Genomic DNA, 1,149,126 nt, shown 5'->3' on the forward strand with positions numbered 1-1,149,126 from the left:
TCCCAGGGAGCTTCATGAAGCAGGAAGCCAGGAGAAGAAGCTAGCAGATGACACCGTGTTTGCCATGTGCCCTTCCAGATGAAAGAGGAACTCTGACCGTGTGCACCATGTGCCTTTCCAGATGAGAGAAAAACTCTGAACTTCATCGGCCTTCTTGAATCAAGGTATCTTTCCCTGGATGCCTTGGATTGGACGTTTCTATAGACTTGTTTTAACTGGGACATTTTCTCAGCCTTAGAACTGCAAGCTAGCAACTTTAGCCATTCTGTTTCTGGTATACTGCATTCCAGCAGCTAGCAAACTAGAACACCCTTCCAGTTCGTCATTTTAATTGAATATTCAATTAAATATATATATATATGGGACTGCAGAAGGGAGTATTTTTATTTGCTTGTTTGTTTCTTTTACATGACCTAGAATTGAATTGTCAAAACAAGTTCATGGCAGGGTAGGGAAAATGATCATCTAACTGCCATTTAGTTTTGGCAGTAAATAAGTTTATCTCAAGTCTTTGGTCATGTTTCTCTTAATTGTTGGGGAGAACAGGGAAAAAATAGTAAACTTTATGGGGATAACAAACAGATCCTCCTATCATGTCTCATGCTTTTCAAAGTTATGAGATTGTCAGTCATTGATAGTTATATATGCAAAAATCAACACATCCAAGGGAGGTGCCAAGATGGCAGCTTAGCAAAGTGCATGATTTAGTTCATCCTCCAGAACAGCTACTAAATAACCAGGAACAGTACAGAACAGCTCCTGGGGCCACGTCAGTGACTGGACACACAGCGTACCCCACTCTGGACCAGCTGGACCGGCTGCAAGCCCCCCCAGAACCATGAGTTCCCCAAGCCGTGGTGGCCAGTGCCCCTCCCCAACAAGCTGCTTCCCAGAGGGGAAAAGAAAGAGACTTTACCAGCAGCAGGGACTGAGCCCAACCAAACACCAATTGTGGAATTAATTAACAAATTCTGACAACTAAAAATAGGCCCCCAGCTCAGGTGAACCTGGGCAAAATGGAGGTCGCTTATTTTTGCCCCAGCGCCAAAGGAGCAGGGCTGATAGAAAAAGAAAAAAAAAAAGAAACAGGTTTTTGTGGCTGTGTTTCTACTAAGGCTTGACTGCATTTGGGTACAGTGCAGGGCTTCTCAGGCTGCAACTTCCCCAGGCATAGGCAGAAACAAGCTTGTTTGAGGGATTATCTGGAGCCTGTGCCTTCCCCAGGGGAGGGGTGAGGCCCAACTCAGGTGGAATCCCTCATCCCTCCCTCAAGGAATTCAGACACTAGGGCTTGGTAATTTTAAGCCATTAAAACCAGCCTACAACCTCTCCTCTGTCTCCACCATGCCCCCAGCAGGGAGAGTCCACCGAAGTTAAAGGTACTGCATCATCTTACGCTGGTGGGACCTGGAGGCAGACAAGCACCACATACTGGACAGGATAAGAAAAACAGAATCCAGAGACTTCACAGGAAAGTCTTTCAACCTGCTGGATCTCACCCTTAGGGAAAACTGACGCAGGTGACTCTTTCTTCTGACAGGAGGCCAGTTTGTCTGGGAAAATCTGGCTGGGGTCTATAATACCTAAGTAGACCCTCCTAACTGCGGGGAGAAAAAGGCACCATACAGGCAGGGCAAGAAACAAGAAAACAAGAACTGAAATATTCTCCTCTGTTAAACAAAACCTAAGCTGGTGGTCTAGAAAAAGCTGAACTGAATGTCAAAGAACAGATAGACAGCAAATTCATCCAGCAAGAAACCCTAGGTAAGAGAAGTGAAAACAATCTCCAGAATAAACTAATTAAGGTAATTAAATGCCTAGACGCCAGCAAAAAATAACAAATCACACTAGGAAAATTGAAGATATGGCCCATTCAAAGGAACAAACCAACAATTCAAATGAGATACAGGAGTTGAAACAATTAATTCAGAATATACAAACAGACATGGAAAACCTCATCAAAAATCAAATCAATGAATTGAGGGAGGATATAAAGTAGGCAAGGAATGAATAAAAAGAAGAAATCGAAAGTCTGAAAAAACAAATCACAGAACTTATGGGAATGAAAGGCACAATAGAAGAGATGAAAAAAAATGGAAACCTACAATGTTAGATTTTGAGAGGCAGAAGATAGGATTAGTGAACTGGAGGACGGAACATCTGAAATCCAACAAGCAAAAGAAAATATAGGGAAAAATTGAAAAAATATGAGCTGGGACTCAGGGAATTGAATGACAATATGAAGTTCATGAATATACGTGTTGTGGGTGTCTCAGAAGGAGAAGAGAAGGGAAAAGGAGGAGAAAAACTAATGGAGGCAATTATAATTGAAAATTTCCCAACCCTTATGAAAGACTTAAAATTATAGATCAAAGCAGTGCAGTGTACCATAAAGAGAATAGATCCAAATAGACGTACTCCAAGACACTTTCTAATCAGAATGTCAGAGGTCAAAGAGAAAGAGAGAATCTTGAAAGCAGCAAGAGAAAAGCAATCCATCACATACAAGGGAAGCCCAATAAAACTGTGCATAGATTTCTAAGCAGAAACCATAGAGACGAGAAGACAGTGGGATGAAAAATTTAAATTACTAAAAGAGAAAAACTGCCAACCAAGAATTCTATATCCAGCAAAATTGTCCTTCAAAACTGAGGGAGAAATTAAAGCATTTTCAGACAAAAAATCTCTGAGAGAATTTGTGACCAAGAGACCAGCTCTGCAAGAAATACTAAAGGGAGCCGTAGAGACGAATACAAAATGACAGAAGAGAGAGGTGTGGAGAAGAGTGTAGAAATGAAGACTATGAGTAAAGGTAAAAAGAAGGAAAATTAGATATGACATAAAATCCAAAAGGCAAAATGGTAGAAAATGTACTACCCGTACAGTAATAACACTAAATGTTAATGGATTAAACTACCCAATCAAAAGACATAGACTGGCAGAATGGATTAAAAAAAAAACAGGACCCATCTATATGCTGTCTACAGGAAACACATCTTAGACCCAAGGGTAAGCATAGGTTGAAAGTGAAAGGTTGGGAAAAGATATTTCATGCAAATAGCAATCAGAAAAGAGCAGGAGTAGCTATACTAATATCCAACAAATTAGACTTCAAATGTAAAACAGTTAAAAGAGACAAAGAAGGGCACTATGTATTAATAAAAGGAACAATTTGACAAGAAGACATGACAATCTTAAATATTAATGCACTGAGCCAGAATTCTCCAAAATACATGCAGCAAAACACTGAAAAAAGACCTAGACACATCTACCGTAATAGTTGGAGACTTCAATTCCACACTCTCATCAATGGACAAAACATCTAGACAGAGGATCAATAAAGAAACAGAGAATTTGAATAATACAATAAATGAGCTAGACTTAACATACATTTATAGAACATTACACCCCACAACAGCAGGATACACCTTTTTGTCTAGTGCTCATGGATCACTCTCAAGGATAGACCATATGCTGGATCACAAAGCAAGTCTCAATAAATTTAAAAAGATTGAAATCATACAAAACACTTTCTCAGATCATAAAGGAATGAAGTTGGAAATCAATAATAGGCAGAGTGCCAGAAAATTCACAAATATGTGGAGGTTCAACAACACACTCTTAAACAACCAGTGGACCAAGGAAGAAATTACAAGAGAAATCAGTAAATATCTCGAGGCAAATGAAAATTATCGATAGAGTTATGAGGCAAATGCCAGTTTTAAGCCAGAATGATGCCAGGGCCAATTATATTTCTCTGAAAGGAACAGAGTTGTGTACAACTGCAGAAAACTATAGACAGTTTAACATTATAGTCTGTTACAAAATCTTTTGAGAAAAAAATAGCAAAAACATCATTACTTGAATTTTTAATACCTGCTCCCCAGGTAGCACCTGAGATGACTTCGTGCAGTCACCAAATTAAGTAGCGATTTTGTATTGAGCTGGGGGGTAAAGAAACAGATTGTCAAGGTAAAAGTTCTATTCAGCACCTTCTGTGATAGACACTGGGGATTTGTTATTTGGATAGCCTTAGCAGTTTGGGTTGTGCATGTGAAAGATAGTACTTAACAGGTAAGATTTATTTTTTTTATAATTTCAAAAAATACTGTCTTTGACACTGGAGATTTGTTCTAGTTTGCTAGCTGCCAGAATGCAACATGCCAGAAACAGAATGGCTTTTAAAAAACGGAATTTAATGAGTTGCTAGTTTACAGTTCTAAGGCCGAGATAATGTCCCACTTACAACAAGTCTATAGAAATGTCCAATCAAAGGCATCCAGGGAAAGATACCTTGGTTCAAGAAGGTCGATGAAGTTCAGGGTTTCTTTCTGAAGTGAGAAGGCCCATGGCAAACACAGTCACAGTTCCTCTCTCATCTCGAAGGGCACATGGCGAGCACAACATCATCTGCTAGCTTTCTCTCCTGGCTTCTGGTTTCATGAAGCTCCCCGGGAGGTGTTTTCCTTCCTCATCTCCAACGGTCGCTGGCTGGTGGACTCTGCTTCTCGTGGCTATGTCGTTCTGCTCTGCTCTCTCTGGATCTCTTATTCTCCAAAATGTTTCCTCTTTTATAGGACTCCAGAAACTTATAAAGACGCACCCAAATGGGTGGAGACATGCCGTCACCTAATTCAGCTTATCAACCATTCATGATTAAATCACATCTCCAGGGAGATGATCTGATTACAGTTTCAAACATACAGTATTGAATAGGGATTATTCTGCCTTTACAAAATGGGATTTTGATTAAAACATGGCTTTTCTAGGGTCCATACATCCTTTCAAACCAGCACAAGATTTTATAGGTATTTTTTAATATATGTGTTGTAAAAATGGAGAATTTTATTCTTGGAATAATAATGACTTCTAGCTTCTTTCTTTAGAGAAAATTTTACTGACAAAATCCCCTCCCCCAAAGGATTTGCCCTTTCATGTGCACAAACACAAATATATACATATGTACATAAATATATACAGATTGAATTTTTCCTTTGGGTTTAACTATGTAAGTCAAGTTAATTTGATTGTAAATAATCAGAAGTGGTACATTTGCTGTAAAAGGTAATTTTCTTCATTAAAAGAACTTTGCCCACACTGAAATCAAGTCCAAACTCCTTACCATGGCTTCCCAGATCCTACACAATCTGCCCAGTACCATCTCAGCCACACCTCACACACCTGCCCTTGCTGACCGCTCCTGCGTCCTGGCCTGTGCACCTGCTGTTTCCTCAGATGGGCATTGGTTTCTTGCCATCACTTTCATCTCAGCTCAAATGCCGCAGAAGTTGATGTATTGATTCTAAAATTTTTGTAGAAATTTATAGGTCTAGTATACCAAAGCAATTTTTTTTAATTTTTTTTATTAATCAAAAAAAAGAAAAGAAATTAACACAACATTTAGAAATCATTCCATTCTACACATGCACTCAGTAATTCTTAGTATCATCACATAGATGTATGATCATCATTTCTTAGTACATTTGCATCGATTTAGGAAAAGAACTAGCAAAACAGCAGAAAAAGATATAGAATGTTAATATAGAGAAGAGAATTAAAATAATAATACTAATAAAAATATATATATATATATATATAAAGGAAAAAGAAAAAAACAAAAACAAAAGATACAAACACACAAACAAACAAAAAACCATATTTCAGGTGCAGCTTCATTCAGTGTTCCAACCTAGTTAGATTGCACTTAGGTATTATTGTGCTGTCCATTTTTGAGTTTTTGTATCTAGTCCTGTTGCACAGTCTGTATCCCTTCAACTCCAATTACCCATTATCTTACCCTGTTTCTAACTCCTGCTGGTCTCTGTTACCAATGATATATTCCAAGCTGATTCTCGAATGTCGGTTCACATCAGTGGGACCATACAGTATTTGTCCTTTAGTTTTGGGCTAGACTCACTCAGCATAATGTTCTCTAGGTCCATCCATGTTATTACATGCTTCATAAGTTTAGTCTGTCTTAAAGCTGCATAATATTCCATTGTAGGTATACGCCACAGTTTGTTTAGCCACTCGTCTGTTGATGGACATTTTGGCTGTTTCCATCTCTTTGCAATTGCAGATAATGCTGCTATAAACACTGGTGTGCAAATGTCCGTCTGTGTCTTTGCCCTTGAGTCCTTTGAGTAGATACTTAGCAGTGGTATTGCTGGGTCGTAATCCATTCTGCCATTCTACGTCTTTTGATTGGGAAATTCAGTCCATTAACTTTTAGTGTTATTACTGTTTGGATAATATTTTCCTCTACCATTTTGGCTTTTGTATTATATATATCATATCTGATTTTCCTTCTTTCTACACTTTACTCCATACCTCTCTCTTCTGTCTTTTCGTATCTGACTCTAGTGCTCCCTTTAGTATTTCTTGCAGAGCTGGTCTCTTGGTCACAAATTCTCTCAGTGACTTTTTGTCTATAAATGTTTTAATTTCTCCTTCATTTTTGAAGGACAACTTTGCTGGATATAGGAGTCTTGGTTGGCAGTTTTTCTCTTTTAGTAATTTAAAGATATCATCCCACTGTCTTCTAGCTTCCATGGTTTCTGCTGAGAAATCTACACATAGTCTTATTGGGTTTCCCTTGTATGTGACAGATTGTTTTTCTCTTGCTGCTTTCAAGATCCTCTCTTTCTCTTTGACCTCTGGCATTCTAACTAGTAAATGTCTTGGAGAACGCCTATTTGGGTCTATTCTCTTTGGGGTGCGCTGCACTTCTTGGATCTGTAAATTTAGGTCTTTCATAAGCGTTGGGAAATTTTCAGTGATAATTTCTTCCATTAGTTTTTCTCCTCCTTTTCCCTTCTCTTCTCCTTCTGGGACACCCACAACACGTATATTTGTGCGCTTCATATTGTCATTCAGTTCCCTGATCCCCTGCTCAAGTTTTTCCATTCTTTTCCCTATAGTTTCTGTTTCTTTTTGGAATTCAGATGTTCCATCCTCCAGGTCACTAATTGTAGCTTCTGTCTCTTTAGATCTACCATTGTAGGTATCCATTGTTTTTTCCATTTTTTCTTCTTTGTCCTTCACTCCCATAAGTTCTGTAATTTGTTTTTTCAGATTTTCTATTTCTTCTTTTTGTTCAGCCCATGTCTTCTTCATGTCCTCCCTCAATTTATTGATTTGGTTTTTGAAGAGTTTTTCCATTTCTGTTCGTATATTCAGCATTAGTTGTCTCAGCTCCTGTATCTCATTTGAACTATTGGTTTGTTCCTTTGACTGGGCCATATCTTCAATTTTCCGAGTGTCATCCATTATTTTCTGCTGGTGTCTGGGCATTTGATCAGATTTCCCTGGGTGTGAGACCCAGCTGGTTGAAAGGTTTTTCTGTGAAATCTCTGGGCTCTGTTTTTCTTTTCCTGCCCAGTAGGTGGCGCTGGTGGCACTCGTCTGTCTGCGGGGCAGTCGGCCCGGAAAACCGCGCGTGGAGGGGGGGCGTCGCTAGCTGCCGCAGCTTGGGGGAGTGCCGGTCCAAATTGCCCAACTGGCCCGAGACACCAAGCGCGACGGGAAGGCCCCGCTATCCAACGTTCCCAGTCAGACCGGGGAGCCACGTGCGTGGAGGGGAACCCAGTCACCAGCCGCCTGGCTGGGAAAACGCGCACCCCTCGGGTATCTCACCGCAGCGGATTCTCCTTGCCCGTTCAGCTGTTCCAGAATGGGGTACGCTGTCTTTTTGGTCTCTGTCGTGACTCCGGGAGCTGTTTCGTATTGTTTCTGTTTCTTTAGTTGCTTTTCTGGAGGAGGAACTAAGACCCGTGCGTCTTACTAAGCCGCCATCTTCTCCAGAAGTCTACCAAAGCAATTTTGAAAAAGAAAAACAGAGTTCTAGCCTTAACTGATTTCAATATTTACTAGGAAGCTACAGCACTCAAGATGGTTTTGGTATTAATAAACAGACATAGAGATCCATGGGATAGAATAATCAGTTTCGAAACAAACCCATACATTGTCTACTGTCAGGTAATTTTCTATACTTGAGTACAAAGGCAATCTAGCAGGGAAAGGAAACTCTTCAATTAATGATTCTGCAACTAGTGTGTATGTGCATGGAAAAAAATGAACACTGACTGCCATTTGTACTGCACACAAAAAGTAACTCAAAAAAGATCATATTGCCAAGTGTAAAAGCTAAAACTATAACTGTCTAGAAGAAAACACAGGAGAATATCTTTGCAATCTGAGGTAGGGAAAAAAATCCCTTAAATATAAAACAGGAAACATGAATCATTAAACAAAATATTACCAAATTGGACTTTAAAAAGATTCTTCAAGTGCTCTTCAAAGAACATCATCAAGGAAATGGAAGGCAAGCCACCAGCTGGAAAGAAACTTTTGCAGTGTGTTTTTCAGATAAAGGGCTTGTATCCAGAATATGTAAAGGACTCTTACAACTCAATAAAAAGCTAACAGCTTGATTAAAAATTGGCAAAATATTTGATCAAACACTCCACAAAGAAAAATATATGAATGGCCAATCAGCACATGAAAAAATCCTCAGTATTATAGTCACTGTGAATTTGCAAATTAAAATGACTCTGAGAGAGCGCCTCACACCCATTAAAATGGCTAAAATTAAAGACTGGAGATACCAAGTGTTGGTGATAATTTGGTTCACCTCTAACTCACATGCACTACTTGGTGAGCATACAAAAAGATACACCCATTTTGGAAAACAGTTTGGCAGTTTCTTTTAAAAAGTAAACTCTACCTTATAACATGGCAATTCAACTCATGGGTATTAACCCAAGAAAAATGAAAACATATATCCACCCCAAAACTCATACATAGATGTTCATAACTTAGTTTGTAATGGCCAAATACTAGAAATAACCCACATATCCATCAGTAACTGAATGAATAAGCAAAATATGATGTATTCATATAAGAGGACACTACTCAGCAATAAGAAGGAACTATTGATAAGTCAAATGACACTGATGAATCTCAAAATCATTACACTGAGTGACACAATTCTGACTTCGTTCCGTATATTTAAGTCAGTTCCATTTACATGAAAGTCTAGAAAATGCCGACTAATCTGCAGTGACAGAATGCAGATGAGTGGCTATCTGGGAACAGGCTGGAGGAAGGGAGGGCTTGCCCAGGAGCACAGGCAACACGTGGGTGATGGAAGTGGCGTATTTTATATTTGTCCCACGGATGTATAATCTGCCAAACCCATCAAACTGTACATTTTCAGAAAGCACAGATGAGCGATTTATTTTACATAAATTGTACCTCGATAAAGCTGTTGGATAATGAAAAGAAATGTATCCAGCTCAGAAGCGGGCAGTGTTTTAGAAAGGAGTGTCAGGCTCAGCTGGGAGGATTTTTGTTCCTTGTGCTCCTACATCCCCAGTGCCCTGAGTCTCTGGAGTGTGGATCTAAGCTCTTGCACCTTCCTGGTTCTTTGGCAAGATTTCCTGGTCTCCCTATGCCTCAGTTTCCTCATCAGCTAGAACGCTTTTAGCTGAATGTAACCAGGTTAGAACAGAGTGACTTTGCAAAGTGGGGGATTCCTTTCTCACACCACTTCAGTTCTGAGTCCTCAAGACGGTGGTTCTGGGAGGTTCCAAGAGGTCCGCCTGCCGGGCCTCTGTGCCAGTGTCTCCGTGGCTCTCGTGTACAACGTGGCTGCCCAGCCTTCAAGCGTCACCTCCTCGTAGGACCAAGTTCAAAGACAGGAAGAAAGGGATGGCCCTTTCCTCAGGGGCTGCCCTTTTAAAAAAAAAAATTTTAATTTAATCTAATCTTATTTTATTTGAATCTGCAGATTTTATTGAGCTATATTCGAAAATATATAGTGTCTCACAGTTTTATTGCTTAGTTGGACAATCACTGTCACACTCAATTTTAGACCATTTTCATTGTTTCAATAAGAAAAATAATCAGACACAGGAAGAGGAAACCCAAAACACCCTATGTGTCTTATCCCTCCCTATTATTGACCCCTAGTATTGGTGTGGTAGATCTGGTACTATTGAGGAAAGAATATTAAGGTATTACTGTTAACTGTAGTCTGTAGCATGCAGTAGGTAATTTTCCCCCTACACCACTCCACTATTAGCTCTTTGTACAAGCATCGTATATTTGTAGTAGCTCATGCAAGAACTTATTTATATTTGTAGTGTTAATCAGTGACATACATGACTCTGAACAGCCCCTTTCAACCAAATTCACCTACAATACAGCACCATTATAATCCCAATAACAAGCTACCATCACCTCTGTCCATTCCCAAACATTTATTTATGTTCAACCATGTTAAAAATTGTATGCTATTAGGTAAACCACTCTCCCTTCTCTACCTTCTATCTCTAAGTACCCTATACTCTATGTTTTAAGACTCTTAGTTTGCATGTTCTAGTTAGTTCATATCAGTCAAATCATACAATATCTGTCTTTTTTGTGTCTGACTTATTTCACTCAGCATTATGGTTCATCTGTGTTGGCATATGCCTCAGGACCTCATTTCTTATTACCGCTGCATAATATTCCATAGCATGTAAACACCAGCTTTTGTTTATCCACTCTTCTGTTGTTGGACACTTGAATTGGTTCTGTCTTTTGGCAATTGTGAATAATGGGAGCTGCTCTTTTTTATATCTGAAAGGAAACTCACTCCCAGAAGCCTCCCCAAAGATTTTCCTCAGGTCCCATTGGCCAAAACCAGAAATGCCCATGAGTCAGCCCAACAGTTATCACAGGTAGCAAAACAGACAAGTAGCAAAACAGACAGGAAGGATGAGGGATTGGAGCCAGTGAGAATTTTTGAAAGAGCATCTCATTAAGTACAAGGAAAACCACAACTGCAAGTTGCTGAAGAAATCAATAGTGAGAAAGAGAAGGAGATGAGCAAAGGCCAGTTCTCCTGGGGAACTTGGAAGAGAAATAGACTAAGACTAGTGTGGGCTACGTATGGCAACAACAGAAAGGAAGCACTCAAGAGGATGAATGTAAAAATGGACATGAAAGAGGTAAATAATTGATGAAGGATATTGGAAGGAGAAAGAAGTGTGTTTGAAGCCTTGGCATTGAGCAAATACACTTCCTTTTCAAGCCACGAAGGAGGGCAATGGAAAGATGGCACTAAGAAGGTAGATGGAGATATGCATTGATTGACTGAGTGATTGATAAGCATGTGTCCATTTCTCACAGGCACTCTGGGTTTGTGCTTTGTTAGGCAGCAGGTGAGACTTTCTGGATCAATATGCAGTTGACCTTTGTATGCTCAGGCAAAACTGTCAGGATCTCCATCACTTGTATAGAATTGGTAACCATCAGACTGTCACTGAATTGCTTCCAGTCGGACCACAAGGATATGCTTTAGGCATCAAAGAAGAGTATATTCAGGGCGTGACTTATTACACTGACATATGAATGCCTCTGCTTGGTCTTTGAAGCTGTCCTTTCAAGCTTTCCTGGAGAAATTAGACAATTTCATCTCTTCTGATATCCTTGAAAGACTCTGGATGTGATTTTTCCCCTAATTACCAAAATGGAACATCATATCCTTAAACCACGTATTTTAGCTGTCACAGAATTCATGAAAAAACATTTAAATAAAATTTTACTGCCCTCATCATAGAGACCTGACCTTTCCTTTTCTGGTATGTTTGTCCAGCAAGATCACGAGCCCCTGAGGGCAGGAACTCTGTCCTGTTGGCCACTGTGTTCTCACCTCCGTCCCAGGGTCTGGCATCCACTCAATACCTGTACCTCCACCCAGCAGCCCTGTTACAAGGCATCTTCCCTCCAGTTATTCCTCCACCCCAAAGACATTTGACCAGTGAGGATGTTGTGCCACATCCTGGTGCAGGTGCCAACGAGGCAAAAGCAGTCTCCCACTTCATCCCACTCACCAGCTCATACGAAAAAGAGACCAAATAAACGTGGCTGCCTCCCGTGATCCAGCAGCCTTCTCTGCTCCCTTCCATCCCTGGGAAACCTCATCTATGCTGATAGTACTAATTACCATTTTTGTGATGACAATTCCCACGTGAACTGTTTCTAAGAGCAGATGAACGTCTGAGCCTCAGTCATATATTCCAGCTGCCAAATGGACAGCATCACAGGGTCCCAAAACGACGCAAATGCACCATTCCCCAAATGCAGTGCCACTCCCTTCCAAAATCAGCTTCTCTCCTGTTGTTCACATCTCAGCAAGCGGCAACATCACCCATCCATTGGCCCTAAATCAGAAACCCAAGTCCTCCTGCTCCCCGCCCCTGCCTCCTATCCACAACCCCGAACACCTAAATGCCCCTCAAATCCTTTGCACAGGGCTGACAGCAGGAGCTCCGAAGTCAGACTCTGGATATAAATCCTATCTGGGCCACCTCTGGGCTGCCTGACTTGGGGCGAGTATTTTAATCTTGCCATGGTGCCTGGAGGAAGAGTAACCAAGGCAGTGCCTGTGGAGATGATGCTTGGGGAACTTCAGGCCCCCCAAAGCCACAGCTTCAGTCCCGGGCACCCTCGCCCCCTGCACTGACCACCGCAGCCTCCTCACCGGGCTCCCGGCCTCTGCTGGGCTGGGCCCCATCCAGCCCACACTTCAACCTACAGCCAAAGTGATAGTGCAGCCTTCACAGCGACAACCCCATGCCACCCCTGATGTGGGTCCAGTTGTGCCCCCAGAACACTGCATCAAAGTCCAGTCCCTGTGGCTCATTTGGAAATAGGAGTCTTTGCAGAAGTAATCAAATTAAAAGGAGGTCCTTCCAGATGAAGGTGGGTTAAGTCCAGTGACCGGTGCTATGACAAAAGGGAGACCTGGGCACAGAGGCACAGAGGAGACACTGGCCGACGCTGGAATGCTGCGTCCACAAGCCAAGGACCACGAGGCTGCCCAGCAACCCCCAGGATGCAGGAAAAGGCAGGAAGGCGTCTCCCCTCCAGCTTTCAGATGGAACCTGGCCCTGCCTGCTTCTTCATCGCAGACTTCTAATTCCAGAACTGTGAGGGGAAGTTTCTGTTCTTTTCAGCCACCCAGTTCATGGCCGTCTGTCGCAGCAGCCCTAGGAGACTCACACAACTGCTGGCTCCCCACGGCCTTTCTGTTAAAGCTCGAGTTGCTTCAGTGCCCACCAGGGTCCCTGCTCAGCCTCTGGGCTCACCCTCTGCCTCGCCCCGCACTCCCTGTTCTCACTCTCGCTGTCACTTCCAGGCCTTCGCGCACATGCTTAGAGCCCCTTCGAGTCAGGTGTGAGCCCCTGCTCAGCTGACCCTGCTCCCTGCCTCCTTGTCACCTCAATGTCATGCCCCCTCACCTTGCCGGCTTGGGGGCAGCCTCACCCTCTGAACCGGTGGAACTGGGAACAATGGGCTTCTCCCTGTCCTGTCCCCAGGCACAGCGCCCGGCATGCAGGAGCACTTGGTGGGGGAAGTTGTGTAATTAACTAACGGGACGGGGGTTCATAGGAGCAAAGGGGGAGCACACTGGGGGAAGCCTCCCAAAGGAGATGGGACCTGTGCATGCGCCTGCGAGGACAAGCAGAGGCCGGCCTAGAGAATGAGGCTGTGCCAGGCATGGGGGCTGGAGCAGGGAGAGCAAGAGGAGCCGGGCTCGCTGTGTGGCCTGTGGATGGACGACGGGAGATGAGACTGCTGAGGGTGCAGGTGGGGTCGATCCACCTTGGGACTTCTGTGGGGCTCCCCTCTGGCCTCCCCTCTTTAGACTTTTCCTGTGAGGCTCCCCAAGCTGGTCACTGTCCTGCCCACCGATCCATCCAAACGGCATCTTCTTTCAGGGCTCACCACCTCCAGAAAGCCCTCCCTGACTTCCCAGCAGGACTGGACCCCTTCCACAGAGCTGTCACGTGGACCATACCGTGGAGTAGCACTTGATTCTCCTCTGCTAAGAGTAGAGCAAGAGCAGACTGCACAGAATATCAGCTCAAGGGTGGAGTCTGAATCCCCAGTTCTCAGACGCATTATTTGTTTCACTATTAGTGTTTCTGAAACCAAGGTGTGACTTGCGGTCAGCCTTTTCAGGTGGAGGTGGGGAGCTGGCCAGGGGGAGTTAACCGCATGGAGTCAGCCCTTGTAGATTTGAATCCTTGCTGTGCCACTCGCTCAATAACCCTGTGGCTTTGGGCAGGTGTGTGGAACTCAGTTTCTTTATAAAGTGGAAATAATATAGTACCTTCCCCAGAAGGTTTTAATGAGCTTATTCCCTAATGCACTGAGCAGGGTGTGTGCACAGTAGGCAACAACGATAGTGATGCCATCATACGTGATGAGTTTAATTGCCAACCCCCAGCTCTACCCCAGCCCAGAGTCCGGCAACAGTGCCTTGTGGGGCCCACTGTCACCTGACTCCTTGTGTGATCCCACTGGGTCCTTTATAGATTTATATTCCAGAATTCCTAGGATAATATCATTGGTGATAGTTACAAAAGGAAGGCAGGGGGCTTGAAGAAAGGAAAAGAGAAGGGAGGTACAATGAAGAACAGCGCGGCAGCCGATGTTTTATAATTCAACCTCAAAAGAGTAAAAGGAAATGACCTCTTTTCCACAAAGGGGGAGGCAGCTGAGATTAGGGGGAGGGCAGCAAAGTGCAAGTCTCCCTTTTAGTCATTTCACATGTATGAACCCATTGAACTCCCAAAACAACTTTACCAGACAAGTATGATCCACATTTTACTGATGAGCACATTGAGAGACAGAGAGGTTGAGCAACTTGGCCAAGGTTGCACAGCTCAAGTATGGCAGAGCTGGGATTCAAACCCAAGCAGCATGGTTCCAGAGCCCATGACTCCTGTGCTGCACCAAATCTCAGAGGGGTCCACTGGGGTCTGGTATGGTGCCAAGGCTGCAGCCTCCTGCGGCAGAAGGGGATGTGACAACATCGGGACCTCCTTAGCTGAGAGGGTCAACCATCATCTCAGTTTTCAGGCTACTACGACAACGGATGGGTTTGAACAACAGGGATTTGTTGGCTCAGGGTTTCAGAGTCCAGAAGATTTGCTCCCTCCTGGGGTCAGCTTTCTGGCTGGCCTGTGATCCGAAGATTCCTTGGCTTTTCCATCACGTGGTGACAACCTCTCCTTTCTCCTCCAGGTTCTATTGGCTTCCGGCTTCCAGGATCTGCTGGTAGCTTTTTGCCTGTAGCCTTAAGGCCAGGATGAAAACCCACCCTCAACCAAAAATAACTTTAAAAGCTTCTATTTGCAGTGGGCTTTCACACCCAGGAATGCATTAAGATTAAGATCATGTTTGTCTGGGGTACAGAACTCAACCTGCAGCAAACGTCAGTAAACAGGGTCTCAGCTTTTCTTCCCTCAAACACGCAAGTCCCTCTGCTCAACTCAGAATCATAGACTGGACGGCAAATATTTTCATCCCAAAATTATTTCTCCACTGACAAATGGAACCAAGTTTATCTATTCAATTATTCAATTTACTTAAGTATTTTTTTCCTCTCCAAGGAATCCTAGCAATAAAGTCACACATTCCCCAAAAGCTCTCCAGCAGTGGGGTTTCTGGGCCAGCCTTACTCACCTATGGAGACTCTGGCACAGACGAGAAGAAAGTCATATTAGCTTTATTTACTTTTCCGGACATAATTGGCCAGTGGAGTATAAATGCTGATGTCATGTCTAATTAGCACTGGCCTCTGCCCTGGGTCCCAGTACCGCGTCCGCTCTGTTTGTGTGCAGTGAGCAATTTCCTAGGGAGCATCTTATGAACTAGCTCTCCCATAGAGATGCTCTAATTATCATTTAGGAAAACAAGCTTTTGGATGTTGTGTAGACAGTTCAGCAACATCTCCCCAACAGGGCTGATAATTATGACACTCTGCTGGTGCCTGATGGTGATAACGCCAGATCCCGGGGATCCAGAAATTACCAGCTCATCTCTGTGCCTCTCTGTCCCAGACCCCTCAACAGTTCTGTCCCCCATCCTGCTCACCAGAGCTCTAAAGTGAATGGTTTGCCCAGGGATGAATGTAGCATCTGAAGTTCGGATTAAACCACCAATGCAATCACCACGCCCGTGGGTACCATTTCTTGTTAGGAAATCAAATCCAGCCTAAAGGAGAATGGTTCAATACCTAAAGGATTAAAGTGGATACAAATATTAATTGATACTGATAAATGTCACCATTTCCTTTGTTTAAAAAGAAAAAGAGTTGGGGAATAATTTGAATTCTCCAGTGGCAGGGTTCCATCGAGCTGCTGAGAGGTAAAAATTTTTAACAAAGGTAATTGCAGTCTGAGAATGTCACAATTTAGTAACTGCTTTCTTCTCATTTTACATCATTCACTTCCAGGAAATCTGTATGACAGAAGCCGTGGGCCTTGGCGGGGAGAGGTGGGTGTGTTCCAAGGTTTTTCTGTTATCCTCATGGTGTTGTCTTCTTGAATTTTGTCTGCACCACCTTCTCCCCCACAGCCCAACCCTGCCACCACTCTCTGTGCCCAATCTCTCTCACACACTTGCACACACATGCACACTCACCTCTGTGCACACACCCACACTCATACATATGAACACATACACACTCACCCATGCTCACACACTCACACTCATACAACCCCGTGGTACATCTGCACACACTCATACACTCACACACCCTTGCTCTCACAGTCATACACACTTGCACACTCACACACACACCATAATACAGTACGCACACTCACCTCAATCCCAGTGACCCCTACTCTTCCTCTCAAGTACCACAGACCCATCCCACCAGACTGACGTTCACATGGGCCCCTGAGCACAGCTCGTTCCCCAGCCCCCCACTTTACCATCCCTCCTCGCACCAACTCCAACACCCTCCACTCACACAGCTCTCTGTGCTCCCGGCCTACACCACGAAATGCCTCCTTTCCCCTTTCTGCTCACAGCTCCCCTGCTCTCCCTTCCCAAAACCTTCCACAGAAGCCCCTGGAGCTCTCGTCTCTATTAAACAACCTCCTCTTCATTTTCACCCTCTTCTCCGGGCTCCAACTACCCCCTCCTCCTTGGCTGACCTGGCTTTACCTGCAACTGCTCCCTTGCCAGGTGCGTGCCCCACGATTCCCACAGGTGAGACTTGTACTCCAGGGTGTCTCCTACACCACTGTGCTCCACTGCCTTTCAGCCATTCATTCATTCCTTTAGCAAATTATAGGGCGTCTGCTCTGTGCTGCGGGTACATCTCATGGCTTGTGCCATGCAAATACCCCCTTCCCGCCTCATCAAAGTCGTGTACCAATCTCCTAGTAACTCATCCGTCTTTTATGGAAGGTTCTGGTAACCGATTAGCAGTCTCCCCGTCCACCCAAATCTAAGCTTCAGCAGGGGTGATTCAGTGCCCATGAGAACAACCCCCGCTATGGCTGACATCTGTTGCTTAAACCTGGGCAGCACCCATTACTCCTTCTGATTCTACTTCAGGGGACCTTCTCGGCTCACGTGAGTCTGTGGCCCTTGGATGGGGGTGGCCCTTTTCCCAGGCTTTGCCATGGAGGAGGTGGGAGTACCTGTGTCACCTGCTGTCACAGTTCCAGCCTCATCCCAGAGGTGCCAGGGTGCCAGAGACGGCCACGATTTCTAGGAATCTTGCTGGAAGAATTGGGAGAAGCTCTCATTGCTGGGATTTGCTATAAGGGTGGAAGTTGGAGCTGTGAGCTCCACACCTAACAGACAGCCTACCTGGGAATGAAGCCAGAGCAGAGAACTAGGGCAGGGAAACAGGAGAAGAGAGAACAAGAAAGAAGCAGAAAGAAATTGGGCTAAATGTGTTAAATCAGTTAATAAGCCAACAAATTTCCTTCTTTGCTGAAGCCAGTTTTCTGTTGTTTGCCACTAAAAAAGTCCTGACTGATGCACACCCAACATGTCAATCTCAACTCCAATTATCTTCTCCCTTCCATCTTGGCAACTTACTCCTATAAACTAGAGCTAAAGATTAGATGGCAGGCAATTAAGGCAAGAAGTGGCGCAGACTCAGGGAGAGAGATACCATTTGGGGGTTTGCACCAACACTTCATGGATGGCCTCTTCCAGATGCAGGCATGGAGCAGGGAACAAGCTAGATGGACACCCTGCTCTTAATGTTTCTTAAAGGAAAGTCCACTGGCTTTTTTTTTCTTCTTTTGAGTCCACTGGCTTCTATGTGTGATCAAAACCCTAATGTTGTTATATGCAATTGCCAAATAGCCTGCCTTTTCTACCTGAGCATTAAAAAAATGACAATCCCTATGTATTGTTATGTCATCAGGTTGTCACTTGGGTGACTTTTATTCTGCCAGATGGATTAGACACTTCCATATATTTCAAAATCTAGGCCATTTACAACTTGTGAATTGATGCCCTGGTTCCTGATAAGCTATTTGATAGCATGGCAATGTTTCTCTTTATTGACAGCCTTCATCTGAGGAAAACCTGCTGGGTTAATCTGACAATTTAGTTTCAGGAGATGTCTGGATATGGGCAGGAAAAATTTTAGTGCTATGATAAAAATTTATCAAGATACATCTCAAAAAAATGATGCTGCGTGAACAAGCCTTACACAAAAGAGGATAGACTATATATACATATAGTCTATATAATATATGATTCCATTTATGTGAAATTCTAGAACAGGCAAAACTAGAGTGAAAACTGTCAGAACAATAGTTGCCTCTGCGTGCGGCTGGGAAGGGCAGAAGTGAACTTTCTGGGTGATGATGCCATTCCACTTTAGATTCCAGAGGTATGTGGGTTTGTCAGAACTCAGTGAATGGACACTTAGGATTTGTGCATTTCATCTTACATAGACTTTAGATCGAAAGAAAGAAATTACTGACATTGAATTCTAGTTAATGACAAGCATTCCAAAGTATTTAAGGGTCAAGCATATGAAGTATGTGATGTATGAAATTTACTTTGAAACAGAGTAAAATAGAGCCAAATATTAATAGTGGAATCCAGGTGGTAGACATATAAGTGTTCACTGTAAAACTCTTCCAACATTTTGTCATGTTTGGACTTTTTCATTTAAAAAAGTGGAGCAAAAGAAGGTATAAGAACTCAAAAATTTTTCACCCCAATGAAAAAAATTAACAGCTATTAGTTGGCATTTTTCGGTGGCAGGTTCTGTGCTGAGAACTTTACACAAGCATCCGATTTATTTTCACAAGGACCCTATGAAATCATTTTGATATCAATTGACAGGTGCAGACTCTGAGGCTTTCGACGGTAACTTGCCCCGTGTATTTGGTTGGTACATCCAAGAGCAAGTGTTTAAACCCCCCAGTTTCAGCCCTTGCCCACTCTGTTCCACTTCCCATGACAAACACAGAAACAGGCCATCCTGGAAGACTTCACCAGGCCCACGGACCCCGCTCTTGTCTTTCCCTTTGAGAAGGCGACACCCTTAGAAAGGCGCCCACTGTCCTCGAAAGGCGCCTTATGCACCCAGCGTCCACAGAGCTCCAGTGGGCTCAGGGTCTCCCCAAGGCCCACCCATGGCTCCAGAAGCCCCTTTGCTCATGCCTGCATTGGCTCTATCCCGCCCCACAACCCTGTATGCCAAGCTTTCCTACCTTTGCTTGAGCTGTTTCCTCTCCCTTCTCATTTGCTAGTCATCAAGTCCCCACTAGAATGTAAGTTCCTTAAGATCAGGGCCCTGTGCCATCCACCACTGCATCTTCTTTGCCTAGACCCGTGTCTGCATGTAGGTGTCATGCAAGAAGTGTTTGTTGATTGACATTTTTTTAAATACCTGTTGAGTGCTTACTGTATACTGGTGCTGGAGAGACAGCAATGAGTGGCAGAGCCATGGTTTCTACTCTCATGGAACAGCCAGTTTGAAGGATGTACTTGTTATTTGTTACTCCATGACAGATTGTCCCCAAATTTACCAGTTTAAAACAATAAACATTTATTATTTCACATGTTTTATGAAATTAGGGAATCTGGGAGCAGTGCAGCCAGATTCTGCCCTCAGTGGCTGCCCTCAGGCCGCAGTCAGCCTTTTGGCCGAAACTCAGTCAACTGAGGGCTTGACAGGGGTGGGGGCCCCCTCCCAAGCTCGCTCACATGCTCTGGGCAGGCTGTGAGTTCTCGCCGGCTGCTGGCCAGAGAAACTGTTCCTTGCCCCACGGGCTCCTCTACAGACTGCCTGAGTGTCCTCACAGCACGGCAGCTGGCCTCCCCCAGAGTAAGTGGCCCACAAGTGACAGAAGCTGTAGTCCATTGAAACCTAACCTCACAGGTGATGTGCCGTCACTTCGGCCACGTGCTGCTGGCCACTTAAACCCACCCAGGTGCACTGTGGGGACCACCGCGCAGGTGTAAGCGCCAGGAGGGTAGGGTCCTCGGGCGCCATCTTGGAGGCTGGTCCCCACAGTGGGGGAGAAAGACAGCAACCCAATAATCACACTGAGGAAAATATAATTACCAACTGAGATGCGTGCTCTGAAAGTCCAGACCATGGTTCTGTGAAAAGAGATAACAAGAAGTCTAAGTTAGATAAAAGCAGGCCAGGGCCAACACTTTGCCTGGAATCTGAGGGTTGAGTTAGGAAGCAAGATGGGCAGAGAGAGAGGTGCGGCCTGGACCAATGGTTCTCAGTCTTGGTTGAGCATTGGAGTTGCTTGGGAAGGTCGAAAGAGTAGCAATGCCCAGACTCTCCTCCCAGGATTCAGATTTTATGGCTTGGGGTGCGGGCTGGCCATGAGGATTTTTAAAAGCTAAGGTCATTCCAGTATGAGAACCACTGTTCTAAGCTGGGGAACAGCCTCTGTAAATGCCCTTTGCCCTCAGGGGGTCCTGTTTGAGGAATCAAAAGGCCAGCGAAGCTGGAGGACTGAGAGGGGCGGGAAAGTGGCATGAAATGGGGATGAGAGGTGGGTCAGGGCTGGACCCTGTGGGCCTCACAGAGCATGTCGGGAGGTGGGTCTTGGAGAGCACGAGGAGGGTGGGGTGGGTTATACGATCTGATGGGTGTTTTGGAAGGCTCGCTCTAGCTGCAGTGTGCAGAACAGATTGGAAGGGAGCCCAGGGCCTGCGGTGGCACCATTTCAGAGTGTCAGGGCACGGTCCTGACTATGTCAGAGGACAATGACTTGGACTAAGGCAGCAGTGGCAGGTGACAGTAACGTGGTCACAGAGCCGAGGAGTGCACGTTACCGGTCATCATAACCTAATCAAAAATATTTTATTTATATCAAACTATTCAGTTTTCCATGAAAGGTCATGGGGTTTATTCAAAGCGTTCAATAATAGGGAAACGAAGAAAGAAAGAGAAGCCAGATTGGCACTGACAAGCCAGGATTGTGGTCAAATGATAAACAAAAGCAGAGAAGAAGAGACGACGCTGATTAGGGGACTGGGTTAAGATAAAAGACACCGCTCAAACACACAGCGCTTACAAATGAGAAGACCAAAAGGTTACGGGTAAGTTGGAAAATAGATAGTGTAATTATAAAGCTGTCTGAAATGCCAGCCAGGGTCGGCCCTGCGACCCGTCCCTCCAGGCTCGGCGGGGATACTGGGGGGGAGCTTCCAGCCTTCCTGGTGTTTCGCATTCAGGGGGAGGGCACTGTGCCATTTCAGACCTTGCCTCTTTCCCCTGCATGGGAACTCCTCTCCAAGGGGGCTGAAGCCTGTTGACAGCCTATCCCACCTCTGAGGTCACATGATAAAAGGTTATTTCCAGCATCCCAGTTTTAGCCACACATTAAACAGAAGGGGTCCTTCCCTTTTCCGTTGGTAATGACCCCCTGCCTCTAGAGAGATGACTTTGTCTTTCTTGAGAAAAAAGGAGATGATGACTCACAACTCACAGGCCTGAAACCATTAGTTTCAGGGCAAGTGCATGTAGATATGGGTAAATACTTTAAAGTTTAACCCCTCTGATCAATAATCTCTACGTTATTGAAAGGAGCAGATGGTGTGAGATTTTAAAAGGAACCGAGTCCAGCAATAAATATTCCCCCCACACCTTGGGTTACACAGATTACGGGGTACTAAATCCTACTGAAGGTTTAGAGGAGAATACATCATTCTGTAACATTTGAGCTAGAAGGACCCTCCAAGCAAACCTGGTTTAGATGCCCAGTAAATGGCATACTTACCACCACCTCTCTTTCCACACTTGTGCAGACATTAATAATCACTCATAACTCAATAGCTCTCTGAATCCTTCTGAAGACACTGTTCCAGGCATCCGTTATCAAGGGTGATTATCATCCTAGAGCTGTGTCATCCTGTATGGTAATATTAAAATTAAAATTAAATTAAAAATTCAATTCCTCAGTCAGACTAGCCACATTTCAAGTGGTCAGTAGCCACATGTGGCTAGAGGCTGCTGGGGACAACACAGGTCTAGAGCTGTCCATCATTGCATGACACTCTGCTGGACAAGGCTGCCCTAGATAATGTTTCCCAAATGTCAGTCATTCCCGTGCCATCCCCATAATTTTTTTGCCGCACTGACTCACTTTTTAAAAGGGCATTTATTTAATAAAGAAATTTTATATTATCAACCAAAATGAAAAGCCAGCATCACACACCATAAGAAGGCATCCACTGACACAGCCACTCTGAAAGGCAAGCACAGTTAACTTAATTCTGGATGGATAGTTTTGCTCCCCAAATGCCCTTAATCCAAAAACTGGCTAATTCTTCACCAATAGCAATGGACTGAATATGTCTTGTGATGCCAATGAGTTCAACAGATTTTTAAAATCTATTCTGGAAGCTACTGATTTGCTTTAGGTAGCTAAGTTAAAATGACGCCGTAGCTAGTCTTCAAAACTGGCACTGAATGAACTCGACTCTCAGTTTTCATACCTGATGTACTCCCTTCCCCTTGAATCTGGGCTGTTTTTGAGACTCATTTTAACCAACAGAAGTACAGGAGAAGTGACACCATGACAGTTCTAGACTGAAGCCTTAAGAAGACATGGCGGTTTCCAGTTTTGTGCCAAAGCCACCTTAAAAGACACCATGAGGGTAGAACCTTCCAGCTGTCCCCTCCAAGGTACCAGACATTTGCGTGATCATCCTGGTTACATAGCCACCATCTGATGGCAACTGCGTGAGACCCCAAGTGAGACAGCACAAGAACCACCCAGAGAGCCCCGTCTACCTGAAGAACTGAGAAAGACAATAAAAGGGTGGTTGTTTCAAGTCGTTATGCTTTGGAGTGGTTTTTTTGCAGCAAGGAATTGAATCATGTCCCTACAAAAGACAAGCTCAAGTCTGAATTCGCATCCCTGAGGGTGTGGGCCCATTTGTAAATAGGACTTTGGAAGGTGTTACTGTTAGTCAAGGTGTAGACTCATTTGGGAATGGGAACTTCAAAGCTCTTTTTAAAATAAGGCCAAATTGAGTCAGACTGGGCCTTCATCCCTCTGCCTGGAGTCCTTGTAAGCAAAAGAAATTCAGATGCAGTCAGTCAGAAGAAGCCAGGGCTTACTAGAAACTGGAAACCAGCAGAGATTGGAGAAAACTGCAGGAGCAGACCATGGAGACAGATCTCCGTGTGACAGAGGCAGAGCTGCAAGCCCGGGAACCCCAAGCATGGTGGCCCGTCAGTGCTGGGACACTGCAGACTCCAGGAGAACGCGTGGCTTGTTGAGACCTTGATGTTGGCCCTCTAGCCTCTAGAAGCATGAAACAACAAATTCCTATTTTGTTTTCTTTGAGCCAACCCATTGTGTGGATGTGTCATAGCAGTTCTGGAAAACCTAAGACAATAACAGAAACTGTGGTCTACACCTCAAGCCTATTCAGTAAATACTATTCGTGCATTTTACTGAGGAGGTAAGTGAGGCAGAGAAAGGTTCAGTAAAATCTTGAAAAACTTAACTGGGGCGTGACAGGTGCATTGCATTAAAAGGGAGCTTATGCCAGACCAGGGTATAGCCTGTGTGAAGGTCGCAGCGGGAAGGAGCTGGAAGGAGCCAGTGTGGGGACAGTGGCATAGGAGGAGGCCAGGGCACCAGCCCCTGTGGGGCCTGCCAGGCTACGCCCGCGACGGGGCCGGTTCTGGCCAAAAAGATGTAACTGAAGTCTGCTAGGACTTTGGAGCAAGACTTTACTCCCTGGTTAACAGAGAACTGTGCCCTCTGGGAACTCCTCCCTTCTTCCTTGCTTTTGGACATCGTGAGCTTGTGATGTTGTGCAGCCATAATAGGAAAGAAAAGAAAGAGGGAAAGAGAGAGGAAGGAAGGAAGGAAGAAAAAAAAAGAAGGGAGGGAGGGGGTTGGAGAGAGAGAAAGAAAGAAGAAAAGGCTGCCCCAGAGTCCATGTTGCTACCATGGAAAGTTAAATTAATCTATGCCCAGGCTGCTTATTCAACGAGATGGTAAATGCAGCTCTTTGAACTACTTTTAAACCAGGCATTCTATGGTTTGCAGCCCAAAACAGCTGCACTTCTTTAAGAAGAGAAACTGACGGATCAGCGAGGCAGAAACAGCAGTGCTGCCAGACGTTGATCTCAGGGATGCCTGATGGCAAAGCCTGTGTCCTCAGCATCCCTGCAGCTCAGAGCAGCTGCTGGCCCAGAACCAGCTCCAGGGGTGGAGGAGGCTTGGTGGTGACCTCAGGGTCAGGCAGGTGTTGCCTCTGCACATCCCAGGTCCGATGCCGTTCACTACCTGGTCTGTGCCCCGGCACGAGCTCTCTGCAGAAACGGCCTCTGTGGCAGTGGCTCATGTGCCACAGCAGAGTTGAAATAATGCCTATTTGCAAGTGTCCATGGCCATTGCACCACAGTGTGTGTGTGTGTGCGCGCGTTGGGGAGCTGGGTTGTAAGGGAACAAATATTAAATTGAATATGATTTTTAAAAATTTATTTCAAATGCTATGACTGGGGAAGAGTCTGGTTCCAGATGACACTTGGGTTGAAGTCCTGATCCAGTCGCTCTCCAGCTGTGCGGCTTTAGGCAAGTGACTTACACACTCTGAGCTTATGGCTTCACCTGTAAGGTGTGGGTGATAGTCAAGTACCACTCCCAGGGTGCTGTCACACCAGCAGGTATGATAACACGGAGAGTGCCCAGGCTGGGGCATAGAGTGAGGACTCAGTGACTGTCAGCCGCTGTTTTATAATTGTCAGATGCAGAAGCACTGTGAGCTGTACTCCATCAGGGTTAGCAGGAGCTGCGGGACTCCCAGCCACAAGGCAAAAGGGATAGGGGCCTCCTTCTGAGGTATCTGAGTAAGTATTATGAGAATAAAGAGGATGGCAAGTCTGTGTGTGTGTGTGTGTGTGTGTGCGTGCATGTGTGTGTCACAGTGGCATTATAGAGAGCGGTGGTTATGAGCAGGGGGTTCAGACCCAGGCTTCTCCCAAGTTAGATCACCTCTCTGAACCTCAGTTTCCTCTTCTCTGAAATGGGAGAGATCCCTGTGAGGCCTTCCCAGCCTCGGCACAGTGGGTGTTTGGGGCTGGGTGCATCTCGGCTGTGGGAGGCCCATTGTGGAGCAGCAGCCCTGGCCTCCACCCACCAAAATGTCTCCAGACATTGCCGAGGATCCCCAGGGGAACAAGATTGCCCCGAGCTGGAAACGCATGCTATAAGGACGCAAGATGCCGGATGTGAAGTAGCTAACGGTGCCTTGTGCATAGTAAGCACTCACTAAATTGGAGCTTCCACCGCTGTTAACAGTATTATGATCATTCTTGCTTATTCTATATTTGCACTTTGAGTGGGGTTTATCATCCCCACGCTACAGATGAGGAAGCAAGGACAGACCCAGGCTTTGCACGGAGCTCTGGGTGGTTCCAAAGTCCAGGTTGGGGGCAGCAGGCCCGGCCACCTTCCCGGGTCGTAACGAGGACTCAGCTGCACCTCAGACACCCTCTAAAGTGCCTGAATGGTCAGAAAAGAGGGATGCTGCACTCAGATTAGTGCTTAACAACCTGCAGCCAATCAGGCTGGCCGGGCGGATGCCAGCGTTTCAGCAGAGATGCTCAGCAGAGCGCCAGAACTCCCTCCACGGTGCCGCCGGCTCCAGACCCCATCGTAAGCTACCACCAATGCCAAGAAAAGCAAAACATCTGGCTCGCCATAGATGATGTAGTGAATTTGCCATGAAATTGCTTTTATGCCTCCAACTGCAATGCAAGTGTCTGACCTCTCATCCGTGGGCATGATCACTCTTTCGATGAGCTCATCAGCAACCGGAGTGGTGACTTCCAAAGTCAGGATGGAGGGCAGCAGTTGAGGTCTGGTGCTGTCCATTCTCTGTGACCTCCAGAGCTGTATTTTCTCATCCAGTGAAATCCACATGGTGATGCCTGGTCATTTTGCCACCGCAGCCCCATCCCGCTCCATTCGGTTCTCCTCCACCTATTCCTCTACATTATTGTTTTTGTCACAAGACGCTCCCTGCACAAAGCAGCATTTAGTCTTCAAGTAAGTGTGGTAAACAATGTTACTCTCTCCCATTATAGCAATCACAATACATATTTATTTATTAAAAGCCTCCAAAATTCCCATAGTAATAAAGTCTGTGTAGTTGTTTCAAATACACCTTCCTCCAAACCTATTTTATCGCAAACCCTTTTATGCATAGGCAACCAATCTATTCCCTTTTCTTCCAGGTGCCCAGATAGACATTTTCTAGTCTCCCTTGCAGTTAAACCTAATCATGTGACTGAGTTCTAGTAAGTGGAATGGGAGGGGAAAAAGCAAAGTACACCACTCCTCCCAGGCCTGCCTCATAAACACATCCCCCAGAAATAATCCTCCACTTTCTCCCCTATCCACCAGTTCAGTGGAGTGGACTCTGAGGCTAGAGAGGCAGATGGAGCCACAAGATGGAAGGAACCTGGGTTGCTGACGCACCATATGCAAGGCTGCCTGCCAGACACGTGCATCAAACTGTAATGCCAGCTGTTGACATTATGGGGTTTCTTTGTTGTAGTAACTGGTGTTCCTCATCCTGACTACTACAGCACGTGACACCTGTTAGATTCCGAAAAGCCAGTGTGCTCCAGGCCACACTTTGGGAAATTCTGCCTTATACAATCCTTACTCTCAGTCAAACTGAACACTCGATGATATTTGGATGACGCACAGTGTCTACAGCTTGTCCTGCTATGTTTCTCCCTCAAGTATTATATTATTTAAATTCTCCCAGCCACAAGTGATGGAAAGCTCACTGAGTCTAGCTTAGGCCAAAAGTGAAAGAGAGAGAGAGAGAGAGAAGAAAGAAAGAGAGAGGGAGAGAAGAGAAAGAAAGAAGGCAGGCAGGAAGGAAGGGAGGGAGGGAAAGAGAAGAAATGTGTTGGGTTGTGGGATTAAGGATGGGCTGCCCACCCAGGTCAGGGGAAGGGGGGGTCCAGCGTGGTCTCACGGGCTTGAATGCCTCCAGTGTCACCCACATGCCTCCTCTTTGCCTGCCCTCCATTCTCTTATACCACAGACCGTCTTAGTCCCGTAGGTCAGGAAACACAACTTCCAATGATGTCTGGATTTTCTGTCCTAGAACTGCTATCACCCAATACAAGAAAACGGATGTCTAAAGACTCCTAACTGTGGTTAGAAAAATCCCCGGGGACAGCCCTGACTGGCTTGGTTTGGGTTAGGTGCCCATGTCTGACCCATCCGCTGTGGGCAGGACACAGTAAGACAGGAGTCATGAGGGTCCTTCCCTGGACTGGGAGCTGTCCCCAGGAGAGTCTCATTCAGAGCCAGCTGTCCCCCAGGCCCCAAACGTATGCTGAGCATCACGCTCTGAGTAGACAAGGAACAGAACCACCTCTATTCCTTCAAGGCAATGTGTGTTTTAACCAGAAATAGCATTGAAAAGGGATAGGGTGATTTTTTTTTCTTCTATTTCTTATTTTTCAATACCACATCTGTCAATCTAAATAAGGCATTCCAAATCACACAAGGTGTGTAGGAAATTACAAATTTAATGGCAAATGGACAAGGGGCTTGGAAAAAGCTTCAACCCCCAACTTCCTTTAGCACCATCTACAGAGATTTTTAATGTTTGTATCTGTCCCCATGTGGACATGGCTACCCAGTCCCTCCTCTGGGACAGTCCTGCCCCGCCCACAATCATGCTATTTGACGCAACAGCCCTGGCCATAGATGATTGGTCCAGAAGTAAACACTTGTCCCAAACTGAGCCAACCAGATTCTCTTTCCTAAGTCCTGTCTCTACCTGACTGGTCTCTCATGGGGACGTGAACAGCCATTTTCTGCCCTGTGCCCCGAGCAGACAGAAAGGCAGACGGATGAGGGAGAAGAATGTGGCAAATGCACAAAGAGAAGCAATAGTGAGAGACGGGACTAGCTCAGGCTCAGAAAGTGGTAGTTTTCTCCTACTTCCTATTTCCCTAGGTTTTGGGGTACCCAAACCTATGGACGTTCAAATATATCTAATTTTTAAAAACACATACATAACATACAAAGTGGAGTGTTCTTTTGCACCTTTTTTTTTTCTTTTTGCGGTTATATAAGACATTTCGGACATCTCTCACATATTTCTACATACAGAACCGCAGAATTCTTTTAATGACTACCCAGCACGGCCTGCCCTTGAATTTCACGTGACGCCCTTTGTGCCTATGCCAAATTTCCTCAATTTTTTAAATATCTGAAAGTAGGCGCAACATGGTATCCATCACCTGTAACTGGAGATCCCCAGCTAATTCTCTTCTCTCTGTGTTAGTTGATAAGCCTCCTTTGCATCCCAAGTCCAGGGCTCTGGAGTCCACTCTGAACCTTAATTTCCTCATCTATAAAATACGAATAACAATAGCTTCCTCATAGGGCCATAAGAAAGTACAATGATAAACCTGGGAGTGCTTAAAAAACTATTAATTATAATATATTGCTTTTTTCTTGATAGACTATGAATTACTTAAAGCAAAGATCATTTTGCTTTTTTTTTAAAATACCCCAGTGCTTAGCTATGCTTAGTTTGGCACATCATGGGATATTTGATCGATGTTTGTTGAATGAAAGAAATAGCTAGTATTTAATGAGTGCTTACTAGGGATTAGTTCATTTAATAACTTATACCCCCTGAAGATATTATTGAGGTAAATGTTATTATTAAGCCTGTCGTACAGATGAGGAAACAAAGGCTCAGGGACATTGGGTCAATTTCTCAAGGTCACAAAGCAGTGGTAGAAGCAGGTCTTGAACTTTACTCTGTCTGTCCTCAAAGTTTTCCCTCATCACCACCCCACTGGGCTGGACACAAAGCTAGCTTCAAAGCAGAGTAGCCTCTCTATAAACATAGGAGGAGGAATGAGACGTGTTAAAGGGACCATCAGGCTACTCAGTAGAAGGATGAAAAACCTATCTGGCCAAGATTTGTTATAGAAAGTAGCGTCATGACTGGGGAGCTGCTTTGGAACCCTGTGGACTGGACGCCAGCTTCTCAGGTATGGGCTTGGCATGCAGCATGCAAACCTGCTGCTGCAATGGGGGCTGGGGACAGACACACCACGGATGGGCCCACTTTAATTAGGAGGAGATGTCAAGACCCATTAGGATCACCTGGAAATTCCATGCCGGGGCTTGCACCACTACCTGCACACCCCCCACCTCGCTGCCTTTCTGCTCCAGCTGATGCTTCATTAACATTTATTTATTTATAGCTAGTTTTTTTTAATTAAAAAGATAAAATATCCAAACAGTAAATTTTTTAAATGCCACAAGATGCACAATAAAAAGCAAATCTTCCTTTTACAACCCAGACCTCTGAGGCCACCTCCTGAAAAGCAATGACAATTTCAACAATCTCTTGTGCATTCTCCCAGAAATGACTTATGCAACCTAGGAACACTTAGTTATATCTAATTTTGCAAAACACACACACAGACACAAATGGAAGCATTCTTCTGCACCTTGAGTTTTTTTTTCTCAGTTAATAAGACATTTTGGACATCTGTCAATATTACTACATGCAGAACTGTGGAATTCTTTTAATTACTGCCCCATACTCAATGACGTGAATTCTACATTATGTTGATGGATATTTACATTGTGTCCAGCCATTAGTTATTACAAACAATACATCAGTGAGATTTTTTGATCATCCGTCTTTCTTTCATGGGCAGTATATCCATAGGATACCAATTTCTAAGAGTGGAATTGCTGGGTGAAAAACTAGGTATATTCCTTTATTTCACTGGCCAATTGCCACCTGTTTTGGTTTGCTAACTGCTTCCAGAATGCAATATACCAGAAATGGGACAGCTTTTTAAAAGGGAATGTATTAAGTTACAAGTTTACAGTTCTAAAGCTGTAAAAATTTCCAAACTAAGGCATCCAGAGAAAGATACCTTGACTTGAGAAAGGCTGATGCCTGTAACATGAGAAGGCACATGGCTGGCATCTGCAGATCCTTGTTCCCCATTCCATTGCTTCCAGCTTCTCATGCCAGTGGTTTCCTCTCTAGGCCATCACTTAGCTCCTCTGGGGCACAACTCTGGGTTCTGTCTTCCTCAGCATCTCACGGGAAGGCACATGGCCATGCAAGCTGGGCTCTACCTGTAGGGCATCTTCTCTCTCTGTCAGCACTGCAAGCATCTCCAAATGTCTGCGACTCTGTTGGCTCTCAAGCAACTATGTTTTCTCCAAAATGTCTCCCCTTTTAAAGGACTCCAGTAAAGACCCTAAGACCTTCTTTGAATCACATCTCCATCTAATCAAAAGGCCACACCCACAATTGGGTTTGTCACATCTCCATGGAACAATCTAATCAAAAGTTCATGCTCACAGTTGAGTGGATCCATCTCTGTGGACACAATCCACCCTCCAATATTGAGTCATGATTAAAGAACATGGCTTTTCTGGGGTACACAACACTTTCAAACCAGCACACCACCCAGTGCAATGTCCCCAACCCACCCTTCCCCATCAATGGATGAGAGTCTCTGGGGGGGGAATTTTAGTCAGGGGATTTCAGTGTCTCACTTAACTCATTTTCTCACACATCATTTTCCTGATGTGTGGGTCTGACTTGTCACATTGAGATTCCACAAATGGTTCTACCACCCCTGCTATGTGCCCAACTCTAGGTAGGTCCTCCCACGTAAGTTATAAACCAGAATTATGAGGAGGGTTTTTCAAACAATTTTTAAATAAAAGATTCATTTGGATAATATAAATAATGCATACCCATAAAAATGACTGCAAAGAGTTTGTAATGGTGAAGATAAATGTTTATGACATCACATTAAATGAAAAAGCAAAATACAAAGGATGGTTCTTAAGCTTGGGTTCTTAAGCATCAGTATCTCCTGGGAACTTGTTAAAAATACAGATGTCAGGACCCCAGCTCCAGAGACTCTGATTCAGTAGACTTGGAATAGGGCCAGGGCAAAAATCCATATTTTAAGCATGTCCACCAAGGGATGCTGTGCGCCCACGCGATTTTATATATTCACTGTAATCTCAAATACAATAAAAGACCAATAAAAGGGGGAATCCATCAAAGAGTGAACAATGCTTGTCTCTGAATATAGGGATCCTGTGATTAGTTCTTCTCTGTGGTTTTTTTCCAAACTTTCTTACTCAGAAACTTAGATGTTCAGAAAACAAATAAATGCTCCAAAAGTCTTAAGGATTCCTTCCTCCCTTCTTTCTTCCCTCCCTCTCTCCTTCCTTCCTTCCCTCCTTCCATCCATCCTTCCATTCCTCCATCCTTCCTTCCTTTCTACCCTCCTAATTCAGTCCAGAAGACAGTTGCCAGGCTCGAGCCCAGCAGTGATGGCAGCCTATGCAAGGTCCATGTTGAATCAGGTAGAAAGGACAGTTCCACAAGGCCAGGAGATTGCTGCCCACCAGGGATTGAGAAAACAAAGAAACGTGTCAAGGACATTAGGAAGGGGTGGTGAGCAGATTTCTCACTGACAGAGAACAAAGGTACAAACATGGAAAAGGGAAAGCTAGAATGTACTCTGTAGTATTGGACTGAAATTAAAGCTCTTGGTGTGATGATGTTTTACAAGACAGATAAGTAGATAGGTATGATAGAGGATAGGTAAACAGGAAAACAAATATAGATTTAAAGGTATGTTCATAAGTTTACATACACACATGTATATGTACTATCTGGCTCTGTCCATTGAAAAGGCCTGGAATCAGCAGCACCCCAGTAACAATGAGCACATCTAGTACCCACATTGTGGTTCTTAAATACCAGGCTCCACTCAAAAGAACCAGGGCTTCTTAAGAGAAGTGGCTTATTCCAGTGTTGAGGCAAACAAATTAAAGTGAAGCAAAACAAAATGGGCCTAGAACATCTTGATGTGACAAGTAAGAGAATGTTCAAAGAACAATAGGACATATCAAAGGACAAGAACCTGTCATGAAAGGACTCCCACTGGCCAAGTATGGAACAATTTGAGCATCAAAGTAAATAATGAAAGCGATGGATTATAACCCTTGAAAGAAAAATGCACAAGTGCACACCAATATAAATAACTAGGAAGGAGAGAATCCTTTGTCTTAGAGTAGTATGCCAACTGAAAAATGTAGAGAGGAAGATGGAATCAGAAAATAAGCATTTGACAAATAAATAAGCAAATTATTACCACATGGTAATAATTTAGGCAGTAAATACCAATAGATACTTAAATGAATAGCTAAAATTGGGACAAAAACAGGATATTTACATAGTCTTAAATATCTACCCATGGATACTTTTTTTTAAAATTTTTATTGAGAAATCTTCACACATAAAGTCCATTCTAGTTTTCTAGCTGCCGGAATGCAATATGCCAGAAACGGAATGGCTTTTTAAAAGGGGAATTTAATAAGTTGCTAGTTTATAGTTCTAAGGCTGAGAAAATGTCCCAATTAAAGCAAGTCTATAAAAATGTCCAAAGTACAGAACCAACAAGAGGTTACCTTCACTCAGGAAAAGCTGATGAAGTTCAAGGTTTCTCTCTCAACTGGAAAGGCACATGGCAAACTTGGCAGTATCTGCCAGCTTTCTCTCCAGGCTTCTTGTTTGATGAAGCTCCCCCGGGGTGTTTTCCTTCCTCATCGCATAAGGTCTCTGGCGGCATGGACTCTCTGCTTCGTGGTTCTTGTCATTCTGCCGTCATTCTCTGCTCCCTCAGAATCTCCCATTGTTCTGAAGCTTTCTCCAAAATGCTTCCTCTTTTAAAGGATTCCAGTAAACTGATCAAGACCCATGTGGAATGGGCAAAGCCACATCTCCGTGGACATAATCTAATCACGTTTCCAACATACAGCATTGAATAGGGTTTAAAAGAAATGGTTTCCTCCACCTGATGGATCAGGATTAAAGCATGGCTTTTCTAGGCCACATATTCCTTTCAAACCAGCACACAGTCAGTACATGATATACAATCAGTGGCTCACAATATCATCACATGGTTGTGTATTCATCACCATGATCATTTTTAGAACATTTTATCACTCCAGAAAAAGAAATAAAAAGAAAAAAGAAAAAAATTCATACATCCATACTCCTTACCTCTTCCTCTCTTTGACCACTAGTATTTCAATATTCCCAATTTTTTAACCCTTTATCTCCCATTATTATTTGTTTTTTTATCCTTATGTCTTTATTCATCTGTCTATATGGATAAAAGGAGCATCAGTCACAAGATTTTAACAATCACATGGTCATATTGTAAAAGCTCTATAGTTATACAATCTTCTTCAAGAGTCAAGGCTACTGGAACACAGCTCAACAGTTTCAGGTACTTCCCTCCAGCCACTCCATTACACCATAAACCAAAAAGGGATATCTATATAATGCATAAGAATAACCTCCAGGATAACCTCCCAACTCTGCTTAAAATCTCTGAGCTGCTACAATTTTGTCTCATTTCTCCCTTTGCCCTTTTGGTCAAGACGGGTTTCTCAGTCCCATGGTGCCAGGTCCCAGCTCATCCCAGGAGTCCTGTCCCATGTTGCCCGGTAGGTTTACACCGCTGGGAACCACAGATGCTTATTAATTACAAAGGAAAAAGCAACCTTACAGAGAAAAAACCTAGCCATATTAAGCAAGTGATTAAAGGTGACATCACCAATAATGAATGAAATCATTTGCCTCCTGATGCAGTGTGCTGAGAAGAACACAAAATCTCTTCCCTGGTATTCCTGCATAACCTGAATCAATTAATGAGGAACCATCAGACAAACCCAAATTGAGGGTCATTCAAACAAATGCCGTATAATCTTTAAAAACATCAAGTAAAATCTGAGGAACTGTTCCAGGTTTAAGGAGAATAGAGAGATGTGAAAACTCTAAATAGCATCAATGGGGCAAGTATCAAAACTGACTAAGCTGTCAGGATGAGAGTTCTTTGTTGTAATTTTATAATATTTCTTTAAGTTTGAAACTTGAAACTTCAAGACTTTATGAAAGCATCTCACCAGCACTTTGGGGCCATAGAATTCCGTCTACAACATGTTCCAGATGGGCCCAATATTAGGCTTTTATTTTTAAAATGCTTTATGATGCTTTAGGATTCAAATAACAGAAAATTTGAATTTCTGACCAAGACTGGCTTAGCTACTAAAAGCATTTTGTTGTCTCACCTAAGAAATCTGGAGATAGTTCTTGTGTGGCTCAGTACATTTGGAACAGTGTCTCTGCCTTTTCTTTCTTGCTTGCTTGCCTACTTGCTTGCTCCCATGATCTCAAGATTTCTGCAGCAATTTTAAGCATCGTGTCCTCACTCAGTAATGACTTTCTTCCCAAGCAGAAAGAGTAGATTGGCTGGAAAAGGGGTCTCTCCTTTTACTAAAAGGGAAAATGTTATTCAAGAGCTCTCTACCTCTGGACTTCCTCCTATATGTCATTGGCCAGAAGACGGCCACGTGGCAGCCTTAGCTGCAAGGGAGTCTGGGAAATATGGGGCAACGCAGAATGGCTTAGGCCAGTCAAATTGATCTCTAGGACTGTGTGTGTTACACCCAAACGAAATTGGAATTTGACCAGCAAGGAAGAAGGGAAGAACATCGGTGAATACAAGGCCACATTATGACTTACCTTCATAGGCTTCTTCTTCCATAGAAAATATTAAAAATGATCATTTATGACTGGATTGGTACAAAGATGAACATATTAATATTATATATGAAAACATTTTCCTCGACCTTAAAGTTCACTGTTCCATCCGATTTTAAAGGAAAGTGAAACATTTTTGCGGCTGTAGGCACCATGCCTACGATGCCTAATGGAGAAGTGGGCCCTGAGAGAACAGCGTCCACCCCAGTGTCAACGTTGGTCTTCATTTTTACAAAAATGAGATCATGCTAAATATTTTTCTGTAAATTTCTTTCACACTTAATATCTCATAGCTACTCCTACAGATCAACCAGGAAAGATCGAACTCCTTCTTTGTAAAAAGCTGCATAATAATGCCTAGTGTGGATGTACCACAATTTATTCCATCATTCCACTCACAGTTCGACCCTGTGCCCTTGACCCACCCTGAAGGTCACCTGCACTCATGCCTCTGCCCTCTGAACTCTCTGCTTGAGCCTATTCTTTCTCTGGGTCCATGTCCATAGGGCAAGGCAGAGGAGCTGGGGAGCTGACACCCCAAAGGAGTTGGTGGGCAGTTACTCCAGTGTCCTCGCCCTTCAAGTGGGATAGTTGGGTGGCGTGGCCTGCAACGTCAGGGATGGAAATAACTCACATTAACACACCTCCTACTTGTGTTTCTCCCTTCCCAATCTCCCCTAACCACCTCCCTCAGTGTATCCTGGAATCACCTCCCAAATAAACTACTTGCACTTAATCTTTGTCTCAGAATACACCTTGGGGGGATACAAACTAAGATATCCCTAGTAATAGGTATTTAGGTTTTCTTTTTTTAGTATTTGAGGCGTGTAAAATAAAGCCATAACTCACATCCATGTAAAGAGGCCATTGAGGACTGGTATTTTTATTTCTAATTCAGATTCTTAATACGGGAATTGCTAGATCAAAGAAAATGCACATTTAAAAAAATTTTTAATAGGTGTTTTCAATGATGTTCCCAAAAGCTCATAGCAATTCCCAGCCCCACAAACAGTGGGTCTTTATCCCCCGTGATGGCCCCAGTTCTCCCTCTGGGGCTGAATTTTCTCCTCTTTCTCCAGCCACCCACAGTGGCTGGAAAGAGCCACTAAAGAAAGAGCCAAGAAAAGTGGCATCATGTAGCTAGAAAATTTAGGCAGCAACCCTGACTGGGGCTTCCTACTGAGTGGCTGTAGGTGAGCTCATTAAACTTTCAAAGGCTCATTCTCCTCATCTGGAATAGGAAGCATTAATACTTATGAATTTTTGAAAGAGGTCCTTTTTTGTAACTTTTTATTCTGAAATAATTCGAGATTTACAGTAAAGTTCCCAGAATAGTACAAGGAATTCCCTGAACCCAGTTTCCCCAATGCTAAGATTTGACCACATTTGTTTTCTTGTTTTGTCATTTCCTTTCTCTCTCTCTCTCTCTCTTTCTCTCTCTCTCTCTCTTCTCTATCTCTATCTCAATCTCATCTCGTTCTCTAGCTCTCTTTCTCTCTAGCTCCATCTGTCTCTCTCCCTCTCTAAAAATAAATGTATAGTTTATTCTCTGAACCATTTAAAAATAAGACGCAGACATCATGTCTCTTCACCCCAACTACCTACTCTGTATTTCTTAGGATCAAGGACATTCTCTTATACAATCGCATTGCATTTATCAATGTCAGGAAGCTCACATTGATTTGGTTCCACTGCAGATTAATCTTCCCAATAATGTCTTTTATAGTGAAATAAAACCTCCTTTTCTGGTTCAGGATCCAATCCAGAATGATATGTTGTGTTTAGTGGTCATGCCTCTTTACTGTTCTTTTATTTAGAACTGATCCTCAGCCTTTCTTTGTCATTTATGACCTTGGCATTTTTGAAGAGTATACCCAGTTATTTTGTAGAATCTCCCATTTGGTTTTTGGTATTTTGGGTTTGCCTGATGTTTCCTTGTTATTAGATCCAGGTTTGCGTTATGGGCAGAAGTACCACAGACCAGGCTCGTATTTTTCTTCGTAGGTCACACGAGGAGGACAGGATATTGATCTGCCTCATTTGCTATTGGTAACTTCGATCGCTTGATTGAGGTGGTTGCTGCCAATTTTCCACATGGCAAAGTTGCTGTTCTTCCCTTTATAATTAATAAGTAATATGTGGGGAGAACTTTTGAGACCATCCTATTTCTCACCAAACTTTCACCAATTATTTTTAGCTTGCATTGATGATTCTTGCCTGAAACAAGTTATTATTTTATGGGTCACCAAATCTTATGACATTCTTGAGAGGATTAGAAGAGATAACATGCCACAGCTTTCTGAAAAGCACGTCCAGCTTGTTGTCTGCGGTAGTCGCATTCTATAAAGTTGCGGCTTACACTGAACTAGCAAGTACCAAGCCATGGCTTTTGCGGGAAATACAGAAGTAGGTTCCTGCAAGCCTGTGATTACATTTTCATCAATGAATCAATATATAACTTTGTTTATGCCTGTTTCTGTTTAAGGACACCTTATTTAATATATATTGTTGATTCAGTGACATTGAACTCACAGCCACCAGTACTGTGAGTCATGCCTGGAAGCTCATTTAGCACACATGTGTTCTCCATAAGACACAGCTTAGCCTTCCTGCACCTGGAAACCCTAAGCAGCTCCTCGGCACTACACTTGAGAGCCATTTGAAACATGAAATCACCAACAAAAAGCATGGCACTAAAAACCGTGAAAAGGATACTTGTTTGCATAGAGAGAGCTAAAACAAGATGGCAGAGCACGGCCTTGTTCAGCTTCAGCTGGAAAGGCATGCATCGGAGGGCTCAAATTTTCCACCACTGGGCACATGTCCACGAATGACCGTGGAAGTGCCTCAAGTATGCATTTGAGGTTACAAATCAATTTTAGCAAGTAGGCACATTCACAGAAATGGGATCCATGAGTAATGAGAATCAACTGCATATTAAAGGATCCCTGACCTATTATCCTCAGGAAACAATGTAAGATTTGAACAAAAACTTAGGTACAAGAATTTCATTACAACAATATTTATAAAAGCAAAACTTGGAAATAACATCAGTCAAACAACATAGCAAATCGATATCAAGAAATACTAAGCAGTCGTTTAAAATCACATTTTTGGAAAGATTTTTCACTATATAATGGTAAGTAATAAAAAGTAAGCAACATATGGCTAAAAAGCAATGTGGTATCCTGGTTTGGAAAAAGGAAAAGGACATCTGTGGGCAAGCTGGTGAATTTCAAATAAGTGTACCAACGTTAATATCTTAGTTTTAATAAATAAACCATGGTACTGGACCATTTTGACATTAGAGGGAGCTGGGTGAAGGAGAAACAGGAACTCCCTCTTATATCCTGGGAAATTTTCTGTAGATCTGAAACTATTCCAAAATAAACACTCTCTAAAAAATTGACTTGGTGGTAATGGATCTGTTCATCGATTGTGGCAATGGCTTCACAGCTATATATAGATGTCAAAACATCAAATTATACAGGTTAAATATGCACAGTTTATTGTATGTCAATTATACCTCAGTAGAGCTGCCTTTTTGTCTGTCTTCTTTTTTTTCTCAAACTGTATTTGGTAAGCTCCCAATTATGTTAAAACATATGCTAGACAAAATACTGGATGGAAATTTACCAGAATGTTAATAGGCATTAATATACATAATTAGCTGGTTATAGTTAGTTATTTTTATTTTTAACATTTGCTATAGTTTCTAAATATCCCCTACCAGCATGTAAAGCTTTAATAAAAGTGTGTGTGGGGGGGAGGACATTATTTTAAAATGGGGTGATTGATAATAACGAAGCTTTTCTTCCTTGTCTGTAAAGAGAATGCAAATAAATAAAACCTGAAGAAAACCCCTGACAGCTGAGACCCCCAGGTCCCCAGGTCTCACTCGTAATAAGGACCCTGAAACCTATACACCTGAAGATTGGGATGCTGGAGCAGGAGTGCTAAACCTCTCCTGCGGGTGGGATCGGGTGGTATTGGGGATAGGGTCATGTCCCCCACAGAAGGCACGTCCAGGTCCCAACGCTGTCCCTGTGGGCATGACCCATTTGTCAGTGGGGCCTTGTAGGGGCTGTTAGTTAAGGGGTGCCCAAACTGAAGGGGGCTGGGCTCGAGCCACTGCAGCTCAAGTCCTTATAAGCAAAGGAAAGTGGACACAGAAGGGGTAGCCACGGGGGGTAGCCAGGAGCTGGGGGTCAATGGAACCCAAAGGAAGGCACGGCCAGGCACGTTGCCATGTGTCAGAAAACCAGGGACTGAGGCTTGCCGGCAGCCAGCCCCAAATGCCACGGTCTCCTGGAGGAAGCATTGTGTTGCTGGTACCTCGATTTTGGACTTCTCCCAGTCTCCAAACCCTAAGCCAAAAAAACTCCCGTTGTTGAAGCCCACCCCGCTGCCTGGAATTTGTTTCAGCCCTGGGGAAACTAGAGCAGGTGGGCGGGGAGTAGGTGTGCTGGTGAAAATGCAGACGACAGGGCGCCCCCAGCAAGCGTTTCAGATTTGGGTGGGTCTAGGGCTGCAGCAGAGAGCCTGGGGGGTGGGGGAGCGCCGCAGGTGGTAGCTGTCTAGGCTCTGGGAAAGGCTGCACTGGGACCTGAGGCTCACCTGAGCCAGGTGTGAACCATGTTAATCCGCCGGCTCAGGGCCCAGGTGCCCTCAGCTCTGCCTCGGTGGGCTTTTCCGCATCTCCACAGGCCCAGGAGGAGGTCCCAGGACATCAGCCAGGTAAGGGATCCCCTTCTCCTCTAGCTCAGCTGCACGAACCAGCCCCCCCTCTTCCTCGGACAAGTGGCCATTCCCCTGGTGGCCCATGCCCAGGCCTCTGAGATCGCTCCCGTGTGGGGAGTCTCAACCGACAGCTGGGGTTTAGGGGAGAGAGAGGGGGAAGGGACAACCTGAGAAAAGTCAAGTGCGGTGGGCCAGGGCAGAAAGGTCAAGGGTCAAGGTCGAGTGGGAGACTGGACAGTCCCAGGCCACAGGGCAAGGAGAGGGGCACCCTTTGCCTGTGAGCCTGCCCAGACTGCGACTGCTAATGGGGGGGTGGGGGGGGTCGTCATGGATGGAGAAGGAAGGTACCAGAAGCCAGTGCTGGGTGAAGGCTTCTTAAGCCACGGGCTACACATCTGGGACACCATAATTCTCGGAGAGAAAGGGCCGGTGTGCAGAGGAGGGAGAGTGGCCCTCCCTTCCTCCCCTCTGCTCCTGTGGCCTCATTAGGGAGCAGCTCCAGAGACTGCTGAGCTGGGGGGTCACCCTCTCCCTGGTAATAGCTCAATCCCAGGAATGCGAGATTTCTCAGTCCCCAGCTCTTGTAACATCTGTGTCTCCACCTGGCTTCCTTGGAAAAGCATTTCCTCCAGTGACTCTTTGGAAAGTCACCTTGACTGCGACAGCTGCATTCCCTGCTGTGCAGGTGGCTCTGATGAACATGAAACTGGGTGCAGGGCCTTGGAAAGGGCCCTTGCAAGTGAGAGGGGCTGAAGCTTAAGCTTCATTGGCTTCCTGTTAAAAGTGCCCCCAGTGTGGACACATTTTCAGCAGAAGGAACGCTGATGCTGGAAACAAAGCACAGGCCCTTTTGTCCCACCTCCTTCCCGCAGCAGAACCCCTGGTTTTGCCTCAAGGGGCAAATGCTTGCCTTAGGCAGTGGATCTCAATCTTGAGGGTGCATTTTTTAAACGGATTGCTGGGCCCCATCCCCAGGGTTTTTGATTCCGTGGGTCTGGAGTGGGGCCCAACAATTTGCATCTCTAATGAGCTCCCAGGTAGGACCTTGGAGCTATGTAAATTGCAGATCCCCTTGTTATAAAAAATTATTAAAAACTTCAAGGTGAGGACAGCAGAGATTTCAACTGAACATAGGGTGCTTCTGAGCAAGGGCCCAGGTAGGCTGCACAGGTGTGCCCCATGGAGCTGGCCTGGGTCTCAGGTGGGGCTGAGGCTGCTGCTCTGGGAGCTATACTTTGAGAACTGCTGCCTGATGTTGTCCAGAATTAGAGGGAGAAGAGTGGTTCTTTTGAAAATAGAAATAGACATTGGGACAGTTCATCACAGGGCATGGGTCAGTGTTTTACTGTTTGCAATGTGCAGTCCATTACCTCTCCTCAAAACGACTAATTTCATTAACAGTAAGGCATGTACTCAGTGTCTTTTGTGCATTCCTTTGCACAGTGTGCTCACCCACCCTTGAAGGAGCTGCTGGGTTGTTCCCATTTTTCAGATGAGGAAACTGAGGCTCAGCAATTTCACACGAGCAGCCTGAGAGCCTGTGGTGAAGCCCAGACCCAGGTATCCAGCTCTAGGGACACAGACCTGCCATCTCATCCCTGTCCAGCCCATTTTCCTGCCAGCACATACGTCTTACCTAAGCGAACGTGCATGAGGCACACACTTCACTGGGTGGATCTCGTCTCTGGCATATGCCAGTGACAATAGCTGCAAGTTCTGAGCTCCTGCTGAGGGCCGGCTCTTTCCATACATCCAGCTCTTTGAGGCAGCTGCCACTATCATTTCCATCCTTACACAGGCAAGAGCTGGAGCTCAGAGACGTCGGGGAAGGATCAGTTCCAAGCCTGGTCCTTGCGCACGTGCCCCATCACACTGCCACTGCTGCCTCATGTGAAATGAGACGTTGCAGCCCAGAGAGGTCCAGGGATTGAGCCCCTGAGGAGTGGGGGTCTTTGTGGCTGGTGAGGGTCCCTGCCTCAAATGGCTACCAGATGACCCCAGCTGGGGAGCAGAAAAGACCTAGCCTTGGGCAGCTGTCAGTGTTTTATTTGCTCCCCTGATACTTAGGCTCAGCTCTACCTCCCACATTCTGGGGCCAAGTGGGAATGTCCTTTCCTGACATGTGAGACAGCCTCATGGGGGTGTCCCTGCTTCCCCCACAGCATCCTTGGATGATGTTATCAGATGATGCCATTCTGGGCTTACAACCCGTGAATAGCAGCCACCTGCACTGGGGGAAAAAAATCTAAGCTGTTCTGTGGCTGGAGGGCAGGCCCTCTCTCCGACTAGCTCACTGCAGCTGGACTTCCAGTGGCCCCCCTCCCCCCACCACGCCATGTACATTCCTGCCTCTGGGCCTTTGCACTGGCCACATGCTCTGCCTCGTGTGTCAGCACCCGGGGCCTCCTCCTGGCTGGCCTCTCCTGGGCGTTCAGATGGCAGCTTTTCAGAGAAGCTGACTGCCCTATGCAAAGTAATCCTCCCTCTATCCAATCGCCCTCTTGTGTTGCTTCCTAGGGCTAGCTGCTACCTGAAATTTCTTTGTTATTAATTTGTTGGCTTGACTGTCAGTTTCTTCCACTCAAATGTAAGCTCCTGTAAGGGCAGGGACTTTCTCTTCTTTTACAGCTAGCTCCCTGGCACCTAAGACGTAGTGTCAGGGTCATAGTAGGTGCTCAATATTGTTTGCAAGTAAATGCTGCTCTTTCTTTTATTGCTCTAATCAGAAACCTTGAACTTGTCCTTGAATTCTCCCTCTTCTTCATGTTCCACCTCTAATTCTTCAGAAATCCTGTTGGCTATACCTCAAAGTGCAACCCAAATCTTATTACCACTGACACCCTGGTACAAACCCCTCCTGTCTCCTGCCTGGAATCTTGCAGTAGTCTAACCAGGATCTCTGCTTCTGTCTTTCCTGCCCGGTGCATTTCCTATGGGACCCCAATAGCAGGGCTCCTCACCTTGGCACTCCTGATGTTTGGGGCAGGATAATTCTGGGTCATGGGACTGCCCTGTGTCCTGTAGGATGTTTAGCGGCATCCCTGGGACTTGCCCACTAGATGTCAGGAGCAGCCTCCTGCCTGGTCGTGACAACCAAGACTGTCTCTAGATATTGCCAGGTGTCCCCTAAGGGTCAAAATCACCCCCAGCTGAGAATAACTGTCCCTAAAGACATCCCCTTATGCTATGTCCCTCCTCCATTCAAAACCTTCCAGAAACTTCTCACCCCACTCAGAGTAACATCCAGAGTCTTCTGTTGACCTTCTGACCATATCTCCCACCTTTTGCTTTCTCTTCTTCCAACTACCACCACCTCCTTGCCATTACTGAAACCCACTGCTGTGCAGTGTCCCTCCCCAGAGAGCCCCCTGCCCGTGCTTGCACCCCTCAGCTCTCTGCTCCCTTGTCTGAGGCATGTCCTGAATGTTCCAACTCAGCTTCCTGGCCACTCTCTGGCCCCTTCCTTCTTCTATTTGCCTTCTTAGCACTTATCACCACCTTGCTTGTTATATACATTTGTTATCCCTCTTTTCCTCCTTTCTGGATGTGAGACCCATGAAGGTAGAGACCTTGCTTTGCCCAGCAAATGGTACAGTTGATTCTTGTAGTCATGTTCTATAAAGTTCTATAATTTGCCATGAACACAGAATTAGGAAACACTGAACCATTGCTCTGGGGGAAATATAGGGTTAGAGGCTGTGACCCTCTGGTCACAACATGTCTATCGAATGACCAATACGTAACCTTGTTTTGTGTGTGGATCTGTTCAGGGACACCTTATTTACTACGTAGTATGGGCTCATTGCATTGATCTCACAGCCAATAGACAATAACTTCTGGTTGACTGAAGCTTATCTGACACATGCATTTTCTCCATGAGGCACATCTGCCTTCTTGCACTTAGGAACACTAGACGGCACTTTGGCATTACACCTGAGGGCCATTTTAAACAGTGAAATCACCTTCACTGTTTAATGTGGCACTAAATAGACTGCAAAAAGAGGCTTGTTCACCCTGTGAGGGATGAACCTAAGGGCAGAGCAGCACCTTGTTCAATCTCAGTGGGAATGGTGGGAGACTCGCATTTTTCTCCACCCTAGCATGGCCACAAATGACCATGAAAGGTCTGCCAGTACTGATTTGGGGTTACAAATAAAGGTTAGCAAGTATTCAGATTTGCAAATCCAGAAGCCACAAATAATAGGGGTTGGGTGTAGGTGTTCAGGGGGTGAATGGATAAATGGGGACCAGGGCCGCATGCTTTGGACTGACCCTCTGGTCATCCAGTTCTGGCTCTCTCTGAGAGTAGTGTTGGCATAGACCTAGTTCAGGAAGTGTCAGAGCCCTGGGAGTGGGGTCTGGTGAGTTGATGCTCCCTAGCAACTGTCGCGTGGGCAGTTCACATCAAGGGGCTCCAGAAAGATGGAACCTACCATCTTAAATTTATCCTGCCACTGAGAACCCCCAAGCATCCTCTCAGCTTTTCAGAATCTACGTAGGTCTTGGCAACCGCTGATCTGCTTTGATTTTCTATGGATTTTGCTATTCTGGACATTTCCTATAAATGGAATCATGCAATATGTAATCTTTTTGGTCTGGCTTCTTTCATTCATCATAATGTCTTCCAGTTTCATCCATGTTGTAGCATATATTCAGTCCCTTTTATGGCTGAATAATATCTCATTGTATGGATGGACCACATTTTGTTTATTCACTTATCTGTTGATGGACACTTAGTTTATTTCCGCCTTTTGGGTATTATGAATAATGCTGCTGTGAACACTTGTGTACAATATTTGTTTGAATACCTGCTTTAATTTCTTTGGGGTGTATATGTAGGAGTGGAATCGCTAAGTTATATGATAATTCAATGAGACAATTATTTTTTAAGAAACACCATTCAAATACTTGTAAACAGTCCTTGTAGAATTCTATTGTAATCCTTTGGCCTTGGCTGAGAGAAATGTCACTCTGTTATCTGGTTGGTATGTGGAATGGGGCAGGAGGACCGTGGCATAAAAGCAGTGATGACAACTGCTGGTGTTTATTTAGTACTCACTGGGTGCCATAGGTTATGCATTTAATGCTCACCATAGCCTTGTAAGATAGGAACCCTTATCAGGTCCAATTATCAGAGGAGGAAACTGAGGCACAAAGAGATTGTGACTTGCCCCCAGAATCACTCCTTCATTCCTATGAGGCAGAACCAGCCTCTGAATCCAGATTTTGGAACCCACACTTTTAAAACACCAACTGAAGCACATGGAAATATTATAGAAAATTAAAACACAACGTTCCTTCTAGAGTCACGCTCCCCTTGATTCTAGAGAATAGGATGGTGGCATATCTTGATTTTCAGATAAATACATTTCCACAATTTAGCATTTTTGAACTTGGCGTGTGCCTTGAAGTTGACAGCACTTTACAAAGTACTTCCTCTTCCGTTTCTCTCATTTCCTCTTTATAACCACTGTTCTTTTAGCAATAGCAATGCCTGTGGCCCTTACCTACATCCCATATGTCATCTCCTGTTCTGTTACTCTCAGGTCAGGTATGAGGAAATGGGAACAAAGAGGTTCAGTTACTCACCTAGGGCCAGGTAGCTGGTGAGGGAGGGAGCCCCAGGCCTACCTGAGCCACCTTTGTGTGTAGCTGGTCATTCCTTCAGGAAGGCTCTTAGCTAATGGCCCCCTTCATGCTGGGTGCTGGGTGAGGGAGAGTAGCCCTTGCCCTCAAGAGCCTGCTGTTTGGCTGGGGAAACAGAGTAGGAAACGGGGCCTGGGGTGTAGAGGGGCCACAGCCGCAACACCGGGAATCCCAGAGGCAGCCCTCAGGCCAGTGACAAGGTCAGAGATGCCTGCCTGGAGGAGGTGGTATCTAAGCTGCAATGTACAGGGTTAGTCGAGTCAAGCCAGGGGAGGTGGGGGTGGGCAGGGGACATTCCTGGCAGGAGCAAAGGCTTGGAGACTGGGATCACATGGCCCCTGGGCCAGTGGCATGGGGCTACAAAGGCCAGGACAAGGACTCTGGACTTCCTTCTGGAAGTGTTGGGGGAGCTGTTGAGGGGATCACACAGAGTCCAAGTGATGCACATTGTCAATCAGTCCATCAATGGGGCATCTCTAATGGGAGGGGCAGGAGAAGGGAGTGAAGACCTCCTCAGGCTCTCTCAGCCTTGGCCCGAAAGCCAAGCATGTCCAAGGTGGCCAGCTTCGGATGAAACCTCTCTTTGCTTCTGGCCCCTCCTCCTGAACCCCTGCTCCTGAACTTCCAAGTCCCAGAGTGCTTCCCACAGGTTAGACTCAGCATCTGCCCCAGCCTGGCCTGCACTGCCCACCTCCATGCTCTTCCCTGAAATAATTAGACCCCCACGTAAGAGCATCTCCTGCGACTCCTCTATGGGAAAGGGTCTGGGGGAGGATTATGCCTGAGGGAAGCCAGTCAGGACCTCTGAGGAGCACAAAATGACAGACTTGAATCCTCTGTTAGCTGGATTGAGCCACTGGTCCCCGAAAATCAAACAGTTACTCCTTCCTGGCTCCCACAGGGCTGAATGGACCTCTGTTCTATCTCATGCTAAATTGAAACTTGAATTAGATGCACAAGTTTCTATTCTGTCCCTGTTCCCAACTTTTTAACCCTACTGATGCAGGAAATGGCAATGCCTCAGTGAGGCTGCCAGCTGAGTCTTCCATGCAGCGACAGCAAGATACTCCATTTCTCTGGGCCTCAGTTACCACGTCTGTAAAACGGGTATAATACTGGTATCTCTCCCACAGGCTTATTGTGAGAATTCAATGCAATGGCACTCGTAAAGCACTTGGCAGAGCACCTGGCACATCTCACCGTGCTCGCTGAGTGTCCCCTACCATCACCGTCATATCTCAGCTCAGTCTTCCCATGACCAACCTCCACTTTCCCCTCGAGACCAAATCAGGTCCCTCTGCGAAAACCTCTCATTTTGCCCTTTATTTTCCTACATAAGTTCCAACATATAACCCTTTGGATGTAGTATTTGTGGGTAGGTTGAATTATACACCCCAATGAGATACATGTTCTTAATCTTAATCTGTGTTCCCAAGAGTGTGAACTTATTTGTAAATAGGACCTCTTGAAGTTGCAATTTTTAGTTAAGTTTGGCCCAACTCAATGAGGATAGGTCTAAGTCCACATTACCTTATGAAGGGAAGAAACCAGAAGGCGGGAAGAAGCTGTAAGTCGGTGGAAACCAGAAGAGTAGAAACAAGGAGAGAGAGATACGAGCCAAGGAACCTCAGCCAACCAGCAGCAGGACCCTACGGGCCCAGAGAAAGCGTTGCCTTGCTGATGCCTTGATTTTGGTCTTCTGATCCTCAAACCATGAGCCAATAAACATGTGTTGTTTGAGCCTATTCACTGTGGACATTTGTCACAGTGGCCTGGCAAACTAAGAATTAAATTAGCATAGGTCTCACTGTGTTAATCAGCAAATTTGATGCTATGCTGCAATAAGAAACCCTGACATCTCAATGGCTCAATACCAAAAGCCTATTCCTTGCTGATGCAAAATCCATTGCAAGTCAAGTTGTCCTCCATGTGGTGAATTAGGATGCAAGCTGGGTCCATCTTGTGGGTCCACCTTCTCAGTACCTGGCCTCCGAGGAGATGAGAATCATGCCATGACTCCTAAATGCTTCCTCCTGGAAATGACACCTGTCACTGCCCCATGATGCCAGCTTATAGGCTGGAATGAGTCTCGTGGGCTCACATAACTGCAAAAGGGCTGGAAAATGGCAGGTGCGTGAGGAGGCACTTTCTGATGCTCATCCACTGGGGCTAGAACTCCCCAGAGAGGACATGGTGTCTGTCTTACTCATTTCTGTATCCCAGCAGCTCTGTCAGTATCTGGCACATAGTAATGGCTCAACAAATAATGTTTTCATAAAAGGATGAAGGATTGAGTGTAGGACATAACTTAGAACCCCGACTCTGCCACTTACTTGCCATGTGATCGTAACCACATCTCTTAGCCTTTCTAACCTTTAGTTTTCTGTTCTGTGAAAGGCAAATGATGGTACATATCTACAGGGTGATTATGAGGCTTCTGTGTGAAAATATGTGTGTCTTAATCCAATGCTGATGCACAATAGATGCACAGCAATCTATTCCCAATGCACTGGCCTATGTAGTCACCACAGAGCACACATGTGCAGTAATAGTTACACATGTGCCTGATGTATTATGAATTATACCCATTTATAATCCAGTTCCTTGAGACTAGTATTAGGATTATCTCAAAAGTGGAAGCTGAGGCACAGGTGAAAACACACTGCCTGGTGCTCTTTCTCATGCCGCACACAATAAGAAAACAAAGAACCCAGTTAAGAAATGGGCAAAAGATCTGAGCAGACTCTTTGCCAAAGAAGATATACAGATGGCAAATAAGCATATGAGAAGATGCTCAACATCATGTGTCATCAGAGAGCTACAAATTAAAACAACAATGGGCCACCACTGCACGCCTATTAGAGTGGCTAATATCCAAAACACTGACGGCATCAAACGCAGGCGAGGATGGAAAGCAACAGGAACTCCTGCTCACGGCTGGTGGGAATGCAAATGGTACAGCCCCTCTGACGTAGGCTTACCATACAACCCAGCAATCATGTTCATGTGTATTTACCTAAACGAGTCGAAAACTGATGTCCGTGAAAAACCTACACGCGAATGTTTGTAGCAGCTCTGTTCATAACTCCCATGCAACACAAGTCATCTGGGAATTGGGGGCACAGATTCTACGATCAAATCCCAGCCCTGCCACTGTCTAGCTGATTGCCCTTGGGAAAGTCAGTGGGCTTCCGTAAAATGGGAGAAATGGCAATTCCTCTTCACAAGTCGCTGTGAGAATTAAATGAGGGCACCCATGTAAAGGGCTTAGCAGAGTGCCTGATTTACAATTAGGTTCTCTCTTCTACCATCTTGTTGAATGATGTCTGAGAAGAAGCAATGTCCCAGACCATATGACAGCGACCCCGAAGGAAAGCTTAGCAATTCCACAAGGAGTGTTGGGGCTCCCATTGGTAACTGGGGCAGAAAACATTCTCAGAGATTAAAATGCCTGGGGAAAGGGGCATTAACACAAATGGAATAGAGAACAGCGAAGAGAAGAGAGTATGGGGTCTGGACCCAGTTAACTCTGATTCCACCATGGAACTCTGTGGATCTTCAAATGGACAATTCTGCCACTTTCATTTCATTTCCTGAAAGTCAGGGTTGGCTAATGAAAAGTTGTTTAACAACATGCAAAATGTGAAACGTCAACCCTCGCTCTAAACTCGCCCTGTTCATAGGATCAAATGAAGACTTTGTTGGGTTTTATAGTAGCTTTCTGATTTTTGATAGGCCACTGAAGAGGAGAGTCTGAAACTTGCTATGTACTTCTTCTTTTACTTCATGTTCACTTTTTTTTTTTTTAGAGAAATTATAGGTTTACAGAAAAAGCATGTAAAAAATACAACCTTCCCATTTACCTCCCTTATCACTAACACTTCACATTAGGGTAATATCTTTGCTACAATTGATGAAAGAACATTATAATTGTACTATTCACTATAATCCATAGTTTACATTTCAGTATATTTCTCCCAATATACCACCCTATTATTAACACTTTGTGTTAGTTGGTACATTTGTTATAATTCATGAAAGAACATTTTTGTGATTGTATAATACCTATGGTCCCTCATTTACAACAGGGTTCGTTGTGTTGTACTGTCCTATGTTTTGTCTTTTAATTTTTATTCTAGTAACATATATATGACCTGAAGTTTCCCCTTTGAACCACATTCACATATCTAATTCAGTACTGTTAATTACAGTCACAATGTAGTGCTACTGTTACCACGATCCCTTCCCCAAACTACAAACAACCCCAATAGAAATTCTGTGCAAATCAAGAATTAAGCCCTCATTCCCTACCCCCACCCCAGCTCCCGGTAACCTATAATCTGTATTCTAACTCCATGAGCTTACTTGTTTTAATTATTTTTATATCTGTAAGAGCATACACGATTTGCCTTTTTGTGTCTGGCTTATTTCCTTCAACTTAATATCTTTCTCGTTCATCCAGGTTGTCCCATGTATCAACGTCATCCCTTTTTTGGGGGTGCTTGGTCCGGGAGTCAAACCCGGGTCTCCCACATGAAAGGCGGGCATTCTAACCACTGAATCACCCGTGCACCCTCAACGTCTTTCGTTTTTAACGCTGAATAATACTCCATCGCATGTATATACCACATTGTGTTTATCCGTTCATCGGTTGATGCACCCTGGGGTTGCTTCCACCTTTTGGCAATTGTGGATAATGTCTTATGAACATTGGTGCGCGAGTAGCTATTCGAATCCCTGTTTTCAAGTCTTTTGCGTATATACTTAGTACAGAGATTGCCAGGTCAGATAGTAATCCTATACTTAGCTTTCTGTAGACTTGCCAAACTGCCTTCCACAGCAGCTGCACTCTATTACATTCCCACCAGCAATGAATGAGTATTCCTCTCTCTCCAAAATCTTAGTGAGTGTGAAATCAGATCTCATTGTGGTTTTGACTTCCATTTCCTTAATAGCTAATGATGTTGAAAATATTTTCATGTGCTTTTTAGCCATTTGTCTATCCTTTTTTAGAGAAATAATTATTCAAGTCTTTTGCCCATTTTTAAACTGAGTTGTTTGTCTTTTTACTGTTAAGTTGAAGGATGTCTTTATATGTTCTATTAAACCCTTATTGAATATGTGGTTTCCAAACATTTTTTCTCATTAAGTAGGTTTTCTTTTCACTTTCATGATAAAATTTTGATGAGGTTCCATGTATCTATTTTTTCTTTTGTAGCTTGTGGGTGTGAAGCCCAAGAAACCATGGCTGAACACGAGCTCCTGAAGATGCTTCCTTATGTTTTCTTCTAGGACACTTATAGTCCTGGTTCCTATATTAAATCTTCGATCCATTTAGAATTAATGTTTGCATAAAGTGTGAGATAGGGGTCCTCCTTCATTCTTCTGCAAATGGATATCCAGTTTTCCCGATAGTATTTATTGAAGAGACTATTTTTTCCCAATTGAGTGGACTTGGAAGCTTTGTCTAAAATGAATCACATCTATAGATGTGAGAGTCTACTTCAGAATATTCAGTTAGATTCCATTGGTCTATATGTCTACCCTTGTGCCATTACTACATTATTTTGACCACTGTGGCTTTGTAATAAGCTTTAAAATCAGAAAGTATGAGTCCTCCAACTACATCCTTTTTCAAAATGGCTTTGGCTACTCAGGGTCCCTTATCCTTCAAATAAATTTAAAAGTTAGCTTTTCCATTTCTGCAGAGTGTTGGAATTTGTTCGGGATTGCTTTGAATCCATAAATCAATTTAGATAGAATTGACATCTGAACAATATTTAGTCTTCTAATCCATGAACATGAACTATCCTTCCATTTATTTACATCATCTTTGATCTACTTTAACAAAGTTTATAGTTTTCCATATATAAGTCCTTTGCATCTATGATTAGATTTATTAGTAATTATTAGATTTTTTGTCATTATTGTAAATGGATTTTTTTCTTGATTTCTTCTTTCGATTGTTCATTGCTAGTGTATAGAAGCACTACTGATTTTTGTGTGTTGATCTTGTACCTTGCCATGTTGCTGAATTCATTTATTAGCTCTAGTAGCTTCATTGTAGATTGGGGGGGACTTTCTCTATATAGGATCACGTCGCTTGCAAATAATGAAAGTTTTACTTCTTCCTTTCTAATTTGGATGGCTTTCATTTCTTTTTCCTGTCTAACTGCTGTGGAACTGCCAGCACAATGTTGAATAACAGGGTGACAGTGGGTTTCCTTGTCTTGTTCCCAGTCTTAGAGGGAAAGAAATCTTTCACCAATGACTATAATGTTAGCCATGGGTTTTTCTTAATATGTGCCCTTTATCATTGTAGGATGTTTCCTTCTATTCCTATTTTTCTTAGTGTTTTTCACAAAAAAGAGATGCTGAATTCTATCAAATGCCTTTTCTGCATCATTTGAGTTGATCATAGTGTTTTTTTCCCCTTCATTTTGTTGATGTGGTATATTACATAGATTTTATGTTAACCCACCTGTGTGTACGTGGGATAAAACCCACTTGATCATGGTGTATGATACTTTTAATGTGCTGTTATGTTCGATTTGCAGGTATTTTGTTGAGGATCTCTGCATCTATTTCATTAGAGAAATTGTTCAATAATTTTCTTTTCTTGTAGAAGCTTTATCTGCCTTTAGTATTAGAATGATATTGGCCTCATAGAATGAGGTAGATAGTATTCCCTCCTCTTCGATTTTTTGCAAGCATTTCAGCAGGAATAGTATTAGTACTTCTTGTAATGGTTGGTAGAATTCACCAGAGAAGCCATTTGCTCCTAGGCTTGTCTTTGGAGGTTTTTGATGACTGACTCAATCTCTTTACTTGTAATTAGTCTGTTGAGATCTTCTAGTTTCTCTCGAGTCAGTGTACGTTGTTCATGTATTTCTAGGAATTTGTCCATTTCATTTAGTTGTCTAGTTTGTTCACATATTATTCATAATATCTCTTATAATCCTTTTCATTTATGTGGGGTCTGTAGTAACATCCACCCCCCTCATTTCTGATTTTATTTATTTGCATCTTTTCTCTTCTTTTCTTTGTCATTCTAGCTAAGGTTTGTCAATTTTATTGATCTTAATGTTCACTCTCTTTTTTATAATTCTCAATTTCATTTCTTCTCTAATCATTGTTAGTTCTTTCCTTCTGCTTGCTTTGGGTTAATTCGCTGTTTTTTTTCTAGTTCTTCCAGGTGTGCAGATAGGTCTTTGATTTTAGCTCTTTCTTCTTTTTAAGTGTAGGCCTTTAGGACTATACATCTCCCTCTCGGTACTGCCTTCACAACATCCTATAAATGTTGGTGTGTCATGTTCTCATTTTCTTTTCCCTCAAGATATTTACTGATTTCCTCTTTAAGTTCTTCTTTGACCCACTGATTGTTAGAGTGTGTTCTTTAACTTCGATACATTTGTGGATTTTCCATTTCTCTGCCTGTTGCTATTTCCAGCTTCATTCCATTATGGTCAGAAAAGATGGTTTTGTATAATTTCAATCTTTTTAAATTAATGGAGGCTTGTTTTATGACCCAATATATAGTCTATCCAGGAGGACGATCCATGTGCTCTCAAAAAGAAAGTATCTCCTGCAATGTTCTGTATGTGTCTGTTAGGTCTAGTTCATTTGTCATGTCATATTCAAGTTCTTTTTCCTTATTAACCTTCTATCTATCGATGAGAGTGGTATATTGAAGTCTCCAAATGTTATTGCAGATACCTTTATTTCTCCTTTCAGTTTTGCCTCATGTATCTTGGGGCACCGTGAGTAGGTATATAGATAGTAATGATTTTATTTCTTCTTGGTGGATTGACCATTATTTATTATATAGTATCCTTCTTTGCCTCTTATAACACCTTTTGACATAAAATCTATTTTGCCTGATATTAGTGTAGCTACCCCAGCTCTTTTTTTGGTTACTATTTGCATGGAATGTATTTTTTCTATCTTTTTCACTTTGAATCTATTTGTGTCTTTGGGTCTAAGTTGAGTCTCTTGTAAAGAATATACAGTTGGATCATGCTCTTTAAAATTCATTTTGCCATTCTGTGTCTTTTGATTGGGGAGTTTAATCCATTAACAGTCAGTGTTATTACTGTAAAGGTAGTACTTACTGCAGCCATTATCCTTTGATTTTTATATTTCATTTCTTTGTTTCTCTTTTTGTTTATTGCAACTTCCTTTTCTCTTTTGTTGATCTTGTGATGTATCTGATTGACCCCTTTTTTGTTGTTTCTGTATATTTTTAAATATTTGCTTTGTGGTCACCCTGGGGTTTGTATTTAAAACCTACCTTTGTAGGCTATTCAATAACATACGTGTTCTCTGCTCCCATGTACATCTGTTTCCCCTCTATACGTTGTTTTTGTCCCCCATTACCTTTTTATATTTTGTGTATCCATCATCAGGAAATATGCCTTTTTTTTGGTTCAATTGTATTCTGACTCATAGGAATTAAAGAGTGAAGTTGTATATCAAGGATACAGTTCTAATTGGTTTTGTATTTACCATTTTAATTACCTTTATTCAAACTCTTCATCTCCACACATGATTCCAAACCACCCCCTTTTGCCTTTTCCTTTAAACCTGTAGAACTCCCTTTAGTAATTCCTGTAGGGCAGATCTTTAGTAATTCCTGTAGGGCAGGTCTTTTGGTGCCAAACTCTCTCAGTTTCTGCTTATCTGTGACTATTTTAATCTCTCCCTCATTTATGAGGGACAGTTTTTCTGGATAAAGAATTTTTGGCTGGTAGTTTTTCTCTTTCATTACCTTAAATATATCATACACCTGCCTTCTCACCTCCATAGTTTCTGAAGAGAAATAGGATCATGGTCTCATTGAGGTTCTGTTGTATGTGACTAATGACTTTTCTCTTGGCTTTTAGAATTCTCTCTTTATCTTTGGAATTTGACACTACTATTAGTATGTATCTCAGAGATGACTGATTAGGTTTCATTCTGTTTGGAATGCATTGTGCTTCTTGACATATATACTTACATCTTTCATAGGAGTTGGGAAATTTTCAGCCATTATTTCCTCAAATATTCTCCGTGCCCTCTTTCCCTTCTCTTCTCTTTCTGGGACACCCATGATGCTTATATTTGTATGCTTTCTGCTGCCACATAAATCCCTGAGATACTGCTCATTTTCTTCTATTCTTTTCTCTATCTGTTCTTCTGAGTATATGATTATGGTTGTCCTGAGTTCTTGTTCACCGATTCTTTCCTCTGCCTGTTCAAATCTGCTGTTGTATGCCGCTGGTATATTTTTAATTTCCATTATTGTCCCTTTCATTTCCATAATTTCTGTTTATTTTTATACTTTCACATTGTTTTTTATGCTCACACATTGTCTTTTTTTTTTTTTTTTTTTTTACATGGGCAGGCACCGGGAATCGAACCCGGGTCCTCTGGCATGGCAGGCGAGCATTCTTGCCTGCTGAGTCACCGTGGCCCACCCCACATTGTCTTCTTAATACCCTGGAACTCTATATCCACATTCTCCCTCACCTCCTTGAATTGATTTAGATTTGTTTAGCTGTCATTGATTAGTTGTCTCAAATTCTGTGTCTCCTCTGAAGTTTTAATTTGTTCCCTTGACTGGACTGTATCTTCCTGTTTCTTTTTTTTTTTTGCTTATGTCTGGGCATCAGATTATTTTGATGTATTAACACTGAAGGTCAGTTCCTCCCTCTTGTCTAGGGTTTTATTGTTGATTGGTTAAGGTTCTTCTTTGATGCTTGGCCCAACTTATTCTGGACCTTTAGAGTATCCCATGTTTAACTTTCAGATAGTCTCAGTTCTTTCACATCTGAGTCTTGCCATGAATATGCAGTACAATTTTTTTTTTTCACATGGGCAGCAATCAAACCCCTGTTTCTGGCATGGCAGGTGAGAACTCTGCCTGCTGAGCCACCATGGCCCACCCTGCAGTACAATTTTTAAAGTCACACTTTTTGTGCAATTGTTTGTGAATGCTTCCTTCCCTCTGTTTTATACTCCAGTAATCTTGATGTGTTCTACTTGTTTTTGTGCCAAATTTTCTGCCAGCTCCTATGATTTAACTTCTCTCCCTTACTCATTGCCCCCTTTTCCTTTCAATTTTTGCTTGGGGAACTGTCCTGTCTTACAGCAGGTCAGTCTCCCCCATTTTTATTTTCTGTGAGGCTTTTCTGATTGTGATTTCTTAGGGTGTCCCACCCTGGGGACCAAGATGGGGTCAATCTAGAAAGATGGGTCAATCCAGAAATGTCTGCTTTGCATATACATGGCCCAGTGAATAGAGAATATATAGAGTATCATTTTTATTCCTATTATTATTTATTTATAGAGCTAGAATTCAAGATGTGCTGGTTGTGGCAGGAAAGGCTGAGCCATTGACTTCATGGAAAAACAGGCACAGAAGGGGATTATGGGGTGGTTCCATCAGGCAAGGACAGGAAGGCACATGCAATCAGGTAAGTCTCTAAGTACTTATGAAAATTAATCTGTCAGATTTGCAGAGGCAAATAAAAGAACTGCCCCTACCCACAGCCAGGACATGGGTCAAGGCAGAAAGATTTATTCTAGAGCTGTGTTCTAGAATATGCAGGCTGCTTTCAAGCACTTGAGATATGGCTAGTGTGGCTGAGCAAATGAAGTTTTATTCCTATTTAATTCTCACCAATCTGAAATTAAATTTTAAACCTGATAATCAATGGATGAACTTGATTATGTAAGTTTACCTTTTCAACTAAAAAATTTAATGAAATTTTAATATATTTTCTTTAAAAATGTATTATCTGAATTAAGATGTCCTATAGGTATAAAATACATACCAGATCTCAGAAAACTGGTTTTCCCCAATAAAGAATGTAAATATCTCATTGATATTTTTAATAGTGATTATAGTTTAAATGATATTTTTGACATACTTGGTTACATATATGATAAAATTAATTTCACCTATTTGGTTTTAACCTTTTAATGTGATGCCTGGACATTTTTAAATTATTTATGTGGCTTGTATATATTTCCTTTGGATAGCTTTACTCTACGGGATCCATCCTACTTTATCTTTGCTGGCATTAAGTATCACTGTTATTTTTAATTTTGGCCCATTTGGTAGTGAGAAATGGTATCTCATTTGTTTTAATTTCCTTTTCCTTGATTTCCAGTGAGGTCAGTATCTTCTCAGGTTTATTGGCCTATAATTCTGGAAAGTGCATGTTTATGTCTATTATTCTATCAGAAAATTACTGTTTTTCACGTTGGTTTATAGGACATCCTTCTGTATTATATATGGCATTTATGACTTTTTAAAGTTTACTGTCTACCTTTTATGTTTTGCTTATGATATTATTTCAAAAAGTTTTTATGTGATCAAATGTATCAAATATCTCCTTTGTGTTCATGAGCCATATTATTTGATTTTTAAAAAGTTGTTTCACTTTTACCATTTGCCTGATTATTTAGCTGAGCGTTCATTTTAAAATGTGGAGTGGAGTGTGTTGAGGATCCAACTGATAAACCCTCTGGGGGGAAAATCTGTTTCCCATTTTAAATGAATTTTTAATTACTCAAAGGGTGTGTATATACTTTGTTCTGGTTTTTAAAAGTTTGCTTAGGAGACTACAGTCCACTCTGAAGTCCAGTCTTCTCTGTTTCCTTTTCTTTAGGCCTGCTCTCTGTTATGGGTTTATATTGTACATTTCAGATCTTTTCCTTGCATTAATGTCCATATGTTTAGAAACTATTGGGGTTTTTAATATAAACAGAATCATGGTGTATGATTCTGCAACATGCATCCCTCTCCCCCACTTAAGCATCCCAGAGCTCTATCAGTGCACTTAGATTCAATTCCCTTCTTTCTCACGACTGCAGGGTCTATCTATGGTGCAGATGTATCAGGGTTTATCTAGCCGTTCACCTGCTGGTGGGCATTCAGGTTTATCTTTCAGTTTGCAGCTGTGAACATCCTTGCTCAGTCCTTCTTGATCACATGGGCAAAAGCTTTTCTAGGGGAGATGCTGAAAAGGAGAATTGCTCCAGGCACATATTTTACCGCCAAAGCATTCTCTGGAATCGATATGGCAATTTACTTGCAACGCATTATCAAATGAAAACGCATTATCAAATTTAAGTTTTTGGCAATTTCACAGGTAGAAATGTTATTTCAATGTATTTGTGGGCTTTTCCGATTGTCATTGAGGTTGGACGGACTTCATTTAATATGATCATAGGTTACTTGTATTTCCTCTTCTATGAATCATTTATTCGTAACCCCTGACCATTTTCCTCATTTGTCTTTTTAAAATTACCAATATAAAAGAGGGTTTTTCTCCCTAAAATATATATTCTAGATAGTGATTCTTTACTTTTTTATGTTGCAAATATCTTCTGGAATGTTACAGTTCTTTTTACTGTTTATAATTTTCCAAGTAGTACCCTAAAATTTTGGTAGAGCCAAATTTCTCAGTCCTTTATTTTATGGCTTTTAAACGGTCTTATTTGTGAAGGTCTGTAGTGCCCTAAAGTCATGAAAAATTGCCTTCATCTTATTCTAATACTTGTTATAGTTTGGGTTTTGCTTATATTTATTTTTGTCTGTGGTACAGAATAGAGATTCATCTTTGGTGGGGTTTTTCTAAGACCATCCCCAGATTCAGTGATTCACTGCGAGGCTCACAGGATTCAACATGTAGTTGTACTCACCAATATGATTTATCACAGTGAAACGCTTCAAAGTAAAATCAGGTGAGGGAAAGATGCATGGAGTAAAATCTAGAGGAAACAGGCACAAGCTTCAAGACCCCTCCCCTGATGGAGTCACACGGGATGCATTTAATTCCTCCAGCAGCTGTGACAACATATCAAATATCTAAAAGGGAAGCTCATCAGGGACGCAGTGTCCAGGGTTTTTATTGGGAGCTAGACATGTAGGCACCCTCTGCCTGGCATGTTCCAAAATTCCAGCCTTGCAGAAGGAATTCAGGTGTTTGGAATAGACTATATTGCTTGTAGTTTAGGTGCAGTGAGCCCTTCCTAGTTGTGGGAATGGTGAGAACCTCCCAAAATCCAAGTTGTCAGTCATCAGCCAAGACCACCCTGCAGACAGGATCCAACTTTTTTATCCCCTAAAGGCACAGCCAATTCAATTGTCCTAACACCCTTTATTGAGGAATCTTTTCTTTCCATGTTCATATATTCCTTCTAACTTCTCCTTTAACATATATTAAACCCTTATTTCCACCTGAGTTTATATTTTCTCTCATTGGTTTATTTGTGTGTTCTGTCCTATTATCATGTAGCTTTGAAGATATGTTTTTGGTATTAGGTGAAGCAAGTTTCCCTCGTTTTCTTTCTCAATGTTTTCACACCTCTTTTTTTCAGCTATTAGAATAAGCTTGTCAAATTCTATGAAGAATATCATTGGGGCATGGATTGGGATTGCCTTAAATTTATAGAATAATTTGGGAAGGATTGACTAGCATCTTTATAATACTGAGTCATTTCGATTTTGAAGATAGTATCTCTCTCCAATTATGTCTCTTTTATTCAGTGAGGACTTTTTACTTTTTTCTATAAAGATCTTGTTTCTTATAAAGTTTATTCCTAGGCACTTTAAGTTTTGTGGCTGTTGTTACTTTGATGTTTAAAATTTGCGATTTTATCTTCTATTTGCCTCTACTTGACGGATAAGAAAAATATTCATTTTTATGTTGATCTACTGCTTTGCTGAACTTTTGTCAGTTGGTTCCCTTTAAATTTTCAGTAGTCATGCCATTTGTTAAATCCTAACTTCTCTGTTATAACTCCTCCTTATCCTTTGGTCCTTCTCCCAATCTTTAGGGATATTTGGGTTTTGTCCATTCTAACTTTTTTTCATATTGGGAAGGGGTGTTGACAATATAGGATAGGGGGATGGAACTGGTTGATGTTTTGGAGGTACTGGCACCTCTGGGTCTCAAGATTTACCTGGTCTAGGAACCATCTGAAAGTTTTAGGCTTCTGAAAATTAAACTTAGTGCATGCAACTTTTGTAGGATCTCAGTTACCACCCTGGTGTTCTTTAGAGGAAACGGGAATGATGTTGATGGGCTTTGGCAAACTGTGGCAATTAACAATATCTAGCTGAAGCTTGTATAAGAGTAGCCTCCAGAATAGATTCTCAACTCTATTTCAATTCTTTTGGTCAGGAAGGCATCGTTGATCCCACGGTGCCAGGCTAAGCTCATCTCTGGGAGCCATGTCTCATGTTGCCAGGGGTAATGACATCCCTGGGCATCATGTCCCATGTAAGGGGAGGGTCATGATTTTACTTGCATAGTGGATCTTAGAGAGAGGCCATATCTGAGTAACAAAAGGGTCGTCTGGAAGTAACACTTAGGCATAATTATAGGTAGGTTTAGCTTCTCTGCTACAGAAATAAGTTTCATAAGAGCAAGCTTCAAGATAAAGGGGTTAGCCTATTAACTTGGGAGTCCCTTGTTTTTGAGGGAGTATCAAGGGTTTCCTGGGGGAAAGTTTAATAGTTACATATTTTTGCTCCAATCCTTCAAAGGACTTGGCCTATACATGTACATATATATATATGTACATATATATATATATATATGTACATATATATATATATATATATATATATGTTTTTTTTTTTTTTTTTGCATGGGCAGGCACCAGGAATTGAACCTGGATCTCCAGCATGGCAGGTGAAAACTCTGCCACTGAGCCACCATGGGTCACCCATGCCAATACTTTTTAATTATCTGCCCAACACATACTCTGGGATGTATCTGGGTATTACATTAAGCTATACAGAATTACAAGCCCTCACTCCCATTCTGGGCTCCATGTGTTTGGGTTGTTTTAATGAAATATCCAGGTTGAGTTAGATTGTGTGCTACAGAAAATTCAGGTTTTAGACAAAGCTCTCTTTCTTTGGCCTCATACAGTAAGTGAAGTTCTAAAATACAGATACTGCCATCCTTTCCCCTGTATTCTGATTTACCGTAGTACCAACCAGATTGGCTTTATTCTTATCTCTAATCGAAGCCTGATGTCTTTTTTGGTTACTTTAACTGGATAAATTGGATCTCATCAAAATTAAAAAAACAACCACCACAAACATTTGCTTTCTGAAAGACCAAGTGAAGTGGATGAAATAGCCACCTACAGAATGGGAGAAAATATTTGCAAACCACATAGCCAACAAAGAATTAGTATTTGGAATATATAAAGAACCCTCAATACTCAACAGTAGAAAGGAAAAAAGAACGTAAATGATGCCATCAGAAACTGGGTAAAAGATATGAATAGATCTTTCACTTACAAGGATTTACAGATGGCAAATAAGCATATGAAAAGATGTTTAAATCACTAGCCTTTAGGGAAATGCAAATTAAAAGCACAACTATCTGAATGGCTAAAATAAAAAATAGTGACAACTCAAATGCTGGTGAAGATGTAGGAAAACTAGTTCGCTCATTCATTGCTGGCAGGGATGCAAAATGATACAGCCACTCTGGAAAACAGTTTGGCAGTTTCTTAAATATTAAACATGCAACTACCGTATGACCCAGCAGTTGTACTCTTGGGCACGCAGCCAAAAGAAATGAAAACTTATATTTGCACAAAAACCTGTGCATGTATGCTTATAGCAGCTTTATTTGTATTAGCCCTAAACTGGAAACAACTCAGATGTATATGTTCCTTGCCAGGTGAGTAGTTTAGCAAAGGGTGGTCCATTCGTTCTATGGACGACTTCCCAGTAATAATAAGGAAAGAACTACTGATACATGCAACAATTTGAATGACTCCCAAGGGAATTATACTGAATAAAAAAGGCCAACCCCAACAAATTGTATACTGTATGATTACATTTTAAAAACATCCTTGAAATGGCAAAATTATAGAGCTAAAGGACCCATTAGTATTTCTGGGGATTCGAGACTGAGGAGTAGGAAGAGAGGTGAATGTGGCTCTTAAAGGGAAATACGGGGGACTCTTGGGGTGCAGGACTGTTCTGACGTTGACTCTCGCTGTCAACTTTCTGGCTATGATATTCCATGATGGTTTGCAAAATTTACCCTTGGAGGAAACTGCATAAAGGAGACACGGGATCTCTCTAAATAGTTTCTTACAACTACATATGAATTTATAGTTATCTCGAAATAAGATGTTAAATTAAAAATCATACTGATAAAAGAGAAAAAGAGGCAGACTGACTTAAGAGAAATATCAATCAATTATAATGTTGCAGGCCAATAGGATCCTGAGTCAAACAAATCCATCTTGAAAAATACATGCTATGTGATAAGCAGAGATTTGAACATGGACTGTATCTTTGATATTAAATAATTATTTTGAACCGTGGGTGTGTATTAGTTGTTTTTAATAAGAGTCCTTATCATATGATTGTCATGACTAAATGAGTTATTAAAAAGCTCCTTAATTTCCACAGAGTTTGGGCCGTGTGGTGATCTTTCAGCCCCAACGTTGCCTAGAAAATGATGTTCATTCTTCTTAGAAAGACATGAAAGACCCTGTCCCAAATTATGTGTCCTTGAGCCAACAAGCCTTCACTCCTCCTTCACCCTCTACCGATCAGATACTCTAACCCACAGACCCATTGCCCCACCCCCAGGCCCCCACGCCCATCAGGAGTGCCCCAAGGCTGACAGACCCCCGTAGGTGACCCCGCTCAGCCTGAGAAGGCCAAGAGCCCTTCCAAGTGGGGCCACAGGAACTGCGGGTCTGCTAGAGGCATCATCAAGGACATCTGGGTCCCTTCAGCTCAGATTCAAGACTGCTACGCTTCTAACTAAATTGGGGCCACTGACCCTATCTCCCCATCCTAGTCGCCCTCCTTTCCCCAACCACCAGAGCAGGTGGTGGTCATTTTCTCTCTCTTGTCATCTGACTCCTAATTAGCATGCTTCTCCCTCAGCCAGGGCCTCTCTCGGCAGATGGTAAATGATGACCTCTGTTCCCAATCAAATGCTCCTCTGGGGACAGGGAGGAGCTTGCAGCAGCTTCGAGGAGTGCAAGAACAGCTTTGGAGACTCTTGCTCACAGGGGGACGTGCTAAAAGGGATATTGTAGAAGGCATGTGTCAGGAGCCCCAAAGAGGACACCCACTGTCTTAGCTTCCCGGGGCTGGCATAACAAAGTACCGCAGCCTCTGCCTTACACCACAGGGATTCAGTGTCTCTCCGTTCTGCAGGCTAGAGGTCTGAATCACGATGCAGGCAGGACATGCTTCCTCTCGAGACTGTAGGTTCTGGTGGCAGCTGGTAATCCATAACTCAGTCTCTCCCTCCATCCCATGGCCTCCTCTCTCTCTCTCTCTATCTGTGTCCAGATTTCTTCTCCTTATAAGGACACCCGTCATTCTGGATTAGGGCCCATCCTAATCTGGTTTGGCCTCATCTTAACTAATAGCATAGTCTGAGGTCCACATTCAGGGACCAGAGGGCAGGACTTGAACATCTTTTGGGGGGGACACAATTCAATCTGTAAATACCCATACATGGGCCATTCTCATTCACCATTATTATGCTCTGAAAAGTCACCCACAAACATGGATTTAGCAAATACTGAGCCAAATATTGCTCTGAAGGGAAATACAGGGTGAGGTTCCCACAAGCCTCTGTTCACATTTTCATCAACCAATACGTTTGTGCCTTTGGAAACTGTTGTGTACCCCCCCCCCCCCCAGAAAGCCATGTTCTTTAATCCTGATTTAGGGTGGAAACCTTTGATTAGATTGTTTTCATGGCGATTGACCCACTCAACTGTGGGTATGACCTTTTGATTCAATTAATTCCATGGAGATGTGACACACCCAATTGTGGGGTGTGAACATTTGATTAGATGAAGATGTGACTCCGTCCATTCAAGGTGGGTCTTGATTAGCTTCCTGGGGTCCTTTAAAAGAGGAGACATTTTTGAAATCACCGTTGCTTCAGAGCCAACATAGATGCAGACATTTGGAGATGCCTGGAGTGTTGACAGAGCAGAAGCCTAGACACAAATGTCTGGAGATGCAGAGTCTAGCAGACATCACCATATGCCTTCCCATGAGATGCTAAGCAAGCCAGAACCTGGAGAGAGTGCAGGGAACCTAAGAGATAAAATCCAGAGTTTTGCCCCAGGGCAGCAAAGGGAAGGCCCACAGACACTTAGAGAGGAAGCCACTGGAATCAGAAACTGAAGGCAACAGAACCAGGAACAAGACACAAGATGCCAGCCACGTTTTACCACGTGACAGACATTGGCCTTTCTTGAGTCATGGTATCTTTCTCTGGATGACTTAGTTTGGACATTCTTATGGACTTAGAACTGTAAACTTGTAACATAATAAATCCCCTTTATAAAAGCCGATTCATTTCTGGTATAATACATTCCAGCAGCCTTAGCAAACTAAAACACCATTCACAACCTTGTTTTATGCATGTTTCTGTTTAAAGACATCTTATTTCATATGTATTGTTGATCATCAACATTAAATGCACAGCCAACAGCACTATAACTCAGCACTGAATGATGTTTATCTAACACAGGGATTTTCTCTGTCAGGCACATCACAGCCTTCAGACAATCAAGGAACACTGGAGGGCACTTCAGCACTACACTTGGGAGGGCATTTTAAGCTGCAAAATTGCCAACAAAAAGCATAAAAGTGTAAAAGCCATGGCACCAAATACACCATGCAAAGGACACTTGTTTAGAGTATTGGAGTTGAAGCAAGAAGACACAGAGTCATTTTATTCAACCTCAGTTGGGAGCATGCACACTGCATGACTCCTAAAAGATTTATGGCCCTGGGTAGAGGTTCAGGGCCCAGGGTCTGGGGTGTGTCTAACTGAGCATGAACCCTGGCTCCTCCACTCACTAACTGAATGAACCAGCAAGTTGCTTAACCCTTCTATGCCTCACTTTTATCATCTGTAGATGGAGATAATATAAAATTCATGACATGGAAGAACACTTGTGGCCTGGCAAAGAGTAGGTGTTCAATAAGTAGGAGTCGTATTACTTCTCGGATGCCCCCACATTCTTACCCTTACTTATTTTTCCTCATGGGGAAGAATCTCTGCCCTCCCTGTCCCCATTGGTGTCAGGTTCTGAATGTAACGTGAATGGTCTATGGATTAGTTTTCTCTGGCTGCTGTAACAAATTATCACAGACTTTGAGTTTGTTTGCTAATGCTGCAGTAATGCTACATACCAGAAATCTGTTAGCTCTTTCAATAGGGATTTATTAGGTTATAAATGTATAGTTCTAAGGCCATAAAAATGTCCAAACTAAGGCATTAACAAGAGGATACCTTCTCTGAAGAAAGACTCTTGATGCCCGGGGTTCCTCTGTCATGTGGGAAGGCACATGGGGACATTTGATGGTCCCTCTTCCCCAGCTTTCAAAGGCTGTCTCCAAAATGTCTCTGGGCAGTTCTTTCTCTCTTAGCTCCTCCAGGGGTGTTTTCTTTCTCTCTGCGTCCTTCACTTGATTTCATATCTCTGCCCTCTGTCTCTGTGCCCCCTCTCATAAAAAGCTCCACTGAAGGACTAAGGTCCACCTTAAGTTAGGGGATGTCACATCTTCATGGAAACCATCTAACCAATGGTCCTACCCAACAATAGGTCCTGTACCCACAAAAATGGATTAAAAGAGCATAGTGTTTTCTGGGGTACATGACAGAGTCAAACCAGCACACTTAGTGACTTGAAACAACCCAGATTAATTATCTGACAGTTCTGGAGGTCTCAAGTCCAAAATGGGTCTCACAGAGCTAGAATCATGCTGTCAGCAGGGCTGTGTTCCTTTTGGAGGCTCTAGGCAAGATCTGTTTCCTTGCCTTTTCCAGCACATAGAGGCTGCTGCATTCCTTGACCAATGGCCCCTTCCTCCATCTTCAAAGCCAGCCATTGCTCATCCAGTTGGCCTCTCATGGCCTCTCTGACCACCTCTTTTGCCTTCATCTTCCACCTTGAAGGACCCTTGTGATTGCATTGGACCCATGCAGATAATTCAAGACAATCTCCCTACTTTAAGGTCAGCCAATCAGCAAACTTAATTTCCCTTTGTCATTTAATGTAACATACTCATAGGCTCTAAGGGTTAGGTTGTGGACGTATTAGGGGAGGCGCATTATTCTGTCTTCCACGTTCCATGGCCTCTCTCAAGCATGTGTCCTGGGACAATGAAGACAATGGCTCTTGGTGACAGAAGAAAGTTTGATGCCTAAAGTAGAGAAAGATGAAATGTGTCCAGGGCAATGAAAAGTAGCTCCCGCGGTGAGGGCAAGAAGCCAGGTATGGCTGGGACCACTTCACCGATGAACAACCAGAAGTGTCCAAACCACCGCAAATGCAACACCACCAGCTGTGCGGCTCCCATTCCATCCATATCTGTTCCTCTCCAGCTTCCCTGGGCCCAGGAAATGGCACCTCTACTCTATTTCTGGCTCCTACCAGAAGGGTATCATCTTTGGCTTCTCTTTTCCTATGGGTACATTCGATCCATCACCAAGACCTGTCCATTCCGTTCCTTTTCTCTGCCTCTCCATCACCTCCACCCCATCTGTTGCCTCGATCACTCCTGCCTGGTTGCCCAGCTCTGCTCTTGTACCCCAGTTCTCCACTCAACACCCAGAGGGGTCGTCTCAGATCCCTTAACTAGATCCCCTCCCCTCCACTCTCCCCCAGCTGCTCTTCAGAAAAAGCCTTGTGTGGCTTGTGTCCTGCCCCAGTCTCCAGTTTTCCCTTCTTTGAGAAAGCTTTCCTTGACCCCACTTGCAGCTCAGTTAAGCACTCCTGTATTAAGTTCTAATTGCATCCTGTATTTCTCTTTCAAAACACTTTTTACAACTATACCCTATTAATGACATAACTCACTGATAAATATCTGTCTCTCCAGTTATAAGCTTCACAAGGACAGGGGCGTGGTGCCAGTCTTATTCAGTTTTCTATGATGAAAATGAGAAATAGTTTTGCAATGAGCCTTTATCATGTTCCAGGCAGCACTGAGTTCTTTGTATGTACAACCTTAGGAGGTGTTGTTATCCCATTTTAAGATGGGGATTCTGAGACAAAGGGAGTTGATGCATCTTTCCAAAGCCACCCCGTTGGGGTAGAGCAGAGTGAAACCCACGTAAACTCCAGAGTTTAGAGCATACCACAAACCACCCCTCCATCCCCAAGACAGAGGAGATGCATAGTAAGTTGCATTTTGCTGACAACTAATTACATTTGGCTTTTTTTTTCACATACTTATTGGATGTTCATGTATCTTCCTTTGTGAAGTACTTATTCACATCTTTTCCCCATTTTTATCTGGTTATCTTTTTGTTATAAGACGCAAGAACTGTTTGTAAATTCTGCACCCTTCTCCACACCCCTCTCTTCTGTCTTTTCATATCTGACTCTAGTGCTCCCTTTAGTATTTCTTGCAGAGCTGGTTTCTTGGTCACAAATTCTCTCAGTGACTTTTTGTCTGAAAATGTTTTAATTTCTCCCTCATTTTTGAAGGACAATTTTGCTGGATATAGAATTCTTGGTTGGCAGTTTTTCTCTTTTAGTAATTTAAATATATCCTCCCACTGTCTTCTTGCCTCCATGGTTTCTGCTGAGAAATCTACACATAGTCTTGTTGGGTTTCCCTTGTATGTGATGGATTGTTTTTCTCTTGCTGCTTTCAAGATCCTCTCTTTCTCTTTGACCTCTGACATTCTAACTAGTAAGTGTCTTGGAGAACGCCTATTTGGATCTATTCTCTTTGGGGTGTGCTGCACTTCTTGGATCTATAATTTTAGGTCTTTCATAAGAGTTGGGAAATTTTCAGTGATAATTTCTTCCATTAGTTTTTCTCCTCCTTTTCCCTTCTCTTCTCCTTCTGGGATACCCACAACACGTATATTTGTGCGCTTCATATTATCATTCAATTCCCTGAGCCCCTGTTCAAATTTTTCCATTCTTTTCCCTATAGTTTCTGTTTCTTTTTGGATTTCAGATGTTCCATCCTCCAGTTCACTAATTCTAACCTCTGTCTCTTGAAATCTACCATTGTAGGTTACCATTGTTTTTTTCATCTCTTCTACTGTATCTTTCATTCCCATAAGTTCTGTGATTTGTTTTTTCAGACTTTCCATTTCTTCTTTTTGTTCATTTCTTTCCTTCTTCATGTCCCCCCTCAATTGATTGATTTGGTTTTTGAAGAGGTTTTCCATTTCTGTTCGTATATTCAGAATTAGTTGTCTCAGCTCCTGCATCTCATTTGAACTATTGGTTTGTTCCTTTGATTGGGCCATATCTTCAATTTTCCTGGTGTGATTTGTTATTTTTTGCTGGCGTCTGGACATTTAATTACCTTAATTAGTTTATTCTGGAGATTGCTTTACTTATCTTACCTAGGATTTTCTTGCTAGATGAGTTTGTTGTCTATCTGTTCATTGACCTTCAGTTCAGCTTTTTCTGGGCCTCTAGCTTAAGTTTTGTTTAACAGAGGGTAAATTTTCAGTTCTTATTTTCTTGTTTCTTGTTCTGCTTGTAAGGTGCCTTTTCCCTCCCTACTCTTAGGAGGGTCTACATAGGTATTACAGACTCCAGCCTGGTTTTCCCGGACTAAGCTGGCCTCCTTTCGGGGGGAAGGAATCACCTGCATCAGTTTTCCCTGAGTGTGAGACCCAGCAGGTTGAAAGACTTTCCTGTGAAGTCTCTGGGCTCTGTTTTTCTTATCCTGCCCAGTATGTGGCACTTGTCTGTCTGTGGGTCCCACCAGCAAAATATGTTGTAGCTCCTTTAACTTTGGAAGGCTCTCCCTGCAGGGGGCGTGGTGGAGACAGAGGAAAGGTTGTAGGCTGGTTTTAATGGCTTCAAATTGCACAGCCCTGGGATCTGAATTCCTTGAGAGAGGGACTCCACCTGAGTTGCGCCTCACCCCTCCCATGGGGAAGGCCCAGGTGGCAGACAGCCCCGAAAGCAGCCTGCTTCTGCGTTTGGGGCAGTTGCAGCCTGTGCAATCCTGGCTCTGAGTCCAGAGGCAACCAAGCCTCCGCAGAAACAACCGCAGAAGGCTCCGTTTCGTCCCCTTTCCTCTCTTTCAGTCAGCCCAACAGGCGACCTCCACCCCGATCAGTTTCTCCTGAGCTGGGGGCCCATCCCTAGTAGTCAGAATTTGTCCATCAATGCCACCACCGGTGTTTGGTTGGACTCAGTCCCTGCTACTGTTGGAGACTCTTTCCTTTCCCTCTGGGAAGCCGCCTGTGGGGGAGGGGTGCCGGTTGCTGGCCGCCACGGCTTGGTGAACTCGCTTTTCTGAGACTCGCAGCCAGTCTGGGAAGCCGCCCGTGAGGGAGGGGCGCCGGCCGCCAGCCGCCACGGCTTGGGGAAGCGCGCGCTGCTTGGGAAACTCACCGCTGCGGAGACTCGCAGCCGGTCCAGCTGGTCCAGACTGGGGTATGCTGTGTGTCCAGTCTCTGCCGTGGCTCCAGGAGCTGTTCTGTACTGTTTCTGGTCACTTAGTAGTTGTTCTGGAGGACAACTAAAACGCACGCACCTTACCAAGCCGCCATCTTGGCCCCTCCTCTGTTTGTAAATTCTGGGTACAAGTCCTTTGTCAAATATACATATTACGATTTTTTCTCCCAGTCTCTGTTTACCTTTTAATTTTCTCAATGGTGTCTCTTGATATACAAAAGTTTTTATTATTTTTTTGGCTTTTCCCCCTTTATTAGAGAAGCTGTGGGTTTACAGAAGAATCACGCACAAAGTACAGGATTCCCAGACACCACCTGACCAGCAACACCTTGCCCTGATGTGGAACGTATGCTACAAAATTGAGGATAGCACGTTTTTATGATTGTATTATTAGCTGTAGTGTTCACTGAGTGGTATGGTGCAATTCCATGGATTTTCTTTTAAATTTTTATTCTGTTATATATACAATCTAACATCTTCCTTTAAATCCCATCCAAGCATAGAATTCAGTGCTGTTGATTCCATTCATAATGTTGTACTCTCCTCACCACCATCCATTACCAACACATCTCATCATCTCCAATAGGAACTCGGTACGTTTTAAGCCTTAACTTATGGTTCCCAATCCCTGTCCCATTCCTGGCAACGTATATTCTAGATCCTGACTCTATGAGTTTGCTTATTCTAATCATCTCAAATCGATGAGAGCATACAATTTTCATCCTTTTGGGTCTGGCTTTTTCACACAATGTGACGTCTTCAAAGTCCAGCCATGCTGTTGCATGTATCAGGCCTTCATTCCTGCTTACAGCTGAATAATATTCCCTTGTATGTATGCACCACATTTTGTTTACCCATTCATTGGTTGGTAGACACTTGTGCTGTTTCCCCATCTTTTGGCAGTTGTGAATAATGCCACTATGACCATCGGTGTGAAAATATCTATTCGAATCCCTGCTTTCAATTCTTTTGGGTATAATCAGAAGTGGAATTGCTGGGTCATATGGTCCTTCTAGAAATTTTCTCATTTCTGAGAAAATGGTTTATATTAATGAAGTTTAACTTTTTAAAAATTTTATGATTCTTTCTGTGCCTTGTCTAAGAAATCTTTGACTACCCTCAGGGTACAGATATATATTTTTATTTTTTTCTAGAAGCTTAATAGCTTTAGCAAGTATATTTAGGTCTTTGATTCATCCCAAATTAACTTTTGTGTATGAAATGCTGTATGAGTCATAGTTCATATTTTTCTATGTGGATATACAGTTGTTCCAGCACCATTTGTTGAAAAGACCTTCCCTTCCCTATTAAGTTGATTTTATACATGTGGCCTGCCTCAAGTTTCTCTGTTCTGTACCTATGGATCTATTTGTCCATATGGTTTTATGCCAAAAACCATACTTCTTTTCCAAAATTGTTTTGGCTATTCTAGGTTCATTTGCATTTCCATATAGATTTTAGATTCATTTTGTCAGTTTGTACCAAAAATCCAGCAGACATTTTTATTGAGAGGGCATATAATCTATAGATAAATTTTGCAAGTATTGATATCTTAAGAATATTTAATCTTTTAAGCCATGAATATGAGCTATATCATTTCATTTATTTCATTTGCCTTCTTTCAGCAATGTTTTATAGTTTCAAAACTGTTTTATAGCAGTTTTACATGTCTCTGGTAAAATTTTTTATCCCTATATATTTTATGTTTTTAATGCTATTATAAACAGTACTTTTAAAATTTTATTCTCTAAGTATTCGTTGCTAGTATAATAGAAATAAATTTATTTTTGTATGTTCTTATATTCTGCAGTGTTGCTAAATTCATTTATTGGTTCTAGTAGTGGTTTTTTGTAGATTCCTTCGGGTTTTCTAATATATTAAATCATGTAATCTGTATATAAAGATAGTTTTAGTTCTTCCTTTCTTTTATGCCTTCCTCTTCTTATTTTATTGCACTGAATAGGACCACCAGTAAAAGGTTGATTAGAAGTAGTAAGAGCAGACATCTTTGCCTTGTTTACAGTCTTAGGGAGAAAGCCATCTTTTACTGTTGAGTTTAATGTTAGATTTAGGGTTTTTTTTTGTGGATGTGCTTTATACTATTCTCTGACCTTTTTTTCATAAATTCATGTGATTTTATTTTCAAAGCTTTTTCTGCATCAATTGAGATGGTCGTGTGTTTTTTTTCCTCTATTCTCCTAATGTGGTAAATTATGTTGATTTTCAAATGCTAAACCAATATTGTATTCCTGGCATAAACGTCACATGATTGCTGAATTTGATTTGTTAATATTTTGTTAAGGATAGTTACATATAAATTCATGTAAGAGATTGATATTCAGTTATCTTTTATTCTAATGTCTTTGGTTTCATATGTGATTTATGCTAGCCTCAAAAAAATGAGTTTGGAGGTATTCTCTCCTCTCTCTTGTGAAGGAGTTTGTGCAACATTCATATTGTTTATTCCTTAGCTGTTGAATAAAATTCACCAGTGAAGCCTTAGGCCTGACGTTTTCTTTGTGGGGTGCTTTTTGATTATGAATTCAATTACTTTAATAGATATAGAACTATTAAGATTTGCTATTTATTCCCAGTAAGTTTTCATAATTTGTATCATCCAAGGAATTTAATAATTTTATTTGTCAATTTTATTGAAATAATTGTTCATAAAATGATCTTATTATCCTTTGAATGTCTCTAAGATTGTAGTGATACCCCCTCTCATTTCTGATGTTGAGAATTTGTGTTTTCTCCCTTTTTGTCTTAATCAGTATAACTAGTAACATATCAATTTTATTAATCATTTCAAAGAAGCAGTTTCTTTTATACCAATTTTCTCTATTATATGTTTTCTGCATGATTGATTTCCATTCTTTGTTTCTTCCTTCAGCTACCTATTGGTTTAATTTACTCTTCTTTTTATAAATTCTTAATGTGGAGATTTAAATTATTGATTTTAGACATTTTTTCTTTCAGATCTATAAATTCCCACCTAAGCACTGCTTAAACGTGGGAATACTGGTCTGATCTTCTCTTTCTGATGTTTATGCTGAACTTCTTGACACTGTGTCACAGGTCATAGAGGCTCTGTTTTTCCAGTTTTTCTTCTTTCTGCTTCGATATGGATAATTTCTATTGCCCTGCTTCCCAGTTCATTAATCCTTCTTTTTTTTTTTCCTGAAGTCTATAACCTGCTATTAGTTCTATTCAGTGAAAATTTTCCTTTCAGGAATTGTGTTTTCAGTTCTAAAATTTCCATCTTTTTTTGTTTCCATTTTCTAGTGAAATTTCCTATTTGTTCTCACATTTCGTTGTTGTTTTCCTTTAAATCCTTTACTGCATTGATAATATTACAGCTCTTGTTGGCTAATTCTATCCTCTCCGTCATTTCAGCGCATGTTTCTAGTGATCGATTATTTCCTGGCTGATGGGTTATACTTTCCTACCTTTTCATGTATGGTATATATTTTATTATGTGCTGTATGTTATAACCTCTACATTGTTGAATGTCTGGATTTTGCTGTCTTAAAATAACTTAGTTTCAGCGGGAAGGTACTTATTTGTGGATCCCAGCTTGATCCTTTCAGACACACTGACCTTTCAAAACTTTGTCTTTGAAATTTGTGACTGCAGATCTAGGGTTCCCATTACTCTAGGGCTAGATTAGTTCTACTGCTGAGGTGTGGCCTCCCTGGGGTCTCTACTAAGTGTCCCATGTGCTCAGTGAGGCCTCTCCACCTGGTTGGTTGGAGCTCCACTGCTCTCCAGTGCTGGCTGAGCTCTGGTATTTGTTCAGTTCACAGCTGAACAGTAACTGCTCTTTCTAGGCGGTTCTTTCCCCAGCAGTGATTCTTGGCCCAGTGTCATGGAGGATTGAGCTTTGCATTGGCAGCCAAATGTTCAGCCAAGTACTCGCTCCTATGCAGCTTTCAGGAACTCCTTCACTGTATAGCTTCCCTCTCTCCAGGTCTTTTCCCCACAAATTCCAGCCAGTTCAGTTGCCCCAAGCTCTCATCTCTGTCTCTTCAGGTCAACCAGCTCTGAGGACCTCTTCTTTGCTGTGGTCTATAAAGAGGCTCCAGGAAAGAATTCTGGGCTCACTGTATTTGTTCCCCTTCTCTCAGGGATGACAGTGCTATAGAATCTGATATCTCAAGTGCGAGCACAGTTATCTCTTATATCTTGCCCAGTTTTATAGATTTCTTGCAGAAGGCTTATCCAGGTACCTGTTTCTTCATCCTGGCTGGAACTGGAAGAGATAACAATGTTTTCACTTCTAAATAAACTGATGAGAAGAAATGCTTGCTGACAAGAGGAGCTAAGATAGAACTAAAGCACTAGCTCACCTCTACCTTGAAGAATCACAAGGAGACAGACATGAAGACATTTCCTTTTTTTCCACAAAGAATCCACACCACTTTCCCAATCCCCCCTCTGATGACATTTAGTTTTGGCGTAATGCCTTTGTTATGTTCATAGAAAGCATAATACGTTACTGTAGACTATAGACTCTAGCTTGCATTGATTGTACTTTTTCCCATATACCATCTATTTTCAACACCCTGCAATACTAACATTCCTTTGTTATTCCCCATGCTGACGTTTTAAATTTGTACATTTAATCACCATCATTGTACACTCTAGGCATTCCTAAATTATATCATCTCAGTCTTTATCCTCTATCTTTCCTTCTGGTTTCATATGTGCCCCCAGCCCTTCTTCCTCTATCATTCTCACATCCAGCTTCATTCAGTGTACTTACATTATTGTGCTACAATCAGGTACTATTGTGCTATCCATTTCTGAATTTTTACAATCAGAAATTGTCCTGTTGCACAGTCTGTATTCCTTCAGCACCTATTGCCCAATCTCTACCCTATTTCTATCTCCTGATAATTGTGTTCTTAAATGAAATTCTGTAAATTCACTCATTAAGGTAAGCTCATATCAGTGAGACCATAGAGTATTTGTCCTTTTGTTTCTGGCTAATTTCACTCAACATAATGTCCTAAAGATCCATCTATGTTGTTGCATGCTGCATGACTTTATTCTGTCTTACCACTGTGTAATATTCCATCATATGTATATACCACAGCCTGTTTAGCCACTCATCTGTTGATGGACGTTTGAGCTGTTTCCATCTCTTGGCAATTGTAAATAATATTGCTATAAACACTGGTGTGCAGTTGTCCATTTGTGTCCTTGCCTTCATGCCCTCTGAGTAGATACCTAGCCATGGGATTTCTGGATCATATGGCAATACTATATTTAGCTTCCTGAGGAACCACCAAACTGCCTTCCACAGCAGTTGTACCATTTTACATTCCCACCAACAGTGGATAAGTGTGCCTCTTTCTCCACATCCTCCCCAGTACTTGTTGTTGTTGATGATAGTAGCCATTCTAGTGGGTGTGAGATGATATCTATAGCATTTCCCTAACAGCCAGTGAAATTGAGCATCTTTTCATGTGCCTTATAGCCATTTGTATTTCTTCTTCTGAGAAGGTCTGTTCATGTCTTTTGCCCATTTTTTAATTGGGTTGTTTGTCTTTTTGTTGTGAGTTGAAGAATCTCTTTATATATTCTGGATACTAAACGCTTATCTGATATGTGGTTTCCAAATTTTGTCTCCCATTATGTAGGCTACTTTTTTACTTTTTTGACAAAGTTTTTTGATGCACAAAAGTATCTAATTCTCAGGAGTTCCCATTTATCTGTTTTTTTTTCTTCAATGCTTGTGCTTTGGGTGAAAGATCTAGGAAACTGCCTCCTATTACAAGTTTTATAATATATTTCCCTATATTTTCTTCTAAAAGTTTTATGGTCTTAGCTCTAATGTTTAGGTCTTTGATCCATTTTGAGTTAATTTTTGTATAAGGTGTGATATATGGATCCTCTTTCACTCTTTTGCATATGGATATCCAGTTCTCCAAGCACTATTTATTGAAGAGGCTGCTCTGTTCCAGGTGAGTTGACTTAACTGCCTTATCAAAGGTCAATTGTCCATAGATGAGAGGGACTATATTTAAACACTGTTCAATTCCATTGGTCAGTATATCCATCTTTATGCCAGTACCATGCCATTTTGACTACTGCTTTATGCCAGTACCATGCTGTTTTGAACACTGTACTTCATAATATGCTTTAAAGTTAGGTAATGTGAGACCTCCAACTTCGTTTTTCTTTCCCAAGATATTTTTAACTATTCGGGGGACTCTTCCCTTCCAAATAAATTTGGTTATTGGTTTTTCTATTTCTGCAAAGTAAGTTTTGGGGATTTTAATTGGTATTGCATTGAATCTATAAATCAATTTAGGTAGAATTGACATCGTAGCTATATTTAGTCTTCCAATCCATGAACACAGCATGCCCTTCCACTTATTTAGGTCTTCCATGATTTCTTTTAGCAATTTCTTGTATAGGTCTTCTGTATCCTTAGTTAAACTTATTCCTAAATATTTTATTATTTTGGTTTCAATTGTAAGTGGAATTTTTTCTTGATTGCCTCCTCAGATTGCTCATTACTGGTGTATGGAAATACTACTGACTTTTTGGGTGTTTATCTTGTATCCTGCCACTTTGCTGTCCTCATTTATTAGCTCTAGTAGCTTTTCTGTGGATTTTTTGGAGTTTTTGACATTTTGTATCAGATCATCTGAAAACAGTGAGAATTTCACTTCTTCCTTTCCAATTTTGATGCGTTTTATTTCTTTTTCTTGTCTAATTGCTCCGGCTAGAACTTCCAACACAATGTTGAATAACAGTGATGATAGAGGACATCCTTGTCTTGTTCCTGATCTTAGGGGGAAAGCTTTCAGTCTTTCCCCATTGAGGATGATGCTAGCTGTGGTTTTTTCACATATTCCCTTTATTATGTGGAGGAAGTTCCCTTCTATTCCTGTCCTTTGAAGTGTTTTCATCAAGAAAGAATGTTGAATTTTGTCAGATGCCTTTCCTGCATCAGTCAAGATGATCATGTGGTTTCTCTGCTTTGATGTGTTGATATGGTGTTACATTAATTGATTTTCTTAAGCTGAACCAGCCTTGCATACCTGGAATAAATCCCACTTGGTTATGGTATATACTTCTTGTAATGTGCTGCTGGATTTGATTTGAAAGGATTTTGTTGAGGATTTTTACATCTATATTCATACAGAGAGAGTGGTCTGTAATTTTCTTTTCTTGCAGTATCTTTGTCTGGCTTTGGTAAGAGGGTGATGTTGGCTTCATAGAATGAGTTAGGTATTTTTTTGAAGAATTTGAGCAGGATTGGTACTAATTTTGTTTTGGCTGCTTGGTAGAACTCACATGTGAAACCATCTGGTCCTGGACTTTTCTTTTTGGGGGAGTTTCTTGATGACTGATTCAATCTCTTTACTTATGATTGGTTTGTTGAAGTTGCCTATTTCTTCTCAAGTCAATGTTGGTTGTTCATGCCTTTCTAGGAAGTTGTCCATTTCATCTACATTGCCTAGTTTATTAGCATATAGTTGCTCATAGTATCCTCTCATTACTTCCTTTATTTCTTTTGGGTCAGTGGTTATGTCTACTCTTCCATTTCTGATTTTATTTGCATCCTCTCTCTCCTTTTTGTCAACCTTGCTAATAAGGGTACATCAATTTTATTGATTTTTGGCAAAAAAAACAAGTTCTGGTTTTGTTGATTTTATTAATTGTTTTCATGTTCTGAATTTCATTTATTTCTGTTCTAATTTTTGCTATTTCTTTCCTTTTGTTTGTTTTGGGGTTAGTTTGCTCTTCTTTTCTAGTTCTTCAAGTAAACAGTTAATTAATTCCTTGATTTTTGCTCTCTCTTTTTTAATATAGGCATTTAAGGCAATAAATTTCCCTCTTAGCACTGCCTTTGCTACATCCCATAAATTTTGATATGTTGTGTTTTCATTTTTATTTGCCTCAAGATATTGACTGATTTCTCTTGTAATTTCTTCCTTGACCCACTGGTTGTTTAAGAGTGTGTTGTTTGGCCTCCATATTTTCGTGAATTTTCTGGCCCTCTGCCAGTTACTGATTTCCAACTTGATTCCTTTATGATCCAAGAAAGTGTTTTGTATGATTTCAGTCTTTTTAAATTTATTGAGACTTGCTTTGTGACCCAGCATATGGTCTATCATTGAGAATGATCCATGAGCACTTGAGAAAAAGGTATATCCTGATGGTATAGGGTGTGACATTCTGTAAATATCTATTAAGTCTAGTTCATTTATTGTATTATTTAAATTCTCTGTTTCTTTATTGATCCTCTCTCTAGATGTTCTGTCCATTGATGGGAGCAGGGAATTGAAGTCTCCGACTATTACTAAAAGTGTCTATTTCTTCCTTTGGTGTTGTCAGTGTTTGCCGCATGTATTTTGGAGCACTCTGGCCTGGTGCATAAATATTTATGATTGTTATGTCTTCCTGTTGAATTTTGCCTTTTATTAATACATAGTGTCCTTTTTTTGTCTCTTTTATTTGTTTTACATTTGGAGTCTAATTTTTCGGATATTAGGATACCTACTCCTGCTCTTTTCTGATTGTTGTTTGCATGAAATATCTTTTCCCAACCTTTCACTTTCAACCTATCTTTGTCCTTGGGTCTACAATGAGTCTCCTATAGACAGCATATAGATGGGTCCGGTTTTTTAATCCATTCTGTCAGTCTCTGTTTTTTGATTGGGGAGTTTGATCCATTAACATTTTTTTTATTAATTAAAAAAAGAATTAACAAAACAATTAGAAATCATTCCATTCTACATGTGCAATCAGTAATTCTTAACATCACATAGTTGCATATTCATCATTTCTTAGTACATTTGCATCGATTTAGAAAAAGAAATAAAAAAATAAAAAGACAACAGAATAAGAATTAAAACATTAATAGAAAGAAAAAAAACCAAAAACAAAAAACCTATACCTCACATGCAGCTTCATTCAGTGTTTTAACATAATTGCATTACAATTGGGTAGTATTGTGCTGTCCATTTCTGAGTTTTTATATCCAGTCCCATTGTACAGTCTGTATCCCTTCAGCTCCAATTACCCCTTCTCTCTCTTTTTTTTTAATTAACGGAAAAAAAGAAATTAACCCAACATTTAGAAATCATACCATTCTACATATGCAATCAGTAATTCTTAACATAAACACATAGATGCATGATCATCATTTCTTAGTACATTTGCATTGATTTAGAAAAAGAAATCAAAAAATAAAAAGACAACAGAATAAGAATTAAACATTAATAGAAAGAAAAAAAAAACAAAAACAAAAAACCTATACCTCACATGCAGCTTCATTCAGTGTTTTAACATAATTGCATTACAATTGGGTAGTATTGTGCTGTCCATTTCTGATTTTATATCCAGTCCCGTTGTACAGTCTGTATCCCTTCAGCTCCAATTACCCCTTCTCTCTTTTTTTTTTTAATTAACGGAAAAAAAGAAATTAACCCAACATTTGGAAATCATACCATTCTACATATGCAATCAGTAATTCTTAACATCATCACATAGATGCATGATCATCATTTCTTAGTACATTTGCATCGGTTTAGAAAAACTAGCAACATAACCGAAAAAGATATAGAATGTTAATATAGAGACAAAAATAAAAGTAATAATAGTAAAGTCAAAACAAAACAAAACAAAACAAAACAAAAACCTATAGCTCAGATGCAGCTTCATTCAGTGTTGTAACAAGATTACTTTACAATTAGGTATTATTGTGCTGTCCATTTTTGAGTTTTTGTATCTAGTCCTGTTGCACAGTCTGTATCCCTTCAACTCCAATTGCTCATTATCTTACCCTGTTTCTACCTCCTGCTGGACTCTGTTACCAGTGACATATTCCAAATTTATTCTCGAATGTCTGTTCACATCAGTGGGACCATACAGTATTTGTCCTTTAGTTTTTGGCTAGACTCACTCAGCATAATGTTCTCTAGGTTCATCCATGTTATTACATGCTTCATAAGTTTATCCTGTCTTAAAGCTGCATAGTATTCCATCATATGTATATACCACAGTTTGTTTAGCCACTCTTCTGTTGATGGAGATTTCAGCTGTTTCCATCTCTTTGCACTTGTAAATAACGCTGCTATAAACATTGGTGTGCAAATGTCCGTTTGTGTCTTTGCCCTTAAGTCCTTTGAGTATATTCCCAGCAATGGTATTGCTGGGTCGTATGGCAATTCTATATTCAGCTTTTTGAGGAACCGCCAAACTGCCTTCCACAGTGGTTGCACCATTTGACATTCCCACCAACAGTGGATAAGTGTGCCTCTTTCTCCGCATCCTCTCCAGCACTTGTCATTTTCTGTTTTGTTGATAATGGCCATTCTGGTGGGTGTGAGATGATATCTCATTGTGGTTTTGATTTGCATTTCTCTAATGGCCAGGGACATTGAGCATCTCTTCATGTGCCTTTTGGCCATTTGTATTTCCTCTTCTGAGAGGTGTCTGTTCAAGTCTTTTTCCCATTTTGTAATTGGGTTGGCTGTCTTTTTGTTGTTGAGATGAACAATCTCTTTATAAATTCTGGATACTAGACCTTTATCTGATATATCATTTCCAAATATTGTCTGCCATTGTGTAGGCTGTCTTTCTACTTTCTTGATGAAGTTCTTTGATGCACAAAAGTGTTTAATTTTGAGGAGCTCCCATTTATTTATTTCCTTCTTCAGTGTTCTTGCTTTAGGTTTAAGGTTCATAAAACCGCCTCCAGTTGTAAGATCCATAAGATATCTCCCAACATTTTCCTCTAACTGTTTTATGGTCTTAGACCTAATGTTTAGATCTTTGATCCACTTTGAGTTAACTTTTGTATAGGGTGTGAGATATGGGTCTTCTTTCATTCTTTTGCATATGGATATCCAGTTCTCTAGGCACCATTTATTGAAGAGACTGTTCTGTCCCAGGTGAGTTGGCTTGACTGCCTTATCAAAGATCAAATGTCCATAGATGAGAGGGTCTATATCTGAGCACTCTATTCGATTCCATTGGTCGATATATCTATCTTTATGCCAATACCATGCTGTTTTGACCACTGTGGCTTCATAATATGCCTTAAAGTCCGGCATCGCTAGACCTCCAGCTTCGTTTTTTTTCCTCAAGATGTTTTTAGCAATTCGGGGCACCCTGCCCTTCCAGATAAATTTGCTTATTGGTTTTTCTATTTCTGAAAAATAAGTTGTTGGGATTTTGATTGGTATTGCATTGAATCTGTAAATCAATTTAGGTAGGATTGACATCTTAACTATATTTAGTCTTCCAATCCATGAACACGGTATGCCCTTCCATCTATTTAGGTCTTCTGTGATTTCTTTTAACAGTTTTTTGTAGTTTTCTTTATATAGGTTTTTTGTTTCTTTAGTTAAATTTATTCCTAGGTATTTTATTCTTTTAGTTGCAATTGTAAATGGGATTCATTTCTTGATTTCCCCCTCAGCTTGTTCATTACTAGTGTATAGAAATGCTACAGATTTTTGAATGTTGATCTTGTAACCTGCTACTTTGCTGTACTCATTTATTAGCTCTAGTAGTTTTGTTGTGGATTTTTCCGGGTTTTCGACGTATAGTATCATATCGTCTGCAAACAGTGATAGTTTTACTTCTTCCTTTCCAATTTTGATGCCTTGTATTTCTTTTTCTTGTCTAATTGCTCTGGCTAGAACCTCCAACACAATGTTGAATAATAGTGGTGATAGTGGACATCCTTGTCTTGTTCCTGATCTTAGGGGGAAAGTTTTCAATTTTTCCCCATTGAGGATGATATTAGCTGTGGGTTTTTCATATATTCCCTCTATCATTTTAAGGAAGTTCCCTTGTATTCCTATCTTTTGAAGTGTTTTCAACAGGAAAGGATGTTGAATCTTATCAAATGCCTTCTCTGCATCAATTGAGATGATCATGTGATTTTTCTGCTTTGATTTGTTGATATGGTGTATTACATTAATTGATTTTCTTATGTTGAACCATCCTTGCATACCTGGGATGAATCCTACTTGGTCATGATGTATAATTCTTTTAATGTGTTGCTGGATTCGATTTGCTAGAATTTTATTGAGGATTTTTGCAGCTATATTCATTAGAGAGATTGGTCTGTAGTTTTCTTTTTTTGTAATATCTTTGCCTGGTTTTGGTATGAGGGTGATGTTGGCTTCATAGAATGAATTAGGTAGTTCTCCCTCCACTTCGATTTTTTTGAAGAGTTTGAGGAGAATTGGTACTAATTCTTTCTGGAACGTTTGGTAGAATTCACATGTGAAGCCATCTGGTCCTGGACTTTTCTTTTTAGGAAGCTTTTGAATGACTAATTCAATTTCTTTACTTGTGATTGGTTTGTTGAGGTCATCTATGTCTTCTTGAGTCAAAGTTGGTTGTTCATGTCTTTCCAGGAACCCGTCCATTTCATCTAAATTGTTGTATTTATTAGCGTAAAGTTGTTCATAGTGTCCTGTTATTACCTCCTTTATTTCTGTGAGGTCAGTAGTTATGTCTCCTCTTCCATTTCTGATCTTATTTATTTGCATCCTCTCTCTTCTTCTTTTTGTCAATCTTGATAAGGGCCCATCAATTTTATTGATTTTCTCATAGAACCAACTTCTGGTCTTATTGATTTTCTCTATTGTTTTCATGTTTTCAATTTCATTTATTTCTGCTCTGATCTTTGTTATTTCTTTCCTTTTGCTTGCTTTGGGGTCAGTTTGCTGTTATTTCTCCAGTTCTTCCAAGTGAACAGTTAATTCCTGCATTTTTGCCTTTTCTTCTTTTCTGATATAGGCATTTAGGGCAATAAATTTCCCTCTTAGCACTGCCTTTGCTGCATCCCATAAGTTTTGATATGTTGTGTTTTCATTTTCATTTGCCTCGAGGTATTTACTAATTTCTCTTGCAATTTCTTCCTTGACCCACTCGTTGTTTAAGAGTGTGTTGTTGAACCTCCACGTATTCGTGAATTTTCTGGCATTCCGCCTATTATTGATTTCCAACTTCATTCCTTTATGATCCTAGAAAGTGTTGTGTATGATTTCAATCTTTTTAAATTTGTTAAGACTTGCTTTGTGACCCAGCATATGGTCTATCTTTGAGAATGATCCATGAGCACTTGAGAAAAAGGTGTATCCTGCTGTTGTGGGATTTAATGTCCTATAAATGTCTGTTAAGTCTAGCTCCTTTATAGTAATATTCAGATTCTCTATTTCTTTATTGATCCTCTGTCTAGATGTTCTGTCCATTGATGAGAGTGGGGAATTGAAGTCTCCAACTATTATGGTATATGTGTCGATTTCCTTTTTCAGTGTTTGCAGTGTATTCCTCACGTATTTTGGGGCATTCTGGTTCGGTGTGTAAATATTTATGATTGTTATGTCTTCTTGTTTAATTGTTCCTTTTATTAGTATATAGTGTCCTTCTTTGTCTCTTTTAACTGTTTTACATTTGAAGTCTAACTTGTTGGATATTAGTATAGCCACTCCTGCTATTTTCTGGTTGTTATTTGCATGAAATATCTTTTCCCAACCTTTCACTTTCAACCTATGTTTATCTTTGGGTCTAAGATGTGTTTCCTGTAGACAGCATATAGAAGGATCCTGTTTTTTTAATCCATTCTGCCATTCTATGTCTTTTGATTGGGGAATTCAGTCCATTAACATTTAGTGTTATTACTGTTTGGATAATATTTTCCTCTACCATTTTGCCTTTTGTATTATATATATCATATCTGACTTTCCTTCTTTCTACACTCTTCTCCATACCTCTCTCTTCTGTCTTTTTGTATCTGACTCTAGTGCTCCCTTTAGTATTTCTTGCAGAGCTGGTCTCTTGGTCACAAATTCTCTCAGTGACTTTATGTCTGAGAATGTTTTAATTTCTCCCTCATTTTTGAAGGACAATTTTGCTGGATATAGGAGTCTTGGTTGGCAGTTTTTCTCTTTTAGTAATTTAAATATATCATCCCACTGTCTTCTAGCCTCCATGGTTTCTGCTGAGAAATCTACACATAGTCTTATTGGGTTTCCCTTGTATGTGATGGATTGTTTTTCTCTTGCTGCTTTCAAGATCCTCTCTTTCTCTTTGACCTCTGACATTCTAACTAGTAAGTGTCTTGGAGAACGCCTATTTGGGTCTAATCTCTTTGGGGTGCGCTGCACTTCTTGGATCTGTAATTTTAGGTCTTTCATAAGAGTTGGGAAATTTTCAGTGAAAATTTCTTCCATTAGTTTTTCTCCTCCTTTTCCCTTCTCTTCTCCTTCTGGGACACCCACAACACGTATATTTGTGCGGTTCATATTGTCCTTGAGTTCCCTGATACCCTGTTCAAATTTTTCCATTCTTTTCCCGATAGTTTCTGTTTGTTTTTGGAATTCAGATGTTCCATCCTCCAAATCACTAATTCTATCTTCTGTCTCTTTGAATCTATCATTGTAGGTATCCATTGTTTTTTCTATCTTTTCTACTTTGTCCTTCACTTCCATAAGTTCTGTGATTTGTTTTTTCAGTTTTTCTATTTCTTCTTTATGTTCAGCCCATGTCTTCTTCATGTCCTCCCTCAATTTATCGATTTCGTTTTTGAAGAGGTTTTCCATTTCTGTTCGTATATTCAGCATTAGTTGTCTCAGCTCCTGTATCTCATTTGAACTATTGGTTTGTTCCTTTGACTGGGCCATATTTTCAATTATTTGAGCGTGATCCGTTATCTTCTGTTGGCGTCTGCACATTTAGACAGATTTCCCTGGGTATTGGATCCAAAAGTTTGGAAGATTTTTCTGTGAAATCTCTGGGTTCTGTTTTTCTTGTCCTGCCCAGTAGGTGGCGCTCGTGGCACACGTTTGTCTGCGGGTCCCACCAGTAAAAGGTGCTGTGGGACCTTTAACTTTGGAAAACTCTTGCCGTCCGGAAGGTTCGCTAGCCGAAGCGGCTTGGAAGAGTTCAAGCTGGTCCGGGGTCCAAACGCGGGGAGGGTTGCTGGCCGCCGCAGCCCGGGAAAGCGCCCGTTCGAATTTCCTAGTCACCCAGGCGACATGCGTGGCGGGAGGGCCCGCCCGGGAGAGTGCACATTCCCGGGGAGTCACGGGTTTGGAAGGGGCCTCCCCCACCCGTCACCGTTCTCCGCGGCCTGGGGATTTCCGATCCAATTCTCTCAGTTGGTCCGGGGGGGTGCGCGTGGTGTGGGCGCCAGCTGCCGCGGTTTCAGGGGACCGTCTCTCCAATTCTCCCAGCCGGCCCGGGAAGGGGGAAGGGAGTGACTCCGGCCGCTTGCCGCCCCGCCCGGTGAAGCCCGCGCGCCTCGGCGATCTCACCCGAGCGGCTTCTCTCAGCCAGCCAGCCGTTCCAGGATGGGGTACGCTGTCTTTTTTATCTCTGTTGTGGCTTTGGGCACTGTTCTGTATCGTTTCTACTCCCCTAGTAGCTGTCCTGGAGAAGAAACTAAGATACGCGCGTCTTACTAAGCCGCCATCTTCTCCGGAAGTCTAATCCATTAACATTTAATGTTATTACTGTAAAGGCAGTACTTTCTTCTACCATTTTGTCTTTTGGATTTTATATGTCATATCTTACTTTTTTCTCGTTACCTTTACTGATACTCTTTGTTTCTACACTCTTCTCTACACCTCTCTCTCCCACCTCTTCCTATCTGCCTGTAGCACTCCGTTTAGTATTTCTTGCAGAACCAGTCTCTTGGTCACAAATTCCCTCAGTGATTATTTGTCTGAAAATGTTTTAATTTCCCCCTCTTTTTTGGGGGGTGGGGAGGGTGCATGCTCCAGAAATCAAACCCAACTCTCCCACATGCAAGGCAAATATTCTACCACTGAACCACCTGCTCTCCCCCTTATTTTTGAAGGAAAATTTTCTGCATATAGAATTCTTGGTTGGCAGTTTTTCTCTTTTAGAATCTTAAATATATCATACCACTGCCTTCTTGTCTCCATGGTTTCTGCTGAGAAATACACACAAAGTCTTATTGGACTTCCTTTGTATGTGATGGATTGCTTTTCTCTTGCTGTTTTCAAAATTCTCTCATTCTCTTTGACATCTGATAACCTGATTAGTAAGTGTCTTGGAGTATGTTTATTTGGATCTATTCTGTTTGCGGCATGTTGCACTTCTTGGATTTGTAATTTTATATCTTTCATAAGAGATGGAAAATTTTCAGTGATAATTTCCTTCATTAGTCTTTCTCCTCCTTTTCCCTTCTCTTCTCCTTCTGGGACACACACAACACATATATTCATGTGCTTCATGTTGTCGTTCAATTCCCTGAGACCCTGCTCATATTTTTCCATTCTTTTCCCTGCATTTTCTTTCTTTCTTTCTTTTTTTTTTTTTTGGCATGGGCAGGCTCTGGGAATCAAACTCGGGTCTCCAGCTCAGCAGGTGAGAATTCTTGCCACTGAGCCACTGCTGCACTGCCCTGCATTTTCTCGTGTGTCAGATTTTAGATGTCCAATTCTTCAGTTCATCAATCCTTTCTTCTGCCTGTTCAAATCTATTGTTGTAGGTTTCTATTGTTTTTTTCATCTCTTCTACTGTGCCTTTCATTCCCATAAGTTCTGTGGTTTGTTTTTCAAACTTTCAAGTTCTTCTTTTTGTTTGCCCATTGCCTTCTTTATATCCTCCCTCAACTCTTGATCTGATTTTTGATGAGATTTTCCATATCTGTTTGAACATCTGAATTAGTTGTTTCAACTCCTCTGTCTCATTTGAATTGTTGGTTTGTTTCTTTGACTGGACCATATCCTTGATTTTCCTAGCAATGACTCATTATTTTCTGCAGGCATCTAGGCATTTGATTCCTTAATTAGTTTATTTACCTAGATTTTCTTGCTGGGTGGCTTTGTTCTCTGTTCTTTGACATTCAGTTCCACTTATTCTAGACCTCTAGCATAGGCCCTGTTTAACTGATCAGAATTTTTCAGCTCTTGTTTTTCTGTTTCTTGCCCTGGCTATATATGGAGCCTTTTTTTTTTTTCTTTTTTGGAGGAAAGTCTACTCAGGTGTTATAAACCCCAATCAGATTTTCCCAGACCTGACTGGCCTCCTCTCAGGAGGAAAGAGTGACCTGCATCAGTTTACCCTGAGGATGAGACCCAACAGGTTGACAAACTTTCCTATGAAGCCTCTAGACTCTGTGCTTTTCCTGTCCTGGCTAGTATGTGGTGCTTTTCTGCCTGTGGGTCCCACCAGCATAAGGTGATGCGATGCCTTTAACTTCAGCAGCCTCTCCCTGGTGGGAACATGGTTGAGACAGAGTGAGGTTGTAGGTTGGCATTAATTGCTTCAGTTTTCCAGTCCCTGGGGCCTGAATTCCTTGAGGGAGGGATTCCACCTGAGCCAGGCCCCACCTTTCTCTTGGGGAAGGTACAGCTTTTAGGGAACCACCTCCTTTCATCTCACCAGCCTCTTTTTCTCTCAGACAAGCTTAATTCAGCCCTTGCCTTGGGCAGTTGGACCCTAAGAAGCTTTGCAGTTCTATCTAATGAGCTGTTAAGTAGTTGAAACAAAGAAAAAAAAAAAACCCTTTTCAGAGCAAGACCCCCATTCCTCGGGTTTGTTAATCAAGAGCTTAAGTTGGTACGCGGCTCTGTGTATCTCCAGGCTCTATGTGACCCCCTTTTTTTAGGGTCCAGCGCTTTTCAAGTATTTTGTGCTGTCTGATTCAAGAAGCCTCTGTATTTTGTTTTGTTTTGTTTTCCATCAGCCCTGCCCTCTCTCTGCCAGGGCAAAAATTCCTGATACCTTTAGTTCTTATTTCCAGTTTATCTGAGCTGTGGGCCTATTTTTAGTAGTCAAATTTGTTAATTAAAAAAAAAATTTTTTTTGTTAATTAATTCCACAATTGGAGCTTGGTTGAGCTAAGCTCTGTGGCCAGTAAAGTGTGTTTCCATTCCCTTCAGGGAACCAGGCTGCTGTGCCCATGGGAGAGAGGCACTGGCCTCCGCGGCCTGGGAGTCTTACAGCTCTGTGTGGGGTCTCAGTCAGTCCACCTGGTCCAGACTGGTGCATGCTGTGTGTCCGGTCACTGATGTGGGCCCAGCAATTGTTCTGTACGCTTCCTGGCTATTTACTAGCTGCTCTGGAGGATGATCTAAATTCCACACCCCACTAAGCAGCCATCTTGCCCTGCCCTCTCGCCACCACCTTTATTGGCTCTTTTTTTTTTACTACAGCCATCCTAGTGGGTGTGAGGTGGTGTCTCATGGTGGTTTAAACCTGCGTTTCCCCGACGACTCATGATGCTCAACATCGTTTCACGTGCTTTTTAGCTATCTGTATCTCATCTTTGAAGAAGTGTCCACTGAAGGATTTTGAGTTAGGGCACATGGTTGATTTTGTTTCCTAGGCTGCATAAACAAATACTCTGAAATGGGCGAGGTTAGACGATGGAAATTTGTTCACTCATGGTTTTGAGGCCAGGAAAATGTCCACATCGAGGCATCATCAAGGCGATGCTCTCTTCCCAGTGACAGGCTGCCGGCCATCCTTGGCTCCTCTGTCACATGGGTCTGCTGGTCTCTCCTTTCTCTTCTGGCTTCCATTGCTCGCTTTCTCTCTCTGTCTGAATTTCTTTCTCTTATAAAAGACTCCAGCAATAGGATTAAGACCCATCCTGATTGAGGTGGGCCACACCGTAACTGAAGTAGCCTCGTCAAAAGGACCTTTTTACAATGGACCTATATCCATAGGAATGGATGAGATTTAAGAACATATTTTTCTGGGGTACACGGAGCTTCAAACCACCACAATGGTGAATGAATCTGTATGTTGCAAAGTTTTTGTGGGATGATAGATTAGAATGCAATGACCTCAGAGTCAGGAGACTAGGTACTTAGCTCAATGCCCGGCACATAGTTGGTGCTCAGTTAAACATTACATACTTCCCTTTCTTCTCTATTAACCTCAATTTTTTTAAAAAGGGATCTTTTCCCCCTTGGAACCAAAATATGCCCTCCTGAAACTTCCACTCATAAAATCTCACTTGTCCATTCAGAAGATCTCCTGGGGTTTCACAGAAGGAGCCCACTCTTCTCCAACTAGCCTGTTGGGTGTTTGAGACCAATGGCCAGATGTCCCCTTAATCTTCTTTTCCCTGGCTGAGCATCAGTTAGGCCTTCAGACACTGACTTTAACTCACAATCCCAAGACACTTTGCCTGGTGACCACCACTGGATTTTTTTCTAGTTTGTTAGTGTCTGTAGAAAATGATCTCAGCTGTAGATAATAAGAGACCTAGACTCACAGAATAAATACGAGGAGGCCTAGAGATGCAGTCTATAGCCTTGGTGGCACGTGCCACACTCAGAACACTTGGCATGGAGTGTTCCATCATTAGAGAAGAAGGGAGAATGGGTTCTGGCGTCTTCAAGAGTCTGTCTCTCTCTGCTGCAGCTTGGCCATTGGGAATGGGTTCTTGGGCTTAACAGTGTGCAGCGTCCCAGTGTATATTTCCTTAACCCAGACATAGGTCCAGCCAACTTCAGCAGTCTTTAATAGGAACCTCTAGGAGGGGAGAAAAGGCATCCATGCATCCAAGGATGCATGGATGAAAAGAAAGGATGGAAATGGTGCCAGGTGCCTTTTGCTCCATTTTCTTGTCCTTAGTTCTGAGGATGCTCCTCATGATGAGTGTGGCTGGCGACAGATGTGACGTTAATGACTCTCCTGGGGCAAAACTGTTCGCTGCTGGGCCTCCAGTTCATCTGCTCTGATTGCTCCTCTGGAGCCAGTTGAAAAGAGTCCTAAATGCTTCATCTAACCCAGTGGTTGCTAAAATGGAGGACATGTGCCCCAGAGGGTGCATAAGAAAATTCACTGGGAAGAAATGTACATCTAAATAAAAATTCTACTTTAGGAAAACCTCATGCTTTAAAAATTTTTCCTTTTGGGGTATGTTTTGTAATATTTATAGCTCATTATAATAGAACCTGTTTCATAATTTCTAAACTTAAAAAAAACCTGTATTGCGAGATCATACTCAAAAGTTTTTCTGACCAGAGCATGTGATCAAGAACATTTGGGGAGCACTAGACCAAAGAGAAGATGATTTCATAGTAATACCCCTCATCCTGAGGCCCCTCCCCAACTCCTGTCCATCAGAGCTAGGTTCTCCCTGAAGCCCCTAAAATTCTTACATTGGAATCACGGGGGAGGCTTATCTTTCATAATAAAGTTATAGTTGTGCTGACTGGGCCAGTTTAGTTCAGGGAGTCAAAACTTGTATCAGAAACTAAAACACTTGTCTGGTCAAACCATATCTTCAGTACAAAGTTTCCTTTAGACCAACATGGATTTTATATCTGAATATTGTCATAATCTTATTACTGAACATGTTTGGTCTTTGCCACTGCTTTTCTCATTTTCCTCAAGTCTGTTCTATTGACAATAATAGCATTCAGCCTAGAATGAAAAAGAGAGTCTGAATTTCAATAGCAAAACACAAGACCCCGGAAGCAAACTGTTTATAACAAGTAAATTATAGGCAGATGAGAAGCCTTCCTTTCAAATAGTTACATATAGTTATTGACGCTTTCCCAACAATAGACTCCTACGTTGCAATGCAATGTTCACATTTGATGTAGGAGTGCTAATATAACTGCTGGGTACAGCAGAAGTTTCTCTATTGTTTTCCTTCTCATTTAGTCTGATATCTATCCATTCATCCATCCATCCATCCAACAAATGTTTATTGAGCACCTGTTCTAGAGACTAGGATCTCAGAGAACAAAGCAGACAAAACCCCTTGACTTTTAAGAGTTGTACTTCTTAAAAGCTGGTAGAGAGAGACAGGAACAAATTAACATATAAAATGTATGGCAGATGATGATGGCTGATGGAGAAAAGAAAGGTAAAGGAAGTAGGAAAGAGGGCATGGGTGAAGCCGCTTAGGGGAGGCCTCACTGGGAGAGTGACATTCAAGGAGGTCGGGAAGCAAACCATGGTGATATCTCAGGCGAGTTTTTTTCAACCATGGCACTACTGACCTCTAGGCAGATGACTTTCTGTGGGGGCTTGTCCTGCACACTGGGGGGGGATTAGCAGCAACTCTTGCCTACACCCGCTAGGTGCCATCCAGCCTCTTCCATCCCAGTGTGACAACCATGTCTCTGGACATTGTAAAATCCCCTAGGAGGCAAAATTCTGCCTCTCTCCTGCATTGAGAATCACTGATCTAGAGCAAGAGATTTTCAAGCAGAGGGAACAGCATGTGCAAAGGCTCCAAGCAGAAGAGTTCCTGGAGTGCTCAAGAAATAGAAAGGAGCCAATGAGGATGGAGGAGAACAAAACAAGGGAGAAGGTAGAGGCAGGTGAGGTTAGAGAAGCCCGGGACTCCAGGTTATTGTAAGTCACCATGAATCATGCGCCTCTGAGTATTCTTACATGGATCTTTTATTGAACATGACTAATTTCTGTTGGGTGTATACATAAGAGTGGGATTGTTGGACCATAGGATAGGGATGTGTTCAATCTCAAGAGATACTACCACACAGTTTTCTGAGACATTTGTGCCGATTTACATTCTCACCAACGTTCTATGAGAATTCCTATTGCACCACATCCTGGGCAGCACTTGGCATCTCCTGTCTTTTTTGTTTTAGGATGTGGGTGGATATATAGTACCATCTCATTGCAGTTTTAATTTTCATTTCCCTGATGCTTAATGACATGCAATACTTTTTCATATGTTTATTAGCCACTTAGATCTGCTTTTCTATTTTGATCTCTCACCCATTTTTCTATTGAATTGTATACGTCTTTTTCTTATTTCTTTGTAGGTGCTCTTTATATTCTGGATATGAGCTGTTTGGGGGATATGCACCTTGCAAATACCTTCTTCCACTCGAGGCGTTTGAAGTTAATTATTTGTATTGGTTTTTTACTGCTGTATCAAAACTACCACAACATAGTCTTTTAAAAATAGCATACATTTATTAGCTCACAGTTCTGTTGGGCAGAAGTCTGGTACAGTATAGATTCATTCTGTGCTCAGGGCATCACGAGGATAAATCAAGGTGCCACATGAGTTGAGTTCTTATCTGGAGGATTGGGGGAAATTCTGCTGCCAAGCTCTTTCTTGTCACCACCAGAATTCAGTTCCTTATAGCTGTAGAACCTGGTCCCCATTTCTTTGCTGGCTGCCCTTACTGAATGGAGGCCACCCCCATTCCTCTCCACATGGCCCCCTCCATCTTCAAAGCCAGCACTAGTACCTCAATCTCAATTTCTGACTTCCTCTTTCTCTCACCTCTAGATTTAAAGGACTCTCATGATTAGGTCAGACCCATCGAATCTCCCTTTTGGTGAATTCAGTCTCTTTTGACATATTGGGTAATGTACTCATGGGAGTGGTATCCCATCCCATTCCAAGGCCTCACCCATTCTAGAAGGGCAGTGGGTTCTTCTTAGAATTCTGCCTCTGGCTTTAGTGAGAAGGTGACATTTGAAAAAACACCTGGAGGAAGTGAAGGAAGGAACCATGTAGATACCCAGGGGGAGAGGATTCCAATAGATGAAGCAACTCTGGAGACCTTGTGGGGGGCATGTGATAGCCCAGGAGGTCAGTGAGGGGCGAGTCCTAGGAGATCAGGTCCAAGGCTCAGCGCCGGTGACTGGGGCCCTGTTTGTTACTAAGGATTTTGAGTTTTACTCTGATAGAAATGGGGAGCAACTGAAGGATTTTAAACAAAAAAGTGACATTTCTGATGGAGTTTTAGGGTGTGAGGGGGGAACAGTAGATGCAGGAGGCAGTTATGAGGCTAATGCAATCATTCAGATAAAACAAACAGGTGGCTAAGAGTGGGACAGTAGACAAGGAGGTGGTTATAAGTGGTTGGAACCTGGACATATTTTGACAGGGTTTGCTGACAAATTGGATATGAGGCACAGAAGAAAGAGAGGACTCACTTATTCCAAAGCTTCTGGCCTGCTTGTCAGGAGTCTTAGGAACCTTGGAAGACTTAGGCCCCCTGAGATGGGAAAGATTGGGGGTTGGAACAGGTCTGAGGGCAAGATTGGAGCTCCATTTTAGATGTATGTTAAGTTTGAGATGTCCATGAGATACCAAGTGGTGATGTCAAGTGAGCAGGTAAAAATACAAGACTGGAGTCCAGGGGAGTGGATTAGATTAGAGATATAAATTGGGGGGTTGTCCGCATGTGGCTGCTATTTGAATCCCTGAGACTGGATGAAGTCACTAGAGAAATGGAGAGAAGAGGTCTAGGTTGCCGGGAACCACCAGCAGCCAGAAGAGGCAAGAAAGAGATTCCTCCCTATGGACTTTGAAGGACTCCGAGAGCAGTGAGACGAAATACTTCTGTTGTCTTACGGCACACATTCTGTAGTACTTTGTCACTGAAAGTTAACAGCCACCCTTCAGGAAGTTATCCTACATGCTGAGTTGGCATCATGAGTGAACAGCCCCAACCCTTTGTCCCTATTGAGTGTGTAGTCTAGAGTGGTAGACCATTCACACACTAACACCATGGGATAATTCAGGATAAAGACAAACAACATGATATGCGTGTCTGCTGCTATTTTAGACAATAAAGAGCCAGGGAAGGCCTCTTTCAGGAGATGCACTTAACCTCACAAGGAAGGATGAGAAGGATTCAAAGATGGTAGCATTTGGGTAAGAGACCATAAGACCCTGGGCATGTCCTAAGAGGAGAAAGAAGGCCATAGTACAGCTGGGTCCATGCCCAGGAGGCACACGTCAGAGGGTCCGCAGGAGTCAGAGCTGCAGGAAGCACAAGGACCACAGTGAGGAGGGGGGACTTTAGTCTAAGTGCCGGGGAAGCTGCGGGAGTTTTATATAATCAGACAATCTGATTATACACATCATTTGGATCAAGGGAATACTACTCATCAATGAAAAAGAATGAATTACTGGTACCTGCAACCCCACAGAAACATCTCAAAATACGATGTGCAAAAGAAGCCAGGCACAAAGATTACCATAAGATTATAATTACCGTAAGATGTATAATAAGATACCTACAAATAGGCAAAACTAGTCTATGGGGATTGAAATCAGAAAGTGGTTTCCTGGTGGGTAGGGTGGTGGGGTGGGAATTAACCAGAAAAGGGGCAAGAGGGAATATTTCTGGGATGATGGAAATATTGTACATTTTCTTGTGTGGTGATTACATCAGGGTGTGTGTGTATGTGTGTGTACAATGACACACATATAAATATATACATGTATATACTCTATCTTATGTATTTAATTTGGGCTATTGTAGAAATGAAATTGGGGATGGAATGGAAACCAGCTGGCAGTCTGTTGCAGCACTCCAGGTGAGGGATAATAGTGACTTGGAGGAGGGTGATGGCAGCAGAGATGGAGCCAAGTCTCTGGGTTGGGTCGGTTTTGGAGTTAGGGCTGAAGGGACTTGTTGGGAAGAGGTGATGGAAGAAGCAATATCAAGTATGACTCAAGTTTCAATTTGCCCAGTTAGGTAGAGGTGCCCTTCACTCCAATGTGGGAGATGGAAGGAGGCATGGGCCTAAAGGAGTCCTCAGGGCTCTGTTTGGGGCAGGTGAAGTTTGAGATGCCTACTAGATGCCCACGGGGGAGAGTCTGGGAGCAAATACATTTAGGAGCCCTCAGTCTATAGTCAGAGTTTAACAGTGGATGAGCTCCTCCAGGGACAGTATAGACAGAGAAAACAAGAGCACCCAGCCCCTAAGCCTCCAACATTGAGAGGTTTAGAAATGAAAGTAGAGCTGGAGAAATAGCAGCAGCATTGTGGTAGTTAGATTCGGTTGTCAACCTGGCCAGGTGAAGATGCCTAGTTCTGTTGCTGTGGACATGAGCCAATGGTACATGAACCTCATCTGTTTGCTCATTACATCTGCAGTCGGCTAAGAGGCGTATCTGCTGCAATGAATGACGTTTAATTGGCTGGTGCTTAAATGAGAGAGCCCAATGTAGCACAGCCCAAGCAGCTCAACATGCCTCATCTCAGCACTCGCAGCTCAGCCCAGGCCTTTGGAGATGCAGAAAGGAATCACCCAGAGGAAAGTTGTTGGAACCCAGAAGCCTAAAGAGAAGGTACCCTGTGCCTTCCCATGTAAGAAGGAACCTCAGTTGAAAGTTAGCTGCCTTTCCTCTGAAGAACTAACACAATAAATCACATCTCTGGTGTGTCACATTCCGACAGCTAGCAAACTAGAACAAGTTTTATGAATCTTCATACACACAGAAACAGAAATGTAAGCTATGGTAACAACAATTAAAAAGAGACATTGCAACTGCTTTGCAGAGATAAAAGTATTTTCCACATGTTCGTGTCATTTGACAAAGCACCCTACTCAAATTTTCCTAGTCCACACAAAGTCAGACAAGGAAGCACTTCCGCTTTTCAAAAACTGAAAAAGCTGTTACAATATTCAGCATCACAAGATGTTCAGCCTTGGGCTGATCCAGGCATTTCTTTTTTCGCTTGGGTTAGGCAATCACAAAAGGAACTTTTCAAGAGACCCTCTGCATTGGACAAAGGTTTCCCCTGCTACAGAATCCAAGGGGCTCTACAAAAGAGTCCTGCTTTCATGAGATGCGTATCCTGGAGACACTCTACGGGGAGCCTTTTTGGCGGGAGGGCAAACTGAAGTTCCCTGTTGCCAAGGATGTGCTTTGGGCCCAGTCAACTTAACTGTGGCCTCTTCAGAGGGGCTTCCCTCACCCAGGTGTAAGTCATGCGCACACCTCGGGGAGAAGTGTGCCTGAGCGGGGACCCTGCCCCAAAGGGCAGCACCCAGGCCACCCTCCCCCAGGGCATGGAGGCAGCACTTTGACTTGGAGCACTCGTCACCCTCCATGCAGAATTCTCCCATGGATGGGGCTGGAAGAGGAAGTTCAAGTTCAAGACCAAATAGGGTCTCCCCCCAAACCCCTACTCTCCCCTCAAAGTCCCTAAAGTCTCGCCCTGCAGCACCCACAAAGGGATGGAAATGCAAAAGGGCCATCATCGAGTGACCCGCTCGCTGGTAACCGCCACCGACTGTCCGGGACCCCCTTTTGAGGGAAAGTGGGGGGGCTGGGGAGGAAGCAGAACCAAGACCAAGCAGAACCGAGCTGCCGGTCTGAGCATCCGTGAAGCCTGGAGCAAAAATTCTCAGACCCTGCGGCAGAGCCGCCCACACTACCCCCGCGCCGGGCTGGCGTGTCCCCGGGAAGGTCTGGTACCAGGGCTGGCCAGGCTGCGGTGACGGGGCCACGTGAAGCGTGCAATGGAATCTTCTAGACCTCCAGCGGCCGCGCCTCACCCACGCCTTCCACGGCCGAAACCGGCTTCCCCGCTGCCCGGGTCCTCGGGCCCCCGTCGGGAGCAGCGGCGGGTCTTTCGGGTCCCCACAAGCGGTCCAGGTGACGCTGATGGTGACAGGTTGAACTGTGTCTCCCCCAAAGCGCTGCTGCCCCCCGGACCCCAGTCCCTGACGTGGGCTCACGTGGAGCAGGGTGATGCGGTGCGGCTGGCTGAGAGCACGTCGTCCTCGGCAGGGGGCAGCCACGGGGGGGGTGGGGTGGGCATGGGGGCGGAGGCTGGGGGTGCGCCCCCAGGAGCTGGGAGAGGCCAGGCCGGAGCCTTCCCGGAGCCTGCGGGGGAGCCGGGCGCTGTCGGCACATCCATTCCTTTGCCGCCACCCAGTTTGTGGGCCTCTGTCACCGCGGCCCTGGGAGACAGGAGTGGGGGCCACTGAGGGACGGAGTTAGGGGTCGGTGAGTTTTTGTGCCTCGGTCACGGGACCCCGACGCCAGCAGGGCTGAGGCCCCAACAAGCTGCTGCTGGAGAGGTGTCTCCCAGGGCCAGCGGCCCAGGACTGTCGGCCTCTGGTGTCCTGTGCTCACCGCATGTAGCCGAGACGGCTGCTCGGGGGCAGAGGGCTGGTCTCTTTGAACTCCAGGCCCAGCTGATGGGGCTGCACCATCCCCCACTCCCTCGTCTCCAACTCGAGAACCTGCACAGACAGCACTTCTGACGTGTACCTCACTTTGCTTGATCCCGGAACCCGCTGGCCTCATAGCCCCATGGTACCGGGCTCAGGCAGAAGCTGGAGAAAGAAAACAGCGATATCTGAAGGGGAGCAAGACAGGACGTGAATACAGTGACCACCTTCTCTTTAAACAGCCCTATGATCCTCAGCCCCCAAACTGTGCTGGGGGTCCCTTTTGGAAAAAGCCCCTCCCTGCATCTTGCCCAGCCTTGTCCTTAGGGGCCAAGCCGACCTAGTAGGAGGGGATATTTGAAGGGAGACTGGGCTGACAGGAAGGAACCTGTGCTGGGAAAATGCAAAGGGGAAGAGTTCTAGGCAGAGGGCACAGCATGTGCAAAGGTCCTGAGGCAAGAATGAGTTCATTGTGTTTGAGATGTTGAAAGCAGGCTAGTAGGTTTGAGGGTTGTAAGCAAGGCAGAGAGTAAGAGGAGACAAGGTTGGAAAGGTGGGCAAAGGTCAGTGGAGGCTGTGGTCAAGGCCAGTGGCGGGCGTAAAGCAGGAGAGTGACCAGATCTGACTTGTGGTTGGAGACACTGACCCTGGCTGCTGTGTGCAGATGGGGTGATGGCGGGTCAGTGCTGGAGCAGGGAGCTGAAGGAGGAGCCCAGGCACTGGGGATGGCGTGGGTTAGCAGAGAGGTGGTCCAGCGGGGGATATGCTTCCCAGGCAGGGCCAGCGGGGGGCTCTGTGAGGGTTTGGATGTGGGGAGAGAGGGAAAGGGAAGCATTAACAGTGACTCAGAGGTTTGGGGGCCCAGCAGCGGGATGCGATGGCAGTCAAACCATTTTCCCCAGCGCCACTCCATTACAGCATTAACAGATTAGCCTGTGTGTTTGTAATTGATGGGACAAATCATACAGCTCGTAGGGTAATGTGTCCTAATGGGAATCTGAAAGCCTCCGGCAGTTGAAAGCCAATTGATTGCGATCGCAGCTGTTTTTCCCGTGGGCCGGCTCGGGCGTGGGAGGGAGGGGCCGTGTGTGATGAAGGGGCTGTGGTCGGTAGTTACCCGCGCATCCAGCTTTATTATTTGCGTTCCTACCGTGCGCTGTGCGGGGACGCAGCAGCCAAAAGAATCTCGAGTGGTAAATAAGAGATGCAGATGGGCCCACGTCACTTGCCTGTTTGGAAACCTGCAGTGGCTTTTTGTTACATTACATATGATCTGTCCCAAATGTCTCTGTGTCCCCCTTCACCCCCTCCACCCTTCCCCCACCCACCTCTTATTTCCCACCTCTCAAAATACTCCAGCAGGCTGGCGTTCCTAACCCGAACAAAGGTATCTGCAATTTATTTCTCTAAACAGTAGCTTCCAAAGCACATCTTTTCTCTCCAGGCTCACTCCCTGGGGGACTCATCCCAGCCTCAAGGCTTATCTATATGCTGGGTCATCTCCAGCCCCTACTTCTCTGCTACATTCCAGCCTTCTAGAACCTTCTAGAATCTCCACATGGAAACCGCGAAGAAAGCTCGAGCTCCACATGTCCAAAACTGAAGTCCTGATTTTCCCCTCTAGTATCTCATCGGGCCACTTCCCCACCTCGCCTGCGGGACACGCCATCCCTTCCCATGTCGCAGCTCCACCCTCACCTCCACCCCCTTGTCGTCACCGGCTGGGATTGTGGCACCCGCCTCCTGACGTCCTCCTGCCCACCTCTGCCCCCCTCCCCCCAACAGGCTGTGGTTGGCACAGCAGGGGGTCCTGAAATGCCAGCAGCCGGCCATACCTCTCTTCTGCTTAGCCCCCGCTCGCTCCCCTTCGCCTCCACGTGAGAGCCAAGTCTGCACAGGGGCCGGTAGACTCTGCCTGAGCTGCGGCCCCAGGGTGCTGCTCTGTCCCGTACGGTCCCTACCGGAGCACATTGCCCTCGCAGCTGCGCAGCTCCCTCCCCTATGTCAAGGCTCTGCTCACAGTCGCCATCTCAAGGAGGCCAGCTCAGCACCCCTGTTGGGGACTGAATCAGGCCCCCCCACGAAAGGCAGGTTCAGACCCCAACCCCTGGCCCTGTGGTGTGGGCGCTTTTGCAGCTGGGCCCTCTGAAGGTGCCATTAGTTAAGGGGTGCCCAAGCCGCCCGGGGCCTTACCCGGTACGGCTGGAGCCCTCATGAGCAGAGGGATGTGGGCGAGGAAGCCGCTGGTGCAGCCAGAAGCTAGAATTCAGCAGAACCCTGAAAAGGAAGGAGAAGGCTTGGCAGTGTGATGGAAAACCGAACACCAAGGATGGCTGGCAGGCATCCCCGGCATGCTACAGTCAGGAGGAAAGCATCACCTTGCCGAGGCCTCGGTGTAGACTTCTCCCAGCCTCAAAAACTGAACCAATAAATCCTTGTTGTTTGAGCCAACCTATTATATGGTATTTGTTTTAGCAGACAGGAAAGTAAGACGCTACCCTAAGTAAAACCACAATCTTCCATCCGCCCTCCTCATCTCTTGTCCTGCATTTCTCCATAGGAACTATCCCCTTCTCACCTCCTGTATCATTAGCTCATGTATCACGCCTGCTGTTCCTTGTTTACCTCTCCATGGTAGTCAGAATTCTCAGACCAACACCATCATCTCAGAGTAATGGCCTGTGGAGTCCCCTCCCTGGAATGCAGGTCCTGTGTGAATGGTTCTAACCATAGAATGTGGCAAAGGTGACATGCTGCCACTCCAGTGATTGGGTTGCACTGTATAAGCCTGTGTCTTGACAGACTACGTGAATTTCTCCTGCTATGTTTAAAGAAGCAAGCAGCCATGCTAAGAACTGTTTATAGGGGGGTCACGATGAGCCAGGGAGCCGTGGAGGCCCCCAAGACCTGAGGGTGGCCTCCTGCCTTCAGCCAGTAGGGAACTGTGACCCTCAGTCACAAAGCTTCAAGGAAATGAGTCTGCCACTTGGAAGTAGATTCTTCCCCAGTTGAGCCTCCTGATAACATAGCCCTTAGCATCCAGAATATTTAAAGAACCCCCGCAACTCAACAAAAAGCAAAGCACACAATTAAAAAATAAGCAAAGGATTTGAAGAGTCATTGTTCCAAAGAGGAGAATAAAATGGGCAATAAGCACATGAAAAGATGCTCAACATCATTAGCCATTAGGGAAAAGCAAATCAAAACCGCAATGAAATATCACGTGATACCTACAAATATGGTTATTATTAAAATAATAAAAATTAAGTACTGGAGAGGATGCAGAGATATTGGCATTCTTATACATTGCTGATGGGATTATAAACTGGTACAGCTACTGTGGGAATCAGTAATGGCAGTTCCTCAAAAAATTAAATATACGATTACCCATGACCCAATATGTCCATTCCTAGGTATGTAAGGAAAGGAATTGAAAACAGGGACTCAGATACTTGCAGACCAGTGCTCATATCAGCTTTATTCACAGTTGCCTAAATGTGGAAACAACTGTGTCTACCAACGGATGAGTGGATTAACAAAATGTGGTATAGATACATAATGGACTATTATTTTTAACTTTTTTTTTTATTGTATAGTATAACATATTGTACTGGTCTGAATCTGTGGTGGACCCCAGAAAATCCATGCCCTTTGATCCTCATTCGATATTGCTGGGTGGGTGCATTTTGATTGTTTCTATGAAGATGTGACCCACCCAGTTGTGGGTGGTAACTTTTGATTAGATGATTTCCATGGAGGTGTGTCTCCACCCACTGAAGGTGGAATTGCTTGCTGGAATCCTTTAAAAGAGGAAACATTTTGGAGAGAGTCCCTTTTTTGGTAGAGCCACGTGAAAGCCAGTAGACACCGTCATGTTTGCCATGTGCCCTTCCAGCTGAGAGAGAAACGTTGAATGTCGTTGGCCTCCTTGAACCAAGGTGTCATTCCCTGGGTGCCTTATAATTGGACATTTCTATAGACTTGTTTTAATTGGGACATTTTCTTGGCCTTAGAACTGCAAACTAACAACTCATTAAATTCCGCTTTTAAAAGCCATTCTGTTTCTGGTATATTGCATTCCAGTAGCTAGCAAACTAGAAACACATATATACCAAGCAAAGAAGTAAAAAAGCAATAGTTTTCAAAGCACTCTTCAAGAAGTAGTTACAGGATAGATCCCAGAGTTTGTCATGGGCTACCATACGATCCTCTTATATTTTTTCTTCTAGCTGCTCCAGAGTATAGGAGACTAGAGGGCTTAAATGCTTTTTTATCATCACAATCGACTTTTTTTTCCTTCTTTTTTTGTGAATGATAACATATATACAAAAAAGCTATGAATTTCCAAGCACAGCACCACAATTAATTGTAGAACGTATTTCAGACTTTGACATGGGTTACAATTTCACAATTTTAGGTTTTTACTTCTAGCTGCTCTAAAATACTGGAGACTAAAAGAGATATCAATGTAATGATTTAGCATTCATATCCATTTGTTAAGTCCTATCTTCTATGTATAATTCCACCATCAACTTTGATCTTTTCATATCTGTCATTGGGGTTGTTTGGGGTATGGCGATTCTAAATTTTTGCTATTGGAAGGGTCTGTCACTCATATGGGGTAGGGAGATGGAATTATCTGATGTTCTGGAGAGGCTGGGCCCTCTAGGTTTCAGGACTTATCTGGACCAGGGACCCATCTGGAGGTTGTAGGTTCCTGGCAGGTTACTCTAGTTCCTGGAACCCTTATGGAATCTTACAGATTGCCCTAGGTGTTCTTTAGAATTGGATGTAATAATTCTGGTGTTTAGCAAATTATGATAGGTAGCAATACTAACTGAAGTTTTGTGTAAGAGCAACCTCCAGAGTAGCCTCTCGACAACATGAACTCTCTCAGCTACTGATACCTTATTTGTTATACTTCTTTCCCCCCTTTTGGTCAGAATGGAATTGTTGATCCCACAGTGCCAGGGTCAGGCTCATCCTTGGGAGTCATCTTCCATGCTGCCAGGGAGATTTTCACCCCTGAATGTCATGTCCCATGTAGGGGGGGAGGGCAATGATATCACTTGCAGAGTTGGGCTTAGAGAGCATGAGGCCACATCTGAGCAACAGCAGAGGTCCTCCAGAAGTAACTCTTAGGCATACCTATAGGTAGTCTAAGCTGCTCCGCTACCTACATAAGCTTCACAAGAGTAAGCCTCATGATCAAAGGCATGGCTTATTGATTTGGGTGTCCCTAAAGTTTGACACAGTATCAGGGATTCCCTGATGGTAGGGTTTAATAGTTCCATAGTCTTTCTCTCCTCACTCAGAGGACTTTACCAATACATTTTGATTATCTGCTTAATATACTCAAGGATGTTTCCAGACATTACGAAGATTATTATATAGGATTAAAGGACCTCTTTCTCATTCTGTGCTCTCTGTGTTTCAGTTGTTTAAATGAGCTACACAGATAGGTTGAATTAGATTATGCACTACAGAAAATTTCAGTTCCAGATCAAATAAACCTTCCTTCCATTGGTCTCAAAGAGTATGTGTGGTTCTAAATTACAGACACTGTCTTCCCTACCCCTCTGTTCTGAGTTACTTTAACCCTAACCTGTTCGGCTTCGTTTTTATCCCTAACTTAATGCGTATGCTCTAAAGGCTTACAATCTAGGCCCCTGTTTTCCTATAAACATTTTCTAAAGGTGACCATACCATCGTTGCTTTTTTGTTTCTGGCTTATTTTGTCTCACCAAATGTTCATTCACATCGTTGCATGCCTCACAGCATTGTTCCTTTTTGTAGCAGCACAGCCTTCGTTCATAAGTATACACCATCGTTCCCCAATCTACTTCTCCGTCAGTGCATCCTTCAGCCACCTGCATTCATCGGGCATCATGGGCCCACAGTCCATCAACATTCTCAATTTTAGATAATTTCATTGTTCCCAAGAGTCAGAAAACCAATAAACACATCCTCACCGAATAGGAAAACTAAACCTCCTCTTAACTCTTGTCCCTCACCCATTATTTACCTCTGCTGTTGCTGTGGTAGTGCTGATGGTTTCCTTTTGAACATAGCTCATAGCGTGTGATAGCCATTTTCCCCCTGTACCCTGAACTTAAACACTCTTTATACAAGAATCATATCTTTGAAGTATTTCTTACAAGAACTCATTCATATTTCTAGTGTGAGTCAGCGGGACACGTAGGTCTGTACAACCCCTTTCAATCTTGTTCATCTTCAGTATGGTAATATTACTTCTAGACCCACTAAAGAATCACCTTCATTCCTATCTATTCCCTTACATTGGAGTTCAACCTCATTAGCTAACGGTTCGCCCATCTCTAGCTTCTATGTATCTCTAAGTCCCCTGAATTCTGTATTATAAGTCTCTGATTTTACCTGTATGGAACCATACAGTATCCGTAAAAGGCGTTTCTTGATTCCACCATCTTTTTTATTTTGTTTCTCAGATCTATATATTCTTTTCCCTCTTTCTCTTTGTATTCTTTAAATTACCCTTAGTGGTACTCTTCACTTCTCTGTCTTCCTCCAGACCTCTCTCTCCTTTCTTTCTTTTTTTTTCAGCCAGCAGAGCTCCTTTTAATATTTCCTGTAGGGCTGGTCTCTTTTTGACAAATTCTTTCAGGACTTCTTTGTCTGTGAAAACTTTAATCTCTCCCTCAATTTTAAAGGACAATTTGGCTGGTAACAGAATTCTTGGCTGGAAGTCTTTCTCTTGCAGGATCTTGAATATATCATACCACTGCCTTCTCGCCTCCAGAGTGCTAGTTGAGTAGCCTGAACTCAGTCTTATTTGATTTCCCATGTATGTAGTAGATTGTTTTTCTTTTGCCGCTTTCAGAATTTTCTGTTTCTCTTCAACATTGGACAGACTGATTAGTACATGCCTTGGGGAAGGCCTGTATGGATTTATTCTGTTTGGAGTTCTTTAGGTTTCTTTGACTTGTATATTTATGTCCTTTATGAGGGTTGGGAAGTTTCCCCCCATTATATCCTCAGCTACTCTTCCTAGCCCTTTACTTCTGTCTTCTCCTCTGAGATACCAATGATTCTTATATTTGCATGTTTTGTTTTGTCTATCATTTCCCTGAGTTCCCATTCAATGCTTTTTATCTTTTTTGCCATTTGCTGCTTTGAGTCTTCGAAGTCAATTATCCTGTCCTCTCTATCACTTATTCTTTTTTCTGTCTCTTCAAATCTGGTGTTGGGTGCCTCTAGTATGTTCTTTATTTGGTCAACAGAGTCTTTAATCTCTGTGATTTCTACTATTTTTCTATTTATTCTTTCAAGTTCCTCTTTATGCTCTTCTACTGTCTTTTGATCTCCTTTATGTCGTTTGCTGTCCTGCTTATTTTATTAAGTAGAGCTGTTTGAACATCTTTGATTAGTTGTTCCAACGTCTGTGTCTCCTCTGGTGTTTTAATTTGGTCATTAGACAGAGCTATATCTGTCTGCATTGTGATATGCTTAGTGATCTTCTGCTGTCTTCGTGACATGTAAATAGCTTGATTGATTTACTTTGGGAGTTGATCTTTCAGTAGTCTGAGGCCTTGTGTTTGCGGGATGGTTGTACAGCAGGGAGCAGGGCACGGGGTGGGGCACTCAGTACGTTGATTTGTTTCAGGGCACGTAGGCACAGGTTGGGGATGTTATTCTGATGCTTGTGAATGTGGGTGCCCAGCGGCCAGGGAGGATGTAGCTGTGTGGGTGCACTGGTCTGGGGGGCGTAACCCTGGTGTGCACTGGTCTAAGGCTTGGGGCCCTTTGTATGCATGTGTAGAGCTGTGGCAGCAGGTCTTGGTTATGCCTTCATGGATTGGGGGCAGATGTGACCCATCTGCAAAGGTCGGCATTTTCTCAGAGCTGGGAAGTGAGGCTGAGGGCTGTGTGCATGCATGGTTCTAGGGTTGCTGTAAAGTATGGTTACCAGAGCTGAATGACGTGATTGGGGGCCCGTGCACATGCGTGGCCTGGGCATGCTGTAAGCAGATATGCTGAGCTCCGGGAGGGCAGGGTGGGGCGAGGCTGTGTGACACTATGGGTGGGGAGGTGGTGGGGGGTGGCAGGAGGTGGCGGGGGCAGCCTAGGTATGGAGGCCATGCCCACAATCTTTATGTGCTGGCAGCAGCCTGCAGGGAACAGGGAGGGGGAGGTAGTGCTTGGGAGGGGTGCAGGAGAGGTGGGTTGGGCTGCACCTGGGATGGGGTGGGGGGCAGGCACAAGGGTGGGGGCTCCTGGAGTGCAGGGAATGGGACCAGGTGATGGGGTTCGGTTGCATGGGGTGTGGGGTGAGTCGCCGGTCACGGGGCTGCACTGGTGAGGGTAGCGCACCCAAGGAATACGGCCTGGCTTACTTCCTAGTCCCACGTTCCCATCCGTGCAGTCCTGGGGGTTTCACGCTTCTATGCCAGGCTCCAGCTTTCTGCCTCTCAGTTCCTCGGCCTCTGCAACCAGGCTGCTGTACGTGTTGCAGAAGGCTCCCCCAGGCCAGCTGTGATCCCGAACTGCTGCCTCAGTCACCCTCCTGCCCCTTCTCTAACCTTTCCGTGGAGCAGGGCTAATCTCAAGCTGCTGTAGTCAGCCAGCTTCCCGGAAGTCCCTAACAGACTATTAATTCAGCCATAAAAAGAGTGAAGTTCTGATAAATGTTATAACCTGGATGACATGTTGAGTGAAATAAGCAAGGCACATATGATGATTCCACATCTATGAATTATCTAGAAATAGCAAATTCTAGAGAAGGAAAATAGATCAGAAGTTACCAGGGATTGGGGGGAGAAGATAAAGGAGAGTTGTTGCTTGGTAAGTAAAGATTAGAAATTTAAAAAAAAAAAAAAGAAATCAAGAAACATTCCTACAAAAGGGAATGATTTTCATATAGAGTATTTATAGGGATGTAACATGTTTGCCAGCAGTGTTTCGGTGCTAAGAATTTTCACAAATGAGTCATAAATCATACTGTTTTCTTCAACTTCTCTCTCCTCAAATTGGATTCTAAATATCCCCTGAGATGTGTTTTAAGTGACATGGCTTAAATGCAGAAGGACAGGCCAATAAAGATAAATGGCTATAAAGAAGCCAGGCCTGGCCAGCACCCTGAGTGCAGCCTCCTGAGACCCTGGGCAGAGCACCCAGCTAAGCTGTGCTTAGACCCCTGACCCACAGAAGCCGAGAGATAATCAGTGTGTGCTATTTTAAGCTGCTCAGTGTGGCAACTTGTTACACAGCAGTAGAAAACTGACTGATGCATTTCCCCTGCTGAAATGTCAGCACACAAGGGCAGGGTGCATGGCTTTGATCACCTGTGTCCTAAGTGTGTAAAGCTCTCCCTGGCACATTTTGGGGCCTTGGTGAATATTTATTTGAGTGATGAGTGGAAATGTCTTCACAGAGTTTTCACATCCTCTCTCCCCCACTGCCAGCTGATGACAGCGGTTGACTGGCTAGTAGGGAATCCCCTCCCTCAGCCCCTCCTCCACAGTCCCCTGTCCCAGTCCAGCCCCAGGACCTCTCCAGTCCTCCTCCTCATCACTCTGGTCCAGCTAGCCCATGCCCACCCTGCTACCCAGGCGGGGTCATCACCCCCCATCCCCTGGGCCCTGGAGCAGCTTCTCACCTGTGTCCTTGACCCCATGCTAGCCAGGCCACACTCAAACCTTTTCTGAAAGTCAAAGCTGACTCTGTTGGACCATTGCTAGAGCCTCTCTTGCAAGTGGTGAGGGCAGGATCAGATGCTTCCAGCCCCAGCCCGGCCCGTGTTCTGGGGTGCAGCATGTCCTGGATGATACAGGGTCCCCAGTGGCCACGCCCTGCGCAGCCGCACAGCCTTTGCACCACCCACTTTTCTTTCTGCTCCCCTGGCTCTTCCCAGCCCTGCCTCCGGGCCTGATACCCCCTCCTCCTCCTCCTCCTGGGCTCCCGGAGCCTCCCTGTCCCTGGGAATCCTTCCCGGCCCCTCCAGCTGCTCAGGGCACCATGGGGGGCGCTGCATAGCCCCTGGGCCTCCCATACCACCAAGCTCTAATTGCCTCTGTGTTTACGGCTTCCTTGGGGTGTAATTTCCATAGCATACAAGCCACCCATTGTGAGTGCATGATTCAGTGGCATTTAGTAAATGCGTGCAGTCGCACAGCCATCACCACAATCCAGTTTAGAACATTTCCCTCCCGCCATTTGCAAATAACCTCTAAACCCACCCTTAGCCCTCTGCAACCACTGACCTGATTTCTGTCTTTATAGTTTTGCCTTTTTTAGGAGTTTCATATAAATGCAATATATCATCTCTAGTATTTGGTGTCTGGAGTCTCAGCGTAATATTTTGCATGTCCATCCACGTTGCTGTTTTTATTGATTTGCTCCTTTCTCTTTGTGACAAGTATTCCATTGCATGGATGTGCCCCATGTTATTGCCTTTTAAAGTTCAAGCTTTTATTATGCAACTAGAACAAGAATTATTCAACTTGTCCCTTGGCCTGCTAGATGCCAACTAGCAATCCCTTCTCACTTCTGACAACTAAAATATCTCCAGATGTTGCCAAATGTCTGGTGGAGGTCCCCATTGCCCTGATGAGAACCCTGAGGCCCAGGGCTGCTGGGTCACAGGGAGTGTGTGCAGGGGAGGGGACAGTCAGAACAGAGCTGCCATCCACCTCCCCCTTTGCTGCTTTCCTCCTCGGCCACCACCAACACTGGCCTGATGTGGGTCCTTCTAGAACTTTCAAAAATTATTTATTCCCTCAAATTGTACCCAAAGAAAATATGTGCTACTGCTCTGCTCTGTTTTATGCAACTACTACTGTTCAGAGTGAGCTGCTCTGTGACTTGGTTTTCTTCAATGAACAACTTGAGAAATTTGTCTACCAGTCTTACAGTCTGACCTCAGGTCTTCTAACTCCACGTGGAGCACCACGTGTGGGGATGACAGAGTGATGTGGCCTCTCCTGCTCTCTTCAATGGGCTGTTTCCAGCCTGCAATGTTTACAGCTAACGAGGGTGACAGCTGACACAAGCTGTGCACGTGCCACCTCCCAGCCACTCGGATCTCACGACGCCCCTGGGGGCTGGAGGCACTTCTACCCCCATTTCATCCAGGGGGAACCCGAGGTACCCAGCAAGGCTGAGCCTGTGGGCACACAGCTTCCAGGTGGTGCAGTGGGATCTGACCAGCAGGTTCAGTTTTTGCCCTAAACCTGCCTCTGTGTACCTCCGTCCATTTGAGCAGTTCACGTGTTTTTCTACTTTAGGGTTTCTCCACCTCGGCGCGTTGACCTCTGGAGCCGGCCCCCTCTCTGCTGTGGGTCTGTCCAGGGCGCTGTAGGATGCTGAGCAGCAGCCCCGGCCTCAGCCCGCAGGATGCCAACTAGCACCCCCCTTTCTGCTTATGACAACTAAGATGTCTCCCGATGTTGCCACATTTCCCGTGAGGGTCCCCTTCGCCCTGGAGAGAAGCCCTGGGCAGGGTAAACCCAGAGGCGTGGGGCTGCTGGGTCACAGGTACTGTGTGTGGAGGGGAGGGGACGGTCTGAGCAGAGCCTGTCCCCACTCCCTGTGATACACCGGTGAACCCTGTGCTCGGGACTGTGTCAGCCTGGCTCCTCGGACAGGACGGTGACCATGGGCTGACCCTTCTCCGAGTGCCTGGAGGTAAAGCGCACCCCCTAGAGAGGGGTTGGGCCCTCCCCTCCCCTGCACCGAGCCTGTCAACATGGGCTGGAGGGCACCTGGCTAGCAGAGCATGTCTGTTTTAGGGTGCCCGGCTCACCCCCGCTGCTGTATCTGTTCCGGGGAGTGGGGCCCGTCTCCCCGTGTTGGCTGCAGAGCGAGGCCTGGGGCCAGGGGGCCGTGATGTCCTTGGCACCCTGACCCCTGTACTGGGTGGGCCAGTATCTCTTGGGGTCTGTCTCTGGCTGACAGTTTGCTGACAGTCCGGCAGTGTGGACGCCTTTAGGTTTGGTGGACCCTGTGGAGAACCTTCTAGAAGGGCCGCGTCGGTGACACTCGTTATGGCCGGTCCTGCTGACCACGTGCCCCTGTGATGGGGACTGAGGCCTGACCCCACTTGTGTCCCTGGCATTGACCTAACAATCCGGGCTGACTGAGGCACCCGGAGATGCACAGGACTGGGTGACCCGGAGCCTGCGGACCCCTGCGAGGGGCTCCAACTTTATCCTAAATGCACTGGGGCCCACAGGAGCATTCGAGGTAGGGAAGCAGGAGACTGTAGTTTTTTTTTTTTTTTTTTAAATCATTGTCTGCCATTGGGAGAGGTGACACGGAAGGCAGCAGGCGGGGAGACCTTTGGAGAGGAGGGACATGAACTGGTATTAAAGGTCACGCTGGGTGATTTGACGTCAAAGATGATGGCAGTGTGGTCCCTGGGCGGGGGGGTGGGTGGGGCCTGGAGGGTCAGCGCTGAGCTCTCACCAAAGGTGGAGTGCAGGAGAGGGAGAGAGTCCCAGAACTGGTGGCCAGGCAACTGGTAGCAGGAGTCACTATTTTCCGAGCTGGGAAGAGTTGGGCTGGAGGAAGAATCCCGAGCTCTGCTGAGGGTAGGTTCAGCTTATGAAGCTTGCAGGTGATGCCATGGAGATGTGAACTAGGTTGCTGTTCAGGGCTGAGACTTGGGGTGACGAGCAGCATTGGGGGGCGACCAGTCTAAAGAGATGTGCTGTCCAATGCAGTAGCCACTGTCACGTGGGGCCACTGAGCAGTTGGCACAGGGGTGGTGCCAAATGAGATTTTTTTTGCGGGGGGTCCAGGAACCGAGCCCAGGTCTCCTGCATGGAAGGCAAACATCCCACCACTGAGCCACCCACGTACCCTGAGGTTTATTTTTTTTGCATGCTGTATGGTGGGGTCACATTTCATTCTTATTCCCTGTGAGTATCCCGTTATTGCAGCACCATTTGTTGACATTTTTGTTTGTTTTTGTTGGTTTGTTTGGGAAGTGCATGGGCTGGGAATTGAACTTGGGTCTCCACACGGCAGGTGAGAATTACACCACTGAACTGCCCTCGCAACCTGCGAGATGAGTTTCTAAGAGTAAAATATACATCAGAGTTTGAAGGCTTGGTACCAGAAAGTATAAAAGATCCCAGATGTTTTTAAATATTGATTACATGTTGAAATACTGTTTCAAATATTTCGAGTTAACAGAAGATGCTATTAAAATTAATTTTCACCTGTTTCTTTGTACTTTTGAAACCGGGCTACAAGAACATTTTAAATTTCATATGTGGCTCAGGCTAAGCCTCTGCTGACAGCACTGATGTAGATGGTATGGGGGTGAGCTTGCTGTCAGGGGTTCAGTGTGTATCCCCAAAATAGGTAAGCCGAAGTCCAAACTCCCAGGACCTCAGGAAGGGAGCTTATTTGGAGACAGGATCCTCTCCAATGAAATTGGTTAGGATGAAGCCAATGCCATCGGTTGGGCCCTTCCTCCACCGTGACTGGGTCCTGGTGAGAAAGGGGGATGCGGGTTGGGGCACAGAGGACGGGAGTAGCTGGGAAGGGCTGCCCCAGAACCGGCCCTGCTCGGGGCTGTGAGACAGGATGTTTTGGTTGCTTCAAGCCACTTGTGTGTGGCCCTTGGCTCCTCTCCTTCCACACTGCAGGTGCCTCAGTTTCTGTGAACTACTGTAACAGAGGTCTGAGGGTTGGCCCCAAGGTCCTGTGGCATGTAGAGGTGGGGGAGGCGGGGGCGACCCTACAGGGGTGACAGAAGGGGCCCGGGGAGCTCAGGGGCCAGGAGGGCGAGGCTGCAAAGGGAGTGCCAGTGCAGCAGGTAGAGCGGGGGGCTGCGTGGGAAGGGGGCAGGGGCTTCCTGGGTGTGTGGAGGGGCGGAGGAGGAGGAGGAGGATGCATGGAGGGCAGTTTTGAAAGCGTGAGAGATTGGAGGTGTTGTGGCTACGAGGGCACTCGAGGAATCCATCAGGAGGACAGAAGCAGATGGAAGCGCGGCCAGCTTTGCAGGGGCGCCTGCAAAAGGGCCTGGGCGTCGATGAACTGGTGTTTTTAGGAGGCAAAGTGGGTTGAAGCAACAGCAATGAGTGAGGACAGATGGGGTCAAGGCAGAGGAAAACAAATAAGAAACAGCCTTCTCTTGGGAAGGCTCCAAAGGGATGGTGTCCTTTGGAGACAGCCAGGGCATGAGGGAAACGGACCCCCGGTTTCTCCTCCACTTGTGTGTGTGGCTTCAGACAGTCCAGGACAGGCTGTGCTGAGTTTTCTGTCATTCAAATGCAGGATATGCGGTTATCAGGGTGGAGAGCACCAGAGGCTGCAGAGTGCCTGGTGCAGGGCTCACCCCCAAGGCTGTGTGCACCCCGCCTCCACCTCCTGCACTGTATCAGCTCGGAGTGGCCTGTGCACAGCCCTGGGCTCAAGGCTCCTTCATGGGCCCTATTTGAACAGACCCAGGATTTTACGGTTTGAGTTTTGGATGCCGAACTTTTTCCTAGTTTCTACTTAATATCCTGGAAACTTTCTTCTTTTCGGTTATTATAACTAGGTTAAAATATAATATTATCTTGCTGTATGGATTTTTAAACCAGCGTAAATTACTTTTGGGGACAATGAAGTATTTCTTTTTCACCCTTTGGATCTCAGCTCTAATGTCTTTGTTGGAAATAAGACCCCTTGGCCTTGCCCTGAGGTTTTCAATGGGGGACAGTTTTGTCCCCCAAGCAATCCTTGGTAACGTCTAGAGGCATTTCTGGTTGTCACAGCTGAAGGGATGTGGCTCAACCTTCCAGAACACGCGGGGACAGGCCCCACCCCAAAGGATGAGCTGGCCCCAGGTGTCAGTGGTGCCAAGGCTGGGAGACCCCCAGCTCCTGTCAGTCTTTCTCTGAGCCCCATTTATTTCTTCATGGCACTTATCACAGTATGTAATTATCTGGATAGTTCCTTTAAAAAACAATCACAGATCTTTTTACAGTCTGTCTCTCATCTGTCTTGTTCAATGGCATGGGCCCATGGCCTAGCACCATGTCTCGTATACAGTAGGTGCACAATAAAGTTTGGTTTGTTTCCTCTTTGAGTGAGCGATAGGAAGCTGTCATGAGTAACTTTTTTCCCCTATGGAGTTTTGCTTCTATACCTCCAATTTATCCAGATCTAATATAATTAATTAAAAATGGGATTTTGCTATATTTCAATTCAAGTAAAATTGATGTTAATTCAGCCAAATCCTGTTGTCCAGGATAGCGTGCAGAATGGCTGTCATATTGTGCCTGTGAAAGTTCACCTAAGTCCCCAACTGCTGAATGAGAACTGAGACAAAGAAACTGACAATCCAGAAACAGAGCATCTAATTCATAAAATGTCACTTTTTATTTTGCCATTGTAAAGAGGTGGATTTCAACCAGATTGTAACAAAATTACCACAGGTTATTCCAAAAGAAAATTTTAATACAAGAGATTTTAGAAAATTAAACACATTTGTTTAAAAATTCTATTGTGTAAACGTTAACACAGGAGGGTAGTGAAGATAATCCTCTGCACAGCGTTGGAAGCCTGTCTTGGAGCCTCTAGGCCTCGTTTATACACAGCTTACCTTAGACTGCAGGTGGGGTTCCTTATTAACCCTTCATAGGTAACTCCCTGGGCCCCTATTCCTGGCCAGACCGGGGGAGCTCCACGCTGGCTGCTGGGGTGGGCAGCCATGTCTCCCCTCCGCACTAAAAGCACAACAGGCCTTCCGGAGGTGGGTGTCAGGTGAGCTACGCAGACACCTGTGCCAGGGACGGGGAAGCCAAAGTGGCAAAGGTATAAAGACATTCTTCCTAGGACTAGTCCTCAGGTTCCACCCCAACCTCCCACCCCAGAAATACAGGTTCTTGGGGCTTATTTCTTGAGTGGTGAGGTGACAGTGGGCGCAGATATGCCACCTGCACCAGTCTGCAATCTTCCGTGGCCTCAGGCCTGGGGTTTGCAAGGACCTCTCCTGCTCTGTCGATGTGAAGAGTCTTTAAAGTTGAGCAGAAAGCATCCACTAGTGGCCCTTTCTTTCACAGTTCATGAAAGCAGGGCCAGTCAAATTCAAGAGAAAGGTGGCAGCCCCGGAGGGCTCAGTTAGTGGTTCTCCAGTGATGATGGGAAAATGTGCATGTGCTGTAAGGACCTCAAAACACGAATGAACCTTGTGTCTTTTCATCTCACCTGACAGGCACCTCCCCATCTTTTAGAGAAATGAAATCTTCCTTCCCTTTTACTTCTCTACAGAATCTGATTGGCAGAAGCTCATTCAATTTGATTATATTTGGATATTATACTAGGATTTAGGGACAAAAGTAAGGGATCCATGATAAAATTTAGAGCTACCAAAAATCAGGCCCATACATGGCAATGGCTCAAGGTTAAAGAGAAGGTGAAAAATTCCAGACTCACCCTGATCGGGTTCATTTTAGTAACGGTGGAATGAACATACACTTGGTCTGCCCTGACCAAGGAGATCCTCAGCATTCCACTCTCATTCCTATCGATCCAGTAGCTGAAGTTTTATTTTAGAAACATAATCGAGACTGTTATAGAAACATAAAATGAACTTTTTGGCACAGAAACGTTAGATAAAATATACAGTGCTACAATTGTGCAAAATTAGCACAGAAGCCAATCTGAAAAGCAAATATTTAATGTTAGCTTTAATAAAATGCACAATATTTTGAAAAGTGTTCACTATGATAGACCTTGTTTGGTAAGCAGATGCCTGCCTTCTGGAAGCATCCCCTGTGTCTGCCCAAAGTCAAAGCCTCGGGCTTGGGAGAAGGTCGAGGAGGGGCTGGCATTGTTCCCAAGTGAGACACTGAAGAAGAGTCCAGACAATTATTGCAGTGGGAGCTCAAGCAGAGGTGGGCATGAGGCACATCCACTCCATGATGCCTCTTATGCAATTGATGGTCCTGGGCAGGGGCTGCAGGGTCTTTTGCAGGCAGGTGGTAGGAATGTCCTATCCCCAGCTCCAAGCTGAAGCACCAGCCCATTCTTTGCTGGCAGTTAAGTGCCCAAGCCAGAAGATGCTTCTGGAGTGGAAGACCTTACTAGGCTTGGGTTGGTATTTATACAATGGAGCCAGCCTGAGAGATAGGGGTTCTGGGGGTGACTAGTGACCCAGAGGACAAGGCCTGGGCTGCATGGGTGGAGCTGTGTTCCCATGTGAAGCTGGAGCATGTGGGATGAATCACCTTGGAGGCCACCAGATTGGCCCCAGGGCCCCGGTTCAGGGTGGGAAGAAAGAAGCTGATGGCAATCCTTGGTCAGATGAACTGGAGCTGGCGGTGTTCATTTCTGTTTCCTGACTCTGGGACCCAAAGCTGGGGATTAATTATTGGGCCTTCAGAGCCTGCTCAGCATTAGCTACAGTTCTTATCCATCAGACTGATGTAAACAGATTTTGATGGCCTCTGTTTGTTAAAGGCACAACACACAAAATGGGCCACTGTTCCAAAATGTCCACAGCTATCAAAGAGCTCATCTTAATAATCTCCAAGCGATGGAACGCAGCCAAGAGGCTGTCCACATGCCAACCGCTGCGTCTCACGAGATAGTGTGGTGTCCTTGCAACTGAGCCCTGTGATTTCTTGCATGATCAGGGGCCTCTTGGAGATGCCTAGCTGTTGGGTTTTAAGGCCACCACCAGCTTCCTTGATGAACTCCCCCTCCTCGCCAAGAGACTGAGTGTAGAGAAATGCTGGGATGTGCTCTGCTGTGGTTTGCTAGCTCCCAAGCTAGGATTTGGGGCTGATTCCAGGAAGAGCTGACTGAGAAGGTTCTCCTTGTCTGGACTGCTCTGGGCTAGTTTTACACCAGCCTTTGACCTCCCTTCCTGAAAGCTTGAGTTTTCTCTTTTCTGGAGATTCATATCTGCCCAGCTCTACTTTTCCTGAGTCTTGTTTCATTTGGGGCAAAAAAAACAGAAATCAATGAGATGATGCCAGAGACTGGACCTGATGATGCTATGTTCCTAGTAAGTCAGGCCATTAATGGACAGTATTTCCTTTGCTGGAAGGACTGGGGTTGACTTTCTTCCCAGCATAGGGGTGGTCTCTGAGGAGCAAGACGGAGGCAGTCCTGGGAGTTTCTCTTGGATACAGAGGGCTTTGTTTTTATCGGCCCAAGGAGATGGAAGCAAGTTTCAGCGGGTCTGTTCTGGAGGAATGCTCTTTGCACCGAGGGCTTGTGGGGGGCTGAGTGGGTGGTTCAGAGGAACACGATGGCAGGTCCTGGGCTGAAGCCAGGTTGAAGGGCATGTGGTGATACACCCTCAGTGGAGCACTTTGTGCACCGAGCTTTTGGCCTTGACCTCACCGGATGTGGGTGGTTCTGATCTTTCTCCAGGAACTTGGCATTCTGCCACTGCAGAACCCACTGGTCTCTTTGGCCTGAGGTTTGCCCATCATGCTGGGAGCAGGGTGGTATTGCTTTGGGCAGCTGGGGTGGATGGAATCATTGCAGGCCACTGTCTGTGATTCCAGAGTACAAGCTCTGTGGAGCTGCTAGGAGGTATGTGTCAGATGCTGTTCTGAGCTGAAATTAGGGTGGAGGGAGGATCCGTGTGTTACAAATAATTCCAGAGTTTCTGCAGGATCACAAAGATGGGGTGCAAGGAGGAAGCAACCAGTGGTTTCCATGTGGCCCCTCTGAACATGATTTTGAAATCCATATTTGGGAAGAACAGGGCACGTTCGCATGGATAGTTCAACTTTAAAAGATGGGGAGCAGGGTTTCTTCTTCCTTTGAACTGTAGGCTGCATGCATCACTCTCTTGGCTCAGCACCTGCCAGCTATGTCTAGCTTTGGTTTATTTTGTACCTCTGGGTGCAGACCTTGGAGAAGACAGTGGTCCAGGTGAGGTGGATGGAGACAGTGGAAGACTCACATTCAGATGTATTCCAGGTCAGCTGCCAGGAAGAGCAAGCTGATGGCCCGTGCACACGACTGAGATGGGAAGCTCCCTTCTGCATCTGCTATGAGCAGGAAGAGGGGCTGGTCTCAGCTGCTGCTCTCTGAACAGCAAAAGACCAAAGACCTACTTCAAATGAACCAGTGCAGAGTAAACCAAATTCAGGGAGGCCTGCATGGGGCAACTGGAGCTTGGAGATGGGCCTTGCTTATTTAGTCCAAGAGGGCTCTGTGTTGAAAGGAGCCAGCCACAGCAGCCTCGAATCCATGCTCAGGGATTTGAAATTCAAACAGAGCATTTATGTAGCGGCGACCTTGGCAAACTCACAGGAAAGAAACCATACTGCTTTTCTGGGACACAACGTCTCTCAGTCCTCTAAGACCCTTGAGTGGACAGCAGGGCCTCCCTGCCATAAACTCTCCTGCTTCCATCATCAAGGGCTCTCTCTGTCCCACCTGGAGAAGGTTCTGCAGAAGTCATCCAGGCCCCCTCCTGTTTCTCTGCAGGGCTGTGTGGAAATTGTCCCAGCTTTATTTCTTTTCCTGCATGAGCTGTCTTCTCACTAAGAGGGGAACATGCAACATAAACTTTCCAAGGAATTCTTTCCAGAAGTTTTCTTTAGCCTGAAAATTTTTAATGCTCACCTAGGTTGTTGAGCAAGTTTTAAACCAAGTTTTTAAACAGTCTCTCAATAACTACCTTTCACACACTTTTTCTTCATCAAATCCCCCTATGTCTTCATCTTCCTCAGTTCAAAGAGGAACAAACTGGTCCCTGCAGGGTCTATTCCAAAACCTCTCATTTTGGAATTCCAGGCCTCTGGGAGAAATACTTCTCCCAGAAAATGCAAGCTCTTCGTAACTATACTCAGCAGTTGGGAATGGCTTTTGACTAGGACTGGAAGCAAGTTCGTGATGCCAGTGTCAAAGTGTCCACAGGTCTGGTCCTGGGAGGGCATCTTCTGACATGCAAGTCATGGCCTGGAGTCTTGGGCACATCAGAGAGGAGCTTACAACTGTCTCCACGCATCCCTTCCTGGGCTGCCCAGCTCCCTGGACTCCAAGCCCTGGCTCTGAGCTCGGAGGACTGGAGAATGAGATGTCCGGGGCAAGAAGGGCTTTCCTCCAAAAGAGACCCTGTAAAGGGAGCAGACAGGGCCTTGCGACCCTCTCTTCAGGAGACAGTCTGGATCTGTTCAGAGTGGACACTCGCTGCATCAGGTTTTCCCAAACCTCCTGTGGTAGATCCCAGAGCCCAGCCTCTGACAAGCCGAGGCCTCTCCCCTGACTTCTGGACAGCTGTGGTTCTCCCAGTGTGGGCGCTCCCGAGTGGGTTCACCAGGCCCGGGCCAGTGTCTGAGTTTCTGCCAAACCTGCCAACATGCACTGGGCCTCTAGTTCCCTTCAAGAGCCCAGTCCTTCCTGAAGCTGATGGGGGCTGGGAGGGATCTCTAAGAACCAAAGTTAAACACCGACCCAACTGCTCCTTCATAACAAGGTCACTGGGAAGGTCTCCCTGGAAGAGTGACACCCATGACAGTGCTGCTGGCCATTGTGATGATGCTGTTGGGTGTCCAGTGACCACTTGTGGAGTTTGTAAAAAGGGACAAAACAAGACCCTAAGCCCTATATATCCATAGGTCTAGCAGGCAATTACTTTAAAAGGTTAAAAAAAAAAAAAAAAGGAAGGTAACAGTCATTCTCATCCCCATGTGGGAAAGTGTCAAGAGGCTGATTCTGAAGGAATCTTCTGGCCAAATGAGACACAGTCCTGCAGCCCAGCAGAGGTCTCTTGGCCCGATGTGGCCCTCCTCCTGCCTGCCCCTGAGCTGGAGGAAAGGGAATAATCGCCCAAGGCGGACCCCGAGGGGGCAGCAATTGCGAGTCTGAGCCGGCCCGGTGAGGACCCACCATGCTGAGGACAGAACTGCGGGCAGCGTTGAGACTGACCAGTTTAATCAGGGTGCCTCAAGGTGAGCAGAAAGGAGCGCTCTCCGAGGGTCACTGGGGGAACGCAGTTGTCATCCAGGGTGGAAGGGGCCAGCTGCCGCGGCCAGTCAGACACAGTGGCTGTCAGAGGCAGCTGTGCCACACATGGTGCCAGCATCTGGGGTTCCATCGGGGTCAGAGGTCACCACTCTGGGGCTCCACGTTGCGCGTCTCCCTGGGTTGGCCTCGAGACAGCTTGGGGAAGCGGGAAGCCACTTTGGGGTGGCTGTTCTTGTTCAGTGGCTCTCCAGGAGGGGTAACATCACTGCAAAACAGAGCAGGGGAGAATCCAATTAAGTCAGAAGCTCCACATTCAAATGACTGCAGGCAGAGGAAAGGGCCAGCTGTGGGAGCAGCAACAGTGGCCACAGTTAGAGAGGAGGAGGCTATCGACTCTGACTGGGAGCACCACTTGGGGAAACAGGAAATCTGTATTTTTTAATGTAAAGTTTCCATCTTGTAACCATACCACAAGGGGCCAGCCATGCGTGGCTGGGTGTCTGACCCAACTCTGGACGCCCAGACCTGGACCCTATTTTAAGGGTTTGAGAGACTGCACCAGCCACAGCTTTCTTCCCTGCCTTTTCAGTGATCTCCCAACAAAGGCACATTTCAAAATCAAGGAACTGAAAATGCTTTGGGGAACATGCACTTAGAGCCATAGAAGAGGCTTGGCACAAACACAGGACAGTCGGGACTCCTGGTGCAGCCTGCCCTAAAGGAAGAGTCAGGGTCTACGCCCAAGTCTGACGGGAAGATGCGCAGCACAGCCTTGTCCAAAACAGCTGCAAACCGGGCACAATCTAAGAGGCCAACAGAGGGGGTTACTGAGATCGGTTACGCAACCTGTACACAGCAGGAAAGCACACAGCCTAGTGTGCTTGACCCACATGTGACAAGGTCAAAGTGTAACTTAGAACACATGTGAAAACGAGGTTGGTGGAGGATAATTCCAACAGGGAAAGAAAAAACTGTGACATATTTGCTTCTCCCTCCACAAAAATTCCACGAGCCATATGGGGCAGCATCTCTGGGCACCAGGGCTACAGCTGTGAACACAACAAATTCTCCAAGACCCTGTGGAGCTCAGACTCCAGAGGAGGGTTAAAGGTGAGACACCATCAGGATTTCAGTTATCAGTGTGGCTGGTGTGTCTAAGAAGCCAGCCTCGGGTCGATGCTACAGGACGGCAGACAGTGCCCACGAGAGGGGCGTGTGGGGCTGGGAAGAACACAAGGAAGCTCTGGGTTTGGGAAGCCAGCGTGGCTGCCCCGAAGATTCAGGGCACTGCTGGGGGCTTGAGTCAGATCCACCCTGCACAGAGTGCATTGGGGGGCTGGGGACGGAAGCTGCTGCTCCGGGCCAAGAGTGGTCACAGCAGGCTGGGCCGGTGAGTGCAGACGTGGAGAACAGCGCAGGGACTTTGTCTTAGTTTCCTGTGGCTGCTGTAATGACTTATACAAACCTAGTGGCTTAAAGCCACAGTTACCATCTCACAGCTCTAGAGGTCAAAGTCTTATAATGGGTCTTAACTGGGCTAAAGTCAAGGTATTGACAAGGCTGGTTTCTTCTGGAAGCTCTACAGGCAAGTATGTTCCTTTGCCTTTTCCAGCTCCTGGAGGCCACCTGCATTCCTTGGTTTATGGCCCCTTCCTGCCTCCCTCTTATAAGGACACTTGGGATCACACTGGGCCCCCCAGGATTGTCCAGGACAATCTTCCCATTTTGAGATCCTTCACAGAAATCACAGCTGCAGAGACCTGTGCCATGTAAGTGACACAGGTTCCAGGGATCGGGAGGTGCACATCTTTGGGGGTCATTATTCTACCTACTACAGCCTTTGGAATTTTATTAGGAGGTAGAATCAACAGAGCCTGGCAGATAGTGCAATCATTACCTCTAAGTGGTAAGATTATAGGTGAGTTAGAAAATATAAATTAAAAAATTTCTAATAAATATTTCACAGGTGCCAAATGCTTTGTAAAGATCCTAACTAAAATGACTGCTCATCCTAGGTGCTAGGGGGCCACCTCGGTGTCAGGCTCCATGCAAGGGGGTTTCCAGATGGGAGCTCTGAGCCCCTCTGGCCCCTGCGGGGAAGGACAGAGCCCACTGAGGCTCGGGGACCTGAAGGTCAAGGGCACCAGCAATTAAGTGGCAGGCCCAGGATCCCCCCACCAGGGGTCTTAAAGTCCAGTCTCACAAACCAGCTGAGCTAAAGGACCCCTGTGCACAGGGACCTATGGGCTTCCCTGAAATAGCCAAATCCCTTCATGCGAACTGACCCACCTGCATTCGTGCACAGGCATGGCCACTGCGCTCAGGGAAACAGATGGCCTTCATTTCAAGTTCTGGGGGATATCTCACAAGATCATCATATGACAAATCCCTTTCAATTAAAATCCCCTTTAATTATTACCCTCTCCTTTGGAAGTCAGGTTTTGTTTTACCGTCTGTGCATGGCAAAAAAAAGAAACATTTCACCTTGAACAAAGCAGCATCTCACCCCTCAATTATTTTTGAAGTAAGTGCAGCTCAGTTTGCCACAAATTCCTTCAAGACGAATGACACTAGGCTGCAGCTCCAAACACGTGCCAGCCGCTCTTCCTTCCATAGGCCTGTGATACTGAAAAGCCTCTTTATTCCGAACACCTCTTTAAGGATGGGGAGAAGATGCCAGGAAGATAGCATGTTCTAAGGGGGACTGATTATCAGAAGTACGCTGGCTTGGATATTAGTTGTATTTTTAAAAATTCCACCCCGCCTCCCCCCTCCCACTGCAGCAGGCGCTGCCACTGGGAACAACGCCGAGGCGGGACTTGCCGCCCCTGCAGTCATGGCACCAGCCCATCACTGGCTCTCATCGGGTCAGAGCCTTGCTCGAGGGGGCGGGGGGCGACAAGCCAGTGTGGGCCGTAAGACGCTGCCCGTTCCCTGCCGAGCAGAGTGGTGGGGTCAGGGCTGGGCAGTGTGGCAGGCGCCTGCACCCACAAGCTCTGCGCCTTCCTGTCTGTGTGCCTCAGTTTCCTCATCTGTCATGTGGGGAAAATGCTCACACACATCTCGGCTTTTGTAAGGACATACAAGAATCAATTCCATGTGAAGTCAATAGTTGTGTTTCTTTATGCAATGGATCAGTTTCTTGATCCTCAAGAGCACGGGAAGCAACCTTCCCAAGGCCCAGGGTGACCCCACTGGGGGCTGTGACTGGAACGTGAGACAGCATTGCCCAGCCTCTCTTTCTTCCAGCTTTCCAGGATCTGCCCATATCTGCAGATCACCTGCATAGTATTTAAAATTTTTCTTTACGCTCCTTTGTTTTTAGGTTAAACTTGTCCTGTGCAAAAAATCCATAAAATCATGGTTTTAATGTATATATAATATATATAATTTAAAATGTTTCCTATGTTTCACCACTGGTCCATTTCCCACCCCCAAAACTGGGCTATAAAAGGGTTCTCACCCTCAAAATGCATGTTCTTGGCAGCACGGATGGCGACTTGCAAGGCGCTGTGTTCCATGAAAACAGCCATACTCAAAAGGCTGCACCCTGCCTGATCCCATCCATTTCTATAGGGACAGAGAACAGACCAGCAGGTGCCAGGGCCTGCCCAAGGAGGGGCGCCAGGGAATTAGGAGGCGATGGTGTTCTTTATCCTGACTGAGGTGGCACTTACACAGCGCCGCACGTTTGTCCTAACTCATCAAACTGTATGGGAAGGGTGAATTTTACTGCATGTAAGTTATACATCTATAATTTATATACACACAGGAAACCTGACTTTTAAAAAAGGCATTTTTTAAAAGCCCTACTTTTCTAGTATAAACAAACATTTCTCATCCTTTCTGGATCTGTAGGAGTGGGGTGTGGGGAAGGGTCCTGGTAGAACAGATTGGGGAGGAAAGCAGAGGGACCCTCACCCCCTTACCCCAGGGACCCTGGGGGCAGACCATCTGGGACCCGCCCTGGCTCTGCCCCTGATCCTGGGGTACGGTGGAGGGCACTGATGCTCTCTGGGCCTCAGAATGCTTACCTGTAAGGGGGATTGCAGGGCCTGCCCTGGCAGGATTTTGTGACAAAAGAGACCCTTCTCAATGCTAGGGCAGAGCATGGCAAAACAGGGGATACTCTGCTTCCGTGCTTGGCATGGTCACTCCAGCGTGGCTAGCTCCCCTCTGAGGGCCCTGTCCCCTGGATTTAGCTGAATCCCTTCCTCCAGACCTGTCCTACCACAGTCATTTCTGGGTCACACGTGGGGATGGGGAAACTCTTGGAGTCCCATGAGGTGGGGGAGCACAGTTCAAACCAAGAGGCTAGCACAGAGGAATGACATGGCGGCCTTCTGCCCCATCCTTGTGACACTGGCCTTCCTGGTCTATGGGAACTTCTGCCACCAAGATTAGCAGCAATCTGGGGACACTGAGCTCCCATTCCTGATGCCTGCACCTGCCTCTCAGCTCCTGCTGGGAGCTGGCTGGGACCCTCGGCTAGAATACCTGCCCCTGCAGACCCATGGCTGCCCAAGACCACCAGCAGCCCAGCAGATCCCTTCTTCTCTTCTCTTATGGGGACTGGGGACTCGGCTGAAGCAGGAATCTCCTCTTCCAGTCGGATCGGGCTGTGAGGATACCTGAGAGTCTGTCTTGGGCTTCATTTCAGAAACTCACTCCATTCCTTCCATCTCTCCCCTGCTGGCTACTGTCAAGGCTCCAAGGGAGTCATTTCTGTGTTACATGGCTCCACCAAGAGCTCTGGAGAGGACGGCTCTTTGCATCAACCTCTAGTGGGGTGGGACATCACCATGGCATCCCATCCCCAGCATGAGGAGGGTGGGGGAGAAAAAAGTGATGCCATGGTCTCAACCCTTAGTCAGGAAAAATGGCCACTGGGAGAGATCTGCTTTTCATTTTACTTAACAGCTGGGTTCAGAGGGTTGTCAATACTGTTTCCAAGGAGCTGCCTTGGCAGCCTGGAGGATGGCTTTGCATGAACCAGGCCTGCTGCTGGGCTGGATCCCTGGGACTGAGCTATGTCAAGCAGACATGGCCGTCCTTCTCTGAGCTCTGGCTCTCTGATGAAATCTGTTTACAGGATTTTGAAGAACTGAGCTCAGCCTCCCTGATGTGCAAACTGTAGAGAAGTGCTGCTTCGCAGAGGTGTTAGCCAAGCTATGCTGGCTCAATAGTTTTGGAACACAAGACTACACTATTAAGACCTGGAGGACCAGACTCTGCCCATTTACTCCCTGTCATTCTACAAATTCTCTCTGTGATTGCTTCTTCAATTTCAGTCCCTTCGATTCCAGAGCCAAGCGTCTCAAGTGTTCCTGAAAAGACTCGTTTAAGGCCGATCTCTCCCTCGGACTCTGGATCCATTCTTGCAGGTTCCTCAAGGGCTTGGCTCCTGCAGTTGTCCTGCCCCCCACCCCCTCCTGCACTGTTCCCATCGCAGGTAACTGAGTCCTGAGTCCATGTACATCTCAACAGAAAGCCCTCCCTGGGTCTTGTGGGCCTCTTTGACTACCACTCGATTTCTTAGTTCCCCTGCACAGTAAAACTTCTCAGAAGAGTTGTCGACTTCACATCTAAATCTCTCTTCAACTCACCTCTGCTTCACTTTAAAAACTCTTCCTTCTCAAGATCACCAGTGACCTCTGTGTTGCCAAATCCAATGTTCAGTTTCACTGTTCTCACGCACTTGACCATGCGGTGGCATCTGACAAGGATGACAAGCTCCTCTTCTTGGCTTCCATGACTCCACTGTCTTACAGTTTTCCTTCTGACTCTCTAAGTACTTCTTAGCCACTAAATCTTGGTGTGTCCCAGGGCCTGGTCCTCTACTCTCCTTTCTCTATACTCTGTATGTGTGATCATCTCCAATCTAAAGGTTTTACTCAGATCTACATGCCAAATATTCTCAGATTTACCTGTCAGTCCCGATTTCTCTGAGGCGCTCCAGAGTTATGAATCCAGCAGAATACTTGGTCTTTCCACTTAGATGTCTAATAGGCAAGTCTGCTTTGGACATAGCCAAAATGGAAATTTTTATTTTCCCCGTCAAATCTGTGGCCTTCTCCACTTTAGTTAAATGATCCAACTAGACACCTGGTTGTGTGCATCCAGAGTTCTCCTCTTTTCCACATCCCCTCTCCAATCCATCAATATGCCCTTTCACTCCTACCTCTAGCTGCGTGTACAATACTTCCACTTATGTCCATCCCACCCGTGACCATCCTAGGTCCAGCCATTGCCATCTCTTGACAGGACCCTTACACCTGGTATTTGAGTGATCTCCCTGCTTCCACTCTACTCCTCCACAACACATTCAAAGTTATCTCCTCCACATGGAGGAGTACATGTCCTCCCTGTGCTTCTAGCACCTTGGATATGCCTAACTTGGGAGTTAGAATTAGAAAGCCCTGAGCTTTCTAAAAGATCATGCAACTTCTCTGAGGTTCAATTTGAGAACACAGAATAATAATCCACACTTGCTTCTCACTTGATTGTGAATAAGGAAAGTTAACTCCCTTCAAAGCATCCCCAGATTTGTCCCAGTGGGCAAAAGCCACAGTAGTTAAAACAGTATGGGTGTAGGGAACAATTAAGGAAATAAATTAAATTTAAAAACTGGTCAAGAAAACCATAAAAGTGGCATTTCAAAATGGTGTGAAAGAGACCTAAAACCATAGGCAAAATGGATAAAGGAGAAGATTGAGAGAGGTGACTCCCTGAAACAAAGCACAGAGTGGGGGAAGGCAGGCAGTGGAGCATCCCAGGCCAAGGAAGGGCTCCTACAAACCAACAAGAAAGAGGCTCACAGTCCAAAGCACAGCTAGGGAAGGATATGGGGGCACATCACAGAAGGAAAGCAAAGCTATTTTTCAGTAATTCTCCTGACACTTGTTGAGGACGTACGACGCACCCAGTAGTGCTGGGGTTATGAGAGGCGCCAAACAGACAGAGTCCCTGCTCTCAGGGAGGCAACCTGGTCCAAGCCACCATCATCTCTGATCTGCATGACACCCACAGTCCCCCAGCTCCTCTCGCTGCGCCCACCCTCTGCCTCTACTCTCTTCTCAACCCTGCAGCCATGCCATCTAGCTGAAGACAAGACAGAAGGTGTCACTCTTCTGCTCCAAACCCTCCGATCTTTGCTCCCACCTTTCTCGGAGCGAAGTCCTCATGATACTACGAGGCCCTACCTCTTACTATGCTTCTCGGCCCACGCCCTCTGCTCCTACCTCAACACTCCTCAGAGCCGCCGCCCCATTCTTGCCTTGGCTCAAGCCCTACACCCCGAACAAAGAAAGGCTGTCTGCCAGGTTCCCTCCCTCACCTGCTACCTTCTCAGTGCAGCCTTTCCTGCACCCCTCAACTTCTTATCTCCCCTACTCTGCACTATCGATTCTATTCTGTGTCTTTGTCGATCTTGCTTGCTGCTGTAACTCAAACACCCAGAAAAGTGTGGAGCACAGAGTAGGTGCTCACTTAAGACTGGTGGAAGGATGAATGAATTCTAGAGGGAATATGACATTTCCATAATACTCATCCTCATTAGTCATCAGGGGAATGCAAATGGAAGAAACGCACATTAGAAAACTTAAAAGATGGCTAGTATCAAGCATTGGTGGGGATGTCACGAAACAGGGTAGCATATAATCCTGATTTTATTAAAGTCTAAACTCCACAGCAAGTGTGTACAAGTACATAAACACATCTACATTCAGAGACTAGAAGGATGGGGGCAAAGGATGATGCTCATATTTGGTTCTGTATACTCATATTGCTTAAAATGTTTGAACCAAAACTTAGGCATTACTCATTTAATTTAAAAAACAAAACAAAACAAAAAAAACATAATAAAGATCAAACACCCCAGAACAGAGCTACCAAGCTATCACTCAGAGATCCCCAAGGAACCCTTTCTTCTGTGCTGGAATCACAAGCTTGCACCAGCTTTGCCTTGGTTTGAACCACCCGAAGCTGCTAGAGCCAGTCTGAGCCAGGCCCACCAGTTTGCGGCTGATCTAATTTGATCTAATTGCTTATAACTAGTTCAAGTTCATACTTTCCCCAGTATACTCTGAGGAAACTGACTCACCTTCTCTGCCCTCCTCACCACCGAGTTTTCGAGCAGTGTTTGGCCAAGCTCTTGCTTTCCTCCGCGTGCCGGGCAGCAGGGGGCTCCGAGTCTCCCTGCATTCCCAAGACCCCATCCTCCAGCACTGCTGATTGGCAGTGGAGATACTCTGTGATGTAGCTGTCCACTGAAGGAGGATTCAAACAATTCCAGAAAGACCCCAGAGCTGTGAGCCAGACATCCAAGACCTCCCCAGCCTGTAAATCCCAGGTCAAGCCTGAAGCATATGGTAGTTCCAGGGAGAGAGAGCTAAGTCACCAGAATTATCACCTTTAATTAGCTTTACATAGCTTCTGAAAACAGGAAGCTGAGGGCATCTCCCTCCTCTTCAGAGGTTGCCCACTGCATTCTGAATAAACTCAGGCTCCTTACAACCCGCTCTGCCTTTCCTGCTGGCCAAGCTTCCATGCTGCTGGTGGTCCTTCCGGGGGCAGGCGGGCCTCACACCTGCCACTTTCTCTGCCAGGAACACTCTTGATGTAGCTAAATCCCTGTTCAACTTGAATTCATACCTTAGCTTGAAAGTGGCCCTTCATTGGGGAAGTTGTCCTGATCAGTCCCCCATTCTATCTGCTCTCTCTACCCCACCCTACTTTGTAAGTCCTTCATGGACCTTACCTACCACTGCAGTAATTTTATCAGTTTGTTGCTTAGTGTTTGTGTTCTGTCTGCTCCCTGCAAGCCTGATGCCTGTAGCCTGGCAGGTGCTGGCAGACTGCTGAGGAATGGATGGCTATCTGACTAGCCTTGATGCTTTACGTGTACTAACTCATTTAATCCTCATGTGAGCCAACCAGGAGGTAGTAGTGTTACCCCCGTTTTCAGATGAGGAAACTAAGGCACAGCAAAGTTAACTGGTTCAGAGCACAGAAGTGAGGGAGTGGGGTCAGGCTGCTGGCGGCGTGGCTGGCATCCTCAGCCACTGCATCTCCTGCCTCATCCTGGGGTTGTTTCTGTTTTCACAGAAATGCTACTTTGACAGATGAAAACATTCTCACCCCTGCGTGGCTTGCTGTGCTGAAGCCAGTGAGAAAGGCAAGATCAACTGACAGCAAGGGCCTACCACGTGGTTTTGTAAATAAAGTTTGACTGAAACACAGTCACACCCATTCATTTCTGTGTGGTCCGTGGGTGATTTCATGCTCCAGTGGCAAAGTTGAGTTGTTGCCTCAGAGCCTGACTGTAATGAAAAGATCTTCTATCTGACTTTTCCTGGGAAGCTCGCAGGCCCGACTCACAGCCTCCTCTAGGATGCCAGCAAGAGCTGCGGGACAGCACGCTTCCACCACGGGGCACAGCCCCCACGGCCTCCCCGTGAACTCACAGCAGGGCTGGGGGTTGTGACCTCCACCTTCCAGGTGAGAAAGCTAAGACTCGGAACAGTCAGAGGATTTGCCCCACGTCAGCCCCTGCAAGCGGCAGAGCTGGGCCTGGCCCCAGCAGCGGGGCCCAAAGCCCTGTGCTCTCCCACGACGCAGGGAGGGGCGCCCTGGCTGGGTGAGAGCAGGACCCGCTTTTTCATTCAGTCGGCAGCGTCTTCATGTAAGCCATCTCTCTCAGTCCTCAAAAGCCACCTGCGACGGAGGTGGCAGTTATATCTTGTTTTACAGATGGGGAAACTGAGGGTCAGAGAGACAGTAACAGCGCTCAGGCCACGCAGTAGGGGCCAAGCTGGTGTTCAGCCCAGGTGGTTCTGACAGTGTCAGGTCTGTTCCAGGCTTTTAAAGCATGGGTTCTCACTCTGGATACAATGCAGACCACCCGAGAACTTCCCCTCACTGAAGAGTCATACTGCACTGAGCTGGGCAGGGCCTGGCCTCGGTAATTTTCAAAAGCAACTCTGGTGACCTAAAGTGCAGAAGGGGTTGAGGACCACAGCTTTAACAGAATCACATTCTTTGGGGGAAATTCTGCAAATGTGAAGACCAATTAAAAAGAGGATGAAATTATTCCTCACATAATCACATTTATATCTTAATCAAAGGTGGCTTTTGGTGGGTTGGAAAACTGGTTGGTCATTTTACAAAGGCTGTGACCTTTGTGAGAAAACAATTTTAAGCCATTCGCAGAAGATGGCAGATAAAGCACATCTGTGGAGGTTGGCAGGTGGGAGAGCCTCTAGTCATCTCCCAGGGTGCTCGAGGGTTTTCCAATTTCCCCCAGAGCTGTGTGCCAAGGTGTCATCATTCCAGATCAGGCCTTACCCAGGGGAAGAGCTCTGCACCCTCCCCAGGCTGGCACCTGGCTTGGGAGCATGATCACGCAGCCCATGATGAAGAAATGCTTAACTCAGATGCATATTTTCCACTGTACCCCAGTCCTTTCTGCCTTTATGGTCCAGCTGAAAATGTATTTCCATTTAAATGTAACTGGAAATTCAGAGTTTCTCTCACAGGTTTCCTCCCATAAGAGGTCTGTTATTAAAAGGATTCTACCAAACAGAAACAAGGGCCCATGTAAATGTTACAGGAAAGAGGGCAACAGATATTCCTTCCTCCATCTTCCTTATCTCAACTCTTCAGTCTCAATATACTTTTGAAACTAAATTACTTAATTTAATTATGTGTTTGAATTGGTAACATAGAAAATGGTGTGGAATGAAAAGGCATGCAAAGATAAACAGTGTAAAGTTTCCCATTCCCGCCCCCCAGGCAACCATGGGCATCCTTTTCTTATGTGTCTTTCTCGAGCTTTTCCTTGCATAAAAAGCATATATGTATACACAGGTGTGTGTGTGTGTCTATAGAAAGTAAAAATATGCATTTTTAAATGCTATTTCTAAAAACAGAAACTTGTACTCTGTGCTACACTTTGCTTTTTCCTCTTTACAATATGTCACGGAGATTTTCCCATTTCAAATACATAGATCAGCCCCAATATTTTAGCCAAGGTGTCCACACACACCTTCATTTTTTCTGTAAAGGGCCAGAAAGTCAATATTTTAGGCTTTGTGGGCCAGTCAGTCTCTGATGCAACTACTCAGTTCTGCATTGCAATGTGAAAGCAGCCATCGAGACTACATAAAGAAATGGGTATAATTATGTTCCAATAAAATCTTACTTAAAAATTAAAACTGGCAGCAGGCCAGATGTGGCCCATAGTTTGCAGACTCCTGTACAAGTCTAAATTCTCTTTGGCCAGTGGCCCCAGCAATGGCCACACCATACCAAGGAGGGTCTGCGACCCCAAAGCCCAAGGACCACAAATGGGCCTTTCTGCTCCTCTACAAGCATGTGACTGTGGACAAAAACCACCCATTTGTTTATCACTCTCAGAGCTCCCTAACTACTGGAGCAGAAGCTGCTTGGCCACTCCCCTGGCCCCCTGAGTGGTATCCAGGACACCCACATGCCAGGTCCAGGGGCCACCTCCAGCTGGTTTAAGCAGCCTGCTTTCTTTGTAAAGATGCACCTGGAGGCGGAGTGCAGAGGCACGTGGTGGAGTGGGGGGCAGGCGGGCAGGGTTCCTGGGTGTGAGCCCTGCTCCATCACTTACCTGCTGTGTGAGAGCCAAAGACTCCCTAATGCACAGCATCTGTTTGGCACTGGGCACGTAGATACTCAATTAATGGCAAATGCCATCAATAAAAGCAGATCAAAATTCAACCCCAGGGCTTTTCATCTGTTGTGTCCCCAAGGAACTACACGATTTAGCACAAAACTAAATGCTATGATGACTAAGCATTTGCGAGTGCGACCACACACATTCCAAGGCGTTCCATGATCTGGCCTCACTCACCCCTGCAGGCCTGACCCTCCCCCGCCCCCTCTCCTGGTTCTGCACTGGAACACTTGCCCAGATACCCATACATGACTGGCTTCTGCTTATCTTGCCAGACTCTGGTTAGATGTCCCTTCTTCCAGGAAGCCTGCCCTGACCCTTTGCCTGAGTCAGTGCCTCTTCTCCTAAGGGTCCTTAGAATTACCTCTCGGATTTTCTGAAAATGCTGAAAATGAAAATGCTCCCACAACAGGACAAAAATGCCAAAAGCAGGGGCTTCATCATAGTTCCTATGTTGTCCTGAGTGCCCGGCCCTGTCGCCTAAACGAATGCTGGCATCTTCAGGAAAAAGGCTAAGGACCCTGCTGCAGACTTGAGGGACCGAGAAAGAGCTGGAAAGAGCCAGGCCAATCTAGGCCCAGGCAAACAGCCGTGCACCCTCCAACACAGCCTAAGCTATGTGGTTGGTGGCTTCACTTTTCTCATCTGGTTTTCCGGGACACTGTGTATCAAGGTGCTTCCAACCCTAAATGGAAAAGACCTTTTCAGGTTGGTGTGATAGAATGGAATTGAAGGTCTTTCCATCTACAGGTGGTACAAGGTCAGTCACTCAGGAAAGGGGAGGGCACAGAAGGAATGGAGGGATGAACAGTGCCTGCTAGTATCTACTGGGTGGCACAATTAGGCATGTAATTTTGTTTCGTTCAACAGGGTCATCTTTGTTGCTCTCATAAATGAAAGAAATATGCGATTACGTAAAGGACTCGATATTTAACTGAAAAGTGCAAGTCCCGGACTTCCGGGAAGAAGGTAGACTAGGATAGGCTGAGTTCACCATTGCTCCAAGAACCAACTATAGTCGTGAAAGAGAAACGATGGGGACAACAGTTCCAGGGAGTGAGTGACCTGAGAGGGTCGCCTATATTATATGGGGAGGTCCTGGATGAAAATGCTGAGGAATTGAGATGCAGAGAAAGGGGTGAGTAGGCTCAGTTATGACTCCATTAAGGACAAGAGGCCATGCCGAGTAGAGTGCCTGTCCCCACAGCGAGTCAGGGAGATCAGCCCCCTTACCCTGGCAGCCCAGTGCTCCTTTGCAGAAACCGAAAGCCAGCAAGCTTGCTTTCCCTGCTCATAGAGACCATCCAGCGAGTGCACAGAGCCTACAGCTTCCCTTGCCAAATGGAAGCCTGAAGCCCTCAGGAATGTACAGGTAGGAAGGCGGGGATGAGGAAACAAGACTTGCTGTGCCTCTAGCCCCTTTGCAATGGTGCCCCCATGTGCACCCACCATGCCATGCCCAATACCCAGTGCACCTGCACATCTTTTGCCCTGCCACATGCACTGAACCCCTGCAAACTGCCCCCCATGTACCCATGTACCCCGCAATAGCCACCTCATTACCTGCACACCAGCCCTCCATGCCTCGCCCCCGTGACCTGTCCACTGTCCACCCTGCACCCAGTCCCTCCCCAACTCCCCATGTACCCTGCACACCCATGCACCTCACACCCTCTGTGCCCCACCTCCCCCACGTACCCATCCACCCCATGCTCTGCCATCCTGTGACCTGTGCACCAGCCCTGCTTCGCCCTGCCCCAAACCCCCTTGCCCTGCAATGCATCGCACAGCCCCACACTGTGCAATGTACTACACCCTGCCGTCCCCATGCTGCAACCCGCCCCACATCCTACCATGGTGCTGCACCCTGCCCAGTGCCCCCTTGCGCCGAGACCTACCCTCATGCCTGCCCCACACTCTGTACCCTGTGACACACCCTGCAGCCCCATGCTCCTGCTCACTGCACCATACCCCCCACTACTCCCCTCGCCCTGTGCCATGCCTAGCTGGCAGACATTTCCAAATATGCTGTGGACAGGGGCAGTTGACATACCCAGTCCCACAATCCAAGGTCATTCCAAGCAGGAATCTGGGGGTCACCAATCCCATCAGGGCCAGAAGCAGATTCTCCACTGACGTGCACAGTGGCTACCTCTAGCCCCAGAGTTGGCAGCTTTCCGTGTGCACTGTGACCAGAGGACCTAACTGGAACTTTTTCAGTTTCCATCCAGCTCACCCGGATGCAACAGTTGGGGTGAGATGGGTCTGAGGGGAAGAGGAGGCCTAAGAGCGCCATCTACTGGGAAGTCACAGAAAGTGCAGTCTGCAAATTACCTATCTGTCTAGCTTTAAACAACTGGAGTTGCGTGCCCTGCCTGAGGCCCAGGCCTTGGTTGGGTAGGGAATCACTGACAAACCAAGTGCAAAAGGAGACCTTCAACACAAATCCAAGTTGAGGGAAATCAACTTCCAAAATAACCCTAAGATAATCAAATGCCTCAAAGCCAACAGAAATTCACAAAGCATATGAAGATACAGGCAGACATAGCCCAGCCAAATGACCAAATTAAAACACCAAGGAGACACAGACTCTAGTACAACTAATCAAAGATCTTCATACAACTCTCCTAAATAAACCCAATGGGCTGGCTAATTACATAACAATATCAAGAAGACACTAGAAGAGCATAAAGAAGAATTTGAAATAAGCAGAAAAACAGTATATATGTCACAGAGATGAAAGATATTAGATCAAATTTTAAAATATACTGGAGACACACAACAGCAGATTTGAAGAGGTGGAAGAAAGAATAAGCAAACTAGAGGACAGGACAAAGGAGTTTGAATACACAAAATCACAAATGGCAAAAAAGATGGAAAAATTTGGATTGGCGCTCAAGGAAATGATGGACAAGATAAAGCGCACAAATATATGAATCACTGGTGTCCCAGAAGAAGAATAAAAGGTTAGGAAGATCAGTTGAAGATATCCTGGGGGAAAACTTCCCAACCTTTATAAAAGACATAAATATGCAAGTCAAAGAAGTTCAATGAACTCCAAATAGGCCTTTCCCAAGAAACATACTAATCAGTCTGCCAAATGTTGAGGAGAAGCAGAAAATCCTGAAAGTGCAAGAGAAAAACAAACTACTACATACAGGGTAACCACATAAGGCTCAGTTCACACTACTCAACTGGCACTGTGGAGGAGAGAAGGCAGTGGTATGATATATTTAAGATCCTGAAAGAGAAAGACTTCCAGCCAAGAATTCTGTATTGAGCCAAACTGTCCTTTAAAACTGAGGGAGAGTTGAAATTTTCACAGACAAACAAACCCTGAAAGAATCTGTCAACAAGAGATCGGGCCCTATAAGAAATACTAAAGGGAGTTCTGCCAGTTGAAAAAAAAAAGACAGGAGAGGGAGGTCTGGAGGAGGGCACAGAATTGAAGAGTACCATTAAGGGTAACTTAAAGGATAAAAAGAGAAAGAGGGAAAAGAATAAGTAGATCTGACAAGTAAAATCCAAAAGATAAAATGGTAGGTTCAAGAAACACCTTTTCAGTAATAACTTCGAATGTTAATGGACTAAGCTTACCAATTAAAAGATACAGATTGGCAGAATGGATTAAGAAATATAATGTAGGTATATACTGCTTACAAGAGACTCATCTTAGATACAAGGAGACAGATTGAAAGTGAAAGGATGGAAAAAGATGTTCCAAACAAGTTGTAACCAAAAGAAAGTAGGAATACCTATACTAGTGTCAGAAAAAATAGATTTTAAATGTAAAGACAATATAACAGACAAAGAATGACATTATATATTAACAAAAGGGACAATTCACCAAGAAGAAACAACATAAAATGTTTATGCTCCCAATCAAGGAGCTCTAAAGTACATGAGACAGATATTGGCAAAACTGAAGGGAGCGATAGATGTTTCAACAATAATAGTAGGAGACTTCAATACACCACTCTATAGATATAAAAACCAGATATCAACAAGGAAATAGAGAAATTAAACAACTTGATAAATAAATTAGACTAAACAGACATATATAGGTCATTATACCCCAAAACACCTGGATTTACATTCTTTTCCAGTGCTCATGGAATATTCTCCAGGATAGATCATATGCTGAGGCACAAAAAAAGGTCATTATAAGGTTAAAAACACTGAAATTATTTAAAGCATTTTCTCTGATCACAATGGAATAAAGCTGGATGTAAATAACCACCAAAGAATGAGAACTTTCACAAATACGTGGAAATTAAATATCATACTCCTGAACAGCCAGTGAGTCAAAGAAAGAATTGCTAGAGAAATCAGTAGCTACATGAAGACAAATGAAAATGAGAATACTACATATCAGAACTTATATGATTCAGCCAAGGCTATGCTGAAGGGGAAATTTACAGCCCTTAAATGCCTATATTAAAAAACAAGAAAGAGCAAAAATTGAGGACTTAACTGCTTACCTGGAGGAACTTGAGAAAGAACAGCAAACTAACCCCAATGCAAATAGCAGAAGAGAAATAACAAAGATTAAAGCATAGCTAAATGAATGGAAGAACAATAGAAAAAAAATCAATAAAACCAAAAGTTGATTCTCTGAAAAAAATCAATAAAATTGAAGGGCCACTAGCAAGATTGACAAAGAAGAAAAGAGAGAGGAGCAACAAACAAAATCAGAAATGAGAAGGGGTGTGTTAGCACAGACCCTGAAGAAATAAAGGAAATCATAAGAGGATACTATGAACAACTATATGCCAACAAACTAGACAACTTAGATGAAATGGACAAATTCCTGGAAACACACAAACAAGCTACAATGACTCAGGAAGAAATAGAAAATCTCAACAAACCATCACAAACAAAGAGATTCAATCAGTCATCAAAAATCTTCCTACAAAGAAAAGTCCAGGGCCAGATGGTTTCACAGGGGAATTTTATCAAATATTCCAAAAAGAACTAACACCAATCCTGCTCAAACTTTTCTAAAATAACTGAGGAAAAAGGAACATTACCTAACTCATTTTATGAAGCTAATGTCATTTTAATACCCAAACTGAGTAAACATGCTATAAGAAAGGAAAACTACAGGCCAACCTCCCTAGTGAACATAGATGCAAAAATTCTCAACAAAATACTAGCAAATTTAATCCAACAACAGCACATTAAAATAATTATACACCACGACCAGTGGGGTTTATACCAGGAATGCAAGGATGGTTCAACACAAGAAACTCAATTTATACAATACAGCACATTAACAAATCAAAAGGGAAAACTCACATGATTATCCCGATTGATGCTGCAAAAGCATTCCACAAAATTCAACATCCTTTTCTGGTGAAAACAATTCAAAAGATAGGAATCAAAGGTAACTTCCTCAATATGATAAAAGTCATATATGAAAAACTATAGCGAGCATCATACTCAATGGAGAGAGACTGAAAGCTTCCCCCTTAAGATGAGGAACAAGACAAGGGTGCCCTCTGCCACCACTTTTATTCAACATGGTACTAGAAGTTCTAGCTAGAACAATCAGGCAGGCATCTAAACTAAAAGTCATCTAAATTGGAAAGGAGGAAGTAAAACTTCATTATTTGCAGATGACATGCTACTATACTTGGAAAATCCTAAGAAATCTACAACAAAGTTACCTGAGTTAGTAAACAAATTCAGCAAGGTGGCAGGATACAAAATTAATGTGTAAAAATCAGCAATGTTTCTATTGTCACGAGCAATGACATAACTGAGGAGTCAGTTACAGAAAAAAACTCCATGCAAAATAGCAACAAAAAGAATCTAGAACCTAGGAATGAACTTAACTAGGGGCACAAAGAACTTGTACACAGAAAACTCATAACATTGCTGAAAGGAATCAATGAAGGTTAAATATAGTTAGAATATCAATTCTACCCAAATTGATCTACAGATTCAATGCCATACCAATCAGAATTCCAAACAACCTACATTGGGGACTTGGAAAAGCTAGTTACCAAATTAATCTGGAAGGGAAAGAGACTCCAAATAGCTAAAAGCATCCTAAAAAAAAGGAGAATGAAGTAGGAGGATTAATACTTCCTGACTTTAAAAACTATTATTAAGCCACAGTGGTCAAAACAGCATGGCAGTGGCACAAAAACAGAAGTGTTGACCAATGGAATTGAATCAAGAATGCAGAAATAGATCACCAAATCTATGGTCAATTGATTTCTGACAAGGCCCCAAATCCACTGACCTGGGACAAAATGATCTTGTCAATAAATAGGCATTGGATAACTAGATATCAATAGCCAATGAATAAAAAAGGACCCTTACCTTACACCCTATAAAAAAATAACTCAAAATGGATCAAACACCTAAATATAAGAACTAGCACTATAAAACTTCTAGAAGAAAATGTAGGGAAACACCTTCAAGACCTGATAATAGGAAGTGGCTCCCTAAACTTTATACCCAAAGCACAGCAACAAAAGAAAAAATAAATAAATGGGAACTCCTCAAAATCAAATGCTTCTGCACCTCAAAAGACTTTGTCAAAAAAGACAGCCAACTCAATGGAAGAAAATATTTAGAAATCACACACTGGATGAAGGTTTGCTATCTTGTATACGTAAAGAAATCATACAACTCCAGAACAAAGGAACAAACAACCCAATTATAAAATAGGCTAAAGATATAAAGAGGCATTTTTCTAAGGAGCTAATATAGATGGCTCTAAAGCACATGGAGAGGGCAGGCCACGGTGGCTCAGCAGGCAGAGTTCTCATCTGCCATGCTGGAGACCCAGGTTCAATTCCTGGTGCCTGCCCATGCAAAAAAGAAAAAAAAAAGGAAAAAGCACATGGAGATATGCTCTTTTTTTTTTTTTTAATAGCTATAAGGGAAATGCAGAGCAAGACCTCACAGCTATAAGAATGGCTGCTATTAAGCAAAAAGGAAACTACAAATGTTGGAGAAGATGTGGAGAAATCGGGACATTTATGCACTGCTGGTGGGAATGTATAATGGTACAGCTGCTATGGAAGACAGTTTGGCGGTTCCTTAAGAAACAAGATAACGAGTTGCCCTATAAGCTAGCAAAATAGTACAACTTGGTATATACCCAGAAAAGTTGAAAGCAGTGACACAAACAGACATTTGCACATTGATATTCAGAGCAGCATTATTTACAATCGCCAAAATATGGAAACAATCCAAATGCCCATCAACAGACAAGTGGATAAACAAAATGTGTTATATACATACGATGGAACAGTATGCAGAGGTAAGATGAAATGATGTCCTGAAGCACATGACAAAATGGATGAGCCTTGAGGACACAATGCTGAGTGAAGTAAGTCAGACACAAAAGGATAGGTCCTCTATGACTCCACTATTACGAACATGGTAAAGGTAAAATCAGAGGCTTATAATAAAGAATACAGGGGACTTAGAGAGATATAGAAGCTAGAGATGGCTGAACAGTTAGCTAATGAGGTTGAACTCAAATGGAAGGGGATAGATAGAAGCGAATATGGTTCTGTAGTGGGTCTTTAAGTAATATTACCATACTGAAGGTGAACATAATTGAATGGAGTTGTACAGACCTATGTGTCCCACTGATTAACACTAGAAATATAAATAAAATTCTTGCAAGAGAACTACTTCAAAGGTAAGATACATGTACAAAGAGTATCTAAGTCCAGGGTACAGGGGGAAAATTGCTACTGCATGCTATGGGCTGTGTTTAAAAGGAAAACACCAGCAGTACTACAGCAACAGCAGAGGTAAATAATGGGGGGAGGAACAAAAGTTAAGAGGATGTTTAGATTTCCTATTTCATAAGTATGTGTTTATTGGTTTTCTTTCTCTTGGGAACAATGAAATTATCTAAAATTGAAAGTGTTGATGAGCTGTGGACTTTGGCCATTATACATGATGCCTAATGAATGCAGGTGGCAGAAGGATGCACTGCCTGAGAATTAAGATTGGTGAACGATGGTATATATATATGATTGAATATTGTGCTGCTACAAAAAGGATCAAAGTCATGAGGCATGCAATGATGTGAATGAACTGTGGGACATTTGGTGAAGCAAAATACGCCAGAAATGAAAGCGCAATTGTTGTATGGTCTTCTTTAGAAAAAGCTTATAAGAAAACAGGGGCATAGGTTGCAAGCTCTCATAGCAGCCGCATTTAGTCCGGAGTGGTAATTATTACGTCTGGATTTTGAGAGGCTGTTTTATATATTTATAACCTGGCAATTAGAGAGAAGAATGAAGCCAATCAGGTCAGGACTAAGGTAATTCAGAGCACAGAGGTAAGGAAGACAGTCTGTACTTTAGAACCGCACCTACTCTTTGAGACAAAGGAAGAAAGGAAGAAAGACAAAGGAAGAAAGTTGTTCAAATGAACAACTGAAACACAGGGAGTTCAGAATAAGCATGAGGGCTTTAATCCTGTATAGCTTAAAGTAATACCTGGATACATCCTAGAATATATTAAGCAGATAATCAAAAAGTATTGGCAAATGGAGAGGCTGGAGGGAACTGCCTGAAAATGTAGAGCTGTGATCCAGTAGCCATGTTTCTTGAGGATGATTGAATAATGATATAGCTTTCACAATGTGACTGTGTGATTGTGAAAACCTTGTGTCTGATAGCTCCTTTTATCTACCTTGTCAACAAAGGGGTAGAACATATGGAATAAAAATAAATAATAGGGGGAACAAATGCTAAAATAAATTTAGTTTAAATGCTAGTGATCAATGAAAGCAAGGGGTAAGGGGTGTGGTAGGTATAATCTTTTTTTCTTTCTTTCCTGTGTTCGTTTTACTTCTTTTTCTATTGTCTTTTTAATTCTTTTTCTGAATTAATGCAAATGTTCTAGGAAATGATGAATATGCAACTAAGTGACGATATTGTGAATTACTGATTATGTATGTTGTTTTATTTTGTTTCTTTATTTTTTAATTAATAAATAAATTAGAAAAAAAAAGTATTGGCAAAGTCCCTTGAGGAATGGGAGAAAAAATAAGGAACGATTAAACTTTATACCATCAGGGAATCCCCTGATACTGTGTCAAACTTTAGGGACACCCAAATCAATAAGCCAGGCCCTTGATCTTGAGGCTTACTCTTGGGAAGCTTATATATGTAGGGGTGAAACTTAGCTTAACTACAGGCATGCTTAAGACTTACTTCTGGAGGACCTCTTTTGTTGCTCAGATGTGGCCTCACTCTATCTAAGCCCAATTCTACAAGTGAAATCATTGCCCTCCCCCCTACCTGGGACATGATATCCAGAGGGTGAAAGTCTCCCTGGTGGCATGGGAGATGACTGCTGGGATGAGTCCAGCCCTGGCACCGTGAAATCAACAATTCCATCCTGACCAAAAGGGGGGAAAGAAGTAGACTAATAAAGTATCAGTGGCTGAAAGAGTTCAAATAGAGTCGAGAGGCTACTCTGGAGGTCAGTTATGCAAGCTTCAGTTAGACATTGCTACCTATCATAATTTGCCAAACCCCAACCAAAACCATACCAGCCAATCCTAAAGAACACCTAGGGCAATATATAAGATTCTACAAAGGTTCCATGCACTAGGGTAACTTTCCAGAAACCTACAACCTCCAGATGGGTCTCTGGACCAGATAAATCCTGAAACCTTGAGGGTCCAGACTCTCTAAAACATCAGCTAGTTCCATCTCCTACCCCTTATTATTGACAGCCCCTTCCAACATGAAAGTTAGAATGGCCATAGCCCAAATACCCCTAAAGAGTGGGACAGAAAGATTAAAGGTGGTGGTGGAATTATACAGAGAAGGTAGGGTTTAACAAATGAATATGATTGCTGAATCATTAAATTGATATTTTGTTTAATTTTCAGTATCTTAGAGCAGCTGGAAAAAAAACCTAAAATTGTGGAACTGTAACCTACACCAAACTCTGAAATCTGTTCTACAACTAATTGTTGTGCTGTGCTTTGAAATGTATTGCTTTTTTCATATATGTTATTTTTCACAAAAAAAGGGGAAAAAATAGTCAATTGTGATGATAAAAACAATTTTATTCCTTCTAGCATCCAATGTTCTGGAGCAGCTAGAAGGAAAGATCTGAGATGATGATATGGTAGCCCATGACGAACTCTGGGTTCTGTCCTATAACTACATGTTGAAGAGTGCTTTGAGAATTATAGCTTTTTTTCTTTCTTTGCTTTGTATATATTATATGTTGTACAATAAAAAAGATTAAAAAAAAGGAGCAAAACTGAGGATTTAATGGCTTACCTTGAGGAACTAAAGAAAGTGCAGCAACTAACCCCAAAGCAAACAGAAGAGAAATAACAAAGATTAAAGTAGAAATAAATGAATTGGAGAACAATAAAAACAATAGAAAGAATTAATAAGACCAAAAGTTGGTTCTTTGAGAAAATCAATAAAATCGATAGACCCCTAGCCAGGCTGACAAAGGAAAAAAGAGAGACAATGCAAATAAACAAAGTCAGAAATGAGAAAGGTGTTGTTACCATGGATTCTGAAGAAATAAGAACAATCATAAGCAGAATCTATGAACAACTATACGCAGCAAACCAGACAACTTAGATGAAATGGACAAATTCCTGGAAACACACAAACAACCAACACTGACTCAAGAAGAAATAGAAGATCTCAACAAACTACTCACAAATAAAGAGATTTAATCAGTCATCAAATATCTTCCTACAAAGAAAAGCCCAGCAGCAGGTGGCTTCACAGGGAAATTTTACCAAACATTCCAAAACAAACTAATACTAATCCTGCTCAAACTCTTCAAAAAAGTTGAAGAAAAAAAACACTACCTAACTCATTTTATGAAGTTAGCATCACTCTAATACCAAAACCAGGTAAAGATGCTACAATAAAGGGAAACTGGAGGCCAATCTCCCTAATAAATATATATGTAAAAATTCAATTGCAAATTGAATCCAAAGACACATTAAAAGAATTACACATTGTGACCAAGTGGGGTTTATACCAAGAATGGAAGGGTGGTTCAACACAAGAAAATCAATATAATACACTACATTAACAAATTGAAATGGAAACACCACACGATCATCTTGATTGATACTGAAAAAGCATTCAACAAAATTCAGCATCCTTTTCTGATGAAAACACTTCAAAAGGTAGGAATCAAAGGAAACTTCCTCATTATGATAAAGGGCATATATGAAGAACCCATAGCTAGCATTGTACTCAATGGAGAGAGACGGAAAGCCTTCCCCCTAAGATTGGAAATAAGACATGGATGCTCTCTGTTTCCACTACTATTCAACATGGTACTAGAAGTTGTAGCTAGAGAAATCAGGCAGGAAAAAGAAAAGAAATAAAAGGCATCCAAATTAGAAAAGAAGAAGTACAACTTTCATTATGTGCAGAGATGAAGTAATACTAGACTTGGAAAATCCTGAGAAATTCATGACAAAGCTTCTTGAGCCAATAAACAAACTCTGCAAAGTGGTGTAATACAAGATTAATGTGCAAACATCAGTAATGTTTTTATGCACAAGAAATGATCTGAGGAGAAAATTAAGGAAAAAAAAAATTCCATTCAAAACAGCAACTAAAAGAATTAATTATCTAAGAGTAAACTTAACCAGGGATGTAAAGGACCTGAATACAGAAAACTACGTAACATTACTAAAGGAAATCAAACTGATCAATTTGGTAGAATATCAACCAAAATTCCAAACAACCTACACTGGAGACTTGGAAAAGCTAGTTACCAAATTCATTTGGAAGGGAAAGAGACCTTGAACAGCTAAAATATTCTAAAAATGAAGAATGAAGTGGGAGGATTAGTACTTCATGATTTTAAAGCTTATTATAAAGCACAGTGGTCAAAACAGCATGGTACTGGCACAAAGATACAAGTAACGACCAATGGAATTGTATCGAAAGAGCAGAAATAGACCATCAAATCTATGGTCAATTGAACTTTGACAAGGTCCCCAAATCCACTGAATTGGGACAAAACAGTCTTTTCAATAAATGGGCGTGGGAGAACTGGATATCAATAGCCCTGTATAATATGAAGGAGGACCCCTACCTTACACCCTATGCAAAAATTAACTCAAAGTAGATAAAACACCTAAATATAAGAGCCAGTATCATAAAGCTTCTAGAAGAAAATAAGAGAATATCTTAAAGATCTAGTAATAGGAAGTCGTTTCCTAAACTTTATACCCAAAGCACAAGCAAGAAAAGAAAAATAGATAAATAGGAACTCTTCAAAATCAAATGCTTCTACACCTCAAAAGACTTTATCAAATAGGTGAAGAAACAAGCAACTCAATGGAAGAAAATATTTGGAAATCATGTATCAGATAAGGGTTTGATATCTTGTATACATAAAAAAAATCATACTACTCAACAACAAAAGAATGAACAACCCAATTATAAAATGGGCTAAAGATATGAATAGACATTTTCCAAAGAGCAAATACAAACGGCTAAAATGCACATGACACAATGCTCATTTTCACTAGTTCTAAAGGAAATGCAGATCAAGACTGTGATGAGATATCAGCTCACACCTATAAGAATGGCTGCTATTAAACACACAGGAAACTATTAACATTGGAGAGGAAGCAGAAAAATTGGAATACTTACGCACTGCTGGTGGGAATGTACAATAGTACAGCCGCTATGGAAGACAGTTTGGTGATTCCTTAGAAAACTAAAGAATGAGTTGCCCTATGACCGGGCAATATCACTACTTGGTATATGCCCAGAAGAGCTGAAAGCACTGACACAAACAGACATTTGCACACTGATGTTCACAGCAGCATTATTCACAATTGCCAAAAGATAGAAACAATCCATGTGCCCATCAACAGATGAGTAGATAAACAAAATATACGTACAAGAGATTATGCAGCAGTAAGATGAAATGAAGTCCTGAGGTATATGACAACATGAATGAGCTTTGAGTATATAATGCCGAATGAAATAAAACAGATACAAAAGGATAGATACTGTATCATTTTGCTATTATGACCATGGTAAAGGTACATTCGAAGCTTATAATATTAGAATATAGGGGACCTAGAGTTTCACAGAAGCTAGAGATGGGTGAACGGTTAACTGATGAGGTCGAACTCAAATGTGAAGGAATGGACAGAAGTAAAGGCAGTTCATTAGTGGGTCTATAAGTAATATTGCCAAATTGAAGGTGAACATGATTGAAAGGGGTTGTATAGAGTCATGCTTCCCAGCGATTAATACTACAAATCCTTGAATGAACTACTTCAAAGGTATGAATCATGTAGAAAGAATAAATAAGGTTGGGGTATGGGGGAAACTACTATTGCAGGCTATGGTCTATATTTAAACAGGAAGACATCAACAGTATCACAGCAATGCTGGGGCCAATAATTAGGGGGGAAGGACATGAGTTAAGGAGAGGTTTGGATTTTGTATTTGGTGAGGGTGTGTTTATTGGTTATTTTCTCTTGGGAGCAATGAAAATGGTCTAAAATTGAGAGTGTTGATGATTGCACAACTTACTGTGTGACATGGATTGTTGACTGTGGTCATTATACACGATGCCCAATGGAAGGAGGACTGAAGGATACATTGAGAAGTAGATAGGCAAACTGTGGTGTACACATATGACAGAATATTGTGTGGCTACAGAAAGGAACAAAGTCATGAGGCATGCAATGAGGTGAATAAACCTTGGGGACATTCTGTGGTACAAAATAAGCCAGAAAACAAAATAAATATGTATAGTTTCTTTTAGAAAACATGTATTAGAAAATTGGGGCCTCGATTGTAAGCTCTTATAGCAGTCACATTTAGTCTGGAGCTGTATATGTTATTTCTAGATTTTGAAATGATGTGCTACATATGTATAACCCAGTGTCTCCCTGGAACTTTGTTACCTGTGTGACAGCTAAGACTGCAGCTCTGCAGCTCTGAAAGTCAGTATTGCTATACAACTGTTAAAGAAAAAGAAAAACAGATCAGGTTTCAATCAGAGATAAGAACAAAGCTGATTGGATTGGGACTAAGGTAAATCAGAATCCAGGGGCCAGGATGACAATGCCATTATTTTAGAACATCACCTACTGTATAAGCCAAAGGAAGAGAGGTTTAGGTTGTCCAAAGCTTAAATTTCCTGTAGCACATAATATAACTCAGTCTGTCTGGATAGCTTATTAAAACAACTCAAACACATGGAGCCCAGAATAGGAACGAGGGCTTGTAATTCTGCATAGCTTAATGTAATACCAAGATACATCCTAGAGTATGTTTAGCAGATAATTAAAAAGTATTGGCAAAGTCCCTTGAGGGATGGGGGAATAATATGGAACTATTAAGCTTTACCACTCTGGAAACTCATGATACTGTCTCAAACATTAGGGACTTCCAAATCAATAGGTCAAGTCCCTGATCTTGTGGCTTGCTCTTGTGAAGCCTACTTCTATAGAGGAGAAGCTAAGTCTATAGTTATACCTAAGAGTTACTTCCAGAAAATCTCCTTTGTTGCTCAGATGTGGCCTCTTTCCCTCTAAGCACAATTCTGCAAGTAAAATCATTACTCTCCCCCCTACATGGGACATGATATCCAGGGACAAAAGTCTCCCTAGCAATGTGAGACATGACGTCCAGGGATGTGCCTGACTGTGGCATCGTGGGATCAATGATGCCTTCCTGACCAAAAGGGGGAAAAGAAATGTAATAAAATAAGATATCGGTGCTAAGACAGTTCAAATAGAGTTGAGAGGCTATTCTGGAGGCTTCTCTTATGCTAGCTTCAGCTAGATATTGCTAATTACCAGGGCTTGCCAAATCCCAATCACAACCACTCCTGTCAACCCTAAAGAACACTTGGGGTTTTAGCTGAGATTCTACAAAATCTCACACATTAAGATTACTTTCCAGAAACCTACAAACTCCACATGTTTTCCTAGGCCAGATAAGTCCTGAAACCCATAGGGGCCAGTCTCTCCAAGAATATCAATTACTTCCATCCCCCTATCCCACATTATTACCACCCCTTTCCAACATGAAAAAGTTAGAATCAGCATAGACCAATTACCACTAAAATATGGGAGAAGGATCAGAGGAGAAGGAGGATTATAACAGAGAACATAGGGTTTAACAAATGAGTATGGTTGCTGAATCATTGTACTGATACTTCCTTCAGTCTCCAGTGTCTTGGAGCACCTAGAAGGAAAAACCTAAAATTGTGAGACTGTAACCAATACCAAACTCTGAAATCTGTTCTATAATATTTGTTACAATGTACTTTGAAATTTATTGTTTTTGTATACGTTATGTTTTAAAATAAAAAACGTTAAAAAAAAGTACAAGTCTCAAAAAGGAGTATGCGTCTCTGCAATGTCTCTATGTATTTACAAATATACATACATATGTTTCAAAAATGGACCTTTCTGTATGTCCCAGCTTCCCCTTAAGTCTTCCTTAATTTAATGCTTTTAATAACCCTGAGAGAGTAGGTTGTAGAGATTTAAGACCTTGTGCTGGATGCAGTACCCTGCCTTTCTTGGGCCACTAAGGTCCATGGGAAGGGGTGCCATGGGTTGGGGTTCAGGTAAGGTAATTAATTTGTTCAATGTCACAAAATCTGCCTCATGTCATAAGTGTCAGGTAGAAGAGACACTAGATTTGGCTGCAGAAACTCAGTCTGAATCACAATTTGGCTGTGTGAGCCTGTTCTCTGAGCCTCAGCTTCCTCTAGAATAAAGTGGGGACACCATTTACTTCATAGGATTTTGGTGAGGATGCAAGGATGTGGCATCTAATAAATGCACCCCAGTTGGGATCTGGAGGGGCCAGGCCAAACCCAGAGACACTGCAAGAACATCACTGCCTGACAGAGTCAGGGCTGCCCGTTCTTGAATCCTGGCCCCACACTTCGGCTGAGGGCCACTGGTTGATTCCAATCTCAGAGCCCTCATTACTTAGATGGGAATAAAAATAGTAACTACCTTCATGGGCATTTTTGGGAAGAAGGAATGAGATTGAGTGAGTGAAGCAGCCGGTCCAGGAGCTGATCCACAGTATCCACAACGGGGAGGCTGCCGCTGGGTCCTGTGAAGAGCTAGCCAGGTCACCGTTCACACTGCCTAATCACAGTATGGACGGTGTCTAGGTCAGGCATAAAGGAAGTGGCTTCCTCTCCACTAGGATTTATCTGCCACCCTCTTATACAGAGGAACAGGGATAACAGGCTGCAGCCATGATGCTGCTTTTAGTCCATGCTGCCCCAGGACGGACCTGGTGCACCTTTGAAGAGGGTGTTTTCCGAGAGGGGCTGCAGGAGGGAGAAGGGGCTGGACTCTGGAGTCAGGAGGGTCAACCCCCTCACCTGTACATGGTGATGATGACAGTAACTGTGTCATAAGACTGAGGACAAGGACAGAAAAGGCATATAAAGTGTTCCACCTGGTCTCAGAGATAGGGTGGCTCTTGATAAATGACAGCTATGATTACTATTATCAATGTTATTGTTATTTTACAAGAATCCCAAATCAATTTAATCTTCTGAGCCAGCCCTGTTCAAGGGCTGACATCACTCTGAGCTTGGTCTCGCTGTGCTTCCTCAGTAGGGTCTGCTGTGGGGTAGTGGGGAGGGGGCCGCCACATGCCAGGGGTCATTAGGGACGGCACACACATTTGGTGCTGGCAACAGTGGTCCACAGTACGGCCCAGATGGACACGGCAGCAGCCAGGGTGCCTATGCCACATGGCTGAGAGGAAGCCACTCTAGGATCCAAGTCAGCTCCCACGAGGAGCTTGCCAGGCTACTAAGTCAGTCAGTAGGTGGCCAGGATTTCCTTTAGCCCGCTGTAGACACATCTGCTCAAGGTAAGGTGCTGGAGAGGTCTTAGAACTCCCTGGTGCACTACTCCTATTTCAGAAGCATGGAAGCTGATGCTCAGAGAGAGGACACAAGTTGCTGAAGGTCTCTGGTGCTCCCTCTGCTCCTGCCTGGGTGCAGCTGGCACCTCCGTTGAGCCCAGTGCCCGGGCCCTGACATCTGTCTGCCATTGAGTGCAGTTCTCCTTTCTTCTCCCCAGGCTCACCTATATCTGGATGACTCTTAAGTTTCTATTCCCAGTCCAGACCTCTGTCAGTTTCGCCTGCCCACTCGACGTCTCCACTTGGATGTCTAACAAGCATCCAAACGTAACATAAGTAGCCTCGTGGGGCTCTCCCTACCCCCATGATCTTCCACGCTTCATAAACACCAACAGTTTTTCTGGCTCCTTGCTCCAACAATCTTGACATCACCCCTGGCCCCTCTCATTTTCTAACACTCCCCTTGCCTCATCTGCAGATCCCACCAGCTCTAGTTCCCAAACACCATGGAATTGGATTACTGCTCATCACCTCCTCCACTCCCAGCCCGACTAGGCCCCCGGATTCTCCTGCCGAGGGGACTGTGGCTGCGTCCTGCCTGTCTCCCTGTATCCTCCCTGGAACCCACCGTCAGTGCACAGCAGAGCAGCCAGAGCAATGCTGCTAAGAGGTAAGACCTCCTCCACTCCTACCCTCTGTCGGCCCCATTTTACTCCCAGTAACAACCTGAGTCCTCCCTTGGCCTAGAAGGCCCCATGTGACCTGCGTGTCCTTGCTAACCCCCTGACCTCACCTCCTCCTGCTCTTCCCCTCACTCGCTCAGCTCTACCTCTGCCCCCCTCGCTGTTTCTCAGGCAGGGCCTTTGTACTTACTGTTTCCTCTGCCTGGCTCAGTCCCCCAGGTCCCCACTCTCCTTGTGGCTTTCCCCTCCACACTCCTATGATGGCTGTTCCCTGTTTTAATTTTCTCCAGAGCAATCACCATGGGGCATATACACCTTCATCGCCTTTAATGTCTGCCTTCCCCACTACAATATCCATGAGTGCAGGGACTGTTTTATTCACTGTTGAGTTCTCAGTATCTGAAACTGTACCTAGTACATAGTAGGTATACGATAAATATATAAATATAGGGCAGGAGGGAAGGAGAGATGGAGAACGGGACAGTTAGACAGAGGGACAGGTGGAGGGAGGGATGGAGGGATAGACAGGGAGATGGATGGATTGTTGGAGAGAGAGATGGGAGCGAGGAATGGAAGGGCAGATGGACAGACTGAGGAATTTCCCTCCACAGCATCTCCTGCTCAAATCCTCCCATGACTTGAAGTCTGCTCTCCTGGCCATGCCTAGGCTGAAGTAGCTGTACTTGTCTCTGGAACTCTGGCAGATACTGGGGAGAAATAAGCTAGCCTGTCTCACCTTTTAGTGTTTACACTAATTTTAATCCCTTTATTATCACATATTCTAAAAGCAAACTTAATCATTTATATTTAAAATTCCTTTTAATGAATGTACTTGCATAGAAGGTTGCTGCTTAAATGTCTCTGTAATTTTCTCATCATGTTTTCTTAGTTTTCCAGTCAAAATAACAGCTTTAGTCACAGCGGTTACATATGTATTAAGAAATAAAGATTTTTTTCTGCCTTGTTCTTTATAATTGTTTCAATTATCAGTCAATCAATCTAATATTTATGGTCTACTCATATTATCCTTATGGGGGAAGATAAAAAAGGAAACAGGAAATTAGTTTTTATTCTACAATGCTGAGCACTTTTGATGTGCCTGATTCCTTCAAGTCCTCCCTCTCCATCCCCATGACTGCCCTATGAGGTATGCATCATTATTTCCATTTTGCAGATGAAGACAAATGAGGGGCAAAGAGGAGAACAGACTGTTCAATGCCATGTGACTGAGTGACAGATCAGGTATTTGAATCTGGGTCTGCCCTACCCTTTCTAGTCTCTGTGGATTTTGGTGTTTTTGTTTGTTGGGCATCCAAATATTCAAAGTATGGATCCCAGCAAAGCACCAGGCCAACCCTTAGCTGTCAGGAGAATAATAAATACCCCAAATATGTCCCCCTGGTGGTGGCCCCCTGGGGCTCAGTTGGACTCTTTTTCTCTCAGAAGTGACCTGCCCCCTGAAGGCAGCCCCTCCCTCCACCTCTGACCCCAGGCAGCCCGGGGGCATTGGTGAACTGGGCGGTGGCAGCAGGCAGAGCCAGGCAGAGTGGGAGGCCTGAAGAGTAAGGGCTGCAGGCGGGGGGAGCAGGGGGGAGGAGCAGGCAGCAGGCTCAGCGGGAGGGGATGCTGCTGGCTCAGTGGTCTCTGAGAGTGGTCTCTACCAGGCCACTGCAGTCCTGCACAGAGCGGGCCCTCAGCGTCTGGCACAAAATGAAGCAAAGAGCTTCCCTCTGCCTAGCTTAGAAGAGAGAGCTGTGCTTCGAAGGGCTCAGGAGTGAATCTGGACACCTCACCATGACCCCTCAGCCCTGTAGGGTCTGCGCCCGCCCCATCTCAGACCCTGTCCCCTGTGCCCACCGCACTCCCCACTGCCAGTCCCTCCCTTCTATCCATGTCTTTCTTTGGCCTGGCTCCCACCTAGTCATCCTTCCTTTTCAGTTTCAACATCACTTTGGCAAAGACCTCCCGGAGCCTCAGATGAAGGGAGAGCTGGGGGATGCTCTCAGAGGCTCTGGCACCTCAGGGAGAAGTGAAGCCCTTCCCTGTGTGAGGGTTTTTATGGCTCCCTCGCTCCCTCAGTGCCAGTGCTAGGGGCTGCTCCACTAATGTCTGCCCTTCAACTCATTAGTACCTTCTCCCAGTTGTGTGAAGCACTGGCAGACAGATCTGGCTCTATGAGCATCTCCAACCCCCACACTCATGCACTGGGGGTCCCCACCCCCCATCCAAGACACAAGGCTGACGCAGAAGTGCCCGAGGCCAAGCCCTGTGGTCTCATCTTCCTCAAGCCGAGCACATTATTGAGAAATATCCACACACATATAGTCCAATCATATTATACAATCAGTGTCTCGCCATATCATCACATAGTTGTGCATTCTTCACCATGATCATTTCTTAGAACATTTGCATCACTCCAGACAAAGAAATAAAAAGAAGAAATAAGAACTCATACACCCTAACCCCTTATCCCTCTCTCTCTTTTTATCCTTTATTATTTATTTATTTTTTAATCCTTATTTTTTTTTTTACTCATCTGCCCACACCCTGGATAAAAGGAGCGTCAGACACAAGGTTTTCACAATCACATAGTCACATTATAAAAGCTACATAGTTATATAATCGTCTTCCAGAATCAAGGCTACTGGAATACAGTTCAACAGTTTCAGGTACTTCCCTCCAGTCACTCCAATACGCCATAAACTAAAAAAGGGATATCTATAATGCGTAAAAATAACCACCAGGATAACCTCTCAACTCTGTTTGAAATCTCTCTGCCACTGAAACTTTATTTTGTTTCATTTATCTCTTCCTTCTTTTGGTCAAAAAGGCTTTCTCATGCCCATGATGCCAGGTCCTGGCTCATCCCTGGGAATCCTGTCCCACATTGCCAGGGAGACTCATACCCCTGGGACTTGTGTCCCATGTAGGGGGGAAGGCAGTGAGTTCACCTGTCAAGTTAGCTTAGAGAAAGATGTCACATCTGAGCAACAAAAGAGGTTCTCTGGGGGTGACTGTTAGGTATGATTATCAGTAGGTTAGCTTCTCCTTTGCAGAAATAAACTTCATAGGGGCAAGCTCCAAGATTGAGGGCTCAGCCTATTGAATTGGTTCTCCCCATTGATTGCAAGAATATCAAGATTCCCCCAGGTAGGGAAGTTGAATATTTCCTCCTTTCTCCCCAGTCCCCCAAGGGGACTTTGCAAATACTTTTTTATTCTCTGCCAAAATTACTCTGGGATATATTTGGGCATCACACTAACCTGGACAAACCAACAAGATCTCACATCCTATTTAAGATTCCATGTAATTATGGTGTTAAAATAAATTGGCCATACAAGTTAAATTAGATAACATGCTACCCAAAATATAAACTTTGCACCAAATAAACATCTCTTCCTTTGGTCTTGCATAGAAGTTGCAGTTTTAAAATATGGGCCATATCATCCTTTATCCAGTATTCTGATTCACCTTAGTCCTAGCCAGACCAGTTTTGTTCATATCTCTAGACGAAGTCTGATCACTTTTTCAGCTTTTTAAACAGTTGCTGAATGGGGTAATGCAGACTTTCATGGCTTCAGTGCTCTAACTCTGAGGGTCAGGTGTCCCAGAAATACCTTAAGTTTCAGTGAACAACCAGCTTATATACAAATAGCTCAGTATCAACAGATATTTTTAAAATAAACAAATGAAATCAAAGCAGGGGATATAAATCTCCTTTCCACCCTTTACTTTGAGTCCATTTTTCTGGAGCGTGACTCTGCCTGGACATGTGACAAGGACTTCAAATGCATTAATCTCACTTCGTCCTCTTAGCTACCCCAACATGGAAGAACTATAATTGTGCCCATTTTACAGAGAACATAATTGAAGTTAAGTGACTCACCCAGGTTTACCAGAACTGTGACCTGTGCTCTTAATAATTGTGATTACAGAAAAGATTGCAAATGCGAATGCCATACTTGTCATGGGTCACATATCGTCCATATGTTAACACATCTAATCCTCGCTCCAACCCAACTAGTGGGTGTTACTATTAACTCAATCTTACAGACAAGGAAACCAAGGCCAGGAGAGAGTCCAGGCTAGAACTCAGATGGGGTTTTGAGGTCCATGCTTTTGACTGCTGTCCTATACTGTCTGCCAAGAGGGAACTATCCTTTCTCTTTCACTTATAGTCTGAAGTATAAAACATCACTAACCACCTGCCAGGGCACTGCAGGGAACTGCTTAAGGCTGTGGTGAGCAAACTTTTTTTTTGTAAAGGGCCAGACAGTAAATATTTTAGGCGATGTAGGTGATGGGGTGTCACAACTACTCAACTGTGCTCTTGTATTAGGAAACAATGGGTGTGGCTGTGTTCCCATAAAACCTGATTTCCAAAAACTGGGGGCAGCTGGATTTGGTCCCTGGGCTGTAGTTTGTGGACCCCTGGCTTAGGCCACAGTGGAGCTGGGTTTGTACTAACCATCCACTTTCCTTTGCTCAGAGGCTACAGGCAAGACCACGGATGACAGACGGACCAAGGAGCAGAAGACAGCCTGGCCTTTGCTTTTCTGCCGGGATTCCAGGGGAAATGGACTCCTCAGCCTGTTTCCAACTAGTTTTCCAAAAGCCTCCTACTGCAAAGGCCCCCATGGCCTGCTCCAACAGAGAACCACGTGCTGTTCGTTCAGGACACGAGAAGGGCAGAGTCGTGCTCCAGGCTGCAGGTGGGAGAACCTCCAGGACTTCATCAGTCTGTAAGCAGCTGAAGGAACAGTCCCAGGGAATGGAGAACACAGTGATGACTGCAGTCGGACAGGAGTGGGCCGGGAGGGCACCTGTATACCTGTCTGTAGAGGCGTACTGCCACCATCTGTATGCACTGCGAGTAGATGCCCACCCCTCCATTGGATCGCATCAAAATTAAGAAGTTTTGCTATGCAATAGAGAATACAAAGACAAGCTACAGACTGGGAGAAAATATTTGCAAATTACAAATCCAATAAAGGACTTTTATCCAGACTATACAAGGAACTCTCAATTTCAATAGTAAATATATATATCAGTATATATAATTTTAAAATGGGCTAAAACCTTGGACAGGCTTCCCTGAAAAGGATATATGGAAGAAAATAAGCATGTAAAAAGATCCTCAACAGCGTTAGCCATTAGGAAAATACAAATTAAAACCATGATATTTAGACTAGCAATCCTGATGGCTAAAATAAAAAATTGTGATGTGTGAGCAAATACATTATTATTATGGCACGCCATCAAGGTACTGTGATTCTCTATTACACAGCATTAACATGGTAAGAGATAACTGATACATAATACAATAAAGTAACCATTACTAGTTATCACCCTGTAGGTATCATTTGAAAAATAGAAGGGGAAGCTGTGAAATTGTCTGACTGTTCTGTGAGATAGGTTATATTTAGTGAGAAATGGCAATTTGGTTTGTAAAGGGTAGTCAACGTCTTGTATTGTGTGGTCTCACCTCTATATATTAGAGAAATTTTATTATTATTATTATTTTACTAACCCCAAAGCAGATGGAGGTTATATTGTATCCCAAAAACCCACTCTGCTTTCTTTTCTCAAAACTAAATTTCCAAACTTTCCAATGTTTAAAAATAAAAGATAAAGTAGGGCAAGCAATTGTAATAATATCTAAGCTGCCAACTCAAATCATTTTGGGACTGAAGTGAGAGCCTGAACAAAGAAGTGAAATGCAACTAAAATAGCTTCCCTTTGAGAAGCTCCTACTGGGTGACATTTCATTTAATCCTCTTTGCAAGCCTGTGAGGTCTGCACTACAGATGGAGACACTGAGGCCTGGAGGTCAAGGTCATAATGCTGTGAAGTTGTAGAGCGGGGATTTGAACCCCCATCTCTCTTGATTCGATGAGTTGCTCTTTCAGTTATGCTCCAAATTGAAATTAATACAGAGTGCTGGCTTATCTATTATAATATGAAATCTGCCTATCCACCACACTGACCAGTTTATTGGCACGAGAAGAGTGTCTTCGGGGGTTGTTTGTAGGGAATCTGGTACTTTGCAGGCTGGTCTCTGGGTCCAGCAACTTAGGGCTCTGCCATGGGAATATCAGGTTTATGCTAACAAAACCATGGAATCCCAGTTTTCTAGATCAACTTGATGAACATCTGGGACACCCTGGCCTCCTAAATATCCTTGCTGAATGTGCTTGCTATTTGCGCCTCTGGCTCTCATGCCTTGAAAATGTGAGGCTCCAAGTTCTGCCTTGGTTCTAAGGACTCCAGTAATCAGCTGTGTGTATACTCCTGACAACAACCAAAGCAATCATTTTTACTGTGGTCACAGTCAAACCAGTAAGTGCTTATTGTGCCCTATGTTAAGTGCTTCTGCATTGTCTCATAACATCTTCAAATCAACTTTCTGAGGAAGGGACTATTATAAGCCCCATTTTACAGAGGATGAAACTGAGGTACAAAGCTCTCAAAGATACCCAAACTACTAATGGCACAGCCCAGGGTCAGCCCCAGGCACGCCTGACTACAGCCCCCCTCTCTTAACCACACTGTGCTCTGCTTGTACCTGTAACATGAAAGACATTCAAACAGGCCTCACCCCCTACCCTGACAGCATGGCTTGTTTCCTGTTGCCTTACTAATTTTTCAACCTGCCTTCTCAGAATAAGCTAGTGAGAAAAATATCCATGACTCTGTCAAAGCAAGTTCTCATATGTGAAAGAGAAAAGTAAAAACACAGAATCCTGTTCTTACTCAGCAATCCATGACCTGCCTTATCTTCTAAGTAAGGCTTCCTAAGCCAAGAGATTGTGTGCTCAAACTAGAGTATTCCTAGGCAAAAGAGGGTATTTGTTCCTCTGGTTAAAATAAAGTAGATTAATGAAGAACAGAAGGGGCTGTAGCTGATGAACAAACCGGTCAGGTTTGGTGGTGGGTGTTGAGCAAGTACTCAGGACCACTTTTTCTCAACTGGGTCAAAGCCCTCAGAAGTTCCTCAGCCCTCCAGGCCTCTCTTCCCAGTCCTGCCTGAAGCATTTCCTTCAGGAGTTAACTCAAGGAGGCGGAGGTGGATAGGACCTCGGACCCCATCAACCAGGGCCCCCATAAAAGACCCTGTGATGAGAGGCACAACGGGGACCTCCAGGGGGCAGTGGTGAAAGGTGAGTGTGTAGCAACTCTCGGGGCACAGAGTTCGCACATGGCAAAATGCAGCACGTGGGCCTGGTCGATCTAAGGTACTCAGCAGAGCTCCCCTATGTGCTTCATCTTGATGTCCTGGTAAGAAAGAGCAGAGGCTTCCAAACCATATAAACTCAATGGGAAATCCCTACTCCACCTCATCCCAGCAGCAAGACCATGGAGCGGGCACTCCACTCTGTGAGGCTCAGTTTCTTTGTCTGAAAACAGGGCACAATAATACCACCTTCAAAAGGTAGATGGACTTAATGAAGGAAAACCTCCCGGCCTACTACCTGACACCCAGCAGGTGCTAACTAAATACTGGTTTCTTCCCCATCTCTCATTCTTGGCCATGGTATCTCAGGGGTGTACAGCTGATTACACAGATCCAACAACTGACAGGCAAGATTGGGTTGTTGACCCACTACCGACATTCCTTGCTGTGGGGACCATTCTGGGCATTTGTAGGATATTCAGCAGCATCCCTAGTCTCTACCCACTCGGTGCTTATAACACCTTCTTCTCCTGTTGGAGCTTCTCAATTGAGGCTGAAGGACAAAGCTGATGCCCCTATCCTAAATTTCATATGTAAATTAATCAACAATTTAAGGATCAGGATGCTTATCATATGACTCAAAACGAACCCTCCCAAACAACTATATCACATTAAATACAACATCATTTGCCTCCTCCATTCATTGTCAGATGTCTCTAGAGTTGGGGAGGGCACTTGTGTCTGTTTGAAGAAATGGTCATAAGCTATTAGGGTTCAAAGGAAATCTGATGGGCTCCCTGTTGAATTCAAGAAATAAATCCCGTTTCCGAATAACATTTACCTGAAGGGCTTTCATGCAGACCAGCTTTTGGTGATGTTGTCTCCTCTCATTCACTGTCCCTACCCTACTAACCCCCAGTGTGCTGTCTTGTAGCTCTAACCCTGTGGATCTCGGCACGATACTGGCCACAGAAATGGTCACCAGTGCCGACTTTCCAGGCAGAAGCTTCTAACTAAGCAAAGTGCTCCACACCAGAATAACCTGGCCTGCTGTGCATCACTAGTGGCAAACAGTCCTGCATGGCCTCAGACAGCTGCTGCTTCAGAACACAGTTGCTGCAGGCAGGCCCCATCTGGCACACACTGGCCACAGGTCCTAAGCAGGGCTACGGAGCTGAACTTGTTTCCATTCCGACCCACCACTGTCTGCCCTTGAGGACTTGTTTGCAGTGTTCTCATCAAGGTTGAGAGGGATGCCACCAACACTGTGCCTCCCCATCTGCTCCTTGGCCCCCAGCCAGCTGGCAGGCAGGAAGGAGGTATTCTAACTGCTCTGGGACAAGGCGTCAGGTTTTGTAGCTCTTTCACACAGAGAAAGGCTTCCTTGGGAAATACTCTGACCCTGCAGCAACCCTAACCTAGCTCTTTTCCCCTCTACTTTGCAGGCTCCACAACTCTGCCCCTGTCCCATCCTTCCAGGCTGCCATCCTTGGAGGTTCCTCTTCTTGCTGTCTCCTTCCCTGGATGTCCATCCTTCCCCGCATCCGTGACCCCTGTGATTCCCATATGTGAACCACTCCAATTCTATATCAGGAAATCATATCCCAAAGAGTGTTTCCAAATTACCCAAAGAGATTACTATGTAGGATTTGAGAATGAGAAGCAGAATTCTTAGGAATTCCTGTAATAATAAGTTTTTCTTAAAATCCTCCCAGCATTTTTCATACTACCATTCATTAATGTGGGTATCTGAAATGATTTCCTTAATAAACGACAAATATTGAGTTCTACGGTATTTACAAAGAGCTGTAACCTAGGGTAAACATTTGAACACTGCCAAACACCAGTGAAAATTAGGAGGTACTATTAGAATAACTTAACATTCAGATTTCCTAGTAAGGTCTACACAGAATTGTGTGTCAAAATTGCCAAATGAAGGACGTATTTTGGTTCTTAACCTTGTAATTTCTTGGAATACAACTCACATTGAGTATAGTATGTACATAAAGTTATTAACATGCATTTTATTTGGAAGACTGACTCATCATTGCAGAAAGCAGGGCCACAAATACATACACTTACAACATGACCTCAACTAAGGGCAAGACTTATTCCTCCCCTCTGATTCCTGGAAATGTCCACTCTCACCTCAAACTCTGTCTTGCTCATGCTTTCGTCATGGAGTCTTTCAAACCAGGAATACTGATTATTATGCTTTAATTTTCATGGACTTATAATTTTTTCCCCAATGTCTTGACTGATTTTTCTTGAGATATGAGATCCAAGATTTGAGGAAAAACGTAAATTTCCTGATCCCGAGACATGCCTCTCTAGAAACCTCTTAAATGTCCAAATGGAGCGGTGCAGAAATAAATAATGAAACAACCACTGTAAGGGAGGCCATGCACCTATTGGAAAGAATGAGCCAGCCTTACTCAGTTAAACTGGGCACCTTACAGAATAGTGTGTAGAATTTGTGTTTTCTTGCATAACTAGCTACTATTTCTGCAATTATACAAGAAACTTGAGAGTGACTACTTTAAGTGGGGGTAGGGGTGGGGGTGGAGTAGTAGTTGTCTGTCTATCATCTATCTATCTATCTATCTATCTATCTATCTATCATCTATCTATCTATCTATCTATCTATCTATCTATCTATCTATCTATCTATCTATCTATCTATCTATCTATCTATCTATCTAATCTATCTATCTATCTATCTATCTGGTATGGGCGGGTACCAGGAATCAAACCGGGGTCTCTGGCATGGAAGGTGAGAATTCTGCCACTGAGCCACCGTTGTCCACCCTCAATTTGTGTTTTATACCATAAGTTTAGCACTTTCTCCAGATTCCCCCCTCCTATGTGCTTACTATGTGCTCATGAAACCCTCAGGACATCCTTTGAGGCAGGTGCTACAATTATTCCCACTGTACAGATGAAGACACTGGCCCTGAAGAGGTTAAGTGACTTGCTCAAGATCACCCAGCAGAGCTGGGTTACAAACCAGGCAATTTGACCCTCTGCAAATTCCTGCTGATTGAATGAATGAAATGCTGCTTTGTATTATCATGACCTTATACATGTGCTGGCCCTTGACGGCTGGGACCATGTCTAATTCAGTGGTGTGATGCCCCTACCTACCTACCTCCCTGCCTAGCCCAGGGGTCTATATATAGTAGGAGCTCAATAAATGTTGACTTGAATATAGAGGTTGCCTATTGCCTCAGACCAAACCTACTCAGCTTGGCAGAATGTCCAGCATATAATAAAAACTTTATTTTCCTCATACCCCATAACCAGTCTTCAGATACATCAGATGTCAATCGCTTCTCACACTTCTATAATCATCATCTTGGTCCAAGCCACCGACTCCTCCTTCCCAGACCCTACAAAGGCCTCCCAACTGGCCCCTCTCCAATTCCATTCTCTCCACGACATCCAGAATGAGGCTTAAAAATTATGAACCAGGAAACATTACACCCCTGCTCACGACCCTCCAATGGCTTCCCAATCCACTTAGAAAAAATCCCAAAGTCACTGCCGTGGTCTCCAAGGCCATACACGATGCGGCCTCTGATCACCTCTCCTATCGCAATGCCTCACTTTCTTTGTTCTGGCCGCAGATGCCTTCTCTGACATACCAAGCTTGGTCCTGCTTTAGGGCCTCTGCATTTACTCCTCCTTCTACCTGAAATTCTTCCCCAGAAATTCACAAGACCTCCCCTCAGAAAGGCTTTTCCTGACCATTTGAAGGCAGATCACTAATGGGACTCTGTATCCTCTTACTCTGAATTAATTTTCTTCATACAACTATTTGGCAGTCAGTATATTATATATTTATGTGTCTGTTTTCTGTTGTCCTAGTCCAAAAGGCAGCGCTATTTGCTTTGTTCTCTGCTATATTCCCAGTGCCTCCTGATACTTAGTAGACAGATGCTCAATAAACAGTGAAGGGATGAAAAAGATGTATGCTGAACACTGCTCCCTCACACGGAGAGTTCCCCTGTGTCTGCTAGGTGGTGCTTATGTTCCTGGAGGGTTCCAGATTCCACTACTTTCTCTGGAACTCATTAAAGCTGTGCCATCCCATCCCTCCATATACTGATTTCTTCATCTCATCACCAAATAGACAGCAAGAAATGGCAGAAATGGGAACATAATTTATATGACTGGGGAATGCCCAGGGGACAGGGTGGTTATTTGAATATCAGGGCAGAGGAGCTGTCACCCTCATCATTCTCAAAACGAGTGAATCATTATCATCTCCCTGGGTGGGAGCCCTTCAGACCAGAGGGTCAGGACTCTGGGGCTGCCCTTTTGCTGCATCCCTTAATAGTAACCTCAGAAATAGCCAGGCTAGGCAGCTGGAAGTGATTAAGTGGTGTTTTACATACATCTCTTCAGGCGACTCGGCTGTGGGTACCCAGGCAGGGGGCTATGGGTAATGAGCTTCTGAGGCACAGTATCCTTTTCCTGCTGGGAGAGGCTTGGCCCCTGGAGGGGGTCTCCCTGAAAAGCCAGAACTCGGAGGCTCCACCCCAGGACAGGCTCTGTTCTAGTTTGCTAGCTGCCGGAATGCAACACACCAGAGATGGATTGGCTTTTAATAAAAGGGGATTTATTTTGTTAGTTCTTCAGAGGAAAGGTAGCTAACTTTCATCTGAGGTTCTTTCTTATGTGGGAAGGCTCAGAGCAGTCCCTGCTGGCCTTCTCTCCAGACCTCTGGTTTCTAACAACTTTCCCCAGAGTGATTTCTTTCTGTATCTCCAAAGGCCTGAGCTGAGCTGCGAGTGCTGAGATGAGGTATGCTGAGCTGCTTGGGCTGTGTGCTACGTTGCACTCTCTCATTTAAGCACCAGCCAATTAAGTCAAATGTCATTCATTGCAGCAGGCATGCCTCCTAGCCGACTGCAGATGTAATTAGCAACAGATGAGGTTCACGTACCATTGGCTCATGTCCGCAGCAACAAAATTAGGTGCTTCACCTGGCCAAGTTGACAGCTGAATCTAACTACCACAGGCTCCAAATCACTGTATCCAGACTTGGAGATCCAGAGTGGGGTAAGAAGAGAGGGAAAGGTGACTGTGCCAGTTTGAAAAGGTTTATGCACCCTAGAAAAGCCATGTTTTAATACTAATCTCATTTTGTAAAGGCAGCCATTTCTTCTAATCCCTATGCAGCTCTGTATGTTTGAAACTGTAATTATATCATCCCCCTGGAGATGTGACTTAATCAAGAGTGGTTGCTAAACTGGATTAGGTGGAGAAATGTCTCCACCCATTTGGGTGGGTCTTGATTAGTTTACTGGAATCCTAAAAGAGGAAACATTTTGGAGATAGCTTAAGAATCTGAGAGAGGAGAGAAGACATAGCCATGAGAAGCAGAGAGTCCACCAGCCAATGACCTTTGGAGATGAAGAAGGAAAACGCCTCCTGGGGAGCATGATGAAACAGGAAGCCAAGAGAGAAAGCTAGCAGATGACGCTGTGTTCACCATGTGCCTTTTCAGATGAGAAAGAAACTCTCACCATGTTCACCATGTGCCTTTCTACTTGAGAGAAACCCTGAACTTCACTGGCTTCCTGAACCCAGGTAATTTTCCCTGGATGCCTTAGATTGGACATTTGTATAGACTTGCTTTAATTGGGACATTTTCTTGGCCTTAGAACTGTAAACTAGCAATTTATTAAATTCCCCTTTTTAAAAGCCATTCTGTTTCTGGTATATTGCATTCCAGCAGCTAGCAAACTAGAACAGTGACTTTTGGATTAATTCAGGCCCTAACAGTTACCATTTCATGAGCACTTACTGTGGACTCATTTCTCTTGGAATGACCACAGGCAAATCACATTTCCTGAGACTCCAAATTCTTACCCATTAAGTGTAGAGACGGATGGATGGATGAAGAGATGATAGAGAGATGTTGCAGGATTTCTGTAAGGACTTTTCTCCTCTTCTGCCTGGTGATTATCATCATTAAAAGCAGCTAATGCATAGAAAACACTGTGCTAAGCACTTTTATACAGATGATCTCATCTAAACACTCAACAAATCATCCAAGCCACTACTTCTCTCCCTATTTTATGCTAAGACTTAGGGAGGCCGAATACTTGCCCCAGATCACATCCTTAGTGGTAGAGCTGGGAGATTTAACTGACCCCAAAATTGCCATGCTTTCCATTTGACAAAAAGAGGTCTCTAACTCATCAGCTTTCCGAGGCCAGGGAGCTGATGTAAAGTCAATGGAAAGGTGCCAAATGAGGCACGCCCACCCCATTCCATTTAAATTTTAAACATTGCCCACACCTCACCAGTCTGCTAGTCCAATGTGTGTACTAGGAGTACAGTTGAGCAGCAACTGTACTCCTTTCTGATTGTTTAGGTAATAACGAGGACTTTTGAGCCTGGAAGGGTCTGGCCAGCCCACAAAGCAAGGTGAGTTATAAATTCTGGGAGGAGCCATGTAATTCCCATTAACGATGACTTCCAACTTAGGTACAAGTGACCCCCTGGCAACGGACAGGTTGGGGCATTTCATGCCTGAGCTAGACCCCTGCTCACTGAGAGAACAAGGAAGCTCATGTCTCAGCAAAAAATATCTTTTTAAAAACTTTAGTTGTAAATGTGGTAGCAGATGGGGGTCGGAGAGGTGGGGAAAAATATAGACTGAATTTTCTGCTGAAAATCCAGTTGGGAATTTGTGCTGTGACCTATATTACTCTACTTCCCACCCCCGTAACTTTTTCTCTCCCCTCAAGGAACAGCAGAACTTGATACATTTCCCTAGGAATTGCTCTGCAGAAACACATTTTAATAATGTGCTAAATGACAGCTCAACAAATCATTTAAGCCTGCACTGATTTGTGGTCCTGTTTCACAAAATGGATTTTTGGAATCCAAACCCTCCTTCATTAGCACACTTTCAAAAGAGCACCTGACGTTCCTTTCAGTATCTACTAACATCTGCAATCTGTCGTGTATGCATGTCAACCTTTCCCCCAAATGTCAGGAGAATGCAAAAACATGGGACTCCCCAAAGAAGAAGATGTTGGGGGAAGGTTGATCATCTGGTGGGGGGAGGCTGTGATCCCCACCTGGGCCAGTCTGATACAGAGTTCAAAATGCAAAAGAAATGCCCCACTTCCTACTGCCCTACTTTCTAATTCAGAGCTGCTACTGACATTAACAAGGAAGGCAACGGGAGGCAGAGAGATTTGGGGAAAAAAAATTCAACCTGCTGATTCTTTGACTCTCAGATTTGTGCAGATGGCAGAACATTTGGAAGTCATGATGTCCCTTGCAGAACATGGTAAAGTGCTGATACATTAAATAGAAAAAAAATAAATGGACAAGCAAGTGCCAAAGCAGGTCCTGTCTAACCTGGGCTCCAGCTTATACCAGCCCTAGCGTTTTTTGTTTTTTTTTTAATTAAAATTGTTTCTTTATTGTGGAAAATAACATATATACAAAAAAACAATGCATTTCAACAGTCCTAATATTTTAAGGAATATTTATGAGGAAAGACAGCAGAGGAAAAATAATAGCAAATCTTACCTACTAGTTTTGGTCTTCCTCCCTTGCCCCAGTGCAAACTAGAGTGGGCCTGCCATTGCTGAAGTTCAGCAGGGGACCAGTTCATAGAGCATATGGGTCGCAGCACAGAGTGCGAGCCAAGTGCATCATGGGTCAAGTGGAGCATCTGTGCTTAAATCTGAAGTGCAGATGGAAAGGCTAACGACAGGGGTAAGAGCCAGTACTGCCAACTCAAATACCTCCCCTGGCCAAGCAAGTAGTGGGAGTGAGTCATGACCAAGAGCAAGGAGGAAAGACAGGGAGGCCCAAGAGATCATGGGAGGAGGGGATCTGTGGGGACAGGGGCTGTGCTGTGGGACTCCAACGATGTACGTGAGTGGGAATGCAGATGTGACCTATTCTTCTGATTTTTCAAGAAAAGTTTGACATCCAGATTTTTTATCTGACACTTGCTAGTTAGCTGATGTTGGCAAGTACTTCAGTTAAGAAAAACAAACCAACCAAAAAATACCACACTGTACTGGACAAATCAAGCATGCTGGAGGTTTAGGCCTCATTCACAGGCTGCAGATTTGTGACTTAGGCTCCCAAAACATGGGCTTTGTTGTCACAGACCTGGGCTGGAGCCCTGGCTCTCTGTGCGCCAGGTCGGTGCACCTCTCTGAGCCTCACTTTCCTTGTGAGTGGGAGGGGGAACCTTAAGAAACTCATTTTATCAGCAACTTTGTGCAGTCCCACCTACCCAATAACATGGAGATAGCGCAGCCCACCTGAGAGGCTCGTGGGAAGCTGAGCTGAGCTAAAGGAGGTGCAGCTGAGGCCTCCACGAAGTGCACGGCAACGGGGCTGCTCCCAGGAACTGATAGGGACTGCCATAATCCCAAACCAGCATGTGAAGGAACTGAAGAAAATCTGCCAAGATTTATAAGGATAATTATGCTTTCAGAGGGTTATTTCCTTAGCCAAGAGAGGTTTCAAAAAGTAGAAACCTCTTGGAGTAAGCTTTTTAGCTGAGATGCCAGTCTTGCTGTTTTCCATAGACACACACAGAAAGGAAATTATCACGTGGAGATTCACCAGCATGGGCAAGGCTTGGCTTCAGCTCATTACCTGTCACAGCAAAATGAAACAATCTGCCAATTTCAGCCTGCAATCCTACCTTGCTCAAAAAAGAAAAAAAAACAGTGGGGGGCAGGGGGAGGCAACTTAATTTGGAACTCTGAGGAAAGCCAAAGGAAAAAAAGCTGTTTAATGTCAACCGGGGTTTAGACCAATGTTTAGTCAAAACTCCAGTGTCAATATTGTGTCATTTGCCACAATCTCCTACTGAAATTCTTTTTAGTTTTTTGGAGCCCTTAAAATTGTACCTTCTGTTCTCTGTGCTAATTAGGCACAAAGGTTTATCTCTCACCACTGATTAATGACAACCAGTGCAGCTGGGATTGCACATCAGGAGATGCTGGCATTAACATACAATTTGTACAATTCTGGTTGCTGTTTGGTAAACACAGAGGAGAGGGGTCGGCCTGGGGGCCAGGCAAAAGATCACCTCCCCACCTGGGTGTGGCCCAGTTGTTCTGCTGGGATCTGTGACCTGCAGCCTTCCTAGTACCAAATCTGCAGCTCAATTTCCATCAGGGAATGTAGCCAAAATGCATCTGCCTCAGGGAAGTTGATTTCCAACGTGCACCCCAGGTCAGTGCTCTGCCATTGAAGGGGGAACAGAAACTCCTTCTCTGGTGAACTACATCGTGGCACTTGCCAAACGCTGAGAGTAACAACTGGCATTACCAATAACATGGGGAAAAAAGGGAAGTATGTTTTCTGGGTGGCGTATGCTATTTGGAAAAGAGGCATCTTTTATCACAGGCAGCACAGGACAACTATGTCTTCCCACAAAAGCTCTGCAACAATCAGGAAAACATAAACAAGCATGTTGGCTACAATTGCCAAGGCCCTAAGCAGGTAAGGAGCAGCCCTGCCAAAGTGTGTTGGGCTGGAATGACAACTGGGAAATGCTGGCTAAAGTGACACAAAAGGCACACCCCATAGACAGAAACAGAAATTAACCCCAGTTTTGAGCTATAGCATCACAGTCAGAAGGAAACTGAGCCCCAAAACATTTCCTCCTAGCAACTCACACAGACCAGTTGACATGTCCTAATCCCATTATCAAAGAACCACAGGCTTTCCATATGGATTTCAACATTTTGTGTTTTCATTGTGATGATAATATTTCAGAAATGATTTAAGTATATTCTATGGCATAGAAGACTCTAAAAACCAACTGCTTCGTCATTCTGATTCCCCTAATTACCAGGCTGATCAGAGGGGCACAGAGCACTCATCAGCAGTAAGATGGTGGCACCAAGTAAAGGCCACCTGCCCCAAGGCGCTCCACAAATAAATGTTTCCCAGTCACGTGACCAGAGAAAAATGGCAGGGATTGGAGTCAGCCTGCACCCAGACTGGCCACACACCACTGTGAGCCAAGATTCAGCTGCAGAAAAACAAGAGCATCCATTATGGTAGACCAACAAGTTTTAGTTTTGAGTTTCAGTGATTTTGTATGTATTTAACAGGCAAATATCTTTTCTTTCACTTTTATAAGATATATAAGAACACAGAATTTAAACCTAGTTTTAAGTTTGGTCATACTTAAGCAATATCAATGTGAAAATAATTTAAGTCCATACTGGTGGGAGCCTGTGAGAATTTCTTGGATTCATTACCCAAGCTTGAGAAAAACACAGAAAGTTTAATAGCTTTGGAACATCTGTGACCTGTATAGAAAGTGAACCTTTCCTTTTATCAGAATGTATAAAAGTATAAAATCACTCAGCCCTGCACTTACGTGCAAGCCTCAAGTCAAAGCCACGCCTCGGCGGGCCCCCTGTCTCCAGAAGCAGGTGGCCAGGCTGCAGTCAGCGCCGCAGAGAGCTCCAGCCGCACGCCTGCGTGCCCACGCGGTCTGACACCGCACAGAGACCCTCGTCTCTAACCTCCAAAGAAAGAAAGAAGGGACCGCCCGGTGGACTGGGCTGGACACGCCCGTGTCACTGGCACTCACACAAAGAAGGGCATCAGCTGGATGAGGGTCTCCTTCTGGGGGCTGGCGGCGAACTCGGGGGCCATCTGGATGACTTTGTTCATGACGCTGCGCAGGTAGTTCTGCAGCTGTTTCCGCCGCTCCTCCACGAACTTGGCGTCCTGAGAAAACACAGAACACGCGTGCTCAGATAGGCTTTCCTCAGCCATCCGGAAATAGACCTGGGTCTGTAACAATCAGTCTCGTCATCAAAGGGCCAACGAGACTTGAGCGTTACACACACACACACACACCGTCACACGTACTATAGGGAAGAGGCTCCCCGCGTGATGCCCGGTGGGAGACAAGGCAGGTCCATGAAATTTCCAACACAGAGTGCGCTCCCATTTTCAGGGTCTGGCATAGGCCAGAGACTTATTAGACATGTGTTGAATGAATGTTTTAAATATTCTGTTCATAGAATAGAAAAAAATAGCAGTAGTAATTGCGGCTGGTATTTCTGGAGCACGCACAGCGTGTGGACTGTGGCACTAGGCGGGAGGGACAGAACCAGGAGCACAAATGTCCATGCCTGGCCCTCGGGGATCTCCAGGCCACTGGGAGAGAGACACAAGTAAATCCACTGACCAAACAAGTAACACGTAATTATTAATCACTCTAAATGCCACCCTCCAGAGAGGTTTAATTTTGTCTTTCCCATAATTTTTAGAAAATTGAATCCATTGTTTAAGAAAGTGATTTTTGTTAATAGACAAATTGGCACTTTCTCTTGAACCGCTTGGAGCCGTGGGGCCTACCAGGCACGGCGCCCCAAGGCTGGGCCAGCTGCACCAGTCTGAGCCCCGCTCCGCTCACTCACCCTCGTGTCTGCTGGACCCTTGCCAGCTTCCTGGGTGTGGGACCTGAACAGTGGCACAGGGTCCTGCAGTTGGTTGAATGCTCTGCTGTCACCACCTTGAAATGAGTAATTTTGGAACAAGGTGTCCTGCATTTTCATATTGCTCTGGGCCTCCCAAATTTTGTGGCTATTCCTGTTAGTTCACATCTGGTCCGTACAAACTGGTGGAGCCTGGCTTATAACCAAGAAACCCTGGCCAGGGTGGGGGCTGGAATGTTCTGAGGCGATCAGGGATACTCTTTCTGGCCTGAAGTCCCGGTGGAGTGAATAAGAGGAAGAATGGAGCAAGAGAGTGGGAGGAGCAGCCCCACTTCATTGTTAGGAGCACAGGAGGAGGAAAGGACTCACTCATCGAATGAGGAAGCGGAGGCCCACAGTGCAGCGGGCTCCTGCTCACCTCTGCTCCCGCTTGGCCAGCACAGAGCCTACCCAAGGCATGAGTTCAGTAAGAAGCTGATGAATAAACAGTCACAAAACCCCAAAAGATCAGCAGCCACTGCTTAGAACCTGCCTAGTGCATGCCCTGGTCTCGGATGAAGAGTTCCCACATCCTGAAGCAGCTGGAGTTGGCAGAATTGGCACATAAAATGAATGATTTTTTTCAGTAAAAATATGTTCCATGCAATAAAACCACCCTCCAAACAATATTTTGGACATACCTATTCTAAAAATTTATTCCTTGTTTACCTGAAATTCAAATTTAATGAGACATCTTATATTTTATTTGGCAAGTTCCTCTCAGCACCAGGTGGGATGAAGAAACATGGAGACCTGGTGATCAGCGAAGATCCTTTAGTGCTGCTCCAAGGTCTTCTTGCCCAAAGCTCCATCCACCCACTCTGCCACCTCTGATGAGCTGCCTCAGCGGGTACCTTGCTCCAGAGAGGTGGCAGCATTGAACCAACTTCACCACCTCTGCAGCCCAAAGCCAATGGCCAGTGTAGGCAAAGCCAGCACCAGGACTGCACGGCCTGGCAGCAGGGGTGCCGTGTGGGAAGGAGGGAGATGGCGAGTCCTGGGAGCTGACCATGGCCCTGCACGTCACTAGGCCTCCCTCACCTGGTCTGAATGCCAGGGTCTGCTCCTGGGTCTCCAAGTTCCTGCCCATCATTTAGCAAGTAAGGCTCCTCCTTGGGAAAATGTTAATATTCCAGCTAGTGTGAATGTAGCTGTCAAGCCCATTTTTAAGGCTGTACAAGAAGCCCTTAGGGCTCTTGAGAGGCTCTGCCTGAGGAAGAGAAGGAGGGAGCTCATAAGCCTGGAAGAACTCAAAGGTTTTCTTTTTCACAGGGCAGGGGGTGTGGGAGTTCAAAATGCTGTAAAGCAACTAAGAGAGATTGAGGACAGCCCCCTGTACTGTGCTGGGGGCAGGCTGGGCCATGGAGCCCAAGAAAGGTGAAGACCCCCCAAAAGGAAGGTTGGAGGATCCAGCCAAGTCCAACCTGCTCACTGCCTCCTGGACAGGACCTCCTCTGCCCAGCTCCCAGAGGCAATGGTGCGTTGGCCGAGACGAATCCCAAAGGCTTACCCTGTGCTCACTTTTCTGAGAAGTGATAATGGTATTATGATCTTACAGGAAAATGTTCTTAGTTTTTTATAAATATATGTTGGAGTATTTAGGAATGAAATGTCGTGATGACTATAATTTACTTTAAAATACCTTGGCAGAAAATGTAAAAACGATGAAACAAATATGGAAAAGGATTAATACTGAACTAGATGAAGGAAAATATGGGGCTTCATTATATGATGTGCTCTGCTTTTTTGGCCATATTTAACTCTTTCATAATAAAAAAAGTAAAAACTAAAATCATGGTCATGGAAAAGTATATGCTTCCGGGGCATGTTGTGAGAACTCCTCTGCCCCACTGTGCTCTGAAGAGCGCTGGGCGGCAAACCTCTGGGATCAGGATGAGATTATACCTGGTCCTGAACACACCAGCCAGGCCCCGCCCTGGTGGGAATCCACCATGGCCACAATCTGAATTTGACATCAGGGAAACTTTTACCTGAGTTCTTCATGAGAAATGCTCTTTGTCAAGTCTTCATTAAGTGCCAGGCTCTGCACTCAGGGCTTCCCTTGCACCAAATCCTTACAGAGAATCTGAGGCTGGAAACAGAGGCTCCATAAGGAACTGGTCCCAGGGCCCAGCCAGGGAGGCAGTCAGCTGGCGAGCAGTCACAGGCCCTCACTAGAGAAGACAGCCTTCAACTGGGGTTCATCTAAGCTGCAGCCCTCCCCAAGCCACTCAAGACACAATTCAGTTCACAGAACTTCCACTTCGGGGTTGGCTTTCCAGAAGCTGGTTGCTGTGTGTCACCTTGGAGCACCTTCCAACTCTGTCCTTGACTCAGTTTCCCTCTGGTCTCATGCTGACCCTCAGCCTGCATCGCTGCACCAACTCCTCAGAGTGGAGTGGGACAGGAAAGGTCTCAGAACAATTCACAAAAGATGATAATTCTTTTACATGACCATTAGCACTTCTACTAAAATTAATGAGAATCCGTTGGACATTCTGAAGAATGTTTGAGTTCAAGGTGAGCCTGCTGCTTCTCACATAAAGAGGGGTAACAGTGTGTCCCAGACAAAGCTGGTGATTCTGCACCAGCTTGAATGTAACACAGTCCAGAAGAGACTTCTCTTAGGGTCAGGAGGGCTCTGATCTTTGGGTAAAGGCTGCCCTGTCATTTACACCTTGAGGCTCTAGTGGAAATCCAGGGGTTGAATTGACCTACAGACATGTTTTGTAAGGCCTGTGCAATGTTAAGGACACTAGAAGAAATATTAAACCATAGGAGATTCATACATTAAAAAAATACAGATTCTAGCTTCCATTTAAAAATGGGCTGTTGTGCCCATGGGCAGGAGTGAGCGGAGCCAGCCCTCATCAGATGAAACACAGCACTGCGACCCCACGCAGCTGGCACACCGTGGCCCTTTCACTCGCCTGGGCCCTGTGGGTCAGGTAGGGGCAAGTGCAGTGACGTCGTAATCCACAGGTACTCAGGGAAGTGCCCAGGGAGGAGTGTCAGAGAAAGGGCTGCACCCAGAGGAAGTGACTCCTGAAGATGATGCCACCATCAGATGGTCTAAGTGGGTGCCCTCAAGTGGAGGAACAACAGATGCAAAGGCTGGAGGTGGAAGGAGCTTGGTTGCTTGAGCAAGAGAAGGCAGGCTCACGAGGCTGGGTTCGGTGGTTCCAGAGACAAGACTTAGGGGTGGGGGGGTAGTCTGGTCACAATCATGTGGACCAAGGAAAGAAGCCAATGGGAGGCTGTAAGTAGGGAGGCCCATGGCCTGATAAACATCTCAAATGACTACTATTGGGGAAATAGGCTATAGACAGCCACTGACAGAGAGAGCTTTCAAAAATCTGTGACGATACCCTCCTCCCAGGAATTTTTCAACAGCTCTCCATTAACTGTGCCTGCGCCCAGTGCACACTAATCAAGGCCTCAGCACAGCACATAGGAACCTCAGCACATGGCCTCTGTGTGCCTTGCCTTCCCCACTTTCTGACACTCTCTCTCCAACCTCCCCCTTGGCCAACACCCACTTCCAGCACCCTCCATAGCTCGGCGCCCTGAGTTTCTTCTTGAGGACTGCACACTGTCTCCTAATGCATTCAGGCCTCTGCCCGGGCTGCGTGCCTGTCCTAGGAAGTCTTGCCACTGAGGCAGAGGCTTCTGTGCCACCACCTCAGACATCCTATCCGAGGCCCACTCCAGCCCAGTCCCTGTTCTCTTTTTTCCACTACACTTCTGGCTTCCTGAAATGGTCTCACTCACTCAGTGTGTGCCTCTCGTTCCCCCAGCTCCCCTTGCCAGACTGCAAGCTCCACAAAGGCAGGGACTGTCTTTGTCTTGTTAACCCCTCTGTTGCTAGAGCTCAACACAACACCTGAAGATTACAAGAGGCTCGGATAAACATTTGTTGAAAGAACAAATAAATGGGGAGGATGGATTTAGGGGAGGGCTGTTGCTAAAGTCTGGAAGAGAGATAACAAATAGAGGAGTGAGAGGGAGAAAAGAAGGCAGGCTTAGAAACCAACAACCTGGCTCCAAAAGCCCCTGGGCAGGAAGTCAGAGAGAAGGAGACCACGTAATAAGTTCATGGAGACAGGGAGCTTGTCCTTTCAAGACCTTACTGCCACATACCTGCACCCGTGAGGGCCTGCCCTATAGGGCAGGTTCCAGCTCCTACAGGATATGAGGTGTTTATGAGCTTGCAGGCTGGACTCTGAATTTGCAGTGATGCTCCTGGATGACAGTCCAGTCCCTGGAGCCAGCCAGAATCCTCGGGTGGTCACCTAATGAGCACTCGCTGCCATGGCCCTGCTGTCACTTTGTGTGGGATCCCCATCATAACAGTATTGTCATATGGTTTAGAACTATTAATAGAGAGCTCTGGGAGTTAGTCCTCATTTTATAAAAGACGACTCAAGACTATTTTAATGGAAGTATTGTTTTCCCCTCTGGAAAAGGTTAATTTTATATTGAGCTTCAAAATGATGAAGATACCATCAAATTAAGGATAGCTATTTTAAAAACAAAGGAATGTTGTAAAAAGAAGATGGGTGTTGTGTGCAAATGCTCAGGCTCCCCCCTCCCTGACTTGCACTGTTCCGACATTTTACTTCCTGGGAACCCCTGAGAAGTGTACCTTCTCCATGCATGTCCCCCTCCCCAGTGGGAACATCCCCAAGGACCATCCTTCATGTGAGCTACCAACTGGGCAGAAGTGCATCTGCATTTCCAGAGTTCCTTTTGGTTTTCACTTGAGATGATGAGGGCATTTTATAAAATAAACAGAAGGTCCAGTCCAGCAGAATCCCCACTGAGAGGTGGCTGCTTTGGAATCAGCTGATCTGACAGCTGCGCACTGGCTGGAGAATGCAGGAGCTTTGACTGGACAGCAAGGAGCCTGGCTTTAAGGCCCTCTGACTACAAGACTCCCCCACTTGCCCAACTCTGATTAGACTGATTCACCAATCCTACTTCTTCTTTCTGGGCACAACAGAAGATGTGGTTTCATAGCTGCCTTTACAATTAGACTGGAGCAATGGACTAGGCTCTGGCCATTGTGAAGTGCGTGGATGTGACTGTCCAGGCCTAGCCACAAACAACAAAAGCCCCATGCAATGCTCCCTCCCTCCTGCTGCCTGGTGTGGGGACTGCGTGTGGACATGGCAGAGGACAAAGCACCTACCAGAGGCCCCTGGACCGTGATGTAAGGGAGAAATTGGCCTCACTGTCATCATAAGCCACATTAGAGTTTGAGATTGAAGCCACATGTGGGTTACGAGTGCTTGTATTGATTATGCCAATTCACAAGTTGCTCACTCAATGACTATTTGTCGCATGCCTGCCCATGTCCAACACACTGTGTTAAGCATGGAAATACACTCTAGTGAACAGGTACAGTTCCTGCACCGAAGAGCTTAGAGTCTAATAAGGGAAAGAGACAGTACACAGGCTCCTGAGCACATCTTTGTGACTGCTATGGAGGAAGTGGCCTGGGATGGGAAGACTGGCTCAGCCTGGGGTTGGAAAGGAAGGCACCTGGGAGGAGGTAATATCAAGGCTGAGACCTGAAGGATGGGAAGAGCCAGCCAGCAAGAGGGGGCACAGACATTCCAGGCAGGGAAACAGCACGTACAAAGGCCCTGAGGAAGCCAAAAGCTTGGTGTCTTTCCGGAACAGAAACAAGGTGTGCGAGAGGAGTGAAGTAGTACAAGACAAGACAGGGCCAGGGCAGGCAGAGCCTTGTTGCACCAACAGGCAGCTGGACTCCATGACTAATAAGAAGGGAAGAAAGCCTCTGGAGAGATCAGATTCTCCTTTCAGAAAGGTCCTCCTGGCTGCTGGTGGAGGGATGAATTAGCAGAGGCAAAACTGGAAGCAGAAGGACCAGTGAAGAGATGGCTGCAGTCACCTGGGCAATAATCACTACTGGCAGGGCCTGGCTGGTGGCCACAGAAACAAAGTGAATGGATTTGAGCTACATTTTAACACTAACAACCCAGATGGGACTTGGTGACGGACTGTAGTCATTCACCCCTTCATTCAAGCATCCAGGTATGTTAACTGTTCATTCGCTCATTCAACAGATGATTCTTGGGGGACCTCTAGGAGCCCAGCACTGTGAATAAAAAGATAAAGAAGGCTAGATCCTGCCCTCATGGAGCTTAGGGTTGGTTGGAAAAACAGCACAACAACACCCCCAAACGTCACAATAAAAAAGTCATGAATAAAGTATACATGAGGTCTACACTATGGAGACACATGGGGGACACCTGATCTGGAGTGGGGGGTCAGGAAAGCCTTCCCAGAGTTTTGAAATATACTTATAACCATAATAGTAGTTGAAGTAATAGAAGTAGTAGCAGGAATAGTATCAGAAAGAGTACTTGCTATTACTAACATTTGTGAGCATCTTCTCTGTGCTGGGCCTGGGCTAAGCATGCTGATGTACCATTCTATTTAATTCTCAGCAGACTGCTGACATCAGTACTTTACAGGATTCCCACCAGAGAGGAAACTGAGGCTCAGAAGGCCTCAGCATCCATGCAGAGATACCCAACAAACTGGACCAAGAATCCTGATTCTAGAACCCACACCTTTTTTTTTTAATAATGCAACCATTTTTATTGAAAAGATTTCTGCAATTCCTTAAAATGTTAAACACAGAATTACCATATGACCCAACAACTCCACTCCTAGGTAAACCCCCTCAAAACCTGGATACATGCATCTACACAAAAAGTATATATACAAATGTTCATATCAGCATTGCACATAGCACAAAAAGCAGAAACATCCCAAATGTCCATCAACTGATTAATGGCCAAAAAAAGTATGGTACATATGGGTTATTAAGACATAAAGAGGAATCAAGCACTGACACATGCTACAACATACGCCATAAAAATAGTGTTGTGAAAGAAGCCAGACACAAAGTCACATATATATATATATATATATATATATATATGATTTCATTTATATGAAATGTCCAGAATAGGGAAATCTATAGAGATGGGATCAGATTAGCAATTTCTAGGGACTGAGAGGAAAGAGGAATGGAACCCACACCTTTTATCATCTCAGCCCTAGGACAGAAAGGAGGGAAGAACGGACGGGGGCGGGAAAGAGGTGTGTGTTTTTTCTGTTTAGGGGACATCCTGGAACTGGGAAAATGGGAGCTGGGGCTGCAGGTCTCAGGGACAATGGGAGCACTAAGAGGGGGTACTGAAGAGGGAAGCAGAGCAGACCTGGGGAACTGTATGAGAGAGAGTGTGGATTCTTCCTTAGAGGTGATGAGGATTTTAAGTCAGAGAATGACAATCAGGTGTTCTTTCCATGAGAATGAAAGAAACAAGCAAGTAAAAAAACCCAATCCTGACGTTTCAGTTTTAAAAAGCCACTCTATTTAGTCCCTGGAGCACTGAAATCTGCCTTTCCTCTTTCAAGCCCTGGGCCAGCTGAGGGGTGCATGCAGCTCACCTAAACCATGGGCCCACTTGTGCCGTCCTCGGACATGGGAATGAGGTACATGCCACTGCAAGATGAAAGCAAACCTGCAACCTTCGCTTTGGTAGTATATAAAGGCTGTGCTGGAAACACGGACACCCGAACAGCTGTTTCTGAGGAGCCCATTCTGCAAGTGTTAACTGGGGAAGACCGAGGAGAGAAACTCCTGTTACTGCCAATTTAAAAACTGTCAAGGAGAACTCTGAGAGCAATGGATGCTCAGGCCGGAGGGGATGCTCGCAATAGCCTCCAAAACCCTGAGTCCTGTCATGCTTTTAGCAAAGCTGCATAAAGCATGTTTACCTGGTTAACATTAGGAAATAATGGGATCAAAGACTTAGAAAGGAAACTGTTTCTAATCTTTACACTGGAATGGACTCCGAGTGGTCCTGAGGGAGGCCCTCGTGTTCACATCTGGGCCAGCCAGCGGGGGAGCCACCTGGTGCCGAGATTCAAACATAGTGCTTTCTCCTGGGTTGGTCGTCAGCCGGAACATGTCAAGTGGGAATGAAAGGGGGATGGAGGCGGGCTGTATTTGGAGCTGTTTAGCTAGGGGAGGGAAGCCCTAGAAGGTCAGGATGTGTCTCCAAGGCATCCTTGGTGTGGATTTCCTCCCTAAACCTCTACGGACACTCACTAACTTGAGGGGCTGGAGTCACTGCCCACTTCTGGGGGTAAAATCAGCAAAGCCCTGTTAATTATTTTTATCCCAGCAACTCAACTCCATCCTGGTTTCCGAGCATGTATTTTGGTGGTGAATTGGGCAGGATAGAGAGAGATAAGCCAAGTTCCCTCACTGAAGTTTTACTAAGTCCATGGTATATTATTGAGTTATTTATTTCAGCAAATATTTATTGGAGACCCCTCTGTGCCAGGGGTAGGTAGAGATTAAAAGAAACTAGTTCTTGCTCTAAAGGCATTCACGTCTGTAGTGAGTTGAACTTTGGCCCCAAGGTAAGTATACCCACATCCTAACCCCCACTGCCTATGAGTGCAACCTTATTTTGGGGGTAGGGATGGTCTTTCTTTCCAGATGTAATTAAATTAAGGATCTCTACCTGAGTTCATTGCAGATTTAGGGTGGGTCCTAAATCCAGTGACATCATAAGTGTCCTTAGAAGAGACAGGAAAAGACACACGGAGGAGAAGGCCGTGTGATGGCAGAGGCAGACTGAAGGGATGCCTTCATAGGCCAAGGAATGCTGAGGGCTGCCAGCAGCCACCAGAAGCAGGGATGTGGGCATGGAGCAGATTCTCCCCTGGAGCCTCCAGAAGGAACCACTCCTGCCGCCACCTGGATTTCAGACCCCTAGTCTGCAGAACAGTGGAGACAGTAAGTTTCTCTTGTTTTAAGGCATCAAGTTTATGGTAATTTGTTGTGGCGGCCCTAGGAAAGTAACACACTATCATTCGTTCATTCACACATTCAAGCAGGGTATAGAATCCCGACCAGCCATCCACACTCCTATGCCTGCCTCGTGCCAGGGCCTATGAGAAGAAGGTGATGAGAGAAGGTGACCATGATACCTGTCCTCATGGGGGTTAAAATCCAGAATTCTTTCATTCTTCCACCAAAGTTTATGGTGGTGGGGGGACCCCAGAGGCCAGGTGACATTAGGAAGCCACAGTACCAACCCCTGGGTCAGTGGTGGACAACAGACAGGCGGATAAGTAACAAAGCTGTGTGGAGCTCCCAGGTGGTTTGGCCAGTGTGGAAGAGTATCTGGGAAGCAGGAGACACTTTTAGATGTGGCCCTGATAGATGGGCAGGATTTCAACAGAAGGGAACCTGGGGAAGGGCTTTCAGGTGGACGCACACAAGCAGAGTGAGGTGAGGGGGAGCAGAGAGGGGAGCAATAGCTGAGGAAGTCGGGGTGAAATCCTGCAAGACACAGGGACTGAGGCAAGCGTGTCCTGGGAAGAGTGCCTAGGAGCATTGCTGGGCACGGGCTGAAGCAGAGCAGAGTGATGGCTGGAACACGAACCAGCTTTGGGAAAAGCTCAACAGGAAGGCAAGGTGTTAGGTCAGAGGGTGTGGGAGAGAGGCCAGGTCAGGCCCTTGCCTGGAGGTCAAGTCCCTGGGCAAGAGATGAAGGAGTTGACAGTCTGTTGCTACAACTTAACTGGCACTACTTACTCCCTGTGGCTTCCTGGGAGGCTGGGACAATTATCTCCCCTTCATAGCTGAGGAAACTGCAGCATAGAGAGATGGAGTAACTTGCTCAAGGTCACACAGCTGAGCCAAGCAGAGGAGACAGAATTCAAACCTGGGAACAGTCAGGTCCCAGAGCTAACATTCTTAACTGTTACACTATGCAACCACTTCTAAGTCCTGGAGCGGCCATGTGAAAATTGAGTGTGAGCCCCTAAGTGACCCCACTTACAAAAATGCCCCAGGCCTTCTGGGAGGAGCTTAAACAGTGACTGTGCAAGGGGTACATTAGGGTCTCCTGAAGTAGACCAGATTCAAGGTCTGATCGTATTCATTGCCAGATGAGACATCTTTGATGGACCCACCCCCAATTCCCTAGAACAGCCTTTAGGGCTCTGCACTGCTGGGCTCCTGCTGCCCCCCAAGCTTCATCCTCTCACCCAGGAGTGTCTTACCTGGGCAGAGCTCTGCTCCCCTGGCACTTTCATGGCCCAGGGAGATGGCCTTACTCCCGAACTCAATCTTCAAAGTCCACCAGGAAAGTCTCCCTAAGTTCCCTGGGAAAGGTTGGCTGCTCGCTCTACCAAGGAGCCCAGACCGGTTAGGGTTTGGCCTCACTTATTTATGTGTGTCTAACTCTCCCTCTAGCTGCGGGTTCCTCCAGGACAGGGACTAGTGTGAATATACTAGCTATATTCATGTACAGTATCCAATACAAGGTCAAGTTCATGGCAGATGCCCCTAAGTGAGTGTTTATAGCTACTGTTCCCCAAGTTGCTTATAAGGGGCCAGGTCATTTCCCTGCTCTGCCCAGCAGGCTCCAGTGGGTCCCTGGTACAACTGAGCAAAACCTCAAACCCTTGTTATGGCCCCCAAGGATACTTGTGACCTGGTTCCTCCCATCCTCTCAGACCCAACATCCTTCCAGTCTCCTCCACATTCACTATTCTCGAGCCCCCAGGCCTCTTTGCATATGCAATATACTTCTGCCTCTGGGCCTTTGCACATCTATGCCTTCTGTCTAGAATGCTTTTTCCTCCAGACAGTACTCAAGTCTGCTCACTTTCTTCAAATTGCTGCTCAAATGTCCCTTCTTTGAGAAGCCTTCTTGTCCACTCTGTCTTAAAGCCCACAGCCATCACTCCTTACCCCTTGTTATGCATGGCAATAACAATATACCATAGCACCGGGGGACAGTACCTAGTAACAGGAGGTGCTCAATAAATATTCACTGATTAAATGAACCCCCCTCTGAGCAAGACTTCTGCTTATGACAGGCTCCTTCTAAGGTCAGAACTGTCGCTCTCTCATTTGAAAGTTTGGGAAACTGAGGCACAAGGAGGCTGATTTGCCTCAGATCACATGGCTAATAAGTGAAACCCAGGCCTATCTCACCACTCTTCAGCAAGCCCACACTCTTCACCATTTGCTTGGGTTTTAAAGTCTCACAATGATACTATGAAGGTCCTTATTAAGATGCAAACGCATTCCATGAAAAAGAAGCAAACAGGTAATGGCCATTGCAGTGAGACTCCTGGGTTCTCCAGAACAACAGTTTCCTGACATCCCAATTCGCTCCTGTAAGCAGCTGTAGTGGGGTAGTGGTGGGGAGGGGGCTGAACTGGAGTGAGGGGGCTGGGAACTCTGAAGGGATGCTGCCAGATGTGAGTTTTATCCTCTCAGTACTTCTCTCCACCAGCGGTTTTTATGGGTTTGCTCTGTGGCCCTGGCTGGTGTGCTGGAGCAGACTCACTTCTGGTTCCCTGATGGGATCAGTTCAGCACGAGCCCCAGAGGGAGGCATGTGGCAGACCCTGCAAACCAACAGTCAGGAAAAACTGGCATCTACACGTCTCCAGTTCTGAGTTGAAGCCTAAAGAGAACACTTCCTTGATTTCAAGCACAGAATGAAAATATACCTTGGCTCCTCTTTGTGCTTGGCAATTTACACACCTGTGTGTGGAGAGGTTGCAGGCTCACGGACTGGGAAATGGGGGACCTGGGGTCCTGACCTCAGCGCAGGCCTTTGGGGAAGTCAGACTTCTCTGAGGCTCAGTTTCCTCACTTCAACACAGTGGGCTGGTCAAATGATCCCACGGTTGCTTCCTGTGTAGACAGGCTTCGGTCCTTGATTTCATTAGGCTATATTCCTACTTTTAGTCAAAGTTTCAGGATTAATTAAGGAATAAAAGGTAGAATTCCCTAATCTGTCTCACTCCACATCATCCTTACCTGTTATAGGGCTTCTCTACAGCAGAATGGACAATTTAAACCCAGCTCTAAAGTGAGTTTGACTTAACCAGTTCGTTAAGGAAAAATGTAAAATGGCCTGATATTACCCAGGATAATATGGTGCAGACCTAAAGAATCTTGAATTACTGCAGGTCTTTGAATAACTGACCTTGTATAGCAGGAACCTCATTTGGAGAAGAAAAAGCACAAACCTGTCAATCATTCTATTGCCTTATTTGGCCTAAAATCTGCAGAATCTTTACTGGTATTTGGGCACATAAGTCACATTGTTCTCCTAGGAGTCCTTAACTTTAAAGTGCATGCTACTTTCCCCCTTTGTTTTCCTCCTCATCCTTGCCTCCTTTCCTACTGCCAAGTCAAGAACTGGTTTGTGAATGGGGGAAAAACACTAAGGCCCAGGAAACAAAATTGAAACAAACCCAAATCATGGACAGCAGCTAACACTGTGGAGCCAGCAGGAAGCTCCAGGCCCTGGCTAAGCCTTGTCAGCCCACAGAGGAGGTACTATTATTATCACCTTTCAACAAAGAAGGAAACTGAGGCTCAGAGAGGTTATGTCCCATGCCTAAAGCCAACAACTAGAAAGCAGTGGTGCTGAGATTTGACCCTGGGTTGACTGACATCAGATGTTCCTAATCACTTGGCAGCATTTTCAATAATATTTACTTAAAGGGAGAAAAAAATCAACATTTCTTAAAACCAGTGAACTGGATTTTCCTCTAATCCTCTAAACATTTGTGCACCCTCAACAGTCTTATCCCCAGGGCATGATGGCAGAGGTGAGGGGAAGGCCTGGGGATCTAAGAGTTTATTTACCTGCTCCAAGGCCATACAAAAAGTACAAGGACTAGCATTCAAATTCTGAACCCACTGGCTCAATTCCCTCTCATCCTTCTACCACACTAAACTGCTGCACCCTATTTGTGTAGAATATTACATGTACAGAGCGAAAATTATAAACCCTGGCTTTCTAACAGGTATCACAGAAATTTCCAAGAAACTAAAACTACCCTCACAATAGATGCACAGGTAACAACAATAGTAGCAGTAGTAGTAGTAGTAATAATAATAAGAGCAGCAGCTAACGTCTGAGTCCTTATACAATCCTCTCAATTCTTTTCACCTGCCACCTTGTTTCATTCTCAGAACAACTTTACCAGGTGGCCAAGATGGCCTCATGGAGCCCCTCAGTTCGACTAATTTTAGACAGGCTCTCCCTGACCCCAGGCCCCTGAGCACCCTTACAGTAGCCCAGAGGGTCACATTCCATCCGGCCATTATGCCATGTGATCAACCCACCCATTGCTTGAGCCCCCACTAATGTCTCCTGGACTTCCTCACTAACTCACTCCAGCACGCACTCTGCTTCAGTAATGCCAAGTTCAGATTTGGTTCTGACTTCTCTCCACTATTGCAATAGCCTTCTGGTCTCTGTCTTCCCTACCGCAAAAGCTTTGAATAAAGTCACCCTTATCTATTTCACATTGTCTGGTGCAATGTTTTCTTTGACAAGGGTAGGTTCTTTTCTCATTATTCCCATCTCACAGATGAGGATTCAGAGGGCCAAGGAAATGAAGAAACCCATCCAAGCTCATGGATGGTCAATTATGCATCTGGAATTTGAACCTAGGTAATTTCATCACCCAGACATACACTAATATCCCCCGGCCAGCCAGGAGAGTAGTGAAGACCTAACTGCTTCCCTTATAGTATCCTGAATGCGACTCGATATAACATATGAGAATTTATGCCCATATCAACAGCCCTGGGCTGGATTCTGACAGTCTCTAGGTGAAACAGTACATGTGACTAGGAGAAGGAGAACAGACTCAACATGACATCACAGACCCAAAGCCTCCTCCATATGACCTTCTGAAAAGGCCCCAAAGCTGGGCACCCACCCCAAAGCAGGCTTTCCCCATAGTCGGGCTGAGAGATCCTGCTCCTACACAAACAGTCCCATGTGAAGCTGGGGGAGAGCCCAAGGCTGGAAGGTCCAGCTGCATTGCTTACAAGCTCCTTCTCTAAAATGGGGGAACCAAATGCTGTGTTTCTAAAATTTCTCCTGTTGGTCCAAACCTGAACAGAACCCAGTGATAAATATTTCTTGCTGGATGAATTCTCCCCTTTGTATCACCAGAACCCCAGTCTGCAGAAAGGTGTACCATGCACAGAGGCTCTATAGTATCCTCTCTTTCTCAAGCTGGGCTGGACGTAGTGGCCTTTCTTAGGCAGGAGCCACCTCCAACATTTTGGGGAAAAAAGATATTGCCATGTAAAAAAAGTCTTTGCAGGAGGTAAAACTCCAGTGGTAGCAGGGGCCAGGGAAGCCTGGGCAATCAAATGCGAGTGGGGGGTGGCTGGTGTGGACAGGGCTAGCCATCAGTTTCTGGCAACTGTTGCCTCGTGGGAGATAGGCTCACTCTTATCCGATCACTTAGATTTTTATGTGAAATCTCAGATTTTAAAATATTGACAAGTAATTTTTTTTTAAATGTAAAGAGAAACAAAATGCAAAATGCAGGCCACAGAAAGCCACCAATTTGAGACCTCAAATCACATCAGATGTGAATACTTTCCACAAATTCACAGAAGCAGTCCTAAGGCCTGGGATTCTTCAAGCAAGCAGTATGGTGTGTCCGCAAGGGTCACCCAAAGCTGGATTCAGATACAAGCCCAACAATGCTTAGCTAAGTGACCTGAGCAAGTTAACAGACCTCACTGGCCTCATTTTCCTCACCTGTGCCACGCAGAAGTTAAGGATGGCTGTTTCAGGACGCAGGGGTAGTTCAGAGGTTGAATTGTTGCTCCATGTGGGAGACCCGGGTTCAATTCATGGCCCATAGAGCCCCCTCCCCTAAAAAAACATCTTTGTGAACAAACTTCCCTCTGATACACATATACACGTATCTGCCAGAGTGTGTATGTATAGGTCTAGAAATACATACATGTATGAGATACACACACACAAAAAAGAATGTGTCAGAAAAGATAACCATGTTATCAGATGACATAATGCTTTGAAGCAAAAATGGTGGATGTTTTCTGCTACTTAGTTACACTTAATAAATCTGCAATCTCTGTTATCTGGACCTATTCTTAAATCCACAATGAATTTTCTTTTTTGGAACAAGCACAGTTCAGGTTCCTTAAAAATGACAATATTTGTGAGTGATTTGGTCAAATTAAATACAGTGGTCTAAATGACCCAGTAATAGCTCTCTGAGTATCTCTCCAGAGAAATTCTCAACTGGGACGTAAGTGTCACATACAAGGATATTCACTGCAGTGTGTACTCTGCAATGGCGGAAGTCAGTAGCCACTGGCATCCACGTCTGGGGGGAGGACAAGTGAAGAGTGGTGAACACACACCCAGAAGTAAATGAACAGTTATGGACACAAAACTTTTGGCATACACAGTCACATGGAAGGAGCTTAAAACACGATACTCAGTGAAATAGAAGAATGTGGGCTATAGAACACCATCATATAAATAAATTAAAAGTACACAACAGCATATTCTGAAAGGATAAACACAAATTACAGATACATGCATGAAACCTTGGAGCAGCTGCTCTGGGCTGGGTAGGCCTTGTGGCTTTTACAAGGGTCGTGGATGACACTATGGTCTGTGATACCGTAGGGGAGATAATGGGAGGTGATGGAGATAGAGAGAACAAACATAACAGAGTTATAGAGTTCCCAAGGCTGGGGAATAGCATTAGCTCGCTTCTCTGCACCAGAGCTACAAACAGGAAAAACAGAAAGGAGAGGCAGAGTATTTTCTGGTTCACCCTATCTGTGCCAGGCCCTCCCTCATTTGACCCAAAGGCCCAGGCAGGAACTCCTGGGCTCAGATGCTTTCTGCCCTGTAAAACTTCCAAGTTCAACAATTCCAGAGGCTGAGATGGAGTGGGAAAACCCCAGTCTCCAATTCCAAGGACTCTCGTATATGTTCTGGTCATCCCTCGGGTCAGGAGGGCCCTCTTCCCCACACCTGTAATGATCATTGAAGCTGGGTTGGCCACAGATCTCGCGGTGGCTGCCGTGTGACAGATGGCACACATGCTGCCCTTCTCTCATTAGCAACAGGCGAGCTCCCTCCTGATGCCCCTGGTCATTTCACACTCTACTGAAGTGGAAGGCTTATAAGGGGTCTGTTGAGAGATTCTCAAAGGTTTTAACAGCAGTAGCAGAGGCATTATGTGGGGCCATCTCTGTCTTAATTGTAGCCTCTACATTCAGTATAAATTCTTAACTGCTGGATGCCACAGGCTAAAACGGCTGGGTGGGCAAATAGAGGCATAATGAAGACGCATTGTTATGCTAGATGGAAGCACTTATGAACACTGTTTCTAACTCTAATAACATTTCAGAAATGAGGCTCAAAGAAGTGCCAACTCTAACAACATTTCAGAGATGAAGCTCAAAGAACTGCATGCCTGGGATTACACAGCTAAGGAGCGGCAGAGCCTGCATTGAACCAATGCCAAGCCCACCACTTTTTACTTGCCAAGACACTGTGCCCCCAGAAGGTTCTTTCAGGGTGGGATAAAGCTGGGGAGGAGCAGGCAGCATTCAAAGCCAAGGAAGAGAAGGTGTGAGTGCATCCCTCCCTGGAGCAAGCAGAGAGAAAAAAGCAGGAGTGAAGCAGACCCCCAAAGACACTCCTAGCACTGCACTGTCAGAGGGTGCAAGCTCATGAGCCGCCAGAGGCCAAGGGCAAATGAGCAAGGTAAAGAAATAAGGTCCCAGACACAGAAAATGGGGATACTGACGAAACAGACTGCTCTGGTGGATCATTGCTCTGTGTAGTATGGGTGGTACCAGCTCTTCCAGATTCCAAGGGAACTGTAAAACAGGATTGCTAAATTAAATCTCTCATTCTCAAGTCAGCTGGCAACTAATTCAATGGCTTGGATATCAAGAGGCAGACCAAACAAAATAGATATGCAGGCCATCTAGAAGCAACAGAACAAATCAACAGGTCGTCCAAAACCTGTCTCTACAAGATGGGTCCTGCCCCACTGTTCACTGAGCTGCTATTGAGAGGGTCCATGCTTCTGAAAGCCAAACATGAATCTACAGAAACAATCCAGACACCCAAGGAAGGTGGTGCTGGGCTGTGCATGGTCTCTAGACTCCTGACCTAAATTATGACTGCTATAGCAGGACACCACCACACCTGCCAGGGGCCAGACATTCAAAACACGTTATTTTATTTAATGCTCAAAAATCTCTTCTGATGGAGGTGGCAGTACCTCTGTTTTATAGATAAGGATACTGAAGCTTAGAGAGTTGAATTAATGCGTTCATGGTCATGCTAGCAAGTATCAGAGTTAGAATTTGAACCCAGGGCCATCCAACTCCACTGTCCCACCTTGTTCATTGTTAACCAGTGGAAGTTTACACAAGTTCCATTCAATTCAAAAACCTTGACTGAGCCCCCTCCGCGTGCCTGGCACCCACTAATCTGGAAGGCTGGAGTTGCGCTTCTGGGAATTTTGAATTTAATACAAACAGAGATGATGACTAGGGGGTTAAAGGGATTGCTTTCAAATTCTACTGGGAAATATATTTACCCTGGACCAGTATCTGGAGTTTTCCCATAAGAGGAAAGCAAAAATAAAATCAGAGGCAAAGACGAAGCCATTCTAGCTATAGGCAGGAGGTGACCCAACTCAGGGTCATGGTTTCTTCAACTAAAGTGAGAACGTAGGCTGCAGTCTTTCGTTCATGTGCAATGTGCCAGGCACTGTGCTGGTTGCTGGGATGCAGCAACTACAGCAGAGGAAGCTGGTGCCCACGATATCTCTATGCTCCTCTGCATTTCTCAGGAACCTCTGCAATTAGGTTCAGGTCATCAGACTAGCACTAGCAATGGGTGGGAAGCAAAAGTGGCACACACCAGTTCCAGGGTTAGGGGAGAGGCAGTTAAGAGCTGTGTGCCTCCCCATCTCTCGCTCTGCAGGAAGTAGTGCAGAGATGATAGCAGGGCCATAATTTCCCTTCTTCCTGTTCTCAGTGTTTCCCTACAATGCACTCCACCTTCTCCCCTCTAGCCCAATGACTGCTGATGGCGGAAAAGTATTGTCAACCTCAGGTACAGATGGAGCCACAGGGGAACGGACTTGCTAAGGAGGCAGATTCAAATCTAGACCTCCTAGACCTCAGAGTCCCTGATACCAAAAGGGACTTATGAACTCACAGGTTTCAGCGTTTTCAGAGGAGGCCTGTAGGGTCCAGGAATTCCAAGAAGTGTCTCAGTTCGGGGTCACAGCTGGGAGATGAGGGGAGGCCTGTCTCAACCAAGTAACTCCCCTTTAATCTGTTTAAATGTTTGGGGATGATGATGTTGCGGAGAATAACAGTTGCCACTTACTGAGCGCTTACTCAGTGCTAGGCTCAGTGTTACACACTTTCCACATATTATTTTGTTTAATCTTCACATCTTAAGTGGTGGGCACTATTACTAAACCCATTTTACAGATGAGAAAATCAAGGCACCGAGGTAAAGTACTTCCCCAAGGTCAAACATCCAGTAAGCACTGGATGTTCCAGTAAGAAGCAGAAGTTAAACATTGGCCCATCTGACTTTAGAATCTACCTACTGTGCTGATACCAAGGCGGTGCCATTGTCAAAATTAAATAAAGAAAATAAAGATAAACTGTGAGTCCAATGCCCAGTCTTACAAGAGAAAAACCTGAAGCCTGGCATGGTTATTTTTTCCAGTCCCCAGCCTGGAGTTCCTTCCATAAGATGGAGGCTGTGCCAAACTTTCCTAGATTGCTGAGTCAGCTGGTTCCAAGGAGCCATTCTATAAAAAGTATTTATTTTTCAGGAGCAAGTAAGTATATGACACTGATAAGCTTATAAAAATCCAAACAAGTTAATGAAAATAAGTAAAGCGTATCTTCACTCTGGGCACACCTGAAACATTCTCAGCCTGTTCACGGCAGCATGGAGACACTGCCTCAAAGGGTGTGACATAGATAGGCAGCTGGACAGTACCCAAATGCACGTTCCCCTTCCAGAGGCCAGATGCAGGGCTGAAAAACAGTTGCCCAGGCTACATTTCCTAGCAACCTTTGTACCCAGGTGAGGTCGAGGGACTTGTTTTTCTCAACCAAATGTGAGAAGTAATGTGTCACTTCTGGGTCAAGCCATTGAACAATGGCTGTGTTTTCTTCATACTCTCCTTTTCCCTCCCTGCCCACAGGTCAAGAGTATTACAAGGCCCAAAGGGTCAGCAAACTGTGGCTCATGGGTCAAATCTGGCCCACTACCTGTTTTGTAAATAATGTTTTATTGGACATGGCCACACCCATTCCTGTGCTGCTATGGCTGCTTTTGCACGACAATGGCAAAGTCAAGTAGTCACAACAGAGGTGGCATTGCCCACAAGGTGAAAATTTCTACTATCTAGCCCTTTACAGGAGAAGTTTGCTGAATCTTGACCTAGGGGATGGTGAAGTCGGAAGATGGATGGAATGAGACTGGGCCCATGAATAAGCCAACTGCAAACATCTGTTTTGGACAATAATACTGGTGAGAAGTAAACTGAGACTTTGGGTTTATATTTGTTATACCATTGGGTGCTACCACAACTAAAACACACTGAGAATGGAATCCGGTACAGGACTCTATTCCACACGAGGCAATGATCGTCCAAACCTGGGACAAGGGGTCCAGCACACAAATATTAGTAATGCTGGACAGGAGTAAAGATCTTCTTTCTATGACTACAAACAGCTACTAACATTTATGTCCATGCTAGGCACTGTGTTAAATGCTTTGATTTGGTGGTAAAGAACCTGGGCTGGTATACTAAGAAACCACATATTAAGAACCTGGGGCTGGTGAGTCAGACCATTAGGGTTTGAATCTTTGTTCCACCACTTACCAGGTCTGTGGTCTTAGAAAATTATTTCAGTTTTATAATCTCTAACAGAGGGACAACAGTAGTAGCCATGGTGCCTGGCACAGAGTAAGCACTCAGGACATGTTAGCTCCTACCATCAGCAGTGCAATCATCACTACCAGGTCATTCAATCCTCACAGTAGCCCGTGGGTTCCATACAATAATTACCCCACTTAGCAGATAAGTGCATAAGATGTGGTTTTCATGCTCTAGCTCACAGTTTTGTCAGACAAATGAATACAAACTGGGTGATGATTATAAAGTAGAGAGGTATATGCTGTGTTAAGGACAAGCAGTGAAGAATGGGAAGGTTTCAGCTGGATTCAGGTGGAGGGTTTGGAGGGAGGTGTGGTTAGTACAAACTTTTCAGACAGGGAGATCCTGCCTCCCCAGCTAAGTCTTTATTACTACCATTTGCTGACCAGAGAGGATGCTCTTAAAGCTGGCTTATCTTAAGCCCTTGATCTATTGTCCAGCCCTTTTAGCTGGACTTGAGAGCAACAAATCACTTTCGTCTACTAGCTGCTAGAGATCTCAGTGCTTAATTTTCACTTCTTTTATGGGATAATTAAATGGATAGTTGCCTTTTAAACCCATCTCTATTGCCTCCATATTATTTTAAATGCCTTTAGTGAAGGAATATATAATAGATACCTTTTCTTCTTATTTCTTATGTTTGCCTGCCTGCATCCATCCCTCCATGCCTCTGTGAAAAGCATCACAATAACACTTTTTGTCTCCCATTCTGAGATCTGAGACTGAGATCTCTTGTTTCCTGCTCTCATTCCATGTAGTTGGGAAAGACTACCCACCTCCACCTGCAGGGGCAAGCACACGAGTCAGAGCCAGCCCCTAAGAAGCCCCATCCCCCAGCTACAGAGACAGGCTCAGAAACAGGCACATGAACAAAAGAAGTACAAATTCTGTACTGTGAAACACTGTTAAGGGAAATTAAAGGAGACTTAATAATGGAAAGATATTTCACATTCATGGGTGGCAAGAAAATGTTAGTAGCATGGCAATATTCCTGAAATTGATCTATACAGTCCGCACAATCCCTATCCAAATCCCAGCTGCCAGGGGAGGACTGTGGGGAAGATGGTGGAATAAGACGCTACAGAAATCAGTCCTGCCACTAAAACAACTATTGATCTTGCAGAACTGTCTGAATCAATCCTGTGGAACTCCGCAGTCTAGTGGAACACCATGCAGCATACAGGGAGGAGTGAGTGGGAAGAATAGATTGTTAAATTCTGGTAATATCAATGAATCTCAAACTTCATGTACAAGTGTTCTCCATCCTCCAGTCGTGTGGTAGGTAACAATACAACTGCAGCCTGGAGTCCTGGTTCATCTTGCTGGTGCCAGGGTGGGCTATAAGCACCTAGTTCTCCAACATATAGGGGTATATGGTCTGATTGCAGATCATCACTTTTGATACCGCTATTAGATCAATGGGGAGCCAGCTCTTAGGGTGGGCATTGTTCCAATCCCCCTCAGTTAAAAGTGGCAGACGAGTCTTAAAGATGGACTATTTCATTTTTCTCTTTTCTCTTTCATTCCCTGGTTGGGAGCAAATATAGTTTGGCTTCAGCCCTCAAAAACAAAACAACAGCAGCAAAAACAAAAAACTTAGCAATCATAGAGGAGTGTTAAATTATATTTCTAAAGTTGTAAAAACATAATATTCAGAATGTCCAGTACTCAATAAAAACTACCAAACATACAAAGCAATAGGAAAGTATGGCCCATTCACAGGAAAAAAAGAATGTGCCAAGAGCCATTCCTGAGGAAGGGCATATATTGGAATCATTAGTCAAAGACTTTAAATTAACTGCCTTACATATGTTCAATGTGCTAAAGGAATCATATAGAAAGGGCTAAAGGAAATTAGGGTCTGAACAAAATAGGAATTATAACAAGAACCAAACAAATTTTGGAGATGCTAAGTATAGTAAATGAAGTGAAAAACTCATTAGATGGATTCAACATCAGATTTGAATAGGCAGAAGAAAGAATAAGTGAACTTGAAGACGAACGAAGTTACCCATTGTAAGAGCATAAAGAAGAAATAGTGAAAAAAAAATGAACACAGTTTGAGGAAACTGTGGGACACCATCATTTCTAGCAATGTAAGCATTATTGGAGACCCCAAAGGACAAGAGAGAATGAAAGGAGCAGAAAAAGTATTTGAAGAAATAATGGCTGAAAAGTTTCCAAATCTGACAACAGACACGAATACACACATTCAGGGAACTCCCCGAACTCCAAGCCAGATAGACTCTAAGAAAGCTACAGAAGGACACATTATATCAAAAGTGTGAAAATCGAAAGACAAAGAGAAGATTTTGAAAGTAGCAAGAGAGAAGTGATTTGTTACTTACAAGGGATCTCCCATAAAATTAACAGTGGATTTTTCATCAGAAACTATAGAGACTACAAGACAGTGGGACAGCATATTTAAAGTCCTTAAAAAAAAAAACGAACCAAAAAGTCCATATCTGGCAAAATTATCTTTCAAAAATAAAGAGGAATTAAGACATTTAGTGATATACAAAAGCTGAAAGAGTTTATTACCAAAAGACCTGCCCTATAAGAAGTGCTAAAGGGAATCTTCCAGGCTATAATAAAAGGACTTAGGTTACACAGTAACCTAAAGTCATAAGAATAAATTTCAAATATTGGTAAAGGTAACTACACAAGTAAATATAAAATCCTGTATTATTGTACATTTGGTTTTTAACTGCTCCCCTCTTCCATACATGACTTTACAGGTTAATATGTAAAATAACAATAGAAATCTATGTTAATGGGCATACAGTGTAAAAAAATGTAATCTGCGACAATAATGATATAAAGGGGGAGGTACAGAAATAGAAGAGTTTGAAAATACATTACTACAAGTCGAACTTGTAGATTGTTATTAAGATAAGACATCATCATGGTTAAGTCCATGTGTCATCTTGGCCAGGTAATGGTACCCAGTTGTTTAGGCAACCAAGCACTGGCCTAGTTGTTACTGTGAGGACATTTCATGGACTTAAATGAAATGGCTAATTACATCTACAATTAGTTGAGGAGACTGTCTTCAGCAGAGAGATATGTTTTAATCAATTAGTTAAGGCTTTAAAAGAGAAGTGTTAATTTCAGCAGTCAGATTAGGGCATTTTCATCTTTTCTTCAGCCAGCCAGCTTCTCCTGGGGAATTCACTGGAAACCTTCATCAGAGTTCCCAGCTTGCAGCCTGCCCTATGGAACTTGGACTTGTGCATCTCCACAGTTGCTTGAGACAATTTATAAGATCTCATAATATTTATAGGTATCCCCCGTCAGTTCTGTTTCTCTAGAGAACTCTGACCGATACAGATGTTGATCATAATTTCATAAGTAACCACTATGAAAATAACTAAAAAATATAGAGAAAAAGAAAGAAAAGAATCAAAAAGATACTCTATGAAAAAGCAACCAATTTAAAAATAAAATGGCAGTAACAAAGTAATTGAGGGAGAAAACATATAAGACATGCAGAAAACAAATAGCTAAATATTGCCTTCTAAGTTAATACCTTAATTGTCAGTGACTAAACTCCCCTTATTAAAAGTCATAGATTAGCAGATTGGATGAAAAAGCATGATCCATCTAAATGCTGTCTACAAGAGGGTAACTTTAGGTACAAGTCACAAAGAAGTTGAAATAAAAAGAGGGGAAAAAAATGTTCTACACTAATATTAATCAAAAGAGAGCTGGAGTGGTTTTGTTATTGTCATACAAAATATAAAGTCAAGAAAGATTATAAGAGCAAAGAAGAATATTATATATTGAAAAGAGGTTCAGTCCAGCAAGAAGACATAGCAATTATAAACATGTACCTTCACAACAGAGCCCCCAAGTACAAGAAACAAAAATTGACAAAATTGAAGAGAGAAGTATATAGTTCTACAATAATAGTTGGAGATTTCAATATATCACTTTCAATTACTGATACAACATCTAAACAGAAAACGAATAAAGAAATAGAGGATGTGAACAACACCATTAAGCAATGAGATCAAAAGGACATAACAGAACACCAACAAGTAGTAGGATATACATCCTTGTAAAGTGCATTGGGAACATTTTCCGGGTAAACCATATATGTCAGGCCATAAATCAAATCTCAATAAATTTTAAAATATAGAAATCATACAAAGTATTTTCTAGGCCCACAATGGAACAAAACTAGAAATCAATAACTGAAGGAAAACTGGAAATTTTACAAATATGTGGAAATCAACACATTATTTTAATTAAATAAAATTAAAATTAACACATTAAACAACTAATGAAAAAAATCACAAGAAAATTAGGAAATATCTCGAGACAAATGAAAACGAAAACACACCATATCAAAACTTTGGGGATGCTGCAAAAGCTGTGCTCAGAGGGAAGCTTATAGCTCATAATGGCTACATTAAAAAAAGGTAGAAAATTTGCTTTTCAGCCTTTTGGCTAAGATCAAATGTAAAAAAAAAGATTACAAATCAATAACCTAACTTCACACCTAAAGAAACAAGAACAAGAAGAGAAAACTAAACCCAAAGTTAAAAGAAAACAGAAAATGTAAAGACTAGAGCAGAGATAAGTGAAATAGAAAAAGAATAAAACATCAATGAAAAATTGACAATTTTATTAGCCACACTGACAAAGAAAATGAGAGAGGACATCACTAAAATGAGGAATGAAAGTGGAGACATTACCACTGACCTTACAGAAACAAAAAGGATTACAGAGATACTATGAACAGTTACATTCCAACAAATTAGAAAACCTACATGAAATGGACAAATTCCTAGAAACCTACAAACTATCTTATCTGATTGCAAGAAGAAAAAGAAAACCTCAATACAGCCACAATAAATAAAAAGGTTGTGTCCATAATGAAAAACTTTCCAACAAAGAAAAAGGCCAGGACTGAATGGTTTCATTGCTGAATTATATGAAATATTTAAAGAAGACTTAATAGCAATCCTTTTCAAACGCTTCCAAAAAATAGAAAAGGACTCATTCTGAGTCCAGCATTGTACTGATACCAAAAGTCAGACAAAAACAGCACAAGAAAAGATTACAGACCAATATCCCTAAGAATATAGATGCAAAATTCTTAACAAAATACTAACAAGCCAAATCCAATAATATTTCGTTAATCCAACTGAAAGGATTATACACTATAACCAAGTGGGGTTGATTCCAGGAATGCACGGATGGTTTACCATAAGAAAATCAATCACTCTAGTATACCACATTAATAGAATGGAGTTAAAAAATACCTCACATGATGATGTTAATTGATGCAGAAAAGGCATTGACAAGATCCAATATCCCTTCATGATGAAAACATTCAGAAAGCCAGGATCATAAAGGAAGTTTCTCAACATAATGACGGGTATTTATGAAAAACCTACATGAAACAGCATTCTCAGTGGTAAAAGACTGAAAGAAAGCTTTCCCTCTAAATTCAGGAAAAAAACAAGGATGCTTGCTCTTACAACTGCTATTTAATATTTTACTGGAAATTCTACCCAGAGCAATCAGGCAAGAGAAAGACATAAAAGGCATCCAAATTAGAAAGGAAGATGTCAAAATATACCTATTTAGGGCGGGCCACGGTGGTTCAGCAGGCAAGAATGCTTGTCTGCCATGCCAGAGGACCCAGGTTCGATTCCCGGTGCCTGCCCATGTTAAAAAAAAAAAAAATATATATATATATACACACACACACACACACACACACACACACACACACACACACCCCTATTTAGAGATGATATGATCCTATATACAGAAAATCACAGAGAATCAACAAGAAAGCTACCAGGACTAATGAAGGAATTCAGCAAAGTTGCAGGATACAAGATAAACACGGAGAAATCAGTTGGGTTTCTATATACCATTAGTGAACAATCTTAAATGGAAGTCAAGAAAACAATTTTATTTGCCATCACATCTAAAAGAATAAGTACCAAGGAATAAATTTAATCAAGGAGGCAAAAAATTTGTACATTGAAAGCTATAAAACACTGCTGAAAGAAAATAAAGAAGACCTAAATAAGTGGAGAGACATCCTATGTTCATGGATTAGTTTACTTAACATCGGTTAAGGTGTCAATACTGCTTAAAGTGATCTGTAAGTTTAATGCAACCCATATCAAAATTCCAGCAGCTTGTTTTTTTTTTTTCCAGATATGGAAAAGCTGATCCTTAAATTCACTGGAATTGCAAAGGGTCCAAAATGTCAAAACAATCCTGAAAAAGAACTAAGTTGGAGGACTCAAATTTCCTGATTTCAAAATTTTCTACAAAGCTACACCAATTAAAACAGTGTGTACTAGTATAAGGATAGGCATACAGACCAATGGAATAAAATTGAGAGTCCAGAGATAAATCCACACATCTATGGCCAGTAGATTGCCAACAAGGATACCAAGCCCTTTCAATGGACGTTTTGTCTCTTCAACAAATAGTGCTATGACAACTGGAAAATTCACATGCAAATGAATGAATGTGGGCTCCTAACTCTTGCCATATACAAAAATTAATTCAAGATGGATCAATGACCTAATATAAGAGCTAATAGTATAAAATTCTTAAAAGAAAACAAGGATATATCTTCAGGACCTTATAGGAGGCAATAAATTTTTAGATTTTATACCAAAAGCACCAGCACCAATAGACTATAAAAATAGATAAAAGGACTTCAAAATTAAATGTTTTGTGCATCAAAGGGCATCATCAATAAAGCGAGAATACAACCTACAGAATAGGAGAAAATATCTGTAAACCATATTTGATAAAGGTTTACTATCCGGATATATAAAGAACTTCTACAACTCAACAACAAAAAGATAAATAATCCAATTAAAAAATAAGCCAAGGAAAAAGAATAGACATTTCTCCAAAAGAAGATACTGAAATGGTCAATAAGTACATGAACAGATATTCCACATCATTAGTCATTAAAGAAATGCAAATTAAAACTAAGAGATACTACTTCACACCCACTAGGATGGCTACTATTAAAACAAAACTAAAAATAACAACTATTGGAGAGGATATTGAGAAATTGGAACTCTTGTACATTCCTGGTAGCAATGCAAAATGGGGCAGCCACTGTGCAAGACAATTTGGTGGTTCCTCAGAAAGTTAAACTTAGAATTAACACGTGACCTAGCAATGTATATTTCACCACAATTAAAAAGAAACAAATAAAATATCTAAAAATAAGTCCCAGTTGCCTTTTTTTTTATGTGTGAAGAAATTGGCAACTTGATCCCAAAATTCTCAGAAAATTCAAGGGACCCAGAGTATCCAAAAATTACCTCGAAAAAGAAGAAATATGTTGGAGGCTTCATATTGCCAAATTTCAAAATTTACTACCAACAGTGTTGTTTTATAGCAGTGACATAGGGTTAAACAAAACTTTCTTAGATATGACACAAAAAACACAAGCAGCAAAAGAAAGAAGAAAGATACGTTGGAATGCATTAATACAAAAGACTTTTGTGCTATAAAGGACACTATCAATAAAGTGAAAAGACATAGCATGGAAGATAAGTCTTGCATATTGTCTATCTATTGAGGAAGTCGTATCCAGAATATTTGAAGAACTATTATAATTCAACAATAAAAAGACAATTCAATTTAAAAATGGGCAAATGATCTGAATAGACAGTTGTCTAAAAGAAGTTATACCAATGGCCAAAAAGCACGTGAAAAGATGCTCAACATCATTTGTCATTAGAGAACTACAAATCAAAACAACAATGTGATAACACCTCACATCAACTAGATGGCTATAATAAAAAAGACAATAATAATAACAAGTATTGGCAAAAATGTAGAGAATTAGAACCCTTACATATTGCTGGTGGTAATATAAACTAGTAGAAGTACTTTGGAAAACAGTTTAATATTTCTTCAAAAGGTTAAACATGGAGTTATCATCTGACCCAGCAATTCTACTGCTAGATATGTATCTAAGGGGAATGAAAACATACATTCATGTAAAAACATGTAAGCAAATGTTTATCACAGCTTTATCCATAATAGTTAAAAGTGGAAATAACTTAAATGTCTACAACTGATGAATGAACAAACAAAATGTGGTACATTCATACTATGAGATATTTAATAATGATAAAAAGGAATGAAGTGCCAATATAAGCTACAAAATAGAGGAACCATGAAAACATTATGCTTTTGTGAAGTCACACAAGATTACATAGCGTACATATACTAAATTCCACTGCACTGCCTACTTTGAGAGAGTGAATTATAGGGTATGTGAATTGTCTCAATTTTAAAAAAGGAATGAAGTTCTAATTCATGCTGCAATGTACATGAAACTTGAAAATACTATGCTAAGTAAAAGAAGCCAGTCACAGAAGACCACATATTATACTTAAACGAGATGCCTAGAATAGGCAACTCTATAGAAAGAGAAAGTGGGTTGGTTGCTGCCTAGGGCTGGAAGTACGGCGAGGTGAGTTGCGGATGACTGTTAGAGGATACCGGGTTTCTTTTTAGTGTGATTAAAATATACTAAAAATGATTGTGGTAATGGTTGCATAACTCTATGAATAGACTAAAAACTATTAAATTCTACACTTTAAATGGATAAATTGTCTAGTATGAGGGTTACATCTCAATACAGCTGTTTTTTTTTTTTTTTTAAAAAAAGAGAGAGAATGGCAAATGACCCAGGTAGACCAATGAGATCTAATCTCAGGAAACTATTAAGAAAGAGAAGCTCTCTGCTGAAGTTGATGTCAGGATGATACGAACCTGGGACTACCACCGATTCTATAAGCCTCTCTGAGAATGAAGCCAGCACACAGGAAAGCAAAGGATAGAGGAGAGAAAGACGGAGGAAGAGAGGATAGGAGGAAGAGATCAAGTCCTGATAGCATAATATACACTGTGGAGCCAGTTATGCCTGAAGCTACAATCCATTCCTGCTCTTCACATCACAGAAATCCAGTTTCTTCCATGTTTTAGCCAATCTGGGAGGATTTCTGCATAGTTTCATGGAAATGTAGATTCTTTCTTGACATCCCCCACCCCCTACTCAGGTCACAGCCCCTCCTTCTCTGGGCTTCCTATCCTGGAGTCCCACTTTGCTCTCCAAACCATACTCTCCCATGCACAGGCTTATCTAAAAATACTTTCGCTCCTGCTCAGCAGCAGCCTCTCATCAACCACACGGTGCCTCCTTTCAGCCAAAGACAGTTTGCTCACCTGGACTACACCTATAACTCAGTTGCTTAAAAATAAACATGAGCTGTGTTCTTTCCAACATGTTCTTTCCACCTTATTATTTATTTATCCAGCACCTGCTCCACAAAAAGGAACCTGGCAGGAACAGAATAAGGAGCAGAGTGGGAAAGAGGGAGAAGGCTCAGTGCTGCAGCGGATGTAGTCATACTCAGACATGGTGGGGGTTGGGTGTGGTGGGGAGAGAAGGACTCCGGGGTCTGAGAGGTCCTCTGCTAGCCTTGGTGATGTCTATAAGGTCCCTTATTATAATTATGTTTTTAAACTTATGAAGCAAAATACACAGGATTAGAAAGACAAGCACTTACATTTAAACACAGCTACCAAAACTGCAATGCAGCAGTGTTAGGGCTTCTTTGTTACTGCATTCCATAACTAGTGGCAAGCCTAATAACTGCTAGAATTTTAAAGTTAATGATGAGTTCTAATAATATTTGCAGACATCTTCAGCAACTGTGATGTGATACAAAAATATGCATGATTGATGTCAATTAGTGACACAGTCGGGGTACCAGTACCACTGGTAACTGCTATTATGGTTACTGCCTACAGTCATGTTTGAAGGGGACACTACATTTCAGTTACAGTTAGTGAAAATAAAAGTGTAATTCTTTTTCATAGGTCACCTGAGTTTTTCTCTCCAATCCCAAGACTGCAATTCTGGGGCTAGACGCTGAAGTTGAAGCCCTGAGCAGGCCATTCTGAGCCGTAGTTTCCCCATCTGTAAAATGGGTTGGGAATGGTGGCCTTCATTCATGGGATGGTGGTGAGAGTAGCAGTGAGAAAGATGGTTTGAAAATGGCATTTTGGCCAGGAGACCCAAGGAAACCCCAACTGCTGCCTTGGTCCAGTCACAACCACAGCCACATTTACTGGGTCCTCACTGGGGGCCAGGCACAGTCCTAAGGATGTTTGCTGCAGTTTCTCACTTAATCCTCAAGAAACCTCATGAGGGAGACACAAATATCTTTACATTTGAGGACAATGAGGTATGGAGAGGCGACATGCTGGTTCCTGGACTCAAACCCCTTATACTGATGCCAGAACATGTGCCCTCCACTGACTCTCACTCCCACGGAGTAAGAGTTTCAGACCTGATTTTAGTCTGAAGGCCTTGGTTTGAAATCAATGCAGAGTTGAACGGAGCAATTTTCTACAGTTGCGAACCTGGAGGAAAGCAGACCTAAAGTTTTCACTGAGAGCTAAGATCCTTCCATGGCAATGAGATGAAGAGCTGTGTGAGTCAGGAAAATAGATGGCATACGGATTCACTAGCTGATGTGAAGCTGGCCATTTGTACTTGCTGTTTCCTCTGCCTGGAGCACCTAGATAACCACTACACATCCTTCACATTTCAGTTACATGTCCCTGCCTGACACTCTGACCAAATCAGGGTCTGTCTCTTCTAGCTCCATGCACTTTTCCTACATAAAAACTAAGTACCATTTGAAAGTATATTTATATATAGATCTAACTGTTTATGTCTGCCTCCTCAGCTAGAATGAAAGTTCCATGAAGACAGGGATCATGTCTATCTTTCTACCACCACCTCAAACATAATTGTTGAATGGGGGTGACAAGGGAGGGCTTCTGGGGTTCTGCTGATGGGGTATTTCTTGATCCTGGTGCTGTGTGCATAGATGTGTTCAGCTCATAAAGTTCTGCACTTAAGATGTGTTCACTTCTCTGAATATAGATTCTATTTCAATAAAAAATTAATTTTAAAAAGGAAGGAATGCCACTAGCATAACATAAGGGAGAAACCATGAGGAATCAGCAGGCACCAAGTGTGTGCGTGTGGGGAGGGTGGGCGTGAGGAAGACTGCCCAAGGCCCACGGCTCCAGAGTTCATGTGAGGCACCACTGCCACTGTTCGCAGCACAGGGCATGAAGGCAGGCAAGACAAAGGAGCTAAGGATGGGAGGGCCAAATCATAGTGGCAATGAGCACTGTGGAGGATTCCACCAGGCTGTAAAGCGGTCGCTTGCATTGTACAAAGATTCCTTCGGTGGTGGTGGAGGAGATAAGTTAGAGGAGGTTGTGTTAATTTCATGTGCTGGCTTGGCTGACACATGAAATTGGTGTCCAGCTGTTTGGTCAAGCAAACACTAGCCTGCTACTGTGAGGGTATTTGATGGATTTAAATCATTAGTCAGCTGATCATATCCATTGCTAATTACATCTATAATCAACTGAGGAGACTGCCTATGGCAATGAGAGGAATCTCCTCATCCAGTCAGCTGAAGGACTTTAAGGGAGAATTGATGATTTCAGCAGTTAGAAAGAAGACTTTCTATCTTTACTCCCTACAGCCAGCTTCTCCTGGAGAATTCATCATCGCCTTCATCTGAGTTCCCAACTTGTGGCTTTTCCTATGGAATACAATGTCATCTTCATCAAGTTTCCAAATTGCAGCCTGCTCCATGGAACCCCCATGTTTGCGTGTGCCAATCCTATAATAAATCTCTTAGTATTTGCAAATATATATCCTGTTGGTTCTGTTTCTCTGGAGAACTCCAATATGGAGGTTCAGACCAGCAACGGGAGGACTGTTTAGGCTGGAGATACAGTGGACCAGCGGAAGGTGCTGGGGGCAGGAGTAGTGGATGTGGAGAAGGAATGCCCATCTTCATCATGTCACTCTGGGTCAGTCACAAATGAAGGCACCAAGCAAGGGGTCTGTAGAGAAGCTAAAACCTCCCCCCTAGCATACAAATCGCCTTCAGACAAGTTAACTTAGTACGCACAGCCACTGGGAACTACTAAGCTGGAACACTCAAGCGAGCCTCCGTGGTGGAGGGAGGCATCAGAGGTGCCACATCAGCTACATAATCTACGGAGAAATCCAACCCAGAGGCAGAGGAAATGGCAGGAGAGCAAAGGAAAAGAAATGAAAACAAAGCCAACACTATACAAGAAGAAGAAAATAGAATAAAAAGCACAGATCCTTAGAAATGTTGATTTTTTGGAGCCATCTAGTACACCAAGCGAACAAATGGTGGGACCGGGAACACTGTCAGCCTCGACATCTCAGAGTCTGCTTAGAGACTGAAAACAGCTCTTGCTTCAGTCGGAAGCAAGTTGGAAGTTGGAAGACAATGAAAGGATAGACATATTACACTCGGTACTTGCAGTTGCACCTTTAAAAAAATCATTACCAAGAAAGGATAGCTATAAATCCTAAACCTCAAAGTGCTGTTCTGAAGGACTGAGAATATTTACAGACACTCAGGTGATGCTCCCACTCTGGAGCCCCCTTCAGTGTTTCTCTTCATTCCAGCTTAATTTATGAATATAAACGGAGATCATTTTCTGATTGGAAGAAGAATGGTGGGGGGTGTGGGGGAGGAGGGAGAAGAAAGAAGAAAAGGAGGAGAAAAAGAGGAGGGAATGAGGGAAGAAAGAAAACTCAAGCATACATGTCTGTGCTACCAAAAATTACAAAAGAATGGAAACCAAATTAGTGAGACTTCACTGTAGACCTAAGTTTTTAAACTAGTGTTTGAGGGCTCAGGATATGCTCAGCAATGGATTAAGCAGCTGGCTTGCATTATCTTGTTGATCTTCACAAAGCTCTTGTACCCCACTTGATAGCAAAGACAATAGAGCATCAGAGAGGGAAAGTGACTTTCCCAAAGTCACACAGTCAGTATGTATGCCGGATCCAAGATCAGAATAGAGGCCGAGACACCACAGCCCCAAATCTTAATTCAATATTGCAAGGAGTCTAAAAATGCATATATTGCCAGTGAAGCTGCATAGAAAGTAAAGGGAAAGGGGGATGTAGAGCTTCCTCCTTACAGAAGGGATTCTGGAGCCCAGAGAGTTTGTATCGGGAAAAAACTAGAATAGCAGCAACTCAAGAAACCAAAAAAAGTTTTTTCCAGCATGCAAAAGAGGAACCAAGATTGCAATACACAGTTCTCAAATATTAATGGGAGTACTGAAGGGAAAGGTAGCAATTATTCTCAATTATTCAAGAAGAAAGTGAGAGTTGAGAAGTACTCTTCTAAATCATGATTTTAATCAGTAATTCAAAAATGTGAGAGGAAAGAAAGCAGATATGACATGGGTTAAGTATATTCAGAAGGCCTTTAGACCTGGGGAAGTCTAAATAATGACAAACCAGTAATCTAAAAGTCCCCAAAATATTTTGGGCAACACTTAATGCCCAGCAGAGAGTCAAGTATCTTATAATTTCAAAACCAATGGGATTGACACAACTTAAAGAAAGCCTTCAAAGAGGCTGAGATGAGTGAGGTAGGAGGAGCTGGGCAATTCTAACTGGTTAATTGAGACATTCAGACCTTAAATGTGTCAAATAATGTGTCTTCGTTACCAGAAATGGCTAAAGATTTTGTAGAACCTTCTGCAAATACAATTGATTATTGTTATTTGCAGCAGATATGTTCTATAAAGTTACTTCAGCCACTGAGTTACCGAATACTGAACCACTGCTCCTAGGGGAAATACAGGGTTAATTTTCATCAATCAGTCAATACATAACCCTGTTTTATGTGTGTTTCTGCTCAGAGACATCTGTACGCATGGCCACCAGCACTGTGACTCAGGCCTGAGCAAAACCAACACTTGGATCGTCTCCATAAGGCACACACAGCCTTCCTGCGCTTAGGAACACCACACAACACTTCAGCACTACGCATGGGGGGCATTTTGAACAGCAAAATCACATGAACAAAAATATGAAAAACGCAGCACTAAATATATCCTGAAAATGACACTTGTTACCATATAAGAACTATAACAAGAAAGCAGAGTGTTGCTTCATTCAACCTAGGCTGGGAACATAAGTGCTGGTGACTCAAATTTTTCACTGCTCTGAGCAAGTCCACAAATGTCCGTAAAAAAGTCACAAGTACGGATTTTAGCGTTACAAAAAATTTAGCAAGTAGATGAATTCGCAAGTATAGGGTCTACAAATGATGAGGCTCAACTGTGATTAGCAGTACTGTGGCAACAGCCAGTGGGCAGCCTCATGTGACAACTGACCATCTCTTTCTACTAACAATTATCAAAGGTAGCACCCTGTAAGGTAAAGTAATAAAGGGCCTGGGGAGAAGGGAATTGATACCCAAACAAAACCCATATCACACACCAACTTCCTATAGCTTGGCTTCATTTTTTCAACAACTAATGTTTACAATTATGCACCAGGCACTGAGCAAGACACAAGAAGGCCTGGTTTCTGCCCTCTAATTTTATGGTATAATGGATGCCTGGATTTAGACTTTTCCTAGCTTCAAAACTAAAAGCAAATAAATGTCCATTGTTAATGCTAACCCATTGCATGATATTTGCTTGAGTGGCCAAGGAAACTAAAACATTCCCCTACTGGACAATGAACTTCTCGAGGGTAGAGACTATATTTTAATATATCTTTGTTTCCCAGCATTTGGACTCAGCGTGCTGGGAATGTTCGCCAAGTGGAATTGTTAATCAGCTTCAGTACTTTTCTACATGTCGTGATTTCAACCTCTGCATGTATGTTCTGCCAGTGCCCTATCTGTCTCCAGGGTTGTATTTAAAATCACACCTCCCTAGAAGTTGCAAAGGAGCTTTCCACAGCTCAGTGGGTACCAGTTAGTTTCCCCATCACACACTGGTGTATGTGTTTTTAATGAGGATTTTAATGCATAATTTTTCCAACAAGTTGAATTATCTGCAGCTCAGGGGAAAGCGATTTGCCTTGCCTTAACACCAAATGAACTTTCAGAGACTGAATCTATTATCCTAAGAGGGAATGACAGTCTCTTGATTGTCATTTGCTCACTGAACAATAATGTAGATTTTCAGTAAGAACACCAAAAGTGAGCTCTTTACCTAAACCCTAATGCTGGCAGAAGTCCATTTAGGCAGGGTGCTTGCCATTTGACTACCTCGGGACGTTAGAGAGCCATCTTTCCAGCCTCCAAAAGCTTTGCTTGGCTTCCTGCCCATTCTGCAAAAAAATATTTTGTAATAAGTGGAGTGAGAACACCCTTCGAAGTCACCCTGAAAATTTTGCTACTCACTTTTGGAATCTAGACTTTTTGAATTTCTGATGAGACACAGTGAAGGGAAAAAGGATATAGAAAGAGGGGGGATTAGGGCTTTTCCATTTAATTTCCATTCATTTATTCATTGATTCAGGCCATAAGCACCTCGGGCATGTCAGGCACTACTCAAGGAGTGGGCATAGAGCAGGGAGCAGAAACAGACCCAGGCCCTGTTTCACAAGCTTCCCCTCCAGAGCAGAGAGGCAGATCATAATCAAGAACACACACAAATATTTTCAATTACTGTAAGTGCCAGGACGAAAAAAACAAAGCAGTGAGTCAAAGAGTGACTGAAGGCAGCATCCCCGAGGTGGTTGGGAAAGGCCTCTTTCAGGAGGTGATGTGTGAGCGGAGGCCTTAATAAACTGGGGAGTCATCCATGCAGGTAACTGCAGGTGCAAAGGCCCTGAGGTGAGAACTGTACAGCAGGTCGTGGAAGGTCAGTATAACTGGGAGTAAGAGCAGATGGGTGGCCATGAGATGGTCTTGGGGAGGCAGGACAGCACATTTCAGGTAGCCCCTTGTCAGCCATAGTGAATAGGCCCAATTTTAAGTGCCTCAGATGTATGGATACCACTGGAGGGTTTTAATCAAAAGTGACCCAATCTAATTTATGTTGTACAAACTCACTCTGGCTACAGTGTGGAAAATAGATGTAGGAAGGCAAGAGTGGAAAAGGACACCCAAGCCAGAGATGGCAGTGGCTTGGGTTAGACCAGTGGAAGCCAGGACAGAGGGAAGCACATGAATGGGGAATATCACTTGGTATTGGATGGAGGGCTCACTGGACTTAGCATGCTGATTTTGGATTGGTGGAGTTGTGTTCCCTTATTATCTCAGTCCTCTTCAATAATATGGATAAGCAGAAGCTCTCCTGTGTGGGGGGTCACTGAGGCTGATCATAAAGATTTTGGTTCTCTTGTGGATACACGGGAGGAATGGACTCCCCTGCCCCCTTGGCATCAGGCATGGCCATGTACTTTACTTTGGACCATGCACAATGAGAGACACTGACACAGGTGCTGGCAAAAACTTCAGTGCCAGTGTATACTTTGCTTCATGCCCTTGCCCATGCCATGGCCACATTGTCAACAGGTGCTATGATGGAGCCTCCAGCAGCCTGGTCCTTATCTGCCCAAATAAACAGACCTCCCATTCAACCCATGATGGGCATGAACCCTGAGCAAAAAGCAATCTTTGGTGGTTTAGCCCAGCACAGTTTTGGAGCTTTTATATCAGCCTAACCAAACCAATCCTGACTGATACAAATCTCATGCCTATTGATGAATATTTTTATATCTATACTGAGGAGATGATATCTGACTCAGCTATGAAAGAATAAACCTCATTGAGTAGAGGACTCAATAGGAGGATAGGCAGGCAGATTATTCTACCTTCATTCGGGCCTGAGGTGGTACATGAAAGTATGAATATCATTGGTGGTTGCTCTGGGCATCTGTACTTTTATAATTAAATACATGCATGGTATATTAAGGCAACAGAAAGGATCTGGTAAAGGCAAACCCTCAGCCTGCAAAGTAGATGAGGTACTAATAATCTCAATGAGGCCTTTAAAAAAAAGAAAAAGAGTTCAAACTGGGGCTGATTTAAGATCAAATTTTAATCCTAAATCTGGCAGAAAATCAGCAATGAAACTCAAGCTATAAAGACATTGATACAACAAGTAAAAAAGGTTAATCTTTGTTTAATATGTATTTGAATAATGTCCAGGTCTGTGGATTCTGGGGTGAATCATTTAATGGACCCATGACTCTGAGTGGCAAGGTACACGTTATTCAATTAACCCAAAGACATCAATCATATTTGTAGCTTGCATTCCTTAGTGGTCCAAGTGGACAACTGAGTCATCCATGAAGGGCCCAATAAAAGGAAAGATTCTGAAGTGGCCAATTTAGAATTAAAGCTCTCTAGACATTCTGCCCCCCAGGTATCAAAGCAGGCATCCTATACAATTAGGCCCCACTTCTTGACCAAGTCCTCGGCCTCTGCTAGCAATGAGGGTCTTGCATCCTGACTCCAACTGCCCTTGACAATCAGAAGGATCACTCAGATGTGTCCTGGCAAGTAGCCAGGGCAGGAGGCTGTCTAAGTCAAACAAAGAGAAGGATAAGGAGGGTATCAAAGTACAATTGCCAGAAGAATTTGAAAGTATGAAAAAAAAAAAAAACAACTAATGGTAGAACTTAAGGGAAGGAAAGACAGAACAGAAGAGAAGAAAAACAAAATGGAGACATACAACAGCAGATTTGAAGAGACAGAAGAAAGGATTAATTAACTAGAAGACAGGACATCTGAAATTCTGCACACAAAAGGGTAGGGGGAAAAGTAGAAAAATCTGAGCAGAGTCTCAGGGAACTGAATGACAAAGGAAGTACACGAATATACATGCTATGGGTGTCCCAGAAGGAGAAGAGAAGGGAAAGGGGGCAGAAAGAATAATGGAGGAAATAATCAATGAAAATTTACCAACTCTTATGAAAGACATAAAACTACAGTTCCAAGAAATGCAGTAGATCCCAAAAAGAAAAGATTCAAATAGACCTACACCAAGACACGTACTAATCAGGTTGTCAAATGTCAAAGATAAAGAGAATTCTGAAAGCAGCAAGAGAAAAACAATCTATCATGTACAAGGGAAGCTCAATAAGACTAAGTACATATTTCTCAGCAGAAACCAGAGAAATGAGAAGGCAGTGGGATGATATATTTAAGATACAGAAAGAGAAAAACTGCCAACCAAGAATTCTTTATCTGGTAAAACTGTTCTTCAAAAAAGAGAAATTAAGGGGTGCTAGGGTAGTTCAGTGGTAGAATTCTCGCCTGCCATGCAGGAGACCCAGATTTGATTTCCGGCCCATGCACTTCCAAAAAAAATTTTTTTTCAACAACAGGTGCTACAATAATAAGATAAGCACCTGGAAAGGAATGAAATGTGACCCATACCATACAGCATACAAAAAAAAAAAAAGAGAGAAAAATTAAAATATTTACAGATAAAATGACATTGAGAGAGTTAGCGAACAAGAGACCTGCTCGACAAGAAATACTAAAGGAAGCACTATAGACAGATAGGAAAAAACATGAGAGAGAGGTTAGGAGAAGAATGTAGAAATGAAGGTTAGCAGGAAGGGTAACTAATAGGGTTAAAAGAGAGAGAAAAAGATGGGCAACAGTAGCTCAGTGGCAGAGTTCTCGCCTGTCATGCCACAGACCCAGGTTCAATTCCTGCAGCCTGCCCATGCAAAAAAAAAAAAAAAAAAAAAAAGAGAGAGAGAGAGAAAATAAGATATGACAAATAAAATCTAAAACAAAAAATGGCTGAAGAAAGTACAGCTTTTACAGTAAAACATTAAATGTTAATGGAGTAAACTCTCCAATCAAAAGACAAAGATTAGCAGAATGGATAAAAACAAAACAAAACAGAATCTATCTGTATGCTGTCTACAAGAGACTTGCTTTAGACCCAAGGACAAAAATAGGTTGAAAGTGAAAGGTTGGAAAAAGATATTCCATTCAAACAACAACAAGAAAAGAGGAGGGGTAGCTATACTATTATCAGAAAAATTAGACTTTACATGCAAAACAATTAAAAGAGACAAAGAAGGACATTATGCATTAATAAAAGGGAAAATTCATCAGGAAGACATAACAATTATAAATATCTATGCACTGAGCCATAGTGCCCCAAAACACATGAGGCAAACATTGACAATACTGCAGGGAGAAGTAGACACTTCCACAATAGTATTTGGGGATTTCAATATACCGCTCTCATCAATGGGCAGAACATCTAGACAGAGGATCGATAAGGAAACAAGGATCTTGAATAATACAATAAATGAACTAGACTTAACAGACATTTACAGAATATTGCATACAACAACAGCAGGATGCATTTTCTTCTCAAGTGGATCATTCTCCAGGATAGACCACATGTTGGGGTACAAAGCAGGTCTAAGTAAATTTAAGAATACTGAAATTGTACAAAGCACTTTCTTGGATTATAATGGGATAAAATTGTAAATCAATAACAAGCCGAAGCCTGGAAAATTCATAAATTTATGGAGGCTAAACAACACACTCTTAAACAACCAGAGGGTCAAAGAAGAAATTACAAGAGAAATCAGTAAATACCTTGAGGTAAATGAAAATGAGAACACACTATATCAAAACTTATGTGATGTAGCAAATGCAGTGCTAAGAGGAAAATTTATTGCCCTAAATGCCTATATTAAAAAAGAAGAGCAGGGCGGGCCACGGTGGCTCAGCAGGTAAGAGTGCTTGCCTGCCATGCCCGAGGACCCGAGTTCATTTCCCGGTGCCTGCCCATGTAAAAAAAAAAAAAAAAAAAAAAAAAAAAAAGAGGGCAAAAATCGAGGAATTAACTGCTCACCTGCCTGGAGGGATTAGAGAAAGAACAGCAAACTGGCACCAAAGCAGATAGAAGGAAAGAAATAATAAAGATTAGAGCAGAAATAAATGAAATTGAGAACATGAAAACAAAAGAGAGAATCAATAAAACCAGAAGCTGGTTCTCTGAGAAAGTCAATAAACTAGCTGAACTCTTAGCTAGGTTGACACAGAAACAATGACACAGGATGAAAATAAAATAAAAAATGGGAGGGGAGACATAACTACTGACCCTGCAGAAATAAAGGACATAATGAGAGAGTACTATGAACAACTATATGCTAATAAACTAGACAATTTAGATAAAATCAACAACTTCCTAGAAAAGCATGAATAATCAGCATTGACTCAGGAGAAAATAGAAGGCCTCAACAAACCAATCACAAGTAAAGTTGAATCAGTCATCAAAAAACTGACCCAGGGGCTTGTCCTTCCCAGGGCTGGGTTCCAGCCCTTTTCCCAGGGGCACACACTAGCTGTTCAATAAATGCCTGCTGAATGAGTGAAAGCTAACCAACCAGAAGAACGTGGAGGGGGGACACCTCCCTTCTGAAGGGTACCTGATGACTGTACAAAAACGAACTGTCATTATAAATGATTGACCTTCCTGACAGAAGTAACCCTGTCATGATCTAAAGAAACTCTTCTGAGAAAGCTCTACCCTGGAAAATAACTCCTCATTGTGAAGCGCAAACAAATATCATGACAACTATGGAGGAACACTAGAAAAACAAATTAGGTCCATAACAGGAGTCGGCAAATTATGGCCCACGGGCCATGTCCAGTTCCCCTTGCACTTGTAAATAAAGTTTTATTGGCACGCAGCCACACCATTTGTGGTTGTGTTGTCCATGGCAGCATTTGCACTACAATATGGCAGAGTGGTTTGGACGAAAACAGTATGGCTCACAAAGCCACGAATGTTTACTCCCTGGTTCTTTATGGAGAACTTTTGCCAACTCTTGCAAACAAAATATAATGCAATGGTCTTTAGGTTGTGGGATTTGGGGTGCCTATTTTGTTTGTCCTACTTTTTCTCATCCAACTTTTTTTCTTTAAGAAGAAATGTATTTGCTTCCCATAGGAGACACAGAGGAGGCGCCCGTAGCTCTGGAAGTACTTGGAGTACATCCACATCACACTAGTGGGATCTCCTGCAAGATGATTCAAGTGAGGCCTCAAGCAGGCACCAAGAATTGAACCGAGGGCTCCAGCATGACAGGGATTTCCCTCTAGCAACTCAAGTCCATGAAAAACTGTAAAGGAATAACTATACACTACATAAGAATAACTTCTGGGAGACTTCCGGAGAAGATGGCGGCTTAGTAAGATGCACAGGTCTTAGTTCCTCCTCCAGAACAGCTTCTAGGGAAGTAGAAACGATACAGAACAGCTCCCGGAGACACAACAGAGACCAAGAAGACAGCATACCCCATTCTGGAATGGCTGAACCGGCAGGGAGAATCCGCTGCGGTGAGATACCCGAGGGGCAGGCACTTCCCCGGGCCCGGGCGGCAGGCAGCCGGAGTCCCTCCCTCCCTCCTTCCCGGGCCGGCTGGGAGAATTGGACAGGTGACCCCCTCAAGCGGTGGCGGCTGGCACCCCCCCACCAACGCGCGGTCCCCCGGACCAGCTGGGAGAATTGGATTGGAGATCCCCCAAGCCACGGAGACCGGTGACCGGGGTCCCTTCCAAACATGTGGCTTCCCGGTCCGGCTGGGAATGGTGGATAGGCGCTCCCCCATGCCGCGACGGTCGGTGCCCCCCCGTCACGCTTGGTGCCCGGGGCCGGCTGGGAAATTTGGACAGGCGCTCCCCCAAGCAGCGGAGGCCGACACCCCCCCACCACGCTTGGCGCCCCAGGCCGGCTGGGAAATTTGGACTGCGTTCCCCAAGCCGCAGACGCCGGCGACCCTCCCCAGGCGCAGATTTCTGGGCCGGCTGGGAGATTCGGATTGGCACTTCCCCAAGTCGCATCGACAGGCGACCCTCCCCTACAGCGAGAGTTTTCCAAAGTTAAAGAAGCCACAGCATCTTTTACTGGTGGGACGCACAGACAGACGAGCGCCATGAGCGCCACCTACTGGACAGGATAAGAAAAACAGAGCCCAGAGATTTCACAGAAAAATCTTTCAACCTGCTGGGTCCCACACCCAGGGAAATCTGATTAAATGCCCAGACGCCAGTAGAAGATAACGAATGACACTCGGAAAACTGAAGATATGGCCCAGTCAAAGGAACAAACCAATAGTTCAAATGAGATACAGGAGCTGAGACAACTAATGCTGAATATACGAACAGAAATGGAAAACCTATTCAAAAACCAAATCAATAAACTTAGGGAGGACATGAAGAAGACATGGGCTGAACAAAAAGAAGAAATAGAAAAACTGAAAAAACAAATCACAGAACTTATGGGAGTGAAGGACAAAGTAGAAAAGATGGAAAAAAAAACAATGGATACCTACAATGGTACATTTAAAGAGACAGAAGCAAGATTTAGTGAATTGGAGGATGGAACATCTGAATTCCAAAAACAAACAGAAACTATAGGGAAAAAATGGAAAAATTTGAACAGGGGATCAGGGAATTGAATGACAATATGAAGCGCACAAATATACGTGTTGTGGGTGTCCCAGAAGGATAAGAGAAGGGAAAAGGAGGAGAAAAACTAATGGAAGAAATTATCACTGAAAATTTCCCAACTCTTATGAAAGACCTAAAATTACAGATCCAAGAAGTGCAGCGCACCCCAAAGAGAACAGACCCAAATAGGCGTTCTCCAAGATATTTACTAGTTAGAATGTCAGAGGTCAAAGTGAAAGAGAGGATCTTGAAAGCAGCAAGAGAAAAACAATCCATCACATACAAGGGAAACCCAATAAGACTATGTGTAGATTTCTCAGCAGAAACCATGGAGGCTAGAAGACAGTGGGATGATATATTTAAATTACTAAAAGAGAAAAACTGCCAACCAAGACTCCTATATCCAGCAAAATTGTCCTTCAAAAATGAGGGAGAAATTAAAACATTCTCAGACATAAAGTCACTGAGAGAATTTGTGACCAAGAGACCAGCTCTGCAAGAAATACTAAAGGGAGCACTAGAGTCAGATACAAAAAGACAGAAGAGAGAGGTATGGAGAAGAGTGTAGAAAGAAGGAAAATCAGATATGATATATATAATATAAAAGGCAAAATGGTAGAGGAAAATATTATCCAAACAGTAATAACACTAAATGTTAATGGACTGAATTCCCCAATCAAAAGGCATAGACTGGCAGAATGGATTAAAAAACAGGATCCTTCTATATGCTGTCTACAGGAAACACATCTTAGACCCAAAGATAAACATAGGTTGAAAGTGAAAGGTTGGGAAAAGATATTTCATGCAAATAACAACCAGAAAAGAGCATGAGTAGCTATACTAATATCCAACAAATTAGACTTCAAATGTAAAACAGTTAAAAGAGACAAAGAAGGACACTATCTACTAATAAAAGGAACAATTAAACAAGAAGACATAACAATCATAAATATTTATGACCGAACCAGAATGCCCCAAAATACGTGAGGAATACACTGCAAACACTGAAAAGGGAAATAGACACATATCCCATAATAGTTGGAGACTTCAATTCACCACTCTCATCTATGGACAGAACATCTAGACAGAAGATCAATAAAGAAATAGAGAATTTGAATATTACTATAAATGAACTAGACTTAACAGACATTTATAGGACATTACATCCCACAACAGCAGGATACACCTTTTTCTCAAGTGTTCATGGATCATTCTCAAAGATAGACCATATGCTGGGTCACAAAGCAAGTCTTAACAAATTTAAAAAGATTGAAATCATACACAACACTTTCTCGGATCATAAAGGAATGAAGTTGGAAATCAATAATAGGCGGAGTGTCAGAAAATTCACAAATATGTGGAGGCTCAACAACACACTCTTAAACAACGAGTGGGTCAAGGAAGAAATTGCAAGAGAAATTAGTAAATACCTCGAGGCGAATGAAAATGAAAACACAACATATCAAAACCTATGGGACGCAGCAAAGGCAGAGCTAAGAGGGAAATTTATTGCCCTAAATGCCTATATCAGAAAAGAAGAAAAGGCAAAAATGCAGGAATTAACTGTCCACTTGGAAGAACTGGAGAAAGAACAGCAAACTAACCCCAAAGCAAGCAAAAGGAAAGAAATAACAAAGATCAGAGCAGAAATAAATGAAATTGAAAACATGAAAACAATAGAGAAAATCAATAAGACAAGAAGTTGGTTCTATGAGAAAATCAACAAGATTGATGGGCCCTTAGGAAGATTGACAAAAAGAAGAAGAGAGAGGATGCAAATAAATAAGATCAGAAATGGAAGAGGAGACATAACTACTGACCTCACAGAAATAAAGGAGGTAATAACAGGATACTATGAACAACTTTACGCTAATAAATACAACAATTTAGAGGAAATGGACGGGTTCCTGGAAAGACATGAGCAACCAACTTTGACTCAAGAAGAGATAGATGATCTCAACAAACCAATCACAAGTAAAGAAATCGAAGCAGTCATTCAAAAGCTTCCTAAAAAGAAAAGTCCAGGACCAGACGGCTTCACATGTGAATTCTATCAAACATTCCAGAAAGAATTAGTACCAACTCTCCTCAAACTCTTCAAAAAAATCGAAGTGGAGGGAAAACTACCTAATTCATTCTATGAAGCCACATCACCCTCATACCAAAATCAGGCAAAGATATTACAAAAAAACAAAACTACAGACCAATCTCTCTAATGAATATAGATGCAAAAATCCTCAATAAAATTCTAGCAAATCGAATCCAGCAACACATTAAAAGAATTATACATCATGACCAAGTAGGATTCATCCCAGGTATGCAAGGATGGTTCAACATAAGAAAATCAATTAATGTAATACACCATATCAACAAATCAAAGCAGAAAAATCACATGATCATCTCAATTGATGCAGAGAAGGCATTTGACAAGATTCAACATCCTTTCCTGTTGAAAACACTTCAAAAGATAGGAATACAAGGGAACTTCCTTAAAATGATAGAGGGAATATATGAAAAACCCACAGCTAATATCATCCTCAATGGGGAAAAATTGAAAACTTTCCCCCTAAGATCAGGAACAAGACAAGGATGTCCACTATCACCACTATTATTCAACATTGTGTTGGAGGTTCTAGCCAGAGCAATTAGACAAGAAAAAGAAATACAAGGCATCAAAATTGGAAAGGAAGAAGTAAAACTATCACTGTTTGCAGATGATATGATATTATACGTTGAAAACCCGGAAAAATCCACAACAAAACTACTAGAGCTAATAAATGAGTACAGCAAAGTAGCAGGTTACCAGATCAACATTCAAAAATCTGTAGCATTTCTATACACTAGCAATGAACAAGCTGAGGGGGAAATCAAGAAACGAATTCCATTTACAATTGCAACTAAACGAATAAAATACCTAGGAATAAATTTAACTAAAGAGACAAAAAACCTATATAAATAAAATTAAAAAAACTGTTAAAAGAAATCACAGAAGTCCTAAATAGATGGAAGGGCATACGTGTTCATGGATTGGAAGACTAAATATAGTTAAGATGTCAATTCTACCTAAATTGATTTACAGATTCAATGCAATACCAATCAAAATCCCAACAACTTATTTTTCAGAAATAGAAAAACCAATAAGCAAATTTATCTGGAAGGGCAGGGTGCCCCGAATTGCTAAAAGTATCTTGAGGAAAAAAAATGAAGCTGGAGGTCTCACGCTGCTGGACTTTAAGGCATATTATGAAGCCACAGTGGTCAAAACAGCATGGTATTGGCATAAAGATAGATATATCAACCAATGGAATCGAATAGAGTGCTCAGATATAGACCCTCTCATCTATGGACATTTGATCTTTGATAAGGCAGTCAAGCCAACTCACCTGGGACAGAACAGTCTCTTCAATAAATGGTGCCTAGAGAACTGGATATCCATATGCAAAAGAATGAAAGAGGACCCGTATCTCACACCCTATACAAAAGTTAACTCAAAATGGATTAAAGATCTAAACATTAGGTCTAAGACCATAAAACAGTTAGAGGAAAATGTAGGGAGATATCTTATGAAACTTACAATTGGAGGCGGTTTTATGGGCCTTAAACCTAAAGCAAGAGCACTGAAGAAAGAAATAAATAAATGGGAGTTCCTCAAAATTAAACACTTTTGTGCATCAAAGAACTTTATCAAGAAAGCAGAAAGACAGCCTACACAATGGGAGACAATATTTGGAAATGACATATCAGATAAAGGTCTAGTATCCAGAATTTATAAAGAGATTGTTCAACTCAACAACAAAAAGACAGCTAACCCAATTACAAAATGGGAAAACGACTTGAACAGACACCTCTCAGAAGAGGAAATACAAATGGCCAAAAGGCACATGAAGAGATGCTCAATGTCCCTGGCCATTAGAGAAATGCAAATCAAAACCACAATGAGATATCATCTCACACCCACCAGAATGGCCATTATCAACAAAACAGAAAATGACAAGTGCTGGAGAGGATGCGGAGAAAGAGGCACACTTATCCACTGTTGGTGGGAATGTCAAATGGTGCAACCACTGTGGAAGGCAGTTTGGCGGTTCCTCAAAAAGCTGAATATAGAATTGCCATTCGACCCAGCAATACCATTGCTAGGTATCTACTCAAAGGACTTAAGGGCAAAGACACAAACGGACATTTGCACACCAATGTTTATAGCAGCGTTATTTACAATTGCAAAGAGATAGAAACAGCCAAAATGTCCATCAACAGATGAGTGGCTAAACAAACTGTGGTATATACATACGATGGAATATTATGCAGCTTTAAGGCAGGATAAACTTATGAAGCATGTAATAACATGGATGGACCTAGAGAACATTATACTGAGTGGGTCTAGCCAAAAACTAAAGGACAAATACTGTATGGTCCCACTGATGTGAACCGACATTCGAGAATAAACTTGGAATATGTCATTGGTAACAGAGACCAGCAGAAGTCAGAAACAGGGTAAGATAATGGGCAATTGGAGCTGAAGGGATACAGACTGTGCAACAGGTCTAGATACAAAAACTCAAAAATGGACAGCACAATAATACCTAATTGTAATGTAATTATGTTAAAACACTGAATGAAGCTGCATCTGAGTATAGTTTTTTTTGTTTGTCTGTTTGTTTATTTGTCTTTTGTTTTTTTTTCTTTTTCCTTTTCTTTTTTTATTATTATTATTTTTTTCTCTATATTAACATTCTATATCTTTTTCTGTTGTTTTGCTAGTTCCTTTCCTAAATCGATGCAAATGTACTAAGAAATGATGATCATACATCTATGTGATAATGTTAAGAATTACTGATCGCATATGTAGAATGGAATGATTTCTAAATGTTGTGTTAGTTTCTTTTTTTTTCTTTAATTAATAAAAAAAGAAGAAATGTATTTTTAAACAATAAAAAAAAATTCAATCAAATAATCTGCCTCGAATGTAGACACAAATGGGGGGGCCTGACATCCCACTTTGGGTGTACCTTGTTTCCAATGGCCTTTTTGGGTGGGAAGTTGTAGGCCCTCACTTGAGGGTACTTGTTTTGTAATCTGTGGTGCAAACTCCTGAACTCCGTATACCGCCGATAGACATTCCACTCATCATCTTTTATCCGGATGTAGACCTGGCAAGAAAAGCAAAGAGATAGAACATGAGCTTCTCTTAAACACTCATTATCAAGGAACAAGAGTTTGACAATGTTCCATCCACAATAACCAGGAGGGCCCACAGCCATCATGCGCACACTGGCAGGGAGCAGGGACCCAATGGCTAAGGAGTGAACAAATGAGACATGAAACAATTCAGCAATTAGGCAACTTATGGGAACAATATGCTATATCCTTCTCCCTATATCAGCAGGGAAGGGCAGCCCAATTAATCTCAGAGATGCACTGCATCCCAGATGCATTGTACCAATAGGAGGTTGTTGGTAAAAGCCTCGCCCGTGAAAACCACCAAGCATCCCTCTGTGCAGACATCATAGAATTGAAGCATGGTAAGGCAAGTGACAGTGTGCTCATGAACAAGATGAAGAAAGGAGGAATTTTCTGAAGCATTTAAATTAACCAACAGAAGTTTTCAGTGGAGTTAGATGGAGAAATTGAAGGCCTATCAAGTTTGTAACAGCCCCCAAGCATGGAGGGACTACAAAAACACTGAATGACAGACATCAATGATCTCAGTTGGCCTAAGGGATGAGTCCAATCCAATGTGCTAAAACTCAGAAAGATCAAGGTCAGGTCCTATGAGAAAATCTTAAAAAACAGCAACATAAGTATAAAATAAGAGGGACATGGCAAAACAGTGGCCTGTGGGAGAGACTTAACGGGTTTTAGTAAGTTCAAACTAAGTGAATTATGTGGTTGTACCCCATTAAAAAATATAAGGTATTTTGGTGGTTAAGATTTCCATATATTATTGTAAAAACATTTGTATCATTATATTTTCCAGAAATCAAGAAATAGTTCAGTAACATAGGTCATTACTATAGTAACATTAATATTAATAACTTTCTACTTGATATTTTGAGAAAATTCAGTTTTAATAGCTGATCAAATGGTATTTAATATTCAGTGTTTAATATCTAGAATTCTGATATCTGAATTTGTAAATTTTTTCCTTGTTGCCTTAATTTTAAATTGGTTTATGAAACTGTGCAAACACAGGTCTTACAATGATTATTTAGATACTTTATTTAAATATGCCTGCGGATAACTTAACTAAGATATCTATTTTTTGGTATTTCTAAGTGTACTGTTAATTTTCTTAAGTAAAAATATTTTTAAAAAAGAATATATGGTATATCTCCTGTAATAAAGGAATTGAATGCCCTACTCTATTCTAAATTGACCAGAGCAACTTAGGTATGGTTTTGGTTGCTGCCTGTTAAAAGACAAACTGAAATATGTTCAGAGAAAAGGTCCAAACCACTACTACTCAGAGTGTAGCAATATCACTTACATCACACAGTAGGAATGTCTTAGAAACACAGAATCACCTACCCCACCTTGATGTACTGACTCAAACTCTGCATTTTAACAAGACCCCCAAATGGTCCACATGCACTTCAAAGTTTGAGAAGCTCTAGACCCTACCAGAAGATCTGAGGAAAGATAGAAAACAGTGCAGAGAGAGTGGTAAAGCTGAGGATCCTCAGAGTGGAGGTGGCAGAGACCCTTGAATCCCTAGAAAAGATGTAATGAGGAAAAGGAAAGACTGAGATGGTTTATTCCAGATGATCCTAGGAAACAAACTCCCAGAGGGGAGAAACTGGAAAAAGATTCCAGTGAGGAAGAACTCTCCAGCAGCCAAAGTTGCCCAAAGAGGAAAAGGTATATCTGGATATGTTTCTCTGTACTGGGGTGTCCAAGAAATGGGTAGATGATGACTAATAGGAGCTTAATATTCATGTATTAATTTGACTTATAATAGTGAAGTGTACATTGAACCCCAAAGGCATCTGGAAGGGGCTAATTAGTTATGGAGAACTGAGATTTCAGCTCTTGTACTCTCCATCGACTGAGTGATGATGCATGGAACAGAAAATAAACTTAGCAGAGCTCAGGGGGCTTAGCTGAAGCACATTTTGGGTGTGGTTTTAGTCCTCCCAAGTGATGGCAAGTGCTAGGTGCCTACCTAGTATCTGTTTTTCCCCCTCTATTATTGCTGGGGATGGTAATGTGTTCCACCAAAATAAAGCAAAACAAAAAAAAACAATAAGAAAATTATATTTTCCTGTCTCTTTTGCAGGTAAGAGCAGCCAGTGGCATGTAAGAAAATGTCACTGTTAGTGCTTTTTTTTTTTTTTTACACAGGCAAGCACCGGGAATTGAACCTGGATCTCTGGCATGGCAGGTGAGAACTTTGCCTGCTGAGCCACTGTGGCCTGCCCATTGTTGGTGTTTTTTCACACTTTTCCCTTATTTTTCCTTTCTTTATCAAGTATGGATGTGATGATGGGAATTCCAGCAGCCATCCTGTGATCATGAGGTAACCCTGAGAACGGAAGCAGAAAGACAGAAGGACCCTGGGTCTGATGACCTTTTTGAGCCATCATACTTATTACTGGACTATTAACTCCAAATTTTTTTCCTAGCAAAACAGAAAAATTCATCTCCAATTAGTTCAGGCTAATGCTCTGGTAGTCTTTGTACTACCAGCTGAATGCATTTCCTAAACAATACATCTGGATGAGCTGTATCTGCCTGTAACATATTCCTACACAGGTGTACACACCCCCTGGAGAAAGGCAAATTCAATCACTTTGTGCATCAAGACACAATACTAACCATTGAGACTGGCACAGGTGAATTAGGGCCCAAAGCCCAAATCCAGCACATCCACTTTTTTACTTACTGTCTATGGCTGCTTTCCTACTACAATGACAGATTGAGTAGCAGCAACAGAGACAGAAACTCCATATTCTACAAAGCTGAAAAGATTTACTTTCTCATACTTCACAAAAAGTTTGCTGACCCATGATCTAGATATCCAGGAAGTCCTTTTTATTGTTATTTTTTTCAGTGGTATGTTCTCAGAGCCAGCATGGAGGGAAGTTAGCAGTTTTCCAAATATCGCCAGCCCCTGAATGGGCAGCATTTAGCCTTCTGGGGCCCAGGAATCCATACTGTCCCAAAGCTTCCCTGCAGATTCTGATGAGTGGGCATTTGGGAAACCACAGGTATAGGAAACAGGCATGGGTGTCAGACAAGGCAGTCAGTTTCTCTGGCCATTTGCTTCCTATTGGTCAAATGGAGTTGCTAACAGCACAACCCTCCCAGGTGGTGGCACAAGATACAGTCACATAGGTAAGTAATGCAGCTGTGCTGGGATTATGCTGGCCTCTGAGCAAGAAGGTAGAACTCAATATTCAATCTGGGGGAGGGAGGCAAGATGATGGTTTAGTGAGGTATGGAATTTAGTTCTTCCTCCAGAGTGGCTAGTAAATAGCTAGGAACAGTACAGAACAACTGCTGGGGCTCTATGAGCAACTGGACACACAGCACATACCAGTCTGCACAAGCTGGATGGACTGAAATCCCACAAAGAACTGTAAGACCCTCAAGCCATGAAGGCCAGCACTCCTCCTCCATGGGCATGGAAGCGTAGTTCCCCAAAGGAAAAGGAAACAGATTTTACTTGCAACAAGAGATTAGCTCCAATTGCAGAGCTTGGTTTAATTAATAAATTAATTAACAAATTCTGACTACTGAAAATAGGGCCCCAGCTCAGATAAACTTGGAATAATAAGAACCAAAAGTACTAGGAGTTTTTGCCCTGGTAGAGAAGGAGGGGAGCTGATGGAAAGAAAACAAGGCTTTTTTGAGTTGGCCAGCCCAAAATACTACAAAAGTGCTGGATAAAGGGTTCCAGAAAGATGGCAAAATAGAGGGTTCCGGGAAGATGGCAGAATAGGATAGGCAGGGTTCACCCTTGCCCTAAGGAACAGCAAAGAAAGGGATGAGAAGGTGACTGAGACAGTGATTCCAGGGTGAAAGTGACCTGGGAGCGTCTTCCGCACCACATATGGAGGCCCTGGCTAGAAAACCTAAAGAATTGAGACGCAGAGAATAGGAGACCGCCCAGCTGGTGCAAACAGCCTAAAATGCCCCTTTCCAAATGGAAGCCTGGAACCCTCAGGAATACACAGATGGGGAGACTGGGACTAGGAACACGCTACCTCTGTGTCCCTCACCCTGCACCCTGCTCCTAAGCTCCAAGGTCAGCCTGAGCTGCACCACACACCCACATTTTCTGCACCACAGATCTACAACCCTGCAACCTGCACACCATGCTCAAAGGCACCAGGTGTAGTGCCCCAACCTATGCCTACACCTGCACTGCAACACATTACTGCACTGTTGTGCTGCACCCCACATCCTGCTCCACAACCATTACGCAAGTAAAAGCTACAAACTACTGAAGGAAATCAACTTACAAAGTAAACCAAGCAAGATATTTACATGCTGTGAAGACAAAAGAAGATCACTAAGCATATCAAGATGCAGACATATATAGCCCAGCCTAATGACCAAATTAAAACACTGGAGGAGACAGACTTTGAAACAACTAATCAAAGATGTTCATATAACTCTACTAAGTAAAATAAATGGGATGGCTAATGACATAAAGGAGATCAAGAAGACACTACGAGAGCATAAAGAAGAATTTGAAAGAATAAATAGAAAAACAGCAGATATCACAGAGATCAAAGATGCTGCAGAACAAATAAAAATAAACTAGAGAAACAAAACAGCAGATTTGAAGAGGCAGAAGAAAGAACAAGCAAACTAGAAAACAGGAAAACTAATTTCAAACACTCAAAACAACAAGTAGCAAAAAAGATGGAAAAACTTGAACGGGATCTCAGGGAAATGAAAGATAAAACAAAGTGCACAAATGTAAGAATCACTGGTGTCCAAGAAAAAGAGAAGAGTAAAGGGTTAGGAAGATAAGTTGAAGATATAATGGGGACAACTTCCCAACCCTAATAAAGGATATAAATATGCTGATCAAAGAAGCCCAATGAACTCCAAATAGAATAAATCCAAATAGGCCTTCCCCAAGACACATACTAATCAGTCTGTCAAATGTTGAAGAGAAGCAGAAAATCTTGAAAGCAGGAAGAGAAAAAATCTACTACATACAAGGGAAACCACGTAAGACTGAGTTCACACTACTCAACTGGCACTATGGAGGCAAGAAGGCAGTGGTAAAGTATATTTAAGATCGTGAAAGAGAAACACTTCCAGCCAAGTCTTCCAACAAGTCAAACTGTCCTTCAAACATGACGGAGAGGTTAACATTTTCAGACAAAGAAATCCTGAAAGAATTTGTCAACAAGAGACCAGCACTATAAGAAATACATAGGGGAGTTCTGCCAATTGAAAAAAAAAAAAAAGACAGGGAGGGGGGTCTAGAGGAGGGCAGAGAATTGAACAGTACCACTAAGGGTAACTTAAAGGATAAAAAGAGAAAGAGGGAAAAGAATATGTAGATTTGACAAATAAAATCTAAATGATAAAATGACGGATTCAAGAAATATCTTTTCAGTAATAATTATGAATGCTAATGGACTAAATTTACCAATTAAAAGATATAGATTGGCAGAACAGATTAAGAAATATAATCCAGATATATGCTGCTTATAAGAGACTAATCTTAGACCTAAGGATAAAAATAAATTGATAAGGGAAAGGATGGAAAAAGATGTTCTATGCAAGCTGTAACCAAAAGAAAGGAGTAGCTAGCTATATTAATATTGGACAAAATAGACTTTAAATGTAACATTATAAGAGACAAGGGATGTTACACATTAATAAAAGTGTCAATTCACCAAGAAGAAATAACAATCATAAATGTTTATGCTCCCAATCAAGGAGCTCCAAAGTACATGAGACAGACATTGGCAAAACTGACAGGAGCGACAGATGTTCCAACAGTAATAGTTGGAGATTTCAATACACATTGCCCTCTATAGATAGAACAATCAGACAGAGATCAACAAGGAAACAGAAAAGTTAAACCAACTCAATAATGACTTAGACCTAACAGACATATATAGGTCATTATACACCAAAACGCCTGGATATACATTCTTTGCTAGTGCTCACGGAACATTTTCCAGGATAGATCACAGGCTGAGGCATAAAACAGGTCTTTATAAATTTAAAAACATCAACTTCCGGGTCAAGATGGCAGCTTAACAACGTGCGCATTTTAGTTCATCCTCCAGAACAACTACTAAATAACCAGAAACAGTACAGAACAGCTCCAGGGGCCATGTCAGTGACCAGACACACAGCGTATCCCAGTCTGGACCAGCTGGACCGGCTGCGAGCACCCCCCAAAACCGTGAGTTCCCAAAGCTGCGGTGGCCAGCGCCCCTCCCCCACAGGCCGCTTCCCGGAGGGGAAAGGAAAGGACTTTATCAGCAGCAGGGACTGGGCATAATCAAACGCCAATTGTGGAACTAAATAACAAATTCTGACTACTAAAAATAGGCCCCCAGCTTAGGTGAACCTGATCAAAGCAGAGGTTGCTCATTTTTGCCCTGGCGCCAAGGGGGCAGGACTGACAGAAAAAGGGGGAGAAAAAAAAAGAAGGAAACAGGTTTTTGTGGCTGTGTATCTACAAAGACTTGACTGCCTCGGGATACAGCGGCAAGACTTTTCAGGCTGCAACTGCCCCAGGCATAGGGAGAAGTGAGCTCTTTTGGGGGCCTGTCTGGAGCCTGGGTCTTCCCCAGGGGAGGGGTGAAGCCCAACTCAGGTGGAATCCCTCCATCAAGGAATTCAGACCCCAGGGCTTGGTAATTTGAAGCCATCAAAACCAGCCTACAACCTCTCCTCTGTCTCCACCACGCCCCCAGCAGGGAGAGTCTCCAACAGTTAAAGGTACCGCATCATCTTATGCTGGTGGGACCTGCAGGCAGACAAGCGTCACACACTAGGCAGGATAAGAAAAACAGAGTCCAGAGACTTCACAGGAAAGTCTTTCAACCTACTGGGTCTCACCCTCAGGGAAAACCGATGCAGGTGACTCTTTCCTCCTGCTAAGAGGCCAGTTTGGTCTGGGAAAATCTGGCTGGGGTATATAATACCTAGGTAGACCCTCCTAAGTGTGGGGGGGGGGGGGGGAGAGGAAGGCACCACACAAGCAAGGCAAGAAACAAGAAAACAAGAACTGAAAAATTCTTCTCTGTTAAACAAAACTTAAGCTAAAGGTCCAGATAAAGCTGAACAGAATGTCAAAGAACAGATAGACAACAAAAAGAAGTGAAAGCAATCTCCAGAATAAACTAATTAAGGTAACTAAATGCCTAGACGCCAGCAAAAAAAATAACAAATCACACTAGGAAAATTGAAGATATGGCCTAGTCAAAGGAACAAACCAACAATTCAAATGACATACAGGAACTGAAACAATTAATTCAGAATGTACGGACAGACATGGAAAACCTCATCAAAAACCAAATCAATGAATTGAGGGAGGATATAAAGAAGGCAAGGAAAGAACAAAAAGAAGAAACTGAAAGTCTGAAAAAACAAATCACAGAACTTATGGGAATGAAAGACACAGTAGAAGAGATGAAAAAAACAATGGAAACCTACAATGGCAGATTTTGAGAGACAGAACATAGGATTTCAAAACTGGAGGACGGAACATCTGAAATCCGACAAGAAACAGAAACTATAGGGAAAAAAATGGGAAAATATGAGCAGGGACTCAGGGAATTGAAAGATAATATGAAGCACATGAATATACATGTTGTGGGTGTCCCAGAAGGAGAAGAGAAGGGAAAAGGAGGAGAAAAACTAATGGAGGAAATTATCACTGAAAATTTCCCAACTCTTATGAAAAACTTAAAATTACAGATCCAAGAAGTGCAGCATACCCCAAAGAGAATAGCTCCAAATAGACATACTCCAAGACATTTAATAATCAGAATGTCAGAGGTCAAAGCGAAAGAGAGGATCTTGAAAGCAGCAAGAGAAAAGTAATCCATCACATACAAGGGAAGCCCAATAAGACTATGCGCAGATCTCGCAGCAGAAACCATGGAGGCGAGAAGACAGTGGGATAATATATTTAAATTATTAAAAAAGAAACACTGCCAACCAAGAATTCTATATCCAGCAAAACTGTCCTTCAAAAATGAGGGAGAAATTAAAACATTTTCAGACAAAAAATCACTGAGAGAATTTGTGACCAAGAGACCAGCTCTGCAAGAAATACTAAAGGGAACACTATTGACAGATACGAAGACAGAAGAGAGAGGTGTGGAGAAGAGTGTAGAAAGGAAGACTATGAGTAAAGGTAAAAAGAAGGAAAATTAGGGGATCCAAGATGGCGTCTTAGTAAGGTACATGCGTCTTAGTTCCTCCGACTCCAAATCAACTAATAGGTGAACAGAAACAGTACAAAACAACTCTCGGGGCTACAGCAGGGAATGGACACACAGCGTAACCAAGTCTGGGCTGGCTAGTCTGACTGCGAAACTCAGCTGCGGTGAGTGAGAGCCCCGAGCGGCGGGCGATTTCCCGAGCAGCCGCAGCTGCGGCGGTCCGAGCTAATCCCTCCCTCCTTCCGGGGCTGGCTGAGAGACTCGGAGAGACAAGCTTCCCAGCCAAGGCGGCCGGCGCCACACTTTTGCGGGTGGCTTCGAGTCCGCGACTACAAGTCTTGGATCAGAGGGCTATCCAAAGTCTGGGCTGGCAAGCCTGATTCCGAGTCTTGGCTGCGGCGAGACCCCTGAACGGCCGCAGCTGCGGCGGTCCGAGCTAATCCCTCCCTCCTTCCGGAGCTGGCTGAGAGACTCGGAGAGACAAGCTTCCCAGCCAAGGTGGCCGGCGCCACACTTTTGCGGGCGGCTTCGAGTCCGCGACTACAAGTCTCGGATCAGAGGGCTATCCAAAGTCTGGGCTGGCAAGTCTGATTCCGAGTCTTGGCTGCGGCGAGACCCCCGAGCGGCCGCAGCTGCGGCGGTCCGAGCTAACCCCTCCCTCCTTCCGGGGCTGGCAGAGAGACTCGGAGAGACAAGCTTCCCAGCCAAGGCGGCCGGCGCCACACTTTTGCGGGTGGCTTCGAGTCCGCGACTACAAGTCTCGGATCAGAGGGCTATCCAAAGTCTGGGCTGGCAAGTCTGATTCCGAGTCTTCGCTGCGGCGAGACCCCCGAGCGGCCGCAGCTGCGGCGGTCCGAGCTAATCCCTCCCTCCTTCCCGGGCCGGCTGAGAGTATCGGAGAAGTAAGTTCCCCAAGCCGAGGCAGGCGGCGCCCTTCTTTTGCGGGCGGCTTCGAGTCTCGGCTTTAAGTCCGCGGCTATGAGTCCCGGATCAGAGGGCTATCCAAAGTCTGGGCTGGCTAGACTGACTGCGAGACTCGGCTGCAGTGAGACCCCCGAGCGGCGTGCGATCTCCCGATCAGCGGCAGCTGCGGTGGTCCGAGCTACTCCCTCCCCCCTTTCCGGGCCGGCTGAGAGTATTGGAGAAGCAAGTTTCCCAAGCCGAGGCAGGTGGCACCCCTCTTTTGCGGGCGGCTTCGAGTCTCTGCTTCGAGTCCGCGGATACGAGTCTCAGATAGGAGGGCTATCCAAGCCGCGGAAGCCCCCCCCCCACGGGAGGCTTCCTGGTCCGGTGGGGAATCCCGCTGCGGCCCGCAACCAGCCACAGGGTCCCCTCAAGCCGCGGCAGTTGACGCCCCCACCACGCGCGGCCCCTGAACCAACGGAGAGATTTGGATCCGAAAGCCCCAGGCCACGGAGATCGGTGACTGGGGGAGACCCATTCCAAACACTTGAGACAAACGTGTGCCACGTGCGCCACGTACTGGGCAAGATAAGAAAAACAGGTCCCAGAGATTTCACAGAAAAATCTTACAACCTTGCTGGGTCCAACACCCAGAGAAATCTGAATAAATGCCCAGACGCCAGCAGCAGAAGATAACTGTCCACGCTCAAAAGATTGAGAATATGGCCCAGTCAAAGGAACAAACCAATAGCTCAAATGAGACACAAGAGCTGAGACAACTAATCCTGAATATACGAACAGAAATGGAAAACCTCTTCAAAAATGAAATCGATAAATTGAGGGAGGACATGAAGAGGACATGGGCTGAACATAAAGAAGAAATAGAAAAACTGAAAAAACAAATCGCAGAACTTATGGAAGTGAAGGATAAAGTAGCAAACATAGAAAAAATAATGGATAGTTACAATGATAGATTTAAAGAGAAAGAAGATAGAATTAGTGATTTGGAGGATGGAACATCTGAATTCCAAAAAGAAACAGAAACTATAGGGAAAAGAATGGAGAAATTTGAACAGGGTATCAGGGAACTCAAGGACAATATGAACCGCACAAATATACGTGTTGTGGGTGTCCCAGAAGGAGAAGAGAAGGGAAAAGGAGGAGAAAAACTAATGGAAGAAATTTTCACTGAAAATTTCCCAACTCTTATGAAAGACCTAAAATTACAGATCCAAGAAGTGCAGCGCACCCCAAAGAGATTAGACCCAAATAGGCGTTCTCCAAGACACTTACTAGTTAGAATGTCAGAGGTCAATGAGAAAGAGAGGATCTTGAAAGCAGCAAGAGAAAAACAATCCATCACATACAAGGGAAACCCAATAAGACTATGTGTAGATTTCTCAGCAGAAACCATGGAAGCTAGAAGACAGTGGGATGATATATTTAAAATACTAAAAGAGAAAAACTGCCAACCAAGACTCCTATATCCAGCAAAATTATCCTTCAAAAATGAGGGAGAAATTAAAACATTCTCAGACAAAAAGTCACTGAAAGAATTCGTGACCAAGAGACCAGCTCTGCAAGAAATACTAAAGGGAGCATTAGAGTCAGATACAAAAAGACAGAAGAGAGAGATATGGAAAAGAGTGTAGAAAGAAGGAAAATCAGATATGATATATATAATACAAAAGGCAAAATGTTAGAGGAAAATATTATCCAAACAGTAATAACACTAAATGTCAATGGACTGAATTCCCCAATCAAAAGACATAGATTGGCAGAATGGATTAAAAAACAGGATCCTTCTATATGCTGTCTACAGGAAACACATCTTAGACCCAAAGATAAACATAGGTTGAAAGTGAAAGGTTGGGAAAAGATATTTCATGCAAATAACAACCAGAAAAGAGCAGGAGTGGCTATACTAATATCCAACAAATTAGACTTCAAATGTAAAGCAGTTAAAAGAGACAAAGAAGGATACTATATACTAATAAAAGGAACAATTAAACATGAAGACATAACAACATGAAGACAGGATAAACTTATGAAGCATGTAATAACATGGATGGACCTAGAAAACATTATGCTGAGTGAGTCTAGCCAAAAGCTAAAAGACAAATACTGTATGGTCCCAATGATGTGAATCGACACTCGAGAATAAACTTGGAATATGTCATTGGTAACAGAGTTCAGCAGGAGTTAGAAACAGGGTAAGATAATGGGTAATCGGAGCTGATGGAATACAGACGGTGCAATAGGACTAGATACAAAAACTCAAAAATGGACAGTACAATAATACCTAATTGTAAAGTAATCATGTTAAAATACTGAACGAAGCTGCATCCGAGCTATAGGTTTTTGTTTTGTTTTGTTTTGTTTGTTTTGTTCTTATTATTATTACTTTTATTTTTTTTCTCTATATTAACATTCTATATCTTTTTCTGTTATAATGCTAGTTCTTCTAAACCGATGCAAATGTACTAAGAAACGATGATCATGCATCTATGTGATGATGTTAAGAATTACTGATTGCATATGTAGAATGGTATGACGTCTAAAAAAAAAAAAAAATGGTCAGCACAATACTGCCTAATTGTAATGTAATTATCTTGGAACGCTGAATGAAGCTGCATCTGATCTATAGTTTTTTTTTTGTTTGTTTTGTTTTTTTTTTCTCATATATTTTTGTACTTTTTATTTTTATTTGTGTTTTCTCTCTGTGTTATCACTTTATTTCTTTTTCTGTTGTAGTGCTATTTCTTTCTCTAAATCGATGCATATGTACTGAGAAATGATGACCATACACCTATGTGATGATATTAAGAATTACTGATTGCATATGTAGAATGGATTGATTTCTATTGTTGTGTTAGTTAATTTTTTTAATTAATAAAAAAAAAAAAAGAAGGAAAATTAGATATGACATATAAAATCCAGAAGGCAAAATAGTAGAAGAAAGTACTACCCATGCAGTAATAACACTGAATGTTAATGGATTAAACTCTCCAATCAAAAGACATAGTCTGGCAGAATGGATTAAAAAACAGGACCCATCTATATGCTGTCTCTACTCAAAGGACACAAGGCCAAGGACACAAATGGACATTTACAAACCAATATTTATAGTAGCATTATTAACAATTACCAAGAGATGGAAACAGCCAAAATGTCCATCAACAGACAGTTGACTAAACAAACTGTGACATTTACATAAGATGGAATATTATGCAGCTGTAAGACAGAATAAAGTTATGAAGTATGTAACAACATGAATGGACCTTAAGGACATTATGCTGAGTGTGATTAGCCAGAAACAAAAGGACAAATACTGTATGGTCTCATTGATATGAACTGACGTTAGTGAATAAACTTGGAATATTTCCTTGGTAACAGAGACCATCAGGAGACAGAAATAGGGTGAGATATTGGGTAATTGGAGCTGAAGGGATACAGAGTGTGCAACAGGACTGGATATAAAAACTCAGAAATGGACAGCAGAATATTACCTAACTGTAATACAATTATGTTAAAACACTGAATGAAGCTGCATGTGAGAATGATAGAAGGAGGAGGGCTGGGGACATGGATGAAGTCAGAAAGAAAGATAGATGGTAAAGATCGAGATGGTATAATCTAGGAATGCCTAGAGAGTAATGATAGTGAAATGTACAATGTACAAATTTTAAAGATGTTTTTGCGTGAGGAAGAACAAAGGGGTGTCATTGTTGCAGGGTGCTGAAAATGGATGATAATTAATACTTTAAAATGTCACCTTATGTGTGAGACTGGAGCAAAAAATGTTTATTTGTTAGAAAATTTATATTTTGACTAGAGCATTTCCTAGTGTAACTCATGTACATAGTTTGATTGAATGTCATGGGTGCTTGGAATCTCAGGTAGGACATGAGATTTTGTTGATTTGTCCAGAGTGATGCCCCGGTGAATCCCAGAGTGATCTGATCAGTGACTGGAAAGGTATTTGCAAGCCCCCTTTGGGGAGTGGTGAGAGTGGGGAGAGATTCAACTTCCCCAAGTTGAATTCTTGATGTTCTCACAGGCAGTGTGGACAGACAAGGTTATGGGCTGGGCCCCCAGTCTTGGGGTTTGTTCATATGAAACTTAACCCCACAAAGGATAGGTCAAGTCTACTTAAAATTTAGGCCTAAGAGTCACCCCCAAGAGAGCCTCTTTTGTTGCTCAGATGTAGCCTCTCTCTCCAGCCAACATGAGGAGCAGTCTCGCCACCCTCCCCCTCTCTGCGTGGGGCATGACTCCCAGGGGTGTGGACCTTCCTGGTAACGTGGGACAGAGATCCTGGAATGGGCTGAGATTCAGCATCAAAGGACTGAGAGAAACCCTAGAATGAGATGAGAATTAACATCAAGGGATTGAGAGAACCTTCTCGACCAAAGGGGGAAGAGTGAAATGAGACTAAGTGTCAATGGCTAAGAGATTCCAAACAGAGTCGAGAGGTTATCCTGGAGGTTATTCTTACGCATTAAGTAGGTATCACCTTGTTGTTCAAGATGTAGTGGAGAGGCTGGAGGGAACTGCCTGAAAATGTAGAGCTGTGTTCCAGTAGCCATGTTTCTTGATGATGATTGAACAATGATATAGCTTTCACAATGAGACTCTGTGAATGTGAAAATCTTGTGTCTGATGATCCTTTTAGCTACTATATCAACAGAAGAGTAAAATTTATGGAATAAAAATAAATAATAGGGGGAACAAATGTTAAAATAAATTTAGTTTGAAATGCTAGTGGTAAATGAAAGTGAGGGGTAAGGGGTATATGGTATGTATAATCTTTTCTTTTCTCTGTTGTTTTATTTCTTTTTCTGTTGTCTTTATTTCTTTTTCTAAATCGATGCAAATGTTCTAAGAAATGATGAATATGCAACTATGTGATGATATTAAGAATTACTGATTATATATGTAGAATTGAATGATATCTTAATGTTTTGTTTGTTAATTTTTTAATTAATAAAAAAAGTTAAAAAAAATAAAATTAATAGGGGGAACAAATGCTAAAAGAAATTTAGTTTGAAATGCTAGTGATCAATGAAAGGGAGGAGTAGGGTATGGTGTGTATGGTTTTTTTGTCTGTTTTCGTTTTATTTTTCTGTTGTCTTTTTGTTTCTTTTTCTGAATTGATGCAAATGTTCTAAGAAATGATCAGGATGATGAATTTGCAGCTATATGATGATATTGTGAATTACTGATTATATATGTAGAATGGAATGATCACATATTGGAAATGTTTGCATTTCTTTCTGTAATTTTTAATTAATAAAAAAATTTTTTTTTAATTTAAAAACATCGGAATTATTCAAAGCATCTCCAATGATCACAAAGGAATGAAGCTGGGTATCAATAACCACCAAAGAATGAGAACGTTCACAAATATATCAAAGTTAAATAATGCACTCTTAAGCCATCAGTGTGTGAAAGAAGAAACTGCTAGAGAAATGAGTAGCTAGCTGGAGATGAATGAAAATGAGAATACAACATATCAGAACTTATGGGATGGGGCAAAGGCTGTGCTGAGAAGGAAATTTACTGCCCTAAATGCCTATATTAAAAAACAAGAAAGAGCAAAAATTCAGGACTTAACTGCTCACCTGGGGGCACTTGAGAAAGAATAGTCAACTACCCCCAAAGGAAATAGAAGAAGAGATTAAAGCAGAGTTAAATGAATGGGAGAACAAAAGAACAACAGAAAGAATTAATAAAACCAAAACTTGATTATTTGAGAAAAATAGATAAAATCAATGGGCCATTAGCAAGGCTAACAAAGAAAAAAAAGAGAGGATGCAAATAAACAAAATCAGAAGTGAGAGGGGGGTCATTACCACAAACACTGAAGAAATAAAAGACAATACCATAAACAACGATATGCCAACAAACTAGACAACTTAAATGAAGTGGACAAATATCTGGAAACACATAAACAAGCTACAGGAAGAAAATGAAGATCTCAACAAACCAATCACAAGCAAAAAGATTCGATCAATCATCAAAAATCTTTCTACAAAGAAAAGGACAGGGTCAGATGGCTTCACAGGGGAATTTTACCAAACATTTCAAAAAGAACTAACATGAACCCTGCTCAAATTTGTCCAAAAAAACAGAAAAAGGAACACTATCTAACTCATGTTATGAAGCCAACATCACTTTAATACTGTTATAGTTTGCTAGCTGCTGGAATGTAATATACCAGAAACAGATGGCTTTTGAAAAGGGGAATTGAGTAAGTTGCAAGTTAACAGTTTTTAGGCCATGGAAATGTCCCAATTAAAGGAAGCCTGCAGAAACATCCAATCTAAGGTATCCAGGGAAAGATGCCTTGATTCAAGAAGGCCAGTGAAGCTCAGGGTTTCTCCCTCAAGTGGAAGGGCCCATGGCAGGCACTGTCAGGGTTGCTCTCTCATCTGGAAAGGCACATGGTGAATATGTGTCATCTGCTAGCTTTCTCCCTAGCTCCCTGGGAGGCAATTTCCTTCTTCATCTCCCAAAGTCACTGGCTGGTGGACTCAGCTTCGTGGTTCTGCGGCATTCTCCTTGTTCTCCTCATTCTCCCATCATTCTCCTGTCATTCTCTCAGAATCTCCAAAGGTTACTGGCTGGTGGGCTTTGATTCTCTCAGCTTCATGGTTCTGCTGGGCTCTGCTGTGGCTTTTGCATTGTTCTCAAAAGGCATTCTCTCAAGATAGACGACAAAGACTGAGATGGTATAATCTAGGAATGCCTAGAGTGTATAATGATAGTGACTAAATGTACAAATTTTAAAAATGTTTTTGCATGAGGAAGAACAAAGGAATGTCATTACTGCAGGGTCCTGAAAATAGATGGTAATTAATATTTTAAAATTTTACCTTATGCGTGAGACTAAAGCAAAAAATGTTTATTTGGTACAAAATTTATATTCTGACTAGTGCATTTCCTAATACAACTTATGTAGACAGCTTAATTGAACACCATAAGTACATGGAACCTTGAGTAGGACATGAGATTTTGTTGGTTTGTCCAGAGTGATGCCCCAATAAATCCCAGAGTGATTTGAACAGTGAATAAAAAAGTTATTTGCAAAGTCCCCTTCAGGGAATGATGAGAAAGGGGGAAAATTCAGTTTCCCCAAGTTGAATTCTTGATATTCTCACAAGCAGTGTGGACAACCAAAGCTATAGGCTGAGCCCCCAATCTTGGGGGTTGTTCACATGAAACTTAACCCCAGAAAGCATAGGTCAAGCCTACTTAAAATTAGGCCTAAGAGTCACCCCCAAGAGAACCTCTTTTGTTGCTCAGATGTGGCCTCTCTCTCCAGTCAACACAACAAACTCACCACCCTCCCCCGTCTATGTGGGACATGATTCCCAGGGGTGTGGACTTTCCGGGCAACGTGGGACAGAAATCCTGTTATGAGCTGAGACTCAGCATCAAGGAATTGAGAAAAACCCTAGAAAAACCCCTAGAATGAGTTGAGACTCGGCATCAGGGGATTGAGAAAATCTTCTCGACCAAAAGGGGGAAGAGTGAAATGAGACAAAGTGGCAATGACTGAGAAATTCCAAACAGAGTCGAGAAGATATCCTGGAGGTTATTCTTACGCATTAAGTAGATATCACCTTGTTATTCAAGATGTAATGGAAAGGCTGGAAGGGAACTGCCTGAAAATGTAGAGCTGTGTTCCAGTAGCCATGTTTCTTGAGGATGATTGAATAATGATATAGCTTTCATGATGTGACTGTGTGATTGTGAAAACCTTGTGTCTGATGCTCCTTTTATCTACCTTGTCAACAGAAGAGTAGAACATATGGAATAAAAATAAATAATGGGGGAACAAACATTAAAATAAATTCAGTTTGAAATGCTAGTGATCAATGAAAGGGAGGGGCAAGGGGTATGGTATGTAAATTTTTTTTTCTTTTTCTGTTTTTGTTTTATTTTTCTCTTGTCTTTTTATTTCTTTTTCTGCATTGATGTAAATGTTCTAAGAAATGATCATGATGATGAATATGAAACTGTGTGATGATATTGTGAATTACTGATTACATATGTAGAATGGAATGAGCATATATTAAGGATGTTTGTGTTTCTTTCTTGTAATTTTTTTTAATCAATAAAAAATTATTTTAAAAAAAGTGGGGGGGGGGGGTGAAATGAGACAAAATAAAGTGTCAATGGCTGAGAGATTCCAAACAGAGTCAAGAGGTTATCTTGGAGGTTATTCTTATGCATTAAATAGATATCACCTTGTTAGTCAAGATGTGTGGAGAGGTTGGAGGGAATTGCCTGAGAATGTAGAGCTGTGTTCCAATAGCCATGTTTCTTAAAGATGATTGTATGATATAGCTTTCACAATGCGACTGTGTGATTGTGAAAACCTTGTGTCTGATGCTCCTTTTATCTACCTTATCAACAAATGAGTAAAACACATGGAATAAAGATGAATAATTTTAACATTTAACAAATGTTAAAATAAATTTAGATTGAAATGCTGGTGATTGGTGAGAGGGAGGGGTGGGGGTATGTATGTATGAATTTTTTTCTGTTTTCTTTTTATTTCTTTTTCTGAATAGATGTAAATGTTCCAAGAAATGATCATGATGATGAATATGCAACTATATGATGATATGGTGAATTAATGATTACATATGTGGGATGGAATGATAAAAAATTATGAATGTTTGCGTTTGGTGTTTTTTGGTATTTAAAAAAAAAAGGCATTCTCTCCAAAAAATTTCTCCTCTTTTAAAGGATCCAGTAAACTAATCAAGACCCACTTGGAATGGGTAGAGACACATCTCCACCTAATCAAGTTTAATACCCACAGCTGGTTGAGTGACAGCTCCATGGAAAACACCTGATCAAGTTTCCAACCTATAGCACTGAACAGGGATTAGAAGAAACCATTGCTCTCACAAGACTGTTTAGGATTAAAACTTGGGTTTTCTAGGTATATAAACCTTTCAAACTGCACAAATACCAAAACTGGGTAAAGATGCTATAAGACAGGAAAACTACCTAATGAACATAGATGCAAAAATTCTCAGCAAAATACTAGTAAATCGAATCCAACAACACATTAAAAGAATTATACACCACGACCAAGTGGGGTTTATACCAGGAATGCAGGATGTTTCAACATAAGAAAATCAATTAATGTAATACAGCACATTAACAAATCAAAAGGGAAAAATCACATAATCATCTTGATTGACGTTGAAAAAGCATTCAACAAAATTCAACATCCTTTTTTATAAAAACACTTCAAAAGATAGGAATCAAAGGTAACCTCCTCAATATAATAAAGGGCATATATGAAAAACCCATAGACAGCACCATACTCAATGGAGAGAGATTGAAAATCTTCCCTCTAATACCAGGAACGGGACAAGGATGCCCATTGTCACCACTATTAGTCAACATTTTACTAGAAGTTCTAGCTAGAGCAATCAGGCAGGACAAAGAAATAAAAGGCATCCAAATTGGAAAGCAAAAAGTAAAACTTTCATTATTTGCAGATGACATGATACTACATTAGGAAAATCTTGAGAAATCTACAATAAAGTCACTTAAGATAAAAAATTCAGCAACGTGGCAGGATATAAAATTAATGTGCAAAAATCAGTACCGTTTCTATACACAAAGAATGACGTAACTGAGGAGTCTGTTGAGGAAAAAATGCCACTCAAAATAGCAACTAAAAGAATAAGTACCTAGGAATAAACTTAACCAGGAACGTAAAGGACTTCTACACAGAAAACTACATAACATTGCTAAAAGAAATCAAAGAAGATCTAAATAGGTGGACAGGCATTCACTGCTCAGAGGTAGGTAGGATAAATATAGTTAAGATGTCAGTTCTATGCAAATTGATCTACAGATTCATGCAGTACCAATCAAAATTCCAACAACCTACTCTAAAGACTTGGAAAAGCTAGTCACCAAATTCATCTGGAAGTGAAAGAGATCCCAAATAGCTAAAAAATATCCTAAAAAAAGAATGAAGAGGGAGGATTAACACTTCCTGTTTTTAAAACTTACTATAAAGTCATAGTGGTCAAAACAGTATGGTAGATAGATGTACTCACCAAAGGAATCAAATTGAGGGTGCAGAAATAGACCATCAACTCTATGTCAACTGATTTTTGACAAGGCCCCCAAATCCTCTGAACTGGGACAAAATAGTCTTTTTAATATATGGGCAAGGGAGAACTGGATATCACTAGCTAAAAGAATGAAAGAGGACTCTTACCTTACACCCTATACAAAAATTAACTCAAAGTGGATCAAACACCTAAATACAAGAATTACTACCATAAAGCTTCTAGAAGAAAATGTAGGGAAACATCTTCAAGACCTAGTAATAGGACGTAGCTTCTTAAACTTTACACCCAAAGCACAAGCAACAAAAGAAAAATAGATACATGGAAACTCCTCAAAATCACATGCTTTTGCAAAGAGGTGAAGAGGCAGCCAAATCAATAGGAGAAAATATTTGGAAATTACCCTTTGGATAAAGATTTGATACCCTGCATCCATAATACATATTGTTAGACTGTAGAAATACAATCTAACAATAAAAGAAAAAACAATCCATTGTAAAATGGGCTACAGATATGAATAGGCATTTTTCTGAAGAGCAAATACAGATGGCTCAAAAGTACATGGAGAGATGTTCATTTTCATTAGCTATAAGGGAACTGCCAATCAAGACTACAATGAGATATAACCTCAGGCTTGTAAGAATGGCTGCTTTTAAACAAACAGGAAACTACAAATGTTGGAGAGGATGTGGAGAAATTAAGACACTTATGCACCGCTGATGGGAATGCATAATGGTGCAGCCACTACGGAAGACAGTTTGGCAGTTCCTTAGGAAACTAAATATTGAATTGCCCTAAGACCTGGCAAAATAGCACTACTCAGTATATACCCAGAAGAGCTAAAAGCAGTGACACGAACATTTGCCCATTGATGTTTCATAGCAGCAGCATTATTCACAATTGCCAAAAGATGGAAACAATCCAAGTGCCCATCAACAGACAAGTGGATTAACAAAATGTGGTATATACATACGATGGGATATTATGCAGCAGTAAGATGAAATGATGTCCTGAAGCACATGACAAGATGGATGAGCCCTGAGGATATAAACCCTGAGTGAAATAAGCCAGACACAAAAGGATAGATATTGTATGACTTTACTTTTATGACCATAGTAAAGATGGATGAAGGATGCACTGACTGACAAGTGGATTGGTAAATGATGGTGTATACATATGATTAAATATTGCGCTGCTACATAAAGGAACAAAGTTATAAGGCATGCAACATTGTGAGCAAAACTGTAGGTCATTTGGTGAGGCAAAATAAGCCAGAAACAAAAGAGCAATTATTGCATGGTCTCATTTAGAATGCTTATAAGAAACAGGGGCCTTGATTTTAAGCTCTTGTAGCAGTCACATTTTGTCTAGAGCGGTAATTATTATTTCTAGATTTTCAGAGACTGTTTTATATATGTATAACCTGGTATTCAGAGATAAAAATGAAAGTGATCAGGTCAGGATTAAGGCGATTCAGAGCACAGGGATAAGGGAAAACAGTGTGTATATTTTAGAACCTCACCTACTCTTTGAATCCAAAGGAAGAAAAGGTTTATTTTGTGCAGAACATAAATTTTCTGTAGCACATAATCTAACTCAACCTCTCTAGATAGCTCATTTGAACAATCGAAACACAGGGAGCTCAGAATAAAAATGAGGGCCTTAGTCCTGTACAGCTTAAGGTAATGTCTGCATATATCCCAGAATATATTAAGCAGATAATCAAAAAGTACTGGCAAAGTTCCTTGAGGAATGGGAGAAAAAAACTGAAACTATTAAACTTTACCAACAGGGAAACCCCTGATGCTGTGTCAAACATTAGGGTCACCCAAGTCAATAGGCCAAGCCCTTGATCTTGAGGCTTGCTCTTGTGAAGCTTGTGTAGGTAGCATAAAAGCTTAGATTACCCATAGGCATACCTAAGAGTTACTTCTGGAGGACTTCTTTTGTTAATCAGTTGTGGCCTCAGTCTCTCTAAGCCCAACTCTGCAAGTGAAATCATTGCCCTCCCCCCTCTGTGGGACAAAGTCTCCCTGGCGACGTGGGAGATGATTCCCAAGGATGAGACTGGCCCTGGCACCGTGGGATTAACAATACCATCCTGACCAAAAGGAGGAAAAGAAGTGCAACAAATAAGGTATCAGTGGCTGAGAGAGTTCAAATAGTCAAGAGGCTATTCGGGAGGTTGCTCTTACACAAAACTTTAGTTAGATATTGCTACCTATCATAACTTGCTAAACTAGTTAGATATTCCTACCTATCATAACCTGCTAAACGCCACCCAAAATCATTCCATCCAATCCTAAAGAACACCTAGGGCAATATATAAGATTCCACAAGGGTTCCATGCACAAGAGTAAATTGCCAGAAACCTACAACCTCCAGATGGGTCCGGACCAGATAAGCCCTAAAACATAGAGGGTCTGACATTTCTAGAACACCAGCTAGTTCAGTTTCCTCTCCCTACCCCATACTACTGACAGCCCCTTCCAACATGACAAATTTAGAATGGGCATAGCCCAAATACTCCTAAAGAGTGGGATAGAAAGATCTAAGGTGATACTGGAGTTATACAGAGAAGGTAGGGTTTAACAGAGGAGTATGATTGCTGAATCATTATATTGATATTTCTTTTAGCCTCCAGTGTCTTAGAACAGCTAGAAGTAAAAACCTAAAATTGTGGAATTGTAACCCATATCAAATTCTGAAATTTGTTCTACAACTAATTGTTGTGTGTGCTTTGAAATTTAATGCTTTTTTTTTGTATATGTTATTTTCACACAAAAAAAGAAAAGTCAATTGGGATGATAAAAAATATTTATTCCTTCTAGCCTCCAATGTTCTGGAGGAGCTTAGAAGGAAAGATCTGAGATGATAGTATAGTAACCCATGACAAATTCTGGGATCTGTCTTGTAACTATTTGTTGAAGAGTGCTTTGAAAACTATTGCTTTTTTCTTTCTTTGCTTTGTATATATGTTATATTTTACAATTCAAAAAGTTTAAAAAATCCAATCTGGGGAAGGAAGGAGTGGGCCAGGCTTGAGATCTGGGTGTAAATGATCACACCACCTGAACAAGGTCACAATCATATGTGATAAGCACATCTGGGGCACAATACGTCTCTATTTTAACCAAGTCCTGACTCTGAGGAAAACGTTCTGCTGGTGCAAAATATGAGGGCTATTTTACAGGCTCTGTTGCCTTCCCCGGGTAGAGCTACTACATTGCAAGGGAAAACAGAGAAGTGGGAGGAAGAGCAATAAATATTTTTCAAAATTATATAAGTTTAGAACATATAACTCTTATGTAAAATCTCCAATGATAAATGGCTACTTTAATTTGCAATCAGTGAATGTCAATACACATCTTCAAAAACTGTTTAACATAACTATAAACATAGGCATCTCTAATATGGATGATAAATTCTGAGACTACATTTTTCATAAACATTCAAGAGCCAATTGTTTCACTGGGTGAAAGACTGAATTCCCTTCAATGGACTACCTAGTTGCAAGTACTGAAGCACAATGAATGCCTTTTATTATTCCCCACAGAAGGAGCCACTTCATGACAGGAAAGGTTTAGATACATGTGTTCAACTTCAAGGGACTTCATTTCTGCTGCACTGGAAGCTCCCAGAGGGCTGTGTCCCTCAGTAATTTGCAGAGCCTTGGAATAATAGAAGCAAGAACTGGATTTAAAGCCCCTCATGGCTTCCTCCCATATCTTCAACTGCCCCCTCTCAGGCTTCTACGTGGGAACCTCCTCTTAGGTCCACGCCTTAAAGGCTGGGCTTTCCAGTATGACTCTCATTTTCCTTATACAGGCATTCCACCCAGGTCTGCAATCAACTGAGATCTGCAAGTTTCTTTTGTACCAGTGTCTCCCAAAACTGTATTATCAGTCTGGACCTGTGATATGAACTCCAGACCCAGACTTGATTGTCCCATAGACATTTAAAACTCACCGTGTCTAAATCTGAACTCATGATCTACCTTGTAAACCTGCTCCTCCTTCTCCTGTGGCCTCATTCTCAGTGAATCGACCACCAAGTTGTCTAAGCCAGAAATCTGGGCATCAATTTAGGTCAATCCTGTTCTTTATGCCCCCATCTCCCCACTGAACCACAGGGCCTACCAATTCCAACTCCAAAAGCACCTCCAGAGCTATCCCTGCCTCTGCCTGGGCCACTGTGATCCCTAGTTGCTCTTCTGGCCTGCCCTCTTCAACCCATTTTCTTTTCCCATGATTATAGCCCTTCAAGGCAGGAAGACATGCTCACACCAGGAATGGGCTGCTGGGGTAGATCTGGTAACAACCTCTGTAGGCTCAGAAGGCTCCAGCAGTTATGAAAACATCTTACTTCAGGATCTGTACCATGTTTTGGCAAACCTAGTCCATTGAAAAGGGTGCTCATTTGCTTCCATGTTCTGGCTTATGGAATGCTCAGAGCAAGTATCCTGCTCTAGAAATAACATTCTTGGCCTTCCAACTTCCTCCTGGTTGTATCCTCCTGCTATGAGGACAGAGGGTACTCAACACCTTGGAACTTCAGGGTGCTGGGACTAGAAAGCACCTGAGAAACATTAGCTCAACCCTTCCTTTTATAAGTAATAGGACTGGTATGACAAATATCCCAAACTCCCAACCCATATTCTCTGCTGCAAGGAAGTGTGCCCCAGTTCTGGCTCCAATGGACCAATGGCATTATGGAGCCACCTGGATTAATGATATGAGTAAAGACTCCTGGGAGTACTGAAACCACAGGCATGGCCAGGGTAGGGCAGGGAGAAGGATCCTTCTGCTGGCGAGGGATCTGGCATCAGAATAATGCGATCAGGGAGGAGAGGCAGAGCATGGAGGCAGTAAGAGCACAGAATCTGCAGCCTGATTCCCTGACTTAAATCCTGCCACTTCCACAACTGTGGCTGTGTGCCCTGAGAAAGTCACTTCCCTTCCCTGTGACTCAGCCTCCTCCTCTGTGAAATGAGGATGATAACATTACTTCCCTTGTTGGACTTTGGAGAGGACTAACTCATTTAATATCCTTAGGGCAGGGCTTGGTACAAAGACCAAGTTTTCTGGAACTGCCCTGACAAAGTGCCACAAACTGCAACTTATTGTCTCATGATTCCAGAGGCTAGAAGTCTGAAAACCAGGTGACGTCAGGGCCGTGCTCCCTCTGAAGTGTGTAGGTTCCTGGTGGTGGTTTGCCAACAATCTGCATCTTAACTCAATCTCTGCCTCCATCACATGACTGTCCAAATTTCCTCTCTGTATAATGGCACCAGTCATCTTGGATTAGGACCTACCATGATCCAGTCTGGCCTCATTTTAACTAAGTTAACATCTTTATACTCCTATTTCCAAACAGGATCACATTTACAGGATGGGGGGTTAGGACTTGAACATATCTTTTGGGGGGGGACACAGTTCAATCCACAGCACCAATTAAAAATGGAACCTCAATGGTTAGGTTGCCACTGAGAAATGACAAGAGGTTTTGGATGTCTGCAGGTGCTGGCCGTGGTGATCAACTTTAACGTTAATCACCTGTAATGGCTTGAAAGACGGTGAGTGGGTCCAGAAGTCAGTACCTCGCCACATACCAGTTATGTGGGGTCAGGTGAACTGCTTCTCTCTGAGTTTCAGTTTACTCATCTGAGAAATGGGTGTAATAAAAAAAAGCACCTGAAAGCATTCATCAAAATGCCAGATACTCTATGTGAGCTGCTTCTCTTATTACTGTTGTCATTGTTACTGCCATGGTCACCATCATCACCATCACCAAAAGCATGAAATCCTGCAAACCTTAAGAAGTACTGCCACCGAAGACACACGTGCCTTGGCTTTATGACTCTACTATAAAGCTTCTGGTTAATAAAGAGTGGGTAGGCAAACTGTCATGGAATCACATACCTAGGATTTAGAGGAAATCATTCTGTGGGTCATTAAAAATTTTAAATAAGAATATAAATTGTAAGCTCTCTCCCCCCAAACAAACCCCACAATTTATTTCTCAGGAAGAAATGAAAGAAACTCTGTCCCCAGGACCCGGATGACAGACACCCTCACCGAACCACTGTGCATGCTCCTGGGACACCCCTCCTTCCTTCTCCCAGGGCTCTGCTTCCTCAGGTACGAAATGGGCTAGATGGTCGCCAAGGCCCTTTACAGCCCTCGAGTTCAGGTTCTCTAGGACCTCAGCTGACTTGCACACTTGAAGTACTTCCCTGGCATCTTCCCATCTACACTATACTCCCCTTTCATTTCGGAATTCTATGGCTCACAGAACCAGGTTGGAGGCCAGACCTCAGGCTCGCTTTAGGGAGATTTAATCCTCAAGGGGAAAATCAGAGTAAAAGCCTCCTTAGGGCCTGTTTCTCCAAAGCTCAGTTGTCTGAGAGTCACCCTGCCTCCTGGGAACACTGGGTGGTGAGAGCTGATGCTAAGAGGAGACCTGGGCAAGAGCCAAGTTCTGGGTGTTTCCACTGTGTTTAGCAGTTGTTCACACACCCTGCTTCTGCCAGTGCCATTAGTCCAAGGTCCTCTTAAAGGTCGAAAGGAACTAGTGGGTATTTCTGGCTCTGGCTTGTTAAACCTGGAGGTTATTTGATAATGGCCTGAAAACCAGTAATGATGGTTTTTGTAATGGCAAAATATTGGATAAGATCCAAGTGCCCAACAACAGCAAATTGGTGATGCTATGTGCAGCTATATGATGGAATGTGACACAACTACTCTACTCAAAACAATACTGATGATGCCTTTGCAGAAGTGAGGGTAATGGTTCTTTCTCACAATGTGAGGTGAAACAAGCAGAATACAAAACTGTATACACCTGATGAGCTTGGCTATAATGTGCAGGGCCACTATCCCTCAGCTGAAATTCCCAAATTCCAAAAAGCTCTGAAAACCAAAACATTTTTCTCCTAAGTCTTCAGCAAACCCATCTGGTGGACAAAATCTGAGCTGAAATGATAGGAGCTCATTATCATTTACCCAACCCAATGTGAAAGTATAGAAGAAATATTGGTAAGTGGATCATGGTCAAGTCTGGCCAGGGATTTTAAGTGATACCTTTATAAAACCTGATAGATTCTGAATTTTGAAACACATCTGGCCCCAGGGGACCATGGGCCTGTGCACACACACACACACACACAGGCTCACGCTTGCACATACATACAAGCTAATACATGCAACCACACACATACCTGTGATGTACACACACACACACACATACACATAACCCTACACATGCACATACTTCCCCATTAAAATGGCAGGAAAGAAACATACCAAAAGAATATAATATATCGGCGGTGGCATCCAATTTTTATTTTCTTTTTCCTTCTTTTCTATAGTTTCATAATTTCTGCCATGAGCATAATGAGGAAACAAGTGAGCTTTCTATTTTAAAGTTAAATGTTCAAGCAGCTACGTTTCTCAGCTAAAATAAACCATGATCATATGACCACTACTGGAGGGAAGTTTCATCAGCCATCTGTTCCTGGAGATCCAGAGCAGGTAAAAGGACCATTTTCATATTAGGCACCACTTCTTATTAAAGTGTGCTTAACCTTGCCATGAGATGTTGCCCAGCGACACCAGAACAGAGATCTAATGACTGGGGTGAGAGAGGTGGAGCTTCCTTCAGCTCTACGAGGAAACACAGAGCTGTGCAGAGCTCAGCTACTTGACAGGGCTACCTAAGAACTTTAAAAGTCTAACCATGACCCACTCACCTCTTCTACAGCCACAAGAACTCTTCAATGGTTCTCCCGAGTCTCTTTCATGTCCAGGCTTCTGTACATTCCATTCCCTTCTCATGAGATGACCTTTCTCACCTCTCCTTCTGGAAAATTTGTAAACGCCCTTCAAGACACAACTCAAATGCACCATCTGTGACACATGTCCCAATCCCACCAGAAAAGAATTAGGGACACACCTTCCTCTGGCTCCCACAGGTCTTTTTTCAAAACTATCAGTGCTCTTCTCACACTGTATTCTAATGCTATCCTCCTGTATCAACAGCCCCAGAAATGGTAGGCTTATTGCAAGCAGAGACCAGGTCCTCTACATCTTAAAATCTCAGTGACAAGCACATGGCAGGGACTCAATACATGGGAAGTTGGGTAAATGGATTAGATGGATGGATGTGCAGATGGTCTGATGGTTGTCTGATACAACTCCCTGAGCATTTACTAGGTTCCAAGTGCCATGCTAAGCACCTTGCATGCATTCTCTCATTGAACCTTCTTCTAACCACATTCTCCTCACTTATGCACAAGGTAACTGGTTCAAAAAGGTTAAGCAATCGGCCTAAAATCCCACAGCTAGTAAGTAATAAAGCTGGAATTTGAACTGGTGCAACCTCATTTCAAAGTCCATACCATAAGCAACTGGTTTAATAAACAAGGAGCAAGGGTCATTTGTCCTCATTAAGCGCTAGTGACAGAGGAAAGAGCTGACTCATTACACATATTTATTCCTTTGTGCCACAATCCCAAGGTTCAAGACTTTAATGAGGGTATTTCTTTCATCCTAGTTTCATGTCCAGCAATGTTACACATTGAATAGGATTCCCACGGCGAGGCTGAGGAAACTGATGGTCATTTCTAACACAGTTTCTATGAGGATTGTGAATCCCTCAACAATGTACAGATAATAGTGCAAGTTAAGGGTTCTTTTGAAAGCCGGGAACAGCCTGTTAAGAAGCTAGCACAGGGTCTAGTACCTAAAAAGATTTTAACTGCAACTTCAGCTGCCCCTCCTATACCATGCCTGCTCCATATCCCAGTTCCCTCTGGGTATACTGTCAATTTCTACTGGATTCGTCCCCCTGAGGGTTCAGTTATGTCCCTGCATCTAGCCAGGCACTGGGTACACAGCAGGCCTTTAGCAAATGCTTACTCAAGGTGATGCAGTACATGAACAAACAAAATTCCTTTCAAACAGCACAGGTTTTCATAATGGTAACTGAGTATTAAAAAAAGGTTTGGTAGAAAATAATGTTTCACTATGCTTTTGAAATTGCTGGTAATACAGAGGCTAGGTGGTATTAAGAAACAAGTACTGACTTGGAATTAAATATCCAACCTGAGTTCAGAGTCCAGGGAAATAATTCCTCATTCCAAAACAAAAATATTTACTGACCCATGTGATAGACTAAATTATATCCCCTACAGAGACATGTTAAAGTCTTAATCAGCATTCCTGTGCAAGTGAACCCATTTGTAAATAAGACCTATGGTGTAGTGAAGCTTAGGATGAGCCTTAACTCAATGTGGCTGAAGCCCTTATAAACAAAGAAAATTGGACATGGAAGAAGTAGACAGAAATCAGCAGAAACCAGAGGGACAGACACAAGGCGAAAGAGACCACCAGGTGACAGGGGCCGAGAGGAAAGCCAGGGAAGCCCAAGAATTGTGGCAAGCCAGTGCTAGAATGCTACAGGTTCTAGGAGTAAGCCAGACCTGTCAAGACCTAATCTTGAACTTCCAGCCTCCCAAACTGCAAGGCAATAAATTCTTGTTGTTTAAGGAAACCCACTGTGTGGTATTTGTCATAGCAGCCAGGAAACTAAGACAAGCTCCTACTCCAGCAGGAATCATTCTAGGTACTAAAACAAACAAACAAAACCAAGACAAACAAGATATCATCCATTCCTCAAGCAGCTCAGGCACAGTCTCATGGCATGGCCACTCATTAGCCTTGAGACATTGGGAAGACTTAGTTTCTCCATATGCAAAATGAAAGAACTGCTCCTTTTACGGTAATGTTATTTTATGCCAGCAGTTCTAAAATTTTGCGAAATTATAGACGGTGTTAGATTGACTTATGTCCTCCACAAAGACATGTTCAAGCTAACCCCTGGTCCTGTGGATGTGAACTCATTTTAAATAGCATCTTTGAAGAAGTTACTAGTTATGATGAGGCCAAACTGAATCAGGGTAGACTTAATCCAATATGTTGGAGTCCTTATAATGTAAGTAGAGGAAATTGAGACAAGGTAGGAGGAGAGCCATGGGGGGAGAGATGGCTATGTGATGGAGGCAGAGACTGAGTTACAACAAGACATCCCAGCACACTAGACTTCAGAGAAAACATGATCCTGTTAGCACCTTAAGTTTGAACTTCTAGGCTCTAAAACTGTGAGGCAATAAATTCCTGTTGTTAAAGCCAACTGGTGGGTGGTGTTTATTATAGCAACTTGGCAAATAAAGACATAGATCTTTTCAAAAGCTGGCTGAACTGAACCCTCTAGCAGTAAAAGGCCCCAACAAGTAAAGTTGTTTATACAATTTCTGCAAGGGACAGAGTATGGGGGTGGTGGTGGAGAGAGTCACAGAGACTACTGAAGACTGAGGAGGACTTTACATTCAATACCCATGTGCTCATTTTTTTATGTTGTCTTGATGCTGATCAAATCCTGATCTCTCAAGTTAGCATTCAAAGAAGTAATGAAGCTCGAAGAGAAATTCAGCAAGAGGGGAGTTGCCCACTACTAGAACCAAGAGAATAAAATGTAATTTTTTCAAAACTCCAGTAAGATATAATATACCTCCAACATTAACAACTGCCATTTATTAAGCACCTACTATATACATCAGGTAATATACCAGGCACTTGACATGCCTTATATCTCATCCTCATCTTAATTCTGCAAGCAGAAGGTATGAATGTCCCTTTCACAGATGAAGACACCTGGGGGTGAGAGAGGTTAAGTCACTTGCCTGGAGCAGTGGTGGGGTTGGGGGTATAGGTAGTGGTAGTGTTAAAGGATTTGAACCCAGATCTGCCTGACTTCCACGGCCCTGCTCTTTCTATTACAGCACATGAATGCCCAGCAATGCAGGCAGCTGGGAATGGCAGCGCATAAGGTAAGGATCCTGTTCGAGTCCCTTCGAGGTCCACCTGCCCTTCCCCGGGTAGACTGCACAACCTCGGAATTGTCTTCTTGGTGCCAGAGGCTCCAAACACACCTTTTCATTTGTGCCTCTCCTTTTGGAAATGAGATGCTATTAAAATCACCCAGAATCATCAGAATGGGCCATCCTCGAATGCAATGCTCTCAGTACTGAAATTGGAAAACTTTCTCTGCAAATTAAGTTGTCCTTGAACTAAACTTAAACAAATCGTGGACTTATTTTACGGAAGAACTGAATGGCCTTATGCCTCCTCAAATTGTTAGGCTTTGGCTTGTTCGTTTTTTTTTTTTTCTTTTTTTACTTTAAAGGGCTCCCCACTCCAAATTAAGTTTTATAGTCTCAAATTCCTTCTGCTTGAGCTATAAAGATAATAATTCCTCAGAGGGATAAAAAGAGTTGACCTCTTCTGGCAGTACCAACTTTCCTTTTAAAATAAGCAATAAAAAAACCACAGCAGGTCTAATCTCCTTGACTCAGCAAAGGAGAGAGAGGAGGGTCACAGTTGTAATCAGGAGTGGGGCTAACTCTCTTCACTGTTTTTAGAGGAACTTTAAAATCTTGAGGTTTCTTTTCCACTGGGAAAAACTGCTCCTGTAATGTCTTTACTATACTGAGGAAAGGGAGAGGTGAAGGAAGAAGAATAAGGGCAGGAATCCCAGTGTGACAATGAACAGAACCTAGAATCAACTCCTGATAGGGCAGGCTTCAGGGAACTGCCTTCATTTCAAAGATTAAGAACATCTGCTGGAATAGCCTGGAGTCCCTCTGCTCCTTTCCAGTCAATATTCAAACTCACTCCCCAAATTGAGTTCTGTCCCATAGATCAGCTTCACCCATTTTTGAACTTCATAGAAATAGAATCATATGGTATGTGCTCCCTTGTGTCTGGTTTCTTTTAGTCAATATTGTGTTTGTGAGATGCTCCCCAATTGTTGCGTGTAGCATGTGTCTGCTCTTTTTCATTGCTGTATAGCATTCTATTGAATGGATAAAGCTGTTCAACTTCTCTACCCTGGGACAGACATTTGGGCTATTACATATAAGGCAGCTATGGACATTTATGTTCAAGACTCTTGCATTCATTTCTTTGGGGATTACTGAACTAATGTGAAAGGTAAAATAATCAAGCTTCTAGACAAATACATAGGAAAATGTCTTCATGGCAGTAGGGGTGGGGAAGGATTTCCTGGAGCACAGAGGGGTAGAAAAGAGCCTTCTTGGTGCTGGGAATGTTCTATATCTCTATCTTGGCAGTGGCTACACAGGAATATACAGAATTGAATATTAATTGAACTGTAAATTTAAGATTACATGCACTGGACTAGATTTAAGGTAAACTTGAATTTAAAAGCCTATCCTCAGGAATGAGTCATTATCTAAATTACAGTCCTGGAAAGTCTACACTAGGCTGAGGACAGAGTAAGAGAGAGTGCCAAAGGCCCTGGGGGTGAACACCCACACAGACCTGCCACAAGAGTACATGTTGGCAGCCAGCGGGGCTGAGAGCCTTGAGAAGACCTGGGTTCAAATTCCAGCTCCATCTCTTCTTGCTAGTCAAGTGATCATGGGTAAACTAATTCACCTCTTCAAGTTCTCAGTTCTCCACTTGGAAACTGAGGATAGTGCTACTTAGTGGGAAGAAGAATTAGGGATTACATTCTAAGTGGGAAGAAGAATTAGGGATTACATTCTAAGTGGGAAGAAGAATTAGGGATTACATTCTAAGTGTCTTACATCCATTGCTGCATCTAATCATCAAGTGCTGGATATTTTAGGGTAAAATTTGTCTATATCTATATCTGTAGAGAGAGGGGATGAGATCAGGTGAGACCAGATTAGATGAGACAAGATGTGATGTAAAAGCCTGGCTTAAGTGGGCTGACGTCCCAGATCTGGTTTAAGGGTCTGAGAAGCACAGGCATAGAATCTTTGGCCAAAAGTAGCTTGGATTATAGACACTCTTGAGGATTTTCCTGCAATATAATGCCATAAGAAAGCACATGGGGTGTATCAGGAGAGGGACGTGAGTTCATATCCCAGCTCTTCTCCTTTCTGGCTGTGTAACTGGGGATGATACTCCACAAGACTCAGCTTCTTGATCTGTAAAATGGGGATAATACCAAATTTATTGGGTGGTTGGGAGATGCTATGCCCCACCCCATGCCTGGCAGGCAGTAAGCAATGGCAGCTGTTAATATAGTAATCTCATCACCCTCATCGTTGTCTGCCTTTGTGTACATGAACATCCCTATTACAGAATTAGGGGTAATTACAGGATGTGCAATCACAAAATTAAAGCAGGTAATTACCATGCCTAATTAATTGTCAAATGCTAGGCAGGCGAGGAAACACAAACATAAGGCAGAGCCTGTGGGTTGGGCAGTTAAGCATCCCTTTTGCTTCCAAAAAACTGTCAACAAAAGCAGTGGAGTTCAGTAAATGACCTTCTCCGGTGTGTTTTCAGGGATTCAAACAAAACCTGGGCAGTGTTCCTTGGGCTTCTGACTCAGAATGAGCTCAGCACTCCTCTACCCTGGCTGTAGGCTGGTCTGGGTACAGTCCCTGCCACATAAGCACCAAGGTTCCTGGACAACAGTGCTATTTGTGGAGGATCCCCTCCTAACAGGTACTTGATGAATGCTGCAAACCTCTGTATAAACCAGACCCTATAGGGAAAGCACTGACATGAATGCAGCAAGAACTCTGAAATAAATGTTCATTTATATGTCACCGGTTTGGAAACAAAACCAGGATGCCTCTGCTTCTCTCAGCATAGATCAAACACATTCCTCTCCATTTCAAACTTCATGTAACTGGTTTTTTTTTTTTAGTGACAGAAGTTGTAGGTTTACAGAAAACCATGCAGAAAATGATGCAGAAAATACACAGTTCCTATTCACACACCATTATTAGCATACTGCATTTGTGTGGTACTGTTGTCAAAATTGATGAAACTGTGTCAAATGATATTGACAGGTCAAATAAAATGAGGGGGAAAATGACTTTGGAATTTGGCAAGAGGGAGGTCACTGGTAAAAAAAAATTAATGAAAGAATATTATTAAAATTGTACCTTTTAATTATGGTCTATAGTTTACATTAAGGTTTATTGTTGTGCTGTACAGTTCTAATGTTCTTTTTAAATTTTTATCCTACTAACATACACATAACCTAAAGTTGCCCCTTTTAGCTACATTCAAATATATAATACAGCACTATAAATTACATTAATAATGTTGTCCAACCATCATCACCATCCATTACCAAAATTTTCTATCATCCCAAATGAAAATTCTATATGAATTAAGCATTAACTCTGTATTTGCTATGCCCACCCTGTACCCTGGTAACCTATATTCCAGTTTCTGACTTTATGAATTTGCTAATTCTTATAATTCCATTTCATATCAGTGAACCGATACAATATTTATCCTTTCGCGTCTGGCTTATTTCACTCGACATGCTGGCTTCGAGGTTCATCCACACTGTCACATGTATCAGAACTTCATTCCTTTTCACTGCTGAATAATATTCCTCGGTGTGTATATATCTCAGTTTGTTTATGTATCAGTTGATGGACACTTGGGTTGCTTCCATCTTTTAGCAATTGTGACTAATGCCACTAGGAACACCAGTGTGCAAATATCTGTTCAAATCCCTGCTTTCAATTCTATTAGGTACATACCTAGAAGTGGGATTCTTACCTTCTGAGGAATTGCCAATGGTTTTCCACTGTTGCTACATATTTTTTCATGTAACTTTTAGTTATTCAACTCCTCAGAGCAAAATACTTTAGGCATATTGTAATATTCAGGAGTCAAAGCTAGCATTAACTATGCTAACTTTCTTGGACTTGTAAGATGAAGGCATTCCATTTAAGTGGTATCTATTGTGTGCCAGACAGTATATTAGACATTTTCTATACGAATTTCACAAAATTCCTCTAATTTGGTATGCCTTGTAAGGGAGATTTGGAGCAACTAAGAAACCTGTCCAATGTGACCAAGGTAGAGGTAGAACCAGGACTGGTGTATGCTACACCAGAAGGTATGTTAAGTTTATGTTAAACCAAAGCCTATGTTATGTCTTCTCCATCTTGGAGGAAAAACAAATGCTATAAATGCTCTCTGAAACACCAATGCCCTTTATGAGGACTGTTAAATTGAAAGACAGTCAGATGACATTAGGACAACAAAGATTCTTTTAAAAATGGTTTTAGGTTCCTAATTCATTTTGCTTCCTTAATAGCCAAGGAGTAAAATGATTTGTGTTTTGGTTCACGGCTTGTGTTAATGCATCCTAACAAAACTTCCCTTTTAATGAAATAGCTTCATGTGTTATTAACTATAAGTGTTGTCATTGCTAGAACAAAATGCCTGAACCACAGTCTTACCATCCTGATGGAGTGATATTATTGCAGCCAAATGCCAAGAATAAGATGAATAACTTAGCTGAAGAAAAATGACTTCTCAGTTCACTGGGTTATGTAAATGAGACTGGCTAGCAATGGATGAAATGCATTATTTACTAAGAGCTGCCAGCACAGCCCCCACACCTTTGAGAGGAGGACAGAGGATGATTGGTTGAGAAACGGAATAGCTGGGACCAGAAGGTCTACAGTCCCAGGTGCCGGCTAGGGAGGAGACCCTTCCCTTTGGGAAAGCACTATGATGCACACAGGTCTGCTGGGCCCTGGCCCAAGCTGTTTCAGGACATCTGACACCAAGCTCAACACTTGTGAAAGCTGCATTGCCTACCTTCCCACCCGATTCCACAGGATTGGTTTTGAGGATAACTGAGACCAGGACACTGGGCTCAGGGTATCTCCTCCTCCTCCAAAATCCTGCCCATGTCAATCCACTTATTTCTTAGCCCTACCAGCCCCCAAACACAATTGGCTGTTCTCTCCTCTGGGTAACTGCCAGCATCTCATTTTCAATTTTTCTTAAGTTTTATTCTGAAATAATTTAAAACTTACAAGACAAAATCCATACAAAGAACTCCAACAAAGCCTCTGTCCTGCGTCTCTCCACATAACCCAGATCCACTGATTTTAACTTTTGCCACATTTGCCATATCATTCAATGCATGTACCAGTCCATCAATCTGTATAAGTGTGTCATCATCTAAATTTTCTGAACATTTGTGAGTAGGGTGTATGCATCATGCTCCTTGAACACCTAATACTTCCATGTGTATTTCCTAAGAATGAGGAAACATGTAATATCTGAAGTGCTTTCTCAGCAAGTTCAAGAACAACAGGTGATTCTCATGCACCAAATGCAGGTTAGGCCCTGGTTGGTCATGAAGAACTGAACCAGGTGGGATCACTGCCTTCCTGGGGCTCGCAGCAGGCTAGAGAAGACAGCAGATGTTAGGCAAAAAATCACACAGACATATATAATTTCAAACTGTGGTAAGAGCTCTAAGGAAAGGGTCATGGTTTTTTCAACTTTTGTAGGCCTGGGAGTGGAGTTTGGCTAGCCTGGCAGTTACCTTTGATCTGGGACAGAAAGAACAAGTCAGAGCGGGCCAGTCACAAGAAAGAAGGCAGCTCTGGGGCAAATGGCAGGGTGCATTCAAAGGCCCCTTGGCAGTGGTTACGTGGAACTGGAGAGAGCTCAGGGAGATGAAGTGGCCAGGTGCAGGGAGAGGAAGGCAAGAGGGACATAAGAGGATGCTGCAGGGATGGGCCGAGTCATGTTTTAGATGCCAAAGGATAATAAAGGAAGCAGACCCTCAGGGTCGTTGCTTTTGCTGCCACTGTGCCTGGAATGTTCTCCTGGGAAGCCACTGTCCTCACCTTCCTCCCAAATCCCGCAAGGTTTCTGCTCACCTCTCCCTGCTGCTCCCCAACACCACACCATCTGATATATGTTTGGGACTTGGTTTGTGACCTGTCGGTGGTCTGTCTCCCCCAACCAGAACATAAGTTCCATGAGGGTGGGATCCTGGCCAGTTCTGTCCACTGCTGTATCCTCTGCTCTACTACAAAGGAGATGCTCAGTATATATTGAGTGAAATAAATTTAAGAAAAGAATGGAATGGATGGATGGATGGGTCAGAGTGGATGTGGACGTTCTGCTCAGGTGTCCCTACGGGCACTGCCAGCAGCTCCTGTGGACAGGCCTTGCACCCTGAGACCCCCTGAGGGATATGTGTCAAATGTGCGCACAGGGGCAGCTCAGAGCACACGACTACTTTCCAGCTCCCAAGGATGGGGGTGGGCAGGTGATGCAAATGACAGTGATTTATAGACAAACAAATGGTCTTTCACTCACTTGTAGAGAACAAGACTGAGAAAAGAGGAAAACTCTAAGAAAGGAGGAAGTTTTTCCTTTTTTAAGACTACTGGCTTTGGACCACAGCTGGCCTACTCACATTTACTTTCCACAGCCCCAGTGGAGAGGTATGTACCATTCATTTTTTTTTTTTTAATGAGATGTCTTCATGCACCATACAATCCATCCAACGAATACAAACAATGGCTAACAATATCTTCACATAGTTTTGTGTATTCATCACCATGATCATTTTCGAAACACTTCATCACTCCAGAAAGAGAAAAATCCCATATATCCCATATCCCTTTCCCTTCCTTCTCATTGACCACTAATATTTCAATCTACCTAATTTATTTTTATACCCCTCATCTGCCCCTCATTATTTCTTTATTTTTTGTCTTTAATTTTTCACTCATCTGTCCAGACCCTGGATAAAGGGAGCATCAGCCACAAAGTTTTCACAATTACACAGTCTACTGTAAAAGCTATACAGTTATACAGTCTTCTTCAATAATTAAGACTACCGGAACACAGTTCAACAGTTTCAGGTACTTCCCTCTAGCCAACCCAATACACCATAAACTAAAAAGGGATAACTATATAATGTATAAGAAAAACCTGCAAGATAACCTCTTGACTCTGTTTGAAACCTCTCAGCCACTGAAACTTTATTTTGTCTCATTTCTCTCTTCCCTCCCATTCTATTTTTTTGGGGGGGTGCATGGTCTGGGAGTCAAACCCAGGACTCCCACATGGAAGGCGAGCATTCTACCACTGAACCACTATGCCATTCTATTTTACTGAGGCTAAGTCATTGACCCCATATAGGGTAGTTGGAGGAGTGCAAAGACTGAAGGCCAAGCCTGCCTGACTCCACAGCCCATATCTTCCCACTACTGCTACAGCCTCCTCCTCAAGGCCAAGGGAAGCTAGGAAAAAAGTGGTGACTCCTGTTCCCTTGATTTGCTGAGCTGCTGACACTGGCACCCACCCATTGGCTCTAGAATAAAGTACAGACTAGAAAATGCAGAGTGGAGCACTTGCAACAGAAGGTGGCTGAAGATGGGCTCTCACAGGAGTGTTCCCACTCCACGTCAGCCCCGGCAAGTTAATGGGTCTTCCAATCCCCTCCAAGCTTGTTGAGACCCCTATACAACCAGACACTGGCTGCAGCCCTCCTTCAGCCCCAACATTGCTAACATCAGCTGATGGCCAGGGAAGGTGGAGGTAAGCAGGAACCTGCCTATGCTCTGGGAGGGAGGATGGGGGGGGGGGGAAGGGGAGGGAAGGGAGGAGAGAGAGAGAAAAAAATAGGAATACAAATAAAGAACCTATTAACAGATCCAAAGAGAGTGCGAAGGTGGGTCTCTGACTGCCAAGCTCTCTCCAAAGGTCCCTTAAGAAGCTTCCAAGAAGGGAATAATAGGATCACCTCCCTGCACAATACATGCAAAGCTCTGTGTGCTGTCCAGGATTCCTGTCTTAGCAAAGGACACCATGATCCACCTGGAAGTCAAACTGCTCTTGCTCTCTCTCTATTTTTCTTTCTCTCTCTCTCTCTCATTCTCTACCATGAGTTAAATCCATCATACTCTGTCCTCCTGCTCTTTGCTCCTAAATATTCCTTGACTCTGCCCACTTGTCTTCATCAAAATGCATAAGAGTACTTGGTCCAGCCACCACCAAGGAAAGACATGAGGATTTCTCACTGGTCTCCCCACTCCCCTTGCCCTCCCCCCACCAACCCTTCCCACACAGCAGCAGAGCTGCCTTTTCAAAACCACAAAGCTGACCCTATCGACCTTGTTGGGAAGCTCTGCCAGCCTCATGTGGAAATGGACACAGCCCAGGCTTGCCTCAAGCAGGAGGTGGGACTGAGATGAGGAACTGGCCTGGGCTTGAGATAGCACCCCGCCCCCCTCCCACCCCACCTCACCCCCTGAAACAGTTGGTTCCTGGCCCTCACGTGATTCCATACAAGGCTGATTCTATAAGTCAGGCTTTGCAAGTGTTGTCAATATTCAACTCTTGTGACCACTGCCTGTTCATGTCCCAGGACCAAAGCCCAGCCCCACTGTGTCAATCACCCTGGGCAGGAAAGAAGGACTTGGGGGGCAGGGGGACTGAGGCTGGACAGGGGTGCAAGGGACATCTTTTGCACGATTGCCTCACACCTAGCCCTCCTCCTAGGGTAACAGCAAGACTCTCCTCTTCATCTCTTTCCTTGGGGTTTAGGTGAGACTGGCAACACCCAGCTCTAGGGGTGAGGCATGTAACTGACTGGGGCCCTCAACTGTGACTGATTCAGGGGAAGCATGTGTCCCATGATGGGCCAAAGCCAACAAGGCTCTATGGAACCTACGTGAAGAAAGAAGCTAGCTCTCTGTTGGCCTTGCTAATTCTGGCACTACTGATTGCCATTTCACTATTCCTTGTGGAATGTAAGAATAAAGTCAACTCAGTAAAAAGCAGAGCCAAGCAATGGATAAACACCTTCTGAGCACCTGGATCTAGTCATTCCTGAAAAGATATTGCTCCTGAATTTTTCAATTATCTAAACCAAAATATTTTTTGTTTAGTTTTTTATAAGGTCACAGAATTGAATTTTCTGTCACTCATGACAAATTGATTCCTGACCTATTTAGGAAGAAAGTCCTATCTGTCTGGAGTTCGTGGTTATTTAGCCTAGGCTCCAGAGAGACCACGCCCTCTGAGGGTGGTAAGCTGGCTCTGTCATGGGAGTTGTAGGCCAGGTAGTCAGGGAGCGACCCTTCAGAGACCCCCTGAAGATGTGCCTGTTGCATTTCTCTCCCATGACCCCTGCACTCTTCGTTCAGTTTGCCTAAATTGAAAGCCTGGTTCAGTATGCTGAGCGGCCAGAAGCAACAGGCCCAGCTGTCCTATCTGGGTCTGGACAGCAAAGCAGAGGGAGCATGGCACTCTTCCTCTACCCCAAGTCCAAGCAACAACGACCACTGGTGGGCAGCTGGGCCCGGAGCCTGGCATTCGAACAGTCATCCTCAGCATGGGCAGCAGCCGTAGGAGCCAAAGAGAAAAGCACGGGGGGCAAGTCCCTGAGAGCACATGAAACCGTTCCTGGGAAACTCAGAAATAGCTGGAGTCATTTGATTAGAGCTAATTTCCGGTAATCAAGCTACCAGGGGCTCCAACCATCATATCTGGAGAATTTAAAAGGAACTATGACTTCATCAGGCAGTCACATGTTGCAGCCTGGATATGTGAGTCACATTAAACCCTTTCAGCCCAGTGCACTGCAACAGACACTCACTTGGTAAAAACTAGTTACTCTATAGCACCAAAATTATACATAGATACTTAGACGTCACTGGAAAAGCAGAAAAGTTTTCTGCTTCTCTCATCTAAATGCCAACCAAGTAATCTGGGGGTAAAGAGGAAGGCAGAGGCTGAATATCTGTTTATTCTGAAATAATTTAGAGACTACTTCTGATATATTGATAAATATGATTCTAACCACATGTGTGACAGCAATTATATCCCCCAAAATAAGTGGAGAGGGATGCAAATCAAACATTAATGGTGGTTATTTTTGAACTCTAACAGATTTTATTTTCTTTATGGTTTCCCTGTGGCAGATCAGACCATGAAACCAGGGTCACCATGGGTTGTGGGGCCAGGGCATAAAGTCTCACGGGGACTGGAGACCAGGCAGGGGGCTAGAGCCGGGGCGCAGGAGCTAGAGCCGGGGCACAGGATGTGCACAATACTGATCTCAGCACATCCCTGAATTTTTTATTCTAAAGAAATTGAAAGGAAAGCCTTCTTGGCAGATCAGATTTTTCAAATTGCTTGCAGCCTCAAATAGAATTACTGTGATGGACAGGAGGTTACTTTTCAGTCTGCTGGTACAAGTTTTAATAACAGAGTAAGTTTCTTTTCCTAAGAGGTAAGGAGGGGAAGGGTGTGTTATGAACTTGCTCTTTGACTCAAAACTCTCATGACTGGGAGGCAAGCCTGCCTCAACTCTCCAAACGCAAAGGTAAAGGAAGTAAAAGGTAAAGGAAGTAAAACCACTTCTGGCAACATCCTTCTAAGTTAGCTGAGCTGTAGGTATCTAATTTATTTGAGTTCACCCTTTGTGTGCTGAGCATCTACATGTGCCAAGACCTGTGCTGAATACCAGGAGATTTATGGAGCTGATCAGTAGTTTGGAGCACTGATTATGACCTCAGTCTCAGGCCTAGGGCTGCCTGGCTTTGAATTTTGAGATTATACTTTATTAATGTGTGACCTTGAGTAATTTATGAAACTTCCCCTGTGCCTCATTTTCTATCTGTAAAATGATGACAATTAACAGCACCTACCTTCAAGATCTAAAAAAGTTCACATAATACTGGAGCAGTTCTAAAAAAGTTCACATAATACTCGAGCAGACAGAGAAACAAACAATAGTTCAGTGGAATGTGTTGAGACAGAGGGATGCACAGGAGACCAGGATGACGAGGTGTGGAATGCAATGTGAATGAAGTCTTCCTGGAGTAGGTGGCACTTGAGCAAGGCTTTGAAGAACAAGAAAGAGCTGACCAGAGGCAGAGGGAAGGCAGTAGAGGGAAGAGGGCAGTCCAGGCCAAAGCTACCGGAGAGGGTTTCTACTTTACTTGATTATACCAAGACCTTTTCAATAAAACGTTCTAAACAGGAAATCAGAAAGAGTGAAACGGTTATCAAAGAATTTTAACAAGTAGTATGCTCAACTCTGAAAATATCAAAGAAATGGTTACCTTCTCAAAAATGGTTTTAGGGCCGCCCCTTCTAAATGCAGGGTTTGGGCCACACAGGGGCTATTTGGCTACATTTGAACTCCACGGTGTAGGTTGTGTGACGGAGCACAATTCAGCCAAGTGGCACTCGTATAAACGAAAGGCAATAATTCAGCAAGGCTGGCCACCAGCATGTCACTTTATAATGTGATTAAGAATGACCCTCTTCTTCCTACTGCTGCTTACGGCCTCTTCAGGAAGTGCAGCTTCCCCTGATGTACAGAGAATTCGATCCAAGTCAGGCACTTCTCCATCTCACTGAGTTTCTGTACGGCATCTGGGATCCCCTCAGAAGTGGTACTTCTCATCTGGAGAGAAACCTTGCAGCTGGTCTAAAGAGACCCCCCCCCCCCCCCCCCGCCCTGCTCTTCTGTCCTTTTCTTAGTCACAGGCTCTTGGTCACGTGCTCTGGCATCAGGGGGAATTACTGGAAAGATACAAGGGGTATCAGAGAACCAAGAGCTGGGTGGAAGGGCTGATGGCCCCTGAGGGAATGGACCAGAAACAAGAAAGGCATTCAGTACCAACTCTGGAGCACAGGTGGATATGAGTTGTTTGGTCTACCTGATATCTGCTCCCCTTCTTCTAGTTGTGATACCTCAGTTCCCTTAAGGGACATATTCTGCACCCAATCTCAGAATCTGCTTCCTGTGGGTCCCACTGCAACGCTGATCCACCAAGGTCTGGCCAATTAGGGGTTTGTGCGACTGGTAAAGAGGTATGCTGACTTTTTCATTACCCTTAACCTGAGGAGATGTAACTCAGAGCTTCTGAGGACCATGAAAAAGTGGGGCACCTGCCAGAGAATAAAACCACTGCAGACAGAAACAAGAAAGGAGGGAGCAAGAACGGATAGGGGAGATTAGAGGGAGGGGCGTTGAATGACTGAGTCCCTGGATCAAGCCACATCTGGACTCTTCAGTTAGATAAGCCAATAAACTCTGTTTTGCTTAAACCCATTTAAGATGCAATTTTTCCTATTTGTAATCAAAAGAATTTGGACCAAAATAGACTCTGGTTGAGTCAGTATTTGCATAGTTTCCCTGAGTTGAGTGCCCACCCTGAGCTGATTAGCTAAGACAAGGACCTGCCTTCATATCTAATTAGTGTCTAAGTGGGAGGAATGGGTTGTTCTCGGGGAAGTAATAGATCAGTAAAGCACCTCAAAGGATACCTCCTCCGTGCCCAAAGCATTCCTCTTTAAACTGGACTTTAACTTATTCACACAACAATGCAAAGGCTCTTCTTACACCCTTAGAAAAGACTCTGGTCATTATTGGTGGGAACAACAGTGCAGCCCATTTCTTGAAAGGGGAATACTATAAACACTTCCCTCCTCTACTCCAGAACCAGGACGAGTGATGACTTCCTAACAGAAATGTGAATCATAACCACAGGAATCGCCAATCAGAACGGATCCTTCATCAAGTAGCTACTAATTCCCAGGCTGTCACTGAAGCAAGATTGCACGGTATATGGATGGGCATGCCAGGACTAGATTTTCCTTCCTTCTTGCAACCATTCAAGGTCTCTGGGTATCTTCTGAATGCCTCAACATCCTTGTCTTGGCATTACAGAGCCCTATCTCCTACTTAAATGCATTGAGGAAGCTTTAATTTAAATAATGCTAAAAAAAAAGGAGGGGGGCAGTACTTAGCTTAGGGTCCAAATGATACAAAACATAAACTTATTTCCATTGGGTTCATGGTGGGAGTGTTAAAAGCACCTCCTGATGAGTCTGAAGATTTCTTCACAGGCCACCCAAGTCCAAGGTGGAGCTGCTAAATCTCTCTACCCAAAACATCCCAAAGAAACACAGATGTATGCTCTTTTTTGACACAGCTGCAAGACGGTGCTTATGGTCTTTAATCTTTCTCTTTGAAAAGCAACCAATTTAAGAATTTTTGCAGTAATCATTTCAGAGTAATGAAAAACAAACAGAACAATAGAATATTTCAGATGTGATGCAAGTGGCTCTGTGCACCTCTCTCTAATGCACGTTTAAAGAGACATATTTGCATTATGAAGAACCTTCTTTTATCTCACTACACAAGCAAATTTTGCCTGCATGCAGGCCACGAACATCGTAACAGTTAATTTACTCAACATACTCATTTCTCCCTCATAATGATGCCCATAAGATATCATTACCTTAAAAAAAGTTTCTGATTTCCAAGAAGGGACTTGAATAATTTTCATCTTTTATGCTTGCAAGGCACTATGGAGGATGTTTAACCTGTGTTACTTTGTCTCATCTGCAGCTTTTAATGGTGAGGTAAATGATGCATAAAGTGGGCCTTCGCCCAAAGGCTGAAAACGGGGAGGTGGTGGAGCTGTGATATGAAACCTTTGTCTCTTCTAGCTCCAAACCCGTCCTTCTTTCACCATGTCACTTTGCCCCCAGGTGGCAGAGAAAGAGCTCAGGCCCAAGAGAAGGCAGCCTGCAGGCCACCCTTACCTGCCACCTCTCTGTCAGACACAGGCAGATGGCCTCCTAGCCTCCCTCCAGAGGATGAAGGTTCACACAGGCGCAGTGGACACCCGCTTTCTGCCACCAGCTGTGTGACCTTGGCTGAGTTACTTAACCTTCCTGAGCCTCAGTGTTACCATCCATACAACAGAGATAACATTAGCAATTACCTTCCAGGGTTGTTGTGATGACCTAATGGCATAATGAATGATGGATGTCTACCATACTATTACTAGCAATTTTATGATGGCTTGAATTCTCATTAAATGTTATAGGGACACAATGTGAGTTGAATATATTACAGTGTTGCTACATCATAAGGGGAAGAAAAGGGATATTCTGATCTGATATCTCAGCTCATTCCCCACTGCAGAGGTGGCACCACACAGAGGAAGCCTAAAGGGTCCAAATGAACCCTGTGAATTCAATTCAAACACTCCTACAGTGCTGAGAGGTGCAGAGCACTTTCTCTACAAGCTGTTGGCAGATGCGAAGATGAGAAAGGTCCCCTGCTTTCCAAGAGGAGTCTAGAGGGCTCTTATCTACTCTGGTATACCTTCCTCTAGGTCAGTGGTATGTAATCTTTCCTGGGTTACAGATACCTTAGAAAAGCTCATAACACCTGTGAATCCTCTCCTTGGAAAAAGGCAATTAGAGATACACCCCCCCACATACACACCAACACCCACACACCACCATCACCACCAAATAAGCACACACATACACAAACCCCACCAGGTAAACACACACATATACTCATATACACACAGGTCATCAGGTACACACACATCTACACACACACCCACCAGGAGGTATACACATACACACTTACTCTACCAGGTGCATATACATACACACACTACCACCACCACCAGGTACACATAACACATGCATACACACACACAGAAAGCCCCCACCAGGTGTACAAACTCACCACTAGGTATACACACTTACAAATCATTTCAAGGCATTCAAGAAAGCCCCAAGATCTATCCAGTCTCTACAGTGAGGAAGCTCTGACTGGCCAGGTCCGAGGAGCCAGTTCCTCGGGACCCCACCGTGACGTCCCCTCTGCTGCAGCAACCCTGTGGGCTGGTGCTCACTCGCATTTAACACATACACGCTTATTTTATCCTCGGCAGCAACCCCATGGGCTGGGCTCTCACCTCCATTTTAGATAGGGAAAGCAGAGCATCAAAGAGGTCAAGTGGGAAATTCAACATGGGGCTTCTGGCTCCAAAAGAGTCCAAACAAGACCCCACAGCCAACTGAGGGCACTTCTGCCCCCGCCTGAGGAATCCATTGCTGCTGCCATCCCCTTGTCCATGCAAGCCTGTACCCCATGCACAGAGTTTGAGGATGGGGTTTACTTCCTGAGCAGGGCTGACCATTAATCACTGGTTCCTTCTGATATCCCTCCAAGACCTAGTTTAGTGAGAGCCCTTTGTGCCAAGGGCTTTCTCTGCAGGAGACAAACCAGCTTTCTCTGCAGGAAGGAGCTGTATAAACTGCAGACCTGGAACCACAGACCCATGGAGCTGGGAAAACCAATGGCTTCACCCGCCCTGGGCTGGGACCAGCTGGCCAGGGTGTTCCTGGGCGACACCACTAACAACACCCGCCTTTATGGGCCCAACCCTCATTCACAACCCCTCACCTACAATCCAAATCCACAAAGCAAAGCAATTTGGTGGTAAAACATGACTGAATCGAAATGAGGGTGTTTATAAACTTTCCTCACCCTGCTTCAGGTGAATGTTCCTACGTTTTACTCTAGACATATTGACGTGTTTGATAACGGAGTGCTGTCTCAAACCCCACTTGTTACTACCTTATTTCTTTCTGAAATCTAAGAAGAAAAAACAGGAAACATCTATCTTGAATTGTGCTGACCTTGAGATTTTAATAAGGGGTTAGGGACTCTGTAATAACAAAGTCTGCTTAAATGAAGTTGAGCTTTATGTTCTAAACTCAACCCAGGGACAGAAAGGGCACTTGGTCAAAATTACCATGTGGAAATATTTTAAATCGCCCATAAAGTACGGTAAAAACATAATTTGACATGCAACCCTGAATAGTAATTTGGCTATATAAATGTATTATGTCTATAGTATTATATAATAAAGTCTAGATACAAAATAGAATTTTATAAGAGTCTTAATTATACAAAAGAGACATATCTTTAAAGACCATTTCTGGGAGTAATTTTATATCTAAATTTTAAGAAAAGGGACAGCAGATTCTGGACTTCTAACTTCTGCTTCCTAAGGGTTCTTACTTGTGGAAGGAAAGCTAAGCTGGCTACCCTATTTAAATTAATTTTCTCTCACTCTTTCTTTCCTTTGCCTACTGTGGTATATTAAATTTCTTCCTCACCCACCCCCCCGGCCCATATACCCATATCCTATGCCATGTGACTTTGCAGTTCCTTCTACTGGAGGCAGAGCGTACTTGCCTTGACTTCAGGTTTGGTTGTCTAACTTGCTGTGACCAACAGCTGGCAGAGCTGACTTCAGGCAGAGGCTCAAAACGCACTTGCACAGCTTGTATTCTTCAACCTCTGCCTTCACCCATGGAAACGAGCCCCAGTTAGTCTGCTGGCCCAAAAAGGATGACAAAATGTAGAAAAATCCCAACCAACCTACAGACACAAGGGCAAGATTTGTTTTAAGTCAGTGAATTCAGAGGTTGTTTGTTACACCATGGTATTGTGGCAATAGCTGACTGATACGCTCAGCAAGAATAAGTGAAATTGGATGAACTGAATGCACAGGAAGCAGCTCTACTCTACAGAACACTTACGATGTGGTCATTGTTAATTAATGTACTATCTGTTTTCCACAAATCTTATTTAATTATCACAAGCATTTTACAGATCAGGAAACTGAGGCTCAGAGGGGGTCATGACTTGCTCAAATTTAAATAGCTAGAAGACTGCAGGCCAAGTATTTTACCTAAATCTTCAGAGTCTGAGCTCCTTAGCTAATGTCTTTCCTTCAGCTTCCATTTTGTTGCTTGTGAAAGAAGAATAGGGAGACAAGCTACATTCATAGACATGGAATCCTGGGCTAAAGAGAAGAGAAATGACAACTTAATTTTTTTTGAGGGCTGACTATATATCCAGGGCCAATGAAAGGCATTGAAGAAAAAGTAGAAAAAATAAAGACACAGAGAATTAATACTAATTACAACCACAGCTACTGTTTACCAATAATTAATGGTGGAAAGCATGTATATACCACATTTACTTCATAAAAACCTCAAAAGGCAGGTATCACTGTTATCCCTATTTTATAGATGGATAAACTAAGATACAGAGAGCCATGGCAAAATCCTTAAGTTTCATAATTACAACTCAACTTGAAGTCTTCAAATGTCTCTTCCCACTGCCTACGACTTAGTTTTCAAGCATTCTTTCTAGCCACCCGTTTTAGTTTGTTAATGCTGCTGGAAATGTAATATACCAGAAATGGGTTGGTTTTTATAGAGGGAATTTATTAAGTTACAAGTTTACAGCTCTGATGCCATAAAAATATCCAAACTAAGGCACCCAGAAAAAGACGCCTTGATTCAAAAAAGGGCTGATGGTTAACATCTGCTAGCTTTCTCTCAAGGCGTTTCCCTTCAAATAGCTTCTGGGGTGGTGGGAGGGAAGACCTTTCTCTTTCAAAGCTCTCTATCTGTGTGGGCTCTGGAGATTTTTCCAAAACTGGTTTCCTCTTAAAGGATACTAGTAAGCAACCCACCTTGAATGGGAGTGGGTCACACCTCCATGGAAACCATCTAATGTAAAAGTTCCACCCACAACTGGTTGGGTCACACCATGTAAACAACTTAATCAAAAAGATCCCACCTAACAATACTGAATCAGGATTACAGAACATAGCTTTTCTGGGTTACACAACAGTTTCAAATTGGCACACCGCCATACCTCTTTTCCAACATAACCCTATGTGTAGATCTGACACATGTGAGAGATGAGTGCCGAGCTGCTCTGGTTAAAGCGAGGAAGGGGTTAGAGCCCCATTTGTCCCTAGCTGTGCATGGTGAGTCTGAGGCTCATCATTGGAGCTAGGTCACCACAAACTCAAAACAGAAGGTCCCTGGTGTGGAAGACAAAATCCACACTCCCTGGCCAAGACACTTGAGGCTCCTCACGGTCTCCTCCCTGCCTGCCTAGCCAGCCTCATCCTCTCACTCTGACTTAGAGCCTGTACCCCAGTCCCACAGAGACTGCTGAATTCTCCCTCCCCCAACCCCTGGCACCCTTTCTGGCTTTTGCTTGTGCCTGATAAAAGCCTGCCGGCAAGCGGTGGTCTTTAATAGGCAGGACCAAGATCTGTGTAAGAACGCTTCTGTGCATGATACCTTGCCCAGCCTCCTACACAAATAAAGATATCATAAAACCTACTGGATGAAATTATCAGGCATTCACAACAGTGAAAACTAGGAAATTGGAAGGGTGTCCTTTAAGACAGAGATAGGTACCTGGATCCAGAATCTAGGGGAGGAAAAGACAGGGAACTCGGGCTAGTTTGGAGGCGAGAGAGGACTTCGCAGTTACCATGCTCTGTGAGCCCGAGCAGTAGCAAGTCACTACCGCCACCTAGAGGTCAGTTACAGACATGGCTGATGTGGACCAAACCAGCTTCCATTGTTCGGCATGTGTCAGACCAGAAATGGAGGAGGCTCTCAGCCAAAAGGCCCTCGATGGGTGCCAACTAGGGTCTACAAGGCCCATCCCAGAACCCCTAGAGCTGTGGGCACTTCAGAAAACGCCAGATGCAGACTCACATCTGATTGGCTGCCCAAGCAAATCTCAGGGTTCTGGTGTAGGAAAAGGGCTACTAGGGCTGGTTGACAGCTCAGATCTTCTTATGGGAGAAAGAAACCTACTCAAGATGGCTGAAATTAGCTGTCTCCCCTCCAGTCACTTCACACCACAGCCAGAGCAGTGGTTACAAAAAACCAATTAAAGTTCCTCGATGACTCTCCGATTGAGCTCACGATCAAGACCAAGTTCCTGAAGAGGCTTAAAGAACACTGTAAGATGGTCCTTGCTTACCTCTCTCTCCTCAGATTCTTCTCTGGCCATGCCCCACTTAACCCAGCACATGAACCATTCTACACAGCAGCAACTGGCATGTATGTGAACCCACAAATAGCTGTTGAAGAAATGAACCCCAAGATCCCTAAATACTATGTGCTATGTCACCTGTAGGTTTCTGGGCATGCTGTTCTCTCAATCTCTTATATCAGTCGGGAATTGCACTTGGCTCCAAAATAGCAGTGGGTTAATGATTGACGGTTTATTTCCCAATGTCAAGCAGTCTGAATGGAGGTAGTCTGAGACTGGTGTGGCTATTCCACAAAGTCATCAGGGACCAGGTGCCTTCCATCTGTCTGCTCTGCATCTTCACTGTCTGACCGCCATCCTCAAGGTCACCTCATTGTCCAAGATGGCTGCTGGAGCTCTAACTGTCATGTCTGAATTTTAGAGAGCAGGAAGGAGAAAAAGGAGGACAAAGGATGGACCACCAAGCAGAGGTATCTTCTTTTAGCAGCCTTTCTGGAAAGCCACACTCAACATACACCTGAATCTCACTGGCCAGATCTTAGTCACATGGTTATACCATGGCCTTATATCCGTAAGGGAGGCTGAGAAATACAGTGTTTTCATGTGGGCATAATGCCCAGGATCCTGTTACTAAGAGATAAATAAAATATAGGATTTGGGGTAAGCAATAGCATTCTCTGCCACAATCTTATATATCCAACTACCACCGCCTGATGGAAGGCCAGAGGACAAAAAGAATCCTAAGGCCCCCTTCCTGGCTTCTCAAGGCCTACAATCTGATTGAGGAGTTAAATCCTGAAAGGATAAGTGACAGCATCAGAAGGAAATAAAAATGAGTCCTGTTTCAGCCTTCGAAAGGTAAGTTTTATGCCAACAGGAAGGCAATTATTGAGCACTGACTGTAAGCTGGGTGCTGTGGTTGGCACTTCAGAAATTTCACCTCGTTCAGTTTTTATAACAATCAGGCAAAGCAGGCACTATTACCCCCATTTTGTAGAAGAGGAAACTAACATGGAAGGGTTCCATGATTTAACCAGGCCACACAGTCAATAAGGATTTAAAGAAAGAATGACAAATAAATCTACCAACTCTAGAGCTGCCTGCCATCTCCAGCAGCAGTGGTGGCTGCCTGGAGAAAGCAGCGGCTGTGCAGAGAAGGAGCCTGAGGATAGGTTTGAGCTCTCTGTAACTGATTAGTCAGGTCTGCCATTGACATAGTAGTGGAGAGTGGTGGCTCCTACAGGGTCTCTAACATTCCTGTTTTGGAAAGGTAAGGAGGTCAGTTCCCCTGTGGAAATGCTGCACTTGCACTCTGGTGTCTCCTTCTGAACAGAGGTGGGGGGAGATGGAGGCTGGGAGAGGAGGCAGACTACTCCATGCTGGTGAGACGGCCTAGGCTTGGCTGCTGAGAATCTGTTTTGAGTCCAAGGCTTCTGTGCCTTGAAAAAGCAGGCACTTAGCAACTTGCCAAAATGAAGGGCACCTTCAAACTTTAAAGTATTCCTTTTACTAATAAATGGACTCAAACGCAACTAAATAAATGAACAAGCTGCACTTTTATTTTAAAACCCAACTTGAAAGGGAAGACCTGTTATCCAGAATGCCAAGCCTGCCACCAACCTCAACACCCTGCTTCTCCCCTCCCCCGCAGGCCCACATGAATGCATGCCCAGAAAAGTCCAGCGGTCACCCAGGCAGGCCACCGCATGTCACACCACAGCTATAGCCCCTCCTCTCACATCAGCCAGGCCAAATGGAGGAGAGAAGGGAAAACAATTCACGGCATGTTCAGGACTTGGAGAAGCCACTCCTGAACCTCCCAGGCTGGGTGTAACTCTCCTCTGCGCTGCCTTGGTCCTGACCGGTACCTCTTCTTTTTTCTTTTTTTACACGGGCAGGCACCAGGAATCAAACCCATGTCTCTGGCATGGCAGGTGAGAACTCTGCCTGCTAAGCCACTGTGGCCTGCCTTCTGACAGGTACCTTTATCACCACTGCCTGGTAAATTCATCTTTGATCTCTGACCCTCTGAATTTAACTCAGTGTCTGGACACAGAATGTACCATTTTATAGCTAGCCCCAGGCATTGTCCTAAGTGCTTTCCATAGATCAGGGCTTCTCTATCTCTGCATGACTGATACTTTGAGCTGGATTCTTCTTTGCTGTGTGGGTCATCCTGGGCATTGCAGGATGTCAAGCAGCATCTGTGGCCTCTACCACTAGAAGCCAGGAGTACCTCCCAGATGTGACAATGAAAAATGTCTCCAGCCACTGTCCAGTGTCCCCTTAGGTACAAGATCACTTCTGCTTGAGAATCACTGATGAACATTACCTCAGAGAAGTCAAGCAACTTGCTCAGGGTCACACAGCCGGTACTTCTGCTAGGCACCTTACACTGTTGTTGTTCTTATTTAAGCTTCACAACAATCCAATGGGGGTGAATGGGACTTACAACTGCCCCATATTCAAAACTGAGGTTCAAAGAGGCCTAATAACTTAGCCAAAACCAAACAGCTGGGAATGGACCTTCATTAGAAGTGAATCCAAAACTATACAGCTGAAGCTGCTGGTACATGGTCAGATACATCACTCCTTTATTTTAAGGTAGAAAGAGTGGGAGGTGCCCACCAAGGCCAGTTTGGTCTTAAACCATCTATTTCTTAAAGTGATGCAATCACTGTACACCAGCGTTTTGTAGTTTTTTTAAGAGGTGAAAGGCTGCTGCATGGGTTATCTTCTTGTTGGTAAATAAAACGGAGGGGGTCATGGGTCATCCTGCACACTGAGCTGTTGCCAGATCATTAAATGATGGGTTACAGGAAGCAGCTATCACTTGGTGATTAATCACTGACACTCCTAATCCCACGGACTCCTTCACCACCACCTCCCGCACCACCCCACCACCCACCAAAAAAACAATGCCATCAATGAGAAAGAAAATGTAACTTGAAGGAGCTGGCAGGGAAGCTAATTTTCTATTACAGTGCATCTCCATTTTCTCACAGAGCCCTGAAATTGCACTTATGAATGTGATGTGTACTTTAGAAAAACGTGGTGAGGAGTAATGAGGATGAAATCTCAAGAGTGTGAGGACGGATTGTTGAATAAATAAAAATAGCCCTAAGTACTTTTGAAACTCTTCTATTCAAGAACAGAAATGGCTTTTTTTTTTTTGCAGTAGACAGACTTTCTCTGATGCTTGTGAAAGGTAAGCGTTCTGTTCAAAATCATTGCCAAAAGCCGTATTATTCCGCAGCGCTTGGTCCCCAACTTGACAACTTGATAGAATTCAACTAGAGAGTTTTCTCACTGGTCAAACGAGTGTGTCTGGTCCAGCCAATGCCACCTCCTCTGGGTTTGTTCCCTTTTCTCTCCTCCTGAGCTCATTTCTTCATTGACTCTTGCCAGAATCCCCAAGAATCTCCCTTCAAGCCCATCTTCCCGATGCTTCCTCAAGGGCTGGTCTCAATCACTTATTAACTGGGCTGCTCCCTTTCTTAAAATGCTCCACAGCCTCCTGGTCCCATTCAGGGGAGCGCCCAAGCTCCTTGGTGTAACAGACAAAGCCCCACATCTCTAGCTTATACTAGACTTCTGTTGCTCTGGGCCCCTGGATCCTCTTTGGTGCCTGTGGCCTGGCAACTCTTCAGGAAGTCACCATCTTTCCTACTCTTGGACTGCATACTTTGGATGGAGCCTAGCATTCAGGGCTAAGCAAAATCTGTGTAACCTCATTTACCTGGCCAGTGATTGGTTCAAGAATGAGGACATGATCTATGATTTCATGAGGTTTATCCTGGGTTACTGAGAAATAGTCTCACTTTTTTCTCACTTACTTGATGTCAAGTTGATTAGGCTGAGATCTGCCACAGTCACCTTCTGCCAATGAGAAGAGAGCCTGTCTGAGAATGTGACCACAGAAAACAGAGCAGGTGGACCTTGTTTGTATCCCTGATCAATTTATGCCTGAAGCTAGATGTACCTTGAGACTTTTCATCAACATGGAGTAATAAATTCCCTTTTATGCTGAAGTCAATTTGGGTTTGGTTTCCTGACCCTTTTAAGTGATAGTACCAGGTACAAACCTCATTACCCACATTGAACTGCATGATGAAGCGAAACCAAATAACACCTAGCCCTCCCCACGTGCCATATTACCTGTCCTTGCTCTGCCTTTGTTCCACCTGCTCCTTCTGCCTGGCCCCACCTTGTTTTCTTTGCGTGGATAAATTCTACTCTTCTTTTAAGGCTTGTCTCAAGCATCTTCTCCTTGGAACATCTTTCCCTAGCTCCTCCTCCCTTTCTCCACTGTAACCAATTTCTGCGTTTTCCCTGGTGCCCGAGGCAAATCTCTATCACCACCCCCCGCCTGCTGCTGTGCCTGGCCCCCTGTTCTCCCACTAGATGGAGCATCACCTGAGGGTAAGGAGCTGTGTCTCCTCCACCTCTCTACCCACAGGTTTTTACACCATGCCGGGCAGAAAGTAGGTCACTCAGTAACAGTTTGTTCAAATTGAACTGCTCCTTGCTCCACAGTAAACCTCACAGGCAGCCAGAAAAAACTCACCTTGGGTAGCCAATCATTTGAATCAAACTGTCCCTCTGGGCAGAGTAAATGCTGAAATCAAAGCAAATCATTACTGTCTTAAAGGCAAAAGGAGATGCTTAAGTAGAAGTGAGAAACTGGGCAGGGTTGGTTGTAATGCGTTAACATTCCAAGCACCTCATCTGGACAGCTTGCTGTTTGAAGAAAGACAAACAGATATAACTATGAACCCAGACTCTTTATGGAAATTCTCAGCTGCATTTCAGGGTGCTGGGAAGCCAATTACATAATTATCCGCATGGACTGAGGTCCTGTGATAGGGTCAGGCTTTTCCAGGCAACAACAAGGACAAGAGGATTATCTGGAAAAAAATCACCTGCTTTCTCCCATCAGAGCCTTGAGATATCACAGTGAAAGAAAATGAGAAATTAAACAGGATCACTGGCTGGGGACTTTTTAAAAAGTTCTCAATTGCCTTGAGCAATTAGACATGAGAATAGTGAGAAAACATTGCCAGACGGTATCTGCCAGGGTTGCCCATCATTTGATCAAGAGATTTCAGCAACAGGATAAGGGCAGCTCTTTGGAGTTGGGGAGGCAGGAAAAGTCAGCAGAAAACATGTAGGCTGTAAAGTCACCTAGACCTGGATTCCAATCTTGGTTTTGTCACGGCAAGCTGTGTGAACTTGGTCAGCTCAGGTGACCTCTCTAAGCCTCAACACTGATTCATAAAACGGGAATTGTAATTTATTAATACTGTCACCCTGCAGGACCCTCCGGAACACCAGCTTTGTCATCATCAAGCCTGAAGCCTGGTATTCAGGCTCCCTTGGGCAGGATGCGGGCAGCTTCAGCTACTGTTGTCTAATTTGGGAGGAACGTTTTTATCTTAGATAACTATCTGAAGACAAGTGTTCTAAAAGCCCTTTCCTGGTCCTTTCCCAAAAACTGTGCTGCCAATAGAGATATCCCAAAGTATGTTGACAGCGGCAGGATGCTGGGGAGGGGGCCACCATTTAGCTGGTGGAGCTATTTTAACTTCTATTCAGTAAAATGAAGCACTCTAATTAGTCACATCACAAAACACCTTCTTGGGAAAGAGCTTTGAAAAGTAATACATGAAAAGTAATAGCTAACACCTCAACTCTGGCTTAAGGGTTTTCAAAATCTAATTAGACCCTCTGGCCAACTGGTTTCCATGATCTCTGCTATAACAACAAGAGGAAACTGATTTTGCTTTAAGAGTGAGGAGAGCAGTCTGCTGGTTTAGACTAATTTCCTCCCTATTTATGGGATTTTCAACCTTGTCCCAATAGTTTCTCTGAACGTCTATCTTCATGGCTAAAAATGAGGTTTGATAAAAGGTAAAAATTGATACATGAAGTATTGATTGAGAGTCTTTGGAATATCAAGGACTGGGTAGAACCAAGCACCAGGAAAGTTTTCATTTTTGTTTCTTTAAAATTCTACTAATGACAGACCCCTACTAACATATATATCTATGCATTTATAGAAAAAAGGCAAGGTAGGAAAGTCCTCAGAGTTCATGCTGGTACCTCTGTGGCCCTTCTTCGACTGTATGAATGCTTTAAGAATAAAAGATTTGATTTGAAAGAATGGTGGTAGCCCATGGTATTATTTTAAATACTTACATCCACTCCTGCTAAAATACAGAAAGTAAGGCAGCTTATGTAATGGCAGAGATCCATCTAATAGAGCAATATATAATAAATAACAGCCATTTCATATTGAGAGCTTAGCATATATCTTAGCATGTACCAGGGCCTCTTCTAAGGGTTTTCCATTTAATCTTCACATGACAAAGATAGAGAGTTTAAGACACTTATCCAAGGTTACACAGCTAATAAGTGCAGGCTGCATTAGAACCCAGGATGTTTGGCTCCAGAAGCTGCACTCTGACCGTGATACATGCCCAAATGAGTGCTGGTGTAGCCTGTTGTGTAATGCCACAAGGCAGGTCCAAGCTGGGCCAAGGGACAAGAAAGAGAGAGAGGGAACTCGCGTTAGGTGAGAAGATTCCAGTTGGGACTCAGAGGGCAGCGAAGGAAAGGAGGAGGGAGAATCCAAGCAGAATGAACATCTAAATTTTAAAGAGACCATAGAGACAGGATAAAACTTATGTTTAGGGAACAGGTTGGATAAAATGAAGGGAAACAAAGAATTGATGCTCAAGACCGAGTTTGGGGTGGACATTATCTGTGCTCTAGTTCTAGTCCACATCAGGATATGAAACCACCATCATCAACAACTGGTCCACGATCAAAGGTCAATGGATAATCAGTATCTGACAGTGAATAAGACATTTTTTTCCCCCAAGAGCTTGGAAAACTGGAAGAGGAGACTGTCCTGAGGAAGTTTAAGTATATGAGCTACATATGGGAGATCTGAGCAGAACTCTGTAAGACACCTTAGACAGAGGTACCGCCCCCTCAAAAGACCTGATGGGAACCTAAATAAAGGCTTATGTTAGGTCGAGGGACATGAAACTGCTGACACGACTATATTTGGCCTACAAAAAGGGAGTCTTTTTTCTTTCCAACTTTATTGAGGTATATTCACATATCTCACAAACCATCCAAAGCATACAGTCACGAGTTCACAGCATCATCACATGGTTGTGCATACATCCCACCATCAATTTTAGAACATGTCCATTACTCTAGAACAGAAATAAGAATAAAAAATAAAATCCAAATCCTTCCATATCTCTTATTCCCCCCTCCTGTTGACCCATAGTATAGTAAATTTATTACTGTTGATAAAAGAATATTAAAATATTATTCTTAACTACAGCTAATATTTACAATAGCTATGTTCTTCCCGTACAATCCTCTACTTTTTTTATATTTGTAGCAGTTCTTGCAAGAACCTATTTATATTTATAGTGCTAATCAGTGATATACATGACTTTAAACAATCACTTTCAATCAAATTCACATACAATACAGCACTATTACTTATAATCTCAATAACAAGTTACCATCACCTCTATCCATTCCCAAACATTAACAATTTATACTATTAAGTAATTGTTCTCCTTTCCCTAACTTCTATCTCTAGGTACCCTACACTATATTTGAAGATTCTTAGCTTAAATGTTCTAAATAGTTAGTTCATATTAATGAAATCATATAATATCTGTCCTTTTATATCTGACTTATTTCACTCAGCATTATATTTTCAAGCTTCACCCATATTTGTCACAGGCTTAGGACCGCATTCCTTCTTACTGCTGCATAATATTTCATTGTATGTATATACAAAAAGAAATTTCAACCTAATACTTAGCTAAGAAAGATTGTGTTGGGTTGTAGGAAGCCAAAATGGTGAGGCCCAACTGAGCACTGCCTCAGTAGAAAATTTCTGCCAACAGATTTTGAGTAGTTCCTATTCCATTGGTAAGCTCTTCATTATTGTGAGAAGAAACATTCAGCCATCTGAGCCTGGTGCCATCAACATCTCATTCAGATGTCCCTGGGGTGTTGAATATATAGCATCCTTCTGATTATCATCTGACTTTCCATGATGCTCTGCCAGTTTCCATGAAGGCAAAAGATAGGAGTGTTTTGCTCGTTAATGAACACTCAGGACCTAAGATGATGATTAGCATATTTATTGAATGAATGAATGAAAAAAAAAGAATGAATACACTAATCACATGCATACCACTTCAGTTCCTGTGGCAGTGATAGCAGGAGACATTTTTCTAGTTTCTTTTGTTATTTTATTTTTCAGCCCAGTGTATTTATTCCCCCTTCTTGATGTTGATTTTAAGCGTCCTTTCTCTTACCCTTACTTTAACCAACCTACTACCACTTCCAGAAAGACAAAACCAAGGCTCATTAAATAGTCATTATGAGCTTCACTGGCATGGAACCTTGCAAGGACTCTACTCCATAGGGCCACCTCTTTCACAGGAAAATATTTACTGCCAGCTATTTTGAGAACGTTCTTTATGAGTGCTTTCCACTCTCTTCTGTGCTCATAAAGCCCACAATGGGTGCCTTTTGGAGTGCTAGATCAAACCTGAATTACCCATTCAATTACAGAAGGTTAATTTCATTAAGTATGCCACAGGATGATGAAGAACAATTACTGACTGCCTTGTGCTTTTGAGATTGGCAGTGGAGAAGCTGAAAGGAGTGTCCTTGTCTTAAAACACAGGGAAGGAGACACCACTGCTTCCCGAGTGCATGCCGAAGGGCTAAGTGAGGAACTTACTAGTGAGGAACATGGACTCCAGAGCTCAAATGCTTGGGTTTGAATGTGGCACACCCCCTCCCCACACTTATTGGCTAGGTGATCTTGGGCAAGCTACATAGCCCCTCTGTGTTTCAATTTCCTCCTTGGTAGAATGAAAGTAGTAATAGCACCTCCATCCAATGGTTGACCTGAACACCTAAAAAGCACTTAGTACAATGCCTTACACTCCATGACACCATGCTGAGTGTCAGCCACTTTTGTTAATGACCTCATCTGTGGGCTCACTGGGGATGTGCTGATTAACTGACTGCAGAGAGGGAAGTCCTGGAACAGTTGTACAATGAGGCAACTTTACTGCAGAAGATAAAGCTTCTTAGGGCCACCCAAGAAGAACTCCACTCTAATTAACCATTGAATATGTTTGCTCCATCCAGCCAGTCGGTCACTCAGTCTGTCAGGCATATAGTCTGTCAGTCAGTGATCCATCGCCTAAGTACTGAGCACCTACTACATGTGTGTGCAGTGATAGCGCTGGGAACCCAAGATGAGAGAGTCACTATCCTCAAGGAGCTGCTAGTCTAATGGGAGAGACACACAGGAAAGAGCAATCATTGCACAGTGTGAACAGTGCAAATGGAGGAAGTCTCAAAAAGTGAGAACCCCTAGAGGGACATCTGGAACAGCAGACAGCAAAAACTTTCTGTAAAGGGCCAGATACAGAATATTTTAAGCTTTGTGGGCTGCTTCAGCACGCGTTAAGATTAAATTAGCACTTAAAAAGACCAGGTCTGTTAGAGCAAAGGGGTCCTAAAGCAGAGTGAGATGGATTAACAGAGAAGGGGCAAAGCAAACTAGGAAAGAGGGAAGGAGAAGGAGCAAGAGCAACAGCAGAAAGTAAAAAGAGGAAAGAGGAGAGGAGAAAACCTGCTGGGCTTATAAATTAGGTGAAAGTCTCCAAGAAGAGATGCTCCCTTAGCAGACACAAGTCTGCTGTAAATTCACACTGCGGGGGCCTTGCAGGACAGGGGACTTCGCTGACACCATCTAATGCCATCAAGCAGGGCAAAGACCCTGTGAGCCAACCCACAAGGTGGATCACTGAGACCACAGGAATGTAAGAGTAAACTTCATTCATCCCAGCAGCCCGGTCTGAGAACTGTACTCCTAAGCCCAAAGCTCTGTATTTGTCCCGGCACAGGGTAATGGAGCCCATGCCATGCAGGGCTGTGGTCCTGGGGAGCTATGGGGAGCCAGGTGGGCATGTCGATTAGCCTTTCTCAAGGTGGTGAAAAGCCAGCCCCATTTCACTGCCAACCTCTGCAAAAATGAACAGTTAAGTGCCGGCAGTCAGAATGCATTTCTTATTATCATCCTGTAAGGAGAGGGCAGGGATGGGGTGGGTGATGAATCAGGGTGCCCTTTGGGTCCTGGGGCTGAGGGTGAGGGTAGAGCTCAGGAAGGAGCCAGGGTCAGATGGGGAAAGAAAAGGGATCCGTTAATCAGGCAGTGAAGGGGATAGAAACGTTTTCCTAACTGTCCCATCCTCACCCTCACTTTCTTTGCCAATCTATTTCAGGTTGTGGCCCAAGACTCAGCTTAGGCAACATCCCCCTCTAAGAGGCCTTCCCACCTCTTCATCCTTTCTTACCAAACCTGGACCCATTCATCACTACGATCTGAACATGTGAGCTTTTCCCAAAGGACTGGTGTAGTGCAGGCAGGAGCAACATCATTGCTGTCTCTAGCCTGAGCACTGAGCACAGTATGTGACACTTCACAGGCACTCAGCTGCTAAAGAGAATGAATAAGTGAAAGGAAGAAGCAGAAGAAGTAGAGGAGGAGGAGGAAGCAGAGGAGGGAGATGAAGAAAGAAAAACAAAAGAAGGAAGGAAGGAGAAAAAAGAAAAGGAGGTAACAAAACATTCACCACATTCATTTTGCCTATGTTAAAATAATAAAGGATTTCAGTAACATTAGGGGAAAAAAATCTCAGCTTTTTATGGACATGTCTGTCATCCTAAAGTAGAACACAGACCATCTTTCAGAAGCTCAGATCTAATACTTTCCTTTCATATATTCAGAGATGTTGGATGTGGAGCAGATGGTTGAAATCATATTACTCTAATGCTCACATTTGAAGACAAGGAAAGCAAGACCCAGAGAGGGGAAAGGGCATGGCCAAGGTCACCCATGCCAGGCCCAAGGCCCCTGCAGAGTCCTTCCAGGCACAATTGGAGCTGGGGGCGGGGGGGTGGGGCACCCTCAGCCATTAGGAATCCTGAGCCAGGCGGCGTCTGAGCAGTCAGGGCTATATGAATGTCTGTCTGGGCAACAAAGGCATCTTCCTGAAATGGAATCTGGCAGAAAGATAAGCCACCAGGTGCGCACTCTCCACTCCAACAGGCAGTGCACACTTACACTCGAGAATGTCACGCATCACACGTACACCAAGCTGTCACCGTCTCCTTGTACTAAAAATGGTACCACCTTGCTGTCTTCATTCCTTCCTCTCTCTCCAAATAGAAGCACCTGTCTGTGAGCGCCTTAACTCCCTCTCTCCAGTAACAGCCAGCCACCGGGAACTTGGGCCCATGGAGGAGACATGGCCCTTACTTGTGCCGATGCTGCTCCCTGGTGGTGGGGATGTGGGAGTGGGTTGAGCAGAGTATAACAGTGCTCTCGGGCATTTCCAAGAAAGTCACTTTAACTGCCTTTAGAAAATCAACCTTGAGCAATGTCTGCATCATGGGCCTAGGAATACTGAGGTCTTGTGCAGCCCTGACTTAGCTCCATGGACCACTGTCCTGCCTGGTCCCAGCAGCCTCCCAGGATCAGAGTCCAGCCTCGGTGACTAGCCCAGGGGTGGCAGAATAGGATGCACCCCACAGTTCCAAACCAGAGGGCCCGGTGGATCCTCGCCACGTGGTGACCAGCAATATGCAAGGAGTTCCTGGATTATGGGTATAGCAGGATTCCAGAGAGGATCTCAGGGGAACGAAGAGACCCAAGATTGAGGCCCCTAACGATGCTCCTCAATGCAGCAGCTAATCAAGGGGTGGGGGAACAGGCATCTAAGTGAGAGTTTTCTAGTATGTCCCAGGAGATGTCTACAGGTATTCATAACCATTTAAGTTCCTAAAGCCAGGCCCAGTAAGTCTATGGCAGGTTTATATATACTTCTTGTGCTGTGTGAACCTCCAAGATGGTGAACTAGAAAGAGGTGGTTCCTTAATTTAGATGGTTTAGGAAGTTGCCTATCTTCTTATAGGTCCACAATTTTAAAAATGGGATCTTTTTCTAAGCCAGAGAGAGAACAGTCCAGAATTTTAAGAAATAGATGTAAGGCAGAAGAGGTTTCCTACAAAGTCCCTTTGTTTTTGACAGAGGCTAACATCAGGTGGGTTACAGTCAGGTATTATCTGCACTGACCTTACAAGGCACAGAGGACATTCTCTTCAATGAAGGAACAATTCCAAAGGTCCAAGAAGAGATATAATTCCTCCACCTCCACCCTGGACCTGGTTGAGCTCTTCAGATACAGCTCAGTCCTTGTCTAAGGTTGAGCTCCTCAGATACAGCCCCGTCCCATCCAAGGTCAAGGTCCTTGGATACAGCCCAGTCCTGGTTCAAGGTTAAGCTCCTTGGATACAGCCCAGAATCGGTCCAAGGTCAAGGTACTCATATACAGCCCAATCCTAGTCCAAGGTCAAGCTCCTTGAATACAGCCCAGTCCTGGCCTCCTCCCCTTAAAGGGATTGACTTCCATCTTTTATAATAGACTTCACAAAGACACCATCATCCTCTGCAGTTCTCAGAATACAGGACTGTCCCCAGGGCTTAGGTGTCTGATATTAGGGCTCAATGATCAGTGACATCCTATTTTGCTCAAAAATGCAGAAATAGTCACTGAGAGCTAATATGTTGCAAACACACTGGTCAACACTTTATGTTATTTTGTGAAGCTATTCCTTTTATCCCCATTTTACAGAGGAGACTGAGGCTTGGAGAGGGCAAATAAGTTGTCCAAGATCATACACGACAAGATGTGGAAGAGGGACTTAAAACCAGAGTGCTTGACTCCACAGCACAATCTCTTGCTGCCCCATCATTTCAAATGATGTGAAGTAAACATGACCTGGTAAACTTGCCTATCATCCTTGATCTAGAGTTAGGCAAGGGAATGAGTTTGGGTGGGTATTAAATTCTCTTCTATAGGTTTCTGGGCTCTGGCATTGTTTTCCTGAAAACACCAGAAAGTTGAACAGGGCTTTTGATCTCTACAATTCTCATTATCTTCCTGTTGGAAGACTTTGTAAAGGACATATTCCAGTTAATGGACATTAAAGCAGAGGAAGAAGGTTCATTATACAGCCCATTATCTCCTCTCAAGATCTTTCTTTTCCTTTCTTTTAAAAAAATTTTTTTCACCCCAGAACCATGGTTAACCAAGATATGAACTGTGATGGTTTGAAATGATGTATGTACCTAGAAAAGCCACGTTTTAATCTAAATCACATTTTGTAAAGGCAGCCATTTCTTCTAATCCCTAGTCACTATTGTATATTTGAAACTGTAAATAGATCATCTCCCTGGAGATGTGATTTAATCAAGAGTGGTTGTTAGGCTGGATTAAATGGAGGCGTGTCTCCACCCATTTGGGTGGGTCTGGATTAGTTTCTGAAGTCCTATAAAAGAGGAAACATTTTAGAGAATGAGAGATTCAGAGAGAGCAGAGCAGAATGACAGAGCCATGAGAAGCAGAGTCCACGAGCCAGGGACCTTTGGAGATGAAGAAGGAAAATACCTCTCTGGGAGCTTCATGAAAGAGGAAGCCAGGAGAAGAAGCTAGCAGATGACGCTGTGCTCGCCATGTGTCCTTCCAGATGAGAAACTCTGACTGTGTTCGCCATGTGCCCTTCCACTTGAGAGAGAAACCATGAATTTCATCAGCCTTCTTGAACCAAGGTATCGTTCCCTGGATGACTTAGATTGGACATTTCTATAGATTGGGACATCTTCTCAGCCTTAGAACTGTAAACTAGCAACTTATTAAATTCTTTTTAAAAGATATTCCGTTTCTGGTATATTGTATTCCGGCAGTTAGCAAACAAGAACATGAATGAACATAATTATCCCTGGTGGCAGAAAACTTTATAAGGGTCCACAAAGAATAGGGACAAACCCAGCTTTCAGGTGAACATGGCTGTTTGTGTCTGCTTATGCCTCTTTCGGGATCCTCCTTGCTCAGGTCTGCATGGTCCCAGGGTCAGCCACAGAATCCACCTCACCCCATGATGGGGCCCAGGCCTGGCTGACAGCACTACCTGGGGCCCCTACAGCAGGGATTGCTCAGTGGGGTGGGAAAGTACATCCAAAGAGAATCCACTCAAGTCCCTCCCCAAAGCAAATACACCATCCAGACCTGGGGAGAATGTGCTTTTCATGCTGGTGTTGGTTTCCTGGGAAAACAGATCACGCAGGAAGTGCCAAGAGAGGGATGTGGCAGGTTGTGGTGAGCCCTGATTCTTGGCTTCAAGGCCTGGACCTTGGCCACTGTTCATCCTATAAATTTTGTAGTATTCTTCTAGCTGCTCAGGCTAATACCCATCCTTTCCCCGGGTCATTTTTTTTCCATTAAAACTAACCTGGGTTCCAATAATTAGCAAGCGAAGGAAGCAGATGAAGAGAGCTCTGTACTTGGGCTTCAAGTAAACAAAGGTCTGATTCTGTGCCTTTCATAGGTAAACTGCAGCCTTGAGCAACCTGTAGCTACTTCTGACATAGAGCCCTTTTATGGGTCCTGCTTTGATCCTACAGTTACCACCACAAGGGATGCCCTGCCCGACCACCCTTCCACCAGCCCATGTGTCTTCTATCCAGGTGTTTCTTGACTAAACTCTCCCCTACCCCATCCCAGCCGGAGCTAAAGCCTGGACTTATTCAGTCTTCTGTGTTTACCCCTAACTCACCATATTGCATTATAATGATAGCATTAAAAAATGCATCTGTTTCCTTCACCAGACCATAAGGTTCCCTGGGGACCAGGGTCCGTCTTAGAATACAAAGATGTACAAACAGCTGTAAGTAACACTGGCAAGGACTGTCTGTTGAATTTGTGGATGGGGAGGATGGATTCACTCAGGGCCAGGGTTGTCAAGAAGTCAAAGAACTTATTTCTAAAGAGACTGATGAAAACAGGCCCTCCTTGATTACCCATCCAAAACAGCTTCTTCACTGAAATATATTCCAGTTCTCTCTCATCACTCCATTTTATTTTTTTCCCAGCACCAATCACTGAATAAAAATAAAGTGTTGATTTTGTTTATTTACTGGGCCTGTGAATTAGGATGGGAGCAGGGGGCCTTATCTGTTCCGGTTCATGGGTATCCCCAAGGCACAGAAGGTGGTCAATAAACATTTGCTGGTGGTTTCATTGATTGGTTGGCCCAATGAATGAATGAATGAATGAACAAATTTCCAGAGAGGAGTTTGTGAGCTCTCCCTACAATGTGAGCATTACATAACCTCATGGTGCTAGCTAAGGGTTTTGGTATCAGTTGAGCACACTGGGAGCAAAAGCATTATCTCTGAATTCTCAACACTCTGATGCAGAAGATTTTTCACCTGATTACTTTTTTACTTTGTTCAACTTAAGAGCAAAAACATATGGCTCACTTTATACAACACAAATGGACCACTTTCCGAAACTCCTTGTAAAAAGTTAACTTTTTATTAAAGGGGGAATAAGTCTACTTCACTTTCCCACGTGTTCTACCAAAGTCAAATTTGTTCATTATACCACAGAGATGGAAAGCATTATTCACACATTGTGGATCAATAACGTAAATGAAAAAAAGAAAAGTTTCCAGCCCTCAAGAATAAAGCAGCAAGAAGAAATTATAATCTAACACTCATCTCCCCACGAACTTCAAATCCCCATGGTTGAGTTAATTGGAGTGATGTTCACAGAATCTGGACTGATGTGACCTTGGATCGGGGTCCTGGCAATTCATCTAACAATCCCCCCTCATTTTTCACCCAGTCATCACTACTTTGCTCTCCTTTCTGGGCCTATGAGCACACTGGGCCCTTGCCTCTCTACCTAAACTCAACAGTCAAGACTGGTTCAGGCATCACCTCCATGTGGAATCGTCTATGATTTCCCACTACCACTCACAAATGGAGTGAAGAGCCTCTATTCTTCCACAGTAGCATCCATAAATCTCCCTTACAGTAAGAAATGAATAGTGCAAATGATAAATGTAATAATAATAGTGATGGTGGTGAATACATGTATTAAATACAAACTATATCTAGACACTATACTAAGTGCTTCACATAGACAATCAAATTTTGTTAATCTATTTAATCTTCATAATCATTTTATGAACCATGCACTACTGTCCCCATTTAACAAATGAATAAACTGAGGCAAAGAGATGCTAAATAATTTGTTCAAGGTTACAGATCAATCAGGGCAGAGCTGAAATGTAAACCCAGAAATGACTGATTCCAAAATAAGCATGCCTGATTCCAAGGTCACTGCTAATCAGGTCTGTTTTTGTTTGCAGTCATAAGCATACCAACCAAGACAAGTGCCTCCTAGATGCCAGGTACTACACAGTCATTACTTCTAAACTTCACAGAACTCTGCAAATTGGGTTATATTGCTTCAACTGTGCAGATGAAGAATGCAAGGCACATATAGTCTAATGAGTTGCCTGTAATCACAAGCAAGAAAGCAGTAGGGTCAGGATTGGAACCAGCCCGTTCTTTCTACTATATCACCCTGCTGCCCCCTCCTCAAACCACAAACCTATTCAGAAAAAGAATCTAAAATATAGAACAGGCCTGAAGGACAATGTGGTTGGTTCCTAGTAACTATTCATGACACTGAGAAACTGTAAAGAACCTAAATGTTGAACAATAGGAATGATCAAAGAAATTATAGTACCTTGCTATGATGGAATATCATACACCTTCAAAAAATGATTTTGACATAAAATATAGAATAACATGGGGAAAATACCTTATGCACAAAATTAAAAAGCAGTACACAAAATATTATATATGGGATGATTCCATCTTAATCATAGAGAAAAGATGAGAAAGCACCATTAACTGAAATTGTATCTATGTGGTAGGGCCGTGAGTTAGTTGTGTTCCTTCTTTGTAACTTTTCCTAATTTTCTAGAATGAGTATGTGCCACTTCGAGCATTTGTTAAAGCTTTGCTTTGTTTTTCTTTCCTTAAGAAATTGGCTATTATTAACTAGGGTTAAATCTTAGCTTATTTTAATCCCTGGAATGGACGCCAATCTGAGTTCTGATTAAGTGTAATTCAAGCCTTTCAAGTGTCCAAATTGTCTCTGTTGATTTCTTGAGGTGAATAATTGCATTTTATACTAAACTTATTTGCAGCTCAAATACAGCTCAAAACCTTGTTTTGATTACTTGTTTGGGGAAAGAGTTACATTATAAAATGCTTAAGAACAACATTTGCATGATGGGTGATGAGGCAGGGAATTACAGTTGGGAAGAAAAAGAAATGGGAAAAAAAGCCCTGAATATTCAACAGCATGTACTGAATCTAAAGACTACTCTGACATTCACATTTATAACCAACAAATTTTCCTTCCCCAGTCCATGCAATCTCCTGTGTCTTTAAAGGCAAAAAGCACATTTGGCAAATGGAGCTGCTGCAGGGAGTTATACTTTGAATAACTGCTAAATTGGAGTTTAAGTATTAGATCTGATTTTATTTAGCAGCTGTTCTGGGAACTTGCCCTCAGAATGTTTCAGTAAAGACACATGACTCTCTTCGCCACGAGAAGCCAGCACAGAGGATTCTGGTTCTTAAAGCCAACGAATATCAAGGAGGACTCCTGTGCTTTCTTTCCTGTGACCTTCTCTATGGTTCGGGCGTTTCCTGGTCATGAGCATTGGTCCTGGCAATTTTATTAACAAATTAAGCAACTCCAAGAAAAGATGATGCTTTGGGTCACTATTTTTTGATCAGCCACTAGCTATCAATGGACAGAAAAGTACAAAGTCAAGAGCAATTCTTATAAGAAAAATCACTTTTTTCTTTCATTGATGACTTTTCTTGTTTGCCCCTCACTATTATTTGTCACAAAGAAATGCCCAGTTTTGAGGGAAAGTTAGAAAATACACATCAGTAAAAAGCATGCCACACACACTCTCACCATCCAGAGACAGTCATTTTTGGTTCATACCAGAGGCTGCAAACTGGTAGTCTGTGTGGGTTAACTTTTTTTTACTTAGTTGCCAATTTTTAAAAATAAGAGATTTTAGCATTTAAATCCAGATTTCTATCTTATAAAAAGAAAAAGAATGCCTGGACGACTGGGGGACACAAGAGCCTGAATCCCTGTGCGGTAACAATCTGTTGGCGCAGCAAAAGTGATCCAATTCATTTCCTGCTTGGGCTCTGTAGACATCCACATTTGTTACATTTGGCCTAGATCTTTCCATTTTATTTTTCTGTCCTAATACACATATTTAATTTTTTTATTTGAGAATTAATGAGACTAAACTCCTTATTCTATTTAATTACCTGTTTCCTCCCTCATTTTAGCATATATTAGTAATCTTCCAAGATGACATAGAAGACCTGATTCATCATTCTTAATGGCTTCTCTATCTTCCCTGATTTTTCGACAATGAGAGAGTACTACTTGTTGAATTATATTATATTACTGTTCCACCAGATACCCCAGTTCACATATCTGCAGAACTTCCCCCAGGGAGAGGGTTATTTTTCTTGGCCCATTATCATGAGGTTTGACCACGTGTCTTGTGGAGGTGATACATGTCATGCCTGAGAAGAAGCTTTCAGAACCAGAGCACAGTTGAACCTTCTCTCTTCACCTTCTCCCAATGAGAGTGGCTCCTCCTTCATTCTGGATCCTAGCACAGAGATAACATGGGGCACAACTACAGCTGACCCACAGTGGGTATGCAGCAGGAGTGGGAAACAGACATGTAATAAATCTTAAAACTTCTGAGATTTGGAGATTGCTTGCTACAACATCATAACTTAGCCCAGACTGACTGCTGTACCGAAGTATTAAAATGATTTTTAAAAATACAATAACTAAAACAGGAGACAAAACAATTCTGAAGAGGTCTGATGACAAAGGTGCGGCCCAGAAGGTCTCAGCAGGGCCTGCTAGTGACAATGGCTGTCTGCTCCTGCTGACTCCTTACAGAATGGTCGACACTGGCCTCACAGAAAACACATCAAACTCTGTGGCTGAGAGAAAGATAATTATTTGTGTCAGTGGTGCCCAAGAGCAGGAGAAAAGAGTACGAAAAATACATAGTTTTAAGCAGCTAGATGTTCACGATATGAAAGGGACTTAGATACAAAGGCTGGCTGAGGGAAGAACAGATCCACATCACCATGTTATGCACACTCCTGGACACACGCTGCCTGAACAGAAGAGCTCGCCTAGGTCTTCCAGTATTGAAATGAGGATGCAACGAGGCTGCCTTAGCAAAGGGGTTACCTGTCAACCAAGCAGATGGCTCCGGGTCCTCCTTACCTCCACGACCCTGTGGTCTCAGAGCCAAAACAGTCTGCTACTGCTTTAACTAAATAATATGGGATATAATCCAGAGACTGGGGAACTCAAGAGGGATTCCGCATCTTTATGACATTTGTTGAACTAATGAATACAGACAGTTTCAGTTTGTCTAACCTCTTTGGAATCTGACACACCAGGTTTCTCAATATATGCTAAGTGATCCTGCTTCCTCTTCTCTGCTGAGCCAACCAACCTAAACGACATATCATCCACACTTCACCACACGCTCCAGAGGACAACCACAGTGCGTTCTCCAATGGCAAAGATTAGTCTTGCCTGCTTTTATTTAGATAGATGCATGTTCATAGCATGTACTTTTTGTATTTAGTTTCTTCCATTCAACAGTATGTTTGTGAGATTCATCCATATGGTTCCCATGTCATTATGCCTCTTCATCCTCAATGATGTCCAGTGTCCTGGGTGTGACCATCCCACCATGTATTTATCCATTCTCTTGCAGGTGGGCAAAATATGGTTACTATTTTTCACTAATTTATGGAGTTGATTAATATTTATTTTCCCCTCAATAGGCTGTAAACTCCGTGAACACAAGAACCTTCTTCTCTACTCTTTCCTTACTACACCTCAGTCCTTAATACAGTGCCAGGAGCGAAAATAGGAAAATATTTACAGAGACAAGAAAAGGAAGGAAATACCTAAATAAATGAAAGCATTGTAGAACATGGTAAATGCTATAAAGACCACAAAAACAGGATAATGGGACAAAAACTGAAGAGGTGCAAGGGGACTTTAGCTAGGGAGGTGAGGACAGGCCTCTCTGATCTGAAACGGGAAGACAGGAGGCAGTGAGCCATAAAAATCCTGGGAAAACAGCATTCCAAGAAGACAGAATAGGAGTGAAGGCCTATTCACTAAGGTCTGAAGAGCAGACGTAGTCAGTGCACACATCAGATTGTTCTGTCCCTCTGTGCCCAAGGCTGCTCCCCAGGCCCAGGAGATTCTCCCTACTCTGAACTTTTCTAGCTGGGCTAACACCCCCCTCTCAATACCAAGCTGGTTACTGTCTGCCCCCCCTCCCCTGCCCCCAGACAACTCTGCCCCAGAGAGGTGTGGAGTCCATCTTATGCACCCCACAGAACCTTTCCCCTGGCCCCCTCATCACACACACCGCCCTCCTCCCAGCCAACTTCCCTGCTTGCTGATTTTCAGAGTTGTTCCCCCAGCTAAACCAAACCTTATAAAGGACAGAGACCACACATTCCTCACCTTGTCATTTCCTATGTGAAAACAAAGCCTAGCAGCACGCCCCAAGCGCAACTGTCTGGTTCTGAGGATGTGATGTGGTTATGTAAGATTTTATCACTGGGGGAAACTACATGAAGAATACACAAAATTCTCTATACTTTTTTAACTTCTTTTCAGTCTTAAACTATCTCAAATTCAAAATTAATAAAAACAAAACCTGGCATACAGTAGGCACTAAATAAATGTGTGGCAGACCAATGATTGGAACAAATAAGGAAACCAAGTTATCAATAGCTGGTAATACAAGTTTTCTGAACCAAGATACCATCAGTATAAGCCCTGTGCTGGTTTGAAAGGATTATATACCAGAAAAGCCGTGTTTTAATCTTGATCCAATCTTATAGGAGTAACAGTTTCTTCTAATCCCTATTCAGCACTATGCTGGAAACTTGATTAGATTATCTCCAGAGAGATGTTGCTTGCCCAATTGTGGGTATTAACCTTGGATTAGAGGGAGGTATGCCTCCACCCATTCCAGGTTGGTCTTGATTAGTTTACTGGAATCCTTTAAAAGAAGAAGCATTTTGGAGAAAGCTTGAGAATGGTGAGAGATTCTGAGAGACAGAACCTGTGCAGCCAGAGACCTTTGGAGATGAAGAAGGAAAGCACCCCTAGGAGAGCTCCAGGAAACAAGAAGATGGAAGAGAAAGCAAGCAGATGCTGCCATGTTCACCAGTGCCTCTTCAGTTGAGAGAGAAATCCTGAACGTCATTGGCCTTCTTGAACCAAGGTATCTTTCTCTGGATGCCTTAGATTGGACATTTCTGATAGTCTTGCTTTTGTTAGGACATTTTCATGGTCTTAGAACTGTGGACTTGCAATTTAATAAATTCCCCCTTTTAAAAGCCATTCTGTTTCTGGTATATCACATTCCAGCAGCTAGTAAACTAGAGCAAGCCCCATCCTGATAGTAGAGATGTCAAAATATGAAAATGATGCATGCCTCAGAACTAATACATTCTGAGAGTTATCTTCCACTCCAGAGGCCTGGGGATGAGGGGAGTGATATGTTGTAAAGCAAAGTCTTCTCCTGGGACCTACTGGTTTTCTGCAGTGAGGACTGCAGGGCCCTGGCAGCTGGCTGATATGAATCCTCAGAGTAGAGTGTGGTATTGACTTAGAGAGGTCTGAGTTCATACCTTACAGTGGCAGGAGGTTTCTCTAGGTGTCAGTTTCCGCAGCCATAAAAAGGACAGCAATAGCACTGACCTCACAGAGTTGATGTGAAGATTAAAAACAACCGGAGGTAAAACCACTTAGTAGAGGGTGTGGCCCATTACAGCTAAGGCCAGATGAGAGGAAGACAAAGAAGACGACAATGTTACAGAGACAGGTATGCACGAGGTCATGGAGCTGAAGCTTTATGCCAAAAAATAGTAATATTTCTGCACATAAGGCCCTTGCCCACTGTGGAGGGTGGAGAAGAGGGAAAGAAGATGATGCTGCCAAGAACAACATCTCCTTGCCTCTCATGCAGTTTGGCAGTGAAATGGGAACACACAGAAGACAGATCTCTATTAAGCACCTAATATGTGCCAGGAACTAAACTTGGCACTTTTCCTCTATATCTCACCTAATTCTTGCACCAACACTAGAAAGAAAGTGGATTTTGGCTGCATTTTACAGTTGGAAAATTGAGGTACAAAAGGTTAAGTTCATGGCCTAAGGTCACACAGCTGGTAAATAAGGGAGGCAGGCTTTGAACCCTGATCCACAGGGCTCCAAAAAGCAAGGTGTTTAGAAAAACAGACAGACAGATTTCAAGATAACAAGAACTCCTTAATTTTTCTTCAAAAGAGCTGGAAGTCCAAAGTGATGAATGCTTCTCCTAAGAGCCAAAGGTATAGAAATGGAAAGTAGTCAACTTTTCCCTTTTAGCAAGTCCAGTTAAAGATCTAGTCAGGGAGAGAGTTAAAAACTAAGGTGGTTTAGAGACCCAATAGGGCTTTCAGTTCTGCAGACTCTGTCAGGCCCTGAACCATGAATACTTGAAAATCAGCTGTAAAGGGTATAACATTTTTTTCATTCTGAACGGTGAAAAAAATCCAGCATCTTCCTTGATTTGCTTTTCCTTAATACAGATGGGATATTCAAGAAAAACATGGCCTCTTCTAATCCTACTGCTACAACTAGAATTTTCCCATAGTGGCGTTGCAAAAGTTTAAGGAGATAAAGCAAGGAGAGAATTTACACCGTGTCTGGTTCATTGGAAGCACTCAGGAAATGGTACAGCTGCTGCTGCCATCACTGATCGTCATTAGTCAGCATCATCACTGATCAACATTACCACCACCTTCATCATCAATCACCTTCACTATCATCATTAGCATATCACATTCTCTTTCCTTTCTTTCCTAGAGAAACTCAGTTAAGAGAGAGGAAGTGGAGGAACTTCCAGAGAAGATGGCAGAGTAGGGAGCTCCAAGATTCACTCTTCTAAAACAGCTAGCAGACAGGCAGGAACTGCCAGAAAGAACTGTTCTGGAGCTCTGGAGGCCAGGGAAGGACCATATAGCATCCAGGGAAGAGCAGGACGAAGAGGCTGAGAAACTGCAGTAAAGAACTGTGAGTAGCTCACTGCGTGGCAGCTGCCACCACCCATCCCCTACTCTTAAGACTGGCTGATGTGGATAAAGAGGAACATGGAAGTCCTCTTCTCCAAGAATGGGGGTAGGGGTGGAGCAGCACAGCTGAGCACTGATCATGGCTTTTAATAGGTAAATTCAGATTGCTGAGTACCAGCACTAAACTGCTAATTCAGCCCACCCTGAACAGGAACTGCCACAGTCATAGTTTCAATCCCATCCCCAACAGGGCAGAGGCAATGAGACGGAGAGATAAAGGTCACTTCAGGGCTGTGGGGAAGTTTGCTGAAGGGCACCATCTGCTGGGCAGGCCAGGAAAGTGCAGCTTTGGGGAGTCATCGAAAAGCTTTTGGGCACCTTTCTTGACCCTCTCTCCAGGGCTCTTCTGGACAGATCTGAACCCCCTTTGTGGGTTCCTGGCGCTGTTTAGGCTGGAAAACACTGACATGGGAAAGTTCTCTCTGGGGTGAACCTTTACTCAGAATTTTACCTCCAGGCAAAAGCAGCCAGAGGCAATGAAAGGAGTGTAAAAAAGAAGAAGAAGAAGAAGGAAAAAACTATAGAGGCAAAATGAAAACAAACAGAAAAGATAAAGATTCCCAGAGAAGGAAAAAAGCTTTCTCCTGGGGCTGAAACAATTGCACAAATATTGCAATTATAAAAATTGTACTGCATATGCAGATCAAGAGTTAGATGAAGAAGAGCTGAAAAAAATCTGATCTGTTAAACATGGGCAATTCTAGAAGACTAGAATAATTTGAATCAAGTGTTTAAAAAAGGCCTTAACACAAAGGCAATTATAAAATCTTAGGCAAGAGAGAGAAACTGACCTTCAGAGTAAGCTCATCAAGATAATCAGGTGCCTAGACACCAGCAAGAAATTACAGGTCATACCTAGAAACAGAAAGAGATGGTCCAGTCAGAGAAACAAATCAAAACTTCAGAGGAGACGCAGAATTTAGAACTAATAAGAGATGTTAAAACAATCTCCCAAATCAATTCAAGGAGATGAAGGAAAATAAGGCTAAAGAGATAAAGGATATTGAGAAGTATAAAGAAGAATTTGAAAGTATAAAAAGAAACATAAAAATTATAGGGATGAAAGTCATAATAGAAGAGATCAAAAATATACTAAAGGCATACAACAGCAGATTTGAACAGGCAGAAGAAACAGTCAACAAACTAGAAGACAGGATGACTGAAATCTCACAAACAGAAGAACAGAGAGAAAAAATAACGTAAAACATTGAGCAGGGTCTCAGGGATTTCAGTGACGACACAAAGCATACAAACATACACGTCACAGGTATCCTAGAAAGAGAACAGAAGGGAAAGGGGGCAGATTCTTTCTGTATTTGAGGATATAATGGCTAAAAATTTCCCAACTCTTATAAAGCACATAAATATAATCTCAAAGAAGTAAAAACAGAATAAATCCTAGTAGATCTACTCTGAGACACATACTAATCAGAATGTTAAATGCTAAAGATAAAAAGAGAATCATGAAAGCAGAGAGAGAGAAAAAAAATCATCACATACAAGGGAACTGCAATAAGATTGTGAATTTCTCATCAGAAACCATGGAGGCAAGAAGGCAATGCTGTGATATATTGAAGCTATTGAAAGAAAAACTGACAGCAAAGAATTCTTAATAAAGAGATGAACAGAAACTAAGAAATTTTCATCAACAAGAGGCCTTCCCTATAAGAAATACTAAAGGGAGTTCTGTAGGATGAAAGAAAAAGACAGGAGAAAGAAGCTTGAAGTAGAGTGTATAAATGAAGATTATCCAGTATGGGTAACAAAAAAGGTAAAAAGAGAGACAAAAATAAGATATGACCTATAAAAAACAAAGGATAACATGGTAAAAGTAAGTCATGACATTAGAGTAATAACACTGAATATTAATGTATTAAATTACCCAATCAAAAGATACAACATTTACAGAAAATTTTTTTTAAGTATGCTCAAACTATATAGTGTATACAAGAGATTTACCTTAGACCCAACAATGCAAATAGGTAGCAAATGAAAGTTTGGAAAAAGATATTCACATAAACAGTAACTTAAAAAAGAATTGGGATAGTTATATGAATATCAGACAAAACAGACTGTTATAGTTTGCTAGCTGCTAGAATGCAGGAACAGAATGGCTTTTAAAAAGGAGAATTTAATAAATTGCTAGTTTACAGTTCCAAGGCCAAGAAGATGTCCCAATTAAAACAAGTCTATAGAAATGTCCAATCAAAGGCATCCATCCAGGGAAAGATACCTTGGTTCAAAAGGGCTGATGAAGTTCAGGGTTTCTCTCTCAAGTGGAAGGCACATGGTGAACATAGTCAGGGCTCTCTCTCAGCTGGAAGGGCACATGACGAACATGGCGTCATCTGCTAGCTTTCTCTTCGGGCTTCCGGTTTCATGTAACTCCCCCGGAGGCGTTTTCCTTCTTCTTCTCTAAAGGTTGCTGGCTCGTGGACTCTCTGCTTTGTGGTGCTGCAGCATTCTCTGCTCTCTCCGATTCTCTTTCATTCTCCAAAATGTTTCCTCTTTTATGGGACTCCAGAAACTTATCAAGACCCACCCAAATGGGTGGAGACGTCGTCACCTAATCCAGCTTAACAACCACTCTTGATTAAATCACATCTCCAGGCAGATGATCTGATTACAGTTTCAAACATACAGTATTGAATAGGGATTATTCTGCCTTTACAAAATGGAATTTAGATTAAAACATGGCTTTTCTAGGGGATATACATCCTTTGAAACCCAGCACATAGACTTTATGTGCAAAACTGTTATAAGAAACAAAGAAGGGCACTATATATTAATAAAAGGAGCAATCCACCAAGACCAAATAACAATCATAAACATTTATGCATCTAATCATGGTACCCCAAAGTACATAAGGCAAACGCTGGCAAAAAATGAAGGGAGAAATAGACCGTTCTATAATAATAATTGGAGACTTCAATACAACACTCTCACCAACAGATAAATCATCTAGGTGGGGAATCAATAAGGAAACAGAGAACCTGAATAATGTGATAAATGAACTGGACCCAAGAAACATACAGAGAACATGGCCACCCCCAAACAGCAGGATATACATTTTTCTCAGGTGATCATGGATTATTCTCCAGAATGCCCAACACATGTTGGTCTCAAAACAAGTCTCAACAAATTTAAAAAGACTGAAATTACACAAAGCACTTTCTCTGACAATAAAAGAATGAAGCTGGAAATCAATAACAGACAAAAGACTGGAAAAATGAAACACATATGGAGGTTAAATAACATATTTTTCAACAATCAGTGGGTCAGGGAAGAAACTGCAAGAGAAATCAGTAAATATATCAAAACTTATGGGATGCAATGAATACAGTCCTGAGAGGGAAATTGATAGTCCTTAAACACCTACGTGTAAAAGAAGAAAGGGTTAAGATCAAAGCCCTAATTGCACACCTAGAAGAACTAAAAAAGAGCAGCAAACTAATTCCAAAGCAAGCAGAAGGAAAGAGATAACAAAGATTAGAGCAGAAATAAACAAAATTTAGAATAAAAAAATAACAGAAGATTAACAAAACCAAAAGTTGGTTCAGGATCAATAAAAGGATCCTCAAAAGAGGATCAATAGAAATGACAAACCCTTAGCTAGATTGTCAAAGAAAAAAAGAGAGAAGATGCAAATGAAATCAGAAATAAGAGAGGAAACACTACTAGTGACCCCACAGAAATAAAAAAGATTGTAAGAAGGTACTATGAACAACTATATGCCAACAAATTAGACAACTCAGATGAAATTCCCAGAAATAAAACCAACTTACAGTGACTCTAGAAGAAACAGAAAATCTCAACAGACCAATTACAAGTAAAGAGATTGAATCAGTCATCAAAAACCTTCCAACCTGGGCAGGCCACGATAGCTCAGCAGGCAGAGTTCTTACCTGTGATGCTGGAGACCCAGGTTCGATTCCCAGTGCCCGCTCACGTGAAAAAAAAAAAAACAACAACCTCCCAACAAAGAAAAGCCCAGGACCAGATGGCTTCACAGGTGAATTCTACCAATTATTACAAGAAGAATTAATACTAATCCTGCTCAAAATCTTCTAAAACATTGAACAGTTGGGATAAAGCCAACATCATTCTAATACCAAAGCCAGGCAAAGATACCACAAGAAAATAAAATTACAGACCAAAATTAACTAATGAATATAAATGCAAAAATCCTCAACAAAATTCTTGCAAACTGAACCCAGCAGCACCATGGATTATACACCGTGATTAAGTGGGTTTATCCCCATTTGCAAGATTAGTTCAAAACAAGAAAATCAACTAATGTAACACACCACATTAACTGATCAAAGGGGAACAAACACTTGATCATCTCGATTGATGCAGAAAAGGCAATTGACTAAATCTAGCATCCTTTCTTGATAAAAATACTTAGAAAAATAGGAATAGAAGGACATTTTTCTTAACATGATAAAGGGAATCTATGAAAAAACCACAGCTATCATTGTATTCAGTGGTAAAAGACTGAAAGTTTTCACTCTAAGATAAGGAATAAGACAAGAATACCCACCTTCACCACTGTTACTCAATATTGTGCTAGAAGTGCTAGCTAGGGCAATTAGGTAAGAAAAAGAAATAAAAGGCATCCAAATTGGAAAGGAAAAACTTCCAGACTCTCATTGTTCACAGATGACATGATCCTGTAAGAAAATTCTGAAAAATCTGCAGTAAAACTACTAGAGTTAATAAATGAGTATAGCAAAATGGCAGGATACAAGATCAATATGCAAAAATCAGTAGTGTTTCTAAACACTAGTAATGAGCAATCTGAGGACGAAACCAAGAAAAAAAATTCCATTTATAATAGTAACTAAAGGAATCAAATATTTGGGGATAAATGTAAATCAAGGATGTTAAGGACTTGTACACAAAAAACTATAAATCATACTGAAAAGAAATCAAATGAGACCTAAATAAATGGAAGGACATTCCATGTTTACAAACTGGAAGACTAAATATCATTAAGATACCAATTCAACCCAGAGAAATTTACATATTCAATGTGGTCCCAATCAAAATTCCAACACCCTATTTTGTAGAAATGGAAAAGTCAGCTATCAAATTTATTTGGAAGGGTAAGGGGCTGCAAACAGCCAAAAATTTCTTTAAAAATAGAAGAAAAAGATGGGGAAGTCACACTTCCTGACTTTAAGGCAGATTACAAAACTGTAGTAGTCAAAACAGCATGGTACAGACATACTGATCAATGGAACTGGATTGAAAGTTCAGAAACAGACTCTCTCATCTATGGCCAATTAATACCTGACAAGACTGCCAAGACCACTCCACTGGGACAAAACAGTCTCTTCAACAAATGATGCTGGGAGAACTAGATGTCCATATAAAAAGAATGAAAGAGGACCTTTATCTTATACTGCACACAAAAATTATCTTAAAATGGATCAAAGACCTAAATATAAGAACCAGGACCATAAAACTCGTACAAGAAAATGTAGGGAAGAATCTTCAAGATCTTGTAGTAGACTTTACACCCAAAGCACAAGCAACAAAAAAGGAAAAAATAGATAAACGGGACCCTCTCAAAATTGAAACCTTTTGTGCAGCAAAGAAATTGGTCAAGGAAGTGAAAAGGCAACCTGTTCAGTGAGAGAAAACATTTGGAAAACATATATTCTCTTTATTATCAGAAACACATACCCGATAATAGAATATAAAAAGAAATCCTAAATTCAGCAATAAAAAGGCAACACAATAAATAGGCAAAATATCTGAATACACATTTTTCCAAAGAGGAAATATAAATGCCAAAAAGAACATGAAAAGATATTCAACACCATTAGCAATTAGAGAACTGCAAATTAAAACCACAATACGATACATCACATCCACTGGAACGGCCACTATTAAAAAACAGAAAACTACAAGTGTTGAGGAGGATGTGGATAAAAAAAACATTCATCCACTGATGGGAATGTAAAATGGTGCAGCCACTGCGGAAGACAGTTTGGCAGTTCCTCAGAAAGCTAGGCAGAGACTGACATATGATCTGGCAATCCTGCTACTAGGTGTATACCCAGAACACTGGTGTTCACGGAGTCATTATTCACAATTGCCAGAAGACTGAAGCAATCCAAGTGCCCATCAACTGATGAATGGATAAACAAAATGCGGTACATACATAAGACAGAATATTATTCAGCTGTAAGAAGGAATGAAGTCCTGACGCATGTGACAACATGAACGAACTCTGAGGACATCATGTTGAGTGAAAGAAGCCAGACATAAAAGGACGAATACTGTAATATTTCACTGATATGAGCAAATTATAATAAGCAAGCTCACAGCATTAGAATCTAGAATATAGTTTATCAGGGGATAGAATGGAGGCAGAGAATGGGGGCAGAGAATGGGAAGCTGATGCTTAATTTGTGATGAATTTCTCTTTAGGTTGATTGGAAATGGATAGTGGCGATGCAGCACATTGCTGTGTGTGTAATTAACAGCACTGAATTATGTTTGTGAATGTGACTGATGGGGACGTTTTCAGTCATATATATAAAAGTTAGAAGGTAAATCATGGGACTTTATAACACAGTTGAGCCTATTGTGGACAATGGTCTTTGGTTAATAGGACAGATATAAAAAATGTTCTTCACAAATTCTAACAAATGGACAGCACTATTAAAGAGTTTTTATAACAGGGTGGTATATGGGAAAAATATACCTAATATAGAATATAGATTATAGTTAACAGTAATATTTTAATGTTCTTTCATCGATTGTACAAAAGTACTGCACTAATGTAAAGGGTCACAATAGGGGAGTATATGGAAATGCTTTAATTTTTACATTGTATGTTTATTTTTAAATTTACAACTTCTCTAATTAAAAAAAAAATCAAAATGAAAGAGGCAGCACTTTCTCTTAAAGAACAGAGGGCTGGAGGGTTGTCTAGACCTAGGTCCACAGCTGAACCCAGCAACCTGCCAGCTGCCTACTGAGTAGATGACATCACCTCTCTGAGCTCAGCTTGCCCACCTGTAAACAGATATAAAAATAATTTCCCCAGCAGGGAAGAGCTATGTACATTAGACCTATGTATATAAAAGGCTCAATAATTATTAGTGCTTACTGATCAGTGCTTACCATGGCCTCATGGTAATATCAGTTTCCCATGTCTGTTTTTCATAAATAGATTAATCCAAAAAGAAAGGGGATGAGGCCCACAGTACCATGCAATTTTCTCTAAATCACATCCTGTGATTGACAGCTTTTTTCCTTTTGACTTCTGTGTAACTGAGGTGTTCTAACTTTTTCCCCTCCAAGTCTTTCCTGGGCCCCCTTCCTGTACACCTGCCTCCTGTTTGCGTGGGCCAAGTCAGGCCACAGCACGCCGACCCCAGAACCAAGAGTCCTCATTCATATCTCTGCCTTTCTGTGCTCTGGCAATCATAATTTTGTCCTCTGGGATTTCTTGAGACCCTAATCAGCAAATTACACATTTTTCTACATACTCCTTTCTCGGCCCCTAAAGAGCAGCCTCCATGCTACTGCCAGTTCCAGCTGCTTCATCCAACTTCAGACAGCTAGAGAGGTCTGACAGAATTTCACTCTGTCAGGAAGTCTGGCAAGGAACTAGAACTGACAGTCTCTCGGGATGTGGCTGCTAGCGGCACAAGGAGATAACCTTTAAAGGTTGGAATAAAAAATGCTTTTCTTGATATGGAAAGATAGGAAAAAAAGATTCAAAGCTAAAAGCAACAGCCCTTCCCTGTCTAATTCATTACAAGACTACAGCTTCTCAAAGCCCAGCTCAGGAAAACAAGACCAGCCCTGCGGGTATACGTTCATCAAGTGAACACTTATTAAGGTGATGGTAAAGCACAATTTAAGTCCAGAGATCCTGAGAGAGCTCACTCAAACTTAGAGAGCCATTTACTCACTGATATACAGCACTGTTGTTGGTTTTTTTAATATAAAAATAAAATAGTTATTTTACTCTCAAGCCGCGAGCCTTGGTAGACATTCATCACATAAACATAAAGTGTAATAGCTGACATTTGAACAGCTGCCGAATCGCTTACAAACTGTTCCAAGGTACTGCCTCCTCCAACCTCAGGCTGAACACTGAGGCAAGAAACATTGCCCGTCTTAGATGAGGAAGCTGCAGCTCGGCATCACCCAGTTAGGAAGCACAAGAATCTGGTTTGGGTCCTCAAGTCTCAATTAAACTCATGAGCAATGGAGGCACAGGCAGATAATTGTGTGCAAAGGTTAGATCCACTAGAATGAGGGATGGGGTAACTTAAGTTCCTGCATCTCTGCTGGAGAAGAAGTTTCTGAGACTCTTGGGCCACTGTGTACCTACAAATATATACATGGCTTTTTATATATTTGAGCCCTTTCCACTCATCAAATAGGGCAGGTATTTAAGTACTGTAGAGACACACATTAATTTAAAGCTCACAGCAACCTTATAAAGGATGTATCAATCTTATGCTAAAGGTGAGAAAATTGTGACGTTGAGAGGATAAGAGAGAGTCCATCATTCAAAGTATCAAAAGTCATCCAACCATAAACCAAGTAGCAGATCTAGGATTTAAACTGGGACTGACTGGAGTCCAAATCTGAACCACGACCTCAGGTATCCAGAAACCCTGACCAACTTACATGGCAGACTCATCACCTGCTCTCCTCCCTAAAGCCTCTTGTCATGTCTAAACCACCATTCTGTCTCACCTGGACTCCTGCAATAGTGATTAGACAGGTAAGTAGGGAGATAAACGTGTGGGTGAGTAGACAGATGGCAGATAGGTAGGTAGATGGATAGACAGATGGGAAAAAACCCTGCAAGGCCTAGAAAGATCCAGCTGACTACACACCTGAGCCTTACCTCCCATTTCCCCTCCCTCACTGTGCTCCAGCCATACTGGCCTACCAGTTCCTCTCACACATCAAGTTCTTCCCCACCTCAGGGGCTGTGTACATGCTGGTCCCTCTACCTGGAATGCTTCTCTTGTTTACTTAGTTTACTCGAAATCATCTTTCATGAATCAGCAAATGACCCTAAGAAGTTAAACCATGGACTAGAATTACTAGTGCAATGATAAAAATGCACTTTCATCAATTGTTAACAAATGTACCACACCAATGCAAGGTGTTAATAATTGGGTGGTATATGGGAATCCTGTATTTTATACATGATTGTTCTGTAAGCTCACAACTTCTCTAATTAAAAAAAAAAAAGAATGAGGAGATGTCCTCAAAGAACCACTCTCTTGGTCCCCAATCTAACTGGGGCCCCCTCATAAATCTCTGGAACCCTGTTTCATATTCCTTTATAGCACGCTACAGTTTGTAACTATATATATATATATATTCATATTTTTTTTTACAGTGATGTGTCATAATATCTCTTTTCTGATGAGACTGTAGGCTTCATGATGGGGGTGGGGGGTTTGGGGTAGAGGATATCTATAATGCTCACTGATGTCTCCCCACACGTTAGCACAGTGCCTGACTATTAGGAGAAGACCAAATAATCCCTATTATTAGCAAAAAGCCCCTCTTGCTAGCCCTCAGCTCTCATTCTCAGACATCTCATGGTGTTGGGGTAGGTGCTGGGATTAGGACCTTGAGTAAATAATCATGATTATGAGAATGTTTGGAGATTACAGCTGTACAAATATGCAAATCCAGCTATGGATGGTGCATACTTGACAGGTGAACTCTAGAAAAACTAAATGCTATTACACCATAAGACAACATTAAGCTGGGGTAGGTAAAACTTTCTGAACCAGGGTTGGACCAATTTCAAGCAAGGAAGAAAGTTGTTGCAAACAGTGAGGAAACAAGGCAGAGCTGGCCACAAATGACAAGAAGAAGGATACCAGAGGGGTTGAGTTAGGGAAGAGTTGGATAAATCCAAGGTGAGAACTCTGATGGGAGGCCTATCAATACATGCTAGGGTTGGGGAATTGGAGTCAAGAGTATGAAGTCAAGACCAGGGTCCTCCCATAGAATGGTTTGTTCATCTATTCAACAAACATATAATGACCTCACATTCCCCATTTTTGGCACTGGGGATACAGTGGTTTACAAAACTGACAAGTACTGTGCCATCCTGGAGTTACTACCAGGTCTGGGTGAATGGCGTCCCATGGAAGGGAAGGTCACAGCTTGCAAGGCTGCACACTAAGGGCCTGGGTCCAGACTTCAGGGGCAAGGTCCAGGCTTAGTGATATAAATATGGAACCCATAACTATGCTGACTAAGCACAGGTATAAGAACCTGTGCTTCCTGGCTTTTCTGAGCCATACAGCATACAATGACAGGCTGAGCCTGGTACACCCTTGTTCTGGGATGCCATGGGTTGGGCAAGTCTTCTGACTATAGTTCTGAGGCTGCTAGCTGCAAATAACCTGGACAGTGTTTCCTCCAAGAAGTGCAAGATAGGGGATCCATTAGTATATTGCTGCTTCTTGCACTTAGTACAGCGTCAAGATTGATGGGTGCCTATGTACCCCACTTTTCATGGAGTGGCAGTAAAACTAACAAGGACAGGCTTAGGCAAAGGGCAATATTTGTCCATGTGGATGGTCTGAAAATCAACAAACATCTCACAAACTCATAAGCTTGGAAAGGGGCCTTAGAGGTCAGCCGTGCATGGGACAGGTCTTCCAGGATCCATGAGATCCATGCATCTGGACCTTGAAGGTCAGGCTTGGAATCTGATAAGAGCATCCTGCCATGTTCAAATGCTATTTCTTGTATCAACTAGTCAATGACCACGACTATGTGTCTATCATTTACAACTACATCCCCAGTACCTAGCCAGTACTAGATGGTTGGACAGATGATCAGATGAAGGATATCTGTTTTTCACTCACTCTACCCATTGGTCCCCATTCTATCCTCTGACAGCAGCTGGAAGGAAAAAGCCCTGGGCTTGGTGGGGAGAGCAGTAAGGAATCTGGCACTGATACTTTTGCCAATGACCTTGGCCAAGCAATTTATAAAGATCCTAAACTTCTTTTTCTCTACCTTTAAAACAGAAATATATCTAAAAACTCTCAGAGTTTTGGTAACAATAAAATTAAATAACACATAGTACTTTGACAGGTCAAGTAATCAGCCAAGAAATCCCTTTTTTCCCTACATTTTGGGGATCAAGAAACAAAAGAATAAACACTCAATGAATCTTATAAACCAAATTAAAAGTAAAAGCCAGGGATGAAACATAAAAAAACAAAGGATTACTATCTGTGCCGTTTTGAAACTATTATATACTCCAGAAAAACCATGTTTCAGTTCTGACTCAGTCTTGTGGGATCAGACCTATTGTTGAAGGTGGGAATTTTTGACTGGATTGTTTCCATGGAGATGTGACACACCCAACTGTGCATGTGTTCTGTTGGTTAGATTACTTTCATGGAGATGTGACACAAAGTTGTGAGTGTGGCCTTTTGATTAGATGGAGATGTGATCCCACCTGTTCAAGGTGGGTCTTGATTAGTTTATTAGAGTCCTTTAAAGGGGGAGACATTTTAGAGAAACCTCAGATGCAGATACTTGGAGCTGTTAATTGCTTCAGACTTGACAGAGACATGGATGTTTGGAGATGCCTAGAGTGCTAACAGAGAGAGCAGATGCCTACACATGGGCAGAACCCAACAGATGTCACCATGTGCCTTCCCAAGAGAGCTAAGGAACACAAAACCTAAAGAGAGCCAAGGGAAGCCAAGAGATGAAACCCTTACCTGGAGAAACCAAGTGAGGAAACCCCACAGGAAACAGAGGCTGAAAGCAAGGGACCAGCAGATGTTAGCCAGATGCCTTCCCAGCTAACAGAGGTGTATGGATGGCATTACTTTTCTTGAGAGAAGGTAACCTCTTGTTAACTTAATTTGGACATTTTCATGGCCTTAGAACTGTAAACTTGCAATTGATAAATTCCCTTTTTAAAAGTGGTTCCATTTCTGGTATACTGCATTCTGGCAGCATTTAACAAACTAAGACACTATCCAAAGAACTCCAGCAAATTGATAAGGGATTAACAATACCGCAGAACAATGGGGAAAGAATAAAACAGGCAATTTATAAACTAAAAATACAAATGGCAAATTAAAGGATAGAAATTGTGGTCACTATCACAAGTAATAAGGAAAATTTCAACAGAGAAATGCCATTTTTTTCCTATTGGACGGGTAAAAAGTTAAAAGATTGATAATAGCTTATGTTGGTAAGGACATGGGAGTAAAATACTCCTTTCCTTACTGGTATAATTGAAAACTGGTCAGCTTTTTAGGAGAGCAATTTACCAATGACTATTAAAAACTATGGATATACTGCTCATCTGAGCAGATCCACATCTTGCTACTTATCCTAGAGAAATACCTACAATGTGTACAAAGAGTTGTATTCAAGGACAATTTCTGCAGCTTTGTTTGTATTTACCAAGAAATGGAAACAATCTAAATGTCTATCATCAGAATTGACAGGAATAATGGTTGTTTCATATCAGAAAATACTGTGCTTAAGTTTTAAAAGAGTAAAGAAGAGAGATGTCTATGTAGAGATAAAAAAGGTATGTGTAAATGATCCTTTTACATCAAACAAAACAAAACCATAAGACATTCAATGGATCAGTATAGAAGGACTCTCAACCTAGGGCAATTCTGACCCTCAGAGGACATTTGGCAAGTATCTGCAGAAACGTTTGGTTCACAGCTGGAGTAGGGGGTGGAATTACCAGCATCTAGTAGGTGGAAGCAAGGGATGCTGCTCAATATCCTATAATGTACAGGACAAGCCCCACAACAAAGAATCACCTGGCCCAAAATGTCAAGAATGCCACAGTTGAGAAACCCTACTGCACAGATGCATAAAGATCACCTAACTGGTTCTTAAATCAAGCATGGACTAAACAGCCCAAGGATTGTAGTGGGTAGGTTTTATGTGGTCAGTCTGACCCCTTCTGCTAGTAAGGGCATCTTCTTCTTCCTTTGGAGAGACATGGCTCACTCAGTCAGTAACAGCACTAGGAGTAGGTATATGACCTGAAAGCTTCACACCCATTGGGACACACTGAAAAGTGGACATAGGCATGGCCCAGGCCATTGAGAGTCAATAAGACTCAATTCCAGGACTGTTGTCAGCCTTGGAAGAAATAAACGCCTCTTCTACAGGGGGTACTGCGTTGAAGGGATATTAGTTTGAAGCTGCCTGGAGATATCTTGCTAACATAGTCTGGCTGTGAACAGAGCAAAGAGAAAGCAAAGAAGCTCTGGAAAATTGGCAAACTGAATCCTGAAGACAGATAGCCCCTGAATTACAAGCTCTATTCTTGTTATTTTCCATTAGGCAAGTTAGGAATATCCTTCATTTCCAAAGACAATTTGATTTGGGTTTTCTTCTCCTGCAACCAACAAAGTTCAGCTGCAGATAAAGAATTAGTAATCTGGAAATCTGGTGTCATACAGGTATCAAGATGGAGCCATAAGGCTCTGGGATGCCAGTCCCTCACAGAATCTTTGAACAACTAGCAAAACTTGGCAATGCTATTTTTCTCAAAACTCTGGAAAACAGTTAAAAGACTGTAGTAACTGGGCAGGTACCCAAACAAGAAAAACCTAGCTTTAAAAATGGTAGAAGATCTTGACACTACTGCTAGCACCTGTCCTAACCTTTCCCAGCACAGTATGGAACAAGACTGTGCTCCCATTGTGGATGCTTGGCCTGGCTTCTGAGGGCACAGAGTAATCCCTATGTATATACCAGGGTGCCTTGGATGCCGGTGCCAATCTACCAGGTGGTAGCCTAAAAGACTGAATGGGGAAAGTAGTTTTTGGTTTGTCCTCCAAGGACTTGCTCTACAGGCAGAAGCAGCTTACAGACACCCAAAACAGTATAAGAATTAATTAAGTCAAAACAGTCTGGGGTGAAGGATTACCTGACTTAAGTCACAGAACAGAGAATCCAGGAGTGGGGGGTAGGGGGTAGGACATTCAAATTCCTGTAAACAGGGAATTCCTAAGACCTTAAGCAAGCATAAGCCCAGGACAAGACACAGACTTAGAAAAGACAGAAAGAACACTGCATCTCACATTTATCCAGGACTAATCTTCTTGAAAAGAGGGTTAAACTCTGAAAGAGAGCACCAGCTAACCCAGAGCCAATTTGCAAAGACTGTGAAAGGTGTTTCTTGCATTGGGTTTTTTGTTGTTGTTGTTTATGTTATCTTTCAATGCTTAGAGAAATCTCTGTGATATCACTAACTGGATATAAACTTAAGGAACAGACACCTTAGTGGCTAAACTCCAGAGTTAATGCTTTAAAATATTAAAAGTACAGTGTGCAAAAAGTGATGAAAAGACAAGCAAAGAAAACAGAAATGATACCACATCTAAAGAAACAAGATAAAACTCCAGAAACTGTCAGTAAAAAGACCAGATGTTGGAAAAACCAGAAAGACTTAAAAAAAAATTCTTAATTCACTCAAGGAAATAAAGGAAAACATAGAAAAACAACTAAAGGATATCTGGAAAACAATGAATGAACAATGTGAGAATATCAGTAAGGATACAGAAATATTTTAAAGCAGCAAAACAGAAATATTAGAGTTGAAGACCAGAAAAATTGAAATGAAAACTTCCTGAGGGGTTCCAACCAGGGGATATTGAAGCTGGTAGAAGAAAGAATCAGTGAACTCAAAAACAAGCCAGTTGAACTTATTCAAACTGAGGAGCCGAAAGGAACAAAGAGCTTAAAAAAAGTGAACAGCGTCTAAGAGACCTATGGGACACCATCAAGCACACCAATGTACACATTATGGGAGGCCCAGGAGGAGAGGAAAGAGAGAAAAGGGAACAAGGAATATTCAAAGAGATATTGGCCAAAAAAACTTACCAAATTTAACCAAAGATATGAATATACGAAAATTTAAGAAACCTAACAAACTCCAAATAGAATAAATTCATGGAAAACCACACCCAGACACATAGTAGTCGAACTGACAAATGCAAAGAACAAGGACAGTGTTCTAAAAGCTGCAAGAGAAAAGCAGCAAGTTACATACAAGGGAGTCCCAGTAAGATTATGAGATGATTTCTCCCCAGAAACCATGGAGGCAAGAAGGCAGTGTGGTAAAATATTTAAAGTGATGAAGGAAAACAACTGCCAACAAAGAATTTTATATCTCATGAGGATGTCTTTCAGAAACAAGGGAGAGATTAAGATATTCCCAAATAAACAGAAACAGAAAGTTCACCTCTAGACCTTCACTGGCAACAATGACAAAGAGTGTTCTTCAGACTGAAAGGAAAGGACACCAGGAAGTGGATTGAAGCACCATAAAGAAATATAGGTAACCATATGTGTAATTATTAGTTGCTGTACTAGCATTCATAGTTTTGGGTATGCAATTCCACTTTTTACTTCTCACAGGTTCTAAAAATGTAAATGCATAAAAAAGTAATGTTAAATCTATGGCTTTATATAACCATGTATAATACTATAATTTGTAACAAGTACTATAAAAAGGTTGGAGGAGAAGGGGTAAAAGAATAATGTATGTATATGCTATTGAAGTTAAGCTGGTATCAAATAAAACATGACTGTTAAGATTTAGGGTGCTAAATTTAGGTGCCAAGGCAACCACAAAGAAAATATATGAAAAATATACACAGAAAGAAATAAAAAGGACTTACAATGGTAAAACACAAAAAATCAAATAAACATGAAAGTGGGCATCAATGGAAGAATTGAGGGGGGGGGGAAGGTGTAAAATTTACAAAAACCAAGTAGAAAACAACAGAATAAAGTCCTTCATTATTAATAGTCACTTTAAATATAAGTAGATTAAACTCTCCAGTCAAAAGGCAGAGATTGGCAGAAAGGACAAAAAAAGTATGGCTCAACTATATGAATTTACAACAGACTCACCTTAAATTCAAAGACACATGGAAGCTGAAACTGAAAGGATGAGAAAAAATGTACCATGAAAACGGTAACCAAAAAAGAGCTGGGGGTAGCTATATGAATATCAGATAAAATTGATTTTAAGCCAAAAACTGTTATAAAGGACAAAGAAAGTCACTACATATTGATAAAGGGGTCCACTCAACAAGAAGACAAAACAATTATAATATATACATTTAACAGCAGAGGCCCAAAATACATGAAGCCAATATCAACCGATTTAAGGGAAAAAAGAGACAGTTCTACATTAATGAGGAGGCAACCTCAATATACCACTTTCAATAATGGATAGAAAACAAATCTAGGCAGAAGATCAATAAGGAAATAGAAGTCTTGAATGCTACTATAAATCAACTAGACCTAATAAACATACATAGAGCACTTCATCCAAAAGCAGAGAATCCACATTCTTCTCCAGGGCACATGGATCATTTTCCAGGATTGACCATATATTAGTTTACAAAAGAAGTCTCAATAAATTTTTAAAATATTGAAATCATACAATATATCCTCTTTACAATGCAATCAAGCTAGATATCAATAATGGAGGGAGAACTGGAAAACTCACAAATATATGGAAATTAAGCAAAGCACTCAAACAACTATGAGGTCAAAGAAGAAATCACAAGGGAAATTAGGTAAACTGCAAAGTTTTGGTAATGGATGATGACGATGGTAGCACAACATTGTGAATGTAATTAACAGCATAGTAATATATGTGAATGTAGCAAAAAGGGGAAATTTTAGGTTGAATGTATGTTATTAGAATAGGAATTTTTTTAAAACTCTAAGACTGTACAACACAGTGAACCCTAGTGTAAACAATGGACTACAGTTAATGGTAAAATTAGAAAAATGCTCTTTCATGAATTATAATAAAAGTACCACACTAATGGAGAGTGTTAATAATAGGGTAGTATGGGAATTCAGTATTTTATGCATGATTTTTCTATATAACTACAATTTATCTAATAAAAAAATTAAAACGAAAACAAAAAAGAATTAATATCTCAGTCAGAAAAAACAGGCAGTCAGCTGTCTCCCACACTGGCCCAGGAAGAAGGGTCCGACCCCTAATGTCAATTGGGAACAGGTCAGGTGCTGCTAAGGAGATGACTGCATTCAGAGTGCCCCAGCACTGATGAATCCAGGAACTGCTCAGATTCAACCTCTACCACTAGCCCTTTCACCCTAACATGACCCCCCAGGTAAATCTGCCCATAAGGGAATATGCAAAATGACCAAGAACCTGAAGCACCCAAACCATATGATGCTTACGTTGCTTACTATAGACTGGGACTTCTCAACTGCAGCACTGTTCACATTTAGGCTAGATAATTTGCTGTGGAGGGTGTGCATACATAGGGGAGGAGGGGAATCTTATGCATTGCAGACTGTTGAGCAGCATCCCTAGTCTCTACCCACTAGATGCCAGTAGCACCCCCCAGTTATTACAACCAAACATGTCTCTTGATGGGCAACCAAACATGTCTCTTGATGGGCAAATTTCCAACCAGCTGAGAACCACTGCGACGAGCCTTTGTTGCTTGACTCTTGTCTTCTGGTATGTGTTGGTGTCCTCAGACCCATTGCCTCTGGATTCTGACACCATCAATTCTGAGTTCTCAAAGTTGTCCTCAGTGACCACATCAAGAGACAGTCTCACTATGGAGAGCCATCTGGGGCATCATCCAGCCTGTCCAAGCAACATCCCACCTCCTGGCTGAGCAGTGAGGGGTGGGGGGAGGTTGGCATTTTGGCAGCAAACTGCACACCAGACAAGAATGTGCTGAGCATAGAGGAGACTCAACAAATGAGCTCAATCAGAGCCTATCAAAGCAAAATTCCCAAGGCGTAAGTGGCCCAAAGCCCGCAGAAGAGAAAAGGTGTGAGATTGTAGGTACTCCCTTTGAATCTCTTCATCCCACCTCAGTACTCCCTCTATGAGTTCGGGGTTCTGTCCTACCTCACTGCTCGTAGGTAGTCTGCCTCACAATCCCTGGGAAATGTTCCCTGTGGGACATGTCCTCCAGGCCTCCCAAGGGCTCACCTCCCTCCAGCAGGTATTTCCTGAGAGCCCACAACATCTAGGGGGCCAAAGGAAAGTAAGACAGAATATATGCATAATACACACACAAACACATACACACAATCTCAACACAATGTATAAGGTCAAAGCAAAATCTTGACTGAGTAGCCAAGAAGTGCAAGACACTGTGCCGACCACGGGTGGCACTGGTGAAGGAGGCAGAGAGCCCGCTCTGAAGAAGCTCTTAGCCTGGCAGGGAGCCATTACGTAGGTTTAGGCAGGCTTCAGTTACCGCTGGCAGTGAAGATGCTATAACGCGGGAAGCTCAGAGGAGGACACTGACCCACTCCTGAGATGGCAGGAAAGCTTCTTGGAGAAGGGGGTGTCATGAGTCAATTCTGTATAAGAGGCCCCCAGGTCTCAGGACCAGAACTGATATCAGCCACACCCAGAAATATGGAAGGACAGAAACCAATAGAAATGTTTGAGCCATGTGCAGGAACTCCTAGACCACACCAGAAAAAAGCAGGTCTCTTTTCCCTTTCCTTATCTACTCCATGTGGAAAAAAATTTTCTGGCAAAGAACTCTCATTGTGGATATGAAAACCCTATTTGTGCTGTGACTCAAGATCTGTTTTCTTTCCGGATCAGGTTAATTTCAGGGACACAGGCATATGGTTTTAGAGCAATGGATGAAAAACAGTACTTAAAATTCTTACCTCTTTAAGAATAAAAATATCAACAACCAATTAACATTAATTTTAAATCATACTAGAATAATTGGTCATTAAAATATTGCAGGTGACAAGTATTAGGAATGATGAGGAAATCATGCCAGAATGCATTTCCCAACATAGAGATTGCTCAACTAAACCCTCTCCTGAAGGCCAGAGGCTTAGGACTATAACATTTGCTCATGGTTCAGGTTTCCAAGAGAAGGAGCTACCCCATGGCATTTTATCTAACCTCTGCCCCTTTCCCACTCAAGAGCTCAGAGGAGAAAGTTAGCAGGCAAGTAGAAAGGTGGGAACCTGAGAAGCCATCCAGTTACTGAAAGGAGAGAAAGTGTCATTCTCCCACCTCCCCACCCTTCCCCCATGATCTGCAGTTCCTCTTCCCAAGACTCAAGAAAAACAGGTGGATGTGGAAAGCTGTAAATTTCCCCTGAGTCAGTGACCAAGGATGGACAAAGAGAGAAGGAGAGGGAAGGAAGGAGAAGAAGGCTGGGGGGCCAAGAAAGAGGGGGGAAGGAGGGAAAGCAGAGACAAAACAGAAAGCAGGAAAAAGGAAAGGATGAGAAGCCAGGGAGGAAGAGGAGGAAGAACAGGGAAGAGCAATGGGGGAGATGGAGGGAAAAAGAGGGAGGAAAGGGAGAGAGCAGAGAAGGGAGACAAGGAAAAGGGGAAATGGAGGAGTGAGGAGACCAGAAGAGAAGTGAGAAAGAAAAGAGGGGAAGAGGAGGTTGGGAAAGGGAGATCATAGGGAAGGTAGGGTGAAGATGAGGAGGGAGATGAGAAGACCCCACCCTGCTCTGACATTCTAGCCTGTCTTCTTTGTGGATGAACCCAAGGGAGGTCCTCACCCCATATCCCCACCCTAGCCAGCCCTGACAGTCATGGGAATCCGGGAGAGTCAGACACCACTGAACAAGCACATACATCTGGAAAGGGAAAGCTCTGTCTAATATCACTTCTGGAACTGGGTGCCCGCAACTCTGACCATATGAAGGGGTACACCACAGGGTAAACAAAGCCCAGGCGAAACATAAACAGAGCATTTTCACCGAAGATTGGCATGGGAGAATATATAGTTTTACAATAAAATAGGGATAGCATGCAGAGTAGAATGCAAAATGCCCACATAATCTAGCAGAGAAGGGGAGACTCCTGAGAAGTCCTGAGCTCCAGGTGCGAAGGCCCACTCCCACACCATTCATTTCCCTTCACTCCCTCAGGCCCCAAGCACACAGCAGGGTCTCAAGAAATGTTTGTTAAATAAATAAATGACTGGGCTGGGACTCCAAACTCCTGGGCTTTCACTGGCCTCTGTGCCAAGCAGACTTGAGTGAAAACATTTAAGAAAAGCTGAGAGCAACATAGTGTTTTGGAGGAGGGGCCATCAGCTGCCTTTCTGGTTTGGAATGGAGCAGGGTGCTGCCTTCTTCCTGGGGAGGGGACATTCCCTGTCCTGGCTTCCTTGTCTCCCCAGAGGCTAAGGTGAAGGGGCTGCTTTAGTTCTACAAACCAGAGGACACCAGGAGAGTGCCACTCTCAAATACCTTTTTGCGGCACTACAACAGCTGGGCAGCAGCCCCTTGAACCACATGTGCAGGCAGAAGACAGCTGGGAGAGAAAGGCAACAAACTAGCTTTCAGTTGTGCTCGGGAAGGACGCTTCTTGCCCCACTACCAGCTTGATAAATCAAATCCTCTGTCAGGTCCTATGCCCTCAAGCTCCTCCCCAGTGGAGAGAGAATGAAAGAGCATCACTTACCACTGTCCCTAGGAAAGAACAATCATTGTGGTGTCCTAAGGAGATGACTGGGCCTTTTCCACCAGGAACTGGTAGCAGCTGGGGACACGGCAGGTACCTTAGGTAAGGTACCTTCTCTTTTCCATGGAGACTGGGTGAGGAATAACCCACCTACCTACCGGCTCTGACAGGCCTACTCTCCAGGCCTTCTTTCCTGCCCTGGGTAAGCAAGATAACGTCCTGGGAGGTTTCACGCCTTATTCCTCCTGTGGCAAATGATGACTGACCAGCCCCAACCACCAAGTGGGTCCTGGATCTTAGACTGTGCAGTATCTTGAGATGCAAATGTTAAAGTTATTTTGTGAGGAGACTTTCATGGCTGAATTAATTCATTTTAGAAGTATTTTAAGTTTTATACTCTGTTCGGGAGAGGATGTGAGTTAGAGGAGCAAGAAAGGTCAGTGGCTCCTTCCCTGAAGTTACGAGACTTCTTTCAGAAATATTATATAGTGTTCTGGGTCAGTATGAAATGTAAGATGCAAGAAGCAACTGTTGACTGCACTGTGATCAAATTAACTTTGACTCAAAGACTGTCCTGCCAAGTGGATGAGGAAGTCCATCTCAGCCCTTACTGCCTCCTCTCCCCCGGCCTGCAGGACAATCTGGGTGCTTGTGTGGTACCTAGACCATGCACAAAGGTCCTCTAACCTGAATGCCACTGGCACACTTGCTCCCAGTCTACCTTTACTGTTTCTCTATATCCCCTTTGGGAATACCCTCCAGTATTTAATGTCCACCTTCTCCATTACAGCTTAACTGTTTTACTCACAGATGGATCATACTCAGCCCCACTCCTCCTTTCCCCACCAAAACAAGACATGCGGTAAGTACCAACTATGAACACAAAACAGAGAAAAACACTCAAAAGCTGCTGATCTTGTAAGCACCATGCTCTTGTCCTCTGAGCCACTGGGCATTCTTTAGATCAAAGCCAGCTCATTTCTGGGCCCAGAGTGAATCAGGATTGTGAGAGAGGGCCAGGCAGCCCTGCAATAGCATGGAAGGAGCAAGGAAAAAGGTCAGAAGACATCTCCATCTTCTGCTCTGCATGTTACTGGAGCTATGATCTTGTGCAAATCACCTCTCTGGGTTCTTAGTGATACTTAAAAAGAGAGTTAAACCAGATATCCCCATTGCCTGCCACATGGAATACTTACCTTTACTCTCTATAAATTGCATGATGACAACTGGAGCTTGCCTTTCTCTACATTTCCAAAGATAAAAGGCATGCTATACACACTTTTCCACCCCTCACCCCCCCACCACCACCACACACACACATGCACATACAGGCAAACCCTACAGCTTCTTCAGCTTTAATACTGTATGACCTACACATTTAGGCTCCAAGTCTAAACGAGGTTCCCAAGTCGCCAGGGACCTATCAATTGCATGCTCTAGTCTCTACTGCTCTCTCTACCCTCTGAGACTGTTACTTTGTCTTCAATAGCAGCTGCCCATGGAGGCTTTGAATATGAGTGATGGATCAATAAAACAGTGGACAGAATTCCTTGGAGGAAAGAGGTTATAGGAAAGAGGAAAGGATTCATTTTATTGAAACAAATACTTATGATGCAGGAACTATGTGGTGGGCACTGAGCTACATGGTGGGGATAAAGGCCAAATCGTGTGAATGACCCAGGGGAGGTTATCTGACCCAGATTCACAGCTTTTGGATTTATAAAATAGGATGACAATAACAGTGTTTATCTCATGAAATTATTGACAGGATTAAATGATGTGTGGATTAAAGTGCCATGGCAGACCCAAGGGCCAGCTCCCCTCCCCTTCTTACTTAGAGGTAGAGTCCACCTCTGATTCAGAGACTGAGAATGCCAGGTGCTCATTTTCCCAGCTTCCCTTTCAGCGAGACCATAACTGAAAGCTGATGAAGGCTTCAGGTAAAGATTTCCCTTCCCGATAAAAGTAAACCTCCCTTCTTCCCCAGTTTAGACGTTGTCTTGTAATGAGGTAATGCCAGGATCTCTAGGAGCCATTTTCTAAGTGTGAGGGGGAAGCCAAAGAGCCTCAAGAGACAGGCTTACCCAAAACACTGTTGTAACGGACCTGCAGAATATTCTCTCCAAACTTTCTGTTATGTGTATTGCTCCTACGTTTAAGTCATTTTGAGCAGAGTGACTTATTACTTGCAGCTGATAGAATTCCTAATACAGCACTTAACACTCAATAAGTTTGCTAGAGTCCATTTCTATGCCAAATCAGAACTGGAGATGTCCCAAAGTGACTTGAGAACTACTACCATAAATAGTTTGAAAATAACTTGCAGTAGAACAGAGTCTACAGAGCAGAACTCAACGTGGAAGCCCCCCCATGCCCGCCCCCCGGTGGTTCATGGCAATAATCACATGCCAGCTACAGTGCAACATGAAGATGGGCCCCCCCTAAGGCTTACCCCAATTTTAATTCCAGAGACAGAAATTGAGGACATTCGTGCTTAGTAATCCAGTTTTGTACAAGAGCGATGCTCACAGCTCCAGACACAGAGGCAGTGTTCAGCTGTGACTCCACTTCAGAGAAACCTCCCTGAGGAAGGCAGTGAGGTTGCCAAAGCCACAGGAGGATGTGCAGGCACGCCAGTGTCGCTGGGGAAATGCCCCTGGCCAACTCAACTACCGAAGGCTGGGCTCTGATTCAAAAGGAGACACCCAGACCCACCAGACAGTTCCTGCCTGGCAGGATTAAGACTTCTTGGGGCCTGTGCACCAACTCTTTCAGTCCTCTGGGAAGCCATATTTGGAAAGTTAATTATGAAACTGGAGTCTATTCATGGAGCCCCTACTATGGAGACCTGCCCTGATCTCCCAGCCAGAAGAGCTTGTGCCCTGGATTAAAGCCTTTGCTGAACATTTCACAGACACAAATGTACATTTCAGCCACTAGAATGGAGGTCCTACCTCCCCACCAGCTCAGACCCCTGGAGGATAAAGTGCAGTGCTTCCTACAGTGCCTATGGCAACAGACGTGGAGCCCTTCCTATGTAAGTGCTCAATAAAGGTTTGCTGAACAATGAGCATGCCCAGAGACATTCAATTAAACAGGGGGAATCATTTTTATGCTTACTTCCAGGTTCAACTGCTTATCACAAGTAAAGTGGTTATTATGATCTCTAAAGGCAATTCTTATACAGTAGCTGGGTGTTTCAGTCTGCTAAAGCTTCCAGAATGCAATATACCAAAAATGAATTGGCTTTTACAAGGGTGATTAATTAAGTTACAAATTTACAGTTCTAAGGCTGTGAAAATATCCAAATTAAGGCACCAACAAGAGGATACTTTCACTCAAAAAAGGCTGAGTCTGGGGTTTCTCTGTCATACGGGAAGGCACATGGTGATGCCTGCTGTCCTTCTCTCCAGGCTTCTGGTTTCAAACGGCTCTCTCAGCATCTCCAAGCACCTACGTCTCAGCTTTCTCCAAACTGTTCCCCTCTTAAAGTTTTCCAGTAAGCTAATTAAGACCCACCTGGAATGGGTGGGGTCACATCTCCATGGAAACAACCTAATCAAAAGATCTCACCCATAATAAGCTTGCCCCAACACATGGTTTTAAATAACATGATTTTTCTGGGGGTACACAACAGCTTCAAGCTAGCACACTGGGTAAGCCAAGCACATGCGAAATATGTTCTGTGCTGTCACGCATCATGTCCACTCTGTCAGGTAAGTGCAATTAGGTCCCTCCCACCCATAAAACACCATGTGCCTCCTCTTATCACAGTGGTGATAGTGCATTTACTCAACAAGATCTGTCTCCCCCACTAAACTTTAAAGCCAGTGAGGGTATGCTCAATGTCAGGGTTGGTTCCTCACCGGTGCTGCAGAGTCTAGCACAAGCCTGACACATAGTAGGCCCTCAATAAACAGCTTTTGGATGAATAAGGGAATTATACTGTGGAAGAAAAGGAAAAAAACACACCACCACAACGTTCTTCCTGTTTGGAAAGATAAAAGCTGTATCAGAGATTAATAGTAAGACTACCTTCAGGGGAAGGAAAGAGCCTTTTGCTTTCTTGCTTCTTGTTTTCAGAGAAGTCCCCTATATGAAGTTTTCCCTGGGGCCTTGAACACTCCAGGAAAAGCTGGAGATGCTGAGGTTCTGGACTTGGTGGGATGGAAAATTCTCAAGGAGGGCAAGAGCAAGAGCAAAGACAAATGTACCTGTGGTTTCATATATCCGACAGCACAGGGGCTAACACCAGCTGGATGGCAATGCAGAAACCAAGCTCGGTCCAGGGCTGGTTTTCCTGTCCACCATGTATACAACATGTGTGACAGGATGGGCCAGATGTAAATAAGAGAGAATCACTTCAGCCTTATAGCTGGTCTGCCCCCAACCCCACCCCAAATCTGGAATGGGACTCACTAGAACTGAGGTTTCTTATAATCCACGATATTGTATCTGCAGCTCACATTTCTGCCCTCGGCTCACCCTTTCCTTCTTTACTTAATGAGCTCCTCCCTGTCTGCATAGCTTCACATGAAGCAAGCATAAAGACAGAGCCACAGGTTAAAGAAAAGTTGAGGACACAAGGGGTGCACCATTTTAGGAAAGAGGATGAAAAGGAAGAGCTGAGAAGCCAGAAGTCCAAAAGCCTGAAGCCCAATATCACTAGCATCCTCCAAACCATTTAAAGCCCCATGCAGCTACCTAGATCCTGTAATCTATTATTCATAGGAAAAATAATGGCTCTTCCCTGCACCACATATATAAATATGCTCAGCTAGAATCAACTTTCAAAAATAATCGTCTAGGCTATATGGTGTCTTCTATAATGGGACTTCAAATATTGGGCAGGTCTTCTTGGGGTACCTCCATTCCTCTAAGCTGAGACTTCACCCTGTGGTGCCTAAGAAAGGGGACTTATTCTAGATGAAAAAGAGGCTGGCTGAAACAAGGAGACTAATTAGTCTTGTGATGCAAATGGAATATTGTATAATAGCCAATGATATTTCTGGTAATACATTTCAAGGCTGAAATTAATCCCACTCAGAGCAACCAGAGGACTGGTTCCCGTGGCACTTACAGTAAGGGTTGTTTTCAAGGGGAGGAAACATAAGTGCACTGCTGTATTATATCAAACCAATGTAGGGGTTATCATGTTTGCTTAAGGGCTAGTAGAATGCAATAAACACTTCAGTGGAATCTTAAGACAGTGGATCTGAAATATGTTTGGAAGTCAAGGTACTTGGAGAATGAGATCAACATTTGAAAAGGCATAAACTAGGAGCCATTTGGCAAACAACAAATTTAATTACATCATGTGGAAGTGATAGAAAAATCAAACTCACAAACACAGGTGCAGGGTAGCAGAAAGAGGGCGAGAGAGAAACCAAGGAACACTGGTCAATAGATTGAGGGTTTCTAAATGTTTTTATTCATTTTATTTGTTGCTGCTTAATCATTTTGTCTCTGGCTAGTACCTGCTGGCAGCCAAGCATTAGCAGGTGCCAGAAGTGTCAAGAATATTCCTGGATGAAAAACTTAAAATTGGGAAAACTGTGGAGACTGGGGAAAGGCTGCCCCTTCTTTCTTTTAGTGGTAGAACATATCTCAGCCCACATCTTATGACACAGGAGCTCAGCCAGAAAACCAATATTGCAAGGTCTGAACATTTTTAAATAACTTGCATTCAGTCTTGTCAAGGGGCAGCACTTCTTCCTGGAACCCTTTGTGCAAAACAGGAGTCCAGACGTCTTCCATGATACAATTGGGGAAGGGCCAGTAATAGCAAGCAGCAGTTAATTATCTGGGTTCCTACATGTCCTGAGTGGTCTCACGTGGCAGGCTCGCTGGACTCTGACACTGCTCCAATGAGATGTTCTGAAGAAGCACCCCCAAAACCCTTCTACAAAAAGAGGAGGTCATCTGCTCTGATGTCTTTCCAGAGCAAAACCATCTTGGTATGACTGTGGGGTTTGGAAGACATGGTTTCCCACGTGCCCCTGGCCCACTATCTCAGGGACACAGGTGACTATCCCCACAGCAAGATCTCATTTGGGCTGGGTGGTTCCCTCAGAATGAGGGCAACAGTCCCAGTTGCTCAAAAGGGCTTCAATCTATACTCATTCAGTAGCACAGAATCTCTGCAAGCCAGCACCTTGTCAGAATATGCTATTTGGGCTGAAAAACAGGTTATCAAGCCAGATACTTCTCTGGTTTAATTTCTTCATCTATAAAATAGGGATAAGAGTTTGCTACCTCACAGTGTTGTTGAGCTATGCTTCTAATTGAATGAGCTCTTTTATGTAACAATGGAGCACTGAGGTATCTTGTTTTCTTTCCTCCTCCAACTGCTATTTTATCACAGTCTATTCATTTCTACAGATCAGTGTTTCCCAAATATTCAGTCACATAGCACCACCCTGAAACTTTTCATATTTCACTGCTATTTATTTAGCATTTTTCTTTAAGTTGACTCACTTTTTTTTAATAAATGAAATTATTTTAAATGGCAACTATATATCACCATGGTAAATGGAAAACTAGTCTCCTATGCTATAACTAGAAAGCAAATGTAAAAATAAACACAGTTAAAAACAAAACCATGTGATTAGACTGAAATCGGTTGCCTTCCTCTGTCTATGCTAAAAGAAGGATTAGAGGTACAGTGGCAACACACAGACTTTCTCCTCCAGGTAATCAGAAAGAAAGAGAGCTGAGAAGTGAGTGAGCTTCTTACAGGATTTGTGAATTGATGCCCCGCCTCTGTCTCTTTAAAACTTGATTAAGCATACATAGAATAATTTTGCTTGCCTACACTTGGAGATACTGCTCTGGAGCAGAGGTATCCATAAGAACTTTTGCAGTAACGGAAATATTTTCTATCTGCACTGTCCAGTATGGTAGCCACTAGCCACACGTGCCTGTTGAGCATCCGAAATGTGGCTAGTGCAACCAAGGAAGTGAATTTTTAATTTTTTTTCATTGTAATCAAGCCATTTGTCAGATTGGCCAACACAACTCTACTGAGAAAACTACATGCTCTGACCCTATTGCCTTAGCGCTCCAGAGCTGGCAATGCTTATGTTCATTTTGGGGTTCTGCCCTTGGCTTTGGGGCTAAACCCTTGAAAGGGAGTTTATGAAACTCCCTTTGAGGGAGTTCTTATGAAACCGGACAGTGAATTTCCTTAGGGATATAACTGGGGATTATTTAATAAATTTGTCACTACCGCTTAGTCATAAAGCCCTGGTAGACATTTAACAGCTCCCTTTAAGAAATTAACATATTTTCTCCTTATATAAGCAAAGAGAATTATCCAATTCTCACAGGAAAGTCACACATTAATGAAAGCAACTATGTAGGCTCTCATGACAGTTATATCTTGTTTCCACTTTTCCTTTTAAACTCTTTTAGTTTATATTTTCTCTGAACCTGATATTTTATTTTTTATTTCTATTTTATCATTCTAGTATATGAGTTTCTCTAAATTATCTCAAATCTTTTGGGAAATTAAATAGAAAGCATTTTGTTTAAAAAACTAAGAAAAATAATGTCCAATGGCACCAGTTTTTTTAAAAGTCACCTTCTATGCAGTATCATTTTCAGTTAAAAAAAAAAAGTCATAACAAAGCCTTTCTAAAATTATTGCAAATTATTCCAAACACATGCACAGATCTTGCTCTTCAAGTACCAATTAGAAGCATGATTAGCTAAAAAGAGAAGAACAACTGCATGTAAGAGATGCTACTTCACACACTGTAGCTTCAAGAAAGATTTCAGAAAAAGCCCAAGGTATGGATTTAAGTTGTTCTGGGTGATATGGGAGTTGCCCAGCCTAAAATTTGGGACACATCCTCGGTGCACTAGCTGGACCACTCCTACGAAGGTTCTGGAAACAGTGAAGGATGGGGGGAGAGTGACTTTAATGCCATTTGACCACTGTGGAAACAATCTCCCTGGCAACAGTATATTTGCTGTGTCCATCTCATTTCATGGCTGACTTTCAGAAGCTAAAAAGTACCAAGTAGCTTCATGGGGTGAGGGGGAAAAAGGCAAAAAAATAAAAGGTCATGGAAACCTCTCAAGTGCTATCATATTTTAATTTTGCTCTAAAAATAAAGCTGTCTGCTTCACTTTTTTTTAATCCACCAGGCAACACCTCGTAGTTTTCTGATGACCATAAAGAGCACTCGAATAAGAGTTTCCCTCCACCTACCCCCCCCACCCCCGGTTTGGGTTAGAAAGAGAAAAAGATATTCAGAAATCTGTCATATCTAATTCTTTTTTTTAAATCAGACCTGAAAGCATAACGAATCCTCTGATTCTCCTAACACTTATTAAAGTGCTACTGTTTCCAACCTGAACATGTAAGCTAAAATGACCTTCTGGTGCAAAATTATTTCCTAAACTCTAGCTCATTTTTCTGCATGATTGTAATATGCCCCTGTGCATGTGCAAACCCATTCCTGTGTAACACATGCCTACCACCAGTACCTGCCACCAAAGACCAAACCGGGAGATCATTTGGAAGGCAAGAATGAGACCTGAGCACCAGCTGCACGCCACAGGTTCAAATGCCAACATTAGCCTTGCAAAGTTCACATCATCTTTATTTCCCTTTCACAGCCAAGGAAACCAACATCTGCCTAAGGTTACAGGATTCAAACCAGGGCTTTTATTTTCAAGTTTACTGTCCCTTTTTTCACCAGTCCACTCTCTGGGGGAATATATCCTAATAGGTGAGAGGTCTTCTTCAATGGGTCAATTTCCCATGAATCTAGATGTCAAAAAACTCAAGGCTTTTCACAGATATCATGAGAAATAAAAACTGAACTTCATGAAAATTCCTGTGATACAAGAAGATGGTAGATTCTGGAAGCAGAAGAGTTAGTATTCAAAATAAAATAGCTCCAGGACACGTGAACAGAAGATAGAACATCAGGGCCCATGGTAAGAAACAGAAAGAAAGACAAATATGAGGATAAACAAGGTGGAAAGAAGGCTCAGAAAGTCAGACAGAAGATGGAAATCTGAGCTCCCATTTACTGAGGCAAAATCACTTCTAAGGCAGACAAAGGTCTCAAAGTCCTAGGTACTCAATCGCTAAAAGGGGTGGCCATCCCTGCCCCAAGGGAGTAAGGAAGATAGTTGCAGTTTTGCCTGTCAGGTATCCATTTTTGAACATCTTCTCTTCAGTGGGGAACCACCTCTCTCCACTCTCAAGTAAGGTCAACTCCAACCCTAACTCCAGCAGGATCCATGACCCCACCTGGCCAATCACAAAAGCCTACGCCCCAACCCCGAGTGAAGCCAGAGAGAGCAGTGGGAGGTGCCCGGCCCCCAGCTGAGACTATCTGGGCCGATGAGAACCTGGAGCTGGCGGGGACCTTCCCATCAACCTGAGACAGCAATGGTGGGAGGGTGAAGGCCTCCTGAGAAAAGTGCCCCATCCCTGAGAGGCAAAACAGCCCCACAACCTGGCGGCAGCTCTGTCCTCGCAGAGACATCTAAGTGACAGCAGGGCACTCACCTGGTACACGTGGAATGCGTTTGCTGCCTTGCCCCGCAGGAACACTGATGGGATCCAGACATTGATCAGCGCCCGGTTTGATCTGACGAAGAGAAAGAGACAAAAATTTGTCATTTTAACCTACCAAAAACATAAATAAATAAAAAACAACCTTCTCTTTTAAAAGGCATTATGTATAAACAATTCATGACAACCTGTATTATGCACAATAGGAAACTAAAGGACAAGCTAAGTCTTATCATTCAGTCACCTGAGAATACCTTTAAGAACAGTTTATAAATATGTTCATTATGTCCATGTGTACAGAGGCATGCTACTTGTTCCCTGTGGCAGGAAAGAGCTGCTCTCCATTCTAACTGGCTGAGTGGCCTCGGCCATAGTTCATCTGAAAAACTTTGACGTCCTCATCTAGAACAAAGAGGACAGCAATCGGAAGCTGATGAGGCTATGGAGGGTTGTGTGCAGTGATACCCACAGAGCTCCTGGTCACCCAGTTGGGTCACCTCCCTCCTCCCCGTGCCCACTTGAGACCCTGAGTCTGAATTTAGGATCAGCCTCCAGAGAAGAGCTCAGAAGACTGTCCCTGGCTGTGAGAGTGACAGCTGTGGAGGGGAGGCCTGGGAAGGGATACAACAGAAAATGGCAAACTGGAAAACCAGGCTGCCAGGGTCCAAATACCCCCAAATACTTTCCCAGAAACACTACTGTATGGGTTTAATCAAGCCAGATTTCAATTCAGATATAACAACTTTTACTGAGTAACTAAAATGTGCAATTCCATGCTTCGGATTATCTGATCTTATTTAGTCCTCACATGGGCTATATTTCAGTGATTTTCAAGTATAATTTTGGTTATTTTAGTTATGTGATAATTTTGCTTTATATGATGGCTTTGAACTTATGAGCCGTTGCATGTACACACACACATACAATACCACCAAACTCCCGCCTGGCTGGATCTATGGAGAGGACAAGCTGACTGTCACTAAAACTTCAAGGTTAATCACCAGAGCTATCAAGACAGTCCTGCATGATTCTGGAAGGTCTTCCTCCTTGCCCTTTACTCAGAGCTGTTCAGGTGTAAGAGCTTTTTCTTCAAATTCTCCCTATCTCTGAAGAGCAGCTCATAAAAATTCACCAGCCTCCGGGGCTTGGAGTACAGTTTCAGATGTTGATGATGGAAGATTCCATGACACAACATTCTCACAACCCTGACGCAACATTCTCACAACCTTGACAGTAAAGAGCATTTTATTTTCACAAAGAAAACAGCCCTTCAGGCAATGCTTCTCTCCTGAAGCAGCATTTCTTCCACGTTCTGAGCTGAGGTAGTAGCCTCCTTCATAGGGCACAATAAGCCCTATTGATAACTTTTCCAGGGCTCAAAATACAAACTGCAACTCAAAGTCATCAAATTGGTTTGCATATCTAAAGACAATCCTCCTGTAAACGTTCCTAAATTGTACTAGCGCCCAGAGTGGTCCCTTCCATTTATCCGTCAGTTGGGGTGCAGGAGTACATTTAACGCTCTGGTCCACATTATACTACCTGGAAAGGAGAAGCAGGACAACTTCCCAGGGCTCCAGTAAGGCTCCCTTTCAGAGCATCTCCCAAGTTTTATCATAATTTGTTTATCAAACAAGTATTCAATGAGAGCCTACTATGTGCCAGGCATTGTTCTAGATAGAACAAGAAAGAAAGATATATAATGCCTGCCCGTAAAGAGCATGCAGTTCATTAACACAGGAGGGAGACAAATCTCCATAAAAATAATTTAATTACCATAACAATGAGTGCCTTCCAGGAATACTGGATGCCAAAGAGCAATAGGGGCCCGGTTTGGTTGGGAGTACCAGAGGTTTCCTAGAGGAAGCAATATCTGGGCCAGGCTTTGAGGAACATGGAGGAGAGTTGGCCAAGGTGGGAAAGGGAGTCTGAGGATGGGGAATCACATGTGAGAAGAGCAGAGTCTAGATCCAGACTCTGGGCCTGAGTCCCAGCCCAAATCCCTCCTCTGTAAAATGATGCCCATCTAAGAGGGCTGTGGGGCCAGAGCAGGTTACAGCAGGCCTAGTGCAAGGTAAATGCTGTGTACGTTTGAGTTAAATAAATAAGCATTCTGACAGGAAGGAGCCAAGGTGAGGTGGTGGGGCTGGGTCGGCCAGGGTGGCTGGTGTGTGGGGAGGAGAGAAGCTGAGAGGTCAGCAAGGGTCTTCTGCGTAAGCCCCATGAAGAATCTTGATCTTCAGAGTGAGCGGGGGAAAATGGCACCATTGCTTTCCACTGGCCTCACCATAGATAAGCAAACTGTTTAGAAGGATGTTGCCAATCTCCAGGGGAGAGACGACGGAGGCTGGACCAGGCAGAGGCTGCTGGAGGGCAGTGACTGGCTTATTCATCCCTGCACCAAGCTCTTGGCCTGGTATCAGGCTAACCAGTAGATGTTCAGAAAATTCTTGGTTTCATAAGGAGTCCTTTCCGTATGACTGCTCCCCTCATCTCTGTGAGTCCCCCTCTGTGGCTTCTGCCCTTCTTCCCAGCTTGGCCCTGCCCTGCTCTCTGCCAGGCTGCCATTCTATCTCCTCTTCACACTGTATTCTCTACCCACATGCCTATGGAGGACAACTCGCCTCAGGTTTTCATCTTTTACCTCATAATCACTTCAACCTCTTCACCTACCAACCTAACACTTGCCTCCACCACCACTACAGCTGTCCCAGTGCTGATTGCTTTTTTGAGGACCTGTATGATTTTTGTAATCTCATTCTAATCACTGCTATGACCCTGCAACTCAGTGTCCTCATGAATAAGGAGACTAAAGCACGGTAAGGTCATATGGGTTGCCCACAGTCACACCAATGCAGCTGGGTAGCTGAGATTTCAATGCAAGTTCAGCCTGTCTGACAAAAATGCTCTTTCCAAAGCCCTAACCTCCCTCTCCTGAAGGAGGATTTTCCCAGATGACACCTTCTCTGGGAGAAGCTGAACTTCTTCCACTCACACCACTACTGAACGAGAGAGAAGGGGGATCTGCCTGGCATATAACTCAGGACTCACTCCACCTTCTTCATCAGTCCAAGGCAATTATTTGTCCAAAAACCAAGGCAACCCTATCAGAAATAAAGTTTGAAGACCAATTAAACTCCTTAAGGGTTATCAGCAGAGGCATTACATGGAATTAAATCCAACCAAAAATTAGACCAGTGCATTGCACTATTGCTGTTTTCAATAACCCAAGGGTCATAAACTCAAATGCCTACAGGGGCCATAGAGATAACGGAATGGGCGAAGTGGGCCATGGTAATGCAATAGGGAGAAATGGGGCTGCAGTACACTAAAGTAGGCAACTGTTACACAGCAACAGCTGACTGTGGCCATGCAGGGGTGTGGGTCCAAGTGTCAAAGGAAATAGAGAATTGTACATTTTTAGGTGAAATCTCCCAACATTTGAATGCCAGCAAAAAATAAAAAACAACAATAAATCAATGCTTAAATACCCAATGGGGAAATAAAATACGGCAGAAGGCTAGGCTTAGGCAGACAACTTCTTACCCTCCACAACAACCACATCAGCACCATGCAATTATAAACAATGATTTCTGGTCATCTCCACGGTCTTCAGGGATGCAAACCAAGTAACAGATTCCTATTTCTAAAGGCACCCTCATGAGCAGTTGCCCTGGACTTACATTTCAAAATCCGACAAACTCTGGTCTTCGGATGTTTGACTCAAATCTCCAGGCACCTGCCATCAGGAAAAGGGAAGGGAGAGAAAATGCAGAACAGTTACCATGGCTTACATAATGATGGAAGGATTCAGCCTCTCGGTGATTGCTGAAAATTTTCCCATTAGAATAAGGTAGAAAAGCAGTTACTGGGAAACATGTTGTGGAGGGATGGTTGAGGATTGTGTAACAGTAATAAAAATATGCCACCATGAGAGATCTCAATTATCTTTATGCAAAAAAAAAAAACAAAAAAAACGGCTGATCTTATTGAGATCATCACTGACACATATAAGCATATAATTTTGAGCTGTAAAGGCCTAATTAGGATCAGAGATGCCGGGTATCACGTGTGCAGTGGAAAAAACAGTCACTGTTGTCCCAAGAGAGTCACACACACACAGGCAGACCCAGCACACAAACGTCAAAGGCTGGTGTCATCCCCAAAAGGGCTCCATCATTTTCTTCCCCTAATGTGTGAGCAATCACGTCAGCAAAACACAACTTCCCTTTCAGACCTGGAAGGGCCACAGAAGAACAGGATTTGAAGAGAGAAACTAAATGGTCTCATCCCCAAGAGCCCCCATCAGTACTGCTGAGCGGTCTGATCATACTCTTGGTGGGGAGCTGAGTACCCAGGAGGTGTTCAGCTGCCCGGGTGACCTCAGGCAAAACCCTCCACCCTCCCAGGCTCCTCTCCCTCAGCTAGGGGGAGGGATTCTCAGGGCTGTCATAAGGATTCAAAATTGTTACATAAAGTCATTAGCAAAATGGTCAGCTTGACGCTCCATAAATGGTGATATTATCATCATACAGGGAATGAATTTTCTTTTTTGATCTCATCAAATCTGAACTGGGTAGAATTTTAAGAATTTTGCTCAAGACTTGGAAGATCCATGTGGAATAGAGAAGGGAGTGAGGTGACAAGGGCGAGGAAGAGGACATTTGTTTAATACCTTACATCTTACACTGCTTATCCAACATCTTTTTCCTGGGGGTGGGAATTATTCCCCTCATTCGCAAATGAGGACAACGTCTAAGAAAGGTCGTGGCACATGCCAAGGTCACACAGCTAGAAAGTGGGAAAGCCAGTATTCAAATCCAGCTCTGTGAAACATCAAAGGTTCTCTGCTTTAAACCCTCAGTAAACAGCAAGAAGGTCAATGAGCTAGAAGGGGCCCTGACCCTTAAAGGAAGGGGAGGCTTGAAGACAATCTGCCTGTATAAAGGGTTGGAAGACCTTAGGAGGAATTCCTAAAGAAACAGCAGGTTCTGCCTTTGGGGCAGGAAAATGCGGTAGTTACATAGCCCAGGCTCTCAGGATCAAATCCCAATTCTGCCCTACGCAGTCATGAGCAAATCACTGGGCCTCCCTGTGCTGCCCTGTCCTCACCTGTAAAACGGGGTTAACAGCAGTAACACTTATAGGGTTGTTCTAAGGAAAAAGTGAGTTAACACCTATAAAGTGCCCCCCAATGGGGCCAGGCAAGCAGGAAGTTCCCAATAAAGTACTGAGGCCTAAAATAACAACATGGCTCTAACTAATAAGTAAAGGTAATGCACTCTGGTCTCCTTGACACTTGAAGTATAACCTGCCCTGTCAACTCCAATGGGTGTCTTTTACACCATACAAGGCAGTCTAGAGACAAAATGAGGGAAAATGAGGCCTTTACACATATCTGGAATTAAGCAATTAAACTGGGCTCAGGCAGCAGCTTCACCTAAGAGGAGGCTACTAAGAGACTCCTTCAAATACAGCAAGAAGTTTTACAGACCTGATGCCTCGCTGGTCCAAGAATTTGCTGGGCTGGAGCTTAGCATGGCCCTGCTGTTATGACATGATCGCCACTCTTCTATGGGAATTTGAGAGAAGAGATGGTATAGTCTACTGGGGAAGCAATGAGGCCGCATGTACCAAAAGCTCTGAAAACATCCAGGCCCTCTGACCCAGAAATTGCACTACCAGAATTTATCCAGGGGAAACAAAGACATCAGCCAAGATTTATATTGAAGAACACTCCCTTTTCTGTTGCTTAGAATTAGACAAGTAAAAATAAATAAATAAAAGAAACAATCTAAAGGAATGGTTCAAGAAATTATGGCATATCTACATGAGACAGGAACAGGTTAAAAAAAAGTAATAAGTTTTCTGTATACACATATAAACACATTCTTAAAGATACCGGGATAAAAATAATTCTAGGAAAATATTAACAGTGGCTACCACTGACATATTAGAAGTGGGGTTGGGGGGGGAAGAGACTTATTTTTCATTTGTTACTTTTCACTAAGATAAAATGCATCTCTATGGATGAGCACACTTATGAAGAATAAGTTAGCTTTCCATATCCTCTTGTGGATCTCCAGGACAGCATGATGAGTGAAACCAAAAAGTAGGAAAAAGGCATTCAACAATTTTCAGCATCATTTCTTGGTAAAAACACTTCAAAAGCTGGGAATCAAAGGAAACTTCTTAATATGATAAAGGGCATATATGAAAAACCCACAACCAGCATCGTATTCAATGGTGAAAGACTGAAAGTTGCCCCCCCCCGCTAAGATCTGCAATGAGACAAGGATGCCTACTGCCACCACTGTTATTCAACATCATACTAGAAGTTCTAGCTACAGCAATTAGGTAAGAAAAAAGAAATAAAAGGCATCCTACTTGGAAATGAAAAAGTAAAACTCTTATTATTTGCAGATGACAAGATCTTTTTTTGGAAAATCCTGAAAAATCTATGACAAAGCTACTTGAGCTAATAAATAAATTCAGCAAAGTGATGGAATACAAGATTAACACACAAAAATCATTAGTGTTTCTATCCACTAGTAATGACCTGATCGAGGGGGCAATTAAGGAATTTAATTTTAATTTTAATTAATTTAAATTTAATTTTAATTAAGGAACAGAATTTTTCTGTTCACAGTAGTAACTAAAAGAATCAGGTATCCAGGAATAAATTTAACCAAGGATGTAAAGGACCTATACACTGAAAACTACAAAACATTAGCAAAAGAAATCAAAGAAGGCCTGAAGAAGTGGAAAGACATTCCGTGTTCACGGATGGGAAGGCTAAATGTTGTTAAGATGTCAATTCTACCCAAACTGATGTACAGATTCAGTACAGTACCAATCAAACTTCCAACAACCTGCTTTGCAGGCTTGGAAAAGTTAGTAGTTGAATTCATTTGGAAGAAAAGAGAGCCTTGAATAGCCAAAAGCATCCTAAAAAGAAGTGGAAGAATTTACACTTTCTCACTTTAAAGCTTATTTTAAAGTCACAGTGGTCAAATCAGCATGGCATCGGTACAAAGATAGACATATCAAATAATGGAATAGAATTGGGAGTTCAGAAACAGAACCTCAGATCTACGGTCAATCAATTTTGGAAAAGGCCCCCAAATCCACTGAACTGGGACCGAAAAGCCTCTTCAATAAATGGGCTGGCAGAAATGGATATCTATATTCAAAGGAATGAGAAAGGCCCCTTACCTCACACCCTATACAAAAATTAATTCAAAGTGAATACAAGACCTAAATATAAAAGCTAGGACCATAAAACTCCTAGAAGAAAATATACAGAAACATCTTCAAGACCTAGCTTCTTAGACCTTTACACCCAAATCACAAGCAACGAAAAAAAATTGATACATGGGAATTCCTCAAGACTGAATACTTCTGTGCGTCAAATGACTTTTTGAAAATGGAAGCCAACTCAATGGGAGAGAATACTTAGTAACCATATATTTTGGTTTGTTAATGCTGCTGGAAATGCAATATACCAGAAATGGGTAGGCTTTTATAAAAGAAATTTATTAAGCTGCAAGTTTACAGTTCTAAGGTCTTAAAATTTCCAAACTAAGGCATCCAGAGAAAGAAAACTTGATTCAAGAAAGGACCGATGATGTTCAGTGCTTCTCTGTTGGCTGGGAAGAAACATGGCAATATCTGCTAGCTTTCTCTCTGGGCTTCTCCTTTTCAAATGGCCTCCCCTGGGGCATTTTCTTTCAGCATTTCCAAAGGTCTCTGGCTGTATGGGCTCTGAAGCTTTTTCCAAAATAGCTCCTTTTTAAAGGGAATGTAAAACAGTACAGACATGGTGGAAGACAGTTTAGTGGTTCCTCAGACAAATAAATATTGAGTTGCCCTACAACCTGGCAATTCCACTACTCAGTATATACCCAGAAACCTGAAAGCAAGGACGCAAACAGGCACTTTTCACACTGATGTTCATAGCAGCATTATTCACAACTGCTAAAAGATGCAAACAATAAAAGTGCCCATCAACAGATGAGTGGATAAACAAAATGTGGTATATACATATGATGGAATATTATGCAGCTGTAAGAAAGAATGTGGTCCTGAAGCATGTGACAAACACAGATGAATGCTGAGAGCAATAAGCCAGACACAAAAGGACAGATATTGTATGATTTCACTAATATGAACAAACTAGAACATGTAAACTCGGGGTCTTAAAATGTAGAATATAGGGTACTTAGAGACAGAAAGAAGTTAGAGGAGGAGGAACAGTTACCTAATAAATGCAGAACTGTTAATGAGGTTGAATTTAAATGTTTGGGAATGGATAGAAGTAATGGTAGCTTGTTACTGGGATTATAATAGTGCCATATTGTACGTGAATTTGATGGAAAGTGGTTAAGGCCATGAATGTCACTGATTAACACTACAAATGTAAGTAAGTTCTTATATGAACTACTACAAATGTAAATAAATAAATGAGGGATATATGGGAAAAAGCATACCTATTGTAAACTATGGACTATAGTTAACAGTAGTATTTTAATATTCTTTCATTAGCAGTGACAAATTTACTACACCAATACTATGGGTCAATGATAGTGGGAGATAAGGTGTATGGGTGGATATGAGTTTTAGTTTTAATTCTTATTTCTGTTCTGGAGTAATGAAAATGTTCGAAAATTGATCATAGGGATGTATGCACAACTCTGTGAGTATACTGTGAGCTAGTGATTGCATACTTTGGTTTGTGTGATGTGTGAAAATATCTCAATAAAATTGAAAAAAAAAAGTAGGTCACAGAATGGTGGGTCTAATACATACCTCGGGTATGGTAAAGGAAAATTACAAATATCAAACTATATTTGTTTGTTTTTGCCTCAAGAAGCTATAGAAACAAATTTAAGATCTTAATAAAACAGGCACCTGTAGATGCTAGTATACAACATTGAGGATCAGGTTTTTCATTGAACAACCTCTTATTACATTGAGTTTTTAAGTAAATTATATTTATTACCAACTAACATATAAATGCAAAAATATAGCCCCCCTCCAGTAATTTTTTGATAAATTTTAATGGCATACAAAAAAAACTCATGGTTTTTGTTTAATAAAGGGTAGGCTACAAGCTGCAAATGACCAGTACAATTCCTAAACATGTTTTACAAGGCCTAGGTGGCAATCAAATTGGAAGGAAATACATCAGCAAGATGACAGTAGGATATCTTGGAGAGACAGAAGACAAATTTGTATTACATATTTTGTACTTTTCTATGCGTTCTACAATGAAGAAATATTAATCCTGCAACAATTAGCATGCATATTACATCCATGCATAATATATTACTTTAAGTGTGCATCTTATTATGAAAAGTAAATAAAAAATTCTTCCCAATTTCCACCCCCCACCCACCACCACCCCTGCTAGCTTTCTCACTAAAATTCAGAAAGCTAGATAGAGGAATCTTTGGCTTTAAACCCTTTTACACTTCAGAGGTGGGAAAAGACAACGGGAGGGCTCTCAAGACCAATGGGATAGGGAAATGGAATTAGTTGATATTCTTGAAGAGGCTGGCCCCTCTGGGTTTAAGTGCCTATCTGGTCTAGGAATGTTTTCTTTCCAGATACCTACAATCTGGAAGTTATAGGTTTTTGGAAAGTAATCTTAGAGCAAGAAACATTTGTTGAATCTCAGTGGAACCCCCTAGGTGTTCTATAGGGTTAACAGGAATGATGTTGGTTAGGGTTTGGAATACCATGGAAATTAGCAATTTATAGCTGAAGCTTGCATGAGAGTAGCTTCTAGAAGTCTTAAATCCTGTATATGTAACGTAATGTCTGGACACATCCCAGAATATATTACGCAGATAGTCAAAAAGTGTTGGCAAAGTTCCTTGAGGGATGGGAGAGAAAACATGGAACTACTGAACTTTACCACCAGGGAAATCCCTGATACTGGGTCAAACATTAGGGACACCCAAACCAATAGGCCAACCCCTTGATCTTGAGGCTTGCTCTTATTAAGCAAATGTATGCAGCAAAGAAGCTTAGCCTACCTATAGGTATGCCTGAGAGTCACCCCCGGAGGACCTCTTTGGTTGCTCAGATGTGCCTCTAAGCCTAACTCTGCAAGTGAAACCATTGCCCTTCCCCCACATGGGACATGACATCCAAGGGTGAAAGTTTCCCCGGGCAGCATGGAAGATGACTCCCAGGGATGAAACTGGCCCTGGCACCATGGGATCAACCATGCCATCCTGACCAAAAGGGGGAAAATAAGTCTAACAAATAAGGTGCCAGTGCTGAGAGAGTTCGAATAGAGTTAAGAGGCTACTCTGGAGGTCAGTCTTAATGCAAATTTCAGTTAGACATTGCTACCTATCATAACTTGCCAAACCCCAACCAAAACCATTCCTGCCAATCCTAAAGAACACCTAAGACATTATATAAGAGTCTACAAAGGTTCCATGCACTAGGGTAACTTTCTAGAAACCTATAACCTCCAGGTGGGTCTCTGGACCAGGTAAGTTCTGAAATGCAGAGGAGCCAGCTTCTCCAGAATATCAACCAGTTTTATTCCCCCTATCCATATTATTGGCAAGCCCCTCCCAACATGAAAATGTTAGAATGGGCACAGCCCATAAATACCCCTAAAGAGTGGGAGAAAGATAAAAAATGATGGTGGAGTTATACAGAGAAGGTAGGGTTTAACAAACGAGTATGAGTGCTGGATCATTATATACTTCTTTTAGTCTCCAATGTCTTGGAGTAGCTAGAAGTAAAAACCTAAAACTGTGTAATTCTAACCCATACCAAACTCTGAATCTGTTCTACAACTAATTGTTGTGATGTACTTTGAAATGTATTGCTCTTTATATATATATATATATATATATATATATGCTATTTTTCACAAAAAAGAAAAAAAAGAGAAGGAGAAGTATAACAGAGAAGATAGGATTTAACAAATGATATGACTGCCAAGTCACTATATTGATTTTTTTTTTGGTTTCCAATGTCTTAGAGCAGCTAGAAGAAAAAAAGAAAAATTGTGGCATGGCAACCCATCCCAAACTTTAAAATCTGCTCCATGACTACTTGTTAGAATGTACTTAGAAATTTATTGCTTTTTTGTATATATGTTATATCCCACAATTAAAAAAAAAAGAGTAGCTTTTAGAATAGCCTCTTGACTCTATTTGAACTCTTTTAGCCACTGATAACTTACTTTTTTACAATTTCTTTTTTCCCTTCTGGTCAGGAAGGTGTGGTCGACCCCATAGTGCCAGGTCCCGGCTCCTTCCTGAATGTCATGTCCTACATAGTGGGGAGAGTAATAATTTTTCTTGCAGAGTTCAGCTTAGAAAGAGAGAGGCCACATCTGAGCAACAAAAGAGGTTTTCTGGAAGTAACAGTTAGGTGTAACTATCGGTAGCTTCACTTCTCCATTACAGAAATATGCTTCATAAGAGCAAGCCTCAAAGGGCTGGGCATATTGACTTGGGAGTCCCTAATGTTTGAGATAGTATAAGGAGTTTCCCCGTGGACCATATTTTTAACATTACAAGTGTGATGATTGCAACTGCAGATGAGGAGGCACTGTGCTTGCTGTTAATTTGCAGATAAAGCAAAATGAATCTGAAATGTTTCCTCCCAGAGCAATTCTTGCTAGAATTTAATTTTCACTACTTAGAAATAAGACAGAGCCCCATTCTGGGGGCTGCTTTAGGCAGCCTGATGGGTACATTTCTCATGAAGCTCTTTTTCAAGTAGTTTTGGCTACTGAGATACTGTAGAAAGACTGGGGTCTAAAGTCAGACAGACCCATGCCTCACCATTTATTAACTGTGAAAATTTGAGCAAGTTTTGTAACTCCTGTGCCTTAGTTTCCTCATCTGTAAAATGGGGCCACTACTCATGCACTGAGACCACTGCAATGCCAAATGAGATAAATTTGTAAAATGCCAGCCCATTCCTGTTCTATAATAATGTATTAGATGGGGGTCTCAAAAAAAAAAAAAAAAAAACCCTACATATTTATTATAAGGAATTGGCTCATGCAATGGTGGGGACTGGTAATCCCAAACCCCAGAGGGCAGGTCACAAACTGTAAACTCCAGTAAGGTGAGGGCTGAAGTCTTTACTCTGAAAACCCAGAAGAAGCCAGCTGGGTGGAAATTCCAGCAAGAGCCCATGCTAAAATTGAGGCAGAAATCCTTCTTCTGACCTCTAAAATCTTTAGTTTTGGCTTTGAAGTCCTCCAACTGATTGGATAAGGAGACTTCCCACATTGCTGAGAGCAATCTCCTTTGTTGACTGAAGATGTAACTAGCAGTAGATGCAATCAACTGATACAGATGTAAATCCCATGTGTGAAATATCCTCCCAGTAACATACCATTGTTGTTATGGTATCCCAGTAACAACAATTGGATACCATAACCTAGCAAAGTTGATACATGAAACTAACCATAGCAAATGATCAGCACTCAATAAATGGCACCTTCTCTTTCACTTCCCTGCACCAAAAAGGTAACAGGAAGGGGGGGTGCAGCCTGCTCTGAACCTGGAGTGCTCTTTTAACAATCTCCCTCTGAGCTCATTTTTGATAGGAATATTTCTCATTTTTAAGAATCAGAAGTTTGTTCTGATCTTGCCTCTGGGATATCTCAAGGCATTCTGAGTAGAATGCTGTGCCACTGTGAAGAGTGGATACTAGAGAAAGCTGTTGGCTTTCTCCCTGGGCTGCTGCATTTTCTAGACCCTTTCAGGAAGAAAGAACCCAGCATCCCAGTTTTCTTGCCAATCAGTGCTAAGGCACCAGGAAGTGAATTGCCGAACTCAGTTTCTATGTATCGTTATGGAAACCCAGGTCCTGTTCTCTTTTTTTTTTTCATCCGCCTTGTCTTCTGAAAGAGAAGGCTTTATAATTTAGATTTTACCCTTCAGCTCTTTTCTTATTAGCACTAAACTGGCATATGCATTTGCTACATGTTTGAGAATGAGTCATTCCAGACTGTAAATACACATGGATTTTCTGTCACCTATGGTTTCAAGGTTTCTTTATTTTAGCAGAAAAATTCTCTTGAATGACCTCTTACCAAGAACCCCAATGTCAGTGGTAGTGCCACAGGTGGTATGCAAGACAGCAACTTATTGGCAAGCATAGCTGAGGGACGCAGGTTTGAAGAAAGCGCCTAATATGGAGCTGAGAGCCAGCCACCTTTATTCGAATTCAGTTTTCCTCTTCCTAGTGGCGTGAGCCACTCTCTGCCCCAGTTTCTATCCCAGAAATAATAATTCTATCTCCCTCATCGGGTCGTTGAGGATATTAAATGAGATAATTTATGTGAAGTGCTTGGGAGAGTGCCTGAAACTTCTGGACTTTGAGCAAGTAGAATTACTGTTGCACTGCACTGAGTCCATGGAGGAACCCTTGGTTACTCTAAAGTCTCACAAGAAAAACCCTGCTCCTTCAGTCCACAGGTCCAGAAATATATATGAACTAGGATGTGCTACCTTAAGGAGACTGAGAAAGAGGGATGAGGATTTCTTTAAGGGATGAGTAGACACACTGTGCAATCTTTGCAACGGCAGTATCTGTGACTGATGGGGCACACCCAGCCCAATTGGGGTGTCCCTGTGTGTACTCAAAGACATGTAGGTTGGGCTGGAGACAGGATCTCATGCTTCCAGAAAGTCTGATGTGCCCCTTGCTCCTCATACCCCCACCTGGGTGGGGCTGGTAAGGTTCGTCTCAGAAGCAGTGCATTCCATCTAGTCCCGGAGAATGCTGTCTATCTTGCTGTCATGTTTCCCAGCCTCACGAATCCCTTCTCTGTTCTCTACATGAGAAGGCCTAAAAGGTCGCTTAAAAAGTAACCCCATTAGTCAGCAGGAATTCCAGGAAGATGGCAGAATAGGGTAGAGGGAGTTCACCCCTGCTCCAAGGAAAAGTTAGAGAAAGGATGGGAGGGCGACTGAGATGGTGATTCCAGAGTGCAACTGACATGGGAGAGTCTTCTGCACCACATAGGGCAGCCCTGGTTACAAAATCTGAGGAACTGAGAAGCAGAGAACTAGAGGCTAACACAGAAGCCAGAGTCCACAGCAGTGCACAGATGCAGAGACGGGGACAAGGAAGGAAGCTAAGCCGTGTTTCCTGAATGCGCTACCCTCACCAACAAAGCCTCGTGACCCACGACTCACCCTACACCCCTGAACCCCGTCATTCACCCCCACTCCCCACACTCCAAGAGCCCCTGCTCCACCAACCCCCAGGGCACATACCTTCCCCACCCCCTCCTCCCCAGGTGCAGCCCAACCTGCCTCTTCTGCACCCCTGCTAAGCACTGCCTCCCCCTTCCTGCTCATTGCAGGCTGTCACCAGTGCATAAAGGCTGCAGGCACTTACATCCATAACCAGGCTACACCCACCCCCAGCCCATACAGTCACACAGTCCCATCCCACAACCCCTGAGCTCTGCACAAAGGTACATTGGTTTAGGACAAAGGTTTGATATCCTATATACATAAAGAAATCATACAACTCAACAACAAAAGAACAAACAATCCAATTATAAAATGGGCTAAAGATATGAATAGGCATTTTTCTAAACAGCAAATACAGATGGCTCAAAAGAACATGAAGAACTGTTAATTTTCATTGGCTAGAAGGGAAATGCAGATCAAGACTACAATGCGATACCACCCCACACCTATAAGAATGGCTGCTATTAAACAGGAAACTATAAATGTTGGAGAGGATGTGGAGCAATTGGGACACTTATGCACCGCTGATGGGAATGTATAATGGTGCAGCCATTATGGAAGTCTTTTTGGCAGTTCCTTAGAAAGCTAAATATTGAATTACCCTATGACCCAGCCATAGCACTATTTGGTATATACCCAGAAGAGCTGAAAGCAACAACACAAATAGACATTTGCACACCGATGTTCATAGCAGCATTATTCACAATTGCCAAAAGATGGAAACAAGCCAAATGCCCATCAACAGAAGAGTGGATTAACAAAATGTGGTTTATATATACGATGGAATGTTATGTAACAGTAAGACAAAATAATGTTCTAAAGCACACGACAAGATGAATGAGCCTTGAGGACATAATGCTGAGTGAAATAAACCAGACACAAAAGGATAGGTACTGTATGACTCCACTTTTATGACCATGGTAAAAATAAAATCAGAGGCTTCTAATACAGAATACAGGGGACTTAGAGATACATAGAAGGTAGAGATGGGTGAACAGTTAGCTAATTAGGTTAAACTCCAATATACGGGAATAGATACAATGAAGGCATTCTCTAATGGGTCTGTAAGTACTGGTACCATATTGAAGATGAACAAGATTGAAAGGGGTTGTATAGACTATGTATCCCACTGATTAACAATAGAAATAAAAATTAGTTCTTGAAGGAACTACTTCAAAGTAAGTCTAGGGTACAGGGGAAAAAACTTCTATTACATGCTATGGACTATGTTTAAAAGGAAAACATGAGCACTACCACAACAACAGCAGAGGTAAATAATGGGGGAAGAACAACAGTTAAGAGGAGGTTTAGATTTTCTATTTAGCGAGGGTGTGTTTATTGGTTATCTTTTTCTTGAGAACAATGAAATTATCTAAAATTGAGGGTGTTCATGGACTATGGACTTTGGGCACTATACATGATACCTGATGAATGCAGGTGGCTAAAGGATGCACTGACTGAGAAGTAGACTGGCAAATAAAAGTGTATACATATGATCGAATGTTGTGCTGCTACAAAAAGGAACGAAGTTGTGAGGCATGCGACGATGTGAATGAATGTGTGGGACATCTGGTGAGGCAAAATAAGCCAGAAACGAAAGAATAGGTATGGTACAGTCTCCTTTAGAAAATGCTTATAAGAAAACAGGGGCCAAGAGTGTAAGTTTTTATATTAGACACATTTAGTCCGGAGTGGTAATCATTATTTCTGGATTTCGAGAGGCTGTTACAGATATAACATACATATGTAACCTGATATCTAGAGATAAGAATGAAGCCCATCAGGTTGGGATTAAAGTAAATCAGAACACAAGGGTAACGACATTGACTGGTTTTTAGAACCACACATACTCTTTGAGACCAAAGGAAGAAAGGTTTATTTGGTCTACAAACTAAATTTTCTAGAGCAGATAATCTAACTCAACCTATCTGTATAACTCATTTGAACAACTGAAACACAGGGAGCCCAGAATAAGAAAGAGATCCTTTAATCCTGTATAGCTTCATTCAATGCCTAGATACAGATAATCAAAAGGTATTGGGAAAGTCCCTTGAGGGATGGGAGAAAAAAATATGGAATTATTAAACTTTACTATCAGGGAATCACCTGATACTGTCAAACTTTAGGGACACCCAAATCAATAGGCCAAGATCTCGATCTTGAGGCTAACTCCTGGGAAGCTTATGCAGTTAGTGGAAAAGCCTAGCCTATCTACAGGTAGAGTTACTTTTGGAGGACCTCTTTTGTTGGTTAGAAGTGGCTCTAGAATCGTAAGAGCAGCTAGAAGTAAAAACCTAAAATTGTGGAATTGTAGCCCATGCCAAACTCTGAAATATGTTCAACAACTAATTCTGGTGCTGTGCTTTGAAATTTATTGCTTTTTTATATATATGTTATTTTTCACAAAAAAGAAAAAAAAGTCGATTGTGATGATAAAAAATATTTATTCCTTCTAGCCTCCTATATTCTAGAGCAGCTAGAAGGAAAAATCTGAGAGGATGGTATGGTAGCCCATGACAAACTCTGAGATCTATCCTGTAACTACTTCTTGAAGAGTACTTTGAAAACTATTGCTTTTTTCTTTCTTTGCTTTGTATATATGTTATATTATACAATAAAAAAAGCTTTTTAAAAAAAAAAGAAGTAACCCAAGTGGTGTTCTGTCTGGTCTTTTAGTAAGTCTGGGCCTATAACTGCCATTTGTTAATACAGCAGTTGTCCAAAGCACAAAGGCTTTCCTTCATTTGCATGTCTATGAAATACCTGTCGAAGAGTGGAGTGGGGTGACTCTAGCTTTGAGACGAGCTCCTCAGTGGAGAAGACAGACTGCTCTGGTCCAGAGTGGGTAGAAGCCCTGAGCTCTGCCCTCCTTCTGCCTCCCCATCTTTCCCTGGTGCTATGGCTTCTTTTCAAAAACCCAGAGCCCTGTGTGACACAGCCTAAAAGCCACTACCCCATAAGAAAAAATTTCCACACCCCTGAGGACAACAATCAAGACCCTCAAAGTGAATTGTCTAGATTCACTTCCAGCCACTGGTCACAACCACTCCATGTGTCTCCCTTAAACAATTATCCACAATTCCCCAAATGTGGTTCTTTCATGGTTTATATCTATCTTTTAAAGCCTACAAGGCTCAGGGATGCCCACTGCAAAGCCTTTGAACCTGACATTCTGCTCTCCCCCCAAGCTGACACTACCCCCTTTTTCCCACAGTGCTTGTTTATGTGTCTATTTTAACACCCTCACATTGCCTTGAGACCTTCAGTTTACTTTCTATTTCCCTTGGAGTCTGTAAGCTGAGCTCCAGGGCTGTAGCTCGACTGGACTCACCTGGAACTCCCAAAGCCTATCAAGGAGGTGGCATAATAACACAGGATAACATAGCTCTTTCTATTGGAACAGATCTGGAAAGAGATCTGGAGGGGAAGCACTAAACTCCCCAGGGCAATTATCCCCAGGGAGGGGAGTGGAATTGAGGGAGGTAGAGTGGAATTGAGGAAAGTTAAAGAGATTTAACTTTCACCTAGAATTTTTACACTGAGCATTTATTCATGTATTACTTATATTTTCTAACAAAATTAAAAAATAAAAAAAACAGATGTAGAAGGTTGAGGTGGCCCCCAAAAGATCTTCCCAAAGTCCTACCTCCTAGAACCTAGAAAAGTGATCTGATTTGTTAAAAGGGTCATTACAGACCTAATTATGAGAGCCCTAAATCCAAGAGGGCCCTAAACCCAATGACAAGTGTCTCAGGAAGCATCCCACAGGAAGGAGAAGGCCATGTGAAGACAGGCAGAGATTGGAGTGAAGCAGCCACATGCAAAGGAACGTATGGAGCCAGCACTAGCTGGAAGGGACAAGGCGGCTCCCTAGAGCCTTTGGAGTCAGGATGGCCCCACCTGATACTTTGACTTTGGAACCCAGAAGCTAACATTCACTGAATTCTTGCTTGGCAGCAGGCTACGAGCTACAGATTTTATATGCGTCATTACCCTAAGAGAAGATATTATAATTATCCTTGATTTACAGATGGGAAAACTGAGGATCAGAGGCTTTATTTAACTTGCCCAAGGGTACAGGGCTGTAAATGGCAAAGCCAAGATCAGAACCAGAGTAGGATCCTGAGACAATATTTTTAAACCATTAGGCCATAAGACAGCCTCGAGTCTTTAGGGTTACACAGATTTAGGCTTGTACTATGACTCTGCTATCTCAACCAAGATACCTGATTTCTCTGAGCCTCACTTTTCTCATTTATAAAGTGGGGAAATAATAACTTCCCTGCTGGGCTTCCTAAGCATAACCTGAAAGAGTGAAAATACAGAGCTGGGAGTACGGCAGCCCCCACAGAGGAGGTGCTCACTGAACATTTCCTGAATGAATGAAAAGGTAAGTGTCTGGGTCCTATTGCTGCCCACCCCTGATCTGGGGCCTGGGTGCTCATCCTCAGTAGGGACAGTCATTTCATAAGGCCAGGGGTAAGAAGCAGTTTGGAGCCTTATTACTCTTCACCATGATGAACATAAGGACTGTGGGTCAAACTATTTTCTATATTCACTCATCTAACCTCATCTACTATGAGCTCTTGGAAATGTCAGACAGGTGGGTGGATGGATGGGCAAATAAACTTCCCAGAACAATTCAGGCCATTGACTAGCCTCAGGAGTTCCATTCTTCAGACTGAGAGATTATGACATTAATCGAAGAAAGTTAAAAGGAATTCTGGGAGTCAAGCTCTCTGTCTTCAAAACACCAAGAAATTACATTCTGGAACCTGCTCCGGGGCAACTTGTTCTGAGACATTCAACACTGAAGTCTAGCAGTAACTACAAAACGGTGCCTTCCAGAAAGGCAATTCCCTCCCTGCAACACACACACCAGCACCTCCCATGACCAATCGAACAATGGCTTCATCATAGCTGAGCAGCCCCACTTGCTGGCAGTGATGACTTAGGAAGCCAATCACAAAACCCTCAATTAGAGCCCCAAAACACTCCCCAGAGAGATCAGATGCAAAAAGCAACTCTGTTAGGAAGAAATCTGCCTAATTTTCAATCCATCTTTTGCCAATAAGCAATAAATGATGAAGAGCTGCTAATTAAAGATACCGAGCACGGTACTATTTAACAACCCCTCATAATTACATCTCCCAAAGCATGATGCTTCCCCAATTCCCTCTGCAATTGATAACTCTTTGAGAGAAGGGTTTTATATTGAGTCAAAGCAATAAAAGGGTCCTACACCAACAGTCTGGTCCCTGCTCTACTTCTAGAGAGCTGAGAGGTATCAGGGAAGTCATTCCCCAGCTTCGAGCTTCTGTTTCTCCCCCAAGGAGAGGAAACGACAGGATCTAGAGGTGGACTATGATTGTTTTGCTGCCCAGCATCCAACCCCTCCCAAGAACTCAATCTTCCAAGATATTTGTGTGGAATGAAACCCATTCCTGATCCAAGGGTAAGCACCGAATAGCTTAAGTCAACCAACACATACTGCCTTCCTGGTCATCATGACTGGTTCAGAACTGAAAACTAAGCTAGTTTAATCAGAGTGAGCCTTGGGACTTTTGCTGGCAATGTTGTATATAAGCTCATTCTTTCTCTTGAGTATGAGTGTGAGGATGAACGGCCTGGGATTACTGCAACTACCGTTGTTTCCATGAGTGGCACAGTTCTGGGGGTGAAGCCAAAGAGGGCAGTAACAACAGACTCATACAGAAATGGATCAAGGTTCCATTGAAATTGCAAACCTGCGGGTCAGTAAAGAGCTGAAACTTACCTATTACTAGACTTTTTGGTTATCTAATGCAGTAAATTTCTTGCTTACCAGTTTGGACTGCATTCTCCGTATATTTTGCTGAGAGCATCCTAACTGAAATAGCAACAATGACCCTAAAAGTTCGCTTCTGCATCAGCATTTTATTTTATTCTGTAAATTTCCCTAGCAAGGTCAAGCCCTGTGTGCTGGTTTGAATCTGTGGTGGACCCCAGAAAAGCCATGTCCTTAAATCCTCATTCAATATTGCTGGGTGGGAGCATTTTGATTATTTCCATGGAGATGTGACCCACCCAATTGTAGGTGGTAACTTTTGATTAGGTGATATCCATGGAAGTATGTCTCTACCCATTAAAGGTGGAGTTGCTTACTGGAATTCTTTAAAAGAGGAAACATTTTGGAGAAAGTCTTTTGGTAGAGCCATGAGAAAGCCAGCAGATGCCGCCATGCTCTCACCATGTGCCCTTCTGCTGAGAGAGAAACATAAACTTTATCATCTTTCTTGAACCAAGGTTTCCCTGGATGTCTTTGATTGGACATTTCTATAAACTTGTTTTAACTGGGACATTTTCTCAGCCTTAGAACTGTCAACTAGCAACTTGTTAAATTCTCCTTTTTCCATTTCTGGCATGTTGCATTCAGGTAGCTAGCAAACTAGAACACCCTGAAAACAAAAATCCAAAAGAGAACCCTCACTCAACACCTGCTGCCAAGAAGAGATTCTAAGCTATTTAAGGACATAGATCATGTTTGTCTTGTCTTTATTCTTCAGTTCAAAGCACAGTACTTGGAGCTCAGCAATCCAAGAAACCTGGCACGAAGTGAATGAGCAGATCAATAAGTCAAAGATTTGCATACCGCAGATTCCTAGAGAAGCTTGAATTCTCTCATCAACATGACTACCACCACCACCATAACCACATCTAGGATCATTAAGGAATGCTTACTAGGTGCCAAGAACTAAGCTTTGCATATACCATCTGGTTGAATCAGGGAGGGAAGTTCAGCTGCCATCTGTGGAAAATACCAGGGCTGCTCATATCATATTTATGCCTGTTCACTCTTTCTGGATGCATAGGAAAATGCACCCACCTGCCATTAGTGCATCCATGGGACCTGCTTTACCAATGAAATAAGAGAGAAGTACCATGTGTCATTTCTGGGTGGACGCTAAAAGATCCAGTGTGTATTGAGCCAGGTTTTCTTGTCCTTGGGCCTGGATGTGAGGATAACGACAGCTTGGAGCAGAGTCTAAGCCAACCCATGAAGGACAAGTAACATGAGGGAGATGGACATAATTGCTGTTTTCCGTTAATGGAATTTTGGAGTTGTTTGTTCCTGAAGCCTATCCTGACACACACCATCTTACAGATGTGAAAGCTGAGGTTCGGAGAAGTAACACATCTTGTCCAATGTCACGAAGTCAATGAAAAAGAGGTTTTCATAGGCCTGGAGAACCCAAAAAGCCCCAGGTTTGGGAAACATATGACTCTCCTTCAAGCCAGGTGACTTAAGGCTGTCCATGCCAGCCTTTATCCATATGCTCCTGGATGGGTAGCCCCAGGAACCAGGAGAACAAAGGTGTCTGATGGTCACCTCTGGACCTCAAGATACTGAGTACACCCCCAAAAAAGACTAAAACTCTCAGAGACCAAGTTCCCCAAACCAAACCCAAAAAAATATGAGATTACATGTTTATGAGAATATATACAAAGCAATAAAAGAGGAAAGGGTGAAATAGGAGTATTATTGAAGACCAGACCAAAGAGGATCAATATGTAGCAATTCCGGCCAAGGAATTACTGTATAATCATTTTTTTATATGATCAATTAAAGGTAAACTGTATAAATGACTCAGAAGCTTGGTGGCTAAGTAAAGAGTAAAACCAAAGTAAAGATTCATTTTGTCTACAAAATATGATTGCTTAGAAATGGCAAAGCTTCTCTACGTATTAGGACCTGAGAGAAATCTTTCCTGTGGGTACTCCAAAAGCTGATAGGGATGTGATTTAGGAGGCATCTTCAGCAACATTCCTTCTGAAATAGACCCCAATGATCCCTGTCTCCTGGTGTTCACACTCGTGCGCTTCCTCTTGCTTTAGTGTGGGCTGGACCTAGTGACTCGCTTCTAATGAAAGGTAAGGCAGAATGATAGGATGGCACTCCCAAGATTAAGTGATAAAGTTCTGTGGCTTCTGCCTTGTACTCTCTCTTGCCTTCTTGGCTTGCTCATTTTGATGAAGCAAATGGCCAGACTAGAAAGGCAAGAAACCAAGAGCAGACTCAAACCAACAGCCCAAGAAGAACTGAATCCTGCCAATAACCGTGAACTTGGAAGTGGATTCTACCCCAGCTGAACCTTGAGATGCCTGCAGCTCCCACCAACACCTACCTCCACTGCAGCCTATGAGAAAGACTCCAGAGAGAGGACCCAGTTCAACTGGATCTGGATTTCCTGACCCACAGAAACTGAGATAATCAATTTTTTGTTTCAAACCTCTAAGTGTTACGACTATTTGCATGCAACAATAGTTAACTAACACAATCTCTAAATAACATAATAGTGAATTTTGTTTACCCATTTCTAGTGTTATGGATTTGTGAATCATTGATATAAGCCAATCAGTTGCACCAATTCTACGGAAACCAAAATAATGGTCTTAATGTTTTGATCCTGTGGTAAAATCTAGAAGGGTATTTCTTAAACTTCAGTCCATCACTAGGCATCATCATGATTTCTGTAACATCCACTTACCTCATGGTTTAACTAATATTATTCTTTAAATCAACTCATCTTTTTTCCTTATAAAATTTACTTCAAAAGGAAATTGTATATCACTCTAGCAACTAGAAAATCAATATCCCTTGATATGTATAGAAAGCAAATGAATCCAATGAAAGCAGAAGTTTATAAAATTTTGAGCATCAGTGATTCTTGACACCAGCTGTGTCAGAATTCCCAGAGGTGCTCTGGGAACTAGGAATGACCAGACCCCACTCCAGAGGGTCTCCTTCAATTGGTCTCAGGTTGAACCCTGGTATCAAGAAGCTTGAAGTTCCAGGGTGGGCCACAGTGGCTCAGTGGTAGAGTTCTCACCTGCCATGCCGGAGACCCGGGTTCAATTTCAGGTGCCTGCATATGTTAAAAAAAAAAAAGAAAAAGCCTTGAAGTTCCTTAGGGGACAGTATTGTAGCCAAGATTGGGGAGCCTGGAACTTGGGGGTGTGGTCTGATCCCAAAGCCCAAACTCACTTTTAAAGAGAGGGTACGAAGTATTAGAGATGTGCGGGCACCAAACTGAGACTGAACCAGCACTGCTGAAAGAAAACTGAAAAGGGAATTACATCCTCTACCTAGCAGAGTCCACATTATTCAACATCGGGCTCTTGAAACACCTGAAATCTTCTTGCCCTTCACCAGGGATACATGCCTCATACTTTAGGAAATCATGATCCCAAGGACCAGAAATGTGTCTCCTTGGGCAGTTCTCCATAGGTGTGATCTCTCAGAATAAAGAGATTCTGAGCAAGGGATATGTGTAGGTTACAGTCGCTGGCAAGGGGGTAGGTTCTGTCATCATAGCTCAGCTCCCACTGGTGCCTCCTCTGTCAGCAGGGCAGATCCAAGGAGCACTGACAAGGCCTGCATTCTGTTCCACCAGTGCTCAGGACAGCACCTGGCACACAGAGAACATGGACCAGCATCAGGGAATAAATGAATGAGGTGTCATCCAAACTAGAATTCAGGAACAGGCAAGGTTCAGACTCAACCAGAGGGAGATGTGAGATTCCAGACAGAAGACCAGAGAATTACCCCACCAGTAGCTTTTCTTGACTGATGGATAATTTCGTACACAAATTGGAAACTTTAAATGAAGTCATCAGGAAAATCAAGGGTGGGAGACATATGATAACTTATTATAGTGCACAGCAAATAAAAAATGAAAATGGCAATCTGGATGATCCCATGACATAAATGCATAGCCCTTGTAGGTTTGTGGAGTTGGCAGAGAGCATTTAGTCTCAATTTAATTCACTAACAATTTTGTGAGCATGCACAGTCAGGATGCCATGGAAAGACATGGGAACTAATCATTCATTCATTCACTCACTCATTCAGGCATTCACTCAACAAATATTTACTACTATACACCATGTACTATGGCACAGACAAGTACAAAAAGGACAAAGGGAAGCCACATCCAACTGGAAGAGACATCAAATAAACAAAAACAACTTAATGTCGAGTGGTGATAAATGCTATGAAAAAAATTAAAGCAGTGTGGATCGAGTGCTATTTTATTCAAGGTGGTCAGGGATATTTTCTTTGATAAGGTGATATACTTTTGATGATTTAGAGGCATTATCTTATTTAATTTACAAACATATATGCAACTCTGTTTGGCAGGGGCATTACTAGTACCTTTACAAGACGAAGACATTGACTCAGAAAAGAGTAAGAGACTTGCCAGCTCTGTCACTTAGCAGACTCAGGACTTGGGGAAATTACCTATCCTACCCGTGCCTTTGTTTCCTCATCTACCTTATGAGCTTGCTAACACACATAAGGTAGCTGGAATAGAGTTTGGTATGTAATAATTGCTCAATAAATGTTACCTGTTGTTGTAGTAACTGGTGGAGTGTGAATGTCATGCCTACATTTTTTATTAGAGAAGCTATAGGTTTACAGAAAAATCATGCAGAAAATACACTTCCTATATACCCCCCATTACTAACACCTTTCATCAGTTGTAACTATAACTAGAGTCAACGATTTACATTAGGGTTCACTGTTTGTGTTGTACAGCTCTATGATTTTTTAAATATTTTTATTCTAGTAATTTAAACACAACCTAAAATTGCCACTGCCACTTTCAAGGACTTTTATTATCTCACAGAGAAGACAAAAGATACACCAATGAAACTAGTGGATGATACTCTCCGTGAGCAAACCATGTTGATTCATACCACTATTCCCACAGCCTGACAGGCCCATCTTCCTGGCCAACATCTACTCATCCTTCAAGACTCAACTCAAACATCTCCTCTTCTTGAATGCCTTCCATGATATATCCCACCAGAGTTAATTAACCCCATCACTGTGTCACCACTATACCTGATACTGATGCAATTATATTCCTACCATTCATTCACACGTTCAATCAATCACTATTCAGGAGCCTACCATTTGGGAGACATTCAACATAATTCCATTGCAATTATGTGTTAATATATCTCTAATGTCCACTGAATAACAAACTTCTTGAGGACTGAAAAGTTAACTGAGTATAGTTCAAAAGAATGAATTAATAATAAACAAATGATAACATGAGAAAAAAATGAATGATCCAAAGAAAATAAAAGATTGTGGAAGTTCAAAGAAAGTTCAAAAAAAATAATTCAGTATTGGCAAGGCCAATAAGGGCTTTCTAAAGGAATGAGCTGGGGGTAGTGCGACGGTGGCTGAGTGGCAGCGTTCTCGCCTGCCATGCCACAGACTCAGGTTCGATTCCCGGTGCCTGCCCATGTGAAAAAAAAAAAGAATGAGCAGGACTTTGAAGAATGGGGAAGACTTGGAAGGGCAGGGAAGCCAACAAGTATTCATGAATAGAGAAAGCAAAGCCTCAAAACATGTATGTAATATACGCATCATAGAAAAATATCTGGGAGGATATATACCAAACACTTAATAACAGAACTTTTGGGAGAGAAAGGGAAACTTGTATTTTGTACTCTATATACTTTTATATTATTTAAATTCTTTAAAAATGTATTTTTATATTCTTTAAGTAATTTTTTAAAATTCTAAAAAGAAATATGTCTTATAAAAGGCAAACAGTGAAGGAGCAAAGCAATGTGAGCAGAAGAAAGAACAATATCACATCTCAAGGGGCAGGCCCAAACAAGTACGACGCAGGAGTCAGTGAAGAAAGATGGAAAGATTGAAGAAAGAAGGCAATAGGGAGGTCCTGCTTCAGCATCTGCCAGAATATTTTCAAATCAAAACTAAAAAATATCTATAGTGCATTGAGGTACTGAGGGCACCAGTTAGCCATAAGTTTTGCTATGACAAAGGAGATGGTTCTCATTGGTGGCACACACTTGCGCTGGCAAACATGATGGCACTCCCGGACCACAGAAAGAATACAGTACTGCTTTTGCAGAAAAAAAAACAACAAAAAATTTGAGCTGGACTGAGGTTTCTATGATTTTATAAAAAGCTTTGGCCAAGTCTTATTTCAGATGCCTGGCTAGCAACTTCACAGGCATCTCTCAAACTCCAGTCACCTGTTTTGGTTTAGAAAAGGCCTCAGGTTTTGAGTACCTGAGAGAACAACATTTGAATCCTGGTTTTAAAAAAAATCATCCTCAAAAGCTAGAGCACCAGCTTTCCAGACCTCATCGGCAAGAGGACTGCAACTTGGTAGCACTGGAGTGGGTACAAGTCCAAGATGGTGTCCGCTCATGAAGATGTCATTTCCAATAGAATAGGTTAAGAGGAGCCAATGGTTTTATTTTTGCAGCTTTATCAGGGATCTCTTTCCCAAGACCCAAGTACCCATCCAATCACATGACCTGCTCACAAAAGAGAGACAACATCATACCTAGGCATAATCAAAATGGTCACTTGGCCAGTGTATCAATCTCCATGAAACATACAGCCAACACAGCATCGGTTTTTACCAGGAGACTGTATACATTCTCTTTAGGCATATGAGAAAACTTTCCAGAACAAGATATAAGATGTTATTACTCAGTTATTACTCAAAGTTAAAATTGCTCATATCCCAACTCAGAGGCATTAAGTTAATCATGGGCCAGGAGAGAAGGAAAAAAGAGACAGGGCTTTTTATTTTTATTTTTTTAACATTTGTTCCCCCTATTATTCATTGATTTTTAATCCACATTTTTTACTCAGGTTGATCACATTGGACCACTTCCTTCACGGAAGGGGCAGTGATTTGTTTTAACTGGAATAGATACATACTCTGGATATGGGTTTGCTTTCCCTGCACACAATGCTTCTGCCAAAACTATCATCCATGGGCTTACAGAATGCCTTGTCCTTTATCATGGTATTCCACACAGCATTGCTTCTGATCAAGGAAGACACTTCACAACAAATGAAGAGCAGGAATGGGCACATGCTCATGGAATTCTCTGGTCTTACCATGTTCCCCATCATCCAGAAGCAGCTGGATTGACAGAACGGTGGAATGGCCTTTTGAAAACTCAATTACAGTGCCAACTAGGTGGCAATACCTTGAAGGGCTGGGGTAATGTTCTCCAGGAAGCTGTGCATGCTCTGAATCAGCATCCACTGTATGGTGCTGTCTCTCCCATAGCCAGGACCCATGGTCCAGGAATCAAGGGGTGGAAATGGGAGTGGTACCACTCACTATTACCCCAGGTGATCCACTAGGAAAATTTCTGCTTACTGTCCCTGCAACCTCGAGCTCTGCTGGTCTACAAGTTTTAGTTCCAAAAGGGGGAGTGCTTCCACCAGGAGAAACAACAATGATTCCACTGAACTAGAATTTAAGACTGCCACCTGGTCACTTTGGGCTACACATGCCCCTGGATCAACAAGCCAAGAAGCGGATTATGTTACTGGCTGAGTTGATTGACCCTATCAGGGGGAAATATGCAACTACATAATGGAGATAAAGAAGAGTTTTCCTGGAATATAGGAGCTCCTCTTGGACATCTTTTAGTACTACCATGCCCTGTGATTAAAATCAATGGAAAACTGCAACAACCCCATCCAGGCAGGATTACCAATGGCTCTGAAACTTCAGGAATGAAGGTTTGGGTCACCCCACCAGGCAAAGAACCACAGCCAGCTGAAGTGCTTGCTGAGGGTAAGGGAACATGGAATGGGTAGTGGAAGAAGGTAGTGATAAATATGAACTACAACCATGTGATCAGTTACAGAAATGAGAACTATAATGCTGTTTTGTTCATGTTATACTATTTAAGTCATAAAGTATCAAGTTTAAGAATGAATATTACCCAAGGACATGCACCCTATTCTGGGAAAATTTAATGCATTTCCAGTTGTATGCAAGATAGTTAAGGATTGTTAGGAGAGGAAAAAAATGTCTTTTATTGTTTTCTATTTAGAAATTAAGTATGGTTTAAGGTGATGTAAATAACTGCCAAGTTGACAAAGGGTGGACTGTCATGGTCAGTTTCATGTGTTAACTTGGTCAGGTGGTGGTATCTGGTTGGGCAAGTGCAGGCCTGTCTGTTGCTGTGAGGACATTTCATAGAATTAAATCATGATCATGTCGGCTGCATCCACAGCTGATTCTATTTGGAATCACCCAAGGGGAGTGTCTTCTGCGATGAGTGATGCTTAATCTAATCAATGGAAAGTTTTTAAGGAGGATTCAGAAGAGACAGCCTCTCTTCTCTTCCTGCTTTTGCTGGTGAGCCGTTCCTGTGGAGTTTGTCCAGACCCTCCATTGGAGTCATCAGCTTCACAGCCTGCCCTACAGATTTTGGACTCTATGTTCCCATGGTTATGTGAGACACTTTTATAAATTTTATATTTACAGATATTTCCTATTGATTCTGTTTCTCTAGAGAATCTTAACTAATACATCTGTCAATATCGTAGATAAAAGAAGCATCAGACACAAGGTTTTCACAATCACATAGTCACACTGCAAAAGATATGTCATTATACATTCATCTTCAAGAAACATGACTACTGGAACACAGCTCTACAGTTTCAGGCATTTCCCTCTAGCCTCTCTAAATACACCTTAAACTAAAAAGGGGATATCTAGAAAATGTGTAAAAAAAAATCTCTAGAATAATCTCTCGACTCTGCTTGAAATCTCTCAGCCTTTATTTTGTCTCATTTCTCTCTTTCCCCTTTCGCTCAAGAAGGTTTTCTCAATCCCTTGATACAGAGCCCCAGGTCATTCTAGAATTTCTGTCACACGTTGCCAGAGAGGTTTACACCCCTGGGAGTCATGTCCCACGTAGAGAGGGGGAGGACAGTGAGTTTGCTTGCCGTGTTAATCCTTTAATTTTTAAGAGAGATTAAAAAAATAGAAAGAAACCTAAAAAACAAAATAAAATGTATAAAGACACATGTAATTGTTAGGGAAAAGAGAACTAATTAGAAAGGAACTCTATTATCTTGGAGAAAGATTTATTAAATTAAGGAATAAGTACATTTAATATATTTAGTTAGAGAGTTTGTGCAAGTAAAATCATTTGGGTGTTAAGTATCCTTGGAAATAGCATGTGTGTTAATTTAGAAGAAAAAGAATAAATTAAATTAGGATTTAGCTGGACATGCCTTGGTCAGTTAGATTTACAAGGTATGATTGAGATGGAATGAAAGGGGATAAGAAATTCTACATTTTAAAGATGATGTACAGGAAATAAGTCAAGGACAGTGTCATGGTCACCATGTGGACCAGGGCTCCTGGCCCAAGCCAGTCACTCCAGGAGTCCCATATTGTTGCCCCAGTCACAGTGAAGTCAAGATGGAGAAACACAAGTCATACAAAATGTTCTGGTCTCCAGCCTCCTCCAGGGCTGAGACTATGTCTTCTCAGTCTGCTCCATTCCAGCAGGCAGTCATAGAAAACATGAGGCAAACAGCATAAGCCAATGCTGAAAATTCCTCCCTTGGCTCACAGCTAAAGTCATTATATCATTCAAAGTTTATAAATCCTGATTATTTTGTACCTTGCTAGTGCTTCCTTATTTGCACCAATACAGGGTCAGCTTTGAAATGAAGCTTGCACACACTGAATCTGCAAATAGATACACACCTCTTGGCATTATTAGCAATGCATTTTCAAAGTTCCACGACCACAAGTCTTGGGAAGCCAGGCTTCACCCACCTGCACCCCAAGCTCCTCTCCCTTGCAGCTTCCTGGGAGATCCCAACTACCCATGGTAAAGAGTACACTGGGTATAAACCAGGAGCAATAGCTTAACAAGGGCTAAACAGAAGATCTGATTTGTGATTTGAGAAATCTACTGAGAGGCAAAAGATATCTGCACTAGGGTAAGGAGCACACGATCACTTGGGGTATTTGACCATGAGCAGAAAAAACTGGGTGAGCCTTGGAGGGGCTTTTAGTCACTGTCACTGAAAGGTTTTATGCAAGTTCTGCAAGCATTTTTCCAGATGACTTTATGCAGAAAATTAATATTTCTGAATTAAGCCTTTAGGAGAGACATATTTTTAGTAGCCTCTCCTCAATGGCACTTTAAAAAATAATCTCCTTCAAGACATGGGATGTCCAAGTGCAGAATTTAAAAAGCTGAATGTGCTGTTTAGAGCTGTTGAGGGACCACATACAATTTAGCACCTGATCATTAGATATGTAGCTAGTGTCACCCAATTACAAAGTATACTTCTTATTATGCTTCTGCATCTAAATAGCATCAGCCCTTAAATGAGATCGCTCCCTCTGAAGATTTTAGAGATACCAAGAAAGTCCCAAGAAGCATTTTATTTCAAAGTAAACCTTTTATAAAACTTTGGATGGTTTTTTCCCCATCTGTCTCACCCCTGAATGTTAAATTACTCTTCCTTCTCTCCCACCAGCTCAGTCATTTCATCAGCAGATAGAAAGTGCCCCACGGAAACAGGAGGCAGCTTGCAATATGAATTTCTGTAAAGTCTCTCTTATCCACAGCAGGATCCAGGGAGACAGATTTCTGGATAACTGAATTTTCTGGTTAATATAGTGTTGCCATAGATACTACAGATACCTGGGCAGATTTATATGCCATATGCTCCGAAAGTGACTGTGTGTGCCAGACTGTGAGAAAAGGGAGATGGACACATAGTCCTTGACTCAGGGAAGCAATAAGTCCCCAGGGAGGGACAAAAATTCAACACAAAGTGATAACAGAGGAACAAACGCTAGAGCAGTGGAGGTACAAAGTACCCCGAAACACAGATTAGGGGGTAGCCAACTGCTCAGGTGGGGAGGGGCCAAGAAGGGAGCGCTTGCGGAGGCACTGATGGAAGCTGATTTTTCTGTACCCCACTTCATAGCCATCCTGTGAGGCACAAAATTCTTGGATGAGGAAGAGGAAATGGAAAAGATTTGCTGTTTTTCAGGGCAACCAACCACAATGAACAGCCATTATCACAGTGCTATAGAGCAAGGCAAGTGTTTATTGAACTAGAGAGAATAGGAGGGAACTGGGTAGAAGAGAGGTAAAGGGTGAGACAGATGCAGAGAAAGGGACACAGGCCTGGGGAAATTCAGATAGGCAGTGAAACACAGAGACCAACACACACACACACTCACAGAGGAAGTGAGAGAGGAGGAGAAACAGAAATCAAGACAGGCAGAAGGAGGGCCGAACAAAGAAAGAGGGGGGCAGAGAGAAAGAAGCAAAGAGAGAAACACATGGAAGACACAAAGAGAGAGGAAAGGAGAAGCACAAAGAGGGCAAAGGAGAAACAGGAACTGGAAGATAGAGAAACAAAAAGCCATCGAGAGAGAAAAGTGAGACTACGAGAGAATTAGGGCAATCTGTTCAGGAAAGTCAATGTCACTTAACAAAGTGGAGGAAGGAAGAAGTACAAAGGCCTTGGGAGACACGACAAAGATTCAGGCCAGGCCGAGAGTAGAGAGGACTGCTCAGAGCCGAGACTTAAGGGCCAGCATGTTGCCCATCCCCAGCCATGCAATGTCACCTCCTCTTCTCCAGACTTTGAGGCTCTCTTTGCTAGCTAGTGCATCCGTAACAAACAGGAGATGCAATCTCGCCCTTACTTTCCCAAATGCATTTTTCAGAAAACAGTTCTGTAAGCATCTTCTCAGAAAAGATGTGACTTACAGAAATAATTTGGGGACATAACACAACTATATCCACCACCTTTGGAGAGCCACAAGGGACCCAGTTCCTTGATACCCACAGGAAGTCCTATAGTAAGTAAACCGTTCAGGCTTTTCTTCAATCCAGCATTCTCAAATATATTCGATCAGGGAAGCCCCTAGCCACCATTTCATATGCACCGAGGATGCACACCTCTCTGAATCACCATTCTGCTTTTAGGAAACTCTGCCTTCTCCAGGTTGCAAGTTTCCAAAGAGCCCTTCTCACATCAAAGAAAAGTCATCTGTATGCTATTTAAAAATAATAATAAGAAGAAGAAGAAACTCTGATGCCCAAAATGAGGAGAAACAAAGAAGAAAGAAGTTCATTTTGTGGGTAGGGAGTGGTAACAGGTAAGGGCTTCACCAGGGCAGCATCTGAATCTTTAAAACCAGCTAGAGTTTTGTGCCTGGAGAACAACAGGCAATCACTAAATTTCGCTTGAAATGAAGAAAAAATAAACAAAGAAAAAGAATAAGCAGTGTGGATTTATAGAATGATTACATACTGGGTTTGCATTCTGGTACTATCACAAGGCTGTGTGCCTTTGGATGAGTCTGGAAACCTCACTGTCCCTATTATGGATTGAATCATGTCCCCCCAAAGACACGTTCAAGTCTAACCCCTAGGCCTGTGGATGTGATCTTATCTGTAAATAGGGTCTTTGAAGATGTTGTTAGTTAAGATGAGACCAAACTGGATGAAGGTGGATCCTAACCCAATAAACTGGTGTCCTTATAAGGGAAGGAAATCTGGACAGAGAAAGAGAAAGAGATGACCATATGACGGGGGCAGAGATTGAGTTACAGATTCCTGGCAAACCAGGAATTTCATATTTCGAGCCTCCAGAATTGTGAGACAATGCATTTTTCTTGCTTAAAGTAAATTAGTCTGTGGTGTTTCGTTATAACAGTCCTGGAAAACTAAGATAGTACCTCAGTCTGCTCAGCTGAAAAGTGGATCTGATAAAGTACATTATACAGGGTTATCCTAGGGACGAAAGGAAAAATTGCACACCAAACTCCAAGGACATGGGAAGTGGTTAACAAAGGATGGTCCTCTCACCAGACAAAGGTCTGGGGGCCAGACTGGAACATGTCTTTGGGGGGACATGAAGGGAAAAGCAAGTCAATGGGGGATATTTTGAGTCAGGGCAGAGATACTATACACCTAAAATCATATCAAGTCAGGATATCTTTCTGTATAAATGGCTGTGATTAGAAATGATGCTGGCATCAGAGAAACTCACCAAAGGGGCCAAAAAAAGGAATCCAATTTCAGTTATATAAAGTAAGACCATGTGTCCTCCCCCATTGGAACAACCACCTGCATTTAATGAGTTGCTTTGCCTTTAGTTTTCACTGTGCTTTACCTTTAATTGACCTCTACAGTTTGCAGTCTTACAAGACTATTTCTTTGCCTTGCTTTACTACTCAAAATAAGATCTGTTCTCCCAGAGAATTTTCAGGGGTGTAATCAAATTCAGCCAAAAAGGTAAAAAAAACTCCTAGCGTTCATTCACAGGAGAGAGTCCTAAAAATACTTACATTCAAAAAAAAAAGAAAGACAAAAATTCAACCCTTAATCCCCAATTCCTTCTCTTTAAAATAAGTGACTTAGTTTAAAAATCTATAATATTACAAAAAAAGATACCACTGAAAGGACCGTCCTGCTCCAAAGTTTTATTATTATTTTGGTTAATGCTATCATCTTCTGCCCTATGGAAATGAAGTTAACACTTAGCATACATTTACTGAGCACCTACTCAGGGTCCTTTCTATCACTCAACTGGCAGTATTCTATCAAACTGCCCAAGGAGGCTAGTGCCATGTTTATTCCTCACTTGGGAAAAGAGGAAATCGAGGTTTGCAAGCAAAGGAGACACAGTCTTCATCTTGAGTCACTTAAATATTTGATGATCTGGAAAGAAGTTTAATCCAGTGTCATCAGAGAGACAAGCCAAAAGGAAGTGAAGGATGAAGAGGCCGAGATGCCCAACACAGATGCCTCTGACAATAAAAAGGAGGCAGTGGCTCCGAATCCTAGCCTGAGCTTGAAACTACTCCTTCCTGCTGCCTGGCTGTCTGACTCAGGGGACACCAGAGTGGGCCTAAGGCAATAATGACAAGGTCATGGGTTTCCCCTTGAGGCCACTGCCAACCCAACCATTCCAGAATAGCCAGCCCTCCTCAACAGCCTTCAGGTCCTTAATGACAGTTTTACTCTTTCCTTCCTTGTGGCCATCACAACCTGGCCTCAGGAAAGGGGGAAATTAGAGCTACCTCCATGCCAATGGATGTCACTGTCCTGAATGCTACAGACTTGAAATAAAAGAGAGCAAAGCATAGAGAGAAAAGGGGCTTACATATCGGATGGACCCCTGGACTCCACCACTTACTTTCTTTGATAACCATTCCTTCCTTCACTTACTCATGATCAGCCAACCGTCATTTACTGAGTATGTACTGTAGGCTATCACCAGGATACAAAGGGAGCAAAAAGAGACAGGAATTTGCCATTGTGGAGAGGGAGACAGACACTGATCAATGATAAGTCAATGTAAAATTACATTAAGAGAGGGAGGGAGGGATACATATAAACATCATACTCAACATGGAGAATATAACCCTGTCACATCAGCAAGAAGGCTTGCCAGAGGACGTGATGAGTTACCTAGGCCCAGAGCATTACTCCAGGCAGAGGGAACAGTTGAAGCAAAGGCCCTGTGGTGGGAGGAAACAAGGGACATGAACAGGAAGAAAATCATGTGGCTGGGGGCCAAGCACTGTGCTGGAGTGTAATGGGAAGTCCCGCAGGACCTAAACCCTTCTGCTTCTCAGGTGCCATATTTATAAGAGGGGATAATAAACCCAACCTGATTCCCAGGGTAGTCTTCAAAATTAAATGAGAGAAGGAAGGTGATAACCTGATATACACCTGATACATTGTAGAAACATGAAAACTCAGGAGCTCCTGAAGGATACTGGCCTTCTGGAAAGATTTTCTCACAAGAAGTTGAGGAAGTTGGGAGTAGTCAGTAGCCCTTCCCAATGTCCCAGGAATCCTGTATGGGAAGAACTCTGGGTCTTCACCTAGCCTAAGTTCCATGGACTGCCAGACAACCTTCCATTGTGAACATGGAATTTCACAAGGATGTTATTCTAATACTGTCATAAAAACAAAAATGAGAAACAACTCGAAATCCATCAAGGAGCCTGACTAAACAAACGACGGTCTTGGCAATTCAAGGGAATATGATGTAGTTATTAAAAAGAATGATGCAGATCTACATGTAAAGCAAAAATAAAGAGATTTCTAGAGTATTTTATTAAGTGGGGGAAGAGAAATATACAGAGCAGGGAATACAGCAGGCTACTAGTTATTAAAATGTGGAGGCATGTGTGTAGCTTACAAGGCATTGATCATATCTGATAAAATAAACCAAAGACTAGTAACAATTAACGGCTCTAGAGAGAGAAACTAGGGGTCCAGAAGTAGGAGGGGGATTTTTTTTCATTAAATGCTCCTTTTTACTACTTTATTTTTTAGCATGTTTATAATGTTCGTCAAGAGACCAAAACTTTTTATATTTTTCAATTGTTAAAAAAAAAAACGAAACAAAAAACAGTCTTCAAGTCAGACAGACTCAGATCTGCGACTTCTCACTGTGCGGATGAATTATTTCACTTCTGAGCCTGGCTTTCCTATTATATAAAATAGGAATTAAAAGAGTAAATGTTGCTAGGGCTGGTGAGGATTAATGAACCAGTAATACCTCAAAAGTATTTAGCCAAGTTTTTGGCAGATAACAATTAATCAATGTTAGCTATTCATATCAAGAGTTATTAATTTATACTAGCTAGTTTGTTTTTATTATGCACAATGAGAATAATATGCCTAATTTTCTCAGTGAAAATGCAGCATAAAGGAATTACAAAGACTCCATCAGGATTCAAACTGAATCCGTCCCTAGGGGAAGGACCGCTACCTGGTTCACGCCTGCCCCCTCAGCTACTCTTTCTGTAAAGCAGGCCCTGGAATAGGCTGGCACCCTTAGAGTTGCGCAGGCACAGGGGGTAGATTTGCCTTGCTTACAGTGGGAAACAGGTCAGAACCAGAATTTCCTGGTCTCCACAGGGGATACAGATGTGCTGAAAGGAGCCAGATGAGACACTGCACAAGTCTTTCATGGGCACACTGCTTGGAAGGCCACTGCAGAGGACCATTAGGACCTTGCTCAGAACGGCCTGAATGACAGAAAGGACCCCCGTCACCCATGCTCCCTGCAAGTCTTTGGAGTTGGAGTAGCATAGGAAAAGAAAAGAGATAATCAAATTTGAGTTGGAATTCAGGCTCCACTATGTCCTTGCACTGAGCCTCTCTGAGCTTCAGCTGACTTACAGAGGTGCTGCCACCTCCCTCAAAGGATTCTTAGTACACAACAGAGGCTTCTTCTTTAATGTGCTCTCACTCAGGGAAACCAACATTCCCCTAATTAAAGAAGTCCACAAAGACTTGCACCAAGTTCTGTATCTGTAAGGAATCAGGGAAGGTGTGCCGATTTGAAACCATCGTGTACCCCAGAAAAACCATTTTCTTTAATCCTCATTCCATATTACTGGGCGGGATCTTTTTTATTGTTTCCATGGAGATGTGACCCACCCAACTGTGGGTGGTAACTCTTGGCTAGATGGTTTCCATAGAGATGTGTCTCCACCCATTCAAGGTGGGGTTGCTTACTAGACCTGTAAGAGAGACCCATCTTGGAAATTGTGGGCAGAGCCCACAGAACCAACAGAGCCCACAAAGCCAAACATCTCTAGAGATGCAGAAGGAAAATGCCCCAGGGGAAGCCATATGAAATGAGGACAGAAAGCTAGTAGATTTTGTCGCCATATGCCCTCCCAGCTGACAGAGGAAACCCTGAACTTCATCAGCCCTTTCTTTGGAGTTAAAGATATCTTTCTCTGCATGCCTTAATTTGGACATTTTCATGGTCTTAGAACTGTAAACTTGCAACTTAATAAATTCCCCTTTAAAAAGCCATTCTGGAGGGATGCAAGGGTAGCTCAGTGGTACAATTCTCACCTGCCAAGCAGTAGTTTCGATTTCTAGGTCAGGCACTATCCTCCCCTCCCCCCCCCCTAAAATTTCAACAAATGGTGCTGCAATAATACTCACATGGAAATAGAATGAAATGTGACCCCCACCACACAACATACCAAAAACAATCAAACAAAAGCCACTCCATTTCTGGTATATTATATTCTGGCAGCTTACAAACTAAAACAGATTTTGGTACTGGAGAAGTGGGGTGCTGCTGTAGTTTGCAAATACCAAACATGTTTTTAAATGGATTAGGGGGGGCCAAGATGGCGGCTTAGTAAGGTACGTGCGTCTTAGTTCCTCCTCCAGAGCAACTACTAGGTGAACAGAAACAGTGCAGAACAGCTCCCGGGGCCACGGCAGGGAATGGACACACAGCGTACCCCAGTCTGGACTGGCTAGTCTGACTGCGAGACTCGGCTGCAGTGAGATCCCCGAGTGGCGCGTGACTCCCCGAGCAGCGGCAGCTGTGGTGGCCGGAGCTCCTCTCTCCCTCCTTCCCGGGCCGGCTGAGAGTCTCGGAGAGGCAAATTTCCCAAGTCGCGGCGGCCGGCGCCCCTCTTTTGCGGGCGGCTTCCTGGACCAGCTACGAGTCTCGGATCAGAGGGCTACCCAAGCCGCGGTGGCCCTCCCCCGCGGGCGGCTTCCTGGTCCGGTGGCGAATTCCCCAGGCCGCGGCGGTCTGTGACCGACGCCCCTCCCCCACGGGCGGCTTTCTGGTCCGGTGGCGAATTCCCCGGGCCCGCTGCAGCCGGCAACCGACACCCCTCCAGGGAGAGGAGGGAATTTCCGACAGTGGCAGGGACTGGGTCCAACCAAACACCAATAGGGAAATTAATAAAGGAGCCACAGGGTCCCCTCAAGCCACGGCAGCTGACGCCCCCACCACGCGCGGCCCCCCTAACAAACTGAGAGAATTGAATCGGAAATCCCCAGGCCGCTGAAAACGGTGACCGGGGGGATCCCTTCCAAACACGTGAGACAAACGTGTGCCACAAGCGCCACCTACTGGACAGGATAAGAAAAACAGAACCCAGAGATTTCACAGAAAATCTCTTACAACCTTGTTGGATCCAACACCCAGGGAAATCTGACTAAATGCCCAGATGCCAGCAGCAGAAGATAACGGTCCACGCTCAGAAGATTGAGAATATGGCCCAGTCAAAGGAACAAACCAATAGTTCAAATGATATACAGGAGCTGAGACAACTAATGCTGAATATACGAACAGAAATGGAAAACCTCTTCAAAAATGAAATCGATAAATTGAGGGAGGACATGAAGAAGACATGGGCTGAACAAAAAGAAGAAATAGAAAAACTGAAAAAACAAATCACAGAACTTATGGAAGTGAAGGATACAGTAGAAAAGATGGAAAAAACAATGGATACCTACAATGACAGATTTAAAGAGACAGAAGATAGAATTAGTGATTTGGAGGATGGAACATCTGAATTCCAAAAACAAACAGAAACTATCGGGAAAAGAACGGAAAAATTTGAATAGGGTATCAGGGAACTCAAGGACAATATGAACCGCACAAATATACATGTTGTGGGTGTCCCAGAAGGAGAAGAGAAGGGAAAAAGAAGAGAAAAACTAATGGAAGAAATTATCACTGAAAATTTCCCAACTCTTATGAAAGACCTAAAATTACAGATCCAAGAAGTGCAGCGCACCCCAAAGAGATTAGACCCAAACAGGCGTTCTCCAAGACACTTACTAGTTAGAATGTCAGAGGTCAAAGAGAAAGAGAGGATCTTGAAAGCAGCAAGAGAAAAACAATCCATCACATACAAGGGAAACCCAATAAGACTATGTGTAGATTTCTCAGCAGAAACCATGGAAGCTAGAAGACAGTGGGATGATATATTTAAATTACTAAAAGAGAAAAACTGCCAACCAAGACTCCTATATCCAGTAAAATTATCCTTCAAAAATGAGGGAGAAATTAAAACATTCTCAGACAAAAAGTCACTGAGAGAATTTGTGACCAAGAGACCAGCTCTGCAAGAAATACTAAAGGGAGCACTAGAGTCAGATACAAAAAGACAGAAGAGAGAGGTATGGAGAAGAGTGTAGAAAGAAGGAAAATCAGATATGATATATATAATACAAAAGGAAAAATGGTAGAGGAAAATATTATCCAAACAGTAATAACACTAAATGTTAATGGAATGAATTCCCCAATCAAAAGACATAGATTGGCAGAATGGATTAAAAAACAGGATCCTTCTATATGCTGTCTACAGGAAACACATCTTAGACCCAAAGATAAACATAGGTTGAAAGTGAAAGGTTGGGAAAAGATATTTCATGCAAATAACAACCAGAAAAGAGCAGGAGTGGCTATACTAATATCCAACAAATTAGACTTCAAATGTAAAACAGTTAAAAGAGACAAAGAAGGACACTATATACTAATAAAAGGAACAATTAAACAAGAAGACATAACAATCATAAATATTTACGCACCGAACCAGAACGCCCCAAAATACGTGAGGAATACACTGCAAACACTGAAAAGGGAGATAGACACAGATACCATAATAGTTGGAGACTTCAATTCACCACTCTCATCAATGGACAGAACATCTAGACAGAGGATCAATAAAGAAATAAAGAATCTGAATATCACTATAAATGAGCTAGACTTAACACATTTATAGGACATTACATCCCACATCAGCAGGATACACCTTTTTCTCAAGTGCTCATGGATCATTCTCAAAGATAGACCATATGCTGGGTCACAAAGCAAGTCTTAACAAATTTAAAAAGATTGAAATCATACACAACACTTTCTCGGATCATAAAGGAATGAAGTTGGAAATCAATAATAGGCGGAGTGCCAGAAAATTCACAAATACGTGGAGGCTCAACAACACACTCTTAAACAACGACTGGGTCAAAGAAGAAATTGCTAGAGAAATTAGCAAATACCTCGAGGCGAATGAAAATGAAAACACAACATATCAAAACTTATGGGACGCAGCAAAGGCAGTGCTAAGAGGGAAATTTATTGCCCTAAATGCCTATATCAGAAAAGAAGAAAAGGCAAAAATGCAGGAATTAACTGTCCACTTGGAAGAACTGGAGAAAGAACAGCAAACTAATCCCAAAGCAAGCAAAAGGAAAGAAATAACAAAGATTAGAGCAGAAATAAATGAAATTGAAAACATGAAAACAATAGAGAAAATCAATAAGACCAGAAGTTGGTTCTATGAGAAAATCAATAAGATTGATGGGCCCTTAGCAAGATTGACAAAAAGAAGAAGAGAGAGGATGCAAATAAATAAGATCAGAAATGGAAGAGGAGACATAACTACTGACCTCACAGAAATAAAGGAGGTAATAACAGGATACTATGAACAACTTTATGCTAATTAAATGGATTAGGGGAAGATTCTGGAAGAGTTCTGAGGAACTTGATAGAGAAGGCCAAGAATACTTTGAAGAGACTGTTGGTAGATACGCGAATTCTAAAGAGACCTCTGATAAGGCCTTAGACAGAAATGATGCACATGTTATTACAATCTGGAAGGAAGGCAGTCCTTGTTTTAAAGTGGCAAAGAATCTGGCAAAATTGACTATTGGTTTTGGATGGAAAGCAGATTTTAAAAGCCATGAACTGGGATACTTAGCAGAAGAGATTTCAAATTAAATGTGGAAAGTGCAGCCAGGTTTCTCCTTGCAGCTTATAGTGAAAGGAGAGAGGAAAGAAATAGTTGAGAACTGAACTCTTAGGTATGAAGAAACCAGAAACTGATGGTCTGGAAAATTCTGAGTTTCCAGAAAAGGGAGACCCAAGAGAATGGTGTCCCACATGAGTACTTAACCAAACATGGAAGCAGTCAGCCATTACAGGACAAGCCAGGATTGGAGATGAAGTTATCCAGGAAGGATCTGTGGAAAGTCCTATAGTCTGATGGTTTTGATTCTTGCCTCCTACATAGAAAACTAACAAGAGTATTACGGGATCTGTATAAAAGGAACCACTGCCAGTCTGGACTAAAAGGCACAGAAAAGGTAGAAATTGAAGGAAAAATAACTTCAGAGGCAGAACCATGGACATTAAGGTCTGAAGCCAAGAAACCTCAAGCCAGGAGAGCAGACCTACCCACGCACTTGGAGAGTGTCAGTTTGCCCCAAAGGCAGAGGGCAGCAATTTCAGTGCCCCAGGCTTCAGAGAAGGCGGAGCACATTCCTTGGGGACTGGAGAGAGCATTGGTGCCACCACATTGTTCTGGAGGGGTTGAGCGTGTGCCCCAGAGATGGGAAAGATCGTGGGTGCTGCTGGGATATTTGGAGAGGATGGAGTCAAGAAAAAGCTGGTCTCCCCAGTGCCCTTAAGGTTGCATTTGGAGAGAGTGGGGCTGCTGTTTACGCTCTTGGAAAGGGTGGGACTGCCACTTTCTAAAGCCCCGAGGATAAATGACTTTCAGACTTTGAAATCTAATGGAACTTATCCTGCAGGTTTTTGGAACTGTTTGAGTCCAGAAACCCTATGTTCCTTACAATTTCTCCCTGTGGAAACAGAAACATGTATCCTATGACTGCCCCTCCTGTGTATCTTGGTAGCCAATCAGAAAATTAAAGTCTAACTCACCTGTAATTGGAGAAAGCTATTAAATTCATTTCACACTTAAAAGGTTTGTCAGGGAAGTGGAGAAACAGAACTGCTTAGACACCAACAGACGTATTGTAAATAGGTGCTTTTACTTTGAATAGGGCAATACACAGTAAAATTTAAGATACCATCCCCACATTGACTTGAGGAAACATTTGTGTAACAGATCTAAGAAGTGATAATAAATGGTTGCTGTTATCGTAAGAGAGAAAAGCAGACATTATGTAGCTCCTGATGGAAAACACCATGATTACAATAGAGCTATGTTATCAACAAAACTAAGCCTGAGTCCAAGCCTCTAAGACACATGCCAATTCAAGGAAATACAGGGAACAACAGAGGAAGATGTCAAATAACACCAGAGGTATGCAGTCAGGAAAATCCAAGTGGTTAAAATTGACCTAGAGCCTTCAATAAACAAGACACGAAGAAACTAGTGACAGAAAAAGATAAAGGAGGGCTCTACAGATTAAAAGAAATATAAGAAACATATAAACATATTGAACACATGGCCCTCATGTGGATCGTGATTCAAAAACCTATAAAATTATGAGACAATTAAGAATGTGAGCACTGAGTAGATACTTGATGATATAAAGGAATGACTGGTAATGGGAGTGTTCTAGTTTGCTAGCTGCCGGACTGCAATATACCAGAAATGGAACGGCTTTTAACAAGGGGAATTTAATAAGTTGCTGGTCTACAGTTGTAAGGCCGGGAAAATGTCCCAATTAAAACAAGTCTATAGAAATGTCCAATCTGAGGCATCCAGGGAAAGATACCTTGGTTCAAGAAGGCTGATGAAGTTCAGGGTTTCTCTCTCAAGTGAGAAGACATATGGCGAACACAGTCAGGGCTTCTCTCTCATCTGGAAGGGCACACGGCAAATATAGTGTCATCTGCTAGCTTTCTCTCCTGGCTTCCTGTTTCATGAAGCTCCCCGGGAGGCGTTTTCCTTCTTCATCTCCAAAGGTCGCTGGCTGGTGAACTCTGCTTCGTAGTGTTGCTCTCTCCGAATCTCTCTGAATCTCTTTCTCCAAAATGTTTCCTCTTTTACAGGACTTCAGAAACTAATCAAGACCCACACAAATGGGTGGAAGCATGTCGTCCCTTAATCCAGTTTAACAACCACTCTTGACTAAATCACATCATCCCGGGAGATGATCTCATCAGTTTCAAACATACAGTATTGAATAGAGATTATTCTACCTTTATGAAATGGGATTTATATTAAAACATGGCTTTTCTTAGGGGGCATACTTCCTTTCAAATCAGCACAGGGAGAATGATAATAGTATTAGATTTATGTTTTCCTATTTCTTAGAAATATATACCAACATGTCTAACGGTGAAATAATACTCAGGATTTGATTAAAAATAATACAGAAGGGGGAAATGAATGAGGTGACTTGAAACAAGATTGGCTGAGCTCAATAATAGTTCAACTTGACAATGCTTTCATAAAGTGTTTTACATCCATCTGCCTACATTGGGTATTTGTTGTGGATTGAATCATGCATCCCAGAAAAGACATGTTCAAGTCTTCATCCACATTCTTTTACGTAATTGTGGGTGTGGATCCATTCACAAATAGGACCTATGGAGATTTTATTAGCTCAACTCATTTGTAAACAGGATCTCTGAAGATCCCAGTTAGATGAGGCCAAACTGAATCAGGGCAGGCCTTCATCCATATGATCAGAGCCCTTACAGGCAAAGGAAATTTAGAAGGAGTAACTTGGGAGAAGTCAGAAGTTAGTGGAAACCAGAGGACCAGACAAGGAAAGAGACATCACCATGTGATGGAATGTGACAAACTCTGGGAGAAAGTCAGCTCTACCCTGAAGTTGGACTTCTTGCCTCCAAAACTGAGGCAATAAATCCCTATTGTTCAAGGTAACCCACCATAGGTATTTGATACAGCAGCCTTGGGAAAATAAGACAGTATTTAACATTTTACATAAACTTTTGAAAAGTTTTGAAATGAAGAAACTATTTTACATGTGAACAAGAGGTAAGTATTAAAACGTTCATGGCACCACAGTTAATAATAGCTAAATTCTGGAAATAACCAGAATGCCTATGAATACAAGGATGGATTAAAACCGTTTGTGGTATTGCATTCAAAAAAGAACTAAAGAGCAAAGAAAGTGAATGAACTAGATGAGTGGGGTTCTCAAACAGGACATTTGGAATGTCTGGTGACAATTTTGACTGTCACAATGAAGTGGGGGAGGGCTACTGGCACTGAGTAGCTAGAGGCTAGGGATGCTGCTAAACATTCTACAATGCAGAGGACAGCCCCAAAACAAAGAATTATGCAGCCAAAAATGTCAACAGTGTTGCAGTGGAGAAGACCTACTCTAAGACTATGTGGGATACATCTCAAACCGTAACACTGAATTCAAAACAAAACAAAATGTAAAAAATGGCAAACAGATTTTCAGAGACACCCCATAAGGAAAAGTTTAGAACAAAGTGCCAAGACTGTCTATTGCTAATGGAAACTGATCTAGGTAGTAAAGTATAAACACAGGGAGGTGAAGGCTTTACACCAATTTCAGAATAGAGATTATCTAGGTGGGAATGGGGGATGGGAAATAGGGAAATAGGGCTTTGGTAAAATTTGTAACATTATTTATCATTTTAACCCTCCCCCAAAAAAGCAAATTTGGTAAAGCTTAACATAGGTAAAATCTAGATGGTGGGTACATGGATGGTCATTCATTTAGTCTCTGTACTTTTCTAAACCCTGACATTGCCAATAATTAAAAGATAAAAAACAGTGGGGTGGTGGCAGTAGGGGCAGGTGAAGAGACAGGGAGAGCAATAGAAGGGGAAGGAAGAGACCATCCCGTGCAAGTACTCACTGGCCCCCGGAGATCGATGAGCTCTTGTCTCATCTGTGACACCAGGGCCTCCCTGGCCACGAGGGCCCTGTGCAAGCGCTCGTTGAATTCGATCAGCTCGCCATGCATCTCGGCCACCTGCAACACACAAACACCAAATACTGAGGCTCAGAGGCAGACTGTCCCCCGTGGCTTGCCCCACCTTCACCAGACCCTCCTTCCTGATGATTTGCAGCTGGGTCTTGGCAGGCTGTTTGGGGTGGAAACAACGATGGGGTGGCCTTGCTATTTGACCCAAGAAGCACATGTAAATCCACCTATAAGTAGAACAAGGTTTTATTTTTATTGTGAAAAACAACATATATACAAAAAAAGCAATAAACTTCAATGCACACCACAACAATTAGTCATAGAACAGACTTCAGGGTTTGGTCTAGGTTACAGTTCTACAATTTTAGGTTTTTTCTTCTGGCTGCTTCAAGACATTGGAGATTAAAAGAAATATCAGGGTGGTGCAATGGTGGCTCAGTAGCAAAATTCTCACCTGCCATGCCAGAGACCCTGGTTCGATTCCCTGCGCATGCCCATGCAAAAAAAAAGAAATATCAATATAATGATTCAGCAATCATATATCTTTGTTAAATCCTATCTTCTCTGTTATATCTCCACCTTCTCCTTTGATCTTTCTCTCAATTTTCAGGGGCATTTGGGCTATGTCCATTCTAACTTTTTCATGTTGGAAAGGGCTATGGATAATATAGGGTATGGGAATGGAATTAGTTGATGTTCTAGAGAGGCTGGTCCCTGCGGGTTTCAGGACTTAACTGGCCTAGGAACCCATCTGGAGGTTGTACGCTTCTGCAAAGTAATCATAGTACATGGAACCTTTGTAGAATCTCAGAGCCCCAGGTTTTCTTTAGGGTTGGCAGGGATGGTTTTGATCTGGGGTTTGGTGAACCACGATAAACAGCAATATCTAGCTGAAGCTTGCATAAGAATAGCCTCCACAGTAGCTTCTCAACTCTGTTAGAACTCTCTCAGCCACTGATACCTTATTTGATACTTTTCCCCCTTTTGGTCAGAAAGGCATTGCCAATCCCATGGTGCCAGGGCCAGGTTCATCCCTGGGAGTCATATCCCAGGCTGCCAGAAAGACTCTCACCCATGGATGATGTCATGTCCTACTAGGGGGGAAGGTAATGACTTTCCTTGCAGAGTTGAGCTTAGAGTAAGAGGGGCCACATCAGAGCAACAAAAGAGGTCCTCTGTCAGTAGAAGAATAAGGTTTTTACTTGGTTGATCTTAACACTTCAGAATCAACAGTCTACACATCAGAATATGGCTACACTGGTTTATTTTTGGATTTCTGACTTTTATTCTTTATCAGTGAACATCATTCTAGCAAAGGCTTTCTTTCTAATCTAGTTGTACCAGAGCCTCACTGAAGATGATGATGGTGGTGGTGGTGGTGGTGAGATCCAACTGTAGTAGCAAGTTAGCCTTTAGTCACTGTTCATTCTATGTTGGGATAAAAATTTTCTAGGACTATCTCGTTTCATCATCACAGTAGCTCTATAAAGTGTGTAGTTTTATTTCCAACTTATAGAAAAGGGGAAAATGTCTCACAAGTTTAAGCAGCTTGCTTAAGGTGACTTAGCTAATAAAGAGCAGAGTTGGGTTCAAACCCCAGCACACCTGACTCTAGAGCTCTGGCTCCTAACACTGGGCAGTGAGCTACAGTCCTACCACCCCATGAGCCCAAGCTAAGGATGGCAGGTCACTTAAAGCTACTGTGAATTTTACAAATGTACTTGATACTCTTGGCTGATCCCAAATAAATATAAATAAAGATGGCTATAAGGCTGGGATTGATGCACACAGTGACAACTGTAACTTTTAAAAGGCACAAATATGTATTTAAAATATATGGTAATTTCTCTGATTTCAAGAGTGATCTGGTTGGGGGTTAAAATCAAATTCAGTACTGATATATGCTGTAACTTGAATAAACCTTGAAAACATTATGCAAGTGAAAGAAGTCAGACACCAAAGGCTGGATATTATACAATTCCATTTATATAAAATATCAGAATAGGTAACTCCATGGAGACAGCAAGCAGATTAGTGGTTGCCAGGGGCTTGGGGCAAGAAGAAATGGGAATGACTGCCTAGTGAGTATGAGGTTTACTTTTGGGGTGATGAAAATGTTCTGGAACTAGATAGCAGTGATAATTGTACAACCTTGTGAATGTACTAAATAAATGTCACTGAATTGTTCACTTTAAATGGTTAAATAAAAAAATCTATTCAATCATAATTTTCTTTTAATTTCAAAATTTCTACAATTTAGAAACACTCTATATCTATCAAACAACAACTCCCCCTGCCCTTCTACCCCTAGCCCCTGGTAATCTCTAACTTACTTTCTGCCTCTATCAATTCACTACACTAGTATTTCATATAAGTGGAATTATACAACATTTGTCTTTATATGCCCTGTTTATTGCACTCAGCATGTTTTCAAGGTTCATCCATGTTATAGCATGTATCAGAACTTCATTTCTTTTTAGGCCTAAAATTCAACAATAAATAACATTTTAAAGAAATCAAAGATCCAATCCTGCCATGTTCTTCAGATACTCTGAATGAAGAATCTTGCAATCATCTTAAATAGAAGACTCCCAGAATGTAGAGGTGGAGCAGACCCTCACCAAACTCTGTCCCCCTGCTCTTCCCAAGAAACCACCCCTCTTGCACTTCTGACTCCCCAGGCACTTATCACACTACATGTAACGCATAAATATCAGACCACTAGCAATAAGTATTCTAATTGAGACAGAAAGCATATTTTCAGAATAAAGGTGGTATATAGGGTATCTTCGTGGGGAAAAAAAAATGTCAATAAGTTCAGCCTTGACGTCTCAGGAGGAATAAGGGAGAGCCCTCTTTTTCTTTAATATGCTATATAAATAGTAAAAGGTGCAGAAAGAAATACACCAAGATATTAACATTAATCAAAGGACTATGTTTTCTTCCCATTCTCTGTACTTTTCCATAGTTTTAGGTTTTCTAAGAATGAACACTCATTTATTGGTGAGGGAAACCACTCAGACTCTTTAAAAGAATTTAAATTCTCCACCTGAAACTAAAGAGAGGCATTCTGCAATCAACATATTTGTCAGGCTCCCAACTGTAATCTCGATTATGCTACTAAATTGCTCTGTGAATCTGCAGTGAAAGGGCAACCCCTCTGTCCCAGAGGCGACTCTTCCTTTCAAACCTGAAATGCAAAGTGAAAATGGCACAAAAGATCCTGCATACACCATGCAATTAACAAAGGAAGAAAAGTCACTGAGCCGTTTAACTGGCTTTTTTCTTTGTACACACCAAAAATTAATACACCCCAGTTGCCTTATTCCTATTGTGTGACTAAAGCTTAAGTTGATCTTCATTTGGCCTTTAACAAACAAACACAATATTGCTAATAATGCCTGTCCAAATTCTCTACAGGGAAGCCACATAAACACTCCATGAGCTTCCTCAGGGCTGTGAATCCATTTACCAGGCAATAAGCAAGAAATATACAACTGCCAATATTTCTGCTAACTACCTGCTAATGTGTCCCACAAAATGTGAGTTTTAAATAAATGCCACTGACACTTCCAAAGCAGAGCAGGTTTTTTGTTTGGCTTTGTTTTTGTTTTGTTTGTGCTGGGAGCCTGAGTGCTAAAACGATTTCCATTAACGCATAAAACATCTAAACATCCAGGCTTCATAATGCATTTATCACGAACTGTCAAAATCCTGAAGAGGGAAAAAATCAGATGGAACTTAGAAAACAAAATCTGATGAAATAATTTCTAGCAACCATTAAAACTAAGATGTTCATTACTAAGTTCTGAATTTTCACATTACATATCCCTGCATACAACCTTTGATGTAGACAGCTTTCATCTTACATAAACTATACTGAGCTTACTATTCCTCAAATAATTATTTCCAAACATAGTATAACTAGAAATAAATTCAAGACTCAGAGAGAGCCGCAGAAGAAGCATCAGAGATCACGAACAGTTCTCATTACCATAAAAATAAAACTAGGCTGCACAACCATTGCCTGCTACAATTTCTATTAGGCTTTGAGGATACTTACAGATCTCATCTGACCATCACTCTTTATTTCAAACAGCAAAAGAGAATTGCTGGGAATAGGACAGAAAGAGAATATGTACCTTCCAATCCATTCTCTGCCAAGCAGCCAGAGTGACCTTCCTAAAGTAACATCTGATGTCGTCACCCTCTGTTTAAAACCCTCAATGTGTCCCAGTGCCCTAAGAATAAAATACAAACTCCTCCAAACTCTGGCCCCAGCTCCACTGCCCATCCCACCCAACTCCCTCTTGGCTTTTTACTAACGTCACACCAGCCCAACAGGTCTTGGTTGTCCCATAAAGAGGCCAAGTTCTAGGAAGTCACCCCGTAGACAAAAGGGTAAAACGCATATACAGCAAAGGAAACTGCATATGCAAAAACATAGCAGCCCTTGAGACAGATGGTTAAGGGCTCAGTTTGACGTGAGACAGAATTAGGCTTAATGACTTACTATTAGTGCACTCTGGACAAGGCATTTAACCTCTATGAGCTGGAGGTAATTCATCTAGAATATGAGGTTTTTAAAAAAACAAAAACAAAAACATACCCACCTCTATATCTATACAATGGAATATTATTCAGCCATAGAAAGAAATGAAGCACTGATATATGTCACAACATGGAAGAGCCTTGCAAACATTATGAATAGTGAAAGAAGCCAGATGAAAAAGGATAAACAGTGTATAACTGCACTTACATGAAATACCTGGAATAGGTAAATTCACAGAGACAGAGAGCAGATTAGAAGGGGAACAGGGATGAGGAGTTACTGCTTAATGGTTTCAGAGTTTTAGTTTTTGGTGGTGAAAATGCTTTATTAATAGATGGCGGTAATGGGAGCACAACATTGTAAAGGTAATTTACGCCACTGACTTGTACACTCAGAGGTAACTAAAATGACAAATTGTACGTTACATATGTGATCACAATTTAAAAAACAAGTCTCTACCTCACTAGGCCACTGTGAGGATGAAATGCAGCACCATGTTTAGTGCATGCTCGATGCTCCGTGAACGAGAGCTGGTTATACTTTCGAACGTTAATGCACAGGTTAGATAATCAAGAAAGAGGCCATGAAGGAGTATAAGGACAGGCAAATCTCCAGAGATGTACGAACCTGATGGAAAAGGGACATAACCTGACTGAGGAGTTTGGACAGCTCTGGGGAAAGACTCACCATCCTCAAGTGAGAACGTCTCAAACAGAATGACTAACTACCTGGCAGGCATTATGCTAGGAGCCGGGGAACAGGAGAAACAGATGGACAGGTCTCCCTGTCATGGAATCATGAAGTCCCCATCCTTGTGGTCAGACAAATCATGATAGAGCTCAGTGAGAGAGGACAGCATGGAGGGAAGACTGGGTGTCAGGGGAGGCCCCTCCAAGGTACAACACTGAGGGGTCACTTGGCACTATCAAGCGGACAGTCTCCTATGGGAGACCCACACCCTAGGTCACCACTAGGCACTCACAGTGCCCTGGTAACTTCCAAGCTCAGGGCCAGTTTGAGAGTCTGACATATTTCTTTCTATTTTTAGTAGTTATATTTTCATCAAGAATAAATCTAAAGAAGGATAAATAAGAAAGAGGTGTCACTTGATAACACTAACTACAGTGACAAAGGAAAAAACAACACTGGGTAGGCATTCACTAACCAGGGCTGATACGACTTCAAACCCAGTCCAAGGGAGGCCAAAGTCTTGGCTCTTCAAGGCTGTACAGACATTCTGGCCCAAGCCAAGGAGAAGAGTGGGTTGATAGATGTGGCTCCTACGTCATGCTTGGAAAGCACAACATATCAGTTATTAAGTTAATAAGGTTCAAATGCTTATTGATTATCATTTTGGTTTCATACCTTAAGATGGAGAGAAGATGGAAATATTTAAGAAGTTTAAGTCACAAAACAATTTGGTATTTTGTTGGTTTGAAACTGTTGTGTACTCCAGAAGAGCCATGTTCTTTAGTCCTGATTCAATATGGTTGGGTCTTTGATTAAGCTGTTTCCATGGAGATGTGTCTCCTCCCATTTCAGGTGGGTCTTTTAAGAGGTAATCATTTTTGAAAAAAGCTTCAGAGTTGACACAGAGACATCTGAACATGTAAAAAGAAAATGCCCCTGGAGAAGCTGTTTGAGACCAGAAGCCAAAGGACCAGCAAAAGCTAGTCACGTGCCTTCCCAGATCGGCCTTTCTTGGGTCAAGGTATATTTCTATGGATGCCTTAGTTCAGACATTTTTATGGCCTTGACACTATAAACTCAGAACTTAATAAATTTCCTCTATAAAAGCTGCTCCATTTCCGGTATACTGCATTCTGTCAGCATTAACAAACCAAAACTGGTACTATCTATTCAACTTTTAAAACCATTCACCTTCGGCTTGGCAAATCGCTGATGGGGAATTACCCTGATCCTGTACTTGCACATGTGCTCAAAGCATGAATTTAACTGGAACCTACCTACATGCCCAACAACTGTGGGCTGGCAATAAATCATGATTCAGCTACTTTCTCCTACAGCTCCCTGGACAGACATTAATAATCAATCACTGCACTCCTGCTTCAAGAAAGTGCACTGACCTACAAGAGGACACCTATTTGGTGTCCCTGGAATATAAAATAGCAGAAGCATCATTAAGGTATCCTCTGAGTTGGGCTTTGAAAGATGATACCTTGGACCTTCTACTTAGAGCTGGAAGATGATATCCAAAAATAATCTAACTGTGAAAAAAAGCTTTTCTGCCTGTAAAAATCCCAGGAATTATCATAATTACCTGTGAAATCATGAAAAGATTATAAATTATAAAAATAAAAACAGGTTGGCAGTTCTTTTTGTGTCAGAATGTTCTTCTAATCACATTCATGTAAATCACGCTTTGCCCTCCTTTGACTGACTAATGAGATGTTTCCTGATTAATTAACTCAAGACATCCCCGACTTTCAACAGCAGCTGAGGCTCTTCTGGTCAAACACTCCAAAACTCTCCAAAAAACATCCATTCAGATGCCTCAGAACATAAGGTTTATAAAGTTCACACTGGCTATAGGGAGGGATCTAGAATCCTTCTGTGACGACTATCTTGCTATACCTACCTCATTAAAAGCAGATACCACCTAGTCAGTGCCCACTCTGCCTTAACACAGAGCACCAACCACATGTCAGGTGATTCACAAACACTTCCTGCATCTGCTAGTGTAATCCCTGCAGCCATCCTGCTGGGTGGGCAAACCCACCTTATGGAGGAGGTCGGCAGAGCTTGGAAAGCGACAATGGTTATGTGAACCCACACTCTGCTGGCTCCCATCTATGCTCCATACGCTCCCTTCACAGCTCTTGGGGTATGGCAGAAAGCTGAACCCCTCCTAGTGGTTAAGGGAGATAAAGAATAAAGAGAAAGGAGTGGTCAGTGCCAGCAGCTCCCAACCAAGCTGGGTGTTAGTCATTTAGAGCTAGGATGATGCTACTGACATTTGTATACTTTGGGTTTTCTTGTGTAGTGTCAATGAACACTTGAAAATGAAGAGAATTAGCTGCTTTAACTGAAGTAATGTACATCTAGACCTAACCAATCACACAGGGCTATGGACAGGAAGTCCTTAAAATATTATAGTTGCCACTGCTTCCTTTGACCCTGGGCTTTTACACAGGTTCCTTATTTGTCTGCTCCCCTGGAAAAGGCACTGTCAGCCCACAGTGAATGATGGTCATCAGGAGGCCATGGAAGGAAATTTACAAACATTCCCAGTTCACCAACAGCCTCCTTGGGGAGAATCTAGCAGGAGGGAGCAACCAGTGTAAACAAGAACCTTGGCAAAGGCACTAAGGGTTCTCCAGAGAAAAAGAACTAATCTATTGGTCTATAGATTAAGAAATTCATTCAAGGAAGCGGCTCACAGGATTGTGGGGACTACCAAGTCTGAATTCCAAAGGACAGGCCACAGGTAGGAAATTCTGATGAAAGTGATATTAAAGTCTTAAGTCCAAATTCCTTCAGGGAAGATGACAGACTGGAAATCACAATAGGAAATGATGTTGAATCTTGAGGCAGAAATTCTTCTGACCTTTGGAACCACCACCAGTTCTTGCTGATAAGACTTTCAACTGACTGGTTGAAGGCTTCCCACTTCCAGGAGGATAATCTTCTTTACTTAAGGTTAAGGGATTGCAGTTGCTAATCTCATCTACAAAATGCCATTAGGATAACAATTAGGCCCAGTGTTGGTAGACACCATACTCCAGCTAAACTGACTCATGAACTTAATCATGACACTTATCATCCATTTCCCACAGGAGGAAGGCAAGTCTCAGACACTGAGTCCATGATCACAGAGCTGAAGAGTGAGAGATGAGATTTAGATCCCCATTATTATGGCTCTGACACCTATGCCCTTCCCATCACATGGCTCTAGAAAGTGATAGATAGATGAACCAGGAGGAGAAGTGTTGTGCCCATGTGAAAGTAGAGGAAACTTGGCTTAGGGAAGTTAACTGACCAGTCTAAGCATATATAGTTTATTCCTTAATGCGGCAAAGTCAATAGGCAAATTTTTGCTTTCAAATTCAATGCTCTCTGTTCCTCCCCTGGGGCCATGAGACTCTCAAAGCAGATGGGAGATGGGAAAAGGGAGGCATTCTGTCAACTGACACTTTCTCCCCACACAAGAGGTACTGATGGCAAAGGAGGGCAAGAGTCATGGGTCAGACACATGGAACACTCACCGTACCAGGACTGCTCTGAGCACCCTCATAAATTGCCTCATTCAGTTTCTACAACTCTCCTGGAGAGTAAGTGCTATGACTATCCCTAATTTTATAGATGAGGAAACTGAGGCACAGAAAGGGAAGCAACTTGTCCATAGACCACAGGAAGTAAGTAGCATCTCTGGGATGTGAGTTCCCAAACCCATGCTCGTAGCCATGGACTCCCCTGCCTCATACCTAGACCATCACCTTTATTCTGAGCCAGTGTGCACAAGATGGCAGGAAAGCAGAGGGCCTGGAAGAGGTGATCACAGAGCTGAGATCATCTCAGCTGCCAAGCCAAAGGTAAGGAGCCCTACTTTCCAGCTCCTCAGGAAAAGGGACTATCAGCCCACAGTGAGTGATGGTCATCAGCAGGCCATGGAATGAAAGTTACAAACATATCCAGTTTACAAACAGTTCCCTTGGGGTGTGAACCTAGCAGTAAAGGAAGGGGCACCCAGAGTAAACAAAAACCTTGGCAATGGCAGGGCCTACTGGGTTCTGGTTAAAAATCCAAAGGAAACCCCCAGAAAAGATTCCAGAAGCTCCCTAGCAGCCATGATGAAGCTCTTCAAAATGGTGCTTGCTTCATGTAAGGTATTTTGGAAATCAGTTTCAAAATGAAGACATTGCAGGAAACTGTCAGATAAAACTTTTGAATGTTCCATACTAAGGAGCCCTCTAGTGGGGAGAAACCTCAGTTGGGGTGTACAAAAATGAGGAGCATGTAGGTTAAATCCAGTTGAGATACTGTCTACTCACCGCTATGTGACCCTGAACAAATAATTTCACATTGTTAAATTTTGATCCCTAAATGAGGATATGGCCCCCTACTGAATAGGTTTGTCATAAGAAACAAAGAAATAATAACTTCCCAATACCCTCCAGATTACAGTATCAGTGACCCATACTTAAGTAATCATAATGAGTGCTTTCTACCTATCAAGCACTGTCTTAGGTATTGTAAACATTAACACACACAAGTCTTGAAGGTACAGGTTTACCCCCATTTTGCAGATGAGGAAACAAAGGCTCAGAAAGACGAAGCAATTGTCCAAGTCATACAGTCTGCAAGGAGAGCAGTCAGTCTGATTCCAAAGCTCCAAGGCCTATGTCTCCTGCCTTCCAAATCTCTCCAGCTTCTTTCTTCCTTCCAGTCCATCTTTTGTTTTAATTCTGCTGGGGTGGGAGGTGACTCCAGGAGGTTGCTCAGCCTTGATGAGAAAGGAGCTGTGGTTTTGTGGGACTGAGCCTCCTCAACATCACATCATGAAGATGCCTGAGTGAGGTGCTCATCAAAGCCCCTGAGGTGGCACCGAGGTAATGCTGTGTGGGCTCTGTCTGCTGAGCCGCTGAGCTAAGTACAGGCTTGCAAGTAAACCCTGGTGATAACTACACATTTAAAACAGCTCCCTTAATCTCCTCTGTAACAAGCCCCTCTGTGCTTGGAATGCTGAGTTTGAGAGGAGACTTCAAAACATTTGGCCCAGATTATGGTTTAGCAGAGGGAGAAAAAAAAAAACTTAGCACCAACAACAGCTCGATTAATAATGGCATGCCTTTGAGAAACAAATGTTTAGGTACCTGTAACAGCTCTGCCAGGAGCCACTGAGTGCCAGTCCCTTGGTTCTCATCTCTTGTGACGTGTGACCTTTCGGAGAATACACAAAGCAAGCCACAGAGAAAGGCCACGTGGAGCAGCAGCTGCTAACAACCAAGATAACACCTAGTCTCTCTTGTCTCCCACTAATGGCCCTTAAAGAGCAAAGGCAAAATATATGGAAATGACAGTAATAAAACACCAGATGCCTTTCTGCCTTTCATTGCACCAGACAAGGGAGCAATAATGGGAGAGGGAAAAAAAAAAGTGAGTTTCAGCCTCTGCTGAAAGATGCATGCACGCAAGGAGAGGAAGATGAGAAGAGGCATTTATGCAGCTGTTAAGATTTTTAAGCAGGCTCCCATCAACTCTCATCCATCTTTTTAGAGCAACACCGGGAGCTGCCACATGGCTGAGAGTATCGACTCTGTAACTAGGCGGCAAAACCCACCTGTCCCCAACTGGCTGTGGCTTCAGGCAAGTGATTCCAGCACCATGCACCTCAGTCCATAATGAGGTGAATAACAATGTGAATTTCACAGGGCTTTCGTGAGGTTTCAGTAAATTCATACATAGGAAGAGCTTAGCTCTGGGCTGGGCATGCACGGGGTACTCCATGAATGTTAGCCAATATCATCTGCTTTTTCAGGCACCAAGGAAAAACCCCAGTGTACAGGCTACTCCTGGGGATTCTATGTCCTTAATCTCACTCAGATCTGCCCTCTCCCCTCCATCCTCATTGTCAAAGCACCCACATCTCTACCTGGACAAATACCACGCCTCCCACCACTGTCCTGTCCCCTCTTATCTTTCTTTCCCTCCTCCAAACTGATGCTCAAACAACCTTTCTAAAATCCTCTTAACCAAAAAACAAAAACAGAAACCTTCAGTGATGTTTACAAATAAAATATGATTTCTACAACTTGTTTCAAATAACATGGAAGAGAGAGATAGTTGGGGACAAGTATTGGGTAGGACTGGCTTTGGGATGATGGTTGGTGGGGCTGTGTAATGGGTACAGAGAGGTACATTATACTGCTTGTCTACATTCACATTTCTCTGTAGTAAAAAGTTTTTTAAAAATCCCTCAATGGCTTCTATTTCCTTGGCAAGAGATACAAGCAGGGGAGAGACGGGAGGAAGAGGAGGAAAGGGGAGGGGATATTGCAAAGGAAGGACTAGCATTAACCAAATGATAATGCCTTCTGCCCCTCCACCTTGCCTCCCCGCCTCACACATCTCCTAAAATCCTGTCTACCATTCAAAGTTCAACTCCCTTCTCTATACCTTTGATCCATTTACCTATCTTCTCCATAAATGGCTCTTCCTATGTAAGAACAGTAGCAGTTAATGTTTTCTGAGTACTTACTACATGTCAAGCACCATCAGGCCTCAGATAAAGGCTCTTGTGCAAATAAGAAAAAGATGTGCCTTCTGAGTGGCCACAGCTCCACAGGGCCTCAGCTGGTTAAATGGAACACAGCTGGATACAATTCTCCCTGGTCCCCAGAGCCACATGTCCTCGTGTGGTAACAACCTGCACAACAGCACACAGCAGCCTTAGATGCCATGCTGGGTGCTAGGGTTGCTCCCATTAAAGAGAAAACTGAGTCCCAACGAGGTTAGAAAACTTGTCCAAGGTCATACAAAGATGACAAGCAGCAGCAACAGTAGACACCCCAGACCCATGCTCTTTGTGTTATATGAGGCTTCCACAGAGAGAGGTATGGCACAGCCAGGGCTGGCTTTCATAAACTCCCCCACGTGCAATGCTGCCTCCCAAGCAACTCACATAGCTCGGCCAAGTCCTGACCAGAGCACTGGATCTTCCCCAACTCTACCGGTCTCACAGGGGATCAATGCCAAAGCCACCGTGAAACCAGACACTTGCAGAGATTATTTTTGCTTGATCAATTATGGGAAGGTCAATGAAGAAGAAGGGGGGAAAATTAACCTGGTAAGACAGCAGAGAATAGAGTTTACCTAGCATCATACAATGGCTGTAATTACAACCCATTACAAGCACAAAACGCTGCTCTGCTGGGCATTTGAAAGGGGGTCAAGAATTACTTGAAAAGGTTCTGCGGGACTCTCCTATCAAACACACTGCTGTTACAAGCTCACACAGGATAGCCATCAGTCTTCCAAGGACCTGGAGCAGGAAGGCAGCTCAGGCTTTGATCCCTTCTGTCCCAACACAAAACGCCTTCTCCAGGCTGCTGGGCAGACAGCCAGGGAGGAAGAGCAGGGGGCAAGGAGGGGGTGTTACCAGACCCGGTTCTCAGAATGCCATCTGCATTAATTCATCCATGAGGTACCACATGTGACCCATCACGGCACAGTCCCTCCTACGGAAACTCATTTTGCATATCTAGAAAATCTCAGGTCTGGGCATTTATTTATTCATTCAACAAATACCTACTGAGTATATCCTGTCTACCAAGTCCTGTCCCAGTCACTGCAGATACAGTAGCAAATGAGATAAAATTCCATCTACCAGATGAGGAAACAGAGGCTTTCAAAGAGTTAGTCCTAGTCAAAGCTCATCAACAGAGGACTTCATGTTTGAACACAGAGCTTGTGCCCACAGTCATCACGCCGCACAATCTCTTGCAGCTTTGGGGCCATTATTGTTGCTACAAAGCTCCTCTCTCTACCCTTCTGGAACTATTTAACTCAAGAGAATATAATGTAGTTCACATTGCTTCATTCAGTCAACAAAAATTTACTGACTAAGCAGCTATGTGCCAGGCGCAGTTCTGGGCACTGGACATCAGTAGTGACTAATACTCTTCCCCCCAAGTAGCCTACAGATTCTTGTAGATTCAGATGGGCAGTCAACAGTTGCCATACAGTATGTCAAGTGGCACAGCCCATTCAAGTCCCTAGGAGCCTGGAGGAGAGCCACCCACCAAGCTGGGAGGTCAGGGAAGGGTTGAGAAGAGGTTACACTCGGCCAAGGTTTGCAGGCAGAGAAGAGGTCAGCCAGCACACGGCAGGAGAACCAATTCAAACCCAGGTCCAGCCACATCCAAGCCATGTCACTTCTCTGCTCCTACATCGTCTGCTATAAAATAGGGACATTTCGTGCTAAGAGAGCAGAGCCCTTCGGAGAATCAACTACAGTAAGAACAGCCTTGAAAACACACAGCTGACCAACCTGGGCTCACTGTAGACAACTTGCTATTATTCCTTAGACTTGGTTGCCAGGCCCAGAAAATTATATAATATTACTCATCCAACACCAGGCTCTCCAATTCAGAAGTTTCTCCAGAAACTATTTCACCCTCAAGTACTGCTTTTCAGTAATTGCGCAGGTTGCTGGAAAGCAGAGAATTTCATATGAAGACGTAAATTCTGAAATTGTGTAGCTCTTTGTCATATTCTAATATCTTCCAGAAATCAGGGAAGGCTGGTAAGCATTTTTAATCATATTCCTTCAGAAAAAATACACAGGGACCTCCTGAATATTTCAAATGCAGCTCAACAAATTATGACCAAGTTTCAGATGAAAGACAGTAAATGAAAAACATTAAATTTTATAAGCATCAAAACTGTTTTTCTCCCTTGAGAGTCCATTACCCATACCAAACAGCACTAGCTCAGAGCTGAGAAGAACCCCCTTCAGGCAATGATCACCTTGCTTCTCCCAGGGAGGGCAAAGTAATTTATTCATTCCAAGTTGTAATCTGTGGACACAAACATGTGCTGGAGAATAAACAGGCGGTGTGGGGTGCTGCTTAGGAGGAGGGACTTGGAGCCTGAGGACCCGGATTCAGATCCCAAATTGCCAGTTACTTGTCATGTGGCCTTATGTAAGTCATTTAACCTCTCGGGGACTCAGATTCCCAACTGTAAAATGGCAGGTAATTGAAGTACTTGCATTACATGGTTGCTAGGATGAATTAATGATATAATACCTAACTAGTGCTCAATAAATGTTACTGTGATTCAGTGTGCTAATTGAGTTAAGCCTCAATCAACACACTGAAATGCATGCATCTCTAAAATTTCTTCAAGCCCCAAGGCCATTACAACAGAAAGACAAGATGGGATACTTAAATATATACACACACCATGTAATTAAAAGACAGACTGGAGTTGAATCTGGGACCATGCTTTACCGTCTGTGTCACATGAATGGGACCAGCTATCATTCCCATACAGAACCAAGAGTATCTCTCTGCTCACTGTTTTATCCGCAAAATGGATATCATAACCTCTTCCCTCAAGGGGTACCATGGAGTGTAAGTGAGATATGTAAGTTAAAGTACCGAGCAGACAGCCTGGCCCTTGGCAGGTGTTCAGCCAATATTAGTTACCTTTCTTCCTCCCACAGAAGGTCACAGGGAATATAACTTTTTCTCTGGATCACACCAGCCCTCATGACATACTCAATGATAAATGCAATATCACAATGCTTCTCTCCCATCACCACCTCCAACAGAGTGCTTCACCATATGTAATTTTCCCTGTTTTCCATTACTTAAAACTATTGGCATAACCGAACAAGATCAGACCTACCTCCCAGAATCTGACAGAGGACAAGGGAGTTCGCATTGTCAGCAGCAGCTGTCAAAGCTAGGGGTTTGGGCCTAAATATCTTTACTTACCAGCTAAAAACACTGACTTCAAAGTAGCCTGGCTGGCTATGAAGTCACAAGCCCACAGTTGTTCTGAAATAGGAATGATACTGTGATGACATATCACTCTGTCTCTGGCAGAGACGGAGTGATCACCAAATATTCCATCAGCACCAGACACTTCCCAGTCCCTTATCCACAGGCTTTTGACTGTTCTGACGAATGGGGGCTCTAGGCAGAAGCTATATAGGCTGCTTCTGAGTCAAGGCACAGGGTGGCCTGTGTGCAAACCTACGAATGACCCATCCCCTGACACACTGAATGAGAAAGCAATGTTCTCAGATGGTATAGTTGCGAAATGCCAAAGCCTCTGTCAGTCCAGATCCCAAGTGACTATCTGGAGCAGAACAACCTGTTCTGGACATGGTATAAATGGGAAATAGACTTGTTTATGCTAACATTTCATACTGTTGAGACTGGGGGTTGTTTTGTTACTAACACACAACCAAGGTTATCCTGACTGATAGTCCTTCAAGTTGATAACTCTGTATCTTCTTGTCTCTCTCACAATAAGTGTTAAAGTACAATAAATGCCAAAGAGGCCACAGAGGCCTGTTAACAGCCTGTCTCACAGTATCCACATAAAATAGGTATCATGATCCCCCTTTCACGGAACACGAAACAGGACTCAAACCTAAGCTAAATCACTTGTCCTGCCCAAGGTCATGAAAACTAGCAGTGCTGACGCCAAAACACGCCTACCCAGACCTAGAATAGCTAAAAATATCCTTTAAAACATTAAGAATGAAGTGGGAAGATTAGCACTTTCTGATTTCAATGCTTATTATAAAGCCACAGTAGTCAAAACAGCATAGTACTGGCACAAAGATAGCTGTATTGACCAACGGAATTGAACTGAGAGTACAGAAATAGATCATCAAATCCATGGTCAACTGTTTTTGTTTTTGTTTTTTTAATTAACAAAACCAACCAACATATAATACGAACATTCTTTTTTTCATCACATAGTTGTATATTCATCATTATAATTTCTCAGAACATTTGCATCAATTCAGAAAAAGAAATAAAAAGAAAACAGAAAACAAATTCATACATACCATACCCCTTACCTCTCCCCCCTTTCATTGATCACTAGCATTTCAATCTACTAAATTTATTTTAACATTTTTCCCCTATTATTTATTTATTTTTTTAATTTTTTATTTTTTTATTTTTTTATTAACGGAAAGATGTCTACTATCACCACTATTATTCAACATTGTGTTGGAAGTTCTAGCCAGAGCAATTAGCCAAGAAAAAGAAATACAAGGCATCAAAATTGGAAAGGAAGGGCGGGCCGCGGTGGCTCAGCGGGCAAGAGTGCTTGCCTGCCGTGCCGGAGGACCTCGGTTCGATTCCCGGCCCCAGCCCATGTAAAAAACAAACAAACAAACAAAATATAATAAAACAAGAAAATGTTTAAAGATGTTTCCCTTTCTTCCTTCTATCCTTCCCTCCTTCTCTGTCTTTCCTTCCCTTCCTCCCTCTCTCTTAAAAAAAAAAAAAAAAAAAAAAAAAAAAAAATTGGAAAGGAAGAAGTAAAACTATCACTGTTTGCAGACGATATGATACTATACATAGAAAACCCAGAAAAATCCACAACAAAATTACTAGAGCTAATAAATGAGTACAGCAAAGTAGCAGGCTACAAGATCAACATTCAAAAATCTGTAGCTTTTCTATACACTAGTAATGAACAAGCTGAGGTGGAAATCAAGAAACGAATCCCATTTACAATTGCAACTAAAAGAATAAAATACCTAGGAATAAATTTAACCAAAGAGACAAAAAACCTATATAAAGAAAACTACAAAAAACTACTAAAAGAAATCACAGAAGACCTAAATAGATGGAAGGGCATACCGTGTTCATGGATTGGAAGACTAAATATAATTAAGATGTCAATCCTACCTAAACTCATCTACAGATTCAATGCAATACCAATCAAAATCCCAACAACTTATTTTTCAGAATTAGAAAAGCCAATAAGCAAATTTATCTGGAAGGGCAGGGTGCCCCGAATTGCTAAAAACATCTAGAGGAAAAAAAACGAAGCTGGAGGTCTAGCGATGCCGGACTTTAAGGCATATTATGAAGCCACAGTGGTCAAAACAGCATGGTATTGGCATAAAGATAGATATATCGACCAATGGAATCGAATAGAGTGCTCAGATATAGACCCTCTCATCTATGGACATTTGATCTTTGATAAGGCAGTCAAGCCAACTCACCTGGGACAGAGCAGTCTCTTCAATAAATGGTGCCTAGAGAACTGGATATCCATATGCAAAAGAATGAAAGAAGACCCATCTCTCACACCCTATACAAAAGTTAACTCAAAATGGATCAAAGATCTAAACATTAGGTCTAAGACCATAAAACAGTTAGAGGAAAATGTTGGGAGATATCTTATGGATCTTACAACTGGAGGCGGTTTTATGGACCTTAAACCTAAAGCAAGAGCACTGAAGAAGGAAATAAATAAATGGGAACTCCTCAAAATTAAACACTTTTGTGCATCAAAGAACTTCATCAAGAAAGTAGAAAGACAGCCTTCACAATGGGAGACAATATTTGGAAATGATATATCAGATAAAGGTCTAGTATCCAGAATTTATAAAGAGATTGTTCATCTCAACAACAAAAAGACAGCCAACCCAATTACAAAATGGGAAAAAGACTTGAACAGACACCTCTCAGAAGAGGAAATACGGATGGCCAAGAGGCACATGAAGAGATGCTCAATGTCCCTGGCCATTAGAGAAATGCAAATCAAAACCACAATGAGATATCATCTCACACCCACCAGAATGGCCATTATCAACAAAACAGAAAATGACAAGTGCTGGAGAGGATGCGGAGAAAGAGGCTCACTTATCCACTGTTGGTGGGAATGTCAAAGGGTGCAACCACTGTGGAAGGCAGTTTGGCGGTTCCTCAAAAAGCTGAATATAGAATTGCCATACGACCCAGCAATACCATTGCTAGGTATCTACTCAAAGGACTTAAGGGCAAAGACACAAACGGACATTTGCACACCAATGTTTATAGCAGCATTATTTACAATTGCAAAGAGATGGAAACAGCCAAAATCTCCATCAACAGAAGAGTGGCTAAACAAACTGTGGTATATACATACGATGGAATATTATGCAGCTTTAAGACAAGATAAACTTATGAACCATGTAATAACATGGATGGACCTAGAGAATATTATGCTGAGTGAATCCAGCCAAAAACTAAAGGACAAATACTGTATGGTCCCACTGATGTGAACGGACATTCGAGAATAAACTTGAAATATGTCATTGGTAACAGAGTTCAGCAGGAGTTAGAAACAGGGTAAGACAATGGGTAATTGAAGCTGAAGGGATACAGACTGTGCAATAGGACTAGATACAAAAACTCAAAAATGGACAGCACAATAATACCTAATTGTAAAGTAATCATGTTAAAACACTGAATGAAGCTGCATCTGAGCTATAGGTTTTTGTTTTGTCTTGTTTTGTTTTGTTTTGATTTTACTATTATTACTTTTATTTTTTTCTCTATATTAACATTCTATATCTTTTTCGGTTATGTTGCTAGTTCTTCTAAACCAATGCAAATGTACTAAGAAATGATGATCATGCATCTATGTGATGATGTTAAGAATTAATGATTGCATGTGTAGAATGGTATGATCTCTAAATGTTGGGTTAATTTCTTTTTTTCCGTTAATTAAAAAAAAAAAAAAAAGAGAAGGGATAATTGGAGATGAAGGGATACAGACTGTACAACGGGACTGGATATAAAAACTCAGAAATGGACAGCACAATACTACCCAATTGTAATGCAATTCTGTTAAAACACTGAATGAAGCTACATGTGAGGTATAGGTTTTTTGTTTTTGTTTTTTTTCTTTCTATTATTGTTTTAATTCTTATTCTGTTGTCTTTTTATTTCTTTTTCTAAATCGATGCAAATGTACTAAGAAATGATGAATATGCAACTATGTGATGTTATTAAGAATTACTGATTGTACATGTAGATTGGAATGATTTTTAATTGTTTTGTTAATTCTTTTTTTAATTAATAAAAAAAAAATTGAAAAAAAAAAAAAAAAACTTTAGTCTTTATTTCTTAAAACCACCTGCTATTATCACACCTAAAAAGCAAACATTAATTGCTTAATGTCACCAAATATTTTGTCAGGGTCTACATTGAGTCAGATAGTGGCATCTTCCCTACAGAACCTGAAATCACACCACCTCTCTGTAGGACACATCCGACCAGTAAGAGTCCTCATTGTCTTGATGAAAAAAGCCCCAAAGGAATTTGAAACCATCAAGTGTGCCCTGAAAACTGAAGAACTCCCTCTGCTTTCAGAGTAAAATGCTCCTAAGGAGGCAATTTAAAGACAAACCTAGTTTTGCATCCCACCTCCATCAGCTATTAGCTGGTGACCTTGAACAGGTGACAGATCTTCTACATACTCAGTTTCCTTGTCTATAAAATGGCATTCTACTGCCTGCCTCCTGAGAGGGTGAAAGAAGATAAAATTGAGAGAAAAAAGCTTCAAGGGCTTGGCCAATTGCTGAGACTCAATTCAAATTCAGTCTCTTCGCTTAGTGAGACTTCCTCTGGTGCCAATCTCAGGTAGACAGCTACAGGAAAACATCATGGCTTTATTATGCCTTCATTTCTCATCTTTAAAATGGGAGAATAAATGATTTGTCATTTGCCACCCCTTCAGAATACAAAAAGAAGAGTAAATGTTACTCAGTTTAAATGCAAAACTTGGACAAAGAGAAAACAGTCTTCTAATCACTTTTCTGTAAGAGGACAGAATTTTAAGAAATTAGAGGTACTGCAATACAAAGAGTAACCAGAGAAACACATCAACCTACCCAGGCCATCTGAGCAATACAGTGGCACAGGGTAATGTGGGCGATTTTTGTGTCACCTGTTGCAAACTTTGTTTTTTAACATGTCAGGCACCGGGAATTGAACCCGGGTCTCTAGTATGGCAGGCAAGAATTCTGCCACTGAGCCACCGTCGAACCACTCTGCTGCAAGTTTTTTAAAAATTCCTGTCCCTGCCAAGAACTGCTCTCCTCAAATTTATTTGTGGCTCCCATGTTCGGACGCTGAGCACAGACTCTATTTTGAATACCTTGCTTTACCCATGATGCAGCGAGTTCCAAACTGAAACTTCCTCCCTAAAAGCTGAAAGGCCAATAGTATTAAGTAATTTCACTTTTCTGTAAGCTACTCTGAGAACAATCAATGCCACTGCATCTCTGGCAGGAGATTTAATTTAATATGTAAATATTATTTTTTTCTTCATCCCTACATGACAACTGCTTTTTCTTCTAATTTGAAAATGGTTTAATAAAGACACAAAGTGCAAGGCCATTGTCACATGCACAGAACCAAAGAGATTATGCTCATGGACTCTCTCCATGGTTGTGTCCAGGTCACGGGAGGCAAGAGTTAGAGGAAGAGTCCATCTGTCTGGGTTCAAATCCTGCACCCACCAGGTACTGGCTGAATAAGCTACAGTATGTAACTGATCCCTGCATAGTCCTTAGGGGGTGTTTCAATTTGCTAAGGCTACTGGAATGCAATATTACCAGAGATGGATTTTGGTGTCACAACCCTGTATGGACAGAAAGTCCTACCAACTTGGCCTCCTTAATAGCTCTCACCTGCCTTCCTTTCTGTCCCCTTACTTGGCCTATTGCTGAAGCAGCAGTTAGTGACTTCCCGCTTCCCATGGGGTAAATCTGGACCCTTTATCATGGTGACTATGGTAGCTTGGAGCCATATACTTCTGAAAAACATGTTCTTAAACTTAATCCATTCCCGTGCTTGTAATTTATTTAGTTACAAATTTACAGTTCCTCAGAGGAAAGGCAGGTAGCTTTCACTTAAGTTCCTTTGTCACATGGGAAGGTACATGGCAACATCTACACTGGCCTCCCTCCTGGTTTCTGGGTTCAAACGGCTTTCCCTGGGGTGATTCCTTTTTGCATCTCCAAACATGTGGGTCTGAGCTGAAGTGGGCAGAGCTCCCTTCTGACCTCTCCTTTTAAGCCTCACCCATTGAGAAAGACACTCCCCTTAGTGGACCACAGATACAATCAGCCATAGATGAAATTCATGTGCTGATGATTTAAGTCCACAGCACAAAACAGCTGGGCACCATCTCCTGGCCAAGTTGACATCTGAACCTAACTACTACAGGGGTCTTCATTAGTAAAGCAGGGATAATTATGGTAATCATGTTATGAGGTTATTGCTGAAATCATCTGTGTAAGGCACTCAGCACACTAGCACATAAAAACACAAATAACATTAGCTAGTACTATAGTTATTAATAAACATAACTGCTTAGAGCCTTTTAAAAATTGGGGGTACATATGTGTGTGTGTATATACACATATAACAAAAAATGTCCCATTTTAACCATTTTTAAGAGTATAACTCAGTGGTATTAATTCCATTCACAATATTGTTGCACTCACCACCAACAACCATTAACAAAATTTTTCATCACCCCAAATAGAAAGTCCGTACCCATTACACAGTAACTTCCCATTCCCAATCACCCCCATCTCAGAACCTGGTAACCTGTAATCTATATTCTGTCTCCATGAATTTGGATATTTTAGGTATTTCATATAAGTGGAATTATACAATATTTGTTCCTTTGTATCTGATGGCTTATTTCACTCAGCATAATGTTTTCAAGGTTCATCCACATTCTAGCATGTATCAAAACCCTCTTCCTTTTTACAGCTGAATAATACAGAGCCTTTTTCTAGTGAGAAATTCTTACATTCCATGCAGCAACAGCTTTAAGTAACACTGAAGATTCTTTTCCAAGTTCAGAATACCCCCTTTCCCTGCCCTGGGGTTTTAGGCCCTCAAAGATCTATAACTCACATATCAAAGACAATAGTAAAATGAGGACCATCTTTCCTGGAGACCTCCAAAGAAGGCACTCTTTCACGGAACACCACCTTGGGAAGTGCTGCAGTAACTAGGAAGTTAGGATTTAAGGGATGGTTATGATTACTGAATTACTATGTAGATATTCCTTTTTTCTTTCTGGTATATTAGACAGAGGAAAATACCTGAAATTTCTGATATGTAATCCAGCTGCCTTGATCTCTGATAATGATTAAATAGCCTTTATCCTATGCCCTTGTGACTTACCTTCACTTGTATCTGTTTATCCAGTTTCTTGACTTTAGAGTCTTTGCCAAAAGTCAGGCCCTAATGTTTATTAATGAAGGATCTTGGATCAGCCCAGAGCTAACCCACCTCGTGCCCAAAGTTATCTTGATAACCAAAACTAAATCGAACCAAAGTGGACCTGTCTGACATGCACAGTAACTTAGACTTCTCATTATAATGCTAAAAATCACGTCCATCGGGCGGGCCGCGGTGGCTCAGCGGGCAAGGTGCTTGCCTGCTATGCCGGAGGACCTCGGTTCGATTCCCGGCCCCAGCCCATGTAACAAAAAACGGAAAAACAAAATACAATAAAAAACAAGAAAATGTTTAAAGATGTTTCCCTTTCTTCCTTCCTTCCTTCCTTCTATCCTTCCTTCCTTCTCTCTGTCTTTCCTTTAAAAAAAAAAAAAAAAAAAAAAAAAAAAAAAAATCACGTCCATCATCATATTAAAGCTGCCATTTTCTTAAATATGTTCTGTGACTAAGCATGTAATCAGTCTGTGCTTACCCAATAATTAAATCATCTCAATTACATCATTTGGTGCTACTGTGCTCATTATACTAAAACTGGCCCATTTCTTTAATACTATAAAACTACTAGAATTACTGCAGTTCAGGGAGATAGGTCTTTGGGCTGGTAGGCCAGCTGAACTCCTGCTTTGTGTTTACCAATAAACTTTCTCTCTCTTTGAAACCCCAGTGTCTCAGGAATTGGTCATTTGAGTGCACGGGCAAAATAATCCACCACCTTGTCCAGTAATACTGCTGAATGTCTTGCTCTTCTCCCATGTTCCAATTTCAATCATCACCAACAGGAAAAGTAGAGAATCCCCTTGTCAGGATCTTGGCAGATTTCATTTTCTGGCACATATTTGCTGAATGCATGGCATGATTGAATATTTGCGTATTAAATCAAATTTGAGGAACTGTTGACTTAAAAAACCTCTAGGACTGGTAGTATGCTATCGTGAGTATAATTAACCATCTGAAATGTAGGTGAACGTGGTGGAAAGGGGAAAGAGTAGAGTCATGTATGTCACCAGAAGGAGAGCCGAGGGCTAAAACATGGGAATATATAATACACTGACCCTTATGGTAGGCGATGAGTGTGCTTAAAATTAAAAGTACAAATATAAAAAGTTCTTTCATGAACTAGAAAAAATATATTCTGGGGGATGGTAATCTAAAGCAGAAGGGGCCAACCCAAATGCCCACAGGGATCAGATAGGTTTAAAAAAAAGTGAGCGAAACAGGTGAAGAGGAAACAAGGTGATGTGGAAGGGACCATTCCCTTTCAAATGGAGCAGCCACTACTCACCCCAAAGTGGGCACCCAGGGAGAACAAAGAACAGGGTTGTTGGATCCTCCCATTTTTCAAGAGAGATTAGTAATGAAGGGTTTTATGGAAACTGTCCCACTTGTTCAACATTGGCAGTAAATTCAATTTCAAACACTGCATTAGCAAATGAAACAGATCTAAGGATTGGATGTGGCCACAGTTTGCCAGATTTCAACCTCCAATTCAAAGGAGCCCCACAGATTAATTCATCTTTGAGGGGAGGAATTCTTTGTAATCAGAGTGAGTTCCATTTTATCCATTTGTTTTACAAATCAGAATTAGCAGCGTTCACACATGTCTGGCACATAGTAACATTCAAATGTTCCCACGTATTTTTTTCCTAAAGTGGGACCATCTAGATTAGAAGACACAAACTCACAGAAGCAAAACCCAAGCATCAAAGTCTCTAACGACTCACTGCACTGGTTTGAAGTGATGTATGGACCCTAGAAAAAGCCATGTTTTAATCCTAATCCCATTTTGTAAAGGCAGCTGCTTCTTCTAATCCCTATTCAGTACTGTATGTTTGAAACTGTAATCAGATCATCTCCCTGGAGATGTGATTTATTCAAGAGTGGTTGTTAAACTGGATTAGGTAATGACATGTTCCACCCATTTGGGTGGGTCTTGAGAAGTTTCTGGAGTCCTATAAAAGAAGAAACATTTTGGAGAATGAACGATTCAGAGAGAGCATAGAATGCTGCAGCACCACGAAGCAGAGAGTCCAAGAGCCAGCAACCTTTGGAGATGAAGAATGAAAATGACTCCCAGGGGGCTTCATGAAACTGGAAGCCAGGAGAAGAAGCTAGCAGATGATGCCATGTCTGTCATGTGCCCTCCCAGATAAGACAGGAACCCTGACCGTGTTCACCATGTGACTTTCCAGATGAGAGAGAAACTGTGACTATGTTTGCCATGTGCCTTCTCACTTGAGAGAGAAACCCTGAACTTCATCAGCCTTCTTGAACCAAGGTATCTTTCCCTGGATGCCTTTGATGGGACATTTCTATAGACTTGCTTTAATCGGGACATTTTCTCAGCCTTAGAACTGTAAACTAGCAACTCATTAAATTAAAAGCCATTCTGTTTCTGGTATATTGCATTCTGGCAGCCAGCAAACTAGGACACTCATCATCAAAAGAACCAGCAACAAGCAATTGCTATGAACGTTGCCCTGAGCTAAGAAGGTTCATCTATATTGTGCTTTGTTTTAAACACACCATCTAAAAGATCTCCAGACTTTATAGGTTTATAAATCAACATTTATCATTTATTTGCAGTAGTTTCCACTGAAAAATTCAAACACCTTGAGTAGACGCCTGCAAAAGGTGACATTGTCTTTAGAATGTGATTCCTGACTTGTTTCTAACTGAAAGGGACAATCCACCTTTTCTCTTTCCTAAAAGGCTACCCAAAATTACACAACCCAGATATTTAACACAAAGGCCCAATGGCTACAAAAGTGAACAATAAACAGCCCCATGAGGTTGCGTTCATTGCAGTGAAGCGACAAAGATAAGCACGGGACACAAAAATGCTCCATGCATTTGTTTTGGCAGCCATGATTGTCATTTTCAATTGGAAATGAACATCTCTGGAAATAACCAGCAAACTCTTTCCTAAATCTGTCATTCAACCTTATGGGAACTTTCACTTCCCACTCAGTTCCTTAAGAGGCAGGTTCTGTGAGACATGTAGATAATGGCCAAGTAAGACCTTATCACTTTGTTGGGAAGAAATCCTCATCAGACAACATGGTATCAGAAGAACAGAAAGCCTTGAATCAGACAGATTCTTTGAATCCGGACTGCAAGCCCCAGAGAAAAGGGAACGGCATGCATCTTGTTCATGGCTATAAGCCCAGCCCCTGAAACAGTGTCAGACTCATTACAAGTACTTGATGAGTACTTGTTGAATGAATGAAGGGATGAATGAATGATTGAATATCACAAGAAACTCATTTAACAAGACATTCCTAATAGGCATGACGACTACTCCTAATGAGAAATCTTCTCTGGAAGCAAACGTTAATTTTCTCAGAAACCACAGAAAGGTCTCAAAACAACCATCTGCAACAGTAAATTGAGGCTTAGAGGGGTTAAGGAACGTGCTCATAATCACACAGTGTGTCTGATACGAAAGCCTAAAATCCCAGCACCTATATATATAAGATATGGGGCCTCAAATGTAAGGCATAAATAAGCAATAAAGCAAGCTGTGGGCAACTTCTGTATCCATTTTTGGCACAGAGCAAGGAGCTGGAGATGGCTACACAGGCCCGATAAAGTTCAGCGGGGGAATTGTTTCCCGTGAGTACACAGCAGTAAAGAAAGCCTCTGTTATCAAAAGCAAGAGATGTCTGTAAACGGGAGGGGTGGCATGGATGGTGTGGACAACTGAATTCTGCCATCAGGGCTCTGTCCCAGAAATCTTAGTAAGAAAATGCAGAAAGACAAGATTTTCATTTTGAACCTGGAGCTGCTCCTAAACCCATCAGCTAGTCAGACTTCACTGGACTAGACGAACAATGAGGTCAATGACTAAAAATATGTGATGTGACCACTGAGAGCCAGGACGCAGACTTCAGCACTGGACCTGCAGTATGTGGGAAGCACTGAGATGCTGGGACCAGAACACTGGGCAAGAACTAGGTCTCTGGGATCCAGCTGACTGCTCCACTTCCTGTACAGTAGCCTTGGACATACGAGTTAACCTTGCTGGTACTCGGTTTCCTCAATCTTTAAAATAGCTAAAATTTTAACACAGTGACCACCTACCCTACAGAGCTGTTGGAAGGATTATATGGTTCACACACACAAAACCTGGCCCAAAGAAGCACACCATGAGTATCAGCTATTATTTTCTTTTTATGTCCATTTCACAGGAGAGGAAACTGAGGCTCAGAGTTAAGTTATTGCTCAAGGTCACCAGGAGGCCTCCATCTTCTTAGCACCATCTCTTTGCCAGGCACCAAGCTGACATGTGGCATATGCTACCTCAACCAAGCCTCCCAACAGCACTGTGACGTTGGCATCAGGGCCCCAGTCTAGAGGTGTAGAGGCTGGGCTCCCAGAAACTGAGTAACACAGCCAAGGTCGCAAAAGAGTGAACTTAAGGCCAGGATTCACATTCAAGTTTTCTTGAAAACAAATTCTATATTCTTCTGACTATATCAAATATTCTCTAACAATCAATGCAAGAGGTGAAAAACACCTTTTAGTACCATTTAGAACACGGGTCAGCAAACCATGGCCCACAGGCCAAGTCCAGCATGGGACCTGTTTGTCTAAATAAAGTTTTACTGGAACACAACCATGCCCATTGACGTACTGTTTATGGCTGAGATCACATTACAAAGATAGACATCATATCATCCACAGACTAAATATTTATTAGCTGGCACTAACAAAACATTTGCCAAGCAATACCTGAAAGATAATAATCAATACACGGTAGCTATTATCATCATTATCCACATCATTTTTACTATAACACATAGCATGGTACAGTGAGAAAGAGCAGAAACTAAGTCACCAAGTCCACTTCAACTCTAATCCAGGTTCTGACACTCACCAACTGTGTGACTTCAGGTAAGCTAGTAACAACTCTACATCTCGTTTCTTTATATGTGTAATAGGGATAAGGCTGCCCAGGGTTTCTCAAACTCAGCACTACTGACATTTGGGGCTGGATAATGCTTTGTTACAGAGCGCTGTCCTGTACACTGCAGGATGTTTAGCAGCATCCTTTCTCTCTACCCACTAGATGCCAATTCTGTTAGTACTATTAGGCTGAATCCACTGTGGGTCATTTAGTGTAAAGTGGGCCATCCTGGGAAGTAAGCCACCAACAATTAAAATGGTTTCTAAGGGGAGAGGCATGACCTGAAGAACTCACACACAAACCTAACTGACAAACGATACTTGGCACACAATTCATTCTGAAAATGAAATTAGCTGGGGACACAGGCACAAACAATTGCAAAACACATTGTAATCTCTTTGGACAAAGCCCTTTTGTCAAACGTGAAAGACAATATTTGCTCTATTTCAATGAACATGTCTAAACAAATATCCATTAAGGTGATTCAAAGTTGGCTGAAAAGAGAAGGGACATTCTTATGTGTATCAACACCACTACTCAACCTGCACAAGTGACATAAAGCAGGAAGATGAACCGCCAGGAGACTGTGATAAAGAGAGAGCCAACACATTCAAGATAAATGTGCTCAATATTTGGCATGTGTAGACATGAAAATAATACATGCTCCAAATGATATATTCTTGGACCAAGCAATGCCTACACCACTCTGCCCTACTTTTAGAAAACATTCCTTTTCCTTATAGGAGGAGAAAAAACAAATAATTAGGAGGGAAAAAAAATGTCTGGCAAAGATGCCAAGAAGAAAAAGGAAGCAGGAAAGAGTCAGCTCAGCATCTATTTACCAGACACCACAGAGAGGCTGATGCCCATGCTGAGCACGCAGGGCTAAGAAACAATTTCTAAACTTTCTCTCAAGAGCAGAGACTGAGGTCCAAAGGCACACAGCTGAACACAGACAATGACACTCTCTACCTTATCTGGGCCTTCTCTGTGGAATGGGAACATAGGTTGCTCCCTCGCCCCCCCCCCCCAACTCTTTATTTAAAAAAAAAAGTTTGATGAGAAGAATTCAGATAAAATAATGGGCAAACACTGCTGGCTGCTTGCCTAACATCCATTCTCTCCTTTCTTTCTCATACAGACTCATACTTCTGAGGAGCAGTCAGGTGTCCAGTTTAGAAACATTTCCCAGTCTTTCCTGTAGCTAAGACTGGCCATGTGATTCAGTATAGCCAATGAGAAGTCAATAAATATTACCTAGGTGGGTTTCTGAAAAGGAGTTTTCAAAGACAGCAAGCTAAGCCAGCAAGGTGCCTTGTGTCTATTTATCTCTGGTTTTCCCCTTCTTTCTGCCTAGAGGGTAGATGTGAAACCCCAGGTGGAGCATCCATCTTGCACTCTGAGGCCCTAAGCATGGCTTAGCAGAAAGGTGGAAGGGCCTGGGTCCCTAACAGTATGCGAGAGATATCTGCCCTTGAATGCCACCAGGATTGACATGGGACAAAATAAAATGTGAAAATTTTTAAGCCACTCTGGGTTTTCTCTTACATGCAGTCAAATCTATTTCTGATAAAGAACCTAGTACTATACGTTCTTTTCATCACAGGATTTGAGGCAGCCCAGTGGGCTTCTGTTGGCCTGGCAAAAGAACTTTCTCCTCATAAGATGCTTGAAACCATCATTGATTCACTTTTAGAATTAGTTGCTTTAAAACAATCTTCATCTGAACAACCAAAGTACAGCAACAATCTAGAAATATCTTTGGCTGAGAGTAATAGTAGTGGTAGCAAAAGAACAGAAACAAACAAAAATAGTTACAATTTAAAAAAACCTAACATTTATCGTGGGTATACCTGTGTGATCACTGTACCAAATTCTTCATGTACAGATTTTCATTGAATCTTCCCAGTCCTAGCAGGTAGGTAGAAGTATCTCCACTTCAAGATGAAGAAACTAAGGTTCAGAAAGGTGGGTGACTTGCCAGAGGGTGCACAGCTAGAAGCAGCTGAGCCAGCTTTGGAATCCACAATGGTCTGGCTCCATGAAACTGCTTGTGTCACCAGCCGACACTGTCTGAACATGGTCCCTGAACAGGTTGAAGCTCCAAATGGAGGGTCTGTGGGAATCAAGAGAGGGTACCAAGACCCACGCTGGTGACATGGGGCAGGGGTGGGGTGGGGGTGGGACATGTCCTCTTGGCCCTCAGTAGAATGTTGGTTGGGCATAATCTCAAAAAGCCACACATCTGGAGTGAACTCCTGCAGGCATCAATGGCCTCACACTCAAGTTTTCACACGCTCTTTCTCACTTCCACTTCTTCTCTTCCTATGTGCCAAGAGTTCCATCCAATCCACTCCCATTAGAGAAATTCCCATCTGACTGCAAAAGCTGAAAGCCACTCATGAAGCTTAAAAAGACCTCCAACTTCTATGAAGAAAGCTATATGGCGTCATTGCTTCATTTGTGTTGACTGGGAGATAAATGTGACTTAAACATTGATGTCACTTGAAATCTGGAACCAGGGCACTGTCTCATCGGCCTATTGGTGGAGGGGAGAGGTAGGGCAGATGGGGTATAAAGTGACCCCAAGGAGGGGTCTGTGGTTTCTAAGCAAGATCACCCCTCTACTCCTCTCACAGACAGCCCAGAGTTCCATCAGCCCAACACAGAAGCCCTAAGTCTTGCTCTCCATCTTGAGCACCCAACCCCAACCCCTTGTTGTGTGTTTCCCACTCGACTTTAATCATGACACACTGAGTTCCAACCAAATGGGGCTGCCTACACTCCCCCATTCCCACATGCAGAGATGCTCCAGGCCTCCAAGCTCCCTTCTCCAGACTCCCTGACATGGTGTGCTACTGTTGCCCACATTTTAACCTAAGAAACCTAAAGCACAAAGACACTTATCCAGGCTTCAGACGTGGAAGTGACCTGGATTCATCCAGGCTGCCTAATTCTAATAAAGAAGGATTGGCAAATGTCCCATGGGCTAAATCCAGTCCACTGCTTATTTTCTACACGAAGTTTCACTGGAACATGGCACCACCTATTCAGGTATGTACTAGGTATGGTCGCATAAACGATACAACAAGGCTGTAACAGAGACATGACTCTCAAAGCTGAAAATATTTACTATATGGCCCTTAAAAAAAATACAGTTTATCAACCCCACTCCAGACTCTTAGCCCCCAACACCATGCCCACCCAGTTCAACCCTCCAGGGCTTTCCTCCAACCGCAATCACCTCTCATACCTAGACAGAAGAAAGGAAAAAAATATTAAAAATATCTAAATATAATTCCGCTGATAAAAATAAGCAGTGAAACTAATTCTCTGCAGATTCCTTTGTTCTCAGAAACTGCCAAGATGTCAACCTCACACGAGACAATAAATAAGAAGAAACAGTGAAGTGCTTCCCAAATATTTAATTAATGCATTTTATCTGCTTCACCACCTGGGAACAATGGGCCACAGATTGGAAGATCAAGTCTAAACCTAAATGCTGAATTTCTTGGTTTTATAAAGTGCTTGTCACAACCTTAATAAAACTTAAACATAGTTTTTTTCCTCTTAATATTAATTAGGTTTTCCCTAACCATCAGTATCATAATTAACCTTCAAAGAATAGCTTCCAGAATGCATTTAACTAATTTTTACAAAGCAAACCTTTGCCAAATCACATTGCACTGCCTTCCCAATTCTTCCTCTTAGGCAAAGTTTCCTTGTCAAATTAAAGTTAGCTAGGATGCCATGTCACAGGATATCTGTGACATTCTAACAATGCTGCTTCTTCTTAAAAATGCCTTGCATAGGGGGCATAAGAAAAGGCTATAGTCAAAATTTACATGTTTTGTAAATTAGGGAGGGACCTGCAGAATGGTAGACATGGGATAAATTGCTAATGAAAGGCAAAATTTTGCAAAGGATGAAAGTCAAAAATTGGGGGCAGTTACATATCTCTGTAACTTACACAAGACAGTCATTTTGCAATATTGCTGTAATATACCTACCATTACAAAGGATTATATAAATGGCCTAAGAGGGAAGTCTTCCAAGTAAAGTCACCCAGAGCTTGTGCCCTGGTTGAAACTTTGTTGTTGCTGTTACTGCTGTTCTAATTTCCCCAGGTGTCCTTTATTACCTGCTGGAGGAGTTCCTGGGGTTTAAGAAATGAATGTCTGGGTAGCTGATTGCTGGGTCAGGAAGACCAATCCACAGCCTGCTCATGGTATCGTTTCCCATCCAGGGGCTACGAAACAGGCCAAAGGCCGAGACCTGAACTTTGAAGGCACATAATGTAGGAGGCAAGAGAGGGAAATGGAATCAATTAATAAATGGGATACCACCAGAGCCTACAAACAAGATTTGCTCACCCCATATAGCATAAGGAAAGAAAATATTAATGAGATGTCCACATTTAAATACCAAGAGAATTCGCACAAGGCATGAATCAGCTGGAAGTCAGTAAGGGCAGTCCCCAGCAAACCTTCCTGTCCTCTGGCATCTGTGCTGATGACTCCTACTCTGCAGCATCTAGGGACCAGTGGATGAAAGGCTCTGTTTTCTGTGGTTCTATGGATGTCATTCTCCAAGTAAACTAACAGGACCCCCAGAAGCTCATGGCTGTCCCTATGGAATGCTGAGAATAGGGGACAGTCCCATGTGAATGTTCATACCCACGACTCACGCATAAAAAATCTGAATACATAGGTGATGACTAAATTTGGCTCCCTGCAGACAAATGGGCCCATGGAGAAATTCGCGAGATTTTTCTGAGGAATCAGATTCCTCAAAAAAAAAAAAACCACTTAAAATCAATCTCCAACTTAATATTGTTAAATTAAAAATATCTCCTAAGGAGTCCAGGTCAGTACAAATAACTCAAACCAATAATAAGAGCTAGCATTTATTAATTGCTTGTTACATGTGAGGAGATTCTCGATGACTGTCCATGCAAAAAGTAAATAAGTAAATACTTTTCCATTCAATCTCAACCATTTGTGAGATAGGCCCAAATTACAAGTGAAGACACCACGGCACAGGACGGAAGTGATAAAGACACTATTAATCCTGGTCTATGTGACCTCAGAGGTTGTGCTCTTAGCCACTCCAGAGGTGTTTCCCCAGGTACATTACTCAGAATCCAGCATCATTTTCTGTAATGCCTGGACTTCGTGGTGAACAACATGCTGAATCCCAAAGGCAAAGCTTTCCCATCTTAATATGCTCTCAGCCATTCTGGACACCTCAAGAAGAAATCTCAGTCTGATGCTCCTCTGCCTTTGTCCTCTCTGACCTTTTTTCATCTACCTTTTTTACCTTTGGGCAGGCAACAGTTTCTGCTAGAAACTTAGTTATTTACTTTGGATGGCAAATGATACTAGTTCTCTTTATAGATAAATTTATTTTAGATAAAACTGGGAAGGAATTTAAAGAAAATATGAAACGTGCAGGGGTGAGCTATTATGGCAATCATGATGACGGGATACTAGGAATGACTCAATATAAGGCCACAGCATGGTGTGCAGGGAACTGGGAGTGGGTAAGCCTTGGAGAGCTGTGGCCACAGCAGCCTTCAATGCAGGGTGCTCGAGACAACCCCACCTCCCTCACCCCCAACCCCGGGATAACAAAAGGAAATACCACAACTTCAATGCAGATTTACTTTTACTCCATCATTTTTACATCTTTCCCGTTTTCTGTTTTATTATAAATAATCTAACTGTATATAGTAAAAAACATATGTATGCTCAAGTATGAATTCAAAATTGTTTTTATCAGTACAGATATGTCACCAAAGAAGCTTGCCGGCCTCAGCACTAGCATCCTTGCACGTTCCCAAGACTCCATACATTTTTGTTTTCATTTTAACACCTCACTCTGAACGCAGTGTCATATTTTTCCAACTTTAGAAACTTTTAAATGCTGTCACAGCCCTTTGTGCATGCTTCTATTATAGCCAAGGTAAGGATAGGTCCCAGACTTGCCCTCCTCCCCTCAAAAAAAAATCCCACCTGTCTTTTCATTTAAAGAATTGGACCACAATTCTTATTTTTTCGCATTCCTTTTTTTTAAAAGCAATATAAAATATTTTTAAAACAGCATCAAAAAGTGAATGCATTTAATAACACTCGGTTCATAACAGTATGTTTAATGAACTAGTAATAGAGAATGTCAATCGAAAGAAGGCAGAGAAACTTTGTCTTGTAAGGACTAGAATTGAGGGGCTCCATAATCATCTGGCATCAGTTCGACACTGTAGCTATGGTTAAAAGTGTGCATGAAAGGAACTCCAGGGATCCTCTGGATTCTTCACTTAAGGGCTGGTCAACCATGGCCAAAACACTTGTGCTGAGTTACTCTCTGTACTAAGCAGTTAACTGTATAGATTCCTTTGTGTGTGCATGGGAACCGTCCAAATCTGGGAGCTGTACAAATCTTGGATCCTTAGTGCCACTCAATACTTCTGTCCCAATTTTTCAATTTCAACCATTACAAAGTCAGTTATACAATGGATACACTTGGCATACAAACAGTCCATCATTGACTACACTAAATCCAGTTTGGCTTTAATGGAAAAGTTGATAAAGCTGGTATCGACCAGGATGTGGTAATGTGGGCCCAGCTGTGTATTATACTGGAAGAATAAGTAGGTAGGGTGTTGGAGTACTTCTCTTTCCATGAGGGCTCTGGGATCTTTCTTTTCTTTCTTTTTAGGTTTTAATCTGTCCTTTTCTTTAAGCCTTTGATCTCTGAGACTAAGCATTCACTTCATGTTTGCATACTTCCTATTTTCTTTTGCTTCCCCATGTTCACGCCACACTCTATTTCTTATTTACGGAATCACCCCACAATTCTTATTAAGCTTTGAATCTGTTTTGCGAGTTTGGAAAAGGGGGTCGCTGCATTTTCATCCATAATCACACTGCATGGTAATACTGTTTTCATATTTGTCACTTTCCCTAGACTGAGCTTCTTGAAACAGGGCCTGGTCACAATGACATGCAGTTTCCCCAGCACCTAACACAGTGCCTGGCTCACAGCAGGAGGTCTGGAACACATTAGGAGGGACATCTAGGGATCACTCACCATTCATATGCATACATTTAGTTCATCTTAAAGATTTGCCAAGGAGGTCACCAAAACAGAGAACAGGCCTAGCCTCAGAACAACGATGTATCCGTCTGCCCAGCACCTGCCCTCCAGCTCCACAGCCAGTGCTTCCTTCCTGCACACAACAGACACGCGTAAGGCCCCGACTACGGGCCAAGAACCATGCTAGGCACAGGAATTACAGCAGCCAATAAGATACACATGGTTCTGCCCTCACTGACTGCTCTGCAGTTCCTCGCCAAGGCCTTATGACCTCACGGACTTTGCATGGGCTGTTCCCTCAACCCAGTATGCTCCTCTCAGAGCTCCTGCTCCTAGAACTCAAAAGACACCTCTTCAGAGAGTGACCTTCAAGATGCAGGCAAAATCAAGCCCATTCTTCCCCAAGAAACATACTAATCAGTCTGCAAATGTTGGAAAGAAGCAGAAAATCCTGCAAGTGGCAAGAGAAAAACAATCTACAATGTACAAAGGAAACCAAATAAGACTGAATTCAGACTACTCAACTAGCACCCTGGAGGCGAGAAGGCACTGGTATGAGATATTAAAGATCCTGAAAGAGAAAGACTTCCAGCCAATAATTCTGTACCAAGCCAAATTGTCCTTCAAAACTGAGAGAAAGATTAAAGTTTTCAAAGGCAAAGAAGTCCTGAAAGAACTCCTCAACTAGAGACCAGCCGGACAAGAAAAACTGAAAGAAGTTCTGCCGGCTAACAACAAAAAAAAAAAGACAGGAGAGGGAGGTTTGGAGGAAGGCACAGAATTGAAGAGTACCACTAAGGGTAATTTAAAGAATACAAAGAGAAAGAGGGAAAAGAATATACAAATCTGACAAATAAAATAAAAAGACAAGATGGTGGAATCAAGAAATGACTTTTCAGTAATAACTTTGAATGTTAACAGACTAAACTTGTGAATTAAAAGATACAGATTGGCAGAATGGATTAAGAAACATAATCCAGCTATATGTTGCTTACAAGAGACTCATTTTAGACACAAGGATTCAAATGGATTGAAAGTGAAAAAATGGAAAAGATTTTCCACGAAAGTTGCAACCAAAAGAAAGCAAGAGTAGCTATATCAGGCAAAATGGACTTTAAATGAAAAGACATAAGAGACAAAGAAGGACACTATTTACTAATTAAAGGGTCAATTCACCAAGAAGATGTAACAATCATAAATACTTATGCACCCAATCAAAGAGCTGCAAAGTATATGAGATAAACATCGACAAAACTAAAGAGATAGATGTTTCAACAATACTAGGAGACTTCAATACACCACTCTCCTCTATAGTCAGAACAATCAGACAGAAGATCAACAAGGAAATAGAGAAATTAAGTAACTTGATAAATGAATTGGACCTAACAGATATATATATAGGTCACTGCACCCCAAAACACCAGGATACACATTATTCTCTAGTGCTCATGGAACATTCTCCAGGATAGATCATATGCTGGGGCACAAAACAGGTCTTCGTAAATTTATAAATGTTAAAATTATTAAAAGTACTTTCTCTGATCACAATGGGATGAAGGTGGACCTCAATAACCACCAAGAATGAGAACATTAGCAAATATATGGAGATTCTATAACACACTCTTAAACAACCAGTGGGTCAAAGAAGAAATTGCTAGAGAAATCAGTAGCTATGCAGAGATGAATGAAAATGAGAATACGACTTATCAGAACCTATGGGATATGGCAAAGCCTGTGCTGAGAGGGAAATTTATTGCCTTAAATGCCTATATCAGAAAATAAGAAAGAGGGCAGTGTGACAGTGGCTCGGTGGCAGAATTCTCGCCTGCCATGCCGAAGACCCAGGTTCGATTCCTGGTGCCTGCCCATGTGAAAAAAAACAACAGCAAAAGAAAGCAAAAATTGAGACTTAACAGCATACCTGGAGGAACCTGAGAAAGAACAGCAAACTAACCCCCCCCCAAATGGAAAAAAGAAATAACAAAGATTAAAGTAGAGATAAATGAATGGGAGAACAAAAGAACAATTGAAAGAATCAATAAAACCAAAAGTTGGTTCTTTGAGAAAATCAATACAATTAATGGGCCACTGGCAAAACTAACAAAGAAAAAAAGAGAGAGGATGCAAATAAAATCAGAAATGAGAAGGGGTATGTTACCACAGACCCTGAATAAATAAAAGAAATCATAAGAGGATACTATGAACAACTATACAACAATAAATTAAACAACTTAGATGAAATGGACAAATTCCTGGAAACACACAAACAAGCTACAATGACTCAGGAAGAAATAGAAGATATCAACAAAGCAAGCACAAGTAAAGAAATTCAATCAATCATCAAAAATCTTCCTACAAAAGACAAGCCCAGGGCCAGATGGCTTTACAGGGGAATTTTATCAAACATTCCAAAAAGAACTAACAACAATCCTGCTCAAACTTTTCAAAAAAATTGAGGAAAAAGGAACTCTACCTAACTCATTTCATGATGCTAATATCACTTTAATACCAAACTGGGTAAAGATGCTATAAGAAAGGAAAACTACAGGCCAATCTCCCTAATGAACATAGATGCAAAAATTCTCAATAAAATATTAGCAAATCAAATTCAACACCACATTACAAGAATTATACACCCTGACCAAGGGGGGTTTATACCAGGAATGCAAAGATGGTTCAGCACAGGAAAATCAATTAATGTAATACAGCACATTAACAAATTGAAAGGGAAAAATCACATGATCATCCCGATTGACGCTGAAAAAGCATTTGACAAAATTCAGCATCCTTTTCTGATAAAAACTCTCCAAAAGATAGGAAACAAAGGTAACCACCCCAATATGATGAAGGGAATATATGAAAAACCGACAGCCAGCATTGTACTCAATGGAGAGAGAATGAGAGCTTTCCCCCAAAGATCAGGAGCAAGACGAGGATGCGCACTGTTATCACTATTATTCAACATTGTGCTAGATGTTCTAGCTAAAGCAATCAGGCAGGACAAAGAAATAAAAATCATCCAAATTGGAAAGGAAAAAGTAAAACTTCCATTATTTGCAGGTGATATGATACTAGAAGATCCTGAGAAATCTACAGCAAAGTTACTTGAGCTAATAAACAAATTCAGCAAGGTGGCAGGATATAAAATAAATATGCAAAAATCAGTAACATTTCTATACTCAAGTAATGACTAAGCTGCGAAGTCAGTTAAGGAAAAAATTCCATTCAAAACAGCAGCTAAAAGAATCAAATACCTAGGAATGAACTTAACTAGGGACATAAGGGAGCTGTACACACAGAAAACTACATAACGCTGCTAAAAGAAATCAAAGGAGATTAAAATAGGTGAAAAGATATTCCCTGCTCATTCCCAGGAAAGCTAAATATAGTTAAGATGTCAATTCTCCTGAAATTGATCTACAAATTCAACATAGTACCAATCAAAATTCCACAACCTACTTCAAAGATTTGGAAAAGCTAACTACCAAATTCATCTGGAAGGGAAAGAGACCCCAAATAGATAAAAGCATCTTAAAAAAAGAAGAACCAAGTGGAAGGATTAACACTTCCTGACTTTCAAACCTATTATAAAGCCACAGTAGTCAAAACAGCACAGTACTAGCACAAAGATAGAAGCAGTAACCAGTGGAACTGAATCAAGAGTGCAGAAATAGACGACCTGTTCTAGTTTGCTAGCTGCAGGAATGCAAAATACCAGAAACAGAATGGCTTTTTAAAAGGGGGAATTTAATAAGTTGCTACTTTACACTTCTAAGGCCAAGAAAATGTCCCAATTAAAACAAGTCTATAGAAATGTCCAATCAAAGGCACCCAGATGCTTTGGTTCAAGAAGGCCGATGAAATTCAGGGTTTCTCTCTCAAGTGAGAAGGCACGTGGTGAACACAGTCAGGGCTTCTCTCTCAGCTGGAAGGGCACATGGCGAACACAGTGTCATCTGCTAGCTTTCTCTCCTGGCTTCCCTTTTCACGAAGCTCCCCAGGAGGCATTTTCCTTCTTCATCTCCAAAGGTCATTGGCTCGTGGACCCTCTGCTTCGTGGTGCCACAGCATTCTCTGTTCTCTCCGAAACTCTTCCTAAATCTCAAAATGTTTCCTCTTCTATAGGACTTCAGAAACTAATCAAGACCCTCCCAAATGAGAGGAGACACACCTCCCCTAATGCAGCTAAACAACCACTCTTGATTGGGTTACATCTCCAGGGAGATGATCTAATTACATACAGTATTGAATAGGGATTATTCTGCCTTTATGAAATAGGATTTAGATTAAAACATGGCTTTTCTAGGGGACATACATCCTTTCAAACCAGCACACCACCAAATCCATGGTCAACTGATTTTTGACAAGGCCCCCAATCTCTGAACTGAGGCAAAACAATCTTTTCAATAATTGGGCATGGAAGACTGGATATCAATAGACAAAAGAATGAAAGAGGACCCCTATCTTATACCCTATACACAAATTAACTCAAAGTGGATCAAATACCTAAATATAAGAACTAGTACCATAGCTTCTAGAAGAAAATGCAGGGAAACATCTTCAAGACCTGGTAATAGGAGGTAGCTTCCTAAACTTTACACCCAAAGCAGAAGCAACAAAAGAAAAAATAGATAAATGGGAACTCTTCAAAATCAAATGCTTCTGCACTTCAAAAGACTCTCTCAAAAAGACAAAGAGGTAGCCAACTCAATGGGAGAAAATATTTGGAAATCACATATCAGACAAAGGTTTGATCTCCTGTATATACAAAGAAAGCACACAACTCAACAACAAAACAACAAACAACCCAATTATAAAATGGCTAAAGATATGAATAGGCATTTTTCTGAACAGCAAATAGAGATGCCTCAAAAGCACATGAAGAGATGCCCATTTTCACTGGCTATAAGGGAAATGCAGATCAAGGCTACAGTGAGATACCACCTCACACCTATAAGAATGGCTGCTATGAAACAAACAGGAAATACAAATGTTGGAGAGGATGTGGACAAAGTGGGACACTTATGTACTGCTGGTGGGAATGTATAATGGTATAGCCACTATGGAAGACTGTTTGGCAGTTCCTTAGGAAACTAAATATCGAGTTGCCCCATTATGACCCAGCCATAGCACTGTTTGGTATATACCCAGAAGAGCTAAAAGCAATGACACAAAGTAGACATTTGCACACTGATGTTCATAGTAGCTTTATACACAATCGCCAAAAGATGGGGAAAAAACAGATGCCCATCAATAGACAAGTGGATCAACAAAATGTGGTATATACATACTATGGAATATTATGCAGCAGTAAGACAAAATGACATCCTGAGGCACATGAGAAGAGGGATGAGCTTTGAGGACATAATACTGAGTGAAATTAGCCTCACACAAAAGGATAGCTACTGTATGAGTCCACGTTTATGACCAGCATAAAGAAATAATCAGAGGCTTATAATATACAATACAGGGGACTTAGAGATACGCAGAAATTAGAGATGTGTGAACTGTTATATAATGAGGTTGAACTCCAATCTAAGGGAATAGATAGGAGTGAAGATGGTTAAATTTACAGTTTTTTTGTATATATGTTATTTTTCACAAAAAAGAAGGAAAAAAAGTCGACTGTGATGATAAAAAAATTTTTAAGCCTTCTAGCCTCCTATATTCTGGAGTAGCTAGAAGGAAAAATTTGAAAGAATCACATGGGAGCCCATGACAAATCTGGGATCTGACCTGTAACTTACTTGTTACTTGTTAAAGAGTACTTTGAAAACTACTGCCTTTTTATTTCTTTGCTTTGTATATCTGTTCTACTATACAATAAAAAAAGTTTAAAAAAATCAAGCTTATTCATCTCGGGCCCTTGTATCTCCTAGTACAAGATGTAATTACACAAGATGTAATTAGTTGGTTAATTTCCCTTTTTGTTTAAGGTCTGCCTTTTTGTTTAATGTCCGAGTCTGCTCCACTAGAAGTAAGTTTGTTTTATGCCCAATCAATTATTCCATGAAATAAAAGAATGGGTGGATGTCCTACAAACTCAATAACAAAAAGACAATCCAATTAAAAAATGGGCAAAGGACTTAAATAGAACAAAATATATACAAATGGCCAATAAGCACATGAGAAGATGCTTAATAACATTAGACATTAGGAAAATACTTATCAAAACCATAAAATACTACTTTATATCCACCAGAAAGGCTTTAAAAAAAAAACCCATCTCAGATAATAAGTGCTGACATGGAAGTGGAAAAATAGGACCCTCATACATTGTTAGTGGGGATGTAAAATGGTATAGTTGCTGTGGAAAAGTTTGGTAGTTCCCCAAAGAGTAAACACAGAACAACCATATGATCTGGCAAACCCATTTCTAGATATATACTCCAAAGAATTGAAAGAAGAGACTTAGATATCTGTAAACCAATGCTTGCAGTAGCATCATTCACAACAGCCAATAGGTGGAAACAACCCACACGCCCATCAGAACTTGGATTCACAAAATGTAGCATATACATACAATGGAATACTACTCAACCTTCAAAAGAAATGAGGTATTGACACATGCCATTATAGATGAAACTTGAAAATATCATATTCAGTGAAATAAGTCAGGATGAAGGGACAGTTACAGTATGACTCCACTTATATGAAATACTTAGAATATGCAAACTAACAGAGACAGAAAGGAGAGTACAGGTTACCAGGGGCGTGAGGCAGAGGGGAAATGCATAATGTAGGTATAAGGTTTCTGTTTGAAGTGAAGGGAAAGTTCTGGTAAAAGATGATGGTGGCAATAGTGCAACACTGTAAATGTGATTAATCCCATTGAACGGTATGCTTGAGAGTTGATGAGATGGGAAAGTTTTTTTGCATATATGTTTCCATAATTTTTAAATCAAGAGCTAAAGAAATAATGACAATTAAATGCAGCATGTGATTCTTCCACTCAAACTATGGAAGAGAAAAGACTCATATGGACATTATTGGGATACATTAAAAAATTGGAAAATAGGCTGCAAGCTTTAAATCAATGTTAAACTTCTTGAGTCTAATGACTACTTAAGGTGGTTGCATTAAGTGAATATCTTTGTACTTGGAAATGTACCACGAATATTACATGTTCCAGGAGTACAATGTATATAATGTGGGTAGGTGGGTAGGTATATGGATGGATGAATAGATGGACAGATAGATAGATGGACGGATAGATAGATGGATGGATGAACGGATGGATGATGGATGGATGATGGATGGACAGATGTATTAATTAAGATAGATAATAAAATGATAGCACAAATGTGGCAAAATGTTAAAACTGGTGGATCTAGGCATCTGAGAGGGAAGAAGGATGTTGGAGTTGTTTGTATATGGGTGTGTATTATTAGTGTACCTGTCCAGTAAGTTGGAAAGTATTTCAAAGTAGAAAGTTTAAAATTTAAACCTGAAGATATTGATTTTTCTCCAACCTATGGGGATGTACCACTGTATTAGTTTGTTAAGCTGCCAGAATGCTATATAGCAGAAATGGAATGGCTTTTAAAAAGGGAATTTAATAAGTTACAAGTTTTACAGTTCTAAGGCTGTGAAAATGTTCAAATTAAGGCACCAACAAAAGATTACCTTCACTCAAGAAAGGCTGATGCCATCCAGAACACCTCTGTCAGCTAGGAAGGCAGGTGGCTGTCATCAGTTGGTCCTTGTTCCCAGTTCCATTGCTTCCAGCTTCTGATGCCAGTGATTTCCTCTCTAAGCATCTGTGGGCCTTCAATCAGCTTCTCAAGGGCACAACTTTGAGTTCTGGCTTGCTTCCATCTCATGGAAGCTGTCTGCTTCCTTCGTCTGGTGACATCTGCTGGGCTCTGCTCATGTCTAGATTTCTGCTCTCTCAGTTGGCACTCCAAACATCCGCAAACATCCACATCTCTGTCAGCTCTAAAGCAACCATTCTCCAAGTATCTGCATCTGAAGAGTCTCCAAAACGTTTCCCTCTTTAAGAGGACTCTACTAAACTAATCAAGCCCTATCCTGAGTGGGTAGAGTCATAGCTCCATCTAATCAAAAGGCCACATACGCAACAGGCACACCTCGTCTCCATGAAAATAATCTAATCAAAAGTTTCACCCCTACAGTAATGAATCAAGATTAAAGAAATGGCTTCCTCCACAAGACTAGATCAGGATTAAAACATGGCTTTTCTGGGGTATATAATAGCTTCAAACCGGCACAACAATCATTATCTCCCAGCCCTGGGGAGATGTACCAGCATCACCTCCCAGAACCATGGTGATGCACCAACATCACCTCCCAGGCTTGGGGGGATATATCACCATCAATTCTCAGGCCTGGGTGAATGGACCACCATCACCTCCCAGCCCTAGAAGGATGCAACATCATCATGCCACCATTTTGCCAATGAGGAAATGGAGGTTTAGAGAGGATAGAGAACATGGCTAGGGCCACCCTGGTAATCTTCCAGTTTGAACCATACTGCACTCATTCCACAACATTCATTAAGCATCTGCTATGTGCAGGGCACACAGTAATGCTGTCTATTAAGTGTCTACTATGGTGCATAATACAGTCTTTGTCTGTTGTACAAACAACATGTACAATGACTTGCTCACAGGATTAGGAACTGAAAATGTTATACAGAAGACACAGAAATTTAAACCATATGATGTTGATCGTGGCATTACCCAGCATGTTCCAAACCTGAGGGTATGGGAGGCTGTGGGTATAAAAACAACTCAGGAAAGGCCACCAGGTCTCCACATGGTCCCAGGGTCTAGAGCCCAGCTGCCCAAACTCCCTAAGAATTTCCTATTGAGTCATTAATCACTATCTTCAAAGAAAGGAGGATTTATTTGGGAGGGCTAGAGGAAATGTCAAAGCAGAAGACAGGATAAAGAAACTGAGGAAGAAAGGCTGCCAGAGAAGGGGATCCCCCTGCTTTAACGGAGTGCAAGGAGGCAGGACTGAGCCCCACATGTGTAGGGCCTGGGATGCCAGTGGGGTGGATGGATGATAGCCACCAGCAGAGGCCCCTACATGTGAAGGAGTTGTGCATGGAGCACTGAGAGCAGCCACCTCCATACACTGATGGCAACAAGACTGTCCACCATCTGGTGAAGAATTAGATAAAACGTGCTGTTTCTATCACTGACTGACATGGGGCTCCTGCCCTAGCCAACACCCTACCCCAGGTCTATTTCAAACCCAACAGTTAGAAGGAGGCTTTTAAAACCAGTCTCTGCTCAAAATCCTCCCATAGCTTGCCATATGACCCTGGGAGATCTCACTTTCCACTGCCTGCTGGGCTTGTCACACACCAGCCTTGCCTCACTCTATCCCTAGAAAGCTGGAAACAAAGAAAGACAGAAAGGGATACAGAAAAAGTAAGAGAAGGAAATAGAGAAGGGGACCCACCAGCTCTAATGGAGTACACAGGGGGTAGGACCTTGAAAAGGGCAAGCATGGGGGAGCAATATCAGGAGAGAAGAACCCAAGGTGGGAAGGGATCACACCTGAGGTGACAGAGCAAGATTCTGATTCAGGTGGGAAGGGGCCTTATGAATGTGATACCAGTTTAGATATGAATCAGCCCAGACCCTACAGAATCTACTCCAAATTCCTCTAGCCCTTCTAGCCCTTCCAATCTGCTTGCTACCTCCTCAGGCCTTTGCTGTCTCTCTGTCTGGGATACTCTCATCCTAGATCTTTGCGCTTCTAGTATCACTATCTAAGTGGATCCACCTGACCACCACACCTAAAATTTTACCACCTTCCCATCCCCACCCCAGCAGTCACCCAAACACATCACCCTGTAGTAGTGTTTTTCTTCAGAGCTCTATCTGAAATCACCTTGTCTGTGGATTTGTGGATTGTTTCTCTCCTCTACCAGAATGTAGCCACCAAAGGAACAGGGGCCCTGTGCCTAACGTACCCCTTATGTCACCAGTACTTGGCCCAGAGTAAGTGCTTGGCAACATTCCCACTGATTTCTTTAATGCTGACATTCATCTAGGGCAGGGGTCAACAAACCACGGCCTGTGGGCCAAATGTGGCCCACCTCCTGTTTTTATAAATAAACTTTTATTAGAACACAGCCCCACTCATCCATTTACGTTTTATCTATGACTGCTTTCACACTCTAACAGCAGGGGTAAGTAGCTGCAATAGAGACCATATGGCCTCCAAAGCCTTAAATATTTATTACCTGACCCTTACAGAATAAGTTTGCCAAGCCCTGGTCTACAGCAGGTCTCCACTATATTTAACATGTCACAAACCACTATTGCTTTCTCTGTGGCTCTCAATTTAAAAACTCTATCGAAGTCAAGCCTAACACACCTAATCTCTTTCATTTTGCTTCATGATCACCAGCGGTCTCCCCTATGATTCCAGCATATAAAACCAGAGATTAAAAAGTACAAAATTGTAACTAAGATATATCCAGGAAATTAAGGAATAGAATTAGTTGTCAAATGCCAGGCCTAGATCAAATTAGCAGGACACATGGTTTGCTAACATCATTTCCATCGATAATTCAAAACCACTTGGGACTGTTCAGAAGACAGGAACTCTGGTGTTTTGGGGCTTCAAGTGTGAATGAAACCAAGTGACTCCATATGTGTCACATTTTATCCACCATAATGAATTGGGGACCAAACACATGACAGACTTTTATTTCTCCTGTTACTTTTTTCTTTCTGGTCAATCACAATTTCAGTAAGAAACAAAGAAACTCAATTTCAAAAGCTCAAAGAAGATTCTGAAGCACCAGTTTTTATTTATTTTAACAAAGACTTAACATAGGGCTTACTGTGTGCCAGGCACCATTCTAATCTCTTCATATATATTACCTCTAATACATAGAAAGACCTGGTGAAGTAGACGCTATAATTCCCCTCATTTACAAACCAAGGCACAGAAATGCTAAGTAACTCAGCTAGTAAGTCATAGAGCTGAGATTCCAACCTAAGCCACCTGGGTTCCAGAGTTTGCTTTATATTTCTTCTTTTTCAGGTCTAAACTATACAGATAGGTCACACTGTGATCCATTCATCCAGGCAGATCTTTCCAAATTTAATACAGCAAGGAGGTTTAAAAGAAATTATGACTCACAATATCATCACAGAGTTGTATATGCATCACCATGATCATTTCTCAGAATGATCATTTCTTACACTAAGAAATTATGATTTGCTTGAAAACCAAAGGTCTGGGCTTAAATCCTAGAATATGCTTAATAGCCAGACGGCCTTGTCTAAACCTCAGTCTTGTCAGCTGTAAAACAAGGACAACGAATACTCTCTACATTACAGGAAGCAATTGTTGTGAGATTCAACTGGGTTGGATAATAAAACTGAGCATTTATTACATATGGAATCATCCTTAACCAGTATTAATGGGGCAACTACCCATGCCAAGCACTGGTGAGGTGTAATGTATACAAGGATGAGCAAAACAGACACCACCATCATTTGCACAGACCTATGGGGGATTTTAGTCAAATGGCAGAAACATCATGAAAGAAATGCTCGTACACAAAACCACAAAATTAAGAACTGGGTTAAATGCTATTGGGTAAAGAATAGGATGCCACAAAGGTATTGTAGGGTGCTGCCCGTGGTTATACTGGAGGGCCATGGAGGGTCATGGGGAGAGGAGATTTCTAGGAACCAAGAAGAACATGTTAAAGGCCCTAGCGTCAGATTATGAAAGAAAAGAAACGTGGCTTATCAGCACCATTTAATCCTCTCATCAACTCATGATGTAGGTATAATCATTCTTATTTCACAGAGGTATCAACCAAGATTCTGAAAGGTTAAGAAACCTGATGTTCCTAAGCAGTGACATCAGGATCCAAAAAGACAGCTCTTTCTGACTCTGAAGGTCATCCTGTATCCAGTGGCATATTCCTGCCAACTGTGAAAGGGCCGCAAAACTCAAAACCAACTCTTTAAAGCTCTCCAAAGGCTGTGTTCTAAGAGTAGTTAACACATCTAGAAAATTATTTTCTTCCTTAACATAGAAGCTATTTAGCCTATAAAATTCTTTCAAACAATGGGACCTGAAACCATTTGGAATAAGTGGTTTCTAAGACAAGCTGAAATGTCTGACATTCAGCAAAGGGGATTCCAGAGGAAAACGAAGATCAAGTGTCAGATCTGAAATATGAGACCCCTGTGTACCCTCCTCCCTCCCACACACCTCACCTCTACTCCCTGCTCAAAGGGCTTATTTCCTGACGAATCTGGCTGAGTGGGACACTTCATTTTCGTTTTCATTTTTAAGGAAGCACTCTTCCTAAGAACTTTCTCAAAAATAGACTTTAAAATGACCCCCAGGGCAGGCCACGGTGGCTCAGCAGGTAAGAATGCTTGCCTGCCAAGCCCGAGGACCCGGGTTCGATTCCCGGTGCCTGCCCATGTATAAAAAAAAAAAAATGACCCCCAAGTGGCTCAGGGCTAAGAGAAAGCCTTTACAATGCAGTTGCTGGGTTTTCAATTCACCTTTCCCTAGGCATCTCTTATATACCAGACCCTGAGCTCAACTCTGGGAATTCAGAGGAGAAAAAGCCATGAATAAACTCAGCTTGGCAAAAGCTATGCTAGACAGAAGCACAAGAGAGCTGGGAGGGAGGAGGGGGTGGGATAATCCATTCATTCAGCAAATAAAGATCAGGTGTTGTAACTGAGACTACTACCTGTCCCTCAATATAATTTTTGCTTTTGACTAATAAAACTCACTGGGCTGTGGCTGGATACGTGAATACCAGATATAGGCTACGTTTCCCAACTTCCCTTGCAACTAGGTGTGGTCATGTGGCTAAATTCTGCCCAGTGGGAGTGAAAATATGTGGTGTGGGCAACTTCTGGATCACATACCTAAACTGCTTGCCCTCCCTTTCCTTTTTTGTTTCTTGCCACAGGCCAGCAGGGCAATTATATGGAAGGAACCCAGGTTTCAGGTCCCTAGGTGACTTACCACCTCACCCCCCTCAAATGCCTACCAACTAAGACTTTTAATAGGAGAAATAACTCTTCTATTTTGTTTAACCCACTGATAATCTGTTAGTATCTCAACCAATATCCTTAATTAAAACAAACCCCAACAGTGATAAAAAGTTTTAGTAACACATGGTAGTGATGGTACCACTGAACTGTACACTTAAAAATGGTTAAAGTGGCAGCCTTTATATTATATATATGTTATCACAATTTAAAAATTTTGTTCCAAGAACAAAAAGCCCCACACGGGGCACTGCACTTTGCAAACACCTACGATCCCTTCATTACTAACTCAGTACCCAGTAATATTTGTTGAACTGAATTTGTACTGCCAGCAGGCTTAAGACTGGGCATGGAGCAAACCATATCCGGTGTGTTAGAGAAAAATCCTTCAGATGAATCATCAGTGCTTAATTCTATGCTTGCTTTCCTTTTAAATGAATGCAATTGTAGGGAAAAATAAACAAGTATATAGTATCTGTTGCCTAAGAATATGACAATAGAAAATACTCTATTAAGAAATTCATGGGCCAGAGAGTATTAAGAAATTCATGGGCCAGAGAGTTCAATGAATATGTGTGGTGATGATGATAGCCATGGTGACGATGTACACGATGTACACATACTTTCTTCTTGCTAAGGACAGGGTGCCTACATTCAGTTATACATATTAATATCATACAGGGGCAGCTAAAGGTTTCTTTGTGGTGATGCAACAGTTCTGTATCTTGATTGTGGTGATCGCTACATGTATCTCTACATGTGATGAAACTGCATAGAGCTACACATACACACACATACACACACGAATGAATGTAAAAAACAGTGAAATCTAAATCAGCTCCACGGATTGTACCAAATTCCTTGTTTTGATATTGCACAATAGTTATGTATGTCACCATTGGGGAAAACTGGGTGAAGGGTATATGTGATCTCTCTGTACTACATTTGCAACCTCCTATGAATCTGTAATCATCTCAAAATAAAAAGTTAGAAAAAAACAAACTCCAACTCTATGGCTGGCTGGCTGCCTGTCCTAGATGCCAGGGAGACAGTAGCAACAGGAAAAATACCTGTCCCCATGAAGCTCACATCATTCTAACTGGAGACAGACAATAAACAAGTAATCAAGTCATTTAGCCTACTGTTCTGAAGGCAATAAACAGGGTGAAAGGACAGAGATGAATGTATATGTGCATGCGCAGTCAGCACCAGCTGCCCAGGGAAGGAGAGCTCAGGCCTGAAGGGTGAGGAGCGGCCGGCCATGGGAAGAGCATTTGGGTAGAGGGAACTACAAGCACAGCAGCCCCAAGGTTGGTGGAAGGAATGACAGGAGGCGAATGTGGTACTGACAGCATGTAGAAGGGAAGAGTGAGACTGGGAGAGAGCATCCGGTAGGGTACCTGGCCTGACCGAGAGCTCTGGGAGGGCTGCCTAGAAGAAGCCACACCCAGACGAAGTCACAGGTGATGTCCAGGGCTGGGATGGAGCCTGTCAAGCACGGGAACTGCACAACCAAAGGCATACAGGTGGGATGTCCACCTCCTGTGCCCTCTGAATGGAACCAGGTGGAAGCGACTTTGATAGATTTCGGCAACTTCTGGGAAGAGAGGTCAAGAGTTTCTATGCCTGGGGAGATTAATAAAACCAGGAAATGACTGCTCCGAGTCCCAACAGGGTCTCAAATGAAGAGCCTGATTTTTCAGCAATGCGTCTCTTCCCTGGAGAACTGATTACGAATGACCAGCCCTCGCTTTTAACTTGCTCCTTAAAGGAAGCCTTATTTCCTTTTTTTTTTTGCTATAATCTATAGCTAGGTTATGGACCTCCCAGGGAATCCTCATCTCATTGCCTACCTCCCTTCCTCCTTCTACAGCCCTTATTTAAGGAATAACAAACTTCTCTTGTGGGACCTTGCTCACAATGAGTTTTCCCTGAAATGAAGGATTTTTACTAAGCTTCTCTTGCAGTGGGGCACTGCTCCTAAACAGCTTTGCTGAGATAGAACTGACATAAAATCAGCTGCAGTTATTTAAAGCGAATAATAATATTTACATATGTTAACACCCATGAAATCATCACAACTATGAAAACAGTGAGCATCCCTATCACTCCCAAAAGTTTCTGCGTGCCCCTTTATAATCCCTCCCCTCATTCCCAGACAACCACTGATCTTGCTCCCTTTATAGATTATTTTTCATTTTCTAAAATTTTAAAGAAAAGGAATCATACAGTATGTACTCTTTTTGTCTGTTTCTTTCACCCAGCATAATCATTCTGAGACCCAGCCACATTGTGGCATATTACCAAAGGCTCATTCCTCTTGGTTGCTGAGTGGTGTTCCATTACATGGAAACACCACACTCCTGGAGACGGACAGCTGGTGCCTCCAGTTTGGGGCTGTTACACACAAAGTTGCTTTGATCATTTGTGGACACATCTTTGAATGGACATATATTTCCTATTTCCTTTACTCTTGGATAAAAATCTAGGAGTGGAATGCCAACTTCGCCTTTTAAAATAGAATATATTACCCCTTTGGTGCATCCCCTTTCTCAGGCTCAAATACTAGAATTAGCATTCTTTTAATCCAAAGGCAAGATCAGTGTATTGTTTCTCTGATTGCAGTTCACATATAATCTCCGATACAAGAGAGAAGTTTACGTGGTGGTACAGGGATAAATATTTTTATCCACCATTACTATTAAAATTTTTGAGCATTTAATACATGCCCCAGGACTGTGCTAAGCACTTCATTATTAACTAAATGAATGCTCTCAAAGCCTTATAAGAAAGGTATTATTATCATCACCATTTTGCAGACAAGGAATCAAAAGCCCAGACTTGGGCCAAGGTGACTGTGATTGATATGACAAAGTACTGGCAGATACATGGTGGAGTAGGATTTGAACCCAGCCCATCTGGGTCATGAGTTCATGTTTCAAATCACTACGCTCAGCTGCCTCTCAGTGCTTTAACACACTTTAATAGTATATATAATAGTATATATTTTGTGGTGGCTTTGTAATATGTCATCATGGCTAGGGTGAACCAAGCTTCCCAGAATTCCCGTTCTGACATGTTTCCAGGTAAAGTGGTCCATGAGAGATTCCTGTAGAAGAGGTAGAGGGCAGAAGTGAGGCAGGCAGCCATTCCGCAGTTCAGACACAGACTTGCCGAACTGCCGACTCACCTCAGCGTGAAGCCGCACCTGGGCCCATAAACACTCCACTAACTACTCCTCCTTCATCCTTCCCCTCTCCAGGGCCAAGCATGTGTGTCTGCCTCCGTGAGGAAGGGCCCCAGCTTCTGCAGGACACCCTGCCACCAAGATCACGGTCAAAAGAACTGATGTGGGCTCCAACCTACTCTTGATTGCCCTGCTTTATATCCAGCCTCCCTCCCTGACAGCCTGTTCCATGCACCTCAAGCTCTGCATGCAAAGCACTCTGGAGTCCCACAAAACGAGTCAGACACAGTACATTATCATTCACGGGCAGGTGGTGAAAGCTGTAAAATGAGGGCAGGAGAGCCCACATCCAAGGGGCTGTGGGCTTTCATTTAGGACTTACTACACATGGAGTCTTCTAGTGCCCGTGGGGATGCCAGCACAGCCTCTACCCGCATGGAGCCCAGGAGCGAGCTGAAGACGGAGGACACAGATAAGGGCAGGCCTTTCAGCAGAGACCATGGAGGGCCTTGAACATCGTGCCAGTGCACAGAGAGCCTGCACTGGTGGCTGGTTATTGTATTATCAACTGCACATCTGTTTCCCATCTCACCAGGACCTCGAAGGCAGGGTGTCACAGCTCTCTGCTTGGTGAAAGATGTAGCACTTTGTACACAGCACAGATTTTTTAACCTGAACAAAATAACTCCCAGGCACACTTAGTAGGTCATTTCCTTTTTCTTTTTCAGGTTAACATAAACACAAAGTTTACTGGCCTCTCTCAGTAGGCTTTGGCACCAGGCAAAGCCCGGTTAAGCAGGCCACTGGTGTCTTTTTTGTCTTAAAACCTGTGAGTGAACTCATCAGCCAGCCTGGAAAGAAGAATGCTCTCCATCTGGTAGATAATTTTATCTTCAAACAGTTTCTCAGTCACTGCTAATGTCCCAAAGAGAAAACCTTTCCATCCCCCCTCTCTCGGAACAAGTCTTCCTTTCTACCAGTGTCCGTTATGACCATAATGGTTGGTCCCATTATCCCCAGCCAATCACGACCTGTATATCTGCTATTCACACTTCTCATCTCTACATGCACCAGACCTAATAGTCTTCTAATGTATTCAGCATAATAGACAGTTTAGCTAATCACTGGAGCCGCAGCACCTTGTCAACATTCTTACTGCTTTTGCTCATTAGATAAATAAATCCCTACATGTTGTCAAGCTCTCCAGCTGAGAAATTGATAGAATTGTCTTTAATTTGTACCCATCTAGAAAAGTTATTTATGTATAAATAGCAATGCTGAATATTATACATGCATTGCAGCAATCAGCCTTAGACTTAAGTCAGAGATTTTTATCTGGTTTGCTCAGTGTTTATCCCCGGCATCCAAAACAGTGGTTAGCACAGAACAGGAACTCAATGACTCCACGTAGACTAGGTCAGTAAGTAAAAAAACACTTAGCAGCAGTGTCCTGAGGATTAACAATATCTGTGCAGGGTGGGGCAACAGATTACCAAACACAGGGTAAAAGGAAAATCCCTGCAGAACAGACGGCATTCAACCCTGAAGCCTGGATCAAATTCAGACACCCTCTGTCCCATGGGGAGGAGAGGCATGATATTTAATCATTAGTATAGGAGGTGGTACAGGCTGCAGGCCTCAAAGGCTGCCAGGGGCTCAAGAGGAGTGCCAATGTGTGGAGAATACAGAGGAGATGCAGGGATTTGCCTGCCTGGAGGAAAAGGTTTACATTGCCACTGCTGGCAAAGTGCCATCTCTACCACTGGGTCTGGACCTGCTCTGGTTGAGAAAAGGCTTAAGCAGGGGTGGCTGGTAGACAGCTGTCAGAGGATCAAGGCCACTGAGGAGAAGAGGGACACCTCTCAGGGATTTCAGGGCAACAGCCCTTTATTGGCCAGTAAGGGGACATGTCTCCCCATCTTACCCAGAGCTCAGCTCTGCCCTGTGCACACCAGCCAGCTGACTGAAGGGCCCTCACCATTAGGTCCTTACCACTAAGCACACAGTCCACGTCTCCAGAGCTCCATTGGGCTCAGACAGAGGCGGGCTACTCGGAACCTGTGTGGTCTCTACCTGTCAGCCACAAAAAGCTTCCTTCCTCTTCTTGACCTGTATTCACCCAACAAATTTTTATACTTACTAAGCTACCCGGTCTTTGCACGACACTCAGGATAAAGTCGTGAACAAAGTGAACCCAGACCGGCCCAAACAGATGCCTTCATGCATCCATCCCTCCATTCAACATTCATAAAACATGCACATGTTAGCAATTCCAATCGCCCCCACTCTTCTGCACAGTTCCCATGACTTCACCTCAGTTCACGACGGGAACTGCATTCTTAAGTTAAAATGTAGGAACAAAAAACAAATAAATAAAAATAAAAATAAAATGGAGGAAACGGTTCTCTCTGCCCCCTTTACAATACAGTATGCTGTTATCCCACACCTCTATCTGTCCACCACCTGACACATGTATTCACTCATCATCATGACAATATGCAATTGACACCATTACTCCATTTGACAGGGGAGAAAGCTTAGATTCAAGGTTGTTAAGATACCCAGAACTCCAACCTATAACTTTCTATCACCAAAGCCATTACAGTTTACAGAGTCCTCTTCTAAAATCCATTCTTAGAAGAGTCTGACCACAAACTCTTTAAGGACAAGGAAATTGAAGTTCGGAGAATGGGAGGGGCCTGACTTAGGTCACACATCTCCTGTGGGACCAAACACCATTCTCTCTAGGACCCCTCTCTGCTTTTCTCACCACACCTCCCTCCTTGAAGGACTCAGGCAGCCCATCCAGCTGTGTGCCTGCAAAGCCCAATGCTCAGGCTTAAAACAAAGCTTTGAAGAGCAGCTACTCAACCTACCTCCCACTGAGAAAAAGATTTTATACCAACTGGAGGCTAGAGATTCTGGTAAGTTTCATAGCACAGCTCAGCTGACAAAGTCTGGCTTTGCTGTCAGATTCCTAATAACTCTTTTGAAGAATTTCCAAAGTGCCGGGAATGCAGAATCAAACATTTTCCTGTTATCCCCAAAGGCCAGGCCACTGCGGCAGAAGATCCATCATTAGTAGTGGGCACACAGAGCCATCACCATTAAACTCTGTAATTGCCTTCAATTTCAGCTGGAGGGAATGTGGTTATAAAGGCAGTGAAATCTGCATTCAAAGGCACTGACACACTCAGCCATGGACAGGACAGGACAAAGATTTCAGAGGCTCTGTCACATCCCAATTCTCCAGCTAAAGATTCTGACATTTCAACAAATCACAAAATGAATTTATGGTTATATCTTGTCGGTACTCTCCCTTGCCATATAAAAGGGAAAAGTGATTCAACCAAATTCTAAGTGGAAACACAACCTTTTTCTATTTGAAGCCCAGAGAACTGGAACTGAACTATGTCACTGTTTTGCAGAATTCACATGGACCCTGAAAGTCAAGCACAATCTGCTTTTCAGGACAGGGTCCAGGGTGAGTGGAGTGAGGCACTCACCTCAAGGGCAAAATTTAAGAGGCACAAAAATCTTAGTAATCATGATAAATAATATCTCTATGCAATATTTTGAAAAGTCAAAATTAATGCTCAAAAAAAAAAAAAGAACTAGGAAGAGTAAAATAGCACAATTTTAAATAAAGCAGGATCAGTATTAACTGATTTTTCCTTTGGCCTTGGGCTCCAATATGGCTCCACATAAGCACTGCAGTGCTTTCCAAAGATGGTAAAACGTGCCCAGAAGAGTTAAGCAGCCTGCCAATATCACCCAGCAACTTGCAACTTGAATTTCTAGGTCTCCAGACCCTCAGTACTGAGTTCTCTCAGACTATATCATCTTGTGCAGGGATTCTTATGACAGCCTCCTAACCATACAGTGTCCATGTGAGCTTTGAAAAATACAAGTCTCATCTTCCCACAGCCCTCCTTAGGGTCCTAGATGGTTCTCCAGATCGGCAGAAGAGTTAGCAGAGTGGCAGCCAGCATAGCGGATACAGCCAGCAAATGTGGTTGATTTGGCACATAGGGTGTTTTTTAAAAATTAAAATTGATTGCTAACATTTTTCAAATAAAACCCAATATATGACCTCTCTTAACAAAGAAAGGTTTGGGCAGCACTGGGTCCACCTTCCCAAGCAGAAGAAACTGACCAGAGATGACGCATACACTCCAGCGGGCCTAGCCCCATTCCCACCTGAAGAACACTGCTCAAGGAATCACATGGAGTTGGCTTTCCAGTAGGGAAAAATGACAAAGTAGACAAAATAGCAAATCAAAAATGAAAACTAATATGGAGAAAAACAGAGCAGGACAAAAAAAAAAGACTGAGATGGCCATCCAATGGGGTGCGGGGTGGTGAGGGAAGGGCTCTCTAAGAAGGTGCCTATGAGGAAAGACCTGACGGAGATGAGGGCAGGGGCCTGGATTCAGGCTTGGAGCACCGCTTCTCACTCCTATCTCTCGAAGAAGGTACTTAACCTCTCCAATTTTGTCACCTATAAAATGGCAATTATAAAAAGCACTTATCCTCAGGCAATGCAATCGTGGCTCAGTGGCAGAGTTCTCGCCTGCCTTGCCAGAGACCTGGGTTTGATTCCCGGTGCCTGCCCATGTGAAAAATAAAAAAACCACACACACTTATCCTCATAGGGCTGTGATATATGTACGTATTTAAAGTGCCTGACACAGAACTGCTCAATAAATGTTGTAACCACCATCACTGTCTCTTTGAGTACCACCTCCATCACCACCTCCTCCTCCATCACCACTACCATCACCTCCTCCACAACCATCACCACCACCTCCATCACCACCTCCTCCTCCATCACCACTACCATCACCTCCTCCACAACCACCACCACCACCTCCATCACCACTACCATCACCTCCTCCACAACCACCACCACCACCTCCATCACCACCTCCTCCTCCATCACCACTACCATCACCTCCTCCACAACCACCACCACCACCTCCATCACCACCTCCTCCTCCATCACCACTACCATCACCTCCTCCACAACCACCACCACCACCTCCATCACCACCTCCTCCTCCATCACCACTACCATCACCTCCTCCACAACCACCACCACCACCTCAATCACCACCTCCTCCTCCATCACCACTACCATCACCTCCTCCACAACCACCACCACCACCTCCATCACCACCTCCTCCTCCATCACCACTACCATCACCTCCTCCACAACCACCACCACCACCTCAATTACCACCATCTCCTCCATCAGCATCACCACCACCACCACCACCACCTCCTCATCACAACCTCCATTACCTACTCAGGTGCTCCCACCAGTATCACAAATTTCTATCACCATAAGGTTGAGGACAGGGAAAGAGATCAGCTCCGAAAACAAACCAAGCTTTCTTAGATTTTTATCCTCTCCCATCTACCCACATACCCACACTGTACTTACCAAATGAATAATCTCTTTCTAGCAGGGTGACTCCTTCACAACTCCCTTTGTGCTGAGGTAAAACACCATTCTGTGCCACCAAAGCTTTCACATTTGTTTAAACATCTATTTACACTCCTGTCTTTCACACTCAACCAAAAGGCAAAGACTGTTATTTCTTAGTAGCCCTCGTATTTGATTACCCAGCACATGGTAGGCACTGTCTGTCAAATGTAAGGGGAAGGTAATTCTTTCTACTGTGACTCCCTGCTTTCCCTTTGCTAACATTCATTGACTATGATATCATATGTGAACTAATCAGATGTGGGGCCTCTAACAACCAATACATACACTGAGGGCAGAAACTATAAATTCTAGTTCCTATAGATTTCAAATAATCAAAGCTGAAATACTCAAGTTTTTTTAATAGTGCCACACTATGATAACTGATGTTCACACTAATGGCCTTGAGGCATGGCAAGTTTCTTAACTGCCTTTTAAATTATCAAAGATCAAATTATGAGTTCAGTTCTGTTTTAGCATGAAATATATTTTAATTATCTTCTCATTCTCGAGAAAATTAGTAACCCACAAGGATGAAACAGATGATCTAGGCAGCTTTGCGAATAAAACATTCTGGATAAAGCTCAGGTTTCCAGAATGTTCACACAAAATAATATTCTACCATTGTTGTAGATAAATTAAAGTTTTAATTTATATCCTCCCTTTCTCAAAATAAAAATGTGGCTACTTATAAACTGGCAAATTACAAGTAATGCTGTAAAATTAAGTGAGGAAATAAAGTGAGTCAAGCAGATAAAGTAAAAAGTAAGGTTAAAAGCCAAAACAATGCCACAAAGGTCTCCACTTTTACTAAAGATGGGCATCCACTGGCCTCCAAGCTTCCTGGCAACCAAGGCAAAGAAGAAGGCATGATTAGAGACAGCATTTACAGCATCCAAAAGATAAAAATGAACCACTAAGTCAAGAAAATCATTCCTGGTACTCAGACCTGAGGGACATTTCTCTCATACAGACAGCACATAATGTGAACATAATCAATCACATCCTTACCAATCAGCTTACAGAACAGTACAACGATGATTTTCAGCAGGCTGCATCTCCTAACACTCCTCAGCGTATGTGAAGGGACAAATAGGAGGTGGAAGGTGAGATAGGATATGCTAGGGGAACAGTAGCGAATAGCACGGAGTTAAAGAAAGTGGTAAAACAGAAAGTACACACAGAGGCAACTATGACCAAGCAAGGTCCAGCCTACTGCTGCTATTTGGGAATATGGGTCTAATGCTTCCAGATCATCTAATTTTAAATATTATAAAATGTTTCAAGCATGCAAAAGAATAATGCATGTGTGTGTGTATATATAAAATGAAATAAATAACAGTAATAAACATCAGTGTCCATTGTCCAGCCTAAGATACAGAACCTTCTAGTACTTTTGAAAACTTCTCCCTAGTCTTAGTTCTCCGCCCGCCAGCATTACCACAGGCCTGACTTTTATATTTAATATTCCCTTGCTTTTTTGTAGTTTCACCACAACTACGAATCCTTAAAATATCTATTATTCCATTCTATGCTCCTAAGCTTTATACAGATGCGTTCTGCTGTAACTGGCTCTTTGCACTATATCATACTCATAAAATCCGCCCATATGGATATACTCCTAGCTGATGCTCATCCCTTTGCTGCTTTACTGATTTCTATCCTGCGTCACATATTTTTGTTTTATCTGCTGCATTTGAGCTATGTCGAACGTTTTGCGTTGTGCACAATGTTATACACATTGTTGTATATGTCTCCTGGCACACCTGGGCAAGTGGTTTTCTAGGGTGGGGCTAAAATCTAGATTTTAATATTGGCCACACAAATTCCAATGGGAGACCAAACACCAGGGGGAACAAACACCATATGAACTAACTCAATACATGCAAGCAAAACACATCGGTGGGCTGGTTACCATCCACGGGCTGCTGATCTGCAGCCTCCAACACAAACTGGCAGCTTCATGGTAAACTGCAAAAGAGTAATTCTAAAAGCAGGAAAACAACTCAAGCCACAGATGTGCCTGCCCATGATTTAGCTTAATTCAAGGACATAAGGGTCTGGCATCTAGACTTACAAATTAAGCAGACCACATGACCTTCAGGCAGGTGCTCGTGAATATCATTCCTTGAAAATGAGCTTCTGTAAACTTTTAGACAACAGAGTCTGGCCTTATACTCACTACTCAAACCCAGAGGGGAGATATACATGCTGGGGACCAAAGCCAGATCCTGAGCTTTTCAAAGCCTGCTGGTTTAGAGAGGGATCTGCTTGTCTGTTAGAAGAGTACGTGATGTACTTAGAAATGGTGCTATAAACAACCAATTACTGAAAATTCCTCAGCTGTGGGAATTTGATTCTCACAATGATGAGAGAAAGTTACAACACTCTATAGAGCCTAGGATCCCAATTTTTAAGCTAAGTATAGGTTGCCATATGATCCTGCAACCCCATTATTAGGTATATACATGGAAGAACTGAAAGCATGGACAGGAATGGATGTTTGCACACTGGTGTTTATGGTGGCAGCATTCACTATTTGCAATGGATAGAGGCAACCCAAGGGTACATAAACTGATGACCAGAAGGGCAAAATGTGGTGTAAACATACAATGGAATACTGAGCAGCTTCTAGAAGGAATGAAGTTGTGAGGCATGCACAAGGTAAATGAACCTTTAAGAGGTTCATTTCACAACCTGAAGTTGTGTTCAGTGAAATAAGCCAGAAATGAAAAGATAAAAATTGTAAGTCCTCACTAATATGGACTAACTATATTGTGCAAACTCTGGGAATTGAATTCGTGAGCAAAAGTTATCAGGGAGAACATGGGCAAAGATTGAGCAATCAACGAATAAGGGCCCCAGAATGTTCAGTAAGGCTTATTATAAAGGTTCCTGGATTGCACGCTCTTACAGCAGTCACATATATTCCTGAGTTTTAACGGTTCTTTCTAAATTCTTGAGATGCTAAGATCTTTCTGTATAAACTAGTCATTCCCTGGAATTTTGGGTAACTGTATGACACCTGAGACTCAGGGTTCTGCAGCTATGAAAGTCTGCATTATTCCATATAGCAACTGTTAAAGAAGCTGAAAAAAGAGATCAGACTTCAATTAGAGATATGAATGAAGTTGATCTGGTAAGGACTAAGGTAAATCAGAATACAGGGTAAAAGATGACCTTGATTGTGTTTTAAAATGTCAACTTCTGTATGAGACCAAAGGAAGAGACGTTTATTTGGTACAAAATTTCTATTTTCTGTAGCACACTATCTAAAGTAACTTGTATGGTCAGTTTATACAAACAACATAATTACATGGGAACTTGAATAGGGAATAAGATCTTGTTATTTTTTACAGGTTAATGTAATACCCTGATATATCCCAGAGTAATCTGGACAGAAAATAAAAAAGTATTTGCAAAGTCCCCATGAGGGACTAGAGAAAAATGTGGAAACATTAAACTTTCCCACCTGGGGAATTCCTGATAGTCTCTCAAGCATTTGGAACTACTAATTTAATAAGCCGACCACTTGATCTTGGGGCTTGCCCTTCTGAAATTTATTCTTAGCTAAGCCTACTTATAATTATTCCTAAGAGTCACCCCCCAGAAAACCTCTTTTGTTGCTCAGATATGACCTGCCTCTCTAAGCCAACTCTGCAAATAAACTCAATCCCCTCTCCCTCTATGTGAGATGTGACTTTCAGGGCTGTAAGCCTCCCTGGCAACATGGGGCATGATTCTCAGAAATGAGCCAGGCAGGCCCTGGCATCATGGGATTGAGAAATCTTCTTGACCAAAAGGGGGAAAAGAAATGAAACAAAATAACATTTCAATGGCTGAGCGATTTCAAATACAGTAATGAGGTTATTTTTATGCATTATATAAATATTCCTTTTTAGTTTTTTTCTAGTGTATTAGAAAAGCTACAAAAAAAACCTGAAACTTGAATTATAATACAGTAGCCTTGATTCTTAAAGATGACTGTATAATTATATAGTTTTTAGGAAGTGACCATGTGATTGTGAAAACCTTGTGACTGACACTCCCTATATCCAGTGTGTAGGCAGATGAGTAAGAAAATAATGACAAAAAAAAATGAGCAAATAAAGGGAGGGTGGGGGTGGGTGGGAAAAGGGGTATGGGATGTTTGGGGTACTCTTCTTTATGTTTATTTTTTTGGAGTAATGAAAATGTTCTAAAATTGATCATGGTGATGAATGCACAACTACATGATGATAGTGTGAACCACTGATTGTATACTCTGGATGATTACATAGTAAGTGAATATCTCCCAATAAAATTGCATTAAAAAGTAAGTGCCAAAGATGGAGGGAGGAAAGAGCAAGTTGCTGCTTAATGGGTGCAGAATTTATGTTCGAGGTGAGGAAAGAGTTGAGGTAACAGATATTGGCAATCGTAGCTCAATATTGTAAATGTAATTATAATTAATTAATTGTACACTTGAAAGTGTTTAAAGTGGGAAATTCTGCATTGTATATCACCTTGTTAGTTAAGGCGCAACAGAGAGGCTGGAGGGAACTGCCTGAAAATGTACAGCTGTGTTCCAGTAGCCATGTTTCTTGAAGATGATTGTATAATGATATAGCTTTTGCACTATAACTGTGTGATTGTGAAAACCTTGTGTCTGATGCTTCTTTTATCTACCTTATGGATAGATGAGTAAAACATATGGATTAAAAATAAATAAATAATAGGGGGAACAAATGTTAAATTTAGTAGATTGAAATGCTAGTGATCAACGAAAAGGAGGGGTAAGGGGTACGGTATGCATGAACTTTTTTTCAGTTTCTTTTTATTTCTTTTCCTGAATTGATGCAAATGTTCTAAGAAGTGATCATGATGATAAATATATACAACTGTGATGAAAAAAAGAATGTTCATATTGTATGTTGATGGGTTTATTAATAAAAATTTAAAAATAAAAAATAAAAATAAATAAAACTACATCAAGGTGATAACTTCTCAAAGTTCAGATTAGCAAAAGCCAAAAGAAAATATGTCTTTAAGAGATTTTCAATGTAGTTAAATAAAAAAATAATTCTAAATTTTAATAGAAAATATCTTTATGAACATATAATATAAATTATACTGAAGGAAAGAAGGGAAAGAGGGAAGAACAGGAAGGAGAAAGGAGAGAGGGTAGGAGGGAGGAAAGAAGAAAGGAAGGAAAGGAGGTTGGCTGGTTTCTTAGCTCAGACCACTGAAAGGGTCTGGAAACAATAACCAACCCAGTAGCAATGAGCACCTAGATGTCATGTTTTCTACTCCTCCCTGAGGAAACTGCCTGCAGGAACAGCAGATGGCAGATGTTCAAAGGGGGAGTGGGGGTGGGGTAAGGCAGGGGGTCTAAAGGAGGAGAGCACGGAATGCATTAATCAAAGCCTTTGTTGGGGACAGTCATTATTTTCGTCAGGAAAAACAAAACCAACAAATATACACAAAACAAAGAAAAATCACATCCCAGTAGCAAACAGTACACAGAGAAAAGGCAAGAAGCCCTCTTTCCAGTCCTGATTTTGACACTGAAAAGTGGTACAATCTAGAACAGTGGTTCTAGGTTGCAATTTTGCCCCCTAGGGGGACAGTTTCCAATGCCAAAATATTTTTGGATATCATGCAGGAGGGAGGGGGGCTACTGGCATCTAGTGCTTAGAGACCAGAGGATGCCTCTAAACACCCTAAAATGCACAGGGTAGAATTTCATAACGGAACAATCTGGCCCAAAATGTCAGCAGTGCTGTGAGGCTGAATGCTCTGGCATAGAGTAGGTCACTTAATCCAGCTGAACTTAACTATATTTCTTTGCAGTGGCAATAATCATACTTAACCTTCCTTAAAGTGTTTATGAGAATTAAATATGTGTTCTGCCTGGCACTACATGACAGACACTCAAAAGCAGCAGCAGACACTGACCACACAATGACCAATACACTACTGCGATTAACTAGGAGAATGATCTAGAACAGGGACTGGCACACTACAGTCCGCTGCCTGCTTTGGTAAAGTTCTATTGGAACACAGCTTGTCCATTCGTCTACCTATTATCTATCTCCTTTATGCTACGATGGCAAGACCATAACCCATAAAACCTAGAATATTTACTATCTAGGCTTTTATAAGAAAAAGTTTACTGAGCCATGATCTAGAAACTGTGAAGAACTATACAAAATGTGTCAAAAAGTTTTGATGTGTCAAAAAGTTGTAGGAAATTTATACTTCCTTCCATACCTATATATGGTTATTGGCAAAAGTTTCAGATGCAAAATGGCATTCTAGCCACTGAAAGCCAATTTAGTTCACTCGTTCTTATCACTTTCATCCAAATTGACCTCCACTTTGCTTTAAAATACACGCCATTCAAAGCAGTTCATTCTCAAACATCGGCAAGGCAGTTGTTACGTTATTTACAGAGAAGCTGATATCTCCCTCTCTCCTGAACCACAGCGAAGGGATGGGGGAATTTTCCATTAATTTTAAAAGCTATTACTACCAAAGGCAGAAAAGATTTTTCAAGAAGACAAAAAGGTAATATTTTAGCATTTAAATCCAGTTTTCTTCACAAAGGGAAAATAATTTCTACATATTACATAGTGGAAATCAGGCTGTTACCACTGAACACATTTCATTTAGAAAAGACGAACGGAATTTAAAAGACTCATTTTCAGAAGCATTAATCTCAGGCACCTGCAAATGAAAGAGTTGGTGTACAGAAGTTGGTTTTTCTTAGAAAGTAAGTTTTCAAGTTTTTGAAAGACGCGTCTCCCCCCTTCTCTACCTTTACACTGTTAAAAAACAAAAAGGCTTTTATTTTTTAGCCACCTGGAGGGTATAGTTAAAAAAAAAAATCAACAGAATCCAATTTCAATCTTCTCTGCTAAAGAAATATCATTTCTTGCCCAAAGCAGGGCACGTCTGCATGCGCCAGAGAAGTGAATGAAACAGGGCACTTAAAAGATTCCAGGAAAGGGAAAAGAAACTTAGAAAAAGTACCCATCGCTGTAAAACAGAGGCTGACAGTTTGCCCTGGCAAAGCTGAGTTTTCAGTCCTGAAAATGGAATTTGTGACTCATGTAGAGTAAGCCTGAGGAAACAGGGTATATTCAGCTCTTTGCTTTACTGGTTCTAGAGGAAAATTTTACCTTCACCAACAGAAGCTGTAAAAAAAAGCAGGATGCTGATGGGAAAAAAAATTAATCACAAAGAAGTCATGAGGGAGTGTTGTTTCCTGAAAAACAAAACTAAGAAAGCTGAGGGCAAAGTGGAAAGCAAAAGTTTTGAGGCTGTACTAAGAAGAGAGGTGTTCAGGCCTCCACAGAGAAGACTGGTCATGAATCTGACAAAGATAAGCTCTTGGAAAGTCATGACGCTGGATTCCAAGGGAAGCAGGAGACTATTCATTGACTGGAAAGGTCAATTCCAGGACAGGCAGAAGTGGAGAACCAGGATGTGAGAGGAGAAAAGTCTCCGGGGGACTCCAGGGGCATTAGGCTTAAATTCTAAATCCAGAGATGCCAAGAGTAATTCTAGTGGTGGAACAAGTTGTCGTCAGCCATGGGATAGTGAGCCAGCAGGGAGAGGGAGACCAGCCTGGGGAGACAGGCAGGTGACTGAAGGACCTGAATCTATCCAGAGAAGAGCCGAGTCCTCATCTCTTTGAGCCCAGGATCCACGCCAGGAGCCAGGATCAGCTTTCAGAGAACAGTGACAATGCTCTCTACTGGCACAGGTGGTGGCAATATAAGCCCAGAGCTGTCTAGATTCCTACACAGAGAGCTGGAGACTATGGACTTCGCTGGCCTCAGGGTGAAAGGGGTGAGTACTCAGAAACCAGGGCAAGGATGCCTGGCCATCCTTGACCCACAGAAGAGGGCAGCCCAAGGAGAAACAAGACTTATAGCTAATCCATGCATGAGAGGACTGAGGGGTGTTTAACTCAGGAGCGATACTGCCTGTACTCCCAGAAGATAAATAAGACAAAAGGGTACCCCTCCCCACACAAAGGTGACCAAGGTGAAGATGGGTGGCAGCAAGCACCACGTACATCCTCATACAATCTGTAAATTTTGCACATTAGGAATGGTTATTCCTGGGCTGGTGAGGAAGAAAGTTGAGGCTCACAGAGGGTACAGCCAGGGACAGGGCATATATCTCGAGCTGTGATCTGGACCCTCACCCTCTGGCTGATGTGGGGACATGCCAGCCACCATCTCCTCTAGTTTGGATTCAACAATCTTCTCAACAGAGAATAGCTACTTCCAGCTCTGCCACCAGTTACCTATGTGATCTTAAACCCTGATAATCTCACTGTGCCCAGTTTCCTCCTCTATGAAATGGGGATAAAAGTAATACCACCCCACGCAGTGATGGTAAGGATTCAGTAAGATAATTAAATTGCATGGGAAAAATGCCTAGCAATGACACGCACCAAATAAATGTAAGCCAGTCAACCTGACAAGGATCTTAACAATGTCTAAGATAGTGCAGCTTCCCTAAAGAACTGAATGGCTCAAAATCAATTGATAAAAAGGATTCTTGCTGCTTTTATTTTTTTAATCCATTCAACCATGCCCTCAAAGCAGATTAAATAAAAATGTTCAGGTCATTCTTTCTGTAGTGCTACTGGATCAAAGAGAGTAATTAGCTGAGCTACATACGTCACTTGATCAATTTGCCCTGAAAGGAATCAGGAGAAGTCCCAAAACCCCAAGTCACTCAGTTGAATCTCAGGTCTGTTTCAAGCTTTAGAAAAGTCTTCAGGTAGAAGACAGTCATAAAATGTGTCAGGATACAGAACTGGTAAACTTAACCTCCCTCCAACAAGGGGCGTCAGATCCCCCAGCAACACCTGCATGAACGAATGCAGAGTTTGAGCATGAGGTGGGGGGCCATCATCAGAACTGGGTCAAAATATTGGCTCCGTCACTTCCCAGCTGTGTGACTTGGAATAGCTTACTAAAACTCTCTGGGCCTTTGCTTCCTGTCCAGAGGAACAGATACAGCCCCACCCACCTTGCAGGGTCATGGTGAGGATGAGATGCGATAATGCACGTGGTGCCCTAACCCAGTTTCTGCACACAGTAGGGGCTTATGAAACAGCATCAATAGCACTCATTTGTCTTTAACATCTCATTCATTTATTCTTTCACTCATAGATAAAGGAGCCAGTGTAAATTTCTACTTACTTTATGCAAGAAAGTTTCTGAGATGGAAGTTAGCAGCAATTCTTACATACAAGCTTGGACAAAGTTAGTTGAGCCACTGGGTTTTATAAACCTAATGCCAGAGCCACTGTGCTTTGTAATAACCTCTCAATGGAAAAGATAGGCAGGTGATGGACGGTTTTATATCCTTTAAATAAAATAAGAACATTAAGCTATTAGAAGTAAAGTTCCAGGGCTGACTGTCACAGATGAAGGGTCATTTCTAAAATGACAGGGTACCCCAGGGTAGGCTGTGCACAAGATGCTTCCCAATTATGGCCAAGCCAAATGGCTGCAAATTCTGCAAGCTGACACAGAATTTATATGGCACAGCCCTCTGAACCAGGAGTAAAGCATTTTTAAGAAACAGAAGCATCTCAGCACCACTGACTTGCCCAACAAAGCTAAATCTTCCTAAACGGGTCAGAAATGGCTAGCTGGAATTGTGAAGGAAATTTCTGTCAAATGACAATAAAGGCGGTGAAGGGACAGGAAGTGTGGCAATGCATGTGTACCTGTGTCACAGAGAATCAAAAAGGAAGATACAGAATTGCTGAGTGTATGTGTTGGGAATGTCTGTGTTTCTTTCTTTGTAATTTTTTTTTTAATTAATAAAAAATTTTTTTAAAAAAAGGAAGATACAGAGACTTTCCAGTTGTACCACTACCAGAAAAAGAAATAGTCATTGTGGTACCTGAAATCGAAAAGTTCCTCTTTAAGAGCAATGTTAACAGATACTGCTAATAAAATGAAGATGCCAAGAAAGTTTTGCCTCTTTCACTCTATTACGTATCAGAAAGTTGTCTCCTGACATTCAAAGTTGGTCAAGCCTCTGCACATGCTTTTCCTGCGACCAGGGATGCCCTTCCCCACCCTGTCTCGCTGGCCAATTCCCAGTATGCCTTCAAAACCCAGCTTAGACAGAACACTCCTGTATTAGTTTCTCTGGGACACTCCAAACCATGGCCCTCCACCATCAGATCTCAGATATAGTTACTTCTCCTCTACCCTGTATTACTTCTTTTGGGTCACTGCTCACATGCTGCTGTGAATCTCTGCTCTATGAAGCCAGTGCCCCAAGGAGATTGTGAGCTCCTTAAGTAAGGTAAGGGAGAGAGTTTATTTATCAATGGACCCACTCATCTGCCACTCATTCATTCAGGTATTTATGGAGTACTAAAGTAGACACTCTTTTGGCCTCAGTAGCATCCATTCCCCTTTCTAGCCACAGTCCCCATTTTCCTTTAGGGATCCATCCCTTTCCCCACCCTTCATTATCCATGTCTACATGGGGCTCTTCGCTGAGCCTTCACACATGAGCCAGATCCTGTCATTGATTGCGAAATGAGAGTGGGACTTAAGTGGGCTCTATCAGAGTCAACTCAAAGATTTTGCCTGGAATGGCAAGACAGATTCTTGCTTTTCCCATGACTGTTAACCTTGGAAGAAAAGCTATCTGCGTGGGGGTGGCTGGCAGCCATCTTGTACCAAGAGGAGAAAATATGCCAAGAGTAATGTCAACCCAGATACAGTGGAAGCAAGAATAAGGGAGAGAGTAACCAGCCTGATGACATATTCACCTCACAAGACTCAGCCATATCTAAAGCTAGACTTTCCCATGAGCCAAGGAATTCTCTTTCTAGCTGAAACCATGTACTAATCAGGATAGGGTAGGCCCTGCTATAGTAATAAACCAATCCTGAAATCTCAGTGGCTGAAAAGTGAAGGTCTATTCCTGTTCTCACAAAGTCTGCAGGGGCTCAAGAACACAACCAGCAGCTCTCTCCCAAGCAGTCACTCAGGGATCCAGACTAGCACCCTCCCGTAGCTTCTGCCACATGGAACACATGGCTTCCAGGGTCACTGTGGCAGAAAACTCACACCAACTTTTCTATGCCTCAGCCTGGGACTAGGCCCAACATTTCCACTAATCAGAACCACAGATCAGGACTAGTCACACAGACCCAACCTAAGTGTAAGGGAGACTAAAAAATGATAATACATGCCCAGAACTTAGAAAACTGAGACAAGACTTGATAAACACATAATATAGTTTCTGCCACAGACAGTTTGAGCCAAGTATTCTGTTGCCTGCAACCAAAAGACAAAAGATGACTAAAAGACACAAGCACCAAGTGCTAGGGATCACGCAAGACGCTTGGGGGGCAATAGTCAACAAGACAACTTAAGGCAAGGTGGGAGGGAGTAGGGAAAGAGCGAGGGGACAGAGAACATAGACAGGACAGGCAAATACATAATGCTGCACTGTCAAGCTGAGGAGAGGGACATACAAGATGCAACCAGGACACCAGGGTAACTGACCCAGTCTTCAAGAGCATGGAGGGGTGACCAGAGAAGCTTCCAAGACAAGATGTGAAAGATCAGAAGTCAACTAGGGAAGATGGGAAAGAGTGGGTAAAGGGATATCAGGAGGGCCTGAAGCCATAACATAAAGGGCCTTATGTCAACATATAAATATGTCAAGTTTAGGTGGACTTGAGGGCAAAGGTGAGCCACTGGAGAGTTTTACAGAAGAAAATGGTCCAAACAGACTAGGCCCGTAGTATTTTTTTCATTATTTCATCCACAGGCATTAAACTCAACACCTTCTAATCTCAGCAATCCAGCCCCTACCCCTCCCCTCCCCACCCCCAGTTTCTAGTTTCAAACTGTCAAGCCTGGAGGTTATGATGAGCTGAGCTCATCTGGTATTTGGGACAGCCCTATCCTTTCCCCAGGAGGATCAATCTTGACAAGATGGCACCTCCCTTGCTACCTATTCTCTTCCACCAAGACCAGACAACTTCTTCTAGGGGGCCAGGAGGAACTAAAAGAAGCCAATTTTCACTACAAGATGGAATGTGAATATAAAACAGGCCCAAAACAGTGTGGGTCTGAAAAGCTGGAAAGCAGCCACTATAATTGCAAGCATTTTTATCTACCACCCAGAAAGAAGCACTGGATTGTTTTCCAAGCGTTTCTCTAAGGAAGCTCATCTATTAATTCTTGAGTAGTTCAGACTTCCTGATCAGAGGCACAGTGGAAATGGAGGCTTTAATAGAGGAATAGAAGCCAAATAGAGAGCACGAGGTGAAGACACTCAGCAAACAAGGCCTATGGCATCAATCAAAGTGGCAACCCCTCCATGAAATGGGACAACGGGCACCCAAAGAAAGGAGAAAAAAAGTGGGCAAGGACAGTGCTAACAAGTAAGGGAGCAGTACTGTTTTTTGCAGCTGAACAGACCCTGCCCAATGCAATGGATGATTGAAAGACTAGGAGAGATGGAAGAAAGAAAGAAGATCCAGTGCCAAAAATGGAGCCTTCTCCTCTCCTCACTGGGCGGGTCACCTAAGCACTCAGGACCTGACCACTGATGAGCACAAAGGACCTCAGAACAGGCCTGCCACCCTAGCAACCATACAGGGTTTGTTTATGTTAGCAAGTGCTTTCTTCTGAACTGTGACAGCCTGTCAGCTAGATTTTATTTCTATCCTTCTTCCTTAACTCTTTGATAATTCCATCAGGCTTGAAAAGCTAACAGCAAACATGTTATCCACTGCTGTCATCAGCCCTGATGTCCCTTATAGCTAAAATACAGCTGGTCAGCAAGGAAGGCCCAATTCTTATTTCCAGCCTGTACACAGAAGACCATAAGGGGTAGTGAAAGAGGGCCAACCCTGGAGTACGGCCAGGGGTCAGATCTGGGCTCTACACATGCTGGCCATGCGACTCAGGGCAGTTCATAGATCATATGCAAGCCCCAGTTTCCTCAGCTGTAACAGCATCTACTGCGAGGATGTGGCAAATGTTAGACAATCTATGTAACACAATTAGCACAGTGCCCAGAAATGGAGTAAGTTCTCAATTCAGGTTAATCGTCATTAGCATCATTATAATCAATGTTTGGTAGCTGCCTTCTTAAAAATAAACGTCACCACAAGCCTTACGGGTCACATAGTACTAAGAACATAACAGACCCTCAAAAAATAATGGTAGGGGAAATTCTCCAGGACAATCAGTTTCTTCAACTAATAAATTACAAATAAAGAGGAAAGGGGGCAGTAGGGTGAAGGAAGACACAGGTGGGGAGCCCACGCATCAAAAAAGATTTAAAAGACATATCAATTATCACAATATACGGACTATATTTTGATCCTTCATCAAACAAATAACTGGAAATTTGAATATTCAACAAATACTGATGATATTATGGAATTACTATTAGATTTTAAGTGCAAAAAAGATTTTTTTTTCAATAACGATTTTTAAGGGCCCTTATATTTTAGAGATACATTCTAAAATACCTAGGGGTAAAATAAATGATGTGCTTGGAATTGGCTTCAAAATAGTATAAGAAACTGAGGCAGTAGAAAGGCATACGGAAGAAATGAGATTGGCCATGAGCTGACAGCTGTGGAAACTGGGTGATGGGGACATGGAGGTTCATTATACTCTTTTGCCTATTCATGTATATTTGAAATATCCATAACAAAAAGATTTTTAAAATACTGATGGGCAAAAAGGAGGGAGGGGAAGAAGTTGGTTAATACATATACAAAGCAAGTTTTTCTGCCTTTCACATTTGGTATCTACCAAAAATGGACAAAGCCTGCCTCCTTCTCCATCAGAAATATTCTTTCATGAATTAGCTCATCCGACATACACAAGGACATGCTGAAGGCCTGGGAACCTGTAACACAATGAAAACCTGAAGGCTGTGGCCAAACCTCCTTGTCCTCAAATTCCTGAATTTCTAGAAGTCAGTGGAGCTATGACTCACGGTGACACGGCTGTTTGATATTAACTGGAGTTAACATATAAAGCCAAGCAAAGGGCAGATTCAAGAGGCAGAGAAAACCTAACTTAGCCATCTTTATGAATTAGATGCTACGGTTCCTTCTTCAAGAAACTGAAGAGAAGAAACAGCAAGCAAGGGCCCCACCTCTGTTAAAAGAAGTCCCTTTGCCTGCTAGTCCAATCCAAGATCCACTGGGACAAGCTTAAGACTCTTTCATAGGGATTTTTACGTGTAATTATGGAATTATGTTTATTTTATTTAAATGAGCTCTTATCTTTTGGAGTTAAATTACGAAACACATGGGAATGAAATAATAAGCAATCTCAGGTTTGTTTCAATATACCATGAAAGGTGAAGAGCATGACAGGACATTGATGAAACAAGATCAGCCAAGGTTACTAACTCTTGAAGCTGGGCGATGGGTACATGGAGATCATTATACCATTGTGTCTATTTTCATTTATTTCAACTTTTCCATAATACAAAGATCTCAAGAATACTTTGAAGGTTTAATCTTGCCAGTCATTCACACTTTAGTGGGAATTACACCCATCCCTCTATAAAAGATAACTCCTTAGTAGTTTTCATTCATAACAAACAAATTTTAAATGCCCAGTTGCGCTTGATGAGCAAACTTTTTTCTTCTTAGATGAGGTGAAGGCCTGGTCTCAATCTACTCCCATCACATGATTTGGGGTGGGGGTGGGGGATCATACTTTTCATTTTCAGCATCAGTTTAATGTGGACCTCAGCTCAGAGTATTCTTTATCCTGAATACTTGCACAGAATCCAGTATTTTATTTAAATTCCATACTTCTTTTGTATAAAAATGGCTCCCAGACACATCAACAGTTTTGGAACTAGTTAGTGCCAATTTGTGAAGCAAGCGCTGGTAGTACAACTGCTCCCAAAGCCCTGGCTGCTTCAGGAACATTTACAGTTTATTAAAATGATGATTGCATTCACAGTTATCTACAGTGTGTGATTATGAATGTATTTTTTAACAGCTTAATGCTTGAGTTTACTTTTCCATTAATAGTAACTCTGCCATTATAATGAGAATAAATGTTTCTAATATACCATTTATTTCACCCAAGAGCAAAAATTCAGGGACTAACTACATCGACATAGTAAATGATAAGTATCCTATAATTTGAAAATATCAATCAAGTGCTAGCTGAGTTTTGCTAAACTGAAAGAAGTAAAGTTATGTCTGCCAAGGATTGACCAATAATGTTAACTACAAGTCAAATAGGAGACACAAACAGCTGGAGTATAGTGACGTAAAATACGTCGTAGGACAGTCAGAAAGTACTATAAAGGTGCTAAACCTTTGCAAACAGGTAGTGGTAGTGGAAACGGCATGTACTGATACCTGTCATATGAAAAGCTTCACATCAGTTAGGATTCTGTGATAGTAAACAAAAGAAAGCTTCTAATATAAGCTAAAAAGACATTTTTTGGAAACAGCCAGAAAATCAGGAGAATCAGGTTCAGAGAAAGGACTGGAACTAGAACAGCTCTTGCAATTTCAATAAAGGAAAAAGAGAAGAGTTGTATTAGGGTCCTGCTATTGAATAAATGGCCTCTCAAGCATTTTAGCCACCCTCATATAACTTTTGCCGGGAGTTAAAGCCCCAGCTGTCCTATCTCAAGTCAAATAGCCACCCCCAGGGCCAAAAGACGGCAGAATTCTTGGATTTACTGTCACATCAAGACAGCAAGCAATAGGGGAGAGATATGCACTCCAAAAGAAATCAGAAGGGAGGAAAATATTAGGTGTGAAGATACCCTCTATTCATCATATGCACTGAACTGGGTTCTTTACATCTAATCCTCAAAGCAACCTTACTAACAGGCATTATCAGCAGCATTTTACTGATGAAGAAACTGACACAAGATAGAAAATGGCAAATCTGAACTCAGGTCTGTCTGATGTGAGAGACTGTGTGCTCTCCAAGTCAACAGGCCGCAGAAGGGGATGGCAAAGAGATACAGGATGAAAGTCCAAATATCAGCAGGATTTAAAATTTTTGCTTTGATGGCAACTGCTAGAATAAAACTGAAAGTCCCTGGAATTAGTCTAAACCATAGGAATTCTATTCATGGTAGATTTAAAATGAAAGATTCTTAAAAGAGACCCTATTTTGGATATGCCCACTATCTTTTATCTTCAAAATCCTTGCTAAAAACAATCCATGATGACTATTTATCTCCGCTGATATTTAGACCTACTGAAGGCTTTAACAGAAATAAGATACTTTATAAAAGAAATTTTGCATGTCATCACTAATAATCCCAAAGGAAAACAGAGGGACGAAGGAAGTTCTGGTTACGTACCCAACTTCTACAGAACTGCTATGAAAGACTTGGCTCCAGGATCCTATAAAGCCAAACTCTTTGTACTTCAACTCTGCTTCCTAATGACTGCATAGGCTATAGCTGCCTCACCCACTATACTCCAAGCTGCCTGAAGACAAGCACTGTGCCTCATTCATCTTTTTAACTATGTAATAAAGTATGTAGCCTCAGCCCAAAGAGGTCTGGTCTTTTCCCCGGTTCCTGGGAAATAACCTGTAAGAACCTGGAATTTCCCAAGTGATTAGAGTATCTCTGATACTCATGGTGGGCCCTTGGGACCACTCCTGATAGTTTATATTAATGAGATGACTTAGGGTAGGGGCAAAACAGTTCAGAAAGAGGAAGCATGGGATTAGAGAGCTGCGGCCATAAACAATGCATACCATATAAGCCTGGCAAGGGGCCCAGAGGAGGGTGAAAGGGTAGGGAGGGTTGGGAGGCTGTAGATTGAGTCCAACCACTTAGGCAATGAGTCAGTCAAATATGTCTACTTTCATAATAAAGCCTCAAGAAAAATCTCTTGACAGCATTGGGTGAGTTTCCTATTGGCAATGCTCCATGTGTACTGTCACACATTCCTCTGGACATAGGAGGCTTCACATTAGGGACCCTCCCAGACTTCGTCCTTTTTTTCCTCCTTTGATTGATTCAGATTTTTATCCTTTTGGTATAAATAAAACAACAGCCATTAAGTATAGTGCCTACCTGAGTTCTATGAGTCATTCTAGTGAATTATTAGCTCAAGTAACTTTACTGTAGATTTCTCAAAATTTTCCAAGTATAGTATCATGTCCCCCGCAAATAATGAAAGTTTTACTTCTTCCTTTCCAATCTGAATGCCTTTTATTTCTTTGTCCTGCCTGATCACTCTAGTTAGAACTTTTAGTACGATGTTGAATAACAGTGGTGACAGTAGGCATCCTTGTCTCATTCCTGATCTTAAGGGGAAAGTATTCAGTCTCTCCATTGACTACGATGTTGGCTTTCAATCTTTCATGTATGCCTTTTATCATATTGAGGAAGTTACTTGATTACTATATTTTGAAGTGTTTTTATCAGAAAAGACATTGAATATTATCAAATGCTTTTTCAGCATCAACTGAGATGATCATGTGATTTTTCCTTTTCAGTTTGTTAATGTGCTGTATTACATTAATTGATTTTCTTGTGTTGAACCATCCTTGCATTCCTGGTATAAACCCCACTTGGGTATGGTGTAGGTATAATTTTTTAATGTGCTGTTGGATTCAATTTGCTAATATTTTATTGGGAATTTTTGACTCTATGTTCATTAGGGACATTGGCCTATAGTTTTCCTTTCTTACAGCATCTTTATCCAGTTTTTATATTAGCTTCATAAAATGAGTTAGGTAGAGTTCCTTTTTACTCAATTTTTTTGAAAAGTTTGACCAAGACTGTGGAATGTTTGATAAAATCCCCTGTGAAGCCATCTGGCCCTGGGCTTTTCTTTGTAGGAAAATTTTTGAAGACTGATTGAATCTCTTTACTTTTGTTTGGGTTTGCTGTTGAGATCTTCTGTTTCTTCCTGAGTCAGTGTAGCTTGTTTGTGTGTTTCTAGGAATTTGTCCATTTCATCTAAGTTGTTTAATTTGTTGACATATAGTTGTTCACAGTGTCCTCTTATGATTTCTTTTATTTATTCAGGGTCTGTGGTAACTCACCCCTTCTCATTTCTGATTTTGTTTATTTGCATCCTCTCTCTTTTTTTTCTTTGTCTTGTTAGTGGCCCATCAATTTAATTGATTTTCTCAAAGAACCAACTTTTGGTTTTATTAATTCTTCCTATTGTTCTTTTGTTCTCCCAGTCATTTAACTCTGCTCTAATCATTATTTCTTTTCTTTTATTTGTTTTGGGGTTAGTTTGCAGTTCTTTCTCAAGTTCTTCCAGGTGAGCAGATAAGACACTGGTTTTTGCTCTTTCTTGTTTTTAATGTATTTAGGGCGATAGATTTCCTTCTCAGCACAGCCCATAAGTTCTGATATGTTGCATTCTCATTTTCATCCATCATCAGATAGCTTATGATTTCTCTGACAATTTCTTCTTTGACTCATTGATTGTTTAAGGGTGTGTTATTTAACCTCCATACATTTGTGAAAGTTCTCATTCTTTGGTGGTTATTGATAACTAGCTTCATTCTATTGTGATCAGAGAAAGTGCTTTGAATAATTTCAATGTTTTTAAATTTATAAAGACCTGTTTTGTGCCCCAGCATATGATATATCCGGGAGAATGTTCCATGAGCACTAGACAAGAATGCATATCCTGGTGTTCTGGGGTATAATGACCTAGATATGTCTGTTAGGTCTAATTCATTATCAAGTTGTTTAACTTCTCTATTTCCTTGTTGATCTTCTGTCTGGTTGTTCTTCTAGTGAATTACTGAAGCTGAGGATGCTCATGAGAACTCCCAAATTTGTGGCTGGTATCTGAAGCGAGGGAAGTCTTATAGGCACTGTTCCCTCTGCCTTTGCATTTGGACCCCAAACTCTTCTTAGTAAAACTATGTTCAGACATGAGATAATGAAGGAGTAATGCTATTCATGGAGGAAACATCATTGACAGAACCTCACTTTGCACCAAAAAAAAAAAAAAAAAAGAAGAAGAAGAAAGAAAAAGCACTCTGGGGTACTAAGTGCAATTCAAGAAACATTTCAGATCACTCGAGGCTGCTAGGGGATATGCAACCTGAGGACTCCAGCGAGCTATCGATGCATGAGCTCAAGAGTGGACTTCCTGGAAGATGGCGGCTTAGTAAGACGCGCGGATCTTAGTTTCTTCTCCAGGACACCTACTAGGGGAGTAGAAACGATACAGAAAGCGCCCAAAGCCACAACAGAGATAAAAAAAGACAGCGTACCCCATCCTGGAACGCCTGGCTGGCTGAGAGAAGCAGCTCGGGTGAGATCGCCGAGGCGCGCGGGCCTTACCGGGCGGGGTGGCAAGCGGCCGGAGTTCCTCCCTTCCCCCTTCCCGGGCCGGCTGGGAGAATCGGAGAGGCGGTCCCCTGAAACAAAGACGGCTGGCGCCCACACCACGCGCAGCCCCCGGACCAACTGAGAGAATTGGATCGGAAACCCCCAGGCCGCGGAGAACGGTGACGGGTGGGGGAGGCCCCTTCCAAACCCGTGATTCCCGGGGAACGTGCACTCTCTCGGGCGGGCCGCTGCCGCTGGTGCCCTCCCGCCACGCTTGTTGCCCAGGGCCGACTAGGAAATTCGGACGGGCTCTTTCCCTGGCTGCGGCGACCAGCAACCCTCCCTGCGTTCGGACCCCGGGCCGGCTCAAGCCGTTTCGGCTAGCGAACCCCCAGGACGGCGAGAGTTTTCCAAAGTTTAAGGTCCCACAGCACCTTTTACTGGTGGGACCCGCAGACAAACGTGTGCCACGAGCGCCACCTACTGGGCAGGATAAGAAAAACAGAACCCAGAGATTTCACAGAAAAATATTACAACCTTGCTGGGTCCAACACAAAGAGAAATCTGAATAAATGCCCAGACGCCAGCAGCAGAAGATAACTGTCCACGCTCAAAAGATTGAGAATATGGCTCAGTCAAAGGAACAAACCAATAGCTCAAATGAGACACAAGAGCTGAGACAACTAATGCTGAATATACGAACAGAAATGGAAAACCTCTTCAAAAATGAAATCGATAAATTGAGGGAGGACATGAAGAGGACATGGGCTGAACATAAAGAAGAAATAGAAAAACTGAAAAAACAAATCGCAGAACTTATGGAAGTGAAGGATAAAGTAGCAAACATAGAAAAAATAATGGATAGCTACAATGATAGATTTAAAGAGACAGAAGATAGAATTAGTGATTTGGAGGATGGAACATCTGAATTCCAAAAAGAAACAGAAACTATAGGGAAAAGAATGGAAAAATTTGAACAGGGTATCAGGGAACTCAAGGACAATATGAACCGCACAAATATACGTGTTGTGGGTGTCCCAGAAGGAGAAGAGAAGGGAAAAGGAGGAGAAAAACTAATGGAAGAAATTATCACTGAAAATTTCCCAACTCTTATGAAAGACCTAAAATTACAGATCCAAGAAGTGCAGCGCACCCCAAAGAGATTAGACCCAAATAGGCGTTCTCCAAGACACTTACTAGTTAGAATGTCAGAGGTCAAAGAGAAAGAGAAGATCTTGAAAGCAGCAAGAGAAAAACAATCTGTCACATACAAGGGAAACCCAATAAGATTTTGTGTAGATTTCTCAGCAGAAACCATGGAGGCTAGAAGACAGTGGGATGATATATTTAAAATACTAAAAGAGAAAAACTGCCAACCAAGACTCCTATATCCAGCAAAATTATCCTTCAAAAATGAGGGAGAAATTAAAACATTCTCAGACAAAAAGTCACTGAAAGAATTTGTGACCAAGAGACCAGCTCTGCAAGAAATACTAAAGGGAGCACTAGAGTCAGATACAAAAAGACAGAAGAGAGAGATATGGAAAAGAGTGTAGAAAGAAGGAAAATCAGATATGATATATATAATACAAAAGGCAAAATGTTAGAGGAAAATATTATCCAAACAGTAATAACACTAAATGTCAATGGACTGAATTCCCCAATCAAAAGACATAGATTGGCAGAATGGATTAAAAAACAGGATCCTTCGATATGCTGTCTACAGGAAACACATCTTAGACCCAAAGATAAACATAGGTTGAAAGTGAAAGGTTGGGAAAAGATATTTCATGCAAATAACAACCAGAAAAGAGCAGGAGTGGCTATACTAATATCCAACAAATTAGACTTCAAATGTAAAACAGTTAAAAGAGACAAAGAAGGACACTATATACTAATAAAAGGAACAATTAAACAAGAAGACATAACAATCATAAATATTTACGCACCGAATCAGAATGCCCCAAAATACGTGAGGAATATACTGCAAACATTGAAAAGGGAAATAGACTCATATACCATAATAGTTGGAGACTTCAACTCACCACTCTCATCAAGGGACAGAACATCTAGACAGAGGATCAACAAAGAAATAGAGAATCTGAATATTACTATAAATGAACTAGACTTAATAGACATTTATAGGACATTACATCCCACAACAGCAGGATACACCTTTTTCTCAAGTGCTCATGGACCATTCTCAAAGATAGACCATATGCTGGGTCACAAAGCAAGTCTTAACAAATTTAAAAAGATTGAAATCTTACACAACACTTTCTCGGACCATAAAGGAATGATGTTGGAAATCAATAATAGGCAGAGTGCCAGAAAATTCACAAATACGTGGAGGCTCAACAACACACTCCTAAACAACGACTGGGTCAAAGAAGAAATTGCAAGGGAAATTAGCAAATACCTCGAGGCGAATGAAAATGAAAACACAACATATCAAAACTTATGGGACGCAGCAAAGGCAGTGCTAAGAGGGAAATTTATTGCTCTAAATGCCTATATCAGAAAAGAAGAAAAGGCAAAAACTCAGGAATTAACTATCCATTTGGAAGAACTGGAGAAAGAACAGCAAGCTAACCCCAAAGCAAGCAAAAGGAAAGAACTAACAAAGATTAGAGCAGAAATAAATGAAATTGAAAACATGAAAACAATAGAGAATATCAATAAGGTCAGACGTTGGTTCTATGAGAAAATCAATAAGATTGATGGGCCCTTAGCAAGATTGACAAAAAGAAGAAGAGAGAGGATGCAAATAAATAAGATCAGAAATGGAAGAGGAGACATAACTACTGACCTCACAGAAATAAAGGAGGTAATAACAGGATACTATGAACAACTTTACGCTAATAAATACAACAATTTAGAGGAAATGGACGGGTTCCTGGAAAGACATGAACAACCAACTTTGACTCAAGAAGACATAGATGACCTCAACAAACCAATCACAAGTAAAGAAATTGAATTAGTCATTCAAAAGCTTCCTAAAAAGAAAAGTCCAGGACCAGATGGCTTCACATGTGAATTCTACCAAACGTTCCAGAAAGAATTAGTACCAATTCTCTTCAAACTCTTCAAAAAAATCGAAGTGGAGGGAAAACTACCTAATTCATTCTATGAAGCCAACATCACCCTCATACCAAAACCAGGCAAAGATATTACAAAAAAAGAAAACTACAGACCAATCTCTCTAATGAATACAGATGCAAAAATCCTCAATAAAATTCTAGCAAATCGTATCCAACAGCACATTAAAAGAATTATACATCATGACCAAGTAGGATTCATCCCAGGTATGCAAGGATGGTTCAACATAAGAAAATCAATTAATGTAATACACCATATCAACAAATCAAAGCAGAAAAATCACATGATCATCTCAATTGATGCAGAGAAGGCATTCGACAAGATTCAACATCCTTTCCTGTTGAAAACACTTCAAAAGATAGGAATACAAGGGAACTTCCTTAAAATGATAGAGGGAATATATGAAAAACCCACAGCTAATATCATTCTCAATGGGGAAAAATTGAAAACTTTCCCCCTAAGATCAGGAACAAGACAAGGATGTCCACTATCACCACTATTATTCAACATTGTGTTGGAGGTTCTAGCCAGAGCAATTAGACAAGAAAAAGAAATACAAGGCATCATAATTGGAAAGGAAGAAGTAAAACTATCACTGTTTGCAGACGATATGATACTATACGTCGAAAACCCGGAAAAATCCACAACAAAACTACTAGAGCTAATAAATGAGTACAGCAAAGTAGCAGGTTACAAGATCAACATTCAAAAATCTGTAGCATTTCTATACACTAGTAATGAACAAGCTGAGGGGGAAATCAAGAAACGAATCCCATTTACAATTGCAACTAAAAGAATAAAATACCTAGGAATAAATTTAACTAAAGAGACAAAAAACCTATATAAAGAAAACTACAAAAAACTACTAAAAGAAATCACAGAAGACCTAAATAGATGGAAGGGCATACCGTGTTCATGGATTGGAAGACTAAATATAGTTAAGATGTCAATCCTACCTAAATTGATTTACAGATTCAATGCAATACCAATCAAAATCCCAACAACTTATTTTTCAGAAATAGAAAAACCAATAAGCAAATTTATCTGGAAGGGCAGGGTGCCCCGAATTGCTAAAAACATCTTGAGGAAAAAAAACGAAGCTGGAGGTCTCGCGCTGCCTGACTTTAAGGCATATTATGAAGCCACAGTGGTCAAAACAGCATGGTATTGGCATAAAGATAGATATATCGACCAATGGAATCGAATAGAGTGCTCAGATATAGACCCTCTCATCTATGGACATTTGATCTTTGATAAGGCAGTCAAGCCAACTCACCTGGGACAGAGCAGTCTCTTCAATAAATGGTGCCTAGAGAACTGGATATCCATATGCAAAAGAATGAAAGAAGACCCATCTCTCACACCCTATACAAAAGTTAACTCAAAATGGATCAAAGATCTAAACATTAGGTCTAAGACCATAAAACAGTTAGAGGAAAATGTTGGGAGATATCTTATGGATCTTACAACTGGAGGCGGTTTTATGGACCTTAAACCTAAAGTAAGAGCACTGAAGAAGGAAATAAATAAATGGGAACTCCTCAAAATTAAACACTTTTGTGCATCAAAGAACTTCATCAAGAAAGTAGAAAGACAGCCTTCACAATGGGAGACAATATTTGGAAATGACATATCAGATAAAGGTCTAGTATCCAGAATTTATAAAGAGATTGTTCATCTCAACAACAAAAAGACAGCCAACCCAATTACAAAATGGGAAAAAGACTTGAACAGACACCTCTCAGAAGAGGAAATACGGATGGCCAAGAGGCACATGAAGAGATGCTCAATGTCCCTGGCCATTAGAGAAATGCAAATCAAAACCACAATGAGATATCATCTCACACCCACCAGAATGGCCATTATCAACAAAACAGAAAATGACAAGTGCTGGAGAGGATGCGGAGAAAGAGGCACACTTATCCACTGTTGGTGGGAATGCCAAAGGGTGCAACCACTGTGGAAGGCAGTTTGGCGGTTCCTCAAAAAGCTGAATATAGAATTGCCATACGACCCAGCAATACCATTGCTAGGTATCTACTCAAAGGACTTAAGGGCAAAGACACAAACGGACATTTGCACACCAATGTTTATAGCAGCGTTATTTACAATTGCAAAGAGATGGAAACAGCCAAAATCTCCATCAACAGAAGAGTGGCTAAACAAACTGTGGTATATACATACGATGGAATATTATGCAGCTTTAAGACAAGATAAACTTATGAACCATGTAATAACATGGATGGACCTAGAGAATATTATGCTGAGTGAATCCAGCCAAAAACTAAAGGACAAATACTGTATGGTCCCACTGATGTGAACGGACATTCGAGAATAAACTTGAAATATGTCATTGGTAACAGAGTTCAGCAGGAGTTAGAAACAGGGTAAGACAATGGGTAATTGAAGCTGAAGGGATACAGACTGTGCAACAGGACTAGATACAAAAACTCAAAAATGGACAGCACAATAATACCTAATTGTAAAGTAATCATGTTAAAACACTGAATGAAGCTGCATCTGAGCTATAGGTTTTTGTTTTGTTTTGTGTTGCTTTGTTTTGATTTTACTATTATTACTTTTATTTTTTTCTCTATATTAACATTCTATATCTTTTTCGGTTATGTTGCTAGTTCTTCTAAACCAATGCAAATGTACTAAGAAATGATGATCATGCATCTATGTGAGGATATTAAGAATTAATGATTGCATGTGTAGAATGGTATGATCTCTAAATGTTGGGTTAATTTCTTTTTTTCCGTTAATTAAAAAAAAAAAAAGAGAGAAGGGATAATTGGAGATGAAGGGATACAGACTGTACAACGGGACTGGATATAAAAACTCAGAAATGGACAGCACAATACTACCCAATTGTAATGCAATTATGTTAAAACACTGAATGAAGCTGCATGTGAGGTATAGGTTTTTTGTTTTTGTTTTTTTTGTTTTTTTTTCTTTCTATTATTGTTTTAATTCTTATTCTGTTGTCTTTTTATTTCTTTTTCTAAATCGATGCAAATGTACTAAGAAATGATGAATATGCAACTATGTGATGTTATTAAGAATTACTGATTGTACATGTAGATTGGAATGATTTCTAATTGTTTTGTTAATTCTTTTTTTAATTAATAAAAAAAAAAAAAAAAAACTCAGAAATGGACAGCACAATACTACCCAATTGTAATGCAATTATGTTAAAACACTGAATGAAGCTGCATGTGAGGTATAGGTTTTTTGTTTTTGTTTTTTTTGTTTTTTTTCTTTCTATTATTGTTTTAATTCTTATTCTGTTGTCTTTTTATTTCTTTTTCTAAATCGATGCAAATGTACTAAGAAATGATGAATATGCAACTATGTGATGTTATTAAGAATTACTGATTGTACATGTAGATTGGAATGATTTCTAATTGTTTTGTTAATTCTTTTTTTAATTAATAAAAAAAAAAAAAAAGAAACATTTCAGCTTCAATCTCACATCCTTCTGGGCTCCTGGAGTCATCAGCTCTACTGCTTTCCAGGTAAGCAGAGCCACAGGGCGAGGAGAAAGAAAATTAGTCAATAAGTGTGTGCTAAATGAGTCAACACCATCTTGTCTGTAGTCAGTGTCATCTCCAGACCCTCACATTAAACGTCCCTCAAAAACTGAGTGGCAAGAGAAAGTTTGCCTACTCTAGAGAGTCCATATGTTTTCTCCTATTAGATATCTAATTCTTTCCATCAGGATACTCAGAGCTAGATTCAGGGCTTGATTGTGGTATCTTCTACAACTCTCTCTAAATCTGGGTTCCAGAACTCTTATTTGTCACTCTTGCAACATTATACTAAAACTGAATTCCCAGTGGTCATCCATGCAATATTTATGGAGTGGCTATGATATGCTGGAGGCATGTTAGGCAATGAACATACAATTAAAAAGATAAAAAGTCCTCCCTGCCCTCAAGTTGCTCATAGCCTGATGTTCTGTTACAAAATATTTCAGAAGCAAGTAACTCCCACACACAGGTGAGACACATGCTCCCTCTTCTTCAATAACAAATAGGATGTGGTGGCCTCTAGCCAGCAGTATTTCAAACAGTTAATGTTGCCATAGTTTCAGCTATCCACTGCTATTTCTCCTTCTCTTCTCCTCTCATTCATTATCTGAAATAATAACAGTTATTGTCTCTTTTCTTCTGTCAAGGTAGCCTTTTTCTTCAATGAGTTCAGCTTTCCAGAGCACAGTTGGAAGGTCAAGGTTTGGACTCCTGAGCCAGAATGCCCAAGTGACAGGAATCCAGCTCTGCCACTTATCACCTGAGCAAACCTGGGCAATTTACTTAACTTCACAAAACAATCTATAAACTGGAAAGAGTATATGGACTCTTGTAAGGATTCAAGAGTTCATTCACTTAAAAGTCTCAGCACAGTGACTAAAAATAAAAGTATACATCTGTGCTGGTTCGAAAGGATGTATAGACCCTAGAAAAGCCATGTTTTAATCAAAATCCCATTTTGTAAAGGCAGAATAATTCCTATTCAATACTATATGTTTGAATCTGTAATTAGATCATCTCCCCAGAAATTTGATTTAATCAAGAGTGGTTGTTAAACTGGATTAGGTGACGACATGTCTCCGCCCGTTCCGGTGAGTCTTGATTAGTTTCTGAAGTCCTATAAAAGAGGAAACATTTTGGAGAAAGAGAGTGATTCAGAGAGAGCAGAGCAGAATGACATAGCCATGAGAACCAGAGTCCACCAGCCAGCAATCCTTGGAGATGAAGAAGGAAAATGTCTCCCAGGGAGCTTCATGAAACAGGAAGCTAGGAGAAGAAGCTAGCAGATGATGTTGTGCTCGCCATGTGCCATTCCAGATGAGAGAAGAACCCTGACCGTGTTCACCATGTGCCTTTCCAGATGAGAGACAAACTCTGACCGTGTTTGCCACGTGCCTTCTCACTTGAAAGAGAAACCCTGAACTTCATCGGCCTTCTTGAACCAAGGTATCTTTCCCTGGATGCCTTTGATTGGGCATTTCTATAGACTTGTAGTAACTGGAACATTTTCTCGGCCTTAGAAGTGTAAAATAGCAACTTATTAAATTCCCCTTCTAAAAAGCCATTCCATTTCTGTATATTGCATTCCAGCAGCTAGCAAACTACAACATCCAATAGCTAGCTGTTAGTATTATGGTAATTGTTATTTATACGTATTTATTTTACATTAGTTTCCTCTGTTTTTCTGCCAGATTAACCTACACCTGTCAGAATTATTCTTTCCTCCTCATTTTCAAAAGTGAACAATAATAGGCTGTTAGGAATGATCTTTATTATCTCTAGGCCATCTTGCTATTGTTACTGTCACTTGATGGCACCTTTTAAAAGATGGCTTCATGGAGCTTACTTGGTGTTCTGAGCTGTTCAGGATGCTGGATTCCAGGTTGCAAATGTGTAGTGTGTACGTGCAGGCAGCAGAAGTGGTTTTAGTGCTTTGAAAGGCATGGAGCAGAGAAAGGATGCTGAGAAACTCCCTTTTCATTGGACTGAATCACAATAGAGCAAGTGAACTCTTTGGAATAATCCAAATCATATTACTATTTAAAATAAGATTTCTTCTTCCTTTGCCCTTCTGAAATGGAAAGAGCACTGTGTCAGCTTTCTCCCCACATTCTTTCATTACACCTGACATGTGTTTACAATTCTCCCTTGGTAAAAATCAACTCATTTAGAAAATGACAGATGGAACAACACAAAGATCATTGTAAGGGGTTCCATTAATGCTAGCAAAAGGGTTCAGCAAAAAGTCATGGTATAATGAAATGCTAATGCTATTCACAGATGAAACATCGTTGACAGAACTCACTTTGGAACCAGAAAAGAATGAAAAATCAATCTGGGATAGTAAATGCCATTTGAGTAACATCTCTGCTTCAACCTCATCTCCTTCTCTGCTCATGTCCTAGAATCAATAACTCTACTGCTCCCAAGGTCAGGGAAACCACAGAAGGAGGAGAGAGGAAACTTAAGGCTGGCAAGAGAAATCTGTATACCACAGCCACCAACTCTCTCGTGTGCAGCCCCACACTTAACTCTCTCACAGCTAAGAGAGAAAGGAGGCAAGATGAGCCAACAGTAGCCTTCCCTGAGCCTTAACCTTCCCAAAAATCACTGCTGAAGGCAGCACAGTGAGATGATGAGACTTTCATAGGATCAAAGCCAGTGGTGACAGTGCCATGACACATCTGTGTAGTCTTGACCCACTCACCTCTCCAGCAACAGTGCCACCTTTCCCCACCTCATTTAATCTGTCCTAGATTCAGGGGTCTCCTTTCTGATTCTCCTGTCTGCCAACTGTTTGCCCCTAAAGGTACCTGATAAGCACTGAAAAAAACTACCAATTATCAACCATGAATGAATTTGGCATACTGGATTGGGTGGGTCAAGCAGCCAGCCCCTGACATCTTCATTCCCCCTGAGTTGGAGCTACTGATGAACATGTCAACCTTTCAGCTGGAGGAATCTACATTTAGTGCTGTGGTACAGTGCTCAGGGTGCTCAAAGAAATCCAATGAAGCTTGTTCCTTGTACCTATGCTGTTCTGAGAAAATCCTTCCACCAAACGCCTTAAGGCTGTTTGCCTATTTCCTTGCCAAGAAAACACTCTTTCAACCTACTCCACTGGAACCCTTTTACCCTTCCTAGCTCAGCCCTTGATTCACTCAACAAACCATTGAAATCCCTGTTCTATGAGAAATTAAAAATACTTTCTTTCAAGACTTATTTAGCATAAGAAAATGGAAGACACATCCTTGCCTGCCTGGGATGAGTTCACTGGGGAGGGGAGTGGGCATACAGGTTGTCACAATCCTAAGGAAAGGGACCCTGTCCCCCTTTCCATCTGCCTTTCAGTGGATGGACTGATGTCCCAGTACCTGGGCAGTGCCATCAGATGCCTCCGAGTCTCATGACTCCCCAGTGAATGGGTCTTTCAGGATGGGCAAAGTGGTAGGGAAAGGTTTTGCAGAAATGGTTAGTCTCTCCAGGCCCCAGACCTTTCTGTCCTCATTTTTAAATCTTCTCCAACCAGCCTGTCTTGCTAAGACCTCACTTTGTCTTGCCCTTTGGCTCACTTAAGTTAGAACTCAGTTTGCTTCTAAATTCACCTCCTTTTTTTGGAGCTCTTTTCAAAACTAGACAAAAGAGACCAGAAGAGTGGCAGCCAGAACCAGGAATGAACCCAGGGGCTGCTCTTCAAAGGCCCCGTCTCTGAAAAGGGCCCCCAGGTCAGTCACAAAATCTAATGAGTGGATGTGCTGGTTTGAAACTGTAATATACCCCAGAAAAGCCATGTTTTTTTAATCCTAATCCAATCTTGTAGAGGTAGACCTATTGTTTAGGGTGGGACCTTTCAAATAGATTATTTCCATGGAGATGCAAAGTACCCAATTATGGGCAGGACCTTTTGATAAAATGGAGATGTGACCCCATCCATTCAAGGTGGGTCTTATAATTAGTTTACTGGAGTCCTGAAAGAGGCTCATGGACAGGGAAAGAAATAAGATCCAATGCAGGGAGCAGATGTAGACATTTGGAGATGCCTAGAGAGCTGACACAGACATCTGGAGATGCTTATAGACAAGCAGAAGCTCAGAGAGGAGACCATTGGAACCAGGAGCTGTAAGCAAGGAAACCCAGGAGCAAAGGGTCAGGAGACATTGTTATTTGCTTTCCCATGTGACAGAGAAACAGCAGATGGGATTGGCCTTTCTTGAGTGAAGTTATCCTCTTGTTGATGCCCTAATCTGGACATTTTAATGGTCTTAGAATTGTAACTTTTAACTTAATAAATCCCCTTTGCAAAACCCAATCCATTTCTGGTATATTGCATTCCAGCAGCTTTAGCAAAGCGAAACAGTGTCCAGTTGACCAGATTGCAAAAACGAAGCTTAACTCACTGTATAGGATTTAGAAAGTCCTGAAAGTATACTTGTATAATTGTGTATATGTGTGTGACTGTAATACAACCTAACACCAAATGACCACAAGATAAACAGATATTAAAAACTTTTTTTGCATAAATGAAAACTTAGCCTCTCAGCTTTTCCAATGACTAAGTAGGGTGACAATTAATGATTTCCTGATTTAAAAAATTTTTATTACAGCAAGAAAGTACCTTTATTCCTCATTTATCAAGAATTTATCAAATCTTATCAAATAACTTTTTAGTACCTATCTAGAGAACCGGTTTTTCTCCTTTGATCTCTTCATGAGATGATACACATGGATGGATTTCCTATCATTAAATCATTTTTGAAATTCTGAAATAAGATCTTTTAAATGTGCTTTGTTTCTTCAATACACAACAGAATTTGATTAGCTATTTTTCTAGAATTTTTATATATCCATGCAGAAATGAGACTAAACTATAGAGGGTTTTTTGGTTTCTTTTTTGTGTTATATTTGTTAGGCTTCTTATATCAGGGTAATACACACTTTACAAAATGAACAATATACAGACATATCAAAAAAAGCCTTACTGAAGTAAAAAGAGAAAAAGGTTTATTATGTATAACCTCAAGGGTTTCTTGAAAATCACCTATAAAACCACCTAGGCTTGATACCTTCTAGAGAAGTCCTTTAATTATTTGTACGGTTTTCTTTCACAGTGTTTAATGCATTCAGGCAGTATGCCTCATCTTCAATTAATTCTAATAATGTTATCCCAGAAAAGGTCTTTCTCATCCACGTTTCCAAATTTATAAGCATGGGTGATGCTTTCTCCTGTTTTTAATCTTCTTCAAATCAGAGCTTATGCTTGTTTGCTTTTTTTTTTTGCACCATGACATATTTATGTTTCCTGTCTTATTTCCTTGCCATATGGGCCCAAAGTTTCTAGTTAATAATGTTTTTAAGGAAACAGCTCTTCCTGTTCTTTATCAAGTACAATGGTTTCCATATTTGTGTTTTGTTTTGTTTTATACTGTTTGGGAGAGGGACAGCACATGGAGCAAACATTTGGTTGGTTGTTTTACTGACATCTCCATTTTGACAGGCTGGAGCTGTTCCTGGAAAGTCTCAAAAACAGCCAACATCAGGAATAAAGAATGGCACACTCTGCTGTTCTTACCTCTATGAGCTTTCTTTCGTAGGAGCTTGCTAGCTCTTCAGCAACTTCTCCCGGCTTCTGTTCAGAGACCGTAACTTCTCCATCAACATTCCAGAGATTGGGCCCAACTTTAGGGAAAGAAAGACACTCCATAAATAAATGCTAATCAAAAGTTATTCTTCCAACAACAACAAAAATTTCTTCTTTTCCAAAAGGCTTCTCAAGAGAAAAACTCTTCATAAGGAATTGCTATAAATTACTTTAACACTGCAAAATTTTCACATAAGTACAAGAATATGAATGATAAGCTGTGGGGGGAAAAACGCAAGTACTGTCATGGAGACAGGTGTCTGTGAATCTGGAGAATAATCTTGTCACTCCTTTCCTTGCTACGGAAAAATCAACAATGTTTTGGTAAGATATAAGAGCCTATACTTGCATCCTTTAATACTGGACAAATTTATTTTTCTCCAGGAAAAAAACTATGCACTGAGGCAGCACCTACCACATACCACAACCTGAGATGAAATGGTAGTGGCAGTCAAATTACATGTAAAACCAATTAGAATTTGCATTTGTAAACTGTACTTCAGATGACAGCATGCAGCCTCTAGGAAAAAAAACTTTAAAACCAACATGTAATGGTAATGCAAAGAGATCTTATAGAGAGACTGGCTCCCAGGTCAGAACAAAAATTAGCAGAGTAGACACTCATGGTCATTGCGTCTACTACTAGGTATATATCTGTATGTGTTGTGATGGTTGGGTTCATGCATCAACTTCGCCAAGTAATGGTGCTCAGTTGTCTGGCCAAGCAAAACTTGGCCTAACCGTTACTGCAAGGACATCTTATGGATGTCAATCATCAGTCAGTTGATTGCATCCATGGCTGATTATATCTACAAACAACTAAGAGGAGTGTTTTCCACAATGAGAGAATTCAATCAGTTGGGCTGAATTCAATCTGTTGAAGACCTTTAAGTGAGAGGTGACAATTAGTAGTCAGAAGAGAAAACTCTCATCTCTACTTCAGCCAGTCAGCCTCTCCTGGGAATCCATCAGAGACTTTCATCACTGTTGCTAGCTCATGGCCTGCTGTGCGGAATTTGGACTTGTGCCTCCCTCCCATCCCCACACTTTTATAAATCTCATATTTACAGATATCTCCTGTTAGTTCTGTTTCCCTAGAGAACTCTGACTAATACATATGCCTACTTTGTAGGGAAGAATGAATAAATAAAAAATTGAGAATGCTAAATATCGATAATTTTCTTCTGGGTGTCCAATGTCTAGGGGCAGCTAGATGAAAAAATGAAAAATTGTGGACCTGTAACCCGTACCAAACCTTAAAACCCATTTTATAACTACTCGTTACATGTACTGGGAAATTTATTGCTTTTTTTTGTATATATATATTTCAAAATAAAAAAAAAAAAGTTTAAAAAATTGGGAATGTACAGGATAGTTCCAGGAAAAGAGGAACTGTTCCAAGAACAGGAAAAAACTCCTGCTCAAGAAGTTAAGAAAAAAATCCATTAATGTGTTTTAAGAATATGGATAATCTTCGCGTCTCAAGTATCAGCTGAGAGCAGAGCCCGTTTCCTGTGTGCTCTGGGAGATGAAACTCCTGGATGATCCTATCAATTACAACTAGATGGCAATGAGGTAAAACAAAGAAAACAAGACTCTAAGGTTGGCCCACCAGTAACGGAGATTTGAGAGACATGGAGGGGTGAGAGGGAATGGCACTAAGGGATAAAGCAAAAGCGGGGAAAGGCTGAGTAAAGACGGAAGGCACTCTCTGTACTAATCTAGGGCTCTACCTCCCACCCTGCATCTAAGCCTCCAGCAGGCCACAAGTGGGCAGAGACTGTTGAGGCTGCCCCACTCTAGTGACAATACGGAACATACTAGAATTTAAACCCTAAACTGTTTCCATCCCCAGTGGAGACTATAGGTCCAGCCAATTGAGAGAATGACTCAGTAACAATTTGCAACCAGATATAGTATTTTTAAAAATATTTAAATGACTTACAGTTTGGATGACAGACTGAACACATTAATTTACATTCTCAAACGCCCAAAATCCCATTAACAGACCAATTTTTTTTTATATGCTGTATGGTGGGGGTCACATTTCATTCTTTTGCCATTTGATTATCCCATTATTGCAGCACCATTTGTTGATTTGGGGGGTTGGGGGGGGGTGCATGGGCCAGGAATCAAACCCGGGTCTCCCAAATGGCAGGAGAGAATTCTACCACTGAATAGACCAATTTTAAAAATTCTCTCTGAAGATATCATCTTTAAGGAAAAAGAGAATAGGAAAGGAAACAAAATAGCAAAATTTTAGAAGCTGAGAAGCTGGTAGATAACTGTTAAATAACTTGACAGACCTGAGAAAATGCAGTCCTTAGATAGATGTAGGCAACGCAAAAATACAATCTTATTAGAAAGGAACAACTGGCAAAGGCCTGAGAAATTGCTAGCACAGACACCTCTGGAAAAAAAAAGGCAAAAGAAGGGATAAAAAAGTCTGTTTAAAAAGCAATTAGTAAAGAAATTTTTAAAAAAAGACACGCAAAAAAAGCAATTAGTAGAAGGCTAGGAATTTATTCTCTAGAGAAATTAAAAAGGTATGCCTAGACTGAGTTAAAGGTAGTAGAATTTTACTGAAAAATGGGAAGATAAAAATAATAAACCCAGAACTTTGGATGTTCTCATCATTTTTCTTCCCTCTCTCATTCCCAAAACACCTTGCAGTCAGTATATACCTCCCAAGCAGAGGATTGGAAAAGTGTTCTTTGGAGAATGTGACAGTCCAAGAGAAAGGTCTGATAAGACTGGTTCAGGGAAACAGCCAGTGAAATGACACAGCCAGATCATCCCCCCTGCCCCATGAAGCTCACAGTAAATGCTCCCAGAGTATCTCACCAGCTTTTTAGTGTACCCTACTATATTTGGGGAAACAGCCAGAAATCACTTTATCTTTGAGATAGACACCTAAGATAAAAGAGAGAAAAGCAACCTAGAGGAAAGAGAAACTACTTAGGGAGAAAAACACTTCAAAAGCAAACTATTACTAACATCCCCAGAGAAAGAGAAGACTCTGTAGTCATTTTATCTTTTTTTTGCATGGGTAGACACTGGGAAGTAAACCTGGGTCACTGGCTTGGCAGGCGAGAACTCTGCCTGCTGAGCCACTGTGACCCAACTCTGCAGTCATGAAACAAAAAATGAAACATATTTAAGTAGAGTCTTTTTTTTCTTTTTTCGCCTGGGCAGGCACCAGGAATCAAATGCAGGTCTCTGGCATGGCAGGTGAGAACTCTGCCTGTTGAGCCATGGTGGCCCGCCCAAGACATATTTATAAAGAAGAATTTGCAGAGAAGGAAGGAAAAAAGCTATTTGAAGAACAAAACTGTGATAGCAGAAATGGAAAACTGTACAGGATAAAAGATAAAAGGTAAGAAGATCTTCCAGAAAGTAGAGCCAAAGGCTAACAAAATGGGAAACAAGAAAAGAAATAGAAAACTGCAAGTCCAAATATGAGAAGGGTTCCAAAAAAGGAAAAGTATATACCACAAAGGAGAAGAAAACAAATATAGAATTCAAGAAATGTTCCAGAACCAACAGACCTGAGTGTCAAGATCAAAAGAATCCAAAGAGCACCCAGCACAATAGACAACATGAAGGAAAGTGACACTATGACACCTCAGAACAAGGGATAAAGAGAAGATGCTAAAACCTCTGGGACAGAGGCAGAATCTACACAATGAAAGCTCAGAACGGCACAGGTCTCCTAGACAGCAACGCTGGAAGCTATAAAACAACAGTATGAAGCCTTTAACGTCTTGAGGGAAAATAATTTTCAATCTGGAATTCCAAACCATGTGAAAAATAAAATAAAGACATTTCTCATACATGCAACCCCTCAAAAAGTTTACCCATCACCAAAAGAAGAGAGGAGATCTAGGGAGAGGAAACCATAGACTCCATGAATAGGGAATTAAACATATAAGTGAGGCAGAGTGACCAAAAATGGAAATAACCCAAACGTCCATCAACTGATGACTAGAAAAATAAACATGTCTATCCATTGAATGGAATATTAGTCAGCCATAAAAAGAATGAAGTACTGAATCATTCTACAGCATGGATGAACCTTAAAAACATTATGCTAAGTGAAAGAAGCCAGACGCAAAAGGTCTTCTATTGTATGACCCAATTTATACAAAAATGTCCAAATTGATACTGATTGCTGGGGCTGTGGTGGGGTTAGGGAAATGGGGAGTGACTGTGAATAGGCACAAGGTTTCTTTTTGGAGTAATGAAAATGCTCTGGAATTAGATAGTGGTGATGATACACAATTTTGTGAATACACTAAAAACCAGTGAATTGTGTACTTTAAAAGGATGGATTGCACTATATGTGAATTATATCTCAATAAAACTATTTCTTTTTAATGAGTCAGATGGTCTGTAGGCCCACAGAAGAACTAGGCTTCTTCTAACTAGAGCAGGTCAGAGGAATCCAGGGGAGGTCTCAGGACGAACTGACAGGCCCCCTAACATGCTTGGACATACAGAGAGGAGAGGTGCATAACTAAGGGAGAACTTGGGCTTAAATTAGTGATAAATAAGAGAATACCAAGAAAATCTTTTTTAAAACGACTAATAATGCCAGAGAAATAGAAAGTTGTGCAGCAAACAAAAACGGACCACGGAACTCGGGGCTCAGATGTGAACAGCAACTGCATAGTTGTAATGACACAATCACTGAATAGTGATCTCACCAAAATGATGGTGTGACTGTGCCAGGAAGATGTGAAAGTGTGTAAGTGCATACGTGTACACTAGTGAGTTTTGTGGCACGGAGGGGCCAGTCATCCTTCATCTTCCAAAGTAAGAAATCAATAAACGCCTATGGCTGAAAAATCCACAGGTGGCAATATACATGTCACGCAGAGAGCCCAAGGCGACCACCAAGAGCCAGTTAAAAAAATTCAAAGCTGTTGCTTCTGGGGAGTGAGAGACAAGGAGGTGGCCAGAGGTCTCCTGTCTTTTACAATACGGCTATGAGAAAACTCACGATTTTAGAAAATGAACTAACCTTTTTTTGAACTGTGTTAATCAGAACTTGAGGGAGGGAAGTTCAGAGCAGCGGCTGCCGGAGCAACCAGGGAAGAAGGATCTTGGCAGGTGTCCTGTCATGAAGCTGGCTGGAGCTGATTAGCAAAGCCCAGCGCCGGCACACAGAACAGTACACCGCACACAGCTAAGGTGTCTGGTCCACAGCCCCTCGTCTGACTTCATGCTCTTCACAGGACCTTCTGATCACTGCCTGGCCTAGGATGCCTTCCAGGCCATCCAATCTGCTTAGAGAGTCTGCACATCTCACTAGAAATCAAGTTGCTGGCATTCTGCCCTGCAAGTGCTGGGTCTTCTGAGTATATTTAAGAGGAACTGGCAATCTTTCATACCAGAGGAGGCAGGTGCAGCAAAAAGGGTTTTGGCCTTTGAGGCTGGGGGACAGACTCTGGACAGTCACAAATGTATAGATCTCTTAGAAACGAGCCAGTCAGCCTTCCCCTGCAATTATCTGGCCTCTTGCTGCTCTGGTTCAGCCCCTGCAGCCGTAATAAGCATGTCAAACATTTCATGTTCCAAATGATATAATAAAAAACTGATCTCTACTGTATCACAGCCTTCTGATTGGTACCCATGACCCCCGAAGGCCCCGTACCTCAGGATTCACATCCTCTCTGAATCCCATCCCTCAAGTGTGGCTGAGCTCACTGACTTGCCTCTGAGGAACAGGATGTGGCAGAAGTGCCTCACTCATGGTGTCACACTGTGAGCTGCCGGAGGGAGAGACCTAGTGCAGGGAACCGGCATCTCCAGGCCAGCCAAGAGCCACATGACTGGATGGGGATCCTCCCCAAGGCAGGCCCTGACATGGTGACACCCTGATTGCAGCCCTGAGAGAGATCTGAGCCAGGGGAACCCAGCTAAACCACAGCCAGATTCCGAATCCCACATAAATTCTCAGACAATACGATGCTGTTGAATTAAGCTGCTAAATTTGGGGGTAATTTGTTACATATCAATAGCTAACTAATACAGTACTTTTAATCATTTGACAGCTGCTTTCTGAGACATTACTCTGAATAAGACCCTGAGTATGGACAATATTTACAAAAAAGAAAATTATGAGACTGACTTGTATATTTCTACAGCTTGAGGATTAATATTTGGAAAGTGAAGGACCTGTTTAATAGGTAAGGCAGTTACCAACTCTCTACTGCCAAAGTTGAGTAAGTGGTGAAGTACAAGAAGTCGTCAAGGCCATCAGTCTGGTTTTATACAAATACAACATCTGATTTTATTTTAAATCAAGAGGATTTCAATTTTCCTCGGGAGTAAGAGGACATTTGGATGCTCAAGGAAGATAGCACAATAAAAATCTGAAAAACATCAAGTCATTTGAGAGCCAAAAATAACAGGTTGCAATACCATTCCATACTGCCAGCACATCCCCCAAAAGACCTATCAACTTGGAGAGAATCAATTATGATTGAATTCTTAGAGTCAGAATGACTGATCAAACTAAAAATATGTTTTCTTTTAGTTTCATGTTTCCTGAAGGTGACTTATTAGCTCTGAGATGGTAAGAATGACAATTTAATACCCCAGGGGAAAAGCACACTTTTCTATTCACGTCAATAATAATGCATTCTGAGATCAAGAAAACAAGGTTTTAAAACACTGATTAGCAATGCAATACTAAACCTAAAATTTTATCTTTAAATTTTAGTCCTTACCTTTAGTTACATTATATCCACAGACTTAATCCTGATTTTAGGTTACTTTATCACTGTTCAGAGCTTTAGAATTAGCCCTGGTCAAGGTCTGCACAAAGAACGCAGCTGGTGGTATTCAACAACTTTCATCAACATGATTGGATAGTTCAATCTTGGATAAGAATCTTCAGTTATGATGAAAAGGCCAAAATACAAAGATGGGTCAAAAAAAGCAAAAGAAATGAGGATTGTATTTCATGTACTGACCAAAAATTTGAAAACCATGCACATATGCACTGGGTTCTCATAAAAATCAAACTATCACTTCACTTTACATGGCACTTTAGAGTTCACAAAGCACTTTCAAATGCATAATTTCATTGGAGCTTCCATTTGGAACTTAGCCTGGCCATTTTATGAATGACAACACTTACATGACCTGCCCACTTAGCCTGGCCATTTTATGAATGACAACACTTACATGACCTGCCCATCGTTCCCAAGGGATTTCAAGTCCACTGTTGTTTCCATTCGTCAAGCTTGTGCAAAACACGAAGTTGTCTATATTACAATGCATCTAGTATAGGGTTCCGTATTAACCCTATCAGCCCAGTCAGCATCGGCACTGAGCACAGGAAGGGCTACAGTCCATTTACTTACCTACCCTAAGAGGCAATCTTCTCCTGCACAATTATAGAAATTAGACTCCACCAAAGGATAAAGAATGATATGGCAAAACAAAGACTTCTTTTTCAAAATCCAAATAGAAAGTGAAATTGTATTTGATAGAAGCACAAAGACATTTACTTTAAATGAGAACTATTTTTCATGTTCTAGAAAAATTGTGGGTTTGTTACCATCATTAGTAGGTCATTTAAACTTAGAGAACTGTTCAGTTTTTCACTGCACTGCAGCCGCCACTCTGTTTGGGGTTGTCTGTGACAAGTCATCTGAAATAAGCAGACACTATGTCAGTCTCATTATTTCGGTCTCTCTAGCAGGGATACAAGAACACGGGGTTCTCTGCCTAAATTATTTTAAGCAAAACTTCAAATGCCATGGAAAGCACTATGGCAAACAGTATGATAAGGCTACCATTTTGCTTGCAATTTGAATAAGCTTAGCATGACCCCAAATACAAACAGTGTGAGATGCTGGTGGTAAAGGAGGATAAAAAATCATTTTAAATTCAGAGTTGGCTTCTTAGGACATTCTAACAGAATAAAAGAGGTGTGCCCAGGACCTTGAACAGCAGGCCAGCTTCAGCATGATGGGAAACCTCAGATACATTTAAAGTTGCCCAGGTGGGACTAGGATCCTCACAAGACAATAGGTACCCCACAGGTATTCCAGCAAAGGAGGGTGTCTTCTCAACAATCATATATCCACCATCTCCCGTGTGTTTACTGTAGCACAAATAAAGCAATGTGACCAAGAGAATGTGAGTTCTGCAATCTCATGTGCCCAGGTTCAATTTTGGGTTCCACTGCTGACCAGCTGGGTGTGCTGAGGCAAGTCTTTTAGTTACTGACTTCACAACTAGCTACCGATGACTTAGTACGTGCCAGGCACTAGACTTAAGAAATACAGGGATACATTAAGAAAAATAAAAAAGCGAATGCCCATATGAAGCATCACTCTGGAAGGGGGTAGGGATGGTGGGGGAATCAGAAAGTAAAGAAATAACTATATTTAATATGCCAAGCTGTGAAAACTGCTATGAAAAAGAGTAAGGAAGGGTTACAGCCTGAGAAAATGGTGGGGGATTAGAAAGCAAAGAAATAACTATTTAATATGCCAAGCTCTGAAAACTGCTATGAAGAAGAATAAGGAAGGGTTACAGCCTGAGAAAATGGTGGTAAAGAATATTAATCAAACAATATAAGAAAAGGTCCCACAAAGGAGGTGATACCTGAGCAGAGAGCAACAGAAAGTGGGAGAGTGAGTCACGCAAAGACCGTGGGGGAGAACATTCCAGGGACAGCTTATGTAAAGGCTCAGAAGTGGTCACATGCTTAGTGTGTTCTAGGAACAGCAAGGACACCAGTGTGGCCAAAGGAAAATGAACCAGGGAGAATAGACAGGAAATAAGACCACAGAGGGGAGGGAGGGGTGCTGTGGGCTAGAGTCGGTTTTATTCTGAGCAAAATAGGAAAACTCTAGAAAATTCTAAGCAAGAGGTTCAATAATCTGACCTTGTTGTTGTATACTATATGGCAGGGTCACATTTCATTATTTTTCCATGTGAGTATCCAGTTATAGCAGCACCGTTTGTTGAATCTTTGTTTCTGTTTGTTTGTTTTGCTTGTTTGTTTATTTTTGGGGAAGTGCATGGACCAGGAATCAAGCCCAGGTCTCCTGCATAGCAGGCAAGAATTCTACCACTGAAGTACCCGTGCACCCCCTGACCTATTTTTAAAAAGATCATTCTACTGGCTAAGTGAAGAAGAAACTACACAGGTAAGAAGAGAGCTGAGAGGCAGTGTAAGGGGAAGGTATCTCCTAGTACCAGCCACTAGGATTTCCCTTCAAGAAAGAATGTGCCATTACAGATCAAGGACTGCAGCCAACTGGCAGCCTCTAGCTGTTACACCATCTGGACATACTGCTCTTCGTGATCATTTCTGGTCAATGCAGGATACCCTCCAGCAGACAATCCTTGTATGCTAAGTGGGCAACATTTTGGAAAATTTGCATGGAAGCTTGTAGGGTTCCCTGTTCAATACCCCAGGGACCATGTTTAAAGGCTCTCTCTCCCCCTTTTATCTTTCACAGGTATTATCCTCCTGCCCCCACCCATCACTTTTTGCATACCCTTGCACTCCTAACTCCATTTTGCCCTCTCCTTACCGGAAAACCCAACTGACACAGCTGGTTTAGCTGCTCTGCAGTAGTCCAGGCAGGAGGTGGTGATGCTGACTGGACTGCAGTGATGGCAGAGGATTTAATGAGAGGTGGAAGAAGTCTAAAAAGAAAAGTCACCAGGAATTGTTGATAGATCTAATGTGGAGTTTAAAAGAAGTAGAGGAGGCAAGACTAATACCAAGATTTTTTACTTCAACAACCTCAAAGAATGGAGCTGCTGTTTTACTGAGCTAGGGAAATTGGGGAAAGAGCAGGTGTAGTGAGGGAGAGGTGAACGATGACGAAGTATTTGGTTTTCAGACAGTTAAGTTTGAGACAACTGCTATTCATCTGAGAAGGGATATGACAAATGCAGCAGGATAGGTCTGGAGTTTAATGGAGAGATTGGGGTTGGAGGATATAAAATTAGGAAACAATGATATAAAGATGATAAATACCATAGAACTAAGTGAAATCAAAACCTTTGAAACTACAGTTCCCTAAGCTATAAAATGGGAATAATCAGAGTCTCAAACCCAGAACATCAAAGGAGTGAACACAGGCAGGCAAAGGCTTACCCCGCCCCTGCATGGGAGGGGCTTGCTGAATGCCCAAGGTCATTCCTATTGGTGTCATTGTATTAAATGTTATTCTTACTCGCCAGGCATAGTGCTAAGCATTTTTCTATATTATTTTTTGTCCCCACAATAATGGGCAAAGCAAATATTACTAACTCCATGAAAATGAGTTTCTGAGGGGTTAAATGATCTGCTTCAGGTCAGACAGCTATCAAATGGCACAGTGGGAACTTAAACTCAAGCCCAGTTCCTCCCCCTTCAACAGGAGTCAAGATGCATCTAAGAATTGCTCACTCTTGGGCTCAGACCTTTGTCCTGAAGGTCTTCATGAGGCCTACAAGCTAAGAAGGATGAGGGAAGGGGGGAGGGGTCCAGGGTGACAGCGTGGACAAGAGGAAATCTAACACTGTCTCCAGTCCCCTGCTTGGAAAACCAGGAGTAATCAGGGCGGCAAGTGTCCAGCATCCCTCAGGAGTCTGTCACTGGATGTCTGATTAAAGACTAGACATGTTCTGGCTTGAGGGGCAGGGCAAGAGATGAACTTCGACTGCAACTCAGCTAATTTCTACCTTGGGGAAAGGGTCCCAGAACACCGAGAAATATTCATTCAACCTAGAGTTTCTCATGAGAAGCCAGTACTGTGGGGAAAAGGTGACACGAAGACGAAAAGAAAACAATTGAAGAGAAATGGCTGCTCTCGTATGGCTTGAGAGAAGGTTCCACCACCCTGCGTGCCATGGTTTCGGGCTATACTATAAAACAGCTATAGGTATCAAGAAAGTGGCAAGGCACTACCGTTTACTGAGCCCCTGTGAGCCCAGCACTTCATGAATAATTTGCATAATCCCACATAAGACTCAAAATACCACTACATAATATCTCCATTTTAAAGACGAGAAAGTGGAGTTTAGGTTTTTTAAAAAACACTGAAAATGGTAGACTCAGTAATCTGAACTCCGGTGTGCCCAATCCAAAATCCCAAGCTCTTCACATCTCACACTGCTTCTGAACTTGCTACACAGTACCAATCAGAGCCTACTCGCTACACAGTACCAATTTCCCTTTCCAATAGACTTCCAAGGCCATGTGCTAAAACATCAAAGGAAAGCTACTTCCATATGGATATCTTACACACCCACACACACACATATATACACAAAGGCACAAACGCCTTATATTTCTGGTTCCTTTCTCAAGTTATAAGAAAACTATTTCAAACATTCCAGAAAGTTGAAAACTAATTATTTAAAAGCATGATAGAAACTCATCTCACTAATAGTTAATTCTCTGCTACAAAGCAGGAAGCTCATGAGATGCCCAAACCAAGAAAACAATCCCCCAAGAGTGCAAACTCATCTGTATCTCTCAGAGCCAGGTTACTGAGAAGGATATTCTTTTAATTGCAGAAAAGGAGTCATAGATGATCTCAGAAAAGACCTAAGAAAACCCCAAGCTTTCACCTAGGCTTATCTCCAGGCTCAGTGCAAACCTGGTTAACTGTTGAAGGAGCTTCCCAAGACACAGGCAATTTGCAGACTAGCAGAGGTGTTTTTTGTTAATTTTTGTTTTGGGTTTTTACTCCAGGAGTTCAAGGAAATCCCTGTCCAAACACTAGCTGAACATAAACTTCAGTGAAGGAACACAGACTTCAGTGACCACAGACAACAACAAACAATACAGACTTTGCAAAAACAGTTTGTAAAAATCACTAAACAAGTGGACTATTACCCTTCAAAAATCAACAAAAATCCAATCCTGGGGAAGGGAGAGACTCGCAAATATCTACTTTAAAAAGATAGACAAACTCAAAAGGAAACCAAAAGCTAGTTCTTTGAAAAGATCAACCAAATAGACAAAACTTTAGCAAAGAAAGAAGATATAAATGACTAAAATCAGAAATGAAAGTTGTGACATTTTTCCTGACTTTGCAGAAATAAAGAACATTTCTATGAACACCTGCAAACCAAAAGTTAGATAATCTTAATAGAAGAGATAAATTTCACCAAAACACACAAACTACCTAAACTGACTCAAGAAACAGAAACTCATAATACACCTATAACAAGAGACTGAATCAGCATCAAAAAACATCCGAACAAAAGAAAACATACAAATGAAAGAAAAGTTCAGGACCAGATAACTTCACTGGTGAATTCATTTAAAGAAAAATTAACACTGATGCTTCTCAGGCTCTTACAAAAAATAGAAGAGGTGGACATTATCAAGAAAATGAAAAGACAGTCTACATAATGGTAGAAAATACTTGCAAATCATATTCTCTGATAAGAGCTTAATAGCTACAATATATATAAAGAATTCTTACATTTCAACAAAAACAGAGACAAATGACCCAATTAAAAAATGGAGAAAGTACTTGAACAGGCATTTCTCCAAAGAAGATATTAAAATGGCCAATGAACACATGAAAAGATGCTCAATATCATTACTCATTAGGGAAATGCAAATTAAAACCACTATGAGATACCATTTCAGATCCACTAAGATAACTATTTTTTTAATGGAAAATAACAAGTGCTGGTAAAGATGTAAACAATTGGAATCTTTGTGCAGTGCTGGTGAGAATATAAAATGGCACAGCCACTGGGAAAGACAGTTCCTCAAAAATGTAAACATTGAATTATCATACGACCCAGCAACTCCACTTTTAGGTATATAGCCAAAAGAACCGAAAACAGGGACTCAAACAGATACTTGTACACCAAGGTTCACAGGAGCATTACAGCAGCATTACTCACAACAGCCAAAAGATAGAAGCAACCCAAGTGTCCATCAACAGATAAATGAATAAATAAAATGCCATATGTCCATAAAATGAAATCTTAGTCAGCCATAAAAAGGAACAAAATTCTGATACATGTCTCAACATGCATGAACCTTGAAAACACTACGCTAAGTGAAATAAGCCAGTACAAAAAGGCAAATACTGTATGATTTCACTTAAATGAGGTATCTAGAATAAGCAAATTCATACAGGTTACCAGAAACGAGGGAGAGGTGATTAGGAAGTTATTGCATAATGAGTACAAAATTTCTGCTTAGGATAATGAAAATATTTTGGAAATAGATACTGGTGATGGTTGCCACTAAATTATATATTTAAAAAATGGTTAAAACAGCAAATTTTATGCTCTATATATTTTAACAAAATTAATGGGGAAAAAAAGCATATAGGCAGAAGCACAACACATTCTTGAGTTCGAATCTTGAGTCTGTCACCAGGTCCCATTACTTCTTTCCCCTGAACCATCTGTGAAACAGGGCTAACAACACCTCTTTTGAGAATTAAACAAGATAAGAATATGAATTACTAAAGCCCAACACTTGTCTCACTGCAAGTGATAAAAATATGTTAATAAAAACAAATGCAGAGTGAAAGCTTGACTTCTTTTTCAAATTGGAAAGCCTCTTCATTGTATTCTAAGTTTTCACCTCCCATAGGTTTCTCCAAAGAAATGTGCTCACCTGTTGAGATGCCACATCTGTTTTCCAAGAGATCATCTAAATATATAACACATGCACAGACAGCTGGGAATGACTGTTGCATAAAACCAAAACTGTCATCACACCCTTTGCCAGCCACATTTTTACCTGCTCATGTGATGTATATAGCCTAGCAAAGGCTCTGACAGAAAATTTAGAGTTGTGTTTTTCCCACTACGTGAAAAGCAGCTTAACAGTATAAACCACTTCTTTGCTGGAACACAACACGCATGCAGGTGTGCCAGAGAGTGACATTTTGCCCAGATCCCAGCAATGTGTGAGTGTTAGCTGCACAGAACTCTAGCCCCGACTGCAATCTACAAAACCCCAAGGGGTCGGAGATAGAGCAGTGGCATTATCAGGGACGGGGCAAAGTGACACAGATGGCTCCAAATGTTCTTTTTAAAAACTGCTTGCTCCAAAATAAAGGTATGTCTAGGTTTAAGAATTAAATCAGCAACAGGAATGTGGTGTGGGGGGAAGGAAAGAGGGACATACAGTGGCAGGGAGGAATGGAGGACAGACTCCATCTAAGTATGGACCTGTGTATCTGAGCAAGGGCAAGGGCAGACCCAGGAATTGTGGAGAGCAGCAGATAATAAGCGTTGTCATTCTAAACCTTTGAATCACCTTATTTGGTATAACAAGTATGTGTGATTTCCTCAATTTGAAAACATCAAATGCAAACATACTTAAAGCAGCAGAGCAATACCTATCCTACCCCCTGAGCCACAGGGCAAGAAAGTAGGAAGCAGAAATTGTTCATCTATGACTTAGGTTTATGGCAATTGACACCTTCCTTGGAAAACTACTATACCACTTGCCCTTTAGTATTTCAAAAGGCTATACAGAGGGTTTCTCCCTAGGAATCTGCATTAGGTGTGGTGCAGGTAAAAGACGGCACGTGTCAACAGAAGGAGAGGGGCACAACAGCACATATGGCCCAGGGGCTGGTGTCAGTCAGACCAGTTCAAACCCCAGCTCAGGCCCTCGCAGCCAAAGGACTCCTGGCGAGGCCTTTACTGACTGAGCCCAGCCTCCTGCTCAGTGAAAACAGGTTGACAGCACATGACTGTGGGATATCACTGCAGTAGTGAGGGAGTAGGTGATCAACCAGCACGCTGCCTGGAGGAGGGGATCAACCAGCAGGGTGCCTGGCAGAGGCAGGACGCTCTGCACACAGACCTGGTGGGGCAGATGCTGGAGGGATTCATGGCACCTAGACTGGAAGCTCCTAAAAGACAAAGACTCCATCTTATTTCTCTGAACCCACAAAATGTTTAGAAACAGATAAGGCACAAATTATAGTTGCAATACTTTCTGACTGATTGGCCAATATCTCTTTGAGCCTGAACATTTCAACTTACCATAAAAATCAGTCAACAAAGACAAAATTTGTCTTTTTCACTGGGAATGCCATCTAACTGACAAGATGTGCTTAACTTGGCCCTCAAACCTTAACTTGGGGCAGATAATTATGTTTTCTCTTTATTCCTTTAAACAGATATTTCCTCAATTTATAAAAGCAACATGATCACACAGAAAAAGATCCATTTTCAATTATGATGCCTTGTTGTATATTTGCTGAAACCCCGCAAATCAAGGATTGGGGTCTAGGGTACGAATCCCAACTAAGCCAATAAGAAAATAAGCCACTACACTCTAAAGGGCTCATATTCTCTCAAAGGTGAGTACCTACATACTTTCTCACTTGATCCATGCAACTTTTCTAGGAGACAGGTGGTTGTCCAAAAAGAAAGAGTGTCAATAGGCCCTTAATGTCACCAGATGCTTAGCATTATAGGTACTGATCCATTTCATCCTCATTCCCACCTGGCCCAGGAAAGAGCTGAGTCCATGACATTAACCACTGTGCTGGTCCAACCCCACCCACCCCGACTCCCACATCAGTTGGCCTGGCATAAACAGATGGGAATCTCGACCCCAAAGGCAAAGTTTCAGCAAGCTGCAGAAATGGGTTTTCTATGATCCAGTGTTTTTAATTTTTTCTTTTTCATGTAATGCCAATGGACAGATACAGTGTGGTCCATTCATACAATGGAATACTACTCAGCCATAAAAAGGAATGAAATACAAATACATGCCACAACCTGGAGAACTTAGAACCTTAGAGACATTATTTTATGTGAAAGAAGTCAGACATGAAAGGCTACATATTTATGATCCCATTTTATGCCACATCCAGAGCAAAGTCATAGAAACAGTGATGATGGTTGCACAATCTTGTGAATATACTAAAATCCACTGAATTGCATACTTTAAATGGATGAATTTTCTGGTATATAAATTATAACTCATTAAAAAATTAAAATGCCTGAGTGTAATATGTAAAAAGCACAGGTTATCTTTTTACCACTGTCTGCCCTCCCACCCATAATCCCATTATCTCTACCACTGCCAACAGGATTATTCTTCCAGGCCATATCTTTTACTGTATTATATATATATAAATATATACATATTTCTGTACTCTTATAAGTTTTATGTTTTAAAAAACAGAATCAGGTGGACGGATAATTCAGAGGTAGATTGCTCACCTTCCATGCGGGAGACCCAGGTTTGATTCCCAGACCATGCACCAAAAACAAACAAACAAACACGAATGGCACAATGTTATTGTAGAGAGACCTTTCACGTAACAACCTAGCACATTTAGGCCAGATTTGTTCTTTATGAATGCTGCATTATATGATCAAAACCACACTAGATTTATCAGTCTTTTAGTGATCCCAGTTTGAAGGATGCCACAATCCAGTCTTGCACCTGTATAAACATTTCTCTGGGATAGAATCCCAGAAATGGAAGTGTTGTGTCAAAAGTGCACGCAGTTTAAGTTTTAATAGCTGACAAATACTTCCTATTTCTCAGATTCCCAGGAGTATTCTGTGAACTTAACTGCTATCTCTCTTCTGAGGGCCTCAGCTTCCTCACTTACCAAACCAGGAAGTAGACTTTCTGTGGCCATGCCAGTTCTAACATTCTTTTCTTAAACAACAAGATGCAGAGGAAGCATGATGGAGAACCAAGAAGAGCTGGAATAAAGGAGTAGACCTGAGCCCACAGCAAACACAGAAGTTCCACCTGGGCAGCCAGACTAAGACAGCCCAGGTGAGCAAAAGGAGAAAAATACCCCAAGACTGAAACTCAGTCAACAAGACTGCAGCTATTAAGGGACTGGTAAGCTGAAGAGCATGGGCCCTGACTCCCAATAAGAGAGAAAAGAGAACCTCAGAAAGTAAAGGCAGACCATTTATATGGGTCTGTGCCTTTGAAAAGACTTCTCCCATTGATGATTAACACCAGCAAGTCCTCAGCTGTGTGGAAAGGAAGCCCACCAAAGCCAGTCAAAGAGAAGGGTAAGGATAAGGAAGAAGGTTTCATCAAGAGGAAGAAGGGTATTAAAAAAAAAGTTCACCCTGTTAATGTTGAAAACCCAAAATCTACTACTCTCCGGGGACACAGGAGAGGAATGTCACAGCTGAAATGAGACAAACTCACAGCAAAGGCGAGAAAAGTGAAAGCATCATCCCTGAAACTCAAGGTCATGGCAGAGCCTAATGTTTTAAGATTGGTTCAGAAAGGAAATCATGTTGAAAGCTCACATCCCTTATGAATTCTGGAGATCATCACAGAGTCAGTCTCACTATGAAAAGAAAAAAGGGATCACAGACAAGCACAAGAGGCCTCCTAAGGAGACAGAGAAGAACAAGGAGTAATAGACATTTGTCAAGTGGGGCAAAGGTCAAAATGGCTGCATTCCCTGGGGCAGAGGTAAATGTAGAAAGCAGGTAGGATGAGAAGGCTGTCTCTGAAGGGACAGGTGGGCAGCAGGGCACATGGGCATGACGATGGTCCAGACAGAGCATTCCATGAGATCAGGTGGCTTTAAGGATGGACCACGGATCACTCTTATCAGAATCACCTGGGAAGGGATGGGAGGAAGAAACTGCTAAAATAAAGATTCCTGGGCTTCAGTTCCCAGAAATGAGTTCAGTGAGTCTGAGGGAAGAGCCAGGAATTCATATTTTAATAAATACTTGGTGATTTCAACACACAATGCAGTTTGAGACCTGGTACATTAAGTGATGAGAAAATACCCTGAAGACAAAGAAAATAGGGAATGAGAGAATAACCATATTCAAGGGCTTCCCTGCAGGAGCCACATGGGAGCCTCCAGGGCTGGCCTGGGCCAGCTCCTCAGATTCCCAGAGCCTCCTCAAGCATGGTGGCCATAGTCACAGCTCTTATCAAGGGCTGCTGGGAGCACTGTAGAGGAGGGAGGGCAGAGAAATGGCTTAGTACCCTGACATCCAGCGCGATGAAGGTATGTCCAAGCAGGAAGGCAGAATGAGGGAGAGCTTCTGTGATCCATAGCTCCACCCAAGGAACCAAGATAGCGGTGCCTCCTCTCCAAGATGGAATAGAAGGAACAGGCTGTTGGGCCATTGCCAAACTGTATTTTTAATAATTCCCACAAAGATGTGGTAGCTTATGCTACTTTTTCTACATGTGAGAAAGGGTCTTGACATATTTGGAACAACATGATAACAAATGACAGACCAGAGGCTATTTCAGAAAATCCAAGAAATGTTCTTTGGTCCTGAAAACGTCTTAGAAAAAAATCTTAATGATATCTAGTAACCCAAAGCAAAGAAGATTCTGAGAAAGCTGAGCATACAGAGAGAAGAAGAGAGATCTGGGGAGGGATTTGAAGCATTCCATGCCAGAGAGCTGAAGCCATCTCTCCATCTCTCTGCAGATGGACTACCTCTTGTCTGATGATGATAGTCCCTTTGTACTTGACTATTACAGCATGAGATAATGACATACACCAGAAGTCCTTCTCCTTCTGAGATGCAAGGAAACTTCCCAAGAAAGGCTGAAAATCCTCTAGGGCTTCTGATTATATATTAGATAAAAAGTAACAACTCTCTCTACACTTGGCATCTTTAACTGAGGAGATGCTGGATGCAGGAACTAACTCCTAAACCTTTACAAGTTCCATGGGATATTGGTGGAGGGAAAGTATTTCTTCCTTTTAGTTAATAGGATGGAAAGGCAGAGAAGGCAATGCAATCTCCAAAAAGGCTCTAGAATTCTGATGCCACAATCTTGTTTGTTCATCCAATATGGAATCAGGAGTGGTGCCTATGGGGCAGAAGTTCTGGATCCCACAGGAAACAATACGTGCCAGGCTGCCACCTGCCCAGTACTTACAGATGTTGGGTGGCAAGTAAACAAATAGGGTAAAGTCTGATAGCTACAAATGCCATTGGGAAATATAAACCTGGGAATATGGGAGGGAGTGTCTGGGGAGAGCCCATTTAGTCAAGGGGGGAGACGAGGGCTCTCTGATGAGTTGGCCAAGAATCTGGCACGTGACTAACAAGAGGATCAGTCATGGACTGGCTCAGGGAAGAGTATTTTGGCAAAGGGCATGGAAAGCACCATGACGTGGAGTCAAGGGGACCTCATCAAGAACAGAGAGAAGGCCAGTGTGATTGAAGCATGATAAACAGAGAATGGCGGAGACAGATGAGAGCAGGGAGATGGGTGGCTGCCAGGTTATGCAGGGCCCCATAGGCCAGGAAGGGAGCTGTGCACTTACTCTCAGGAGACTTTCAAGTAGGGGACTCACGTGATATTGCTTGTGTTTTTAATCCTTCCCAATGCAGTGAGAAAAATGGACTGCAAAGGAGCAGGATTAGAAGCTGGGAGGCCTGCAACTTTCCAGGCAAGAGACGATGGTGGCCTGACTCAGGCTGGCAGCAATGAAGATGGCCATAAATGGTCAACTTTGGGATGGACACTGGAGTTGGTGGAACTTCCTGATGGACTGGAGTATAGAGAGAAACAAAGGATGACTACTAGATTTCTGGTCTGAGCAATCAGGTAGCTGTTGAATGAATGTCGAATAAGTATATGATTTGTCCTCCAAAACAAAAAAAAAGAAAAAGTTCACTTCCCATCCCTGCATTTTTTTTAATACCTTTTGCTCCCATTTGCAGCCAACCTCCTTCTAAAGAGTTGACTCAACTTCCTGCCTCCTGTTCCTCTCTCCCATTTACTATTCAACTCTCTTCAGTACAGCTTTTGCCCCCAATGACTGCTGTGAGAGCAAGCCAGATGCCAGCTGCCCTCACCCTGTGTGACCTCCCAGCAGCACTCAGCATAGATGTTTCCTCTCTCCTTCTTCAGACATGTTCTTCACTTGGCTTCCAGATCCCACACCCTCTTCATTTTCCTCTTTCCTCCCAGATCACTCCTTAATCTCCTTGCCTGGTTTCTCCTCTTTGCTACATCTTAGTAGATGGGAGGCCCCAGGGTTCTATTCTTGACCATCTACATTCAGTTTCTTAGGGATCTCATTCCACCTCAACAGGCCCATGCCTACAAGTCTGTATTTCAGCCCAGACAGCTGAACCGAAGTCAACTAAACTTCCAACTTACCCATGCTCCTCCTTATCTCCTCTTAAATGTCCAGATCTCAAACCCAGCACATTCACACCTTAATTCCCTCTTGGGGCCTGATTTAGTTTGTCAGCTGTCAGAATGTGTTACACTAGAAATGGAATAGCTTTTAAAAAGAGAATTTATTAACTTGCAAGTTTACAGTTCTAAGACTGCAGAAATGTCCAAATTAAGATAAAACTATAAAAATGCCCAAATTAAGGCATCCATGGAAAGATACCTTGTTTCAAAAGGCTGATGATGTTCAGGGCTTCTCTCTCAAATGGAAAGGGACATGGTGACGTCTGCTAGCTTTCTCTCCAGGCTTCTTCAGTGGTCTCCCCAGGGCTCTACTCATTCTGTTGGCTCTGCTGGTTCTAGTAACTCTGAAGCTTTTTCCTAAATAGTTCCCTCTTAAAGGATCCCAAGTAAGCAGCCCCACCTTGAATAGGTGGAAGTTTCCATGGAAACCATCTAATCAAAAGTTATCACCCATGATTGGGTGGGTCAGAGTTCCTTGGAAACAATCAGAAAGATCACACCCAGCAATAATGAACAAAGATTAAAGGACATAGCTTTTCTGGGGCACAATAATAGCTTCAAACCAGCACAGATCCCCATAAAGCCTACACTGCTCAAAGCTGTCAGCAACTCCATCCTTCTAATTTCTTGTGCCAAATACACTGACATCATCTTTGGCCCCTTACTCACAGGATGCACCTCATTACCCATTCTCAAGGAAATCCTTTTAACTCCAGCTTCAATACGAAGTCAGGACCTAGCCACATCTCACCTCTTTCACTGTGACCATGTCTCAAACTGCCATGACCTTTCAACTGGATTCCTATAGCCTCCTACCTCTTCTCCCTGTGTCCCCCACCCACCCACCCTCCTACATTCCAATCCCCACACAACCAATGCTATATTTTGAAAAGATATTTTTTCTCTGCTCAGAATTCTCCAATGGCTCCCATTCCACTGAGAGAACATGTCAACATCCTTGCAATGCCAAGGCCCTGTAGGATCCAACTCACCTGAAACCTCCGTGACTTCACCTCCTCCCATGCTCCCTTACTGCCTCTTTGATGTTCTTCAAACATGCTAGGCACCCGAAGGCTATTACCAGCTGTCCTCTCTGCTGGAAACACTCTCCCCCTGAGACCCAAATGGCTAACTCCCTCCCTTCTCCCAAATCTGTGCTGGAACTTCAACTTTCAGTGATACTCATTCTGATCTATTTAAAGTCATAATCTCACCACATTCCTGATCCCCCTTAGCCTGCTCCATTTTTACTTTTCTTCCATAGCATTTGGAAGTAATATTTGTTTATCCTATTTATTGCTTATCACCCATTTTATTCAGGGTTAGCCCAAATGCTCAGAATAGTATCTGGCCCAAGATATTCATTCAACAAATATTTATTAAAACCAGGAATGAATGAATGGAGTAATAAATGAATGAATGACCATTTCTTCTTCACCTGTGGCTGAAAACAGCTGAAATCCAACACACAAGCCTTGCCCAGCCCGATTACGAAACTGGTAGTCCAGACCATAATGAAGGAATAAAGTCTGCTAAGCTGGAGCTAATGTGGATCTGATGAACAACTAGACAGCTGGAAGCCACAGCTGCTCCTTCACCATGGGCACCGTGCTGCTTGGAAAGGCAGCTGGGAGCCCACTGGCGACATCACACGGCTGGGTGCCTGGAGCCCCTCAAACTGGCTGCTGCTTCATAGGCGCAGGAGCCAAAGAAGCAGAGCTTCCACAGTGACACCTGAGCACCCTACATTCAGGTGAGGCTGCTGGCACTAGAAGTCAGCAACTCTAAGGCAGGTGATGAGAAGCAATTCTCTATGAGGAGGAGCAGAAAATCTAAGGAGAAGGGAGATGAGCACAGGTGGCAGAAAGGAATAACAATCATAAATGGTGGGCTTCTTGTGAGACTGTTACAATTGCAACAGCAAACATTTATTGAACTAAGCCTCCCATATCATGTCATTTAATTTAGTCTGTCATTCTTTATGAACTACGTACATTTCACCACTTTGGAAATCGGAAAACTGAACTCCCAAGGCACCAAGAAGCAAGTTGGTGCAGAAAAGGGGTTATAGCTTGATGTTCCAGGGTAGATTAGAGGAAGCTGTGAGGTGGGAGCCTAGACCAGATCTCCTAGGCAGGACCCAGTTTTCTACCCAACGGGGCTCCAATGCCTCTGGATAGGGTGGGAAATGAGGTGAGAGGCGGGGAGGATAAGCAAAGATTTTTTTAAATGTCACTCCGAGGTTGGAGAAAACAGTTTGTGCATTCGGTTTTACTAGTCAAACAACTGTTTCCTGAAACCCTTGTGGATTTGGATGAATCCTGGTAATGGCAGAAGAAATTATTTGTGACAGTAAGCATAGACTGGGGGTATATTCTGTTTTTCTTCAAAAAAGAAATGTTAATGGCTTCTGTATCACAAGGTTTAGGCCACTAAGAACTAAATAGAAGGAGATTGAGGGGCAATAATATTAATGGCCATGGAGCAATTGCGCTAGTTCTTACTGCTGTTCTCAGTCTGCTGTTATTGCCCCCTTTTATGGATGTACAAACTGAGGCCCAGCAGGCTGGAGCCAAGACTCTAAGCCAGGCAGCCTGATTTCAGACCTGCTCCCGAATATGGGTGATCCTAACAGGGTCCTGCACAGTCAGCGAGCCCTTGGGGTCAGGCAGGGGCCCCTCAGGGAGTCTGCAAGAAGGAGTAGCAGCAGATCTGCACTGGGTCATCCTCCCTCATGCCCATGACCTTAGTGGGGTAGGGAGTGGGGGTGGGAGGTGGGAACTAAAGTCTCGCAGGTCAGTGATCTGCAGGTCAGCCAGCCAGAGCATGGGTACCCCTGGCCTATGCCAGGGACAGCTCCTAGAACAGAAGTAACCATCTGAAATGGCCATGGATACAGACTAGATGTTTTCCTCCATTCCACCTCTGCTCACTGAATTTGTTTTCTATGCTGAGCACAGATAAGGCCTTCTTCAGGAAGCTTGTCCTGATCTACCCAAGCCAGCCCAACTCACATGAGCTTCAACTGGGGCAGTTATAACTCAGAGCTTAACTATCTGTGCACAGACCTGTCTTCTTTTCATCTCCCACACAAAGCTGAGAGAGCTTAAAGAATGGAAACAGATAACAGCTGCCAAAGTCTAAGCTGAGGATTTGTGAATCAGGCCCTGCATTGCTCCTTCAGAAGCCTGCACCCAGTGGGACAAAGGAGCAGGTCCTGCACAGAAGGTCTAGCCCAGCAGGCACAATTAGCATCGTTTGTGGGAACAGATCCCCAAACACTTCTATGCCCCATCTGCACTCCAGGCTAGCTCTTGACCAACTGACATCTACCTTCCTTCCTTCCGCAAACCCTCTTATTCCTGTCAGGCCTTTCCAGCTCAAAGTCCAACTGGCCCCTGCCCAGTTCCCAGCTTTGCCTTTTTTCCCAGGGTTCTGGACAACTACTCTTCCTCTGGGGCCACGTCTCTATGGCCTGACAAAAACTAGTAACCCCAGGTTTAGCCCCTACAGGACTTGGGCCTTCCCACCTTCTCCACGCCACCCCCACCCCACCGCCATTCTTTCAGCTCCTCTAACCCCTGTGCTCTCATTTGTCTCTGGGCCTTTGTACATGCTCTTCCACCTGCTTGGAACCTTTGATCCATTAATTCCAAGGCTCTTTTCATATCATTTCCTGCAAGAAGGGCAAGGGGCTCCTGCTCCTGGAGCCCCCCTAGCACTGGAGCTTCCCACACCAGTACACCACTTGCTTTACTGAGATGGCTCCATGTCCTGTCAAATTGCCTTCCCCTGCCTCCTGCAAGCTCCATGAGGGGATTCTCCTGTATCCCACTGCCTAGCACAGGGCTAGTATCCAGCAGCTGTTTAATAAATTTGATAAGTAAGAAAATAAATGAGTAAACAACATGGAAAGCGGGAGTAAACGAATGTCAGAACAGCTCCTCCCACAGATGGGTTTTGGTCATCCAATAGCTAATGTTTGCATAATGCTCACCAGGCACCAGGAATGTCTGAGAACTCTGACCTCTAGAATCCATCTAATCCTTAGTAAGAACCTGATGGAGTAGCCCCAATCCCATTTTACAGATGAGGAAAACAGAGGTACAAAAAAGTTAAGCACCTTACCTAGGGTCACACAACTGGAGAACGGTTAAATAAGGATTCAAAGTCAGCAAGTAGGTTAAGATTTGTCCTTCCAACAAGCAATGATATTGTCAGTGGTCAACTGTTAGACTAATGGCCCACACCTCCTGACATCCATATCTTTGGGTAGTTCCCTACCCCCCAACTCTGGACTTGACTATATGACTTATTCTGGCCAATGGGGCATTAGCAAGTGTGAAACAAGCAGAGGATTAATAAGCCTTGCACATGGAGCTGATTCTGTTGAAATACTCCCTCTTAAAAACCTCAAGAGCACCATGCTGTGAGTAAGCCCAAGCTGTCCACGTGGAGATGCCATGGGAAGAAGAACTGGGAACCACAGCCAAGGCCCCAGACACGAAGGCCTTAGTCAGACCAGTTCAGACAGTCCTCCAAGACTCCTGAGCCCCTGAGCTGAGGCTTCAGGTATCGGGGGTAGAAATGAGTTGACCCTGTTGGGTTCTGCATCAAGTCCTGGCTCTCAGAATTATAAGCAAATAAAATTGAGGTTGCTTCAGGCCACTAACCTTTCAGGGTATTTGTTAAATAAAAATAGACTATGGAAACACTGCCTTACTTTCAGAGACAGAATCATACAGACCCAGTGTGGCAATTCTCAGGGCTAATTCATCCATTCAACAAATATGCATATCACATCCTGTGTTTGACACACTGTTCTAGACAGCAGGATTGGTCAGACAACAGAACAGACCAAGTCCTAGCCCTCAAAGAGCTTACATTCTAGTGGAGGAGTCAGACAAACCAACAAATGAACGTATTTTTATGTCAAGGGAAGCCACCTGAAGGAAGAAAGGAAAAAAGTCGTGCAAAGATCTGGAGGAAGAGCCCACTGGGCAAAAGAACAGTGAGGGTAAGAGTCCTAAGACTGAGACATGAGAAAGGGAAGGAGTGGAGGGGACTGGAGCAGGAAAGTGGTGGGAAAGGAAGAAAGAAATGAGGCTGGGGCCAGACCAAGTGGGGCTCTGAGGGCCCTGCTGAACCAAGACTGAGCAGGATGGGAAGCTTGGAGACCAGGCACAGAAGAGGCATGATGTGATCTCATTTCCAAAGGATTCCCCTGGCTGCAGTATAAAAACTCAACCATGGAGTAAGTGTAGCCAGAGCAAGAGCAGGAGACCAGTGAGAAAGCAGCTGCAATCTCCCAAGTATATGATGATGGACACCTGGCTAGGGGAGGGAAGGGGGCTGCAATGGAAGAGGACAGATGCTCGGCTTATCCTTGTTCCTATGGTAATCCCATGCAGGTGGACATCAGATTGAATTATCTACCCTTCTCTGGGATAAAAATCATATTTACCATCACTGTTACGCCACTGTAGGATTGGAGTAGGAAGCACACATGGCCACCATCACAGCTGATTTTCTTTTATAAGACATTGTGTTAGTTAGATTCAGTTGTCAACTTGGCCAGGTGAGCATACCTAGTCTTGTTGCTGCGGACATAAGCCAATGGTATGTGAACCTCATCTGTGGCTAATTACATCTGCATTCAGCTAGGAGGCGTGTCTGCTGCAATGAGTGATGTTTGACTTAATTGGCTGGTGCTTAAATGAGAGATTGCAATGTAGCACTGCTAAGCAGCTCGGCATTCCTCATCTCAGCACTTGCAGCTCAGCCCAGGCCTTTGGAGATACAGAAAGAAGTCACCCCGGGGAAAGTTGTCAGAATCCAGGGGCCTGGAGAGAAGACCAGCAGAGACCATCCTGTGCCTTCCACGTAAGAAAGAACCTCAGTGGAAAGTTAGCTGCCTTTCCTCTGAAGAACCAACAAAATAAATCCCCTTTTATTAAAAGCCAATCCGTCTCTGGTGTGTTGCATTCCGGCAGCTAGCAAACTAGAACAGACATGCTCCAATAGCACCTCCTGAGCATGCCACATAAGGAACCCAATCTCAAGAAAAACAAACCTAGTCAGGAGATCACTCAGAAGTTGAACATTTTAAAGTCTTAATTGGTGTTGAAAATAAACTAAACAATATTGTAATGCCCCACTAGGTAATTTCAGTACAAAATGTGGGCCCTGCTGTGCATTTTGTAAAGGGAGCACAGACCCGACGGCTCCCCGGGAGTACATGCTGCACCTGTGTCTGTCACGGATGCTGGTTCCTTTCTCATTGCAAATCACTGCTCACTTCAGTCTCTTGTTTATTTGCTTCATCTGGAAGAGGAGCTGCTCTAAGTTGGAAGATACTTATTTTTACCCATAGAATCATTTGGAAGGTAAAGCAACAGAAGGAAATAGACTCCACAGGCCACAGGGAAATTAAGTAGAGGCAGAAAGACTAGAGAAAAAACACAATCTGATGAGGATGAAATTTGTCTAAAAATTTAAGACATGGGCTCCTGGTTCTGTCTGCCTTATCTCCCACATCTCTTTCAGATTCACTGAGCTTCTTTTCATTCCCACCATCTCCACCCACCCCAGGCACCAACCACCAGCCCTGGCTTGGATTAAGATGGGAGCAACCCCTGGTCACCACATACCGCTCCTGCCCTCAAACAAATCTCCCTCCACTGTGACCCACCGAAATGAAGATCTGCCCCTGACAAGCCCCCGTTTTTAACTCTTCAAAGGCTCTCCATATTCTTAGTGTAAAGATCAAACCCTTTCCTGGAACACAGGAGGCCCCAGATGCCAGGGACCCGCCCCTCACATTCCCCTTCTTCTCTGAGGCACAGCCACACAACTCTCCTATCAGCCCCTGACACCCTGTTGCCCCACCTACCTTAGGCCTCCTCTACTTGCTAGAGCACTAGACAAACCGGCTGAGGGAACACGAACACCTTCTTCTTCTTCAGATCTGAACTCCAACATTCCAAAAGGACATTTTGTGGCTGGTTAAAAACCAGAAGACTGGTTTATTAAGTCACCAGTCAGTTGGGTGCACCTATGGCTGATTACGGCTACAACAAACTAGGGGGAGTGTCTTCTGCAATGAAAGAATCCAATCAGTTGGATTGAATCCAATCAGTTGAAAATTTTTAAGGGAGAGGTGACAATTTCAGCAGTGAGAAGAGAGAACTTTCATCTCTACTTCAGCCAGCCAGCCTCTCCTGGGATTCATCGGAGATCTTCATCATTGTGGCCAACTTGTGGCTGGCCGTACAGACTTTGGACTTGTGCATCCCCACTGGTGCATGAGACAATTTTATCTGTCTGTTTCCCTACAGAACCCTGACTAATAGCAGCCCCACCCCCCCCACCCCACCCCCAGATCTGGGCAGAACCTTTGAAGCTAATGCTTGTTAGTGACTTGTTAGTGACTGCTGTGGACATGATTTTTCTCAGAATCCCACAAACTGACCCTTTCTGTGCTGGTGACACAAGATGCCCTCTGACCCGGGGACCCAGTCAATCATCAAACTTAGCACTGTTTTTGATCCAAAGATTGTCCAAGCTGTCATCCATCCATAAAGGAGGAAGAAATTACTATTTGTCGGCCCTCCCTCCAGCATCCTCTGGCTTTCTCAGATCACCCAAAGTCATAGGTCAAAGCTTCTGAAAAATTAGATTTCCTTGGAGATAGCATGAGACATGCTCATGTATTAATGTAAATCAGCCCAAATGACAGGCTTCCAGGAAAGGTTGGCAGACAGATACCCTCTGAGTCATCACTGATGCTTTACAAGGAAAAGAATACTTGAAATAAAAACACCACAGCTAACATTTATGGAGTGCACAAACACCCTTTTAAGGTCACAATTATTAATCTCCCTGTTCCAGAGATGAGGAAATTGAGACTTAGAATGTGACTAGACCAAAATCAAACGGCCCTTAAGTCCAACGACACAACCTCCCTCAGTTTCCACTGCAGGAACTGGCTGACTCGACTATGTTCTCCCAAATGACTCACCTTTCCCTGGCACCTGCATCAACCACAAAACCAACCTATCCCAGAGTACCAACAAAAAGAAACAGACACAGCTCCTCCAGGGAAAAAACAAATTTAAAAAACTTGTTTTAGAATTCATCGCCCAAAGCCTGTGGCTAATTCCATAAACCAGGAGGAGGAGTGGCAGCAAAGCAAGCTAAATGCCAGATGCGGTTTTTTGTCTGGTCACAAACAAAAAAGAATAAACTTAAATTTTTATAAGCAATAATAAATATGTTTAAGAGTGTTTCCCACTCTTAACCATAATTAGAAAAAGTCAGCATATCTGATGCTAGAAGAAACTTAAACAAGAAGTCATCACTATAATTTAAAACCCACCTGGCGTAGAGACATAAAGAATACTGGATGTTGGGGGATGGGAGGGGATGGGGATGGGGAGTGGCTGCTTAATGGGTACAGGGTGTCCGTTGGGGCAATGAAAATGTTTGCAAACTATAAGTGCAAAATAGAAGTGATAATGACTGCACTTAATGCACCAAACTGTTCACTTTAAAATGGTTAAGTTTGTTATGTAGATTTCACTTCAATTAAAAAAAAAAAAGATGACAAGAATTTAAAGTAATTACAATGAAAGTCATAGTTTCTGAGTAGTTTCTAGGGGAGGGGGATGCCTTACCAAACTTCTACATGTACTGTCGCATGTAAATATACCAATAACCCTGAGAGGCAGGTTCTAGTTGTGTTGGTTTGAAACTGTTGTGTATCACAGAAAAGCCATGTTCTTTAATCCTAATATTGTAGGATGGGATCTTTTTTATTGTCTCCATAGAGATGTATCTCTGCCCATTCAAGGTGGCTTGTAATCCACCTACTGGAGCCCTTTAAGAAGGAACCATTTTGGAAAAAGCTCCAGAGCCCACATAGCCAGAGACCTCTGCAGATGCAGAAAGAAAATGCCCCCAGGGAAGCCCTTGAAGAAGCCAAGAAAAAAAGCTAGTAGACAATGTCACATGCCTTCCGAGCTGAGAGAGAAACCCCAAATGTCATCGACCCTTTCTTGAGTCAAGGTATCTTTTCCTGGATGCCTTAGTTTGGACATTTTCATAGCCTTAGAACTATAAACTTGCAACTTAACAAATTCCCTTTTTAAAAGCCATTCCATTTCTGGTATATTGCATTCCAGCAGCTTTAACAAACCAATACACCGGTATTATATCATTTTACAGATGATGAAACTGAGTCTGGGCAATGTCAAACAATTTGGCCAAAGTCACACAGCTAGTAAGGAATGGTGCCACGAATCCATCCTAGTGCTACCGATTCCAGAGCCCAAGCTCTCAAGCACTACATTAATGCATTCGACAAAAAGGGGAAAGTCATCGTTTGACAATTTAAGTTTACCATTTAGGAGCAATTTTCCTAAGGGGGAAAAAAATCAATGTTCTCTATCACTATAAGAAAAACATGCCCTTTCAGACTTATTTTTAAAGCAGTACTGTTACCACTTAGGTGGATCCTACCTGAAGGGCCTCATCAAACAAACATTTTAATTAGATTCACTAATAAATTGCCACAACAAATTTGGAAGGAGAAACGTGACTGTTCTTTTGAGAAAACAAAACTGTCATTTCAAATTAAGCAACAGTAACAAATGGTGAGAAATGTAACTCTGGTGAAACACACATCTATGCTTGAACATTAACTAAAGACATTCCTTGTTAACCCATCCAAACCATTCCCTCCTGCTGAAAACATGTCTTAGAGATGTTGAATCATTTCTCAAAAGATGGTAAACCGTCTTCCATTTAGATAAGACTGAGGCCAAAGTCAGTACTTAAAAGATTATTTTGTTTCTATGAAGCCCCAAAACCTTGATTGTGCAAATGTGTTTTATGCGATTATATCAAGAAAATACAGAATCATTTCTTTCATTCTTCAGAATTTTAGGCTCTACTTTATTACCCTGAGGGTTCAATAATGACCAGCATCTAGTTAAAAGTGATCCAACAAACTCACTCAGCCTAATATATTCTTATTTAACTATTGATAAGAGTCATCACCAAGGCACCAGATGATATTACTAACTGCCAACAGGAGACATTAGGCAATTAAAACAGATGAACACCAGCATGGCAGAATGGAAGAAGCACAGCTCAGAGGTCAGGTAGAGAGGGATGAAAAACCGGCACCAGCACTCTCTATTCAAGGTTGGGATGCCCTAGGCCAGGGGCTGGGCCTTGGTCACAAGGGGTGCAGGAATGACATCATCTGTACATCTAGCTTATTCATATTCAACTATGTGCACGGATCAGTGTGTGCAAGAAAGAGACACCAGACCCACTCCCAAAGATACAGAAAGAGCGAGAAATCATGTCAATTCTGTGGGCCACCCTGCCATTCCTTTCACTGGGGCTGTGCCCCAGGGCATGATGGGCCAGTGAACTGACATCACTTCAGCAGTCTCTGCAGCCATGAGGACCTGCTGAACAGAGAAAAGTTCTAAAGTTTAACAATGTATGTGTGTATGGGGGTAGGGGTGCACATCACATGCATGCATATGCATATCTGTGTGTTTAAAACAACCTAGCTCTTAAATATCCACCAATCACTTCATAAGGTGTTCAACTTCAAAAACAACAATCTGTACCACTGCTGGAAGAATGAGCTGTCTAGGAACTAATGAGGGACTGGAGGCCTCTTCGAAAATAGTACCTTCCTATGGGATTTTCCAGAGCAATTCTGACTGTCGGTGATTCTCATCTTATATGCTGTGTTAAGAATGTAATCTCTACCTGGGCCCTACAGGACTCCATGAGTTTAGATAACGGATGGTGGTGTGCTGAATGGATTTGTACAGTGATACCAAGCCTTGAAAGATATTATCCTATTTAATGGCTCTTATGTAGGTATAATCTGATGATCAGAGATTCCAAATGTTCCCACCAAGATGCCATGAGTGTAGAACCAAACCTACAATCAAGGCCACTGGAGGCTTCTAAATGAACGCACCTGAAACCCAATCATGCAACCATTCAACAGGCCTAAATGCCCACACGTGCTCTGGGCCAGAATGAAGGGCCCAAATAGGATATCAGCATTCTCTTAATCCAGCCAGTACTCAATCACAATGCCAGATGTACAAAGCTTGGTAAGACTTCCAAAATGCAACCCATGGCCACAGAACAATGTGGTAGAAAAGCAGAAATGACATGAAAAGACATGGAGATTAGCTGAGCTTTTTGATAATGGAACATTTTCATCAAACTTATTGCTTTAACATGTACTTACTGCCTTCTTATAAGCACATATTTTTCCTTCTCTTGCATACATTCTTACTTATAAGGGTCCTAATCTACTTTCTTACTGACTAACTACCACCTTCTTGCTTTGTACCAACATTTACATGAATAATGTCTGCCCTGCTTCAATCCTAAGTGAAATATGCTGTTGAAGCCACAAACAAGTTGGGAAGAATGTCTTCATTTTCTGTTGGGTTACATTTGATTTGGATTCACTGGTAATAACTGAACTCTTGGGATCAATACTCTTCCCTGTGAGATTTCGAGAGCCTAAAGCTCCGCTAACCCAGGAATAGAGAAAGAGACGGTAGCTTTCAAGATAAAAGATCAGAGGGCTATAAACATCGATTCTCATAGGATTCAAAATGAACGTTCACTATGAACCCCCCTCCTGGAAAATCAAGGCATTTGGAGCTTCCTCCAGTGTTTGTTTTTCCCATAGAAGGAGAGAAAACAAACCAAAATTCAGGCTCTTGCTCCACCACTCACAAGCAATTACTGTACGTATTTGCTGTATATATTGGATGCTTAGACTCCACTCACCAAACATCTGTGACACATTACCCAGTTTTTCCTTAGGAAGCTAGTTCTTCCCAACTTTCACACTCTACTGACTCTACCCCAGGACTAACTCCAGCCTAGCACCACCAGTACCATGTGACTCAGGCCTGGCCAATTAAAGTCCTACAAACCCTCCCACGCCCACCCCAGGCAGCTCTCTGGTTCTTAGATGGGCATGTTTCAGTGTAACTCCAAGAAACTTCTGCACAGCATTCTGGCACTGAGGCAGGAGCTCTTCCCCCTCTTCCACAATGGCCTTAGACTAGCAAGAAAAGAAGTTGTAGAGCTGCTGCACTAATCTTATACTCAGCGTGGAAGACCTGTCTGATGATGGAGCCAAAATGGAGGAGAGTAAAGTTGAGGGCAAGAGACAGGGAAATAGAGACAAAGAATTACAGAAAGACAAGCACAGACAGGCAGTACAACAGACAGAGAGACAGAAAGCCTAGGTCCTGGTCACAGCAAGTCCTTAATCAAGCACTGCTTAACAAAAATTGTTTCTGTTCTATAAATTAGTAAACCCTCTTTGTTTACAACAATGAATTTTAAGTGACCACAACGCCAAGCCCAGACAAGAAGAATTTTACTCAACAAACATCAAACCTCCTAAAAAGCCATTAAGGTAGCATATGAAATTCCAGTCAGAATCCTTGTTATTTTAAAAAATCTGACCACATTCTAAAGCTCATCTAGAAAATGAGCAAACAGAAATTGCTATTTTCTTTTAAGAACAGTAAGTACGCACTTGTTCAACGCTCACATTCTACAGTTATAATAATTAATATTAATATTAATATAGTACTGGCACAAGTGTCACCAAGCGATTCAATGCAACAGAAACAATAGACAGATACAGGCCTTAGCATGTTTTTTAAATTTTTATTATAAGCATAAAAACTAAGCATAACAAATTATTGAGGGAAAAGAACTGTTAAGAAATGGCACAGAATAAAAGAAATGGTTGTTAGTTGGAGAGAAAAAAAAGTCAGATCCTCTCTTTACATCTTCAGGAAAATAAATTCCAGATGTATTAAAGAGATAAGGGTTTAAAGGAAGTCAAAGAAGAGAACATTCGTTTTCAGGACCTTTTAAGAAGTCTCAAAATCAATGGAAGAAATCACAAAAAAAAGTCAACAGACGTGACTAAGTAAAAATTAAAAACTGTTACAGGTCACAAAACACTACCCAGAGAAATTAAAGTAAAACAAAGACTGTTTGCCCCCAAAATGGCAAAGTATTGCTATTCTTAATAAATAAATAACACACCAAATAAAAAACTGAAAATACCTAAAAATCTGTTAGGAAAAAAGTCAGCACTGACAATAAATGGACTGGTCACACCAAAACCAAACAGCAAATGGTCAGCATACCCAGAAAAATCCAACCACTCTAGAAATACAAAATAAAACAAGATAACACTTTTCAATTATCAGATTAGCAAAGAATTAAAATAACAATACTCAATACCCATGAGAGTGAAACAAAACCGACATGCACATACAGCTGGGGATAACACATTCTTTCTAGAAAGCACAGAAGCAATCTTTATCAAGAGCCTACAATGGCCTGGTGCTTCTCTTCACAGAAACTGATTCTAAAGAAGTAATTAGAACAGCATACTAAAACACATGCATAAAGATAGTCACTATTACAGTATTAATACTAAGAAAAAACTTCAATATCCAGCTGTATGAAGTATGAGACATTATGCAGCCACTGAGACTATTGTTTAAGAAAAAATATATAAAGACATGAGAAAATGCCTGCAATGTTTAGTCTCAAGTGAAATGACAGAATGCAAAATTATACATATAGAATAATCCAAGTTTGTTTTACACAAATGCATATAAATATAAGGAAAAAAGCTTGGGAACAATAATGAGATTACAAGTGCTTTTCATTTTTTTTATCTGGTTCTCCATCTTTAAAATTCCCTTTAATAAATTTCAAAGTCTGTATAAAAAGAAAATTCATTTTATATATATTTTTCAATAAAATAGCCTTGGTTTAATAAGCCAACATTTGGTAAACATTTCCTAGATACTCTCATTGAGCGAAGTGATTTGGGAGCAAAAGCAAGTACTCTGCCTCAAGAAGTTTATAGACCAGTGAGTTAGCTACAACCCAGGAAACGCACTGGACAATTTGAAAATCTACTAACCAACAAAATGCTAAACAGTGAAGCAGACCAAGTGGGAAGAGTAGGAGAGACCAGCAAATGCTGCCAGGTGACTTGCCATGTGGCAGAGGACCCACAGATTGCCAGCAGCCCATCTTTGGAAAGGAAGCATGCACTGATGATGTCTTGATTTGAATATTTTTCAAATCAAGGCTCCAACTGGTTACCACAGGCCATCTCTAACTTATGCAATATGCTTAGGCTAGTTCCTCATCCAGAGTAATGACTCAAACAATAACTACAGCCAACACTATCTCTACAGCCACAGAAGACTGCAGGTGGCCTGCCTGATATCCATCTTCTCGTTCTTTCTTCCTACAAGAGGCCCAGTTTTGTTGAGAAAGGCAATGCAGCAAGTGAAAGATCACATATCAAAGGTTCCCCTACATCCAAGTAGAGCCACTGACTAAATTCTGTTCAGTGAAATATAAACAAAAGATGTTAGATGGGATTTCCTAGAAAACTCCTTAAAGAAAGGGCAGACAGCAAAAGCATGAGAACTTTTTGCCCTTCTCTGCTTTCTCCTGCTTCCTTCCTAGAATGCAGACATGATGCCCACAGCCTCCAGCTTCAGTAGCCACCTTAGACCAACTTGGAGGATGGAAGCTGTATTAGTTTCCTAGGTTGCTGAAAGCAAATATCATAAAATGGTTGGCTTTTACCAAAGGAACGTATTACCTTACAGTTTCGAGGCTGAGAAAAATACTCAAATCAAGACATCATCAGTGCATGCTTCCTTTCCAAAGATGGGCTGCTGGCAATCTGTGGGTCCTCTGCCACATGGCAAGGCACCTGGCAGCATTTGCTGGTCTCTCCTACTCTTCCCGGTTTCTTTCTTGCTTCCATGGCTTTCTCTTTGTCTGAATTTCATTCTTTTATAAACGACTCCAGTAAGAGTTCATCAGACCCACCCCGGGCCACACCTTAACTGAAATAACCTCATCAAAAAGTCCTACTTACCCCAGGGGAATGGATTAGCTTTAAGAACATGATTTTCTGGCATACATATAGTTTGAAACCGCCACAGAAGCCATACACTCAGGATGGTAGAGCAGAAGGATACAGCAGATTAGAATATGGATCACATGGCAGTGTCATCCATCAGCTCCAGAATGCCCAGGTCTGAAATGAACTTGTCTTACATGAAAGATAAAGTATCTCATTTAAGTCAACAGAACTTTGTTACTAGCAACCAAGCAAAATTTGAAATTCATTGACTCAATAATACCACTACTAACTTGCTTTAAAGAACCCTAAAGCTTCCTCAAAAGAACCCATCCAAAAGGTGCCAGGGAGAGAGAAAAGCCCATAAGGTGGAGCTCTGGGCTTCCTGCCTCCTGTTTCTCGCTCTTTTACAAATCAGCACTCTCAGGATTTTGGCTGAAGATTTTAACAGGTAATTCAAGATAAAAATTTAAAAAGATCTAAAACCCACTGGCCCACCTCATCAAGGCTAAATCTCCTTTCCCAGCTTTTAGGTCATGCCCTGTTTAGGCACTCCTCAACTCACCCAGGATGCTATATTCTCCTAAGGTGCTATATTGAGATAAGCACACCAAGGCTGATGCTAACGTAGTCCCTGTTCCATAGAATCTTCCCCAGCCAAGCTCCCTTCTAAATGCTACCTGTTCTCGTCTGCCAAAGCTGCCAGAATGCAGCACACCAGAGATGGATCCACTTTTAATAAAAGGGGATTTATTTAGTTAAAAATTTACAGTTGTTCAGCAGAAAGGCCATTAGCTTTCCTCTAAGTTTCTCTGTTACATGGGAAGGCACATAGCAACATCTGCTAGCCTTCCCTCTTGGCTTCTGGGTTCCAACGGCCTTTCCTGGGATAATTCCTTTCTGCATCTCCAAACACCAGGCTGAGCTACAAGTGCTGAGACAAGATATGCTGAGATGAGGTATGCTGAGCTGCTTGGGCAATGCCGCATTATCTCTCTTATGACCTCTTTTAAGCCTCCAGCTAATTAAATTAAACATCACACATTGCAGAAGGCACTCCCCTTAGCCAACTGTAGACGTAGTCAGCCACAGATGAGTGTCACATGCTAATGATTCAAGTACACAGCAACAGAACTAGGCACCATCACCAGGCCAAGTTGACACATGAACTTAACTACCACACTATCCAAGGACATGGCTATCACAAGAGCACAGTAATGTGATGGTCAGAAAGACACAGACACCAAAAGAATGTAAAATTTCCTAACTGCAAAATCTTGGAGGCTTACAGATAAGTATATATAGTGGGGGGAAGTGCACAATCCCAGGCAGACGGCATCGTGCCTCAGAGTGCAGCCTCCAGAGTCCAATCTGTCTGTATTGCAATCTCCATTGTTCCACTTAGTAGCTGTATGACTGTGCAAATTATTCAACTTTTCTAAGCGCCTACTTCCTTTCCTGTGAAGTGGGTTTAACAAAAGCCCCCAGTCGCATTGGGCTGTGGTGAAAGCATGGTGCTGTCATGCCGAAAGGGCTCCCATGGGGCTTGACATGTAATAAATGCTCCACAAAATGGCAGAAGCGGCAGTGTGGGTCATGGTCATGACTGTTTGTCAGCACAGCAGTGGTCAAAATAGTACTCAGGGATCCAAAAAACCTTTCCAGAGCAGGTAACACCTAAACTAAATCCTTAAAGATAAGAAAAAGTACCGTGAGGGAGAATGAATTCTAGGGAAGAGGCTTAAATGCATCACCCATTCCAGTAATGATATGGTTGGCAATGACAAGACATTCCACATTCCTGGGATATAAAGTACGAAAAGGGTAAGAGTGAGACAGGAAACTACAAAAATAAAGAGGTCATACCTCAGCCAATACTTAGACCACTGGCTTCTACCTCCACCCCAAGCCTCCAAGGCCCTCTCCACCAGTCTTCAAATGAAGTCTTTTAAAACACTCAAGATGAAAACTGACTGCCCTCCTTTCTCTAATCCAGACTTTTAGTTCGATCAACCACCACTGTATGTATTAACTGTTGGGCATTTATTTAATCACATTCATTTCAAACTAATATGGGGAGACCAAGGACATAAAATCAAAAGCTATAGTTTGGAAAGTAAATATGTGAAGCAGCTCTGATTTAGCTGCACAACTGGAGGCCGGATATATTTTTCTAAAAAAAAAAAAAAGTTTTAAGTCCCTATATTCCCCCTCCCTCTAGGCAGAAATAAGTCTTACAGAAACAGAAAACTGTACTTTTCCAATAACCCCTAAATTGTACTGATTTACAATCCTTACTTGCTACTACTCAGTTCCCTAAGGCTTCTATACACTTCCAAATGGAACTATGATTATCAGTCAGAACCTATACTCCAAACACACACATATACACAAAGATCAAATTTACAACCGGCGTTTTCATCTACCTTTTATTGTGTTTAAGTTTTCTGTATAAAACACTGATTAATTTTCCTTTCAAGAGAAGCGTGAAATACAAATATTCTTTACCCAGAGGTTTTTCCATTTCTTCCTCTGTGTTATTTTGAGTTTCGCCACTGAATCAGAAAGCAAGAACCCTGAAGAATATTCCAGTGTTACACAGGTGAAAATATAACAATACAGAAAGTAACCTGGGAAAAAGGAAAGGCAGAAATAGTGATTTCAATAATAAAGCTTTTGACAAACCCCAGTAGTGATGCACATGTTAAAATTTGCCTGCACTGCTCTCAACCAACAGGCCAAAAATGTACCTCAGAATGTGAAAATACATCAGTGCAGCTTCCTAACAAATCTCAGATTCAGCACTGCCAGTCCCTGGGGGACAGACTGGTAGACGGCATTTACAACATGAGTGTGGCAGGATGCTCAGCGCCAGCTGGCTCCCGAAGACTTCTGCCAACTCTGGGCAGATCATCACAGGGAAACTGAACAGTTTCTGTGTATCTTCCCTAAACTTACTAAACACCAGAGACAATCAAAGAGCATGGGGAAAATAAGAAATGGAGAGAAGACAAGTCTGCATCCAACTGCCTGCAAAGATCACCTGACTGGTGGGGTAAACTGCTTAGAAGAAAGAGTTAACAAAAAAAAAAAAAAGAAACAAGAAGAGAGAGGGGTATGTGGCAGGAAGAGGGGAAGAGAGAGATACACGCCAAGACAGAGATGAAAGAGACCAAACAAGAGGAACCGAGAGAGTGACAGACAGACAACCAAAGGGAAGGCAGAGATTAAAATAAACTAAGAGACCAAGGAAGACAGAAAGACCCAGACTTAGAAGAGACTGCGCTAAAGGAACCTAGAGAAAGAAAAAGACACTCAGAAAGAGAAGCAAAATGACTGAAACGGAGAGAAAGGATAAACCAAGAACAGAGGAGAAGAGAGTGAAGGAAAGATACATGGGATGGGGGTGGGGGGACTGGGAAGAGGGATAACATGAGAGAGAAAGAGAAATAGCAAGAGAAGAATAGACAGAGAAATAAGGAGAGATGCATTAAGGTGGTGTGCTGGTTTGAAAGGATATATGCCCCCTAAGAAAAGCCATGTTTTAATATAAATCCCATTTCTTAAAGGTAGAATAGTCTCTATTCAATGCTGTGTATTTGGGACTGTGATGGGATCATCTCCCTGGTTGATGAGATTTAGTTAAGAACGGTTGTTAAACTGGATTAGAGGATGACATGTCTCCACCCATCTGAGTGGGTCTTGATTAGTTTCTGAAGTCCTATAAAAGAGGAAACATTTTGGAGAGAGAGACTCGGAGAGAGCAGAGAATGCTGCAGCACCACGAAGCTGCACCAGCCAGTCCTTTGGAGATGAAGAAGGAAAACGCCTCCCGGGGAGCTTCATGAAACAGGAAGCCAGGAGACAAAGCTAGCAGATGATACCGTATTCGCCATGTGCCTGTCCAGCCGAGAGAGGAGCCCTGACTGCGTTCGCCATGTGCCTTTCCAGATGAGAGAGAAACCCTGAACTTCATCGGCCTTCTTGAACCAAGGTATCTTTCCCCGGATGCCTTTGATTGGACATTTCTATAGACTTGTTTTAATTGGGACATTTTCTCGGCCTTAGATCTGTAAACTAGCAACTCATTAAATTCCCCTTGTTAAAAGCCGTTCCGTTTCTGGTATATTGCATTCCGGCAGCTAGCAAACTAGAACAGGTGGGAAACTCAAGAACCAGAGCGAGAAGATAGTCATTCTGTCATCCATTCAACAGATTTTTTCTGAGTATTTACCCAGATGATCAGCAGGGAGGCAGACCTACCACAAGTCATTTCAGTCTAAGGTGCTGTTGGCCAAAGAGATGTATGAATGCAGGATGTCCAGAGAGAAAACGAACAACTCTCCATTACAAAAGATCTCCAAAACCTCTGGGCCAAATCGAATGGTATTTAATCCCTAAATATCAAATCATTTCAAGGCATAAAATTGTCCAGAACACTGATTTAAAACAATGTCAATTAGATATCACACCAAAACTAAAAGTTCCTTTTGGCGTGCACACACCTAATCCCCCCACACCTCCCTGACACCTAGCCCTCACTCACGTCTGCACCTGAAAAGAACCAATGAAAAGTGTTGCTCATCAATAACTTATTACCATAGCCAGAGGGGGAAGGACCCCTCCTGGTCCTTATAGTGCAAAGATTCTGACCTCAGACTGCTTCTCCTTTGGAGAATGCCCACACTCATTTTCAAGCAAGTGTATTCACTGCGCATTAAAGTTTTGAGCTGTACATGCTGGCTAGTCTTTGGATTCTCTGGCAGTACACACTGACTGGTCCTAGAGTTCTTTCCTGCAGCTGAGTCAACCTTCATGGTGTCAGCCTCTGGTTGCTGTCTAGGCTTCTCCAAGAATTCCTGCGGCTCACCAGCATCCAGCTGAGAACTCCTGGGATTCTCCAGCATCCGGCCATGAATTCCCAGGACTCTCTAACATCAAGCTTGTTAAACTATTTGGCTGTACACACTGACTAGTCCTTCAATTCTTTCCTGAGAGAAAAGAACCCTCACAGCATCAACCCTTGGTTGAGATCTCAATTTCTCCAAGAATTCCCAGGGCTGTACAGCTTCAAAAACATTATTATGCTAAGTGGCAGAAGCCAGACACAAAAGAGCACATACTATAAATTTCGGATATATGAAATGTACAGGATAGGGAAATCCATAGGGACTTGGTGGTTGTCAGAGGCTAGGGAGAAGGGAATGGGGCATGACTGTTAGTGGAGGCAGGATTTCTTTGGGGGATGAAAATATTCTAAAATCAATTATGGCAATGGTTGCACAACTCTGTGTATACTAAAATATACTAAATGGTCGCACAACTCTGCACATACTAAAAAACACTGAATTGTACTCTTTAAATGGGTGAATTGTATGGTATATAAAAAATTATCTCTATGAAGCCATTTTGGGGGAAAAAAGAAAAAAAGAGAGAGAGAGAGAAAGAAGAGAATATTTCCAGTCAAACGAGCTGCTGTTTCATCTTCACCTGGAAGTATGGTACCCTCAGAGTGAGCCTCAGGGTGTTGGCTTCAGAGGTAGCACCCCACTGGACTGGGACTCAGAGGACGAGCTCTGGGGTAAACCACCTTCACTCCCGCCTGCTTGAACCCTCACCCCACTCTAGCCTCACCTGAATCCCATGCTGGGCTGACGGAAGAAGCACGGGACTCTCAGCATTGAGTCAAAACATAACCAAAAAGATATCCCAACAAGGTAATATTTTGAGGTAACAGTCTATGCTGATTTCTGTGTCTCTTCTCTCTCCAGACCCTGCCCTATAAGCCCCAGGCTCCAGCCTCACTGCAGAGCCCCAGCCAGGCACCACAGCTCAGACTCTGAGACTCAGGGCCAGGGGGGACAGAGAGGCAGAGGAACATAGCGAGTAAGGAGCAGACTCGGAAACCAGGAGGGCAGGGTTCCAAGTCCTGCTTGGCTCTTAGCTGTGTGACCTAAGCACAGGTACCTAAATTTTTCTCAGAGCCGGGAATAAAATAATGATACTAACTCATGGGATGCCTCTGGGGATTAAATGTGTTAACACACAGGAGAAATTTAGTACCCTGCCTAGCATGTGGAAGACACTCAATAATCGTTATCTATCAAAATAATAACAATAATATCCTCTTCTGTTGCCATTTTAAATCCAGTTCCACACAACAGAAAGCTCTGCACGTCTGCACGCCAGCACCCCTGCCGACAACTCCACCCCCACGGGGCACATGAACCATCGCAGCAACAGGAATTCAGACGGAGCCAAGATCAAAGGGACCAGGAGTCAGCAGGATGATGATAAAATAATTATTGGAGGCTTGAGCTAGGACACAATCAAGATCTGACTATTTGTCTTGATTTGGAAAGTCTGTAGATACAAGCACTGGAAGATCAAGAGGATCTGAATTCATGCTTCTCAAAGACACAGCTTCTGTTGATAAGGTTTTGGAAGAGAAAGAACACAAACTGGATGGCAAATTGACAGATCTCAAAAAGCCCAAAGGTTTAAAAGGGAAAATTCTGTGGGTGGACTAAGCCCAGACACTTCTGAAGAACAAAGTAAAGAATATTTTGGAGCATTAGGAGACTGAAAACACTGAACTTTCCATAGATACAAAACAAAGGAAAGGAAAAGATTTTGTTTTATCACATACACAGATAAAGAGCCTCTAAAGAAATTATTAGAAAGCAAAACTCACCAGCATGGTTCTGGGAAGCGTGAAATCAAAGTTGCACAACCCAGAGAAGTATACAGGCAGCACCAGGAACAACAGAAAGGAGGAAGAGGGGCTGCAGTTGGTGGGCCAGGTGCTACTAGGGGTTATGGATGAGGTAAGGGCCAAAACTGGAAACAAGGATTTAACGACTATTCTAATCAAGGACGTGGAAATGACAATAGCATCAGTGGTGGTGGTGGTAGTGGTCCCAGCAATAGCGACTACGGCGACAATACACCAGGGAGAGCCCTAGGAACTACAGAGATGGAATGGATGAGCAGACTGCAGTGGCCACAAGAGAACACACGGGACAGGGCATCTTGAAGGGTGGCCACCACCTGCACAATCAGCAGCCAGGCTAAAAGAGGGCCTTGCAGCAGAGAAAAGGAGATGCTAAACTAACCAATCGTGCAAGGTGATGTTGAAGACGGGTCTTCTGTTGATCTAAGATGATTATTTTGTATAACACTTTCTAGTGTACAACACACAACTGTGACCAACTATAGATAGCTGTCAGTTCCTGTTTTCTTTTGTTGCTTTGTTCTTCACTATCTGTGTTATGACTGGGGGTGGATTTGTGTTCATACAAATGTTTTGTATGATTTCATGTTAAGCTTCAAATAAATGCTTTCTTATGTGATTGTTAAAAAAAAAGTGATAAGGTGCCCTTGGCTGAGGCCTAAAGGATGCAGGTGCTAGCCAGTCAGAAAGAAGGAGGTTGCTTGTTTGGGGGGGGTGGGGGGTTGTCAGGAAAAGAAAATGGTAAGTGCAAAGGCCCTAAGAGGGAAAGGAATATGGCTCCTGCAAACTGGAGAAAGATATAGGACCCTATGGTGACTGGAACAGAAAAGGAAGAGTGAAGGCATGGGGGATGGGGGGAAGGGACAAGGGGATGAAGCTAGGGAGGCTGGCCCTGTTGACCAGTCAGCATCCAAGAGCAGTGGAGAATCACTGAAGGTTGTTAAGCAGGGACATGAAGGTATAATTCAATTTGCATGTTAAAAAGACCAGAACCCATCAGCTTATTTTAAAGATGAAAATGATAGCAGATATGAAAGCACTTTCTAAATGCTTAAAGAGCAAATCAGGTGCACCAACGTACAGCCAACTTGGGAGTCTCTCCCATGTAGCAGGTCCTGGGCTGGGCTTTGAATGGCTCATCTCATCTGATCCTCACAAGGTCAATTCTCAGGGAACCATGACCTTGTCCATTTTGCAGGTGAGGATTACACCAGTTTGGAGAAGACTTTTGCTTGAGGCTCACTGCTCAAAAAAAAAGGGTATGACCAGGATCCACCCCTTAGCCAGCTGGTCCCAAAGCCTCTCTCTCCTAGGCCTCCAGGCTGGGCACTGTCACCCACCAAGCACTCCTTCCACACAGGGCTATAATTAACTCTCTGCTTTATTTCCACAGTAATGGGTTCTACACAGTAACTCAATATCAAAGTTCCTGCAGCTTTGGGGAGAACTATATTCTTCTGAGTAGCATGATTTCTTTGTTCCAACTATACTACTATGAGATTCACTGGAAGATTAAAATCCAAAACTATTCTTTTGTTTACCAACGGACATATAAGCCAGGATTCCAGCTTTTAAACCATATCCACTACCAAAGTAATTATACCAAACGAAAGACTGCAGAGGGATTTCAATACGGCTTCAAAAGGTCCTTAAGGACCATAAGGCCTTTTAAATACCTTCAAACAAAGACTTGAAGGTTTCATCCTCGAAATACAGACTATCAAAGTGCCTAAACCAGTCCAATTGCTAATAAACCTGAACTGAAGGACCTATCCAAAAGGGAAGAACAATTTATGACTTTTCCAAGGCACTAGAATTATGAACCCATTAACACAAAAGGCCAGCATACTTACTGATCCAAAGCCATCATGAAACCCCTAAGAAAAATCCTTAAAACATACATGCTAACGAATGAGCTCATAATCACCAAAAGGGAATTTAATTAATAAATAGAGAAAAATATCTCCAGAGCCACTCAGGAAATGCAACTTCAATCAGCAGGATTTTTGTCTACTGAAGTTGAAATGGTAATCTTTCATTAATGCTGGTGAGAATGTAGCCAACATGCCCTGCTGACTGGTGACATTTTCAAATGGACACAAGTCTTTTGGGAAGCAATTTGGAAATCTATACCAAAGTCATTAAAAAACCTTCACAGCATTTCAGCTAGTAATTCTGTTTATGGGACCATATCCCCCAAATAACTGGGAACAAGAGGAAATTCTGTGTACAAAACAGATTCCCTGCAGCATTTTTTCAGTAAAATGACACTAAAAACCCTGGAAATAATAGACATCCAATAATAGGAAATTGACTAAATAAACTCTGGTCTATCCTCTAGATGGACTATCATGTAGTTGTTTTACAGCCTGTATAATGACAGAAAAGGGCTCATGAAAGACAATTAAGGAAAAAATTGGATGTACAGCCTGAGTTCAATTTTATTTTAGAAAAGTATGTTCAGAGGGGGAAAACATTTTGGAGGAAGTTCTGCTTTCCCACTTTTCTCTGTTGAGATGGTAGAGAGTGACCAAGTCTTGGAGGCCAGTTAAGGGCACTATGAAGTCCTATTTAACCAATCTGGGGCTCAGTTTTCTCAACAACCAGTACATTCTCTAAATGACTCATCACTAGGGAAAACGAATACTTATTCTTGTACACTGTTGTTACTTGTAGCCCAAATCACTCCTAGGTGATAGAGTATTATTAATTCTCACTTTGGATTTGGTCTTGCATTTTTTTTCCAACTAACTTAAAAGTAAGTATTTAGTGCAGTTAAGGTCCACCAACTGATCTTCTCATTGGTTAAAAAACATATGCTAAAAATTGTCCACTTGCACCTTTCATTGAGTCCTCTCACAGAATACTGGTATTCTACTGATACTGAATGGGCCCTTCTAGTATGTAGGCAAGGACAATAGCCCCGTTTACAGAATGGCCCAGTTTCCCCAAACAAGCTTTTACTAAAGAAACAGGGTTAGTTTGGACTATGTAACCTTGCTACTGTGTTTACTAAGGAATCTTTCCTCAGTACTGCTGGGCCCCCAGCAGATGGGTTCCTAACAAAGAGAATATGAATGTTTATTTGAAAAATAAAAGCTATTTCTGAAACTAATAAGTCATTGCTTCACTCTCTGCCCAAACAGGAAAGTTGAAAACAAAATTTCTCAAGTTTAAGGAACAGTCCCTGGTCCAAAGATGTTTCAAAGCCATCTTTCATGTACCATGCAAGAGAATTTGTACAACAGATAAAAGCAAACTTTTAAGGATTTTTGCATGTGGTTTTTAAAATAGGGACTCCTAGAAAAGAGGTCAGCAAACTATGGCCTTCATGCTGAATCTAGGCTGCCACCACCTGTTTTTATAAATAAAGTTTTATCAGAACACATTATATATACTATTTATGGCCTCTTTTGTACAAGAGCAAAGAGTTGAATAGTTGCAACAAAGATCTGTCTGCGCCCACCAAGCCAAAAATATTTACTCTCTGATTATTTACAAAACATATTTGCTACCACCTATCCTAAGCAATTCACCTGAATTATCTCATAAATCCAATCAGACCAGTTTGCAACAGGACTAAGCAACTTGGAGAGACTCAGCACAAGCAAAGAAGTTCAACAATCCAGGTAGGACTGCAGGGATAACTTCTGAAGCAGCACAGTTCATTCATTTTGATTTGAAGACATTGCCCTGGGGAGACTGCCCACACAAGGAATGGACACTTCAAATGCTAAGCAAATCCCTTGGACAAAAGATCTCTGAAGAACACAGAAGTATCTTTCTTAACTGAAGAAAAGATCATGTGACAGTGTAAAAAGACACCATTCTTCAAAGAGAGTAAGAAAAGATAAAAATTGGGATGAAGAACAGAGTATTTACTTAGGGGTATCTGATGTGGCCCATGGGGTATGTAACTTACAAAACCATTTGTGCATTGGAACAAACTCACTCCAGCTCTGATGGGCCTTGTGACCTCGGGAAATTGCCTATGTACTATGTGGAGACTGGGTCAGACATTCTCTTAGGTCCAAACCAGTTCTAAAACTCTAGGACCGTCCTCCCCACTCAGATCACCCATTCATGCATATATCCAAATCATATTTAAGGAGCACCTTCTATGTGCCAGGCTCTGTGCTGGGAAGGGTTTGGGACAGGGAGGTGAAAATAAAATATCCAATAACATAAACAGGAACCCTGCTGTCATGGAAATTAAAGGCCACCAGAGAGAAGGAAACAAGTCAAACAACATAAAAGTAAAGCTAATTACAATTTATGAGGAATCCCTACTGAGGACCCTATTGGGATGCTGAGCTAGAGAATATTCCACGGATGCTTTAGAAGAACAGCCAGGGGCAGCCTCCATGAAGAGGTGATGTGTCCAAGACCAGCCCTGAAGAATAAGGAGGAGATCAGCATGTAAGGCATTTGGGAGTGGAGGGGAGGGGTGAACATTCTAGATGTGAAAAGGATAGAAGAATCAGAGCATTTGTTAGACGCTCCCTAGTGCCCCTCAGTTTTCTCACATGAACAACTGAGAGACTGGGTGCAGGAGAGCCACAGATCATCCCAGCCCTAAGAAGGGTCAGCTGAGAAGAGCAGGCTAAGGGGAAGAACAGCACCTGGCAAACCCAGAGTGGTGAGCAGGGGCCAAATCATGTAGGGTCTTGCAGGGCATAAGGAATTTAGGTTTTATTCAAAGTATAATGGGGAGCCCCCAGGATTTTTAAATAGAAAAAAATATCATTATCATTTATATTTTTAAAAGATGACTCTGGTATTGTGGAAAATGAGGCAAGAGGAAGATAAGAGCAGAAGCAAGAAAACCAGGATGTAACTATTGTCCCAGTAAGAGATAACTGTGGACTGTGATAGAGGCTGGGGAAAACAGTTGAACTTGATCTCAAGTACCTACTCTGGTCAATTGCAAGTAGCTATCCAGAAACTGTGGAAAAGGATTCTGAAGCTTAGACAAGGCTCACTAGGAAAAATATTTTGGCAGGTGATGCCTGCCACAGGTGCAGGAAGGGAAGGAGCACCAACATGTGCCAATATCTGGCCTCCATTTGTCTGAAGAAACCTAAAGCAGGGCCACTCACACTGTAGTGTGTGTATAACACATCTGGGGATCCCGGTAAAGCACAGAAGCTGAGTCAGGAGGCCTGGGACAGGGCCTGAGATTCTGAGATTCTAATATGCTCCCAGGTGATACTGAGGCCACTGGTCAAGAGACTTCACTTTGAATAGTAAGCATCTAGAGAACTGAGGGGGCCACCCTCCTCAACAGTTTTGCACAGGATGCACACCAGCTCCCAGGGCCTGACACAGAAATGACACTCAACAAATGTTGGTCGGAGTTGTTTGCTTTTGTTTTAATGACTTTCAGCCCTCAACTGCTATAAAAAGAATGTTTAAAAATTCCAGGGAGCAGACCATAAAAAGCACCACTCCACCACGTATGTAGTATGTACTGCACATTTTCTAGGGAGATGCATTAGTGAAGTGAAGATCAGTTAAGGGGGTGGGGAGTGGGGGGTGTTTAAAAAGAAGAAGTAAGGAGAATACAAAGCCTAGAAATCAGCTTAACAAGGCTGATTTTCATCACAGCGTTATTATCTGGACATGAAGTTCAATGGAGATGACAGGGGAGGATGAAAAGGAAAAAAGGTGGAAAAGGGGGAGCTGCTGCCAGGACTTCAGAACAGCAGCCTCCTATCTCCTGCTAGACTGCACTGCACTATGACAGCAATGCTGACTTCTACAAAGTCCCAAAAGGGAGTTTGTGCCCTTGCATGGATCCCACCACTCTGTTCTGATCCATAATCCCAATGAATCCAAACATCGGCCAAGCCCAAATTTCTCTCCCAGAGACAGATCGGATGAAACAAGTACCATTGCCAGATGCCACTGCCTGCAGATGAATTCAGCTGGCCAGTGGACTTGTGTTATATACATAGATGCTGCCAAAACCCAAAGGCTCAGTCCAAGGCACTCAGCATTCCTGGAAACTAAAGTCCCTTCTTTAAAGTAAACAGACCCAACTGGTCCCAAGAGCAACTAATCAATCATATAGAAGACATATAATTGCTCCCTCTTTTTAATGTGCTTTTTGTTTTTTGTTTTTTTTTTTTTTCTGCATGGGCAGGCATTGGGAATGGTAATTGCTCCTTTTAAGGTCAGACTCAGAGAACTGCAAAAACTTTCATTTTAAAAGAGTTTGCCTTAACAGTGTACACTCTCATTTCCAGGGAGCCATTAAAAATCATGAGAACATTCTCCTGTTGTGGGGAGCACACACTTCACTTTTGGGCTTCTACCCCAAACTCGCAGACAAGAGTAATTCAATTTATTCTGTACCTTTCTGAGTGGTCACATATTAACATTAAGCACATACAGTGCATTACATGTTTTTAGGATGTTGAACAAGACTGCTTTTTAGATAATGCAAGAAAAGATTAATCATCACTAAGATTAATTGCTAGGAAGGAGTGGGGCAGCAGAGAAGTCATTTGTATATGATGGAGAAGTCATTTGTATATGATGGATTTAGTATCTTGGATAAATTTGCCTCTTAACAGAGTGCCAGGAGAGGATGGCTAGATGCTGGCTAGTTTCCAAGTGTAAAACACAGAAGCCAACCACTTCATATGACTAAGTGGGGTTAGTTAAAAGGCAGGAGAGCCTCATCGATAACCCCAGTGTGTTATGGTAAAGTCAAAAAACAAACAACAAAAAATGGTAAAGTTAAATAGAACAAGAATGGCAAAGTAAATGTGGGGATAGATGGTGGAAGGTCAAAAGAAAATCCCATATTTACTTTGCCATTCTTGTTCTGATTTACCTTTACCATTTCTTATTGTTTGCTTTTATTTTCTTTTTTTATTTTTAGGAAACACTTTTTAATAGATGAAGATGGCCTGCTGAGTTCAGAACTAAGAAAAGGAATTGATTGCATTTTTCTTGGATCTGGTCAAATTCCTATGTCAGTTCCTCAAATCCTCAAACAATTTGGAAAATACCTTACATATTCCATCTGCCTCTACTTTGCAAAAGTACCTCTAATACTTTTGCAGAACGCTACTGCAAAATTTATCTTACATCCAAAATCAAGTACAAAAGATGGTTTTGGGGTACATGGGTGGTTCCGTGGTCTCTTCATGCAGGAGACCCGGGTTTCATTCCTGAACCATGCATCAAAAAAGAAAAAAAAATGATGCCCTTTAAAAAGAGACTCTATTAAGATTTTAGCCATCTTTATTTCCAAGCAACACCAAAGCTTTTGTTTTTTTTTTCTTGGGCAGTGTGCTGGTTTGAAAGGATGTATGTCCCCTAGAAAAGCCATGTTTTAATCTAAATCCCATTTCGTAAAGGCAGAACAATCCCTATTCAATAGTGTATGTTTGAATCTGTAATTAAATCTTCTCCCTGGAGATGTGATTTAATCAAGAGTGGTTGTTAAGCTGGATTAGGTGATGACATGTCTCCACCCATTTGAGTGGGTCTTGGTAAATTTCTGGAGTCCTATAAAAGAGGAAACATTTTGGAGAATGGGAGATTCAGAGAGAGCAGAGAATGCTGCAGCACCACAAAGCAGAGAGTCCACCAGCCAGCGACCTTTGGAGGTGAAGAAGGAAAATGCCTCCCGGGGAGCTTCATGAAACAGGAAGCCAGGAGAAGCAGCTAGCAGATGACGCCGTGTTCACCATGTGCCCTTCCAGATGAGAGAGGAACCCTGACCGTGTTCACCATGTGCCTTTTCAGATGAGAGAGAAACTCTGACTGTGGTGCTTGCCATGTGCCCTTCTCACATGAGAGAGAAACCCTGACCTTCATCAGCCTTCCTGAACCAAGGTATCTTTCCTGGATGCCTTTGATTGGACATTTCTATAGACTTGTTTTAATTGGGACATTTTCTTGGCCTTAAAGCTGTAAACTAACAACTTATTAAATTCCCCTTTTTAAAAGCCGTTCTGTTTCTGGTATATTGCATTCCGGCAGCTAGCAAACTAAAATAGGCAGGCACCAGGAAGCAAAACCAGGTCTCTGGCTAGGGCAGGCAAGAAATCTGCCTGCTGAGCCACCATGGCCCACCTTCGTTGTTAAATAATGAAATAAGAAATAACTTTTCAATGAAGTTAGTGGCAGTTGAGATCTACAGAACAGCCCTGGCCTGAGAAAAGAATAACATCTGGAAACCCAATAGCCTTCTCATGGTGGGCAGTGCCAAGGCCTAATTCTGAACTAGTCTTGTATAGTTAATGTTAACTGAATTCTGCCTCTAAAGTACTGTCACATTTGCCTTGGGCTCCTTTTCGAGGTACCGTGGAAGCATCAAGTTTGTTATGGAGGTTTTTCTGGCTTGTGCCTGCTTGCTAATATGTGTCTGTATCTGAGGCATACAAGAAAAAGAAAAACCTTTCGACTAAATAAAGAGCAATTAGAAAGTTCAGCCTTGATGCTTCTGCACCTACTATTTCAGAAAGCTCTGTCCATCTCACCCTTCCTATTTTGGCCCAGAGAACTCCTATCAAACCTTCAAATTTCAAATGTGCTGTCACTTCCCCCCCAGAGACCTTCCCTGAGGCCGTTCCTCCACCCAAACGGGCTAGGGACCCTGGACAGCACTCCTGTTGCCCCTGGGACTCGCCAGGCTGCATGGGAACCATCTCCCTGGTAAGCCATGGGCTCTGAGGACGGGGACTCAGTAGCAGGTCTGTATGTCAGTACCCCATGCTGGGCCTCTATACATTTGTGGGCAAGGGGAGGTGGTGACAAAGGAGGCGGACCATTTGCACATCTCTTCCATTCCTGATGTCTGACACATATGCCCAACAATCTACTGCTCGAGTGGATCAGTATTTCACATGCTGAGAAAGAAATGGAAAAAATCTCCCTCTGATAACAACAAACCCGGTAGGGGATGAAACGCTCCCAAATGCAAAGCTGTGCCCAGGCTTATGGTCTCTGGTGCTGGGTGAGAAGACCTGGGCTTCCCTCTCAGCTCTGTCCTCTGCGTGGCCTTTAACCATCTGCTTAACCTGAGACTCCATTTCTTCATATGTAAAATAGGAGAACTAAAAGAACCTGCGAAACAACTGTGGTAGGGATTCTGTGAGAGGCTGACCAGGAAGAGCCTAGCAAACACCTGGCAAACAGGCACTCAAAAAAAGGCAGCGGCCAGGACAGCGGGTGAGGAGGCATCCCTTCCAAGGCTCATGCCTCATCTGGCCCAGGGGATAGATTTCAGCCAAGTACCTCCTCTCTCTTGAACTTTTTTAAAAGAAATAATGTTTATTGAACACTATCTCATTTATTTCATTTTCTGGTCATAACAAGACATAAGAGTAGTCTCATTATTTACCTCAATTTCAGAGATAAAAAAAGCTAGGGGCTGGGGAGGTTAAGTAACTTGCCCAATGTCACACAGCCGGTGAGCAAAAAAAGAGCTGGCTTCACCCTCACTAGGCCTGATGCTTACCCACAACTCACCTGGACAAAAGCACATTCTAAAACTATTCATTTCGACAGGAGGCAAGCACCCAAGTCCCAGATTTGAAATCCAAAGACCTTGATTCAAATCCCAGCTATGCTGGTTGCAGAACTCTTTTTTTTTTTTTTCATGTATAAAGTACAATTACTAACATCTACACTAGATACTCGAAAGGCTGGCAGAGGATTGAAAATAGCATTCTGCAAACTGTACAGCCCCAGCCCAGCAGGAAGTAGCCAGTGCTACTCCTCTTCCTGCCACCTTCAGAAGCCCATGGAAATTTGGAAGCAAATCTCAAATGAATGCCCCTTTGTGGCAAGCCCAGAGGCTAGTGGTTATCTTTTATCATGACGGCTTTTTTTTCTGATAGTGAAAAGTAATGCACGGCCACTGTGGAAACCATGGAGAGAAAAGTTAAGAAAAGAAAATAACTACTGCCCTTAATCCCACCAGCTCTGCATGTCTGAGAAATTTCCTGACAACCAGTGGGGCTGGAGCAGAGTGAGAACAGGCAAGAGTGAAGCAAGATTGATGGGGAATCAAAGAAAACATGGAAATGGATCCAAGAGAATTTCAGGAATAAAAAAGAACAGTATCCAGAATCAGATACACAAGAAAGGACAGTTAAATTTTTAAAAAGAGGCAACTTGACACCAGCAAGTGGAAATTATAAGGGTTGACAAATTAGACTCCATGAGTGAAATCTAGTCTGTGTTCTATTTTTGTATAGTTTTTACATATTAAGGATTATAAGAAATTAAAAAAAAAAGGAAAAGGATATGATAGTGACCATATTAAGACCCACATTGCCTAAAATATTTACTATCTGTCCCTTTTCGGAAAGTTTATCAACCTCTAATCTCTATGGTATGGTAGAAAGTAAACATCTACTTCATATAATTAAAAGGCAGAACATGCTTTGTGCACATTCTGGAAGAAACCTAAACACCAAGGAAGGTGATGAGACATGAGGTAGCAAGGACACCAACCATTGCTCCTATACAATGAGATAGTACACACGGGGTGTATTTGGGCATGGAAGTAGGCAGCACAGTGGGTTCTTGGGGTGTAGAAGGAAGCCAAGATTAAGTCACAAGAGGTAATAAAGAAAGGACAAGTTTGAAGGATCTGTCCACAGGAATAAATTGAAACACACTTATTTGAGAATCTCTGGAACAGGCAGATCAAGTGTTTCTCCTTATGCCCAGCCGCCAATCAATGGAAATTTACCAGTGTTGTTTCACCTTCCTAATTTACTGTGTGACCTTGGGCAAGCGACTTAAGGTGTCTGTACTATTTCCTCATCTGCAGAATGAGGATCATAATAACATCTACCACATAGAGGATATGAGGATTAAATGAGTTCATATTTGTACAGTTCTCAGGACAGTGCCTGGCATAGAGTAAGCACTACTTAAATGCTAACCTTTATAATTTTTTATCATCATACCTCTTATTTAATGTCTCACTGAACAACTTAGTGCAAAGGCAGGGAGATGGGATAGCTCACCCCATCAGCATGCTTGTGAGCAGAACTGGGATTTGAGGGTCAATGAAGGCACTCTGCTATAACCAACCCCTCTCTTCCTGTCCGCAGAGTCCCAGGAGCAGTGGACCATGCAAGTAAGAGGTAGAAAGGGGGCATTATCAACAGAGAGGAAAGCAGGGGCCACATCATGGGAGGCTTGAAGCCATGACTTTATAACAAATGTGATGCGATGCTCTGTTAGTTCTCTTTTCAGTGCCTCCCCACAATTTCCATGGCTAAGCCCAAGAAGTAGGTTGGCCCTTATAAACCATGAACATCCCACCTGGCCACCTGTTTCACACCAACGAGATGAGGTGCTGATTTCTCGGATACAATGACCCTGAAAGCCCCAGCTTTCTGCCCCCATCCTCCAACCTCTCCCACCTCACTAAGCCCTCTCTGTATTAGTGACAAGCTTTCATTCTTAAGAAGTAAGAGATTACTACAGCATGCTTCATAGAAATTGCTGAGTGTAATGAAGGAGGAAGGGGGAGAAAAAAAACCTCTCCTTCATGCAATTCATACACGGGCAAGAGTTACAAACAATTCAGGGCGCTAAAATTAATTTGCTACTCTGCCAATGAAGATGATGCACATTGAGACAGACTGTAATAAAAACGCACTTAGTGTGTAGAGCACATATTTATTCACTTTTAGAAAATGTGCTATGCTGCCACCCCGTTCTTCCATAAAATCTGACCATCCTACTCGGTTTCTATTCTTATTCCTTGCTCATTTGCGTAATTTTAACACTGCAGAATATAGCTAGCCTAAGAATATTTTTTTTATAATTACACCCATCACAGGAACTGTCAGCATCTAATGAAGGATAATTTCAGCTATTATAAGAAGCTTAAAAGATCATTTTCATGAATAATTCGTAATATGAATCATTAAACTCAATGTCAGAAATTACAAAAAAAAGTATATTATATATATATATATATATATATACACACACACACACACATATATTTTAGGTGTCTAAAAGTACATCCCTTTAAAGGCAGAAACCAGTTTCTGACATGCACAGGAACAACACACCACTAATGGGAAGACGAGTATGGAAGGGAAACATGTGAACCTGCTCATGTCACTTCCCTCTTTTAAATTTTCACTGGGTCCCCCAATTGAAGAACAAAATCCCAGCCTCTTAGCAAGCTAGCCAGAACCATCCTTCCTCTCACCCCTGCATTTCTCACCTCCTCTTCCTTGGAACCCACAATGGAAGTAGAACCAAGAATCGGAGAGCTGCACCTTCCTGGTAAACCTAGTTGAGCACCTGGATCCAGCCAGACCTGCACCCTCACCTTCACGGTTCTGTGAAATGCTACATTTTCATGTTGGCTTCAGTTGGTCTCTATTATGTGCCAAAGGGGAATTCTAAAGTTCTTATTACTAGACTCTGTGGGAATAGACTCATAGTTCGTATGGCATCTCTGGGACACAGTGAAGGGTCCAAACAGAGTATCCAGTAGGAGACATATTGGTAGTTGAGGGTGGGGTAGGGTGGGGGTGGTGATCTATGTGTGGATGTGAATGTTGTGGGGAGGGGAGTAGTTAGGAGCAATTGGGTTTAATAGGAGAAGACACAAGCCACCTCTGCGAGGGCTGAGCCATCAGGTGTGCTCCATCCTGGATGGTGGCAAAACATCCCAAATCTGTTTTCTTTGGGGAAGCATGAAGAATAGGGGATGCCCCCATTTCCAATGAAATTTTATGTATCCCACCTTACAACTATAAAAACACTGTGTAATAAAATACAGATGAATTTTCAATAAAGGAAATTCTGTTTATAAATTCCAATAAGAAAGGGAGTGAAGGAGGAATGGATTTGACTGGCAGACAAAAATATCAAACTTCTTAGCTTGACTATTCCAGAATATTAACCCTTTCTAGAAAACAATGTTTTCCAAAGTACATTCCCTTTTAGTGGGGTGACAAAACTAAGTCAGTGAATCACAATTGAAGCTTTTTTTAATGGAACAGAACAGAACAGAAAACATGAGAATGTTTTATATATAGTAAAGGGAAGGATTGTTCCTGGAGAGTTGTCTCAATTACATAGAGGCATGATTGCCTGTGCTTAAAAATCTACTTCTAACTGTGGGCCATAGCAGAAAAAAAAGATCAATACCACTTTTATAAAAGATGTTGGATTAAAAAATTTTAAAAGGGCAGTGTGATGGTGGCTCAGTGGTAGAATTCTCGCCTGCCATGCCGGAGACACGGGTTTGATTCTTGGTGCCTGCCCACGAAAAAAAAAAAAAAGACATAGGATTTATGATGACGTGTTAGTTTCAGACCAAAAGGTGACTGACTGACGCTAAGTCTGCTCAACCTTTAACCCAGCAATTGCAATTCTGTCCATTTACCCACCAAAATAAAGCCCTCTCACCCCCAGGACACAAAGGTACAGGCGCAGACACAAGGGGTCCTAACTGCAAAACAATTTGCAACGGCAAAAACCTAGCAAACAACAGGTTCTACCGCCTATAGGAGAATGATTTTAAAAATTAAGGCATAGCAATACTGTAGACCCTAATATGATATTAAAAGGGATGCCTGAGATCTATATTGATCTGGAGGAAGGCTCACGACTACTAAGTGGCATACTATTATTTGAAAAAGGCAATGTAAATCAGGTCAACAAGATTTTTCTATTAAAAGCAAAAGGTTAAATATTTTCGGCTTTGTGGGCCGGACGGTCTCTGTGCAACTATCTGCCATTGCAGCATAGACAACGAACGACGAGTGCAGCTATGTTCCAGTAAAACTTTACTTCCAAAAACAGGTGGCATGACTGCGGGCCATAATTTTCTCTGATATAGACTGTAATCTTACTTTGGGAAAAACCGAAACAGGTAGAAAGGGTATGTATATGTTGTAGAGTACAGATTCGTGTAAATTTACATAAATCAATTAATTCTGGTTAACTAAAAAGGTACTACTGGGGAGAGATTTTAAACCTTTTTATATTTCTCTGTATTGCTGGACTTGTTATAAAAAGTATTATTACTTTAACTTAAAAAATGCCAATAAAATATTCAATTAAAAATCACTGTATGGGGCCACGGTGGCTCAGCAGGCAGAGTTCTCTCTCACCTGCCATGATGGAGACCCAGGTTAGATTTCCGGTGCCCGCCTGTGCGGAAAAAAAAAAAAAAGAAACCCACTGTATGAAATACAAGGTATCCAGTAATTGCTTTAACTGAAATCAGTATTCCAACATATTAAAACAATATTTTCGTCATTGCAAATAACAGATGGGACCCACTGTAACTGATATTTAATTGGATGCCACCTGTTATGCAGTGACCTCTCCACTTAGAAATTGCCCACACAAAGTAGAAAGAGTAATAAGTCAGCGGAAACCAAGACAATGAACTTTATTCTACTCTCACAATGAGAGACCAAATGATCTAGAAAAAGTAGTTTAAAACTTAAGGTCATAAAACTTAAGAGAGCCACTGTTAGTAACTTAAGAGAGCCACTGGTTAAGTGAGCCATGTGGTTATTGTCCACATTTTATAGTTGAATTTATGCCTCCCCAAGGTGTCATGACAATTTAGCCTTGCACCAAGATTTTGAGCTGAGTCTGAGTTCTAGTTCAATCAAATTATCCTGGCACTAACCACTAGCTTGTAAATAGTCCATATGTCCATGGCAAACCCAATCCTTTGTGCTGTAAGACAGCCCTAGATTCACAGGGGAAATTAAGCACAGAACACAACGTTATTGGATGGCTTATTCTCTTAAACAAAAAAGAGAAGGAAGGATGCAGTTTCACTCAAAACATCTTACTATACCTTTAGGATTCCAAGCGCTGAGCATTAGTCACTTTTCACTTTTTCCATTTCTCCATCAAAACTGGCCCAGCTAACCCCCATCAACAGCAAAGCCAGCAGCAGCACCTCACATGCTCGTCAAAAGCACAGTAGCATGGCAGGGTATTGAAAACAGGTGGTAACTAATATTTTAAAACTTTAACTTATATGTGAGACTAAAACAAAAAAAGTTTATTTGGTACAAAATTTATATTTTGACTAGTGCATTTCCAATATAACTTATGTGGACAGCTTAACTGAACACTATAAATACATGGAACCTTGAGTAGGGCATGAGATTTTATAAGTTTGTCCTGAGTGATGCCCCATTAAATCCCAGAGTGATTTGAACAGTGAATAAAAATGTATTTGCAAAGTCCACTTGGGGGAATGGTGAAAAAGGGGAAAATTCAATGTCCCCAAGCAGAGAATTCTTGATATTTTCATAAGCAATGGGGATAACTAAAGCAATAGGCTGAGCCCCCCATTTTGGGGTTTGTTCATATGAAACTTAACCCCACAAAGGATAGGCTAAGCCTACTTAAAATTAGGCCTAAGAGTCACCCCCAAGAAACTTCTTTTGTTGCTGGGATGTGGCCTCGGTCTCTCAGCCAACAAGACAAGCAAATTCATTGCCCTCCCCCCTCTCTACGTGGGACATGACTCCCAGGGGTGTAAACCTTCCTGGCAACGTGGGACAGAAATCCTAGAATGAGCTGGGACTCAGCATCAAGGGATTGAAAAAACCTTCTCGACCAAAAGGTGGAAGAGAGAAATGAGACAAAATAAAGTGTCAATGGCTGAGAGATTCCAAACAGAGTTGAGAGGTTATCCTGGAGGTTATTCTTATGCATTGAACAGATATCATCTTTTTAGTTGAGGTGTAATGGAAAGGCTGGAGAGAAATGCCTGAAAATGTAGAGCTATGTTCTAGTAGCCATGTTTCTTGAAGATGATTGTATACTGATATAGCTTCCGCAATGTGACTGTGTGATTGTGAAAACCTTGTGTCTGGTGTCCCTTTTATCTACCTTACTGACAGATAAGTAAAACATATGGATTAAAAATAAATAACGGGGAACAGATGTTAAAATAAATTTAGTAGATTGAAATGCTAGTGATCAATAAAAGGGAGTAAGGGGTATGGTATGTATGAATTTTTTTCTGTTTTCTTTTTCTTTTTCTGAACTGATGCCAATGTTCCAAGAAATGATCATGATGATGAATACACAACTATGTGATGATAATGTGAATTACTGATTATATACGTAGAACGGAATGATTGGAATGGAATGGTAAGAATGTTTGTGTTTATATGTTAGTATGTTTAATAAATAAAATAATTTTTTTAAAAAAGCACAGTAGCTACGAATTTAAAGTGTGGCATAAATAGCAATGCCCCCTAATAACCATTCTTTTTTTCTTCCTTAAGAAGAAAACACAAGTTTTTGCTGGGCACATGGCCACTTGAGGAGGGGGCAAACAAAAGTACTGTTGCCCAGCATCCCTTGTAGCTGCGACATGCGCCACATAGAATGTCACGTGCAAAGTACAGGAGAAATGATTAGTGGACTTGAACTTAGCAACAGAAACTATCCAAAATGAAACAGAGAGGGGATGTGTGAGAAAAAAGGCCAAGTAATGTGCCCAAGGTCATACTGCCAGCAAAGCCAGGCCCTCCTGTGCCCAAACCATGGCACGAACCTGCATTCTATAACACTTGCTTGCATGGGCTACCACAATGAATGAGGCGAGGAAGCAGGCAAGGCAGCTACTACCAGCTTGTGTGTCCATCAAACCCTATTTCCTGTCATTTTGGGCACAGGTGTGACTGGTTACTGACAGGCTCCTGACATAATTTACACTCTTTATTGCATGACTGCCTGATTTTCCTATTAAAATCCCTTCCAGTTGTTTGATGTTACTGGTTTTTTTCATTTTTTGGTTTGTTTGCTTGTTTTAACTCCTTCAGCTTTCTTCTTAGCCCATAAAAAGTCCATGTGTCCAGTTATGGTGAGGAAGGGCTGCTAAGCCATTCAGGCAGAGGATGCTAATCCCAGAAGGGTCCTAAGAGCAAACTTCTATGCCAATCTGGAAGGGCACATTCCAGTAACGCTGAGGATCTGTAAATGATTTTTATTTTCCCCTTTGTTTTCTGTTTGCATCTTTTTAAATTTTCTATATCGACTACAGTTTCATTTTTCAAGAAGGAAAGAAAACACAAATTGTTTCTCAACACAATCAACTTGCTGAAAAACAATTTTAAGGCAAACCATGCTGAGCGAAGCAGGCAGCTTTGGGCCTGTGCGTGAAGTGTTTGCTTACTGTCTATTCCAAATCCTTCGTTTTACCTAGAGGGAAGCCAAGACCACAGAAAACTTTGCAGGCTCCATTTCTGGTTGCCCAGCAATGAGACCCTTATACTCTGCTAATGACATTATAAGACAAACAAGATGCAAATGAAGGCAAGAGTAATTAAAAGTAGAGCCAAGCTTGGCGTAATTGGCTCCACCTGGGGGAAGAAGGGCTTTTGGAGGGACTGGTTCCCCCCAAAATAGTGAGATTATGAGGAAAGAAATGGTGAGATACGGAAGCATGGTAGGGAGCCTGCCAAGGCAAGTTCTGCTGCTACAGCCCAAACTGAGAGGGCTTCCCAGTAATACTGGTCCAGGGCACCCAAGCACTGCACCACGTGCCTACACAGCTACATCCCATCCTACTCTGCTCACTGGCTTGGCTGCTTGGCAGATATGGCTGAAAAGTCTGGCCTTTCCCTTTCCTGAAGCACAGGTTATTGCTCCTGCCCAGAACCCAAGTCTGTGAGCTCCAGGGGGGCAGACACTAGGTGTCATTCACATCTGTGTCAGGGCATCAAAGATCCAGGCCAACTACTCTCATCAGCTATGGATGTTGGGCAAAGCCCTTGATGACGAGCATGATAATTACCATAACAAAGATTGAACAATTATGTAGTACATGGGAGGGACTTAATACAGACAATTTGGTCCCACTCCACACATCTTCCCTGACCTTCCTGAGGTCAGCCCCTGCCTCCACCCTCACCCCCCAAAATAGGGATAATAAGAGTACCTACCACATAAGAAGGTTGCCTGTGGAGCAGTTAACACAGAGCTTGACATGTGATGCTCGATCTGTGTTAGCTATTATTATTATAAGGTACTTAATAAAGTCATTCGTTCACTCACTCCATTCTCCAAATATTTACTGATGAGCTCTATCAGGGGCCAGGCACTGCTTGGGAAGCTAGCAGCACAACAGTAAGCAAAACCAAAGCCAGTCTCTACACACATGGAGCTTACATCCTGGCAAATTTTTGTTGAATAAGTCACTAAAGTAAGGAAGAAACAAAAATATACAAGTATGAGATAGGCAGTCACACAACAAATCTAAGAGTGACCAACTAGGAGAAACAATGAAGGGGAAGTCACAAGCCACTTCCTGGAGCACTGATTTCTGACTGGTAAGCAGGAATTGTGCCAGGCAGTGGAAAAAAGGATTCTAGTACAAGTGAGAAGACAACTCAAGGGTGAGGAGGCACTCAACAGCAAGGGGCAGGCAGGGAGGGTGTTGCTTCTGGATCACAAATAATGACAGTGAGGCCATAAGCCAATGAAATAAGCCCAGACCAAGAGAATTTATCTCTTTGTAGAATATCTATTTTTCTAGTCAGTCCAGAAAAAAAGAAAACATTTACATAAGCCACTCTCGGCCGAGGTACAAGGCATCATTATCCACTGAAGCAAGCAAAATGACCAGTTGCCTTATGAAAGCTGCAATTAGAAACTTAAAACAGAACACTTTTCAAAACCAAAATGGCATTTAAGTAAACAAGCCACCTGTCAGCTTCCAGGAAGGAGAGGAGTCGAAAACCAAACAAGAGGCTGACTGACAAACTACACAACGATAATCACCACGCCAAGACAGCCCTGCAAGGTAACAACAGCAATGGTAAGTACACATCTGGTCCAGCCCTCCGAAGGATGGAGCTGAAGCACTTCAATTGCTCCCATTTTGCCTTTGTTTTCTACCAAATAATAAAAAACAGAAAAGAACAAAAATCGTGAATTGATACTTGGTATTTCCAGGCAATTGCTTCTGCAATGATTTGGGAGAGGAACGCATCCTGCTGAGGATAAAATCAGGTTGAACAAACAGAACATTAGCCCTTTGTGGAGGGCTTGGGAGACTCGGGCCATTCTAGAAGTAGAGACTGGAGACACTTCATCTTTGACGAAGATTTTCCCAGTACTGATAGATCACGGGAGTCACGGGAGTGCCTCTGGGGACTTTGGCAACCCCTGCTCCTCCCATATAATTTCCATCAGCCTTACCCAATATCCATTGCCCCTCCTCCTTCCTTATGTACCAAATAAGTAAACACATTTTTCCAGCCTCCTTTTCAATTAGGGGTGACCAAAAGGTAGTAAGTAAGTCATTGAGTAGACCTTCCAGAAAAGCTCCTGAAAGGAAGGGCAATCATGAAGCTAAAAAGACAAGCACTGAAGATGGTAGAACAAAAAGAGAAGTGGCCTGAGTTCCCAAAGACAATGTAACCTCCATATCAGCCCTGAACTATCTACCAACAGACATCTGTCAGGTGAGAGAGAAATCACTTACATTGTGTACCACTGTTGTTTGGGTTTTCTTTTTATGAGGCCAAACCTAGTCCTATTACGGATACACTATAAACACATACACACTCACAAGTAGAACTCAATAAAAATGGCAGCTTCAGTCTTGAGACAACACCTCTAAACATTCTTTCCAACAGAACCATTAACCACTAAACCTCTTCTATATAAAAATTCTGGATCTACAACTGTTTCCCACATCACTCAGTTGCATGATCAGCTGTGTTTTTGCTACCCAGTATCCTCTCTTCTCTCACTAGAATCCACTTTTCATTTTTGAGCATCTGCCCCTCTTCTTTTCTCAATTCATAGTGCCTGGATGGAGCCTGACCTTCAGAGCCCTCCACTCGCCTCTCCAGTTCCCAGGATCAGCTTAAGTGAGGCAAGCCCTACAAGCTGGGACAACAGGATTTAATCTGGAATCATCTATGGGTGCAATCAATAAGCCGGCCCTCACCTGCACTTGTAACTTTCAATTCTTTTTTACAAAATAATCTGAAATAAATGTGGAAAAATATAAACATTTGTTAAATCAGGGTGATGGGTACATTGGGTGTTGGGTACCTTGCTTCCTGGACTTTTCCAGTAAATTCTAACTTTAGAAAATCAGACCTTTGGCCACTGTGCCCTGGAGTGCCCTTCTGATGCTTGGCAGCACTGACTGATTGCTCAGTTAGCCCCAGGTACTCGGGCTACCTGTTAAAATTTTTGTTTAAAGGTCAGGAAACAAAGCTAATTACACAATTACTATTTTACCAGAACAGCAGACTGCAAAGCTTTCAAAGAGGTTTACACTACAATTATCACACTTTCAGGAAATAATTTAAAGTTATTTTGCTAATATGCCTTGGCCCTATTATAGCCCAGATGCCCTTCAAAGTGCATCTGCAACCCAAAACAACATCAACAATTGCCTGGTACTTTATATAAGTCAATCCTTTTAAACTTCAAATAATTCTACGAAGTCAACGTTTTATCTCTATTACTCAGATGAAAACACTGAAGCTCTGAGGTAAGCAGAAGTTATTCCAAGAACACAAAGCTAGTAAATAACAGCTGAGGTTCAATGCAGGTCCATGCGACTAGAAACCCTGTGCCTGTCTTTCCCCTTCCTGCTCCTTCTTGATGCTATTGCTTCTCCATTAAAATGTAAAGGAGAACTCTCCATAAAAGAAGAAAAAAATGCCAATAGCATGCCATGTCTACATTTACCATGCTATTGGAAAGTGGGAAGTCAACGGTTCTGAGTTCCTCCTGCTTCAACCTAGGTCTTCATGTGACTGAGAACATCTGAGTAGGTTTCAGTCACCCAGGAAGAAGAGGGAAACAGAGTGGACTTTTCTCAGTATAAAGCTTGTTCAAAGTTTGCTAGCTGCCAGAATGCAACACACCAGGGACAGACTGGCTTTAATAAAAGGGGATTTATTCAATGCAAATGTACTAAGAAATGATGATCATGCATCTATGTGATGATGTTAAGAATTACTGATTGCATATGTAGAATGGAATGATTTCTAAATGTTGTGTTAATTTTTTTTTCTTTAATTAATAAAAAAAGGGGGGGATTTATTTAGTTAACATATAGTTCTTCAGAGGAAAAGCAGCTAACTTTCAATCGAGGTTCATTCTTATGTGGGAAGGCACAGGGCTATCTCTGCTGGACTTCTCTCCAGGCCTCTGGGTTCCAACAACTTTCCCTGGGGTGATTTCTTTCTGCATCTCCAAAGGCCTGGGCTGAGCTGGGCTGAGCTGGGCTGAGCTGGGCTGAGCTGGGCTGAGCTGGGCTGAGCTGGGCTGAGCTGGGCTGAGCTGGGCTGAGCTGGGCTGAGCTACGCTGAGCTACGCTGAGCTACGCTGAGCTGCTTGGGCTATGCTACATTGAGCTCTCTCATTTAAGCACCAGTCAATTAAATCAAACATCATTCATTGCAGCAGGCACACCTCCTAGCCAACTGCAGATGTAATCAGCAACAGATGAGGTTCACATGCCATTGGCCCAGTCCACAGCAACAGATCTAGGCACCTTCACCTGGCAAAGTTGACACCTGAATCTAACTACCACAAAGCTGTAGATGCGAACCAAAGGAACAATCCAGACCTGGTCAGAGCCTCCCCACACAGGCATACACCTGCAGGTCATCTTGTCACCTGCCACCCAAGGCCCCAAAATGAAGCAACATATCTTATCACCTAGAGCATGTCTGCAAGAACAAACTTATAGATAACTGGAAGAGCTGAGGAAAGCACCAATTTCGCAGCTAGACATAGGTAGGAATCCTGGCTTGGCCACTTTCTGGAAGGATGACCTTGAGCACGTCAATGTCTCAGGGCCTTGGCTTCTTCACATCTGTGAAACAGGGACAACAGCACCAACCTCACGGAGCTGTAGTATGTGGCAGAGATGGTGCAGATAACAAACATGGTACAGAGCCCAGCATGTGACAGGTACCCAATGAACAAGAGCTTTTGCCATGGCTGTCAACTGAGGATGGTTGCAAAGCCTCATGGGCAAAGGCTGATTTGTGTCATAGCATCTATTTGTAATTATCTACTTGTTTATGTGTTTATTGTCCATCTCCCTCACTAAACTGCAGCTCAGGAGTAAAGCTTGTACCTATCATATTCACTGAAGTATTCAACTGTGCCTGACATGCAGTGAGTTCTCAAATGACATTTGCTGAAATGAATGAAGTGGCATCCAATTTCATACTCTGTCAAAACAAACACCCTAACTTTTCAAACTATAGTATTTCGGGAATTTGTATAAAAGAGAGAGAGAAGAAGAAAGGAACAACAGTTCATGAAGCCACACTTTGCTCCAGACGTTGTGCTGGGCATGTTATATCTAATTCTCTCAATCAGAGGTGAATATGAAAATAATGTCTTTGGGTCAGTTATTTCAGGCAGGAAGAGGAGCTAAGGTGAGTCTTCTGAACCTATTAAACACACACAAAATAGACAGGAAGAGAGTCATACAAAGGTGAGCCAGAGAAAGAATTCAAGACTATGAGAGAGAATGAATGAACAAACCAACGAACATACAAGTCAACAGAGAGAAGATGACTAGCAGGCCAGGAAGACTTGGCTGTAACCTGATTAAAGACTGAGAAGAGACGGCATCTCACCAGAGGGGAGTCACTTGGAAAAAAAGGGACATGAGACAGGAGAGGAAAACAATACCCAGGTGTTCCAGTTGAGCTGAGAAGAAAGGAGAACACCCCAGGAGCACAAGTTTCTGGTTCCTGAAGCCAAAAGATGGAGTAGTTCTAAACACTGAGATCCTTCAGTTAATTTCCTTTCCTCTGAAACTCTGCTCGGAAAGCTACCCCTCGATCATACGGCTTTCCACATATGCTGGTCCACACAAGGAGAATCCAACAAAGGCAAACACAATTACCCCTTTTTAGTGGTGGTTTCTCCTTCTCATTGTAAATTTGCACACACTAGCATTTGAACTTTTATCACTATTCTCTTGCGAGTCTGGCTAGCCTGCATCAGACCCTGGAGACAGATGAAGTTAGGCCATCTGTTGATGAGATGCAGGAATCTACTTATTGCATCTTGGCTCAAACATTCAATGGGAAAATACCTGAGTGGCTAAGCCCCTTTTCTCCAGTGTTGCCCTCTGCCCTACTTCATGCCTGACAAAGCGGCTGCCCCAACCTCAGCCTCTCAAATTCAAGTCCAGCAAGAAAAGGCATGTGATCCCTCTCTGAAATCCCAGCTGCACTGTCATTGAATGTAATTGGTTCTGCCCAAGTCAAATCATCCCTCAACCAACAGGTGATTTGCTAATTTGCTTCTTGTTGCTGAAGGACAGCTGCCCAGCCAGGGCAATACTTCCCACATCCCTCTGTACCTGGCTGGGATGTAGGACCAGGCCTTGTCAAAGGAGTGTGTGCAGAAGGGTTGTGGGGCTCCTGCTCTAATTCAATGCATAAGGTCGCTTCCCCTACCTTTTTTCCTTCTCAGAGAATGCTGTTCCCATCAGTATCAAGTTCTCTGTCACTCTAAAACCACTCCAAGAGAAACCTGAACAGAGTCTAGCATCAGTCTTTATTAAACACCTACTGTATACTTGGTCTACTGGGGAAAAACACAATCAAGTTTCCAAGACATTCATCGTCATCCTTTGAGATTTTACAATCTGGCTGAGGAGAACAAGTACATACACAAGACATGAATGCAAAATAGGTCATGAAAGCATACAATTAATTACTAGACTTTGGTTATTACTGATAGTAAGCATAACAGGAATTTAGAAAATTGAAAGAGCAGTATGACTGGATTTCTTTAAGGTCAGTCATGTTTTAGCTTGCTAAAGCTGCCAGAAGACAGTACACAGAAATGGACTGGCTTTTACAAAGTAAATTTATTTAATAACAAATTTACTAATTTGGGAAGGCACAAGGCTACATGTGCTGGCTTTCCTCCAGGCTTTTGGGTTCAGATGGCCTTTCCTGGGGCGATTCCTTTCTGCATCTCCAAACATCTGGGTCTCAGCTGCTCTGAGCTGAGTTATGATGGGCTGTACTGAGCTCTCCTCTGACATCTCCTTTTAAGCCTCACTCATTGAGGAAGACACTCCCCTCAGCCTACCACAGATGTGATCAGCCAAGAATTTCACACGCTGATGACCCACCTCTGCAGCAACAGAACAACTGGGCACCATCATCTGGCCAAGTTGATACCTGAACCTAACTAATACAAGTGACGAGAGAAGATCTGAATCTTAAAATAAATGCAAACTCTGGCCTGAATGAGTAAAAGGGAAATGGCAGCCCCAGAAGAGAATGAGCAAAGGATGATGGTCATAAAGTGGTCAGATTGGGGGCATTTGGAAAGACAAGAGGGACTGCAATGAAAGCTTCATGATGAGAAGCAAGAAGGAAAGGGCACAAGACACAGACGAGAAGGACCAGTTCCAGTGCACCATGCAAGTTAGAGAAGGGAGACAAAGTATAGTACCTCAGGGGAACAGGGCAGGTGGGGTAGGCAGATCATAAAAACACTGGTTTAAGGGTGGGAATAGGCTTCCTTGTACCTGCCTGGTCTTCTTAAGTGCTGTTACCTATTTGGAAAGACAAATTCTCAAGCCAAATTGGGATTCAAGAAGAAAAATGTAACCCTGATTGATTTGAGATATCTATAGCTGGCCAAGAATCCAAGTGTGCTGACACATTTGGAGCATATTTGCTGACCATGAACTTCATTAATTTGAAAGTGATATGTTGTAAGGCAGTGGTCAATATCTTGGCTGTACATAGGAAACACCCAGGAAGCTTTAAAAACATCCTGATGTCTAGGCCCAACTTCTCATTTAATGGGTCTAGGTGAGGCAAAGCACTGGGATTTTTAAGTTCCCCAAGTGGCTCAATATGGAGCCAAGATTGAGAACTACTGCTCTAAATAGGGCACAGATGGGATAGTGTTTTTAAAGAAGGCGATGGGGAAGAGAAACTTTTCTGCTGGGATTGCTGGGAACATCTACCTGAGAATGGATCCAACCCACAGGAAGCAGCGGAGCAGGCTCATTTGGGACCATGGGAGCAGTGGCGCACATCTCTCCCCAGCTCTGCGTTCCATCACATCATGTTGGCATCTTGAAATCAGCCACAGTGGGAACATTTACACCATGGAAATTAGCACACACCCTAAAAATCTCTCCCAGAGAGCCAGGCATTAAACATTTACCAGTATACCACTGCCAATACTGAAAAAAAGGGGAGCTAGAAATGGAAAGGAAACAACTCCTGATGATAATGTTTGAGCCCGTGGATCAAGCCATTCCTGAAGGAAAATACTCTTGGACTTCTCTTTTGTGCTTAGGCCACATCAAATTGGACTTTATGACTCCTTTCAATCAAAAGAGTTCTGAATGATGAAGCCATGAAAGAGTCAAAGCTATGATCTAAGTATAATCACAAGAAGCAGAAACTATACTCGATCAGAAGAATGTGATTGGACACAAAACTTAAAGGAAGCAGGGTACAGCACTTTATTGGTGTGGCACTGGTATGAAGATTGATGAAGTCACCCACTGCTGAGCTCTTCACAGATGCTGTGGATCTGGAATCACCTAACTGCCCCAAGGCCGGGTCCTCCTTGATTTGTATTCATTCATTTTACAAATATCCATGGAGTATGTAAGATGGATCAAGGACCGTACAAGGCATCCTGAAAACAGCAGGGAAGAAACAAGCAAGGTCCCTGCTCTTGTGGATTGTTAAGTATGGGGTGAAATAGACAGTTAACAAATAAGGGCAAAGACACCAAGATACTTTGAGATACTGACAAGTGTTGAGATGAAGCTAAAAGAATTCAGAAAGAGATGGGATAAAGAATAAGGGAAAGGGCACAATAATAGAAGGGGTGATCAGTAGGAGGTAACATATGAACAGAGACAGTCACCCAGAGATGAGGGGAAGGGCATTCCAGCAGAAGGAAAGCAAATGCAAAGGGGTGGACATAAGACCTACCATGAAGGCCACTGTGGCTGGGATGGGGAGAAAGAGTGTGAGGGTGGTAGGAAATGAGGTTAGAACTTAGGGAAGAGTTAGATCACACCAAGCACTGAAGACATCATCAAAACGTCTAGCCTGGGAAACGATGAAACAGTTCTAAGTGGTGGAGTGATGGAATCTGACTTATGTTTCCATGAGGTTCCAAGTTTAACCCACTAGAAGCATGTTTGTGCACACACACTCACACGTTTTGCTGGATTGCTCTTCTTTGGAACCAAAAAAGCTTTCTTCAAACAAAGGCACCTTTGCTTATGTACATAATGCAGGTGAGGATGCAGCCCATGCATATGGAGACACCCAGAAGTCTGCAACGATTCAGGCTGCAAGACAAATACTGCACAGTATACATGTTTTTGGAAAAACCTAGGCTGTAGGAGATAGCTCATTACTCACAGGGTCAGGCTTCTAAACTAATCTACCCTTTTTCTGGAAGAGCAGGAAAACATGACTGCAGTGAGAGCTCAGAGCGCATGCAGGTGTGGAACTGCATCTCTGAGCACACCGCCCACCAGCACAGATGCAACAGGCAAGAGAAGGTGGTGACTTCCAGTTTTTTGCACTTCTTTTGTTTCTTAGAGCAAACTTTTAAAATTGCTCCCAAGCCTCCCTCATCTGTCAGATTCCTCCCACTCCAACTCCTCCCTTGCTGCTGATCACACTGATTGCCACCAGCAACAGCCATTTCCTCTCCCTCTCTCCCCAATCTTATGTCAGATTAATTAAATGGAGTTGCCAATGAGAGCTTCAGCTTTAAAATCCATCACTATGGAATGGTCTCATGGTGGCCAGGGCAGATGATGCCAATGGAACGTATCTAATTGGACAGGGGCACCTCACAACATAGGAGCAGACACTGTGTATCTGGAAAGATCTAGACTCCAAAAAAATATCCCTTTAAGAGACAAGACAGACTCCATATGCAGTATGGATAGTCAGCCACAGAGCTTACGAGCTATAGAAACCTAACTCAGGTTTGGAGACAAGGTGGGATCAGGATTATTCTTCATATTACTAAAGAGCTCAGGGCTCTGCTCTCACCTCAGGCATGACTAGGTTTAGGGGCTCAGGACTTGGTGACTCTCTCTTCGTGTCACAACCTCGTTCTCAGGCTCCAAGTGGAGATAACATGACTACAGTGGCCCCCATATCCTAGGCCCCGCACAAAAGAGAGAACTCTTTTCTACATAGTTCTACATAGTCTTGAGACCCAGCTGGAGCTGACCACTGAAGTCAAGTACTGGGCCAACAACAGAGTCCCACCTGCATCATGGGGACTGCAGTGAATGACAACACCAGTCAGATGAAAAGTAAGACCAGACATGGTGGAGAGTACAAACATCCACTATTCAGAGGCAGAGGGGGTGTTCATCTAAGCCATGTGACAAATATAAACCCAGGTCCTTCTGGAATCCCAAGTTCAGCTCTCCCTAGAAGGACCATCTCTTCTTCAGGACAAAGAGCAAGCTCTGAGTCTCAGGCAGATGCACCTGAGAGAAGTCCAACATCTGTCAAGAGTTGTGCAGCAGAGACCTTCCTGAAAACTCCCACCCCATGGGACATCAGAGAAAGCAGGCCCACCACCACCGACTACCCCCAAAAGAATGACTCCAAACAGCACTCCCCAGCACCAGGGGGCCACCTGGCAATGGCAGGGCTACTGCCATGAAGCTTTGCAGGCTTCCTTCACCTTGAATGCCCGCAGCAAGCTGCTGATGGGAAGGATTATGAATCAAGGTGAGAGTATAATTTAGGCAAGAGCTTCCCTTGCTGGGGTAGAAAAGCTCACCATGCACAGGCTTAGAGAAGGGACAGTGGACTGTCCTGGTGCAGGTGTGGCTGGATACGACAGGCCATGGCTCTTCTCAGAGACCCAAAGTCTGTCCATTAAGGGATCTCTGACCTCCATGGAAATGTGGAAATTTCACTGGGGGAGTATGTGCCTCCCCCAATATGTACAACAGATAAGGTCATCCATCCCTGTGCCCGGCATGATTAAAATTTAGACCTCACTTTAACAGAGTATCTGTAGGACTTTGCTTCTGCTGCAGATGACCACAAACTTAGTAGCTTTAAAACAACACAAATGTATTATCTGAAAGATCAGAGGTCAGAAGCCTGAAATGGGGCTTACGAGCTAAAATCAAGGTGCTGACAGAGCTGTGTTCCTTCTGGAGGCTCTAGGAGAGAAACCATTCTCTTCCCATTTCCATCTTCTGGAGGTCACCCACATTCTCCGACTGACAGCCCCTTCCTCCAGCTTCAGTGTACATTACTCCAACCTCTGCTTCCACTGTCACATCTCCTCCTGCCTCGCTCTTAAAAAACACCCTGTGACTAGGCCTACCAGAACTGTCCAGGACCGTGTCCCCATCTCAAGCTCCTCTGCACTATGGAATCTACCATCTCCTTTCCCACAGAAGGGAACGTCCGCAGACACTCTGGGGGTTAGCATGTGGACACCTTTGAGGAACCAGTATTCTGTCTACCACAGTAGTTTCTATATCCTAGACTCTGGTCCAAGCATGTTACATGAATTATACCATTTAATCCGCACAGCAACAACCTAGGAAGTAGTTACTACTTGAATCCTAATTTTATGATTGAACAAAGGGGCTCTGAGAGGTAAAGTGAGACATTAAAAAATGGTGATTGTAATAATTGCTAGCATTTATAGAGTGCTTAACGCATGACAGGCATTTTTCTAAGTGTTTTCCATATATTAATTTATCTCCTCTTCCCCAAACCCTATGAAGAAGTACAATCACAATTCCCATTTTACAGAGGAGGAAACTGAGGCACAGAAAGGTCACATGGCTAAGTAGGTTGCTCTAAGGAGCCACCAGTGTTGTTACCCAGAAGTTGTTAATCCACCAATTTCCAGCGTGACTCTCTGAGAAGAATGTGCAATGTTCCCAAAATGTAGGTGACCTTCCTCATGAGGTCATGTGCAGGGGTTGGGATAGAGGAGATGCCCTTGGAGACAGATGCATGGCTATGGGCTGACCTGGCCTTGCTCTGAGGACACAGCCTTTGTCCAGATGATCAGATACAATGAAGGAGATAGTCGATCAGTAAACTACAGTCCTATCCAGTCTAGCTGCCCTGGGATTTCCTCCAGACAATATCTCAATAGTTGTTGTCACATTCCTAATGAAAGACCTTCACACCTGGAGCCACGTTTCCATGAGGGGACTTTAACCAGACTACTACTCTCAGCCTCACTCCCTATCGCATACCCAGTTGGGGAGGCACTCTATAGGGCACAGATGATAGAGTAAAACGTGAAACATCCCTGTGGTCTCTCTTCCCCCTCAGTCTTTGATAGGAAGAAGGAATTCTGCAGACCTAACAATCCCTCATGAGGGGGTCCCCAGGGTCTAGACTAGGGAGGCAGTGTATTTAGGGAGTGTGTCTCTGGCTAAAGGTCAACATGGAATCTTCAAATGCACTATCAGTAATTAAACTGTTACTTCGATCACCATTTGTCTGAATCTATTTTTTAAAAAGAACTTGAGAGTCAAGGGAAAGGGGAGAGCCACAATAAATTATAATATCTGGATCCAAACACAGCTATGATTTAATAAGCACTAGTTATGTGGTAGGCACAAACTCTGTAAGTATCTCAGGAAGAGCCGCCCTCTCTCTCAGCATTGACTAACATCCACAGAATGAGTGCTCCTCAGAACACTTTTTGGGAAACAGAAACCCAAAGAGAGACAGGGGGATTGGGGCGGACGGATTAGGGCAGGTAAGGTAACCGAGATCCCCACCAGGGCGGGCCGCAGTGCACAGGGAGGTGTGATTGGAGGGAGATGACCATCCTCCGCTCCAGCCTAGCCCAGCTAGGGGAAAGGGTAGGCTACAGACTTTGACAGTGTTGTGTCAATGTTAGAAAACTTAAGACTGTTGACAGTGTTAGGACTTGCCAAGGCCTAGAGACCTTTTCTCTCTCCAAACAATTGACATGTCAGGCCTGATGACATTGAATATCTGAACTGCCTAACTGGTTCTCCTTCTCCAAATCACCAAGTGGCCATCAGGTGAGTGATCTGTCTGGCTTTCAAAATAAATTAGCCTAGAGGGATGATGAGCCTGGGCATCAGGTATGTGCCTACTGGTCTACTAATCGCTCTATTTCTCATTACCAGTGAATAAACTGCTCTTCTGGCTATACACCACTCTCTGTGTGCTTAGGTAATATGAATCCATTCCTAGAAGAACAGGCTGCTCTTGTCAACAAAACCCATTCGGTGTCTGAGCCTGAGGTGATTCAACCTGCTCCTAAGACTCCTCAGTGAGCTGCCAGGCAGTCTTGCAAAGCAGGAAACCAACTTGCGACACATCTTATTTCAGACTTCAGCAATAGGCCTGAGACAAAAACATGAGTTTGATAAATGATCTCCTGTCCTCCCTTCAGAAGTGAAACCACTTGGTTCCCTAGAGAGGAAAATGAGCATGTCATATCACTAACAAAACTGATCAAATATCCAATAAAAGTTATAACAGAGGACCTCCTGGAAGATGGCAGAACAGAGTGGAGCGAGTTCATTCCTGCTCCATGAAACAAGATAAGGGATGTGGAGAAAATGACCAGGACTGTGGTCTCAGGGTGTAAGTAACCAAACAGGGTCTTCGGGGAGTTTTAGGTTGGACAGCAGTGGGGGGATCAGGACAGAGAGAACAGGACAGGGGGGTTGGGGTAGATGGACCAAGGCAGGTCGGGTGACCGAGATCCCCACCAGGGCGGGCTGCAGTGCACGAGGAAGTACGACTGGAGGGAGCTGACCGTCCTCCACTCCAGCCTGACGCAGCTGCCAGATGGGGAGACCTCCCCGGGGGCTGGATAGGCAGAGCCTGCAGGAACCCCGGAGGCAGACCCAATCGTCTGGGCCTCAGGGCACGGGAAGCAATCCCCCTGCCAGGTAAAGGAATAACCAGCCAGCAGGCACGGTGTCTGGCAGATGTACCAGTGCTGTGGATCAGATGATCCCCTGGGTGCTAGTCATCTTCCCAGTTCCGCTGGCAGAGACCAGTCGGCTTCCAATGCAGGCTGGGAGCAGCCCCTTGTTGAGCACGCCAACCTCAAGCCGGGGTGGGCGGGGCTCAGGGAGGAGGAGCCTCCGGCGGCCACCTGCTGGCGAAAAGCGGTAAGTGCAGGCCTGCTGCAGCAGACCAGTAGTAGGGAGCCTGAGGGAGGAGGAGCCTCGGGGTCGCCACCTGTTGGCAAGAAGCGGTAAGTGCAGGCCTGCTGCTGCAGACGGGGAGAAGGGAGCCTGAGGGAGGAGGAGCCTCAGGGTCACCACCTGCTGGGAAGAATGGGGAAGTTCAGGGATGCTAACTTCCTAGGGGCTTAGGTTTTCATTTCTTATTTTTATTTTTCATTCTATTTTTTTCTGAATATCCTTTTTTCTTTTTCTCCTTTTTAAAATATATTCTTATCTACACATTTTTTTCATTATTTTTTCCTTTTATCAATAAATGTTTCTATTTTTATAGATAATTTTCTATTTCTAATTTCACATATTATTTTTTACTAGCCCATAGTATTTACTTTTTTCTATTAAACTTTCTCACCTTTTGGTGGGCATCAGTCTGACTTCACTCTCACTATATCTTGGGGTATCTCCTTTTGATTCTGGGACCTACTACTGTTAAGGTATGTTTTATTTTTCTTGTTTTTCCATTTCATATGATTATATTCTTATTTTATTTTTTTTCTTTCTTTATTTTTCTTGGTGCATGAACCAGGAGTCAAGCCAGGGTCTCCTGCATGGTGGGCAGTCATTCTGCCACTGACGTACCCCTGCATCCAGTCTAGCTTTTAACAGTTGAATTGTATCCCCTACATGAGATCCAGACCTTGATTTGGTGGCGAATAACCAATAAACCAAGAACAAAAGGAAACCATCAGTGAAAACCACATAAATACAAAACATTATAAGACTAAAGGGAATCAACTTGTGAAATAAACATATCAAGATAATCAAATGCCCCAAACATAACAGAAAAGCACGAAGCACATGAAGATCCAGGCAGAAATGGCCCAGCAAAACTACCAAATCAAAATTCCAGAGGAGACACAGAATATGGAACAACTACTCAAGGATATTTATAAAGAAATAAAGGATATCATAAAGATACTAGAAGAACACAAAAAAGAATTCATAAGATTAAATAGAAAAAAGGCAGACCTCATAGAAATCAAAGCTACAGCAGACCATATTTAAAATATACTAGAGATTCATGATAGCAGATTCAAAAAAGCAGAAGGAAGAATAAGTGAGCTAGAAGACAGAACAACTGAACTAGATTGCACAAATGGCAAATAAAGATGGAAAAATGCAACTGGATCATAGGGAAAAGATAGACAACAAGAAAGAGGTGCACAAATATAAGAATCATCGGTGTCTGTTCTAGTTTGCTAGCTGCAGGAATGCAACACACCAGAGATGGATTGGCTTTTAATAAAAGGGGATTTATTTTGTTAGTTCTTCAGAGGAAAGGCAGCTAACTTTCCACTGAGGTTCTTTCTTACGTGGAAGACACAGGATGGTCTCTGCTGGTCTTCTCTCCAGGCCCCTGGGTTCCAACAACTTTCCCCGGGGTGACTTCTTTCTGCATCTCCAAAGGCCTGGGCTGAGCTGCGAGTGCTGAGATGAGGAATGCCAAGCTGCTGAGGCTGTGCTACGTTGTGTTCTCTCATTTAAGCACCAGCCAATTAAGTCAAACATCACTCATTGCAGCAGACACACCTCCTAGCCGACTGCAGATGTAATTAGCAACAGATGAGGTTCACGTACCATTGGCCTGTGTCCGCAGCAACAGAACTAGGTATGCTCACCTGGCCAAGTTGACAACTGAACCTAACTAACACAGTGTCCCAGGAGAATAGAAGAATAAAGGGCTGGGAAAGTTAGTTGAAGATAAAATCGAGAAAAACTTCCCAACCCTTATAAAACACATAAATATGCAAATCAAAGAGGCTAACGAATTCCACATAGAATAAACTGGAACAGGCCTACTCCAAGACATACTAATCAGGCTGTAAGGTACTGACGAGAAACAGAAAGGCCTGAAAGTAAAACAAGAAGAGCAATCTAAAACATTCAAGGGAAAACATATAAGACTAACTTCAGACTACTCAATAGGCACCATGGAAGCAAGAAGGCAGTGGTATGATATATTTAAGATCCTGATCTTGGCTTTCAGCCAAGAATTCTTTATCTAGCCAAGCTTTCCTTCAAAATTGGGGGAGATATTTAAAATCTTCAAAAACAAAGAAATATTCAGAAAGCTTGTCAACAAGGGACCTGCCCTGTGAGAAATAGTGAAGGGAGTCCTGTCAGATTAAGAAAAAGATAGGAAAGGCAGGTCTGGAAGAGCGCACAGAATTAAAGAACATGAGTTGCAGTAATTCAATGGATAAACACAGAGAAGGAAAATAATATATACATCTGACAAATTAAAAATTACAGGACAATATAGTAGAGTCAAGAACTGCTTTTACAGTAATTACTTTGAGCATTAATGGACTAAATTCACAAATTAAAATATACAAACTGGCAGAATGGATTGAAAAACACAACAATCCATCTATATGCTGTTTACAAGAGATACAGCTTAGACTCAAGGACACAGCTTAGACTGAAAGTGAAAGGATGGAAAAAGATCTTCTATGCAAGCTGCAACCAAAAGCTGAATACTAATATCAGGCAAAATAGACTTTAAATTCAAAGATGTCATAAGAGACAAAGAAGGACATTACATTTAATAAAAGGGACAATTCACAAAGAAGAAATAATAATCATAAATATGTTCTTACTCCCAATCAAGGGCTCCAAAGTACATGAGGTCCACACTGGAAAAACTGAAAGGAACTATAAGCATATCAACAATAACAGTGGGAGACTTCAATACACCACTCTCCACTATAGATAGAGCAACCAAACAGAGAATCAACAAGGAAACAGAGACCCTACACAATGGGATACATGAATTCTATCTAATAGACATATATACATCATTACACCCCAAAACACCAGGATATTAATCCTTCTCTAGTGCATCAGGATAGATCATATGCTGGGACACAAACTGAGTCTTTATAAATTCAGTAAGATTGAAATTATCCAACGCACCTTCTCTGATCACAATGGAATAAAGAAGGAAATTAATAATCACCAAAGAACCAGAGCTTTCACAAATATAGAGCATTAAACTACACACTCTTAAATAATCAGTGTGTCAAGGAAGAAATTACTAGACAAATCGATTAGTATCTACAGAAGAATGATAATGAGAATACAATATATCAAAACTTATCGGATGTGGCAAAGGCAGTGCTGAGAGAGAAATGTATTGCTCTAAATGCTTATATTAAAAAACAAGAACAAAGGGCAGTGCAACAGTGGTTCAGAGGCAGAATTCTTGCCTGCTATGCAGGACACCTGGGTTCAATTTCCAGAGCCTGCCCATGCCAAAAACAAAAACAAAAACCAAGAACGAGTAAAACTTGAGGATTTAACTGCTTACCTAGAGAAAACTAACTGCAAAGCAAATAGAAGAAGAAAAATAATAAAGATTAAAGCAGAAATAAACAAACTGGAGAACAAAAGAAAGACTCAACAAAACCAAAAGTTGGATCTCTGAGGAAATAAAATTGATAGAACCTTAGCTAGACTAAGAAAGAAAAAAAGAGGATGCAAATAAATGAAATTAAAAATGAGAGGGGGGTCATTATCATAGAACATGAAGAAATTTTAAAAATCATAAGAGAATATTATGAACAACTAAATGCCAACAAACTAAACAACTTAGATGAAATGGACGGATTCCTAGAAACACAAAAATGACCTATATTGACTAAAGAAGAATAGAAGATCTCAACAAACCAAGTTTGACTGATACAAGTAGAGATTTGATAAGTCATTAAAAATTTCCCAAAAAGAAAAGTCCACAACCAGATGGCTTCACAGGAGAATTTTATCAGACATTCCAAAAAGAACTAACACCAATCCTGTTCAAACTTTTCCCAAAAAACTGAGGTGGAAAGAACACTATCTAACTCATTTTATGAAGCTAACATCACTCTAATACCAAAATTGGATAAAGATGATACAAGAAAAGAAAACTACAGACCTCCCTAATGAACATAGAGGCAAAAATTCTTAACAAAATACTAGCAAATCGAATCCAACATTCCATTAAAAGAATTATACATCATGACCAAATGGGATTCATATCAGGAATGCAATGGTGGTTCAACATAAGAAAATCAATGTAATATAGCACACTAACAAATCAAAAGCGAAGAATCACATGTTCATATCAATGAATGCTGAGAAAGTACTTGACAAAATCCAGCATCTTTTCTGATAAAAACACTTCAAAACTTAGGAATCCAAGAAAATTTCCTCAGTATGATAAAGGTCATATATGAAAAACCCAGAGCTGTCATAATAATTAATGGTGAGAAATTGAAAGCATTCCTCTAACATCAGAAACAAGATAAGTATGGTCATTGTCACCACAATTATTTGACACTGCATTAGAAGTCATACCTGAAGTGAGTAGACACAAGAAAGAAATAAAAGGAACCCAAATAGGAAAGAAAGAAGTGAAACTTCCATTATTTTCACATGACATGATCCAATACTTAGAAACCCTAAGAAAGCTACAGCAACGCTACTTGACCTAATAAACAAATTCAGCAAAGCGGCAGGATATAAAATTAATGTACAAAAATCAGTAATGGTTCTATACACAGCAATGGCTTATCTGAGGTGAAATTAAGGAAAAAATACTATTCAAAATAGCAAGAAGAATGAGGAATCTAGGCATAAGCCTAAACAAGGATGTCAAGGACTTACACAGAGAAAATTACAAAAAAAAAAAATTGCAAAAAAAAGAAATTATAAAAAGACTTAGGTCTTTGACATTTGCAAACTGCAGCAGCACCCCACTTTCCAGTACCAAAATCTGTTCTAGTTTGCTAGCTGTCAAAATGCAATATAACAGAAATGTAATGGCCTTTAAAAAGGGAAATTTAATGAGTTGCTGGTTTACAGTTCTAAGGCCAAAAAAATGTCCCAATTAAAACAAGTCTATAGAAATGTCCAATCTGAGGCATCCAGGGAAAGATACCTTGGTTCAAGAAGGTCAGTGAAGTTCAGGGTTTCTCTCTCAAGTGAGGAGGCACATGGTGAACACGGTCCAGGTTTCTCTCTCGACTGGAAGAGCACATGGTGAATACGGTGTCATCTGCTAGCTTTCTCTCCTGGCTTCCTGTTTCATGAAGCTCCCGGGAAGGAGTTTTCCTTCTTCATCTCCAAAGGTAGCTGGCTAGTAGATTCTCTGCTTCTCATGGCTATGTCATTCTCTGCTCTCTCAGAAATCTCCCACATTCTCCAAAATGTTTTCTCTTTTATAGGATTCCAATAAACTAATCAAGACCCACCCAAATGGGTGGAGACACATCTCCACCTAATCCTTTTTTTTTTTTTTTTAACATGGGCAGATACCGGGAATCGAACCCAGGTCCTCAGGCTTGGCAGGCAAGCATTCTTACCTCCTGAGCCACCATGCCCCACCCCACCCAATCCATTTTAACAATCACTCTTGATCACTCAAGATCACATCAAGATATCAAGATCACATCAAAATGTGACTCCCTTAAGTTGCATCTCCGGGGAGATGATCTAATTACAGTTTCAAACATACAATACTGAGTAGGAATTAGAAGAAACGGCTGCCTTTACAAAACTGGGATTAGGATTAAAACATGAATTTTCTAGGGTACATACATCATTTCAAACCAGTACAATAGCGTTGAATATTTAGAATTTAGGAAACTCTGATAGCTGTATCTGTAGATTTTTTTCCTTTCTTGCTTTAATTTCAAATTGGTTTATAAAATATATTTTACAAACAGGATTTACAAAGATTATTTAGATATTTTATTTAAATATGCCTATGGATTTTCTCTAGAAGATTCGAGTCTAAAAGTAAAAAGAACTTTGAGAAAAGCTGTGTAGGGTACAAACTCTTCTGAATTGTTGATTGCTTAAGATTTACATTTATTTTTTTATTCTTCACATAGGTGGCAAAGCTCCCGGTTATGATATTTTGCTGGTGGCAGATAGTGAGTTCTCAGATTTTTATAATGAGTTGGTATTTAACACAGGCTGAGTCAGAAATTTCATTGCAGTTTGGAAATAATACGTTTTCATGCAAACTTCTATGGGTCATCATTTAAAGAAACCAGACAACTTATAACACTTACACTAACACAGAGAACCATCTTTATGTATCTAAGACATCCGCAATTAGAAGAAAATACAACACAATTATTTCAAAAACTTTGATAAGAATCAAGTTATTCTCTTAATTTGCCTTGTTTTTCATTTGAAAGAGGGCAAAATCTATTTTCTGGGCAATTTTACAGAGCAAAAATATTAATACTCTGGGGGTTAATTTTATCCTGTGTTTAAAGACACTGTGGTTGAAATCCCAGACCTCTGCTTAATTGCTGTGAGAAAATAGCCTGATTTCTCTAAAATTAGGTACACGCGTATGTATACTTTGACCCAAGAGTGTCTCCATCAGAATTAATTTTCTAAGGTAGAGGGATTTGCTTTTAAATGTGCAGCAGAGCCATTCGTGACAAACAGCGCCTAATAAACTAACTTTACCCCTACACCCCCCAAAATTAAAAAAATATGCCTATGGATAATCTAACTAAGATATTCATTTTAGGTGATTAAGATTTTTCTATGTTAACTGTAAAAACATTTGCATCTTCATATTTTCTGAAATCAAGAAAATGTTCAGTAACAGGTCATTACTACATCAACATTGATATTTGTAATAACTTTCTACTTGATATTTTGAGAACAGTCACAGTTTTCACAGCTGATTAAATGATATTTAAGTTAGTGTTTACTATTTAGAATTTAAGTAACTGTGCTATTTAAATTTGTAGATTTTTTCCTTGTTGCCTTAATTTTAAATTGGTTTATGAAACTTACTGTGCAACTCAGATTTTACAATGATTATTTGGATACTTTATTTAAATATGCCTATGGATAAGCTAACGAAGATATGCATTTTTGGTGGTTCTAAGTGTATTTGTTTATTTTGTTTATTAAAAAAATTTTTTAGGGCATGCCACAGTGGCTCTGCAGGCAGAGACCATGCCAGAGACCCGGGTTCGATTCCCAGTGCCTGGCATGCCAAAAAATTTATTTTTAGTTATAATGGAACTTTAATTGCCAAATCAATTTCTCATAGTTATGGCAGCCTTTATACTGCAGCTCTAGGGAAAGCACAAAGATAACATGTTCCAGGATGAGAGAGATCCAAAACCATAAATAGAGTTTTCAGCAGGTCTTCTGAACTCATCAAGGAAAAATAGCAGTTGAGAGGTAAATAACCCAAACTCATTCTGGGCCCATTAAGGAAAAAAATTCAACTAGATAGTAAGGCCACCCAAAACTTACTTCGTATTTTGCTAGTTGAGTCACGATTTTTTTTTTTTTTAGGGGGACTGTATTACTCTTTAAAAAATAGTGGGGTGGAAATATGAAATTCGATATCTGTAATACAAAGATCAATACTCTTATCTTAAAAGTTCATTCAAACTTGACTTTTTAAAATACTGAAGGTGTTTTCTAAAACAGCAGTAGGAAGGTAAGGATCCCAGTACAGCCCTCAGGCATCTGTTCAACACGGAGGCATTTTCCTTATTGATGAGTTCAGTTTCATAAACATTTTTGTTGCCAAAAGGAAAAAGAACCTTTATATCCTCAAACCAAAATACTTTAATTGTGGAAAATGTATTCTGAACTCCCACCTAGAATTTGGGAAACTAGAAAACATCTCCATGTCCACCTCGCCAACATCCAGACCCAAGGAAATATTGGGTCACAAAAAGACCCACTCCCTCTCCAGCTTCTCCCTGCCCCTGCTAACACGGATACCCCAAGCTGCTGCAGCCTGTCCAGGGCACCCCAAGCTGCTCATACCCTATGGTTTTCAACAAAATAAGTTAGCAACATTTCTGAGTAACAGATGACATCACTTGAACATTATAAAAAAGCTCAAATCCTGAAAGGATGTTGGAATACGGTTTTTAAAAGAGCTGCTTTTCAACAGGATTGCATCCTAGTGCTTGGCACAAAGCTTAGATCACTAATATTTGCTAAGTGAGAAACAAAGTAACAATAGAGCAGCAAGTATGTGGCACACACTTGAGGGCTTCCAAACAAACCTTCCCACTGAAGGAACCTTCACAGAAAAGGTACCATGGTCTTCAAATACACAATGAGAAACAAAATAGTAAGGGACTGCTATATGAAGTACAATACGCTCAATTTCTTCGGCTCCAATCTATTTAAAAGTTGTCTGAAGACTCAGGTGTTTCCTGAAAAGCTCATACCTGTACTTTGGCTCAGAGCATCTGGACTGGGTCTTAGGAGAGGGAACTTTGGCTGCCATGAGAAACCACTGTGTACATTGCAGATTCACACACACACCATTTGGGGGGAATCGCTCCAACAACAAAATGCAAAATATATTTTCTAGCGTTTAGGTTCTTAAATTAAAAGCAAAACCAATGGTGGTTTTTTTTCTAGGCTTAATTTTCTTATTACACAAATCAAAGCAGAGTTCCATGTAGGCAGAGTGTCGGTTCCTCGAATAGTGGTGGTGAGGACCACAGACTATCTGCATCAAAGTCACACACCTGGCTGTACAACTCTCAAGCCCCATCTGAGACCACTAAAACAACACCCAGAGAGGTGTGGAGAAGAGGCATATTTAATAGATGTCCCAGGTAATTCCTTTGCACACTAAAGTTGAAGAATGTAAAAATCAAAGAGCCAGGACTTCCGGAGAAGATGGCGGCTTAGTAAGACGCGCGGTCTTAGTTCCTCCTCCAGAAAAGCAACTAAAGAAACAGAAACAATACGAAACAGCTCCCGGAGCCACGACAGAGACCAAAAAGACAGCGTACCCCATTCTGGAACGGCTGAATGGGCAGGGAGAATCCGCTGCAGTGAGATACCCGAGGGGCGCACGTTTTCCCGGCCGGGGCGGCTGGCAACTGGGGTCCCCTCCATGCACGTGGCTCCCCGGTCTGACTGGGAACGTTGGATAGTGGGGCCCTCCCGCCACGCTTGGCGTCTCGGGCCAGCTGGGCAATTTGGACCGGCAGTCCCCCAAGCCACGGCGACCGGCGACCCACCCCCTCCACGCGCGGTTTCCTGGGCCGACTGTGAGATTCGGATTGGCAAGTTAAAGGAGCCACAGCATCTTTTACTGGTGGGCCCCGCAGACAGACGAGCGCCACGAGTGCCACCTACTGGGCAGGAAAAGAAAAACAGCCCAGAGATTTCACAGAAAAACCTTTCAACCAGCTGGGTCCCACACCCAGGGAAATCTGATCAAATGCCCAGACACCAGCAGAAAATAATGGATGACGCTCGGAAAATTAAAGATATGGCCCAGTCAAAGGAACAAACCAATAGTTCAAATGAGATACAGGAGCTGAGACAACTAATGCTGAATATACGAACAGAAATGGAAAAACTCTTCAAAAACTAAATCAATAAATTGAGGGAGGACATGAAGAAGACATGGGCTGAACAAAAAGAAGAAATAGAAAATCTGAAAAAACAAATCACAGAGCTTATGGGAGTGAAGGACAAAGAAGAAAAAATGGAAAAAACAATGGATACCTACAATGGTAGATCTAAAGAGACAGAAGCTACAATTAGTGACCTGGAGGATGGAACATCTGAATTCCAAAAAGAAACAGAAACTATAGGGAAAAGAATGGAAAAACTTGAGCAGGGGATCAGGGAACTGAATGACAATATGAAGCGCACAAATATACGTGTTGTGGGTGTCCCAGAAGGAGAAGAGAAGGGAAAAGGAGGAGAAAAACTAATGGAAGAAATTATCACTGAAAATTTCCCAACTCTTATGAAAGACCTAAATTTACAGATCCAAGAAGTGCAGCGCACCCCAAAGAGAATAGACCCTAATAGGCGTTCTCCAAGACACTTACTAGTTAGAATGTCAGAGGTCAAAGAGAAAGAGAGGATCTTGAAAGCAGCAAGAGAAAAACAATGTCACATACAAGGGAAACCCAATAAGACTATGTGTAGATTTCTCAGCAGAAACCATGGAAGCTAGAAGACAGTGGGATGATATATTTAAATTACTAAAAGAGAAAAACTTCCAACCAAGACTTCTATATCCAGCAAAATTGTCCTTCAAAAATGAAGGAGAAATTAAAACATTTATAGACAAAAAGTCACTGAGAGAATTTGTGACCAAGAGACCAGCTCTGCAAGAAATACTAAAGGGAGCACTAGAGGCAAATACGAAAAGACGGAAGAGAGAGGTATGGAGTAAAGTGTAGAAAGAAGGAAAATCAGATATGATATATATAATACAAAAGCCAAAATGGTAGAGGAAAATATTATCCAAACAGTAATAACACTAAAAGGTAATGGACTGAATTTCCCAATCAAAAGACATAGAATGGCAGAATGGATTACGACCCAGCAATACCACTGCTAGGTATCTACTCAAAGGACTTAAGGGCAAAGACACAGACGGACATTTGCACACCAGTGTTTATAGCAGCATTATCTACAATTGCAAAGAGATGGAAACAGCCAAAGTGTCCATCAACAGACAAGTGGCTAAACAAACTGTGGCGTATACCTACAATGGAATATTATGCAGCTTTAAGACAGACTAAACTTATGAAGCATGTAATAACATGGATGGACCTAGAGAACATTATGCTGAGTGAGTCTAGCCAAAAACTAAAGGACAAATACTGTATGGTCCCACTGATGTGAACCGACATTCGAGAATCAGCTTGGAATATATCATTGGTAACAGAGACCAGCAGGAGTTAGAAACAGGGTAAGATAATGGGTAATTGGAGCTGAAGGGATACAGACTGTGCAACAGGACTAGATACAAAAACTCAAAAATGGACAGCACAATAATACCTAAGTATGTAATGTAATGTATGTGTACACATTACATAGTGTAATGTAACTATGTTGGAACACTGAATGAAGCTGCACCTGAAATATGGTTTTTTGTTTGTTTGTTTGTATCTTCTGTTTTTGTTTTTTTTCTTTTTCCTTTTTTTATATATATATATTTTTTATTAGTATTATTATTTTAATTCTCTTCTCTATATTAACATTCTATATCTTTTTCTGCTGTTTTGCTAGTTCTTTTCCTAAATCGATGCAAATGTACTAAGAAATGATGGTCATACATCTATGTGATGATACTAAGAATTACTGAGTGCATGTGTAGAATGGAATGATTTCTAAATGTTGTGTTAATTTCTTTTCTTTTTTTTGATTAATTAAAAAAAATTTTTTTAAAAATTGGATAAAAAAATAAAAGCACATAGTAGATTCAGGAAATAAATAAATAAATAAATAATAGAGGAAAAAATGTTATAATAAATTCAGTTTGAAATACTAGTGATCAATGAAAGGGAGGGATAGGAATATGGTATGTAAAAATTTTTTTTCTTTTTCTGTTTTTGTTTTATTTTTCTGTTGTCTTTTTATTTCTTTTTCTGAATTGATGCAAATGTTCTCAGAAATTATCATGATGATGAATATGCAACTATGTGATGATATTGTGAATTACTGATTATATATGTAGAACGGAATGAGCATATATTATGGATGTTTGTGTTTCTTTCTTGTTATTTCTTTTTAATTAATAAAAAATTATTTAAAAAAAAATCAAAGAGCCAGTGATATGGAGGGAAATAAAGAGTTCAACTTCTACCTGATACAGGCACAAGGCCTTTAAGTTCTCCAGAGCATCGTATAACTCATTTTTTTAAAAAGGAAAAATACCTACTTACCACAGAGTTACTGAGTCAAATGAGAGATTAGAAACTTACTTGGAAAACATAAAGGACTAGACACATAACATTCATTCAAAACATCTAAATTCAAAGACTATATAAGTCAGATACTTGAAAAACAAAGCTGAGAAGTGAACAAGTAGAAAGACCAACATATTACATAAATCAGCACAATGAAATAGTTTCAGAGCACTAATAACAATACTTACAGAAAAAGAGCGAACTACAAGGCCACAGCAGAAGTTGCAATTAATTTTGTACTGAAAATTCCCAGACTGGTCATGGTGACAAACCAATCATGAATAAAGCAAGACATGTTAGCAAAAAACTATCAGTAGCATGCTGATCCTGATCAAAAACTGAAACCATAATAAATGCAAAAGCTTCAAGGAAAACTCAAGTCTTCATAAAAATACTATAGAACTATATCCACATTCCAATCCTGTCTTTCTTGACCACACAGAAAACTATTTACCATTTACTGAGCACTTAATATATGTCAGGAACCACACTAGAAGCTTTGCATTCATTGTTTTGGTAAATCTCCATAATGACCTCATGACATGGGTATAATGCTTCCTCTTACAGGAGGAAAAATAATTCCAAGAAGTTCAATGATGGCGGCTGAGTCTAAATTCAAACTTAAGTCTGGCTGTCTCCAAAGACCTGTGTACATGGAGCAGCAACCCCTTTGTTAAAATGTCAACACTACAAGAACTCATCTTTGTTTTAAAATATCTTGTTAGGTGAGTTGGCAGAGGGCTTCAAGACACTTTAGTCAAAGTTAAAGAGCCTTTCTTTAGGATGATGTAAGAAACTTAGGAGATTCATGATGGATATAAATGGGCTGACTTCCGGGTCAAGATGGTGGCTTAACAATGTGCGTAATTTAGCTCATCCTCCAGAACAACTACTAAATAACCAGAAACAGTACAGAACAGCTCCTGGGGCCACGTCAGTGACTGGACACACAGCGTACCCCAGTCTAGACCAGATGGACCAGCTGCGAGCACCCCCAGAACCATGAGTTCCCAAAGCTGCGGCGGCCATCGCCCCTCCCCCACAGGCCGCTTCCCAGAGGGGAAAGGAAAGGACTTTACCAGCAGCAGGGACTGGGCACAATCAAATACCAATTGTGGAATTAATTAACAAATTTTGACTACTAAAAATAGGCCCTAGCTTAGGTGAACCTGATCAAAGTGGAGGTTGCTCATTTTTGCCCCAGTGCCAAGGGGGCAGCACTGACAGAAAAAGGGGGAGAAAAAAAGAAGGAAACAGAGGTTTTTGTGGCTGTGTATCTACAAAGGCTTGACTGCCTCTGGATACAGCGGCAGGGCTTTTCAAGCTGCAACTGCCCCAGGCATAGGCAGAAGTGAGCTCTTTTGGGGGCTTATCTGGAGCCTGTGCCTTCCCCAGGGGAGGGGTGAAGCCCCACCCAGGTGGAATCCCTCCATCAAGGAATTCAGACACCAGGGCTTGGTAATTTGAAGCCATTAAAACCAGCCTACAATCTCTCCTCTGTCTCCACCACGCCCCCAGCAGGGAGAGTCCACCAAAGTTAAAGGTACCATATCATCTTATGCTGGTGGGACCTGCAGTCAGACAAGCGACACATACCAGGCAGGATAAGAAAAACAGAGTCCAGAGACTTGACAGGAAAGTCTTTCAACCTGCTGGGTCTCACCCTCAGGGAAAACCGACGCAGGTGACTCTTTCCTCCTGATAGGAGGCCAGTTTGGTCTGGGAAAATCTGGCTGGGGTCTATAATATCTAAGTAGTCCCTCCTCAGGGTGGGGGGAAAAAGGCACCACACAAGCAGGGCAAGAAACAAGAAAACAAGAACTGAAAAATTCTCCTCTGTTAAACAAAACTTAAGCTAAAGGTCCAGATAAAGCTGAACAGAATGTCAAAGAACAGATAGACAACAAATTCATCCAGCAAGAAAACCCTAGATAAAAGAAGTGAAAGCAATCTCCAGAATAAACTAATTAAGGTAATTAAATGCCTAGATGCCAGCAAAAAATAACAAATCACACTAGGAAAATTGAAGATATGGCCCAGTCAAAGGAACAAACCAACAATTCAAATGAGATACAGGAGCTGAAACAATTAATTCAGAATATACGAACAGACATGGAAAACCTCATCAAAAACCAAATCAATGAATTGAGGGAGGATATAAAGAAGGTAAGGAAAGAACAAAAAGAAGAAACTGAAAGTCTGAAAAAACAAATCACAGAACTTATAAGAATGAAAGACAGTAGAAGAGATGAAAAAAACTATGGAAACCTATAATGGTAGATTTCGAGAGACAGAACATAGGATTTCTGAACTGGAGGACGGAACATTTGAAATCAGACAAGAAACAGAAATTATAGGAAAAAAACTGGAAAAATATGAGCAGGGACTCAGGGAATTGAAAGACAATATGAAGCGCACAAATATACGTGTTGCGGGTGTCTCAGAAGGAGAAGAGAAGGGAAAAGGAGGAGAAAAACTAATGGAGGAAATTATCACTGAAAATTTCCCAACTCTTATGAAAGACTTAAAATTACAGATCCAAGAAGTGCAGTGTACCTAAAAGAGAATAGATCCAAACAGACGTTCTCCAAGACACTTGCTAGTCAGGATGTCAGAGGTCAAAGAGAAAGAGAGGATCCTGAAAGCAGCAAGAGAAAAGCAATCCATCACATACAAGGGAAGCCCAATAAGACTATGCGCAGATCTCTCAGCAGAAACCATGGAGGTGAGAAGACAGTGGGATAATATATTTAAATTATTAAAAGAGAAAAACTGCCAACCAAGAATTCTATATCCAGCAAAATTGTCCTTCAAAAATGAGGGAGAAATTAAAACATTTTCAGACAAAAAATCACTGAGAGAATTTGTGACCAAGAGACCAGCTCTGCAAGAAATACTAAAGGGAACACTAGAGACAGATATGAAGACAGAAGAGAGAGGTGTGGAGAAGAGTGTAGAAAGGAAGACTATGAGTAAAGGTAAAAAAGAAGGAAAATTAGATAGGACATATAAAATCCAGAAGGCAAAATAGTAGAAGAAAGTACTACCCATGCAGTAATAACACTGAATGTTAATGGATTAAACTCTCCAATCAAAAGACATAGTCTGGCAGAATGGATTAAAAAACAGGACCCTGGGCAGGCCGCGGTGGCTCAGCGGGCAAAGTGCTTGCCTGCTATGCCGGAGGACCTCGGTTCGATTCCCGGCCCCAGCCCATGTAACAAACAAACAAAATACAATAAAACAAGAAAATGTTTAAAGATGTTTCCCTTTCTTCCTTCCATCCTTCCTTCCTTCTCTCTGTCTTTCCTTCCCTTCCTCCCTCTTTAAAAAAAAAAAAAAAAAAAAACAGGACCCATCTATTTGCTGTCTCTACTCAAAGGACACGAGGCCAAGGACACAAATGGACATTTACACACCAATGTTTGTAGCAGCATTATTAACAATTACCAAGAGATGGAAACAGCCAAAATGTCCATCAACAGTCAGCTGGCTAAACAAACTGTGACATTTACATAAGATGGAATATTATGCAGCTGTAAGACAGAATAAAGTTATGAAGTATGTAACAACATAAATGGACCTTAAGGACATTATGCTGAGTGTGATTAGCCAGAAACAAAAGGACAAATACTGTATGGTCTCACTGATATGAACTGACGTTAGTGAATAAACTTGGAATATTTCCTTGGTAACAGGAGATTCATGATGGTTGAACTGAAACCAAAGTGCAGAGAGAAGAAGCATATGACACCACCTAGTTTTAGTGAGATCTTGATCAAGTGATCATTTTTCTTTCTACTTGTATCTGTAATTGATAATATCAACAATAATAGTAAAAAGTATTCAGTACTCTATGGTAGACATTATACTAAAAGGTCTACATGGATTGCATCATCAGGTAGGCACTGTCGACCAGCCACATTTTACACATGAGAAAAAGAAGGTACGGAGAGATGAGAAAGATTTAGAAACTTAACCAGAGCTGAGGTTGAAACCTGTCAGCCGAGGTCCAGAGCTGTGATTCTCCACCATTTTGGTGTTCTGCTGCTTGCATCCCCAACCTGATGAGACTCAGCAAAGAATCCAGTCATCCTACAAGTTTCACCACCTTAAAAGTGCGTCAAGATCTAAATGTAAAATTCTCTAAGTATACAAATTGATATGACTGTTGGCAATAGTCTAGAAAGTGAGTCTTAGAGTATTAACAATGCATTCAGCAGAAATATACAATATGGTTTTCCATCTAATTTTCTGGAATCCAGACCAGCACTGTTTTTCTAGTTTATTCGCACATTCACTCATCACATACTGAGTGTCTAATATGTGCCAGGCTCCTGGGTTATAAAGTCGATAAAGCTCAGCTCCCTCCCCACATGGACACAGTCTCCCCCTCACCTTCAGATGTTTGACCTTCTCTCTTCAGCATCTGGACAGCTCCTACATATTTCTTCAGCTGGACTTTGAGCACCTCGTTTTCTCTGCAAGTATAAGAATGTTAGAAAATGTATTTTAAAACTGGTACACTCAGACCGAGGTAGGGGGAGTTTATAAAGAAAACATGTAAATGTATTGTCTTACAAATATTATTTCTTGTAAATGTTATTCTTATAAATATTAACATATTTTCTGTTTCAGAAATTATCATTGGAAAAGACTATGGGACCAAGGGTTCATTTGGAAGATGCCTTCAAGAACTGTGCTTTCAGGATGGAGCTAAGTGCTAAGTGGTCCTAGCACCTACTGACTAAGGACGCTGGCACATGCTGTGCTCAGGTGCTCTGCACTCCTAGGTGCCCATTCTGTATCACACACCCTGTAATACTCTCCCCACTTCACATAAGCACATATTATGTACTGTCAAGCCATTAAACAACATGTCATTTATTCCTTCCAAGAGCACTAAAGGTAGGCACTATCATGATCCCACTTTACAGATGAGGAAACTGTCTTAAAGACGAGAAGCGGCTGACTAAGTCCATGTCTACACACATGTAAGATTCTAAATGGACCATGGGACCCAGGCTGTATCAAGACCCACTCAAATGAACTCACTCCCTCAACCCCATGACAACGGAAGAACATGAGGATCAGGGGAACAAAACTGCCACTTGTGAAATATTCACCACATAACTCAGACTGTACATGCATGACTTTATTGAACCAAGCATGCATCCATTCATTCATCATTGAGTAGGAAAAATATTTATGAGGCATCCACTATGAGTCAGGAACAATAACCCCTCAGTAGACTCCCCATTTTACAGAAAAGGAAACGGAGAACAGAAAGTATAAGCACTCAGACCAAGGTCATGTATCCAAGGTCACAAGTAAGGCACAATGACAAGGTCCAAACTCAGCTCTCTCTGCCCAGGACCCACCCAAACTCTTCTCTGCCTCCTTTGGGACTCAGACTTTGGTTTCTCACTGGCAATACCAGAAAGAGGCAAATCTGCCACATACACAAGGTCTGGAGCCTGAGTTCCTTTAAACATGCTAAAGTAGTTTTTCTTTCCTTACAATGAAAAGAGCTTTAAAGCAGGGTTTCTTTTTTAATTATAAAATTTAAAATGTGGATGACAAAATAATCAGAACACATTTAAGGAGAATGTAAAAACCAGCTGAGAAACCAATACTGTGAAATAAACACCACTGACATTTTTATATCCATCCTTTCAGACTCGTCTATAGACACATGCTCACCTATATAAACACAAACTTCTATATACATATACAATTTTTCATGGACAGACATGCATCTTTAATTGTTTTTTGGTTTTTCTTTTTTCTGTTTGAAGTCATTTCTTTCACTGGTTCATTACTCTACCAACGTCTTCTCCACAGAAACTAATGTTAAAAACCTGGTATATAAATTTCAGGCCTTTCTCCACGTTCATATAATCACAACAAACCCATATATACTCACAAAATATTTACTTTACAAAACAGGTTCATATTATAAATTTTTCAGCAACTGAGTTATACAATTTAAAATTCACCACAACAAGCCTCTAACAATCTACTTATGGGTGGAAATACCATTCCTTGGTATGGATACGTCACACATTTACTTAAATGAAAAGCTTAGGAATGCCCACACTGGTTCTGTTTGTCTTTCTATTTTCAAGACATCTGACTACACCCCAGCCCACAGGGAAGGCACTTTGGTATTTTGCTTTTCTGCGCTATATTTTGCAGAAAGAACATCAGGATCAAATGCAGAAGCTACCCTATACTTGACATCACGTGAGAACTATCCATTCATTTCAGAAGCTTTACAAAAAATAAAACACAAAGGAGTCTCCTAATTTCTTATCTCTTGTATCCCAGATAGCCTGTCATGGATGTTTCTGTAAGAGTCTGCACTTTCTTTATCTGCAATATGAACAGCAAGTGTTGGAAATAAACAACTAAGCCCTGAAAAGGTTGGTGGGAGGGAAAATACTGCCTGTTCTACATAGCAGCTTGTTTTCTTAAATTCCCTAGCCAGAGCCTCAACACCCATCCCACCCTACTCCGTTTCCACTTTGGAATTCAAGTCCCCGATTATCTTAAAGCTAGGAAAAGAGAGCAATCTCTGCATCTTTCCACATGGCACTGCTTTAACGACTCGTGGAAGATTTTCCAAGGGGCTGGAGAGGCAGGTTTTGTTGACGGAGACGGTGGGAGGACCCACGTCAGCACTGAGCCACCTGCACCCAGCTCATGTGCTCACACCAGCCGGGTGGACCATCTCTTCTTTGTTCATTTTAAATTCTGCTGCCAGCACTGAACTGTTTTAGGCTCTGCTTTTCTTCTGGTTTGGATCAACCTTTTAACAGTGAGTAAGACTCCATATAAAATCAGGCCTAATTACTTTCTAGAAACCTACAATCTTCAAATGGTTCCTAGGTCGGATAAGTCCTGAAACCCAGAGGGGCCAGCCTCTCTAAGAACATCAACTAGTTCCATCTCCCTATCCCATATTTTCAACATCCCTTTCCAATATGAAAGTGGGCACAGCCCAAATACCCCTAAGGATTGGAAGGACAATCAAAGGAGAAGGAGGAGCTATAACAGAGAAGATAGGATTTAACAAACGAGTATGATATTGATATTTCTTCTAGTTTTTCAGTATCTTGGAGCAGCTACAAGGAAAAACCTGGAATTGTGGAATTATAACCCATATCCAACTCTGAAATCTGTTATATGACTACCTGTTACAATGTAATTTGAAATGCATTGCTTTATTGTATATATGTTGTACTTCACAATAAAAAATGTTGACCCCCCCCAAAAAAGAGTGCCCCAGTGTAGAAAATTATCTACAGTCACATGATTCTCCTGGATTAGTAGTCACACCCATGACTTCCTGAGAACTAGGAGCCCCTTTCAAATCTTTTCTTAAAATTCCTGGAAATAAAGGAGATATTTAGCCATTCATATCCTTTCATAACATTAAGGTGACAATAAGGCTTGGTAGAGAGAAACAGGTACGGTTGTTTCAAATCTCAACTCGTCAATTTTCTTACATTTAAATAAAATATTTAGCATCTTTGAAAAAAAAATCAGGCCTAAAAAAAGATTTTTTTAAATATAAATTCAACTTCCATGAAAATGACAAGAAGCCATGGGAAAATATCAAACTACCAGACGGACACATTAAGGAGCCACAAAATTCACCCCAGCCAACTTCATACTAGTCAACTTTTATGGGAAATTAGTACCTTCAGGCACTAGAACTGTGAAAGTACCTTCTGAATGAAACCCACACACCTGGGCTGGCTCACTGACTTCCAGGCAAGACCAAACCCTGCCCATGGCCCACTTTTCCTTTTTAACTGTTACTTTGGAAATAATAATAGATTCATGGGTAATTGCAAAGAAAATAATGATAGGTCCTATATACCCGTGCCCAGTTTCCCCCAATAGTTTATATGCTGTGTAACTATAGCACAATTTCAAAACCTGGAAATAAGATCCATCTAGACGACTTAAATTTCTGAAAAAATTAACTTACTAAGAGAAATTTTTATGGAGATATACATAGACCCCAGGGTACTCCCTAGGATTTTCAGGCATACTGTGGTAGCAATATCTGGCTAAAGCATGCATAAGAGAAACCTCCAAAATGACCTCCTGACTCTATCTGAAGTCAAAACTTTACTTTCTTCCAATTCTTTTCCCCCTTTTGGTCAAGAAATCTTTCTCAATCCCATGATGCCAGGGTCAGGCTCCCTGGGAATAGGGGAGGGGAAGGAGTAGAGGTAGAGGAGGGGGGTAGTAATTTCATTTGCCAAATTGGCTTAGAGAGGGAGGTCACATCTGAGAGCAACAAAAGAGGTTTCCTGGAGGTTAACTCTCAGGCCTAATTACATGCAGGCCTAATGTCACCTTTGAAGAAGTAAGTTTCATAAGGGCAAGCCTCAAGATCAAATATCAAGAAAGAATATCAGGGATTTACCCAGGTGCAGAGGTTTAATAGGTACACTTTTTTTTTTTTTTTTTTTAAGATTTAACAAATGACTGTGACCACTATATAGATATTTCTTTTTAGTGTCTGGTGTTTTAGAGTAGCTGGAAGGAAATACATGAAGTTGGTGAATTGTAATCCAGTAGCCCTGATTTTGATAATGATTATTTAACTATATTGTGAAGAAAGGGAAAAAAAAAAATCAAAAACCACCTGTGTTTGTATGGGTCTACTTCTGGATGTTTTGCTCTGTTTCAATGATAAACACTACACCATCGTAGTTAATCTACCTCTATTATAAGTCTTAAAACTGGGTAGAGTGCAATACGAGTGGTCAATAAGAAGGAGGGGTAACTGGTATGGGATATTTGGAGTTTTCTTTTCTTCTTCTTCTTTTTTCTGAAGTAATGCAAATATTCCAAAAATGATCATGGTGATAAATGCACAACTCTATGATGATACTGTGAACCACTGATTGTACACTCTGGATAGATTGTATGGTGTGTGAATATATCCCAATAAAATTATATTTTTGAAAAAAACTGGAAATAGACATTAACGTATATGTATATAGTTCCACCAAGCCAATTATTTGAACTGATATTCACTATAAATCTTTGGCAAAGGTTACAGATTAAATGACCAAGGCAGGCAGTCAGGCAATGCCAATGAGTGAAGCAAACAAAGTACCATAAATAAGACAAAGGAACTGGCAGGTGGGGGGCTATGGAAAACTGGAGAGCTCTTATTCTGCCAAAAGGTTGGGGTTTTTTTAAATTATTAATACATTAATGACCAAGAAAATAATTCACAGACTTTGAACAACTAATTCACAACCAATTAAACTGACTTTAATTCGTAGACAGAAGAACCAAATCATTACATATTCTTACAATGATACAGATCTCTGGTATGATCATCAAACAAAAATGCTTTTACTATTTGATAGCTCATGAGACAATGGAATAGATGAATTAAATAAATGCACCCTAACTAGAAAAAGCCTCAGAAACCATTGTAAAATGGGTATAATAGTACTGACCTGATGGGCCAGTGTGTGTGAAAGAGAGAAAGGGATCATGGCTGAAGGTAAACCATAAAGGGCTTCAACCCCAACCCGAGTCACACCATCTGTCGGTCTAAACAGGTGAGAGGCAAGGGAAGCAGGAAAGACCAATCTGACTAGGGCTCTGCAAGAGTCAATACCTATCTCCAAGAGGTATGCTAGCATCGCCACAAAATAAAACCAGGAAACAGAAAAGGCAGAGAAGAGGGAAGTCCCTTAAAGCAGAAATAAAAAGTACATGGGAAACTAGATACGACTAAAGGTCCAAGGTTAAGGATTGATGCCAACACTATTAATAAAATAAAATACTTTTTCAAGTATTGGCAAAATCCCTTGAGGGATAGGAGAAAAAATACAGAACTATTAAACTTTACCATCAAGGAATCCCCTTATACTGTGGCAAACCTTAGGGACCCAAATCAATAGACCAAGCCCTTGATCTTGAGGCTTGCTCTTATGAAGCTTATGAGGTAGCAGAGAAGCTTAACCTACTTATAGGTATACCTAAGAGTTACTTCTGGAGGACCTCTTTTGTTGCTCAGATGTGGTCTCACTCTATCTAAACCCAACTCTGCAAGTGAAATCATTGCCTTCCTTGCTATGTGACACATGACATTCAGTGGTGAAAGTCTCCCTGGCAGTGTGGAAGATGACACCCAGGGACGAGCCCAGCCCTGGCACCATGGAACCAACAATGCCATCTGACCAAAAGGGGGAAAAGAAATGTAACAAATAAGGTATCAGTGGCTGAGAGAGTTCAAAGAGAGTCAAGAGGCTACTCTGGAGGTTGCTCTTACTCAAGCTTCACTTAGACATTGCTATGTATCATAACTTGCGAAACCCCAACCAAATCCATTCTAGTCAATCCTAAAGAACAACTAGGGCAATATACAAGATTCCACAAGAGTTCCATGCACTAGAGTAACTTTCCAGAAACTTACAATCTCCAGATGGGTCCCTGGACCAGATAAGTGCTGAAAGCTAAAGGGCCCAGTCTCTCCAGAACATCAGATAGTTCCATCTTCCTACCTCATATTACTGACAGACCCTTCTAATATGAAAAATTTAGAATGGCCATAGTTCAAACACCCCTAAAGAAAGGGACAGAAAGAGTAAAGATGATAGCGGAATTATACAGAGAAGACAGGATTTAACAAATGAATATGATTGCCGAATCATTAAATTAATATTTCCTTTAATCTCTAGTATCTTAGAGCAGCTAGAAGTAAAAACCTAAAATTGTGGAATTGTAACCCATGCCAAACTCTGAAATCTGTCTACAACTAATTGGGGTGCTGTTCTTTGAAATTTATTGCATTTTTGTATGCTGTCTTTCAGGAAAAAAAAGTCGATTGTGACAAAAACTATATATATTTATTCCTTCTACCCTCCTATATTCTGGAGCAGCTAGAGGGAAAAATCCGAGAGGATCATATAGTAGCCCATGACAAAGTCTGGAATCTGTCCTGCAACTACTCGTTGAAGAGTGCTTTGAAAACTACAGCTTTTTCTTTCGTTGCTTTGTATATATGTCACATTATATAATAAAAAAGTTTTTAAAAAATCAAATACTTTTCAGCCAATAACAATCATTGGACGAACACATGAAAAGATGCCCAAAAATGTTAACCATCAGAGAAATGTAAATGAAAACATGATGTGAAACTATTTCACACCCACAAGCCTGGCTGCATAAGTGACCATGATTTGATGAAGAGAATCTTTGCTTTAAAGTCCCCTTGGGGGAATGGTAAGAAAGGGAGAAAATTCAACTTGCCCAAGGGGAGATTTCTTGATATTCTCACAAGCAGTGGGGACAACCAAAACAATAGGCTGAGCCCCTCATCTTGGGGTTTGTTCATACGAACTTAACCCCGCAAAGGATAAGCTAAGCCTACTTAAAATTAGGCCTAAGAGTCACCCCCAAGTGAACCTCTTTTGTTGCTCAGATGTGGCCTCTCTCTCTCAGCCAACACAACAAGCAAACTCACTGTCCTCCCCACTCTCTACGTGCGACATGACTCCCAGGAGTGTGGACCTTCCTGGCAACATGGGACAAAAATCCTAGAATGAGCTGGGACTCAGTACCAAGGGATTGAGAAAACCTTCTCAACCAAAAGGAGAAAAACAAAGTTAAGTGTCAATGGCCAAGAGATTCCAAACAGAGCCGAGAGGTTATCCTGGAGGTTATTTTCATGCATAAATAGATATCACCTTTTTAGTAAGGTGAAACAGAGAGGCTGAAGGGAACTGCCTGAAAATGTAGAGCTGTGTTTCAGTTGCCATGTTACTTGAAGATGATCGTATAATGATAGAGCTTTCACAATGTGACTGTGTGACTGTGTGACTGTGAAAACTTTGTGTCTGATGCTTCTTTTATCTACCTTATGGACAAATGAGTAAAACATATGGATTAAAAATAAATAAATAATAGGGGGAACAAATGTTAGAATATTTAGTGGATTGAAATGCTAGTGATCAATGAAAGGGAGAGGTAAGGGGTTTGGTATGTATGAATTTTTTTCTGTTTTCTTTTTATTTCTTTTTCTGAATTGACGCAAATGTTCTAAGAAACGATCATGATGATGAACATACAACTGTGTGATGATATTGTGAGTTATTGACTATATATCAAAATGGAATGATCATATGCATGAACATTTGTGTTTGTATGCTGTTATGTTTAATTGATAGATAGATAGATGATAGATTAGATAGATAGATAGATAGATAGATAGATAGATAGATAGATAGATAGATAGATAGATAGATAGATAGATAGATAAAGGTAATCTTTGCTTTAATTTAACACAGGGTTTAAGGAGATGACCTTTTTAAAGCATCCTTCCTAACTGCATTCCAGGGGTAACAGAGGGATCTGAAGGGGTGTGGGGAGTGAAGGGTTAGGGATAAAGAAGGTTAGAACTGGTGAACTAAACAGGATTAGGGAAGTCCCCTGTCCCAGGGCTTCTCAAAACATTCAACATACTTAGCCACACTGACCACTCCTTAACCTCTCAAACCCTACAATTTGTGAAATGCTGCCTTTAGGGTTGGGCTCAGCCTTTAGGACTGGGAGAAAAAAAATCTTGGAAGAAAACTGCAATTCTCTGCTAGAAAAGTGCTGTCCACTTAGACTATGGCACAGTTGAGCATTTCAGATGTTCTAACACTTCCTTGAAATCCCTCCATACTAGCTAAGAAGTGAGAAGCAGTTCAGCACCAAGGTCAAAGCTGGGCCTCATTTACAGAGACCCTGACATGCACAATAGACACACTCTTGTCTGTCTACAAGACTAGAGAAATTATCTCTGAGGGGACATATATCATAGACATGCTCTTGTTTCGTTTGCACAGAGGCCTGCAAAAGGGGATATAACAACCCTTATTTTTTTTATCACCTAAATCGTACAGATGAAGAAACTGAGGTTCAGAGAATTAAGTGACCTATCGAAAAAAAAAAAAAAGATCACACAACCAGTACAAGGCCAGGCCACTATTCACTCGTAAGTCTCTCCTCTCTAACACATACTTACTCTCATTTGATTATCAAAACCACCTCATGAGATACTGAACTACTTGTGTATAGCATGGTCATTCCCTGAAACTTTGGGTATTTACATGACATCTGAGACTCAGAGCTAAAGCACTGAAGCTAAGAAAGTAACCATTACCCCATACAGCAACTGTTAAGAAAGTTGAAAAAGTGAACAGACTTTGACTGGGGATATGAATGAAGATGATCTGGACAGGACTAAAGTAAATTGGAATACAGAGTAAAGGATGAGATGGCCCATCTTTTAAAACTTCAATTTCTGTTTGAGATCAAAGGGAAAGATGTTTATTTGGTGCAAAATTTATATTTTGCGTAGTGTATCATCTAATAAACTGACATGGTCGATTTATTTGAACACCATAATTACATGGAATTTTGAATAGGGCATAAGATCTTTTTTGCTCTGTGCAAGTTAGTGTGATGCCCCAATATATTCCAGAGTAATCTGGGCAGAGAATAAAAAAGTACTTGCAAAGTTCCCTTGGGGGAATGGAGAGAAAGGGGGAAATATTCAACTTCCCCATCTGGAGATATTCTCTTGATCTCCTCATCTTGATATTCTCACAAGCACTGAGGACAACTAATTCAATAGGCTGAGCCCTTGATCTTGGAGTTTGAGCTTATGAAACTTATTCCTGCAAAGGAGAAGCTAATCTCACTTATAATTATGCCTAAGAGTCACCCAGAGAACCTGTTTTGTTGCTCAGATGTGGCCTCTCTCTCTATGCCAACTCAGCAGGTGAATTCACTGCCTTCCCCACTATGTGGGACATGACTCCCAGGGGTATAAACCACCCTGCAATGTGGGATAAGACTCCTGGGATGAGCTAGGACCCAGCATCTAGGTGTTGAGAAAGACTTCTTGACCATTAAGAGAGAAATGAGACAAAATAAAGTTTCAGGGGCTGAAAGATTTCAAACAGAGTTAGGAGGTTATCCTGGAGGTTATTTTATGTATTATATAAATACCCCTTTTTAGTTTATAATATATTAGAGTGGCTAGAGGGAAGTACCTGAAACTGTTGTTCTGTGTTCCAGTAGCCTTGACTGTTGAAGATGGTTGTATAACTATGAAACTTTTTAAATGTGACAGTGTGATTGTGAAAATCTTGTGCCTGCTGCTCCTTTTATTTAGAGAATGGACAGATGAGTAAAAAAATAAATAATTGGGGGGATAAAAGGTAACAAATTGGATAGACTGAAATACTAATGGTCAATGAGAGGGAGGGGTAAGCAGTATGGGATGTATGTCTTTTCTTTTTTCTTTTTACTTCTTTTTCTAGAGTAATGCAAATGTCCTAAAATTGATCATGCTGATGAATACACAACTATGTGATGACGTTATAAGCCACTGATTGAATACTATAGATGGACTGTATGTGTGTGAAGATTTCTCAATAAAAATATATTTTTAAAAAAAAAAACCCTCATGAGGTTGATTTTACTGTGCCTATTTTGCAGATGGGAAATCCAAGGCCCAGAGAGCTAGGCCACATACTCAAAACCTGACATTCAGACCCAGGCCCTTTAGCTCCAAAGTCTTATACTGTTTCCTACAAATGTAGGGAATTGAGTGACATGGACAAACTTGAAAACTTAAAGCCCTGAAGATTTCATAAGAAAATGTGGGCTGCTAAGCACAGGTCTGCAGAATCTCTTGGTTGTTTAAACTCTTCTGCAAATGTGAACAGATCCTCCTGACCCGCCAATTTTGCTTAGACAATTTAAGGAACTTTCCTAGAATTATACCACTCATATCTCTTCTACCAATCTCAACCAAACATCTCACGTCTAAAGCAGATGGGTCACAGGTGGGTTTTAGGAAATCGGAATCAATAACCTCCAGAACCACATACCTTTTGATGTAACAATTCCACTTCTAGGAGACTATACTCAGGGCTTAAGAAGGAGCACAAGTCCCAAAAACATGTTTGAGGATTTTTTTTTACTATAAGAGAAAGAAACTGGTGACAAATTACATACCTACCAATGGGGCGATGGTAGATAAATTATGGTGTTTCCAATTATAACAGGATACTATGGAATTGTCAAAATTATGAGGAGCAAGTTTGTTTATTAACATGGATGAACCCATGCACAAAAGTACAAAGGCAAGTCAATGGAGAAAGGATAGTCTTTTCATCAAATGGTTTTTAAAAAATTGGGCATCCATATCCAAGAAAATAAACCTCAAACTATACTTCACACCTTATACAAAAATTAACTCAAGCTGGACCATAACTAATTATAAAACTTAAAACTTTCAGAAGAAAACATGAGAGAAAACTCTTCATGCTTAACTTGGGGTTAGGCAAACAGTTCTTAACAACAAAAGTATGATCAATAATAGAAAAAAATTAAATTGGATTTTGCTCTGTGAAAGATATTGTCAAGAATATAAAATAAATGAGTGACTGGGAGGAAATATCTGCAAACCATATATCTGATAAACCACTTGCATCCAGATTATACAAAGAAGTCTCAGAATTTAATGAAAAATTAAGCAACCCAAACCCAATTTATTTTAAATGGGCAAAAGATCTGAACAGATCAAGGAATATAGAAAGACAACAAATGAGCATGAGAAGATGCTCAATATCATTAGTCATTATGGAAATACAAAGTAAAACCACTGTGAGATACCCACCACTAACCTATTAAAACGGCTACATTTAAAAAGAAAAACATGACATTACCAAATGCTTGGGAGAACATGGAGCAGCTGAAACTTTCATACATGGCTGATGAGAATGTCAAAGGGTTCAGTCACTTTGGAAAAGACCTCAGCAGTTTCTTATAAAGTTAAAGATATCCTTATCATATGACCCAGCAATCTCACTCCTAGACATTTTTCCTGGAGAAATAAAAATGTATCATCCACACAAAAATCTATACATGGATGAACTATAGCAGCACTATTTTTAATTGTCCAAAAGTGGAAACAATCAAAAGGTCCTTCAAAGGGTGAATGGTTAAACAAACTGTGGTATACCCATACAATGGAACACTGCTCAGCTTGCAACAACCTGGATGAATCTCAAAAGCATTAGGCTGGGTGAAAGAAGTCAGTTTGTAAAGACCACAAACTATCATTCCAAGTGTATGAAATCACAAACTCTATGATTTCATTCTAGAAAAGGCGCAACTATGGGGTGGAGGACAGATCAGTGGTAGCCAAAGGCTGGGCCCAAGAGGAGGGTTTAAATACAAAGGGCCAGCATGTGAGGATCTGGGGTGATGAAATTGTCCTGTATCCTGATTGTGGCAGTGGTGTTCCACTGACCCATGCATGTTTTAAAATTCAGAGAACTATAAACCTCCAAAGAAGTGAATTTTACCGTCAGTAAAATAAAACAAAACAAATTTAGCTTTAAAACGCAGAATAGGAGGGTGGGTGGGCCATGGTGGCTCAGCAGGCAGACCTCTCACCTGCCAAACCAGAACCCCGGGTTCAATTCCTGGTGCCAGCCATGTAAAAAAAAAAAAAAAACACAGAAGACAGTAGGCCCACATAAGCCATGTGCCTGCCTAGAAAACAACCCAGGAGGCACTTAATGAGTGTCCATAATAATAATACGGGCACCTAAAAAGATCTTATAAGGCCACAGGCATCCCAACTGAACACTATGTTACATTTAATTAAAAAATAAACTAAAATAGGGCAGTGCAATGGTGGCTCAGTGGGAGAATTTTCGCCTGCCATGCCAGAGACGTGGGTTCAATTCCCAGAACCTGCCCATGACAAAAAAACCAAAACAACAGCAATAATAAAAAAAATAAAATCAACCATCCAGATACCTTTAATAACTAAAACAATGGTTTAATTGCTTTTTTATCCCTTTCTACAACCTCTTTCTGCTTTCCCATTTGGAGGGAGTTGGGAGCGCAGAAAAAAATAACTTAAAGTCAGCTTCTCACACAGATTTGTTTTTCAATATCCCTTTACCTTTAAGAAAGATGATTAAGCAAATATAACCACAACCAGTGGTGAGGCTTTGGATGTAGCTTTGGGTAAGGGAAGGTCCATCATCAAGTTAAAATTCAGTTTGAAATGTGGCTCCTGAGACTCCAAGCCATAAACAAGAATCGTTCTAGGACATTTTGACAAAATTATTCTGGTCAGACCTGGTTTGTTCACGCTTCATCCTACAGAAATCTCCATTACACATCATACCACTCCATGCATGTTCGGCACAATGAAAACTGATGGATTCAATGAACACTCCAAGGTTTCCCAAGATCCTGAGTTTTTTAAATTATTATTAGGTTTAAATTATTTAAAAATTGACTGCTCACATCCAGAGCATAAGATATCTTAAAATCCATATGGAACTAAACACTGCATCAGGTAAACCTCACGATTTATTCTCTACTAAACACTGCACTAGGTTAAACACAACAACTGCCAATACTGGGCAAGCGGGGACTAGAGTGTTTGCTCTAAAAAGGCATCCATTCATTCTCCTCCATTCCACAGGTAAACTCTGAATGCCTGGCAATGATCTAGGTGCTGGGAATATAGCAATGAACAAAAAAAAACAAAATTCCTGCTCTTTTGAAGTATCATTTATTTGCCTATTTTCAAACTGTATTTTATTTTTCTGTTTAAACAGATATGGGGTACAGTATTTGAAAGGTAAAGTGAGACTCTATCTCACCCTTTAGGCCAACAAATCAGACAATCCCACCAAGACCATCTCCAAAGAAGTAAATCTATTTTGGTTATCCTTGACTAGATTTCCAGAGCTTTTACTGGCTTTTTTTTTTTATCTTTGAAAATGGACATTTTTAAACATACAACAAACTGGACTGAACAGATAGTGAATTTTCATGTACCCATCACCAGTCCCCAGTCTAGTCTCTTCAAAATACCTCCCCCCTCCAGCTAATTTTGAAGTAAATCCCAGATATAGGATATCATTCTTAATTATTTCAGAATTTAACTTTACAGCATAAGGGATCCTTTCTGAAACCTAACCATAAAACCAGTATCATACTTAAAATAGTAACCAAATATCATAAAATATTCAACCAATGTTCCCAATTTTCTCAAAAAAAATTTTGAAATTTGTTCACATCGCTATTAGGACTTAAGTTTTGGTGGGCTTTTACTCTAAAACACTGTATCCTTTCATATAGAGAAATTCAAAAGGAAAAACACCCTATCTGACTCTGGAGTTAACAGGTCTGATTCAAAGACTATTCCTGCCCTACAGAGCTATTGGCCATGGGCCAGTTATGAAGTTTCTCTGAGCCTAGAATTCCTCAGCTCCAAACTGGAAGGTGAGAAAATGAACCTTGCAGGATTGAGATGATTAGAGATAATGGGTGTAAAGTGCTTTAGTCAGTGTCCAACATACAGAAGCATTCAGTGTTTTCTTTTCCTTAGAGAGTATGCATTAGATTCAGTTAACACAAAACTTGGATGCATGACAAGGTCTCAGTCTTTGTGAACAGTTTGGTTTTCTCATCATGTACTATGTGGATTGTGCTTTCACAACCAGCACAGTTTACCCTGGTTCTGTTATAGGGCAATTCAGAAACATCTATTAAACAAGGGCTGGGTGCAGGAGGCATGGAACTGCATGAAATGAGCAAGAGCCCTGTTCAATTTAGCGGGAAAGAGAAGATCAGCTGTGACAACTATGGCACAGAGGAGAAAACTCCATTGGAGGAGACAGGGTAGGAATCTGAAAATACCACAGGTTCTGGAATCAGACAAACTGGAGTCAAATCTCAGCACCAATTCTTACCAGCCTGTTGATACTACCTTGGCAAAAGCAGGAGTCAGAGCAGCTCTAACCCCTGCATAGTGCTCACTGAGGACCACGGACTGTTCAAACTGGTTTTGTGGTAGGCAGCCTCTAAGATGCTCCCCAATGATCCCACCTCTTGGTATTCACACCCACATGTAACTGCCACCCCTTAGTGTGGACTGGGCTTATCTGCTACTAAAAGCAGAGAAATGAGTTGTCACTTCCTAGATCAGGTCATAAAAAAGACTATAACTGAAAATAGCCTACGGAACCCCTGGGATACCATCAAGCATCCCATCAAGTCCATCAAGCACATTATGGGAGTTCTAGAAGAAGAGACAAAGGAGCAGAAAGAATATTCAAGGAAATAATGACAGAGAACTTTCCAAACGTAACAAACAACATGTATATACACATCCAAGAAGCTCAGGGAAGAACAAATAGGATAAACTGAAGAAAAATATACCCCATCACATACTGACCAACTGTTGAATGCAAAGGCCAAAGGGAAAATTGGGAAAGCTACAAGAGAAAAGCAATGTTTATATACAAGGGAGTCCCAGTAACATTAAATACAGATTTCTCATCAGAAACCATGGAAGCAAGGAGACAAAGGGTTGAGACACTTAAAGAACTGAAAGAAAACAACTGCCAACCAAGAATTTTATGTGTGACAAGACTTTCTTTCAAACATGCAGGAGAGATTAAGACATTCCCAGATAAAAAAAAGCTGCAGGAGTTCATCATCACTTGACCTTCCCTATCAGCAATGCTAAAGGGGGTTCTTTAGAGTGAAAGGAGCATAAAGAAATAAAAATCTCCAGTAAAATAATCATTAGGGTAATTATAAATGCCAATAGTATTGTATTGTATTTTTTGATACACACCTCTACTACTTACCTCCTACAGGTATTAAAATGCAAATTCATAGAAAGTAATGATAAATTCATGGTTTTGGACATACAATACACTAAGATATAATTGGTAATAAGTACAAAAACAGGTAGGGGGATGGATGGGTATAGGACAAGTGTTTGTGTATGACACTGAAGTTCAGTTGGTATCAAACTAAATGTGATATATATTGAGGTTGTTAAATTTTAATTCCATGGTAACCACAAGGAAAACAGATGAAAAATATATTCAGATAGAAATGAGAAGGCACTCAATATGGCACAATACATAAAAACAAATAAATATGAACACAGGCATAAATGGAAGAATTGAGGGACAAAAAAGGTACAAGACATACAAAATCTAAACAGCAAAATGGCAGAGGTTCCCAATGCCTGCCCATGCAAAAGAAAAAAGAAAAAAAGCAGAAGAAAGTCCTGCTTTATCACTAGGGACTTTAAATGTAAATGGATTAAAATCTCAAGTCAAAAGTCAGAGATTGGCTGAATATACAAAAAAGTATGACTCAACTATAAGCTGTCTGCAAGAAAATCATGTTCAAAGACATAAGTATGTTAAAAGTGAATGAATGGGGGGCGGGCCGCGGTGGCTCAGCGGGCAAAGTGCTTGCCTGCTATGCCGGAGGACCTCGGTTCGATTCCCGGCCCCAGCCCATGTAACAAAAAACGGAAAAACAAAATACAATAAAACAAGAAAATGTTTAAAAGATGTTTCCCTTTCTTCCTTCCTTCCTTCCTTCTATCCTTCCTTCCTTCTCTCTGTCTTTAAAAAAAAAAAAAAAGTGAATGAATGGGGAAAAATATGCCATGCAAATAGAAACCAAAAGGGAGCTGGGGTAGCTTTACTAATATCAGATAAAACAGAATTTGAGTCAAAAACTGTTCTGAGGGACAAAGAAAACCACTACATACTGTACATATAATAGACTAGATCCCTGCCCTCACAGAGGTTAAATTCACAAGGAGTAACTGGTCAAATCTGTCCTGAATAAGTAATCTAGTTGATAACAATAAGCACTACTCAAAATAAGACTAGGGCAAGGACTACACAAATGGGATAGTGTGAGAAGACCTTTCAGGAAGGTGAAAAATAAGTCTAGACTTGAAGGAAGTGAAGGCCAGAGTGGCAAGGGCATGCAAGTTCCCTGCGGGTCTTATTAAAATGCAGATTCTTATTCAGGAGGTCTGGGAGCCTGAGACTCAGCATTTCTGAGCTTCTGCATGATGGTCCTTGGACCACATTTTGAGTAGCAAAACTCAGCTGGATGAAAGAGCAAGGGGAAAAGCCCCAAGGCCAGCTTAAGCCTGGTTCATTCCTGGAACCCAGAGAGGCTGGAGTAGGGCAGTGAATCAGGAAGGAACTTTGAAGAAAGGGTAAGGAGTGCGTTGTTATTCTAAGCATGAAGGGCAGGCAGTAATAGGTTTTAAGCAAGGAAATGACACGCTATGTGGGAAAACCAAAACAGATTGGGGGGCGGGGAGATGGGAGGTGTGAAGAGACCAGGAAGAGGCGATTGCTGTCATCCAGGCCAGAAATGATGATGGCCAGGAGGGGATGGTGGCAGTACAGATGAAGATGGAGAGAAGTACCCAGATATTAATCTGTAGGTATCTAAAAAGACTTGCCAACTCCCACCCCTCTCAATTACGCCTGCTGATTACCCTGCAGTTTTCTTTTAAAGTAAGAGGAAAGAATGCAAATCATCAGGTAGGTGGCAAGTACCTCTCAAACAGTTTCAGATGACTGCAATAATTAATGTTTGCAAGTCAAAGCAATTATGCCTGCCCCAGTGTCAGAATAAACAACCAGCAACCCAGACAGAACTACTCAAAGGATAATTGCCCAAAACAAAACTAACAACTCTGTTAAGTGCACTTGGTAATTCACAGACATTGAAACATCGCATTAAGACACACCTACAGGAGTTTTGCTTTTCCAGGCCACATCAAAGTTGGCTAAGGGTACCTCAGAACAGCTCTCTGGTGGGGTATGAGGCACTAACCAAAACCAAACCTGACTAAAAGAAGAACATGGGTAAAAGACCAGGCTATTCAAAACCACGCGACTGCCCCCAAAGCAGCCACTCACACAAGGCAGAAAGAGAAGCATAAATCATGTAGCTTTATAGCATTTATTGCTATTCCTAAGTATTCAAGGTCAAGCTCACTGCAAAATAAAATAACCAAAGCTAAAACATCATTTTTCTCAAGCTGTTGGTCTCCTCAGATCCGACTCCTTTTGAAGCATTATAATCTATCAGGCTTGTTCCTGGGATGAAGAGGCAGCAACACATGTGTTTGCATTGTCCTTTACACAATGCTTCTGCGACCACACCCTGATTTAATCTTCACCATTGTAACCCGTGCCCAGCTGGCAATGGTGCCAGCTGAGCCCCAATCCAGGTTCGGAGGTCTCACCACTAAAGGGATTTAGACAAAGGAAAGAGCTAATAAGTAGTAAGTAAAGCTTATTAAAAAGCAGGATAGAGAGTACGCGTTAAAGAGGTTAACACAGATGTGCCCAAGGGAGGGACAGCACTGAGTGGAGTGGGTTCGTTTGTTTTATGGGAAAGTTTTACTGCTGGCAACTTTACACAGTAACTTTGAATAATAGGTGTCTTTGTTCTAGGAGGAGACAGCTAATGTGGTTTGTTGTTACAAAACTAAAATTTGTCTTTGGGCAGATGGTTAACAATCTTTATGACTCTATGCCTTCAATCATTAACTCTATCATTAACTAAGAATCTGTTTTGGACCCATAATTTTACAAGCTTGTATGGTGTGGGGAAGTTTGGATGGTTTAGGGAGATTTGGGGGCTTTAGGGGTAAGTTTTGTCCTATGAAATATCCAGCTGAGTTCTGCAATTTGCATTAGTTTTTTGGAGCTAGATAAGAAACAAACAAGGGACCTGCACTCTGTTAACTCTTTCGGCGCTAAACAGAAAACCAGGAATTTACAGTTGTCCTATTTTATCCTGCTTCACCATGACAATAAGAATACCTGCTAACAGTGGCCCAGCAGAGACTTAGGGCAGGGATGGAAGATTGGGGGATCCAGCAAGGCTTTTTAGTTACCACATATTTACATACCTCTAGGGAAGCTAAGTAACTTCCTCGCAAGTGGCAGTATTGGGATTCAAATCTAGGCAGTGCAAACTCCAGAGTCAGAACCTGACCAGGTCTCTACATCATCTTTGTAAAGCAATAAACAATCCAAAGAGTTTTGGGGGAATGAAACCCAGTCCATCAGCCAGCTAGCATCCCGGAGCTGAGGGGGTCAGGTGGAAAGGAAAGGAGGAAAAACAAAGGAGGCCTTTAAGGGCGTACTACCCAGAGCCATCTCAAGTAGTCCATCCAGGCACAGGCACGCGCGCGCGCGCACACACACACACACAACACACACACACACACACACACACACACACCACATACACACACACGGTGCTCTTCAGGCTTCGCTCTCCTCTCCTCTTCAGCTGTCCAGGCTTCTAGAGCCACCTAAATGACCATCTAACCCAGCACCCGCACTCCAATCTGGGCAATCATAGCTCCTAACAGTCAGCCACATTAGCCATACTTTCTGACAACCTGTGCCATCACAAAGGCTGATCTAACCCCTGTCTGCAACTCCCCCTACTAGGATGCACTGAGAAGAACATGCATTAATTCTGTTGGAATGTTCTCACCCAAGATAAGGAAACATCAGACAAACCAAACTGAGAGGCATTCTACAAATAAACCAGCTTGTAATCTTCAAAATGTCAAAGTCATGAAAGTCAAGGAAAGAGTGAAAAACAATTCCAAACTGAAGAGACATGACATGATAATTAAGCATGTGGACTCAATCCTTACACATGCAAGGACATTTTATTGGAACAACTGGTGAAAGTTAAATATGATATGAGGATTAGACAGTAGAAAGTATGGATGTTAATTTTCTGATTTTGACAGTTACATTGCAATTATGAAGTAGAATGTCATATTTGTAGGAAATACAAAAATATTCAGAGGTGGAAGTGTGCAAGGTGTTAGTTCAGTGGTAGAATTCTCACCTGCCATGAAAGAGACCTGGGTTTGATTCCTGGTTCATGCACTTCCCAAAGAACCAAACAAGCAAACAAAACAAAACAAACAAACAAAAAAAAAATCAACAAATTATGCTGCAACAATGGGATACTCACATGGAAAAATAATGAAATGTGACCCTGCCATAAGGCACACAAAATATATATATATATTCAGGGGTGAAAAATGAGAAGTAAAAAGCAGATTCCCAGGCCCTCCTAGAGACTCTCTGGGGTGGAGCCTGGAGTCTGCATCTTTACCAAGTGTTCAGGACCACACGTGAGTCTGAGAACCACCCACTGCCCTCTGCTCCTTCCATACAATGGCCCCAGTGAGGACCCAGACAAAAACAACCCTTCTCACACTGTTCAGAAAACACTGGTCCCCCCTCATGCACAAGAAATCTGACTACTTTTCCTTTCTTTCTAGCAGTTTTCTCTAATTGTCAAGGGATTCACACTCAGGGAAGTCTGCATTTCTTTTTGATCATTCTCAAACTGGTGGTATCTCATTGCTGCCAGCTGGAGGGATGGGAGGGGCTGAAAAAGCTTGTTTGGTTTTTAGTGCTCTCTCCCCCAGCTCCCATGATTTCATTCTTTCTTTTATAAACCCCATCCCGTTAGCCACCTGGTAAATTCCAATCTGAATGGCATGCTAGCCCTGACATGGCATAACCAGAGCCAGGGAAACAGCCCTAACAACTCTAGGAACTCATGAAGGTAATTAATAGCAGATGACACATGCCAAAAATATACTGAGCTCAACCGGAAAATCACAGGGTTCCAAACTTAATAACCAGAATCACAGCTGACTACCATTTCACTCACTCAAAACGCATATTCACAATACTCCTCAGGCCACTTATACACCAAGAAGGCAGGGCCTTCCTTTGTAACATTAAAAGCGTTTGTTTTGAGGTCAGACAGGCCTGATGTGAATGTTGGTTCTGTCTCTGAGCGACCATGGGCAAGTTACACCCAGCTTTCTCACGTGTAAAATGGAGATGACAAGAGTCTCTGCTTCAGAAACTACAGGGAGAATTGTGTGTGTGTGTGTGTGAGAGAGAGAGAGAGAGAGAGAGAGAGAGAGAGAGACTGGCACATACTAAGCACTAAATACATGTTGGCTGTTATCATTTTTATGATTATTATCATTATCCATCAATTGCACACCAGGGCTCCACTGTCATTTTATTTCCAAACCTGGGAGGATTGTTTTCTCCAGGGGAAGGAAGGGCTAGGGAGGAGCCTGGAGTGATGCTCAAATCCTCCCCTGGATTTCAGGCATCAGATATATTGAGTCCTCTTCACCCTGCTCACCTCCTAGCCAACTCCTATGCACCGTTGATTCGACCTCACGTCCTGAAAAAATACTTGTCTGATTTCCCCAGATTTTTCTAAGGATGTAGCACTTCGCAAATTAACGGCAAGATGAAACAGCCTCTTTCTAAACTGGCTTCCATGGGAGCCAGTTTGGGATAGCCGAAGGTACTCTGTGTGATGATTTTCCTTTCAGAAAAGCAAATGCACACAGTATCAACGCAGGGGAGATAATCTTAAGAATGGATGCAAATAAACCATCCTTCCCTCAAAAGAGGAGAGAATGGGCAAAGGGAATAGATATGAAATAAATGGCAAATTGTTTCCTGATGGATGAGAAAAAATGCAGGTGGCATGTCAGAGCAGAAAACAGAGAGAGCATAACCGCAAGACTATCCCAGAAGTGTCAGGTAACAGAAAGGAGTGGAGGAGGCCAGGGGAAATGCACAGAGGGCACTGGGGTGGGGAGTGCCTGACTTATCAAAGGGAGCATCTGCTTCACAACTCCAGATAATCCAGGAGTGAAGTCCAGTGTTACCAGGTCTACATAATTTCCAAGACAAGTTGGATATCTGGTTTTCTCAGAGAAATGTCAAGATTTTACAACACTCACAATTTTTTCTAAACATTTCAAATGCCAAACAAAACACATCTGTGAGCCACTTTCTGCCTGGGGCTGTTGGAGTGCTACCCTGCTCTGGACATTCACACCTTTGGCATCAAGCTTTACCATCTGTGAGACTAGACGTCTTCTTTCCAGTTAGTGCCCCTTTATTAGGCCAAGAGGAAATGGATCAAAAACCCTTGAGATCCTGTCAAAAACACACATAAACTGAATCTAATCATGAGGAAACAGCTGACAGGCCCAAATGGAGAGATATTCCACAAAGTCACTGGCCAGAAGAGGAACACAAACAAAGTCAAGGTCATGAAAAGACAAAGAAAAGCAGGAGGAGAGATGGTGATTAAAGCACCAGCACAATTCAATGCAACGCCTGATTCAGGATTCACCCTGGATCAAGCAAAGAAAATCACTTAAAAAAAAAAAAAGGCTAAATTGGCCCAATCGGTAAAATCTGAATATGGACTATATATCACATAATTAACTACATAACAGATTATATAATAATGCTACGTCATATTAAATTTTCTAAATTTTATCATTCTACACATATGAAAGAAAGTATCCTTGTTCTTAGGAGATACATCAATAGTTAGAGGCAAAAGGTCATGATGTTTACAACTAACTCTTAAGTGGATGGGGGAAAAGTATAAAGAGTTGGTTATAGATATACAGGGTGCTCAAATACGGAAAAATGCTAACAACTAGTGAATCTGAGTGAAGCGCATATCAGAGCTCTTTAGACTATTCTTGTAATTCTTCAGTAAATTTAAGATTATTTCAAAATAAAAAGTGAAAATAAAAGGAACCTCTTTAGAAAACAAAAGCTCCCAACCAAGAAAATTATGGATTATAAAAATGGTCCACACATTAGGATTGAAAGGGTTAACTGAAAAATAAAAAGCTCATGACTGTCCGACAAAACCAAGAAAACAGTATACTAAATTTAAAATAGTATCTGGGAATAATAAGGGCCAGCTACTACTGTAACTTTGATAACCACGGTGGGTCCAGGCAATGCATTACAAAGTCTGCCCCCACCTGTTAGAGAATGCAGGCAGGGCCTGCGACAAACCTAGAAACATTTTTTCCTTTGGAAAAAGAGGGTCCACTGCTACTATCACCTTGCCATCTGGTTATGAGGAGAGCGGAAACCTTGAAAGGATCCCTTTCTTAGAACTAAGTGAAGTGGTGTCTGGAGGACTTGTTATTGATAGAGCATTCGGAGAGTGAGATGTCCCACATCTGAATAGCAAATGGAACACACAATTTGGCTCTTGATAAGGCACAATCGTTTTGTCAAAGCCTAACCTCTTGAGGCTGGGCAGGAAACACGGATTAAGAATGAAGCAAGCATACAAAGACAGCAGCAAAACAGAACAATGGAGGCCAAGTAGAAGACAGAGACTGACAGCCAGCAGACAGAGACAACAGGAGGATGGGAATGAGCACACACAGGACCTGCAGGACCCAGGCCCTCGACGACCTGGCTTGTAGACCTGCACCATCTGAGTGTTCCTGTGTGTGTGTTACGTGACGTGGTTTGTTAATGAGATGAATTTCCCTTAATTTAGGTTTCCAATTCTCTGGGAACAGTGGAGTGTCTGATTACATAGGGCCTATGTGCCTTCAAGGTGCCTTGTGGCTGGTGGTGCTGAGCAGCTGCTGCCCCTTTAGAATGGGCAGGTACCTTCCAGTTCCCCACAGGCTTCCTATAATTATCACATGTGGCCTATACACTCCCATTTTGAGACCTCTAGGACCCACATTTGCATGATGATAATTCCAGAAATAAGGTCTGGGTGGGAATTTCAGATCAAAAGAAGGACATGGTATAAAAATTAGGTCACCTAATTTTTACCTAAGTCCAAGATTGTACAAATATCCTTCCTTACATAGTGGCTTGTGGCTCAGCAAACATGGAAAAATGATCACTGGCTTGTTCAAATATGCACATTTGCCTTAATACAAAATCAGTCCCAAAGGATCTAGCCAACTAAAATATATTTCAGAGGAAACACAATTATTTCCCCCTAGGCAGCTAATGACTATAGAGTCGACAAAGCAAAAAGAAAATGAGGCTCCTTCAAGCTGTCACTGCTGCTAGCATATACTTGATTAAAACATTTTTCTGCTGTGTTCAATCCCATCCCACACCTTGAATGACTGAACATTCATGGAAGACATTTTTAAATTTAAGAAGTGCATGTTCTCTGGTCTCCAGGCTCCCAGCACAAACTCAAAACCGCCAGGACAATGTGCCTGGAAGTCTCTTAAGATGGCTTTATGAAGGTGAGTGCCAAAGAATGAATAGATTCTAGTGGATTCCTGTGGCTACCAGGACGCTGACCAAAGTAGGTTTAAAGACCAGGAGGAAAGTGGATGCCATTTGCTAAAAAGTTAAATTGAGGGGCTTGGCCAAAATGGTAGCTTATCGAAGTGTGGTATTTAATTCATCCTCCAGAACAACTCATAAATAACGAGGAACAGGACAGAACAACTGCTGGGGCCACCGAACACAAAGTGTACCCCAGACCAGTGTGGCTGAGTTCCCCAAGCTGTGGAGGCCGGTGCCCCTCCCCCACGGGCTGCTTCCCAGAGGGGAAAGGAAAGAGAGTTTACCAGCAGCAGGGGCTGAGCGCAACAAAACTCCAATTGTGGAATTAATTAACAAATTCTGACTACTAAAAATGGGCCCCCAGCTCAGCTGAACCTCAAGTAAAAGCAGAGGTCATTGATTTTTGCTACAGCAGAGAAGGGACAGGGCTGAAGGAAAAAAGAAAAAGAAAAAAACTGCCATTTTTCTGGATTTGAAAAGGTCTGGGCCTTGAAGGAAAGGAGCGGGCACATAGGACCTGGAGCTACACAGAGCAACATACCAACTTTAGCTCTTGATTGTCAAGCCCGAGGATCAGGGGTCCTGCTCTGAAAAGGATTTTTCTCTTACGTTTTGGTGGCTGTATTTCTACAGCTCGACTGCTCTCTGGATACAGCTGCAAGGCTTCCGGGGCTCCACTGCCCCAGGCATAGGAAGAATTAAGCTTGTGAGTGTTTTTCTGGAGCTTGTGCCTTTCTCAGGAGAGAGGTGAGCCCCAGCCCAGGTAGAATCCCTCCATTAAGGAGTTCAGACCCCAGGGTCTGGAAAAGTGAAGCGATTAAAACCAGCCCACAATCTCTCCTCTGTCTCCACCACGCCCCCAGCAGGGAGAGTCTGCTGAAGTTAAAGGTACCGCATCATCTTATGTTAGTGGGACCTGCAGGCAGACAAGCGCCACCTACTGGGCAGCATAGGAAAAACAGAGAGCCCAGAGGCTTCATAGGAAAGTCTTTCAATCTGCTGGGTCTCACCTTAGGGAAAACTGACACAGGTGATTCCTTCCTCATGACAGGAGGCCAGTTTGGTCTGGGAAAATCTGGCTGGGGTCTACAATACCTAAGTAGACCCTCCTAAGGGGTGAAAAAAAGACACCATACCAGCAGGGCAAGAAACAAGAAAATAAGAACTGAAAAATTCTGATCTGTTAAACAAAATCTAAGCTAGAGGTCCAGAATAAGCTGTATTGAATGTCAAAGAACAGATAGACAACAAAGTCATCAAGCAAGAACATACTAGGTAAAAAAAAAAAAAAAGTGAAAACAATCTCCAGAATAAACTAATTAAGGTAATTAAATGCCTAGATGCCAGCAAAAAATAACGAATGACACTAGGAAAATTGAAGATATGGCCCAGTCAAAGGAACAAACCAACAATTCAAATGAGATACAGGAGCTGAAACAATTAATTCAGAATATACAAACAGACATGGAAAACCTCATCAAAAACCAAATCAATGAATTGAGGCAGGATATAAAGAAAGCAAGGAAGGAACAAAAAGAAGAAATCAAAAGTCTGAAAAAACTAATCACAAGTCTGAAAAAACTTATGAGAATGAAAGGCACGGTAGAAGAGATGAAAAAAAAACAATGGAAACCTACAGTGGTAGATTTCGAGAGGCAGAACATAGGATTAGTGAACTGGAGGACAGAACATCTGAAATCCAACAAGAAAAAGAAAATATAGGGAAAAAAATGGAAAAATAAGAGCAGGGACTCAGGGAATTGAATGACAATATAAAGCGCACAAATATATGTGTTATGGGTGTCCCAGAAGGAGAAGAGAAGGGAAAAGGAGGGAAAAAAATAATGGAGGAAATTATCACTGAAAATTTCCCAACTCTCATGAAAGACATAAAATTACAGATTCAAGAAGTGCAGCATACCCCAAAGAGAATAGATCCAAATAGACATACTCCAAGACACTAACTAATCAGAATGCCAGAAGTCAAAGAGAAAGAGAGAATCTTGAAAGCAGCAAGTGAAAAGCAATCCATCACATACAAGGGAAGCCCAATAAGACTATGCGTAGATTTCTCAGCAGAAACCATGGAGGCAAGAAGACAGTGGGATGATATATTTAAATTAATAAAAAAGAAAAACTGCCAACCAAAATTCTATATCCAGCAAAATTGTCCTTCAAAAATGAGGAAGAAATTAAAACATTTTCAAACAAAAAATGACTGAGAGAATTTGTGACCAAGAGACCAGCTCTGCAAGAAATACTAAAGGGAGCACTAGAGACAGATACGAAAAGACAAAAGAGAGAGGTGTGGAGAAGAGTATAGAAAGGAAGACTATGAGTAAAGGTAAAAAGAAGGAAAATTAGATATGATATATAAAATCCAAAAGGCAAAATGGTAGAAGAAAGTACTACCCATGTAGTAATAACACTAAATGTGATGGATTAAACTCCCCACCCAAAAGACATAGACTGGCAGAATGGATTAAAAAACAGGACCCATCTATATGCTATCTCTACTCAAAGGACATGAGGGCAAGGACACAAATGGACATTTGCACTCCAATGTTTATAGCGGCATTATTTACAATTGCAAAGAGATGGAAACAGCCAAAATGTCCATCAACAGACAGGTGGCTAAACAAACTGGCATATACATACAATGGAATATTATACAGCTGTAAGACAGAATAAAGTTATGAAGTATGTAACAACATGGATGGACCTTAACTACATTATGCTGAGTGTGATTAGCCAAAAATGAAAGGACAAATACTGTATGGTCTCACTGATATGAACTGACATTAGTGAATAAATTTGGAATATTTCGTTGGTAACAGAGACCATCAGGAGATAGAAATAGGTAAGATATTGGGTAATTGGAACTGAAGGGATACAGATTGTGCAAGAGGACTGAATATAAAAAATCAGAAATGGACAGTGCAATACTACCTAACTGTAATACAATTATGTTAAAACACTGAATGAAGTTGCATGTGAGAATGATAGAGGGAGGAGGGCTGGGAGCATAAACGAAATCACAACGAAAGATAGACGATAAAGACTGAGATGGTATAATCTAGGAATGCCTAGAGTGTTTAATGATAGTGACTAAATGTACAAATTTAAAAAATGTTTTCGCATGAGGAAGAACAAAGGAATGTCATTATTGCAGGGTGCTGAAAATATATAGTAATTAATATTTAAAATTTCAACTTACATGTGAGACTAAAGCAATGAGTGTGTATATGGTACAAAATTTATATTTTGACTAGTGCATTTCCTAATATAACTTATGTAGATAGTTGGTTGAACAACACAAGTACACAGAACCTTAGGTAGGACATGAAATTTTGTTGGTTTGTCCAGAGTGATGCCCCGATGAATCCCAGAGTGATCTGATCAGTGAGTGAAAAAGTATTTGCAAAGTTCCCTTTGGGGAATGGTGAGAATGGGGGAAAATTCAACCTCCCCAAGTTGAATCCTTGATATTCTCACAAGCAGTGTGGACAACCAAAGCTACAGGCTGAGCCCCCAGTCTTGGGGTTTGTTCATATGAAACTTAACCCCACAAAGGATAGGTCAAGCCTACTTAAAATTAAGCCTAAGAGTCACCCCCAAGAGAACCTCTTTTGTTGCTCACATGTGGCCTCTCTCTCCAGCCAACACAACAAGCAAACTCACCATCCTCCCCCTCTCTGTGTGGGACATGACTCCCAGGGGTGTGGACCTCCCTGGTAACGTGGGACAGAAATCCTAGAGTGAGCTGAGACTCGGCATCAAGGGATTGAGAAAAACTCTAGAATGAGCTGAGACCCAGCATCAAGGGATTGAGAAAACCTTCTCGACTGAAAGGGGGAAGAGAGAAATGAGACAAAGTAAAGTGTCAATGGCTGAGAGATTCCAAACAGAGTCAAGAGGTTATCCTGGAGGTTATTTTCATGCATTAAATAGATATCACCTTTTTAGTAAGGCAAAACAGAGAGGCTGGAGAGAACTGCCTGAAAATGTAGAGCTGTGTTCCAGTTGCCATGTTACTTGAAGATGATCATATAATGATAGAGCTTTCACAATGTGACTGTGTGATTGTGAAAACCTTGAGTCTGATGCTTCTTTTATCTACCTTATGGACAGATGAGTAATACATATGATTAAAAATAAATAAATAATAGGGGGAACAAATGTCAAAATAAATTTAATAGATTGAAATGCTAGTGATCAATGAATGGGAGGGGTAAGGGATATGGTATGTATGAATTTTTTTTCTGTTTTTATTTCGTTTTCTGAATTGATGCAAATGTTCTAAGAAAGTATCATGATGATGAATATACACCTATGTGATGAAAAAAAGAATGTTCATATTGTATGATGATTAATTTTATTAATAAAAATTAAAAAAAAAAACATGTTTACATAAAAAAAAGTTAAATTGAAACTCCTTGGAATAAGGATACTAAAAGTAAGATCTAGGAGGCCCAAATCTCTTGCATTTACTTGACCATCGTTGCCTCTAGATCGTAAGTTCCTTAAAAGAAGGGGCTTGGAAAAGCCTGATCCCTGGGCCCCTCAAGTCCACACAGAGCATGGTAAGAATTCCGACATAAGGACTGTCTAATGACATGACAACCAAATACAATGCAGAAACCCCTTTAGATTCCTGAATCTACAGGAAAAACGGCTACAAGAGTTACTTCCAGAATAATTAGGGAAATTGCATTATGAACTGTTCTATTTTAGATACGATAAATTATTACCCACTTCCTTGGAAATGGATAATAATATTGTGATAGTAAAGGAGACTCTCTTTGTTCTTGGGAGATAAATAAATTCAGAAAGATTTAAGAATAAAGTGTTACAATGTCTCAAACTAACTTTCAAATAATTGTATTTCAAAAAAGAGCCTAAGAGAAAAGCAAATATGGCAAAATATTAACAAAGGTATAGGCACCCAAGTTCACTGTACTAGACTAGTACCTCTTCTGTAAGCTCAAAATTTTTCCAAGTAATAAGTTGGGAAATTATTTAAAAATCAATGTTTGATGACTACATAATCTATAAGCAAAGTTCAAAATTACATTTCTTACAGCTAAATGATTATGAAAATGATACAAGACATGAAAGAGTAGCACAAATCAGAATTAGAAAAACTGAGGAAACAATTAGAAATTAAAGAAAAAACTTCAGAAATGAACACCGGCCTACAAGAACACCTAGAGGGCAAAAAGAACAAACTTTTTTAAAAATTAAGAAGAAGTGAAGCTGGGATAGAAATAGTTTTGAGAAAAAGTGACAGCTATAAAATATAGGCAAATAAGATCCAACATACAGAAAAGAAAAGCCCCTGAAGAGAAAAACCAAAGGAAGGGAACAGATACCAAAAAATATGATTCAAAAAACTCCATTGAAATAATGAGACTTGAAATCATAAATTGAAAAGAGCACAGTATGCACTTGAGAATACCAGCCCTGAGTGACGAGTACCAAGATGCATTCTATTAAAATTAATGAACTTTAAAGAAAGAGAAAATCTCATTTGAGTATCTGGGAAAAGACAGCAAATGACTTCTAAGGGAAAGAAAATTAGATGATCACCCAACTTTAACAGCAATGTTTCAAGAAAATGTAGCAGCGTATGTAAGATATTCAAGAAAATGTGAGCTAAGGATTTTAGGTCCAGGAAAAATTGATACAAACTTGTAATGACAGGTAAGAACTAAGGAAATATTTATTCCATGGCCCTCCCTGTTAATCTACCATAGAATAAGTTTGAGATAACAAAAATGACTAGCAAGAAAGCAGCATAGGTGTAAAGAACTAAACATAAATGTATGTTTTAGCTAAGACTAAACAAGGATTAAAAAGCAAAGAGCAAAGTATGCGTTGGCTGTATGCTCAAGGAATGTAGATAGAGAACAAATGTTTTCCAAAAATGGGGGAGAATGGGGAGAGCATACACAAGTTTTTTTTTTTAATTTTTTTATTAATTTTTAAATTTTTTAAAAAAATATGACAAGAAAGAAACACAAACATTCTTAACATATGATCATTCCGTTCTACTTATATAATCAGTAATTCACAATATCATCACACAGTTGCATATTCATCATCATCATAATCATCATACACAAGTTTTTAATCTGTTCTCAGTAATTATATTGTGATATTGGTATTACTATTCTGAAATTTTACAGTTATCTACACATCCCAAAACATATGCACATATACACACAACCATGTATTTATTTTTAAGATAAGATACTTCATGAATTCATACTGGTATCGCCTACTCAAATTCAGTATTATAGGATTTTTTTACCTAACCTCTTTTATATTACATTTAATCTCTTTTTCTTCTCATACAAAGTATCTCAGGGATACACAGAATGATAGAATTAGAATACACTATGACTACACGTTTGCTTCATACTACACTATAGACACAATAGTCTCAGGACAGCCACGTCAATCCTATTACTACTACCTCAGTAGGGATGCAAAAGAAATCCACAGGCCATCTTGTCAAATATGCCCTGTCCAAGTCACACATGTTTATATAACAGAAACAGAGTAACCTAACTACTAATTAAGTTAGACTCGACTTTATGATCTCTCTCTGATGACGGGGATGTTATTTCAGGGTCCGGAGAGTCAGGAGGCCACAATTTCAAGTATTACCTTTGTCTGAAAGGAAAAAGAAGGGTCCCTGGGCATATACTGGAAGCTCTTGTTTGACTCATCTCTAGTAAATCTGATTACTTACATTCTTCTCTCCAGAAGAAAAAAAAAAAAAAACAAAAAGACTCATTAAGTGAGCTGCCTGACTGTTTGAGGTTCTAACCAAAAGGTTTGTTTTGGCAGGAGGCTTGGATTCTTTGTGGTCCTGGGTTGACATAATAACCCACAGATCATGACAAAGGGAGGGAAACACAACCAGGAGAGACCAGAGGTGTCAGCCACCACCGCCACTATGCCCTATAACCAGAGGTACATCCTCAGAGGTTCCCCTCACGTCTCATGCTCATCAGCCCACAGCATCTTGTAATCTCCAGCCTGAAATTTCCTGCCTTTGGTCCCCTCCCCATGCCCAACATCCCTTCGTTAAATGAAGACTAAAATGATAAAAAGCCTGTATTAACAACCAGGGGGATGTGGAGATGAGAAAGGTCTGAGACAAAGCAGACTGCAGGTTACCACTAGGAAGCCCTGTTCAATGGCTAAAGAAAAACTAGATGAGAGAGAAAAGACCCAAACACTGCCAAATCTTGGTGCATACTGTTCTGACAGGAATGTTAGCCTCATGAAGGCAGAAAATCTCATCTAATTCGGTCACCATTGTATTCCCAGTGTTGAAAATAGTAAGCACATACAGCAGGCACTCAGCAAATATTGACTGAATGAATAAGTGTTTCAGATGAAACACGAGATGAATGACTCATTCTGTCACTTACGTAATTGAAGGGAGTACAAGGGTAGTTCAGTGGTAGAATTCTTACCTGCCATGTGGGAGACCCAGGTTCGATTCCCGGCCTATACACTTCCCAAAAACAAAACAAACAAACAAATGATGCTGCAATAATGGGACACTAACATGGGAAAAGAACGAAATGTGACCCCTGCAGTATAGCATACCAAAAAAAAAAAAAAACTGAAAAAATCAAGTAATTGAGCACTGTGCATACACTAAAAACTATTGAGCTGTACACCTTAAACAGGTGAATTGCATGATATGTGTTTTAGTTTCCCAGCTACTGAAACAAGTATCACATAATGGAATTGACTAAACATGGGAATTTATCGGGTCATGGTTTTGAGGCTATGCTATCTCCCAGAGGACTGGCATTCTGGGGCTGGTTCCCGACAATCCTTGGACCTTGGTTTTTTAGTCACATGGCAACGCATAAAGCGGTATGTTCTCCTTTCTCTTCTGGTAGGTTCCACTGACTTCCAGCTTCTGGTTGTTCCCTGTGCCTATTACCTCTGTCTGATGTTCACTTTGCTTATAAAAGACTCCACTAATCTGATTACAACCCAACCTAACTCAGTTGGCCTGTGCCTTACTGAAGTAACAGCTAAAGAGATCTTATTTACAACAGTGCACACCTACCAGAATGTAGACCAAAACCCAAAAACATGTCCACACTGGGGTCCACAAGTCAGTCGATAATAATATGTGGATCATATCTCAATAAAGCTGTTAAAAATTACAGATGAACCATGGGCATGTGAGGGAACATGACCAACAAGGTCCAGCTCTGAAGAAAAGAGTCAGATATGTCTTTCATTAAGACAGAATACAGACTAACACACACACCAAGGAAGAAAGACTTCAAGGGCAGTCATGAGGGGCCGAGTTGTACTTGAATTGTTAGAACAGAACCAGACAGTCATAGACTTTGTATCACATACAAGAATGGTACAATCCGGGCGGGCCGCGGTGGCTCAGCGGGCAAAGTGCTTGCCTGCTATGCCGGAGGACCTCGGTTCAATTCCCGGCCCCAGCCCATGTAACAAAAACGGAGAAACAGAATACAATAAAACAAGAAAATGTTTAAAGATGTTTCCCTTTCTTCCTTCCTTCCTTCCTTCTATCCTTCCTTCCTTCTCTCTGTCTTTAAAAAAAAAAAAAAAGAAAAAAAAAAAAAAAAAAAGAATGGTACAAACCAACCATCCTAGTTTGTTAGTTGCCGGAATGCAATATACTAGAACTAAAATGACTTTTAAACAGGGGAATTTAATAAATTGCTAGTTTACACTTCTAAGGCCAAGAAAATGTTCCAGTTAAAGCAAGTCCATAAAAATGTCCAAATTAAGGTACCAACAAGAGGTTATCTTCACTCAAGAAAGTACGATGAAGTTTAGGGTTTCTCTCTCCACTGGAAAGGGACATGGTGAACATGGCAACATCTCCTAGCTTCCTCTCCAGGCCTCTTGCTTCATGAAGCTCCCCGGCGGCATTCTCCTTCTTCATCTTCAGAGGTGAGTGGTGGACTCTGTGGTCCTCTCATCATTCTGTCATGGTTTTATGGCTCTCTTCTCATTCTCGAGAAGGAACTCTTTCCAAATGTCTCCTCTTTTATACAATTCCAGTAAACTGACCAAGACCCACATAGAATGGGTGGAGATATGTCTCCATCTAACCAAGTTCAATACCCACAACTGATTGGATCACACCTCCATGGAGATAACCTAATCAGGTTTCCAGCCTATGGTGCTAAATAGGGATTAGAAGAAACCATTGCTCCCATAAAATTGATTAGGATTAAAACATGGCTTTTCTAGAGTACATAAATCTTTTCAAACCAGCACACCAACCCAACTCCACTCACCCTCTTTTAAAAGCTGCACAAAATGAGGCTGTGTTTAGGAAAGCAATTACTCCATGGCCACACCCAAAAAAAAGGCAAAACTGAGATGAAAACCTGAGTAGCCTGACCCTAGAATCAGCACTTTCTCCTCCACATGACACTGCCTCAGCCAAATATTCTAGTGAGATGCTCCTCTCCACTGCTGACAACCATGCACAGTCCCACAGAGACACTCGCCATCAGTGTAAGGATTAACACTGGATAGCAGGACTCAGACATAGTCAACCCTTTCCACAATTCACCCTACAACGCAACATATAATTTCTGGGACATACAATAGTCCCATTTTATAGAAAAGGAAGCTGGGAAATGAATGGTTAAGCAGCTAGTCCAAAATCTCACAGCTAGTAAGTAGTGGAGCCAGGATTTGAACACATATCTGCCAAAAACTGGGAGAAAAGACATCCCATCCCCAGCAGTGGCCCACTTCCGATAAGGGACCGATGCTTGCTGCTGTAAATTTAGAACAAAGAAAGTAAGGAAAACACAGCCTCGTAATAGATTAGAAACAACTTAGATAATCCTTGAAAAATCAACCCAAAAATAGAATAACCCCCAAGTAATTATTTCCAAGCCAATCTCCCTTTAGAAGTTTACTTAAGTGGTAAATAAAATATAATTAGCATTTCTTGTTAGGCCACTCAGGAGAGTGAACACTAAACTATTTCCTAACCTGCTTACCTTAGAAATAAAAGGATTGGGTATTAAAATATATTAACAATATTTTTAATTTATAGATCCATTTTTCTCTGCAAAAAAAATCCAAACACCAAAACATTCAAACAAAAATCTCCTTAAACATGTTTTTACAAGAAGAAGGGGCATTTAACAACTTTCAAATAAGTCACAGCACACAGATTCCATTTTTGTGTCATTGTATAACCTCCTTTTTTTTTATTGTTCATTATTTAAAAAGCACTAACAGTATTATTGTGTGAAAAATAAACCTATTCCTTTGGTTTTTAAATAAGCTTTGAAGATCCGTTTGTGCTGGTTCAAATACTTCCCAGAAAATTGAAGAAATTTGAGGTGATTTGTCTGTCATCCTTAATTCCTTTTCCTGTCCAGCTCAGTTTAACTGGGAGCTCAGGCTGCTAGAGAGTTGGCTGAAATCCAACAGCCCACAACCAACACTGGCAGCAACAACTGGGTTCTCTTGCACTCTTCTCCCAGGCAGAGATCAAGGCCGAACATCTCAAATGGCTCATCTTGCCAAGATGGTGTCGTCATCTTCTTGCCTTGACACCCGGCAGACAGCCATGGGCCTCTTATTCTCTTGATTGGTTTCATGCACCATTTCTCCCTTTCATAATTTCAGAGTTCAGAGACATGAAGGAGATGTCCCCAACATGTCCCAGGAGATGCCCCCATTGGCGTACCAACTGAGGACTGGGTAGGGAATGTCACTCTTCATCTGACTTTCGAGATGTGAGTTAACAGGAGCCTGCCCTGCAGATAACTGCCTCAAGTTATTCAGATTTGCTTTTGCTTTACTGTCAACAAGCAGCAGAGGGACAGCCACACCCACTGAGAGTCAAGAGAATCAAGACACATATTAAATCAGAAGAAATAAAAACAGTTCTGCGGGCATCTCAGAAGCTAGGAAATAAAGCCAGGCCTTCTCCCAAATACTTTAGTCAGATCCAGGAGCAGGAGACACTTGGCTCATATTTGGCAGACAAGCTCCTCCTGATTTGGATGCAAAAGTAACTATGTAACAGGGCAGGAAAGGCCTAGAACTAAGAGCTAGAAGACCCAATTCAAGACCTAACTCAACACTCTGCCATTTACCAGCTATGATGGGAGTCAGTAAACTATAGCAATCTAGCCCACCACCTGCTTTTGTAAATAAAGTTTTATTGAAACACACCCATTAGTTTACAAATCATTTGTGGCTATTTCAACACTACAGTGGCAGAGTTGAGACATTATAACAGAGACTGTGTGGCCCTCTAAGCAGAAATATTTACTATCTGGCCCTTTACAGAACAAGGTTGCTGACCCATGAGATACATTACATAATTTGAATCCAAATGTCCATGTGTCTTAAAATAAGAATTATACAACCATCCATCCTTCCTATCTCAAAGGGTTATAAAAATAAAATCCATTCACTATAACATCATACTAATTAAGGTGATGATTCTTTGAGCTCTTATTATCTGCCAGGCACACTTCTAGGCACTAGAAGATAATCTGCATTATCTTAGTCCATCCTTAAAACAAACTTTGTAAGGTAACATTATGAACCCACTTTATAGATGAGGAAACTGAGGTTCAGAAACATGAAGGCTGTTGCCCAAGATCATACATCTAGTAAATGGTAGAGCTGGGACTTCAACCCAAGCTCCTAATCACTTTGCCACCCTCTTCTCCACTCTATGCCAGGCCCTGGGGACATGGAGGTATCTGAACACCAGATCATGACATGGCAGATCTCAGCCCCCTACAGACACCACAAAACCCTCTGTTAAAGCTTTACATCCAGCCTCACCCCTTTCAACTTCCCTTCCATTACTACCCCTACCCTTAAATTGCCAAGATGAGTTTCTCCTCTTTCCTTAGTTTAAGAAACAAACTCAGCTTTTACTTCCCCTTAACTCATAAACAAAACCAAACAACATGAGAGATGGCTCAGGTACCAATTTGCACTTCGTTGTTATGCTACACTTCACATTGTTAAGTAGTTTTTAAAAAGAAAAGGAAAAATAAAACCTAACTCTGAAGTAGCGAGAATAACATTTCTGGAATACTCAAAAGATTTTCATGTAATTTTTAAAAATGCATTTGTGATCCAGACAGTGACACCACCAATAAGGACCTGAATGTCTGTTGGGCACTTCATCACTCCCACATATGATGACACAACCACATACAAGCACACATACCTCTGCACACGACCTCTCCCCACCTTCAACAAATGACTCCTACTCATCCTCCAAGGCTCAGATGGGATGTTGCCTCCTCCTCAAACCTCCCCTGATCCCCCAGGGATACTGCAAGCTCTGCTGTGCCCTGCACATGACGCATCAGCTCACATACCCACCCCTAGTGCCAACACCTATAGGCACTTGGTGGGCAGCAGCCCCAGACCAGCGCTCTGTATGCAGCCCAACCCTTCACACTCACAATAGTGCTGTGAGCTACTTTTCATCACCATTTGGCAAATGAAGAAACAGATCTCCATGAGGAATGGGACCATCCTAGAGCAACAGTGAACAAATAAGGGCTCTGCCCCCACATCTCCCTCCAGGGCTGGTGACTATTCCCAACACTACACTGTCTTCAGGACCCTTGGTGCAGAGACAGTGCAGTAATTCCTCTAGGGCCTTGCCCACCTCCAGCCTCACAGCATCAGCCTCACTGGCCTTCCCCTTCAGAACCACATGCTGGCTGTGGTCCCTCCACCAGGGGTCTGGCACAAGCTGTTCCCACCTTCTACGGCAGCGGTGCTAGACTGGAGCTAATTTTGCCCCTCCCTTTCTCCCCAGGGGACATCTGGCAATACCTGAAGACAATTTTGAGTGTCACAACTGGGAAGGAGGTCCTTTTGGGATCTAGTAGATGGAGGCCAGAGATGCTGCACGACATCCTACAACACACAGGACAGCCCCAAACACAAAAAAATTATTTGGCCCAAAATGTCAGTAGTTTTGAGGTTGAGAAGCCCTCATCTAGACTGTAAGCCCCACAAGAGCTTTCTACCTTCTTTACTGCTTTCTCCAGCACTTGCCACTAAGCCTGGCACCCAGTAGGTACTCACATATGTAATGGATGATGGAATGATTCTTCTAAATGTGTGCTGTGCTCCTCCATTTATGAAGCACGTACACATGTGCCCAGCCCAAAGGTGAGAAGGCTTCACCATGGTCCCTCAGTGGTAGGAAGCAAGCCTATCCCAACCCAGGCCCCTCAAGCCTGCACCCATATGACAAGCCCACAGAGTCACTTAAGATCATTTAGGGGAAGATGTCCCACCAATGATTCCTGCTTGTGACAGGTGCATCCAGGCTCATTTCCATTGGAACAGGGCTCACCTGTGCTTTGAACATAGAACTCTGTGGCTACAAGACACTATCTTGTTTCCAAAGAATATCAATGGCCCCCCTCTTTACTGGTATTCCATCACAACTATCAACACAATCAGCACCCTTGAAACTGCGTTTAATGCTTCTAATTTATCACCCAGCATGTCCTTTCCACACCTTTTATATGGAGCCTCAATGAGCTCAGTTTCTTTCCCTTTCCCTCCATTCCCTTTTTTTAATAGCTTTATTAAGATATAACTCATATAACATACAATCTACCCATTTAAGTATACAGTTCAATGGCTATGAGTACATTCATGGAGTTGCACACCCACCACAATAATTTTAGAACATTTTCATTATCCCAAAAAGAAACCCTTAGCAGCAAGGTGAAGTTTGGAGTTCACTACCAAAGTCATCCTTCTTATTTGGGAAGCAAAACCTTTTCCCTCCAACAGGTGATATGCAAGGATATCCACAGGGGTGGACTGACACTCAGACCACTAACCCCCCAGACACGATTGCTCAGGATGATCGCAGGCAAGAGAAAACCAACATTCAGGTAACCTGAACACACTGTGATCATTTGTCAATGAATTTCCTTCCTCCTCAGAGCACAATCTATCAAAACATATTGATATGAATTCGTATAACAATATAATAAGTCAAGATGTTATTATAAAAAAAAACTTTTTCTAGCAGCAAAAGAGAATTAAGGAAAGTGATCAAATGGCCCTACCATGAGGATGGACAAAAAGAAGTCATTCTCGAGGAGGAAACCAAGGACATAAAGTGGATCAGGTTCCAAAAGGTATGCCCAATTCTCAAGATTCCAATTCGCCTGTGCTATGCCTGGCAAGTGTCCAGGCTTTTTCCCCAGGTCATCGGGGGCAGTCATCAACCTCAATCCAATTATGGGAAGATGATGCCATCCAGACAGGGTGGCAATGAGACAGAATCAATGAGTACACCTCCCAGCTCTAGGCTCTTAATAAGTGGCGGCTGCCATGATGGTGACCATACTGATGATGATGACAGTGGTGATAGTGATGAAGATAGTAGTGATGAACCAACCCTGACAAGGTAAAGGGCAACTATGTGAACCCAAGGAAAGGTTCTACTTCGGTTCATATAGGCTCCAGATATCTGACACCTGGACAGCCTGGATGGCCGGACAAGGCACCTCCCCCCAGAGTCACCTTTCTGCAACTGACCCACCTGCTTCCTCAACAAAGCTCAGACAAGGACAACGTGGAGACTCCAGCTCTGGGCCAGATGACCAGCTGGTATAGTCACACACCACTGGAATCACATTTCTCAAGAAGCAGGGAGACAAGGAAAAAACATGGCATTTCTATTTCAAAATGAGGACAATGACCTTAACAGCTGAGAGCAGGCCAGGAATGAGGTTCTCCTGGTTCGACCAAGGAAGCTAAGACAGGGTCGCCACAGAGTCCCATAAAGTAAAAATTTCATTTGGATGCAAAGCAGACATGCATCCTGCTAATGGGCTATGTGTTGGGTTCTAATATAATGTCCCTGGTTATACCACCATCCTTAGTCACCAACTGACTCCACACAAGGAGAGATCCATCACCAACTTAAAGCAAAAATAAAACATTTTCATTTCATAGTAGGGCTTACATTTTATTTTTCAAAATAAATATGTAAATAAACAAACAGCCTACCTATAATGAGTTACAGTCATTAAATTCAGTTATAAGATAGATAAGGGATTCTCTGGAATCATTTAATAAAAGTATGATAGGTCCTCCTGATTTTAAACACACACTCATCCACTTACATATACATACATATACACACTCATGCTTGAAGCTTTGGCAACAGTTCTCAAACAAATAAAGAGCCTCCAAGAGAGGCAGGAATATGGGATTTTCAACTTTTTAAGAGTTGTGGTTATACAATGTTTTGCTGCCTTCTTAGTTCCTGACAGAGAGCAGCCCCATGGGAAGATGATACAGGAAGGCTGTGACAATGGGAAGACCCAATGACCTCAGGAGCTCTGAGCAAGCTCTGTGCCACAGCCCTCTCCCCTAGCTCTGGAACCCTGCCTGCACATAGCAATACTTAGCCTAGATGCCCAAGACCTTCACACACGCAGATCCTCCTCAGCATGCCAAGCCTTAGTTTACCACCTTTCCCCAGGGCTGACTCCTCCAGCTTCTAGGTTCAGCTCAAGTATCACACCTGCAGAAGCTTCTCAGACCCTTCTTCTACATCTATTTCCTTGTAGGTTGCTTCACCTGGGGGATAACTGCAGCCACCTAACCTCCAGGGATGAGCATGCAACTCTGACCAATCAGGCCACCATGCTCTCCAGCAATAGGGATTCACTCAGGAATAGGCACACATTGGAGCCCAACATGAGCCAATGGGTCAAGCCTGAGGTATTTGTTTCAATATTTCGAAGACAATAAGTTCTTCTTGCATATTGGCCACAAAAGTGAGAGAATGGGAGGGCTGAAGCTGCTGCATCATCTCAGGAGTGTCATTAGAGTCTGCCTAGGAACAAGGCCCACATTGGGAGGGGAGTAGTGGTAGACCCTGGATCTAGTCAGACCTGAAGCCAAAATCCACCTGGATCATGTGTGCCCACATATTTCCTTTTTTTTTTTAGCTGCATATTCATCATTTCTTAAAACATTTGCATTAATTCAGAAAAAGAAATAAAAAGACAATAGAAAAAGAAATAAAACGAACACAGGAAAGAAAAAAAAAGATTATACCTACCATACCCCTTACCCCTCGCTTTCATTGATCACTAGCATTTAAACTAAATTTATTTTAGCATTTGTTCCCCCTATTATTTATTTTTATTCCATATGTTCTGCTCCTTTGTTGACAAGGTAGATAAAAGGAGCATCAGACACAAGGTTTTCACAATCACACAGTCACATTGTGACAGCTGTATCATTATTCAATCATTCTCAAGAAACATGGCTACTGGAACACAGCTCTACATTTTCAGGCAGTTCCCTCCAGCCTCTCCATTACATCTTGAATAACAAGGTGATATCTACTTGATGCATAAGAATAACCTCCAGGATAACCTCTCGACTCTGTTTGGAATCTCTCAGCCATTGACACTTTGTCTCATTTCCCTCTTCCCCCTTTCAGTCGAGAAGATTTTCTCAATCCTTTGATGCTAAATCTCAGCTCATTCTAGAGTTTTTCAATTCCTTGATGCTAAGTCTCCGTTCATTCCAAGATCTCTGTCCCACGTTGCCAGAAAGGTCCACACCCCTGGGAGTCATGTCCCACGTAGAGAGGGGTAGGGTGGGTGAGACTGCTCGTTGTGTTGGCTGGAGAGAGGAGCCACATCTGAGCAACAAAAGAGGCTCTCTTGGGGATGACTCTTAGGCCTAATTTTAAGTAGGCTTGACCTATCCTTTGTGGGGTTAAGTTTCATATGAACAAACCCCAAGACTAGGGGCTCTGCCTATAGCTTTGGTTGTCCACACTGCTTGTAAGAATATCAAGAATTCAACTTGGGGAAGTTGAATTTCTCCCTGTTCTCACCACTCCCCAAAGGGGGCTTTGCAGATACTTTCCCACTCACTGATCAAATCACTCTGGGATTCATCGGGGCATCACTCTGGACAAACCAGCAAAATCTCATGTCCTACCTGAGATTCCAAGTACTTATGGCGTTCAAACTATCTACATAAGTTATATTAGGAAATAGGCTAGTCAAAATATAAATTTTGTAACAAATAAACATTTTTTGCTTTAGTCTCACATATAAGGTGACATTTTAAAATATTAATTACCATCTATTTTCAGCACCCTGCAATAATGACATTCCTTTGTTCTTCCTCATGCAAAAACATTTTTAAAATTATACCTTGTACATTTCACTATTACTATACACTCTAGGCATTCCTAGATTATACCATCTCAATCTTTAACATCTATCTTTCTTTCTGATTTCATTTATGTCCCCAGCCCTCCTCCCTCTATCATTCTCACATACATCTTCATTCAGTGTTTTAACATAATTATATTACAGTTAGGGAGTATTATGCTGTCCATTTCTGAGTTTTTGTATCCAGTCCTGTTGCACAGTCTGTATCCCTTCAGCTCCAATTACCCAATATCTTACCCTCTTTCTATCTCCTGATGGTCTCTGTTACAAACAAAATGTTCCATGTTTATTCACTAATGTCAGTTCCTATCAATGAGACCATACAGTATTTGTCCTTTAGTTTTTGGCTAGACTCATTCAGCATAATGTTCTCTAGGTCCATCCATGTTATTACATACTTCATAAGTTTATTTTCTCTTAAAGCTGCATAATATTCCATCATATGTATATACCACAGTTTGTTTAGCCACTCGTCTATTGATGAACATTTTGGCTGTTTCCATCTCCTTGCAATTGTAAATAATGCTGCTATAAACGTTGGTGTGCAAATGTCTGTTTGTCTTTGCCCTTATGTCCTCTGAGTAGATACCTAGCAATGGTATTGCTGGGTCGTATGGCAATTCTATATTCAGCTTTTTGAGGAACCACCAAACTGCCTTCCACAGTGGTTGCACCATTTGACATTCCCACCAACAGTGGATAAGTGTGCCTCTTTCTCCACATCCTCTCCAGCACTTGTCATTTTCTGTTTTGCTGATAATGGCCATTCTGGTGGGTGTGAGATGATACCTCATTGTGGTTTTGATTTGCATTTCTCTAATGGCCAGGGACATTGAACATCTCTTCATGTGCCTTTTGGCCATTTGTATTTCCTCTTCTGAGAGTTGTCTGTTCAAGTCTTTTTCCCATTTTGTAATTGGATTGGCTGTCTTTTTGTTGTTGAGTTGAACAATCTCTTTATAAATCTGGATACTAGACCTTTATCTGATGTGTCGTTTCCAAACATTGTCTCCCATTGTGTAGGCTGTCTTTTAACTTTCTTGATGCACAAAAGTGTTTAATTTTGAGGAGTTCCCATTTATTTATTTCTTTCTTCAGTGCTCTTGCTTTAGGTGTAAGGTCTATAAAACCGCCTCCAATTATAAGATTTATAAGATATTTCCCTACATTTTCCTCTAACTGTTTTATGGTCTTAGACCTGATGTTTAGATCTTTGATCCATTTTGAGTTAACTTTTGTATAGGGTGTGAGATACAGGTCCTCTTTCATTCTTTTGCATATGGATAGCTAGTTCTCTAGGCACCATTTATTGAAGAGACTGTTCTGTCTCAGATGAGTTGGCTTGACTGCCTTATCAAAGATCAAATGTGCATAGATGACAGGGTCTATATCTGAACACTCTATTCAATTCCATTAGTCAATATATCTATCTTTATGCCAGTACCATACTGTTTTGACCACTGTGGCTTCATAATATGCCTTAAAGTCAGGCAGCGTGAGACCTCCAGCTTCGTTTTTTTTCCTCAAGATACTTTTAGCAATTCGGGGCACCCTGCCCTTCCAGATAAATTTGCTTATTGGTTTTTCTATTTCTGAAAAGTAACTTGTTGGGATTTTGATTGGTATTGTGTTGAATCTGTAAATCAATTTAGGTAGAATTGACACCTTAACTATATTTAGTCTTCCAATCCATGAACACGGTATGCCCTTCCATCTATTTAGGTCTTCTATGATTTCTTTTAACAGTTTCTTGTCGTTTTCTTTATATAGGTTTTTTGTCTCATTAGTTAAATTCATTCCTAAGTATTTTATTCTTTTAGTTGCAATTGTAAATGGAATTTGTATCTTGATTTCCCCCTCAGATTGTTCATTACTAGTGTATAGAAAAACACTACAGATTTTTGAATGTTGATCTTTTAACCTGCCACTTTGCTGTACTCGTTTATTAGCTCTAGCAGTTTTGCTGCGGATTTTTCAGGGTTTTCGACCACTTATTTCCTTTATGCTTCATTCAATTTACATTATATTTTCTGACACCAACCACCAAAAGAGAACTAAATGAGCCAAAGAAGTGTTTAGGGAATTCAAGTCTATTTTTAAAAATTGTATGGCAAATTTGTTCATGTAAAAGAAGACTCATGAAAAATATCTAGCTAAGTAAGAATTCACAAACTACATGAATGATCATTTTAACTATATATAGCACTTTTCCCCTTTACTTAAGTGTGAGTTGTCCTGAGACAGAAAATGAAAAGCAAGTTATCTTTTCATGTCACCAAATCACTGAGCAACTAAACATGCCATACCTGTGCCATCTAATGATTAGAAAGCATGCTACAATAAGGAAAAAGGTGTCGTGTCACTCAAGCACGTTTGCAAGGTAAATTGAGCAATGCTGACTCCAAAGCAAAAAACATAGGCCTTCTCTCTCTCAACTAACATGACAGGCAAACTCACTGCCCTTCCCCTCTCTATGTGGGACATGACCCCCGGGGGTGTAAACCTTCCTGGCAACGTGGGACAGAAATCCTAAAATGAGCTGGGACTCAGCATCAAGGGATTGAGAAAAACTTCTCAACCAAAAGGGGGAAGAGAGAAACAAGACAAAATAAAGTATCAATGGCTAAAAGATTTTAAACAGAGTTGAGAGGTTATCCTGGAGATTATTCTTACGCATTATATAGACATCACCTTTTTAGTTAAGGTATATTGGAGAGGCTAGAGGGAAGTGCCTGAAAATGTAGAGCTGTGTACCAGTAGCCACATTTCTTGAAAATGATCACATAATGATACAGCTCTCACAATGTGACTGTGTGATTGTGAAAATCTTGTGTCTGATTCTCCTTTTATCTATGGTATGGACAGATGTGTGAACCCTATGGATTAAAAATAAATAAATAATAGGGGGAACAAATATTAAAATAAATTTAGTAGACTGAAATGCTAGTGATCAATGAAAGGGAGTAGTAAGGGGTATAGAAAAAAACAGGGGAAACAAAGGCTAAAATATATTGGGTAGATGGAAACACTAGCAGTCAATGAGAAGGAGGGGTAAGGGGTATGGTATGTATGAGTTTTTTTCTTTTTTCTTTTTATTTCTTTTTCTGAATTGATGCAAATGTTCTATGAAATTATCATGGTAATGAATAAACAACTATGTGATGATATTGAGAGTTAGTGATTATATACCAAGAACGGAATGATGATACGGTAAGAATGTTCATGTCTGTATGTTATTACATTTTAAAAAAATTTTTTTTTTAAATCTCATATTTAAAAAAAAAAACGGGGCTACTCTATTTATACTCACTTCGGTGTGAAACAGTATATTTTCCACTAAATAAGAAATTAATGTCTCTCCAAAAGTTTCGGTAAACGTACCTTATCTGTTCCTCAAAAGACTGAACATCATACAATTCTGATCCACTCATATAATGGTGATGCAAATTCAAGAATATCTGTGGGACGAAGTGAGTCAAAAAAGCACCCCATAAGAATTTCACCGCCCAAAATAGGAAAATCCCATGATTTAGATTATGCCAAAAGTTCGAATTGCTTGTACAACTAACTTTTGAATGCCAGCCCATTTAGAAATGAAAAAGTAAATTATCAACCAAAAAGGAACACACTCATAAACAGTATTTAATCTTTTTAAAGTAGTAATGCTAGGCCAGAAGGAAAAATGCAGTAGCTAAACTTCTAAACACTCCAAGCCTACACAATCAAGAATTTTCAAGTACATTTTCTTAATCCCTAATATATAACAATTGGCTATTGCATAGCTTTCCTTAAACTGGCCTATCCAGCATCCTCACAGGCAGAACACTCCATTTGCCAGAAATTGACTTCCAAACTCCTTAAATGACCTCCGTGAGAGGGTCCCTAGTGCCCTGACTTCATGCCTCACTCCCCCACTTGCTGATCTTCCTCATGCTCTTTACACACCCGACACCCATTCTCACCTCAAGGAATCCACTGGTCCTCTTCATGTCTGCTTCCTTCTGTCTGGAACAGTCTTCCCCTGGATCTTGGAGCACTGGCCCTTCTCAACCTTCTGATCGCAGCTTCTCAGTGGCACCTCCCCAGAAAAGCTGTCCCCATCTAGGATAGCACCTCAGCCCCCATCAGCTTCACATCAACCATCTGTTCCCGACTTCTCAGTGCTCTTTGGAATTTTTCTTTTTATTGTCACTCTCCACCCCACCCCACTATATATCCAAATCTCAACACACCCTCTCCTCACTCACGCCTGCTCATCCTCCTGGAACCTTTACATGGAGATAGTGCCACCAGCTATTGAGCCAGAAATGAAACCTGCATCGTCCTACCGTCTATTTTCTCCCACACCAGGTACCAAGGCAGAAAATGGTTCCCGACCCTGGCTGAACAACCCAGACCAAGACCTACTGTTGGGCAAGAAGCTTCTGAACTGTCTCCCCCACCTCCTATTTTAACAGCCCACTGCCCCCCGCCATCCTCCAGATGCTCTTAACAAAATGTATTTCTAGCCAGGTCAATTTTTCAATGTAGTATCCTTTAGGAGCCTCCCACCTACCTACAAGGCAATGATCACACTGCAAAGCATGGCACTCAGGACTCTTCGGGGTCCCTGTCAAATCTAGCTGCTCTCCAATCATTCTCAACAACCTGGGATGCAGAGTCAAGTCCCCTGAACATACCACATATTATATTAATATATACATATAGTAATACCTTACTCAGATATAATTTACTTCCCCAAAATTTCTACTCTACCTGATTTTTATGAATAAAGTTTCACCGGAACACAGGTACACCCATTCATTTACATATTGTCTATGGCTGCTTTCTTGTTACGGCAGCAGAGCTGAGTAACTATGAGAGAGACCATATGGCCCGCAGAGCCAAAAATATCTCCTCTCTGTGGCCTAACAGAAAAAGTTTACCCTGGTCCTGTCAGGAGAGCAAGGGTGTCCCAGATCAGCCCAGCCAGCCAATCAAGTAAAAGATCACTTTGGAGGGTCAGAAGTGCTATAAAGAAAATAAAGCATGGTAAGATGACAGAAAGTGATTAGGAGGGTAGACAGACGAGCTCTCTCTGAGGTGGTGACATCTGTGCAGAGCCTGGGGATCCTGAGAAAGGGCCAACCATGCCAAAAGTTAGGGAAGGAATGCTCCAGGAAAGGAGAAGTCAAGTGCAAAGCACGAAGCTGGATCCAGCCTGGGCACCAGTCCTGGCCTGGAAGAAAGCAGATGGCACAGTAAAGGGGGGACTGTGATGCCTACTGAAGAGACTGTTGACAGAGGGTAAGGTGAGGAGAAAGCAACAAGGGGTGGTGACAGACTCTGGGGTAGCAACAGCAGAAAGCTGCGACACCCCTTCCCATCACCCCTAGTCTGAAGAGGCAAGGGAGGTAGCGTAGCCAGGAGCCAGCATGATACAGGGCCACAGCGGTGGCAATGAAGCTGTATCCTGAGTGCAGGAACAGCAGCCAGGGACTGGGGGAGGGAGGCGAGGAACAAATACCCCAGCCTCGCCTTCCTCCTGCCAGGGAAAGGCCTCCCACTGACGAAACAGACCAAAAGGGAAGCAAGAGCCAGGGGAGCCAGCTCACAGGGCGTATCTACTTAAGGTCCGCCTCCCAGGAAACTGAGCCAGGTGGAGAATAAACCTGGAAGTGGAAACAAGTCTCCATGGCATCGCTTGGGTATCTGAAGGTCAGAACAGGGGTCAGCATGGCTTCAGGTGCTGTCAGTGGGTAACAAAATCAAAAGGATGCGGTGAGGTACTGACAAACATGCTCTTTGTGTGAGGAGGAGGGAGGGTCATACGCAAATGAAAGATGAAATTATCATGACTGTGTCTCTGTCAAAAATGTAATCGAGAGTGATCAGTTCTAACACATCAACATTCCTGAGAGGTATTAGGAAGCAAGAGAAGAAGGATTTGCACATCTTGAAATCAAACGTACAGGAACTACTCCCAGCACAAGCCAGAAACGATAGCAACCAAGTTTCTAATTCTTCAGATCTAAAAGAGAAAGGCCACCATTGTCTCCACGTAGTTATTTTCATGTTAGCAAGAAATGCAGTGGCATTAACACTTGTGCCACCACACTATTTCTTTAAGTGCTCAATAAATGGTACTTACCATTACTTTATTTTCCATAAGATCCCTATGCACTTTCTTCACTGCTTTTGAGATACAGTTCCGATATCATAGAATCTACCCTAACTGCACAATTCAGTGGTTTTTAATATATTCCCAAGGTTGTACAACATCACCATCTAATTCCAGAACATTTATATCACCTCAAAAAGAAATCCTGCATCCATCAGCAGTCACAACTCTTCCCACCCGTGGAACCCCATCCACACCCCCATCATCCCAACCCCACCACTTCCCCTCAACTAGCCTTAGGCAACCACTCATCTGCTTTCTGCCTGTATGGATTTGCCTATTGTGGACATTTCATATGAAAAGAATCATATAATCCCACCAAGTTATTTTAAATGCTCTGTTCAAGACCATTTTTGTGGCTATGACTTTTTAAAAGTCTGTCGGCAGGTCAGCACATAGGCCCTTGGTTATGTAATCAAGGAGGCAGACTCAGATGGCTGAAAGATCCTGAATCCAAGCCAACGTTAGAGCCAAGCTTCCTCCACCCAGGAAATAGTTGCTTGATTTCAAAACCTGACACAATTCCTTTGACAGCCACCTGCAGGGAAGGCAGCAAGGAAGTGGCGTGGAGCTGGGTCCTGGAACCAGCAGAACTGGCAATGGGGCCAACTGTGTCCTCCAGCCCAGCAGTGCCCCACCATCATCACGGTCATGATGAGCTTCACCCTTGCCAGCTGGGTGAAGCTCATTATCCCAAGGAGGCTTTAGAACCATTTGTTCAAGGTGTTTCACTAGTCTTGCCTTCCTTAAGTTCAAGAGACACAAAAGGTAAAAAGCAGATTTTCAATGGAGAACCAACTCTGAGAGGGAGTGGTGCCCAGAACACAGGACTACAATGATTTTGGGGATGCAACAGAAAGCCCAGTGATTGATTAACAACAGCTGCCATGGCATGGGATAGAGTAGCAGCAGGGCATGACCCTGAACTTTCCATTTTTCCCTTAGACATTCAGCAGGGGTGCTGAGCCCAGTACCTATGCCTTGTGAGTTCTCCCAATTCCAGGGGGATTTCTATTCTCCTCCTAGTGATGAGATAAAATTCTCTAAATAATTCACAGCCAGGTCTCCAAGTTAGTGTGGTCCACAGGGTCCAGAGTCTCACCAGTTAATTTGGTGAAACTTCAGCATCACCCTTAGGGAGAAATGTTTAGTCTAAGACATCTAGAGCCAAAGTCTAGCAAATGAAATGGTGAGAGTTCCCCAGATCAGAACTAATTACTAGGAATTAGTTCTTGCCTCTGTTCAGAAACACAGCCAAGTGCATGGTGCACTGAGCCATCATCCCAAAGAACAGGGGTAGGGAAATGCAGCCAACTCCCTATAATACTCTGCAGGCTAGGCCCAGAACTGAGATTAGACAGAGGGATTAACTTGGCTGGGAATCATCACACACCTGCAGAGGTGCCAGCCATTGCTGTGAGCCAAAGAAGCCCTTCACTGGACTGGTATCCTCAGCAGGGATCACTTGGAACCTTCCTTTGGGCTAATTCCTTAGACAATCAACAAGAAGTGCTCCCTACCGATACCTACATCATGTTAACGCAAGGGTTTTCCTGACAGAAGAACCTGTCTAAAGCCAATAGGCATCCAATTACCCATGATTAGAGAAACAACTCATAACAATTAATGGCACTAACTGGGGAAAGCGGGGACAGAAACCAACATTTCATGGTCAGTTACTGTGTACCAAGCATTGGGCTCAGGGCTCCATTTCGTTTCATCCTCATGTCCCCATTTTACAAATGAAGAAATAGGCTCAAAGATGCCCACTTCCCCCACATTCCTACCTTCACTAGGCTTTTTTTATCTTTCTTGGAGACATCAAGAGGCAGGGAAGGAAATCAAGGCAGAGAAGGGCAAGAGCTGCTAGCAATCCAAGCCTATAGAGCAGCAGCAACAGAACAGTCCCTGTAGCGTGTTCCGGCTGGCTGGGACCACTCCACTAAGGTAAACTACAGAATGTTCTGAACCCAAGATACTCTCAAACACTCAGCTCAGTCTTCCCCTTTTATTTTCCATCTAAGCCTAGCTCCAAACTCTACTCTAATGTCTCTCAACTCCAACCCAGTCTCTCCTCAAGAAGGCCACCATTCATCTTGTCGTCAATTACAGTTTTATTCTGTGGTTTTTACCACAAAAGGGGCAATATAACCTAGGCAATGGAGGTCTCTGGGGGGTTTAAGCCAAGCCAGATCCTCTCCTCCACTGGTTAAAGACTGTCCTTGGTTCACCTCATCCTTGTGGTCTAAAGAAGATAAATATTCTGTGGCTCTTAATATAAATTGTTCCTCCCAACAGTTTGCTAAATTGTACATGTTCCTCTGAACTCATTGATGTACAATATTTTTCCACCAGTATAATACACAGATTATTTCCAAGTGCACAGAGCCATAGAATTATACTGCTACAAACCTTCTAACCAAATACGTTTCTTCCTGGGATGGAATTTTCTCCTCTGATCAGTAAAGTTGCAAGAAGCACCAAAGTGGCCTGGGGAAGGGGAAGGGGCAACCAGAAGGGGCAATGTTTAAGTTGAGACTTAGTACCAACAGGAGTCAGACAAGTAAAAAGTTCAGAAGAAGGGCATTCCAGCAAGGGTGACCACCAATGAAAGGGCAGGTAGGGCAGGTGCCAGGGGTAAGAGGGCAAATTTTGTTCAAGCTACATTTATCCATTTCTCCAATACACCAATCAGCGACTGTGTTGTTAGGCAGTGGGCACAAGGCTGAGGATGAGGAGATGGCAATAAGGGAAAAAGCCAGGATCCCTTCTCTCATGGGTCTCCAGGCGTAGTAGAAGAGACAGATCCTAATCAGACACATACACGCAAATAACTAATTACAAACTGGGTGAGTGTTACGAAGAAAAGAGGAGGCTGACAGAATTCACAGAAGGACGGCCTGTTCCAGTCCCAAGGCTCTCCAAGGGGCAGCGCAGCCTGCTCCAGTCCCAGGGGTCTCAGAGGGGATAGGTCAGCCTGCTCTAGTACTGGGGGTCTCAGAGGGAACAGGACAGTCTGCTCCAGTCTTGGGAGGTCCCCCAGGGCAGGGCAACCTGCTCTAGTCCTGGGGCTTTCAGAGGAGGAGGGCAGCCTGCTCCAGTCTTAGGGTTCCAGAGGGAACAGGGCAGCCTGCTCCAGTCTCAAGGGTCTCAGAAGGGATGGGGTAGCCTGCTCCAGTTTCAACGGTCTCAGAGGCGAAGGGAAACCAGTCCTCATCTCAGCATTCTTGGAGAGAAGAAGAGGGGATACCCTGTCCTATCAAGGCTTTTCAGGCCTGGAGGATCAGCTTTCACCTCCAAAAGTAAATATATTTTTTTCTCCCTCTCTGAGCAATTACAGTAAGTCTGCAGCTAAATTCTCCCCAAAATACATTTTATTGCAGTGCTTTGTGAATTATTATAAGGAAGAACAAAACAAAACAAAAAAATTCCAATTATTTATATGTCAAAATCTGTACAAATAAAAAAGGACTTAACATCTAATTGTTCCTAATGCTTTAATATAGCATTCCCTGATAAAACAGCTCCCAGCAGTTTAACCTTCAAAGTGAGAGGAAACCATCACCATAATTCAAACTCAAAGAAGGTAGAACAGAACTGGAGCACATCAGACAAATTGCCTTCTGTTTTTCTTCAATTTAAAGCTTAACAATTTGTCTTCCTGTCACACTGCCTTGTTACACGAAACTTTCTGGAAAAGCTACATTCAAAAGTTCACCATAAAGATTCAGGGAAAGTTAAAACGTGGGGCCTCTCAAGAGAAGCTTTTAGATTGCACTGTGACGTGGCATGAGACAGGCATCAGGGAAACAATGGAAGATTCTGAGCCAGACAGGATTTGGGAAGAAGAAATGTCTCTCTTTTTCATTGAAAATGAACGACATGAGCCTTTCTCAACTATCATTATCCTTGATGAAAATTATTATCCTTGATGGGGTTTAAAAAAAAAACCTCCAGAAATGGGCATGACTATGACATTCACAAAGTACAGAAACCACCTGATAACCATGAAGAAGGGATATTAAGGCAGACTTTATCACAGAGTCTGGGGTTCAAATGGGTTCAAATCCCAGCCCTGCCACTGCGTGTACGACCTTGGGCAATTATGTCACCCGTGAACCCTCCTGTAAACTGAGGAGGTAAGAGTACCTTGCTCCCGGGACAGCTGTGAGGATTAACTGAGCTGATGTATGTGAGACAGGACAATCCCTGGTGCACAGAAAATACCAAAAGAGGAAGAGGGAAGAAGAAGGACAAGGACAAGCACAAGAAAAGAGCTGTTAAAAAGCACTTTGTCCATAATTAATAGCGCATCTGTTCTAGGGACCTGTGGGATGTGTGTGGCTTCAGCTTTTGACCCAACAGGGTCACCAATTATGTTTGCTACTAATACACATCAGTTTCTTTGTGCACAATATGTGAAAAGGGCCTGATGAATTGCCCTGCCTCCAAGGGGTTGGGAGATGTTGGTTCATCCCATTGTATGGATGAGTAGCCTGAGGTCAGAAGAGGTAAGTGACACCCTCAAGGTTGTGCAGCTAGGAAAGGGCCAGATCTCCAAATAGCCCAAGTCTAGTCTCAAGGGTCTCAGAAGGGATGGGGCACCCTGCTGTGGTATAACGGAAGGGCATTACACCATTACACCACAGTGTCTCCTCTCTGGATACTAACCTGTGGTAAAACCTCACAATGACCACCTGTAGGCATCCCAATTTCCCAATCTGTAAACCTGGTCTGGATGTGGAAGGTGACGGGAGAACTCAAGTGTGGGCTTTCTTTCTGACCACTTTTAACAGGAAAAAATCATATAAAGCAAAGATTCCACAACATGATTGACTAATAGTATGTGATTTACCTGAAAAATAACTACCACTGGTATGGCTCTTCATCTAAGAGTTTGAATTGCCGCTGCCAACATGGCAATTATAAGATATTAAAAAGAAAAAAGAAAAAAAAAAGAAACTCTTTTTACTAGTACTTTTTCCCTCAAAGAGCTGAGTGCTCCAGACTTCCAGGCCACACTCACACTACAAAGGGAGCTGGGCTTGACAATCCTCCAATTACTTAACAAGTGCCACATGCCAGGCCCTGCTCCCAGCACTGGGGTTACAACAGCAGACACACAGGCCTGGCCCCAGCCCACACTGAAGTGACAGTCACAAATTGGGAGGAGGTCTACGTTAAACAGGAACACAAATAAATGCATAAGAACAGCTACTGTGAGGAAGTTATAAAACAAGAATCAAGAGAAAATTATTGGGTAAGGGAAGAAATCCTGCTTCCAACAATGTCTTCCCTGAAGAGGTAATGAGAAGGAACAGCCATGCAAAGATCTGGTGTATGTGCTGTGCCAGGCACAGGAAACAAAAAGATCCTTAGCAGGGAGGAGGGCAGATCATGCAGGGCTTGCAGGCCATGGAAATGAGTGTGGACTTTTTTTTCTGAGTACAATGGAAGGTGTTAACATTGAGAATGACATGAGCAGATTTACCACTTGAAAAAGTGAAAGAAACTTAACGCAAACAAATTCACAGTAGGAAGATAAATTTGAGACAATCAAGAAAATTTGAACTTGAAAATTGGATAATATCAAGGTGTTGTTAACTTTACTAAGTGTGATAATAGTGTTGTGGTTATGTTTTGCTTTATTTTTAAATTCTTATCCATTAGCGATTCATACATGACTAAGTATTTGCAGGTGAAATGATACAATATCTAGGATTGGCTCTGAAGTACTTGAGCAAAAACCAAAGCAGGGAGTGGAACGCAATAAATGAAACAAGATTATCAAAGTTTTAGTTAGTGTTAGAGCTGGGTGATGGTTGGGAGGTTGTTATACTATTCTATCTACTTTTGCATATGTTTGAAAAATATCATAATTTTTTTAAAAATTAAATGAGAAACATCAACAAACAGATATTACAAATTTCACACTGTGGCTGTGTGACAGAGAAGAGGAAAAGGCATGCTGGCCCTCTGAAAGTCAAGGTCACATCACTAACAGCAATGAACCTGGGAGAAAAACCAGGTTGTATCCCACCTCACACCTCCATCCTAGTGCATCTCTATGTTAAATGACCACATCCCTTGGCCTGCTGAACAAGTTCCAGTTCAGATACAGAAACCCAAACAAATTTACCCCAATGTGCATAAATCACTGGCTGTGACCCCACTAGTGACCCAAGGACAAACCCCTCTTCTGGACTCGGAGCCTCCTGACACTGTTATCATGCTAATCACACAGGAGGCAGGCTCACCCAGATTATCTGGAGATGTGATCACTGGGAAGGAATTAGCTCCTTAGCTGCCAGTTGCTGGTCACAGTAACCTGCCACAGGGCTCAAGACTGACCTACTCTTCAGAATACCTGCTACTTAATGGCTTCAGTGCACCAAAGGATCCTGAGATCAATATCCTCACTAAAAACATTGGTGCCTGTGAGGACTTGGATTAGACCTGGTCATCTCCTTCCAGGAGCTATGCAACTACTTCATTTGCATCTTGTTTCTCATCACCTTATCCCCAGGCAACAAAGTCAACTGGGAAGACAAGCTCTAATCCAAGAACTGAACAAACAGAATCACGCTTATTATTCTGGATTCTACACTCTGTCTCATCCTCCCCATCTTTTCCATGAAATCATGGGCCCTGCATTAGATCTGAGCAGCTCAAAGAACCTGCAGCCTGAACTCACCCCCTCCAGGACTGGCCTCCCACCCACTCTCCATAATGGCTAGAGGGTGAACTGTCCACAGAACACATCTGACCAATTACCCCACTACTTAAAGTTCCCCACTGTCCATAAAATCAGGACCAAACTCCCTCCAGGGGCCTATGGGATGTGTCCCCAGGCCGCCCTTCCAAAACCCTCCATAGTCACTGTCTTAACTTGAAGACTCTCTGCCACAGTCATAGTTAGCTCACCACCAGCAGATTCCTCAGCACACCAGGTCTTTCATGCCTCCTTCCCTTTGCACAAACTGTTCTCTCTGCCTAGAATATCGTTCTGTGAGCTTCTGGAATACAGAGATCGTGTCTCTATCATCCCTGGACTCTCAGCACCTAGAAACCACACTTGACTGCACATGGTGATAAAGATCATGGGATGATAAGTAATGGCCTCTTTTTATTAACCTACAGTGCTTCAGACACCATACCACCTTCCTTTACCTGCATTATCCCATTTAATTTTCACTTTCACCTGAGGCTTACAACATAGGAGAAAAGGAGTAACAAATAATGAATGCAACAAATAACATTAGAAGGTAATAAATGCTATAGGTAAAAATAAAAAGAGTGGAGTACAGGGAAGGGGAGAGACCGCACTATGAAATCTTATGAACAAATGATGGAGTGATAAGGAAAACAAGAAGATCAACTAAATCATGGTTAATTTGGCTCCCAGTGAAACAACCTTGGGAAAGGAAACAGCCTTACAAGATACAAAACATTGTGGAGACTGTCCCTGGATTTATTCTAGTCATAACATCTCCTTATTCCGCACTACCAGAAACAAGAGAGAACTGGACTACAAGGAAAATCTATTCCATCCTAGATCAACATTTTTAAATAGTGCCTCAGCATTTCAGGGGTCTTGAAGCAGGCCCGGAAAGGCTCAGTAGGGGGCTTCCCAGGATTCCCACCCTCCACTTCAACCCAAGTAGTTCTGGCCCCACTGGGTTCACACCTGGGGCTTCCAAGCAACACTGCATTGAAGAAAGAGTTCTTCTGCTAAAAATTAGATGATTGTTTGCTGGCTAGGAGCAGGGTAAAAGTTGGTGCATGTCTTATATGTCTTTACATTGTCTGCACCCAACAAGAACTTGGTGAACTTTTACTTGCTTGGTGAACAAATAAACTCTACAAACTTTCAGAAACCCCAGACTTGACAGTTGTCTCTCTTCAAACCACATTACTGCTGCTGCCAAGAATAACTCCCCTCTGCTGAGCTTCCTGTTGCTCCCTTCTCTGGCTCCAAAATAACAAGAAGTTACATGGCAGTGATGTCACTGCAACTGTCACCGCCTGCAGGGCGTTCACATGCTAGCTATATTTAAGACCCAGGCATCATGTTCAGGACATGGAAATTGCCACCTTGTGAACCATACCGGAAAAGCAAAGACTTGAAAAATTATTTTCCATTAATAACCAGGTAACAAATTCTGTAACCTGGCAAAGAGGGAAAGCTAGGTGATTAAAGGAAGCACTAAGCTCCAGCTCCTTGGATCAGTTAGGTTTGGTTGTTAGTTCCAACCATTTCTCTCAAGTTTCACAGTTAATTAGTAACATCCTCTCCTTCCAATTGTTCTCCTTTCCTGGGCTCTTTTGTTATCCCTCACAACCATTCTCTTATTTTTATTTACTCCTCTAGATGTCTCTGTGTATTTATCATTAAACAAGACAGCAAATGGAGCACTAATAGACAAACGTATTTCCCTCCCCAGTGTCTAATTATCATAACCTGTTAATGAGAGTTCTATCATATTGGTTTCAGTATTTTTTTTTAAATCTCATTCTGCTTCTGTGCTTTGGTGGTAAAAAGTAATGGACTAAAGCAACGTTTCAGACACAACCTTCTCCCTTTTCCCTTAACAGCTGCACACTTTTCGCATCTTGATGAACCTCCCAGTCCATGTTTGATGCAGATTTTGCAGGAACATCTGGCACTGGGTACTAATGGGTTTGATGCTCAACCATTCAACATGGGTATATGCTTTAAGATGCAGATGTTTGTGCAACTATACCTTGCTAGTTACCCTCTCAAAATTTTAGTTCATCAACAAAACCGAAGTTTTTTATTGGATTCTGGAAGCATCAAAGAAAATAAATAAGCACATGACTTTTTCCCTTGTATGTGACTACTCTAGGAGACGCTACAATGCTGCTCTTTCACCATTATGCTGCCATCATTTTCATGTGGAAAAATACCTATACTGAAAGGATTTCTGTACCCTAGAAAAGACATGTTTTAATCCTAATCAATCTTTTTGGAGCAACCATTTCTTCTAATCCCTATTCAACACTATGGGCTGCAAACTTGATTAGATTATCTCCACAGAGATGTGAGCCAATCAAGCATGGGTATTAAACTTGACTAGGTGACATGTCTCCACCCATTCTAGTGAGTCCTGACTAGTTTACTGGGATCCTACAAAAGAGGAGACATTTTTGGAGGCAATGCCCTTTTGAGAACAATGAGAAAGCCACAGCAGAACCAAGCACCAAGCAGAGCCGTGAGGGTGATAAAACAACAGAGTCCACCCATCAGTGACCTCTGGAGATTCTGAGTGAGCAGAGAAGGATGACAGAATGATGAGAGCCATGTAACAGAGTCCACTAGCCAGCGACCTTTGAAGATAAGGAGAATGCCCCTGGGGAGCTTCATGAGACCTGGAGAAGAAGCTAGCAGACGATGCTGGGTTCACCATGTGCCTTTCCAGATGAGAGAGAAACCCTGACCATGTTCACCACGTGCCCTTCCACTCTAAGATAGAAACCCTGAACTTCATCAGCCTTCTTGAATCAGGGTATCTTTCCCTGGCTGCCTTAGACTGGACATACCTATAGACTTGCTTTAACTGGGACATTTTCATGGCCTTAGAATTGTAAATGTGTAACTTATTAAATTCCCCTTTTAAAAAAAACCATTTCATTTCTGGTATATTGCACTCTGGCAGCTAGCAAACGAGAACAGTCACAAATGTTTGAAAGGGATAGGAAGGCATTATATGGATTTCCATATAAATACACAGTATTTAAGAAGGTGCTTCTGTGATCTAAGTTTGGAGATTAGTGCATTTGGCATTTATAGTCTCCTAACTTTGGGGAAACCCCATGCGACAATCCCCAAAAGAGATAATCAGCTGGGAAATCACTCATGCCAAGGATACCTTCACCTTTCACAGTTACAAAGACAGAAGTCATGGGATGATGGATGAAGACAGAACAACCACATGCTCTAGCAAGTGGATCCCTCTGCCTGACCCTGGAGCTAGGAACAATGCATAACTTGTGCCATTAAAATATTCACACCATTGGTTCTGCTGTCCCTCTCCTGGGATGGGAACACATACTAATGAAAGAAACTGACAGAGGGAGAAGCAGCCACATACACGAGGATATTCATCTGAGCTTTATCTATGATTGGAGAAGACCTGAAGCAGCCCAAACATCAATGCTTATGGAATCTGCTAAGTCAAGTGTGTTATGCTGTGCAGCCATGAAAACTGATAATGAGGCAGGGGTTTCACACACCATTAAGGGAGCACAAAATGGGACCTCTGTCTTAGAAAAGATTTTGCCAATATTAATCAAGAGCCTTACAAACTCTCTTACTTTCTAACATGGAAATTCCACTTCTAATGATTTATCTTAAGGAAATAATTAGAAAAATAAATAAATAAATAAAAGATTTATGACAAATATGTTCATGGAAACATTAACTCCAAAAGGGGAGAGACTGGAGATGACCTAAATGGCAAAGAAAAAGGAATGGTATGGGAAGCAAGGGTGTATTCAAAGAATTCCACAGAGCCATCAAACATGATAGCCAAAAAAACATAAGGAAAATAGGTTTTTTTACTTTAAAATGTGATTGCGAAAAGAAGTTAATAACATTAAGAAATGTCTGTGATATAATGTTAATTATTTTTCAAAGCAGAATATCAACTCATAGATTTGAAATGATCAAAATTAGGTAAAATTAATATATACATAAAATAAACTGGAATAAAATACCTTAAGACATTAATAGTAAGTATATCCAGATAAGAGAGGTTATAGGTGACTTTTCTCTTTAAACATTTCTTTCTAGACTTATGTATTTTTTTTTTTTTTGGCACGGGCAGGCACTGAGTATCAAACCCGTGCCTTTGGCGTGGCAGGCAAGAACTCTGCCCGCTAAGCCACCGTGCCCTGCCCTGTGTACTACTTTTATTCATGGGGGCGGAAAAACTTATTTAAACATACTTTAAAATCTACAGAAAAAGTTGTAAAATAAATAGAATATAAATTGCTTATATACAAAGAAATTAATGATGACACAACTATGTACACATTATTCTTAAGGAATCAAGAATGGAAGTAATTATTGTGCTAAGGGAGTGGGACTTGGGGTTCATTTTCTCATTTCAGGCTGGTAGGTTGCTTTTACAATTTAAAGGTAATTTTTTAAAGCATTTTTCTTAGGTGCTATAACAAGTACCACAGGCTGATTAGCTTAACCAAAAGACATGTACTGTCTCACAGTTTTAGAGATTAGAAGCCCAAAACCGAAGTGGTAGGTTTTCTCCAAAGTCTGCAGTGTTCTGGTAGCACCTTGCCAGCAATCCCGGACTCTTTCTCTGCCTCCACTGCAATACTCGGTCTCCTCCTGTCTCTTCTTCACTCCTACTAAAAATTTCCTCTGCTTATAGGAATTCCAGCCACATTGGCTTAAGGCTCATTCTCATTCAGTTTGGCCTCATCTTATAAGGATCTCGAAGATCCTGCTTAAAAATGAGTTCACACCCATAGGACTGGGTAGGTTTAGGACTTGAATATGTCTTGGTAGGGGACATGATTCTATCCTAACAGCATGGAAACAAGAGCTTTCTCAAGAAATTTCAAGGTGGCCAGACTTGGTAGAATTCTGTCATAGTGTCCCACTCATGTACATTTAACCTACAAGTGTTCAACTCAATGTTGAGTGAGCAAAGCAAGATGCAGAACCGTGGACAGGTGAACACCCACAAAGCAAGTCTGTATGTTGTTTAGATTTTTTTTTAATCTAAAGCAAAAATGATAAATGTTAATATTGCTAATTCTTATAATGGATCATGGTAGTCTCTGTATCTTTCAAACAAATAACAAAATATTTTAACTCCCAACTTGGTTCTGAGATAAAAATCACCATTACCTTCCCCACTCTGAGAGCCCGAGTGAGGATTTCAAATAACTTAATAGGCAGTGTTTCTGTTTCAGAGTCTCTCTAAATCCTTGTTCCTCTAAGTGTGATCCAGGGACCTCCAGCATCAGCATCACGTGGGAGCTTGTTCAAAATGCAGGCTCTCAGGCCCGACCCCAGACCTTCTAACATGACTCCCAGGTGCCTTGCAGGCACATTAAAGTTTGAGAAGGTTGCTTGTAGCTACTCATACTCACCCTCGATAGCACAGTGGAACTATCTGAGGAGTCTGGGTCTCATCTCCAGAGGTTCTGACCAAACATGGTTTGGAAGGCAGCCTGAATGGAGTTTTAAAAGCTCCCTAGGGAACTGTGATATACAGTCAAGTTTAAGAAATACATTTCACTCTTCAACCCAGAAAGTTCTTTATTAGAAGTTAGTTACATCTGAGCAACCACAGGCTCAATTAACTCCAGAAAATGACTCTTGCGACCTTGAAATGGAAGGATAATTTACTTCCAGGAAACCAATAATAAGGATTCTGGCCGGCTTTTTTTTTTTTAAAGACTATGTTCCTTTTATTATTTATTTATTTTTCACATGGGCAGGCACCAGGAATCAAACCTGGGTCTCCGGCACGACAGTCAAGAGCTCTGCCACTGTGCCACCATGGCCCGCCCTCTGGCTGGCTTTTGCCAGGTACTTATGCAGAGCAGTGTGCTAAGCCCTCTTCATGCATTATCTCTTGCATAACATCTAAAAGGAAAAGACTATTATCATCCCAGCTTTTCAGATGAGAAGCATTAGAAGTAAAATAACCAGCAGAGATCCTACATCTAGAGGTGGGAGAACCACTTGCATGGCCCTGGCAATAGGATTTCAGGCCTCCTTAAAGTTTGCTTCCTTGGGGCCTTACTTGCTTCTCCCCAATCCTGGCCCTGAGAAGTTACACTTGTCCCTAAGAAAGGCCAACTAAACTGCAGTATATGGGGCTGTCAGCCAAAAGGTTAGAATTCTTTGCTTATGTATCTCCCCACCCCACACCCAATTTTCAGCACCTAGAGGTTAAAAGCAGTTGCATTTTGTTTATCTCTGATCTGCTCTGCTTCAAACAACACAATAAATGTTTGATGAATAAATTAATAAATGAACAAATTAATATTAACCATCCATCCTTCACCAAATTTCAGTGGCATTAAACTTCAGGAAAACAGTTCCTCCCAAGCCATCTAGTCTCCTACCCTGATATGTGCGTCCTGTATTCCTTCCTGTTCCTGCACACCAGTCCCATCGGTGCATGCAAGGCTCCCTGGCTGCTTGGGTGCACATCATTCCTGCCAGCTACTGACAAGGATGTGTTAAAAAATGACGAAGACCTCTAACTCAGCTAATGAGATCCAGTCACATGAAGGAGCCAGCAAACCTGGGAAAGCAGGATTTAGGCCAGGGAGAAGTGATTGATGGGAGGGCCGGGAGGGTTGGCACACACAGTAGGGGCTCAACAGACAACAGCAATTTCCAGTGTTGGCAGGGCCTCTACCAAGGCATCTGAAAGACTGGTGCAGTTGAAAATGGACCAGAAGGCTCTGGAGCACAATATCCTGAGGGTAATACATTTGCAAATTGTCTTGGAAAAAGAAAATCCTTGTGAAAGGTCTAAAGCAGTGTCTCTCACTGGAGGCATGACTGCCCTCTAGAGGTAAACCAAAAACCTGTGGATACTGACAGCCCCTTTCAACATGAAAAAGTTTAACAGCCATAGCCCAAATACCCCTAAAGAGTGGGATAGAGAGATCAAAGGTGATGGTGGAGTTACACAGAGAAGTTAGGGTTTAACAAATTAATATGAGGGCTGAATCGTTAAATTGATATTACTTTCAGTCTCCAGAATCTCAGAGCAGCTAAAAGTAAAAATCTAAAATTATGGAATTGTAACCTATATCAAACTCTGAAATCCGTTCTACAATTAATTATTACTCCATGAGTGGAGACACACCTCCATGGAAATCATCTAATCAAAAGTTACCACCCACTGAAGGTGGAGTTGCTTACTGGAATCCTTTAAAAGAGGAAATATTTTGGAGACAATCCCCTTTTGGTAGAACCACGAGAAAGTCAGAAGACGCCACCTTGCTCGCCATGTGCCCTTCCAGATGAGAGAGAAACGCTGAACGTTGTCGGCCTTCTTGAACCAAGGTATCTTTCCCTGGATGCCTTAGATTGGACATTTCTATAGACTTGTTTTAATCGGGACATTTTCTCGGCCTTAGAACTGTAAACTAGCAACTTATTAAATTCCCCTTTTTAAAAGTCATTCTGTTTCTGGTATATTGCATTCTGGCAGCTAGCAAACTAGAACAGATTTTGGTACCACAGAGTGGGATGCTGCTGCAGTTTGCAAATACCAAACATGTTGGAACAACTTTTTAAATAGATAAAGGGAAGATGGAGACATTGTGAGAAGCTTGATAGAGAAGACCTAGAATGCTTTGAAGAGACTGTTGGTAGAAACGTGGGCTCTAAAGACATTTCTGATAAAGTCTTAGAAATGAGACATGTGTCATCACAGACTGGAAGGAAGGTGATCCTTGGTTTAAAATGGCAGATAATTTGGCAAAATTGACTAGTGGCTCTGGCTGGAAGGCAGATTTTAAAAGCCACGAACTTGGATATTTAGCAGAAGAGATCTCCAAATTAAATGTTCAAAGTGCAGCCTGTTTCTCCTCACAGCTCATAGTGAAATGCAACAGGAAAGAGATAAGCTGAGAACTGAACTCTTGGGTACTAAGAAAGCAGGAATTGATGTTCTGGAAAATACTGGGCTTCCAGGAGAGGAGACCCCAAAGAATGGTGCCCCATGTAAGGATTTGGCTAAACATGGAACAAGCCAGCCATTTCAGAGAAAGCCAAGATGGGATATGGAGTTATCCAGGAAGGATTTGTGGAAGCTCCTTATGTCTGATGGGCATGATCCGAGGCTACTGCATAGAAAGCCAATGAGAGTGCTGTGGGACATGTATAAACACAGTTGCTGCCAGTCTGGACTGGGGGGTTCAGCAAAGGGACACATTGAAGGAAAAATAACTTCAGAGGCAAAACCATGGAGCCTGAGGTCTGAAGTCAAGAAGCCTCGGACCAGGAGAGAGGACCCACCTAAGCCCATGGAGAGGGTGAGTTTACCCCGAAGGCAGAGGATGGGCCTTCCACCTCATTGCAGTGAAGAGTCATGCCGCCTCAGGCCTTGGAGAGGGTGAAGCACATTCCTTGGGGTTTGGGGAGAGCCTGGCTGCCACCACATGGAGGGGTTGAGCATGTGCCCCGGAGAAGGCAGAGAGCCCAGGTGTGGCCCCAATGCTTGGAGAGGGTGGAGCCGAGAAAAAGGTGGTCTCCCCAATGTCCTCCAAGGTTGTGTTCGGAGAGAGGCAGGCCTCTGTGTAGGCCCTTGGAGAGGGTGGGACTGCCACTTTCTAAAGCCCCGAGGATGAATGACTCTCAGACTTTGAAATCTAATGAACTTCGCCCTGTAGGTTTCCAAACTGCTTGGGTCCTGTGACCCCTGTGTTCCTTCCTCCCTATGGAAACGGGTATATGTATCCTATGACTGTTCCTCCTTTGTATGTTGGCAGCAAATAACTTGTTATGAGTTTTCAGAGGTCCAAAGCCAGAGGATAATTTTGCCTTAGAACAGACCATGGCTGTAACTAACTTTGATAGGAGTCTGTATGTTTCTAACTTTGTATTTCATGTGTATTGCTATTGAAATGGTTTAAGTATTTCTGATATTGTTATGAAATTAATGTATTTTGCATATGGGAAAACATGTCTTTTTTTAGGGTCCAGAGGGTGGAGTGTGCTGGTTTGAAAGGATGTATGGACCCTAGAAAAGCCATGTTTTAATCAAAATCCCACTTTGTACAGGCAGAATAATCCTCATTCAATACTGTATGTTTGAAACTATAATCAGATCATCTCCCTGGACATGTGATTTAATCAAGAGTGGTTGTTAAACTGGATTAGGTGACGACATGTCTCCACCCATTTGGGTGAGTCTTGGTAAGTTTCTGGAGTACTATAAAAAAGGAAACTTTTTGGAGAATGAAGGAGATTTGGAGAGAGCAGAGAATGCTGCAGCACCACAAAGCAGAGAGTCTACCAGCCAGAGGCCTTTGGAGATGAAGAAGGAAAATGCCTCCTGAAGAGCTTCATGAAACCGGAAGCCAGGAGAAAAACTAGAAGATGACGCCATGTTTGCCATGTGCCCTTCCAGCTGAGAGAGATACCATGACTGTGTTCACCATGTATCTTCTCACTTGAAAGAGAGACCCTGAACTTCATCGGCCTTCTTGAACCAAGGTATCTTTCCCTGGATGCCTTTGATGGGACATTTCTATAGACTTGTTTTAATTGGGACATTTTCTCAGCCTTAGAACTATAAATTAGAAACTTATTAAATTTCCCTTTTGAAAAGCCATTCCATTTCTGGTATATTGCATTCTGGCAGCTAGCAAACTAGAACACCAACCTAGATATATATATATTTTTATTACAAATTTCTTTCTTTTTATTTCTTCTTCATATCAAATTTGGGCATTATACTGATTTTTTAAATTGTATATATAGGTAGGTTATATTAGCTATGAATTTCATTTCAGGATAGTAATGGGGACATTAGCAAACATTTTTATTAAAATATTTATTAAAAAGGGTAAGAATCTGTTAAGATTGAGAGCTACAGGTCTAAAGATGCCAAAATCACTTGGCTAGGAGCTTGCTAATGAGGTCAAATTAAACCAGGCATAAACATCTAACTGAAGATGATTAACACAAAAGAGAATGTAGCACAAAGACATTCATACTACCGATTAGCATGGCAGAGGCCCAGGATTCATCACTCACTCACAGTACAGCTGGCACAAGAATGAAAGCATTGCATACCTCCACCTTGAAAATTCACAAGAATCCACATGTAATGGGGAGAGGAGCCCACTGTGGAAATAACCCACTGCCTGGCCGGCATTCACCACCACCCTGCCATCTGATGGGAAGAGCACCCTGATTTTTCCTTTGAGCAAACTTTCCTCCATCACTCATTCTTGCTGCCTGTGGTTTGACTGAAGAAGAGCTGGTTACCTTCTAGCTCCAGGCGTACAGGTGACTCAAGTCTCGCACCAAGGATAATTCATTTCTCTGGTCACAGAGGCAGGGGTTCAGGGATGGGCACATCACCCAGACTGTGGAAATGAGAGTGCAACCAGCACTGTCTCTGGAACAACAGTATTCTCATATCACTGAGGTTGCTAAGCTGACAGGTTGTAAGTCTGGAGTGGCTGGGGTCATCTTGTCACTACAAGAGAGTGAAGATGAGCAAAGGGAAAGACATGGACCCTCAGTGCTACCTTCTGAGCCCCTGGATCCATCTGGGCAGAAAGTCTAAACTTTCAAGTTACATGAGCCAATCAGCTGCACTTTTTCATAAGCTACTCTAAAGTGGCTTTCTGTCCTTTGCTACTAAAAGACTTCTCACTAGTACCTATTCTAAGTAGTACGATGTAAATGGGTGGGTATGCTGGTTTTAAACTGTTATGTACCCCCAGAAACGCCATGTTCTTTTAATTCTAATCCAATCTTGTGGGGACAGATCTATTATTTGGGTGAGACATTCTGATTAGGTTGTTTTCACGGAGATGCAACCCACTCAATTGTGGGTGGGATCTTTTGGTTAGATGGAGATGTGACTCTGCCCATTCAAGGTGGGTCTTAGTTTACATGAGTCCTTAAAAGAGCAGACATAGAGAGCTGAGAGCCAACACAGAGAGCAGAAAGATGAAACCAGACACAGACGTTGAGAGATGCAAAAGAAAAGCCCCCAGCAGAAGCCAGAAGGACCCAAAGGAGCTGAAAGAGCCATTTTGAAATCAACCCAGAAGGGCCAGCCGATGTCATCATGTGCCTTCCCATGTGGCAGAGGAACCTTTCCTCCAAAAAGCTTGGTGCCCTAATTTAGATATTTTCATAGCCTTAGAATTATAACTTGTAACTTAATAAATCCCCTTTATAAAAGCCAAGCATCTCTGGTATATCGCATTCCAGCACATTAGCAAACTGAAACGGTGGTGAGGGATTTCCAGAAATCCCCTACTCCTAAAAGGTGGCCAGAATAGTCTTGGGGCAAATGAGTATCATTAGCACGTCTGGAGTTTAATCTGATAGCCTGCATTTGTCCAGAGAATGGACAGAGAAGACTGATCAAGATGCTGAAAGAGCCACTGTTTCTCAGCAAGACTCTGGCACTATACAATAAAGATCACCTTCCCCCACAAGTAGGTGATACCATCACTGCCCCTGTGGTCCCATCACGCCTTATTTAATCAGTATTACTGAGAACCAGGCCTCAGTAATGTGCAAGGTATGTGCTAGTTGCAAGGAATACAGGGAAGCAAAAAAGCTAGGTCATTGCCCTCATAGCACTCACAGTCTAAAAAAGATGACAGGTAGTGAACGAATGACAATTCAAATATATGACTGCCAATTAAATTTATTAGTAGCCAGGAACACTGGCTCCTGTGGAAGCACATCACAAGGGGACCTGACCTAATCCACGCATGGCCAGGCATGAGATGGTAGATAAAGTCTTCTGTACCAATGAGACTTCTTGGTATAGCAAGACCCAAAAATCCAACTTAAAGTGGCATAAGTAGCAAAGGGGGGGTTATTGGCCCATGTGACTGAAAAGTGAAGAGGTAGATCTGGTTTCAAGAGCCAGTTGATTCAGCAGCCCAGTGAAGTCATAAGACCTGATTCTCTTACCCTTCCCCTCCATTCCAAGCTGTAGCATAAGCCTCACCCTAAGTTTGTCTTCCTTCATTGTGGTAAAATGGTTAAAGCCATTCCATCCTTCACAACCTCACGGCACATGTCCAGAACGGAACCACCCCACCTACCTAATAACCAAGCGACTATTTTTCTCTGAAATTTCCAGTAAACCTCCAACTATGTCTCCTTGGCCAGAATAGATCACACGTCTATTTCCTGAACCAAATCCAACAACCATACCTAGTTGGATCAAGCCTGTTTACCTGAACCAATCACTGGAGAAAGCAGAAAGAATTACCTCGATCAGACAAGACAAATCAGGGCTAAACCTGGGTGCTTGGGAGAGAGTAAGCCCCAAGAAAATAACCAAGGTATGTCTTGATAACTCAGTGTGAGAGAAGTGTAGGAGAGCACTTTTAGGGACACAATACAATGTCCACTACAGTAACCCTTCTTCTAGTAAAAGAAATGATCACTTTCTCTTCCCAACTCTCAGTCTATAAACATGAGCTTTTAAATCAGACAACAAAACAAATGCTGATTTTTTGAAAAATGCGTAGACCAAAACAGGGCCTTAGATTTCTGGTCTATACACCCTTAAAGCAAAGATGTGGTTTTCTTGTTTGTTTACATAGTGGGTTTGAGATATTCCTTCAGAATGTTTCTCTTCCTGAACAGAATTGAATAATGGGGCTTCATAAAAGAATAACAAACTCTCCCTTTATTAGTCTCATGTACAGCACTGCCGCTTTGACCTTGGGACTTTATCTCAAGCAATTTCTACTGCTCTACCAGTACTAGATAACCATGGAAAATTCTGGGCATGCTTGCCACCACTTCTCTTTCCCATGCCCACAAAAGACACTACTAATCAATAACAGCGTCTTTCCTCCTGAGCACAAATTCTTTCCTGCCGAATCCAAATGAGACCCCAGAATCCTTTTCAACCCAGAATCCCAGGTAGCCATTTCCAATCAGAGTTGGCAACAGGATGAAACCCATTGGCTTTTCCTATCAGAGAATGCATTCCAAATGAAGAGATGACAATGAAAAGATGGAGATCACTGGTTTCAAAGCCATCCCTAACCCAGGACAGGCTCAGAACTCAAATTAATGTCCCACACCTCTTGCGATAAAAACATAATCAACGCCTTAGTAAGGACACTGAGGAAATTTACTGTACTTTTTCACAAAGGGCACAGTCTTCATATTACTCCAACGATTAAAGAGAAAAAACAAAGCAGAGACTAAGCCTTAGGGAAGAAACTGAGATTTAAAGCCTTACAGAAAGCTAAAAAAGGTCTCTCACAGGAGCTGGACAGAATGATCTCAGCAGAGTCCTGAAGCCCTTGGCCCAACCTGCCCTCACAGACTGTGCAGAACAATTCTCAGCTTCATAATCAAGACGCTGTTACAGCACAGTTCATTTCTCAACAGGGACAAATAAACAAAGAGACATATACTGGGGAGACAGGGCTAGAAAAGTAATACCAGGAAGAACTGGAGATCAAATGAAGGCCAGTGGCCAAAGACTCCAAAATGCTCATTGTGGGGGCAGCTCGGAGAAGGGAAGGACTGACAAGATTCTGGCCTCACTAAGTCTTCCTGCTCACCCATGGCCAAAGCACCAGCCAAGAAGAAGAAATCAGATACATTTATTGAGCACTTATTCAGGGCCTAGAACTGACTTAAGAGCATTGGCTCATTGACTCTTCCCAAGAATCCCATGAGGTAGTGTAACACACATGCTCTCGTCCGCCTACTGCCCACCCTGGGGGTCTGGCAAGGCTGTCTGTCATGGCTTTCAGCCCACTTCTGGTCACAACATTCCCAAAGAAGAGTCTTTCCTAAAATGTTATAGGTGGACATTAAGATAAAGAGAGTTCTCTTTGCTTTGGATCCTGTATAAGACTCAGTGCTACTGGAGCACATCTTCCTGCAGTGTCCAGAGAGACAACCATTTCTCAATGGTGAGAAAACACACAAGCCACATGACCAAGAATGGGGAAGAAAGAGAGGACGCTGACATCACCTGAACATCTAGGTCCAGTGGTGCCTGGAGAATGTCTTGTTCTTAGATTTCCCAGTTACAGCAACAAAAAACTCCCTTGTTGACCTGAGCTAATTTGGTCTGGATTTCTGCCACCAAAAGTATGCTTATAATAGTTACAAGGTGCCATTATTATCCTCATGCTACAGATGAGGAAACTGAGATTTGAGAACTTGCAAAGCGGCAGACACAATGAGGAAACTGAGATTTGAGAACTTGCAAAGTGGCAGACACAGGACCACAGTTATCATGCTGTGCAGACCAGCAATAACTGTGCCACACCATCACGGGCATCCAGCTTCATGTCACCTCTTATGAAGTGGTAAGGAATGTGGCATCTATCCCACCCCACGCCAACCTATTTAAAATCTGTGAACAGATGAAGACCCACAGACTCAGAATGGCCCCTATTCACATAACTAAGAAAAACATGTTATTTTTACTATACCAGAACTCCCCAGAAGGAGGAAAAAAATGTGAACCAAGAGTAACAGAAAGGCTGGTCTGATATGGGAGACAGCATAGCTTCCATCTTGTGCCCTCTCTCACTCTTATTTTACTTACTTTGGGAGGCCAGCTGCTGTGCTGTGAGCAGTGAAGCCTCCCACCAACAGCCACGTGTGAGCTGGAAAGTGGACTCTCCAGCCCAGTTAAGCCTTCAGAGGACTGCAGCTACGGTGACCTCATGAGGGACCCCAAGCCAAGCCACTCCTGGGTTCCCAACCCAGAGAGAATTCAGAAGATCATGAACATCTGTTGTTTGAAGCTGCCAAGTTTGCAGATAATCTATTACATGCCAAGAGATAACTAACACAATGAGCAAAAAAAACAGAAAATATACCCACAATAATCTAACAACATTGTATACCCACTTCTCCCAATGGCACTTCTCCTCATGTATATTTCTATCTTCTTTCTTTGAACAGCTGTCTCAGAGCCTGAGTTTTCTTAATTCAGTAAGAAATAAGGCAATTGATTATTTAGGGAATGCAACCTACTTAACCTGAACTGCTACTGATTATAATGCCTCCTCATCAGGAACCAGCAGCTGCTCAGGGCCACAAAAGCACAGGCCAGTGACATGGCCTTGTTTTTTGTTGAGTTATAATAGCAGGAAAGGAAAGCTATTCACTTTAGAGCAAAATAAATGTATATTCAAAAGCTGAAAGTTATGTTTTAGTTTTATGACTACATGCGCAGCCAGTAAGCAGACACACAAGCACACCCTTAGTATTAGAATAGTTACTGACAAAAAAAATCCATTTTTCTAAGCCAGCTCTTTAGTCTTTTTTCCACCACTGTTGTTAAAATATAACTTTTCATCAGGCAAGCCTCTGAGTAACGTAAGCACATCTGTGAATGGCACACATGGTCTCTAAAGTTATCTACACAATAACTCCATGAGGCAGATGGTGTTCTTATCCCCACTGTGCCAGTTTGAAGCTATTATGTATTCCAGAAAAGCCAAGTCCTTTTTCCTGATCCCATCTTGTGGGGGCAGCCATGTTTCTTTAAACCTGATTTAATACTGGAAGGGGGGACTTACATTAGATCACTTTAATGGAGATGTGAAATGACAGTTGTGGGCATGGCCTTTTGATTAGATGGAGATGTGACTCCACCCATTCAAGATCGGTCTTGATTAGTTTATTAGAGTTCATTAAAAGGGGAACAGTTGCTTCACAGCTGACAGAGACACAGATATTTGGAGATGTCTGTAGTGCCAACACAGAGAGCAGATACCTAGACATGCATATAGCCCAGCAGACATCACCATATACCTCCCCACCGAATACTAAACAAGAACCCAGAATTATGTCCTGAAGGAGCTAAGCGAAGGTCCACAGATACTTAAGAGAGGAAACCACTGGCATCAGAAGCTGGAAATAACACAACCAGAAACAAGGGCTAGCAGAAGCCAGCCACGTACCATCCCAGCTGACAGAGGTATTCTGGACCCATCAGCCTTTCTTTGGAGTTAAGGTATCTTTCTCTGGATATCTTAGTTTGGACATTTCTATGGCCTTAGAGCTATAAACTTGCAACTTAATAAACTCCCTTTATAAAAGCTATTCCCTTTCTGCTTTATTGCATTCAGCAGCTTAAGCAAACTGATACACCCATTTTATAACTAAGGAGACAGTGAGAGGTTAAGTAACTTGCCCAGATCACACAGCTACTGAGCAGTGGAGCCAAAATCTGGCCCTGGCTATTGGCTGTCAGAACCTGGGCCCTAAACCACTAGGCTGAACCACCAGCATGATTAAAACTGTGACCTGAATACCTATACATCTGGGAGCAGGGTGGACCCAGGGCACATAGGTGGGCCTACCTTCCAGCTTGTGTTGCTTCACTGTCCCAAGTGGACTGTGCACAGTTAGATACAGCATCCCTGGTACCCTAACTACAACTGGCCAAACATATACACTGTCTGACAACACTAACAGCTTCTCCTTCTATGTCCCGAAGTAGGAATAACGTCCTGAAAGGTGGTAGAGGTGAACCCTTTCTGACATATGTCAGCAATTGAATGTTTTAAAACATACAAATTCAGCTGCTCTGTTTGCTCCCTTCTCTCTTTCTTCTTCTAAAGTAGTCATCTGTTTTATAGACGTTCCTTCCATCTGCAAATTGCAAACTTTCAGGCACCTCGAACTCTTTTGCTAACCATTGTTTATGCGGAAACTTCAATTTATAAGTTCTTTTGTTTTTTTCCCTATTCCATTCATGAGCTACAATTTTCCCAAGCATTACCATATACTAAAATACCCTTACTATAAAATACACTTATAATTGCTGGCTTGTGTCCCCAGCTTTATGTACTTTCACATCCATTCCTTGTCATGCACTCCTCTCAAGGACAAGCAATATTATTCTCCCATTTCGCAGATGAGAAAACTCACACTTGTACAAGCTAAGCAATTCACCCAGAAATACAAAATTTGCAGGTAATGGATCAGGGACTCACGTCAAAACCAACTCCAATTCAATCCATTAAAAGGACAGCGAATTTCACTCTGTATTTCTTTGATAATTCAGTATCAATCTCTCCACAGACTTCAGACTTTATTGTGAATATTATGCACAACTATGCCACAGAGCGCTAGGACAGCCAGGGAAAATGGAGGTACAGTCAAGAAAATGCCCAAGTAAGCACCTATTTCTGTATTTATAATATTCATTTAATTGTCTTGAGATGTTATTTTAAAAAGGAAGAAAGGGGAGAATCTCGAAGAATAGGAATTAAGTACGGGATCTTGGTGCCAGTTTTTGATGATTAATACACAGCAATTATATTAGCACCATTCACAGCACCTAATAGGATAAAGACATGAAATATTATAGTAAACTTACTTAACTCTAGGCTCCTCTGCCTACTTCACAAGACATGTTTGCGTCCTGGTCTTATTTAAAAGTCATTTTAAAGAACAACCAAAAATTTTTGTCATCTCTCTTATAGATTTACAAAAATAAACTGCTTATCTTAACTAAAATGGGAAAAACTGACCAAACGTCTAGCCCAAATGTCCAGCCATCAGGAATGGTTAACTTAATACAGAACAATAACTCAATGAAATACCAGATCCAGGTATTCAAAAAATGGTTAAAATGAAATCTGTATGGAAACAGTAAAAGCTACGTTTATCATTGTAAATTCTGCCGGGGAGAGGAGAGAGTAGGCTATAGATTATAAATAGAGTATTTAAAAATAAGTTCACATGTGGACCAATTTAGTAAGAATGGATGTTTTTATGGGAGTTAGGATTTTTTTTGGTTCTTTTGACATTTTTTAAGAAATATAAATGAAGTCATAGAAAAGGAAAATAAGATGGCTGTTAAAAAGAGGTTTAACTATATTCAATTAGAGGAACGCAAGTGAAAACCAGTCTGTCAGCACCACTTTTCACCCAAAATAGTATCAAAAACCAAAAGGTAAACTCTAACCCTGTGGGCATGGAAGGAGGCCCTCTCGTGAGGACATAACAGTGGCTCAGCTTTCATGGAGGGCAATTTGCTGATCTATATCTATCATACAAATATACTACATTTTGACCCAGTAATTCCACTTCCAGGAATTTTTCCAACAAATGCACTCACACAGGAACCAAATGACAAACACAACAGTCACATGCTGCAGCATTATCAATAATAGCAAAAGGCCAGAAACAAGCTCAATGCCTGACTATTGGGGGACTGATTAAATGAATTCTGGGGCAGTCAATGAAATGAAACACCATGAACTATTAAACAGAGGATGGTAGCACATTGGACACTAGTACAGAACAATCTCTAAGGGGTAAAGGGAGCAGTGTGCAGGACAGGCTACCAATTTGCCTTCATCAAAAAAGGGATAAGGGAGGGCAGAGGAGAAGCCAAAAAAAAAAAAAAAGGATATTCACATTGGAACTGTCTGGAATCGGTCACATGGACCACCTCCAGGGAACAAAATGCATGGCTATGGACAAGAGAGAGAGGACTTACATAGTTTCACCTTTTATAGTTTTTGTATTTTGAACCACATGCATATATATATATCAGCTATTCAATGAAATAAGATAAACGTAAACATAAATTTTACTTCAATTTGTCACTGTCTTTTTTTTTTTTTCAATTAAAAACTGCCAGTGATTCCTGGTGCCCGCCCGTGCCAAAAATAAAAATAAAAAACTGCCAGTGAGCAGTATACCTGGGATTTCAGGAAAGCCTGTGCACACACCAACCTCTCCATCCCCCGGCCTCCCCTACCTTGCCAATGCCTGGACCTTTGTGACATGCCGCTCCTCCTGCTCAGCCACTTTCCTTCTCAAGGTGTCGATCTCCTGCCGGAGTGCCGCTGAATGCTCCATTTCACCATCCAGCAGGTTCCGCAGCGATCTGCGAAGAGGGGCCCCATCTGCTCAGATGCTGCCTACCCGGAATCCGCCAAGTCCAGAACATAGTTACAGGCATACCTGGAGGTACTGCACTCCTCTTTATTGCACTTCATAGATAACTGCATTTTTGACAAACTTAAGTTTTGTAGCAACCCGGCATCAAACAAGCCTATTAGCACCATTTTTCCATCAGCATGTGCTCACTTTGTGTCTCTGTCACATTTTAACTAAGGTATGGACACTGTTTTTTCAGACATGATGCCAGTGTATTCTTAGACTATAATATAGTGTAAACATAAGTTTTATATACACTGGGAAACCAAAAAATTCATGTGACTTGCTTTACTGCAATATCGACTGTGTTGTGGTGGTCTGGAACCAAACCCACAATATCTCTGAGGTGTATTTGTATTTACCTGAGTCAAGTCCTAATTCACTGTATTTACCTGAGTTGAGTCCTAATTCACTTATTTTCCATGAGACTGCAATAAGCCATAATTCAAGTCAATCTCAAACTGATTTAAGGAGACACCAAACCATGATCAGGGGCCTCAACGTCACAATCAGAAGGCGCCCCGGGATCAACTGTGGTCCAAACTCTGCGTTCCTGATGTATGGGAGCAAATCAGTCATCTGACAGCTTAAATCAAGGGAAAACAATGGGTTGAGGAAACCCCAGATAAGTCCCTTTAAAGACATCCACTCAGAGGTATAGCACACATTAATGGAGACCATTTTGTCACAGCTAAACTGTAGCTTTAACAAAGAAAGGGAAGCCAGTAGAGGCCAAATGAGTAATCTGAGGCACAAAATGGAATATATACTTGGCTTAGATTATCTGACAGATGTCTAGTGTCATTTTCAATACTACTCAAACACACATTTTGCAACCCCCAGGTTAAACAAGCAATAGTGTTTTTATATTCCCAAGTTTATTAACCCCCAAAACTTATTCACTTGTGCGTCTGTCATCCCTTGTCTTAGATAAGGGAGAACACAGCAGCCCTTCCAGAGGTCATCAAAAGTTACCACCAAGAAGTGACTTAAGTATGGTTCTGCTGGCCACTTACCTCATTGTGCCTAAAACAGCTCTTTCCAGGACAATACTAACCTTGGTGTGTCTTTAGACTAGATCTAAAGGACATTTGCCATGTGACATCAGAATATAAGGAAAAATGCTTGGATCCCCTATTGTTCGTTGAATTTCCCAAGGCCAAGTGTTCATTGAAAATGTTAAGAAAATTCTCTCGAGGCCTGGGACCCCTAGTACAAAAACAATTTTTCCCTTCTCTGGGTTACAGAAGTGAAGAGGCTATGACTACTGCACTTAGCAAAGTAAGACAAAGATCTACAGCTTCTTCCAAGATAACAGCTCCAGCTAGAGCAAGGAAAAAGAATGCTGTAATGTCTCTAAGCCCTTTGTTGAAAATTAATTTTAGTTAGAGAACTATGTTGTCTAAAGATTGCTTTAAAAAGAAAAGAAAAAACACTTTGTTTTAGAAGTCATGCTTGTTTGGTTTTATGTGTTTTCATAAAGGATGAGGGAGAAACCTGTCTGTCCATCAAGGTGCCAAGGAAAGTTTAAAAAAAAGAATTGTGATTGGAAGTCACCACAGACACTTAATTTCTACTATGAATAAACGAGGATGTACACGTGTACAACACCATCCCCACTAGCCCAGGGAATTTACAAGCAAACCCCTCCCTCTCCTGTCCACAAGTTTCTGGCTTTTGAGAAGCTCACTTTCAGGCAGTCAGATGGTAGCAGTGAGGCTATTACCTTAAAAAGTATCTAGTTTCAACAGGGAATAAAACACAAAACTGTTTCCCCTCTCAGTATCTGTAACTGGGCTTTCAGGGAAGTCAAAAGAAACCAAATACCATCTCTCCCTAAGTAACCCTGATTTGGGAAAACTTTAAGGCAAGTACCTGGGGCATGGCACAAAAGTCCTCAATTAAAGATTACTCAAATAACTGCTTTACAAAAAATTCTTAGTTTATTTTAAAGTGGTGCCAGTATGGTAAGGTTTTCATTTCTTGCTTATACTCAAGACAAAATAAGAGATACTAAAGTGGTACATTCAAAACAAAAAATAAAAACAAAATGTCCTTCATCTGTCACATTCTCTCTGTCCCTGAAGTAGGATGTCAGAGAGAATCTCTCTTAATGACTGAAGACCAAGGTACCTGTTCTCTTCTTCCAACTCATCTTTCCTGTTCATCATGGCTACGATGGCTTGTCGGAGTTCATCTAAGAGAAGAAAACAAATCAACATTAATCTGCAGATCTCATCTGCTACATCATCCTCTCCCCTCTCTGAATTATTACGGAGTACTTGCTATACAAGTTTCTTTTACCCTTTCAAAACCAAATCCTGTACAGTCTTACTTAAGCAATCCATTAGGCTCAGCAGACCACTCTTATTGATCATACAGAATGGAAGGGCAAGGCAAGATAAGAAAAAGTGTGGAAATGTTTCCTTGGTGAATATACTGAGTTACTACAGAAAAAAATAGGCTTCCATTTGCTGAGTGCTTTCCCAAGTCTCTGCTACTGGACACTTGTTTCGAGCAATGATTCTTTTCCAGTTATTACTGTCTATCAACCCAAACAGCACATTAAGTGACATTTGGCTCCACAGTGGTTTAGAAATACTTGAATTTAAATGGATACCTGGTTTTCTTACATTGACTTCCATAGTTAACTAGTATACACGTAACATTATGGGGGGGGAGGGCTCTACATTACACAGTTTATAATTACTTAAAAGAGCTATATCTTTCAGAAATCTTCAATATAGGAAAACACTCACAGATAGAAAAAAGGAACCATCGAACTTCCACACAGTGAGGGCATTATACATCATACCGCTCATCAGATCTCAAGTCCAGGAACTTCTGAATTTCACCTGGAGAGCCAGGGTTTTTGTTGTTGTTGTTGTTTTCCTTCTAATAGACCCTGTGACCTTCCTTTTCCTCTTAGAACTGGCTGGAAGAAGGCCAGAACCCATCTACAGTCCATACCTCGCAAGAGCACAGAGCCACATGGTAACTGCTCTGTGCTATAACCCACCCTCCAGTCTTTCTCCCCCAACCTATATTTCTACCTTGCACCTATTTGACTTCTTACCTGTCTCACTTTATTCCTTATCTATTTTTATATGCTACTTTAAATGCTCTTTTGGAAAGGTCACAACCAGAATGAACCACAAATGGCTTCTTTGTTTCTTCCTTTCAGCAGCACAAATCTGAACTCTTAGACTGTCCAAGTTCTGTTCAGATCTCTTCCTGGCATCACCTCATACTTAATCCATCCAAAATACCTAAGAAGTGCATATCATTATTCCCATTTTATTGGGGTAGAAATAATGGCAAAGAAGGAAAGAAGAAGTGACTGGGGAAAGGAAAAGACAGAGATAAATAGGTAAGTCCCTCTGGTCCCCTTATACTCAGATGCCCAGATAGGAAGAAAAATGTCAAAAACCAAGAGGCAAGAAAAGGGGTAGTAAGAGCAGTGCTGTCCACAGACAGCAAAGAAGGGAGGAAATCCCACAGCCCAAGTCTCACAAGGAAGACAAGAAAAGAACAGAATAACAGGGGTTCCTAAATGGCCTGCAGGTTGGCACACCAAAGCCAGCCCATTTGGTAAGAGGCAGGACAAAGAAGAGACACTTCCCTTCTTTTCTAACCCAACAGCAGTCACCAGGCCATCAAGAGGAAAGACTAGGAGGTGTTTTCCCTACTTCCCCATTGCATTCTCAGAGGTGCAGATCCCATGGGTTCTACTGAAGAGAAACTGTGACATCCAAGGTATTTGTGGGGAAGTATATGTCTGTGGTGCCCCTCTGCTGGTTTTACCAAGAGGATTCAACATTCACTGGGTTAGTACATAGTCACTGAGCACTTATAATGTACAAGCACTGTTCTTGGCACTAAAGATAAAGAGTGAATAAAACAGGCCAAAGTCCATGCGTGTAAGAAGCTTCCACTCTAGTATGGAAGACCATCAGGTACATGATATACAGAGTGATGAAGAGCACTGAAGAAGAAAAATAAGATGGGGTAAGATGAAGCAGCCTGATGGAGGAGAAAGGTGCTATTTCACTTGGGATGGAAAGGTCCTTCTAATGAGATGAGAATGAATGAGGTGACCTTGGGAAAGGAAGAGGCCTGTGAGGCAGGGGCAATGTGGAAGGCAGGGAGAGACATGGGATGAGGGCAGAATCCAGCAGAGAGATCTGCCAAGGCCACAGGCATGATGGGAAGCTGCAGCACCTGGCCCTGCTTGCAGGAAGCTTCAAGTCTTGAGGACTTAATAATCCTCAGATTCAAACTCCAGCATCTACCAGCTAAGAGTAGCATTTTCTCACTGGTGCCACAAAACAATTCTATGAAGAGTTACCTTTGGTCCCATTTTATTGGCAGGCAAAGGGACTCAAAGAGATTAAATGGAATAGAGGACATTTCCACTGAGGAAATTCCAGAGCTAAAATTTAAATCTAAAATAGTCCAAATCTAAACCCTGTGCTCAATCTTGGGCAGTAACGATAATTGCTATCACTCACATGCCAGACATGTAAGAATTACTATTTTATTGACACCTCCCAATAATGCTAATCTATTTTACAGAAGAAAAACAAACTTGGGGAGATTAATTAAATTGCACAATCAATTGCACAGCTTGTAAACCTGAGAGTCAAGACTGCAACCAAGATCTCATGACAAGCCAGGGAAAAGATGGATGCCCTTATTTGTTCTACACCTGGAACTGACGACCTTTTAAGGCTTCTGAACAATCCAGGTCCGGGTGATAAGGCTTCAACCAGGATACTGTGGGGTTCAGCTACTGGTACCATGCTATAAACCACAGCCATATGAAATTCTTACAACTTTTCTCAATGTTTGAAATTATTCACAATAAACAAAGGGGGTAGAAAAAGCATCTCTGGAAAAGATGCTAAGAAATATTAGAAAGGGGGGGGCAGGGCTGAGAAGAGAAGGGGAAGGGTAAGCCTGCAGCTGAATTCATCAGCCCGCAGAGTCAGAAAGTAGGCCAGGCTGCCTTCCCACAGCCACTAGCTGGAAGGAACTGCAACATGAAGCAGGTAAAGTCGGAGCAGAGTGTGCTGTCTGCTTGGGCAGTGTTATGCCCAGAGTTTTGGTGGCCCAGTGTGATGCATTCATTCATTCATTCATTCATAAACATCACTGAGCACCTACTGGGCACAGAAAGAAAGAAAAAAGAAAAAAATTCATACATACTATATCCCTTACCCCTCCTTTCATTGATCACTAGCATTTTAATCTACTAAATTTATTTTAATATTTGTTCCCCGTTATTTATTTTTAATCCATGTGTTTTACTCATCTGTCCATAAATTAGATAAAAGGAACATCAGACACAAGGTTTTCACAATCACACAGTCGCACTGCAAAAGCTATATTACAATCATCTTCAAGAAACATAGCTATTGGAACACAGCTCTACATTTTCAGTGACTTCCCTCCAACCTCTCTATTACACCTTAACTAAAAAGGTGATATCTATTTACCTCCAGGATAAACTCTTAACTCTGTTTGAAATCTCTCAGCCATTGACACTTTATTTTGTCTCATTTCTCTCTTCCCCCTTTTTGTTGAGAAGGTTTTCTCAATCCCTTGATGCTGAGTTCCAGCTCATTCTAGGATTTCTGTCCCACATTGCCAGGAAGGTTTACACCCCTGGGAGTCATGTCCCACATAGAGAGGGGGCGGGTAGTGAGTTTGTTTGTCGTGTTGGCTGAGAGAGAGGCCACGCCTGAGCAACAAAAGAGGTTCTCTTGGCGATAACTCTTAGGCCTAATTTTAAGTAGGCTTAGCCTATCCTTTGTGGGGATAAGTTTCATAGGAACAAACCCCAAGATTGAGGGCTCAGCCTATTGCTTTGATTGTCCCCACTACTTGTGAGAATATCAGGAATTCTCCACATGGGGAACTTGAATTTTCCCCCTTTCTCACCATTCCCCCAAGGGGACCCAAAGAGGATTTCTTAATAGAGAACAGTGTTTCACATCACTACCTATCATGAAACAGAGTTTATATGACTTTTCATTCTGAACTTCACTAGGTAACTAGGATTCTACCTTGGGAACAACATCTCAGCCTCTCTGAGCCTTTCTCTCAGGTATAGGGGCTAGTGGCACTCATTCTCTCATGCCACTGGGGCACTGTAAGAATCAGAGGAGAGAAGGGATGATGTTATGCCAAAGCACTGACCTAGGGCAGGGGAGAGGGAGCTCTTTAACATGTAGAAGAGCTCATCATAATGAGACAATATATTATTGAAGACAGGTAGGACAATATCACTTTGGGTCTTATTATCAAGAAACCCAGAACAGGTTCAAGGTTGCTGCTGACTACGGGGACACAAAACTTGGGAAATTTCTCCTTTTTCTGCAAGACTTCTATGAATTCTGAATTTTCTTACAGAGCCTTCTTGCATCCTATTCCACCCCACCCCCTACCCACCACCCCAGAGTTATGGTTAGCCAGAACTTCATACAGGGGATAAAAGTATAGGATATTCAGAATTATACTACAAGGCTGGAAGAAGCCAAACTCTCTACTTAATCAAAGAAATTACCCTCTATTTGTTACGTGTTCCTTGTCAAATCTATACCTCTGGTTTGGGAGTGGTACACCATATGTATAGGTAATTTACACTAATAAACTGCTTGCACTAGATGGAAGCAGAAAAAGAGAAAACATATGTAGCATGGGTGGTGGCACCAATGCACTTGGGAAGTAATGCTCTGCACTATTTGAGACAGGAGTGCCATGCTCCACCAGCCTTGGGTCTCCAGCTCTGCCAAGCCACTCCTGGTATGAGCAGCTGTCTACAACAGATGTCATCTTTGGGCCACAGGCCTACACCTGTCATTCCATGCAATCCCCAGACAGAATCTAATTCATTTACCTGGCCTCAGAATGCAAACAGCGATCTCTATCCCGGTGGCCTCCAGGATGGTACCTTCTTAAGGCACTCTCACAAGAAATTTAGACTACACACCAAACTAAGAGCCTCTTTCCTTAATACAATGCAAATTCAATCTATTTTATTTCATAGATCCCCACAAACTAGTCAGAATTCAACCTTCTTCAAGTTTACCGTTTTGTGCTGGTTTGAAAGAATTATATACCCTAGAAAAGCCATGTTTTAATCCGATCCAATCTTGTGTGTTCAATCATTTCTTTTAATCCCTATTCAATAATGTAGGCTGGGAACTTGATTAGATTATCTCCACAGAGATGTGACTCGCCCAATGGTGAGTATTAACCTTGGATTAGAGGGAAATGTGACTACACCCATTTCAGGTGGGTCTTGATTAGTTTACTGGAATCCTTGAAAAGAGGAAGCTTCAGAATGATGTGTAAGCAACAGAGCAGAGTCACGAGAATGCTGAGAGCCAGAGCCCATGCAACCAGAGACCTTTGGAGAGGAAGACGCCTGGAGGAGCTTCATGAAACAAGAAGCCTGGAGAGAAAGCTAGTGGACGTCATAATGTTCATCGTGTGCCTTTCCAGTTGAGAGAGAAACCCTGCACTTCATAGGTCTCTCTTGAGTAAAGGTAACTTCTTGTTGGTACCTTAATTTGGACATTTTTATAGACTTGCTTTAATTTAGACTTTTCCATGGCCTTAATACTGTAAACTGGCAACTTATCAAATTCCCCTGTTTACAAGCAGTGTGGACAACCAAAGCTATAGGCTGAGCCCCCAGTCTTGGGGTTTGTTCATATGAAACTCAACCCCACAAAGGATAGGTCAAGTCTACTTAAAATTAGGCCTAAAAGTCACCCCCAAGAGAGCCTCTTTTGTTGCTCAGATGTGGCCTCTCTCCCCAGCAAACACAACAAGCAATCTCACCACTCTCCCCCTGTCTACATGGGACATGACTCCCAGGGATGTGGACCTTCCTGGCAACATGAGACAGAAATCCTAGAATGAGCTGAGACTCAGCATCAAGGGATTGAGAAAAACTCTAGAATGAGCGGAGACTTAGCATCAAGGGACTGAGAAAACCTTCTCGACCAAAAGGGGGAAGAGTGAAATGAGACAAAGTGTCAATGGCTGAGAGATTCCAAACAGAGTGGAGAGGTTATCCTGGAGGTTATTCTTATGCATTAAGTAGATATCATCTTGTTATTCAAGATGTAATGGAGAGGCTGGAGGGAACTGCCTGAAAATGTAGAGCTGTGTTCCAGTAGCCATGTTTCTAGAGGATGATTGAATAATGATATAGCTTTCACAATGTGACTGTATGATTGTGAAAACCTTGTGTCTGATGCTCCTTTATCTACCTTGTCAACAAACGAGTAGAACATATGGAATAAAGTAAATAATAGGGGGGAACAAATGCTAAAATAAATTTAGTTTGAAATGCTAGTGATCAATGAAAGCGAAGGGTAAGGGGTATGGTAGGTATAATCTTTTTTTTTCTTTTCTGTTTTTGTTTTATTTCTTTTTCTATTGTCTTTTTATTTCTTTTTCTGAATAATGCAAATGTTCTAAGAAATGATGATATGCAACTAAGTGATGATATTGTGAATTACTGATTATATATGTTAATGTTTTATTTGGTTTGTTAATTTTTTTAATTAATAAATAAATTTTTTTTAAAAACTCAGAAAAAAATTCCCCTATTTAAAAGCCATTCCATTTCTGGTATATTGCATTCTAGCAGCTAATGAACTTGAATACCCTCTACCCCCAGTTTGGTAAAACCCAACTCATCTATTCAGGCCCAAATGAAAAGTACCTTCTCCAAGAAACCCTCCCTGACCCCCAACCCACACCCCCAGATATTCACTGAGCCTACTAGACTCAGCTCCTTCAGGAACAGAATTACAGCACAGTGCAGGGTGCGCAGTAATTAATCACCTCTGTTTCCCCCACAGGCACACAGCTCCTTAAAGGTACCCAGGGTGTCATTCAACTGGTGTCCTCAAAGCTTCCACAAGTTGGTGCTCCATCAAGGTTTATGGAGTTGAACTGAATTCTGTGAAAATGAGTGCTTCAGGGAGACTATTTCTAATCAACTATTATACTTCTAAAATTAAGAGCAAAAACACAGCTAGCTAACAGGTAGAACTTTCTAGGTACCTAGTATACCTTGCTTCAATTGTCACTTCCATCCAATACCAAGTCACCTTCCAAACCCTCTGTATTACTTTCCTGTGGTTGCTGCAACAAATTACCACAAACTAGATAACTGAACAAAATAGCAATTTGTTCTCTCATAGTTTGGGAGGCTGGAAGTCCACAATCAAGGGGTTGGCAGATCCATGCTCCCTGTAAGAGGTCTTGGGAAGAATCCTTCCTGGCCTCTTCCAGCTTCTGGAGGCTCCCGGGAATCTGTGGCATTCCTTGGCTTATAGCCGCATCACTCCGATATTTGCCTGTTTTCACATGGGCTTTTTCCTGTTCTATCCAAATCTCCCTCTCCTTTCTCTTAAAAAGACACCAGTTATAGAACTGAGGGCCCACCCTATTCCAATGCGACTTTATCTTAACATCTGCAAAGACTATTTCCAAATAAGGTCACAATCACAGGTACCAGGGGTTAGGATTTGGGCTGGATCCATGGAAAGCTGCTATCAACAGGCTCTGGGGCTGGCCAGATCTGAATTGAAACCCAAGCCCTTACATTTATTGGCAGGAGCCTCGAGCCAGTTATCCTTTAAAAGAATAATACCATGCCCCTGCAGGATGCCTGCAAATATAAAGCTTCCAGGCTGGTGCACAGTTGAAGCAAATGCCAGGGAGGTATTTCAGGGTCTTGGATCTTAGACCAAAGTCTCTGGAGTCAGGTCCCCAGGTTCAAATCCTCCACAGCTGGATTTACGTCAGGCAAGTTACCTACCCTCATTCAGCACAAACTTCCTTACCTACAAAATGGGACCTCAATAGCAACTATCTCACAGAATTATTGTACAAATTCAATAAGATACATGTAAAGTACTTGTGACATTATCCAGCACATAGCAAGCAGTCAACAAATGTTGTCACTGTCATTAGTAACTTTTCCCTCAACGGCAGGGGAAGGAAAGATAGTGATGAGGTAGCAACGATTGCTCACCAGTTAAATTGGGTACATTTTCAGAAGTTACAGGATTTATCAAATCATTGTGTATCTCAACCTTGGGAAATAAAAAGGGATTTTTCTAAAGTGGTCTATGCTCTAGGCAGCAGACTAGATAATAGAAGTCTCTTAAGTATTAAATAAGATTGCCATGGGTACCATGGGAAACCAGACCTGGCAACATCACGCCGCTTGGAGGAGACAGAAAGTGCGTGGGTTCCGGGCTTCATAGGCTGTCAGAGAATGGCATGGCATGAGGGGATCCCAAATACTGACACCCAAACTTTGTGGCTGAAAACATCATATCCATGGAATAAAACCTGGTTGAAGAACTGCTCACCAGGGGGATCCAGAAGATAAAGCAATGCCCTTCTAAAAAAGAACAGCCTCAGGAAACCTTAAGAGGCCTTGCCTTGGAGGGGCCCAAACCCCCCTTCCCAGAAGCCACTTGCAAGAATGGAGTCCGCCCAATGCCAAGCTGGCCCATACCACCATTTGGTAAAGCCTTTTCCTTCTCTTCCCACCCCTGCTCCAGGTGCTATGCATTTCTAGCTCTTAAACCATGTCCTTTAATTTGTAACAATATCAAAAAGACTGATAAGAACACTTATGAGTACAGACAAAGTAATGCTCTGACAGTGGGAATCTTTAAAAAATAAAAAAAATACACCACAGAAAGAATGGTTGTCCCAACCACCTTCCACACCTTGTCATGGCCAAACTGATGCTAATGGCAGTAAAAGAAATGGACAAAGAACTGATACCCACCCCCAACTACCCATCCCCTCAAAATAGGCTTAAACTTTAATATGCACTCACTTTCGCTAACACGCTGATGGTTCTGTGGCTTTTCCTGGGCAGTAAAGCTGGTAGGTAAGGTTAGGGTTGATTTCCGTGCATCACATAAATATTATACTTTGCCAAGCACACATGACACGCAGAGCAAAGGTATTTCCTAACATGTAATTTTCTCTCCTCCTTCAGTACCACACATCCCATTATTTGTTTAGTCTCTATCATCGTGGCTTCCTTCCTCTTTATTACCTGCCACAGCACACAAGCCAAGTGACAACAGAGCAGCTTTTCTGCATTACAGCCTCTGAGGAGGCTGACTGGGGTTTTCCCCTTCCAAGGCTGAAAAGGAAATGACCAACTATCTCAAAATCTGTTCCTTTCTTGGCTTCAGAGGACTTAACCACAAATCCAGTCAAGTACACAGGCCAACTGTCAGAAACTGATCTGAGAGAAAAAGCAGCATTTCAAATCACTGCAGAAAAGCTGGATCCTTCCATAAATGCCAGAGCAAGGAACTATTTGGGGGAGCAAGACACAAGACTTAAATCTCTGCTTTTGCCATGTACCAAAATAAATTCCAGACTGCATAATACTTAAATATGTGAAACAAAACAATAAAAGAACCATAGAAATATATGAACAAATATTTATGCAATCATTGAGTGGGGGAGGCCTTTCTTAGCATGAAACCAAAGAATGAAACCACTAAGGAAATGAGTTTTGATATTTAATTTTTTTTAACTTCTGAACTTCAAGGCCAATCTACCGAAGTAGTCCATTATCTGTGGAAACTTTAAGCTCTTCAGGGTAACTCAAAGGTAGAGTAAAAAGAACACACGTTTTCTAATCAGATCTGTGTTCAAATGCCAGACTCACCATGTATTAGCACTGTGATTTGGGAGAACCTCAACCTTGCTGCTTCTCAGCCTCCTCAGCTGGAGAAGTGCTGCTAATACTGCCTACCTATAGGCCAGAGCAGCAGTTGGCAAAAAGTTTTAGTGGAGCACTGCCATGCTCACCCATTTCCAAACTGACTCTGGCAGCTCTCGGGCTACACAGCAGAATGGAATAGCTGCATTGGAGACTACAAGACCCACAAAGCCGAAAATATTTACTCTTTGACTCTTTACAGAAAGTTTGCCGACTCCTGCCTTAAGAGACCAACTCTTCCCTACCACCTTCCTTCCAGCCTTTTACAACACAGGGCAGAAGGTAGCTCTCCATCATTACACTGTGGCAGCCTGGTGCTGGAGTTCATCATTTTAGGCCTACCATCTGCACCCAAACAGGACATTGTAGAAACGAAAAGGTAGTTGGACAGCTGCTGCTTGTACACTACGGATCACTCCTCCTCTTGAATGGCCTCCTCTGCTTCCCGGGACCACACTCTCTGCCTCCAGCCCCTGTGGCTGTCCCAAGCATCCTCCTGCAATGGCTCATGCTCCACCCTCACCCTCAACTATCTTCCCTTCACTGTTTCCCAGGGCAATGGCATCTTTGCCCAGGGCTTCGACCACTGCCTCCACCCTGAGGACACCTGAAGCTCCAGAAAACAGGGGGACAAAGGCCTCCCCACAGGCTCAGGTCTCTGCCATTTCCTTTACTGCCCCCTCCTTTACAGTGCAGACTCCCATGCTCTCAATTTCCCAAGTTGTCTTTACACAGGCTGTTTCCAGGGCCTGGAAGACCAGGCTCAACTCCCCAACTCCACAACTCAGAGCCAGCCTGCAAGCTACAGTTCAGGATCACCTCTTCTGTGACACTCCACTCACTTCCTATAGATGATGTGCTGTGAGTGAGACTGTTCTGTCTTACTGACGGCCCTTCTCAGAGACTCTGCTCCCTGTAGGCCTTCCGAGTGAGACTTGGCCTCATTCCTCACCCCCAGCCATAGATGGAGTGACCAAGGGCTGCTAGTCACAAACCGAGCCAATCATAAAGATTACAGAAGTCTGGGATAAACCACAGTCTCCGACTAGAGGAATAAAAGAGCAAACACAAATGGCCCAAGCTTCTGAATCACCAAAATTCATTTACTGAAGGCCAATTTGCTATGTAACCACTTTAATAAATACTTCCCTTAAACGAGACCTTCAACTGGGTTGAGGATAGTTTGCCATGGCTCTTTTATAACCAGGGTCAGAGGTCTAGACAGAGACAAATGCAGATGCAGGCACAGGGCAGAAGTCCACAAAACGAGAGGAGTGAGTGAAGATCCCAGGGGCAAGCCCCCCACCCATCGTGCCACAGAGGAATGGCTTAGAGTTTGGCAAGGTGGCCAGCATCTGAAACATCAAGCATGCACAAGAGCCCTGCACTCACACTTCCAACATAGTGGCAAAGACTTGGGAAAGAATTCTATTGACTCAGTGAACTAGCAATTCAGTGACAGTCTCCTCCTACACAGACACAGCCAAGACTGCTAGCTGGGAGTGGGTGGGGGCAGCCCAACTTGCAGAGACTAGGAGAGACAGAGTGGCCACAGGGAAGAAGGCAGATACACAGGAATGGCTACCCCAGCTCCCATTGGGTGCCCATTCAAGCTCCCAGTCCCCTGGGAGCCCCAGCAGTTCTTTCTGCCCTTGTGTTCTAAATGTGAGCAGGTTCCACAACCTCAGAGCCAAACAACCCAAGTAGAGGTGGCACCTTCTTTCCCCTCCACTGCACCCTGTATGGTCGTCCAAGTATGCACTTTTGTCCACTGGGTTAGAATTATCCATCTGCAGTTCTGGTCACCAAAGTACCACCCCAGCCAGTGAGCACCTTGAGAATGGGGCACATTCATCTTGGTGGCCCCAGGGCCAGGCACGACACTTGGCCTTCGGGATACACACAAGACTTTGTTGAATGAGTAAAAGGCTGAATGAACACATGAATTAACAAACTAGTGAATGACTGCATGACGTCCACTGCCAAAACCCGCCCCACCTCTCCAGGAACTGAGGAGCAGAGAAATGTCAACTGCTTCTAATAATAAGTTCAAGGCCTCACCAGAGAACGTTAACCACAGGCTCACAGCTGCAATTTCCTGCCTCAGTGACAGCCTTTGAAGGGACTCAGGCTCAAATTGAGCCTTTCCCAATATGTGTCTTGGAAATGTGATATACATAGGGGAATTGGGAACAAATTCTTACATTATCATTACCATGACCTAAAAACAGAAAGGCCTGCAAAACCATTCCCCTCCTTCCTCAGCACTGACCACTAATTTCAAAAAGATAAGAATAGCAGACACGAACCCCCAGACCCCAGGGACCCAAACATAAATACAGACCTACACGCCAGATGACATAAGCGCCCCTCCGTATGAAGGACCGTGGTCATCAGTGGTACTATAATAAAGCACTGGAACAGCCCTGTGGAGGGAGGGGCGAGAGGCAGCCCATCTTCAGCCATTAAAGACCCTTGGGAGGGGAGATTATCCCAAGACAGACTGATCTTCAATTTTCTTGTCAAAGTTAAAAAGAGAGGCGGCGCAATGGCCAACTATGGTACATCTGGACAGACACACACGCACACACACGCAGAAATCTATGTAATGATTTCTTGGCTTTATATAGCATCTTTTTCCAAAGACCTCAAAGAGCTTTTACAAACGTTCCCCTGAGGCCTATGCTCAGATATATTTAAAGAGGAAGCCCACAGGGGCACATGCACAGAAATAAAAAATGTTCTTCTGTGGATATATACTTAACCTATGTCATCGTTTTTCAAATTTAACATCCTACTTGTTATATCATTTTCTGCCTACCCACTCTCTTTTCTTTTATCCTTCAAAAGAAAGGATAAAACTATTATTGAGCTCCAAAACGCAACTTTTAAAAATTGATCTCATACCCACTCTAGATTTTTTTGTTCTCAATTTTACTCTCCCCTCTCCCCCTTCCCACCCACGGCTTCTACTTTTTAATTTGTTAGGTGAAAAAAAAATGCCCCAAAGCCAGTGACTACCATGTATTAAAGGCTTTCTGAATGCCTGCAATGGGGAAGGGACTTTAAATACACAATCTCATTTGACTTTCACCACACCCACTGTATGAGTAAGGAAGGAGGCCCAGAGAAGCTAAGTGATGTGCCCATGCCACACAGCCCAGAACTGGCAGGGAAAGGACACCTCGCCAGGCTCACTGGAAACCCTGTCCCCTGACCCACACTGCCAGCACCAAGCCCAGGAGCCAGAGCACACGCCATCAGACAGCACCACTGTGTGGCCTTAAGCAACCTCCCAACTTCTCTTGATCTTCATTTACTCTTTCGGAAAGTCAGGAATCTGGCCAAATTCTCGTTGCTTCCAGCTTTAAAACTACTGCTTCTACATTATCTGGAAAAGGGAAGGGAAGGTTTGAGGAATCTATGGGGAGAGAATGTGAAATATAAGAAAATACAAGGTACAGGAGAAAAACATCTTGCAATATATTGACAAAGTTCTAGACCTTTTGTTAACTTTTCCATGCCTATAATTTTTTGGTTCTCTCCCTCTCTCTCCCGCCCTCCCTCCCTCTACTCCTCTCCTCCTCCCCCCCAACCTCCCCCCCACACACACACACACTTCTTTATAGAGGTTTCTAGTACAAGCTGTTAGGGCTGCTGTCCCAAAAGCAAACACTCACGGGGCCTTGAGGGCAACGGAACAATGAAATGAAGTCCTCAGGGGATGGTGGAAGGCCTGCCTCCAATCCCCCGGCCCTGCTGGGAGGCGGGCCCAGGTCACCACCAGTTCCAATTTGTCAAGAGAAGCCAAGACCCATATTTTTACATAAACTTGATTTTTCAATGTTGTTAACTAAAATTCTTACCAGGCAGGCCCAACAGAACGCAGCTGTGGGCATTCCATTCAAGACCACCTGTCCTAGGTGTGAGTTCTAGACCATCAATCAGCTTGGGAATGCCAAGCTACATAGGCACATTATGCACACCTATTTTTTTCCTAGGTCAAGTGTTTAGTTTATGGTGTTTTTAATTAGTTTTCTTTACAAACACACCATATCCACTAAACTGCACAGCTGCTTTTTTAAATCAGCTTTCTGTCCCATGCCAGAGAATGTCAAAAGTGTAGAGTTGGAAGGGGCCTGAGGTGGGCTCTGAGCCTCTGCCCTCACAGAGAAAGAGAGAAGTAGCAGTGATTCTGCCCCTACCCCCACAAGGCAATCCTTACATCATCACCCCAGGAAGCTTAAGTAATTAAAGCAGGGACCAAAGATGGTCCTAGCATCCCTGCTTGGCCCCAGTCAGAGCTAGAAATGCAGCACTTACGTACATACAAAAGCGTTAAAAGTAACTCAGGGTGAGAGAGAGAGAGAGAGAGAGAGAGAGAAAGAGAGAGGGTGTGTCTTTACTTTCACTTTTCCACGTACAAGTGCTCATTTCATATCAAGAAGTCCAGAAATAGTCTCTAAATTTATTCTCTAGAGTTAAAAAAAGAAAGAAAGGCATAAGCACATCATTTAGCTTTAATATGGCATCTACCAGGAAAACGAAAAATAGAAACAGTTTTCAAGTTCGCTTTGAGCATCAGACTGAAAGACTACAGGAAAGACTCAGCTGGCCAGGAGGAAGATGGAGGGGGCGCAGTTTCCTTAAAAATCACTAAATATTTCTCACTTACAGAAAAGTTCAGAAATTTGTTTAGTGGATATCTATGCGCACCCTACCCGCACCCCGCCACCACCAGGATGGTCAAATTGTATTATTTTGCCTTGTTCACTTCAAATATCATTTTTTAAAGAACAGATCATTACAGATACAGTTGAAAAAAATAAGTGAGACAGTGAGAGTAGGGAGCAGAAGACAGCCACTTTTGCCTGAAATCCCTATTAGATTTGAATTATTTTCATTTTCTAAACTTCAGGATCCTTTCCATTTTGAAAAGTTGGAAACAGCCACAGGCTAGACTTCAGAGGCAGCTACTACCCGGTGGGGGAGGGGCCTGCTTATCAATTATGTACCAAGCTTCTCCCTCATCAGTGTGCAGAAAAGTGCTAGTTATGTGCAAAACAGTTTTTTATACAAAGAAAGGCCTTGGCGAGAAACATGTAGCAGAAACCACTGAAGTGCATGGATAAGGGTGAGAAGTGGAATACAGGTGTTAATCAGACGCCCTGGAATAAATGGGAAGCTATGAAAAGCAGGCCCTAACTGATACTTCACAGCAAAACAGTGAACTCAGTAGCCACCCACAAAGAGATGGTACATTTTACAAAGGTACTGGCCATGGGCTCTTTTAAATAACAGCCTTATCCTACTGCTTCTACAGTAAAATTCCACTCAGTTAGAAAAACCTAGGGGCAAAGGCCCTGGAGAGACCAGCCAAAGGAAAGTCCTTGGGTAGGGTTTTATTTGGCCAGCACAATGTTAAAAATAACAATAATTTGAATTTCTTTCGACAGAGCATGTGCTATCTCGCTGAGCCCCAAGCCTACCCAACCCTGCCTGAGGTTTTACTGGCCTGGCTCCTGAAGCCACGTGGAGCGATAACCCTTGGGTAAATGGAGGACCCACATTCTGCCTTTGGAACTTGTGAAGGAAAATCCCAACCAGCAGCTCAGGAGCTGACAAATTCCACTCCTAAGGATGCCCTCAGAGAGTACCATCTCCTAACTGCATGGCCTTTAACAATCTCCCATTCTCCCTTGATCTACATTTTCTCATTCGGAAAGTCAGGAATTTGACTAAATTCTGGTCCCTCCCAGATCCCAAACCGAGTGGAAGAGAATGCTGGTGGAACTGCCCCTTCCCTGCTAGTTCAGAGAATCCAACGCCAGATCTTCCTAGCTCCACAATTTCACAGACTTGTGGAAATAAGTCTAAAGTCAGTCCTCCTTAGTAAAAGGCCTCTTGGAGGGCTGACCAGATGTTGTCAGCATCTCTGACATTCATATACCATCTTAATCAAAAAACAAGCTAGCACTTCCCATCCTATTCTGCCAGGCACATCTCTCCTGGATGCTGGAGCTCTGCTGATGGTGTCAGACTAGCAGAGTGGACAGAGGGAGTCTCTGCAGAAGGAGGCAGATTTTCTTGCCAGCATTTCCTAAGAGAGAGTTTCTGCCCAGATCGTATGCTCTGGGGTCTGGACTTGGCAGCACCTAAACAAGACAAGGGAGCACCCTGGCAGTGGGGAAGATGGCCTAAGCCACCTGGGCACGGACCAGATGATGGCAGACACCCGGGAGGGTAGTGGTACTCCAACTGCTGCACATCAAATCCACCCAGAGAACTATTTTTAAAAGTCCAAATGTTCAGACTGCACCACAAACCAATTAAATCAATCTCTAGGTGGAACCTGGGCATCCCTGTTCTTGTTTAAAGCCCCTCAGCTTATTCCAAAGGGCAGCCTGAGGGGTCAAAAGACCCCAAGCTGAAAGTGACTGGATGCATTTAACAGCAGCAATAGCTAACATTCAAAAGCTCTACTATGTGTCAGGTACTACCCAAAGAACCTAACACACATTACTTCCGTCAATCCTCCCACAACCCCTAAAGGTACACACTATTGTCATTCTCTTCCTCATATTTGCAAACTAAGGCTCAGAGAAGTTTATTTGTTCATTTGCTCAAGGTCATTCAGCTGGGAAGCAGGAAGCCCAGAGGCCACTCAGGGCAGTCTGACCCTAGAGCCAATGCTCTTCCCTCTACACTGGAGAGCCATCTTCTGCCCCTGCCTACCATAAAGGATGGGTCGGGGCTTGGCTATATTAACCAGGGATGATGAAAGGATGACCTCGGGTGTTATCCACCATTTTACTGGTGAAAAACTCTGAAAAGAGTTACATGGTTTCTGTAACAACAACAGCTAGTAGCAGGCACATGCCACGTGCCAGACACGGGGGAGAACACAGCCTAAATTATCTCATTAAATCCTCAAACCAAACCCATGAAACAAAGCCTAGAACTAAACCTATCTTGTAGGTAAGGAAATTGAGACACACGGAGGTGAAGTGATTTGCCCAAGGTTACAAAGGAACTAATCATGATGCAGAGCCAGGATCAGAATCCCAGCCATCGCTGCTGGAGACCAGTCATAGCTCCCAGGGGATACATACCAACCCCCCAACACCATGGTGGAATTTCAGAAAGAAAAGGCCAGGTCTTCGCATCGGCTCCACATCTTAACCCCAAATTCAACATTCTTAAAATCTTCATTGAAGAGACAAAGCCTCAATAGTTTCTGTGCAGATTCAGCTGGGCCACAAGTGAATGGACATGTGTTTCACTCAACTCCTCTGTGTGACTCTGCCACCCACACCTTTAGGAGGGAGACCTGAAGATCATGCTCTCCTGGGGATCTGGTGGTGCCCCCAAATGTCTAGGTCACAAGAACAATATCATTTTCATTTGCTAAAGCTGCTGAAATGCAACATGCCAAAAATGAGTTGGCTTTTTCAACGGGGATTTATTAAGTTATAAGTCACATTTCTAAGGCCATGGAAATTTCCAAACTAAGGCATCAAGAAGAGGATACCTTCACTGAAGAAACATTGATCACATCCAGCATTCTTCCTCACATGAGAAGGAATCTGTGGGTCCTTCACTTCTAGGTTCCATTGCTTTTGGGTTCCATGTGCTTGCTTCTCCAAGGACACCTCTCTAAGCAATCCATGCCCTGTAGGTCTTCTCTTAGTGTCTGCATGGTGTTCCTCTTTGCGTCCTTCACTTGACTTCATCTCTTTGCTCTCTGTATCTGTCTCTCTGTGTTTTCTGCCTTTATACTCTTCGTCGAGTCTCCAGTAAAAGGATTAAGACCCACCTTGAATTGGGTGGGTCGCATCTCCATGGAAACAATCTAAACAAAGAGCCCCACTCACAATAGGTCTGCCCCCACAAGAATGGATTAAAAGAACATGACTTTTCTGGAGTACATAACAGCTTCAAACCTGCACAAATACCATTCCCCTAACATTGAACTTTAGCTGGTTTGAGTTGGTTTCTGTCACTTGCAACCCAAATGAGTCAAACCTCACATTCTACAACTTGGAACCTATACAGAGCTGACAGTGGAGTCAAATGTCCCTCAAGGTGGGAGACACACAGGATGAGAATCGTGAAACAAAAAGCAAAGCTCAGGGCGGGCCACGGTGGCTCAGCAGGCAGCGTTCTCACCTGCCATGCCAGAGACCTTGGTTTGATTCCTGGTGCCTGCCCATGCAAAAGAAAGTAAAGCTGTGCAAAGTCACAGAAGAGTTCAGAGTCATGGTTGAACCCTGATTCTGTCACACTGACAGGATAGCTTTAGGCATTCCACACCCACTTTGGGTCTCAGGTGCTTGATCTGCAAAATGAGGTTAGCCAAGCTGATCTTCTAGATTTCTTCTAGTTCTGCGATGCCATGGTTCAGCATGAGTCGTAAATGAGCATTTTTGCTTTCTGGTTCCCACAGCAAACGTGGTGCATTCACGGCCCCTGTCATCTGTTTCTATTATGCTGGCTAGACGACTGGGCCAAATACAACCAGCAGAAACACCGCATTTGCCATGGCTCTAAGGCTGAGATGCCAGCATCTGTTGTGATTGGACTTACACACAGTGGAGTGGTGGGGTTAACTGATGGCAAGGAAGATTAATTGCATGTGAAATACTCATAAATAATTAGGACATAAAGTTGCACAGCTTCCTTCCACCCTCAGGCTACAGTATCATATGTATGAGCAATTCTCTAACAGACTCACATACATAATCTAAAATTAATTAAAAACACGCAGTAACCCAGAGGGCACATGCAGACTGATTCACACCAACTCAAGGCTGTCCTGCTCCATCCCCAGACACTTTGATGAATACCTATAATACCTTTAGAAAGAACATGCACTTCGTGTAGTCAAGGTGGGCCAAGTAAATAAGGGAAGCCACCTAGATCTCCTTCCTGACCCTCAGAGCCCATGATGCTGCCTCTGAGCATTGTGCGTTCCAGTACTGCTGACAAACCCCACCAAAGACCCTCTCCGAGTGCCCTTTTGATTCAAGAGCAGAGGCAATCTGTAAAAGGGGCTACCTTCACCTGACAGGTAGGAGACGGGAGTTAAATGTCAAGCTGCCCACAGCACATCTAACTGTGATTCTTCAACCAAGAGCAGAAAGATATGCAGGACCAGCCATGTTGGAGAAAGAATGTAATGGCTTTTAACACTCACTCCTATTTCACCTTTAAAACCCAGCTCAGACATCCTCTCTTGGAGGAAGCCTCCCTGGCCTCTGCTAGACAAAGTAGCCAATCATTTTCCTCCATGGAGTCAGCAGCCTGTGCTGGCTCTAGCTTCACAGCCTTCCCTACTAAACGTTAAGTTCTGTGTGAGCAGGAGTAAACCTATCGCCTCTGAATTCCCCTCCTAGGTCGCATCTAGTACACTGCCTGACACATCGTAGGATCCCCATGGGTAGGACTAAATCAGTACTTGATCCAACTTCAGCCACCATCTAGAGAGAACACTGGGGATGGTCCAAGGGCTGCCCTGACCTCTGCAACCAACAAATTGCAAGTGGCCTCCTCACCAAGAGCCTTCCTTTTCCATCTCTGTTCTGGTTCTAGAAGCTTCAAAAGGTGGTAGATGGGGCTTCCAGAGTGGGCTCCAACCCTAAGGAAGTACCTGTGGCTTATGACTGGGTATTCTCAGGACAGCCTGGTGGCTCAAGCTCCCCATCCCCTGAGCCATCAGAAGCTCAGAACAGTCAGACTGAGAATTGGGTCTTCCAAGGCAATGAAGGGAGAAGCTGGCAAGCTGACCCTAAATGAGGTGAATGGTTTCATTCCATCTGCCCAATTTCACTCAACAAGAGACCACATGGACACCCAGTTTTCGGCAGTTACATATCTTTGCATCCTTGCAAAGCACTACAGCCCCATGTACCCCCATGCTCACGCTACTCCCCTTCTGCTAGGAGAGCCCTGGGAACAATGGCCACAGGGTGGACATGGCTGTGGAAGCTCAGTGCCAAAACAAAGAGTGGATATTATATTCCCATGTATTAAGCGCTTCCTAGGGCCTCCACCACACCCCCATCAGATATCTTTAGAGAAGAACCCACGCAGACACCACAGGGTTCACGAGAGTAAGTAATTCCAACGCTATAAAATCTTAATTCTTTCTCTTTCCATAATCTCACTTTACTCCATCTGCTCCAGTAGTCTAATGAAGGTCTCTCATCCCTCAGACTTATTTAAATCATCTGAAACTACACAAGCATTATAACTCTACAAGTTGCCAGCTGCCACCTGCACTGCTCAGTTTAGGAAACCTCCATGTCACCCTAAACTAAACAGGCTCTGGAGGCAGGAGGAGGTCTGGCAAATTGAATTGTGGACCCCAATTCAGACATGGTCTTGGTCTGCATTCTGGTGGGTGTGGGCCATTGTAAATAAGATCTCGCCAAGATGTTACTTCAGTTAAGGGCAGCTCAATCGAGTCAGGTTGGGCTTTAATTTGGATAATAGAGTCCTTCATTAGCAGAGCAAAAGTCAAACAGAGAGAGAAGCCACGAGAGCAGCCAGAATATGAAGTCAAGACAACACAGAAGAAAAAGGAGAAGATGCCGCCATATGCAACGTCATGTGATAGAAAAGCCAAGGAAGCCTTAAGTTTGTTGACCAGCCAGAAGATATTGAACCAGAAGGAAGGAAGCCTTCTAGCCTCTGAAACCATGCTCCAATAAACAAATTCCTGTTACTAAGCCAACCCATGGTATGGTACTTGTTTTAACAGCCAAGAAACTAAAACAGGGAGCTACCCCAAAAGCTACTCCCAACCCTTTTGTGCCTTCCACTCTAGAGGCCAGAGAGCCAAATATTGGCTTTCCCAATTCTCCTTGTCACTAGAGGGAGCCATATGACTCAGTCTGGTCAATGAGATAGAAAGGGAAGTCAGCTAGACAGATTATGGGAAGGATTTTCTTTTCCTGATAAAGGGGAAGAAATAGCAGGTAAACCCCTTCTCTATGCTTCCTGTTTGAAAATGGATATGGTGTCTGGAGCAGCAGCTACCTCTTGCAACCATGAGGTGACAAGCACTGGATGAATGCCAACAACCATAAAAAGTAGGACAGAAAGAGCATGAATCCATAATGGTACCACTGAGCTACTGATCCACTACCAGCCACCATTTACCTCTAGAATTCTTGTTACATGAGAAAAGTAAATACCTGTTTAAGCCACTATTAACTGGGTTTTCAAATACTTACAGCTGAAGGCATTCCTAACTGATTTAATCCCTGCACATAGCACCACTCCTGTAGCCCACATGGAATGGAACAAGGACACTGGCTGTCTTTGCCTATGAAGCCCTCTCTGGGATCACACCTGACCTGAGCTCAAATCCCAGCTAAACCACTCAGAATCCCATCACTTGTCCTCTCCAAATCTTAGAGACCCTGTCTATTACAATGGGGACTACACTATCTGTGCCATAGGGTGGCCATGAGGATTAAATGAGATAAAATATTTGATAGGGTGGGACAGTCCCTAACAAATAGAATGTCCTCAGCGTTCACCAGTTTTCCCTGGTAGGCAGCACAGCTCAGCCAAAAGAACTCAGGTTTTGTGGTCGGGCAGGCTGAGGCTTGAAAATTCTGGCCCTGTCAATTACCAGTTGTTTGGCCTTGGGCTAATGACAACCTCTGTGAGCCTGTTCCTCCCCTATAAACGGGAGTACTGATATTTTACCTCTTAAAACTGTGATAAGGATTAAAGGAGAACGAAGAGAAAGCACCAGGCACACAGTCAGAACTGAAAGGTCAACCCCATTCCTCCCTTCCATTCATGCCCCTTCTAGTCAAATCATCCAAAGGGAGCACAAGCACATGGCCACCTCCCATATACAGTCAGGTGCCCAGACAAAAAATGACAAAGCTCCTCTCTCAGACAGCTCTCCTCCTTTAAACCCTGACTTGTACTGAGTTCCTTCCAGCTTCTTTTCCCCAACAGAAGCAAAGATGAGAAAGGAAAAAAGTTTTGCATGGTGTGCACAGGATGAAAACCTCTTTCTGCTAGAAGTTGCAGACTCCTAACTTGACTTGGGATTCTGCCCCTAATGTAAGATACAGGTCAAAATAATGATCTTCCTTCTTTCATGCTAAATCCAAGTTTCCAGAAGCCACAGAGGAAGGCCACCCTGTTATCAGATGGTGCAACCCAGCACCATGACCTGTCCCCAGAAGGCTGTAAGCTGGGCAGACAAGATGGAGGGTGACTCATTTCCTCCAGGTCAATGACACTCCCCGCCCCCCAACAACAAATCTGTTGCATGCGAATCCTGTAGTTTGATTTTCTTTTTAGACTTACAAAGTCTGTGTGACAGGGGTCACCTTGATGGTATCCAAATGGCCAAAAAAAAAAAAACCCCAAGGAGAAAGGAAGATGTGAAATGGAGGCCACCATCCAGACCACTGGGGCAGGCATCTCTGCCTAAGACCATGAGAGGGAAGGACCAGATGTGGTGAATGGTGCCACCTTGCTAGTACTCCTGAACTCCACCTGTGAAAAGAGTACCCCAGAGCATACTGCCCCAACCAGTATGCTCTGAGGCTCAACCAAAGTCACACCAAGGCTGAATGGCACACAGAGACACCAGCCCAAAACAGGCCATGCTCTTTCCTCATACCAGCCACAATTCCATTCTCCTTAGGCACTTCCTAAAGCCAAGGGTACTCTACCTTCCCATCCTTGACCCTCCTTCAGGAACTAGATCCGAACCAACCACTCCAAGAAATGCAACTCTCTCAGGTGCCCAGATCTTTCTCAGGCCTCCCTCTACTGCTGCCTACCCTGGGCAACTCCCAATGCTATGAGCTGCTCCAGTGCTGTTCCCTCTTGGGAGCATTCACTCATTCATTAAATCTTTGTCAAGCACTGCAGTGTCACTAGACCTTGGGAATCCAGGGCTCCCTCTGTCCCACAGCTGCAAACTGAGACACACAAATGCATAAAGATATTGCAAACTGAGAAAGATGATGGGAAGGAAAGGAAGAGTGAGGACCTACCATGTGAGGAGGGAGTGGTCAGAATGAACAACAAAAGATAATTAAATCAGAGTCCTGCAAGAGACTAACTAGATGATTAAATGAGAAAGTATGTGTGTGTGTTGGCGGCAGGGGCTTCCAAACATAAGGAAGGGCCTGGGTCAAAACCCTGAAGCAAGAAAGGACATGGCCAAGTCCAAGCAACTGCCTGAAGGCCTGTTCAGCTATAAAGTAATAAGCGAGGTAGACATGGAAGAAAAAGAGGAAGGCCAGGGACCCACCACACAGGCTCTGCAGGCCAGGGCAGGAATTTGGATTCTGTCCTAAGCACAGCAAAAGGTGGCTGTAGGGTTCTGAGGAGGGAAGTGGCCTGAGCAGATCGGGTGTGTGGGAGGGTGGATACATGTGAATGTTATGTCTCATCTGCCCAAACACACCACCATTCCACTGGAGAACAAGCGTCCAGTAGACCTCTTCAATGTCCCAGTCTTTTTTTTTTTTTTTTTTTTATTAATCAAAAAAAAGAAAAGAAATTAACACAACATTTAGAAATCATTCCATTCTACAAATGCACTCAGTAATTCTTAGTATCATCACATAGATGTATGATCATCATTTCTTAGTACATTTGCATCGATTTAGGAAAAGAACTAGCAAAACAGCAGAAAAAGATATAGAATGTTAATATAGAGAAGAGAATTAAAATAATAATAGTAATATATATATATATATAAAAAGGAAAAAGAAAAAAAACAAAAACAAAAGATACAAACACACAAACAAACAAACAAAAAACCATATTTCAGGTGCAGCTTCGTTCAGTGTTCCAACCTAGTTACATTACACTTAGGTATTATTGTGCTGTCCATTTTTGAGTTTTTGTATCTAGTCCTGTTGCACAGTCTGTATCCCTTCAACTCCAATTACCCATTATCTTACCCTGTTTCTAACTCCTGCTGGTCTCTGTTACCAATGATATATTCCAAGCTGATTCTCGAATGTCGGTTCACATCAGTGGGACCTTACAGCATTTGTCCTTTAGTTTTGGGCTAGACTCACTCAGCATAATGTTCTCTAGGTCCATCCATGTTATTACATGCTTCATAAGTTTAGTCTGTCTTAAAGCTGCATAATATTCCATCGTAGGTATACGCCACAGTTTGTTTAGCAACTCGTCTGTTGATGAACATTTTGGCTGTTTCCATCTCTTTGCAATTGTAGATAATGCTGCTATAAACACTGGTGTGCAAATGTCCGTCTGTGTCTTTGCCCTTAAGTCCTTTGAGTAGATACCTAGCAGTGGTATTGCTGGGTCGTAATCCATTCTGCCATTCTATGTCTTTTGATTGGGAAATTCAGTCCATTAACTTTTAGTATTATTACTGTTTGGATAATATTTTCCTCTACCATTTTGGCTTTTGTATTATATATATCATATCTGATTTTCCTTCTTTCTACGCTTTACTCCATACCTCTCTCTTCTGTCTTTTCGTATCTGACTCTAGTGCTCCCTTTAGTATTTCTTGCAGAGCTGGTCTCTTGGTCACAAATTCTCTCAGTGACTTTTTGTCTATAAATGTTTTAATTTCTCCCTCATTTTTGAAGGACAATTTTGCTGGATATAGGAGTCTTGGTTGGCAGTTTTTCTCTTTTAGTAATTTAAATATATCATCCCACTGTCTTCTAGCTTCCATGGTTTCTGCTGAGAAATCTACACATAGTCTTATTGGGTTCCCCTTGTATGTGACAGATTGTTTTTCTCTTGCTGCTTTCAAGATCCTCTCTTTCTCTTTGACCTCTGACATTCTAACTAGTAAGTGTCTTGGAGAACGCCTATTTGGGTCTATTCTCTTTGGGGTGCGCTGCACTTCTTGGATCTGCAAATTTAGGTCTTTCATAAGAGTTGGGAAATTTTCAGTGATAATTTCTTCCATTAGTTTTTCTCCTCCTTTTCCCTTCTCTTCTCCTTCTGGGACACCCACAACACGTATATTTGTGCGCTTCATATTGTCATTCAGTTCCCTGATCCCCTGCTCAAGTTTTTCCATTCTTTTCCCTATAGTTTCTGTTTCTTTTTGGAATTCAGATGTTCCATCCTCCAGGTCACTAATTGTAGCTTCTGTCTCTTTAGATCTACCATTGTAGGTATCCATTGTTTTTTCCATTTTTTCTTCTTTGTCCTTCACTCCCATAAGTTCTGTGATTTGTTTTTTCAGATTTTCTATTTCTTCTTTTTGTTCAGCCCATGTCTTCTTCATGTCCTCCCTCAATTTATTGATTTGGTTTTTGAAGAGTTTTTCCATTTCTGTTCGTATATTCAGCATTAGTTGTCTCAGCTCCTGTATCTCATTTGAACTATTGGTTTGTTCCTTTGACTGGGCCATATCTTCAATTTTCCGAGCATCATCCATTATTTTCTGCTGGTGTCTGGGCATTTGATCAGATTTCCCTGGGTGTGGGACCCAGCTGGTTGAAAGCTTTTTCTGTGAAATCTCTGGGCTCTGTTTTTCTTTTCCTGCCCAGTAGGTGGCGCTCGTCTGTCTGCACGACAGTCGGCCCGGGAAACCGCGCGTGGAGGTGGGGGTCACTGGCCGCCGCGGCTTGGGAGAGTGCCGGTCCTAATTGCCCAGCTGGCCCGAAACGCCAAGCGTGACGGGAGGGCCCCGCTATCCAACGTTCCCAGTCAGACTGGGGAGCCACGTGCGTGGAGGGGACCCCAGTCACCAGCCGCCCCGGCCGGGAAAATGCACGCCCCTCGGGTATCTCACCGCAGCAGATTCTCCCTGCCCGTTCAGCTGTTCCAGAATGGGGTACGCTGTCTTTTTGGTCTCTGTCATGACTCCGGGAGCTGTTTCGTATTGTTTCTGTTTCTTTAGTTGCTTTTCTGGAGGAGGAACTAAGACCCGCGCGTCTTACTAAGCCGCCATCTTCTCCGGAAGTCTGTCCCAGTCTTTTAAGGGGTTCTTGTGAATTTTCCATTTTCTTGAGAACTTGTGCCTCCAAGGAAAAGCACCATTTCTATTCATGATCACATTTACTTTCATTGGCCACAAGATGCCTTAAAGTGGTACACATAGGCACGCCTTGGGTAGAGATGCCTGCTGCTCCCAACTTATCATACAGGGCTGACTTCAACACCAAGTGCTCTGTGTGAAGTAACAGTGAGGGGCCTGGAGCCTCGGTCTTGCCTGGAGAGCCAAGCCCTAAGCTTTCTGAAAGATCCCCCAAGGGATCTGAGCAGCCTGGCCTCTCGCCACTGCTCTCCCCAGTGAGATGCTCCTCCCCTCAAGGGCAGGCTCAGCAGCCTAGGAGACTGCTCAAGCAGCTGCTTCTGTGTTCACCGCAGTCAACTATGAGAGTCATCTTTATAAAATCCACTATCTGGAAAGAAGAAAAAAATCTGCCCCAAGTTCCACACTATGGGCTAGAAAATCAGTCTTTAAACAGACTAACCCATAGGTACCATGAGGGGGGCAAGTGTGGGAGGGCTGGCTCCTGGCCCTGGGGTAGGGGTTGGCCAGGAGGAAGTAAACCACCTCCATCCTACCTCACGAGCCTCTGGGAAAAATGTCTTGGACAGAGACATGGGAAGAGAGTCACCTGGGACATGGTACAGTTTTAGACATGCAAGATGTAGTGCTGAAAAATTCCTGTCTGGATCAGCAACCAATGAAAACTCCATCTCACTGAGGTGCAGTCCCTTCAGCATTTTCCAATGACCTGCAAACTCAGTGTGCATTTCACCCTGCAGGAAAGCAGGGCAGGTGCTATCACTCTTATTTTAGAGATGAGGAAACTGGAAGCCAAAAACGTTAAGCCTTAGATGCTGTAAGAATTTTTATGCCCCACTAACAGGTAATGCCCAGACTCAGTGGTCTGGGGCTTCTCCACTGGAAGAACAGCTGGCTCTTCCCGCTCATGTGTTCCCCTGTGCTCCAGCCAGAGGAGCTCCTTGGTGTGGGCGTTAGCGATCTGCACAAAGAGGTTTAGGCCTGGGCCAAAAGCAAGGCTGCTGTTAGCATGTGGATATATCCTGCTGTGAGAAGAGGCCTTGGGGTACAGTCTGGGCTCCAGTCCTTGACCCAGCCATCACAGGTGGGTAACTGTGAGCAATGGACTGAATCCTGCTATGGTGGCATTGGAGCCAAGGGGATATATGATCACCCAACCCAAAGGGCTGCTGTGGGTGTGAAGTGAGTTACAGGCTATGGAAACTCCTGCTGGAACAGTGTGGTGCTCACCAAGCTTAGATGACTCTTACCTGTCTCCTTAAAGAGGAAGCAATACCTGGGTGCAAGTGCAGGGGCTCCTTCTACTGCCTTGGTCTCCAGTGGTCAATTCCAGTAGTCATCTTTCTTATGGAAATCACTTACCAAGTGTCCATGTGGCCTGGAGTAGCACATCCTTTAAAGAGGGCCACTAGGATTGGCACCCCAGGCCCAAGACCCGGGTGCCATTCTCCCCCAATCTCACCCTAACCCTTCATGATTTTCATCAGTGCTTCTCAAAGACTGCCTGGCAAGGTTAGTAAAAGTCTACTTCCTTTCTCACCAAGGAGCTGCCCTCACCCTAAGGACTGTCAAAGAGGAGCCATGTCTTAGGATGCCAGATCCTTCTGCCATCTCAGCTGGAGTGGCAAACTGTCTTCTTTCAGACAAGAAACAACAATTGATATATCAACAGGAAAATCTCTGTGGTTCAACACTGACCTTTCCCTTTTTCTGCTATTTTTCTAGAAATTCCTAGTACATTTCTAAGTCTCATGCCAGGACTGTCAATCAACACTTGGCCTTAAAGTTAAAAGTTCATGGCCAAATTCATCTGCTAGCTTCTATTGGTGCCCAAATCTATCACTTAAAACAAGCTCTTTAATCTCTCCAAGCCCTGATTTCTTGTAAGATGAGTAAGATGGGTAAAAGAACACCTTCCTGCTATTGGCTATTCTCAAATTTAATCTATCAATTTAATTTCCAATAAAAATTGCAATAGGATTTTCCCTGCATTTTAACAAGGTCATACTTTAATGCATATGGAATAATAAATAACTCAGAATAGCCAAGATAATTTTGAAAGAAAAAAAGGAAGAATAGGGACTTTGGACTCAGGAATAGACAAACATATTCAAAGAGCAGAGAATAATGTCTAGGAACAGATCCAAACATATGTGAGAGTGTGAACACAAGGCGTAAAGGACAGTCTAGTTAATGGATGGTGTTGGGACAAGTGAATGCCCCCATGGAGAAAGTTAAACTTAGATCCATGTTCATACCATGCTCAAAGTCAGTGCCAGGTTAATTAGTATTCCAAATGTACAAAACAAACTATAAACACTTTAAGAGGAAAATAACTATACGATTTTAGAACACAAAATAAGTAAGACATGAAAAGCATAAATAATAAAGGGAAACTATTATAAATCTTGTTTCATTAAAAATAAATAATTTACATATAAAAAACAGATTTTTAAAATAACAGACTGGAAGAAGACACCTGTAACTGTTTAAAAGCAGTTAAAAAAAAAAAAAAAACTCCAAAGAATCAATTTTCCAAAAATTTCCAAAGCAACAGAAAAATGGGCAAAAGATATAAACAAGCAAATCACAAAAAGAAATTGGAATAGCCAATAAAGATTTTTTTTTAATTCTCAACATCACTCATAAACATGGAAATGTGAATTAAAACAATCATCAGACAGCATATTACACAAATCTCATTGGTAAAAATTCATCTATAACTCTAGTATGAATAAAGTTATGGGGAAAATAGCAATGTTTATAAACTGCTGGTGATAATATCAATGTATAACAACTTTGAAAAGCAATTTAGAAACAGTAAATTTTAAGACAAGCAAATCTGAGTCCAGCAATTCCACCTCTAGATGTGCGCTTAGACTGGGTTCTCTACACAGAGTGTAAGACAGGCATTCTTGTGCGGTGATTTATCTAGGGAGAGCTCTCAGGGTGAAAGGAGAGAGGAGAGTAGAAGGGGAGGGGGATGCTGAGGACATGTTCTCAATTGAGACCAGCTTCAGCCTGATCCCACAAGGAGCTCTGAAGCATTAATGTTACCAGAGCTGATCCTGCCTTGAGGTAAGGGGGCAAGGCTTTTGTGCCCCCGTGTCTGTCTGTCTTTGGCTATGGGTTGCCCACAGTAGAGAAGGGGGAGTTACAGCTTCCTGGACCAGGCAGCTCCCAAAAAGGAAGCAGAGATGAGCTGACAGCAGTCAACACTCACAGCAGCTGAGGGATGGGACCACCTTCAGGTAAAGGGAATCTGAGAAGGGGACTAAAAATATTTGACTGTATCCTAGAGAAACTCATATTCATATGTAAAAGGATTCATCTCCAAGGATATTCATTATACTTTTCTACATAATAGAATAAGGAGAAGCTCAATTACCTTTCAGCAGGTAAATAAGCTGCTTTATAAATACAATGAAATAATCCACCACAGTTAAAATAAATGAGCTAAATCAACATGTATCAATATAGATAAGTCTCTGAAACATAAGAAGTGAAAAAGTAAATGACAAAAGAATATGTACAATATTATATATACCATTTAGGAAAACTTTTACATTATGTGTAACAACAGAATATTATAAGTTTTGAATGCATAGCTAGGAAATAACAGTACATAAACATGCAAATGAAATACATAAATATTAGCTTCAGAACAGAGTTTCTTCTGGGGAAAAAGGGTAAGGAAAGGAGAGGCTATTTAGCTGTATCTACACTGTTTCTTTTCTTTTTAAAATAAATAGGGGTCTGAAGCAGAAAAAAAGCTCCATCTGAGTGGGATGGTGGTTGCATGAATTTATACATGCAATAAAATTTCTTGGTAGTACACAAACACACAAAGCCCATGTAAAAACTGGTGAAATCCAAATAAAGTCTGTACCATTGCTGATTGCCTGGTTTTGACAATGTGCTGCGGTCATGCCAGATGTTATCATCGGGGGAACGGACATCAAAACTCTCTGTTCTATTTTTGCAACTTCTTATGAAGCTTAAGTTATTTCAAGATGAAAAGTCAAAAAAGAAGAGTATCCTGCTCAGGTAGACCGCTGTTTTCTCCCCCCAGGGCATGTGTCAGCTGTCCCACAGGTACAGCCTCCTTCTCTTCTAGAGCAGTGGGACTTTGCCTAATATCTCTTGTGGCTAGGTATGGCCATATAATTCCAGCCAAAGTGAAGTGAGTAGGAAGTAAAGCTAGAAGTTTGGGGCTGTGTCCTTTCTTTTAAAGGGGCCACAGCTCCCCTATTCTCATCCCCTCTTTCTCCCTTCTGGTGGAAATATGAATGTGGGCTCATGAGGATTAAGATAACATCCTAGAAAGGACAGAATAACCAGATAAAAGGGGCCTGGGTGAGAAGAAATGAAATTATATTGTTACATTGGGTCTTTGTTACAGCAGCTGGAGCAGCAGCATCCTAACTGACAAAACAGCATATGCCATTCTTGACAGAAACCAAGGAATACATTAGCAAATTGACTTTTCAGTCCCATCTCTCAGCCCATACAAGCCAGGGATGAGCAAATGAAATTTACAGAAGCCAAACCTCTCAGGTCCCTGGTGAAAGTATCTCATCTTAAACTGTGACAATCCTGCTTCACCATCTCTACCCACCTTCTTTGTGTTATTGAGATGAATATTTATGCTCTGTCCCTCAGGAGGACCTGGACAAGGCTTAGTGAAGCTGGATAAGAGAAGGACTCCTCTAGAAAGCAATCACTCTTTATCTTCTCCCACACTCACCAGCACAGACCAAACAGGATGCCGAGCTCCTAAGCTGTCTATTAAATAAGGTTGGGGTCCCTCAGTCCCAACTTCTCAATTCAACCACTTGAACTTTGTATGTATGCAAAGAGAACTTCGCAAAACTCTCTTCTGTAGAGTAATCTCTCCACTTCAAGGAATGTAGCTCATTTGTGAGCCACATGATGACCCTAAAGGTTTCTGGGAGGAGAGGGGACAGCAGGACAGGAATAGGAGACCCCAGAAACCATCAGCATTTTTCTCCAGCTTTTGAGTTTCCCATTGCCAATGTATCACAGGAAAAAAAACGTATGCCACTAAGTCATCAGTGTCACTCAGAAAAGAAATAATCTAACTTTGACTAAAGAGCCAAACTTCATTCAAGATTTGGTGATAGAACTTCTTTTCCAATATACACTTTAAAATTGGATTCTTAGTACAATCAGGCCTCCTATTTGGGCTAACTGCAGGGTTAGGGTTAGGGTTAGGGTTAGGGTTAGGGTTAGGGTTAGGGTTAGGGTTGTTAGGGTTAGGGTTAGGGTTAGGGTTAGGGTTTACTAACTGCAGCCCAGTTGAAAAGAAAACTGCTCATTTTGTTCACGCACACTCTGAAGACTGAGGCTCACACTCTGAAGACTTGAGGCTGACTTTCCTGAAATTCCCAAAGTAAGCCTCCATCTACTTCCTTCATGGATTAGCTGGGTAATTGGCAAAAAGAACTGTCAACAAAATGCAAGTAGATCTGAATTCAGATCCAACTTGCCAATATTTAACACATCGGCAGAGAGTCAGGTCAAACTGATATACCCAGCAGATACTGGCATGCAGTATTAGGAGACAAGTCTCCGGCATTTTTTCCAGTTCGTTTTCCTCACTACAATTTGTCTTTTGGATCTATCTCTGGAAGGCAAAGAATGGTCTGAATATAACATACAGCAATGAAGACTAGGGTCACCAACTATTTTAAACAAAGATTTGCTCAAAAAAAATAAAGATAGATTCTACCATATTCATGGTAGACAACTATTTCACGCGCTTGTAAAGAACATCTCAACCACAATGCCTCAGAATGACAGGTCCAGCTCAGAACTAGCCCTGCAGCAACCCAGGGTGAGGCCACACTGCCAGCAGTACCTGTGCCAAGGGAAACGCGGTGAGAAATTAAAACACACTGGTCTTCAGGAGCTCTAGCAAGGGTGATCGCTGTATCCGCTCTTCTTTGAGAAAACTCTCCTGGCAGCTAAGCGCCCACATTATCAAACTGCGCCTTGATTTTCAAACAAAGCACATAGCTGTCAGGTGATTTGGGAACAAGCAGTATCCACAGTTGCAAGGAAATGTATTCTGAGTTTCTGCTGCCTCATCTGGAATCACAGCCTTAGAGGCGGGTTTCCAATTCTAGGAAAATGAAGAGGGAGTATAGGTCATTTTTTCAAGTACAGCTCATCTTTTTATCAGCAAATTCTAGAAGAATTCTAGGCACACAGAGCTCTGAACAGATGGATAAATTAATGATTACAGAAACACCATGGAGAGATGATAAATGCAGACAGGAATACATTTTAAAAACTCTTTTCTTTTTCATTATTTATATAAAGGAACTGTTGTGACTAACTAAAACTAACAAAATTGCCCCAATATAAAATGATTAAAATTAATAGGGGATCAACCTTTCATTAGTAGGAGGGAGAAAATGAGAGAGAAGCTGAAGGTTCTGTAAGGTAAAGAATGGGGTAAAGGCTACCAAAGGATATCTGGATTTTTCTAGAGCCTTGAGAAACGGAGACAAAAAAAGGTTGCTTCCCCCAGCCCAGCGGATGCTCAAATCAATAAGCACAATCCTTATCTACTCCTGTGAGCAAATGACAGATAATTTCAAGAGTGCTGATTCAAGGAAACATGGTAGAAGAAGAGTATCTGGCAGCAGAAGAACCAACTAAAAAATAAGAAGTGCCCTCTTAATCCTGGGATAAATGGGGCTAAAACTGAGAAGAGGTGGGACAGGGACAGGTCTTTTATCTTTGGACATTTATTGCACTGATAATTTAAATTTTGGAAAAAGCTCTGCAGGTTACCTGCCAATCAGAAAGCCCTGGATCCTTCCCAAAGTGATCAACATGTCCTACCTGGACACTGGCCATCACCAACAGCTGCTCTCCTGCTGTCTCCCTTGCCGCCCACTCCCATCCACAGCCAATTCTCCACCCAGTGGCCAGAGTTATCCTTCTAAAATTTGGGTCAGATTGTATCACTGCTCTGTCAAAAAGTGTCTAGTGGTTTGTTCTAGTTTGCTAGCTGCCAGAACGCAATATACCAGAAACAGAATGGCTTTTAAAAGGGGGAATTTAATAAGTTGCTAGTTTACAGTTCTAAGACCGAGCAAATGTCCCAATTAAAGCAAGTCTATAGAAATGTCCAATCAAAGGTACCCAGGGAAAGATACCTTGGTTCAAGAAGGCCATTGAAGTTCAGAGTCTCTCTCGCATCCAAGAAGGCACATGGCAAACACAGTCATGGTTTTTCTCTCATCTGGAAAGGCTCATGGCAAGCACAGTGTCATCAGCTAGCTTTCTCTCCTGGCTTCCTGTTTCATGACACTCCCGGGGAGGCATTTTCCTTCTTCATCTCCAAAGCGCTGGCTGATGGTCTCTCTGCTTCATGGTGCTACAGCATTCTCTGCTCTCTCTGTAAATCCTTCATTCTCCAAAATGTTTCCTCTTTTATAGGACTCCAGAAACTTATCAAGACCCACCCAAATGGGTGGAGACATGTCATCACCTAATCCAGTTTAATAACTACTCTTGATTAAATCGCATCTCCAGGGAGATGTTCTAATTACAGATTCAAACATACAGTATTGAATAGGGATTATTCTGCCATTACAAAATGGGGTTTTGATTAAAACATGGCTTTTCTAGAGTCCATACATGCTTTCAAATCAGCACATGGTTTCCCACCTTCTTCAGAGTAGAAGCTAAGACCACAGTGGTTTGCCCCCATGTCCTCCCTCTCTGTCCTCATCTCCTACAACTGCTCATTCACTCTGCTCCAGACATACCCAGAACACTCTCACCTGAGGCCTCCTGCACAGGCTGTTTCCTCCACAAAGAACACTTTCCCCCTGTATCCCCATGGTTCCCTCCCTCACTCCATCCAGACCTCTGCTCAAAAGTCACCTTATCAGAGAGGACTTAGCAGACCACCTTATCTAAAATAGTGGCCCCTCCGACTACTCTCAGTATATCCAGTCTATCCTCTCATTCAGCTTCACTTTTCTTTAGAGAACAGAGCATCAGCTGGTATGTTCAGTTATGTTTGTGGTCATCCTTCCTCCACTAGAATGTAAGCTCCATGGTTTCTGACATACCTCTAGAGCACTGGCTCTCCACTGGGGATGATTTGCCCCCATGGGACAACTGGCAATGTCTGGGGACATTTTGGGTTGTCATAACTCAAGAATGTGTGAAACTGGCACCTAGTGGGTAGAGCAAGGGGTTCTGCTATTCATCACACAATGCCCAGGACAGCCCCCCACAACAGAAGACAACAATGCCCAGGCTGGGAAACTCTGCCCTAGAGCCTGGTGCAGTGCCTGGCACATAGGAGCTTCTCAATAAATTTGGCAAATGAGTGACTGAGTAAATGGATAGCCAGAAGCAGCAGGACACCCAGGGCTCAGGACTTCATCCATGCCATTCCTTCTACCTGAAACACCTTCCCTCCCCTGCTTTTTTGTTGTTGTTGTTGTTCTGCCTGGGTAGTGCTTTTTCATCCTTTAGGACTCCCATCCCAGTAGACAGATGACGATCAAAGTGGGAGCTCTGTTATCAGTAAAACTGATTGGAAATGAGAGCTTTCAGCCTGTGAGCAGGTGAGCTTGGGAAAATGTCACCCCTGAGTTTAGCTGTCTGAGCCAGTCCTAAGAGCAAGCACCCACAGGGGAGTGAGTTGAGCCTGCTGCCCTCCTGGGAACAGTGAGGTTCTTGGTGGAGAAAGTCGGCAAGATGGGCTTGAGGGGACTTGCTCCACCTGGAAATGAGAGGCCAGAGAATTGACACTGACTGCCTCATGCAGGAAGAGAAATTGTGATTTCAACCTGTTTTGAGATCTGGGGTTATGAGTGGGTAACTTTTCTCTGCCTGTTTTCTCTTTTACAAAAGGGGACTAATAACTTCTACCTCACACTTTTGTCCAAATCTGCTTTTTGAGAGGCCGTTAAATCCATTTCCCCTTTCCATTAATAGCCTTGATTCAGTTTATTGTATGCCCTTCTCTCTGGTCTTTCTTGAAACCTCCATCTTCTCTTCTTTCTGAAGCAAGAAAACCGGAACCGAAATTGTCGAATGGGGTTGCTTTTCTAGTAGGTAAGTTGCAGGTGTGTAAGGAAGAACCAGCGAGCGAGTGCTGCGTGGGCCCTGGGGAATATTTAGTGACCTTGACTTCGCACCTCCTGGGAGACGCAGTGCATGTTGGGCATTTGTGGGAGGTTCTAGATTGAGTAGGGAGGGAGAAGTCTGTGCATAGCTGAGCTTCCCCCTCCCCATACATAGACACTTGCAGCTCTGAGTTTGCTAATTTATTTAGCCAAGAATTCAGAGATTAGTGGAAACAAGGAGGCCCTAGGGAACAGGAGCAGGTGCAGTCTGTTTAGGTGGCTTTTCCCTCGCCTCTGAGTCCCCTTTGCATGCTTTGTTGGCCTGGATGCCCAGTAACATCATCCTGCCAGCCATGGGAAATGAGCCCTGTTTTGACTGTGCTGCTGCCCATTGGGAATGAGACCTCTGCAAATATTTGGGTGGAACTTGCATCAGTCATCTCCACACTTTGGATTAAAAGAATGTTTGTCAACTGGGCTTTTGTGGTGTGTGTGTGTGTGTGATGTGGAAGGGAGAAAGCATGGTGTCTAGGATTGCTTTGCCACCAGAATGCTGGAATGCCCCTCTCCTGCAGTGTAGTCCCTCTGATTTAATACCCTTTTACCTGCCTGTTTCTGATTAGAATTTGATCTGTGGACCCTGGACACAAACTCCTTTCTTTGGAGTGGCATTATCAACAGTGCCTAGAAAGCATAAAGAGTTTAATATTATAAAAGCAATATTCAAAACTCATTCTTAGTGTGTCTGTGTGCCAGGCACTGCTCTGAGCACTTGATGTTCTCTCCACTCATCTAATTTTCACAACTCTAGGAGACAGGTACCGTTATTGTCCCTGTTTGATTGATGAGTAACAGCCGATTAAGGAACATGCCCAGCACCACACAGATAGTACCTTTTGGGAGAATGTATCACTTCAGAGGGCAGGTTCTTCAAAATTATGTCCTGCTGCTTCTGGCTATCCATTTACTCAGTCACTCATTTGCCAAATTTATTGAGAAGCTCCTATGTGCCAGGCACTGCACCAGGCTCTAGGGCAGAGTTTCCGAGCCTGGGCACTGTGTCTTCTGCCCAAGGAGGGAGTCACCCTGAAATATCCAATGTGTGCAGAAACCTGGAAGCACTGCAGTGCTCTGGATGCAGAGGGAAGCCTATCGAAGTGGGCAGGTGGGCAGTGGTAAGCAGCAGTGCTCCACACCACCAAGTCTGATTCAGTTTGGCAGATACATCCTTCCTGATGCCGAACTCTTTAAAGAGTGCTCCAGGAGGGGACTATGCGGCTGAAGGCGAGCATGAATGGGAAACTCTTTACTGTGTCTCCCATGCACAGCTTTCTTCCATGTGAATATACTACCTTTTGAGCTTTCTTCCATATGAATGTATTACCTACACAAAAACATTTAACTATTAATTTTTGAAGTTCACATTTAAGATCCTCCCACAGCATAGAATGAGAGCTGGGGGAGGAAGAGGATATGTTGGAGCAGTTGGGCCAGAACTGTTTACTGCTAAAATCTATGTATAAAGCATGCACCAGGCACTTCAAGGGGTGGGTATTATTCACTTTCTTCTAGAAATAAGGGAACGCAGACCCAGGAAGGGAAACTGAGGAACAAAGGAAGTGGCAGGGCCACTGTCAGACTACAGAACTCTGGGGCTTCTTCCCCTGCCTCACTGCTCCCTTTCTTGTAAGGGAGCACCACAGAGTAAGCCTCCCGGTTCCATCGGACACCTGGCCCAGCCAGACCCCACCAACGCATCCAAACCAGGGCTACTACCTTGAAGCCAACAGTGCAAACCGAGCTACCCTTGCTCTTCTGATGGCACATTTCAAATAAGATCCAATTGGTGCCTTGTCCCTGGAGCAAGAAGCCCATTCTGGATCAACTGGCAATGGCATCAGGCCATTCCATGCTGCTGCCTGACTCAGCCAAGAGCCAACTAGAAACCTCAAGACCAAACATCTACCCTAGCTCAGTGTTCAATGAGAGCCCTTTCCTGAACGTTTGTAAACAGATTAAGAGTCTGAGTTGTTAAAGAAGCAAGCAGGAAAGCAACAGGCCAGAAAGAAGAAATTTTAAAAAATAAAATAAAATAATTCATTTTTGGCTTAAAAAAGAACCAGGAGAACAGAAAGATATGGAGACCTCAGGAACTGTTAAGTACACTCAAGGGCAGGTACCATCTGCCCAAGGAGGGAGTCACCCTGAAATACACACTCAGCCAGCATGCCCTTGGAACCAACTTGGGGCAGGGGCTCCTTTCCGGGCTAATCGCCCAACTCAACCACCCAAGAGCTCTATGGTTCTGATTTTCAATGTGCCTCTATTTCCTGTAAAATGGGGATAACTGCAGCCCCCAACACACAGGATGGCTTGAGGGGGTGGGGGAAGCCATCTGTGCATAGGACAGGGTACGTCTTCCAGGTTCCTTCGCTGTCACCACCATCATTTCCTCAAGTGCTTCTCTGTGGTGATAAGAGCCGCACCCCCACCCCACCCTTTCTGAGGTCCTGCAGTGCTTTACAGCAGAACTCACGGGCCTAGCTCAGCAAATTCATGCTGTCTCTGCATGTGCTGTTTTCCTCCCTGGAATGCTCTCCCTTCTTGTCCATTGGGAAAGAGCAAGTCCAAGCACATGTCTCTAAGAAGGTTTACAGCCCCTGCAGTCATCTACTTAACACTTACCTCCTGTTACCCTCTACCCCTCAGCCACCCATCCTTTGTAGCATTCAGCCCCCTGACTCTACTAATGCCCCCCACCCCCACCCCACTCACGTGAGGAAACAAACATCTGCAGTAGTTAATGTGGGCGTCCAGCATTTGGTTAGAAGTCTCTGTGGTTACAGACAAGGATTTCCTGCTTCAAGGAGACCTTTTCTACAGTGGGGGAAGCTTACTGTGGAGCGCATTTGGCGCCCAGAAGCAACAAAGACACTTTCCTGTGTGACCCAACAGCTTTCCTTTTATTTTCATCCAATCTGTTCTTCCTTATGACCATTATTATTTCCACTGCATGTTGTCCTTGTGCACAGGTCCCTATAACGGTGCTAACATTTACTGAGCACCGTCGTAAGCACTTTCTATGTATTGAGTCATTTAATCCTTACAAATGATACTCTTATAATCCACATTTTAATGATGGGGAAACTGAGGAACAGAGCTTGTAAGGGGCAGGGGCTAGAGCACTGTTGGCTCCCCTGTTCCTAGAAACATGCCCAGCACGTGCAAGATGCTCAATAAATGTTGTGGGATGAATAAACTAATCAATGAAGACATAATGCACATCTAAGTTTCATCTGGAAACTTTCAATTACCAAGAGACTCACTGATGGTCTAAAACAGACAAAATGCAGTGGGAAGTTTCCCCTTTAATGAAATTTGCTTAAGGGATTTGTGTTGGCTGCAATAACTGGATTCAGTCCTTGGCACCTAAAGGGTCAAAGGTTGAGGGAACAACCAATATAATGGCTGTTGACAAGCCATCTCATCCTGAAATTTCATCTACAAACTTTCAGCCCATAATTGGCCAACTGCTGGGCTTCACTATCTCCCTCTGAATCATTACTACGGCTCTCTTCAACTTCATTTCTCAAGCTGCAGAGTGTTTGGAATTGTGTTGTTGGGCAACTCAAGAACCCAAAACTACTATTTAGAATCTTTTCCAATAATAGCTGAGGGAAGAAAAGACCTACTCAACATGGACTATTGACACCATTGCCCTCTCTACCCTGGCTCAACATAAAAAATACCAGTAAATCAAAAGAAAGCAATGGGGTTGATCATCTGAGCTCACCTAGCTCCACTACCAACCACCCAGCAATCCCCCAAAAAGGAAAAAGAAGGCAATAACTCAAATTCAAAAGTTGAATAAATAGCTATGGACAGGAGTTATATCTCATGATAAACAGTGACAAAGGAGAAACATTTTGTGAGTAGCTGTATATATTCCCTTTCAAAACTGGACCCAGAGACCTCTTTCTCCTCACTTCAGAAAGTCATTAGCAATGTATGAAGACAGCGATGCCAACGGCAAACAGAACACTCTTATGCAGGGTTGGTGCTTTTCAACTAGAAAAGGCCGCTACTTCCACTACCACCTCCACCACTCCACTTTACTCCTAAATAGGGCATCAGCACAGAACTTCAAAAACTGAGATAGCAAAAATGCACCGCTGTGGAAGGAACCAAAGGAGAGGGAGGCAAAGAAAGTACCAGAGTGCCCCCTGGTGGCACCAACACTGCTCTTCCGGCAATCAGCAGGAATAAAGGCTTGTTGCCTTGCAACTTTCAGCTCCAAAATGATCTTACATTCAAACAAATAAAATAACTCAAGAGTAGGAACATGTATTTTAAAAAAGGAGGCACAGGAGGAGAAAGCTAAAGTGAATACCAATAAATATCAAGTGAATGAATTTTCAACAAGGGATCGTTCTCGGATCTCAAGCACAATAGCACAATGGACCCGCACAGGCTAAACGTGGAAGTGATTCTGCAGCTCTCAGGTTGGAATCATTAATTCTGATACATACTACAGGTGTTTAACCTATGGACCAACAGTGCCACAAGCTCACCTTCACAGGAAGGGTGCAAGATGAACCTTCCCCTAAATATACACACTAGAACAAACACTTTCTGGGGGTTATCATTTTGTTTACATTCATTTTTATCCTAGGTTTTGTTCCCTGGGCCATGCAGGAGACAGAGTGGTAAACACAAAGGGCTGAAACAAAATCTGGATCCTCGAAAGCAAGCCCGCTGCCTCTTTCTCCTGTCTCAGGGTTTCTCAACCTCTGTACGATGGACCAGTAGAGCTCAATAACTCTGTTATGGAGGGCAGTCCTTGCACTTGAGGATTTTCAGCAGCAACCCTGGTTTCACCCAGATGGCAGGAGCACCCCTACCCAGCTATGACAACCTAAAACGTCTTCAGCCATTGCCAAATGTCTCCTGGGGAGACACTGGGTAGAATCACCCGCAGTTGTGAAGCCCTATCCTGTCTGATCATTACTTCCAATCTTGCAAGGCACCAGCAGTGACAGACTGTATAACAGAAAGATCATACAGGTTATGAGGACTTAACCAGAGGGAAGTCTAAGGAGTGGAGGCCAGGTAAAGGGAACTTTGGGGGAATCTGGGATAGGATGGTTTCAGTAAAACAGGAAATCAGGTCTATTCTTTGCAGTTCAGCAACAAGGTCCAGATATTGTTTTCAGGATGAACAGCCAGCAATTTACCTTTTACGGATGTTAGTAATAATAGTGACTAACAGCAGCACTTAATACATGCTGGCTACTAGCCTCAATTTTTTTCTTATTAAGGTATAATTGATACAGTTTATTTTCGAGTATCTTTCATATATTAATTCATTCAATGCTCACAATCGTGTCAGTGAGAGACTAGTATCAGCCCCATTTCACAGGCAATAAGACTGAGGCACAGAGAGGTTATATGACTCATCCAAGTCCCCACTGTCCCATGGAGAGGAGTGGGTAAGAAGCAGCTAGTCTAGCAAATATTAATCATCACAGCATTAAATCAGCAGAGCAGCAGCAGCAACAACAGCCCCATTACTAGTACCGCCACAGAGCCTATGTACAATGACAACAAGCTGGGCACCCAAAGTGCTTCTCATACTTTTTCTAAGGTCTGGAGCCCTTTGAGAGAGGATGCAAAGGGAGGAAAATCTACATACATATACAAAAACAAGCCTAGTTTTGCACACAATCGAAAGAGGCTTCTAAAGTTTCTGACACTATCCAAGGGCCTTCAATAGAGCTCCCCTGACACAATATATTCTAAACTCTATGCTGGACACTTCATATACTCCATAAGAATCCTGCAAACAGATAAAGTTACCTCCATTTCACAGATCGGGAAACTGAGGTTCAGAGAAGTTAGGGCATTTGCCCAAGGTCACACAAGTCTTGACATCTCCGCAGTCTGCCCGGCCTGGTGTTCACTCCACCCCGACAGGCTGCCTCCCAACCAAATACATCCACAATCACCTACATTAGGGTATTTCCAAAATAAAGGATGCATAAAATAGAGAATGGATTTATACATCTAATCCAGCAGCTCTGAGGATGTGCTCAGAAGTAACAACATAAGGGTTGCTGACCACACAACATTAAAACCAGACGGTGACATCTGCCTCTCATAAAGAAGGTTGACTCACCTTTACAAACTCTTTAAGATAGTGTACCAGTATGAAAGTATTACATACCCCAGAAAAGCCATATTTTAATCCTGATCCAATCTTGTGGAGGTGGCCAGTTCTTTTATCCTGATTCAATACTGTAGGGTAAAAACTTTCGATTAGATTATCCCCACAAAGATGTGGTGCACCCAATTATATGGATGTGGACTTTTGGTGAGATGGAGATGTGGCTGCACCCATTCAAGCTGGGTCTTGATTAGTATACTGGAGTTCTTTAAAAGGGAAAACGTTTTAGAGAAACCTCTGAGGCAGATGCTGGGAGAACAGCTGCCCCAGAGCTGACAGAGACACAGATGTTTAGAATGCTTGGCGTGCTGAGAGAAAGATGCCTAGGCATGGGCAGAGCCCAGCAGATGTCACCATGTACCTTCCTACAGAGATGCTAAGGAAGCTGGAACCCAGAGTTGTATCCCAAAGGAACTAAGTGAAGGCCCAGAGATGCTTAGAGAGGAAACCACTGGCATCAGAAGCTGGAAGCAACAGAACCAGGAACAAGGACCAGCAGATGCCAACCACGTGCTTCCCAGCTGACAGAGGTGTTCCAGAGGTGTTACTCACCCTTTCTTGAGTAAAGCAACCTCTTGTTGGTCCCTTAATTTGGACATTTTCTTGGCCTCAGAACTGTAAACTTGCAACATAATAAATTCCCTTTATAAAAGTCACCCCATTTCTGGTATATTATATTCCAGCAGCTTTAGCAAACTACTTCACCCAGTGACACTCACTGACTCTGGAAGTTTCCAGATGTCTGAGAAGGACCCTATCCCAAGCAAGTGCTCACTTGACATGAGTGCACGTGCCTGGTCAACACCCAAGTTTGGGGCCTTCTTATGTTAGCATATTTGGCTTCTTGTGGCTGTCCTGAGGACTAATGTCAATGTTCCCATTTCACAAGCAAGAAGCTTTTTTTTTAAAGAAAAATAATGAGAGAAAACCTAAGTAGGTAGTACTGGAGCTAGGGCTTGAACCCAAAACTCCGAGCTCCAGATGGCCCCCAAGCAGCATATCTCCCCTCTGCTTTCTGGAGCAGCATTCAGCATGGCCCCGTGAACTTGGGTGTGGGAAGTCCTGACTCAGGGCATGACTGAGAACTGTTGGCAGCTTGGGAGCAGTAGTGATTTCCAAGTCAGCTCTGAATACTCCATCCCAGGAGGCACAAAGGAAGTTTTCAAGAACCACCTGTGCAAGGAAGAGACATTAAGGAGGCAAAAAGAAGGCTTGGAGAAACACACTGTTTAAAATATGCCTGAAGTAGCAGGAACGCTTTATAGCCTGCTATGCCCATGAGGAAGTGAGAAAAATCACACCACCCCTGCTAACTACCCTCTGCTGGTGCCCTGTTGCATTTGAAATAAAATCCAAAGGACCCACCTCTCCAGCATTTTCCATCAATTCTCTTCCCCCAACTTTCTCACCATCCTCCCATGGGCTCTCCCCACTCCCCACCTCTCCAGAATCCTCCCATCGACTCTCCCTTCTCTCCTCTGCCCAGTTGCTCTTCCCTGCCACTGCTCACCACCAAAGCTAGCCACAACTTTCAGGCCACAGCACCGATGTCACTTGATAGAGACCTTTCCTGACAATGCACCTTAAAACAGGTTTCCCATGTTTCACCTTTCTAGCACTTGTCACAATTCATAAAGACTCATGGATGTGTTGGTCTCCCCCACTGATCTGGCAGCTCCTGAGGGCAGGACTTTGACTTCTTGTCACCAATGTATAAGCCAAACTTTACACAGTCCCTATCACACAGCACTGAGTATAAATCATTTTTGAACAAAAGAAAAAATTAAGAAATAGTGAAGAAAAGAATGAATAGAAGAAAACAAAATAGAAAGAAAACGTTTTTTTCTTCTTCTCAAGAAAGTGAATGCTCCACACCATTCCTCTTTCCGAGTCTGCTCGCTGCACGACCACAGCCCTCAAGTGTTCTGAGCCAAGCCTTCCCGCCTACATGAAGGGTGAATGAAAGCAAAGTCCTCTCTAGGCCTAAGAACAAGTGAGAACAGAATCTACAAACTTCAGTAGCACAAGGTAGAGCCCATGTCCTAGAAGCACCTGTCAAGCCCAGGGGAGCACACTTGACAAACTGACACTCCCCCTTTGCAATGTATAAATACCCCCCCCAAACCCCCTCCCTGCCCTGATACCTAAATTCCCTCTTGCCACAGCCCTTCTGCAGGCATTCTGTCAGATCACAAGGTACGCTCTTGCCTCTTTCTATGTCTAGCTTTCTGGGTATACCGAAGAATGCTGAATAGACCAAACCGACACCCGGCAGCCTGAGGATCCACGTTGGTTTGGCCATGCATCCCCTTCCAAGGTACGCAGCCTGAAGAGACAAGGAAGTCAGAGAGCGATAGGGCAACATTCAGGGATTATGCTCCCCTGGGGTGCTGGCACAGGACACTCAGGGCTGCTATCAGACAGCTCTTCCTCCCAAAGCTGATTTCAAAGGCAGGTGCAGAGCTATTAGCAGTAACTGCCAGGCTAGCCTACAAAAGGTTAAAACCACTGGTCTCCAACCATGTCGACATCTGGAAGAAGAGAAAAAGGACAGAGGTGGATTTTGGACACATAAACCAGGAAGTCTTACTTCATGATGCTGAGTGCTGTATTCAGCCTCTGCCTGAGTGATTTTCCCATCTGTGAAATGAGGGCAGCGATGCCCACCCATGGTGGTGGATGTGAAGGGTCAGCATGGTACCTGCTGCCTTTGGCTTAGTGAGCACTCATCATTACCATCACCACCACCACCAAGGCAAATGTCATCCCCATGGACCACACTTGTCTATCAAACAGACTTAAGTATGATTTACCTTGCTTTTTATAAAAAAAAAATTCTCCCAGCAAAAGCAGAGACAGTCACAAACCCAAAGATTCAAGGGCTCTGGCCTCCAACAGCCTCTACCTCAATGGCTCCCAGCACTTCTCACTCACACTCAACTCCCATTTACACCCCGGGGACCTGAGACTGGGACCCAGGGGGCTATTTAATCCAAAACTTTCTTGAACATTGCTGCCAGAAATCAGGTTTAAAAGAATGCCAATATAATAAATAGTTAAGTAAAGCCAGAAAATAGAAAATGAAATTTATTCATCATAAAATTTGATGTTTGTGGTAATTCAGCTTAAACAGCAAAGGAAGATGAGGTAGAAAGTTATTCTTTGAGACGGTCTGCTAGACGCTTTTAGCAGCATCAGAGGTTAGCAACGTGGATTCCTTATTAGGTTTAATTTCACTTCAAAAATACATGGCTTTCTTTTGTTTTGATTCTAGCATATGAAGCAAACTACATGTTTATTTACCCAATAAAATTAAGGTCATGTTCTTGATTTTTGAGGTAAAAGAAGAGAAAAAAGGGAAAGGGAGTTAAAAGGATTTGAATAATAATAGCCATCAATTATCACTTTAAGTAGATAGGAAAATAATAAACTAAGGTGAAATTCCCTGAACCATCTACAACAAAAAACACAACCAGCTTCTGTTCTGGGTGGGGAAGTGGGTAGGTGGAGGTCATGCGAAGAGAAAAACATGGGGACTAGTGCCTGGACCAACCACCAGGTGGAATCATTAACCCTGGGCAACTTGGTTTTTACCTGGAGCATTCTGGGGGCTAGTTAAAGGAGGTGAAGTGGGAGCAAAACATGAGCAACTTACAAAGAGGGGTTGGTATGCATAAGGAGTCATCAGCTCCTCCAATCTCCATAGCCCTGAGAATCCTCGGAGCTAAAAGCACTCCTTGGAAACAAACATATTTAACATGTTCATCCTAAAGTGTCCTCTCTCAGGAACTCAGGTATTCCTTGCTTTATTTATTTATTTATTTATTTTTAAGTTTAAGGCACTTAGACCTGGATACCCATATATTATTAACACAATGCTGGATAAAGGTAGAATATGTCTCCATAGGTAATTTAGAATTAAGTGTGTAGTTGAAAAACTTGAGTTCATTACTAGCATCACCACTTACAACACCTTTGAACATGACTGGCACACAATAAGTGCTCAATAAATATTTGCTGAATGACTAGCTGCACAGCCTTGGACAAGTTGCCGACACCTCAGAAGGTTGCTACGGGACCAAATGAGAACATGTGAATTAAACTGCTTAGGCACAGTACTTGGTACACAGTCAGCCCTGCAAAGGCAGCTGCTGTTACTTTTACCAGGTTATGTTTTTACACAGTGTTATTGTCAAAACTGGATTAACATGCAGACACATTTTTTTTTTATAGCTCAGATGCAGCTTCATTCAGTGCTTTAACATGATTACTTTACAATTAGGTATTATTGTACTGTCCATTTTTGAGTTTTTGTATCTAGTCCTGTTGCACAGTCTGTATCCCTTCAGCTCCAATTACCCATTATCTTACCCTGTTTCTAACTCCTGCTGGACTCTGTTACCAATGACATATTCCAAGTTTATTCTCGAATGTCCGTTCACATCAGTGGGACTATACAGTATTTGTCCTTTAGTTTTTGGCTAGACTCACTCAGCATAATGTTCTCTAGGTCCATCCATGTTATTACATGCTTCATAAGTTTATCCTGTCTTAAAGCTGCATAATATTCCATCGTATGTATATACCACAGTTTGTTTAGCCATTCTTCTGCTGATGGACATTTTGGCTGTTTCCGTCTCTTTGCAATTGTAAATAACGCTGCTATAAACATTGGTGTGTAAATGTCCGTTTAACATGCAGACACATTTAATGAGAAGAAAGGTAGGGGTGGAATATGGGGCCTCCCACAGCAAAAATAAGTAAATAAATAAATAAATAAAATAAAATAAATTAAGTACTCCTCTCCTCAGACCTGTTATTTCTAAGCAAACTAAAGAGTTTTAAAAGTTTCAAGGCTTGTCAGAAATCAGTGGTATAAGAGCTGACAGAGGAAGTTATCCCTGACCACTGTCAAGCAGTGACAGAGGTGGCAGAGGACAGGTAGGGACACACAGCTCAAGGAGAAGCAGAGAGGAGACATTTAATCCCATTCCTCCTTTTCCCATCTTCCTGTTCAAGTCAGGCAGGTCACCTAAGGTGAGGACAAGAGGCACCATAACTAAAGAATATAAACAATTCACACTTGAGGGAAGTGGGGGGCGAGGGCACAAATGTTACAACAGAAGAATGAAGATGGGCTGTTCCTCAAGGGAATGCATAGCCACTCAAGCACAGGCTGCCATTTCCAGAAACTAAAAGCAGCAAAAGTTTATTAAAATGTTAGCAACTAGTGCGGGGGAAGTATAAAGAAACTGACAACTCTCATGCTACTGGCAATGCTAACAAAACAAGTATCCATACCAAGCCCATAAATGTGGGCACAACCTTGGGCCCAGTAACCCCACAACCAGGAATTTATCACAAAGAAACACTTGAGCAGAAAAAAAGAAATCATGTTGACTAATATTCTTAGGTAGCACCTAACAGAAGCCTAGCACTTCATGCACAACACTTTTCATATATTCCTTATAATGAATTAAGAAATTCACTGCAAAAAAAGGTCTGACTAGTGACCCCACCACCACCAAAACAAATTATAATAAATCAAGTGATATGTTTTGCTAAAGTTGTCAGAATGCAATATATCAGAAATGGGCTTGCTTTTACCAATAGGAATTTATTAACATACAAGTTGACAGTTCTGCGGCTATGAAAATACACACATCAAGGCATCAGCATGTGCTGCTCTCTCCCTGAAGAAAGAATGCTGGCAATGTGGGGCTCCTCCACCACCTGGCAAGGCACATCTGCCGGTCTTTCTCTCCTGGGTTTGTTGCTTTCAGCTTCTGGTCACTTCTGTCTCAGCTGCTCTGGCTTTTCTCTCTGAACTTCTGTTTCTCTCAGTTTCTCTCAAGTTCACGTCTTATATAGGACTCCAGTAGGAGGATTAAAACCCACCTGGGGCATGCCTCAGCTGAAATAACCTAATCAAAAGGCCCCACCCACAAAAGGTCTACACCCACAGGAGTGGATTAGCTTTAAGGACATGGTCTTTTCTGAGATACAAACAGCTTCAAACCATCACCTACGATGGAATATCATGTAGCCTTTCAGCATAATGACAAGCGAGATTATGAAGAAGAGGATGTGTAGAAAATAATGTTAAGAAATCAGCACACAAAATAACCACATTAGTAACAGCTGACATTTACTGGCTATGAGCACATCAGTGTTCACCTTCACAACAGCCAAATAAGACAGGTATTTAAGCCGTCTTGGTGTTATAAACGAGAGATAGAGGCACTGAAAGGGCCCAGGCAGCCCAGCTGGGACTCGACCCCGGGCAGCCTGGCTTCAGAGCCAGCTCTCCTGGCTATGACGCCACATCACCTACCTACAATAAGCACGCTACAATTCCAACCAGGAACTGTGTGCTCAAAACGTGTAACTGTATGCTCAAAACACTGTACGCTCAAAATAAGACCTGCAACTTTTTCCACAGAAATGTAAAGTATCTCTGGGGCAGAATTATGGGTGTTTTGGTTTGCTCAAATCTCTCTTAACTGCTTTGTTAATTAATTAACTTTTTAATAGGATTTTGCACATTCTTATGCCCCGAAGGGTCTGGTACAAAGAGAAAGCGATAAAGTGGGGGTCTAGTCACACCATCTCCTCTTGGATAATAAATAACAACAAGAATACATACCCCCCAAAATGTCTCAGGACAAAACCCTTGGCAATTTCAGAGACACTCAAGAGGACTGGTCAATTATATCCCAGCAACAAGGATGAAATAACAGAGCTCAGTTACAGAGGGAGCCGCCTGCACGCAGTTAGCAAAGGATGCCAGGGAAGTGATGGAGAGATGCAAGTTGACACTGCTTCGAGGAGCACTGGGTTGCTGGATTCCCTTTACCAGGGCCTTTTGGGGTTTGCAAGAGTTGAGTGTGTCCTCTAGAGTGAAATTCCATGTGCTTCCCCCACTGGGATACAATTTCTTGGTCTGAAATCAGATCACTCTTGGGATACTCTAGAAACCCAGTCAGACCCCCTTCTTATTTCTCTCACAGATAACAGAGGAGGGAGGAGGCGGATGGAGGGGGTGGGGAAGCAAGCCCTAACCACCCTCCATTCTTCATTCCTGAGAATCCTGGGCTGTCAGCTGTGCTGGAACACACGCAGGGCAGGCAGAACTCGAAAGGTTACTGAAATTCACAGCCCCCACAGAAAACAGAACTCTTCCCCACATACACTCACTCGTCCACCTACAAACCACGTCACAATAAAGTATCAAACAGCACCATATGTGTGCTGTGGTATTTGTCTTTAGGGATTCAGGTTAAAACTCTGGATATGTCCCTACATGCCAAAGACACCAAATCATAAAACTGAATTTACATTTTCAGAAAAGTGAATGTGTAAAAACAAGAAAAAAAAAAAGTCAAAATTGTTGCCCTCAGTACAACGCGAGTGTATCCAGAAGAACATTCTTAATGAAAACGTATAAACAGAGCCAGCAACATCCTCAAGGACCAAAGATGGTTGCGAGACACCCAGACCATGATCTGTGTCCACCTCAGAGACCTGCTGACAAGACCACTTGCATTTAGCTGAAATTCCAAGACCACATCCCAGGGAGCAGGAAAACACCTTCAAAGCTTGACATTAGATACCCCTGCGGTGCACGGAGATGCCTCAGTTCCCACATCAGCGCTTAGAATGAGGTGCCTGCAAAGTATGGCATTCATATGCGTGAACTAGGGGGACACTATCCCTTTAAAAGGTAAAAAAGGCAAAAATTAACGTTCTTTAGAGTGGGAAGAAGGAAGTCCCATTCATCTGTACTAAAGGGTAGGCCATATAAAAAGAGAGAACTGCAGATCCTAGAAAGACAAGGCACTGAACAACAGTAAATCACAGAAGGCTGTTCCTTTTTCCTTCTACAATTTTTTTTTTCCTACAATCTTTTTTAATACTTTCAGGAAAAAAAGTATGGATTTGGCACTAGGGTACCTTTAGCATCTTTCTAAAGCTTACTCATCTTCCTTTTTAACAAAGGGAGCAGGCCTTGATTCAGAACCTGGGGCAGGTAATAATATCCAGGCAGAACTTAACACTGTTTCCTTTTCACAGTCTGATTTTACAGTTACTGCTGTTTGTCAAATTATAGTGGCTCTCCACTGACAGTAATGATACGAAGTTTCCTTTTTAAATAAAAGTGTTCAGGTTTTTTTAAGTACACCATTAAAAAAAACAACTATTAGCTAAATGATAGTATAAAGGTAAACAAATGACAAACTTAGGAAACAGCAACCCACGTGTTCTCCTACCCCATGTGCCCCTCATTCAGGGTGATCATTAACATCCATTCATCTGAGCTCAAGACTGACAAGTACCATATAAAACTACATCATTAATATGAAATGAGACCACAAGCAACCTTCCAGCAACTACCCATTTCCTTTTGGTTGCCTCCAAAACCTCATTCTTCCTTCCTTCATAACAAAAGCCTTGTTTGGTTGCTTTTTTTAAAAAAAAATCTGGGCACACTGTCTTCCTTTGCAGCTAGGGGAGGCCATGGGCCTAACTAGTAAGTGGGGTACTGTAAAGAAAGGTTCCTTACAGCAGGGGTCTTCACCTTGGTGAAGCCATGTACCTCTAGGAAAAATGTGTTTATGCACATAAAATAAAATACACAAGATTGCAAAAGAAGTCAATTATGTTAAACTAGAATTATCAGAAATATGATGAAAATAAAAGTGATACAATAATATATAGGTTTCTCATCACATTAAATAACCACATTAGCAAGCAGAAATGACATTCTGAGATTTTTCATGTCATATTAAAGTTGTTGCAGCTGCCCACAACTTCATGAGTGACAAAGTCACTTTGTCCTGCTACTACTACTGTGGTTTGTTTGCTGCTACATTCATAATTGAAAGAGATGCTAAATCCTATCCATGATAACTCTATCGATGGAAGTCTCTCCTTTAACTCCTCATCTTCCTTCCTGATACCTGGGATAAGAATGGATGGCTGGAGCTAAAACAGCCATCTTGGACTATGAGGCCAGACAGAGTGAGTCCTGGTTCCTATGACCACTCCTGCAGGGTGCTGAGTACTTTCATTGTTTGTTTCATACCAGCTTCAGCAGCAGAGACAGCAGCAGAGACATAAATTTCTTTCTTGTTAAGACCCAGTTGGTCTATTCTTTGTTATACAAAGTCACTCAAAAAACCTAACCTTACCTGATACGTCTCTATACTTTTACTGGGTGGTGAAGGGTTCTTGGAAACAGTTGAACATCATTAGCAACATTTATAAATCTTTGATAGACATACTCTTCCTTACTTACAGAAAAAAAAAAAAGTTACAAGGCAAAACTATCTGGAAGAGTTTCTCTACAACCGACTGCCTTACAGGAGGCAAACTCCAGGACCTTGAGCAACCAGACAGTTCTCTTCCAATTAAATGCTGCTCCATCCTATGTGTGTCCTTCAGAAGATACAGGCACCCAAACATCACACGTTAACACAGTCCAGGGAGCCCTCACTACAGATCACACTTTATGTTGAAAAGAAACTTCCAGTCCACAACCATGCACAGACACCCTATACTTTATCCCACATCTCTCAACATCCGCCACCACACAGGCATGCGCCCAAAGGCTCTGCAGTGAAGGAACAGCCCAGACGTCATCCAGGATTGGCCGAGTGACTCAAAAAATACTTACTAATGGTCATCGACTCAGGCACCGACGCAGAAGGCAATAAGCTCAGAGGACTTCCTTGGCCTGGAGGACTGGCTTCCACACTGTGCAAAAGAAAGCAGAAGACGTTACACCCTGCCACTAATGCAGGTGATCAGTTTAGTCAGGTACACCCATTAGAAGGAACAGAAGACAGTCATTTAAAAGTATATTTACAAAGAGTTTGCAACATGAAGAAATATTGCTTAATATAATTCTTATGAGTTATATGATTAAAATACACACACATGCACACACATGCACATGCTCAAGACTAGGAGGAAAAGCACCAAAACATCAAAAGCATAATGGAGTTGGGGATTAAGAGTGACATTTTTTTATTCATTTCTAAAACAAACAATGAAAGTACTCAGCACCCTGCAGGAGTCTGGCAATGTCAGTCCTTGCTGACACTGTTCCTACTGACACCAGCCTCCTGTGGAAAGCATTGTTTTGGAGAGAAGAACCCTGTCCATTCAGGGTAAAACCAGAACTCCAACTGTGGTTTGGTACATCAGCAACTCAACCTGGAGCTAAGTTTGAAAATATGGATGCGATGGCACCCAGGGACCCAAGGCAAACCACGGAGCAAAGGCAGAAAATCAGAGTAAGAGCAACAAGGGTCATGGTGGGTGACAGAACTCTGGCACCTGCTCTAACTTCGCCACCAAACATGCAATAACTTTGGGCAACTCTGTTTCCCTTTGAAATACTCTTATTCAAAAGAGAAAGAAAGGAAGGGTGAGTGAGAGAAAGGAAAGAGGTAAGAGAGGGAGGAAGAAGGAGAAGGAAGGAAGGAGAGAAGAAGGGAAAGAGGGAAGGGCGGAGGGAATGAATCTATGGAAAACCTATATAGCACTTATATGACAAATGGTATACTAAGCACTTCACAAATATTATGTAACATCTAAGTGGTTTATAAATGTTAACTCAGGTCATCCTCATAGCAATCTTATGTTATCCCCAACTGACTAATGAGGAAACTGAGGCAGGGAGGTTAGTAATTTGTTCAAGGTCACACAGTAAATGAACAGACCAGCTGGGATTTGGACCCTGGCAATCTGGCTCTAATGTAAACTCTTGAGCACTACAACATTCTGCTTTAAACATCCTTTTCTATGGACAATGACAGACACTGACTCAAATTGTTATTTCTCAAGCATGTACAATGTCAGACAGTGAGCTATGCCCCATAAACCCTCGTGTAATCCCCACAAAATGAGGCTGACAGAGCTATTGGCCTCATTTTGCAAAAGAAGAATCTGAGGTCTAGAGCAGGGTCCAGCAAACTAGAACCCACAGGTCCGGCCCACCATCTGCTTTGGAAATAAAGTTTTATTGGAACACAGTCATGCCCAATAATTAACATGATCTCTATGGCTTGTTTTCATGCTATAACAGCAAAGGTGAACAATCAGTACAGAGACCTGATGGACCAGGAAACCTAAAATATTTACTCTCTGGCCCTTTACAGAAAAAGTTTAACAACTCCTGGTCTAGAGCAATGAAGGAACTTGCCCAAAATCAAAGAAAGAGTAAAATTGTCAGAAGCCATATTTAAACCCAGTTCTATCTCAATGCACATTTTTCAAATGGTTATCTTCAATCGTATTTTTGTCTTTCTGATAAGGCCAAGCAAAAAGTCTCATTTTAACACCAGTGGGTCTTTCATACTTCTCTAGCAGGCAATGCTAGACTAGATTAAATAAACTGGGGTTTTCACTTTATATAGTAGTGGCTCTCAAGCAGAAGTGAATTTGCCACCCAGAGGACATTTGGGAGTATCTGGAGATATTGCGTGGTTTTCACATCTGGTAGGAGAGGATGCTACTGGAAAGTAGAGGACAAGGATGCTGCTAAACATACTACAATGCACAGGACAGCCCCACCACAGAGAATTTATCCAGCCCAAAATAGCAATAGTGATGCGAATGAGAAATCCTGGTGCATAGTTTTCCAGCTGCTCTCTATAATCAGTAATACTGATTTTCCATTCAAGGCAGAGGCAAAGCTTCCTTTGAAAATCAATGCATTTTGAGGTTTTTTAAAAAAATAAAGCTAAGTTAAGCAAATTAAGCAAACAGTTTAAACGTTGTCATGGTTAGGGACAGGTGTCAACTTGGCCAAGTTGTGGTACCTGTTCATCTGATTGGGCAAGCGCTGGCCTGTCTGTTGCAATGAGGACATTTCATAGGATTAGGTCATGATCACGTCAGCTACATCCACAGCTGATTCCATTTGCAATCAGCCAAAGGGGAGTGTCTTCTGCAATTAGTGATGCTAAATGCAATCATGGGAAGCCTTTTAAGGAGGACTCAGAGGAGACAGATTTCATTCCTGCTTTGGATGGTGAGCCTCTCCCGTGGAGTTCATCCAGGCCATCCATCGGAGTCATCGGCTTCGCAGCCTGCCCTGTGGATTTTGGACTCTGCGTTCTTACGGTCACGTGAGACACTTTCATAAATTTTATATTTGCAAGTGTTCCCTGTTGATTCTGTTTCTCTAGAGAACCCTAACTAATACAAACGTTAAATTTTAATTTTTACATTAAGCAAATAATGAGAGAGGAGGTACTCAGATCTGGCCCCAAAAATGTAAAAAGTAAGGGTGCTATACAAATGAAATTTGACAAGGGACTTTACCTTCTGTGATGTTAAGACCAAAAGTGAACATAAATGTGAAGCAAGGTCTTGCCCTTTGATTCTAGCAGGGACCCTCCTATCAATGAATAGGACATTTCAATGCCAAAGACAACTTGGTTTCCTAATATTCACCTAAACTGAAGTCCAGGCTCAGGAAGAACATGGTCCTCGGGTCCTGTTCCATTCTCCATGCTTCCGAGGGGGGCATCTGTGGCACCGAGAACAATCAAGAGAGAAAGTCACATTTTTTAAATTTCACTTCCTCCATGTGACAAAGACACAGTGCAAACAGTGGCTCGTAGGTTAAACCAGTTGACTTAAGATCTTTCTTCATCTGCACACTGGGATTCTAATCTGCTAACTATTTCCTTCTTTCAGCCATAATCACAGATTTGGCGTCAGACACTGAAAGAAGGCTCATATTCCCGCTTAAACTGTGCCCTTTTTGACCCTGAGCCACCAGGAATCATGCGTGAAGTTCAAGTTCAGAACTAACTCCAGAAGCAGGGGTTAAGAAACCAGCTTAGACAAAACTGCTCCAGCCTGCAGTGGCTTAAGGCAGACGCTAGAGGGCAGCACGGTCCTAACCACTGACAGTGTTTGAAGGTGCCAAAACCTAGTCACAGCTAATTTCTAAAAGCCACTAGTCCTGAATTAAGGAGCATGTGGGGAAGGCCATAAGTAAGTTCTAGAACACGCATAGACATCAGCTATTTTCACAAACATATTAGCTGCGGGTCAAGTCTCCTTCCAGGACAAAGCCCAAGTCCAGGAGCCTTAGGCCTGATGGTGGCATGAGGCCAACAACACCCAAGGGAACACTTGTTCGTCCTGGAAACTTCTTGTTTGTCAAAGCTCACTGCAGAACAAGCCAGGCATTAGGGGAGGGATGCAGAGATGGAAGGGAGCATGTCTCGCTGTACCTTCCACTGCCACAGCCTCCTCCACTCCCCTCTTATCCATCACCCTCTCTGTACCCAAGCCATTCCCTTGCTTAGTTTTTTATAATCATGCTCACAACGCCCCAGCTCTTAAGGAGAAAAAATGATTTTTAACATTTTCTTCTCCCCTTCTGCCCCCATCAAGCTGTTCTAGTCCTAACTCTTCAATAAGCTTGGAGGTAAAACAGAAGGTGTGCTTCTCTGCCTCCCCTCACTTGCTAGGTAGTATTGTGCTTAGATTAAGGGTTCTGGCCCTGTAGCACGATGGCTTGGCCTGAAGATCCCGCTCCACCACTCATTCCGCAAGTGACCCAGCCTCTCAGTACCTCAGGTTCCTATGCCTATCACACAACATGGTTATAACACCTCCCACAGAATAAAGTTTTACACTTTAACACACATAAAACTCTATTACACACATAAAACTCCATGAGAACACTCAATGCGTGGTGGCTGGCGTCATCCTGCCCTGCAACCCTCCTGGTTATCACAGGCACTCATCCTCCCGGCCAACTGGAATTGCTCCGAAAGGCTCTCCAAGGAGTGTTCCCCTAGTCCCCTTCCCTCCCCACCTGTCTATAGCAAATGACCTAGCTGAATAACCCCTTTCTTGGCAATCCCCTCCTCACTTGCAGATCATATTCCTTGGTCCTCCCCATCCCCAACTTTTTCCCTGGTCCTTAAGTGGAGATGTCTCTGTATCCTCTCTGCCCCTTGGTCATGATACCAGCTCTCTTCTCTGAAGATGACAACTCCAAAGCCCTCACCTCTGGCTAGGATTTCAGATTAGAATCCCATATTTCTGATTGCCTGCCAGAAAGTTCCATGAGGATATATCAGACCTCTGATCCTGACCTTCAAAACCATCCTTCTCATGTCACCACTGTCTAGTGGGCTGGGAGCTCAGCATGGTGCCTGCCTCCCCCCATCACACAGCAACCTGGTATCCGAGTCCCCTGGCATTCTCATACTTCTTGCCTGCGGGTCATTTTCACCACCTCCAGGCGCAAAGGCGCAACACCTTCTAAGGGGTCTTCTGCTCGGATCCCCCAGGTCCTCCCCCCTCTGTACTCTAACCCATGGGGCTGTCAGACTCTGTCCCTTGAAGCAAAGACGGGAACTCCAAAACATACAGCAGGAACCCAGTCAGAATAAAAGCCAGCATTACCTCAGGGCATTGAAGACATTATGTCAGCACAGCTCAAGTTTCTTTCCACCAACCCCTTCCCAATGTCCTGTACTTCTAGTAGCTCACATCCAGACAGCACTGACAGCACTGCACAGACAGAGCAGTCACCTTCAAGGCCCCCTACAAGGCAGACTCCAGTGTCATCTGTATTTTACACATTAGGATCAAAAGGGCCAGAGGGCTTAAGTAACTTGTCTAAGATGACATGGCTAACAAGTGGCAGTATTTGAACCCCAGTCTGCCCAATTGCAGAGCTAAGCCCTCACCCCTAACAGGTTATACTCTCTCGTCCCGCTGAGCTGAAGTGCTTGCTTTCCCACTAAATGTCCTTTGCGTTCCTGCCTCCATACCTTTGTCCACAGTATGCCCTCAAACCTGAAGTCATTTTTCCCACTGTTATGCATCTACTTCCAACAGCATACCCACTTCCTCGCCACGATATCCATCCACTTATCCACTCAACAAATGCTCCTTGAGCTCCAGTTAGGGGTCAGCCTTGGCACGGATCAGGGATACTCTGGAAACAAGAAGGCCAAGGTTCCCGCCCTCATAGACCTCACGAAATAGTTGAGGAGATGCATAATAGTCAAATAATTGTGCAAATATACAATTCCAAACTGAGATGAGGGCAGTGAAGACATGCGAGGTATTACCAACTTAAAACATGAAGTCTAACCTGCCCAAGTTGGGGTCAGAGGATGCTTCACTAAGAAAGTGACACTTCCTGCGGCCTAAAAGAGGCCCACAGGGGTGCAGGAAGCAGAAAGAGATGAAGGCATGGCTCAGATGAGGGATGTGGAAGTAGGCAAGAGTGGCCAGGGGGTACCAAGCAAAGGAGAAATGGGAAAAGGTAAGGCTGGAGTTGGGGATAGGGAATTAGCTGGGGCCTGGGTGACAACAGTGAAGATTCTGGAATTTATCCTAAGAGTGTTAGAAAGGTTTGGAGGAAGAGAATGATGCAATCTGATTTATGTTTTAAAAGATGACTTGCTGCCAGCAGAATGGACAGGGTAGAAAGACAAAGGAGAGGAAGAGAATGCTGCTATAAGGCTTTTTTGCAATAGTCCTGGCAAGAAACAATGATTAGAAAAGGGTGGTGAAAGCTTTCAGAGTATGCTTTGAAAAGTCATTCCTTTCTCCTTTACAACAGTTATTAAAATTATGCTCTTTGTCACCTCCTTGCACGCATAACAATAGGTGAGATTCACCTCCAGATTCCCTAGAGTCTAACACAGTGTTTGGCACAGGACGACTGAACAAAAAAACCCATGAACCCCAAGTGGCATGCAACCATGTAAGTGGGTTGAACCACACACACCAAGACACCCTGCAGCCCGCTGCAAGACACTGACATTCAAAAGCATAAAACTGTCCTCTGAGGGCCCAGCTCTAAAACCAAGAATATCAGATCATAAAAGGACTACAGTAAGCCCTCTTCAACCTCAACAATTCCAGACTCAATGGTAGGAGAAGCAGAAGCGGAAGGACTTTAGACCTGATGGGTGGTGGGAACTGAATCATGTCCCCTCCACAAGACAAATTCTAATTCTAACACCTAGTCCTGTGGGTATGAACTCATTTGTAAATAGCATCTTTGAAGATCCCATTTGGATGAAGCCAAATTAAGTCAGGGTGGGCCTTAATCCAACAAGACTGGAGTCCTTATAAGCGGAAAATACCTGGACACAGGTGGAGACCGATGCAGAGAGAGATGCTGTATGACTGAGGCAGAAACTGAGTCATGGGCTTCTGGCAAACCACCACCAGAATCCTACAGAATTCAGAGAAAGCATGGTCATGCTGACACCTTGATTTGGATTTTTAGCCTCCAAAACTGTGAGACAATAAACTCTTAAAGCTTAAGTCAACCTGCCTGGTATTTTTTCTTAGCAGACCCCACAAACTCAGAAATGGGGGAATAAAAGGTTCAAGGACCTGAGCTTTCAGGTCCTCAAAAATAGGCTTTGCAGTTGCTAAAACCAAAAAAAAAAAAAAAAACCACAGGACACTCAGTGAAGAAATGAATGATCACATTTTCCTACCTCAAGTGAAGTAGGAATGGGTATTTTTTTCACCTGCATTTATTCTTCTCACTTGAAAGGAACAGAGCTCTCCCACCCCTGTCATTTCAAACAGATGTTGGTAAATTTGCTTTGCATTGTACAGAACATAACACACGAAGAGGACTTGCTGATTGTGCTCAGCTTCTGTCTGCTGCTGGGAGGCTGGGCAGAGATTTCCCTTTTCTGACTCCCTCCGTACCCCCAAAAAGCAGCTCCAAAGCAGAGCCCCATGAACTGCAGAGCTGCTCCCTCGTCTAAGACTTAGAAGGAGAATTCTGTGTTCAGGGTTCCCTTCTTCTCTGACTTTGCTGCAAAAAGCATCCATTATTCCAAGGCATGTGCCTCACTTTCCTTTTTGCCCCTAACCATCATCCCTTCCCTCTTTCTTTAAATATCCCCTAGAGTGGTGACAGTAAAGGGACCAACATTTTCAGAGATGAATGAAATGTCTCCGAAGGCAAGGAAACTTCTGTGTGCAAAGTCACTAGTAAAGAGATAGAATGGCTCCCCAACCATAATCAGAGAGAACAAGCTAACATCACTAAAGTAGGAGCATGTTGATCAGAAGCTAGGCAGAAATGAAGTGAAATAAAGGAAGTTTCAGAAGCCAAGCCTGGCAGTCCCCACCCAGGACTGCCCAAGGAAGAGGTGTCCATGTGTCAGGGCCACCTGGTCATTATGTCTCCAATGGAAATGGGGTATCAGACCAAGAGGAACCGGAGCCATTCAACATTCCAATCAGGTAACCAATCCCCTAGCTCTTAATTCCGGCATCTTCTTGCAGCCCTATGCAATGTTCCTATCCACATCAAGTCTATCCCTCAGGCTATTACAAGATTCTAGGTCTCCGGACAACTTTGTTACTAGAGTAAATTAAAAAGTTGGCAACAAAAGGGAGGAGTAAAGGGTATGGTGTGTACGTATTTTTTTTTTCCTGTTTTCATTTTATTTTTCTGTTGTCTTTTTGTTTCTTTTTCTGAATTGATGCAAATGTTCTAAGAAATGATCATGATGATGAATCTGCAGCTATGTGATGATATTGTGAATTACTGATTATATATGTAGAATGGAATGATCACATATTGGGAATGTTTGTGCTTCTTTCCTGTAACTTTTTTTTAATTAATAAAAAAAATTTTTTTAAAAGTTGGCAACAATGGTAAATGATTATAAAAATACCTAATGACACAAGGCTATTTGACTAATTAGATAGGATAATGACTGTGACAGAATGCAGCATATTATCTGGCACATAAGTATGCACTTAGTAGAATATCAATCTGTATACTGTCTAGTATTAATATCAACAAAATTACAAAAATCACTTATGTTACATAATATGTAATATTGCATTTTTAAATATTTTAAATATAAATAGCAATATATGAAATTTAATTAGTGAACCTATCATTATCTGTTAAAGTATGAGGTCTAAAGGAAGAAAACGTTGTTTTTAAAATAAACTGCCAACTTGGAGATACCAAGTCAATTATTCATTCTGAAAAGCAGAAAGCCTGTAAGGTTTTTTTGTCCCTGCAACCTTTTGTTTTTCTGAATTAAGAGTGACTGTTACATTCTTATATTAAATTTGTCATAAAAATATATATATGTATATATGAGGTCCAATATGTAAATTAGACCTCTTAAAATTTCTAATACTTTCTCATAAATTTTAAATATTTCCCTTACCTCCGGTGGGAAATGATCTTAGTTATTTTTTTGGTTTGTTTAATTTTCAAATAGTGATATAAACCCTATTTTTTGTTTGTATATTTCCTATGAGAAATTCTATGAACTTTTCTTGGAATAAATTTGATTTTAAATTAAAAAAAAAAAAGGTGGCAGTCAGGTTTACATGTATCATCTGCAGTAAAACCATGATAAGCTAGAGGTCAGGTTCCCATTACCAGTACAAGATCAAGCCTCCAGATATGCAAGGCTGACAGAGGTGGGACCATAGGAGATCTGCCAGGGGAAGCTTCTTCAGAGGATCCTGGCTGGCCAGGAGCTACTTTCCTTGTTGACACTTGTCTACATAAAAGGTGTGTGCGTGTGTGTGTGCATGTGTGTATATGTGTAATACTAGTTTGTATTAAGATAAAACCTCAATGCAAGTGGCAAGCAGCAAGGCTCCAGGAGCCAACAATGGCCACTAGAGTTATGGTTTAGAGAAGCCCAGCTGTCATGGTCAAGTTCGTGTCAACTTGGCCAGGTGGTGGTACCCAGTCAGGCAATTGTTGGCCTGTCAGTTGCTATCAGGACATTTCATGGACTTAAATCATGATTATGTCAGCTGTATCCACAGGAGTGGATACAGCTGGAGTGTCTTCTGTAATGAGCGATGCTTAATCTAATCATTGGAAGGTTTTTAAGGAGGATTCAGAAGAGACAGTTACTCTTCCTGCTTCAGCCAGTGAACCTCTCCTGTGGAGTTCATCCAGACCTTTCATTGGAGTCGCCAGCTTCATAACCTGCCCTACAGATTTGGACTCTTCCATCCCCATGGTTGTCCAACCAGCCTCTCCTGGGAGTTTGTTGAGGAACTTCATCAGAGTTACCAGCTTGCAGCCTGCCCTACAGATCTTGGACCCTTACATTTCCACAGTTGCCCAGCCAGCCTCTCCTAAGAGTTTTTTGCAGATCTTCATTGGAGGTACCAGCTTGAGGCCTGCCCCACAGACCTCGGACTCTATATTCCTATAGAGTCAAAAGTTATGACCACAATTTGGTGGGTCATAGCTCCATGGAAACAATAAAAAAGGTCTCACCCAGAAAGGGGGAAAATTCAACTTCCCCAAGTTGAATTCCTGATATTCTTACAAGCAGTGGGGACACTATAGTTACATGAGACACTTACATAAATTTTTTATCTATGGATATCTCCTGCTGATTCTGTTTCTCTAGAGAACCCTAGCTAATACACCAGCTGTGAACTGAAGGAGCCCCCTCAAAAAACCAAACTACCTGTTGCATGCTCTGTACAACCTGGCAACAATTCACAAACCCAAAAAAAAGACCCCCTGGGAAGAGAGTGAGATGAGGTAAACAGGGAAGTGGATGAGGGGCTAGAGGTCCAGAACAAAGATTCTAAACTTTCCACTGGTGTTTGATGTGCTTTGGGACCACCTGGTCTCTCCAAGCCCCTACCCCCTTCTCAAACATCCCACCCAGGTTCTCATGGCTGCCAAATGGGCAATGGCAAGGTAACCATGCCCCCCAGTGCTCAGGCACCTGGACCAATGTTGATCACTTGAGGGAAAGGGGCTGCTGATGCTGACCAGCGATGCAGGACTTTCACAGCCTAGTCTGCAGACATGAACTAGGTCCATCAGACCTGAGACCCACAGAGAGAAGTTCCTGCGGTACAGAAGGTCACATGCCTCAGGCAATGGCATTGGCACCTCGGCCAAGTACAGATGAAAAGAAGAGAGAGAGAGAGTGGCAAGGAAGCAAAGAGAGACTAGGGGAAAGAGCCCCATCAGGAAGTGCGGGGAAGCAAGGATGGGGGGGGATGGCAGGACTGCATCCTCTCCATCGCAACGTCCCAGTCCTGGTCTGCCCCACTGTATCACTGCTACAGTCATTCACAGTATACTTTCAAGGGGCCTTGCGTGACCCTGGTCCTCTCTCCCTATAGCCCTGAGAGGGAAGTGACAGAACAGGAACAGTTCTGGCCTGGGTAGCTGTGAGGAAGAGATAGTGGCTCACCCAAGCTTGGGATTAAGTGCTGCAGTCAGTGTCATCATCACCCCCTTCCACACTAGAAGCCTGAGGCCAACAGAATTAAGGGCTTAACCATGTACCCTGCAGCAGCCTCACTGAGGGAACAGCGCCACGAAACTGGTAGCTGGCCCAAGCTCATGAGACTCTCTAGAGCTGAGACAGGCTCTGACCCCCACTCTTCATTGCTGCCAGGAAATGTTCCAGCCCATCTCTCTGCTCGAGCTGGTTTGATGGGGTCTCTGTTTCCTGCCAACTGACAAGAACAACAGTCGATGACCCGATTCAGAATTTCAACAGCTTCCTGAGTATTTGGGAGGGCCCTAGACACAACTTCCTAAATCCGGGCCCAGATAATAAACATGTGTTTCCTAAGAAACTGAGAGGGCACATAAGTGGGTTGGGCCAAGTTCTGCCAGACTCAGCAGTGCTTCGGGGCCAATGAGTAGCAACTGTGGACTTCTCTATGGCAGGCGCTGTGCCAGCTGCACTGCATGCTCATCCCAGGGGGCCAGCCAGGGCTCATCCATGGTCTGCATGACCTGCTCTAACTAAAGAAAACAATAACAAACCACACGCACACACGTGCTTAACCACATGGAATGCTACAGAAACACTCACACATAACAAAGACAGGTTTTAAGCAACTCCCTGATCCCCAAGACTATTCTGTAAAGGGTACCAGGGCCTTTACAAATATGAGTTCAGTAGATCTTCTCCCTTCTCCTCAAAGGCAAAATAATAATCATTTGTGGTCAACTTTTACATGACCAAGTCCAATAAGGAAAAAAATAAAAACCAGGTGACTTGCCAGTCAGTTCAGCACAATACTCACTAAGCTGAGTGAAAACTGGCCCAGCAAGAAATCCCAGGTTCAGCAAGAAGAGAAGCTCAGTCCCCGTCACTTCTGAACTTCCCTCTCACTGCTCAAGTGCTCCTGTTCCTACCTGAGAGGCAGTCCAGACACTCCCGCCGGTCCTGAGAGCAACAGCTCTTAGCAGAAAACAGAGTCCTCAGGAAACACCCACCTGCAGAGCCACTGACGGGGAAGAGGACATCGGCGTCGCTGTGCAGCACCTGCAGCGGAGCCCACCTGTGCATCTGGGAGAGGCAGGTGTTCGTGTCCAGAGGCCTACAGTGAAAGAAGACAGTGGTGTCACAGGCGAAGAGTCCCCAAGGTGCACAACTCACCACCAGGTCCCTCTGACCAGTCAGAAGGGACCGAGAGAGGGAGCCCCGGGCTGTGGGTCGGGAGTGCACCACACGGGTCCAGGTCTCTTGCAGGCTTTCTCTCAACCAGGTTTCCTGAACATCTGCTGTGGGCCAGGCACTGGACTCACTCCGGGGTCAAGGGGCAGGCAGTGAGTCTCTATCCTGTCCTCACAGCACTTACAGTTGGGTGGGAGACATGGACAAGAATCAAACAGTCTTGCAAAGAGGTATAAAGCTTGAGCTCAGGAAAGATCATGGAGCACAAGAGTGTAGAACAAAAAGAACCGGGTCAGGGGAGACATCCCTGAAAAAGGGAGATCTGAGCTAAGAGCTAAAGGAAATACAAGACCTAACTGGGTGAAGAGGAGAGACAAGCAGGTGGAAGGCAAGGGAACAGGAGAGCAAAGCACTGAAGCAAAAGGTAGCTGGTGCTCAGGGTTTTAAAATGATGGCAGCCACATGACCTTGGGCTAGACTTACTTAATTTAACCTCACTGGTTCTCAGTCCCTCATGGGTAAATGGATAGAAATGAACCAGATCGTTTCTGGTTCCCTTCTAAGAAAGGGAGTCAGCTCGAATATTAACCAGGATCATATGACCTGTTACACTGCCACCTTCTCCACAAAGTGTAAAACTAACATGCCCATATTTTAAAACACCAATGAGTTAAGGTGAACTAAGAGAATATCTATACACTGTAGCACCTGTCTCCGGGTATTTGTCTGGTACTTTAAAGTTCTGGAACTCAATTGACAAAGAAGTCCAAAAAGAAAACCAAAAATCATCACCATACCTACTTACAGATGGGGCAGAGGGAAGAGGAGGGGAGAGAAGGGGAGGTGAGAAGAGGGGAGAAAAAAGAAAAGCTAGGAGAGTAAAGGGAGAGAGGGAAGAAAGAGAAAGGAAAGAAAATAAAGGGAAGGGGAGGGACAAAGAGGGAAGAGAAGGGAGGAAAGAAAGGCAGGAGGAAGGGAAAGAGAGAGAAAGGGAGGGAGGTCAAAGAGATTCCATGACTTGTCCAAGGCCATCCAACCACAGAACCAAGGCCTGTGGGATACCAGTCCAGTTCTTCCAAGCCCAATGATGATGGGTCCCCAGTCTTCTGCCCACCACATAAAATGACCTTATAGTTCTCTTTTATTTTAGAGTAGGGATCAACAAACTTTTTCTTTACAAGGCCAGATAGGAGGCTTTGTGAGCCACGTGGTCTCTGCTGCTTGTCTGTCTCTCTTCCTTTTTGTAATTATAGTTGTTGTTAACAATATTTAAAATATAAAGCCATCAAGCTAAGGCTCAGGGTCAGATTTGGCCTAATGTATCCTGCCAACACCCATCTCAAAGGCCTGTCATCTGGAGATTCTCCTTTCAGCCCTCTCAAGCTTTTGGTCATACATTTGGCACGCACTGCACAAGAAACAAGGGGGATAGTGATCAATGACAGCGAGGGGTAAGGGATATGGTATGTATAGCTTTTTTTTCTCTGTTATCCTTTTATTTCTTTTTCTGTTATCTTTTTATTTCTTTTTCTAAATCAATGCAAATGTTCTAAGAAATGATGAATATGCAACTAAGTGATGATAGTGTGAATTACTGATTATGTATGTTGTTTTATTTTATTTTTTTAATAAATAAATAAATAAAAATACAGAAAAACATATACATATAGTGATAAATATTTTTCATTTTGCCTTAGGCTTCAATATAGTTTAAACATGGCACTACTAAAGTCTATCTCTAGAGCTTAAATGACTGGGCTATAGCTTTGGCAAGACAAATTCTTTTCATTTATTTGGCATATTGACCATGCTTTCAAATTATTCAGCATTATTCAGTGTTAGGCTATAAGTAATGCAGTTTTTCTTACTTTATTGCTATTTTGTACCTAAAACAATGTCTGTAGAGTCAGTAATTTCTCAGAATATATTATGCAGATAATCTAATTTGTGTCTTATGTCAGTATCAAAACTATCAACAATTTACATTAAAAGTTTCTATCAACTGCTGAATGGATAAACAAAATGTGGTATATTTGTATAATGGAATATTATTCACCAATAAAAAGAAATGAAGTACTAAAAAAAAAAAGAAACAAGGGGGAAATGAGCCTTACAGAACATTGCAAGTTTTTGCATTTAACCCTACAGTAACACAGTGAGACCCTAGGACAACACGTTGGGGGGCAGAAGAGGAACCTTTTCCACCCAGTTTTTGGATAAACATGGTGCTTGTCTCTAGTCCACAGAACTGCCCTCCTGGGGCTCCCATCTAGCAGGCAGTGACCAAGGGGACATGAGAAGGGATCAGGGGCATCCTCTCAAGAGAAAGTGGCAAACACAACAATCCTTTCCAAGGCCATTTCACCAGCTCCAGGCAAGTGGGATTTTCTGTTGGCTTCTATGGGAACATTTGCCACTTCCCAGCAAGACATACAAAGCAGAGGGTAGAGCCCAACATACTGTGGGCTCGGGACCTGGTTATAAGGGGTCCCCTCATGCCATGGCCTCAAAAAGGAGTTATATTAATGTGATTCCAGAAGTAGTAACCAATTCAGAACAAGGTGTTAGAATGGGCTTTAAATAAAAATTACAGGTATTCCTTTTCATCAGAAAAGTAGAGCATACTTAGTGTGCATGTTTCCTTCAAGCTTTATTAGTGACTTTTCTTTCCACTAGATTTTTTTTTTTTTTTTTTTTTTTTTTTTTGCATGAGCAGGGACTGGGAATCAAATCCAGGTCTCTGGCATGGCAGGCGAGAACTTCACCTGCTGAGCCACTGTGGCCCGCCCTCCATTGGATTTTGTAACCTTCATCCTGCTGGTGAGTAAAGCTCTCATTTAAGTTATATATAATACTTTTTCTCCAGAATTAAAAGTAGATAACTAAACTTAGTATAGCAAATTCCAAAGCATTTTTTAACACATATTATCTGGCTTAATCATACAGCAGGTGGGGAAAAAAGTGCTTTGTAAGACATACTGATTTTATTTTTATTTTTTTAATTTTTTTTTTTTTGTATGGGCAGGCACCAGGAATCAAACCCAGGTCTCTGGCATGGCAGACGAGAATTCTGCCACTGAGTCCCGTGACACCACCCCATACTGATTTTAAAACCTATAAAATACCAGAAAAGGAGGAAATTTTAAAGTTAAAAAAAACCCTCCTCCCACAGCAATATTACCAAAACACAACTGAATTCATTAATATCTTACAGTCATAATGAAATAACACGTAGAATTTTATATCTTGTTTTTATCATTCAACATAAATTCCTAAGTTCATCTTCATACTACTGGATATCCTTAATCAGCATTTAATGATGTTTACAGTCCTGATCATTAGGAATACATAAGATTCTGCTGTGAACTTCTCCTCTGTGGTTACAAATTTAGGTCCGTTCCAAAGTTTGTCTTCTCTGAATAAGGACCATGGTATCTAGATGCAGCAACTGTTTCCCTTGGCAAGGAGTCTTCAGGCTAGATTCCCACTGTGGAATTACTGAATCAAGTGCTACAACCATTTTTAAGGCTTCTGATAGTTTGTGGAACTGGTTTCCCCAAGGGCTGCCACTCCTCCCAGATAGGAGAATACACCCTGGGCACCCACCTCACCACATCATTCATTCCACAGAGATCTACTGAATACCTGCTTGGAACCTAGAGCTCTAGGGTACACTGAGGATACCTGAGGAGCCAGCATGCCCCCACCCCTCCCCATAGCTGGGGCGCTAACCCCAGGGCTTGACGTCTAACCAGTTCTCACAGTAAACCCTGGTGAATTTTACAGGTGAAATATGGCATCGTTTCACTGCAATTTCTTAATTACTAGTGAGGTGCAACATTTTTCCATATATTTGAAATTCTTTACAAATTATGTTTTCACCCCATTTCCCTACTGGGGTCATACTGAGTGGGAGGAAAATTCCTCTCTACAATAAAGATATTACCCCCTTTTAAAAAAAGCCAACATGTGTGGTAAATATGAGGCAGGAGAGACATGATTTAATCACCATGAAGTGGTTTGATTACCTGCAAACAAAAGAGTAAGCCTTACAGGGCATCAAGACCAGGGAGGCACATAAATGACAGAATCCTGTCTTTGCTATGGGCTATCCCCATCCACAAATGTGCTTTTCCTGGTCCACAACCTGTTTGTGCTAAAACGCTGGCCTCTCCAGGCCTCTAGACCTTTCATGTGAACATTAGTTTGGAGTCAAAAGGAAAGTATTACTCAGCAGCCGTCTCATCCTTCCTCTGCCCTTCCCCTGGATGCTCTGCAGAATGTTTGATCAAGGCCCCCACTTCCCACAGGGAGAAGCTGCTTCTAATCCGCAGGAGGCCAGGGGTCTCAGAGGGCCTAGGCCCTTACTGAGGTCACACTGCACTGTTTGTGCTGCAAGCTGGCCCCACCCTTGAAGCTTCTCACTGCTGGCCCCAAGGCCGTGGAAAAAGGAACGATTGTGTTGAATCCGAATAACCCATAAAGGCAATCAACTCATAAGAATGTACTCGCCCACAGGCCAGGGAAGGCAAGTGGCATTTCCTACAAGGCCTGGATTAAGAACAAAGACAGGTCGCCAGACTTGCACACCAGGTACAAACATTTTCACATCCCATAACCAAGAACAACTGCTGGGAAGCTAGCCCAACGTAAATGATACAGGAGTAGAAAAGAGCCTTTGGTGTGAAAATGTCCATTTCAGAGTGGCTTTTAATGAAAAATAAAAACAAACCATCAACAATCTGAATGTTCAACAATGGAGGAGACCTTTAGTAAATCATGACATAGATCTGACTGAACTTCAACCAATCTACATCCATAATTATGCAGAAACATTTGACAGCAGGAGCTTTGGAGTCCAATATATTCTAAATTAACTCTCAGCTTTGCACTGGCTTAGACAAATCTCCACCCTCCCTGCAATCCAATTCTTTCAGCTATAAAACGGGTATTACCCACTAACCAAGGGGTGGCAAAAGTGTGAAAATAAGGCATATGAAGTGCCTCCCAGCAGCTGGTACAGTACAAACAGTAAGGTAATGCTGCTAACACGTGTGCCCATGAAATAAGAACTAGTCTAAAAAGCAAAAGCAAAAATAGGCACAGCCTCATGAAGATTTTTTTCCTCTCCTTGAAATTCTCACACAAAATATTTTTGTTTTTATTTCCCACAAGGGAGAAAGAAAACACACACACACACAAGGTGATATTAAAACAGTATAAAATACTGAAAAGCTTATAGCTGGAGGCAGATTGTGGACCTTAATCATACCATGGGATTTCAGGCACAGAGAAAGATACATTTCCATATATTCATTTCATACTTTAAAGGGCTGGGTTTCAAAGTTGGCTACAATTAGGACTGGGTTATGTATCCTGATACCCAAAGGAAACTGAAGAAGTAACCAGTTTATTTGACAATAAGATTTAGAATTACTATGACAGTGGCTGACATGTTGAGTCTGATTCAATGTGCCAGCACCACACCAGTGGACCCACATGTAGCATCTCACTGGCTTGACAACAACCTTACAAAGCAGGCGCTGTTATTCTCCTCAGGTCTCAGGTGAGACCCAGGAACCTGAGAGGTGAAGTAGCTTGCCCAATGGAAGTTACATGGCTAGTAAACAAGAACGAAGGTTGTCTTGATTCCAAGATAAAAGCTCTTAGCTCTTACACCTTCAAGTGCATCAAGCCCTTTCCACAGGTATAAACCTACAGCAACACAAACATTAAAGCAGCAAATGCAGGCAAATGACTTTCTCCCTTGTGGGAAATAAAACTAACACTCCTGCAGATAAACACAGAAATCATCTGCCCATGACTAGTCTCTAGTGTAGCAATGCCTTTCTCTGAGATTTCCATGCTAGTGGCAAGTCAGAGATACAAGGTCAACCCAACAACGAAAATGAAAGATGTGTATATAAAGCAAGAATTTCAAGACACACATCTTGACATTAACTGTGTCATAGTTACCTTCTAATATTCTCCCTTCTCCTCTTCTTAGTTTCCAGGAAAATAGCAAGCTAACACCCCTTCCTCCTAAATCAAGAAATATAAAAAAACAAGCAACACTCTACATAAATATAAAAATTGTACTCTTATTTCACCCAATACTGGTAGAGATCAAGCAGTTATTTTAACATCCTTTATCAAAGGCTTAAGTGGAACTTACTTCTCAGGCGACTCCGTGTGGCCAATGCATTTTCTTCCTGGTCTGTTCTGGTATACACCGTCCTCATTTTCATCCACATCTTCATCATCAATGCTTTTCACATCAAGCTTCTGGTACCCAAACTCCCCGTTCAAAGATAGAGAATCAATTTTCCAGGAGTTGCTGCTCTGACTCCCATTGGAATTTGGCCCAAATGGGCTTTCAAAGGCTGACATGATGTTGACCGAGGAGCGGTCAGAGTTCTCCTCCGAGCTCTCCCCAGTCCCAGGCATCTTCTTAAAAATGTCACCAGAGTTCTGTTCGTCCTCCTCATCAAAGGAGATAATGTTGGTCACCTTCTTTTTCTTCTTTCGCTCCCTTTTACTTTTGGTATCTGGCAAAAGAAAAGATAAGGTGCAGGAAAAAGTAAGCCAGATAAAGGGATGATCAAGCCATTTTGCCTCTAGATTGTTGAAAAACCTTTTAGTCTATTGAGAAATAAACCATAAGATAAACTCAGATTTTTTTAAACCCTTGAAAAAAGTTTGTCTACAGAAGACTGAGCAAAATAGATGTGGGCCTCTGCTTCCAATTTAAACAAATGCACCATAAAGCATACGTTGTGATTATTCTTCCTAAGCAGCCACTTTGATCTGCCAGGTTACCGTAGCAGAAATAGCGGCGTGTTGAGTTCCAAGACCTAGGCCTTAAAGGGGTCTTACAGCTTCTGCCTTCACTCTCTTGGAAAGCTGCCCTGAGAGCACCTGGTAAGAAAGCCAGCCTAGTTTCTTGAAGGATGAGCCACCACGTGTAGAGAAAATGAGGTGTTCAGCTAAAAGCCAAAACCAATTCCAGACACACAAGTGAAGCCATTTTGGATCTTTCAGCTAAAAAGTCATCAGCCTAATGCAGGCTCATGAATGAGCTCAAGTGAAACCAGTCCAAGAATCACCCAGCCAATCCATAGAATCATAGAGATAATAAATCGTGGTTGTTTTAAGCCATTACATTTTAGAGTAGACTTTTAACAAAGCAAAGGGTAAAGGAAACAGAAACCAAGAGCGTCTTAGAGATCAGCGCTGAGATGAGCCAATTTTTTCATGCATCATCATGAAAAGTCATCAACTTGAGTAAGACTATCTGAGCCATCTCCAAAAAGCTAATCCATTTAGACCAATTTTGACATGGTGATGCTTTGCCAGCATACCACAGCACTGAGACAATTTCAAAAGCAGAGTTCCAAAAATGGACAGTAAGACTACTCTTCTGTGTACACAAATTCCAGTATCTTTGATACACAAAGCCCCTGACAATTATGTTTCTTACATTATTCCAATGGGGGTCTCTGCTCAAGAATGAGAGGGAAATCTCTCTAAGCCAACTTGGCAGGTGAACTCACTGCCCTCCCGCTACATAGGACATGACTCCCAGGGGTACAAATCTCCCTGGCAACATGGAACCTGACTCCCAGAGATGAGCTGGGACCCAGCATCATGGGATTGAGGAAAACCCCCTTGAACAAAAGGGGAAGAAAAAAATGAGATGAAATGAAATTTCAGTGTATGAGAGATTTCAGAGTCAAGAGGTTATTCTGGAGGTTATTCTTACACATTATATAGATATTCCTTTTTAGTTTATGGCATATTGGAGAAGCTGGAGGGAAGTACCTGAAACTGTTGAACTGTGCTCCAGGAGCCTTGATTCATGAAGATGACTGTATAACTATATAGTTTTAAAACAATATTGATTGTGTGATTGTGAAAACCTTGTGTCTGATGCTCCTTTTATCCAGAGTATGGACAGATGAGTAAAATAAATAAATAAATAAGGATAAAAAGTAAATAATGGGGGGATAAAGGGTAAAAAAAACTGGGTAGATTGAAATACTGATGGTCAATGAGTGGGAGGGGTAAAGGGTATGGGTGTGTGAGTTTTGTCTTTTTTATATTTATTTCTTTTTCTGGAGTGATCCAAATGTTCTAAAAATGATCATAGTCATGAATACACAACTACGTGATGATATTCTGAGCCACGAATTGTATAATATGGTTGGGCTGTACGTGTGTGAAGATTTCTCAATAAAAATATTTTTAAAAATTAAAATGAAGTGAAAAGAACGAGAGGGAAGATAGATAAAGTCAATGGGTGGGTACCAAGCCCCTAGCTGGATTGATGAGATTCTGAGTTTTCACCATAATTAATAACTTAAAAGGAATGAATGACTATGATTATTGGCTTCTTTAAGAGATTTGGGTATGCTAGGACTAAGTAACTAAACCCAAATTTTCCAATCTTCTTGGAGCAACATTCTGGATATTACATACATCTCAAGGGGTTTTATAAATTTCTCACAAAATTAATTTCAACTGAGCCAGTTTTCATTTGTCTCCCCATAGCAGAGAGTCAAAGCTGGCCAACTCCTTCCTTCCCTCATTCCTCAATTAAATGTCACTCCCCATTGGAGGCAGCCCAATAGGATACATTCTCCATAGCATACAATGCTTGGCTTTCATCCACTTATCATAAGGACAACTCATTCTAATTAGTCTTTAAGATGCCTACCCCACCCAACTCAAAGAAGAATGTAGGCTAAATGATGGCATTCTGTCTTATTCACTTAGTTCAGTGCTTAGCACGCGGAACGTAATAAATGAATGGACAGATGAATAGATGAAGGGATAAATTAACAGAGATCCATCTTCATCTAGCGTCATATAACCATCACTCCCTCACTTTCACAGTTTGCTATGATTTAGCTATTTGCTTTTCTACCCTATTATCTTCTCCCCATCCAGATAAGGCTTTCAGATCCCTTTTGGAGAAAGTAAGATTAAGTAAAAATAAATAAATACAAGCATTCACTGAAAATACAAAGACATCATATTTCATTCCCCTTGGCACTTTCAGAAGTGGGACATTCTCAAGTTAGTTACCAAGATATATCCACCACAGCCATTAGCCTACAATAAAGTGACTTTTCTCTGTTCTACTTCATGGTCCCATTCTCACTCACCAGCACTGACATTCTTGGATACAACAGGCAGAGGGTCGGTCTCCTGTTCAGATTTGATGAGGATGGAGACAGGAGAGGATGCTGTGATCTCCCTGAGAAGACTGCTCATTCCTTGTGTGGATTCCTTCAGCAAGGAGGTCACATTCTGCGTTGATTCCTTTAAGAGGTCCGACACAGTAGGAGCAAACTTACTCTGCCCATTTAAATCCTTGTTGTCAATATTAATTGCAAAGAGAATGGAGTTCAGACCTGCCATAAGGAGGGATAATCTGGAGTGTTTGCTAATGAAGAGAGTCACTCCTTTGACATAACAAGCAGCAGACATAGTACACAAACCATACACATTCATCTTAAACGTTTATAAAGAACCTTCCACTAAACCAGGGTCAAGAGGTACCAGCTATAATGGAGCTGCATCTTTCCAAATAGAAATGCCTTTCCCTATCTGCGATGAAGACAGATACAAATAAGAAATCAACCAGGAGGAGGTTAAGGCACAAGTTCTGGGGTTAGACTGACTGGGCTGAATTCTAACATCGCCATATACTATCTATGAGACCTCGGACCAAACAACTTATCACCTCTCTGAGCTTCATTTTCCTTATCTGCAAAATGGAGCAATAGCACCTCTCTCACGGGGTTGTGTTAAAGATGATAACCCACCAAAGACACTAAGACTGATCAAAAAATGAGTGTCAATATCATTAGTATTACTTTACGCAAAACTTGCACTGGTATCCTATGATTTACAGAGGATATAATGGTAATACCCGACTTTTTCTCATCAATGGACAAGACACACACAACTCTCAATATGTGGGGCTCACTGTAAACTATCAGCAAAAAAGAAAAAGGCAACAAAAGATTTGGGAGAAAGGGGCAAAGTGCCCATTTTTGTTAGGTTATTTCCATCTCTCACCCTTCGGTGAGCATCAAATGATAAACAATTTAACAACTCTCCAAGTAACATCCATCTAAGGCTTTCCATCACTCTTGATCATATATGATTCCCTCACAAGCCTATAAAGGCAACTGCTGAGATGTCAGGACTCCCATCTAACAAAAAAGGAAAGTAAATTTACCGAAGCTTGCAAGCTCTGTCCAAGGTCCCCCACCAGCAAGGGCAGAGCCAAGACTCAAAAGCAGGACTCCTGCCTCCAATTTCCCAGCTCTTTACACTGCACCTATAAAACCACAACCCAAAACCCTCAACCACATACTTTCTCTACCTGGTTATCCAGTACTAGATAAGTACAGTCAAAGCCCAGTTCCCCTCCAAGAAGGGCAACAAGTGACCTCTAGGCCAGCGAGCAACAGGGTAAAATCAAAGCATTGCTTGGAGTTTTAAATTCACTTCCAGGGTGTCTCCTCTGTTTGCCAAGCTTCATACAATCCATCACTCCTGGCTTTGGCCAGGCTTACCAGCTGCCATGGTGGGAAGCATGCTAGACCTTTCTTCATCCATCATGAAAGACCCATCTTCATAGAAAGTGCTGCAAATTCAAAGAGAAAGTGGAAAATCTCTCAATGGTGGTTCTGTGAGTTCGTTAGCCAGACAATTCAATACTTGGTTTCCTGGAAAATCTGTATGTGGCATCCCAGACTGGACATTATGTCTGAGGTCTCTGATGGGGTGAAGCTTCTGGTTATAAACAAAGGACTGAACACATGTATCCTATGGACTTCCTCATTGGTCCCCTGAGACTCTAACTTTAGAGTACTGAAATAGGTATGATATGTAAATGCAATATTTTTGAAACATCAAAGTAACAGGGGACCATCAGAGAGGTGACATTCACTAATGTGATGCCTCTAAGAAATAGACCAAGAAATCTCCCCTGAATCGGTTAATGAGAAAAGAGACAATATCAGAAAGAAATTATAGAGCTTCCTGGCTCCAATGACGAGGGCATTTACATATAATGCCTCCTTGAGGTGTAACTGAAAGCCCAAGCTATAGAGGATAAAAAGGCCCCACAAATCTGAACAGCAGGAGGAGGAAGTAGTTGGAGAAGCCTACAGGATCACCCAGCCAAGAAATGGGACAGCCAGGCTCAGAAGCAGGTGCCCCAAGTCCAAGTTCCAGTTCTTTATATGACTCCCTGTTAAGCCACAACAACCAAGTACCTTTGACCCATAATTTCCTTTCCAGGTCACGGAACTCTAAATTAACAGACTCAAAACTCAATTTCATTAAAGGAAAGTCAGCATGAGGGACTCGTAGTTTAGGGATTTATTGGAAAAATTAAGAAATGAACATTTTCAATAAAGTCACCTAGCAAAGCGTCAGTGGAAGCACAAACCACACGTTCAATCTGGCATTTCAAGTATACCTCTCATTTCCAAAATTGTGATTCTGTAGGCATCTAAGCCAGTTTCACGTGGAGTCATCACAAATGAATTTGATATTCTCACATCAAGTTAGGTAAGTAGCTAGGAAGTAAGGCAAATTCAATAGTGATTTTTAACTGCCAAATTTACTTCAACTGCCAATCATTACATTCAACTTTAATACTGGATATGAAACCACTTGCAAATGATCTGCTGGAAAGAGCATCACAAAAACTCATTTCAAGAAATATGAGCATGCCCTTAAGCAAAGCTGGCTGATACACAGGAAGTACAGAGTTTCTCGGCCTCCCAACTTAGATCCTGAGCACACAGGGTAACATCACTGGTCGGCCCGTTTCCCCATCCCTCCCATTTCAGACCACAGGCGTCTTACTACACCAATGTTAAGTGAACAAGGGGAAAACTGGACAAGGCATCCCAGTTAGCACAATGTACATCTTCAGTGGGAGAACTTCAAGGGTAATTTTAAGAGCCTTAGTGTACAGTCCCAGAAAAGCCAACACCTTCCTGATAGTGGGGTGATCACAAGCAGAAGGAGAAGCATAAGGGGTGAGCTGAGCCAGGGCATGCATGACAAGATATGAAATCACTGCAGTGCATGAGGTACTGATAAAATTCATTTAATTATTGAATTGAATGAAATTTCCCTATTGAGGATCTGGGCATTTCTTTTTTTTTTTTGAATAGAGAAGTTGCGAATTTACAGAATAATCATGCATAAAACAGGAATCCAAAACACCCCCTATTATAAACACCTGGCATTGGTGTGGAACATTAGTTACCACTGATAATAGTACAATTATAAAAATATGCCTACAACTATAGTCCATGATTTATCTTAAGTTTTGCCATTTGTATAGTGCAACTTCAGGGACTTTTTAAAAATTTTTATTCTATTATCATATATATAACCTAAAATTTCCCCTTGAAACCATATTCAGATATACATATCAATACTGTTAATTACGTTCACAGTGTTGGTCCTACCATCACCATCATCCATTACCAAAGCGCGTCTATCATTATTATCATATATATATAACCTAAAATTTCCCCTTGAAACCATATTCAGATATACATTTCAATGCTGTTAATTACGTTCACAGTGTTGGTCCTACCATCACCACCATCCATTACCAAAGCGCGTCTATCATTATTATCATATATATATAACCTAAAATTTCCCCTTGAAACCATATTCAGATATACATTTCAATGCTGTTAATTACGTTCACAGTGTTGGTCCTACCATCACCACCATCCATTACCAAAGCGTATCTATCATTCCAAATAGGAACCCTGTGCATTTTAAGCCTTAACACCTGTGGTGGTTTGAAGGTGTTAAGTATCCCAGAAAAACATGTCCTTAAACTTAGTCCATTTTGTGGGTATGAACCCATTTTAAGTAGGCCTTATTGATGAGGTTACCTCAGAAAGGTGTGGCCCACCTCAATAAGGATGGGTCTTAATCTTATTACTGGAGTTCTTTAAAAGAGAATGAAATTCAGACAGAGAGAGAAAAAGCCACAGGAAGCTGAAAGTTGAACATCAACAGAGCCCAAAGCAGAAGGAAGAGATGAGGAGACACTGCCATGTGCCATGCCATGTGACAAGCTAAGGACCAAAGGAACATAAGCAGCCAGCCCCAGAATGCACAGCCTTTGGGGAAAAAGCATCACCTTGATGATACCATGATTTGAACTTTTTTCGTAACCTCAAAACCATGAACAAATAAATTTACATTGTCTAACCTGGACATTTCATGGTATTTGCTTGAGCAGCCAAGGAAACTAAAACTCCCTATTTCCTATCCTCACTCTACTCCCTGGTAACCTACATTCTAGATTCTAACATGAGTTTGCTTATTCTAATTATTTCATATCAGTGAGATCATATAATATTTGTTCTTCGTGCATGACATTTCACTCAACATGATGCCTTCAAGGTTCATCCATGTGTTCACATGTATCAGACTTAAACTCCTTTTTACAGTTGAATAATATCCCATTGTGTCTATACTACATTGTGTTTATCCATCATCAGTTGATGAACATTTGGGTTGCTTCCATATTTTGACAATTGTGAATAATGTCTCAATAAATAATTAGTGTGCAGATATCAGTTTGAGTCCCTGCTTTCAATCTTTTGGGATATATACCCAAAAGTGGGATTGCAGACTCATATGGTAATTCTATAATCAAAACTACCAAACTATTTTCCAAAACAACTGCACCATTTCACATCATCACCAACAATGAATGAGTGTTTCTATTTATCCACCTTTTCTCCAACACTTGCTTTTGTTTTTTATTTTTTAACAGAAACCATTCTAGCAAGTAGGAGATAGTATCTTGGATCTGGGCACTTTTGATGGGCAAGTTATTCAAGGGACCAGAGTCATATTAATCCTGGGCCCTTTATATCATCAGGGGACATAAAACAATGCATCTAGTCCACCATTCTCAGCCACAGCCGGGGGGTGGGGAGGAAGAAAGAGATCATAAACATCATGATTTTAGGGTAAATGACAAGAAAGAAATATATAACATATTAGCAAAGTTATCTCTGTGTAAACTATGGGTTATTTAAGTTTCCCCCCAGTGAGCTCTAACAGCACTTACAAATATTTTTGAAGTGACCATTGTTGACCATACTATCACTGCTTCACATTCAGTGCCCTCCCCACCTCGCTGTGGGACAGTTATGCCTTCCTTCCCATCTTGAAGAACTGGGTATAACCATATGACTAGCATTGGCGATGAAAATGAGTGGAAGTAAGGTGTCACTGCAGGCAGAAGCTTTAAAGCCAGAGCTTAGTTCAATCTTGGCAATCATGAAAGTGCAGAGATAGAGAGCACATCAGCCTAGGTCCCTAAAATGAGAAACACCCTGCTCTCCCTTGGTAGACATATAGCACAAGCAAGAAGTAACTTGATTGAGACAAAAAATTGAGGTTTTCATGTTACTTCTTATTACAGCATGCCCTGGCCTATACTGACTGACACAGCAAACATTATGTTCATGATCAAGAAAAAGAGAAAACATAACACAGTGTGGCTTTTTTTCCCATAACAACAACAGATTTCTTTTCTCTTTTTAAAATTCCTCTTTTTTTCCCTCAGTCAGTTTGGGATTGATTAACCACCAAAACCAGAAACAACTAGAAATAACTTAGGAAAGAAAGAATATGAAACTGGCATAAATACCCAACATCTAAAGAGAAAGAAGTTTTGAATCACAAAGGAACTCAAAATTCCACAGAAGTGAAGAGCAGGCTGTATCCTAAGACATCAGTTCTCTCCATACTCTATGCTTTAATAATAATCACCATAAACACATACTGAGTGTTTTCTACAGGCAGGTATGTTGCACTTTATAAACATTCTCTTATTTACACTCCTACCACTGTCCCACAGCATGGCAGAACAAACTGAATTCATAGGGGGAACTCACTGGCCCTGGATGGAAGGACTGGGATGCAAATCCAGGTAGTCTGACTCCAGATTCTATAATCATAATCACATTGTTATATGGCTTCCCAGAGCTCCAGTCTGGCCCAGATACCTGAGCCTGCCACGGTCGGCCAAGAGCATGTGTAGGTAGCGTTCCAGAGAATGTTCGTTGAGGGCGCAGCGCAGCCAGGCACGACCTCGGCCCACGTCCGAGGTGATCTGACGCAGGGAGTAGAAGCGCTGCAGCTCGTGCCTGTTCAGGACCTCCTTCGCGTAGAACCAGAACACAGGCTCTGTGGAGAGAAGGGACGGTGTCTGTCACTCAGTCCTAGGACACGCATCACTGTTCAACCTACCATACCTAGGCATGTGGGGGGTGGGGACAGTAAAAGAGCCATCTGCTAAGTACTGAACAGGTGGAAGATACCAAAGAGTATAAAAAAACTTAAAATGACCCCAAAATCCATCATCTAGAGGTAACCATCATTAACATTTTCACAAATTTCCTTTTCATCTTTCCTCCTACAAACTTTTTTTTTAATATTTTCAAGATACCTTCACACACATACAATCCATCCAAAGTATATAATCAGTGGCTCACAATATCATTACAGTTGTATATTCATCACCGTGATCATTTTTAGAATATCTGTATCACTCCAGAAAAAGAAATAAAAAGACAAAAGAAAAAACTCATATACCCAATACCCTTTACATTTCCCTCTCACTGACCAGTAGTATTGCAATCTATCCAATATTTTGACCCCTTATTCCCACCTATTATTTATTTATTTATTCCCCCTTTTTTTTTCATCTGTCCATACTCTGGATAAAGGGAGCATCAGATACAAGGTTTTTACAATCACACGGTCACATTATAAAAGCTATATAGTAATACAGTAGTCTTCAAAAATCAAGGCTACTGGAACACAGTTCAACAGCTTCAGGTACTTTCCTCTACCCACTACAATACACCATAAATTAAAAAGGGAAATCTATATAATACATAAGGATAACTTCTAGGATAACCAATCAACTCTTTAAAATCTCTCAGCCACTGAAACTTCATTTTGTCTCATTTTTATCTCCCCACTTTTGGTCAAGAAGACTTTCTCAATCCCATGAAGTCAGGTCCTGGCTCACCACTGGGAGTCCTGTCCCACCTTGCCAGGAAGATTTATACTCCTAGGAGTCATGTGCCACGTAGCGGGGAGGGCACTGCTTTCAACTGCTGAGCCGGTTTAGAGAGAGACCACATCTGAGGAATAATAGAGGTTCTCTGGGGGGACTCTTGGGCATAATTATAAGTTGGCTTAGCTTCTTCTTTGCAGGAATAAGTTTCATAGGGGCAAATCCCAAGATCAAGGGTTCAGTCTACTGAATAGGTTGTCCCCACTGCTTGCAAGAACATCAAGAATTCCTCAGATGGGAAAGTTTAGTATTTCCTCCATTCCTCCCAGTTCCCCAAGGGCACTTTGCAAATACTTCTTTATTCTCTACCCAAATTATCGAGTATCACACTAACCTGTCCAGACCAAAAGATCTCACTCCCAATTCAAGATTCCATGTAATTATGGAGTTAACTGATCATACAAGTTAAATTAGATAGTGTGCAACTCACAATATAAATTTTGCCCCCAATAAATATCACTTCCTTTGGTCTCACACAGAAGCTGAAGTTGTAAAATATGAACCATAACATCATTTACCTTGTATTCTGACTTACCTTATTCCCATCCAAATCAGCTTAATTCATATCTATTGTCAAAATCTGATCACTTTTTCATTTTTTTAACAGTTGTTGTATGGGGTAATGCTAGCTTTCAAAGCTTCAGAGCTCTAACTCGGAGACTCAGGTGTTACATCAATACCCAAAGTTTCAGGGAACAACCAGGTTACACAAAAATAGTTCAGAATCTCAGAATTTAGAAATAACACAACTCCAGAACAGAAGTGGGTGCTGAAAGACCTTACAGTCTAGGACCCTTTACAATAGGCCCCAACCTGGTAACCCATGCTGTAAACTTCAATTCTTCAAGTTTGTATATTATAGTTAGTCCGTATGAGTGAGGCACGATAATACTTGTCTTTTGTTTCTGACATTTCATTCAACATACTGTCCTCAAAGTTCATTCACCTAGTTGCTTGCCTCACAATTTCATTCCTTCAGTCACTCAGTAGTCCGATGTATGTATTCACTACAGCTCCCCCTTCCATTCTTCAGTCGTTGTACCCTTAGGCCACCTCCATCCATTGCGAATAGTGAACACTACCATCATAAACACCAGGGGGCAAATGTCCATTTGAATCACCACCCTCAGCTCCTCTATGTAGAAATCTAGCAACAGGGTTGCAGGACTGTATGGCATCCCTACCCCTAGCCTCCTGTGGAACCACCACACTGCCCTCCAGAGAGACCGCACCACTGTGCTACCATATCAACAGGGAATAGGTATATCTCTTTCTCCACATTTCCTCCAGTACTTGTTTCTCACTGTTCATTTTTAAAGTTTTATTATCCAACTTAAGTAAAAAAAAAAAAAAAATCAACAGTTTCTAGTATAATCATATAGCCATGGCTTCGCCATCATAATCTATATGAAGACATCCACTTTTCTTCCACAAAGAATCCCATACCCTTCCTCCTTATCCCTCACTCATTGACATTTAGTCTTGGTACAATGCCTTTGTTACATTCAGTGGAAGCATATTACAATGCTTACTATTGACAATAAACCCTAGCTTTCATTGATTGTATTTCTTCCCATATACCATCTGTGCCAGTTTGAAAGGATTTATGTACCCTAGAAAAGCCATGTTTTACTCCTAATCAATCTTGTGAGAGTAATGGTTTCTTCTAGTCCCTATTCAGTACTATAGGTTGGAAACTTGATTATGTTATCACCACTGAGATGTGGCTCGATCAATTGTGGGTATTAAACTTGCTTAGATGGAGTAGTGTCTCCACCCATTCTATGTAGGTCTTAGAATCCTATAAAAGGAGACATTTTGGAGAGATTTTCTTTGGAGAGTGAGGAGAAAACTGCAGAGCCACGACAGAATGACGAGGGAACCACAGAGTCCAGCACCCAGTGAACTTTGGAAATGAAGAAGGAGCAGGCCGCCAGAGTACTTCATGAAGCAAGGGGCCTAGAGAGGAAGCTAGTAGACTTCACCCTGTTTGCCACATGCATTTCTACTGGAGAAAGAAACCCTGAACTTCACTGGCCTACTTGAACCAAGGTATCTTTCCCCGGATGCCTTAGAGCAGACATTTCTATAGATCTGCTTTTGGACATTTCCAGGGCCTTAGAACTGTGAACTAGCAACTTACTAAATTTCCCTTTTTAAAAGCCATTCCAGTTCTGGTATATCGCATTCTGGTAGCTAGTAAACTAGAACACCATCCCATTTTCAACACTTTGCAATGTTGACATTCATTTGTTCTACCTCATGCAAAAACATTCTTATATTTGTACATTTAGTTACCATCACTGTCCACTCTAGGCATTCCTATGTTATACTGTCTCAGTCCTTATTCTCTATCTTTCCTTCTGGTGTCATACACGTACCCCACCCTTCTCCTTCAATTATACTGACATTCAGCTTCATTCAGTGTACTTATATTATTATGCTACCATCAGGGAGTACTGTGCTATCCATTTCTCAATTTTCACAATCAGTCCTGTTGCACATGCTGCATTCGTTCAGCACCAAATGCCCAATCCCTACCCTCTTTCTATCTCCTGATAGCCTCTTTTCGTAACTTTAATTCTCAAAGTTCACTCATTAATGTTAGTTCATATTAGTGAAAATCATACAGTATTTGTCCTTTTGTTCTTGCCTAATTTCACTCAGCAAAATGTCTTCAAGGTTCATCCATGTAGTTACATGCTTCATGACTTTATTCTGTCTTACAACTGTGTAGTATCCCATCATACGTAAATACCACAGCTTGTTCAGCCACTCTTTAACTGATGGACATTTGGGCTATTTACATCTCTTGGCAATCACAAATAATGCTGCTATAAACATCAATGTGCAAATGTCCATTTGTGCCGTTGCCTTCAGTTCCTCTGAACATATACTTAGTAATGGGATTTGCCTTTTACCCATATGCATTTCTTCTACTGAAAAGCATCTGTCAGATCTTTTCTCATTTTTTTAAATGTATTGTCTTTTTCTTGCTGAGGTGTAGAATCTCTTTATATATTCTGGATATTAAACCCTTATCTGACATGTGATTTCCAAATATTGTCTCTCATTGCATAGGGCACCTTTTTCCTGACAAAGTTCTTTGATATGCAAAAGTGTTTAATTTTGAGAAGATGCCATTTATTTCTACTTTCACTGCTCATGCTTTTGGTGTAAGGCATAGGAAACTACCTTCTATCACAAGATTTCTATGATATGTCCCTATATTTTCTTCTAAAATGTTCATAGCTCTAATGTTTAAGTCTCTGATCCACCTCAGAGTGTGAGATATGGATCCTGTTTCATTCATTTGTATATGGATACCCAGTTCTCCAAACACTATTTCTTGAAGAGGCTGCTCTGTCCCAGTGAGTTGGCTTAACTGCCTTATCAAAGATCAATTATTCATAGACATGAGGCTCTATTTCTGAACACTCAATTTGATTCCATTAGACAGTATATCTGTCTTTATGCCAGTACCATGCTGTTTTGACCACTATAGCTTTATAATATGCTTTAAAATCAGGTAGTGCAAGACCTGCCCCCTCATTTTTCTTTCTCTACACATTTTTAGTATCCAGGGCACCCTGCTCTTCCAAATAAATTTGGCTATTGGTTTTCCCTTTCTTCAAAGTAAGTTGCTGGGATTTTGATTGGTATTGCATTGACTCTATAAATCAATTTGGGACTCCAAATCCATGAAACTGGTATGCCCTTCCACTTATTTAGGTCTGGCATGACTTCTTTTGCAATTTTCTTATAGTTTTCTGTGAATAGGTCTTTTGTGTCCTTAGTTAACTGTATTCCTAAATATTTTTTTATTTTCATTGCTATTGTAAATAGAATTTTTTTTCTTAATTTCCTCCTCAGATTGCTCATTACTAGCGTATAACACTACTGATTTTTGGGTGTTGATTTTATACCCTGCCACTGTACTGTACTCATTTATTAGCTCTATATATTCGTTGTAGATTTTTCAGGATTTTTGACATACAGTATCATGTCATCTGCAAGCAGTGAGAGCTTTACTTCTTCCTTTCCAACATTTGGATATCTTTTATTTCTTTTTCTTGTCTAATTGCTCTGGCTAGAACTTCCAGCACAATGTTGAATAACAATGGTGACAGTGGGCATCCTTGTCTTACTCCTGATCTTAGAGGGAAAACTTTCTTTCCCCATTAAAGATGATGTTAGTTGTGAGTTTTTCATATATTCCCTTTATCATATTGAGGAACTTTACTTCTATTGCTATCCTATTAAGTGTTTTAATCAAGAAAGGGTGTTGAACTTCATCAAATGCCTTTTCTGCACCAATCAAGATGATCGTGTGTTTTTCCACTTTGACTTATTCACATGTTGCATTACATTAATTGATTCTCCTGTGTTGAATCATGTTGTTTACCTGGAATAAATCCCATTTGGTCATGGTGTATAATTCTTTTAATATGCTGCTGAATTCAATTTCCAAGTATTTTATTAAGGATATTTGCATCTATATTCATTAAAGAGACTGGTCTGTAATTTTCTTTTCTTGTAATATCTTTGTCTCCTTTTTTCTTTTTTTTTTTTGTTCACATGGGCAGGCACTGGGAATCAAACCCAGGTCTCCGGCATGGCAGGCAAGATCTCTGCCTGCTGAGCCACCATGGCCTGTTCTCTTTGTCTCTTTTTGATATTAGGATGATGTTGGCTTCATAGAATGAGTTAAGTGTCTTTCCCTCCTCTTCAATTTTTTTGAAGAGTTTCAGCAGAATTGGTACTAATTCTTTCTTGAATGTTTGGTAGAATTCACATGTGAAGCCATCTGGTCCTGGACGTTTTTATGAGTGCTTCTTGATGACTGATTCAACCTCTTTACTTGTGGTCTATTGAGGCGTCCTTTGATTTCTTTTCAAATCAGTGTTGGTTGTTTGTGCCTTTCGAGAAAGTTGTCCATTTCATCTATGTTGTCTAGTCTATTAGGATATAGTTGCCATTGATATCTCTCTCTCTCTCTCTCTCTCTCTCTCTCTCTCTCTCTCTCTCTCTAAATGTTGATAGGTTTTATTGATTTTCTCAAAGACCCAAGTCCTGGTTTTGTTCATTTTTCTCTATTGTTTTCATATTCTCAATTTAATTTCTTTCTGTTCTAATCTTCATTACTTCTTTCTTTTTGTTTGCTTTGGGGTTAGTTTCCTGTTCTTTCTCTAATTCTTCCAAGTGAACAGTTAATTTCTCGATTTTTTATTTTTCTTGTTTTTTTAACTATAGGCATTTAGGAAAATAAATTTCCCTCTCAGCATTGCCTTTGTGGCATCCCATAAGTTTTGATATGTTGTGCTTTCATTTTCATTTGCCTTGAGGTATTTAACTGATTTCTCCCGTAATTTCTTCCTTGACCCAATGGTGGTTTTAGAGTGTGTTGTTTAGCCTCCAAATATTTGTGAATTTTCTGACTGGCCCTCTGCCTGTTATTGATTTCTAACTTCATTCCATTATGATCTGAGAAAGTGTTTTGTATAATTTTAATCTTTTTAAATTTATTGAGACTTGCTTTGTTATCCAGCATACGATCTATCCTTAAGAATGATTCACAAGCTGCATGTGAGGTATAGGTTTTTTGTTTTTGTTTTTTTTGTTTTTCTTCTTTCTATTATTGTTTTAATTCTTATTCTGTTGTCTTTTTATTTCTTTTTCTAAATCGATGCAAATGTACTAAGAAATGATGAATATGTAACTATGTGATGTTATTAAGAATTACTGATTGTACATGTAGATTGGAATGATTTCTAATTGTTTTGTTAATTCTTTTTTTAATTAATAAAAAAAAAAAAAAAAAAAAAAAAAAAAAAAAAAAAAAAGAATGATTCACAAGCGCTTGAGAAAAATATGTATACTGCTGTCGTGGGGTGTAATGTTCTGTAAATACCAGATAAGTCTGGTTCATTCACTGTCTTATTCAAAATCTCTGTTTCCTTATTGATCCTCTGTTTAGATGTTCTATCCATTGATCAGAGAAGGGAACTGAAGTCTCCAACTATTACTATAGAGGTGTCTACATCTCCCTTCAGTGTTGTGTTTGCCTCATGTATTTTGAAGCACTCTGCTTTGATGCATAAATATTTATGATTGGTATGTCTTCTTGTGAAATTTTTCCTTTTATTAATACATGGCGTCCATCTTTGGCTCTTTTAATTATTTTACATATAAAGTCTAATTTGCTGAATATTTGTATAGCTACCCCTGCTCTTTTCTGATTGTTCTTGCATGAAATATCTTTTTCTAACCTTTCACTTTCGATCTGGTTTTGTCCTTGGTTCTAAAGCAAGTCCCTGTTAAAAGCATATACATGGATCCTGTTTATTAATCCATTCTGCAGTCTATGTCTTTTGATTGGGGAGTTTAATCCATTAACATTTAATGTTATTATTGTACAGGCAGTACTTTCTTCTACCATTTTGTCTTTTGGATTTTATATGTCATATCTTATTTTTTCTCTTTTTACCTTTACTGATAGTCATGATTTCTACACTCTTCTCCAGACCCCTCTCTCCTGTCTTTTCCTATCTACCTTTAGTGTTTCTTGTAGAGTCAGTCTCTTAGTCATAAATTCTCTCAATGATTGTTTGTCTGAAAATCTTTTAATCTTCCTCTCAGTTTTTTGAAGGACAGTTTTGCTGGGTATAGAATTCTTGGTTGGCAGTTTTTCTCTTTTAGGATCTTAAATATATCATACTACTGCCTTCTCACCTCCATGGTTTTAGCTGAGAAATCCATACATAGTCTTATCAAGCTTCCCTTATACATGATGGCTTGCTTTTCTCTTTCTGCTTTCAAAATTCTATCCTTGTCTTTGACATCTGGCAATCTGATTAGCAAGTGTCTTGGAGTAGGTTTGTTTGAATCTATTCTGTTTGGGGTATGCAGCACTTCTTGGGTCTATAATTTTATGTCTCCCATAAGAGATGAGATATTTTCAGTGATTATTTCCTCCATTAGTCTTTCAGCCACTTTTTCCTTCCCTTCTCATTCTGGGACACCCATAACACATATATTCATGTGCATCATGTTGTCATTCAATTCCCAGAGAACCTACTCATATTTTTCTACTCTTTTCCCTATCTTTTTTTTTGTGTGTGTGTGTGTTAGGATTTCAGATGTCCAGTCCTCTATAGTTCACTGATCCTTTCTTCTGTCTCTTCAAATCTACTGTCGTAGGTCTCCACTGTTTTTTCATCCCTTCTACTGAGCCTTTCATTCCAATTCGTTCTGCAATTTGTTTTTTAAATCTTTCAAGTTTTAAAAAGTTTTTTAAAACTTTCAAGTTCTTCATGCTTGCCCAATGTCTTCTCTACATCTTTCATCTCTTTTGTGGTATCTCCCCTCAATTCATTGATTTGATTTTTTATGAGAGTTTACATTTTCAAACATTCTGACTTAATTGTTTCAACTCCAGTATCTCATTTGAAATGTTGGTTTGTCCCTTTGACTGGGGCATATCTTCAATTTTCCTAGTATGACTCATTTTTTGCTGGCATCTAGGCATTTGATTTCCTTAATTAGTTTATTCTGGAGGTAGTTTTCACACTTTTACCTAGGATCTTATTTGGTGGCTTTGTGCTCTATCTGCTCTTTGGCATTCAGTTCAACTCATTCTAGACTTCTAGCATAGGTTCCGTTTAACTAACTGGAATTTTTCAACCTTATTTTTCTGTTTTTTGCCCTCCCTACCTGGAGCATTTTTCAGAAGAGGGTCTCCTCAGTTATTATAGACACCAGTCAGATTTTCCCAGATAAGACAAGCCCACATCTCAGGAGAAGAGCATAGCCAGTATCAAGTTTTTCTGAGGGTGAGTCCCAGCAGGTTGTCAGACTTCTCTATGAAGATTCTAGACTATGTGCTCTTCCTATCCTGCCCAGCATGTGGCACTTGTCTACCCACAGCCTCCCACCAGCGTAAAGTAATGCAGTGCCTTTAATTTCAGTAGCCTCCCTCTACTAGTGGTGTGGTTGAGACAGAGACTGAGGTAGAAGACGGGCTTAGTTTGCTTTGGTTTTCCAGTTCCTAGGGCCTCAAAGTCCTGAAGGAGGGCCTCCACTTGAGCTGGACTCCACCCCCCTTTTTATGGGAAAGATAAACCTTTTAGGGAATTGTCCCCATTCACCTATTTCCTTTGTCACTCAGACATGCCTTAATTCTGCCCTTGCCTGGACAGTGCTGAAGCTTGAGGGTACTCACAATTCTAGCTAATGAGCTCTTAAGAAATTAAAAAAAAAAAAAAGACCAAAATAAGCCTTCTCAGAGCAGGACCTCAGCTCCCTAGGTTTACCAATCAAGAGCTACAGTTGGCATGTGGCTTTGTATGTTCCAGGTTCTATGTGGCCCCCTTTCTTGGGGCCTACCCCTTTTCTAATATTTTGTACTGTCCAACTGAAAAAGCCACTGGTTTGGTTTGGTTTTCCCATCAGCCCCTCCCCCTCTCTGCTGGGGCAAAAACTTCTGGTCCCATTAGTGCTTATGCCAGGTTTATCTGTGCTTGGGACCTGTTTTCAACCATCAGAATTTGTTAATTAATTCAGCAATTGGAGCTTGGTTGAGCTCATTTCTTTGCTATGAATAAAATATTTCTTCTCCCCTCAGGGAACCAGCCTGCCATGCCAATGGGGGAAGGGCATTGGCCTCCTTGGCTTGGGAGACTTTCAGTGCTGTATGGGATCTCAGCTGTTCCACCCATTCCAGGCTGGTGTATGATGGGTGTCCAGTCACTGATGTTCCCCCAACAGTTGTTCCATATAGTTCCTGGCTATTTACTAGCTGCTCTGGAGGATAAACTAAATCCCACACTTCGCTATGCTGCCATCTTGCTGAACCTTTTCTCTTTTCCTTTTTACACAAAAGCAACACTTGTGAACAGCTGAACAATGGCCCCAAAGATATCCACATCCTAATCCCTGGAACCTATAAACGTTATCTTATAAGGCAAAAGGGACTTTGCAGATGTGATTAAGTATCTTGAGATGAGAAGATTATCCTGGCTTATCTCTGTGGATCCAATGTAAGCACAAGTGACTTGATAAGAGAAAAGTAGAGGGAGATCTGACACAGAAGGGAATGTAACTAGAGAACCACCAATAAGAATAAAATGGCACATAAAAGAAGGAATACCAGCAGCCACCATACATTGGACAAGGCAAGGAATGGACTCTGCCCTGGACTCTCAAAAAAAAAAAAGCAGCCCTGCCAGCACCTTGACTTATCCTATTAAAACCAATTTATACTTCTGGCCTCCAAAACTGTAAGAGAAGTGTATTGTTTTAAACTACCAAATTCATGGTAATTCATCACAAAGCAGCCTTAGGAAACTAATACTATGTCATATTGTGTGTGTATGTTTCTTTTCTTTTCTAGAATATAAGCACTGTCCTATAATACTCCATATACATAACTGCTGATGGCCTCCCAAACCTAATTCAACTTTTTCTCTAATGTTGGGAACATAATATACTGTCAATTGTCCCCACATATATCAATGAACATCTTTGTAGATAAACGACTGTCCTCATTTCTAGTTCCTTAGGAGAGATATCCATACACTGAATTACTAGGTCTGAAGATAGGAACAGATTTAAGGTTTTAAGGACAGGCTTAAAAATCTGTTCTTACCCATACAATGGTCATTCTTACAGCTACTTGCATCTCTGCATATTTCACCCTTTTGTCCATCCACACACAGATTTCTACAAAGCTGTACTACTGTATATGTAATTTCTGTGATCCATTTTCTTTACTTAACACTGGTTCCACAGCATTTTTCCATGAAGCTAATAACAGCAGGAGTAATGGCTGTTATGCACCAGTGACTGCATGAAACTACTGACACAGGGCCTCAGTCCTCACATCAAGCAATGATTTCTCCATGTCACAAGCAAGGACTGAGGCTTGAAGGAACTCACCCCAAGTTAGCAGTCTGGCAGAATGGGACCTTGGACGGGACTAACTCCAAACTTCTAAATTATACAGCCATGAGAAGTGAGGGAAGTTATGCCTTCTTCAAAATGATCTCAGTAACAACTGTTAAATGTTTCAAGTAGGACAAAGGTGAGCTTCTGCTACTAGATTGGGTTCCAGTCCAGACTCACAGACCCCTCCAAAAATTTGACAAAATCTTTGACCCTTCCTTCCAGAAGGATACACGCACGCACACACACACATAAACTGGAGGCCAGGTTAATGGCCTCATGCCCTAATTCCATGCTCACTAGAAGCCACCAACAGGGTGGAGGTGATCGACCGCCTAGGTATAGACAAGAAGGCCTGGTTCCTAAGGAGGTTCCAGTCCAGGGAGAAGGACAAACAGCTGAAGAGACCTGGGCAAGTCACTCACCCTTGCTAATCCTTGGTTTCCTATCCCATAAAATAAACCCAGACAACAATCCTCCAGGGTGTTTAGAGTGATTCTAGTCATAAAGCACTGACTATGAAGCCCAGGATGATCAACCACCATTTTCTTAATAATTACCTTCCTGTAAAAGAAGATTTGTCTTGTTTCCTCTTTCTGTTAACATTATCTAAATGTATATGCATGCACGCACGTAGGCGTACATTAGTGCATCAAGCCAACCTTTGGGGTCATTTATAATAAACCTCCCAGTATTGACCAAAAAATCAACAAGGCACTTTGCCCAGAAGTCTAAAAGCTGAAATACTAAACTATTCCCCTTCCCAATTCCATCCAATCAGCCTGTCCAAACTGCACAACAGCCTGCTCTCTGCTCTCTCTCAGTAGCTAGGATATGGGGGACTTGGCCAGAACAGTGCCCTAGGCTAGCCAGCCAATAACTTGTTTTGAAACACACCAAATACCATCTGTATGTCCATCACATTTTAAACCAACTGACTCTCACCTGCACCCTTTCTTGAAAAACGTAGCCACCCACCTCTCACCTGGAATATACAAAACACTTGATAGTGTGTTTTCGCTTTTCAATTCCACAAATTGCTTAGTGTTACAGTAATCTTCTAAAGCATGTCAGAGTGATGCTAATGATGTTAGAATTATCCCAGTAGGGCTTCACTCCCACTGCAAGAATTTATATAGTCTATTTAAAGTGCAGCTCACCTGCCACTTAACGCATGCAGCATCCATAATTTGATTTGGGAATATATACCCATCTCTCATTGCTTGGAAATGTGGGGCTAATTTCAGAAGTGGGCAAGGGCTTCTGGGTCTCCCAACACCTGAAAGCCAATGGCCAACAAGAACAAGATCAGGGAAGGAGCGCTGAGGCAAGCTCCCCAGGGACATTTGTTAATTGAGGATGGCTAATAGCACAGACTCTTTAGCAAGCTAATGGGCCTCAAATCTAATTGATGCCAAGAATTCTACTTTGAAAACTGCAAGGAGGATAAAACCTCGGCTCAGATTCTAATTCAGGCATTGTGTGACCTTAGACAACTTATTTTAAACTCTCTGGGCCCTCAGTTTTCCTCATCTGTAAAATGGGAGTAACAGTACCTACCTCTGAGGTTTGTCATGAGGAAAAAATGAGAAACTACAAATATATATCAAGGGCTTCCAAAAATGCAATGAAAGTTAACTATAATTATTATTGTTAACATACCTGGTATATACTTTGGTGATTACTGAAGAAAAGCTTTTAATATCTATATTACACTTGAACCAGAAATCAAAGCATTAAAGCATACCAACAACAACCCCTCCTTTTCATCTGGTAACAGCACTTCTCTTTCCTGTAAGAAACGTGTTCCACCTGGAACCTCAGGGAAGCTGCCTCCAGTACTATCACAAGTTCACCTTCTAGGAGAAGGGGTAGGTAACTAGGCTGGGCAATCATCTGCCCAGAGCAGGGCATGTACTTCCAAAAACACCTCAGTCTCCTCACTCAAATCTTGACTCTGTACAGAACTGCCATATGACCCGGCAATACCATTGCTAGGTATCTACTCAGAGGACATGAGGGCAAAGACACAAACGGACATTCGTACACCAATATTTATAGCAGCATTATCTACAATTGCCAAGAGATGGAAACAGCCCAAATGTCCATCAACAGACGAGTGGCTAAACAAGCTGTGGTATATACATACAATGGAATATTATGCAGCTGTAAGACAGAATAAAGTTATGAAGTATATAACAACACGTATGGACTTTAAGGCACTATGCTGAGTGAGCTTAGCCAGAAACAAAAGGACAAATACTGTATGGTATCAATGATATGAACTAACATGAATGAATGAATTTGGATAATTTTAGTTAAGAACAGAGGTCATCAGGAGATAGAAATAGGGTAGATATTGGGTCATTGGAACTGAAGGGATACAGACTGAGAAACGGGACTGATTGTAAAAATGCAAAAATGGATAGCACAATACTACCCAACTGTAATACAATAATGTTAGAACACTAAATGAAGCTGAATGTGAGAATGACAGATGGAGGAGGCCTGGGGGCACAAATGAAATCAGACATAAAGACACATGATAAAGACTGAGATGGTATAATCTAGGAATATCTAGAATGTATAATGATAGTGACTAAATGTACAAATTTAAAAATGGTTTTGCATGAGGAAGAACAAAGGAATGTCAATAATGCAGGGTGTTGAAAATAGATGGTAATTAATATTTTAAAACTTTAACTTATGTGTGAGACTAAAACAAAAAATGTTTATCTGGTACAAAATTTATATTTTGACTAGTGCATTTCCTAATATAACTTATGTGGACAGCTTAATTGAACACCATAAGTACATGGAACCTTGAGTATGGCATGAGATTTTGTAGGTTTGTCCACAGTGATGCCTCGATGAATCCCAGAAGGATTTGAACAGTGAATTAAAAAGTACTTGCAAAGTCTCCTTGGGGGAATGGTGAGAAAGGAGGAAAACTCAACTTTCCCAAGTGGAGAATTCTGGATATTCTCACGAGCAGTGGGACAACCAAAGCAATAGTCTGAGCCCCCAATCTTGGGGTTTGTTCATAAGAAACTTAACCCCACAAAGAATAGGCTAAGCCTACATAAAATTAGGCCTAAGATTCACCCCCCAAGAGAATCTCTTTTGTTGCTCATATGTGGCCTTTCTCTCTCAGCCAATACGACAAGCAAACTCACGGCCCTCCCCCTCTTTATGTGGGACATGATTTCCAGGGGAGTGGACCTTCCTAGCAAGGTGGGATGGAAATCCTACAATGAGCTGCGACTCAGCACCAAGGGATTGAGAAAAACCTCTTGACCAAAATGGGGAAGAGAGAAATGAGACAAAATAAAGTATCAATGGCTGAGAGATTCCAAACAGAGTTGAGAGGTTATCCTGGAAGTTATTCTTATGTGTTAAATAGTTATCTTTTTTAGTTAAGATATAACAGAAAGGCTGGAGGAAACTGCATGAAAATGTAGAGCTGTGTTCCAGTAGCCATGTTTCTTGAAGCTTTTGCAATGTGACTGTGTGATTGTGATAACCTTGTGTTTGATACCTCTTACCTACCTTATGGACAGATGAGTAAAACATAAGGATTAAAAATAAATAAATAATAGGGGGACCAAATGTTAAAATAAATTTAGTAGACTGAAATGCTAGTGATCAATGAAAGGGAGGGGTAAGGGGTATGGTATGCACGAATTTTTTTGTTTTCTTTTTATATTTTTTTCTGAGTTGATGCAAATGTTCTAAGAAACGGTCATGATGATGAATATACAACTATGTGATAAAAAATTAATTAATTTTTTAAAATCTTGACTGTCAAACCCTGTTTTTAACATTTTGTTTCATTTTTAAATTTGCATTTTGAAATAAATTCAAACTTACAAGCAGTTGCAAAAAATGCACTCTATATACAGAATGCCAACATACCCCCACCGTAACCAGATCCACCAGCTTTTAACATTTTGCCACATTTGCCATATTCTATCCATCTATCTGTCTATTTATCTATTTTCTAAACATTTGAAAGTATGTTGTCTACACCACGCTCCTTGAACATTAATATTTTCATGGATAATACTTCCTAAGAACAAGGATATCCACTTATATAACTACCTTTATAGAGTTACAGGTTTCAAGAAATTTAACTTTGATATAAAGCTTAGTCTATCGTCAATTTTTTTCATATGTCCCAATAATGTCTTTTTTGGACCTTTTCTCCTCCATTACTGCATCCAGTACAAGAAAAGTACTGCATTTAATTGTCATTGCCTCTTTAGTTACTTTTTTCTTTAACTGGAGAAATATACACATATTTTTATATATATAAACACACACACACACACACACACACACACGCACGCACTCACAACATGACTTTCCCATCTCAACCATTCCCAAGCACACCGTTCAGGAGGATTAATCACAATCACAGTGTTGCTTTTGCCTTACCGTGGTCCATCACCAGAACTTCCCCATTACCCCAACGGAAACCCTGTACCCACTATGCATCAGCTCCCCTTCCTCCACCCCACCTTTGTCCCTGGCAACCTGTATTCTACCTTCTCTCTTCATGAATTTGCATATTTTAGCTATTTCATATAGGTGGAATCACACAATATCTATCTCTTTGTGTCAGACTTACTTCACTCAACCTGATGTCTTCAAAGTTTTGGTGGTTTAGAGCTATGTACCCTAGAAAAACATGTTCGTGTTCTTAAACTTAATCCACTCCTGTGGGTATGAAACCATTGCAAGTAGGTCCTTTTGACAAGGTTACTTCAGTTAAGGTATGGGTCACATCTATCAGCATGGGTCTTATTCTTATCAACTGGAATCCTTTATAAGCAGAATGAAATTCAGAGATAAAGAGAGAAAGCCACAGAGGGAGCAGCCACAAGCTGAAAGGCAGTGGAACCCATAAGGGAAGGGAGAGGCCAGAAGAGGCTACCATGTGCATTAACACGTCAGAGGAGCCAAGAACCATGGATCATCAACAGTCAGCCAGCCCCAAAACGCCAGTCTTTGTAAAAGTGCATCACTTTGATGAGGCCCTGATGAGATCTGGACTTCTCCTAGCCTCAAAACCAGAAGCCAATAAATTCCCATAGTTTAAGCCAGCCTACTGCATGGTTCTGCTTGAATAGGAAAGGACACACAAAAAAAGGTTCATCCAGGTAGTATCATTTATCAGAACTTCATTACTTTTTAAGCTGAACATTCATTGTATGTATATACCACATTTTTGTTTATCCATTCATCTGTTGATGAATATTTAGGCTGCTTCCACCTTTTGGATATTATGAATAATGCTGCTATAAACATTGGTGCACAGATATTTGTCCAAATCCCTACCTTCAATTCTTTTGGGTATAGACTTAGAACTGGGATTGCCAGGTCATATGGTATCTCTGTTTAACTTTCTGAGTAGCCACCAAACTGTTTCCTACAGCAGTTGCACCATTTTAAGATCAAATCAACAATGTACAAGTGTTTCTATTTCTCCACATCCTTGCCAGCACCTGTCATGTTTAGTTTTTTTTTTTTAATAATAGCCATTCTGGTGGGTGCTAAATAAAACTCATTACTGTTTAGATTAACATTTCCATAATGGCTAATGATGTCACATATCTGTTCATACGCTTATTGGCCATTTGCATATCCTCTCTGGAAAAATATGTGTTCAAGTCCTTTGTCCATTGTTTAAATGGGTTTTGTGTTTTTGCTGTTGAGTTATAAGAGTTCATTGTATATTCTGGATAATAAGCCTTTATCAGATACATAATTTTTTAACTTTTCTTCTATTCAGTTGGGATGTCTTTTTATGTTCTTGATAATATTCTTTAACGCACAAAGATTTTTAATTCTGTTGAAGCTGAATTTATTGTTTTTGATTGTGCTTTTGATATCATATATATAATATACTGCCAAATCCAAAGCCATGAAAATTTGTCCCTATGTTTTCTTCTCAGAGTTTTATGGTTTCTGCTATTATTTTAGGTCCTTGATCCATTCTGAGTTAGTTTTTCTATATGATATGAGATAGAGGTTCAACACCATTTTTTGGATATGGATATCCAATCTTCCCAAAACCATTTGCTGAAGAGACTATTCTTTCACCATTGCACCCTTGTCCAAAATCAACTGGGAATACACCATAAAATAATTAACAAACCCACAATAATTTGAAACACTGGATTACTTTTGGAGACTTCAGCAGATTAAGTCCAAAAACAAAACATCCCTACTAACTCCATAATGCCAATTATCTTGATGGTGTGTACGTGGAGAGCACATAGAGGAAAAAAAGAATAAATCATCACTCACTGCCTCTATATGATCTGGCTCCCCCATGACCCTCTGCTATATTTTATCCCACTCTCCCAGCTGCTTCATGTTCTTCCAATAGACCCAGCCTGCTCTATCTCATGGCCTACTCAGCCATGAAAACAGAACCCAACACCGAGTAGCCCAACTGAAGGAATTTAATAGTCAATATGTTACTAAGATTTTAGAAGAGTTAAAAAGGCAAACATGAGACAATGAGGCACTCAGAGACTACTGACTGACCAGAGAGCCACAACCATCCCTACAGTCAGAGGAATAAAAGGAAGAAGTGATGGTACCAGAATCAGACAGCCTCTGTTCCAGGGCAGAGGAACCTAGGAGGAAATCATGCAGAAGAGAAAGGCCCAACCAGGCAGATTACATGGGACCTCCCTGGGATCACAGAGGAAGCACAGGCATTGCTGGAATTGCCAGCAGTCAGAGACACTGGCTTCTTCCTCCCTCCAACCCTCTAAACTTCACCACCACCACCCACTGAATAAAACAAACAGAAGTCAACAATCAAGGGAGCCTGGAAATACACAGTTTGCAGGGGAAAGGCACAAAATAAATTTGAGAGCAAACAGGCAACTGATCGGCACAGGCCCTTGAACTTGCCAATCCCCTTTGCCTGGAATTCCTTTCCCTTAAGTATGGCTAATTCCCTCATTTCCTGAGGACTCTATTCAAATGCCTCCGTAAGAGGCCATCTCTAACCACTCTGTATGAAATAAAACCTCCACCCCATGGCAGACTATGAATTGCTCAGTAAAATCTTCCTAACCTTCTTTCTGAATACACAGCAAGGCTACATTTCCCAGCTCTCCTACAGTTAAGTTTGGTCAAGTGACTCTGAGTCTCCACCACTCCCAATTGCATTCCACCTGCCTACCTCATCCATTTCCATCATCTGTCTGGCCCCTGTGAGTATCTGAAGTTTGAGTCCCCAAACTATGAAAACTCAACATAGTATACTTGGCATATATGATACAAGAGTTCTACAGCACCTCCTTTTATTAAAAAGTAGAAAACTTCACTATCACCAAAGAAGCAAAGATTTCTAAAACTTGTTTCTCATTTCTCTTTAGTGTTCACATTTGACAGGCGCAAAACAAAGGAACCATTAAACCTACAGGCTGAACAGTTATAGGCCAAAAACTTACAAATGAGGGCAAATCTGAATCTTATTTATGAGACAGAGGTCCCTTCAGCCCAGAGGCATCAGTTCAGTTACACCAAATCATAACATGTTGGAACAGTCTCTTAGCCACTAGCCTAAACTCTCTACCACCCCAGCTCCCCACCCTCCCCAGAACCCTAAGGACATCCAATAACTCAAGGATTAACGCCTAAACCATGGGGGATTCACAGCTCCTGAGGACTGACTCTGTCCCTAAGGCCTGCCTCACTCTACCTGCTGTTAAACATTTTTGTCACCACCCATGGACAAAGCTAAGTATTTTCTCTGCACCTTCAGCAGACTTCCTCCCAAGGTCTCTTTCTCCAGAAGCAGATGATTTGCATGATCACAAACACAACAGAGAAACACAAAGAGGGAACTGAGAACTTTAGAGGAATAGGAAGGTGGGGGGTAGGGGAAGTGGGCTTCCTCTCAGAATCAAAAGGATGGGCCCAAATGGATAGCTGTGACGGTAGCACATAGAGTAAATAAAAATGGCACCAATGAATTGTATACTGCAAAGTCGTTAAAATGGGAAATGTTATGTGTTTTATATATACATATTACCACATGCAAAAAAAAAATTTTTTTTAAGGATGGGCCTAGTATTCTCCTAGTATTTAGAGGGCACATGCAGCTTCCTCTAAAATTAATTTTCTACAGAAATGAAATTGGTAACCTGGGTGACCCAATGAAGCAAAAGATAAACTCTGTTTGAGTTAAATGCAATCAACCGTTTTTAAAAATCCCCACAGAGGCTCAAGGAAGTCAGTTTCTCTAATTTTACGATTGAGGTACATTAATCCCACCTGCTTGCAACCAACTGTGAAGGGGAACAGAGAGCAGAGAGTGGGTATTGGGCCTCCAGGGTAAATGAGCTGCAGGCACTGAAGTCAGTTTCCCCAAACACTACTTTGAACAGTCTTGTGGTGACCTCTCGCCTATAGGTGGGCAGGTACCTTGCAATATGCTATAGCTACAAGGATGAGCAAGGAGAGACCCAGTCCCTGACAGTTGAGAGAGAGAGAGAGAGAGAGAGAGAGAGAGAGAGAGAGAGAGAGAGAGAGAGAGAGAGAGAGAGATTGAGAGAGAGAGAGAGAGAGAGAAAGAGTCAGTCAGGAAAACAGGAGTGTTATAGGTTTGATGAGAGGAGGACTTGGGGCCCCTTACCTGAATTGGGTGGAGAGTTCATAAATGGCTTTTTGAAAGAAATCTGAAAGTTTAAGAGAATAAAACTTTCAGCAAGAGTTTTTGAGTTTTTGGGAGCAGATGGTGGGAGGAAGAACAAAGGGCACTTTCAGATTTGAAAAGTTTCAAGATAGTGGAAACCAGGGGTGCTACTCAACATTTAGGATTTATCACCCTAGATTAATCAGAGACATCAATCAGAAGACAGTGGTCCGAAGTGCCGCCTTCCCCAGTATAACTGGCTTTAGTTGCTGGATTGTGGGGTGGTTGCAAGATCCTAAGTGAGGGGCCTAGTAGGGGGATGCTTGTGGGGCTCATGTCACCATTTCTTTACCCAACAGAAAGAAGTGTAGCAACACTTTAGTTCCCAGATGTATATTAGCCCTTAGTGTAGGGTAAGGTGTGAAAGGAAGAGCAGCAATAGACAAAGCTGGAGGGTCAGAACCTTAGAAGCCACGTCTAGGAGTATAGGCTGTGTCCAAAGCCTAGCAGAGAACCATTAAAGACCTTTAAGTAGGAGGGGGTGGGATGGTCATTTAAGAAGATCCCTTTCACTACAGCGCAGAGTGGATTTGAGCTAAACAAACTGAAGGCTGGAACACGTATCTGGAAAAGAGAGAAGAAAACTCAAAAAGGGTGGAAGAAATAGAAACAAATTGGGGGCCATTTGAAAGACAGAAAACAGTATTTTGAAAAGGATGGGTTTGGAGGCAGATGAGAGGGAAAGACGGACCTGGGAGGAAGCCAAGGGATGTCCAGGGGACCTGGGTGAAGGCAGAACGATTCACTAAGCAAGGAACAAAGGGGCAAATGTGCAGGGCGGGTGATGAGGATTGAGTTTTGTACTTGGGAATTTTGACATGCCTGTTTAACGTCCAAGTAGTGAGGTACAGAGCTCAAGGGAGGGACCTGCCCTGGAGCTATAACTTCAAGAGTAATCAGCACAGATAGGAATTTTCACCAAGGAATCCAGACAGCATGTGTAGAAAGGAAAATTAACAGCAGAATCTGAGGAATAATAATACTTGAAGGTGTAGACGTGAAACACCAAGAAGGATCAGCAAAGAAGTAAAAAGGACAGCAGGAGGCTGTGGCACTGCAGAAGCCAAGGGATGGCAGGGTTTCAAGGACAGAGGGTCCTCACTGCCAAAAACTGTTGAATAGACACAGAAGATTAACCTTAAAATTAGACAGGCAGCTCAATAACAGTGTGCTGGTTTGAAAGGAAGTATGCCCCCTAAGAAAAGCCATGTTTTAGTATAAATCTCATTTCGTAAAGGTAGAATAATCTCTATTCAATACTGTATGTTTGAAACTGTAATGAGATCATCTCCCTGGCTGATGTGATTTAGTTAAGAATGGTTGTTAAACTGGATTAGGGGATGACATGTCTCCACCCATTTGAGTGGGTCTTGATTAGTTTCTGAAGTCCTGTAAAAGAGGAAACATTTTGGAGAGAGAGATTCAGAGAGAGCAGAGAGTGCTGCAGCACCACGAAGCAGAGAGTCCACCAGCCAGTGACCTTTGGAGATGAAGAAGGAAAACACCTCCCGGGGAGCTTCATGAAACAGGAAGCCAGAAGACAAAGCTAGCAGATGACACCGTATTCACCATGTGCCCTTCCAGCTGAGAGAGAAGTCCTGACTGTGTTCGCTATGTGCCATCTCACTTGAGAGAGAGACCCTGAACTTTATCGGTCTTCTTGAACCAAGGTATCTTTCCCTGGATGCCTTTGATTGGACATTTCTATAGACTTGTTTTAATTGGGACATTTTCTCGGCCTTAGAACTGTAAACTAGCAACTTATTAAATTCCCCTTTTTAAAAAGCCATTCCATTTCTGGTATATTGCATTCTGGCAGCTAGCAAACTAAAACAAACAGCAATTGTGCCTCTAGTATATTCTGAACCATGCCTATCACCTTGCAATCAACAGCCAACACATAACCTAATGATGATACATTAATAATTAACAAAAACATCACATTCCAAGGTTATGCATCCCAAATGCTATGACAGCACTGGTTCTTTCTTTCTCCCAGTGGAATGGAAAATAATTCAAATTGCCACACTGCCTTCTGTATTGGCTATTTGGGCTGACAAAGGCAAGAAAGACCAAGCCATTGCAGAGTGCAGGGTCAGTTCTATTTTATTTCCTGCTCTTTCCTTCAAAAATTAATCACATTGGGGCACCACTCTGGACAAATCAACAAAATCTCATGCCCTACTCAAGGTTCCATGTACTTATGGTATTCAATTAAGTTGTCCACATAAGCTTTCACAATGTGACTGTGTGATTGTGAAAACCTTGTGTTTGATGCTCCTTTTATCTACCTTATCAACAGATGAGTAAAACATATGGAATAAAAACAAATAATAAGGGGAACAAATGTTAAAATAAATTTAGATTGAAATGCTAGTGATCAATGAAAGGGAGGGGTAAGGGGTATGGTATGTATGAATTTCTTTCTGTTGTCTTTTTATTTCTTTTTCTGAATTGATGCAAATGTTCTAAGAAATGCTGCAACTATGTGATGATATTGTGAATTACTGATTATATATGTAAATAGAATGATCATAAGTTAAGAATGTTTGTGTTTGTTTGTTGTTATATATGTTTTTATTTAAAAATTAATAAAAATATATATATTTAAAAAAATTAATCACATCTCCTGTAGTACTCTGCAGTAATCCTGGTATAAGTTACCATGTGAACCATGAAATGCAGTACTGAACACTGGCATAATGCTCCTCCTTCTAACCAAGATAAATTCATTTATGGAGTATATTTTTGTTCAAGTACCAATAAACTAACAAGTTCCATGCTAGGACATGGTGGTCTGCCTTCACAGAGCTTCCCATCTAGTAGGGATACAGACAAGAGATAACTGAATATAATGTGACAAGATAAAGTAGAATTCCCCGTCCTCTAAGTTAGGGGTTAGCATACTTTTACTGCAAAGGGTCAAATTATAGATACTTAAGACTTTGCAGGCCAAATAGTCTCAGTTACAACTTCTCAAATCTGTCTAAAATCAGCAAAAGTAATAAACTGTTAAATAAATAAATGAGTGTGGCTGTGTCCCAATAAAACTTTATTTACAAAAAAAGGGCTAGAAGACAAATATGTCAGAATGCTATACTCTAGAAATGGAACAGCTTTTAAAAAAGAGAATTTATTAAGTTGCAGGTTTACAGTTCTAAGGCTGTGAAAATGTTCAAATTAAAGCAAGGATACAGAAATGTCCAATCTAAGGTATCCTGGAAAAGATACCTTGGTTCATGAAGGCCAATGACATTCAGGGTTTCTCTCTCAACTGGAAAGGCACATACATGATGAACATGGTGACGTCTATTAGCTTTCCTTCCAGGTTTCTTGTTTCAGGAAGCTCCCACAGGGACTCTGAAGCTTCTTCTAAAATAGTTCCCTCTTAAAGGGCTCCAGTAAGCAACTCCACCTTGAATGGGTGGAGACACATCTCCATAGAACCCATCTAATCAAAAGTTACCACCCACAATTAGGTGGGTCACATTTCCACGGGAACAATAAAAAAATTTGTACTCAGCAATACAGAATGAGGACTAAAAGGACCCCTTTCCTGGGGTCCGCAGAAGATTCAAACCTGCACACCCCCTATACAAAAATTAACTCAAAGTGGATCAAATACCTAAATATAAGAACTAGCCCCATAAAACTCCTAGAGGAAAACATCTTGAAGACCTAGAAATAAGAGGTAGCTTCTTAAACTTTATACCCAAAGCATAAGCAACAAAAGAAAAAAACAGATAAATGGAAATTCCTCAAAATCAAATGCTTTTGTGCCTCAAAAGACTTTGTCAAAAAGGTAAAGAGGCAGCCAACTCAATGGGAGAAAATATTTGGAAATCATACATCAGACAAAGGTTTGATATTCTGTATACATAGAGAAATCACACAACTCAACAACCAAAGAACAAACAACTCAATTATAAAATGGGCTAAAGATATGAATAGGCATTTTTCTGAAGAGCAAATAACAGATGGCTCAAAAGCACACAAAGACATGCTCATTCTCATTAGCTATAAGGAAAATGAAGATTAAGACTACAATGAGATACCACCTCACACCTATAAGAATGGCTACTATTAACCAAACAGAAAACCACAAAGAAGAGGATGTGGAGAAACTGGGACACTTATGCACTGCTGGGGGGAATGTATAGTAGTACAGTCACTTTTGAAGACAATTTGGCGGTCCCCTAGAAAACTAAATAACAAATTGCCCTATGACCCAGCAATGACACTACTAGGTATATACCCAGAAGAGCTGAAAGCAGTGACACAAACAGACATTTGCACACTAATGTTCATAGCAGCATTATTCACAATCACTGAAAGATGAAAACAATCCAAATGCCCATCAACAGATGAATTGATTAACAAAATGTGGTACATATATATGATGGAATATTATGCAGCCGAAAGTTGAAATGACATCGTAAATCAAATAACAAGATGGATGAGCCTTGAGTACATAATGCTGAGTGAAATAAGCCAGACACAAAAGAATAGATATTATATAATTCCACTTTTATGACTACAGTAAAGGTAAACTCAGAGGCTTATAGTACAGAATATAGGGGACCTAGAGATACACAGAAACTAGAGATGGGTAAATGGATAGCTAATGAGGATGAACTCAAAGGTAAGGGATTAGATAGAAGTGAAGATGGTTCACTAGTGGGTCTACAAGTAATATTACCATATTGAAGGCAAACATGATTGAAAGGGGTTGTATAGACCCATGTGTCCCACTGATTAACACTAGAAACATAAAACATAAATAAGTTCTTGCATGAACTATTTCAAATGCATGAATCTTATACAGAGTGTATAAGAAATACATGAGCAGTACCATAGCAATAGCAGGGTAAATAATCGGAGGGACAGTGTTAAGAGAAGGTTTAGATTTCCTATTTAGTGAGGGTGTGTTTACTGGTTATCTTTCTCTTGAGAACAAAGAAATAATCTAAAATTGAGAGTGGTGATGGATTGTTAACTTTGGACATTATACATGTTGCCTACTGAATGGAAGTGGCTGAAGGATGCACTGACTGAGAAACAGACTGGCGAACAATGGTGTATACGTATGATCACACATTGTGCTGCTACAAAAAACGAAATTGTGAGGAATGCAACAATGTGAATGTACCTGTGGGACATTTGGTGAGGCAAAATAAGCCAGAACAAAAGAGCAATTATTGTACGGTCTCATTTAGAAAATGCTTATAAGAAAACAGAAGCCTAGATTGTAAGTCCTTATAGCAGTCAATTTAGTCTGGAGCAGTAATTATTATTCCTAGATTTTGAGACGCTGATTTATATATGTATAACCTGGTATTTAGAGAAAAGAACAAAGCCAATCAGGTCAGTATTAAGATGATTTAGAATACTTGGGTAAGAAGACATTGTTTATATTTTAGAACCTTATCTACTCTTTGAGACCAAAGGGAAAAAGGTTTATTGTATTCAGAACCTAAATTTTCTATAGCACATAATCTAACTCAAACTGTCTAGACAGATCAACAATCCAAACACAGGCCCACAATAAGAATGAGGGCCTTTAATCTTGGATAGCTTAATGTAATGCCTGGATATATCCCAGAGCATAAATAAGCAGATAATCAAAAAGTATTTTCAAAGTCCCCTCAAGGATGGGAGAAAAAATGTGGAACTATTAAACTTTACCACCAGAGAAACCCCTGATACTGTGTCAAACATTAAGGACACCCAAATCAATAGGCCTTGGCCTTGATTTTGAGGCCTGCACTTGTGAAGTTTACATATGCAGCAGAAAAGTTTAGCCTACCTATAGGTATGCCTACGAGCTACTTCTGGAGGACCTCTTTTGTTGCTCAGATGTGGTCTCACTCTCTCTAAGCCCAACTCTTCAAGTGAAATCACTGCCCTCCCCGCGATGTGGGACATGACATCCAGGGATGAAAGACTTCCCTGGAGGTATGGGAGATGACCCCCAGGGATGAGTCTGGCCCTGGCACTGTAGGATCAACAATGCCATCCTGACCAAAAGGGGAAAAGAAGTGTAACAAATAAGGTCTCAATGGCTGAGAGAGTTCAAATAGACTCAAGAGGCTACTCTGGAGGTCACTCTTATGCAAGCTTCAGTACTGCTATCTACCATAACTTGCCAAACCACAAACAAAACCATTCCAGCCAATCCTAAAGAACACCTAGGGTGATATATAAGATCCTACAAAGGTTCCATCCATTAGGGTAACTTTCCAGAAACCCACAACCTCCAGATGGGTTCCTGGACCAGATAAGTCCTGAAATGAAGCAGGGCTAGCATCTCCAGAATATCAACTAGTTCTATCCCCCATCTCATATTATTAACAGCTTTCTTCCAACACGAAAGAGTAAGAATGAGCATAGCCCAAAGACCCCTAAAGAGTGAGACAAAGATCAAAGGTGATGGTAGAGTTAAAAAAAAAAAGAGAGAGAAGGTACGGTTTAACAAATGAGTATGATTGCTGAATCATTATATTTCTTTTAGTTTCCACTATCTTAGAACAGCTAGAAGTAAAAACATAAAACTGTGGAATTATAACCCACACCAAACTCTGAAATCTTTTCTACAACTAATTGCCACAATGTGTTTTGACATTTATTGTCTTTTTGAATATATGTTATTTTTCACCAAAAAAAAGTCGATTGTGATGATTAAAAATACATATATATATATTTCTTTTCTTTTTTTTTTTCCTTCTAGCCGCCAGTGTTCTAGAGCGGCTAGAAGGAAAAGTCTGAGATAATGGAATGGTAACTCATGACAAACTCTGGGATCTGTTCTGCCACTACTTGTTGAAGAGTAGCTTTGAAAAGCTTTGAAAATTATTGCTTTTTATTTTCTTTGCTTTGTATATATTACAAATATATTATATATTTGTAAAATATATATGTATTACAGAATTTTAAAAGTTAAAAAAATAAAATAAAATAAAGCAAACTGAAGGCATAGGAGCTCTGTCAAGGCAGGAAAGACTTGAAGGACTAAGACCCCAAAGAGAAGGGATGAATTCGACATTTGGGGCCTTTTTCATCCTTGATGCTTTTTCTGACCCTAGAGCTTCTATGAGAAGTAAAGCAGTTCTTTCAGAAGTCCCACAAAGGCCAGGAGGAAAAAAACTATAATTTTGGGACTGCCAAAAGGAAGGGCACCAAACACCTCAGGGGTTTATCTGGAAACCTCAAAGGACCACATCCTAGAAACAAGGAGAAAAAAAGAAATACAATAGATCAGCCTTCACAAAGGCTGAAGCCCAGGGGTGAAGGGGCTCAATCCTTGGCTAGGTTAATACAGTCCTCCTCTACCCTAGTTACCTGCCAGAAGCACCCGCAAGTCTTCTCTAATAGAAAGATAACATCACCCTAAGAGTCAAATTATCTCTAATATTCTTCACACAAAATATCTGACCTTCAACCATAAATACTAGGCATGCAGAAAGATAAGAATCTATTCGCAATCAAGACAAAAGCAAAAATAGGGGACTTCTGTCTATGGCCAAGTAAGAAGGTCAAGAAACCCTCACCTCAAAAAGCAACTATAAAACAACCGTTTCAGCCCACTGGAAATCATCCAAAGGCAGAGAACAAAAACCTGAGCATATTTTTGTTTGAAAACTCTAAGTTCCAGGTAAGAAATTTAAATTTCAGATAAGAACTGTAGAGTTTCTGCCTGAGGTTTCTCCCATCCTCCACCCTCCCAGCTAGGGCTGTGCAGAAGTTCTGCAAGGGTTGGGCAGACCATTAGGTCTAGCAGCTTCACTGCTAGTGGGCTCACCCGAATTGGAATGACAGGACACTACTACCCAGTGGTACTGATGGTGAAAGTGGCTCATCTTGATAGCATCCTGAGACTGTGGTCATGGTCGGGTCAAGTATAATCCTAGTGAAGGCTCCAGGCTCCCACAACAGAGACCAGAGAAAGGCCAAGAAATTCACACACTCCCATCCAACCCAGAGGCTGACTACATGCACAAAGAAGACCAGAAAGGAGTGCCAGAAGGAAAAGAGAGGACAGAACAGAAAAACTTTTTGAAGAAATAAAGGCTGATAATTCCCAAAGTTATAATATAAAGAATCTACACATCCAAGAAGCTTAACAAAACTCAGATAGGACAAGCTACAAAAAAAAACTTTACAACTAGGTATTTCATGGTCAAACTCATTGAAAACAATTTCTTGAAAGCAGCAAAAGAAAAAATGACTCATCACATACAGAGAAGAATTAATCTGATGACCAACTGAGTTCTCATCAGAAACTATGGAGGTCAGAACTATAAATGGACAGGAGGGAACTTTTTGGGATGATGGAAGTGTTCTAAAAATGGATTCTGCTGATAGTTACATACCCTACAAATTTACAAAAAAAAATCACTGAATTATATACTTACAGTGGGTGAATTTTATGGCAATTAAATTATATCCCAATATAGCTGTTTTTAAAGGAAGAGTGATCAATTAAAAAAAGAGAAAGAGAGAAATCACAAATATTCAATGTCAGAAATAAAGCATTTCACTAAAAACTAACTGTAACAAGTGGGTATTATAAGCATTTATATGCCAATGAATTTGAAAAATCAAAAGCAGTAAACATATTTCTCAAAAAACACAACTTAGAAAACTCACACGTGAAAAAGTAGAATAGGTGAATAGTTCAGTGTCTATTAAAGAAATAATCTGTTATTAAAAACCTTCCACAAAGACATCTCCAACTCCACACTCATCAGTAAATTATTTCATTTAAGGAAGAAAAAGCTCCATACAAAGTCATTCAGAAATAGAGAGACATTTCAGTTTACGGTGTATTAGAGTGGCTAAAGGGAAGTACCTGAAATTGTGGAGCTATGTTCCAGTAGCCTTGTTTCTTAAAGATGATTGTATAAGGATATAGCTTTCTCAATGTGACTGTGTGGTTGTGAAAACCTTGTATCTGATGCTCCTTTTTTTCTACTGTATGGACAGATGAGTAAAAAATATGGATAAGAAATAAAAAATAGGGGGAACAAAGGTTAAAATAAGTTGAGTGGATTGGAAAAAAGAAATAAGAGAAATAAAAACAAAAACCTCCTGTCTCGTATGCTAGGGCTTCTATGACATATATCACACACTGGTTGGCTTAAAAATAGGAATTTGTTGACTCACAGTGCTGGAAGCTAGAAGTCCAAACTCAAGGTGCCAGCAGGGCCATGCGTTCTCCAAATTCTGTAATGTTCTGGTGAGACCTTTCTAGCAATCCTCTCTCTTATGGTGATCTATCTTTTCCTGTCTCCTCTGGTTTCTATTGACTGTGTCTGAATTTCCTCTGTTTATTGAACTTCAGCCATTTTGGATTAAGACCCACCTACATTCAATTTGGTTTCACCTTCATAAATTATTCAAAGATCCTATTTACAAATGGATTTGCATAAACATGACCAAGAGGTTAGGATTTGAATATATCTTTTGTGGAAGACATTAGTCAATCCCCAACACTCCCAATTATTTTGTGAAACCAAAGTAAAACTGATCACAAAACATGAGAAAGAAATTAACAAGTCAATCTACCCTACAAATATAGATGCAAACATCAATTTTAAAATCAAATCCAATGGTACATAAAAAAGAATACTACCATCATTACCAAGTTGGGTTTATTCTAGGAATGCAAGGAATTCCATCTCAATAGATACACAAAGTGTTGAATAAAATTCAATACACATTCATGATAAAAACTCTTAGCTACAAGAAATAGAAGAAAACTCTCAAACTTAGATTTTACTCTGAGATCAGGAATAACACAATGATGCCAGTATTACTACTGCTCCTTGAGAGCAGACTAGAGGTCCTAAAAAGTAAAATAAAGCAAAAAAAAATCAAGAAAACTAGAAAGGAAGAAATAAAACTCAGTTCCAAAAATAATTATTATTGCTTTAAAGTCCAAAATAATCCAAAGATAAATTATTAGAACTAAGCATTATTAAGCAAGATCATTGGACAGTCAAAGTACACAAAAGGAAATTACATTTCCATATACCACAAACTATGAGAAAATGAAAAAATTTTAAATACCATTTATAACAAGAAAATTTTTAATATATGGCTATAAATCTAACAAAGATGTTAACAGAAACCTATAAAACAAGTCAAGGTAGTAGTTACTTTTGGGAGGAGGTGGGGCAAAGTAGCTGAAGAAGGCCTGAGGGAGGTTTCTGGGGTGCTGACAATGTCCTTAATTCCAGACAGTAGTAACAGAACTGGATTCACTCTGATATTTCAATGAGCTGTACACTTAAGATTTGTATATTCATCTGGCTGTATTCAAAATATATGCCCCTTTATTACAATATACAATCAAAGAGCAGGCTTCAAAAAATGCAACATTTTCTTAAATTGGCACCACAAGAAAGAAGACAGTGGAATTCTATTAGGTAAATTGTCACAAAATTAACATAATCAAAAATTTACTTCCCTCATCCTGAACTACGGTCCCCAAAAAGCCAAATTAAAATATCAAGATATAGAAACAAGAAGTATTTTCCTCTTGATTCTAATAACAACAAAAAACAGCAGCATAAGTACAACAAGAAATGGCAACCAACACTATCTCAATTGTTAGGGACAACAGGGAAAGTGGAGACTGTGGGGAACTAAAGCATGTCTGCTGTATACAGAGGGCAGCTGAATTCAGCCAAAGCCACCAGTGCAAACATGGGTCCAGAGTCACAGGCATTCCACTTTAAGAAAAGCTACCTTTTTTTAAAGGTAGGGCAGGCCACGGTGGCTCAGCAGGCAAGAATGCTTGCCTGCCATGCCAGAGGACCCAGGTTCGTTTCCCGGTGCCTGCCGCATAAAAAAAAGCTACCTACATTTCATATCGTACAATATTTAAATGCATTGCTACCTTTTTTATTTTAATGTTTGAAGCACATAGTATAGGGGCACCAGATCCCCAACCAGGTCCTCCAGGTACCTCAACCCCAGAGGACCAAATGCAGTCATGTCCCTGGCAGACACTCAATATTTATCAGCTGTATTGTTTATTTCAACACCATTTTGTTCAGTGCCATCACTTTTAAGTTCAACTTTGCTGTCTCCAAAGGGTATCTCTCCCTATCTGTAAACAGCACTAACTGAGCAGCTTTGTAAAATAATTCACCATTACTTATGCTCTCCTTCACTTTCAATTTAGTCAACTATTGAGCTTGAGTGTCCACAGAGGCACAACAGGCCCTCGGTCAGAGACGAGGAGGGGAGATAGCAATTTGGAGTCAGTCTGACCTGAGTTGGAATCCTCAGCTCCAACATTTCTCACATATGGGAACTTGGGCAACTTATTAACTTTTTTTTAATTAACATTTTTGAGCTTCAGTTTCATCCTCCAAAAATAAGGGAACCACTGCCTATCCTGCAGAGTTGCTGCCCCATTATCATCAGCAGTTCAGTAGCAGGGCCTAGGCTGAAAGCTTCAGGGGCACTTTCTCCTCGAGCCTTGACCCCAATCTTGAGAGAAGTGTACTGTGATGGCCCCTATGTCACATGTAAGGAACTGGAAGCTCAGAGAGAAGACATCCTCGAGAAGCATGTGTGACAGGACACTGAGTAGAGATTGCAAGCCCGCTGGCCTGGCTCTGGAGCCTGGGATCTTAACCAGGTACTATAAAAGACCTGGCCCGTCAGCCAGCAAGAATGACAGGCCCAAAGATGCTCGTTTCCAACCAATCCTTTCCTTTGGATTTCATTCTCTTCTTTCTCTCTGAAGGGTCATTCCATGACTAAGAACTTCAAAAAGTCACTGATCTGCTCTTTCCCAACTCTTAACAGTTGAAAATCAACCCACCTCTCTGCTGTGAGGCTTTTAACCAAGTGTTCGATAAAAGGAAAGGGATTTTAATCAGCCAAATACTATTTTGTACACAGTGAATGGCTAATCCTCATTGCCCACAATGATGACAGAAGCCCTTGACAGCCACTCAAAAGCTAAGCTAGTTGGCTGAGAGGCTACCCAACACATCCTCATCAGCAAAATCCAGAGCCAGAGACTCTAATCATTTGCCATTCTCTATGGGATTCAGATATACAACTCATGTGGAAATAAAGGCAAGGGGCAAGAACGCAAATACTGGAGAGTCCTGATTATGTTGGTACTTCTCCAAAAATTTGGGGTCCAGTAACAAACAACAGGAAATTTAGTATGGAAAGGAATAGAAAGAGCCATTGTCCATGGCCACAAGGTAAAGTCTTAAGGGTGGAGGAGAGAGAAGAAGAAGTTAAAAGTTAGCGAGTCCTGGCAGAGGAAGGTAACTAGTTAAACATTTATTAGTGCTATGAGCTACAGCAGGTGTTTCACAGCAGGTTCCCAATTGACATTGACTAAGGTTCAAAAGGAAGAGCTTTCCCAAGGTCAGCCGAGATGTGCTCAGCTCTAAAACGCCAAAGGCAAGACTGTCCCTGCTTCACCGGACTGCTGCCCTGGGTCTAGGTGGAAGCAGACCAAGAGCCGGGTGTTTTAATCTCTACCAGTTTCTCTAAGGTAAGTAGCTCCTCCAGGTGGCTGGTAAGATGAAAACGAGAAGAAATACAAGGGTTCAGCAAGCCCAGAAGGTCTAAGGAAAAAACCTCTCTGAGCCCCCCTCAGTCAGCCCACAGCACTAAGCCACTTCCACACAGAGGCTCAGGAAAGTGTCACAGAAATAAGAAGCCACAGAGACACTCTCGAGGCTGACATCTGAAGGGCTGAGGTAGTGAGGCCCACTAGGCCCAAGGCCATGATGCTGGCTCTCCTCTGCGCTGGCTCCCTACTCTCTGGTTTCTAAAGGAGGGGACGCCACAGCACAGAAGAAAAATCAACAGGACAGGAATCCCTCTCAGGGCTGATCACTGAACCCAACAAGAATTACAGGCATTTCTGAAAATGAGCAAGTGCTAAAATGAACGATAGGAATCCAAGATTTGTTGAAGGCCTGAGGGAATGGGAAGGGAGAGATGCTAATGTGAGGGAGAGAGAAGAATAGGCAAAGGATTCAGTCAGCTGCGAATTTCCACAGTCATCTCTGCCAAACTCAGAGAGGTCTGATTTTCACTTGTGAAAGGAGGGGAACTTCCCAAAGATAACATTTACTCAACAGTGACACAGATGTTATCACAGTAACAAGAAAAATTCGGGAGTTCATGGCAGCAGCCGTAAGTCTGGTCTGAGAGAACCTGTTCTTCCAAATTTGGAGGGCAGAGGGAAACAGGTTGTTTTTTATACATGATAACACACTTCATGGTTCAGAACTGAAGCAAATCACCTGTTTGCTTGTCTGGAGAGTAGAAATATTAATAGCATCTCCCTTCTCACAGGGCTTCACTAAGATCGAATGAGTCAATTTACTTATTTAGTAAGTGTTAATAGTTATAAACATTATCATTATCATGATCATTCAAAGACACTAGATCATGGCATATGGGAAATGCTTTTTACAACATTAAAATGGATGAGAACAGAATTAAAAGCTCAGACACCTGAGGGCTTTCTGTTGTTGTTGAAGATAGATTTAATTATAGAATGCCAACACTATCCCCATGCATAAAATTAAAACAGATTATTAATTTCCCAGCAATTGCCATGCCATACTTGTGAAATAAGCACCCTGGCTGCAGGCCCCTGGACCCTGCGGAGATATAACCCATGGCTCTGAGAATTCTGTACAAAGGACGGCTTCATTTAACATGCCAGACAATGCAATTTTTTTTTTTGCTACAAATAAGACATCCTCACACATAGTTTTCTTCTCCTTTCTCCCAGCACCCCCCACCTTCCACACCAATTCCACACAATGACTGCCTTGCCCATCATTTAAAAATAAATAGAGAGCAAGACTAGGAGAGAAGAGAATATCCTTCCCACTGCAGCCCAGCAGAGCAGTACCTGTTTCAGTTTTGCTGGCGAAGCCAGCTGCCTGCTTGATCGCTGCCGCTGTCAGAGCTAGTCCTCGACTCCTCTTCAAGCCATGCTGCAGTACAGCTTCCAACTGGGCACACAGGCAGGTAACCCTGTGAGAGAACCAATGAGTCATCATCCACCTGTGAAGAGGGGTGGTCCCCGCAACTCCAGGGAGCCCAGTGAGTCGTCAGGTGTAGACCTCAACATGAGAGTAGACAAGAGACCCCTGGATGGGCATCGGAAGTTGGGCACTGACTCCAGCTGTTGCCCACACATCTCTCCATCTACTTTCGTTTCACATGACTTTGGGAAACCCTACATCTGGCCATACTCATCAGGTTCTTTAAAGCACCAGAACAATTCACAAGGAAAACGGAAAGATGAACTGGGGCCAGACAGCCAGGGGGTAAAAAAAAAAAAAAAAAAAAGCCGACTTAAAACCCAATCAGCTCAGTGTAGTGAGGGGTTGGCTGTTAATTGTATCCAACTCACAAGTTTCTAATTCACACTGCACTCAGTTTAAGGAACAAGATTACATTTTCAAGATTGAATTGGTCGGCCTGCCAAGTTGGAAACATTGTACAATTTCATGGCCTGTTACATTGAAAAATAATATGAATTCTGATTCTTGCTCTTTATTTTACTGTAAGAGATTACACTGTAAAGTCAGATACAGAGTTGACTGAATTTTCAGTTACAATTACTGTGTACTTAATTTAATTCATTTCTCAATTAACCAAAGAAATGGGAGATTCAGGAACATGTTCACCAAGAGATGAAGCACCAGCAAATACACTCACTTCTTCCAAATCCTCCCTGGACTCCTGGGCCCCCATGATTCGCCCATACGTCAAATGTTAAGAAACCCTATTTCCCAAGTATAAAACGCTATTCTAGGCTCTGAGGAGACACAGGTGGGAATGAGACAGGCCAAGGACTCACTGCTCTTACATGGTTCCAGCACAGAGAGGGGCACAAACAAAAAAGCTAACTAGACCATTTCAGTTGATGAGCACTTTAAAGAAAATAAAACAGGATGAGGTGGTAGGTTGAAACAGGGCAAGGTCTGGCTTAGATTCTGTGGCCTGAAGGAGGTGAGCTTGTAGCTATGACTTTGGTAAGACAAGAAGCAGCTGGCAGGGTAGAAGGACCCAAAGCAAAAGCCCTGAGGCCACAATCACCTGGATCAACCTTGCCTAACTGCTGGCATTTCCTGCCTCGCCCACCCCACACCTGCAGTAATAACACTCTAAGTATTCATCACTGTAGATGGTAAAACATTTTCATGCCCAAAATGACAGAAGCTCCTCTGTCAATATTATGATATAGGTGGAGGCAGATTTTATTATCTCCACTTCACACTTGAAGAAACAGATGCTTAGAGATAATTAAGTGACTTCCTAATGATAGCACATATTAAGCAGTAACATCTGTACTCCAGCTCCATCCACTCCCAAACTGACTCACACCACCAAATCAACATCCTTTCTTCTAAGACAAAAGTCCCTAACTGCCGTACCCAACCTGTACTCAAGTGATTCCATCAACACCAGAAAACCATAACAGAGTCAGTAAATACACAGCACTTATGCCTTACTCTCTCTTTTGTGCCCATGGCAGACATTGCTAGCCCATCCCAGCATTCTAGGCTGCCTTTGCCAAAGGACCAAGTCAGCCTCCCCAAATGATGACACTAGAAGGAAGCCTCTTCGCCATCCCAATCCTAACACTTCCCCCTCAACTATACTATCTGGTTTCCAACTCCTATCTTGGCTTTCCTATATTTATATTCTCTGAATCCAGCTCGGTGCCTGGCACACACAGCGTGCACTCCACAAATGCTTTCTCCTTGAGTAGGGTGATTAATCTTGAACCCCGGGTCCAGAACACTGCCCCAGGTAGAAACAACCCTCAATAGAAGGCAGATGTTATTCTTACATGTCAGATGTGTGTATGCTAGTCTCTTGACGTGTCCATGCAGGCAAGATTTGATTGAACACAGAGGAAGCCTCCCTAGAAGCCAGGACACCATCAAAACTAACCAAATTCCACAGTAATCAAGACAGAGATGTAGCAAAATGGAGCCGCACCAAGGAAAACAGTCCTATGCTGCATTTACAGTTCTCCCTAACTAAGCAAAGAAGGTACCTATAAAAGAATCACCTACAAATAACAATGAACAGCTCAACATCATGAAGCTTATGCAAATAAGATGGATTCTTCAAAAATTAGAACAGGAGAAAGGAGACAAGGGCTGTGTAACAATTAAAGGCATTTTTTTTTAATACCATAGAAATGATGACACTAGACAAGAATTTAACAATGCCCAGAAGTAAACAGGAAGGCCAGAGTGTGAGCACTGGGGTTTATTTTCATAGTAACAGAATAAGATTAATTTTGAGTTTCACATCCAGAAAAGCAACTTTTCTATTATTGCCACCACTAATCCAATGATGCCAAAAGCAGCCCTGAATTTGACAAGTCCTTAAATAGTCATTCCCAAAAGGCAATGAAGAGCTTAGCAACCCTAAGACACAGTCCATGTCCTAGCACAGTGCCTGGCACACAGTAGGCCTGCAGAAAGCCTTAATGGTGAATGATAGCCAAATAGTCAATCTGCTCCCAAGGAGCTAAAAAACACATTGGAGAGACATGAAACAGTTATGCCGAAAAACAGCAATACAACGTGCCACAGGGGGGTTCACTATGAGCCAGGTGAAGCAGAAAAGCTATTTGCTTTGGGTTTAGATCAGGGTTTCTCAACCTCTGAACTGACATTTTGGACTGATTAATTATTTGTGGTAGGGGCTGTCCTGTGCCTTAGAAGGTATTGAGCAGCATCCCTGGCCCCTAATCACTGGATGCCAGTAGCACCCAGTTCATTTATGAAAACAAAAATATTTCCAGACATCACACCAAATGTCCCTGAGGGTCACAACTGACTCCGATGAGAATTCCATGTTTTGACTGACTCTGGTATCAATTCCAGCTCTGCCACTTCTTAACAGTGAGGCTTCTCTGAGCCTCAGGTCTCCTCATCTACAAAGTAGAAATACTAAACCTCACCTCCAGCAGGTGCTGCGAGAAGTGCCTGATTCGAAGGTTCTCTCCACTGGCTCAGTGGCTCTCAAGCTAGCTGTGCGGCAGGACCACCAGAGGCCAGGCCCAGGCCCACACTAGATTAAAAGCTGGGGGTCGGTTTAGGCCTGTATATTTTTTTTAGCCCACCTCGGAGCACTCATGGCACCACACCCCACTGTCTCCCAATGACCTTGAAAGAGTTAACAAGGCTTTCATTAGACAGCCTCCAGTGACACCCCGGCTAGGTCAGACAAGAAGAGTATCAACACAGCTTGGAAACGTCCATCCAAGGCATCCTAGCCTCACCCTCTCTCCCTAACAGGGGAACCAACAGCCCAGATCAGGAGGAGCCTGTGTTACAGGGTTCCATTCTCAGCCCCACTGCTTAGCCCTGATACACAGGTCATCTTTAGGTAAAACTTGGCCCCAACAGGAAATGGAACACAAGTGAACAGCACAAAACCCATTTCCACACTGCAGGAATATCCCAACAACACAGCCTATGGGTGAGACATTATCAGTATTCCTCCTGATGCACTCAGGCCTACCTAATATAAGGCAGCAGAAACCTCCTGTGGGCACTCATTATGACGCTTGCTTTGCCAAAGGCCATTGTGCTTAAGGATAATCCCATGCAGACACCATGTCCTGTTTTCACCTCACCATCTGACCTGAGCTTACACCTACTGGTCAAGACCTAATTCAAGTGTCCCCCCACTCCAGGAAGCTTTCCTGAGTGCTTCCTCGTTCTGCACTTCTTTCTACTGCAGCACTTGCTTCTCTCTAATTATCTGATTTTCATGACTGTCTCCCCCTGCTGTGTGCTTCCTGACAATAAGGGTCATGTCTCATTTATCCCTCACATTATCATGTCATCTTAATTATACCTGTACCTAGCACAATCATGGCACTGGTGCCATGGTAATTGCGATGAAAACAGCCCTTCCCCTTAGGGAACTCAGAATGTGTACTTGATATACACTTAGGCAAGACATGCATTTTAAAAGATCTTGTATAATTCATCACTCAACCCAAGGTAAGCTAAGACTAGTGAAACAAGGGGAACACAGGTGTCCAGGCACATGAAGTTGCACCCCTTTAGCTTGAGGTGGGTACACTGTAGACACACTGATTTATAATAACATAACCCTCAAGTTTTCCATTTCTCCCATTCTTTACTTAGTTATCTGATAATTCCTGAAAAATGAAAGAGGCACCTGCTTTAGTATAGCACTTTATTTTCTCAGCTCAGTCTCCACTATTTCCCAAAATGGTCTTTACTGAACAACCACCCAGAGTTTCACTGCAGTGGGTTGGTTGCCTCTCTGGCATTATCACATCTAACTTTGATTCCAAGTTATTGAATTGGGGTGTATTTTATTAAGTGGGACACTTAATTAATAGTGAATGTTTTAAAAAAAAAAAGTGTCAGATGACAAAATAACTCCAAGTTTTTATACATACAGCTGTTTACCTGTAAATGGTCCAGCCACATGGCAATAACATACAGTTTACAATTCAGCCCACCAGTTTTGAGAAAAATTCCATTTTTTCAAGTTTAATATAGAAGAACGACAAATTTTTCCCAGTGAATCTTATTCATATTTTTATACCTCACTGCTTCAAATTTACAAAAACTGTAACTGCTCTGCAGCATGATTCATAATGGGCAAAAGCTGGAAGCAATCCAAATGTCCAATAAATAAAATGTGGCACATCCATATACTGGAATACTAGTCAGCAAAATTTTAAAAAAAGAGTAAGGTACTGATACATGCTACAACACAAATCAATCTTAAAAATACTGTGCTACTAAACAGAACCAGTCACAAAAGACCACATATTGCACTACTGCATTGATATCATTTGCTTTTGATACCAATGGAATATTTACATTCTGATAAAAATACAGAAACATAAAATAAATTAGTGGTAGGATCAGAAATTAACTGTAAACTGGCACAAGGAAACTTTTGGGAGTGATGGAAATGTCCTAGAACTAGATTGTGGTAATGGTTGTACAACTCTATAAATCTACTTTTTAAAAAAATCACTGAATTGTCCACTTAACGATGGGCAGATCTTATGATTTGCAAATTAGACCTCAATAAAGGTGCTTTTCAAATGAAATGAGAAAGAAAGACAGACAATAAAGACTGAGATGGTATAGTCTAGAATTGCCTACAGTGTATGATGATGGTGACTAAATGTACAAATTTAAAAAATTGTTTTTGCAGGAGGAAGAACATAGGAATGTCAGTACTGCAGGGTGTTGAAAATTGATAGTAATTAATATTTTAAAATTTTAACTTATGTGTGAGACTAAAGCAAAAAATATTTGGTACAAAATTTATATTTTGACTAGTGCATTTTCTAATATAACTTATATAGATGGCTTAACTGAACACCATAATTACATGGAACCTTGAGTAGGACATGAGATTTTGTTGGTTTGTCCAGAGTGATGCCCCAATAACCCCAGAGTGATTTGATCAGTGAATAAAAAAGTATTTGCAAAAAAAAAAATCGTGAGGAAGGGGGAAAATTCAACTTTCCCAAGTTGAATTTTTGATATTCTCACAAGCAGTGTGGACAACCAAGGCTGAGCACCCCCAATCTTGGGGTTTGTCATATGAAACTTAAGCCCACAAAGGAAAGTTCAAGCCTACGTAAAATTAGGCCTAAGAGTCACCCCCAAGAGGACCTCTTTTGTTGCTCAGATGTGGCCTCTCTCTCCAGCCAATGCAGCAAAAAAACTCACCACCCTTCCCTTGTCTACGTGGGACATGATTCCCAGCGATGTGGACCTTCCTGGCAACAGGGGACAGAAATTCTAAAATTAGCTGAGACTCAGCATCAAGGGATTGAGAAAACCCCTAGAATGAGCAGGGACTCGGCATCAGGGAACTGAGAAAACCTTCTGGACCAAAAGGGGGAAGGAAGAGCAAAATGAGACAAAATAAAGTGTCAATGGCTGAGACATTCCAAACAGAGTCAAGAGGTTATCCTGGAGATTATTCTTATGCATTAAATAGGTATCACCGTGTTAGTCAAGATGTAATGGAGACAGGGCGCCAAGATGGTGGCTTAGTAATGTGCGCGTTTTAGTTCGTCCTCCAGAACAACTACTAAATAACCAGAAACAGTACAGAACAGCTCCCGGAGCCACGATAGTGACCGGACACACAGTGTACCCCAGTCTGGACCAGCTGGACCAGCTGCGAGTCTCCAGAACAGTGAGTTCCCCAAGCCGTGGCAGTTCCCCAAGCTGCGGTGGCCGGCACCCAGCGCCCCTCCCCGACAGGCAGCTTCCCGAAGGGAAAGGAAAGAGACTCCAACAGTAGCAGGGACTGAGTCCAACCAAACACCTATTGTGGTATTAATAAACAAATTCTGACTACTAAAAATCGGCCCCCAGCTCAGGTGAAACTGGTCAAGGCAGAGGTCGCCTATTGGGCAAACAGAAAAAGAGGAAAGAGGACAAAACAGAGGCTTTTGTAGCTGTTTCTACAGAGGCTTGGCTGCCTCTGGATTCAGCGGCGGGATTACACAGGCTGCAACTGCCCGACGCATACGCAGAAACAGGCTGCTTTCAGGGCTTTCTCCCGCCTGAGCCTTCCCCAGGAGAGGGATGAAACACAACTCAGGTGGAATCCCTCTCACAAGGAATTAAGACCGCAGGGCTTGGCAATTTGAAGCCATTAAAACCAGCCTACAACCTTTCCTCTGTCTCCACCACGCCCCCAGTCTTCCAAAGTTAAAGAAGCCACAACATCTTTTGCTGGTGGGACCCGCAGACAGACAAGCACCACATACTGGGCAGGATAAGAAAAACAGAGCCCAGAGACTTCACAGGAAAGTCTTTCAACCTGCTGGGTCTCACCCTCAGGGAAAACTGAGGCAGGTGACTCCTTCCCCCCGAAAGGATGCCAGTTTAGTCCTGGGAAAATCCAGCTGGAGTCTGTAATACCTATGTAGACCCTCCTAAGGGTGGGGAGGGAAAAGGCACCTTACAAGCAGGACAAGAAACAAGAAAACAAGAACTGAAAAATTACCCTCTGTTAAACAAAACTTAAGCTAGAGGCCCAGAAAAAACTGAAATGAAGGTCAAACAACAAATAGACAACAAACTCATCTAGCAAGAAAACCCTAGGTAAGATAAGTGAAAGCACTCTCCAGAATAAACTAATTAAGGTAATTAAATGTCCAGACACCAGCAAAAAATAACAAATCACACCAGGAAAATTGAAGATATGGCCCAGTCAAAGGAACAAGCCAATAGTTCAAATGAGATACAGGAGGTGAAACAACTAATTCTGAATATACGAACAGACATGGAAAACCTCATCAAAAACCAAATCAATGAATTGAGGGAGGACAAGAAGAAGGCAAGGAATAAACAAAAAGAAGAAATGGAAAGTCTGAAAAAACAAATCACAGAACTTAAGGGAATGAAAGATACAGTAGAAGAGATGAAAAAAACAATGGATACCTACAATGGTAGATTTCAAGAGACAGAGGTTAGAATCAGTGAACTGGAGGATGGAACACCTGAAATCAAAAAGGAAACAAACTATAGGGAAAATAATGAAAAAATATGAGCAGGGGCTCAGGGAATTGAATGATAATATGAAGCGCACAAATATACGTATTGTGGGCGTGCTGGAGGGAGAAGAGAAGGGAAAAGGAGGAGAAAAACTAATGGAAGAAATTATCACTGAAAATTTCCCAACTCTTATGAAAGACCTAAAATTACAGATTCAACAAGTACAACGCACCCCAAAGAAAACAGATCCAAAGAGACGTTCTCCAAGACACTTACTAGTCAGAATGTCAGAGGTCAAAAAGAAAGAGAGGATCTTGAAAGCAGCAAGAGAAAAGCAATCCAACACATACGAGAGAAACCCAATAAGATTATGTGTAGATTTCTCAGCATAAACCATGGAGGCGAGAAGACAGTGGGATGATATATTTAAATTACTAAAAGAGAAAAACTGCCAACCAAGACTTCTATATCCAGCAACATTGTCCTTCAAAAACGAGGGACAAATTAAAACATTTTCAGACAAAAAGTCACTGAGACAATTTGTGACCAAGAGACCAGCTCTGCAAGAAATACTAAAGGGAGCACTAGAGACAGATATGAAAAGACAGAAGAGAGAGGTGTGGAGAAGAGTGTAGAAAGAAGGAAAATAAGATATGATTTATAAAATACAAAAGGCAAAATGGTAGAGGAACGTACTACCCAAACAGTAATAACACTAAATGTTAATGGACTGAATTCCCCAATCAAAAGACACAGACTGGCAGAATGAATTAAAAAACAGGATCTTTCCATATGCTCTCTACAGGAAACACATCTTAGACCCAAAGATAAACATAGGTTGAAAGTGAAAGGTTGGGAAAAGATATTTCATGCGAATAACAACCAGAAAAGAGCAGGAGTAGCTATACTAATATCCAACAAATTAGACTTCAAATGTAAAACAGTTAAAAGAACAAAGAAGGATACTATCTACTAATAAAAGGAACAATTAAACAAGAAGACATAACAATCATACATATTTATGCACTGAACCAGAATGCCCCAAAATACGTGAGGCATACACTGGGAATACTGAAAAGGGAAATAGACTCATATACCATAATAGTTGGAGACTTCAATTCACCACTCTCATCAATGGAAAGAACATCTAGACAGAGGATCAATAAAGAAATAGAGAATCTGAATATTACTATAAATGAGCTAGACTTAACAGACATTTATAGGACATTACATCCCACAACAGCAGGATACACTTTTTTCTCAAGTGCTCATGGATCATTCTCAAAGATAGACGATATGCTGGATCACAAAGCAAGTCTTAACAAATTTAAAAAGATTGAAATCATACACAACACTTTCTCGGATCATAAAGGAATGAAGTTGGAAATCAATAATAGGCGGAGTGCCAGAAAATTCACAAATACGTGGAGGCTCAACAACACACTCCTAAACAACAAGTGGGTCAAAGAAGAAATTGCTAGAGATTTAGCAAATACCTTGAGGCGAATGAAAATGAAAACACAACATATCAAAACTTATGGGACGCAGCAAAGGCAGTGCTAAGAGGGAAATTTATTGCCCTAAATGCCTATATCAGAAAAGAAGAAAAGGCAAAAATTCAGGAATTAACTATCCATTTGGAAGAACTGGAGAAAGAACAGCAAACTAATCCCAAAGCAAGCAAAAGGAAAGAAATAACAAAGATTAGAGCAGAAATAAATGAAATTGAAAACATGAAAACAATAGAGAAAATCAATAAGGCCAGAAGTTGGTTCTATGAGAAAATCAATAAGATTGATGGGCCCTTAGCAAGATTGACAAAAAGAAGAAGAGAGAGGATGCAAATAAATAAGATCAGAAATGGAAGAGGAGACATAACTACTGACCTCACAGAAATAAAGGAGGTAATAACAGGATACTATGAACAACTTTACGCTAATAAATACAACAATTTAGAGGAAATGGACGGGTTCCTGGAAAGACATGAACAACTAACTTTGACTCAAGAAGACATAGATGACCTCAACAAACCAATCACAAGTAAAGAAACTGAATCAGTCATTCAAAAGCTTCCTAAAAAGAAAAGTCCAGGACCAGATGGCTTCACATGTGAATTCTATCAAACATTCCAGAAAGAATTAGTACCTACTCTCCTCAAACTCTTCAAAAAAATCGAAGCAGAGGGAAAACTACCTAATTCATTCTATGAAGCCAACATCACCCTCATACCAAAACCAGGCAAAGATATTACAAAAAAAGAAAACTACAGACCAATCTCTCTAATGAATATAGATGCAAAAATCCTCAATAAAATTCTAGCAAATCGTATCCAACAACACATTAAAAGAATTATACATCATGACCAAGTAGGATTCATCCCAGGTATGCAAGGATGGTTCAACATAAGAAAATCAATTAATGTAATACACCATATCAACAAATCAAAGCAGAAAAATCACATGATCATCTCAATTGATGCAGAGAAGGCATTTGACAAGATTCAACATCCTTTCCTGCTGAAAACACTTCAAAAGATAGGAATACAAGGGAACTTCCTTAAAATGATAGAGGGAATATATGAAAAACCCACAGCTAATATCATCCTCAATGGGGAAAAATTGAAAACTTTCCCCCTAAGATCAGGAACAAGACAAGGATGTCCATTATCACCACTATTATTCAACATTGTGTTGGAGGTTCTAGCCAGAGCAATTAGACAAGAAAAAGAAATACAAGGCATCAAAATTGGAAAGGAAGAAGTAAAACTATCACTGTTTGCACACGATATGATACTATACATCGAAAACCTGGAAAAATCCACAACAAAACTACTAGAGCTAATAAATGAGTACAGCAAAGTAGCAGGTTACAAGATCAACATTCAAAAATCTGTAGCATTTCTATACACTAGCAATGAACAAGCTGAGGGGGAAATCAAGAAACGAATCCCATTTACAATCGCAACTAAAAGAATAAAATACCTAGGAATAAATTTAACTAAAGAGACAAAAAACCTATATAAAGAAAACTACAAAAAACTGCTAAAGGAAATCACAGAAGACCTAAATAGATGGAAGGGCATACCGTGTTCATGGATTGGAAGACTAAATATAGTTAAGATGTCAATCCTACCTAAATTGATTTACAGATTCAATGCGATACCAATCAAAATCCCAACAACTTATTTTTCAGAAATAGAAAAACCAATAAGCAAATTTATCTGGAAGGGCAGGGTGCCCCGAATTGCTAAAAACATCTTGAGGAAAAAAAACGAAGCTGGAGGTCTCGCGCTGCCTGACTTTAAGGCATATTATGAAGCCACAGTGGTCAAAACAGCATGGTATTGGCATAAAGATAGATATATCGACCAATGGAATCGAATAGAGTGCTCAGATATAGACCCTCTCATCTATGGGCATTTGATCTTTGATAAGGCAGTCAAGCCAACTCACCTGGGACAGAACAGTCTCTTCAATAAATGGTGCCTAGAGAACTGGATATCCATATGCAAAAGAATGAAAGAAGACCCATGTCTCACACCCTATACAAAAGTTAACTCAAAATGGATCAAAGATCTAAACATTAGGTCTAAGACCATAAAACAGTTAGAGGGAAATGTTGGGAAATATCTTATGAATCTTACAACTGGAGGCGGTTTTATGGACCTTAAACCTAAAGCAAGAACACTGAAGAAGGAAATAAATAAATGGGAGCTCCTCAAAATTAAACACTTTTCTGCATCAAAGAACTTCATCAAGAAAGTAGAAAGACAGCCTACACAGTGGGAGACAATATTTGGAAATGACATATCAGATAAAGGTCTAGTATCCAGAATTTATAAAGAGATTGTTCAACTCAACAACAAAAAGACAGCCAACCCAATTACAAAACGGGAAAAAGACTTGAACAGACACCTATCAGAAGAGGAAATACAAATGGCCAAAAGGCACATGAAGAGATGCTCAATGTCCCTGGCCATTAGAGAAATGCAAATCAAAACCACAATGAGATATCATCTCACACCCACCAGAATGGCCATTATCAACAAAACAGAAAATGACAAGTGCTGGAGAGGATGCGGTGAAAGAGGCACACTTATCCACTGTTGGTGGGAATGTCAAATGGTGCAACCACTGTGGAAGGCAGTTTGGCGGTTCCTCAAAAAGCTGAACATAGAATTGCCATACGACCCAGCAATACCATTGCTGGGAATTTACTCAAAGGAATTAAGTGCAAAAACTCAAACGGACATTTGCACACCAATGTTTATAGCAGCGTTATTTACAATTGCAAAGAGATGGAAACAGCCAAAATGTCCATCAACAGACGAGTGGCTAAACAAACTGTGGTATATACATACGATGGAATATTATGCAGCTTTAAGGCAGGATAAACTTATGAAGCATGTAATAACATGGATGGACCTAGAGAACATTATGCTGAGTGAGTCTAGCCAAAAACTAAAAGACAAATACTGAATGGTCCCAATGATGTGAATCGACACTCAAGAATAAACTTGGAATATGTCATTGGTAACAGAGTTCAGCAGGAGTTAGAAACCGGGTAAGATAATGGGTAATTGGAGCTGATGGGATACAGACTGTGCAATAGGACTAGATACAAAAACTCAAAAATGGGCAGCACAATAATACCTAATTGTAAAGTAATCATGTTAAAACACTGAATGAAGCTGCATCCGAGCTATAGGGTTTTGTTTTATTTTGTTTTGTTTTGTTTTGTTCTTACTATTATTACTTTTATTTTTTTTCTCTATACTAACATTCTATATCTTTTTCGGTTATATTGCTAGTTCTTCTAAACCGATGCAAATGTACTAAGAAACGATGATCATGCATCTATGTGATGATGTTAAGAATTACTGATTGCATATGTAGAATGGTATGATTTCTAAAAAAAAAAAAATGGACAGCACAATACTACCTAATTGTAATGTAATTATGTTAAAACACTGAATGAAGCTGCATCTGAGCTATAGTTTTTTTTCTTATATATTTTTGTATTTTTTATTTTTATTTTTATTTTTTCTCTATATTATCATTTTATTTCTTTTTCTGTTGTCTTGCTATTTCTTTTTCTAAATCGATGCATATGTACTAAGAAATGATGATCATACATCTATGTGATGATATTAAGAATTACTGATTGCATATGTAGAATGGAATGATTTCTAAATGTTGTGTTAGTTTATTTTTTTTAATTAATAAAAAAAAAGAATAACTATAGAAAGATGTTAACTATAATTACGGTAGCATTTCAATTCGGATAGGAAAGAATGGGCTATTTAACCAATGCTGCTTACACAAGTGGCCATAGAGGTGACAGACATAAGGATAACTCCTGCTTCAAACCATGGACAGAACTAAAATCCAGACAGATCAAGATTAAAGAAAGATTTTCTCGCCTGCCATGCTGGAGACCCGGGTTCAATTCCCGGTGCCTGCCCATGCTAAAAAAAAGATCAAAGTGTACAAAAATAATATAGAAAAATACAGAAGAGCCTCATGAAAGGATATTCCAAAGCCAACATTTTTAAAGGTACATAGAATTAACTACAAAAAAAATTGAAAATTTCTGTTTGGCAAGAGATATAAGTATAGCTAAAACAATAAGCAACAGGCTGGAGAATATACCTGTAGCACACATAGCTGAAAGTACATGAATGACTAGCTTCTAACACATGAATTAAAAAAAGATAACTCACAAAAAAACTTAATTTAAAAAAAACAGAAAAGAAAAACTGTTTTAAAAATGTGAACAAACTAGAAAAGGAGGAAATATGAATGGCAATTAAACATATGAAAAGATATTCAACCTCCCCAGTAGCCAGGAAGGATAACAACAGTAAGATAACAATTTAGGACTATCAATTTTAAAACCAATTATCATGCTAGCAAGGGTGTGGAGAAATGGGTACTACTGATAGGACTATACATATCAATTGCTACATCTTTTTGCAAAGTAATCTGGCAGTAAAAATTGTTTTAAATGCCTATAACCTTTGACACAGCAATCCCACTTCCAAAAATTTATCCTATAAAAATAAAAGAACTACCAACAAGAAAATGAACAAAAGACAGGAACAAATATTTCACCAAAGAGGACATACAAATGGCAAATAAGCAGATCATGAACCATCAGGAAAATGCAAATTAAAACCACAATGATATATCACTACACACCTATCAAAGTAGCTAACATTAAAAATCATGACAAATAGGTGGTTCACTGGTAGAATGCTCACCTTTCATGCAGGAGACCAGGCTGGATTCCTGAACCATGCACCCAAAAAAAAGGAAAAAAAAATCATGACAATACCAAATGATGGCAAGGATGCAGAGAAACTGAGTCATTCTTACATTGCTGGCAAGAATATAAAATGGTACAGCCACTCTGGAAAACAGTCTGGCAGTTTCTAAGAAGACTAAATATACAACTATCACAGAGCCCAGTAATTGCACCCTTAGGTACTTATCCCAGAGAAATGAACACTTATGCTCGCTCAAAAACCTGTACATGAATGTGCCCAGGAACATTAATTTGGAATAGCCAAAAACTGGAAAGAGCCTAAATGCCCTTCAATGAATGAATGGCTAAGCAAACTTGATACATCTATACCGTCGAATACTATTCAACAGTAAAAAGGAACACATGATTGTAACATGCGATCCCTGGATGAATCTCAAGGGATTTATGCTGAGTGAAAAAAAGCCAATCCCAAAAGTTTGTATACTGTATGATTCCATTTATATAATATTCTTGAAATAAAATAAAAGAAATGGAGAACAGATTTGTCCAGGAGTTAGGGAGGGGGTGGGAAGAACAGGAGGGAGGTGGTCATGCGCATAAGAGACTACATGCTTGTGATAATGGAACTGTTCAATGTCTTGACAGTGGTGGTGGAAGCACAAACCTACACATGTGACAAAACTGCACAGACCAAAACACACACACACATATGTACACACAAATGGGTAAAAGTAAAACAAACTAAGGAAATCCAATGAAAACAGATGGACTGCATCAAATGCCAATGTCCTTGTTACGCTACAGCACTAAAGTTTCACAAGATATTACTATTGGGGGAAACTGAGTAAAGGGTACACAGGATCTCTCTGCAGTATTACTTAAAATTGCAGGCGAATCCACAATTTCTCAAAATTAAACATTAAAATAGACAAAAATATATAAGAACAACAGTAGGTAAAGACGCATGCATATACAAATGTTTACTGGAGCACTGTTTACTATAACAAAAACAAAAACAAAACTACAAATCATCTCAAAGTCTATTAATAGAAAAACAGTAAATAAAGTATGGCACCTCCACACTACAAAATATTATATAAGACTTTTTCTAAAATGAGGTCATATTTAATCAAGCCTAAGAAGTACTTTATTCCCCATATTTTATCATTCCTGGAATCTAGTCTGCCTCAGGTTTATAAAACTGTACAATTAAAATTGCCATAGTTAAAGTCCCCTTTGGGGAATGGTGAGAACAGGGAGAAATTCAACTTCCCCAAGTTAAATTCTTGATATTCTCACAGGCAGTGTGGACAACCAAAGCTCTAGGCTGAGCCCCCAGTCTTGGGATTTGTTCATATGAAACCTAACCCCACAATGGATAGGTCAAGTCTACTTAAAATTTAGGCCTAAGAATCACCCCCAAGAGAGCCTCTTTTGTTGCTCAGATGTGGCCTTTCTCTTCAGTCAATACAACAAGCAAACTCACCACCCTCCTCCTATCTACATGGGACATGACTCCAAGAGGTGTGGACCTTCCTGGCAATGTGGGACAGAAATCCTAAAATGAGCTGAGACGCAGCATCAAGGGATTGAGAAAAAAACCTAGAATGAGCTGAGACTCAGCATCAAGGGATTGAGAGAACCTTCTCGACCAAAAGGGGGAAGAGTGAAATGAGACACAATGTCAATGGCTGAGAGATTCCAAACACAGTCGAGAGGTTATACTGGAGGTTACTCTTACACATTAAGTAGATATCACCTTGTTATTCAAGATGTAGTGGAGAGGCTGGAGGGAACTGCCTGAAAATGTAGAGCTGTGTTCCAGTAGCCATGTTTCTTGATGATGATTGCACAATGATATAGCTTTCACAATGTGACTGTGTGATTGTGAAAACCTTGTGTCTGATGCTCCTTTTATCTACCATGTCAACAGACAAGTAGAACATATGGAATAAAAATAAGAAATAGAGGGAACAAATGTTAAAATAAATCTAGTTTGAAATGCTAGTGATAAATGAAAGCGAGGGGTAAGGGGTATGGTATGTATAGTCTTTTTTTTTTCTGTTATCGTTTTATTTCTTTTTCAGTTGTCTTTTTATTTCTTTTTCTGAATTGATGCAAATGTTCTAAGAAATGATGAATATGCAACTATGTAATGATATTGAGAATTACTGATTATGTAGAACGGAATGATACATTAATGTTTTTGTTTGTTCTTAATTTTTTTAATTAATAATAAATTTTTTTAATTGCCATGGTTTTCTCTCCTAAGTATGCATTAAGATGCCATAGTAAGGCACACCATTATGTTATCTACTGTCTTTAAACGTCCATAATATGTAGACAGGTGAAAATTTAAAAAGAAAGTTACAGAGTAATATAAATGGTACGATTCCCATTTGAAGAAGGAAGAGAAAGAGGAATAGCCTTTGAAAGAACGTCCTCTCAATTATTTGATCATCAATCATCTGGGTGCACTTATGTATACCTGAAAATTCAGACAAGCTTGTCTAGAGTGAGGATAACAAAGTCTGGGCTTCATAACATCAGCACGTAAATGGCCTCCTGCTTCCTCTCTGTGCCAGGAGTCCCAAGAAAAGAGCAAACCAGCACAGTGCTCTAAATCCTACATGATTTGACCCAAAGCATCCCCTTGTGCAAAGTAAATGGAATTAAACTATAACATAGAAGTAAAGAGTCAAAAAGATCTGTGAGAAAGCTGATAACCATATATAAAAAGAAACTAAAACGAGACTCATATCTTTTATACCACTGACTGATAAGCCCCAGGCAGATTAAAGGCTTAACAATAAAAATCTTACAAGTTAATCAAAAAACCACATATACAATCAAAGGGTGGAGAAGATTTTCTTAAAAAAAAATTCTTTTTGAAAATTCAAAAACTGATAGGTAGGGAGGTATATAAATCAGTAAAATGATACTTGAACATGTTAAAATTTAAAATTTCACTATTATACAGTAATAGATACCATTATCTTAGTTTAAAGTAGACAGATTTGGGGGGAAATTGCAATGAAGCAAACAGAGGACAGTTACAAAATAGCTCTCAAAAAAAGTACAAGAAAATAAGTAAGCCAATAAGAAAACAGGCCAATAACACGAAGAAGCTTTGCACAAAAGAACAAAACCAAATAGCCAACAAACATTAAAGATACTGAAATTCACTAGCAATCAGAAGAATGCAAATTAAAGTTGACAGCAAGCCACTTTTTCTTTTTTTTTTTTTTAACTAGAAAAGTTGTGGGTTACAGAACAATCATGCACAAAAGAAGCCACTACTACTTTTCACCCATCAGATTGACAAAACTTCAAAACAACACTAGTCTATTGTCAGCAAGAATAAGGAGAAAAGGGTAGTCTCCTACACTGGTAGACATTTTTAAAAAGTGATCCAACCACAATTATTAAAAATACATACATGCGCTCTTTGACACAGCAGCCCAACTCTTTTATCACAAAGAAATAAATTTCTCATTACCTAAGGAAGATGCTCAAAGGCGTTTATTGTTTCACTCTCTATGGTAGTATAAATTGTAAACAAAGTCAGTATTCCTTAGTAGTCAATTGTCTGTACACCCATATCATGCAATATAATGTTAGCCATTTAAAACAATTATTATATGTATGAATTTTATTCTGTTTTCTGTTTATTTCTTTTTCTGAATAGAAATGATCATGATGATGAGTATACAACTACAGGTGAAACAAAGAATGTTCATACTGTATGCTGATTGGTTTTATTAAAAAAAGAATTATTAAAACTAACTTGGAGAGGTTTCGACAAGGTAGCGTCAAAAGAGAAAGATGCAGAACATTATCTATGACTTCATTTCTGCAAAACAATGACAATAAAGCCTATATGTGCATATATATACACATGTATTTTATTTACAAATGACTACGTAAATGTGGAGAAAAACACAAAGACATAATTCTTGGTCATAAACATAGGCTACCCATAGGGAACAAGAAGAGGATATAGGAAAGAAAAATGGGGCAAAAAAAGATAAACAGACAAAGAATCAGGAAAAAAAGGCAAGCTTGGCCATACTGACAACCCCCAAGAGAGTAGATTTCAAGATACTCTAAAAATAAAAAGGTTAGGATGTTAAGCATTTAAGAAGAAATCAAGCTGGCCTACAACCAGAGGAGCCATAAAATAGGAAAATAACCAATGTTAAACAGGTTAAATCATAATTTCTGCCAATTTTCTAAAACAGTTACTAAGACAAAGTAGCTTTCTTCTTTGGGGTAGACAGACCTCCAACACTCAGTCTGGATGAGGACACACTCCGGGTTCTCATGGCAGGGAAGGAGCATCAATGTCAGGGACAGGAGCTGGCAGCTGAAGGAAGCAGCTGAAGAGCTGGTAAATCAAAAGGAAAAAAGAGAATGGAGAAAAACAAGAGCCCCTAGATCCAGAAGGCGCGACTAAACAGGAAATGAGGAAACAGACATGATGTTATTTAAGGCAATGGTCAAAAGGATCCCCAAGTCTGGTCACAGTCCACAGCCTCAAGAAAGAAAACACCACACCAAAATCTTTCTTTAAAAAAAAAAAAAGTTGAATTCTTGATATTCTCACAAGCAGTGTGGGCAACCAGAGCTATAGGCTGAGCCCCCAGTCTGGGGGTTCATTCATATGAAACTTAACTCCACAGGGGTTAAGCCTACTTAAAATTAGGCCTAAGAGTCACCCCCAGGAGAACCTCTTTTGTTGCTCAGATGTGGCCTCTCTCTCCAGCCACCACAGCAAAAAACTCACCAACCTTCCCCTGTCTACAAGGGACATGACTCCCAGGGGTGTGGACCTTCCTGGCAACATGGGACAGAAATCCCAGAATGAGCTGAGATTCAGTATCAAGGGATTGAGAAAAAATCTAGAATGAGCTGAGACCCAGCATCAAGGGATTGAGAAAACCTTCTCAACCAAAAGGGGGAAAAGTGAAATGAGACAAAGTATCAATGGCTGAGAGATTCCAAACAGAGTGAGAGGTGATCCTGGAGGTTATTAAGCATTAATTAGATAACACCTTGTAAACCAAGATGTAATGGAGAGGCTGGAGGGAACTGCCTGAAAATGTAGAGCTGTGTTCCAGTAGCCATGTTTCTTGATGATGATTGAACAATGATATAGCTTTCACAATGTGGCTGTGTGATTGTGAAAACCTTGTGTCTGATGCTCCTTTTATCTACCTTATCAACAGATGAGTAGAACATATGGAACAAAAATAAATAAAAGGGAAACAAATGTTAAAATAAATTTAGTTTGAAATACTAGTGATAAATGAAAGCGAGGGGTAAGGGGTATGGTATGTATAGTCTTTTTTTTTTCTCTGTTATCATTTTATTTCTTTTTCTGTTGTCTTTTTATTTCTTTTTCTGAACAGATGCAAATGTTTGAAGAAATGATGAATATTCAACTATGTGATGATATTCAGAATTATTGATTATATATGTAGAACGGAATGATATGTTAATCTTTTTGTTTGTTCTTAATTTTTTTAATTAATAAATAAATATATTTTAAAAAATTAAATTAAATTTTTAAAAATGTTTGTTTTAATTTTAAAACCTTGCACATTTGTTCTCATGCCTAATTTCTTGCCACATCCGGTCTTATCAGTCTACCTTATCGGGCCTAGTCCTAAACCTTCCAATCTATAGGTCTCTTACCCCACCACTACATCTTGACTCAGCCCTCCTGTCTACTGCCCTGAGCTACTAACTCACTGCCCTCCCAGACCACCCGCCGTCTCACTCCTGCCCACCCACCTTGCACCCTGAACAGAAGCCTTCCCCTGAAACACAAATCTATTTCATCATCTTTCTTATGTTCTTATCCATACCAAGGTACTGTATGGGGACGTATCATGATTTTAGGACAAACACAGATGAATATTTTTGACACATACAAAAAAAAAGAACCAGCACATCAGTCTTTGATTTCACTGATGATATTATAAGACCAAAGTAGAAAATGCCTAGGAACTCCATCTCAAGCCAACCTTTGGTTCAGACAGTACACAGATACGGCAAAAATTGTGAAAATGGTACACAAGTGGTCAAATTAAAGAAATAATACTGTAACAGACAACATTCAAACACTTCCTCATGACAGCAGAGAAGACTTTGACGTCCAAGCCTCATTTCCTAACACACACAACACACTCATCTGCTGCTTCATACCATTTCTCCACATCTTTGTTTCTCTGCATTTGCCATTCCTCCCACTTGACCAATAAGTCCCCTCCACTCAGCCCTCTCACATCTATATTCTATAATTATTATTAGAGGTCATCATGATTGTCCATCTCCGAGACTCAGCGGTGAGCTCCTTAAGGACAGCAACTATCTCATCTGGTTTGCAGCCCCAATGCTAATATAGTATCTATAAATAACTGTCTGTTGAACAGAGGAATTAATGAGCAATAATACTAGTCTTTAATTTCCAGTAATTATCCAAAAATGCAGGTATATTTTGTCACAGAAAGAAAATGTATTGAGTTTTTTAAGTTCTTACAGGGTGCACCAAGCAAGCATTAATCTACCTAAATTCTCACTAAAACCCTAGGAAGTAGATCCTTTAACCATCATCTGATTCTCCAGATGGTGCCACAGAGGACTCGAGAAGCCAAGTCAGTCTAAAAGGACACATCTGGTAACTGGAAGGGGGAGTATGGAGGTGGAGGGAAGGACATTTGACACCAAAGCTCACACCTACACTTCATGCTCACTGCCTCTCTCCCACCTCGAGTGGTGATGGTGATGATGATAGCTGCAGCTAACGACACACTGTTTACTATGGGCCATGCAGTACTATCAACAAGCAATATAAATAATATGCACATTTATTAAAATTCAGTCATGGAAACATGCTCAGGTTTATTAAATGCCACAGAGTTCCCAAATTGGTGATAATACTTTTCCAAAAAGAAAACAATTCAGTTGATCGTATAGTTATGTTCTAGTTTGTTAGCTGCTGGAATGCAATATACCAGAAATGCAATGGCTTTTAAAAAGGGGAATTTAATAAGTTACAAGTTTACAGTTCTAAGGCTGAGAAAATGTCCCAATTAAAACAAGTCTATAGAAATGTCCAATTTAAGGCATCCAGGGAAACATACCTTGGCTCAAGAAGACCAATGATATTCAACGTTTCTCTCTCAGCTGGAAGGGCACATGGCAAACATGGAAGTGTCTGCTGGCTTTCTCGTGGCTCTAGAAAAAGGGACTCTCTCCAAAATGTTTCCTCTTTTAAAGGATTCCAGTAAGCAACTTCACCTTCAATGGGTGGAGACACACCTCCATGGAAATCATCTAATCAAAAGTTACTACCCACAACCGGGTGGGTCCAATCTCCATGGGAACAATCAAAATGCTCCCACCCAGCAATACTATATGAGGATTAAAGGCCATGGCTTTTCTGGGGTCCACCCACAGATTCAAACCAGGACACAGAAAATAAAAGAATATGTACTACAGAACTGCCCATCCACTACGGAGCCTCCAAGTGGAAATCAAGTGCTCAGGACAGGGGGTAAGAGGCCAGGGGATCCAATTAACCAACTGCAGGGTTTTTTGCCAGGATGACAAGAATTATAACACCCAGTCAGCATCTCACATTTATAAGAGGTTGGTGGAAAACTCATGACAAACTGAAGATAAAATCATATGCCGAACCTTCAGAGACATTTAGAAAAAGGAAAAGGGATGCCTGGAAAAGCCACTTGATTTCATGAGAGTCAGAGGGAATACATATCACAGTTTTCAACCACACCAAAAATAACATCAGGAAACAGCAAAGGGTGACTGTTTTTGTTTTTTATGCATCCTCTAAGGTTCAAATTTTTTTTTAATTCTTCAATATTCAGAGAAAGAACACAAAACAAATCACTGTCCCCCAGCACGCTTTCAAAGGAGAAGAAACACGCCCCTCTGATTTCTTCTGACATAGCTGCCTGAAGTGTTCAAAGAAATTTACAATTTCTAAATATTCTGGGAGAATCCCAGAAACCAACTCACTCCCATCCATCCTCGCAAAGAGTACAATATGCAATGTGTGCAATGAATGTTTACCAAGTGTCAAGATATTTTATAGATAATTATAATCACAATAACAACAGCTAACAAGTACTGGAAACTTATTATCTGATAGGCACTGTCCTTATGACTGCCCATGAGCCAATTCATAACAACCCTGTAAAGTGGATATTATAATTGCTAGTCCCATTTTACAGATAAGGAAATCAAGGCACAAGAAAGTCAGCATTTGATCCAAGGTCACAACACAACTAGAACTGCCGAAACTAGCTCTAAATCTGAGCTCTAAATCCCATCCATGCTCATCCCCCAGTGCCCTACAGTTTCTTTCTGCTGTTTATAATTGGCAAGGGGAAAGGTCCAGATTATGTTCTGTAATTCCACATGGAAAGGAGATACTTCTGTGGAACAATAATGAATCTAGCCTTTGAGGTAAATTTTTCACTGACTGCTGAGTTCTTGGAACATTATTTCCAGAAGGCAAAATAATCAAAATATATTTTAAAGCCAAGTTTGACTGACACAACACAGAATAATTTTAATGTGCACAAAGAAGAAGCTGTTCTTGGAGGGAAACAACAAGAAAACAATACCAACAAAAGTGATAAGGACAAGCACATGCACTTCAGAGTCCATGAATGCCACCACTTCCTCCTGGGGGGATTTCGAAGGAGACAATCTGGAGGGAAAAATGAGTCCTGCCTGCAATTTCCCCTAATGTAAATATCATTTCACACTTAAGGGGAAGGCTGCTGCATCTTGCCTTGTCAATCTCACAGACAACATAAATCCCTCTCACACTCTCTTCCTCACACAATACACAGACACACACACAAACACATACACACAAAAAAACACAAACACAAACTTTACGTTTTTGGCATTAGCCAAAATGTACATCATGTAGGTTCAAAACCCAACAAATACTGGTGGTCAGTGAGAGGGATGGGTAAGGGGTATGGGATGTATGAGTTTTTTCTTCTTACTTTCTTTTTCTAGAATGATGCAAATATTCTAAAAATGATCGTGGTGATGAACACACAACTATGTGATGATACTGTGAGCCAGTGATTGTACACCATGTATGGACTGTATGGATGTGAAGATTTCTCAATAAAGCATAAGAAAAAAATTAGCTTTATCCTGTTAGCACTCTCTTTCCCAACTTCATTTCCTCACAAACCCCTTACCAACTTCTGTCACATCTGAGGATGTATACTTTTATTCAATTATTTGTCTTGAATTTGCCTCACTTTTTCCCACTCAAATAAGCCAGTTTTAAAAGGAAAAACCCTCACTACTGTAAGTGGCAAACAAGCATCATGTGCCATAAACAGAGTAGCTCTAAAAACAAATACATTTAAATAACGTATTCAATCCTGACTCTCTCCACTGACAGAGAAAGACTCAGACTGAAACCTGCTCATGTGACTGAGCCTGGTCAATCAAGTGCTTCCTCTCTGGAATAGCAACCTTGAGTACAAGAGTCTAAAAATACCTAGTGTTCACTCCAGCATTAGTGCCTTAACTGATTAACTCACCATTCCCATGCTAAAAGACCATCTCTGCAACTTCTACTTCTGGCTTAGGATCCTTTCCTGTTTCCAAACCTGGCCTGCCTTTGATTCTCTGAGCACACAATATCCTCAGCTGGAAGAGATTTCTGTTGCTTATTACCAAAGAGCCCCAGTGGATATACCAGCATATCGTACTTTCCTACCGAGATTCACTCTCTAGTTGCATCCACAAGATAACATCTCACAGTCCTGCCTGGAACTTTCCCTAAGACAGTACATTTAACATGGCATTCAAAGATAACACCTGGCCTTTTAAGACAAATTCCTTCCAACGATCTATTATTTTTTGGTAGACACTCATTTTTAGACTCCTGGAGAAGACTGATGCTGGAAGAAAGAAATGCAAGAACCCCTGTTTCGCAAATGGGAATGAGAAATATGCCCAGTTACATGGGGAGAAATTTTCCACCTTTTATTTCTTCTTTGAGAGCCAAAGTGAACATCTACAAGGCTCACAAATACATGTGCCTTCCTTTTTATTTGCATTTTACTACCTGCATCAACAGGCAGCGCTGGGCAAGTGTCAAGCTGTGTAATAAGTGTGCCCGGCCAGGCTGCAGTCCCTCAGGGGCAGGAACTTCCTAACATTCCTACACGTCTGCCACTTCTACACATGGTATATCACTTAATTCTCACAACCAATAAGGGAGCCCTTATCCTCAGGCTAAGAGAGGTCAGGCAGGTCACACAGCTGGGCAAGGGAAGCACCAGGACTCAGAGACAGGCCCTACAAGCCCATGCCTCTCGCACCAGTCTGCCGGGGGAATACTGACAGCCCTCTACACATAGCCCTCAACGTCCATTCTGTAATCACTGCCTTCGTGGACTATCTCCTCCAATGGATGGACGGCCACATGGAGGAAATGTGTAGGAAGTCCCCTGTCCACCACAGAGTCTGACACCAAGCAGGCATTTGGTAACAGTTGAAAAATTAGTAATCCAACAAATATTTGCTGAACACACACTGTGTGCCACTATGGAGCCAAACAAGCATGATTCTAGCTTGCCATGTAGTTGAGGAGGCTGGTTTAATCAAATTAGAATATAAATGTTTAATTTTAAACAGAGATTTATACACTATGACAGCAAAGAGCATGGGTCAGCAAACAAAGGCCCATGGGCCAAATTAGGTCCAATGCCTGTTTCTGCAAATAAAGTTTTATTGAAACACAGACATGCCCAATTGTTTGAATATTGTCTATGGGTGCTTTCACAATCCAAAGGCAGAGTTGAGCAGGCTGGCAAAACCTAAAATATTTACTACCTGTCCGTCTACACGACAAGCCATGGTAAAGAATAAGGAAAACTGATGCAGAAGACAAGAGTGGTTGGGGGGAGGGGAGGTATCAAAGATCTGAAAAACTACTGAAAAGTTTAAAATAAGCAAACAAAATAAAGCCAAGGTGGCTGGAGCAGAAAGCAAGGGGAAGTGGAGCAGGCTGAGGCCAGAGGGGCAGGCTGGAATCAAAGTGGGTGAGTCCTCCTGACTGGGTTAAGGATATGCGGCTTTATCCCAACAGCAAAAAATTCCAGTAGGGATTTTCAAGTTGGGAGTGGCAGAGGGACTCGGTCTTCTGCAGAATTCTCTCAGTGCAGAGGAAGCAGGACAAGAAGATGCAGGGAGCCACTCTGGAAGCTGCGGCCGTCATGCAGTGGGAGACGGTGTTGACTGGGGAAAGGTGATGGCAGAGGGGCTGGCAAGAAGTAGAAGTGAGCTAGATAGATACCATCAGTCCTCGACTAAGAAGGGAGGTGAACAGGTACTTTAAAATGTTCACTGACTCTCTCTTGAGGTCAAACTTTCTCACAGAGAAGAAACAATGAGCTGGCCTTTCCTACAAGAAGCAGGTGCCACCTTTAATCGGAGGCATTTCTAAGATAAGACCAGAAATCTGATAACGAGAAGGAACCACCACCCCTAAGGAAAGGGAAAGAGGGGAAAAAAAAACTTTTTTTTTTAAAATACCAGGCTTAAAACCAATATAATTAATCACTAAATGTGATACAATAGGAAGAAAAGAGACTTTTGAGCCCCAAAACTAGAGTCCAAATTCAACTGTAACCCTTCCAAGATGTTTAACCTAGACTAATTTTTAATGCTTTTTTTTTTCACATGGGCAGGCACTGGGTGCTCAGCCACTGTCACACCGCCCTAACCCAGACTAATTTTTAGCTTCTCTGAACCTGTTTTCTCATTTGTAAAGAAAGGATGACACACTGCGGCCCACCCCCCAAGGTTGTCCTGAAGACTGAAAGTTAATAATGCTGTAAACAAATTACTCACTTTTTAAATTCTATTTAAAAATGTAACACTTTATATCATAAAAGTACATAACAGTAATGTGGTAGTCAGGTTCAGGTGTCAACCTGGCCAGGTGAAGGTGCCTAATTCTATTGCTGTGGACAGGAGCCAATGGCATGTGAACCTCATCTGTTGCTGATTACATTTACGGTAGGTTAGGAGGCGTGCCTGCTGCAATGAATGATGTTTGAGTTAATTGGCTAGAAGCTTAAATGAGAGAGCTCAAGGTAGCACAGCCCATGCAGCTCAGCATGCCTCATCTCAGCACTCACAGCTCAGCCCAGGCCTATGGAGATGCAGAAAAGAATCACCCAGAGGAAAGTTGTTGCAACCCAGAAGGCTGGAGAGAAGGCCAGCAGAGATCGCCCTGTGCCTTCCATGTAAGAAAGAACCTCAGATGAAAGTCAGGTGCCTTTCCTCTGAAAAACTATAGGTTTTTAACTAAATAAGTCCCCTTTTATTAAAAGCCAATCCATCTCTGGCATGTGGCATGCTGGCAGCTTTGGCAGATTAGAACAAGTAAATTCTATTACATAAGTACATCTAATATGTATCATTTAGAGTAGGAGTGTCTCCCTCAGGAAAGGGACAGCATAATCACAAAGAAAGGAAACTAAATTAAATGTCATACGTATGTACAGACACACACAGCCAAACCTACTGGGCAAGCAGGGAAGCCCTTCTTGATTATCCCAGTTCCTGGAACAATGATTGGCTAGGAGCTCTGGTGCCCCAGAATCACCTGGGGAGCTTTTTGGACACACAGATTCCTAAGCTCCCCCACCACACAACTACCTACATGCACGTGCTTGTGCCCACACACACCCACACCCTGATTCAGATCTAGGATGGGATGTGAGATTTCCATTAATATTCAGTATCCTAGGTGATTCTGATGCAGGCGGACCTTGGATTCAAAAAGGAGAAACCCTGTGTCGGCCAACGGTTGGGCCCAGAGCAGGACCTCAGAAAGAGCAGAATGAATAGACAGGTGATGCGATCTAATGTCACAGATGTAGACCAAGGGCCTGAAGTGTGACAAACACAAAATGTTTATGCAAAACACTGAGAAGTGGAAAGTGGAGAAGCAGCCCTTCTGCCTTCAAAGTCAACCAGACTCGGGGTAGGGCAGACATGTGAACCCCTAACTGCGGTCCATACAATGCAATTCATCCAGACAACAAATCTTTACAGAGCACCTACCAGATACCATTCTAAGCACTGGGGATATATCGGGTTTATTAGTGAACAAAACATCTCTGCCATCACAGAGCTGACATTTTCATGAAGGAAGACATATAATAAACAAAATAAGCATAAGGGGTAATCTGATAGGTGGTGTTCTAGTTTGCTAGCTGCTGGGATGCAATATACCAGAAACAGAATGGCTTTTAAAAGGGGGAATTTAATAAGTTGCCAGTTTACATTTCTAAGGCTGAGAAAATGTCCCAATTAAAACAAGTCTACAGAAATGTCCAATTTAAGGCATCCAGAGAAAGATACCTTGGTTCAAGAAGGCCAATGAAGTTCAATGTTTCTCTCTCAGCTGGAAGGGTACATGGTGAACATGGCAGCATCTACTGGCTTTCTCTTGGCTCTACAAAAAGAGACTCCAAAATGTTTCCTCTTTTAAAGGATTCCAGTAAGCAACTCCACCTTCAATGGGTGGAGACATATCTCCATGGAAATCATCTAATCAAAAGTTACCACCCACAGACTCTGTGAATGTGAAAACCTTGTGTCTGATGCTCCTTTTATCTACCATATCAACAAAAGAGTAGAACATATGGAATAAAAATAAATAATAAGGGGAACAAATGTTAAAATAAATTTAGTTTGAAAAGCTAGTGGTAAATGAAAGCAAGGGGTAAGGGGTATGGTATGTATAACTTTTTTTTCTCTATTATTGTTTTATTTCTTTTTCTGTTGTCTTTTTATTTCTTTTTCTAAATCGATGCAAATGTTCTAAGAAATGATGAATATGCTACTATGTGATGATATTAAGAATTACTGATTATATATGTAGAATGGAATGATATCTTATTGTTTTGTTTGTTGTTAATTTTTTTTAATTAATTAAAAAAAAAAAGTTACCACCCACAATTGGGTGAGTCACATGTCCATGGGAAATCAAAATGTTCCCACCCAGCAACATTGAATGAGGATTAAAGGACATGGCTTTTCTGGGGTCCACCATAGATTCAAACCAGCACAGGTGGTGATAAGTGTTATAAAGAAAACTAAAGTAAAGAAGGGATAGGGAGTATAAGAAGGGAATATATCTTTAAATTTGCACCAGTTTTAAATATTCCCCTTAGCTCTGTTAAAATTTAGCTTTACATGGTTGGTTAATGGCTGTCAAAATCACATACCACAGACAAACAGAGTATAAAAGGACAGAGAAGGGAATGATTCACTCTACTGGGCAGACTGGGCTAAGAGCATGGGAGACATGGAAAGTTTCCAGGATAAGATGAATGCTGAGCAAAGAAGATGCCTTCCCAACCCTTGCAGGAATGTTCCTCATGCCACACCATGGCAGCAGAGCACGGGTTGGATCTGACTGACTTCACAAAGCCTTCCCAGCAAGGACGTGGATGACCTTTTGTGTCCTATTTTGCCAAAATACATGCTTCCAGTCAATGACATCAGCCTTCCCTGGGTTATGAATATCAATGGCAATTGTAAGGACCCTTTTTATTATTATTATTATAAAAGGGATATCTGTTCACAACAGAAAATACAGAAAAGACCAAAAAGTATAAAAATTCTCCATATTCTTACCCCCGCCCCCAATACTACCTCTGTTCTAACAGTTTTGTTTTTTTTTAACCTATATGGTTGTTATTTTGTTTGGCTCTACATCACCTAGTTTTGCATTCTGCCCTTTTTATTTGTCATTACAGCATATGCATTTTTCTCCTTAAAAAAATTCTATATGAACATCATTTTTAATAGCTATGTAACAGTCCACCCTATCAACATATCACACTTCATTAACCATTTCCTAATTCTTGGGCATTTAAGTTTTCAAATTTTCATCACAAACTGCCGTAAAAATAATATTATGCAGAAAGGTATTTCAGGTAATTCTCTCTAAATATATTCCTAGAAGTAGAATGATGGGAAACTGGAAACATTTTAGACAAATAGTTACTGACAGATGGTCTATAGATCTCCCAAATTCAATCACAGCACGACCTGGCTGTGGAGGTAGAATACCAAAGCCAATCCCTCTCTCTACCCCTTTCCGTTTTTGGTCGTTAAAAGGTTTAGAAGCAGCATATTTACCTGCTATCAGAATCTGAGGCAATCTCCTTTCTCCCTCCAAAGCGGATCTGGCACTGCACAGAAAAAGAAGTCACTGAGATCAGCTGTTGCACATGAGATGTTCAAAACATCACAAAACAGCCCACGCAAGCTCAGGGTCAGGAGGACGCAGGATGAGACACTCCGGGTGCCATGTCCATACATCTCTGGGTCCAGGGGTCAGCATAGGACTTAAAGACAGTGGACACCCAGCCTTCAAGCTGCCACAAAAAGGAAACCCTTGTCTCCCACTTGGTACCGACCCTTGTGGGTAAATAGTGCTAAGAGGACAACAAAACTACACAGCCTTCAGCAAATTATCTAGGAAACTTCTTGTATCTGTCAACAGCTGTCCATCTACAACACAGAGCTTTTAAGAGCCAATAATTTAAACATCCACAAATCTGTGATAACGACTCCCTTCTAGCAAAGCCCAAAACTTGTCATGACTGACTATAAAATTACAATGGCCTAAACTAAGCGTCAAACAAGGCACACGGTTTGTTAAAACGACAGTTACCAAAGATTGGTAAAAAGAAAACAAACTACTTTCTTAAAGATGTAGACCCTCCACTGTAGGTAGCAGACTTGCAAGATTCCAGAATATGCTACCAAAAAAATACACAAGGATAACATTTAAAACAAAACACTTGTCAAAATTCATGAAATTGTACCCTTAAAAGTGCTATATTTTATTGAATGCAAATTATACTTCAATAAAGTTGATTTTTAAAAGGCATATACAACACTATTACCCTCCAAAATAGTAATACAGAGAAGGAGGAAGAGGATGGGGGAGTCTGCCCTGGGCTCCATTTTATTCCTATTCAACTGCTATATTTAAAGTGGCCTAATTCACCTCCTCAACTTATTATCATATTTTCTTTTTCTGGAGCCAAGAAAGAAGAAACTAAGAATATAGGCTCCGCAATTTCTTTGGTCCAGGCACTGGCTGAGCCCTTTCCTACTTTACCAAATGCAACGCCCTGAGTAACCCTGTGGAGATAAGTGACCTGATTACAAAGAAGAAGAATGCTCAGAGAGCTTAGATGAGTTGCCTCAGCACATACAGCTGTGAAGAGATAAGGCTGGCATTGAAACCCAAAGCCTGTGTCCTTTCTGCTGTATCATCGTACCTTGAGGCCTGTGCAGATGCAAAATTCTCTGGGCTCACTTTAACACAACATCTCTTTCAAAGTTTCAACTCCCTATATTGTAACTACATACATGTAATTGTGAGTCGCCCCTTCTAAAATGTAAGCTTCTGAAATTCCATATTTGAGTCCTAGCTCTGCCATTTACAATGATGCCTTGAGCAAGTTATTGAACCTCTCTGAGCTTCAGTTTCTTCATCTGTAAAATGGAAATAATTATAGTAAATATCTCATAGGGTTAGCTGGAAGGTTTAAATGTAAAGCGCTTACTGGAGAGCCTGGCAAACAGTAAACATGAGACAAATGACCACTAACAGTAGCACAGGTCTCTGTGTGCCCAGTACCTGGTACATGCAGGCAAGCAAACTGATTAAAGCCTCCAAGCAGGGCTCACTTTCCAGTCCAGCCAGAAGCCAGACCTCACCAACAGCATCTACCAACCACAGCAGAGCCCACCTGGAGCCCACCAGCAGTACAATGTCCTAAGGATAGCCTCTGCTCTTGGGTGCATGAGGTCCTAACTCCAAACCACCACCACAGCACATTGAAAAGCAACTGGAGTTGGCCTAAAACACAGGCTTGAAAATCAGACTCTAAAACCCACATCAATGTCTCTCTCAAAGGGCATCACTGAAGGGCATGTCCAACAGAAGGCTTTGGAAACTCACAATACAGGAACTCCTCCATTCCTACCTCTGACCATCTTCCCTGCTCTATCATTTCTGGGAAAAACTATTAGCTTTACTATTCCAGATACAAAGCGGGAGCGGGATTAAGACAGGGCTCTGGGGTGGATGAGTAATGGCCACCCTCCTGACACGCAAAAATGACTTTTACATTTACTATTACTCAACCCAAAAGTCGAATGTGTGTTTTCCTCTTACCTGTTTTACTGCATCCAACAGGCGCTCCAGCAGAAATTGTCTTTTCATGTCATTGTTCTGTGATCCTAAAATGTAATAAGGTTTTATTAATTCTGATTGACATTTGCCTTCTGTTAAGACCTTCTGACCCTAGGGCACAAGGCTGTCCCCAACTAGGACTGGCCCTGCATTAGCAAAACCAACCAAAAAACTAGGTGCCAATAATCTACATCATCATAATGAAGTTCTCCCATATGCCTGTCACCAAAGCAGAGGAAAAGAGGTAAACTAATTTTCCCAAAATTTGAATGATGTGTCCGGAATGGTCTAACTTGGTGTTTCTCAATCCTGGCACTAGTGATATTGCAGGATGTTTAGCAACATCCCTGGCCTTTACCCACTAAGATGCCATTATCCTACGAACATGAGTACACGTGCACACACACACACAAACACTCTGAGGTGTAACAATAAAAACATCCCTAGATATTGCCAAATGTTCTCTGAGAGGCATAAATGCTCTTATGGAGAACAAGCAGTCTAACTTGAACTACAGGTTTCTTCACATGGCAGCCACAACTCATAAGGTGACATCGCCATCATCTCCAACTTCCTTATTCCATGCCACTTTCCACCATACAAGCTGAAAACCTAATTGCACCTTTATCAGGCTGACCGTGAGAAGTTCTCGCAAATAAGAGTAAGCAGAAGTCCTCTGGGAGGTTTTTGGAAAGTTACGCCTTCCTGATAAAAAGAGCAGATGTGAGAGGCATCATTCCTCTCTCCATCCTTCATGCTTTAATCATAAACAGGGTGGATGGAGCCAAAGCAGCATCTTGCTCCCATGAAGCAACAAGCTTAAAGGAAAGGCCAATAGAATCACTAAGACCCTAGTCTAGATATCACCATCCTGCTGAACCAGTAACAGAAACCTTCTTCCTCTTGCACAACAAATAACCCATTTGTTAGAACCACCCTACACTGGGCTGTTACATGCAGCTAAAATCATTCCCAACAGTAACACAAAGCATACAGCAAAACTTCCATTCAGGAGGGCCTGGAGCAAGGACACCAGAGCACCAAGTCAGCTAGATACTTCTAAGGGTAATAAAACTGATGAACTTTGCAAATGTTGCCATTATACCCTTTCCAGAAGAGGCTTTGATAAAGGATAGCCCACACATGACTATGACCATTAAAGAGGTGAGCACAAAGAATCACTCCCAATGGTTGCACAGCCTCCACTCCAGCCCAAGCCTCTCAAACACCTTTTGACACCTTTATCTATCATTAAAACCTACTCTTTGGTCACCAGAAAGTTTAAGTTACTGCTGCTTTTCTCTCAAGCACCAGGTTAGAGAGGTCAGGTTTTCTTTCTTCCTTTTTCCAGGTCTACTTATCCTTGGGCAATGCCGATTGAAAACGCTGCAGGGTTTCCTTCCCTAGATATATTGCTGCTTTTCTGATCAAAAACGTAATTCAGAGTGGTACATGGGGGCTCAGTGGCAGAATTCTCATCTGCCATGCTGGAGACCTGATTCGATTCCCAGTGCCTGCCCATGTTAAAAAAAAAAGTAATTCAAGTTCATATAAAAAAAAAAAAACAATAAATCAGGAGAAAATGTATAAAGAAAATAAAATGCCCTCTACTGTAAATTTTTTAATGCGGTACTTCTCAAACCTTAATATGCACATGGACCTCCCAGGGGTCTTGCTAAAATGCAAGCTCTGATTCAAAAGCTTTGGAGTGAGGCCTGCGATGCTGCATTTCTTAAATGCTCTCAGGTGATGTTGAGATTCCAGGTCCCCAAACCACATTTGAATAGCAGCAAAGAATTAGCACCTATCCTTCCCAATACGATCCCAGATATTTCCTGTGGTATTTGGTTCTATTGCTTTTTCTAGATGAGGCGTCAGTAGCCTCCTCTGCCTTACCTTGCAAAGCCTCTTTACAGGATGGGGGGGAAAGCTTGTTCTGTGGAGAGAAACAACCTGAGACTGTACAGGTCTCAGCCCAGAGGCTCACACTCCCCAGCTGCAGTCTCTTTCTGCAGGGAGAAGTGCACCCAAATGAGGCAACCCTGAGGGTGTAAGGAGTCCAGGCAATATCCAGGAAGGGTGCAGTGAGGCCGATGGCCCTAAGGGAGGGAGAGAGGGAACACAGAGCCAGAAGTCACAAGGCCTGAGTTCTCATTCAGCTTAACCACTTGTTGGCCATGTGATAGGGGCAGTCACTGTCCTTCTCAGGGCACTGATTTCTGTGTGAGATTATGCCTTCCCAACACTGCAGTCTGCAAACATGGGGGTTCTGTGGAGTCAGGCAGGCAGAAGCAATCAAGAAACCAGCGTCTTCCTTACATTCTCCCAGAGAATATTTACCACCCCTGCCAGCCTCAAACACTCTAACCAACGAGAGAGGAGCAGGAAGTCGATGCCCACCTACTGAGTCCCAACTATGGGCTAGGTAAGTCATTAAATGACTAATTTAATCCTTAACAAAGAAGGAAGGGTGGCTCGATCTAATAGACACACCAACGCTCAGAGAGTTTCCTTTACCCAAGGCTCATCCCAGGGAAAGCAGTCAATGTGGGATTCTTAAAGTTCACTGTTTCCTGGTTCTGTCATTGCTAAATCCTGCTCACTCCTCAACCCCTGTAACAATTCTACAGTTACAGTCATACACCAAGTTCAGTAGCAATTTCTCTACAGCATTCGCGTGAGGAAGACACAGCCTTCCTGTTTCCTTCCTTCTGCAGTCCACCAGATGAGCCAGAATTAATGCATTAGAAACTAATGATGAGGAAGAACAGACCTGAGACATACCAGACAAACACTTTAAAAAAAACAGTCCCAAATATGCTAAAAAAGTTAAAAGAAAACATGGACAAAGAACTACAGGATATTAGGAAAATAACAGATGAACACAAAGAGAATATCAATAGAAAGGCGGAAATTATGAAAAGGAACCAAACAGAGCTGACCACAGTAACAGAAATTTTAAATTCCCTAGAAGGTTTCAACAGCAGATTGGAACTGGCAGAAGAAAGGAACAGAGAATTTGAAGACAAGAGAGTTGAAATCATTCTGTCAAAGAAGGAGAAAGAAAAAGTATGAAGAAAAATGAACAGAACCTAAGAAACCTGTGGGACATCATTAAGACTACCAATATAAGCAATGTGAGACTCTCAGAAGGGGAAGAAAGAGAGAAAGGGGTAGAGAGAATATTCAAAGAAATAATGGCTGAAAACTTCCCAAATGTAACAAGAGAAATGAAGATACACATCCAAGATACTCAACAAACTCCAGACAGGATAAACCCAAATAGATCCTCACTAAACCATGCTATAATCAAACGACAGAATGCCAAAGTTAAAGAGAGAATTCTGAAAGAAACAGAGAAGCAACATTCAGGTACAAGTGAGCCTCGATAAAATTAAGTGCCAATTTCTCATAGGAAGCCATGGAGACAAGAACGTAGTAGAATGACATATTTAAAGGGCTAAAAGAAAAGAATTGCCAACCAAGAATTCTACATCCAGCAATACTGTCTTTCAAAAATGAGGAAAAAGTATCACAGGTGATGCAGTGGTAGAACACTCACCTGCCATGTGGGAGACCGGGGTTCGATCCTTTGTCCATGCACCACCAAAAAAAAAAAAAAAAAAAAAAGAGGAAAAGACTAAGATATTCCCAGATAAACAAAAGCTGAAGGAGTTCATCACCACTAGACTGGCCTAACAAGACAGCAAAAGAGAGTTTATTTCAAAATAAAAACTTTTTTTTAAAGTGAGAAGACAATCTAAAAGGATGGAACAAAATATCTGGAAAAAATATATCTCTGATAAGTGTCTACTATGCAGAACGTGCTTTAAAGCTCCTATATCAACAACAAAAATACCAAAAAAACTCAACTGAAAAAAAAGGCAAAGGACTTGAATAGACATTTCTTCAAAGACATACAAATGGCCAATAAGCACATGAAAGATACTCAATGTTTCTTTAATAGTTAGGGAATGCAAATTAAAACCACAATAAGAAACCACTTCACACCCACTAGAATGGATACTGTTAAAAAATAAAGAATCAATGTTGGTGAAGATATGGAGAAATAGGAACCCTCATGCATTGTTAGTGGGAACATAAAATGGTGTAATCACTGTGGAAAACTGTTTGGGGTTCCTCAAAGGTTAAACATGGAACTATGATAGGATCTGGCAATCCCACTGTTAGGTCAGGGGAACGGGGAAGGGCACTGCAACTGGAGCTGCGGAGGCTGTGTCACCCCTCCCAACCTGACTTCTGGAACTGATGAACCGCCCCTTCCAGACGTCACCTGACCTCCATCCTTAAAAGCTGCCCACCCCGAAGCCCGTGTGCGCACTCACCTCCCTCCATCTTGGGTTTGGTGAGCCCTTCCTGGGAGAGCAGAAATAACCCCCCCCCCCCCGCCCATTTTAAATTTCCTTGTGTACCTTTCTTCTTTCTCACCCTTTCGCCTCCTAAACCTTTCACCCACTGCTAAGTATATATCCAAAAGAATTGAAAACAGGAACTCAAACAGACATTTGTACACCAAATTTCACAGCAGCATTATTCACAATATCCAAAAGGTGGAAGCAACCCAAATGTCTATGAACCAAGGAATGAGTAAACAAAATGTGGCATATCCATTCAATGGAATATTAAAAAGCCATAAAAAGTTATGAAGTACTGATATATGCTACGACATGGGTAAACCTTGAAAAAATTATGCTGAGTGAAAAAAGCCAGACAAAAAAGATATTTCACTTATATGAAATACCCAGAATAAACAAACACATAAAGACAGAAGTAGAATGCAGGTTTCCAAGTTGTTGGGCAGGGGGCTGAGGAGTTCCTGCTCTACAGGTATACAGTTTCTGTTTCAGGAGATGAAAAAGTTTTGGCAAATGATGGTAGCACAATATTGTGGATGTAATTAATATCACTAATTGTACACATGAAAGTGGTTAAAATGGGAAATTTTATATTGTATATATATAACAATAAAAACTGCAGGAAAAAAAAAGGCAAGAGGGTGGGTACAGGAGAAGGACTAGAGCTAAATCCACAGATTCAGAACACAGAATGGTTAACACCAGGGGCTAAGGAAAGGAGAGAATGGGGAGCAACTACTTCAGTGGGAAGAGGATTCCTTCTGGGGTGATAAAAATGTTTTGGAATTAGATAGAGATGGTGGTTACACAACAGTCTGAATGTACTTGATGCCACTGAAGTGTTCACTTTAAAATGGTTAATTTTATGTTATGCAAATTTCACCTCAATAAAAAACTAAAAAAAAAAATAGAGAGAGAGAATGATTGCAATAGGTAGATACACGCCAAGAGAGCATTCCAAACCAAAGGAGCAAGTACAGAAAGACTCCCCTCAGGGTGGGTTAAGACAACTCAAGCAAGCAGATGAATCAGTGGAGAAGTTACTCCCCACTCACTTCTCTTTCCTATTTCTGATTATACTGAGGGGACTGTCTGTCTAATGCGGAACATCTGCATCAGTCAGGGTCTTCATGGGAAATAACAGGCACATCAAATAAGGGGAGTTCAAGGAAGTTTATTTATAACAAGACTCTTTACCGAGGAATGGGTGTAGACAAGTGTTCTCCACCAGAGTGATTTCACCCCCAAGGACATTTTGCAATGTCTGAAGACATTTTTGGTTGTCACAATGGGGAGGGTGCTACTGGCATCTAGGGGGTAGAGGCCAAAATGCTACCAAAATATCCTACAATGCACAAGATGCCCTATTCACCCCCACAACAAAAAATATCTCAAAATATATCTCAAAATATCAATAATGCTGTCGTGGACACCCATTTTACAGATGATGAAACTGAGGCTCTGAGAGGCTAAGTAACATAAAGCTCCACTTGTGCTCTGAAGCCCATTGCTGCTCACCCGCTCAAGGACATGCTCCAACAATTGTCCTTCTTTTTCCCACAGCACCAAGTTTCCCTCTCACTTACACATATGAGGCTGTTGAACAATCATCCCAAATTTAGTAAAAGTTCTCCCTGTTCCCACATGCTCCTCCAGCTCCAACCCCATTCTTCTTACTCCCCTGTTCAGCATGGCTCATCCTTCATGTAAGATGCTATGCCTGCTTGATGGCCACACCCACAACTGCTGTTCCTACCTCTGATCTCTTTGCCATGATATCCTTCACCTACTATCTGGAAGAAAAGTGAATACACAATAAATGACTTACTGATATTATACGACAACATAGGGTATACTCAATGGCACTCAATGATAGGTCCAACCTACCCAGCGAAACTGTAATTACACAGCGTTCCTATTATACTGTGCACACGCATCTAGCCTCAGCTGATACATTGTTCTCATTTTCACCAAATAAACCTGCCCGTTCAGCATACCCTAAAACTGGAATCAGCGCACTTTTTCTGAAAAGGGCCAGATAGTAAGTATTTGAGGCTTTGCAGGCCATTTGATCTCTGTTGCAACTACTCAATTCTGCACTTGTCACTGTTATACAAAAGCACCACAGACAAAACATAAATTATCGAGTATGGTTATTTACAAAAATAGATGGTCTGACCAAAGAGAGATGGGGTAAATACTAATATCAGAAAAAATAAGACTTTAAATTAAAAACTGTTATGAGGAACAAAGAAGGGCACTATATACTGATAAAGGGTTCAATTCATAATAAGAGATAGCAATTATAAATATATATACCCCTAACAGTAGAGACACAAAACATGTGAATCAAATATTGACAGATACAAAAGGATAAATAAATAGTTCTACAATAATAGTAGGAAATTTCAGTATACCACTTTCAATAGTGAGCAGAGCATCTAGACAGGTGAACAACAAGGAAACAAGCACTGAACAATAGTCTAAACCAACCAAACCTAACAAACCTATTTAGAACACTTTGCCCAAGAAAAGCAGAATACACATTTTTGATTATAGCACATGGATCATCCTCCAGAGTAGACCATGTTAGGTTAGAAAGCAAGTTTCAATAAATTCAATACTACCAAAATCATAGCAACCACAAGGGAATAACATTAGAAATCAATTACAAAGGGAGAACTGAAAAATTCACAAATATGTGCACATTAGACAATGCACTCAAACAATCAATGGGCCAAAGAATAAATCCCAGGGGAAATTAGAAATATCTTGAGGTAAATAAAAATGAAAATATAGCACATCAAAACTTATGGGATACAGCAAAAATGCAGTGATGGAAATGAGAGCTTTATATCCTTATATTAAAAAAGAAGAAAGAACTAAAATCAGAGACCTAACCTCACCACTGGAGGAAGTAGAAAAAGAAGAGCAAACTAGACCCAAAGCAAGGAGAAGGAAATAAAGTTTATAGCAGAGATAAATGAAATAAAGAATTAAAAAAAAAGAGAATCAACAAAACCAAGATTTTGTTCTTTGAAAAGATCAGTAAGATTGACAAATTTTTAGTTAGACTGACAAGAAGATGCAAATAATTAACATCAGAAACAGAAGAGGGGACATTACTAATAACCCTCAAATAAAAAGGATTGTTAAGAGGATATTACGAACAACTGTACACCAACAAACTAGATAATATAAACAAATTCCCAGAAACACACAAACTACATACACTGCCTCAAGAAGAAACAAAAGATCTCAACACACCAAGAACAAATAAGCAGGTAAATTAGTAATCAAAACCTCCCAAAAGAAAAGATATTTCATGCAAACAACAACCAGAAAAGAGCAGGAGTGGCTATACTAATATCCAACAAATTAGACTTCAAATGTAAAACAGTTAAAAGAGACAAAGAAGGACACTATATACTATTAAAAGGAACAATTAAGCAAGAAGACATAACAATCATAAATATTTACGCACCGAACCAGAATGCCCCAAAATACGTGAGGAATACACTGCAAACACTGAAGAGGGAAATAGACACATATACCATAATAGTTGGAGACTTCAATTCACCACTCTCATCAATGGACAGAACATCTACACAGAGGATCAATAAAGAAATAGAGAACCTGAATATTACTATAAATGAACTTGACTTAACAGACATTTATAGGACATTACATCCCACAACAGCAGGATACACCTTTTTTTCAAGTGCTCATGGATCATTCTCAAAGATAGACCATATGCTGGGTCACAAAGCAAGTCTTAACAAATTTAAAAATATTGAAATCATACACAACACTTTCTCGGATCATAAAGGAATGAAGTTGGAAATCAATAATAGGCGGAGGGCCAGAAAATTCATAAATACATGGAGGCTCAACAACACACTCTTAAACAACAAGTGGGTCAAAGAAGAAATTGCAAGAGAAATTAGTAAATACCTAGAGGCAAATGAAAATGAAGATACAACATATCAAAACTTATGGGACGCAGCAAAGGCAGTGCTAAGAGGGAAATTTATTGCCCTAAATGCCTTTATCAGAAAAGAAGAAAAGGCAAAAATGCAGGAATTAACTGTCCACTTGGAAGAACTGGAGAAAGAACAGCAAACTAATCCCAAAGCAAGCAAAAGGAAAGAAATAACAAAGGTTAGAGCAGAAATAAATGAAATTGAAAACATGAAAACAATAGAGAAAATCAATAAGACCAGAAGTTGGTTCTATGAGAAAATCAACAAGATTGATGGGCCCTTAGCAAGATTGACAAAAAGAAGAAGAGAGAGGATGCAAATAAATAAGATTAGAAATGAAAGAGGAGACATAACTACTGACCTCACAGAAATAAAGGAGGTAATAACAGGATACTATGAACAACTTTACGCTAATAAATACAACAATTTAGAAGAAATGGACAGGTTCCTGGAAAGACAGGAACAACCAACTTTGACTCAAGAAGAAATAGACGACCTCAACAAACCAATCACAAGTAAAGAGATTGAATTAGTTATTCAAAACCTCCCTAAAAAGAAAAGTCCAGGACCAGACGGCTTCACATGTGAATTTTATCAAACATTCCAGAAAGAATTAGTACCTACTCTCCTCAAACTCTTCAACATAATCGAAGTGGAGGGAAAACTACCTAATTCATTCTATGAAGCCAACATCACCCTCATACCAAAACCAGGCAAAGATATTACAAAAAAAGAAAACTACAGACCAATCTCTCTAATGAATACAGATGCAAAAATCCTCAATAAAATTCTAGCAAATCGTATCCAACAACACATTAAAAGAATTATACATCATGACCAAGTAGGATTCATCCCAGGTATGCAAGGATGGTTCAACATAAGAAAATCAATTAATGTAATACACCATATCAACAAATCAAAGCAGAAAAATCACATGATCATCTCAATTGATGCAGAGAAGGCATTTGACAAGATTCAACATCCTTTCCTGCTGAAAACACTTCAAAAGATAGGAATACAAGGGAACTTCCTTAAAATGATAGAGGGAATATATGAAAAACCCACAGCTAATATCATCCTCAATGGGGAAAAATTGAAAACTTTCCCCCTAAGATCAGGAACAAGACAAGGATGTCCACTATCACCACTATTATTCAACATTGTGTTGGAAGTTCTAGCCAGAGCAATTAGGCAAGAAAAAGAAAGACAAGGCATCAAAATTGGAAAGGAAGAAGTAAAACTATCACTGTTTGCAGACGATATGATACTATATGTAGAAAACCCAGAAAAATCCACAACAAAATTACTAGAGCTAATAAATGAGTACAGCAAAGTAGCAGGCTACAAGATCAACATTCAAAAATCTGTAGCTTTTCTATACACTAGTAATGAGCAAGCTGAGGCGGAAATCAAGAAACGAATCCCATTTACAATCGCAACTAAAAGAATAAAATACCTAGGAATAAATTTAACCAAAGAGACAAAAAACCTATATAAAGAAAACTACAAAAAACTGTTAAAAGAAATCACAGAAGACCTAAATAGATGGAAGGGCATACCGTGTTCATGGATTGGAAGACTAAATATAGTTAAGATGTCAATCCTACCTAAATTGATTTACAGATTCAATGCAATACCAATCAAAATCCCAACAACTTATTTTTCAGAAATAGAAAAACCAATAAGCAAATTTATCTGGAAGGGCAGGGTGCCCCGAATTGCTAAAAACATCTTGAGGAAAAAAAACGAAGCTGGAGGTCTCGCACTGCCTGACTTTAAGGCATACTATGAAGCCACAGTGGTCAAAACAGCATGGTATTGGCATAAAGATAGATATATCGACCAATGGAATCGAATAGAGTGCTCAGATATAGACCCTCTCATCTATGGACATTTGATCTTTGATAAGGCAGTCAAGCCAACTCACCTGGGACTGAGCAGTCTCTTCAATAAATGGTGCCTAGAGAACTGGATATCCATATGCAAAAGAATGAAAAAAGACCCATCTCTCACACCCTATACAAAAGTTAACTCAAAATGGATCAAAGATCTAAACATTAGGTCTAAGACCATAAAACAGATAGAGGAAAATGTTGGGAGATATCTTATGGATCTTACAACTGGAGGTGGTTTTATGGACCTTAAACCTAAAGCAAGAACACTGAAGAAGGAAATAAATAAATGGGAGCTCCTCAAAATTAAACACTTTTGTGTATCAGAGAACTTCATCAAGAAAGTAGAAAGACAGCCTACACAATGGGAGACAATATTTGGAAACGACATATCAGATAAAGGTCTAGTATCCAGAATTTATAAAGAGATTATTCAACTCAACAACAAAAAGACAGCCAACCCAATTACAAAATGGGAAAAAGACTTAAACAGACACCTACCAGAAGAAGAAATACGGATGGCCAAGAGGCACATGAAGAGATGCTCAATGTCCCTGGCCATTAGAGAAATGCAAATCAAAACCACAATGAGATATCATCTCACACCCACCAGAATGGCCATTATCAACAAAACAGAAAATGACAAGTGCTGGAGAGGATGCAGAGAAAAAGGCACACTTATCCACTGTTGGTGGGAATGTCAAAGGGTGCAACCACTGTGGAAGACAGTTTGGCGGTTCCTCAAAAAGCTGAATATAGAATTGCCATACGACCCAGCAATACCATTGCTAGGTATCTACTCAAAGGACTTAAGGGCAAAGACACAAACGGACATTTGCACACCAATGTTTATAGCAGCGTTGTTTGCAATTGCAAAGAGATGGAAACAGCCAAAATCTCCATCAACAGAAGAGTGGCTAAACAAACTGTGGTATATACATACGATGGAATATTATGCAGCTTTAAGACAAGATAAACTTATGAACCATGTAATAACATGGATGGACCTAGAGAATATTATGCTGAGTGAATCCAGCCAAAAACTAAAGGACAAATACTGTATGGTCCCACTGATGTGAACAGACATTCGAGAATAAACTTGAAATATGTCATTGGTAACAGAGTTCAGCAGGAGTTAGAAACAGGGTAAGACAATGGGTAATTGAAGCTGAAGGGATACAGACTGTGCAACAGGACTAGATACAAAAACTCAAAAATGGACAGCACAATAATACCTAATTGTAAAGTAATCATGTTAAAATACTGAATGAAGCTGCATCTGAGCTATAGGGTTTTTTTTGTTTTTGTTTGCTTGTTGGTTTGTTTGTTGTTGTTGTTTTTTACTATTACTACTACTTTTATTTCTTTTCTTTATATTAACATTTTATATCTTTTTCTGTTGTGTTGCTAGTTCCTCTAAACCGATGCAAATGTACTAAGAAACAATGATCATGCATCTATGTGATGATGTTAAGAATTACTGAGTGCATATGTAGAATGGTATGATTTCTAAATGTTGTGTTAATTTCTTTTTTTTTTTTTCCGTTAATAAAAAATAAAAATAAAAAAATAAAAAAAAATAAAAAATAAAAAATAAAAAAAAAAAAAAAACCTCCCAAAAAAGAAAAGCCCAGGGCCAGAGGACTTCACAGGGGATTTTTACCAAACATTCCAAGAATTAACACCAATTGTGCTCAAACTTCTCTAAAATTTGAACAGGAGGGAACGCTCTTTCACTTATTCTATGGTGGTATCATCTTCATACCAAAGACAAATAAAGATACTATAGGAAAAGAGAATTACAGACCAACATTCCTTATGTAAATATATGCAAAAAGCCTCAACAAAATATGAGCAAACTGAATCCAACAGCAGAATAAAAGAATTATATACCATAATCAAGTGGGATTTATAGAAAATCAATTGATGCAACACACCACATTAATAGAACAAAGAGGGGGAAAAAACACATGATCTTCTCTATTGACACTAAAAGGCACTTGACAAAATCCAGCACCTCTTCTTGATAAAACAATAAGACAACCAGAAACAGAAGGAAACTTCTTCAACATGATAAACAATATATATGAAAAACACAGCTATCATCAAACTCAATGTGGAAAGACTAAAAGCTTTTCCCTCTAAGATCAGAAACAATACAAGGATGCACACTGTCACCACTATTATTCAACACTGTACTCTGGAAGCTCTAGCCAGAGCAATTAGGCAAGAAAAATAAATAAAAGTCATCCAAATTGGAAATGAAGAAGTACAACTTTCCCTATTTGAAGATGACATGACACAATATAAAGCAAATTCTGAAAAATCCACAACAAAGCTATTAAAGCTAATAAACAGATCCAGCAATGAGGCAAGGTAGAAGACCAACACACAAAAATCAGTAGTGTTTCTATACAATATTAAGGAACACTCTAAAGAGGAAATCCAGAAAAAAATCCATTTACAACAGTAAATAAAAGAATTAAAAATCTAAGAATAAATCTAAGTAAGGATGTAAAGAACATGTACATAGAAAACTACAAAGCATTGCAAAAAAAAAAAAATCAAAGACCTAAATAAGGGGAAGGACATCTTTAATTAATGGATTGGAAGACTAAATATTAAGAAGAAAATTTTACCCAAGGTGATTTATGCATCCAATGCAATCCCAATCAAAACTTCAACAGCTTTCTTTGCAGAAATGGAAGAACCAATAATCAACTTTATATGGAAGGATAAGGGCCCCAAAAAGCCAAAAACACTTTGAAAAAGAAGAATGAATTTGTACTACTCACAATTCCCAATTTTAAAATGTATTACAAAAGTTTACAATTAATCAAAACAGCATGGTACTGGCAAAAGAACAGACATATAGACCAATGGAATCAAATCAAGAGTTCAGAAATAAATTACATCTACAGCCAAGTGATTTTTGACAAGGGTGCCAACTCATCTCATAGGGAAAGAATAGTCTCTTCAACAAATGATGCTAGGAAAACTGGATCTTTATATGTAAAAGAATGAAACAGGACTGCTACCTCACAACCATTATAAAAATTAATTCAAAATGATCAAAGATCTAAATATAAGAACCAAGAGTACAAAACTCCTAGAAGAAAATATACGGAAACATCTTCAGGGCTTTGTGCTAAGCAACAGTCTCTTAAACTTTACACCAGAAACATAAGCAGCATAATAAAAATAAATATATAAATATTTATAATAAATAGAACTTCATCAAAAGTAAAAATTTTTGTACATCAAAGGACTTCATTGTAAAAGTTAAATGTCAACCTACAAAATGGAAGAAAATACTTGGAAACCACATTTAAATAAGAGTTTAATATCCAGAATACATAAAGAAGTCCTACAACTTAACAGCAAAAAGACAACCCAAAAATAAATAAATAAAAAAGACAACCCAATTTAAAAATGAGTAAAAGAGGGAAGGCAACAGTGCTCAGTGGCAGAGTTCTCATCTGCCATGTGTGAGACCGGGGTTTGATTCCTGGTGCCATGCCCATGTAAAAAAAGAAAAAAAGTTTAAAAAAAATAATAATAATGAGCAAAACACTCATTTTGCTCTTTTGCAAATGTCTCAAAAGAAGATACACAAATGGCCAAAAAGCACATGAAAAGATACTCAATATCATTAGCCATTAGGAAAATGCAAATCAAAACCACAATGAGTTACCATTTCATACACATTAGAATGTCTACTATTAAAGAATAATAATAATAACAATAAGTGTGGGAGAGGATGTAAAGAAACGAGAATACTCACTCACTGTTGTTGGGAATGTAAAATAGTGCAGTTTTTTTATAACTGGAAGACAGTTTCACAGCTCCTCAGAAATCTAAATATAGATTACCACATGACCTGGAAATCCCACTACTCAGTATATACCTAAAAGAATTGAAAGCAGGGACTTGAGGAGATATTCGCATACTTTGCTCAAAGAGGCATTACTCACAATTGCCAAGAGGTGGGGGCAATCTTAGAGTTCACCAATAGATAAATGGGTAAACAAAATGTGGTATATATACACACAATGAAATATAATTCAGCCATAAAAGGAGCAGAATTCTGATACATGGGACAACATGGATGAACCCTAAAGACATCATGTTGAGTGAAATAAGCCAGACACAAAAGGGCAAATATTATGTGGTCTCCCTAATATGAAACAATGAGAATAAGCAAATTCATAAAATCAGAAAATAAGAATATAGGTTTCCAGGGACCGGGGTAGGGTAGTGAACAGAGTTAATGCTTATTTGGTACAGTGTTTGTGTTTGGGATGATGAAATAGTTTAGGTAACGTATGGTGGTAGTGGTGGTAACATAACATTGTGATTATGATTAACACCACTGAATTATATATTTAAATGTAGTTAAAAGGGGAAATTTTAGGTTGTATATACATTACTAGAACAAAACCAAAAATAAAAATAAAAAAAACACAGGCCTATACAACTCAAACAGTAAACCCTAATGTTAACTATGCACTACAGTGAATAGTATAATTATAATAATATTGTCTCATAAATTGTAATAGAGATACCACTCTAGTGCAAAGCGTTAATAATAGGAAAAACTTGAAGAAGTGATGGGTGAAAGTGGGAACTCTGTATCAAAAAGCAGGTGAAAAAAAAAAAAAAAAGGTTTATAAACCACCCCCAGCCATAGTTTGCCAACCACTGCCCTACTAGAAATAGCCAAAAAGCAGGGTAGTTATATGTTAAATCAAATAGTGTTTATGTTTCTAAACAACCCTACATTTAGGCCGTTACATGTCAGGTTTTCCCACAGGCTGGAGACCATGTTCACTTCACATTCCCCAACACTTACCCAAGACGCCACACAAAGCCTTGTAGAGGACAGATATATCAACCACTTGTGTCAAACAGGATGAAATACTGGCACAACAGAACTTCTACTCTGTTACACTTGTAGGGGTCTGAATGGTTGACCTTACTGGCCAGTGATGAGTATAGTGTTGCTGCTATTTTGCATATGTGTATTTTACTTCCCACAACAAAATCCACAACCACTCCAAATAAAGTAGTAGAAAGAAGGCAGAAGTAAAGGAAGGAAGTTGGAGTAGGGGGAAAGCAGAAAGGAGTTGACCCCTCCGATGCCTACAGGGTCAGGAAATGAGCGAGGAGGGGCTGAAGGCAGGTAAAAGAGCAAGGGATAGACTGTGAACTAAAACAGACGCCCCTCTTGAGATGGCAGCTCTACTCAGCTCCAATTGGCACCCTACAGCAGTGACAGGCCAGTGTTGCCCAATTTCCTGGTTCTACAAAAGAAGCTGGAAATCCAGATTTTCATGTCAATTAGTTGGCATCTAATTACACTTTTCAGTATACTCTTTTTTCCAGCCAAGTCTTCATGAGACAAATATAACACACCTAGAGGTCAGATCTGCCACCAACTTGCCATTTTACACATTTAACATTCACACCTACCCATGAAGAGAATGCTGGCAGCTGCAATGTAACAGACAGAAGGACTGAGACTTGGTGACACTGAGTGACCTGCCCAAAGAACAGCTCAGAGGTGACAGACATTTAAGCTCATGCCTCACACCTTTCACAAGACCAATCTACCTCTTTGCATGGCCCAACTCCAGCACAGAAAAGGTGTTCCCTCTCCAAAGTGCCACCAAAGAAGAACCAACCATCCTATGGTTAGCTCAAGGGTTACCGTCTCTGAGAAACCTGCCTGCTGAAAGCTCTCCATGAGCACAACAAACTGCTCTGTAAACATGCTCCCTCCAGCCACGTCACACTCTGATAGGTATAATCCCCACCAGAGAAAGGATTGTGGGAAATCATAACTTGCTCCCAGTCCCTACCCTGGGTGATGAGCCCTCTCAGGGAAGGAAGCAAGCCTTCCTGAACCCTAGCTTCAGAAGGAACTCAACAACTGTTGAAGAAGACCCCATGAATTGGGGTTCAATTCCCCAAGTGGCTTCTTTAAGCAAAGAGAAGCACAAAAAGCTAACACAGAATTACGACATGACTCGGAAATCCCACTACTAAGCATACACCCAAAAGAATCTAAAGCACAAACCCAAACAAATACTTGTATGCTGCTGCTCACAATAGCCAAGTATCTGTCCATCAACAGATGAACGGATAAACAACGGGTGATATATTAATACAATAAAAATACTATTCAGCCATGAAAAGAAATAAAATTCTGATACATGCTACAATGTAGATGAACCTGAAAAACATTATACTAAGTGAAATAAGGCAGAAATAAAAAGGACAAAATTATATGATTCCATTTATATGAATATCTAGAATAGATAAATTCATAGAGACAAAAAGATTACAAGGTACCAGGAACAAGGCTGAGGAAGGAGAATGAGGAGTTACTGCTTAAGTGGTACAGAATTTCTGTTCGGGGTGATAAACAGCTTTTGGAAATGGATGGTGCCGATGGTAACACAATATTGTAAGTATAATTAATATCACTGAACTGTATACTTAAAAATGGTTAAAATGACAAATCCTATGCTATATTTATGCTATCAGAATAAGAATAAATAAATGTTGTAGGGGGTTTTTTCCGTGTTTTTTTTTTAATGAAGAGGACCCGAGCGCAAGGATCCAGCAACAGCCACATGCCTCCAACGAAATGCTGTGGCTTCGTCTTCTCATGCATTAGCACATACAGACATAAAATGGACAAACACCCTTCCCCAAAGTCAGGGCACTGGTTCCAAGTATCATTGAGCAAAGTGGCACAGCTGAGCCAGGACACAGACTATCAGCCACCACACAATGGGAAGAGGTAGACTCAGCTTCCAGACAGATGGGCTCAGGTCATTCAAGTAGGCTTGTGATGCCTAGATCAGACTGACTCATAAATGGGAAAAGAGTCAACAACTGACTCATAAATGGAAAAAGAATGGAGACCATCAATTTATTCTAGAACAGGAGCAGTCAAACTCTTTTGGTAAAGGGCCAAAGAGTATTTGAGGCTCTGTAGGCCTTAAGGTCTCTGTTGCAAATACTCACTTTGCTGGTGTAGCCGTGAAATCAGCCATAGACAATACATAAATGAATGAGCATGGCTGTATGCCAATAAAACCTCATTTAAAAAAAAGCAGCCACACGCCTGTTTGTCAACTCCTGCACTAGTAAAGAAAACACTAAAATGGAATTGTACAAATATTTTGAAGAGAAAGTGTATCTTCCCTCCATGTTGAAGAAATGCAAATTATATATACCAAATTAACCAAGACATGATACCATTATAGAACTATTAAGTTAACCAAAAAAACTTTAAAATAAAGTCCTCCAAACAAATAAAGCCATGATAAAACAGGTACATACCACTGGTAACAATATGTTGGTACTGAAAGTTCTGAAAGTAATATGGCTGTGCATACCAAAGCTACAGAAATATCAAAAGACGTTTCTGACACCTTGGAAATTAATGTAAGAAGGAATAAGAGAAATGAGAAAAGGAGCAAACAGCTATTTTCCAGGTACTGAGTAAGGTACTGTGCATTCATTACTTGCTTCCATTTTCTGATGAGACAATTAAGAGTCAAAAACTTTAATAATCTGCCCAAGGGAATTAAATCCATGATTGTCTGAATCCAAAGCTTTATCCATTACAGCAGTGATTGTCTGAAGATAAAGTCATGGGCACAAAAATTTTTACTGTAGTGTTCTCCTAGAACAGGGGTCAGCAAAACACAGTTTGTGAGCCAAATCCAGCTGCAGCCTGTTTCTGTGAATAAAGTTTTATTGGAACACGGCCTTTCATTTACAGAACACCTGCAGCTGCTTTCATATGACAGCAGCCGAGCTGAGCAGTTGGGACATAGATCACGCAACCCACAAAGCCAAAAATATTTACTCTCTGGACCTTTACAAAAGACATTTGCCAATACCATCCTAGAACATCATCAATGAAATTTACTTTCTTTTCTTTTCCTACAATGGGAGGTTAAATAAGAATGGAACACCAATTTGGTGGAATGTTATACGGTCATTTTTTCTTAACTATGACGAGAAGGAACATGGATAAATGCTATGTCAGTGTAAATATTAATTCAAATTGAGACTCAATACAATTATATAAAATGCATACACTTTGAACAAAGAAAGAAATTGAATACCTAAAAATCTAAATATTTAATGTGCTACAAGGGTGCATATTATAGCTATATTCTGTTTTTCACAACAGTCTTTAATGTCATTTTGGTTTTTGGCTTTGTTTTTCTTTGTTCTTTTACACAGGAGGAGGAAAAAGCAGGGCAGACAATTGCAAGGAAAAGCTTGATGCAAATGGTGAAGGTTCCTCTTGTAGGAAGCCAGGGAGCTCACACTGGCAGAGTACTGCCCCAGGGAAGGGAGGAAACACTTTCATCAGGCTTCCAAAGAGCTCCAGGATGACAAGCAAAGGTCAGAGCCCACAAGGGTCCTCCCTCACCCTCTAGGCATCAAACTGCTATAGCACCACCACTACCACTCCCAGCCCTGCTCCTCCCACAACCCTTCCCACCCCTTTCAACTGAGGAGCAGTAACCCAGAGACACCCTCCCCTTGCTCAGATCTCACCTTCCTGCTGAGGCCTTCCCCAACCACCCAATTAAAAATTACCACAGCCCTCTAGTCTTCAGTTCTTCCTCAACCCAGACAATTAAGTACAGCAGATTATCCTCGGGCTCTGCACAGGGCACAGGGCACAGGACCCGAGTCTCAGCAATGAACTCAAGGATGATCCGTGTGGCAAGCCGGAGCCCTGCAAGTCAGCCTCAGAACATTTGCTGGAGCTATACAAAAAAAGCCTGCTCTTTATGCAGGTATTGTTACGTTGCAGGATGTGACCCAAAGAGCTTCTGTTGGCCGTCTTGCCTCTAAGAAGGAGAGACTACCTCAGGATGAAGATAACAAAGGTAAGTAGAGTTGAGAACTGAACAGAAATACTTCTGATGACTCTCCAAACCCCTCAATCCAGCCAAGTCTGAAGCCAGCCAAATACCTAGACTCCTTCATTACAAGACGCCATAAATTCCCTTTTTGCTGAAATCAGTTTGATCAACCTCCGTCACTTGGAATTGGAGAGTCTTGGCTAAGACACTCATCACTCCAACAAAATCTTTTTTGGTATGGTTATTCAATGTACTTCAATAGACATCAATGGTACAACCCTTTGCTAAGTGATAGCGTATGCACCAAATTGCCACTGGATAAGTATTTGCTGAATGGTGAACCCTGAGTTTCTGGCCAAGCACTGCTACCACTGGAGCATTTTAAACTAGCACGATCACTCTATTACAAAAAGGAATCAAGAGGGACTTCCAGAGAAGATGGCGGCTTAGTAAGACGCGCGGGTCTTAGTTCCTCCTCCAGAACAGCAACTAAAGAAACAGAAACAATACGAAACAGCTCCCGGAGCCACGACAGAGACCAAAAAGACAGCGTACCCCATTCTGGAACGGCTGGATGGGCAGGGAGAATCCGCTGCGGTGAGATACCCGAGGGGCGCACGTTTTCCCGGCCGGGGCGGCTGGCGACTGGGGTCCCCTCCACGCACATGGCTCCCCGGTCTGACTGGGAACGTTGGATAGCGGGGCCCTCCCGCCACGCTTGGCGTCTCGGGCAATTTGGACCGGCACTCCCCAAAGCCGCGGCGGCCGGCGACCCCCACCTCCACGCGCAGTTTCCCGGGCCGACTGCGAGATTCGGATTGGCAAGTTAAAGGAGCCACAGCATCTTTTACTGGTGGGACCTGCAGACAGACGAGCACCACGAGCGCCACCTACTGGGCAGGAAAAGAAAAACAGAGCCCAGAGATTTCACAGAAAAACCTTTCAACCAGCCAGGTCCCACATCCAGGGAAATCTGATCAAATGCCCAGACACCAGCAGAAAATAATGGATGACACTCGGAAAATTGAAGATATGGCCCAGTCAAAGGAACAAACCAATAGTTCAAATGAGATACAGGAGCTGAGACAACTAATGCTGAATATACGAACAGAAATGGAAAAACTCTTCAAAAACCAAATCAATAAATTGAGGGAGGACATGAAGAAGACATGGGCTGAACAAAAAGAAGAAATAGAAAATCTGAAAAAACAAATCGCAGAACTTATGGGAGTGAAGGACAAAGAAGAAAAAATGGAAAAAACAATGGATACCTACAATGGTAGATCTAAAGAGACAGAAGCTACAATTAGTGAACTGGAGGATGGAACATCTGAATTCCAAAAAGAAACAGAAACTATAGGGAAAAGAATGGAAAAACTTGAGCAGGGGATCAGGGAACTGAATGACAATATGAAGCGCACAAATATACGTGTTGTGGGTGTCCCAGAAGGAGAAGAGAAGGGAAAAGGAGGAGAAAAACTAATGGAAGAAATTATCACTGAAAATTTCCCAACTCTTATGAAAGACCTAAATTTACAGATCCAAGAAGTGCAGCGCACCCCAAAGAGAATAGACCCAAATAGGCGTTCTCCAAGACACTTACTAGTTAGAATGCCAGAGGTCAAAGAGAAAGAGAGGATCTTGAAAGCAGCAAGAGAAAAACAATCTGTCACATACAAGGGAAACCCAATAAGACTATGTGTAGATTTCTCAGTAGAAACCATGGAAGCTAGAAGACAGTGGGATGATATATTTAAATTACTAAAAGAGAAAAACTGCCAACCAAGACTTCTATATCCAGCAAAATTGTCCTTCAAAAATGAAGGAGAAATTAAAACATTTATAGACAAAAAGTCACTGAGAGAATTTGTGACCAAGAGACCAGCTCTGCAAGAAATACTAAAGGGAGCACTAGAGTCAGATATGAAAAGACAGAAGAGAGAGGTATGGAGTAAAGTGTAGAAAGAAGGAAAATCAGATATGATATATATAATACAAAAGTCAAAATGGTAGAGGAAAATATTATCCAAACAGTAATAACACTAAAAGTTAATGGACTGAATTTCCCAATCAAAAGACATAGAATGGCAGAATGGATTACGACCCAGCAATACCACTGCTAGGTATCTACTCAAAGGACTTAAGGGCAAAGACACAGACGGACATTTGCACACCAGTGTTTATAGCAGCATTATCTACAATTGCAAAGAGATGGAAACAGCCAAAACGTCCATCAACAGACGAGTGGCTAAACAAACTGTGGCGTATACCTACGATGGAATATTATGCAGCTTTAAGACAGACTAAACTTATGAAGCATGTAATAACATGGATGGACCTAGAGAACATTATGCTGAGTGAGTCTAGCCAAAAATTAAAGGACAAATACTTTATGGTCCCACTGATGTGAACCGACATTCGAGAATCAGCTTGGAATATATCATTGGTAACAGAGACCAGCAGGAGTTAGAAACAGGGTAAGATAATGAGTAATTGGAGCTGAAGGGATACAGACTGTGCAACAGGACTAGATACAAAAACTCAAAAATGGACAGCACAATAATACCTAAGTGTAATGTAACTATGTTGGAACACTGAATGAAGCTGCACCTAAAATATAGTTTTTTGTTTGTTTGTTTGTATCTTTTGTTTTTGTTTTTTTCTTTTTCCTTTTTTATATATATATTTTTTATTAGTATTATTATTTTAATTCTCTTCTCTATATTAACATTCTATATCTTTTTCTGCTGTTTTGCTAGTTCTTTTCCTAAATCGATGCAAATGTACTAAGAAATGATGGTCATACGTCTATGTGATGATACTAAGAATTACTGAGTGCATGTGTAGAATGGAATGATTTCTAAATGTTGTGTTAATTTCTTTTCTTTTTTTTTGATTAATAAAAAAAAATTTTTTTTTAAAAAAAGAAGAAATAATCTAAGAGAAGGAAAACTACCTTGCACAAAAATATTCACTGCATCACCATCTAGAATAGAAAAAAAGGGGGTGGGAAGAGACAACCTACATTTCTACAAGTTGAGCCAATAGTTTAAAAATTATGCTACATGCAAAACGATAGAATGCTGATGGATTATGCAGTTCATACAAGTGATCAATATGAAGACCATGTTGCACTGAGATAAAGTTTTATCCTGAAATGTTAAAGGCGAAAGCAGAAAGTATATTTATACATAATAATAAAATTCCTTCAGCCTATATCATCAGTGTTTCTCAATCTCTTTTTTCATTATCTTCCCCCTAAGAAGCCTTTTTATATTTTTTTCCTAATTGTCCCCTATATGAACTTTTATTTTAATTTTTTTCTTAGAGCAATTGTAGGTTTACCGAAAAAAACATGTAAAAAGTAGTTTCCATATAATCCTTTCTCAAATACCAGTTTTCCTTATTTCCATGAAATTTTAATACCACAGATATGTTGTACATCTGTTTAAGTATTACATGCATATCTCACGTTTTTCTCCCCCTGGAGAAGCAATTCTTCCCCCACTGATAGCACCCCCATGGAAAATCCACAGCCTGTGTATAAACAAGACAGTAGCAGGCTGGAAAGTGCTTTATTTGGAATTATGTTCACATAATTCACACTGACACAATTTGAGGAAGTCCATAAAATCTTGGATTTTAGTTCCAAATTTTAAAAGCTCTAAGAACTCACCTTCCTACTGGTTACTCAGGCTAAATCACACATCAAGGAAGCAAAGGAGGATCAAATGTCAGTGGAATTTAGTCAACTGCTACTTGCAAACACAGGTGATCAAAGGTTTGCTGACAATGGAACACTTATTTCTGGCATTCTGCCATAATAGGTCAACCTAGTGCTTTCATTAGGAAAAAAAAAATCTGATATCATCACTTTTTTCTGCTTTGAATGAAAACCACAAATATTCTTTTTCCATTTGGTCATTTCAGCTGATTCTTCTTACAAGTAGAAGCTGGAGATGGCCACGTAGGTGCTAAAGAGAAAAACTATGGCCTTCAACACTCAAGAAAAGTAAGAAAAAGCTGCAAGATGTACATAAATACCAAGCAAGAAACAGCTGTAAATTACCCAACCAGACCAAAATGCTGGTACATCACACCCTTAGAGATCATCTGTTGCACAAATTGTTTGACCTTTCAGACTTCCTACCCTTGGTGTGGGGATTCAGTGTCTGTCTAACCCTAAAGGATCCTTAACAGAATAATTACTGATGGAAATGAACATCAAGAACCTTTAAATACAAAGTCATAGAATAAACAATACTTAAGAATAATACTGACTCTCCGGCTCTACAATTTCTACTTTCTCAGTAAGAGCAAACGCATTATCTGGAGATCAGAATTCCTTAGCTTGCAGAGGCTGGCAAACAAGTATTCCTACCTACTGGACTGTTGAAAAAAAAATAAGACAAATTATTACTGATAAAGCTGAGCACCCTCTAAGCACTACAACCCTGAGACAACCACCCACGCTTGTCAGACAGGTAAATGTGTTCCCTTCTACCCACGTGTGTGAATCCATAAACACTGTTTTGTGCGTATGTCATAATCTGCATTGAAGCATATATATTTTTCACAATCTGCAATTATTTTCCGTGCAGTTTTAAATCTGTTGTCTCCCCTACTGAGTAAGTTCTACAATGTCAGAAAACATACTTTGCTCTTTACTGCCTTGACCCCAGGGCCATTTCTAGTGCCTATCTCAGGGATTGTAGAATATATCTTTATTGGGTGGATGAATAAAAGGTCTACATCAATGAGAAAAGGTCCATATCACTGAGGATTTTATACCCAGCCCAAGGGGTTTCAATCTTATGCATAATTTCTTCCTTAGGGAAGGAATCACAAGGTCAGATTAGCCTGTTGGAACTAGTTCACTGATGGTCAATTTAAGGGAAAAGAAAGACTAGAGTCTAGGAAACCAATTAAGAAATGATTCAGTGGAACAAGGAATGGAGTAACAGCAGTTGTATACATTGCAATTATAATTCTTCACTTTGCTTTTTTTACAGAGCATTAATGTTGTTGAGATATGACCATTTCAATGTGTAGAAATCCATTTTATTCCTTTTAACACCTTTGAAGTTTTCCATCATGTGACTATAACATATTTATCTGCTCCCATACTAATGGTTATTTGGGTTGTTTCTGGCCTCCTGATACCCATTTATCTTGTATATGCATTAATGAGGGCCATTCCAGTTCCTGGTTATTTGCACTTATGTACTTTAGCCTTGAACCCATCTGACCTCTGACTCAACTCATTTTGAATTTAAAAAAAAAAAACCACAACAGACTCTAATTATCAATTTTTAGGATATACAGGAAACAAACAAACATGTTAAGCCATATCAATAGGAAGTAATCAACAAAATTCCATAACGAACCCTTACAGGATAAACGACTATGAAACCTTCAACAAAATTGCAAGGGGTTAAGAAAGAGAGCTAAAGTTTAAAAAGCACTTATCTTTGTGCTTCAAAGAAGACCATCAAGAAAGAGAAAGGACAGCCCACAGAATGGGAGAAAATTTTTGAAAATCACATACCCAATAAGGGACTTAAACCCAGAATATATAAAGAATTCTTACAGCTCAATAATAAAAAGTCAAATAATCCAAAGGGCCTGAACAGACATTCCTTCAAAGAAGATAGAAAAATAGCCACATGAAAGATACTCAACATCATTGAAATGCAAATCAAAACCACAGTACCACTTCACACGCCCTAGCGGCTACAATCAAAAAGGCAGATAAAAACAAGTGCTGGCGAAGACATGCAAAAATTAGAACACTCAAACATTGCTGATGGGATGGTTAAATGGTCCAGCCTCTACAGAAAACAGTCAGGCAGTTCCTTAACTGTTCCTTAACTCTTAAACAGAGTTCCACATGACCCAATAATCCCATTCCTAGGTATACAGCCAAGAGAAATGAAAACACATATCCATGCAAAAACTTATACACAAATGTTGAGAGCAGCATTATTTACTAGCTAGCCAAAAAGTGGAAACATCTCAAATGCCCATCAATGGATGAACGGATAAACCCAATGTGGTACGTATCTATACAATGAAACATTATTCAGTCATAAAAAAGAAATAAAGTACTGATACATGCTACAACATGGACAAACCTTGAAAACATTATGCTTTTGTCAGACACAAAAAGCCGTATGAACGATTCCATTTGGATGAAATGTCCAAAATAGTCAAATCCATAAAACAGAAAGTAGACTAGTTGTTTAGGACTGGGGAGAAGGAGAGAATGGAGAGTGATTGTGAATGGGTATAGGGGTTTCTTTCAGGGATGATAAATTTTATAAAATTGATTACTGTGTTGTACAATGCTGTTAATACACTAAAAATCACTGAAGTGTTAAAAAAAAAAAAGAGAGAGAGACTTAAAAGATATAACCAACTTGTAATACTCAAACTTTATTTACATCCTAAGTTTAAAAAATAAACAAAATAAAATTATAAGCCAATCATGGAAATTTGAAACTTGACAGGATATTTAATGATATTAAAGAATTACTGTTAATTTCTATAGGTATGATAGTGGAATTTAATTATGATTTTTTTTAATTTTAAATCTATCTTAAACACATACTGAAATATTTACAGGTAAAATGATATGGTCTCTTGAGATGTACATCAAAATAATGGGGGGAGTTCATGGGGATATAGATGAGATTCTCATCAGCTGGTAAATGTTGAAACAATGTGGTAGGTATATGGGGGTTCATAATATTATTCTTTCTACTATGTGATATTTTAAATTTTCTATTAAAAAAATGATGAAAAGAGAGGAAATATTTCCATGTCACATTATTTATTGTCTGACAATTGTCAGTCCTACAGGTGGGAACACTAGCTTTCAACTACATTCTCAAGAAACTACTGAAAATACCTTGGACTTCCCCTTCTTTAGCAATCACTTTCTCTGCCTCAACGACAATCTTTCTAAAAGAAAGCTTTCATTCTTAACGCTTTCTCCCATAAAGCCATTTGTTGCTTTCCTTTTGTAATTTGTTTGGTCCCAGACCTAATGATTAACTAAAAATAAAACTTAAAAACTTCCTTAGTTTTGATACTAACTTGCTCCTTTAAAGATAAGCTGATCAATGTCCCTTGGCTTTTGATTTCACTTGCTCTGGTGAGAAAGGCAGAAGATAGAGTGGCGCGGAACTATGTTTGTGGTAAAGACACCATGGTCACTTCAAAAAGGAGACCCTTTCAAGGAGGCCAGCCCCAGCCCTTGTTCCAGACCTAAGCCAAGAAACAACCCCACCTCCACTCCACTGAGCCCTGGAGAAACGACAATAGAGCATACCACGGAGAGACAGACACAGCACCAATAACTTTAGCTGAGTGACGTCATTCCATCATTACAAGAAGCCTGGAATGTAAGTATTATTATTTTTCCCCAATCTGTGAGACTTTCAGAGAGGTCCACAACTTGATTTAAATTACATAGTCTGTATGTGACAGAGCCAGGATTTGAACCCAAACTGTCTGGCTCCAGGGCTTGCACTTATACCGGGTTATATTTCTCCTGGGGGAAAGCCAACTCATCACATTTTTGTCATGTTATCACTAATATTCAAGATTCAGGAAACAATAATTAGGCAAAAAAAATCCTCACTTTGACAACAAAAGACGGACTAACTCCCTGGAACCCGCCCCACCCCCACCCCCAAATCCCATCCTTAGGACCATAATTTTCACAAATCCTGATCTTGAAAAAATAAAATCCACAGAGCATAAAGCAAAAATTTTAAGTGAAGAGTATTCTCTTCACCTTGCCCCTCTCCCTCCCGAAATTCCTCAGTGGAAAGCTGGAGCAGAGGGGGCTGGTGGCAGGGATTCTTCAGAAGCAATTCCACAGTGAGGGAAAAGCAGGCCATAGGAGGCTAGGTGAGTCCTCATAAGCAAATCCAGACCCAAGAGTGGCAGGAAAGACAGTCACGAGTGAACTGAGATGCTTCCCTGAGTCACTCCCATCTCCATATAAACACCCAGGAATGACTTAGCACCCAAACACCAATAGGATTCCTCAGAGGGAAAAGGCTGTGAAGTAATCAAGAGTCTAGGGACAAACTTTAGAAACACGAAAGACGAATGGTCTGTGGACTCCCACCTCCCTACCTCTCCCAGCCTCCCCATCAGACCCATCCCTCTCCCTTGGGCGGGAGGGAGCAGGGCAGAATGCCAGGAGTGAAACGGCTAACTGCAGATGGACTCAGCATTGGGCAAGATGGGAAGGGTTGCAAGACAGGACAAGAAAGAGTTTACATGAGCCAGAAAAAGAAATGAAAGGGGTTAGAATGTGAAGGAAGAACTCATGGGTAAGAACCAAGGACCAGAGAGGGAAGCAGAACAGTAACTGGGAACTGGTGACTGGAACATTGAAGCATTGTGGAGGACAGAGAACAAGGGGCCAAAAACGACCTTCGGACAAAAGGGTTGGCACACAGAGGTTCCTATGAGGAATGGAAGCTACTGGGACATGGGAATTCAAGGGTGAGAAACTAAAAATGTCTAGAGATGCTCTTCAACAGTGTGGAAATTAAGAGTGACTGGAGACAAGGGGCCTGGGTAGTGGGAATGACTAGGGAAGAAGGGGACAGAGGGTTGGGACTGGAACTCAGGGGGTCGAGGAACTAGGGGGGACTGAGAACTGGGGGGCTAGTGACTGGGCAGGGGGGCTGGAGGACTGGAAGAGACTGGGGGACCCGGGGTCTACGGGCTGTTTGCAGCTGATATTCAACTGTCAGAAGGAACAGAAATGCCTAGATTCGGGAAGTGAGAGAACTGGAGGCCACCACGGGCCAAGACCTAGGCGTCCCGGTGGCCAGGGTCAGGAAGATGGGAGCGCTGGGCGGGAGGACCCCGGGGGCCGGAGTGAGCAGCTGGAGCGGCGGGAGCCGGGGCGACCGGGGCGGGTGACAGCGGCGGGGCCGCCACTCACCGCTCATGGTGCCGCTCCCCGGACCGGTGCCTGCGCCGTCCCGCCGCCAGTGCTGCCACAGCCGCCACAGCCGCCACTGCCAGTGCCGCGGAGCTGCAGACAGGCCGGGAGATAGCGCGCCCGCCCCGCCCCGCCCCGCCCCGCCCCGGAAGTAGAGCTCCGCCGCCCCAGCCCCGCCCTCCGACCCGGATCGAAAACACCGAGGCGCGCGCGGTCGAGCCGAGAGTAGGGGTAGGTGCGCGGCGGCCACGGCTGGGGGTTTCGGGGTCTAGCGGGGACCCGGCGGGGGGGCTGTGCCCTTCCTCAAGTCCCCTAGTGCCTCGGGCCGCCTCCTCGCCCTCCTGGGGCTCACTCGTCTGTCAGTGAACTAGGTCACGAGTTTTGAGACCACATCGTTCGGGAGGTGAAAGAAAAGCTGAGAAGGAAAAGTAAAAGAAAGTATCGGGCCAGGTTGTGGGGGCTGGAAAGATGGGTGGCCCCGAGGGGTCTCTCGGAAGAGGCGACTTCTCAATTGAGACCTGTATGAGGAGAGGCAGCCGGCCGGGGAAGATCCGCTGGAAGGGAGTTCCCAGAAGAAAGAGCAGGTGCCAAGGCCCTGAGTGGAGAGACTGACCAGAGAGAGAGAGGGTGAGAGCCAAAAGACTGAAGAAGAGGGCAGAGGACCGGACAGTTAGGGCCTTACAGGCCGTGGTAGGGAGTTTGGACTTTTATTCCCGAACTCTAGTGGAAAGCCACTGCAAAGAGTTAAACGGGGTAGTGAAACCTGAATTCGGTTTAAGGCAATCACTCTTCATGTGTTGGGAATGAATTGTAGTTGAGCAGGGTGAAGCAGCAGCTGGGCAGGGGGCTATAGCAATTGTTCAAGCAAGAGAATGGTGTTTGGTAGTGGCAGTGGAGATGGACAAGATGGACCTGAATATAGACGCGCGTGTTTTACGTGCACAACTACTTTGTGAAGTCCAGATTATTGTCCCATTTTACAGATGGGAAAGAGGAAACCCAGAAACCTGGGGAGTTTTTTTCCCAACTTGTTTTGCCAGCAAACAATTTTAAAATGAATTTTAAAATCCACTTTACACTACAACCCGGTATACATATTGATACATATAAATAGATGTTTAACAAAAATAATTGTGTGTAATGTATTCATTTCTATTTTCTTTTTCTTTTTCTTTTTTTTTTTTTAATGCTGACTGATACTCAATTGATCCGCTCATGGGTCTTGAGCCAGTTAAAAAAATTGAGTTGAGGACCAAGCCCTACTAGAAAATGGAGCCAGAATTCCAGCCCAGTTTTGGGTGAATCCACAGCCCCACACTCTTCCTACTGCGTTGCCTCTCAACACGCAATTCCACTCTTGAAAGTTTACCTTTAAGGAACCGAATAAGCAGCAAAAAGCTCTTTGGAGAAGGAAGCTCTGCAGCATTGTTTATAATAGTGAAAAAGTGGGAAGCGCCTAAAGCTAAACCAATCATGGCCCATCACAAGGGAACTCTTGCAGAGGTTAAACATGCTAATTATGAAGATGATGAAGAAATGCCAGTGATGATACATACAGTGAAAAAACCTGATGCAAAATGGTCTGTACACCAAGATATCAATTGTGTCAAAATACAGCCATGAAATAAGGACTAAGAGGATACAAAAATTAGAATTCCTGTGTTGGGGTGGTATATTGATTTCCTTTTTTACAAAATGATATTTTGTAAAAGTTTGTTATTCCAGTTAATGAATAAACTGTCGTACTCTCCCGCTAGAAAGCCTAGGTTAGGTCTGACCACCTCTGCAACTTTGACCAGGCACAGTGTACCTGCTTCATGGAGTTCCCAGGGTACCTTCTCAGAGTACCCGAGACAATTTCTTCATAGCACTTGAGGCAGGTTGAGTTACTGAATTAGTAATTTGTGCTTTTCCTCCCCACATTTTCTACCATCAACCAAATCAGTCAAAGAAAATACATTAAGTACTGTAATTCCTTCTTCCCAGAATTTTTTCCTAGAGGACCAACAATCGAAAAGTCCAAAGTCAGCAACTCTGCTGGGCTTTTGGAAAATCTAAACTCACTAAGAGATTGTACTAGGGGTTAGTGGGTGGGGGAGAATAGAAAGAGGACCTGTGAGGAGCCAAGGGCAATCTTTTGAGCCTGTGTAACAGGAAAAGTGTGTGGGCTACCCTCAGAGAGAGACCAGATCTCAAAGGGGCCAGTGACAATATAATAGTAATAGCAACTACCACAAAGTACTTTTTATGAACCAGACACTTAGAAATTATATATATATATATATATATTTTATAATTAAGTCATTTCATTCTTAAAACTACCTTATGAATAAAAACTATTTTTATCCCCATTTTACAGTTGGGGAAACTGAGGCATGGATTAAAGAACTTTTCCATGGTCACCCGAAGTCTATAACTTCCTAGTAACAGAGCCAGGATTCAAAGCCAGGCAACCTGGCAGCCAAGGCCAGTCCCTTAACTACTCTCTTGTCTCCTTTTGCCCTGAATAGAGTCGTGATGGACTCCAAATGAGCAAAAAGGCCCCATTAAACTTCCCGATCCCGAATCTGGCACAAAAGCCACAGAGCTCCAATAACTTGAGGGTCTATGCTGTGGTGCCATGGGTCATCTTAACAATGACCAAAGTCAACAGGTGACCAGGGTATATCCCTGTTACACGAGACCCCAGGAGAAAGAAAGGGAACCCTCCCCCAATAGTAACTAAGATTGCAGCCCAAAGGGATGGGATCTCAGAAATGGAACTAAACAGATGCAAAAAGAAAAACAATAATAAATTAGGCTAACTGAGTTTAAATCCCAGCCCTGCCACTTACTGGCTATGTTCCCTTGCTCTGACTCAGTTTCTATCATCATCTGTAAAATGGGAATAATAATGGCACATCTTGTAGGTTGTTGTGTACATTAATTGAGTTAGATAGGTAAAGCACTTAGAACAGTGCCTGGCACATAAATAAGGATATGTAAATGTTAGCTATGATTATTACACATCTGCATTAGGGCCTGAAATGGAATCTAATATACGTATACCTTTACCACAGTTTGCAATTACATAACATTTATTTGCATGATTATAGTAATGCCTAATGCCTGTAGCAAGCTGGAAGTTCACAAGGTTAGGAACCATCATGCAATGTACACTGAATTGGTGTGACTGAATGACTCTGGGCTCCTATTTACACAAGTTCATAGGACAGCTTTGCTTTCCTTTAGCAATAAAGAGAAAAATCCAGTTCGTCCTGAAATGTGTGTGTTTATGTGTGTGTGTGTGTGCATGTTCAGGAAATAAGTAGTCTTGTCACAGAAATGTGTGACTCTAGGATCTACGTGCATTGCACTCCCTTTTTTTAAGTAAGTCTAGAATTTAATCATGAAGCCAAGTTAACCTCCCAGCAGTGAAATTGAGAAATACATCTAACATAAAAAGTTGCCAGAAGGAGAGGGCAAAAAATTATATCAGCAACAGATGAATACAGTCCTAAAAAGAAATAATTCATTGTTATTTTCTTACTACAAGAGATTTTCAACATAGCGCTACACCAGTTAAAATGGTTCATCCTCTAGTAGAAATTGACTTCCTGTGACACTTGCAGCAGCTGACAGGCTATTACCACAGTCATTCGTTTTGGTGGTGACAAGAAGAGTGGCACCTTCCTCCATGGCTGGGAGAGGAAAGAGATGGTCAGAATCAATCTTTGGTTTGCTCCTAGCACAGTCTTCACAGGTGCATTCTTCCACGGTGTACCCCAGGCCTCTCGGAACAATAACTTGAGTACCAGACTTGCTGTTGGCCGGCTCAGCCTTAACTACCTCTGGGAGAGCTGATCCTGAGTACACAAAAACAGAAACATTAAACTAATTTCCCAAGGGATGTGGTCATGACAGTCTTAGCAGTGCACATCAGGACTCAAAACCAGATCTTTTCATACAAGAACGAGTACATCCTACATTGAAAGTCACAACCTAACAGATGACTTGCCACGTATATTTAAACGGCATTGCTTTGTTTGGACTATAAGTATTTTTGAGTGTGTGTTGTTGTTTTATGTTGGCTCACATTTAAAAAACAAGAGATTTTGCATACAAATCCAGATTGCAGGAGTCTCTTTAAAAAGACAAAAAAATGTGACAACATGGAGACAGATTTTCTAGGTGGAAACAATTGGTTGAAATCAAGAGCCGCTGTGGCCTTTAGCCAAGGCTCAGCCCCTGGTGCCAGGCCCTCTACCTGGTCCACTACTCTCATTTGCCACCCACATGGCCCTTTGAAGTTTTGACCCCATCTTGAGCTCTTAAAAATTGACAGTAATCACCGTATGTGCAGCCCACCAAAATCAGCCAGTGGGTAGCACTTTAGAATTCAGAAGTAAAGACACTTCAACAGAGCATTTTTCAGCTGGTTATATTTTTTAAGTGAATTTCTTGTGATCCCACAAGGAAGGAGTCTCCATTATGTCCCCATTAGACACCTGTGAAGCTGGTTTACTACTTCCCGACATTCTGCAGTGTAACATCTTCCCAAAAAATTACACTTAAAGTCACTCCCTACCTGTCTACCAGACCCCAGGAAAAGAAAAGAAAAATGAATAAATGAGGCAAATGTGGATCAGCCATTTACTGCTTTTTGCCGCAGAAAGCAAATGAGATACATGCTTTACAGATTATGCGTGGAATTTAAATTCGTAAGAAAATAGGGCAATTGCTGGCAAGTGTTTGGGAATCAGATCACAAGCAAAGGTGCTGCAGATATATTTTTATCTTCAGTCCTTTAGTAGAACATTCACTTCTCTTGAATTAAGTCTCCTCTGCTTAATAAAGTCAATTATTTTCCTAGATGATTGCTCAAATAATCCAGGAATAATATTCATTTTAGCATTTTTCAATATAATTGTTTTCTCCCAAGAAAAAAACACTTAACATTTGTATTGAAAACACAGCCATGAGTCTTGCCAAATATACTTTTCCTGGTATTACCAGATCTGGGTAGCACTTTTTGATACTATGACATTTAATCAATGGGCTAACTTTAGTCAAAGAGACAGATGTTTCCAGAGGACGCCTCAATATTTTAGTAATTTCTGAGGAAAGGCTGACATTGTAGGAGACTTGCAACCGAGGTATCAACACCAGAATGAAGGCAGCTGGCTTCTACTGAGGAGTTTATTTAGTCTGCCTGTCCTCTAACACCTTTTTTTTTTTTTTTTTTTTTTTTTTTTTTGACAAGGGCAGGCTCTGGGAATCGAGCCCCAGTCTCTGGCATGGCAGGCGAGAATTCTGCCACTGAGCCACCGTTGCACTCTAACTGAATGAAATACTCAATGTTAAAATAGAAAAGAAACTGAAACTTGAAATAACCACCTCTTCAAAACAGATTTCAAAGATTTACCATGAAACCAACCTGTGTTTTTAAAATTGTTGTTTAATTGTTCAGCGCTCATCTTCTTTAGCAAGAACATTAGCACGAAAAATGCCAAACAAAGTATCAAGCCCACTGCCAAGCAGGTCCAGAGAATCGCATTTGTTCCCTTCACTGAACTGGTCACACCTTTATTAAAAGAATGTCAGACAGATAATGCACTGATAACATAACATTCACATTGATTACAGATTGTCGTTCAACTCTCATAATTTACCAACACTGACTTTTTTTCCTATGTACTTAAAAAATACCTTTTTGAGATATAATTGAAATGCAATCAACTGCATGTATTTAAAGTGCACGATTTGATACGTTTTGACATTGGATACATACCTGCAAAACCTTCCCCACAATCACGATAATGAAATATCCATCACTCCCCAAAGTTATCTCATGCCCCTTTATCATCGCTCCCTCCCGTGGTGCTTGCTCCCCTACCCTACCCTAAGCAACCATTGATCTGGCTGTCACAATAGACTAGTTTGCATTTTCAGGAATTTTATGTATATGTAGTCGTATAGTATGTGCTTTTTTTTTAACCTAGCTTCTTTCACTGGACATACCTATTTTGAAATTCACTCCTGCTGATTCACATATAGTGAATAGTCCATTCCTTCTTATTGAGCTCCGCATCGACTTTTACAAAACAAATAATACTTAATTAGAAGAGTTGACAAAAATCTGTGTTGCTAATAGTGATGAATAAAATTAAGTTAGGTTCTAAATAATTACTTTACTCCTATAGGCATTTAAATCATTGCCTTTTTCCCCCCTTTCTCTGATTCAGAAAATCTCACCATCTTCCCTGGAATATCTACTTTTTGGATAATTGGTGATATAGAAAGAGTACTTCATGTCCATGAATAATTGTTCAAGAAATTATTACTTACCTGCATTACAATAACGCTGGCACGATAGAGGAGGGGTATTAGAACATCGGAGGTGACACGGTTTGCAAGCACGAAGCAAACTGTCAAAATACTCATTTTGGAAGCACTGCTGAGCCATCTGGAACTTGATCGCAAAAAGAAACAAGGGAACTGCAGAAATTACAGCACAGAAGGATAAGTAAATCCTTGTCAGGAATTCCCTAGCAAATGTAGTGACAGCAACTAGAATATTGAAGGTAAAAAAAAAAAAAAAAAAAAACTCCACAACATTGCTTAATTGGTTCTTAAAGGGTCCTGTTTCCTTGTACCTCAACAAAGAATTTGAGTACCAACTCTAATTCAAATTTTTGTGTTTGAGGCTTGGGTTGAGTAGGAAATGGGATGTAAATATCAAGGGCAAACCATACTTGAAACAGAAACTGCCTATTTATAGCAGAAATTTCTCACCCAGGTGACAGTTGCAAGATGCAGACAAGCCTGGGGCATGGAGCAGAAGGTTCAATAACCATTTATGAAGTTTATGAGATGCTTTGTGAGGGTTCTTGGGGAGATAATAAAGCAAGGATGATGCCCCTTAAGAATTTAAAAACTAACAGGGGAAATAGGAAATACTCCCAAGGAACCACAGAGCAGGGTAGTAACAGAATGTGAGAGGGGAATAGGGATATCACATATGACCAAAAGCTTTTAGGGAAAACTGCAGTACCGCTGGTGTAAACGGGAAAATCTGGAGTAAGAATGAATTGACAAGAGGGTTGGGAAGAAGATAGCTTTGGGGTATTATTATAATTACTGTTGTTGTTTAAGTAATCCGCATGCCATTGTTGAAAAGTCAGACATTTAATCAATGGGCTAACTTTAGTCAAAGAGACATGTTTCCAGAGGAAACCTCAGTATGTACATCTACATAGAGGAACAGACAGACAGCCCAGCCGTAGTCCTGCCACCCAGAAATAATTACTGTGAACATTTTCATGTAACGCAGAGGTTGGAAACAGAGCTAATGATGTGGGACTCTTTTGTTTGTTGGTTGGTCTGTTTGCTTTGCTAACTTCTGACACATATCTTTCTGGAAGGTTTTCTCTACATATGTAGGCTAAGATAATGTATATTTCCTTTCTACATAAAGGTAAACTTGAGTTTGCGTTTAACCGTACAAAGTGAGATATCCGTGTAGACATGTCCAGAAGGTAATCGGAGATGCACGGCTCAGTGGAAGACTATTCAGCCATAAAAAGTAATCAAGTGGAGTGCAAGGGTAGTTCAGTGGTAGAATTTTCGCCTGCCATGCAGGATATCTGGGCTCGATTCCCAGTGTGTGCACTTGCCCCTGCAAGAAAAAATTCAACAAACGGTTCTGCAATAACAGGATAGTCACATGGAAAAGAATGAAATGTGACCCCCACCATACAGCATACAAAAAAAAGTAACTGAGTTTTGATGCACGTTACTACATGGATGAAACCTGAAAACATCATGCCAAGTGAAATAAAGCAAACACAAGAGGGCACATATTGTATTGTATCGTGCAATATAATTTTGTCTAGATATTTCCACTTTGAAATATCTAAGGAAATTCAGAGGGACAGAAAGTAGATTAGAGGTTGCCAGGAACTGGGGGCAAAGGGGAATGGGGAGTTAATACTTAATGGGTACAGAGTTTCTGTTTCAGGTGATGAAAAAGTTTTAATAATGGAAGGTGGTGATAATAGCACAACATTGTACAAGTAGTTAATGCCACTGAATTGTATACTTAAAAATGGTTAAAATAGCAAATTTGACATTATATGTGTTACCAATTTTTTTCATAATACGTAGGGAAATGACAAATTCCAAGTTCAGTATAATGATTATCTCTGGAGTAAGGCCCAAAATGGCTTCACCGAATTTGTTAGTATTTTATTTTTTAAGCTGAATGATGAATACATGGGTATTTGTGGTATTGTCCTTTGTTGTATTTTTTTGCATTCTTTATAACTTTTTGTATTTTTAAAATTTTGCATAATAAAACTTTAAATAGTTACCATATAATAAAATGCAGGATTCAGAAACAATTAATTTCTAAAATATAGGACTTGAGAAAAGAGTTTGGACTTAGGTATTGATCAAGAACTCAGATTCCCCTGGGAGGTGAAGCAGTGAGGTAAATGAATGAGGCTGGCTGAGTGGGGCAATGGGGAGTTGGAGCTGGCCTGGCAGGTTCTACTACTTAAGCTGTCCAAATCAACCTTTTGAAAGACAGACAAAGGATCCAGGGCTAGCAGGAGCAGAGCAGTGGAAAGAGGTCAGTGACAATCTCACATACCCACCAGGCAAGGAGAGAGCTTCTGCATGGGTTGGGAGTGGGGTCCAACTCTACAGAAAAGTCAAAGGCAGTGGGAAAAGGAAGGAAGTCATTGGCGGCCTTTGAGAGCACAGTGCCAGAAGGTGCAATCCAAGTTGTAGGTATTTAAGGGGTGGCAGAAAGAGGTGAAAGCCAATGTGAACCATGCCTGAAAGTGTGGTGGAAACAGGGATCAACAGCTGTGATGGCTGTTTGGAAAGAAGCACCACTGCCATTGTGCCTGGTGGATGTTCTTGCCTGGTTGCCTGAGGACACAAGTGCAAGGATGGTCACTGCAGCACCAATGCACTCACAAAAGCCTGGAGCAATCTAAATACCCATCAGAAGGGGCTTCATAGTGGAATACCATACATCCATCAAAAAGAATGAGCCAGATAGGGTCTGCTACAAAAGAAACATTGCTAAGTGAAAAATGCAGGGGACTGAACGGTGTGTGTAATATGCTTGCCTATGTTTACAAGCAAAATGGGAAGGGTATGTATGTACAGACATATATATAGGTCACATCTAGAAAGATCCACAGGAGGCTGATAGTAGTTACTCTTTTAAGGGTGGGAAGCTTATGTTAAATGCTTTTTTTTTTTAATAATCTCTTTTTTAAGGGTGGAGAGCTTGGAGGAGGAAAATGTAGTGAAAGGAACAAGACACTTGCATCCTTCCTTCTTTCTTTCTTTCTATGTCCAACTGTGTCCTGGTTTCTTTCTGTCATTTGGCGCAGCAACACCATCTTCTGCATCTTGGCTCCATTCTCAGGACCTCCCCTCATGGGCACAAAAGAGCTACTATCTTTCCAGACCTTGCCTACTCTCCCATTTCTTCTAAGCTCTCTCCTTAGTAATCTCATCAGCTCCCAGGGTTTTAGATATGTTAACTCCAAGATCTATACATCAACAATAATCTTGCCTTTGAAATCCAGACTCATATACCAACTGCCTAGTTGATGTTTTTACCTAGAAATCTAATAGGCATTTCAAACTTTAATATATTAAAGTACATTTGGATTCCCCAAGAAGTATATATTGTATGCTGCCTTCATCAAACCTACTGGTCCTTTTTCCAGGACCATCTATGAACATTTAGAAATATATGTTTTGGTGGAACACAATTTGCAAAATGAAGCTAAATTATCTACACAATTCCTTCCAGCTCCAAAAGACTGGTGCTTTTTTTTTTTTTTTTTTTTGTATGCTGTATGGCAGGGGTCACATTTCATTCTTTTTCCATGTGAGTATCCTATTACTGCAGCACCATTTGTTGAATTCTTTGCTTGCTTGCTTGCTTTTGTTTGTTTGTTTGTTCATTTTGGGAAGCGCATGGGCAGGGAGTCTAACCCAGGAGCCTATGATTTTAAAGCAAGGATTTTTAGTAGTTTCATGATAGGGAGCATTGGTGTATAATAACTGCCAAAAGAGTGCTGTATCTGGCCTTGCTCTACACAGAAAGAACAAAGAAAGGAAAACCAATTCCCGAGTCAGGCCCAGGCTTCGGCACTCACTCACAGCTCTAAGGAAGCAAGGAATTGTTGCCTCAAGCTTCCAAAGCCATCGGTAGCATGCTCTGAGGAAGATTCCATCCAACTACAACATTTTTTCCCCAAAATTACTAAACCACAGGCAAGTTTTCACAGAACACTTTGACCCTTAGCTCTTAACTCCACACCAGAAGTATAAACTTTCTCCCAAGGAACTTTGTAGACCTTTTCACTTGGAAACAGACATCTAGGCCCTTGACTACACATCCAATCCTTGTCTTCTCTTGAATTATTGATTAAACCTCGGCACTGCAGTGGGCTATATCAAGTTGGCTACCCTGGAGATTCCCAGAATCCCCTTCTCCTTATGGGTCCATGATAGAGTTGGTCAAAAGAGGAATATGTATGAGATTTCAAAGGCAGATATGAAGCCGCAGTCCCTACTCTCTGAAGGTCATCATTGTTGTATACAATGGTGAATGGTTGCAGAGATGCTCAGAGGGTTCCTGCTTGTCCTCATTTTCCTTGGTGCAGCACCCACCTCCTGTCCTAGCCCTGCTGACCTGCTGAGTCAAAAAGACTTCCTGTCCCAGATCTTCATCTCCCCAGCTCCTCCCATGATAAGGAAAGGTCTAATTCCTATACTACGTCCCTTCTCCTGTAACAATCATGACAACTCTACTCCCCTGACCAAACCCTGACTGATACCAACTCTTCAACCTTGTTTTGAACCCATAGTTCGAATATCGAGGCAGGACAGTTCAGGTCTTGCTCACAAACTGGCTTGGCACTACGGTAAAAGTGCAAGTTTGGGGGTCAGAAAAGTCCGAATCCCAGCTTCACCACAGTGGAACCAGTGTCATCTTGAGCAAGTGACTTAACCTCTCTGAGCCTCAGTTTCCTCACCTGTGTCAATATGAAAGATTATACTTCCAACCTCCTGGGATTGTTGTGAGGATTAACTCACATGGATTTATGGAAAGCACTGAGGATAGTTCCCAGCCAGAGGAAGCACTCAGCAAATGGTATCTAATTTGTGATTATTAACAGGAAGTTCAGAGTCCATCAATCTCTGGGAAAGGGTGCTTGCCTAAGGCTGGCGGAGGTAGCATAATCAGAGAGAGACTCAAGGGTAAACCAAGGTCATCTTCAAAACCCAAGCCAGGAAAACAACATTAAGCATTGAGTACTGGAATGGCAGGGAAAGATGCAGCAAAAAAATGGAAGAGTGCGAGACTGGAGAGCAGGATGGGTGGGAGTTTGAGAAATGGGTTACCGCAAAGGTTTAATACTTTGATAATGAGTTGCAGGCAAATGCTAGTTCCCCTTTTATAGTATGGCTGGTGTGGTGGGGTCCCTCCAAAATCCATGACCACCTGAACCTCAAAATGTGATCTCACTTGGAAATCCAGTCTTTGCAGATATAATTAAGGTAAGGACTGAGCTGAGATCAAATTGGATCAGGGAGAGCCCTAAATCCAATCAGATTGTCCTTATCAGAGATAGAAAAGGACAAACAGGAACACAGAGAAGGCTATGTGAAAATGGAGACAGTGATTAGAGCAATTCATCTACATGCCAAAGAATGCCAAGTTATGCCGACAACCAGAAACACAGAGAAAGGCATGAGGGGGTTCTCCCTCAGAGCCCCCAGAAGGAACCAACCCTGCCAACACCTTGATTTTTGCATTTTCTGCCCTCCAGAACTGTTTGAGAATAAATTTCTGTGGTTTTAAGCCACCCGGTTTGTGGTCATTCGCTATGGCAACCACAGGAAACGAATACAACTGGCGTTTAGTATGGAGCAGGTGCCCTGGCCCAAAGACGCCTATCATACCAGGCCCAAATCCTTACCACTCCTCAAAGTAGAGGATTACCTCCCAGAAATTAAACATCATTGTAATTCTGCATCTATGGCCAGATGCTTTCAATATAATTTACTTTAAAAACAACAACAAAAATATGTAATTTATTTCAGGGCGGGCCACAGTGGCTCAAAGCAGGCAGAGTTTTCACCTGCCATGCCAGAGACCCGGGTTCCATTCCTGGTGCCTGCCCATTATATATATATATAATTTACTTCAGTAGATATAAATGGTATGTATTAAGGAATATTATTTTGTAATCATTATTCAGTGCTTTCTTTAATACTATCAGTATATTTTTAAAAATGTTTATATTGCTGCCATGCCAGAAACCCAGGTTCAGTTCCAGGAGCCTGCCCATGCGAAAAAAAAAAGAAGTTTATAAATGTGCTTTTTCTCAATATACTTTGATATGTAGTATATAAAAGATCATTTCTCACATACGTTTGGATAATTGTTCTTTATTAGTGGCTGCCGTAACAATGTACCACAAACTTGTTGGCTTAAAGCAATAGAAATTTCTTCTCTCACAGTTCTGGAGGCCAGAAGTATGAAATCAAGGTGTTGGCAAGGACACTCCCAAGGAAACTCTAGGGAAGGATCCTTTCTTGTCTCTTCCAGCTTCTGCTAGTCCAGAAGTCCCTTGGCTTGTGGCTGCATCACTCCAGTCTCTGCCTCCATCTTCCCTCTGTGTCTGTCTCTGTCCAAATTTCCGACTTCCTATAGAACATTAGTCATATTGGATTAAGGGCCCAGCCTAATCCAATATGACTAATTTCAGCTAATTTTATCTGCAAAGGCCCTATTTCAAATAAGTTCACATTGTGAGGTTCTGGGTGAACCGGAATTTGGGGGTGGTGCTATTCAACTTAAGATGTAAATATTCAAGTAAATGTGGCAGATTTTAACAAGGAATGTGGTGGGCCATGGTGGCTCAGCAGGTAGAGTTCTCACCTGCCATGCAGGAGACCCTGGTTCAGCTCCCGGTGCCTGCCCATGCAAAAAACCCAAAAAAAAACAAGAAATGTGGTGTTTGCATATGTGGGTAGAGATCCATTTAAGATTCTACTGAGTATTATGAACCTGATCAATAGTATGCTTTTTTCAAATCTTTCTTTTATTATTTATTTATTTATTTACTAAACATAACACCATATAAACACATTCTTACCATATCGTCATTCCATTCTTGATATATAATCACTAATTCACACTATCATCACATAGTTGTATATTCATCATCGTGATCATTTCTTAGAACATTTGCATCAATTCAGGAAAAGAAAACAGAAAAAAAATCATACATACCATAATCCTTACCCCTCCCTTTCATTAGTCACTAGCATTTCAATCTACTAAATTTATTTTAACATTTGTTCTCCCTATTATTTATTTTTATTCTGTATGTTTTACTCATCTGTAGATAAGATAAATAAAAGGAGCATCAGACACAAGGTTTTCACTATCACACAGTCACATTGTGTTCTAGTTTGCTAGCTCCCATAATGCAACACACCAGAGACAGATTGGTTTTTAATAAAAGGGGATTTACTTTGTTAGTTCTTCAGAGGAAAGGCAGCTAGCCTTTCAGTTCAGCTGAGGTTCTTTCTTACGCAGGAAGGCACAGGGTGATCTCTGCTGGCCTTCTCTCCAGGCCTCTGGGTTCCAACAACTTTCCCCAGGGTGATTTCTTTCTGCATCTCCAAAGGCCTGGGCTGAGCTGTGAGTGCTGAGATGAGGTATGCTGAGCTGCTTGGGTTGTGCTACATTGGGCTCTCTCATTTAAGCACCAGCCAATTAAATCAAACATCATTCATACAACAGGCATGCCTCTTAGCCGACTGCAGATGTCATCAGCAACAGATGAGGTTCATGTACCATTGGCTCATGTCTACAGCAACAGAACTAGGTACCTTCACCTGGCCAAGTTGACAACTGAATCTAAATACCACACATTGTGAAAGCTAGATCATTATACAAAGATCTTCAAGAACCATGGCTACTGGAATAGCAAGCTTTTGAAAAATGTTTAATGTTATGAGACAAGTACAGGATAGGAAAAATTAAAAAGCTAGAGAAAAAGAGAGAGACCTAGTGTTTTGGTTCGCTAAACCTGCTGGAATGCAATATACCAGAAATGGAACAGCTTTTAAAAAGGGAATTTGTTATGTTACAAGTTATAGTTCTGAGATCATAAAAATGTCCAAACTATGACATCCAGGGTAAGATACCTTGACTCAAGAAAGGCTGATGGGTCTTCTTCAACTGGGAAGAAACAGGGCTGGCATCAGCTGGTCCTTTGGCTTCTGGTTTCAAAACAGCTTCCCCAGGGGCATTTTCTTTCTGCATCTCCAAATGTCTCTCTCTGTGTCCACTCTGAAGCTTTTTCCAAAATGGCTCTCTCTTAAAGGGTTCCAGTAAGTGACCCCATTTTGAATGGGTAGAGACACATCTCCATGGAAACCACTTAATCAAAAAGATCCCACCCAACAATATGGAATGAGGATTAAAGAACTTGGCTTTTCTGGAGTACACAACAATTTTAAACCAGCACAGTGAGATTCTCATCTGAGCAAAAGGCATGTATACATAAAAGAGGGAAAGGAAATTCCTATCAATGCCCTCCAGCCAAAGACCATAGGAACACACCTATAACTGAACAAAGCTGAGTGTATTGACTTGTTGTGCACACCATGGCAAACCTGAGCTGACCTCCTGGGCCTGTAACCTACACAGTCGCAGAGGCCTCAGCCCTTCCCAAGGGCCCTGCACTCAGTTTGATGCTCTGATGTCACCATCCTGAAATTTTTAAGTATTTTTTTAACAAAGTCCCTGCATTTTCTTTTATTGAATGATATTATATCTTCACAGTCCATGTAATCATCCAAAGTGTACAATCAATGGTTCATAATATCATCATATAGCTGTGCATTTATCATCACAAGCGATGTTTTTTTTTTCTTTTTTGTGAAAAACAAAAGCAATAAATTTCAAAGCACATCACAACAACTAGTAGAATGGATTTCAGAGTTTGGTATGGGTTACAACTGCACATTTTTAGGTTTTTACTACTAGCTGCTCCAAGACACTGAAGATTAAAAGAAATATCAACATAATGATTCAGCAATCATGCTTACTTGTTAAACACTACCTTCTCTGTTTAATTCCACTATCACCTTTGATCTTTATTCCTCTCTTTAGGGATATTTGGGCTATGCCCATTCTAATTTTTTCACTTTGGAAGGGGCTATCAATAACATGGGATAGGGGGATGGAACTAGTTGATCTAGAGAGGCTGGGCCCTCTGCATTTCAGGACTTATCTGGTCTAGGGACCCATCTGGAAGTTGTGGGCTTCTGGAAAGTTACCCTGGTGAAAGGAACCTTTGTAGAATCTTACATAACTCTCTAGGTGTACTTTAGGATTGGCAGGAATGGTTTGGGTTGGTGTTTGGCAAGCTATGATAAGTAGTGATGTCTAACTGAAGCGTCTATGACCATGACCTCCAGAGTGACTCTTGACTCTATTTGAAGTCTCTCAGCCCCTGATACCTTATTTGCGGCACTCCTTTTTCCCCTTTTGGTCAGGATGGCATTGTTGATCTCACGGTGCCAGGGTCAGGCTCATCCCTGGGAGTCATCTCCCACACTGCCAGGAAGACTTTCACTGCTGGACGTCATGTCCCATGTAGCAGGGAGGGCAATGATTTCACTTGCAGAGTTGGGCTTAGAGAGAGTACGGCCACATCTGAGCAACAAAAGAGGTCCCCCAGAAGTAACTCTTAGGCATACTATAGGTAGTCTAAGCTTTTCTGCTACATACATAAGCTTCAAAAGAGCAAACTTCAAGATCAAGGGCTTGGTCTATTGATTTAGATGTTTCTAATGTTTGACACAGTACCTGGTATGTTCCCAGTGGTAAATTTTAATAGTTCTATATTTTTTCTCACAGCCAAATACTGAAGAACTTAATAAGATAATATTAGAAACTTCTTATTGTAGAATTTGGACTTGTGTTAGGGAGATTTGGGGGAAAGTTTAAGTCTGAATTGGTTATTGGCAGGAAGCAGGAGCAATTCTAAAATTAGGGTTTATCCATAATTGGATGTTTTACTGTCTGATCAAGATGAGATCATATGTCTTAGGAAACTGGAGGAACAGAGCAGGGCTATGAAAGTGATTGGGAAAGAAGCAGCAGTTACTCATATTAGCCAGGATGGGGGAGCTTTGGTCTTCTGCTTTGGTTCAGACAGTGTTCCTGGTTTGTCTTTGTTGGGACATGATTATGAGGTGACCTTGTCTTTGTTTGATCCGTCCTGGTCATGGAATGGCCTGATCTGATTTTGATGTTTTGGGAAAGTGCTATTGTCCAACATGAGAGCACTCACTACTTGTGAGTGCCAGACCAGCTCCTAGCAACACCAAGGCCTAACCGAAAGTGGCTGAAAGGGGACGCTTTCTTCTTTCTTGTACCAAAATGTTAACCACGGAGCCCTGCCAGGAGCCAGCAAGAAATGGGGAAGGACCCAAGGGAGGATGCATTAGCATCAATTGTCTCCGAAGGACACAGTGCTCAGGCTGGTGAAAGTACTGCTATCTACTGTCATTTACTAGACTGCTATTTCACGCAGGATGCGTGGAAACAAGAAGTGGTACCAGACAACTAAAAGCCAGACTCATTCTAGGAAGAATCCATGAGAAATTCAATAGACAAGAAGATAGTAGTACAGATACAAAAGAACCACAAGATGAAAATAAAATTAGAATTGATGGAATTCAACAGTTTTATGGTGATTTAAGCTTGGACTCTGCCAAGATCAGCATTTTGGTCACAGTGTGGGAGTTCCAGGCAGCTACTCATTGTGGATTTGTTGGTAGCAATGGCAGAGTTTGAGTGCTATAGCACAGAAAAGCTAAAAGGCTCTTTTGCCAAGACTGGAACAAGCGCAGGAGGGCACAGTAAAGTTTAAAGATTTTTATCAGTTTACCTTTACCTTTGGTAAGAAGCCTGAGCATCCCCCCCGCTAAGTGGGACCATGACTTCCAGGGTGTAAAACTCCCTGGCAACATGGGACAGAAATCCTAGAATGAGCTGGGACTTGACATCAAGGGATTGAGAAAACCTTCTTGACCAAAAGGGGGAAGAGAGAAATTAGACAAAATAAAGTGTCAGTGGGGCTGAGAGATTTCAGAGTTGAGCAGTTGTCCTGGAGTTTATTCTTATAGATATCCCCTTTTTAGTTTATGGTGTATAAGAGTGGCTAGAGGAAAGTACCTGAAACTGTAGAGTTGTGTTCCAATAGCCACGGTTCTTGAAGATAATTGTATAACGATACAGTTTTCGCAATGTGACTGTGTGATTGTGAAAACCATGTGTCTGATGCTCCTTTTATCTATGGTATGGGCAAAGGAGTAAAAAGTATGGATAAGAAATAAATAACAGGGGAAACAAGGGATAAAATAAATTGAGTAGATTGAAATACTAGTGGTCAATGAGAGGGAGGGGTAAGGGGTATGGCAGGTATGAGTTTTTATTTTTTTTGTTTTTTGCTGGAGAGATGCAAACGTTCAAAAAAAAATGATCATGGTGATGAATACACAACTATGTGATGATACTGTGAGCCACTGATTGTAACCATGTCAAGAATGTTTGTATCTTCATTTGCTGTTTACAATAAGAAAAAAAAGAAGAAGCCTGAGCAAAAAGGTCTAGATTTAGGACTGGCTATTGCATATTGGAATTTAGTATTATCTGGGAGGTTTAAATTTTTAGATCTTTGGGTCTAAATTGAAATACATTTCTGTTGGAATGTCATAAAAGGTCAATCCCAAGAGACACTTGGAAACTTCTACCAGATTTTGGAACTATGATCACAGATGCCATGCTTAACTACAATGAAGAAAAAGCACGTCCTGCTGTCATACGTGATTTCATAGAATACGTATGGCCAGTAGTGAAAAATGGAAAGCACGGAACTTTCTAAACAGAAGAATTGAGATGGATTGAGATTATAAAATGAACCACATCCTGTAAGGAGACATTTAGGTCAGTTACTGTGTACATTTGTCACGGTTTTCAGAAGTCATCCTTGACCAGAATTGAAACTGAAATAGCCATCTTATTCTGCATAAAGGAAACGGTGGCTGATTTATGGATACCACATGAAATTTCCCCTAGAAGATGGCTGCTGTGGAATATTTGGAGATGGGTCATTATACCTGTTGCTTTAAGAAATTGCTGCATGATTTTTATATTGAGAAAAAGTAACAAGAGGGCCCATTTTGCAGGGCTGCAGAGCATGCTATTTCTTTAATTCATGATTTAAGGTGAACACCAGCAGTTACCAAAACTGCTGAGTTATATAGTAATTACACTTAAAAATACAGTGTTGTATTCTCAAGTGGTATGTTGCATTTTTATACGTCAAAGCTGTTTAAAATGTGTCCTAAGGAAGTTGATCTTGTAATAGATTCGAACATGTTTTAAACTTGATGCCAGGAAATCAAGATTTATATTTTTGGACTTATCAAATATCTAGATTTAACAGATCTATTTTTAGTTTGTTTTAATTTTCTCTGAATGTTCAGTTGAAAATAATTTTATCATTTTCAACACAACATTAAAGTTTGCACAGTGATGGTCTCATGTTTATGTGATTTCAGGAAAGCTTTATTTTAAACTTTTTACAAGTCAGCTGGCTTATTTTAATTCTGATAATGTTTATTGGACTCCCTCAGATGTTTCTTAAAGTATGTTTTTTTAAATATATATTTTATTTCATTTAAGAAGACATTTTTCCCTGGAAAATATTTCTTTTACAAGTGATGAATTACAGACTGAAAATCCAGTTGAGTTGGTTCCTTTCAACTATCTGTGAGATCGATAAGGTCCAGCTTCCAGCTCTGTGTATAAATTGTACACATTTAGAAGCTAAAATATATGAAACTGTCAAAAAAAAAAATTCCATCAGAAACCTTCATCTTATTTGGGAGCTGAACTCTATCTTTGCATCGTGTTATTTTCCTAATCTCCACCTTCTCAAAGTGAACGCTCTGGAAGCACAACACAAAAATAAATTATATGTTGTCTAAAGGCATGAAAAGCCTATGACATTACCCTCCTCTTCATTTTGGAAAGTTCTAGCACAGACATCTGAAAATCAGTCTATCACCCTGTGCTGGTTTGAAAACATTATGTACCCCAGAAAAGTCATGTTTTAATCCTGATTCAATCCTATGGAGGCAGCCATTTACTTTAATCCTGATTTAATAACATAAGTTGGAATCTTTTGATTAGATTATCTTCACGGGGATGTGGCACATCCAACTGTGGGTATAAACCTCTGATGAGATGGAGATGGGACTCCACCCATTCCAGGTGGGTCTTGATTAAATTACTGGAGTCTTTAAAAGAGGAAACGTTTTGGAGAAACGCCAGAAGCAATAGTCTAGAGAAGTGGCAGAAGCCTCAGAGCTGACAAGAACATCACGGCAGAGATGACACAGATGCCGATACTTGGAGAACAGAGACACGGATGTTTGAAGATGCCTGGAGACCAGCAGATGTTGCCATGGGATGTTAAGCAAGCCAGAACCTGGAGAGAGCCAAGGGAAGCCAAGAGATGAAGGTCAGCCCCAGAGAAGCAAAGTAAGGAACCCCCACAGGAACAGAGGCTGAAAGCTACCAAGCCCAAGAGTAAGGACTAGTGTGCTTCCCGGCTGACAAAGGTGTTGCAGACTCATCAGCCTTCCTCGAATTAATTTATCTTTCCCTGGATGCCTTAGTTTGGACATTGCCACAGGCTCAGAACTGTAAACTTGTAGCTTATTAGACTGCCCTTTATAAAAGCCATTCCAGTTTTGGTATATTGCGTTCTGGCAGCTAGCAATCTAACACACGCCCCTACCTCATATTTGAAAGAAAAATCTTAAGATGTTTTATCTTCACATTTCAAGTGTGCTTTGCTGCCCTGTTTATAACACAGTTTATGTAACAGATAAATTGGGGGTTCTTTTATAGGAGAAAGAGGGACAGAGAGGCACTTGTAAAATAGAAAGCATTCCTAAAGTTTGTAGTTTGATTTGACCTCCAGAAATGTGATTCACCCATTGTCCTGGGAAATATTTCTTTAGTACACAGGGTACATCTGTTTGTGTAAACTTGCTATGGTAGGAACTGTTGATGTTTTTGGCTAAAGGTCTTTAAATGAGGGCAGCAGGGGACAGGGGACTGAGAAAGGGACTTGAGTTTGAAGACCAAGGTCTAGGCTGAATCTACACTAGCAGCTGTTGGGCCTGGGGTAAGTCACCGCTTCCATATCTTTAAAAGGAAAAACTAAGTCATCCCTACCTTTAAGTGGCTGTGATCCTAAGGAACATTTATTTAACATCATAAAAAGCCAGTTTTAATGACCCTCCTTCTCCAAAGTTAAAAGTATCCTTCTGGGATTTATGGGTTCTTGACGTGTCAGTGTTCCACTTAGGGAAATTTATAGAACTCAGATAATCCCAGGTAAATTATGGCAGTCTACAATACTTTTATATTTTTAAGACTTAAAGTTCTACGGGTTGTTTCATTACCAAAATAGTAGTAATTAAACACAGGCTCTTCAAAAAAAACTGTTCGTTTATTTTTCCTATTACACATATTAAAATCACATGCTATTAAAATGCTAAAAGCTTCAGAGGAACAAAAAGGTTATGGATTTTTTTTCCTTTTTATATGTTTCTGTATTTTTCCTATTTTTCTCCAGTGAGCAAGCATTACTTTTATAATTGGAAAAACAGCAATAAAATGTATTTTAAAATAATACATGGATCCCCCGGTAACGGTCGCCGGCGGCTGTATGGCAAGCACTAAACCACCATGCTTACCGAGATGCAGTTTTCCTCGCAGAAAGACTGTATGCAGAAGTACACTCAGAAGAAGCTTTGTTTTTACTGGCAACCTGTTATTACCGCTCAGGAAAAGCATATAAAGCATATAGACTCTTGAAAGGACACAGTTGTACGACACCACAATGTAAATACCTGCTTGTAAAGTGTTGTGTTGATCTCAGCAAGCTTGCAGAAGGGGAACAGATCTTATCTGGTGGAGTGTTAAATAAGCAGAAAAGCCATGATGATATTGTAACTGAGTTTGGTGATTCAGCTTGCTTTACTCTTTCATTGTTGGGACATGTATATTGGGAAGCAATGGAAAGGATGGAAGCTAACTATTCAGTTTCAAAAACCCCATTCTTCCAGGAAAAGTGGTGCCATTCTCTAAAGTGGGAGGAAACTGTCTTGGTCAAAGTTACATAGCCAGAGAGATCAGAGAATGCTGCAGCATCACGAAGCAGAGAGTCCACCAGCCAGTGACCTTTGGAGATGAAGAAGGGAAACGCCTCCCGGGGAGCTTCATGAAACAGGAAGCCAGGAGAAGAAGTTAGCAGATGATGCCGTGTTTGCCATGTGCCCTTCCACATGAGAGAGGAACTCTGAGTGTGTTCACCACGTGCCTTCTCAGATGAGAGAGAAACCTTGAACTTCATCAGCCTTCTTGAACCAAGGTAACTTTCCCTGGATGCCTTTGATTGGACATTTCTATAGACTTGTTGTAACTGGGACATTTTCTCAGCCTTAGAACTGTAAACTAGCAACTTATTAAATTCTCCTTTTTAAAAGCCAAAAAAAAAAAAAAGTTACATAGCCAAGACAAGATATGGGCTGGGAATCCCTGGACTTCCTGCATGGATGCTCTAACAGCATGTCCCAAACTCTTATGGAAGAGTCCAAGTCCCATGTTTATGGATTTATTCTCACCTCACTCAACCCTTTCTCTTTTTGTTCACCCTGAACTTCTGTGCCCTCATTGATATAATTTTCCGTTTTCCACTGGTCTGTGTCCCACTCTGCCTTGGACACCTTTACTTCTTGCTGTTCACTGAGATGCTTCATCAGGAGGCCTGTTCTGAAGATGAGCTTTGCACAGGCCAGTTGTACATGGGGCTCGGAGCAGTCCATTTTCAAAGTCCTGACAACATGAGAAATGAGCCTTCTCATGTTGTTGTTGGGGATGAGATTCTGTAGCTGCTGGTTTAGGTGAGTTTCAAATTTATCACCTGGGGATGGGAGAAGTAGGAGAGTGGAGCCATTGGGCTTGGAGGGTAAGTCAGTGCCCAAGTTATGGTACTCCCATTGTGTTTCACCGGTTCGTTTCACTGTTAACATTAAGTTGTCTGCAGTCATAGCAGATTTTGCAGGGGAAGAATTCCTAAAGGCAGGCATTTTAGGGGTAGTCTCTTCTATCAGAGTAGTGTTTTCTGCATAAGCGCTTTCTACAGAAGCATTGTCTACAGCAGCATTTTCTGTAGGAGGTTCTGCAAGACCAAATAATTCTGAAAAAGGATTTTCCTGAGAACCGAGTTCTCCTGAAGCTGAAAAAGCCTCTCGTGAGGGGGAATTGATGAGGCTCCTCACTGCAGAGAATGGAGATTTCTTTCCAAGCATAAGTCTATACAGTGAACCTTTCTTTCTGAACTTCCGACGTTGTCTGGCCTTGAGGGTTCTGTTAGCTATACGAGAGCGAGCTTTATGAAAGATGTATTTTTTTCCGGAATGGGAGACTAGTTCAGGAGCCTTCATGTGTTTAACTCTAGCATTTGCGTCTTCTAAAACAAAAATGGTGTAGGTTAAGTCTTTTGATTTGTTTCTAACCTGAGGTCCAGTTCTTAGAGGGGTAGAGGTAGAGGGCCTGCCCATCAAGTATTGTTTCAGGAAAGAAGAGACTGCTGCCTTATGCTCCTTTATGAACGAAGGCTCAGTGTCAAAGGAGCTTCTCACCAACTTCCTTGGCCTTTGCACCATGCGAAGCTGTCCCAGCTCCTTTGGGGTTGGCATCCTGGGGCTTCTTTCTTTGTCGATACTCTCCACGAATGGCTGGGCACCCAATTTCCTCTTGATGCTTTTTTTTCTCATTTCTTTCAAGTGCCTTTTCTGGATTCCCTTTGTTCCCTTGATGACTTTGTCCACTCGCTGCAGCCTTTTCCCTGCAATTGCTCTCTGAATCTTTGCCAGGCCGCTTTCCCGTGGCTGGACAGTTTTCAATCTCTTTAGAGAAATTCGGCGTTTCAATTTGGTAGCTAGTAAGTTGGCGTGCATAAGCTTGGCAAGTTTTTCTCTCTTCTTAAACTCATCAAGTTTTTCTTGAATTTTTGCATCTATCAAATTTTCCAGAAAATGGAGTTTCCTCAGTTTATTTTTGTAAGCTGCATTGTCAGGTGCATGGTTAAGAGAGAACTTCCCTGTATTGTTAATTGAGTTCAGGGGATTATTTCCATCTTGTATATTTGACAAAAGCAGTTTAATGAATGGTAATAATATTGATTCTATAGTTTCTAGCTTTCTCTCTAAGAAATAAGGCAATATGTAATTCAGTGCACCAATAACATCACTTTCATCATTAAAGGCTAGCTGTTCATTCATGAAAACTGACAAATCGACGCCATTTTTGTCAGAGAATGCTTTCTCTGGCTCAATAGTCAGTTCAGTGCTGGTATTCTTTTTCCGGGCTTGTAATGCCTTCATGAAGGCTCCTTCTGCGTCTACTAGAGATGCTTCCTCATCTGCCAAAAAAGGGGAAGAAACGATTTTTGATACTGAAAGACCGAAGGGACAGCTTCTTGTTAGTCTACACCTCCCAGTCAAATAAATTAGGAGTCAACAAACATTTGAATGCATATGGAGAGGAGAAAATTTAACCCAAACTTAAACCTATGAGTGGCAGCAACACAAGGAGAAAAAGGTATCATCTGAAAAAGTGGCTACCAACTCAGGAAATTCCATCGTAGCTATATTTAGGTTTATTCTATCGGTCTCCAAGGCCAACTGCCTAGTACTCAATAACAGCCTACAGCTGGAAGACAAATACTACCCCCTCAGCTAGACCCTCTGCAGATCTGCATGTCTCCCCATGTTCACGTGCCCCATACTGTCCTGCCTCAGAGGAGGAAGGAGGGCAAGGCTTCCTCTCCCTGTGTCCTCTGTGCGGCTCATGTTCTTGCTGCCATCAAAGATGGTCACTAGGAAGGTCAGACCTCTGCAGGGAGCAAGCACCGAGCTGCTGAAGCAGAGCCCCCACTCCCGCCACTCCTAGGGCCTCCTCTGGACATGCCCTCCTCCACCCCCCCCAGCCACCCAAATCCCTCTCCCTTGGTCTGTGCTCCCATATATCCTAGCCCCCATAACAGAGGGCTTTACATGGGTAAAAACGCTGTGTCCACTCCGGTTGTCTCCTTAAATCTGGGCAGGAATCTGGGGGTATAAGAGATTTTTAATTTGCCAGGTTGCATGCCTATGTGGATTGTTCAATAAATCTATGGAATTATTGTGAATTCTGGATAAACATTACTTTAGGACATGAAGTGCAGAAGGGAAAAAGCAACTTTTGTTCGATGCCTGCTTTTGCTTTCTCAGTTCATTTCATTTGTAATATTTCCAGTTTTACTTGGAGAACCATAGAAAGCTTTTTACTGTAAGAAGGTCAAATATATTATGGTGTGGAGGGGTTTCTTTTCCAAAAGAATTAAAAGTACTTTTGTAGTGGTGAGAGCCAAAGAAGGTGAGGATCGTGGGAAAGGAGGGGCATGGGCTTAGACAGAGCCCCACACTGCAAACAGGAGACCTATGTACTAGGCTACAGCACTTAATATCTTTGATCTTTGTTTTCCTCATGTGTAAAAGGAGATCAAAATGCTTATTTTTTCCATCTCTGGGGGATAAGGGAGCAATTTAATTGGTGGAAAATGTTTTTAAAAATAAGCAACACTGTCCTTATATAAGTAGCAAGGTGTTATTATTTCTTCTTTGTCCCTTATTGCTGTGGGAGACCTGTATTCAAGCTATCTGGACATTTAGGAAGTTATGTTTTAGAAGTCATGAAATTAGTGCCAGTAAACCTTACATATAGAAAAAATAATAATAATAATACATGCAGAAAGCGTTCCTAGTAAGTGGTGAGAAGTGATGAACTGCACAGAGGCATTACTGGACTTTTTCTGTGGTGTTCAAAGCCTGTCTCCAATGGATGGAAGTGGCCAAAGGTACAATGAGTGAAAAGAAAAGAAGTGAACTGTGCTGTTTACATATGATGGAATACGGTGCAACTACAGATAGGAATAAAATCGTGAGTCATGCCACAAAGTGAATGAACCTTGAGGACATCATGTGTATAAAATAAGCCAGAAACAAAAAGACAAATATTGTATGGTCTCTTTTAGAAAATACTCATAAGAAAATTGGGACCTAGATTGTAAGCTCTTATAGCAGTCACATTTATTCCTGAGCATTAAATGTTATCTCTAAATTCTGAAAAAAATAATAACTAAATGAGTATAGCCTTTAAAAAAAAAAAAAAGCTTGTCTCCATCATTCCCTAAACTTCAATATCTATTAGAATGCTTTCATCTGTAAGAAACAGAATATATAACCAAAAATGATAAAATAAGGAAAATTAATGACTCATGTGACAAGAAGTCCAGAGGCAGAGAACTTCTAGGGTTGGTTAATATGGTGACTCAATGCCATTATCAAGCATTCAGAAGCTTTCCATTTTTCCATTCAGGTACCTACAGTATGTTGGCTCTTGTCTCAAGTTTATCTCCTTATGATCACAAAGATGGCTAAAAAGAATGATAAAGCAATGAAGGCTCAGAGGGGTTAAGTATCTTGCCCATGATCACACAGCAAGTAAGTAGCAGAACCAATCTTCAAACTCACATCTGTGCAACAATTTGGTGATAATTAGAGCTTTTCTAAATACCATCTTCCCCTCCCTCTGAGCATAAGGCAGGATTGTGCTTTCTGTGCTCCCTTAGAAATTACACATGGACGTGACTTGCTCTAATCTAGGAAATGTGAGCAGAAGGGGTATGTGTCACTCATCCTTTTTCCCTCTGCAGGGGTGATGGGCAATGCCCCAGACCTGGGTTCACTGGGAGTAAAATGTGGGAGCAGAGTCTCAAACCGACCAGGAGGGATAGGTTTTGTGAATGTACCTGAGGTTTGGGTATTACTTGTTACTGTCACATAACCTTACCTATCCTGATTGATACAGAGTCCAAAACCATTGTTAACCACCATGCCATTCTGTTTCTTTACTTCCACTAAAACTGACTCCATGATAACTGAATATATCACTGAATAAGTCATTTCCAGTGTACTGCAGTCCAAAATGAAAGATGCCTCAAAGGAACACAGAACTAAGCAGAGCACAAAGGGATGGCAGACGCTGATCTGGAAACTCTGGCCCTCTAGCATGCCCATAAATGCAGACAGTGCCGTTTCTTTTTCAACATGGAAAAAGACGTTGGCCTTGTGCTTCGGGGAGCTGGAAGAAATGCCCAGCTAGGAGCTAGTGACTAATAAAGCAAATGCTCAGAAGCCGCGCAGAGAAAGTTCTCCAGCGCCTGGGCAGAGATGTTGGGCTACCCTTCCCTGCCTTTCCCTCATGTCTCTGCACCTTCTTCAGAAGCCTTGGTGGCTATGGACATGAAAAGGCTAATTTGACTTGGGCCCAAATTCTCAGGGTCCTCAGCTAGCTGTGCACGAAGACTGCCTTTGAGGGGCACTCCTCCAAACTTCCGCTTTCTCTCTGCACTATCAGCTGTCAGCTCCTTAGAAGTTTTCAAAGTGGCTTCACTCCGATTTCCAAGGTGTCTTGACTGTTCATAATAGTTGGCCTTTCAAGGAGGTTTGATTTTTTCTTTTTAATCCCTGACTGCCCCCTGTGGCACTTGGTGTCCCCACTTTAAACACCAACAACCGCAAGGCACAGAGCAGGCCCAGCGGTGTCTGCACCTGCCTTAGTTTGCCGGGGCTGCTGGAACAAGGCCCCACAAGCTGAATGGCTTAAAACGGCCAGTGACGGATGGGCTAAGGGTTCGGGAGGCCGGAGGACTGAGTCAAGGCGACCGCTGGGCTCACTCCAAAGCCTGTGGCTGTGGCTTGCCCACAATTCAGGGCAAAGCTCGGGCTCTGCCTCTGTCACATGCCTACCTCCTCTCTGCCTGTCTCCGAATTTCCTCTCCTCCTAAGGACTCCAGCCGTACTGGATTAGGGCCATCCTGATCCCATTTGGCCTCATCTTACCTAATAACATCTTCAAAGCTCCTATTTCCAAATAGGATCACATTCATGGGACTGGGGGGTTAGGATTTGAACATATATTTTAGGGGGACACGGGTCAATCCATTAGATGATTTACAGAGCAGAAAAAATAATTCTTCTGTTCAATAAATAATTATCTCAATGATGAGCCAGTTAGGGTCAGCAATGAACCAGTTAGTTATCGTCTCTGCTCTAATGGAGTTTACAGTTTGGGGTGGGGGAAAATGAAAGAAAAGAATCAAAGTAATAAATAAAGTATATACAACTGTGAACGTGCTGTTAAGGAAAAAGCAAAGTGCTAAGATACAGACTGAAAATGGCATAAAGGTAGAGGGGGAAGAAACTATTTTAGTTGAGATGTTACAAGGAGCAGTCTGTAAAATGGAATGAGGTTGCAAGAGTTTTATCGGGAGAAGCATCCACAGAGAATAAAGGGAGGAAGCCAGAGAAGGGAGGAGAAACTCCAAACCACCAAGGAAGTCTGATACCAGATGTGGTGGGTTGAACTATGTACCCCATGTTCCTTTGGGCATGAAGGTATTTCTAACCTGGACATTTTGAAGCTGTTACTAGTTATGGTGTGGCTGAAAGGAATTGGGATGGTTGTTAATCCGTATCACTGAAGGCCTTAAAAAGAGAGGAAATTCAGACACAGGAACCAGAAACTGCAAGAAGCCAAGAGACATGAAAGCCAGATGTCAAAGAAAGCCAAAGGAGAAAGCCAAGGACATCACCATGTGACAGAAGCAGAGATGCAAGTCAAGGATCCCTAAGGACTGCAGCAAGCCAGCACCAGAGTGTTACGAATTCTAAAGAAAAAGAAGCATGGTCTTGCCAACAATTTGCTTTGGGATTTCTGCCCTCTAAAACCATCAGTCAATAAATTATTGTTATTTAAACCCACCTGTTGAGTGGTATTTATCATAGCAGCTCTGGAAAACTAAGACAGCAGCAAAGGAGGAGGAGAGGAAGAAGACTTGGGGAAGAAGGGTCTTGGACCCAAGAAGAGTTCAGCCAGTCAGAGTTTGCTCATCACAAGTGCACATCTCACAAGAGTGGATCTGCCCTAAGCCCTTTGGAGTGTGTGGCCACTGGCTGGAAACAGCCTGCATGAAGCTTAGCCTCGGTGCCAGCGCAGTGATGAGGGGCACAGCCGGTGGGCGGGCAGTTATGCTCCCTGAAGCACATCTGAGAGGTGCGTTGCCATGGCTGCCACAGTCCACCCCTTTAGCTGCACTGATCTGCTTCTCCGCACGTGTTCAGGGAGTGGCTCCTCCATGGTTTCCATGAACCTTTGTTCCTGGAAATCTCAAAGAGGAAAGTTAGTGTTCATCTTATAGCCTTCACCCTGCAGTTGGTCTTTGAGCTATAACTGGTATTCATCCTCTCCCTCCTCCACTTTTCATTCTAAACTCTCCTCTCCCTCAACTATCAGCTGGGTAGGTCTTAATGGCTTACCTAGGGGAATGACCCAAACCTTAATTTCTGAGAGGTCTTGGCAAATCATAACCCTTCTCAAGCCAGGGATACACCACACATTCATTCAGTCTCAGTGTGGCAAGGTTGTGCTCAGATACATCCAGGTGGATCATCTGGGTTTCACATGTACTCCTCCCCTGCCCCAATTGTATGAAAGCATCCCTGACTACTCCTGCTGATCAGGTCTCTGGGCCAAAGTGCCCTGGCATAGCTTATGGCTCAACAGGACCCTTGCTGTGTCTCCAGTCAAGAATCTACCCTCTTTGGGGACCAGGACCTACAACTTTTCAGAGCCTGGCATTGCAGAGATGGGAAGCACAAACCCCCCCACAGTGGATCGCTGGGAGTGATGGTAAGTAGGGCCACTCTGGTTTCTCACCTTAGATTCCTGGAACCATGCATTCTCCCTCTTTTGAGGTCAAAGCCCCATATAGAGGTCTCTGATTAATGCCTATGCCATATCCGAAGGATGGCAGCCCATTTTTCAGAGTATCACTTTTGAGCCTGTGTTTCAGTTGTGCCTTTAGATGGCTTTTCCAATGCTCTGTGCAACCAGCAGCTTCTGGGTGGTAGAATATCTGATGTGACCAGTGATCATGGGCCTACTCCTGTGCCACTTCCAGTGTGAAGGGGGTCCTCTGGTCAAACATGATACTGTGTGGGATTACGTGCCTATGTATTGGGAATTCCATAAGCCCCCAGGTAGTGGTATAGTTGAGAATCACTGAGATAGAGGTCAACCAACCAATAATGCAGAAGAGATATAGATCTGTGTGAGGACAAGCCAAGGGCAGCCACTGGGGCCGTGCAATTATGCTCCCCACAGCCAGAGATCTGAGCAGCTCATTTTCATGGCTGCAACAGGAGCCATGGATAGGATGGGAAAGGTGCATTGGGACTTGTCTCAGGGACTCTTGCTATACTGTCTGAGACCCACCAGGTCAGGAGCAGGCATCAAAGGGACCCTCAGGAGCCACACCCCTGAGGTGAGGAAGGACCCCTGAAAGAGCGCCTGTGTGGCCCACGCATGTTGGAAGTACAAATGGGGACATGAGCAGGGTCCAGTTCAGGTAGGACCCTGCAGGATTAGGACAAAGGAGTTTTGTCCAAGTGCACTGAGAAGCCATGGGTGAGTTTTAAGGATGGGAGCGTGATGACCCAATTTAAGTCTGTGGGAGATCACCATAGAGCATGAAAAACATCTCTCTTGACTCTTGGTGATCTGAAGCATAGATTTGGTGCGAAACTGCAGGTGTTTGTTGTTGCTGTTTTTTCCCTAATGGTACTGCATGAGCCTAAGTTCCTTAGAAAACAGTCTGAGGTAAAAACGAAAGTGCTGGTGCTTTATTTGGGAGGTGTAACAGGACAGTGAGAGTAAGAAGAAAGGGGAGTAGAAGCAAGGGAGAAAGGGAGGGTATGCAGAAATGTAAATAATGAGTTACCGCAACCTACTTCTTCAGCTGTGAAGAAAGCAAGCAGGCGCCATTTGCCCGACAGGCAGGCCTTCCACGGATAGGCTATGTACTGAGGTGAATAGGGTTTCCCCAAAATTCCTGTCCACCCAGACCTCAGAATCGGAACTTACTTGGAAACAGGGTCTTTGTGATGTAATTAGTTAAGGATCTTGAGATAAAAATCATCCTGGATTTAGGGTGGGCCTTACGTCCAATGGCTGGTGCCTTTATAAGAGAAAGAAGAGGGAGATCTGGACACAGAGAAGAAGGCCAAGTGAGGGTGGAGACAGAGATTAAAGTGATGCTGCCACATGCCAAGAGACATCTGGCACCTCCAGAAGCTGGAAGGGGCAAGGAAGGATTCACAGATTTACCACCACCTTGATTTCAGACTTCTGGCACCCAGAACTGTGAGAGAGAGTGTTCTAGTTTGCTAGCTGCCAGAATGCAATATACCAGGAACAGAATGGCTTTTTAAAAGGGGAATTTAACGAGTTGTTAGTTACATTTCTAAGGCCAAGAAAATGTGCCAATTAAAGCAAATCTATAGAAATGTCCAAAGATATCCAGAGAAAGATACCTTGGTTCAAGAAGGCTGATGAAGTCCAGGGTCTCTCTCTCAAGTGAGAAGGCACATGGCAAACACAGTCAGGGCTTCTCTCTCAGCCAGAAGGCACATGGCGAATACAGCATCACCTGCTAGCTTTCTCTCCTGGCTTCCTGTTTCATGAAGCTCCCCAGGAGGCATTTTCCTTCTTCATCTCCAAAGGTCACTGGCTCGTGGACTCTCTGCTTCGTGGTGCTGCAGCATTCTCTGCTCTCTCCAAATCTCTCTCCAAAATGTTTCCTCTTTTATAGGATTCCAGTAATCAAGACAAGCCTCCACCTAATCCAGCTTAACAACCACTCTTTGATTAAATCACATCATCTCCAGGGAGATGATCTAGTTACAGTTTCAAGCATACAATACTGAATAGGGATTAGATGAAATGACTGCCTTTACAAAATGGAATTAGGATTAAAACATGGCTTTTCTAGGGTACTGTGGTAGTTAGATTCAGTTGTCAACTTGGCCAGGTGAAGGTGCCTAGATCTATTGCTGTGGACATGGGCCAACGGCATGTGAACCTCATCTGTTGCTGATTACATCTGCAGTCGGCTAGGAGGCGGGCCTGCTGCAACGAATGATGTTTGAGTTAACTGGCTGGTGCTTAAATGAGAGAGCTCAACGTAGCACAGCCCAAGCAGCTCAGCCCAGGCCTTTGGAGATGCAGAAAGGAATCACCCTGGGGAAAGTTGTTGGAACCCAGAGGCCTGGAGAGAAGGCCAGCAGAGATTACCCTGAGCCTTCCCACGTGAGAAAGAGCCTCAGTTGAAAGTTAGCTGCCTTTCCTCTGAAGAACTAACGAAATAAATCCCCTTTTATTAAAAGCCAATCTGTCTCTGGTGCTTTGCATTCCGCCAGCTAGCAAACTAGAACAGGTACATACATCCTTTCAAACCAGCACAGATAGGATTTAACAAATGAGTATGACTGCTAAGTCACCATATTGATATTTCTTTTAGTCTCCAGTGTCTTCCAGCAGCCAGAAGGAAAAACTTGAAATTGTGGAACTGTAGCCCCTACCAATCTCTGAAATCTGTACTATAACTAGTTGTTGTGATGTACTTTGAAATTTATTATTTTTTGTATTTTTTTCACAAATGAAAAAATTAAAAATAAATAAATAAAATGAAATAACCTGAGGGATGTGGATGGCAAATAAGCATATAAAAGATGCTCAGTCATTGGGTGCATGGATGGTTCAGTGGTAGAATGCCAGCCTTCCATGCGGGAGACCCAGGTTCAATTCCTGGACCATTCACCGCCCCCCCAAAAAAAATTACAGGAAAAGATGCTCAATCTCATAAATCATAGGGAATTGCAAATCAAAACAATAATGAGATACCACTATATACTGATAAGAATGACTAAAAAAATCAAAAAACAAATCTGACTGTGTTAGGGTTCTCTAGAGAAACAGAACCAACAGGAGAGAGCTGTAAATTTGAGATTTACAAAAGTGTCTCACGCAACCACGGGATTGAAAAACAAGGCTCTGTGACAGGTCCAGGCTGCCGTGCAAGCTGCTCTGCCACTTGAGCCTATGATCCAGGGGATCCAATGGTGCTGGAAGTATCAGTGGCAAATAAGGATGCTGTCTGGAGCCTTTGGCAGGCCCCTATAAGAGAATCACAATGCAGCACAGCCCAAGCAGCTCAGCATACCTCATCTCAGCACTGGCAGCTCAGCCCAGATGTTTGGAGATGAAGAAAGGAATTGCCCCAGGGAAAGCCATTTGGAACCCAGAAGCCAAGAGAGAAGGCAGCAGATGTCACCATATGCCTTCCCATGTAACAGAGAACCTCAGGTGAAAGCTAGCTGCCTTTCTTCTGAAAAATTTTATATTTTTAACTAAATAAATCCCCTTTTTATTAAAAGCTGATCCATCTCTGGTGTTGCATTCTGGCAGCTTTGGTAGACTAAGACACTAACAATACTAAATGCTGGTGAGGGTACAGAGCAACAGAACTCCCATTCATTGCTGGCAAAAATGCAAAGTGGTACCCTCAATTTGGAAGACAGTTTGGCAGTTTTTTAAACATTGTCTTACTACAGAATCCAGAAATCACACTCCTGGGTATTTACCCAAAACTTATATCTACACAAAAGACTGCACATAAATGTTTATAGCAGCTTTATCCATAATTGCCTAAAGCTGAAAGCAATCAAAATGTCCTTCAAAAGGGGACTGGATAAACAAACTGTGGTACAACAATACAATGGAATATTATGCAGCAATAAAATGAAATGAGACCTCAAATCAGGAAAAGACATGAAGGAAAATTAAATGCATATTGCTAATGAAAGAAGCCAGTCTGGAAGATTACATACTGTGTGATTACAACTGTATAACATCCTGGCAAAGGTAAACTATAAAGCTAGTAAAATAAAAAAAATCAGGGGTTGTTAGAGGTTGGTGAAACAGGCTGTTCTACTTTGCTAGCTGCTGGAATATGATCTACCAGAAATGGAATGGCTTTTAAAAAGGGGGAATTTATTAAGTTACAAGTTTATAGTTCTAAGGCTGTGAAAATGTTCCAATTAAAGCAAGTCTATAAAAATGTCCAAATTAAGGCACCAATAAGAGGTTACCTTCACTCAAGAAAGTCCTATGAAGTTCAGGGTTTCTCTCTCAACTGGAAAGGCACAAGGCCAACATGACATCTGCTAGTTTTCTCTCCAGGCTTCTTGTTTAATGAGGCTCCCCAGGGGAGGTCTCTGGCTGTATGGGCTCTTATGGTACTCATGGCTCTCATATGGCTCTCTGGAGACTCTCGTGGTCCTGAAGCTTTCTCCAAAAGGCTTCCCCTTTTAAAGGATTCCGGTAAACTAATCAAGACCCACCTGGATTGGGTGGAGTCACATCTCCCTCTAATCCAAGGTTAATACTCACAATTGGATGAGTCACATCTCTGTGGTGATAATTTAATCAAATTTCCAACCTATAGTGCTGAATAGGGATTAAAAGAAACTGTTGCTCCTACAAGATTGGATCAGAATTTAAACACGGTTTTTCTAGGGTGCATAATACTTTCAAACCAGCACACAGGCTATTTTAGTTGCAAGCTGGCAGAATGTGATATACCAGAAATGGAATGGCTTTTAAAAAGGAGAATGTATTAAAGTACTAGTTTACAGCTCTAAGGCCATGAAAATGTCCAAGTTAAAGCAAGGCTATAAAAATATCCAATCTAAGGCATCCAGGGAAAGATAACTTGGTTCAAGAAGGCCAATGATGTTCAGGGTTTCTCTTTCAGCTGGAAAAGCACATGGCGACATCTGCTAGCTTTCTCTCCAGGAACCTTCAGTGACTTTCCCAGGGCTCTGTCCATTCTCTTGGCTCTGTTGGCTCTGTTGGTTCTGAGCTTTTTCCAAAATGGTTCCCTCTTAAAAGGCTCCAGTAAACAACCCCACCTTGAATGGGTAGAGACACATCTCCATGGAAACCACCTAATCAAAAGTTATCACCCATAATTGGGTGGGTCACATCTCCATAGAAATAATCAGAAAGGTTCCACCCAGCAATACTGAATGAGGATTAAAAGACAGGGCTTTTCTTGGGTATACAACAGATTCAAACCGGCACACAGGCCAAATGATGAATTGGCCTTAAATACAGGGGATATTTAAGACAGTGAAACTTCCATGTGTGGTACTAAGATGGTAGATATATGATGTTACGCATTTGTCAAAAAACCATAGAACCTCCCCCCTACATGGGGCATGACTCCCAGGGGTGAAAGCCTCCCTGGCAACGTGGGACATGACCACAGGGATGAGCCTGGGCCTGGCATTGTGGGATTGAGAAAGCTTTCTTGACCAAAAGGGGAAAGAGAAATGAAACAAAATGAAATTTCAGTGGCTAAGAGATTTCAAACAGAGTCAAGCAGTCATTCAGGAGGTTATTCTTATGCATTATACAGATATTCCTTTTTAGTTTCTAGTGTATTAGAATAGCTAGAAGGAAAGGGTGGTGCGACAGTGGCTAAGCAGCAGAATTCTCACCTGCCATGCCAGAGACCTGGGTTAGATTCGTAGTACCTGCCATGCAAAAAAAAAAAAAATTAGGTAGAAGGAAATACCTGGAACTGTTGAACTATAATCCTATAGCCTTGATTCTTGATGATGACTGTATAACTACATATGGCTTTTACAGTGTGACCATGGGATTATGAAAATCTTGTGGTTGACATGTGCTCTATCCAGTGTATGGGCAGACGAGTAAGAAAATAAAGACAAAAAATAAATAATCAAGGAGGATAAAGGGTATGGGATGTTCTGGGTGTTCTTTTTATTTATTTATTTGTTTTGGAGTAATGATAATGTTCTAAATTTGATTGCATTCTAAGTTATGAATGCACAACTACATGATGATACTGTGAACCATGGATAGTATACTTTGGATGCTTCTATGGTATGTGAATATATCTCAATAAAATTACATAAAACCCCCCATAGAACTATACAACAGAGTGAACCCCAATGTAAACTATGGACTTCAGTTAATAATAAGGTATCAATTTTGGTTCATCAGTTGTAACAAATGTATCACACTAGTGCAAGATGTTAATAATTGAAGACTGTGAACAGGGAGTTGAGGGGATATATGGGAACCCTCTGTACTATCTAGTCAATTTTCCGTAAATCTAAAACTGTTCTAAAAAATGAAGTGTATGATTTTTTTTAAAAAAGGGGGTTCCAATTCTAGGTAAGATAAAGTAATCTCACTCCTTCTTGTCTCTCCCACTAATTGCAGCTATTAAAGCGAGACAGAGCGTGCACGGATGGTTCACTGGTAGAATTCTTGCCTTCCATTGCTGGAGAACTGGGTTCAATTCCCAGACCATGTACCTAAAAAAAAAAAATGTACAAGAATATGATAAAGTGAGACAGAATGCATGAAGCAGATATTTGAGGATGCCGAAAAGGAAATGGTGGCAGGCATACTGGGGAAGAAAAGCAGGCTACTAAGGACCAGCAAACCAGCGATGAGTTGACCAGCTTTTCTCCTCCATTTCACCTGCTGCTTTGCCTTCGATGCAGGTACAGCCACAGAAGTGCATGGCAGGGGATTGTGGGAAGATGACAAAGTAGGAAACTCCAGTAAACTGTCCTTCCACTAGAACACCTGTTAAAGAGGCAGGAACTATCTGAATCAATTATTTCAAAATTCCGGAATCCAGAAGAACACTGTACAGCATCCAGGGAAGAGCAGGAGAAAGCAGCTGTAAATTACAGTATGTATCAGTAAATTGCTCTCTCTGCACTGGGCAGTTTAGTAGTGTTCAGTCCCCACTGCAGCAAGCAGCAGTAAAGTCCAGCCCCAGCATAGCTTGCTGATGCCAGAAAGGGACATACAAATCTACTCCAAGATCTGGGTGACACAGGCTGACTACTAATCACAGCTTTTCATTGGCTACTTCGGATCACTGGGGGCCCAGCTCTGAGGAACGCACCCCAGGCAGAGGAGACTTAAATATGGAACACTTCCAAGGAGCTGCAGGGCACAGGCGAAGGGCCGCATTTGCTAGGTAGGTAAAGAAAGCACAGTTTTTGGGAACCGTGGAAGAAGCTCCTGGAACCTTTTCTGCTCTTCCTTATCCCCTCTTTAGGGCCAGCCTAGGGAGCCAGGCACTCCCTTTGTGGGTCCCTGGCCTTTTTCCGGCCAGGAAGGATGGACTGCGGCAACTCCCCACGGTATGCCACCCCTCCCAGAATTTGCCCTCCAGCCAAAAGCAGTTTGAGACAATGAAATCCCAGTGGAGTCTCACTGTCACCACTGCTATTCAACATTGTACTGGAGGTTCACGATACCACCACAAAGATAGACACATAAGAGGATCAAAGTGAGAGCCTAGAAATCAACCTTCACATTTATGGCCAAATGATTGTTGACATGGGGACAAAGATCACTCAGTTGGGAAAGAAGAGTCTCTTCAAATGACGCTGGGAAACTGGCCCTCCATTTGCTAAAGAATGAAAATGGCTCTCTATTTCACACCATATACAAAAATCAACTCCAAATAGATGAAAGTCCTAAATATAAGAGCCAGAACTATAAAATTCTTAGAAGAAAACATAAGGAAGCATTTTTAGGATCTTGTTGTGCTGGTTTGAAAACATTATGTACCCCAGAAAAGCCATGTTTTAATCCTAGTTCAATGTTGTGGGGGCAGCCGTTTCTTTTAATCCTGATTCAAAACTGTAGGTTGGAATCCTTGGATTAGATTATTTCCATGGAGATGTGACACACCCAATTGCGGGTGTAACCTTTGATGAGGTGCAGATGTGACTGCATCCATTCCAGGTGGGTCTTGATTAGTTTACTGGAATCCTTCAAAAGAGGAGACATTTTGGAGAGAGTCAGAAATGACAGAGCCGACAGAGAGCTGACACAGATGCCAACACTAGGAGAACAGAGAACGGATGTATGGAGATGCTTGGAGCCAGCAGACACTGTCATGAGATTTAAGCAAGCCAGAAGCTGGAGAGAGCCAAGAGAAGCCCAAAGATGAAAGCCAGCCCAGGAAAAGTGAAGTGAGGAACCTCCACAGGAACAGAGGCTGAAAGCAATGGAACCAGGAGTAAGGGACCAGCTGATGCCAGCTCCATGCCTTCCCAGCTGACAGAGGTCTTCTGTACCCACTGACTTTCCTTGAATTAAGGTATCTTTCCCTGGATGCCTTAGTTTATACATTCATATAGGCTTAGAACTGTAAACTTGTAACTTATTAAATTTCCTCTTTTAAAAGCCGTTCCAATTCTGGTATATCACATTCTGATAGTTTGCAAACTAAAACACTTGGGTTAGGCAGTGGTTTCATAGATTTTACACCCAAAGCAAAAGCAACCATAAGGAAAAACAGATAAATGGGACCTCATCAAAATTAAAAACTTTTGAGACCCCAAAGGACTTTATCATGAAAGTAAAATGACAACCTATACAATGGAAGAAAATATTTGGAATCCATATATCCAATAAGTTTTTTTCTCCCCCTGTTTTTTTTTTTAATTGTGAATCCAATAAGGTTTTAATATCCATAATATATAAATAAATCCTTCAACTCAAAAACAAAAAGACAACCCACTTTAAAATGAGCAAAAGACTTGGCTTGAATAGGCATTTTTCAAAGAAGATATACAAATGGCCAAAAAGCACATGAAAAGGTGTTGGACGTCATTAGTCATTAAGGAAATGAAGATCGAAACCTCAGTGAGATACCATTTCACACCCACTAGAATGGCTACCATTAAAAAATTGGAAAATGACAAGTGTTGGAGAGGATGTGGAGAAATAGGAACACTCATACGTTGCTAGTGGGAATGCAAAATGGTACAACTGCTGTGGAAGACAGTTTGGCTCTTCCTTAGAAAGTTAAGTATAGAGACTTGGAGGCTCTGGGCGGCCGCGGCGCAGCGCGCGGTGTCGGAGCGGGCCGGCGGGTGGGGAGACGCGCCGCGCGCTCCCGCGGAAGGAGGTGTGGGTTGGGCTGGGGGTGGCGCGTGGCCAGGGTGGGGGTGGGGGGAGGGTCGGGAGTCGGCGAGGGCGGTGTGCGGGTTCCGAGTGGCTGCGGGCTGCCTGGGCTGCCGGGCCGACGAGCCTGCTGTGAGATGGCGATCCTGGGCGCGGAAGGGTGAGAGTGACCCCGCAGGAGGAGGCGCCGCTGCCGTGGCCGTCCGGCCGCCGGGAGCAGACGGCTTCGCGCGGGGTTTGTCTCCTCAGTAGACTATGAGCTCCTTGAAAGAGGAAGCGTCTTACCTTTGTAGCTCCAGTATCTAGTACAGTTCCTGGTACATAGTTAAAGCTGAATTTTGGGACATGGCTACTGCTTCACCAAGGTCTGAAACTAGTAATAACCACAGTGGAAGGTTAGTTACAGATAACTGTTTCTAGTGCCAAACTAAAAAGAAAAAAGAACTGGTTTGGAACAGCAATATATACAGAAGTAGTTGTAGATCGAGAAATTAAGAAAACAGCAAAATCCAGTAGTTCTTCTAATCCAAAATGGGATGAACAACTAACTGTAAATGTGACTCCACAGACAACATTGGAATTTCGAGTTTGGAGTCATCACACTTTAAAAGCAGATGCTTTATTAGGAAGAGCAGCAATAGATTTGAAACAAGCTCTGTTAATACATAATAGAAAATTGGAAAGCGTGAAAGAACAATTAAAACTTTCCTTGGAAAACAAAAATGGCACAGTGCAAACTGGGGAATTAACAGTTGTGCTTGATGGATTGGTGGTTGAGCAAGAAAATCTAACAAACAATAGATCATCTCCAACCATAGAAATACAGCAAAATGGTGATGCCTTACAGGAAAATGGAGATCCTTCAGCAAGGACAACTACCACGTTGACTGTTGAAGGTACTAACGGGATAGATAATCATGTACCTACAAACACTCTAGTCCAAAACTCATGCTGTTCATATGTAGTTAATGGAGACAACATACCTTCATCTCCATCTCAGGTTGCTGCCAGACACAAAAATACACCAGCTCCAAAACCACTCACATCTGAGCCTGCCAGTGACACTGTTAATGGCGAGTCATCCTCATCTGCACCAACAGATAATACATTGGCCACGGGGACTGCAGTAATTTCTGAAGAAACCGCCTTGTCTTCAAATTGCACGAGTACTACTGTTGAAGACCCTCCAGTTCAAGAAATACTGACCTCCTCAGAAAACAATGAGTGTGTTCCTTCTACAAGTGCAGCGATGGTGTCTGAAGCTAGAAGTGTGTTAAATCCTGTTGTCTCTCATTCTGGAAATAGTTCTGTCTTTGAAGCAGCCAAAGTAAGACAACCAGATGGGTGTGAGGAATCTGCACAGCAACAGTCTGGAAATGCCAACACAGAAACTTTGCCATCAGGGTGGGAACAGAGAAAAGATCCTCATGGTAGAACCTATTATGTAGATCATAACACCCGAACAACCACCTGAGAGAGACCACAGCCTTTACCTCCAGGTTGGGAAAGAAGAGTTGATGATCATGGAGGAGTTTATTATGTGGACCATAACACCAGAACAACAACATGGCAACAGCCTACCATGGAATCTGTCCAAAACTTTGAACAATGGCAGTCTCAGCGGAACCAGTTGCAGGGAGCCATGCAACAGTGGCTCAACCAGTGATACCTTTATTCGGCTTCAATGTTAGCTGCCGAAAACGACCCATATGCGCCTTTGCCACCAGGCTGGGAAAAAAGAGTGGATTCCACAGACAGGGTTTACTTTGTGAATCATAACACAAAAACAACCCAATGGGAAGATCCAAGAACTCAAGGCCTACAGAATGAAGAACCCCTTCCAGAAGGCTGGGAAATTAGGTACACTCGAAAAGGTGTTAGGTACTTTGTTGATCATAACACAAGAACAACAACATTCAAAGATCCTCGCAATGGGAAGTCAGCTGTAACAAAAGGTGGCCCACAAATTACTTATGAACGCAGCTTTAGGTGGAAACTTGCTCACTTCTGTTATTTGTGCCAGTCTAATGCACTGCCCAGTCATGTGAAGATCAACGTGTCCAGGCAGACATTGTTTGAGGATTCCTTCCAACAGATTATGGCATTAAAACCATATGACTTGAGGAGGCGATTATATGTAATATTTAGAGGAGAAGAAGGACTTGATTATGGTGGTCTAGCAAGAGAATGGTTTTTCTTACTTTCCCATGAAGTTTTGAACCCAATGTATTGTTTATTTAAGTACGCTGGAAAGAACAACTACTGCTTACAGATAAACCCAGCATCAACCATTAATCCAGATCATCTTTCATACTTTTGCTTTATTGGTCGCTTTATTGCTATGGCACTTTTTCATGGAAAGTTTATTGATACTGGTTTCTCTTTACCATTCTACAAGCGTCTGCTAAGTAAAAAAACTCACTATTAAGTATTTGGAATCCATTGATTCTGAATTTTTTTTTTTTTTTTTTTTTTAAAGAGAGAGGGAGGAAAGGAAGGAAAGACAGAGAAGGAAGGAAGGATGGAAGGAAGGAAGGGAAACATCTTTAAACATTTTCTTGTTTTATTATATTTTGTTTGTTTGTTTGTTTTTACATGGGCTGGGGCCGGGAATCGAACCGGGGTCCTCCGGCATAGCAGGCAAGCACTCTTGCCCGCTGAGCCACCGCGGCCCGCCCTGATTCTGAATTTTATAACTCCCTTATCTGGATAAGAGACAATAACATTGAAGAGTGTGGTTTAGAAATGTACTTTTCTGTTGACATGGAGATTTTGGGAAAAGTTACTTCACATGATCTGAAATCAGGAGGTTCCAATATCCTGGTGACTGAAGAGAACAAAGATGAATATATTGGTTTGATGACAGAACGGCGTTTTTCTCGAGGAGTACAAGAACAGACCAAAGCTTTCCTTGATGGTTTTAATGAAGTTGTTCCCCTTCAATGGCTGCAGTACTTTGATGAAAAAGAATTGGAGGTTATGTTGTGTGGCATGCAGGAGGTTGACTTGGCAGATTGGCAGAGAAATACTGTCTATCGGCATTATACAAGAAACAGCAAGCAAATAATTTGGTTTTGGCAGTTTGTGAAAGAGACAGATAATGAACTAAGAATGCGACTACTACAGTTTGTCACTGGAACCTACCGTTTACTCTAGGAGGATTTGCTGAGCTCATGGGAAGTAATGGGCCTCAAAAATTTTGCATAGAAAAAGTTGGCAAAGAAACCTAGTTGCCAAGAAGCCACACGTGTTTTAATCGCCTGGATCTACCACCATATAAGAGTTATGAACAACTGAAGGAAAAGCTTCTTTTTGCAATAGAAGAAACAGAGGGATTTGGACAAGAATGAATATGGCTTCTTGTCTAGGAGAAGCTCTAACATTTAAATACCCCAGCCAAGAAAAATTGCACAGATAGTGTATATAAGCTGTTCATTTGTATAGTGAATTTTCTGAATCTCTCAAAGTATGTTTTCCCGTTCTTCCACAAAAATATGCAAAACAATTTATCCTTTTCTACTTTATTTATTGTTCCCTTGAAGTGACTGATCAGAAAAGCTTCATCTTTAAATTTTGAAGCAAGCAAGAGACTTTATTAAAAATAATTATATATCTATATAAGCATATCTGATAGTGGCTCTAGTTTTATAGAGATCCAATTGTATTAAACATGACAGCTGTTCATTCAAAAATAAAAAAAGAAAAAATAAATAAATAAATAAATAAAAGAAAGTTAAGTATAGAACAACCATATGTCCCAGCAATCCCATTTCTAGGAATATATGCAACAGAATTGAAAACAGGGACTTGAACAGATGTTTGCACATCGTTATTCATTAAGGCATTATTCATAATGACCAAAAGATGGAAGCCACCCAAGTGTCCATCAACAGATGAATGGATAAACAAAATGTGGTTATACATACAATGGAATACTACTCAGCCATAAAAAGAGGGGAAGTGCCAGTACATGTTACAACATGGATGAAACTTTAAGACATCATGTTAGTGAAATAAACTAGATACAAAAGTAAAAGTACTGTGTGATTTCTCTTACATGAGGATTTAGACTAAGCAAAGTTATGGAGATAGGAGGCAGAATACTGGTTACCAGGAGTGGAGAGAGGGGAAACAGGGAGTTATTACTAAATTAATTACTAAAAGCATGAGTTTTGGTTGGGGATGATGAAAATAGTCTGGAAATAGATAGTAGTGAAAGTTACATGGTATTGCCAAGGTTACTGTCCAAGAATTATCCACTTAAAATGGTTAAAATTATTTTTATATTATATATAATATGTATACCACAACTAAAATTATTTTAAAAACTGGATAATAGGTATGTGGGGGCACATAATATTTTCTTTATTTTGCACATCATAAAAGTTTCATACTATTAAAACATTAAAGAAATATATGAAAGAATTTATGACAAGTTATTAAGAAAGCTTTTTTTCTGACTGTGCTTTAATGTGATTCTTATTTTTTCTGTGCTAATCGATATATGTTACTTCTGTAATAATAAAAAGTTATTTTAATCATAGAATCTCAAATGGATATCTTCAAGTGATTTTTAAAAGGGTGAAATACTTAAAATAGTATTCATATGTTTTGTAAGACACAGTTTGAGAAATCTTGGGTTTAAATCCAACAAAATCAGTTCCACATTCCATGTCAATTAAAATTTAAGATTATTTAATATCTTAACAGACAACACACGGAATAAAACTGGCATGGTGAGTAGGTCAGGATCACGGTCTTTAGAATAAGGCAGTACTGGTTTAAATTCTAGCTCGGTCACTTATTAGATGTAGTGAGCAAATCTCACCTATAAAAGGTGAGGAGACAACCATGGGGTTGTTCTACATATATCACCAGGCAATCAGTTAGTACAAGTACTATAGAGCCTGCAACCAAAGAAATAATCCCTAAGTACTAGCTATTTTAAAAGTTTGAACAGTTTTGTAATCTACAACTTCCACATCACTTGGACAAAGATTGGAAACACTATGAAGACAATTTGTGCATTTTCAATGAAGTCACCAATGTTGACCCACAAATATGTAATAATATTATATGGAATCTCATAACCTGTACATATTATACCTCAAAAAGATTGAGTATCTCACATGGAAAAAGAATGAAATGTGACCCCCACCGTACAGCATACAATTAAAAAAAAAAATCAAGTATCTGATAATATGCCAAGAATATTATTTATAAAAGTTCTGTGGTAAGGGAAAAAATGGCATAATCATTTCACTAGTTGCATATCTCTCCTGTCAAGAAATCAAGTTCAAGAATGCTTAGATTCTCACCATTACTTTTGGGAAAAGGCTTTCCTAAAACATAAATAACTTTAAAAACTCCATATTGGGTGGGCCACGGTGGTTCAGCAGGCAGAGTTCTTGCCTGCCATGCCAGAGACCCGGGTTCTCACCTTGATTCCCAGTGCCTGCCCAAGCAAAAACAAAATAATAGAGGTAGTGAAACAACACACACACACACACACACACACACACACACACACACAACACACGCGCACGTGCGCACAAACAAAAAAAACCCCTACATGTTTCTAACTTGATGAATTGATTAGCAGAGTGAGATCACATTTTCCCCAATTCCTGCTGTGAAATCATTCAAGCATCTGAAGTAAGAGCATTTTTCACAATTGCTTCACTCTGCTTTCTGGATGATGGAGATTTAGGTACACAATGCGGTGAGGAAATTGACTTCGAGAAGGAATCCAAAACCACAAGCAGTAATTGTGTACAACGATATGGTATGCATTGCCATTTTATCACAATTATCTGCAATATTTCCACTCTGGAGACACAGAAAGCCCCAGAATCAAACCTCTGATTAATGCGAAGAGTGAATACTTGCTATGACTCAAGGTATCTGTGCCTGTCTTGGGGACACAGAATGCAACATATATGTCAGGCTTCTTTTGCATTGCCTTTCTAATGTCCACTTTCTTTGTGCTCATGTTGATGAAAGATCAACTTCAAATCATAGAGTAACCCCAACATGGTTCTCTGGGCGGGGGGGGGGGAGTCGTGGCAAAGCCCCTTATAAGTCAAGTGATTTGGTCATGATGCCCCACTGTAACTCAGTACCTAGTACTCAGTAGAGACTCATAGGTGATGGTCTTTTAATTTTCTTTTAATCTAAGCTTTACTGATATATCCATATACTCTAAAGTTCATCCTTTTAAAGCGTACTTTTTGAAGGCTTTTAGTATATTCACAGAGCTGTGCGTTGGTCACCACTATTTAGTTCCAGAACCTTTTCATCTCTCCTATACCCACTGGCAGTCATTCCCCATTTCCCCTACCCTCCTGCTCCTGGAAACCACTAATCTACTTTCTGTCTCTACGGATTTGCTTATTTTGGGTATTTCATATGAATGGAATCATGCAATATGTTGTCCTTTTCGAGGGGCTGTTTTCACTTAGTGTAATGTTTTCAAGGTCTGTCCATGTTATACCATTTATCAGTGTTTCATTCTTTTTACACCTGAATACTATTCCTCTGCATGGATACCACATTTCTCTTGTCCATTTGAGCCAGTGTTAGAATTAGGAGGTGGTTGGCTGATGAGAAAAGGGCAAATTCCAAGAAGCAGTCAAGTTCCAAGGAGAAAGGTTATCTCTGAAAAGAGCAACAATAAACAACACCTGGGGCCAATGCACCCACCTGATTGAGTCATCTACACTCAAGCATCACAAAGGAGGGAGAAGGGGAGGGCAGTAAAATAGTTAATAAAAATTACCGAAGACATCCTTTCCTGTTGAAAACACTTCAAAGGATAGGAATACAAGGGAACTTCCTTAAAATGATAAAGGGAATATATGAAAAACCTACAGCTAATATCATCCTCAATGGGGAAAAACTGAAAACTTTCCCCCTAAGATCAGGAACAAGACAAGGATGTCCACTATCACCACTGTTATTCAACATCGTGTTGGAAGTTCTAGCCAGAGCAATTAGACAAGAAAAAGAAATACAAGGCATCAAAATTGGAAAGGAAGAAGTAAAACTATCACTGTTTGCAGATGATATGATACTATACGCCGAAAACCCTGAAAAATCCACAACAAAACTACTAGAGCTAATAAACAAGTACAGCAAAGTAGGTTACAAGATCAACATTCAAAAATCTGTAGTGTTTCTATACACTAGCAATGAACAACCTGAGGGGGAAATCAAGAAACGAATTCCATTTACAATTGCAACTAAAAGAATAAAATACTTAGGAATAAATTTAACTAAAGAGATAAAAGACCTATACAAAAAAAACTACAAGAAACTGTTAAAAGAAATCACAGAAGACCTAAATAGATGGAAGGGCATACCGTGTTCATGGATTGGAAGACTAAATATAGTTAAGATGTCAATTCTACCTAAATTGATTTACAGATTCAACGCAATACCAATCAAAATCCCAACAACGTATTTTTCAGAAATAGAAAAATCAATAAGCAAATTTATCTAGAAGGGCAGGGTGCCCCAAATTGCTAAAAGTATCTTGAGGGAAAAAAACGAAGCTGTAGGTCTCGCGCTGCCTGACTTCAAGGCATATTAGGAAGCCACAGTGGTCAAAACAGCATGGTACTGGCATAAAGATAGATATATCGACCAATGGAATCGAATAGAGTGCTCAGATATAGACCCTCTCATCTATGGGCATTTGATCTTTGATAAGGCAGTCAAGCCAACTCACCTGGGACAGAACAGTCTCTTCCATAAATGGTGCCTAAAGAACTGGATATCCATATGCAAAAGAATGAAAGAGGACCCGTATCTCACACTCTATACAAAAGTTAACTCAAAATGGATCAAAGATCTAAACATTAGGTCTAAGACCATAAAACAGTTAGAGGAAAATGTAGGGAGATATCTTATGAATCTTATAATTGGAGGCGGTTTTATGGACCTTACACCTAAAGCAAGAGCACTGAAGAAAGAAATAAATAAACGGGAGCTCCTCAAAATTAAACACTTTTGTGCATCAAAGAACTTCATCAAGAAAGTAAAGACAGCCTACACAATGGGAGACAATATTTGGAAACAACATATCAGATAAAGGTCTAGTATCCAGAATTTATAAAGAGATTGTTCAACTCAACAACAAAAAGACAGCCAACCCAATTACAAAATGGGAAAAAGACTTGAACAGACACCTCTCAGAAGAGGAAATACAAATGGCCAAAAGGCACATGAAGAGATGTTCAATGTCCCTGGCCATTAGAGAAATGCAAATCAAAACCACAATGAGATATCATCTCACACCCACCAGAATGGCCATTATCAACAAAACAGAAAATGACAAGTGCTGGAGAGGATGCGGAGAAAGAGGCACACTTATCCACTGTTGGTGGGAATGTCAAATGGTGCAACCACTGTGGAAGGCAGTTTGGCGGTTCCTCAAAAAGCTGAATATAGAATTGCCATATGACCCAGCAATACCATTGCTACGTATCTACTCAAAGCACTTAAGGGCAAAGACACAAACGGACATTTGCACACCAGTGTTTATAGCAGCATTATTTACAATTGCAAAGAGATGGAAACAGCCAAAATGTCCATCAACAGACGAGTGGCTAAACAAACTGTGGTATATACATACGATGGAATATTATGCAGCTCTAAGACAGAATAAACTTATGAAGCATGTAATAACATGGATGGACCTAGAGAACATTATGCTGAGTGAGACTAGCCAAAAAACTAAAGGACAAATACTGTATGGTCTCACTGATATGAACCAACATTAGTGAATAAACTTGGAATATGTCATTGGTAACAGAGACCATCAGGAGATAGAAATAGGGTAAGATAATGGGTAATTGGAGCTGAAGGGATACAGACTGTGCAACAGGACTGGATACAAAAACTCAGAAATGGACAGCACAATAGTACTTAATTGTAATGTAATTATGTTAAAACATTGAATGAAGCTGCATGTGAGGTATAGTTTTTTTTTCTCTCTATTATCGTTTTATTTCTTTTTCTGTTGTTTTTTTATTTCTTTTTCTAAATCGATGCAACTGTACTAAGAAATGATGAATATGCAACTATGTGATGATATTAAGAATTACTGATTGTATATGTAGAATGGAATGATTTCTAAATGGTTTGTTAGTTAATTTTTTTTAATTAATTAAAAAAAAAATTACCAGAGGAACAAAAAGCCATAAAAGCAGACTGCCCACAGTGCTGGGGACTCTCCCCTCTTGCCTCTGTCTTCCTGCAAGAGTGCCCGCATGCTGTTTCTTTGCATAAATACTTAATACATTTTCTGCCTGCTTGCTCGATCTGTGCTGTGCCCTTGAATTCTTTCTTGCAGCATGGCCAAGAACCTAAGAACTCAAATCTGGCAACGCATTCATCAGTTGGTGAACATTTGAGTTGTTTGTACCTTTTGTCTATACGAATAATGCTCCTATGAAGCATTCATGTGCAAGTTTTTGTTTGGATATCTGTTTTCAATTCTTGGGATATATATTAGCTGTGAAATTGCTGGATCATACGGTAACTTTATGTTTAACTTTTTCAGGAGCTGCCACCATTTAACTTTATTATTTATGGTTTTCATCTCAATCAACTCTTCTTTGCTTCCACAACTACCTAGTATTCAAGAGTACCTCATTCATAGCCAAAAATCAGTGTTTTCTAAAGTGAATTTTAAGGAACACTACCCCCAATAGATGTTCCATGAGAAAAGTTTTCGCATTCAAATAAGTTTAGGAAAATGTTGAATGCCATTTATTGGAGAACTATAAAGTGTGTTCATATTTTAAATGATCTGTGAATATTCTACAATAGAGAACTCTCTAGGTCACAGTATTTCCCAAACTTAGATGACCACGGGACTCTTTTTCACAGAGTATCTGTTGACAGAACTGGAGTTCTAAGGAACCCATTTTTGGAAATTCCATTAGAGATACACACTGCAAGCTAAAATACACAGGCATTTGTGACAAATCAAGATATGTATCCATCCAACAATTAATTCACTCCTTTTAATGAATCTCAGTATTTTGGCTAATGGAAATGCTTAACCATTTGAGCTTCTGGATGTAGCAATGCCTGAAGTCAGTAACTCTGGGTATTTCCAGATATATGCACCAATAAATTCCTTTCCCTTTAAACAAATGAGAGTTTGTTTTCTGCCACTCATACCTCAAAGAGTTCTGATCAATACAACAGAGCTCCGCCCGGATTTCTCCAGTAGGCACTCAATCATACCAGTATAAAAACTTTAACAATGCTGAATTCAAGAGTAGTCCTACAAAACTTTGGAATGCTGAAAACTCCTGGACAAGATAGCATGAGGGATTGTTTCTCTTTGCCTTTTTTTTTTTTTTTTTTGCCTTAGTGATGGGTGGTGAGTAGAAAACTTTCTACTACCAGGGCTTAGAATACCTTGGTAAAGTGTCCATCAATAGAAGTGTATGGTTAAACAGTACATACATACTATCTAGTAAAATATAAATTTTCCTAAAAGATCTCCACTTAATCACCTAGCTGGATTAATCAATACTCATTAATTGATCTGTGAAATATATTGATTAGTGCCCACTATGGGAATGCGAGCAGACAGTGAGCAATTCCTCTATATTAGTTAAATAGGTTAGTTCATTTCAAAAGTCATTCTTGGGTGCTCCCAAACCTATTTACAGCATTTGTATTTGTTTTTATAATTCTTTATATAAATATCACATAAACCAGTGAAATATGCAAAAAAAAAGGTTAATATTGCCGAAAACTAAATCATTCATCAGCAGGTGAATGGTTAAACAAAATGCAGTGTATACATGCAGTGGAATATTACTCAGCCTTCAAAAGGAATGAAGTTCTGATACATGCCACTATGTGGGTAAACCTTGAAAATGTCATGTTGAGTGAAACAAGTGAGACACAAAGAGAAAGATATTGCATACTCCACTTATGTAAAATAGCTAGAATATATAAGCTTATAGAGACAGAAGGTAGAGTACCAATTACTAGGGGTGAGGGGTAGTCAGGTTATGTACTCTGGACAGGAATGCCTCCTACGTGACGCTGGGTTTTCTCAGGGCATCATAGCGGAAGGCCAAAGGGGTCTAGTTGTCTCTCTACCAGTGGTGATTAACTTTGATCACTTGGTTATAGGAGTCATTGTCAGGTTTCTCTACTGAAAAGTTATACTTCTTATCTTTGTGATAGCAAATGCCTTATAAGGAGTTGCTTTGAAGCTACAGAAATATCCTGTTTCTCATCAAACCTCCCCACCTAGTGTTAGCATCCATTGGAGATTCTTGCCTGAAACAATTACAATGCATTCTTATACTCCAAGGTAGCTATGCTCTGTGAAGTCACTGCAGACACTCATTCAGCAAATACTAAGCCATTGCTCTTAGGGGAAATACAGGGCTGTAGGTTCCTAAAAGCCTCTAGTCACAACCTTTTTGTCAACGGATCAATATATAACCTTGTTTTATGTGTGTAGCTGTTTAAAGACACCTTATTTAATATATTGTGTTGATTCATAAACATTGAACTCATGGCTAAGGACACTGTGGCTCATACCCAAACAAGGTTATCCGACACATGTATTTTCTCTGTAAGGCACATCATAGATTTCTTGCACTTAGGAATACTAGGTAGCACTACAGGAAGTATATTTAGAGATGATTTTAAACAGGGAATTAAACAAAAAGCACAAAAAATGTAAGAAACCTAGCACTAAATATACCATGGGAAGTGCACTTTTTACAATATGAGAGCTGAAAGAAGAAGGCGGATTGAAAAATTGTTCAACCTCAATTTTCAACCTCAATTTTTGTTGCTCTGTGCATGTCCACAAGTGATTGCCAAAACACTGCAAGTTTTGATTTGAGAGTTTGGATTAGTTTTCCAGCTGCCATAACAAATGCCATACAGTGCATTGTCTTAAATGACAGGAATTTATTGGCTCATAGTTTTGAGGCTAAGAAAAGTCCAAAATTGAGGCATCAGCAAGATAATGCTTCCTCCCAGAAGACTGTGGTATTTTGGGCTGACTGCCAGCAATCTTTGGTCCTTGGATTTTCCATCACATGGCAATGCACAAGGTAGCCTTACTCTTTCTCTTCTGGGTCCCGTTATTTTCCAGCTTCTGACTGCAGTGGCTTCTCTCTCTGTCTGACTTTCACTATTGCTTATAAGGACTTTGGTAATCCAATTAAAGCCCAACCTGATTCGACCATGTCGAAACTGGGGACACAATTCAATTCACATCAGGGTTACAAATAAATTTTAGTTAGTAAACAAATTCACAAATACAGAATCTGCAAATAATGAAGAACATTGTATTATGTGGTGGCTGCCAAACGGTGGCTTCCTAACTCTACCACTCCTCAAACATGCACTAGTTAGCATTGTACGATAAGGAAGACCTGCCTCTTCTCCCCCAATTATTTATTTGTGTATTTGCTAATGTCAGTATGGCTTCTACCATCTTGACACCACCTCCTTCAACATGTGGCCTCTACTATCACTGTGAAAAAGAAAGAGAAACTAGAGAAGAGATCACACAGGGGCTTCCTGGTCTCCCCGGGAGTGACACAAGTCATTTCTAGTCATATGTCCTTGTCCGATCTCAACCTATATGTAGTCCTCCAGTGGGGAAATGGAATTGGTGACCATGGAACTAGCCTTTGCATTAAAATGTCTTCTTTATTATTCTAATTTCCCATTAACTAGCTGTGCTGGTTTGAAAGGATTATGTGCCCTAGAAAAGCCATGTTTTAATCCTGATGCATCTTGTGGAGGCAGCTGTTTCTTTTAACCCCCATTCAACACTGTAGGTTGGAAGCTTGATTAGATTATCTCCATAGATATGAGGCTCACCCAACTGCAGGTATTAACTTTTTTTTAAAGTTTATTTATTTATTAATTAAAAAAATGAACAAACAAAAACATTAACATATGATCATTCCGTTCTACATATATAATCAGTAATCCACAATATCATCACACAGTTGCATATTCATCATTTCTTAGAACATTTGCATCCATTCAGAAAAAGAAATAAAAACACAACGGAAAAAGAAATAAAATGAAAACAGAAAAAAAAATTATACATACTGTTCTAGTTTGCTAGCTGCTGGAATGCAACACACCAGAGACGGATTGGCTTTTAATAAAAGGGGATTTATTTTGTTGGTTCTTCAGAGGAAAGGCAGCTAACTTTCCACTGAGGTTCTTTCTTACATGGAAGGCACAAGATGGTCTCTGCTGGTCTTCTCTCCAGGCCCCTGGGTTCCAACAACTTTCCCTGGGGTGACTTCTTTCTGCATCTCCAAAGGCCTGGGCTGAGCTGCTAGTGCTGAGATGAGGAATGCCGAGCTGCACCATTTAAGCACCAGGCAATTAAGTCAAACGTCACTCATTGCAGCAGACACGCCTCCTAGCTGACTGCAGATGTAATTGGCAACAGATGAGGTTCACGTACTGTTGGCTTATGTCTGCAGCAACAAGATTAGGTATGCTCACCTGGCCAAGTTGACAATTGAATCTAACTAACACACATACCATACCCCTTACCCTTCATTTTCATTGATCACTAGTATTTCAAACTAAATTTATTTTAACATTTGTTCCCCCTATTATTTATTTTTATTCTATACGTTCTACTCATCTGTTGACAAGGTAGATAAAAGGAGCATCAGACACAAGGTGTTCACAATCACACAGTCATACTGTGAAAGCTATATCATTATTGAATCATCATCAAGATGACTGGAACACAGCTCTACATTTTCAGGCGCTTCCCTCCAGCCTCTCCATTACATCTTTTTTTTTAAAAAACAACTTTTTTTATTAATTAAAAAAATTAACAAATAAAACATTAAGATATCATTCCATTCTACATCCATTCTACATATACAATCAGTAATTCTTAATATCATCACATAGTTGCATATTCATCATTTCTTAGAACATTTGCATCGATTTAGAAAAAGAAATAAAAAGACAATAGAAAAAGAAATAAAACAATAGAGAAAAAAAGATTATACATACCATACCCCTTACCCCTTGCTTTCATTTACCACTAGCATTTCAAACTAAATTTAACATTTGTTCCCCCTATTATTTATTTTTATTCTGTGTGTTCTACTCTTCTGTTGATATGGTAACTAAAAGGAGCATCAGGCACAATGTTTTCACATTCACAGAGTCTCATTGTGAAAGCTATATCATTGTGCAATCATCATCAAGAAACATGGCTACTGGAACACAGCTCTATGTTTTCAGGCAGTTCCCTCCAGCCTCTCCACTACATCTTGAATAACAGGGTGATATCTACTTAATGCATAAGAATAACCTCCAGGATAACCTCTCGACTCTGTTTGGAATCTCTCAGCCATTGACACTTAGTCTCATTTCACTCTTCCCCCTTTGGTCCAGAAGGTTCTCTCAATCCCTTGCTGTTAATTCTCAGCTCATTCTAGGGTTTTTCTCAGTCCCTTGATGCTGAGTCTCAGATCATTCCAGGATCTCTATCCCACGTTGCCAGGAAGGTCCACACCCCTGGGAGTCATGTCCCATGCAGAGAGGGGGAGGGTGGTGAGACTGCTTGTCATGTTGGCTGGAGAGAGAGGCCACATCTGAGCAACAAAAGAGGCTCTCTCTTTTTTTTTTTTTTTCACATGGGCAGGCACCAGGAATCAAACCCAGGTCCTCTGGCATAGCAGGCAAGCGTTCCTACCTGCTGAGCCACTGTGGCCCGCCCAAAAGAGGCTCTCTTGGGGGTGACTCTTAGGCCTAAATTTTAAGTAGACTTGACCTATCCTTTGTGGGGTTAAGTTTCATGTGAACAAACCCCAAGACCGGGGGCTCAGCCTATAGCTTTGGTTGTCCACACTGCTTGTGAGAACATCAAGAATTCAAGTTGGGGAAGTTGAATTTCTCCCCACTCTCACCATTCCCCGAAGGGGGCTTGCAAATACTTTTCCAGTCACTGATCAAAATCACCCTGGGATTCATCGGGGCATCACTCTGGACAAAGCAACAAAATCTCATGTCCTACCTGAGATTCCAAGTACTCATGACGTTCAATCAAACTATCTACATGAGTTATATTAGGAAATGCTCTAGTTAAAATATAAATTTTGTAACAAATATTTTTTGCTTTAGTCTCACACATAAGGTGACATTTTAAAGTATTAATTATCACCTATTTTCAGCACCCTGCAATAATGGCATTCCTTTGTTCTTCCTCATGCAAAAACATTTTTAAAATTTGTACATTGTACATTTCACTATTGTTATACACTCTAGGCATTCCTAGATTATACCATCTCGATCTCTAACATGTATCTTTCTTTCTGATTTCATTTATGTCCCCAGCCCTCCTCCCTCTATCATTCTCATATGCAGCTTCATTCAGTGTTTTAACATAATCTCCATTACATCTTGAATAACAAGGTGATGTCTACTTAATGCATAAGAATAGCCTCCAGGATAACCTCTCGACTCTGTTTGGAATCTCTCAGCCATTGACACTTTGTCTCATCTCACTCTTCCCCCTTTTGGTGGAGAAGGTTTTCTCAATGCCTTGATGCTGAGTCTCAGCTCATGCTAGGGTTTTTCTCAATCCCTTGATGCTGAGTCCCAGCTTGTTCTAGGATTTCTGTCCCATGTTGCCAGGAAGGTCCACACCCCTGGGAGTCATGTCCCATGTAGACAGGGGGAGGGTGGTGAGTTTGCTTGTTGTATTGGCTGGAGAGAGAGGCCACATCTGAGCAACAAAAGAGGCTCTCTTGGGGGTGACTCTGAGGCCTAAATTTTAAGTAGACTTGACCTATCCTTTGTGGGGTTAAGTTTTATATGAACAAACCCCAAGACTGGGGGCTCAGCCTACAGTTTTGGTTGTCCACACTGCTTGTGAGAATATCAAGAATTCAACTTGGGGAAGTTGAATTTCTCCCCATTCTCACCATTCCCTGAAGGAGACTTTGCAAATATTTTTCCAGGGCATTAACTTTTGATTAGAGGGAGATGTGACTCCACCCATTCCAGGTGGGTCTTGATTAGTTTACTGGAATCCTTTCAAAGAGAAACATTTTGGAAAAAGCGAGAGAGCCATGAGAACCATGAGAGTCCACACAGCCAGAGACCTTTAGAGATGAAGAAGGTAAATGCCCCTGGAATAGCTTCATGAAACAAGAAGCCTGGAGAGAAAGCTAGCAGACGTCGCTGTGTTTGCCATGTGCCCTTCCAGTTGAGAGAGAAACCCTGAACATCACTGGCCTTCTTGAATCAAGGTATCTTTCCCTGGATGACTAGACATTTTTATAGACTTATTTTAATTTGGCTTAAACTGTAAACTTGCAACTTAATAATTAATTCCCCTTTTTTTAAAAGCTGTTCTTTTTCTGGTAAATCACATTCCGGCAGCTAGCAAACTAGAACTCCAGCCAATTACAAAGTCCCAATTATGTCAATTAAGAAAGCTTCTATGATCCATTCAACCATTACAATAAGAAGGGAATGATTCAGATCAACAGGGAAAGATTGTCAAAACACAATGTAAAATTTAAAAAAAGGAAGAATACAGGACAATAAGTAAAATAAGATGCCAGGTATATAAAATACATGCACTCTACCCATATAGCAGTTCTCAGAGAGCTTCTGGAGGTGTGTTCTAATTAGTTAAAGCTACCAAAATGCAATATATCAGAACTACAATGGGGATTTGTAATGTACAAGCTCACAGTTCTGAGGCCATGGTAATGTCCAAATAAAGGCATCAACAGGAGATGCTTTCTCCCTGAAACATGGCTACTGGCAATCCTGGACTCCTCTGTCATATGGTAAGGCACATGGTAGTGTCTGCTGGTCTCTCCCTTCTCTCCCGGGTTTTGTGGTTTTCAGCTTTCGGCTGCTCCATCTGTGGCTTACTTTCTCAGTTACAGTGTCTTTCTTTCTGTCTTTCTCTGAATTTCATCCTCTTATAAAAGACTCCAGTAAGAGGATTGAGTCCCATTCAGAATGAGGTGGGCCACATTTTAAGATCCTACTCACCAACAGATCCTACCTACACGTGGTCCACACCCACAGGGATGGATTAAAATGAAGAACATGATTTTCTGTGGTACATACAGCTCCAAACTGTCGCAAGCAAGAATTAAATAGATACATGATAGATAGATAGATAGATAGATAGATAGATAGATAGATAGATGGATAGATGGATGATAGATAGATAGATGGATAGATAGATGGATAGATAGATAGATGGATAGATAGGCAAAATAAGAAGACATAGGGTACAGCTAACATAAGATCTAACTTAAGAGACAAGGGAATCCTACATGGGACGTGACGCCCAGGGGTGTAAATGTCCCTGGCAACTTGGGACCTGACTCCTGGGAATGAGCCAGGACCCAGCTTCAGAGGACTGAGAAAACCTTCTTAACTAAAAGGGGGAAGAGAGAATGAGACAAAATGAAGTTTCAGTGACTAAGAGATATCAAAAAGAGTCGAGAGGTTATCCTGGAGGTTATTCTTATGTATCATGTAGATATCCCTTTTTAGTTTATGGTATATTGGAGTGTCTGGAGGGAAGTACCTGAAACTGTTGAGCTGTGCTCCAGAAGCCTTGATTCTTGAAGACGATTCTTTATATAGCTTTTACAATGTGACGGTGTGATGTGAAAATGGTCTATCTAATGCTCCCTTTATCCAAGGTATGAACAGATGAGTAAAAAGATAAGGAAATAAATAAATAAATAATGGGGGAGGGTAAGGATTTTAAAAATTGGGCATATTACAATACAAGTGGTCACTGAGAGAAAGGAATAAGGGGTATGGGGTGTATGGGTTTTTCTTTCGTCTTTTTGTTTCTTTTTCTAGAGCGAAGCAAATGTTCTAAAAATGATCGTGATGATGAATACACAACTGTGTGATGACACTGTGTGCCACTGATTGTATACTTTGGGTGGGCTGTATGGTATGTGAAGATATCTCAATGAAAATATTTAAAGAAAAAAAGGAGACAAGGGAAGAATCTCAAAAACATCATGCTGAATGAATGAAAAAAGTCAGATGCAAAAAACCGTGTGATTTCATTTATACTCATGGTCTCCAGGGACTGGGGGAGTAGAGAGTGGGGAGAGACGGCTTAGTGGATGGGGGTTTCCTTTTTGGGGTGGTGAAAACGTTCACAGTATTGTGAACGTACAAAATGCCACTGAATTGGCTGCTTCAAAATGGCTGGCTTTATGTTATGTGAATTTCACCTCAGTAAAAATACAATAAAGTAATTACAATTCAATTTTTTTAAAAAAAACATGGCACACCACGAATTTGTGTGTCATCCTTGTGCAGGGGCCTTGCTAATCTTCTGTATCGTTCCAATTTTTGTGTGCTGCCGAAGCGAGCACACAATTCAGATTTAAAAAGAGAGAATGACAGGGGAAAGGAGGCCCAAGTTGAGGCGATTTTACTTTTTAATAAGATTAAAACCTGGTGAATGCTCTCCTCTCCTACTGGGCACGGACCAGGCCAGTGCTCAGTTCCTGGTCTGATAGGTTTGTTCCCAGAGTCAGCACAGGCTCTGAACAGTTTTCCTGTCCAGCAGTCTCTGCCTCCAAGGAGTGATTCTAAAACCCAAGCACCCACGACTCCTGCAAGGGCGGGTCCAGAAATGGAAAAATCCCAAATGGGAAAATCATTAACCACAGACCTACATCAGAGGGGAGGACAAGGGGAACTCGCAGTGGGAGGGCCCCCCACGAAGACGGCTGCCGCCGGCCTCAGCTGTACCTTCGCAGGAGAGAGCACCTTGACCAAAAGGCTCTCTGTTTCTTCTGCTAACTTTTAGGACAGTTTCAAATTGCAATGAGTAATAAAATAACCACGAGCTCGTTTGGCTGGGAGCTTCCCCTGACTAGTGGTAATGGCAAGTTGAGCTTGTATTTCCGTTTTCAATCATTTATTCCCTTCCTTGCTGGAATTATTTTTAAGACTTTCCAAATCAAACAAAAGCAGCTTCAGAAAAACAGCTGGCCCCATCACAGTTTGCTTCGGTTCTCCAGAAAGCCCTGACTTCCTGAGAGAAAACTTTTTGAAAAAGGGAGGTTCTCACCAATTTAGGCTTTCAAAGCAATGCAAACTGGCAGTTTTATTAAATGGCTAAGTGCATTGCTGAGTGCTCTGAGTCAATAGGGAGGGAGTTACAGTATTAAATTCATTGCATTTATGGGGCTTTATAGCAGCTAATGGATGTTCCCTTACCCTGCACTTGATTTGCCAAATCTGACATGCTATCATAAAATTATGAATGTGAATATTTTGCATACATTAAATTTTAGAATTGCTCTGACATGTGTTACCATGCATTGTAAACACTTGTTTTGAAATTTCCTGATTAAGAGGTTTTCATAAATTAAGCACACCACTTCTGAGCTATGATTAAAACAAATTCCTTGTATTTAAGATATGTCTATGGTGCAGAATGATATGATTTTAATATTAATTTGAGGCCACTTTAAGTCTTTCATTTAATGTATATTCATTGTCTGTAAAATGATATGCAAACTCCTGCCTTCAAAATAGATGTTTCCTCCAAACTTCAACAGACCAAAATGCTAGGCAAGATTTGCATTTTCATCATTTATATAGTTGTTGGGCAAACCCACCTTTGAACGTGTGGTTTTCAAATATCTTTCCTCATTTTAACAGTGGGCTCATTTTATAGCGTCATATTTCTAGCCTCAATCCAGAATGAATGATGACCTTGGTAATGAAAGTTCCTATGATAGGGCTGGCCGTTGTGCTAAGAGATTTGTATTGATCCACATCTTATCTTCACCCCAACCTTGAAAGGTAAATGCAATTATAACTCCCATTCCAAAGATGAAGAGCCTGAGGCTGAGTCTGGAGGTTAAGGAGCTTGCCCCAGGTCCAATAGTTAGTATGTGGCAATGGAGAAAGGGGAATTGTTTAAATTGAAAAGTGAGAAGATCGGATTTGTGTTAAAAAAAAAAAAAAAAGGAAAAGGTTAAGCTGCAAGAAGCCCAGATGGGAGGGTGTTGCAATAACTCAGAAGGAGAAGGTGAAATGAACAAGAGCCAGAGAAGGGGTTGTGGTGCGGAAGGACATGATAAGGAGATGAGGAACTCAAGATAAGCTAACTTGATAAGATAACATCTTATCAAAATAAGATATTGATGGCTGATTGGATGTGGGGGAATTGATTCACTCAAGATTGTTTATTGAGCTCTTACTACATGTTGGGCATGGAACTCAGCACTAGGAATTCAAAAGAGAAAAAGAAATCAAGTCTTGTCAAGTGGAAGAAAAGCCCTGAACAAACACTTAAGCAAACAAAATAATTACCAACTGTTCTAGTTTGCTAGTTGCCGGAATACAATATACCAGAAATGGAATGGTTTTTAAAAAAAGAGGAATTTAGTAAGTTGCTAGTTTACAGTTCTAAGGCCAAGAAAATGTCCCAATTAAAGCAAGGTTATAAAAATGTCCAAATTAAGGCCCAAGAAGAGGTCACCTTCACTCAAGAAAGGCCGAAGGGTTCAGTGTCTTTCTCTCAACTGGGAAGGCACGTGGCGAACATGGCGTCATCTGCTAGCTTTCTCTCCCGGCTTCTTGTTTCAAGAAGCTCCCGTGGGGGCATCCTCCTTCTTCAGCTCCAAAGGTCACTGGCTGGTGGGCTCTCTGCCTTTCTTGGCTATGTCGCTCTGCTGGGGCTTTCTCATGGCTCTAGAAAGGGACTCTCTCCAAAATGTTTCCTCTTTTAAAGGATGAACGGGTGGAGTCACAACTCCACAGAAGCTATCTGATCAAAAGTTATCACCCAGGGTGGGCCACGGTGGCTCAGTGGCAGGGTTCTTGGCTGCCATACTAGAGACCAGGTTCGATCCCCAGTGCCTGCCCATGTTAAAAAAAAAAAAAAAAAAAGGTCATCACCCACAGTTGGGTGGATCGGATCGCATCTCCATGAGAGCAATCAAAATGCTCCCAGCCAGCAATATCGAATGAGGATTAAAGGACATACATGGCTTTTCTGGGGCCCACCACAGAACTAAACCGGCACTCCAACTCTGGTAAATTCTAGGAAGGAAATAAAGGGGTGCTATTACTACATGGAAAATATATATCATATATATCATATATTCATATGTCCCCCTAAACTGGGTATGGGGGTGAGGGCAGGAACTAGCTTAGATGATCAGGGGAGGTCTCTCTGAGGCAGTAACACTTAAGCAGAGTCCTCAAAGATAAAAAGGATCAGGTTCATAGTAGCCCCTGCAGAGGAAGCTGGAAGTGCAAATATCCTGTGGCAGGGATGATAGTACTAAGAGTTGGGAATTCGAAAAAAAAAGCCATTATGCCTACAGTAGAGTCCAGCAGGAGGAGGTGGGCACAAAGCGGTCAGTTCATTTTGTGACCATGGAGGCCAAAGGAAGGAATTTGGATTTTTTCTAAGCCGTTGAAGGATTTAAACCAGAAGAGTGGCAAGATCTGATTCATTGTTTTGAAAGACCATTTTACCTGTTTTCTGAGAAACAATGGTCATGGGGAAGAAGGGGAAGCTGCAGGCAGTTAAGGGGACTTCTGCCATCCACTGAGAACTGCAGCAGCTGAGGCCAGGGTAGTGGCAAAATAGACACTCAGAAGAGTAGAAAGATGTGAGATATATTTTAGAGGCAAAAACCAATAGGATGCACTGAGAGTTTTGAAATGATGTTGAGAATTCATGGCATATGAATCTGGGGAACATGAGAATGGAAATGTTACTTGAATTGTTTATTTGAGAGGCCAGATGAAGGCATGAAGGCTGGTGCCACAAATTCACCGAAGGGACTGGGGGGGTCTCATTGCAAAGTGACGCTTGAGCCCTAACCCACGTGGAAGCTCCCTTTTGAAAATCTCCCCAACACATGCCTTTTATGCAATGAGGCAAAGTGGAGGAGGCAAAAGTGAGGAAACCTTGTCTGTGGTCATTATTTTACATTTTGCATTCAAAAGGGCAACATTCCTCCTACATGTTTGCATTTGGTACCTTCCTCTGGTGCTCCAAGTCCTGATGAAGCCCTAGTCTCAGCCTCCATCAAGACAAATATTTCAGACTTTGCATAATTGTACAAGGCTGTCCGCATGATGTAAGAACATTCTAAGAGCCCCAGCATGGGGCTGCCACTGAACTATAAGTTCCCCCAATGCAGATCCAGCCCTCTGATCTCTAGCAAATTCCCCTGACAAGCTAGCTAGAAGCCCTTCTCCATAAGCAGGCTTTCCTTCTAGAACGCACCATCTTGGATTCCTCCCTGCATGTGGAAAGTGCCATTGGCCAATTATCCAAGCCACCTCTTATCTGACCTTACTTCTCTTAGCTTGCCCAGATTGGGCCTCCAGGGTGGATTTATTGGGCTGTTCTTCTGCTGTGACTCCTATCTGCTTCATCAGTTCTAAGAAATGAATCCAAAGGTAAGAATGAGGACCTGTGAAGGACCAGGCAGAAATCTTGGGTTCATGACTGGCTTGCCGTATAACTTTCAGTGAGTTTCTTCATCTCTCTGTAAGCCTGCTTTCCTCTTGGGCAAAATAAGAATAATTAAATATGCATCTCATAGGGTTATTGGAGGCCTCAATGAGCTGTCAGAGGTAAGACCCTCGTGGCACAAGGTCTGTCACGCAGAGTTCCATAAATGGGGCTCCCACAGTTCCTATTAGGACACAGCCCGACTAACGGCTCACGTTTGCAGGCAGGCAGCTCAGCAATCTCTAGAAGATGAGCAGCTGGCATCTGTATATTGCTGCACTCTGGGTTTTCTCTACTTCCGGAATCTCCAGGAGCAGCAGTCATTCTGACAAAAATTTCCTGCTGTGAAAGCCACTCTTCCAGGCTGAGGAGAGATGGGAGACTGGAAGGGAGCGATGTCTGGCACTCCCAGGTGAAGCCAACTAAGGATGGAGACAGGGAGCCTGTCAAGAGCAACAGAAGTTTCCAGAAAATGGCTGGGAACGTCCTGGGAGTGCCCCTGAGGGGGATTCGGGGGCAGGTCCTGGGCCACGCTCAGGTGAGATGCTGTTGCTTACAAATTACCCTGCTGGGGACTGTGCTTCAGATCACTTTCCTTCGGGACTCAAGCCCCATTCTCCCTCTTTCAGGCTGGTGACTTCAGCCATTCCCTTTCCCTCTCAGCTGTAAACCAGCCAGCCCCCGGCGCCCCCACCCCCAGATGTCAGTGCGAAGCCCCCGCACAGGACCTGAGGATTCATGGAAGCAGAGTCCAGGTGAGAGAGGGGCAGAGGTAAGACGCCCACGTCGCTAACGTTCAGGCAGCAGTTTCCTCCCTGACTTTGGAATGAATTAAAAATAAGTGAAAACTGGTGGCTCAGAGGCAGAATTCTTGCCTGCCCTGCCGGAGACCTGGGTTCGATTCCTGTGCCTGCCTGCGAAAAAAAAAAGTGAAAACTTAGGGTTGAAGCAGGAGTTTTGGGGCTGAGGCTGGCAAGTCATCCACGGGGGTGATGGGTTTTTCCCAGTCTGTAAAACAGCAGGAGGGCTCCTGAGAAGGGCACCCGGAACAGAGGAAATGGTGGGCCCTGAGTGGCCTCCCCCAAGGGCTCGAGGGGTGACATTCCCCTGCCGCTAGGAAAACTGGAGGAGACCCGGTGAATTTCTCACCCACAGATGGTATCTCTCAACCTTGACTTCACAGATGAAATGATATGCTGTTCTGGGACTTGCTTTAAAATAACAGAGGAGGAACAGAAGTGAATGGGAGAATGGATTAGACAAGGTCAACCTGAATTGGGTTGATTAGTATGTGGGGATATTTTATTTTTTAACCAATAGAAGTTTTTTTTTAATAAGGTGTTTTCTTAAAAAGATGACATCTAACACCCAATACACATCAAAAGCCTTTAAAAAGTTAATATTAAAAGAAAAAAGTTGGGCAGGCCACAGTGGCTCAGCAGGTAGAGTCCTTGCCTGCCATGCTGGAGACCCAGGTTCGATTCCCGGTGCCTGCCCACGCTAAGAAAAACAAAAGTTAATATTCTTTTTCCTGGACCATGTACCACTCCCCCCGCCCCCCCCCAAAAAAGTTAGTATTCTTTAAGCAAGCAATCCCACTTTTAAGAATTTACCATAAAGAGATGTGGAAAGAGCTATGCAGTTTATAATAGCAAAAAATTAGAAGCAACCAAATTATCGAACGACTGCTTAAAAATTATGATACATCCATTCCGCACAATAGTAGGCAGCTGCTTAGAAAGATGATATGAAAGCAAATATTAAACCAAGAAAAAGTATCTCCATTCTGAACTACAAAGGAATAGTCTCCCTCACATGCAAAAAATTCCCTCAGATCATCATCTCAAGAGAAATATAGGCAAGGAATATGAAAAAGAAATATATACATTTTGCACAAATAAGCACAATCAAAATTTGATAACACATCCTATTGGGAATGAAAATTAGTAATAATCTGTGGAGATAATTTAGCGATGTGAATTAAAATTATAGATGGCCATAACCTTTGGCCACACAAAATGCTACTTGTAGCAATTTATTCAACATGCATTTAAAAAAAAGATGAACAAGGGTATTCACTGAAGCACTGTTGTGGGGTAGCAAAAGACTGGGAAAGAACCTAAATGTCCATCAGTAGGGCACTGGTTAAATAAATGAATTGCGATGGGATAAATTCAGCAGAAGCACAATCAGGGAACCAGAGTGATTGTGAGAACATAATCCTGTGCTCCCTAACCAGACCTGTGCAACCTAACCAGACCCTCAGAATCCACAGGGAATGGACTTGGGGTTCAAGTCAGTCTTTCCTATATTCCAAGGGACAGGAGAGACCTTGAAATGGCATTTGGGGACATAAACATTTTTAAGTTCTACATGGAAAAGTGACCATAATACACAAAATGTTGATCAAACAAGTTGCTGAATAGTATTAAAGTGTGATCCTATTGCCACCTAAAATTTAAATACCATGTGTACATGTCATTCTATGCATGGAAAAATACTGGAAGGGAGGGAGGGCGGAAGGCAGGGATGGGAAAGAGTCCCTGCCCCCAGGAGCTCAGGGTGGCTCACAGCCTAGTGTGGACTCTGACATTGGGACCGATGACTTCTCTGAGACTGGGTGATGCAGAGAACTCTGGGAAACAAGGGGCTCAGAGGTGCTGGGCTCTGCACAAACCATCACTCTTCCTTACATTAGCATTCATCTTTTTTGCAGAAGTCTGTTGCAAAGCCACCTGGCCCTGGAGACCATCTTCAAACTGTATCAGCTGCAGGGAGTATCAGCTGCAGGGAGCCAGCCCACTTTTTAAGATCATACCTGGCCCAGGGCAACTGCGAACCAGATTGCTTGGGCTGAGTTGGGGGTGGGAGTGTGGTGATAAACACCTCCAAACTGGATCTGAAACAGCCAGAAACTCTCGGAACTGGATGTATTTTGTCTGTCTCTGGAGGAAATTGGCTTTAGACGACTCAAAGGTGACACCCAACGTCACTCTAGAGAACTACACAGAAATCCTAAGTAATGGCTCCGGAAGAGGGAGCCATACCAGACCTGTTTCTTTTTTCTTTTTTTTTTTACAATTTTTTTTTTTTAATTTATTTTTACATGGGCAGGCACTAGGAATCGAACCCAGGTCCTCTGGCATGGCAGGCAAGCATTCTTGCCTGCTGAGCCACCGCGGCCCGCCCCAGACCTGTTTCTTTCATTTGTTTCCAAGAGGTTCTCAGAGAAGCTGTGCTGGGTGAGGAGACCATGCTGGGTTCTCCATCAAGGACCCTCGGAACCTACAGCAACTGAAGCCCGAAGCCCCATGAGCTGCTGTGAGCTGCATTCTCAGGACCGCCCCAGCTTTTCTCTGCCTAAATAAGCTGTTGACGAGGTAAGTGGATTCCTTTCTGATGGCACTTGCTTAATTGCACCTGCATTTGAATAGCAGAAAGGGCAAGCAGGGACAGTGTCACAGATTCAAGTTAAACACTTGATTTGAGATTAACAATTGAGGAGGGCCCTGGGATCAGGCGGATCTGGGTCGGAGTCTGCTCTGCCTGCTACCTGCTCCTTATCCCTGGACATGACTCCACTTCCCTGAGCCTTGGTGTCTTGGTTTGCTAAAACAGCAGAAATGGGTTGGCTTTTATAATGGGGACTTACTAACTTACAATTTACAGTTCTTAGGCCACGAAAATGTCCAACTCACGGCATCTACAGGACTATATCTGGGCTCTGAAGACAATCTGCTGGCATCCGGGGCACCTCTGCCACACAGGAAGGCACATGGCCCGTGTCTGCTGGTCCTTCGCTCCCGGGTTTTGTTGCTTTCAGCACCTGGTTCCAGTGGCCTCCTCTTGCAACTTCCATGGTGCCTCTCCTAGCTTCTCTGGGACTTCTCTCCATAAACTTCTCTTAATTTCAGCTCTTATAAAGGACTTCAGCAAGAGGAGCAAGACCCATCCTGAATGAGGCGGGTTACATCACAATTGAAATAACCTAATCCAAAGGTCCCACCCACAATAGGTCTACACTCAGGAATGGATTAAAAGAACATGGGATTTTCTGGGGCACATAACTTCAAACCACCACACTCAGTTTAATTCTCACCTGTCAAATAGAGACAAGTCTGCAAGGTTATCATTAGATTAAATGAGATCACCTATGTACCCACAATGAAAACAGTAAAGAGCTCAGCGAATGATGTCACTGCTACTACAGGTAACATTCTTGGAGCCCCTATGAGGCATTGACAGGCAGTGTCTGCTGTAATCGTATGAAGTAGTTAATATTTCTAACCCACGGTACAGGTGGGGAAAACTGAGGTCCAGAGAGACAGAGCGGCCAAGGTCAGACACTAGTAAGTGGCCAAGCTGGGATGCGAATCCAGGCCATCTCACTTCAGAGGCCCCATTGTGCATCACTATTGTCGTTCAGGAGATCATTCAAGAATAAATGTACCTAATAAGCCAAGGACTTGAATAAACATTCTCCAAAGAAGACATGCAAACGGGCGATAAGTATACGAGCAGATGTTCAACATCATTAACCATCAGGGAAATGCAAATCAAAACCACAGTGGGAGCAGGCCATGGTGGCTCAGCAGGCAGAGTTCTCACCTGCCATGCCAGAAACCCAGGTTCGATTCCTGGTGCCTGCCCATGCGGAAAAAAAAAAAAAAAAAAAAAAAACCCCACAGTGAGATACCACATCACAACCACTAATTTGGTTATTTTTTTTTTAACTTTTTTATTGTATAATATAACATATATACAAAGCAAAGAGGGAGAAAAGCAATAGTTTTCAAAGCACTCTTCAACAAGTAGTTACAGGGCAGATCCCAGAGTCGATGGGCTGCCATACCATCCTCCCAGATTTTTCCTTCTAGCTGCTCTAGAACATAGGAGGCCAGAAGGAATAAATATTTTTTTGAATCATCACAATCAACTTTTTTTTTCTTTTTTGTGACAAATAACATATTTTTAAAAAAGCAATAAATTTCAAAGCACAGCACCACAATTAGTTGTAGAACAGATTTCAGAGTTTGGATAGGTTGCAATTCCACAATTTTAGGTTTTTACTTCTAGCTGCTCTAAGACCCTGTAAGGAAATATCAATATAATAATTCAGCAATCATACTTGTTTGTTAAACCCTACCTTTTCTGTATAACTCCACCATCACCTTTGATCTTTCTCTCACTCTTTTGGGGTATTTGGACTATGCCCATTCTACCTTTTTCATGTTGGAAGGGGCTGTCAATAATAAGGGTTGGGAGATGGAACTAGCTGATGTCCTGGAGAAGCTGGCCCCTCTAGGTCTTAGGACTTACCTGGTCCTGGGACCCATTAGGAGGTTGTAGGTTTCTAGAAAGTTACCCTAGAGCATGGAACCTTTGTAGAATCTTATATATTGCCCTAGGTGTTTTTTACGGTTGGCTGGAATGGTTTTGGTTGGGGTTTGTCAAGTTATGATAGGTAGCAATGTCTAATTGAAGTTTGCATAAAAGCAACCTCCAGAGTAGCCTCTCGACTCTATTTGAACTCTCTCAGCCACTGATGCCTTATTTGTTACACTTCTTTTCCTCCAACAATGTTAGGATGGCATTGTTGATCCCACGGTGCCAGAACCAGGTTCATCCCAGAGGGTCATCTCCCATGTTGCCAGGGAGACTTTCACCCCTGGATGTCATGTCCCATGTAGCGGGGAGGGCAATGATTTCACTTGCAGAGTTGGGCTTAGTGAGAGTGAGGCCACATCTGAGCAACAACAGAGGTCCTCCAGAAGTAACTCTTAGGCATACCTATAGGTAGGCTAAGCTTCTCCACTACCTACATAAGCTTCACAAGAGCAAGCCTCAAGATCAAGGGCTTGGCCTTATTGATTTGGGTGTCCTTAATGCTTGACACAGTATCAGGGGATTCCCTGGTGGTAACGTTAATAGTTCCATATTTTTTTCTCAGTTTGGTTATTTTTTCAAAAAAACAGAAAGTAGCAAGTGTGGGAGAGGATGTGGAGAAATTGGAACCCTCATACACTGTTGGTGGGAATGTAAAATGGAGCAGCCACTGTGGAAAGCAGGCTGGAGTTTCCTCAAAACAATTAGATATAGAATTACTATATGACCCAGAAATCCCACTTCTAGGTATATATATACCCAAAGAAATTGAAAATAGAGGCTCAAACAGATACTTGTGCAGCAATGTTCCTAGCAGCTTTATTCACAATAGCCAAGAGGTAGAAACAGCATGTGTCCATCAACAGATGGACGGAGAAACAAATGGTGGTATACACATACACTGAGAAATTACTCAGTCAAAAAAAGAATGAAGTTGTGATACATATGGTAACATGGATGAACCTTGAAACCACGCTGAGTGAAATAAGCCAGACACAAAGGGACAAATATTGTGTGGTTCTATTTACATGATATATGTAGACTAGGCAGATTCATAGAGACAGAAACGAGACTACAGGTTACCGGGGGAGAGGGGAAATGGAGAGCTATGGCTTAGTGGGTAGAGCTTCTGGTTGAAAGATGACAAATTTTGGAAACAATGGTGACAGTTGCACAATATTGTGACTACTATTAATGCCACTGAATTATACACTGAATAATGCTTAAAATGGCAAATCTTATAGGATACATATCCTACCACTTTTTTTTTTTTAATGTGGACAGTACAAAGTCTTTGCTGAAATGGCAGGGGGCCTCCTACTGCCTGGGTGAGGCGACGGCAGAGGGCACCTCCAGCGGATGTCATTCCCATCTAGTGCCTGTGAGTGAGGGTCCCCCCACCCCAGAGTCGGCAGGGCACAGCCTAGAAGGTTATAGCAGCTCTGAGGAAAAGACATACCCCAGGGAGAGAAAAGAATCCCCACCTTCATCTTCATTAGTTCACTGTGTCTTTTCTCTCTCCCCAAGCCACGGTGAGCGCACTCTGCCTGCCTCTCTGTTGACTGACTCCCCAACAGCATTATAAACGATTGCAAGGCAGGAATTATCGCTTAGTTTTCTAGCTACCTCCCACATAAACGTTTACAAACCCAAACTCTGCACACACGGTGTGGTCGGCTGAGCCACTGACCCCCAAAACCCACGTCCTGATCCTTGGGACCTGCAGGTGTGCCGCCTTACAGGGCAAAGGGGACTTTGCAGCTGTGATTACGGGACCTGAGATGGGGAGATTGTCTCGGCTTATCCAGGTGTAATCCCAAGGGTCCTAATAAGAATGAGGCAGGAGGGTCAGAGAAGGAAGATGCAACTGCTGACTTGGAAGGTAGAAGAGGGCCTGGGCCAAGGAGCCAAGGATGGCGACAGCCTCTAGAAGCCTCAAAAGGCAAGGAAATAGCATCTGGAAGGAGCGCAGCCCTGCCGAACCACTTCTGCCTTTTGACCTCTGGAGCTGTAAAGGAATCAGTTTGCCTTGTTTTGAAGTTACAATGTTTGAGGAAGTTCGTTATAGCAGCAAGAGGAACCTAAGCACGTGGTATCGTCATCAACATCATTGTGGTAAATGCGACTGAGTTCACTGATACAACCCTTACTGAAATGAATAAATGGAAGGTACGATTGTTAGCCCCATTTTACAGATGAGGATACTGAAGCTCAGAAAGGTTACAGGACTGAAGGCTCCTTGGGTTGCAAACAGCAGAAACTGACTCTGGCTAACGCATCCTCAATCGTCAAGGCAGTGACATCTGGAGACGCCATGGGAGCTGACCTGAGTCTCCCCGGGGATGCTTTATCTCCTGGGTGCACCTCCAGTCATTCATGAATTATTTATGGAGAGCCCACTCTATGCCCGGCCCCAAGCTAAGTGCAGGGGATAAAATGGTGAACAACAAGCAGACGCAGCTCTTGCTCAGGTGCCGCTGCCAGCTGAGCAAGGAAGCAGACATCACTCAGATCATCACCCAGAGAGGGCAACTGGGCAAGTGCTACGAAGGGGGAAGGCCGTGAGCACAGACCCCAGAGAAGCAATGGGGAAGTGACAAGCCACGGGTGGCTGGAGTAACTAAGAATTGGAAGGGAAGGTGTCAGGTGGCGGCAGTTCTTGTTTTCTTTGAGGTCTTTTCTCCAAATTTATGATCGTTCTTGGATGACAGCACTGTGGCAACACCACCTGCACTTCCGAGGCACCTGGCTACTTCTTAAAAAATTTTATTATGATAACAGAAGATTTTCTATTAAAATGAGGAAAATTAAAATTGATTAATGGAATAATGCATTGACATTAATTATGTCTACAAAGTTACCACCACCCATGACCAAAACTTTCTCATCACCCCAAACAGAAATGGTCGCCATTAAGCGTGAACTCCCCATGCACCCCTTCCTTGGCCCCTGGTAACCCGGAATCTTCTTTCTGTCTCTATGTATCTGCTTATTCCAGGCATTTCATATAAGTAAAATCAGACAATATTTGTCCTTTTGTGCCTGGCTTATTTCACGCTCCATGATGTTTTCAAGGTTCACTCATGTTGTCACACATATCAGAGCTTCATTCTTTTTATGGCTGAGTAAGATTCCATGGTATGGATATGCCATATTTTGTTTCTCCATTCATCTATTGGGGAACACTTGTTTTTTCTTCCACCTTTTGGCTATTGCCAATAATTCTGCTATGAACAATGGTATACAATTATCTGTTTAAGTCCCTATTTTCAGTTCTTTGGGGCATTTGCCTAGCCACATAATTGCTAGCTCAAATCACAATTCTACCTCTAACCTTTGAGGTAAGCCCGTGGCCTACTTTTGACTGCAATATTTCAGCCCTCGGCTACTCAGACACAATGTTAGGCCTTCAAGTGAGTTTTTGCTCTGGTAGGATCCTGATGTTCATTTCTACTCCAGTGTCCCCATCTGTACAATGGGAACATTTCTTAAAGGCAAGGCACTGCAGAGAAGTAAGGCTATAGCCAAAGCCAGCCTGAGGTCCCTCTGGGCCACATGGAGGCAGAGCAGAGGGGACCAGGTGTGTGCACTGCATCATCTGCACTCACCCAGCTGCCCAAACTCTACCCAGGAAAACACTCAGAGGCTGGCAGTTCTCTGGCTCAGGGTTAAAGCAGGGACTCCCGGCCTCCTGCTCCCGGCAGGTAAGCAGGGAATAGAAATGACCAGGTACAGAGTGTTAAGAAAAGCACCCAGGCCTGATGCTAAATGGGGAGTGGGTGGGGAACAGCAGGTGTTAGGAACCTGGGAGAATCTGGGAGGACATGACCCACTCAGCTCCCTTCTTGGCCGTATAGGAATGTGCACCAGTGTTGCCAGAAGTTTCTGTTGTTAAAAGAAGCTGGAAATCTGGAATTTTACATGAGTTTGCCTGATGTTCAAATGCTGGTAATTAATTTTAGGAATTTATTACACATGGTATAGCCAAACCAAACATGCCTGGTGCTTGCATCTGACCAAAGGATTCCTGGTATGTGGCCTTGGTCTTAAAAGACCCCTGACCGTGCAGAGACCAAATGCCATTGCCTACTCCGTGCCCTCGTCAGGCCCAGGAGCCCACGGCAGAGAGGGAAGGCCCACAGGCTCTGATCCTATAATGCAATCCCTTAAGAAAGACATCAAAATCTCTTATGAGTTGGGAGTTACAGATGATGGGAGGAAGGAGGAAGGAGAGGGAAGCAAGGCCCACGTGTGAGATGTCAGAGCTCCCAGGTCTCAAGGGTATCCCACCTGGCTGGCTGATGCTGCCTGGACTTTCCTGTGATATCCGAGGGGCCCTCGGTACCAGCTGAGGACAATCAGAAAGACCCTTGCTTCCTGAGGCCCAGCTGTGATTCTCCTCAGGTTAAAAAGCATTTCATTCTAACATCCCCACATCTGGAGTTTTCAGCAGGAACGCCCAGCCTGAGTTTGCATGTTCCCTACCCACAACCACCCCCCATCCTTCCACCCACCCCCAGGATCCCCTCTCCTCTGACAGCAGGAGATATACAAGGCACATGTGTCCTTGAGACCCTGGGGACCCTACTGGGGGACACTCACCTCTACCCCCTGGTGCAGCCTGTGGCTTTAAAGCCCTGCACATTGTAACGGAAGCAGCTTCCACGTCCTTCTCTCATTACCAGGAAGGGAAGTGAGAGTAGCCAGCTCCCTGGGCTCTCTTCCTCATCTCGCTGTTTGTGTAGGCAGCTGCAGGGCAAACTGAGAAAAAGTTGGATGCAAGTTAATTTGTGTCCAAGTGAAAAGCAAACAACCCCACTTCGTGAGATGACGTTTTTGGTCTTTATTATGCCTGGTTTGCATGGTGCTGCATGGTTTCCCAGGATGTGGGAAACCTGTCTTTTATGACATGATGCTGAGACTAGATGGGAATTTTTTGTTTTGTTTTAACTTGGCAAAATGAAAAGTTGACTTTGTCCTCCACTCAAAATTTTGGAAAATGCACTTATCTGTGACATTCTAAATTCTGTGAGGAGACAGGCCTATTTGTTACTAAGGGTAACCTCTGAGCAGAGAAGGGAAAGGGGATGAATTGTTTTCATTATGAAACATTTCAACATTGAAAAAATGAAGAGAAAAGTGTAATAAACTCTCATAAACTATCACTTGCCTTCGCCTTTAAAAATGATCAACTAGTCAAAACAAGCTTGTTTAATCTTTTCTATTTTTTTAACTTGCTTTTATCTTTACCCCTTTCCTACTTCCCCTTGTATCATTTTGAAGCAAAACCCAGATATCATATAATTTCAGCTATACATATTTCAGTTTGTATCTTTAAAAGGTAAAAACTCTCTTTGAGAGAATATAACCACAATCTATTACACCAATAATTTCTTAAGATCATTAAGTGGACTTTTAGGGTTCAAATTTCCCTTTCTTATTAATTTTTTTTTAGCGTGTTTAAATCAAGATCTAAATAAGATCCATACATTGCAATTGGTTGATAGGTCCCTTAAGTTTCTTTCATCGATAGGTCCTCCATCCATCTCTGGTTTTTTTTCTCCTTATTCCTTCCAATTTATTTGTTAAAGAAACTAGGTCATTTGTTCAATAGTCTCCTCGGTCCTTTGTATTTCCTATGAATTGCTAGTTAGATCTGGGGGCTTGTTTATTTTTAGGTTCAACTTTTTTTTTTGGCCAAAAAAATATTTCAGAAGTAGTTGCACACACTTTCATCAGAGGCTCGTAACGCTGGTTCTGTGATGTCAGTGGTCATTGGTGCTTGATGCCTAGATCTCTCAATTCATAGAGGTACTTCTCTATTTCTTTTTGTGGAGATCACTAGGGACCTATACCTCCAAGTTTGCCTGGGACTTTCCCCATTTTAACACCTTAAATCCCACATCCTGGGAAACCATGCAGCGCCAAGCAAACCAGGGCAGCTGGTCACCCTAGTTAGGAAGCCATGTATTTTTTTGGAAGCAGTTCTTCCCTCCTTTTGCTATGACAGGCTGAGAACTGGGAGACACAATGTGGGAAACAGATCAGAGAATGCAGGAAAGAGTGCAGTATCAAGAAGCCTGTCCTTGGCGTAGGTGACACCTTGGTGGTTGCCTATCCAACATCCATTTCTACCCTCCTGGCAATTCCCTGGTTTTTGTTTCAGTGGTGATCCCAGTTCCATGTGCTTCAGAGGTGCTGACGGTGGTCCCAGCTCCAGGGATGGACTCTTCTCTTGCAGCACCCAGGCCTAACCCTGTCAGCACATACCTTTCCCCATGCTATAGTGTGGGTCAATGAATCACAAGGGGTGATTCATTAGGGGCATTTGGGAATGCTTTTATTTTATTAACCTACCATAAAATTCATCCATTTTAACATGGAAGTCAATGACTTTTAGTAAACTGACTGAATTGTGCAACAGTCACACAATGCAGTTTTAGAACATTTTCATCACCCCCCAAAATATCCCTCATGCTCATTTATAGACAATTACCACTCTCATCTCCAGCCCCAGGCAGTCACTAGTCTTCTTTCAGTCTCTACGGATTGGCCTTCTCTGAACATTTCACATAGATAGAATCAGATAATGTGTGGTCCTCTGTAGCTGACTTTTCTCACCTGAGGTTCATGCATGTTGTACCATGTGTCAGTACTTCATTCTTCTTTTTATTGCTGAAAAGTAATTCATTGCATGGATATATCACACTTTGTTTATCCATTTGTCAGTTAATGGACATTTGGGTTGTTTCCACTTGGGTTGTTTGAATAATGCAGTTAAGATCATGTATATATAAGTCTTTGTGTGGACCTGTGCCTTCATTTCTCTTGGTTATAAATATCTAGGAGTGAAATTACTGGCTTATATAGTAAATTTATGTTCACATTTTTAAATAAACTGCCAAACTATTTTCCAAGGTCTCTGTACCATTTTACATTCCTACAGAAAGAACCCCCATTTCTTCACATCCTCATCAACATTTGTTTATAGTCCCTTTTTTTAATTATCATTATTCTAATGGGTATGAAGTGGTATCTCATTGTGGTTTAGTCTGCATCTCTAATGATTGTTGTTTATCATTTTTTCATGAAACATTGCCCCACTCTTAAGAGTGAAGTCTGAAGAAAGAGTTATCTTGCTTCTAAGTGGATGTGAGGCCAGAGCCCTCCACCATCCTGGGATAAAGCAGATTCACAGAGGAGGGCAGAGCTCAAGTAACTGCTCAGGAGCATGGTCAGTGCCTGGATGGAGCAGTACCTGAAGTCCATCCAACCTCCAGACTTCTTCAGTCCAAGAGCCAATAAGCCCTTGTATTGCTTAAGCCAGTGTGAATTGGATATTCTGTTATGTGTATTTCACTGAGCTAATGGAAAGAGGCAAACCTTCTTATCGATTCTGAGGCAAAGACCAAGTATTGGAAGTAAACTTTGCATGCTTGATGAGGCAAAGACAAAGAACTCTTTCCAAACAATGTAAAGGACTTGATTTAAGGATGCAACCAACACCTCTGAGAGGCCAAGGAATAAGACTAGATGGGGGCACAGAGAAGAGAGTGGGCTGAAATTGTGAAATTCAAGAAGACACTATATGGGTTTGCTAAAGCTACTGGAATGCAATATATCAGAAATGGGATGGCTTTTAAAAAATGGAATTTATTAAGTTGCAAGTTTATAGTTCTAAGGCTATAAAAATATCCAAACTAAGACATCCAGACAAATATACCTTGACTCATGAAAGGCTGATGGGTCTGGAACACCTCTGTCAGCTGGGAAACCACATGGTGACGTCTGCTAGCTTTCTCTCCAGGCCCCTCATTTCAAAAGGCTTCCCTGGAGATGTTTTCTTTCTTCATTTCCGAAGGTCTCTGATTGTAGAGGCCCTAAAACTTTTTCAAAAATGGTTCCCTCTTAAAGAGTTCCAGTAAGCAACCCCACCTTGACTGAGTGGAGACACATCTCTATGGAAACAACTTTATCAAAAAGATTCCATCCCAACAATACTGAATGAAGGTTAAAGAACATGGCTTTTGGGGGTTTATACAGCTGTTTCAAACCAGCACAGCCACTAATTTACTTCAGTTAGAACCAGGATATTTTTAATCCTTCCTTTGTGGGAAAGAACAAGATTTAATATCAAAATGCCATTGTATAGAATACTGTTTTAGTTTGCTAAAGCTGCTGAAATGCAATATATCAAAATTGGATTGGCTTTTAGCGATGGGAATTCGTTCTCAAGCTTGCAGTTCTGAGGCCATGAAGTTGTCCACATCTAGGCATCATCAAGACAATATCTTCTTCACAAAGAAAGGCTGTCAGCAGTCCAGCACTCCTCTGTCACAGGGCAAGACACACGGCCAGTGTCTGCTGGTCTTTCCCTTCTCCTCTGGGTTTTGTTGCTTTCAGCTTCTGGCTGCTCCATCTGTGGCTTTCTTTCTGAGTTTCTGTGTGTTTCTAGTTCTCTCAGCTTCTCTGTGTCTTTCTCTTATAAAGGTCTCCAGTAAGAGGATTCAGACCCACCTGGGACACGTCTCAACTGTAATAACCTAATGAAAAGATCCCGACCACAATAGTTACACCCACAAGAAGGGATTAGCTTTAAGAATATGATCTTCTGGGGTCCATTCAGCTTCAAACTACCACAAATGCATAACCCATTGCACACCTTTCTATTTAAATTATTAAAGATATAGGGTTTTCATTCCAGAGTATAGATTCAGTCATTCTCAATTTTTTCTTTTCTCATCTTAATTAAGTTCCAAATATTATAGTGTAAATATAATAAGATAGAGAAAATTGTGTGACTTTAACAGCAAATTTAGAATTCTTTCCAGGAAGGGAACTGCCTTCCTTGATAAAAATGACAGGCGAAGTGCTTGGGTTCAGATTAAGCCTCTTCATTGTGGGATGGAGAAAGCCTTCCTGATCAAAAGGGGAAAGAGAAATGAAACAAAATAAAGTTTCAGTGGCTGGGAGATTTCATATAGAGCCGAGAGGTCATTCAGGAGGTTATTCTCGTGCAGTATACAGATATCTCTTTTCAGTTTTTGGTGCTTTGGAGTAGCTAAAGGGAAATACCTGATACTGGAGAATTATAATCCAATAGCCTTTATTCTTGAAGTTGATTGTATAACTACATAACTTTTAAGGTGTGACCATAGGACTGTGAATCCTTGTGACAGACAGTCCTTTTATCCAATGTATGGACAGATGAGCAAGAAAATAAAGACAGAAAAATAAATAATAGGGGGGATGGGGAGGATGGGATGTTTTGGGTGTACTTTTTTCCTTTTATTTTAAATTTTATTCTTATTTTAATTCTTTTGGAGTAATGAAAATGTTCAAAAACCAATTGTGATGATGAATGCACAGTTATATGAAGATACTGTGAACCACTGATTGTGCACTTTGGATGATTATATGGTATGTGAATATATAATAAATAAATCAATAAAATTGCATTAAAAAAAAAAGAAGTAAGGCTCTTCTTCCTTCTCAGGCCTGAGGCTCCAAAGGAGAGAGACTCCCTTGAGAAATAGAAAGAGATGAAGTTGGGTCCCAGGGGAATCTGAGAAGGAGGCAGGAGGGGCAGAGGAGGGAGGAGGAGAGGTAAGAAGAAGCCAGTAAGAAGGTGGAAAGCGGTGCACTATACTATGTGACTCCAGGCCGCGTGGCTGTTGTTGGGGAAACTAAAGAAGAGGTTGAATTCATGGTGTAGGAAAGAGATAGCACTTAAATAAACCAGAATGCAACAGGCAGAGGAGGCCAGGATAAATATAAACCACCTGCGAATCAGCAGAAATCAAAGGGAGAACTTGGGATTTCTGAGACCATGGGATGTAAGGTATTTCTAAGACAAATTTCCCCTAGAACTACTGAGATAGGAACATATCCAGCTGGCATTTGAGTTGCACATATATATATCTAGACCAGATGAACTCTTATTCAACCATTACAATCAGTGGTTTGGGAAATACCTGAATTCCTAGCAACAGGCTTAAAAAAAGGAACAGAGTTCTAAAATAAAGTAATGAGTATTAAAGAACTGAGGACCTCCCCTCTCAAAAACTATTCCAGGCCCAGATGATTTTATAAATGGACTCTACCAAACTTTCAGGAAACAATTCATTTCTATCTGAAAGAGAAGTGCGAGAGAAAACTTCCCAGGTTATATAAGACAGATGTAATCTTGATTCAAAAACGGGTAAGATCAAACAAAAAAATCATAGGTCCATTTCACTTATGAATATAGATGCCCAAATTCTAAATAGAATCTTAGCTAACCGAATCCAACAGAGTATTTAAAAATAGTAGATAAAAATAAATAAATAAATAATTTTAAAAATAAAAATAAATAGTAGATAACGATTATGTTAGTTTGCTTGCTGCCGGAATGTGATACACCAGAACTGGAATGGCTTTTAAAAAGGGAAATTTAATAAGTTACAAGTTTACGGTTTTAAGTAAGTGGAAATGTCCAAATTAAGGCACCAACAAGAGGTTACCTTCACTCAAGGAAGGCCAATTGCTCTGGAACACCTCTGTCAGCTGGGGAATCACATGGCTGGCATCTGCTGATCCCTTCTTCCTGGGTTCTGTTGTTTTCAACCTCTGTTCCTGTAAGGTTCCTCATTTTCCTTCTCCAGGGCTGGCTTTCATCTCTTGCCTTCCCTTGGCTCTCTCCAGTTCTGACTTGCTTAACATCTCATGGTGATGTCTGCTGGGCTCCAAGCATCTCTAAACATTCATGTCTCTGGTCTCCACATATCCACAGCTGTGTCAGCTCTGCTGTGAAGTTTCTGTTGGCTCTGAGGCTCCTGTCGTTTCTGTTGCTTCTGTCACTTCTGACTCTCTCCAAAATGTTTCCTCTTTTGAAGGACTCCAATAAGCTAATCAAGACCCACCTGGAATGGGTGGAGTCACAACTTCATCTAATCAAAAGTTAATACCCACAATTGGGTGTCACATCTCCATGGAGACAATGCAATCAAAAGATACCAATCTATATTACTGAATCAGGATTCAATGAAATGGCTGCCTCCACAAGATGGAATCAGGATTAAAACATGCCTTCTTGGGGACACATAAAATCTTCAAACCAGCACAATGATCAAGTAGGGCTTATCTCAGGAATGCAAGGATGGCTCACATAAAATTTATTGATGAAATTCTTCACATCAACAGGCTAAAGGGACTAAATCATATGATTTTTGCAATTCATGCAGATAAAGCATTTGATAAGATTTAATTAAGAATGTCATCCAGACTGGACAAAATAACAGTAATCACCCTTCTAGAATTTTGTCACAAGGCATTCTCATCAAGCAAGTACTTTTTGAATGACTGCTCTGATCCCAGCTGTGTGCTAAATTCTCTTCTTATGACCGCCTTATGCATTAGTTTCCATTATGCTCCCTACTTTATAGATGCACACTTTATGGTGTGCTGCCCCAGTATGCACCATGTGGCCTGAAATTGGAAATCAAGAGCCCCAGCCATCTGGACCACAGCACAGTGAGTTTGCTGTTCTGTGTGGGAGGCCTCCGGAGGACCTCGTCCCTATCTGGTGTGCCAAGACACACACAGGTCAGCAGAACCTGCCATGGAAGCTATCAGAGGGGAAGACAAACAGGACTTGGCCACCACTTGCATCCTCTCTCCCATGAGAATCTGGTTCCAGTCGGAACCTCAACTTTATTATTTATAGCTCTCCTTTCTCAGCTGTATGGGGAGCTTTATTTGTGTATTCAACAGGAGGATGACTCAGCTAGAGATGGAAAAGCTGACAGGGCCCTGGTGAACTGTCAGGAAGAACTGCAGCTGGTGACCCAGACTGCTGGAGAAGTCAGAACAGCCCATGCTTCCACCCACTGGAGACAGACTTCCAGGGTAATCTGAACCCCAATCTCAGAGATTCCTGGGAGTTCTGTTCTTTTCAGAGGAATGCTATAGAGCCTCCTCACTCTCATTGCAAGACCACTTCTGTTTCCTGGTTTTCAGGCTATGCCAATCCATGGCAAAGACCTAGGTTCAAATCCAGGCTCTGCCAGTTGTGTTTATTCCAGCAGGTTATGGAGCCTCTTGCTGATCTTCAGTTTTCTCATCTATAAAATGGAACCAGTAAAAGTATTTACCCCATAAAACTGTTGTGAGGAATAAATAAGGAATAAAGGGCTTAGCACAAGGCCTGTCTTGCCATGCACTGATTACATATAAAAGATGGTAGCGATGGTGGTTGATATTACTTTTATTACTATTATCAGTAATATCCCATCTAAGGATAAGGCAAACGGACAGCTGGTGGCAGTTGTTTTCATGAAATCATTTATTCTCTTAAAGTCCTTAATGATAAGTCTGGTCATCTAATCTAATCTCCCAGCTGATGTCTGATCCATACCTGGCTGTCTATAAACGCCACTCTCTTCCATTGGGTGGCTCACTCCATGTTTTGGGCTTTTAGAAACCCCTGCATTGTTGCACGGGGTGTTTGGAGTGGCTTCCTGCGCTGGATGTTTTCCATTTGTCCATTTGGATCCACTGTCTACCTCCTCTACCTTGCTTTATGCTCCAAGAGGCTGACCATAATGGACTACATCAACAGGTTCCTTTGCCCTCTTCTTATAGTTGGGTTCAGCCACTGGGAGGCACTAGAAGGAGAACAGAGAGAAAAGAGGCCTGGGAATATATTCCTCAACTTCTTGCTTGCCAAAACACTGCATGCTGACTGCATTTCTTTGCCAAAGGCCGCAGCTCTTGCCCAGTGGCCTCTCCTACATCTATAGGGACTTTCTCTGGGTTCTGGCAATTAGTCTCTCCTTTTGCCCCTTCAGCCCTAGGGGAGGTAAAGGCTTCCAGCTTTGCTATCCCTGGGGTGCATTGCCCTTCTCTGTTGACTTTATTTTAATGTTGCCATGCCTTTAAAAACAGAACGTTGACTGAACACTCTGTTTCTTCTGGGCCCTGACTAATATACCTCCTCAGCCTCCATTTCTTCATCTCCCATTGCTAAGCAGTTCCCAGTTTCCATTTGGAGATCCAGAGGTTCTAAGGGATCTAAGTCTTCCCATTTCTAGGGGTAGTACACCTGGAATAAGCCAGTCAGTACATTCCATTCCCCTGGCTGCAGGGATTGGTAAAAGAGCAGGTATGTGACCTAAGCTGATCTAATTAGAGTAGTGCTCAGACTTTTATAGAAAATGCTGTCTCAAAAATCATCTCTTCCAAATTGTATATAACTGATGAAGCACAAGATTGTAACAATCTTGAAAGCACAAGGACAGTCAGGCTTAGGGTAACAAAGAAGAGATGAAATATCCCCAGATCTTGCCTGTTTGATTTCTCACTTCTGAAGCACTGATTGAAATGCACCATCAGAATCATTCTTATTCAGTCTCTAATTCTCTCAAAGGGCGCATGCTTCACCACTTTACTGTTTTCAATATAGTGCTTCTCAGCTCCATCTTTCACACCACTGCTAGAATGATCATCACTACAGATCGAATTGTGTCCACCAATTGAGGGGAATATGTTCCAGTGTTCAATTGAGGGTGTTCAACTGAGAGGACTGTGTTCAAGTCCTCTCCCGTGTTACTGTGAATGTGAGCTCATTTGTAAACAGGACCTTTGTAGTTAAGATGAAGCCAATCTAGATTGAGTATTTATAAGGAGAAGAAATTTGGACAGAGACACAGATGACAGATGCAGAGACAGAAAGAGAGAGACAGCCATGTGACAGAGGCAGAGATTGAATTATGGGTTGCCAACAAGCCACAGCCAGAACCTCACAGCCTTCAGAAGGCGCATGGCCCTGCTAACACCTTGATTTTTTAACTTCTAGTCTCCAGAACTGTGAGGTAGTAAATTTCCATTGTGTGAGTCAACCGGTCCATGGTACTTTGCTACAGCAGCCCTGGAAAGCTAAAACAATCATCTTATAAATAAAGGCGGTGGGGAGGGGAAGGCGGAGCACATCACTCCACCTCCACAAACCCTTAAAGTCTCCTTCTGCAAGTAGAAGCTTCGCCCCAATATTCAAGGCTGTGCTGGTTTAAAGCTGTTATATACCCAAGAAAAGCCACATCCTTCTTCCTGATCCAAACCTGTGGAGGCAGCCTGCGTTTCTTTTAATTCTGATTCAATATTGAGGGGTGGAAACTTTGATTGGATTGTTTTCAAGGAGATGTGACACATCCAGCTGTAGGCATGACATTTGATTGGATTACTTCTGTGGAGATGTGACACACCCAATTATGGGGGTGCCTTTTGCTTAGATGGAGGTTTGACTCTGCCCATCTAAGGTATGTCTTAATTAGTTTAGTGGACTCCTTTAAAAGGGAAGTATTTTGAGAAGAGTTCAGAGCCAACATGAGAAGATACCTGGCTACCAGAGGTGAGGGCAAAGAGAGAGGGACACTGATGGGGTTGGAGTGGGATGCCTACCTTCGTTCACATTTTGACTTGCCCTTTCTTTTTTATCCTTATTCACCCTTCAAACTCTTCTTTGAGGCGGCTTCTCTACCCCTGCCCCTCTTTCCACTCCAAGCCACAAACTGGCAGCCTTAAGTGAGTTTCTTGGGGGTTTTGGTTCCTAAAATACATTCATTATTAACATTTAAAAATTGGGAGGTTTCACAATTTTAAAACTGTGTAAGATTTTTGGCCTCTCTTTAAAAATCAGACATTTTGGCCTTCCTGGGCCCTCACTGCCCTGTGGCAAGAATGGGGTGCAGGAGGAACAGTCTGTTTCCTTAGAGGGCACCCTCACCCCACTGTGGGCACCTCCACCAACTTGAGCTCCTTCTCTAATTGCTGCTCCCCAAACGCTCCCAACTGCTTCCTGGGCTGGCCATCGGGGCCCTCTTTCTTCAGTCCCTGTCAATGGCCACCTCACAGAGAAGACTTCCTGGGCATCTGACCCAAGACGGCCACACACGGTGCCAGTGCCTGCCTCTGCCCACCTGCTTCACTTTTCCCCAGGGCATTGCCCACCACAGGGCATGTGTGCTGTTTTCTCTCCTGCCTGCTATCTCACCAGGAGGTCTTGAGGGCAGCTGGGGACAGTGTCTATTCGTTGCTGTGATCGAGAGCCCAGAGGAGTGCCCGGTAGGGCTCAATAAACCAATGAATGACCAAATAAGAGATTCCTCTCCTTGATGTTGAACTTCCCTACAACTGAGATGAAAAAAATATGATTCATCTTGGAATCTCCAAGACAAGCCTGGTGCTTGGAACCTAGAATTGACACTCACCAATGGCCCGCAGATTGGATTGGGTTGAGTTTAACTGTGGTAAGGTCTACTTTGGGATTTCCTAACTTGGGCTAAGCAGGGTGAGAGACAGGGAATGTGTAGAATAGAAACTGGACGTAATCCCCACCGAAATGCCGGCTTCAGGGACTCACTGTTGCCAGTTTCTGGGTCTTCTATTCACATTATTGAGGCAGTTCTGCTGTGAATCTGACTTGGGCAGGTCATTTCACCTCCAAACCTCAGTTTTCTCACCAATAAAATGGGTTCATAATGAACTCCAACTGCAGGGCTTCTTATAAAGATTAAATATAAACTATCAATTAAATGGTAAATTATACTGTGCTGTACAAAGATAAGTGACAACGTGGGATCCTCTACACGGACAAAAAATTCTTGGGCTGTATTTCAAACAGAATCCCCCATCCCTTAAATAGAGTCATCCTTTTGGTAACAGAAGCAACTACCACTATTTGGGAAATCATTAAAAATAAAATCTCTTGCCAATAAAACCTCTCCACAAAATACAGACAAGAATGAAAGAGTTTTATTACTGATCAAGCATTAAACTAAACCATGATACACATCCCAAGGAATCCACTAAAGAAATCGCAGAGAGAAAGAAAAATCTCACCCTTTTATATAGCCAGGAAGATACAATCCATTCCATACAAGTTAATTGCCTTTAGCCAAAGGAAAAGTAAAACTTCTATCCTTACAACAAGTAAATATGACAACTTGGAGGCAGGTGCCTGGGCTAAATGCCCACAGACAGGGAGACTGGGACCATTCTCCTTGATGTTCACATCTCAAAGACATGGATCCAAGACCCCCCAAAAAAGACATTCCCGAGAGGTAGAAATGGCAAGAGGCTCATTTAGCTTTTAAAAGATCGGTGTACTGCTCAAAGAGACAGAGAAAGGATTTACAATTAAAAGTGTACTAAAGGAACTGCTCTAAGAAAAGGGAGAGGGGGAATGCTCCCTTTCTCTTTTGGTACGTGGGAAATTTTAAACTTGTTTTAGATTTGCATTTACCTTCACACCATGCATAGCAGCTTAGATCCATGTGCGATCACTTTTCAGCTTCACAGTAGAGCCAGTGGGTCTTGGGATGGCCCGAGTGGGAATGGAAAGTCACTCTCTCCATTACTCTGCTGCTCTCTGGAGGTCTCAGCTATAAATTGTTTTCTCCTCCTGCCCCCTCCCCACTTCTCCTTTTTCTTTTTCTCCTCCTTCTCCTTTTTTCTCTCCTCCGACCACACTCACACTTTTGGATGACTCCCAAAAGACCACTATAACCCCCTGGTTTACATATTTCCCTGCTCTAGGAACCCAGTGCCTGCAGTTTCTGAGTCCATTGCCCATCTTAGTCCATCCAGTTGGCACAAGAGGGCCGAGGAAACTGGTAGAAGCAAGCCTGCCCACCCAGTCCTATTGCTTCAGAAAAGGTAGTGGGGGTGCCGCCACAGTCAGAGGCAGTCCCCCAAAACAGAGGGGCAGAGAACTATACATGATGAAACCTTGAATAGGGCATGAGATTTTGTAGGTTTTTCCAGTGTGATGCCCCAATAAATCCACTGGACAATAGTCAACAGGTATTTACTGCGCACCTCTCTGCGCCAGCCCCTGGGAATGACCAGAGTGCAAACAGAGCCAACTGTTAGCTATTTCCTCAGCTTGGCCCACATAACATCCTCAAGTTGACAAGGTACTGCCCGTGCAGGAGTCGGAGCCGTGCAAGAGTTCAAAACAAGTTCAACTGGCCCTGGACTAGGCATTAGCAGACCCCAAAAAAATTTTATCACCGTGAACATATTTCTTGCTCTCACCCTACATTCTCAAATATTCTACTGGAAATTTCCACAGGAAGATCCTGCAGGCACTGAGGACAATGCTGATAACAGTAGCAACAATTATAACAGCTAATATTTCCTGAGGGATTAGTCTATATTCTTGGCACATACTGGCATTTTTACATTCATTATCCCACCTAATTCTCACAAAAACTCTAATAGGAAGTTATTTTTATGTTTCATTTTTTAATGTAAGAGGTATATTCACATAACATAAAATTAACCATTTTAAAATGAACAATTCAGTGGCATTTAGTACCTTGACAATTTTGTGCAGCCACTACCTTTATTTAGTTCCAAGGCATTGTGGTCACCCCAAAAGGAGACCTGGTACCCATCAGGCATTACTCTCTGTTCTCCCCGCTCCCCAGCCCCTGGCAACCATCAGCCTGTGTTCTGTCTCTAAGGAGTTGCCTATTCTGGATATGTCATGTAAATGGAATCATATATAATGTGGCCTCATGGGTCTGGCTTCTTTGACTCAGCAAAAATGTTTTTGATGTTCATTCAGGCATAGCATGTCAGAACTTCATTTCCTTTTATGGCTGAATAATAATCCACTCTATGTATATACCATATTTGTTTATCCATTCATCCGTTGACAGACATGTGGAATGTTTACACTTTTTGCTACTGTGAGTAATACTTCTGCAAACATTGGCGTGCAGGTATCTGAGTGTCTGCTTTCAATTCCTTTGAGTATAAACTTGGGGATAGAATTGTGGGATCATATGGAGAATTATGTGTTTAACTTTTGGAGGAATCGCCAAGATGTTTTCCACAGTGGCTGAACCACTTTACATACCCACCAGCAAGGTATAAGGATTCCAGTTTCTCCATGTTCTCATCAGCATTTTCTATATTCTGCATTTTTTTTGTTCTCTTTTTTAAAATTATAATTGCCATCCTGGTGAGTATAAAGTGGTATCTCATTGTGGTTTTGATTTGCATTTCCCTGATGACTAATGATGTAAAACATCTTTACATATGTTTGTTAGCATTTGTATATCTTCTTTGGAGAAATGTCCATTAAGTGTTTTGTTCATTTTAAAAATCGGGCTGTCTTTTTGTTGTTGAGTTATGAGAGTTGTTGCATTGTGGATAATAAGTCCTTATCAGATGAATGATCAGCAAATATTTGTGCCCATTCTGTAGTTTGTGCGTAAGCTATTATGATTATGCCTCTTGGCAAATGAAGAACATGATGCACAGAGAAATTAAATTACTTGCTCAAGATCACAGAGCTGTTAAGTGATAGGACTAGGCCTACCTCAGTCTAGGGCTTTAGCCCCCTCTTTTCTGTCATCCATTCATAACAGTTGATGCAATAAGGTAATGTAAATTTCATGCATGCATAAGAAAGAGAGAGCCCATGCACAGTGACAAAGTCATTTTCATCTGCGTGTCATTGCATCTATGCAAGTCTTTTCTGTCACTGAAACATTTAGACAATGGGGAAGTGGAGACAAAAAGCAAGTGCATCTTTATAAACAATCATTAAATAACAATGGTGCAAATGTTTGTCCAGAAAGCATCAGAAAATTCCAGAGAAATGATCATCCTCTAAAGTTGTGTTTAATTAGAAACTGAATTACGGAAACAATAAATTTATTGTACGCAAACAAAAATTTTCAATGAAAATGAAAATTTTTCAATTGGGTAATTGGAAATCAGCCAGTCTTTCTGGCAGCCAATTTTAAACAAGCTGTAATCGCCTGGCTGGGAATGAAAGGCAAACCTGCTCAGAGTCCAATGTTGCTACTGTTATTATTTTAGTAATATTAACAGTGTTTAATAACAGCCAGGAGGATTAGCAGGAACCAGCAGGGTTTATCTGAAACAGGATGTAATTATAATTTATAGGGGGCAAGGGTATAAGATGTGTTTGTGAAATCTGAACTAATGTGGTGTCCCTCTCTCTACAACAGCAGTGGCCATGCAAGTGGTACTTCTGCTCCAAGGGGCATTAAGCAATGTTGATTGAAAGGCTCTGAAAACTAAACAGTCTTTAATCCAAAAATTCACATCTAAGAATTTATTTTAAAGAAATTTACAAGGATTGGTTACAAGAATGTTCATCACGCTGTTTAAAACACTGAAGTGTCCTGCCATAAGGAATTGGTTTACTTGAATGTAGGACATCTCAATGAAGTACTATGTGGCCATGAAAAAGATGGTACAGACCTATTTATCCTAACACATAACAAAGCTCAGAATGTTCTGTACAGAAGGGGGAAGAGCAGGCAGCAAAACTAACTACAGAACGGTTCAATTTTTATTTAAAAAGAAAAAAAAAGGAGACTTTTGCTTTCTAGTTTTTCTACAATGAACACATACTTGCGCAACTTTTAAAGTTTTTAAATAAAATTTGACATATGATATTAGCCAGATATAAAATAAACAGTTTGTAAATGTGTTAATAATAATGATGTGAAGAATGCTAAGGTCAAGCAAAGTGATTAGGGCATATCATCCACTCAAGAATAAAGAAAACTATTTATTTGGCCAATATTTGGGGAGTGTTGACTGTGTGTTAGGCACCATTTGAATCTGAGGATATAGCATGAGCATGATAGAAGTGGTGCCTGATCTCAGGAGTCTGGGGAGAGAGATAGTAGGACCAAGTGAGCAAATTAAAATGGTGGTCATTTCAGATGGTGAAAGGTACTATAAAAATAAAAGAAAGAGTAGACTTCCGGGTCAAGATGGCGGCTTAACAATGTGCGCATTTTAGTTCGTCCTCCAAAACAACTACTAAATAATCAGAAATAGAACAGAACAGCTCCTGGGGCCACATCAGTGACCAGACACACAGCGTATCCCAGTCTGGACCAGCTGGACCAGCTGCAAGCCCCCCCAGAACCGTGAGTTCCCAAAGCCGTGGCAGCCGGCACCCCTCCCCCACAGGCTGCTTCCCAGAGGGGAAAGGAAAGGACTTTACCAGCAGCAGGGACTGAGCACAATCAAACACCACCTGTGGAATTAATTAACAAATTCTGACAACTAAAAAATAGGCCCCCAGCTTAGGTGAACCTGGTCAAAGCAGAGGTTGCTCATTTCTGCCCCAGCACCAAGGGGGCAGGGCAGACGGAAAAAGGGGGAAAAAAGAAGGAAACAGAGGTTTGTGGCTGTGTTTCTACAAAGGCTTGACTGCCTTTGGATATAGAGGCAGGACGACTTCTCAGGCTGCAACTGCCCCAGGCATAGGCAGAAGTGAGCTCTATTGGGGACTTGTCTAGAGCCTGTGCCTTCCCCAAGGGAGGGGTGAAGCCCAACTCAGGTGGAATCCCTCCCTCAAGGAATTCAGACACCAGCGCTTGGTAATTTGAAGCCATTAAAACCAACCTACAACCTCTCCTCTGTCTCCATCATGTCCCCAGCAGGGAGAGTCCGCCAAAGTTAAAGGTACCGCATCATCTTACGCTGGTGGGACCTGCAGTCAGACAAGCGCCACATACTGGGCAGGATAAGAAAAACAGAGTCCAGAGACTTCACAGGAAAGTCTTTCAACCTACTGGGTCTCACCCTCAGGGAAAACCGACGCAGGTGACTCTTTCCTCCTGATAGGAGGACAGTTTGGTCTAGGAAAATATGGCTGGGGTCTATAATATCTAAGTAGAACCTCCTAAGTGTGTGTGGGGGAAAGGCACCACACAAGCAGGGCAAGAAACAAGAAAACAAGAACTGAAAAATTCTCCTCTGTTAAACAAAACTTAAGCTAGAGGTCCAGATAAAGCTGAACTGAATGTCAAAGAACAGAGAGACAACAAATTCATCCAGCAAGAAAACCCTAGGTAAAAGAAGTGAAAGCAATCTCCAGAATAGACTAATTAAATGCCCAGACACCAGCAAAAAATAGCAAATCACACTAGGAAAATTGAAGATATGGCCCAGTCAAGGGAACAAACCAACAATTCAAATGACATACAGGAGCTGAAACAATTAATTCAGAATATACGAACAGACATGGAAAATCTCATCAAAAACCAAGTCAATGAATTGAGGGAGGATATAAAGAAGGCAAGGAATGAACAAAAAGAAGAAATGGAAAGTCTGAAAAAACAAATCACAGAACTTATGGGAATGAAAGGCAAGGTAGAAGAGATGAAAAAAACAATGGAAACTGTATTAGTTAGGGTTCTCTAGAGAAACAGAACCAACAGGGAACACTTGCAAATATAAAATTTATGAAAGTGTCTCACGTGACCGTAGGAACGCAGAGTCCAAAATCCACAGGGCAGGCTGCGAAGCCGATGACTCCAATGGATGGCCTGGACGAACTCCACAGGAGAGGCTCACCAGCCAAAGCAGGAATGCAACCTGTCTCCTCTGAGTCCTCCTTAAAAGGCTTCCCATGATTGGATTTAGCATCACTAATTGCAGAAGACACTCCCCTTTGGCTGATTACAAATGGAATCAGCTGTGGATGTAGCTGACGTGATCATGACCTAATCCTATGAAATATCCTCATTGCAACAGACAGGCCAGCGCTTGCCCAATCAGATGAACAGGTACCAAAACTTGGCCAAGTTGACACCTGTCCCTAACCATGACAGAAACCTACAATGGTAGATTTCAAGAGACAGAACATAAGATTAGTGAACTGGAGGACGGAACATCTGAAATCCAGCAAGAAAAATAAAATATAGGGAAAAAATGGAAAAATATGAGCAGGGACTCAGGGAATTGAAAGGCACATGAAGCGCACAAATATACATGTTGTGGGTGTCCCAGAAGGAGAAGAGAAGGGAAAAGGAGCAGAAAAACTAATGAAGGAAATTATCACTGAAAACTTCCCAACTCTTACGAAAGACTTAAAATTACAGATGCAAGAAGTGCAGCGTAGGGCGGGCCGCGGTGGCTCAGCGGGCAAGAGTGCTTGCCTGCCGTGCCGGAGGACCCCGGTTCGATTCCCGGCCCCAGCCCATGTAAAAAACAAACAAACAAACAAAATATAATAAAACAAGAAAATGTTTAAAAATGTTTCCCTTTCTTCCTCCCTTCTTTAAAAAAAAAAAAAAAAAAAAGAAGTGCAGCGTACCCCAAAGAGAATAGATCCAAATAGAAGTACTCCAAGACATTTACTAATCAGAATGTCAGAGGTCAAAGAGAAAGAGAGAATCTTGAAAGCAGCAAGAGAAAAGCAATCCATCACATACAAGGGAAGCCCAATAAGACTATGCGCAGATCTCTCAGCAGAAACCATGGAGGTGAGAAGACAGTGGGATGATATATTTAAATTATTAAAAGAGAAAAACTGCCAACCAAGAATTCTATATCCAGCAAAACTGTCCTTCAAAAATGAGGGAGAAATTAAAACATTTTCAGACAAAAAATCACAGAGAATTTGTGACCAAGAGACCAGCTCTTCAAGAAATACTAAAGGGAGCACTAGAGACAGATAAAAAGACAGAAGAGAGAGGTGTGGAGAAGAGTTTAGAAAGAAAGACTATGAGTAAAGGTAAAAAGAAGGAAAATTAGATATGACATATAAAATCCAGAAGGCAAAATAGTAGAAGAAAGTACTACCCATGCAGTAATAACACTGAATGTTAATGGATTAAACTCTCCAATCAAAAGACATAGTCTGGCAGAATGGATTAAAAAACAGAACTCATCTATATGCTGTCTCTACTCAAAGGACATGAGCGCAAGGACACAAATGGACATTTACACACCAATGTTTAAACCTTGTGTCTAATGTTCCTTTTATCTACCTTGTCAACAGATGAGTAGAATGTATGGAATACAAATAAATAATAGGGGGAACAAATGTTAAAATAAATTTAGTTTGAAATGCTAGTGATCAGTGAAAGGGAGGGGTAAGGGGTATGGGATGTAAATTTTTTTTCCTGTTTGTTTTATTTTTCTGTTGTCCTTTTATTTCTTTTTCTGAATTGATCCTATTGTTCTTGGAAATGATCATGATGATGAATATGCAACTATGTGATGATATTGTGAATTGCTGAGTATATGTGTTGGGAATGTTTGTGTTTCTTGTAATTTTTTTTATTTAATAAAAAATTTTAAAATAAATAAATAAAAGAGAGTAATTGGAGAGACTGTATCTTAGGAGAGAGACACGGTGTCTTCAGATAAAGTGTTTGGGGAAGGCCTCTCTGAGGACGTGATATCTGAGCTGAGGCTCAAATGATAAGCAGTAGCTAAGGGCAGCCAAGGTAAGAGGATTTCAGGCACAGATAACAGTGGGTGCAAAAGCAGAACCAACCAGCTCCACCCGAACAGTGGTTCTCTAGCCTGGCTCCACTTCAGATTCGCCTGCTTTGAAACCACACCAACACCTGCACCCTGATGTCCACAGCAGCACTGTTCACAACAGCCAGAAGGTGGAAGCCACCCAGGTCTCCACCAACAGGTGAACGGATACAAAACAGGGGTCATCCACACAGTGGAACGTTATCCAGGTATAAAAAGGAATGAACTTCTGATACATGCAACCGCATGGATTAACCTTGAAGACATCAAGTTGAGTGAAATAAGCCAGTTACAAAAGGACAGATATTGCATGATTCCATGTTTTGGGTTTGCTAAAACTCTGAGAATACAATATACCAGAAATGGATTGGCTTTTATAAAAGGGATTCATTAAGCTACAAATTTATAGTTCTAAAGCCTTAAAAATGTCCAAACTAAGGTATCCAGGGAAATATACCTTGACTCAACAAAGGCCAATATCTGTTACATGGGGAGGCATGTGGCTGGCGTCTGCTTGTCCTTGTTCTCAGTTATGTTGCCTTTAGCTTGATTTCTGCTGCTTCCTCTCTAAGCGTCTGTGCATCCTGACTTAGCTGGATCAGTCCTGGGGCCAAACTCTGGGTTTCATCTCTTTTTTTTTTTTATGGTATAAAGCTTGGTACATTTAATAGGTACATTAATAAATACTGTTGATTGCTTAACAAGGAACAAAGAATTCTCAGTAAAACTCTCGGGACCTGACATCAGTGAAAACCTAAATAATGGTGGTGAATCATAAGACAGACTTTCAGGAAGGAGGTACAAGAATGGATCCATAACTCTGGTCCTGACCTTTACCTTATCAGGCTACCTAGTTTCTTTCTATTTCTACTTTGATTTACCTCCTTCTGCAGCAGGATTTTAGGAGGATCCTCTGTGTGTGTCTAACATTCAACACTCATGACACAGAACAGAAGAAACCTGGTTTACCTCACAGCTCTCAAATGTTTCCCAGGTAAAAGGACAACCTTCCACCCAGTCAAGGTTTCAGACAGTTTTGACAAGAGACTAGCCAAGCTGTCAACCTACTCATCTGATCCTGAAAGCATACAGATTCACCTTCAATTGGCATATACTATCTGCAATTCTAGTCCTAGCAGAGGTAGTAGCTTAAAAACATTTGCAGCTCATTTCTTGTCAGAACCAGTGGAGGACAGTGGTATTGACGGAAGACTGTGTCAAGCCCATCCATTCCTCTAGTCTATATAGCCTTGGTCTGTCCATGGCTTAGGCCATCTAAAAGCTGCACAACGTTAAAAACACTGGTATTCTCCGAGGTGGTTTGATTACTGGTGACTATTTTTTCTTCTTTTTAAATTCTTGTATTTTTCCAAATTTTCTACCATGAGAATGCATTCTCAATTGTCCGGTGCGAAGAAAACATAGGGCTCGGTTACCATAAATAAGATGATTCTTAGGTCTATATTCAATGGCTCTGGTGTAATAGATAATAGCTATATCAAATCTTTCTTTGGAGAACTCTTCATTTCCTTTCATTTTCATTAGTTCTCCTTGCTCTATACACTCTGCACAATTTTTGGTTTTATATTCGTCAAGCAAATTGCAGTTTTCCGTTACAACTTTAGTTATGTGATACTTGTATTCAGTAAAGAAAATACTTAACATAGGCCAACCATTGTCAAGTGCTCCTAATTTAGGCAGAATCGTTAGATCACCTGTGTATTTCACCCAATTCAAAGCTTCCTCCATGGCCAAAATTTTGTTTTCTATTTTATAACCAATTCTTAATAAGCCTCCAATAAAGAATGAATCATTCACAACCTTCTTTGCCAAATCTACAATATCTTCCATCAGCTCAAGATGTTGTAATTTCTTCAAAGTTATCTCAGAAGCACGAGAATTGCTTGTCTTTACACAGGGATGCAATCATGACACTACAGAATTCTGCTGACGTTGAAACAGAAGTGGCCAGAACACATACACTTTAATGGCATCACAGTACTCATGCAGAACAGAAACAGGTTTACTACACCATAGACTGCAGATGTCAAATTCTACACTGTTCTCACTTTGAGTATAATCTTTACATTGCTTACCCACCCCCTCACAGTAAAGTTGAGTTACTCGAACATACTCATTGTTCATAAATCCAGGGGCACAGACACCATTGCGTGTGTGAGAGTAATCTTCTAACAAAGCATAATCTGCTATAGTGAAATCTCCTGAGTCAACATCATCCGTGGTGCACGGCCCCGGGCCCGCAGCCTGCGTCCTTAGCAGCAGCCGCCGCCGCCGCCGCCGCGGGCTCTCCACCTCTGGGTTTCATCTCTTAGCTTAGCATCTCATGGAAAGGCACATGGCAATGTCTGCTGGGCTCTGGTTCCTGTCTAGCTTCTGTCAGCTCTCTCAGCTCCTGGCATCTCCTGGGGCTTCTGCATTTCCAAATGTCTGTGTTTAAGCTTTTTTTTTTTTAACATTCCCCTGTGTTGCTCTTTTAAGGACTCCAGTAAACTAATCAAGACCCACCTTGAACGGGTGGAGTCGCACTTCCATCTGACAAAAAGTCATAACCACAATTGGGTATGCCACATCTCCATGAAACAACCTAATCAAAGGTCCCACCCTACAATATTGAATCAGGATGAGGAGAACAAGATTTTTCTGGGGGTATATAACAGTTTCAAATCAGCACCTTCCACTTATCTGAAATATTTAGAATATGGCAAATACATAGGTAATGTAAATTTCATGCATGCATAAGAAAGCAAGAGCCCATGCACCATGACAAAGTCATTTTCATCTGTGTGTCATTGTCCTGCATCTATGCAAGTCTTCTCTGTCACTGCAACATTAGGACAATGGACAAGTGGAGACAAAAAGCAAGTGCATCTTCATAAAAAAAAAAGCATATTGGGGCTTACCAGAGACCAGAGGGAAAGCAGACTGGGGAGTTATTGCTTGATGATATAAAGTTTCTGTTCAGGATGATGAAAAGGTTTTGGTAGTGGATGGTGGCGATGGTAGAACAAATTGTCAATATAATTAATGCTGCTGAAGTATACACTTAAAATGGTTAAAAGTAGAAATTTTGTGTTATAATTGAAAATTAAAACACACACACACACACATTAATACCAGGTCCATCAGGTAAAACAGAACCAGATCCTGGGATGGACCTGGAGAGCAGGACATTTTTGCTTGGTTGATTGGTTATTTTGGGTTAGCTCATGTCTTTCTTTCTTCTTTTTCTTTCTTTCTTTTTTTTTTTACAAGGGCAGGCACCAGAAATAGAACTCAAGTCTCTGGCAGCTCACGTCTTTTTTTTTCAAAACAGCTTTATTGAGGTATAATTTCTATGCCAGAAAATTCCCCCATTTGAAGTGTACAAGTGTTTTTTAGTTGTACACCACTCTCGATTTTATAACATGTTCATTAGTTGAAAATGAAACCCCGTGAATCCCAGCCATCACTACCCACTCCCAACCTCCCCAGCCCTGGGCAGCCGCTAGTCTATGTTATGTCTCTATAGACTTCCCTTTTCTGGGTATTTCATATAGTGGAATCACAGAGCATATGACCTTTTGTGTCTGGCTTTTGCAATGAGTGTAATGTTTTCAATCTGGTAGCATGTACCAGAACTTCATTCCTTTTTATGGATGAATAATATTCTGCTGCATGTTTGCTTCCGTTCATTTGTTGGGGGACATTTGTACTGATTCCACCTTTTGGCTGTTATGAACAACACTTTGTGAACATTCATATACAAGTTTTGGTGGGAACATTTGTTTTCATTTCTCTTGGGTATATACGTAGGAGTGGAATTGCTGGGTCTATTACTCTATGTTTAATCTCTTGACAAACTGCCAGATTGTTTTCCAATGCAGTTGTGTCATTTTACATCCCCACCATCAATGTATGAGAGTTTCAATTTCACCACATCCTCACCAACACTTGCTATCTATTTTATTTGAGCCATCCTAGTGGGTGTGAAGTGGTATCTCATTGTGGCTTTGACTTGCTTTCCTTTGATGGCTACTTTCATGTGCTTATTGACCATTTGCATATCTTCTTTGGAGAAATGTCTATCCAGATTCTTTGTCCATTTTTTTTAATTTTTAAATTTTTGTTTATTTATTAAACATAACAACCTACAAACACCAACATTCTTACCATATGCTCATTTCATTCTTGATATATAATGAATAACTCACAATATCATTACATAGTTGTATATTCATCATCATGACTTGTCTGTTTTTTAAATTGGGTTATTTGGTTTTTATTGTTGAACTTTAAGAGTTCTTTATATATTCTAGATACAAGTCCTTTATAAGATATATGTTTTACAAAAATTTTCTCCCATTCTGAGCATTTCTATTTTCAAAAGCTCTTTTCTATGCTAGCAATGAACATATGAATACTAAAATTAAAAATATGATGCTATTTAAAATTCAAAAAAAAGACAGAAAAATAATACACTGAGGTGTAAGTCTAACAAAACAAGTATAAAACTTGTATGCTGAAAACTATAAAACATTGATGAAAGACATAAAAGAAAATCTAAATAAATGGAGAGATATACCATAATCATGAATTCGAAGACTCAACCTAATAAAGATGTTACTCCTCCCAAATGTGTAAACAATCAAGTAACCACAGTTTAGAGACACTCACCAAACAGCGTCCCCAGGGTAATGTGACCCCTGCACACAGCAGAGAACTGCAGACCAAGCCAGCACAGGATCCCAGCCTATGTAGCAATGAAATTTCTTTAGCTTCTTAAATGAAATGACATTTTATTTCTATATTAGACACAAGGTTTTAATAATTATGGATCAGTTCTTGAATCTGATAAACTCTGAATGGCTTGACAAAAACACACAAAAGCAGTTCACCAGACCTTGGACATTAGGGCACAGCTACACTTGCCTCTGCTGGTAGCAGAATTCAGTGGTGGTAACACAAGGTCTGCTATGAAAGGCAAATGGGATCCGCAGCACCAGTGCCATGGTAACTTTCTTATCTATAAATAACATTGAGATGATATGCTATATGTAAATCTAAAGTAATAATTCAAAATGTATGGAGGGTGGGGAGGATGCCACAATTTAATCACCATACAGTGATTACTTTTCCTTTGATCACAAGAAAAAATTAACCACTGATATGTTAGGGTATTTTTCTTCAATTGAGGTTTCTATCATCTTAGCCCCATCAGCCCAAGACCACATGGGACAATCTGTATTGCCACAGTGTAAGATTTATTGATGCTATGACAGAGGAGTCTGCTACCTGGAGGAACTGTGGGGCATCCCACAAACAAATGAAGAAGAAAAAAAACAGCATTATTATAGCATTTGGGGAAAGGATGGAATTTAGGTGAAATTTAAATGAAGTGATAAGACTCAAAGCAAAGCAAGATGTTCTAGTTTGCTAGCTGCTGGAATGCAATATACCAGGAACAGAATGGCTTTTAAAAAGGGGAATTTAGTAAGTTGCTAGTTTACAGTTCTAAGACTATGAAATTGTCCAAATTAAAAGAAGTCTATAGAAATGTCCAATCTAAGGGATCCAGGGAAAGATATCTCGATTGAAGAAGGCCGATGACGTTCAATGTTTCTTCTCAGCTGGAAGGGAACATGGCGAACATGGAGGCATCTGCTGGTGTTCTCTCCAGGCCTCTTGCTTCCTGAAGCTCCCAGGAGGTGTTCTCCTTCTCCATCTCCACAGATCGCCGGCTGGTGGACTCTGTGGTTCTCTTCGTGGTTCTGCAGCTCTCTCCTCATTCTCAAAAGGCACTCTTATCTAAGTGTCTCCTCTTCTATAGGATTCCAGTAAACTAATAAAGACCCACATAGAATGGGTGGAGACATGTCCCCATCTAATCAAGTTTAACACCCACAATTGATTGTCACATCTCTGTGGAGATAACTTAATCAAGTTTCCAACCCATAGTACTGAATAGGGATTAGAAGAAACCATGGATCTGACAAAACTGATTATGATTAAAACATGGCTTTTCTAGGGTCCATAAATCCTTTTAAACCAGCACACAAAGCTATGAGTAAGGTGGTCAACATGAGTTCTGGACTGCAAAGGGAACCCAGGGTCCCAGTTCCTTGGAAACCACAAAGTTAGGATTGCTGCAGACGGTCATATTCAGAGACTCGTTATCAGGTGCTCTGCACCTGGACTGGAAATCAAGGCTGCCTGTTTGTGTCAAAGTGACTTAGATCATCCAGGCAAGACCGGGATGTTTCATTCTTAATGATAAAATTTCAAAGTCTCCAATAGCCTATAATTTTAAAGAACAACATTTCTCAGAAAGTAAGAAAGCAGTAGGTGTTCCAAGAAAGGGATCTTTACGACACCTTACCGCTGCAGCGCGTCCTTAGGAGAGATACTGAATCATTTAACTTTGCTTTAAAGTTTTATCTGGGTTTCTTCTCCCAGCCTGAAGAAAGGCCAGGCAGATTTTTATTTTCCTAATCCAAACTATTTTTTTTCTTTCTTTCTCTTTAAAAATTGAGGCATGTCCTCTTATATGTCTTAAGCTTATTATGAACATTGTGACATTGACAGACTCAGAAAAAAGTCAAGCAAAAAAAGAGCATGGCATGAGACTAAAAGAAGGCAGTGGTATTAATCCAATAGATCAAATGTTCTGCCTAACTCTAGACTGGATAGTATCAATTAAGGTTATGGCCACAGAGAAGGATTTGATATAAGGTGATTACACGGTAATTGTGACCTGCAGTTCAGGATGCACATATGTTATTTATGTTGGAAGCAATTCATAAACAGTGTCAACAATAACCACTATAACAGTGTTATTTTCAAGGAGTTTCATTTTCAGGACTACACTGATAAAAGATAAATTTTTCTTAGTTTTGGATCTCACAGTCTTACTGAGAGATTTATGAATCGGGTAACAACCCAGTCTCAAAACAAAAGGGAACTCCACCAAGGGAGAAAGGGGCAGTTCAGAGAGGGTGAATGCAGAAGCAAGTGAGGAAATGTTCTGATTGGCTGGTATTGAGTTTCCATTTTATTTAGAGGGAGAGTCTTACAAAGTGGGGAACAGATAATCATTGACTAGTATGGGGTGCCTGTCCATTCGGATAAGCTCTCTCTACTGGTTGTATCACCAGATCATTGCTTTTCAGTGACTGTGGAGGGTGTAGTGGTTTTCTTAGAATTGTTTTGTCCTCTGGAAAAGCCTTCGCAAAAAAGGATTTTTCTGGTTATCTGAAACAAAACAAAGTTTCAATGGCTGAGAGATTCCAAACAAAGTCAAGAGGTTATCCTGGAGGTTATTCTTATGCATTGTATAGATATCCCCTTTTAGTCTATGGTGTACTGGAGCGGCTGGAGGGAAGTACCTGAATCTGTTAAGCTGTGTTCCAGTAGCTTTGATTTTTGAAGACAGTGTATAAAGACAACTTTTACAATGTGACTGTGAGATTGTGAAAATTTTGTGTCTGTTGCTCCTTTTATTCAGGGTATGGACAGATGGGTAAAACATACGGGTAAAAATAAATAAATAATGGGGGGACAAAAGGTAAAATAAATCGGGGAGATGGAAATACTAGTGGTCAATGAAAGGGAGTGGTAAAGGGTATGATATGTATGAGTTTTTTTTATCTTTTTATTTCTTTTTCTGGAGTGATGCAAATATTCAAAAAAATGATCACGGTAATGAATACACAACTGTGTGATGATATTGTGAGCCACTGACTGTACACCATGCATGGAATGCATGTGTGTGAAGATTTCTCACTGAAATATATTTTAAAAACACTAGGTGTTCTCCCAGCAACACCCAATGCAGGTAGCCATTTGGTTTTGTTAGAATTTTTAAAATAGTTTTATTCACACACCATACAATCCATTCAATGTGTACAATCAAAGGTTCCCAGTAAAATCAGAAAGTTGTACTTTCATTGCCACATTCCATCTTTAACATTTTCAAAGCTCCAAAAAACCCCATTCCCATTATACTCCCCTATTATTGACATGTATCATTGGCCTGGTATGTTTGTTACAACTGATGGAAGAACATGAAAATATTATTGTTAACTATAGTTCACAGTTTACATTACCACCCTTTATTAACACATTATAATCATAATATAATATATAATAATGAAATACATTTGTTCTAGTTCATGGAAGAACATTCCTATATTTATGTTATTAACTGCCTTCATCAATTACAACAGTGTTCACCTTGTTATACAGTCCCTTGTTTCATCCTCTAGCTTTCCTTCTACATGCCCCTAAACTTCCCCTTTCAACCACAATCACGTACAAATTCAGCACTATTTAATTACATGTGCAATAATGTGCTACCATCACCTTCATTCATTTTCAAACATTTATAATCAACCTTATTTAAAACTCTGCATAAATTAAGCTTCAGTTCCCTCTTCTCTACTCTCATTCTATCTTCTGGTAGCCTATATTCTAGATATTAACTCCATGAGTTTTCTTATTGTATTTAATTCATATTGAGATCATAAATGTTTGCTTATTTCACTCAACATAATTTCCTCAAGGTTCATCCATGTTGTTTCATGAATCAGGACTTCCTTCTTTTTTTTTTTAGAGTTTTAAATTATTAAACTTTATTCATTTTACTTAAAATTTATATGCAAGGAAATGAGCATATCTTAAGTGTTGAATTTTAATAAACATTTATACCTATATAACCCAAACCCCTATCAAGTTATGAAATATAAATTTTCACTTGAGAAGTTCCTTCATTCCTGTCTCTCTATTAAGACAACAATTGCTCTTATTTTTTTAACCACCACTTCATTCCTTCTTACAGATGAATAATATTCTATCGAATGTATATACCATATTCTGTTAGCCATTCGCCATTTGATGGACACATGGGTTATTTCCATCTTCTGGCAATTGTGAACAATGCCGCTGTGAACATCGGTGTACAAATGTCTGTGTACATCCCTGCTTTCAGTCTTTCTGAGTAGATACCTAGTGTTGGGATTGCTGGCTCATATGGCAGTTCTATACTCAGCTTCCTAAGAAGACAACAAACTGTTTTCCACAGTGGCTACGCCATTTTATGTTCTCACCAGCAATGAATAAATATTCCTATTTTTCTACATCCTCTCCATAACTTGTAACCTTCTGTTTTCTTAATAGAGGCCTTTTTAGTAGATGTGAGATGATATTTCATTGTGGTTTTGATTTGCATTTCCTAATAGCTAGTGAAGTCAAGCATCTTATCAGGTGCTTTTAGCCATTTATATTTCCTCTTTGGAAAAATGCCTATTTGTGTGTTTTGCCCATTTTTTAATTGGGTTGTTTGTCTTTTTACTATTGAATTGTAGGATTTCTTTATATATTCTGGATATTAAACCCTTATCAGATATGTGGTTTCCAAATATTTTATCCCATTAAGTTGGCTGCCTTTTCACCTTATTGAGAAAGTCATTTGAAGCACAAAAGCATTCAGTTTTGAGGAGGTCCCACTTATCTATTTTTTCCTTTCATTGCTGTACTTTGGGTGGAAGTTCTAAGAAACCACTGCCCACCACAAGATCTTGAAGATGTTTCCCTACATTATCTTCTAGGAGTTTTATGGTCCTGGATCTTATATTTAGGGCTTTGATCCATTTTGAGTTAATTTTTATATAAGGTGTAAGGTAGGAGTCCTCTTTCATTCCTTTCAGTATGGATATCGCCAAATACCATTTAACTTGGGAGCCTTGTCAAAGATTGACCACAAATGCACGTGTCTATTTCTGAACTCTCAGTTCGGTTCCATTGATCAATATGTCTATCTTTATGCCAGTACCGTACTGTTTTGACCATTATAGCTTTACAACATGCTTTAAGGTCAGGAAGCATGGGTCCTCCAAATTATTCTTCTTTTTCAAGATGTTTTTGGCTATTCAAGGCCCCTCATTCTTCCAAATAAATTTTATATAGCTTTTCCATTTATGCAAAGTAGGCTGTTGGAATTTTAACTGGTATTGCATTGAATCTGTAGATCAAAATTTAGCCTTCCAATCCATGAACACAGAATGTCCTTCTATTTGTTTAGATCTACTACGGTTTATTTTAGCAAGGTTTTATAGTTTTCTGAGTACAGGTCATTTACTCCCTTGGTTAAGTTTTTTCTTAGATATTTGATTCTTTTAGTTGCTCTTGTAAATGGAATTTTTAAAATTTCTCCCTCAGATTGCTCATTACTAGTGCACATTATTGACCCTAGTATTGATGTGGTACTCCAGTTACTGTTGATGAAAGAACTTTAAGGTATTACAGTTAACTACAGTCCACGCGCTTGTAATAGGTATTTCCCCCCACATTATATTATTAACTCTCTGCACCAGTGTCATATATTTGTACCACTTCATGCAAGTACTTATTTAAATTTGTAGTGTTAATAGGTGACATACATGATTCTAAACAACCCCTTTCAACAAAATTTACCTACAATACTATTCCTTATATTTCCACTAACAAGCTACTGCCACCCTATATCTATTTCCAAACATTTTAAGTTCAACCTCGTTATACATTCTGAACATATTAGGGGACTACTCCCCTTTCTTTAATTTCTATTTAGAGGTACCCTATATTATATATTTTAAGACTCTGAGTCTATATATTCTAGTTAGTTCATATTTGTGAAATCATGCAATATCTGTGCTTTTGTGTCTGACTTATTTCACTCAGTATATGTCCTCAAGGTTCATCCAGGCTGTCATATGCTTAAGGACCTCATATCTTCTTACTGCTGCGTAATATTCCAATCTCTCTCTCTATATATATAGATAGATAGATAGATATACCACATTTTGTTTATCCTAAAATCTGTTGATGGGCATTTTGATTGTTTCTACCTTTTGGCAATTGTGAACAATGCCGCTATGAACCTCAGTGTGAAATGTCTGTTCATGTATCTCCTTCCAGTTCTTCTGGGTATATGCCTAGAAGTGGGAACACTGAATCATATGCCAATTCTATACTTAGCTTCTTGATGAACCGCTAAACTATCTTCCACAGTGGCTGTACCATTTTATAATACCACTGGCAATGAATAGGTGTTCCTATTTCTCCACATCCTCTCCAACATTTGTAGTTTTTGTAGAGCTACCCCAGCTCTTTACTTGGTCACTGCTGCATAGACTATCTTTTCCAACCTATTTGTATCACTGGGTCTAACATGAGTTTCTCGCAAACAGCATAAAGATGGATCATTAAAAAAAATTCATTCAGCCAAGTAAACACTGTTTAATAGTGGCCATTCCCATAGGTGTGAAATGATATCTCGTGGTTTTTTTTAATGCTGTATGGTGGGATCACATTTCATTATTTTCCGATGTGAGTATACCATTATTGCAGCACCATTTGTTGAATTTTTTGTTTGTTTGTTTTTTGGGAAGTGCAGGGACCAGGAATCAAACCCCGGTCTCCTGCATGGTAGGTGAGAATTCTACCACTGAACCACTATCGCATGCCCTCATTGTGGTTTTGATTTGAACTTACCTAATAGCTAATGAAGATGAACATCTATTCATGTGCTTTTTAGCCATTTGTATTTCCTCTTTGCAGAAATGTCTATTCATATCTTTTGCCCATTTATAATTGGGTTGTTTGTCCTTTTATTGGTGAGTTGTATGATGTCTTAATATATACTGGATGTCAAACCCTTACCAGATATATGGTTACCAAATATTATCTCTCATTGATTTGCCTGTCCTTCACTCTTTTGAAAAAGTTCTTTGAAGCACAGAAGTGTTCAGTCTTGAGGAGTTTCCATTTGTCTGTTTTTTCTTTCATTGCCTATACTTTGGGTGCAAAGTCTAAGAAAGAACCACCTATTACTAAGTACTGAAGATGAGAAACACTGTTGATTTTTGCAAGTTGATCTTGTATCCCATCACTTTGCTGAACTCTTTTATTAGCTCTAGTAGCTTTGTTGTAGATTTTTCTAAATATAGGATCATGTCATCTGCAAATAGTGAAAGTTTTACTTCTTCCTTTCCAATTTGAATGCCTTTTATTTCTTTTTCTTTCCTAATTGCTGTAGCTAGACCTTCTAGCACAGTGTTGAAGAACAGTGTGACAGTGGGCATTTTTTGTGTTGTTCCTTATCTTACAGGGAAAGTTTTCAGCCTCTCACCATTGAGTACAACATTAGCTGTGGGTTTTCCATATCTGCCCTTTATCATGCGAAGGAAGTTTCCTTCTGTTCTTATTTTTCAAAGAGCTTTTATAAAGAAAGGATGCCAGATTTTGTCAAATGCCTTTTCTGCCTCAATCCAGACGATCATGTGGTTTTTTTCTCTTCCATTTGTTAATGTGGTATATTACATTAATTGAGTTTCTTGTGTTGAACCACCCTTGCATACTTGTAATAAAAGTCACTTTGAGGGCGGGCCATGGTGACTCAGCAGGTAAGAATGCTTGCCTGCCATGCCGGAGGACCCGGGTTCGATTCCCGGTGCCTGCCCATGTAAAAAAAAAAAAAGTCACTTTGGTCACAATGTGTAGTTCTTTTAATGTGCTGCTGGATTCTATTTGAAAGTATTTTGTTGAGGATTTTTGCATTTATATGAATTAGAGAGATTGGTCTGTAATTTTCTTTTCTTTTAGTTTCTTAATCTGGCTTTAGTTTTAGGGTGATATTTGGCTTAATAGAATGAATTGGGTAGTGTTCCCTACATGTTTCCATTTGCTAAAGCTGCTGGAAAGCAATATACTGGAAATGGATTGGCATTTTCAAAGGGGATTTATTAGGTTACAAATTTACACTTCTAGGGCCATGAAAATGTCTGAATTAAGGCATCAAGAGGGAGATACCTTCTTTGTAGAAAGACTGCTGGCATTCAGGGTATTCTGTTACATAAAAAGGCATCTGCTGGTCCTTCTCTCCTGGGCTCTGGTTTCAAAACGGCTCTCTCAATAAGTCCTTCCTGCTTTTCCTGGGGCATTTTCTTTCTCTGAGCTCTGTCCCCAAAATGTCTCTGCCTTTTATCCTCTCATAAAGGATTCCAGTGAGGGGATCAAGACCCACTTTGAATGGATTGGGACACCTCTCCACGAAAATAACCTAATCAAAAGTTCCCACCCACAATAGGTCTGCACCCGCAGGGATGAATTAAAAGAACTTAAGCTTCTCTCTCAGTCAACACAGCAAGCAAACTCACGACCCTCCCCCTCTCTACGTGGAACATGATTCTCAGGGGTGTGGGCCTTCCTGGCAACATGGGACAGAAATCCTAGAATGAGCTGGGACTCAGCATCAAGGGATTGAGAAAATCTTCTCGACCGAAAGGGGGAAGGGTGAAATTAGACAAAATAAAGTGTCCATGGCTGAGAGATTCCAAACAGTTGAGAGGTTATCTGGAAGGTTATTCTTACGCATTAAATACACCTGTTTAGTTAAGGAGTAATGGAGAGGCTAGAAGGAACTGCCTGATAATGTGGATCTGTGCTCCAGTGGCCGTTTCTTGAAGATAATTGAATGATGATATGGCTGTCACAGTATGACTGTGTGGTTGTGAGAGCCTTGTGTCTGATGCTCCTTTTGTCTAACTTATTGACGGACAAGTAAAACATATGGATTAAAAATAAATAAATAATAGGGGGAACAAATGTTAAAATAAATTTAGTAGATTGAAATGCTGGTGATCGGTGAAGAGAAGGGGTAAGGGGTATGATATGTATGAATTTTTTTCTGTTTCTTTTCATTGCTTTTTCTGAATTGATGCAGATGTTCTAAGAAATGATCATGATGATATATATATATATATTCTGTCATATAACAAGAACAGAATGATCACATGACGAGAATGTGTTTGTATGTGGTTATGTATCATAAATAAAAAATAAATGTAAAAAAAAGAACATGGGCTTTTGTGGAGTACATAACAGATTCAAACTAGCACACTACTCTGATTTTTTGGAAAAGTTTGAGCAGAATTAGTATTAATTCTTCTTGGAATGATTAGTAGAATTCACCTGTGAAGCCATCTGGTTCTGAGCTTTTCTTTGATTGGGGGTGGGGGTGGGCAGGGAGGGTTTGGATGACTGGCTTAATCTCTTTACTCGTGATTGTTTTTTTGAGGTCTTCTATTCTTCTTGAAGTCAGTGTAGATTGTTCATGTGTTTCTAGGATATTGACCATTTCATCTAAGTGTCCAATTTGTTGGCATTTAGTTATCCATTGTATTAGTTAGGGTTCTCTAGAGAAACAGAATCAACAGGGAACACTCGAAAATATAAAATTTATAAAAGTGTCTCACGTGACCATGGGAACGCAGAGTCCAAAATCCACATGGCAGGCTGTGAAACCGACAATTCTGTTGGAGGGTCTGGACGAACTCCACAGGAGAGGCTCATCAGTGGAAACAGGAAGAGCCTGTCTCTTCTGAACCCTCCTTAAAAGGCTTCCAGTGATTAGATTGAGCATCACTCATTGCAGAAGACACGCCCCTTGGCTGATTACAAATGGAATCAGCTATGGATGCAACTGATGTGCTCATGATTTAATTCTATGAAATGTCCTCATTACAACAGACAGGCCAGCACTTGCCCAACCAGACAAACAGGTACCACCACTTGGCCAAGTTGACACATGAACCTGACCATGACATCCATAGTATCCTCTTATGATCCTTTTCTTTTTCTGTGGATTAATGGTAATGACCCCCTTTCATTTCTAGTTTTATTCATTTCATCTTCTTTTTACTTTGTCAGTCTAGATAAGGCTTTGTCCGTTTTATTGATCTTCTCAAAGAACCAACTTTTGGTTGGTTCTATTTTTTCAAATTTTCTTCTCAATTTCATTTATTCCTGGTCTAATCTTTGTTATTTCTTTCCTTCTGCTTGCTTTGGGATCACCTTGTGGCTCTTTCTCTAGTTCCTTCAGGTGGTCACTTAGGTCTTAGATTTTAGGCTTCTTCCTTCTTAATGTAGGCATTTAAGGCTATAAATTTCCCTTTCAGCACTGCCTTGGCTGCATCCCATGGGTTTTCATATGTTGTGTTCTCATTTTCACATATTTAATGATTTATCTTACCATTTCTTTTTTGGTCCACTGATCATTTAAGAGTTTAACTTCCATATATTTGTGAATTTTCCAGTTCTTTACCTGTTATTGATGTCCAACTGTATACCATTATGATCAAAGAAAGTGCTCGCTACAATGTTAATCTTTTAAAATGTATTCAGACCTATTTTGTGATCTAATATGTGGTCTATCCTGGAGAATGACCCATGAGCACTTGAGAAGAATGTATATCTTGCTGTCTTGTGTGCAATATTATATATGTGTGTGCATATGTTTTAGGTCTAGTTCATTTATCTTATTATTTAGGTTCTTTGATTCCTTATTGATTCTCTGTTTAGATGTCCTATCTGTTGATGAGAGCAGTGTATTGAAGTCACCACCTATTATTGTAGAGACATCTATTACTCCCATTTTTAAAAATTATTTTTTAGCCACCTAGAATGTTTTATTAAGTGAATGAATGAAGGTATAATTGCATCTACTACATGAAATTCAGCTCAGAAGTGTATGGTATGCTCAGCACTGTAGGAAATACAAGGGTGAATGGGTGCAGTGTCTAAACTCAAAGAATCAGAGTCCAGTAAGTGAGATCATGTGAGAAGCACTATATTAGGGCCAGGAAGCTAGGGCTGGAATTCACTTACAAATCAGCGACCCTGAGCAGATTACTTAACTTATATTTCCTCATTTTATTATTGATATATATTATATATTCACATATCATGTAATCACACAAAGTGTACAATCAGTGGTTCACAATATCATCATATCACTGTGCGTTTATCATCACAATAGACCTTTTTCTCTTTTGTAAAAATAACATATGTACAAAAAAGCAATAAATTTCAAAGCACATTGCAACAGTTAGTTGTAGAACAGATATCAGAATTTGGTATGGGTTACAATTCCACAATTTCAGGTTTTTACTCCTAGCTGCTCTAAGATACTGGAGACTAAAAGAAATATCAATATAATGATTCAGCAGTCATACTCATTTATTAAACCCTAAGTGCTTTGTATAACTCCACCATCACCTTTGATCTTTCTCCAACTCTTTAGAGGTATTGGGGCTATGCTTGTTTCACCTTTTTCATGTTGGAAGGAACTGTCAATAATAAGGGTTGGGAGATGCAACTAGCTGATGTTCTGGATGGTTGGCCCCTCTAGGTGTCAGGACCTACCTGATCCTGGGACCCATTAGGAGGTTGTAGGTTTCTGGGAAGTTAGTGCATGGAACCTTTGTAAACTCTCATATACTACCCTAGGTGTTCTTTAGGATTGGCTAGAATGGTTTTGGTTGGGGTTTGGCAAGTTATGATAGGTAGCAATGTCTAACTGAAGTTTGCATAACAGTGACCTCCAGAGTAGCCTCTCGACTCTATTTGAACTCTCTCAGCCACTGATACCTTATTTATTACACTTCTTTTCCCCCTTTTCGTCAGGATGGCATTGTTGATCCCTTTGGTTTTGCCAGTGTTTGCCTCATGTACTTTGGGGACACATGGGTTAGGTGCATAAATATTCATGATTGCTATTTCTTCTTGGTAGTTTGCTCCTTCTATTAGTATATAATGTCCTTCTTTGTCTCATAATATTTTTGATTTACAGTCTATTTTGTCCAATTTTAGTATAGCTACCACAACCCTTTTTTGGTTACTGCTTGTGTGGACTTTTTCCAGGCTTTCACTTTCAACTTATTTGTATCACTGGGTCTAACATGAGTCTCTTATAGACAGTATTTTTAAAAATTCATCCTGCCAATCTGTGTCTTTGATTGGGGACTCCAATCCATTAACATTCAATGCTATTACTGTAAAGGCAGTACTTATGTCAACAATTTTACCCTGGGTAAATTGTCATATCTTATTTTTGCCTCTCTTTTTCCTTTTATTTACCCTTAGGGATAATCTACATTTCTATACTATATTCCAGGCCTTTCTCTCCTGTCTTTTCTTTTCAGTCTGCAGAACTCCCGTTAGTATTTCTTGTAGGGCAGATCTTGTTTAGGAACACTCTCAGCTTCTGTTTATCTGTAAATATTTTAACTCACCCTCATTTTGAATGGCAGTTTTGTTGGATAAACAATTCTTGACTGGCAATTTCTTGCTTTCATTACATTGAATATATCATTTCACTGCCTTCTCACTTCCATGGTTTCTGATGAAAAACCGGGACTTAGTCTTATTGAGTGTCCCTTGTATGTGGCAAATTGCTTTTCTCTTGCTGCTTTCAGGATTATATTTTTGTATTTGGCATTTGACAGTATGATTAGAATGTGTCCAAGAGTGGGTCTATTCAGATTTCTTCTGTTTGTAATATGTTGCATTTCTTGGAATGCACATTTATGTCTTTTATAAGAGTTGGGACATTTTAAGCCATTATTTCCTCAAATATTCTTTCTTCCTTTTCCCTTCTCTTCTGTGACCTTCATGATGTGTATGTTTGTGCACTTCATGCTGCTTCTCAATTCCCTGAGCCCCTGCTGGATTTTATCCACTCTTTTCTCTATTCAATTTCAGATGTCCCATCCTCTAGCTCATTAACCCTTCCTTCTGTCTGCTCAAACATGCTGTTGTATGCTTCCAGTCTGATTTTAATCTTATCTATTGTGATTTTCATTCCCATGAGATCAGTTATTTTTCTTTTCATGCTTTAAAATTCTTCTTTATGCTCACCCAATATGAGCATAATATCCTTTACCACTTAAGGCATATTTTCCTTCATCTCCTTGAATTGACTTAGATTTGTTTGAACTTTGATTGGTTTCAAATTCTCTATCTCCTTTGACTGGGCCATAGCTTCCTGTATCTTAGTATGGCTTGTAATTTTTTGCTGATTTCTTGGCATCTGATTATCTTGATAGAATTATTCTGCAGGTCAGTTTCTCTCTCGTCTAGGATTTTGTTGTTGATTGGGTTTGCTCTATTTGACAACTGCTCTTCAGTAATTCCCAGCCAAAACAGGGCCAGGTATCTATACAGAGAGGGTGCAAACCAGATCCAAAGTGCCGTGAGGAGAGGTTCAGGAAAGACTCCAAAAATCTTTTTTTTTTCTTCAGCTTCCCAAGGTTGCACTTTCTCTCCTTCCCAGCAGATGGCACTCTTCACCAAAACTCCTTTTTGATGTTTCCCCAAAGGTGCAATTTCCTGACCTTCCCAACAGATGGAGGTCTTCAGCAACTTATTCCCCACAGCCCTAGGAAGGCAGAGTATTTTTAGTCCTTTGCCAGCTCTGCCTCTGAAGCAGGTCTAAGCTTGTTAGTGCCTGACCTGGTCAGGCTAGTAACAGCAGGATCCAGTGATCTAAATATATGAGCTCAAGGCTGAATTAGTACTGGACCATGTTCCCCTCTGTTCCAGGGAGGATTCCATGGCCCTCCTTGTCCACAGCAGGCTGCCAGGCGGCAACTGGACCACTGAAGGTAAGGATGGGCACCAGGAGCCGTAGCCAGAGTTACTCATAGTCTCTCACTGCAGTTTCTCAGTCTCTTCATCCTGTATTTCTCTGAATGCTGCACAGTACTTCCCTGGTCTCCAGAACCCAGAATAGTTGATTCCGACAGTTTCTGCCTGTCCACTTGCTGTTTTGGGGAGAGGAGTGAACCCTGCAGCAACCTCCTTATTCCATCATCTTCCCATAAGTCTGGTCATTTTGTTTTACTCAACACTCTGCCGGAGAAGTAAATCAATACTCCACCATGGTCTGAGACTAAGCAACCATACAGACCTAAAATTGGAGGAATGCTTAGACAAGGATTTCTTCATTCTTCCCAGTGGCTTCCCTTCCCAAACTTTGGAGAAGCTGTCTAGAGACATTTTTCCATTAGAGTTCACTCCCAGGACTTTGTCTATGGAGCACTGTGTGAACTACCTGGCTAAAAATGGTGGGGAGGTTACATTCAGATCTTCCTGCCTTACTTGTGTATAATCACAGAATAAACACATCATGAAGGGATGCTTTGAAAAGCACCATGGTAGAGTCGTAGCACACATGCATTTAACTTGGTAGACACAACTATATATGAAGGACAGAGAGAGAGAATATGAGCATAATCATTTAAGTAATGCAGATGATTCTGCCCCCCATCCAGCCCTAAGAGCGAAAACCCCAGAGGGTGAGCCCCAGGAATAGCATCTGCTATTCCCTCAGGATCTTTCCATCCCAGGGTTTTCACAGTGTGAGTGATCCCTCAGCTCAGCATGAGTCCAATGTTTAGAATGAATTGTACTGTCCAGTTTGGTAGCCACTAGGCATACATAGCTATTTAAATTAATTAAAATTAAAATTTCAGTTATTTTTACTCTCTCTAGCCATATTTCAAGTGCTCATTAGCCATGGAGCAGAAATAGAACAGGTACATCATTGCAGAAAGCTCCAGAATGCAGCGATAGTTTAGAAATATGCATTTCTTTTAAAATGCATCATGGGCCTGGAACACAAGCCAAGAACCCAACTAAAGAACCACCTAGCACTTCCAATGTAGATGGAAAAAACTTGCTTTGAGTTAGATTTGGTATGTAGAGCCTCAAGAATCATTCTCAAGAGATAAAGTTAATTGAGAACACTCTTCTCTTCACTTACTGACTTGGCTGTAATCTCTATCTATATTATAGATCTAGATGAGTATTTTTCTGATTGAGAGCTAGAACCCCAGATATGGTAACTCAAAGTGTGGTGGGTGGACTACAGAATCAGGATGCTTATTTAAAAATCAGATTCCTAAAAGAGAGGGGGAGGAGGGGCGAAGATGGCGGCTTAGCAATGTGCGCGTTTTAGTTCGTCCTCCAGAACAACTACTAAATAACCAGAAACAGTACAGAACAGCTCCCGGAGCCACGTCAATAACCAAACACACAGCGTACCCCAGTCTGGACCAGCTGGACCAGCTGCGAGCCTGCCCAGAGCTGTGAGTTTCCCAAGCCGCGGCAGCCGGCGCCCGGTGCCCCTCCCTCACAGGCGGCTTCCCAGGGGGAAAGGAAAGAGACTCTAAACCTGGTCAAGGCGGAGGTCACTCATTGGGCTCACAGAAAAAAAGAGGAAAGGGGAGGAAACGGAGGTTTTAGTGGCTGTGTTTCTATGGAGACTTGGCAGCCTCTGGATTCACTGGTGGGACTCCTCGGGCTGCAACTGCCCCAAGCATAGGCAGAAATGGGCTGCTTTCAGGGCTGTCTCCCACCTGTGCCTTCCCCAGGGGAGGGGTGAAGCCCAACTCAGGTGGAATCCCTCCCTCAAGGAATTCAGACCCCAGGGCTTGGCAATTTGAAGCCATAAAAAACAGCCTACAACCTCTCCTCTGTCTCCACCACACCCCCCAGCAGGGAGAGTCTTCCAAACTTAAAGGAACCATAACATCTTTTGCTGGGGCAACCTGCAGGCAGACAAGTGCCACACATTGGGCGGGATAAGAAAAACAGAGTCCAGAGACTTCACAGGAAAGTCTTTTAACCTGCTGGGTCTCACCCTCAGGGAAAACTGACACAGGTGACTCCTTGCCCCTGATAGGAGGCCAGTTTAGTCCGGGAAAACCCAGCTGGAGTCTGTAATACCTACGTAGACCCTCCTAAGGGTGGGGAGGGAAAAGGTGCCATACAAGCAGGGCAAGAAACAAGAAAACAAGAACTGAAAAATTATCCTCTGTTAAACAAAACCTAAGCTAGAGGTCCAGATAAAGCTGAACTGAAGGTCAAAGAACAGATAGACAACAAACTCATCTAGCAAGAAAACCCTAGGTAAGAGAAGTGAAAGCAATCTCAGAATAAACTAATTAAGGTAATTACATGTCTAGACACCAGCAAAAAATAATAAATCACACCAGGAAAATTGAAGATATGGCCCAGTCAAAGGAACAAACCAATAGTTCAAATGAGATACAAGAGCTGAAACAATTAATTCAGAATATACAAACAGACATGGAAAATCTCATCAAAAACCAAATCAATGAATTGAGGGAGGATATGAAGAAGGCAAGGAATGAACAAAAAGAAGAAATGGAAAGTCTGAAAAAATGTCCCAATTAAAACAAGTCACAGAACTTATGGGAATGAAAGGTACAGTAGAAGAGATGAAAAAAAAACAATGGAAACCTATAATGGCAGATTTCAAGAGACAGAGGTTAGGATTAGTGAACTACAGGACAGAACATCTGAAATCCAACAAGAAACAGAAACTATAGGGAAAAAAAATGGAAAATATGAGCAGAGACTCAGGGAACTGAACGATAATATGAAGCACACAAATATACGTGTTGTGGGTGTCCTGGAAGGAGAAGAAAAGGGAAAAGGAGGAGAAAAACTAATGGAAGAAATTATCACTGAAAATTTTCCAACTCTTATGAAAGACCTAAATTTACAGATCCAAGAAATGCAGCATACCCCAAAGAGAATAGATCCAAATAGACGTTCTCCAAGACACTTACTAGTCAGAATGTCAGAGGTCAAAGAGAAAGAGAGGATCTTGAAAGCAGCAAGAGAAAAGCAATCCATCACATACAAGGAAAACCCAATAAGACTATGTGTAGATTTCTCAGCAGAAACCATGGAGGTGAGAAGAGAGTGGGATGATATATTTAAACTACTAAAAGAGAAATACTGCCAACCAAGACTTCTATATCCAGCAAAATTGTCCTTCAAAAATGAGGGAGAAATTAAAACATTTTCAGACAAAAAGTCACTGAGAGAATTTGTGACCAAGAGACCAGCTCTGCAAGAATACTAAAGGGAGCACTAGAGAAAGATACGAAAAGACAGAAGAGAGAGGTGTGGAAAAGAGTGTAGGAAGAAGGAAAATTAGATATGACATATAAAATACAAAAGGCAAAATGGTAGAGGAAAGTACTACCCAAACAGTAATAACACTAAATGTTAATGGATTGAACTCCCCAATCAAAAAAAAGACATAGACTGGCAGAATGGATTAAAAAACAGGATCCTTCTATATGCTGTCTACAGCAAACACATCTTAGACCCAAAGATAATATAGGTTGAAAGTGAAAGGTTGGGAAAAGATATTTCATGCAAATAACAACCAAAAAAGAGCAGGAGTAGTGTTCTGGTTTGCTAGCTGTCAGAATGCAATATACCAGAAACGGAATGGCTTTTTAAAAGGGGAATTTAATAAGTTGCTAGTTTACAGTTCTAAGGCTGAGAAAATGTCCCAATTAAAACAAGTCTAAAGAAATGTCCAATCAAAGGCATCCACGGAAAGATAACTTGGTTCAAGAGGGCCGATGAAGTTCAGGGTTTCTCTCTCAAGGCACATGGTGAACACAGTCAGGGCTTCTCTCTCAGCTGGAAGGGCACATGGTGAACATGGCATCATCTGCTAGCTTTCTCTCCTGGCTTCTGGTTTCATGAAGCTCCCTGGGAGGCGTTTTCCTTTTTCATCTCCAAAGGTCGCTGGCTGGTGGAACTCTCTGCTTCGTGGTGCTGAAGCATTCTCTGCTCTCTCTGAATCTCTCATTCTCCAAAATGTTTCCTCTTGTACAGGACTTCAGAAACTAATCAAGACACACTCAAATGGGAGGAGACATGTCATCCCCTAATCCAGTTTAACAACCATTCTTAACTAAATCAATCAACCAAGGAGATGATCTCATTACAGCTTCAAACATACAGTATTGAATAGAGATTATTCTACCTTTACAAAATGGGATTTATATTAAAACATGGCTTTCTTAGGGGGCATATATCCTTTCAAACCAGCACAAGTAACTATACTAATATCCAACAAATTAGACTTCAAATGTAAAACAGTTAAAAGAGACAAAGAAGGATACTTTGTACTAATAAAAGGAACAATTCAACATGAAGACATAAAAATCATAAATATTTATGCACGGAATCAGAATGCCCCAAAATACATGAAGCAAACACTGCAAACACTGAAAAGGGAAATAGACACATCTACCATAATAGTTGGAGACTTCAATTCCCCACTCTCATCAATGGACAGAACATCTAGACAGAGGATCAATAAAGAAACAGAGAACTTGAATATTACAATAAATAAGGTAGACTCAACAGACATTTATAGGACATTATACCCCACAACAGCAGGATACACCTTTTTCTCAAGTGCTCATGGATCATTCTCAAAGATAGACCATATGCTGGGTCACAAAGCAAGTCTCAACAAATTTTAAAAAATTGAAATCATACAAAACACTTTCTCAGATCATAAAGGAATGAAGTTGTAAATCAATCATAGGCAGAGTGCCAGAAAATTCACAAATATGTGGAGGCTCAACAACACACTCTTTTTTTTTTTGCAGCTTCATTCAGTGTTTTAACATAATTACATTACAATTAGGTAGTATTGTGCTGTCCATTTTTGAGTTTTTGTATCTAGTCCTGTTGCTCAGTCTGTATCCCTTCAGCTCCAATTACCCATTATCTTACCCTGTTTCTAACTCCTGATGGTCTCTGTTACCAATGACATATTCCAAGTTTATTCTCTAATGTCAGTTCACATCAGTGGGACCATACAGTATTTGTCCTTTAATTTTTGGCTAGTCTCACTCAGCATAATGTTCTCTAGGTCCATCCATGTTATTACATGCTTCATAAGTTTATTCTGTCTTAAAGCTGCATAATATTCCATCGTATGTATATACCACAGTTTGTTTAGCCACTTGTCGGTTGATGGACATTTTGGCTGTTTCCATCTCTTTGCAATTGTAAATAATGCTGCTATAAACATTGGTGTGCAAATGTCCGTTTGTGTCTTTGCCCTTAAGTCCTTTGAGTAGATACCTAGCAATGGTATTGCTGGGTCGTATGGCAATTCTATATTCAGTTTTTCGAGGAACCGCCAAACTGCCTTCCACAGTGGTTGCACCATTTGACATTCCCACCAACAGTGGATAAGTGTGCCTCTTTCTCCGCATCCTCTCCAGCACTTGTCATTTTTTGTTTTGTTGATAATGGCCATTCTGGTGAGTGTGAGATGATATCTCATTGTGGTTTTGATTTGCATTTCTCTAATGGCCAGGGACATTGAGCATCTCTTCATGTGCCTTTTGGCCATTTGTATTTCCTCTTCTGAGAGGTGTCTGTTCAAGTCTTTTTCCCATTTTATAATTGGGTTGGCTGTCTTTTTGTTGTTGAGTTGAACAATCTCTTTATAAAATCTGGATACTAGACCTTTATCTGATATGTTGTTTCCAAATATTGTCTCCCATTGTGTAGGCTGTCTTTCTACTTTCTTGATGAAGTTCTTTGATGCACAAAAGTGTTTAATTTTGAGGAGCTCCCATTTATTTATTTCCTTCTTCAGTGCTCTTGCTTTAGGTTTAAGGTCCATAAAACCGCCTCCAATTGTAAGTTTCATAAGATATCTCCCTACATTTTCCTCTAACTGTTTTATGGTCTTAGACCTAATGTTTAGATCTTTGGTCCATTTTGAGTTAACTTTTGTATAGGGTGTGAGATACGGGTCTTCTTTCATTCTTTTGCATATGGATATCCAGTTCTCTAGGCACCATTTATGGAAGAGACTGTTCTGTCCCAGGTGAGTTGGCTTGACTGCCTTATTAAAGATCAAATGTCCATAGATGAGAGGGTCTATATCTGAGCACTCTATTCGATTCCATTGGTCGATATATCTATCTTTATGCCAATACCATGCTGTTTTGACCGCTGTGGCTTCATAATATGCTTTAAAGTCTGGCAGCTTGAGACTTCCAGCTTTGTTTTTTTCCTCAAGATACTTTTAGCAATTCGGGGCACCCTGCCCTTCCAGATAAATTTGCTTATTGGTTTTTCTATTTCCGAAAAATAAGTTGTTGGGATTTTGGTTGGTATTGCATTGAATCTGTAAATCAATTTAGGTAGGATTGACATCTTATCTATATTTAGTCTTCCAATCCATGAACACGGTATGCCCTTCCATCTATTTAGGTCTTCTGTGATTTCTTTTAACAGTTTTTTTTTAGTTTTCTTTGTATAGGTCTTTTGTCTCTTTAGTTAAATTTATTCCTAAGTACTTTATTCTTTTAGTTGCAATTGTAAATGGAATTCGTTTCTTGATTTCCCCCTCAGCTTGTTCATTGCTAGTGTATAGAAACGCTACAGATTTTTGAATGTTGATCTTGTAACCTGCTACTTTGCTGTACACATTTATTAGCTCTAGTAGTTTTGTTGTGGATTTTTCCGGGTTTTCGACGTATAGTATCATATCGTCTGCAAACAGTGATAGTTTTACTTCTTCCTTTCCAATTTTCATGCCTTGTATTTCTTTTTCTTGTCTAATTGCTCTGGCTAGAACCTCCAACACGATGTTGAATAATAGTGGTGATAATGGACATCCTTGTCTTGTTCCTGATCTTAGGGGGAAAGTTTTCAATTTTTCCCCATTGAGGATGATATTAGCTGTGGGTTTTTCATATATTCCCTCTATCATTTTAAGGAAATTCCCTTGTATTCCTATCTTTTGAAGTGTTTTCAACAGGAAAGGATGTTGAATCTTGTCAAATGCCTTCTCTGCATCAATTGAGATGATCATGTGATTTTTCTGCTTTGATTTGTTGATATGGTGTATTACATTAATTGATTTTCTTATGTTGAACCATCCTTGCATACCTGGGATGAATCCTACTTGGTCATGATGTATAATTCTTTTAATGTGTTTCTGGATTCGATTTGCTAGAATTTTGTTGAGGATTTTTGCATCTATATTCATTAGAGAGATTGGTCTGTAGTTTTCTTTTTTTGTAATATCTTTGCCTGGTTTTGGTATGAGGGTGATGTTGGCTTCATAGAATGAATTGAGTAGCTTTCCCTCCACTTTGATTTTTCTGAAGAGTTTGAGCAGAGTTGGTACTAATTCTTTCTGGAATGTTTGGTAGAATTCACATGTGAAGCTGTCTGGTCCTGGACTTTTCTTTTTGGGAAGCTTTTGAATGACTGATTCAATTTCTTTACTTGTGATTGGTTTGTTGAGGTCATCTATTTCTTTTTGAGTCAAAGTAGGTTGTTCATGCCTTTCTAGGAACTTGTCCATTTCATCTACATTGTTGCATTTATTAGCGTAAAGTTGTTCATAGTATCCTGTTATTACCTCCTATATTTCTGTGCGGTCAGTGGTTATGTCTCCTCTTCCATTTCTGATCTTATTTATTTGCATCCTCTCTCTTCTTCTTTTTGTCAATCTTGCTAAGGGCCCATCAATCTTATTGATTTTCTCATAGAACCAACTTCTGGTCTTATTGATTTTCTCTATTGCTTTCATGTTCTCAATTTCATTTATTTCTGCTCTAATCTTTGTTATTTCTTTCCTTTTGCTTGCTTTGGGGTCAGTTTGCTGTTCTTTCTCCAGTTCTTCCAAGTGGACAGTTAATTCCTGAATTTTTGCCTTTTCTTCTTTTCTGATATAGGCATTTAGGGCAATAAATTTCCCTCTTAGCACTGCCTTTGCTGCATCCCATAGGTTTTGATATGTTGTGTTTTCATTTTCATTCGCCTTGAGATATTTACTAATTTCTCTTGCAATTTCTTCCTTGACCCACTCGTTGTTTAAGAGTGTGTTGTTGAGCCTCCACGTATTTGTGGATTTTCTGGCACTCTGCCTATTATTGATTTCCAACTTCATTCCTTTATGATCCAAGAAAGTGTTGTGTATGATTTCAATCTTTTTAAATTTGTTGAGACTTGCTTTGTGACCCAGCATATGGTCTATCTTTGAGAATGATCCATGAGCACTTGAGAAAAAGGTGTATCCTGCTGTTGTGGGGTGTAATGTCCTATAAATGTCTGTTAAGTCTAGCTCATTTATTGTAATATTCAAGTTCTCTGTTTCTTTATTGATCCTCTGTCTAGATGTTCTGTCCATTGATGAGAGTGGGGAATTGAAGTCTCCAACTATTATGGTAGATGTGTCTATTTCCCTTTTCAGTGATTGCAGTGTATTCCTCACGTATTTTGGGGCATTTTGATTCGGTGCATAAATATTTATGATTGTTATGTCTTCTTGTTTAATTGTTCCTTTTATTAGTAGATAGTATCCTTCTTTGTCTCTTTTAACTGTTTTATATTTGAAGCCTAATTTGTTGGCTATTAGTATAGCTACTCCTGCTCTTTTCTGGTTGTTATTTGCATGAAATATCTTTTCCCAACCTTTCACTTTCAACCTATGTTTATCTTTGAGTCTAAGATGTGTTTCCTGTAGACAGCATATAGAAGGATCCTGTTTTTTAATCCATTCTGCCAGTCTATGTCTTTTGACTGGGGAGTTCAATCCATTAACATTTAGTGTTATTACTGTTTGGGTAATACTTTCCTCTACCATTTTTCCTTTTGTATTATATATATCATATCTGATTTTCCTTCTTTCTACACTCTTCTCCATACCTCTCTCTTCTGTCTTTTCGTATCTGACTCTAGTGCTCCCTTTAGTATTTCTTGCAGAGCTGGTCTCTTGGTCACAAATTCTCTCAGTCACTTTTTGTCTGAAAATGTTTTAATTTCTCCCTCATTTTTGAAGGACAATTTGGTGGATATAGAAGTCGTGGTTGGCAGTTTTTCTCTTTTAGTAATTTAAATATATCATCCCACTCTCTTCTAGCTTCCATGGTTTCTGTTGAGAAATCTACACATAGTCTTATTGGGTTTCCCTTGTATGTGATGGATTGCTTTTCTCTTGCTGCTTTCAAGATCCTCTCTTTCTCTTTGACCTCTGACATTCTAACTTGTAAGTGTCTTGCAGAATGCCTATTTGGGTCTATTCTCTTTGGGGTGCGCTGCACTTCTTGGATCTGTAATTTTAGGTCTTTCATAAGAGTTGGGAAATTTTCAGTGATAATTTCTTCCATTAGTTTTTCTCCTCCTTTTCCCTTCTCTTCTCCTTCTGGGACACCCACAACACGTATATTTGTGCGCTTCATATTATCATTCAATTTCCTGAGCCCCTGTTCAAATTTTTCCATTCTTTTCCCTATAGTTTCTGTTTCTTTTTGGATTTCAGATGTTCCATCCTCCAGTTCACTAATTCTATCCTCTGTCTCTTTAAATCTACCATTGTAGGTTTCCATTGTTTTTTTCATCTCTTCTACTGTGTCTTTCAATCCCATAAGTTCTGTGATTTGTTTTTTCAGACTTTCCATTTCTTCTTTTTGTTGGTCCCATGCCTTCTTCATGTCCTCCCTCAATTTATCGATTTGGTTTTTGAAGAGGTTTTCCATTTCTGTTCGTATATTCAGAATTAGTTGTCTCAGCTCCTGTATCTCATTTGAGCTATTGGTTTGTTCCTTTGACTGGGCCATATCTTCAATTTTCCTGGTGTGATTTGTTATTTTTTGCTGGCGTCTGGGCATTTAATCAGATTTCCCTGAGGGTGAGACCCAGCAGGTTGAAAGACTTTCCTGTGAAGTCTCTGGGCTCTGTTTTTCTTATCCTGCCCAGTACGTGGTGCTTGTCTGTCTGCGGGTCCCACCAGCAAAAGATGTTGTGGCTCCTTTAACTTTGGGAGACTCTCGCTGCTGGGTGTGTGGTGGAGACAAAGGAAAGGTTGTAGGTTGGTTTTAATGGCTTCAAATTGTGAAGTCCTGGGATTTGAATTCCTTGAGAGAGGGATTCCACCTGAGTTGCGTTTCACCCCTCCCGTGGGGAAGGTTCAGGTGGTAGAGAGCCCTAAAAGCAGCCTGTTTCTGCATTTGGGGCAGTTGTAACCTATGTAATCCCAGCACTGGGCCCAGAGGCAAGGAAGCCTCCATAGAAACAGCCGCAGAAGGCTCTGTTTCGCCCCCTTTCCTCTTTTTCAGTTAGCCCAATCGGCGACTTCCACCTTGATCAGTTTCGCCTGAGCTGAGGGCCTATTTTTGGTAGTCAGAAGTTGTTCCTTAATGCCACTATTGGTGTTAGGTTGGGCTCAGTCTCTACTACTGTTGGAGACTCTTTCCTTTCCTTCCAGGAAGTCACCTGTGGCGGAGGGTCACCAGCCGCCGTGGCTTGGGGAACTCCTGTTTCGATGCTCCCAACCAGCCTGGGAAGCTGCGTGTGTGGAAGGGGCTGCAGTCGCTGGAAACCGCAGCTTGGGGGACCGCTGTTCCGAGGCTACCAGCCAGTCCAGGAAGCCGTGCATGGTGGAGGGTCGCCAGCCGCCGTGACTTGGGGAACCGCTGTTCCGATGCTCCCAGCCAGCCCGGGAAGCCATGTGTGTGGAAGGGGCTGCAGTTGCCGGAAACCGCGGCTTGGGGGACCGCTGTTCCGAGGCTACCAGCCGGCTCGGGAAGCTGTGCGTGGGGGAGGGTCGCCAGCTGCCGTGGCTTGGGGAACCACTGTTCCGATGCTCCCAGCCAGCCCGGGAAGCCATGTGTGTGGAAGGGGCTGCAGTCGCCGGAAACCGCGGCTTGGGGGACCGCTGTTCCGAGGCTACCAGGTGGCTCGGGAAGCCGTGCGTGGGGGAGGGTCGCCAGCTGCCGCGGCTTGGGGGACCGCTGTTCCGAGGCTACCAGCCGGCCTGGGAAGCCACGCGTGGGGAGGATCGCCGGCCACCGCGGCTTGGGGAACCGCCGCTCCAAAGCTCCCAGCCAGCCCGGGAAGCCGCGTGTGTGGAAGGGGCTCCGGTTGCCACGGCTTGGGGAACCTGATCCAAAGCTCCCAGCCGTCCCGGGAAGGAGGGAAGGAGGGGCTCTGGCCGCCAGCCGCCTCGGCCCGGGGAAGTGCATGCCTCTCGGGGACCTCACCGCAGCGGAGTCTCTTAGCCGGTCCAGCCGGTCCGGAATGGGGTACCCTGTGTGTCTGGTCTCTGTCGTGGCTCCGGGAGCTGTTCTGTACTGTTTCTAGTTCTTTAGTAGTTGTTCTGGAGGAGGAACTAAGACCCGCACGCCTTACTAAGCCGCCATCTTCTCCGGAAGTCTACGTATGACCTTTTGATTAGACGAAGATTTGACCCCACCCATTTCAGGGTGGGTCTTGATTAGTTTACTTGATTAGTTTCCTCCCTTAAAAGAGGAAACATTTTGGAGAGAGCTCAGAGCCTACAGAGAGAGAGCTGACAGAGCAGAGCTGAAATGACAGAGCAGACAGAAATTTCAGAGCAGAGCCACCACAGATGCTGACACTTGGAGAACAAAGACATACATGTTTGGAGATGCTTGGAGCCCAGCAGATGTTGCCATGAGATGATAAGCAAGCCAGAACCTCAAGAGAGCCAAGGGAAGCTAAAAGATTAAGGCCAGCCCCAGAGAAGTAAAGTGAGGAATCTCCACAGGAACAGAGGCTGAAAGCAACAGAGCCTGGGAGCAAAGGGACCAGCAGATGCCAGCCATGCGCCTTCCCAGCTGACAGAGGTGTTCCTGACCCATCGGCCTTCCTTGAATTAAGGTATCTTTTCCTGGATGCCTTAGTTTGGACATTTTTATAGGCTTAGAACTATAAACCTGTAACTAATTAGACTCCCCTTTTAAAAAGCTGTTCCAGTTCTGGTATATCGCATTCCAGCAGCTTGCAAACTAACACATACAGTGTTCCATCATATTTTTAAAATCCACTTTCCTGTTTGGGGCATTTTGGCTTTGTCCAATTTTAGCTATTTCCAACAGTGCTGTAATGAACACCTTCATACTCATCTCTCAGCACTCTCTTGGGAGTTTCTCTAGGTAGTGTGTCCCAAACCTTTTCAGGTTAGGCTCACAGAGGAAATGATAATAGAGTATTTGTATGGGAAAGGCTGTTCCCGCCAGAGGCAACAACAGGTCCAAATTGTACCCAGGCCCAAACTGCTGTCCTGAGGTCTGAGAAGATCAGTAGCACAGCTCACCACTTATTCACTCAGCCACCCACAGTGGCTGGGAATGTACTTAGAAATGGAATTGCTGGATCGGTACAAGCACATCTTTAGTCAATACTACATACTGAAAAATGCTTTCCCAAGAGGTTGTAGCAATTTACCCACCAGCAGCATATAAAAGATCCTGTTTCCTAAAGGTAGAAACAGCCAAAGTATTCATCAGTAGATGAATGGATAAACAAAATGTAATATAGTCAGAGAATGGAATATGTTTAAGACATAGAAAGCAATGAAATTTTGGTACATGCTACAATATGAATAAAACTTGAAAACATTATGCTCAATGAAAAAAGCCAACACAAAAGGACAAATATTGTATCATTCCATTCATATGGAATACCTAGAATAAGTAAATTTATACAGATAGGTTATTAGAGACTGGGTGAGAAAAAATGGGAAGTTATTGCTTAATGAGTAGAGAGTCTCTGAGGGTGATAAAAAAATTTTGTAATGGGTGGTGGTGTTGGTTGCACAATATTTTGAATATAATTAATGGCAGTGAATTACTTAAAAAAGGCTAAAATGGGATATTTTGTGTTATATATATGCTACCACAATAAAAATTTGTAAAAAGAAATTTTTTAAGAGTCCTTGTTTCCTTATATGCTCACCATCACTTGATGTTAATCAGAATTAATTTTTGTCAATCTGATGTGTGTGAAATACAAGATCACTATTTCCTTTTGTTTACTTTGTTTTTCCCTGGTAACAAGTGATGGTAAGAATGTTTATATATATTGGGCATTCAGGTTTCTTCTTTTTGCCACTTTTTCTTTTTCTTTTTGATTTGCAGTAGCTCATTATATATATAGTCTGGCTAACTTTTTTTTTTTACTTTTTAAATTGTTTAATAAGACACATATACAAAGCAAAAAAAGAAAAAAAAAGCAGTAGTCTTCAAAGCACTCTTCAACAAGCAGTTATAGGACAGATCCCAGAGTTTGTCATGGGCTACCATACGATCCTCTCAGATTTTTCCTTCTAGCTGCTCCAGAACATTGGAGTCTAGAAGGAAAAAAATTTTTTTCATCACAATTGATTTTTTTTCTTTTTTGTGAAAATTAACATACATACAAAAAAAAGCAATAAATTTCAAAGCACATCACAACAATTAGTTGTAGAATAGATTTCAGAGTTTGGTATGGATTACAATTCCACAATTTTAGGTTTTTACTTCTAGCTGCTCTAAGACACCGGAGACTAAAAGAAATATCAATATAATGATTCAGCAATCATACTTGTTTGTTAAACCCTACCTTCTCTGTATAACTTCACCATCATTTTTTATCTTTCTCCCACTCTTTAGGGGTATTTGCTATGGCAATTCTAACTTTGTCATGTTGGAAAGAGTTGTTAATAATATGGGATAGGGAGATGGAACTAGCTGATGTTCTGGAGAGGCTGGGCCCTCTAGGTTTCAGGACTTATCTGGTCCAGGGACCTAACTGGAGGTTGTAGGTTTGTGGAAAGTTACCCTAGTGCATGGAACCTTTGTAGAATCCTACATATTGCCCCATGTGTTCTTTTGGCTTGGCTGGAATGGTTTTGGTTGGGGTTTGGCAAGTTATGATACATAGCAATGTTTAACTGAAGCTTGAGTAAGAGCAACCTCCAGAGTAGCCTCTCGATTCTGTTTGAACTCTCTCAGCCACTGACACCTTATTTGTTACACTTCTTTCCCCACTTTTGGTCAGGATGGCATTGCTGATCCCATGGTGCCAGGGCCAGGCTCATCCTTAGGGGTCATCTCCCATGACACCAGGGAAACATTCACCCCTGGATGTCATGTCCCACGTGGTAGGGGAGGGCAATGATTTCACTTGCAGGGTTGGGCTTAGAGAGAGTGAGGCCATATGTGAGCAACAGAAGAGTCCCCCAGAAGTAACTCTTAGGCATACCTATAGGTAGGCTAAGCTTCTCTGCTACATACATAAGCTTCACAAGGGCAAACCTCAGTATCAAGGCCTTGGCCTATTGAATTGAGTCTCCCTAATGTGTGACATAGTATCAGGGGTTTTCCCAGTGGTAAAGTTTAATAGTTCCATACTTTTTCTCCCAACCCTTAAGGGACTTTGCCAATACTTTTTGATTACCTGCTTAATATATTCTAAGTTGTATCCAGGCTATACAAGATTAAAGGACCTCATCTTATTCTGGGTTCCCTGTGTTTCTATTGTTTAAATGAGCTATCCAGACAGGTTGAGTTAGATTATGTGCTACAGAATATTTAGTTTCTGAACAAAATAGACCTTTCCTCCTTTGGTCGCAAAGAGTAGCTGAGCTTCTAAAATACAGACAATGTCTTCCTTACCCCTGTGTTCTGAATTACCTTAATCCCAACCTGATTGGCTTCATTCTTAACTCTAAATACCAGGTTATACATATATATAAAACAGCCTCTCAAAATTCAGAAATAATAGTTACTACTCCAAACCAAATGTGACTGCTATAAGAACTTACAATCCAAGCCCGTGCTTTTGTTTTTTTTACATGGACAGGCACTGGGAATTGAACCCGAGTTTCCGGTATGGCAGGTGAGAATTTTGCCTGCTGAGCTGCCGTTGCACTGCCCTAGGTCCCTGTTTTCTTATAAGCATTTTCTAAAGGAGACCATACGGTAATTGCTCTTTTGTTTCTAGCTTATTTTGCCTCACATTCGTTCACAATGTTGCATGCCTCAAAGCTTTGTTCCTTTTTGTATTCAATCACATGTATACGACAGTGTTTGCCAATCTACTTCTCAGTCAGTGCATCCTTCAGCCACCTGGATTCATCAGGCATCATGTATAACTTCCAAAGTCCATGGTCCATCAACACTCTCAATTTTAGATAATTTCATTGTTCCCAAGAGAAAAACAACCAATAAACACACCCTCACCAAATAGGAAATCCAAATGTCCCCTTTACTCTTATCCTTCCCTCCATTATTTACCCCTGGTGTTGCTGTGGTACTGCTGCTGTGTTCCTTTTAAACATAGCTAGCTCATAGCATGCAATAGCAGTTTCCTGAACTTAAACACACTTGGTATAAGAATCATACCTTTGGGGTGACTTCCAGGAAGGTGGCCGACTAGAGTAGCTCAACATTAGCCCTGCTCTACGGAAAAGTTAGGGAAGGGACAGGAGGGCAACTAAGCCGGTAATTCACAAGTGCGGCTGACCTGGGAGAGCCTTCTGCACCACATGCTGCAGCCCTGCTTGCAGAGGCCAAGGAACTGAGAGGCAGAAAGCTGGAGCCTGGAGTGGAGGCGTGGAGCCATGAGAGTGCAAGGATAGGAACGCAAGACTAGGAAGTAAGCCAGGCCGCGTTCCTTGGGCACGCTATCCTCATCAGTGCAGCCCTGTGACCAGCGAATCACCCCATACTCCATGCATCTGAACTGTGTCACCTGCTTCCATTCCCCTCACTCCAGGCGCCCTCACCCACCAAACCCCAGTGCACGTACCTGCCCCCTACCCCCACCCCAAGTGCAGCCCAACCCACCTCTCCTGCACCCCTGCGAAGCACTACCTCCCCCTCCCTGTTTCCTGCAAGCTGTTGCCAGCGCATAAAGTTTGCGGGAACTAATCTCCATACCTAGAGTACCCCTGCCCCCCTGCCCATGGTGTTACCCAGCCTCACCCCGCCCTCCCTGAGCCCTGCGCATCAGTTTACGGAACTTCCAGGCCCATACATGCACACAGGCCTCCAATCACGTCATTCAGCTCTGGTAATGCACTTTACAGCAGTCCTAGAACCACGCATGCGCACAGCCCTTAGCCTCATTTCCCAGCTCTGAGAAAGTGCTGACCTGCTCGGCCAGGTAACATCTGCCCCCAATCCATGAAGGCATAACGCCTACCTGCTACCACAGCTCTACGTATGTGCACAAAGGGCCCCAAGCCTTAGACCAGCACAGACCAGGGTTAAGCTCCCCCAGACCAGTGCACCCACACAGCTACATCCTCCCTGGCTGCTGGGCACCCACATTCACAAGCATCAGAGTAACATCCTCAACCTGCGCCTACCTGCCCTGAAACAAATCACCGCGCTGAGTGCCCCACCCTGTGCCCTGCTCCCTGCTGTACAACCATCCCGCAAACACAAGGCCTCAGACTACTGAAAAGATCAACTCCCAAAGTAAATCAATCAAAATATTTACATGTCACAAAGACAGCAGAAGGTCACTAAGCATATCACAATGCAGACAGATATAGCTCTGCCTAATGACCAAATTAAAACACCAGAGGAGACACAGATGTTGGAACAACTAATCAAAGATGTTCATACAACTCTACTTAATAAAATAAGTGGGAAAGCCAACGACATAAAGGAGATCAAGAAGACAGGAGAAGAGCACAAAGAGGAATTTGAAAGAATAAATAGAAAAACAGAAGATATCACAGAGATTAAATACTCTGTTGACAAAAAAAAAAAAAACATACTAGAGGCACACAACACCATATTTGAAGACACGGAAGAAAGAATAAGTGATATAGAGGACAGAATAACTGACTTTGAAGACTCAAAACAGCAAATGGCAAAAAAGATGAAAAAAATTGAATGGGAACTCAAGGAAATGACAGACAAAACAAAGTGCACAAATAAAAGAATCATTGGTGTCCCAGAAGGAGAAGAGAGCAGTAAAGGGCTAGGAAGAGTAGCTGAGGATATAATGGGGGGAAACTTCCCAACTCTCATAAAGGACATAAATATACAAGTCAAAGAAACCTAAAGAACTCCAAACAGAATAAATCCATACAGGCCTTCCCCAAGGCACATACTAATCAGTCTGTCCAATGTTGAAGAGAAACAGAAAATTCTGAAAGCGGCAAGAGAAAAACAATCTACTACATACAAGGGAAATCAAAGAAGACTGAGTTCAGGCTACTCAACTAACACCCTGGAGGTGAGAAGGCAGTGGTATGATATATTCAAGATCCTGAAAGAGAAAGACTTCTAGCCAAGAATTATGACAAATAAGGACATAAGAGACAAATAAGGACACTATATACTAATTAAGGGGCCAATTCACCAAGAAGATAAAACAATCACAAATGTTTATGCTCCCAATCAAGGAGCTCGAAAGTACATGAGACAGATTGGCAAAACTGAAGGGAGCAGTAGATGTTTCAACAATAATAGTATGAGACTCCAATACACCACTCTCCTCTATAGATAGAACAACCAGACAGAAGATCAACAAGGAAATAGAGAAGTTAAATAACTTGATAAATGAATTAGACCTAACAGACATAAATAGGTCATTGCACCCCAAAGCACAAGGTTATATATTCTTCTCTAGTGCTCATGGAACATTCTCCAGGATGGATCATATGCTGGGGCACAAAACAGATCTTTATAAATTTAAAAATATTGAAATTATTCAAAGCACTTTCTCTGATTACAATGGGATGAAGTTGAAGCTCAATTACCACCAAACAATGAGAACATTCACAAATATTTGGAGAGTAAATAACACACTCTTAAACAACCAGTGGGTCAAAGAAGAAATTGTGAGAGAAATCAGCAGCTATCTGGAGATGAATGAACATGAGACTACAATTTATCAGAACTTATGGGATGCAGCAAAGGCTGGGCTGAGAGGGAAATTTATTGCCTGAAATGCCTATATTAAAAAACAAGAAAGAGCAAAAATCGAGGACTTAAAAGCAAACCTGGAGGAACCTGAGAAAGAACAGCAAACTAACTGCAAAGCAAATAGAAGAAGAGAAATAAGAACAATTAAAGCAGCAAAAAATGAATGGGAGAATAAAAGAACAATAGAAAGAATCAATAAAACCAAAAATTGGTTCTTTGAGAAAATCAATTAAATTGATGGGCCACTGGCAAGACTGCCAAAGAAAAAAAGAGAGAGGATGCAAATAAACAAAATCAGAAATGAGAAGGGGTGCATTACCACAGACCCTGAAGAAACAAAAGAAATCATAAGAGGATACTATAAACAACTATATGCCAACAAACTAGACAACTCAGATGAAATGGACAAATTCTTGGAGACACACAAACAAGCTATGCTGACTCAGGAAGACACAGAAGATCTCAACAAACCAATCACAAGTAAAGAGATTCAATTAGTCATCAAAAATCTTCCTACAAGGGGTGCACGGGTTAGAATGCCTACCTTTCATGTGGGAGACCTGTGTTCGATTCCCGGACCATGCACCCCCCCCAAAAAAAAATATCTTCCTACAAAGAAAAGCCCAGGCCCAGAAGGCTTCACAGGGTAATGTTATCAAACATTCCAGAAAGAACTAACACCAATCCTGCTCAAACTTTTCCAAAAAATTGAGGAAAAAGGCATTCTACATAACTCACTTTATGAAACTAATATCATTTTAATACCAAAACTGGGTAAAGATGGTGTAAGAAAGGAAAACTACAGGCCAATCTCCCTAATGAATATAGATGCAAAAATTCTCAATAAAATATTAGCAAATCAAATCCAACAGCACATTAAAAGAATTATTCACCATGAACAAGTGGGGTTTATACTAGGAATGCAAGGATAGTTCAACACAAGAAAATCAATTAATGTAATACAGCACATTAACAAATCAAAAGAGAAGAATCACATGATCATCTCGACTGATGTTGAAAAAGCAGTCGACAAAATTCAGCATCCTTTTCTGACAAAAGATAGGAATCAAAGGTAACTACCTCAATATGATAAAGGGAATATATGAAAAACTAACAGCCAGCATCACACTCAATGGAGAGAGACTAAAAGCCTTCCTCCTAATATCAGGTACAAGACAAGGATGCCCCCTCTCACCAGTATTATTCAACATTGTGTAAGAAGTTCTAGCTAGAGCAATCAGGCAGGACAAAGAAATGAAAGGTATTCAAATAGGAAAGGAAGAAGTAAAACTCTCATTATTTGCAGATGATATGATACTATACTTGGAAGATCCTGAGAAATCTACAACAAAGTTACATGAGCTAATAAATTCAGCAAGGTGGTGGGATATAAAATTAATGTGTAAAAATCAGTAACACTTCTATGCACAAGAAATGACCTAGCTGAGGAGTCAGTTAAGGAAAAATTTCCATTCAAAATAGCAAATAAAAAATCAAATACTTAGGAATGACCTTAACTAGGGACATAAAGGACTTGTACACAGAAAACTACATAATACTGCTAAAAGAAATCAAAGGAGACCTAAATAGGTGGAAAGACATTCCCTGCTCATGGATCGGAAGGCTCAATATAGTTAAGATGTCAGTTCTCCCCCAAATTGATCTACAGATTCACCACAGTACCAATCAAAATTCCAACAACCTACTTTGAAGATTTGGAAAAGCTAACTACAAAATTCATCTGGAAGGGAAAGGAACCTCAAATAGCTAAAAGCATCCTAAAAAAGAAGAAAGTGGGAGGATTAACACTCTCTGACTTTAAAACCTATTAGAAAGCCACAGTGGTCAAAACAGCATGGTACTGTCTCAAAGACAGAAGTGTTGATCAATGGAATTGAATCGAGAATGCAGAAGTAGACCACCAAAACTATGGTCAATTGATTTTTGACAAGGCCCCCATATCCTCTGAACTGGGACAAAATAGTCCTTTCAATAATTGGGCATGGAAGAACTGGATATCAATAGCCAAGAGAATGAAAGAGGACCCCTATCTTACACACTACAGAAAAATTAACTCAAAGTTGTTCAAACGCCTAAATATAAGAAGAAGCACCATAAGGCTTCTAGAAGAAAATGTAGGGAAACATCTTCAAGACCTAGTAAAAGGAGGTAGTTTCCTAAACTTTATACCCAAAGCACAAGCAACAAAAGAAAAAAATAGATAAATGGGAACTCCTCAAAATCAAATGCTTCTGCATCTCAAAAACCTTATCAAAAAGGTAAAGAGGCAGCCAACTCAATGGGAGAAAATATTTGGAAATCACATATCAGACAAAGATTTGATTTGCTGTATATACAAAGAAATCATACAACTCAACAATAGAAGAACAAACAATCCAATTACAAAATGGGCTAAAGATATGAACAGGCATTTTTCTGAAAAGCAAATACAGATGGTTCAAAAGCACATGAATAGTTGTTCATTTTCACCGGCTATAAGGGAAATGCAGATCAAGACTACAATGAGGGCAGGCCATGGTGGCTCAGAAGGCAGCGTTCTTGCCTGCCGTGCCAGAGACCTGGGTTCGATTCCTGGTGCCTGCCCATGCAAAAAAAATATTACAAGGAGATACCACCTCACACCTATAAGAATGGCTGCTAATAAACAAACAGGAAACTATAAATGTTGGAGAGGTTGTGGAGAAACTGCAACACTTATGCATTGCTGGTGGGAATGTATAATGGTACAGCCACAATGGAAGACTATTTGGCGGTTTCTTAGGAAACTAAATATCGAGTTGCCCTATGACCCAGCCATAGCCCTACTTGGTATATACCCAGAAGAGCTGAAAGCAATGAGACAGACATTTTTACACCGATATTCATAGCAGCATTATTCATAATAGCCAAAAGATGGAAACAAACCAAATGCCCATCAACAGACGAGTGGATCAACAAACTGTGGTATATACATATGAAGGAATATTATGCAGCAGTAAGACAAAATGATGTCCTGAAGCACATGATAAGATGGATGAGCCTTGAGGACATAATGCTGAGCGAAATTAGCCAGACACAAAAGGACAGATACTGTATGATTCCACTTTTATGAGCAGCATAAATATATAATCAGATAAATAAATGTATAATTTATTTATTATAATAAATTATAATACAGAAGAAAGGGGACTTAGAGATACAAAGAAGCTAGAGATGGGTGACCGTTAGCTAATGAGGTTGAACTCCAATGTAAGGGAATAGATAGGAGCAAAGGTGATTCTCTAGTGGGTCTAGAAGTAATAGTACCATAATGAAGATGAAGAAGATTGAAAGGGGTTGTATAGACCTACGTGTCCCACTGACTCACACTAGAAATATGAATGAGTTCTCATAAGAATTACTGCAAAGATATGATTCTTGTATAAAGAGTATTAAAGTCCAGGGTACAGGGGGAAAACTGCTATTGCATGCCATGTGCTATGTTCAGAAGGAAACCATCAGCATTACCACAGCAATACCAGAGGTAAATAATGGGGTGAGGGACAAGAGTTAAGAGGCGGCTTAGTTTTCCTATTTGGTGAGGGTGTGTTTATTGGTTCTAACCCTTGGGAACAATGAAATTATCTAAAATTGAGTGTTTATGGAATGTGGACTTTGGGCCCTCTACATGATGCCCGATGAATGCAGATGGCTGATGGGTGCACTGATGGAGAAGTAGATTGGTGAACCATGGTGTATACTTATGAACGAAGGCTGTGCTGCTACAAAAAGGAACAATGTTGTGAGGCATGCAATGATGTGAATGAACATGTGGGACATTTGGTGAGACAAAATAAGCCAGGAACAAAGAAGCAACAATAGAATGCTCACCTTTAGAAAATGCTTATAAGGAAACAGGGGCCTAGATTGTAAGCTTTTAGAGCAGACACATTAAGTCCGAAATAGTGATTATTATTTCTGGATTTTGAGAGGCTGCTTTATATATGTAACCTGATACTTAGAGATAAGAACGAAGCTGAACAGATTTGGGGTAAAGTAATTCAGAACATAGAGGTAAGGAAGACAGTGTCTGCAGTATATCCTACCGGTCTCATCCCTCCAACCCTCTGCCCAGCAACTCCTGACCTAGATTCCTCCAGCTCTTTACCTAGCAACTCCTTACAGCATATTTCTAACCATCCCATTGGTCCTTCAAGTGAGGATGCGAAACCAGCCCTTCCTCTAAAACCCCCGCTTGAGCCTTCCATTTATGGCAATAAAACCCATCCCAACCAATCAAAAATTTGCTCTAAGCCCTTCTCGCTCACCCCTCCCCTAGACGCTTCACCCTATATAAGCGGATGTACTTCCTATAATAAACGGTTCTGGTGCGCACGCCTTGCCAGCTCCATCAGTCCCCGCGAGTCGTTCTTTTGTCTCGCGCGCCCTCCACACCGTCGAGCCCCCGGGACTTGGCCGCGGGTGGCCACCGCCCAAGCTCCCCCCCAGACGCTGAAAGCAGGACCCCAGGAGAGTAGGACCCCAGGCGGGAGCCCAACGGGACAGAACCAGGCTCCCGCAAGTGTCTATATTTTAGAACCACACATACTGTTTGAGACCAATGTAAGAAAGGTTTATTTAATCTGGAACTGAAATTTTCTGTTAGTGAATAATCTAATTCAACCTATCTGTATAGCTCATTTGAACAACTGAAACACAGGAAACAAAGAATAAGAAAGAAGTCCTTTAGTCTTGCATAGATTATTGTAATGCCTGGAAACATCTTACAGTATATTAAGCAGATAATCAAAATGTATTGGCAAAGTCCGCTGAGCGAGGGGAGAAAGACTATGGAACTATTAAACCTTACCATCAGGGAATCCCCTGATACTGTGTCAAACATTAGGGATAACCAAATCAATAGGCCATGCCCTCAATCATGAGGCTTACTCTTTTTTTTTTTTTTTTTTTAATTAATTAAAAAAAGAATTAACAAAACAATTAGAAATCATTCCAATCTACATGTACAATCAGTAATTCTTAATAACATCACATAGTTGCATATTCATCATTTCTTAGTACATTTGCATCAATTTAGAAAAAGAAATAAAAAGACAACAGAATAAGAATTAAAACAATAATAGAAAGAAAAAAAAACAAAAAAAACAAAAACAAAAAACCTATACCTCACATGCAGCTTCATTCAGTGTTTTAACATAATTGCATTACAATTGGGTAGTATTGTGCTGTCCATTTCTGAGTTTTTATATCCAGTCCCGTTGTACAGTCTGTATCCCTTCATCTCCAATTATCCCTTCTCTTTTTTTTTTTTTAATTAACGGAAAAAAAGAAATTAACCCAACATTTAGAGATCATACCATTCTACACATGCAATCATTAATTCTTAACATCATCACATAGATGCATGATCATCATTTCTTAGTACATTTGCATTGGTTTAGAAGAACTAGCAACATAACCGAAAAAGATATAGAATGTTAATATAGAGAAAAAAATAAAAGTAATAATAGTAAAATCAAAACAAAACAAAACAAAACAAAACAAAAACCGATAGCTCAGATGCAGCTTCATTCAGTGTTTTAACATGATTACTTTACAATTAGGTATTATTGTGCTGTCCATTTTTGAGTTTTTGTATCTAGTCCTGTTGCACAGTCTGTATCCCTTCAGCTTCAATTACCCATTGTCTTACCCTGTTTCTAACTCCTGCTGAACTCTGTTACCAATGACATATTTCAAGTTTATTCTCGAATGTCCGTTCACATCAGTGGGACCATACAGTATTTGTCCTTTAGTTTTTGGCTGGATTCACTCAGCATAATATTCTCTAGGTCCATCCATGTTATTACATGGTTCATAAGTTTATCTTGTCTTAAAGCTGCATAATATTCCATCGTATGTATATACCACAGTTTGTTTAGCCACTCTTCTGTTGATGGAGATTTTGGCTGTTTCCATCTCTTTGCAATTGTAAATAATGCTGCTATAAACATTGGTGTGCACATGTCCGTTCGTGTCTTTGCCCTTAAGTCCTTTGAGTAGATACCTAGCAATGGTATTGCTGGGTCGTATGGCAATTCTATATTCAGCTTTTTGAGGAACCGCCAAACTGCCTTCCACAGTGGTTGCACCCTTTGACATTCCCACCAACAGTGGATAAGTGTGCCTCTTTCTCCGCATCCTCTCCAGCACTTGTCATTTTCCGTTTTGTTGATAATGGCCATTCTGGTGGGTGTGAGATGATATCTCATTGTGGTTTTGATTTGCATTTCTCTAATGGCCAGGGACATTGAGCATCTCTTCATGTGCCTCTTGGCCATCCGTATTTCCTCTTCTGAGAGGTGTCTGTTCAAGTCTTTTTCCCATTTTGTAATTGGGTTGGCTGTCTTTTTGTTGTTGAGATGAACAATCTCTTTATAAATTCTGGATACTAGACCTTTATCTGATATGTTGTTTCCAAATATTGTCTCCCATTGTGTAGGCTGTCTTTCTACTTTCTTGATGAAGTTCTTTGATGCACAAAAGTGTTTAATTTTGAGGAGTTCCCATTTATTTATTTCCTTCTTCAGTGCTCTTGCTTTAGGTTTAAGGTCCATAAAACCGCCTCCAGTTGTAAGATCCATAAGATATCTCCCAACATTTTCCTCTAACTGTTTTATGGTCTTAGACCTAATGTTTAGATCTTTGATCCATTTTGAGTTAACTTTTGTATAGGGTGTGAGAGATGGGTCTTCTTTCATTCTTTTGCATATGGATATCCAGTTCTCTAGGCACCATTTATTGAAGAGACTGCTCTGTCCCAGGTGAGTTGGCTTGACTGCCTTATCAAAGATCAAATGTCCATAGATGAGAGGGTCTATATCTGAGCACTCTATTCGATTCCATTGGTCGATATATCTATCTTTATGCCAATACCATGCTGTTTTGACCACTGTGGCTTCATAATATGCCTTAAAGTCAGGCAGCGCGAGACCTCCAGCTTCGTTTTTTTTCCTCAAGATGTTTTTAGCAATTCGGGGCACCCTGCCCTTCCAGATAAATTTGCTTATTGGTTTTTCTATTTCTGAAAAATAAGTTGTTGGGATTTTGATTGGTATTGCATTGAATCTGTAAATCAATTTAGGTAGGATTGACATCTTAACTATATTTAGTCTTCCAATCCATGAACACGGTATGCCCTTCCATCTATTTAGGTCTTCTGTGATTTCTTTTAGCAGTTTTTTGTAGTTTTCTTTATATAGGTTTTTTTGTCTCTTTAGTTAAATTTATTCCTAGGTATTTTATTCTTTTAGTTGCAATTGTAAATGGAATTCGTTTCTTGATTTCCCCCTCAGCTTGTTCATTACTAGTGTATAGAAATGCTACAGATTTTTGAATGTTGATCTTGTAACCTGCTACTTTGCTGTACTCATTTATTAGCTCTAGTAGTTTAGTTGTGGATTTTTCCGGGTTTTCAACGTATAGTATCATATCGTCTGCAAACAGTGATAGTTTTACTTCTTCCTTTCCAATTTTGATGCCTTGTATTTCTTTTTCTTGTCTAATTGCTCTGGCTAGAACCTCCAACACAATGTTGAATAATAGTGGTGATAGTGGACATCCTTGTCTTGTTCCTGATCTTAGGGGGAAAGTTTTCAATTTTTCCCCATTGAGGATGATATTAGCTGTGGGTTTTTCATATATTCCCTCTATCATTTTAAGGAAGTTCCCTTCTATTCCTACCTTTTGAAGTGTTTTCAACAGGAAAGGATGTTGAATCTTGTCGAATGCCTTCTCTGCATCAATTGAGATGATCATGTGATTTTTCTGCTTTGATTTGTTGATATGGTGTATTACATTAATTGATTTTCTTATGTTGAACCATCCTTGCATACCTGGGATGAATCCTACTTGGTCATGATGTATAATTCTTTTAATGTGTTGTTGGATACGATTTGCTAGAATTTTATTGAGGATTTTTGCATCTGTATTCATTAGAGAGATTGGTCTGTAGTTTTCTTTTTTTGTAATATCTTTGCCTGGTTTTGGTATGAGGGTGATGTTGGCTTCATAGAATGAATTAGGTAGTTTTCCCTCCACTTCGATTTTTTTGAAGAGTTTGAAGAGAATTGGTACTAATTCTTTCTGGAACGTTTGGTAGAATTCACATGTGAAGCCATCTGGTCCTGGACTTTTCTTTTTAGGAAGCTTTTGAATGACTAATTCAATTTCTTTACTTGTGATTGGTTTGTTGAGGTCATCTATGTCTTCTTGAGTCAAAGTTGGTTGTTCATGTCTTTCCAGGAACCCGTCCATTTCCTCTAAATTGTTGTATTTATTAGCGTAAAGTTGTTCATAGTATCCTGTTATTACCTCCTTTATTTCTGTGAGGTCAGTAGTTATGTCTCCTCTTCCATTTCTGATCTTATTTATTTGCATCCTCTCTCTTCTTCTTTTTGTCAATCTTGCTAAGGGCCCATCAATCTTATTGATTTTCTCATAGAACCAACTTCTGGCCTTATTGATTTTCTCTATTGTTTTCATGTTTTCAATTTCATTTATTTGTGCTCTAATCTTTGTTATTTCTTTCCTTTTGCTTGCTTTGGGGTTAGCTTGCTGTTCTTTCTCCAGTTCTTCCAAATGGATAGTTAATTCCTGAATTTTTGCCTTTTCTTCTTTTCTGATATAGGCATTTAGAGCAATAAATGCCTATTCCCTCTTAGATGAGGCTTACTCTTGTGAAGCTTATGTAGGTAGCGGAGAAGCTTAGACTATCTATAGGCATGCCTAAGAGTTACTTCTGGAGGACCTCTGTTGCTATGCAGATGCGGCCTCAGTCTCTTTAAGTCCAACTCTGCAAATGAAGTCACTGCCCTCCCCTCTACGTGGGACATGGCATCCAGGGGTGAAAGCCTTCCTGGCAACATGGGAGAGGACTCCCGGGATGAATCCAGACCTGGCACCATGGGTTCAACAATTCCATCCTGACCAAAAGGGGTAAAAGAAGTGTAATTAACTAAGAATCAGTGGCAGAGAGAGTTCAACTAGAGTCGAGAGGCTACTCTGCAGGTTGCTCTAACTCAAGCTTCACGTAGATAACTTGCCATAACTTGCCATAACCTGCCAACCCCCAACCAGGACCATTCCAGCCAACCCTAAAGAACACCTAGGGCAATATATAAGATTCCACAAGAGTTCCAGGCACTAATGTAACTTTCCAGAAACCTACAACCTCCAGATGGGTCCCTGGTTCAGATAAGTGCTGAAACCTAGCCCAACCTCTCCAGAACATCAGATAGTTCCATCTCCCTACCCCATATTTGGGACAGAGCTTTCCACTAGCAAAAATTTAGAATTGCCATAGCCCAAACAACCCCAAAGAGAGGGATGGAAAAATCAAAGGTGATGGTGGAATTATACATGGAAGATAGGACTTAACAAATGAATACGAATGCTGAATCATTACATTGATATTTCTTTTAGTCTCCAGTATTTTAGAACAGCTAGAAGTAAAAACCTAAAATTGTGAAATTGTAACCCTAGTCAAAGTCTAAAATATGTTCTACAATTAATTGTGGTGCTCTGCTTTGAAACTTATAGCTTTTTGTATATACATTATTGCTCACCAAAAAAAGAAGGAAAAAATCAGTGTGGTTATGAAAAAGTATTTAAGCCCTCTAGTCTCCTATATTCTGGAGCAGTTAGAAGGAAAAATATGAGAGTTTTGTATGGCAGCCCATGACAAACTCTGGGATCCATCCTGTAACCACTTTTTCAAGAGTGCTTTGAGAAACTATTGCTTTTTTATTTTTTTGCTTTGTATATATGTTATACTACACAACAACAAAAAAGTTTTAAAAATCCTTAAAAAAAAACAATCATACCTTTGAAGTAGTTCATGCAAGAACTTATTTATATTTGTAGTGTTAATCTATGGGACACATAGGTCTATACAAGCCCTTTAAATCATGTTCACTTTCAACATGGTAATATTACTTATAGACCCACTAGTGAATTGCCTTCACGTCTATCTATTCCCTCATATTTGAGTTCAACCTCATTAGCTAACCGTTTACCCATCTCTAGCTTCTATGTTTCTCTAAGTCCCCTATATTCTGTATTATAAGCCAAGAATTTTACCTTTACCATGGTCATAAAAGTGGAGTCACACAATATCTATCCTTTTGTATCTGGTTTATTTCACTCAGCATTATGTCCTTAAGGCTCATCCATCTTGTCATGTGCTTCAGGACGTCATTTCGTCTTACTGTTGCATAATGTTCTATCCTATACATGTACATTTTGTCAAGCCATTCGTCTAATGATGGGCAGTTGGATTGTTTCCATCTTTTGGCAATTGTGAATAATGCTGCTATGAACATCATTGTGCAAATGTCCATTTATGTCACTGCTTTTATCTCTTCTCGGTATATACCAAGTAGTGCTATTGCTGGGTCATAGGGCAACTCGATATTGAGTTTTCTAAGAAACCGCCAAATTGTCTTCTATAGCAGCTGTACTATTATACATTCCCACCAGCAGTGCATAAGTGTCCCAATTTCTCCACATCCTCTCCAACATTTGTAGCTATCTGTTTGTTTAATAGCAGTCATTCTTATAGGCGTGAGGTGGTATCTCATTGTAGTCTTAATCTGCATTTCCCTTATAGCCAATGAAAATGAGCATCTCTTCATGGACTTTTGAGCCATCTGTATTTGCTCTTCAGAAAAATCCCTATTCATATCTTTCGCCCATTTTATAAGGGTTGTTTATTCTTTTGTTGTTGAATTGTATGATTTCTTTGTATACACAGGATATTAAATCTTTGTCCAGTGTGTGATTTCCAAATATTTTCTTCTATTGAGTTGGCTGCTTCTTCACCTTTTTGACCAAGTCTTTTGAGGTGCAGAAGCATTTATTATGAGGAACTCCCATTTATCTATTTTTTTTTTCTTTTGTTGCTTATGCTTTGGGTGTAAAGTTCAGGAACCTACCTCCTATTACTAGGTCTTGAATATGTTTCCCTACATTTTCTCTTATAGTCTGGTTAACTTTATTCACAGTATACATTAAAAACATAATTCATAGTCTCTGACTTGTCTTTTCAATTGTTCATGGTGTCTTATTTTCATACATAAAAGTTTTTAATATATACAAACATCAATTTCTGATTAGACCTAAAGACTTGAAAGACACTTTGCTTTCTCTTTTAGGCTGTGAGCAACATGCCTGGATCATCTTTGTGTCCCCAATGCCTGGGACACAATCAGTATTCAGTACACGCTTGCTGAAATGAATGGAACCTAAGTACAAAAGAATAACTTTTTAAAAACTTCTTTTATTGTATAGTATAACATATATACAAAACAAAGAAATAAAAAAAAAAGCAATAGTTTTCAAAGCACTCTTGAAAAAGTGGTTACAGGATAGATCCCAGTTTGTCATGGGCTACCATACGATCCTCTCATATTTTTCCTTCTAATTGCTTCAGAATATAGGAGGCTAAACGGCTTAAATATTTTTTATCATCACAATCAACTTTTCCTCCCAAAAGAATAAATTTTTTAAAGTGACTTGTTTTTGTCCCCTTCTCCCTCTCACACTTTCCCCCTGTTTATTTCTGTACACAAAACAAAACAAAGCAAAAAAGGATCTCAAATTACTCAGAAAGAAAAACAATATGGAAGAGGACAGGCAGGGTGGGATTAAAATTCAGAAAGGTGATGAGCAATTCTTGGCACAAGCTCTTTTAACACCTTTTGCTAGTTTCCAGAATATTGAAGATGCTGATTGCTTCTCGGCCTTTCGGCTAAAATCAAGTGCAGAATATTGAAGATGCTGTCTAAAGGGGCAAACCCCATTACAGCAGGTGTCAGAGAATTAGATGATTGTTAATGAATCAATGAGGCAAGAATAATTACAGTGACATGAACTGAGGACAGAAACAGTCTTTAATGTTGCTACTGACGGGAAAACTGCATATTAAGCTTGTGTAAAATCATACGCTGTAGATGTATAATCATATACTATAAATGTTTAATCTGCTTTCTTGAGCTTGCACCAATTCTTGTCGTGACCTCAAAAGAGGTGGTATCAATCAACAGAGGCCAGTCACACTTGGGGTGCTCAGAAGTCAGGAAGGGGCATTTGAATTCAAGTCATATTGACCTATGAAGTATTTTGGTTTTCTGCAAATCTTTAAATCTTTGGGAATTACAGGGGTAAGTTGTACATTTTGGACCAAAATAAACAAACAAAACTATAGATAAATTGACCTTACTTTTGACCAAAAGTATGTTTAAATTGAACTCTGAATCACTCTCTGAAGAAGACTGCATATTTGTTATTGTTGAGTTGACAAATTATCTTTCTGCACAAAGTGCAAACTGTTCTAGAGCTAAAGAATACCTAGTATCCTTTCAGTTATTAGGCATTCTAACAAAGCCTTCTGATCTTAGGCTGAGTTAAATTGATTGTGTTAATATCAATTCCTAGGAAATTACTTCAGGATCAGGAAAGTGTTTGTTAACCCTTAATAGACTGGCAATGAATTGAAATTGAATGAATGAATGAATTGCTGTATATTCTATTATCAAAGAGAAGTACAAATCCCATGCTTGTCTCTCTTACCCCTGCATACTATGGAAGTTGGAGATAAATATTGTGATCCACTGATGTAGCCTTCTCCAATTAAGAAACTCTGATATCCTTCTTCCCATCTTGTTCCCTTTTTATATTTTGGTTTCTGACTTTTATGCTTTTTTTTGTTAGAAAAGAAGACAATCTTCAATTTTATCATAAAATGTTTCAAATCTTCTTTGGAAGTTGATAGAAGTTTAAAATCAGTGAAAATTTTAAACCAGAGCTTTGTTTTAGATCCAGCAGATCAGAAAGCAGTTAACTGGTTAAAGTAAAGCTTTAAAAGATATTCTTGACATGAGCTGGCCTGTACAATTTCTGACTGATCCCTATACAAGAAACACCAGTGTTGTTACGATTATATGTGAGGCTGCAGAGAGAGAGAATTCTGGGGTATGGCTGACCCAGGTTCAAGGTAGTAACCTCTCTGAACTTTTATTTTCTCCCCTCACAATGGAGAGAACAAATACAGACCTTGAGGGCTGTTATGAAATTAAAGATAAATACATTTTTAAGTAAAATTTAAAGATAATTAAAGATAGTAGTTAATCAATTTTAATTGCTAAGGATCACATATTTGTATAATATGTGTACGTTATATAGGCTAGCTGTGCAGCTTAAAACTACTGAACCTTGCAGAGGCTTTCCTCTTCCTTCCAGTAATGCATCTTCCCAACGAGGGGTCTGTAAAAATGTGCAGAACACTCTGGGATGAAAGGTGCCAGGCTGTTAAGCACAAAGCATAATAAGCAACATATTAGTACCCCAGGAATTATGATCCCTGATTTCTGCAGAATGAATCAACTTTTCATCTGAGTCAACACATTATTACCAGGTGTTTTTTTTTCTTTTCTGTGCTCTTTTACAGTTATGGATCTTGTACAGCAAAAGGGATGGAATGAGGCAAGCATCAGCAAAGAGACAGCTGTTTCAAATGTAAATTAACAAGCCAGTTCAACCTGGGGGCTGCTGCTATTTAGACACTCAGCAAGCAGAACTGGGCCATGATGATGGAAAAATACTATAGCTCTTTAAGGGTCTTGGGAGCTTCACTCTGAGATCTTAGGGGGGCAAACACATTTACAGGGAAACCCAGGGGGTCAGCAATTCTTCACACCTGGATTTTAGCCACAGAACGCAACCGCAGTTGCACCAGCTTTGCTGAATACAAGCTCTTCCTCCAGATGGACGGGCTTGGAAAACAAGGTCTGCTGAATGACGTAGAAGATTTACTCACCGGAGCATCTCTGTTTCCTGGGGAGACCAGAACAACTGGTTTTTCATGGCAGGTCATTGAAAAGGTTGTTAAACCCCAAACGCTGGTTACAAAGCCAATTTGGGCAGATGAAACAGTTGGCTGGCTTCCCTTATGGCACAGCTCTCAGGTGTCATTCCATTTTGATCACGTGGGCATCACCAAGTTTTAGCAATATCACCAGCATCCTCCTCTTCCTGCTCATCTAGTATCAATTCAATCTTTCCTCACTCTTTTTTTTGTATGCTGTATGGTGGGGTCACATTTCATTCTTTTTCCATGTGAGTATCCTGTTACTACAGCACCATTTGTTAAATTTTTCTGTTTTTTTTTTTTTTTTTTTTTATATATGGGCAGGCACCGGGAATCGAACCCGGGTCCTCGGGCATGGCAGGCAAGCACTCTTACCTGCTGAATCACTGTGGCCTGCCCTTTCTGTTTGTTTTTGTTGGTTTCTTTTGTGTGTTTGTTTTTGGGAAGTGCTTGGGCCGGGAATCGAACTCGGGTCTCCCGCATAGCAGGTGGGAATTCTACCACTGACCTACCCTCACATCCCCTTTCCTTACTTTTTTTGTGTAAATTTTATTAGAGCAGTTGTATGTTTATAGAAAAATGAGGCAGAAAATAGAGTACCCACATACATCCGCCCTCACACACGCAGTTTTCCTTAATATTAACACTTTGCACTAATGTATCTTTATACAGTTGATGAAACAATAATACCATAATTATATCAACTATAGTCCATAGTTTACATAACGGTGCACTCTTTGTGTTGTAAAGTTCTATTTTTTAACAAATTTTTATTCTGGTAACATATATATAACCTAAAATTTCCCATTTTATCCACTTTCAGATACGTAGTTCATCGTGTTAATTACATCCACAATATTGTGCCATCATTACCACCCATTACCAAAACTTTTCCATCACCCCAAACAGAAGCTCCATACTTCTAAGATTAATTCCTCATTCTCCACCTCCAGCTTGCCCCTGGTAACCTGTATTCTAGTTTCTGATTCTATGAATTTGCTTATTCTAATTATTTCATATCAGCAGGATCATACGATATTTGTCCTTTTGTGCCTGGCTTTTTTCACTCAACATGATGTCTTCAAGGTACAGCCACGTTTTAGCATGCATTTAGAATTTCATTCCCTTTTTTCCACCTACTCTTTTTATCTTGCACAGCTCAGTCTTCTTTGTGAACCGTTGTTTATACACTTTGTGAATCATTACAACCCCCTTTTTCCTGTTTCTTTTCGGCCTACTGTCAGCTTCTGGGTCATTTCATTCAAAACTACATTTCTACTAATCCAGACTTAAAAATGACAACACACATGGTGAAGTTTGGTGACGGTCACACCAGTCTATGAATATTCTAAAAGCCATTGAATTGTGCATTTTAAGTGGGTGAATTGGATGACATGTGAGTTACACCTCAATAAAGTTGTTAAAAATGACCAACACAGAAATAAGAAAGTCAAGCCAAATGAGTAGAACCAGTCAACATAATGGAGTATTGGTCACCAATTCTTACAAAAAATTTGATGGGTCAGGAAATCAAGTAGATAAAGCATATTTTTTCAGAGCTAGAGCTCTGCAGCTATGAAAGTCAGTGTGCTGGTTTGAAAGGGTTTACGTATCCTAGAAAAGCCATGTTTTAATCCTAATCAATCTTGTGGGAGCAACCGTTTCTTCTATTCCCTACTCAATAATGTAGGTTGGAAACTTGATTAGGTTATCTCCATGAAGATGTGGCTCATCCACTTGTGGGTATGAGCTTTTGAGTACAGGGAGATGTGACTCCATCCATATCAGGTGGGTCTTGATTACTTTACTGGAATCCTTTAAAAGAGGAAGCATTTTGGAGAAAGCTGCAGAACGATGGGAGAACATCAGAGCAGAATCATGAGAATGATCACAGCAGCAGAGACATGAGAACTATACAGTCCACCAGCCAGTGACCTGTGGAGAGGAAGGAAAACACCCCTGAGGGAGCTTCATGAAACAAGAGGCCTGGAGAGGAAGCTAGCAGATGTGGCCATGTTCACCACCTGCCCTTCCAGTTGAGAGAGAAACCCTGAACTTGAGTGATGGTAACCTCTTGTTGGTGACTTAATTTGGACATTCTTATAGACTTGCTTTAATTAGGACATTTTCTCAGCCTTAGAACCGTAAATTAGCAACTTATTAAATTCCCCTTTTTAAAAGCCATTCTGCTTCTGGTATATTGCATTCCAGCAGTTAACAAACTAGAACAGGCAGCATTACCCCATACAGCAACTATTAACTGAAAAAGTGGTCAGATTTCAAGTAGAAATATGAATAAAGTTTTTCTGGGTAGGACTAAGGTAAATCAGATTAAAAGGCAAAGGATGATATTGACTGTATTTTAAAACTTCAACTTCTGTGTGGGGCCAAAGGAAAAGATACTTACTTGGTGCAGAATTTATATTTTCTGTAGCACACATCTGATCTAACATGTATGGTTAGCTTATTCAAACACAATTATTACATGGAACCTTAAATAGGGAATACTGGTTTGTAAAGGTTGGTGTGATGCCTCGATACATCCCAGAGTAATCTGAGGAGAAGATTAAAAAGTATTTGCAAAATACCCTCGAGGGACTGAGGAAAAAGACGGAAATATGAAACGTCCCCACCTGGGGAAGACCTAATATTCTCGAAATCACTGGGGACTACAATTTGATTGGCCATACCCTCTATCTTGGGGCTCACCCCTATAAAACTTATTTCTGCAAAGGAGAAACTAAGCCTACTTATAATTATGCCTCAGAGTCACCCCTAGAGAACCTCTTTTGTTGCTCAGATGTGGCCTCTCTAAGCCAACTCTGTGGGTGAGCTCACTGCACTCCCCACTACGTGAGACATAACTCCCAGGGGTGTAAATTTTCCTGGCAACGTGGGACATGACTCCTGGGGATGAGCCTGGCCCTGGCATCGTGGGATTGAGAAAGTCTTCTTGAAGAGATATGAAACAAAATAAAGTTTCAGTGGCTGAGAGATTTCAAGTAGAGTTGAGAGGTCATTCTGGAGCTTATTTTGCATTATTTAGATATCCCTTTTCAGGTTTTGGTGTTTTGGAGTAACTAGAGAGAAATACCTGAAATTGTTGAACTGTAATCCAATAACCTTGAGTCTTTGTTTTTTAATTTTTTTTGTGTGTGAAATCTTCACATATATACAGTCCATACACAGCATACAACCAATGGCTAACAATATCACACATAGTTGTGTATTCATTACCATGATCATTTTTAGAACATTTGCATCATTCCAGAAAGATTTTAAAAAGAAAAAAAATCATTTATATCCCTTACCCCTCCTTCCCATTGACCACTAGTAGTTCAGTCTACCCAATTTTTTTTACCCCTTTTCCCCTATTATTTATCTATTTTTTTTACTTATTTGTCCATACCCTGATAAAAGGGGCACAAAACATAAGGAACAGCCTTGATTCTTGAAGTCTGAATAACTATAGAGCTTTTAAGGTGTGACCATTGATTGTGAAAATCTTGTGACTGAGACATCCTTTATCCAGTGTATGGACAGATGAGTAAGAAACAAAAAAGACAACTAAATAAATAAATAATAGGGGGAGAAGAGAGTATGGGACGTTTTGGGTATTCTTTTTTTTCTTTTTTTTAACTTTTTTTATTAATTAAAAAAAATTAACAAACAAAACATTAAGATATCATTCCATTCTACATATACAATCAGTAATTCTTAATATCATCACATAGTTGCATAGTCATCAATTCTTAGAACATTTGCATCGATTTAGAAAAAGAAATAAAAAGACAAAGGAAAAAGAAATAAAACGATAACAGAGGAAAAAAAAAGATTATACATACCATACCCCTTACCACTCGCTTTCATTTACCACTAGCATTTCAAACTAAATTTATTTTAACATTTGTTCCCCCTATTATTTATTTTTATTCCATATGTTCTACTCTTCTGTTGATATGGTAGCTAAAAGGAGCATCAGACACAAGGTTTTCACATTCACAGAGTCTCATTGTGAAAGCTATATCATTGTTCAATCATCATCAAGAAACATGGCTACTGGAACACAGCACTACATTTTCAGGCAATTCCCTCCAGCCTCTCCACTACATCTTGAACAACAAGGTGATATCTACTTAATGCATAAGAATAACCTTCAGGATAACCTTTCAACTCTGTTTGGAATCTCTCAGCCATTGACACTTAGTCTCATTTCACTCTTCCTCCTTTGGTCGAGAAGGTTCTCTCAACCCCTTGATGTTAATTCTCAGCTTATTCTAGGGTTTTTCTCAGTCCCTTGATGCTGAGTCTCAGCTCATTCCAGGATCTCTGTCCCACATTGCCAGGAAGGTCCACACCCCTGGAAGTCATGTCCCACGTAGACAGGAGGAGGGTGGTGAGACTGCTCGTCATGTTGGCTGGAGAGAGAGGCCACATCTGAGCAACAAAAGAGGCTCTCTTGGGGGTGACTCTTAGGCCTAAATTTTAAGTAGACTTGACCTATCCTTTGTGGGGTTAAGTTTCATATGAACAAACTGCAAGACTGGGGGCTCAGCCTATAGCTTTGGTTGTCCACACTGCTTGTGAGAATATCAAGAATTCAACTTGGGGAAGTTGAATTTCTCCCCACTCTCACCATTCCCCGAAGGGGGCTTGCAAATATTTTTCCAGTCACTGATCAAATCACTCTGGGATTCATCAGGGCATCACTCTGGACAAACCAACAAATCTCAGGTACTACCTGAGATTCTAAGTTCTTATGACATTCAATCAAACTATCTACATGAGTTATATTAGGAAATGCTCTAGTCAAAATATAAATTTTGTAACAAATAAACATTTTTTGCTTTAGTCTCTCACATAAGGTGACATTCTAAATTATTAATTATCATCTATTTTCAGCACCCTGCAATAATGACATTCCTTTGTTCTTCTGCATGCAAAAACATTTTTAAAATTTGTACATTGTACATTTCACTATTATTATACACTCTAGGCATTCCTAGATTATACCATCTCGATCTTTACCATCTATCTTTCTTTCTGATTTCATTTATGTCCCCAGCCCTCCTCCCTCTATCATTCTCACACGCAGCTTCATTCAGTGTTTTAACATAATTACATTAGAGTTAGGTAGCATTGTGCTGTCCATTTCTGAGTTTTTATATTCAGTCCTGTTGCACAATCTGTATCCCTTCAGCTCCAATTACCCAATATCTCACCCTATTTCTGTCTCCTGATGGTCTCTGTTACCAAGGAAATATTCCAAGTTTATTCACTAATGTCAGTTCATATCAGTGAGACCATACAGTATTTGTCCTTTTATTTCTGGCTAATCACACTCAGCATAATGTCCTTAAGGTCCATTCATGTTGTTACATACTTCATAACTTTATTCTGTCTTACAGATGCATAATATTCCATTTTATGTAAATGTCACAGTTTGTTTAGTCAACTGTCTGTTGATGGATATTTTAGCTGTTTCCATCTTTTGGTAATTGCTAATAATGCTGCTATAAACATTGGTGTGTAAATGTCCATTTGTGTCCTTGGCCTCGTGTCCTTTGAGTAGAGACAGCATATAGATGGGTCCTGTTTTTTAATCCATTCTGCCAGACTATGTCTTTTGATTGGAGAGTTTAATCCATTAACATTCAGTGTTATTACTGCACGGGTAGTACTTTTTTCTACTATTTTGCCTTCTGGATTTTATATGTCATATCTAATTTTCCTTCTTTTTACCTTTACTCATAGCCTTCCTTTCTACACTCTTCTCCACACCTCTCTCTTCTGTCTTTGTATCTGTCTCTAGTGTTCCCTTTAGTATTTCTTGCAGAGCTGGTCTCTTGGTCACAAATTCTCTCAGTGATTTTTTTGTCTGAAAATGTTTTAATTTCTCCCTCATTTTTGAAGGACAATTTTGCTGGATATAGAATTCTTGGTTGGCAGTTTTTCTCTTTTAATAATCTAAATATATTATTCCACTGTCTTCTCGCCTCTATGGTTTCTGCTGAGAGATCTGCACATAGTCTTATTGGGCTTCCCTTGTATGTGATGGATTGCTTTTCTCTTGCTGCTTTCAAGATCCTCTCTTTCTCTTTGACCTCTGACATTCTGATTAGTAAATGTCTTGGATTATGTCTATTTGGATCTATTCTCTTTGGAGTACGTTGCACTTCTTGCATCTGTAATTTTAAGTCTTTCATAAGAGTTGGGAAATTTCCAGTGATAATTTCCTCCATTAGTTTTTCTCCTCCTTTTCCCTTCTCTTCTCCTTCTGAGACACCCACAACACGTATATTCATGCACTTCATATTGTCTTTCAATTCCCTGAGTCCCTGCTTGTATTTTTCCATTCTTTTTCCTATAATTTCTGTTTCTTGTCAGATTTCAGATGTTCTGTCCTCCAGTTTTGAAATCCTATGTTCTGTCTCTTGAAATGTACCATTGTAGGTTTCCATTTTTTTTCTCTTCTACTGTGTCTTTCATTCCCATAAGTTCTGTGATTTGTTTTTCTAGACTTTCAGTTTCTTCTTTTTGTTCTTTCCTTGCCTTCTTTTTATCCTCCCTCAATTCATTGATTTGGTTTTTGATGAGGTTTTCCTTGTCTGTTCGTACATTCTGAATTAATTGTTTCAGCTCCTGTATGTCATTTGAATTGTTGGTTTGTTCCTTTGCATGGGCCATATCTTCAATTTTCCTAGTGTGATTTGTTATTTTTTTGCTGGCGTCTATGCATTTAATTACCTTAATTAGTTTATTCTGGAGATTGCTTTCACTTCTTTTATCTAGGGTTTTCTTGCTGGATGAATTTGTTGTCTATCTGTTCTTTGACATTCAGTTCAGCTTTATCTGGACCTTTAGCTTAAGTTTTGTTTAACAGAGGAGAATTTTTCAGTTCTTGTTTTCTTGTTTCTTGCCCTGCTTGTGTGGTGCCTTCCCCCCACACACACTTAGGAGATTCTACTCAGATATTATAGACCCCAGCCAGATTTTCCCAGACCAAACTGGCCTCCTATCAGGAGGAAAGAGTCACCTGCGTCGGTTTTCCCTGAGGGTGAGACCCAGCAGGTTGAAAGACTTTCCTGTGAAGTCTCTGGATTCTGTTTTTCTTATCCTGCCTAGTATGTGGTGCTTGTCTGACTGCAGGTCCCACCAGCATAACATGATGCAGTACCTTTAACTTTGGCAGACTCTCCCTGCTGGGGGCATGGTGGAGACAGAGGAGAGGTTGTAGGCTGGTTTTAATGGCTTCAAATTACCAAGCCCTGGTGTCTGAATTCCTTGATGGAGGGATTCCACCTGGATGGGGCTTCATCCCTCCCCTGGGGAAGGTACAGGCTCCAGATAAGCCCCCAAAAGAGCTCACTTCTGCCTATGCCTGGGGCAGTTGCAGCCTGAAAAGTCATGCTGCTGTATCCAGAGGCAGTCAAGCCTTTGTAGATACACAGCCACAAAAACCTGTTTCCTTCTTTTTTTTCCCCCTTTTTCTGTCAGTCCTGCTCCCTTGGCACGGGGGCAAAAATGAGCAACCTCCACTTTGATCAGGTTCACCTAAGCTGGGGACCTATTTTTAGTAGTCAGAATTTGTTAATTAGTTCCACAATTGGCGTTTGATTGTGACTAGTCCCTGCTGCTGGTGAAGTCTTTTCCTTTTCCCTCTGGGAAGTGGCCTGTGGGGGAGGGGCGCTGGCCGCCGCAGCTTTGGGAACTCACGTTTCTGGGGGGTGCTCGCAGCCGGTCCAGCTGGTCCAGACTGGGGTACGCTGTGTGTCTGGTCACTGACGTGGCCCCAGGAGCTGTTCTGCACTGTTTCTGGTTATTTAGTAGTTGTTCTGGAAGAGGGACTAAAACGCGCATGTTTTTAAGCCGCTATCTTGACCCGGAAGTCTCCTTGGGTATTCTTTTTTATCTTTACTTTTATTTTTATTTTTTTCGAATAATGAAAATGTTCAAAATTGATTGTGATGATGAATGTACAACTATATGATGATAGTGTGAATTACTGATTGTAAAAATTGGATGACTGCATGGTATGTGAAAAAAAAAATTTAATCATATTTTCTGTCCATTATAGATCTCTGGACTAACATGCTACTCTGGTGATGAATTTCTATGAATAATTCAGAGTTGGCTACACACAGCAAGAAAGAAAACCCTACAGGCCTCAGTATTTTCGCTTCTGAGTAGTACTAGACACTGTAATTGAGAACCAGGTTTTTTGCCTAAGATTTTTATTCTTACTTTTTTGCCTAAGATAGATGATTGATTTCCAGGCCAGGAGTTCTCAAGCTTGGTCTCCCAGAGAGGATCAAGGGGATGTACTCAAAATATTACAATGCCAGGTCTGACCCAAGACCAATTAAATCAGAATCTCTAAGGATGGGTCATGTTTAATACTCTCCCAGGTGAAGAACACTGGTTTTAGAGATTCCCTTTGCCCTAGATGGGTTTAAGAATGAGCGTATGACCCAATTCAGGCCAATGAGATGGGAGGAGGAACTTGCTGGAGGGCTTCTGGAAAAGTTTCCTCATTCCTAGGAGAGAGCAGCAGGCTTGAATGCTCTCGTTTTTCTGGACTTGGCATCTAGAACTCCTGCAGCTAACTTGCCACCAGCCTGAGGATGAAGTCAATACTGATGGCAGAGAGAGAAAGACATAGTTCCTTGATGATGTCATTAAATTACTGAACCAGTAGACCATGAAGCTGGTCCTGTCTTGGGATTTATAGTTATGTGTGATAATAGCTATCTTATTGTTAAATACAGTTTTAACTGAAATTTTTGTAACTTGCTTCTTAGAAAGGATCCTGACACTTGTACGGGTACTGTTTTGGTCTGTCAAAACACTTGGAAATAATCTTAAAGTCTGTCATTAGGATACTAGGTAGATAAAAAGTGGTATAAACACAGATGAAGTTACTCTGTAACAGTTAAAAGAGAAACACAGGAAGTAAAAGGCAACTTTATATATTTTATGTAAATTTGAAAACAACATAGTGGTTTTTCATTGATTTGTACACTATATATAAAGCATGTTCCAAAGCAGATTAGGTAGACAGTGGTTAATAAATGATACTGGTTGCTTTTTTTTAAGTAGGTAGAGTAGGTTTGGGCTGGGGATAAAGAGAGGACATGTATTTGAATTGTTTTATTTCTGATCTTAAAATATGAAACAAGGTGACAAGATGTTAGCAACTAGCAATCTTGGGATCCTAGGTAGGTACAGTGAGTGTTTGTGATTCTTTGTAGTATTCTATATTTATAAAATTCTCAAAATTGAAAGGAGAACACCCCCTTCCAGAGCTACCCTTACTCCAAACAAATTTAATTAAGGAAGGCAGCAAAAACCTTTTGATAAGGACTTGGGAACCCAAGCTAAGGTTCACGTAATTTTATACGGACCCTTAAGAGTTTGGAAAATGTGGCTTTGTGTAAGTATGAGAGTTTAATCATTTAGCATTTTATTTAGAAATAACAATAGATGCACATGAAGTTGCAAAAATAGGGCAGAGAGGTGCCATGTACCCAGCACCCAGCTTCCCCAATGGCAGCATCTTACATAACTACAGTATACAATAAAACCAGGACATGGGCACGATACCACTAACTAGACTATAGACCCTGCTCGGATTTCACCAGTTTAAGCTTTCTTTTATTTTTTCATTTCTTTAAATTACCAAAAGTAATTTGTTTGTTGTAAGAAATTCCAAAAGAATACTTGGTGAAAAACTGCAGGCTCTTCTCCCTGCTACTCTCCTCCCTACCTCCATTTCCACTCTACACATATATCTAGCATTTATATTTATGATGTAAATGTGCACACTTTTAAAAGTTTTATGACCTACAAAAAGATATGTATGTTTCCCTCTTTTAGCAAATGTTTGCTGAGTGTGTCGTCCATGCCAGGTAATGTTCTAGGTGCTTGGAACACAACAGAGAACAAGACAAACTCGTGGAATTAATTTTCTAATGGGAGACAATGGGCAGTAAGCATGGAAATGAGTGAGAGTTTCAATTGGGGATAAGTGCCGTGAGAAAAACAAACAGGGTAAGAGATGAGGGAGGAGAGGGTTTGTGCAGGGCCAGGGTGAGGACAGAGCATGTGAGCAGAATGATAAGGAGATAGGGAGGCAAAAGTCTGGGGGAAAGAAAGATCCAGGGAGAGGAAAAACTGGATGTACTAGATACACTCATCTACAACATAGTCTAAATATACTAGATATATTGCTTTTCCTCTCTACTTTACCATATATTATAAATGTATTTCCATATCAGTACCTTCTTAATAGTTGCATATTATTTCATAATATTGAAATACTGTCACTTAATCATTTCCCTATTGATGGACATTTAGGTTGCTTCCAATTTGGAGCCATTGCAAAAATGTTGGAAAGAATAGCTTAGTACATCTTTGCACACTTGTGCTGATAGATCTGTAGAAAAATTTCCAGGCTTACGACTGCTATATCAGTATCCATTTGTGTGCATGTGTTTTCACCCACTAGAATCTGGGAAGAGCAATGAGATTTATATCAACTTTAAGTCCAGGAGCACAAAAGGAAAACTCATTTTTAGATTTTTTAAAAAATACTTACAGCTGATTAAAAAGGGCAGAGTTTAAAAGGGAGAATATGGGAATATGTACGGGAAGACAGCAGAGTCTACTAGGAATTCCAGTGGGTGCAATTTGCATCAAAAGAAAGGAATTATCTGTCTATGATATGGTTCAACCTTGAATAAGCATTGCTTTGCCAAATGAAGCTTTAAGTGCTGTCAAACTAATTCTGTGTATGAATCCCCGTGAACTGAAGGTTCAGGGACAAACTTGTCTTGAGTTGATGATCCTCCATGTCAACAGCCCAAAATGAGTATAAAAGGGCAATAACTTCCCAAACACCCTATTGATTCACCTATTCATTCATTAAACATTTATTAAGCACTCATTATATGTCCAGCACTGTACTCCATGTATTCTACGGTTTGCTTGTTTGAAACTGTTATGTACCCCAGAAATGTTGTTCCTAAACCAATCCTGTGGGGTGGACCTATTGTTTAGGGAGGAAACTTTGATTGGATTGTTTCCATGGAGATGGGTAACACACCCAGTTGTGGGTGTGAGTTTGATTAGATTACTTTCCATGGAGATGTGGCACACTCAATTGTAGGTGTGACCTTTTGATTAGCTGGAGACGTGGCTCAACCCATTCAGGTGGGTCTTGATTAGTTCACTGGAGTCTTTAAGAGAGCTGACAGAGAAAGAAGAGCTCAGATGGGACAACGAAGAGACACAGATGTGTGGAAATGCAGATGCCCCAAGAGAGGAGGAGCTGAGAGAACCAACACACTAAACAGGAATCTGAGCCAAGAGATGTCGCCATGTACCTTTCCATGAGATGCTAAGCTAAGAGATGAAACCCAGAGTTTGGCCCTGGAGCAGCAAAGTCAGGACCCAAAGACACCTAAAGAGAAAACCACTGGAATCAGAAGCTAAAGGCAACGGAACAGGGAACAGGGAACAGGGAACAAGGACCAGCAGACGCCAGCTAGCCAGCCACGTGCCTTCCCATGTGACAGATATCAGCCTTTTTTATTTTTTTAACATGGGCAGGCACCAGGAATTGAACCCAGGTCCTCTGGCATGGCAGGCGAGAACTCTACCTGCTGAGCCATCATGGCCCACCCCAGATATCATCCTTTCTTGAGTCAAGTTATCTTTTTTTGGATGCCTCAGTTTGGACATTTTTATGGCCTTAGAATTGTAAATTTACAACTTAATAAATCCTCTTTATAAAAGCCAACCCATTTCTGGGATATTGCATTCCAGCAGCATTAGCAAACTAAAATACACAGGAATATAAAGATTAAGAAAAGATTCTGCCCTCATGTTGCTCAGTTTTAGCAAACCATAATAATCATGAAGGACGTCTCACTTTCCTGCTGTAGCTGTGCCTCAACTTGGGCAGGCCAAGACTTTTGAAACCAATGGAATAGATTCTTTCCTGCATAGACATAGGTATCCTATTCAGGGAAAGGGAAGTTAATGACATCAACTGCTTTTCTAAGCAGCCGATTTAGGTGTTTCTGCCTTTGTCCTCAGAAGAAGCATTAGGCACAAAGAAACTGCTAATTTAATTAAATGTGAAGTTCTTACCTATCAGAGTAGATAATCCAGTGCTCCAGAAGTGATAAACTGTGAAGTATGGTGTCCCATGACGTAGTGGCTGGAGAACAGTGTGACTCATCATTCAAGTACATGTTAACACTTTCTTTGGAGTGAACTGGAAAATACAAATCTTGAATCAGAAGACACTGTCTCTATTGCTGGCATACTGCATTTTCTTCTTGTGAATATACGATGAAAATATTTAGCCCATTCAATAGCAATGGAGGGTTTCCATATATGCAAGAAACTCTAATTTTATATCAATTGTTAAATTCTCTGTAAATCTGAGTGCAATCACATAATACAATCTTTAAATGGGACACTCTTAAGAAGTACTCAATTGAATCTTGAGGGAATGATATTAATAGGCTGTAACCGAAACTCTGAACTAAGCAGAGGCATACATCATGCGACCTGAAAAAAAAAAACCAATGCTCATATCAGGGAATATGGACCACAGACCTGGTGAAAAACTAGAAGTCAGCCCCATTATAATGGAGGTCTCTAGCTTCTTTATACACATAGCCTTAACTCCTTACTAAAGAAAAAAAGCCATCCAATAAAATTTGCTAGTTTAATATTAAACACCATTTTAAACCAGCACAGCTAAGGACTTCCTTTAAAAGGTACCTGACAGCTTTTTTTTTTTGGCCGGGGAGGCAACCGGGAAACCAAACCTGGCATGGCAGGCGAGAACTCTGCCTACTGGCCCACCGTGGCCTGCTGGACAGCTTCATTTTTGACCTATCTCCTTTGGCTAAATTGTCTTTTATCTTTAAAATACAGATGTTTAGAATTAAAATTCACATCTGGATCCAGACTTGGGACCTAAACGAAGGTCCTTAAGCAACATCTATTTTCCATATGTCCACTTCTTTAATCTGTAATTTTAAACAAATTGCACTCTTTCTACACTCCTTGCAGAAAAACCCATCAACAATGTTTCTCCCTGTCTTGGGCTCCACGTGGGTGAATTGCTGGAATATTTTACAGGTACTGACAGCAAGGTTGTCTTCTTGCTTCTTGCAGTTGGGTTAAATGCCAACTCCACAAAGTATTCATCTTTTCTTTTTTCACGTTTACCTAAACACAACCTCTAAGTGCGACACACTGCAGTGAATACAAAAATACTATGGAAATACTTGAGAATATCAGGCCATCCAAGAGGAAGAAGCAGAAGGAAGGGTGCAGATGGAGGTTGGGAGCACCAAAATAGTCCTACTATTTAGGAAGAGTCGGAACGTGGGAATCTTGTTTGATTTGCAAACCCCTTGGCGGGGAAGGGGAAGGGATGGAAAAGTTTGGATAAAGGCTTCAAATGACTAATTAAACAGTGAGTCACTGAAAGTTTCCAGTGAACAAACTCCTCTGCCGGCCCTGCACCCTTTACGAGCAAGACCGCAGTTGAGGATGTAAGGGCTCACGGTTTTATGGTCTCTCAAAGAACACACAAAATGAAAGACGCTCTGCGTGTCTTCAAAATCTGGCTGGGGATGGGGAGAGGAGAGTTGGAGCTAAAAAGAACGAGGGAGGGAGACAGGCAGAAAATGCAGAATGGGTGGTAAAACCAGGGGGAAGAGATTTTCCGGGGCTCAGAGCAATTTTTTCCACGTTGCAACTGCTGCCCGTTTTCCACACCCCGTGCCTGAAGGACCTAGTGGACCACTCCCACGAGCTGAAAGACTCGCCGTGATCGGCCCAGAGCCAAGTCATCAGGGCCTCCCCTGACCCCACCCGGTGACAGGTGGGGCCGCCAAGCATCTGCCGGACCTCCCCCCCGCGCGGCCTGAGGAGAGCCCGAACCTGAGCCGCTTCCGGTTGCGTCCGGCACCCCGAACTCCGATTCCCATCGGCCCCCGGGAAAACCGCAGCGGGGTCGCGTTGGCGCTGCCGGAATTCGTAGTTCCGTTTTCTGCCGCGCCTCATTGTAGGGAACTAGGGCTGACAGGGCCAAGAACTACCGAAGCGAAGGTACGGGTGGCGGTCAGGGGTCAATCTGCGCCGAGCGTGGGGTTGGCTGTGAGGCAGTCGGAGGTGGTTGGGGCTGGGTAGGAGGAGATCCGCTTGCACACACGAGGAGGAGGGTTGAGTCGCCGCCGTCGCGAGTGCGGAATCCCGGCTGGAGCTGCAGCCACCGCGACGTCGGAGATTGTGTGGCTAGTCCCCGGCCCTTCTGCCTCGTCGCCTTAGCTCGGTCAGCGCGGTTTGCTCCTCCCCGACCCGTCGCCCCCGCCTCCATTTCCCGCCCTCTCTTCACCACACACACGGCCCCCCCGATCATGGATCCGGGCAGTGGCGGCGGTGGCGGCGGCGGCGGCGGCGGCGGCGGCGGCAGCGGCAGCAGCAGCGACTCGGCGCCCGACTGCTGGGACCAGACGGACATGGAAGCCCCCGGGCCGGGCCCGTGCGGCGGCGGCGCCTCTTTGGCGGCGGCAGCCGAGGCCCAGCATGAGCACCTCAGCGCGGCCTTTAGCCGGCAACTCAACGTCAACGCCAAACCCTTCGTGCCCAACGTCCACGCCGCCGAGTTCGTGCCGTCCTTCCTGCGGGGTCCGGCCCAGCCGCCGCCAGCCCCACCCGGCGGCACCGCCAACAACCACGGAGCCAGTAGCGGCGCGGGAGGCCCTTCGGGTAAAGGGCCTGGAGGTGGGGTGGCTCCGGGGAGCGGGAGAAAGCCGACCCCAGAGGGCGGGAGCTGCGGTCCGGGGCCCGGGAGCCCACATGGGTGGGGGTGGGGCGGGCGGCGCGGCCCACAGGGACCCGGCCGGCACGTGCGTGGGGCGCTGACAGCGGCGTCCAGAGCCGGCAGGCCTGGGTGGGGCGGTCCGAAGCACAGCGAGCCGGCCTGCGTGGGGCAGGGCGCCGGGCTGAACTGGCGGGGCTAGGGTCCGCCCTTCCCAGACCCCCGGGGCCTCAGCTACTCCCTAGAAATGGGAAACGTATGGGACTGGGGCCGGACGGTGCCACGAGGCCGGGTGGTGAGGGCATATGGAGCCAGCCCTCAGTCGGGTGGGCATTGAGAGATCCGAGGAGTTGGGGAAGATAAATGCTTGAATTTTTCCTTCACTTTAGGCCTAGTCGAGAGATCTTCCCTTGCTGCAATTTCTATTATTGAAACTGTAATTACGTTTTAAATATCAATGGCACCGAACCGTCCTGAAGGAATCCCAGGATGCATTGCAGTCTTGTGATCGGGTAGACTGTTGGCTATCAATACAAAGATCGTTTTCATCCGTAGCTTTTTTGTGTACTTATAAAGTTCACAAAGTGTCACAAAGTTAGTGTTCATCACTTAATATTAATGTGTGATAGGAAATTGCTTTGATTTATGCCCTTTTTCTTAGGTAGGATTTAGATTAAGGGCATTGCTTTTTCCTTTTGTCAGTGACACCTCTAGAATTTTTATTGCTTTAAAATCGTTTACCTTGTTCAGGTTGCTCGGTATAACTCAGTTTTTGTGTTCAGGAGTTGTCCATTATCTAGTTTATTCCTTCAGACACTTAAGCATTTGTTACAATTTAGCACTTGTCACGTACCTTTCCGCCCATAGCTAACAGATATACTTAATATAACTTCAGGTTAAGATCTGTCTTTAAAAATATTCCTATATTTAGGGGCTGCTCTAAGTGATACAGTGCTTTCAGGTACAGATTTCGAAGAAATGTCAAATGAGTAAACTTTAAGTATTCTCCCTACTTAATGATACTTATTTTAGGGACTTTAAGTATTGGTTTAAAGAAAAAAATTTCATTGTTTAGTGGGGGCATTGGTGGACAGCATCACAGACTTTCCCAGCTCATTTTAAGTGAAGGCAGATTGTTGATTTCTCTATATTTCTTAAAGATAAGTGGACATCATAAAAGTGCTCCAGGCATTTAGTTTCTTTGGAAACTTTTGCTACTGTTTGCTCTCTAGAGGCAGAAGGTTAGGGTTTGGAGAAATATTTTTGAGGAGTAATTTATGTGTGAGCACACAGGGCAGCCCAAAGTTTAGATTTGTTTGTTTTATTGACTGTGTGGATGGTTGACATTTTCCTTTTGAACAAGGAAGCTTAGCTTTGTTTGTTTTTTAAAGCAGTTTTGAGATAAATTCACATACCATACAATCGAAGCCTAGCTTTTATTTTTTTGCTTAGATTTGGCTACTCAATCTAGTTTATTTACCAGCTCCTGAAAGTGTATATTCCCTTCTCCCCATACACCTTATCTTACAAATTCTGTTTATTCAAGCCATTTTCTTCCTTGGGCCTCCCTCCTTACTCTGGAGCCACTGACAACACTTGATTAGATTTAGGGCCCCATTTCCAGCCTTTCTAGTCATCAGGCAAACAGTCATCAAGGGATAACCAGCCACAGAGCAATGGTCTGGAATGATGGTCTTTGCTCAGTGACCAGGTATTACTTCTTACTAAGGAGGGCTGTCTTTTCACTTCCTGATATTTGCTGATTTGCCATCTTATTCTTCTTTTCTCTTTGACACGACAGAAGTTGGAGATAGGAAAGTTGTGTAAGGTTGTCAGTAAGAAAAATCTTTACATTATGGTCAACTTTTTGTTATTATATCAGAAGCTTGTTTTGGTGTCATTTACTTAATCTGCTGCTTCTACAAAATGCCAGTTAATGTTAAAATAATACTGAAACTACGATGTCTATTTGGAAAGGAATCGATTTTCTGCATTGAGGTCCAGAGATATGTGGGACTGTTGGATGGCATGTTTTGGCTTATAAGATCCATCAAATACTATGGTTAGAAAATTATGCTTGGAAGCAAGAAGCAGGGAAAAAAATTGGAAAGAACACTGAGATTGAAACTTATAAAGGGGGAACCATAAAGTTTGCAAGTTCTTTTATAGTGAGGAAATGGACAATAATAGGTCTAACAGGTTTACTTTTATTAAGCCATAGCTAAAATTTGAGGTGGATGTGTTTTTAAATTAGATACCAGGAGAGCTCTTCAAGGAGCTTAGAGATCCAAGTGCTGGAATGACTGTTTTAAAGGTGTCTGTCTAGGATGAATAGCCATCATTGGTTAGTTTGCTTTCTTTTCTTTTTGAAATACCTTTAGTGCTGCCTTGAGCAGTCAGTTGGTGTAGGATACTTTTACACTAAATGTCATTCACCTTCGCTGGAGGACTCCTGATTATGCTTTTCTCCAGCCATCTCAAGTTAGAACTTGGGACTCACTGTCAGCTTGGGATCTTTTTGAAATTTTAAAATACATGTTTCCAGAAAAATGATTACTGGAACCCATTTAAGTATTGATGCAGTTCTGTATGGATCCAAGTTAAATTGGCAAGTGATATCCTTTATTAGGCCCTGAAATTAATGAAAATATCGTGTGTGCTAGAATAAACATTTTCTCTGATGGAATGAAACTTATTTTAAGATCCATTTTGCACTTAGTTTGGCTTTTACATTGCTAGATAGGGAAGGAGGTTTTGCAATGTTAGATAAAATAGCCAAGGTTACTTGGACTTGTAGAACAGCCAGAGCTTCTAAAATATTGGTATAGTATTCTTTCAACTATCTTACCCTCAATAACTTGCAAAACTCTGCCTTTAACTAATATAGAAACAAATGGTCCTCAGACTTCATCAGGAGAGAAGTTTCCAAAATACTTTATTTTGTGTTTTTTAAAAAATGATATATAATTCACATACTATAAAATTCACTGTTTTAAAGGGTGCAGTTCAGTGGGCTTTAGCATATTCACAGTGTTGTACAACTGTCACCACTTGGTGGATGCCTTGTAATCACTGATCATTCTCAAATTATTCTACAGGGTCACCAGAGTAGAGAAGATCTAAAGTCAACGACTGTTTTGTCCAGAAGGGTTCTTACACTTTATTATTATGGTAAACAATACCTGTTGAAGGGTGAATGATAGAGAAGGTTCTTGGCTAGAGGTTTTCTTTCTGTTTTCCAGAAGATTGAAATGCTTGCAGTAACAATTCTGATATAAAGGTTTCTTCAGACGTCACTATGATAAGAAATTGTATAGTGTAGGAAGAAGAGATCAGTGAAAAGTATAGTTGGTTCCCAGAGTGTCTTTCCCACTGAGTACTTCAGTGCATTCAGTTATTTCTTTTCCTTCCTAGACTTACTGATTATTTGATGATTGGATTTGGACTTTGGTTTCATGGGGTTACATGTTTGAGTGGCTCAGGCAGTGAGGATTTAGGCAGTGAGTGAGGTTATCAGCTAGTGCTGGACAGTGTTGAGCAGCTGTTTAAACTGTTAAAATTTTTGATTGGGAAGGAAGGTATCCCTTTCTGAAGCAGGTTTTATTTAGTTCTGTGAGTACATAGCTTACCCCATGTTTTGGTTCCTTGTTTATTTTTCACCCTTTCTGAAATTGTACTCCATGAAAAGAGCAATTTAAATTTACTGGGTGAGTTAGAGAAATATACAGGACCAAGTTGAAGCCTTTTTTACTTGCTTTTCTTTGCTGGGAAGGAACAGTTTTCAAGTGTTAAAATAGTATTGTCTTCCTGGTTAGAGAGAAAGGAATAAAAACGATTAGCAGTATTAGAATGAAGTACTTTTGAAATGTGAATCTCTGATTTAACTCAGATATATGTACTATCAGTTAATTAACAGACGTTTGCCTGCCTACAGGATATAGGATGTTGTGCTAGGCACTTGAAGTGACACTGAGATGAATAAATTGCGGTCCTCAAGGAATCTAGAAAGAGAAATAGAGCAAATACCCAATTTACTCTAATTTAAGACACGTTATCTTTGGAGGCCACAAGAACAGAGTAGAGGACATTCCAAGTTGAAAAGAGCGATTGCTCACAGGTTCCCTAATGGAAATCATTTCACCCTTGTCACACTAATCATCAATCATCAAACTATAGATATGCCTATTTTCTGCTGTGTTCTTAGTGAATACTTCATTTTGTTTTACTTGTGTTTGTTTTGCTTTGTTTTTGTTTTTTTGATTACGACATTCACATATAATTCACCCTGAGTGTGTCTCCTTATTTAAATTTGCCATGATTTGCCAAAGGGGGCACTGGTTATCTTTAAAATTTTTGTCTTCTGTTTCATATCAAACAGCAGAGAATGTGGTTACTGTGATCCCGGTTACTGGAATTTCATTATCCTACATACATTTCTATTTTTTTTTCTTCTTTTTTTTTTTACATGGGCAGGCACCGGGAATCAAACCCGGGTCCTCGGGCATGGCAGGCAAGCACTCTTACCTGCTGAGCCACCGTGGCCCACTCCCTATGTACATTTCTTTTAAGATTTTTGGAAAGCAAGAATTTGGCTACTAGTTGAAGGTTCTGGATTATTCTGAGGTTCTGAGACTGTTTTTCTGCTGTCAATTGTTAAAAGTATTGTCCTTGCTTTTGATAGACTTTAATAAAAGTCTATCAAAAAAAATCAAGCATGTCTGGGCTGTAGATGTGTTTGGTCTTTTCATAAATGACCTCTTTCTAAGGAAACCCAGTTGTTACAGTACTCCAAGTTGAACCAGTTCCCTATTACAATTCTGCTTTCCAGGTGAAAGAAACACTCAGTAAGAATTTCCCACGCATCTTTCTCTAGTTTAGCCTATGAGTGATGACGCTAAATTCCAAACCACATTCCAGCTAGATAATTAATTATTGCCACTTCACTTTGGGGCGGGGGAGCACCCAAAGTGCATACCTTAGAATGTTATTAGGGTAATCTTTCCAATTTCCTGGCTAGCTATTTTGATAGAACTCTAGCGTGCTGTCTTGCTATTAAGCAGCCTGCGTCCGTATCCTCTGCGTGGTTGATTTGGGTAGCAGTACGATGTTTTTCTGTTATTTTTTGTACCTTACTGGGGCTGTTTGGAATATTTTGGTTTATGTATTTTAAATTATTTTTGAAGTAGATGGGATAGAAATCATAAACAAGATTGTGTTAGGGTTGTTTGTGGAATACTAGTTACACTACAGAAAGCCTAATTAGGTTGATATATAGCATTGCTTTAGTGACTCAATACCTTCTTAAAATGTTAGAATTGGAAACGACTTTGGTAGTAATACAATCTCCTCATTTTCAGTTAAAGAAACTGAATTCTAAAGATGCCAAGTGAATGCCTCAGGTCACTCACAGAGTTAATGACACGGTTGAGTCTAGAATCCAGATTTGCCAACTGCTAGTTTAGTGCTCTCTCTGCCCCACCATGCTGTTTAATAATGGAAATAAGGGCATGCCTAGAGCAAATTACAAGGACTACCACAGCCAGCATGGATTTTTTTTAGAGAATTGTTCTGAAATTGGCCTTTCTTATGTTTCATTCTTAAAAGTTTTTGTAATTATTATTGGTTTTGAAATGCTTGTGGTGATAATTTACTGAGTGGTTACCATGTGCTTAATGTGCTCCTTTTTTTTTTTTTTAACTTTTTTTATTGTATAGTATAACATATACAAACCGAAGAAAGAAAAAAGCAATAGTTTTCAAAGCAGTCTTCAACAAGTAGTTACAGGACAGATCCCAGAGTTTGTCATGGGCTACCGTACCATCATCTCAGATTTTTCCTTATAGTTGCTCTAGAACATTGGAGGCTAGAAGGAATAAAAATTTTTTTATCAGCACAATTGGTTTCTCTTTTTTGTGAAAAATAACATATATACCAAAAAAGCAATAGATTTCAAAGCACATCGCAACAATTAGTTGTAGAACAGATTTCAGAGTTTGGTATGGATTACAATTCCACAATTTTAGGTTTTTACTTCTAGCTGCTATAAGACACTGGAAACTAAAAGAAATGTCAGTATAACGAAATAGCAGTCATACTTGTTTGTTAAACCCTACCTTCTCTTTGTAACTCTACCATCACCTTTGGTCTTTCTCCCACTCATTAGGGGTATATGGACTATGTCCATTCTAACTTTTGCATGTTGGAAGGGGCAGTCAATATTATGGGGTAGTGAGATGGAACTTGCTGATGTTCTGGAGAGGCTGGCCCCTCTAGGTTTCAGGACTTACCTGGTCCTGGTACCATCTGGAGGTTGTAGGTTTCTGGAAAGTTACCCTAATTAATGGAACCTTTGTAGAATCTTATTTATTGCCCTAGGTGTTTTTTAGGATGAGTTGGAATGATTATAGTTGGGGTTTGGCAAGTTATGATAGGTAGCAATATCTAACTGAAACTTACGGTAAGAGTGATCTCCAGAGTAGCCTTTCGACTGTTTGAACTCTCTCAGCCACCTTATTTGCTGTACTACTTTTTCCCCTTTTGGTCAGGATGGCATTGCCTACGGTGCTAGGACCAAGCTCATCCCTGGGAGTCATCTCCCACACCACCAGGGAGACTTTCACCCCTGAATGTCATGGCCCATATAGGGAGGAGGGCATTGATTTCACTTGCAGAGTTGGGCTTGGAGAAAGTGAGGCATCTGAGCAACAGAGAGGTTGTTAGGCAACAACCTCTCTGTTGCCTCTCTGTTGAGGTAACTGTTAGGCATACTTATAGGTAGGCTAAGCTTCTTCACATCACAAGAGCAAGTCTCAAGATCAAGGACTTGGCATACTGATTTGGGTGTCCCTAATGTTTGACACAGTATAAGGGCATTCCCTGATGGAAAAGTTTAATAGTTCCATATTTTTTCTCCCATCTGTCAAGGGACTTTGCCATTAATATACTTATATTATTTAATTTTGAGGTAGAAGTACTGTTAACACATTTTAAACATAAGAAAATTAAGGCTCTTAAGGTTAAAAAACTTATCAAGGTCACATTCATTAACTAATTGAGGAGCTAAGATTAGAACCTAGGTTGGATTTCAAAGCTTATTCTAGCAGTAGTAACTGCTATTGTTTTCCTTGTGATTTAATATTAAAAGATCTTTATGGCTGAGATGCTTTTACAGAAACTGGGCCCATGAGTTTGGATTATGGCATTGTTATGATTATGCTTCTATTTTCTGTCTCAGTATTAGCAGAGTTGATGTTATCATAAGTAAGCAATGATCTAATTTAAAACTATTTCAAAATTGTCTCTCTACATGTTAGAATATGTTGATGATGTAAAATACTTTAAACAGCTGTTTGCCACTGTCTATAACATTGTGCCTTTAAATTTTTTTGTGTGTTAGGCAATTTTTTTATATGTTCTGTGGGCTTCGCTTTCTGATGTCTGCTTTTACTATTTTCGAGTGTTGTCTATGGGAGAAAAATACCTTAGTATACAATTTTGGTAAAACTATATGGTCGCCTGAGTGTTAGAAAATTTTTAGTTCCCTACACAAGCTTGTGCGTTAACATCTCTTGAATACAGTGTTTCCTTAGCCCCTTCTTAAAAAGTCAGTAGAGGGAAAGGTGTTTTTACTGTATTGAACCCTAATGAAAATGTAGTAAATGTGAAAGTGAAATGATAGGATTACCAGAGATTCGTGACCTATGAAAATTAAAAGGAAACTGCAGAAGTTAATTCAGTGAAAGTTGATTGTGCATTAACTCTGTACAACGCAGTGTCAACATGTGGAGGCTACAAAGAGTGAAGGGGGATAAAAGCCTCCCATGTTATAGAAAACTACAGTTTTTCTGAAAGTTTATAATTTAGAGAACAAGAACTAAAACATTTCTATGAGTACCTATAATTGAAAGAGGTATCACATTTTAGAATGAGTTCAGAGAGGTTAGTCTTAGCCCTTCAGGGTGGGGAAGGGTGGTTGGGGAGGGGGGTACAGGTGGAATGGAGTAGAAGTGGAAAATAAGATATAATGAGGATGTACTACAATTAAGGAGAATCCTTTAGAGGGATTAGAGCTGAGTGTTCAATATGGTAGCCACCAGCCATGTGAGACTACTTAATTAAAATTAATTAAAATACAATTTAAAATAATGTTTGTTTCAAGTACTTAAATAATCACTTGTAGCTAGCTACTATCGTATTGGGCAGCACTGATATAGAACATTTCCGTCATTACAGAAGATATATTAGACAATTTTGTCACCATATTTCTCACTTCCATGCAGTGTAAAATACTTGTGACTTCTTTGACAGCATTAAGTTGTTTTTGTTTTGCTTTTCCTTTAAGGAACACCGTTTAGCTAACAGACAAAGAAATTTTAGTTAGGATGATTATTTTAAACATTTACTGCTGTTCACTATATATAAAGGGCTTAAAGATAGATTATTTGGTATCTCAAGTAGCATATATTTAAATTGCTCATTTATGAAACACATGAATTAAACACTTTTCAAGGATTGGCCAAATATTTGTTTTTAAAACATGTAGCGTGAATCTAAATGCATCTTCGCTGCCTGCTATATCTGTGTGCTTGAATGACTTGTGCTATACTGATGAGCTAGCAAAGTAGGATTCTCTGTGTTCAGGTCCTTTGATTCATAACCAAATCTTTAAATATACTTTTAAAAAATTGAGATATGTATATAATATAAAATTAATTATTAACCAATTTAAAGTGTACAATTCAGTACCATGACAATCTTGTGCACCCACTACCGCTGTCTAGTACCAGAACTTCTTCATCACCTGAAACAGAAACCCCGACCTATTAAGCGGTTACTTTGCAGTTCACCTGCCCCAGTACCTGGTAACCACCACACTACTTTCTGCCAGTATGAATTCGCCTGTTCAGGATATTTCATATATAAATTGAATCATACGGTATGTGACTTTTGTGTCTTGACTTTTTTCATCATGACAAACTTAAGTAATAAGTAAGATCTGGTTTAAACCATTAGTAGTGCTATTGCTCAGTTGTCTTCAGGTAAAGTCTTTTCACATCTCGTATTGTACCTAGTATCATAGTCGAATAGTTAATCTTTATCATACACTGTTGTACCCTTTTAATTTGGGGTATGATAGTTGTATTCACTGGTACACTGACAACTTTTCCATCTTTTAGAATTGTTCCTCTTTTGAATACTTGATGAGGTGTGTTTTTGAACATGGAGATAACACTGGAAAATATGAAACCATAATTTTATTCCTGGGGAGGTTTTCTACCTTCTCTTTCACTAGCAGATGTGAACCATGCAGAACTTAAAAATCTGAGAAATCTATACTTAGGCTCATTAATAGCCAAGTAAAATTTGGTTATCAGGTACCTTATGAATAAGACCAGAGTAAGGGTTGTTTGTGTTTGTGTGGTGACTATATTGAGATGTTTAAATTTAAACACCATAGTGCTGTATTTGTGATTTTTCTGGTTCAGGAGTCCACAAGCATCAGTTCACAGGTGGTACCAGCGATGCCATTAATTTTATGATGCGATGGTTTGAATGTTTCAAGGATAGCTTTTTTTCATTGTAGAGAAACTGTTAACTTCTTATTTGGGGGCCCTTTAATATCACTGTTATCATGTATATTATAATCACTTCATTGCTTTTTTTTTTTTTTACATGGGCAGGCACCGGGAATCAAACCCGGGTCCTCTGGCATCGCAGGCAAGCATTCTTGCCTGCTGAGCCACCGTGGCCCGCCCCACTTCATTCCTTTTGATACTTGACACTATCTCTTTCTCTGTAACTTTACAGTCTTATGACAAATGTATTATAAATGGACATATTGAAAAACAAAACCATGAACAGATTTTAATTACACTACCTTATGTAGCCTTGGAGATGGTCTCATGACAGATGACACAGTCCTGAGAAGTGCCTCAGAGCCTTATGTATATATTTTATGTTTGTAAATCTTAGAGTTAGTTTAAGCAAGTAGGTAGTCAGGTGTAGGTGCTACGACTGAGGTTTTGAAACCTCTACCTTAAAATTCAACATCATCACTGTATACAATAACTCACTCCTTAGACTATTGCGCTGGTTTTCAGTGGGAGCTGTATCACAAAGGGCAAGATGGCAGTTGTATAACTTTGAAAACCCCACAGTTGCTTCTCACATGCCCATATATTAGATAGTAATGTTAACCAGTATTTTGGGACCATTTAAATGAGATAGTAATTGCACATAAAGCTCCATAAAAATTTATGGTAGTTTCCCACTTCTCTACCCCCAAAACTATATGAATATGTGAGTGCTTTGTATCCCATCTGGCCCATAAGAGATATTCATTACGTGTTAGTTGATACCACTACACGTTAGAGGGTGGAAGAGATCATTTGTTGACTGTTTACTAGGTGCCAGAGTTATATAATTGACACTACATAATGTTTGCTTATTTAGTGCTTTTAGCAATACTGTCAGGTGGATGACATACATTCCCATGATTCAGATGAAATTGCTCCATCACACAACTTGTATGTGACAAACTAGGATTTAAACCCAGGAGTCCCCTCAGTTTCAGGCTAGGAGACATATGAACTTGACTCACTTAGCACTGTGTTGCTTTCTCTGATATTTGCATATTTTTCCTTACTTCATCCTTTAACTTGTCTGTGAAATAGGAAAATGAAAAAAAATTCTATACTATATCTGAAGTATAATTCTGTTCCCTTCTAAACCTAGTCTAAGTGATTTTTCCCTGGTTTCTGTTACTATCATGCCAGTCACATAGGTTGAGATCATCTTAGACCTTTCAGTCTTCTGTTCTTCAAATACTCCTGTAATAATTTGCCTCTATTCAGTGTTATGCTACCATCCAATACCAAAACTTTTTCATTACCCCAAAAAGAAACTCTGTACCCATTAAACAATAATTGCCCATTCCCACCTTCCACTCAACCCCTGGTAGCCTCTAAGCTACTTTCTGTTTTTATTGAATTTGCCTATTTTAGATAATTCATACGAGGGGAACCATACAACATTTGTCCATTCATGTTACCTCTGTTATTTTGTGCTCAACCCCTCCTTCTCTTTTGCTTGCTAGGGCATGCTTTCTTGTAGTGATGACTGCTCTTTCTGTCTGCAGTGTCTTTTCCTATTCCAGTTCCTCTACATACAACCATAGAAATGATCTTCCTAAATAACACTATGAATATGTCACTTCTACTGAAAAATACTTGGCTGTGGTCTACCTGTCAGGGAGAGGAAATTATTTTCCTTAACCCTTACTGCTATTAAAAATTGGGCCCAAAACAATGACTGTTACATGTGTCAGTATTTTCTCAGCAGTGATTTTAAATATGAATTTTGTGGGTTATCAATGATCATTTATTACTTTGCTCTGTATGGTTCACATGAGTCAATTCTTTTTTTTTTTTTTGAGCCAAAAGGTACAATGACTGAGAAGCAGAATGGCAAACTGTGAATGAGTCAATTCTTTAACATCTTTTTGCATCCTGGAGATTCTTTAAAGCAAGGGCACTTTCATACTGGAATATCATTTAGATTTATCAGCCATAAAAACAAAACTTATGTATTTGGGTGTCAATATATGTTTCTCATATATCTCTTCCAGCGATTTTATAAGTATATTTTACATTGTGAGAACTGTGGAAATTGGATTATTGCTTGATCTTATAATTCTAATATAAGGCAAAACTGACGTCATTGAAACCACCTTTTCTGCAGATGTATTAATGGTCTGTATGCATCAGGACTGTATACAAATGTTTCTTATTTTATTGATATTTAATTGAATTATTCAAGAATCTTGATAATAGCATGTATGTTTATGAAACCTGAAAAAGGGCCAACCACAGCCTTCATGGGCTAGAGTATGTCCAAGAGAGTCTAGAAGAGAAATAAACATGTTTTTGTTGAGCAGAATCTTAACTGTTTTACCTGTGTTGGGCTGCAGAGAGTACTTTTACAGTATCTGTGAAGGAAAGGATTTATAAGGCAAATCAAGAGAATAAGCATGATTTTATGATGACATTTCAGTTAATGGAAATGTTTTAAAATTGGGTATGATTGGTGGATTTTTTTTTTTTTTTTTTTTTTTTTTTTTTTAAAGGAAAGACAGAGAGAAGGAAGGAAGGATAGAAGGAAGGAAGGAAGGAAGAAAGGGAAACATTTTTAAACATTTTCTTGTTTTATTGTATTCTGTTTCTCCGTTTTTGTTACATGGGCTGGGGCCGGGAATCGAACCGAGGTCCTCCGGCATAGCAGGCAAGCACTTTGCCCGCTGAGCCACCGCGGCCCGCCCCTGATTGGTGGATTTTTAAAAAATAAGTTAAACATTCTTAGGAAATATACATACATACAAGTATTGAGCATTCAACAAGCGTGATGTATACAACCTACTCTCAGATGTTTAGGAAGTAGAAAATAGGTGGATGGACAGACAAATAAATGAACAGATAGAAGGATTTGATAAATGTGATAAAATGTTAAAAATTGGTGGATCCTGGGTATGTGGGTAAGGGAGTAAATTGGAGTTCTGTGTGAGGGTTTTGTATATTTTCATAACTGTCCTGTAAGTTTGAAATTATTTCAAAATAAAAAGTTTCTTAAAAATAGGTTAAACAAAGTCTTCTAATTTGAAAATCTATGTTAGTTGTCATTGATCTGAATTATTGAGGATTTTGTGTTATTGAACTTCTATTTTTAATATATTTTAAAGATAAATAAAATGTATATAAAAGTTCTCAATTTTTAATTGAACAATTTATTTCTATTAAACAGCACCTGTGGAATTTTCTCAAGAGGAGCAATCATTGTTGTATGAAGGTAATTTTCTTTGTTACTCTTTAAAATCTAATTGAGAAAATATGTTGTCAGTGGTGTATAAAGTTAGATATTGTTTAGTAAGTATACATTATATCTTAATTTCTTGTTTAGGTTCAAATTCAGCTGTTAGCATGGAACTTTCAGAGCCTGTTGGTAAGAAAATTTCTGTGACCATATTAATTCAGTAATATGAAACGCTTTCACTCTCAAGATTTAAGGTGCAAATGTAAGTGTTATGATTACTATAATGTATACATTAAGACTGACATTGAGTCTTTGTTGTCGGGATTTAGAAAGCAGAACTAATTGGGTGTAACACTACTTTGAAATATTTAGTGATTTGCAAATAAAATAAAATTGAGGGGAGAAATGCTGAAATCATCATAAATAGTTGTACTTGTTCTGTTTTCTTTGGAAATTTCCGTTTTTTGTAACTCTATTACTCTTAAGGTTTTACCTTCATTATTAAAGTTGATGACCAAGTTATATTACTTGAAGAGGAATAAAATGTTTCTAAATCCTTTCACATTTTTCTACTCTGATTTTCAACTTTTTTCCCCACATCTAGATAACGAATTACCGGGCTGTTAGGAATGTATTATGTCCTGTTTGCATTTTGTTTGTCCTTATAAAAATGGAGCTTTGTTAAAGCAGCATTTTCTCATGGTCTCTGAGTCAAAGCTCTCTGAAGCCAGCTTGAAAGTTACTATCCATTTCTGTTGTGAACGAGATTTTCCTGCTTACTTGTCACTTGACTTTAGGAAAGGAGATGAATAAGCAAAATTCCATTTCTTGTTTAAAAAGCATCTGTATTTTATAAGTCTTTTCCAGAATATTGGAAATATTAAGTTAAAATGTCTTACTTCAGTAGAAAATGGAGAGACAGAGATGTCTCCAGAAGAATCATGGGAGCACAAAGAAGAAATAAGTGAAGTAGAGCCAGGGGATGGTTCCTTGGGAGATGGAAAGCCCCCAGAGGAAAATGCCCAAGAAATGATGGAGGAAGACGAGGAAATACCAAAACCTAAATCTGTGGTGGCACCACCAGGCGCTCCTAAAAAAGAACATGTAAATGTAGTATTCATTGGGCATGTAGGTAAGTTGCACTCAGAGCAGTGATAAGAAATAACCTGTTACCGGATACAAAGAAACCTTTTATATAGCTACTTGGAACGTTTAGTGAAACAAAAGCTACTTGGAACATTTAGTGAAACAAAAGTGATCTAAAATGTCTTGTTTTTTAATTTGCTAGAATTTTAGCTGGCAAAAAATTGCTGCTACTTAGCACTTAAAAATTGAGGAGGTGAATAATATTGTAATGGCTAGAAGAAAATAAGCTTTAGTATAATTGTATATAATGCAGAAATTAATCTAAAGACCAATATGATGAAGGCACAACGTATTATGACATCTGTTAATTATACTAGAAAATGTGCCCCTTCTTTTTTTATGAATTAAGAAATGTGGTTAATTTCTTTTTTAAAAAAATTTTTTATTAATTAAAAAAAATTACAAGAAACACAAACATTCCCAACACATACACTCAGCAATTCACAATATCATCACATAGTTGCATATTCATCATCTGATTATTTCCCAGAACATTAGCAACAATTCAGAAAAAGAAATAAAAAGACAACAGAAAAATATAACAAACAGGAAAAAAAAAAGATTTTACAGGCCATACCCCTTACTGATCCCTTTCATTGATCACTAGCATTTCAAACTAAATCTATTTTAACATTTGTTCCCCCTATTATTTATTTTTATTCCATATGTTCCTCTCATCTGTTGACAAGGTAGATAAAAGGAGCATCAGACACAAGGTTTTCACAATCACACAGTCACATTGTGAAAGCTGTATCATTATACAATCATCATCAAGAAACATGGCTACTGGAACACAGCTCTACATTTTCAGGCAGTTCCCTCCAGCCTCTTCATTACATCTTGGATAACAAGGTGGTATCTACTTAATGCATAAGAATAACCTCCAGGATAACCTCTCAACTCTGTTTGGAATCTCTCAGCCATTAACACTTAGTCTCATTTCACTCTTCCCCCTTTGGTCGAGAAGGTTTTCTCAATCCCTTGATGCTGAGTCTCAGCTCATTCTAGAGTTTTTCTCAATCCTTTGATGCTGAATCTCAGCTCATTCTGGGATTTCTGTCCCACGCTGCCAGGAAAATCCACACCCCTGGTAGTCATGTCCCACGTAGACAGGGGGAAGGTGGTGAGTCTGCTTGCTGTGTTGGCTGGAGAGAGGCCACATCTGAGCAACAAGAGAGGTTCTCTTGGGGGTGACTGTTAGGCTTAATTTTAAGCAGGCTTTACCTGTCCCCTGTGGGGTTAAGTTTCATATGAACAAACCCCAAGACTAGGGGCTCAGCCTAAAGCTTTGGTTGTCCACACTGCTTGTGAGAATATCAAGAATTCAACTTGGGGAAGTTGAGTTTCCCCCCATTCTCACCATTCCCCAAAGGGGACTTTGCGAATACTTTTCCAGTCACTGATCAAATCACTCTGGGATTCATCAGGGCATCACCTGGACAAACCAACAAAATCTCATGTCCTATACAAAGTTCAATGTACTTAAGGTGTTCAGTCAACTATCTACATAAGTTATATTAGGAGATGCACTAGTCAAAGTATAGATTTGTACCAAATAAACATTTTTCGCTTTAGTCTCACACATTAGTTGAAATTTTAAAATATTAAGTACCATGTATTTTCAGCACACTGCAGTAATGACATTCTTTTGTTCTTCCTCATGCAAAAACATTTTTTAAATTTGTACATTTAGTCACTATCATTATACAAATGTGGTTAATTTCCTTATTAACATTTTGTTAATTGTATGGAATTAACCTTACTAGGAAGCTTAATTTTGAGTGAAGTAAATTAGTCATTTGGAGTAACTTGTGGATGCTTGTCAGGTTTGCTGATTTAAGAAACAAACCTATTTAATTTACTCAGATATCCTCTGATCTGACCTATCCACAAAACTGTGAGAAGAAAATTAAAATTATACACTTTTTCTTCTGTCTCTGCCTCCTGTTTTTGATACATCATGCTACTTTTTTAGTAGCAAGAGCTCCTTTGTAATTTATAAAGGAACACCAGTCCTATTTGCTAAAAGTGCAAGGAAGAATATACCTAAATGTCGTTCATAGCTTATTAGCTACTTTTGCTTTCCTCTAAGGCTCCCCCTAGGGAAATGTATATTCTGTATGGTTTCTCTGCCATTAGCTGACACTCAGGGAGCAGTCTGTTAAAAATTTTTTTAAATTTTCTTTATCAGTAAAATATTTCTAAGTCATTATTGAACTGTGGGGGGATGGGGGTTGGGGTCTTAGCAGCCTCATTTTCCAAGGGAGAACATAATTTACTAGGGCTTATGACGGAAATTCCTATTGTACTTCAATTGCTTTTGCAAAATTTAATTATATATGCTAAAAGGTACCTTAATTGTGTCAGTGTGTGTAATGATTGCTTTATTTTAATCTTTGGCTTACATATTGTTGTTACTTTAGATGCTGGCAAGTCAACCATTGGAGGACAGATAATGTAAGTTTATTTTTTATTAAATAATAGAAGGCTAGGGAGTTAACTTGATTGAATGAAGCTTGGGCATTGTAATTGTTCACATAAAGTTAAGAAAAATTAACTAAAAAATGACATTTCCTTTAGGGAGGACTGGTCTTAAGGAGTAATGCTTGCAGTGTGATCGTTCTTATTATTTTTGTTATTACTGTCAAATTCTTATAAAACTATAATTACATTTGTTTCTGAAAGCTGCATTAGGTTTTTTCCTAATATTTTTATTGTAAACAACAAACAAACATACAAACATTCTTGAAATGGTTACAATCAGTGGCTCACAGTATCATCACATAGTTGTGTATTCATGATCATTTTTTTGAACATTTGCATCTCTCCAGCAAAAAAAATGAAAAAGAAAAACTCATACATACCATATCCCTTTCCCTTCCCTTTTGTTGACCACTAGTATTTCAGTCTACTCTATTTATTTATTTATTTATTTATTTATTTATTTATTTATTTTTTTACATGGGCAGGCACCGGGAATCAAACCTGGGTCCTCGGGCATGGCAGGCAAGCATGCTTACCTGCTGAGCCACCATGGCCCGCCCTACTCAATTTATTTTAATCTTTGTTCCCCCTATTATTTATTTCTTACCCATATTTTTTACTCATCTGTCCATACCATAGATAAAAGGAGCATCAGACACAAGGTTTTCACAATTACACAGTCACACTGCGAAAGCTATATCATTATATAATCATTTTCAAGAAACATGGCTATTGGAACACAGCTCTACAGTTCCAGGTACTTCCCTCTAGCCATTCTAATACACCATAATCTAAAAAGGGGATATCTATATAATGCGTAAGAATAACTTCCAGGATAACGTCTTGACTCTGAAATCTCTCAGCCAGTGACACTTCATTTTTTCTCATTTCTCTCTTCCCCTTTTTGATTGAAAAGGTTTTCTCAATTCCTTGATGCTGAGTCCCAACTGATTTTAGGATTTTGGTCCCACATTGCCAGGGAGGTTGACACCGCTGGGAGTCATGTCCCACGTAGAGTGGGGGAGGGCAGTGAGTTCACTTGCTGTATTGGCTGAGAGAGAGAGCGCTACATCGGAGCTACAAGAGAGCTTCTCTGGGTGTGACTCTAGGCTTAATTTTAAGTAGGCTTAGTCTGTCCTTGGCAGGGATAAGTTTCACAGGGACAAACCCCGAGATTGAGGGCTTGGCCTATTGATTTGGTTGTCCCCATTGCTTGTTAGAATATCAGGAATTCTCCAAATGGGGTAATTGAATTTTTCCCCCCTTTCTCCCCATTCTCCCAAGGGGACTTTGCAAGTACTTCTTTATTCACTGTTCAGATCACTCTGGGATTTTTCAGGACATCACACTAACCTGGACAAACCAACAAAATCTCATGCCCTATTCAACATTGTATTAGTTAGGGTTCTCTAGAGAAACAGAATCAACAGGGAACACTTGCAAATATAAAATTTATAAAAGTGTCTCACGTGACCGCAGGAACGCAGAGTCCAAAATCCACAGGGCAGGGTGTGAAGCCGACAACTCCGATGGGGGGTCTGGATGAACTCTGCAGGAGAGGTTCACCAGCCGAAGCAGGAATGGGACCTGTCTCCTCTGAGTCCTCCTTAAAAGGCTTCCTGTGATTAGATTTAGCATCACTAATTGTAGAAGACACTCCCCTTTGGCTGATTACAAATGGAATCAGCTTTGGATGCAGCTGACGTGATCATGACCTAATCCTATGAAATGTCCTCATTGCAACAGACAGGCCAGTACTTGCCCAATCAGATAAACAGGTACCAAAACTTGGCCAAGTTGACACATTTCCCTAACCATGACAAACATTAATTACATTTGTAATTAATTAATTACATTCAGCATTAATTACATTTGTTTCTGAAAGCTGAATGAGGTTTTTCTTTTTTAAAAAAACTTATGTAGAACCCTAGATTACAGTAAATCTAATCTGCTTTGAATAATAACTGAAACCAGCTGTTGTATCTGGGGTACTCTTTTTTTCCCATTCATCAGGTAAGATTTTAAAATAATTTTTATAATGTTATGAAAGTCATCTAGGTTTGAAAATACTTTGGTTGGCCTTTAATATAGTAGATTCTAGTATTAAAAATCTTTCTAAATAAAAGGTCCTGAATTTTTTATCTCTCTTCTAAATTAGATCCATTTCCTTAAATTGTGTCATCAGAGGGCCTAGAGGGCTTACCATCATTGTCTTGCTTAGTGAAATGATCCTTAAATTTCCACTATAAAGACTGTTGGAGAGAGAACCCTAACCAAGGTTCTACGGATAGAAGTGTGGAACTCTTTTGATACTCTGTTTTAATGAGAATGTATATATTTTGTGATGGGGCTCTAACTTTGATTGGCATCTCACTGGCATTCTACACTCAAGTGCTTAGGAAAACATTTAAAAAATTATTAAGTACTGAAATGTATTAGTAAAACCCAATTGCCTAGATAACACAATTGGAATTTTTCTTCTTTTATATAGTATTTGTATTTTATTTTTTAGAAAAATTTTTATTCTGAAATAAGTTTTGACTTATTTGTTGCAAAAACTGTATAAAGGGTTCCCATATGTCTTTCATTTAGCCTACGCTAATATTAACATCTTTCATAACCATAATATAGTAATCAAAACTAGAAATTTAATATTGCTACAATATTATAGATTACAGACCATATTTGTACTTCCAACAGTTTTCCCACTAATGTCATTTTTCTATTCCTGAATTCTACATTGAATTTATTTCTTCTGTCTGCTTTGTCTCCTCCAATTTATGACATTTCCTCAGTCTTTCATAAACCTGATAGTTTGAAAATTACAGTTCAGTTATTTTATAGAATGTCCTTCAATTTGGGTTTGACTGATGCCTTCTCATAATTAGATAGAGGTTATATATACACTTTGGGCATGAAGAGATGTGCCCTTCTTGGTGCATCCTAATGTGTGGATACATGATATTAATATTTAATATGATTTACTTATTACTGGTGGTATTAACCTGGATTATTTGTTTAAATTGTCTGCCAGGTTTCTCCACTATAAAGTTACAATTTTTCCCTTTTATCTTGGGTGGTGGAGGAGGTGGTACTTTGAGACTATGCAGGTATCATTTTTCTCCTCAAAGACTAAAAATTTATCCATGAATTTTAGCATTCATCAGTGGTACTTTAATTTTTAAAATAGCTGTTTTCTGGAGTTGAAATACTCCTCAAGGGCTTTAAAGTTTTTCTGACTTTGAGTAATTAAGTGCTGGCTTGTTTTTTGTTTTTGAATTTTTTCAGGTATTTGACTGGCATGGTTGACAAAAGGACACTTGAGAAATATGAAAGAGAAGCTAAAGAAAAAAACAGAGAAACTTGGTATAGCAAACTTTGTATGACCCTTTAAAAATTGTATTTAAGGAAACTCTGCCTTCTTTTGTAGTCTGTTAACATATAAGTTCTTAAGGTTTAAAATGGTGTCAGAACCACACAGAGTCTAAATTTGGAAACTATCCAAATGACCAGTAGAAGACTTTCTGAATAAATTATAAAACATTCATTCAGTTGGGTCATTACATGCATTAATGGCTTAATTTAAATGAAAATTACATTTATAGGAATTTGTAATTACTGGAAATAAGCTTATGTTATGGTGGTAGTTGGGGAGAAAGCTGGGAACAACTGTATTTAGGGTGTGAACATAAACTATGTAAATAAACACTGGAATGAAAGAATATTCCAATATTGAGAGTGGTGAGCGAAAGGGTCAACTTCTTTCTGCTTTCTAAAATTATTTTTCAGTTTTGAAAAGTTAGGAAGCCTTAATCTGGATGGGACTGATGATTTTTTTAAAAACTGTATTCCTAATATATATTCATATATAATCATAAATCCTAAAAAAATAAATTATATACTATGAAATACGGATAATGAGTTAACCCAAACTAACAAATATTATGGATGGTTTATAGGTATATAATTTTTACATGGCAAAATATTATTGAAATAATTTTTAGCAAGTAAGCATTGTTCCCAATGGCAGTTTAGTGGCCTTTCTTTTAATTTCAGTGCCCTTTGAAAAATATCCCTTGATAGCCATTATTTCTGTTAAACTTTGTGCCAGATAATTTTTTTTAAAAGGAACTTATTACTGAACTCATAATGATACTGGCATTGGAACTAAGGTAGTCTTTTTGTGTATATTATCAGCTTTTTTTTCATAAATAATGTTAGCTTTTAGAATATTTAATTGTGGATATGAAAAAGCTAGAGATAATAAACCTAATAAAAGTTTATTTTCTTAATTTTCATTTCCATTCAAACCTGTTCATGATTTAGATGTTATATGATGGATATAAAACTGGATGTCATCAATTACACCTTTAATTATGGGAGAACTTAAAGCACACGTGTTCATAGCAGTATTGTTATTTTTTAATTCTTTCAGGTATTTGTCTTGGGCCTTAGACACAAATCAAGAAGAACGAGATAAGGGTAAAACAGTAGAAGTGGGCCGTGCCTATTTTGAAACAGAAAAGAAGCATTTCACAATTCTAGATGCCCCTGGTCACAAGAGTTTTGTCCCAAACATGATTGGTGGTGCTTCTCAAGCTGATCTGGCTGTCCTGGTAAGAATATTTCCTATTATGTATTTGTTAGTGGCTTCAGTTAAGTTTGCCTTCTAAAAGCAGTGACCTATATAATTTTCATCATCACAATTTACACTTTTTGAGTAATCTACTCAGGAAATTTCTGTAATTTGATTTACTTATGAATATGTTTCAAGTTTTCTCTCACATTGCTAACTGACCTGTTATTTATTGCTGTCCCCAAAACTTAATGTCTGCTAAAAGTTAAGCCTAGTGTTAGATAATATTGGTATGAAGATGAATAAGAAACAGTTTAATTTGTTTCCTTTAGGCCTTTGGTCATTCTGTGATTTTGACAAAGTACTGGCCCTAGATCACATAAATTTTTGAATTATGCATAGGCATACACGATTTTGGAAAATTGGGAGATTAGAAGAAATGTTTACCAAAATCTGAAAATCATCAAAATCTTAAAACACTTCTCATTTTGTGATGTTCGAAAGTTATACATGTTATGATTCATTTGCTTCTATTGTGAAACGCTTCTGATATAACTGAAAGGAAAGATATTTTCTTGCTAGAAGGATATACCTGAACGTGGAAGAAAAAATTATTTGGTTTCTTGGAATAGGTAATCTCTGCCAGGAAGGGAGAATTTGAAACTGGATTTGAAAAAGGAGGACAGACAAGAGAACATGCAATGTTGGCAAAGACAGCAGGTGTAAAGCATTTAATTGTGCTAATTAATAAGATGGATGACCCAACAGTAAATTGGAGCAATGAGAGGTAAGCTTGGATGTCTTGTTCTTCTTTTACAGATTAAAGGATGGTTTTGTTATTGTATTTTCTCAAGGGTTTTTCTAAATTTTGAATTTTTTAAATGATGAGTTCAGTTGCTTTACATTATAATCGGGTTATTTATAAATCTTCATAGATACGAGGAATGTAAAGAGAAACTAGTGCCATTTTTGAAAAAAGTTGGCTTCAATCCCAAAAAGGACATTCATTTTATGCCCTGCTCAGGACTGACTGGAGCAAATCTTAAAGAGCAATCAGATTTCTGTCCTTGGTACAGGTAAATAACCTTTCTTTCCATTTAAAAACAAGTCTGTGTCTTAAGTAATTCAAGAAAATATTGACTGTAACCTTGCCTTTAAACATATCAGGACCCTTGCCCACTTTTAAATTGGGTTGTCTTTTTGTTATTGAATTTCAGAATTTTTTATATATCCTGGATACAAGTTCTTTATGAGGAGTTGTCTTTTCTCTCTTCTTGGTATTCTTTGAGGCACAAAAGTTTTAATTTTGAAGTCCAATTTATTTTTGTTGCCTGTGACTTTGGCGTTTTATCTGAGAAAATATTTCTTAATCAAACGTCACCAAAACTTATTCCTGTTTCCTTTAAAGCATTTTATAATTTTAGCTCTTACTTGAATGCTTCATTTTTAGTTAGTCTGGTGTAAGTTATAAGGTCCGTGTGTAGGGTTTTTTTTTTTGTTTGTTTTCCTTTCTGGGCATATGGACATCCATTTGTTGAAGAGAATATTCTTTTCCCATTGAATTTTCTTGGCACCTTTGTTGAAAATCGCATGACCATAAACCTAAGAACTTAGTTCTGGACTCAGTTCTGTTCTGTCGAGGTTTGTATCCTTAGACCGTGTACCACACAGTCTCGATTACTGTAGCTTTGTAGCTCATTTTGAAATTGGGAAGTGTGAGTCCTCCAACTTTGTTTTCAAGATTGTTTTGGCAAGTCTGGGTCTTCTGAATTTTCATATGGATATTAGGATCAGCTTGTCAGTTTCTGCAAGAAAGGCAATCTGGGATTTTAATAGAAATTGCATTGAATTTCTAGATCAATTTGGGAATTATTGCATCTTAATATAAAATCTTCCAATCCATATACTGTAGTTTTAAAAAGGAAATTATTTTTATGGAATCACAATTTCAGAGCTGGAAAAGTCCATAAAAATTATGTAGTTATTTTATTTCAGTAGGTGGGCTATTGCTATAAAATATTTTTCTAAATCTTATAATGTTCTTTTTTGTTGTAGTTTTCATTTTCCGCAGAGTAAATGAAATGTAATGGATCACAAATTAGTTGAATGACAGGAGTACATGGGTAGAATAAAATAGTGCTTTAACCACTTTTTTGTAAAAAGGTACGATCACATAACTTACTAAAACTTTGATATAATGTTGACTTTCTTTTTATGTTTTCAGTGGATTGCCATTTATTCCATATCTGGATAATTTGCCAAACTTCAATAGATCAGTTGATGGACCAATCAGGCTGCCAATTGTGGATAAGTACAAGGTATCTAAGATGTTGAAGAAACTGGGTTCTAGGAGAGGTGGGGTCATTGTGTCATGTTTTGTTTTTAATTATGAAATAAAACTATTAAACAACATAATAGATTTTTTTTTAAAGTAGCTACATGTTATTTACTGGTATAGACTATAGTTTATTTAATCTGTTTAGTTTATTTTAGCTCTTTCCTCAATGAGATAGTTCATCTTTCCCAGAGATAAATTTATAAATATGAAACTGCTTTTGATCCAAAGGATTTACACAGTAAAATTAATGGATATTAACATGCTAGTTTATATTACTGCCAGCATTATATAACTGCTAGTTTTACCACAGCCTTACTGAACCTGTTAGTCCTTTTAAAAACAATAACTTAATCCCACTGACTAAATCTATAATTATAAGTAAATTTTCACATGAACTATTTCAAAGGTTTGCTATTAGACAGAGTCAGTGGTAGAGGAGTAGGGGGGGAATCTATAATTGCATGTCGTAGCCATTTGTTAACAGGAAGACATCAACAGTACCACAGTATTACCAGGGGCAGCTAATTGGCAGGGGGCCAGGGGAGAACAAGAGATGAGGGGAATTTTTTATTTAATAATAGATGAGACTTTTTCTTTACCTTTATTGACCAATGAAAATAGTCTGAATTTGAGAGTGCTGCTGATTGTACAACCAAGTGAGGATACTGTAATGCATGGTTTGTTCATTTTGGAGTTGCCCAATAGATGGAGGGAACCAAAGAGTACAATGCCTGAGAAGCAGAATGGTAAATTGTGATACATTTATATGATGGAATATAGTGCAGCTACAAAAAGAATGTTGAGAGGCACTCAATGAACTGAATAAACCTTGGAAACAATGTGTTGTGTAAAATAAGCCAGAAACAAAAGAACAAACATGCTAAGATCTCTTTCAGAAAATACTTATAAGAAAATTGGAGCCTAGATTGTATGCCCCTATAGCAGTCACACTTAGTCTGAAGTTGTAAGTTTATTTGTGGATGCTCAGACACTGAGCTGTATGTGATTTAAGGAAAAATCTTAAATAGAGGAACAGTAGCGCATAACAAACTCTGAAATCTATTCTGTAACTGCTTGTTGAAGTGTACTTTGAAAATTTGAAAATTATTGCTTTTTCTTTCTATCTTTTTTTGGGGGGTGGTGGTGGCTGGTCCAGGAATTGAACCTGGGTCTCCCGCATGGAAGGCAAGCATTATATCACTGAACTACCCTTGTACCCTCTGCTTTCTTTTAAATCTTGGACATGTCTATCTATTAATATTATAACTTCATATATTCTTATTAAAACAAACAATACAGGTTACTATCTACCCTGGGTTTAAGATTAATTCTAGGCATTTTACCACTTTGGCCAAATAATTTTCCTTTATGCGTGAACCTTGCAAAATTTCACTTTGGATTACTGAGGAGTTTATTGAGTAGCAGTAAAAGTCGAAACGATTTTTTATTTTAAATTTTAATAGGATATGGGCACTGTGGTCCTGGGAAAGCTGGAATCAGGATCTATTTGTAAAGGCCAGCAGCTGGTGATGATGCCAAACAAGGTAAAAATTAGTAATGCTCTTTCTCATTTAAATTTTCTCAGAGATATCAGCAAGAATCTAAAACTTTTCAAAAGCTTATATGGGATTCCCTTCAGAGAAATTCAGCTTTTTAAATTCAGGATTATATTAATGTCAAGTTCAAATTTTGAAAAAGGCTATATGGTATTATATTCAGTAACAAAAAGTCAATGGAATAGTCTATATTAAAAACAGGTTAGGCTTTTTCTACTCGTGTAAGAGCTAAAAGATAACCGTCATCAAGGTAGTTTGTAAAGTTCAACCCCATTATTTTACAGGCACGATAATAGACATGTGGTGGATAACCGACTTACTTCAGTTAATAAAATGGATTAGTAAGAGAGCCAGAGATGAAAATTCAGGTTTAATCATGGTATAGAAAGCTTTTTTATTTGTTCATAGTAACATTGGGTACTATAAAATAATGAATCCAGTTTTTTCTCAGTTTGCTTTGAGTGTAGAGGATAAGTCTTAATCCAAATGGGGCTCTCTTTTTTTTTTATATTCAGCAAAGTATCTGTTGTTATCTTTTTTAATTTTTATTAATAAAATCGATCAACGTACAATGCGAACATTCTTAACTTATGAACATTCCGTACTTGGTGTGCCTTCAGTGGCTCACAGTATCACATAGTCGTATATTCATCACCATGTAAATGGGTCTCTTCTTAATGCTCCTTATCTTATTGCAATTTCTTTTTCATTGGAGTTTCATTAAAACATGTAAAATCACCTTTATGTTATTTCTGACAGCTTAATTGCTGACATTTACAAATGACCTGTTGCTAAGAAACTGTTACCTGTTTCCCAGGGAAAGGGCTTCTCTAACAGCTCTAGTGATGTTGCCTATGTAGGAAAATAGACCTGAGTCATTAGAACCTCTAAAGATAGATTTTGTTAGACTTAAGTGAGAATTTCTTTATCATGCTCATTCCGGACACAGTAAATTAGAAAACTTGAATTTTATCTTAAAGTATCCCCATTGTTAAATCCTACTTTTTCTAAGGTATTTATCTCTGCCACTTGAAGGACAACAGCTGAAAATAATGGTCACTTTGAGTCCTGCTCAGTTTTGTTTGTACACGGGTCACAAAAATACAGTTTGCTTGTGGATAAGGAAGGCAGATTGGCTGCAAGGGGGCTGAGGAGAAGGAGGGGGCATTGGAGAGTGTCTGCTTAATGGGTACGGTGTTTCTTTTTGGGATAATGAGGATGTTTTGGAACTAGAAAAGGTGATGGTTGCACAACATTGAGAATATAAATACTACTGACATGTACACTTTTAAAAACTGGTTAAATGGTTAATTTTGTGTTGTAAATTCTATAACATTTTTTTAAATGTGATTTGATATGGGCAAGTGAAGTTAGTGCCCAATGGCCATCTGCAAGTAGGAGCCTTAATTTGCTTCTATGAAGGAAGTAGCTATTCTCTGTGGAAGCTGCCACTTTATACTAATTACTGGGTGTGTATAATATCATTCAGCCTTGAAATCTCAGTTCAGTTTAATCCTACTGACTCAATGGACCAGCGCTTTGATACATATTTTTTTTAAGCTATGATATTTTAAAAGATGTAGATGCCAGACTATTTTTCATTTTAAAAATTAATGGAGTCCAATAAAATAGGCCATTTTTTACTTGGACATCTTACAGGGTAATTTGTTCACTCTTGGTTTTTATGAAACAGTCCATAGAAGCCTATGGTTGTAATATTTACATCACTTCTGCTCTTCTACTTAATACCTTTCCTAAATTTAAGAGTTTGCTGGTCTTAAGCTTAATGTTTAATAACTGTGGGAAAATTTAATCTTTAGACTAGCTCCATTGTATTTGGCCATTAAAGAGTGTTTTTGGAGAGAAGGCTTTATGTTGCATTATTTGGAAAAAAAGAAGTAAATAATTCTTGTTTAATTTATATATCGTAGAGCTGTTAATGTCTATCACTGTTCTATTACTGTAAAAGAAAAATTCAGCTGACAGATAGGGCCCTATTTCAGTTTGTGAAATGAATGACTTTAAGCAGACAAATATCAATAAGAGCTAAGCTGCCTTTTGGGAAAGTAAAACATTGTTATGGGGGAAATGCTAATAGAGCTTAGCGAATGACATTTTGTAGAATTCCTGTATGAAATATAATAATTCAGAATTCCCCAGTGTTCGTTCATCTGTCAACAGAGATAGTTCGTTTTGTTTTGAGGGCTGGTTTTTTTTTTTGTTATTGTATTTTGTCTTGTTTTCTGGCACATGTTTAAAAATCTGAATTCTCTACAGGTGCAGAAATGGAATAAAAGGAGGGAATATTTGTGGATATTGCTTTCACATTTTTTCCCCATTTAAATGCTTTTCTGTTTCTGTGGTAAAATATATACAAAACATAAAAGTAAACTGTAGTGACAGTATTACATTTACAATGTTGTGCAACTGTCACAGTTATCTAGTTCCAGAGCATTTTTATTACTCCAAAAGGAAATCCCATATCCAATAAACAACTGGTATGCTTTTTAAGCCTAATTGTTCAAATAACTTGAGAAATGCATACTTCAGGTATTTGGGGATTGTAGGTATTGGGAGATATGGTCACTGAATCCTGGAATTCTATAAGTTTTATATTCAAATAAATATTTTAGCTAATCAGCAACTACAAAAATCAACAATTACAAAAACATGAGACTGTAACTCTGCAGTGAATACATTTAGTGTGTTCAGAAAAATGCAATCTTGGTTTCTCTTTAAGCACAATGTGGAAGTTCTTGGAATCCTTTCTGATGATGTAGAAACTGATTCTGTAGCCCCAGGTGAAAACCTCAAAATCAGACTGAAAGGAATTGAAGAAGAGGAAATTCTTCCAGGATTCATTCTTTGTGATCCTAATAATCTTTGTCATTCTGGACGTACATTTGATGCCCAGGTAAACCAGTTACTTACTGTAGCTGCCTTAGTGATCTTTACTGTCTAAATAAAAGTAGCATTTAAAATGTCTTTTGTCCTGATTATTGGTGACATACCTAAATTTGTGTGTAGAAGGAGAATTGAAATAGTATAAACCACTTAAATATGTTACAACTGTATGTATATATCACACAAATTCTCCAACAGGTAGTACAAGTGCTTCTGAGTAAGTATTATTCTTTGTAAATTCCTTTTTATTTTTGATCTGGTTGTAATTTTTAGAATACTTAATATCCACTTTATAATAAACCAGATATTAATAGTAATGTATCATTACTTATATTTTTCTCATATGTGTCCTTCCCTTTAAGTAGGGCACAGTTGCATTAGAGGTAGTGGTTTGTCTGTTCATTTAGAGCAAATAACTTTCCAGACTAGAAAACATGTATCTTCTCCACAGAACTGCTACCCTGCACAGTGGAATGACCTATTAAATCATTGGTGTGGGCTAATGGAATTTTTTAGTTCTGTTTGTAGGGTTTAATATGATGACTAATTAATCAAGTTAGGGTTTGATGCAAGAGGATATAAAAGGTTATTTCCTTTTACTGGACCTTGGATATTGAGAAATGGATAAAGCAATGAAAAATCACATCTAGGAAACATTAGCAGCATGTGAACAGTAATAATTATCTTAATTATTTGGGGAATTTAAAGGAAAGATCCCATAGCAAAAAAGTTCTGTATGCTGTGTTTTTAAAAGTTGAATTAGGTGCTTGCCAAAAAGATCACTAGGGCAAAGGATATTCAAGTTCGTGCTTTGAGGTCAGGCAACCTGACCCATCCTATGAACAAAATTAGTATGACTCATCTCTTCTAACACAAAAATAACTTAAGTCGGTGGCCTGAGGTGGTGAGTTATATAATCTTGTGATACTGTATGACACTTTAGAACATTCTTTTTACCCTCAGGATAGAGATACAAATTTTTGTGTTTTTTTTTTGACAGATAGTGATTATTGAGCACAAATCCATCATCTGCCCAGGTTATAATGCGGTGCTGCATATTCATACCTGTATTGAGGAAGTCGAAATAACCGTGAGTTTAAGATAATTATTTATAAGCCTTTTTCATCTTGAAATTTCTAACTGGCAACAGTGATGTACTCTTATTTTCACTCCTTAATATAAAGATTCTTTATTTAGTACAGTTTTGATCTTCTCATCCTTTTTTCTTGGATAGGCCTTAATCTGCTTGGTAGACAAAAAATCAGGAGAAAAAAGTAAGACTCGACCCCGTTTTGTGAAACAAGATCAAGTATGCATCGCTCGCTTAAGGACAGCAGGAACCATCTGTCTTGAGACCTTTAAAGACTTCCCTCAGATGGGTCGTTTTACTTTAAGAGATGAGGGTAAGAACTTTTAAAATTGATGTGTAGGAGTATATCTGTGAGATGCTTAGCTCTGGTAAGGTACATCATCCGAGGACAGTACACATAGCATCATATTCTGAGAAAATTTGGATTCATGTTTTGTAACATTCATATGATAAATGCTCTGTGAGTTGAATAAAATCAACAGCAGACAGCATTGACCATATATTCTAGAAGTGATGCTGTGGTTCAACTAGGAATCTTAATTTTGATACTCTGATAGTAATGAACCTTGAGAGCTACTTTGTTTATTTTAAAATAAAGCAACTCTCAAGATGAAATCCTTTGTAATTAGCATGATTAAAGCCCACCTTGAGAGCTTAATCCCATAGAGCAGGGTTTTGCTAAACTCTAACTATGGTAAGCACTGGGAATATAACCTTAATTTCAGAGAAAACTGTATAAAGACAGTTTTACTTGTTTTTCTTTAAAGTTCTTATATTAAAACTTGTTGATAATGAAGCTGGTTTTTAGTTTGTCCTATTAATATTATTAATATACCAATCAGAACCTAACAAAATTGGGCAAACAACAGATAAGAAGTTAAAGTATCAAACTTTTGAACCCTAGAATTATTTTTTCCTAAAGAGTAGCTTGGTGTTTAGGTATTTCATAAGATCCAATGGGTTTGTACTTCTTATAATAGGACCAGGAGTGCTTCTGAGTTGCAGAAATGCTACCAAGTGATTGTGTTTACTAGATTGCAGTTGAGCAGTAACTTCGGCTTCATCTTTTCAGTTGCTTAAGGATAGGTTTATTTAACACTTTCATTGAGAATATACTTTACATAGTATAAAATTCACCTGTTTTAAGTGTACAGTTCAGTGAATTTTTAGCATGTTTAGAGAGTCCACCATCAGTACAACCTAATTTTAAGACATTTTCATCTAAAAAGAAATCTTAAGCCTGCTTAGTCAGTCCTGTCTTTACCCCCAGACCTAGGCAACCACTAATCTACTTTTTGTCTCATAAATGATCTTTTGTGCTTAGTATATTTCACCCAGCATGAAGTTTTTGAGGTTCAGCCATAATAAAGTGTGTATTATCTTTTGTCACTTTTTACTGCTGAATAGTATTCCATTATGTGGCTATTACACAATTTGTTTATTCAGGGTAGGCTTTTTTTTTAAATCAAATTTTAAAATTTTTTTTAAAATATGACAGCAAACAAATGCAAACATTTTTAGCATATGCTCATTCCGTTCTACATATATATTCAGTAGTTCACAATATCATCACATAGTTGCATATTCATCATCATGAGCATTTCCTAGAACATTTGCATTAATTCAGAAAAGAAATAAAAGACATACATACCATACCCCTTACCCCTTCCTTTCATTGATCACTAGCATTTTAATCTACTAAATTTATTTTGACATTTGTTCCCCCTGTTATTTATTTTTATTCCATATGTTTTACTTGTCTGTTGATAAGGTAGATAAAAGGAAGATCAGACACAAGTTTTCACAATCACACAGTCATATTGTGAAAGCTATATCATTATACAATCATCTTCAAGAAACATGGCTACGGAACACAGCTCTACATTTTCAGGCAGTTCACTCCAGCCTCTCCATTACATCTCGATTAACAAGGTGATATCTATTTAATGTGTAAGAACCCCAGGATAACCTCTCGACTCTGTTTGGAATCTCTCAGCCATTGACACTTTATTTTGTCCCTTTTCGCTCCTCCCCCTTTTGGTTGAGAAGGTTTTCTCAATCCCTTGATGCTGATTCCCAGCTCATTCTAGGATTTCTGTCCCACATTGCCAGGAAGGTCTACACCCCTGGGAGTCATGTCCCATGTAGACAGGGGGAGGGCAGTGAGTTTGCTTATCGTGTTGGCTGAGAGAGAGAGAGGCCACATCTGAGCAACAAAAGAGGTTCTCTTGGGGGTGACTCTTAGGCCTAATTTTAAGTAGGTTTGACCTATCCTTTGTGGGGTTAAGTTTCAAATGAACAAACTCCAAGATTGGGGGCTCAGCCTATTGCTTTGGTTGTCCCCACTGCTTGTGAGAATATCAAGAATTCTTCACTTGGGGAAGTTGAATTTTCCCCCTTTCTCACCATTCCCCCAAGGGGACTTTGTAAATACTTTTTTACTCACTGTTCAAATCACTCAGGGGTTTATTGGGGCATCACTCTGGACAAACCTACAAGATCTTATGCCCTACTCAAGGTTCCATGTACTTATGGTGTTCAATTAAGCTGTCCACATAAGTTGTATTAGGAAAAGCACTAGTCAAAATATAAATTTTGTACCAAATGAACATATTTTGCTTTAGTGTCACACATAAGTTAAAATTTTAAAGTATTAGTTACCATCTGTTTTCAACACCCTGCAGTAATGACATTCCTTTGTTCTTCCTTATGCAAAAACATTTTTAAATTTGTACATTTAGTCACTGTCATTATACACTCCAGGTATTCCTAGATTATACCATCTCAGTCTTTATCATCTATCTTTCTTTCTGGTTTCATTTGTGCCCTCAGCCCTCCTCCCTCTATCATTTTCACATTCAACTTCATTCAGTGTTCTAACATAATTGTATTATAGTTAGGTAGTAGTATGCTATCCATTTGAGTTTTTATAATCAGTCCTGTTGTACAATCTGTATCCCTTCAGCTCCAGTTACTCAAGGGTAGGCTTTTGATATAGGAAATCATATCTTCTTTCTAGCTCCTCCTATAAAAGACCCCTAACATATTCTTTATTTTTAAATTTTCTGGTAAGGTTTATGATAGTGTGTCATTGAGTTCATACTTACTTCCTCTGAGTTTTGTAATAAGACTACCCAATCAGAAAACATGCCTTTGGTGGTAAAGCTGACTAATAATTAGCAGTGTGGTTATAAAAATTATTTTTGTGATTTAAAATAATGATCTAAAATACCTGTCAGACTTGCTATTAACTACTGAAAAGTTTTTTTTTTGTTTTTGCTTTTAAAATTTGATTTCTAGGTAAGACCATTGCAATTGGGAAAGTTCTGAAACTGGTTCCTGAGAAAGACTAAGCATTTTGATGACCCTGCACAATACTGTGAGGAAAATTGACTGCAAAAGCCTACTTCACACCGCCTTCTCTTATTTTCTGCCCATTGACAAACCTCTCCCCATATTTTGCAAAGAAAAAATTCATAGCAAAAGTCCACATTATGTCAGCTTTCTCATATTGAGAGCTCTGCTATGCCACTGTTGAATTTTTTCCCAAGATTTTTTTCTTCCCCTCTCAAACTGCTTCCTTGGACAGATTTGGCAATAGCTTTGTAAGTGATGTGGACCTAATTGCCTATAATAATGAAAACCTACAGGAGTTTTTTTTTTATTTTTCATTTTCCCCTTAGGCATATTTAGGCTTTTTTCCCCAGGCAGATCATTCTGAGTGTGCGAGTGTGTGTGCACATGTTAAAAACACAACTACCATGTTAATAAAATATTCAATTTGAAATCCTTTTCGGTATTTGAATTGCTTTTAAATAATGTTTTTTATCTGGATGTAACATTGTTGCATTAGCTTTTTAACTTAACCAAGTAATTGAATACATTTTATTACTTGGATTTTTCTAAACTTTTCCCCACTCCACTACTTTAAATGAGGCATTTACAAACAATGTTCAAGTTTGTATTAAAGAATTAGTTTGACCCCTTCTTTTGATGATTAATGCATACGTACAATTAAATACCTTTATGCAACTGTGACACTGCTTTATTAGGTCTATCATTATTTTCTGCTAATTTATATTTTTAATATGATTTCTTAAAAACAGTATGTTTAAAATAGAACAGCATACTGTAGTTTTTATAAGTAAAGCATAATGAAATTGTACCCCTACAGGAAATTCCATTGACTCGTTAAATCAATGGAATTTATAATAAAGAAAGCATGTTGAGACCTGGCAAAAATGCCTCCTTTAGTATTTATAAGAGCTGCATGCATCTAGTATGAAAACCGTATTGATTACAAGTGCCAGTTCTCCAAGTTACTCAGTTCACTCTTTCTATCAGTAACTTTAAAGGTTGGATACTTCTAGCTGATTAAAGTTAAATTGCAATCCAGCAACTAAATGAAAACATATTTAGAATCGTTGAAATTTGCACAGACTGAAATTTACAGTGATAAGTAGAATCAAGCACAGTTTAAGTTTTATCTCAATTATCTGAAACTGAACTTTCTTAATGTATAAAGTTGAAATTTGTTAAACTATTATTTGGACAAACCACACAGTGTGGTGATTTTTAGATTGAAGGCTGACTTTCTGCTATAATATCATGACTTGGAAATTTTTAAAGAAGATAAATGGGAAGTAGAAGACAATTTCTGGATTTATTGGAAGTCGCCTTGATGTTGAGTGTTGCCATTCATTGAAAACTTGGCCTCTTTTAGAATTGTGATTTACCTCTAAATAAGATACTTTGTAATTCTATAATGAATGATAAATCCCTTACAATCTTCCTCCTCAGAAAAGAAAAGCCTAGTTAGACTCTAACTCGATGTTATCCTGTTATGGAATCCCCATTCATTTCATGAATGAGGCTACATTTTTATGGACAAACTAGTTATTGTCCTACAGCTTCCTATAACTTATAAACCTATGGCTATTTTAACTGCATGAAATTTAAATAAATTTTATTACATCTGCAAATCTCTGGGCTTTTATTTTTCTGGGAAATAGGGGAGCTTTAATTAGAATACAATTTTTTTGTACTTCCAACTTAATAAGAACAAAATATTAGCAATTGCTTGGATTTTAACAAATCACTGAAATTATTTCCAGAGATAGATTTCCATTTTAAAATTGAACACATTTTTAAAAACCAGTTATGTTTGCTGTTAAACATTTTTAAAATATTCTGTGCATGTTGCCAAGATTTAAGTAAAACAACAGATAACAAATATGAAAGGCCTACCTCTAAAATGAGATAATTTAAAATATATATATATAAAATAAAAATTGCATTGGATTCTTACACATTTGAGCAAATAATAATTGGATTACTTCAAAGAGATGTCAGTGTTCAGCTAACTGATTACTGTACATTTTATGGACTTTGAAGTTCACTGGGGAAGTATTCCCACTTAAAGCTGATGCATTTTAACCCCCTCTCCAGTCATACTGGCTAATTTTATTTTGATGAGGAAATAAAATATCTGAGGTGAACTGGCAGTGTGTGATGTTGCGCCTTTAAAGAGCAATACTGATTCTTATTTTATCATTGTCTTCTGCAAGTGCAAATGTGTTTTTGTGGAAGACAATGAAAAATAGGGTAGTTGGCTATATATTTAGGACATTAGAGACCTAAACATTCTTTACCTTTAGCATAGATATGTTAGAATCATTATTTTCTTTGCTTTTTACATTAGTGATGCTTTTTCAAGTGAGATTATTTATACTTTTTAAATTAATGAACTGAATTTAAGTGAAAATATGTCACTGAAATAAACCTCTAATTGTCATTTTAAACCCTCATGTAGGGGAAGGAAAACAGCAAATCTGTAAGGTGCAAAAAGGACTTCTTAAGCAAAAATCTATGTAAATTCACACCAGAAAAAGTTGGACTGAGTGTGTTGCCATGAAATTAAATGACAAATAGTAAAGTGGTCTTGAATAATTAACCCCATGTATATTTCTTTGTTTGAATTGAAAGTCTTGAAATACGTGATAAATGAATGTAAAAATTTTGTAAGCTGTAAAAGAGTACAGGTTGTTCATTGTAACATAAGGTTATTCATATTTGTCTGCTAGTTAAATAAACTAGAAGAACTGTTTTTAGAATATGGGACTTTGAACGGGATGTAATCGAACAATTACTGGCATCCTCTCAGCTGGAGCAAATATTTTGGGTCTTAAAAACAGATACAGTTTTGCCATACATGAAAAAGGTGGAATCCATGGTCAAAAATTGCTCCTCTGATGAACTGCTGAAAAAACTTGCTGGTGATCTTCAGGAACACTAGTCATGTGACTGTGATTACTCTGATCTTTGATGACTACTACATATGACAGCACTCCAGCACCTTTTCTCACTGGCATGGACTTTCTCATGGAATGCTGCTTCATGAATGATCACGTCATTGCTTTGAGTGGGTTTAAGGTAGTCAAGGGAAAATATGCATTTTTTATTACAGTTCTTAACATCAATCAACTTTCAACCTTTAAAACACTTTATGAAAATTCTGGTTACAGCACTATAACTCTGGTTGTAGGTGATTAAATGTTTATTCAGTGTTGGCCTACCTTAACAGAACAAACTGTGCCATTAATCCTCTCACAGACACATGTAAGGTAGTTAGCAGTCAACTGGATTTGGGGGGATGATACTCTAACTCCAAATAATATGGCTTTATTTCCTCCAGCTAACTTTTTACTGATTCTAACAGATGCCATCTAATACATTCATGATCTTGTTTCTTTAGCAACTTGCTATGGCAGCACCTTTTGTCTGATTATATGCACAAGTCATGAGATTTACTAGGTGTAAAGTTAGCAGTCAGTTGGTTATATTAGATTTCATGGTAAATGTAATAGGAAGTATTTTTATTTTCCAGTACAGGTTAGTGGATTCCATTTGAACCAATTTACTGCCCGAATTCAGGCAGGTTATATTTGGTTCTAGGATATTCTTAATTTTCAGTATCCTAGAACATATTGAGTCTTCCCTCCAATAAATATACTTTTCACATACCTCTAATCCTATGCTTCCTTGAAACATTAATATATTAGCTCAGTTTACTAAGAAATTATAAGGGCCTGCAGGTGTGGAAGTGGAGATTAAAACCATTACCTCCTCCAGTATAAGGGAAAAGCAGATAGGCACTATGTATGATATGGCAGAAAATGCCAGGATTACTTGTTTTTCTGCCTTGTCACACATGCCACTGTGCCCTTTAAAATCTAACATGGAAATCTCAGGTTTGTGGACAGCAAAGGTGGAGTGACATTTTCTGCTTCCCGAGGCCCTCTCCACCAGGAACATTAGCTTCATGCTTCAGATGTCAGCTCAAGTCCTTGCTACCTCCTCTCCTGCTACCCGTGGAAGAGTGTTTGTGCTGGGGCTGGAGCTCTCACACTCCTCAGGGGACTGCCCTTGCCTCCATTTTCTCCTCATTCGTTAGGTGAAACTGAGGTCCCAGCCTGGAAGGTCTGCATTTTAAGGATTCACAAATTGGGCTCAGAAACTTACACTTCCCTTAGGTAACTAGTTTCTTGTTTGTTTCTAAAGGAAACTGGATGTCTTTCAGGCCAGTATTTAGTGACTAGTTTTCACTAGATAGCAGCAGGATAAAACCTAGATCTCTCTTTTTTTTTTCTTTTCTTTTTTTTTTTAGAAGGTTAAAAGGAATTGGTTAGGCTTGACTTTTTCAATCTAATTCCAAAGCATGAAGGAATGCTCTAGGTAGGAATTAACGGGAATCCAGAGGTAAACTTTTTTTTATGATTTGTAGCTACCTACTGTGCCTGACTTGATGCCTGTGTGAGGATTAAGCCCTTAGTCTGCTCTTGCAATTATTCAAATTACTGAAGTTTAAAGAAAAATGCTTTTGTAATAACAATAAAAATTGTCATCTTCCCTTTTGAAGGATTTGTCTGTTTGTTTATAATTACCTGTACTGTATCATACTGTTGAGTGTATCTGTCCATTTTGTGTATAACCTTTATTTTTATCAAATATTGGAACCATCTACCAGCAAATTTGTTGGATGGATCTATTTAATAAGCTCTGTCACATAAGGAATTTACAAACTTGTGATCTGCTTGCATATGGTATATATAAGGCTTTTGTGTGGTGTATATGACTGAACCATAGAAAAACAAAACCAGCAGCCCTAGATAAAGTTAGAAATGCTTAATATCAATAAATCAAATAACTATATCACCGTATGCGGTTTTATCTGACCAGCAGAGTTGGGGGAACATCAGTGATTATTCTGTCAATCTACAAAACTATAGTCATAATTTTTAATAAGGATCAAGAGACCAAATAGTACTTGCTTTTCTTTACTGTGCGAGGGCAAGAAGGAATCGATTACAGAGGCAGTATGTGCTGAATGAATGGCAGCAATAATTCCTGTATTTTTTTTATTCTATGAGCTAGAATAAAGGTTCTAAGTACCTGGCTTTTATGACCATTTCCCAGTAATTAATCACAACTACTTGTTTTAGTCTTAAAAGATGAGGTCTCAAAAAAAAAAAGATTAGGTCTCCAACCCTGCCACTCAAACATCTGTACTTTTTTGTAGAGAGAACAAGTTTCTTAATTATCTCTAGGTATCAAAGCAGATAGGCACTGTACTGCAGTGAGCAGAAGTCTGATAATGAGATCTTGGTGCTTCTGACAATGGTGAAGTTTATACTTCATGGCATTTGCTACCAATTTCAGAGACAGGTCTTTATTGATGCATCTGAAAGCATAAAGAAAGCATCAATACCTTTAAAGCTGTAGCTTTATGGTAAAGAACTGTGTATCTCCCAATCAGGAAGATAGATATTTGATGGCCAAGTAACACAATGGAATTCTTAAGTATTCCAAATTTAAAAGGACCTTAAAGCAATTCTAGTTCAGCCTCTGGGCCTGTGAAAAAAAAAGTTACAGAGAATATATTTTATTATAGTACCCTCTTTAATAATGAGGTTATTTCTCACTTTTATGGCCACTTTGATACTGTGTGAATTTTTTTAAAACGTCTCATACTGTCATGGCATCCCATTTTCCCTCACATTTAATCTTTCCTACCTAGAGCTAATTCAACATGCCTGTCTTAAAAAGTGAAAATTTTTTTTTACTGTGAATTTATCTTTCTTTTAGAATCTTTCTGAAGGCTTGGTTTGCCCAAATTAATTGCATAAAATGCATGGTTTTTCCTGTGTTTTCTACTACAAATAAGAGATTGCTTAAAACGAGAAAACAAAACTCAGGTAACTGACAAGTATAATTTTTGTTATTCAGTTACTTTCATTTGTGATACAATCCTATTAAAAATTAGGCAAAAAATTTTCCCTTAATAATATGCATTGGGGTTACATTTACTGTTAGTTCCATCTTCTTAACTCATCCACTCCCCATATTTGATCTCTTAACATTTTACTTCAGTGGTAACAATGCTGATCATTCCAAAATGATCATTTGGTCATTACCAAATTCATAAAAAGCAGTAAGTATTTAAAATTTTTTTGATTTATATGACCTGAATTTGCAAGTTAGCGTATTTCCACTAAAAAAAATTTCTATTCTCTGATTTAAGAATTTAGTCAAGAGTTGGGCTGACAGTCTACTGGCAGAAATTCAATGGAGGAGATAATGGAGAAAAATTGCATATTAACTTGTTTTGAAACATCCTTTCACGTAATTCAGGTTGAAATTTTGCATGGTGATTTCACCATAAAAGAGCACTTTGCTTATAAACTAGTTATTTAGAACAAAATTAATCTATGTAACTACTTTGAGATTTCACTGGCAAATAGAAATGGGAAATACTAAGGTAAAGAAATCTTTGAAAGATTTAAGATTCTTGGTTAAGAGTAATTATCATTGTAAAGTCCCAGCAGACAGAACTGTGTACAAAGAGAGTATTTTTTTTAATTAAGGGTAAAATTTACCTTAAAGTAAAATTTACATGGTGAAATGCACAAATTAAAAAAAAAAAAGTTGTATCTTCTTTTACCCACCATCATGTTTTGGAGATTAATACATTCTATGTGATGATCCAAACGGTTCATTGTTTGTTAATGCTGATTTATAGTCCTTTTATGAATGTATCCTAATGTTTTATCCATCCTTAAAGGAAGGAACTTTGTTTCCCAATTAGGATTCTTTTTAATGGTGTTGCAAATACTAATAGTTTTCTTTCAGTTATCATTAGAAATACAAGGAGGTAAATACACCTTAATGTGCTTTTATAAAACTTATCAAACAGAAAGAGAATATTTAATGATCCCCAAAGGTGGTGATAATAATATGGTCTTCCTTCTAATTTTGCATCCTTGTCCAAACTTGAATGCTTTCTTCTCCCTTTAATATGCCATGTCAATTCTGAAATTGATCGTCCCTATCATACTTTCATGGTGTGGGGCAAATTTGCAGAATTAACCTGAAAAATTGTTCCTCTATTAATTAACTCTTAAACTTCACAGCAAAGTCCTTTTTTTCTTTTTGGTAGATTTATTTTACTTTATTAAATTCTGTGCAAGAATAACTTCTTTTTTAGAAGTCCTTAATTGACCCCTTATTGATGATCTAGCATAATATTTCACAGTGGCTATTAAAAACCTCCATAATTTGGATAAAGATGCACTTGAACTATCAAGACATTTATCTAATTGGTACCAGTTAAAAGATACTGTCCTGGCAAGCAGTTGTCAGCTACTGATCTTCAATGATAAAAGAGACCAATGGTATGTTTTTTAAAAACCTAGAAATAACTTTTTAAATGGCCTTAATATATTACACAAGGAATATAATTTCTCTAAAGTGAGGTTGGCTGGATTAAGAAATTATATCTTCACAAGCTGCATACAAGTGGGGGTTGGCGTACTATAGAGACTTGGCATAAACAATATTGTGTGGTACCCACATAGCTCGTATAAGTGCACAGAGTTAAAGAGTAACAGCAAACTTAAGTTGATAAAGTTTCTCTGTTGAAAATTTCCTTCTCCTTCTCTGACTATCTCACTGTTTACTTGCTTCTCTTCCAAAGGGTCCAACCAAGCCCTCCAAATCTTTTAAAAATCAGAAGTTAATATAAACTTCTTCATATCAGCCATTTCTTCCTGTCTAGATACAGGTGCATTACATACTTCCCTCTTTTAACCCCTAAGGTGCTTATTACATTTTCCAACTCATTTAATAACGATTACATTATTTTCAGCAAAGGGAAGGAGAAAGAACTAACCTTGTGTATTATGTATATGCCAGGCACTGAACAGATACATGTTATCTCATTTAATTATCTTAACAAGTCCTGTGAGGAACTAGCTCTGTTTTACAGATGAAGAAATAAAGAATGTCAGGCTTGAGAAATTAACTTGTCCAAGACCAAATAACAGGTTAAATTATGGAGTTGGGGTTCAGACTCACAATTCTAATAAAAAAATCATGTTCTTCACATTTTCTGTAGGTTGGGTCACAACCTACATTGCTCAAATATTGCTCAAATACATTCTATATTTGAGCAATATTAAGTTTTACCTCAATTCCATTTTGTCTAGGATAATATGTAAATGAATATATTTTGCTAGCAGATTTCAGCACCAGGAATATGCTATCTTGAGGACAATAACAGATTTTTAAATTGCTTATAGCTAATCCAGATAAGAATAATTTATTATTTACTATTCCTTTTGTTGTTTTGTCATTTGTGAGTATACTCTTAGTATGGCTAACTGAAAAAGATTTCTAATAATTTTCTAGATTTACCATTTGATTATAGCAAATATTTTTTTGAGGTAACTAGAATTTGAGTTCCATTATTCTACAATCAGGTTTGCAGTTTCTTGACCTTTTTTTACCATCCAGCAACATATTTAAATCTTTGCAGGTAGTTGCATTATGATCTATTAATTTCTTAATAAAACTATATACTACTTTGAATATATTTAATGTCATTTTCTTAAGCATATTTCCCAACTACTGAAAAAAATTCAGTATATTCGGATAGGAACAACTTAATGATATTCATGGTATTGACTGAGACCTGGGTAATCAAATCTTAAAATGAATGTAAAGTCTAAATTACTTAATGTATGTTTACTATAAAAGAAATTATACGAACCTGGTATTTAGAGATAAGAATGAAAGTCAGGATTAAGGTAATTCAGAATACAGGGGTAAGGAAGACAATGTCTGTATTTCAGAACCTCATATACTCTTTGAGACCAAAGGAAGAAAGGTTATTTTGTCCAGAATCTAAATTTTCTGTGGCACATAACCTAACTCAACCTGCCTGGATAGATCATTTTAAAAATCCAAGCACTGGAAACCCAGAATAAGAATGAGGGTCTTTAATCCTTTATAGCTTAATGTAATGCCTGGATACATCCCAGAGTATAATTAAGCAGATAATCAAACAGTATTGGCAAAAGTCTCTTGAGGGATGGGAGGAAAAATATGGAACTATTAAACTTTACCACCAAAGAAACCCCTGACACTATGTCAAACATTAGGGACACCCAAATCAATAGGGCCAAGCCTATGATCTTGAGGCTTGCTCTTGTGAAGCTTATGTATATAGCGGAGAAGCTTAGCCTACCTACAAGGTATGCCAAAGAGTTACTTCCGAAGGATCTCTTTTGTTGCTCATATGTAGTCTTTCTCTCTCTAAGCCCAACTCTGCAAGTGAAATCATTGTCCTCACCCCTACATGGGACATGACATCCAGGGGTGAAAGTCTCCCAGGTGGCATGGGAGATGACCTTCAGGGATGAGCCTGGCCCTGGCACCATGGTCATCAATGCCTTCTGATCATAAGGGAGAAAAGAAATGTAACAAATAAGGTATCAGTGGCCAAGAGAGTTCAAACAGAGTTGAGAGGCTATTCTGAGGTCACTCCTACAAAGCTTCAGTTAGGTAGATATTACTACCTATCATAGCTTGCCAGATCCTAACCAAAACTATTCCTAACAATCTAGAAGAACACCTAGGACATTATATAAATTTATCAACGTTATATGCCCTAGGGTAACTTTCCAGAAACCTACAATCTCCAGATGGGTCCCTGGACCAGAAAAGTCCTGAAATGAAGATGGGCCAACCTCTCTAGAATATCAACTAATTCCATCTCCCTATCCCATATTACTGACAGCCCCTTCCAACATGAAAAAGTTAGAATAGGCATAGCTCAAACACCCCTTAAGAGTGGGAGAAAGATCAAAGGTGATGGTGGGAGTTGTACAGAGAAGATAGGGTTTAACAAATGAGTATGACTGTGAAATCATACTGATATTTCTTTTAGTCCCCAGTTAACTTAGAACAGCTAGAAGTAAAAAACTAAAATTGTGGAATTGTAACTGACACCAAACCCTGAAATCTGTTCAACAATTTATTGTGAAGTGCTTTGAAATTTATTGTTTTGTATATATGTTATTTTTCACAAAAAAGAAAAAAAATTGTTGAAAATTACAAATCACAGATGTAGAAATTAAATATTATTCCTAAATTCTAACTTAAAAAAAGAAATTACACCACAAAAGTTAACAATTGTTCCATTAGAAATGTTCACTCTAATTACTCAGATATCCTCCCCAAATGTTATTTTACATATTAATTTTTTTAGTTATTTTCATACTTGGTGCAGGATACTTACAACATCTAGTCTTCTTGTTCTAGTTTGCTAGCTGCTGGAATGCAATATACCAGAAACGGAATGGCTTTTAAAAAGGGGAATTTAATCAGATGCTAGTTTACAGTTCTAAGGCCGAGAAAATGTCCCAGTTAAAGCAAGTCTATAGAAATGTCCAATCTAAGGCATTCAGGGAAAGATACCTTGGTTCAAGAAGAACGATGAAATTCAGGGTTTCTCTCTCAAGTGAGAAGGCACATGGTGAACACAGTCAGGGCTTCTCTCTCAGCTGGAAGGGCACATGGTGAACACAGCATCATCTGCTAGCTTTCTCTCCTGGCTTCCAGTTTCATGAAGCTCCCCAGGAGGTGTTTTCCCTCTTCATCGCCAAAGGTTGCTGGCTGGTGGACTCTGCTTCGTGGTGCTGCAGCATTCTCTGCTCTCTCTGAGTTCCTCATTCTCCAAAATATTTCCTCTTTTATAGGACTCCAATAAAACAATCAAGACCCACCCAAATGGGTGGAGACATGTCGTCCCCTAATCCAGTTTAACAACCATTCTTGACTAAAGCACATCATCCAGGGAGATGATCTCATTACAATTTCAAACATACCGTATTGAATAGAGATTATTCTACGTTAATGAAATGGGATTTATATTAAAACATGGCTTTTCTTAGGGGGCATACTTCCTTTCAAACCAGCATACTTCCCATAACTCATTCTCCTATATTGTGTAGTATTCCTTTACAGGTAGTACATTTATTCTGGCTGGCAATTACTACATTTAACTCATTTCAAAAATTTATTATTTATTTATCATGGATAAAGGACAGAGGCATAAATAATGTAATTTAACATGTAGACTCTGGATAGGAAGTTTACATAGATATCACTCTTATGGGTGCTCAGAAATAGCAAAAGGAGAAGTGAACGATTGAAATCTTTATCCTCAGACTACTCTATAAAATTTAATGTAACAATATGGACTAGTTTTTCAGGTTAATTTTTTCTAAAAGACTAATCGGCAGAGTAAACTATTTTCTAGCATGAATAAAAAAGTTAAATAAATAGCATGTTGCAATATTTGAACAGAAAAAAAGGAGAAAGTTTCTGAAGATGCACAGTCCAGACTGAAAACTAATGCTCAGAAATCGCTAACTCAGGCCTTAATAAACAGCAGGCTTAGAAATTCAGACAGGGACAAAAACACCTTAAGCAATTTCACTATCATGAAAATGGTTTCAAACACAACAGAGCAAGAATCAGGATTCAGAAAAGATCACTAGGCTTCTTAAAAACAGGTTACTGTTATCTTTAGTGGGAACAGAATAGTGTAATTGGAACCAGATTGCAAGGAGTTAGTTAGGAGAGAGCTGAAATCACACTGAGACATTGACTACAAACAAACAAAAAGATTTTTTTAAAAAAAGGAAGGAGGGAAATCATGGTACTATTTCTTTAAAAGAGTTCATGCAAAGCAGAAAGACAGCTACTAAAGGAGAAGGGAAGAATGATTTCAGATGGGAGGAGGGAAGTTAGGAGTAAAGCCCTAAGGCAGGAAGGGAATCGCTGATTCTTTGGACTTCATCTGTTTGCTACCAGACGGCTGCTATGGATTCCAAGTAACTAAAACTCAGGTCTGACCCTCAAAAAGAACTCAGTCTAGTAGAGGAAATAGTAATGAGCAATTATCAAGGTAAAATGAAGCACTAACTTTAGAAGGGAGTTATTCTTAATATTTCTGTTCTTTCAGTTTTTAAGTCATCTAAGTACATGTAGCACTTTATATCTCATACGCAGCACTTATACCACATCCTTCCTTGTAGACCTTATTTTCCCCTGTTAAGTTATAACCTCACCTACATATGAGGTGGGCACCACAGATTGAAAGTAAGATGAAGTTACTGCACTGGAGAGGTTCAATCTGTAGGAAAACCAAAAATGTCAGCAAGTAATCAAATGCTATACAGGGAGATGAATAAGGTGCTATTACATAGAAGTTACTCTCAATATTTAAAAAAAAAGGCTTGTAATGTAACAAAGTCCCTGAGACACAAAAATGCTTTTATTTATTAATTTCATTTACCTTAATGATAAAAATAAGCCAATGTTAAATTTCTATTTTTTCAAGCCAAAAAAAAAAAAATTCCATTTTTCTCCTATCACTCACATTACTCAAAATCCTTCCACTAAAATTGCTTTCTACAAGGTCACAAATGACCTACCTGCCCAACAATATAGCTTTAAAAAAAACTTATTCTAGTAACATATACAAGCTAAAATTTTCCCTTTTAATCACGTTCATATATGTAATTCAAGTTAATTATATTCACAATGTTGTGTTTCTGTCACCACCATCCATTAACAAAACTTTTTCATTGTCTAGCATAGACACTATACATTTTAAGCCTCAACTCCCTATTTCCTACTGCCACCCTATCCCCTGGTAACCTATATTCTAGAGATCCTGATTCTATGAGTTCAGTAACTCATTCTAATTATTTCATATCAGTGAAGTTATACAATATTTGTTTTTTTCTGTCTGGCGTATTTCACTCAACATGATGTCTTCAAGGTTCATCTTTGTTGTTGCATGTATCAGAACTTCATGCCTTTTTACAGCTGAATAATATTCCATTGTGGATATATGCCACATTTTGTTTATCCACTCATCGCTTGATGGACACTTGGGTTGCTTCCATTTTTGGCAATTGTAAATAACACTGCTATGAAATATTGGTGTGCAAATATCTGTTCACATTGCTGCTTTCAAATCTTTTGAGTATATACCTAGAAGCGGGATTGCGAGGTCATATGGTAATCTATACTTAGCTTTCTGAGGAACTGCTAAACTGTCTTCCACAACAGCTGCACTATTTTATATTGCTACAGCAATGAATGCTTCAATATCTTCACAGCCCCTCTAACACTTGTGATTTTCCATTAAAATAATAACCATTCTACTTGTTCTAAAATGTAATCTCATTGTACTTTTGATTTGCATTTCCCTAAAGACTAATGATGTCTTACATCTTTTTATGTGCTTTTTGGCCATTTGTGTATCTTGTTTTGAGAAAAGCCTATTCAGGTACTTTGCTCAATTCTAATTGGGTTGTCTTTTTTGTTGTTCAATTGAAGGATTTCTTTTATATTCTGGATATTAAACACTTACTGGATACGTGGTTTCCAAATATTTTCTCCCATGGAGTAGAATGCCTTCTCATCTTCTTGATGAAGTACTTTGAAGCACAAGTTCTAAATTTTGAGGTGGTCCCATTTGTCTATTTTTAATTTAGCTGCTTGCGCTTTGGGCATAAGGACTAGGAAACCACCACACACCACAAGATCTTAAAGATGCTTCCCTACATTTTCTTCTAGTTTTATGCTTCTGGCTCTTATATTTAGGTCTTTCATCCATTTTTAGTTAACTTTTGTATAAGGTGTGAGATAGGGGTCCTTTTTTATTCCTTCCCATATGGATATTGAGTTCTCCCAGCACCATTTGTTAAAGAGACTTTCTGTCCCAATTCAGAGGATTTGGCAGCCTTGTCAAAATTAATTGACCATAGATGGGTCTATTTCTGAACTCTCAATTCAATTTCATTAGTCAGTATATCTTTATTTCAGCACCATGCTGTTTTGAGCTCTGTAATATGTTTTAAAGTTAGGGAGCATGATTCCTCAATTTTGTTCTTCTCTCATGATGTTTTTAGCTATTTAGGGTCCCTTATCCTTCCAAATAAATTAGATGATTTTTCTGTTTCTGTAAAGTAAGCTGTTGGAATTTTGACTGAGACTGCTTTGAATTTGTAAATCATTGGGCAGAATTGACACCTTAGCAATATTTAGTCTCCCAATCCATTTACTTAGGTTTTCTTTTTTAAGCAATGTTAAAATTTCCTGCGTATATGTCCTTTATATCCTTGGTTAAATTTATTCCTAGATATTTGATTATTTTATTTGCTATTGTGAATGAAATTTTTTTCTTGATTTCTTCTTCTGATTGTTCATGGCTAGTGTAAAGAAATGCTATTAATTTTGGGGTGTTGTTCTTGTACCCTGCCACTTTGCTGGATTAATTAACTAATCCTAGAAGCTTTATTGTGGATTTTCTGTATAGGATTATGTCATCTGCAAATACAGAAAATTGTACTTCTCAATTTGGATGTTTTTTAATTTTTTTCTTGCCTTATTGCTCTGGCTAGAATTTCTAGCACAATGTGGAATAACAGTGGTGACAGGGGACAGGTCCTTGTCTTGTTTGTGATCTTAGGAGAAAAGCTTTCAGTCTTTCCCCATTAAGCCTGATATAACTGGGTTTTCATAGATGCCCTTTATCATGGTGAGGAGGTTTCCTTCTATTCCTAGTTTTCCAAGTGTTTTTATCAAGAAAGGGTGCCACATGGGACAGAAATCCTAGAATGAGCTGGGACTCAGCACCAAGGGATTGAGAAATTTCTCGACCGAAAGGGGGAAGAGACAAATGAGACAAAATAAAGTGTCAGTGGCTGAGAGATTTCGAACATAGTGGAGAGGTTATCCTGGAGATTATTCTTACGCATCATACAGATACCACCTTTTTAGTTAGGATGCAACAGAGAGGCTGGAGGGAACTGTCTGAAAATGTAGAGCTGTTTTCAGTAGCCATGTTTCTTGAAGATGATTGCAGAATGATATAGCTTTTACAACGTGACTGTGTAATTATGAAAACCTCGTGTCTGATGCTCCTTTTATCTATGGTACAGACAGATGAGTAAAACACATGGATTAAAAATAAATAAATAACAAGTATTTAGTAGACTGAAATGCTAAATGTTAAAATAAATTTAGTAAATTGAAATGCTAGGAATTACTGAGAGGGGTAAGGGGTATGGAATGTATGAATTTTTTTTCTGTTTTCGTTTTATTTCTTTTTCTGAATTGATGCAAATGTTCTAAGAAATTCATCATGATGATGAATATGCAACTATGTGATGATATTGTGAGTTACTGATTATACAACAAGAATGGAATGATCATATGGTAAGAATGTTTGTTTGTATGTGGTTATGTATCATAAATTTTTAAAAAATTAAAAAAAACATTAACCAATGTTACCAGTCAAAAAAAAAAAAAGGGGTGCCAGATTTTTTTTTTAAAGCAATAAATAGTTAAGTTTATTAAAAAGAAGGAGAGAGAATACATATTGGAGAGGTTAATGTGGACATGCCCAAGGGAGGGATGCCTTTTATTTTTTTTCATAGTAGCCATTCTAGTGGGCGTGAAGTGGTACCTCACTGTGATTTTTTTATCACAATCAATTTTTTCTTTTTTGTGAAAAATAACATACAGAAACAGCAATTAATTTCAAAGCACATCACAACAATTAGTCGTAGAAGAGATTTCAAAATTTGGTATGGGTTACAATTCAAGGTGCTAGATTTTGTGAAATACCTTTTCTGCATCAACTGAGATGATCATGATCATGTTTTTTCCCCCCTTCATTCTGTTAGTGTGGTGTATTACATTAATAAATTTTTTTATTTTGAACCACTCTTGAATACCTAGGATAAATTCCACTTGATCCATTTTATATGCTTTTAATGGACTGTTGGATTCAGTTTGCTAGTATTTCATTGAGGATTTTTGCACCTCTATGAGATATTGGTCTATAAATTTCCTTTTTTTTTTTTGGTATCTTCATCTGGCTTTGGTATGAGAATGATTTTGGCCTGGTTGAATGCTTTAGGGAGTGTTTCTTCCTATTCAGTTTTTTGGAAGGGTTCAAGCAAAATTGGGGTCAATTCTTGGAATGTGGATAGTATTCCCCTGTGAAGCAGTCTGATCCTAGGCTTTTCTTTATTACTGATTCAATCTCTTTATTAGTTATTGATTTGTTTAGACTTTCTATTTCTTCCTGAGTCAGTGAAGGTAGCTGGCGTGTTTCCAGCAATTTGTCCGTTTCAACTAGGCTATCTAATTTGTCGGCATACAGTGGTTCACAGTACTGTCTTATAGTCCTTTTTATTTCAATGAGATTGGTAATAATGGCCCCCTTTTTATTTCAGACTTTAGTCATTTGTATCCTCTTTTTTTCTTTGTCAGTATAGCTAAAGGTTTGTCAATTTGCCAGTATTCTAACCTCATCTCCCAGTCCTCTCTGCTGCACATCCCTACTCCAGCCACTTACTACTTCCAAACACCACCATGCTTTTTCACCTGAATCCGTGCAGTCTTCTTGGCCTAGAAAATAGAAAAGGCTAGTTCTTACACTTGTTCAGATGACAGAACACCTGACATCCCCAATGCTCTTTTCAGAATACTAAATGATATTGATACATCAAACTTAACAATTCATAATTCTGTAATAAATATAATTCAAAGAAACATAATGAGAGAGAAAGAGAAAGAAAAGAGGAAAAGCCAAGGAGCAGAGCTGTGGGTATACTACGCCTCTATTTGTGTAGAAGAATAAAAGACTAAATTTAACCCCAATCATATCCATAAAGAAAATAATAAAATACAACTACTGCCTAAACACGTCTAGGACATCTCTGGAAGGTTACAGGGGCCACTGGTAACAATGGTTACCTCTGGGGACATGGGGCTGGAGGCAGACTTTCTACTGTATTCCATCCTATCCGTTATCCAGCCTCCACATTTATTCTATACGATCTTACCTCCCGCCTCTCAGTGAGACCGGAAGCTCTTAAGATACCGGTCTGGGTCATCTTTCGATCCCTCACACCGCTCCACGACGCGTCTCGTACTTCCCATGCATTATTACTTCACTGGATCTTCGCCCTCCGGTAAGGAGGCACATTGCCGTCATTCTCACGTTTGAGGAGTGTGGCTCGGAAGTCTAAGCGGTTCGCCCAAGGTCCCAGAGCAGGTGGGTGGTGGACAGGGATTCCAGGGCAGGCGTGCGTGATTCCGGAGCCCGCGCCCGTCCCGCAGTCGCCCGCGGCCTTCCCAAAGGCGGCGTCCAGGCAGAACTGGTGACCCACGGGAGCGATGGACAGGGCTCCTCTCCTGCTTCAAGGCGGTTTCTCGACCTTTTTTCGTGTAAGAATGGGAAGAAGGTGGCGGCACGCCTACCCGGGCCTCCAGGAAACCGGAATAGGACAGGAGAGGTGAGGGCCTCGAGTAAGCCCCTCAGCCCGCAGGCAGAGCGTGCAGCTCACTCAACTCGCTCCCGCCCGGCGGCGCCCAAACCAAATCCCGCGCGCTCCCGGAAATGACGCATGGGCTCGGGTGCCGCCCTTCCACTTCCGGCTTCAGGCCTAGGCTCGCGTGTGTGAGGGAGAAGCAGCTCGGTGAATCCCTGCGCACGTTTGCACGAGGCGAAAGGGCCATGGAGGACGTATCTTCGACCCCAGGCTCAGCCTCGACTCCAGAGAGCCCTACCGAACCCAAGCGGGAGTCGCTGGTGAAGAAAATGCAGGTGAGTGGCCCCTGGAGTGGACCATTCTGAAGCGTGGTGTCTATTGGCCTGTATCCTGTGGGGGTACCCGGTCAGGACCCGGGGGCCTGCTTGCGGGCTCCGCGCCTCGGATGGCCCCGGCGCTTTGGAGGGGTCGCTTGCTCCGTGTTTTTATCCGCCTGCTTCCCACAGTCCTGCGGCTTGGCCCCCTTTTCTTGGATTGCAAGTGTAATTGGGGTTTGAAGAGACACCTGGCTTTCCTTTCCAACCGTTTATCTTGCCAGGTCATTTAATTGTGCAAACCTCTTAGCCCTTTTTTTAAATGGGTTCTTCCGCCCTCTCCTGTCCGGGATCATAGATGGCAGTGTATTGTAAAGCGCTTTGTCCAGGGGTCTGGCTGGTCGTTAGCTCTCAGTAATTATTAGTTGGAAAAAAAAAAAGAGGAGGGGCAAATACTAAATTAGATTGAGATCAACTCTTTTTTTTTTTGTATCTCCACTTTGCAGATTAAAAAGGCGGTGAGAGCTCTGTTAGAAAATTCCAAGTCCAGGAAAAACGCTAACGACTTGCTTTTGAATGAGAAAGAAAGTGTCTTCTTAATGGTGGTATTATGGAAAATTCCAAGTAAAGAACTGAGGGTCAGATTGTAAGTTTTGATTTTCTATGTTTGCTTTTTTTTTAATTAGAGAAGATAATACATTTACAGAAAAATCAGGTAGAAAATACTGCGACGTTTGCTCTTTTTTATCTGTTTGGTCATTGTATGTAATAATTTCAACAATCCCAAGTTTGTTTCTAGTGGAAATTTTGCAAATTCAAAGTGAAAATCTTATATAAAATAAGTAAACGTGCCTAAAAGAACTATAGAAATTCAGACGTACTATAATTTCCTAGAAATATTCCCAGTTTTCTGGGGGCTATGGATTCTATTGAACTAGTTTTTGAGATAAAGATTAAATTAAGCAGCTTTTGTGTTTTAGCAGAACATATTATATTTTCATGTCAAGCTATTTCCGGGCTAAAATAACTGAGGTTCTGGGACTTGTCTTTTATACAGAAAAGCCATTGTGATTATACATTCTTATTGCCAGTAGTCTTAGGTCAGAGATGCCCTCTCTGTATTTGCCAAATTTAGCAAATAAAATAACGAATAATTCTTTTAGTATTAGTATGTCCCATGCAATACCTGGAACATACTTACACTAAGAAATTATTCCATATTGATAATGAAATTCAGATTCAACTGAGTGTCCTATATTCTAATAGGCAACAAAGTCAGCTTTGCTTAAGAAAGATGTGGTTAGGATAACTTCTTTTGTTTTTCCCATGAAGAAGGGAGGTGAATTTCTCAAATTCTGTCTAACCAGATTACCTTATTTATTGCTTTATGAATTCCATGTGGATTCTTTATTCCACAGCTTTGCTGAAGCTTCTGGAAAGCCTTCTCACCTCCTCTAAGATATTTTCCCAACCTCTTGGTGATTTCTAAGTGCCACATGCCAGCTTTGCATTATGCACTTTTTCTCTCATTTGACATGTCATGCCCTTGTATTGCTATCTCTTGTTAAACTAAGGAAATGTTTCCTCAAACATGTAGGCCTAGGCAGTGCCTTAATCCTGTTTTTATTATTATTTTTTAAGACGCAACGCAATATTCAACACGTTTGTTGGTTACTTTTGGTTTGTTCCATGTTTTCTGTTTTGACTGTTGAGTTAAATTGTCTGTATAGCTAAGAATTTCAAATACATGTATATAGAGAGAACACATTAATTGCACATGCAGTAATTTGGGTGTCTGTTTAGATTTTAAATCTTCTATCCCGAGTGCTTATTCAGTTTTGGACCTTTTGGTAGTTGTGGTGATGTCTTTAAATCTTAAATCTCTTCTCTGTATCATGGAAAGCTGAATATATATTTAAATATTGTATTTAGTACAGTATTTTCTTAAATAGCACAAATGAAAGTATTGAAATGACAGTAAATTTATTGTGTATTTTGCAGAATATAAAGATACATATTGTCTGTAATAATGTTTTATTCCTTGGCTCCTTCTCATGTGTTTTGCAGGTCTTTGCCTTACAGTATTCGGTCAGATTTAGCAGAAGTCTGTTTATTCACCAAGGATGAGCCCAATTTAACTCCTGAAAAGACAGAACATTTCTACAGGAGTCTTTTGAACAAGCATAAAATTGAAACAATTTCTCAGGTAGGGAGCAGGTTAATATTTTCCAGACAAAGTATTTAATTCAGTTGAAGTGATAAATGATGCATTGTATATTTCCTAGTATTTTTTCCGTTTTTCTCTTTTTAATTTAATTTTGGTGGTTTTAGGTAAGTGGCATTCTATCTTCCTTAAGATGGAGGGGGCTGTCGAGATTTGTTGACCTCAAAGTTGAATGTATACATCAGTAACCTTTATGTTTTGTAGATTACACAAATATGTTATTCTTCAGAGCATCCTGTATTTGCTTCTGATTTGGCACTTAGCATCTTGTTTGTAGTTGTTGATTTACTTGTCTTTATCACTCATCAGATGTAAGTTTCTTCAGATGGGATCCCATCTTACTTGTCTCAGCATCCTCAGCATTTAGCCTGGCACGTATTTGGCACTGAAGTGTTTACTTAGGTAGGTTAGGTGTAGCTTGAGGACATTTTAAAATCTGAATAGAGTACAAATTATTGCCTAAATATTGTTCTTGTTGTACAGGGTCTTAATTTTTTATATTTTACTCCTGTGTTTTCTAGATTATCCCCCTCCGAACTTTAAAAAAGGAATATAAACCGTATGAAGCCAAGCTCCGTCTCTTGGGTAGTTTTGACTTCTTCCTTACTGATGCAAGAATTAGGCGGCTTTTACCCTCCATCATAGGGAAACATTTTTATCTTAGAAAGAAGTAAGTTTCTTTGCAATGACTGGAATTTAGCAGAATGAAGTTTTATAGGTGTATATGTTTTGTGCTTTAACATCTATGTGTTCTTTTAGAGTTCCAGTATCTGTTAACCTTTTGGCCAAGGATTTATCAAAAGAGATCAATGAATCTATAGGTGGAACTGTCTTAAACATCTCTAAAACTGGTTCCTGCAGGTAGGTAAAGGGTATTCTTGTGTGCCGGTATCTATCTTATACTTAAGATTTCAGAAAATAGTGTTAATGAAACTAGATTTTTCTGTTAGAACTAAAATGCATTACTTAGAAGTATTCAGTTCTCTAGAATAGGGCCCTCTAACTACACTTTCTACAGTGAATATCTGCACCATCTGTTACAGTAGCCACCCACCAGCTACAAGTGACTGTTGAACATTTGAAATGTGTCTGAGATTGACTTTTTATTTTATTTTAATTCAAATTTAAGTAACCACATCTGGATAGTGGTTACTGTGTTGGACAGGGCAGCCCTAGCAATTAAGGAAAGGAAGAGAAATGAGATTAGCGCTTAGTAGCCCTGGGATTTCATGTCAACATATTGATCCTTTGACGTAAAAGTCACCTCAGTCTTAAACTTTTGAATTGATTCAGCATGCATCCTGTGTCATCAGCCTGTCTGGTGTCTTTGTGTTGGCACATTGACTTAATCTTGCCCAGGATACTAACCTAGGTAGAGCCCCCAACCCTAGGCTCAGATACCAGAAAAGACCTTTGAGTGTTACGTTTGCTTCTAGGTGGGCAGAGAATACAGCTCAGACTTTATTGTTGGGCTGAGAGGTGGGTTAAATTTGGCAGATTATCAGCTTTTGGGGGTGGGGGGATGGGTAGGAGGGCAAGTTTTAAACATTTTAAAATGCAATTTGCTAAATACTGATGGGTGCTTCTGGAGGCTGGGGAGTGGGCAGGTGCCGGTTGAGCAGAGCTGTAGAGACCGGCCCTCCCTCCCATGCCTTTCTACCCAAAGATAGCCCAGGAGCCCAGGTGGTCCCAGTGATTGTACTTCAAAACACAGGACAGTAGAAGTTTCTTGACTCTGGGAGGCCAGTCCTCAGCGAGTGTCTCCAAGTAGGGCTGGGCAAGCCCCGTGACCCTAGGTGTGGCCTCCTGCCTGTAGGTCGGAAGCCCTTTCAACTTGCTGTATTTGAGTGACTGGATTGCTTGCCAGATGCAGATCCAAGCCCTCCTTGCATTGGTTAGAGGCCGATGGGAAGCCTAGAAGATTGGCCAGAAGGTCAGAGGCCTGGCTCATGGAGTCGTTGAGTAACTGGGAGAACAGGACAGTACCATGAAGGCAGATAAAAGGGCAGCAGTCTCCTACCTCTGGGGTTTTTACAAGTCAAAATCCACAGTTTAAGGAAAGTGGAAAATTTAAAAAAAAAAAAATCTCAGACTATTCTTTCGTCTCCTTTTCTACCTTTTTCTAACAGTAACTTTCTGTCTTGCCTCTCTCCTTCCGTCTCTTCCTTTCTTCCTCCCTTCCTTCACCCCATCTTTACACCTGGGAAGCTAAGGAAATGTGTGCCTACAGGCAGGTGGTGAGGGCACAGAGTGGGCAGAGCCCTGTCTTTGCTTGAAAGGAGCACCAGTCTCTCAATTAGCCTCATTTGGCAGACATCTTACCAACAGCCTTCTCCTGTGGGAATGGGAGCACTGGCAGGACAGGGACAGGCGTCGGTGGCTGAGCTGTGAACACTTCTGGATTGCCACTTAGGTCCACACTCTTCTTCACCTGAAGGGATGGTCTTGGTCAGGGCCAGTAGCAGGCACCCCTCCCCTTGCCTCTTCTGGAGGTCGTTCCCCTCAGAACAGCTGGATGGCAGGTTTTCTAGGATGAAGGTGAAACTGGCTCACACAGCTAGGTGCCAGCTCCTTGAGTCATTCTGCATGGTATGACATTTGATTTCAGGTGTCAGGAATTTCTGGAACATGGAACCCCAACTTAAAGAAGATATTTAGTATATAAATATACTTAGTATATTTAGACCTAAAGATTTTAATGCTTTTTCGCCTCTTTTTAAAAAAAAAACTTTAGGATTGTGTATGTGTTCCTCACATAACTCTGCTTTATTTTGAAAAAATCTTTTTTTCAGATCTTTTATCTAATCCTTTCTTAAATTTTAGTACTATACGCGTTGGTCATACTGGAATGAAGTTACAGCAGATCCTTAAAAATGTCGTTGCTGTTGCAAAAGGACTATCGGAAAAATTGCCAGAGGTACATGGTCTTGCAGATTTATCTATTGATTGTTGATTTAAAAGAGGCGACATATGTATATATTATGCTACTTTCTTCTTCATTTCAGAAGTGGAAGAGTGTGAAACTCTTATACCTGAAAACTGAGAAATCGGCTGCCCTTCCAATCTTTTCTTCGTTTAAGAGCAGTTGGGATGATGCTAAAGGAATATGCCTTCCTGGTCAGAAGAAAAAAGTTAGTAAATTTTTTAAAACTTGATAGGCTGAATTATCAAGCATGTAAACCGACCTGGGGAGAACAAGTTTGCTGTTCCTCCCTGACTTTAGATTTCCAGTGATTATACTCATGTTCATTGTTACCATTTTACACGTGAAATTAGTTAATATTGCTGTGAAAAAGGTACATGAAGACCTAAATATTTAGTAGTTGTTAATAATTCAGTATTTTAATTTTTAACATCGTAAGAGTGCTAATTAGGCTTAGAAGAGGCCTCTGCTGTGGCAAGAGATAAAGAGGAAACCAGAATCTACTTTATTAAGTACTTTGTTGTTTATAGGCAAAATTTGAGGTTGCATTAGGCTAACAGACACTTTGATTTTGGTTTGTGGATCATTATTGCCACCAGTATTATCTCAGAAGAAGCCAGAACAAGAAGAATGCAGTTCATTCAATCTTTTGCTGTTTGTTAGATCTGTCTACCATTTTGTTAATTCTCTTTTCAACCAAATTTTTTGCTTTTAGAAGTTGGATGTTTCCTTCTTTTTCAAATCTGCCTTGTCACTTTTTTGGGTTCCTGTGACTATAAATAATCTCCCAATGTGTTTTCATTCTTTAAAATCTGTTAAGCCTATGTGTTTTATAGGTGCCTGATAATTCAAATAGCAGATGTCTCTGTGTTACAACTAGTTTGAATCTGCTGGTTCCTTAGGTATTTGGTTATCTTTGTGTGATGGTCATCATCTTTGAAAAATTATTTGTAGAAATACCTTGAGGCGTAGGTTGAGGATATCTTTCTCCAAAGGATTTATATTTACTTCTGTCAGGTACTGGGAGGCACACTCAGCCTGTGGCCACCTTAAAGCACATTGAAGGCTTGAGATTTCCCTGAATGACTCAAACCAAGCAATGGCTAGAAATCTGCCTAGGCTCCATTTTCCTGTGCATCTTTACCCTGAGCTGGTAATTCTTGGGGATCCCAGCTTATCTGTGAGGAAAGTCTCTTAGAATCCTGACCTGGTTTGGGTTCTGGGATTTGATTTCTCTCTTTACCCCTTGGTCCCATCTGTTAAAAGGAATCAGCAAATATTCTCAGGGTATAAATGGTTTCTCTGTTTTTGCTTATCCCTTTAGATTCCCATTTTAAATTTCTTGCAGTGTCATCAGCTCAAAGTGTTAATGAAGATATATTTTATTCCACAGTTTCACTGTTTTTATTGGGAGGGTGGTCCCAAAAAATAGGTTGCTGTTACTCAAAGTAGGATGTCTGAATTTTTTTGCTGTTCTTGAGCAGATTCAGTTGAGAATTTTGTGAATATGTTGAAATTGGTGGTTAAATTGTAACTTGGATACTGTTAGATTTCATTTAATAGTACTCTATGATAAGGATAATAATGTACCTCTAGCTATGTAAGCTTTCCTCTGTTTTAACTTTCAACCACAATCTGAAGTAGCAGAAGTACTTCTTTTTTTGGTAGCACCTTTATTAAGATATAATTTATATGCCATACAATTCAGGATTATTCTTAATTCTCCTGTTAAATTATTAACTTTCACAAAATGTGTAACTGTATACGTCAGATACCCAGATTCTGAAATACCTATATATAATTTATCACATAAAATGTTTCTTTGGCTGTGAATTGAAAGTGGAGTTCTTATTCGAGTGCTGGAAATGGGGTTTGTTCACTTAGTTTGTACATTTCATGGACCTTTCAGGTAGCTTATCAATTATCAGAACTGCAAATGCTAAATCTATGATATTTATTTACCAGCAGAATTATCCCCTACTAAAGTGATGTTTTGGGTTTGTTTTTTTTTTTTTTTGGGTGAGGTAGGAGGCAAAGAAGAAGGAAAAACTAAAGAAAAAAGAAAAAGAAAGACTGAAATTAAAGAGGGAGAAGAAAAGAAGAAAAAGGGAAATACGAGAGGCTAGAAAAAGAAAAAGCCAACTCCTTAGTAAAGGTCAGGTGCCTCCTGAAGTCAGTGGTGCTCCGATGAAAGACCCTGGCCCCCCGCAGGGGGATACCACAGGACATGAGAAGCAGGAGCCAAGCAGAGTGAAAGCCCCATTGAAAGTGGAAGATGGATCTGAAGAGGAGATTCCTCTTCTGGTACCAATGAACAAAATGCCTGCTAAAGTAATCGTAGAGGTATATTTATTAATACTGAATATTCCTAGTGGATTGATTGAGTGGTCGCTGTGTCAGCGGACCCTGTACTAAGTGATGAATGTTACACAGGTGAGAGGTATTTGCATAGAAATCTGTTGAAGTGAACCTGTTCTACTCAAAGATTTTCAGATAATAGGTGAAAAGTACAAGGGCAAACCCCAAGAAAGGAGATAGTTATGTGATTTACTTTACCCTTATTTTAAATAATAAAATTCTCCATTGTGGAATGATTCACACCTCTTGTGCACCTTGAGGATCAAGGAAGATTTGATCATATTGATAATTCTGAGAAAATCTGCCTATTGGTTTAAAAAGCAGGGTAGACAGAAATTTGGGCAAATGGTCCCATTTCTAAAGGTATGTTCTGGCTCAGCACCCAGCACATAAGTAGTCCTGGAGAATTTACCAGGGCAAACTTAGATCTTGTCTCTAAAATCTCTCCGTCTCCTATCCCTACCCCTAGTGAATTCTTCATTGAAATTTTTTTTTTTTTTTTACATGGGCAGGCACTGGGAATCGAACCCAGGTCCTCGGGCATGGCAGGCAAGCACTCTTACCTGCTGAGCCACCATGGCCGGCCTTCTTCATTGAATTTTGACTTTATGAGTTAGAGAAGACTATTTAAAGGAACTGAGTTATTAAATTTTATTCTTTGCAAATGTGATTTGTACTCAAGGTATCCAACTACTGAGAGAATGCCTCTTGAAAATGAGGTAGAAGTGGGTCTCTGAGAAACTTGAGGGTCCGCCTCCTCATGTGTTCCGAGAATACTCCCTAGGCTCTCTGGGCAGATCCTGTACTGGGAGTGCTGAGTGGTTCCCACCAAGTGGGAGGAACACTTGACCTACTTTTTATTTCATTGAAACAATAATCCAACAGCATAATGATTTTCATCTACTAGTAAAAATATTTTTTTAAAGAACCTCAAAATGCTATTGAAGTTGTTTTGAAATACATATATATACTCAAAATTAACATAATTGACCCATTATGTTAATTGTAGCAGTTTAGTCAGTTTTCTAAGAAAGTAAGCTATTTTTGTTGTGATAGATCGGTGGGTAATGTGTTAGAAATTAAACGATAAAAAAGCTGGGAGGATAAAAAGCATAGGTGACTGGGTGAAACTCTGAACTTATCTGGGAAATTGGATCAGGGTAACAAGTCTAGTCATTATTCACTAGAGAAACAAAGATAGAAAATATCATATATCATGGAGTGGTTTTTAAAAGTTACTACTAAAAATATGTTTAGTAAGAGTTTATAGTGCTTTGAAAAATGTTAATCAGATCACTGGGGAAAGGGCATAATGTAATGCTCAGCTCTTCAGATATATACTTAATCCTGGGGAATGGGGAAATGACTAAGAGGATACTGTGTGACAGGGTTATTAGGGGTTTTGGTTTTATATATTTATGATGTTTTCCAAACTTTCCACCATAATCCTCATTATATTTACTCAAAACCAGTTTTTGTTGGTGTATTTTTATTTTTTGTACCCCACTTCTGTATTGGACAGAGTCCATTGTTAGACTCTTGTCCTTGGATCACCAATAGTAGCCCTCTGGGGTTTGTGCTTCGAGAACCTGCGATTTCTGGCATGTAACACTCCCCCCTCAAAAGAGCCTCTGAATCTCATTTTGGGGATGGGTTTTTGTAAGAGGCAAATCAGTTAGTTTTCACACACAAAGCTTGAGAACACTTATTCTAACCCACATGGAAGGAATTTACATTTTTTTTTCTTTTTTTTTTTTTAACATGGGCAGGCACCGGGAATCGAACCCGGGTCCTCGGGCATGGCAGGCAAGCATTCTTGCCTGCTGAGCCACCGTGGCCCGGGAATTTACATTTTCATGTGCAGAGAGTGAGGTTCAGATCACAGATCTCCAAGCCATGCTCCCAGTGGTTACTTCCTCAGATCCCTACCCTCAGCTATAGAGAAGAGCTGGGTTTCCTTTGATCGCACCAAGGAGACTGGGATCCTTTTTACAATTGTTAATAATGGAATCCAGCTAACTTTAAAAACAATGGTGAGTCAAAAGAATAAGCTATTCCTTATCACATTGCACTGAGGTGTACCTTTTGGGGTTTACTCAATAAAACAAAACAATAACTGCTGTTATTTCAATATATTGTAGAATATATTGAAATGTTTTCAAAAAGTTGAAAAATATGTCAACTTTTCCCCCCAGACGTGAGAACTTTCTTCTTTTTCTTAGATGCAAACATGTGCCACAGGAAAGAAATCTCCAAAAAAGAACCTTGGTCCCAACACACCTCTAGGGAAGAAGAGAAAGACTCCTTCAGCTTTGAAGACCTCCAGACCTGCAAAGCCAGACACCCCAGGTAAAGGCCTAGGAAAGAAACCAAGAATCAAAGAAGAGACAGAGAAAGAAATCAACTCGTCACTGGGGAAAAAAGACCTAAGACAGACTCCAAAAAAGCCAGAGGCTAAGTTCTTTGCTACTCCTAGTAAATCTGCCAGAAAAGCACCCCAGATTCCCAAGCAGTGGTCCCCAAAACCCAGAGTGTCCCAGTCAACCTAAAATCAGCATCTTGACCAGAGAGAACATCAGGGCTACCTGAAGAGATTTTTAAAAATACCGAAGTCTTGGCCCCTGTTGCACTCTCCTCCGGGAGGGAGGCCTGGACTTAAAATATTCCTAAAAACCTCCACAGGTAATTCTGATGTATGTTCCTCAGTGTAGAAACCAGTGGTGTGAAGTAAAACCCGTTTTTTAATTGCTCTTCTGTGTCCTAATTTAATGGGAAAATACACTGCTTCTCTGTGGTTGTGTTTTTATTATTAAAGTTTGACATTTGCTTCTGGATATACTGTTAGCATGTCATATCTTACCAATTTTATTTTAAGGCTTATGATTGGAACTTTTTCCTTCCCTACTTTAAACCATTTGTTCACCTGAGCTCTGTTCTGCTGGTTTGTGCAGACATTTCCAAAGTTGGTCTGCATGAGAATCAGCTGTAGAGCTTATGAGAAAGATGGATTTCTTGACTCTCCTGCTGAGATCGTGTATGGTGCATCTTGGCAGGTCTAAGGTGGGGCCCTGGAATCTTTTTTTTTTTTTTAATTCCCAGACTGAATCACTGAATTGGCAGACATGGTGATGGAAATTATGAGGAGTCATTTGGAGAGGGATTGAATGGAATCCTGCCTACTAGAGGCAAGAAAATATTTATCTTCCTAGTTTCCTCCAAATCACTCCTCACCCTATGCAGTTGCCTGTGGCAACTCTAGGTTGGAAACCTGGGAAAGCATACTACTAAGAAAAGTTTGTACACTTGTCAGATACATAGCAGAGCAGTAGATGGCTTTTTACTTTTACTGGATTTGAATTTGAGTACACATCTCTAGTAGTGAGTGATGAGTTCGATGTAGTACATGGAGGTGCTCACCTGTGAAAGGCACAAGAGGGGCATGCTTCCAAAGATTGTGAGGTTCAGAAACAAGCATTGAATTCAGGGGCACAAACTTCAGGTAGTTTTCGTTCCAGTAGGGGATTTTGAGACTGCTTTTCCTTTTTAATGGTATAAGTTGATATCTTTTTTTTATTATGAAAGCCCCTAAACACAAAGTTATTTGTAATCCCACTGTCTTGAGTCTTTTAAAGATGAATATACATTTACTATGTTGTAGGGGTTTATCTTAATACGTTTGAAAAGCTTGTTTTCCATAGAAATTAAGTCCTATGGAAGGATGATCAGATGGATTTGACTCACTCACGACATTTTATGTCTCTTTTTTCACACAGGACAAACTCATGTACATATTCATGCTAACCTGTTCTCTGGATGATGTGATTATCCAGGCATAACTGTGTTTTTTAAAGTCATGTCCTTTGGCCAAGTAAAGGATTTATAACACCAAATTCTTTGGCCTGTAGCTTAGTCTCTATTGAATATGATGCAGCTGTGTACCTTTCTGATCCATCGTGGCCCTAATTTCACTGTAATAAACTACCATTGTTCTCTATATTAAGGAAAGAGTCACTTAAATTTCTTGAGTGGGATACAAGTGTTTGGCAGGAAGGCCATCATTAAGGATGGGTGATAGTTATGAGTTGTAATAAAAATTGTCCAAATCGTGGTACTGGGTTTTCAAGGCTTTGGAAAGACAAAGGCCCTGCCTGGCCAATTGGGCTGTGAGCCAATAATAGTCTACTTAGGGGCATGGGGACACCTGGAGATCTGCTCTGTAGGGGTCAGGCTCTTGTGGTTAAGCAGTTTAGTACATGGTTGGTGTTGGAAGTGAGTCCCAGGTTTCTGGAACCCATCTTCCATACCATGGAATTTCATGGACAAAACCACATCTACTGAGAGAAATGTTGAGTGTAACGTTTCTGTTAATTTGTTCAGGAACTTTAATGAGTATGAAAAGTTTAATGTTTTTAAATGCTTTAAATGTATTAAGGAATCTAAAAGATCACATAGTAGTTTACAGTCCCCTTGAGGAATGGTAAAATGAGGGTATGAAGAAATTGCTAAGCGTCATGTTGTCTATCACCAGACTGAAAACCCTTTCTCTACTTTTAATTCGTGGGTGTTTAAAGGTTTTAAGTAGCAAGGAAAATTTTTTGCCATCTATTTAAATATTTGAAGGTGGTTCTGCACTTTCTGCATTTTTTTTTTTAACTGCACCTGTCTTCTCAGCCTACAATTAGTGTTAATATTCACAAATCTCCATTAGAGATTTCCACCTGGACATCATGAACTGTAAGAAATCCTCAAACCTTGCCTCCCAAAGGAATTAGTACTTGTGATGAAATGCTGTAAATAAAATATTGGTTATGATTATTTCACATATATTGGTACTAGAGTGGAAATATGGCAAGTTGTGTTTTAACCTAAGTTCAACACTGTCTTAAAATGATTAATCTCTTGTTATTAAAAACTCAGTTTGTGGCATTTTCTGTAAGAAGAAAATAGGGCTTCTGTATAATTGACTCACCTAAAAAGATGTTTCTTTAGCTTTCCAAAAGACATTACCTGGTAATATGAGTTAGACACTCAACTTTTCATTATAGATTTCCCTCAAAATCTATTTTTCCAGTATACTCAACTTTACAGTGACCCAGGCTCAAAACTTTGTTGAACTCAGCCACCAAGTTATATCAGTTTTCCTTACATTCCAGCTATCTATACATCCTCACATCTTTTAACCATTAAGTTCCTACAGACTGCCAAGTACAATAATTAGTCTTGGGAAATTAATGCATAAGACATAGCTTCAAACCTTTTTAACCCTACCTTAGGTAGTGGCAACCTCAGAATTTGATGTAGAAAGAAGCAGTTTGGCTGCAAGGAAGTGGGAGCTGGGGCTTCTTTTGATGTCTGTACTACCCAAACTTCACTATTTTAAACGTAAATACTGTGTTACTTGGGGAAAGGGCAGGGGGGTTGGGGAGAAGCGGTCCAAAGCCTCTCTAAGCCACTCTGACTCTTCCTGAATGGAGAAAGGGACACCAGAAATAAATAAATGAAAGAATGTAATGTACCCAGCAAAACATGCACCGTGCAAACAGAGCCTAAGAGTTATTTAAAAACAAAACCAACCTTCAAACAGCTTCCCAAAAGGGGAATGGCCCTAAGGTTGTACTGTACTAGAGATAATCTGTGTATACAGGGTACATTAAAATGGCCTTATACTATGCCTGCTGTATGGCTACTTAGTTCTTTTCACTCAGCAATGCGTCTTAAACTTCTTTCCATTATCAGCACATATAGACATTTTACCTGCTTAGTATCCTGTTGTATGGATTATTGACGTACCAGAACTTAACTACTTCTCAATTGCTGAATCAATTCCACATCTTTCTGGTTCTTTGCTAGTCTGAACAATGTTGTATTAAAAATCTGTGTTAGAGCATATATATGGAAAAGGTAGAGTCAAAGGTGAAATTGTGAAAGATTTTGCTAAAATGGCTTTTTAAAAGCCTGTATGTACAGTGCTGTTTGGTTTTTTCCATATTTCCCCAGTATCAATATTGTTGTGTTTTTTATTATTAGTAAGTCTGTTGATTTGATTGTATTTTCCTGGTAAATAAGGTGTTGAGTATTTTTTTATCATTATGGTTTTGCAACTTCAGTTGCATCTTTTCCTATTTTGTATTGCTTGGTTGTCATCGATATGTAAGAGGGATGCTTTGTTTTTGTTTTTTAATGCTTGTGTCATGTTACAAATGATCTTTTGGCAGACTGTTTTTAACTTTTTAAAAATAGCTGGTCAGGAAAAACTGAAAGACTTTGAAATGAGCAAAAGAAATGACTGTTTTTTCAGTGGAATGTTGGGGATAGTCTAACAAGCCCTTCATGGATTATCTGCTGCTTTGACTGTCCTTGACTAGGCCGTTCTACAATTTTGTAGAGATAAAAATCGACTTGTAGAAAACTGATAATCAAACATTTCCTGTTCATGATAATGCAAATAAATTGTTTCTTAGAGGATATAAATCTCTAAATCAAATCCTTATTGGAACCACTTAAACCTCTTATTGGTTCTCTGCAAATATTTTGTGTCTCTTGTCAAAGTTTTTCATTATGAATGTAATCATATCAACTTTTCATGGCTTTATTCTGTGCTGTTTAGAATTGATTTTTTAAATTAATTTTTAAATTTCTTTTTAATACCAGTAAACACCAAACAAACGCAAACATTCTTAACTTCTGATCGTTCTGTTCTACATATGTAATCAGTAATTAACAATATCATCACATAGTTGCATATTCATCATCATGATCATTTCTTGGAACATTTGCATCTATTCAGAAAAAGAAAGAAAAAGAAAACAGAAAAAAATTCATACATACCATACCTCTTACCCCTCCCTTTTACTGATCACTAGCATTTCAATCTAAATTTAACATTTGTTCCCCCATTATTTATTTTTATTCCATGTTTTATTCGTCTGTTGATAAGGTAGATAAAAGGAGCATCAGACACAAGGTTTTCACAATTACATAGTCACATTGTGAAAGCTATATCATTATACAATCATCTTCAAGAAACATGGCTACTGGAATACAGCTGTACATTTTCAGGCAGTTCCCTCCAGCCTCTCCATTACATCTTGACTAACAAGGTGATATCCATTTAACCTCCAGGATAACCTCTCAACTCTGGAATCTCTCAGTGTGTTAGTTAGATTCAGTTGTCAACTTGGCCAGGTGAGCATACCTAATCTTGTTGCTGCGGACATAAACCAATGGTACGTGAACCTCATCTGTTGCTAATTACATCTGCAGTCGGCTAGGAGGTGTGTGCTGCAATGAGTGATGTTTGACTTAATTGGCTGGTGCTTAAATGAGAGAACGCAACGTAGCACAGCCTCAGCAGCTCGGCATTCCTCATCTCAGCACTCGCAGCTCAGCCCAGGCCTTTGGAGATGCAGAAAGAAGTCACCCCGGGGAAAGTTGTTGGAACCCAGGGGCCTGGAGAGAAGACCAGCAGAGACCATCCTGTGCCTTCCACGTAAGAAAGAACCTCAGTGGAAAGTTAGCTGCCTTTCCTCTGAAGAACCAACAAAATAAATCCCCTTTATTAAATAAAGTCAATCCGTCTCTGGTGTGTTGCACTCCGGCAGCTAGCAAACTAGAACACTCAGCCATTGACACTTTATTTTGTCTCATTTCACTCTTCCCCTTTTTGTCGAGAAGGTTTTCTCAATCCCTTGATGCTGAGTCTCAGCTCATAGAATTGATTTTTGTAGTGTTCAGATCTCACATTTCTTTAAATTGACAGCCACATATTCTAGAGCAGTTGAAATAGTCTAAACTTAAATGAGTTAACACAACCTTTTATCAATTTTTAATCAACATATATTCATAGGTCTCTTCCTTTGGTCATTTTTTTTCCTATCCTTGCTTTTGGGGGGTAGCCCAAATAGAGAGGAGTGGGATGCTATGCTCTAAAGTGGCAAACATGTTAGGACATTTGCTTTCCCACTGGGATTTGCTGAGCAGTAGCCAAAATGGTGTACTAACACCCGACCATTGACAGCAGCCAGTGACGGCACATGCCTTTGCACATCATAGAATCTATTGCTTCTGGAAGAATTTGTCTACTGGATAGGAGCCCAAGAAGTGGTGTGCAGCTGGTCAGTCCCATGGTGACCAGGTGGTCCAGCTTCAAGTTGTGGCTCCTTACCTTTCTTTCCTCATAGAAATTTTTTAATTACAGCCCCTTAAGTTGTGTTGAAGATAGTGAAGATAGTCTGTGGGGTGACCACTCCAAGGATGTACACATGGGCTGCAAGTTAGACCTTAACTAGCATTTCAAAATAAAAGTATTGGATTCTAAATTCAACCACATTTCCACAGGAAATATTTCATTGCCCACTCTTGTTAACAAAGGTTTTTGTTAATGGCAACTATAGAGAATCTGAAGAGGTCATGATTTAAGATTTCATCAGGAATTGCATGTAGCGGTTTCAAGCAGGACCCCCAATATTAAAAGATGATATTTAAGAAGAGAACTATCTATTTACAGATGATATGATCTTGCATTTAGGAAATTCTAAAGAGCCCACGAAAAACTATTTGATAGCTATAAATAAATGAATTCAGCAAGGTTACAAAATACAAGATCAATATACAAAAACCATTTGCTTTTCTGTACATTAGCAATGAATAATCCAAAATGAGATTAAGACAATTCCGTTTATGATGGTATTGAAAGACTAAAATGCTGTAAGAATAAATTTAATAAAAGAAAGTACAAAAGAGTTAAACACCAAAAATTACACATCATTGGAAAAAAAGATCTAAATAAACGGAAAGACAACCCATGTTTATAGATGGGAAGACATAATATTTCCAGTATGGCTATACTTCTCAAAATGATCTACAGATTTACTGTAATCCCTATAAAAATCCCAGCTCCCCTTTTTTCAGAAATTGACAGGCTGATCCTAAAATTCATATATTCATATAAAATTCATGTAGGAACCCAGTATAGCCAAAACAATCTTTAAAAGAACAAAGCTGGAGAACTCATGCTTCAATTTCAAAACTTACTACAAAGTCACAGCAATCAAAATTCTGGTGCTAATGTTCTAAGAAGTGATCATGATGATGAATATACAACTATGTGGTGACATTGTGAGTTAATGATTATATAACAAGAATGGAATGATCATATGGTAAGAATGTTTGTGTTTGTATGTAGTTAAGTTTCGTAAATAAATTTTTAAAAAGTGAAAAAAAAATTCTGGTGCTGGCACAGGGATAGACCTATAGATCATCTGTAAGTAATAATAATAATAGCCATAGTTCTGTCTCTCAACTTTAAGTACAATTACTATTCTGATATATTTCCTATGCATAAGGTTTTTTCCCCTCTTTTCTATTTTTCCTTAATGAAATTATTTTGTAATGGACAAACAATACAAACACTCCTTTACCTTACCCTCTTAAATGTCTATAAATGTGAAAATGTTAAGAAAAAATTGAAAACTGCCCACTCCTAGGTACCATGGTAGAACTTGATTGGAATTATACATGGTGGAGTCTAGGAATATGCATTTTTTAAAAAAAGACGGGGTGATTCTTAAGCTTAGAGAGGTTAGGAAACTAGCACAAAGTGTGTGGTAGCTAGAAGTGACCATCAGTTAGTAGTAACAACTTTTCCAAACCCAGCAGGCAAAACCAAAAATCTAACTAGAAATCAACCAGGGTAAAACAGATCTTTTATTTATTCTTATTTTTTTTACCCAAGCCATTCAAGTAAATTACCATATAAATTTGCCTCCGTTTCTCCTTTTAAGGAGTTTCCTCAACTCCTATAAAATAAAGTATTTACATTATTGGATTAATTAAGAAAAAAAAATCCAAAAAACTAATCTGATGTGTGAAAATTGTCTCCCATGAAAATCCATGCTATTTCAGTTATCCAGTCAAGAGCCTAATTATATAAAAGTAACAGCCATATTCACTATCTTTTTATCTTAAAGAACATTTCATCTTCAAGAAGTTCTGGTTGTTTCTGGGGAACCACTTAAGATTTTTTTCATTTTTTACCAAAAAGCTACCTTTTATACCAGGTAAGAGAAACTATAACTTCTTTTATAAAATTAGTGGCTTGCTTTTTTGCTAAGTGTGTTTGGACGTAACTTAAAATGGTTTTGTAAAGATTATTGTTGCCAGGTGAGTTGGGTGTCTTTTGATGTATATTAATTTACAGTTTGCATATCTTCAGTAGTGGGTTTCCTGTTTGTTTTGGTTTGCTAAAGCTGCTGGAATGCAATATACCAGAAATGGAACAGCTTTTAAAAAAGGAACTTATTGCATTTCAAGTTTACCATTCTAAGGATGTGAAAATGTCCAAATTAAGGCGCCAACAAGAGGTTACCTTCACTCAAGAAGGCTGATGCCGTCTGGAACATGTCTGTTAGCTGGGAAGGTACATGGCTGTTGTCTGCTGGGGTCTTTGACTTCTGGAGACCTCTGTCCGCTGGGAGGGCACATGGCAGTGTCTGCTCGCTTCTTCTACCGGCTTCTCGTTTCCTAAAGCTTCCCCAGGGGCATTTTCCTTCTGCACCTCCAAAGGTCTCTGACTCTGTGGGTTCTAAAGCTTTTTCCAAAATGGTTCCTTCTTAAAGGACACCAGTAAGTGACCCCACTTTGAATGGGTAGAAGCATATCTCCATGGAAACAAAAGGATCCACCCAGCAATACTGAATGAGGATTAAAGAACATGCTTTTCTGGAGGACAGAACAGTTTCAAACCAGCACACTGTTCATACCCCTAAACTATTTTTCTGTTAAGAGGTTGGATTTTTCTTCTTGATTTGTAGAAATTCTTTGTATTTTAGGGATCTTAATTCTGTCTTTAATTCTTGCAAATATGTTCTATCAGATTGATGCTTGTTATAATTTAATTAATGGTTGCATCATTCCAAAATACCTTTTTTCCCTTTGGGGCTCTGGGTTTCATTTTTTAAAATAAACTTGAAATACTTTATTAAACAAAAACTGAAAAATCATATGGATTCAACCTAAGGAACTGAAAAAAAAAAACCCATTAAGCCTATAGAACATAGGAGAGGCTTTTAAGAAAGAAAAGTGAAAAGAAATTAGAAAGCAAACCCTGCAATTAACAGATAAAATCAAAAGTTGATTCTTGAAAAAACATGGCAGATGGATAAATTCCTGACCAAACAAAACAAACATTTACCATTTAATGAATAAGAAAGAGTGTCATGCTAAAAAATAGGGAATTATGACCAACTTCATGCTAACATACTTGAAAGTCTAGATAAATGAAAATTTTGGAGAAACAGCTATCAAAATTGAATTAAGATTTCAAATAGAGTCCAGAGATTATTCTTATACATTATACAGATATCCATTTTTGGTTTTTAGTAATTTGGAATAGCTAGAAGGAAACACCTGAAACTGTTAAACTGTATTCTAGTAACTTTGATTTTTTAAGACAATTGTATAACTGGAGCTTTCACAATGTGACTGCGTGAGTGTGAAAACCTTGTGGCTGATGCTCCCTTTATCCAAGGTGTGGACAAATAAGTAAAAAAAACAAAAAGACTAAAAAAATAAAAGTGGGGATAAAGGGTTAAAAAGAAATTAAGTAGATTGCAATACTAGTGGTCAATGAGGGGGGGAGTAAGGGGTTTGAGATATATGGGTTTTTTCTTTTTTCATTATTTTTCTGGAGTGATGCAAATGTTCTAAAAATGATCATGATGATGAATACACAACTGTGTGTTGATATTGTGAGCCATTGATTGTATACTTCGGATGGACTGTATAATGCATGAAGATACCACAATAAGAATATTTTTTTAAAAATTGAATCAAGATAAAACCTAAAACTTAGAAGAAAAAAGGAAGTTAGGTCTAATTTAAATAGAAGAAATAATAATATTGTGCACATAAATCTTGAGTTGCTGCCACTGAAACTTAAATTATCCCAATTCATTTTACAAAAGTAGCATTCTTAGTACTTGGTGATTCTATTAGGGAAAAAATATAGAACCATATTGCTGGCAGCATAAAAATTCTAGAAGATGTAAGACCTGAAAATTTTGTGTTGGGTCAAGGTCTTTTATTCCTTCTTGAAGTGATAAAAAGTGGCAATTGTGTAGCAAGTTATGCTCAGATTTTCACTCAATACATGGTTTTTGTCTGTTTATATTAAGAAAAACTATTGATTGGTGAATTGACAATTAACCCCATTAATTAGAAGCAAGTCTTTTCACATGGGTTCTGATGCGTTACCAAAACTCCAAGCAAACCATTTCTCTGTTGAACTCTCAGCCAACACTTGAACTCTTTTGGTGGCTGAGTATTCTGCAATTCACAACTGAGTCTTTCTAATAACTAGTGACTTCAAGCAAACCGTCGTAGCTAAGACAAAGGCCGCAATAGTGGGAAACACTTGGGGACCCCTCTCCCCACTCTCATGTTCTTGCTTGTTAAACTTTGCACATGGGTCTTCCTGCTGGCAGTAGAGAGGGAAACCAATTCTCTTCTGCAGTAGACCACAGTTTCCTTCTGGTCCTTGCTCTTAATTTAATCTATCTTTTATCTTGAATTTCATCACTTCCTTCTTTTTTGTGTGTGTGAAAATTAAGAGGTTTGTATTGATTTTTACATGTTCTTACAGAAAAACGTTCACATGTAAATTTTACACGTAAATTCTTTATGTGTAAAAACATTCACACTGTATTTTACACATAAATTCTTTAATTTGGTGGTAGGATTTTTCATTTCGACAGGAATGTCATGTGATTACAGACACAAAATTGGTACACTATATTAAAAAACTAAACCAAATAGCCAAGGGGTGAAAGCTTCATGCCAATTAAAATCTCCACATGCACAGCCCTTCATACATGCTCTTGGAAGCACCTAGTGCTTCCAAGCACTTTTTTCCTAATGCTACTTATTTCATTATAGAAAGATACTACAATAAAAAGTAGTCCTGGAAGGTTTCCACCACACGGTATTGGTGGCAGATACACGTTTTGCTGAAAGAGAAAGCTGAGAGGAAAGGCTGACCCTAAAAAGGATAGCTGCCCTGACTGGGAAGCCAAGGCCCAGAGTCCTCATACCTGGTTATAAAATATTTAACTTCGAGAAAAGGATCCGCAGGCATCTGGGCCTGAGATGAATTTGGAGACGTTGTTTCAGCACATCATCTTCACAGAAACACCAGGCTGAGAAGAGTCGCCGCTTGATGCAAGAGGTGAGATCGGAAGTAAACGTGAAAAAATTAAGAAAGCAACATAGGGGCTGAAAGAAGAGAAAATCAAGTCGGAATCTGAGGTTCAACAATTTTCTGAAAAATCCTTCTCCTTACAGCTTTTGAAAACTCATGAAAATACCTTAGAAAGACAGTGCAGTGAAATTACAAATCCGAGGAATATGCTTCCTCAAACCTTTGAGCTTACAAAGAAGAAAATGAAAGAGGAAGAGGAAAAATTCATTAAGGAAATCACAAAGTTCAATGAGTATGAACTAACAAAGAAAAGAGAACTTTTCATGAAACAAAGTGTCAAGATTGAACTATCTGACTTAGAAAATCAGGCAAACATTTTGGAGAGCAAACAACTGAAAAATGGAATAGAAAATACCATTTACAACAGCATGAGAAAGTAAAATTGGATCAAGTTTAACAGAAAACTTGCAGGACTTCTACACAGATAATTACAGATATTGCTGAGAGAAGCTTAGGAAGACGTAAATAAGCAGAGACATATGCCAAGCTCATGGATTTGAAAATTCATTTTTGTTAATATACCAATTCTTCAATTGATCATAGATTCAATTGGATACTGTTCTAGTTTGCTAGCTGCCGGAACTCAATGTGCCAGAAATGGAATGGCTTTTAGAAAGGGGAATTTAATAAGTTGCTAGTTTTCGGTTCTAAGGCCAAGATAATTTCCCAATTAAAGCAACTCTATAGAAATGTCCAATCAAAGACATCCACGGAAAGATACATTGGTTCAAGAAGGCTGAAGTTCAGGGTTTCTCTCTCATCTGGAAAAGCATGTGGCGAACATGGTATCATCTGCTAGCTTTCCCTCTTGGCTTCCTTTCGTAAAGCTCCCCGGGAGGCGTTTTCCTTCTTCATTTCCAAAGGTCGCCGGCTAGTGGGCTCTCTACTTCTTGTGGTTATGTCGTTCTGCTCTCTCAGAATCTCTCTCATTATCCAAAATGTTTCCTCTTTTATAGGATTCCAGTAAACTAACTAATCAATGCCCACCCAAACCGGTGGAGACACGTCTCCACCTCATCCATCTTAACAACCACTCTTGATTGAGTTACATCTCCAGGGGGGTGATCTAATTATAGTTTCAAACATACAATATCGAATAGGGATTAGACGAATGGCTGCCTTTACAAAATGGGATTAAGATTAAAACATGGCTTTTCTAGGATACATACATCCTTTCGAACCAGCACAGATGCCAATAAAAATCTCCTCTAGGCTTTGTAAAACATCCACAAGCTTGTTCTACTATTTATATGAAAATACAAATATCTTAGAGAAGCCAAATAAATTTCTAAAAAGAACAAAATTTAAAGACTTACACTCCTTGGTTTCAAAAATTTACTAAAAAGCTACAGTAAATAGTTAATGTGCTCAGGACTAGGCATATCAACTAATGGAACAGTAAAGAATCCAGAAATAGACTTCTGTATATATGGCCAACTGATTTTTGACAAAGGTGCCAAGGTAATTCAGTGGGAAAAGCAAAGTCTTTTCAATAAATGGTGCTAGAACAATAGAACATTCATTGCAAACCTATTATTCTCACCTCTTTCTTCATGTCATATTAAAAATTAGCTCAAAATGGACATACACCTAAACATAAAAGCCAAAACTATAAAACTCCTGGGAGAAAATTATAGTAGAAAATCTTGTCATCTTGGCATAGACAAAGATTTCTTAGATGGAACACAGCATGGCATGAACCATAAAAGAAAAACTAAGAAATTACACTTCTTCAAAATAAGTTTAAAAGGCACTTAAGGAAATGAAGACAAATTGCAGACTTGGAAAAAATATTTGCAATAGAGGCATCTGCCAATATAGTGTTGTCCAGAATATAATGATCTCTTACAAACAAATAATCATACAACAAAATGGCAAAGAGCCAAATTACAAAACGAGGAAAAGATTAGAACTTCCCTCCCGAAAGAATTGACCAATAAGCACTTGAAAAGATGATCCATTGGGAAATTTCGAATTAAAACTATGAGGTATTACTGCATATTAATTTAATTAAAATTAGAAAAACTGGCTGTGGTAAATATTGGCAAGAACGTGGAGCAGTGAAACTGATGGGAATGTAAAATGGAACATTCACTTTGGAAAATTGTTTTGCAGCTTCTAAAATAGTTAAATGTGCATTTACTGTACAATCCAGCCATTCTATATAACAGGATGCTCAAGAGAATGAAATATATGTCCACACAAAGAGGGACTAATTTTAGCAACTTTATTCACAATAGCCAAAAAGTAAATGCAACCTAAATGTCCATTCAGAGGTGAATATGGATAAACAAAGTGGATATATCTATGCAATGGAATACTCAACAATAAAAATGCAAGATCTGCTGACATGCAACATGGATGAATCTCAAAATCTATGTTGAGTGAAAGATGCTAGACACAAAAGAGTAAACACTATATAAAATGCAAACTAATCTATAGTGATGACAAGCATATCAGTGGTTGCCTGGTTCAAGGGGGATGAACTGCAAAGGGCACAGGGATTCTTTTGTGGTTGGTGGATATACATTATTTGTTGATTGTGCCAATGCTTCTGCAACAATGCTTCTGTCATCTGGGAAGGGACACTGGTCTCTTGCTCCTGAGCTCTGTTGCTTTCAGCCTCTGTTCCTTGGAGGTTCCTCACTTTGCTTCTCCAGGGCTGGCTTTCATCTCTTGGCTTCCCTTGGGTCTCTCCACGTTCTAGCTTGCTTAACATCTCAGGTCCCCAAGCATCTCCAAACATCCGTGTCTCTGTTCTCCACATGTCCGCATCTGTGTCAGCTCTGCTGTGAAGTTTCTGTCAGCTCTCAGGCTTCTATTGTTTCTCTAGGCTCTTGTCCTTTCTGTCATTACTTCATTACTTCTTTCTACACTGTAAAATTCTAAATTTGCCATCAAGTAATGATGACTCAGGAAAATGCAATGCTAAGCACACCTAACTAATACAGGGTAGCTTATTTTCAGAAATAATCTCTGTGGATATGATACAAAAGTCAATGAGACAGCTTGATGAAATTTGTGTAAAGATGTATTTTAAAACATTAAGACCTTACCATGATCAGTTTGGACTTTCTGTGGGTCTCCTTGGAGGGTAACTTTTAGCTCTTCTGAGAAGCCAGCTCTTTGGAAGATAAAGGACACTAGAGAGGTTGAACACAGTTCTGCATGATAACTCATGGTAGGTGCAATTCACAACAATGTTTTCACCAAAGAAGGAAGGTTTCTACTCAACCTTTTGACATTTGACCTGTAACATTTCTTTTTTTCATTTTTTTTTCTCTTTCCTTAACCATGGCAGCAAAAAAAAAAAAAAAAAAAAAGATGATCCAGCCTATCCAAGTTCACAGAGCAGTCTACAAAAAAGAGGGCAGGTCCCAGAGTGATTCGATCAGTAAGTGGAAAAGTATTTGCAAAGCCCCCTTCGGGGAATGGTGAGAAGGGGGAGAAACTCAACTTCCCCAAGTTGAATTCTTGATATTCTCACAAGCAGTGTGGACAACCAAAGCTATAGGCTGAGCCCCCAGTCTTGGGGTTTGTTCATATGAAACTTAACCCCACAAAGGATAGGTCAAGTCTACTTAAAATTAGGCCTAAGAGTCACCCCCAAGAGAGCCTCTTTTGTTGCTAAGATGTCGCCTCTCTCTCCAGCCAACACAACAAGCAATCTCACATGAGCTGAGATTCAGCATCAAGGGATTGAGAAAACCTTCTCGACCAAAAGGGGGAAGAGTGAAATGAGACATAGTGGCAATGGCTGAGAGATTCCAAACAGAGTAGAGAGGTTATCCTGGAGGTTATTCTTACGCATTAAGTAGGTATCACCTTGTTATCAAGATGTAATGGAGAAACTTGGAATATGTCATTGGTAACAGAGACCATCAGGAGTTAGAAACAGGGTAAGACAATGGGTAATTGGAGCTGAAGGGTTACAGACTGTGCAACAGAACTAGATACAAAAACTCAAAAATGGACAGCACAATACTATCTAATTGTAATGTAATTATGTTAAAACACTGAATGAAGCTGCATTTGAGCTATAGTTTTTTTTGTTTGTGTTTTTTGTTTTTTTCCTTTTTTATATATTTTTTTATTTTTTATTTTTATTATTTTTATTTTTTCTCTATATTATCATCCTATATCTTTTTCTGTTGCTTTGCTAGTTCTTTTCCTAAATCGATGCAAATGTACTAAGAAATGATGATCACACATCTATGTGATGATATTAAGAATTACTGATTGCATATGTAGAATGGAATGATTTCTAAATGTTGTGTTAGTTAATTTTTTTTAATTAATAAAAAAAAAATACTAGAAAAAAAAAAAAAGATGTAATGGAGAGGCTGAAGGGAACTGCCTGAAAATGCAGAGCTGTGTTCCAGTAGCCATGTTTCTTGACGATGATTGAATAATGATATAGCTTTCACAATGTGACTGTGTGATTGTGAAAACCTTGTGTCTGATGCTCCTTTTATTTACCTTGTCAACAGATGAGTAGAACATATGGAATAAAAATAAATAATAGGGGGAACAAATGTTAAAATAAATTTAGTTTGAAATGCTAGTGATCAATGAAAGGGAGGGGTAAGGGGCATGGTATGTATAATTTTTTTTCTGTTTTCATTTTATTTCTTTTTCTGTTGTCTTTTTATTTCTTTTTCTGAATTGATGGAAATGTTCTAAGAAATGATCATGATTATGTATATGCAACTATGTGATGATAGTGTGAATTATGGATTATATATGTAGAACGGAATGATCATATGTTAATGTTTTTGTTTGTTGTTATTGTTTTCTAATTAATAAATAAATTTTTTTAAAGTACTTAAAAAAAAAAAAAGAAGGCAGGAAGAGCGTCCATGCATAACCCACTGAATATCTACCTGCTACCTGCAGAAGATTACCTATCATGTCTCTGAGGATAATTGTCATTGCATATGACTTCTCTAACCTGGTGGGTTTCTTTGCTGGAATAACAATGATAACCACAAGCATCCCTTTTGTTCTTATTGGCGTCCTAGCCCTGTGTGGGATGAACCAGAACTTGTTAAAAGCCGTAAAACAAAAACCAGCAACAGCAAGTAGGGGTCTAAGTTCTGGAGATAGTGTAGAGTCGTTAGTGTCAGAGGGATCCACAGCAATGAAACTCTGAGGTCTTTGGCCCTTTTAAGTCTCTTAAACAGTGTTTTTTTAAAATACAAATAAACTCTGGGTTCTAAAAAACTTACCTGGTTTTGGAATGTTCTTTTTCCCTATTGCATCTCTGAATTCTTTCTGCCAAAGTCCTTGTTCCCTCAAATTCATATCAACTGGCCAGCCAGTTTCCTCCTCCTTGATGCTACAACAACCAGCCTTCTTGGCTTTTTTTCTGCTATCATTGAAGATACAACTGCTGCCTCTTTCTGGCTCTTGATGTGTACTCCTGCAGATTTTAACTCACACGGAGATGAGCATCCAATATGACCTCTCAGCTCACAGCCCTGCTCCCCTGTAATGTCCCATTCTTCTCTTTCCCCATAAGACACCCACTTCCCTGGTTGTGTCCTGTACTGTGTTGTCACTACTACCTGTGAGATCTCAAGACATCATGTCGGAGATGCCCATTTTCTCACCACCACCCTATCATTGTCAGCCACTGTCTCTTGTACTCTTGACTTGACAATTCTCAAATGGGATGGTTATCCAACTCTTTGACAATGTGACCTCTTCACTTTCCCAACATGCTTTGCCTTCCTTCTTGTCCCAGGTGGGTTTCTTCTTGAAAATACCCACCAATTTGTGCCCCACTTCTTTTTTTTTTTTTATTAAAGAAAAAAAAGAAATTTACACAACATTTAGAAATCATTCCATTCTACATATGCAATCAGTAATTCTTAACATCATCACATAGATGCATGATCATCATTTCTTAGTACATTTGCATCGATTTAGGAAAAGAACTAGCAAAACAACAGAAAAAGATATAGAATGTTAATATAGAGAAAAAATAAAAATAATAATAATAGTAAAAAAAAAAAGAAAAGGAAAAAGAAAAAAAAATACAAACAAACAAACAGACAAAAAAAAAAACCTATAGCTCAGATGCAGCTTCATTCAGTGTTTTAACATGATTACTTTACAATTAGGTATTATTGTGCTGTCCATTTTTGAGTTTTTGTATCTAGTCCTGTTGCACAGTGTATATCCCTTCAGCTCCAATTACCCAATATCTTACCCTGTTTTTAACTCCTGCTGGACTCTGTTACCAATGACATATTCCAAGTTTATTCTCGAATGTCGGTTCACATCAGTGGGACCGTAAAGTATTTGTCCTTTAGTTTTTGGCTAGACTCACTCAGCATAATGTTCTCTAGGTCCATCCATGTTATTACATGCTTCATAAGTTTATTCTGTCTTAAAGCTGCATAATATTCCATCGTATGTATATACCACAGTTTGTTTAGCCACTCTTCTGTTGATGGACATTTTGGCTGTTTCCATCTCTTTGCAATTGTAAATAATGCTGCTATAAACATTGGTGTGCAAATGTCTGTTTGTGTCTTTGCCCTTAAGTCCTTTGAGTAGATACCTAGCAATGGTACTGCTGGGTCGTATGGCAATTCTATATTCAGTTTTTCGAGGAACCACCAAACTGCCTTCCACAGTGGTTGCACCATTTGACATTCCCACCAACAGTGGATAAGTGTGCCTCTTTCTCCGCATCCTCTCCAGCACTTGTCATTTTCCGTTTTGTTGATAATGGCCATTCTGGTGGGTGTGAGATGATATCTCATTGTGGTTTTGATTTGCATTTCTCTAATGGCCAGGGACATTGAGCATCTCTTCATGTGCCTTTTGGCCATTTGTATTTCTTCTTCTGAGAGGTGTCTGTTCAAGTCTTTTTCCCATTTTGTAATTGGATTGTCTGTCTTTTTGTTGTTGAGTTGGACAATCTCTTTATAAATTCTGGATACTAGGCCTTTATCTGATATGTCATTTCCAAATATTGTCTCCCATTGTGTAGGCTGTCTTTCTACTTTCTTGATGAAGTTCTTTGATGCACAAAAGTGTTTAATTTTGAGGAGCTCCCATTTATTTATTTCCTTCTTCAGTGCTCTTGCTTTAGGTTTAAGGTCCAGAAAACTGCCTCCAATTGTAAGATTCATAAGATATCTCCCTACATTTTCCTCTAACTGTTTTATGGTCTTAGACCTAATGTTTAGATCTTTGATCCATTTTGAGTTAACTTTTGTATAGGGTGTGAGACATGGGTCTTCTTTCATTCTTTTGCATATGGATATCCAGTTCTCTAGGCACCATTTATTGAAGAGACTGCTCTGTCCCAGGTGAGTTGGCTTGACTGCCGTATAAAAGATCAAATGTCCATAGATGAGAGGGTCTATATCTGAGCACTCTATTCAATTCCATTGGTCGATATATCTATCTTTATGCCAATACCATGCTGTTTTGACCACTGTGGCTTCATAACATGCCTTAAAGTCAGGCAGCGCGAGACCTCCAGCTTTGTTTTTTTTCCTCAAGATGTTTTTAGCAATTCGGGGCACCCTGCCCTTCCAGATAAATTTGCTTATTGGTTTTTCTATTTCTGAAAAATAAGTTGTTGGGATTTTGATTGGTATTGCATTGAATCTGTAAATCAATTTAGGTAGGATTGACATCTTAACTATATTTAGTCTTCCAATCCATGAACACGGTATGCCCTTCCATCTATTTAGGTCTTCTGTGATTTTATTTAACAGTTTTGTGCCCCACTTCTAACTCTACATTCACAGTAACAGAGTGTCATGGTCAGATTCATGTGTCAACTTGGCCAAGTGGTAGTACCTGTTTGTTTGGTCGTACAAGTGCTGGTCTGTCTGTTGTGATGAGGACATTTCATAGAATTAAATCATGATCATGTCAGGTGCATCCACAGCTGATTCCATTTGTAATCAGCCAAAGGGGAGTGTTTTCTGCAATGAATGATGCTTAATCTAATCACTGGAAGCCTTTTAAGGAGGATTCAGAAGAGACACGCTCTCTTCCTGCTTCGGCTGGTGAGCCTCTCCTGTGGAGTTCGTCCTGACTCTCTGTCGGAATCATTGGCTTCACAGCCTGCCCTGCGGATTTTAGACTCTCTGTTCCCATGGTCTTGTGAGACATTTTTATAAATTTTATATTTGCAGGTGTTCCCTTTTGATTTTGTTTCTCTAGAGAACCCTAACTAATACACAAAGGAACCTGATATAACTGAACTATCCATTCATGTACATAAATCCAAGGCTATGAACCTCCTGGAGTAAATCACATGATAAGATTGAAAGTCTTTCTTTAAAATCATGATCGCTAATGTCAGAGGTGAAAGGTTTAGGAGGCAAAAGGGTGAGAAAGAAGAAAGGTACACCAGGAAATTTAAAGTGTGTGTGGGGGGTTTATTTCTGCATTCCCGGGCAGAACTCACCAAATCCAAGATGGAGGGAGGTGAGTGCGCATGTGGGCTTCGGTGTGGGCAGCTTTTAAGAATGGAGGTCAGGTGATGTCTGGAAGGGGTGGTTCATTAGTTCTGAAAGTCAGGCTGGGAAGGGTGACACAGCTTCCACAGCTCCAGTTGCAGTGCCCTTCCCTGTTCCCCCGACCTAACATTCCAGCCTTTTTGTGATAATAGGGCGCCAAGATCTTTCTGACTACTTCCTGCTGTAATGGGGCAGCATGGGGTTATAGGCCGGAACCGTCATGGCTAGGGGAGTGGGGAGGCTGGCTGTAGGAATCTGGAGAGGAAGGCAGGTGATGATAATGATGCAGGAGCATTTGGTTGACTGCTGCCTGGGATAGTTCCTTCATGCATCCCTGAAGGAAGTTGAGGACACAGGGAGCTAGGAGGAAAAAGAGACAGATTAGGATAACTGGTCCTAGTAGTGGGAGGAGCCATGTCACCAGAGGAGAAGAAAACCAGCTTAAGGCAGAGTTGGTTCCTTGTTTTCTGTGATAGAGATCGTCTCTTAGTTTGTTTAGGGTTTGAATATTTTGTTCCACCAGACCCGACTCGCTGACATAATAGCAGCATTCCTATTGTAGGAATATACATGTTCCTCCTTTTTCGGCTGTCAGCAGGTCTAAGGCCCGTCAATTTTTAAGAGTTACCTGGGCTAGTGAGGCGAGTTGGTGTTGTAGAGAGGAGAGGGATTCTGATGTTGATTCCAGGGCTACCTGTAGTCAAGTTTCAAAGTTTTGAGAGGTTAAAATATTGTGTCCCAGTGACCTTCCCACTGCGGCTGAGGCTGTGACCAAAGTGGTTAGGCTGATGCCTGCTAGGATAGGAAGAAAGGCAGCACTTCTTGAGCAAGGAAGGGGCAGTAGCCAAGTTAGTTCGGACTCCCCATAGAGAGTCAATTGAGGAACAATAGTTACCAGGAAGCATGGTCCTGGGGCAGTGGAGTTAAGGCACTTGGTAAGAGTTCCATCACACCAGAAATATTGTCCTTTGGGGGCATGGGTGGTGTTGTGGATAGTGACGTTAGTCTGGCACTTGTTATGAAGTTTTGTTTGAGGGTTTTTTATCCAGTGTAGTGAGGCTCTTAATTTGGCGAGAAGATCTTGCCCCATTAGTGGGCTGGGGCAAGAAGGCATTACTAAGAAAGAATGTGTAATGGGGTACCCTTTTATTAAACATGTAAGCAGTCCAGTAGTTAAGGGGTGCAAAGGATGGCCATCTATGCCCATAACCATGACCTGGGAAGGAAGGAGTTGACCTGAGTAAGAGGGGAGGACAGAAAAGGTAGCCCCTGTGTCCACTAAAAAGGAGGTGGACTTACCCGTCACCTTGATTGTTACCCTGGGCTCGACGAGGGTGATTGGGGTCACTGAGGCCGGGTGTTGTCAGTCGTCGGTGGCCAGGCCCAGGACTGCTAGCTGTGGGTTAGGGGTTGGAAGGACGGCCCCTCCATGGCCAGGTGCCAAGGGGCAGTCACTTTTCCAATGTCCCTTTGTACCACAGAGAGGGCACGGTCCTTTGGGTGGTCAAGGATTGGGGCACTGGCAGGACCAGTGTCCGTCGAGGCCACATTTGAAGCACTTTCCTGGTGGTGGATTAGTCGTAGCCAGCTTCTTCTCTGTTGAAGTGAGTCGCAGAGCCGCAATCAGGGATTGGGTTTGTAAGTTTGCCTTTTGACGGTCCCGGGATTCCTTTTCTGCCCTCTCTAGTTCATCACGAGTATTAAAAATTTTAAAGGCCGTGTTTACCAGGTCACGGATAGGGGCCTGAGGACCGTCTTCAATTTTTTTAAGTTTACGCCTTATATCTGGAGCTGATTGGGATATAAACTGGGTGACTAAAACAGTTTTACCAGCCTCCAAGTCAGGGTCTAGGCAGGTATATTGGGAGAGAGCTTCTGTGAGCCGGTGTAGAAAAGCAGCTGGGTTTTCATCAGGACCCTGGGTAATTTCCCTTAGCTTATGGAAGTTTACTACTTTATGTGAAGCTTTCTGAGGCATGTAAGCATTTTGTCCTGTCTAGTCTGCCCGTTCCTCCCCGCTGGAGTGTCAACCTGATAGTCCCACCCTGGCTCTTGGTTTGGCACAGCCTCGGCCCCTACCGGCATGGTGTGGTCGGTTATATGCACCTGGTTAGCATGAGCCCTGGCTGCATTGAAAATGCGGTCCATTTCATCGGTAGTGAGGGAAGAAGAGCAGATCACATGAATGTCATGCCAGTTGAGGTCGTAGGCGTTAGCTAGATACTGGAATTCCTTAGTATAGGTGGTTGGGTACTGGAGAATGAACCTAGCCATTTCTCAATGTTAGAGAGGTCAGCTAGGGAGAAAGGGGTGTGTACTCGAATTCACCCCTCAGGTCCCGCAACTTCCCATAGTGGACAGTAAAGAGTTCTTTGAGCAGGTATGAGAGCTTATAGGTGAGGAGGGCAAGGCTGTTGAGGACAGTGGGGGACTGGATGGAGATGGAAGGGGAGGGTAAGATGGTGGCTGGAATGCTGCCGGAGCAGGGGGGAAGGAAAATGGCGGCTGGAGCCGCACCAGTGGAGAAGGAGGAAGAGAAAGGCAAGATGGCGGCGGGAGTGTCGCCTGCACAGAAGGGGAGAGAGGAGGGCAAGATGCGGCTGGGACGTCACCGGAACAGAAGGAGGAAAAGAAGGAGAAGATGGTGACTGAGATGTCGCCGAAGCAGAAGGGGGGAGGGAAAGGCAAGATGGCGACTGGAGCGCCGCTGGAGGGAGGGGAGGGGAGAGCGGGGGAGAGGAGGATACAAAGGGGGGGGCGGGAGCGCAGAAGGAGAAAAAAGGAATTTCGGCCCATTTGTGGTTCCTCTGACAAAAGTTGCGGAGGTTTGTGAGGATATTAAAATTGAAAGTCCCATCCTCAGGCCCACGCGAGAGGACCTGCTGCCCACACTGCCGGCTCTCAAAGGAGAAAGGACTGGCCCGGGGGTGTCGGCGTCCCAGCGCCCCCAGAGTCCTCGGAGCGCTTACGAGTGGGGGCTCGTCTCCCCGGGGACGTCTCCCCCTGGTTTGAGGCCCTTTTAGTCCTGGACCTGAATGTGGGAGGGAGACGAGCAGCGGGGCATCCCCACAGCTTTTCGAGTCCCGGGAAAGGGAGTGAGGCTTGCGGGCGCCCGGTCACCTCCGCCCTCAGGAGAGACCCTGACGTGAATTCACGTTTAAGGGACAGGCTCTGTGGGAACCGTGAGCCCCGGCAGCAGGGCTAGGAGGGGAGGGACTTACCCAATCCGTGGTGGATGCAGCGGCGGCCGAAGGGTCCCTTGTCGCTGGCCATGTGGAGGAAGGAGAGAGGAAGCCGGGGCGCCTCTGGCCAGGCAGGCGGCACCCACGCTCCTCTCCCGGGTTTCCGGCACCAGATGAAAGGTTTAGGAGGCGAAAGGGTGAGAAAGAAGAAAGGTTCACCAGGAAATTTAAAGTGGGAGAGGGTTATTTCTGTGCTCCCAGGAAGAGCTCACAAAACCCAAGATGGAAGGAGGTGAGTGCGCACACGGGCTTCGGTGTGGGCAGCTTTTAAGGATGGAGGTCAGGTGACGTCTGGAAGGGGCGGTTCATTAGTTCTGAAAGTCAGGCTGGGAGGGGCGACACAGCTTCCGCAGCTCCAGTTGCAGTGCCCTTCCCCATTCCCACGACCTAACAAAAGGGAACTTCCCAATGCTGGTCTGCTGTCTGATGTGTCCCCTACTCTTTCCGCTCAGGCCAGGGACTGCTTATTCCTTTTTGAGATAACTGGCCAAAGAATAATCCTACCTTCTTCCTTGACTGACATATGGGGACTCCACGATGAAAATGACTTACCACGCCACCTATTCATTCTAAATATCCTATCAGTCAACAAGCCATCCCTAACACCCCTTGAGTATTTCATTCTGAAATATGTACGGAAAGCTCAGAAACTGAGACCTCTGAGGAAGACCTCTGCCATGACAGACAAATTAAAAGGATGTTAGAGGACATTAAGACAGGAGACAGCACAGCACACAGAAATATTCAATTTCTTAGTCACATTTTCAGATATGTAGGAGAACATACTGCATAAATGAGATAAGAATAGAATGTTATAAATGGCCAGTGAGAAAAAAATCAAGAGCTTTTGGAAATTTAAAATGAGGACAGAAAAAGTCCGAACATTTTTGTAAGACAGAGATGAAAGGACATATTCAATGAGAACCAATTACAATGGGGGAGAATTAAAAGCAATGTCCTACAATAGAGGATTTCAAAAATCATGATACATTAGAACATGACAATGAAACAGTCTATTGTCACTAAAACTGATGTAAAAACAATGTAGACAGAATAGCAAATCATCATAATAGTGATTTCTTCCTGGGAGGCGAAATAACTAATGACCTTTATTTCTACTTGAATCTTTCTTGTCTTTTCCAAAATTTCCCCAATGCATAATAGGTATTTGCAATAAAAAAAAAAAGATTTTCTTTTTGATAGAACAAAATTGCCTTGATTTACATACATGTGTCCCACTGACTTGGTGAAAGATTGAAGAAAATGCAAATATATTCCCCAAAAAGGAGACTTCCTCTGTCCTCCAACTGCAAAGAAGCTGGCTATGTGCATACTCAGCTGTTACTTGACCACTATCTCATTGGCATTATTTTAGCAAGTATAAAATGTTTTGCCTTGGATTTTCCATCACTGAAATGGGGTTATACCCACTAGACGTTTTTGAAGTGTCTTGTCTTTCTGAGGCTGAAAACTTATAAGAATATAATATCCAAAGCCCCACTTCCAAACATAAGGACAATGTGTTTCCTGTCTTTTGTTTTCCCATATGTATACAGTTTTTCTTTTCTCTTCTTTTTTTTTTTTTTTTTTTTTTTACCAAATGTAGTTTTCAAGTTCTTGTAAATGAATTTTCTTTTCTAATGTAAAGGAAAAGTTATCCTTCTTCATTCTATCTCTGTAATTATCTACAATTATTGATAATGACCCCAAATTGTAAAAACCAAATATCCGTGAAGTGTGAATGGATTAAGAAGCCGTGATGGACTATTACTCAAAATAAAAAGGAACACAATGTTAACATTAAAACAACTGGTCCCATGTACTTCACCAAACAAACAATCAAAAAGAAAAAAAAAAACAGCAAAACTTCAATAAATGGTGCTGCAATAATGGGATACTCATATGGAAAAAGAATGAAATGTGACCCCACCATACAGCATACAAAAAATCAAAAAAATCAAAAAAAAAAAACCATGGTGGTGTTGCTCAGATGTGGCCTCACTCTCTCTAAGCCCAACTCTGTAAATGAAATCATTGCCCTCCCTGCTACGTGAGACATGACACCCAGGGGCAAAAGTCCCCCCTGGTACATGGGAGATGACTCCCAGGGATGAATCCAGCCCAGGCACTATGAGATCAACAATTTCATCCTGACCAAAAGGGGGAAAAGAAGTGTAGCCAAGTATTAGTGGCTGAGAGAGTTGAGATAGAGTCAAGAGGCTACTCTGGAAGTTGCTCTTATGCAAGCTTCAGTTAGACATTGCTACCTGTCATAACTTGCCAAACCCCAACCAAAACCATTCCAGCCAATCCTAAAGAACACCTAGGGCAATATATAAGATTCTACAAAGTCCCATGCATTAGGGTAACTTTCCAGAAACCTACAACCTCCAGATGGGTCCCTGGACCAAATAAATCCTATAACCTAGAGAGCCCAGCCTCTTCAGGACATCAGACAGTTCCATCTCCCTACCCCATATTACTAACAGTCCCTTCCAACATGAAAACTTTAGAATGGCCATAGCCCAAACACCCCTAAAGAGGGAGGGAAAGATAAAGGTGTTGGTGGAGTTAATACAGAGAAGTAGGGTTTAACAAATGAGTATGACTGCAGAATCATTAAATTGATATCTCTTTTGGTCTCCAGTATCTTAGAACAACTAGAAGTAAAAACCTAAAATTGTGGAATTGTAACTCATACCAAATTCTGAAATTTGTTCTATAACTAATTGTTGTGCTGTGCTTTGAAATTTATTGCTTATATATATATATGTTATTTTTCACAAATTTTGTTTTTAAAAAATCGAGTGTGCTGATAAAAAATTTTTATTCTTCTAGCCTCCTATGTTCTGGAGCAGCTAGAAGGAAAAATCTGAGAGCATGGTGGATAGCCCATGACAAACACTGGGATCCATTCTGTAACTACTTGTTGAAGAGTGCTTTGAAAATTATTGCTTGTCCGCCGGCCCGCCGAGCGGCGCCCACGCCCCGCAGCAGCGGACCCGCCCGCCCTCCTCTCCCCTCTTCCACCTTCACTGGCTCCTCCACCACCAGCCTCGACAGCCTTGCCACCCTCACCTTTCCTCCTCCAGAACAGCTACTGGGGGAGTGGAGATAATACAGAGCAGCTCCCGGAGCCACGAGGGAGATCAAAGGGACGGCGTACCCCATCCTGGAACGGCTGACTATCTGGGAGAACCAGCTCCGGTGAGATCACCAAGGGGCACGGGCTTTCCTGGGTGTGACGGCAAGCGACCGGAGTCCCTCCCTTCCACTTTCCCAGGCCAGCTGGTAGAATTGGACAGGTGGTCCCCTTAGGCTGCGGCGGCTGGTGCCCCCACCACGCGAGGCCCCCCACACCAACTGAGAGAGTTGGGTCGGAAATCCCCAGACTGTGGAGAACAGTGACCGGGGGATCCCTTCCAAGCACGTGACTCCCCCGTCCGGCTGGGAACAGTGCATTCTCCCGGGCTGCGACAGCTGGCGCCCTCCGGCCACGCTTGGCGCCCTGGGCCGACTAGCTAATTCGGCCGGACACTCTCCCGTGCTGCGGCGGCCGGCGGCCCTCCCCGCATTCGGAACCTCAGGCCGGCTGGCACTCTTCCAAGACGCTTCAGCTGCCGAACCTCCCCTATGGCGAGAATTTTCCAGAGTTAAAGGACCCACAGCAACTTTCACTGGTGGAACCCGTAGACAAATGTGTGCCACGAGCGCCACCTACTGGGCAGGATAAGAAAAACAGAACCCAGAGATTGCACAGAAAAATCTTTCAACCTGTGGGGTCGAACACCCAGGGAAATCTGACTAAATGCCCAGACGCCAGCAGAAGATAACGGATCACGCTCAGAAAATTGAACATATGGCCCAGTCAAACGAACAAACCAATAGTTCAAATGAGATACAGGAGCTGAAACAACTAATGCTGAATATACGAACGGAAATGGAAAACCTCTTCAAAAACGAAATCGATAAATTGAGGGAGGACATGAAGAAGACATGGGCTGAACATAAAGAAGAAATAGAAAAACTGAAAAAACAAATCACAGAGCTTATGGAAGTGAAGGACAAAGTAGAAAAGATGGAAAAAACAATGGATACCTACAATGACAGATTTAAAGAGACAGAAGATAGAATTAGTGATTTGGAGGATGAAACATCTGAATTCCAAAAAGAAACAGAAACTATCCAGAAAAGAATGGAAAAATTTGAACAAGGTATCAGGGAACTCAAAGACAATGTGAACCATACAAATATACGTGTAGTGGGTGTCCCAGAAGGAGAAGAGAAGGGAAAAGGAGGAGAAAAACTAATGGAAGAAATTATCACTGAAAATTTCCCAACTCTTATGAAAGACCTAAAATTACAGATCCAAGAAGTGCAGCGCACCCCAAAGAGAATAGACCCAAATAGGCGTTCCCCAAGACACTTACTAGTTAGAATGTCAGAGGTCAAAGAGAAAGAGAGGATCTTGAAAGCAGCGAGAGAGAAGCAATCCATCACATACAAGGGAAACCCAATAAGACTATGTGTAGATTTCTCAGCAGAAACCATGGAAGCTAGAAGACAGTGGGATGATATATTTAAGTTACTAAAAGAGAAAAACTGCCAGCCAAGACTCCTATATCCAGCAAAATTGTCCTTCAAAAATGAGGGAGAAATTAGAACATTCTCAGACAAAAAGTCACTGAGAGAATTTGTGACCAAGAGACCAGCTCTGCAAGAAATACTAAAGGAAACACTAGAGTCAGATACAAAAAGACAGAAGAGAGAGGCATGGAGAAAAGTGTAGAAAGAAGGAAAGTCAGATATGATATATATAATACAAAAGGTAAAATGGTAGAGGAAAATATTATCCAAACAGTAATAACTCTAAATGTTAATGGACTGAATTCCCCAATCAAAAGACATAGACTGGCAGAATGGATTAAAAAACAGGATCCTTCTATATGCTGTCTACAGGAAACACATCTTAGACCCAAAGATAAATATAGGTTGAAAGTGAAAGGTTGGGAAAAGATATTTCATGCAAATTATAATCAGAAAAGAGCAGGAGTGGCTATACTAATATCCAACAAATTAGACTTCAAATGTAAAACAGTTAAAAGAGACAAAGAAGGACACTATATACTATTAAAAGGAACAATCAAGCAAGAAGACATAACAATCATAAATATTTATGCACCGAACCAGAATGCCCCAAAATACGTGAGGAATACACTGCAAACACTGAAAAGGGAAATAGACACATATACCATAATAGTTGGAGACTTCAATTCACCACTCTCATCAATGGACAGAACATCTAGACAGAGGATCAATAAAGAAATAGAGAATCTGAATATTACTATAAATGAGCTTGACTTAACAGACATTTATAGGACATTACATCCCACAACAGCAGGATACACCTTTTTTTCAAGTGCTCATGGATCATTCTCAAAGATAGACCATATGCTGGGTCACAAAGCAAGTCTTAACAAATTTAAAAAGATTGAAATCATACACAACACTTTCTCGGATCATAAAGGAATGAAGTTGGAAATCAATAATAGGCGGAGTGCCAGAAAATTCATAAATACATGGAGGCTCAACAACACACTCTTAAACAACAAGTGGGTCAAAGAAGAAATTGCAAGAGAAATTAGTAAATACCTAGAGGCAAATGAAAATGAAGACACAACATATCAAAACTTATGGGATGCAGCAAAGGCAGTGCTAAGAGGGAAATTTATTGCCCTAAATGCCTTTATCAGAAAAGAAGAAAAGGCAAAAATGCAGGAATTAACTGTCCACTTGGAAGAACTGGAGAAAGAACAGCAAACTGACCCCAAAGCAAGCAAAAGGAAAGAAATAACAAAGATTAGAGCAGAAATAAATGAAATTGAGAACATGAAAGCAATAGAGAAAATCAATAAGACCAGAAGTTGGTTCTATGAGAAAATCAACAAAATTGATGGGCCCTTAGCAAGATTGACAAAAAGAAGAAGAGAGAGGATGCAAATAAATAAGATTAGAAATGGAAGAGGAGACATAACTACTGACCTCACAGAAATAAAGGAGGTAATAACAGGATACTATGAACAACTTTACGCTAATAAATACAACAATTTAGATGAAATGGACAGGTTCCTGGAAAGACATGAACAACCAACTTTGACTCAAGAAGAAATAGACGACCTCAACAAACCAATCACAAGTAAAGAGATTGAATTAGTCATTCAAAAGCTTCCTAAAAAGAAAAGTCCAGGACCAGACGGCTTCACATGTGAATTCTATCAAACATTCCAGAAAGAATTAGTACCTACTCTCCTCAAACTCTTCAAAAAAATCGAAGTGGAGGGAAAACTACCTAATTCATTTTATGAAGCCAACATCACCCTCATACCAAAACCAGGCAAAGATATTACAAAAAAAGAAAACTACAGACCAATCTCTCTAATGAATACAGATGCAAAAATCCTCAAAAAAATTCTAGCAAATCGTATCCAACAACACATTAAAAGAATTATACATCATGACCAAGTAGGATTCATCCCAGGTATGCAAGGATGGTTCAACATAAGAAAATCAATTAATGTAATACACCATATCAACAAATCAAAGCAGAAAAATCACATGATCATCTCAATTGATGCAGAGAAGGCATTTGACAAGATTCAACATCCTTTCCTGTTGAAAACACTTCAAAAGATAGGAATACAAGGGAACTTCCTTCAAATGATAGAGGGAATATATGAAAAACCCACAGCTAATATCATCCTCAATGGGGAAAAATGGAAAACTTTCCCCCTAAGATCAGGAACAAGACAAGGATGTCCACTATCACCACTATTATTCAACATTGTGTTGGAAGTTCTAGCCAGAGCAATTAGGCAAGAAAAAGAAATACAAGGCATGAAAATTGGAAAGGAAGAAGTAAAACTATCACTGTTTGCAGACGATATGATACTATACGTAGAAAACCCAGAAAAATCCACAACAAAATTACTAGAGCTAATAAATGAGTACAGCAAAGTAGCAGGCTACAAGATCAACATTCAAAAATCTGTAGCTTTTCTATACACTAGTAATGAACAAGCTGATGCGGAAATCAAGAAACGAATCCCATTTACAATGGCAACTAAAAGAATAAAATACCTAGGAATAAATTTAACCAAACAGACAAAAAACCTATATAAAGAAAACCACAAAAAACTGCTAAAAGAAATCACAGAAGACCTAAATAGATGGAAGGGCATACCGTGTTCATGGATTGGAAGACTAAATATAATTAAGATGTCAATCCTACCTAAACTCATCTACAGATTCAATGCAATACCAATCAAAATCCCAACAACTTATTTTTCAGAATTAGAAAAACCAATAAGCAAATTTATCTGGAAGGGCAGGTTGCCCCGAATTGCTAAAAACATCTTGAGGAAAAAAAACGAAGCTGGAGGTCTAGCGATGCCGGACTTTAAGGCATATTATGAAGCCACAGTGGTCAAAACAGCATGGTATTGGCATAAAGATAGATATATCGACCAATGGAATCGAATAGAGTGCTCAGATATAGACCCTCTCATCTATGGACATTTGATCTTTGATAAGGCAGTCAAGCCAACTCACCTGGGACAGAACAGTCTCTTCAATAAATGGTGCCTAGAGAACTGGATATCCATAAGTAAAAGAATGAAAGAAGACCCGTATCTCACACCTTATACAAAAATTAACTCAAAATGGATCAAAGATCTAAACATTAGGTCTAAGACCATAAAACAGAGGAAAATGTAGGGAGATATCTTACGAATCTTACAACTGGAGGCGGTTTTATGGACCTTAAACCTAAAGCAAGAGCACTGAAGAAAGAAATAAATAAACGGGAGCTCCTCAAAATTAAACACTTTTGTGCATCAAAGAACTTCATCAAGAAAGTAGAAAGACAGCCTACACAATGGGAGACAATATTTGGAAACGACATATCAGATAAAGGTCTAGTATCCAGAATTTATAAAAAGATTGTTCAACTCAACAACAAAAAGACAGACAACCCAATTACAAAATGGGAAAAAGACTTGAACAGACACCTACCAGAAGAGGAAATACGGATGGCCAAGAGGCACATGAAGAGATGCTCAATGTCCCTGGCCATTAGAGAAATGCAAATCAAAACCACAATGAGATATCATCTCACACCCACCAGAATGGCCATTATCAACAAAACAGAAAATGACAAGTGCTGGAGAGGATGCGGAGAAAGAGGCACACTTATCCACTGTTGGTGGGAATGTCAAATGGTGCAACCACTGTGGAAGGCAGTTTGGCGGTTCCTCAAAAAGCTGAATATAGAATTGCCATACGACCCAGCAATACCATTGCTAGGTATCTACTCAAAGGACTTAAGGGCAAAGACACAAACGGACATTTGCACACCAATGTTTATAGCAGCGTTATTTACAAATGCAAAGAGATGGAAACAGCCAAAATGTCCATCAACAGAAGAATGGCTAAACAAACTGTGGTATATACATACGATGGAATATTATGCAGCTTTAAGACAAGATAAACTTATGAACCATGTAATAACATGGATGGACCTAGAGAATATTATGCTGAGTGAATCCAGCCAAAAACTAAAGGACAAATACTGTATGGTCCCACTGATGTGAATGGACATTCGAGAATAAACTTGAAATATGTCATTGGTAACAGAGTTCAGCAGGAGTTAGAAACAGGGTAAGACAATGGGTAATTGAAGCTGAAGGGATACAGACTGTGCAACAGGACTAGATACAAAAACTCAAAAATGGACAGCACAATAATACCTAATTGTAAAGTAATCATGTTAAAACACTGAATGAAGCTGCATCTGAGCTATAGGTTTTTGTTTTGTTTTGTGTTGTTTTGTTTTGATTTTACTATTATTACTTTTATTTTTTTCTCTATATTAACATTCTATATCTTTTTCGGTTATGTTGCTAGTTCTTCTAAACCAATGCAAATGTACTAAGAAATGATGATCATGCATCTATGTGATGATGTTAAGAATTAATGATTGCATGTGTAGAATGGTATGATCTCTAAATGTTGGGTTAATTTCTTTTTTCCGTTAATTAAAAAAAAAAAAAAAAGAGAAGGGATAATTGGAGATGAAGGGATACAGACTGCACAACGGGACTGGATATAAAAACTTAGAAATGGACAGCACAATACTACCCAATTGTAATGCAATTATGTTAAAACACTGAATGAAGCTGCATGTGAGGTATAGGTTTTTTGTTTTTGTTTTTTTTGTTTTTTTTCTTTCTATTATTGTTTTAATTCTTATTCTGTTGTCTTTTTATTTCTTTTTCTAAATCGATGCAAATGTACTAAGAAATGATGAATATGCAACTATGTGATGTTATTAAGAATTACTGATTGTACATGTAGATTGGAATGATTTCTAATTGTTTTGTTAATTCTTTTTTTAATTAATAAAAAATAAATAAATAAAAAAAAAAAAAAAAAAAAAAAAACCCACGGTGGGGTGCACAGATGGTTCAGTGGTAGAATGCTAGCCTTCCATGGGGAGGCCCGAATTATATTACCGGACTATGCACCCCCCCAAACAAACAAACAACGACATAGAAACCACATAGATGAATCTCAAAAGAATTATTCTGAGTGAAAGGAGAAATATACAGAAGAGTACATTTTGAATGATGGCATTTATATAAAATGTAAAGTAACCCACAGTAACAGGAAGCAAATCAGTGGTTGCCTGGGGATGGGAAGGAGGGAGGCGTGGGGCACAAAGAAACCTTTGGGGCGACAGCTATGCCCATGAACTTGATCTGATGATTTTATCGGCATGTACACATATCAAACTCGAATTGCACACTTCAATATGTGCTGCTGTTTGCACCTCGTTTATACGTCTGAGAAGCTGCAAATTTAGAAATAGACAATGAAATAATTAAAGCAGAGTTTCCCTAATTTTGCTCATATAAAGAATCCTCTGGGTGCTTGTGGAAAGCGCCCACTCGTGGACCTGCCCGGGATCCCCCAGGAAAGAGCCTGGGGCATTGCGCTTCCAACCGGACACCCGGGGTGGGGGAAACTCTGGCCTAAAGTGAGTGGCAGCTGAGGAGGAGCCGCCCCTCGTCTTGACCCAACCACCCTCAGGTGGAACCAATGAAACGGCCGCCCCCGCACAGCAGGGCGGACAAGGCCGGGACTGCCGAGGTTCCTACAGGGTTACATGGACCCTGCCTACAGTATGCGAGTGCTTGTCTCCAGTCTGTCCATTCAGGAGTTTCGTCAACTGCTCAGCATCTAGACCCTTATGATACTGGATAAATCAGAGGAAGGTTAAGCTACTGGGTGAACAGTCTTCCACGAGAATCCATGTTGTTGCAATTATCCAATCAAGAGCCTATCGCCTATAAAACAGACCCAGATGGCTGTGCTGGGCATTTCATCTTGAAGGGCGTTTGGCTATTTCTGTTGTGATAGAGCTGCATTTAATACCAGGTAAAGAAAGCTGCGAATTTTTAACATATAAATGTAGTGGTGCGTTTGAAACTCATTAAAGATGCCCCTTTCTTTGTTACAGGTGAGCTCAGGAATGTCTTTTTTAGATTAACTGGCATTGCCTTCCCTCAGATGTGGGTTTCCTGTTATGCGATTTGTTTTTCTATTGTTTTTTTTTTTTTTTAACTCTATTTGTCAGTGATCCAGAGAAGGAATCCGAACTCTTTGTCTTCTGTATGTTGAAAATACATGGTCACTTTACCATATCTTTGTGTAAGTTATCTTTTTTTTTCACCTAGTACAACAGGCAATAAATGTCCTTATGTGTGTAAGTTATCTTGTATTTTTCTTTAAGGCGTTTCTGTTTCATTTTTTCCCAAGTAAAACTTGAAATTTTATCTTTATTTAGTCAAACTGAAAAAGAAACAAAATATACCTTTAAGAAGGTTAAAAATTAAAAAAAAAAAGGGGCCAATGGAAAGGGGGAGAAATTTCATTTAAAAATCACTAAAATGATAAATTAGAGCACAGATGTCTTGTTTGATAGATAAAAGTAAAAGCTATTTCTCAAAAAAGGTGAGAATAGATAAATCCATGTCATCCATAATTTTAATCATTAAAAATTAGCATTGCCTGAATGAAATCAGAAATATAGTTAGATAAAAAAGAATAATAAAAAAGTTAAGATATAACTTCATTCCAATATATGTTAAATTTTAGGGAAAACAATTTTCTTAAAAACAATCTACCAAAATTGGATCACCAGTTGAAAGACCAATCTTTCTAGAAGAAATGGTGAGGATGGTCACATATCCATCTGGGGACAGCCTTAGAGGCCAGTCCTTTGTGCTGCTGGAAAGCTGGACAATCTTTTACAATTGCCTTACCCTCACTCCAGGACCCATAAAAAAAATCCCTTGGCAAAATGGGGGCCTGGTCTGAAAATGCAGATGGAAAAAAATCCTAATAGCACGAGCAAAAAATCCTCTTTTTTCCCTAACCTTTAATCACAATGATTTTCAAATAGTCAGGAAAGCTTAAAAAAAAAACAAAAAACAAAACAGTGACCACTCACCTACTATTATTTAGGTGCAAAAAATTATTGATACTTTGTCATAACTATAGTACGTGTGCATAATTTATTTATTATTTACCAAATAAGAGTAAGTTGCAGACTTCCTGACACTTCACACCCTTTGTAATGTATTATAAATATTATATTGTTATAATGATATATAATATCATATTATTTGAATATTACAAATAATTATTCCTCTACAAAAACCCAGCATCACCATTGTGCAAGAAAACTGCCTATATAGTATAATATTTAATATTATAAAGATGCCTATGAGGGTGTATTTCAGAAACACTAGGATGGTTCCAAGGATGAAAAATCAATGAATTTATTAATATTAATAAAGCCGGAAATGATATTTAATAAAAACGTTGAAAATGCATTGGGTCATATTCCCTAGCAATTTCTGATTACAATTTCTCAACGAATAACAGAACGCTTTCTAAATACACAAGGAAAATCGGTACATGGCGAACAGCGTAAGAAGCCGATGTAATCCAAGCGTTTCCGCTATGCGGTGTACAAAGCTACTTGGTTTTCTGCGGTATTCTCCACCATGTTTGAGATGTTCAGTCTCTGATGCCATGAATGATAATTTGAGGGGGGCAGAGGGGACAACTCTTACTTCCTGTATAGTAAGTTGGCTTGTAAAGATTTTCATCATAAATTGAAACAGTCACAGAGGATATACTATTTGGCTTGTTGTATATGTTAACTCCTCACAGTACTTGACAACTCGTTTTTTAATATATACATTGATTCTGAACTGTCACCACCAATATCCATCAGAAATACATGCCAACTTGTCTTTAACAATCTGAAACTCTGCTTCATTCCTTTTTTGCAACTTGTTTTTCTACTCTGCTTACTCCTCCCCGAATTACCGTCTAATGTAACCTGTTATTCTTTCAAGTCTTCTTTTTATCAGAATGTATTGTCCTCTGCAACACAAGTATGAATATGACCTAGAAACTAGCTGTTTGTGTAACACTCTCAGAACACCTGCTAACTCGTAGTGAAAGGATTCAAAATTTCACCTAAGAAGTAACCTCACCACGATTGAGTGAAGAGGTTCCTAGTTAATCTCTTGACGTTTCTGGCATTAATCTTTTCTTTTTCTAATCCCTGTAGATAAAACTCATGATGATCTGGGCTACTCGAGCTCCTAATTTAAGGACCTGGCTGCAGATCCTAATGCAAGATCTGTATTCACGTCGGTTGCAGACCATCACGCAAGATCTGTTTTCACGTCGACCCTGCAAATACTTCTGTTTTTTCTATCCTGCGTTAGTAGTTTTGCTTTTCAAAGTTGCCAAGGGGACCTTCTTCTTGGACCATCTGCCTTTCCCCCTCGTAATGACAATGCTTGTTTTGGGCATGGCTTTTTTCTTTGTTATGGGATCGCTGGCTTTGTACAAGCTGAGCTGGGACTCGCAGGATGCATCCCCCGCGCTCGGCCTGAAGGAGTCAGCCAGCCGCCGGGTTGCCCAGGGGCCCACTGAGAACTTGGGGACCACGCTGGACAAGGAGGAAGCAACAGCCAGCACCTGGCTGTAATAGTCAGTTAGACATGGATATGTTCGGTCATTTCACCATTTAGAAGTTCCTTGAGTATTGTTTAAATAAAAATAAACTCGTGCTTTTAAAAAAGCTTTTTAGCTGACTTTGGAAAGTTCTTGTTCCCTGGTGCTTCTGTGCCTCTTTCTTTCTTCCTGCAGAAAACCTCGTTCTCTCATTCACATCTGGTGACCCATCCAGTTCCCTCCTTCTTATTTGCAACTGGACACCCTCCCCATGCCTCCCTCCCACCACCAAATAGCCGATTGTGGCCTCTCACTTTGGCTGCTCCTCTCCACTCCTGCATATCTGTGCGGGCACAGGGACAGCCCTCCAGCACCCACAGCCGCAGCTCACAGCCCTACCCTCCTGCCATGGCCCCTGCCTCTCTCCCTGGTCAGGTCCTGTACCATGCCATTACTGCTACCTGTGAGACCCCAAACTTGGTCCCCGACAGCCATTCTCTCACCATGTGCTCCTGTCATTCTTTTCTTCCCCTCCCTCTCTCCCCTCCCCCCTCCTGCCCCACCCTTTCCACTCGCTCCCCCCCTCCTTCTACTCTAATTTCTGCCTCTATGAGCTCACATATCCTGATTTTTTTTTTTTGGTAGTTACAAGGGGCTTAAACATCCTAAATCTTTAACAATCTCATTTGCTTTGATAACAACTTAACTTCAATAGTACACAGGAACTATATTTCTATATCCCTCCATGCCCTCACTTTTACTAGTTCTTGTCACGAATTACACGTTCATACATTGTGTCCCAAACCACTGATTTACATTACATTTTATGCATTTGCTTTTTAGGTCCTGTAGGAAATACAAAGTGAAGTTACAAACCCAAAATACAATAGTACTGACATTTATATTTACCTTCATCATTACCCTGACTGGAGATCTTTATTTCTTCATGTAGCTTCAATCTAGTGCCTATTGTCCTTTCCTTTCAACCCACAGGACTCTCTTTAGCAGTTCTTGTAGATCTTGTCTAGTGGATCCAAAGTCCCTCAGCTTTCACCTATCTGAGAATGTCTTAATCTTGCCCTTATTTGCAAGGTGGTTTTGTGGGATATAGAATTCTTGGCTGGTAATTTTTTCCTTTCAGCACTTTAAATTTGTCACCCCACTTGCATTCATGGTTTCCAAAAAGAAATAAGCCCTTAATCTTATTGAGGCTCCCTTGTATGTGACATGTTGCTTCTCTCTCTTGCTGCTTTCACAGTTCTCTTTTATCTTTAGCATTTGACATTTTGATTATAATATGCCGTGGTGTGGGTCTATTTGCAGTTTGTTGATACATCAAATGTGTATTTTCATGTCTTTTGCTAAATTTGGGAAATTTGTAGCCATTATTATTTGAATATTTTTTCTGCCCCTTTCTTCTCTTTCTGGGACTCTCATAATGCATGCATTGTATGCTTGATGGTCCTGCAGGCGCTGTTTACTTTTCTTCATTCTTTCTTCTGCCTTCTTTCTGTTTCTCACATTGGGTGAGTTCACTTGTCTTATCTTCAAGGTCACTGATTCTTTCTCCTACCAGCCCCAGCCTGCTGTTGAAGCCCTCTGGGGAATTTTTTATTTCTGTTTCTGTGGTTTTCCATTCCTTTTGGTTCCTTTTCATAATTTCCATCTCTATTTATATTCCCTTTGTGTTCACACACATAATTTTCCTTATTTGCTTTGGTTCTTTGTCCATGTTTCCCTTTAGCTCTTTGAGTATACTTACAACCATTTTTTAAAAATTGTCTTTCTGGTATGTCCCAGACCTGGTCCTCCTACTGATTATTTGTAATGCTTTGATCTTCTCCTTTATTTAGGCCAAGGTTACAAGTAAATGAAAATATGTTCTCAATGGGAAAGACTTCCTTTGCCCACCCTGGCCAGGATCTGGAAACTAAACTGCCCATGTGGGTACTGAGGCCTTCTACCAATGTCTCATAAGGCAATTCTTTGATATTATTTTAACAGCAATGATAACATTTTGTCTTGGCTTTCCCATCATTAAAGTGTGGTTGATGCATCCATCTGTAAGGAAATAGTATCAGAAGCCTCACATTCCAAACATAAGAATGATGTTTTAGTTTGGTAAAACTGCCAGAATGCAACATACCAGAAATGGGATGGCTTTTAAAAAGGCAATTTATTAAGTTGCAAGTTTACAGTTCAAAGGCCATAGAAATGTCCAAACTAAAGAATCCAGAGAAAGATACCTTAACTCCAAAGAAAGGGCAGATGAAGTTCAGGGTGTATTTCTCAGCTGGGAAGGCACATGGTGACAGCTGCTATTTTCTCTCCTCATTTCATAAGGCTTCCCTGGAGGCATTTTCCTTTCTGTATCTCCAAAGGTCTCTGGCTGTGCGGGCTCTGTTAGCACTGAAGCTTTTTCCCAAATGGTCCCCTCTTAAAGGGCCCCAGTAAGCAACCCCACCTTGAATGAGTGGAGACATACCTCCATGGATCAAATCAAAGGATACCACCCACAATTGGTTAGGTTACATTTCCATGGAAACAATAAAAAGATCCTACCCAGCAATGTTGAATGAGGATTAAAGAACATGGCTTTTCTGGGGTACACAACAGTTTCAAACCAGCACAAACAGTATATTTTTGGACAGTGTTTTTTCTCCAAATGTATGTTGTCTTTATTTATTTTCCTTCTATTTTACCAGTCTACAGTTTTTCAAGTTTTTGCTAATTTCTTTTTAATGAAAAAAAGTAAATTGTCATTTTTCATATCTCTTTAAACGCCGACAGTTATTTGTCATGGGCAAACTGGAAACAACCAAAATATTCTTCAATAGGGGAATGGATAAGCTGTGATATATCATATGATGGACTATTACTCGACAGAAAAAGGGACACATGATCGATACTCAAAGCAACATGTATGAATCTCACAGTATTTATGCTGAGTTAAAGGACCAGATACAAGTGAGAGTACATACTGGATGATGATATTTATATAAAATTCAAAGTAACCCACAGAGGCAAAAAGAAAATAAGTGGGTGCCTGGCAGTGGGAGGGAGGGAGGTGTGGAGTACAAGGGGGCACAAATGATGGATATTTGCATGAACTTGAAAATGCTGATGCTTTCATAGGTATATATGTTATACACGTCAAAACTCATTGATTAACACTTTGATTATGTGAGATATTTTGTACATATTTATACCTCCACGAAGCTGTGAATAAAGACATATAGAGTGAATGATTTAAAACAGCACTCCCGCAGTCTTTGCTGATATTAAGGATTCTTTGGTGCTTGGAAATGTCTCACCCCTGGACCTGCCCGGGATCCCCCAGGAAAGAGCCTGGGGCATTGCGCTTCCAACGAGACGCGGGGTGGGGGAAACTCTGGCCTAAAGTGGGTGGCAGCTGAGAAGGAGCCGCCCCTCGTCTTGCCCCAACCACCCTCAGGTGGAACCAATGAAAGGGCCGCCCCCGCACGGTAGGGCGGACAAGGCCACGACTGCCGAGGTTTCTACACTTACTTGAACGTTGTCTACAATATAGCAAGTTTTTTCCTCTAGTCTCTCCTTTCAGGAGTTTCCTCGACCCTCAGCATCTAGACCGTTTGCATTTTAGGTTAATCAGGAGAAAGCTCAGCTGCGGTGTGGAAAGGTCCCTCCAGGAGAACCCACGTTGCTGCAATCATCCAATCGAGATCTGTGTCCTACAAAAGAGACCCAGCCGGCGGGGCTCGGCATTCTACCTGGAAGGGCGTCAGGCTGTTTCTGTTGTGAAAGAGCTGCGGTGAACGCCAGGTAATGGAAACTACATTAAATTTTTTTTTCATATAAGTACTGGTGTGTTTGAAAGTCTTTAAAAATGCTCCTTTCCGTGTTAGGAGATGTGAAGTCAGGAATGTTTTTGTAGATTCGCTGTGCTTGCATTTCCTCAGAGGTGGGTTTTCTCTTACACCCACTCCTGTTTTAGATATGGCTTTTGTAATTTTTTGTTGTTTGTATATAATATATATTAACTCTTTGTCTTCTATACTTTGGAAATATGTTCTCCCCATCTGTCCCTTACATAATTTTGTCCTTGATGTCTTGTATCATTCAACTGATTTTTTTTTCTTTATGGCTTCTGTCTTTCATTATTTTAAATTTAAGCTTGAAATGCTTCTTCCATTTACCAAGAATGAAACTACATACATTCAAATAAGGAACTAGGAAAATAAAAAAATTAGATGTAGGAATTTAATAATGAAATCTAAAATATCAAACTGTAAAGGTAATGCTTTGTTTAAAAGGTAAAACTTAAAAGCTATTTCTTGAAAAGGGTCACAGATAAACTAGATAAAACCCTGTCAAACCAATAAAAATGAGTATTTTGCGAATGAGACAAGAAATAGGGGCAGATAAAGAGATTAAAAAAAAAGATCATATACAACTTCATTCCAAGTCCTTGACACTTTAGGAAAAACACAATTTTCTTCAAACAAAGCTTAAATTGAACCAAAGCAGAACAGAAACTTAGAGCGGTACAGTCTTTCTAGAGGAAGTGAAAGTGGTGGTTTTGCATGCACCCAGGGAAGGCCTGAGATCGCTTTGTGCTGCTCAAAACTTAGCAATCATTTTACAAAGCAGTGCTACCCTAACCCCAGCACCCATAAAAATACTCAGGACAAAAATGAGGCACAATCTAACTTAAAAGTAGATGTAGAAAAATTCCTAACAGCAAAGCCAATAAAATCCTGTCTTTTAAAAATCCTTTAGTAGATTCCAAAAATATGGGGGGCGGGGGGGCAGGGAGGAAAAGGCAGTTTCAGAGCAACAAATGTTAACATTTTGTTGTCACCTTGGAACATGTGTATGAAATTTACTATTACTCCCTGAATCGTTTGAGTATTTGCAGATCTCTTAGAATTTCTCCTCTAAATACTTGAGCTTGCACGTCTTATAAAAAAGGGTATTTATCTATAAAAATTCAATACCATCCCTGCTCAATAAAATTTCCTTACATTTCTAATATAATAGAGCTGTCTGTGAAGGCTTATTTGGGGAAATAGAAGCTTCCAAATAAGGAAAGTCATTGAAGTCCATGTTATCAAAGGAAAGCAGAGAACAGCATTTAAAACCAACAAATACTAAAAATTCATGTGACAACATAGAACAGAAATGCTTTCCTGAGTATGCGAAAGAGAATGAGCAAATGGCAAACAGCTTAAGGAATGGAAACATAATCCAAGTGTTTCCCTTAAAACCAATATACAGAGCTACCTGTGCTTTGGTTGTTTTCTTTTCCATGGTATTTGGGAACTCCTGTTCCTCTGATTTCTAGGACCGTAATATTTTTGTTTTGTTTTTTAATTTTTAATTTTTTTTTAAACGTGACAACAAACATGAACATTCTTACTGTATGATCATCCCATTCTTGGTATATAATCAATAACTCACAATATCATCACATAGTTGTACATTCATCACAACATGATCATTTCCTGGAAAATTTGCATCAATTCAGGAAAAGAAATAAAAAGAAAACTCATACATACCATATCCCCCACCCCTCCCTCTCATTGACTGCCCATACTTCCAACTATCCAATATATTTTAGCCTTTGTTTCCTCTACTTTTCTTTCTAAACCCCTTACCACTCCCTTTGATTGACCACTAGCATTTCCATCTACTACACTGATTTTAACATGTGTTCAAGGACAATAATATTTTTTAACTTTTTTTATTAATTAAAAAAATTAACAAACAAAACATTAAGATATCATTCCATTTTACATATACAATCAGTAATTCTTAATATCATCACATAGTTGCATATTCATCATTTCTTAGAACATTTGCATCGATTTAGAAAAAGAAATAAAAAGACAACAGAAAAAGAAATAAAACGATACTAGAGAAAAAAAAGATTATACATACCATACCCCTTACCCCTCGCTTTCATTTACCACTAGCATTTCAAACTAGATTTATTTTAACATTTGTTCCCCCTATTATTTATTCTTATTCCATATGTTCTACTCGTCTGTTGATATAGTAGCTAAGAGGAGCATCAGACACAAGGTTTTCACATTCACAGAGTCTCATTGTGAAAGCTATATCATCGTTCAATCATCACCAAGAAACATGGCTACTGGAACACAGCTCTACATTTTCAGGCAGTTCCCTCCAGCCTCTCCACTACATCTTGAACAACAAGGTGATATCTACTTAATGCATAAGAATAACCTCCAGGATAACCTCTCTACTCTGTTTGGAATCTCTCAGCCATTGAAACTTTGTCTCATTTCACTCTTCCCCCTTTTCCTGGAGAAGGTTTTCTCAATCCCTTAATGCTGAGTTTCAGCTCATTCTAGGGTTTTTCTCAATCCCTTGATGTTGAGTCTCAGCTCATTCTAGGATTTCTGTCCCACCTTGCCAGGAAGGTCCACACCCCTGGGAGTCATGTCCCACGCAGAGAGGGGGAGGGTGGTGAGACTGCTCGTTGTGTTGGCTAGAGAGAGGGGCCACATCTGAGCAACAAAAGAGGCTCTCTTGGGGGTGACTCTTAGGCCTAAATTTTAAGTAGACTTGACCTATCCTTTGTGGGGTTAAGTTTCATGTGAACAAACCCCAAGACTGGGGGCTCAGCCTATAGCTTTGGTTGTCCACACTGCTTGTGAGAATATCGAGAATTCAACTTGGGGAAGTTGAATTTCTCCCTACTCTCACCATTCTCCGAAGGCGGCTTGAAATACTTTTCCAGTCACTGATCAAATCACTCTGGGATTCATCGGGGCATCACTCTGGACAAACCAACAAAATCTCATGTGCTACCTGAGATTCCAAGTACTTATGACATTCAATCAAACTATCTACATGAGTTATATTAGGAAATGCTCTAGTCAAAATATAAATTTCATAACAAATAAACATTTTTTGCTTTAGTCTCACACATAAGGTGACATTTTAAAGTATTAATTATCACCTATTTTCAGCGCCCTGCAATAATGACATTCCTTTGTTCTTCCTCATGCAAAAACATTTTTAAACTTTGTACATTGTACATTTCACTATTATTATACACTCTAGACATTCCTAGATTATACCATTTCGATCTTTAACATCTATCTTTCTTTCTGATTTATGTCCCCAGCCCTCCTCCCTCTATCATTCTCACATGCAGCTTCATTCAGTGTTTTAACATAATTGCATTACAATTAAGTAGTATTATGTTGTCCATTTCTGAGCTTTTGTATCCAGTCCTGTTGCACAGTCTGTATCCCTTCAGCTCCAATTACCCAATATCTTACCCTATTTCTATCTCCTGATGGTCTCTGTTACCAATGACATATTCCAAGTTTATTCACTAATGTCAGTTCATATCAGTGAGACCATACAGTATTTGTCCTTTAGTTTTTGGCTATTCTCACTCAGCATAATGTTCTCTAGGTCCATCTATGTTGTTACATACTTCATAAGTTTATTCTGTCTTAAAGCTGCATAATATTCCATCGTATGTATATACCACAGTTTGTTTAGCCACTCGTCTGTTGATGGACATTTTGGCTGTTTCCATCTCTTTGCAATTGTAAATAATGTTGCTATAAACATTGGTGTGCAAATGTCCGTTTGTGTCTTTGCCCTTATGTCCTCTGAGTAGATACCTAGCAGTGGTATTGCTGGGTTATATGGCAATTCTATATTCAGCTTTTTGAGGAACCGCCAAACTGCCTTCCAAGTGGTTGCACCATTTGACATTCCCACCAACAGTGGATAAGTGTGCCTCTTTCTCCACATCCTCTCCAGCACTTGTCATTTTCTGTTTTGTTGATAATAGCCACTCTGGTGGGTGTGAGATGATATCTCATTGTGGTTTTGATTTGCATTTCTCTAATGGCCAGGGCTGTTGAACATCTCTTCATGTGCCTTTTGGCCATTTGTATTTCCTCTTCTGAGAGTTGTCTGTTCAAGTCTTTTTCCCATTTTGTAATTGGGTTGGCTGTCTTTTTGTTGTTGAGTTGAACAATCTCTTTATAAATTCTGGATACTAGACCTTTATCTGATATGTCGTTTCCAAATATTGTCTCCCATTGTGTAGGCTGTCTTTCTACTTTCTTGATGAAGTTCTTTGATGCACAAAAGTGTTTAATTTTGAGGAGCTCCCATTTATTTATTTATTTCTTCAGTGCTCTTGCTTTAGGTGTAAGGTCCATAATACCACCTCCAATTATAAGATTTATAAGATATCTCCCTTCATTTTCCTCTAACTGTTTTATGGTCTTAGACCTAATGTTTAGATCTTTGATCCATTTTGAGTTAACTTTTGTATAGGGTGTGAGATATGGGTCCTCTTTCATTCTTTTGCATATGGATAGCCAGTTCTCTAGGCACCATTTATTGAAGAGACTGTTCTGTCCCAAATGAGTTGGCTTGACTGCCTTATCAAAGATCAAATGTCCATAGATGAGAGGGTCTATATCTGAGCACTCTATTCGATTCCATTGGTCGATATATCTGTCTTTCTGCAAGTACCATGCTGTTTTGAACACTGTGGCTTCATAATATGCCTTAAAGTCAGGCAGCGTGAGACCTCCAGCTTCGTTTTTTTTCCTCAAGATACTTTTAGCAATTCGGGGCACCCTGCCCTTCAGATAAATTTGCTTATTGGTATTTCTATGTCTGAAAAGTAAGTTGTTGGGATTTTGATTGGTATTGTGTTGAATCTGTAAATCAATTTAGGTAGAATTGACATCTTAACTATATTTATTCTTCCAATCCATGAACATGGTATGCCCTTCCATCTATTTAGGTCTTCTGTGATTTTTTTTAACAGTTTCTTATAGTTTTCTTTGTATAGGTCTTTTTGTCTCTTTAGTTAAATTTATTCCTAAGTATTTTATTCTTTTAGTTGCAATTGTAAATGGAATTCATTTCTCGATTTCCCCCTCAGATTGTTCATTACTAGTGTATAGAAACACTACAGATTTTTGAATGTTTACAATAATATTTTGAGGTGGGAGTGGGGGAATAACTATGCACTTTCTTGTGCATTAAGTTGACCTCCAAACATTTTCATCATAAACTGAATTAGTCACAAAAGATATAGCATTTGGAATACTACAGATTTTAATTTTTTTTTTTGCATGGCTAGGTACCAAGAATCGAACCCCGGTCTCCAGCATGGCAGGCGAGAACTCTGCCTGCTGAGTCACCATGGCCCGCCCTCTATTTTGAATTTTAACATTCCAAAGTAGTATGATACATTTGTTACAACTGTCCAACGATACTGATATTTTATTACAAACTATAGTCCACAGCTTACATTAATGTTCAGTCTTTGGCTTGTAAAGTTCTTTGGATTTTGCCAAATGCATGATGCCGTTTATCATACCACTACGGTATCATACAGAATGGTTTCATTGCCCCCCAAAACCCCTGTGCTCCATCTTTTCATACCCCTGCCCTAAGCCTTGCAATTACTGTTCTTTTTTACTGTCCCCTGGGTTGTTTCCAGTTTGAGGCAATTATGAATAAAGTTGCTCTAATGTTTGTGTGCATGTTTTTACATGGACATGTTTTCAACTTAGTGGGTAAATACCCAGGAGTGGGGAATGTTGCATTGTGTGATAAGCCTATGGTTAGCTTTGTAAGAAAAACCACCAAGCTGCCTTCCAAATCGGCCATCCCATTTGCATTCCCACCAACAGTAATGACTTCCTGTTGGTCCACATCTTCCTCGGCCCGCAACATGGTCAGAATTTTTCATTGCAGCCACTCTAATAGATGTCATGCATTTCATTGCTGTTTAATGTAATTCCCGATGACATGAAGAAGGGCAGTTTCATATACTCATTTGCCATCTGTGTATCTTCTCTGGTATAATGTTTGTTCAGATCTGTTGCCCATTTTAAAATTGGGTAGTTTGTTTTCTACCTGCTGAGTTTTACGTGTTCTTTGTTATATTTTGGATTCAAACATTTATCAGATATGTGTTTTGCAAATATATTCTCCCAGTCTAGCTTGCCTTTTCATTCTCATAGCAGTGTCTTTTGCAGGACAGAAGTTTTTAATGTTAAGATTAAATTTTAAGCCCAATATGTCATACTTTTCTTTCATGGATCATGCTTTTGTGTTGCATCTACAAACTTATCGTCAAACCCAAAGATTCATCTAGATTTTTTTCCTATGTTACCTTCTATAAGATTTATAGTCTGTGTCTTTCATCTGATTCATTATGAGTTAATTTTTATGGAAAGTATATGGTCAGCTTCAGATGGAACACTAGTATTAAATGTATGCATTCAATCTGAATCTTCACCACTGTCATTCATTGGAAACACACATGACCAGTCTCTTTAACAGCCTGAAACTTCAATTCCTGTTTCTTCTCTAACTTGTTTTTCCACCTGGAATTGTAGCCTAGCCTAATATGTCATGCTTAAAGTCTTTTTTTCTCTCTCTCTCTCGCTGTATCATAATTCTTTGCAACAAAACGATTTCTATAAACTTAAATTTAAAAATTTTTTCCCACCACAAAACCCTAAGTGTAAACTTTTCAAACTGGGCTCCAATTTCAATTAATATACATTTGATCAAAACAATATTTACACCATTAAACATGAAAAGGAAACTTTTGTTAAGAACTTTCTCTTCTTATCTATAATGTGTATACAGTAACATTTTATTCTTTTCTATTTTTAGTGCGTTTTGCATGGAGAACTATTACTGTTAGAATGAGTCCAAATTTGGCACCATTTCTCTTGTTTTTCATAGGTAGAAGCAAAAGAAATCTTGTTGACGTATGAAAAGATGAGAAAGGAAGGTGTCTTGTTATAGCAGTGTCAATTTTTTGAGCTTCTTCCAGGTTACTTGCAGAAATCTCAAATTGAACTTTTATCAGGTTAATTCCTTGAGCCGACAAATCCATTAATGCCTCCTGTGTGTGTGTGTGTGTGTGTTAACAGTACAGAAGTACTAGGCAACTATTACAAAACTGTTACCCATTCATTGGTCATGCACTGAAACAAAGACACCTATATTTTGAGTGATCCCTATATTTGCTGCCTGGATGTTTTTTTTCACTACCCTAGTGCAATGCACCATATTGCAAGATTAATAAAAATAAGATGGAAATGCTTTTCTTCTGTGAAGTGAGAGAAAGGCAACCTCAAAAGTTATTTAATATTATACAGAAGACGTTTCAAAGTAATCGGGAATGGATGACCTATTCCATAAATAGCATAAGAGTACATGAGGAATTCCTTATTGGGAAAAATAGTTACTTATGATGCAAAGTCTACAAATTCTTGATGCATTAAAATGGATACAGGGGGCGGGCCACGGTGGCTCAGCAGGTAGAATTCTTGCCTGCCATGCCAGAGACCCGGGTTTGGTTCCTGGTGCCTGCCCGTGCAAAAAAAATAAAATAAAATGGATACAGGTAGGTATCAAAACGTAAGACTTCATAATCTTGTGGTGGGGCATTGCCTGTTAAATGTTTCTTGAGACATCAACAAAATGTGCCCAGCATCAGGATTGGCAGAAAAAATGGGTTAAATGCCTACTAAATAAAAAAAATAATAATAAAGAGGAGGATAACTCTCTTGATTCAGCTGAGATTGTGGTTCTCAACCACTTTAGTTAGGAACCATGCCTGTCTTCAGATGGGCACTGGCATGGAGCTAAGATGCCAAGCAGCCCATCGGTCTGTTAAAATGCCCACCAGGGGGTGCACGGGGGGCTCAGTGGTAGAATGCTCACCTTCCATGCAGGAGACCCAGGTTCCATTCCCAGACCATGCACCCCTTCATACCCCCCCCACCCCCCAAAAAAAATATGCCAACCAGGAATTACCTGGTAGCTATTTCCTTAGCCCTGGACCTCATAAATGAAACTTTCAATGGCTGGTGAAACCTAGAATTGCCAGTAGACTGAGCAAGGGAAACACCTGGATATTTTCTTCCCTCTGACATATCAAACTTTGTACCCAGGTATGCCCACTGGCAGAGAAGGGGAGAAACAGGACCCGGGAACTAGAGTTCCAAGTTTCCTTGTTATGCTTTGCTGAAGGGCATGCCTTCTTCAACACGTATTCCATTTTATCCTATCTCAATTAATTAGTAAAGATTTGCCTTGTGTTCCCTTTGATCTATATCTGTATTATCATGGCAACCTTATGTATACCATGAAGTAGCACTGAGAGTCCAGCAAAATGCAATGTTTCTATGGGATTCTTTGTATACTCCCAAGCAAATCTCAAGACTATAGGCTATACCCAATTTTTGTGGTGTCTCTCTGGACATTTGTACTAGATAGCATCATGCTCATTATAGAAAGGAGGATTTGCAGAAATTTAGAATATAAACAGATCATCCAGTTTTCCTGGCATTGTCCTTAGAATTTGACTCCCAATTTGTCCTACAAACTTGCCCTTCGTATTACACTACCAGAACACTTGATAACTCACAGTAAAAGGAATTTAAAACTTCAGCTGAAAGCAATGTTACTCCATATGAGGTATTGGCTCTCAGCTAACCCTTTGCTGTATCTGAGCTTACCTTTTTTCTTGTCCTAATCTGTGCAGATAAGACTCATCATGACTGCAGCCACTCGAGGTCAAAGTTGGAGCACCTGGGTACAGAGAATAAAGCAAGAACTTTTTTCATCTAGATTCTTCAAATGCATCTACTTTTTCTATGCTGGATTAATAATGTTGATCTGGGGACTTGGCATGGCAGTTTTGTTCTTTCATCACATACCTTGCTCCCTTGTGGTGACACTGACTGCTTCTTGCATGGTTTTTCTCATCGTCACTGGAATGCTACTCATGTACATAGCATGGTGTGTATCACTCTCGCCATAAGAATTTTCCAGGCGCTGAATGGGTGAGGAGCCTTCAGCGATTTCAACAACCCAGACGCCAGGAACCTGCACCTGGTTATAATCGAGCATCAAACCTGCACATCTTTGGGCCATGGGGCCTTTTTAAAGTTTCCTGAGCATTTTTTTTTTTCATAGAAATAAACTCTGGCTTCTAAAAAGCGTGTCTGCTTTTGGAATGTTCTTGTACCCCATTGTCTCTGTGGAATCTTTCTTTCTGTAAAAGTCCTTCTCTCTCAAACTCATGCAGATGACCGAAGCAGATTGCCCTTTCCCTGTCACAGCAATGGCCATCCCTTCTGCTCTCTTTCTACCACCACTGATGATCCAGCACATGCACAGAGGTGACCGTCCCACACCGGGGCTCAGCTCACAGATGCTCCATGTGACACCCTGTGTTTCTCTCCACATCGGATGCCAACTCCCCTGGTCACGGCCCCAACCTTGCCACCACTGCTCCCTGTGAGACCCCGCGCCCCCCAACCCCATTGCAAACAGCCCGTTCTCACCCCATGGCGCCTGTCCTCCTTGGTCACTTTCTCTAGTAGCCCTCCCTCCCTTAGCAGCTTCCATCTGTGGTGGAGCTCTCCAGCCCTCGGAAGCCACAGTCTGCTCACACTCCTGCAGTGTCTTGATGTCTTCTTGGTCCAGTTGGGCCCCCTCTTGGGAATACCCCCGAGCTTCTCTCCCTTCTAACTCTGCATGCCTGGTAACATATGATCCTGACAACAGAGCGATCCTCCCGTGACGAGAATCCAAGGAGACACACATATATGCTGCAGGAAGTCACGTAATGAGGCTTCCAAAAATTTAGGGTCACTAACCTAATCGCTGCCAGCCACTGCTGTCTCACGTAACTCGGGCTCCCTCAATCCTTCAGCTCAGGCAGGGGACTGCCTGCGTCTTTCCTGAGATTACTAACAAAAGTGCTTGCTTCCCTCTCAATTGACACTGGGGGCTTGAAGTGACAAAGTCATTTTACCAGGCTGCCCACTCACTCTAGAAATCCCAGCAGGCAGCAAGCCCTGCCCTCAGTCCCTGGGTGCCTCACTGCAAGCCATGAAGGGAGAGCCCGGGAGCTAGGACCTGTGAGGACCACCTCTGCCCTAACAGACAGAAAGAAACGTACAGGACACAGAGGTGGTTCAGGAAACAAACCCCAAAACTTTCAACTTGTAATTAGCATTTTCACAAATGTAGAAGAACATACTGCCCAAATAAAAGGAAACAGGATGTTATAAACGCTCAGTAAGAAAAAAAGAAAAGCTCTTGGAAATGAAAAAAGAGGGCAGTAACTTAATCCAGACACTTGTCTAAGATAAAGGTGAGGGGATATATTCAAGGTAAACCGCTCATAAAGGGAAAAAATTGAAAACTAGAGTATTTTTAAAAATCATGATATAGTGGAACATGACAAAACATTTGATTATCACTAAAGCTGATGAGAAGAAGACATGAACTGCATCGGGAAATCATTGTTGATGGTGATTAGAGGATGTGACAACTTAGTTTGTTCTTGTATTTTCTAAAGTTTTTCCAAGACTAATATTAAAAAAACCAAATTGTTGAACTAAAACTGATATTATATAATGTCTATATATAGCATATAAATATTATACATATATATATATAATACATTTCCAGAGGGGATATTTCTGTGCCCAGCAGCAAGGTGGAAAAGCCAGCGATTTGTGTTATAGTTATTTATTTTTTTATTTTTACCAATTTCTCATTCAGGCAACTCCTTAGTATTATTTTTTAAAACAATTATAAATTTTGCTTTAGGTTTCACCTATTGAAATGTGGATCCCTTCTCTAGATGCTTTAGAAGTGTTTTCCAGTTCTGAGATGGAAAATCTTGAAGAAAATAATATCCAAAGCCCCATTTCGCAAAATGATATTTTCATTTATATAGGATTTACGTAGGATTTTCTCTTCCTTTTATTTTTACCAACTTTACTCTGAAGTTTATCTTAATTTTTTCCTATGAAAAGGGAAAGTATGCCTTCATTATACATTCCTCTTTAATCACCAACACTTGTGTAATGTCCCAACCTGGAAACAGCCTAAATATCCATCAAAGAGTGCATGGATTTTAAAAGAAACAAACTGTAATAATTCCTAAAATGGAATACCACTCAGGGTAAGAAGAAACTATTGATGCTCAAAACAACATGGGAGAATCTCAGAACAACGGTTCTGCGTGAAAGGAGAAATTCACAGAAGAGCAGGCACTGGGTGACGTCACATATGAAATGCAAAGTAGTCCCCAGCGGCAGGAAGCACATCAGGGGTTGCCTGGGAATGGAGGGAGAGAAGCACAGGACAAAGGGCACACGGGGGCACAGGTGACTCTGGGGTGATGCGTATGTCCACACACTTGATTGTGCTGATGCTTCCACGTGTGCGTGTAACTGAATTGTGCACTTTTGTACCCAATCTGTCCTTCACGAAGTTGTGAATAAAGACATATAGAGCGAATGATTTAAAACAGCACTCCGCAGTCTTTGCTGATATTAAGGATCCTTTGGTGCTTGGAAATGTCTCACCCCTGGACCTGCCCGGGATCCCCCAGGAAAGAGCCTGGGGCATTGCGCTTCCAACCGGAGACCCCGGGTGGGGGAAACTCTGGCCTAAAGTGAGTGACAGCTGAGGAGGAGCCGCCCCTCATCTTGACCCAACCACCCTCAGGTGGAACCAATGAAACGGCCGCCCCCGCACAGCAGGGCCGACAAGGCCGGGACTGCCGAGGTTCCTACAGGGTTACATGGACCCTGCCTACAGTATGCGAGTGCTTGTCTCCAGTCTGTCCATTCAGGAGTTTCCTCAACTGCTCAGCATCTAGACCCTTTTAATTTTAGATTAATCGGAAGAAAGCTCAACTGCTGAGTGAAAATGTCCTTCCATGAGAACCCACATTGCTGCAATCATCCAATCGAGATCTGTGTCCTACAAAAAGAGACCCAGCCGGCGGGCCTTGGCATTCCACCTGGAAGGGTGCCTGGCTGCTTCTGTTGTGAAACTGATGCTTTTAACACTAGATGAAGGAAACTGCAAATTTTAGCTTATAAATGTAGTGTTGTGTTTGGAGGGCATTAAAGATGCTCTTCTCCTTGTTACAGGTGAGGTCAGGCATGTCTTTTTAGATTCACTGACAATTGCATTTCTTCAGACGTGGTTTCATTTTATGATCTCTGTCTACTATAGTATTGCTTTTTTCTTAATTTTTCCTTGTGGATTCTGTGTAAGGCTTATCAACTCTTTGTCTTCTATAGGCTGAAGATATATTCCCCTAGTATATCATTTGCCAAGACTTTGCTTATGATGGCTTGCATCTTTCAAGTGATTTTTTTTTTCCTTTAAGAATCCATTTTATTATTTTCAAGTATAACTTGAAATGCATTCTTTACTTATCAAGAGAGAACATAAAGGAAACATTTGTCAACCCAAGGAACTGGAAGGGAAAAAAAACACAAAGGAAATACAGGAATTTAATAAGGAAACTTAAAATACGAAACTGGAAATCAAATACTTGGCCTGGTACATAAAATTAAAAGCTAATTGTTGTAAAGTTGGCAAATAGATAAACTAGATATACCCTGGCCAAAGCAATTAAAAAATGAGCATTTTATGTATGAAACAAAAAATATAGTCAGCTGAGAATCCTAAAAATGATATTGTATTTGGTCTTAGGGGCAGAGAGCTTTGTCCCTCATCATATTAATAAAAGAAATCAGAAAGGCACACGTAACAACAAATGCTTGAAAATACATTTGACAACATCCTGCAGCTAAGGAGAATAGAAATGCTTTGTAAATAGGCAAAAGAGAATCAGCAAATGGCAAGTAGTTAGTTAAATGGAAAAATAATAAAATGTTTCCATTAAATGCAATTACAATGCTGCATCATTTCCCCATGGTGTCATTCTCCACTGTGATTGGGAATGCCAGCTTCTCTTATCCCACCAACCATAAAATTGGGGAAGACAGCTTTGTACTTCCTTTTTCTTAAATTGAGTTCTAAAGGTTTTCATCATGAATTAAAAGAGCCTCTAAGGATGCAATAGCTGACCCTCCAGTGTCACTGCTAAGCCATTTTTTTTTGAGAGAGAGATTTTTTTTTCAGGCAGAAATAGGTTTACAGAAAATTGAAAAGGTAGTGTAAAGAGTTCTTATAAACCTCCTCTGTCCTCACTCACAGTTTCTCCTGTTCTTAACATCTTGCATTGGTGTGGTACATTTGTTACAATTGATGAGCCAATATTGATAATTATACCAACTAAATGCATCGCTTACATTGGTGTTCACTGTTTGTGTTGTGGGTTTTGCCAAATGCATAATGTCGTGTATCTACCACCACTCTATCAAATCCCTGGGCTCCACCTTTCATCCCTAACCCTGACCCCTGCAATCACTATTCTTTTACTGTTGCTATAGTTTTGCCTTTTCCAGGGTATCATATAGTTGAAATTATATAGTATGTAGCCTTTTCAGACTGGCTTCTTTCACTAAGCACTATGCATTTAAGGGTCCTCTGTGTCTTTTTTCTGGCTTGATAACTCATTTATTTTTATCACTGAATAACATCCCACGCTATTGAGGTACCATACTGTGTTTATGCATTCGCCCTTTCAAGGACATCTGGCTTGTTTCCAGTTTAAGGCAATTATGAATAAATGTGCTATAACCTTTCCATGTGCATTTTCGTGTGAACGTAGGTTTTTCAACTCCTTTGGGTAAATACCTAGGAGAGTGATTGCTGGATCTTGTGGGAAGGCTATGTTTAGCTTTATAAGAAACTGCCAAACTGTCTTCCAAGTTGGCTGTACCATTTTGCATTCCCACCAGCAACGAATGAGATTTCCTGTTGCCCCAGGTCTTTTATGCATGTGGGATTGTTAGAGTTTTAGATTTTATCCATTTTGATTGATGTGCAGTGATACCTCATTATTGTTTTAATTTGCAATTCCCCTACCACACATGATGATGAGCACATTTTCATAAGTTTATTTGCCATCTATGTATATTCTTTGGCAAGATGTCCAATCAGATTTTTGCCCACTATTAAATGTGGCTGTTTGGTTTCCTCTCGTAGAGTTTTAAGAGTTCTTGTATATTTTGGATATGTTGTTTACAAATATGTGTTTTGCAAATATTTTCTCCCAGCTTGTGGCTTGTCTTTTCTTTCTTGAAGTAGTGTTTTTTGCAGGGCAGAAGTTTTTAATATCAAAATTCAATTATAAGTTCAATATGGCAAGCCTTTCTTTCATAGATCATTATTTGGTGTTGCATCAAAAAACTCACTGCAAAAACCAAGGTCACCTAGATTTCCTCTTGTATTATCTTCTAGATGTTTAATAGTTTTGAATTTTACATTTACTTCTATGATCCATTTGAGTTAATTTTTGTGGAAAATATTCGGTCAGTTTTTGACGTAACACCGCTATTAAATGTGTGCATTGAATCTGAATCTTTGCCAGCATGCTTTGTTGGAAATAAACATGAACAAGCTCTTTTTTTTTAATGGACAAAATACTAATATTTTTAATATGCAAAAATTTCAAACAGAGAACTGGAGATAAATGAACATAGTGTAAACCCATTTACAAAGCAAATTAACATTAACGATTTTCATATTTAGACAAATTTCACCCATATTTTTACTGTTTTTTTTTTTTCTTGCATGGGCAGGCACCAGGAATTGAACCCAGGTCTCCAGCATGGCAGGCAAGAACTCTGCCTGCTGAGCCGCAGTGGCCACCTTTTGCTGTAACTTTTAAAAACTTGTTTTATTGTATAATGCAACATGAACAAAACAAAAAAAGAAAAAGCAATAGTTTTCAAAGAGCTCTTCAACAAGTAGTTATAGGACAGATCCCAGAGTTTGTCAGGGGCTACCATACCATCCTCTCAGATTTTTCCTTCTAGCTGTTCCAGAATATAGAGAAGGAATAAATATTTCTTTTATTATCACTAATCGACTTTTTAAAAATTTTTATGAAAAATAACATATATATAAAAGCAATAACTTTTAAAGAAAAGAATAACAAGTAGTTGTAGAACAGATTTCAGAGTTTGGTATGGGTTACAATTCTACAATTTCAGGTTTTTACTTCTAGCTGCTCTAAGATAGAAATATCAATTTAATGATTCAGCAACCATATTCATTTGTTAAAACCTACCTTCTCTGTATGACTCTACCATCACCTTTGATCTTTCTATCCCTCTCTTTAAGGGTATTTAGGTTATGCACATTCTAACTTTTTCACGTTGGAAGGTGCTGTCAACAATATGGGGTAGGGAGATGGAACTAGGTGATGTTCTGGAGAGGCTGGGCCCTCTAGGTTTCAGAATTTATCTGGCCCAGGGACCCATCTGGAGGTTGTAGGTTTCTGGAAGTTACCTTATTGCATAGAACCTTTGTAGAATCTTCTATATTGCCCTAGGTGTTCTTTAGAATTGGCTGGAATGGTTTTGTTTGGGGTTTGGCATGTTATGGTAGGTAGCAGTGTCTAACTGAAACTTGCATAAGAGCAACCTCCAGAGTAGCCTCTCAACTCTATTTGAACTCTCTCAGCCACTGATACCTTTTTTTACACTTCTTTCCTCGCTTTTGGTCAGGATGAAATTGTTAATCCCTGGAGATGGCCAGGACCAGTCATTTCCCATGCAGCCAGGGAGATTTTCACCCCTGGATATCCCCACATAGGGATGAGGGCAATGCTTTTACTTACAGAGTTGAGCTTAGAGAGAGTGAGGCCACATTTGAGCAACAAAAGAGGTCCTCCAGAAGTAACTCTTAGGTATACCTATAGGTAGGCTAAGCTTCTCCACTACCTACATAATACTTCACAAGAATAAGCCTCAAGATCAAGGGCTTGGCCTATTGATTTGGTTATCCCTAATGTTTGATACAGTATCAGGGGGGTCCCTGATGGTAAAGTTTAATATTTTCATATATTTTCTCCCATCCCTTAATGGACTTTGCCAATTCTTTTTGAATATCTGTGTAATATATTCTTGGATGTATCCAGGCATTACTTTAAGCTATACAGGATTAAAGGCCCTCTTTCTTATTCTGGGCTCCCTAAGTTTCAGTTGTTCAAATGAACTATACAGACGGGTTGAGTTAAATTATGTGGAACAGAAAATTTAGATTCCAAACAAAACAGACGTTTCTTCCTTTGGTCTCAAAGAGTAGGTGTGGTTCTAAAATATAGACAATGTCTTCCTTACCTCTGTGTTCTAAATTACTTTAATCCTGACCTGATTGGCTTCATTCTTATCTCTAAATACCAGGTTATAGATATATAAAGCAGCCTCTCAAAATCCAGAAATAATAATTACCACTCCGGACTCCATGTGTCTGCTATAAGAGATGACAATCTAGGCCCCTGCTTTCTTGTAAGCATTTTCTAAAGGAGACCATAAAATAATTATTCTTTTGTTTCTGGCTTACTTTAACTCAGCAAACGTCCCACAGGTTCATTCACAATGTTGCATGCCTCACAACTTTGTTCCTTCTTGTAGGACCACAATATTCAAATCATATGTCTACACCAATCTACTTCTCTGTCAGTGCGTCCTTCAGCCACCTGCATTCATTAGGCATCACATATAATACCCAGAGTCCACCGTCCATCATTGCTCTCCATTTTACATAATTTTATTGTTCCCAAGAGAAAGATGACCAATAAACATACCCTCACCAAATAGGAAATCTAAACCTCCCCTTACATCTTGTCCCTCCCCCCATTATTTACCTCTGCTGTTGCTGTGGTGGTGCTGATGTTTTCCTGTTAAACACAGCCCATAGCATGCAATCGCAGCTTTCCCCCTGTACCCTGGACTTAGACACTCTTTGTACACGAATCATACCTGAAGTTTTTCCACTTCATTCACTCCTCCTGGAATTGTGTCGTAATATAATATGTCATGGGAAAGTATATATTTTTTTACATATTTTTATTGAGAAATATCTACATGTACAGTCCAACCATATTATACAATCAATGGCTCACAATATCATCACGTAACTGTGTATTTATCACCATGATCATTTTTAGAACATTTGCATCACTCTAGAAAAAGAAAGAAAAATAATTCATACATCCCATATACCTTACCCCTCCCTCTCATTGATGCACAGTATATCAATCTACCCATTTTTTCCCCTTTATCTCCCCTTATTATTTATTTATTTTAAATTGCTATCTGTCTATTTATTTATTTATTTTTACTTATCTGTCTATATGCTGGATATAAGGAGCATCAGACACGCGGTTTTCACAATCACACAGTCACATTGTATAAGCCACATCGTTATACAGTCTTCTTTAAGAATCAGGGCTACTGGAACACAGTTCAACAGTTTCAGGGACTTCCCTCTAGCCACTCGATTGCATCGTTAATAAAAAGGTATATCTATATAATGCATAAGAAAAACCTCCAGGATAACCTTCCAACTCTGCTTTTCATTTTTCTCTTCCCCCTTTTGGTCAAGAAGGCTTTCTCAATCCCATGATGCCCGGTTCCAGCTCATCTCTGGGAGTCAGGTCCCACGTAGGGGGAGGGCAGTGAGTTCACCTGCCAGGTTGGCTTAGAGAGAGAGGCCACATCTGAGCAACAAAAGAGGGGTCTCCAGGGGTGACTTTTAGGCATAATTATCAGTAGGATTTACCTTTCCTTTGCAGGAATAAGCTTCCTGGAGGTGAGACCTAAGATTGAGGACTCAGCCTATTGAATTGGTTGTCCCCACTGCTTGCAAGGATATCAAGAATTCCTCAGATGGGGATGTTTAATATTTCCTCCTTTAGTCCCAGTTCCCCAAGGGGACTTTTCAAATACTTCTTTATTCTCTCCCTAAATTACTCTGGGATGTATTGGGGCATCACACTAATCTGAACAAACCAAAAAGATCTCACGCCCTAGTTAAGATTCCATGTAATTATGGTGTTCAAGTAAACTGACCATACAAGCTAAATTAGATAATGTGCTACCCAAAATATAAATTTTGTACCAAATAAGTATCTCTGCCTTTGGTCTCGCACAGAGGTTGAAGTTTGAAATTATGGGCCATATCATCCTTTACCCAGTATTCTGATTACCCTAGTCCTTTCAAGATCAGCGTCATTCATATCTCTAGACAGTCTGACCACTTTTTCAACTGTTTTAACAGTTGCTGAATGGGGTAATGCTGACTTTCAAAGATTCAGTACTCTAATTCTGAGTCTCATGTGTCACATAAATGGTAAAGCCTTTTTTTCTATCATTGGATCACCATTTTCTGAGACAAAAGCATTTACATAAACTTCAATTAAAAAAAATCTCTTCTGGGCAGGCCACCGTGGCTCAGCAGGCAGAGTTCTCACCTGCCATGCCGGAGACCCGGGTTCGATTCCCGGTGCCTGCCCATGCAAAAAAAAAAATCTCTTCTGACCATAAGGCTCTAAGTATAAAATTTCTTCTTAACTGGGCTCCAACTTGAAATAGTACACATGAAATAAAAATGACATTTACAAAATTCGTTGTTCAACATGAATTGGAAACTTTTGTTAAGAAGTGCTCCTCCAAGCATGTAATAGGTGCAGTATTTAAAAAAATCATTTTTATTTTGAGATAATTCAAACTTAGAAAACTGTTGCTAAAGTAATACAAAGAGCTTTAATATACTCCCTATCCAGACAACCATATTTACGGATTTTATGAAGTCCACACCAGGGTTGTCCTAAAAATTACCTCTTAGTATTGTGCTATCAGCACACACGATAATGCATAGTGAAAAGAACTCAAAACTTCATCTAAAAGCAATGTCACTACAGTTAAGAAGATAGATTCCTAGTCACCCCTTTGACTGATCTGACATTAACTTTTGTTTGGTCCTAATCCCTGCAGATAAGACCCATCAGACAAAGCAAGAAGTGTTTTCACTTAGACACTGTGACTGCTTCTGTTGGTTCATTACTGGAATAATAATTTTGATTTTTGGAATAGCCTTGTACCCCAGATCACAAAACTTTTTCCCTTGGAATGGCAACGAGCGTCTTTGCCACTCTATTTTTAGTCATTGTTGGGGTATGCCCGAAGGCTGGAAAATCACCGTCAGAATAGAAGAATTATGGAGGCTTACAGTTACCCAGGGTCAATTGGCGGTGCCAAGAGTCAGCACCCGCCTAAAATCTTCTATTAAGCCTGGATATCTTTGGGCCATTAGGTCCATTTTAAAGTCTTCTGAGCATTTTTTTTTTTGACAGACATAATGGAATTTTATTGCTTTTTGTGTTGAAAGCTTATGAGAAATCCGTTTCAAATTTACATTTTTATTATTGGTGGAAGTTACGTAAGAGCAGTACTGGGAGACCACTGGTGAAATTTTAGTCAGATAGAAAACGGGCTTAGTCAAAAAATTAAAGAATTTTAAATCCTTCATATTTTCTTATTTGTGCTTTGCTTTTTAAAGCAAATTTCCTGCTTTCATGTCATTCTACATTTTAATCGCGGCCTATAATAATATTCTTGTTCATTTTTTTCATGCCAATATATGACTAATTTATGATATTCGGTGGTGCTCTTTTGAAATTGTGGGTCAAATGTGCAGTTGTCAGGGAATTTGGAGTCGGGGAAGAAAAGCTGTTCTGTCACTGGAAATTAATTGGTTAAATAACAAGTAGAATTTTATGGTTGCTCTAACTGTACAGGGAAAAGACTGCATAATTTAATTTGCATTAGAGGAAGTCTATTACCAGAATAATACTTTTTGACTATTAGAGAAATCTTATCTAAAGGTATGAACTATTTACTTCTGCAAACTAAAATGAGGCTGCTTTATGTTCTGTACAAGAGACTATATATTAAAATGCCACAGGTGACATGATTGCTGTATTGGTGTTTAGAAATACTAAGAAAAGTTTTTAAAATGAAAAATTAGCTGCTAGTAAAATTTCCATTTAGAACTAGGAAATGAATTTAAAAGGCCCACATAGTTATGATGTAGACGTTATATACCCTTTCAAAAATTGGATGTATTGCAATGGTTTGACATTATAATTTTCTTCAGAAACACAAATATACTTATAGGTCATTTAGAGTGTTATCAGCTTTTTTTTTTTTTCAAGGCAAGTGTGTGAAGTCTGTAGAGAGAATAAGCATTTTAAGATGCAGTGAGAAGGGAAGGTTGGAGATGGCTTTCATTAGCATTTTCTTGCATTTTGATGAGTTGAAGTTGTATTTAACACTGCCAGAAAATAGGATGTGGCATGAATTTCTGGTCTTACAGTGGGTAGAGAACAGAGGCAGGTAGTAGGTTGGAGACTGGATAGAGACTGGAAGAACTGGGGTCCATCTTTACAGAGACAGACTTGGGACTTTGGGTAGGTAATAAATAGCTCACCTTTTCTCCAGGTTCAGGATAAGGTGTGTGTGGTGGGAGAAAATCCTTACTGAATTTACCTATAATTCCTGGCTTTATTTGTGTTCATGGGTAATTTATTCTAGCAGTTTGTATGGGTAAGAAAAATCTGAGCTCCATAATAAAGACGGAGAGGAGAGGAAGTAGGACTTAAGGGAAAAAAGGATGTAAGTTTGAAGTCTGACCTTTTTTAACTTTTACCTTACTGTAGTGATATGGGATGCTGGTATATAACCTGTTCTGTCTTCTTTTATTACTCCTCCTTTTCTTTTTTTAATTAATTTTTAAATTTTGTTAAAAATATAACAACAAACTAACACAAACATTCTTAATTTATGATTATTCCGTTCTACATATATAATCAGTAATTTATAATATCATCACATAGTTGCATATTCATCATCTTCTTAGAACATTTGCATTAATTCAGAAAAAGAAATAAAAACACAACGGAAAAAAATTCATACATAACATACCCCTTACCCCTCCCTTTCATTGATCACTAGCATTTCAACCTACTAAATTTGTTTTAACATCTGTTCCCCCTGTTATTTATTTTTATTCGATATGTTTTACTCGTCTGTTGATAAGGTAGATAAAAGGAGCATCAGACACAAGGTTTTCACAATCACACAGTCACATTGTGAAAGCTATATCATTATACAATCATTGTCAAGAAACATGGTTACTGGAACACAGCTCTACATTTTCAGGCAGTTCCCTCCAACCTCTCCATTACATCTTGGATAACAAGGTGATATCTATTTAATGCATAAGAATAACCTCCAGGATAACCTCTCGACTCTGTTTGTAATCTCTCAGCCATTGACATTTATTTTGTCTCATTTCACTCTTCCCTCTTTTGGTCGAGAAGGTTTTCTCAATCCCTTGATGCTGAGTCTCAGTTCATTCCAGGATTTCTGTCCCATGTTGCCAGGAAGGTCCACACCCCTGGGAGTTATGTCCCACATAGACAGGGGGAGGGCAGTGAGTTTGCTTGTTGTGTTGGCTGGAGAGAAAGGCCACATCAGAGCAACAAAAGAGGTTCTCTTGGGGGTGACTCTTAAGCCTAATTTTAAGTAGGCTTGACCTATCCCTTGTGGGGTTAAGTATCATTTGAACAAACGCCAAATTGGGGGCTCAGCCTATTGCTTTGGTTGTCCCCACTGCTTGTGAGAATATCAAGAATTCTCCACTTGGGGAAGTTGAATTTTCCCCTTTTCTCACCATTCCCTGAAGGGGACTTTGCAAATACTTTTTTATTCACTATTCAAATCACTCTGGAATTTATCAGGGCATCACTCTGGACAAACCAACAAAATCTCATGACCTACTCAAGGTTCCATGTACTTATGGTGTCCAATTAAACTGTCTACATAAGTTATATTAGGAACTGCAGTAGTCAAAATATAAATTTTGTACCAAATAAACATATTTTGCTTTAGTCTCACACATAAGTTAAAAATTTTAAATATTAATTACCATCTATTTTCAACACTCTGCAGTAATGATACTCCTTTGGTCTTCCTCATGCAAAAACATTTTTTAAATTTGTACATTTAGTCACTATTATTATACACTCTAGGCAATCCTAGATTATACCATCTCAGTCTTTATCATCTATTTTTCTTTCTGATTTCATTTGTGCTCACAGCTCTCCTCCCTCTATCATTCTCACATTCGGCTTAATTTAGTGTTTTAACAATTATATTACAGTTAGGTAGTATTGTGCTGTCCATTTCTGAGTTTTTATATTCAGTCTTGTTGCAACAATCTGTATCCCTTCAGTTCCAATTACCCAATATCTTACCCTATTTCTATTTCCGGATGGTCTCTGTTACCAGTGAAATTTTCCAAGTTTATTCACTAATGTCAGTTCATATCAGTGAGACCATACAGTATTTGTCCTTTTGTTTCTGGCTAATCTCACTCAGCATAATGTCCTTAAGGTCCATCCATGTTGTTACATATCTCATAACTTTATTCTGTCTTACAGTTGCATAATATTCCATCGTATGTATATACTATAGTTTGGTTAGCCACTCATCTCTTGATGGGCATTTTGGCTGTTTCTGCCTCTTCACAATTGTAAATAATGCTGCTATAAACATTGATGTGCAAATGTCCATTTGTGTCCTTGCCCTCATGTCCCCCAAGTAGATACCTAGCAATGGTATTGCTGGGTCGTATGGCAATTCTATACTTAGCTTCCTGAGGACCCACCAAACTGCCTTCCACAGTGGTTGTACCATTTGACATTCCCACCAACAGTGGATAAGTGTGCCTCTTTCTCCTCATCTTCTCCAGCACTTGTCGCTTTTTTTTGTTTTATTGATAATGGCCATTCTGGTGGGTGTGAGATGATATCTCATTGTGGTTTTGATTTGCTTTTCCTTAATAGCCAGGGAAATTGAGCATCTTTTCATGTGCCTTTTGGCCATTTGTATTTCCTCTTCTGAGAAGTGTCTGTTCAAGTCTTTTGCCCAGTTTGTAATTGGGCTGTCTGTCTTTCTGCTGTTGAGTTGAACAATCTCTTCATATATTCTGGAGGCTAGACCTTTATCTGATACATCGTTTACAAATATTGTCTCCATTGTGTAGGCTGTCTTTCTACTTTCTTGATGAAGTTCTTAAACTTGACACTTAAGCGCAAAAATGTTTAATTTTGAGGAGTTCCCATTTCTTTCTTTCTATCTTCAATGCTCATGCTTTGGGTATAAGGTCTAGGAAACTGCCTCCTTTTATAAGATTTAAAAGTTATTTCCCTACATTTTCTTCTAACAGTTTTATGGTCTTAGATCTAATGTCTTTGATCCATTTTGAGTTAATTTTTGTACAGGGTGTGAGATATGGATCCTCTTTCATCTTTTGCATATGGATATCCAGTTCTCTAAGGCACTATTTATTGAAGAGACTGTTTTATCCCAGGTGAGCTGGCTTGACTGCCTTATCAAAGATCAATTGTCCATAGATGAGAGGGTCTAAATGTGAACACTCTATTTGATTCCATTGGTCAGTATATCTATGTTTATGCCAGTACCATGCTGTTTTGACCACTGTAGATTTATAGTACACCTTAAAGTCAGGCAGCATGAGACCTCTGACTTCATTTTTTTTTCTCAGGATACTTTTAGCTATTTGGGGCACCCTGCCCTTCCAGATAAGTTTGGTTATTGGTTTTTCTAGTTCTGAAAAGTAAGTTTTTGGGATTTTAATTGGTATTACATTGAATCTGTAAATCAATTTAGGTAGAATTGACATCTTAATTATATTTAGTCTTCCAATCCATGAACACGGTATGCCCTTCATCTATTTTGGACTTCTGTGATTTCTTTAAACAATTTCTTGTAGATTTCTTTGTATAAGTCTTTTGTCTCTTTAGTTAGATTTATTCCTAAATATTTTATTCTTTTGGTTGCAATTGTAAATGGAATTCGTTTCTTGATTTCCCCCTCAGCTTGTTCATTACTACTGTATAGAAAAACTACAGATTTTGGAGTGTTGATCTTGTAACCTGCCACTTTGCTGTACTCATTTATTAGCTCTAGTAGCTTTACTGTGAATTTTTCGGGGTTTTTGACATATAGTATCATATCATCTGCAAACAGTGATAGTTTTACTTCTTCCTTTCCAATTTTGATGCCTTGTAGTTCTTTTTCTTGTCTAACTGCTCTGGCTAGAACTTCCAATACAATGTTGAATAAAAGTGGTGATAGTGGACATCCTTGTCTTGTTCCTGATCTTAGGGGAAAAGTTTTCAGTTTTTCCCCATTGTGGATGATATTAGCTGTGGGTTTTTCATATATTCCCTTTATCATTTTAAGGATGTTCCCTTCTATTCCTATCCTTTGAAGTGTTTTCAACAGGAAAGGATGTTGAATTTTGTCAAATGTCTTTTCTACATCAATCAAAATGATCATGTGGTTTTTCTGCTTTGATTTGTTAATATGGTGTATTACATTAATTGATTTTCTTATATTGAACCATCCTTGCATACCTGGGATGAATCCTACTTGGTTGTGGTGTAAAATTCTTTTAATGTGCTCCTGGATTCGATTTGCTAGAATTTTGTTGAGGATTTTTGCATCTATATTCATTAGAGAGATTGGTCTGTAGTTTTCTTTTTTCGTAATATCTTTGTCAGGCCTTGGTATGAGGGTGATGTTGGTTTTGTAGAATGAGTTAGGTAGCTTTCCCTCCTCTTCGATTTTTTTGAAGAGTTTGAGCAGGATTCGTACTAATTCTTTCTGTAACGTTTGGTAGAATTCACATGTGAAGTCATCTGGTCCTGGACTTTTCTTTTTGGGGAGCTTCTTAATGACTTATTCAATTTCTTTACTTGCGATTGGTTTGTTGATTTGTCTATTTCTTCTTGTCTCAATGTTGGTTTTTCATGCCCTTTCTAGAAAGTTGTCCATTTCATCTACGTTGTTGTATTTATTAGCATAAAGCTGTTCATAATATTCTCTCATTACTTCCTTTATTTCTGTGGGGCAAGTGGTTATGTCTCCTCTTCCATTTCTGATTTTATTTAGTTGTATCCTCTCTCTTCTTCTTTTTGCCAGGGGTCCATCAATCTTATTGATTTTCTCATAGAACCTACTTCTGGTTTTGTTGATTTTCTCAACTGTTTTCATGCTCTCAGTTTCATTTATTTCTGCTCTAATCTTCATTATTTCTTTCCTTTTGCTTTCTTTGGGGTTAGTTTGCTGTTCTTTCCCTAATTCTTCCAAGTGAACAGTTAATTCCTCAATTTTTGTCCTTTCTTCTTTTTTGATATAGGCATTTAGGGCAATAAATTTCCCTCTTAGCACTACCTTAGCTGCATCCCATACATTTTTTTATTTTTATTTTTTTTAATTTTAACATTTGTTCCCCCTATTATTTATTTTTATTCCATATATTCTACTCGTCTGTTGACAAAGTAGATAAAAGGAGCATCAGACTCACGGTTTTCACAATCACACAGTCACATTGTGAAAACTGTATCATTATACAATCATCATCAAGAAACATGGCTATTGGAACACAGCTCTACATTTTCAGGCAGTTCCCTCCAGCCTCTCCATTACATCTTGGATAACAAGGTGATATCCATTTAATGCGTAAGAATGACCTCCAGGATCTCTCTCGACTCTGTTTGGAATTTCACAGCCATTGACACTTTGTCTCATTTCACTCTTCCCCCATTTGATTGAGAAGGTTTTCTCAATCCCTTGATGCTGCATCTCAGCTCATTCTAGAGTTTTTCTCAATCACTTGATGCTGAGTCTCATTTCATTCTAGGATTTCTGTCCCATGTTGCCAGGAAGGTCTACACCCCTGGAAGTCATGTCCCACATAGACGGGGGAGAGTGGTGAGTTTGCTTGTTGTATTGGCTGGGTCATCCCATAAATTTTGATATGTTGTGTTTTCATTTTCGTTTGCCTTGAGATATTTACTGATTTCTCTTGTAATTTCTTCCTTGACCCCCTGGTTGTTTAAGAGTGTGTTGTTGAGCCTCCACATATTTGTGAATTTTCTGGCACTCTGACTATTATTGATTTCCAACTTCATTCCTTTATGATCTGAGAAACTGTTTTGTATGATTTCAAAATTTTTAAATTTATTGAGATTAGCTTTGTGACCCAGCATATGGTCTATCCTTGAGAATGATCAATGAGCACTTGAGAAAAAGGTGTATCCTGCTGTTGTGGAATGTAATGTTCTATAAATGTCTGTTAAGTCTAGCTTGTTTATTATATTATTCAAATTCTCTGTTTCTTTATTGATCCTCTGTCTAGATGTTCTGTCCATTGATGAGAGTGGGGGATTGAAGTCTCCAACTGTTATGGTAGATGTGTCTATTTCCCTTTTCAGTTTTTGTCTCAAGTATTTTGGAGCATTCTGGCTCAGTGCATAAATATTTATGATTGCTATGTCTTTTTTGTTGAATTGTTCCTTTTATTAGTACACAGTGTCCTTCTTTGTCTCTTTTAACTGTTTTGCATTTGAAGTCTAATTTGTTGGATATTAGTATAGCTACTCCTGCTCTTTTCTGATTGTAATTTGCATGAAATATCTTTTCCCAACCTGTCATTTTCAATCTATGTTTATCCTTGGGTCCAAGGTGTGTTTCCTGTAGTCAGCATATAGATGGGTCCTGTTTTTTTTAATTCATTCTGCCAGTCTATCTCTTTTGATTGGGGAGTTTAATTCATTAACATTTAGTATTATTACTGTACTTTCTTCTACCATTTTGCCTTTTGGATTTTATATGTCATATCTAATTTTTTTTTACACCTTTACTGATAGTTTTCATTTCTACACTCTACTCCACACCTCTCTCTCCTGTCTTTTGTATCTGCCTCTAGTACTCCCTTTAGTATTTCTTGCACAGCTGGTCTCTTGGTCACAAATTCTCTCAGTGATTTTTCATCTGAAGTGCTTTAATTTCTCCCTCATTTTTGAAGGACAATTTTGCTGGATATAGAATTCTCGGTGGCAGTTTTTCTCTTTTAGTAATTTAAATATATCATCCCACTGTCTTCTTGCTTCCATGGTTTCTTCTGAGAAATCTATGCATAATCTTATTGGGCTTCCCTTGTATGTGATGGATTGCTTTTCTCTTGCTACTTTCAAGATTCTCTCCTCTTTGACCTCTGACATTCTGATTAGTAAGTGTCTTGGAGTACATGTATTTGGATCTATTCTCTTTGGGGTATGCTGTGCTTCTTGGATCTGCAATTTTAAGTCTTTCATAAGAGTTGGGAAATTTTCAGTGATAATTTCCTCCATTAGTTTTTCTCCTCCTTTTCCCATCTCTTCTCCTTCTGAGACACCCACAACATGTGTATTCATGCGCTTCATGTTGTCATTCAATTCTGAGTCCCTGCTCATATTTTTCCATTCTTTCCCTGAAATTTTCTTTTGCTTGTCAGATTGCAGATGCTCCATCCTCTAGTTCACTAATCCTATCTTCTGCTTCTTGAAATATGACATTGTAGGTTTCCATTGTTTTTTTCATCTCTTCTACTGTGCCTTTTGTCACCATAAGTTCTGTGATTTGTTTTTCCAGACTTTCAATTTCTTCTTGTTCATTCCTTGCCTTCTTTATATCCTCCCTCAATTTATTGATTTGATTTTTGATGAGGTTTTCCATGTCTGTTCAAACGTTCTGAATTAATTGTTTCAACATCTGTATCTCATTGAATTGTTGGTTTGTTCCTTTGACTGGACCATATCTTCAATTTTCCTAGTGTGATTCGTTATTTTTTGCTGGCATCTAGGCATTTAATTACCTTAATTAGTTTATTCTTAATAGAGATTGTTTTCACTTCTTTTACCTAGGATTTTCTTGCTGAATGATTTTGTTGTCTATCTGTTCTTTGACATTCAGTTCAGCTTATTCTGGACCACTAGTTTAGGTTTTGTTTAACAGAGCAGAATTTTTCAGTTCTTGTTTTCTTGTTTCTTGTCCTTCTTATGTGGTGTCTTTCCCCCCCCACCCTTGGTAGGGTCCACTTAGGTATTATAGACCCCAGCCAGAGTTTCCCAGACTAAACTGACCTCCTGTCAGGTGGAAAGAATCACCTGATCAGTTATCTCTCCTGAGGGTGAGACCTAGCAGGTTGAAAGACTTTTCTGTGAAGTCTCTGGACTCTGTGTTTTTCTTATCCTGCCCAGTATGTGGTGCTTGTCTGCCTGCGGGTCCCACCAGCATAAGGTGATGCAGTACCTTTAATTTTGGCAGACTCTCCCTGCTGGGGGCATGGTGGAGACAGAGGAGAGGTTGTAGGCTGGCTTTAATCCCTTCAAATTTCCAAACCCTGGGGTCTGAATTCCTTGAGGGAGGGATTTCACCTGAGTTGGGCCCCACCCCTCCCCTAAGGAAGGTACAGGCTCCAGACAAGCCCCCAAAAGAGCTCACTTCTGCCTATGCCTGGGGCAGTTGCAGCCTGAGAAGCCCTGCCGCTGTACCCAAAGGCAGTTAAGCCTTTGTAGAAACACAGCCAGAAAAAAGAAAGAGAAAATTCCTTCTCAAAGCAGGACCCCAGAATAAGCTGATTTGACACTTTGTCTCATTTCTCATGGGGCTGACTCTTAGGCCTAATTTTAACTAGGCTCGACCTATTCTTTGTGGGGTTAAGTTTCATATGAACAAACCCCAAGACTGGGGGCTCAGCCTATAGCTTTGGTTGTCCACACTGCTTGTGAGAATATAAAGAATTCAGCTTGGGAAGGTTGAATTTTCCCCCTTTCTCACCATTCCCCAAAGGGGACTTTGGAAATACTTTTTTATTCACTGATCAAATCACTCTGGGATTTATCGGGCATCACTCTAGACAAACCAACAAAATCTCATGTCCTACTCAAGGTTCCATGTACTTATGGAGTTCAATTAAGCTATCTACATAAGTTATATTAGGAAATTCACTAGTCAAAATATAAATTTTGTACCAAATAAACATTTTTTGCTTTAGTCTCACACATAAGTTGAAATTTTAAAATATTATTTACCAGCTACTTTCAGCACCCTGCAGTAATGACATTCCTTTGTTCTTTCTCATGCAAAAACATTTAAAAATTTTGTACATTTAGTCACTATCATTATACACTCTAGGCATTCCTAGATTATACCATCTCAATCTTTATCGTGGGGGCCTATTTTTAGTAGTCAGAATTTGTGAATTAATTCCACAATTGGCGTTAGGTTGGGCTCAGCCCCTGCTGCTGGTAACGTCTCTTTCCTTTCCCCTATGGAAAGCAGCCTGTGGGGGAGGGGCACCAGCCACCGCAGCTTGGGGAACTCACAGTTCTGGGGTGTCTCGCAGCCGGTCCAGCTGGTCCAGACTGGGGTACGCTGTGTGTCCGGTCACTGACATGGCCCCGGCAGTTGTTCTGTCCTATTCCTGGCTATTTAGTAGCTGCTCTGGAGGACGGACTTAATCTCACACCTCGCTATGCCGCCACTGTGGCTCTCTCTCCCTTCTGAGCATTTTTACATAGACATGTTCTGGTTTCTAAAAAGCCTATCTGCTTTTGGAAAGTTCTTGTGCTCTGTTGTCTCTGTGAAATTATTTTCTTTCTGCAAAAGTCCTGCTCTCCCAGATTCATGCAGATGACCGAAGCAGCTTCCTCTCCCTGTGGCAGCAGCTTCCATCATCGATTTTCCAACCAGTACTGATGATCTAGTGCTGCCTCTCGCCCTGACTCCTCCCAGCGACTCCTGCAGATTACTATTATTTTTGGCAATCACAGACACATGCGTTTTTATCATACTGGCACTTGCATTAGTTGCAATGCCACCAGCATGGCTACATGTTTTATACTGTAATATAAAAGACCCACATCATTTACTCTCTGTGCATGCTGTACTCTTCAAACATCCCCACAGAAAGCAGAGGTGATAGCAATATAGTATAGTAGCTGCAAAAACATTGAAACTACTCCTTAGATGTTATTTGTTCTGTAGACAATGATAAAATCTAAAGATCGTTAGCAGATATAACATTACCTTCCCTAGAGTTCCTACTGTGGAATCCTCACATATGTACCTGATTCCAAAATAAAACTATTGTAGTTTAAGATTCTCAATCATGGTGTCTATTTTGAAGCAAAAAAATTCCAATAACCAATAAATCAGTTATTGACAGAGTAACAAAGACATCCAGTGACTAAATGTCTCAAAGATAGTTAAAACAACATCTGCATATATAGCATCTATCATATAACCACTTTTAATATGGGAAACTGTCCTTTCAATGAGCATATTCTGACACTAGGAGGAAGACCCCAAATGGAATTTCCAGTTTGCTCTTTTCTAATTTTGAAGGTGCTTCCCTGGGATTTCTAGGTTTTTAATTTCCTCAATGGATTCCAGTTTGGCCATAATTATATTATTGGTTCCAGGAGTCTCTGGTTGCTTATCGTCACCATCAAAGATACTGTCTCCTGATACAGAGGAAACTCTGGAAAAGAAAAATGATTGTGGAGATAAAAACTTTTTTTTATCTCCTCCTGGATTTGGAGGGGTGGGGGAAGAATTCTTCACTGGAAAAGCATGTCAGCTTACTTGACTGAATGCTTATTGCAGTCAGGCCCGGAGCAGGTGTGAACATTGGAAAGTCAATCTTTATATGAGCTTCTGCTAATTCCCAAGGAATCACTCCTATTACAGTAAAGAGCCCTGTGCTGGTTTAGAAGGATGTATGTCCCTAGAAAAACCATGTTTTAATCTTAATCCCATTTTATAAAGGCAGCCATTTCTTCTAATCCCTATTCAGTACTGTATGTTTGAATCCGTTATTAGATCATCTCCCTGGAGATGTGATTTAATTGAGAGTGGTTGTTAAACTGGATTAGGTGACGACACGTCTCCACCCATTTGGGTACGTCTTGATTAGTTTCTGAGGTCCTATAAAAGAGGAAACATTTTGGAGAATGGGAGATTCAGAGAGAGCCAGAGAAGAACAACATAGCTACGAGAAGCAGAGAGCCCACTAGCCAGCAGACTTTGGAGATGAAGAAGGAAAACACCTCCCGGTGAGCTTCATGAAACAGGAAGCCAGGAGAGGAAGCTAGCAGATGACGCCGTGTTTGCCATGTGCCCTTCCAGATGAGAGAGGACCCCTGACTGTGCTCACCATGTGCCTTCTCACTTGAGAGAGAAACCCTGAATGTCATCGGCTTTCTTGAACCAAAGTATCTTTCCCTGGATGCCTTCGATTGGACATTTCTATAGACGTATTGTAATTGGGACATTTTCTCAGCCTTGGAACTGTAAACTAGCAAGTTATTAAATTCCTCTTTTAAAAAGCCATTCCGTTTCTGGTATATTGCATTCCGGCAGTCAGCAAGTTAGAACAAGCCCACATGAGTCTTAGCTTTGCAAGTCCTTCCTTACCTATTTCAGGTTCATCTTATAGAGTGAATAACATCATCACCACTGATCCTAAGTCTCCTCTTGCTGTCATAGAAGACAGACACGTCAGATGGACCAGATAGGTGTGCTATGCATGGTCATGGTTGAAGAACATAATTCAGTGACTGGAACAGCATTAGTTCCTGGTTCTGTTGGAGACACATCAAAATGGAAATCTGTTGTTAGTGTGGGCTGATCTGCAATGAGCACCTCTGTGGACATCTGCTTATACTGCACATTTGAGCATGTTTCCTCAGAAAGGTAACTGACTCCCCTCCCAATAAATTTATTCTTTGACCAAAGAGCATTTATTTAGCATTTATTCTTTGACCAAAGAGATCTATCATTGCTTTACATCTTCCAGAATCTTTGTTGTCTACAAGCCATTGTACTTTATGGTGAAGACGACAGATTCTCCCAAAACCTGTACACATCCTGCAGAAACACTGGGGAGTCCCTCCTTGGCAATACAAGGGAAATAAAAAGGGGGTGTTGCCAAAATGTCCAAGACACTAAAGGAACTTTTTTTGTTGCTTTAAGGCTATCTATTGTAGTGCAAGATGACTGGGACGTCATTGCAATTGAGCGCAGTGCAACATGTTGGAGGTTGGGAGATAATTTTTTTAGTTAAGTGCTCTGAAAATGAACATTGCTTGAAAACTTGACATTCATCAGGATGTTGTCATAGTCTAATCAAAATGTAAGAAATTTCATAAGCATCTTCTTTTCAACCTTAGATAGTTCTTTGCTATTAAAGACATCTGCTCTGGGACAAGACACCTGTTCTACTTTTCTTTCCCGAGATGCAAGAATCTGAGTGACATTTTAAAATTCTGCACATTGATTTGATTAAAAGATCAATTAGCAATTCTTGCAACAGCTTTGATACCAAATCTATGTTAAACCTCTTGCCCTTTTTAACTATTTGAGAGTTAGTAATCCTATTTCTCACCAGTTGATCAGTGTTGTCTTCTACTGCACACCTGATCTCGTCTTTATCTCCATCTAAAACTGTGTGGAGAAAAAAAAAGGTTTTTATCTCCACAATCATTTTTCTTTTCCAGAGTTTCCTCTACATCATTTAGAGTGAAATCTCTCTCTCACTTTTTGGAGTGTCTTTGGCAGACATTTCATAGTATTGTATGAATGCCCTTTTGGGGGGGGGGGGCATGCATGCAGAATCCAGAGGCTCAGTGAGGAGATTAGATGCTGCTGAGGACAAATTTTTCTGCAGAGCACCAGTTTCTTCAGCATTGTCATCCAAATCCTGACTGGCATAGCCACAAGCTTCTCTGGGTTAAATGGTTGCATCCTTTTTACAAACCAGTAATGACTCAGTTTCAGGGACTGGGTCTTGTCTTGCAGCTTTCCATCATCGCTGCTTTGCTGATATTCCTGCAACCAGGAGAACAATTCCAAAAGGCTGAAACTAGCCCGGTTTCCTCCACTGTAAACTCTTGAATCACGGGCACAGCCCTCTGACCACCCCTTGAACATGCAGCTGCAAGGATGGGCTCAGGCAAACCTGTCCCTGTTATAACCTCTCTAGGGAGATTGTCAGCCCTCCTGGGAGGTAAAGTACCCAGTAATAACTGCTGAGGAAGGAAAGGTTTATGAATCTAGGCTGAGAGCTCAGTTGACCTGTATGCTGGAATAAAATCTCTCCTTGCCATATTCCAGTTTATCCTAGAAGCAGAGGTTGCAGGTCTAGCAGTTTAGCTATTACCACCACTACCACCACCCTTTTTTTGTACTTTTTAAAATAGATCAGTTGCATAAAAACATGACAAAGTACATCTAATCACATTGGAGAATACCAACACCGACTTGTGGTTTCATTTCTGCATTTCATCTTAGCAGTAAATGTCAAAAGACATCACATATGCATTTGTGACTAGGACTGTTCTCCAAGAGGCTGCAGCTAAACCCTTCCCAAGCGCAGCCCACGGTGTCCCCGAGCCAGCGAGCTCCTCACGCAGGATATGAAGGTGGAAGGTGACTCGGATGAAGGACGCCGGCAGGTCGCTGAAGCCCACGTAGACCAGGAAGGGGTGGGGGGTGGGGGGAGGGCGCAGAGCCGCTGGAACCTTAGGGCAGGTTGAGCCCCAGCAGGTGGTCGTCTGCGCCCACTGTCCTGTGGACCCGAGCAGACAAGCAGGGGCGCCGGGAGCTCGTAGGTGCCCGGGCTGCAGAGGGGCGCCGGGTTAAGCGTCATCGCCCGCCGGATCCCCCTGCGCCTGCCCTCCCGCCGCCCCCTCGCCTTAGCTCGGCCTCCTCGTGGGTTCCTCGCGCGCACGACCCGCGCCACCACTGCCCACGGCGCGTGCTGGGGCCACTGCACGCCGCGGCGCCGCGCCCTTCTGCAGCTGTTACCATGCACAGGGATGAGCATCCCACGCCGTGTGCTCAGCTCCCAGTCCTCCTCCCCTCTCCGCATCAGAGACCCACTTCCGTGGTCCTGCCCCGTACCTTGTGGTCACTGCTGCTTGGAGACCCCACATCATCATTTCGCCACAGGCCTCCTGTCATTTGTAATCACGGTCTCTCGCGGCCCTGACCTGACAAGTATGGTAGGTCAAGCAGTTTCCCAACCCTTCCCTCTCTCTCCAACAGGGCACTGACTTTGTTTTTATCCTATTGCACTCTCTCTTGGAAATACCTCTTATTTCTCTCCCTCTTTTAACTTTCCGTGCTTGCTAATACATGAACTGATATTTAAAAAAAAAATCTATCCACCCGTGTACATGAATGAGTCCAAGGACTTAAATATCTCCGGGAGGGGGAGAGGGGATCACAAAATAACATTGACTGAGTTCCCATAAAATCTGGACCTGGAACCCAAATGGGCTCTCACTACTGTTGTCCACCTATTTCTGGTTCCCTCAACTCCTTCAGCTCAGGCAGGACCCCTAGATTCTTTCCTGAGATCACCGACCAAAGTGCTTCCTTCTCCCTCAATTGACATTGGAGCTGCACAAGACGGTGATGTCCTGCCAGGCTGTCCACTCCCTCTCGAAATCCCACCAGCCACCAGTTCTGGCTGGAAGTCCCTGACTCCAAACTACCAAGAGAGAGCCCAGCATCCAGGACCTCTGAGGGCCACGTCTGTCCTCATGGACAAAGTGATAAACTAGAGGACATGACCAGGTGTCATGGTCAGGTCCAAGCGTCAACATGGCCAAGTGATGGTACCTGTTTGTCTGGTTGGGCAAGTGCTGGTCTGTCTGCTTTGATGAGGACATTTCATGGAATTAAATCATGATCATGTCAGCTGCATCCACAGCTGATTCCATTTGTAATCAGCCAAAGGAGAGTGTCTTCTGCAATGAGTGATGCTTAATCTAATCACTGAAAGCCTTTTAAGGAGAATTCAGAAGAGACAGGCTTCCTTTCTGCTTTGGCTGGCGAGCCTCTCCTGTGGAATTCGTCCAGACCCTCCATTGGAATCGTCGGCTTCGCAGCCTACTCTGCGGATTTTGGACTCTGCATTCCCGCGGTCACGTGAGACACTTTCATAAATTTTATATTTGCGAGTGTTCCCTGTTGATTCTGTTTCTCTAGAGAACCCTAACTAATACACCAGGTTCTAGGGAATTGTTCACAGAAGAAGGTGTCAACTCATAATTAACATTTTCAGATACAGGAGCACATATCACATTTACTGCAATAAGAATAGGGTGTAATAAAGGATCAGTGAGAAAAACCACAAGAGCCCTTGGAAATATGAATGCAAAAATTAAAACCCCAAAAACTTTTGGACATAAAGGTTAAGTAGTATATTCAAGGAGAGCCGTTTATAGAGAGGAAAACAGAAAACAATGAACAATAGAGGATTTCGGAAAATCATGATACAATAGAACATGACAATGAAATTTTTGATTATTACTAAAACTGATGTGAAAAAGGATGTAAACATAGCAGGAAATCATCATTAATGGTGACTTTCCTGGAAGGTGGAATAACGACCATTTTTTGTACTTGGATATTTCTTAATTTTCCAAAATGTTTCCAAGTATTTTAATCCAAAATACCCAAATTGACAAAAAAAAATAAACTGTCAGTACACATATTAATATCTGGAAATGGGGTGAAAAGTTACAGGAAGTGAAAATGCATTGCCAAAAAAAAGTGACTTCCTGATACTGGGAGCCACTGATTGTATAATTTGGATGTATTATATGATGTGTGGATATATCGCATTAAATTTGCCTTGAAAGATTAAAACATTAACACGGAAAAAAATAAAAATTAAAAAATTGATTTCCCGTGCCCTCTGGCAGCAAGGAGGGAAAGCTGGCTATCTGGGTATATTGCCATTCCGTTGCCAGTCTCTCATGCAGGCAATTACTTGACATTTTTAAAAGAGCCATAAGCCCCTTGCCTTACTTTTTCCATCTTTGAAATGGGAATATATGTTCGAGATTGTTTTTTAGTTGTCTTGCATTTGTGAGACAAAATCTGTAAGAAAGAAATATCCAATCCCTGACCTCCCAAACATGTTTTCTGCAGGCTTTTCTCCTTATGTCCAGGGTTTTTTCTTCCCCCTTCTTCTTCCCATTTAGAATTTTCAATTTGTCTTAATGATATTTCTTTTGAAATGAAAAAGGAAGGGTAATATTTCTTGCATTGTGCTTTGTTAATTATCCAAAATTGGTAATGGCCTCCAGCTGGGAACAATCTAAATATCCATCTACGGGAGTGGATAAAAAGCCTGTATTATAGAAGCGTATGATGGGCTAGTATGCAGCATAAAAAAGGACAAACTATGATACTCAAAACAGCATGGATGGATCTCACAATATTCTTGCTGAGTTAAAGAAGCACACACAGAAGAGTACATATTGGATGATGTCATTTATATAAAATACAGAGTAATCCACAATAAGAAAGCAGAACAGTGGTTGCCCCCGGATGGGAGGGAGGGAGGCGTGGAGCATAAAGCGGCACAGGGACACTTTGGAGGAGATGGCTACCTCCGTGAACTTGATGGTGGTGATGCTATCACATACATATGTCAAAATGCTTTAATCTGGGCCGTTGTTTGCATCTCATCTACACCTCCGTAAGCTATGAATAGAAAACTTTAGAGTGAATGAATGACATCAGTGTTTCCCTGATCTTCTGACATTAAGAACCCCCTGGTGCTTGCGGAAAGCGCCCACTCGTGGACCTGCCCGGGATCCCCCAGGAAAGAGCCTGGGGCATTGCGCTTCCTACGGGAGACCCCGGGTGGGGGAAACTCTGGTCTAAACTGAGTGGCAGCTGAGGAGGAGCCGCCCCTCGTCTTGACCCAACCACCCTCAGGTGGAACCAATGAAACGGCCGCCCCCGCACAGCAGGGCCGACAAGGCCGGGACTGCCGAGGTTCCAACAGGGTTACATGGACCCTGCCTACAGTATGCGAGTGCTTGTCTCCAGTCTGTCCATTCAGGATTTTCTCAACTGCTTAGCATCTAGACCCTTATAATACTAGATATATTGGGAGAGAGCTAAGCTCTTCGTTGAATGGTCTTCCACGAGAATCCATGTTGTTGCAATTATCCAATCAAGAGCCTATCGCCTATAAAACAGACCCAGATGGCTGTGCTGGGCATTTCATCTTGAAAGGGCGTTTGGCTATTTCTGTTGTGATAGAGCTGCATTGAATACCAGGTAAAGGAAGCTGCAAATTTTTAACATATAAACGTAGTGGTGTGCTTGGAAGTTTTAAAAGCTGTTCCTTTCCTTGTTATAGTTGAGGTCAGGTATGTCTTTTTAGATTCACTTGCCATTAGTTTTCCCTCAGATGCGGATTTCCTGTCATGCTTTTAACTGCTTTTCTATTTATTTCTTAGTTTGTTGATGTTCTTTGTATAGAAAGGATCATAAATCTGTCTTTAGATGTTGAAAACATGTCCTTCTAGTTTGTCATTAATCCTAGCTTTGCTTATGGTGTTTTGTGTCATTCAAGAGATATTTTTGCCTTTGAGACATCTCTTTTCATTTTTCCAAGTAAGGCTTGAAATTATTTCCTTCATTGACAAGACTGAAATTATATACTCCATGCATTCAAACTAAAAAACTAGAAGAAAATGAGGCCAAGAGAAATGGAGGAAGAATTTAAAACAGAAAACATAAAATAGCAAATTGAAAAGCAAATACTATACTTGAATAAAACTAAAGGCTAGCTCTTAAAGGAGGAGGCATGGAGAAGCCATTGGCAAACCTATTAAAAATTAGTATTTTATGAAGAGAAAAGAAATACTGCCAGATATAAATAATTTTAAAAAAGAAAATGAACAATTTCCTTCCAGTATATTTTATATTTTATGCAAAACAGAACATTGTCATGAAAATAAAACTTACTAAAATTGAATCAAGAAGTGATAGAAACTGTTACCAGACTAATCTTTCTAGAAGGAATCAGAAAGGTGGGCATACATCCATCTAGGGACAGCCTTAGGGGTTGACAGCTTGTGCTGCTGGAAAGCTTTGCAATCATTTTACAAAGATAGCACCTTTTTTACATTTTTTATTGTTAAATGTAACATATATACAAATAAAAACAAAGAAAAAGAACAATGATTTTCAAAGTACACTTCAACAAGTAGTTACAGATTTCAGAGTTTGTTTTGCGTTGCCATTCCACTATTTCAGATTTTTCCTTTTAGCTGTTCCAAAACACTGGAGGCTAGAAGAAATAGATTTTTTGATTCTTGAACTGCAATAAAATGTGTCCAGCACTGGGATTCAGTGGTCAGACGGGGTTATATGTCTACAAAATAAATAAGTGGGAGAAATACCACTCTTGAGTCAGAGGAGATTGTGGCCATCAACCATATTAATTAGAAACCAGGTCTGACTTCAGATGGGTCCCGGCACGGTTCTAAGGTGCCAAGCAGCCCATCTGTCGAACTGCCAACATGAGTTACCTGGTGGCTATTTCCTTACCTCTGCGCCTCTGAAGTGACCTTTCTGGTGTCAGGTGGACTCTAGAATCCCCCTTTTACGTTCACTAAGACAAGGGCAAGAGCAGTGGTGGAAAACAGCTGGATATTTTCTTCCTTCTTGCATGTCAACTTTGCACCCAGGTATACCTGCTGGCAGAGGAGGGGGAAAAGGATTCTTGTGTTAGAGTTCCAAGTTCCCCTATTATGCCTTTCTTGGTGCATATTGCTTTTTGCATGTATTCATTATATTTGTATTTAAGTTAACTAATGGGCTCTGTGCGTTCCATTTTCTTCTATATCTGAGTTAGTCTAACAATCTTAAATATACCACCAAAGAAGACTGATGCTCCAGCAGAATGCAGCGTTTGTCAGACTTAACCATGACAGCAGGTAACTTAGTACTTTAGACTTCCCCCAGTTCAGTAGTGGTCTCATAAAAAACCAGACGTCTGTGAAAGCAAACACGAAGCAAGTTAAGAATAGATGTTGATCATTCATGACATCTGGCCAGCTTCTTTGGAAGCCACCTCGCCCTGCCCCCACCAGATTGCTTTAGAGCTAGCACTTTGGAATACACATGTTAGGACATGTCGTAACTCATAGTGAGTGGAATCCAAAACTTCATCTGAAAAAGTCACCACGAATGGGAAGAGAGCTTCCCAGTCATCCTTTCGATCTGTCAACCCTTAACTTTCATCTCCCTCTAACCCCTGCAGATAAGAGTCATCATGAATTCGACTACTCAAGCTCATCATCAGAGGGACTGGGTGCAGAGGAGAATGCAGGAAGAGTTTTCCCATAGGATCTGCCAGTACCTATGTTGCTTCTGTACTGGAATCATAATTTTCATTCTTGGAATTGCTGTGTGGGATTTTTACCCAAATGTTGTAACTTACCCCATTGCAATGACCTTGATTGCTTCTGGCATCGTTCTGGGCATGAATGCTGCAAGACTGACCTGCTATGAAATGCACCAGAGGGCACAGGAATTCATTTACCGTTGGCTACAAGAATTCTCCAGGCATAGTTAGCCAGAATCCCGTGGAGGCTTCAGCAATGGAGGCACTGACAGTCAGCACTGCACGCTAATCTTATATTAAAGCTGCATGGCTTTGGGGCCTTTTTAATGTCTCTTGAGACTTTTTAAATGGAAATAAACTATGCTTCTTTAAAACTTTTTATCTGTCTTGAAATGTTCTTGCTTCCAGTGCCTCTGCCACCTTTTATTTTCTTCCTGCAGAAGTCCTTGATTTCCCAAATTCATGTCTGACACCTGGACCAGTCTTTCCTCCTTGTTGATGCAACTGCCAACTGCCAAACTCCTTGTTTGCCTCCCTTCCATTTTTGCAGGTCCAGCTGCTGCCTCTCCCCCTGGATCCCCACATTTCCTCCTTCAGATTTTAAAGTGCACAGAGATGACTCATCCAACGCATAGGTCCCGGCTCACAGCTCTTCCCTGCGATGTCCCGTGTTGCTCTCCCCATCAGATACTCACTTCACAGCCTCGATCTTGTCATCACTGCTCCTGTGAGACCCCCTAACCCCATTTCAAGAAGGGCGAGTCCATTCTCCTCCCATGGTGCCTGTCCTCCTTGATCACTTTCTCTAGTAGCCCTCCCTTAGCAATTCTCGAATGTGATGGATCTCTCCAGCCCTTGGATGCTGAGATCTCCTTGCTGTCCCCCAGTGCATTGCTTTTCTTTTGGCCCATTTGGCTCCCCTTTTGAAATTCTCCCCGTTTTTGCCCCCTTCTAATCTCACATGCCTAGTAACATAGGAACCTGATATGTCCAAGCTAACCACCTGTGCACATGAATCTAATGAAGCAGACATCTTGGATAACAAGCAGACGATGTGATTGGCTTCCTGTATAATCAGGATGGCTAACACAAACGGGCTCTCATGCATGTTATTTTGAGTATCTATATTTCTTTTTAAATTGGGTAGTATTCCATATTGGGGATTATCACAAAATTTTTTTTTTTTTTAATTTGTCGTCTGCCTATTTCTGTCCAGGCAGGAAAGGGAGCCAGATTCTTTCCTGATCACGGACAAAAGTGCTTCCATCTCCCTCAGTTGATATCTAGGGCTCCAAAATGATGGTGTTTTCCTGCAAGCTGCCCAGTCCCACTGGAAATCCCACCAGTCAATAAGTCCCACCAACAGTCCCTGACTGCCTCACGGCACATTATGAAGGAGCGCCCAGAAGCTGGGGCTTCGCAGGACCACCTCTGCCCTACTAGGCAGAAGGAAGCAAAGGGGACACAGAAGCAGTGCAGGAGACCATTCACAGTTAAAAAAAAAACTTTCAACTTATAATTAACATTTTTCACAAACGTAGCACATTCTGCACAAATCAAATGGAAATAGGGTACCATAAAGGTTCAGTAAGAAAAAAAGAAAAGTTCTTGGAAATGAAAAATGAGGGTAGAAATGAAAAAATCCAAGCACTTTTGGAAGCATAAAGGTAAGGGATCTATTCAAGGTGAACCACTCACAAAGGGGAAACTTGAAAAGAATAGAGGACTTTTGAAAATCACGACACAGTAGAACACGACAATGAAATATTTGACTATCACTAAAACTGATGTGTAAAAGATGTGAACACATTAGGAAATTATCATTACTGGTGATCGCATCTATGAGGTGTAACAACTAATGGCCTTTATTTTTACTTTAATATTTCCTGTGTTTTCCAAAATCTCTCCAAGATGTCATAACACACACACAAAACAAATTGTTAAATAAAATTGTCAACATACATATGTCTCTCAGTGTAACTGAAAAGTTATAGCAAATAAAATGCATTCCCAAAAGGAGAATTCTGCACACTGCAGTGTGAAGAGGGAAAGCTGGTATTTGAGTCATAGTCATGTGTTTACCAATTTCTCATACAGGCAATTCCTTGATATTATTTTTAAAACAACTGTAACTTTTGCTTTAGCTTTCCATCATTGAAATGCGGATACCGCCTCTAGATGCTTTAAAGTGTCTTCCATTTCTGAGACTGAAAATCTTGGAAGAAAATAATATCCACAGTCCTACTTCACGCCATAAGGACAGTATATTTTCTGACATTTCCATTTATATAGGATTTATGTAAGATTTTTTTCTTCCCTTTACTTTTACCACCTATAATTTGACGTTTTAATGAATTTCTTCCTATGAAAAGGGTAAGTGTGCTCTCATATGTACCTCTTTAATTACCAACAATTTTTGTGTAATGACCCAAACTGGAAACAACCTAAATATCCATCAGTGGGTGAATGGATGTAAAAAAAAAAAAATTTTGTGATAATCCCCAATATGGAATACTACCCAATTTAAAAAGAAATAAAATACAGATACTCAAAATAACATGCATGGAGAGCCCGGGCCACAGCTCGGCAGGCTGTGGCTTGTCCACGGCTGGTCTGAGCTCCTCCACCCAGGGGGGCGTGCCACCCGAGACCTGGCCCCAGCGCCCCAGCACCCCAGCGCCCCTGCACAGCCAGCCCCGCGGGACCTGGAGGCTGCGGGAGAGGCCGCCGCGGGGGGCTTCCCCTGCAGCCTCCCGAGGGCCCAAGCTGCGTGAGCCAGCAGAGACTTAGGGTTTTCCTCGGGGCTCTCCAGGAGGCGCCCAGGGATCCCTACGGACACCACTGGATTCCCGAAGAGCCCGTGGAAGGGCTCCGGCTCCCGCTGCCCCCGCACACCCCTAAGGTGGACCCCATCTTCAGCAAGCCGGCCAGCCCCAGCTGCACCGGCTGCCCCTCAGTGGGCTGATCCCGGGCGTGGACCCTCTGAGGAGTCCCACTGCATCGGGCAGGAGGGCTCCATCTGTGTCCCAGGTGGCCGCCTCCCGCGGGGGCCTCACCTGCGAGAACCAAATGATGTGGCGGCAGCAGCCCCCCCAGGAACTCGGCCATGGCCTCTAGTTGGACCCCCGCCCCTCCCCCGCTCTCTGCTGGGCTCCTTCTGCAGTGACAACAGCCCAGGACAGCCTCCACCTGGGAACTGCATTTTTATACAAAGAGCTACTTATAGATAGATGTATGTGTGTGTGTGTATATATATGTATTTTTTTTTTAAGAAAAGAAAGATTTTTCTTAAGAAAAAAATCCTTAGCGGGAGCTCCTTCCAAGTGGCCTTCCCAGGAGCCTTTGGAGAGAACTGCTGAGAGCCAGTGTCTTGCCTATCCTTGGGGGAGTTGGGGGCAGGGGGCCGGGCCAGGGGAGGTGAGAGAAGCTTGGCCAGCACCCCGGAAAGCTGTGAGACGGAGCAACCAAGGCTAGCCCCTGAGAGTGGAAGAGGACAGGGTGTGCCCTGGTGCAGGAAGAGAGGCTCGATTCACGCTTCTCACCTCCCAACCTGGACGCCCGCGGCCCTGACCTCACTCTAGTCCTACACTTAAACAATCCTCTGCTGTCTCTTTTCTCCTTTTTTTCTGATGAGATCCTGGGCAGAGAGTGAAAAGGCCTCTCCTTATTTTTTCTGTTCTAGGCAGCTTTTTTTCTTGAAAAGCCATTACTTGTTTCTAGTTCTACCCCAGGGGCCTGTAGATGTTGCCCCCCAGGTGTCAGTGGGAGGCCTTTGTACTGGGGCCTGGGGAGGGAGGCAGGGCTTGGAGGTCTTTGGGGTGGCATGAAAGGGAACTCTGCCCCAAACCTTTCCCTGCTGCATGCTATTTTGTGTGCATGCCTGGTGCATAATTTGGGGGTGATTTGCAATGCAATTTTGGGACCCAAAGAGTATCCACTGGAGATGTTTTTTGGCCAAAATCCCTTCTGGAACCCTACAAAAGTCCTGTTGCTGCTGCTGCTGCTGCTATTATCCCTTTGAGAGGTGAGTCAAAAGCTACAGAGAACTCTAAGGCTTTCATGGCTGCCTTGTTTTCAAAAGCACAACACTCCTTCCCCCTCTCCTTTCCCCTTCTGGTTTGGTCATGGAGCTACCCTCTTTTCTAGGACAAGAGTGCTAGGTCGCTGTGCAATATGTGGGTCCCAGGAGGGTCGGGAGGAGAAGTGGCTCTCCCGCTGTCCTTGGAATAGCTGCTGGCTGGTCTGCCTCACAGGTACCCCTTGGCTAAGTGGGAGAGTGTCCCAAATTCTGCAGCACTACGTGATATTCCTGTAGGGCCGACACTAAGAGGCAAACCTGGAGTGTGGTTTTATCCTCCTGGTGCCCAGAGCACCTGTGGTAGAGGTTGCTGTCTCTCTCAGTTCCATCCTGGTTTGTAGACTTGGGCAACATTTATTGTCCGGGGTGGAGAAAAATGGAAAATCAAGCTGAAAAGACGTACCATTCAGTTTTTCAGTGATATTGATGAGGGGTTGTCAGAAGGCTTTGAGTTTCCCAAACCGAATCACCTTAAGAAGGATGTAGTTAGAGCACCTGGTCAGCTTGGCTACCCTCCAGCCTTGGCCCTTGGTGAGGAATCTCCTGCCCCCACCTCCAGGTGTCCCTCCCCACTCCCAGGCCCCATTCCTGGGTTTCTCAACTACCCGATTCTGACTGAAAAAGGTGTTAATTACTCAACGCTCCCTCCCAATTCCCACCAGTTCTGCCTCATGTTTCACTCTTCATATTCCGTGCTGTCTTCCCAGACTCTGCTTCCAGTTTTTATTGCTTTAATTTTGGGCCCCCAGACCTGAGCGCTCATGGAAACAAAGCTGTGAATCACTGCAGATTGTGTTCTTGCCCCTTGTCTGCAAACAGGTTTCTGCTTTTTTAGAAGCAACCTCATGGTCTCATGCTTAATCATTTCTCTCTTCTCTTCTTTTTGCTATTCGCTCTAAAAACAACAAAAAACCCAGAGCTGGACTATTGAGCAGGTCTGTCTCTCCTATTAAAGTAAAAATAAATAATGGTAGTATGTCTGTAAGCTACTCTGACAAAAAAGACAAAGGTTACTAATTGTAAAATAGTGTTTTTATATGGAAGAATGTAAAGGCTTATGGACAAATGTACACTTTAATAAAAATGTAGCAGAGGAAAAAAAACCCAATATGGATGCATGTCAAAATAATGATTGGGTGAAAGGAGAAATACAGAAGAGCAGGTACCAGGTGATGTCATTTATATAAAATGCAAAGTAGCTCCCAGCGGCAGAAAGCACATCAGGGGTTGCCTGGGAATGGAGGGAGAGAAGCACAGGACAAGGGGCACACGGGGGCTTTGGGGGTGATAAATATGACCACACACTTGATTGTGCTGATGCTTTCCCGTGTGTGTAACTGAACTGTACATTTTACATAAGTGGAGCGTTTGTGCCCAATCTGTCCTCCATGAAGCCGTGAACGGAGATGTGCAGAGTGAATGATTTAAGGCAGCACTCCTGCATCTTTGCTGATAGAAAGGATCCTCTGGGTGCTTGCGGAAAGCGCCCGCTCCTGGACCTGCCCGGGATCCCCCAGGAAAGAGCCTGGGGCATTGCGCTTCCAACCGGAGACCCGGGGTGGGGGAAACTCTGGCCTAAAGTGAGTGGCAGCTGAGGAGGAGCCGCCCCTCGTCTTGACCCAACCACCCTCAGGTGGAACCAACGAAACGGCCGCCCCCGCACAGCAGGGCCGACAAGGCCGGGACTGCTGAGGTTCCTACGCTTACTTGAACATTGTCTACAATCTAGCAAGTTTTTTCCTCCAGTCTCTCCTTTCAGGAGTTTCCTCAACTCTCGGCATCTAGACCCTTTCCATTTTGGATTAATTGGGAGAAAACAAAGCTGTTGGGATGAAATGGCTCTCCACAAGAGCCCAAGTTGCTGCAATCACCCAATCGAGATCTGTGCTCTACAAAAGAGACCCAGCTGGCTGGGCTTGGCGTTCCACCTGGAAGGGCGCCGGGCTGTTTCTGTCGTGAAAGAGCTGCATTTGATACCGGGTAAGGGAAGCTACGTTTAAAAAATAAAAGTAGCAATGTGTTTGGAAGTCATTAAAAATGTTCCTTTGCTTGTTACAGGTGAGGTCAGGTATGTCTTTTTAGATTCACTGGCCTTTGGTTTCTTCAGCTATAGTTTCTTTTTATGTCCTTGGCCTGTTGTAGTATTGACGTTTTCTTAATTTTTCCTTGTTGGTTGTTTGAAAGGAAAAGTAACTTTGTCTTCCGTATGTTGAAAATATATTCTCCCAGTCTGTCATTTGCCGTGACTTTGTCTACAGTGCTGGCTTGTGTCTTTCATTTCCAAGTAAAACTTGAAAGGCACTCTTTATTTACCAAGAGAGAAAATAAATGAAACATGCATTCAACCCAAGGAACTTGGGAGGGGGTGGGGGGACACCAAAGGAAATACAGGAGTTTAATAGGGAAACCTGAAACAAGAAATTTGAAATTAAATACCTGGCCCAGTACATAAAATTAAAAGCTAGTTGCTGAAAAAGTTGACAAATAGAGAAAACAGATAAAGCCCTGTCAAACTAATTAAAAATGAGCATTTTATGACTGAAACAGAAAATATAATCAGTAAGAATCATAAAAAGGATGTTGTACTTTTTATGGAAAGCATCATTCCAATATCCTTGGCGTTTTAGGCAAAACATGATTTTCTTGAAAACTGGTTACCAGAGTTGAATAAAGGAGGGACGGAAACTTAAAATGGACTAATCCTTCTAGTAGAAGTAAGAAAGATGGTCATACGTTTACCTATAGAAACTTAGGGGCAGATCTCACTTTGCGCTGTTGTAAAGCTTAGCAATCATTTCTTTTCATGCTAATAACTTAAATTTTATTTAACTTAGAATGTTAAACAGCAAATAGAAAAACAAAAACAAAACAAAACACTGTGTCAAGTCCAGATGGAGACTGTGAAAGAAAACAAAAAAACACTATGTTTTATTACCTGTAATAGCACATTTTTCTTGCTTTTTAAACAAGGGGCTCCCATTTCACTTTCCCCTGGACCCCATAAATTCCGTAACCCATTGTGCCACTTTAAAACTGTTGTGTACCCCAGAAAAGCTATGTCGTTTAATCCTGTTTCAATATTGTTGGTTGGGATCTTTTTAAAAAAAAACTTTTTTTATTGTATAATATAACATATATTCGAAGCAAAGACAGAAAAAAGCAATAATTTCCAAAACGCTCTTCAACATATAGTTACAGGACAGATCCCAGAGTTTGCTGTGGGTTAGCAGTCATTTTGCAGAGGTGTCCTTACTCTCACCCCCGTACCCAAAAAATTCTCCAGGCAAAACTGGGGTTTAGTATAACTGAAAAATATGCGTGAAAGAAATCTGAACAATATGAAGAAATAAAATCCTGTAGTCACCATCAGTTTCAAATATACAGAAATGTTCTCAGAATGTGACAATTGTTAACATTTTGTTGAACTTGTAGTACACGTGTATATAATCTATTATTATCAGTGAATTGTTGAAGAGTGTATTGCCAATCTCGTGATATTTTTCACGAAATACCTAGCCATGCACGTACTACAAATATGGGTATTTTTCTATAAAAATTTTCTACCATTCCTCCTCAACTTTTCCTTAAGGTTTAAATATAATAACATTATCTCTGAAGGCTTATTTCAAGGACATAAGGATGGTCCAAATTGGGGAAATCAACAAAGACATCATATTAATGAAAGAAAGCAAAAAGTCACATGTAACAACAAATGCTAAAAATGCATTTGCCAACAAACTGTAGGGATTAAAACTTCTAAAAGAAGAACGGAAATGCTTTGTAAATATGCAAAAGAGAATCAGCATTACAAATGCACAGCTATATGATGATATTGTGAACCATTGATTTCCACTTTAGATGATCACATGGTATGTGAATATATAACATATACCGATTAAAAAATAAAAGCAAATCAGTAAATGGCAAGCAGTTTAAGAAACAGAAAAATAATTAAATGTTTCCATTTAATGCAATGTACAATGCCACATCATTTGCCCATGGTGTCATTCTCCACTGTGTTTGGGGATGCCAGCTTCTCTTATCCCAAGAACCATAAAATTTGGGGGGACAGCTCTGTCCTTTTATCTCAAGTTGACTTCTAGAAGTTTACATCATGAACTAAAAGAGCCACTAAAGATGCAATAGCTGGCATATTTTACTTGCTGACACTTCAGTGTTAACTGCCACGTTTTTTTTTTTAAGTGATAGATTTTTCAGACAGAAATAGACTTAGAGAAAATGGAGCAGAGAGCACAGTTGTCATATATCACCTCTCTCCTCATTTGCTGTTTCTCCAGTTATTAATGTCTCACGTTAATGTGTCAATTCAGGAGCCAATATTGATATATTATTACAAACTAAAGTCCATAGCTGGCATTAGTGGTCACTCTTTGTACATTCTATGAGCTTTGCCAAATGCATAATGTCATGTGTCCACCACTATAGTTTTATACAGATAGTTTCACTGCCCCCAAATCCCTTGGCTCCACCTTTTCACCCCTGACCCCTGCAATCACTTTTGCCTTTTCCAGAATGTCATATACTAGGAATTATATAGTACGTAACCTTTTCAGACTGGCTTCTTTCACTAAGCACTAGGCATTTAAGGGTCCTCCATGTCTTTTCCTGGCTTGATAACTCATTTCTTTCTTTCTTTTTTCTTTCTTGAGTAATATTCCATTGTATGGTGGTACAATGGTTTGTTTATGCATTCACCTTTTTTGGGGGGGGGGAGGGGAGAGGCATGAGCATGCTCCGGGAATCGAACCTGGGTCTCCAGCATGGTAGGCGAGAATTCTACCGCTGAGCCATCGTTGCACCGCCCTATGCATTCACCTTTTGAAGGGCATCTGGGTTGTTTCCAGTTTTAGGTAATGACAAATAAAGTTGCTATAAACTGTGTGTGGGTTTTTGTGTGAATATAGGTTTTCAACTCATTTGGGTAAATGCTTAGGAGTGTGACTGCTGGATCTTACCGGAAAATTATGTTTAGCTTTGTGAGAAAGTGCCAAGCCATCTTTCAAATTGGCCGTACCATTTTGCATTCCCACCAGCAATGAATGAGATTTCCTGTAGTTCTACCTTTGACGGCATGCGTTATTGTTAGGTTTAGTTTTGATCCATTTTGATTGATATGTAGTGGTAACTTGCGGTATTAATTTACAATTCTCCAATGACATATAATAATAAGCACTTTTTCATGTGCTTATTTGCCATCTCTATATGTTCTTTGGTAAGATGTCCAATCAGACCTTTGCCCATTTAAAAAAAAAATTTTTATTAATTAAAAAAAATTACAAGAAACAAACATTCCCAACACATACACTCAGAAATTTACAATATCATCACATAGTTGCATATTTATCATTATGATCATTTCCCAGAACATTAGCATCAATTCAGAAAAAGAAATAAAAAGACAACAGAAAAATATAACAAACAGAAAAAAAAATTTTTTTACAGGTCATACCCCTTACTGATCCCTTTCATTGATCACTAGCATTTCAAACTAAATCTATTTTAACATTTGTTCCCCCTATTATTTATTTGTATTCCATATGTTCCTCTCATCTGTTGACACGGTAGATAAAAGGAGCATCAGACACAAGGTTTTCACAATCACACAGTCACCTTGTGAAAGCTATATCCCTATACAATCATCATCAAGAAACATGGCTACTGGAACACAGCTCTACATTTTCAGGCAGTTCCCTCCAGCCTCTCCATTACATCTTGGATAACAGGGTGATATCTACTTAATGCATAAGAATAACCTCCAGGGTAACCTCTCAACTCTGTTTGGAATCTCTCAGCCATTGACACTTTGTGTCATTTCACTTTTCCCCCTTTTGGTTGAGAAGGTTTTCTCAATCCCTTGATGCTGGGTCTCAGCTCATTCTAGAGTTTTTCTCAATCCCTTGATGCTGAATCTCAGCTCATTCTGGGATTTCTGTCCCACGCTGCCAGGAAGATCCACACCCCTGGTAGTCATGTCCCACGTAGACAGGGGGAGGGTGGTGAGTCTACTTGCTGTGTTGGCTGGCCTTTGCCCATATTTAAATGTGGTTGTTTGGCTTCCTGTTGTTGAATTTTAAGAATTCTTTGTATATTTTGGATATAAGTTGTTTATCAGATATGTGTCTTGCATATATTTTCTCTCAGTCTGTGGCTTGTATTTTCTTTCCCATAACAGTGTTTTTCACAGAACAGAAGTTTTTAATACTAAAATTCAGTTTTAAGTCCAATATGTCAAGCTTTTCTTTCATAGGTCATGGTTCTGTGTTGTAGCCGTAAACTCATCACCAAACCCAGGCCACCTAGATTTTCCCCTATATTATCTTCTAAAAGTTTTATAGTTTTGATTTTACATTTATAGCTGTGAATCATTTTGAGTTGACTTTTGTGGAAGATGTACGGTCGGTTCTAGATATGACACCGCTACTATATGGACATGTCAAATCTGAATTTTCACCTCTGCATTCGTGTGAAACACACGTGAAGAAACTTTTTGACAGACTAAAACTGTCCCATTGCTTTTTCTTCTTCAACTTGTTCTTCCATTCAATTCACTCCCCCCAGAACAGTATCCTAATGTAAAATGTCACATTTAAAGTTTTTTTTATCACCGTTTCCTAACTTCCTATGACAAACGTATTTACATAAACTTAAATTTAAAAATTTTCTTTTGACCACAGGGGTCTAAGTATAAAATTTCTTCTTACCTGGGTTCCTCCCTAACTCAGTATGCATGGAATCAAAATAAAATTTACAACATTTGTTATTCAGCATGAAAAGGAAACTTTTGTTAAGATGTGCTCTTCCAGCTGTATAATCTGTGTCCTTTAAAAAAAATGATTTTGAAACAATTTCAAACTTACAGAACTGTTGCTAAAATAATACCGAGGGCTTCAATAAACCCCCTACCCAAACACTCAGATTTACCAATTTTTAACATTTTGCCACATTATTCTGTCATTCTGTCAATCATTCTATCTTACTCTCCCCCTCTCTCTCGATTTCTACTTTCCCTTTCCATTTTTGCTTCCTCTCTGTCACCCTCTCTTGCTCGCTCACCTGTTCATCTGAATATATGAGAATAGTTTGCATATATCCTGCTCCTTTACCACGTAATACTTCCCTGTATTTTTCCTAAGAACAGGGATATTCACTTAGGTAACCACAGTTGGTACAATTACCAAGTTCAAGAAACTTAACATTGATTTAAAGCTTTTATAATCTATTCCAATTTTTTCATATGTCTTAATAATGTCCTTTTGGGCCTTTTCTCCAGCATTATTAGATCCAGTCCAGGATCATGTATTGCATTTAATTGACCTTGTCTCTTAAGTCTTTCTCTCTCTTTTTAAAAATTGTGAAAACATATATATTGCACAAAATTTCCCATCTCAACCACACCCAACATACAATTCAGTGGCATTAATCACATCCACAGTGTGGGGCTAATATTGCCTCCATCCGGTACTGAAATCCCTCACACAGAGACGTGTGCCCATATGCCTCACCGCCCATCCCGGGTAATCTTTACGTTCTGCCTCTATGAATTTGCATGATCTAGTTCTTTCATCTAAGTGGAATCATGAAATAGTTGTCCTTTTGTGTCTGGCTTATTTCACTCTCTCTGATGTCTTTATGATTTGTAATAATGTGTAGTAATAACGTGTACTTCAAAATTGCTTTTTCTGTTTTCTATTTTTAGTGCATGTTTTTGCAAGGAGATCAGTTACTACTAGAATGAGACCAAGTTCACCATCATTTCTCCCCATTTATTTATTTTTATACCCCTTACCACTCCCTTTCATTGATCACTAGCATTTCAATCTACTAAATTTATTTTAACATTTGTTCCCCCTATTATTTATTTATTTTTAACCATATATTTTGCTCATCTGTCCGTAAGGTAGATAAGAGGAGCATCAGACACAAGGTTTTCACAATCATACAGACACATAGCGAAAGTTATATCATTATACAATCATCTTCAAGAAACATGGCTATGGAACACAACTCTACATTTACAGGCAGTTCCCTCCAGCCTCTCCATTACACCTTAACTAAAAAATGATATCTACATAATGCATAAGAATAACCTCCAAGATAACCTCTTGACTCTGTTTGGAATCTCTCAGCCATTAACACTTTATTTTGTCTCACTTCTCTCTCCCACCTTTCAGTTGAGGAGGTTTTCTCAATCCCTTGATGCTGAGTCCCAGCTCATTCTAGGATTTCTGTCCCATGTTGCCAGGAAGCTTTACACCACTGAAAGTCATGTCCCACGTAGAGAGGGGGAGGGCAGTGAGTTTGCTTGCGTTGGCTGAGAGAGAGAGGCCACATCTGAGCAACAAAAGGGGTTCTCTTGGGGGTGACTCTTAGGCCTAACTTTAAGTAGGCTTAGCCTATCCTTTGGGGGTATAAGTATCATATGAACAAACCCCCAAGATTGAGGGGTCGGCCTATTGCTTTGGTTGTCCCCACTGCTTGTGAGGAAATCAAGAATTCTCCACATGGAAAAGTATTTGCAAAGTCACCTTCAGGGAATGGTGAGAACGGGGAGAAATTCAACTTCCCCAAGTTGAAGTATTGATACTTCTTTGGTTTTCAGCTCTCTTCGTGTCTGATGTAGGTGTTTGGGGCTATCAGTTTCTCCCTCAACACTGCCTTTGCTGCATCCCATAAGTTTTGGAATGTTGTGTTCTCGTTTTCATTCGCCTCAAAATATTTAGTGAATTCTCTTGCAATTTGTTCTTTGACCTGATTGCTTAAGAGTAAGTTGTTAGCATCCATGGCTTTTTGTTGACTTCCAGCTTCATTCCATTATGGTCATAGAAGTGCTTTGTATAATTTCAGTCTTTTAAAATTTATCAAGACTTGTTTTGTACCCAACATGTGGTCAGTCCTGGAGAATAATCCGTGAGCATTTGAGAAGAATGTATTTCCTGCTGTTAGGGTATATTAAATTCTCCAACTATTATTGTAAAGATGTCTATTTCTCCCTTCAGTTTTGTCAGCATCTGCTTCATGTATTTTGGAGGCACCTGGTTAGTTGTGTACATATTTATGTTGTTTTTCCTTTTCAGTGGATTGTGCCTTTTATTAATATATAGTATCTCTTTTGTTTCTTATATAGTTTTGCATTTAGAGTCTATTTTGTTCAATATTATCATAGCTACTCTAGCTATTTTCTGGTTACTGTTTTTGTAGAATATCATTTTACAACCTTTTACTTTCAACCTATTTGTGTCCTTGGGTCTAAGCAGGTTCACTTGTAGATGGCATATAGATGGATTATACTTTTTCAGCTATTCTGCCAATCTGTGTCCTTTTATTGGTATGTTTAATCCATTAACATTCAATGTTATTGTTGTAAAGGCAATACTTCAACTATTTTATCATTTGTTTTTTTATATGGCACATCCTATTTTTGTCTCTTTTTTACACTTCTAGTTACCTTACTGATTATCTTCATTTCTATACTCTCCTCCAAGCCTTTCTCTCCTATCTTTTCCTTTTAGTTTGCAGAATTCCCTTTAGAATTTCTTGCAGGGTAGATCTCTTGTTGACAGACTCATTCCGTTTTTGTTTATCTGTGACTATTTAAAATTCTCCCTATTTTTGAAGGACAATTTGGCCCAAAAAGGAATTATGATTGGCTGGCAGTTTTTCTCTTTTATTACCTTAAATATATCATACTACTACCTTCTCAACTTCATGCTTTTTGATAAGAAATTGGCACTTAGTTTTATCATTTTCAAGATTCTCTCTTTGCCATTTTGATTAATGTTTGTTTCGAAATAGGTCTGTTAGGATTTATATTGTTTGGAGTAGGTTGCATTGTTGGACATGTATTTATGCCTTTCATACGAGCTGGGAAATTTTCAGCCATTATTTCCTCAAATATTTATTTCTGCCCCCTTTCTCTTCTCTTTTCCTTCTTGAAAACTCATAATGCTTATATTTGCATGCTTCATGCTGTCATCAATTCCCTGAGATCCTGCTTAATTTTTTTCCATTCTTTTCTCTATCTGTTCTTCTGTCTGTACAATTTCGATTGTCCTGTCTTCTAGTTCACTAATTCCTTCTTCTGCCTGTTCAAATCTGCTATTTGATTCTAGTATATCTTTAATTTCTTCTATTGTTCCTTTCATTTTCATAAATTCTGTTTTGTTTCTTTTCATATTTTCAAATCTGTATGCTCACCTAGTGTCATCTTTTTATTTTGTGTGTGTGTTTCCTTTTTCTTTTATTTTTTTTAAGTAATTTACAATGTGTTGTCACACACATGTGTGCATACTTACACACATCCCACACACAACTTGAGATGGACTGAAAAACAAAGATGATGTTCTTACAGTTTTTGTTTTACAGAATTCAAAGTAGATTACATTTATGTGCTTTTCGGTCATTATACAACATATTGACATGATATCTCTAATGATTTATGCTCCTCAGATAGTTAAACAATGAGGATTTTCTATGAACATATACATAAAAGCTTTTTAGAAGTAAAGTCCTATTTCCTGCAAAAAACCATAACAGTATCAGGCATACATTTTATGTTTACATATAGTCCTTGAGAATACAAGAGCAGCTGAGTATAAGTTCATTCTGTAAAAAGATCTGAAAGATGATTTTAAGAGAATTCTTCAAAATGCATTGTACTCTCAGATAAAAATCCCAAGTCAAAAGACAATAACAGTTAAAACTGCATGTTTATATCAGAGATCAGAAGAGGCTATAAAGAAATATAAATAGTTGGGCTTGGGGGACTCTTTTTTGGTAAATTTGTTCTAATTATATATAAAAACTTTAAAAGTCTCAGAGATGGATACAAAATAGACACAGATGTCAAGGGTTTTCTATACTTGTCTTAGAGTTTAAAGGAGAAAATGATCTCTACGCGAATGCCACAGCATCTAGTAATCCCAATTTGGGCAAATCCCAAATTTGGAGTCAGGCAAGGGGGCTTGGGAGAAGAGATAAAAATGTATTTTCCCTGCTAACAGGAAGCCAGCATGAACCTAGTAGCTAATCCAATGCCTTACTTCCATTAGAACTCTTAGAGCAAATAAAGAGGTCGCCCTATTTCTAGTGGGTTTTAATTTAAAAACCCCATGTGCTTAGTATGTGGACCACACCCTATTCTGTACCCCAGACAAGACCCTAGGAGAAGCGTGATCCCTCAGTACCTTATGCTTTTTTGAACCTCCACAAATAAACTATAAAATTCTTATTATAGAAATACCACAGCAACTGTTTATGGTGCTAGAGGACGAGGTATAATTTACATAGTAACGTTGATGCTTATAGCTAAGAAATAAATGTAATTTTTATTTTTAGGCTGGTCAGTTTGCTCTTTTAGGCCTTTAGCTTTGAAGAACATATGACCTTAAAAATCAAAGCAAACTAGAAAAAGATGGCAACATAACAAACGTTGTTTCAATTAAAGTCTTCTGCACAGTATGTCCAGATATAAAAAGAATTTCTTCAAATGATTTCATTGGTGTCACTCAGAAACATCCTTGTTGTCTATAACTTAATGTGCTAGAGTCCCTCAAATGAAATTATAGAGTAATTTAAAATACTTATTTGCAATTATTTTAAATCATTCAATAGTTTATAGTATGTTAATGGAGTGAGATAGAGATAAAGGCAACTCACATTCAAGATATTTGAACATAAAATTATTTTAGATGTCGGTTGAAATCCTTGCTCATATTCTCAGCATAGCCATTGTGATAAGACCTAAAATAAAAGCAGCCAATCATTTTTGACTGACGCGTAAGTAGAGGTAGAGCTGAATCAGCCATTCCACATCCCCCAGCGTAGGAAGCCTTAGTGCTGCAAAGCACGCCAGTCCCAGGTAAACTAAGTAGACTAAGCCCTGACGAGACTGCTCTTTCCTGGTTGAAATGACTGCTCAAAATATGAGCTTTCTCTTAAATGTTCCTTTATTCTTTCTTTCTCTTCTTCCTCTTGTTGTTCTTTTGCAGCTGGAAGAAGAGTAACAACAACTTCTTTCCTTTCTAAAGACTTCCTCTGGCTTTGATCAGAAACTTGGGGATGGAATTTGTGTATTATATCGTAGTGACAGGCTCGAACGTCTTTAAGACGAATCATATTTTGCACTTTAAGGCAAACTCAGAGCGAGTATACAGAGTCAACACACAAGCAGGTGTTGACTTATCATCTGCATAAAATATTATGTTCCTGGGAAACACAGAAACAGGAAGATTTCCTTCCATTAACTCTGGCTGTCTTTTATGCTGATGCTTTGGCACTCGTTCCCCTTTGCTGCAGCTTCTGTTTTTACAGTCTTGACTATTCTGGATGTTTCTTAGATTCAAGTAAAAAAGCTCCAAAGCACTTTGACAATCTCGGGAACACGAGCTCCTTGGAAAGCAGCTGCAACTGCTCCTGCAGTCCTCTGTCGGCTTCTCTAGGCTGTACCCCAGTGTCTTCTTAATGTTCTTTACTCTTTATGCATATCTTTCTTCATCTCCTTGAACGGATTTAGATTTGTTTGCGCATCTTTGATTAGTAGTTCCAAATTCTGTCTCTCTTCCAAGGTTTTAATTTCTTTCTTTCACTGGTCCACATCTTGTTTCTCAGTGTGGGCTCTGTTTTTTGCTGGTGTCTAGGCATCTGATTATCTTGATGAGTTTATTGTGAAGGTCAATTTCTCTATCTTGTTTTATTGTTGATTGGCTTTCTGTTAATACTTTTCTTTGACACTTGGTTCAACTTATTATAAACCTTTAGAATTACCCACGTTTAACTCATCAGATTTATTTAGCTCTTCTTCATCTGGGTATGCAATACGACTTTTAAAGTTGCACTATTTGTACAAGTGTGTTCACCTCCCAGAGAAAGCCACTTTCCTCTGCTCCTTCTCCAGGAATCTTGATCTGTTCTGTCTTTGTTTTGCCTCTATCGTTTTTTTTTTTTCACTTTCCTTTCATTGCATCATTATTGGCCTGAAGGACAAATTCTGCGAGAAGGGTCACCCCAGAAAGGACTTTCTTAAGTGAGTATTTCTAAGTCAAAAGAGAGCCAGGGACCCAGAAAAGATGCCCAAAGAATTCTTTTTCCTTTTTCAGGGTATGTATATGCTGAGAATTGATCTGGGTCTCCCGCATGGCAGGTGAGCAGTCTACCACTGAACCACCCCTGTTCCCTCACAAGAAATGTTTTGAGGTCTCCCAGAAGTTGCTCCCAGCAGATGGATTTCCTGGCTCCCAGCAGATGGCGTACTTGAGCAAACTGTACCCCTGCTGTAATGAGGGTCTGTGCCTTTAAACCTCCACCGCCTTCACCCCTGTGAAGTGTGTGTGTGTGTGTGTGTGTGTGTGTGTGTGTGTATAACAATGGCCCCACCGGTCCCTTGCTGGGGCGGGCTAAAAGTGAGGTTCACGGCCAGGACCCAGAGATCTAAATGTGTTCATCAAAAGTCACGTTCAGGACCTGGCTGTTCCCTCCTGCTCTTGTAGAGGAGGGCTTCCAGGTCCGTCTCTGTGCAGTAGCCAGTCAGGGACCCCCGAGGCAGCTCGCCCAACCATGGGGGTTAAGCATGGCAGCTGCTTGGGGCAAGTGACTCCGTTTTATTTTTTACTGCAGTTTCTCAGTCTCTCTGCCCCACTCTTCAGTTTCAGGCAGTTGGCCTGTCCACTAGCTGTCTTTGGAGGCATGCATCCTGGAGCTCCCTATTCTGCCATCTTCCCCAGCATTTATCTCTAATCTTTCATCAAATTATTTTCCTAAGATGACAATTCCATTAATCTCTCCATTTTTTTTTTTGTTAACAATAAAGAGTCATGTACTACCAAGCTATTTCTTGACAAGTCATTTTGTTTTTCACCCTCTTAATATAGACATCTATAGTTTGAATTACCCCTGCGTTTGGTCCTCAGATGGTTTTTTAATGACCTGGAGCAAGGCACTAGTTAGTACGATTTGTAGGACTGAGAGAGATGTTTTTCGACATGGAAGAGGGCAAGCCCAGATGAGATGCCTTGGCTGCAGGCAGACTAGCTTTAGGGAAAGAGCACGTGGAAGCTGAGCCTTACAAAGCTCCCCTGAATTACAAGTCCTTTGTGTCCCTCGTGGGTATGTGTGGAGCAATTGTAGACTGTTCAAGGTGATGTAATAAAATAGGAGAATGAAATTATATATATATTGGGAAAATGAGTCCCTACAGCTGGAACCCTATACCCAGAAAATCTAAGATGCAACTACAGAGTTTTGGAATTATCACAATAATCTATAATGGCTAGCTATAAGTAATGGTACACAAAATCAATGACTTTCCCTTATGAGAGTAATGACCAGCAATAAAAATGATGGTATGATTGACATCATATTTTATCATAGCACATATTATAATATAATAGTACATACACAATTACATATTATGTATAATTATATACACATATAAATTGTATACATGTGTATTGTATGATGCAATAAATGTATATTCTTCTATCATTGTGTATATAATTATATTTATATGATATTTATATATTATACATATTGTATATTATATGTACAGAACTGTATTATATACCCATAAGAATATATAGCTAGATAATTATTACATAATCATATATTATATATACTGGTTATTTAATGTTATTTCATTGTTGTGTGTATGAATATAATTGTATATAAATTGAGCAGAAACACAAGTACTGACATAAAATGATAATGAGGAATATAAAGATGAACTTAACATGTAAAGAGCCCTTCTTGAACAGGAAGACTTAATATTATGAAAATGTAATGTCTTCCTAAGAAATTTTTTGATGGAGTTCTGATTACAAACCCCAGTTGATCCACTTGTGTTGCAGTAGAACTGGGAAAAGTCTGAAAGACACGTTGATGAGGGCACTTTCAGTGAGTTCACACAACAGGATCTCTATCTACACAATTCGGAACTGAGAAAGGACAAGCTTAATAAAAGGGGATGTGTCAAAACACATCCAAGTGTGTAGGGTCATTTAGTGTGATAGAGCTGGCATTACGAAATGATGTGGAAGGATGAAATAGTCCATAAATGGTGTAGGAATACTTGGGTATTCATTCTGGAGAATAATACAGAGTCTATATTGTGGAATATACAAAACTTCCTGATGGATTACGTTGAGTAAAGGTAGCTATCAACATAGAACTTCATAAGATGTGGTAGAGCATTGTCCCCTCAATATTTCTTGAAATGTTACCAAAACAAAAAAAGTCCTGCATCACGAGTTGCTGGAAAAATGATTTACGTGCCTGCAAAAAAAGAAAAACAATAGCATAAATCGGAGGGTAACTTACTTGATTCAGAACAGACTGTGACCTTCAACCATGTTAGTTAGACACAACCAGCCTGTCTCCAGATGTCTCCTGGCATGGTTCTAAGACGCCAAGCAGTGCATCCGCCTTGCAGACTGCCAACCACGAGTTACCTGGCAGCGTTTCCTTAACCCTGTGCCTCACACGTGACTCTGCTGATGTCCCAGGGACTCTAGAATCCAAATCGTATTCCATTTTATCTGTGTCTAATTAGATTAACAAGGCTCTTGCTTTGTGTTCTGTTTATCTGTATCTGAATTAGCATAACAATCTTAAATACACCACAAAGTAATTTGCTACTTCAGGAAAGTGCAGTGTCCATCATGAGTCCCCTAGGGACCTCAGGACTACTAATCAGGGGTGGTTTCCATGGAAAGGATCCAATGATCCATGATTGATATCTTCATGAACGTTATGGAAAGAAGTATTCAAAGAAAACTGATCATATGAATTGATTTACTTTCTGACACTCACTTTAGGAAGTCAACACCCAGGCTGTCCTAGATACTAACTCTTCAGGAGACCTGGTAATTCATAGCGAAATGAACTCAAAACCTCATCCAGAGGCACTGTCAGTACAACTGAGAAGACAGATGTCTAGTCAACCTTTTGATGAACCTGGCTTCAACTTTTTCTCTGGTCCTAATCCCTACGGATAAGGCTCATCATGATCTGGGCTCTTCAGAGGACCTGTTTGCAGAGAGTAACACAAGAAGAGTTCTCACATAGATGCTGTCAACACTTCTGTTGGTTCTTCAGTGGAATAATAATTTTGATTTTTGGAATTGTTGTCTTGGCCTTGTACCTAGGTCATAAAACTTTCTCCCTTGGAATGGCAATGATCATTTCTGCCACGATTTTTTTAGTCATTGTTGGAGTATTGATCGTTCTTGAATACCAGAAGTTAGGAGAATCCATCACCATCCAACTAAGAGAATTATTGTGGTTTAGAGTCACCCAGAATCGATCTGTGGCGCCAACAGTCAGCACCTGGCTATAATCTTATATTAAACCTGGATATCTTTGGTTCACTGGGCCTTTTTAAACATCTCCTGAGCATTTTTAAATAGAAATAAACGCTGGATTCTTAAAAGAAGTTTCTTATCTGCTTCTGAAAGTTCTTACTCTCTCCTGTCTCTGAAATCTTTCTTCCTGCAGAAGTCCTTCTCTCTCAAATTCATGCAGATGACTGCATCAGCTTTCTCTACCTTGTGGAAATGACCAGATGTCTTGTTCTCTCTCTTTCATCATTGATGATCCAGCTTCTGCCTCTCACTGTGGCTCCTCACATCTCCCACTAGTAGGTTTTAATGTGCATGGAGATGGCCGTTCAACACCCTTAAGTGCACAGCTCACAGCCCTCTTCTCCTGTGATGTCCTGTTCTTCTCTCCCCATCCATACCCACTTCCATGATCAGGTCCTAAACCTGGTCATCATATCACCACCGATGCACTCCTATCCTTCTTGATCCACATTCCCTGGCACTCCTCGCTAGACAACTCTCCAACATGATGGCATTCTCCATCCTTTCGAAGTCCCAGTCTCTTCACTCTCTTGCGGTGTGCCGTCTTTCTTCTTGTCCTACTTATGATTCCTCTAGGAAATGCCCCCAATTCCTGCCTGTTGTAATTCTACAATTCTGGTCATGTATGAACCTGAGTAAATCAATATATTCACCTGAGTACATGAATCCAAAGAGTTAAACATCTTGGAGCAAATCATGCAATAAGGTTAAAAGGTTTTCTCTAAGATCATGATCACTAAATTCAAATGGCACTCCCCACTGCTGTCCTGTCTTTTTGGTGTGTCTCTCTGCTCTGGCTGGAGGCTGGAAAGATCTTCCCTAAGATAACTGGCCAAAGAAAAGTCTGTACTTCTCCCTCAATTGACATTTAGGGGTCCTACACTGAATAAGATTACTTACTCTACGCCTACTCAAGTACTCACCCTAGAAATCCTCAAAAGCCCTTGAGTGCCTCACTCTGAAACACAAAGGAGGAGCCCAGAAAGTAGTTGCAGAATACTCTGCCATGATAGAAAACGCAAAGAGCCATGGAGGACATGGAGACTGTCAAGGGAGCATGTGCAGAAGCAAATCCGTTTCGACCTGTAATTAACTGCAGACACATTAGAACATACTGTATAAATGAAATGAGTGTAATAAATCAGGAAGAAAAACAGAAGCTCTCGGGAATTCAATATGAGGGTACAAAATTTCTAACATTTTTATTATGAAATATAACGTATACAAAACAATAAATTTCTAAGTACATTGTAACAACTAGTTATAGAACAGATTTCAAAGTTTGGTATGCGTTGTAGCTCCATAATTTCAGGTTTTTTCTTCTAGCTGCTCCAAGATACTGGACACTTAAGGAAGTATCAATATAATCATTCAGTCATACTCATTTGTTAAATCCTGTCTTCTCTGTTAAAGCTCCCACTTCTCAGGTGGGCCATGGTGGCTCAGCAGGCAAAGTTCTCGCCTGCCATGCTAGAGACCTGGGTTGAATTCCCGGTGCCTGCCCATGCGAAAAACAAACACACACACAAAACTCCCCTTTTTCCTTTAACCCTTCTCCCAACCTATAAAGGTATTTAGGCCCTAGCCCATTCTAACCTTTTCATGTTGAAAAGGGGTGTTGACACTATACAATAGGGGGATGGAACTAGTTGATGTTCTTGGAGAAACCCTCTGGGTTTCAGGACTTATCTGGCCTAAGAACCATGTGGAGGTTATAAGTTTCTGGAAACTAAACTTAGTGAATGGAACTCTTGTAGAATCTCAGATAGAGCCCTGGGTGTTCTTTAGGGTTAAAAGAAATGGTGTTGGTTGGGGGTTGGCAAACATGGTAAATAGCAATATCCAGCTGAAGCTTGCATAAGAGGAGCCTCCAGAATAACCTCTCTACTCTGTCTGAACTCTCTTAGCCACTGAAAGTTTATTTTGTTTCATTTCTTTTTCCTCTTTTGGTCAGGAAGGTATTGTCGATCCCACCGTGCCAGGGCCAGGCTCATCCTTGGAAGTTATATCCCACGTTGCCGGGGAGACTTCATCTCTGCATGTCGTGTCCCATGTCGGGGGGAGAGGGTACAAATTTAAACTTTAAAAACTTTTTAAAGATCAAGGTGAGGAAATTTGTTCAAGCAGAACCATGCATAAAGAGGAAAACAAAAATCATGACACAACAGAACATGACTGTGAACCATTTACTATCTCTAAAACGGATGTGAAAAGGATGTAACCACAGTAGGAAATCATCAACGGTGATTGTTTCTGGAAGATGAAATAACTAATGGCCTTTATTTGTACTTGGATATTTCTCGTGTTTTTAAAAAATGTCGCATGCACACCAATGTTCATAGGAGCATTATTCACAATCACCAAAAGTTGAAAATAAACCAAATGCCCGTGAACAGACAAGTGGATCAACAAAATGTGGTATATACATAGGATGGAAAATTAAGCAGCAGTAAGACAGAATGACATCCTGAAGCACATGACAAGATGGATGAGTCTTGAGGACATAATGCTGAGTGAAATTTGCCAGACACAAAAGAACAGATACTGTATGATTCCACTTTTATGACCAGCATAAAGGCATAACCAGAGATTTATAATACAGAATACAGGGGACTTAGAGATACATAGAAGCTAGAGATGGGTGACCGTTAGCTAACGAGGTTAAACTCCAATGTAAGGGAATAGATAGGAGCGAAGGTGATTCTCTAGTGGGTCTAGAAGTAATAGTACCATACTGAAGATGAACAAGATTGAAAGGGGTTGTATTGACCTAGGTGTCTCACTGACTCACACTAGAAATATGAATGAGTTCTTGTATGAATTTCTTCAAAGATATGATTCTTATACAAAGAGTGTTTAAGTCCAGCGTTCAGGAAACCGCTATTGCGTGCTATGAGCTATGTTCAAAAGGAAACCATCAGCATTACCACAACAATAGCAGAGGTAACTAATGGGGGGAGGGACAAGAGTTCAGAGGAGGTTTAGATTTCCTTTTTGGTGAGGGTGTGTTTATTGGTTTTCTGTCTCTTGGGAACAGTGAAATTATCTAAAATTGAGAATGTTGATGTACTGTGGACTTTGGGCCCTCTACATGATGCCCAATGAATGCAGGTGGCTGATAGGTGCACTGACGGAGAAATAGATTGGTGAACGATGGTGTATACTTATGAACAAAGTCTGTGCTGCTACAAAAAGGAACAAGGTCATGAGGCATGCAACGATGTGAATGAACATGTAGGACATTTGGTGAGACAAAATAAGCCAGATACAAACAAAAAACAATGGTATGGTCACCTTTAGAAAATGTTTATAGGGAAATAGGGGCCTAGATTGTAAGCTTTTAGAGCACACACAGTAAGTCCAGAGTGGTGATTATTATTTCTGGATTCTGAGAGGCTGTTTTATATATATAACCTGATATTTAGAGATAAAAACGAAGCCAAACAGGTTGGGGTTAAAGTAACTCAGAACACAGGGGTAAGGAAGACACTGTCTGTATTTTAGAACCACACATACTCTTTGAGACCAATGGAAGAAAGGTTTATTTGATCTGGAAGTGAAATTTTCTGTAGTGCATAATCTAATTCAACCTATCTGAATAGCTCATTGAACAACTGAAACACAGAATCAGAAAGAGGTCCTTTAATCCCGTATAGATTATTGTAAGGCTTGGAAACATCCTAGGGTATATTAAACAGATAAAAAGTATTGACAAAGTCCCCTGAGGCAGGGGAGAAAGACTATGGAACCATTAAACTTTACCATCAGGGAATCCCCTGATACTGTGTCAAACTTTAGGGACACCCAAATCAATAGGCCATGCCCTTGATCATGAGGCTTACTCTTGTGAAGCTTATGTAGGTAGCAGAGAAGCTTAGACTACCTATAGGCATGTGTAAGAGTTACTTCTGGAGGGCCTCTGTTGTTGCTCAGATGTGGCCTCAGTCTCTCTAAGCCCAAATCTGCAAGTGATATCATTGCCCTCCCCCCTACATGGGACATGACATCCAGGGGTGAAATCTCCCTGGCGACACGTGAGAGGACTCCCAGGGACAAATCCAGACCTAGCACCACGGAATCAACAATTACATCCTAACCAAATGGGGGAAGCATAATTAGTCAAGTATCGGTGGCAGAGAGAGATCAAATAGAATCAAAAGTCTACTCTGAAGGTTGTTCCTATGCAAACGTCAGTTAGACCTTGCTACCTATCATAACCTGCCAACCCCCAACCAGGACCATTCCAGACAATCCTAAAGAACATCTAGGGCAATTTATAAGATTCTACAAGGGTTCCAGGCACTAGAGTAACTTGCCAGAAATCTACAATCTCCAGATGGGTCCCAGGTAAGTCCTGACACCTAGCCCAGCCTCCCTGGAGCATCAGATACTTCCATCTGCCTACCCCATATCAATGACAGACCCTTCCAATATCAAAAATTTAGAGTTGCCATAGCCCAAACAAGCCCAATGAGAAGTATGGAAGGGTCAAAGGTGATGGTAGAATTATACATCGAGGATAGAACTTGACAAATGAATATGAGTGCTGAATCATTAAATTAATATCTCTTTTGGTCTCCAGTATTTTAGAGCAGCTAGAAGTAAAAACCTAAAGTTGTGAAACTGTAACCCATGTCAAAGTCTGAAATATGTTCTACAACTAATTGTGGTGCTGTGCTTGGAAATATATAGCTTTTTTGTATATATGTTATTGTTCACAAAAAAGGAAAAAAAGTCGATTGTCATGATAAAAAACTATCTAAATTCTTTAGCCTCCTATACTCTGGAGCAACTGTAAGGATAAATATGAGAGAATCGTATGGTAGCCCATGACAAACTCTGGGATCTATCCTGTAAGTGCTTTGAAAACTATTGCTTTTTTATTTCTTTGCTTCGTATGTATGTTAAACTATACAATAATAAAAAATTTTTTTTTAATTTCCCAAAACTTTGCAATCCCAAAATATCAAATTGTCACAAAGTAAAATTACCATTATATTTACCCAATGCCTGTGATTTGTTGACAGGTTACAGAAAATGAAAATATACTCCCCAAAGAGGAAATGTATGCATTGTCCAGCGTCACACAGAGAAAGCAGGCTATTTGGGTACAAAGTTATACTCTGCCAGTCTTTCATAATGGAATCTCCTTGGCACAATTTTTTAAATAACTACAAGTTTTTTTCTTTTGTCTTGATTTTTTAGTAATTGAAATGTGGATGCATTCCCTAAATGTTTTTGAAGTGTCTTGTATTTATGAGACTGAAAACTGTCAAGGGCCCAAATTATATCAAAATCAGCTCATATCAATCTCTTGTGTGTGTGTATGTTAAAATCTGTTTCTCTATGTTTAATCCTTTCTTTGCAGAGGAAGCATTAAACTTTTACAATGATAATTTCAAAAGAAATGAGAAGGGAATCAAAATGGTACATTAGAAAGGAATGAATTGATCACAAAAGACTAGTAAAGACAGAAATGAGGAACAAAAGACATGTAGAGAACAAGTAGCAAAAATATTTCCTTATAAGTGATTACTTTAAATGTCTGTGGTTTAAACTCTCTAATTAAAAGGCAAAGACTGGCAGAATGGATAAAAACACATGATTTTACTATATGCTATCTAAAAGAAACTTTGTATCCAAAGATACACATGGTTTTAAAGTAAAAGGATGGAAAAGGATATCCCTGACAAAAAATAACCAAATGATTATTGGGATTCCTATACTAAAATCAAACAAAATAGTCTTTAAAACAAAAATTGTTACAAGAGTCAAAGAAAGACACTATATAATGATAAATGATAAAAGGATCAACCCATCAAGAACTTATCACAATTATAACCATAAACACACCTAACAAGAGTCTCAAAATATATGAAGCAAAAACTGACAGAATTGAAGGGAGAGATAAAGTGATAATTTCATATTTGTTTGAAGCCAGCTTCCTCTCATTTTTACCTGTTGTACTCCTTTTTCCTTCTCTTATGAAACAAGTGATCAAAATATCATCTGTTTTACATGTACTCTAGGAAAATCTAGTCCAGATTAAAAAAAAACTGTCTCCTTAGGACACTGAAAAGTATATTTACATCATAACCTTTTATTATTATGGCTGAGATAAAAAGTTTTAGCCTCTAAAATTAGTTTACCATATAAAAATAGTGTCAGCACCTATTTTGGTATGTTCAAGATGAGGGCTAATTTTTCATGATTTGAATTTCTTATACTTTCTTCCTTTTTAAGAAATGATTTAAATAAGTTACCACTATTCCCATAACTTCTTTAAAATTATATATATAAAATTATATTTGGGTGGTGTGATGGCAGCTCAGTGGTAGAATTCGCAACTGCTGTGGAGACCCAGGTTCAATTCCTGGTGCCTGCCCATGGAAAAAAAAAAAGAAAAAAAATTATATTCAACTAAATAGGATAATGGATTTTTTAAAGTTTAATTTTACGGAATTCTCCCAATGTTAAAATCATAAGGATTTAATATGTTCTCTCAATTGTCATCTCTAAATCCTTAACTAACTTTAAGACTCCTAAATTAATTAATAATTTTTGAATACATGGATAGTTTCTAAGTAAAAGGAAGATTAAAAATACTGAGGACTTGTGCTTTGAAATTTGTTTTTTTTTTTGTATATATGTTATTTTTCACCAAAAAAAAGAAAGGGAAAAAAAGTCGATTGTGATGATGAAAAAAATATATTTAAGCCTTCTAGCCTCCTGTATTCTGGAGCAGCTAGAAGGAAAAATCTGAGAGGATCGTATGGTAGCCCATGACAGACTCTGGGATCTATCCTGTAACCACTTGTTGAAGAGTGCTTTGAAACTTACTGCCTTTTTATTTCTTTGCTTTGTATATATGTTATACTATACAATTAAAAAGTTAAAAAAAGAAAACACAATTAGATTCAGCTCTAGCTAGCACTTCCAGCACAATGTTGAATAATAGCGGTGACAGTAGGCATCCTTGTCTTGTTCCTGATCATAGCAGGAAAGCTTTTAACCTTTCCTCACTGAGTATGACGTAAGGTGTGGGCTTTTCATATATGTCTTCTATTGTGTTGAAGAAGTTTCCTTCTATTCTATGTTTGAAGTGTTTTCATCAAGAACGGACGCTGAATTTTTTCAAATGTCTTTTCTGTATCTATTGAGATGATCATGTGTTTTTTCTGCTTTAATTACATGAATTGATTTTCTTGTGTTGAACCAACCTAGCATACCTGGAATCAATCCCACCTGGTCATGCTATGTAACACTTTTAATGTGCTACTGGATTCGATTTGCAAGTATTTTGTTGAGGACTTTTGCATCTATATTCATTAAAGAGATTACTCTATAATTTTCTTTTCTTGTAGTATCTTGGTCTGGCTTTGGTATTAGGATGATGTTGGCTTCTAGAATGAACTAAGTAGCTTTCCCTCCTCTTCAATTTTTTGAAGAGTTTGAGCAAGATTTCTTGAATGCTTGGTAGAATTCACATGTGAAGCCATCTGGTCCTGGACTTTTCTTTTGGGGGAGTTTTTTGATGACTGGTTGAATCTCTCATGACTGGTTTGTTGAGGTCTTCTATTTCTTCTTAAGTCAATGTTGGCTGTTCATGCTTTTGTAGGAACTTGTCCATTTTGCATAAGTTGTCTAGCTTGTTAGCATACAGTTGCTCATAATATCCTCTTATTATGCCCTTTATTTCTATAGGGTCAGAAGTTATGTCCCCCCTCCCATTTTTTATTTTATTTATTTGCATCCTCTCTCTTTCTTTGTCAGCCTAGCTAAGGGGCTGTCGATTTGATTGATTATCTCAAAGAACTAACTTCTGGTTTTGTTGATTCTCTCTATTGTTTTCATGTTCTCAATTTCATTTATTTCTACTCTAATTCTTACTTTTTTTCCGTTAATTAATAATAAAAAAAAGAAAAGTAAGGGTAACTAAAAGGGTAAAAATAGAGGAAAAAATAAGACATGGCATATAAAATCCAAAGGACAAAATGATAGAAGAAAGTTCTGCCTTTACAGTAATAACATTAAATGTTAATGGATTAAACTCTCCAATCAAAAGACATAGACTGGAAGAATGGATTAAAAAACAGGATCCATCTATATGCTGCCTAAAAGAGACTCACTTTAGACCCAAGCACAAAATATAGGTTGAAAATGAAAGGTTGTAAAAAGATATTTTCATGAAAATAACAACCAGAAAAGAGTGTGGGTAGCTGTACTAATATCAGATAAATTAGACTTCAAATGTTAAATAATAAAAAGAGAGACAAAGAAGGACACTATGTATTAATAAAAAGGACAATTCATCAAGAAAAAATAACAATCATGAATATTTATGCACTGAGCAGAGTGTCCCAAATTACATGATAACACTGTTATCATTTCCTTCTGTTTGCTTTGGGGTTAGTTTGCTTCTCTTTCTCTAGTTCCTCCAGAGCAGATAAGTTCTCCATTTTTGCTCTTTCTTATTTTTTAATATAGGAATTATGGCAATATATTTACCTCTCAGCACTGCCTTTGCTGCATCCCATAAGTTTGATATGCTGTATCATTTTCACTTGCCTCAAGATATTTACTGATTTCTCTTGTAATTTCTTCCTTGACCCACTAGTTGTTTAAGAGTGTGTTGTTTAGCCTCCATATATTTGTAAAATTTCCAGCTCTCTACCTATAACTGATTTCCAACTTCATTCCACTATGGTCTGAGAAAGTATTTTGAATCATTTGAGTCTTTATAAATTTAATGCCTGCTTTTGTGACCACATGTTGATGTGGTCTATCCTGGAGAAATATCCATGAGTACTTGAGAAAAATATATATCCTGCTGTTGTGAGTTGCAATATTCTGTAAATGTCTGATAAGTCTAGTTCATTTATTGCATTATTCAAAATCTCTATTTCCTTATGGATCCTCTGTCGAGATGCTCTATTTATTGATTAGAGTAGTATAATGAAGTTTTGACTGTTATTGTAGAGGTGTCTACTTCTCCTTTCAGTGTTATCATGTAATTTGGGACACTCTGCTCAGTGCATAAATATTCATGATTGTTATTTTTTCTTGATGAATTGTCCTTTTTATTAATACATAGTGTCCTTCTTTGTCTCTCTTTTTATTATTTAACATTTGAAGTCTAATTTATCTGATATTAGTACAGCTACCCACACTCTTTTCTGGTTGTTATTTTCATGAAAATATCTTTTTACAACCTTTCATTTTCAACCTATATTTTGTGCTTGGGTCTAAAGTGAGTCTCTTTTAGGCAGCATATAGATGGATCCTGTTTTTTAATCCATTCTTCCAGTCTATGTCTTTTGATTGGAGAGTTTAATCCATTAACATTTAATGTTATTACTGTAAAGGCAGAACTTTCTTCTATCATTTTGTCCTTTGGATTTTATATGCCATGTCTTATTTTTTCCTCTATTTTTACCCTTTTAGTTACCCTTACTTTTCTTTTTTTTATTATTAATTAACGGAAAAAAAGAAATTAACCCAACATTTAGAAATCATACCATTCTACATATGCAATCAGTAATTCTTAACATCATCACATAGATACATGATCATCGTTTCTTAGTACATTTGCATCGGTTTAGAAGAACTAGCAACACAACCAAAAAAGATATAGAATGTTAATATAGAGAAAAAAATAAAAGTAATAATAGTAAAAAAAACAAACAAAAAAAACAAAACAAAAACCTATAGCTCAGATGCAGCTTCATTCAGTGTTTTAACATGATTACTTTACAATTAGGTATTATTGTGCTGTTCATTTTTGAGTTTTTGTATCTAGTCCTGTTGCACAGTGTATATCCCTTCAGCTCCAATTACCCATTATCTTACCCTGTTTCTAACTCCTGCTGGACTCTGTTACCAATGACATATTCCAAGTTTATTCTCGAATGTCTGTTCACATCAGTGGGACCATACAGTATTTGTCCTTTAGTTTTTGGCTAGACTCACTCAGCATAATGTTCTCTAGGTCCATCCATGTTATTACATGCTTCATAAGTTTATCTTGTCTTAAAGCTGCATAATATTCCATCGTATGTATATACCACAGTTTGTTTAGCCACTCGTCTGTTGATGGACATTTTGCCTGTTTCCATCTCTTTGCAATTGTAAATAACGCTGCTATAAACATTGGTGTGCAAATGTCCGTTTGTGTCTTTGCCCTTAAGTCCTTTGAGTATATTCCCAGCAATGGTATTGCTGGGTCGTATGGCAATTCTATATTCAGCTTTTTGAGGAACCGCCAAACTGCCTTCCACAGTGGTTGCACCATTTGACATTCCCACCAACAGTGGATAAGTGTGCCTCTTTCTCCGCATCCTCTCCAGCACTTATCATTTTCTGTTTTGTTGATAATGGCCATTCTGGTGGGTGTGAGATGATATCTCATTGTGGTTTTGATTTGCATTTCTGTAATGGCCAGGGACATTGAGCATCTCTTCATGTGCCTTTTGGCCATTTGTATTTCTTCTTCTGAGAGGTGTCTGTTCAAGTCTTTTTCCCATTTTGTAATTGGGTTGGCTGTCTTTTTGTTGTTGAGTTGAACAATCTCTTTATAAATTCTGGATACTAGACCTTTATCTGATATGTCATTTCCAAATATTGTCTCCCATTGTGTAGGCTGTCTTTCTACTTTCTTGATGAAGTTCTTTGATGCACAAAAGTGTTTAATTTTGAGGAGCTCCCATTTATTTATTTCTTTCTTCAGTGCTCTTGCTTTAGGTTTAAGGTCCATAAAACCACCTCCAGTTGTAAGAATCATAAGATATCTCCCTACATTTTCCTCTAACTGTTTTATGGTCTTAGACCTAATGTTTAGATCTTTGATCCATTTTGAGTTAACTTTTGTATAGGGTGTGAGAGATGGGTCCTCTTTCATTCTTTTGCATATGGATATCCAGTTCTCTAGGCACCATTTATTGAACAGACTGTTCTGTCCCAGGTGAGTTGGTTTGACTGCCTTATCAAAGATCAAATGTCCATAGATGAGAGGGTCTATATCTGAGCACTCTATTCGATTCCATTGGTCGATATATCTATCTTTATGCCAATACCATGCTGTTTTGACCACTGTGGCTTCATAATATGCCTTAAAGTCCAGCAACTTGAGACCTCCAGCTCTGTTTTTTTCCCTCAAGATGTTTTTAGCAATTCGGGGCACCCTGCCCTTCCAGATAAATTTGCTTATTGGTTTTTCTATTTCTGAAAAATAAGTTGTTGGGATTTTGATTGGTATTGCATTGAATCTGTAAATCAATTTAGGTAGGATTGACATCTTAACTATATTTAGTCTTCCAATCCATGAACACGGTATGCCCTTCCATCTATTTAGGTCTTCTGTGATTTCTTTTAACAGTTTTTTGTAGTTTTCTTTATATAGGTTTTTTGTCTCTTTAGTTAAATTTATTCCTAGGTATTTTATTCTTTTAGTTGCAATTGTAAATGGGATTCGTTTCTTGATTTCCCCCTCAGCTTGTTCATTACTAGTGTATAGAAATGCTACAGATTTTTGAATGTTGATCTTGTAACCTGCTACTTTGCTGTACTCATTTATTAGCTCTAGTAGTTTTGTTGTGGATTTTTCCGGGTTTTCGACGTATAGTATCATATCGTCTGCAAACAGTGATAGTTTTACTTCTTCCTTTCCAATTTTGATGCCTTGTATTTCTTTTTCTTGTCTAATTGCTCTGGCTAGAACCTCCAACACAATGTTGAATAATAGTGGTGATAGTGGACATCCTTGTCTTGTTCCTGATCTTAGGGGAAAGTTTTCAATTTTTCCCCATTGAGGATGATATTAGCTGTGGGTTTTTCATATATTCCCTCTATCATTTTAAGGAAGTTCCCTTGTATTCCTATCTTTTGAAGTGTTTTCAACAGGAAAGGATGTTGAATCTTGTGAAATGCCTTCTCTGCATCAGTTGAGATGATCATCTGATTTTTCTGCTTTGATTTGTTGATATGGTGTATTACATTAATTGATTTTCTTATGTTGAACCATCCTTGCATACCTGGGATGAATCCTACTTGGTCATGATGTATAATTCTTTTAATGTGTTGTTGGATACGATTTGCTAGAATTTTGTTAAGGATTTTTGCATCTATATTCATTAGAGAGATTGGCCTGTAGTTTTCTTTTGTTGTAATATCTTTGCCTGGTTTTGGTATGAGGGTGATGTTGGCTTCATAGAATGAGTTAGGTAGTTTTCCCTCCACTTCGATTTTTTTGAAGAGTTTGAAGAGAGTTGGTACTAATTCTTCCTGGAATGTTTGGTAGAATTCACATGTGAAGCCGTCTGGTCCTGGACTTTTCTGTTTAGGAAGCTTTTGAATGACTAATTCAATTTCTTTACTTGTGATTGGTTTGTTGAGGTCATCTATGTCTTCTTGAGTCAAAGTTGGTTGTTCATGTCTTTCCAGGAACCCGTCCATTTCATCTAAATTGTTGTATTTATTAGTGTAAAGTTGTTCATAGTATCCTGTTATTACCTCCTTTATTTCTGTGAGGTCAGTAGTTATGTCTCCTCTTCCATTTCTGATCTTATTTATTTGCATCCTCTCTCTTCTTCTTTTTGTCAATCTTGCTAAGGGTCCATCAATCTTATTGATTTTCTCATAGAACCAACTTCTGGCCTTATTGATTTTCTCTATTGTTTTCATGTTTTCAATTTCATTTATTTCTGCTCTAATCTTTGTTATTTCTTTCCTTTTGCTTGCTTTGGGATTGGTTTGCTGTTCTTTCTCCAGTTCTTCCAAGTGGACAGTTAATTCCTGAATTTTTGCCTTTTCTTCTTTTCTGATATAGGCATTTAGGGCAATAAATTTCCCTCTTATCACTGCCTTTGCTGCGTCCCATAAGTTTTGATATGTTGTGTTTTCATTTTCATTCACCTCAAGGTATTTGCTAATTTCTCTTGCAATTTCTTCTTTGACCCACTCGTTGTTTAAGAGTGTGTTGTTGAGCCTTCACGTATTTGTGAATTTTCTGGCAATCCGCCTATTATTGGTTTCCAACTTCATTCCTTTATGATTTGAGAAAGTGTTGTGTATGATTTCAATCTTTTTAAATTTGTTGAGACTTGCTTTGTGACCCAGCATATGGTCTATCGTTGAGAATGATCCATGAGCACTTGAGAAAAAGGTCTATCCTGCTGTTGTGGGATGTAATGTCCTATAAATGTCTGTTAAGTCTAGCTCATTTATAGTAATATTCAGATTCTCTATTTCTTTATTGATCCTCTGTCTAGATGTTCTGTCCATTGATGAGAGTGGTGAATTGAAGTCTCCAACTATTATGGTATATGAGTCTATTTCCCTTTTCAGTGTTTGCAGTGTATTCCTCACGTATTTTGGGGCATTCTGGTTCGGTGCGTAAATATTTGATTGTTATGTCTTCTTGTTTAATTGTTCCTTTTATTAGTATATAGTGTCCTTCTTTGTCTCTTTTAACTGTTTTACATTTGAAGTCTAATTTGTTGGATATTAGTATAGCCACTCCTGATCTTTTCTGGTTGTTATTTGCATGAAATATCTTTTCCCAACCTTTCACTTTCAACCTATGTTTATCTTTGGGTCTAAGATGTGTTTCCTGTAGACAGCATATAGAAGGATCCTGTTTTTTAATCCATTCTGCCAATCTATGTCTTTTGATTGGGGAATTCAGTCCATTAACATTTAGTGTCATTACTGTTTGGATAATATTTTCCTCTAACATTTTGCCTTTTGTATTATATATATCATGTCTGACTTTCCTTCTTTCTACACTCTTCTCCATACCTCTCTCTTCTGTCTATTCATATCTGACTCTAGTGCTCCCTTTAGTATTTCTTGCAGAGCTGGTCTCTTGGTCACAAATTCTCTCAGTGACTTTTTGTCTGAGAATGTTTTAATTTCTCCCTCATTTTCGAAGGACAATTTTGCTGGATTTGGGGGTCTTGGTTGGCAGTTTTTCTCTTTTAGTAATTTAAATATATCATCCCACTGTCTTCTAGCTTCCATGGTTTCTGCTGAGAAATCTACACATAGTCTTATTGGGTTTCCCTTGTATATGATGGATTGTTTTTTTCTTGCTGCTTTCAAGATCCTCTCTTTCTCTTTGACCTCTGACATTCTAACTAGTAAGTGTCTTGGAGAACGCCTATTTGGGTCTAATCTCTTTGGGGTGCGCTGCACTTCTTGGATCTGTAATTTTAGGTCTTTCATAAGAGTTGGGAAATTTTCAGTGAAAATTTCTTCCATTAGTTTTTCTCCTCCTTTTCCCTTCTCTTCTCCTTCTGGGACACCCACAACACGTATATTTGTGCGGTTCATATTGTCCTTGAATTCTCTGATACCCTGTTCAAATTTTTCCATTCTTTTCCCGATAGTTTCTGTTTCTTTTTGGAATTCCGATGTTCCATCCTCCAAATCACTAATTCTATCTTCTGTCTCTTTAAATCTATCATTGTAGGTATCCATTGTTTTTTCCATCTTTTCTACTTTATCCTTCACTTCCATAAGTTCTGTGATTTGTTTTTTCAGTTTTTCTATTTCTTCTTTTTGTTCAGCCCATGTCTTCTTCATGTCCTCCCTCAGTTTATTGATTTGGTTTTTGAAGAGTTTTTCCATTTCTGTTTGTATATTCAGCATTAGTTGTCTCAGCTCCTGTATCTCATTTGAACTATTGGTTTGTTCCTTTGACTGGGCCATATTCTCAATCTTCTGAGAGTGGACCATTATCTTCTACTGGCATCTGGGCATTTAGTCAGATTTCCCTGGGTGTCGGACCCAACAGGTTGTAAGTTTTTTTGTGAAATCTCTGGGTTTTGTTTTTCTTATCCTGCCCAGTAGGTGGTGCTCATGGCACATGTTTGTCTCACGTGTTTGGAAGGGATCCCCCCGGTCACCGTCCTCCATGGCCTGGGAATTTCGGATCAAATTTTCTCAGTTGTTCTGGGGAGCCGCGCGTGGTGGTGGCGTCAGCTGCCGCGGCTTGAGGGGACCCTGTGGCTCCTATTATTAATGCCCCTATTGGTGTTTGGTTGGACCCAGTCCCTGCCACTGTCGGAATTTCCCTCCTCTCCCTGGAGGGGTGTCGGTCGCCGGCCGCCGCGGCCTGGGGAATTCGCCACCGGACCAGGAAGCTGCCCGCGGGGGAGGGGTGCCGGTTGCCGGCCACCGTGGCTTGGGTAGGCCTCTGATCCAAGACTCGTAGCCGGTCCAGGAAGCTGCCCGCAAAAGAGGGACGCCGGTCGCCGCGGCTTGGGAAACTTGCCTCTCCGAGACTCTCAGCCGGCCCGGGAAGGAGGGAGGGAGGTGTTCCGGCCGCCAGCTGCTGCTGCTCGGGAAATCGTGCGCCGCTCGGGGATCTCACTGTAACAGAGTCTCACAGTCAGTCCAGCCAGTCCAGACTGGGGTACGCTGTGTGTGCATTCCCTCCCGTGGCCCCGGGAGCTGTTCTGCACTGTTTCTGTTCACCTAGTAGTTGCTCTGGAGGAGGAACTAAGACGCGCGTATCTTACTAATCTGCCATCTTGGCCCCTTACCCTTACTTTTAATCTTCATTTCTACACTCTCCTCCAATCTTCCTCCTGTCTTTTCTTATCTGCCTGTAGCACTCCCTTTAATATTTCTTGTAAAGCAGATCTTTTGTTCATGAATTCTGTGTCTATCTATAATTATTTTGCTCTCTCCCTCATTTTTGAAGAACAGTTTTGCTGGATATGGAATTCTTGGTTGGCATTTTTTCTCTTTCATTATCTTAAATATATCATATTACTGCCTTCTTGCCTCAGTGGTTTCTGCTGAGAAATTGGCACATAGTCTTATTGTGATTCCCTGTTATGTGATGAGTTGCTTTTCTCTTGCTGCTTTCAGAATTCTCTCTGTCTTTGGCATTTGACAATCCGATTAGTGAGTGTCTTGGAGTTGGTTTATTTGAATCTATTTTGTTTGGGGTATACTGTGCTTCTTGGGCCTGTAAAGTCATGTCTTTCATAAGAATTGGGAAATTTTCAGTGATTATTTTCTTCATTATTCTTTCTGCCCCTTTCCCTTGTCTTCTCTTTTTGGGATGCTCATAACATGTATATGTGTGTGCTTCATGTTGTCTTTCAATTCCCTGAGATTCTGGTCATGTTTTTCCTTCCTTTTCCCTATCTATTCTTTTGTGTGTAGAATTTCAGGTCTCCTGTTCACTAATCCTTTGTGTTGCCTGTTCATATCTGCTATTGTAGGTTTCCATTGTGCTTTTCATGTCTTCTATGTGCCTGTTGTTCCCACAAATTCAACCATTCATTTTTTGCAAGCTTTTGAGTTCTTTTTTATGGTCACCAAGGGTCTTTGCTATATCCTTCATCTCTTTTGCCATATTTTCCTTCAACTCATTGATTTTATTTAGAAGAGTTGTTTGAGCATCTTCAATTTGTGGTTTCAGCTAATGTACCTCATTTGAAATATTAGTTTGTTCCTTTGACTGGACCATATCTTTGTGCTTCCCAGTGTGACTCGTGAATTTTTGCTGGTGTCTAGGCATCTGATTTTTTTGATAAGCTTATTTTGGGGGTACATTTTCTCTCTTTTTCCTAGTATTTTCTTGTTGGTTGGCTTTGTTCTCTAAATTTTCCTTGACATTTGATTCAACTTATTCTAGACCTCTAGCTTAGATTCTGTTTACCTGACCAGAATTTTTCAGCTCTTATTTTCTGATTCTTGCTCCATCTACATGGAAACTTTTGAGATTGCCCTTTCTTGTGTGTGCAGTCATTTCACCCCCAGGAAAAACTCTCTCTTCCCTCTTCCTCCTCAGGGAATGTTGATCTGCTGTTTGTTTCATTTTGTTTTTTTGCTTCTATATGTTTTTAACACTCCTTTCATTACCTCTGGCAACTTTTACCTGGAGGTCTAGCTCTAGGAGGAGGGTCTCCCCAGTTATATGATTGCCCCGAGTCAGATATTCCCAGACAACATGGGCCCAGTAATCACAAAGGGAGTGTAATCAGTATCAAGGTTCTCTTGATGAATCAAGCAGGGTGTCAGACTTTCCTACAAGCCTCTTAATTCTATGCATTTCTTGTCCTGCCCAGCAGATGGCACGTGTCACCCCACTGCTCTCCACAGGCAAAAAGTGGTGCAGTGCCTTTAATTCTCAGCAGACCCTGCGTCTGCCAGGGGCATTGCTGAAACAGAGGCTGAAGTAGAAGATGGGCTTAAATTGTTTGTGATTTCAAGCTCTTGGGGTCAGAAGTCGTTAAATAACTGTCACTGTCTGTGATGGGCCTTGCCTCTCCCCTTTCTTTTTGGGGGGGGGGGCGGGAGGAACTGCTCTTTAGTCCCCTGTTCCCTGTAGACTAGAAAAGCTACAGGACTCTCAAGCAGTCCCCACTCCCCACTGCCTGGAGTGTGTTTGAGACAGGCTGAGCTCAGAATTGTGTGGATTGAAACTGTCGCATGCTTGAGACAGAAGCTGAGCTCTGCTTTTTGTAGGTTGAAACTGCTGTGGATATCCCAGCCTCTGAGGACTAAATTCTCTGAATGAAAGCCACTACTTAAGATGGGCCCTGCTCCCCCATTTTCTTGGGGAAGATAAGCCCTTTAGGGAGCTGTCTCTTCCACTTGATTAGTTACTTTGTCTCTCAGTCATTCCTTAATTCCACACTTACCTGGGAGCAGGGCTGAAAACTGAGAATGCCTGCTGTTTTCTTTAATGGGCTGCTAAAGAGAAAAAAAGAGAGAGAGAAAATCTGTTCCCAGAGCTCATTCCTAGCCCCCTGTGTTCACCAATCAAGAGCTGGAGTTGGTTCCCAGCTCTGTGTGCACCTTTTCTTGGTACTCAGGATCTCCACCCCTTATTTTCCACAAACTTCAGGAAAAAAATAGAACAAATGGAATTCTAAAACTATAATTACCAAAGCTGTCAAAACTCTTCAAATTTCCATGGACCAAGGTATTGCCATTAGCCCTAGAGAACTCCAAATTGTCTCTGTATGAATCAGTTATAGGCTGACTCATGTATTGGGAATTTTCACTTCCATTCTTAAATTTCACCCTATTATATGTTAATGAGGCTGAATGTTACAAGAGACCCGTATGAGACCTCAGGGCTTATCACCAACAGCATAAAGTACCATTCCAAAATACCCACATAAATAGAGGCAGCATGATCTGCAATCTGCAAAGTTGAGCCTCTGAAAAAAGTGTTGTTTTAGTTTGCTAATGCTGTCAGAATGCAATACACCAGAAACAGACTGGCTTTTATAAAGGGGATTTATTTGATTACAAATCTACAGTTCTTGGGAGGAAAGGCAGCTGGCTTTCCTCTGGCTGTCTCTGTCACATGGGAAGGCACATGGCGATGTCTGCTACCCTTCCCTCCTGGCTTCTGGGTTCCAGTGGCTTTCTCTGAGGTGATTCTTTTCTGCATCTACAAACATCTGCATCTGAGTTCCTGAGCTGTCTTCTCACCTCTCTCTTTTACACCTCCAGCTAATTTAATTAAATCAATTAAAATTAATTTAATTAATCACTCATTGCAGAAAACATTCCCCTTAGGCAACCACAGATGTAATTAGCCATAGATGAAATTCACATACTGTGATTTAAGTCCACAGCTACAGACCCACTGGGCACCATCATCTGACCAAGTTGACCTGAACCTAACTACTACAGATGTCCAAGAAAAACTGTCTGTGAGCCTTGATGGAAAAGACTTATCAGAGTATAGTAACAAATGACATAAGAATAAAACTTCAAATTGTCGCTGCTTGGATTTCTGTTTTTCACCTTAAAAGATATTTAGCACTCCTTGCTAACCCTTTATCACCTCCTCCTGGTGACTAGACATCCATTCCTCAACCCCATCTCTTAGGAATCTTCCAGAAGCTAACTTTGGAAGTGGCCAGCTTTTGCCCCAGACAAAAGGAAAGAGTAATTTTCTGAAATTTCAACATCCATTTTTTTTTTGTCTCTGGTTTACTGCTAATTCTTGCTACTATCACTTTTTCTTTTCTGCTGTCACATTCTTTTTGCTACTCTCACCTTTTGACACCCTCTGTAACACTGATATGATCTTTATATTTATCCTACTAGTTTTTATTCCCAATTATTTCCTTCTGACTCTTCAGAATAAAGAAAATTCTCCTGTATGTTTTTCCCAGGCCATAGCTGCTGCTCCAGTTTAACTAATTGCTGGATCTCACATACCCCATCCAACCCGGCTGACAAAAATGCAAGTGCTATTCCTTTAAATTCTTCAGATGGGAGGTTCCCTTTTACAGGTCCTTTCTGCTTCTTAAATTTCCTTCACATCATTAACCCAAACTTCAGTTTGTAAAAAATTGGACCTTGACTTTACATCCTCAAAATGCTTCTGCTGGTGTCATTAAATTTCTATCAGCAAGACCTAGCTAATCAGAAGCAGGCATTAAATTTTGGGGGGGCTAAAAAAAATTTTAAAATATAATTGGGGATAGCCTGGCTATTCTAATCAGTTTGCTCTCTTTAGAGACATTTCAGCCTCTAGTTAAAAACAGGAACTTTTTAATTACACTAAAAAAATTTGTCTGCTTTGAGAAACACAAAATGGGCCTCTACCTGTTGTGATAAGTGATTCTTATGCTCCCACTCCAGGCCGTGCCCCGTGGGGTGCTACTTCTTAAATGGACATCAGACTCACACTGCCTACCACACATAACCCATCCTGTGAATTCAGGATAATTGCTAAAGACTTTCAAATAAGTAAAACTACTACCCCTTCCCTGGATACACATTTCACTAAAAAAAACTTTACCCAGGAACTTCCAAAGTGAGACACAGAAAGGCTTCCTTGAAAAAGGGATAAGTGACTCCCTCTGCATATTTACTGTATCAGTTCCCTGAGGCTGCTGTAACAAAATGCCACAAACTGGGTGGCCTCAAGCAATAGAAAGTTGTTCTCTCAGTTCTAGAGGCCAGAAGTCCAAAATCAAGGAGTCGTGGGGCTCCAGAGGAGGACCCTTCCTTGCCCCTTCCAGCTTCTCGTGGTCCAGGTGTCCCTCGGCTGTGGCTGTGTGGCTCCAGTCCCCACCTCCATTGCCAATGGCTCTCTCTCTCTCTCCCCTGGGGACCTCTTATGAGGACACTTGTCATTGGATGCAGGGTCCAACCAGATAATCCGAGAGTGATCTCATCCCAAAATGCTGAACTGAACTATACCCACAAAGACTCTTTCTACCAATAAGATCACATGCGGAGGTCCAGGGGATTAGGGCAATGGAGATATATTTTGAGGAGCCAACACTCAACCCATGACACATACAGCATGGGTTGCAATTCCCCCCGTTGGCCTTTGGCCATAGAAAATCTCATAAATAACTGCTCTGAAAGATAAATTCATTAGCCAGGATTGTTAGGATAAGGACACTGTCCTCACTTTCCTCTTAATGAGCCAAGGGGGTAGTTATACTATAGCAAACAGTTCTTTCTAACCTTTATTACACGGACATGTAAAACAGCCCAGCCTGTGACAAAGCTTTAACAAAAAAGAACAGAAAAGGTATCTGGCTCTCTAAAACAGATCCACTGGCTTTTTGACATGGCTTTTCACTGAGGCCCTGGCATCAAGACTTGGTCCAAGGACTAATAATCATTCTGCTTCTGACAATCATGTGAGTGACAGATGGCTGGTGAAGCCTATGCAGAATCTTACATTCTGCTGGGCAGCTATTGTTGCATCAGAAGATTGGACGACTCATCCTGCAACAAAAGGAACAGGAGAAACTAATCCTGGCCAAGCTACAGACTACGCTCTTCTGATCCATCAAAATCTTGGTGAAGGGCAGGCCATGGTGGCTCAGCAGGCAAGAATGGTTGCCTGCCATGCCAGAGGACCCAGGTTCGATTCCTGGTGCCTGCCCATGTAAAAAAAAAAAAAAAAAAAAAAAATCTTGGTGAAAATCTGGGTATTGTGGATTAATGTCCTATGACCTACTTTCCTGTGAGAAGAAGTGGCTCTTTTGCCACCTGGGAGCTGGCCTGGAGCCCACAGCTAGGCACTGGCATATTCCTGTTTAGCACAGCTCAGATCCCCAACCTCAGACAGGGCCGTGCAGTGATTGTGACGGATTAAGACAAACAAGACCAAAGCGTCACAGCCAAGAGCAGCCGGGAGAAGCATGGAGCTAGTACCCTAGAAGGGGTTGTGGTACAGATAAAGTTCACCAGGTAAAAACTAAAGAAATCTAAATATACTATAATAATGCTGTATATCATTATATGATATATATAATACATATCATTCTAATATAAGATGATGCTAACTATAGAGGAAACTGGGTTTCAGGTATGTGGGAACTCGGTACTATCATCTCAACTTTTTTAGTAAATCTAAAATTGTTCTAAAATATAAAGTCAGTAAAAGAGAAAAAAGCAAACAAACCCATAAAACTATTCCATAATTATGTCTGAACTCAGTCAAAAACGTAAATATTATCCAAAGCACAAAATGACTAAAAATCCCATTATCCTAATGTAAGTGATCACTATTTCTCTACCACTTACAGCTTCAGCCTTACTCTGATCTTCCCTCCCTCTAGATAAGATTAAGATATCCAATCCTGAAGGTACCCCTGCTTCCTGTCAATGCCCCATCCAGAGCACAGCCCTGTTCCATAACCCCTTCCCCACGTCACCAGACCAGATCTATGATATGTCCTATTAATAACCCCTTATTGAGGTGCTCAGTGGTTCTCCATGGTGTGGGTTCTCCCTCTCGGAATGAACAATGAGCCCTGCTTCTCCAGCCTCCAGCATTCCTGGTGGTCTTTGGCTGAAGGGGCATCAACAATACTTTTGGCATCTCTAAATCACATCTTATAAGTAGCCATATGATTCTGCTGTAAGGACAGCCTGATCCTCATCTTATTGGTGGGGAATTGAGATATCATTGATGGGAGAAAATGAAAGAAGACCAGAACCCCGTGCAGAATTCTGTCAAGTATATGAGATTGTCCCCTCATGGGTGTCTACTACCTCACGTCAAATAATTCTATCCTTCCAGGGGAGCTGTGACAAAATGAAATCCTAGATTTATAAAGAAGATTCGGGAGAAATCGTGGTTTAGAAAAAAGAGCAATAGCAACTGAAAGAATAACATATCTAGGAATTAATTTAACCCTCCAAGAAAATCACAAAACGTTGCCAAAGGAAATTAAAGAAGACCTCAGTAAATGGAAGAGCATTTTGTATTCACGTTGTTAAGATGTCAGTTCTACCCAAAGCAATCCACAGATGCAATGCAAGATCAAAATTCCAACACCCTTCTTTGCAGAAATGAAAAAGGCAATCATACATTCATATGGAAAGGTAAGGGATCCTGAAGAGCCAAAATCATCTTAAAAAGGGAAAACAAAGTGGAAGGCTTCAGATTTCCTGTTTTAAAATGTGTTACAGGGCTGCAGTAATCAAAATATGTCACTGGCACCTGGGTCAACATGTAGACCAGTGGAACAGAATTGAGAGTTCAGAAACAAACCCTCACGTCTATGGTCAATTGATTTTTTTTCCCTTTGGTAAAGAAATTATTTATTTTATAGTAAAAGTGGAGGTGACAGTATTATCTAATAAGTCATGTAGACTTTAACTGATGTGCTGCTGCTGTCCTCAGCAAGATTAAGAGATGTTGTTTTTAACCTTCTTTTAAATTTATTTTCATTATTAGCTCTGAAACAGAGCATCCAAAAATTTGTTTGTATGTTTGTTTGTTGTTTAAAGAGAGGTTTTGAGACTATTTAGATTCAAGTCATCAGAAACAAACAAAACGCACCATTAGCCAGCGAGAACAAAGATTTTCAGGGACTAAACTGCACATTCCCTGATCCTGTTTCTTGCTTACAAATTTAGAATTACTAATAACGAGTGGGAATCGAAACAAGCTTTTACAGAGAAATATAATTATTTGAATATAAAACTTGGAAATATATAATATGTACTATTTTAACCACTGAATCTTCTAAAATATGTATGCCATTGGAAATTAAATTATGTTACTTAGACTGTGTGTGAACTCACGAAATTTGTGATACGTACATCCCATGGAACATTCTTTATGGCCTTGAGCTTTCTTGTCCAAGACTTGTTTGAAGTGAAGTTGCCTCTGCAGATGTGATTGAAACACAAAGCAAATGTTTGCTCCTTCACACGCCTATGTGTCTTTTCTCTTTTCTCTGTTTTCTTTTTAACTTTTATTGTAGTAACATGTAAACAACTCAAAATTTCTCATTTTAACCACTTTCGAGTGCACAATTCAGTAGTATGAATTACATTTACAACATTGTGCTACCATCACCAGTATCCATTATTCCAACTTGCTAATCACTCCAAAAAGAAACTCTGCACCTTTTAAGCAATAATCCCTCTCCCCACCCCCATCCAAGCCCCTGGTAATCTTAAATCTGTCTGTATCTATGAAATTTGCTTCTAGGTATTGTATACAGACATAAAAGAAGAGATCACACAATATTTGCCTTTTTGTGTCTGTCTTATTTCACTTGACATGATGTCCATGTTTTTGCATGCATCAGACTTCCTTCCATGCACTCATTTATTCCGTTCACTTCTTGACTTACTTTTTTATCACAGCAGTTGCAGCTTTCCAGAAAAATTAGGCAGAAAGTACAGAGTTCCCATTTAACACTCCAGCTCGCACACACACAATACACGGTTTTTCCTATTATAAACATTTTGCGCTAGTGTGGTACCTTTGTTACAATTGATGAGATATTATTATTATAATTATGTAGTCCGTGGTTTACTGGACTGCTTTTTTTTTTGGTACTGCTCAATTCTGGTAACATATATGCAACCTATAATGAATTCTTTTAGCCACTTTCAAGCATACATAGTTCTGTGATATTAAGTACATTTCACAATGTTGTTGCAGGTAAATACAATTCTGTTGTGCGTACAGACCACATTTCGTTTATTCATTCATCTATCGAAGGGTACTTGGACTGCTTCCACCGCTCGCCTGTTGTGAATAGTGCTGCATAAACACTGGTTTACACATATCTGTTTGAGTCCCCGCTTTCAGTTCTTTGGGATATAGACCCAGAAGTGGGATGGCGGGGCCATGTAATAGTTTTATTTTCAGCTTTCTGAGGACCCACCAGTCGGCGGTCCACAGTGCCTACACCATTTTAGAAGGCTTCCAGCAATGTACAGGGCCCTAATTTTTCACAACTTTGTCAACACTTTTTTTAAAAAAAGAAATATCACCCTTGTGGGTATGAAATGGTATCTCCCTGTGGTTTTGATTTGTGTTTCCCTATAATGACCTTGAGCATCTTTTCCTGCGCTTTTGGCCATTTATTTGGCCTCTTTGGAAAAATAGCTATTCAAGTCCTTTGCCCGTTTTTAAATCAGGTTGTTTATCTTTCTCTGGTTGAAATGTTTTCTGGATATTAATTATCAGATATATCTTTTTTTTCCTGTGCTGGTTTGAAGCTATTATGTACTCCAGAAAAGACATGTCCTTTCATCCTCATTCTGTACCGCTTGGTGGGATCTTTTTTATGGTTTCTATGGACATGTGACTCACCCAATCGTGGGTGGTAACTTTTGATTAGATGATTTCCATGGAGATGTGTCTCCATCCATTCAAGGTGGGGTTGCTGACTGGAGCCCTTTAAGAGGGAACCATTTTGGAAAAAGCTTTAGAGCCCATGCAGCCAGAGACCTTTAGAGATGAAGAAGGAAAATACCCCTGGGGGATCTTCATAAAACAAGAAGTCCAGAGAGAAAGCAAGCAAGTGCTGCCGTGCGCTCTCCCAGCTGAGAGAGAAACCGGGAACATCATCGGCCTTCTTGAACCAAGGTATCTTTCCTTGGATGCCTTAATTTGGACATTTTCATAGCCTTGCCTTAATTTGAACGTTTTCCCAGACTTAGAACTGTGTTCTAGTTTGCCAGCTGCCGGAATGCAATATACCAGAAACAGAATGGCTTTTAAAAAGGGGAATTTAATAATTGCTAGTTTATAGTTCTAAGGCTGAGAAAATGTCCCAATTAAAACAAGTCCATAGAAATGTCCAATCAAAGGCATCCAGGGAAAGATACCTTGGTTCAAGAAGGCTGATGAAGTTCAGGGTTTCTCTCTTAAGTGAGAAAGGACATGGCAAACACAGTTAATGTTTTTCTCTCGTCTGGAAAGAAACATGGTGAACATGGTCAGGGTTCGTCTCTCATCTGGAAGGACACATGGCGAGCATGGCGTCATCTGCTAGCTTCTCCTCCTGGCTTCCTGTTTCATGAAGCTCCCCGGGAGGTATTTTCCTTCTTCATCTCCAAAGGTCGCTGGCTGGTGGACTCTGCTTCTCGTGGCTATGTTGTTCTGTTCTGCTCTCTCTCAATCTCTTATTCTCCAAAATGTTTCTTCTTTTATAGACTCCAGAAACTTATGAAGACCCACCCAAATGGATGGAGACATGTCGTCACCTAATCTAGTTTAACAACCACTCTTGATCAAATCACATCTCCAGGGAAATGATCTGATTACAGTTTCAAACATACAGTATTGAATAGGGATTATTCTGCCTGTACAAAATGGGATTCAGATTAAAACATGGCTTTTCTAGGGGACATACATCCTTTCAAACCAACACATTCCACCCTCTGGACCCTAAAAAAGACATGCTTTCCCCACATACAAAATACATTAATTTCATAACAATATCAGAAATCCTTAAACCATTTCAGTAACAATACACATGAAATACAAAGTTAGAAACATACAAACTCCTATCAAAGTTAGTTACAGGCCTGGTCTGAGCTAAGGCAAAATTATCCTCTGGCTTTGGACCTTTGAAAACTCATAACAAGTTATTTGCTGCCAACATACAAAGGAGGGACAGTCATGGGATACATATATGCATTTCCATAGGGAGGAAGGAACACCAGGGTCACTGGACCCATACAGTTTTGACATGGGCAAAGTTCATTAGATTTCAAAGTCTGAGAAGCATTTATCTTTGGGGCTTTAGAAAGCGGCAGTCCCACCCTTTCCAAGGGCCTACACAGAGGCCTGCCTCTCTCCGAACACAACCTTGGAGGACATTGGGGAGACCACCTTTTTCTCGGCTCCACCCTCTCCAAGCATTGGGGCCACACCCGGGCTCTCTGCCTTCTCCGGGGCACATGCTCAACCCCTCCATGTGGTGGCAGCCAGGCTCTCCCCAAACTCCAAGGAATGTGCTTCACTCTCTCCAAAGCCTGAGGCGGCATGACTCTCCCACTGCAACGAGGTGGAAGGCCCATCCTCTGCCTTTGGGGTAAACTCACCCTCTCCATGGGCTTGGGTGGGTCCTCTCTCCTGGCCTGAGGCTTCTTGACTTCAGACCCCAGCCTCCACGGTTTTGCCTCTGAAGTTATTTTTCCTTCAATGTGTCCCTTTGCTGAACCCCCCAGTCCAGACTGGCAGCGGCTCTGTTTATACAGATCCCACAGCACTCTCGTTGGCTTTCTATGCAGTAGCCTCGGATCGTGCCCATCAGACATAAGGAGTTTCCACAAATCCTTCCTGGATAACTCCATGTCCAATCCTGGCTTTCTCTGAAATGGCTGACTGGTTTCACATTTGGTTACATCCTCACACAGGGCGCTATTCTTTGCGGTCTTCCTTTCTGGATGCGCAGAATTTTCCGGGACCTCAATTTCTGGTTTCTCTGTACCCAAGAGTTCAGTTTTCAGCTTATCTCTCTCCTGCCACATTTCACTATAAGCTGTGCAGAGAAACCAGGCTGCACTTTCCACATTTAATTTGGAGATCTCTTCTGCTAAATATCCAAGGTCATGGCTTTTAAAATCTGCTTTCCAACCTAAACCATAGTCAACTTTGCCAGTTATCTGCCATTTTAAAACAAGGATCACCTTCCTTCCAGTCTATAAAGACACACGTCTCATTTCTGTCTAGAGCCTGGTCAGAAATATCTTCAGAGTCCACATTTCTACCAAGAATCTCTTCAAAGCATTCCAGGCCTTCTCTATCAAGCTTCTCACAACGCCTCCAAAATCTTCCCCTTATCCATTTAAAAAGCCATTTCAACATGTTTGGTATTCGCAAACTGTAGCAGCACCCCACTCTCCAGTATAATATCTGTTCTAGTTTGCTAGCTGCCAGAATGAAATATACCAGAAACAGAATGGCTTTAAAAAGGGGGATTTAATAAGTTGCTAGTTTACAGTTCTAAGGCCAAGAAAATGTCCCAATTAAACAAGTCTGCAGAAATGTCCAATCACCGGCATCCAGGGAAAGATACCGTGGTTCAAGAAAGCCGATAAGTTCAGGGTTTCTCTCTCAAGTGAGAAGGCACATGGCAAACACAGTCACAGTTTCTCTCTCAGATGGAAGGGCACATGGCAAGCATGGTGTCATCTGCTAGCTTCTTCTCCTGGCTTCCTGTTTCATGAAGCTCCCTGGGAGGCATTTTCTTTCTTCATCTCTGAAGGTCGCTGGCTCGTGGACTCTCTGCTTCGTGGTACAGCAACATTCTCTGCTCTCTCCAAATCTCCTTCATTCTCCAAAATATTTCCTCTTTTATAGGACTGCAGAAACTAATCAAGACCCACCCAAATGGGTGGAGACATGTCATCACCTAATCCAGCTTAACAACTACTCTTGATTAAATCACATCTCCAGGGAGATCTAATTACAGTTCCAAATTTACAATACTGAATAGGGATTAGAGAAGAAAGGGCTGCCTTTACAAAATGGGATTAGGATTAAAAGATGGCTTTTCTAGGGTCCATACATCATTTCAAACCAGCACAAACTGTAAACTTGCAACTTAATAAATTCCCCTTTTAAAAATCCCTTTTGTTTCTGGTATATTGCATTCCGGCAGTTTGCAAACTAGAACATCTCCCATTTTGAAGATTGTCCTATTTTTCTCCCATTCTGTAGGTTATCTTTTCACTTTCTTGATAATGTCCTTTGATGCAAATACGTTGTAAATGTTGACAAGTTCTAACATCTATTTTTTTCAGAGTCCAATTTATCTATTTTTTTCTTTTGTTGTTTCTCCTTTTGATGGAATATATTGCCTAATCCAAGATCATAAAGGTTTTCTTCTATGTTATCTTTGAAGTGTTTTATGGTTTTAGCTCTTATACATAGATCCTTGACCCATTTTAAGTTGGTTTTTGTATGTGGTGTAAGGCCAGTGGTCCAGCTTCATCTTTTGCATCTTTTCCAGTTTCCCCACACCATTTGTTGAAGAGACTGTTCTTTCCCCATTGCATGTACTTGGCTCTCTTGTTGAAAATCAGTCAACCACAAGTGTGGGTCTACTTGTGGACTTTCAATTTCATTCCATTGGTCTATATATCTACCTTTATGCTGGTACCACACTGCTTTGATTATTGCAGTTTGTAGTAACTTTTGAAATCAGGGAGTGTGAGGACTCCACTTTTGTTCTTTTTCAACATTGTTTTGCTTATTTGGAGCCTCTTGCAATTCCATATGAATCTGAGAATCAATTTTTCCATTTCTGCCAAAAAAAAAAAAAGGCTGCTGGAATTTTGATAGAGATTGTATTGAATTGCTAGATTTCCTTAGGCAGTTTTGACATTTTAAGAATGTTAACTCTTCCAGTCCATGAACACAAGATGATTTTCCATTTATGTCTTCTTTCATTTCTTTCAGCAATGATTTGTAACTTCAGTATATAAATTTTTTACCTCCTTGGTTACATTTATTCTTAGATATTTTATTCTTTTAGATGCTATTGTAAATGCATTCATTTCCTTAGGTTCCTCTGATTGTCCAGTGCTAGTGTAGAGAAACACAATTGATTTTTGCATATTGATTTTGTACCTGGCAACTTTGCTGAATTATTTATTAGCTCTAGTAGTTTTCTTCTGAATTCCTTTGGATTGTCTCTATAGAAGACCATATAATTTGCAAATAGAGATAGATTTGCTTCTTCCTTTCCAATCTGTTTACCTATTTGTCTCCCATACTAGGCTACAAGCTATTTGAAGAAAAATACAATTCATCAATGTCTTCTCAGCACCATCTTTATACTAGAGATTCAAATATGTATTGAATCAAAGGCTGAGTGATATATTCTTAATCATTGAACTTAATGAAATCTTAGAAATCAACAGTCTTGTTGATTTCTTAAATCTTAGAAATGAAGGGATTAGGATCCCTTCATTTTACAGAGCAAGAAAATAAGGTCCAGAAAGATTATCCAACCTGCCCAAGGCCATTCCGCCATCTTGACTCAGAGCAGAGACTAGACCCTGTGCTTTCTGGTCCTCACTTCAGAGCTTATTTCAAAGATATCAACCTTCGGCAATATTTAATTCAACAAAATTGGAAGTTTTAGAATACTGAGATTAATTTTTACTTTGTCACAGAACTAAGATAGATCTTCCAGTTGGCCATTGAATTCAATAACCATCTTACCATCAAAATGAAAGAACTTCCTGTCTAATGTTGATCTGATGCAATATTTCTTTGGCAATTCAAAATGCTGTTGTCACGAATGAGTACATATGTAACTGGTGAAGTCTGAATAAACTCTGTGGATTTTACCAGTGTCAATTTTTGGTTTTGACACTGTGCTACATTTATGTAAGATAGAGGGAGGCTGGCGGAAGGGTGCACATTTGTTGAAACCTCTTGCGAATCTACAATTATTTCAAAATAAAAAGTTAAAAAAATTTAAATAGTATCAAAATATAGTCCTTAAACAAAAAAAGTCAACTAAAGTCAGTTTTTCAAATTTTCCATTTGAAAGGGACCCCAAAAACATTCTTGTAGTTATACAAACTAGCCACAGGGTGGAACTAGTGGCCCGTCACATCTCTGAAAAAAATTTAATTCCCTGCCCCCCCCCCCCCCAAATTGTCATTCATGGAGAAAGGACTTAGCTATCTTAAAGAATAAGGCATATATAATTGCCACATTCAAACATAATTTTTTTTATGATTGGGAGCATTGCAATACTCCAATATCCCCACAGTTTTTCAGCTGAAAGCGCTAAGAAAAGGAAAATAATTTGAAGAAGGTGGACGGGAGGATTTCTCTGGAGGAATCTTGTTTCTCAAAGTGTGCTCCATGGACCGGCAATGCTGGCACTAAGGATCTGTAAGAAATGGAAATTTTAAGTCCCCGTTTTAAACTTCTGACTTAGATTCCTAGCAAAATCATAGCATGGATTCTGCTGGCCCATGACCCCTTCTTTGATTATCAGTTATCTAGAAGACACCAAAGAAAATATATGGAGGAATGGAAAATATCAGTGGTTGCCAATACAATTCAACTTTCCTAATGTGGAACTCACTAAGTGAGAATTATCATTTTAACCAGGATCGGATTAAATATTACAAGCTGCTTATGCAACATGTGTAATTATACCTACAAAATAATGCTTGCAGAAATATGGGCATGCACACAAAATATATAATTTTTATTAAATGTTTTTTACACATCAAACGTTGGTTCCGAGCTTGCAAAAAGTTTTAGCTATAACTCATTGTAGAAAGTTAGATCAAGACATCAACAATGGGGTGGACCACGGTGGCTCAGCAGGCAGATTTCTCGCCTGCCAATCCAGAGGCCCAGGTTCAATTCCTGGTGCCTGCCCATGCAAAAAACAAAACCCAGAAAACAAACCATCAACAATGGTTTACAGTGTCTCGTTGACTTCTTTGATTAAATAATAATTTCTATCATCATTTAATAATTACTGAACCCCAAGAATATGCCAGCTGTCCCCTCCTTCCTTTAGATCAGGATTAAGATGCTTAACAGTAGCTAGTTTCAAAAGTTATCAAGGTCCTCGAGGAATATTCTGAAGTGAAGCTTTCAAAGATTAATGGGGGTGGTGGCGGTGCAAAGGTTGTTCAGTGGTAGAATTCTCGCCTGCCATGCGGGAGACCCGGGTTCAATTCCTGGTTCATGCACCGCCCAGAAAACAAACAGACAAGCAAAATGAACAAAAAACAACAAACAAAAATTCAACAAATGGTGCTGCAATAACAGGATATTTACATGGAAAAATAGTGAAATGTGACCCCACCATACAGCATACTAAAAAAAAGAAAAAGATTAATGTGAAAGCATTTTACTTTCTTTTTTCCCAAGCACTTTTATGTTTTAATCTTTTGATACTGAGGTTAGTTAGATCCACTAAATTTTCTTCTTATGGTTTTCCATATCCACCCTCCTGACTTTTTGACTTAATCTATAACATTGGTTCTAGTACTCCTCCAGAATCTTTTCCCTTCAAACATGAATTCTTAGTGGGCAGGTCCCCATGGCTCAGTGGCAGAGTTCTCACTTGCCAAGCCAGAGACCTGGGTTTGATTCCTGGTGCCTGCCCATGTATATAAAAAAGGAACTCTTAGTATGAATGTCTTTTGGTCTATAAAATGAACACATCATCACTGTTTTAAAACTGCTTCACTTATTTCCCCCTTTACTAGCTTTTAAGAACGTACTTAAATTGTCTTTGTGAGGCAAAATGTTCAGAGCTGCTACTTTTATTTGTAAACACATTTAACTTTGTTCAGCCTTGGCTTCCTTGAGGGACAGTTTGTTCCCTGGCTGATTACAGTTTTTGTTGACTTTTCCTTCCTTGCCTTTTCATATTGTTCTTTGGTCTTTTATATTATCAGTCTCTGCTTTACTTCCTCCTGGGCTGACTGCTTCTCTCACCCTGACATCTTAATCACAAGGGAGATAGTCTGATTTAATAATTGCTTAATTTTTATAAATAAATATAAAATGTCACAGACATTCTATTTGACTTACATAACTCCCAAGAGCCTTTGTTCCATTTGGATGTCTTTCTGGATCACCTCCTAAATTCCCCATCAGACTCAGTAATCAAGGAGTTTCTTTCCATCATCTGGTTTCTACCATGTGGTTTGCAAGACTTTGAATTAATTTCTTATTAATTATAAAAAGAGTTATTTGTCTAGTAATGAAAAACACTTCTCAGTAAATAGACATCAATAAATACTAATGTAGTTGTGCCGGTTTGAAGCTGTTATGCACCCAGAAAAGCCCTGTCCTTTTTCCTGATCCAGTCTTATGGGGCAGCCATGTTTCTTTTAATCCTGATTCAATATTGTAGGGAGGAAACTTTTGATTGGATTGTTTCCATGGAGATGTAACACACCCAATTGTGAGTGTGACCTTTTGATTAGATTTAGATGTGATTCTGCCTATTCCAGGTGAGTCTTGATTAGTTTACTGGATTCCTTTAAAAGAGGAAACATTTTGAAGAAACCTCAGAGCCGACAGAGGTACAGACATTTGGAGATGCTTGGAGCTCCAACAGAAAGAGTAGATGCCTAGAAATTGACATTTGGAGATGCAGAGTCCAGCAGATGTCACCTTGTGCCCTCCCATGAGATGCTAAACAAGCCAGAACCCAGAGTTGTGTCTCAACTGTGAGCTATGCTCACAGATGCTTAGAGAGGAAACCACCGTCATCAGGAGCTGGAAGCAATGGAACTGGGAACAAGGAACTGCAGATGCCAGCTGCATGCCTTCTCAGATCAGCCCTTCTTGAGTCAAGTTTTCTTTCTCTGGATGCCTTAGTTGGACATTTAAAAAAAAATTTATTTATTAATTAAAAAAATAAACAAAATAAAACAACATGCATAATCAGTAATTCACAATATCATCACTTAGTTGCATATTCATCATTTCTTAGAACACTTGCATTAATTCAGAAAAAGAAATAAAAAGACAATAGAAAAAGAAATAAAATGAGCACAGGAAAGAAAAAAAGATTATACCTACAATACCCCTTACCCCTTGCTTTCATTGATCACTAGCATTTAAACTAAATTTATTTTAGCATTTGTTCCCCCTATTATTTATTTTTATTCCATATGTTCTACTCCTTTGTTGACAAGCTAGATAAAAGGAGCATCAGACACAAGGTTTTCACAATCACACAGTCACATTGTGACAGCTGTATCATTATTCAATCATCTTCAAGAAACATGGCTACTGGAACACAGCTCTACATTTTCAGGTAGTTCTCTCCAGCCTCTCCATTACATCTTGAATAACAAGATGATATCTACTTGATGCATAAGAATAACCTCCAGGATAACCTCTCTACTCTGTTTGGAATCTCTCAGCCATTGACACTTTTTCTCATTTCACTCTTCCCCCTTTTGGTTGAGAAGGTTTTCTCAATCTCTTGATGCTGGGTCTCAGCTCATTCTAGGGTTTTTCTCAATCCCTTGATGCTGAGTCTCCGTTCATTCCAAGATCTCTGTCCCACGTTGCCAGGAAGGTCCACACCCCTGGGAGTCATGTCCCATGTAGAGAGGGGTAGGGTGGTGAGACTGCTCGTTGTGTTGGCTGGAGAGAGGGGCCACATCTGAGTAACGAAAGAGGCTCTCTTGGGGGTGACTCTTAGGCCTAAATTTTAAGTAGACTTGACCTATCCTTTGCGGGGTTAAGTTTCATATGAACAAATCCCAAGACTGGGGGCTCAGCCTATAGCTTTGGTTGTCGACACCGTTTGTGAGAATATCAAGAATTCAACTTGGGGAAGTTGAATTTCTCCCCGTTCTCACCACTCCCCGAAGGGGGATTTGCAGATACTTTTCCACTCACTGATCGAATCACTCTGGGATTCATTGGGGCATCACTCTGGACAAACCAGCAAAATCTCATGTCCTACCTGATTCCAAGTACTTATGGCATTCAATCAAACTATCTACATAAGTTATATTAGGAAATGCACTAGTCAAAATATAAATTTTGTAACTAATAAACATTTTTTGCTTTAGTCTCACACAGAAGGTGACATTTTTAAATATTAATTACCATCTATTTTCAGTACCCTGCAATAATGACATTCCTTTGTTCATCCTCATGCAAAAACATTTTTTAAATTGTACCTTGTACACTTCACTATTATTATACACTCTAGGCATTCCTAGATTATACCATCTCAATCTTTAACATCTATCTTTCTTTCTGATTTCATTTATGTCCCCAGCCCTCCTCCCTCTATCATTCTCACATGCAGCTTCATTCAGTGTTTTAACATAATTATATTACAATTAGGTAGTATTGTGCTGTCCATTTCTGAGTTTTTGTATCCAGTTAGTTGGACATTTTTATGACCTTAGAATGGTAAACTTGTAACTTAATAAATTCCCTTTTTAAAGCCATCCCATTTCTGGTACATTGCATTCCTGCAGTATTAACAAATTAATACAGTAGTCAACAAAATACTTAATAGGCATCTGTGTTCCAAACACTATGACACAAATGGAATACAATGAGGAGAAAAATAGATATAGCCCTGCCTTCAGGAAGCTTACAGTCTATTGAGGGAGACAAACGTGAACCAAACATTCACCAGTCACATGTTACCTTGCCATGTGGCCAGTGCTAAGAAGGAGAGGTATAGGATGCTCTGAATCCCTCTTCTGGGGAAATTTCAGCTTCTCAGGAAGGGTAAGGAAATTTCCCTAAGAAAGTATTACATCGGGAAAGGGAAGTTATGAGTTGGATGGTTTTTTTTTTATGAGTTGGATTTTTGACATGATGTGTTGGAAATGCTTCTGAGATGTCCAAGAAGAGATGTTAAGAGAACACTTGAACATAGAGGGTTAGACCTCAGAGGACATATCTGGACCAGAGATACAAATTTTAGAGTCATTAGATAATAGCTAGAGCCAGAAATGTGAATGAGATCGCCTAGGAAAGTGGAGAACCAAAATAGGAGGGGATCTATATCAGTTTGTTATTTGCTTTTGCTAGAGTCACCATTATGGACCTATGTTCCATTTAGCCATGGCCTTCTTCAGATACCTGCATTCTTTCTTCAGGGACTGCCCCTCCCCAAATGTGGCAATTAGGTTCAGGTGTCAACTTAGCTAGGGTGATGATGCCCCGTTCTGTTTCTGTGGACTTAAATCATCAGCATGTGAAATTCATCTGTGGCTGATTACATCTGCAGTTGGCTAAGGGGAGTGCCTTCCACAATGAGTGAGGTTTAATTTAATTAGCTGGAGGCTTAAAAGAGAGGTCAGAAGAGAGCTCAACTGCTCAGCCCAAGCAGCTCTGCATATCTTATCACAGCACTTACAGCTCAGCCCAGATGTTTGGAGATGCGGAAAGGAATCACCCTGGGGAAGGCTGCTGGAACCCAGAAACCAGGAGAGAAGGCCAGCAGACATCACCTTGTGCCTTCTGTGTAAGAGAGAACCTCAGATGAAAGCTAGCTGCCTTTTCTCTGGAGAACCCAAAGTTTTTTAAGTAAATAAATCCCCTTATTAAAAACCAATCCGTCTCTGGTGTGTTGCATTCTGTACACTTTAGCAAACTAACACAGCCATCTTAGTATGTGGACTTTGGCAGGGTCAACACCACCCTCCATCCAGGCCTCTGTTGGTCATTGATGCTCATCTTTGATGTCAGGGATCACGTGACCCAGTGCTGGCCAAATGAGAGAGCTCTGTAAGGATGTGGGGAGCCTGGGCCATGGGGCACCAGCTCCGGCCAGGTCAGGGGAGCGCCTGCCTGAATGTGGAGGGCCGGGATGACAGTTGGAGAGAGAAAGACGGTTCTAGCGCCCCCTAGGCTGACTTCACCTGGATGATTAAGTTATATGAGTTCATTATTTCCTTTATGCCTTAAGCTAGTTTAAGCAGGATTTACTACTTATAGGTCACTTGCAACTGAAAAAGTGTTGATGTACACATTCATGAACTCCTTTAAAGAAAACACCAGTCAAGCACTTGAGAAAGAGCTGGGCTTCAAAGTGGTTTCTGGATCACTGAGATCTTGGTTACCCCCGGTTAGGGCAACCTCATTGCCTTGACATCACTTATCAGAAAAGATATCAGCTTTCCAAAGACGACACGGAACAGGATGGGCAGAGCTCACACACCGCCAGAATACAGCTGGAGAACAGGCAGAAGACAAACAAGGCAGTTTGGGACACATACTAATCAAACCATCAAATGCTGAAGAAGAAAGAGTCCAGAGAGCAGCAAGAGAAAAGCAATTCACCACATACAAGAGAAGTCACATAAGACTGCACGCTGACAACTCATCAGGCACCATGGAGATGAGGATGCATTAGTATGACATAGTTAAGATTCTAAAAGAGAAAAAATGCCAGGCAAGAAGTCTTTATCCAACAAAGTGTACTTTGAAAGTGAGGGAGAGTTTAAAATTTTCACAGATAAACAAATGCTGAGATAATTTGTTAGCAAGAGACCTACTCTGTAAGAAATACTGAAAGGAGTTCAGTTGGCTGAAAAAAAAAAGGACAGGAGAGAGACACTTGGAGGAGAGACAGAAATGATGATTATCAGTAGGGGTAACTAAAGGGATAAACAGAGAGAAAGTACTTAAAGCTGATAAATAAAAGTCAAAGGATAAAATAGATAGAGCAAGGACAGCTTTTACAGTAACAACATTGAATGTTAATGGAAAAACTCCACAATAAAAAGACACAGAACTGGCAAAATTGATTTAAAATATGATGCACCTATTTGTTGTTTATGAGAAACTCATGTTAGACCCAAAGATACAAATAGGTTGAAAGTAATAGATATAAAAAGATATTCCATACAAGCAATAATTAAAAAAGAAAAAAGAAAAAAAAGGAGTAGCTATATTAATATCAGAAAAAAATATACTTTAAATGTGAACATGTCATAAATGGGATTATCTACCAAGAAGAAATAATAATAATAAAGTTCATGCACCCACTCAAGGTGCTCCAAAGTACACGAGGCAAACAATGGCAAAACTGAAGGAAGCAATAAACATTTCTACATTAATAGTGGGAGACGTCAACACACCACTCTCTTCAATAGATAGAACAACTAGACAGAGTATCAACAAGGAAATAGTGAACTAAATAATACGATAAATGAATTAGACGTAACAGGCATATATATATCAATGCATCCCAGAACACCAGGTTATACATTCTTCTCAAGTGTTCATGGAATGTTCTCCAGGATAAATCATATGCTGGGACACAAAAAGGTCTTAATCATTTTTTAAAAGATTGAAATTATTCAAAGCACATTCTTTGATTACAGTGGAATGAAGTTAGAAATTTAAAAACCACCAATGATTCAGAACTTTCACAAACATATGGAGGTTTAACAAAACACTCTTAAATAATCAGTGGGTCAAAGAAGAAATTGCAATAGAAATCAGTAAGTATCTGGAGATGAATGAAAATGAGAATACAACATATTGCAACTTATGGGGTGCAGTGAAGGCAGTGCTATGAGGGAAATTAATAGCTCTAAACCCTTACATTTAAAAGGATACAGAGAGCTAAAAGCAAAGGCCTAACTGACCAGCTGAAGAAACTAGAGAAAGAGCTGCAGACTAACCCTAAAGCAAGTAGAAGAAAGAAATTAATAAGGATTGTAGCAGAAATAAATGAATTGGAGAATAAAAAAACAATAGAGCAAGTCAATGAAACCAAAAGTTAGTCTTTGAAAAGATCAAGATTGACAAACCCCTAGCTATATGACAAAGTCAAAAAGAGAGAAGGTACAAATAAACAAAATCAGAAATGAGAGGGGAATCATAACCACAGATCCCAAAGATACTATATATAACTGTATGCCAATAAACTAGACAACTTAGATGAAATGGAAAATTTCATGGAAATACACAAACATCCTTTGCTGACTCGAGAAGAAAGAAAAGATCTCAACAAACCAATCACAAGTAAAGAGATTAATCAGTCATCAAAAACCTTCTTACAAAGAAATGTCCAGGGCCAGATGGTTTCACAGGGGAATTTTATCAAATGTTCCAAGAAGAATTAACACCATTTCTGCTCAAACTCTTCTGAAAAAAAAAAAATTGAAGAAAAGAGAACACTACCTAATTCATTAACTAGAATGCTAATATCACTCCAATACCAAAATCTAATAAAGATGTGACAAGAAAGGAAAACTAAAGGCCAATCTCCCTAATGAATGTAGATGCAAAAATTCTCAACAAAATACATGGAAATCAAATCCAATGGCACATCAAAACAATTATACACCACAACCAAAAATCAGTTAATGTTATACACCACAGTAACGAATCAAAAGAGAAAACCCACATGATCATTTCTATTGACACTGAAAAAACATTCAACAAGATTCAGCATCCTTTCTTGATAAGAACACTTCAAAAGCTAGGAACTGAAGGGAATTGCCTCAATATGACAAAGGACACATATGAAAAACCCACATTCAACATCATACTCAATGGGCAGAGATTGGAAGCCTGCCCTTTGAGATTGAGAATGAGACAAGGATACCCACCATCACCACTGTCATTCAACATTGTGCTGGAGGTTCTAGCAAGAGCAACTAGGCAAAAAAAAAGAAATAAAGGGCATCCAAATTGGAAAGGAAGAAGTAAACTCATTATTTGCAGATGACATGATCCTATATTCTGAAAATCCTCAGAAATCTACAGCAAAGTTACTTGAGTGAATAAACAAATTCAGCAAAGTGGCAGGATACAAGATCAATGTGCAAAAATCACTAGTGTTAGGGGATGCAAGGGTAGTTCAGTCGTAGAATTCTTGCCTGCCTCGTGGAAGACCAAGTTTCAATTCCTGGCTGCTGCATTCCCCCCACTCCACCCCACCCCACCCCACAAAAAAAAATTCAACAAATGGCACTGCAATATCGGGATAGTCACATGGAAAAAGAACGAAATGTGACCCCCACCGTACATGTACAAATAGTATTAGTAGTGTTTTTATGCACTAGGAATGAGCTAGCCAAGGAGGCAATTAAGAAAAAAAATTTTTTTCGTTCACGATAGCAACTAAAAGAATCAAGTACCTGGGAATAAACATAACTAAAGATATAAAGGACCTGTACTCAGAAAACTATAAAACGTTGCTTAAAGAAATCAAAGAGGACCTAAATAGGTGGAAAACTTTCCATGTTCATGGATAGGAAGGCTAAATGTCATTAAGTTATCAATTTTATCCGAAGTGAGCTACAGATTCAATGCAGTACTGATCAAAATTCCAACAACCTACTTTGCAGAATTGGAAAAGTCAGTTATCAAATTTATGTAACAGAAAAGGGGTCTCAGATGACCAAAAATATCCTGAAAAAGAAGAATGAAATGGGAAGCCTTACACTTACTGACTTTGAAGTGTATTATAAAGCTACAGTGGTCAAAACTGCATGGTACTGGCACAAAGATAGCCATATTGATCAATGAAATAGAACTGAGAGTTTGAAAATAGATCCTCAGACCTATGGCCATTTGACTTTTGACGAGGCTCCCAAATCCACTGAACTGGGACAGAATAGTCTCTTCATTAAATGATGCTGGGAGAACTCAATATCTATAGCCAAAGGAAGGAAAGAGGCCCCCTACCTCACTCCCTATACAAAAATTAACTTAATGTGGATCAAGACCTAAATATAAGAGCCAGTACCATAACACTCCTAGAAGAAAATATAGAGAAATATCTTCAAGGCCTAGTGATAGGAGGTAGCTTCTTAGACCTTACACCCAAAGCACAAGCAACAAAAGATAAAAACAGATAAATGGGAAATCCTCGAGATTGAACACTACTGTGCTTCAAAGGACTTTGTCAAATGAATGAAAAGACAGCCAACTCAATGAGAGAGAATATTTGGTAACTATATATCTGATAAGGGTTTAGTATCCAGTATATATGAAGAAATCCTACAACACGACAATAAAAGGACAAACAACTCAATTATAAAATGAGCAAAAGACATGAGTAGACATTTCTCCAAAGAGGAAATACAAATGGCTAAAAAACACATAAGAGATGTGTTTTAGGAAACACATTAGGAAAATGAAAATCAAAGCCGCAATGAGATATCATTCCACACGAGATATCATTTCACACCTACAAGAATGGCCACTATTAAACAAACAGGAAACTACAAGTGTTGGAGAGGATGTGGAGAAAGAGGAACACATATTCAGCTGCTGTGGAAGACAGTTTGGCGTCTCCTCAGGAAACTAAATATTGAGTTGCCCTATGGCCCAGCAATTCCGCTACTCTGTATATACCCAGAAGACCTGAAAGCAGTGTCACGAACACACGTTTTCACACCAGTGTTCACAACGGCATTGTTCACAATCGCCAAAAGATGGAAAAAATCTAAATGCCCATCAACAGATGAGTGGATAAACAAAATGTGGTATATGCATATGATGGAATATTATGCAGCCATAAGACAAAATGACATCCTGAAGTGTATGATAACATGGGTGAATCTTGAGGACATAATGTTGAGTGAAATAAGTCAGGCACAAAAGGACAGATATTGTAAGATTTCACTAATAGGAACTAATTATAATATGTAAACTTATGTAAGTCATGGATGTCACTGATGAACACTACAAATTTAAGTAAGTACTTGCATGAACTGGCACAAATATGTGACACCGGTACAAAGAGTTAATAAGAATGATATGTGGGGGAAACACACCTATTGCAAGCTACGGACTATAGTTAACAGTAACACAGTAAACTTATTTCATCATCAATAACTGGTGTACCACACCTATACTAGGGGTCAATAATAGGGGGAGATAAGGAATATAGGGTGTTTGGAGTTTTCTTTTTGTGTGTTTATTATTCTTTTTTGGAGAAATGAAAGTGGTCTAAAAATAAGTGTGATGATGGCACAACTAAGTGATGATACTGTGAGATATTGGTTGTATAATTTGGATGGAATATATGATAAATGAATATATCTCAGTAAAATCTGGGGGGGGGCGGAAATGAAGAAAAAAATAAAAGATGTCAAACCACTTGAGATGGTTGGGTTCAGGTATCAACTTGGCCAGTTGTCTGGTCAGGCAAGCACTGGCCTGAGGGTTACTTGCAAGGATAGTTCATGGCTGGCTGATAAACCAGAGGCTGGTTTACTAAAGCATCAGTCAGTTGTTGCATCTGAGACAGATCACATCCATGACCAACTAAGGGAGTCTCTTCCGCAATGAGAGAATCCAATCAGCTGGATTTAATCCAATCAGTTGAAGACTTTTAAGGAAGAAGAGAGAATTTTCACTTCTTCAGCCAGCCTCTCCTGTAGAGTTCGTCAAGGAACTTCATTGGAGTTGCCAGCCTCGTGGCCTGCCCTACACATTTTGGATTCTTGCATTCCTGTGACTGCATGAGACACTTCTATGAATCTTACACTTACAGATCCCTCTTGTTGTTTCTGTTTGTGCTGGTTTGAAAGGATGTATGCCCCCTAGAAAAGCCATGTTTTAATCAAAATCCCATTTCATAAAAGTAGAATAATCCCTGTTCAATACTGTATGTTTGAAACTGTGTTTGGATTGTCTCCCTGGATGATGTGATTTAGTCAAGAGTGGTTGTTAAACTGGATTAGGTGACGACACGTCTCCACCCATTTGGGTGGGTCTTGATTGGTTTACTGGAGTCCAATAAAAAAGGAAACATTTTGGGATGTTTCCCAACATCTTGGGAAGAGATTCAGAGAGAGCAGAATAGAACGACATAGCCACGAGAAGCAGACTCCACGAGTCAGCGACCTCTGGAGCTGAAAAAGGAACATGCCTCCTGGGGAGCCTCATGAAACAGGAAGCCGGGAGAGAAGGCTAGCTGATGACGCTGTGTCTGCCGTGTGCCCTTCCAGATAAGAGAGGAACCCTGACCATGTTCACCATGTGCCTTTCCAGATGAGAGAGAAACTCTGACTGTTTTTACCATGTGCCCTTCCACTTGAGAGAGAAACCCTGAATATCATCAGCCTTCATGAACCAAGGTATCTTTCCCTGGATGCCTTTGATTGGACATTTCTATAGACTTGTTTTACTTGGGACATTTTCTAGGTCTAAGAACTGTAAACTAGCAATTTATTAAATTCCCCTTTTTAAATGCTATTCTGTTTCTGGTATTTTGCATTCCGGCAGCTAGCAAACCGGAATACTGTTTCTCTAGAGAACGCTAGTACATCACTGTACTGCTGTAATGGGTTGAACTGTGTCTCACAGAAGGGTATGTTCAAGTCCAACCCCTGGACCTATGAATGTGCCTGATTGGGAAGCAGGGTCTTTGCTGATGTAATTAATTGAAGATGGGCCCTAAATCCAAGCAGAGGGAGATCTGGACAGACACAAACAGGGAAATGCAGAAGGCCAGGGGAATGCGGGCGGGGATTGTGGGACTGTGTCTACAAGCCAAGGGCAGCCCAGAAGAGCTGGTAATCACCAGGTGTCATATATTTGTGCCAGTTCATGTAAGTACTTATTTAAATTTGTAGTGTTATTTGTGAGTGAGGAGAGAGGCATGGAACAGATTGATCCCAGAGCCTCCATCAGGAACCAAACCCTGTTGACACTTTGATTTTGGATTTCTGGGCTCTCCAACTGGGAGAGAATAAATGTCTGTTGTTTGAAGCTGCCCAGCACTTTTTGAACAGTAATTTGTTCATTCCTGCACCTAGGAAACTAAGACCATTAAATACGATGGCTCAATTAGCACACCTGAAATCATTTCCTCTAATCAAAGCTGGAGAAAGGCAATATAGACTTTACTGATACAGTAGATGAGGTGCAAAAAATAAGATTTGAATTGAGAAGCGCAGAAAGTGCTTACAAAGGCAATCTGAGCACGGGGATGCGGAAGCCTATTTAGATATGTTTACTTTAGAAAAGAAGTAGAAGTTTTTTGTCTGTCCTGTAATAAACTTATGTGGCATATACAGAAAATTGGGGTGTATTTTGTTTTCTTCTGAAATAAAAGATAAGCTCGGATATTTGGTTCTCTGCACAGATGTACCTATAGAGGCACCTGCTTCCAGACACACCTTTTCTAGCGAAGAGCCTCTCTTAACTATCACCCTTGAAGGGTAGGTTCTGAATGCTAGGGAGCAAACCTGTCCCAGCTGTTTTAAAATTAAAATTGAACACTTATAGCACACTCAGATTAAAAATGATTTTGATTAAGAATTTATTCCAATTCTTTTTTTTATAAATGTCTATAAAATTGGATTGAAAAATTTGCTGTAAATCAAGCTAGAGCAGCAGACATAGGTTTATGCTAAGTATATTTTAATAACTCTGTAGGAGGAAAAATTGGTTTGAAATACGGAAACAGTTGTATGATTATTGGGAAGGGTGTGCGTGTGCATTTTTGGCATTTGTGATTTCTGCTTATTTCCTAATAAGCCTTGGTTCCCTGCCAAATGATATAAAAGACTGGGTAAAATTTATGATTCTTGATCTTGTAGGGGAAACAAGTTAGCACTCTATTGTTGACTAGTTGGATTAAAGGAGCCTGACAGCAGTTTCCTTTAATTGTGGCAATAAGTATCTTTTAAAACAGTGTCAGTGGTAAGTTTTGTCTCGTTTCATGTTGTTTGATCGCAGTCTTTACATGTGTTCTGACAATGTCACTTATTAGACAAAGATCTCTCCACTCCAAAAGACCAGGTTCCTTCAATCTGTTAGTTTTTTTTTTTTTTAACTTCATCACAGGGATCACTTTCTCCTTCCTATTCCGTAGTCTATTTCCCAAATCCACACTTTGAGGTTTCTTCAAACAGCATTTTTAATTTTAAGAATCTGGGGTGTAGGAATCATGGCTGGTAGATTTGGGGATCCTGCAAATCACCCTGAATAGAGCTAGAACTTCTATTTGTTGTAACTGGATTCCATCCACTATCCCAAAGGATCAATTACAGGTGCCTTGAGTTCCAGAAGCTGGAAGCAGTGTAAACTCTGGGTAGGATTAACTCAACGAATCAGAGAATAGAAGAAGGAAAAACAGCTGGAAATAGACACTGTGTAGAAGACAGAACATGTGAAAAATGGGCTCTGTATTCCTGATTGTATTTCCAACTTTGAGGCAGATGGAACTAGGGGGGGGAAATTGGACCTGCGTGCTTGGGAACAGGGCTCCTGAGTTGTCATGCTCCTCCATTCCAGAAGCTCCTAGAAATTGGATTGGTAACTCTTTTATCTGCATACTAAATGTGTCAGCTTCCCACATACAAGCAGGAAACTGGGTGATACATTTTGGCATTAAACTTGGCATCAGATCTAGGCTGAGAACCAAAGGAACCCAACTCACTTCAGAGTAAAAATCTGCTTTCCTACCATTGAACCATTCAGTAAAGCGTCTTCAGAATACTGGGGGGAAATGCTGACAAGTAAAATATAAAGTCAGTCTAATTATCTCTCAAATTATTTATCTGTGTGCTCTTTTTTTTTTCTTGGGTAACTGGGGCTCTCTTTACCTTGTACATCTTTAGGAGCTTGCATTTAGTTATGCACTTAAATTGATAATGATATAACCAGCCTATAGGTGGAGATTTTAGCAAGCCATTTTTGAAAGCTGAAGAGCATGTAGTAAAAGCCCAAGAGAAAGTGGGAATGCAGCAAATGCATAATTGTACATGCAAAGTCAAATGAAGGAAGCCAGTCAATAATGTGTGTATTTTTCTTACACTTTATGCATTTCATCAAAGCGTAATTTGGAGGAAGTATAGTTCAGGTGATTCACAGCTGTTATTCAATCCAGAGAGAATGTTATAATATTAAAATAAGAAACATTTTCATGCTGGGCATTCAGCACTGATTCCCAAATAAACCCTTATAAAAGCTTCATAAAATATTACATGGTCATTTGGCAAACATTCAGCCTATGTCTTTCACATTTTGAGTACCATAAAATTGAGGGTTTCCTTTTTCTGCTGTAGGTATGTAATATTTGCAAAGAGATAGTTTTTATTATTCATTCATATTTGAAGTTGGCTCTGGGGTCAATTCATTTCTGTAGATAATATGGTGATAATGGCCCCGAGCTTATGGGTTTATCTCCTAAACTCCATTTTTTATGCCAGTGACTCCCAGTCGTTTTGCCACCTCAGGGCCCCTGAAAGATTTGTCATCTTTCCATCAACACTTCAGGAACAGTTTCTCCAAAGGCAGCAACTTCCAAGGGACTGGGGAGCATGGCTTACCATCTCTGGGGGGTTAGGTGTGGTACAAGTGCCCTTTCAACCCCAAAAATGACTGCTAGAAAGCTGACTGCACTTATTTGCTAACATTGCTAGGGAAAGGTGACTCCTATTTATTGAACACATTCATTTGGCCAAACCATTTTGAAAAAGAAAAACAAAATTGGAGGAATCACACTTCCTGACATTAGAGCTTATTACAAAGCTACAATGGTCAAAACGGCATGGTATTGGCTTAAGGATATATGTATAGACCAATGGGATTGAACTGAGGGTTCAAATATAGACCCTCACATCCATGGCCAATTTTTTTTCTGTAAATATTATGAGATTTTTATAAAAATTGCTGCACGTGACTGCAGGGATGCACAAACCAGAATTCCATAGGACAAGCTACAACCTGGGAATTCTGATGAAGATTTTTGATGAATGCCCAGGAGAAGCTGGCTGGCTGAAGTAGAGAAAGTAATTCTCTCTCCTGACTGCTGAAATAATCACTTCTTTTTTAAAAAAAGTTTTTTATTGTGAAATTTAGCATATATACAAAAAATAATTTTCAGAGTGCATTTCAAAAAGGGATTAAAGAACAGATTTCAAAGTTTGGTATGGGTTACCGTTCCACGTTTTCAGGTTTTTCCTTCTAGCTGCTCCAAAACACAGGAAGCTAAAAGAAATATCATTATAATGATTCAGCAGTCGTACTCATTTGTTAAATCCTATCTTCTCTATTATAACTCCTTCTTCTCCTTTGATCCTACTTTCAATCTTTAGGGGTCTTTGGGCTGTGCTCATTCTAACTTTTTCATGTTGAAAAGGTGTGACAACAGTATAGAATAGGAGGATGGAATTAGTTGATATTCTTCGGAGAGGCTGGCCTCTCTGGGCTTCAGGACTTATATATGACCTAGAAACCCTCTGGAAGTTATAATTTTCAGGAAAATAAACTTAGCACATGAAACTTTTGTAGAGTCTCAGAGCCCTAGATATTCTTTAGGGTTAATGGAAACGATGTTAGTTGGGGTATGGCAAACCATGGCAATTACCAGTATTTAACTGAAGATTGCGTAAGAGTGGCTTCCAGAATAGCCTCTCGACTCTATTTGAACTCTCTTAGCCACTTATACCTTATTTTGTTACATATCTCCCCCTTTTAGTCTGGAAGGCATTGTCGATCCCACAGTGCCAGGGCCAGGCTCAACCCTGAGAGTTATGTTCCCTGTTATCAGGGAGACTTTCTCTCTTGGATGTCATGTCCCATGTAGTGGGAAGGTCAATAATTTTCCTTACAAATTGGGCTTAGAGAGAGGGGGCCCAGATCTGAGCAACCAAAGAAGTTTTCTGGAAGCACCTCTTAGGCAAAATTATAGGTAGTCTTAGTTTCTCTGCTACAGAAATAAGTTTCGTAAGGGCAAGCCTCAAAATCAAGGGTTTTGCCTATTTTCTTGAGAGTTTCTAATATTTGAAAGAGTACCAGGGGTCTCCCAGATGGGAAAATTTAATATTTCCATATTTTATTTCCAGTCCCTCAAGGGACCCTACCAATACTTTGTAAAATTTGTTATTGTGAAATATAACATATACAAAAAGCAATAAATTTCTAAGTACATTTTCACAAGTGGTTATAGAACAGGTTTTTAACGTATGGTATGGGTTACAGCACCATGATTTTTCGTTTTCTTCTTCTAGCTGCTCTAAGACACTGGAGACCAACAGAAATATCAATATGATGATTCAGTGGTCATATTCATTTGTTAAATACTACCTTCTCTGTTATAATCCTCCTTTTCTTTAAATAACATATACACGCAAAAGCAATAAATTTCGAAGTATGTTGCACCCACTAGTTGTAGAACAGATTTCAGAATTTGGTATGGGTTACAATTCCACAATTTTAGGTTTATCTTTCTAGCTGCTCTTAGGTACTGGAGGCTAAAAGAAATACGAGTATAGTGATTGGCCACTCATACTTGTTTGTTAAACCCGACCTTCTCTGTATAACTCCACAATCACCTTTCTCCCACTCTTTAGGGGTGTTTGGGCTATGAGCATTCTGGAAGGGGCTGTCAATAATATGGGATAGGGGGATGCAACTAGTTGATGTTCTGGAGAGGCTGGCCCCTCTGCATTTCATGACTTCTCTGGTCCAGGGAACCATTTGGAGGTTGCAGGTTTTGGAGAGCTACCCTAGTGCATGAAACCTTTGTAGAATCTTATATAATGCCCTAGGTATTCTTTAGGATTGGCAGGAATGGTTTTGGTTGGGGTTTGGCAAATTATGATAGGTAGCAATGTCTAAATGAAGCATGCATGAGTGACCTCCAGGGTAGCCCCTAGACTATTTGAACTCTCTCAGCCACTGATACCTTATTTGTTACACTTCTTTTCCCCCTTTTTGTCAGGAAGGCATTGTTGATTCCATGATGCCAGAGCCAGGCTCATCCCTGGGGGTCATCTCCCATGCTGCCAGGGAGACTTTCATCTCTGGATGTCATGTTCTATGTAGAGGGGAGGGCAATGATTTCACTTTGTAGAGTTGGGCTTAGAGAGAGAAAGGTAAAGCCAATTGATTTTTAAAACTTTTTTTTTAATTGTATAATATAACATATATAGGAAGAAAAGAAAGAAAAAAGCAGGAGTTATCAAAGTACTCTTCAACAAGTAGTTACAGGACAGATTTCAGAGTTTGTTATTGGCTACCATATGTTCTTCTCAGATTTTTCCTTCTCACTGCTCTAGAATACAGGAGGCTAGAAGGAATAATTATTTTTTTTTTATCATCACAATCGACTTTTTTGTGTGTGAAAAATAATATACAAAAAAGCAAAAAATTTCAAAGCACAGCACCACAATTAGTTGTAGAACATATTTCAGAGTTTGGTATGTGTTACAATTCCACAATTTTAGGTTGTTATTTCTAGCTGCTCTAAGATACAGGAGACTAAAAGAGATATCAATTTAATGATTCAGCAATCATATTCATTTGTTAAATCCTATCTTCTCTGTATAGCTCCACCATCACTTTCGATCTTTTCATCCCTTGGTTTATAGGTGTTTGGGCTATGGCCATTCTAACTTTTTCATGTAGGAAGGGGCTGTTAATAATATGGGGTAGGGAGATGGAACTACATGATGCTGTGGAGAGGCTGGGCCCCCTAGGTTTCAGGACTCATCAGGTCCAGGGACTCATCTGGAGGTTGTAGGTTTCTGGAAAGTTACTCTAGTGCATCAAACCTCTGTAGAATCCTATACATTGCCCTAGGTGTTCTTTAGGATTGGCTGGAATGGTTTTGCTTGGGGTTTGGCAAGTTAAGATAGGTAGTAATGCCTAACTGAAACTTGTGTCAAGGTCAGGTTCATGTGCCACCTTGGCCAGGTGGTGGTACCTGCTTGTCTTGCTGGGTAAGTGCTGGCCTGTCTGTTGCTATGAGGACATTTCATAGACTTAAATCATGATCACATCAGCTGCATTCATAGCTGATTCCATTTGTAATCAGCCAAGGGTAGCATCTTCTGCAATGAGTGATGCTTAATCTAATCACTGGAAGCCATTTAAGGAGAATTCAGAAGAGACAGGCTCTCTCCCTGCTTCAGCCAATGAGCCTCTCCTGCAGGGTTCACCAAGACCCTCCATCGGAATCGTCAGCTTCACAGCCTGCCCTACAGACTGTGAACTCAACATTCCCACAGTTACATGAGACATCTTTATAAATTTTATATTTATGAATATTTCCTGCTGATTCTGTTTCTCTAGAGAATCTTAACTAATACAGCTTGCATAACAGCAACCTCCAGAGTAGCCTCTTGACTCTATTTGAACTCTCTCTGCCATTGATACTTAATTAGTTACACTTCTTTTCCCATTTTTGGTCAGGATGGAATTGTTGATCCCACAGTGCCAGGGTCAGACTCACACCTAGGAGTCATCTCCCATGCTGCCAGGGAGACTTTCACCTCTGGATGTCATGTCCCACATAAGGGGAGGGCAATGAGTTCACTTGTAGAGTTGGGCTGAGAGAGAGTGAGGCCACAACTGACTAACAAAAGAGGTCCTCCAGAAGTGACTCTTAGGCATACCTATAGGTAGGCTAAACTTCTCTGCTACCTACAGAAGCTTCACAAGAGTAAGCCTCATGACCAAGGGCTTGATCAATTGATTGACAGGGCTTCTAAGTCCACTCAACTGGGAAAGGTTCATTCACATTGTTACATGCTTCATGACTTTATTCTGCCTTACAGCTGCATAATATTCCATCATATGTATATGCCACAGTTTGTTTAGCTACTCATCTGTTGAAGGACATTTAGTCTATTTCCACCTTTTGGCAATTGTGAATAATGCTGCTATAAACATTGGGGTGCAAATGTCCATTTGTGTCCTTGCCCTCAGGTCCTCTGAATATCCACCTAGTAATGGGATTGCTGGATCATATGACAATTCAATACTTAGCTTCCCGAGGGTCCACCAATATGCCTTACAGAGTGGTTGTACCATTCTACATTCCCATCAACAGTGGGTAAGTGTGCCTCTTTCTCCACATTCTCTCCAGCACTTGCTGTTTTCTGTTTGTTTTTGTTTTTTTTAATAATGGCCATTCTCGTATGTGTGAGATATCTCATTGTGTTTTTGATTTGCATTTCACTAATAGCCAGTGAGGTTGAGCATATTTTCATATGCCTTTTAGCCATTTGTATTTCCTCCTCTGAAAAGTGCCTGTTCATTTCTTTCACCCATTTTTTAATTCGGTGCTGAGTTGCAGAATCTTTTTATATATTCTAGATATTAAACCCTTATCTGATATGTGGTTTCCAAATATTGTCTCCCATTACGTAGGCTGCCTTTTTTATTCTCCTGACAAAGTTCTCTGATGCACAAAAGTTTAATTTTGAGGAGATTCCTTTTATCTATTTCTTTTTTTCATTGCTCTTACTTCAGGTATAAGATCTAGGAAAACACTTCCTACCAAAAGATTTATAAAATATTTCCCTATATTTTCTTTTAAAAGTTTTATTGTTTTAGTTCTAATGTTTAGGTCTTTGATTCACTTTGAGTTAATTTTTGTATAGGGTGTGAGATATGGGTCCTCTTCCCTTCTTTTGCATATGGATATCCAGTTATCTAAACAGCATTTATTGAAGAGGCTGCTGTGTCCCAGTGAGTTGACTTGACTGCCCTATCAAAGATCAATTGTCCATAGACAAGAGAGTCTATTTTTGAACATTCAGTTCAATTTCATTCCTCAGTGTATCTATCTTTACGCCATGCTTTTTTGACCACTGAAGCCTTGTAATATGCTTTAAGTCAGGTTGTGTGAGACCTCCAATTTCATTTCTTTTTTCTCAAGATATTTTTAGCTATTTGGGGTACCCTGCCCTTCCAAATAAATTTGGTTATTGGCTTTTCTATTTCTGAAAAGTAAGTTGTCAGGATTTTAATTGGTATTGCACTGAAAGTATAAATCAATCTGGGTAGAATTCACATATAAACTATATTTAGTCTTCCATTTATTTAAGCCTATTTGATTTCTTTTGGCAATTTCTTGTCTGTGTATAGGTCTTTCATGTCCTTTGTTAAATTATTTCTAAACATTTGATCCTACTGTAAAAATTGTACATGGAATTTTTTCTTGATTTCCTGCTCAGGTAGCTCATTACTAGTGAATAAAAGCACTGATGCTTTCTGTGTATTGATATTGTATCCTGCCAATATGCTATACTCATTTATTAGCTCTAGCAGTTTTGCTAAAGATTTTTTCAACATGTAGTATCATGTAGGTTTTCAACATGTAGTATCATGTTATCTGCCAAAAAAAGAAAAAGAGAGAGAGAGAGAGAGAGGATGCAAATAAAATCAGAAATGGGAGAGGGGACATACCCAATGACTCACAGAAATAAAGGAGGTAATGAGAGGCTACTAGGAGCAATTAGATGCTAATTAACTAGACAACATAGATGAAATGAACAACTTCCTAGAAAGGCATGAACAACCAACATTGACTTGAGAAGAAAGAGATGACTTCAACAAACCAATCACAAGTAAAAAGACTGAATCAGTCATTAAGAAGCTCCCAAAAAAGAAAAGTCCAGGACGAGATGATTTCACATGTGAATTCTATCAAGCATTCAAGAATTAGTACCAGTCCTGCTTACACTCTTCAAAAAAATTGAAGAGGAGGGAAAGCTACCTACCTCACTCTATAAAGCCAGCATCACTCTAATACTAAAGCCAGACAAAGACATTACAAGAAAAGAAAATTACAGACCAATCTCTTCAATGAATATAGATGCAAAAATCCTCAAAAAAACACTTGCAAATTGAATTCAGCAGCACATTAAAAGAATTATATACCATTGACCAAGTGGGATTTATCCCAGGTATGCAAGGTTGGTTCAACACAAGACAATCAATTAATGTAATATACCATATCAATAAATTAAAGTGGAAATAACACGTAATCATCTAGATTGATGCAGAAAAGGCATTTGACAAAATTCATCATCCTTTCTTGATGAAAACACCTTAAAGGATAGGAATAGAAGGGAACTTCTTCAACACGATAAAGGGAGTATATGAAAAACCTACAGCTAACATCAGATTCAGTGGGAAAAAACTGAAAGCTTTCCCCTCTAAGATCAGGAACAAGACAAGGATGCCCACTGTCAACATTGTTTTTCAACATTGTGCTACAAGTTCTAGCCAGTGCAATTAGACAAAAACATAAATAAAAGGCCTTTCTCTCCTGGCTTCTTGTTTCATAAAACTCTTCCGGGGGCATTTGCCTTCTTTATCTCCAAAGGTCTCTGGCTGTGCACTTTGTTGTTTCTGGTGGCTCTAAAGCTTTTTCCAAAATCATTTCCTCTTAAAGGGCCCCATAAGCAACCCCACCTTGAATGAGTAGAGACACATCTCCATGGAAACCATATAATCAAAAGTTATCACCCATAATTGGGTGGGTCATATCTCCATGGAAACAATCAAAAAGGTCCCCCTTTTTGATTGAATGGGAATTAAAGGACATGGCTTTTCTGGGGTAAACAACAGATTCAAACCTGTACACATGGCTATGTGGTTATACCGGGAACTACTGATGTTTTACTTATGTTGAATTGTATGATATGAGAATAAAACTGTTTAATAATGAACAGAGAGATACAAGTGCTGGACAAAATGTGGAGAAAAAGATGAACCTATTCCCTGTTGGTAGACAAGTAGAGTAGTGAAGCCCCTCTGGAGGACAACGTGGTGGTTTCACAGGAGGCTAGGGGTGGGGTTGTCATATGATCCTGCAACCCTGTTGCTAGGTATATACTCAGAGGAGCTAAGAGTGGGGACAGAAATGGTCATTTGCACACTGGTGTTTATGGCAGTGTGAATATATGAATATAAGTGTGACTATGTGAATATAAGTGTTCACAATTTGCAATGATGGAGGGTGGACTAAGGGTACATCGACTGAGGAATGGAAGGGGGAACTATGGTGTATACATAAAACAGACAACTAAATGGATGCAAAAAGGAATGGAGTTATGAGGCCTGCAACTAGGTAAATGAAACTTGAGGACAGTATGTTAAATGAAATGTGAGAAACATTCTTGACCATGACCCCATGCACTTCTCAACCTCCCAATCATTTCCGGATGAGAAAGACGGGCTGTTTTTGGCTTTGAAGATGGAAGCAGGGCCACAAGCCAAGGAATGCAGGTGGCCTCTAGACGCTGGAGAAGGCCAGGGAATGAATTTTCCCTTAGATCCCCCAAAGAAGTGCAGCCCTGCTGACACCTTGATTTTAGTCCAGTGAGACCCACTGCAGACTTCAGACCTGTGAACCATAGGAAGGATAAATGTATAAGTTTGTAGGTATCTGTTACAGTAGCAATAGGAAACATAATCCCATTGTGTTTTCCTGCTTACTGACAGAAGAAAGTCTCCTTGAGGTTCTGCAGGACCTGGCCTTCTCTCCTTTCCACCCCAGCTCTCTGTGCACCAGCCACCCTGGCCTTTCAGGACCTTCTGGCTTCAATTTTCCCCTCTCCCTGCACCCCTTCACTTGACCACTTCCTGCTTGCTCTTCACCTTTTAGCTCCTAAATCCCTTGAGCCATTCATTCAATAAACATATATGGTGTACTCAGCACTATTTCAGGGGCTGGGCATACAACAGAGAACAAAAAACAAGCACAGCCTCTGCCCTCCTATGGGGCTGGAGGCAGACCATAAATAGGTTCCCAAATCATTCAACAATGATTTCAGACAGGGATGACTGCTGTGAAGAGAATCATATTAGGTGCTGCATTAAAGGGCAATTTTAATTGGACAGTCAGAGAAGGTGACCCTGAGAGAAGTAATTTGAGCTGAGACCTGAATGATGAGCAGGTTCCAGCCAGGAAAACAGCCCCTTCTTCAGATGAACCTTCCCTAAGGTCCCAGCCACCTCAGGCCTCCCTGAGGTTTTGTCACAGCGCTTACTCTGGTTTGTAAGGCTTCATCACCTGTGCAATTGTAAGAGTTACTTGGCTAGTCTCCCTAGCCAAGTCTCCCTGTGTTCTCTATCGTCCCTCCAGCCCATTCTGTGCACAGTAGCCAGAAAGAACTTTCTAAAATATAAATCAGATCAAGGCATTCCCCATTCAGTTTCATCAATGACTGACTCCCATCCACACAGAACAAACTCTGAATTCCACATCTTGGCCCCTGCCTGTCTCTCTGACCTTTCTCCCTATGCACACACCAGCCACCAGGCCCTTTCCTGTTCCCTGGACACCAAGCTCCAGCCCCAGGGTCGGAAAAATATGTTCGTCAATGTAATTCATTTCTGTGGGTATGAACCCCCGTGTATAGGACCTTTTGATGAAATTACTTTAGTTAAGGTGCGGCCCAAATGAATCAGGATGGGTCTTAATCCCATTACCGAAGGCCTTATAGGGAAGGTCACAGGGAGAGAGGGGACACGGGGAGAAGCCATATGACAACAGAACCCAGAGAAGCTAGGAGAGGCCACCATGTGCATGGCCATATAACACAAAATCCAAGGACCAAGGATTGCCAGCAGCCAGTCCCAGAACGCCAAAATCTTTAGGGAGAAAGCATTCCGCCACGATGCCTTCATTTTGGGCTTTTCCTAGCCTCAAAACCACGACTCAGTAAATTCTAGTTGTTTATGCCAACCCACAGCATGGTTCTTTTACCAGTCAGGAAACAAATCACTTGGCCTTCTCTTAAAAATAAGGCGCCCCCACCTCCAACCCCGATCTCCGAGGGACCATCCTGCTTTAGTTTCTTTTGTTTGCACTGTCCAAGATGGTCCTATCGGTGGGCTTGTTGGTCTGCAGTTCCGTTCCGCATCCCATGGGGCAGGGGGCTCTGCCTTCTCAGGGGCACCTGGCCAGGCGGAAACACAGGGGAATGAGGCGGCACTTGCAGGAGAGCCAGGTTTTCAAGAGCCGGCAGATGGTACCAGGCGACGCTGCCCCTTGTCCCCGCGCCTCTCACCCTCATCTGTAAGAATCGGGACAGTAATGTTTATTCTGAAGATCCAAAGTTACTAGTTTAGCGTGCCTGGGAGGAAGCACCCGATAAGGTACCGCTAAATTAAACCACATCTCGAGAGGCTTCCTGACAGCGAAAGTAGGTCACTTCCTTTCAGCCGTTTTTCGAACTCCCCGCACTTTGCACCAGCGCCAGGGTGCACCAGGGTGGCCAGATAAGCACAGGCCGCCGCCGCCGAGTCAAATTTGAATTGCGCATCCACAACCAATCAATTTCTAGAAGTATGTCCCCTGCAATAGTTGGTCCTTTTACTGGCTGCACCCGGCGTCCA

At 41.1% G+C, this 1,149,126-nt stretch overlaps 5 protein-coding genes, 3 long non-coding RNA genes and 4 pseudogenes across 19 annotated transcripts; 5 read left to right on the plus strand and 7 right to left on the minus strand.

Annotated features, from left to right (window-relative positions):
• Positions 1-111,023: 111,023 nt before the first annotated feature.
• On the minus strand, positions 111,024-781,010 carry SNX29 (sorting nexin 29). 6 transcript variants are annotated; one of them, XM_077141762.1, is made up of 21 exons: positions 780,887-780,993; positions 752,744-752,808; positions 750,688-750,740; positions 721,545-721,669; positions 687,893-688,073; positions 683,399-683,469; positions 681,977-682,225; positions 678,985-679,357; positions 672,629-672,732; positions 663,820-663,895; positions 661,031-661,110; positions 610,328-610,391; positions 608,013-608,141; positions 535,394-535,476; positions 446,102-446,208; positions 358,506-358,622; positions 317,685-317,740; positions 313,996-314,077; positions 211,761-211,901; positions 163,634-163,773; positions 111,024-116,866 (listed from the first exon to the last, which is right to left on the minus strand). In XM_077141762.1, exons 1-21 carry the CDS (start codon positions 780,891-780,893, stop codon positions 116,737-116,739), a joined length of 2,433 nt encoding a protein of 810 aa, XP_076997877.1. In that variant the 5' UTR covers positions 780,894-780,993; the 3' UTR covers positions 111,024-116,736. The 6 variants fall into 6 exon arrangements, with proteins under 6 accessions (XP_076997877.1, XP_076997883.1, XP_076997882.1 ...); XM_077141768.1 differs by lacking the exons at positions 752,744-752,808; positions 780,887-780,993 and adding an exon at positions 735,449-735,476 and having other exon boundaries at positions 750,688-750,732; XM_077141767.1 differs by lacking the exons at positions 750,688-750,740; positions 752,744-752,808 and having other exon boundaries at positions 780,887-781,010.
• On the plus strand, positions 183,669-196,119 carry LOC143667488 (uncharacterized). Of its 2 annotated transcripts, none has more exons than XR_013168061.1 (3): positions 183,669-183,996; positions 185,529-185,683; positions 195,991-196,119. It is a non-coding gene; the product is annotated as an uncharacterized LOC143667488 (long non-coding RNA). The 2 variants fall into 2 exon arrangements; XR_013168060.1 differs by lacking the exon at positions 195,991-196,119 and adding an exon at positions 193,086-193,674.
• On the minus strand, positions 391,905-392,587 carry LOC143667490 (rRNA-processing protein FCF1 homolog pseudogene; annotated as a pseudogene).
• Positions 781,011-783,725: 2,715 nt separating the features above from the next.
• Positions 783,726-787,531, minus strand: TNFRSF17 (TNF receptor superfamily member 17). The gene is made up of 3 exons (XM_077141770.1): positions 787,214-787,531; positions 786,303-786,449; positions 783,726-784,731 (listed from the first exon to the last, which is right to left on the minus strand). Exons 1-3 carry the CDS (start codon positions 787,329-787,331, stop codon positions 784,448-784,450), a joined length of 549 nt encoding a protein of 182 aa, XP_076997885.1. The 5' UTR covers positions 787,332-787,531; the 3' UTR covers positions 783,726-784,447.
• A 31,571-nt stretch (positions 787,532-819,102) lies between these two features.
• Positions 819,103-822,608, plus strand: LOC143667492 (NEDD4-like E3 ubiquitin-protein ligase WWP1). Its single transcript, XM_077141771.1, is given in 6 exon segments — positions 819,103-819,285; positions 819,376-819,448; positions 819,450-821,460; positions 821,462-821,493; positions 821,729-822,198; positions 822,201-822,608. Coding segments are annotated over 5 exon segments (2,766 nt in total). The 5' UTR covers positions 819,103-819,285; positions 819,376-819,395; the 3' UTR covers positions 822,401-822,608.
• Positions 822,609-837,371: 14,763 nt separating this feature from the next.
• On the minus strand, positions 837,372-837,472 carry LOC143667887 (U6 spliceosomal RNA; annotated as a pseudogene).
• A 2,599-nt stretch (positions 837,473-840,071) lies between these two features.
• Positions 840,072-935,067, minus strand: LOC143667495 (uncharacterized). 2 transcript variants are annotated; one of them, XR_013168065.1, is made up of 5 exons: positions 934,585-935,067; positions 932,770-932,896; positions 874,966-875,041; positions 851,581-851,739; positions 840,072-840,161 (listed from the first exon to the last, which is right to left on the minus strand). It is a non-coding gene; the product is annotated as an uncharacterized LOC143667495 (long non-coding RNA). The 2 variants fall into 2 exon arrangements; XR_013168064.1 differs by having other exon boundaries at positions 932,770-933,195.
• Positions 934,627-972,279, plus strand: GSPT1 (G1 to S phase transition 1). 3 transcript variants are annotated; one of them, XM_077141774.1, is made up of 15 exons: positions 934,627-934,752; positions 948,260-948,304; positions 948,416-948,457; positions 949,173-949,400; positions 951,838-951,871; positions 955,187-955,264; positions 956,334-956,514; positions 957,107-957,261; positions 957,410-957,550; positions 958,699-958,792; positions 960,276-960,356; positions 963,109-963,282; positions 964,273-964,362; positions 964,507-964,675; positions 967,663-972,279. In XM_077141774.1, the coding sequence occupies exons 3-15, from the start codon at positions 948,436-948,438 to the stop codon at positions 967,713-967,715; spliced, it is 1,500 nt and encodes a 499-aa protein (XP_076997889.1). In that variant the 5' UTR covers positions 934,627-934,752; positions 948,260-948,304; positions 948,416-948,435; the 3' UTR covers positions 967,716-972,279. The 3 variants fall into 3 exon arrangements, with proteins under 3 accessions (XP_076997889.1, XP_076997887.1, XP_076997888.1); XM_077141772.1 differs by lacking the exon at positions 934,627-934,752 and adding an exon at positions 934,784-935,412; XM_077141773.1 differs by lacking the exon at positions 934,627-934,752 and adding an exon at positions 934,784-935,412 and having other exon boundaries at positions 949,176-949,400.
• Positions 972,280-985,177: 12,898 nt separating this feature from the next.
• On the plus strand, positions 985,178-998,554 carry RSL1D1 (ribosomal L1 domain containing 1). Of its 3 annotated transcripts, none has more exons than XM_077141775.1 (9): positions 985,178-985,399; positions 985,885-986,024; positions 987,446-987,584; positions 988,124-988,272; positions 988,362-988,463; positions 990,426-990,519; positions 990,608-990,733; positions 992,554-992,868; positions 995,106-998,554. In XM_077141775.1, exons 1-9 carry the CDS (start codon positions 985,193-985,195, stop codon positions 995,430-995,432), a joined length of 1,599 nt encoding a protein of 532 aa, XP_076997890.1. In that variant the 5' UTR covers positions 985,178-985,192; the 3' UTR covers positions 995,433-998,554. The 3 variants fall into 3 exon arrangements, with proteins under 3 accessions (XP_076997890.1, XP_076997891.1, XP_076997892.1); XM_077141776.1 differs by having other exon boundaries at positions 992,554-992,856; XM_077141777.1 differs by lacking the exon at positions 992,554-992,868.
• Positions 998,555-1,044,822: 46,268 nt separating this feature from the next.
• On the minus strand, positions 1,044,823-1,068,575 carry LOC143666776 (rab proteins geranylgeranyltransferase component A 2-like; annotated as a pseudogene).
• Positions 1,068,576-1,089,673: 21,098 nt separating this feature from the next.
• LOC143667810 (motile sperm domain-containing protein 1 pseudogene) lies at positions 1,089,674-1,090,459 on the minus strand (annotated as a pseudogene).
• Positions 1,090,460-1,115,443: 24,984 nt separating this feature from the next.
• Positions 1,115,444-1,118,332, plus strand: LOC143666795 (uncharacterized). The gene is made up of 3 exons (XR_013167725.1): positions 1,115,444-1,115,513; positions 1,116,349-1,116,653; positions 1,118,230-1,118,332. It is a non-coding gene; the product is annotated as an uncharacterized LOC143666795 (long non-coding RNA).
• The last annotated feature ends 30,794 nt before the right edge of the window (positions 1,118,333-1,149,126 follow it).

Source organism: Tamandua tetradactyla, chromosome 23, assembly GCF_023851605.1.
Source record: "Tamandua tetradactyla isolate mTamTet1 chromosome 23, mTamTet1.pri, whole genome shotgun sequence".
Taxonomy (NCBI): Eukaryota; Metazoa; Chordata; class Mammalia; order Pilosa; family Myrmecophagidae; genus Tamandua; species Tamandua tetradactyla.

Bases quoted from the DNA above. Each gene is read 5' to 3' on its own strand.
- SNX29 (XM_077141762.1), bottom strand. The intron at 750,741-752,743 runs GTAAGAGGAAAA...TTTTCTGTGCAG, and splicing joins TGTTGGATGCAGTAAAACAG to TGCCAGATCCGCTTTGGAGG. The intron at 672,733-678,984 runs GTAAGTTCCACT...CTTTCACTGTAG, and splicing joins CACACGGAGTCGCCTGAGAA to GCCTCTGGACACGAACACCT.
- TNFRSF17 (XM_077141770.1), bottom strand. From the start codon at position 787,331: ATGGCTCAGCAGTGCTTCCAAAATGAGTATTTTGACAGTTTGCTTCGT. The intron at 786,450-787,213 runs GTAAGTAATAAT...CTTTTAATAAAG, and splicing joins CCAGCGTTATTGTAATGCAG to GTGTGACCAGTTCAGTGAAG. The intron at 784,732-786,302 runs GTTGGTTTCATG...TTGTGTACTCAG, and splicing joins CAACAATTTTAAAAACACAG to GATCAGCTCTCCCAGAGGTA.
- GSPT1 (XM_077141772.1), top strand. From the start codon at position 935,061: ATGGATCCGGGCAGTGGCGGCGGTGGCGGCGGCGGCGGCGGCGGCGGC. The intron at 948,458-949,172 runs GTAAGAAAATTT...GTCTTACTTCAG, and splicing joins GGAACTTTCAGAGCCTGTTG to TAGAAAATGGAGAGACAGAG. The intron at 957,262-957,409 runs GTAAGCTTGGAT...AAATCTTCATAG, and splicing joins GTAAATTGGAGCAATGAGAG to ATACGAGGAATGTAAAGAGA.
- RSL1D1 (XM_077141775.1), top strand. From the start codon at position 985,193: ATGACGCATGGGCTCGGGTGCCGCCCTTCCACTTCCGGCTTCAGGCCT. The intron at 990,734-992,553 runs GTTAGTAAATTT...TGGGTGAGGTAG, and splicing joins TTCCTGGTCAGAAGAAAAAA to GAGGCAAAGAAGAAGGAAAA. The intron at 992,869-995,105 runs GTATATTTATTA...TCTTTTTCTTAG, and splicing joins CTGCTAAAGTAATCGTAGAG to ATGCAAACATGTGCCACAGG.